The following is a 986,729-nucleotide window of genomic DNA, read 5'->3' as shown; positions in this document are numbered from 1 at the left end:
TGAAGTTTCTGGTTGAAATGTTTCAGTGTCAGTTGTGGAGGGAGACATCCAGACTCAGGTCCTGGTCATGCTGACTGGGATGTGGATGGGATAGGCACATACCTTAACAGGTACACTGGTGTGGTGAGTAGAGAAATTAGCTTTTGGTGCCTCCTGAAATAGGATGTCTGAAGGAATAATCTTTCCTAACTTCCTTTCCTACAGCACAAGCCTCACATAAGGCACCCTCAGAAAAGGAGCCTGGCAGATGGTGTTACCCCTGGGTGGCAGTTTCTGGAGAGGCCAGAGCTCTGCAGGACATTGCACCACTAAACCCAGCACAGACAGCCATACAGCAGAGACAAAAATTCCTCTTGGAAAGAGGAGCACAAAGCCCTAGGGCTTTCCAAGTCACATCTCCCTCATTCTCACACCATAAACACTAATCCAGGGAGATCTGGCACCCCTGGCTTGCTGGAGCAGCAGGACACCAGTGCTGTGGCTGGAGGGGCCCATCCTGTGGCTCTGTGCCTCCATGTGACGCCTGCTCCCCGGAGGCTGCCTGACCCAGCTTCCTTCCCAGCCTCTCTGAACTGCTGGGCCCTCAGAGGAGCAGCACCACGGTATTTTTAGCCTGTTTACAAAGCCAGAGAAGTACATTTGTGTGCAGCTTGCAGTGAGTGAGCACAAGCCGTGTAGTGAGCGGGTCAGCTGGCAACAAGCAGGGCAGCAACATGGAGGTGGTTTGCCAGGGCAGATGCTGGCATCTGAGATGGAAATAGAGACAGAAAAGGCAGAAGGAGAGCATGACCAATTTGTTTTTCCTATAATTAGCATTTAATAATAATAAATTTCCTGCAATAAAAATTGTATAAATTTTAAAGCCCTTCTTCTGGGGCTTGCTTCTCCAAGTGCTGAGAGTTTCAGCATTCCCTCAACTTGTAGCCCAGTGTGGGAACACTACAGGCTCCTGCTGGTCGTCTCTGTCATTGCTGGAGATCGTGAAGCCAGAAGGAACAAAGAGGGGTCCAGCAGCTGGGTCTTTCTCATGGTCTCCAGTGGAAGCATTACCCATCTTACCCATTTCTTTCCTTAACTGTGATGTCTGGGCTAAGCACAGCAGCCCAGGAGTAATGGCATCAGTTGTTGTCAAAGAATTAGCCAAGCTTCTTCAGCTCCTCCAGGAAGTCACCTGGAGCTGGTGCTCACAAGTTGTCATCATGTGACCTTTTGGCTGTAGTTATACAAAACTTCTTCCCCTTTCTTTTCCTTTCTTTCTTTCCATTTCTTTCTTTGAGCCAGGACAAGGCTCAGCCCAGGTAGCCATTGCTTGTTCTTTCTCACAGAACCCAGGGCAAGCCAAGAAGCAGCTGTATCACAGCTATGGCAGCTGGTGCAGGGGAGCAAATACTACCCATGGCTCTCTCTCTTCTCTTTAAGAAAACATGTCCATGCTGCTTTCTCACAGCTCAGCACAACTCGTGTGTAACTCTCTCTTCTGAAATGTCACCCCGGCAAAAGTGAGTCACACGAGATGTTCCATCCCAAAGCAGGGTTGGTGGAACTCTGTGCTCAGACACCAGCCCAGCAGAGCCCAGGCTATTGGTGCCTGATAGACACAGGCAGGGAAAGAGTGTCTGGGAAAGAGCCAGCACAACTCTCTGGTGGTGACTAGAAAGGGGGGAAAATCCCAACCCAGATGGAGCCAAACCACTCTACAATCCCTTAACTGTATGTCCAGAGGGCCTGGCCCTAAAGGTGTCACAGGGAGACCTGGGCAGGTCAAAGGTGCTGGGGCTGTGCCAAGAGGAGCAGGAGCAGCATGGGCTCAGCCCAGGGGAGCATCTTTATTGGACTGGCACAATGTGATTTGCTTCAAAAAGCCCTGGACTGTTTCCCCTTCAAAAGCTCCCAGCATGGTTTATGTTATGTCCCAAAATAGAAACAAATGGCTGCAAGCACAGCTCACTGCACAGTTCCTCCCCTTTCCAAACACAGCCCAGACCTCCAGGTGCAGTGGAGAGGCACCAGGGCAGACATGGGTCTGAACGAGGCATCGCTCCAGGCAGCCCTTGGCATCCTCCTGGGATCCCACCTCTTGCTGAAGGATCCCATGGCCATTCTTGCTGTAACATCCTGTGCCCTCCAAGGCTGAGAACACTGGGAATGCAGTGCTGGGAAAGGTTTGCACAGAGCCCCAGCCCAGAATGGGATGGCACCATTCCTGGGGCTTTATTTTCTTCTCCTTCTCTGCATTGACCCAGAAATACAACTGAAGAGTTCCCTAATTACTGCTTTGGAAATAGTTATCACAATATTGTTTTTAGAAGAGAACAGATGCAATAATCTTAGGCAGAAGAAATCACCCCTACTGAATATGGTTGCTTTCTTGGCATCATCTTCAGTTTTAACCCATTAAATAAAAGAATTAATAACATCTCAGGCATGATTGAACTCACAATAACTTACAATGCGTAACAGAAAGCAGTACAGTTATACTTTGAAGAATTACTTTGACAAAGCAATGCCTAATTTTCTCCTACTTTTCTGTATTGTGAGTCTATCAAACACACTGTATTAAAAATAATTCTTCTCCTCTGATAAATAACAGGTCATATTTCATGTCTACAGAAACCTCAGCTCCAGTCATCTCACCAACAACAGCACAGGTACCAGCACAGCCCTCAGGACAAAGGCCTGTGCTTTTGGGGTATGTGAGATGGCAGGAGGGAACAGCCAAAGGAATTGCCAGAACTGCTGTAGTAAAAGGCTCTCTAGAATTGAAATACCTTAAAGACCAGAGGTCCAGATATCCAAAATCCCATTAGTTTGCATTTGGAATAAGAGATGATCTCTGTGGTTTTTTTAAATAGCTGTAGCTTGGGATTTTGAGCACCACCTCAAGAGTGTCACTGGGTAGGGAGAAGTTGAGTTCAATCAGAAGTATCCTTTCTTCACAGGGAACCATTGAAAGAGTTTCTATTTGTTAAGTTGTTATTTTTGAAAGTAAAAAATAGTTTGATGTGCTATTTCTCTCAAGGTCTGTGTGAATGTGTGCATATGTAATTTCCAATTAATATCAGGACTACTATTTTGCAACTTTATTCTGAGAAACACAGAGCTGCAATAAAGAGAGTCCTGATGTCTGGTCTTCCTGATATGCTCCTGCCTCAGGAATAGAGCTTGTGCCTTCCCGACACCCAAGGGCAGAAGGATAACACAAACATTCCCAAGACAGCAGTGCCTGAACAATGCCCTCCTTGAAAAGGCTCCCTGATGGTGCTGAGCCTTATTCCCAACATCTGGAAGAGCTGTAATTCAAGTTCTGGCTACTGGTTTACAGAAAAAAGAGGCCATCCACCTGGCAGAACGTGTGTCACTCTGCTCCTCAGAGGCTTGACACTCCTCCTGACAAACACATCCTGTACCAACATGTGATGGAACCCCTCTGCTTCCAGTGGACTGTGGTGCTGGTTCAGTGGGTTGGACTCCACAACTGGCAGCAGTGACTGGGTTTGGTACTGCCCTTCAGCTCAGCACAAACCCCTTGGTGCTTCAACACCAGAGGCACGATCAGCCCACTCACATTAAAGCTAGGCTTTTCAAAGCAGTTTGAGGACCTTGGAGACCCCCAACTCAGAGTTCTTGCACAATGCCCTGTTCTTCCACTGAAAGTCCCCAGTTAATTTAACAGTCTCTTTGCTCCATCCTAGGGGAGGAGAGTATTGTGCCTCACTAGAAGCATCAATGCACTTGTGAACTGAAAGGCAACCTCAGCCCAAAGAGTAATTTGGTTCTTGTTTTGAAAGAGGAACAGGGATATTTACAATAGCAGTCCAGCCCCTTGGCACCTCTGAAAGGTCTGCTTATAACAAGCAAAGTGCCTGTGGGCTCTTGATTCATTTTGAACATTTTCTCAGGGCTGGAGAGAGGGACACCCTGCTGGCCAGAGATCAGCGAGTCAAATGCTACTACAAAACCTCCTGTCTCTGTGAGATGAACACAGGTGGAAAGAGCTATGCACACCCCACCAAGCTGCTCCAAAGAAAAAGAATCTAGAAAGCCATTTTCAGTAACTAGAGCACTTACTACTCTTGCTCTGGCAGAGATGCTGCCAGATCCCTGCTGGGGACCACGTGCTGGAGAGGAGGAACAGCTCAGGCCTTTGCCCATTGTTCACCTTAGGGATACACAGAGCAGGTTCCCAGCTCAGCCCCACACCTGCCACCCCCCAGCCTGGTATTGTCCCCAGGGTCTGCTCTGCCCACCTCTGCATGTGCCAATACATGGCTGGAGAACTCGGAGTGCAAGGCTTGTAGAAAGGTGGCTGGACAGAGATATGCATCATTTTTGACATCCTAAAAAGGCTCCCTGAAAAACTGTGTGGGTACCAGTCCATGATTTCTGTAAGCACTAAAAATGAAGCTTTAAAAATGACTCAGGTGCCTTGAGAAGGGGCTGTTCGGTGCTGCGTGGCTGACTGATGCTGTTGTGCTTCAAAGTGCCTACAAAACTCCAGCTAAAGGAAGAGTATAAAATCAATTTCTGTGTCAGCCTGAATATGCACAGCTCTATATACAAACCATCAGTTCAAAACACCCACTGAATCCCACCAGTGCAACAGCAGCCTGACAAAGGCAGCACTCTGGTGCAACACACGACAGAGCAGCACTAAAGGAGCTCACTTGCCAAAAAAGTGAAGGTATTTTCATTCCTTTATCAAGACCATAGCCCTGATGTGTGACTCACACCAGCATGGGATTAAAGCTGCCTTTGGACTGACCTGTGAGGCGTTTTTCCCTGGCAGTTCTCCAGAAGGCGTCCCAGGCCCTGCTGGCAGAGCCCCTGGGGTGGTCACTGAGGCATCTCCTCAGGTGGGGTCTGCCCTGCTCTGCCATCCTCATGAATCAGCCTCTTGGAGAGGAGCTGCAGCACCTCAGGACAACAGCAAATCCACTCTCCTGCCTATTGCCTCCCAAGCTGGGCTGGAAAAGTTTCTTCACAGGAGAAGTCTGCAGGTAATTCCTGAACATCCCTCTGGAAAGAGCAGGGAGCAGAGCCCAGGGCAGCTGCCCCCACCACGGAGCACAGCCCAGCGCCGAGGCTTGACTTTGCCTGCTGTAAACACAGCTGTTCCCTCTGCGCAGAAGGATAAATAAGGAGCGAGGCCATGCACATCCCGGCACTCTGCACCTCTGCATTCCCACCCTGCTGCCTTCACCCTCTGCCCAGCGGCTCCTCCCGCCTCCCAGAGCTCCCTCACTCACGGTCTGTGCCATGGCTCACACCCTGCCATCTCCAGAACTGGGGATCTGTATTACATGGGGTGGGTTTTGTGGGGTTTGGGGGTTTGATTTGGATTTATTTTGAAAGAGCAGCCCAATCTAGGACTGGAATGGGATGTTTCTCCTGTTTTAAAGGGTTTACCTGAGTGATGACTTTGTGCAGAGACTGATCAAATGGAAAAGACCTCCAGGACTTGGGTTACCCTGTCACATGAGGACCACCCTGCTCCAAAGGCACTTCTTTCCTATGCTGTCCACTCTAAGTGACATAAAAAATCCTCTGCCTCAAAGCTGTTCAGTTACACACCTGGAAACAGTGCCAAAAAAAGTATGTTCTTCCAAGAACATACTGCAAGAAGTAGAGGCACATCCAACCATTACATTTAGGTTTCCTCCCCATTTGGGATGTGAGATTGAAATGCCTTTAAAATGGAAGACACTGTGTATGCACCAAAAGCAAATACCTGCCACATGGCTGAACACTGAACTGGCAAAATCAGTGTTGGAAAAGAAATTAATGGGAACAGGACTTGAATGGCAGGTGGTTATGGATGACACTGGTGGTACAGGTCACACATCCACCACTTGTATTGCTGGCAGCAGATTTGGGTTGCTGTCCCCCAGAAAGGAGTTTTGATGGTGTTTGCTGGAGTTCAGCACACAGGAACACTTCCCAAGCTGCTCCAGCACATGTCACGGGCACACACACTCACCTGTACCTCAGCTGGCACATCACCCACCCCCCACAGCTGGATGCTCCTCACCGAGCACACGGCTCCTCACCGAGCACACAGCTCCTCAATGAGCACACGGCTCCTCACCGACCACACGGTTCCTCACCGAGCACACGGTTCCTCACCGAGCGCACAGCTCCTCATTGAGCACACAGTTCCTCACCGAGCACACAGCTCCTCACCGAGCACACGGCTCCTCACCGAGCACACGGCTTCTCACCGAGCACACACCTCCTCACCGAGCACACACCTCCTCACCGAGCACACACCTCCTCAATGAGCACACACCTCCTCAATGAGCACACGGCTCCTCACCGAGCACACGGCTCCTCACCGAGCACACAGCTCCTCAATGAGCACACGGCTCCTCACCGAGCACACGGCTCCTCACCGAGCACACACCTCCTCAATGAGCACACGGCTCCTCACCGAGCACACGCTCCTCACCGAGCACACAGCTCCTCACCGAGCACACGGCTCCTCACCGAGCACACACCTCCTCACCGAGCACACACCTCCTCAATGAGCACACAGTTCCTCACCGAGCACACGGCTCCTCACCGAGCACACGGCTCCTCACTGAGCACACACCTCCTCACCGAGCACACAGCTCCTCACCGAGCACACGGCTCCTCCCGAGCACACGGCTCCTCACCGAGCACACAGCTCCTCACCGAGCACACAGTTCCTTACCGAGCACACGGCTCCTCACCGAGCACACAGTTCCTCACCGAGCACACACCTCCTCACCGAGCACACAGCTCCTCACCGAGCACACGGCTCCTCCCGAGCACACAGCTCCTCACCGAGCACACAGTTCCTTACCGAGCACACGGCTCCTCACCGAGCACACCACACGGCTCCTCACCGAGCACACGGCTCCTCACCGAGCACACGGCTCCTCAGCGAGCACACGGCTCCTCACCGAGCACACAGTTCCTCACCGAGCACACGGCTCCTCACCGAGCACACCACACGGCTCCTCACCGAGCACACGGCTCCTCACCGAGTACACTGCTCCTCACCGAGCACACTGCTCCTCACCGAGCACACGGTTCCTCACCGAGCACACGGCTCCTCACCGAGCACACGCCTCCTCACCGAGCACACGGTTCCTCACCGAGCGCACGGCTCCTCAATGAGCACACGGTTCCTCACCGAGCACACACCTCCTCACCGAGCACACACCTCCTCACCGAGCACACGGCTCCTCAATGAGCACACGGTTCCTCACCGAGCACACACCTCCTCACCGAGCACACGGCTCCTCACCGAGCACACGGCTCCTCACCGAGCACACGGCTCCTCATTGAGCACACGGCTCCTCACCGAGCGCACGGCTCCTCATTGAGCACACAGCTCCTCACCGAGCACACGGCTCCTCATTGAGCACACGGCTCCTCACCGAGCGCACGGCTCCTCATTGAGCACACACCTCCTCACCGAGCACACGGCTCCTCACCGAGCGCACGGCTCCTCATTGAGCACACAGCTCCTCACCGAGCACACAGCTCCTCACCGAGCACACGGTTCCTCACCGAGCACACAGCTCCTCACCGAGCACACGGCTCCTCACCGAGCACACAGCTCCTCACCGAGCACACGGCTCCTCACCGAGCACACGGTTCCTCACCGAGCACACGGTTCCTCACCGAGCACACGGCTCCTCATTGAGCACACAGGTCCTCACCGAGCACACCACACGGCTCCTCACCGAGCACACACCTCCTCACCGAGCACACAGCTCCTCACCGAGCACACGGTTCCTCACCGAGCACACCACACGGCTCCTCACCGAGCACACGGTTCCTCACCGAGCACATCACACGGCTCCTCACCGAGCACACGGCTCCTCACCGAGCACACGGTTCCTCACCGAGCACACCACACGGCTCCTCACCGAGCACACGGTTCCTCACCGAGCACATCACACGGCTCCTCACCGAGCACATCACACGGCTCCTCACCGAGCACACGGCTCCTCACCGAGCACACAGCTCCTCAATGAGCACACGGCTCCTCACCGAGCACACGGCTCCTCACCGAGCACATCACACGGCTCCTCACCGAGCACACGGCTCCTCACCGAGCACACAGCTCCTCACCGAGCACACGGCTCCTCACCAAGCACACAGCTCCTCAATGAGCACACGGCTCCTCACCGAGCACACGGCTCCTCACCGAGCACACACCTCCTCACTGAGCACACAGCTGCATCCAGGGCAGCTCTGAGAGCATCTGGGGAGTCTCTGAACCTGCTGCCTTATGTTGTGGACTGATGTTGCCAGCCTGCATCCCGATTAAGACAACTTAATTAATGTCCCCCAGAGCGACGCAATCCAAGGATGACAGGCACGGTGAGTGCTCTGAGCTGTGAGCTGCAGTGCTGAGCATCCCCTCCTCAGAGCTTGGTGGGACTCATCCTGCACAGCAGACCCTGCAGCTCTCAGGCACGGGAAGTGCTTTTGAGACAACAAACTGACATGCAGAGCTGATTTTTTGGCCCGTGTTTCTAAGACAGCTGAAGTTACTATCATGATTAGGAGAAAGCATCAAGTATCTGCTTCTATTACAGAAAATTCTTTGGGTTTGGACGAATGCAATCCCCAGCTATCCCTGCAGGAGCATCCTGGATGTTCCCCACTCTTCCCTGACTGGGAAAAGCTTGGAGCAGCAAGCTTGTCCTGTGCAGGTGGCCACATTCAGGATGCATCATAGGGAATTACCCTTCCACAAAGATGAGACTTAACATGATGAAGGCACTTAGGTTTTAAAAAAATAATGAAGTAGCTACCTAAAGGCCAATGGCAGACACACCTATGGAAGAGGCTGTTTTCCATCCCAATGCCCAGTGAGCTGCATGAGGGGACACAAGGACACTGAACTCTCCAAAGGCAGAGCAGAGTTCCTTGCCACCAGCCTCATGGCAGCTGGGAACATCACACAGCACTTGGACATGACTGCTGCTCAAGGGGAAGGAAAAAGCATCAGGAACAGCTGCAACTAAACTGGCAAAGTAACAATATCATGCTCATTTAAGTTCATTTTGGGACACTAAATGCTTGATACCTTTAATGTCACCTCCCTGTAGTTATGCTAACAAAACCCAGGGCTTTTCGATACTAAAAGCTGTGAAATGCATTTTGTGCCCCCTGCAGAGCTCTGCTGCAAGCCTGATCCCAGGGAAGTGTAGTTATCCTTCCACTGATGACAACAGATTTTTCAGAGGGCAGGAAGGAGCCACCAGAGGCACACTGGCCATGGCTGACATGCCTCTTACCCTGACAGCTTTTCTCCCAGCCCCATAATGTGCCCTGAGCTGCTGGTGGCACCTCCAGGCAGCCCCTCTGCAGCGGTCAGGGCTTTGGGCGGGGGGCAGGTGCTGGCCATGGCCACTTCCAGCCCTGGAAGTGTCTTCTGGGGACAGCAAACACTCCTCCCAGGAGCACAGGGTGAGCTTTGGTTTTGATGCCTCTCAGCACTCCTGCATCATTTTGCTTCTAAACTGATGCCCAATGAGTCTGTGGCAGTCACCTACAATTTCGGGGAGATTTCACAGCTGTAAAGAAGAAAATCTGTTTCATAAAGCAAAAAAAAAAATCACCAAGAATGAACAGTCAGGCTGTTCACATAAAGGAGCTGAAGTACCTCCTGTTGTTTCCCAGACACAGCCTTTCAACGTGAGGAGGGCTAAAAATAAAGCTGTGCTAGGAAAAAGCAGCAGAGAGCTCCACATTCCTAGAAGCTTCTCACACTCACATCTCCGCCTTGGGACCCCTGTGAGGGCCAAAACATTTCCCAAAACACCAGGCCGTTTTGAGATGTAGCAAACATCCTCCCTCAGCAGATGCATTTCAGTAATGCTGGCATTTTTAAATTATCCAGAATGGTAAAACAATACATTAAAAAAAAAGCCAGCAACTAGTCATTAGATTCACTGCAAAAATAATCTGAATGTCTCTATAGCTTTAAAGGCCAAATACAATGGTTTTAATGTACCATTTATCATCTCCCTTGTGGAGAACTCAATTGTGTGTGCATCTGGATTTCATCTGCACCTGAAGAGACCATGGGTGTGATGTTTTAGCTGCTGGCTGCAGCTGGTAACCATGTGTTTGGATACTGCCACTCTCTCTCAGGAAGATTTAAAGCAGTGTATGATCATGTGCATGTTGTTAAAAAAGATAAAGAATGATTTAACAGATAAGGTCAAACTCCAGTCATTCTTTTGCCCAGAGACAACTTTATTTATTTGTCAGAGCAGAGGAGCATTTGTTCAGAGTTAAATAATAGACAGTCTGAAGATAAGCAGCTTATCACTTAGCCAGAGGCCTCTGGCAGCACTCATGGCACACTGACCAAGTGAGCCAAGAGGTGTCCTGTGTCTGCAAACCCCTGGCAGGGCTGGGCATCATCACCAGAATATGCCAAGACACTCCAGGAAGAGGAATTGCTGATATTCCTTTACATGCAGAATTTGGCCATCTCAGCTGCTGAATATCAACGTGAGAGATTTCCTTCCTCCTCTAGTCTAACACCTAAAGCTGTCATTTCCCAGAGCAGCCCATGCCAAGGGGGGGGTTTCATTGGCAGAGGGAAGCTGTAACTCGATCAGATATCCCCAGTTACTGTTTCCTCTCAGAGTCAGAGCAAACCTGCTCTCTGTTGTCCATAACACTGGTTAAAATACCACAGTGGTAAAAGCAGCCCATGCCTCTCTCAGCCCCAGTCACATTCCTCTGGTACAATCTGGTCACTTCTTGCTCCAGAGGGGTATTCAATCAAGATTTTAGAATTAATTATCTAAGGCAGGACAAAGGGCTCTGTGAATGGAGACAGGTATACTGGGAGTCATGTTTTCTTGCAAAGGTCAGCCCCCCCTTCTGAGGGACCAGCCTCACATCTGCCTCACAGGAGCTGGCACTTCCCACCCTCTGGACACTCTCGGTGCGGTGGGACAGGGCTGGGGGACAGCACCCATCCAACTGCTCAAGTCCATGTCTCCTATTTTGGATTCATTACTTCTAAAAAACACCAGCCAGCACATGCCCTGTCCTGTGTGCCAGAGCAGGGGTCACCAGGCACTGGCACAGAGCCCGTGGGGAGCTGTGGGAGCCCACACTGCACTCGTGATGGGGCAGATACAGCCACATGGTCACAGACAGGCCACAATTCCCATTTCTTCCCAAGCAAACACTCACTTCTCTGTTGGCAAAGGTGAGAGACCTTCAGGGATCAGGGAGTGAGAGCCAAGGCACCAATGGCAGCAGTCACAGCACTCCCAGTCCTGGCACCTCTGCAGGGAGGAGCTGCTTCCCAGCAGGGAAAGGGCAGACCTGCCTTAGCTTTACTCTGGGGACCACCTGGAAAAATGGAGTCCTGAAAAAGCCCAAGGCCAGGGCTGCTAAAACGAGGGGTGCTAAAACGAGCCTGTCCATGGGAAAAGATCTAATGTTAATGTTCATCTTCCTGCTCCAGGATGAGCTGTTGCTCCCACAGCTGAGCTGCTGTTGGGAGAAAATGCTCGGCTGCTCCTCATAACCCTTCCTGTTTCCTCCTTCCTTCACTCAGGAAAGTTTATGATACATACTACATTCCTGGAACATACAGAACCTGGAAATAGTGTTCAATTTGTAATTTATATAAAAAAGTTTCATTTAATAACTTTAAAAAATTATGGAAATCAATGGTGGCCCTCTAATGGAATACTCTGAGGCCAAGGTTCTCACATGATGGACACCTGGTTGCTCATCAGTTCTGATTTTTAAATAGCTTGCTATTCTGACACCCTTAAGCTATGGATTTCCTTTTAAATGATAACTGCCACATAGCTTTGGTTATTTAAAATTTTTCAGTACTATAATTGTTCTCTGGAACCCATGAAACTTCCACACCAGGAGAACAGCAGACAGCCTTCCAATACGGCTGGGAGTCTGTGCCAGCACAGGGATTTTCATGCTATTTTAAGCATTTACAAGTTGTCTCAAGCCTTAAATGATAAAAACATCAAGTAGTGAGAGTGCACTGAACTCAATATTTTGCTGTTCAGGCAGCCTAGTGGGAATATGCTAGTGCAAACATTTGACTGTAAGCACCAGCTGGAGGCACTTCCTTCAGCTCCACCACGAGGCTTTCCCCTGAACCAAAAGCCCTGGGCATGCATGAGGCGAGATCCAGGGGCTGCTGCCCTAGAAGGAAAGGTATTAGCTCTGGCCAGGGCACTGTTGTGGTGAGGGAACCCAGAGTCACATCAGTAACAGCACCGGCGCTGAAGGAGGCAATAGGCAGCTTAAAAGGACCAATGTCAGATTTTGGGGGAACAATTTAAAGACTTAAGGAAGATTCTATTAAGCCTAAATCACTAAAGAAAACTTGTTTAAGCAGTTTGACTTCCTCACCCTGTCAAGGGCAGAGTTTGTGGGGAGGAGGTACCCAGGATTACCAAAGCCCATCACACCCCCTCTGCTCTCTCTGCCTATTCACACACATCATGTCAGTGCTTTTACTGGCACCACTGCCCAAATTCTTCACTGTGTGTGACAGAATTGCAGCACATGGGGCACCAAGGGGCATTCAGTCCTGGCAGGACCAGCGGGGTCACCCACAAACCACCGTCCTGTGTCCCAGCAAAGCCTGGGCTCAGGCACAGCCTGGCAATGGGATCCTGTCCTGTATCAAAAATAGCGTGGCCAGCAGGCCCAGGGCAGTGACCCTTCCCCTGGACTCTGCCTTGGAGAGGCCACACCTTGAGTGTTGTGTTCAGTTCTGGGTCCCTCAGTTGAGGAAAGAGATTGAGGGGCTGGAGCGGGGCCAGAGAAGAGCAACGAGGCTGGAGAAGGGACTGGAGCACAAGTGCTGTGGGGAGAGGCTGAGGGAGCTGGGGGTGTTTAGCCTGGAGAAGAGGAGGCTCAGAGGTGACCTCAGCACTGTCTGGAACTGCCTGAAGGGAAGTTCTGGCCAGGTGGGGGTTGGTCTCTTCTCCCAGGCACTCAGCAATAGGACAAGGGGGCACGATGGGCTCAAGCTCTGACAGCGGAAATTGAAGTTGGAGATCAGAAACAAATTCTTTGCAGAGAGAGTGCTCAGGCATTGGAATGGGCTGCCCAGAGAGGGGGTGGATTCCCCATCCCTGGAGGTTTTTAAACTGAGCTTGGCCATGGCACTGAGTGCCATGATCTGGTAGAGGGACTGGAGTTGGACCAAGGGTTGGACTTGATGATCTTGGAGGTCTTTTCCAACCCAATCGATTCTATGCTTCCATGAAGGCTCTGTGGTGGCTGCTGGAAACAGCTCTGGGCTCCCGTGGGGCCAAATCTGAGTTCCACAGGACTGGTGAGCACTGAGATGTGTGTGCTGCTGGGGCCAAGGCCAAAAATGCAGTGCTGCAGACACTCAGGAGCACCTAGAGATACCACACTGAACCAGATGTAGTGCTCACCAGCCCCACAGCAGCAGTTCTGCCCTTGAGGAATGACTAGTGACACTCTGGGGAGAGGCTGTGCCCTGCAGAGCAGCTCTGTGAAGACAGGAGGGAGTCACAACAAAACTGAATACCTTTTCAATAAAAAGGGATTGAAAGTGTTTTAAGAATGAAGGCATGTTTTCCAGCAATTTACACAGAGATCATCCATACCCAAGTAGCAGGAAAAGCAGAGTTAAGAGCTGAAGGAATGATTTATTTAATTTGTTTTTAAAATAAAACGCTCTCAGTTTCCCAGGAAATTCCCTAAAAGAAAAATGTTGAGCAAAAAAACCAAAAACAAACAAAAAAAACCAAACAAAAAAACCCACAAAAGCCCCCAGCAAACAAACAATGAGAAACTACACACCAAAACCCCAAACCCTTTAGTTTTCTTAGCATGAGAATGATATATTTATAATCCTATACCAGGCTAAAAATTGGCAGCTCAAGAGGATCACATGTCTCTGAAGACAGAGAATGAAGAGCCAAGCAGCAAATTATTTGAGTTTGAAAGAGATACTCCCTTTGAGTAAAATCCTGTTGTTGTATGTGTGGGAGCTGGAGAGGGTAGGAGAGCAGTCTCCTATTTCTTCAGGGAACACAGGCATATGAATGGTATCATGAATGATACTCTAAGCTAGAATCATATTTCAAACAAACATGTAAGTGACAAGTGTTATTTCAACACATCTACTTTCATATCTGTTGAAAGGGCTGTTAGGAAATCTCTCTAAAAATGCTGGATTTTTTTTTTCTCCAGCAACACTTCCCATCAGCTTGATCTGCAGCAACTGGGAAGGAGGTTTTGAGTGTGACATTTCTCTTAGTATTTTGTTGACACCCTCTGATTTGGAGAAATCTGTTCCAACAACTGCAGTGACAGTTCCAGGGACTAGAGACCAGTGATGTGTTAATTAAATATTGTGAGGAGTGACCAAAAGCCTTAATGTGCCATCACATTGCATTGTAACATGTTTTTTAGGTTAAACAGCATGTCCTAAACACGGGAACCCACAGATTGTGAAACCAACCTTTAGCTTCAACACCATGTCTGCTTGTTTGGGGCAAACTCTGAGCCACTGTTTTACCTCCCAGAAGCAAAGGCTCAACCTTCCCTCCCATCAGTTTATACTCTCGTTGTGCAGGATTTGCTGACAGCAGGAACATGAGCAGCAGCACGTGTCACACTTGCTTAACATGTCCTGCCTGCTCTGAGGAGAAATTAAACCTTCTTGTCACTGCAGGACTCAGACCAAATGCTCCTGAGCTGGATCATTAACTGCTGTGAACTGCCTGTACTGTCCCTGGGATGGTGGGAGAGGTTCCCCAGGACCAGCATAAGGTGCAGCCCCTCTGAGTGATGGGCTGCAGGGTGGGAATACACCCCAGGGATACCCAAAGCCCCCAGGTCCATGGAAATGCTGAAGTCCACCTGGAACCAACCACCATGTCCAGGAGGAACTGCAGAAGGCAGCAGGAACTAACAGATGATGGCAGGTTGGGTCTCCTGACTCCAGTAAATCTGGAACCTCTGCAAACACAGACCAGGGACAGGACAATTTTCAGAGAGAACTCTTCAACTGGGGCTATAGCTGTGACTCCTCTTGCAAACACATTGCTTGGAGAAAAATAATCAAAATCTTGGTTATCAAGAGACTTTGAGTTTGGACTGGGATGGTTAAAAAAATCTCACAGTTTTTATGTGAAAGTTTCCTTTCAAAGATGTGTTTTGGTCAAACTATCAGTGCCTCTGATGGGTGGAATCTACATTTAATAATGGAGAGGATGATAAGGAGATGCAGACTTGAAATACAATACTAAACCGTACCAATAAGGGTAAATCAGGTCTCACACAAATTATCAATGGTTTTAATGGATATTTTTAATATCCAGTAAATCAAACCCAGGGTTAGAGGTCTTCTAGAAAAGGTGCTAGAGGCAGGTAAATTAGAAATATATGTGTCTTTAGATGTTGGCCCAACCATTAACCCAGCACTGCCAGGTCCACCACTAAACCATGTCCATAAACACCACATTTACAGGTTTTTTGAACACTTCCAGTTAAAGGAAGACACAGAAACATTTAGGTTGGAAAAGACCTTCAAGATCATTGAGTCCAGCCATTCCCCCAGCACTGCCAAGCCCACAACTAAACTATGTTCCCACGTGTCCCATATTTATCATACAAAACCACATGGGGTGAGCATTTAGTGCCACTGTCTGTGGCTACAGGCAAGAGGGGACTCCCAGCCACCCCAACTGATCCTCTGGGGGAAATCATGGCACTGAGACACTGCCTATGGAGCCCTGGGTGGGAAATGAGCAGTTATTTTGTCAAGATTAATCTTGGGTTTGTTAGTTGATACAGAGAAAAAAGGACACAGAGCCAAAGCACAACCATAGCTAGTGAACTGTCAGCAAACAGCTTAAAATTAATACCACATTAATTAATACTGCATAAATTTTGGAGGCTGGAACACACTGTGGAGTGTTTTGTAACTGTATCTGTGTGCTCAGGGAGCCTCCTGCATACTACAGTGTTTGCCTAAAGCTCCTCTCTTGGTCTGGCAGCAGAGCTGTTTGCATTGGCAGCTCTCTGCCCCCCTTCCCTGTGCAAGGTCCCAGTGTGAGGGAGAAAAGCAGCTGAAAATGAAGAACTTGAAATCACACTCCTCCTATGAGATCCCCAGAGGTTCCATTCTCACCCTTCAGAGCAAAGAGCAGCAGTGTTTGGTGTGAAAAATGCTTATAACATCCAAAACACATTCCTGGTGGGAGCTGGAACACATTTTTTAAATCTGCCCTTAGCAAGTCTGAGTATCTATTTGTCTGAAGGTTTTTTTACTCTGCCCACCACGTTGTTTGTTTTCCTTTGGTAGCAGAATCAAACCCTTAAAGGGTGTGAGAACTGCAGGACCAAAGTGTTTTCCTGTCTCATGCAGGTCTCAGTTTGAGCTGAGAAGCACCCAAAAATACCAGAGGCAGCTGGGGTGTAGTAATGGATTAACTGGGAGCCACACACCTCCTGCAAATGATGGCTGGAGAGAATCAGTGACCACTTCTACAAGTTCTTAAGAAAAATGTCTTCATGCTGATGAAATTCCTCACCTTTCCTGGCTGAACCAGGAGCTGATGTTACACCTCACAGATGGCTCTGCCTGTGGGTCCCCACACCAACAGCTGTGAGACCATGGATTTGGGAAAAGGGGCAGGAAATGGAAAGCAGACTGGTTTCCAGAGGATGGTGAATGTGGCTGTCTTAAAAACTGGCTGCCATTAAATACCCCAGACTGAAAGCTGAATCAATTGCAAATTTAAAAGAAATAAAATGGCCAGAAAGGAGATCAGGTTATTAGACGTTGCACACGTGCAATTCTCCTGGTATCAACTTTCAAAGTATGGGGTCTTGCAGACTGTTGAGTTTTGAGTTTATTTGGGTTGTACCTTTTTCCACCCTTATCCTTACGCACTCTGCTCCTGTTGGTGCACAGCATCAGCTCAGACACGTGCCTTCAATGAAAGGTGAATCCGTCTCTGCTTAACCAGGGGACAGTGGAGTAACAGCACCACATTGGGTGGAAAGCAGGGAGAGGCACCCATGGGAGGGCTGGTGCTGTCCACCCCAGCCATGCCTGCAGTCCTAGGGCTGGCCTGGAGCACCAGCTCAGCATTCCCCACACCCTGCAAGCAGCTCCCCAACAGGGACCTGAAAAATCTGAAAAGCAATGCCTTTTCCTCTTAAATTGCTGCTGGAAACCCTTGTACACCTACCAGGGAATTTCCCCTGGGAATTGGTATTGTCTGCTATCAAGTGGCATCAGTAACTCTACACAAACAGCAAACCAGACCAAAGTCTGTGATATAAAAAGTACATGAACAGATTATGCCAGAGGCAGCTCAATAATTTGCATTATCTGGACACACCTGGGTTATGAAAGACTCAGCCTTTTATACATTTAACACGGCCCCTTCAGCAAAGGGAGGAAAACACTCTATTACTCACAGATTGCAGGCTGATCTCCAAGCAGCCAGAAACCTGCAGATCTTGGTCAACATCTGCCTGCTCCCTCGGGGCTGGGAACAGCACAATGTGGCCACCCCTGGTTTTCCCACACACAGTGCACAAGGTGACTGCTACTACTTTTCTTGTGCTGTAGCCCAAAATGGCAAAGTGGATCTACTTATTGGATATCTGTTGATGGACAGACAAGCCCAGAGAGCAGGGAGGTTGCACTCCAGGAAAAAGGGCAAGTAATTTTTAATCCTTAACTCTAAAAAGAGGGAAGTTGTATTATTAGAGGTTTGCATTTCTGAGTTCAACAAAAATTCAAATACAGCTGGCTTGAATCATCTTAGAGTAAGTTGTTTCATAGAAACTTGTAAGTAAATGAAGGTCACACAGTTTGCCCATCCCCAGCCTGCACAAGGGCTGCACCAGCAGTTAAGGGCTCCAGCTGAAATGCAAACCAGCTTCCACAAAGGGCTACTGTAAATCACTCTAAGAGGCATTTTCTGCACTAAAAAGAAAAGGCACACTGAACAAATCAGCACCCTCTCAACCTGTGAAGGAACTTGTGTTTCTCAGCAGCTCATTCCCCTTAAAAAATATCACTGTGGTACAGAGGTTCTCTTTGCCAGGCTCAGTGGAGATAGAACACAGAAGGGAATTTTCAGTTTTGGCAGTTTAAAGCAAAGATTTGTGGTTTGGATGGCTAAAATATTTGGAGAGAACCCTGAAGAACCGTCCCTGGCACAGCAAGCCTGTCACAGGATGCACTGCCAACATGCTGCTGTGGCAAGGGCTTCATTCCTCACAACTTCTTGACCATGAGGCATCCATGTTAGAACAACTTCAGGTTGATGTAATTTGGCTTTTGAAAACAGAAGCAAAGGGCAATTCTGACAGAGGAGTAATCAGTTTATACATAATGTGCTGTTTGTACATGAAGTATTTTATTCATCAGTAAAATACCAGTGGGATTCACCCCAGGAAGCAGCAGGTGCTCTCCAGTTAATTTGGAAAGGGAAAGTTTCCAGTGCCTTCACTGCACACTTTTGCCTTCAATACTGCAAAATGAAACGTTCTTTGGGACATCCAATGTTCTAAAAACAGGACCTGAATCTCAGAGTTGTGAAGAACTGAATTAAGAGATGAAGAACATGAAACCACACCAGTCATGTTGTGTAGCATAAAAACATTCCACCACAACCCTCAGTAATTTACGATGCTGAAGGAAAAGAACACACCCAGCAATCCTTCTCCCAAACCCCACAAACGCAGGCCAACAATGAACAATCTCAAATTATTTATTAGGAAAAGACAAAGTACTGTTTCAACATTCGTACAGAACAAATGGTAATAAATCCAGGAAAATAAACTGTAAAAAGGAGGCCCATGACAGAGGAGTTGGGTTATGACAAAGCAAATGAAATCCAAACTTCGTTCATGCAAACAAGCAGTAAAGAATTATTTACAGTTTCGATGGGATGAATTACAGCATTGGCCATATTTGGGCCCAAATCAAATTACTCAGTGACATATTAAAGGGATCTAATCTGTACATTCAATAATGAGAATCTATAAAAAAAAATAATTTAAACAATTTACAAGAGCTGTATTACAGATGGCATAAAGGCATCATTTACAAGAGCTGTATTAACAGGTGACACAAAGGTATTCATCAGTCATTTATGAATAAAAATTTGTAGCACGTATTTTTACATCACATCTTCAGTGTCTGAACAGTAAACAAGAAAGCAGAGACATACCATGAGTGCAATGTAATAGAATAAGGCAACTTAACCAAATGGCTCTTCGAGAACTTCATCCTACAAGGGTTTACAAGTCATCAATTTGCCTGCCTGCTCTGCTAACTAAAACAAATGTTTGAGACAGCAACTGGTGATTACAAGGCCTGCATAAGATGAGACAGAGGATGGAAAATTAAATGCTCCTTTGTTAAAATGCCAAAACTCAAGAATGTAAAAGTGCAGACTATCAAAAGCCCTCTATGCCCTAACACCAGCACACTAATTTTCATGTTCTAGATGTTGTAATTTGTCTCAAAATACTAATTCACTAGTCTTATAAACTCTTCTGTAATGCATGATCTGAAACTAATGTAACTCCTCCCCAAGCCTGTATTTACAATGTTCTTAAACTGATGCTAGAATTGTGAAATGCTAGCAAGTTACAGCAAAGATTAGCAACTGCCACACTATATTCCAGTTCATTTTATAGGCAAGGATAATTAGCACACTTAGATTTTAACATTACTTTAAATGGGTATTTGTGAATCCTCAACAGCTTCCCAAAATGCTTTCAGTAATGGCTGAATTTCTTGAAGTTTTAGCAGAAGACAAATGCCAGTTGAGTTCTGTTTGACACTATTTGTGCCAACAGCAACAATAACAAGATGAAGGATAATGTGGAAATGCAGCAGTGAAAAGTCACCTGTGTCCTAATGCACCAGGGAACATTCTGGGCCTTGCAGAAAGCACGGGGAGCCACACCTGCCAATGACCTGCCACATCAACACACACAGGCCACAGACTCAAAAAACCCCCAACAAATCCAAAAGGGAAACTTCAAATAAGGCCAAAAAGTATTGGCAAATGATAAAGCCAGGCCATAAATATTTTATTTACAATTTCTATTTAGAATCTTTATTTTTAACAAATGATTTAGCACCAGCAGGAATATGCAAAGTATCATTACTGTGGTCCACAGGCAGAAGACCTTGAGGCCAAATCTTGCTCCTTTCTCTGGTGACACCCATTAGGAAACCTCATGGATAAAGTCCCAGTACCATTAAAGTTGGCATTGCATGAAAAAATTAAAAGGCACTCACATGGCTGAGCTGAAAATGATTACACATTCAAAATGAGTTTTGCATTTTACTTTAAAAGTATCATAGAACTTTCTAGAGAAGTGGTTCCACTCGAGAAGACAACAGTAGTCCTGAGAAAACCCCAATTTTTCTCTACTGTAGTACATCACATGGCATCCATTCACCCTAAAGCTGCTTCAGTCAGTCAGCTTTGGGGAAATGGCAAGGGTGAAAGTAAAAAGAGAGAAGATCAGGAAAAAGCAAGTTATTTCAGTGATTTGTATATAAAAAAAATCCTTTCCAACCTATTTAGAAGAGAATTTCAAAGAAAATATTTTAAGGCTTATCTTGCAACTGTTTGTGATGCCTATCATTTCTCCTGGTGGTAGAGTCACTCTTTGGGGACAAATAACAAGTTGTAAGCTGACAGAAAATGAGATGAAACCCGAAGATGTGGCTTAAATACAGGACCCCTGGGCTTTACAGCAGGGCTTGACAACTGCTCTGGTTGCTCTTGTAATGAAGTAACAATTGTGCTGACAAAACTGGCAATAGGAAGCCCATTTTTTTCGAAGCTCAAGGGAAGTGAACCAGAGGTAGGGCACACTTTTTGATTCTCACAGTAGCTTCTATACAGTACAGCTATTCAAGAATTACTCCACTTGTTTACTTTGTAGCTCTGTACAATTTACTTAAAAAATGTGTCTTAGGTCAATGGGTTTAATTAACCATGGATATTAGGCAATCATCTTCTATGTGTGCTTTTGGTTAAATAAGTAGCTTTAACTGCTGCTTCAAGAGGACTCTCAGTATCACCAAAAGAAAAGTCAAGTAGCAACAAACATGATCTAAAGGACCTGTTCCTAATGGAGCTGTAGTACATGTCTTAAAGTACCTCACTTTGCAAATAAAATATGCAGTTAGTTTGCAAAATTTCCAGCAGGCTGTCAGAACACTCAGAAAATTAAGTTTTTACACATTTTATAACCAAGTAAAGTTTACTTTTGATAGTCAATCATAACCCAAAAGAACAATATACAGCATTTATATTCTACAAAAACCATATTCACTTCTTTTCTGAACGCTCTGATTGAGCATTAGATCAGCTGAACTGTGAGTGTGATTTGGAGTTGCTTGTATCTAAAGTGAAAGCTCAAAGCCAGCACAATGGAAATGGAGTGCAAGTACCAGGAAAGGAACAATAAATGGAACTGCATTTGCAATGGGAATTGCACCTCATGAGCTGCCTCCTCTAAGGTACTGTGCTCTTACAGGACCTCTGCAAACTTTAAAAGGTAACACATGATGTCAGCACGGGGCTTTGGATTGTAAGAAAGAGGAGACTGAAGAAGTACACAGGGTTTCTAACACACTAGGTGGATGTACCTGTAAATACAACACAGCCATGCTGTGGAATACTTGAGCAATCCGTTCTAAAAACACCTTAAACCCCAAGATATCAACGTGTTCTAGTCTGGTTGCTCCTCATGCACATACAGGAAATATTTAACATGAAAATGTAACAAAACTGGGTAGCTCTTTAGTCCACAAAAATTCACGTAGCTAATGACTGTATAATACTCTTGTAAGTTTAAGATCTCATGCCCTGGCTTCAGGACTAAACTTTTTACAATAACCACAACTGTAAATTTTAAAAGTCTACAGAAAACCCCAAAGATCAGTTCCAGAGTGTGGATTTTATCCCAAGGCCACAATTTGATGTTCCATATTGCAAGTGCACTAAATATTGGTCCGTTTGGTGCTGCAATACAAACACTGATGCTGTCCTCAACTTTCAAAAACAAACCTCCCAAACCCAAAAGTAAGATAACAACCTTTCATTTTTAACATCTAATTAGAATCTGATCAACTCTTACAAAATTAAGCAGAAATCACAATTTCAAATTAGTAGCAAAAATTTTCCCAATCTCCAGAGAAGTGAGCCAAAGCATCAGAATTATGAGGTCCCATATTTAGTCCATTTTATAAAGATTTCTCAATTCTCTCAGGCTTTGTGGTACTTTTACAAATAATGATTTAAGATGGCAGGACTGATAAATGAGACAAGAAAAAATCCAGAAGGCATTTTGGAAGTCATGTCCTCAAAAAACCCCAACAAAAACCCCAAATTCCCCAAACCTGCCTTCATTAATCACTAGATTCTTTTCTAAATCCAGTCAAAGACAGAGGGATCTTTCCAAAATATCAGCTGAATTTTTAAATAAAGGAAGAAAGCAAGTGCATTATCTTAATGCAACTTTCAAAACATTAACAGCTTAATCTGCTGCTTTGGCTGATTCTTTGTGTTTCTATTCTTCCCACTGAAAATTAAAGCATTAATATTATTTCTATTAGACATAAAATAATTACTATTCTTACTGTGGAAAGCAATTGCCTACAGTTTCCTCATCCTGTAGATAGTACCTTGCTGTTTTTAAAGTTGTTCTCTGTAACTACACATGGGAAATTGTGCTCGTAATATACTATAACTAATGAAAATAATTTTTCATTCATTAATTATAAACCAAACTGATGGGCCTGAAGCCTCAGGAGTAAACTTGCAATATTTTCCTGCTGAGCACTTAACAGTTTGGCATTCCTTTCTATGGAATTTCTGGAAGGTTGTTTTCAGAGGATGTATTGCATGTTATGAGTTCACTACTGGCTACATGAACCAAAGAACATAAATGAGAACCACAAACAGCTCACTCTCCAGTGCCCAGAGTGAACCCCCTTCCTTACAACAGCAACACTCAGTAGACAATCACTTCTTAGAAACAGTAACAGAAAATCGGCTCTTTTCTTCTCCCCTCCCCAAATTCAATTCCCGTTGCCATAAACAAGTGTTGTTCAGGTGGAAAATAGTTCAGTGTAGTGACATCTGGGATCTCAACTGAAATTTGGCAGCCCAAGTAGAGCACCAACAGCTCCAAAGTATCCCTGTTAAAAAGAAGAAAAAAGATATAAACCTTCAGGTTTAAGTAGGGTATTGAATTTCAGTGACAATAATTCATCTGATGGGACCAATGCTACAGAAAGCACACGATAGACTATTTTTAATATATAATATCCCATAATTTTTTAAAGCTTTATGAAACAAACATTTTATCCTTCATGTCTAGATTAACTTTAGGGGATTTCACATCAAGCCTCACTGTGCACTGCAGGTATCAGTGACTCCTAAAGCATGGAAATCATGTTTTGTTCCTTTTTCCTACAGAAGCTGCATATTTTGGATGCCAAAAATCTTCAATACCCATAACAACACTGTTCCTAAAGTACAAGTCAGAATTTCTTAAACTACCTGCACCTCACAATTTTCAGTGTGTACCTCATACAAAGAGCCACGTTCTCCTGTTGGATTCCCCTTCCCCAGTGGGGGAGTAAAATGTTCCCTCTCCCTGTAACTATGAAATACTGAAGTGTTTGGAATATACACTTGAGTAAATGCAAGAGTTCAACATTTACCCAAGAAAAATGTGAACAACTAACATGTAATATGCTACTGTTACTGCAGACACTGGCACAGACTGTCAGTCCTGGGATAAGCAACAAAGGGAAAAGGCTGTGAGAATCAGCTGAAGGGGAACAGATCTAATGCTGTAATATTTGCAGACCAACAAATTGAGGACAAAAATTTCCAACCCACTGCCAAGAAGCTCCGTATCTCCCAACTGCTGCACCAGTAACTAACACTGGTTTTCCTGCATTTTGATCAGAACAGGTGAAAACTCTCAGCATTACACACTGCTGATGGCAGAAGCTGCCCCAAAGCACGTTAGTCTGAGAGAATAAAATCCCTCCAACAGCTCTGAGGGGTTTGGGGGTATCAAAGCTGGCCTTGTCAAAGGCAGTATCCACTTTCAGGATGTTGCTCAAGCCCAGCCAAGATCTATGGGCCTGTTTCAAAGGCACAAGCTTTAGATCTCTGTACTCTTTGAAATACAATCCTTACTATTGTTTCCACCCAAACTCCAGAAAGACTCTTGACCCTGGGCACAGAGCTGAACATTTCCTTGTCCCTCTCCACAGACCCACAGAATGAACTGAGGTACCCCAGAGTGACTGAAGTCCTTCCCTGGCAGAGAGCTGTTCCCAGAGAACCAATCCAGCATGACAAGCCTCCTCTCACTTCTAATGTTTACTGAGTACTTGGTGCCTCAGGATATCACAGGAGAGCTGCTCAATACATGCACTTTTGATTTATGGTGAAACAACACACAGAGATAAATGAAGCCCAGCATACCTCATGTTCCAGGAACAAGGCCTTCAGCTGGCCTTTTGACCAGTAATCCAGTGCATACGCAAGAAGCTTCATTGACAAAGTATTCACACGCAAAAAATTGCCAACAAACACAACTCTGTTTATTTTCTAAAAAGAAAAGAGAAAAACAGCAAAGAATTAATTCTTTTCACCGTTTAACACAGCTTTGAAAAACTGAGCTATGAAAGAGCAAGCTGTCTCCAGCAAGAGAAAAGCCACAACTAAAACATGGTTCCAAAGTTTAAAACATGGCATACTTGGGGAAAAGGAAAAACGGTGCAACCCTCGAGAATGAGCAGATTTAATTTACAGACAAGTAGCACTTGTGTTGCAAATTAAGTGAGCATTTTCAGTAATTATGCCAAAGAAACAGCCCAGCTAAAAGTGAAATCAGATGAAAGGTCGTTCTGTTTGGTAGAGAAGACTCAGTGCCTTCATAGCCCTGTACAATGCTGCTTGATCCATACGCAACAAGGCAGCACTGTAAAGAAGCCGAAGACAGCGAGACACAGCAGGTGCTCCTTTCATCTTCAGCCCTCAATACACCTCAGCATCACACCAGGACAGGCATTAAATACTGCAGGTGAGCTGTGAGTTTTAATCAAGTTTAATGTAAAAAAGTGAAGAATCATTTCATTTTCCCCATTTGCTGAAATAAATCCAATATTAAGCAAAAGTAACATTAAACACTGGTTTAATGATGCAAGAGGAAGAACCAAGGGAAATTTAGTTGTTAGTCCTCAGCAGAGTGCTTAAATAAGAACTTAATTACATTAAATCCATTAATAGAATTGTATCCAAGCTGTTACAGAAACTAGCATGACAATTCAACCTGTAGTTAAATGACTAATATGTGGCTGTTTTCACAACCTTGATTTGTTCCCAGTGAAGACCAAGTAAATACACCATTAAAACCATAATTCTGTCCTACTGCAGAAAGCCAAAAAACCCACATCCATTTTACCATTATGTATCATTTCAAGATACTTGTTTGTGTATCCCTATTAACTATTATGATTTGTAGTTCTGTGACACAGCTGGAATTAGACCAAAAAAAACCTGGAATAAAGCTAGTTTGAGTAGTTTACAAGTTCTGATTTGCTCTCCTTTACTCCCACCCTGAAATATAAATTGCATACATTTCTGTCAGACTATTACTATGCACTTTCAACTTCACCCTCATTTTAACTCTTTCTTATTGAGCTTTGCCATAAAGGAAAAAGGCAAAATTAATTTAATACTCACAAAATTAACTTTACACAACAGACATGACAGAAAGATAGAAAATGAAACTTTGGAAGAACTTTCAATAGAAAAACAAGAAAAATATATTAGTCTGCCTCCTAAGCAAATGGAGGGTTAGAGCAGGAAGTTGTTGGTACTTCTGCAGAGAATTTAAGCAGAGATCTAAATAGTTACCCATAGTCTTCTCCAAGACAACTGTTACTAATCCTCATTTTACCCCAAGTTTGTTGATAATAAATGAAATGCCTGGTGCTCAGACACCTCTGTTTTTTATGTCTAAATTCAGTATTCTTCCACACTTCTTGACTGTCCATGCTCATACTGAAACTGAACAGATTCTGGCTCTGTTCAGCAGAACTCTGAGAAACAGAAGATGGCAGAAAACCATCTTGGTATCAAACAGCAGAACAATATGAAGACTCAAGAGTTCATAAAAATTAAAAATAAAGCTTAACTATAAGCAAGGCTTTCCACAGGCTTCAATCAGAAGAAACTGCTGGAGGCCTTCAGGTCCCATGCACTGTTTAAAGCAGGTCTTTCAGCAACTTCAGTGCAGCAGCTGCTCAAGTCGCATATTCTGAAACTCTCCAAGGACAGTCCACAGTTTCTCTCTGAGTCCATGTTTCAGAGCTGGACATATTCCCGAGGTGACCCTGCCTTGGCAGGGGGGTTGGATTGGATTGTGTTCAGTTTTGGGTCCCTCAGGTCAGGAAAGATCTTGAGGGGCTGGAGCGGGGCCAGAGAAGAGCAACGAGGCTGGAGAAGGGACTGGAGCACAAGTGCTGTGGGGAGAGGCTGAGGGAGCTGGGGGTGTTTAGCCTGGAGAAGAGGAGGCTCAGAGGTGACCTCAGCACTGTCTGGAACTGCCTGAAGGGAAGTTGTGGCCAGGTGGGGGTTGGTCTCTTCTCCCAGGCACTCAGCAATAGGACAAGGGGGCACGATGGGCTCAAGTTTTGCCAGGGGAAATTGATGTTGGAGATCAGGAAAAAATTCTTTGCAGAGAGAGTGCTCAGGCATTGGAATGGGCTGCCCAGAGAGGGGGTGGATTCCCCATCCCTGGAGGTTTTTCAACTGAGATTGGCCGTGGCACTGAGTGCCATGATCTGGTAAAGGGACTGGAGTTGGACCAAGGGTTGGACTTGATCTCGGAGGTCTTTTCCAACCCAATCCATTCTATGACTACCTCCAGAGGTCCTTTACAACCCTAAGTATTCTGTGATTAAAGTACTAGAAATTGGTTCAGAACAATTTGATTGTCTTTGGAGAAGTGGGACAAGAATATCTTTGCCAATGGGGTAACCTGACAAAGAGTGCTTCAAACCAGCCTTGTTAGGGAGTGGAGCCCAAAGCCTGCAGGGAAGTGAGGGAGCAGGGGAGCACAGGATGTTGTGATGAAGGACTTGAAGTCCCCTTGCTAAAACAGGATGATTGTGAGCCCAGCCAAGGCTACATAACACTGCATGAATTTCCCCATTTGAGAATGTACCAAAAGGTTCAAAATTACACATCATTTTAGCAGTCATTTAATCTGAAACAAAAACAGACCTATAGATGGATAATTTCCTTGTCAGTTTTTACCTCATTTACTGCACACATCCGGGCAATAGATCCAATGTTGTTGGTGATGGTGACCAATATGGCTCTTGCAAGATCTTCTTTACTAACAGACTCTCTCTTCTCTTTGTAGATCATATTCCCAAAACTAGAACAGGGAAAATTGCCATTAATTACAAAGTGATTAAAGTGCATTTGAAATATTTTCAGAATATAATTTTTATGCTGTAATAGAACTTAAGCCTCATGTTTGCTCTTGAGGAGCTCCCTTTCAAAGTCTGTATTAAAAACAGCAATTTGACACACACATGTATTTATTCCTTCACAGGAAAATAGTCAATCTTATTATAGTAATGACCCCCAACAAAGTATTTTTGTTCAGATTGACTTCCGTGAAGAACCATCCACAGCAAAATGCAGTCTTGTCCTTTGGCAAGACTACTCTGCAAATCCAGTCACTGTGAATTAAATCACTGCCTAAGTCTGACTGGTGAATTGTCCCAGTTCTTATTTTTGCTTCCTCACTCAAATATCCATCCATTCTTCCATTCTCTAAGTAGAAGAAAGCCAGAGATAATTTGAATGGTTTTATGATGGAACACACAACACTCTGAAACAGAAAACAAGCAGCTGACAGAAGGCAATTGAAGTTGTATCAATGTAAAGTTCTGGCTAACAAGGGCACTTCCCTTACTATGCACAGTACAAAAGAAAAGAATCCACAGCTACGTGTGACATTTGACCACTAAGGACTCTGTGCCAGATCTAAGACAGTTTGGAGAGCAAGAATTCCAACTGTTCTAAAACTCAAGTAGCCATTAAAGCTCCTCAGGATTTTAAAAAGTAAATGAGAACAAAAAATACCTACATAAATGAAGTTAAAATGTATTGACTAAAGTGTAAATTTGGCACATATTAAAACCACTCAGCACGGAGGTCTCTCAAGAGGCTTTGCCCTGGGTGGTTGGAGAGGGAGAACAATTTAGTGACCATGAATTATGACTTCTTACTACTGAGTTACAACAAAGGTTTAATGAACACTTGTGTACTTATTAGTTTCACTCCCAGAGTTAAGCCACCCAAATCAACAAAAAAACCAGCAAAGAGACTCTTGCTTACCTGGATGCTACAGCCCATCCTGGCAAGCCGAATCTCTCATAGTCTCCTCCATAAATATCCCGGACCAGCTTGTCAGCGTGTGTGCTGTCTCCTTTGGATGCCATTTCCAGAGCTTCCTCAAAGCTTTCACAGCCTGTCAGCAAACTGCACAAACCAAGGAAGGTCCCTCCACCTAGACTAAGGACAAAGGAATCTAGATGCTTTTAAACAGTATTTCCTCACACAAAAGATTCTTATGTCTGACCAATAAAATAAACAGGTAAGACCCTCCAACTTGGACATCAGGTGTTTGCTTTGCTGCTCGAGGTTCACAGCACAAACAGCTGCCAATCAATTTCACATTATTAGAAGTCACTTCCAAGCAGTAGCCATGTAAGAGGTTACAATCAGTTATAAACCCTGAAAATGTAAGCTGGAACTTAAACTCTTTAAATACCCACATCATGCCACTACTGATCCTTGATCATTTACTGTAAAACACATGTGGACATGTTTGTTCTTACAAAGCAAGAGAAACAGGTTCACTGCACACATTAGCAAAACTTAAAACCTATAAAACTCTCACTATGGAGCACTTCTATCACTCACTGATTGATGAATAAGATAGGCTGAACTCCTCAATAACAGAACCATGGGAATAGGATTCAATGAGTGCAGCTGTAAACTAGACATAAAATACTTTGCTATACTAGAGAGAGAGGGACATGATAGGTGGGGGAGTCAGGGAGAGGAACCACTTTGAAAACAGAGGCTTGTTGCCCCATAGAATAACAACCCCAACTCAGGTTTTCAAGTTACCTTGTTCCAGTTACTCTTTTGTAGTTGTCTTTGGAATGGACTGATAAAATACTGACTCCTGAACCAATGTTAACAACCAGCAATGGGTATGGGTCATCCAGGTTAAAAGGCATCTTCTGGCATCTCTCGGGGTCTGAGGCATTTTCAAAATAGTAGCACTCTGCCTGGCCATTGAAGCTGACAGAGTCTATGTACAGTAAGCCTTTCACAAGGCAGTCAAGCTCATCCAGTTTGTGCAGCTGGAGGTTTCCAATCTGTGTCAAGAAAGAAAAAAGACACTGTCAACATGTTCTAACATTGCACAAACATGCTACAAATATGAGTATGTTTGTGCTGCCCAACTTTCAGCAGCCTCTCTCAGGCGACTAATTCAGGAACTTCATTCTCAGTATAAAGCCAAAAGAGAATTAAGAGGTGAGCTCTGAATACATCAAATTCGTCTGACTATAAATGTAGATGTCAGACCTGAATCAAGGACAGACAGGCAGTACAAATATCTGTTCTGGCAAGCTCAAAGATAACTTTTGAGATACTCAGTCTTTAATCCATTGAAAAATTTGCAACATTTTTCATCAATTTAAAACTCAAAAAGGTCACCAAGTACCCTAGAGGCCCCAAGGAGTGTTATCTTAGTGAAACTCACACATTTGCATATCTTTTCTAGGTTTGTGGGTTTCCTCCCCCATCTTACAAGTCAAACAGTCATTTCTAAGATGTCAGCAGATCAAAAGCTCAATGGCATTGCACTAACTATCTTGTAACTTCATTAACACTCCAAGGATTATAAGAAAACCACAGGACAGACATTCTGTGGGGCTTTAGGCTCTACAGCTCTTCCTCTGCTTCACAGATGACATTCCATCTGCCGTTCTCTCATAAAGCAGAAAGGCAATTTAACAGGAGCTGTGGATTGGGGAAGGCTGTAATTTCTCACCATACTTAATACAGTTCACAATTAATAATATTTGAGCATTGTAGAACTTTTCAAAGTACTGACTATTTAACCCATCACCAGCTCCAGGCTGAGGCACGACAGGGTACCTACTGTGCGAAAGTCTTCTTCGAACTTGTAGGCGCCACCGCCGGTGGCACAGAGCACCGTGTGTAGTGTGGAAAAGTTTTTATTTCTGCCCATCTGGATAAAAGTAGGCAAATCATGAGTTGGGAATCGGATAAAGTGCAAGTTTCCTCTTCGAGCAAAAATCGTTAAGTCTTTCAGCTCCAGGTGGACGTCTCGAATGCCGGTGGATCCGTAGGCGACGTTGGAAGTCAGGTATTTGCGGATGCTCTTCAAGCTCTCGACCTCCTCCTGCTCCTCCTCTGCAGTGATATCAATGGGCTCAAAATAGGCAAGTTTCACCAATGTTCCCCCAATGTCCATGCCAAACCATGGGAAAGCTGTGAAGGCACAAGAATTATTAATTAGCTTTGTTACAGGGCAAAAGCCACACATGAAACGTCAGAGCTAAACCAATGCTGTGTCACAGAATCATAGAATGGACTGGGTTGGAAAAGACCTCCGAGATCATCAAGTCCAACCCTTAGATCAGCTCCAGTCCCTTTACCAGATCATGGCACTCAGTGCCACATCCAATCTCAGTTTCAAAACCTCCACGGATGGGGAATCCACCCCCTCTCTGGGCAGCCCATTCCAATGCCTGAGCACTCTCTCTGCAAAGAATTTTTTTTCTGCTCTCCAACTTCAATTTCCCCTGGCAGAGCTTGAGCCCATTGTGCCCCCTTGTCCTATTGCTGAGTGCCTGGGAGAAGAGACCAACCCCCACCTGGCCAGAACTTCCCTTCAGGCAGTTCCAGACAGTGCTGAGGTCACCTCTGAGTCTCCTCTTCTCCAGGCTAAACACCCCCAGCTCCCTCAGCCTCTCCCCACAGCACTTGTGCTCCACTCCCTTCTCCAGCCTCGTTGCTCTTCTCTGGCCCCGCTCCAGCCCCTCAGTCTCTTTCCTGAACTGAGGGGCCCAGAACTGAACACAACACTCAAGGTGTGGCCTCACCAATGCAGAGTCCAGGGGAAGGGTCACTGCCCTGGGCCTGCTGGCCACGCTAGTTTGGATCCAGGCCAGGATCCCATTGGCCTTCTTGGCCACCTGGGCACACTGGTGGCTCCTGTTGAGCTTCCTGTCCCTCAGTCCCCCCAGGTCCCTCTGCCTGGCTGCTCTCCAGCCACTCTGTGCCCAGCCTGGAGCGCTGCAGGGGGTTGGGGTGGCCAAAGGGCAGGACCCGACACTTGGCCTTGTTGAACTTCATCCCATTCTTTTTCGACAAGACAGGAACAACAAACCTCACAGGAACAAGGAATTCACAGTCATTTCAATTATGTGACCTGAAATATCCCTCTGGCCACAGGTAAAAATGGGGAAATTAGCAGCTCCACACATTTAAATGCTAATTACATGTGCTCAGAAAGCCCAACTAAAACTCCTCCAGCTATACCACATCTTCTGGACCAACTCATAAATAAAATTCAAGCACTTTTTTAATTGAGAACAAAGGATTGAAATAACTTTGCCTTCTAAAATAACAGCTCTGACGCACTTCACAAAGGCTGCAATGCCACGGGAGGAAAGCAGGTTGCACAGAGAGCTGACAACAGAGCAGGACCAGCATCCCTCCTCTAACAGTTCCTCACACAACGGGTTTGTTTGAGAAGGAAGCTTTAATTTATTTGCATGCACTTTAAAAACTGACACTGTTAAGATGGCCAATTTGTATCCCTTGAAGTTAAAGGGATCACAAAAAGGTCTATTAAGAACTACAAGCAAGCCACAATTAATATTACTGAACTTAGGTTCCAGTTTGGTTTTGGTTTGGTTTCTTTTTGTACCTTGGCTACGAAGGGGGCATTTCTGTACTACAAGACAACAGTAAAACCTCAAGTGCTTTTCCTGTGTCAGACTGCAATTTTTAACAGGATTTCATGGTCTATGACAGGAAAGACCATAATTTAAATATGCTGTACCAATAAATCTTCCTAATCACATGCAGTGAAACAGATACTTGAAAACCCCACAGCAAAGACAAAATCTTCATCTGAGAGTTTTCACACTGCTGTCTCCCAGAAACTATTTAAAATTTACTCTGCAAGTTTAAGAAAGTTTCTGAACATTCAGCTGGGAAACTCATGTTTTTATTTCCTTACTGACACTGTAACTGGCTTGGTTTTGCCTTTAATTTTTTTAGCATTCCCATTTATTTCTTCAAATGCAATTCCTATCTTACAGAAGCATGAAACTCAGGAACAAAACTAAAAAGATGTTAGCAGGGTCATCATGAGCCAGATGCAATTACACTGCATTTACATGACCAGTGGGATCTCTCCTTGAGAAGAACGACCTACCAAAATATTTTAATGCATTCAGTCAAGGCTGGCTGTGTCAGTTCATTTCTGAGTGCTAAAGATAAAAAGAAATCTCAAAGTTGCCTCAACTTTCAGGGATGGGTGTCCAGAGAATATTGACAAATATTAACAAAAGAGATTTAGTTGGTTACCTTACTCATCTTGAAAAACTAAATTTAAATACCAGGGTAAATTCTGTGAGCAAAATCTAGCTCCAATCAGAAATACAGGAGGTCTGTAACCCTGATACCTGTTGCATAAAGCTGAGGTCTATGCATAAAGCCACTTTAATATTGCAAGCCTGACTTCTTTACCCTGTGACCCTGAACGGAAGAAAATTTGTCATCTTACTGTTTGACCACAATTAGCTGGTGATTTATTGAGTGACCTCACCAAGGTTCAGCCTCTTCCCAGGAAAAAAGGTCACAAGACCAAAAATGAAGATGGGAAGTTGATTCACCCACTCAAACAGACCCTGCCTGCAGGAGTCAATCCAACCCATTCAGAATTTAACCAGGAGTCAGCAAGCCAAGTCCTACCTGGAATATTTGGGATTCTTTCTGCTCAGTGGGCCTACTGAATAACCAGGATCTGGTGCCCCACAGAAGGAAGATTTGGTGCAAGTCACGCCTGTTTGTCAGAAGATCCACCACAGCCCATGTTAAAAGATCCAAGAGGCTTTTGCAAATACAGCATCAGTCATAGCTCTATAAACCTTAAGGTTTATGAACTTTACACACCAAGTAAAAACGAGAACAGTTGAACTGCAAGTTCATTCTGCAATTTTAACAAGAATGTATTTTATGCTGGAAAAGGGGATCATTCTGCACAGTATCAGCTTTCTGGGTTAACTGAGCGATTTAACAGCCATTTGAGGATTTTGAAAGTGAAGAAATAGGTCAGTTCTCACCTCTGTGACAAGCCCCAAGAAGCTTCACGGTTTTTTTTTAATTGAAAATTTGTCAAGCTTTGGCTGGTGAGTACATTACTCAGGTTTCATTTGAAAGGTGGAGGAGTTGTGGCAAGCAACTGGGCCCACGTCCTGTTAACTATCTCTTTATACCAGCAACCCAGAGGGAGATATTACACAAGGATTCTTGTGCTTGTAAGCTGCTCTCCATTGATTTATGTTGATTTTATTACAGGTGCAGCCAGGAAAATAACAGACATTTTGTCTTCCAAACACAGAAGGGGATACACAGATGTACATACATGGCAAGGGCACAGTCAGCTGGGACTGCAAGGATAAAAGATTTATCCATGTTTGAGCTGCCTTTAACACAAATACACTGATTCTACTGAATTTGATAACACAAATACACCGATTCTACTGAATTTGATAACACAAATACACCGATTCTACTGAATTTGATAACACAAATGCACTGATTCTACTGAATTTGATAACACAAATACACCGATTCTACTGAATTTGATAACACAAATGCACTGATCCTACTGAATTTGAACTGTATATGGACACAACATGGAAACGTGCTGTTGCTGCAGCCTTCGAATCATTTGCTTTGGGAGGATCTTGGCTCACAATCCCTCCTATCTGGATGCAGAGGGATTGGAGAGAACAGGAATCCATGTGAAACACCAGCTGCTCTTCCAACTACTGGAAGTGTTTTCATTTGCAGGGATAAAATAAGGCCACAGAGAGGTTCAGGATGGAGGACCAGCCTTGGGAGAGCACACCTGAGTTTCCTACCAGACTTCCAGGAGCCAGGCTAATCCTGGGAATGCCTGAAGAGGACATGCACTCTTTAGGCATGACATGCACTTGGGGAACCTGTGCATCCCTGCAAACCACACACAGCTCCCTGCCTGGGATGATGTTGCTGCCCTCTGAGGCACATTTGCAGCACAAGTTTTTGTTCTTAGAATCATAGAATGGATTGGGTTGGAAAAGACCTCCAAGATCATCAAGTCCAACCCTTAATCCAACCCCACTGTTATTACCAGATCATGGCACTCAGTGCCGCAGCCATTCTCAGTTTAAAAACCTCCAGGGATGGGGAATCCACCCCTGTCTGGGCAGCCCATTCCAATGCCTGAGCACTCTCTCTCTTACACAGCACATACACCAGAATCAGCACTTGGTGTGGCCTCTCAAATCCATGAAAGATTTCTCAGGCAGTGTTGTGTTTAAAAGCTGGCTTGGAACAAAACAGAAATAGAGTGGTGTGTGTCTTGTGCTGAGAATATATAAATGACTCTAAAAAGTATTTTTATACTTGTATCTGTGGGTCATGTTTCTTTAAGTGAGAGATTTAGGAGCACAATGCCAGCAATGCAATCTTTGGGGAAAAACATTCCCAGACACCAGTTTGATCCTTTCAGCAGTCACAGCTAAAGGAACATGCCTGGATGGCACCAATACCAATTACACAAACTTCACTTCAAGGTTTGAGGATCTGCACAACTGTAACCACCATTCCACAGCTTCAATACATAGGGAGAATCAATTCCTCTGCATTAAAACTGGACTTTTTTTCCACAGCTCTAGGGTGATTAGGTCATTAAAAGATTTTTCTCAGCTCTTCTTCTTTATAACTATTCTGATTCCTAGGAATATTCCACAAAAAGTGATGAACAGCTGAGAAATATCCCTTGCTGAGAATTTGACTGCTATTCACAGAACTAATCCAGGGCCAGCTTTTCAAAGTTCAGCTTCTCTCTGCAGAGATCAGCAACAATTTGAAAAAAAGAAAAGTAAGAATCCAGCTTTTTATTCAACAATTGAGCTTTTTATTCAACAAGCCCAACTGCCTTGAATAGACTACATTAAACTCCTTCAGAAATGTGCATTCTGCTTTTAGGAAGTCAAGCCAGGGTCTGTTTAAGAATACACAAAATACAGATTTTTACTGAGAAGAGACAGATACATGAAAGAGAACACTAACTAGGAAATCAAACCCCATATGGTGTTTAATGTGATACTTCACACCAAATTTAACTGTCTCCAGAACAGCAAGAGGAGCACCATAACATACAACCTCCTTAATTCAAATCCAGATTTTCCTTCACTCCCCAGCTCTGCCAGGTGCCACCGTGGTCCCAACCCAGACACAGCAACCAGGAACAAAAGATTATTCCAGACATGAAGACAGCTTTGGAGGAAACCCCTCAAAATAATCGGGATGTGTAAGAGGATTCCCTGGAACTGCTTCCTGCAATGCAGAAAAGCACTTCCTGCACACCAAGAATGTTGTGGTCATGCAGAGATGGAGCAGTTCTGCTGAGTAAGAAAAGCCAGGCTGGTGGCTGTTGGTTGTTTTTTAAACCATAATAATCTTCAGAGATACATGGGGAGGCCTCGTTCTCTTGTGTCTGCACTTCTCAAGCTCTTGGTGTACACAAGTTACTGGCAGAAATCTTAAGGTTATTTATATCTTATCATATAAGGTCATTATATGCCAAAGGAAATAATTACAGTGAAAAGTCTCTCATGTCAATAACAAGCACAGAAATTCAAGTGTTTTCCTTCTCCATGAGTTCTGCTTCAGCAGAGTGCACAACCTTCAAGTTCTCCACCCAACAGTATTCTGATTTTGTACACCCATTTTGGGTCCAAAGCTGCAGGAATTACATATTCCAAGACTTAACTGCTCCCCCCTTATTGAGTCAAGTGTAAGATTCTACAGTTTAGTGATCTATTCGTATTTTCTTTTAAAAACTGAGAAACAGACTCCTGTCAGCCTCTTTCCTAAGAATGTGATGACATATCTGAAGCACAAACACCTCTGAAATACTTCCTTCACACTGTAAGATGAAGAATCTTCTGGGTCAACCCTGCTTTCAATTAACAAGAACCAACCTTCAAACAAGAGTAGCTAACTCCTAATTCAGGCTGGGAGCTTTGCACCAGGGGAAAAACCCCAAATTCACAGCTGTCAGTGGCAGCAGAGAACAGCCTACAACATTTCATCTCATCTTTGTAAGAAAGTTTATGTATTATTAAAACTGTTGCACTTCAAGTACAAACATGGCCTTGGCAACAAGTGCCAAAGGGTGCCAAAGTTCAGGATTCTACACTGCCTTAAAGCAGAGGAAAGGAAAATGACCATGAAATCCATGGAAACTTAAGTTTAATTCTGCCAGCACTGCAATAGTTCTTTAGGAAAGTATCCAGTATTATCAGTTCTGATGCCCAAAATTTATCTTGTAATTCAGGTCACTATGTAGCCTCTGATAACAAAACCTTGATCCCATTCCTACCCAAATACTGACAAGGCTAACAACTATTTAAAAGTTACACTGAACTATTACACACTTAGTGTTTATACATAAACTAAACATTTCTTGCAGTTTCTCCAAATGCATTTTCATAGAATCATAAAATCATAGAATGGATTGGGTTGGAAAAGACCTCCAAGATCATCAAGTCCAACCCTTGGTCCAACTCCAGTCCCTTTACCAGATCATGGCACTCAGTGCCATGGCCAAGCTCAGTTTAAAAACCTCCAGGGATGGGGAATCCACCCCCTCTCTGGGCAGCCCATTCCAATGCCTGAGCACTCTCTCTGCAAAGAATTAATTCTGCTCTCCAATTTCCCCTGGCAGAGCTTGAGCCCATCGTGCCCCCTTTGTCCTATTGCTGAGTGCCTGGGAGAAGAGACCAACCCCCACCTGGCCACAACTTCCCTTCAGGGAGTTCCAGACAGTGCTGAGGTCACCTCTGAGCCTCCTCTTCTCCAGCCTAAACACCCCCAGCTCCCTCAGCCTCTCCCCACAGCACTTGTGCTCCAGTCCCTTCTCCAGCCTCGTTGCTCTTCTCTGGCCCCGCTCCAGCCCCTCAATCTCTTTCCTGAACTGAGGGGCCCAGAACTGAACACAACACTCAAGGTGTGGCCTCACCTGCCTCTGTGTATGGGCATCCACTCTTACACTTCAAATATTTCCCTAAAACATCTGCAGTGAAGTAAAACTCGATGGCAAACTCTGACAGCTGACTCAGCTGGCAGGCTAAGGCAGCTCAGTGTGCAATGGGACAAGCTGAGAGAAAACACCCCAAAGACAGAGGAACTGCTAATTGAGCAAGATTAACCTGTGTGTGGGCAGCACCGTGCCTGTGTTGTACCCATGGCCAGGGACATACATGGCCCGTGAGCCTCTACAGAGAAAACTGCACTTCAAATGTCCTTAGTCCTTAACACACTGGAGAACTTCTCTCCCTAACAAGTTTTGTACCAGGTTTGTGGTTCAAATATCCAAGTCCAGCTCACAATATATATTTGGGCTGGACAGAATTAACACATAAATTAAATGTATCTGACATGCCCTGGCACATCCTCCCATTTCCCTCATGGGGAAACTTCATTATGCTCCACAATCTCACTGCACTTTCCCACTCAGCCTCCTCCAACCCCTCTACAGAACAGCCACGTTTGCCAGTGGGAGGACAGGTGGTGATGGGCAATTACTGCTACTGCTCTTCATGAGGTTTAGCACATCCACAAGTGGGTACCATACAAAGCTAACACAAGACAAAACAGCTGCTTTCATCTTCTCCCTGCTTGCTCATTCTCTTAATTTTGTTGACATTTCAGCAGCGATGTCCTCGGGGATAGGTGTTATTACAGTGAGATACAGCGTGCACAGGCATAATTTAACACTCACAGATACACTGTGTTTGACACAGTACAAGCTTGCCTGGCAATATTAATCCATCATTAGAAATACATTTTTCAACAGCAGTCAAATGAGGGCCTGTAATATCTGATATTGGCTAGTAATCATCTTTCATGGACTAGTAAGAAAATGCAAGGATATCCAAGACTGCGCAGCAAGTCCTGTGAACAACAACAACAACAAAAAAATTAAGAGATTCTCTATCAATCTAAATGGATTTTTCATCAATTTTACTACACTAATCCTGCATGGGATCACTATGTCCACAATAGGGACACAGAGAGTAATCAGGCATTGGAATGGGCTGTCCAGAGAGGGGGTGGATTCCCCATCCCTGGAGGTTTTAAACTGAGCTTGGCCGTGGCACTGAGTGCCATGATCTGGGAAAGGGACTGGAGTTGGACCAAGGGTTGGACTTGACGATCTTGGAGGTCTTTTCCAACCCAATCAATTCTGTGATTCTATGATTATTTCATATGTCCATAGAACAATATTAGAGAAAATAAACTTGAATTTTTCATTTTTTCTTTATATTGATACAGCACTTTGCAAATCCCTGCTATGTATGTTCATATATTAGTTCATAATTTGCCTGACGGGAAGTGAAGGCATTTGTTCTCCAATTCTTTTCAATAAACAATCAAAAGGAACGCACTGTAAAAAGTAACATACACAGTGTACTGAACATTAGAAGTCCCTGCCTTTCCTTTAGCAGTGCAGTAACTCCAGAGCCAAGAGGAAGGGCTCCAGCTTCCCTGGAGAGCACAGAAAGCTGGCACTGTCCCTCCCGCCTTCCCCCGCCAACACGCAAAGCTCTCTCTGAATGAGCGGCTGCAGATCCCACACAGCAGCACTTCTGCAAGACTCTGCTCTCACATTTATCATCTCAACCCACAAATAACCTTTGGAAGTTTCCTTGGAAATTGCCAATCATTCTTCCCCAGAGCCATTTCCTCAGAAGAGTCATCACGCAACTGCTGCTTGGAAGGTTCCTCTTGAGGTCATCTGGTCCGACCTCTCAGTCACACCACAGGAAATCTGCCCACTCTGGATGAGGTCACCGATGGCTTTGTCCAGCCAGGACTTTAAGACCTCTGAAGTTTTTCAAGAATCCTCCAAGAATGAAGACTCCACAATCTCTGCACCATCACAATAACTTGGTGCCAAGTTTTCCTGATCTGAATGTCTGTTATCCTGCATTAAAGTGACACCTCCCAATGGCAGCAACTGAGATCTGAATGGCCCCTTACCCGCCCCTTCCGGGACAGCCAGTCTCAGAAGTTGGTTCCACAAATTCAGCTGCACTTCTCAGTTTTCACTCCCTAAGATTAGTGACAGCTCTAGCCAGGTGAAGATCTGGAAGGGAGGGCCACACATGCATGGCTAAGCAGTGTATCCACATCAGAAGCCCTGGACTGGTTGGGTGTCTCCATTTTACCCTCCCTATGACTGACAGGACAGTCAGTGCAATCCTTTCCTTCCTGATGCTAAAAACATCACAGATGTAAGTACAGGTAGGCTAAAGCAATCTTCTCACTTCCATTCTGCAGATTCTTACATCAAATGACCATTAACCATTTTCCCCCTGCATCAAATTTTGCTCCAGCACATGCCAGATACTCACCTGATCTAAAGAACAGATACCCACTCAGCAATTGTGTTGAAAACTACCTACAACTGTCTTAGCCAAATAATTCTTAAACAGTCTAAAAGTGGTATCATGAGCCCAACTCAGATTTCATGTCAATGAGAGTAGTTAAGCCAAATTGACAGCAGTATCCACAGCCCCTGAACAGCAATGGACTTTTCTATCTTCAGTATTTTTGTGAATCTGCTCCTCTTCAAACATCCAGCTGCTCTGCCCCTTCAGTCAGTGTGACTAACCAGGACCAGAGATCAGCAAAATGAGTCTAAAGTTCATTGCCTAAGAAACTTTGTGCTTTATCTTTAAAAGAGCCACCAGCTTTAAAGTATGTTCAAGAGTCAAGAAGAAATAAACAACGTAGTTTGACACTGTATTTTTCCCCTCCTGCTTATGCAATTCCAACTGTTTCTAGTCCCCATCATGAACCCAAGATTCAAGTTCAGGTTCAAGAACTGGAGGAGTGCAAGTACAACTGCAGCATATTTGAGCAGTTAAAACTTCTTGAAACATTTGCATCGTTATTTAACCACGAGGTTTAAATCCACCACTACACCAAACAAGTCTTTGAGGTCCAGCAGAGACACTGCTGAAATAGCAGGTTTCTGCAGGAGTGGCCATACTCTCAAAATTTTAATTATCAAACCACTGTAACATTTTACAGCCAGTTACTGCTTCAGAGTCCTGATAACATTCCTTAATATTACACCAGGGTAGGGGGAAAAAAAAAGTTGTCTCAACTGTCCTCTTAATAAACATCATTACAGCAAATTCAGGAATTTCCACACACTGGCACTAACAAGAGGTAATTACTAATTGTGACCTACAAGATGCACATTTCGGGTTTCCCCAACAGACCACAACAAAGAAATTACTTTCACAGTTTTTATAGCTATTTCTAGAGCTACACTAATACTTCCTGTTGTAAATACATGTTTGATGATTTTCTTGCTGGGCTGCTCAAACAATGTATCTAAAACATCCCCTTTCAATATCCTCTCTTAGTTGTGTGCTCTTCCTTTGCCAGGCACGCCATAGGACCAGCAGAAGGCCTAGAAATTTGGGACTAGCCATCTTTTTTATACAGTAACTCACCCTGAAAGCATGTCTCAAAGTACAACGACAAGGAAGAAGATGCTAAACTCGGTGGAGCAACACCTTCATCCCTTTCAGCACAGGCAGACCTCTATTAGCCTGACAGGTGTGTTGACTTGCACAGCTGTGCACTGGTTACACTGAGAGCACATCGTTTGCATGTAGATTAACTTTGCTCAATCCATATCTCTCTTCCCACAAAGAAGCACCTGTATCTTCAGACATTTTGTTTGCTTTCACCTCACTCTGAACCCCGTTTGTGCCCTCCGAAACAAATACGGTGCTACAAAATAATAAATAGTAAGAATATTGTTACAGCTGTGCTTATTAAAGGGGGCATTCAGAACATGTTAAGACTCGCATCCAAATATTAGAAAATACTCTCTCTGAAAACAATCGGAAGTTGATCAGCCCTTAAAAAGCAAAGCTGTAACAACTGCAGGCACCTGCAATGAAGTGCCATCTTCACCAAACACATCACCCACACCCAGGAATCCGATGGGATCGCTGTCTAGCCAAAGAGAAGCCCTTCCAGCGCCAGCCCCGGGGATCCCCCGCACCCGACCCCGGCTCGCAGGGACGCACCGGAGCGAGGAGCATCAATGCGGGCCGGTCCCGCAGCCATGGACGGGCAGCGCCCTCCGCGCCGGCCCCGCGCCCCCTCCCCCGGCCCGGCCCGGCCTTACACGGCTTCTTGGCATCCTTGATCTTCATGGCGCTGCGGCGGGGCCCGGCTCGCTGCCGGCCGGGGCGGGTCTCCTGTCCCTCGCCTGATGGGGCGGGCAGCGCCGGCGGCTCCGCGGGGCCGGGCCTCGCTCTCCTGATGCGCCTTGGCCGCGCCCGCCGCTACACCCGCGGCCCGCGCAGGGGCCGCTCCCGCCGCGGCATCGGCGCTGGGGCTGGGGCGGGGAGATGGGGCGGGGCGGCCGCTCCGGGCGGGGGCTCCGAGCGGGGCTGCGAGCGGCGGCCCCGGCGCGGGGGGAGGCCCCGCTGGGGCCGCTCTGGGGCCGCTCTGGGGCGGGAGCGGCGCTCGGGCCCGGCCGGCACAAGATGGCGGCGGCCGCGCACACAAAGGGGCCGGGGCTGCTCCGCGCCCGCCCCGCCGCTGCCGCAGCCGCAGCGCTGCCCCCGCCCGGCGCGGGGCCCGCCGGGAGCCGCAGTCCGGCTGCGCTTGGAGCTCCGGGCGGCGCCTGAAGCTCCGGGCGGCGCCTACAGCTTCCGACGGCCCCGGCCCGGTCTCTCACACCGCGGATCTCTCACACCGCGGGTCTCTCACACTGTTGGCCCCTCGCCCTGGGGGCGTGGCACCCCTCGGGTCTGTCTCCCCTCGGGCCCCTCACACTGCGGGTCTGTCGCCCCACGATCCCTCACACCATGGCCTCTCACACTGTTGGCCCCTCGCCCCGGGGGTCTGTCGCCCCACGGTCCCTCACACCATGACCCCTCACACCATGACCCCTCACACTGTTGGCCCCTCGCCCCGGGGGTCTGTCGCCCCACGGTCCCTCACACCATGACCCCTCACACCATGACCCCTCACACTGTGGCCCCTCACACTGTTGCCCCTCGCCCCGGGGGTCTGTCGCCCCACGGTCCCTCACACCATGACCCCTCACACCGTGGCCCCTCACACTGTTGCCCCTCGCCCCGGGGGTCTGTCACCGCACGAGTCTGTCGCCCCCACGGCCCCCCACGCTGCGGATCCCGCCCCACGGTACCCACGGCCGCGCCGTGTCGCTCAGTAAAGCGGGAAGCTGCCGTTTTATTTTCGCTTCCCCTCGCTGTGACTGAAGGGGTAGCATGATTATGTGGTTTAGGAAATGGCTCGCTGGTGTCTGGACTCCTGTGACTGCACAAAGCGCGTCAGGCCTCGGGAAGCTTTGCCTTGCCCAGCATTTAATCACACAGACACAGAGTCAGGTTGGAAATCCCTCTGAGGTCATTGAGTCCAACCTATGGCCCAACACCACTGACAACTAGACCAGAGCACTGAGTGCCATGTCCAGTCTTCCCTTCAACAGCTCCAGGGATGGTCCCTCCTCCAGCTCCCTGGGCAGCCTGACCATCCTTAAGGTGGAGAAATTCTTCGGGATGTCCAACCTGAACCTCTCCTTGTACAACTTGAGGCTATTCCCTCTCCTCCTGTCCCTGTTCCCTGGAGCAGAGCCCAACCGCCCCCCAGCTCCCCCGTCCTGGCAGGGATTGCAGAGCCAGAAGGTCCCCCCTGAGCCTCCTTTTCTCCAGGCTGAGCCCCCCCATCTCCCTCAGCTGCTCCTGCTGCTCCAGCCCCTTCCCAGTTCTGTTCCCTTCCCTGAACACGCTCCAGCCCCTCAGTGTCCTTCCTGAATGGAGGGGCCCAGAACTGGTCCCAGCACAGAGGGACAATCCCTGCCTGGTCCTGCTGCCACACCCTTCCTGGCACAGGCCAGGAGGGCACGGGCCTTCCTGCCCACCTGGGCACATGTGGCTCACGCCCAGTCCATGTGGGAGTCCACTCAGTACGTCATGCCCTGTTTTCTCCTGACTGTCTGCACCCAGAGAGGAGCCCACTGATGGTGGCAGGTCGTGCCGAGATCTCCGACCTACTCCTCACAGCTCCAGGTCTTCCAGCAAGAATTCATAATGCAACAACCAGCTGGGTTTTCCGCCCTCTCTTGTGATAAAGTGCCACAATTACTATGACCTTGGATGGTTTACGAGAAGGATTTGGGCACAAACTCCATCTTGGAAGCTGAAATTTCCTGATGTGTCTGGAGTTTTGCTTGTCGTGTGTCAAAACCAGCATGGCCAGCAGGCCCAGGGCAGTGACCCTTCCCCTGGACTCTGTGCTGGTGAGGCCACACCTTGAGTGTTGTGTTCAGTTCTGGGCCCCTCAGGTCAGGAAAGAGACTGAGGGGCTGGAGCGGGGCCAGAGAAGAGCAACGAGGCTGGAGAAGGGACTGGAGCACAAGTGCTGTGGGGAGAGGCTGAGGGAGCTGGGGGTGTTCAGCCTGGAGAAGAGGAGGCTCAGAGGTGACCTCAGCACTGTCTGGAACTCCCTGAAGGGAAGTTGTGGCCAGGTGGGGGTTGGTCTCTTCTCCCAGGCACTCAGCAATAGGACAAGGGGGCACGATGGGCTCAAGCTCTGCCAGGGGAAATTGGAGAGCAGAAAAAATTCTTTGCAGAGAGAGTGCTCAGGCATTGGAATGGGCTGCCCAGAGAGGGGGTGGATTCCCCATCCCTGGAGGTTTTTCAACTGAGCTTGGCCATGGCACTGAGTGCCATGATCTGGTAAAGGGACTGGAGTTGGACCAAGGGTTGGACTTGATGATCTTGGAGGTCTTTTCCAACCCAATCCATTCTATGATTCTTTTGAAATAACCCTTCACAAACCATGGAAAGACTAAATCCTCAGCTTCCTGGGCATGGGGTTTACTCACAAACCTGTTGTGTAGAAACAGGAACCACGTCCCTCCATCCTTCATTCTCCTGCTCACCCTAAACATTTACAAAAGAACCCTTTTACCCCATACTAAGTGACCTTTGCTTAGCCCTGGTCACTGCCTTCCTTCAGAAAAGGATCTTGGATGTCAGATCCCAGAAGAGGATGGTATTCACTTACCACCCTATTACCTGGAAAGATTTCAGGTGTAGACCTGTCTTCAGCGCCAGCAGAGCTCTGCTCCCCACACTGACCACCAGCCCAGGCAACTCGTTTTGTGGTCCTGTGTCTGCTGTGAGCACTGGTATTTTGTTGGTATTTTTGTTGTCTGTCATTCTTAAACCTCCCACAGAAGGATTTATTCTTCATTTTAATCCAGAATCTTACATGAAACAAAGCCGATTTTCTCATGTGGATGCCATATCCCATTTATCATGTTTCCTTTCTGAAATATCTCTATTTGGAAAACTCACTCTGAAGGCTTTGTAGTGTTTATTTCTTGTCCTTTAAAGGAAGTTCAGAGTATATCAGCAAGGCTGCAGAACTTCTCTCTTTCTGTAAGTTACGTGTAATTGTGGAAATTCCAGCGTGCTCTTCTTAAGTGAGGAAATTTTGGTGTGGTTTTGTGGTTTTTCACTGCAGTGTAGTTTCTTATTCAAGTTTTAATCACAAGCATTTGCATACATGTTAGGGAATACAAGAATTTAGCTGCTACCTGGAAGTTAACTTGTGCCCGCTCATAAATATCCACTGTGATTGGAAAAGAGTCTTTAATTTCCTGCCTGTCACCAGACTATGCAGGGTGGAATGCTTGGTGTAAAATGAGCTATCCAGTGTCTCACAGACATCTCTGGTGGGGTTGGGGTAAACAGATCTGCAGGGAGATTTTTCATTACCTTAATTCTGAGGCATTTTTTTCCAGCATCTATGCTCTGAGTTACATTTCCTACACACCTTCTAACTCTAGAGGAAATGAAATACCATCCCTGGGAAGTGCTGGTAATAAATATGTACATGCAACCCAGAAAAACAAGAACAAACATATTGTACAGCCTGACAGCTGTCCGACTCCTGCTGTCTTGAAGCAGACAGAAAGGTTCCTGACCCAGCCTTTCACTGAGGACATTATAATCTCCTTTTCCAGCAATGCAGATTCACTGACTGCTTTCCTAACCTCTGACTTTGGTCAGGGACAAAAATAGATATTTTGTGCCTGGGTTTTGGGAGCAAGTACTGAATTTGAATGCACTGGGTGCCCACTTAATGCTATTTTATCTAGGAAAACCTCTTAATTCATCTCCCCATGTAAAAATGTGGGAACAAATAAGGGGCTCTGTGATAATTAATGAAATGAGGGCTGTTCAACCAAAAACAAGCTCAGCAAATCTGAAGGTTCAGTTTTTCACAGGAAGCCACAGTGTTTAATCTGAATATCGCAGCTAATACAGACTATGTGCAAAAAACCCCAAGACAATATCAACACCCAACTATCTTTAGTCTATCTCAGAGTAAAGGTTTAGCTCAAACTGGAAGCTTAACACAGGCATGTGAGAGGCTCAGAGCAGTCCTTAATTTACAGAGCAATTGATTGGAGTTAATTGTATGTCAGTCAACATGTGCTTGGAGTAGCCCTTGAGTAAGAATAAATAAATCTGAAAGTGAATGTATGATTAGTTATATAAATATGTGTATATATGTGTACACTTACATAACCAATTCCAAGTGTTAGTTATTAACTACTATCCTAAAGTACCACACAGTGTCTGTGGGGAAGGAAACCACACACAAGGATTCTTTATGAATGATCTACTTGAAGGACTTTTTTTTTTTAACCAGTATTACTTACAAGGATGTTTTGGGGCAGAACAAAAATTGTTTTATTGTTATATAAGAATCTCATTTATTTGTTTGTGTGACTAATTTAATCTATGGCTTTGTGCCGTAAACTGCACTTTGGTATTTATCTCAACATAGTAAATTAAAAAAAAATTAGAAAAACCCCACCCATCAACAGTTCAATGATTCCTTTACCAGGAAAAACTAGGGCAGATTAAGAGATGCAAAATATGCTGGCCTATAATTAAGGAAGTTTAAGTTACTTCAGAGTAACTGCCTGCTGTGCATGCTCTTATCACATGCTAGGTGAAAGCATGATATTATCTGGGGTGCTGCAAAGTCTCCACCTAAATTGCCTCATGATATTTGGTTCCTGTAACCTTGCTTTGCAAGCAAAATGTCTTAAGGCAGGGCTGAGACATTTGCCTGTGGTGGTTTAACCCCAGCCAGCAGCCCAGCTCCTCACAGCCACCTGCTCATTGACCCACCAGGGAATCAGGGGGAGAATCAGAAGGGTAAAAGCTGCAAAACCCGTGGCTGGGATAAAGGCAGTTTAACAGGGAAAGTCAAAGGTGTGCATGCAAAGCAAAACAAGGAATTCATTCCCTGCTTCCCATGGGTGGGCAGGTGTTCAGCCATCCCCAGGGGAACAGGGTTCCATCGTGTGCACAGGGTTAAATGCTGCTGTGGAAGCTTAGCTGGAAGGTTGGACCACTGAAAATGTAATGGAGTGATTCCCTGTGAGTTTTGAGGCATCTTCTGAGCACTCATTTACCCACTTTCCTCCCTTCCTGTTAAAGGTTCAAACAAAAGTGGGATGGGGGCTGGGAAGAAATTTTTCTCTCCCTCCCAACACAAACGTTTAGGGTGTTGGAGTGCCAAGACCAAGAGCAAAGGACTGCTTGATGACTCTGGATTCCAGCTTACTGTGGGGAGGAGCACGGACAGGGGGTTTGCACTGGTTCTTCTGGTGGCTGTGGGGACTGCAAGGTAGTTTGCCGAGCTGGTGAGAGCTCCTTGTCTCAGCTTGGTTCTTCCTGCCTTCTCTGCCTTGAGAAGAGTTCCATCTTGATCTGTGTGACTGCCATTACCATGCAAGTTCTGTGGAGGGGCCAATACCCCTTTTTGTCTTTGTCTCACTGGAGGACTTTGCTGCCAGGTGAGACGTGGCAGCGACCCTCTGTTGTCTGTGAATATAATTGCACCAAAGGATCAAAGACAAAAATTCAGTTTCATTTAAAGGGGTTGTTCTTTTCTTTGGGGGCTCAGTGTAGTTGTTTATTCTGTCATAGTTTTGGTTATATATATATAGTTAAGAACTGTTATCCTCTGGGTTTTTGGTGGGTTTTTTTGTTTTGTTAGTTTTTTTAATATTTTTTTCTGATAAAACCTCCTAAATTCCAAAGCAATGGTGATTCTTTGGGGGAAGCTCCTCTTTCCCTGGTCCATATAAATATCTTAGTTTCTTCTAAAGTAAGACACTTCCACACACCCCTGAGGTAGGATGTGTACTTTTCCTCCCCAGGTATGACACAGCAGTTGTAAAAGGTTATTTTTACAGAAAAGGAGTGATCCTTGTGCCATGAGGACAAGCCTCACAGACAGTCAGAGAAGGCAGTGTCATCCCCAGACTACCTTAAGCATCCCCGTACTTTGAAAGCACAGAAGCCCTGGGAGAGGAGAAGGTCAAGAGATCACATAGGAACAAGATACAAAGCCATGCAAGTCTTGCAGCAGCTTCTGTTCCTTTTGCTTGTGAGACTGCGGGGTGTCCCCCTGCGTCATGGTGTAAGTTTAAGCTTCCTCATACTAATACGTACTGCTTGTATTGTGTGTGTGCTCATTCCATGCCTGAGAAGTTTCCTGCTGCCTGCAGGGCTCTCTCAGGGTGAAGGTGCTTGGAGGAAGAGCTGTGCTTTCTTCATAGAGGAGAGATTTCATGGGCTGCAGGGTGTGCATCTCAGAGCAAAGCTCTACTGGATAATAAACTCTGCAGGCACAAAGTGCTTTTGCCTTAGTATGTGTGAGGAAACAGCAGCAGAATTGGGGTAGAATTAGCAGAATCAGTTGTTATTCCATCAGCTGCCAGCATGGAAGAAATGCCACCATCAACAGCAGCCTTGTGACACTGCCTTTAGGTCACTGTCCTGAGGCTGCCACAGTGCACAGGCACCAGCTATCCCGTATGCCAGCACATGGAGCCATTGTCCTGCTGCAAAGGGATGGTGTTAATGAAGTGTTGGGCACTCTCAGAACCCACACACACCCTCCTGGGGGCTCAGCAGGCTCATCCTCCTGCTGCCAGTTCATGAAGTTTCCTGGGGTCTGCTGCAGGCTCCTGGCCCCAGTGACCCCATGTCACATGTCCCCATAAGCAGGGACTGCTGTCCTCACAGGCGAGAAACACTAGGAAGTTGATGGCACAGGATCAATAAAATTTGAGAAGTTCTTATTTAAAAGTCCCCAGAAAAATCTGTGTATCACATACACATGTGCTCCTGGGAAGAGTGGCTGACTTGTGGGCCTGTCCAGCTTGGAGAGTGGGAGGCTGCAGGGTGACCCCATTGCACTCTGCAGCTTCCTGGGAGGAGGCACGGGGAGGGAGGTGCTGAGCTCTTCGCCCCAGGATCCATGGCAGAACGCGTGGGAACGGTTCAAAGCTGCGCCAGAGAGGTTTATACTGGACATCAGGAAACATTTCATAACTGGGAGGGTGGCCAAGCCCTGGAACAGGCTGCTTGGAGAGGCGGCCATGCCCCAGACCTGGCAGCGTTTGAGGCATCTGGAGAATGCCCTTAGCAACGGGCTGTGACTCGGTCAGCCCCGAGTCGCTCAGGCAGCTGAACCAGATGGTCGTTGTGGGTCCCTTCCCACTGAAATGTTCCATCCTATCCCGTCCTGTCCCGTCCCATCCCATCCCCGACACCAGCAGAGGGAGCGGCACAGGCCGCCCTGCGGCGCCACCTGGCGGCGGAGCCCGTTCACTTCAGCGATCTCCGAAAGCTCCGCATCCTGGAAAATACACTGGAAAACATCTTGGCTCAAGGCACACGCAGATCGATACCCGGCTGGCCACCCGGTGATCCAGTCTCACATCTCGCGGGTCCTTAAGCCAAGGCATCGGGAACACCTCGGGCTCGGCAAAGCGCCGCCGGTCCCGCCGCCGACCCGCGCGGCTGCCCGGGGTAAGCAGGAGAAGAAACCGGGATGTCACCGCGACCTGAAGTGACAGGACCGCAAAGAACAACGCAAACCCCGCAGCCAACTACCCTGCAAACAGCAACCCCATCTAACTATCCTGGAAAACCGCAAAGATAAGGAACACAGGAGAGACAGTTGGCCGGCATTGTTTGCCTCGTACCGACAGCTGAAAAGCGACACCTGTGGCACTGCAGGCAGAAACACAAACTGGAGCTTTGTATCCTGAGGCTGCAGTTCCCTGAGTGCTTCCCGAGGGACCCAAGCGCTGCGAAACCACAAGCAAGACAAGTACCTGTTGTGCAAACTTGTACCCCCAAATTTTTGAAGGCTTCCCTGCTAGCTTTTTTTAGTAGGCTCAGCTGGATTTGCTCTAGGTGAAAATGCTACCATCTGCTACAATTATGTAATTAACCTTCATAGTTCAGACTTAATGATGCTCATTAAGGTGGAGTGTTTTTATTGGCTGAGTGCTATCACCAGTTTTGCATGGAATTGCAAGGGCAACCCTTAAGGGCCACAATTTGAAGTATAATTAGCAATCTGCGAGTGTTACACAGGGGTATGGGTGAGGGGAGGCAGAGGACTAGGTGGGAGCTTCATTTTATTCCTTGCTAAGGCTGGAGTGCAGCAAACAACAGAGCTCTGTTACATCTGGGGCACTGATAATAATCAGCTACAGCAGCGGGGCAGCAAATTTGGAATATATGTGTCAGGACATCACAGAATCCTCATCATCCACTGCTGGCTGTGAGATTTCCATTTCCTCAGCCAACCCTCTTCTGACTCCAATTCAAAATATTTCTTTTATTCTAACATTAGTTAATGAGTGTATTTTTGCTGCAGGTCTTTCTCAAAGGAGCAAATGAAGTATTTAAGAAAAATGCCCATGATCAAAAGCTGTATGGCTTAATTGATCTGTGCATGTATGATTCCTTAAAGATTAGGCTATGATGGCATAAAAATATGGAGCCACTGCTCATACCAACCTTTAACTACAGCCATTCTCTGATTTGATTTGTCCAAGAGGAATGTCTGTTGGTCTGCCATCATTTTCCATGAGCTGCCTCATCTCCTCTTAAAGGTTGGACTCATCACCTCAAAAACACACAGAAATAATCTGTATCACAAGGTGTTACAATCTTCCATAACCCAACAATTTATTTAAACTTACATCACAATGAGAATCTAATAATAAAATACATCAGTTTACACCAGTCTGCATTGCCATTTTTTAAGGGTAAAAGCATCTTTCTTCACTTTATATTAAAACTTTATAGAGGTAAAAACTACTGCATTGTAACCGCAGTTCTTGAAATCTGTTGAAAAATTAGGCAGGTTACAGAGGAACTTTCAGAGCTAATTACACTTCAGTTAACCTCACATTTTGGCACATCTGAATGCTTTTTATTTTCTTCTTAACATAAAATAATTCTATAGCAAGTCAGAGAATCATGGACATAAAGCATCACTATCCAATGGCAAGTGCTGCCTAAAAGCATACAAAAATTGCATCATTTGGTTACAAAATAGATATTCTTAGTTCTTTATCCCAACGCTTAACATTGAAGTGCCACGACAGAAAAGGGCCAGGACCAGGGCTGGCCTTTCTGAGTTGTTGCTGGTCCCTTTGCTGCAAGGCTTTGCTTAAGTAAATCCCAGAGTGATGTGTTAACAAAACATCCATGGCTTTTCCTTGCCAGTTCATTCCTTTCAGCGCACCCTCCAGCAGGTGCGAGGTCACCAGTCAATGTCACCTCTCTCTCATGTGTTGCTGCTGCAGGGACTAAGTAAACACAGGTTTGGGCAGTGCTCAAGAGGGACTATTTCTGCAGGCCTTTGCAGTCCAGTGGCTACAAACTGGAGGGCTGGTCAGCCACTGCTCAGCCTGGATTTTCTCTGCCTGGCACCACAGCAGCTCTTTCTTTAGAATGTTTTAAGCAGGAATTAAACATTAACAGTATTGGTGTGCCCAGCACATATTTGCACAAGTGCTTGCAGTTACTTTGAAGGAATTTTTAAAACCTGTAGGTTGTGAGTTTAGGTGATTTTTTTTGTAAACCACAAGCCTCAGCTGCTATGAGCTTCTTATTCTGTAAAAATAAAAAGTGGGGTTAGTTTCTCCCTGCCTCTCGAGCTGTACTGTATCAATCAGAGTTTGGCACATTAACTAGTGATTGTTTTATGTTTCACTGATTGCCAGCTCCATGTACTGAAATTTATGCTGGGAGATGGCTACTGCACTGGTTATGTCCCTTCTGCTTATGTTGCTCTGGTTGTAACAAAGAAATATGAAAAAACTGCTGCAGTTCAGCAGAGACTGACATGGCAGGACCATAAGCATGTTAGAGCTTTCTGGCTGTGTAGTAGCTAGATGGTCTCTGTGCTTTAATGAGAAATAAACATTTGTACTTGTCATGGCAAGGTTGCATTCTGTGCATCTTTCCAAAGACTGGAGGTTTTTAAGGTGAGACTGGATGTGGCACTGAGTGCCATGATCTAGCAATCAAAGTGGGGTTGGATTAAGGGTTGGACTTGATGATCTTGGAGGTCTCTTCCAACCCAATCCATTCTATGATTCTATGAATCAAACAAAAGCCCCATTTTCTTGATTCAGTTTTCCTACTCATCCTTTACCAAAGCCCCTAATCTGAAATCCTTTTGGTGAGACCAGTGAACATTCCTAGAAGGACCTTATGGCTGCTAAGCATCTCTGACTACCTCAAATTGAAGAAAGGACCACAATACTTGCTGTATTAGGGATAGAAAGAAATTACACAGATAATGGAACACTTGTTGATGGGGAGGTTTAAAACTTACAGCAAGAGAAATTTCAGGGTATCCATACACATATGTACTGATCCTGAAAGGCAGCCCTGACAAAAACCCTTCAAAAATTGAACTCACTCCCAGAGTCAATTTTTGCCTCACATCCACAGTGAGAATTTGTCCCTGCGTTGATATCCATTTCCTATTCATTGCTCCAAACACATCTCAAGTGAACGGGGCCCTTTGGGAGGCACAAGTGCAGGACACAGAGCAGTGCAGATGGAAGAGCTTTGGCTGAGCTGGTCAGTCTGTGCTGGCTGGAGCTGTGACACCTCACTTGGTGCAGAGCAGGGCACGCTGCTGGGCAGACAGATGTCGGCTGAATTCCTTCACATGGATATAGTGCAACTTCTGCTCATTTAAAAAGCTGTGGGAAAGCAGCCATCTGCTCAGTGCCCGAGTGGGGATGAACAGCAGCTACAGCCCAGCTCACACCCATGGCTCAAGTGACAGTGGGAGTAAAAGCTGAGACGTTGCAGGTGCCTTCTGGCACCTGCAGAATTTTCACGCTCTTTACAACCTTTGCAATTTAAAGTGTCAAGGTGTGACAAACTATGTAGCAGTGCATTCCTCATATTTCATATACAAAAAAGGGCTCAAGGCTGGGAGCAAGAAGGCACAAACTTGGGAAATAACATAGCTGAGGAGTTTACACAAAAGTACTGTGTCATTTATTAGGCATCACTTAGCACTTATTTCACATTTTGCCCCCAAATTACCCAAAGCAATATAAATTTCCCCCACTTCCTTTTCCCTTCGTACCCTTCTTTTGGATAAAGCTGCCTGTGCTCTATAGATACAGTTGCTCAAGAGTATAACGTGAACACAGATAAATACAACATACACAGCAAAAAATGACTTATAGTATTACAATAGTCAAATAATGTGATCAGCCTCCAGCTACGGCAGTGCCTGTGTGCTCTAGGGAACAAGTTCACGAACAGCAAGCGGGGCCACTGTACAGGAGTAAACCAAGGCTGGCAGTGTTGGGCAGAGCAAGGGGCTGAGGGGAGGCTCTCCAGGTGCCAGAGCAGGCAGGTGGCTGCAGTTGCTCACAGGGATCCACTTGCTTGGGAGACCCAACCAGGAGATTTCTTCAGCCCGTATCAGTTCGGTGGCGGGTCTGTGGAACACCTTTATGTTTGTTCATTGTGCATACATAAAAAGTCACCCCACATTCCTCCTGTTAGGCTATGTTTTCTTTATATATATATAATTTTTTTTTAACTTTTAACTTTTGAAATTTTTTTTCTTACAACTGTTAAAAAAGTTTCATGGTAAAAATAGCTCACTATATGATACATGTACCCAAAGTGGTGCGATACTTTATATAATAAAAGATGAAAATAGTCACTTTCCATAATAAAAATAAGTTCTATTTTTTGCTTATTTTACAATATACTTAATAATTCTTTTCTTCTTCTTCACTCTGAAAGTAAATAGGTCCTGTTTTGATAGCGCTTCTGAGTCGATTAAAGTGGCAGGAGCCTGGAGAATGGCTTATAAGCATTTTGAGCAGCCGCATTCCACATGTCTCTCCAGTTCTTCCGTGAAGGTGGAGCCATCCACGCACTGGAAGAAGTATTTCCGCCGTTTGCTGCGCAGGGGGACGCAGCACTGGCCGCTCCCGCAGCTGCCGCGGCATTCCAGGCGCGGCACTTTGGAGGTGGTGGCACAAGACGTGTAGCCCTGCTGCTTCCGGACCACTTCTCGAATGATGTCCCCTTGGCAGAGATTCTCTGCCAAGACAACGGAGATGTAAAAGAAATTAAAAAAAAAAACAAACAAAAAAGTAGTAACTATTTTGCCAGATATTCCCCAAGCGTCAGCAAACAGCCCTGTACTCGTAACGTGATTCTAAAACAGATGGCATGAGAAAGACCTTAATCTTTTACTGCTTTGTACCTGCCATCAAAACAGAGCTTGTGTCACACAAATGTGTAATATCCGGTGTGAGGCTGAGGCCAACAGGCCTGCTGGCTTTGATCAGCACTTCTGGAAATGCTTTAATGAATGCTGAGTGTTGAATCCTGCAAAGTAGGAATTAGTTTTCCCAGGTCTGCTTCTCGGGAGCAAAGGTCAGGCTGCTCTGCAGGACACTGGTGCTCTGGGATGCCTGGAAATGTCTGTGCTGTTCTGCAGTCACTGTGCAGCACTGAGATACACTGCAGGGAGGCTCTATATGTGTATAATTTACAAAGTCTGTGGTTCATTCACAGGAAAGGCACAACCTTAATAAAAATAATATAAGCCACCTCTTTCCTTCTGTACAGTAACAAAGACCTCAGTTCCTCTGTACAGGAACAAAAAAAGGCAGAAAGGATGAAGTGAAAACTCAGTCAGTTTCCAGTGAGTTTTTTTCAGGTTAGGGCAGAAGACCTGTGCCTCTGCCCCAGTAGGAAAGTCCAGCATCATCTGTTGGATTCCCCAGGAAAGCTGCCCAGCTGCACTGGACAGAGCAAGCTGAGAATCTGGCATGCCAATTCAGGTGAGCAGCACCTCCTTGGTGAGCAGGATAACACCACCTTGCCCAGCACTGCAATTAACTGGTCCCTGCTTGCTGAGGGTAAACCTCAGAACAACCTCTTCTTTAAACATCCCACTCAAATCCTCAGAGCAGCAAAATTTGAGGATGCAGGAGACAGAGAATAAAACTCTCCACTGCACACATCCCCCTTTCCATGTCTTTGGATAGCAGCTACTTAGTGTTGTGTGGTTCTTTTCTCCTCCCTGTATTGCTCTGCAGAAACTGGCTTAGCTTTATCTTCTTTATGTGCCATTTACCCCCGAGTACAAGCCCCATGGAAGAGGGATATAAGCAGAGGTGTGAGGCAGGAGTGCAGTACAGCAGCCCCCAGCCCCGTGGCCAGTCCTACCTCTGTCACAGAGCTCTCCGCTGTAGTTTGGGTCACATTCGCAGTAGGGCTCCCCCTGCTCTGAAACTCTGCACTGCCCATGGCTGCATTTCAAAGTCCTGCAGGGATTTGAGGAGTTGTTCTTCTTGTCACAGTACATGCCCGTGTAGCCCTCCATGCACTTACAGGTGTAAGCAACATTGGCTGCCACGCACTTGCCATGCAGACACCTGGAGAAAGAGAAGCATTCAGAGCTGGCCTGTGTTAGATGGGAAAGGTCCTTTTCCCAGAAATGATTGGTTTTGGTATTCCTGCCCATTTAATTCCAGGACAGTAATCCAAAAACAGCACTTCAGTGTCAAACACTCTGAAGAACGTGTGAGTTTTCAGTGAATACTGGATAACATTCAGAGAATACATGTAGAATTTGTGAACCTAAGGGATCTCTTTAAAAAACATTAGGCTTCTCCATGAGCACGGACCAAGGCTTGGCATCCACACAAGACAGCTCACACTTACAGCATCAGCACGTGCAACTAAGTGCCAACAATCAGGCCACATGCCCAGGCTTCCTGAGCAGAATTACTGTGCAAATAGTATCAGGTGATGAAAACCAGTGTGATAAACGAAGGTGCTTGTAGAAAAGCTATGCACTGACGTATCGGCGGGCAGCTGTAGCTGAAGGGTTCCTTGGCTTGTGTGGTTTGCAGTGAGCTTTGGCATTTCCAAGGAATACCACAGGGTGGGGTGTTGATCCTTAGCAGGATCTCTGACACCATCCCCGCTTCTGGTGGCAGGGACTTGAGACAGACTGAAAACAGGGAAGAAGGCAACAGTCTCCAGCCAAGGCAAAACTGCTCAGAGCTGATAAACCTTTGATAGTACAGGTTCTACCTGACGTAAACCCATGTCTCTCTTAGTTTTATTTTCTTTCTAGTACTTTCAAATTGTCCCTGGTGAATTTTTGTACATTTAATTTTTAAGCTTTGAACTAAAAGCCAAAAAAGTAAAAGCAGTTTCAGTCAGATCAAGACATGCAAAACAATAAAGGGAGTCTCAATCTGTATAAACAGTGTTTTCTGCCTCACTAACCAGAGGTTATCTGATCTTTACAGATGCATTTTCTCACTGAGATGAACCTGTGAGTGTTGGAGCAGACACCTGCCAACAGCGCTCTGGACTCCCCTAGACACACAGGTCTTGGCTTTAAGGACACAGCTCCAAAAAACTGAAGTGATGCCAGCATTAAAAATACACACAGCTCCTTTCCTTAGCAAGGGGCTGCATTCATGACTGCCTTACCCTCCTTGGATTATGAGAGAAATAATTCCTTATCACATAAACATCTGGGACTCCCTTATTTTTTCTCTTGTCCAACCACAACAGCTTTGTGTTGACATTGGAAATTCAAGGAAACATCTGAGTCTTCATACCTTAGGTTTGTAAACTAGAAGATGCTTCTCAACACCTTTCAGGGTTCAGTACTATGCAGAATTAGACCCAGCAGCAAGTTTAAAATGGTACCTCTGCCAGGTTAAATTTCTGCTCTTAAGAGAATGACTATTCACTATGTCAATTAACTCATCAAAAGTGAAAAGCCCCTTCCACAGACAGTGCAACCAAAGTAGCTTTTAGAACAAAACTATGAAACAGCACTGAACTATGCAGCCTGCTGCTCTGCACAGGACTGTTTCCCCTGTGCTTGGATAAGAAAGCCATTCATCCTGTGTTTCTGCTGGAGATGTGATTATCGACCCTTTGAACTGCGAACACTTTGCACTCACACCCCCTTCGCATGCGACGCCACCTTATCCTTTAAACTTGCACTTTAAAGGGCTGTTTCACAGTGTAACATTTACATCAGCTATTTGGGAAATTTAAAACTTCTCACATTGGAGCCCATAATGGTCTTCAGGGGGTTAGTTTGGAGCCTGGGTCCAGTGCTGCTGTGAGCAAACCCCTAACCATGGACCTCTCACTCACAGGCAGCTCTGCTCACCTCCTCAAAGTTAAGCCATACCCATTAATGGGACGCTTTGTATTTCCATGTGTAAAATCACAGCTGAAAGCATGACCTGCAGCATTACACTTGACCTCCTCCAGGCTCACAATGTCCTTTGGAGAATCAGCAGCATCAGAACAAGCAGTGGAAATTGAGAGCTGCCACAGATGCTGACTCACAACTGTCAATAACTTCATGTGGGAGCCCAGCACCTCCAAAAACAGTCAGATGTGGTTTTACAAGATGAAATGTGAAACGTGCATTAGCTGTAAAGCTTTCACCCTCCCATCAGCACTTGTTTGAGCTTACTTGTGGTTAAGACAGGGGTCTCCAATTTCCTGGTCACACAGGGGGCCCATCCAGCCTGGGTGACACTCACAAATCACACTCGTTTTCTCCAGGGAGCGGCAAATCCCGTGTTTGCAGATGTTACAGGATTTGCAGCCAGGAAGGACTCCCAGGGACTGCTGTGGTAAATCCTTGAAATCCTGCAGCTCGTTGTTGATGCGGACGTCGTGGATACATCCATGGAAACCATTCGGTGTCTTATCTGCACCCTGGCGCAGGGAAGATAATCCAGTAGAGGTTGGGATCCCTTCAGATAAAAGCAAAAGGGGAAGATTTACTCAGAGTTACAATGATAATCCATAAATTATAACTCCTAACATTCCTTTTGTCACGGCCCCTTAAAATCTGTAAAGAATTTATTTGCATAAGACCTGTGTAAGGTTGCACGGAATTTGCTATCCATGAGTAATGCCACTGTTAAAAGATGATCTTAAAACTAACCCAGCATCTTTGTTTGACTGTTTGGAGGAAAGTTGCTAGACCCAGGTCATGTAGTTGGGGACATGGACAAAATTATGGGCACATAAAGGCTCAGGTCTGTGTTAATGCTGATTGTAGGTTATAACAATGACTCTGGGGTAATTGAATCAATTACTTTAACTAAACCATCTGCAGTGGAAGGGCAGTGGCACCCATGGGAATGCTACACATGGAGAGGTGGCACATGCAGAACAGTGAGGGTTTAGAAAGAAGCAAAAAGAATTTTAATAGGCAACAAAAAAGTCTTCACAGAGCCCATGGCTTCTGGTATCCAACAGTCCTTCATTCCAGGTTTCAGGTTTGTCCTGAGAATTTTTGTAGGTACCTTTTGAGAATTAGTATCAATTCATGATGCTCCCCCATTAACAAAACTTCACATGATTACTTCCCAAGTTCCCTGTGTAAAAACTGCTGCAGGGTTGGTATCTTTTATGCTGTGCTAGAGGGAGAAATTGTGATGGCCTCTGCACCAGCAGATTATCTTTGATGCACAATGCTCTTTAATAGCCTGTGACATTCTTAATAGGAGCCAATTATAAAATTTCAGCTCTGTACAAAGCAAGATTAGCCAGTTTTCTGTTTCACAAGGTCAATATTCAGGGTTCTTTTAGAAAAGTGTTATTAAAGGGAATTATTTACAAAAGGTTTGACCAGCACGAAATGAAGTTGCTAAGAGTTTCTACTGTTGGCTTCAATGATCTCATTAGAAAAAGCCCAAAGACTTTCTGAGTCTATTATTATTCTGCTGACTGAAAATTCAAGAACTCTGTGTCACTGAAAGAGAGAGATTTCAACATTCAGTCCAGAAAAGAGCTAGGGGGGTTCTGGCAAAAACAAATCCACTGGGCAGAGACCAGCCTTTGTTCTGTCTCTCATAACCAGACACCTAATCAGTGGGATAGTCATTATTCTGGGCATCTGTTCCCCACCCCACTTGGCTGCTCCTTCCCCCCAGATTCAGCACTTAATGTTAAAAAACTTCTTAAGTGAAGTTTGGTCTGTTCTAATACCTCTTCAATACTGAAGCTCTGGCTTCAGTTTCCAATGAGAAAACTATTAATGAAAATGTTCTTAGTCAGGTTGCAGGTTAATGTGTTTTTAAATCACATACCCCTTTCCCCCCCAGTTTTTATACCTCTATAAAATTCCAGCAACAATATTGCTTGGTGATGGTCTATTTAAACTTGCTGACTATTGATTTGCCTTTTTTGCCATGACTGTTTGTGATTCCTCCACTGTATTCTTCAGCCATGACACCTTGGGGCCAGCCAGTTCTGAAAGCTCCAGAAAGGACAAGTGGACTGTTCCTGCAGTAGCTGTGCAGCCCAGAGTCTGCCTGTGCTGGCCCTGTACTGGGTGCCAGGGGGCTGTGGAGCACAAAGCACAACAGCAGAGTGGCATTTCCAGGTTCTCTGTTCAAGGAAGCAACCTCTGTCTGAGGGCAACGACAAATGACTCATCCCCCCACTCCCATCCCCATCCCCTGTCCTGGAGAGTCCTCTCAGTAGGATGGAAGATGATTTGCTTCTGAGAAAATATGTTAAAATCTCAAGTCCAGAGCAACTCACAGTACCTCCAATGTAGAGGGGGGTGTTGAGGCTGACAGAAGATTGTTTCTGGAGTTTCCCTAGACTCTTGGGAGCACCCTTGTCCACCACCAGGTTCAGAGTTTGGTTCAGCATCACGAGTTCCACACTGTGAAACTGCCCATCATTGACTGTTTCCACACTAAAATGAAAAGCAAAACAGAGCATTAGACTATGAACAAGGAACAGCCTCTGCTTCTGTGACATCCTGAGTCCCAACACATCTTGCACAGCACAGCTCCACTCCACGCTCCTTTAGGGTCACTCAGCATTTCCTCCAGGTACAGACTGACACACTGCCAGTGCCTGTGCAGGCAGTGCTGACATAAGTGTGACACTTGAGAAAACAGCTCATCAGGACAGCAGCTACTGGAGTTGTTTTCCCAGAAAAGCAAGAGGCAGTTACACAACACACTGGCTTTGGTGACAAAAGGACCTAAAAATCCTGCTCTGTGCCTTCAGCCACAGCTTGCTGCCCCTCTGTCCCTCTGCTTCGTGCCCATGCTGCATGCCAGATCACTGAAATGATTACTGCGTGTATGGTTAGTTTAAACTCAAATTGTTTCACAGGGGCAGTCTGGCTAAGACAGCAGGAGCCTCTGAAAACAGAATTTCCTCACAGCGGAAGTGGCTTTTAACTATGAGCTGGGGAATAAGGACAGGCTGAGTTTCTTAAAGCCAGAGAAGGAATTCATGGGGTTTTTTTTGCTTATAAATGACCAGAGTGTGTTGTCCAATACCAAACAGTCCTACCTGAATGCAAGGAAAACTGATAATTGCTGCTCCTCTTTGGGAAACATTTAGGTGTAGATTGAGGCTTGAGAATAAGCAGGAATTAAGGGGAGGTGAGACAGATCAGGCAGCCATGTGAACAGACAAGTTGTTAAAAACACCCTGTATTTATTGCTCAGGTGTTTTTAACACTGATTTTGCAGATGCATGAAGCCTGCAGTGACTTAACTCAAGAGCTCTTTCACAGAATCAGTGAGGTTGGAAAAGACCTCTGAGATCAAGTCCAACCTAGGACTGAACACCGCCTTGTCATCTAGACCATGGTGACTTCATCACCTCCCGGGACTTGTCTGTACTTCCAACAATCTTCACTTTCACTTCAGTCCCCCAGACACTAAAAGGTGCAGTGACACCATTCCATTTGCATCACAATATCATTTTTCATTTTCAGAGCAGCTTCAGCTCTCAAACCTTTAATGCTGCAAGGTGAAATTCTCTAAAAGAACCTGATGGCTTCGTGAACTCCTGAAGGCAGAAGGGGCAAGGCTGGGATTACCAGCTCTTAGCAAATAGGGTTTCAAACCAGGCTGGTGGTTAGAGATGTGATGGGACTGTGGGTGTGATAAAACAGCACAGTCGCCGTTCCACACGCATGAAAACACCATTGCATAATGAGAATCTGATACAGCAGTAGTGGTTATGGTTGGAATTAGCCTGTGGGCTCTGTAAACTGCCCACATGCACAGTGTTGCCAACACATCCTAAGTCCGGCCTGCAAGCACCCTGTTCCAGATCCCTCCCAGGATGTTAGCTGGGGATGCTGGTACATATGGATAAAGTCAAAACACGCCAACTGTGGGATCTGGGCATCCTGAGATACTGCTTAGACAGCAGCCTGGATTTGGGATTGCTGCACAGGTGGTACACACCACATTAGAATGTAAAAGGTTAGTTTTGAGAAAGGATTTCTGCTCATTCAAATGGCCCACAAGCTCAGCATCCTCTCTCAGTAAGTTACAAGTCACAGGTCAGATTCCTTGCAGGTGTTTTGCAAAGCTGCAAGGTCAATGTCTCTGAGCTATGTTCCCACACCTTCTTCCCTGTCAGTGGAGAGGAACAGACACACTCATCTGTGAGGATGAATCACCTTTTAGATGTGTCCCCCCCTCAACCTAGATGACATGCTGCCCCTCTTTAATGCCCAGTCCTGCATAACTGATGTATAAACCTACTGTAGCAAGAAAATAGGATCTTGCCTTCAGAAACAAATTACATGCCTTGGAGATTACCAGAATTCTGTTGTTGCTGAAAGAAGTTTCATTTTTGTAGTGTTTTATTGTAGACCTGACATAACCAATTACACTTGAGCAATGTCAGGCAGCAAGTCAGCACTGCAGGCATTTCTGAGGATGTGCTGTTTAAGAAGAGTGCACTGCTGATTCAGAACTGAGCTAATGTGCCTCTGCAGTGCTGCTCTCCCCACAGGTTTTTGGGATGAAACACGAACACATATGCCTTTAATAGTTTGCCTCAGGTTACACAGGTTGTAAACTGACAGCAGTACACGAGCACCTTTACAGTGTGGCTTTACATAAACAAGAGGTGAGTTAGTTCTGCCACAGAGAAGCTCCCAGGAAAGCTCTGCTGGCTGAACTCATTCCTGACCTCCAGGAAAGTTCTGGGCTGTGGCTGCTGCCCATGCTCAGGATGGTGAGAGACCCCTGGGGAGAACTCAAGAACCTGGAGCTGATGGTACTGTTCAAAATATTTTAAAGAAAAAACATAGAGGCTTGATATTACACAGAAATGCAGATCCAGTAGATCTAGTAGACTGGTTCAGAATAATTGTAGCAGGGCCTTGGCAAGGGCAGTGAGTTGTGTGGCCAGGATGAGAGTGAAGGATGTAAACCAGACTCATTGCCAAAGGTGCTGCAGCATGTGCCCCTCAGAAGAATAAGCCTGTCCTCACTGTACCCAAGTCTGCTGTATTGGGGCCACACCTCAAGCAGGCTATTGTAGGGATTGACAACTCCAGTAAGTCTGAAAACAGCTGGTCCAAGCTCTCTGTTTAGATACTCTGGAATTCTGTTAAGTATCTGCTGCATTACAAGGAACAGCTGTGCCACGGCAACGCGCCGACTGGGTGATCCCTGTGTGCTCCCTGCTTATCTCACTGCTGCACTGCAATTCCCAGGGGTGAAGTACTTGGACTTGCAGCTGAAAGGTGAGCGATAAATGGAAATGCACATTCGTAATTGTTAGTCTGTGCAGAACTGCCAGTGAAGGGAAGAAGCAGAGCCAAACCCCCGGGCTGTGAGAGCTGAGCACCCCCGAGGTGGAATAGATGGATGGCTGTAGGACAGTGAGCCCTTCCCCAGCGGGGTCAATAGCTGAAGCCAACACACAAACCACACGGTTATCTGCAGAAGGCCAAGCTATGGCCATTTGTCAGAGGACAACATTATCACATCTGGCAGGGCTGGCTCTTCCTGGGGCCAGGATTTCACAGGCATTCATCACCTACTCCTCCACAGGGTGTGCTTTTTCCAGATTATGCCTTGACCAGCAGGCAAACAAAAGTCTGAGTCCTGGTGACGGAAGAAGCCACCCCACATGGTGCTTGTGCCTTTCAGCAAACCCAGAGCTGGTATTTTTGCTGGAGAGGGAGTGAGAGGTCCCACGTGCATGCGTATTACTCCATTTGGAGTGTCCCTTTTTAACTTCTATGCCTGGACCTTGAGAAACAAGCTAACTCACAGCCATCACCCAACACTGCAGTTTTGGAAAGCAAAGTCACAATAGGCAAAGCACTCATTTTGCTGTTTGAGAAGACACAGAGATAAGATAAAAAGCTGAATGTGGATGGCCAGGACGGCAGGAAATCCCCAGGCAGCAGATACTTGTGTGAGAGCACTTACTGCTGCTGCTGACGGACAGGCGTTTAGGACGCCTTTGGATTCTAAGAGATGGAGACAACAGAGGGGGCAGAGAGCGGTGGTGAGAGGAATACTACATGAACTCTGCTCAGAGCCTCTTCTGGGCCTTGAGGAGCCTCGGCAATGGTGGGAGAGAGCTGGAGACAGTGGCTTGGCCCGGGATGAAGGGCGGGCGGCTGCGGGTGCTGATCAGCGCGCAGAGCTCGGCTCCTCCTCATCAGGGGCCCCTGCCCTGTCAGGGTTTCATTAAAATCTTAATTGAACCCTCCCTGAGGACCAGGTGCGCTTCCAGGGCTCTTCCTTCTGGAGCCGCCCGCGGGATGGCGACACCAGCCTCGGGTCGGGATTTACAGGGTGCCGCGGCCACCCCGCGGTGGGGCAGGACCGCGGGGAGCGGGCCAGGAATGCGGGGCTCGGGCTGGGAATTCAGGGCGCGGATCGGGACCGCGAGGCGCAGGCTAGGAATGCGGGGCGCAGGCTGGAAATGCGGGCGCGGGGCAGGGAATGTGGGACGAGGGCAAGGAAGGCGGGGCAGGGAATGCGGGGCTCGGGCTGGAAATGGGGGACGCGGGGCAGGGAGCGCAGGACGCGGGCAGGAGCGCAGGGCGCGGGGCAGGGAGCGCAGGACGCGGGGCAGGGAGCGCAGGGCGCGGGGCAGGGAGCGCAGGGCGCGGGGCAGGGAGCGCAGGACGCGGGCAGGAGCGCGGGGCGCGGGCAGGAGCGCAGGGCGCGGGGCAGGGAGCGCAGGACGCGGGGCAGGGAGAGCAGGACGCGGGCAGGAGCGCAGGGCGCGGGGCAGGGAGCGCAGGACGCGGGCAGGAGCGCGGGGCGCGGGCAGGAGCGCAGGGCGCGGGGCAGGGAGCGCAGGACGCGGGGCAGGGAGCGCAGGACGCGGGCAGGAGCGCGGGGAGGACCGCGGCAGTGGCGGCGCGCGGGCGGCAGAGGGCGCAGTGGCACCGTCAGGCATTGCACCCGCTGTGCTCAGTCTCGGCAGCGCCTTCGCTGGAGTCGTGTCACAAACTGGATGCTGAGGAACGATTTCAGTTTCTTTCCAAGAGGAATCACTTCTGGTCCCTTAAAGCCTCTGTCCTGAGGGAAAGGCAGCCCCTTTGGCACAGCCAGATGCTGGCAGGAGGATTTGTCTAGCCCAACAGTGCAGGAAACAGGTTCCAGTCAGAGCTGGCTGCTCTGGGAGCCCTGTGGGTGCTGAGGAGGGGCAGCTGCTGAACCTGACTGCTCTGTCTCCACCAAAAGGGCCACACTCGCTGCTCCTTGACCCACAGTAGCCCTCACCTTTCTCTTCTGCCTCACACTCATCTTTTCATAGCCCAGGTTGCCACAGTCCATTGCGCTGGACTTATCGATGTTACCCTCACTGGGATCTGGCCATGGCACCTGAACAGATTTGGCCAAACCAGAGGAGAATGCTGGGCATGTGAAGAGAGTCCACCTTCCAAAGTTTATGAGAAGGCCTTGGCTCCAGCACCCTCTCTTCTCAGAGTTGCCCTCACAGTGAAGAGAGGCCACTAAAGAGGGTTCTCTGGAAGAGACATTAAAATTTCACCTGGCAGAGAGCTGGTGTCACCTGTCAGAGCAACTCCAGCAGGATGAGCCAATGGACCCATGGTAGAGGACACTGAACACAGGCCATGGACATGGCCTCTGCTTGAGGCTTAGGCTCCAGAACACAAAGAAATGAAGGGAAAGGGATGCGTATTAAACACAAAACCTCAGGCAATATAGGAAAGAACCATTTTCCACTCTCATTTTTGAGCTATTTCTCTTCTCCCTTTAATATTTTCTTTCCCCTCTACTCCAGCCCCAAGCACACACAGATGTTATAAACACTGACTCCCCTTGCTCTAATACCCATGAGAGATTTAGAGCTGAGCCACTATAAATATGCCAGTGAAAAGAAATGCATTAAAGGATTAAAGCATTCAATTGGAACTTGTAAAATTTGGGCTTTGGGGTCAGGTTTTTTTTCACTGACAAGTAATATACCTTTAGTGTAGACAGCAGAGAACAGCAGGGCAGAGGAGTCAGAAACAAAAATAGCTTCAAGTATCACAGCAAACCATGTCACTGAAGAAATGTATAACCATCAATTATGCAAATGAGAACATCAATTCATTAGCTACAGTCTCCAGATTTTCCTGACCTCTGTCTTAATGGGGACACGCCTCATTTGATGTGCAGAACAAAGGAAACACAAGGATGGTAAGAGACTGGGGAGTGAAGGCCATGGGGAACACTGAACTTGGATAATCTTTGAGAACGTTCAGAGTAGAAGGGAATAAACAAAAATAGATGTCCAAAAGAGCTTAAGGAGCTGAGCTTACAGCACGTGGGAGGAGCAGGTACCACAGAAGAGGTACTAAAATCAAGAAACACAAGGTGAGAGCTGCAGGGAACCACACAGAGATGTCAGTTTGGGAGCTGTGAAACTCAAACTATGCCAGGCTGACTGCAGCTATCAGCAGTGATGGTTTTCACCTTTCCAAGCTACACTTACCTCCCACCCCTAGTTCCAGCTATAATCAGTCCTCTGCCCAAAATAGATTTAAACTTCTCCATGGCAACAAAGGCAAAATCATAATTGGAGTGGTGTTTGTGTTACCTCTACGGTAACACATCACTTCAAGCACTATCATCTTCAGAAGCTGAATAAAAACCACATGTTGAGAAAAAAAGTATGAAAAATGCTAATGAAGTGCAGGACTAGAGAAATAAGAGGTGAAAAGGATATTAAAGCACTCAAATTCACTTTCAGCTTGAAATAAACTCTTTTGTTATGGTCAATCCTGTTTTACATGACTTGAGTGTTAGGTCTTCTAGACTGAGGGCACTTGACATTCAGATTGTTTTGTTTGATACCTCCATTTTATTTTGCTTGGTTTTATACCTTTTCTTCTTAGAACCCTGCAGACCACCCAAATAAACCATCTTTCTCTTCTTGGTGTTTACAGCCCTTGAACACTGGCAGCTGATTATTGTATCTCCCTTAATGATCGTTTGGCCAGGCTGTGCATATCTAATTTCCAGTCATAATTCAATTCCTGCGGCACCCCTGCCAGCAGTGAAAGTCATTGTGTTACAGCCCTTCTAAGGGAACAGCAAGGACCTTTTTGTACCCCTGCAACATGCAATTAACACCATCCTGACCCCCCTTTCCCTACAGGATTCATAAGAGGGTCAGACTCATGGCCAGGGCAAACACTGCTGGTTTGCAGTGAACTCTCACAGTGTCCATGACCTGGGTGAGAGATTCCGATATGTCCTTCCAGGCCCTCTGCTGGGAGATGAAGCTACTGGTCTCCTGCACTCGCACCAGCAGAGCTGGATACTTCATTCTGCTAACTGAGAATCTGTTAATGGCAGAAAAAATAGTTTGAATGCACTCCTCAAGTCCAAGGCTTCTCCTGAGTGACAGATCAGAGACTCCTTTCCCTCCTTCCCCACCAGAATGTGTTGGCACATCAGCGTAGTGTGGTGCCATGAGCTATTGCATCTCTGGGTCCTTGCTGTAACAGCCATCATATAAAATAACAAACCCAGCAAAAACAGACAGCAAAAACAACCAGAGATTCTGTGGTGCTATTTGGCTTGTATTAAATCTGTTATCCTTGTAAAAATGACTCTGCAAAGAGCAGGGAGGAGGGCAGGCCCTGGCACAGCAGCAGGGCGGTGACAGCACAGAGTGCCACGTTCTCCCCAGCACTGCATGAGTATGGCTGTGTGGACACACCAGGGCAGGCTGTGGCACAGTCCTTGGGCCTGCCAGGGCTTTGAACAAAGCAGGGTACTTAGGGGCACTTTCTGACATCAGTATCAAACACTATTGAAAACAGATCTGCCATTCAACTGGTTATCAAATCTCAAGTTCTGATGAGAAAATCCACCAATATCTTTACAGGGTCATTTCATCAGGCAATACTTTACACCATCAATCCCCTTTTCAGCTGTGGCAGCTATGGAGGTATTTGCCATCTAGCAGCAGGGGGCAGGGCCACTGATTTAACAATACAATTAACGGGGTATCCAATCAGAATGACAGAGAATGACGGGCTTTATCAGAAATTGGAGGCTAAGCCCCAAGAGAAAAGAGAGCCATGTCTATTTAGAAACCTGATGCACGGTCAGGAAATGAAACTCTTTCCACCTCATCTGTGTCGACATCCATACAGTTGGATGCCTCTCCTTCCACAGAAACAGCCCAAGTCCCTCCCTGTTTGGCAGCCACAGCAGCAGCTGCCATGCCCACCTTTCCCTGCAGCACTGGGCCGTGCTGGCAAACGCAGAGCTCCGGGGCATTTCCATGGTGGGGAGAAGCAGTGAGATAATTGTGCACAGACAGACCCATCCTGCACCCCCACGATCACCCCCAGCACCAGGGCTGTGTGTGCTGCTGCTGACAGAGGCTGCACCGCTGGGATCCAGAGCCCGGCACTTGGGATAAACGCGATGGGAATCTATCACACATGGGACATATTGTGGCACTCATCATGTTTACAAGGAACTTATAGGCAGAAAAAAATAAACATATCAGCTTGCTACATGTTGTTGTAAGGCGAAAACCTCACAATTCAAGACATGAGCCAGTCATTAGTGTGCAGGAAGTTTATAAAGCCATTTGGACAATGACAGATTTATTTAATCACTGTCTTTTATGAGAATACTTCATCCTTCCTCTGTCAAAATCAGTGGTAACCAACTTGGCAATTTACTTTTGCACCAACGACCTGTGGTATAGCAAGAAAATACCTTTAATACATATTTGCACACCTTTCTTCAGCTGACATGGGGTGCAACTTAGACTCACAGCTCTGGATTTTGGGCCCTGAAGGAGATGACCTGGGACTCAGAGAATGTAATTTCTCTTTCTGTCACTACCACAGGGCAAGTGGCTCTAGATGACATGTTCCTAACTTCCTCTACCTGGTACAGACATCCCAGCACTGACTTGCTTTGTGAAAGGTTTTGCCTTCAGGGAAAACATCTCACTCTGAAACACCCTCTACATGTGCAAGGTTAGACATGGAGTTGTATTTCTGAGTACTCATATTGCACTGACAAGAATGAGATGGGTGGAGTACAGGAGAGGTGAGTAACTATCATTCTGGCAAGAGATACTGGAGAGATTTACAAGGAAAAAAATTAATTCAGTTTAATAAGACTTTGCCAGCTAACTCCTCCAGCAGTCTGAAGGACAAAACTTTACCCTTCTTAAGCTTTGGCTCAGCAGAAGAAAGTTCTGAATTTCATGAGAGCAAATATTTGATTCTGAACCTCATGATAAAAGTGAAATGATATTTTAAGGTCTTGGCCTTACATTTTCAGTGTCCTACTACACAAAAAATCCAGGAAAAACTGGGGAAATGCAATGTTTGTAGTTTGACAAGAACTCACACACTTGCCATTTTTCTCCCATTTAAGTACACCAAGGCCCTTTATAAAGGCAAAAAATACCTCAGCTGTCCTTTGCCTTGGCTCATGCAAGATGTATAAGTACATTCAAATTTTAAAGTTTTTACTGTGCAGGTCAGAGACTAATGCCAGTTTCTTTCATTATATTTGATGCAGAATCCCTAAGGAACACCTGAAAAAATAAGAGAGTGTGATAGAGAGAATAAAATGAATTGCAAATATGCAGAATTGTTAAGAGCTCAGTGATGCCTCATAGAAATCTCTGAAAAACAGTCTATTAAGAGACCATCCAGAGTATCAAACAGGCATTTCACCAGGGACGGGCACAGCACAAGCTGCAGACTGGGAAGGTATTAGGAAGAAAAGGACCAGTCATGCTTTGCAAAGAGACTTCTGGTAAAAACTGAGTTTGACAAGCTCTAATAATGATCCTAAGAATAATTAATGCTTTCACTCCTCCAGCACATTCCTCCCCAGAAGGCAGTGAATTAACAGTGAAGCCTCACAGGCTTTTTCTTTTTTTTTTTTTCAGATAAGCAATTGCAGCTAAAAAGACAGTTACACAAAGATGCCATCTCCCATCTCTTTGGAGGATGTGGAAGCTCTTCCACCACCAAAGCAATTGCTGTCTTAACACCAGAAGAAATTTGAGTAGAGTATTGAAGTCCTTGAGCAATACCATGTCAGTCCAGCAGTGGCATGGCCAGGGACTCTGCTGGACACCAGTTGTGAGGGAGTGCAAGGACAGATGCTGCTGGGATAAAAGCCTCGTGCTGCTCCACAGCCTGAAGGGACAAGGGAGCAGGAAGCAGGAACCTCACCCTGTGGAGACCCACAGCACGTTTCTAAAACACCTTTTTGATTTCTCATGCATTTCTGTACTTTTTTTGTGTGCACAGAGAGCCAGATTTAATTTGTCATCCTGCAGTCATCACATCTGAAACAGATACAGTAAGAATTTAAGCTCCCTCCTTCCAGGCCTTTTGCTTTAACCACAGGAACATTCATCTACACTTTGCAGGAATCAGCCAGACCATGGGAACTGCATGATACAATCTGCAAGGAATATTTTTAATGATGTAGCATTTTTGAAAGCAGATTATGCAAGGATACTTTTAAAAGGAATTACAGTGTAATTTGGGTGTAGGCTCTGCAGAAAGACAAATATAATTAATTCTTATCTTTTCCTAACTGCCTCCTTTTTCACTGCTGTCAGAAACCCTGCATGAAAACATATGATTTTACACCAATGACGCCTGCATCTTGCTCTTTACCAGATATGACAGTCTGTATGCAACATGGCAATCTGGGAACTCTGGAGGGAATTACATCAGTAGTTTGTGTCAAATTTCTATTTTCCATTTCTATTAGGAAGGATTAATTTAGCATCCAAATCAATATCACTGTGTAGCAACATGGAATCTATTGGAGAAAAATTTACAAGTAAGGTCTCATCTCTGGCTCAAGGAACAGATGTGGGAAAAAAAGACTGAAAATAAGGACCTCTCCCTGTACAATACAGTTAAATAGATACCAGTGTCAATGGCTGAATGCTGCAACTACATAATTAATTGTTCTTTGTTAATTCAAACTTGTAGCAGTTGGAGTGTGGTGGCAAATAAAAGCAGCACATTCCTGACCAGTTGGCATCTTTAAATTGAGGTACAGTATCTGTGTAAAAAATTACTTTATTTCAAGGTCACATAGTTGGCCTGGTACCAAGTACTGTCATGGCATGGAAGAGGAACTCCCAGCAGTGCAGAAACCAGGGGGGCAGCAAAGCACTCAGAAACAGATTTCTGGTCTCATTTGTGCATCTATAGAGTAATTAAACAGACTAAAAGAAACAACAAACAGGAATTCTACTTCATAAATGGGTCTTCTTTAAGAACTTTACTATGACATTCAGGAAACCATTTTTCTGCAGCTCACAAATGAAGAGTTCCAGTAACAGACCACTCAGTTTTCCTTTAAAGGACAAGTCCAGTCATTGCATATTCATGCATTAACTTGCATTTCTCTCTAACTTGATGATAAAGGACAGTGTATTTTAGGTAGTTGTTTCCATTGGACTTGTACTGACCTTTATCTGACTAGAATGAAAGAGAAGTCCAATGTTAACTTTAACCTTTCTATCCAAACATACCATAGGAAGAAACAGATGTAAAGCAAATCTGAATGAACAGTCAGTTAATCCTGGGCTTTTGACTTTGTACTGCAGCTCTAGTTCAATCTGCTCAGAGGAGTAACTAAGACACAGGAACAGCTCCCCTCTGGTAGCCAGGGACAACCTCTGTGAATATAGAGTGGCACTGGAACACATGGCCAGCTTCATCCTTCCAGCACCTTTCTGTGGAATACTCTGGAAAACTGCCACCATTATGCCTTACTCACTGCTGGCTTCCCAAACAAAAGGTTTTATCTTATCCCTACAGGATATTATCAGTATTAGCCAAGGATTTTGCTAATTTTACTGTTCTTAAGTACCATTAATAAATCTTATCATGGAGACTCTGATGAGGAATTACAGATCATATGGCTTGCCAATGACTTCCCACATCCCTTCCTGGGAGTACCTGAAATAGCCAGCAAAACATCTCAGTTGCAGCCCAGGACCAGGTCAGCAACAGATTTCCTGCAGCTGGAGCTGGCACAGCTCCCACCAGGCACTGTTTTAAGGTCTCCTCCTCTTCTGGCAGACTCTTCTGGGTGACAATAAGAGCCAAAGCCCTGCTCATGTAGTCTAAGTGGACTCCTTTGGAGGAGGGCAGCATGTGATATTGCCCATGAAAATTAATCTAATAGTCTTTCAACAGAGCTGCTCAAAGCAAACAGTCCACTTTTGGTGAGATGGAAATTTAAATGAGGCATCCAAACAGCAAGGAGGAGGCAATAGAGAAGGAAAACTTTTATCAATGGTGAGGCTGAGACTTGAATGCTACAGGTTCTCCTAGAAACCTTGTTTTTAATCACAAATCAAAACTGTAGAAGTTGCAGAAGAGTTTCCCAAATCCTTTAGGTTGAGATAAAATGCATCACAATGAATCAACCATTCATTTTATCAAAATGCAGGTTAGGAGACATTGCAATTAAAATGCAGATAAACTCAGTACAAGGTATAAATGGACTTTCATTTCCCTGGAGAAAGCATCTAAAACATCCAGAAGGTATTAGTGACAAAACTTAGAAATTATGGCTAATGCCTGAATAAGGAAAATAATTGACCATTGTCCAAGCTACTAAAGGAAATGGGGAATTTTCCATTATTTGGTATTTTCCTATCAAAACTCTGTGCCAAGTTGTGTCTTAGCCAAACAGAGCTCACACCTTAGCTAAAAGTCAAACAGTATATACAGGGAGGTCAAGCCAGATCCACTCGTGCCTTCTACCCTTAAATCCTATGATTGTAAAGAGAGAAGCAGATTTCCCCCTCCTTCTTCAGCCCTTAAGGAAAACAAGTCTTTTAATCTATTTAGAGACCCTTTTGACATTCTTTAGCTGCAGTTTTTCTCAATCAACCTAATCTTTTCCCATCAAGCTCCATGCTAATCCCATTTTGCTCCACTCCTTAAACTAATAAAAGATTAGAGTGACATTTCGGAAAGGGCATCGTATTAAGCAGCTTCTTTCCCATCTCAACAGATCACTGCGGTACAAACTGCAGTGAACAGGCCATTAATCTCATGGTAATGAGGTGTCAGTCTGAATGGAGACCTCCTCTTTGATCCATGTGAAGGGCACGGGAATAACGAGGGCACTGGTGCTCGCCATCCCTGGCAGCTTTGCCAGGGGGCAGCGGATCCACGAAGGGTTGTTGTGGTGGTGGCAACAGCTCTTGTCACTACACTGCTCACTGTTGTGCCATGACAGCAGTGAGCAAACATCCTCACTGATCCCCACCCACCACCCCTGTGCTGCCCACACCTAATGAGCCTTCCCATGCCCTAATTAGCGGCGTAAAACTGTTTAACAATTCCAGCTTTGCTCTAACATGAAATCAATCAGGATCAGCAGCCATACACAGAGACGTTTTTCACACCTATCCATCCAGCTGGTGGAAATCATGGGCAAACTACTTTCTCCATTCCTACAGGGATCAAGTGCTCCTCATGGGGGACGTACCTGAATTGGTACTATCCAATTTGCTTCTGTACAGAAAGAATATTTCCATTTTCTTAAGCAAGTCACCATTCCCCTAAAGAATGTGGCTCAAGTTTTACCAAGTGATGAGAAAAGTTTCTGGAAGAAGTACAAGGCCCATCCTGGCTGGTGGTATATGGTGGCATCCATCCTGTCCCTTGCTCTGATAGGATGCTCTTCCTACAGGATGACTGAGGTGGGCTGGGAATTCCAATGTCTGTGCTGAACCCAAAACACTCTGTGTGGTCCCAGCAGCCACGTGTACCCAGAACAAACTGGAGCAGCAGGGATTAAAAATAATGAGCAGGGAGTTAACCTGTGGAAAAGGCTGCTGAAGGAACTGTGGATGACAAGAGCAGCACATCTCTCTCTCCCACAGAAACACCTCTGTGATGGATTTCATTTGCACATTTGATTTTCTGTCCAGTGACTAATGAATAAAAGCTGTGGGCTTAGTATCCTCAGAAGCCAAGTGTCTGAAGGTTAAATTACTCTACAATTTACCTTTGCAATTTGTGCTTTTTCGTGGTTTGTGTAGTTACTATTGATACAGAAAAGAGTTGCTTTAAAAATATTCATCCTGTAGAGGAATTCAGCCCTTCTCCTCCTATTTGACACACTCTTAACTCTGCAGTTGCACAGTCACTGTTTTGTCTTGGTACAGTAAATTAATGCTATATATCAACAAAGAAACTGATTAATTGTAACTATGTCAAGGACAAAATTCACCAGAAACTGAATCTTTACAAAAAATACATTTTTCTGTAATTCAGTAGGACACACTATTGCTGCTGTTGTCAATAAATGGCAATTTTTTCCATTCAGCCTCTAGCTAAGTCTTTAGCTTAACTTTCTTATTTAATTACATGAATAAAAGAGATACCTTAAAGTAAAATCACATGCCCATTTCTTAGAAAAATCCTACTTCTTCTCCATCTATATTGGAAATCATCTGTCCTGGTAAAGCTTAGCAATTTACCTGTACACTGTGGTCGGGGGGGAATTCAGGGTGTCATAGATGAGCCTCACGTGTCCCTGGTACAACTCCAGAGCCAAAGGATCGTTGTCTCCTTTGTATAATAAGATGCCATTGTCCTTGTCCGTGGCTACCTGTGAAACATCAAGAACCAGGTAAGGTTGCTTGGGAATGATTAAATAAGAAATCAGCTCTAGGAGGAGCGTGTCACAAAGAGAACCAAACAACTTCAGCAGGTGCTGAGCTGTCCCCAGGCTTGTTGTGAACACGAGGAAGGAAAGAAGGACCTGTTCCCACATCTCACATGAACACAAGTTATTCACCCAGCAAGTCATGCTGACTTCAAATGGGACATTTAGAGTCAGGAGGACTAGAGTAGCTCTCATCCCTCCAGCTTTCATGAACACTGAGGGAAAAAAAGAACTGGCATGCTGAATCAAAAACAAGGACTTTGTTTTCCCAATATCCACTTCTAAAATATCCCTATAGTATAAAAAAGAGACAAAATGGGATTTTTGAATGCAACCTGCCTGTTATTTTCATAGCATGTATTTCTTGAGGTTTCTTTTTATCATGGCTGTTAAATGCCAAAACTAAACAGTAAATTTTAAAAACTGTTTTTATATATGTATGTATATTTAAATACTATCCTTTTACCCTTAGAAGCTTTTATTTTTCTTGAGCACTTTTTAGAATGATTTCCTCTATCTGTTCTTAATAATCAATGTTGTACTCTAATTTTAATTCACTAGTAATTAATTACTGGATGCAAGAATAATATCCAACCTGGGAAACAAGAAGTGAGTGTCATTTGCATGTGCTTTCTGTAAGAAACAGTATTATTCTTCAAGCTACAGCTGATGTAGTGTACTTTGTCCACATTTTCAGCTTTAAAGTAGACTCAAAGTATTTGGAGTTTTTGGGGAGCCATCTTTTATAGTGTCTGTATTTTAGAATCTCTTTTGTAATATTAAATAATAGAGAGATTTGAATAAAAGCTGCAGTTTCAAAAATACATGACTCAGATTCATTTTCATATCAGCAGCATACTCAAGCTATTAAAGAAAAGATTACTATTAATTACAGAATTTTGCTATTAGAATGAACTTTACAGGAATCACCCTTAAAAAATTTGTTCCTAATGTGGAAATTCTGTCCTCTTTCCCATGTGTTGACATTGCTATTTTGATTAAAACTATCGTTTTATTAGAAAACATACAAACCTAGAAATTATTCCCTCACTTTTGAATATTTTCGGGAAAAAAATCAGTTTAATGCTTACTAGATTGTGACTGCAATTTCAAATCACTTAAATAGCACATTGGCCTCAGAATCCAAGAAGATACTTTGGATCCACAACCACAAAGATGGCAGTAGTGGCCTGGCACCTTCAGGTGCTTTCTGAACCTTAGAGCTCAAACGAAATTCAGGTGTAACAACAGTCCTGTAACAGAATCCCAGGGCTTTTATCTAATGAATGTGCACAGCAAAGAAGTAAGCAAAATCCTGTCTGAAGAGGCCATTTAGTGCAGCCTCCTTTAATAAGTGTGCTAACATTCCACACTAATTTCTACAGGATGAAACACAATGCTGTGAATCAGTAAGAAGACAGGGAGGTTTCCTCAGTCATCCCTGGTTGCACTGCCAGTCTGGGAGTAAGAGAGTGATGAGATTCTGGAGGCAGAATGTGAGCCCTCAAAGGTGCACTGGGTGTCCTAGTTGCTCCTTCACATCTCAATAATTTTAGAGCAGACAAGTGGCTCACAAGTTGACTCTCACTTTTTCAGCATCTTGGCCAACAGGCCCCACTGAGAAACACGTGCAGGTATTACAGCTTAGGGGAGCACTGGGCTGCTCTGCCTGACCCACCTGGAGGGAGATGTTTGCCTGAGGGCGGATTTTGGCTGATGGCAGCTCCACGTAGGAGTCCTTGCCCACGAAGTTGACGGTGATGAGCTTCTCGCAGCGCTGGCCCGCGAAGCCGGCGAGGCAGCGGCACACGGGCTCCTGGTGGGCCACGATGCACTGTGCCCCATTCTGGCACTCGTAGTTGTCACAGGGGCTCGTCTGCAGCAGCACCATGGGGGGAGGAGTCTCACAGAAAAGTCCACTGTAGGAGGAAAGGAAAGAAAAAACAATGGGTTTTTTTTAGTGAAGGAAGCATTTTTGGATGCTGCCATTATATTGCTACTGTGAGTAGTGACTCTGAGGTTCAGCTGCCGTGTGCCTGTTGGACTGTGTGAAAGTTGTAAGCTTAATGCTGTCAGAAATCCCTGTGCTGGCCCTGAACGAGCCAGTTCAGATACTGAAAGCAATCTGTGCTGCCCTTTGCACTGGTTATTGAGCTCTGCAAGGTACCACAGCCTGTCTGAAATAGCTTCCACCCACACAGTGCCCTGCAGAGGCTCCCAACAGTATCTGTCAGCCATTTAAGCCCAAACCTGAGATTTCCCCATCTTAGGCTTTGTGATTTGAGTCTATTCTGCTGTTCTTAGTGGCAGGCACCTCTATTTTGAGGGGGTTTTACAGCCTCCTCACTTTGTTTACTCTATATTGGAGTGTATCACTGACAGATGGACAACTGCTAAAGGTCCCAGCAGCAATGCACTGCTGCCACACTGTCTGCTGGGCAGCTCCCCTGAGCTGGTAGTTTCTAACATCATCAGGATCATTAACTTTATTTCAGCTCAGTTTGTGGTTGCCAATGTCCTGGATCAGGAAAATGCAAAGGGAAGGAAACTTTCCCCCAGTCAGAGCCAGCTGAAAACCAAATGCTGGATCTGACACTGGTGAAGTGGAATCACATTGAGATGTGGAGGAAAGTGCTGTTCTTCAGACCTTGCTGCATGATAGGCTGAGCAAAACCCTCGTGTAGGAACGTCTGACCTCCAAGGCTGGGGCCACATCACCTGGGAGCAGTGACAGCTCAGGCCCTGGGCTGCCCTCCTGGCTCAGCCTGGCTCCACATTGCACAGGGCACTTGTTGCAGTGACTCAGCCTCGGTAAGAACATTGACAGTGCCTAAGGGCAGGGGAAAGGGAGATAAAGCAGAAAGCTGCAGTCTTCTTTGCCACTGATGTCATGTGTCAGGCTAAACTGCAAAAAGTAAGTGAAAAATCTCTGCCTGTGCAATCGATGGGTGGTGCAAAGGGATATCAATACCTCAAATCTCTCATTACAGCCCCTATACAAACCCAACAAACCTTTTTTGTACTGATGAGAGAACATAAACACTTTGCATCAAGTTCTGTGACTGCTTGACAAGGTGTAGACAGTACAATGATGACAGATTGCTATGTGGTGAGTAGAGAGCATGTTGCAGGGCTGGGGAGCCTTGTGGAATGCTGTGGGGATGGAGAGCTGTCGGGAATGCCATGGAGATGGGAACACTGTGGGGATGGATGGCTGTGGTGAGGGCCATAGGTGAGAGCTCTTACACCATCTCTCTGTGCTATACAGCAGCCACCAGCACGGGGCAGAGGGCTTTCCAGGAGAGGATTGTGGCAGACCAATTCATGGTGAATAACCCAGCAGCCCAGTCCTGGAATCCCACTTGTGCTATGAGGAGCACTTTGTGGAGTAATAGCACTCTTATAAAAACAAAGAACAAAATTGCCAAAATCCTCACTCCTCTCCAGCCAGGCAGGTGAGACATAGAAGCTCAGGGAATTTCTAGGCAGTGTTCCTAGATACAATTAGAATGGAAACCCAAGCTGTCACCCTGCAAGAACAGCAAATAAAGCAGCCACAACATACTCCAGACCAAGCTTGTTCAGCCACAGCGACCAGAACCTGCTGCCTCTGTAACAGCAGGGAATGGAGAGGATTGCTTTCCTTTTCTGTTTTCTCATGTTAAACTATGCACAGAGCACCATGGCTATATCTTTAGTGCTCTGTTGAATGAGAGCACAAAACATCTCCCTGACCCTGTTCTCTCAACACACCCCACTCTCTGGTCGCCTCTGGGAAACATGAGAGAGAGAAAAATACACTACAAAATACAGAGGAGTAAATCCTGATCTTCATCACAGGCAATGGAGCTGCTCTGTTTTACTACCATGTCTGACAGCAGAGACCCAGGGTCTTACTTTTACAAAAGGCAAATTTGAAGAATACCTTGAGAGATACAAACATCTGGGATTTGCACCTGGGATAAGGCTGGAAAAGGTGTCCTTTCCCCACAGCCACTATACAGCATGGAATACCCCACCAGCATCCTAACTTTGTCCAAATCTGTGTGCTGGCCTTGCACATGGTGATGTGGGTATGGCAAACACGAATCTGTTCCATGGGAATACACACAAAGAGGGTTAAAGCCACTGCTGGCCTGAAGCAGAGTGCTGTGCTGGTCTCTGGCTGCTGCCCTGGGAGCACAGCCTGCAGGGACTGTCCCTCCCATTCCATCACTCAGCCTTGGCATCACTCATGTACACAAACACAAAGTTTCCTTCTCAGCCAGAACCACCTCTTGGTACTTTCAGGATAAAGTGCATTTTCTACAGTTTTCTCACTGCCTTGCCCTAAACTTCTCTTATTCACCACAAAGGAAAGTTATGTTTCACAGCCACCTCCCCACGCCCATCCAGCCCCAGCTCACTGCTCTAAGGGGCATGGGGCTTTGGGGGGAAGGTGTTTTAAGATTTAGTTTTTATTTCTTATTACCCTACTCTGATTAAATTGCCAGTAAGGTTAGTTTCCCCAAATCAGGTTGGTTTTGCCCAAGATGGTAACTGGTGAGTGATCTCTCCCTGCCCTTACCTCACTCCACATTCTTTCATTATATTTTCTCTGCCCTTTGATGGGCACCAGCAGCCAGACAGGGACACTGAGAAACGCTTGTCTTTGCTCAGTCTGATGTGTTTCTCAAAGTAAATTTGTTCTTGGGAACATCTCTTTGTGGACATATCTAAACTATGAATTAGTTACAGATAGACCTTCCCTTCTGGAGAGAAACCCTTTGCTGCAGATCCCCACAGCCCCCCGTTCCTGCAGGGTGAGCACAGCACCTCGGGGGCACAGCACCACTCATGGCTTGGATTCCCCTTTCCAAGTTCCCCTGTACTCTGCCTTGGTGAGGCCACACCTTGAGTGTTGTGTTCAGTTCTGGGCCCCTCAGTTCAGAAAGGATGTTGAGGGGCTGGAGCGAGTCCAGAGAAGAGCAACAAGGCTGGTGAAGGGACTGGAGCACAAGTGCTGTGGGGAGAGGCTGAGGGAGCTGGGGGTGTTTAGCCTGGAGAAGAGGAGGCTCAGAGGTGACCTCAGCACTGTCTAGAACTACCTGAAGGGAAGTTGTGGCCAGGTGGGGGTTGGTCTTTCTCCCAGGCACTCAGCAATAGGACAAGGGGGCACGATGGGCTCAAGCTCTGCCAGGGGAAATTGAAGTTGGAAATCAGAAAAAAATTCTTTCCAGAGACAGTAATCAGGCATTGGAATGGGCTGCCCAGAGAGGGGGTGGATTCACCATCCCTGGAGATTTTTAAACACAGATTGGACGTGGCATTGAGTGCCATGATCTAGTAAATGGACTAGAGTTGGACCAAGGGTTGGACTTGATGATCTTGGAGGTCTTTTCCAACCCAATCGATTCTATGATTCTAGGATTCTAAGAAAACAAGGGAATATTAAAAAAAAAAAAAAGAGAGAAAGAGAGAGGCCATCTCATGAGAAGATGGATACATGGAAAACAATATTTGCCAGTTTAATGGGGTTACTGTGGCAGTTTCCTATCAGTACAACAGCTGGACCCACCACAGCTGGTGAGGTGGGGACACACCAGTGCCAGGTCCCCGCTGCCAGCCAGGCACAGAAGGGGACTGTCTGACCACAGCACATTGCTATTCACAGCCTGGTTTCATTAGGTGTGTGATCTCCTTTTCCAGGACCTGTGGCTGGCAAAACGTCAGGAGAGCCAGCAAAGGAATCAGACTGGGCTCAGCCCCAGACCAGGCTCAGCCCCACAGGTGACTGTCACCCCAGCCTGGGCTCAGCTGTAATTGCTCCCCAGAGGTCATCAGCAGAATAGGGCACTGCTCACCCAGCCTGGGAGCTTGGCTCTTCCTAATGCCCATTGTTTTGTTTAGTCTTCAGCAGCAAGTAGAAAACGGAAGGAAAAATTCAGTGCATGTAATTCTAATTTCATGGAAGTTTAAAAAAATAATAAAAAAATCCATGTGACCCGCAACAGCCTCCACTAACAGAAAGCAAATGTTGGAAGAAGCCAGTGTGTCTCTGCTTGGTGCTGCTCTGAAAGGTTCCCTGAAGCTCCCGATATGGCTCCTGCACACCCTTCCTTGCTTTGAAACCCCTTCAGGTGGTGGCTTTACCAGTGCAGATGTCTTGATACTGGCACCTAGAAATTGTATTAGCAACAGTGTCTGTCAACCCCTTTTTTAATTTTCAAATATTTTTAAAAGCACATACTTAGAAATTATGAATATTACTTATTTCCCCAGCAGTGGAACATGGAGCACAGCCTGGCTTGGCATGGCCTGGCCAAGTCCATTCTGCCTGGTACGATCTCCTTTATTTAAATAATCACTGCTGAGTTTCTTGCAGCAGTCTGTCCCAGTGGAGAAGTCAGAAGCATCTGCACCGTGGAGGAGCAGTGCCTTCATCAGGCTCTGCAGCTTAATGTGCTTCTCCACCAGAGCAGCATTTATCAGGCAACACTACTGTGAGGCTGATTGCTGGAGGGAAACTTTGAGAACCTGGGTTTTACTCAGCAGGAATCACAAATTCTCTAAAATGTTTTCATCTGCAGGGGGTAAACAAATGGTATTTTGTGAAGAAAACACTGGAAACTTTTCAGGATGGAAGTACATTATGAAGGTGCAAGAGGTTGCTGAGTGCTAAGGAAAGGTGCTGTGAGGAGCACAACTACATCTGACCAGTGAATTGGAAAGGGCAGGATGGGAAACAAGTGTGTGCATGTTGCCACTGTTTCTTTTTGGGGCTGCCACCCTGTATGAGGCCATACCTACATTGTTAAGGACTACCCAAGTGCCATTTGTTCAGCCCTGGGAGGATGTAAGTTTTAACATCCTTATTAATATGTGGCTCCAAGTGGCTTTGACATACAGTGTAGTGACAACCATAAAATTGTTATAAGTCTGTACAATTATTCCACCAGCATAAGCTCTGGATAATTGGGAGGGCACTCTGCAAACTCACTTCTGGGAAATGATTCCTGATACTTAGCCAAAAAACTTTATTAATCATCATCTTAGGTCTTCTAGTTACCTTTGCCAGACCACCCCTTATGTTCCCTCCTTTTCATCAACACTTGCAGTCTTCAAACACTTGCAAAGTTATCTCCTTGCCACACATCCCCCTGCCCGAGGCAGCTCTGAGAAAGGAGAGTCTGTAACCCTGAACATCAGAAGGCTGAACTCTGTCAATCACCATATTTGCAATTGTAATCTTAACAGGGAAAAAACCCAAACCTCAGAACCCCCTTCAGAGCAGCAGGCCTTTAAACTACAAAAGGCTGGAGTCATGGGAAGAATAATGAGATCATATTTTGTTAGCAGAATTTTAATCTTGAAATCAAACAAAATCAGGGACTATTCTGCATGGAGAGCACAGAGGCTCCAGCTTGCTGTCTGCCTTGGCACTATGGTAGTGCTCACTGTGAAGTTTTTCTCCTAAAAGGCCCTTATTTCCTTTGCATCTTGCACAGGAAATTCAAGGAGGTGACATGGACTAGTTGGAAAAAAAAGAAAGCAAACAGGAGAACTCAAGTTAGTCCTGGCTGTATTGTTGACAGGCAGCAGGATTACTTTGCTTGCCCATGGCTACCTTGGGCTATGAAGTGCTGTCTAAGCTGGTAGCTGAGTTTTAGAGCTTTGTGTAGAAGGATGTTTCCTTGACATGGAGGACTTCTAGTGAAATAAAACTCCCTCATTTGAGCAAGGCTGGGCTGTTCCAGTTCTGCTCCTGAAGTCCCTGGAGTGAGACCAGTCAAGCTGGGGCACTGCCTAAATTGCCAGTAGAGCTGTTTGGTGTATGGGAAGGGGCCCAGACCAGTCTCCCCACTACTCCTATTGCTCCCCCAGGCTGTGTCACGACTCCAAACATCTCTGCCAAACACTGTGATTCTGCTTTCCCAGAAAAAACTCCTCACGTTCATCACTGCTTAGTACTGACAGGCCTTAAAAATCAGGGGACCTGCAGCAGAAGCCTCTCAGTCACTTCCATCTGATGACAGGCTCAAGTTACCCTTGACTCCAGACGTGTCTTTGCAATCCCATTGCTCAACTCTAACAATTAGATAACACTGAGGATTTACAATCCCACTGTGGGACAGTCACGTTAGTCTTACCAGTCACCAGTCTGCAAGATCCCAAAGGCCATCAAATGGACTGAAGCAGAGAGTGAAACATGGAGAAAGGGTATGAATTTGAAATTCAGAAGATATCTGATACCCTGTAAATAACAAGTCTGATTCAGTGAAACCATGGGCTGACATCATGCTATATATCAATGCCTTTTCAGGGAAGGCTGTCTGCTTTGCAACAAAAATGTGTGTTGAGAGGGGGGAAAAAAACCCCAAACCAGCAAGGATGAAAGCAAGAAGAATGAAAACAGTTGCAGATACAAAGCAGAGAAAATGATTTATAAGTGTTCATGCAATTCCTGCTTTGTCAAGACTGATCTTTTCAGGTACTCCTTCTTTGTCTCATGTGTGTATTTCAAACACAGACAAGGTTTAGCTGGAAGGAAGCCAGTATCCAGCCTGAGGCAATGATTAGTGAATCCATTTGGAGGAGCACACTTATCTTTGACAGACAGAGAGATTTCCAGGAGTCAGATATATTGGCAGCTGTCACAGTGAGAGACTGGAAATTTACAGCCCAAATCATACTGAGCTCATCCACCAACAGACACACGGACACTGCCACAAAATCTTTGGACTTTTGTGTTTTCTTTGCAGCAGTTCTGAGGGTTCATATGTGTAATTGTACTATTCTTTGCTCACTCTGCACACATTGGGTTTATCTCCATATAACTTATTACCTTGTGTGCCAAGTGTGCTACCAGGGATGGCTGGGGCAGGTGGGTAGACTAACACAGCACTGCTCAAAAGGCCAATTGCTGCTTTCCAAGCTGGAATTGCCCCCACCCTGTACCCAGTTAACTCCTTAGAACCTCCTCCAGCACTTGAAGCCCTGAGCCATCCATTCCACTGGAATCACAGACTATTCTGAGTTGGAAGGGACCCACAAGGATCATCGAGTCCAACTGTGAAGTCAATGGCCCACACAGGGGATTGAACCCATGACCTTGGCATTGTTACAACCAAGTTTTAACCAACTGAGCTGATCTCAGGGTCTGATCCATGATCCATGCTGTATATATGTATGGCCAGACTTGTGACAAGATTTGGGAAGGGCTCTCCCCACGTGGGTGAGCCCTTCCAGCCTGTGCAGTGGATGTTTAGGTGAGGCACAGCGTGTGCAGAACTGGCCCCACCATTTAAGTCCTGAGGTCCATCTGCCATGGCTGAGTGAGCTTGGACAGTGACAGTGAAGTCCTCAGGACTGTCACAGCACCCGGTACTGACCGGGGCTGACCCTGCTGAGCATCCGAGATGTGACGGGATGGGATGGCAGGGAGGCTTGAACTGCCAGGCGGCGGTCCCTACTGAGACTGGAACTCAGGACCTTGGGATTCAGAGTCCAGAGTGCTCTCCATTACACCACGGGACCTCCCCTCCATGGTGCAACCAGTGGCTGGTTAGCCCCGAGGATGGAAGCACTCCAAGAAGACGCCCCACGCTCCAGCAGACGCTCCGGGAGGAGCTGCCCCTCCGTACCTGAAGCCCTGCGGACAGACGCAGGTGTAGCCATTGACAGCATCCACACACACGGCCCCGTGGCGGCACTTGTGCCCTACGCAGTCGTCGTCATCGATCTCGCAGTGCTTGCCGCTGTATCCAGGCAAGCACTCGCATCTGAAAGGCAACAAGATCGCTGTTAATGGCTTGTTTCCACACTCACAGCAACAGCAGCACCCGCAGGCAGCCCAGCACCAAGCTGATGGGAGGTGGAGAGGTGTTAGCAATTATTCCTGGCAGCATCAAGCACGATTCCTGCCATCAGAAACGCCCAGGTCCCATCGTGGCTGCTGCACTTGAGGTTCTGCAATCTGCTGAAATTCAAGTTGAGCAAAACAACACCATATTAGAGCTTTCCCCAGCCAAGTCTGTGGAGAAGGGTGATCACGCAGTTATCTCCCAGTTACGCAGAAGATGACAACATCTTCCCTAACCTTACAGACTTGAAGGGCAACATTCTGAAAGGGCTGTGGCTCTGATGCCCCAGACTATGGTTTTGCCAATGCTGAGTGCCAGAGGTTGGCCCTGTGCAGCTACACAGAACACAGGAAGGTCACAGGCCACACAACTGAGCACACTGAAAGAAAAATACCATTGTTTTTGAGACCACCACCTGTTTGCCATTCATTTGCAAGGCAAAATGCTGCTGGTAACTATGGAAAGTTGTCTTTGTAGCCTGTCTTTTCCCATGGTGACACCTGGGCAAAGCCTGCACCTGCTGCTGGGGGTTGACACAATTCATAGGAGCATCATACTGGGATGTACCCAAGACTGCAGACATTGGGCTTTGGTTCTGTTTTATACAATTCTCCAGTTTGCTGTACAAAGGCTGCATCAGCATTTCTATTAATAAGTCTTGCAGAAGTTTATAACCTGACAATAGAAAAAAATTACATCCCAGGGTCTCTGACTTGGATCAGATCTTTTGGGATTGCTTAAGTAGCCTTTTTTTAAATCTGTACTGTAGACAATGTTTAGTCATGAACACTCTTTAGTCCATAAAACATGTTTTACTCCTCCCAGTTGGATGTTGTTGCACATCTGGAAAACAAAAGGCATCCCACTTCAACCAAAACAAGGGAAGAGCTCCAGTTAACTTCAGCAATAAAAGAGAGGTCTGTGCTCTTGCTACAGCCCTGTGGTTGGACCCAGCGTGCCTGCCACCGAGAGCTGGAAGAGGAGAGACATTATAAAGTCAAGGCAGGCAGCATCAGGAGAGAAACTACTGCTCCATCAGCCTATTCAGCTGGCCTCCTCCTCCTCCCTGCCAGCAGCCTGCTGGGGTAAGTGCAGGAGGAAACACCTTGTGCAAAACTCCTTCAGAGGAGCTGGACGCATGGAAGTGATGAGGAAAAGTATTTCCACTATGCAGGCAGCAGTCACTGTGCTGACTTTGGTTCCAAGGGACAGTGTGTGGCTCCTGGACATTCCTCAGCTCACCAGGACAGAGAGTGTGTGGCTCCTGGACACTCCCCAGCTCACCAGGGCAAGGCAGTGAGTTGGGTGGCACTTGCCAGAGTGCAGCAGCATGTCCTGTGTGTGCCAATGGCCAAGGGAGCAGCCACTAAAACAGGAGAGCAAAGCCTGTTGACCTGTGGCTGTCAGGGTGGATAAGGCTGGGTAGATCCATACACTTCTTGCCTCCACCCTCCCTGCACAAGAGGCCCCTCTACAGCCACAGGAGAGTTGCTGTCCCAGCTCTCCATGTCTGAAATGTTTTTTTTACACCTTGGTGGCTCAGGGAATTCTGTGATTAACATAATGGAGAAGAAAAAGACAGAGCAAAAAGCAAAAGGTGTTCTTTCCCCAAACCCTAAGAAGTGGGCAGCATTTTCTGGCAGCATTGCAGTCACACCTGTGAGGAAGCAATGTCAATCAAAAGATTTTGTGGGGAGAATTGGCAGCATTTAATCCTGTTGCTTTTTATTGATCCCTGCAGTCCTAATATAAAGTGATGTAATAATGAACGATGTGCAGTTCCTTATTCAGGGCTGCCATGCATCAATTTTATGATGTGTATTGGCTATCTCAGTAATGACAGAACCACCACTTTTCTCTGCAGGGCTGCATTAAATCAGCATTTTAAGCTGTCAGGTAATAATTCCAAGCTTTAGAATAATAAAGTATATTTATACCATGCTCCAACGTCAATACAGTGAATGGAAAAACATGCTCTTTTTCTGAAGTTATTTTTTTGGAAGTAATTTCATTGTGTTAAATGGTATTTTTTGGTTGATTTTTGTTTTGTTTTGTTTTCTGGCATACAGAAAGCTACTCTTCTTCTATAGTAACAGCACAATAAAGATGTGGAGGCTGGAAGGGAGAAAAGCCACCTGCAATTTTACCTCAGAAAGCAAAGATCTCTGTGCAGCCAAAGACACACTGAAATAGTCCAGTTTGCTTCCAAGCTTGGCTTTCCCTTTAGAAACATGGAATTCTTTTTGAATCAGTCTTCTCTGAGCTCCTGGTGTGTCACATCTAGGCTGAAGCTACCAAAAAATCCCTGCCTGGAGTACAGCAGGTGAGAAATTCAGCCCCAGGAGTTCCTCACCCAGACTCCTCCTAGAAACCCCAGTTCTCCCCCACCAGGGAAGGATGGCATGGTAGCTCCATCCTTATCCCACACAGTGCCAGCAAGGGACTAGGCATCAGTCAGTAAAAGTCTGATGCAGTACAGAAGATGACAAAGAAACTTTCATATTCAAATCCTGGTAAGAGGGTAATTTATGTGATTGGCTCAGTTATCTCCTTTCCCAGTGACCATCTGACACCACTACAGTTGAATTCTTGTTTTCTGTTACAGCCTTGTAGTGATGGCAACATTCCCAGTATCAGAGAGAGCCTAAAAACACTTCCAGTGGTATTTAAAATGTTGGCCTATCCAAGGGCATTTGCATCTGCGTGCACTCAATGTCTGTTGTATTAAAGCTGTGAATCATGGCTCCTGTTGCAGGGCCAGAATGGAATTTCCCTCCTCACATCAATAAATAACTTGGCTTCCTACTTTTTTCCTGGGTTTGTCATTTTTTCTTCCCTCTGCAGAGTTGCAGATTGACTAGAGCTGAGGGCAGGACAGACAGACTGACTGGTGTCCTTGCTGCTGTGATATCCCTCACTGGTGTGTTCTACTCACGTGCCCAGGGCACAAACAGCTCAGGAACAAACCTGAATCCTACCAATAATATTCCCTGCCCCTGGAGGCAGACAGAGGAGTGGTACATGACCTTGCCTGCAGCAATCCCCTGCACCATGACATGCTAAATGTCTGGAACATGCCAGGTCAGGAGATCAGGCTGCTCAAGGGATCAGCCACAGCACAGGACTGGAGGCTGCTGCTTTCACTGAGCCCCAGCAGCATCCACACCTCTCTGCAAAACTGCTGAGGGCCCTCAGCTCATTTCTGAATGGTTTGGTGCCACATAAGTATGAAAAAAACATTCCAGGCTGGGCAGGCTCCTTCACCTCTCAAGTCTGGCTGCTAGAAAGCAAAATGGGAGGAGAGGAGTAAAGACATCATGGATTTTTCTGTAGCATTCTGTGAATAGTGGGAGGAATAGCATAACAAACAGTAGTAGAAAAATATTTGTAGACAGGCTTCCCTCAAGGGTTAATGACCCCACTGTGAAGAACACTTTTCTAGCAAGCATGTGAGAAAAAGTGTCTTATTTACTGAAATTAATCAGGTGGCAGGTATGAAAATGCTTTCAGCAAGGGTAAAACCATTCAGGGCCACAGCTGTCTCCACCCCTTCATACACTTAGCAACAGAAGGCAATTTGAGTAACAAGCCTTCACATCATAATATGATGCAGCTACTGAATTAATCAAATGATGGATTAACTAGGAATGAAACCCAGAAAGAATATCAGGGACTATTTATGTACCAGCACACACCTCCTTATCCAGTCCCTGTACATCACTGCAGGAACCATCCTAATCGTTTAACAGCTTCATCTTCATCAAGATTTGGAACATTTCTGTCAGGAGGCTTTTCACCTAAAAGAAAGGCCTGACTGTCTAGCACAGATTCAGCTGCCCTTGAGATGGCCATCATGTCTAAAACTGTGGTTTATTTCCTTTTAGCTCTCCTGAAATGTCCTGGGTGTCAGTTTACACCATTCTGACACGCAGGTTGCTCCATGGGACACAGACTGACCCCAACTGCAAGTTATCAAGAAAACTAAAGAGTGCAGCATCCCTTTCCTGGGATATACTGTGTGTGCCCCACAAACCCCAGGAGGGAGCACCCAGGACTGAACTGTGCCTGTGAAAACAACCTCAGGGGAAGGTGCAGAATGCAGGTCATGCTGCACTAAATTCTCTTGGATTTGTCTCCCCTTCTTACTTTGATTCAAAGATCTTTTCCTGACAAACTTTCCACAAAGGTTGACTTTTCAACTGGCTGTCTCTATTTGCTAAATTACCCTGAAATTCCTTCTTTGCACAAGTGATGAACATTGATACTATGCACCTCTCAAAAACTCCCCAACCCTCCAGATGTTTTACTGCCATTTAAAACATGAGGCTTTTTCCCCCCTGTGAAACAGTCAGTGTCATTCCCAATAGGCAAATGCAAACACAGACTTCACCAAATCCCAGATGAGCCAAGGAAAAGGTGGATCCTGAGTGAGAGCCATCCAGCTCTGGATCTGTTAAGGCTCCTCTTATGCTGCTTGTGTTAATAAAGGCTCTAAGGAACACATAAGGAAACTGTCCTTGGTTTCTGATGCAGGTTAAGAAATTTTGAAGTGACTATTCCATAAGTTCTTCCTTTGCCATGCTCTTTCCCAGAAAAATTTCTCTTCCCTGAGGGTGCATCCATTATTTTCAAGTAAACCACAGAATACTAAAAAAGTGTGAACGGATGCATTAAAGTTAGAATGTGACATGGCATGAAGTATATATAGTCCTGCATTATTTGTGATAATTTGTGATTTTTGCACCAAACTCATTGCCAGTCCAACCCCAGTGAAGCCAATGGATGGGCCTGCCCAGTGTGCAGAGACCAACACATGCTTACCTGGTTCCTTTGTCAAGGGGGAGACATTTGGACTCGTGTTGGCAGGGATTGAGCTCCGGAACACAGTGGTTAATGACCTCATCACACAGTTCACCTGAGGCAGAAGGAAAAGCAATAAAGCTGTAACACAGCTTGGACAATGCTGAACATCCATGATATCCAGGGATGGCCAATCTCCCTAAGTGGAGACAGCTCAGTAGTTCAGCAGGAAGTGACAACGTAACTTGTTGAGACTTCATTAAAATGGGCTCCTTTGACCTCCAGTGACCACAGGGTTTCTATCACATGGATTTGAAAGGCTGGTATAAAAAGTACTGACATGTAAACTCCACTTGGAGACAGACGAGGGATCAAACGGGCAGCTCCTGACCCAGAACCTCTTATTTCAAAGTAAGAAAGTGACACAAAAGTGAAGTTGCTCATTAGACTGTAAGATTTTCACACGGACACATATTTTAGCCATGGTTAATACTCTGCCAAAGAAGCTGATTGGACATCATTCTGGAAAAGAAAAACAACCCACAAAGCCTCCCCCCCAAACCTCTGTGACTCTCCATAATAAGAACCAGCTTTAGGACTGCATGTAATTATAAAACATTCACTATTTATAAGAGAAGTACTCGCTCTATTGTGCTCACAGGAGATGATGCCTTTTCAGAAAAAGAAAATCCATCACATGTAAGCTCAGCTCAGCTGTTTCTAGGTATGGGGTGTAACATGCCATGAACCTCCCAGGATTTGTATAAATTTTAATAATTAATAGCTGCAGAATGTTCAAACCCAGATAGTTTATTTAAATACAATCCTTCTCTGAGTCCTAAATTATTAGGTCACACTTCAGTACCCCAGGATCTGAGATCCAGCCAAAGACCACAGAAATCTCTGCCTTCCCCGGAATCCAGCAGAAACCTACCCCACACCTCCCAGAGCCTTGCAGGAAAAGCAAAGGTCAGGTAATCTCAACATGGAAACCCTCAAAGGCTGCAGTCCCAAAGTCCCCTGTGCAGCTCCATCAGAAGAGCACATCTGCAGGGTTTCAGGGTTAGACATATTTTCTGTGCCTATACACAGTACATACCCTCATATAAGCAGCCAGGCCATGTGCATAGTGTGGGAAAATGGATAACGTGGGAGGCACTGGTGGGCTGGCAAAGTTCTGGCAGCTCCACCTGCCTTGGAAGAAACTCAAAAATCCTTACATTTCTCTACGCTCTAGTGGCTACAGAGAAACACTTGAAAACACAAGCCAAGCAAACCACAAAGGTCAAAATTCAGATGGAAAATGCAAATAAGAACCATCCTTCTTTTATCAGTTTTGTGATCTGGCAGGGGTGTCTGAGAGCACAATTTTGAGGATCACTGGTGGGGATAGGTATGGTCTAAGTTGTTACCTCCCCCAGGTGCTAATGCTCCAACAGGTTATTTCTCCCACATGTCCAGTTTCCCTACAGTACAAGCTACATTGCTTTTGATAAAACTCTTCATATTAGAAGTATAATATGTGCTTGCAAAAAGTACTCAACTGTTTTTGTGTCTTTCAAACATGGAATATCTATGATCTCTGCTTTGGAGAGCTGTCAGGCATGAATGAGAAAATAGAACAAGACTACAAGCCATGAGAGGGGGCACTACCAGCACAAACCCTGTGCTCATGTGCCATACACACCCTCATGACTCATTGATGGGCTGCACTTGGCAATACTGGAGAGTTTATTCTTTATAGTATCATTTATAAGACATCCAATTCCATCTGGAGTCAAGGAATCCCAGGAAGTCACCACTGGGAAACGCTACCAAGTCTTTTTACAGGCCTGGACAAATGTAATGAATGTACCCAGCTCAGGAAGGGGGACATGCCAGTGACACTGAACACTGCAAATCCATGGGAAGCAGGGAAACAGAACATTCACTGGCTCTGAGGTTTGCCACTGCTCTTTATTACTCCTCAAAAGCAGCTGGAGATGTTCAAGTCTTACAGTGATGGACCCGTCTGGCACTGGGGACAGTATTAACACATCCTTGAGGTGGCAGAACTGGAGATAGGGCTGTTTGCTGCAACCCCCAAATCCACAGCCCACCGACCCTCCCAAATGCTAACAAGGAACAGGACTCTCTTAGCCTTTGGGCAGACCTGAAGATGAGCAGGTCAGACCTTGCTACAACTGTTGGACAACTGCCAGTTTGTCATCTCAGTATCTCCCGTGTCCCTTGGGTGCTACGAATCTGATGTGAAAATAAACATGAAAAAAAGTAACTGGCTGGTGACATTAAAAGAACTCAATGAGCTGGAGCTGGAATGTTTTTAAAAGACCATTTAATAACTGAATACAGTGTGGATAATGCCTTCAACTATGCTCTCACTAAAAAAGGTCAATACAGACTTTTGAAGTTTCTTTTTTTTGTTTTGTTTTGAAGAAAAGGAAATAGGCATTAAAAAATACGAACAGTTTCAAAACTCTCAAAGGAAATCATAATTCTTCTTAAAGTATTCTTCTGAACAGTCTTGACAAGTGCTTAGAGATCCAGTAAAAATCTCCCCAAATGTCAAATATTATGACTCATTGTGTCATTCTAAAGACACCACTATCAAAATGTAGGAGAATTCTAGGCTAGGTACCAAACACAGCATCCAAAGAAATGATATTTTTCATGCAGAACTTGGAACATTAAGGGATCCTTCCTGTTATTTTTCCCATGTATCACTCGTTTAGGAGTTCACTTGGGAACGCCTTGCAACCAGAGCAGCCTCATCTCAGGAAGAGAATACTTCTAGGTCATTATTTCAGGCCCCACCAGTGTTCAGTAGATACTGCAGAAAGCATGCCAGGGAAATAAAACACTTTCTGAAAATAAAAGCCCAAGGCACCAGCTACAGAAAGTCTTTCTAGTGTTTTATTCCCTCAGAAAATATCTGGGCCAAAAAATCTGCCCTCAGACCTGAGAGTGCAACATTCATTGGTGGCTTTAATGGCAGTATCAGAGGAAAAATGTACTCCTCTGTGTTTTGGGGTGACATGGGGCTGCTATCAAAATGTAGGAGAATTCTAGGCTAGGTACCAAACACAGCATCCAAAGAAATGATATTTTTCATGCAGAACTTGGAACATTAAGGGATCCTTCCTGTTATTTTTCCCATGTATCACTCGTTTAGGAGTTCACTTGGGAACGCCTTGCAACCAGAGCAGCCTCATCTCAGGAAGAGAATACTTCTAGGTCATTATTTCAGGCCCCACCAGTGTTCAGTAGATACTGCAGAAAGCATGCCAGGGAAATAAAACACTTTCTGAAAATAAAAGCCCAAGGCACCAGCTACAGAAAGTCTTTCTAGTGTTTTATTCCCTCAGAAAATATCTGGGCCAAAAAATCTGCCCTCAGACCTGAGAGTGCAACATTCATTGGTGGCTTTAATGGCAGTATCAGAGGAAAAATGTACTCCTCTGTGTTTTGGGGTGACATGGGGCTGCTTTCTGAGCAGCACTGAAAGCTCTGGGCCAAGTTTCTCCCTGGCTGTGTGAGCTCAACACAAACAGGACATTCAGCCCAGCCCAGCTCTTACCAGCACTGGTTCTCTAGATGGAAGAGATTTGATCACGCTAAAACAAGAGAAAACTTCAGTGTAGTGCAGAAAACAATCCAAACTCCCCCTTTTCCTCTCTCCTCCACATTCTCAAATCAGAGCTCGGGGTACACTCGTGTTTCTGAAGTGCTCATATAAAATGGACAGGGAAACAACAGCTATATTTCTTTTCTAATCTGTTAAGCACCTTTTTTATCCCAAATAACAAAGGAAGCAGTCTGATCTACCATAAAATATTGAAACTTTCAGGTTGGAACCAATTTACACTGACAGGTGGAACACTAACAGGTGGATCTCCCATTGCTGCTGACTCATGCATTAAAAAAAAAGAGGAAAAAAGTATCCCTAACCAACAGCAAAGGTATTGTGCCCTTTTGACACTACCCCCCTTGTCCCCTTCACCAGCACTGCTTGTTGTCTTAAAAAAACGCAGCAAAACTCTTTTGTTTTTGCCTCATGCAACATTTTCCTGGTCTTATTTTTCAGCAAAATCATGAATTTCATGGGGCTTTCCAGAGGGCTCAGTGCTTATGAAGAGCTGCCAAGAAACAAGCTTAGGCTTTTCTGTAGCCCTCCCCACGTCTCAGAACGAAGCCAAAACAACAATAGAGCAATAAAGAGGACTTTTACACACAGTTTAATAATCATCTTTCTTTTTTCCATTCTGTGCTGTCATGAGAGCTATTTATTTCATGCCCTATTAGACTTCTAAAACCCGGATCCAAGTTACACTATTTCTCCTTAATCAGTAAAAGAGAAACTGGATGCAGTAAAAGTATTTTACTTATTTATCTGTAAGTAAAACTGCAGTTCTGAAAAGACAATCCAGAGCACCAATTTGCAACCAATGAGTTCAATGATTTTCCTTTTGTTCCACATATCAGTTGGGTGATACTTTATTCTCTCATTCAGAATGTTCATGAAATAATTGATAAAGCAACATAGAAAATATTTCTGTCCTTAATGCTGGAGAAGTTTTAGCAGGGCCTGGAAGACTAAAGGCAAAAGTACCATCAAGAATTTCACAGCATTACTTGAGAAAAGGAACGTGCTTGCAGTGAAGAAAGGATGGAGAAAGCCTGGCCTGTATCCACAGAGAAAATACTTCCAGGCTGGACAGGGTGAGCAGTTAAATAGTGTTGCAATGGTTGAACTTTGCCAGGTAAGTCAGAATGGAACTGTTCTCTTTACTCCTAATAAAAAATACTGTGCTGTTTTTCTCATAAGAGATTACTCATTTTATATCTAATGATTTGTACCGGAAGAAATGTTTTCTGTGTCTTGTTTTCCCCTTCTCTCTTTTCAGTCATTAAAAAGAAGTAAGGGCCAAATTTCAACACACTGAACCTAAAAATGGTAGGGTGGGACAGACATAGGATGTTCCTCCAAGAAAGTAATTCAGTAAGGAATGTCACTGGTGTTTGATGATACTGATTTGAGGCTCATCTTAGAAAATAAAAAATATTAAAAAAAAGGAATTTTTTACTTTCAAGCTGTTTCAACTTGCAATGAAGAAATGAGAAACACTGTGAAAATCCTTCAGGAGCAAATGCTGCCATGTCAGACACCAAAATGTAAAGGAAAATACAAATACCTGGAATGCACTACAACAGAATTCTTTCTGCAGAATTACTCTTGCTTGATGAACACTGCCCACAATACTAAGTAGGCAAAGAACTAAGACTTACTTTATGCTTTCCCCCACTGTATTAATTCTTAAAAGCTCCAGAGTTTTCACTTACCAGGTTTTGACCTGATAAGTGGGAACCTGAAGTTGGATTCCATGTCAAGATTTCCACACAGGCTTGTTTTTCCAAACCAAGGAGCATTTTTCTCTAATCTTGAGGTTTAACAAAAGGATAATGGATAAAACAAGATCTGGGTATGGAAATAATGATCCTTTCACTATTCTGGAATCTTGAAGAAGAAATGTCTTCTGGTTCTATGCACTGCCAAAACATGAAAAACCATATTCAACAGCCCAAATGCCACACAATACAGTCTGTGAAACATTAACTGAACAACAAAATTTCCAGTGCTCCTACACAGTGGTGACCTGCCTGTAGCATTATCTCTCAGAGCCACTGTGGCTGCTACAGATCCTGATTTTGCTGCACTCCCTACATTTTGGAGCTGTATTTCTTTACAGAGATGTTTTCCACTTTGTCTGGAATCTGGTAGGGACTGATTCAGTTATTCACATTCACACCTGAGATGCCACATATTATCTGAGATGTCCTTTCAGAGCAGGCAGAGAGGACACTGGACACACTGTAGAGACATGTAATGTCAACAGGGGGATGGGGAATGGGGGTTGTGATCTGTTCAAAATACTTTGACTCTGCCACTCCCTTCCTCCTCATGCTGTTTCCCTGCTCCAGCTTGGGCTAAACCCCATGGGACAATCCTTCATGACCTTCTCCAACACAGGCCCTTCCCTAAGGCTTCAAGAACTACGCCAACGTGGTTCCTTCCATGGGATGCAGTTCTTCAGGAACAGACTGAAGGGACACAGTCCCTGCCAGAAAACCTGCCACTGCCTGTGCTCCTCCTCTACATGGGCTCCAGCTCCTGCCAGGAGCCTCCTCCCTGTGTGGGCTCTCCATGGGCTGCAGCCTCTTTGAGGGTACCTGTCCCTGCTCTGGCAGGGGCTCCTCCACAGGCTGCAGTCTGACCATCTGCTATGGTGTGGTCCTCCATGGGCTGCAAGGACACTGCCTGCCTCACTGTGCTCTCCTCCATGGGCTGCAGGGGCACTGCCTGCCTCACTGTGGTCTTCTCCATGGGCTGCAGGGGCACTGCCTGCCTCACTGTGCTCTCCTCCATGGGCTGCAAGGGCACTGCCTGCCTCACTGTGGTCTGCTCCATGGGCTGCAGGGGCACTGCCTGCCTCACTGTGCTCTCCTCCATGGGCTGCAGGGGCACTGCCTGCCTCACTGTGGTCTCCTCCATGGGCTGCAGGGACACTGCCTGCCTCACTGTGGTCTCCTCCATGGGCTGCAGGGGAATTCATGCTCCAGCACCTGGAGAACCTCTTCCCTCCTCTTTGTCACTGCCCTTGGTGTTTGCATAGTTGCTTCTCTCCCGTTTTTTCATCAGCATTGTTGATGGGCTCAGCTTTGGGCAGTGGCAGGTCTGACAGGGGAGCAGCTCCTGATCTCTTCTCACAGAAGCCACCCCTAGAGCTTCCCTCTTCCACTGCCACCAAAACCTTGGCTCGTGAACCCAACATGGTCTCCGAACCAAGGGAGGTCTCTGAAGAACACTTCATATGCAGACAGATTTGCCTGTGCTGTTCTTCTTCACAGCCTGGATTGAATGAATCCCACATCCCATTTGAGGATGATTTCACTCCACCCATCCTTTAGGACAGCAGTAGCTGACATTCCACTTCCTTATAGATATACTGTCTTCTGATGAACAAAGAGAAATTCTCTGGTGTATCTTATTGCACAAACATGACACATTACATTTTACAGATGGGAATTTGACCAGAGGAAATCCTGGAGCTGGAGCACTCCAACATAACAGGACACCCACACTGAGACTGAAGACAGGCTGCAGCAGTGCCAGTTACTGTGCTATTTCCTCCTTTAGTCCCAGTACGATGAGATAGGAGAGTCCAATCTGATAGCAATGACATGTGGTTCTCTCTTGAAAAAACAGGGCTGGAAATGGGCTTAGGCTCTGGAACAAACCCAGAAATGTCCAACCATTCCAGCACTTCTCATTCCTAGTTACACAATTGGGAAATGTGGGTACCTTTTAATGTTTTGCACAGAAAGTAAACACAGTTCATATTTGGCAAGTTACTAAAACTGAGAAACATCCATGTAAGGCAGACTCCTTCAAATAAAAGGAAGAAAATACACCAAACTCTGACCACAATTTTCACTGTTTGTCTCGGGGAAATCGTAGCTAAAGTTCCAAAATTTAAAAGAAGCTGATAGTTAAGTCTTTGTTTAAGCCTTCAGTGTTTATTAGGCTGTTCATACCCTGTGGGGCCACAAGGCTGAACCACACTACCTCAAACCTTCCTGTTCCTGTATCAAATATTTAGTTAGAGACTCACAGGGGAGGGGGAAAAGCAGCTCCAGTGTCACAATCCACCTCAGCCCCGTCCAGAGTCACGTGTGCCTGTCTTGGGGATGTGTCACATCATGTCACAGTGCTCAGAGGTGGAGAGCTCCAGCACAGGCTCAGCCAGCAGCCACCACACAGCAGCTTCCTGCAGGGTTGTTGGCTGCTCTGGGGGCTTGGCTCTGGCCAGGCAGCGTTACCACAATGGGATAAACCAGGGAAAGGGCCCAGAATCACTAACAGGGAATTGTGCTCTGGCTAAAAGTAGCATAGCTGCAAAAACCTCACATACCATCTACCACAGGACACCACAAGGTCCCCTAAGGTAAAATAGATCTTAGCCTTCTCTTCCAGAAACATCAAACCAAAAATAGTTTCTGGCTTTTTTTCTTTTGATTATTTATTTTGAGATATATAACTTTTCCTGTGACACGAACTGCTTGCAGCTTTTTCCCAGGGAAACAAACTATTTTAAAACACTTGCTCCCCTCCTTTCTCTGCCATGGGTTCCTGTGTATTTTAGAAAAGTCCTATTTTAAGTAGTAGAAGCCACTACTTATTATTTAAGTTTCAGAACAAAGAGGTGTGGGTATTTGTTGAGGATTTTTAGGATCCTTAGCAAGTAGGATTGCATTTCCTGGGGTGGTTTTGTGTGTGTGTGTGCAAGTGCTACATATTTCTGCATGTGGCTGAAATCAGATAGGAGGAAGGAAAAGTCCCAGCAAAACCCAAATAAACTACCAGGTAAAGCATAAAACCATTCAAAGCACACCAAACATGTTTGGTGAAGCCCATTTGTTCCTTTACATGTTTTTGGACCTCTCTTCATGCAGAAGCCCAGAGGACAGTGAGGCTGAGGAGAGGATCTCTTTGAGGTATGAGATTCTGTCTTTGAATTTAGGTCTCTGAGCAAAACAGTGATGGCTCTCAAGAAGGTCTATGCCAGTAGTGAGTAGGGAAAGGAGTGGAAGGGAAGAGCTCTGTGAATTTTGTCCTGCATTCTAAGCCAGGAACAGAGCAGAATGCTTGTATTGATAGCTGGAGATATGCCATGCTAAAGCCAAAAGGGCAGAAATTAGAAAAATACAAAAAAGAAAAGAACTGGGGTGGCTGATCTAATTCACAGCTTTCTCTTTTGATGTTCCTATATATGTTTCTTTTTTTTTTTAATAGGAGGAAAGCTACAGAGCTGTAAGGAGAAGCTGTAACCCACCAAGGGTCCACCCAGGTTGTAAACCAGCCCTACACTGCCCAGAGTTGGCTGAATTTTGGGTACATGATTATTCTGGAGGAAATACATGTTTCCTCCAGAAAATAAATACATTTATTTTCTGGAGGAAATAAGTTATAATTGAGCCTCAGGATTAAAATAACCAGTTGGGAAGAGTAAAAATAAGACATTAGCTGACAATAAAATCCATCAGGACTTTGCTACACACCATGAGTGCTGGTTTGGTTATGGAAATACAGGCAACAAACACTGAAAATATTGACTTTAAGAATAGTGAGGAAACCTGGTGGTGTAGGTACAGGCTTGGATGTTTTTATGATATTCAGCTCTCTGCCTCCCCTCCTCTCAGTTTTGTCTTCTTTAACTTGCAACTACTACTTCATAAAATCCATTTGTATTTCCACATTTTTTCCAAGTTAGTAGATGGAAAAGAACTAGGAAGGAGGTTATTGTGTGAGTGTGGGTTGCTTTTTGGTGTGGGTTTTTCTTTTTTTAAATGAAAGTGAAATGGGGCTGCAGTGTGGGAAATTCTCTCCCCAGCAGTCACTTCACAAATTTGCCATTTTTCATCTACTTTGAGCAGGGGAAAGACTGTCAAAGAATTTTAAAGGAAAACACTGCAAAACGTTATTAATTGAAGAAAGATTTTTGGCCTCCATTATTCAAACCAATGAAAGCAAAATTCATGCATCATAATTTGGGATATTGTTCCCAAAAAAGGCTATAGCAAACAAAACTAGACAGACAGAACATAGAGCAGGAAAATACTAAGGTATGGAAAAAACCAAAGCCTGGATACTGTGACTCCATCAACAGTCAGAATTTTCAACATGTACATTTTTAATTTGCATGTCATTTAGGAACATAAGATTTACTATCTTGACTCAACTAAACCAAGGGGGACCTTAACTATTCCTTACAGAACAACACACATACACGCTCTTGGATCTCTTCTTCCCTGTGCTCAGACAATTTTTTGTGTAACAACATGCATTTGTTCCATACATGCAGCACTTACTGAAGTGTCACTGGAGTCCCACCAGGGCTGTGGCATCCAGGCCCACAGGAGGGATGAGGGGTCAGAGCACCTGCTTGGCAGAGCTGCCAGGGCCTGCCTGCCTCTCCAGCTGAGAAAAGCAGGACTCTGCAATAACTGAGCTGGGCACACCAGCCTGCACATTCCTGCAAACATCCCAGATGGTCAGCACAGAAACAGCTCCAGTGTAAGACACACCACTCTCGAGTTACCCTGGGGTTCACCTACAGCATCTGCTGAGAAATCCCACTTGGAGCTAGAACCAACAACTCTTGCATAATTACACTGATAAAAATATATGATCTGGATTTGTTTAGCTAGAAACCCCAGTCAGTGAACCTTTCAAAGAAATTTCTGTTCTCCATGCAAGTGTTGGTGTGAAAAAAACAACAAACTTGCTTTGTCTATCTGCTCCTTGTTAACAACAGATCTAAGTATAAATGGGCACAAAGGGATGTTACCAGCATTTTGTGTCCTTCTAGATACACCCAGCCTATGGATGTCTTTGCCCTCTTAGGCAAAGTCCCATTTTGGGAGCTCATTTTTCCCCAGGCTGCTTCACAGGAAAGCTGCTTCCCTGGACAGCACCCTCTGCCATCCGCTCACTGTTCATCCAAACAGAGATCACATCCACACACTGGCCATGCTGGAGCACACACAGTTTGATAACACAATGTTTGGCACAGTCAGCACCTGAGAGGGGGGCAGGGACCTCAGGGCACAGTTCTGTGCACAGAATAACTATTCCTGACCCTTTGAGTGACTTGCTTTCTCTCTGAACTGTTAACCTTCTCTATTTCTAGACTCCTATGTAATATTGAAGTAATCTGCACCTACTTCTTTTTTTTTTTACAGATACTGCCATAGTAGATTCAGATATTCCTTCAGTATAGAAAGGTTTATCGAAAGAGAATATGCACAGAGATGCCCTGGATGTCACAGGACATTTCAGTCAATCTCTTTGGTCAAAAGACCCTTCTCTTTCCAGGTCAGGCACACAGACCCTTCCAAAGTGTGTGTTCATGACTTGCCTCTGTGCTTCCATGGCATGTCCTCAGCTGCTGCTCAGAGAACTGGGCCACTGCACATGATGTCCAGTTTCTTATGTTTGGATTCAACATTTAGAGGGCCCTTAAAACCATAGCTCACGTTTGCTTGGCTTGTATGTACTTTTGCTTGGCTGCTGGCTCCAGTTCTTGCAGCCATTTTATGCTGCTCCCTCCCTCTGTGCTCCCAGCCCAGGCAGCTGCACTGCAGCCAGTCCTTCCAGGTGATTGATCAGGTTTGAGGAAATATCCCCCTCCAAAATGGAGGTCAAGGCAATTCTTGTACCACAGTTCACTGAACTCTTCCTATTTTAAGCAACATGAACCACTGTAACCCTTCAGATTCTAATTTAAGCAACACCCCTATTTTTGCAAGTCTTTTCACTTACAATCCTTATATTTTCCAGAACTGTTTCCTTCTTCCCTTCAAAATTCATTTTGTTTCAGTTGTAATCAAACTTATTGCCTGCACTGTGATAGCAAATGCTTACTGTGTGGCGTGGACAGTTGTGTGTGATCCCCCATGGCAAGATGGGGCTGGTATTTCACAAACTCCTGCTAATAAGGCACAGCACAGGCAACACTGAGGTAGAAAAAAACAATCCAAAAACCAGCTGGAAGTTGATTAAGAATATTTCAAAACTGATTCTGAAGTATCACGAGTTCTCTGGCCCTTATCCAGATGAGCATTTGAGGAACAATCTAATTCTTTCCTACCTTTTTTTGTCTGAAAGAAAAATAATTCTGCAATAATCCTGTGAAAAGGAAAGCATATTTGCATATATGCTGGATTCAGTTCCTTACTAGATATGTCTTCTCTTGTCTAGGAAAATATATTTCCTCTTGTAGGTGTAAAGACTCTGCCTCTTTGTATTGAGTTCTGTTTGAAACCACCCAAGAGTAGCTGACACAAATAGTGCCCAAGTAAGCACAATGGGCTCAACATACTACAAGCAAAACTCTTTACTCTGCTAAGCTTAAGTTTTTTAGTCTCTGGCAGAAATATCCTTTTAGAGCTCCAATAAATGTACATTCAAGTAATAAGGCTTTTCTCAGCTCAAGATTTACATGGGCCTCCTTTGTATCAGCCACAAAAGTATTTTAGGAGTTGGGAAATTCTAGAAGCTTTCCTCCTGCTTTACTCAGCCACTCAAGCTTGATCCTCATTAAATCCCCTGCCATGTAATATATTCCAGTGTACAAGAAGCCCTTCATTACTTCTCCATGCTCTGAAGGCAATAAACCCATTTCAAAGGCTGGAAGTAGGAACCACTGCAGGTGTTTCCTTACCCCTCCATGCTGAGCCAGGAAGGCTGGGCTGACACCATGTGAATGAGCCCACGGAATGTTCCAGAATGACTTGAGAAAAAGCAGTTTTAGATTCCATTTAAGAGGGTTTCTGCTCTCACAGAAGGTTAAGGAAGGAATTTTTCTGAAATGCAGGATGGACACTGGAGAAACTAATCCCAGTTCTAACTCAGTCACCAACTCTGTGCCCTTGGGCTTGGCAGATGCCTGTGTTAACCTGCCATGGGTGCACTCTGAAGTCCACACCTGAGCCTGCAGCTCCTCACACAGCCTTTGCTTCTCCACTTGTGAAATGGACATCAGGAATTTAACAGCACATTTTCAGGCTCGACTTTTTAAATAAAGGCCAACCCCTGAGATCTCAGGGAAAAAGCCAGGCCTCAAAACCAAGATTTTCCAGAACAGGTGTATATCAGACTCAGCTCAGAGCTGGGAATTTTTTAATGCATTTTCCAATGAGGGATCATTTTTTTGACTCAGCAAAGCAGCCATATTTGTGAGCACATATTGCAGTATTAGTAGAACTAACATCTCTCCAGGAAGAAATCCAGGTTGCTTTAAAATCAGACTGGATTTTTGGTTAATTATATGTTCATGCACAAAGTTAACATGCATATGGGCCCTTCCCATCAGAAACTTCTCATGGATTCTTGTTATTTGGTTGTGCCCCTTCTTACCTGTGTAATTAGGAGGGCAGAGACAAACATAGTTGTTGATCCCATCCACACATGTGGAGTTATTCTCACAGTCATTATCTTCACAGTCATCTGGGTTTATTTCACACCTCTCACCCTCATACCCAAGAAGACAAGAACAGCTTTGGAGAAAGAAAAAAAAAAATGTTAGCATAGATCTGAAGGGGCAGAAGGTTTGAGATATAAAACTGAGATTAAACATATAAAAGTGAGTTGTTGGAGCTAAATTCACTGCTGCTGTGAGGTTCAGGGCACTTCAACCCTGTGTGTTTGGTGAAGGATGCAGTCTGTGATTCATGGGGTCATGTAATTATTTACATAGGACATAAAAGCATCAGCAGGAACCAGCCTCTGCTGTGCTCCCTCTGCTTTCTTTATCGATAACTCTAGCCCTGAACTGAAGTAAGCATGTCCAGGGCAAGGGAGTGAACACCCTTCCCAATATTCAAATCCTTGGCTTCTCTGTTAATGGTTTGGTGAGAATGTGGACACTTGCCTACTGAGGCCTGCACCATCACAGGGCAGCTCTTAGACAGCTCGCTCTCTTCAAAGAACAACTTGAATTGAGTTTACAGACATGAGGATTTTCTTCTCATTACCACTTTGTCGCTTGTCCAAACAAGAAATGTTTGGGAGTGATTGCTTTTACAAGTACAGGAAGGTTTTAGTACTTCTGCAGCTCCTCCAGCATCTGTTTGTAGAAGTGCTGATGATGCCCAGATAATTCAACTGAAACACAGACAGTGGCAGAGCCAGTAATGGTGCTGTGAGGATGTGGATACCAGTGAAGAATAATTGCACTAAATATTTTATCTCACAAGACTGTGATGTATGGTCTCTAGAGGGAGTGTAACAAACTAAATGGTTGAAGAATGACCTTTTTTCAATTTCCATTTCCTTTTCTCTCTAGATCTGGAAACTATGGTTACAAACAGAACCTTTTTATTTTAAACTATCTGTAAGTGATGAAGAGGTTGAGGCCAGAGTTTCCTAAAAGAGAGTCTAAAAATACGTGTTAAATGCCCTGGTCATTCCAGTGGCTTCTAAGAAACCAGCAATGGTATTGGAAATGTCAGTTTGGAAATGCCAGCACTCATGTTCAGTTGTCACAGAAAGGGTTGTTTTGACTCCCAGTCCAAACTACATTCACTCAGCTGTTCATTTCCTTTCCCAAGCAAGCTCTGGTGGCAGGATAAGACCTGAACAAATGTAAAACACTACTGATTGATGAGGATGAAGCCCAGAAAGCACCACAGCAGTCACATTAATGGCCATCCACTGCTTTCAGAAACCAGGAGAATTTCCAATGCAGACACAACTGCAGGGTATTTTTCAGCTCAGATGGACAAAGTGGACATGAGGTGCTTATCCTGCTTTATGTAGGTGTCATGGGTTGGGAGGGAGAATGCCCTGGAGCAATAGGAGATCCTCAGAATCTGTGAAGAAAGCTGCAGGGCTTTTGGGTTGGCTGCTCTCAGCAAGACATTTCCTTCCCTTCCTCCTGTGTGCCACACGCTGAACAGAGCACAGGGACTCCCAAGGGAGAGATGGCACAGAGCTCTGCATCCACCTTCAGCACTCCTAGGCTGGACCCTGAGGATTAGGGCAGATTCTTCATGATGTGCAGCCTCAGAAGGGAACAACAAAGAGAAAAAATAGTGGGAAGGGAATGTGTCTGCAGCCACCACAACAGTAAGATATTCCAGACAGGTCCAGAACAGGGGTACCAGTCACAGGCACAGTCATCTTCATTCAGTTCTGCTGGGAACATCCACAGGTCATGAGAGTTAGAAAACCTTCACCATCAATAACCAAAACCAAACTGCTCAAATAAATCCAATTTAGGACATAATAAATCAATAAGGAGTATTTTCTTTTCCTGTCTCGAACTCATTATTGCTAATAAAACATGTCCTCTTGCTGACCCTGCAATGGTCCAGAGGATCACAGGAGGCAGATAAGAAAGAAGAGCTGGCACACCATCATTTGTGGCAATGCAAGTGTCAGGGAGGGGGTTAAAGACATCTAATTAAACACAGTGGCACATTCATCATGTCTCCCTTTTTGACTACAAAACCCCATTTTCAGGAGTTCATAATTCAGCCATAAAAATATGCTCCAGGCTGCAACTTGGAAGACAAGGTCTCAGTTTGGGAGCAGAAATGTTTCTCTCCATCTAAAGAAAAGCAACAAGAGTGGCTTTGTGCTGGTGATTTTTATATGAATATTACACCATTTTCCTTCCACAAAAGGACTGGGACAGCTTGGATGTATGCAATTAAAAATGACATTATTAAATACTATCAGTAATGGTTCAACTCAGTGGAGTTATCACGAGCAACAATTCATATGGGATTGTTAACATACAATTGCTCAGTATTAGGACACATTCCAAACTCAGGGAAATGTCAGAATAATGGATGGCATTTGGCTACTGGTCCTTATGTATTATAGGGGATTTTTACATTATTGCTTATGTGTGATTCTTTATTTTGATTTGCATTCAAATGTGCCAGATATGAGGCCTGAAATTAAAAGATAAAACACTCAACTTGGGATTTGGACTGAACCACATGTTGAAAGAGTTGCAGTTTGGGGACTACTTGTATGTATTCTACCAGAAAAGGCTTAGAAGAAAAATGAATTCTGCTGAGTGACTAGAAGGTCATCAAACTTGGGTTCCTGCTGACCAAGAGAGAAAATTAATTCCAGGGACAACGATGAAAACTTTGTAGTGACTCATTAGTGTGCAGTGTGAGACAGCATTTCATGTGGGCCTTGGAAACAACAGAGCCATGCAGAAAAGAACTGCTTTCTGAGATGCTGTGATCACACAAAGGTCCAAATTCCCTATTCCTCCTCTTCTAGGGACTGGTGATGTGTTTTCCTAAAAAATAAAATTCCACTATCCTTATGAAGGTCCAAGGGATCACAAAACTTAATGACAGCATTTCTAGGGCAAACTTTCAGAGCTGAAGTATTTTATAAGTTTGGGTTGTTTGTTTTTTTTTAAGCTGGCAATTTTGTAAGTTTACTATCTTCAATTTTCAAAAAAAAAAAACTTTAATGAAATAATTTAGCATCTGTTTATTAAAACATAGAGTGTATCAAGTTTCAAAAAAAAATCAGCTTTTAAACAGAGACAGTAAATTCTTTCGGAAATATTACAATTTCTTGGTAAAGAAGCTTTCTATGTCTGTATCCCAGTGGAGTAGCCTGTAAGTCTGGAAGTGCAATGTTTTTCCTTGAGCTAGGCAGAATTAACACTAGGCAGTTAATCAGTTCCAGGATTTTACATTTATGAGGGAACTTAAAGTTTGTGGAAAAAGCTAAAAAAAACCCCCGACCTTGGAAAGGGAGGGGGGTTTATGTGTAGAAAAGTTAAAATAACGCAGAGATGCTGTTTCCCAGCGCCGCAGGTTATCGGAGATCAGCTGTTGCCTGTGGCGAAGCGAAGCAGAGCTGCCAGCTCTGCCTCCTGCCAAAGCCTCACTCCCAGGAATGCCGAACCACCGGCACGAGTCTGAGGGACCAGCTTTGCTATCAGCCTCAAGAAGCGACTCTTTTGGCAACCTTTTGTCAAGGAAGACACAGATTAGATCAGAATGAGCGATTCAAAGGGAGGAAGACCTTGATGTTTCCAACCCTCTGAGCCACGCGATGTCACTTACGATTCTTTAACACAGAGTTCGCGCCTACTTGAAGAAGGAAAACATGAAAGTTCCTCAGCAGTGAAAAAGTGCAGGGATAAAAGAGGAGGGAGTAGCTCCAGCTGAGCCCTCACCCTTTGCTGTCCCTGCAGGATCTGTGTTCCAGCAAAGCCGAGCGCCTCAGCCCCGCGGCTGGAGCCCGCCTGGGTACCGGCACAGCGGGCCAGTCGGGCTGCAATCCCAGCCATCCTGCGAGTTTCCTGTCTTTGGGACAACATCACCATCTTAGCATTCTGGGTCCCTCAGTTCAGGAAAGAGATTGAGGGGCTGGAGCGGGTCCAGAGAAGAGCAACGAGGCTGGAGAAGGGACTGGAGCACAAGTGCTGTGGGGAGAGGCTGAGGGAGCTGGGGGTGTTTAGCCTGGAGAAGAGGAGGCTCAGAGGTGACCTCAGCACTGTCTGGAACTGCCTGAAGGGAAGTTCTGGCCAGGTGGGGGTTGGTCTCTTCTCCCAGGCACTCAGCAATAGGACAAGGGGGCACGATGGGCTCAAGCTCTGCCAGGGGAAATTTAGCTTGGAGATCAGAAAAAACTTCTTTGCAGAGAGAGTGCTCAGGCATTGGAATGGGCTGCCCAGAGAGGGGGTGGATTCCCCATCCCTGGAGGTTTTTCAGCTGAGCTTGGCCGTGGCACTGAGTGCCATGATCTGGTAAAGGGACTGGAGTTGGACCGAGGGCTGGACTTGATGATCTCGGAGGTCTCTTCCAACCCAACTGATTCTATGATTCTGTGTTCCAGCAAAGCCGAGCGCCTCAGCCCCGCTGCTGGAGCCCTCCTGGGTACCAGCAGAGCGGGCGAGTTGGGCTGCAATGCCAGCCATCCTGCGAGTTTCCTGTCTTTGGGACAACATCACCACCTTAGCATTATTTAAAATGGTAATTTTTTTGTCTAAGGCTATAGGAACTTGAGAGTTAAACTGCTTGGCATTTCATAGGGAGAAAGCTTTGGCTTAAGTTTCCTTTTTACAAGAGTAAAGATTTGACAAGTTTGGCAGCAGGGCTTGTATATGAATATATTTCCCTAGGGAAGAGAATATACAGAAGATATAATTTCTTTTACAGGCCACACAACAAAAAAATCCAAGGAGGCCTCTCATGAAAATGTTTTTGACATCCGCTTCCTCACAGCATATAATCCAGGGCAATGTTTTCCCATCTTGATCAACACAATTTATGTGCAGGTAACTCTGACTGCTGCCATCCACTGGAGGGATTTCCCACCAGAAAACCCCAACCCAACCAACCAAATTCAACCTCAAAATGTTTCTTTATCTTTCCTGTCACTGACTGTCCCATCCCCACATCACATTTCTCCACAATATGCTAAAGCTCCATTGTCTCCAGACCCACAGAGGCTACAGCCTGACAATTAAAAACAAGGAGAAATCAGAGCAATGCCTAAGATGAACATTCAGTTTTATGCAGCAAGATTTTGATGAGATAGGGTTTTATGTGTCTTTTATTAGACCAACTGAAACTATATAAATAACTATAAAAGCAGAAACCTCCCCTAAAAAGCCCTGAATGTTGTTAAGCAACAAAACCACCCCTGCAGTTTTATAAAGGATCTCAGAAACAAAACTCATTTGGAACTGAAGCAAAGCCTCTGAAATTGTAAAATTCTTCATGAGAAAAATTCAGAAGTAGCTTTTTTTTCGGGTCATTCAAAACTTATTATTTTTCTACTGCAGGACAAAACAAAAATGCTAAAGAAAAACCCAATCCAAAATATAAGCTGAAGCCTTTCATTTTCATATTATGGATATTTTAAAATGTTTAACTAGAGCATTTCTAGTGTCAGCTGTATTTTTGAAAAATGAACACTGAGTGACAAAACCCAGATACTCTAATATGGTACAACTTGGCTTTGGCACAAGCTGATACAAGGTATCCAAACAGTACATGAGAGTGACCAGAAAAGAAACTGAACACAAGACCACCAGACCTTTGTTTCTCTCAAGCTGAAACTCAACTTGAACTTTTCCTCCAAAAATTGCTGGGCTTGCTAAAATGTGCATCAAGAGGAGGTACATCAGATCAGAGCAGCGGTTTCACCAAAATCTATGGGACCTGTCAAGCAGCATGACCACTTGGACATGCCAAGACCTGCAGAGCCTCCTCCTCCAGTCCCACCAGTACACACCAGTATCGCCCTGCAGACACATCTCAACTCAGGAGATGCACTTCTGTAAGGAGAGGACTTTTGAGGGGAGGCAGGCACTGAGACAGAGAAGCTTTGGGGCATTTCTTCCACTTTTGATTTCTTGTTTTGCAAGGAACAGCGTAAATACTGAGGACAAATGTATGAAACTTTCATCAGCTCTTTTTTAAAAAGAAACTTTCTATCAACTTTAATGACAACCAGTGACCAGAGCCTCCAACTTGTGCTTTCTTTAGCTGTAAAGTAGTGCCTGCAACATCTATCTCCTGAAAATTTCTGGACTTCTCTTGGAGTCCCCACCATGCTATGACTTTCTTATACAGGCACACTGAAATCTGCAATACCCTGCTGCAGAGTTTATTCTCTTGCAGGCACAACACTCAAGATGTGGTAATCTCCCCATGCTTTTTAATTGTTTCTTTAAAGCCTGTTTGTCTACAAGATTCTTCAGTTATGAAAACATTTTGCATCAGGCTGTCAAGCAACAGATGCTCACTTTACAAATACAAAACTGGCTGAATGTGAGATTGAAATGCCCCAAGGAAAATTAGGATACAGATAGGACAATGCAGATCAGGGAGACTGCTCCAAACATCTCTTAAGTGTGTATTCCATTATGTGGGCATAAGGAGGTTTCACAGGAAATCATATGTCACACCAGTGAAACCAGATTGACTATTTTGTATGGGAAATAGAACTGTCACATGCAGCAGTTTCTATAAAGTAGCTATTACAGTTCAGTAATGCAAAGAAGAAACACAGTGAACTTTATCATCTTATTTTAAATGAACTTTGTGCTACTACCTGAATCCATCTTTATTGGCCTCGGTGAGGTGGCAGGTCCCTCCATTCTGACATGGGTTTTGAATGCAAGAGTTAATGGGCACACTGCAGTCTCGACCCTATTTGGGAAAATTCAAAAGAAACAAGGTTAGTAAGACTCATGCCATCTGAATCAGTGTCTCTTGCTCCCTCACTCTACTCACGGCACCACTTACAGGAGGTCTGTGGTCTTCAGACCCATCACATTCACCTCATGTTCTTTATTGAAGATCAGATACATTCATCACCTCAGTGAGAATTTGGGTAGGACAAATATTCTGACCAACGGGACTGGTGGGTGTCTTGGTATCATTTTGATTTCAAGATTTTAATGAGCTCTTTCATTAGACTGTTTGAGGGAAACAGCTGGTTTCACCATTACTACAACACAGTTTAATCTCTAATGTTAGTTACAATGAAAAGAAAGAATCACAACCAAAGGTAAGCAGAAGGCCACACACAGCCCGTGTGGAGTCAGCACCCATCAGCTGCATTTACCAAGGGCTCAGTTAAACACTGCAACAGCACACTGGGCTCATTTCTGCGTGTTGTCAAACCACAGGGGGAAGTGCCTTTATGTCCTGAGAGCTGAGTTTGAATTTCTGCACAGAACACACCGATTCCTGTTTGAGATACCATCATTAAATCACTTCCCTTCTTAAAGATTGCACTAAAACATCAGTTCCAACTCAGCCTCACCAGCTTGAGCAACCTCCACCGTTACTAAACTTTTTAATGGCCACTCAAGATATAGACATATTTCTCTGATCAATGTATTCTACTGATTAGAACAAGCTCTTTGTAAAATTATCAAATACATCAAAGAGTTTGGTCTTGCTTCTCAGTTACTCACACATAAGAGTGGAGTAAAGGCACCTGTAAGCCTCAATACTTGAGGGGTTTGTGCAATCACAGGAAGATCAAGGGATTGCTCTATTCCTTCTACTGAAGATCCTGTTATCAGAGGCCCTGTGCCAGCTCATCTGCTGGGAAGCTGGTAGGTGACTGCAGTCAAGATGAGAAGAATATCTCAGGAGATACATCAATTCAGTCCTGGTTGCTGTTTTTTTTTTGCCTTGGTTTTAAACAATTTTTTACATTCAGAGGAATACCAATGATATAGCTTTTTCCAATTCATTAAACCAAGCAGGCAGATCTCAGACTGTGACATCAATTTGTAGAGCTGCAACATTTATGTATTAGTATTGAACACTACCTGACCACCACCAACTCTGACAATACTTATCAGAAGTAATTCCCTTCTCCACTGAATTTCCAACAGCTGCCAACCCTTTTCAGACTTTACATGCCTGCTGTGATGCACTGGAGCAGGGAACATTCAGTTTCTATAGTATCACTCTTTAGGATGTCCCAATTATCAAAATGAAGCATCTTGAAGCTTCAGCCACATGAGAATATCAGCTGCTAGTTGGTTTTCCACCTAGTTTTGAGACTTTGTTGTTCTCACTAAAGGTATGATATTACATTAGAAGTAAGAATGAACTTTGAGAAGCCTTCCACTGTACTTGGTAGGTACTTGACAATGATCTGTTTGCCTCAGAATGAAGACAGAGAGGTTAGAAAAGGACTACCAAATGTTCAAGAGATGGAGACAACTTTAGAAGAAGATACTATAAAGACTAGGACTCTAGTCTGGAGAGAACAAAACTGATGGGGGTGATATGACTGAGGTTTCCAGAATCACAGAGGTGGTGAATGCACCATTTGTCACACTGAACCCCTCAGCAGTAGGACACTTACTGGTTGGAAGATGAACTTCATACAGATAAAAGAAAATAAAATGTGAGCTTCTGTGATGTTCTTACCACAGGAGGTTGGGAAGTCAGAATCATTTAGTTTGGGAAAGACCTCCAGGATCATCAATCCCAACTTGTAACCAATCCCCACCTTGTCATCCTGCCCAGAGCACCGAGTGCCACAGCCAGTTGTTTCTTGAACATCTCCAGGGACAGGGACTCCACCAGCTCCCTGGGCAGCCCTTTACAATGTCTGACCACCCTTTCAGTGGAGAAACTCCTTCTGATGCTGAACCTGAACCTCCCCTGGCACAGCTTGAGGCCATTTCCCCATGTCCTGTCCCTTGTTCCCTGGGAGCAGAGCCTGACCCTCCCCTCCTCCCACTCCTGTCAGGAAGTTGCAGAGAGTGAGAAGGTCCCCCTTGAGCCTCCTTTTCTCCAGGCTGAGCCCCCTCAGTTCCCTCAGATGCTCCTCATATGCCTGACTCTCCAGAACCTTGCCCAGCATCCACTGCCCTTCTCAAGACATTTTCCAGCACCTCAGTGTCTTCCTTGTAGTGAGGGGCCCAAAACTGACCCCAGGGTTTGAGGTGCCTCAGCAGAGCCCAGCACAGAGGGCCGGTCATCACTGTCTGGTCCTACTGCCACACTATTCCTGGTACAGGCCAGGTGCCATTTGCCTTCCTGCCCACCTGAGCACACTCTGACTCATGTTCAGCCCTGGCAAACAGCACCCCCAGGTTTTTCCCCCCCAGGTATCTTTCCAGCCAGTTTTTTCCCAGCCTGTAGCACTGTAGGGGATTGTTGTGACCTGAGTGCAGGATTCAGCACTTCACCTTATTGAACCTCACACTCTTGGCCTCAGCCCATCCATTCAGCAACATCCATATTACACTTTATATGTTACACTATACTTTCATTCAACACCACAGAGGAGCTTTGTTAACAACGCTGTATTTCCTGAGGCTCAGTCTCCAGCATTCCCCAGAGCAAGGAGCAGCAGCTCTGCATTTTAAAATATCTGCAAACACAAGGATAGAGGGACAGCCTTTTCCCTAGCTGACTCAAAAGGGAAACGTTTCCAAAGAACAACAGAAAGACTGGCTGCCCCCCTGCCTGGCTGTGAGTTCATCCCCAGCACAGCAGTGCAGGCAGCACGTGAGCACCTCAGCCAAGCCCTGGCACAGGGGCTTTCTGCTTCATCCACGGTGCTCTTGCCAAACAGCCTGGCCTTCTCCATTTGAAATCCTGAGTCCCCAGACGTCTCAGGGAAGAATTGGGAAAGCGCCAAGGGCAGCTCCTGCAGGTTTTATTTTGGCACCACGTGGCCCCACAGCACCTTGTGGATGGGAACCATGCAGCATCACCACTGACCTGCTCCCACCCTTCTCCAGCACTGCCCCTCTTCTGTCCATCTGTCTTGTGAATCCTGGGTATTTACCACATTTTTGTGGGGTAACTAGAAGATGCTGGGGTTTGTACTTTCCCCATGTCCCTGTCTCTAACATCGGATCCTTCTGTTCCATATGAATTCTTCATCCCTGTATCACTAAAATATTAATCCTTTTGCAGCCAAGCATAGCAAGAAGCACAGCATTTGTTTTTCTGAAGGTTTTTGTCACCACTGAACACCGTAGAAAACAGTCCCACCATAATTACTCAGATTAATTTGAATGTTCTTGTAAAAATTTAATAAAGATAAATGTTAAAATGAGAGAAAGGCCCTTTCAGTCTCTCTCACTGGCACATGAAATTTTGTATGACAGACTCAGCTCTCATTTCTGTACTGAACATGGCTGAATTACTGGCTTCTTGGGCCTCAGGCAGCATGGAAACCCATTAGTATCTGCTGCTGAAGCAGACTTAATTGCAACACCAAGTTGTATGAGGCTTTAGGAAAATTAGAGTCTCTGTGACTTAGTTTACTCATTGTAATAAATGGGCAAACAACACTCAGTCCTTCTCTGAGCATTATCTTCTCTGAGGTGACTTTATCAACAGCACATTGTGATTCCACGAAGTAAGTACAACTTCCCTGACACAGAAGACTATGAAAAACAAAGAATTCTGAAAGTAAAGGGGCTGCAGAATATAGTGGCACTAATAAATCTCCAGCAAAGCAAGGCCACTTTATTTCTGTATGAGACTGTCACTACCCAGAAGAGCCTAAAGACATTCTAGAAACATCTTTCAAATGAATAATGCAATTCTCTAGTCTCAATTTACAGTAGGACTCTTCTTACTGGAAAAATGGAATTGCTGTCAAGCATCACTAAAATTAATTTATCTGTGAGTTGGGAAATACTCCTTGAATTGCATTGCTTGGAAAAAACTACTGTTACAAAGGAGGATATTGTCTATTTGCTTCAAGACTAAAGAGCCTTTTAATGAAGTCTGAACCAGAAAAAGAGGTGCAGGTTTTGTTTCAAGGACAGAAAAGAAGATAGGACTGTCTCAGTAATTTGCAGAAATAGGATGAAGGTCCCTCTGTGTGCAATATTTTACTTCTAGAGCTTTTTTAGGAGGCAATAAATTTTTGTCTAGTCTGATAGGAAGGCACCAGATCCAAAACACTTTTATATATTTTCTTTCATTTTCTGTAGGAGAGGAAAGGTTTAGGTGCTGAAACAGGAAATTTCTGCAACTTATTAGAAGATATGTATGTTCAGAGTCCAGCTGGCTTTTTAAAGCTGAAGTACCTCAGCTGGTCCAGACTTTCTCTAGGCTGCTCCAGCTCTACATTTCAGTGAATGAACAGAACCATCCACCATGCTCAGAAAGTGTCAGTTCTTTGTTTGAAATGACTCATACTGGACATTAGTGTTCCTCAGCTCTGCTGTGCCAATTCCAGCCTTTACAAGTATCCAATACTGGGAATGTTCCCCACTGTCCATAAAACACCCAAGAACAAGTAGCAAAATACTAATAAGGACCTCAGCAGGAAAAGCAAGGGATAATACAGTTCAAAAAGCTCTATTATCATTTGCTTTGACTCTTTCAACCACTGCAATGATTTTTTTCTTATTAATTTTCATGAATTAGGATTGTCCATGGAGACTGAGAAATTCATTCACATCCACATGGCAGAGATTTGGACTCTGCCCATCTTAACATGGTCCTTCACCTGTTCCCAAGAGCAGTGGGCACAGCTCAGAGGCAGCAGCGTGGAGCTCACCCCGGGCAGAAGGCAGAAACCTCCTGGTGTACAAACCCATCACTGCTGACTGCAGGAGAAACGTGATCCAGGCAGTGAGGAAGACACCTGCAGACAGGCAGAAATCTGCCCAGCTTCAGAGGTTTGTGAATAAGGAGACCTCTTTCCTGCTAATTACAGCCTTGTTCAATGACTACAGTGCTTCCCAGCATGCTGGTAAAAGGAGCTATGCAAAAGAAATACCAAAGTTTATTCAAGTTGTTAACAACATACAATATGTTCATAATAAATTTTATTTAGATGGTATATGTGGAGAACAGATGGCAGCATTCCTGTGTTTAGTAAAAATACTAGATGAAGACAAATATAGTTGATAGACTTTAAATTAAGAACTAGGAAATTTTCATAAACAAGTTAATTATCAAGGTCTAAATAAAGCTAAAGGTTTTAGGGGAAAAAGGCAAAATTACCAGCTATAAAGATAGTGCATTGCACACTCTCCTTACATTCCTAATAGTAGCCACATCCAACTCTCAGTCTCACAAACATTAAAACACCTGTCTTATGGGTGTCCTGGTCAGAAGTTAATAAGAAATCATTATATTAAGGGAAAAAGTTTAGTAAACCTTCCACTTTGTGATAGGCTGGATGGAAAATTCACATGAAGATAACTGAGAAGTACAGTGTGTTGCTGGAGTATAATCAGGGATGTTACTCAAACTTAGAAGGATCTGCCAGCATTAAAACTTCAAACTCCTAATCTTGTGAAAGGAGAATAAATGGAGAGTTGCAGCCACTCTGCAGAGCTGTGCTCTGCCCCACAGGGCTTGGCAAGGATTTTATGTTTCCTGAACTGTTCTGGTGTACAAAGATATACACACTTGAGTGTTACAAATACATCTGCATGTGCCAGGGGGACCTGCTCATATATCAGACCTGCACAGGTCCAACAGCTGAGGGAAGGGCTAAACAGTGTGTGTAAACAAATCATGATTCCTGGTGCTTCATATAAAAGAATGAGATGGGATGGGATGAGAAGAGAGGTGGAGAAACCCCCAGAAATAATAGAAGACACGAACACTCCGCACAGAAAAAAAATTGAGGATGAACTTTTGAATAGATTTTTTTGAGTTCTACTTCTTTCATGCTTAATAAATTGAGAACTATGATCAGAGGTTTTTCTGAAGTCACACCACACAGCTATCCAGTAAGGTACAAAGTGATGGTAATATTTACTTAATGTTTTTTTTACCAGTGTCTTCTGCCACAATTTGAAACCTTTATCTCTGTCAAAATAGTCAGACTTGGAGAGTAAATTGAAATTTTCCAGACCCAGGAAGGGAATGAAATGTCTCAAGAACAAAGCTCCATCACATAAACTTCAACTCCAGTAGAAAATTATGGTAGGAAGTCAGAACGAGGCATTCAGCAGCTTCCTCTGTATTCAGTAAATTTAGCAGCCATAAATACAAAGAGGAAACAAGAAGAATTTTCATACTTGACCAAGGAAACACAATGTTATGAATTCAGCCTCACAGCCAATACACTAAATCTGCAGGTTTGTTAGGAAAACTTCTCTCAAGTTCTACTCACCAGTGTGTATTTCAGAGCCTTTCAAGGCAAAGAAACACTGTATTTGCCATAATGGGATGATGAAAAGGAGCAGTTTTACATGTACTGCAAATCTTAAAGCAAGTTATGAAAGCCAGCATGCCATGCTGAGCTCACTGCAGCAGGAAGGACCTGATGGACACCAACACAGCTTTGGGAGGGGAATAATCAGCTATCAAACAGTCAGAAATGTTGCAAACCAAGAATGAAAATAAGTTTGAAATATAAAATTAACTTCAATTCTTTTGCAGGAAGGGCTAAAAAATACAGCATTTGGAATTACAGTTATTTTACCAATGGAGCCATTTGAGACTGATGTCCTGATTGCACTGATATTAAGATACATGTAGACACCTGACACCCTGATATCTACAGAGAGTAGTTTGAAGCTCTTCACTAAGTCCAGGTGATCCTGTTTCCTTGTTTATCTTGCCACAGACATAATGGCTAAGCCTCAGTCTGGAAAGGTGTAGCTCACTGGCAAGGTCACACAACCAGAATTGCTGGCAGGGTGTACATTAGACCCATCTGCTTAGGCATATATACAAATTATTTGGCAAGGCTTGGATAATATCACAGGAATTTTGGATCAGATTGCTTTTAGATTGCCAGGTGGAAGTTGAAAGAGTTTGATCATCTGCTGTTCACAAAAATCTGTGACTCCTCCTTCAGAACACAGACCTTGCTACAGACACCCACACCATGGGTGACTCTGGGTTAGGGCACCCACACTGGGGGTGAATTAACTCTCTCTTCAGTCACCCATCCCAAAGGGATGATAAAAATACACCTTCTAAGGATTGATGTTTAAAATCAAAATAATCTAACAGGAAATATTAATTAATTTCATTCACTTCTTGTTTGGGAAAAAAGTTTTAAAATAAATCTGAATTTACCCAGAATAATCTGATTTTTTTTAGCTCAGTACCATTATTTATACATCTGTACTTACACTGACACATCAAAATGACAACAAGCATCCTGAGAGATCTGATTTGCTAAATGGCACAGAAAGTAGGTATGAAAAGAAGATACACTGGTCTTGTTCTTGTGCTGCCCCTCCCACCACTTGGCTGATTTAAGTCCCTCTGCAAACCTTCACAGTGTTACTGTCTGAAGTAAAAATACAGACAATATTTATGCCCCACCACTCTATGGTTACCTCCTGTGCCAGTCCAGGTGCACCTGGCACCTGATTAAACAATAATTGGCCATGGCAGCAGCACTTCTTAGTGACTTCCTTGTCCTTGTTAATAAATCACAATTGTCAATTTATAGTAAATGAGGCAAACTCTGCTCTCTTAGGCCTCATTTTATTTAAATCAGAAAGATTTATGATCCTCCAGGGTATAATACACCTTCCATTACCTCTGTAGCTCATAATCAGGAATATGCCTGTCAAAGTCAAAGTGCAAGGTTTCATCATATTATTTTTTTTAAACTCTGGTTCTTCTCCTCCGAGTATGGAATTTAATTCTCTGTGGACATCTGAAGTTTATTTTGTAATTATATTCATTACCACATAAATCCTGATTGCCCTTCTAAACCTTTTCTTACATAAGCACTTTGGGTTTCAATGGTCTTTTGGGCTTTTAATCAATGACAGAAGATGTGTCATTAATCCATCACGTGTCTGCACTGGGTCTGGAGGTGCCAAACTGGATGGGGCAGATGCTCTGGAGCTTCCAAGGTTACAACTGGCTGGTGCAGATCACTGTGTGAATGTTCTGGGAGATGCAGAAGAAACTTAGGGACACTGAAAATAGTTAAGTTTGCCCAGGGTTTAGTCGATACATAAAATCCAACCCAAAATATTTGATGGAAAACCAACACTGAACATTTTATCTGTAGTCCCCAATTCAAACAAGTTTCATGATTGAGAACTGTGTTTTCAGCACTTTCAGGGCTTATTTATTTTAAAATAAATGTTGTATTGATAAAAGCTTCCCTTTCAGTGCCTCTTTTTTAATGTGGGGAAAGTTATAAAGACTGGACATTTGTATAGAAAACAAAAATATTATCAATAAGATTTAAGAAATTGTTGTGATACAAAGTTGAAAAACATCAGGGCCCAGGAAGGATCCTCAGGACAATAAGACTTCACCAGGTCTGGAGACACTGGCCCATCTCTTGTCTTTGCATTGACAAGATCTGCAGTTTCTGTGTATTCCCTGCTCTGTACCCAAACCTGTTTTGCAACATCTATTGTTCCCCTTTCGCTGTGTTCATGACTAATGGATTAGCTCTGGTTACCTGCTCTCCCCATGACTGACATGGTAATCCCTTAGTTAGGATGACCCAGCCCCCGTTTAGCATAACTCAGCCTCTTTATTATCCTAAGAGTATATTACTTGGATACTGTTTTACAATAGTTTTCTTTCTTCCCTGGGATGGAGTCCGTATTTTATTGACCATAACAAGAAATAAAATATAACTGTTGTATTTTAAATTAATTAAGCCTAATGCTTGAGGCATTGGAGAGGAGGGACACGTTACAAACAGGAACCCAGTGAAATCTAACATGAGGTAGGGCTTATGTGCTTAAAAAGTGTCTCCAAAGAGCTCACTAGATTTCTGAAATAAATAGAGCTAAAGACGCTGGAAGAATCACAGTCCCTTTGAAGAACCTTCTGCTGGTGTATCTCTGTCTGTTGAGGGTTCAACCTTTTGGTTTGCAACAGCTCTGTGCTGATAAAAGGTCTCACACTGAAATACTTGTATCAGCAAAAATGCCACTATAATCTCTTCTGCTTGTGGAAGCTCTGCAAAGCTCTCCCTCCAAGGCTCCCAACTCAGACACCAGCCCTGCTTTCTGGCAGCAATCTGATGGTGGGCTGAGCTGACAGCTGAGCCAGGCAGGCAGCAGAGACTCCAGGATCAAACATGCACACGGATTTTCCAGACTACTGAAGAAATATTAAAGACATTCCCACTATGATAATGAGCAAGAGCAGAGGATTTATTTCAGAGATGCTCAGCAGCATGAGGGGACCTGTGGGGTGAGGGATCTGCCCTGCACCAGCTCAGAGCTGGAGAGTTCTGGGACAGCCTTTCCAGCAGTGTAAGTAGCCCCACACACTCACCTACCCATTCTCAAGCTAGTCTGGCATTAGATCATTCCTATTAACAGGAGAGGGTTTAATCTCACATGGTAAAGTTATAGCAACTTCACCAATTCCATCATCCCCAAGGGAAAAGAAAAAAAAATAAGGCTGTCAGCCCCCTGGGGACAATCTCTGTTCATGTTCTTGGACAACAAAAGAAACCCAAACCCCATCTCATCAAGTACAGGCAGTGCCAAGAAAGCCTCAAGGATGACAGATGACAGCCAATCACAAGGAAATGTAACAATAAGGATTTTGAGCCATGGCCAACTATGTCAACCGGTTCAGTCACACTGAAATGGTGAAAATTAAGAGCTGGTTACACAGGACTTGATTAAGCAGAGTCATAGCAACCAGCAATCACCTGAAAGAAAGGCAAACCACAGAGAAAGAAAAAATATTGTTTTGTGTAATTGGACCAGGCAAACATAAGAACAAGAGCCTGAAATTCAGACTAAATGCCAATAAAAACTTCTCCTTTACCCTGGGAAAAGAAAGAGTAGAAGACAGGTCACCCCAAGCATTTAGAACTAGGCTAGAAAAACAGTAGTAAAACCAAAGCAAGGGGGATAAGCCACACTGGCAACAGAATGAAGGTGCCAGTGCCCACCAGTGGGTACAGCTCACCATTCACCTGAAGGGCTCAGCTCCCTCTGAGGCAGCACTGCCCAGACAGAGCAAATGCCTGAAGCCACTCAATATCTGCTTCCTTGTTGGCCTGACTAAAATGGAAATACCTCTTCAGAGCCCTCCCTGGGGCCTGCCACACCACGTGAGTGTGTTTTTACAGGGCCTGTGCTGGGTGTGTTCATGCCTCGACACCTTCAGCCAGCAACTGGGGTGGTAATCCCTCCCTAAGTCTTTATTTATGCTCTTCTACATGTAAATCTCCATTTTCTTTAGACCTACTAAAACAGAAAGGGCAAAAAGAAAGAAACACAAGTCTGATTGATGCATGGTAAGTTTTACAGAATAAGCATACACTGGAAAATCTTGTTATTTCTGCAGTTTTTTCTGTCCTAGGAGCATTCTATGAAATTATAACCACCTACTGCTGATACTGGTGTTTGCCTTAAAAATCCACACATAAATACAGGTCTACTCATTTTATGTGACCACCCATTACCTCTCATCCCCAAAGGCTTTCTCTTTTATTTTACTATGAGTAGAAAACGCTTCTTCAACATTCATTAGTAAGTTTTTTCAGTATGGTTAAAACTACCAAACAAAAATAAAACACCCCAGATCACATAAACACACACTCCAGGAGAATTTATTAGAATGGAAGTTCAAGGCAGAACCACCTCACACAAACAGCATTTTGCTGCACTGATTTCTCCATAAGAAAACTTGGCGTTGAGCTGACATTCCACTGCTTGTCCCCCTGACCCTGACACTGGGAGAAGAAAGAGGCCAAGGCACAGCAACATGTGAAGGCAGAAGCATTTGCTCTCCTGGCTCATGTGGATGAGGACAGGCTGGGTAAATAGTTCCTTCCAATTTCTTCTCCCTTTGTAAATCCAACCTGGGGATTTATTTGTGCACTGAGGGGACTTACATGCATGTGGTAATAGATCCAGAGAAACAACAGCATGGAGCTGCATTTTCCCACAGTATCAGCCTAACAAACTAGGCACAGACTCTCACACAGCATGCACACAACTCCACCAGAATCAGCATCACTGAGAATGCCTCATTGCAATGAACTTGCTGTGCTACCCCTGAGCTGTGAGAGTTACCCTGAGGGTCTGTGGATGAGCAAACACCCCCACAGCTGCACTTAGTTCTGTGCTCCTCAAACTGCCATTATTGCAGGAATCTACAGATTATTTCTGCAATGCTACAGAGCACCCACATGGCAAAGTGCAAACACAGCAAACTTCACATTCCCTGCTCCAAGCAAAGGCAAGGCCATATGTACCCTCAGGAGTGAAGGACACAGCCAGTGCAACACCAAGTCCCTGCCAGTGGCACAACCTGTACTGACACAACACTCAGTACTGGTACAACCTGTGCTCAGCAGCCACAGCCTCTGCTCTGGTCCACATTACCTGTGTCTGTGCCCAGCATGGGATAGAATGAAGCCTGCATATCCCAGACACGCTCTGCTCTGAGACCCTCCACTACTAACCTTGTTTGCAGGGATGAAAACCTGGCCCAGGGGGTGGAGAGGGGGAAGAGCCTAATCCCCAGCAGAACTCTGGAGCCAGCATCCTCACTAAATATCATTCTGGCTTCACTATGATGCCTCCCACCACAAGAGTCTGGCTGCAAAGAAAGCTGTCTCTGCTAAGGCCAAGAGCTTTACCCAGGATTTCTCCAATTGTATCTGTCATTCTGGATGATTGGTGGAATTGCCTGAACCCTCGAGACACCGCAGTGCTGCTGGAAAAGGCAGGACACTGGCTGAGCTCAACAGGGAGGGGAAGAGATTTGGATAAAACTTACAGAGCAACCCTACCACAGACACACAGCAGCAACTGGTGCCTGCAGGGTGGGATATCTTCCCTTTCCCATCAGACAGCTCTCAGCAACAGCAGAGCTGACACACATCCTGCATCCCAGCAACTCTGGCTGCTTCACCTGAGCCACCAGAGAGCTGTAAGGCAGGCACTGCCTCTTCTCTTCTGGGTTGGCAATGTTCTTTCATTTCAGATAAAACATGTATGTCTTTTAAACTATTTCCTCAGTTCTACAAATAATTGTTTGAAAGACAAATTATCCTCAGTTTTAGGAAAACAAACAAACAAACGAAACATTAAAGACACAAAAATCAGTCAAGAATACAGCAATGACAAAATACAAAGAGCATTGGTTTCACTTACCTCAGTTTTTACTACAGCTATTCAAGTGAATCCTTTCTCAATGGCTTATTGATTGCAAATTTGACTATTCCCTTGAATTCCAACACCCATAGGCTCAATTTTGCAATATCAATGGGAATACTTCAAAGGCACACACTCTGCAGGGTAACTGGATTGGTACAGTCCTGTTATCTGTTTAGCAGCCCCCAGCTGCACTCACACACACTGGCTCTGCAGGTGGCCAGCAGCATTTCCAGCAGAAGAAAGCTCCATTTCTCTCCTTGCAATCACACTTTACAATCTAAACCACACACATTATTTAAATAATCGTTCAAAGAATGCTGTGGAGAAGAGTGAAAAAACCCCAAACCCCAACCTGGTGGATAATTACACCTCTGCCTGTGTTTAATATGAAAACACGAGTTTCAGGACATGAAGAGCCACCTCCTGCCAGCACTGGTGGCACCCTGGAGCTCCTGCTTCTGATCCTGCCAGTTGCTGAAGGTGGCACTTTCCCACCAGCTCCCACTCTTTGGGGCTTTCTGCCCAAAGAGCAACCACAACAACACTGTTTCAACCATGGCTTATCTACAGCACACACATTCATCACTCATTTTAAGGAGAGAGCAACAGCAAAGATTGTTATCAGCACAGCCTTGCCCATTCCTGAGTGAGCAATCTCTATTTCTGTCCTCAGCCAACACCACTGGGGTCCTCTGGCCTGGCAGCTCAGGTGCTCCATGACTTATTTCACTTTTAACTTTACTCAAACCACTAAGGGCAGCACTACACATTGCTAAAAGACCCATAAAAGGCATATATTCAACAGCAAAAACCATTTTTGTGCCCATGAAAAGTAAGACATGGAATCACCAGCAATATGAGAGCAAAATCAGTCCACAGGCCTTTGAGGATGGAGTTCAGTGATGGCATGTCCTGATCCATCAGGCACCACTTTGGCAACTGGTGACTTAGGTGGCTTTCAGCTGGCTGGCCTGCTGGTTTTCTCTGGAGGCTGGCACAAGCACAGGAACCCCAGAAAGCTGTTTGCAATGTCTGTGCCAGCCCAGGGAACATTATAAAGCCATCAACTCACATTGAAAAAAAAGGGGTGGGTTTTTCACTTTATTGATGCACTCTTCCACACAGGATTTTTTGAAAATCTACATCAAACAAGGAAAAACAAATGCTGAGAGGGCAGATTTAGGGCAATTTATCAAGGTCTGGGAAATAGCTTCCAGATGGATGGAGCTGTTTGGTGCTGGCTGGTGAGAAGGAAGCAAGGTATTGTTATTGAATTAGCATGAATCTCTGGTGGAGGGCTGTGTGGTAGATAGAGTGCTCCTTTCATATGGTTTGCATTTGGACCTGTCATACTTCATTTTCATTCAAAAACCTGTGGTAAAGACACACAGTGGTTTGGTTTTTTTTCCTTCTTACTGAATTTCCACCAGTTCCCCCTGAACTGTTACCCAGGCAGTATTTTCAAACCCTGCTCCAAGTGCCATGCCTGGTCTGTTTGGTCTATGCCATGCTTGGCTCACAGCTTGGTGCTTACAAGCAATTTTGGGTTTTGCATTCCCACACTGATGTCACCTGAGAAAATGTGTGAGAGAGGAGAAAAACTGGATGCTCTTTGAGATGTTTGAACTGAGTCACTTCAGGGTTTATCAAAACCCTTCCAAGAAAAGCGATGCACCCTGAGGTTTAATGCACAATACAATGTGCTAATATAACCACAGGATTATTCTTGATAATCCTCCCTTCAAAAGCATAAATATAATAAACTTTTAGCAGTATAAGTCAATCTGTACTAGAGAATTTTTGACTAAGAAGTATCATAAAAAAACCCAAATAAGAACCTAAGGGCAAAAAAAGAAGATGTTCATAACTAACAATTTTTTCCTTTGAACTACCTGGGTACCTGTTCCATGATATATCCCTTACAGAGATTATACAAATAAATACAAAGACTTATGTAATTTCCTGCTATTTCTGAAATAATTTACTTTTCAAATTCCCAACTGAAAATCCAACCTGATTTATCTTAAGCATCAAATTAAAATGACTGTTCTATTAACATGAGTAGATAAACAGATTGTTATCAAGTAGTTTCAGTTAAATGAATTTCGACAATATGTTCTTTTAAGATCCCAGAAAAGTTGCTGGCTGATATGCCAATGGGTAGAAGGTTTTTTAATGACAGGAAACTTCCAATGGCTTTTTCAATTATTTAGGAGAACTGTTATTATTCTTGAGTACTAGGCATGGGGACCTAGAAGAAATGAGCTTTACATCTTCTCTTTTCCAGTGTTCCAGGGATCTACCACAATTACTCTGGGAAGCATCCCAGGCAAAGAGAGAAGGGAAATGGTGATATCATCAGAACCAATTAATTCCTAAATCCTACCTCAAATGTCACACATGGATACTTGTGCTTAATTCCCACATTTATGTCTGGTTTTGCCCTTCTTTTTTTCTCCTGTAATTCTTATTACTTTGTGTTTTATGAGCATCTGCTTCAACTGACCAAGACTCAGAAACATCCAAAGAGGCAAATAAAATCTCAGTCTGCAGGATGCAGTCTACTTCTTTGGCCATAACATCCAAATCCCTCCAGGCTGGGAACAGATCATATGCCTCATTTATTCCTTACACTTAATCCTTCAGCTACTGGCTCCTGAGTGAGACTTGCAGCTCTATCAGCCCTGAGACAGTGCCTTGGTGTCCTTAGGCTGTCACGATGCAGCGTGAACAGGGGGAGCTGTACATCCCCTCCAAAGGACCTGCACTGCTCAATGACACCATTTCCCCATTTTCCAGTGTGTTATCAGGAAGCTGGCACTGCATGCTCACAATGCAGGATTCCCACTTGCAGATCCCTCTGTGGACATTAGTGCTCCAAAGTCAGAGACAGCTGAGTTAGGGGTCGTGTCTGAGTAGTGATCACCTTTCTGCTTAATTCAGTCTGTGTAAGATGGATGTAAACTAGCAGGGATCAACATTCTATCACCAAACTGCCCCTTAATTCTCATCTGAACTGTCTCCTCTTTGGCCTGGAAACCTATCTGGTTGCTGGGAAAAGAAAAGAAACTAAAAGGAAGATAAAAACAACTTGCCATTTCATATGGATGTCTACATCACAGAATCAGAGAATGCCCAAGGATGGAAGTGACCTCTGGAGATGGAATAGTCCAACCAACCTGCTCAAAGCAGGGACAACCAGAGCAAGTTGCTCAGGATGATCTGTGGTCACAGCACAAGGCAGTGCCATTCCAAGAGCGTGGGATAAACTCTGTAGTGGGGCACAGCTGAAAAGCCACACACAATCTGCTTGAGGAATCACAGAACCCCAGACTATTCTGAGTTGGAAGGGATGCACAAGGATCATTGGGTCCAACTTAAGTCAATGGCCCACATAGGGGATTGAACCCAAGAGATCCTTAGAGCCCAATTTCCTGTAAAATTGACTTGGTGGATGGTAATTAAATTTGACACCATTGTTACAACCATTAAAACTTTCTTGCTTTTCATAGAGTTCATTAGTAGCCATACCTTGAAACCAAAAGGGCAAGTGCACTGATAAAGCTCCACTGGATCACTGCTGCATGTCCCATTGTTCTTGCATGGATTGGAGAGGCAGGGGTTGCACTTGGACACAACACTGAGATCTGCTGGCTCTGGAGAGGCAAACACAGTCCATTAACAGAGAACTGCAGTGCAAAATTAACACTTCCCATGCACACACACACATTTTTCCCAAGCAGCATTTGCCCTGAGCTGATACAAACACACAAACACACCAGCCTGGGATTCCCAGGGATCAGAGAGGCTTTAAGTACTTAAACCAAGTGCTAGGAGAGTCTCAGTGATGCTTATATTTTGAAGATGCAAACATACACTCTGAAAAAAAGCATGTTGTGAACCTCCAGAGAGTAGGTTATATGTATATGGCTTTCAGCAATCTTTCCTTCTCTCAGAGCTGGAAATCCTGCAACAGGAACCCCCCAGGGAACTGTAACCTGACATTTCTATGCCTGATAACAAGAATGAAAGTGCAGATGCAACAGCATAAATAAAAAACACACACAAGAGAGATTTAGTTAGAGGCTTATGGGAATATTTAGGTGCAAAGTGTTCTAACATCCTTAATTTTAGCTTAAGTTAAAAACTTATTTTCTTCCCGTCCTGCCCAGAAGAATCATCATCAACATTCAGCTATCTTGGCAAAATGCAAAAAAGCCAAATGTGCAAAGATGTAAATGTATGCAGTTAAATACACATGGCCATATTTAAATCATTTAATAAGCCTCATATCTTTAACAGAAATTGTCCAGAGAAACAGTGATGTTTGTGGCTGAGCAGGAAAACAAACATAGACCAAAACAATACTGAGGACATTTCGGGTCCCAGGTCAATCAATATTTTTATAATTGAGATTCTACAGAAAGCTCATTTAGACAGGTATATTCACAGTTAAACCATGGTGATTTTTTAAAAAAATGGCTATATTTCAAATGCTAATGAGTATTAACTCCTTGGCTTTTACACTTTTAAGGAAATATACTTTAAAATAATTTAGAATCAGTCCTGTACTCATCAGAAGTGGGCACAGAGCTTCTTTTTTGCATGATAAACAGAAAGAAGAAGTAAATTATGAAAGTGAAGAAAAGCAGCTTATACTTGATGTTTGAGAGAAGGTGGAGCTGCACAGGGTTACAAAAAGTAGGGATGAAAGAACCTCTTGCACTCAGGGATTTGCTTTGAATCATCCTGCAGGAGTTATAAACCTTCTCTGTTTACTTTGAATACTTGCAGAGCAGTAACAGGGCAGAAATGGGCACCAAGGAGTCTCAGCTGAGAAGCATCTGCCAGGCAAGGGCTGTGCCCTGGTCCTGTACTGAGGGTGGTGCCATCAGGGCACTCAGCAGTGAGGAACAGTGCACAAGAAGTAACAAATCCAAAAACTGAAATGAAGAACTGTTGTTGTCCTTTTCTGTCTTTGTGTTTATGTCTAACTAAATGCCATACATGTTTTTTCCCTTGGAGTCAGGACAGCAAGAGGAAATCACACCTGAATTCCCAGCACTGACAGGGGCTGGAATGTGAGATATCTGAGCTACTTGTGCCCTGATGGTAAAATATACAAAGTATAAATGAAGGTAGCTCCTTGGAGAGCTTATGAGACAGGCAGCAGTGCTGCTCCTCTAGATTTAGAGGTCAGTAAGCAAGAATTTGTTGTATTATTTATTTATTTCATAATACGCACGCATAGTTTCCATTTATTCCTGTGGCATAGATCAAAGCTAATCAATGTAGGAGCTAATAAGAACAGTGTTAGTTCCTAGCAGTTAAGTAGTTCATTAGTTTGCCCTTGTGGATTTGATTTATAAATCCATATAGCAAAATGCCCTCAGCCCAGCACATTCCTTTCCTCTACTGCATAGCTGGGAGGGCAAGTTAATAAAAAACAGAGCTGAGTTTGCATGACTTGCACATTACACACTTTTATTTTCTTGGCTCTGCTGAGACATAACCTCCTGCTCAGTCACAGGCTAAAAAAGTACTTTTAACAAGAATAAGTTAAACTCTTTTTTTTTTAATGTAAAAGTTCCTGGAGGTCAGAGAGGACATCTGTGCATGACCTTTACACAGCACCTCGAGGTACCCAGCTGAGGATGGGCCAGCTCCTGCTGCAGTGACTCTGGGGTTCAGGGCAGGGGGTTCAGCCCTCCCTCAGCTCTGTGCCAGCAGCTCTGGAGCTGCACAGGCATCCAGACAGAACAGCAGGAGGCACTGGGGCTTCAACATGGGAAATGGCTGCAGTGAGACTTCCAAATCAAGCATTGGTTTTTCAAAATATGTGTATTGTGATGAGCAAAGGTGAATTTTTGTAGGGCCTGGAGCTTCTTGGACTCTACTGCCACTTGTCCAGGCCATCAACAGCTTCTGCTTCTCCAAAGACCAACACTTTTTCCCCCCTTTTTTATTCAGATAAAGCAAGGCATGGAGACTTTTGGGATATTAGAAACTCCACCAGCTTTCTAGTGGACCAAACTAATATTTACAGAAAAAGCATACAGATACTTTTAATATCCTGGATCAAAGACTCACTTATCTCTAGCCTAAGAACTGTTTAGTTTTGGGAGAAAGTGAGTTGATATATCTCGCTTTGAGAATGAAGAAGGCATCTAAGCTTCTCTTTCTGGATTAATTTTCAGATCCTGTTTAATATATAAATGCAATTGTTATGTTTGGTTCACCTCATGAACTTGGGAAGAAGTGCATTATTTGGTATTTTTAGTACTTAGGGTATATTTGTGCTTCACATTTGAGTGACTGTTGTAAAGGCTGTAGTTTGATAATTCCAGTAAGAGTTCTGATGGTTTTGCGACTGACATTTCAAAGTAATTAAATTATAAGGTTACAGTTATTAAAGATATATTTGAAAGGACATTAAATTCAGCTCAGCCTTGGGAACCTGTGTTCTAAACCCACCTCAACACCATCATTTGTTTGTTCAGCAGTTTAATCCCAGCATCTATAAAATCACCCTGCCAAGCAGTACTGTAAATGTGCATGGCACTCAGAGAGACATAAAAACCAGCTTTATGCCCTCATTTCCATTTCTAAGAGAGGCCACTGAACCATCTTTTCCACTATAAATACACCTCCATCTTCAAGTACTTGCTGGTAACCTAAGCAAACCTCCTAAAGTTTTCCTTTTACAAGGAGAACATACAGGTATGTCCTAATCTTCATTCACGAATGAGCTACTTACTTTTTCTATAAGAAAGTGTGCTCCTTAATATATGTCTGCCTGCTCTCTAGTGCAGCTCAAGGATATCACTGAGTGCCCCTAATTGTCCACACCTGCACCTCAACCCGCTCCTGAATGAATGAACACTCCATTCAAACATGATAAGTTATCCACAATCTCCAGTTTCTGATACAGAGGTGTTGAGAATAGATTGTAGACCTACAAATTAAAATGTACTTTGGCTGAACATTTGCTGTCTAGAATTTTCAGTTTCTCAGTTTTCAAGGAAATATATGTAATATCTAGAGTGCTCTACATTTTGAAATAACTCTTATTTTACCCAAGTTTTCTGGGGTAGGTCAGAGGCCAAAACCAATTTATTTGCTGCAATAAGCCCCCAAAATGTTAAGGTGCCATTATATAATAGGTGTGAGCAACAGGAACATTCACTGTCCTGAGGTTCCCTGGCTTTCCCTCCAGTGGAGCAGTAACTGCACCCTGGGGAAGGACACTGGGAAATGCAAACTGGAAGGAAGGTAATGGCTCAGAAAGCAAAGCCAAACGCAGCTCCTGCACAAACCCACTATAAAGCCAAGGGTACAGGAGAGAAGGAGGGAAGGCAGGGTCGAGCAGGAGCTCCTACCTTTGCACTGGAAGTGGTGAGTGGGCGTGGTGAGCAGCAGCCTGTCCACCATGGCCTCGGGGCCGCTGCAGCGGGCGATGCCCGGCTCCTTGTACCCCGCCTTGACCCACTCGGACAGCCAGCGCAGGTGGCAGTCGCAGTGCAGGGGGTTGGTGCCCAGCGCCCTGCGGGGACAATTGGCACCGGTTAGTTGGCAAAGACAACAGCTCTGATCTCACCCAGCACTTGGTCCTACATTTGAGTGGTCAGGCAGTATTCCCACTCTGTCCCTTTCTTCCATCACAAGATAGGGAAGTTAAGGTCCTGAGTTTGAGTCTCAGTAGGGACCATCCCCTGGCGGTTCAAGCCTCCCTGCCATCCCATCCCATCAGATCTCGGATGCTCAGCAGGGTCAGCCCCGCTCAGTACCGGGGGCTGTGACAGTCCTGAGGACTTCACTGTCACTGTCCAAGCTCGCTCGGCCGTGGCAGATGGACCTTGGGACTTAAAGGGTGGGGCCAGTTCTGCACATGCTGTGCCTCACCTAAAACATCCACTGCACAGGCTGGAAGGGCTCACCCTTCCCAAAGCTTCATTCCTGAAGTCTGGCCATACATACATACTACATACAGATAGGGAAGTTGTACAAATACCTCCCAAGAAAACCCTTCTTACCAACAATTGTGCTTCAGCAATGCCACCAGACATATTGCCTTCATCAAATCTATCATATTGGTTTCCTTTATTTAATTCTTTGTCCTTCCTGAGCATATTCTAACAGTGAATTGTGTAATTTAGTTTGGATCTGATGACTCACATTAATGACTCCTCACCAGATGAAACACACAGGCAGAGGATACCTCAGTTTTTAAAACTGGTGTCTGCTAAGTTTATTTATGGCTTCAAAAACACATTTGCTGCTTAACCCACCATTTGAGTTAGGTCACACAGCTGAAGAACATGCATTTATATAGTGAAATGACAACTCTCAGAACTTCTCCTTTAGTCATGAACATCTATCCAAAAGAAAACAAACCTTTTAACCTTAAATTTAGGTGCTGCCTTGACTCATTTATACTCCTCTTAAAGAAAGTGTCTTTCCAGGCAATCAGTCAATTACAGTCTAGACTTCAGAAAAGTCAGTTTAAAACCAACTAATTTTTGAAAGTGTGAAGAAATGCATAGTGAAAGTCTGAATTTATTTTGCTCAAAGCAAACATAAAACACCTGAACTGCCATAGGAATAAAATGAACTAAATAAAGATTAGCATGGGGAAGAGATACTAAAGACACCAATAATTCAAATTGGGGTTTAGACTTTAAAATTTCTGCATATGCCATAAACTATTTTTAAGATGGTACTTTAAACTCAAGCTTCTTTCAAATAAAAACATATCAGGCAGGATATTAAGATAGAAACCTCAGTAAATTTGTTGATACATTTCTACTGGAGTGACTAATGAACCCACTGTGCCCTAGACAGATTCATAATGAGAGTTCATAGGTTCAAACCCTGTCTGGACCTCATTCATCAAAATTAAATGTGTACTGCAGCACAGCATTAAAAAATATCCATCCACTCCTCCTGTAAATCCATTGCTTACAATGGAAAAAAACTACTGGGTTGACTTTTTGACCCTGTAACTGTGATCAACTGGCTCACTTGTCCAAGGTCAAACAAAATGCAGCAGTGAAAGCTGGATTGAGAAATTAACTTCAGCATCAAGCAACTGCCATATATAAAACAGGAGTGGGAGGACAGCTGAGAGCTGGTTACCATGTTAATTAATATTTATAAACTGTATTAGAAATAAAGCTGCTCCATAGGAAATGATTACCAATAACAGTGTTGACAACTGCAGAAATTATCAAATGCATCCTTTCATTCTTCTCATTGTGGGTTGTACTTTGCTGGTTTTTTGTTTGTGTTTTTGTTTTGGTTCTTTTTCATTCCTAGAAACTACAGTGAGTTCTTGTATTTTCATTCACTAGTTCTACCACAGTCTCTCAATTTCTTTGCACATTACAGCAAAATATTTCCTGAAGGTAAAAATATCTCGTGCTGTAAGGAAATACCACCAGCAGCATTTTCAAAATGCTGGGCAGACATTTCCTTTCAGACACTTAGTTTGTTTTGAGGCAACTCAATAAAGTCAATTAAATCAATCCATGATAATGTCAGGTGGGTGGGGGGAAAGATGGGGACAACTTATTTTATAGGTAATTAATGTAAATTTGAGTAAAGATGACATAATTCAACAGAATTAGGAATCTGAGCTGTTTATCAGAAATATGTTGGAAATACATGTCACACCAGCATCTCTTACCAAGGGTTTGTGGAATCCCTGGAGTGCCAAGGGTTAGTTTATGTGTGGGCAGTATTTGGGACCCTGAACCAGCTGCAGAGCTGTGTGTGTGGTGAGGACAAGTGCAGGAACTGACCTCGCTCAGAAGGTCTCAGCTCCACCCCAATGGGTTTTGGGTTCATATTAAGTAATGTTATACTTGATCTTCCAGTAGTGCTTGGACTAAAAAAAGTCAGGGCTTAAATAGACAATTACATAATTCAATTAAGTAATAAATAGTAAACAAACCCAGCATATGTGTAGCACATACAAACCTTGCTCTGACTGGAGTGAGCTGTATCAGCAACAGAGTTTGTTATAATATTTGCATTACAGCAATATGATGTTTACAATGTAAAGGAAATTTGGTGAATGTTTTGTTGCAGGCTTTAAACAGTTGTGGAGAAAGTGATGGCAGTACATTTCACTTTTGTTCTCCCAGTTATAGACCAACTTAAAACTATGACAAAAGACTGACTAAAATCACAGAATCACAGAATGGATTGGGTTGGAACAGACCTCCGAGATCATCAAGTCCAACCCTTGGTCCAACTCCAGTCCCTTTACCAGATCATGGCACTCAGTGCCACGGCCAATCTCACTTTAAAAACCTCCAGGGATGGGGAATCCACCCCCTCTCTGGGCAGCCCATTCCAATGCCTGAGCACTCTCTCTGCAAAGAATTTTTTTCCGATATCCAACTTAAATCAAGTGTTTTGTCTGTGCTACACAAATATCCCTTTGCAATTCTAAAGGTTAATTGTCGTGACAGAGGAGGCCCAGGCTCCAAACCCTGGTACTCATCTCTCTCCTGCCATAACACCTATCCCACCCTCAGCCACACAGCTTGAACATTTAAGAGAAAGTTTTCTTCTCCCATGCTTGAAATGGTCCATGAGTAGCAACTCCTTGTGTAATTTTCCAACTGACTCCAAGTGCATGCTCTTTCCTTGAATATCCATATACAAGGAAGAGCTCAAAGTGCATTTATTTTCAATTATGTATGACTTAGTTTGAGCAAGCACAGCTTTTTCTGGCATGTGAAGAGCAAATTCATCGTGGTTGCTAAAAGTTTCAGGATCCCCTTTAAGAAACCAGAGAGCAGAATTGCACTGTAAAATTCAACTGTTCAACTGTGCAAATTACACCCCAGACAGGTTTTATTTATTTTATGGATCCTATTTATTACTGTTCATTTGAGCTTTGTGTATTTTACATTTCTGGCAGCACATAAATCTAAACAGATAGACTGCAGAGATTGTGTTGGGCCAAAGGGGGTTTATCACTCCCTCAGGTGACCCGTTTACCCAGGAAAACTGGATCTGCACTTCATTTAAAGTGAACCCCAGGGGAAATCCAAACAAATGGGGCACGATATGTTTATCTCTTATTCTAAAAATACCCCCAGAAGCCACATTCCCAGTATGGAAGGTGTCACTGCACTTCCAGAAGGAGGGACAGGGCTTCAGCTCAGTCAGACTTCCGTTCCAAAACAACACACAAAATTATTTGACTATCCTGGGAATGAGAAAAATAGATATATTTTGTGCAAAATGAATGATACCAATGTGTAAGCTGGAAACAGAGAAGGTTATTTCTCAGCTCAAATTGCCCAGCTTGCTCATATGATTTCTGTCCCTACCAACTTGAGATACTTTTATTTTTTATTGTCCAGAGAGAAACGGAAGCAGAAATCTGCTACATAGAAACACACAGTCTTCTATATAGAAAATATGTAAATATAAACTGAATCTCGTGTCCAGGGAAGTGTTCTGGAGGGCATGTTGGAGGTTGCCAAGAGATAATAAATAGATATAAATCTATGAAAAATGCACACATAGCTGTTTGTGTGTCTCAACGTGTGTGTCCATCAGCATCAGAGCAAAAAACATCCACATTGACCTGTGAAACTGGTCACTCCCAGAGGGACCAAGACCTGCGCAACCCTCTGATAACTTGAGGACAGTAATCAAGAAACATGCTACACAAAATCCCTTTTCCTTTACATCTCTTGTCTAATAATGTGAAGGATCACACACTATCCCAGGGGAAAAGCATTGTCTGGTCCCTTTTTTGGCACCAACTGTAACATTTCAGGTTTAGTTTGGAGCCATTGCAGCTATTTGTCTGTGCAGTTCTTTCATCAACTGAACTGCATTGAAGGAGATCCTGGAACTCCACCAGTACAACAGTAATTTCCTGAAGCGTCTAATAATTTTTGCAAATTATGGGATGAAGTATTTATGCTGTGAAATGACCAATTTCCATGTGATTAAACAGATATGCCTGAAGTAGTGATTCATCAACAAGTTCATGTACTGACAACATTCCAGTATGCAAAACATATGACACTTATTAAGGGAAGAATTCACATTCGCTTAATATTTGCTCTTTGTGGGAGGTTTCCTGTCTCACTCTCAGACCATAACACACTCTGCATTTCACATCAACAATGCTGAAAGAAAACCTTAAACACAAAGTCCACAGAGAAGGAAACTGTCACACTTGCTCATTTGGTTTCCCTTAAGAAAATATTTTTATAACTAATAGCAACACGTTCTAGTATTTTTTGTTTCTTTTGAACAGATGCACTACGAATATCCAGAGCACAATGTGAAAAGTGAGCAGGGAAACCAGAAGAGCTACACAATCCTAAATTGATAATAATATGCACTGTTTTCTAAATCTGAAACCATCAGTCAAATAGATGAACCCAGGCAGAAGTACTTACAGATGGGACAGGGACACCAGGTCATTGAAGGAACCTTCAGGAACACTGGAAATATCATTTCCATGGAGTGTCCTAGAAGGGAGAGAAGCAGGAAGGTATCAAACCACAGCATTTTGTCTGCTCCCTGTAAGTGAAAGAAGTGATCCTTAAAAAGGATATTTAATTTTGTTTCTTGGAGAGTTTTTATGAACTTCACAACTCTTGAGCTTCCATTTTATTACTTCTATTTCTAGATGTTGGCATTTAAAACAGTGATACTATTAGAATGGTTGGTGACTACTGCTGTAAATTAAAGAGGTGACATACAATTTATGCTATTAAAAGTGTGTTGATGACAAGCAGACCCTCACATACAGACCTCTGTTCTCTTAGAGAATCCCATTAGCCAGAAATACAGCAAAAACAGAACAGGGAAAATAAGAACTGTGGAATTTAAATTAAATATTGACTTCAGAGAGATCCTAGGAGAGAGCAAGGGTCCCTGAGGGCAAATATAGCTGTGCTTTCCCCTTCTAGTTTCCCATTCTTACAGTAGAAATACCTCTGTGTGTAGTGTTTTTAAAACCCATTTGACAAACACATTTGTGCTACCAAGGAAAGTACTTGAAATTAGTTGGTTTAGGACATTATTCACTCAGTGCAAAGAAACTAACATTTTTCTAGCAGTGTTTTCAGGACCCTTGTGAAAGAGTTCACTGTTTCCAGGACAATTTAAGTATCCCCTTTATCTCTTTCCTGAGAAATACATTTATGTGTGGGTTACATAGGGAAGCATAAATGGGAATTACTGTCAGTGCTCCATACAGGGCAGGGGAGGCTGGAAAACAGAAAGTTGCTGTGTGTCACTTTTGTAGCAGCTCGTGCCCTCGAGTCATTTGTTTTCTAACTTACCTGGTGATTTTTTGACAATGCAATCACATTTTTTATTTCTATGAGTGTACATGTTCTTGAAACATTGAGTTTGTTTAAAACAAACCAAATGTAGACCCATGAAAATATACAATAGCCCCAAATGAACCAAAAGCATCTCTTCTTGCATCCTTTCTTCCTTAACACTGTTATAAACTGCAGCAGGACCTACCTGATGCCTCATAACTCTCATGAATTCTACCTTTACTGCCTCACATCAGCACACACAGCAAGGAAAGCCAAATTTGCCAGAGGAAAATCCCCCTTGTCCTGTCTCCCTGGGTCTGTGACCTGTGTGAGCATGAGCAATGTTACCACAATCCCCTTTCACAGCTCATTGCAGCTGCATTTTCTATCTCACTGTGCTGCAAAGTTCTTCCACAGAGCATAAACCCACAAAAACTGCAGCAGAGTTATCCTGCTGGCACCTCTCTCCAGTTCTCAATGCCAGGATACCAAAAACTTCCCTTCCCTTCCCTGATTCTGAATTTTTCTTGTAAGCATACATTGGTTTTGGCTATTAGTGAAAACTTGGCATATGTAAGGATGGATCTCCGAGCAATTAATCTGACCAGGAGCAGGAAGGATATGAGCTCCCACACAGTAACTGCAGATAAAACACACTCTAATTCTACACTGAATGACCAGCTGACTGAGACTAACCCCACAGATATTAAACAAGGAGTGTTGTTGTTGGTATGAGGATGCAAGATCAGGCCTAGTCAACAACTTGTCACCAAACTGTTCCTTCCTTCCTAAAATGAGCACATTTAAATAAGCAGCCATTCATAATTTCTGATCTGATCTTTTAAACAACTTAAGAGATCTGCAAAATGATTCTCTGTGAACAGACAGCAGAACTTATATTTATCTTCATGTTGTGCAGTTGTGTTTATTCTGTGAAGGAGTGTGTTTTCTTTCCTAGGTGTATTGGAAACTTCTTCCAAGAGAAGTTGAAGAATGACATCTATTTATCTCTAAGAAGGCAATCCCAGAAAAAATAAAAACCATTTAAAATGACTGGCTTTATTACATATCTCAAACACTGTTTCATGGATGCACATGCCTGCATTTTAATAAAAAAATTACAACAGCAACATCATCACCCATGCAGCTAAAATGAAATGGCAAATGCTAAAAAGCTTCAAACTCACAATAATAAACAGTGGCAAGATAATTTAATACTGCAACAAAATCTTTCTCCACTTGGATCACCAACAGGACTCATTTTTATACCAAAAATCCTTATAAGCAAATGGTCAAATAAAATCTCTAACACCAGGACAGTCAAAGCCCACACACTGCTCTGTGTGTTCTCCCTCGACAGCACAACTTCTGGGGATCCTCTTGCCTAAACACTGTAAGCAGCAGGTGATGTGGATCTCATCTGGAGGGCAGAGGAACAAAACACCCTAATTCTTGAAATCAAAACTTTCTTCTGCATGTAATCTCACTAACTTATTCCTTTGTCTTCAGGGAGGGAAATGAATTCAATGTATCCTTTTGGGTTGGGGATCTGAGGTTGTTTTTCTTTCACTAACCCTTCCCACGTCCTGCCTGCCAGCCCATTGTCCACAGCATTGGGTTACTGCAGACACAAAGGGGATGTGTTTGCACTGAAGACAAATGTGGCCAAAGGCTTGGCTGAGCTCACAGAGCCACATCCCATCGGGGCCAAACACCTACAGCGAACCCTGGAGGATGCCAAACCCTGCAGGAACCAGCACAGCTCAGATGTCAGGGAAAGTGGGGAGCCACAGTGTCACTGCTCCACGCTCAGAACTGCAGAGCTCTTAAGATTGTCTGGGGAAGTACAAGTAGTCATTCTGTGATGCAAATAATAATAATAATAATAATAATAATAATAATAATAATAATAATAATAATAACAATAATAATAAACCAGCTAAATATTTCTGTTAGGTCAAATCAGTGCAGCATCCAGCAAGGAAAGTGTTTTGCAACAATTGGCCCCAGTGTTGTGCCCAAAGAGCACTAGTGGTAGCTTTATCATCACACATAATACGTTTTGTCTGAGCTTTGAACTGTACTAAATATCCATCAGCTTCAGTAAGAGCAGAATATCTCATCTTAGTAGAAGATTCAGTAGCTCATTTTATCCTTCATTTCCCTAAATGTAATATGGAAAATTATTTAGTGACTTGAGAAAGTATTTTGATTTCTGGACTCTGCTTCTTAACTAAATCACATATAAAAATATGTGATGACACAATAAAAATAATCTTTAAAATAATCTATTTGGGTCTTCCAGAAAGTTCTAATACCTCAACCTCAGCTTTCTTAATCTATTTACATTTAATTTCTAAGACTAGCTTTGGACAAATTAACTGAAAAACAAACCCACAATTTTTCACTGTGATAGCTCTGGCACAAAAACTTACTGATATCAACTTCTTCTTATAAAAAGACTTTTCCAAACTGTGTCATGTGGCCCCAGCAAACTGGGGCTGCCACTATGGATAAGCCGTGCAAAGACTGAGATTAAAGGCCTGATTGTGAAAACACTCATAGATATTAAGGCTTAAACATAAACGTGTTGACTCTGCAGTTTTCTCAACTGGGATTATGCTGAAAAGTGGAAGAGAGGGAGGACAGAATGAAATATCTGTCAGAGACCAATTGCATCATACATGTGTGATTATTCTGATTTTCAAAAGCATCTTTACTGTATTTACTGCAGAGGCAAAAAGTAAAGAAAACATAATTTGGCAGCCAGAAGCCTGCATGAGAAGGGTCTGCTCCCTTCAAAGGCATACACAGCCAAAGGTAATGAGATCCCTATACTCTTTTTATCTAAAAAAATGTGGAAATTGTTTTGCTGATGTTTTCTCTTTTCCATTCCCCTGAGAATGTGGATAATAAATAACTGACAATAACAGATTTCATACTGTCGCTTGGAAACTGTTTTCTCTTTGGAGAATTGATTTTTAGTAACAACACTGATGACACGTGGCACAAGTTGTAGCTGATACCAGAGTTTCATGGGCCATAATAAATCAAATCAATCTGAAGCCTTCCAAAAGGAGGAGCAGAGGCAGAGATTCCCATTTAGGCTTCATTTCACTGCTCTGTGCAAGACAGTGGGAGATTTCTTCCTTGGAGGAAGAAGATTTTTTTTTTTCAATTTGATTAGCAGATCATTTTAAAAAGCCAAAAGATAACAGTTGTTATTAAAATACTGCCCTTTGTTTCTGTCCATATGTGGCCTGTAAGGACAGATGTGAAAAGACAAATTGCAGCTATTGGAAAGAGGGAGGCATGGTTTATCTACACTGGAATTCAGGGGAGAGAACCCACACTAGCTTTAATCAAGCTAGCTTGCATATCAGAAGCAGGCCAGAAGACAGCCCCATATGGAATAATTTATTTGGCCATGAAACAGAATATATTAATCTGTGGCTGAATTTCAGGTCTCATGTAACAGCTCCAATGTGACCATCCTGGTGCTCTAGAAATCAAGATCCCAAGCCAAACTTAAAGCAATGAATCCAAATCACGTATCCTTGTCCTTACTAATGAAAACTCAGAATCCAAAGCTGTCTTGTAATTTAGAAGGCTGAAACTTAGATATCTACCACTGAAACCACAGTGAAAGGACTCAGGCAACAGCACTGCCTTAGTGCTCCCACAGTCACAGTGCTGTTCATGTCAACACTTTGATTCCCTGTTCATGGAGGCAGTGCACAGCACCCATTGCTTTTTTAATTAACACAGGCTTCTACATGTGAATGACATCAAAAAATCAGAAAATACTAATGTGAAGTTTCAAAGCACTCAGGACATACTTTCACCTCCTCTGTCCTGGCCTGTGGTGTTCAAAACCCACTGTCCTTCAGCACACTGAATAATCTCAGCACAGATGAGCTATTTATTTTATTCCCTTGAGTTAGTCCAAGTTGTGGTGTCCCACTGGTGTTTCTGGGCCATAAGAAGGAAGGCAGGTGGCTTCTCCACCTTGTCCTGACAGCTGCACATGGGCTGTCTGTCCACCAAAGCAACTGAGCCAACCCAGCTCAGGGTTTGCCTCTGATGGCAAGTGACAGGCAGTAAATAAGAGATGGAAGCAGGAGTGAGTCCTGTAGATACCTAAGGAAAGCTGGGGAGGGGCTGCTAACTGCAAGGAACAGACCTACAGCCCACACTCTGAGATGGTATAATGATGAATTTCAGAAGGCATTGTGAGTAAATTGTTCAATCCAGAAAGCTGCTGAAAGCAGCTACTCTGGAAAGAAGGAGGGCAGAAAAAGACCTCCCAAGAAATAAACCACACATGGATATCTCTGAGTGTGCCATGAGTCAATATGAGGTGAAATTTCATTCCCAGCTTAAAAACATTTCACACAGGCATCTCAGCATTACTGGTGCCCAGCCACCGGCCTGTCTTACTTGCTGATTTAGTGTGGGGGCTTCTAAATTTCCTTCAGATTGCATTCTTTTATGTAAAACCTTGTCCACATAGATCTGAATCAACAGAAAATATTCTGGAAATGCACAAGTTTTCCAGGAAGACACACTTGCTGAAGCATCCAATGGAAACTTACACTTTAAATATGCTCAAGTTTTTAAAGATGGAGAAAAGTCCTTTCCCGTGGGGCACCCAAACGTTCAAACAGAAGAGACAAGACCCTATGCAGTCTTTTGGAGGCCTGTTTTTATGACAGCTCCTGTCCCTGAACTATCAGAGAAAAGTCATTCATTCTACAAACAAGCAAATTACTTTCAAAGTTTAGCGCTCACCTGCTCTAGTCCTTACAGATTGCACCCATCTGTGAGCACACTGAAGCTGATTGTGTGAAAATACTCCTGAATCCTGGATCAGGTGAAAGGCACCTGCTCACAAAAGGCCTCCCTGCCCTCAGCTGCACCCTGATAATGCAGGGGTGGTACTCACAGCACTCGCAGGGACCTCAGCCCGGTGAAGGCGTGGACGGGGATGCAGCGGAGTCTGTTGTAACTCAGGATGCTGGAAAAGGAGAGAGCAGAGTCACAGCACTGGGGTGGCTTTCATTCAGCCACAGAGAAGCTTGGAAAGCCACACACTTAGGTAACAAGGTATACTCTAATAGCTCAACACCTAAGATGGGGTCTGAAAAGCAATTAAACCTGTTCCCAAACCCTTGGGCTACTTACAGGGTTGATAACTGAGTCATGTTGCTGAAGGTGTGATTGGCCAATACGCTGATGCTGTTGTTGCTCAAGTCACTGAGGAGACACCCAGAGAAAACATCATTTACACGTGTGAATTGAGATATAAACCTTTTTTAAAAGATCACATAATACATGAACAGCAAAATGCTTGAAGCAATTGAAAAGTCACATTTTATCAACTGTTGTATTTTTTAATCAGCTTTGAATAAGCTCTAAAGGAAAAGCAGCTCAGACTCCCCTAAAAAGCCTGAGACTCAGAATATTAAGACTTATTTCCAGCATACAGCATTCAATGAAGAAGGATAAATCAATAAATGGTACAAGCACTGCTGAATATTTACTGTCCCAGCTTGCTTTGCAATCTATTCCAGGCACACCAATTCCATATGCTCTTCACATTGACAGCTACTGGAACGAAATTTCATTTTTCATTTTAAAAAGTCTTATAGGACCAACCAGAACATTTTGTTTTGTTGTTGGTCTCCCTCAAAAAGCAAAATTAGAGACATTTCCAAAGAAAACACTCTCTTAAAACAGAGGATTCCAGTTTTTCCTCCATGTTATTTTTGTCTGAGGTTGTTCTGCCCATTTGACTCGAGTATCTGCACAGCTGATTCCAGCAGCATTTTAAAATTTCTCACAAATAGTTCTGGCAGGAAATTTTTACTGTGTATTTCAGGGAGCAATTTGCTGAACAAAGTCTAGCTGTGTCCCTGTCTGTATGACAGGTCATAGCAGGAGCAGCTATGCAAATTATCATTGCCTTAGCATTATAAATATTGCCTCACCCAGCACAAATTAATGCATCTCCTCTGTTAATGACCTTTACAGCTTTGCACAGATAGATCTGCCAAGTGAAACTGCAGCAGCCTGGGTGACTTTAGTCCTCTCACAGCGACTGGGAGCTCCTGCAGAGCAAGGGGCTTCTCAGACACCTCACTCTTTATGAACACTTATTGGCAGCACTGGCCACTGTGAAATTCTTTCCAAACTCAAATGGTTTTGTGGGGATTTTTCCCCCCACTCAAATACTGATTATTTCTGCTCCACCAACACAGAGAGAAAGAGTCATGTAATTTTCCTGACATTGCACCCACGTGTTTCTTACATCAGTGTCAGGTGTCTGAAGGCAGAGAGGCCCTTTGGCACAGCAGGCAGATGGTTTCCTTCCAGGTACCTGAAAAAAGTCAGATTTGACAATTACTCAAACACATATTAACAAAAACTCGTGTCACTCAATCTGCACCACGAATGAGGAAAATATAAAGTCAGTCACTAATGAAATCGTTGCTGATTCATTGCTTTGAAACTCCTGCAGTTTTTCCTTTGTAAGTGAATTACCCCACATGCAAAGCATGACAGCAGCTTATTGATTTATTTTATTTGTTTTAAGACTTGGAAGCGAATAAAGGATCTCTGGCCTACAGCAAACAGAAATGACCATTTGGTTCTTCTATGACAGCAAGTGAAGAAGGGGAGAAAAATTGCATGGCTCGTGCCCTGAACTTAAAGTTACCTTTAACAAGTTTCTGTAACAGCACTGACTCCCTGACCCTGCTAGGGAAGTTTTGTCTTGTGCCTCTAAATTCCTTGTACAGCCAGCACGGGAAGAGGAGCTGCACTGCCAGATCTATGTGCTGCAAAATGTCCCACTTATTCCAGTGTCAACAAAAACATTCCCCACTTTGATGCCACATCCATCCCAGCGATTCTGACTCTGGCACATACACTCTCCTTACCTTTCCCTTCACATTGCACTGGTACAGGAGGAAAACTTGGTATAAATTGGGGATCAGAGACCAAGCTCTCTTTGAATAGAGCTTCCTCCCACAAGCAATAAGTATATTTAATAAAATATCATGTGTTTCCAGCATGGAAGTCTGAGACACCACTGAGTGTGTCTCTCTGCATTGCATTTACATGCACAGTAGGGCTAAAGCCTTTGGGGATAATCCCATGTCCTCATATAGGCAGGCACTTTTGCAGCTTTTCTTCACTGAAGAAAGACAATCAGTGAGCAACCAAGGGAATAACCCTGAAAAAAATGCAATGCTTTCCAAAAATTTGCCCAAAAGAGAGCATGGGTACCCCAGAGTCCACAGCTGACCTGTGGCAGCAATGGGATAAGGGGGAGTTCTGGTTTGTGACAACAAACTAGAGACAGAGCTGGAGTTTTTTCCTTTAACCTTGACTTTTAGGTGAAACTGCATCCTTGGAGGATACCAAAGCAATAAGTCTCCAATGGAAAATGGCCACTGTGGTGCCATGGCACTGCCAAGGGGATCTCCAGACTCATGCCAGTGGCCATATCTACCTGGGAAACAAATCCAACCCTCGCAGAAAGCACCATGTAGGAGGAAGGGATTTTTCCCTCCACAGTTGGGGCTAAAGATGAAATGATACTTCTCTTCCTTACAAGATTGCTTGGGGGATTTTTCCTAAGGTAGACAGAATGCAATTGATGTGGCATGTTTGAAATATAATCAAGTGTGGCCAGGAAATGCAGCCCACAGACACCAGAACACTTAATGTGCTGCCTCTGTGCTGAAAACAGAATCTGATAATCATGTTAAGAATTTTTATTCCACACAAACAATTTCCTTTTCTTTGGCAACAAACCTTCTTATTCTGCATTTATTACAGCAAACAACAATAATAATAGATTATTACTGTGCTGTATGTTCCCTCTCTACATTAACTGTTAACAACATAGAGATACTTGTGTAAATTAAATCCAAGAAAATTTTCCCACCAACTTTATTTTTACATCATTTAAAAATAAAATCTATAAACACTAACAGAATTTCTTACATAATACATTTTATAACTGTCACATCATTTTCCCCCCTTCTATTTCAGCAAAATGCCCTCTCACCCTTTTCTGCTGCTTCAGATCTCTTTTCAAATGAACCTCTCTAAGTCAACTACTCCAACCAGCCTCACAGTTCTCCCTCCTGCCTGTGCACAGGATGCCACCCTGCCAGAATTAGAGCATGCACTGGAGCTCCCCTAACTCCTGCCAGGGTTAGGCTGGACAAGTCCTGGCTTCTGACTTTTAAACCATAAGCAAATCTCTTTCTCAATGAAAAAAACCCTCCTGAACAAATTAATCTCTCCACTGACAGTATCACAAGCACTGAGTGACAGTGTTGCACAGCCAACAGCTAAAGGCAGTGGCAGCTGCTCTGCTGACACAGACTGTCACTGACCAGAGTGTGGGTTAGTTGTGCCACGCTTACACCTCCCATGGATAGCCACAGTCAGCAAGTGTAAAGTCAGTTGCTTCATTCTGGCTAAATTTGTTAGAAATTATGTTGAAATGGAGTTCCTTGGTGAACTCACACCATAAATTATTATGGAGATCCTCAGAATTCAACCACACATGTTACTGTTTAAGCAGGGCAAGCCACATCTCAATCCCCCAGTCACGCTCTGCTATGGACAAAGCAAGTCACTGGGGCCTGAGCCTTCTCCCTCATCCCAGAAAATCACAAATCTCAAACCTACATAAGAGGGTAGGTCAAGGTTCCAGTCCTTATTGCAAACGTGAAATCCAAAGGATTTCCAAAGGAAATCAAAAGCAGGTCATGTATTATGCATTTGGAAGTTATATATGTTTTTTGTTTAGGAAAGGAGACTCAGCCCTTGCAATATGTTGAAATCTCCAGAAACATATTTGCAGGATATTCTCTTGTTGATCTCAATATGAAACAGCCTGCAATTTAAACAAACTGATGGGAGCAAGCCAAGGTTTTTTCCCTCCTATTTTGCTTTCTAGTGCAATCAAAAGTCAAGGGTGCACATTTTAATCCAGCGCTTTATGACTCAGACTAACACAGACATGCAGACCCCTGGAGTTAAACTCCTACAGAAGATCTGCTTTGAATAGCTCTGGATTTGCACTGCAGCAGTTTGATGGTTATATAAATGTGCTAGCAGAAAACTGCAATACTTATACCAGTGGTGTAGTTTCTGAACAAACACAATTTTACTCAGAAAAAGTACCAATAACACACTTTTCACGCACGCACAGAACAATCCACCACTGTTAAACCTCTCACCACATTACCCAAAGCATGGCAGCATTTTCTAAGCAAAAGGCATTCATTCTGAAAGCACATTTAAATGCAGGGAATTTGGAAAAAACCCAGAGGTTTTAGGGCATAAGAGCTTGCCAAGAATGAGGAGGATCTGAGATGCAACATTTGAAGAAAGCAATTGCTGCAGGCAAGAGCCAGGCCTGTGTCAGAGCTGGGGGGGCAGGGGCAGCAGCTCCCACCTTGCTGGGCTGGACAGGAGGGATGGGGCTCAAAAGGGCTGGAAGCTGGACACAGGGAAGAACAGAGTTATCCCTGAGGGTGAACAGGCAGAGCTACAAAATTTGTATATGCATACATATACACAAATGAAAAATCGTGGATGAAGCTACAGATCCCCTGCCCAAACAAAACAAAATATCCACAACACAGGGATGGGGAGGGAAGATTACATTTTTAATTCTTTTCAGTCCTTAGCCACAAGAAGATGATGCCCATGGCATCTAGTATGTGAAGAAATTCTTGTATGAATGAAAAAGATATGTCTAATTTTAATGTTGGAGTCAAGGTATTAATACACAGAGTCAAGAGTGTGAGTCAGTTGCCTGAATAGAGACACTGACTGGTAGCCAAAACAACCTCATTTGCTTCCTAAAGCCTCTGTTTAAATATCAGTTTGGAAATTGTTTTTTACCCTGTGAATGCTGCTGGGAATCCTCAAGTCTCAATAATGACTTGTAATCAACAAGAAATTACCAGACCAAAAATTGGCAAAACATAAAAACCCCCAAATACCTGTTCAGTTCTCATAGAAAACCAGCCCCTTCCTACCTGGAAAGGCTTCTTGGAAAATATGTCTGGAGCTGGGTAAGTGGCCAGCATGGCTGGCACTGTGGGCCACGGCCCCAGGGCTCATCCAGCACCTTCCACACACACCAACATTGCATATAAAAATTTAAAACTATGCCTAAAAGATGACAGCTGTTCTTTTTCCAACTTGCCTATTTTTATACTGAAACCACTTGGATTGGAGGTGATATAACCAGCAAAAGGTGCCAAAGCATCATGTAACAATTTGAATCACTTGGACTCCTTTTTGTACTGAAATGTCTATTCAGCCATAAAGTCAAGCTCACAGTGGCAATCTGTGCTAAGAGAAGAAACTGGGGAGAGAGAAATCAGTCCTCAGGCAGTAATTGAAAAGGCACAAAGCCTTTCCTTTCATTTCTTTAAATATTTAATATAGAACATTACACTGAAAAAAAGAGATGGTACCTGACAATTTTATGAAGCTCCAAAATTAAGTTATAAACCAAAATTTCTAATGCAGATGACCAATATCCTAAATCTTTGAGTCAAATTTCATTTCCTAAAGAACAGTGGTCTAGAAAAGAATTGGAATGTGAAAGAGACATCCACAAAGCATGAATTTTAAGAGCTTCGATCACAGTTTCTTGAGAAGAACCCAAATTCAAGTGTGCCAGATCTAGGTAGGAATCTGGATATTGAACTTTCTTAAGCTGTGGCAAATTTTGCTTTGTTTGTACTGCAGATCCCAACCTACATGTGTGACACACAAAAACATGGGTATGTTTGAGAGAAAGTGAAGGCCCCAAAGTTAAACATACCTTTAGTCTCTATTAGTGCTAATGTCACCTCTTATTTACTCAAACTTTACCAGTTGTTGAACACATTATTTGATAGTGTTGGTACTATTTACTTTTTCTAAACCACCAGCCTTGAAATGCAGATTAAATCCTATATTTCATCTGTAACTAACCTATCTCTACAGAGCTGGCCCTTCCTTCTCTTAGTGGGAGAATCCCCTTCCACAGAGAATTAAAACCTCTCATGGCACAGGACCATGTAAGCCTAAGCTTTGATCTAAATTGTTTCTCTCCTTTATTATCAAAGGAAAATTCACTGAGGTCTGTGCTAAGGGTCACTGTGTAAAACAGTGTGGGTTGCCAGACAAGCAGGAGCATTTCCATTCTTAAGCAGATGATTTTCATCAGATACCTCACTCCAGAGCTTCCCTTTGATCAGCAGCGACACAGGCAAACTGAAAAATGGCACCAAAGCCTTCCAATATTCTACACATACCACAACTAACAGCTCTAAGCATATTTATGGCACCAATTTGCACAGCCCAGGTATGAGCCACTATTAGTCACAAACCACAAGAAATCACAAGTGCCTTGGAAGATGGAAAGGAAGCTTGAGGTTGGTGGTAAATACCTCCAAGTAGATGTGAAAACTGATGTGTCAAGTACATGAACCTACCACACAGAACAAGAAACAGAAATGGGAGAGAGAAGGTTTGTGAGGAGAGAAAGAGGAATGGCCAAAGTAACACAAATATTAGTATGTACTAATATGAATGGAAAGAAAAACAATCGCTAGCAGTGATCTATGGATGCAGGTTTTCCTAACAATCCCACCAGTGCAACCCTATAGCTCAGTGTTAGGACAACATTTGGAGTCTGGAGATGACATGATTAGTACATATTTATTTTGCAACACACCACGCTCATTATGTTACAGCTTATGCACACGCCGTCCACATAATTGCCTCCAATGCTTTTCCCCAGTGCAAAATATTATTTGCTGTAGGTCCATAAAAGCAGCTGGATGCTGTCAGATAAGACTTTATTAGACATAGACTACACTTTTGTGAAAAACAGAAAAAAAAATAGTGTTCACACACTGAGGTAATCCATAAAAGGAAAAAGAGCATGGGAAACTTAGTTCAAACAGATTTGGGGGAAAAAAACAGAAGAAAAGGAAAGCCTAAAATACTAAGCAGCAGTGAGGTGAAGTTCCAAACTAGCCCATTGCAGGAATGTTTTACTTCTGAACATCTGAGCTAGAAAACAGTATGCTCACAAACCCCAAGGCTTCTCTTCAGGGCAAGCAAACAGTGGGGAAAAATGTGGGCAGTGCATAAATACACAGGGAAGGAATTTGCAAGAAAAGACATAATATTTTCAAATTGCCAAGAAGCTGGAAGGAAGCTTGCCCATGATGATGATGTTTTGTGAAGGACTGAATGGGAAAGAGACATTTCTTGTATCATCATTCCTCTAAAAAGCCAGGAGGCTTAGTGATCTTTTCAACTCTGGTCTAGATGGAAGCCTTCTCTGCCAAGGTAATCCCTCCTCCCAAGGGTGGCACAAACTGAACACAGGGATGTCTCCTGTCTTTCCAAGCTCTAAATATGAAGGAGATAATGATTTTCACATGTCTTGTCTATATATACATCCAAAACAGAAATTCTGGAAGAAGGTTGGAAGGAGTGAGCCTGCAGTCCACCATGCAATAAAACTTTGTTGGTGATCTTTTTTGTAAGCTTAGTTACAGTGAAACCTGATCCAGAAAGGGTAACATTTTCCCTCTGTGCCTGTGCAAGAGATATGTTCAGTTTTTCACATTGCTATTTAATACCTGTTACGAGGAAAGGATTCCTGTTTTAAGACTATTTTAAGAGCTCTAAAGGAATTTAAAAGAACTTCTGAGAAGGTTATATTCAGCCACAACAGATTGGTTTAACTAGATATGTGGCAGCTCTTTTTTCTTAAATCATGTTGTATAAAAACACTGCAGTTTAATAAAAAGCACTGCAACTACCATGCCTGGGAAATGAATATGTCAATAGTGGAAGTTTATAAATGTCAGAGTGGTGCATTCATAAAAACTGCACTAAAATGCTCCCCTGCATCCTGTCACTGCTCAGGCCTCCTGCAGGGAGGGAGAACTGGGGGCTACCAGGACAAGAGGCATTTCGTGTGCTTGTTGTCTCCTTGTCACCATCTCTGTCCTCAGTGCTCATGGGCTTGGGTGAGTGCCTGGTGGGAGCACAGGGACCCCAGGGCACTGCCCAGAGGTCTGGAACATGACTGTGGAAAGGGAGAAAGGCAGTGAGGGCTGTGGTAACATGGGAAGGGTTTTTAGTCTCTCTGAGCACCTGTGAGAGCTGTACCAGTGAGGAAGGTGAAGGCAGCAACAGTGCTGAGATCTGCAGCAGGTCCCTCAGGAGCTTTCTGGTTTCAAGTGCTAAACAGATATCCACTGCTACCACAGAAACAAAACAGCTTTGAGAGGATGCTCCAGCCTTAGGAAACAGTTCAAGGCATTTAAGAGTGCCCTAGGGAAATGGGGGTACTTTAGTCTGTGGAGTGCTAATATATTGAACATATTGAATATATGTAAATATATTAAACAAGATGAGTCTGTTGCACCCTGTGCCCAGAAAGTTAATAGGTTCTCTCTGCCAGGTTCTGGCTGTCCTTGAGGTGAGGCAAGAGGAGGAGATCCACAGGAGATGCTGTTATCATATCAACAATGGCAATTCTCAAACACAGAACAATATAAATGTTTATGTCACACTGGTAACTTGGAACCTGCATTATATAGTCCCTTCTAGATTATGGGCAACATCTTTATCTCAATCTGGATGCAGAAGAAAGGCAAGTAAGATTGATTATTTTTTATTTACTTATATAATTCCTGTTACAGTTTCCACAAACACTTGAAATTTCTGGCTTCAGGACCTGCAGCCCATCTTTTGGTATAGGTACAAATAAGGAGCTCAATTTATGTTGGTTGAGAGTGAGATCAGGATTGAATTTTGAGACAGCTGGGACAGATTCAAGGTTATATTTGCAGAACATGAAATATTCAGAGCCAGGCAGTCCATGGCTGACTGTGTTCTGCTGACACATTTCTGGATAGAAAGCAGAAAACTGAACTAGAGTTTTGCACAGCCAAGAGGCTCCTACTGAAGAAGACAGTCACGTAAACTACTATGAACTCAAATTGCTCAGTTCCAGGCTATTGCCTCATATGCCAAGAAACAGTTAAGAAATATAGCAGTTTTCAAGAATGTGAGATTAATTTCACTCTTTTTGTGAAAGTTACGTTGCCAGTGTATCAGATAATATCAGTAACACTCAATATGCAAAATTTAAACATAGAAATTCCTCAGTGTGGCAGTGGAAATCAAAGTAACATCCGTGACATCTTAGTGTTGGCAAGTCACATTTGAATGCAATGAAACCTGGACAAGAGCAGAGCAGAAACCACCTTGCAGACTTCTTACCACTGATGGCAATATAAAAGGGAATACAGGTCAGGATGTGGCTTTTAATTCAAACCACTATTAACCATGCCCTGGTCCATGGTGTTCCAAGGATGTATTCATTAATGCACAATCTCCATGTTAATTTGAGCTACCACAAGTGCTTCCAGTACCCTTCTCATTCATCAACAAAATCTTATATTGGACTACAGCACTGGTAAAAACATTGTAAGTCCCATTCTCCCACTGTGAAGGGAGTAAAAATAATACTAGACACGAGAAAATAGCAGAATCCGGTTTTAATTCATTGTAAAATTCACTGAACATACCAACCAAGTCAACCAATTATTTTCACATAGAAATGTTGATGAGATTCTAACAAGTTTCAGTAATGACTCACCTGGGATAGATTTGAATAAGGGCCTAAAGGGGAAAAGCTCAGTATTTCCACTGCCAACTGTTTAAGCCAAGTAGTTCCACCAGTGTATTTTCTTTCCATGGAAAGAAAGTCCAGTATAAAGCAGATGAAAAGACAACTAGGAAGATGATTCTCAACTAGGATGAATTTACTTTACAATATAATCTAATTGTCTGATATTTTATGATGTTTGGAGAAAAGAATTCACTGTTTCCATCACCAGCTTTCTTTTTCCATTTTTTTTAATCTCCTCAGAGGATAATTAGCTGACAGCTGCGTAACTCAGGAACTTATTTTCATCATCCCTTCAAACTGCCTGTTGTGAGCTTGGCCTTTGCAGAAGTGCTACAGGATTATTTGATACTAATATATGCATTTGTTCCTTACACCCAGAATTAATGGGTACAAGGACAGATAAACTCTGTTCCCATTACAGAGTAATTTATTCAGTCAGGGGACAAATAAGTACAGAAATTACGGTCAGAACATATGGGAAGCACCAAAGCACAAAATCACTAAAGTCAAAGGCAACCCCCCCAGGGACCTACAAAGCCTCACTATGATGTAATTCCATGAACTCCTGATGAAAAGGGAGAGGTAAAAGGTAACTTACAGCTCAGTCACGTCTTTGGGAATTCCTTTGGGCAGCATCCTCAACCCTTTGTTGCTGCAGCGAACCACGGAGTCCACACAGGTACACTGGGAAGGACATGGAGGGGAGAGCAGGCAGCTGCTCTCATCATTACCTGCAAGACAGAGGGGCAATATGAGGAACCCACTTTTCCAACCCAAATCAAGACAAAATTGCTGACAAGGACCCAAGGAGGGGCACCCCTGAAGCCGTGGTAACCATCACAATATTTTAAAGTAGATCCAGCGCTTTGGGTCAGCCTTCATACAGGTTCTTCAGGCAACATAAACAGTTCACAAACTGAATAGTAATATTTTTAAATAATTTTTTTTTCCTAAGGAGAATTTACTTTGTAATTCTGCAAATTGTAGTCCAATCAGTTATGTGAATCCTAAATTCTCACACACAATAATGTATCAGCTGAAATGCAGAACTTGACTGTTCATTTAATGGTGACGATGAATTTAAGACCATCATTTAAGATGCCCTTAAATTCATCTAGACAGCTAATACTCACTACATAGTCTGCTTTAGGAAGACTTTTTTAAATTTCAGCTTTTAGATGTTTATTTTTTACTTCTTAAAGTCAGCCTGGCACTTGGTTTATCATCGGGACTGTAAAGCCTCATTGTTTTTGACAACGATAGCCAGGCAAACAACAAACTGCAGCAGAACACTCCCAACTGCTGGCAATCCATCTGCTCACACATAAAAATATCTACTTTCTCCAACAGCGGTTTCAAAGGTCCATAAACAGCAGATTACATCTTTTAATTGAAGAACAATAGGCTTTCTGCAGAAGAAACCAACTCTTTGAAGCTAAGAACATTAAAGCATGGATTTTCCCCAAAAGCAACAGGCTTTGCAAAACATGAGGCCCATGCCTGGTGCAGGATCACGATGTACACAAGAGGAAACACTTAGTGGCACATTCTCAGGATGACAGGCAGAGGAACCACAGGAGTGTGTGTGAGCACAGGCAGGCTGAGCTGCCCAGCACAGCCTGCTGCCCTGCTGCTTTTGCCTTTTAACTGATGCAAGGACTAATTGGGACAGAACTGTTTCTTTCTTCTCTTTGCTGGAGGCACCCACAAGCATTGAGATTAAAGAAGTCCTGAGAGAAGATAGTAGAATTATCCCCAAGTGTATGGGCAGGGAACTCTTTGCATTCAAGGGGCTGGGGAGGCACCACCAGCCTACAGAAGAGCAGGAAAGATTTGTTTTTTAGTTTTCTCCACAGCTGAGCTTAATGACTGGAAACAAAATTCAAAGTCCTTCATAAACTTGCAGAAAGAGCCTGTTTTTTCAGCATATTTAATTTTCCCCTGTGTTCTGTGTTTCACACCCTGCCACCACCTACCTTCCACTCCCCACGGCTCTGAGTGACTGAATGACAGAGAAATCTCCCAAGTGTGGAATGACATTTTGTACACCAGGAATTTTTTTTTTCTCCCAAATGTGGAATGTCCTTTTGTGGACCAGGATTTGCTTTTTTTTCCTCCCAAACTAAGAGTGAATTATTCTTTAATGACTAAACTTGGGTCCCTTGAGCTCTGAGTTCAAATACCTGGGCCTGTTGCCAGATTGCTTGACTAGGACAGGAATTAATTTTTACTCCAAGTAGGAAACTTCTATCACTCCTGTGGTCTCTTCAGAGGTATGACTAACTGCAGCTCCAGACTATCTGGTCTTAACATGCTACAACTCAAGTTAGCAGTGCAGCCAAAAGGATATTTTCCCCATACTATTTTCTCTAAAACCTGCTTGATCAGAAGACAAAAAACTACCTAGAGAATGAAATGATATTTTCTTTTAACCTGTGTGGACCCAACAAAGTATTAGGCATCACTGGGTCATTTAAAATAATATCTAAAAGTGTTCTTTCTATTTCCCACTTACTGGTGAGCCTGAGCAGCTTCAAAACTAAAAGACTTTCCAAGAAAGCACCAATCCCACTGGCCTCAGTGTTAACTAAGTGGGAGTGGGAGGAAGGCCCAGGAATATATCAAGATTAGACAAAGCAGAGCATTTGTCTATAATAACTTCATTCTCATATTTAGGTGTAGATGGTATGAATTCAGCAACTGGAAATCAAGAATAAAAACAAGCTCCTGACAGAGAACAATGACCTTCATCTCTAGGTGGCTGTCTTGCTCATCACTAAATGAAATGTTTGCCTGCAGTGCTGCTCCATAGGCAAGGACATTCTCACAGAGCTGCCAACACCATCACAAGTGCCAAATCGAGCTGGATTTCCTTACCATCACAGGTGAAGTCCTGGACATCTACATCTTGGATTGGAATATCCTTTAGGAAAAAGGGTTTCAAGCAGCGTGGATTTCCACTGACAATTCTCTTCTTCCTCAACCATTTTCCCAGCCAGGCCAAATGGCAGTTACAATTAAAGGAGTTAGCCAGCAAATTACTGAAAGACAAGACGTGATTGTGTTACACAGGAACATACAGAAATACTGAAATAACCACAGAAAGAGGAGGGGTCCAAGTCCAAGCTCTTCCCTGCCATCTGTTTCTGTGAGATCCCTCCTCCAGCCTTCAGATCAGGGAAGTTCTATGCAGACTTTATACTAGGACTTGGATTGTAATTAAAATATATAGAGATATGTGTATGTATATATATATTTATAAACCAAGTACTTACTGTTACAATTGTTATTTAGACATACAGCACTACCAGGGCTGGATTTATGGTGGATTTCAATCCAAGCTCCAGCTCACACTCAAGTCCAAACTCAACTCACAAACTGCACCCATGTGTCCATGACTTCAATGTGATTTCTCTGGTCAATGCCATGGAAAGGTTTCTCTGTGCTGTTCCTTAGCACAGCCCTGCATGCACCAGTCCCTGCCCCAGGACACACACACTTTCCTCTCCCCTCTGCTGCAGCCCATATAAACCAGTGCCAGCTGGGAGCACTGAATTTGGGTTTCCTACTGGAACAGCAAGGCTAACCCTCTGTATATACACAACATGGAGCAGCACTGTCATCTTGAGCCACTACTTACGGAGCTTTCTAAGGTCAGGATCCCTGTAGTAGAAAGCATCTGCTCCCCTGCCTTGTGAACTTTGTGAGGCAAGCTTCAAAGCTGGCAACAGCTCCTGAAATGTCTTTCCTACACAGCTAAAGCCTACCTGTGGAATTGTGGTGGAAGTGACCATTTGCTGGGGTGGAAATGACCAAAGCAATCATTTGGCAGCCTCTGTGAGATGAGTGGATCCTCACTGGTGGCTCAGCAGCTCTCTTACAACTAAATTTGGGATGAAGGCAAGAGGCTGATCCCCTTGGTAAAAGGAGGAAGCTGACTATGCTGTGTACAGGGCCAGAGAGCTGGGGGTGTTTAGCCTGGAGAAGAGGAGGCTCAGAGGTGACCTCATCACTGTCTGGAACTACCTGAAGGGAAGTTCCAGCCAGGTGGGGGTTGGTCTCTTCTCCCAGGCACTCAGCAATAGGACAAGGGGGCACGATGGGCTCAAGCTCTGCCAGGGGAAATTGAAGTTGGAGAGCAGAAAGAAATTCTTTGCAGAGAGAGTAATCAGGCATTGGAATGGGCTGCCCAGAGAGGGGGTGGATTCCCCATCCCTGGAGATTTTTCAGTGCAGATTGGACGTGGCACTGAGTGCCATGATCTGGTAAATGGACTGGACTTGGACCAAGGGTTGGACTCAATGATCTCTGAGGTCTTTTCCAACCCAATCAATTCTATGATTCTATGAAATAGCCTCAGTCTGAGCTTTGAAAAATGAGCTGTCAGAGCCTGTGTATGTAAAATGAAGTATCTAAACTAACACTGATGGAATTTTCACATCACATGTGAATATGCCCAAGAGTCATTATTTTGGCATCACAGAAAGAAAGATGATAAAGCATTTTCTTTAAATCATAGCATATCTTTAAGAAAAAAAATTAAGGCCAAAGAAACAGGCACTTCAAATGCAGGTGTAGTAGCTGAAGACTTGTAAGTCTTCACTCACAACATACTTTTCACAAACCTAAACATGTAGTCAAAAATCACATTAGGATTTCAGCCAAGCAATTCCTTCAGAAAACAATAGTGCTGAAGACAAAACCATATGGCACAATTGAGGTGTGGCAGCAAGCAAACAAACCCAAACCAACTCCTACATTCTATAGGTTCTAGGCCAACATCACAGAGCCACAATATCATTTACAGCTGTTCTCAGCACTGCAGAGCAGCCTATTTCAATCACTGCTGGCCTGGAGCTCTGGGCTGCAATCACATGTGGATCTAGCACAGGCTGTTTGAACATTGTGGAGAAGGAGAACTGGGGGGAGCAGAAAACTCTGCATAATGTTCAATAATAACAATACTCAACCTGCTGCACACTGAGTAGGATTCAAACTTGCTGCTGGGAGGTGAGAAAACGACCATGTTCCCCGGGAGCTTTCAGAGAGAAGGTGCAGAAAAGCCCTGAAAGCACTACTGTAGTTCTGGCTGCTTTCCTTCCAAAGTGTTTTCCATTCCCGTTAATCCATAATGGGACCACATGCAGGATGCCTTGTGTGTTTGCCACGCTGATACACTTTGGCATGAACAGAGTGCTTAAAGCAAATGTCTGAGCCACCAATGCTGAGGGAGCCAAGGCTTCAAAGGCCATTTGTTCCACTGATGGAGGAGAGGGAGATCATAATCACAGACCCACTTCCGTGACACGAATCCTTAGAATGAAATAAGCCACAATTGGAAACAAACAGCAGGGGTGGGTAATAAGTTTTCTGGAAAAGCAGCGGCTTGGAGTGTAAAGAACATTTTGCACATCTAGAGAGGATCTTACTGAGATGTATCAAAAACTTTCAGAAACATCCCATCACTTAATCAACAAAATGTTCCAAAAATAGTAATTATCCCTGTCTAGAGAGGAGAGATTGCTTTGACTTAATGTGCTACTGCTCACTAGCTGAGCATCTGTAACTATCCACAAACCCTCACCTTCCTCTTGGCAAGCACAGGTTAACATGTGACCTAAAATTTATAAAACCCTTAGGTTAGAATTTGGATTATGCTCTTCTTAGGAAGTAAGAAAGAAATAGGTTGTTACATATAAAATTAATAAATAAACAAATTTACCATTCTGAAATTTAAATAACTCTGGGGAAAAAAGGACAAATTTATCTTGTCAGCAATTGCATACATCCTCCTGCTACTGCAGCAACATCTAAATTTTATCCTTTGCCAACTGCAGAACAGTCTTTTTTTTTCATTTAATGCAGTATGAATTTCACACATGTCCCTACATAAATGGTCTTTCCATGGCAAGGCTATGATGCAACTTTGGATAACAATGTAAGATCAAGGCTCTCTTTAAAGTATCACATGAGAAAAGAGATTCCCTACCTGACTTGAAATGGAATTAAAGGTCTGGAAACACTAATTATGTGCAAAAGCTTTACTGTAGAATTCAGCTATTCAAGAGGAGTTCTCAAATCACTGACAGGAATGTTGGGCAGATAAATTGATGTAAAAATTCATCATTAATAATCACTGTTCCTACTCATAAGGATTTAACCACTCAAACAGAAACATAGCAATCAAACTTCTAGCAGAGATGTTGCATTAACATTAAATTCAGAAGTGTTTACTCAAGGACACAGACATATTTTTAAAATCAAGGGGAAATAGAAGTCCTGAGGAATGAAATATGCATATCCTACTACAAGTGTCTCTTCAATATTGCAAAGAAGACATAGAATATTAACTATTTAAATGGATTCTAGTGACCTGTTAGAAAAACATGCTGAAACACATCTGGATGTTTTTGAAATTAGGTTGGAAATATATTCTGGAATTCAGGTTAAGTTTATACTAGAATAGTGGCATGTCATTCTGATGAACCAATTCTAGCATTATTAGAATAGTAATCCATGAAAAAGCAGTTCTGCTTGCAAATATGTCCACTTGAATGTGCAAGGACTGAAAGACATGACAGAACTCTCTGTATGAACAAGTGCAAGCACACTTCAAATTAAGATGCTATAGTACCTAGTTTGACTAATAAAAATAAAAACCTGTTGTTTTTTTCACCAGTAACTTACAAAATAGATGCTCTTCCCCTACTGAAAACCATTAGTCAGGGTGTTACTGTCAGAGCTGTCCATGTTTTGAGAATATCAATGAGGCTGAGTCAGAGAGAGTAAGAACAAAAGGAGCAATATTTTTTAGTGCTGTGAACATGCCAATATAAAAATGGAAAATGAACTCTGCATGAATTTTTGGCTCACATTAATAGATGTAAAAATAAGTCATTCCAATACCTGCTTAACTCCCAGAGTGTGGGCTGCACAGGAAAAGCAGTCATACTATCTAACTTCAGCAGTGTTGTCATCTAATATATCCACCTACAACAGAGAACTGCTGGGAAATGAACACAGCTGAATTTTGCATTTATATCTGAAAAATCACTACAGCCTTAAAACAATGTCTCAAGAAGTCAAAAGCACAACTTCTTTGTCTGTAGATCAAACACAGAATGAAAAAGTGTCAAAGAACAATCTTTTTCATAAAGACACAGCTAGGAACTGACAGGATTACCAGTCAGGGCCAAAGCAATGCATTGTAATTAGCAGCAGCTTTAATTGCTCTTGCTAGAAAGTGCATAATCTTTTTGCACAGCTGAAAGAATAAGAAAATGAGCTATTAAAAAACATGACAAGGTTGCATTCTATGCAAACAAGGGACTTTATAGACTGATTCAAAGTCCCAAGTACAATGGGAACTGTGAAAGGAAGCAGAGAGACTACAAGGAGCAGGCAGTGCCTGCAGCACAGTGAGAACAGGCTTTCAGCAAGCACCACTTGCCTTGACCACTGACTTTAAAACAGTCAATAAAAACAATCTGGTTGTGTTTCTCTTTTTGTCCATCCAATTCAAGGAGACTTTTGGGGCTGCAGAATGTAAATGGATGAAAAGTCTGTGTCCCTTATGCTGCATGGAGCTAATGCCAAAATAACAACTGATTTTCTGGTGAAAAGTTGTAACAACAAAATGAAAGTGTGATCAACAAAGCAGCTGAGATTCAACACTTCTTTCTTTCCCCAAACATGATGGAGAATGCTTTTCAAACCTGAAATGCAATAGCACCAAGGGTTTATTTTGACTGGACAATTAGACAGTATTTTCAGGACAGACAAATTCCATTAACAGCAACACCAGGGTCCCCACTCACAGCTGGAAACAAAGGGCAGACTTTCTCTCCGTATTTATCAGTCTGTACTTTATTAAAATGGACACACTACAAAAAGCATTTAAAACTATGTAAGAAACACAGAAAATACTTCAAAGAAGGATTGGGAAGTGTAAGAGAATTAACAGAAAGTTAAGGTTGGGATTTTCAGATTCACATTCAGCAAGACCTGGGTATTTTGTCTTTTTCAGTTGTTCTGAAAATCCAGACATTAGCTAGTAGATTTCTTTAGCTAATCTAACTGAAACCCAAGAAAGCTGTTCTGACAAAATCAAACTCTAGTGAAACTAAAGCAGCTTCAGGGAGCTGAAGTGTATGACAAGCTACATCCTCCTGGATCTGCACAGGTTGTTTTGTGTGAATTTCTCCTGCACGTTGCACTGGGCTGTGACACAGCAAACCCCACAGCCACCCTGCCTGAGGCTGCCAACCTCCAAGTGTTTCCAGCCACTCCACCTGCAGCAATTCAATGTTTTCCTAAATCACACCTTGTATCCTCCAAACCTGTGATTACAGCAGGATGGAGTTCTCTTTCCCTAAATGAAGTTTTCAGTGTAAACTAGTGTTGTCTTTTCAAAAGGAAAGCACAGAGTAACAGCATCATGACATGTTCATACCATAAAAATATAACTTACATTGTAGACAAAGAGACTAAAGTGCTGAAGGCTCCAGGGGTGATAGTGCTGATGTGATTGTCATACAGGGACAGGAGCCTCACGGAGCTCAGGCCAGCAAAGGTGTCGTTGTTTATACAGCTGATAGAGTTGCTCCTCAGCATCCTGCAAGGATTAAAACAAGGAGTTAAGAACTGCTGGGAGGGAGTATAATTTCAGGATAGGAGGTCCTTTACCAAGGGCATCAACAGGTGCTTTGGAAAGTACTCAGTTTTTATTGATTGCTGAAGTAATACACAGCTAGAGGAGGGCTGGACTCGTGTAAACACGGTCTCATGACTTTAAAACACATCTCTGCCACACTACATTAGAGGCTGATGGGAGCTCCACATCTGAAAGCAGTATGTAATTACAATTATGAGTAGTGATAAACTTGAAATAAAAATTAAAGGCTCCATTTAGTTAATATCTGAGAATAAGTCAAGATGTATTTCAGAAATCAATTGAGAAAAAACTACTAGAAGTGTGGGACAATAACAATACTAGTTGCATTACTTCTGCTACTATCATGGATGGTTCTTGTAATCCACACTGCAAAAGCATGGAAGGAAACAGCATCCTCAGCAGAAATTAAGGAATAGCTTTAGAAAGATTTCCAGACATAGCACAAGCTCTGAAATGTCATTATCATCATTAATTGAAAAGATGAAAAACAGTAATCATCCTATAAAATGATTTTTGCCCAGTGCTTGTACCAGATGAATCAGTGCTGTGTTTTGGAAGATACATCTCTTGGAGTTGTTATGGTAACAATGAACTCGACGATAAAGCCCAATTAATCTGACAGACTACAGGATCTCGTTCCACTCCACTGCAAAAAAGGCTCCTGTGTATTTGTTACACTGTGTGCCAATCAATAGCTGGGTCTGTAAACACCACTGCACTGTTGTGATGTTCCTACTTAGCTGAAAAATTATTCACTTATTAAAGCACACCATCAAGAATGCACAAAATACAAGCAGCTCATGCTGCTGTTCCAGTGAATTGGTCCTCCAAGCTGAGGAGGGTTAAACTCCTCGATATCATATTCATGCAGCCAACAAGGAAAATTCAGACTCCCTGAGGAGTTTGGATTTAAATCTCAGATTGGTATCAGCCAGTTGGGCATTTAAATGATACATCAATAGATACCTGAAAAGCACCAAAGAGTGATTAAACATGGCTGGGAAGAAATTCAGTGTCATCATGACTGAGGGCTGAACATTATGTTGCTGTTGCATTACTGCTCTCTGTGTACATTCACCATCAGAGACACTGCAGTCTCACCAATTTGGGGATTGCAACTGGAGTGAAACTGTGCCAGGAAAGACTCCCAGAGGGCACAGAGACACACACCCTGCACATGGAGAACTAAGCTGTCTGAAAGCCAGGTCAAGGCCACAAGCTCTAAAATGGAGAAGGTGGTAAATGAGGCCCTCACTGGCAGCAGGAAGCATTTCCCCAGCTCTGTAGGTAACACATCAGGCACCAGAACTGCAAGATGGGAAGGCCAAATCTGGACACTGAAAAGTGATTTATTACATTTCAGGAACACACAGTCTTTTAAAAACCGGACCATGACCCTGACGAATGTGGCCCCTTTGCAAAAGATTCCTATTCTAATGCTGAAAGAAAGTCAATTAATGGATGGCAATATATGGCCCTCAAGCCAAACCCTTTGGTTTCATATCATGGCTCACCATGCACTGTGTGCCCTTCCTGAAAGAAAACTTATACTCACAGATCCTCCTATCATGCTGTGTATATTTAGACTGCTTTATCAGCTGGGGGAAATGTAGGTCAGGTCAGCAGGATAGCTTGAATGTTAAGTATCTTTTTATTAAAAAATGCTGAATTTTGTTTAAGAGCATTGCCACAGGCTGCTTTACAGTCTAAAAATTAATTTAATATCTATGGGCAGTATTTTCAAATCCCTTAGTAAAGTGCATACATTAAACTAAAGAACAGATGGCTGTAACAACAAAAAAATGTTAAAGGAACAGCAAAAGAAAAGTTCCATATTTGTCATTACAGACCAAAGTCCTTGAAATGAAACCTGAATTTCTTTTTACACTTGAGTGAGAACAGAAGTAATTGTGCCATACCTTACAACATAAGAAGTGTTTGTGGCTAATGAATACCTTGCAGATTTTAATTGCATTTTGATTCCTAGAGTCTATTCACTGACAGCCCTCACCTAGTCAAGTGTTTTCTTTGTAGAGCAGGGCAGACTGTGCAAGAAAGGCTCTTTTCACTTTAGAGTGAGTGCCCACTGCCTTTGTCAGCAGGACCTGTGACAGCCTGGTTATGGCTGTGCTAAAGTCACTCAGCTGGTTGGGTGGCAGCAGTGACTTGAGTTCCCAACCAACTGATTTCCTAGTTTGTAGGACATGAAATATCTTTTAGGCTCCTCGCCCACTAAAGGAGACTAAGGATTCCAATTTGGAGAGAGGAGGAGTGGGAGGATGGACTAGCAGATAGCAAACATGTTCCCACGTGCCTTCCCTACACAGGAAATAACAAAATAACAGAAGGATTAGATGATTAGAAGTGCACAAATTTGGCACACAACAGGTTCACCATCATGTTACTCCTGAAATTCTTGAAAATCTGTTTATTTTACAGAAATAGCAGATGAATCTCAAATCTGCCCAGGACCAGAAATACGTTGAAGACTTCATGACTGTGCTACAAGACCCAGTGGTAGCACTTGCTGTCTAGTAACAGATACTGTAGCAGGAATTGCAGAACTTGAGCCCTCCCTCTCCACTTAGAGAAGAACAAAGACAGGACTTGGCACTTACAATGTCTTCAGCCCCGTGAGGCCTCTGAACATCCGTCCATGCACTGATTCCAGCTGATTCTCTGTCAGGATCAGTTCCTGCACTCCTGAAGCTCCATCAAAAGTGCCTTCTCGGATCTCCTTGATCTTATTGTTGCTGAGATTTCTGGAAGGACAACCAGTCACAATGAGAAAATTAGTCATGTTTTATTCCAAACATACATCATCACACTGGAAGGAGGAGTATAGGAAGGACTTGTACCTTTTAGTGGTTATCTAAAGAGACATTCACTCAGCAAGGAGAGCATCCAGAAGTTCAAAAGTACATCAAACCCACAATTACACCAGATACATAAAAAAATTTAAATTAATGGCATTACCAGGTTTTAACACGTCATGTGGTTCTTTATGATGCTTGTCTCAGGGACCCTTGGGACATTTCTAACATCTGATTCATGACCATGAAGTTATGGGCAATACTTGGGATTGTGTTCTCATCTGGCAAGAATCAGTTAATGTTGCTACCATTGAAATGCTGTCACACATTGAAGGATGGACCACTTTTATTTGGTGTATCTGATACAAATTCTAATCTCTGCACTCCTGAACTCCCAGGCACTTCAATCTAACACTGCCAATCAAAATGAAAGGAGTGTCACTTAATTGTCAGTTCACAGCCACTGCAATATACAGCATTATTTTCTGAGTATTTACTCTGCCCATACTGTCTCAAGATGTTTGCTTATAGATAAACACTGGAAAACTTTGATCCACAAAGTCAAATGAAGTTCTGCTAAAATGCAAAATTAATGTTTTGAATATTTCATATTTGTGAAAACCCCAGTGAACAGGCAATTTCTGACTGATAGAAGTGTGCCATTAGAGATGCATAAAAATAAATGGCTTTTAATTATTTAAAACTTTGGGCCTCAGTCCTTCAAGTGTATCTCATGATGTCCTGCATAGGTTATGATGAATAATCCTATTTGTTTAGGTTTATGACAGGAAACACTATTCTTTGTTTCACTATCTACAACAAAACAGAAAAGGTACAAACTACATTCTTGCTCCCAAGAAGATGCCAAATTCCAACACCCTTAGAATCATAGAATCATAGAATCGATTGGGTTGGAAAAGACCTCCAAGATCATCAAGTCCAACCCTTGGTCCAACTCCAGGCCCTTTACCAGATCATGGTACCCAGCGCCACGTCCAATCTGTGTTTAAAAACCTCCAGGGATGGGGAATCCACCCCCTCTCTGGGAAGCCCATTCCAATGCCTGAGCACTCTCTCTGTAAAGAATTTTTTTCTGACATCCAACTTCAATTTCCCCTGGCAGAGCTTGAGCCCATCGTGCCCCCTTGTCCTATTGCTGAGTGCCTGGGAGAAGAGACCAGCCCCCACCTGGCTATAACTTCCCTTCAGGCAGTTCCAGACAGTGCTGAGGTCACCTCTGAGCCTCTTCTTCTCCAGGCTAAACACCCCCAGCTCCCTCAGCCTCTCCCCATAGGACTTGTGCTCCAGTCCCTTCTCCAGCCTTGTTGCTCTTCTCTGGACCCGCTCCAGCACCTCAATATCCTTTCTGAACTGAGTGGCCCAGAACTGAACACAGTACTCAAGGTGTGGCCTCACCAATGCAGAGTACAGGGGAAGGGTCACTTCCCTGGTCATGCTATTTTTGATACAGGACAGGATCCCACTGGCCTTCTTGGCCACCTTTCTAATACTGAATAGCACATTATTCCAGAAATGATCCCAGTACACACACAGCATGAGTAATAGTTTCAAAATCCAGTTCCAGGTGATATAAAACAAATGACAAGGTATCAGATTAACACCTGGGCTACTCTGCTCAGAGGAACTGGCAATCTTACTGGCATCAAAGTTGACAGAAGACATGGCAAGAGACAGCTTGGCCTCAGATAGAAATAATATGAGCCTTGCTCTTTGCAGAAATCATCACTTAATTAAAAAAAAAGAAAAAGTTGAGTCTTGGAGATATGTTTCATGTGGGAAAGTGGAGTACACTGGTTTATGTCTGCTGAGCAACTGTCAGAGAGTGGGCCCTACAGCATGTGGCCCATCACCTCTTGTGCATTCTGTGATCAGGGAGAATAGGAGCAGGCCAGCAATCAGCCAAAAATAACACAAAAACAGAGAGAAATACTTACATGCAGATTTTGCTTTCCAGAAGTTTAGTGCTTTGCACTAACGCTCACATGGAGAGTTTATGTTCAGTGTCAAAGAGAGTCAGGGAAGGATATTCTGACATGTGCTTTTAATTTTGGGGCTCAGTTATTTCTCTGGTGGAAATGTTTATGGCTCAGCATCTCTTTTGAGTGCTGGCATAAATAAATGCTCCCCAAGACCCCTTTCCTGGTAAAGATCATGCCACGATGCATATTTGCACAAAAATGAATGAATAAATAAGCAAATGTTTGTGGTGGGAAGGGAGGGTGAGGTACTTTATTAGACAGACTTTGGCTTTCGAGTCACAGATTGCAAACTGATCTATGCTTGTAGTTGTAAAGTTTTATTAGTTACTTTTTACCTTCTAAAAGATAATTAATTACATATATTAAAACATGGGTGTGATTTTAATGGTCCATTAGATACAGAAGGCAAAAAAGAGTAAATGTTGGAGACAGAGGCTGGCCACAATCTGCAAGAGAATTGGCACCTCTACTCAATGCAAACCATTTGAATTTTAATTGCTGCCAATGGATTTCTGCAGATAAGCAACTCCACTCCTTTGATTCAATAATACCTCATCATTTCAACAACAAAAAATTATCCAGAAATATGCCAGCAGTCTCAGGAGAAGGCAATTATACTCTTCCCATGCAAAAGATTTCAAAATCCAAGATTAAATGCTACAGTGAAATCAAAGTTGCAAGGCAGAGAAAAGAGTAGCTCTGCAATAATAAGTAGGTAAAGATGACACTGCCCTGCAATCTTGGTTGGAGTATTGACAAAGCAGATGCTCTGCCAACCTGGATTTTATTATTTCTCCTCCTGAATTAAAGTTTTCCCATATTAGAATGCAACGAAAATAAAAAACGGGTAGAAGACAGGACTCATTTACCAAAAAGGTTTCCTTCTAAAATTACAGCTACAATAATAAACATGAGAAATTACACACTTTTCAGCTGATACAAAGCTTGAAAAATGAAAGCACTGAAAACTTCTCCTGCTCCACAACTCTAACTCTGTTCTATCCAGTCCTAAAAGAATCTTTCAAATGTGATCATCACACTTGACAAGGAATTTTTTATCAGAGGAAAACTTTCTAGGAAACTTCCATTATAGAAAACCCCATCTTCTTGCAACACTAAGCTTCTCTAAGGAATTCTTCTTGAAATACTGGAAGACAGTGGAAAAGAAACTGAGTTTTGAGATTTCTGCCCTCTGGCAGGATCCTAATGGGAGCCTGTAGTCAACCTGGTCACTCAAAGGCTTATTGTAAAGACTCCCTGATTTACCCTGGTGATAACATTTAATCCTATTTCCAGACTTTTATTTTGGGCAAGAGGTCAAAATAAATTTCCAGAAAGCCTGGCTCTACTTTATGGGGGGCTGTGAAAAGGAAATGAAGAGATCAAGAAGCTATCAAGGTGACATTGTTCACACAGCTCGCTTTTCAGTCAGTTTTATTTACTTTATGGCTAAAGTTTATAATAATATTATTTCTGTTGATCTCATAAGTCCACCACAGAACAGGCTGGATTCTATTCAAACCTGGCAGGAGCAGCCCTACTGTACCTGCTGGGTCAGTGTTAACATTCAGGGTGCTGTTCACTGCTGAGTTACTGACACACCTTCCCATCCCAGGACTGCAAAGGCTCTGCTTGCTCTCACCTCAAACCTTCAGCTTTGTCATACAAACAGCCTGTTTCAAGCGGGGCTTCCCTAGAATATTTGTGTCTGCTGGTGATGTGTTTGGAATCTTCGAGTGTTTTTCAGGAGGAGAAGCCCAGTGCTGCTGCATTCCTTGAGAGGATGCTGAGAAGGTTTTACAGCCTTTACCAACTGTCTGGCTGGTTTTTGTAGTGTGAGCTGTTTTCAGAAGCAGGATGGCACTGAAGGTCTTAAATCCTACAGAAAGGCAGGGAATTGCACCTGTGACACTCCTACAGTCATTCAGCAGAGCAGACTGATGACCTCACTGAAGAAAAAGGGAGGCACGTGATGAGACCAAATGCCACAAACCACAACACACCCTACAATATGATTCCCAGAAAATAAAGTCTGTTTCTGTATAACAAGTGACAGATGACTGCAACCTCATTTGCTGCAGCAAAATTCACGCTTAGGGGAAAGAACAGCAGGTAACAGCTTTTCCCAAGGACACAAACTACTTCTGCCTCCCCAAGAAACTTGAGATTCTGGTTTTGAAACTGACTTCTAGTCTGCAAACTTTATCGTGATTCATTTTTATTTCACATGTAAAATGTTTCAAATCCTGGTCTGACACTTTCTGACACTCCACACAATTGGATCTAGCAGAAATACTCACAGACACATTAAGCCTGCAAAGGCAATTACATACTGGAGGCAGGTTGGCAGTACCAGCTATTGCCAAGACAGCCTGTCACTTCTTATTATAAGACCATATTATATGTTCACTTTGTCACTTTGGCAAGGCTTAACTGAATGAACTGTGAGATGACCTTTTCGGTTTTTGAGGTAAATATTTTTTATTGCTCTTGTTCTCAAGAGAAGAGGTCAGTCCCCTTTCTCCCCAGCACTGCATGAATTATGGCAGTTTAAATGTGAGCTCATTGCCAGTTTTTTCCCTGCAGAAACAGCTGCTGGGATCTCCCTTGGAATGGCCAGTCCCACTGATTTCCTGTGGGCGTAGGGGAGGGGACAGGCTCTGGAGGCTGCAGCCTCTGTCTATGGGTCAGCATCACATTTCAGCAGGCAGAGGTATCTCTGCTCCCAGTGAGCTGGGCTCAGGGGGTTTTGGAGCTTGAACCTCTCTGCCGTGTCCAGAAGACCCCTCCAGACTCCCACTGCCATGGGAGTCCCCAAACACTGAAGGGTTTTTCCTCTGATGAACAACTTGAGGTAGTCCCAGAGAGTTGTGGGGTTCCCAGAGTTTGCTTCATATTGAATTTGGTACTTGCTGCAAGCAAAGAACTGCTTCCTTCCACAAAAGTCCAAACTTGTGGATGGTGATGTCTTCCCTCACCCTCCCTGATCAGAGACATTGCTGTGCTGAGTGAGAATATCTCCCACTGGAAACATCATTGCCTGTGAAAGGCAGAAGCTTCCAGCTCCCAGCTCCCAGGGCTGGAGGGCAGCAGGTCCTGGAGCCTTTCTATCTCATGGAGATAGGATACCTCCAAGAATCCAAGGCAAGGAGCTGCTCCCACTCTTAAAATGCTCAGAAACACATCCTTGCATTTCCCTTGCACTTCAGCAGATTCAAAGTGCTCTTTTCTAACCACCCTGCAAAACACTCATGGCACAGGCCTTGGAGCTTGGAAGTGACTGTAATGGGACTTCAGCTTTCAGAGACAAGACTTCCTCTTACACTTGCAAGATGAGGTGAGGCAATGTGGTAAGAATGCAGTGGAAGTTACACAGAGCTCACTGGAGAACCCGGTAAATTACTTCTGCACTGGGTTAAACCTGTCTAGAAGAACCTACATCATCCTTTTTATTCCATTCTAAAAAAGCATCACACATAAAGATGAATTCAAATTTAGGTTACGGAAATACCATTATGTATATGAGATTTTACAGCTAATTATTTTTTAAAGGCATATGCAGACATGTTAACCTTTTAAAAACCAGCAGGGTAATTTTAGCTATTTGGTTCCTAAATAAAATGTGGTATCACTTTGCATTATGAATCTCTGACCTTTAAATTTCTGTATCAGGAATTCAATTTTGTTTTGCATTCAAATGTATTAAATCCTGGGCTGACACATCATACAATAAGATTCAGCTTAGGAGAACTATTTACAGACAAATTACACCACAAAAGCTAATTACGTATCAGAGGTGGGGTTGGTAGTACCACTTATTGCAAAGATGGCCTGACACTTCTTCCATGTTTGCTTTCTAACATAGACAAGATTTAAAACAATGAACTGTCATGTTTATAGGTAGATACTTTTTAGTTTTATTTTTTCTTCAGAAAAACAATACAACAGAAACAACAAAAGAAGAAAGATCACCTTTACCAAGAAACAAAGCTAACCAAAATACCATTTCTCATATATCTCAAAACTCTGATAATCTTACCTCAAAGCCCATCCTATGACAACTTCCCTTTGAAATCTTACTGGAAAACCCAAGAGACTGTTGTACACCACATGGAGACATGGACACCTGATGGAGTTTGAGTGACCAAGGGGAGAACACCTAAAACACAAGCCACGCCTGAATCTCCCTTATGGTGCAGCTGACAGACCACCTCAAGGTGTTCATGTTACAAACCAAAGCTACACTTAAGCATAACATAAGATGAGAAGGCAGTAAGATGAAACACCCATCAAGAGGAAGGGAGAACTGATTCCTCTCTCCCTGGAATTATGCTGGAACTTTACCAGCCCCAGTGGAACTGCAGTACTTTCAAATGAGGTTTCTTTGCAGAGTTCCCTGCCATGGATCTGTCACTAGTCCTAAACTGAAGGACAACTGGAGGGCAAGGATTCAAATACCCATCCAGATATCCATATTCCAGATATTCATAAATTCATTCAGAAGACAGAGGATTACAGAGAAAAAATAAAGAAAAAAGAAAATAAAGTGATTTAGGCAAATGTTCTACCACTGCAAAGCTCGAGCTGTGTTCTTAAGCCTAAGCAGCAGTGCAGTTTCCAGACAGATTCCTCCACCAGCTGTTTGCCTTTAACACTTGAACAGACAAGGAATATGATGAGAGAGTCAATACTGCCAATGAAATAATAGCAAAGTTTCTTGTCTCTTATACACACTAAAAAATGGGGGTTCAATCAATACTCTTCCTCTTCAATTTAATAGCAGCAGTAAGACCCAATTAAGAGTACATGCACCACATTCCTGCCACACACAGAGCAAGAGGTACTTTTGCTGAGGTGTAGGGTAAGAGTTGTTTTTCCCATGTGTTTGAGCTGTGCCTGCACACCTCAGCTCTCAACACCTACCAAGGACAGAAAAAAGTTTCTGTTTCACAGGAAACAAGATCTTAAGAAACTCTCACACAGTTTCATGCTGTATTTATGCCTGACAATACAGACTCGTGAAGGCATCCTGCCCTCTGAGGGATGGAGGGGAAGGACAACACAACTTGCCTACAGTAAGTTTTAAATAAGTCCAAAGAAATTATTCAGCTATCACACCTCTCCAGTTTTCAAAGCATGAAGGTTTGATGAGGACAGATGCTCTCCAGTTTGTGTTACTCTTACATAGCATGCATTTTTCATTGCCATTTCCTATCTTCTTACAGAGGGAACACAGCACTTCAACAATGTCAGCAACTGTTTCTGAGTGCACTGTAGCTGCAAATTATGCATCATTCATAAAACACAAGGCTAATGTTTATGATTAATTCCCCATGTCTGGTGGTCTGTACTGGCACAAACACAAATCCCCTCCAAAACCTGCAGTGCTGCATCTGAAACTCTTGTAGAAATAAAACTGACAAAAGAATCCCTCTACAGTTGTCTCCAAAGCCCCTGAGATGCCACATGGATTCAAGTGGCTTGGAAGCTCCAGATGGCGCAAACCACGTGAAAAGAATGCAGAACAAATAGCCTGGCTTGGTTGGTTACCCTAAATTACTTTGATTCAGGCAATAAAATCTTACTAAAAGTAAACAGTTAAATTAGGCATAAGCATAGGGTTAAACCTTTAAATAAATTCAGAATAAACCAGAAGACTATCAGGAGGTATGCAATACACTATCCTCTTTCCAAAACACAGCTCTTATTAAATATATGCATTGCACAGTGCCAGGACTCAGGCTGTCAACAGAATTACATAGATATATTTGAATGATTGATCTCCAAGTTTGCCAGTTGATTCCCCTCTCTAAAACAATTATGACTGAAAGAAGCTGCCATCATCTATATGCTGTAATAGTATTTTCCTTTGACTATTGAAATAATTGCATCAGTTAGATTCACACAATACATTCGAAAGACAAGAATGAAATGCTAAACTTTGTAGTCATCTCTAACATAAGCATATCTGAATAAACTCTGGCACAGAATTCCTGTCATTCTCTATGAGTCAAAGACTTAAGAAATATAGCCAAAAAAATTGAAATGTCAGCCTAGGGATCTTCATGTGTTAATGTGGTTTAACTGCATCTGTCCATCTACCAGGCAACTCATTCAGTTTCTTTAAACTCACATTTAAAAAGTGATTTCTACTACTGCAGTGCTGTTAAAAAATCATCCCTTCCTCCTTCCTTATAATCCAAGGTAATGTGTATTTAAACAAGCAAGTGACTCAGACTTACATTTTCCTGAGGTTGGGCAATTTCTTGAAGAGTCCAACAGCTTCCAAAACAGAAATGTCATTGTCATTCAGACGCCTGAGAGGAACAAACAGAGAGGTATTTAATACTTCCCAGATGTCCACAGATGTATCTCTGTGCCACACAGGACTGCCACACAGAGAACCATGACCTTTGTTAAGCAAGGCACTGCCTGCCATGTCTCTCAGACTTCTACAGTTAAAAGAGCTGAGCTTTGAAGGGAAGGGAACACAGAAGATCTGTAGGAAAAGCTTAGGATGCCTTGAAGAGTGTAATGCCAGGGGACAGTGTCAGAATGACTTCATCTTCCAGAGCCTGGGATAAGGGATTTCTGACCTTATCCTTTACACAACAACCTCGTTTGCGTGACTAAATCTCCCTCAGCATTCTGCTACAGAGCACATGCAATTGGAGATGTGGCCCATGGAAACAGAAGGGATCTGATTCCAGGGCCTTTCCTATAAAGTCTACTGGTCTTCAAAATCAATATGAAGGCCACAGCCATGGCAGGCTTGGGATACAAAATTCTTTCTCTGATTACATGTGGCTCCATTTTGCTATGTAGAATCTTTGCTGTGTTTCTGGAGGTCTCTCATTTTTTCTGTCTTAAATTCAGACCAACGATTTTCATGGGGGTTTAAACAGAATAAGTACAATAAATACAATACTAACACAAAATTATGTTTGAAGGGGCTTCTAATGCAAGAAAATCACCAGATTCTTCAGTTACTAAGTAATAAACACATTTTCTCATACTCTCTTTAGCAGTATATTATGCTTTGAAGAATCTCAGAAAGCAAAGAGATTTCATAAAATTACATACAATTACATAAAATACTTTGAAAACACAGTTGTTTTAGTGAGAGCCATTTCACCCAAGCAGCAGCACTGCTGAGATGGAATGAGCTCCTGATCTCACATTCACTCAAAAGGGTTAAACCATTTCTTCAATAAAAAGGACCAGAGACAAAGGGCAAAGACAGAAGACTCCAAGGCAGAGTGGAAAGGGACCACAGGACTTCAAGAGGACACACAGAGGACCTGGCTGGTGCCTGGAGCTCCTTTCTCATCCCCACAGCGGGCACAAAAGGTAAGGAATTGAGCGTTGTGCTGCTCCTGTGACATAAAGTGAACTTCTCCATTTGTGGTAGTTTTGGCTTTAGGCCTCAGCCAGGCCTCAATTCACCAGGCCCAGAGGATGTGACATAGATCAGAAGGGACAAACATCACCTGACTTAAGCAACCAAAGAGGTATTTCATGTCATCTGACATCATCAAGAAGTATCAAGACTTATAAAAAGAGATGGAGGTGGAGCTTCTGTCCCTTTTGGTCTTTGCCTCAGCCCCATGAGGCCGCCCTGCCCTGTCCCTGCCCAGATCAGGCCTCGCTGCCATCCCCACTGTGTTATCCAGGGAGGGCAACATTGTCTTGTTAATTTTTCTCCTCTCTTGCTGGGAGTTTTCTCTGGAAGCGTTTTTGGGAGGTTTTGTGGGGTTGGAGTGGTTGGGGTTTGTATTATTTGGTTGGGTGACTCGGTAGTTATCGTTGTTAGTCTGCTTTTTCTCACATTTTTATATATATGTATTATATCATAATATGGTTTTAATTGTCTTTCTTTTGTATAATATAAAAAGCTTGCTATTTTGGGTTTTGGTTTGGGGTTTTATTCCCTCTCTCCTCTTCCCTTAGTTGAGGGGGCTGTTGAGGGGTTTCTTTCAGAAAATGGGCATATGAGCAGTCCAGGCTGCATCGACTCCATGAGGCTGGAGCAGATACCAGCTAAGAAGCAGCAAGGACACACCTGCTGTTGATCATTAAGGGAGAAATCACTCCCTAGGAGTTCTCAACCACTCCCCAGAAGTTTCTCATGGGAACACTTCGACTTTCACGCTGGATTCCAGAGGTGCACCTGAAAACATCTAGGATGAGTTCATATAAACATTGGACTTGTGAGATATGGATTTTAACCAATTAAAAGTTGTGGCCTGATGGCGTGAGGTTCAATTTAGCCACTAGAATGTAGCTTTAACCCTGTATAAACCGTGTGCTGTGTGTAATAAAATGGCTTCACCGTAACCCTCACAGGCTTGTCGGGTGAAGTCCTTTCTCTCCACAGAAGATTGTTCACTTTAGGGGGAGACCCTGTCTCTCCATGTTGGGCAGTTGACATTTTGCCAGCTCACCCTAACACACCATTTTCACACTGGGATAAAAGTAGGAGGTGCCTTCAGTTGTCTGAGTGCCTTTGACAGCCTTTGGAAGCAGGAAAGGCGCGGTGAGGAGCCCCGGGGTGCCCCACTCACTCACAGGTCCGTGGTGTACTCGGGCAGGTGGCTGGGCAGGCGGCTGAGCCGCTGGTTGGAACAGTCCACGACGGTGCCCTCGCAGCGACACTTCTCGGGACACACCAGGTCCAGGAAGCACTTCCCGGTGAATTTGCTTCTGTAATCCTCTGAGCCTGCAATAAAAGGAAAATAGACTCCAGCAAACTGAAAACTGCAGCAATCAGAGATTTTATGGGATGTCCTCAACGCCGAGTGCTGTCACCTCCCAGCTCCTGTGCACTACATTAATACTTGCTGAGGTTTTTTGTCAGCAATTTTTAAAATCATAGAATCATAGGATCAGTTGGGTTGGAATAGACCTCTGAGATCATCAAGTCCAACCCTTGGTCCAACTCCACTCCAATCCCAAGACTAGTCTCTGTTTATTCACTCTTTCCTTGATAGATTCATTCCTTGTCTCACTAGCCTACCTGTTAAGGTATTTCCCAGCAAAGTCACTTTTCCCCATTTGGAATTTAGTCCAGCAACAAGGAAAAGGCACCTCATGAAAGAATGCAAATGACAAAAGACTTTTAAAGATGTGGGCTTTTTGCCCACAATGTTCAGACCTCAGCTATTAGAGCTATTTTTGAGAACAATCTTTTATTAGAGAACCTTGTCAATTTTCCAACAATTAGATACCTTTATTAACTATGTTAAACAAACAGCAAAGGAAAGTAATAGCAGTTTAAATCATTTTCATTTTAATTAAGGCAGGGATAGACCATACTTAGTGAGAAGCACTCCCTGATGTGCCATTACCCTGTGATTGCCAGACCTCTTTGACTAGGTTTTTGACCCGTTCTAATGAAATGCTTTTCCAATTAGGTTCAGTGAACTAATCTGCCCTTTTCAGGTTTGCTTTTTCTCATTTAATACCAGCAGGTTGGAAACTCGATCTCAGTGCTCCAAGGAACCAGGAGAATTAATAAATGTGTATGTCAGCAAAGTGTTGCCAAGCCCTTGCCGTGCAATTGCTGTCCACTCACTTTGTTTTTCATGATGGAAGCACCAGCATTGTCTCAGCAACCTTGTGAAATACCCAGTGATCATAACTACCAAGAAGTATTCCTTAACTTTTCCCAAGTTTAAAATGTCAGTTGCAAGGCTTTCTCAGGAAGGAGGTGAGCAAATTATTTAAGAACCCAAAAGCTTCAATAAAAACTTAAACTTGAGCTGAAATTTCTTTTTAGAGACTTGATGACATTCATCACCTGCTTCCCCTTCCCAGACTGACAAATACTCCACTGCTCATTTTATGACCACATACTATTTTCTGAAAGAAAAAAGAAGCTGCCTAAACCCACCATTATTTTAATTTATGTTGCACATTACCTCCAAAGGGCAATGCAGTGAAAACAAGCAATTCTACAGGCAATCTAACATTTTGATTCCACAGACACGCTTGGGTTTAGTTTTGTAATTCCAAACTGGATTACGAGAAACTTGACATACAGCTTTGTACCTTGTCACTCCAGTGGTGTTAAATACTTTGCTGGTTTTCATGCTTATTGTAAATTATACGTCTAAAGTGTGACTTCACTGACAGCACAGCACTTACAATAATAGAACCACTGGACATTTTAAAGCATAGTAAAAATACAGTCTAAGCCTTTCCTCACTCCACCATCATTTAAACTCTTATCTTTTAAAAAAACCCCAACATTTCCCAGTCCTAACAATTCCAAGCTGCATAGTCAGTATGTTTGCTTCTTTATGACTCCTTGGAAATAATGCCAAAGAAGAACAGTTACCAGGACCAGAATTTATTAAAATTGCTACAATTACAGTACACATTGGAAAACCTACCAACATTGTTTCCAAGTGTCTTGGAAATCCCCAAATCAACCCTTGAGAAAGCACTTCTGATTTTCATAGTACAAGCTTTTGTTGAAAAAAATAATCACAAACAACTTGAAGTAATTATAGTAAAAATTTATTAAGTATCATTTTGAGTCCACTGATGGGTACAAGATTCATTTTCCTATGGGAAAAAAGGATGGCAAAGTAAGTGTAATACTTTATGAAGGACAAGCATATAACTTTAGAGGCTGAAAATCGGCTTTTGGTTTTTTCTCAAGTTTTCTGGCAAAGTAAATAAAGAACTTTACCACTTTTGACTTGGCTCCCACTCTCCTGATGGCATAAACCTTTCCACTCTGCTTCAGCTACAGGAAGCTGATGCTGCCTGGGTATCAGTCCACAGCCACCACACTTGCAAAGGGGAGAGGCCTCTCAGCTCAGCAGGAGAGGAATGGAGCAAACATCCCCTTCATACCTTTTATTCTTTCTCTCTTTCTTCTCCTTTATTTTTTTGCCTTTCTAAGTTACCCAGGTAAGCTCTGAGTCAAAAGTAACCGATAGCTCAGGAAGTACTCAGTCATCTGTTAGCCTGTGAGACAGCAGGAACCACCTGCCAGAGACTGGATAAAATTTACTGTTTGACCTGAGCCTTCAGATCACTTGGGCAGGTGGCTGCTCTATTAAGATATTCCCATGTGGGGAAGCAATGTGAAATTCAGCCATCTGCTTGCAGAACTGTTTAAGCACATACATCCATTGCTCCACACAGGGCTGGCTCAGTGCAGGACTGCAGGGCTCCAAGAGAGCACAACAGGACTCAGGAAGCACAGGGAAGCATCACATCATGGAGTGCTGCTGCCACACTGCAAAACCACCCATGGAAAGCCAAGGAGAAGAGATGAAGGACAGAACATTTCCTGGGAGTTTCTAGCAATTTCCAAAATTAAGAAGAATTAAGTTTGCTGTAAAGCAAGTAGCCAAGGCAACAGCAAGGCCTGTGTTTAACTGAGGGCAGCTGTGGTTATTTGAATTGCTAGTTGCTCTGATAACATTTTCTCTTCACAACCAATGTGACACCACTATCAGGTACCAGGGCATTGCAATTTCTCAATATCATAAAACAAACACATGTGCAGTAGTGAGATAAAGGAACACCACGTTTCCAAGGGCTCAAAAATTTTAGGTGCCATACACACATATAGAAATTAAGCACCAGAGAGAAATACCTTTTTGCTCTGTTCTTCTCTTCAAGCATTGTTTAGCAAACCCAATTTCAGTTTCTAAAATTTAGCTTTGCCCAGAGGACTAAAAGGAGTGTTGGATGATCTGTTCTGCAAAACATCAGGCTGTCTTGACAGGGGTTAGAAAGCTGACCTGATACATCCATTCTAGAAAATGATCCAGCTGTCTCAAATCTGGCACCAAAAACACAACCAGAGAGATCCCTTGGTCTAAAACTTGGACAAAACCACAGAAATCTCAACCCTTACTTCTTCATGTAACCATAAGATCACAATTCTCATAGGAAAAAAGGAGGTACATTGTTTGTGATAATTTCACAGTGCTAGCATTAATTCTTGTCAGTAATTACAGACAGAATCTCAGATGTCCTTTGTCCAATGGCTCCACAATAGATATGCAAAATGAGACATTTTTTCCATCAAAGAAAACTTCTGTATGAGGCTCTCAAAGTCCTTTTTGAATAGGTGTCATTATGAAGGGGAGAAGTTAGGCAGGAGTATTTTAAAGATTTTATCTAAGCTGTCAAAGCTAAAATGGCCCATTTGAGTCTGCTGACTCAGCTTTGTGATATGGAACTATTGGTAACAGAATTTTCATACAGACCATCATGCCCTTATCAGTTCAAGAGATAAAAGATATTACTTTGTAGACACTTGTGAATTTTTTTTCATTCTACTTCTTCACAGTGCATTAAGATTGCCCAGATCAGGTCCAAAGTTACTTTAAATTGCAGGGCTCTTATTACAGAGCCAGCACCCAAAGTGTACCTCAAGCAGAAGGACTCACTGGACAACTCAGACAGACAGATACAGCTCACATTATTTAAAAGACAAGAAGACAAAAGTGATTTTTCACCTCCATAGGTATGGCTGCAACCACCCTTGAATGTTATCAACCAACAGGATTGCCTAACTTCTTCATTTGTAAGAGCAATTAAACAGATTAATTCCTTAGAAATGGTTATTCTGCATGCAAGCCCTGTGGAAAGTCTGTCCCAAACACCCCTGGGGCTCCCCCCGCCATGCCCAGGAGCTGGTTAAGCAACACTTCACCTTTGTCGTTTTTCTTCCTGTGAGAAAAGGGGAATCTCTCACCTTTTGATGCCTCTGAAACCAGCAGAAGGATCCGAGCATGCCATGCTGCAGGGAGTATGCAGCCTTCCATGGTGCTTGACAGAACCATGTTCCATTTGTATTGTTCCACCACATGGTTAGATCAAGCACAAAGGAAAACCCCACGGACAGCCAGAGGCAGAGTTAGGCAGCGCCAGAGAGAGAGGAGCGTTGAGAGGAAGCAGCATGGAGAAGCACAAGCTGAAGGTTCACGGGGAGCTGCTCTCCACTCCACCCATGCAAAAAGGTGCTGGAGACAAGAGGTCATCCTTTATGCTACAGCTGCAGGAACACCCTGGAGCACAATGGGGGTTAGTGTACACCAACAGAGCCCAGGTGAACCCAGACAGAACTTGGATCATAGAAAATACTACCAAAGGACTGCAAATGGCTCCTTCCAGGAAGGATGTGCAACTTCCACCACACAGTGAATGCCCAATCTACGCTGCTTTTTATTACTTACTCTCTCCTGGTGTCTCCTTTCAGCGTAAATGCCATTTTGGTTTGCTCCGATTGTTTAAAAGCAACCTTAGAAATACCTCAGCTCGTATTAATAACAGCAGATTCTGAGCTGATGGCCAAGCTCTGGCATTAAATGCTCCCCGAGTGCCCTTTGAGCCTGATTTCAACTCCCAGAGGCCTTTTATGCTGGGGGCACTTACACTGACATCTGTAATTACCACTGCTTTTCTTTTCTATTTTTTATGTATTTCAGCTGCACTTTACAGCAAGGGAGCACACACATGCTACTACAGACTGAAAAAAAGTATTTTGTTATTCTGTTTCTTGGCATATTTGTTGGGTTTGGTACATCATTTGCTGATGGAAGCCAAGCATTCTCTCTTTCCAACATCCTGGATTATTTCAAACAGCTTTGCTTCTTGTAACTCATTCCTGCAACTTTGACATATAAAGCAGGGCATTCAGTTTTGGCTTGACAGCTCTCTCTGAAATGAAGCTCTCACTGACTTTACTGTCTGCCACTGGACAGTGCTTTTGAAAGTCACATCTCAAATGCTCTTGCAGGATTCACAAATGAGAGAGGCAGTGGCTGTCCCCTGCAACTGCTCAGAACACTTTGCTGGACTTCAGTGAAGGTCAGTGCTTGTGCTTTTAAACACATATCACTTTCCTTAGTAAGGGGTTTGCACTGCCCAAAGAACAATGTCAGCACCGAGCTGATTATTCATGGCCTACATGAAGAACAATGCAAGTACTTGAGCAGAGATGACAGATAATACAGAAGGGGCTTTGCTTCCCCATTCTGCTATGACCCAGCCTTATAATGCAGAAAACTCAACACACAGTTACTTGGGAACTCCAGAAAATAAGTGCAGTGTTAACTTAGTCACCCCATTCTGTGGGTTGGGTACAGCAATGAGAGACAATTTGATTTACTGTCTACCTCTATAATATAAAAAAGAAACTAAACCAGCTTTCTAAGGGAATCTTAACACAATAAATCTTCAATCTCCACAAGCTGCCAAGCCAGCCAGAGTCCAAGCTGCTACAAACATTACATTACTAATTTTCTTTTGTGACTCATGCAATGTGGCACAAATGGGCACTAATTTTCTCCCCTTATTAATTCAAAGTATGCATAACCCCGGAATGCACACCTCATTTATTTATAAATTATATCTAGAACTAGCATTCCTGTCAGTAATTTTGTGTGGCTCCAGTGAAGAAGGATGCAGAGTTCTATATCCTTATTCCTACACTGGTTTAAAAAAACAACAATTCTGGCCAGGGCTCTTCAAATAAATTCATCCACAGTACTGTTAAACAATGACAAGTAACAGCTCATATCTTCCAAAGACTTTTATATTATATACTGATTTACAGTATTAAGTGGAATATCTGTAATAAACTCAGTGATTTCAGTGTCAATGAACTCTTTCAGTCCTACTAGAAACAAATGCAGTCAGAGCTCTGCAAATGTCTTCCTGAGAAACCCCATGAGAATATTTTGAACAAGTCTCTGTTCCTTTGCTGCACTAATTAAACACCACTTACAATAACTGCCTAAGCTAATCATCAACTGCAATGAACAAGAGGTACCAGCACACAAAGGAAAGTCTGTGAAAACCCTAATTTATGTCCCTTGGATGCAACACAGGCAAAGTACCAGGAAAACACACATTAAAATAAAAAATTCCATAAGCCTTTGGATGTGCCTAAGATGATCCCACAAATGTTTGCACAAAAGAAGCTGAAAAATGAGTGATTCTGTCTCCAGATATTTGCCAGCTTCCATGAAAACCCCTTCCTTTAGAGACCTTCTACACCCAAGGCTTGCTCTTAAGTGGTACTTCACTTCTTGAGATCCAGGTTCTGTTCATCAGTCACTGAACCTGCAGTTTGCTAAGAATTTTTATGTAGGACCTTATTTTTAACTGTCCCATCAAGCTGTGCCACCTCAGGACACTGCTGCAGTCTCAGAATAATCAGATGAAAAATTTATTGCCCCGTTGCAGGCACCACCATCCTGGCACTGGTTTTAGCTGACTTGCTCTCTTCATGCCAGAGCCTCTCCAATTATTTTCTTTATCCTATTCCAGTGACCACTAGACACAGAGAAGTGCTACCTTGGCATCTCTGGTAAGTGTTGCTCAGCCTAATCTCAACACGTGGAATGGCAACGGGAGAGCAGAATAAACTTTGTGCCACCTCAGGTTTTGAAGTTACAAGATCAATCCATCACTCAGCTAATGAAGACACCTCTAGAGGGCAATTAGGATCCCAAGTGAGGAATCTATGCAGCCCTGTACTCTGGCTGCATGGGCAATCCAGGACAACTGTTATTTGGATGCCTAAGTGATTATGGATATATGGATGCAACTGTGACTCAACATTCATCCTCCCCTCCTTTCATTGCCTCTTTACTATGACTGCAAATAAGGATATTGGCCTAAAATAAACCTTCTAACTGGAACATGCCAATTTACTTCCTTATTAAGAACCATCCTCTCTGCCAAACAGACCCACCTGTTTTATGTTAAGCTTATGCTTCCTTGAGTGAAATGGTTTTCATTCTGCCAGCCTTCCCCCACTGCAGTGCAGGAACCCTTCACCATCATGAGCTAGTGAAGGCTTAGAGTAACTGGCACAAATTTTAATGTGAAGATCTGAATTGCTATCAAAGATGTGCAGAAAAGGGAAGGCTGTAACCAGCATGCAGTACAGCCAAGTTACTGTAACAACAGGAACACTTCTGCAGTGCAAGGGAATTTAGTTCCATTACCATTAGTCATAGCAGTTGTACTGTGTTCCCTAATGGCTTCAACTTCAGAAAGATTTCATGCAAATCAAAGCTCAAATATACTTGGTTACACTGTGCAGTGAAAAATTCATATTCATAATTAAGAGTACAATGTAGGATTTAATCTGATGGTGATTTGTTGCTGTTAAACAACCTTCCATTCAGATAGAATTATTCTTATGCCCCACAGATGTATCCTTAGTTTTGGTATATTCAGAGAGTTTCTGAAGGTACCTTTGCTGAGTCTTTGTGTCTTTTAGGGGAGAAAAATGGTAGAACATACAGCATTTAAAAGCACAGGCAAAAAAAATAAACAAACAAAACCAAACTCCAACCCAAAACCCAGAGAGAAATCTGAATGTAGTTAATTTTCCAGTTGTCCAAATCATAACCAGTGTTTTCTAACCTTTCCCTCATTCCACTCAAAGGGAAGTCCTGATGAGAAATGTGCTGGAGCTTGACCTCTTGTCCCTGTAGCACAAGGCAGACAGGAGCAGGTGGATATCAGTGTTTTCCATCAAAGAGAATATGCTAAAGGCAGGAAGAGGAATTCTTGGTTTGTAAACGACTATTTGCTTACTGAAGATGGAAGGAATTTGTAAAGTTGTCATCAGAGTGATTGGAAAATTACAGGAACAACTGGAGAGTGTTTCAGTCAGATAGATGGTGTAAGATCTGGATTAAATTCACCTACCCTTCATGCCTTTTAAACACTGGTTGAGGAGTAAAAATACATTGCAGCTTTCAGTTTGAGAGCTCAAAGATTTTAAATAGTGTTTGCATTTTCACTAAGAGCAGAGAGGGGGATAACACTGGGAGACCAAGGGATATGAAACGTGTGAACTGCTGTAGGGACTGGACAAAAAGTCCTGATGTGCAACTTGTGCTCCCCTGACTCCATCCACTGCAGTTCCTGCTTCTAAGGGTGCAACAAGGCAGAGAAGAGAGAAGGAAGTTTCAGGTGATTACAAGTAACAGCAACTCTGTTCCAAAGCAGACAGGTAACCCAAGGAAGGTGAGCCTGGACGAGGACAGAGACTGGAAAAGACACACAGAGAATTAGGGGGAAAAATGCAATTAAGTAAGAAGAGGCTTGGCCAAATGCCTTCAAATTATGAGTGACCAAAAAGCAACTACATTGCCATCCCATAATAGGGGATAACAGGAGAGGAATGACATTAGCCCTAAATTAGCAAGCTAGTAGTAGTGTCCAAAAAGGACAGAACAGAGCTGGCACACAGTTCATTGTTGTCCTGTTCTTCTCTGTGCTCTTGATTGTACTGGAACTAAAGTGACTAATTAAAGCCAGTTAGACACAATGTATGCCCCAATGCAGGAGGAAGCAGGAAGACAGGTTGACTTCATAGTATTTCCAATAGCAATCTTCTTTATAAGAGTCTTATTTCCAGGAATTAGAAGATAAAAAGCTTTTGTGATATGATATTTGTAGATACACATTGCTTTGATCATTATCAGAGATGGTTTGTGTCAGTACAGCAGGGGGAACTTTCATCGCTTTTGAAACACAATGCACTAAAAAATGCAAACACATCACAGGGAAGAATAGATATACAGATGAATACAAGGGCAATTCTTTCCAAAAGCTGTTTCATACACAGTGTCACACAGCAATCAAGGATCCTGCCAACTCTTGAAGTGACAATAAGCTACCACAGAGACAACACAATCTGCTTATAGATTCATTTCCCTTCCTCCTAAAGCCCAGTGCTGCTTTAGAAAACAAAACTGCTGTGTAGTGAACTTAATCAAATGCTGCTGGGTGGGATATTTGTGCTGATCTTTTCCCCCCTTACCCTTACTAAGAATGGGGACCTCCAGGGACCTAAGGCTGGAGGGCACCATTGGATCCTGGTGTGCTCATAGTGGACAGATGCAGACAAAAGGAAAATGATCATCAGAATTTCACTATTGCCACTGAAAATGACAATATTTCCCTTTCCTAAACAGAAGAGTGAATTAGTTACAGCCTATTCTTCCAATTTCTCATTCAAGAGAAAGTCTCAGATATTTAGTCTTGGATTCTCAAGCTGTGGGGAGACAGTTGAGCGACAGGGAAGTTTGTTATTATTTTTGTGCATTGTATTAAATGGAAAGCAGAAAATCATGGGAAATAGTATCTGTTGCAATCTGATGCTTAAACATATTTGATGGTATAGTTAACAGCTCTGCCTGCCTCACAGCCCTGGGCAAAAACATGCCCCTTTCCCTGCTGTTCCTTCATTTCATGCTATAATGCTTCCAATTCTCCTTTTGAAAAGAATTATGTACATTATCTACCTGTTGCACAGACGTTTCCTTCCATGGCCACTCATAACCTTTGCAGATGTTGCTCCACTTTATCAGTAAAAGCCTGAGTCATTTGGTGCTGGGAGGAAACTGCATCTGGGGAAAGTGCCTCAACTGAAAAAAGTGAGCAATTGGAAAAACAAGAGAAACACTTCCTGCTAAATACTATCTGAAATGATGCTGGGGAGCTGGAAGGAAAACTGAAGGAAACAATGTGCAGAATGAAGTTTTCTGGATTGGAACTTTTTTACTGTGCTGCCTGGTTTTGTCCTCACAGTTTCATTTAATTACCAAATACAGTTCTATTCAGCCCATCTGCATCTCTGAGTGTGGACTCTCGACATGAGCCTCTTGGTGTTCCTTCACCATTTCAAACTGATGAAAATTCAGACATCTCAGGTTTTCTCCCCTGTCCCTGCTAACCCCTCCTCTCTCCTATCCTTGTATTAAAAAAACACTTCCCTTTCTTCCCTTCATTTACTGAACAGTCACATTCTTTTCATGCCAGATTCTTTCTGACAATCCCCTTTATGATTATAGAATCATAGAATGGGTTTGGTTGGAAGGGACCTTAAAGATCATCTTGTTGCACCTCCTGCCATGGACAGGACACCTTCCACTAGACCTGGTTGCTCCAAGCCCTGTCCAAGCCTGGCCTTGGACACTCCAGGGCTGGGGCAGCCACAGCTTCTCTGCCCAACCTGTGCCAGGGCCTGCCCACCCTCACAGGGAAGAATTTCTTCTCAATATCCAACCTGAACTGACCATCTGACAGTTTACAACCACTCCTCCTTGTCCTGTCACTACATGCCCTTGTAAAATGGAATGTGGAAAACATGAATTGCTTCAGGACAACCTCAGAATTTTATGACTTCCCAACTGGTCCTTTCCCTGATGCCAAAGTATTAAGCTCAGCTAGACTGAACTGCTCATTGGTGTGACCCTGACACTGGCTGAGAACCTCTGCTCCCATAGGGCTCCCACTTTCTGTGCATCCTCATCTCTTCTCAAAGGTCAGAGACCAGGGGAGGATAAAATCCTCCCCTTGCTTCCTTAACCAACCCTTCATATTCCCTGTGTTTGTCCACCCCCCACCCCAAACCCAACATTCTGACCACTGAAATGTACCAAATGCATTCAATAAACCACATGAAAATACAAGGATCCTGAAATAAGAATCCTTTGGGAAAGAGATACGTATTTACAAAAGCCTTTAAAATAAAAATTCTTTTCTCATTCACTGAGCAAAAGCTGTGAAAACTGGAGGGGGAGAATCCCACAGCCAGCAAGGACACTGACAATTACAAAGCATTGCCATCCTGGTGGGATTGTGCAGACTCATCCCTGGATAACACAAAGCACTGCTCAATACTCTGAATGATGAAGATTCATAGCTCGTGGACATTTCTGCACAGAGACGTGCTGTGTTAAATCCTGGGATGAAACATATTCCTCAAAATGAAAACATGGAAAATTCCTGCTGAATGCCAAGCCTGAAGCAGCTATGATTCAAAGGGACAAGTTGAGCAGAACAGGTGCCAAGGATGTCTGTGCTCTGGATTGATTTACAAACTAAGATTTTCTAAACCATTAGACGTTCCCCTGTCTCATGTGAGCAGACAGCGAGTCGAGTTCAATGTACCTCGTTGCCATCTGGAAACTCTACAGGCAAGAATATCTTTTCTATTGAGCTTTTGAATAGCATTAGTTTCCATCCAGCTGAAATCTTTGTTCTGAAGCTGTACAATCCCTGCTCTTCTCCTTAATAAGTCAGGTTTATGCCTTTTCCATGTGGTTTTGATATAGATGTAGAGCTGCAGAGCAAGGGAAAAACAGCCTCATGCCTGAAGGAAAGGACCCCCAAGACAAGAACTCACACAAAATATTATTCTCAGCATCACCAGGTACTGTGTTCTGCACTGTAACTCTTCTTAGCTATGACTTTTCCTAAATGATATCAGATGGTGTTTGCCTCATCCAATCACCTGTCCCATTGTTCAAAGCATGCATGCACATATATAACATTAATTTCTCCAGCCTATTACCAAAAGCAGAAAAAAATAACAATGGCAAATTGAGTACAGGTTCATACAGATCTGTTTCTGCAGTCTACTTTGCTTTCTAAATTATATTTATGCATTTTCATTTCCAGTTTCTTTAAATATGAATATTACTGACTAATTATCTTGTTACTATGATGGACACAATCCAAAAACCTAGACCAAATATGTCGTAATTTCAGGTCTGATAATAAATTTTGTGGTTTGAGTCACAAGGGATTAAGGACCTTAACAAGGCTGCCCAAGAAAAGCTGACTGCAAATGAAGTTATCTTTATTTTATTTTCCCCATAAAGGGAAGGTTTAGCTGGCATATTGCTCTCAGAGATGCACAAAGCACAACAGCTTGTTTTGGGCTGCTGCCACTCAGCTTCATGCTGCATCCCAATCTAGAGTCATTAATCTTTTACCACCAGGAACACAATTAATCATGTTTCTTTTCAGAGGAAAAAGGGAAAATCATAGTCATTTTCATAGCAAACACTGCAAGGTACTCCATCAATAACAGTCATTTTTCTTCTCAGCACACACTAATAGATTTGCTCACTGAAACCTGCGTGTCTTTACAATACACAAAAAGGCAGAAATATAAAATACATCTAACCAATATAACCAAGAGCCAAACACAGGAAGAGCAAAGCAGTCAGCTGGTTAGTCCTGCTGTACAGGGCAACAAATGTCCTTTTGCTGACAGCTGAACCATAAAGAAGAGATAGGTTTGAAAAAAGCTGTTTATATGACTTTGGAGGGTATTTTCGAGTGGAAACATTTTCCCATCTAACTCACAACATAAAACTTTTGCCTAAATTAGGATCCAAATTTTATTCAAAACCTGTAACCAAAAATCTTACCAGGAGTTTTACTTGAATTAATGTATGTTATTTGTGGATATTAGGATGGTCAGTCTCTGAAAGCACATGAATCGATGCCATCCCCTCACCCCCAGACCAGAAATGCCCATTGCCACTTGTATAAAAATCTCACTCACGCTGTTCTCAGCCTTTTATGTCTGAGAACTTATTAGAGCTCAGCCCTCATTAGGTCACTAAGAGTTCTGGGTGAGTACAACGACAACCCAGCCCCCTTCCACACCTTCAAAACACGACATCTGCCACATGAATTCACATACACCTTCACTGCTTTCCTTAAACATTTCATAATTTAGTAATGCTTTACAATTAAATATCACAAGCTTTTATCGTTGTTTTTAAGAGACATGCAGAGAAGACAGATATAGACTGCCTTTTGGTATTTTTTTTTAATTTTTATTTTGTTTTATTTTAATCCATAAGCTAATTGGCTTTCTGGAGACCTAACCGAATTTCCCAAATTTAATTTGAAGAGATGCTCCCTAATATCCATTACAGCCAACACTGTCCCGCAGATTGGATTAGCGGGCTCTGTGGCCCCGCTTATTTCTGAATCGAGAGCGCAGCGCAGGCTGGATAACCGAATTACCTGAGCAGCGGAACTTCTTGCTCTTGATCTGGCTGATGCGCTTGTTGGCAAGGCGACGGGGGCTGCTGCAGCGAGCGCCGCTCGTCTCGATCGGGTTCGCCTGCAGGTAATCAGCCAGCCACTTCAGATGGCAGTCGCACACGAAGGGGTTCTGAGCTAAATGGCTGCAAGAAGGATGGCGTGGTTAATCACGAGTGACCTGGGACACTCTACTCCATCACCGTTTTTCACCAAACGCGAACCTGAGGAGTGGAGTAATTGAAAAACCTCCTTCCTTCCCTCCCAGAAAACCCCCCTAAAAACAAACCACCCAGGTCTGGCGGAAAGCACACAGAGCTGTGCATGAATGAGAGAATTCTGTGAGCCACCACATTTCGCAGCTCATTAAGCCTCCTGCAAGTCCTTTCAGACAGGAAACAAAAATTCAGATCGTAAAGTCCCTCTAAAGGACACAGATCTCCTGCCTACCAAGAGCTGTGTTTTCTGCGGAGACTTAACATGCTGCCTTTGGAGAGAAATGCACCTTACCTGAAGATCATTCTGTATCCTGGTTTAAAAGAAATTTTATCAGCAAGCTCAATTTTCCAGGGATCAAAACGTGAATCAGTAAAGCTCCATAGACCTCTGGGCAAAGCCAGAAGGGATAAAGAGCTCTTTTCACGGGAGTGAAATTAATATATCCTTATATTCATCAATAGTATTCCCCTTATATGTATTTTTTTGCTGGAGTAAAAAGCCTTATAAGACTGAAGTTTATGCAAGGTAGAACTTTATCCTTCACCAAAATTTGGACAATTAGTTTCTTATGTAACTGGAAATAGTATTACAGCAGTGATTTTAAGCAGGTATTTAGACTTTGGTAACAGAAACCTGCTGGAGCATCTTAGAGAGAAAGAGTGTTTCTCTGCTGCTGTTGTGATTCATTCTGCCTGGCAAAGCTGAGCTCTGAATCAGGAGAGTTTGTCAGGTCTTTCCCCAGAGCCCAGATTCTGGTCCCAGCTGAGCTAATTTGTATGAGCCCCTCTGACCTCCAAGGGAGCAGGACACAGCCCTCCAATAACTGCAAAGACAGTTTAAAAAAAGACAGATGTTTCAATTTGGTTTGGACAGAGGTGTAAAGTTATAGCCTCTGTTACTGTTTTCTACACGTAGAAACTTCTTTTCTGTTTGTAGTTATAGTTATGAACTGTCATTTAACAGAACAAGTATAAAATACAACAGGGCAATGCCTGCCCAGGAGTGGGAAGGGAAGGCACAGAGCTGAGAGGGCCTGAAGAAACTCAAAATTACTGTTGCAGTAGAGCCATTTGTGGTGAGAAAGGGCCAAAAACCAACCAAGCACACAGAGACAATATATGGGTCTGGGTTTGTAGGTCTAGAATAAACACAGATGTTGGCAAACACTTGGAGTATTAAAAATGGGAGCATGAATCAAAATATTTCATGTCAAAATGTCCTGGTGTGAAGCAAAAAGTCCATTCTAGGTAAGGGCCACCAGGAATGCCAACAACATCCCATGGGAACCAAGGGCAAATGTTTATACCCTAGAGGTGCTGCTTGTTTTTTAACTTGCCCAACCTTATACACCTCTGCAAATGAACCCTCCCTGTGGCCCCTGTTTATATCAGTGTAGATATACAGAACTGGAGGGGTAGGACAGGGGGGATTTTGTACATGATGATGCCAATGCCTTAATGGTTTGCAGCAACACATACTGGCCATGTATGTGCTGGAAAATTGAGGCTGTGCTTATGGCTGCCTGAGGAGGTGGCAGAAACACTCCCTATTAGTTCACCTGTGTATGAATTAAAAGATTCACAAAACTAATTTAGCCAATGCATTTCCAGTATTAAATTATAAATGTGCATTTGTATACAAAAATTTCCAACACTATAGTATGTGTGTGCATATATGTACATAATGTGCATGTATATTCCAGTATTTATTTTTATATACATACATATCCATACATATTTTAATACTGGAATATGTGACTGCCAACTCCAGCTCTGAAGGAGTACTATTTACCTTATTATCTTACTACTCACAGCTTTAGGATGAGACCTCCTTCTACAAAATATTGAGTCATTTCTATATTTTTTGCTTTGGATCCCTATTCTAATGCCTCCTATTTAAAGACTGTCAGAAACTGTTTAGTGGATTTTCTTCACTGATCAAATAACACAACATATTATTTCTCTTAAGTGAAATGTCAGCTGAAATACACTGTCTACGTCATGCCCAGGTCAGACATTTTCCAACCATATACACATATATATACAAATATACACCAGTACAGGGATCATTCTCATGGTCAATGAGCAGGACTCAGATCCAGAAAGGAGAGATGCCAACTCATTAACTCATTAAAAACTGTTAGGCAATGATTCTAACAGAATCTGCTGCTCATATATTTTACAGAGTCAAATGCACATATTATCTTCCCAACAAACAGGACGGACTTCAAACACTTATGACATTTGTGTCACTATGGGCAGGCTGTGTCGAGAGCTGGCCTTGCTGCCAATTGATGCCATACTTCTGTTTCTTACTCCTTTTCTTTCCGTGAGAAAAGGAGGGGCTGCTACACTGATGTCTCCTCCAAATTGTCTTGCTGTCAGATGTAAAGACAAGCAACATCTTTGGTGGGAAGAGCGAGCTGTCGTTTGTGCTGTGCCACATACTCACAGCGTCTGGATCGACCGCAGAGGGGCAAAGAGCCCCTTGCTGATGGTCTGCAGTTTGTTGTCGTACAGAGACAGCAGCTTGAGATTATGCAGACCTTGGAACGTGTTCACCCTCAGGCAGTTGATCTTATTGGCATTGAGAAGCCTGAAAACAGAGGAAAGGTTTAGAATTCACTCATCTCGTAGTAATCAAATAAAGATAGACTGGACTTTGGGGTTAAATGTAAAAAAATATTAACCAAGTTATGAAAGCCAACTCACATGTAAAGGTCTTCATTTGCCTGTTACATTTAAAAGGTGACAAAAACACAGTCAACATGAGTCCTCTCACAGCTGGGGAACACACAGTAACAGTGTGTATAGATATGAATATCTATGTAGCATCTAAAAATACAGAAATATTGGGGGGCTTTGTATGCCTAGTGCTCTCTGAATTTGTTCAAAATTCCACACAAATATTTAAGGAAGCCTTCAGCTTAATAAACACAGAAACAGCAAATACTTCCCACCTTGCTATTCCATGCACACATTCAAACACAAAGTCAACAATGAGAAAACCCCTTTCCTCCCCAATTTTCTCTGCCAGCAGCTTTCTTAAGTCTAATTGAAATTTTAGGAGTTTGAAATGTCTTGATAAGCAGTGCAGGGTTAATTTGGTCATGGAAGGAGAAAACAAAAAAGTGTTTCAGAGACAAGAAGAGAAGTGTAAGGTCTGGATTAAAACCTACTACAAGGCAAACTCCCTTCACCTGGGGACAGTGAGCAGGGGACCAGGCTGGCCAGGGGAGCTGTTCAGTCCCTGTTGTTGGAGGTTTCCAAGATGATACTAAAAAAAAGCCATGAGCAACCTGATAAGGTGGCTCTGCTTTAAGCAAGGGCTCTCCAGAATCATTGTCCAGTGATCACTTGAATACCCTTCCAACATCACCTGTACTAAAATGGTATGAACCTGCTCCATTCCAGTCACACCAGATTCCCGTGCAGTTGAGGAAAGGCAGCACAAAAAGCAATTTAAATCATTTTTAGAAAATATATTTTGTACAGTTACACAGCAACCAGCCAGTAGTACTGAGCAATTCAGCCAGAAAGTCCTGGACAGCACTTGTGCAAGTTTTTTCAGCTCACCCAGCCAGAGTTCTGGCCTGTATAACAAGTACATACAAACCCACCAACAAGCTGGATCTCCTGCTGAGACAATCAAACACAAGAACACTTAAGTTGTCACTGTCATCTGCATAGGTGGTATCTTACACTCAGAAGGAAAATAGGCAGGAAATTATCTATATTTCTTACAAAAGCCAAAATCCACATCTTTAAACTACTTTCAGCCTAAGGAAAATGGTAAATTACAAAACAATATATATTGACTTAGTGCTCTTGGGTGCAAAATTCTTCCTTTGTCAATGAGTTTGAGGGGCTTAATATTGCATCATTGTGGCTCTCTCTGAGAGACCACACTAATATGAAATCAGAAGACAGAGATGTTTATAGGAAAAAAGGAAAATATAACCTCTATTTCTCAGCAAGCCAATGCACCACCTTAAATACCCCTCAGAGCATGGGGAGCTTCTCTTTTGAACACGCTGCATCTACAGCAGAGAGGCACCAGGGCAGCCTCTCAGGGAGGAAATCCATGTTTGTTAGAGCACATAACACTTTTCTTTTACTCCAAAAAGTAATTCAGAAGGTGCTTCCTCTGCCTTTGTATTCCTGAAATTTTTGGAACGTTGTGCACTCATTGCAGTTCTCTGCTCCTGCTGTTGTTATTGGCTCCAGGAATTGAGATACACAGGAGATGGGGGCATGAGTAGTATGGAGAGCTCAAGGAGAACAGGAATGCTTTGGAATGAGAGGGTTTCAGAGGGGAACTCACCTTTCCAGCCTACACAAAGTCAGTATTGATCAGCCTGAATTCTCTCCTTTACATGTTGTGGAAAACCAAGTTTAACATTAGTTAAGACAAAATCCCATGGAAGGCAATGATGGATAAATGAGGTTACATTTTTGCATGAACTAATAGCTAAAACAATTTTATGAAATCATAAGCAGCACTAGTCTGACCCCTCTGGAATCTGTATTTCCCTGACACCTAATCCAACCTCCCACTGGCTCCATCAGAAGTAAAAGAGTAATTTTCATATTAGGCTACAGGAACAGCTCCTCCACCTTTGCTCCAACAGCAGTGCCAATGTCATCTCTTCCTGTTTGCTTCTTATGGCCATTTGTTTGTCCAATCACAGTAATTTGGATCCTCTTTTGGTTCCCACATATCATGCATTTCCCTTTCCAGCCTGTACAGTGTCTTATCCATAAAGAAGAGGTTAACAAGGCATGAAAAGGCAGAACCAGCTACTGAGACTTGAACAACACCCCCAGACATACTCTTAGGATTACAAATCCTTTGATTTCTACCCTCTCTCCTTGTGCACTGGTCCCACACTGATTTTAGGTATCATAGCTCGGACTGTTCCATGACAGAGGCCTAAACCTCACAAAAAGAAAACTGAAAGCAAGTATGTACTTCCAATTTACTTTGCTAGATGCTAATTATTATCTACTATTACAGTATGAGTTTCTGTTGCAAGCAGTACTTGTAACAAAGCATAAAGCAAAAACGAAAACAACCTCAGAAATAAGAGAATTTACAACTGAACCACAGTTGTATCTCTACATGTGGATAACCAGGATGTCTTTTTGTGATGCTTAAGAAGTGCACACACAGCAGAGTTGGGTCAGTGCTGTTCATTCCTGTGCTAAGACTGGGCTTGAAGTCTGACCATCAGTGCTCCATCCCATGGAATAACCCCCCCAGCAAAGCTGCCCTGGAACTGCTGCAGGGAATTCACTGCATTTGGTTTCATTCTCTCATTAGTTTCAACAAAACGTAAATAAACCCAGTGCTGGAAAACAGAATTTACAATGTGATGAGTTTTCCTGGCATGAATTTTCAATGACCAGGTTCATGGGGATAAAATCTGTGACATTTCCTTAAGAGCCAAATACCAAGAATGAGAGCAACTGACCCTCTATAAAGCCACAAATACAGAGGCACCCACTCTCCTTTAGGCATGAGAGTAATCTGGCAGAGGAAAGAGCTTGTGCAGACTGTTCAGAAGTGGGAATTCAGGTCCTGCACAGCTTTCCTGAGGTGACAACACCTATTCTGTGTATCTCCCATGCAACAGACCTAATGCAGTACCTAATCTAATCCAAAGTGAAAAGCTGTGAGAAAGCAGAATAAACCAACCCTGAAATGTTTCTCCTCCTACTCACTGTGAGTTAGAGGATGATTTTTGGCCAAGAGCATTAAGGTTCATTTTCCTTTAAAACCCCTCAGTTGTTTTAAAATATCTCCTTTATGGATATTCCCCTCGATAAATTCCAGTTCTTTGCTTAATCTTTCTTCACTATCCCAGCCCCCCTAAAGGCATCCAGTTATTAATTAGGTATATAAGGCTGGTCTCACATGGAGTTAAAAGTGGGTATAAGAGGGTTTTTTAAACTAACACAAGGGCAGATGAGAAAAACATATTCCAGGAAGCAGAAACATTGATCTTTCTTAAACACTGAACCAGTCTGTAAAACATGCTAAGGGTTCCTTTTATTGGACTGACACCAAAAGAAAGTACAACATTAGAAGCTGAGTCTTATTTTAGCAGGAATTACGTGGTATTTATTTTGCACCAATTCATGGTGAAAGCAAATTCCACTAATTTTCCTATTTTGTTATCAGCTTGATTGGATGAGATTTACACACGGCCTCCAGATGTGGGGCAGCATTCAAAAGGAGCTTAAAAATTCAAGTAGAAATAAAACCGCCTGTTACCCAGAGGGATGATGGATTATTAACTCAAGTCTCCATTTTCATCCCTCTGGATATGTTAAAAACATGAAGAAACCTCTCCCAAGCCTTGGACCACCACAGAATCCAGGAGGATGGTTACAGACCCTGTGGTTTACACGCCACTGAGAGCAGTGAGCTGAGCAGAGAACTATTACAATTCCATGAACCCATTTCCTGAAAAAGTGGATTTGTCCACACACATTGAAATAATAACGTGTTTCAGCTAAGCCCTTGAAATGGATGTGCACTGAATTGGCTCTGTAATTGTATCAGCTGCTCATAAGCACCATCTGCATAATTAAGATGGTCCTGTAATTGAATTATATGGCCAAGTACAGTTTCAAGTGATTAACATTTAAATAACATTCTGAACTCCAAACCCAAAATGATTGAAAAAATTGTTTTATAAGAGCAAATGGGAATGTTTATGTTGTTTTTACCCTTAGGAATATTTGTATATTTATCTCAGTGAAGTCAAGCAATCAAACTATCAGCAAATAACTTGAAGAATCAAATGGCAGCTGAGCAACCTTAGCCTTGCTGGGGACTGCAGGCTGGTCTCTGGTGCTACAGGATGGACCAGGAATCATCCAAGGCACATTAATGAGCCAAAAGGGAAGTGCTGGGGAGAAAAACTACACAGAAAAACTTCTCTTCCTTTTTCACTCGCTTTGTGTTTTGACAGCAGCGACAACAAGATGAGAATGAAAATGTTTGGCATTCCATGGACTGGCTGGCACATCCCACATGCCAGACTCCACTGGGGAAAGGGAGAACTCACCAGAAAAAGGCAGATAGAAGAGGCAGAGGAGACTTGTTTGGAAGAGGAGAAGTGGGTAACAGCTTTGCATGAGTAAGAGCAGAATGCAAATTGAATAGACATGACCTTTATAGAAAATCAATACTCAAAGGCTTCACCTACATTCAAAGGCACCACAGGGCAGCAAGGAAAGAATTCTCAGCAGGAAGCTTTCCTTAGGATATACAACATGTTACAAGAAGTCAAAGAAAACCTAGCATGTATTTTTCAGCATTTTCTCCTGTTATTTACAGGGAACCAAATGTCATCTTTGAGTTAACACAACCTGTCCCGGGAAAACAGCTGAAGTGTCAATATGGCAATATCTAGTCAAGTACTTGGTTATCCCAGCAGTCAAAGACAAGCAACACCTAATGACAGAGATGTGTGTGCCCCTGCTCACTTATTGGCAAAATAATTATATTAGCTTTCAGGAAGGCTTTAAACTGGCCTGGACTGTCAGGGAACATTCTGATTGCCTCTCACTGTGTAAAGATACTTAGATATCTACTAAAATTTACATTTTCTAATGTGATGACTGACCACTGAAGAGTCTGTCAGTGCTTCAATTACTAATAACCAGTGTGAAATCATCATCATGCTTGCATGAAACAGCTTCAAGTGTTTCTCCATGTTCAGGAAACTGGGTGATGGTGATGACAAATTTATTCAATGTAAATTAAAATGGGAAAGTCACAAGCTGATAATGAGTCAAGAAGGAAGCAGAGTCTGACAGTCTCACAGTCCTGTTTTGGAGAGGGTTTAAAGCCAGATTTTATTTCTCATCCCAAAGGCTGGAACTCCAGTTGAACACTATCCATAAAACAATCCTGTGGTACTCGTGTTACTACCTGGAGAATTATAAGCACATGTTCTCACAGCACCCAGACTCCTTATTTAAAATTCAATATTGCCTGCCTTGTGCCTGCAGATAAGGTCACAGCTGATCCTAGCTAACCACAACAGAAGGAACACTTTCCCCCAATGTTCTGCACTCTCAGGAAGTCGGTTCCTCATGTAATGATAACTGGAAAGGTTCTGCCAGGTGGGCCCAGCTTGGAGCTCTGGCGTCAGAGGAACTAATGAATCCCACACTGACGTGGGAGAGTGCTTGTTTTGGGAAGCTGCATCAGCCAGGCTACAGCAGTGGCACAGAAAAGGCAGATGCTGTTGCAGCCTTTCATTAGTGCTTGACTGTAATTGTATTTCTGAGTCTGGCAGATGCTGCTCCCTCACTTTAACAGCAGTTATTGAGTTTGGTAACATTATCACAATAGCAGCCTAAATGTAGAAATCTGAAGGAAAAAACCTTGAGGCAAATGGCTGGAAAACAATTCTAAAGCCATTAAACAGGTCTGTGCACAGAGCATTCTGTCCTGGACTACAAGGATGAGGGTTGCAGAGTATCTCTGCTTAGCCAGAAATACTCAGAGTCATCAAGAGAAAAGCTCATATTTCATTTTGCTAAGAATTCAGATTCTCAGAACCCAGAAATGACATGGGACCTCCAGGTCATCTAGTCTGAATTTCACTCTGAGGTGATTTATATGTAGTTAATGCAGATATGTGCTTCATCTGAGAAATAATTATTTCAGCAGATCACAGGATAATTCAGAATTGCAGGAAGCTCGAGTGGTTTCTTGTCCTGTTAGGCTGCCAAAACAAGATGAGCTACAAGGTCACACCAGGTTGCTCAGAGCTCCATTCAGCCTCATCTTTAAAACCTTCAAGGACAGAGAATGCACAACTTTCTGGGCACCTTCTCCAACTACTTGACATCACTGTGAAAGTGTTTTCCTCTTACATCTGGTCAGAAGGTCTCTTTTTTTAATTGTCTGTTGTCTCTTGTTCATGAGAAAAATTATGAATTCCACAGAACAAGAAGATTTTAAACAACCCAGATCACTATGGGGAGGAGAAGAGACTATTGTGCTATAAAGGACTTGTAAATGGAAAACTGTAATTTCTTTATTCTCACATTTGTATACTATTTACATAGCTGTTTAATGATACTTATGTATACAACAGCATAATATATACAATGCTAAATATTGGAACTGATGCACATTCTTTCTTTTTTTTTTTTTATAATATATATGATTTTCTGCTTCCCTGAATATCCTTTGAGTTTCTAATGGGCCCCAAAAGTATACAATAAATGATTGGTAGATCCTGTTTTAAAGTCTTCAGGACTGGGATTCCATTTACAGTTACAAATCAAGACAAGCACTTCAAACTTGACAAATTTGCCATGCAGATATTTTCCAAGCAACCTTGCCAGAAAAAGAGATGGGAGTACCACTATCTGCTTATTCATATCAGGACAACCAGCATACAAAGCAAGTTGGAAAACCAAAATTTGACTGGTTGAGTTTTGGGAAGACTGACAGTAGCAGTTTACACATGCCTTGTCACTTCACACAAGTCTGCTTTAAGTAAAGGTCAGCTGAAGTTGGAAGTATTAGATCTAGTTTCACTTTTAACCCAGGTTAGATGAGTGATAATTTTTCACCACTTTTAAAGTTACTTTTTTCTGTCAATATGTCAGACTCCAGGCACCAATATGATTATTGGTCTTTTCCAACTACAGTGTTGAGTTTTCCCTAATGACCAGATATGAGGTGAAAGAGGAGAAGGCTGTAAGATTTTGGCTTCATTTTTTGAGAGAGGAACAAAAATCCCCTCTGATTTCAATGTATCTCCACCCCAGGAGCAGATCTACGTTTAGCAACACCCAAACAAAGTCCACTATGGGGATTCTTTCTTGCTCACTAAGCCATGGGGATCACAACTGCAAGATTTAGGATCAACATGCCTGAGCACTTTATGATTGGTAACCATGCAAAGTCAATTTCCTTGAGGAAAAGGGTTTATTGAAAGCTGATACTTGCCAGACATTTGAAAAATGAGACTTCATCTCCCACATTATTCTGCTGCACAGGCTCTTTAAACTGCAGAGATTTTACGATCCCTCCTTGCTGCAGGAAGCAGAGCCCTGTGCAGCACACAGAGCATGGCTGTAATAAAAAGGCTCCCAGAATGTTTGTTTTAATATGGTTGCAGGGAGTGTATTACTTAGATATGACAAATGCTGGCTACCAGAGTCGGTGCCCACCCCCCAGCTCAGCTGGGGAGTCTCTGCTCTCTGCTCCGCACAGGAGCCGTCAGTCCATCTGTCACGGGGTGCTGAGAGAGGGAGAGTGCACAGTGCTGGGCTCTGCCCCCTGTGCAGTGACTGGCAGGCACTTTGGCAAACTCAAGGGCTCCTCAAAGAGCTTGTTCACATTCCAGGAAAACTGAAAGACAGGTGAGCAGGACATTTAAATATGTTCCAGTTTCCAGACACACCAAGGTCAGCCGAAGGGCTCCTGGACAGGAGTTCAAGCTCTCCACAGTTAATGGCTACTTGAAAACTTCCACCTTAATCTGGAGCCCTTGCCACTCTTTTGATATTCAAGATACACAAACAATGCTAATTAATTAAACATTATTTCACAGCTTGGATGGATTGCTCTCTCAGTGAAAGTTTCACTGTATAAAAAATAGCAACCTTAAAAATCAGATTCCAGTTATCCCTGTCTGGCAAACAGCATAGCTCTCTCAAACCCCAACTGACCTAAACTTCTCAGAAGACACTTGATCCAACTGCTGAAAAGACTGTCTGAGGACAGGGTACAGTAGCTACAGCAGTTTTCCAGCACCCTCTCCCTGAGCAGCTTCCAATAGGATATGGAAAACCAAATGGTCCAAGAAAGGCTTCTGCTCCACAGAACAGATGTGCAATTGGACTTGTAGAATGGTGTTTGCTGCTGGTTTAGTTACAATTACACATTTAGGAAGACATAATATTTGTGAAATCAGCAATTTAACAAAGACTCAATTGCAATTATTTCTGTGGGGAATGTTGACTACTTAAGATAACTAATTATAATGAAAATTTCATAAGTGACATTTTATATTAAACCAATGGGTTTAAAAAAAACCCCAAAAAACAACAAAGACCACATTCCCCTCCCACAACAAAAAACTTTATTATCTAATCATGTCTAGTTATTTTCTTACCAAATATAATATAATACTGGCTTACCCACCTCTGTCTTATACAAGAGAAAGACAGAATGGTAAAAAACTTGGACAAAAAAGGTGGTCTAAAACTTGTTCCCAATTCATGTGCCACACCCCCAAGTCAAACAGGGCAGTCTAAGATGCCACCATGTCTGAGCTGAGCATCACCTCACCAGCCATGGGGCTCCTGACATCAGCAGCACATCTGCAGAGGTCAGGCACTCACACAGGACAATTCAGCCAAAGTCAAATAATTTGGGCCTTTATTGTGACGATATTTTTAAACAGAAGGATAATGACACTTCTGAGAAACTCTGGTGAGTCTTATGTGAAACAATTAATAACAATAGTATCTGTTCTGCAATTTCACAGTACTTTTTTTCTTCTAAATAACACAGGACCCACAAGGACTTCCTTTTGCTCTCTGGGTCCTGCTTTTCCATAACACCAGTACATTTTCAAAAATGCTCCTGCTCCAGCTCAGGAAATCAGATGAGCTACCAGGATACCTTAATCAGAGCCTTCTTATCAGTGTGTCTCCAGACTAATAAGAAGAAATCCAATCTACTGCCCACTGAACACTAAATTAGATCTAATCACAGGGCACTCTTCCAATTGTTCAACAGCAGGTCTAGGACCAACGAATGCCATTTATTTTTTTAGTACCCATTAAAGCACTACAAGCAATTTCATAACAGCTGCTTCAAAGCCACAATCAGAAAAGTGTGCAAACATTTGTTTGCATTTAAAGCATGATCATTCAATGCTCTCCTTGCCAAAAGATACTTTACATTCAAACACTTTCAAGAAGACCCTGAAAGGCTTCAATGCTCTGGGAATCCCATAATGGGACAACCTACTTAGATCTGCTCAGCTTGAGAATGTTTAAATGGTTGAAGCATAACCCCACTCAATGGTTCTCTGGCACACAGACTTTGCCTCCTTAACAAAAAAGCATCTCTTGAACTAATTCTGACTGGAAAATGACTTCATCTTGGCTTAAATATATACTTACAAATAAAATAACAAATGAATATTTACTTCAGGATTGTAGTGTAAAGGCATTGAAAATTGCTTAATGCATTATGCCAAAGTTGTAGACCCAATTTTTATAGGACACTGTGATCCACGTGTTGAGTGATTTAATTTTCCTATTCCTTTTTTTTCTACTGGGAAAGAATCTATCTGTAAAGTGTCCTAGGTTAGACAGAGCAACTGTGAACCACTTCAAACTTGGAACCATAAAATATTTGGGGGGAAAGACTATCAGAAAGCTCAGACTTCTTAAAATATAATTTCTTCCTCAGAGGTCAAAGTGGGAAGCTGTTTTACTCTCCTTTTGCTTGCACTGAGCACAACCTGATCTGACAGGGACTGAAATGCCAGTTGCCTCTGCACACACCCAGTCCCAGCTCGTCAGCACTCTCAGGATCACTGTCCTCACACAAGGCAAACTATCACCCCCTAAACACATGGAGACACTGAAGTACTACCAAACCTGTGAGTCTGGGACAGGAGAGAGGAAAGGAGCTGCCAGACAATGTGTGTGCAGAAGGTGGAGGTAAAATGGTTGGCAGAGTGAGCAGGAGATGAGCAGCTCCCACTGCTCCAGCTCAAGGGCTGTCATGGCCAAACCACGGGTGCTCCTGCCTGTCCTTGTCTAGAACAGGGCAGGGGCAGGTTTGCAATTAAGATCTTATGGATAAATTACATGTCTGATTAGTCCTTCGCTTAACATACAGAGAAATTTCAATACTTTTGTTTTACTTCTTTGGCTTTGCTCATGAATTTCTCATCTAAATCTATGCTGACTTTGCTGTAGTACTGTAAGGACAACAAGGACTGCAATCACAGTGACAGATCCAATGGCAAGCATGAACTTTTGGATATGCATTGCTGGCTATGTCAAGATCATCACAGATGCTTAAAATAACATGTCTAAAAGCTACTACATTCTATATTTTATATGATTTATTGTTTGGGAGTGGAGTGCTGGGTGTGCTGTAAACCAGAATTGACTTATTTATGACATATCACCTTCATTTTCTGAGTGCATCATCCATGATGGTAATCAGAACATTTGGAATACATAATAAACTTACTTCACTTCTGCCCCCTCTACTGACTGGCTGATGATTCCCTTCTCTTTGAAGGAGTCACTGGTTCCCAATGTGATTATGAAGACAGGAGTGAAATTTGCAATTTCACATTTGGCTCAGGAAATTTTTTCTGCTACATTAATATGCACTGAATAAATATATATAACTTAGCCTGTGTGTCAAACCCCACATGGCATAAACCACTCAAATCACAATATATCACTAAATCATTTCTCTTGCAGCCAAACCCCATTTGACATATTAAGAACATGGAACTGAGCATGAGTTTCAACCATCAGATCTTTCCCATTGCCCTTTCCTTGCCCGTGCAGGTCCCCCAAGGATCCAGCCATTCAACCACAAGTGCTAAATGTGCAAAAACAATCAGATGGCATCCCCACCCACACATCAGCCACCGACCAAATTTCCTTTCTTGGACTTCACTGTGCTTCTCATTTCCTCCCCACACTCAAATCCTCCGCGTCTATTATCTAATACACACACTCTGCTATAAAACTATTGACACATTCTTTTTTATTTTTCCTTCCCGGTCCTTGCCTCCCTCCTGCCTGACACAGACACAACACACGAGCACATCCCAGTGAGTTTTCAGTGGAAAAGGTGGTTACATTAATGTCAGAAGCTGCAAAACCAGTAAATCTAGCTAGTCTGTACAATAAAGGAGAGGAAGGGATCATACTCACAGCAGCTGCAGAGACACAAGATCATCAAAAAGGCCCTGGGGAATCTCCGTGATCTTGTTTCCATAGAGCACTCTGCAAGATTCAGGAAGACAAAATAAATCTTAAATAACAGCCCAGTTTAGTGTCCTCCCACATCTCTGCATTATCATCTTTATTGATCTTGTGCACCATGCCCAGGATCTGTGGGCATTTCATTTAACCACTGATCTCATTTTCTTTTCAGAGAGCACATGGTATTAAATGAGTCGTTATGATTCAGGCTTCGTCTGGTGTTGGAAAGCATTTTTAATGTAGAAACTGGACATCATCCAAAAACTGGATCTGAAATATTTTTCATTCTGTTACGGGATTTTTCTTCCACCCTTTTTAGAAATATTTTAACCACTGAAAGGCACATTGTCTGATGCACAAACCTAGAATTCTGCTCAGTAATACTGAATTTAAAAGCCAGGGAGCACAAGCTGGTTGTAGATAAAATTTCATATAACTGACTCTCTTAAGATACAGTAATTGGCATGGAATGTGACAGAGGCATCATTGGATAAAATATTATGGCTTCACCAGCTGCTGTTACCATTTCAATGAGCTGATATACAGGAATTTATCCTGAACTGGCAGTGGACATATATTTCAGAAACTCAAAAATAATTCAGATACAGCTTAGTTATAAAAATCAGTAAAACTTTAATAGCAAAATGAGAGTCATTGTATATATTTATTCAACCATAAGTATATGACCTGATATCCATGATTCAGTTTTAATATTAGAAAGATTTCATTTTTAATGGAAAACCACACCTATATTCTCCTCAGAAACTGAACTAGAGGGGAAGGAGACACAACCACCACTATGCTGAGATGTGCTGCCCAGTGCTCAGAGCAAAATCAGCTGGGACAGAACACCTGAATTTCAATCATGGCTTAAGTATTTACTCCTGTCATTCCTGCAAGATGGTAACATTTGTCAAAACCAGAAAGTGAATAAGGAGCTCCTCTGGGTCCTGCTAAAAGGGAAGATGATAAGGCTCCCTCTGAAAATATTTTGCCCTACCTAAACATTTTAGGAGACTTTAAATAAGGAAAACCAGTATTTATGTAATTTCTATGCTCTACACAGGACATGGTAAATGGTTATAAACCAGTTCATGCCAAACTTTGCTGCTTATGTGCCTCTAAACTGGTTAATTCCCCAACTTTTTCATGTGCAACAACATGTTAGCAATGAATCAAACAGCCATATGAGGCTTGGATGCTGCCTGAAATTCTGGCTCACCCTGTCTTACAACACTTGAAATATTATGAAGGGTTGGACATACTGAAAAACAAACTCTTAGGACAACAGAGCCTTTCCAATTCCCTCTGGCCCTCCCAGAGCATCACCACTTCACTTTGCTCTTCATCAGTCACTGCAAGTCTATCAGCACTGTGGGAGCCTTCCCAGATCAGCTCATTTCTGAGCCTAAATAAAATGAATTGAAATAAAATAACACCACTTAAATATGAAAATCCAAACTTGAAACTTCATTTTTCATTATTTTTGCAGTCTAGCAGGAACTGAAGTGCTGCCCAAGAAACCAGTTATCATCCAGCATTATATTTTCTCTAAACAAATGTAAAATAATTTCTCTTTATCTATTGCAGGGTCAGGAGGTTGGGTTTTAATGTGCTATTCCAGTTGCTGTTTCTTGTGGGTAATAAATGCTTGTAAATCTTTCTGATGGTTTCCAAACTTCAGCTTTAGAAGACACACACAATTTCCAACTTTAACAAAATCTCATGCAGATTTTTACACTCAAAGCTAGAGAGAAATGGTGGCTGAAATTTGAGAGGTTCAGCAGGACCATTTGGATGCAGATTGAAACTGTGAGAGAACATTCAAGTCACTGAATTTCACTGGGCACCAAACCAACATGTGCATGACTGACTCACAAAGGAACTCACGTGTGCACCTGTATCAGGAAGCAAAAGCAAAACCTCTGCAAATAAAATAGTTATGAAAGGTTAAAACATGAAGTTAATACCCACAGAATCCAGCCTACATCCATTTTTTCCCCAGTCTTTCTGAAAAGCAGTTCCTTCTGGATGCTGAGTTGAGTTGACAAGCTCTGGGGTGTTTGAGAAACCTCTTCCTTAGTTTTGTGAAGCAGCAGGATCAGGATCTTCTACACTGATCAATAATGCACAATATTCTATCACATAAGAAGGAGTTGAGGAGCTAAACTTTACACAATGCCCATGGAAAGTACAAACAACCCCACTCCAGCCTAAGGGTTATTTTGGCTGTAGAGGCAAAACCACATAAAATAAAACCTAAAAAAAAATCTCCACTCACATCCAGTGCAGTTGTTACTTCTGCTACTACCAAATGCAAATATCAAAATAAGACTCTCAGAGCAAGTTTTTCATTTACTTTTAATTTGAGAGCCAGAAGATCACAGTGCAGTATGTCACTGAATTGTAAACCCTGGATGTGTTTATACATCCTCTTTATTATTTTGAGCAAAATAAAACAGATTAAAATAGCTTACAAAATAAAACAAAGCTTCAATTTTTAGAAGCCATGAAAAGGAAAATAAGCATTTTCCAACCTAATTGGGCTTATGTGCATGTGGCACATTAACATTGGAACAGATTAACAGCTAAACAAAAGTCAGTATGAGAGCTCAGGCACTTGTCTCTAATTCATATTCATGTTCAGCACTCCCAGAGCCAAATTAGCTGATGCCAGGGCTGGAGTCAAAGGGAGGGAGGCAAAGAGAGGGGAGCTCCAAAATGCACTGCACCCCATTTCTGGAGTGGAGTTTACTCTCAGAAAAAGCACGGAATATTTGCCTTCCTCAGGGTTATAATTTTTTATTCTGTTTAAGACAAGAACTAAAATGACTATTAGCCAGGGGGCTGCCAGGGCTGGTGTCACTGCAGCCACTCCTCTCCTCCTGCCAGCTGCCTTCTCACTGCCCTGCACCCCAACAGCTCCAGGGCAGCAGCTTGGGGGGGAAAGAAACCAAACAAAAAGCCCTAATAAAACCAAAAGAGAACTCCCAAGCCAACAAGCAAAAAAGCCAACAAAACAAAACCAAAAAACCAGAAAACAAAAACCCAAAACAACAAAAAACCAAAACAACAAAAACCAAAACAACAAAAACCCAAAACAACAAACACCCAAAACAACAAAAACCCCAAACAACAAAACCCCTAAACAACAAAAACCCAAACAACAAAAAACTAAAGCAACAAAAAACTAAAACAACAAAAAACTAAAACAACAAAAACCCATAAAACCAAACCCAAATAAATAAAATAAAAATGTTAAAAAACCAAAACCAAAGCAAAACACAAGGAAACTCCCACCACAAAAAAAATCCCCAAAACTTCAAAAGGCCACATAACAGGAAGCACAGCCAAGCCAATTCAAGAACTTTAAAATTTAAATCTTCAATGCTTTTCCCAGCAGAGATAAATTTGAGGGGCTTTGCCTGTGGCATTACAAGTTCTAAAACTGAATGTTCACTCACACCCGTTGCAGGACGTGCAGGTGTCCTGGCTAATGTGCAAGGCTGGCACAGGAACACAACCCTTCTATCCCCAGGCACCTGAAATTTTAGACCCCAAATATTTTCTTATTAAAAATACACTATCAAAGTTAATATGCAATAAAAATAAAATTAGCTCAGTAATCGCTGCCAATAGACAGGGAATTAGAACAACTTTTAGTAGAACACAAAAAAATTAGTAACATTTGTAGTGTGTGCTCCTGATTTTTCATTTGCTTGATGCCATGAATGACCTCTCTCCCCAAAAACAGGACTTTGAGCCACGTTAGTGCAGGGTAAGATAAAAAGTAAAGGTCCTTTAATAACACAGGCCTACAGCCCACAGGAATACAGGATGACATCCATGTGTCCCAGTTCTTGTTTCCATGGCTTTTATAATAAGATCCTTCCAATCATTGCTTTACACATTTCTCAGTCCAGCCCCAGTCCCACCCCTGGACCAACCCCTGGAATTGGGTCTGGGGTCGTCAAGACCCTCTGTCTTCATCAGCTCCTCTTCCTCAGGCACACAAAGGTCTCTTGGAGTTCATCCAGTTCTGGCTTCTGGGTCACTCTGACCTGTGTTTATGTTTCATTCTGTGGGCCTTCTGATATCCTTCAGCTCTACCTTGGAAAGGAGTCTAACCAAGATTAATTAACTAAAGGAATTTGAGCTCCCTGTTCTGGGACAGGGGTAGTGATAGAAAGGCATTAAACTTAAACTGTTAGAAATATTAACCCTCTAAAAATCTACAACTACTGTGTTCCTAAAATCTACAAAATGTGAAAATCAGAACAAAAACCCCTTTGGCATCAGCTTCTCAACTTTAGGAGACCAAATTAGCCACAGGCCTGACAAATACAACAGCACATAAAGCTCAGACCTTGGCAGCACTGAGAGCTTTGGAGGAGATCCCTGGAAGAAGCACCTAAAGAGTTACTATGGATGTGCAATAAGACATTATACAAATCTATAACAGTCATAATGAGGTGTTATGTTTCTTCAGCCTGATTCTGGCATCATATTGCAATACTGCCCCAACAATGTAATATTCCGAGGCACAATTTTAGATATTAAATTTCCAGTTAAATAATTAATTGTTACTACTAAACTTCAAGTTTTGCAGATTAATCCAACTGATATTCCAAGTAGTTAAAGAGCACACAGTGGAATTAGTCAATTCTTCGTTTGGAAGCCTGGGCCACACCACACAAAGGAAGCACTGGAAGCACACACAGCCACAAGTGTGGCTTCTTGGATGAGAAGGTCATTAAAACTGCATCAAACCTCCAGCAGCAGAGTCTTGAAACATGAAATTCTCAGCGATTCTTCACAGCCTCTGTCCACTCTGACCTCTTGAGCGATTTTCAGATGCAGAAATTTGCACTGCTTTTACCAGCACGTGGTCTCTCATACACACGGAGGTTTAACATCCCACCTTTCAAGGGTGTGAAACAATAATTGCTGTGCTGTCTCTACAGTTCCTCAGCCCACCTCACTTGCAAATGTAGCTGCAATTCAGCTGCTTCCTTAAGTCAGATTGCAGAATACAGAGAGATTTCTTTACCCTTGAAGGTGACACAGAGCTTTTGGGGTATGAAAGCCTGGCACAGAATCCCTTACTTCAGACCATATGGTTTCCAGCTAAGTGTTCCTTTATTTTGGCTTGGGTGAAACATTCTTACTGAAGTGTCAAATTGTGACTTTATGCAATGTCTTTTTCAGTCCTCAGAATGCTTTTAACTTTCCTTCAGATTGTGAAAACAATTCTTCCTAGGAAGAATTATATTTCCCAAGCAACGTACAATGGCACAGGCTCAATAAGAATTCAGGTTTTCAAAAGAGGAGGAATTGATAGGGATAAAACAGCAATAAATTTCTAATATCGGAAAGAAACTTAGACATGTAATTTTTTCCCCCCTGCACTATTCAATATTTCTTCAGAACAAGTTAAGCTAAATAAATCACAGTAAAACTATCCAAAGCAATTTGTTACCTTAAAATAAGTTTGGCAGTTATTGCCACGGACAGTGTTTTATTGCAGCTTTCAAATCACCATGAATGACACCCCATACATCACCATCCAGGAGATGATGGTCTAAATGGGACTGCTGTGTCAAAACCTAAGCTGTCTCTTGTCTTTGTGCCCAGGCTGATCTAAGCTTTTAAAGTCTTCACTAGCTTAATTCAGTGTATGAACAAAACCAAAGGAATTCTCCCTCTGCAGTGGTCTAAAATTTATTCACGCAGTTTAACACCCTGAAGGTTTAGACTATTTTGTCATATCTCATAAAATGTCCCCAGACAGTCTGGTTATGGCCTTCCAAACCTACATTTGTGGGAAGTTTACAGACCCCAAGAACAACATTTATCTGTGATCCTGTTAACAATAACCAAATGCTGATACAATCCTCTCACTGGTATTGGACAGATTTTGAGTTGATTAAATGAAAATTAATTTACTCCAGGAAGTGCATGCAGCAATGTTGAAACATGAGACTCTTCCTGGCCTGGCCCCCACGCTCTGGGCTGTTCTCACCCACTGCAGCTCCAGCCAAGGGCAGTGCTCACCATGCACCCCAAACACCACCTACTAAAACAGAGCCTTTCTCAAACTGCTGCTTAGAACTCACAGAATGAATTCTTTTGCAACAAACCAATCTTGCCACACTTCTCAGTGCAAAGGTTCTGTTTGCCCTCATGTTTATTTGGGAAGAACTACTGGATGGCAAGACTAAGTCCTCCAACATGAAAGCCATGGCCACGTTACCATCACTCACATACATCTCTGCTGCTTACTGACTTTTGGGATTCAAATCATTCCAACTATTTCTTTCTCATATTGGTGCTATGGGTTTAGCCAGGTGGGCCTAAATTTAGGTTTTAAAGTTCAGACTAGGCCTGGAATTGTCAGCTGACTTAAGCTGGGCTGAGCTAGCTAATGGCTGACTTCTTATAGTCAGTAATATTGTATTCCATACCATACTACATCATGCTGGGAAGACTCTGGGAGGAGGGAGGAGGCAGTCCAGGGTTGGTAAATAACACTAGGCCAACCTGAGACAATTGGATATTTCCCATGGCCCAAGTGCTGCAGTATCACTACACCCTGTGCCCTTTTATCATCTCTCTGAGACAAAGAAGTCCTTCCACCTTTTCAAGAGGGGAGCCCTTGCCAGAGACAAGCAGTTTATTTGTCCAGCAACTCTCACAGATATTATGAACCAAAACTTCCTCCTAAATCCCACTTTAAAGTCCCTTTTACTCAGGCCTTGATCCACAACACCCTCCACATTCCCTACCATGGATTTATAGCAAGATCTCCACAACTATGTTCTCTCAATTCCAGAGCCTGGATCTTCCTTTATCCCCAGTTTTGTCCATAAGCGAGTTTGAAGCTTCACACCAAAGGTATGAAGGTTCTTACCAAAAATATACTAATGATCTAAGCCCTAATGCCTAAATATTGAAAGGGAACTTCAGACACTGTAACAGAATTAAATACACAGAACACACAGACCCAGGGCTGACCTACAAGTGGCATAAGAAGAAAAGGAAAAGCCACAAAACTCTGGGAAGAAGGATGAAAAAAGTTCTTAAGGAACAATGAATCTGGTCGTTTATTCTTGTAACAACCAAGAAAAAAAGTTATGTACATGTCCAAATGTTTCTAAGAAAAGCAAAGTAAAAATTCCTTGTTCCACAGACTCATATGAATAGGGAAAAAAATCCCACTGAAAAATGAGCATAGAGAAAATACTTTATTTTTTTTCTTCTGTGTGGGGAATGGAGAAGTCTTGAGTCCTTAAAAGAACAAACTTGTCTTTCTTTTGCTAAATGCAGAGAAAACCCAAGGTAGAAATGACTGCTTTGAAGTATAAAGATTTTGTGACCTGTTTGACTCCCATAGGTGGATTTCTTGCTAAAGAAAATATATAGATTTACAATAAAAACTTATGACCCACTAGCACATGGATCACTTAGCACTTTTGAAAGATTTAAGTTTTATATATTTTAGGGGAAACAGCTTCTGTAATAAACATTCCCATGTTTGAAAACTGTAATACACTTATTTTTTTTCACCATCTCTACACAAGTACAATAGGCAGAGTACTCTGAGAACCAGTTCTGCCTGGAAACACCAACCTGAGCTGACTCCAGAAGAAAGCAGAGTAGAACCCACTATATATAGGCCTCCATTAGGCAGCCTGACTAACAATGTTGGCTGCCTTCCAGACAAGCACTCTCACTCTCCCAGACCCATAGGGAGCACTGCAATTGCAAGCAGGGAGTAAAGGGAGGAGCAGAAAATGGGAATAACTCTGAGAGAAAAGCAAGGATTTTAGGCAGTACAGCACTACTTAATTTTTCATGGAAACCAAGCTGCTTACTTTCATCTGTGCATTAATATTTTCCCCTCCTTTCTTCTGATTTTAACTCAGATAGCTGCAAAGTCCAGCTGCTCTGCTCACAGATGGAACCTGGATGGTGTCTCACTAAAATGTATGCACCAGTCACACCTGGGTGAGGTGAATGGACAATAAAAGTTGCTCTCAGCTGAAGCATTGTGTGCAGAGCAGTGCTCCTTCAGGGCATGCAGCTGACTCAGGTCACTGGGGCCTGGGGCACCAGAAAGAGGGAGCTGCGTAAGAGGGAAAACACTGCTAAGCAACTGGCTCACTTCCTTTCTGCCTCCTGGTTTTCCTCCTTTGGCAGTTCCACTGGGAGGGCTGGCACTTCAAACGATTCATTTTCTCTTCCACTTGCCTTTCTGTGACGGACAGGACTGGACTGGTGGCTATGGCAGAGATCAGAGGAAAGAAGATCCTCTGCTTCCCAGAGGTGGAAACCTGGGGAAGGTTTCCTCAGGGAAACCCAGACTCTGCAGACCAGCAGATAATCTTGCTCCATAAAGATATCCAGGGCTCAGAAACTGAAACAATTACAGATGTGACCACCAGGGAGGAACCTGCCAACGGTCTGGGTGTCTGGTCATGAAAATGAGGGAAGTAACCACTGCCTGTCAGCCATGGGGGAAACATTTGTAAGACCTACCTACAATGAAAAACAAGAGAAAACCTTTCAAAAGTAAGTAAAAGCACAGTGGACAACTGGACCTAGAGGAGGAGGCTGACAGTTTCAAGACTGGAGTGGATATTGTCCTAGAAACAAGTTTGCCAAAAAGAAACTGGGCATTACAACAGCTTTGTGTGTGTGTGGAAGAAGGAAAGTGAGGCAGAGACAAACACTGAACAAAGGAAAAACTGCTCAGAGGCAGTTCCCTTGCTATGGCTTTGTCTGTGCTGCATCTCATCTCCCTGCCCTCTCTCTTCCCTCTCTGTAACCTCTCAGCATTAACTTCAGCACTATTTTACCCACTTGGATATAAACATATTTAAACATCATTTACTCAAAATATCGTTTTGGATCACTGGGCAGAGAATACAAAGTCATTGCACTTGCTTCTGTATGAAAGTTGAAACACTTTAAATTCCTGCCCAGTTTATATTCTCATTTCCTCTCTGTCCACTCTGATGTGTTTCATCCCATTCCTGAGGCCACCTGGGGGTATCTGAATTAACTAGAGCCAAAGCTGAATAACTTCTGCACTGGGAGGTCAATCCCAGTGGAAATGTCTTGCCTGTCCAGCTCACTCCTAGCCAGGAGGTTTGCCAAGACCAGAGAGCTGGAGCACTGCAGCATCAGCAGCAGTTTCATACTAAGCCAAAACTGTAGCGTTCAGTAAATGTCACTCACTCACTGAATTGTTTCCAGACAGCATTGAGGGATTTGACCATTTCCACAGCATGTTGAATAACACTGCCCAAACTATTCAACAAACACCAGCAACACTTAATATATATTTCTGGCATTCTCCCAGCTGGATTCAGGGCACAAAAAAGGGCCAAGCACTCTGGCTCAGAGGTTTACTGTAACATGTAACATATATTAAGACTTAATAACTTTCTAATAGTAACACCAGTCAACAAGTTATCCAGTTTGTCAGAATTATCCAGTATTCAGTGAATAAAACCATGGCAGCTTGTAGAAATAAACTACACTCTTTAAAAATCAAGCTGCATTATATGAGTATTAATGAGATGCTGGGTTTAAAACTACCCTTAAAATTAACACAGGCAAGTATCATTCTATTTGTGCTTACCCTCTTCTCTCATCCTTGGGCTCTTTCTAGCACTGTATTCTAGTTCATCCTCCAAATGCAGATTCTGACCATGCCTTGCTCCTTTTACCCATTAAAAGCCCCACTATTTTAATAGTTCTGTGAGTACCCAGGCTGAAATACAGCTGCATGTAAATTCAGCTGGTGCTAAACCAGTTTCTGTGTCCCATAAAGAGAAATGAATTGCTGCCAAGAGATTCTACCTTCTTTTTATCTTTTGTATGAAGTCATATTTTAGTCCTCTTCCAGCTTAATAAATTAGTAATTACAGCTAAGAGACATAAACATTTTCTTGCAACCTTAGATTTTTCTCTAACTAGTTTGGAAAAAGACCCAAAATACAAAACCAATAAAACAACCATAAGAAACAAACTAAAACAGTGCAATCTCAGTTCTGTACCATAGCACAAAAATTCAGTGTGGAACTATTTCCCCAAGTGCTCCACACCACCAAACACTGTCTGAGCTGTGCTGAGGTTTCTGTGTGCCATGAGGAGCAGGGGTGTATGGACCAGACTGCAGGTGCACATGAAGATCAACTGGTGCACTGACTGAAGAAGTGAACAAGTCAGCAGCCTTGGGGGTGTTGATCTATAAAAGAGCTTACTAGAGACTTGTAAACAGTCTCTCCTAAACTTCATCACCAATTCTTCATTTACAAAAGATCAGATGCTTCACACAAGCTGGCAATTGCACACAGAAACATATGTTCCCCCAGACAGCACATTATCATTTTTATTCCTCTTACATGCAAGTTCTCCCCAAATGCCCATTCAGTTCTATTTTGTACTTACAATGAAATGAGAGATTTCAAGCCTTTGAAAGCATCAGGCGCAATGTCAGTTATTTGGTTCTTGCTGATGTCTCTGTAAAGAGAAGGGAGGATTAAAAAAAAATATTTGTAAACAGGACTTTGATGAAAAGATTTTAGCTGTAGTTTATTGGAAGAACACACTTGATATAAAAACAGAAGTAAAAGATCCTATTATCTCAGAGAAATGATGTTAGGGCACAGATAGGCAAATTCCAGGAAGGATCAGTAAGTTTGACAAGCCTAGAGCTCCCATTTAATAAGGTCCTTCATTTTATGGACATTAAACCAAAGGTTTTTATGAAGAGCTTTGAAGAACAACAGCAATGTTGATAAAACCATCCTAAAAAGTCATTAGTACTGGAGAGCTCATTGAGACTGTGGGGTGGCCCTCAAGAAGGAGCAGCAGCCCATGACAAAGCATAAAGGTTGTTTGAATGTTTAAATGCAGGCATGGAAGGCTAATTTTATAAAAATACAGGGGGTCATACAGACTGCCCAGCCCTTGACTGATCCCAAAGCAGGCACCAGTGTCACTGAAGAGCTGGGCACTGCACCAGGGGGGTCTGGGTTTTCCTGGCAGAGTTCCACCACGACCTTCATTTGGTGAAGCAGCTGAGAGGAGGGTTGGCACAGCACTGGCAGGTCTGCCCAGAGTTTTCAGACACTGGGGAAAGCCCTTGAGCACTTGAATGGCAATTGTGGAGCTCTGAAGCCCAGCAGCACCGTGGGAACACCCAGGGTGCTGCAGACCCATCAGGGAGCCCAGCAAGACTCCACCCTTTCAGCTGTGCTGTGAGTGGGATCCAGCACAGCCTGCTGTCATCTGCCAGGCAAGTGTGCTGCTGGATTGGAAAATAGCCTTCAATTCCAATCAGAACCAACAAAATATGCCACAGTATCTTTATAGATGGAGCCCAAGTAACTCCACTTGTTACCCAGATGCTCAGGACCTTTTTGTGACAGTCACTGCCACCCAAACTTTCTGTCAATCAGTCCAACCAGGTGCTTAGCTGAGAGAACTTCCAGCCACCTCTCTGCATTCCCTGTCAGCTGCTATCAGGCTGTGTCAGTACCTCAGAGCTCTTCACTGAGGGCTGGAGCTGCAGTGATACAGGATTTCATGTACATCTCCACTGGTATTTCCACTGGGGCACTTGCTCAGGGCCCAAGTAGACTCTAAGTAAGCACCACTTGAACAAGAACTTAGGAATCAGAAAGTGAAAAGGTTTTCCATTCTATACATGTTTTGAGCTACAAATCATGCTGGTTAATATTACAATTAATTCCTCTAATTGTTTTCAAGTCTAGTCACATAAAGTAGGATGTTTGTTCCCTTATAAGATTTTATTATTTTATAAAGCTCATGGACTAATTGCTCTGCAATCTACTGTTGTTTTCTCTTACAACATCCTGCCTACCAGCATTCATGGAAGGTTTCTGGTTCTTCAGCTCAACTTACACCAGCCAAATTTGTCACAGTGAAAGGATGAATATTTGTTTTTATATAGGGTTTTGTGAATTTTTTTTAGACCAACTGCTGCCTTTTATCTAGTAAGCAGAAGTCTGATGTGGACCAGTTCTATCTATTTATTGAGCAATGCAATAAAATCTATTAAAATCATCTGAGAAGATGGGTTTGCTGAACAATGACAAGCACCTGAAAGGGGCATCTCATTTTTGAAACAAGTCCCTCAGCCCTGTTTTACTGAGTTGCTGCATTTCCCCAGTCCCACCCTCCCCTCTCCCCATGTGTGGGCACTAATGAGTGTGTAACTAATGGTGCCTGAACGTGCAGCAATGCCATGCTGGGCGATGACACTCACTCATTTTATGCAGATGCACTACAATCAGCATTAGAAGATAATTAGACACATTATTTCCTTTCCATTAGGGGCCAAGTTCCACTGCTACTGGATAAGGAGGCTCCATCTCCTCCTGACTTGACTGAGGGAAAGGGATTCAATTATGTCTTTGTATTTTTCTTGCCTTAGTTTGGCTGCTTGGATAAGAATATCCCGTTCTGTGCTGAATTTACAGGAAGACAAAGAGATACAGAGTTTCTGAAAGACAATTTAGGTGACATAAGGCTCATTTTCATAGCTTAGGGTATCTCTGAATCACTCAGGGGAAGTGTGGCTCTTCAACTGGAAATGTAATAAAATACCAGGGTTCCACTCAGGCAGGGAATACATGAGGCACCTCAGACTTGTCTCCCTGCACCTCTGACAGCACAGCAGAAATCTTTCCAAAGCCTGTTGAACCCACCTTGGAAGGTGGCTGTGCCCAATAACCAGTTAGGGACAGAAACTGGGTTTGATTTGCACCAGGGGAGCAAGGATGCCCTGCAAGTCACTGTGCAACATGCAGCTGTATGGCTCAAATGTCTTGACTGTAAAAGGTTTTGAAACAAAACAGATTTATTTTTAGATGCAGCCATATGCAAAAAACTATTAATAGCATTGGATGAATATGCTCTTTGTTGACTAACATTATTAGAAACAGATTATTTGGTTATCTCTAACATGTAAAATGGACTGTTCCCATTTGACAAGAGAACTCAGCAAAATCCATGTCATATATGGTTTAGTGTTTAGGAGCTGCTTAACAAAAGTAGCAATTCCACAGAGCTACTGGGGAGTCTGTGAAATCTCAATGTGTTTTCTGCTAATATGTGGTAAAATTAATCTGACAACATGAAATGCCACTACAAGCATCAGAGTTACAACATCTTTCAAAGTGATTCTGTGTACTTGGCTCTTAGTCTTGCTCTACAAACTTGTTAGTTAAAAGCCTCAGAAGAGCAGAGACAGAATGGGAGATAATGTCATAAACTTTGAATTTGTAAGCTAGAAGTTAACAGAGCTGTGCTGCAAGCACAACTGCTCTGTGAATTAACTCAAAATGGCTTGTCTGGGCTTGGGTACTTCATGCAATAATGACACCTTCTACCTCTGGAGATGGGATGTATCTCCTTCAAACCCCTGGAGCCTCTTCTACAGACCTTGAGTAACAGAGCACAGAACTGGGGTGATATCCACCCCAAAATCAGGGCAACCATCAGCCCAGATTAAATCATTCAACTGCATATTTGAACCCCACAAGTGCCAAGTCTTCCTCCTCAGAAGAGATACAGACACATTCAGCTTCATGCCATTGTGTGAGGAGATGTGGGCAATTAAGTCCAAGACACAAAAGATTTCAGCTCCTTTGCTAAAATTGAATTACAAAAATAACTCTCCCATCCTAGGAGTTGTTGAAGAGACATTCTAAAGGGCAAACTTCAGCTACACGAAACTATAACACTTCAATTAACACACATCCTCTGCTATCATCCTGACCTATTAATACCAAGTCATATCAAGATGATCTTGGACAATTAACTCTTGCTTAAAAATTAATCTCAGTTATCCAATTAGCCAAGAAAAGGAAACTTCATAATATTGCAGAAAATACTCAAAAATAAACAATCAAAACACAGAGAGTGTTGCAAGTGAGAAGTCTGTAACCTGTAAGATTCTTGTATATTTATTCACCCGAAGGAGAAAAATACAATTTATGGTGTTATGCTAATAATATCTTCTGAATTAGATAAAAATATTATAATAGTTCATGGTAATAATAACAACAATCATATTAATGTTCTTAGTTTGTGCCCTGAGCAGGGCATCCATTAATTAAATTGATAATCTTCATGCTATGGCACTGCTCATTGAAATTAAAGTGACGGAAATGAAGAAAGGCTCAGGACTTCAGGGATATTGAACATGTCCTTCCTCTAAAGGAAAGGAATGGATAATTCTTTTGTTTTAAGGGATAGTCTATTGACCAAAGGATATTTTTGTGTTATCAGTACTGGGAATCTTGCACACTAAAAAGATAATGTCAATAATCTCTTCAAATACTGAAACAAATATCCTCAATTAAATGATGTGTAACAGAATTGTTGCTCAATTTAAAACCTCCACCCCCCAGCAGGACCAAAACTTCAACAGGGAGACAGGTCAGTTGGCAAATGGCAACACATCATGTTATGGGACATTCTGCAGTCCCAGGTTTGTTATGGGACATGATGCAACCATTCTGTAGTTCTTGGGGCAGAACTACCTACCCCAAGTTCTTCCCCAAAATGCTGTTACATTAACTAAGCTTTGACACAGATCATCTGGCACAATAACTAACTATTTAATGATGAGTTCAGACCTCAATGAGTATGCCAATTATACTCCAGAAAGCTGTTAACACAACTTGCCAATGGAACTGTGCTGTGAAATCCTACCATTAATCATCTCACATAGGAACTGCTGCATTGGGTTGAGCAGCTCATCACACTGAAGAACATTTTTCTGGTCAACTCCCATAAAGCTGGAGTTCACCAATCATGACAAATGAAAGGCTGGTAAAACATTGCCAAAATCTAAAATTAGTCACACCTTAGAAAGAACTGTGTAGTGATTTTAATAATGGAAAAGTTACAAGTTAGGTCACTGAAAAGGGATCTGTCATTTTTCACTGAAATTACCACCTCACTTTCCAATACAGGACTTCTTTAAAAATACATACAGCTATATTGAAAGGGAGACAGAAGAATAGAGACCCTCTAAGATTGATGATTTGACCTGTTAAATATTAAGATCCATATTTACAGCTCCTCAGCTCTAGGAACTTGGGACTGGAAAATACAGTCCTTTTACCCTCACACCAATGGATTACTTTTTTAAAAAAAATCCAAAGAAAAACCACAAGAGCTAATACAAAAATAATTGTCTGGGTATCTAGTGGTGATTGAGCAACAGAGAAAACAAGCTCCAGCAGATTTCTTTGTTTTCTTGTAAACAGTCAAACCATTTCAACATCAGGACAACTGAAGGCACTGCAAAAAAAATTCTCCCTCCTGCTATAACTGGGGTCAACTTCACTGAACTGCTACAAACAGACATCAGAACAAAGGAGAAAAAACCAGAACTTAAAATCTGTTCTGAGGAAGCAGATTTGAAGTTTGAACAGACTAACAGCTAATTAGATCACATAGTTTATAATAGGAAGTGAAATTAAGCATTATTAAGGATTTCATGCACTGTCAGGCATCCTGAACCAAATTCCATTGTTGCTTACACTTTGAGGAGATTATTTGTGCAATCCCCAGTGATTTCAACATAGAGTTGCCAATATGTTTCTGAAATAAAGATGCTGAACTCGAAGCTAGAAGATTCATGATTGCTCTTGCATGTTGGTCTTATTAAAACTTACATTCTCTTAAGCTTCTTGTACTGGGTGAAAGCTCCAGGGGGAATGATTTTGATGAGGTTTTGTTCCAAACGTCTGAAAACAAACAAAGCAATATACATGTTAACTACACAGCTATAGGACAGGAATCACATTGAACACGACAGCAAATTTTATATAAGCATAAAACAATTTTACAGAGTTTTATGCAAAACACATTTCTTGTTTCGAAATCCACTAAATGGAGAAAATGCTGAGAAAATAACTTAGAAAATGTAACAATCTCTTTGATTGCACGAAAGTCACAGGTTAGAGAAACTGCACCTTTAAGGCTCGTGGAATTAATGAGTAACAATATGTATGTTTTAAAGTTAAAGCAGAAAATAAAAGATGCAGATGCTTTCTTTGACTAAGTTTTGTAAATAGAATGTAGTTATCTGAACTAAAAGCTAAGCTGTGTTGTGACAGCTTGATAAGCAGATTAATAACACTATCAGAACAATTCAGGAGCAACAATCTGTGGGAACACGCTAAAAACTCAAGTGAATTCACTGGAAGATGAGTCCAGATTTTTAAGAGAAGGGAGAAATTTTAGGTTAAAGCACTACAGAAAAGAACAGCATCTTAATATTTTAACTACCAAACACTGAAGGCTTTCTAAAATATGGTCCAGACTCCATGAAAATGCTGCTGGTTTTATTTCTAAGGTTTGGTTTGAAAGAGGTATCCTTTATGAAGTATCATAAATGCATGTCTCACTAACATAAAATGTAAGCAGCTTTTAGATACCACATACAGCAACCACTAAGATTAATTTCTCTTCCTTCCCAGAAGTACTTTCAATTGTCAGCAAGTTCCCCAAATTCCTGCTAAAAAGAATAACTTCTCCTCAGATGAACTCTAAATGTTCATCTCAATTAGAAATGTAGAAGTGGATCCCCATAACACAAATTCCAATGACCAGGGTAGCTAAAATTCTACAGACTTGGAGCTGAGAGCAATACGTGATTTTCCCTTGTTCTTACTTATTATTCAAATCTTGTGTATTTTTTCCCAAAAGTGTCATAAAAAGAAAGAGTTTAAATAGTAAAAAATCTGTGGTTGGAAATGGAATTGAAATACAAAAACATCCTGGAATGATGGAATGAGGCACTCTAGTCATTTAGAGCTGCTGCAGCATTGCAGAGGGAAGAAAAAATTTCAGAACCAGGAATGGAGATAAAATGAAATGGGAGAAGGGAGAAATAAATCAAGGTTTGTAAAGGACTTGGGAATAATGTAGAGAAAACGTGTAAGGCCCATCATCTCTCTATTGCACAGCTATCTGTGCCTCCATAGACAAAAGAAAGAATCCCCTTGAACACAAGATAATTTGCCAGCTCAGTTATACTCTGAGAAGCCATTTGAGTCTCAAATATTGTGATATTTGCACAGTCAACTTGCACAGCCAACGTGCATGCCCTCTTTTATTTCTGTGGCAGTCTGTTTTAAAGGTTGTGATCGGAGTTAATTCGACTCCTGGTTTTGTGATTTGAATTAGTGTCTGAGATTTCCCTTCCCCTTGGTCTAAATATAACACACTTCATTTCTGGCAAGTCCACAGTGAAATGCAAATTGCTGCAAGCTCCAGCACACCACTATTGTTGGGTGTTTGTCACCAGAATTAGCAGTACACACACTCTGCCCATAGAGGCTTTTTGTCAGCCTGCCAGTCCCGTGTTTAACTCCTCCCAAGGATTTCTGTGCAGACACTTCTAGGAACAAAAGAGGGCCATGCCTGCCTGATTCCCTGTGGATGGAAAGTGGGGATTCACACATCCTGCACACAGGGAAACTCAAATATAAAATGGGGGGGAACATGGCCCTTTTTATAATCACTTAGAGTTCCAAGGAAATTTTAGTGTTAAAGGATGGAAATATACAGAGAATTTCTCCCTACCCAGGGTGGAAAAAATCCAAAATTGGAATAAAAAATTGCAAAAAAACCCCAAACCAACCAAACAAAAAATAACACCAAGAAATTTCTAGAAAGGTGGAAAGGAAGACAGAAACAGGACTTCTTGGGACAGATGCCTTCTGAAACTACCTACTGAACTCTTCACCCCTTCCAAAAAATTTGGAGCAGATGGCCTGTACAAAAATAGATGGACAAGGCTGTTGTCATCTGCTGCTATATTTTCACTTGGACCTTACATTTGGGTTTTTTTTTATTTCATGAAGTTCTTTGTAAATGAAGGACAAAAGACTACAGAGAACACATCCTGCTCAGTGCACTACATCTTGCAGATGCCACCAGGGAGGCAGAGGCAGCTCCATCAGGCTCTGTTTGCAGGTGGGCTCCAGTTTGGGCACAACCAGAGCCAATCCTGCAGCATTAAATACAGCGCTGCATTAAATAAGCACATGTTTTAATTACAGATTGGCAGGCACAGCCTGAAAAACACAATGCACTTACACAACTCAAACAGCAGAAAACACATTGCTTGTATTAATACTTTGTGCTTTCACCTCATCTGAGCTCATAAATGACATGTCAAGGACAGGAGAGGATTAGAACTCTCAAGAAACACGAGGTTCTGCCAGGAGGGGTGTTGGCAATTCCAGGGTGATGAAGGCTTAATTATAAACCAGTGCTGTTCATGGTATAATGGGAAACTGCTGTTAGAGGTGGCATCTTTGAAATAAAGTCAAAAACACAGTCCTTACCTTGTGCTGGCATTTTTGTCCTCCAAAAAACAAAAAGCTAATCTAAATTTTACAGCCACATTTTATTTCAGAGAAAATTACCTAGTTTACCTAGAACAAGACCTTTGGTAAATTGTGTTTTTCATGGTCTATCCCTACATACTATGGAGTGCTGTCATACACTATAAAACCATCTGTGCTAGTGCAGAGCAGCATCAGAGAGTTCATCTTTTTGGAGTATTAGCAGAATATACTACTAAATAATTTTACAATACATATGGGAAATGTGTACAAGATACACAGTCCTAAAAGGCTACATATTTTGATCATTTAAACTGCTACCCCCCACAATTAAGATTCCTTACAGCTCAATAACTTTGTCCCTATTCTCCTTGGGTATTTCATACTCAGATGTACTTAAAAGACTCGACAAGTAGAATTCCCAAAACTGGTGTAACAAATTGGCCGTGCTGAAACTCCCAGCAGCTTTTGTTCCTCTGCTGAGTTCCCAGTTTCCCTGTGCCATGTCTCCTGCTGCCAGCTGAGTGCTGAGCTGAACTGAAGCGTGTCCCCCCTTTGACACCCAGCAATGCTCTGTCTGCCTCTCCAAGCTTCAGTTTAGAGTCTTTGACAACAACATCAAAGGACAAGAACAATTTCCTTTCTCTTCTCTAATATATTATCAGAGATTGGAAAGTATGAGGACCCAATGGATTCAGATACATTTTTCCTGTAACAACATACTGTTAGACAGGGTAAAGTCCTTCTTCCCACTCTCTTTTAAATGACTTTGCAGCAATGAGAGCAAAAGGTAAACATGTCAAAGAAAAAAACTCCAAAACAAACAGTGGGAAACCATGCAGTTAAAGATGAAAAACTATCCCAGAGTAAAGAATAAGCACTCCAGTTCCCATGCTAATCCATCTCAAAGTTCACTGAGGTGCAAATCTTTTCATCACCTCCTCACGTGGTGCCTTGCACTGCTCAGCCCAGGATGGCAACACAAAGGAGAAAAAGCTCTGCTGAACGAGGGCTCAGGAGTGACGAAGCCATTTGTCTTGAAGAGTGATTCCCCCTGCAGAGTGGGGAGACAGACGCACTAATTTGGCCCTTAACTATCTCCCCTTCGTTGAGGGAAAGAAAGAATTTGTTATTTGGGTCTCTAATGGAGCAGTTTGCTAGCAATTTTCCCATTTCAAACACTGGCTCGGCTGCTAATGTGGAATGTTTTGTCAAGCTCACCTCCCCATAACACAGACAAATCGCTACCTCGGAGAAAGAGAGGGAGCGAAGCATCAGTGCTGATAATTCTCAGCTGTCAGATGAATAGAGCCTACAAATGAGACAGCCACGCTCTATTAACAGTGTCACCGAGCTGCTGCCTGACACGTGTCCCAGACGTCCCCCTGCATTGGCAGCCACGGCCGCGCTGCCGGGACGCAGAAGGCTGAGCCACATCGGTCGGTCCCCGCACCCCGGCCGGGGCACAGCCCAGAACCACAGCAATCCCCGAGAGAGCCAAAAGGCACGGGGAGATCGGGGCGCAGCAGAACCGGGAGCAGGATCATTACCTGGCAGGGCACACACAGCCTGCCTGCAGGTGCTTGGGAAGGGCAAACCCCTCGCTTTCCTCCTGTCTTGGAAGCAGCGACTTGCAGGGAACTGGTTAAGGACTGTTTAGGGGAATGCACATCCACCACAGTGAGAGACCCGGGGAGAACTGTTTGTATTAAGTGGGAGGAAATTTCTAGAGCACATTAACAATCAAGAGATACTGCTCCTCATTGCCAAGGGCTGAAAAGCATTGGATTATAAAAACCTGCTTGGACCATGATTTCATCTCATATTTTGGACTTCATATCTTCATTTTTTTTTGATTCTGATGAAGAAGTCCAGAGATACATTTTCAGTATTTAAGATGAAGAAATCATACTTAAAATTTGGTCTTCTTACTACAAATACAAACTGGATCTGATCCCTGTCCTGATGCCTTTCTTGCCTCTTCCTTTGAAATACAAGCTTTATTCCTACCATGCACACCAGGTTTGGGGAGCTGCACTGAAGTATGGACCCAAAGACAGCCCTGGATAGGAGGCATCCTTGTTGGGAAGGAAGGGAGGAATCCTGCCCTGCACTTACAGTCAGAGCCTGTGGCTCATTCAGCAGCAAAACAGCAGAAGCCCCAGTCACTGCCCCTTAAACCCCAGCCCAGGTGCTGTGCAAGGCAAAAACCCTGCAGTCCTGCTGCTTCAGAAAGTGTTTATGGACCTGTATCCAAAGGAACAGCCCGTTGTGCCTCTTGTCCCTCAGTCCTAAGGTAGAAAATACAGAGCTTTGGGATGGCAGCACATTCAGCATTTTAAATGTCTGTTCTTACTGCTTATTTTAAGAATTAAAGTCTTCAATCTCTGCCCCAGCCAGAGACTGCACCACCTCTATAAAAACCCTAAACACATGTGGTCCTCCAAAACTTTTATAGTGCTGCCTTTCATCACAGTACCTGAATGACTTCCAAATAAAATTAATAAATCCCTCTCATTGAGTCTGCCTTAGGAACTGGGGAGCTGAGAGCCAGTAAACCATCCACCTATATTAATACAAGGTGACAACTAGAGTTTCCCTTCATACTTTGGCGCTGATTTTCAGGGTTCAGCTGTTGAGCTCCTGCCTTAACAACTCACCTGAGGGCAGATATTCAATAGACAAAATCCTACCAACAATGAAGTGACTTGTCAACATAAATCTACCCAAGAAGTCACACAGATAATTCTGCTCACCATAAGACATCTTTCAAAATGAAACCAGATGTTTTGATATGTTTCTTGTTCATTTAAAAGTAGTGCTAGTGGATATTGGATCTTGTAACATGCCCCAGTGAATCCAGTTTCAGCTGACACAACTCTGTAGCCAAGCATTTGGTGAGGGATCAGCTGGTAAATGCTGAATTTGTAATGGCAGTTGCATTAGGAGTCCATCAGCTCTGTCCTAACATGTTAATTTTGCACTAAGTGCAGTCCAGACACACAGGAAGACACCAGAGAAATCCCTAGACTGGTATTTTGCAAAACACTTTTTGACATCACTGCAATGTATCTCTAACCACACAAACACCAGAATGCAGCATTATACTGCCAAACCTCAAGGTTTCTCCATCTACCACTGTGATACTGCACGTTTCTGGTCAGAATTTTCTGCCCTTCTGACAACCTCTCATTGTTATATCCCCTGTCAGCCTCATTCATGTAATTTCCTTGCTTCCTCCTCAGGCTGAGGGTGCATCCCTGAGCCCCCTCTCACTGCAATGCCAAGACTGCACCAACTGCTGTGGGCTGGGCACAGAGAGAAGAGCAGGGACTCCAGGTGAGCTCCAGAGCCATCACAGGGAGGGTGTTAGAGGTTAAACAGAAGCTGTTTTGGGCTAGAATACAAAATAATGCCACCCTGCTCTTACTCTAGACTAGACAGGTCATTTCCCATCTCAGCAGACTTTATGGGGTCACTGGACTTGGGATCAGGGTTTACAGGAAGAATTTGACCTGTATACAGCCTATGGCTGCGAAGACAAATCCAGGGAAGAGAGTACTTAGGCTGGAAAGCTTTGGCAGTTTCCAGCTCCCTGCTGCCAAAATGCAGCCCAGTTAAACCCCCTGTTCAACCAGCACACACCAGTTCACCTGGTTGTGTTTCCAAGATGTTGTGGTACAGCAGCCACATGGATCCCACTCCTGGATTTTTATGGCACCCTGTGATTCCAGTTCCAACCCAGTGATTCCAGTTCCAACCCAGTGATTCCAGTTCAGAAATCTCCAAAGAGCTCATTCCACAGGGTGCTACATAGAGGATGAGGTTCTTGTGTTCACTTCAACAACACAGCATCTGCTCTGAGCCTGACTCAGCCTTAGACCTCTGCTGAGCACTTTCTCTTGTTAATTATTTTTATTGGTTTTTGGAGGGTCGGTTTTGGTTTGTTTTTCACTTTTTTTTCCTGAAGCTTGAAGTCATATTTGGGAGAAAGATGGTTTCTACAGGGCCTGTGGGAAAGCAATCCCTCACCTATGGTTACATTTCATGAATGTAAAGCAGTAGGAAGGGGTTTTAACAAACCAAACTCCGAATGTTTGCTTTCCTGAGAACACGTTCCTGCTCTGTGAGGTCCCCTGAAAGACTAACCCCTTAACATGTCACATTATTATTTAATTAGTGCTCAAGTAGGTCAGTGCTGACCACCCTCTATTGGCTTCCAATTACTTCAAGAAACTTCCAGCCCAGATCACTTTGCAAGTCTTTTCACAATGCCATAAGTAGCTCAGGGATCTGAGGATTTCAAGTTGGTTTGCAATATATTTATCAAGTTATAGCACAAAAATACACCTTTAGACTTAGTGGAAGCAGAAGAAAATTAACTGAGAAATAAGTAATTGTTTAATTTGTAATCTAACTTACTATATATTCTGTAACATCTGCTTTTATTAAACATTTACAAATACCGACAAAGAAAAGGCAGAACAACAGAAATGAGTAGAAAAATTAAACAGCTTTCTGGTAGTTGAATTTCTGCCACCTGCAATATTTTGTCAACAAAGCAGATTCTGACATTTGACTATAAACTTTCTTCAAATACTTTCCTAATTTTTAAAAGCAGCATAAACAGGCAAACACATGTAAGCCAAAAGACAATTAGTCTTTCATCCAGTAAAAAATCTGATTAGTATATTTTATTTCAAAGTTAAAATTTTATGCTCCCTATTTCATTTTCTGTGATTGCTTCTGCCCTTCATAATTGGCTTTAAGGATGTATTTACTCATTATACATTACAATCTCTTTATTTTGCTTGGCAACACAGGAGCTTTGCAGTGAGATTTGTATTAGATAAAAGATATAGGCCTTTTTGGTTATAAAATTCATTTTATTAATAATTATTAATTTATGTTCCTACCGAACTGAAGTGCTGCCTGTGGGGAATAGAGAACATACATACACGCAAAAGATAAATACCCCAAAATACACCCAAACCAAAACCCAAGACAATCTCAAGCCTACAAACCTGGGAAATTTACTCCTACACAGCTTGCCTGAGTAGATTAACCTGTTCATAACATTTTTAGAAGAAATCTCACAGAGTAGTGAAAAGGGTAAAAAAATGATACAGCCAAAATGGAAATTATCATGTGTAGGCAATCTAGATTTATCAAAATAAAACCACATTCTTGTGTCTACAGATGACATTAGTTACACTGAACTTTAGAAAGGAAAGTGAAGTTGTAAGAATAAGCCCTGCCTTGATCTCTCAGCACAAATTCCCTGCTGTTACTGCTTGTTTCTGAAACACAGCTTTCTATTTTCCTTAATCTGTCTCAGCACAGAAATCACCTTTATTCTTATCGTTTTCTGTATATTTATATTTTCTCCACTGACTCTCAATCTAAAATATTTTATTTATTATTTCTTTATTATTTTTGTGTCTTGACCTCATAGAACATTTTCTACATATTTTTGGCCCAACAACAGAAGCCTCTATTGAATGCAAGGAGTGACTGACACAGTTTGCCCAGTGAGAGCCAGAAAATAGTAGTCAAGTTTGACATGTGAAGCTGTCCAGAGCCAATTTACAGCAGTGAATGAAAATCATATTATATGATTCAACTACAGGAGCCAACCTGATTCCCCAGCCAGAGAACTTGCCACCAGAGGCAATTATTGAACATTTACTACAGTGTTCAAAAATACTGTGCTGGCTTCAGCTGGAGTATTTACTGGAAGCCTGGGAAAATTATTATAATTTTTCTTTTAGGAGGAAAAAAAAAGTGTTACATGCAAAACTGTCATTCCTTTATCCATGAGGTTTACAATTTCTATATATTGATGAAAGAAAAAAATCTTGCCTTTTAAGAAGTTGAGAACTTCACAGTCAAATGTTAATAAACACAAAAGTGTTATAGCACAATTTATAATTTATTGAAAACAGAAATATTCTTATTATAATAAATAGTTACCAGTGCTCAATTTTTTTATAATAACTTGTCTGACTTTATTTTAATTGGTGGAAAATTCACTTTGAATATGCCAGTAATTTAAATGCCCAGAAATAGCTCATCACCTTCCTCACATCACTAAAGCTCCATGAAGATTCATAGCTGAAGTTCCAGCTCTCCTGAAAAGCACAATCCTACAGGTATTAAAGAACAGAGCAGGTGATTTCTTTCTGAGACAACCTTTGCAACAACAATCCCAGCAAACCTGTCTGTCTGCAGCTCTGTCTGCAGCACTGCCCAGCACAGGGGTACCCTCCTGGCAGCAGCTCTCTATTAAATCTGTCAGGAAAGCACATTCATTACAGTAAGGACAAGGAGATCATTACATTTCAAAGTGGTTGTCTTGCAGACAATTAGGTTTGTGCTCATTTTGCTCAGAAGCACGAGGAAAACCACGTTAGATTCTTCCTGTGTGCTCAAACTCTAGAATTTTTTAAAATTATGCACCAGAACCATGCACCACTCACACCTACAAAAATATGAGTCCTCAATTCAGCAATCACCAGTGAGAATGAGGAACACCTACAAAAATATGAGTCCCCAGTTCAGCAATCACCAGTGAGAATGAGGAACACCTACAAAAATGAGTCCTCAATTCAGCACTGACCAGTGAGAATGAGGAACTAAAGCAATACAGAACAAGTGACTAAACTGACCTTAAGCCACACCTGGGTGCTGGTGGAAGCGCTGCCATCCCAGTTTGCTCTGCCCAGCTGTCAGACCAAGCTGTGGGGATGATCTCACCTAAGCAGCACTTTTCCTTGAGGGACTGACAGCCTCTTTACTCTGTCTGGAGCAATTACATCAGCACCTCACCAAGCAGTCCTCGGGTCTGATTCACACCCATCCTATCCAGGATTACTCTTTCTTCATATAATTACATTTCTCTAAATCTCAGCAGACAGAGAGCATGGGACAGGTTGAGTAACAGTAATACAGCAAACTTAAGATGAAAAAGCCCAAGTATGATCTAAGATCACTTTCAAGACCTAAGGATATCTCATAGATTCTGGAGTTTGCTTTCTAAGCCTGCAGATGATGGAGACTGGGCTTTTCAGAGTGATTAGCACTGCCCAGCACAGTGTCACAGCACAGCTCCCACTGCCTCCTGCCACAGCTGTGAGTCCTCAGCACTCGGGAATGGCTCAGCTGAGGCAGCCCCAGCCCCAGGACTGCACCACCAATGACCACCCAGGAAAAGCTTGTGTGAGTCACTCGCCCAGAATCAATTAATAAAACCAGGGCAGGAAGAGCCACAACCCACTCCCTGAACAGCATTCATGAGATGATCTTCCCCACAGCCCCCATTTTACAATTTTCCTGTTTCTGCAACAAGTAAACAGACCCTATACACCCAGGCTCCCTCATTATACATCCATGATGCATCCCTAGACAACAAAGAATCATTCCAGGCTTTTAATAGCAACATGAGACTATGCTGTTGTTACAGTGGATGACAAAACAAATATATACTAAAAGTTCCAAATGAGGATTTCAGCTAAAAAAATTAATTTTGGCATTTTTTAGCTTTTCTTTAACTTTTAAAAAAATAATACATTTAATTTATATATAATTTAATATTTCATTCATAACCAAAAGCTGAATTAACTAATTCCATCACAAGGAAATTCATGAGTAACAAAAGTATGAGATCCAGACCTCTGCAGTGCTGTCGAACTGGAATAGCAGCACTGAAAGCAGGAAATCCCTGTGTAGTTTAACAGGTAATCTCTGCCCAGATAGTCACTAGTGCACAGGGACAGACACATGAATTGTTGTGTTTCCCCAGTACTTGGCAACAAGGCAGGGAGGCTCTGGAAGACACATGTGCTTTCTGGTGGGAAGAGACTCCTTGGCTCCATCTCTGCCTGCATCCCCCTGTCCTGGCCACACAGCCTGCCCAGCTCCAGTGTCCTTGCCCTCCTGTCACATTCCCACAGCTCATCCTGCAGAGCCATCTCAGGCCTTATGACCAACTACTCATCACTTTCTCAGACTCAACAGCACTTTGCTCAACCTGTCTCAATTCCCTTTGTTCCCAATCCTTCTCCTCATATGTTTATTCCCCATTTGAGTTCAGCCTTCTTTTCCCAGCAGTTTCCATACTGAGCCCAGCTAGGTTTTATTCTCTCAGGCATCTGTCCCAACCACAATCCAACCTTTTGCATTTGCAATTAATTAAATCCTTCTTTTAAACAACCTGAAGATCCTTCAGGAAGGCAGTGCCCAGTGCCAGTGGTTGCTGATCTGGCACCTTCAGGCACCACAGGACAAGCACCCTCTGGACTAGCCAGGAGCAGGAGGGGCAGGCTGTGAGGGGCTGTGTCCTGCTTTCACTCAGGAAGGTCTTGCACCTTTATGAAACTCAAAGGCAGGAGTGGTAGTCCCTGTACTACTGTTTTAAGGTGTATAAAATTCTCAGAAAAAAAGCTGTCCAGAATTCATATCCTAAAATACATTCTTGCTTGAGGGGATAAATAAAAAATGAGTATATCAGTCTGAGACAAACAGCATGAAAACTTCATTGTTGAGAAAGGGCAAAGAGTAGTGAGAGAGGAAAAAATTAATAGGGAGTTACTGATCCCTCTCCAGTACTAGGAGGCATCAAAGGAACCTGACAGGCAGCACCTTGAAGCAAATACTGTCCTTTCCCTGGCACAGACCCAGCAGTAGTGCCAGAGCTCAGCCCCATCCAACCCTGTCCTGAGCCAAGAGCAGCCCAGACCACAGACTGAGGGAAAGCCACACTTGTGTTTCTCACAACACCCTTCCAAGTTCCCGCAAACTGCAGGGCAGTGACTGTCACAGGCACAGCTGGTAGCTTTGGGTTTAACAGGTCTCTACTGTAGCCTGGCTTTGCTGTCTCCACGGGCTGAGCTGTCAGTCAGTCTGACAGGCACTGGCTGCAAGGCTGCAATCAAGTCTGAGCAGGAAATCAGATTCTTTGGAGACTGTCTCTGACTACTTGGTCATCCCTCCTTCCTTATATCTCTGAAAGGTCAAGTCCATGCTGCATTCACACTGTGTTCCCTATTTGCCTTGCATGTATTTTCTCTCACCCTTTCTAAATAAATGCAACTTCTCCTTTTATTGTAGATGCTGTTCCAATGTAGTGAAATGCCTATATTCACTTCCAGCAAACCACCAAGCCATGTTTGTTTTGGTATTTCTTTGTCAGTGAATGACTCCAGGTGCTTAATGACTTTTGTTTTCATCCAAGTATTCATGCAAAACTTCTCTGTGCTTATTCTCATGTGTTTCTCTATAACACGCACTGTTCATTTCTCCACTGCAAAGCACAAGAGAACCACTTCGTAAGCAGAGAATCTTTTACAGCATTCAGCACACAGACTGTATTCCTCAGCTTCAATTTCTTGTAACTCATTTTTCCTCAGTCAATTTGGCTGCTGATGTCAGCTCCCCACTGAACGAGAAGCTTTATGAAAAAAATGAATTGCATTCTGTACATTCTTGCTACCTACTTTATGAAATTATGAAAAAACCAAGTCTGGGATAGAGATTTCTAGCTTTCCTAAATTTTTTATTTCATAAACGTTCTTGAAATGAAGATCTTCACCTTGAGGAAAGGAGTAACAGAGCAACACAACAGACTTCTAAGTTACATGTGGCAGAGGTCAGCAGCAAGGGAAAATTAGTGTCATATGATTCTTGTTTTATGTCCCATGACAAGTGAGTTGCCTTTTTTTGTGACAGCATTTTATCAACATAAACAGTTTTAGGACTTGTTGGCAGCTTTGTCAGAGAAGGTTCTGCCTCTCCATGCTAATGAAGAAAGGTGGGAAGACTGAATAAAAGATCTTTAATTAATACCAAAACAGAGTGAAATACTGTTCACCTTTAATAACTGTGTTAGAGCGACAGCTGTGAGTTTCACTTTTGCTGAACAGTTTGTCAGTCAAGAGCTCTTGTCAGATACCACTTGGCTTACAAAGAAATAGTTAAGGAGAAATAGAAAATGTAGTTGAATTCAGCATTCCCTGAAGTCAGTAGTGGGACCAACCCTGTATAACGTCTTTGCTGATATGGACACTGGAATGGAGTGCACCCTCAGCAGGTTGGCCAATGACCAAGATGGCAAACCTGGGGGTGATGTGGAGGGCCAGGATGCCATCCAGAGGGACCCTGAGAGGCTGGAGAGGTGGGTCTGTGCAAACATCATGAAGGCCAACATGGCCAAGTGCAAGGCCCTGCACCAGGGTCAGGGCACCCCAAGCACAAACAGGCTGGATGGAGAATGGATTGAGAGCAGTCCCGAGGAGAAGGACTTGGGGGTATTTGTTGGCCAGGAGCTCAACATGACCCAGCATTGAGTGGCTGTGGCTCAGAACTGCACCCTGGGCTGCATCCAAAGCAGGCTGGAGGAGGGGATCCTGCCCCTCTGCTCCTCTCCCGTGGGACTCCAGTCAGGAGCTCAGAGCATCAGGATAGGGACCTGCTGGAGCCAGTCCAGAGGAGGCCACAAAGACAGTAAGAGGGCTGGAGCCCCTCTGCCCTGGAGCCAGGCTGGGAGAGCTGGCAGTGTTCACCTGGAGAAGAGAAGGCTCCAGGGAGACCTGAGAGTCCCTTCCAATGCCTAAAGAGGCTCCAAGAGAATTGGAGAGGGACTTTGAACCATGGCCTGGAGTGACAGAACAAGCAGGGATGGCTTTAAACTGACAGAGGGCAGGGATATTAGATGGGATATTAGGGCAAAATCCTTCCCTGTGAGGGTGGTGAGGGCCTGGCACAGGTTCCCCAGAGAAGCTGTGGCTGCCCCATCCCTGGAATTTATGCTTTATCATAGTAAATTTTGCCACATAGCAGTATTTCTACAGCAACAAGACACTGATGAGTCCAGTGACCATGCAAATATTTGAGTTCACACTGTGCAGACTGTGAAAACTGGCTGGATGTCAGGAAACTGTACAACAAGCCCCTAAATAGGAAAAGAATTGATCTCCATTCCCTACAGACCAACCAAAAGCAAACTGGTTTAATGTAACAGTATTTCAGGACCTCAGTAGTATGAAGTCATGGACACAGAAATAGAAGATTGCAATTCCTAAAGGTAGTAAAGACAAATAAGTCTGTAAAACTACCATCTCATTTCACCACACAAGTCACAAAACTGTTACCAGAACTGGGAATAAAAAAATGTGGAAGACAAGAAATAGAAGGTAAAATCAGGAGGGACAATGTGCTCTCACATCCTAATTCATTATAAATGCATTCTACCAAGCTAACAAGATGTCCCTCCATCTCCTGGGGAAATCACTGACTAGAAATAAAAAAGGACTGTGTATTTTCTTTTACTGACTACAGAACTGTAATTTCAGGTTTGTGAGGTGTAAACACAATCTGAACTTAATACACCAAGAACTTCAGGTAGGGCAACATCAAACAATATCTTCAATTACATTAAAGCCTGGTTGGAGCCCTTAGATGAAAAGAACAAAAGCAAAGAGAACAACTACTCTATACCTGATAACAGAACAGCTTTCAAAACACGTGCCTTTCTTCCAGGCAGGAGGCCAAGACGTGGAATAGAAATGGAGAGCCATGGAAAAGAATGCATTACACTGGCACTTACATCTCCCAAATGTCCTCTGGCAGGTTAGCTGGGATTTCTGTTAAGCCCCTTCCCCGACAATCCACGACGTTGTTGCTGCAGGTGCAGGCGGATGGGCAGCTGATGGAACTGGCGCTGCACGAGGGAGGCTCGGAGGGGGAACCTGAGACACAACAAAAACATTCAATGTTCATTTTACAAAATCATCAGCTGAGATTTTAACAACCAAATACACCAGGCTCTGAGTCTTCCTGATCCTTTCACTGCATAAAGTAATAATTTATTTGGATTCAGTGACTATAATGTGCTACAAATCAATGACAGAGAAAATGTGTAAAAGTTTATTGTGCTCTTATCCCTCCTCAGTCTCCACTCTATCAATCGCTTTCCTTCAGGAACAGTTCTTTGGACTCCTCTGTGATCAGCTGTATCAATTTATTCAAAGATTTTGAAATTAAGCCTTGGGATCAAGTAGTATTTCCAAAAGTTATCTGTGCTTAGAAGTTTCCCTTACACAAACACTTCTGGAGTGTTTTTGCATACTGAGAGAAGACTGTCATCAACGATGACTTATGTTTTTGAAATGAGGTAACATATTATGGCATAAGGCTGGAAATATAAAGCTAGTTTTTTCAAGATTAGACAATGCAGTTAATAGAAACACAAAAAGAATTTAGAAATATATGAGTTCAAACCTTCCAACCCTTGCTTAAGGTGGTAGTACCACCGAGAGACACAAAGCTTCTCACAGAGCAGAGGTGTAGCATGAGGACATTGCTCTATATACATTTTAGTCGATTCATTAGATTCAGGTTTAATTAAACGTCATTAAGTTCTTTTGAAACTGTAGCAATTATGTCAATTTTACTCAAATGGTTATGATTGTTACATTGGTAGTTTTGATATATGCATACACTTAGCCATAGATAAAATGGGCTTGCTATGCTAATTGAGGTTATCAAGATGTAGCAGTTATTGGTTTATTTATAGCAAGTGATATTTCCAAAGTACATGTAACACAAGAAACCTCAAGAATCTTTATGTTGAGGCACAGAGGGCTAAAAGTGAAGACTTGTGCTGGTAAGAAGAGACAAAAATCATAACAGATTGGCCTTTTCTTTGGAAAAATGAATTCATGTACATGCTTAGATTTGTCTTGGCAAAGATCCATGATAGATACTTTATGAATTATAACTATGAGTGATAAAAAGTAAAAAAAACCATTTCTTTGCATCAACATGCAACCCAATCTTCATTATGACAAATAGAATGTTATAAAATTGAAACACTCTTATAAACTTTCCCTCTTGATTTATGCCTCCATAGCTGCTCAGTTTAGCCCTTAACTATGCACAGCAATGTCAGTTTGCACAGCCAGATACACGTTCCTGTTTTCAAAGCCTTGAGCAGAAAAGTCACCATTGGAAAGACATTCTGTGGCACCTCTAAGTATCATTATTTTGAAAGGCAGATACAGTCTGAAAAGGCATCAACTGAAAACTTCTACAGATTGACTTTACACTTGAGAGGGAGCCCTGCTGGAAAGGAAAAGACAATTACTGCAAAATCATGCCTTCCATCAGAAAGGTATCAAATTCTGATGGGAATTCATTGCAGTTTGTCTGAATTTCCTTGAGTTCAGGAAAACTGTCATCCCCTTTAAATATTATTCTGTAACCTGGGATGACAGAACTGCCTTATATTAAAATTCACTACCAACTTACAGGATAAGATCACCATTTCAACTGTGTGTGAAATGTTGCCAAACTCAAGCACTGGGTTTGAAATATTTTTATTGGGTCACCACCTGACTTTCTGTCAGGACAGCAGGAGAAAACTGTGGGTTTCAAAGCACTGCATGAGTTTAAAATATAACTTTCACTGCTGCTAATCAGAGCCGTGAGTGACTGCATTTTGGCAGGTCAGGCCTCAGAACTCCAATTCAGGCATCCAGAAATTAGATTTTCAGAGGCAGTGACCAACTAGGAAAAAATGGGGCTCACAGGAAATTTTCAGCATGGGCAGGAGTCAAATGCATTCTTTGTGAGAGTGGGCAGCTGCTTTCACCATGAGGTGATCCTAATGATCCTTTTCTTTGCTAAAATACCCTGTCTCATTTGTAGTCCACTTCCCAACCACTGGGACGTTTGCAGATAAGGAGTTTACCACCAAAAGTCTTTCATCTGAACACAGAACTGGTTTCAATGTCACCCCGAAGAATCATCTGGGCAAAAATCTACTGCAAAAAATAATTCAATAATGTAATTAAAATCTAAATCCATATGAATTTGGTCCAAGGAAACAAATGCATATTTATCAGGCAATCTGAACTTTGACTTGTCCTGTTTCAAAATCTTATTACTGTCTTAACATAGTCTATACATGTTGCCATGCATTTAATACAGTATTTAAGTGGTAGCTATTTGAACTAAACAAGAAAAAACTATTTCCCCAGTTAAACATGTGCATGTGTAACAGGCAGGACCAGCAGCTCTGCTGGGTCTGCTCCTGGCCATGGAAATGCAGGGCATCATTGTCCATGAATACAACCCCTGGAAAATTAACAGATCTCTGCTGCAACGGCATGGCCAGCTCTGCCAACCCAAGGCAAGTCTAAGGTTTCTGGAAGATTTTAACTGTGACTGCTCCCAAAAGTAGTTTGTATTGACTCAAAACGTGCACAGCCCTCTGTTATGTTTAAGAACAAGAGGTTTGTTCTTAGGACTTGATCACCAACATTTTACATTTTCTCTTTGCCTGCCTCCCTTGTGGTGCTATGAAACAAAGGAGAAGTGAAGTGCAAACGAGCTACTCCAAGCTTTTAGGGATAGGGAGAAATTATCCAACTGGGAAGAAACACTCCCAAGCAATCGTTGCTCTCTGGGAGGCACGAAGTTGGCAGCAAGGTCAAATCTACACATCCTTTATCATCACGCATCTGATGTGCTTTCTGAAGGGGCTTTGCAGCAGGAGGAAATGAATTTTGCACAGTTATAACCCTGTCACATGTCACTGTGGGTTAGAGGAGCAGTAATACACTCCCTTTTTGTAAGGGCAAAGCATCAAAAAAGCTGCTGTATTGCCAGGTGGAGTTTGAAGAGTCTTTTCCTGACTCTGCTGCATCTAAATCAACACTGGCAGAGTCGGTGAGGTGGCTCAGCCCCTGCACAGGAGGTGTGAGCCTGGACTGCAGAGTGCTCTGCACTGCAGGAACTGCAGGAAAGGAGGGAGATAGAGAAAACAGCCTGAAAAGAAAGAGCAAAGGCAGAAACACCAGAATTCCTGGCACAAAAGGCAGGTAGCAACAGGAGAATCAGAGAATCAGTGAGGCTGGAGAAGACCTCCAAGATCACTAACCCAGCACTGCAGTTCCACCACTAAATCACAGCCCTAAGCACCACGGGCACACCCTTCAGAGCTGGGGAACTTCTTTCTTCTTCATGAGCAAAACTAGACCTAGTCTGTAGATTTCTGAAAACTTTAATGATCAAATGACATTATTCTTAAATGCTTTGTCTTGTTTTTCCTTGGCAAAGAACAAAGTAATGTATTACACACACTCAACAGGTATCTAGCACATGTTCCATCAGCTCTTACACAGAGTCATCTATTAAGGTAAATGTTTCTTCAATAATGTTATAAACAGAATTTCAAATCTGATTTGGATTTAGCAGCTCCACTTAAATTAGGATCTCTTGTTAGCAGACCTAGAGAAGTAAAGTGCAAAAAAAAAAATCCAAGAGTTTAATCAGTTTAATGTTTGTATAGTTGTGGAGAGCTGGTGAAGAAAGGACTGGTCAAGAAAACAAGTCTAAGTAGTCTAAGGACTATGAAGTTATTAAAATCTGGGTATGACTTTCATAGGTATGCAGAATATAAGCATACAGACACACCAAGGGCCCCAAGGCAACACAACCTCTGAAGAAAAGGTATTTGAAATCTAAAAATGAATTTTCGTTTTGCTGCCAATACTTCTTCAAAAGTAAAGACACAGGAAAGACAGAATTATTTCAGGATTTCTTTGTGTCCTCCACAAGTGCAGTGAACTCTTTATGGAGTGGATGCAGCAAAGGGAAATGGCCATGGACAAGTCAATTTATATTATTTCCCTTGTGAAATTGCTCTTATGATCTGTCATGTTGCCATTTCAGATCTTTTCTGATACACAGCAGCCCTAGTTCACCATGTTAATTATATTTTTCTCTAAGAGATAAAAATCATCAACTCAATTATACATTTTGCCATAAGAAAAACACTAACAAAATGTGGAAGCTAAAACAGGAATGTGATTTAACAGAAATTACTGTGCTTTTCGTGCCTGATGTAATGGAACGACAGTGCCAATGATTATGGTAATTAATATCTGGCACCACTTGATTTCAGTCTCAGACTGTGGGTTAGGGGAGAGAGGAAAGAGGGGAGAGACTTAGGACCCAGCAGTTGGCAGAGAAATTAAATGCTTTTTGCAAATAAGCTTCTCATTAGCCTCTAGCCTTTTAAAAGCAGCAAACAGACTGATATTACACTTATCAGAATAGAAGGGTTATGGTGTATAAATGAACAGCTTAAATGTCATAGACATCTAAAATAAATTTTGCAATTACTAAATAAACTCAATAATCTCATTTCCACTGACACTCAATTACAGCACACTAAGTAGTGTGTTTTATTACCTCCTCACCTATCCAGTTGCCTTTGCAGCAGTTCTTTTCTACCACCAAAACATTAGTTAATTGCAAAAAATATTAACGGATATAAAGACAAATCTGACAGGACTTAGTGGTTAAAAATCTGTGCTGAGTTTACATCGTTTTAAGTACACCAGACATGAAATTAGTGATCAATAAACAAAACACTACAAGTATTGCAGATCCACGGACATGGTATGACCTTTTTGGGTTTAATTAAATAACCCATGGAAAATTCTGACAATGCTGGGACATCTGAAATCAATTCCTCTTGCATGGGCTGTAGTTTGCACTGCATTTCTAGTGGTACAAACTCCAAGAGGCACCTAAAACAGACGTGTTGCTCCTGACAGGTGTCTGCAGCCCAGTATAAATGTACATTTGGGCACACACAGTCCTGCAGAGAGATACAGGCAAGGGAATCACAGCTGACCATCTGCAAAGTCAACATTGCTTAGGGATGGCAAATATCCCTCTAATGGCCAAACTTTGTGCAAATGTGTTTATTCTACACAAATGGGCAGCAAATGGCTTATGCAAATATTTCCCTCTCTGGTTGTTCAACAGCCAGTCGCTGAGCACAGCTTAAGGATTTATGATTAGTAACTTGAGCCCCTAATTGAGGATGTTAATACCATCAAGTTCATGGTATGCAAAAATTTGCTAGTCATGAATATTCATTATTTGATTCAACTTCACTGCTTTGCCCAACATTCTCAAAGAGTAAATTTATCTGTTAAAAATTCCTGGCATGTGAACACAAGTGTTATGTAGGCAAAAGTCAACACTAATCAGTTTACAAATAAATATTGAGGAATAAAACCAGAAATACCCAACTGCAGTGAAAGGAAGGTCTGGTTTAATGAATGAACTCTACTTTATTCCACAAAATTCTACTTAGCATGTTTCAAAATCTATCAGTAAAGTAACACCATTGAAAATCAGGCCTTGCTTCACACTCTTCTCCTAAAAGAATTAATATGGCAATTATCTCATTAACGATAATAGCTCCAAAATTATATGGAACACTTGTAAGCAAAATGGAAGAAAGTAGAACAAAGAAAGAGGTTCACCTGTAACCACTGAGGTTCACCAGGTAGATTTGTTCTTCTGGAGGATTAATAATATATAATCTGTGAGGCAACTGAAGTCTATTCAATACTGTGACAAAGGTGTTTTTCTCTCAGGGAAATTCATCCCACTTGAGCTTTCCACTGGAGGGATTGAAAAGTCAGAATACCCTGTGCCCACCCTGAGCCTTTTTTTCAAGGTCTTTCTCCAGCCCTGTCAACACAGGCATGTTCTAAAACCAGCCAGAACTCAACTTTCCAACCATTGCACCACAAGGAAGGCTGTTATGTGCACTTGGCTCTCTGGGTCTGTGTGTTGTTTGCTCTTCCAAAGCAGGTCAAAGGCTGAAAGAATGCAACAGAAAGTCTTGAAAGATGTAATACTCCTGCCCATTCAGTCATCCACTAATGCCAATTCCACAATTTGTGTCAGCAGTCTCAAAGGTGCATATGAAGTGACATTTAAAAATAGGTCCAGAAATAATACAGTGAACTTATAAATATATTCAAGCATAGAAATGAACAGGAAGATAAATAATTTAAGTGAAAGGATACCACCTGTATGAGGTTAAAAGATAGATAATGATCATGATCAATGGTAAGCCTGTGAAGGGAGTCTAGTTCTAAACAGGTGATCCATCCTGAACTGTTTCACAGTGAAGTTTGATAAAGTTCTGGAAGGAATAGGAATAGTTTAAGACTATGCTTTGAGTCCTTGGACTTGACTTTACTGGTATTTGAAAAGGAGTTTTAAACACTACAAGGACTTTGTTTGCTTGCACATTTGTCTTTGCTTCTGCCCCCCATCCATGTCCTGCCACAGCTAAGACAGGGTTTTCCCTGCCTTGGCACCATGGCTGGTCTCTTCAGGAGGAGGAGGAAGATGGGATTCACTCCAGGCAGACTGACACAACTATTCACAGAGGGCTGGCAGAATGTGCCACATCTCCTGATAACAACACCCAAGGGGTCCAGCCTAGTCATGAGCATCACCCATGGCCAGATCTGGAGTGAGGAAATGGTGGGGGTTTTTTTCCAGCTGAGTGGGCAAGGACTGAAGAGCAAGGCATCATCCTCCTCTCAGGGCCACCTTAAGATTCCATGGACCAAATTCTCTGACATTTTGAACACATTAAGGAAGGCAGGGTAACAACAACCTCTCCTGCCTTTCTCCTGGGGCAGGTTGGAGTCTCTGCCTTTGGTCTTTTGCAAGAGCACCATGGTGGGTTCAAGCTCTTTATGGTGCCTGGAAATTATAGAAGAAAATTCTTATGGACCTTCTGACATAAACATGTTTGCCTGCCATTACTAGGAGGTATTTCAATGGGCCAGGAGATCCCCTCAGTTTGGGTGTGGGGTGTTGGTACCCAGCACTGCCAGGGGGGAAGCTGCTGTGAGGCGAAGAGAGGCCACAGTGGTTCCAGACACTTCCTTTCAGCCCCACAGCTGAGCCTGCCCATGGAGCTGGTGGTGCCTCTGTGAGAGGGCACCTGAGAAAGGGCAGAGCAGTGCCAGGCATAGGGAGTGAGGAAAAAAGTGTGAGAAACACCCCTGCAAGCAGCAAAGCCAGAGAACAAGGCAGGAGAGGAGGGGCTGGAGCAGAACTTGGTTTCACCCCAGGAGGAGAAGCCTGAGGAGAGGGAGTGTGAGCAGCAGGATGGCTGGTGGTGCTCCACTGCCAACCATCACAGGTGGGATGCAACAGTGCAACATCCCTAATTCCACTGTCAGCGAAGCATAAAAATTAGCACAAATTGGTGTTGACTGTATGCAGCTTTGTATCTGCCCCCTATTCATTTATGGGATTCTGCACTCATTTTATAAGCAGCTCTCTGCTTGTTTTAATTACTATTATTAATTGTGTATCTATAAAGAAGTTGCCAATGCATGTATTGAACAGAAAAACTCTACAGATTTCATACAAAGGCTTGTCCACATGCTCAGAGTCAACCCTGTTTCTCTGTATTTGACAGCACTGCTCTGAGCATGGCTGTGGTACTGCCATGAAGCATTTCCATTCTACACCAAAATATTACCAAGAACTTGCAATAAAACAAGCCACCAGCTTTGGACATCAACATAAAAACTAATCATGTTATTATTTTTACAGCAACAGTTCAAAAGCTCAATGGCTGAATAATTATACCCCAACCTGCCATCATTAAATAACCATTAAAGCCCTACACATACTGCTCTGGGGACACAGAGAATTCCAAGGTAAAAAAAGAGCTAATTATACTGAAAGGTAAGACATAATTTTTGGCAGTAAAACTAAATTTACTGTAATTAAAAGCCAATTTTCAGCTTTGGCCCTTAAAGAAATTTTAAGTGCCTTAATAAACACATATTTATCCCTCAGATTTGCAAGATGGTCCCCCAAATGAGAAGCACCATATGTGGCATCTTCCATACTAAGCAAGTCAAGAAGTAAATTCCTACAGTATAAAACAACTGCTAGTGCAAGAGTAAATTTAAATTTGTTACTAGAAACTTAATGGAAAGAGAAAACTAACAAAGTGATGAGTAGTGATTAGTTTCTCTCCAAATCTGCTACAGGAATTAATTTGAGGGGCAACTAACAAATGCACAGTATTGAAACGTTTCTTTAGACCAGTTATTAATGTTAGTTTGTGGTAGCAAATTGTAACAGGAGGTAAAAATTCAATCAGCATTCCACAGAAATTTCCTGAGATCAAATTTAAACCACAATTTTTACCAAAGGCTTTAAAAGTCATACCCGTGGTAAGTCCTGCCTAGACTCCATTGTAAGAGCACTTACTGGGTCTCTGAATGGTCAGAAAAAACAAGAACCAAGTTTACAGTGAGAAAAAAAGGTGCTGTGTCTGACGTGACTCCCAGGTCACTCTGCTGGAGAAAGGTCAGAGCTGGATGAAATGGCCAAGCTCACTTCTAAAGCAGTGAAACAGCTGTACAGTGAGGGTGTCCCACTAGGCAGAAAGAGACCATTCACACACACAGCAAACAGCCTCCTCCTTCTCCTCCCAGTTTTCTCACCCAGTTCCTGTGACCATCAGGACCAATGACATAGAATCATAGAATGGATTGGGTTGGAAAAGACCTCCAAGATCATCAAGTCCAACCCTTGGTCCAACTCCAGTCCCTTTACCAGATCATGGCACTCAGTGCCACGGCCAAGCTCAGGTTAAAAACCTCCAGGGATGGGGAATCCACCCCCTCTCTGGGCAGCCCATTCCAATCCCTGAGCACTCTCTCTGCAAAGAATTTTTCTCTCATCTCCAACTTCAATTTCCCCTGGCAGAGCTTGAGCCCATCATGCCCCCTTGTCCTATTGCTGAGTGCCTGGGAGAAGAGACCAACCCCCACCTGGCCAGAACTTCTCTTCAGGTAATTCCAGACAGTGCTGAGGTCACCTCTGAGCTTCCTCTTCTCCAGGCTAAACACCCCCAGCTCCCTCAGCCTCTCCCCACAGCACTTGTGCTCCAGTCCCTTCTCCAGCCTCGTTGCTCTTCTCTGGCCCCGCTCCAGCCCCTCAATCTCTTTCCTCAACTGAGGGGCCCAGAACTGAACACAACACTCAAGGTGTGGCCTCCCCAAGGCAGAGTTCAGGAGAAGGGTCACTGCCCTGGGCCTGCTGGCCATGTTATTTTTGATACAGGACAGGATCCCACCTTTCTCTACATGAACTGGGATGGACAGCATGGAGAGAACCTTCAGGAGCCACTGCCACTGCCCTGCCCCAGCAAAACCTGCCCCAGCAGCAAACAGTCCTTCCCCTCTTTATTCCCCTGGGAGCACCAATCCTCACTGCTGGCAGTGCCTCCCCATCCCACAGATCCACCACTGCACAGAGGGTTTGAACCCGCAGCACATGGGGGGAGTTCCTCTCCCCACACACTTTTCCTTTGGCACCTCCTGGCTGCTCTCCTTAAGACACTAAGCTTGAAGAGTGCTGTTTTATTAGTTACTCATTGCTGGGTGTCTCCTCAACAATATGCTGGGAAATTATCAGTTAAAAAAAAGAGCAAGACAGTCTCCTGAATTCCGTGGTCTGGGCCACAGAGTAACAGCAATGTTTAAAGATAGTTTGACCTCCCAAACAAATAAATCTGCTGCATCATTAGGGCTTCCAGTCTGCATGAAGCAGCAGGAAGCTAACATATTTTCCTCTTTATCATACCTCAGCTGCAGTCTCACCACATGAATCAGAGCTCTAGATCTTCAACAGAGATTTGCATCAATCCACTGTTTTCTTAAAATCAGTACCAGTTTATATAGCCAGAAATCACTAGACACTTGTCTATGGTAATAATGTCTCTCTGGAGTAAATTTCAGCCTGCATTTTAACTTATTTAAATCAAATTATGCATCTTGATTTCCTTCAGGTTCTTGGAGACCCTCTGAATGGCAACTAAGGATCAAGAATCAGAGAAAATTGTTTCTAAGAAAAAAGAAAATGCTGTATTGATCTACCTTTCTTCTCTACTGTGCTTCTTTCATTATTTTTTTTTAAAAACTGTCTTAGAAAATCACTTAAAAATCACATATTTTACACTTATAAATTTCATCAACTCTTAGAAATATCGATCTCTGGTCTATTCTGAGAAATCTCATCCAACTGTAACATACATCAAGCTCCTGGCCAAAATTACAGCAACCCTGGACAGCAGCTGAAGTGTGGCACTGTCACAGCATGAGACACAATGCTCCTGGATGCAGCTGCTTCATTCTTAGACAGGCACTTCAAATGCATATTTATTTTTCCATGTCTATACTTCGGAAAATCAGGATAATTCACCATTACAAAAAACATCTAAATGGGGTCACTCAGTGGTCCCTGCACAGAGCCCTGGAAGGACCAAAGTGCTGCTGATGGCAGAACTGCACAGCTTCACAAACCCACTTTGCAAAGCTTTGCAGCCACGCTGATGCAGGTGAGAAGACACATTATGACTTGTCATAACAGATCAATATGTAGATTAATTTCAACTCCAATCAGTAAAGAGCAGGTAGAAGAAAAATTAAAGAGCCATAATAAAACTTACATGAGAGGAAAATGAAATAAAATTTTTATCATAAGGAGGTCAGAAGAGGACAAGAGACAGACAAATAGGCAGAGAGAGTGTGTTTGAGACAAAGATGGAAAAGCCAGTTCAACAGTGAAACATCTGAGCGTGGGAAGGAAGCTGGGTTTGATCCAGGCAAAGACTGAGAGGCTCCAAAAGGTACCAAGCATAAGCCAGAACCCCCAGATGCTTCTCTGCTAGCTAAGGGAATACAAAAATAAACAAGTCCCAAAGTTCAGAGTACAGGTAGTATTTCAACTCATGCTAAGTCTTTACTTAGTGTACTGTCTGCTGTCGTGGCAGTGTGGCAGTGAATGGCAGGGTTATGGTGGAGAGAGAAGAAATACATCCTGCTACCTGTGTGAAATACAGCATGCTATCTATGTGAAATACAGCCTGCTACCTATGCAAAACACCCCACTTTGTCTGTGTGAAATCCAGCATGTTACCTGTGTGAAATACAGCAGGTGGCCTGTGTGAAATGCATCCTGCTGCCTTTGTGCAGCACATCAGCAAAGGGCTCATCCTCTGGTGCCACGGTTTCCCTTTCTACAGGTACTTCCTTGTAGGACACTGTCTCACCAAACGTGTCCCAGAGCTCGATAACCAACTGTGCAGCAGGAAGAGTCCTTTTGGAGATTTCCCTGGGAACAGATGGCCTTACAGGCAAAGGCCCAGGAAGGCTGCTCTGTCAGGGTGGCTCTGGAGGAGAGACTCTCTACCAAGGAGGGGACAGGCTGCTGAGGAAGACAACCAGAAGGCCCCGGTGGTGACAGGACTGCCAGCAGCACTGACCTATACTCTGACAGGGAGGGGCTGTCCAGTCCCAGCCCTGCTCAGGTCTGTCCATGACCTCTCCCCTTCTCAGAAACACAAATCCAATTAGACATATTTGCAAACCCATCTGCAGGCAACTGAGCACTGTTGAATCCTGCACCTTCCCCTGCAGTTCTGAGCCAAATGCTCATGGACACAAACCAGTGACACCTGCAACAGCCCCTCTGCTGCTCACAGGTGACCTGCACATGCCCTTGAATCAGCATTTTTGTAATTTCTGTGCACAAACTGAACAGTGTTTTTTGAAAGACTGACCCCCAGGTTGCACAGGTATGACTCAGTTCACCCAGATACATCTGCAGGTAACTCTGACTTCAGCAACATTATCTTGAGAGGCTTTGCACCTAATGCTTATAAACATCACTGTACAGGACATGTCCAAAGGAAACCCTGCAATTTGGGCTCCAGTTATGGTACTTCTCTGTAACTGTTTCAATTTTTCTTTTCCAACATGTTATGCAACATTAGAAATCTGTTTCCAGAAAGTATTTCTCATAAAATTATAGAACACCACTATTTTTGCATAAAGTTCAAAGAGGAAAGAAAAGGCAGTTTTGTGATGCTGTATTTCTTTTTTCCCCAAGTTATGATTCTATTCTTGCTGCTTTGAAGCATCCAGCAGCTCAAGTTTTGAACTGGAATGCTCTGATGGAGCCCATTTCTCAGTGAAGGGAAAGCTGAGTTTCCTTTTGCTGTGATGACATAAAAACATAAAAACACAAGTGCTTAAGATTCTGAGCCTGTAGTTAAACAGAGCAGTTCACTACTTTGTGTTTCAGCTCTTCATAACTGTGATGCAAAGGTGGCTCTCACTGCCAGCTCAAGGCTACTTGCAGTGATTCATGTAACTTCTATAAAATTCCTTTGCAGAGGGACAAGATGAGTTCGCTGTTCAACACCTGTCCTAGTTTGACTTCATAGTCAAACATTAACAAATTATGCTGTAAAATCAGGAATAAGAACTGTAATAAGGAGAAGGGAAGATTTATATCCTCTTTAAACTAGCTGTCCATGTAGGTTTTTGTTGAACTAGCATGTACTAAGCTGAGTTCTCAGCTAAATCCTCCACTAAAATGAGCTCTTCAAATGGATTTCCTTTTCAGTACATTTCATTTCATTTCATTTCCCAGATGAGAGTTACAGGTTTACAGTTGATGCACTGTCTCACTGAAAACTTCTTGCCTTTAATTTTCATGATTTTGTATTTTTTTTAAAAAAAGCAGGCAAATCTTGAGAGTACCCTTATATGCCTTTTGTACAACAGGCAAATGTTAGAAAGCTTGTCTCTTCTGGAAGTCATAGTCTGCACAGAAAACTCAATTTAAATGAGTTCTGTTCATGTTACATTTCTCATTCAGCAATTATTATCTTTTCTGATTTAAACAACTCATTTTCCTTCATTCACTCTATCATAAATCCAAATAGCTGAGCTCATGCCCCATCTAAAACTTCATTTCATAAGGAAAAAAAAAAAAGCTGTGGTTACCTCTATGGTAAAATTAGCTTCTGCTAATAGCTTAATTCATTTATCCATTTCTTTTATCCTTCCTCTCCAAAGACTGTTACATTTCTAAACTTTTTTCTCCAGTTAAACTTTTGATATAATTTATCAAATAATATGGGCATCATCTCCACAGCTGCACAGAAGCTGCTCAGCACTCTCGAATACCATGTCCCAAAGAGCATCATGCACAACTTCATTTTCCAGGTGCCCATGACACTTCTGCACACCTCAAAGACTGGGCATTAATTTACCAAAGTTAAGGGGGGGTCAGACCCTTCTTCTCTAAGCACAACCATTTCTCTCTTTCTTTGTCATGTGCAAATGAAACTACAGAAAAAGGCCATTCCTAAAAACACTTCTACATGAGCACTTCTACTGTATTTCCATCAGCCAATCCATGTACCAAGTGGCTGAAGCTTTAGGGCTCCCAGGCTGCGAGAGATAAAGAACTCAACAGTACAAGATTCAGTGTGTCAAGATTAGGATTCACATAACAAGCTCCCTGTGCTACCATTGGACCTGCAGAATGACCTCCAAAGTTATGCCTAGTATCTTTTTCTCCACAGCATGCACACTGCCATGGCTCTCCTCTACCACATCCTTCCCTTCAACCCAGTTCAGACATTTCTTTTTTTTCAATTTTTCTACCTCTCTCTCTCTCTCTCTCTCTTTTTTTTTTCTTTCTTTTTCTTCTTCTTTTAGGAAAACATATCACTATCACAAAAGAGCTGAGTGCAGTTCTAGAGCTTGATGAATAGGCCCAACCTGCAGACACAGGCTCTGTGAGTTGCCATGTATCATCAGCCACATTTATCAGCGTGGAAACTTGCAGATCAGCAAAGTGCATTGGCTCCCTAAGAATCCTGTTTCAGTCCCTGGGATTAAATCTGCTCCTCATGTTCTGTTGTCCAATCATGTGTCAACATGCTCAGATTTGCATTTTCTCTTTCCTTTTTTTCATATTCCAGTCAGCTGTAGAGCTCTTCCCTGGAGAAACACCACATTATCCACACTTAATTGATCTCTTATGTTGATATCATTGGCAGCGTAAAAGTAGAAAAAGAATTAAGTGAGAAGTGAAATGTTAACTGGAATCCAATAATTCTTATAAAGCTGGAAAAAAAATAACAACTTGATCTGCTCCCATACATTTTAGCAGTGATAAAACCAGGATTGCTGTGGGATGGTGTTCGAACACCACACAGTCGTTTTCCCTGAGCTGTTTTTTATGAGGATGGTGATATAAACCCATCAGCTGATAGAGAAATGAGTGATTGGCATCATTACCCGAGCAGACAAAGTCCTTCTTCTGCACCTCTGCCACCAGGAAGCCCCTGAGGCTGACGGGGGCCAGGCAGAAGGTGAACTGGCCGATGGTGCGGCGCTGCCGCAGCCAGTCCGACAGCCAGGCCAGGTGACAGTCACAGTGCAGGAAGTTGGAGTGGAGCCGCCTGCAAAACACACAAAACACACCTACAGTTACTGGGAGCTGTTTGAAATATCAGCCACAAGCAGAGCAATCAAGCACAAGGCTGCCTGACTCTTCACTACAGTTTCACTGGGATTGCAGTTGGTTCTTGCTTACAGCTGAGTCAGGGCTTGATGTACACGTTGCCATATAACACTCCCAAGGAAATGGCCTGAAGTTGTGTCAGGAGAGGTTTAGGCTGCATTTTAGAAAAAGGTTCTTGAGCCAAGGGGTGGCTGGGCACTGAACAGGCTCTCCAGGGCAGTGGGCACAGCATCAAGGCTGCCAGAGCTCAAGGAGTGTTTGGACAACACTCTGTGACTCTTGGGGATGGTGGTGTGCAGGGCTAAGGGTTGGACTCGATGATCCTTGTGGATGCCTTGCAGCTTGACATGTTCTGTGGCACAAAGGCCACATGTATATTAGTGCTAATATTTATAATGTCTTGGAAAAATGAAGTTCAATAATGACCTATCCACAGCTGGCCATTCTAGAGACAAGAATATGCAGAGCTTAAGACTGTGCAAAATAATCACTTTGCCTGTGATTTCCCATCAGAAAGACCTGCATGAATGTGGTGTTGGCTCAGTTGGTTAAAACTTGGTTGTTATAATGCCAAGGTCATGGGTTCAATCCCCTGTGTGAGCCATTGATTTAAGAGTTGGACTCGATGATCCTTGTGGGTCCCTTCCAACTCAGAATAGTCTGTGATTCTGTGATATCTTTGAGTGAATTCAAAGGGTGGTTTGTCTAAACATGAGGATCAGCCTGAAAACCAGGATGATGGGAGATTCTTTCCTCTTCTCCCTCCTTTGGGGAGATGGAGAGAGAGGGAAGAGAGAGCCCCTGCACATCACTCTGTGGATACCTTTTATGTTCCTGTGTTGCCCGCACAAATTCATCAATGCTCTTTTTACTGTGGCAATTTAATGCAAGTATGCAGGACCTAGACAGGATTTTTCAGCTCTTGTAGGATCCATCCACACAGCTCCCTGCCCAGCCTGCTCCATGCCTGGCACCAATGATTTGCAGAAGCATTATCACACTGGGGGGGAAGAAGTCTGCAAAATGATGATGTGTTCAGGGAGCAAATCTGGGAATTTTAATAGCTACCAAGCTTTAGGTCAAAACAAAAGCCCAGGATACTAATTATTTCATTCCCATAATGAGTCATAGATTTGCAGTGTTACACCAAATGAAATGATGAACCAGATTGAAAATCCTGTCAGAAATGGTTAGACAAAGCATTATTCACTAATATTACAGGCACACAATTGGTGTGCAGCAGATTTAGCCTTGTCCATCCTGCAGACAAATGAACTGTCTGTCTGGGAGCTGTTTGTACTGCACAGCAGCAGCACAGCCCGGCACTGGCGCCCGGGCTGACAGTCCCAGATTTGTATGTCTGGGGTGGGCAGGCACGGTAAAAAATTCAACAAATCTGGAACTCAGAGTTTATCCTGGAGAGGTGGAAGGCTCTGCTCTCCTGGGAGTGCTGTAAAATGTAATTGTTCTAGAAGGATGGCTTGAGTTTAGGGATTGTGAAGGTATTTAAGTGAAGCTGCAGTAAGTTAGATTTCTAGGAAAATGTTTTCTTGTTACAAACCATTAATCTGACTTTTTGTTGAATGGAAGAATAAATAAATACGTAAATATCTTTTAGCCAGAAATCATCCTAAGACTTTGTTCTAACGTAAGAGAGTCAGCCTTTCATTGAAATCCTCAAAGTCTCATCCTTCCCACCACAGCAGTCAACAACGGTACTCAGGATCATCTTCCTTCAGGAACTGGAACTGTGCCCATCCCAGGCCATTCCCTGCATTGGCATGTAAGGCAGGCAGGAGTAATAAATTTCCCCAAAAAGGGGCAGTTTTCAAGTTGTGTGACTTGGTTTTTTTTCCCCCCTCACTAAACTGGTGTAGCAGTGGTTTCCTGTTCCAGTAGAGCAAAGCGCCACCTCTTTGCCTTGTCATTTGCTCAAGGTTTTTTTGTACACTCTCTGGTTTGCTTTGAGAGGAGACCACTTAGAGAGCCTATCAATCTTTACAAAGCAGCCCATTAGAATATATTTTTTATAATTATATTAATGAGTACAGCCACAAAAAGACTTTTCACAGCACTTCAAAAGCATTAAACACCAGTTCCCCGGGAACATGAAAAGCACTGAAGTGATTTCGCACATTTGCAGTTTACCCTTAAATAAAAAAATTAAAAGAAATTATGCAATTACCTGTCTCAGCAGTCACTCACATGCAGAGACAACAGGACACTTACCATTAAGCAAATAGATACAGGGGACATGCTTTAACATAAATAAAGCTGTTTCAAGCAAAGGAAAGCAGATCAATAAAAACTAATTCCTGTCACTTCCAATCAAGGCTAAAAGATCGATGAAACTTAACAGCAGAAAAGACAGTTAACTGAAAAAGGTTAGCACAGAAGAGCTGATTTTAGTCAAGAATTCTTCAGGTGCTTCAAAATATACAGGCCCTTTTTTCTTTTTCCTTTTTTCGTTCTTTCCCCTCAGAGGTCACGTTCAAGGTGAATATACTTTTTATTTTTCTTTCTTTGTTCTAAAATGGGCAGATTGTTTTGAGAGCCGTGAAGAAAAAGCTATTTATCCACAGAAGCATCACAGCAGATGTAGCTGCTGCAGAAACAGCCTCAAATGTCCTGCTAATGGGTCTCTCTGGAGTCTAAAAGGGACACACAGGAAAATATCCACATGCACTGGGCTTCGCTGATGGGATAAAGCCCTACTTAAGTAACATTCAGACCAGGGATTTCCTACAAGAAAAAAAAAAAGAGGTATATCTAAGCCGTGTGAAGCTGTTTGGGAAGGTGTACAGACTGATGATCATTTCTGAAGAAAACAGCAGAGTCATCAAACCATATCGAGCAACATTCAGGATCCATTTGGGCTGAATTTGCATCAACAGCCAACAGATTAAATGGTAAATCTTATTCAGCTGTTACACTTCAGACAACTTTCTCCTTTCATGCAGACTCTGCACTGAGCTTGTGTATTAATGCAGGAGAAACAGGTGTGATAAAGCTCAGGAAACTGGAGAGAATATTAACATTAACGTTTCCTCCCAAGTAATATCTTTATGTAAATGTTTTACACAGATGAACAAAAACTGCTGAGTTTTACATGGGATCAGGTGCATGTTAGTTGTTAGGGCAGTACTATCCATTTACAGAAAACTTGGCAAAATCAAAGTAGTGTCAGATAGAACAGAATTAGCCTGAACAGAAGATATTCAGGAAATATTGAGAAATATGCAGCAATGAAAACTGGTTTTGTTAATAACTAATAAGCATTAATTGTGAAAAGTGTTAAGATAACTTGGGGTAGAGAAAGAATTTTTAATATGAAGCAGCAGCAGAAAAAAATGGTGAAATGCTATTTGATTCCAGAATTTATCTTATATTAATTGCTATTTTGATGACTTTTCTGCCTCTGCTGAAACAGATAGAAAACCAAAACATTTTCCTATATTTCCACCTGTTTATGTAGCACTTTTAAATTCCTATATTGACCTGCTCAGGGTACTGTGTGTTATTTGGCAGTCTTAGGAGACTGAAACATGTCCCTTGATATTGATGAAACTGCCTTTAAAGAACACAAGGTGACTGAATACAAATGCAAGTTTGCTAAAGTTGCCCTTTTAGCTGTAGACCCTAAATTAAATTTCCAGCAAATCCTTTTAGAGTGGGTCAGCATTCATGTTCTATAAAACGTGGCTCTCAGAATTCAATATAAAAGCTTCCCTTTATAAATCCTATTTGCAACTTCCTTCCCTTTTTCCCTTTTAGTTTTTTTTCCCCTTAATTACAGCAGAGGGGGATTAGTCAGTGTAAGTCTCCAGGGAGTTATATACAAAGCCATCTCTGGAATTAAACTAAAAGGAAAATGGCAGAAGGCACTGAGCTCTCCTAACAGACAAGACTGGCTAATCTGGAAGTGCCAGGCAAATTTTCTGGACCAGTGTGACTGAATAAGAAAAGGCAAAACTCCAGGAACCTTGACTCTACACCTTTATCTTCTTCTTCCATTCTCTTCTAAAAGACAAACGTCTCATTTCCATTTAATTACATACATTGAGATCTAATAATGTCATCACTTAATGAAGAATGTAAATTTAAGGCAGAGGTTATCTTATGCAGATTGACATAAGCAAGAGGCACTTTTGTTCAGTTCTGTTAATTTATTTAAGATGGTTTTACACGTGCATGTGCAGCATCCTTGAACCATTGTGTTCTTTCAGTGGCATAGAAAATTTTCAGGCTAGCTACTATTTCCCTTTCTTTGCCTTTACAACTAAATACATCTTGGTGGAGTTTGAGTTTTTGGAGGAAAAACAGATGCTTTGTTTAAACATGACTTTTCCCAAAGCTACATATTACCTAAAGGAATTTAAAGGAACAATTTACTTAAAGAAAATGGTTTTGGTAGGCTATGGGTAAATTACACAAATCCACAGACTTTGTATTTTGGACTACTAAAGATCAAAGCTTTTCCAGTGCAGTGCTGTCCAGCTAAAAAAAATAGATTTGACATAAGAGAAGCTTTAAAAAAACCCCAAAAACCAACAAGCCAACATCAGATTCAGTGACATTTTGTTTCAGACAGCACCTGAAAAAGACACTGTTTCATGTTGTTTAAAATTGCTTTGTTTCACCAATTAATATTCTGAATTTGAGAAGAATAAATAGCATTTAAACACAGGATATTAACAAAATTCAGTAATTTGTTCCATCTGAGCAGTTTTTATGATTTTGATGAAGTTCCAGCTTGAAAAGCATTTCACATTATGGATTTTCCCATGGAAAAAAAAAAGCCAGTTTCATTTCTGGGTAAATTCAAATTCTGGATAAAACTGGATCTCAGTTGATGCAGGCACCTTCACACCCCTGCCCTGCAGCCACGCAGGTCTCCAAGGCAGCCTGAGAGACTGAAATGAGATTATCACAGACAACGAACAGCCAAAGAGTTGGTTTACACCACCACTATTATATTATAATATTAGAAGATATTACTCACAGAGTCCTGATCTTTGGCATGTGATTGAAACTGGTAACAGGAATGCGGGTGATGTTGTTATTGTTGAGGGTACTGTTGGGAGGAAAAGATGGAGAGAAAAGAGAATAACAGATTGGTCAGTTATTTACATTTCTTCAACAACACACTATTTAGAGAAACAAACTGTTAAAATCCTTGGTAATAAATCTGATGGGCTGCAAGCAGCAAGATACACTCCCCAATACCTCTGACAATTTGAGACATACCCTGAAAGACCTTGTTAGGGGGAAAGCAACCAACAGCAGCATCAGAATGGCTGCAGGTTACTGACTACCATGGTGGAGTAACAAGAGGTACAGGAGATGAGTTTTTATTGACTGCTGGAACAGATCCAGACTTGTTGGTTAAGCTGCCACTTGGCTTGAAAACCTGGTGCAACTGGAGTGGAGGGACAGCAGAATGGAAGCTTTGCACTGCCAGGGCTCCCTCTCCAAAGAGAGCTGTTGGCTCCCACAGCCTTGTTAACAGCCCACTGACATGGACAGACAGCTCACACTGCTCCATGGAAACTAAAGGATGGATGAGCTCCCTTTCCTCAGATTCCTTATGAAAAAATAGATGGGTAGTGGAACAAGCTGTAATAAAACATGTCCTGACCCAGGCACGTAAGGATTGCTGCTGCTGCTGCTGCTCCACCAAAGCTGAGCCTAAAGACAGAACCATCTCGGCTGCTGGGAGGGGCCCCCTTAGCGCTTCTCATGGAGAATGAACTGGCTCGATTGCCATCAGCTGAGTGCTGCTCCAGTTTACAGAGCTCCTAATTACATCAATGACTCTCTAGCAAATTAGAAGCTATAAAGTTTATCAAGATGGCACAGGAAATGGAAAGCACTCCAACAGGGCATAATTGCCATGCTGCAAGTGCACCAAATCTGCAAGTGCTGTAGGCCAGTTTGTCATGGGAATGGATGGGGCCGGTGGAGACAAGGTGTCCCAGTGTGTCCAGTCCTGCTGCTGCCTATATGAAACATGTTGTCCTCAGCACCAAGGCATGGAGCAACCTCTGCCTTCTACAAGGGGCACAGCACTCCACATGGTCACTTTGGAAGAAGACAGTATGTTTATGTCGTATGGTTATATACCTGCTGCAGGAAATACCTGCTGAAGCAACCTAAAGGCACATTATCCTGCCCTGGACTATTTAGTTATTCCAATGTCATATATTTACATAGGTTATTTAATCAAAAGCTCTAGAAGAGTATTACAGAAGTTAACCAGCCCTCATGGTCATCTGCCAGTTTGAAAACATTTTTACAATTCTGCCTAGAAATCCCTTGGCAGAGCCATCATCTACATCAACAGATTAAAGCTAATTAGATTATACTCTATTAAAACAGGAGTTTGGGTACACAGGAAGACACATGGGCATATTGGCAAAGCCAGGAGGTTGCAGGATCACATGGCTCTGTGCAGGCATGCTCAGGACAGGGGTGTGAGCAGCTCTGATACTGGCAGCTGCTGCTGTGCTGCATCCCAGCAGGACAGCACCCAACCACTTTGTTAACAGGATCATAGCTGGTGTTCCAGACAGATGCACTGGCAACCTGGAGCCAGCTTGGTGGCTGACATACCTACGACAGCAAACTGCACCAACAGAGCAAAATTCTCCTTCCCTTCCAAATCTGTGAGCACAGAGAGTTATGTCAGTGAAAGCAGAGTCCTGAAAACCTGGGATCTGCATGTGAGATCTGCTGCCAGAGATCTGTGTCAGTCAAGGCCCACATGTTCACACACCAGGCTGGTAAGAGCTATAGCCTTAGTGTAACTTGGCTTATAGTACAACATGCAGTATTCATTCCAGATCCTCTGGAAAACTGGATGCTATCAAAACTCAGACAAGAAATGCGTAGCTAAGTATTGAGATCTCTGGGTGTATAAACTACTGGGTTTGTGTATTCAGTTCCTCAATATGCAAGGACTCAAAGGCAGTGTATTCTAAATGTACTGGACAACAATAGGAAGGAAACACTGTCAACCTGAGCAGTAAAGCCGAACCAAGCTCTCCCACCTATCAGCCACGTCCCCCTGCCAGCTGTGCCCCCCAGTCTGTACATCCCTGCCCTGCTGGCAGTGCTGGCAGAGACAGAGGGGACGAGTTACATCTGCAGGGCTGCAAGCTCTGCCTCTGAACTGCTGCTCATGCCACGGTGACAACACTCATGTCCCACTGTGGCAGCCTATAGGGTGCAAAATGAACCTCTGTGTCATACAGTTGCTACTGCTCGATTTCCTCATTTACCCAGTGATGCAACCACAGTCTTTTGTGGCCAAAACAAGCCTGTACAACAATTGCAGAGAGTGAATAAACTCATTAAGACTCCCACCCCTCGGTATCTGTATTTATTTGCTCCTTGCATATTGGGAAGTTCAAATGGGGCTCACAAATGGAATTTATAATTGCACCACCTTTTTAATTTTTTTTGTTTTTGTTAACATAAAAACACAATTCTGGGGCAACCCTCTGCCTCAGTTGCCTGTAACAGTAAAATGAGCTGTGAACTTGGTTGCAAGATTTTAGGTATACAGTGATAAATAAAAGCCACATGTAAAGTCAGCTCACAAAAATTAAATCACATCCATAGCTGATGTCTGAATAGGTCACACACGGTGCTGCAGGAGTCAATGGGGGCCAGAGGAACTCCAGAGAGGTTTTCTATTGATTTCAAAGGGACATGGGTTGGATTCAGGCAGAACAGGCTGTGACAGGGCAGAGGACACATCCCTGGCTCCCACTGCAATTCTTCTTGTGGATGCACAAAGGTCACCCTTCACTCTCTGACTCAAGGAGCCAAAAGTTTTTTTAAATTTCCTTAAAATTTCCATTTAACAGACAAAGCATTATTCCAATCACACAGTGTTTCTCCTCACAAGATATTAAACGAGAGTGGCTCAGGTTTTGCAAAGGTATCAAATATTTGCTTATTTTTAAATAAGCAGAGGTTTCCCATAATTCATCAACAAATATATAACGCTCCTTCTAGGAATCCTAAGTCAGTGCTGAATTAATATACTCCTTAAACACAAATTTCAGGAATAACTCTAGCAGACAGCTATTGCACAGATGACTTAGTAGCACACTATTTCACTGATATTTAAATGTTAACCATAATGAAGGCAATAAAACATCTATGATAACAGCAATTATTTCAGAACAAAGGAGGCCAAACACTGCAAAGGGCACTAATTGCCAGTGAACTGTCTGCACCACAGCCCAGCTGGAGCTGCAGGAATTTCCTTCTGTGGAGCTCCCACGCAGTGGGAACTCGCTGGCTCTGGAGTGGGAACCTGCTCAGGTAGAGGTGTGTTCCAGAGCCTCTCTGCAAAGCTTTCCATCACACACATGATGCCTTCCCAGGAAGGACTTTTAAGAGATGTGTCCTGACAGGGGTGAGGACACAACACAGTGACATTTGTAGCACATGAAGGGAAAAATAAATCGTGTTCCAGTCATCTGCTGGCTGCTCCAGGGCCTCAGCCTCACCTTGATCCACCTGTGATTCAGATCCATAGAAACAGATTCACAAACACCAGGAAGCTGTGAGAAATAGAAAACTTCAAGAATCTTTTGACTCCTCCAAGATCATACGGAGAAAATTATATTCTGCTGAGTTCTCCCCAGCCTTATACCTTCCATCTCTTCCAAAACCCTTGTCCCTTGACAAAGTACTGTCCTCTCATTTAGAAGTCCTCTCCCTGTAAAGTATTCACATCCAAAATGCTGAATCAGGAAAGTGAGGCTATAGACAGTATTATTTATGCCAGCCAACTTCCCACCTTGGGCTGTGATCCTTGTCAGATCTTGCAGGGTAAGCAGAAGCAGACTGCAGCAGGGCTGAGCATCCTCCAAGGACTACTTGGAAGATGCATAACGTGAGATCAGCACTCTCTGGGGTGGTGCATCCTCCACCACCATGAACTGTCACTGTCCCACTGACTTCAATTTACAGCCCCAGAGGAACTGCTCTCCTAACTCACTCCTCTGCCAGTTGTCCACACTGGTTAGAGGAACGTGTAGAGCTGCTTTCCTCCTTCTCAAGAATAAAGCTGATTTATAGCCCCTACTAATCAGAACTTTTCTCAAGGAAAGAATGCTCAGTCTGCAATCCTGTCACGATTTGAAAACAATCACTTATCTCCTTCCTCAAACTTTCAGTGCACATATCTCTTCTGTTCTGACTTGTTCCAAATTCATGTACACCACTGTATTTCTCTGACAAAGAGTTCTTCATTTCAGACTCAAAATCATTAACCTGTAGAAATGACAGTCATGTCAGTGGTATTTTAAAAATATTTATGCATTATTCTTTACATATTTCTCCACTCTTTTGTATAGGAATACAAGAGGTCAGGAGTAGATGAGAGGAAAAAAAATTATACTCCTAATGTTGGAAGAAATCACAAAACTTTTCTGGATGAGATCTTGAGAAAAAAAATAAAAGGAAACTATTTAAATTTTGAACCCTATTAATAATACAAGTATTTTACTTCCAAAGCTCAGGAACTCTAAGCATCCTCTCATGTCCCTTGGAGTAATCCAGAGGTCAATAGTCAAACACTGTCAATTCCATAAATCACAGAGTACACAGAGATTTTGTTTCTCTTACTTGGAATTCAATTAATATGATTAAGAGCATACAATAAATGCGTGTCAGCTTTTTCATCTGAAATAATACTTTCAGGACAATATGTCTATGTGCTCTATTCCAGTTTAGTAGACATGAACCAAAAGGATCTTCTGGCAAGGATGTCAGAAAAAGCTAAACAACATAACAGAATTCTCTGATATACTAACTATTCAGTAAAATACTGTCTTATTGTTTTCCAGTCTCACTCCAAGTGGGAAAATCTATATGGTTGGTTTTTTAAACACACAACACTGTTTGATGACAATATCACCTGGTACATCCCATCTGAAAAGAAGTTATGGTATCCTAGTTTGTCACTGAGAAAAGGAAAAGCCACTCTGCAGATGACCATTTCTGTAACTACCAGGCATTCTCCTGATGTACACAGAGCACCAGCTGTGCATCAGCACAGGACAATACCCACTTCTTGTCTACAGTCTGAACAGATTCTGAAGGATGGGGAAGGGGAGAACCTGTGGGATGCTGAAGATGTTCTTTGTTACCTAATGGTAACAGAGACTGATTTTCTTTCCCATTCCATTTCTGCAGCTGATTAGCAAAGCAGCTAATCAAATTGAGACATTTTAATTGAAATTTAATTCAAATTGAGAAAACACTTTTCCCCAAGCTTTAACAAGCATCTCCCATAGTCACCAGGGGCCTGCTGTGCTGCCCATTCAGGTTTGTGATACACTCCAGGCTGCTTTTGTGTCACATTTGGCTGACCATGGGACATTGCAGCATTTGCAAAATTCTCGGTTAGAAAGAAGTATTCAGACTCATTTACTGAAAGATAAATGGAAATATCTGTAAAGGCACCAGCTCACATACTAGATTTCTGGGTTTGATTGCCTTTTATGTTTGGGCAGTGTAGATTCTTTACAGGCTTCTGATACACGGGATTTGATAGCAGGAATCCTGCAAACACCAGTCCTCCTTTGGCAGGAGTACCTGTGGGCTTCAACTTAACTTAGAGAATGCTGTTCAGTCCCTTTTTCCTTCTCAACTCACTGTGGAAAGGAAAAGGTGCTGAGTTATCTCCCACTGTGCTAAACCTGTGCTTTGAAAGTGAGACATTGAAAGGGAGCAGCACAGCCAAGGGCCAGGGCTGGTGGGGTTCAGCAGTCCCAGCACTGCAGCGCTGGGAGCTCTAACAACCAACATTTCCTCCTGTCTCCTCCAATTACAGCCCTGCTTTGTCACAGGGGGCTCGGTGGCTGGGTGTGTAATCCCCGTGTTGTGTGTCCATAACACCATGTAATTGGGCCTAATGCAAGATTATTATCTGTGTGCATGCAATGGAGAGCCACAAATGGTGCGTCTGCAGCCTCGGAACGTTCCCAGGAGAAGCACTGCCAGACTCCCCCATTACTGCCTCTCCCACCACTGCCTGCCTTCCAGGCTCCCATCCCCAGTGCAACTGTACATCCAGGAAACCAGACCAGACATTTTAGTCAGCCTTAAACAAGGCATCTCCAAGCATAATTAAGCCTCTCAGGTAAATAGTTTTCTTGGCAATATTTTCTCTGCTCAGAAGTGGGTGAACTGATGCAAAAAAAGACTGAACAGCTCAGCCCAAGCTGCCAGGGGAGCTCAGAAGGCAACTCTAGTCTGGCCCTTGCAGTGCCAGAAACACAAATTCTCCAAGGCCTCAAAGCTTTGGGAGGTGTCTGTGTAGTGTTGGTAAATAAAAATACATGAAGGAATCTTTTCACAGTTGTAGATGTGGACTGAAATTGTGGAGCCTATGCAAGATCAGCACCACCATCAGTATTTATGCACTTAAGGAGGATCTAAGGGTCTGAAATACTGGAGTTGAAACAAACCTGGGTGGCTGAATCTGCAGCAAAATTTAACACTAACAGTGACAGTACCTTGGACCTCTGTGTTAGCACATTCACGTCACTTGCTTTTAAGTCTCCCTTCAACTACATCAAAAGCCTTTGCAAAGGGAAAAGACATTCTCTGGTTTTTTGTATTCAAGCAAAGGTTAAGCAAAGCAGTAACAGGTTTCAGTTTCAGAAAGGGGCAATTTCATTAGGTATAGGGGAAATATATTGTACAATAAAAACAGGAAAAACACAGAAAAGAGCTGGACAGTGATCAGGTGTGGAAACCTGTGGTAAAAGACAAAATGAATTCCTGTCAGGAATGGCATGAAGCTTGATGGGTCTTCCCCACAGCAAGACAGTAGATGACAACTTCAGACCCCTTCCAGCCCCTACATACCACCCAATATAACTAACAGCAGCAATTCCAAAAGTGAATCTAAATCTATATTTGGTAATAAAACCGAGACTTGAATTTTATGTGCTACCATAACTAATGTTTGTAATTAACTTTCAGATTGCAGGGCAAAAGGAGCTATATTTCCAATAGCAGTACAGAGCTATTTTTCACACAGGTCAGGAGGAATTTGCATTGAATTAAATATTTACTGCTTCTGATGGCCTCTGATGAAAAAGCAAAATGGCTTTGGCACTCTATCCCTCAGCATTGAGTACAGTCACCCTCGACTTTGAAGGCATCCAAGGTCTGGTCTTTAGGCAACATCCAAAACTCAGCTGGGTCTCTGCAGAGTTGTGGGGAGTCCTGAGTGCCTCTTGTACTCAGCCCTTTGATCTCCCCACAGGCTGTTCAAGTTAAAGCCCACAACTACCATGTGGGCAGATAATGAAAGCAACTGATGCTGCACTGATTAATCTGTTACTCTCGACTGTTAGAAAACATAATGATCTCACAAGGGGCCTTATTCACTGACATACAGCAGCGGAGCTCTGATCTGACACCTCAAATTAGCAGCAAAAGCAATAACAGCTGGGGTTTTGTCTCAATATTTGTACCCAACTCTAAAATGAGTTGGCACTACACGAGTGCTATTTTTAAACATAATGTTAGCCCAGGCAAATAACATTCTAAATAGTCTCCAGGTGACAAGCAAAATCCACTGCAATAAAAATAACTAGTTGCCAATTTGTGGTTTCTGTTGCAGTATTAGTCTTTTGACAATGTGTTCACCACTGTTCTCATCACAGCAAGGTGAGAGGCTCTAGCATTGTTAACTTGGGAAGCAGACATCAGAAACAGGGCTACCTCAAGGACACAGGGGAAAGAAAATGTTCATTTTAGAAATTCAAGAAAAAATAAAATAAATAAGCTTAGCCCAGAATTGAGCACAAAACAGCCAGCAGTGTTTACTGCTACAATTGCCCAGTTCTTCCCATTCTGTGGCTAATTTTAATTTGCATATAACTGTCAGATTTTAACTATTTAAGGCTATTATAAAGGCCAGATGTTTATGACAGATTTTTTTTTCCCCTTGAAGAAGTGAGATTACATTCACAAATGCCAGGCTTTGGGGAAATGGAGTTATTATAATAACAAATTCTTTGCTTAAAATGCCTGTTTTGTCACCCAGCAAGAACCAGGACAATCACATTTGCCCACAGTGATAACTTTAGGGGATATTCACTTAAGTCCTGTAATTGCTACATTAACTCTCCCCAGTGTCTGGCTGTGCCTTGGCTGGAGCCTCTGGGACTGCTGAGCTCAGGCTCAGAGCAGGGGAGAGGGAAGGACAGGACCTGGGCTATGAACACATTGGGCAAATGGAGCTAAAGAGATTGGCATAGAGATCAGTGCAAACAGGTAAAAGAAGACAGAAAAAAACCATACAGACCTACACAATCAAAGGTTATATTTTCCTATGTATAAAAGTGGGAGCAAAATTAAGGCTTCTGGTGACTTGTAACCAAACCTTTCTAGTGGTACCTTTAGCTCTGCATTGATGTTGGATGTGCATATAAATATCATTATGCCTGAATTTACTTGTTTACACCGACACAAAAATAAATAATAAATGCTAAACCAAGACAAAGTAGAGAAAGAGAATAGAATAAGGTAAGGTAAAATAAAATATAATAAAGGTTGTACAGAGAAAGAGGGTACAAAATTCATTGAGGTTCTGCACTATGTTAGATGTTAAATCAAGAGTGTCATTCACACGGCCTTACATGAAATGTGTTACTTAAGGATGTTGTTCTCTCTGTATGCAGAAGGACACAGCTATTTTCCCACACAATCAAGCCACCTCTATTAGCTGTACAAAATACAGGCACCAGTTGCATCCCCCAATTCTTTTTAACATCTATGCCCAATGAGAGCTGAAGAAGCTTTCTTTGAGAAATTTCAATCAGCTTTTCAATCTTTTACATGGCACTTTAATTCTAGGCGGAAAACACAAATTCAATTCAGCCTGAATGGAAATATAAAAGCATTGGTGCAAAGACAAGAGAATGCAGGCTGAAATTATTCTGCCACTGCTTTATTTTTGAATTAAGGATTCTGCAATGAGTTATTCTTCTAAAAACAAAAATGGCAAATGACATGTTGTCTTCACGTTTTTTCATCAAGAAATTTTCTCAAGTCTTTGCCCAAAGGCTCCATGTTTTTCAGTACACTGTGCTGGGAATGCCTGCTGTGGCTCTAAGTCCCAATTACATCCGGAATTTTTATTTGGACTCAGAGAAAGAAAAGTATTTCTGCAAACACTGTATAAATGTTTTGCATCATCAGGGTGGTTTTGATGTTTCTCCATGGTACCAAATTTCAGGGCTGATATTATTGCCTAGTACCACTGGGAATGAGTCCAATTGACATAATACCCAGACCAATGTCTGCTGAAGTCAGAGTAAATCCCACTGCTGATTTCAGCAGGGAGTGAATCGAGGCCCTGCAATCTATTTATTTAGGCACAGATTTCCACAGGAGCCACAGCAATCAAAAATATAATTGTATTCCATTCCAACTCCCCTGAATTTTGTTTTGTAAATTCATTTGAAAATCTCTTGTTCAAATAATTAATATAATTAAACTTAAAATACATTATTTTACTTTACTATAAATCCTTGCTAAGTAGATATGCTTTTGGGGGGAGATTATTGTTTTTTTATTTTTGTGTTATACAGAGATATCTGATACTAAATACAGGGCTCTTGCTCTTACCCAACTGCATGCATGTCAGGTACTGTTGTTTATGGATTCTGTGCTACTCCTGACAAAATCAATGGAAACTGGACTGGGTTCTTGATGAATACAGAGGACTGAGAGCCTACCAGAGTGCATTTATGGAAAAGATGAAAAAGAATCAACAGGATGGAGTCAGATTATACAAACCTGAAGTTTGATGCATCAGTTCTTCAGCAAAATAAAACAGTTTCTCAGGTCCCTGCCTGAACAGTTGTTTCAGCTTAGTCCTTTCTGAAGCTGAAGCAGCCTTATAAACATAATCCAATTCAAACTAACACGGTTCAACTCCATAATTTGAAAGGAGCAAGCAATTTCAGTCATTTGTTCAGGCTGAAGGCATTTAATGATGGAGATTTCCAGGGTAAGAGGTTTCAGCATTCACTCAGCTGAGTGCTGCAGTTTTCTTACAGGACTTCACCAAAAGAAATTCTAAAGAAACCGATTAAATTTGGATCAGAGAGGAAGAGTGCCATTCTTCCAAAGAGTGTTTTAATTTGTCCTATCCTGAGCACACTGTACCCTTAATGCTACAGCCTTACAGTAAAAGGTTCTGTTCTGAGAGCCTTCCCCTCCACAATGAATGTGCCTTTTCATACTGGTCATGTAACATACCCGGAACAGAAAACCATCCCAAGTGACAGACAGAAATTAGTTGTCTTTTCTGAGCTAGAGAAAGTGCCAAAAATGGCCTAGTGCATGGAAGGGGCTGTGTGACAACCCCGGGTCTCCTTGGGATGGTGGCGGTGGCAGCCCGTGGCCACCTCAGCGCCTGCCGCAATGCGGCACCGCCTGCGGGACTGCGGCTGCTGCAGGTGCAGGGCTGGCCACTGGGAACAAAGAGGGACGAGCCACCAGCCCCACTTGTGACAGGGACATGCACACACAACCAATGGCATGGCACTGGTGGTGGTTTAGCCTGAGTGTCAGTGAAGAGGTTTTACCAACGCCATGTAAGAGGCGGGCGATGAGAATCCACGGAGAGTGGGTGGGCTGCCAGGACCCGAGTTGCATTTTCCCCCAGAACAGAACTCCCAGGTGCTGCAGGCAAAATAATGCCTTTATAGAGAGTAGCTGCTCTGAGTTCAGTGTCTCACTGCCCCTCAGCTCCCAAGGCTGTGGCATTCCCACCAGGAGAGAGCAGCAGGAAGAGACCTTCCATAGCTCCAGCGAGAGGACAGCCGGCACGGTGCCGCATGGAACTGCAACGGCAATTCCTGGCTTTGGACAGCAGAGGAATGAAAAGAAGTAAATCTTTTAAAGTGGGGACACTTCACCTCCAGTGCCAAAATTGTCTCCCCAAAATGCAAGACACTCAGAAGGTACTTGTGGAATAATTTTATATTCTAACAATGTGATGGCTTTACCTGCAATTCATACTGGAAATTAAGGCTAATAAACAGGCTAATTCAAATCCACATGAATGACACAGGCATTGGACACACATTCTGTGGATTTAGCCTTGCATATATGAACAGTTGTTAAGGAAAAGTTACATTTAGAGCATAAAGAAATGCTTCAAAAGAACAAAGACTACATGTAGTTTCTAGACAAGGGCAATTACAGTTTTCTTGGTGAAGCTGGAAAGGGATCTGCTTTCCATCAGGATTATATTTTAATAAGACATCAGACAGCGCTTGTTGCATCACACAAGAAAAAGGTCAACATGTTTAAAAATGCCTATCTTTCCAATTTTTACATTTCTCCCAAACACCACCTGCCCATGAGGAGTAGCAATCCCTGCCTATATTCATACATGCCTATGCAATACAGCCAAGAAACCATAACAATTGGAACAGCAAATACTCACAGCGTTTCATTCACGTTCAGTCCACAGAGTGAGAAAGAGCAAAATAAAACACACACAGAAAGAAATTTGACGCGCTCATGATCTCTTCAGGAATATTCTACAAGCACAAGCATTAGCTAAATAGAAGGAGTCCATCCTTCTCCACACATGGCTGTGTCTCCAATATCTGCATGCACCCAAATTAAAATATCCCTGCCATTGTGCATGGTCTGTCCCACCTGTTCCAGACTAAGTGCGAGCGCGGCGCCTCACCTGGTCCCCAACGCGCCAGCCATGGACGAGAGCACAGGGTGTCTCGCAGATGAGATGGACCCAACCCTTTTAAGACACCACTGAAATTGCCCAAGGAGCCAGTAGGAAGCGTGGGGGTGCCTGTGGCGTGGGCTACCCCCTCCCCAGAGCCCGCCCAGCCCGCAGCCGCCTCCTGCACCACCGGGGGCTGCTCGGTGGCCTTCAGGCGGCGTCGCAGAGATGCTGCATTGCGGCAATTCATCGATCGCGGGAGCCAAGTCTAAAGCCAAAAGCCATGAGCAAGACCTACTTTCCTACACTCCCTTCTCCCAACAAAGCTCTCCTGGTGTCAGACACAACCAAAGATTCTGCTGGTGAACAGAGACCTTGCTGGGTATGTGCTCCTACACCCCTTCAGCACACCCGTTGGCTTCCACAACGTTCTCTTCTATTTTAACCTCAAAGAAATCCCACTCTGGCACTTGCAGACCACTGATGTCTCACCCCACCCAGCACTGGGAAGACAAGGGGGATGTGTGCAATTTTTAGAAATTAATGGCATGACTGTTCCTTGTTTCCTGGCTTCATGTAGCCATTGATGCTTTTTCAATGGACAGAGCTGTTTTCTCAGTACATCTGAAACACTCAAGAGCAACATGGTACATCACAGCAAAGGTTTCTGGACAATCTAAGAGTAACTTAAATTTGCTTCTAAGGATCTGCAGATGTCCCAGGTGTGGTCATCTATCACTTGTATAGCCCAAAATAATGTCTTCAGATTATTCACCCCAACCAGAAACGTGAGAAATGTAATTCCACTTCAAAAATATCGAACCAGTTAACATGAAATTACTTCATTTATGGTAACTTAATTAACACAGAAATTGTGGATGTTTCTCTTCAAATGCCTTTGACACTGTTCTATGCTTCCACCCTTAAAGCAGCACTTAAATTTCCTTTTTTTTTTCTTAAACCTGGAATTGTTACATAAATAAAGACTAATTTATACAAATCATATGCCTTTCTTTTTAAACTTTTAAAAATTACTTTTTCCTGATTTAACCATAATATAGATGTTTTTGTTGTCATATATACTTTCATACATATATACTTACATTATATGCATAACCTTGTGAACAGCAAGGAAAAAAGACCCTGTCTGATCTTTAGATCAGAAGAAGTTTCTACCAATGCTTTGCTTTTCAGGTGCAGATGTCATTATCTACCTCACTTCCAAGCTAACTACCTACATATTACTGACTTGATTTCTAATTTACTATAGGCACAATATCATTATCCCAATTAAAAACATTGGATAATTCCAGTAGTAAGTACCCTGATCCCTGCAGCTACACTTTAAGGTTACATATTGGACACCTTGCTTGAACTGGGAGCTGAGCAATACTGGTATCCAGAGCTCCCATCATAAGAAAGAGGATTCTGAGTCCTCTCTTGTGTAAAGACTGACTGCGGCTCAGAGCTTTTGTCTGTGTTGTTGTGCTTAGCACAGTAGAGGGACAAAAGCAACCTCTGAGGAAGACAAATCTCTGAGAAAGACAAACCTCTGAGAAAGACAAAAATGTTTAGGTCATAAACAGATCCTTTAATGGCACACAGAAAAAAGGAAGGGAACCATTACATGTTTTGAAGTGTTTTTTGAAATCACCATTTTTTGCTGTTGTGGTGCCTGAGCCCAGAGCAGGAAGGGACTCCTGCATGTGCCACGAGTTCTGGGCCCTGAGCAGTGTCACAGGAGGGCTGAGGACATCCTGGGCTGTGACACTAATACCACAGAAGCCTGTGCTACAGAGGCACACAGCCTCAGGGGCTGTGTTGGTGCTGACAGAATTACATCCAGCTACCATAGTATCGTCATCCTGCTGCTTTGGGGACTCTATAAACCATGAAATGCATAGTGCGGTATAAAATGACTGTTCATCTACCTCAGAACTGTGTCATCACCTCAACTTTACCAGCAAGGAGTTTTATTCTCATCACAGTCTTCAGCTCAGCTCTTGGTTAAGGTGTTGAGCCGCATGTCTGCATTAAATACACAGTTGAGTGTCCTCTGGATTAAGTCGTTCACATTCATTTGACTTTCAACAGTCAAAATGCTTGTTCTACATCTTTTATATTACTGATGAAGAAACTATATTAGTCAAAGGGGAGGGAGGGCAGGTCACAAGATGAGCAGAGCATGCAAATGAAACAATTAATATCATGGAAGAGAAGGTTTGCCAGAAATCTCGGTGTCTCCTCGAGTTTTGACTTTGGAATCTCTCGGAGCAGTGACTGCAGCACCAATGAAGGGCTTAAACCACACAACCCATAAAGCTGGGCTTCCTCAAAAAGCATATTGGTCAATGATTCATGAAACTAATAAGTCTAACCTGGCACTGCTCTTATCTTGCTAAGTTCTGCAGCCTGCACGGCTCCAGGCTATTCTTAAAGGAAAAAAACCCCTCCAACCTAATGGGGCAGGGAAGGAGAATGAGCACAGCATTCAACTACTACATCTCCTTCAGGAAGGGAAAAATCCATCTTTTCTAAATATGTAACACAATTAAGCATCTGCACTGAGGACCGACAGAAATGTTCATCAATTTGCGAGGACATGCCTGGAATACGGCAGGATTAGTGAAATCACTGATCAATGAATTTATGCAAATATGTTCCTCCATTAAAGACAGAGTTACATTACATCTGGAAGAGGCACCAGCGATTTTGAGACCCTCTTTTACCCACTCTTATTTTATCTTGGCTGGTCTTTGATATAAAGCCTGTCACCACGGTGCCATCTGGATAGTGTTCCCTTCCCCATGCTGTACTTCCAACCTCCCATTTGTAATCTGCTGCACAGCAGAGGTTATCTCAGACTTCATTTCCACATCCTGAGCAGTGACACCAGATCTCCCACAGACATGCATCAGCAAATAAAAACAGCTCTTATCAAGCAGCCATGCAAGCACCCCATCTTCCCTCCATCAATTCTTTGTGCTGATTATGCATCTCATCTCCCTCGGGTCCATGGGGGTCCAGCACCTTTCTAAAAGTTCACCAGAAAAAGGCATTTTTCTGCAGTTAATCTGATCTCTAACTGATTTATATAACTGATATTGTAAGAACAGCAGCCAGGTTCTTCAGGAGCATTTCTCCTTCCCTTACAGACCTACAGCGAGACAGGAGACAGGAAGAACAGGAGGGGTATAAACTACAGGACAGTCCAATAAATTACAGAGCAAAGAAAAGTGGAAATTCCCATTGCCCACTGATACCTCTGTTTTCTGAGGGCACCATTTCTCAATTGCCAAACCAACTGTTCTTCCTATGGCACATCTGTGAGACAAGCTCAACATGGAGAGCTGAGGATGCTTCTAGAAATGTCAAATCCCCTGGTTTTCACCTAATTTCACCTAACAAGCAGATATTTCAATTACTCATATATAGACAATGGTTACTCCATTCAGTTTTCTTTTTACAATGTGTACTGTTTAGATGTTGACTGATGAAATAAGCAAGGATTTTGAATTATTTTTATTTACATACATTTGAGCTAACATACACCCTTGGGTAAGAAAAAAACCCCAACAAACAAACAACAAAAAACAAAAGCGAAAACTCAAACCCACCAAACAAAAAACCCTGAACCAAAAAACTCCATCATTTTAATTTCGCTGTATGAATAACTAAACCAGCTATGCACATCATTTTAGACAGAATTCTTATTTTCATTATTGTATTTAGGTATTTTCGTATCAGTTATAGGAACATAATTTACAGAGTTCAAATTTGATCCTGATTGCCTCAACCGACCATAATTTCCAGCAAAATAGAGGAGGAAATCACATTTGTGTGGCATTTTCAGGCTTTCATTAAGCAATGACATCTCATATATTTAGAATTATGTCATTACTTTCATTCCTTGTCTTTCCAGGATGGGCAAGCAAATAAAATTCTTCTATCTAGTTAAGACATGCCCAGAATAGCATTTTGCAAATAAGTAATACTGAGTGCATAACTGAGTGTTCAGCACACAGAGGCAATCCTAGGAACAATTAAATCCTGCCTGTAGCACAAAGTATTCATTTGTGTTTAGAAGAGTTCTTAAAAAGTTTGCTGTGACTAAAGGCAGTGAGCATTATAAGCACAGACCTCCATGGTACTGCCATCAGAAATTGCACAGACTAAACCTTTTATGAAACAGAATGTTTTCTGGATGGAAAGCTGGAATGCAGGAATAACCCTATTCCAGTGGGAAGATGCCTGCAATGGCTGGATGTGTGGGGCAATGCCCAGAACAGGGGCTGCAGCCCAGCCTGCTGTGACAGACTGTGCTGAGTCCTGCTGGCCACGGCCTGGGGCCGGAGCAGAGCTCGGAAATGCCAGCGCTGCCCTTGTGGTTCTGAGCTTTTGTGGGTTTGTCATGGAGCAGGAGCAAGAGTGAGGCAGAAATATTTGGAGAGAAAAGCTTCAACACACAAACACTGAAATAAAAACTCTAATTTCTGATATTCCTATAATTTCAGTTCAAGATTTCACAGAGGGAAGGGTAATATGTTTTTATATACATTTTACAATCTGAAAAAAAACCCACCTTTTTTTTTAAAGGTAAAAGATTTAGGGCTTTTTTGGAATCGAAGTTACAAATATTTGGATGACTGTACTTGTTCTTTTTCAGTATTATTCTTTTTCAGTATTATTTCAGTATTATTTGTGAATGTTCTTTTCGGTATTATTTGTGAATGAACTGCCATGATTTTTCACACTGAAGTGTCCAAAGCAGACTGGTGGAACCCCTTGTGCATAGATTGTTGCTACAGACTCAAAGACAGAGCCAGTGCTCCTTCATTTCAAAGAGCAGGTGAGCTCAGGAAGGAGGATTTCAGGCACAGAGATATCATATGAAAGACTTACAATTAACATGACTAACAACAAACAACCCCCCAAATCACTCAGTACAAGAACTCCTTTGCCTTCTTTAGCAGAATACTACCCACAGACCCCCTAGGATCAACCCTTGGTAGGAGAAAATCTTGTGCAACAAACAGAACGTGTTGGAGCTCCAGTCCCTCTGGCTATCATTATAAAGCAGGAGGAAAAACAGCTTTTGCAATATAAAAGAAAGAAAATACTCCACCTAAGTTGTCAACAGTGACTTGTAATTCTTTCTATGCTGTCCACATGGTACAACTACCATGTCACCACACAGTTTTCAAGCTACCCCAGAGAGACAAAACAATGATAAATAAATTAAAGGGGTTTTTGCTAAATTGAGTTCTGTTTCTTACTGAGAAAAATTGTTCAGCCCTTCCAGTCTAATGACAATAGCGTGTTCAGTCACTCAATATGTCTCGTTTATCCAGTTTGAGCTTGTTGAACCACCTTGAAATGAATTCCTTTTTTTTTCATGTCTCCTAAGAGACTGAAGGTGAAATTCTGAGCTCTGGAAGAGTTTCATCTCCTATCCTTTACAACATTGGACATTTGAAATAAAACCATGGACTCATTTCTAACAATATGAACATCGTATGTTCAGACTCTATAAGGAATACTGGCCAATCATTTTGAAGACTACTTTTGGGTGGGTCTTATTTGGTTTTGGGTTTTTTTTGTTTGGTTGTGTTTTTTTAATAAGCTTTTTGGAGTTTTTGAAATAACTTTTAATCATGCTCATGGCTACTCTAATATATATTTCTCAATAATACTGTTATTGCCAGATATTGCTGCAGGACATAAGTAAGAAACTAAGCAGAGCAGAAAATCATCTCCTACTGATAAAGCTTCAGTTTGTAAAGATTTAACACTACTTTTCTTCAACTTTTCTGTGCATTTATATTCCAACAGGTCATATGATAGTTATTTTGCCAGTAATTTATGAATATATGGAACTTTTACATTTTATTGTTGTTTTAGTTGTTGCACACACCTTTCTGTGTCTTGGAATTCAAGACCAAACCTACTGAAACAGGCTTTAATATCTTATAAAAAGGGGGAAAGGAAGTGTGTCAACACAAAAAATCCTTATTTTACAAACAGATAGAAACCCAAACCTTCATGGGAATAAAATCTGATGCAGAAAGGAACAAAACCAGCCTCAGTGCAGAAGTACCAGGAAGGAACATTTAAATAAGTGTGCCAGTTCTGTGTCATTTCTCAGACATTATTGTCACCTTGCTGAAGGGGCAAAGACAATCAACAGAAGGCACCAAAGCACTTCATACTCAACATTTTTGCATCTTTGAACCCAAAACTCAGAGTCAGCAGTAGCACTTGGCACCTGCATTGGGTTCTACATAGATCAGACCACAGAATCAGGGACACCTTTCATGGCATTCCAAACACAGAGGCTCATGAGCACAGGAGTCACACAGAGAGCATGTTTGCATTGGGAGCTGCAGTCAAAGCCTTGGTCCGATCCAAGCTGCAGCTGAAGTTCCCAACTCACTGCACCACCTCAAATACTGAAATTTGGCACAGCTATGAGTCTGCTTTTCATCTCTACCTCTGCGCTATTTGTTGGTACAGGAACATATTCATAACACAAAGCAAGAAAATAAAAACAGTGAGGACAACTTGTGGATAAGCAGGAATAAGTGTCACGGACCATGGCATGCTCTTCATTTTGAAGCATAACTGCACGACTTTCTTCTGCAGCTACTGAATCACAAAGCTCCTGGCACTCATGTCTTTTGAGGAACTCAAGGTGAATGAGAAGGGTGATCCAGAAATTAAAGTGTTTCTAAAGAAGGTGTTCGTAGTTTATATTTTGAGTAATACAAAGCACTGCCCTGAGTTACCTACGGAATTTAGAATTCTGTAGATGGGCAGTGTGTGCATGGAAAAGATACAGCAATGGCAACATTTGCTATCAGGAAGGTCACAAGATCTCGGTAAGATAAAGAAGAAATACATTATTTGGTTCTCTCGCAAACTATTCAAGGAGATAATTAACAGGCTTTTCTGCCAGAATCGCTACATATTTTCTACATATTGCACTGCAGGTTAAAATATATCTGTGCAAAATACGCTGTGTATCTGAAATGAAATTTGGTTTCACTTGTTAATGTTCTTTGATGGTTCCGATCATTTTAAATTTTAACATTTATTACTGTTTTACAACTGAAGATATGATATTCTCGGGGGCATTTAGCAAATTTATTTTGATAGAGAGATTAAATGCTCAGACTTTCTTTGAAGAACAACATCGAAAAAAATCATATTAGGTTGGAAGTATAAAACTCACATTTTGTGACTGCAAGAAAAATAAGTTTAGAAATAGATAATATCAATCTATTTTCTCATCTTTTAGAATTAAGATTGATTTTTCCTGGAGCAGTGTGCCTGTGTTGAAAATTAGAAATGCATTAAAGAGCTGATTATGATGTATTTAATATATCCTCCTCTTCTCCCACCCAAGTAAGTGGCATAGAATTAACCAAATAAAAGCAGAGAGTTAAATAAACTAATTCAACAATTCCTACATCCTGGAGAAAAGGAATGTATTCCTAGCAACTTCTGCAGAGCCTGCAGAACTTGGCATTTTACAGAAAAAGACTCCATGTATTGTCCAGCCTATTTCAGTGGAAGTTATAGCACAGTCTGCTGTCAGTGGAGGACTGATTCACTCTCTGCAGATATGGAAAATCAGTCTATCAAACAAGCAAACAAAAAAGAACAAAAAGAAGCCAATTTTTAAGAGAGTTCATTCTTTTTCTTTTCTTCCTTTCTTTCACCACATGGTAGACTTTTCAGTCTGACTGACAAGTCAAACTTTATAGTGGTAGTGCATTACTTCTCCTGAAAAGAGCTATTAATATAGAATTTGAACAATAGTCTTGATAATATAAATTTCCAGATAAGAAACTCAGCAGAAATCTACTGCTAAGTGATCATGAGCAACACAAAGTACCTGACCAACATCCCTGACCCAGCGAGGGAGACAGAGGGGCCAAAGGTCCCTCAGCTGGCTGTGACAGACACAGGCACCACTCCAGGTCCCACAGGAAGCTGAGCTGGTGCTGGCACTGATGGCAGAACTCCCTTGAGCACTGGCGCAAGGTGGGCAGAGCCCTTGGGGCAATTCCCTGCGTGGCCCCACGTGCATTCAGCCCCCTGTGGTGTGTGGCACAGGGCTGGCCGTGCAGCCACTGCTCTGCCTGCTCTCAGCAGCTAAAGGCACATTGTGGCTCTGCTGGGTCTCCAGGTGCCAGGAGTGTGTGAGGCAGGTGCTTATTTTAACCACCTACCATTTGCTGTTTCATGCCATGTAATTTAAGGGCAGGCTCTGCAGCAGTCTGGGCAGGCCTTCCCTGCTGCACTTAAGTGTGCTCTGTGTCTGTGCTTATCCAGCATCAACTCCAGGTCACACGCTGAGGGTTTGTTTCAGTTTTGGAGGGGTCGTGTGTCACCCCAGCCCTTCCATTTTGGCTTAGAACTATGTGCTTTCAGAAGATTAACACCCAGCTTTGCAGGATTAACTTTGAGGTGACAGGAAAAGCTTTGTATCAGTTCACATAGTAAAATACCTATTGCAGAAAAGGTCTTTAAGTGAACAAAAACTATTAGTAATAAGCAAATTATCTGCATGGATACAGAGTTCTGGGTAATACTGGATTTACATTACAATGACCGTGCTCTCAATCTAATATGCTGCTTCTCTGTTAGAGTCAGCTTTCACTGTCAAAACCTTTTCTTTTTTTTGGTATGTGCTGCAGCTTTAACAGGCAGTGTGTAAAGTTTGTGGTACACGAAGAGCACAACGTGGTGTTATTTCAGCCCTCTGAGAAGGATCCTCCCCAAAAGCCAATGACTGCACCGAACAAGCCTGCCAAACGCCTGTCTCTCCTCCCTCTTACATACCAAACACCTTTTAAACAGCTTTTTGTCTAGGGCAATGGCCAGATATCTCATAATATTGCTCCCCACGAACCTGTTACTCATCCGCTGCTCGACATTAGGCAGCCCCAGGCAGGTTTGTGGCTGCAGAGCCCACCCCGGACGCACTTGGGCTGCTGCTGAACCCCATCTGTTCCACGCAGCAGTGAGCACGGCAATGTCTCTGCTCCTCACGAGCGGCAGCGGAGAACTCGCCTATTGTGGTTTAATGAGCAATAACCCCAGCCCGGGGGAAGTGGGAGATGCCGCTTTGCCACCTGCACCAGCGGGTGAGGTGGGAGCCCCGAGACTCCCCCAGCACTGCAGCACAGGGATGGCCACCCCCCCGGCACCCCAGCACGGCTCCAAGTCAACTCACAGGATCTCCAGGTCGCGCAGGGCTCGGAAGGCTCCATCTTCGATGCAGCTGATCTGATTGTTGTCCAGTTGCCTGCAGAAAGGAAGGAGAGGGAGAGGAGGATGAAGGCTGGCGATGGGCAGAGCTGTGTCGGAGCACCAGGTTGGGGCTTCCCCGTGCCCGAGGTGTCCCTCCACCCCCTGGCAGCGCCTGCTCAGCTGCCACGCTCCGCTCGCGCTGTCTGACAGCGCTGCACGGTGCCGCACACTGAAGCCTGTCAGGTCTCAGTAAATATTAATTGCGCCTTTTTTTTTCCTTCTTCTTCTTCTTCTTTTTTTTTTTTTTTAAAGGCAGAAGGGAGTAATTTCATTACATTAGGGCATCCAATCCATTATGAGCTTTTACCGTCATGTCACTGAAACAATTTCATTAAGCTAAAGGCCTGTAAATCATTGGAGGTCACTGAGCTGCCCTCCGTGACCTCCCAGAATGCCGCTTTTTCTTTTACTGGAAGTTGGAGTCCTCTGTCCTGACAGTACTAAATCTCCAGGCTTTATCTACCCAAGAGCTGTGAGAGTGCATAGGGAATATACCAATTCCAAATTAGACTCAACTAATCTAATTTTATAGTCTTTTTATTATTCTAAGCACCAAATGTCTGTGGTGGTTCGATGCCTCTCTGCATTGTTACTGGTCCCATCTGGTAGCCCGTTCTATTGAAAGATTTCTGACTAAATACAGATTCTGTCTAACTGCATCAGGGAGAGCAATCCAGTGACAAAAAGCATTATACACATGTACACTTAAACCACTATTTTGCTTCAAAATGTGTAATTTAATATTCGGATGGCAGAGTTCTCTCATTTGTCTCCCCGTATGCGCATGATTTAAATGTATTTTGCAATACATGTGGACACAGCAGTGCAGCTACATCTGTCTTTTCTCCTTAAAAAAATTAAAGTTGTAATTTAAAATTCAGTGATTACATTGTCTGACATCTGAGCCCTTCAATTTTACACTCAAAGAAATAAAAGTACGTATTTGACCACGTTTAAATAAAATATCTGCATTTCATGAAAAAATAGATGCAAGCTCCTGACTTTATTTGATGCTGCCCTTTGCACAGTGTAAACTTTAGATTTGTTGAGGCAGTGACCTTTTGTACTGTGTGTGTAAAGTATTATGAACAAAGGTATAAAGATTGCACTGCTGTGCTGTTTTCTATTAATATATATATGCAAATATAGCAAATATATTACACCTGTGTATAATATAGTTGGATGTTTGATCAGCTTCTTTACATTTATTTGCTGTATCTAATTTTTGGTCTACATAGAGATTTGTCACACCTTTGTTACTATTCAACAATAGAGCAAAGACAGAGCAAGTACAATCTTTATAAACCCCTTTAAAGACTAAATTTGAGCTACTAACATTGAGCATCTTGAGTATGATACATTTACTAACAACTACAGGAAACTGCTGTCAATGAACATGACGTTTTTTATGACTTAAAGCACAGGAAAATCCATACACACTCTAAGGTCTATTAAAAAGCTTAGGAGGCACAAAGCTCAGCTAAGCTTTCTCATAGCTCTTGTAACTTTGGAGAACTTTGTGAATTCCACAAAACTTCAGCAATGTCTCCTATAGTGACAGACACCAAGATAAACAATCACCCAAAAGGGATTTTTCTCCAAGAGTTCATGCATAGTATATATGCATATGTAAGTAAATGCATATATACATATTTATGTTCTGCTTCTCTGACCCCCTAGCAAAGATGTTAAAACCTCTATAGGTTTGAATGCTGGGAGGGCCTTTGGCTGCTGAATGGCTCCTTCTGACATCCCTGGTTAATTGTGTGGGTTGTCAAAAATTTGTGTCTCAAACAGAAAGGATGGTGCATTTTCAAGAGAAATAAACTTCAAATGAGTTAAATATAACACTGCTTACATGACTAAGTATTTTAGACTTAGCTTTATTAAGCATGAAGCTGGCACATGCTAGAATGATGAAGAGAAAGAGGGCTCAGCTTGAGAATCACCTCTCCCTCTCCTACGGGAAGCACTGCATACTGCGTATTTTTATTTGAGTTATACTGTAACATTGATTTTTCTGCCAAATACACTAAAATAAGCAAATAAACACAGTGTGATAGTCACAAAGGCTTCTGATTAAAGGGCTTCCTATGTGGGTATTGGTTTTCTCTTTTTTTTTTTTGTTTGTTTGGGTTTTTTTAAACACTACTCTCATAGATTGATTTTTGTTGAAAAAGTGTAATGATCATCTTAATCATATTTCCAGAGGTTGAGTCACGCTGGTGCTAACAACCAGGTTTAGTCTGGGTGATCGATGCACAGGACACAGCAAGGGAAACCTCCAGATGCTCAGACGACCCACATTTAGAAGGACGGTCAGTAAATAGGGAAAATATTCATTGGTGGTACACCCGAATTCTGTGGCCCATGAACTAAATCTGCAGCCTCTGGGAGAGATCCACACATTTAATTCTCCTTTGTCCCAGAGCTCATGTCTCCTGATATCTATCACACCAACACATCCACATCTGCGTTTAATGCAAAGCATGAGAGTTTCTTCTCTAAAGGAATAGAACTCTGAGCTGTCTTAAAATTAGGCATGGTTGGTTTTAAGACCCTCCACCTCCCCATTTATATCTCTGTGTGTAAAGATGGAAATCCTATTTCTTTGCACCTGTTTAGTGGTTTGATCGAGACTAGCAAGTCAAGAGTTTAAAATCTAAACAAAGTCTTCTTTCCAAGACAGCATGTTAAGTTTAAAGATTTGGGAAAACTTGAGGTAAGGTCTTACAGAAAGGCAAAGACAGGTGTTCAGCACATACTTTTACAGCCATGAAGAGAAAATAAACCCCCTGTGATGCGGACCAGCAGCCAGATCACATACTCAGTGTGGGTAAGGTGTGCAGGCAGCTCTGCAAGGGGCAGAACAGACATGCCTAACACTTGTTGGGAAGAGCATCTTACCTGAATAAAACTAACCATATGCAGAGAAAGTAAAAACTGAACTTTAAAGAAAGGAAAAAAGGAGAAAAGGCAGTATTTCAGAATAGGTGGCACATACATTTATTTCCCTGAGGAACATGTGACCCTGCTCCCATTTCTCCATCCCTGTGCTCTGAACAGAGTGCTCACAAGGAGCACAGGGCAGGTACCTGAGCCACAGATCAACTGCTCCAGGCTTACAGGTAAAGGTAAAAAATGGTCTTGGCCAGCAGAAGTCTGGATTCAGATTTAATTCCATCCCTCTTTGTCACTGCTCATGGCCTTTCTACAGAACCTTTTCCTCAAGACAACAAACAGGAAGTTATGCATGTAGAAGTGCAATATATTGCTGACAAAGGGGCAGACGACCCAAACTCAGATTTTAAAATAGACAAAATCACTTTTCATACCTCCATTTACTCCTGCCTTTTGAAGGAATACAGCACTAAGGTCAGATTTTATCTCAAACTACCAAGTGCCTCGACTGCCTCAGAAGAAAAGTGTTCACACATTGAAAAAATGAGGCACTGTTTGAAAGGGGCTGAAGGGTGAATGAAACCCCAGTCACTGAGCTGTGTGAAACAGCCATAGGGTGCCTCATCATAACAAGGACAAGCCAAGGCATAAACAAATAAACACGACCAAACTTTGAACTTCCAAGTTTTGCTAAGTGACATAGATATCTGACTTCAACTTGGGTGAAAGTGTTTGGGTTAAACACCAAATCTCCTGTGGAATAAAGCACTGGAGTTGGTGATGTTGCCAGAACAGGTCCTGGCTCCGAGATCCCAGCCTGGGAAACCCAGCAGCTCCTGTGATTGAATTATCATCCCTGACCTCACCTCAGGGGCTCCAGGGATCCCAGATCTCCGTGACAGGCAATTAGCAACCAGACAATGTGAACAGATAACAAAGAGCAACAGCAGAAGACCTCGGAGAAGGGAGCAAAGCACTCAAGCAAGGAAAATATTGAATGGGCAAATGGGATTTAGGTGGAGTGTGACACAGACAAATGCTTATAAACAATGCAAGAATTTATAAAACTAGTCAGAGGCAAAAGCATCTTTCATGGGGTAGACCTATAAATACATAAAGCCACATGTATTATAATCTGCCTCTAACCAGGGCTCAATACCTGCTCTCAGTTTTTATTAAGAACAGGAAAATTATGTGACTACATTATATGCAACTGATTGATCATTGTCAAACTTAAAAATGGTGTTTGGTTTTGGTTTGTTTTTTTTTTTTTTTAAACCAACAATTTGGATGGAAACCACCTTTCTAAGAAATTAGGAATAATGCTGTGTCCTAATAGATTTATATCACAGGAGTGTCTATGGCTTGGCCAAGGCAGCACTTCAAATGTCTAAAACACTGACTCCCTGACAGAGTATAACTCCATCTTCTCCATCTAGACCTGCACGTTATTTATCCTAGATAAGAGTTAAATTTAAAATAATATTTATAATGATGATTTTCTTTTGCCATTTGAAATAATCCTTTAAATACTGAGCCTTGAAGGTTTTGCTCACAACAATAAGGAATATTAAATTTTCAAATGCATTTGGGAGATAAAAATCCTCACCAGCAAAGCTGATGTAATTTTTATCATGCTAGTAGCTTTAAGATTTTTTTAAACACACAACTATTATCAAATATTAAAGAAATCAAATAAAACTGAAATAATCTAATCTTTTATTAACAATAAAAATCAGCTAATGCTTGCTAGCAAGGTCTCCTCATCGTACACCAGCTAACCTGGTGCCTAAGTAAGAGCTTTCAGTATTTTGCCTGCAATTAGCCACAGTCACATTCACCAGGGAGAGGCCCTTGAAGCATCAACATTTCACAATAATGAACTATATAAGCAGTGGTTTGTACTTTATTCAGTGAGGGATTTTTTTTTCCATTTTCAAACACTACCAAGGCCACTGCAGAGCTCAAGTGCTAATCTGTTTTTTAATTATACTCTGACAGCAGTTAAATTACTGTAACCTCTTTCTATATTTTGCCCCAAATCTAGTTAAATATTTAAATAAAAGCCTGTAGTAACAAGTATCATAATAAATACTGTTCAGATTTCTTTGTTGCTCACATTTCCCATTTAGCACAAAAAAGCAGTGTTATAATAGCTGCATATTTAAGAAGGTTCTACAGTTACAGATATAAAATTACTGTTATAGATTATTTCTACTGTTGTAGAGCCGAAATTAGGCAAAAGCCTTTACCTCAGGAATAAAAGACTTAGAGTTTTAACCAGAAGTATCCATATTAAAGGTACTGTATCACTAAAGTAGTTAACAGGCATTTCACAGGAAGGTAAATTCACCGTAACTTATTATAGAATCATTGCCAGAAAACAAATTAATTTTGTTAATTATATCTCCAAAATAACCTCTGTTTATTCAACATTTTCCCCAACCTTTTTCTATTTCATTTCTAATACAGGCTGGTCTATCCCTTTCCTGTGAAGTTTCAAATTTAGTACTGAAGCTCTTCAATAACCTCTAAGAATTAGAGATACCCACTGTAACAGTTATTGTCCTTACATAACTAGAAGAATATTAAAATCTGAAAGGAAAGTGACACCAACAGATCTGTGTAAAATTTCTCACATACCAATCTAAAATCTTTATCCTTAATTGATAAGGAAGCCCCAATAAGGGGGAAAAGATGGTTCTTTGAACTAATATTAAATTCAAATACATTGAAATAATACTAAATTCTTTCAAACTGGCTTTTAAGACATTTTTTCACATTTAATTTTTACTCTAAAATGAAAATCACTACAATCATTCTATAAGAACTTGCTTATATTGGAAAATTGAAAGAAGTGATGCAGCTGCTGTGTTCAAGCTGCAACCTCCCTCTGAAATTTTTACAAGTGTTCCAAAACTCCTCTTATATTTTTTTTTTTTAATTTATTTTCCCAAAGATGTGGCTCTGGCAGAAGCCATGGCTGAAGCTTTGTGCAGAAGCAGCTCATGTGCCTGCAATAATTGGGCACAGTCGTATTCCCTGTCTTCAGTTTTCACACCCAACCCATGCTGCCAGGTTGTTAAATTCAAGGAGGGAGGGATCCCTGATGAGAAGGGGAAGAGCTGCTCATAAATAATTGTTCTTCAGACTATTCCAAAGTATTAAGTATTTGCTCTGAGTGTTTGTATTACAGAAACTCACAAATCAAAATGCTGCTGTCAAAAACCAGCCATCATATCAGCTTAAAGCAAAAGCTGAGTGGCAAATGAACATGGAAACTACTCCTGCCACTTCCCACAAGGACAAACACACACAAAGCCAAGATTTCCTTTTAGTATCAGGTGCTTTAGACCAATTTTTTTTTTCTTTTTTTAACTCTCTCTGGTTGCTGATGTAACAAATAGTGCATACCAAGCACAGAAATGGCTGTCTCCATAGCAATTGGGGCAGGTTTTGTGGTTTCCTTAGTTACTCTTGACTGATAACCATCTGTTGTTCTCCTCTGCTACAGCCCCAAAGGGGAAAAGGGGAAGAAATGAAGAAGATAAAATGGGCGTTCAAGAATACAAAAGTTATTTACTATGGTGGTTTTTACACTTTTAGAAGGTTTGCACTCACTTAAATATTTATTTATTGTTATTTCCAGTTTACAAGTATCAAATACCACATGTAAAGAAAAGTTCTGGCTCCAAAATGTTATTAATCACCTACCTTATTAATAGGAAATCATAATAGGGACTCAGAATAGGAATATTAATAGGAAATTATATCATTAGGGATGTTACTATGAAACTGGAAAATGTGTAGCGAAGGCACTTACGTTAAAAAAAAAGGCAGTTATTTAATCTGAAACTAGTAGAAATTTGTCATGTACAAAGAGGCAGGGAGGAGGTGCAGGTGGTTCCATCCACCCAGGTGGGACAGGATCCCGAAGGAAGCAGCACCTTCCACCCTCGAGCTGCAGTGCTGCCTGAGCTCTGTTTGCACATCTGTGGTCACTGTTTCCATCAAACCCCGAGCCCCTTCCTCCCCCGCTGGCATGGGGAAGGGAGCCAGAGGTACAGTGAATGCCCAGGGTCCAGGCTGCCTGTGCCCCATCCCAGCTGGGGGACAGCCCTGATCCTCACCCCGCTGGCCCTGCTGCCCAGGCATGGGGCAGGACGCACTGGGAGCAAAGGCAGTGCCCACACAGGCTGTGCACCACCATGGCATCACCTGGGTGGAACCAACAGCACCTAAGCCATGCTCAGCTTGAAGGCAAAACCAATAACCCCCCCAAGTGAGCTGTGAGAGCCGATCAATATGGAGGCATCAGCCAACTGGGGTTTGGGGCTCTTCTGGGAAAGGAGTCCCTGCGTATGTTCCATGTTGGAACAAATCCATCACAGAACCACAACTTAGCAAAGGGAACACACAGAATGCTTCAACCCTTCCTATTAAAAATATATCATCTGTCACTTGTCAAAGACAGAAAAGTATTTGTTTGGAGGCACTGGTGTTTCTATGGTGGGTTCAGTAGGACAGAGGGTGCAAGAACCTCTCTAGAGTGCAAGGCAGGGTCAGTGCTGCAGATTGCTGTCCACAGGGCAGGACAGGAGATGTTCTGCACATGGATGGCATTCCTGCTGCTCTGGGGACACCAGCACAGCTTCCCTGGAAATGCCTGTGAGCCCAGCTCTGCCCAGGACTGTGTAGAGCTCACCAGGAGCCCCCAAGCTGTTTATTTGACAGGGTCACTTGGACAAAAAGCTTATCAGTTTTGGTGTTTCACATTTTTATCATTAATGATTTACAAAATTTGGGTTTGAGAGGAAAAATAGGGCTCTCCCTACCTTGAGAGGCTTTGACTTGAGCAGCAAACCTGAGAATGACACGAGGAGCAGAGGCCGTGGTGGAGGATGAATGAAACCCTGGGCAGGGCAGGGAGGGTGAATGTGCCAGGGCCCAGACTCCAGAAATGCCTGTTTTACACAGTCAGGGAGATGACAGAGCAAAACCAAATCTGGACATTTGATCTCCAGACATCTGTCCTCTCTGAAATCCCATAGTACATTAGATTAATTCTATCACCCACAGTCATACAATAACTTGAGATATGGGGTTTTTGTAGATTTTAAGACAAAAATTAGGAGGAAATAATGCCCAGCCAGTAAATGTGAGTACAGTCACAGCAGGGTCTCAGTCTTCCTGCATGGCTGATAAGTTTGGGCAAACCAGTAGATTGTTTTTATTTTGGTGACTATTCTTGTTACTTATAGAACTAATAGTAAAACTTTGTGGATGAATATTCAAACAATTAAGAGGTTGCACCTATGAATGGTAGTTTCTTAGTATAACACATCTATAAATTTTTAATTGGATCCTGGTTTATTAGACTGTTTTAAAAAACCCCACAAAAATGTTCAGTTAAAGCTGGAGAAGGAACCACAGCTCTGAATATCAGTGCCCCATTTGGCAGATTTTATTTATTTTTCAGTAGGGTTCTATTCAGATTCTGAACATTTAAGAAATGCTAAAATAATAACTAAATCCTACAGCCATTGGAGTATAGTTTATGGACACTACATATTTCAAGATGCTGCATTAGTTTAAGATAAGTCTGATAGGAGTTTCCAGTTCTGATCATGCTTAACACAGGTTCAGGAGCTTTTCTAAGGGGTTTCAAAGCAGGTCATTCCATCTTTAATAGAGCTGTGGGCTCTGATTTTAGGGTAAGTGACACTCCAGATGATGAATGGTGAGGGTGGAGGGCTGTTCTTTCAGGTTTTTTGTTTCATTTTACCCCTTTTTCTCCAGCACTGATCAGGCAACAGCAGCTTGCTTTTGAGACATGGAATTTATCTCATTCTAGTGATTTTTTGCTGTAAAATTGGCCACTGAAAACTACCTAACAGAAAATAAGGTTTAATTACCTTAAGGCAAGACATTAGGCTTAGTTACAGTTTTGTGTCATTCACTGATAACCTGTCTGGGCATTTTCAAAGTCAGAGGTTTTGTTTTTAGCACACAAACGTTCCTAAATGGCATGCAGCTCCAAATTCCAGCTCCTCATTCTGTTTGTGTGCTTTGCAGGCACACAATTCCTCAGGCCAGTTGAGGAAGAGCAGCAGCCCCAAGCACATCACATAACTCTACTCCTGTGCTGTCTCTCCCAGAAAACAAGGCTGGCAATGGATACCGTAAAAACATTTGAAATTTGTTTCCCAGTGGTTGCTTCAATGCATAGGCAATGCCCAGATCCTCTGATTTTAAGTCTTTGTATTTGTCACTTCTTAGCATCACATCTCATTTTGCAAGTCAGATCTGTGGCTGACTTGTAATCAACACTAGACAAGCGTATGGGTGAGTTTAGATGAGTCGGTGCTGAGGGTGGGAGAGAGACATTACGATTCAGCTGAACCTTCTGAGCTTTTAAGACATTTACATCAAACTTCATTCTCATTGCTCAAGGCAATGAATTCCAATTCCCCACCCAAAGTCCCACTGGAATTGCTTCTTATAGTCTGACTCTATTTGCCGCAAATTTGCTTGTTCTCCTACACGATTTCAAACAAATAAGTTCACATAATATGCGGTTTGGATTTCTGCATTATCCCCTTATGCTACAAAAACATCAGTGAGAGGGGGAGTTCTTGCTATGCATTTTTACGTACTTATATTTGTACTAAGTTCATAAAAACAGTATTCTGGACTTCTCTGGGCACTCTGTGTGCTTATATATGTAACTCAGGTAGTTATGTATACATGTACTTATGTATGAGTAGCAAATAACACTCCCATTAGACTAAGACTGACAAAAGGTTCAAAGGAGTACTAAAATCTGCTCTTTTGCTGCTGTAACTCCTTTCTGTGTGCATTCAGAGCCTCATGCAACAGTCCTGAGCAGGCCACCCTAGAGCTGACTTCTCATTAGCACCAGGATCAGAGTCCACTCATAGGCATGAAATGTTTGTTGGGCAGTTACACATGAACTTGAAGACCTACTCTTTTTCCTGCAGTGGTTGTCCCTATCGAAATGAATCATCCTATGACATATTTCTGAAGAAGATGCCACACCAGCCATACCTCTGTGACTTGTGTTCCTCTCTGCCACTCCACTCCTTTGCCCCAGTCTGCAGCAGGTCTAGACTCCCTCCAAAACTTACCTATGCTGTCAATAAAACACCTGCACATAACAAATGAAAGCCCAAAACACTTAATAAGAACTAACCAGAACAAGAAGTGTTTTGAAAGAATAACTAGTTTCTAAACAGGAAAAATAAAAACCAAAAGAATCTTTCAGAAAAGTAAATCAAAAGAAAACCCAGGAAAGATTTTAGGAACCAAACCAAATAAATTACCCGATAGATTAAATGGGAACTAAAAATAATGTTCTTGGTTATTTGGGCAGCAAGTAATTGCATCAATTTTTAACTACTTTGCTGTGGAATTAACAGCAAACTGGATCAGAATTAACAAAAAAAGCCATTTTGCTTTTCAAGCAGCCAAACTCACATCATCTGTGCACCGTTTGTCACCCAGGGTAAGGACAGCAATCCATCCTGCAGCTTTCTGTTTACAAGCATTTTGGAACAAATGTTCCCACTTGAACGCCCATATGAACCAGAAGCACCCAATATGTTTGGCTCCCTACGTTCAGTTTTTGTTAGCAGGTCTTCAGCTCCCTGAACAATGTTTTACCAAACCAATGTGGCACTACCACGTATCCTTCAGCAACGGGACACGGAGCATATGTGACAACTCTTGTTCATATTCACCAGGGAGTTTCTTTCCACCTACATGAAGGCAGAGGTCTATTTTTTTAATGCATAAAAGCAAATGGCATCCATTTATGTGATGGCTGTAGCAAGTCCCTCACCCTTTAATATATTTATTCCTCCACCCCACAGATGCTCAGCTGTCAGCAGCATTATGAGGTTTTAAAATATTACAGGCACTGGATGTGTCCCTTCCAGTTCCACTAACCTACATAATTTCCAAATTAAAATATGATTCCCTGGCCTCGGGACATGTAAAATACTAATCCTAAATGGGGAGTTTATATCAAAAGTGCTGAACACAACTCACTGCAATGGATTGATGATGTCACTTTTGTCACAAAGTAGGTTTATAAAGATAAAGGCAAAATATGTATAACAGCCTTAATGTGTTACTGAACTGCAGTGTTTGAAAGGAAAAACATCATCAAAAGTCCTGACATCCTCACATAAGCCTAATTCTCGGGGAGAACTGAAAACAGGCTAACAGGTGGAGGAGTCTGGTTTTCAGCTTTCCTTGTGGATCACTAATCACTTAAAGACATTAACTGCTGGACAAGGAATACCTTGACTCTGGATCTGAAACTTCACTGGTCAGAAATCCAAGTACCAAGGGACGACCATAATTTCCAAGTCAACACAGAGTACAAAAACAGGACAGGTCACCTCCAAAGGGACTGATTCCATCTTGCAGGAGACCTGAGTAACTTAAAAATTGTATTATCTATAAATGCAGAACTTGTAATGAAAGGAAATATGAAAGAATTATGCCACTAAAAACTGCTAAAAACAGCATCATGAAATAACTGCATGCCCAATTTGAAACAAAAATATAGATATAGATAAAACATGGCTTACTATTAGGAATATGGTTAGTATTATTAGATAATTTTTGCCCCTTACATGTGACATCAATGGGAAATATTGCAGAGGCAGGTTTATATACAGAATTTCCTAGATATTAGGCTTCAAAATTTTTCTCCACAAATTGCTACCTTTTTTTGTTAATATTTTAAAGAAAAATATTTCCTTTTGAAACTATTAACAACAACCTTCAGATCATCTTAGACATTGCGATTTCTTAAGCATAAATGCTTCTATGTCTGAACTGTTCCTTTACTTATATTACTTACTTCACTGACTTACTGGCCACTGAATAATGATTCTACAAGCCTTACAAAATTGAAGCCATTAACAAAGAGTCTTAAAAATTAACTTAATCCATATGGCTTTGAGATTTCCTTGCTGGGTGGCAAATTTTTTGTAATATTTTTCCCTGATGTTAGTCCATAAAAACATTCAGCTGCTTCCCCTGCCAGGATTGCCATGACCCAAAGGCACTCACGTGCAAGAGAAGCTTGTGCTCCCCGCTAGGTTGGGCAGCAAGTTTGGCTCACAAGCACACAGCAGTTACCTCACCTGACCCTTTAAACAAACCCTCAGTACCTAATCCACACTGCGAGGTGGCAGCGGCCACAGCAAAGCCCTGCCCCGAAGGTTTCCTCCTCTCAAAGCCACAATTTCTTTGTAAGTATGTAAAGAGGATACCTGCACAACTGGTTCACAGGACATTTCTGCCATCCTTCTGTCCCTCTCCTGAGAGAGCTGCTTGTTGCCTAACTCGTTGTGGAGCGTTTGCTGCTGCCCCCACCCATCTCGACATTAACCCTTAATTCCCTTTCAGCTGCTCGTCAGCGAGGCAGAGCTCGAGCTCTGAAAAGCAAGGAGAGCTCCAAACCAAGCAAAAAACTCCATCCCCGACAGCAAACCCCCCAGAATGTGTCAGCTAACTCAGCTCCCCACTCAGTGAATCACTGCAGGCAAAGCACTTGACCTCCCTGCAGCAGCTCCTCTGTAAAGCCGGGTTTAAAAGCAGCACCTAATCAATAGCTGTTGCTGTGTATGACCCGAGCTTAAGCATATAAATTAAATGCAAAATAAAGCAGGTTCAAGGGTGACACTCACAAACACGGGCTACTGAGGGGTCACAAAAGAAAACAGAAGGAAGAAATAAAAAGGGGGGGGAAATTGATCTCATTTCTAAAGGTAATTTTCATCTCGGATTGCTCCATTTCCCACCCCACCTCATGACAGGCCATTTTACTGTGTGTGAAAGAGTTGTGTTTCACTGCCCTGAGAGGCAGGTTGGATGCTCCGATGGTGGGCACCAGAGAAGCAGCAAGAACTGCTTACAGGGATCTTAGTGCAAACCACTTGCCTTAACATTTCTTGTGCCCCATGTCACAAGTTTTTACAGTCCATTCGCTTCTGTCTTTAAATTCTTGGATTTGGAAGTTGGATTTCGGTTTGTTGTTTTTTTGTTTGGTTGGTTGGATTTTTTTTGTTGTTTTTTTGTTTCTGTTTGTTTGGGTTTTTTGGAAAAGCTTTGTTTTATATTCCACTATTAACATATCATGACTGCCTTATAAACAACTCGTGATTGACAGGATATTGATGCAGAATTTACATACAGAAATCATTTTGGTCATGCACAAAAGTCTCATGTTCCTTCAAAAGAACAATTCAGAAATCTTCACTTTCCCTCATAAAACAAGAGAAAGGAAGAAGAATTCTAAGTGTGAAAATGCACCTAAGACAAGCTGTGTATACATATTATCACAGTGTTACTGTACTGCTGCTCAATGAGGTGGAAAAATAACTCTAAAAAGAGCTGTAAAAAACCTCACAAAGGACTGGAGCAGAGGTTACTTCCACATGAAGATAGAATTCTCTCATTTCTTTCTTTGACATTTATGGGGCTACTAAAGGGTAAACAAAAGCAAAATTAGATCCCACAGGCTTTTGGTAGGGGGAAAAACTGGAGGAGAATGATATTCCATAGCAGAAATCAGTTGTACAAATGAGACCATAATCTCACAGCCCTTTCCATTGCTGCTCTCACACTCACCCTGTGTCATCTGGCCTTAAACAAAAGGGATTTTATTCTTGCCTACCTCAAAGCTATTACACTAAAGCCATTCTCAGATTTTCACCTAGATAATCAACTTTACACTATTTCTATTAATCTCATAACATATATTTGAGTGCCTGAGAATCCCTCTGTGCTTTGCTCAGACTCAGATCCTTATTTTATATTGGAAGAAAACGTTTCCGATCCAAGTACAAACACTGGGGTTTTCTTAAGTAAAATTAGGATCCTCCACAGGATCTTCTTAAAATCCATATAGGATTTACATGATCTGAGCTTCTTCTGGGGACATTTTCAAATGTTGCAACAACGTGGCTGTTTAAAAGGACTGTTTAACATCCCTTGGACAGTGAGCATATGTTCATATAAAAGCAACTTGTGATAAAAAGCCTGTAAAATACAATTATACCATTACAGTTTAATTCTTTTTTCCCTCTTTTTTCCTTTCAAGGCATAACAATTTTGGATTGAATTGAGTTGCAGGTGGCTTCGTTCTCCCACAGCCACTTCATCTCATGGAGCCACCCAACTTCAGGACAGAAAAGCCATGGAACAGACTGAATCACTGAATGAGAAACATCCTCATTCCCCTCTGGGCTCTGAATGTGGTAAAAAAAAACTACACAAACTTCGTCATCATTGTTGTTAAATACCCAGCTCTGCTCTCACACAGAAAGAAGCAGCTGAGCTGAGGGCTGGGGTCAAGAAGGGGGGAACTCCCATCTTATTTCATGGTCAGGGAAGAGTGGTGCAGCAAATCTAGTCCCCCAGACAATTCCTGAAATTAATTTTTGAGCCCAGGTCATTGCCTTCTGGGAAAACAAGGGTCCATCCATTTACTTACCTGTTTTGCAGCAGTGTTTTCATTGCTTTCTTAAATCGAGTTAGGCTAAAAATAATTGTGTTACCCAGAAAACAGTGCTACAGTATTAATTATGAACTGAGGAATTTTTTATTCACAGAATCATAGAATGGCTTGGGTTGGAAGAGACCTTAAAGATATCTAGTTCCATATCTAGTTCCATCACCCTGCCATGGGCAGGGACACTTTGAAAGCTACAGCAAGTCCAGGCACATTGTTGCCTATTTAGAAAATGAAACATCAAAACTTAATCCCAGTGAAATGGTGAGACCACTGGAGAGCCCAGAAACCCACAGTGACTCTGCCTTGAAAGCCAAAAAGCACAGGGGCTTTTCAAAATAATTTCTGAGCAGCAGGTCAGCACTCCCAGCAATCTCCATGGGCACAGGGCAAAGTGTGGCACTGCCAGGGATTGAACAGGCACTGCCCAACCCTGATTTCCTGCCAGAAGACCCTTTTTCTCTCTAACTACCAAAAGTGTTGCACTGACCAAAGAGCCAAAATGAAACACAGCAGGGGAGAAAAAAGGGGGAAAAAAAACCCAAAGGCAACTCAAGCTGTGGTTTTAACTTTGCCCAGCGGGGAAGGTCAAGGGGAGAAGGCAAACTGTGTTCTGTGGGTGGACAGTATTTACAACCCCCCTTAGCCATGGAGTCTGCACTAAAATGATATTACTCTGCTGTTTTGGCTACAGACTGCACACACTGACCCCTCCATGCCCAGCACAGCTCCGGAATAATTCCACACAAAAGGTTTGCATTAAATGTAATGAAGCAAATGACAAAATCAATAAACCTGGAATGGTGAGGCTATCATAAAAATGATGTAAATTCAGAGTTCACAGTGGTTACGAAGCTATTTAGATTCATAATTAAAACCAGTACTGTCTCTTTTTTTTTTCCAGAATAAAAGTTCCTTTTGACAATCATAGATGAATGTTAAAGGAAATCTTCAACAAATGTATTCCAAATTAAGGTATGGCACAAAGACAGTATAAATTACACAAAGATAAACTGTAGGCATAGGTTAGCCTAAACACGGACATAATAAAGAAAATTTGATTTCTATACTTTTTCAACTGATGTCTCATCCCATTTTAATCAATTTTTATATCAAAAGGACAGTAAGAATACCACATAGCCTGTTTTTAAATCAAGGTATTTTCTGAAGTTTGTTTCTGTCAAAGAGACTCTTGTAAGGCTATTAAAGCAGAAAAGGGCCAAACCTGCTCTTCATTACTAAGCACACAAAGGCAGTGCTGCAGTCTGGGTGCTGCACCAAAATGGGTCTGGGCTTTATTAGGGGAAAATAATAACAAGCCCAGAAAGCACCGAGCAGAGCTCTGGGAACTGAGGAAGCAGATAAGTGATCTCTGGAAACAGCAATAGTCACCCTGGCTCTGTAGCAGATTTCAGGGCCCAGATAAGGGATCCCATCCAAGCTCAGGGGTGAGGTTTGCTCGGATCAAGCTCTGGACCTGCAGCTTGCAGTCTCCTTTAAAGATTTCCACCAATGTCACATTTAAGCAAGTGAATTATATACAACTTAAATCTCTAGACACCCAGATCTGACCTATTTTTCACCTAATCAAACAGAAATTTTCAAGGTGACCATCAAGAGTGGGGTTCTCACACCCAGATGCTGAACTGTTTCAGCCTCCTGCGCAAAGGATTCCCATCACTGTGCCATGTTCCTGATGGGACACAGCAGCTCCATGTCCCTCTTCCAAACCCCCCTGGTGACCACCCTACAGAGCTGCATTGCTGATGGCTGCACAAGGAGGAGAAGGCAAGAAATTATGCAAAATGCAAAGCACAGGGAAGATCACAGCAGAATTGAAGGAGATGGAAATGATGCTCTTCATCTTTCTTGTTGTCAGCATTAGGATTTACCATATGAACAACTAAAGAATGCTTGAAATACATTTTCAGAAAAGGAAAAAATAATCAGTATTTATGCTTGTCTTATGCCTATAAGAAATAGTTAAAAATCTATGGTTTGCCCAAAAATTGATATTGGAACCAATATATACTGCAGTGGAATGCAGAAATTGGGTAAATTAATATTATGTATAACCTTATTATGGAGGTAGTAAGCTCTGAATAGCATCAGAAAGATGAAAATATTAAAAATATTTAATGCCACCAAATATACATCCTGGCTTATGTACTTCTCTTTTATAGGTAGAACACATTTAAGGGATATTTCAGCTTTTATTTATCTGACATTATACTCAGGGGAAAGCAACCTTTACAGTGAGGAAATCTGTTTCTCAGGAGTGATGGTTCAGCTTTTAATAAGTTGTTGGTGACAGATCCCTTGTGGCTACTTGAGCCCACAACTATAGGCATCCTTGAAACAAATACTTCCTGAAATGCAAGTGGGCAGGAGAACAGAACAGACATCCACTCTACTTAATGCAGATGTTTTCACTTACAAAAAAAAAAAAAAATCAGTGGTGCATTTTCAATCTGTGCAATCAATCTCAAGAGAAGTACAAGTCATAGTTTAGCACATTCAACAGATTTAAGACCGTTTTTTGCTGGTTAGTCCACCTTGTGTTTTATTTATTAGCAAGGGATATGGGAAAGGTGTTTAAAAAATGCAAGTGTGGTCTAATCACACTGCCAAATATGACAAACATTTAAATACTCCATAAAGTGGTTTGGGGTTTTCCACTCTTCCTCATGTGTGCTGCAGAATTTGCAGGTTATTAGTCTGTATGTGTCTGTTCCATCATGCCCTGATGCACATGGGACCATCCCAGGTTGTTCAGGAATAATGTAAGGAAGCAGAATTCTCAAAGGCAGCTGTTCTCATAAAATACAGGAATATCCTGCAGTTTGGCACCAAACTCTGCAGTTGACCATGTGAATCACAGGATCGTTGACTCCTATAATTTAGGTTGGTTGGAAGGGACTACAGCTCATCCTGTTCTGCCCTCTGCCATGAGCAGGGACACCTTTCACTAGACCTGAATCATTTCATTTCCTTGGCTGCCAGATGTTCATAGAATGGTTTGGGTTGGAAGGGACTTAAAATTTATCCAATTCCACAGCCTGCCATGGGTAGGGACACCTTCTAATATCCCAGGTTGCTCCAAGCCCTGTCCAACCTGGTCTTGGACACTTCCAGGGATGGGGCAGCAACAGCTTCTCTGTGCAACCTGTGCCAGGGCCTCACCATCCTCACAAGGAAGAATTTCTTCCTATTATCCAGCCTAAACCTGCTCTCTGTCAGTTTAAAGCCATTACTCCTTGTCCTGCCACTACATGCCCTTTTAAAATGTCCCCTGAAGAGCTGACATTGTGTCCCCTGAAGAGTTTGAGTTTGCCAAAATGCACTATCAAGACCAAAACTGGCTCACTCACTAGCAAGATCACTGCTGAACTGGCATCTCTTGGCATCAGTGCACAGTGCAAAAATCTTATGAAACTTTCTTCCCAAGCAGGTGATTTTGTGTGAGGCTACACCTTATGATGTTAAGAGAGATACATGCAAAAGTTTCAGTGTTGCAATGACACTTGAAAAGCACAGTATCACATGACAATTCTGAGAACCTGGCAGAGAGCACAGTTACTCAGGAGGCACTGCCTCTGAGCATCATATTCCAGAAAAATGCAGAATTAACTCTCTGTTCAAGATGTCTGGCTCACCCTCAGCCATCCTGCCGAAGGCTCTCCAGGGAGGGAGGGATGCAAGGGCAGCCCTCCCTGTGCACAGGATCCTGTGCTCCCACAGACCCTCAGGAAACAGAAGCAGTGTCTGCATCCTCTTCCCAGAGAGGAAAAAGGCTCTGCCCATTCACTGGGGGCAAAGAAACAGATTAAAAGAATGCAGTTTCTGGACTAAATTTGAAGATTTCATCTCTGTGTTCCTAACAGGCTTTGCCCTGGCTGTGGCTGCAGCAGCTATGACATTCCTGATGGAAACAGGGGGAGTAGGAAGCACCTTCAGCTGGGACAAAGGAAAACTCAGTTCCCCACCACACTTTCCTGCCTGCCCAAAGTCAGGCTGCACAGCGCTCAGGTTTTCTTGCTTTTTTCTCTGAACTTCACTAAGATAGACAAGAGAAGTTATTTAGAAAGATTTGAAAGGTTGGTGATTCATAACTGAATAAAGTAGAAAACAAACCCAAGGGATAATAAACTCCCAAGTGAGCTCAGGCAGGAAAGCCAAGAGCAGCTCCCTGGGCAGAACATGCCACGACTCAGGAGCAAACGGAGCCACCAGTTCTGTGTCACTTGGTGTGCTGGCCCTTCATGTGAGACTGTCACCAAATGTCCTCTGCTCCCACTCAGATCCTCTCTCTCTGCTTGGTTGGTTCTGCACAGCTCACCTTAACTGCGTTGTGCAGGAACATGCGTGTGCATTTCAATCAATCATATCTTTTTAATGAGTTAATTGTGAAATATATGCTTTTTGCATTTATTATAAGGGCTAGAACAGATGGCAAAAGCTCAAACTAATGTATTCATAAAATTAACTGGCGCTGCAGGTGGTGTTTCTCCATGGAAGGTGGTAAGTGGGTAACGTGTTATTTTAATGTTATAATAATGCTGCATGACAATGAAATTTCTAGGAAAGCAAATGCAATGGCCACAGAGATCTCTCTTGAATTCATTATGGTCACTATCACCATGAAGACTAATTACAGGAGACAGAAAGGAAGACACTGTTGGAATACATTGAGTGCAGCATGAATTTATGGACAAGGGGAAGGAAAATTATTTACAAATTGTTGCGGTTGAAGTAATACGATCTTTTCACCCCCTAAAGAAGGCAAGAGGTTTGTCTCCAACAAGTATTTCAAATAGCTGTTTCCATACCTCTGACCTGTATTGCCAGCTCTGAAAACACTCAAAAAGACCAGCTGAGATGGAAACAACCTGAAATCCGTGGAAATGTATCCTTTCCTTAAATGTTCCTGCATTCATATTTAAAATACACTGTGGTTTTCATGCACACCATCAGATATAGACACACAGTGTCCATTGAAAGATACATAAGAAAGTACACAAGCCAACATGTGATAATGAATTCTCCTGGAGGCATTTCTTTTCTTTTATTTGAGTCCAAGCACAGGCTCCAGTAGACTTAGTCCAGATTTTACGCCAAACAAATGGAAAATCTGGCCAAGGGTTGGTCTCCCTCCTTTTGTTTTATTTTCCTGCAAACTGCAACAGTAACACTGAACACTGTACACAAATGTCATGAAACTAAGGCCAGGAATTTCAGAGGGCTCTGGATAATGGTGTCCCTGGAGAACCCAGGCTAAAGGAGTTACATTTTGTAGTGTAACATTTCATTAAGATCTACTGCATATTTATGTAGGGCAAATAACTCACAATCACTTGCTTTCTGCTGGTGAAATGGCTACACACAAATCAGCCATTATTTTCTTGGGTTTATTAGTTACTTTAATTTGACAGGTAGGTTTAATTATTTCTATGGCTGAATGGCAAAAATTACAAATACGCTTTGCAGTGCTGGTTGTGATGGATAAAAAAGATTCCATAGGAACGTTTTTATGTTTTGTGTAGGTGAATGCAAAATACCTCTCAATGTAAAAAGCAAGTTCAGCTTTTTCCAAAACCTGAATGTGCAATCTAGATGTTTAATTTTTGTAAAAGTCACATGGATCGATGCTAATAGTAGATGCATGCAGAAAAATAAGAGTATCTTCCAAGAAAAGCCATTTGACAAATAAGGAACTGCAACTAATAAGTACAACAATATTTTACAGTACTCACAGAGCTCTGATTTTTCACACTGCATGAGTAATGTAACCACCAGGAAAATAAATGTGTACTGACTTGCAGAAGTGCTAAATTTTGCATATGTGCTGATGTATTCCTGTGTTTAAAAAAAAAAAAATTAAAAAAATCTAAATGCTTCATTTCTTCCTCCAAAAGCACCTTTAGGGCTATCAGCAAGGCTCTCACCCACAACTGGCTAAGTGGCCCCAGGATGCAAGGTCTGCTGATATGAGCTATTATCTCCTGTGTGGTTGAGAAATATTTAGACAGCAATGCAATTAGTCTGCATTCTCATGACAGATGACCCTCTTAGCTTGTGTTTTTCTGAAGCCCAGTACTCCAGAACCTCACAGCCAAAGCCTGCAAGAGATAAACGCAGGAGCTGAACTGAGTTCTGGTTAGCCAAGAAGAACTGGCATGAAATCCTCACAGAAGAAGCAGTAACTCTGTCATTCCATGTGGCTCCAGTGGTGTTCAAATGGGGTGGCTGCTCAGGCAGGTTGGCTCCCCCTCTGCTCTGCTGCTCTGCCATTCCCCCTGTGCATCTGCACTGCATATTCATGTTCTCCTTTTTGTGAATCATTTCATTTCCTTGGCTGCCAGATGTTCATAGAATGGTTTGGGTTGGAAGGGACTTAAAGTTTATCCAATTCCACAGCCTGCCATGGGTAGGGACACCTTCTACTATCCCAGGTTGCTCCAAGCCCTGTCCAACCTGGTCTTGGACACTTCCAGGGATGGGGCAGCCACAGCTTCTCTGGGCAAGCTGTGCCAGGGCGTGCCTGCCCTCCCAGGGAACAATTTCTTCCTAATATCAAGCTCTGTATATTCCAATTCTGGGTGCCTGGCTGCTCTCAGTAAGGTGGGCTGTGCAGGCTAATTCAGCAGCAACAGCAGAATTCCTCAGCAGAGAAACACTCCCCTGAATGCCAAGATGTGACCCAAGCAGGGCAAACGTGCAGAAAGCCAAGAAGCAGCTCTATATATTTTTATGATGGAAGGCCATGGCTGACAGTGCTGAGTTAGCCCAAAGCTCAATGAGACCCAAACCCATACACTTTAATTCTTGGAATAAATGTGCTTACTTGGGGCTAGATTCCTGCAAGAAACATTTCCTGTTCCCTAAGTAATAAGGAACAGAAATTGAATGCAGGTGCACTGTGCAGCCTGGCTCTCCCTTGCCCTTTCTTGTTCAGCTCTTAGGGCCACTGAGCAGCATTTATGCATCTACTCTACAATATGTTCAAAGTGTCAGCTTTTGCCAAATTACAATATAAATTCACTACTGCTAATGGACAATATGTCCTCATGACACTTTCTAAAAGCTGTATAATTATTTTTGTACTTTGATTAGAAATAGACCTATTAACTTCTTTGTGTGCAGATTCATCCCTTGATTTTGTAGTCAACCAGCAGAAAACACTTCACATGGAAATAATTCACACAACAAAATTTCCCTCACTTGGGAGTTTGAAAACCTTTAGTCTCTGCTTTGGCTTCATCTTGTGCAAAAATATTGGCCTCCCTGACATTTAAAAGCTCTTCTTTAGCACAGCCCTTACCCAAGCCCATTTTCCTGGCTCACTGCTCTGCTAAGAGAATGACAAAAGACAGAAAGCTTTGACCATTTAAAGAAAAAGTCATGGTGAAAATATCTTGAAACACTACATTTTATAATAGGTTTTTTTCCTCCAATCATCTTAACTTTTTTTTTAAATGACCAAACCCATATTGGCACCAGGCCAGTTGTGCAGCCCTGGGGTTTGGGGACATCAGCAAAACCCCTCAGTGCTCTGCACAAGCAGTGGCATCTCTGCCCTTAAATCCAGCACACAGATTGTTTCACACCAGTGTATTCCAGCTGGACACAGCCTGTGATTCTGTGTCACTTACTGTGCCGGGACAGGGGGATTCTCACAGGGCTTTCAAATGGCCCCCACTGTAATTTCTCTTGAGCCCTCAGGCTGTGTATTTCAGAGCCTGGATCCACAAGGAATTCATGCCCTGGCTCAGTCTACTGCTTCAACTCTGCATTCTTTCCTGAGGGAAGCTTTCCAAGCTGCAGTTAAAGACAGCATTATCTGGAGACTTTCATCTGGTCTAGCACTTGCTGTGTCCCTGTTATAATATCTACAGGGTTATTATTTTTGCCAAGACAACAGGACACTTTTTGTAAACCTGGAAGAATTTGAGACTATGCTAAATGTCAAACAATGAAAACAGAGACTATTCCACACCAGCCCTTCCCTATATGGATTTTAAATATAAGTTGGAAAGGGTTGGGAAGCGTGGGAGAATGTGTAGCTTTATTTCTTCCATCTAAAAGTCTCCAAGATCCCTCACAAACATGCTTTATAGAGTGGGGGAACTCAGAGACAGTACAATAAATCTGCAAAGCAATAACCATAGAAACAGCCAAGCCTGCTGCTCTCCTGTTGGTGTGGATGTGTCACAGGCACCAGGCACGAGCAGTGCAGGTGTTGGAACAGCTGGATGGCACCAAAAGGCAAAGCTCATCCTCCTCCTTAGGCTCTTGAACACTCGTCCTCACTGGATGGTCATCCCTGGCACTCAGGAGGGAGAGACTTGGCTGCCAAGTCTAGACTGAGAATGGCAACTGGCATGTTGAAGCTACTGCTTGAAGCTTTAAGAGCTTTAAATATTAACTCTGTTCAACTTGCATCACATCCTTACAGTTATTGCTGTAGAAATGTTAATGTGTTTCCAGCAGCAAGTTGGCTCAAGGGTTTGCCACGTTCCTCTCAGCCACTCTCAGGCCACCAGCCTGTGTGTGGAAGCAAAGTCAGATGCTCTAATGAACCACCCTGGGTACAGGACTCGCACATCTCTTACCAAGAAAGACTGGCTCCAGGTAGGAGTGAAAAGGCTGCTTCTCTCCTATTTATCTACACAATCAGTGCTCGTGGCTCACATCAACAATCTGTCAGACTGCTGAGCTCTGTGCTCCTGCTGAGCCAGAGGCTGGATCAGATGACCTCCAGAGGTCACTCCAAACCAGAATTATTTTATGATTCTGTGATAAATTCAGTACTTATGAAAGACAGAAACAGTAGCTAGAGGGAAGTACTTCTGATACTGTGTCTTTTGCAGCAAAGTAACAGATACTGCCTAACTTGATAGTCACATTTTTTGGTTGAAGTTTTAAACTTCAACATTTACAGAACTCCTCTAAGCACTCCAGCCAGTCATCCCTTGATATCAGCTCATGCAAAGGAGAAACCCTGGTTCCTTCTGCACTGGGAGTGGGTGCATAAATCAAAACACCTGTGATTGTTGTGACAGCTTGCCAGAGGTGAACACAACTCTGAATGCAAACTTTGCTATTTTAACTGAAGCCACACAACTAACAGTGAATTATAGCTGGGAAATTCAGATTTTCTGAAACAAACACCATCTATTGCTCCTCTAGATCACATGGTGTAAGTAAAGCTCATGATAACATGACAAGAAAGCCACACTTCTGCCTAAAGTCCACAAACTTCTTCCTACTATAAACTACATTCTTCAGGACTTTTCTGTGTCTTGAAAACTACACCTGCTCACACAGGACCTCTGATGCTCCTCCACTGAAGGTTAATTGGCCTCTCAAGGTGTGTTTTCTCATGCTGATATTCAGGTAAAAAAGTTCCCATACCCAAAAACTAAAGTTGTTGTTGAATATGCACAAAGTGAGGGCAAACCACTCAAGAAACACAAGCTTAGCATGCTGAATGCCTGCACGAACTGCTGTGAGTGTTATAGTATGTCTACAAGTGTTCTGTGTATCCCAAAGCCCCCAAAGGACTCTGCACAGTGCTCAGAGAAAACAGAGCACAGGCATATTGCAAGACTGTAGACAGGTGCTTCTTTTTAGATCTCTTTTTAGTTGGTTCTTCTACTAAATAATAAAAAAATGAATTCACACCATTTACTCTGTGCTTACAATATTTAACACAGTGGGTGTGAGATTTCAGCTGCTGGTGTGGCAACACAGTGCCAAACCTGATGGCTCTGAAACTGTGCTGGGAGTGCCTGCAAGTCCTCCCAGGAACCCCTGACCCTGCCAACTCAGGGGCTGTTATTGCCTTTTCCAGCTCACCTTGTGCTGACTCCAGCAAAGCCAGTGGTGCTTTAGCTTGTGGGTGTGCTCAGAAATGTGCTCCTGTTCTGTGGTGTGGAAGAGCCTCCAGCAGCTCTGGAAATACAGAGCTGAAAGGCTTTATTTACACATATTTCAGACTATGTTACAGAAAGCGGCTAGGACAGCCCAGCTTCATCAGCACAAATTCTATTTTCTCTCTTTAATGGCTTTTACAAATTATTTTAATATTCAATACAAACTGTCAAAGCCTGCACAGTTAACTGCCCACATTACTTTTTTTTTTTCATTTTCTGATGTTTGTGCTCAACCACTGTGCTTGTGTGCCACATTTTGTTGTATTTATTTTCCACACAAGTGGTGAGACAGAAGATTTAATCTAAGGGAAACATTTCAATTTCATCCCCAAACTCTACCAGTACTTTTCCTATGCATATCTTTCATCACTGAAGGAAGGGGTAAAGCATTTAAGAACATTTTTTTCCTTTGCTAAAACTTCCCAAGGTGTGTTCAGTGTGGACCAAAGTAGCCTGTGAGGGCCCTGACAAAATTTTGCAGGATCTGCAGGTCCCTTTTATGTTGCACAGAGCTAAACAAATGCTACTCAAACACATAATAACAGCCAGATGTAGCCCAGGGAGAATGGTTTCCACCACAAATATTAATGAAGTTGTCACTTACAAGTTCTTCACATCAATGATTCCTCGAAAGGCCTTTCTAGGGATTCCTTTTATCTGGTTTTCACTCAGGTCTCTGAATAAGGAAAGAGGAAAAAAAAATACACTGTATTAACAAAGAGAACATATTTCTCCAATCTACATGAGATAATGAAACATCCACGTGCTTGGAAAAGTCGATGTTTCTGGATTTCTTACACCACACAATGTTTTCAATTGTCTTTGAAATGATTCCACAATAAAACCCACCAGAATTCATGACAGAAATGACAGAACTTCCAGCAAACATGCCTCAAAAGTGGCCATGACACTGGCCCAATGCCATGATTTGCTGTCAGAGTACCTGCAGCCAAATCTTCTGCCTTGGAATTGCAACCCCGTAGTGTAAATGAAATTTGCTCAGCATGCTCCTGTTTGTTTACTGCCTGCAAAAAATACTTGGCTACCCCTGCTCAGACTCAAGCCTCTTACTTGAAATTAATATTCAGGAAAACATGTCAATCATTCCTTTGTGAGCTTTGTAAATTTATAGTTAAAAGACCTTAACCCACTGCATTGGGTATCAATTGGAACAATTGAATTGTAACCTTGTTTAAAAACATAAACCAAAAAAAACCCCAAATAATCAACAGCAATTCAAAAAGTCTTTCCAGTACTTAAAACATCACAAAATGGTTCAATTTAAATTATTACATCTGCATTGTGAGTTCAGATTATGGTTTCCTGTTACCCAACCTGCACTGAGGTGCTTTTTCCCATTTTGCACTATAAATATTTCCCAAGCCGTGGAGGTGGAGGCAGGAAGGAGGGAAATGGATACAAAACCAGAAAGCTGGGATGTTTTCATGCTAAGGAAAAGCAGCACTCCCCCTGATTCTCTTGCCCTGTCAGCATGGAGGAGAGGGAGCAATTTCAGCCTGGGTTAGGGTACAGAGTTGGGGTCAGAGAGTAGAGTAAGAGAAAGAAAGCAAGGCAGAGGAGTGGGAAAGAAAAAAGATAAGAAATGAGCAAATGGCAGGCACAGGGATGTCTGGAGAAAAGGACAAGGGCAGGGGATCCTGCAGCACAGAGAATTACAGTGCATGGTTTGGGGTGACTGTCCCTGTGTTACACAAACCCAGGATTTGGTCCCATTCTCAGAAAGAAACTCTGGCTTTCTAATAACTATGAAGAGGGAATGGCAGGCTGTACTCACCCCAGACACTCTTGCCTGTAAGCACATTTAGTGTTGCAGCAAGCTCCTTCCCAGCCTCCCCCAAACTGGTTTTATCAAATGAGAGGCCAGAAAGCAGAGCCTGTCACAAAGGCCCCCAGTGACACTGCGGGTCGAGGCGTGTCACGCAGGGCTTTCTTCTGCTTTCCATCAGGCAGATAAGGAAAAAAGGGGACTATGTCCTTGGCATGGCACTAATTCAAATTATACCAGTCATGCAGTCTACACCAAATTCTCAAAGTAGCCACAATTGTCCATTCAGACCATCACAAACAAAAATGTGCTGCTGGATACAAGTCTCTTTTTCAAGTCAAATTAAAATTCTTTGTGACCTTCACAATTTGTTTAACACTGATCCACACTCTGACCTTCCCTTCACCTCCCCCTTATTTTGCCAGCAACAAAATATTAGTTCTTGAAAGACAGACCTTCAACCCAGACAAATGATCAAGCAAGCCAGAGAAAGTAAAGGGTATTTCAGACCCAGAAGAAGGAAGTCTGATGCTGGAGACCCATTTCATGACAGGGAGTCCCTTTGGTGTGAGAGTGAGGCACAGCAGAGCCACAGCCAGTGGGAAAACCATGACAAAATGGCTTAGGAAGGCAAAAATCAGTAAGATCTGAAAGCAAGACAAACGCAAAGCAGAACAAAAAAGGCTGCAAAAAAGCAGAATTGTGTGGTCAAATAAACCCACACTAAATCCACCATCTCAATTTGCATTTGTCTGGCATTTTATTGTGCATTATTTCAAATCATGTAAAAAAATAAATTAGGTTTTAAAGCTATTTTTTCTAGCATTACTGTGTTCTAAAAGGGCTAATTTATGGTTTTACTTCCTGCTTTGTCTTTATGCTCAACTCTTAACCTGCAGCCAGGCAAAACCAGGGGACTGTTGGGAGTTCATCCATTTTCTATGGAAACCTCCTTATAAATTGTATTATTTTTATTTTCTATTAGGCACTCTCCTCTAGGCAGCAGTACTGCAGAAATCTCTCTGGTGGGCTGAGGAGCTGCCAACCTGCATGGCATTTGTGACACAGTGGGGAAGAAAATTCACCAATGCATGTTTAGTTTTCCATAACTGCCTTCTCACAATTACAACCATCCCATTCTGAAATGGGCAGGAAAAGTGTTTCTTTCTGCTGGTTGATACTGAGCCAAACTTTTGTTAAGCACCTTTCATAAACAAGCAAAGCCCAACCAGGCTCACTGCACAGAAGTCCATAACAAGCAACTTGTCTACTGAGTTTATCTAAAAGTTCCAGCTTTTCATTCCCTACAGGGAAGATCACATTGATAATATGTAAAATAAATATTAGTTATTAATAGGAACTTCAGGAAGCAACATAAACTAATGTGAGGCTAAACCAAAACTAAACCCTTAAAAAAGACAGAAAAATATTGCAGTATTCAAGAAAACAAATCTGAAGAAAAATAAATTATGATTCCTAGTACATTTCCTATTTCTTACACAAAAGTTTCAAAGTACCTAATTCTGTAATAGAAGACAAGTTCAATGCTTGGGTTCATGATGTATCCTAAGGAGGAAATCTGAAAAATTCCAGCTTTAGAGAAGAACAGACTTCCAAAAATCCTCACCCTACCAGGCAGTGTTAGAGAGTTGCCCAAAAGCACTGACATAAGGACCAGCTAAAATGTGCCAGCCCATCAGCAGCACCCTCAAGGTTTCTGGGGAAGCAGCAGAGAACCCAACACAGAGGAAAACCAGGCACATTGAGCCAAGCCAGTGTTCCCAGATTCCATTATTCTTCCAGGCAAGTTTCCTGCAGTTTAAGTAGCACACATGGCACAGAGACCCTGCAAGCAGCCACTGCCTCCCAGCAGTGCAGTGTCCCTCTGGCTGCCCTATCCAGGGTCCTGTGTGGTGGGACCAGGCTTGGGAGGGCCTTGGCAGCAGATCCCAGGGAAGCAGAGAGGGGAACAGCACAGCAGGCAACAACCCTGGGCATGTCCAACCAACAGCTCTCACAGCCAGTACTGTGTGGGGAGACCCCAAAGGGAGCAGCATTTTCATCTCTGAGGTGGGGAAATGCAGCCACAGAGGCATTAAAGAGCTTGGACTTTGCAGAGATCAGACAGTAGAGCTCACAGAACCCAGAGCTGGGGCTCACATGCCCTCCCAGCAGGGCACATCACATGCTGCTCTGACCCACACTCTAACAGGAGTTGGCACAAGTCAGTACATTTTTTAGTTTTTATTTTAATTTAGCTAAAGTGCTTTGGATGCAGATTAACTCCCTCTGCAAGTCTAATATTGTTTTCCTGATCTTCAAATGTGAATTACCAAGAGTCTCACTGATAAAAGGATTGGAAAGGGAAAAAAAAAAACCACCCAAAAGTGCTGACATTTCCTAAGTGCCTCTGCAGTCTCTGCCATAATGCTGGTTTTAGCTTCCTGCTCTAACACTGCCTATTGCATCCCAAGTGGAAATTCAACTATCTAGCAGAGCAATAAAATACATTAAGTCTTTTTTTTTATTATTATTTTGCCAGTGATAGAACATAAATCAGTTAATTGGAAAAAAGATCCTATGAACATTCATAAAATTAGAGTCTTCCTTTGAACTACAGATCTAAAACATTAAAACAGATACTTTAATACAACTTGGAAAGTTACAGTGGTACTGAAAATAGCATATATTATTTGAAAAGCAAAAAATCAGCAGTAATAACATTATGCTGAGTCTGATGCTTAGTCTTGCATATGACTCTCCCTTTTCAAATACAAACAAAAAATCCCATCCTTTGAGCATTTACAAATTATTTTCCAGATCTTTTTTGATGTACAGATCCTAAAATTTTAAAAGACTGTTTTTAAGCAACTGCCTGAAGACCAGCTTAAGTAGTATTTATTGTGGTTGAACACCACTCTTTAATTATTTCTCCTGCTCAAATGGGCTAAGAGAGAGATCACCACGCAGTGTTATCCAGCAAAGAACTAGGGCTGTCTTTAATGTCTGAAGAGTTCAATACAATGAGTTAAGGAATCAGTCACCAAGAGCAAATGCTTCACAGCCAAATCCATTACTGTATTTTGATTCCATAATAAGACTGCAAACTCACAGAGTTAACCATTAACACAGGGAACCAATGGTTTAGCTAAAATGAAGGAAAAATCCAGAATAACTCAGCTGATTCCTCCAGGTACCTTTTAGCTTATCCTCCATTCAGCTGCTCCTTGGATAACAAAGGAGAGCTCACACACAACTCTCTGTAGCAGCTCACACAAAACCACAAGACAAACACTGGTTGATTTGACTGAATATGGGGCTTGAGGGTGCAAAATAACAGCTTGGTTCCCATCATCTCTTCTTGACATAATAATACTGGAAAATTAATGTTGTTTGCTTGCTTTGCAAAATAAAACTACTGAAAGGTAGGAATGCTGATTTTAAGAAAGTGTCAGCTGCCACCAAGGCTAAGAAATAAGCCCTGTGCCCCCTGACATCACTCCAGCTCCAGACTATGCAGCTGAGAGAAATGAGAATTAATTCCTCTGTGTTGGTAGCTTGGTCACATTCTTTCACCAAAGAGGATTTCTGGGTGTAAAACATTTCAGTCTCATGTGCTGATCAAAAAGGAAAACAAAATTAAATAAAAATGATCCTGAGGTTTTGTGCACTTCAATTTAGTGACTGTTCTTCAACCCAACTTTTCTTTACAACTGGACTAAAACCAGATGAAACTACTCCACTAAAGGTCACATACTTAACACAATCTGGTCACTGCAATTTGTCTCATTAGAATTAATTTTAATTTGTACAACATGTTACACATAAACTGTATCCTGCAATGTTTTACTGAATTAAGTAACACAATTAAGGAGCTAAAGAGTAACAGATGGGGAAAATTAGAGAGTATAATCTAAAGATAATAGGTATCTCTAAGTAACACATAATAAAAGATAAGCAAATCAATGAAGTGAGGAATGATACAAGTCAGCTTTTTCACAGAGCAAGAGCTGGAGGGAAAGTAAATCCTACAGTCAAGAGAAGAGACAGGGCAAAGGGACCAATACTAGAGAAGAGTGCAAGTGAAAATGGGGAACATGCAAAGAGGTAGAAAGACCAAGGAAATCCAAGAGGAGAAGGAAAAAAGTTTACTCAATTATATTTGTAACAATTCCAGCACAGAATATTAATATTCATGATATATTTTTCTTTTAACTAGAAGTTTGGCATTCCCAAGGAAGCTTTTTGTCTTGCAGAGTTTCTGTTACAATCCACAACAACCTGCAATGCCTCAAACCTCGCTGAACCTCAAGCATGGCCCAACAGGAGCTCTGCACCAGCAGCAGAACAGCTGCAGCACAGATCCCCCTCCATGTGCTGCAATTCCTTTGTGCCCATCAGTACAATGCTGGGAGCAATGGGACAGTTCCTCTGGTCACACCTCCCAGGCAGCAGATCTGTCTCTCCTGCCATGGGAGTGTCCTTGCCAAGGCTGCTGTGCCTTTCAAAGCATGTTAAGACTGAGCCTGAGGAGTCAGGGCCATGCTTGAGGTATGTAAGAACTGGATCCAGAGGTATAAATCCCCGTGCACACAAGCTCAAGGATGCAGGTGTTGAAATCAGATCTAAACAATCTCTGTAAATAGTTTCCACTACATTTTTTAAATGCCTTTGTATCATATTCAACTACCATTTCATTTACAGCAAAGAACAAAAGAAGGTTTTTTCCTGCTCTGCCAAAATTGCATGGCAACTTTTTATTTTTTTAATTAAAAATAATATTTAACATTTTCAACAACTAAATATTATTTTTGCCTATTGGACTAGTATTTCCAAAATCATTAGAGTTTTCCCTGTTCTCCAAATGGATTAACAAATAACTGAGTTAGTTATTAAAGACAATTCAGAAACTTTGAGCTTTGTAAATGTGCAAGATGAGGTCAAGAGATATTTATCGTGTTCCAGGTGAGAAATGCATTACCCAAATCAGCTCACCCCAACAGTAATTAGAACAAGCTGTGGCAAGTCAGACACTCATCAGCACCTCTGTCCTCAGGAGGGCTTTATGCCCTCAGTGAAGCAAGGGCTGTGCTCTCCCTGTAGGTTCAGTGTACAAGGTGGGATTTACAGGACAGCAGCAATTCCAGCTCTGTGTCTAAAGGACAAATGGGTAAGTGTTGTTGCCCATGGGCTACAAGGCAAGAGCTTAAGAACAACAGGACTGTAGAGCACCACTCTGTGCAAACTTGGCATCGCTGCTGATTTTCTGAGAGGAAAAAGTGCATTCCTGTTGTACTGCATGAAGAGAAGGGATGGGGCAGCAATGTGAGCTCTGCCAAACCAGAGCAGGGGCTGTGCATGGTGTGCACCCTGAACAAGGTGCTTTTGCTAAACACAATCCAGCTGGCTGTCAGCTCCTGCTCTGGGAGGCTGGGGGGAAAACTCTGGGTTTGTGTTGTTTGTTTTGAGGAGGGAATGTAGCTCCAAGATGCCAATTAAAGCAGCACTTGCTGCTTTCACGCAGTCACGCCCCACTGCCCAGGCACTGCTGCTGAGCTTCCAGGAGATAAACACCACCATTCCTTTGTGCTCCGGCTTTACTGAGAGGTGATAGATGGTAACTCTGTCCTCCAACACTTACCCAAAGCTTCACGTGGCCTAATTAACTCCAAACACACAGACAAGCTCAGAACAGGACACTGAGCAGAGCCTGAGCTTAAAAAGACTGGAGAGAAGTGTTCACTAAGCAATTAAAGAGGAAAACGATCTGAGCAAGAGATAATTATTTTAGCATCATCTTCCACCTTCTCCAAGGACAAGTTACAAACCATCTGCTAATAAAAACCCTTTAAGGGATCTGACCTGCATGAACTTTACAGATTCGTGCCTTTTGTCCTGACACAACTGCAGGGATCACACAGCACATGCTGAAGTCTTTCTGAATGTTTAAAAGTACAGAAGATACACTTTGTCCATTCTTCATTAGAGGTTTTTACCATTCTTGGTTGCTTCAAAAAACCCAAACAGACAACAAAATCCCCTGTGTTTCACTGAATTAGACAGTGTTACAGCATTTGTCTAGCAATGCACCCAAACAAAACCAGAAAAAATTAAAACTATCATAATATCTCTAAGAAGATTAGCAAATATTTTCATATGATTTTAAATGAACTGTAAAACTAATCTGTGTCAATGCCCAATCAAAGGCATGTTTATGACTTTTACGGTTCTTCCTCCCTCCTCCTGCCATTTCCAAAATGCCAAGCAAACAGTGATCAGACAGCACCGGGGAGACTCTGATTTCAAACCCACCCATCTTGAGACTGATTGTGAGTTTTCCTTTAGAAAGCAGCGTGTGCTTTGTCTTTTGGAACATACACAACAAAAGTGACATTTTCCCTCAAAGTCTCCATGCTCAGCTTTGGAGTTTATTGGTCATATATTTTTTAAATATGATAAGTTCTTAGTTTAGAAGATAAACATGTGAAATCATAAAGTATAAAGCATGAGCTAATAATCTGCACCATCACTGGATAACAGATCAACATCTGGAGCAAGGCTCTCTTTTTAATGATCTTTCTTGACCTAACTCTGCCTTTGCTAATGATGCATATTTGTTATAATAAATTTTTTTTTTGCACTTTACTGATATATTAAAAAAAAAAAACCCTCTCTGACCATTACATTTTTGTGTACCTCACCAGCACAGTGTAGAGTGAAAATGAGAATCATAACAGTATTCATTTAATCCAGGCTGTGACCCTGTGCTTTAGCTAAGAAAATGGACTGTTTTCGTAGGAGTAAGAAGCAATTGCACATGTAAAAATCTAGGCATTATTTTTAACAAAGTTAAAGAGGCCATTTATTTAATTTGTTTGCATGATCACTGTAGACATTTCTAGGGCTTTATGAAAAGGAATACAAATTTTAGAGAATCCATGGGTACTAAAACCAGCTGCAGTGACATTCAATTTATTCCAGTGAGGTAAGAACAAGCTGCAAATTATCTGAATGCACTGCAGTGAGAGAAACATCATTCTGTTTATAGCTCAGGTCTGGTTGTCAAGGGGCTGTTATTCTGTCCCATGGTCCAAGTGCCCCAGTGTAAAAGGGGCACACTCATCCTTTAGCTGTAATCTAGTTTTAAAAATAAATTATCATACTGGACCAGCAAGATCTACTGCAGTGACATTCAGCAGATTGTACTCCATGAACAGGTACTGGAGCCCTAGAAAATGGACAGAAGGACAGAAGAGGACAGAAGGACAGAAGAGTTCCACAAATCTCATTCCTTCTTTCTTTCATAACATTTTAGCTTCTCTTTTTCTTCCACAGCTTAACCTTTATGTGTCTTTCCTGCTACGGATCGTTTAGTCCCTGAAATTCCCTGTGAGACACTGGAGCAGAAGACACACTCCAGGCTGCTTTGTAGCCTTAATTCCTTTTGCTATGAGGATGTGACATCCAGATTTATTAGACCAAGATGTAATCCCACAAAGTGGTTAACTCTATTGGGGATATTCATGCAAGATGCAACTGTTTAAGTAAAACCAGCTTGTCCCTTTTGCAGCAGGATCCACAACCCCACAAGCTGTTTCAGGATTTCAGAGCAGGGCACCCTGACCATCACAGCTGCAGGAGATCCCCACAAACCTCCTTCTCCTACTTCAGCCACATGGACAAGAAAGACTCACTGAAACATAACCAAATAACTATTTTCTTTTCCCAATCACTATGCATGGAGGCAAAACACCTTCAAGAATCCCACTCCATGCACAGAAAGTTTATCATCTGATGGTGCTGTGCTTTAGAAAAAGGCATTTAAATAGAATATTGGTGTTTTTAATTAAAGTGTACTAGTAGAACAAATGTGCTAACACGACACAGAGCTAAGCCAAAATTAGATTTCAGCTAATGAAATGATGAATTCTTCCAAAAAAAAAGAAGTTATACTTGTAATAATGTCACTCATCCTACTGAGGGTTTTCCTATTTTAATGTTTTGGTAGGTCATCTAGTAAGGACCTAAACCTTGAAAACTCAGCTAAAATCAAGACAAGAATTAACGGTGTCCTTAGGACTTCCTTGTCACTTATCCAGCCTGGCCTGAACAGTCACAAGCTGAGGTAAGTTCCCTGAAGCCAACCAAACACTGCAGAATGAAACCCTCCAGATTCTACATGGGAAACAAATCCATCTTTTATCCCCAAACACCCAAAACACTCACAGGGAGCTCTGGGGGTGCATGAATGGTTTACAGGAACTCTCAGAGCTCCCTGTGGCACATCTTGAGCTTTATTCCTGCAGATGACAAGGGACCAAGGGCACTGCTCTGATCCATCAGCAAATGAGCTGCTCCAGCAGCCACGGGAGGATTCATTTGCATAAAGCCACTTCCAGAAATGAACTCGGCTTTCCTCCGACTCCCTGTCAAGCGTGTTGCTGAATTTCAGATTGACAATGTCAGCTCAGAAAATTAAATTAAATGTAAAGAAGCTGACCAGGGAGAGGGAGGAGAGTGCCTCCTGCACAACAGACCCCAAGGGAGGCAGCGAGAAGTCCACACATTGCTGTTTCATTGTAGAGGCACTCTCAAATCAAAGAACAGCAAATTCCAGAGCGATGTGATTTCATCACTGCTGGGAATGATGATGACTTTCTCTAAAGTCCACTGCAGTTATGTGAGTCTCCAGGAGAAACTGTGCCCCACAATAAAACTTATTATCCCAAAAGCTTTTTCAATTTATGACACCTCTTTCGCAAGCTTTTGGAAAAACAATTCGCTAAGGGGGAGTCGTGTCATATGACACAAATACTTCTATCTTATCAAAAAAGGAAATTTAATCTCATTACAAGACTTGGAAAGTTTACATTCTGGTATTGCTTATTGACATCATTACTTCCAGATGTCACAGAGAAAACCAACAATCAAGAGACAAAAACTAAGAGTCAGTAAAAAAAAAAAAAATTCTGCATCACAGTTCCATACACAAAGTTTTTTGTTAAGTTCCAGAAAGGAATTCATGGTGGAATCTGTTTTTATCCCAGCTCAGATGCAATCACTTTCCCTTTCTTTGAACAGTTAATTTATGGAAAGACAACTCTATGTCCAACACAGAGAGTGGTTTTCTAACTAAACCTACCCCACTCTGTTAAATTATGATATAGATTATATACAACTATAACACATATGGTTCCAATGCTGTTTCAAACTTGCACTCTTTGTTCAGTCTTTCTAAATCACAGAACATAAGAATGATATAAAAGAAGAAAGGCTAAACAAATACTAAATAGTAGGGTTGGGATTCATTACCAACACTTTACTAAAGAAAATAATACAGCAGAACTAGTTTTACATATATTAAATATTTTCAGCTTTCAGATGTAACATGCATGCTTTGATTAGTATTATTAAACAAGAGGTAAAGTTTATTTCTTCATATATGGAGTATATTTGGAAGTATTAAACACACCATACACGTGTCTTCTTTAGAAGGTTCTCTGTTACTGTAAAAACAGGAACTAAACCAAGCATTTTCAGTAAATGCTGATATATACCCTACTGGAAGACAAAATTCACTGTAAGACAAAGGAGATTATTCCTTCAGCTTTTCCCCTGTGCCTGGTAATTAGAAACATTTTAACCAGGTCAAAATCACACATCACAGGAAAATGTCAGTGTCCTGTTCCTGTGATAGCCCAGCAGCACTTCCACTGATTACTTTAATAAATCCTGCACATTATTCCATATGCTGCCTCCCCATGGGTTTATGTGGTGATTTGGGCAGTTTGTGTCTGTCACAGAGGAGGCAGCAAAGACTCATCTCACAGAAATCTCCCTCTCAGCCACTGAGCCCTGGTTGTGTTCATGGGACATTCAGCAATCACTGAGTGCTCAGCAAGGACCCAGCAAGGGCCCAGCCCAGCATACAGAATAATAGAATCATAGAATCATAGAATTGATTGGGTTGGAAAAGACCTCTGAGATCATCAAGTCCAACCCTTGGTCCAACTCTAGTCCATTTACCAGATCATGGCACTCAGCACCACGTCCAATCTGTGTTTAAAAATCTCTAGGGATGGTGAATCCACCCCCTCTCTGGGCAGCCCATTCCAATGCCTGAGCACTCTCTCTGTAAAGAATTTCTTTCTGTTCTCCAGCTTCAATTTCCCCTGGCAGAGCTTGAGCCCATCGTGCCCCCTTGTCCTATTGCTGAGTGCCTGGGAGAAGAGACCAACCCCCACCTGACCAGAACTTCCCTTCAGGTAGTTCCAGACAGTGATGAGGTCACCTCTGAGCCTCCTCTTCTCCAGGCTGAACACCCCCAGCTCCCTCAGCCTCTCCCCACAGCACTTGTGCTCTAGTCCCTTCTCCAGCCTTGTTGCTCTTCTCTGGACCCGCTCCAGCACCTCAATATCCTTTCTGAACTGAGGGGCCCAAAACTGAACACAGTACTCAATTCCCTCAGTGTTAACTTGCTGCCTTTAAACCACCCCCAGGGCGTGGCAGGGGAGCAGGAGGGAGCCCAGTGCCAGCCAGCAAAGCCTGCAAGCAGGAATGCAGGGCTTGAGGGCTCTGGCACACCCCTTGCCTGTGGAGCAGAGGTGTCAGTGCTTTAGCAATGTCACGGTGCCCCTGACTAAAGACATGGAAGCATATTTACACAGAACACGTTCTAAACTGACTGAATAAACTATTAATATTGAATTAAGATTTTCTTTGCCTTGGGTTATGGAAGCCAGGCATTCTTTTAAAGCTGCAGTATTATTTAAAAACACATGTTTCACTTTATTCTTCTGAAGCCTTAAAATGTAGCTGAAAGGCAGGCTGAAGTGGTATCAGTGGATTGCAGTGGGACCTGAGGGAACCTGCTCCCTTCAAAGGCCACCTACACATCACAGAAATGGCACCAATGCCACAGGGACAGCAGGGCTTGCTTGTCAGAGCAAAGCAGTGACGTGAGGCTGTGGCTGAGACTTGGGATTACATTTCTAACAGGGCTAGGTTGCCACAGTGGGCAAAAGTCACCCATTCACGTAGAAAACTCTCAGCCAGCTCTGTCTGAGGAGACAGAGCCCATGGGGGTGGCTGCAGCTGGGAAAGGCTGGAGGACAGCTGTGCTTTGGGCTGAGACAGGCAACTGGCACATTCATTTTAAAGGTAATTTTTAAGGTGTCTTTGTAGGTGACCTACGACCCTTCACTGCCATTGATAAACCCCAACCTGGCACATTTTCAGTCATGCTCCTTCTCTGGCAATATGGGAACAGTCCAGGCAACTGGGAAAATACCCACTTGACTGTGTTCAGGGCTAATCCAGGAGGAAATATTTCCAATGTATCTGTAGGAATGAAGTCACAGAAGCCAAAGAGATCCAAGTTTCCTTGTTTGCTGGTTTTTCTATAACTAGATAAGCAAGTCCTGCCCAGGCTGCTCAGGAGCTTCCTGCCCTGGGAGTTCCTGAGCCTCCTACACTGCGAGCATCTTTGCTACCATAACATAAAATTTCAGAGCACATAGTTAATGTTCAAATGGCAGAGTATATTGATTCTCTGCCCATCCCCTAGTATCTTAAGTTTACCCAGAAGACTATTTTATTTAATTAACTTGCTGCTTTATTAATATAAATATTCCGCTATTGATCATAAGAGGAGCTGACGCATGTTTGAGTCAGGCATACATCAGATCCACTTAATGGAGCTCCACTTAGAGGAGTAGTTGGCTCTAAATCAAGGTAAATGGCAGCAAGTGCTCCTTTGGGATGACAGGGCTTAGCTGAATCTATAACATTTTTACGCAGCTAGGGGTTTTTTTTCAAGCAGAAAACGTATGGAAATTAGATATGAAAATGGCCTCTCCTTGCACGTATCAATTAAGCGTGTCAATACCTTAATTAAATTGCTCAACTTAATGAGATTTATACCAATGAATATGTTTTATAGTTATAATAGCTTTTTTGGCTACTGTTCAAGATGTCAAATAAATTGTGAAAAGAGGATTAAAAAAGTAGTAATTGACATTCTGAACTGAAGCCAGTATTTTTTCCCCTCATTTTTTCCCTTCATTCATGTGATTTTGGAGAACATATAAATAAAGTAATGAACCTTGTAATAGCTTTGCTTTTAAAAACGTCTTTCTTTTCCAGTTCTAATCCTTCTTATCAAGTTCTCTAAGTGGCACACCATTTGAATTAAGAAGCACTTCAACCTGAATGATTATAGGGCTTTTTCCCTTTGAGGCTCACTATGATGTCTTTCCTACAACTAAAAAGGAATCAAAACTTCTCTCTCCAGACATGCAATTACTATAAAGACTCCTAATGTCTTGAAGAGCAGGGATCTTACCCTACAAGCATGGGGACTTCTAGTCCCAGCCTGGACTGGTTCCAATTCTGATTCCACCGTTTACTCTGGTTAAGGAAAAAAAAAAAAAAAAAGTACTGGCTTCTGCATTTCTTGGCATAATTCCTGGCTCCATCCTAAATGCACTTCTGTAACCTTGACAAAGCCATCAGCTGGCTCAGTGACTCATTTCTCTTGGATATGAGAATTCAGGGATTCTTGCAGGACCCTTCCAGCTCAGGGGATTCTGTGACAAGGAACCTGAGAAGCACCTGCCTCACAGGTACAAAGGAGTGGGTCTTCTCCAGTGAGAAGAGCTACCAAAGTGCCTTCCCTGCAGCTTCTACAGAACCCCCCAGTAGGACTGCAGGTCAGCAGACAACACAAAGCACCTTTTCCTCTGCCAAAAACAGCCTAAGGAAAAAGTTCTGTTCACATGTGATTTTCTGTTATTGCCTGGTAAAAAGTACGGGAAAAACTGAAGATAACAAAAGCCATCCCAAGAGAGCTTAAAAACCCCTAAGTAAAATAAGAGCATTTATTATTCTTTCATCTTTCCTTTCAGCTGAAGAAATTATGGAATTTTATTAAAAAAATAATACCCAGCTCAAGCCCTTGCATAATTTAAGTTTCAGGTTCCTGTATTTTACATTCAAGCTGGGAGATTTTGACTGTAAATACTTCAACAAAGTATTTATTTCAGACATTCTATGCACCGTGCTGGGTTTTGTAAAAAAAACCCTTACAAAACTGTAATTAAAAGCCAAATATGACTTGACAATGGTCATTCAGAGCTAAGAAATGTAGCAGCCAAATGTGTTTTCATCTCTTATTTCTGGTCAGCTTCTCCAGACTTGCTCCACTCCAAAGCTGCCAACAGTATTTTAAATGATACTCTTGAACCGCAGTAAGAGACAAACATTGTGCTTTGACTTTATTTCTCATCCTTATTAAATGTTTCTCTGTAATGCCAATCTAATTTTTCTCCTTTATCAAAACATTAAATCGATTTCTTTAGCTGAATTCCATGGCAGCATCTCCTGTGACAGTGAAGGATAAACTCCTCGATATAAAGCAGTTTGTTAGGTTAGAAAAAAGCCTTAAGAACAATGGCTGAAATGTCAGGAAAAAAAGAGAAGGAATAATTTGTGTCTCATCCTACCACTGTCCACTATTCTTACAAATGTTTGAGCTCTGATCTGATTTTCAGTTGTTTAGCATAAGTGGAATTTGCTGTACTTTATAGTAGTGTTTTTCATGTATTGAAGTACCATTATTTAAATAAAAAAGAAAATAATTTCTGCTTTCTTTATATAGGGAAACTCCAACCAATTGGTTTCAGTTGAAAAGGCATTATCCTGCTTAGAACACTCAGTTGCCTCCTGAACATCCAGCAAACCACTTCAGTGGAGCTTCTCACCCCTTCACTGTGCCAATCAATGGGTAAGGCCAAAGAAACACCAATGCTAGTTCATTATACATTCCAAAATTTATATCTAATAAACTATATTTCAGGATAAAAACAGTCTGTTCCAACCAGCTGATGGTCTAAATAAGATGTTATAGAACAAAAAGCCAAATGTTTCCCACTTGATTTCTCTGCTGTGACCTCTCCCCCAGCAGAGTCTCTTCACTGCAGTGTGTGTGTGAATGTGTGTGGAACTGCAGCCCTTTGACACCTGAGCATCCAGCAGAGCCCAAGGAGGTGGGATATGGAATAACAGGGTCACTCTGCTGCTTGTTTCTGTGGTGATTCTGCTCTCTGTGCTAATGAAAAGCAGTTCTGGGATCCTGCCCTTGCCTGGTTAAATGCAGAGGGTGACAGAAGAGCCCAGTGCCGTTAGATGTGCCAGGAGCAGCACCAGTTGATGTGCCACACTGTTGCTTCAGGCTTTGCCCAGGGAATGGAAAAATGGCACCACTCTCATTCTGTATAGTGCAATTCATCCTTTGTAAAGAAGTTCATTCTTTTCTTTAATGGTTGGCTCTCAGCTCTAGTATACTATTTTAAATACTGCTTCCAAACCTCAGACCATAAGGAGCGGGTTCTTTCCTCAACATTCGGAATAGCTTTTTTTTTTCTTTTTCTGCACTGATGATGTTAAATTGCTTTATCTCATGGTACATTCTCAAAATATGTTCCCCTTTTTCATTCATTTAAGCCTAAATTTCATTTTCACAGTCATTTCTGAAACTGCAGATACAAGGGTAATATTTTTAATGAAAAAAGCCATTCAAATTTACTTTGGACGTCATTTAAGCCTAAACTTCATTTCATATAAAAATGGTTGAGAGGTGTGACATCTCAATATATTGCTATTAGAGACAGAGTAACTACATGATTAGCAGAACTTATTTTCAGTCTTAACTTTTCTAGGGAATGTCAGAACCCAAAAAATAAGATATAAAAATTGCCAGGTTATATGTGCCTTTTTAACAGGCATTTATTTCCCAAGTTTTTCATTGACTGAAAATGAAAAGCAGCATTAGTTTCAGCTTAAGCAATGCTGCAAAGAGAAGCTGAACCCCCTAATAATTACTGAAGTGTTCCACATTTATGAATAACAAAGGGATTTCATTGGTTATGAGAGAATAAATTCCATTTTTCTTCATGGTACTTGCTCTAAACCAGCTACACAAGTTTGTTACAAAGTGTGCTGTGTTCTCCCTGGAAAAGGATGCACAGAGAGACAGAAAAGAAAAGCATCAAATCAAAAGACCTTATGCAGGACCAAATCATCAGTCATCCTTAGCAGGGAAGTCATATTAGGCTACTTAAATGTTTGAGTGATTATGGCTAATCATTGGAGAACAAGACTGGTTTTCCCTCAGTGTTAATGAGACTGAAGATTTGGGGAGCTGACTCCAAATCACAGAAACTGCAGATTCAAAGCTGCAATGCCATAACGAACAGATTTTCTCATTACTGAAGAAGTTGCTCCAGCTTTTTTCTTTTTAATAAAAAATAAGTTACAGGGTTCTTTTGACAATTCAAATGAAAAGATGAAATTCAACTGCTTAGATGCCTTCATATTTTATGCCACTATCTCAAAGGCAGATTCTCTGCAGGGGACAAATTGCAGGAACCCAATTTTGCTGTAACACCACAACCCACTGTCCTGCAGAAGCACCAGAAAATACTTTCTGGGGGAGTTCTCCCACTCCTTTGAAGCCTCACAATACTCTAGGCTGAAATCACAAGCAATGTATTTAAAAAAAGGGCAAATTAATTCACCTCTATTAAAAAGTATCTTCAAAAAGAAAATGATGCCCTTTGCAAGTGCCTCCCCAGGTGTCCCTGACCTCCCAGAGCACCACAGCTCACACCACTGCACAACTGCTGCAGGAAACTCCAATGCAGACCCCAGAATGGAACACTTCAGCTTTATAAACACAGAACATGGTTAATTTACTTTAAAACTGGGCTTACAACACTTTCCAAAAGAAATAGCTGTTCTTCAAATAAAACAGAACTACTGCTTTAATTAGTTGTTACTTTAAGTTTTACAAGATGAAGAGATATATTTCACTTAAATGCCAAATTATGATGAAAAACATGCATGTCAAGAGTGAATATAGTTAAAGAATATATTGTGAATATATTTAAAGTAATAATGTTTCCAAATCTAAGTATGCTGTTATGCAGAAAATAAAGTCATGGTAATAAACATGTAAAAACTTTCACTTAAGTTCTGAAGGGTAAAATAGAAAACACATTACAAATACTGTCTAAAACTAAGAAAATATTTTTAATGGGAAAATAATGCTAAATACTTAATTTTTAATCAAATCAGCTAAGATTAAATGAGCCAAGGATGCATCTGTTGGATAAGGGATTGATTTCATGTTTACTAATGCAAAAAGGAAGCAGATTACCCATGAGCTCCACTTGCCTGGTGGGTCTGATCACAGGAGGTGTCAGAGCTTCTCCATTTATAACACAGTTACAGCCCTTGCCCACCTGTGCCAACGTGAAACCCATCCTGCCTTAGCTCCCAACACCAGCACAGCACATCCACCCTTGGGCAGCATTTCTTACTTTCCACTTCAACTGGGAACTTTTAGCACTCGATCCAGAGTCAGGAGCCAGCCCAGTGCTGCTATTACAGCAGTTCATATCAGAGGATCTTAAAATTCAACATGTTTTTTGAAACGTGAAATAAAGCAGATACATCTCGTGGTTACTGGAGTTCTGTTCTCAGAAACTCTTGGTTATGAGCCAAAGAGGGTTCCTTAGATGCCTTCAGCAGGTCTAAATTAAGAGGTTCAGCTCCTTCCATGAGAGAAGGCATTTAAAAAGGTGCACCCAATTAAAGCAAGCTTGACCTGCCACGTTCCAGGTCAGTGGAGAACAGGTCAGGCTTTGCACTTCTGTCTGTCTCCTCACACTTCACAGGGCTTCTAAATGAGCCAAGGCTACAGCAGGTGGACATGTTCTGAGGGCAAGGGCAGAGCACTCCAACCCCCATGTGCTCCAGGGCTGTTTAAAGGTGGCTCTTTCAGGTCCTGAGCTTTGCTGTCTCAGGCACCTCACTCAGCTCCTCTGCTGCCAACAGCTGCTTTGAGCAGGAGCCCATCGTCCCAGGAATGCTGCAAAGCCTCCAAGGGAAAGAGGAAATGATCCCTGTGCCTCAGCAAAAGGTCTTTTTGGTGGGAGCTGCTGGAGAACAGCCCATGGGGGAAGTTTGCAGCTTGGGTGGTGGCAGCTTTTCTTTTCTCTCCCTCTTCTGTTTTGAAAGGGAAAGCAGGAGTCTGTAGGGGGTTCACCATTGCTTTTTCAGCTTGCTATGATGACAAAGGTTGGCAAGGCTCATTTCCAAAGGCAAACTTTCTTTTCTCAAGGAAATGAATGATTTTCAGGTGACTTTACATTTAAAAGTAAGATTTATCCAATATGACCTTTAAAACCTCCATCCTTTTGCCAACATTGCCATGGCTCAGTGAAATCTCAGTGGTCAACTTTTACTGTTTTTATTTGCAGCCTGTTCTATTAAGAAAACAATGAACTTTCTAAAGCCTGGATGCCTACTGTCTTTGTGGGTTTAATTTGCTGACAATACCAATTTTGGGGGTCTTCTAGTGATTTATGAAAGAATTATTGTTTCATTCTAAACAACTTGCAAAGCAAGGATGGAAAGGAGGGCAAGAATAGTCCAGATTTTTAAGTGACTCTGGTAGGAATATGCATTTAATTAGTATTTTAGGCTAAACAAATTTTTGGTGAGGTAGTTTCTCTGGGCAAATATTATCCAAATGCAGACAGGAGAGACAAGCAATTAATAAAACTCACTCAAATATGAAACTCATAACTTCATTGGTTCTCCACAGTTCAAGAGCAGCTCACAGTCTCACATTTAAGTTAGGTGCTTATATTCTTTCAAGAAAGAATATACTAAAATGCTGTCTAGTCAATATTCTTTGAACTTCATGCAGCTATACATATATATACACACACACATTTTTACTAAATTGAAATTAAATAGGTGAAATTCCATGTTACTGGACATTGAAAATATTTCATTACATGAGAAACCAACAAGAACAAAACCACCACAACCATGCCCTACACACATACAAAACTTCTGACATTAATAATAAATTAATAGGAATATGGAAGAAAATCGAGATTATTAAAAATTATCTCAGGTTGAATCCAACTATGATGACCAATACCAAGTGCAACACTTTATTCTCAATGACCACTATCATAGATTGATTGTCTGCAGCCTTGAATATGTTGTTTGTTTTTTATTTTCTCTTGTGCCTTCATCATATATGAACCAGTCCAAGCATTGCCAACACTTTTAACTTAAGGCATTGGGACTTCTCATTATCAGAAACGAAACAATGTCATGAGGCTGAGGAAGCCCTAGAATGAAGAAGCTGCTTTCATTTACATCCAAAACTCTCTGGGCTCTAATCAGGCCCATGTCCCACCAGAGAGGAGCAAGAACACAGACTGTGAGAGGCACAGGGACGACTCTGAGTCCCATCCCGCACACTCAGGCAGTATCTGTGTATTCCTCTCTGGTCACCTTTCCCTGCTTGCACCTCTTGAATACTTCTCTATATTTGAGTTTTGTTGGGGTCAGCTTGTTCCTTCTTGCCACCTTTGCTTGAATCCCTGCTCCTTGGGCTGGACTGGATGAGCTCAGAGATGGTGGCCCTGCCCATGGCAGGGGAGATGGAACTAAATGATCTTTGAAATCACTTCCAACCCAAACCATTCTGTGATTCTATGATGATCTTTCAGTCTACAGATTGTGCTTCTGGCACAATGAATATCATCCAGAGCAAATTTGAAACTTTCTGATTAACTGGAATTTTAAGCATTTTCATTAGGGGTGTTCTACAAATATTTTATTGTATTTAATTTCTTGGTAGTATGGCAGCACTCAACTAAACTCTGTGATTAGGTAAATAGAGTTTGTCCTCTTTTGGGCAAAGAATTAGAAATTTTTCTTATGTTTTAATTATGAAAGGAGGGAGAAAGAGGAGAGGAGGGAAGAAGGGAAATGGAAAAGAACAGAACTCCAAGACATTGTAAACTGAAAGTATTTCCAAAGCAGTGTGGCTGTTATTAGTGCCTCTGCTCCCTGTTCTCAGTGCAGGTGGGAATGCAGTGCCAGGGCCATGGTTATCCCAGCCCAGCACCGAGCAGGGGTGTGTGCCCATCTGTGTATGTGCATCATGGGCACAGAGCACTCCTGACTGCCCTTCATTACTGCTCATGGCACCTCAAGGTCAACGACCAGCCATAAATGTCCATTCCAAATAAAATGGATTGAAGACACCCTGCCCAATGGTTTTGATGTGGGTTCCTGCCGAGACTACGGGTGTCAAATACCCAGTTGACCTTTCAAGATAAAAAACCTTATCAGCTGCATGGATTTAGATCTTAATCTGTTTCAGTCAAGCGGACCCACCGAGATTATCCATTTCCCGTGGGCTGTTTCACAGCCTGTGACATGTTTTATCAATATTCATTTTCTCTCCCCCATGCTCACCACGTAGTGGTCTCCTATCGTGCATATGCATGAAGCCTCTGCCGGGAGTACTGGTATTATAACGGCACTGTAACACTCTCTGGATTTTTTTTTAATTAAAAAAAATATATCTTTTGTATATTTAGTTAGCATGGCTCTCCCTTCACAGACAGAACAGCTTTAAGTCATTAAGAATAACCCCCAAACCGCCCTTGAGCAGGATAAATAATGTTAGAATTCGTAGGTAAAACAGAAAAAAAGACAACGATCTGACAAGAGAAAGTAAAACACCCAACCAAAACAACAAAGGAAACTAGAAACAAACAAAACCACGTGGCACTTTCGATGCTCGGACCAGAGGATAAAGATACTCCTTCTGGTGGAGCTCTCCTGGCCAACTTGAGGGCCAAAGAGCAACCTGCAAGCAGAGGCTGTGGAGATGCCTTGAACAGGGACCCAGCTGGCAACAGAGAGGAGGAAAGCTGAAAATGGACACTGAATTAAAAATAACCTCGAAGTGATCCTGAATGCTGACCTGTCCAATTCCAGCCCTTTTAGCAGAAGCTTTGACCAAACAAAATAAGCTTTTTCTCGTCATTATCTTCACTACTTACAATTATTTTCTCGTCATTATCTTCACTACTTAACAATTATTTGGGCAGTCCCGTGGTGTAATGGTGAGCACTCTGGACTCTGATCACAAGGTCGTGAGTTTGAGTCTCAGTGGGGACCATCCCCTGGCAGTTCAAGCCTCCCTGCCATCCCATCCCATCAGATCTTGGATGCTCAGCAGGGTCAGCCCCGGTCAGTACTGGGGGCTGTGACAGTCCTGAGGACTTCACTGTCACTGTCCAAGCTCGCTCGGCCGTGGCAGATGGACCTCAGGACTTAATGGTGGGGCCAGTTCTGTGCACGCTGAGCCTCACCTAAACAATCCACTGCACAGGCTGGAAGGGCTCACCCACGTGGGGAAAGCCCTTCCCAAATCTTCGTTGGTGAAGTTTGGCCATACATACATACATACAATTATTTACCTCATGGTCAGTTCCTACAGAAAGAAAACTGAAGGTCCAATTCCAAAACACACTGGCAGTTACAGGCCTTAGTACGTTTGTGCCACTTAGCCTTTAATCATAGGTGTAAAGACTTAATTGATGTGCCACTGGTCACTTCTGCATGGACATGTTATAGTTCCTGTACATTGCATTCAGGAGGCTGAGCAGTTCAGGTGAGACTCAGAACAGCAGCAATTGCACAGGGGCTTATAACTATCCCTAGAACATAAGTTACAGGACAGGGATTTACAACTTGCCAAACAAAACTGAAGCACTTGATTCATATTGTAGGTCTGTAAAGATCTTTTTAGTTTGAGTTTTGTTTCTTTTGGTTTTGTTTTGTTTGGTTTTTTTCCCAGTGTAAGAGACACTTCTTTTGACAGCATAATATACTGGAAAATGTAAAAAAACTGAAAAAATGTTTTTAAAGTTGTTAAAACATTCCATTGGATGGAAACAGGTTAACAAAAGGACACAAATAAGTTTCACTTTGGCTAAATAATTTTTACAGATCAAGAATTACAGTCATACTGTGTATGTACCTGTCTGTTTAGATCATGAGGGTTAATTTTTCAGGGGTTTGTTCAATCATATTGTTTGTTTTGAAGGACCTACACTAGGCAGGTGCCAAGCAGATACAATAAACAGCCATGCCAAATCTAATGAACTAAGAAAAAGAGAACCACATGAAGAAATTCTCACATGAAATCGGGTAGTGACAGGAAAGAAAAATAAAGATATATTAAAATAAGGTTAAGAAGTGCAATATAGAGAGATTCTCAACATAAGACTGATATATTTCTGCCCTTATCATACCTCTGCATTTTACTCCAGTAAGTAAGAAATTACTCATTTTAACACAGAAGCACCGGGACGTTAAATAAATCCATACAACAGTAAATATTCCAGACAAATGATTCATATTCTGTTGGGTGATCAGACCAAATGACAAGATTAATTACAATTTTATCATACCATTCGTTAGAACAAAATTTTGCATTTGCATTTAACTCCATTGCTGTGTCCTTAACTCTGGTATCAAACAGCCCGACAGAGGTTTCTTGAAGACAGGCAAGAAAAACTGCTGGAAACGGTTGCCTGGGCTCATTACGGATGCTAATGCAGTCTAATGACCAATTAGATTTTCTTTTAAACAAGGTAAAAGTGATGTTGGAGTCCAGCTGTGCTGCTAACAGGAGCCAAACGAACCGCAAAACGCTGGGAGTGTTGTGATGAGCGTTATTAACCCAGAGCAGGATAAGCCTCTGTCAAGAACAGCGCTAATGGTTCAGAAAAACTCACAGCTCTTTCAGCTTGAGCTACCTGAAATTATTTGCATTTTCAATCCTTTGTCTTACAGATTTGTTAGAAGGTGATAAATACCCAGAAGAAAATACATATACGTGTTTATATATATATATTCTGTATATATTGCCAGGAGCAATATAAAATCCTTGCAACGTTGACTGCCCACCCATGTCTCTTGGCACATGAAGAGAAATGGCACTGCTGAATGCTACACTGATATGTTCTCTCACCTTGGGATGGTCCAGTTTGGACCTTCTGGAATCAGCAGCCCTGGTTTTGGTGTGGAAGAGCTAAAAGGGACCATCCTTAGCACCACAGTAACCACTGCTTAGGAAAAACCCCTGAGCAGCAGGATAAATGATCCAACATATCACTTCCTTCTGCTTCACAAGATACAAACAGAATTGAAACTGCCCCAAGATCACCAAAACTCAATCATATGAGCTCTGCACTGTATGTTACATAATTGGATGGTGACAAATGATTAAAACTCACGTCAGGATTGGATCAGCTCAGTCATGCTGAGCTCCTACATCTTCCCCTCTCTGCCTGTAATATGTGTGAGCATAAACATTGCATTAACTATTAGACTGCAGATATAAACTCGATATATTTCAAATGATGTCACTAAAACACAGACCCCATTTGATTCACTAGTTTTAGAAGCTCTAAAATACACCTATAACATATTCATTCAAACTAAACATGGACCAGCTACATATCATGAAGGAGCAACCAGTATTCAGAAAAACTAATAGTCCACTGCTAACTTTTCAGGTCCAAGCCTAAAGATGCTATGAAAATTATTTACAGATTTTTTCAGGTTGGAAAAGACCTCTGAGATGGGTTCCAACCTTTGACTGGCCACCATCAGTCAACTAGACCATGGCACCAAGTGCCACATACAGTCTGTTCTTGAGCACTGTATTCCTATCACTGGAGAATATTTTTTTAAATCAAATATAAAGACACTACATTATTTTAAGATTTCAGAATAAATAAAACCCTGTGAAAAAAGTCAGCTCTGCTGTAATGGAACCACTGGGTTATCCAGAGTTCAGATTCCTGACCCATACCCATTGTGATCAGGGTTCATGCATAAGAATCATTCAGGATTTTAAAGATTTCTTTCATGTTTTGTAATACTGGGCAATTAGAATAATATGGATTAGAAGGATACCTGTGCTTCTAGTGGGACAAAAATGTGTATCTGTTTGTTTCTTGTATTGTACAACTACACCCAAAATGCTTTAAAAATGTATATGCATTTTGTAACTTGCCAACTTAGAAATAAACTCAAATATATTTGCCAGAATGAGGTTTCTCTTCCACAGAGTGGTTGATCTCTCAGCCTTCAACAAAGGCTGGGCACAGAGTGGTTGGAGAGCAGCCAGGCAGAAAGGGACCTTGGAGTACTAATTGACAGGAAGCTCAACATGAGTCAACAGTGTGCCCAGGTGGCCAAGAAGGCCAATGGGATCCTGTCCTGGATCAAAACTAGCGTGACCAGCAGGACCAGGGCAGTGACCCTTCCCCTGGACTCTGCCTTGGGGAGGCCACACCTTGAGTGTTGTGTTCAGTTCTGGGCCCCTCAGTTCAGAAAGGATATTGAGGTGCTGGAGCGGGTCCAGAGAAGAGCAACAAGGCTGGTGAAGGGACTGGAGCACAAGTGCTGTGGGGAGAGGCTGAGGGAGCTGGGGGTGTTTAGCCTGGAGAAGAGGAGGCTCAGAGGTGACCTCAGCACTGTCTGGAACTCCCTGAAGTTGTGGTCTCTTCTCCCAGGCACTCAGCAATAGGACAAGGGGGCACGATGGGCTTAAGCTCTGCCAGGGGAAATTGAAGTTGGAGATGAGAAAAAAATTCTTTGCAGAGAGAGTGCTCAGGGATTGGAATGGGCTGCCCAGGGAGGGGGTGGATTCCCCATCCCTAGAGATTTTTAAACACAGATTGGACGTGGCGCTGGGTGCCATGATCTAGTAAATGGACTAGAGTTGGACCAAGGGTTGGACTCGATGATCTTGGGGGTCTTTTCCAACCCAATCGATTCTATGATTCTATGATTCTAAATAATGCCACAGAGCTCACCCAACGATCCTACTGTAAAATGTTACCTGGTCTTCCCCAAAGGGGCAGCCAAAGTACCAACACATTGCACAGAAGCTGCTGCACTGAAATACCTTCTGGATCTGCACCACTGACAATGAACTACACCAGTTGTGGGTTTGGGATCAGGTGGAAGAGGCTAAAAAGTAAGTTGGAGCACCCAACAGGAGGAAGTTATCTTCCCATGGAGGGGGTGATGTCTGAGTCCAATACAGCAGTAAAGGCACTTGTGTAGCAAGCAGCAAATCCCAGAAAATACAACAAACGAATCCTGACACGAGTCCATTCAACACACCCTCTCACATGTCCCTTTATGAATGACCCTTCAACTAAAGCTCCATTGAGCCCCCCAACTTCAATATCAACTTGTACTCAAAGTACTGCACTCAGCTCAGTCTTCCAGAGAATTCTTAAGAACTGGGCACTTTGCTCATCTGCCCCTTTGCTATCAAGGAACAAAACAGACAAGATTGTTAAAATATGATTCTAGAAATATTCATGTCTCACCATAATCAAAACTACCCTTTGTTGTTTGACCAGGCTGACTGGGGATGCCATGAAGAGAAATACAGACACGGCTTGTAGAGCAAAGATGTGTGAGAAAATACATTAACCTGCTTTGGAAATTAAAGGGGTAAAATTCCTAAAATAAGTGACCACTCTGCCCTTGTAAAAGACTGAATAAATATGATACAGCAGCTACATTCCAAAGAAGCCTACTGAAGTAGAGACAGCTACCTTGCCCAAACCATGAACTTTACCCACACTGCCATCCTTTGCCCTGGTACCTTTCTGCTCACAGAGAAAGTGAAGAAGCAACTGAATGCAAATGAGATGAATAGAACAAAATGACCTCAAGTTCAAATCCTATAAAATACCTCTAGCTGCGTTTTTACAAGCTCTTCCTCGAGATATGTTTAATTAAAATAAAAGCATGATATATGCCACTGTGCAAAGCCATTCTGATAACCAGAGTAGCTAAGAAATAACGACATAAAAGTTCCCCTAAAGACAGTTATTTTAGAAAGGCACACAGATTACTGCATCTGCTGCTTCTGGGTCATTTATCATATGCCTACTAATTTTTTCCAGTGCTTCAAGCATGTTTCAGGAAGAGTTTATGGAAAAAAAAAAGAAAGAGAGGGCTTTTTTCTAATCTCTGCTTCACTGGGAAACAGAAAATGGTGTTATTCATTATATGCTTTTGTTCTGAGAAAAATTTAAAAAGGAGACAGAACTTGAGCCTGCTAGACTTCAGCTGATGTTCAGTATGCTTCCAGTTAGAAAATACACGTTTCTTATTTGCTTGTGAGTTTGCCAGAACAGGCTTGGCAAGAAAAATATTTCTTTCTTGCAGAGAAGTGGTATCTGCCACCCCAGATGTACCAGCCTCTGCTCCTTATCCAAAGGCTGTGACAGTACAAAGCACACGGCAGAGCGGATGGACCCTCAGCCTCCTTGTGGTGACAGCAAAGTACTTCACTGTCTGGATCCAAAACGTTTGAAGACACCTCCCTTTAACCTTTTCTATTGAAGAGAAGATAGAAGGTGGATTACATAATCCATGAAAACTCTTACAGAGATGCTATTTTTGTAGGCAGAAAATAAACTGAAACCCAAATAATTTTCCTCTAAACTATTCACCTCAGTCAGCCCTGCTGCGGGGTGGGGAGCAGCTCCCCTCTGGTTGAGAAGGTGGGAGCAGAGCAGAGCCACAGGCAATGGAAACAGTGGATTCTCCTCCAGAAGGGTTTGCTGTACATAAAACTCCTCTCCATCTTCTCTCCCTGTGGTGTATTTTCAAGTCCCAACTTCCTTTCCCATCCTTTCCAAATTCTGCATTCACCAAAAAGGAGAGTTTATTCTTTTCTGCTCTTTATGCCACCTGATTATTCCAGTCTCCTTATCTTCAGCATTCCTTAGGAACTCAGACTTCAAACAGCAGTCCCTTCACAAACACTGCCAGAAGGGTTGCTCTGGGAGCCTGTCATGGATTACCAGCTGTGAGGCCCAGCTTTCCAAACAGGGGGTGACCTGTGCCCCTCCAGCTCTGGCCACACCACCACCCCACAGGGCTGTCACCACCTCGGGCAGTCCCTGATGTGCTGAGGTCACAGCTGGAGTGCTCAGGTCCTGGCAGCCTCCCTGGCAGAGGACACCCTGTGCCACAGAACTGCAGGGATGCCTCCTTTAGGCTCTGCCTTTTGCCACCAGGAGAGCTCACTGCAAAGACATAGCTCTGAGTAACTCCCACTGCAACTTCCCAACTCCAGGGGTACTAATGCCAACCTCAGCACTCCAAATCCTTTCTCTGTGGTTTGACAAATTTTCCAACGTCCTTTATGACTCTTCCATCCTCCGTGGATCTGCCAGGATCACTGCACCTGGTTATGGGACAGGTGAGCAGATGTTTCCTGCAGTGATTATGTTGTGGTGGGCAGACACAGGGTGAGGTTTGTTTTCTCACCAGCAGCAGTGCTGCCCATCTCTGCTGTCCCATCAGGGATTAGTGTCCCCACCAGAATGTCCCCAGGAGGTTCAGGTAAGCTCTGCCCACAGAAATGAGCCAATTTGGCCCTGCCATTATTTATGCAGATTAAGCTGATGGTGCTGAATAAGGCAGTAGACACATTCCATGAACAACTTAACCCATGGGCCTGAGTGCAGGCATCTGGAAACCAGCACTGAGGTGAAGGGTAAGCAAAGGTCCCCCAATTGCTACATAATTAGGATTTATTTTTTACAGAAATCTTAGGCAATCAGCAGTGGTTATACAGCTGGTGGCTGAACAAAGAACAAACACTCTTGAACTGGCAGGCAAAGGTTCTCACTCTTCATCAAGGCCATAAAGCAATAAAAATATTTAGAGGAGGGCTCTTTAGAAAAAGCAGCCTTCAGGGCAGAAGATACAGATGACCTCTGATAAGCAGCATACTACTACAGGCTTAGGCCAGAACAAGACCTCAACACCTTTTTCTGTCTAAAAACAGCTCTGGAAGGTGAAGAAACAAACAGGTATAAAGGGAAAATAAAAATATTACCAAGTATCCTTGCATTGATTTCAGAACTGGATACAATCGATGAATAGAGAATCACCTCAGTCAGGGGAGAGTTTGGAAGGAACTTCTGGAGATCATGTATTTCAAACTCTTCTCTCAAAGCAGGTCCAGTAGAAGCTCCCAGCCTCTCCTCTAAAGCCAAGTGCTACAGTCCATCATCTTTGTGGCCCTTTGTCAGACCCTCTCCAGTAAATCCATGTCTCTCTTGTACAGGGTCACCCAGAACTGAACCCTGCACTGCTGATGTATCATAGCAGTTCATCTGAGATGGATTTTTGGGTTGTTTTTTTTTCTTTGTTTGGGGGATTTTTTGGTAATTCAATTCTTAGTAATTTGAAAAGTTTTTCTTCGACCACTTCTGGTGGAGATAAGTCTTAATATCCAGCTATGCTCTTGCCCCTACTAAAAAGATGTTTGTAAAGTCACTCTCCTCCTGAAAAATTATATTCATTAAGTTTATATCCTATCAATATAAATATACATTTATACATCACTAAAAATTTCAGGTCACACTAATTATTTTAAAACAAGGATGTCTTCAAAGGCACCAAGTACTCTTAAGGAAATAATGGCTTCTAATACAGGTTCTCTAATGCTGTTGGTCTTCCAGCCTGACAGATTATTCATATAAATGGCATGTAATTAGCCTTGTTAAATCCTATAGCACAATAAAACTGTTATATGAAGGAACTCACTACATTAATCAGCACTCAAGCCATAATCCAAACTTTTGCAGAAGATTTTCTGGTCTGATACAGCAATTGGACTCTGGACAGCCCATGTCTTACAGGAAGACAAGAATCTGCTCATAGAGACCGTCTGTCACCAGTTTTGTATCAGCTCCTTTCTGCTCCAAGGCACAACAGAGGGACTGCACAGGATGCACATCAGTGCAGGAGGACAGAGTTGGTTTCCAAGCACCTTCCATGCTCATTGATCTCTGAGAGCAGCCAGGGACATATAGAAGGAAATGCAGAGTTAATGTCCACTGGAGAATGTGTGTGTACATTATCAGAAATTAGGATATGAAAAGATTTTTCCTGAGGAAAGGAATTCTGTCTCTCCCTCCCCCATTTTGACAAATGAGGATCATTAACTAGCAAGAAATCAAGAGAATCCTGTGTTGTTCCAATTACTTTCTTTGCTCCCATGGGTGTGACAGCTTCACACAGCACATCTCAAGCAGAGCAGGGAGTTTTCCATTCCCCCCTATCTCAACATAACACTATTTCCAAGATCACATGTGAGCTTATTTATAACTAACCCGTGGCTTTTCATTGGTATTGATAACAAATATAAAGAGGTGAATGACAAAGCCTGGTTACAAAGTCCAGTTGTGCACCACCTTTCCTGTCTTTTCCCTCTACATTTACCCTCCATGTCCCCCCCCCTCAAACAGGAGCACACAATCTTTCTGCCAAAGGAGAAGGACAATGAAGGTTCCTGCTCTTCCCTCCTGGAAAACAGGCAACGAGAATCAGATTGTCTTCTGTTGGAGTGGGTTCAAACCTGCTGTTCCCTGTCAGAAGGGGGAGTCAGGAACAGCAGATCTGTGGCTCTGCAGCAAGAGCAGTCCCTTCTGGCCTCCCTGCTGAAGTTGTGCCATTGACAGAAAGAAATAGAAACCTTCCAGAAAGTCAGAAATAGAAACCAGCAGGTAAAAGAGTTGCCGGGAGGAAGGAAAACTTGAGTTGTCAATCCTTGCTGTAAAACTATTTATACACTTTATCCAGTGACATAGATGTGCAAGTGAGCTCTTGGAGCAGAGCAGAGGTGATTTCACAGGCACTGGATTTAGCCCTCATCTCCCACCACCATGAGCATTGCACACAACTGACTTCCCAGATGAATTGCTTCTGATTCATGCCTGTGTGAAGTCAGAGTAAACCACTTAATCAGATTAACTGATCTAATAAGCAGGGAGCTGCATAAAGATCTTAAAGCTCCAGTTTTCCTCCCCCAGGGACATCCTTCACACACCTCCCCAAAGGGTTGGTTTTTGATACCATAACGACAAACAAAAATCTCCCAAAGGTGCACCCAAATTGCCTCAGCAATAACCTCTCTAGAGGTCTTACAATCCTTCAGCCTCAATACTCAGGGTTAAAAAGTTAAAAACCCCCAGCCAGTTACATGCATTAAAACATCAGATGTGTTTCACTGTAGGTGCAGAACATAGTCCATTCCTTTAAATTAAACCAAAAGACATTTCCTTCCCCTCTCTGCCCTCTCCTTCTCCCTCTCATCTGTAGGATGGGGCATGCTGCTTTTCTCTTAAGAAGCACACCAGATTTCCTGTCTTAAACACACTCTATAATTAACAACCAGCAAATAATGAGTACCCAGGATATATAAGTCTATTAGAGTGCTGGCAGAGCTAAAGACTCATGCTGTTTCACTGTGAGCTCCACTTGAAGAGGTGATTTATGGAGGACATTTTTTCATTAAGTAATAGCAAATGGTTTCCACCCTCACAGTACCCAGCAATCTTCTGGGAACAGAACAGCGATATTGAGTCCTTTTCTGGAGAGGAACATTTCAAGGGCTTTGGCTAGAACATAAAATGACAATCATTTACTCAAGGTCAGGAAAAAAGAAGGGGAAATACAACCAGAGGTTAAGCATAAGATGCTTGATTGCATAAGATCTGTCAGTTAGAGAAGTAGTACAGTTGCTTTAAAAACTACCAGGAGCTCTAACTACACCCATGCAGAATAAAGAGGGCCAGATTGTCACCAGGTGTCTCGAAATAGTGTTACTTTTGCTACTCCTGCAGTCATTATTACCCCTAAACAGCTAAGCTCTCATTCCCCTTAATTACTCTAAATACTTCTGCCTTGAGTAAATCATACACAAGGCTCCACTCCAGAGTGCCAAAGCTGGGAGTGCTGCCTGTGTGCCAGCTAATGCCACCACAACATTGGTACCTAATCATTTCAATTACAGACTTCCTCCTCCCTTAGGAGTAACCACACAGAAGAACAAAATATAATTACATTGGCACTCCTGCTATTGCACATCTACTTCTCTGCAGTCCTCCAGTGCTATTTACTATGAGACTGTGCCTGCTAATAGGGACTTCTCCAGTGTACAGACATGCCTGGAGTGTACCCCTCCAGGCAACTAATTTAAGGTATTCAAATATTGTAATAATATTAAAATAAACTTTATGACATTCATGGGTATTATTTTTCACATTTCGTGGATGCAGACACTGAATTATCAGTGACAGCAAACCAAAGCACTGGCAGAGCTAAGAAAAGGACATTGGAGTCTTGGCTTCCAAAGATCCAACACTGATTTTTCTCAAATGCTTTCTCTGCATTAATTTAAAAATATTGCCTCCATTGAAAGGTCTCAGCTCAGGAGTCCAAATAAGTATGTACAGCAACTCACACAGCCTCATTTTCTGCATGGCCAAGAACAGATTTTGCTGTGACCTGGTCTCACAAGAGACAAATACCAGGAAAAAAAAATCACCTCCATATATGATATTTTTTCAACACCTCTTTTGTGTTTTAATAAGGGGTTTTCTGATGAATCATCACAGCCTTGCAGTATCCTTGTGGGTCCCTTCCAATTCAGTGATTCTCTGCCAGTGTGACAACAGGATATGGATTCATCCCACCCCTGAAAGCACCATAAAGTGGAAGGCACACAATTTCCTCTCAGCATACCCAACAGTTGCTACGTGCTTACTTTTCCATTTAAATTGACTTTGTAATAGCCTGAAGATGAGAGGAAAGCAAGTACAGAGTTCAACAATTTGTTCAGTCATCATGACTTTACTACTTCTCTTAATTTCTTTCCTTTAGTGCCTCATATAATGGAAGAGATTTTGCAAAAAACTACAGTTCCACTCTAGAACAAAGAGCTGTTTTCTCAGAGTTCAAATGAGCACAAATGCTTAGTTATAATAAAAAAGGGGCTCTGCTTTCTGAGCTTGGTGAAGAGGGTGAAACGGGAGGTGTTCCATATCTGCATTCACCCTGAGGGATGACAAGCAGTTCCCTGGGAACTCCCTGAAACACAGGACAGGCTGGGCTGCTCAACTGGGGCATTCCCAGGGTTTGCCACATGCAATTTGTGGATGTTCTGATCCCAAGAGCTCTTTAACCAGTCCTACACACAGAGCATCACCTCCCTCCTTCTGGGTGTGATAACAGAACTCTCCTGTCACTGCCACAGAGGGGATTTGCTGCTGAAATCCAACAGGCCCAAATCAGAGCAAACACTTAGAGGGTTATTATAAATCTTACATGGCAAAACATGCTTTCCATAATGCATCTGTGAAAACACTCCCAAAGTCTGCAGTGAGAACCTTAACCTGTCTCTCTTAAAAACACAGAAACTGCTCTGAGTGCTCCCTTGGGGAAAAAAGGGATTGTAATTACTGTCCTCTGCTCATTGTCCCACTTGAAAGGAGCCATATTTTCCAAAAGTTAGTGGATTATTGAATCCTCCAGGAGCCAGAGGATGGACTACAATTTTTACTCTCATAAAAGCCCTGGGCCTTCTATAGGTCACTCATTTACATGGTGCATTCACACCAGTCCCTTCCATGAGCAGCAACAATCAGATAAAACCACACTGCACCAGTTTTGACATCAGCAGCAGCATCCAGATAACACATAACAATGTTTCTTAAGTAACTCCTCAATTATTAACTAAACCTTTTGTTTAATGCACCACACTTTTCTGTCATCTCTCCACTCATGACATTTTCTAGACATTTGTCACTGACTGTGTATGCCAAGGGACACATTTTAGCTAAGAAGCAACAGACCTTCTGCCTGCCCGAATTTCTTCTTGACATTACAGAATGCTCGTGTTTGAGGCATTTGGTAGTTTGTTAAAGAGAAAAAAAATAATTTGAAAGATATAAAATCAGTTTGCAAAAGAAATTCTTTCACTTTTAATACATCTATTAATCTCCTGCCCTTCACAGTAATTTCTGTTATCTAAAATAGTCTGTCCTGCTCAGAAAATCTCTCAAAAAGAGGCAAAAAAATAGGAGTTAATACAACTACACACATTTATTTCATGGGAATCCATGCAGGACTCTTAATATCCCTTAAACAGGATAATGGAAGAGACAAGCAAGAGTTCAGGACTTGCTTGCCTTGTCTTGCTCAGAAGTGAATTCTATTAATCTTAATTACTTTAATTCATGATGTTTAAAGCTGAAGTGTAGATTAGAGTGAAAGCTCAGATGTTTCAGTTGTTCTATGTTGTAATGCTGTCCTTGGGTTTTAAAAAGGAAGGAAGGAAGGATTTAGAGAATTCATTTTTGGTCTAAGTTTCCAAATACCCAAAAAGCCTGGATTTCATCCTGCCAGAAAAGTGCAATATTCATTTGACTCAGACAAACTGGCTTACAAAAGGCACTGCATGTCAAGATGAAGACTTCCTTTTCTACTACTAGTATAGTATAAATACTACTTATATTATTTAGTATAAATAGTGTGATTAGGAACTGAGTTCAGTGATATTGGTTAATTTAATTATTAACTAAAGTCTGATGCAAAATGTATTTCCAAAGAGTTCCAATAAATTGTCTTCCAGCATCCACAGCTTTAGATTTTTCCTAATATTTAGCAATATTGCAAAGGGGCAAAGGGGACACAAAACATCATTCTGCAAGGGCCACATAATTCTTCAGCACTATCACTCCCTTCCACTCAACTTGCCTCATTCTAAAGCTGAAAAGAGCAAAATCATCCACATTCTATAGTTTTAAGTCCTTTTATTTGACATAAGTGCATGTAGGAAAAAAGTTGGGTTTGTTTCCACTTATGCTGGTAAACAAACATTTAAGGTGTTTTTCTTGCTACCACTCCTGGGACAAAGGAAATGCTGAATTTGACTGGGATGTGTCTTTAGCCAGTGTGACTTGAAAATAAATCACAAAACCTTATCTGAATATTCCCTTGGGCTCCAGCAGCACCTCCAAGCAGAAGGACTGCAGGTCCCTTCAGGGTGGGACTCTTGTCCTGGCAGCAGGAGCTGTGATTTAACACCTGCCCAGCCAGAGGGAGGTCTGGTGTGGTGTCCCACTCCTCTTGACTTCCCTTCACGGGAAGAACTAGCCTGAAAAACTCTCCTGCAGTTAAATTGAATTCTCAAGCAGCTTCAAATGCCTGAGTAACTCTGGTGCCTACAAAGGCACTGTGCTGGAATATTGGCATTTGTTGACACAACTCCACACAAGAAGCTGTTGGAACTAATCCAAGGCAGTCATGCCTCGCTGAGCAGGTGTTGGTTGCAGGAGGTGAACACCATTCAGCTTACAGAGATGTTTTCCACAGTGCTGTTGGCAATGCAACATCACTATATATGACTGAGATATTTAACAGCAAATCCAGGTTCATGTCCAATTATAAAATAATTGTATTCTTTAGCAGCTACATAAATGACCCAATTTGCTGCAAGATTACACAATCTCTTCAGTTTTCATGTGGAGTATCTGAATGAATAAATGACTCACACAATGCTACCTAATCAAGGACTCTGGTCAAACAGTACTGAATTTAATGTATCAAAGACATTTTTGAGCTCTCTGGATACTAAGAAATGGTCAGGTAAATAGAACATGGTACTGTTTGGGATGAGCAGGATTTGTCAGGAAGGGATTCAGTACTCACATTTCACCTTACAGAAGTCCCAGAAAAGGTTTCATTACTGTAGTGGAACTAACGTGATGTTCACCAAGGGCTAAACCACTGAGTCACCCTCCCTGCATTTCCAGCAGGTGGAATGAGCAGGAATAAACACTGTTGGTGTCAGACATTTAGCTGGAGGTACAGAAAAGGGTTGGCAAGCTTGGAAACATTTGAACTGACCCTGAACATGAGACAGCAAAACAAAGGTTATTATTACACAGAGTAAAACATGATCTGCAGCCTGTGAACTCCTGGGTTAAAAACTCAAACTGTTACAGTGAGAAAACAAAATAAATATTAATAAAATGGTTTGGTTTATCATCTTAAAATCCACTGTGGCTTGCTCATTAACTACCAGTGGTCTAGTTGTTTAATAGTGTTGCCTTGCCTATTTGTCATGCATAATAGCATTTCTTTTGGTTCATTTCCTCTCTACTGCCTTTAGGAAGGGACACAATAAATTACTTCATAGTTTATGTCATTCTTTACAAATTGTTTATAGTTTAAGAACTAAAATCATGGTATTAAATCTATTCTGGATGATGAAACATTACTCTCAATATGCACAGAGCTTAAAACTGTATTGAATGAAAGCTGTAAGTATAAAAAACACAAACTGATGTCTCAAAGAAGTGAATTTTAGTCTTGATCAAATAGATGAGACTTGATCAATGTATTAGTCTTGATCAAATCTGCCAAGTTTTCTTTGTTAACCAAAATAAACATGTGTCTCTTAAAGTACTTAGATGCTCACAGGATCTTCAAATGTTTCAGCAAGTTTCAGGTGCTTCAAAATCCCATATTTTGAAGGAAAATCTCTACAAACCAAGTAAATATACTGGAAATACCATGGACACCTCACCATCAACACAATTTCTCTTCCAAAAATAGTCTCATATAGAAAAAAAATCACTGAATGCCTTAATTCAGTGCTTAGTAATAAAGAAGATTTATGAAAATGAAACTGCTGAGATATCAAAAAGGATTAAGCAAAATTCTCAGTAACAAGAGGTCACTTGATTAATTTCTTTGATTTCAGCATTTCAAGTGAAAAGTTCCTCTTCGTCAAAAAAGTTCTGATTGCATATAAACAGTAGACAGTTAAATTGCCCTTTAACTTAATTTCCTTACATCACTCTGTTAAATTCCAGTGAAATCTCATTAGAGATGGATTTTCCAGCAGTACAATATGGCTCAAACATTCAGCCATGCAGAGTATTTAATACAAGAGCCACACTATCAAGCCACATGTTTAAACCTGTCCATATCCACCAAATTCTATGGCAAAGCTGCTTGAAGACCTGCAGCAATGGAGTGAGACAGAGCAGATTTAGACCCTGTTTTAATGATTCCCTGGAAAATAACCTTCTCCACACACCTGGCTGAGGGTGGGCAGCCTCAGAGGGTTCCTGCTGGCAGGGCTACAATTCTGGGAACAGGGATAGTCCCTACTCCTTCATGACTGAAATTTAGGGAAGAGATGAATATGAAATTGCTTCATTACTAATTTAAAGAAGAAAAAGATGGACAAGACTTTCAAATGCACACAATATACTCACTTTAGATAAATAGAAGAAAAAGTTACAGGAAAATAACAGGTAATTTTGTAATGAGAAATCCTGCAGTATTGTTTTCTGGAGACCTGGGAAGTCAAATGCTATATGAGATAGAAGGACCTGCTCACAAAATCCTAAGAAGTCTTTTCCACACATTTCCAGGTTGATCATAGAGCATACCAACAGTGGCAAAATGCTGCCATCCAGCTTGTTTTCCAATAGCTTTTTAAAATTAAAAATAATCCTTAAAAAGGCTGATTTCTCCTAGAAATGCAAGTTCCTCATGGAGATGGAAATTTTAGCCTGGAAAGGAAATAAACTGATACCTAAGTATTGAAATTCTGCACCAGTATCTGCCAAGGATGATCACCTCTCCCTTGCAGAGTCCTGCTGGCCTGGGGAGGGCCAGCAAGAGGTACAGCAAGTTTCTCTCCAGGTTTAAATCATAAAATCACAACATGTTAAGGGGTTGAAATGGACCTTAAATATCCTCTAGTCTCAATCCATCCTGCCACAGGCAGGGACACCTCCCAGCAGACCAGGTTGCTCCAGGCCTTGTCCATCCTGCCCTTGGACACTGCCAGGGCTGGGGCATCCACAACATCCCTGGGCAACCTGTGCCAGTGCCTCAGAGCCCTCACAGGAAAGAATTTCTTCATAATGTAACCAAAATTTCAGTTTGTACCTATTACTCCTTGTCCTGCCACTCCAGATCCTGATGAAGAGCTGCTCTCCAGCTTCCCTGCAAGTCCCTTTGGGCATGGGAAGGTGCTGTGAGGTCTCCAATCAACTTTATCTTCTCCAGGCTGAACAGCCCAACTTTCTCAGCCTGTCCTCATAGCTCCAGTCCCCTGAACACCTTCATGGCCTCCTCTGGCCTTGCTCCAACAGTTCCATGGCCTCATGTAAAGAAGGATACGGAACTTGGCAAACCCTTCTTGGTAAATCCTTCCCCCAGTGCCCCTCAGCCAGTGCTGAGTGACAGGAGCAGGAGTGACAACTGACCTGCAGCTCCTCCTGGTTCCAAACGACCACAAACTCCTGTGCTACTGTTCAGGTGAAACAACCCTGCTCTGAACACCTGTAATCCACAGTCCTGAGACATCCAAAGACTGCCTGTAATCCACAGTCCTGAGATATCCAAAGACTGCCATCCAAACCCAGCATTTTATAATTTATTTTAAGATTAATAAAAGCTTCTCTCTGTTTATTGGGGGTTTTTGTTTTGGTTTGGTTTGATTTTTTTAGAGGAGAGGATTATAAAAAAATAATAAAAAAGAAAACTTACATTTTATATTCAGGGCACAAATAGAATTTAGACTTTCTGCTGGTTGGGTAAGCAGTGAGCTGAAGTGACTCCAATAAATAAAAACCATTAAGTACATACTTGAACAAAACCACTCCTGGCAACATTGCTCCCTTGAATAAGCATCAGGTAATGCTCTGGGTTTGCTGCAGAACTAATATTTTCCTGTTGGCAAAAAAATACTGTAGATTTTAAGGTAATTTTTAAAAGCATTTTTAAAGGAGGTGTTTTTTAAAAAGTTACTTTCTAAAAAGCAAAGGTGGTATCTGTTCACATTGAAAATACAACGAAGCCAAAATAAATTCAGAAGACTATAAAGACTAAATGATGATAAGAATTCATTCTAGTTCTGATTACTTTTTGTGCTACAGCTAAAATTTAATTCAGCAGGTGATACAATTCACACTTATAAACAAGAAGCTCCTTTTATCAAAAGGATAATCTGCATTCAGCAAAAGATTACAACAAAATTAGTTTTCTCTATCAATTACAAAGATTGACAGTACAAATACTTGGATCAATAGATAAATCCAGTCCTCACAACAACAAAAATCCCCTATAAAAACCGTGTATCCATGTGTATTGTTGTTTAGCAGATAACAAGAAATCTGATTATTAACCAACTCTATGTAACATTTCTGATATCCTGTGATCAAATATCTCTGAACATGATGCAGATTAAGTGATCTCAGTGGAAAACTTTTGCATTTCTCCCACTCTAGTGAATCATTTCAAAGAATTCTCATGTAAAGAAAAAGATAAATACCATTTTTTTACTACCTTGTACATGCTGAAACTAAAGTGGTGTACAAACAGCGGAAAAAAGAGGAAAAAAAATCCTATTTCCAAGTCACCAGAGTAAAGCTGAGCCACAACTTTGAAGATTTGCTTCTGCAGACCTAAAAACCATCACTGCTTTGAAAACTAACCAGTGCTGCACGTGGGAGAAATGCAGTGTGCACAAGGGCTTGGACCCTGCAGGGCAGCTCTTTGGGGCTGGAGGATAGTGAGAGGAATTGGAAGGGAGAGAACTGCTTTATAAAGAGTTGCTTTAAATGTCAGAACAAATATAAACAAACAAACAAACAAATAAAAATGCAAAAGGACGAGAAAGCAAAGTGGGCCACTATTCCTTTAAAACAGGACCCAAAAGGAGATTTAGCACATAATTCCAATATATGTGAGGCCACACCTTGAGTGTTGTGTTCAGTTCTGGGCCCCTCAGTTGAGGAAAGAGATTGAGGGGCTGGAGCGGGGCCAGAGAAGAGCAACGAGGCTGGAGAAGGGACTGGAGCACAAGTGCTGTGGGGAGAGGCTGAGGGAGCTGGGGGTGTTCAGCCTGGAGAAGAGGAGGCTCAGAGGTGACCTCAGCACTGTCTGGAACTGCCTGAAGGGAAGTTCTGGCCAGGTGGGGGTTGGTCTCTTCTCCCAGGCACTCAGCAATAGGACAAGGGGGCATGATGGGCTCAAGCTCTGCCAGGGGAAATTGAAGTTGGAGATCAGAAAAAAATTCTTTGCAGAGAGAGTGCTCAGGCATTGGAATGGGCTGCCCAGAGAGGGGGTAGATTCCCCATCCCTGGAGGTTTTTCAACTGAGATTGGCCGTGGCACTGAGTGCCATGATCTGGTAAAGGGACTGGAGTTGGCCCAAGGGTTGGACTTGATGATCTCAGAGGTCTTTTCCAACCCAACTGATTCTATGATTCTATTATATATATATATATATATATATATATATATATATATATATATATATATATATATATAACTAATAATGTATGTTTGGAGAAAAATTTTTTTAAATCCCCAGTAGCTCCATAATGATGTTTTTATCCCTACATACAAGAATAAGATGCTTCTTGATACATAAAAAGCATTCATGAAGACCTTAAATAACAAGGTTTGCATGAAGTGTCTGGGGAAAAGAGTGCAAATCAATCATGTTATAAGGCACTAATGCTGAGGTTTATTACTCCAGCAGTTGAGAAGTGCTGCGAGGACCTGCCTGGTGCACTTTGCTCTTGTTCTGAACTGGAAGTTACACAGGGAGGAAAAAAGCCACATCTATGAATTTACCAGTATCAGTCCCACTGCAGATGAAAGCACCACCACCCACACAGGCTCATTACCCCAGAGAGCTCAAATGTAATTTTTAAATTCTCACTATAATCTGTAGGACATGAATTCTGTCCTTTAATTTGTACTGCAACTACTCAGTTTATGTTAGACAGACTGCAGCCTAAAGGTGTGAAATCAGAAGATGTACTACTCACACTTCAAATTAAATCAGCCTAGAATGCTGCTTGTGTGTTTTAGCAAAAATTAACTTTTAGAGCAGAGCTTGTGAGTGATTCTAATTATCTTCAAAACATTAACATCAGATATGGCTCAGTAAAAACGCCCAACCCAACAGCAGCTAAAAATGTTGCACAAAATAATTGCAGGATGCTCACAGCCTCATAAAAGCATTTTCACATCAAGTCAATGTTGCTGAAATGTTGAAATTGAGAAGACTGAGAGGTCACCTTACACATAAAGATTCAACTTCCTTTTTTATGGTGCCTTAGACAACGTAGCACCCATGCCTTAGTTTAACCCTGCTCTGGTGATGACTACATATTTAGATCATAAATACTATATATTATATGCCATAAACACAGAGCAACAACTGTCAACATACTGCAAGGAACACAAAAGTATCATCAGCTTATCGAAAAAAAATAACACTACAGTAGCAGGACAATAAATTACTATTTTTAATTAAAACAGAAAATATTCACTTTTGAGGTGAAAATTTGAGGACAGGTGCAAAAAAACCCAAGAATTCTGAGACCTCCTGAATATTGTTTTTCTTTGCCTCACTCTTAAATTTATGTCTACCTTTGCTAACCCTACACAATTTCAGTGAAGAAAGAATTATACTTCAAGTTCTCCTCCCTTGAAATGAAAGACTTGCAGAACTGAATTACAACCCCCTGAAAAGAGAGATTTAATAGAACCATCAAAGCGCCACAGCTGCACTATTGGAGACCACTCTAATTAATATTACATAATCCATACAACACATGTGATCAATTTAGAGGTCCCAGGCAGTTCTTAAGGGAATGAATGCAATTTGTAAGCTCTGATCTGTCACTTCCACTTAGAGCAGAAGTGGCTACATTTCATATTACATTGTAATGCAGGCTGTAAGCCTGCATCAGGACTCCAATTACTCATCTAATGATCAAGTTCCACGGACATAATTAGGAAATGGAGAAGACAGGACCCGTAAAACCACGAGATGATGGCGAGGAAAAGCAGGGAAGGAAAAGAGTTACCAAAGGGTCAAGTGTAACCTGCTTGGAAGGGATACAGTTATTGGCCATTGGCTGGCACTGCGAGGAGGAATTTGTTGAGATCTGCTTTGCTTTAGGGTTATTCTGCATGAAGTGGAAAAAAGAGCAGCTTAAGCTGTATACTTTAAAGGCAAATTAGGTGCTGAATCTGGGAAAACTTCAACTGAAAGCTTTCTGCATGTCTTATTTCCTATGCCTGTTCCGTTCCAGCAGCTAAAGGGAAGCACAGCTCAGTCCCTCAGCAAATCAGCCAGTAAAAAGGAATCTGTGCACATTCAGAGCTAATTGGCTTTGATCAGGGCAGGAACTTGCCTTACTAGAGCATAAGAGTTGCAGTTTTTACAGTAAATTCTGTAAATTTCTAAATCTGAACCACTGAACTACAGCCCCATTTAGAAAGACTAAAAGGTTATGCTTAGTTAAGCTCAAAGCCTGTGTTCATAGCAGAAATTGGAACCCCAAAATGTAATGGATCTGAGATCTTCCTATAGGATAGGCCTCTCATTTAGGAAAACTGGAACAGCAGGAATGGCTCCATTTTGGCAAACTGTTTAGCTAAAGTACAAAATAAGTGTTCAAGCACTTTTATTTCCAAATTTCCCAATTACAGAATGAAATATTTAGAAATATCTAAATTTCACAGACAAGAACCCTTGCAATCCAAACACCACCACCAAGGACATCCAAAACAATTCCATTTTTGCCCCAGCCAGACTTGATGTTCAAGTACCACTGTGTTGGACTAAAGCCAGTGGCAGAGCAGGTCTGGGAAAGAAAGCTCTGGGCACAACCATCTCATCTGCAGCTGTTTGTTTTCCTCACAAAGCATAATACTTGTTTCATAAGATGCTCAAACAATTAATGTAGTTTAAACATTATCTAGTATTGCCTACAGAACAGTAATTTTTTTTCCAGAACTAAAATAAATCAGATTTAATGTTTTAGAGCAAATACATGTATGAAAAAAGATACTATAATTACATTCACTAAATATGGCTCCAGATAATTATTATGCTGGCTTTCATTGAAAGAGAAAAAGTAGAAATGAAAGAAGGGAAGAAAACCATTTTAGGAAGGGGAGGGGAAAAGCCAGGCCAGTGACGTTAGCAGTGTTCCATTATGTCCTTATTTAATTCCGTGGCAAAGATCCCATTGACTTCAATGAGAGTACGATTTGGCAGGAAAGACACAACCAGAATGAAAGAGTTTCAAAGTGATTTTAACACACTGTTTTCCTTTCTCAGCTCTGACAAGCCCATTTCCTTTTTTTCCCTTTTTTTTCCTACTCTTTTCTTTATTGTTGTTGCTGCAGTTCCTGTGCTTCAATAGAAAAATAACTCTTCAGCAGCCTCAGAAACGCTGGATTTTGTGAGGAGAAAACACAGCAAGGCCCATCATGTGTGGAAGATGAAAATAATTAAAGTAAAACTGTATTTAGTGACAGTGTGGTTAATGTGAATGAAGTGTAAGAGTGAAAACTGAAATCTTCACAGTCTGCCTGGTTAAAAATAACCACCACTCATTGTTTATACTGATCCAAATCAGACGGAAAGGGAGAAACAAAGGACAAGAAAATGCAAGTTCAAAGCTGCGGGTTGCAGAGGTATCAAACCTGCTGTGGAGTTACCGAAACGATTATTAACCAGTCTATTACTTTTAAAAACAGTTCATTCAGAGAGAAGGCATAGCATGAAACCAACTATACATAACATGAATTCCAGCATTTCAAATACAGAAGTATTTGGGTTATTTCGTTACTCTAGAGAATGAACATCAGCTGCTGTGGCAACGCAGACGGCAATGGGCAGCGATTATGAAGGGAAAATAGTCGGATAAACGCTCCTCTTTTCCACTGCCCTAAATTATTTATTAGAAAAATCCATCTCAAGGATGCACAAGATTTCCACGACCCCGTCATAGATTTTAAACGCTTTTTGTTATCGCGTGTAATGAGTCCCTTCCCCGCGGGCCATCGCGGGGAGCCGAGAGTGGCCGGGCCGGCGCAGGCGCCTCGCTCCGCTCCGCTCCACACTAATCCTTTTACAATGGGCTTAATCCAGTTAGCGGCAAAGAAGGGTGCAATGTCGGGGTAATTGGATAACAGCCTGGCATTCGGTAATGATTTCACTCCGCCAGCAGCCCCTGGTTGAAGGGACGCCCACCAGCGCTGCGGACTCTGGGCAGCCCTCGGCCGCTCCCTGCCCTGCTCCCGGGAGCGACGGGCAGAGTGGCCTCACAGAGATTAAAACCGTGTTTAGGAGACATTTAATTTGCGTTATGGTTTTGTTAACTAGAAGCCAAGCAGCCTACCTTGCCAGCTTTGGGATACTGCAGAATATCCCCATGGACTTGCCGGTTCTCTAACTCCTCACGGGCACCGGCGCTCCCCGGCTCCCCTTCCCTCGTTCGTGTCCCCTCAGCAAAGGGCGGAGCAGAGCCCTGGATGAAGGGCTGGGGGCACCAGGTGACAAGGGGCCACCCCAGGGAGGGGCAGCGCTGTGTGGGCAGCTGGGGACTCGCAGGGTGTAGACATGGGGTGGCTGTCAAGCCTCTGTGCCCTGACGGACCCGCTCACACTGCGGCGGAGAGCAGGGCAAGAGAGGGACAGTGGCCCAGCCACAGCCAGGTTCCACCTCAGGCTCACATACGGCTCCACAGCTCCCTGAGCTTCCCACCTGCTCTGTCTGCAGCTCAGTTCTGGGGCACATGGATGGAGAGAGCGCTTAGAAATGGAAACCAGCACGAGCACTGAGCTCAAGAGCCTTGTTTTAGATGTACAACAAACCAACCTGTGGTATTTCCATGGCTGTCACCTAACCCTGGCCACGCTACTGACAGAGGACATGCCCTGTCCCAGACCCCCGTGCCACAGGTCCACCACAGGTGATGGAGCAGCAGCAGCATCCGACCTGCACAGTGTGGACCAACAGTGACACCTGGGGGAGAGAGAGGCGGGATGAGCAGAGCTCCCTCCCTCTCCTCAGGGAGACCCAGAGCGCTCGATCAGCTCAGCTGAGCTCACTCCGCACCCCACAGGGGACTCTTCACCCTGCACGGGGTCCAAGTCATGTCTGACACGTCCCTGACTCATCAAACTTCAGCCACTGGAGAGCCACTTATTGCCATGGATCTGAGCCCTATGTTTGGCCGTGGCATTGACACCGACTGGCTGTGAGGAGCCCGTGCAGTCACCCAGCACAATTTCACACCCAAAGTAAGAAAACGACACTGGTATTTGTGTCCTTATTATTGGTAATGTAAATTTTAAACTTTACTTACTACGGGTATAAGAGTCTTATCACAAAATATTTATATTTTCTTAAAAGGAAATAATGGGTGATGAGAGTGATTATTATATCATTTATAGTATCATTTTGAGCTAAAAGAAAAATATTTTTAAAAAAGAAAATGAGATTTTAAAAAATTAAATATATATATTAAAACTCTCAGTGAAAAACTCTGTAGCCTGTGTTGACTACAGGGTGAAAATGAAAACTAAACGGTGCACTCAACAAGAGAATGAATGACCTCCCACGCTTTGTTCTTCCCTCCTCCCAATCTGCACCATCTCCCAAACTCCCACACTTGACTTCTTGCCTCCCTTGTGAACAACCTGCCTCCCCGACCACAGTGTCACTATTTATTTATCCATTCTTATCTTCAGGGCAAATGGCTGGAGGGGGTTTCTGCCTGCACTGAATTTTGCTCCTCTGTGAGGGAGGAAGCAAAGCATCTTCCATGGACTTGGAGATGGGAATCTCAGTAACCTTCTGTCTCCCCAGGGCTGCTGTGGCTGGTGCAGGCTGAGCACCTGGTGGGGCAGGAGCAGCTTCTGCAGCCTTGCACAGATTAGAGACAAGAGTGAATGAGCAGTTGAAGTCAGTCACTGGAGTTGCTTTGCCCTGTGGGTGGCCCTAATGATAAGGTCTTTCTCTGAAAATAAACTGTACATCTTGAACAACTATTTCAGCATTCCAAAGAATGGCAGAGATACCTGTGATAACACAATATCATCTCATATGTTTATCTTGAGTTACTATAAATCTGATTAACACAAATCATAGTGAATTGCTCAATAATAAGTTAACCTGACAAGAGCAGTTTCCCTCTGACTTCATTTGCTGTCCCAAGCTCAAAGCTATGTTGTTTCAGGAGGGTTGCATAAAGATTTTTTTTTTCTATTTTCACATCAATACCAAATGGCTTCCAGAAGCCATTACTTTTTTTTAATCTCAAACTCTTCCAGAGAATAATTTTGTACAGGCATTTGAGAGAAGTGGCTCATTACAATCTTGGAACAGTTTTCTCTCCACCAGCACCTATTTCCTTTGCCTTATATGAGCAGTTTCCTATTTCTTCTTTGCAGGAATACTCTATTCTGCAACTCCACATCACTGATGTTTCTGGACAAAGCAGCTCCCAGACAGTGCTGCAGGTCTTCCCCCTCACAGCCACGTGAGCTGGACAAGGAGGGCAGATGAGTCTGACCATGAGTGTTATGGCACACAGGGCTTGGTATAGGTTTGAATATGGGCAAGAGAAGCATAAGGAGGAAGCTACTGAAAGACTGATATTCACAGTACAGTAGGAAGTACCTGACAGGGCAGGTTCCTATGGCTGCAGCAGCAACATGCAAAAACATTTGTTCTTTCTGAAGATTTTCCTGTTTTCAGACTGCCACTTCTACATAATTCAAGTTTGGAAACAGGAACTAACACAGGTAGTTGAGAAGAGTCCCAGACAGAATTAGTGATTCTATTTTGCATGAAGCAGTAACTGGAAGGAATATTAAACGACTAATAAGATGATTGACTCTTTCCAAAGTACAACACAAAAATTTGAATTATTGAACATGTTTTATGCAATTAGTACAGAGGAGATGAAATTAGGAAATCTACTTGACCTAATGTATTGATATACCTGTAGAAGTCACAAATTTCACACCTCATCTCAGAAGAGCATGTCTCAGAAATGGTGAGCACGTGGGTACTCACAGCAGCAAACCAAACTTTCAGAGACAATGACACGTTGCACACAGCCAAGCAAGCAGCCAATCTTGCTGCTCTGTACAGCTCCTCTTGGCAGCAACACTTCCCAAGTCCTGCAAGCATGAACTCCTGCTGCAGCCATGCTAAAGGCACCCAGTCACCCCAGCTCATTGAGTCCTTCCTGATGGAAACAATCATAATGTTGTGTCTGTGCATTGGGACATTCCCCACTTGAATGCACATAAAGGATGTAACCAAGAAATCAGAACAAAAGAAGATAGGAAGGATTTATGTCATGATAAGGGCTGGGAGAATACGTGAATGAAATGCTGAAGCTGAGTGGAACAGCATCTGACAGATAACCATCTGAAAACCTTCCTTACTAAATAAGGAAAGCACTGAACAACATTGTATAGTAACTAGAACTGGAAATTCCAGGCACTATTAAAATGTACCCACTCCCTCTAAGCTCAGAGTATAGTCTTACAAAAAAGCTTATTAAAATATATTTCTCTTTAATCATATATGTAAGAGCCCATAAAGTGAGAGGAGTGTGGCACCAACTTAGTGATTCAACACCACAGACCATAAAAGGCTGTACTTTTTTGCACAGTTACACACAGAATTTACAGCTCTTACAACAGCCGCAAGACTTTTTAGTCATTCACACTCAGGATGCATTAGGACTGCACTAACTCACTAGGCTGAGGTGGTGCAATTATTAGGGAGTCCCAAAAAGCTGAGAACAATTCAAAGTCCTGAAATTTTTCATCATTACTAGTAAATAATCCAAAGGCTATTGCATTATTAAAGCTAGGAAGAGTCATGAGATCAATAGAAAACAAACCTTAATTATCAAATACTGCATCACTAAGTTCATAATAAGTGAAAACCAAAGCTTTCTGCAGGCTGGTGCTGTGGGAATACAGAAGTTTCATGGCCTTTTGAAAAATTGCACTTGTAAGGTAGACCTGCATATAAAAAATGAACAGAGTATAAGAACTCCTTGTCCCTATAGTTGATGAGAAAATAAGGTTTGCCCTTAAAATTACCACATTGTTCTCAGCAGGTTTTATCAGAGCTGTCAGGGCAGAGGCCCACATGTCCTGAACAGGAGACAAGCAATTGAAAGTCTTGGCCAGGTAGCCCATGGGAGTCACAAATCCAGTGGAACCAGATTCATGGGCAGACCTGTGGCCTCCTGAGTGGCCTTACACCCACTGTGCCAGCCCCAGGGGACACTGCAGGTCAGCAAACTCTTCCAGGGTGGAGAAGGACAGACAGCACCCAGAGACATGTGGCTGCAACACTGCACAGGGCTCCTCCTGACCCTCACATTTGCTGTAGCTGAATGGGATGAGGTTTCAAATTCTTCCCCACACTTAGAAATTTAATTGGTTGTGAAATATGCTGAAGAGTTCAAAAGTGTTCTTTGGTATAAATAGAAAAGTTTGTTGTAAGAGATGTTGGCAGTTTGGTGTTTTATTTTTATGCAGAACCTTCTCTCCCAAATTTCTGTGAAGATGGATCACTGTCCTAACAGGATGGAACGGGCAAAGGGAAAAACAAATATCAGTAGAGGCCAGGGCCTGATAGAGCTGAACTTAAAAAGAGAGGCCTCATTTTTCTTTCCATCCTGAACATTACAGCTGTAACAGCTTTATTACTACAGCTTTATATATGTTTACATTTTTTGCTGATTGTTGGCATTACAGCCACATCTGGTATCATTTTTCTTAACTTGCCTTATTACCATTTGTAACACGGTTCCCTCCACTCCCTGAGCCTCTCAAGGATCAATCTTGCCTTGCCATTCCACCCTGTCTTGCCCTCCTTCCTCTCCTCTAAGTGTCAGACTTTCTGAGACCTCCTTTCAAGAGGTAATGACAACTTGAACAAATCTTTTTCACTCTTCCCCCCACTCCCTCTTTTTTTGTTCCTTTTCAATGAGGAAGAATGCAACTAGCAGAGCTGATTTGCAGCCTGCCTGTTTGGCACTCTCATACCCTAATTCCACCTCCCCCTCTGATCTGCTGGCCAAACAACATATTTAATTATATCGTGCTGGTAGTACCAGGCCCAGATAACCATTTACTGGCAGCATTTTCCTAAACTGACCCTGTGGCCACTATCTCAGCTTCCACAGCTTACAATAAATTCCAGGCTCCAGAGTGCAAATTTATCACCTGGGAGACACTCCCCTCCTCATCCAGCACTGAGTTATGGGGGAGCTGCCACCCTCTGGAGCGTGTCCACATCAAAGGAAAACTAGAGCACCTCCTCGCCTTCTCCCATGTTTCTGGCTTCAAGTAATTAACAATCTGTGACATTTGCACATTTTCACACTAATTGAGAACATACAGAATACATTTTTATCTTAAGTACAGTTTAAAACCTGAGGGAATCTTCCAGAGCTGCTATTAATGAAAAACAAAGTTCTGGATATTATTTTTAGGGTTGAAGTAACCAAATTTGTTGTTATATTAGAACATATTTTACATATTGAGTAAAAAAAATGTTTAAACCATCTCAGAAAATACTTGTTTCACACTAGCACTTATACATGAATTTGAAATGAAAATTTATAGAACAAAATGAAAGTTAAACGAAGGATATGCCAGGGACAGAACGGGAAATGCTGTTATCAAGAAGGCAACAAATCTAAATTTGGAAAATTTTATTCTGCTGCCATTGCAGGCATCTAATAGGGATTTATGCTGTTAAGGAAAAGGATATCTAGTTACAGCCACTGTGTAGAAAAAACACCTGCTAATGCTCTCTAGAAAGACCACAGAAAATGAGAACTGTCTCTCAGGGTGGTTTGGTGCTGTCCAAAGAGAACTGTCCTTTTGGGATGAATTGGAACTGCTGGAGAAGGTTGGATTTGGTGGCTCATGGCTGAAATCAAAGCACCAGCACACGAAATCGATAATCCCATCACAAAATGAGGTATCTCCATCAGAGTGGAGGTTTGGAGCTGTGGTAAAAGGGAAGGACTCCTCTGTCTGACAAATACCAGGCAGAAGGACCCTGTTCCAAAGACATTCTCAAAGATGTGCCAGGCACAGGTACCACCCACTGGGCTCACAGAGTTTCACAGACTTCCCTGCCAGCCACCCCCATCAGCTGCCCATTAGAACTGGTGTACTCTGTGAGGATTAGGGTCATAAATCAGGAAAAAAATTAACAATTATTTCATTCTGTTCTGGTCCCTCTCAATGATTGACTAATAAATAATATGACTAATTCTAGTGGCACTGAAAATCACAGGTGTGGTTCCTTACACAGATTAGCTAAAAATCGGTATGTTTGAGGATGTCTTGAAGACAACTCCACCTGGGGAAGCCACAGCACCTCCCATGTTCATGTCACACAATGTCTGCATTTTGGTTTTCCCCTCCAAACTGTGGTAACTCCAATGCAGGAAATTACAAAGAGAGGGATCATTTCAGGGTGGATTTTTTGATGTTTAATCCCATTTGGAGTGCACTACATGGAGTTTTAAGTCTGCCACTCTATTTACTCCTGCCACTTAGAGGCACTCATGGTCTTTGAAAAGACATGTTGGAACAGGCAGGTGTTTTTTATTTCATTTTGGCAGGCAGGTTTTGAGAAAAAGAAATTATGAGAATGGCATCATCTCTGGTGGTGTGTATGGTTTCTAAAGTTGGGCATGCCCTCCAAAACAGATTTTAAAGAATGATGCTTTTTCTTCTTTACATGCAGCATAATTACATCTCTTTGGTGAGAACTCAGCTCCAAGCATTTTCTTTTCTCTCCACAAATTGTCATGGAACACTTTTTGGCAGGACATATTGAAAAAGAAGGAGTAAAAAGCATAGTGGTCACTCCACTTTCTGTGTGGCTCAGCTTTGCGAATGAAGCTTTGGGCAGGGCTGTCCCCACGTGGGTGAGCCCTTCCAGCCTGTGCAGAGGATTTCAGGTGAGGCTCAGCGTGCGCAGAACTGGCCCCACCGTTTCAGTCCTGAGGTTCATCTGCCACGGCCCAGCGAGCTTGGACAGGGACAGTGAAGTCCTCAGGACTAGAACCTACAGCACCCGGCATTGCCCAGGAGGTCTCCCATCCAAGTACTAATCCGGGGCTGACCCTGCTGAGCTTCCGAGATCTGATGGGATCGGATGTCAGGGAGGCATTTAACTGCCTTGTGTGAAGATTGTGTGGCTCGGCTTCGCGAACGAAGCTTTGGGCAGGGCTGTCCCCACGTGGGTGAGCCCTTCCAGCCTGTGCAGTGCATTTTAGGTGAGGCTCAGCGTGTGCAGAACTGGCCCCACCGTTTCAGTCCTGAGGTTCATCTGCCACGGCCGAGCGAGCTTGGACAGTGAAGTCCTCAGGACTAGAACCTACAGTACCCGGCATTTCCCAGGAGGTCTCCCATCCAAGTACTAATCCGGGGCTGACCCTGCTGAGCTTCCGAGATCTGATGGGATCGGATGTCAGGGAGGCATTTAACTGCCATTACTCCACTTTCTAGTGTCAAGGTTTATAAGCAAAACCCATTTTAAGAAAATGGCAATAGTGCATCTATTAAAGGGTTTTGCACTGAACATTCAAAGGCCTGGCATATGGATTCTGGTTTTGAGTATAATATGGATGTGTCCAGACAGGTATTGGGTGGCATCCTTGCTAAAAGCAGAAAAAGCTCAAGCAAGCAGAAGCCCTGCAGGAACAGCTGTTTCACAGAGCCTCCAAAGCTTCCCTGCAGAAAAGGGGGTTCTGGGTAGTTTTGATAACTGCCTTTTTACCCAAAGTGCATTTTATCTTCTCTAACTCTTCAATAAATTTTGTTTACACACAGAAATCAGCTATACAAGAAAATAATTATTTCAAATTAAGATAAATATATGTATATAGCTGAGCAAGAGGCTATATTTTCATTTCTCCTTTCTGTTCTGTACTTATGCACTTGTAAACGTAGAGACCAACCCATCTCACAAAGGTAATTACTTATTTCTCAAGCAGCAGGTAAAAACAGCAACAGTGGAACTCAAGTGCATCATTTCCAACCTCTGTTGACAAAGGCAGCCACACCACACTGGAACTGGATGCTAAACCCATGTGTGTATGAATGTAACATGTGTATATGTACCTACACACATTTGCAAGAAACACATTCCATTTTTCAGGCTTCAGGTTTTCCAGTGATGAAAGGGAGAAAACATTAATTTTTAAAGCATTAATTTTAAAACACTAATTTATAAAAAAAATGCTACAATTGATGGCTTTAGAGAGGCATTGGAGACCATGACCTGCAGAGGTCCCTGCCAGCCCAAATGCCTCCAGAGTTCTACTTAAGATGCTTAGACACTTGAGACCTCTTTCTAGTTGTCTAAATCTCAACACACAAACCTAATGCAAATGCTGACTAGACTAAGATTTAATTTCTATGATAGTTTAGAGACAAAAGTTTCTGGACACATAAAATACTGCCCATTAAACCAATTAGTACAGTCAGGAAAACAAGATCATTTGACTAACCCAATGAAGAGCCTGTGTCCTCCAAAGCCTTCCTGCTTCTTCCAGGTCAACAAGTTCAACTAAAGGTAACAAACTTAGGTGTGCCTTAAAAAACTCACATGAGGGATTTCTTTCCAAGACCCCAGTAAGGAGGCACAGCTGTAATGGTTGGATTGAGCTGCTCTCCATCAGTACAATCTCAAAAACCCCAAAAACCAGGTGGCTCAAAACACCTGTGGCCAAGCCCTGTCACTGGAGTCAGCCCAGGCTGGCCTGGTCTGCCATTCAAGCACTGACATGTAAGCTCTGCTTAGTTTGAAACAGCAAAAACATCTCAGCTTAAACTGACACAGTTTCAGAAAGCAGAAATTATGAAGAAAAGAAAGTTAAAATTTGGAAATATCTGAGAAAGTAGACAGGCTTTCACTACGTTTCAAAAATCTAGAAAAGAAAATCCAGGGGTACTCAAAGAAAATTGCAGTGAGCACACAAATCAATAAAAGAAAAAAAAAAAGAATAAAGAGGAGGAGGACACTTAGGACAGCTTTGTCTCTGAGGTGTTTAATGTTGGCACAGGCACCAACAGAGCTGGGGAACAGCAGGGCAATCATTGTATCTCAATGTAAAAACATGCACAGACCCACCCTCTGCAAACTTCTTTCCTGTTCCTTTGCAGTAGATGTGTGGTGCTATTTCTTTGTTTCGATCTTTTAGAGAAAATAAAAGTTAAGAGTTACCCAAAACCCCCAAGGACACATTTCCAGTGCAGTTAGGAAATGCAGAAAGCTGTGTGGCTCAGACTGACTGTGCCAATGCCCTAAAAGGCAACAGGTGTTGTAAATAAAATTGCTTGGCCTCGGTTCCACATGCCTTGATTATTTATTCTGATTTTCTGAATTAGTGTCTGGAGTTGGACAGATAAAGGACTGGGACAGCAGACAATATAACTGGCTAGTGGTAATGACAGCTGTTATCCATATGCTGACAGGAGAAGGACTTTATTTCTAGCAACTGAGACCAAAAATATGTTTTTCTGAGAGCACCTAAGGATGGATAGGTGAGAATTAGTGCTCCACTGAACAGGCAGTTTCTTAGAGTCCCCACAGTAAAAAAAGGGCAAGATGTGAAACAAGATACTGTGCACATTTTCAGCAGGAATATAAAGGCTCTCTACTTTTCCTTTTTTTTTTTTGTCCTTTTTTTTAGGGGGGAGAGGTATCTTTCCTCTTACAGATTAAATGCTTTAAATATTTTAATATTTGTGCAGCAAGGGGAATATGAATATTGTTCTGACACACTCCAAGGCAATCATGCAATGTCAATAGCATGCCAAGTCTGGAAGGCATATTGAGCATGTTCTCTGACGATGATATCATCAAGGTTCCCACAATGGGAAACACATGGCACCAATTCCCCACATTCCCAACCTGTGCTCACAAAGCTCTGCTCAACTCCAATCACTTCAGGGACAACCTCCAAAGACCTAAAATTGAGAAAATAACAAACTCGGGGAGCCTGAACTTCACACGCTAATCCTTCACTGAGATACACATATTTTATCAAAGGCCCAGGTGTATTCTCTAGTGCTGCTCTGAAATTCAGCACAACATTTGGAGCTCACTCCTGATGAAAAATGCAAGGCGTGATCTGGAGCTGTTTATTACCGAGCGTGTCTCGGAAGGGATGACATTAAAGCAAGCTCCTTTCTCCAACATAAACATACATGTGTTCACTGAAATACTGAAAAATCTGGCAAAGGCATTCTCTAAAAGCTCTGAGTTCCCAGCTGTAAGTGCTGTTGTAGCTGCTGCAGCTCAGTGGAAGCACTTAATCATGCTGAGAGTGCTGCCTCTTCCCTGGGAGCTGGATGCTCTCGGCTTTGTCTGCCTGCGGGTTGCACCCCCCCAGGAGCTGCTCATCCTGTCCTCTGCTCCTCAGCCATGCTGCAGCTCCTCTGCTTCCACAGCCATCTCTGACACATCCCGGGAATTGTGCTGCCACCTCTGCCTCCACATCCATCTCTGACACATCCCGGGAATTGTGCTGCCACCTCTGCTTCCACATCCCTCTCTGACACATCCCGGGAATTGTGCTGCCACCTCTGCCTCCACATACCTCTCTGACACATTCCAGGAATTCTGCTGCCACCTCTGCTTCCACATCCCTCTCTGACACATCCCAGGAATTGTGTTGCCACCTCTGCTTCCACATCCTAGAAATTCTGCTGCCACCTCTGCTTCCACATCCCTCTCTGACACATCCCGAGAATTGTGCTGCCACCTCTGCTTCCACATCCCAGGAATTGTGCTGCCACCTCTGCTTCCACATCCTTCTCTGACACATCCCGAGAATTGTGCTACCACCTCTGCCTCCACATCCATCTCTGACACATCCCAGGAATTCTGCTGCCACCTCTGCTTCCACATCCCTCTCTGATACATCCCAGGAATTGTGCTGCCACCTCTGCTTCCACATCCCTAACACATCCCAGGAATTGTGTTGCTACCTCTGCTTCCACATCCCTCTCTGACACATCCCAGGAATTGTGTTGCCACCTTTGCTTCCACATCCCTCTCTGACACATCCCAGGAATTGTGTTGCCACCTTTGCTTCCACATCCCTCTCTGACACATCCCAGGAATTGTGTTGCCACCTTTGCTTCCACATCCCTCTCTGACACATCCCAGGAATTGTGTTGCCACCTTTGCTTCCACATCCCTCTCTGACACATCCCAGGAATTGTGTTGCCACCTTTGCTTCCACATCCCTCTCTGACACATCCCAGGAATTGTGTTGCCACCTTTGCTTCCACATCCCTCTCTGACACATCCCAGGAATTGTGTTGCCACCTTTGCTTCCACATCCCTCTCTGACACATCCCAGGAATTGTGTTGCCACCTCTGCTTCCACACCCCTCTCTGACACATCCCAGGAATTGTGCTGCCAGGAGGGAGCCACACGAGGTGGAGATGGAGACCTATGTGAAATGGCAGAGCCTGAATCTCGAACTCCAACCTTTCTGTGCCAAGGGTTTGCTGCAGCTTTTTGGAAAACCTTATTCAAGAAAAAAAAAATAGCCATCAGTGCCTATGGGATGTAGAGTTAAGGGATATGTTGCTGGCAAAAATTATGTATGAAAACTGCTCCCATGAATTGGTCAGAGAGTACAATTCTCTCTTTTCTTCCCGCTCAGAGAAATCACACATCTCTGAGAAAACTTTTAAAGCCTTTTTTTCTCTTTGCAGTTTACAAAATACTTTTAGCTCAGGCAACATTTTTTACTATTTTGACAAGATACCTGATACTTCCACAGGCATCTTGTCCAGGTTGAGAAGGAAATTCTCAAGACAACTTATTTACAGGAAAAAAAAAAAAGGGGGAATGCACCTCAGTTCACTAACACATAGATTTTACTTGCTGATTTTCAGAAAGGAATTTCTACTTTATTTCCATGGAAGCCACAGCACTGTTATTCCAACTTTGTACATGAGATGAACAGGAACACAGAGAGATAAAGTGAGTTATTGAGGAGAAAACCAGCAAAGAATAGACCAGGGATAAAGCCAGACTGTCAGAATACTGGTCCACACTGGTTCAGCTCATTGTCCCCAGGGAACACACCCACCTCTTGCAGAGAGAAGAAAGCAATAAACAAAGAAACAAACAAACAAGAAAAAAAGCCTAAATTTTCCACACTGATATTTCAAAGCTTTCTTTGACAAAGCAAAAAGAAAGATTTATGAATGTTTTACTTGAAATTGAACTGCAGTTGTTTAGAGTGTATAAACTCCTCTGATGTCACATAGCAGAATGTGTCATTCTAAGTAAAAGCTCTCTTGATAATTAAAACTTTTAGACAAAATGGGAGTCAAACACACACACACAAAAATCACACAGCCAGTGTACATCAGAATAGTCACTATAATGTGAAAACAGTCATAAAATCTCTTCCCCCCATATGTCACTTCTACAGGAGGCCCAGGTGTGTTGGGAACACACCACCCTTGCCCAACTGCTGAGCAAGCTCTGCAGGTACACTCTCTTTTCTGCCACCAAATAATGGCCTTTTCTTCAGTGACTATTATGGTCCTGAGGAACAATTCTTTTTTTCCTAGCCAGAAAGGTTCAGCAGAGGAGAGGACTAACACAGAACTAGCAGAGTGAGAGCAGAGCTGCAGTGCCAGCAGGTTGCAGTGAAAGAGCTGATACCTGCAACAAATAAAAAGCAAACCGGTGATCTCATGCCAACCTTTAAAACGTTCTCAGATCACCCAGAAACTTTTTAGACTTGTATCAAACCTGTATTTTTTACGTATTTTGATGAGTGTGTGTGGAGTCACTTTGCTCCATCTGGCAGCCCCTTCTCAAAGGATTTGGAGGAGCAGAAAGCACGTGTGGGTCTAGAGGTGCAGAGGGGAACTCACGTCTGCCTTCATGTGTTTGGCTCCAACCAGAGCTATAAATATACTTAGATCCACATATATACACACACAAAAAAATATACATGTTTTCATATAGATACATATGAAAAGCTGTCTTAAGGAAAAAAATTTTAACAATTTCTTTCCAAAGCTCTTTAAAACCCCCAAAACTCTTTGCTCTTCCTTTCTGCTCAGGGACACACGAGATAAAAAAAAATATGTGTGTGTTTCTTTGAGATATTTTAACAACCACTCTTTGCCTTCAGGTTTTTTTACTTCAATGGTTTATATACAGTTTGCCATAAAAAAAAGAGATTACTCTGAGCCAAATGCTCCCCCTCATCTCTGGGAATGTGGCAGGAGGGTGTTTGCTGCCCTGGCTGTGCCCCACTGCTGGGGCTGGGTGTTATCACTGCAGTGTCACTATAAGGAGCTTCCTTACAGCAAATCACAATGGTGTGTAAATAATAAATAGTGGAGATGTCATCTCCTACAGACACAGTGATTTATGACCTATTTTCCCACATGCTTTTCACTGTAGAAACTTGGCATGTGGTTTGACATAACCTGCTTTTGGAGGGCTCTGTTTAACCCCTGTTTTGGTTGGTCATACCTGACAAATAAAACACACCTCAGGGCTTTCTACTTGGAGCAATCAGAGAAAGTGGACTAAAATATATACTTTGGCCACCAAAAGGTCTCTAACAGCAAAATAAAAACACCAACTCAGAAATTTCTGTTCTTCAGCTGAGCTTTGTAAGATGAGGTAGTTTCATTTTTTTAAAATGGGAAATACTGAAGTCATTCTTTAGTTCCTAAAAACATAAGAAAGATAAATAGCACATATAAAGTTTCTGCTTTTAACAGACAGTTTCACAGAAGAAGAAAGAAAGACACTTTGGATGCAAGCCCCAAACTGCAGGTATTTATTGTGATATATGAAACACACACCATGATTTGGCTGGAACAGCAGGAAATGCCCCTGGATGCTCTTCCTGAGCCAACTGATATCAATCCTTAATAGACACAGGCCTAAAATCTACTTGATTTCTTTTTGAAACTTCTTTATAAATAAATAAAATTAATTATCAGGTGGGAACTAAAGGTTTACCCTCTCCCATATGTGATGCTTAAGTCACAGACACACAGGCCAGGCTTTGAACTCCCAAAGAGAAGCTCCTCCAATATCAAGAGAGCAGTTTGCTTGTTACTGATCAGGTTGAGAAGACAAATGTATGTTGTTGTATAAAAATGAGGCTTCTTCACTAACTCTTCTCTCACTCACTGATCATAAATTGCAAATTTCAAGGAAAACAAGTGGTGCAGTGCTCAATACAGTATTTAGAAAATACAAAAGACATATCCAGATTGTTTTCCTCCCATATTTTCAACGTGAGCAGAATTGTTTTAAAAAATATAACCACAAATTGTAAAAATAACACATTCATTGACTTATTCAGTCAGGCAAAATTAAGGTTTAGGTGAGGGAGTCACAGAAGGAAATATAATCAAAACTAAAAATAAAATAAATTACATTAGACAACCTTGTGCTGAATGAAACCTTATGCAAGTTGTGCACTCCCTGAATGCATGTGTGAGATGAGGATGACTGACATGAGCCCTTGTAAAGTCTGACCTACTCCTCATAAAACAAGGACTTCAGGCACGAGCAGAGATCTGTAGCACAGACAGACTGGAGCAGATGTGTTTCTCCAGGCATTGGGGGGACCACCTCAAGGAGAGGGCAACAGAATTGTCCTGGTTAAAAAAAAATATTTAGACACAGCCAAAGCTTCATAATCATGAGTTTCTGGCCCACAATGCCAGAGGAACACGCAGGATGAGGAGCTAGGAGAGGCTGGTTGAGATGCCAACATCCCTCACAGGATCGTGCTGGCAACTCAGTGCAAGCTGATAAATCTGAGCATCTACAGAGAAATAATCACTTTTCACTGTCAATACATTTGCTTCAATCAGTTCCAATTCCAAGACGTGTCTTTCTGTCATGATGGAATGCAATGGAATTAAACAAAGCTTTATTTCCTCAATGGCTTGTCTAGATTTCCTTCTGGATTTACTCAGCATGAGAAAGTTACAGTATTTATAGTCAGCATCATAACTTCCCACAGCCAATTAAAGGGCTGTTTCAAGACATGTTCACACCTTGACATTCACACATCTTTGAAATTGTCTGTCTACAGAAAAGGATTTAGAAGGAAAGTATTTCTTTTTGATTCAATTTATGTATTTCATTTTATGGTAAATTCAGACCCTGAAATACTGAAGTACTGTATAGGCCACAGTTTCCATTCTGTAACTCTTAATATTAAATTAATATTTGTTTAGTAAAATGCCTTAAAGGTGTAAGAATTCTCAAGTCTGCAGTTCAAGCCAGCAGGGTAAAGAAAGAGCAGAACTGCAGTATGGTAGTTAGTAAATTACTTAACTAGCACAATTTTAATCCCCTGTCTAGCCTATTGCTCTCATGACAGTCATCACTGGGTGGAACAGAAGGAAAATAAAATTTCAATTGTACACTTTTCAGCATTAACTTTTAAATTAAACCAAGGTTTCAAAATGGATTTTTTTTTCTGTCTTCCCCTTAAATTTGCTGACATCTTTAACCAAGACTGGCACTTTTCAAAGCAACACTAATGACTTTTGAGATACAGTGATGCAGTAATTTATCTGTGTGCTTTAGTTAGAGCCACCTGATTGATCCAAATTGTCTCTATCACTGAGCTACAGAACATTCCATAAACAATTAAAGGCATTTAGCATTGTCAGGGTTTAAAAATGTAATTTAATGGGGACAATTTGCGTGGAGTTAAGAGACTGAATCAGACAAATGATAATAACCAACATCAACAGGAGACAAACAAGACAAACTCTCTTAAAATGCTTCATTACATTAGAACGTGAATGATCATTTGCTGATGGCAAAAAACCAACTGCTTAGTAATCAGAACTCTGTTTGGAAGAGAAGCCTATTCACAGAATGTTTTCAGATAGTTTATCTGTAACAAAAGAGTGAAAAAACCAACTTAGTAACATAGGCAAGTTTATTATGTATTAAGGGAAATGAAACAGTGCAGAGCTATTGGAGGTGGTCAGACCCAAACATCAAAGACAAGCTGTAAGTCTGGAAAAAAGCAAGTCACAAAATCATTCTCATTGACCAAGTACTGAAGAGGCTTTAAAAAAAAAAGCAGGACAAAGGGAATGCAGAGTCACATATTCACTATCCAGTTTCTGGCCACATATTCACTATCCAGTTTCTGGCTCCAGTAAAGAAGGGAATCACAACATATAAATGTGACAGACCAAATATTACTGCTCAAATCATGGCTTTCCTCCTCCTGGAAACACCACCTTGACATTCCTGGGAGAACATTCTGACTGACACCTTCAGAAGAACTTCCTCAGAGAGAGCTAAAAGTGGCTGCACCAGACTAAGGGGAGGATTAAAGAGTATCTGCAGGAAAAACTCACCTCAGCCATCCTAATGCAACTGGAGGGAAGAAAACACCCTACAATCACCAGCTGGAAACATTTTCCCTAGGAATTTCCAAAGGTGGATGGATATTGATTCTCTCAGAATCCTAAGGAAACAGTTGCTTTCAAAAATTGGGAAGGAATTTGAACCGGTGGAAAAAAATCTAGGGCAGAAGGCACTGAAAGAGAAGTGTGAGCTCAGTGTGAGCTGCCCCAGCTGTGTTTGGCAGCAGCCCCAGCAGGGCTGCAGGAGGAGGGGACAAACAGGGCACACCTGCAGTGACACTGCTCCAGCTGACACAGCTTGACATGGGGAAACAAACACCTCAAAGGAACAGGCCACCGACAGCAACACTGCACTTAATTAGGTTTAAGAATAAAAAGGAATTAGTGGAAACAAAGCAGAGAATTCTGAAGAGGAAGCTCTGATAGAGACACCTGAGAATTCCCCCTTGCTCCTCCCTACAATCCTAAAACCAAGCAGTGAAAATCAGTGTGGGCAAAGCACAGCTAAAATTTGCTTTAAAATACACTAAACCCCTAAGAGTTGAAATTGCTGTTCATTTTAAGGGGGGTTTGGGTTTATTCTCTGTAACATACTCAGTTTACTCAGAGCTAACCACAGAACTAGAGCAAAGCCAAATTGAAAGAGCTGGACCCTTGGCTTTGAAGCATCTATGGCACCATCTGGAGCCATGCCAAAGGTGCATTGTTTGCTTGGATAATTAATTCTGTTTACCACCCAGCCAAAATGAATCCCCATATATTCACCCAGGGTGGAATATTTTCCTCTTCCTTTTTTTTGTTGCACTGGTACAAATCATAAATTTATTTCCAAAGGGATCCAGATGCAAACCCTCAACATTTCTGTAGGCAAAACAAACCACGACTTGTGTTCTTCTTGGCAAATCCACCACGCGAGAGGTGCCTGGAGATATGCTATACTGATTATGAGATATTATTGTGAGGTTTTATTATCCTTTTAAACAATAAAACAAGAAAAGAAACCAACATAAAAGCAAGCAGCTCTGTGCCAGATGGAAGAATTTAATGCTATCCATTCCTGACTAGCGGTTGGAACATGTGCTTCAAATATGAAACTTTTCTAAGTCTCCCCAGGTGAGCAGTTGATCTTATCTTGCAATTTCTGCTTCTTTTCAAACAGTGCACAGCTCAGGCTAGCAGCTAAGTGATCCTAGGAATGTTATAGCTCAAATAAAGGGGGGATTTTATTCTTCAACACCATCTTCCTCAAGTAAACATTACACTGTAAAGAAAAATTTCACTGCGGTATCAACTCCGAATCTTAGGAGGGAACAAGGGAGTGTGGAACAGTTTGGGGCTTGTCCTGCCCTCATTTCTTTAATATTTAACAGATCTTTCTTGCAGTTTGCCTGATATCACCACTCAGTCTTAAAATCCCAGAATTTAAAAATACTTTTTGGTCACCTACAGTGAAAAAGGTTTTAGAAAGTGCAATAAAAACATCAATAACAACGATTGGGGCCGAGCTCCTGTTGTTCAATAGGTCTGAATACAACTCCTGCAAACCTCCACCTCTAAAACTGGGGGTTTGAAATCACTGAAGGACACATATACAAACATAAAAAGTTCCTATTTCATTTATGGCAATGTTAACATAAAATTATGTGCAGATAAATGAAAAAAGAGCATTTCCTTGAAAAGCTTTATGGATGGACAGTGTCTTTCCTTCATTAGATTCTCTTACATAAGATCTACCTTGAGGGAAGAAAAGCATCCTTAAAAAAAAAGTCATTTTAGAATCTCAGCTTATAATTTTCTATGAAGAGACCATGGAGACAGTTAAATGAAAGTAACATCTACAAGAACAAGTAGCAAATCAGCTTTCAGTTGTGATAAATAAATTATGAAGATGTTTGTTCTCCTCAGCTGGCATCTGTAAAGGCTGAACTGCTCAAAGGAGCATTTAGCTCACTTCAGAGAGAGCTGAAATATCCTGCTACTAAATTCTGTTTTCCAACTGGTTCTTATTTACAGAAGAGTTATTAAATATTTATTATAGCAGAAAGCAAGCATCTTCAATTGTCCTGACTCAATGTCTTTCAGTGAAGTCAACGCTTATTTAGATTTTTCACATGAACCTACAATGTCCTTGCCAAGAAGAGACACAAATGGGCCTCCACCACTTGACAAGGGCTGTACACAAAAATACATTTGCCTGATTTTCTGTCAATTTAGTGGTTGACAAGTTGCTAAACAAGGAAGAGCAACACTACAATAATAGTTGACAGATGCTGTTTCCACTAACTTTGAAATTCCTTAAACCTTTCCAAAAGCACATGCAGAAACTGCTCTGCTTGTCTGTCAGTGTGCAATTCCAAGCAGGGATATTCTGATTGCACCAGCCTATCAGTTTACATGGGATATTTTCACATTATCCAAATGCCCACGAGCCACAAATAACAGAAAAAACCATTCAACAGAATGACTTGTCTTTCTGCTTACACAACATATTGCAAAGTGACACCTGTACAAAGTTTTTGAAATCTCAATTAGAAATATGAGCACAGTGTTAAATTACATTTCAGACTCTTCCATTTTCTGGCAGCTGATTATGGGGAGGAGCACACCATCCCCTTGTCATTCTGTACTGGTTTGTATTTTTTATGTATATTTTATTTGTATTTTTCATTGTCTATGGCCCAGCTATATCAGAATTAAAAATAAAAATGCTACTGGTGAAGAACACCCAACCTGCCCAATAGATCTAAACCATGGTGCTGATTTCAGATAAAATGAAATGTCTGGTCTCTGGGTTTCAGTTTCATAAATGCTACATAATACACAAGTTGTGCTTTCAATAATTAATGCCATTTGAACAAGCTTGTTGGCAAAACTTAATATGTTTGCCTTCAGCAAAGATTTTTTCTCTACTTGTATGTTTTACCCTTGGAATTGAAATGGTTCTTGATTTTTCACTATTTATTAGGAAGACATAAGGATGGATCCTAAACTGTACATGGAAATTATGGTGATTTTTCTAAGGAGTCACTGGAATTCAGTGCAGAGAGACAGGATTAGTCTGAACTACCTAAATGGTGGGCACTTATGTTTGCACCACAAGGAAAATCTCTGTAGTATCCACTACTCTCAGAGTACACAAAACCCACAGTCAGGGACAGAATTGTATCCCATGTTGGTGGAAAATCCTGTAGGAAACACACAGTATGGATGCTCTGGTATTGATAAAAACAAGCTGACTTTTACACAGATATTCTCTGCTGGCACATGAACAAGGATGTGGGTTAGCAAACAAAATAAAAGGGCACTGAAATATGTACAAACCTGACTGTTATTATTATCCCCCCCTGAAAATCACAGCATGAATATTTTCTCATCCCATCCATTACTAGTTAAATGGCAAAGAAAAAAGTCAAATGAGAAGTCACAGAAATAGAAATATTTTTTCCTTGTTCTCTCATCAATACCATAAGCACACACATCACTGTGTTGCATTTCCTTTTCAGTCTATCCAAAATCCTTTCTTCTGGGGAAATGTTAATCATGACCCAAAGGTAAACAAGGTTTATAGGTAATGTAGTTCCTTTGGGAAGGCAGGAAATAGGGGTTTTTATTTGATTTCTGGTATTCTGAGGTGGTGTGCAGGCTACAGCAGAAAATACCTCCGTGCTTACCTAAACAAATAGTTAATAAAAAAGGTCTGAAAGACTTAACACTCTCTAGCTGCTCCACAGAACCCTTTTGAAGAGTAACTCCTAGCACCTGATGTGCTCCATGTGGCCCTGCTGGTGTCTGATGAGTGGCCCTGAAGGACATTGTGGCCCCCCAGTTCCTTTAATCCTTGTTTCCCTTCACTTGGCTGGCTCCTGTGGGTGGGCAAAGAGTGACTATGAACAATTATTCAATGAGGAGAGGAAGTTAAGGACTGGTACCTTAAACACTTCACATATTTCAGTCACTGACTTATTCCAATTCATAGCAGAACAGAAAGACCCAATAAAATCAGTTTAGGATAATCAGAATAATCAGGATAATTAGAAGCTCTAGAGATACAGCACACTTGCTAAAGTGTCCCACTGTGTAAGGTTTTGGAGTTTTCAGCTTGCCATAAGCCCCCAGTTGCCAATGGCACAGACAGGAAGAATCACAGAATCATGGAATCAATTGGGTTGGAAAAGACCTCCGAGATCATCAAGTCCAACCCTTGGGCCAACTCCAGTCCCTTTACCAGATCATGGCACTCAGTGCCACGGCCAAGCTCAGTTGAAAAACCTCCAGGGATGGGGAATCCACCCCCTCTCTGGGCAGCCCATTCCAATGCCTGAGCACTCTCTCTGCAAAGAATTTGTTTCTGCTCTCCAACATCAATTTCCCCTGGCAGAGCTTGAGCCCATCGTGCCCCCTTGTCCTATTGCCGAGTGCCTGGGAGAAGAGACCAACCCTCACCTGGCCAGAACTTCCCTTCAGGCAGTTCCAGACAGTGCTGAGGTCACCTCTGAGCCTCCTCTTCTCCAGGCTAAACACCCCCAGCTCCCTCAGCCTCTCCCCACAGCACTTGTGCTCCAGTCCCTTCTCCAGCCTCGTTGCTCTTCTCTGGCCCCGCTCCAGCCCCTCAATCTCTTGCCTCAACTGAGGGGCCCAGAACTGAACACAACACTCAAGGTGTGGCCTCCCCAAGGCAGAGTCCAGGGGAAGGGTCACTGCCCTGGGCCTGCTGGCCACGCTAGTTTTGATCCAGTGCCCTGCCCCAGGCTCAGCCCCCTCTGCCACAGCACCAACAATCCTGTCCCAGTCCCTGTCACTCCCTCCAGGATATTTCCTCAAGTGACAGCAGCAAGGCAAGGGCAGCTGGCAGCGTGTGCTCCCCACAGCCCAACACACAAGGCATTGAAACACCTGGTTTGCAGGAGGATTTTTACATTCCTGAGCTATTAAACTTCTGAAAAGTCTTTTGAGAGGATGAAGAGGCAGAGCAGAAGATAAACCATGTGCAAAGAAGGCTGACCTAGGAACAAAAACAGATTTTCTTATTTACTGTAAGTGACAGCTGGATGAATTACACCAGTAATCTGTGTCTCTCCATTTCCCTCTGTCCATCAGACTGTATTTATCCATCTCTTCTGCCTATATTGAACTTCACAAAACACAGGCAGTACAGCTTAAATTATTCATCTTCTGTTCAGATCCCTCTAACAGCAGTTTCAGTTCACTGACCTGTATAACTCATTAATTTAACTAATGCATTATCTACAATATTGCATATTATTAACTAAGTTTGCTCTCTTAAAACATTTCCATGACAACGTATCACAATAACATACTCACATATGTCTGGACTATAAGATGATTTCTTCCTTTTCATATCATTCTCAGAACAAGTAAATTAAATATAGACTGCTTTAGTCCTGTAGTAGTGGTCAGATTAGGAACTGATACCCCAATCTTGCTCTCCCTGAATAAACTGCACAACTCTCAGGCTCTGAATTCCCCATGCCACAGGTATTATTAATCAAATTTTTCTGCTATATTGACATACACTAGTGAAAAATGTAAAATCTCTGAGGATACAAAACGCTCTCAGCTTTCACCAATTCCAAAAAAGAGGCATCTCACGCAAAGACTAAATAAAAGGCTTTTCTGGAGTCACAATAAATACAGGACTGCACTGAACCACTGCCAGGAAAAACTGCACACTCTGCCCTCCTCACCTAACTCAAATGTCTCGTACCTCCAGGGAAGGGAATTCCTGCCAACATCGTATTCTGTGTTTTCTGCAAAGTCATCACTGAATCTAATGTGGAGGACTGCAACAGATTATAGAAGAAATCAGAACATCATTAGCACAGCTATAAAAAGAGGGAGAAGTTATGTGGGGTGATGCACTGTGGTGAAAATATTAAAGTGAACTTCTCGAGCTTTAAAACCCCAGTTCAATCTGTAGCTTCACCTACTCCACCTTTCCTTTCTTGTCCTAGAAAAGCTCCAACATTTTGTCCCATTAAATTAGTATTTTATGTCACTTAATCACTGTCATGGGCTTCAGGAATTGTTCTGCTGTCCTGTGAGAGGGAAGGAGGGGTTAGGACACTGCAGGGCTAGATCCTTCCAAATAAACTAATTATAACTTATTTTCCCAACCAAACCATTTGTTTTCATCCATATTTTTCTTGTTCTTTCAGATGTTAATGTCGAGAAACTTAAATTTCTTTGCAACTCTTACAGAAAAAAAAAATTCAGAAGCTGGTGGGACTTTAAGAAAAGCTTTTTTTCCCATTCATTTTCTGACACTTTTCCTAATGCAGCAACTCTGGCAATGTGAAACTAATGCCACCCTAATTGTCCAGAGAGTCATCTCCTGTTGAGCTGTTTTGACATTTGTTGGTTTTTAAAAAAGAAAAAAAAAAGAAGTGTTTTTGTCTTGGTTTTAGAATTTTAAGTCACAACAGAATAATCTCAGTCTCTCTGCAGTTACAGATCATCTGAGCTATGAGTATCCAGCCAAGGTGCCCCAGCCTTTGGAAAGGTGATACTGGAGCAGGTTACACACCTGAAATTTTCTTTTTCACAATATACTGTAAGGTGGAAATGATGTTTACAGTCCAACAAGCTTAAAAGAAAGCACATCCCCTGAACCTGAATCTCTGCTGAAGAGGAAAGGGGCTCTGTGATGCTGAGGAGGCAGCCCAGCCCCGCCCAGCCAACCTGTGCCCACCCCTTTGCGCAGGTGGCAGCTGTGCTGTGTTGATCTGGTGCCCTCTGCTGCTCACCCACAGAGCCCACGGGAAGCCAACGCTGGGCCCACTCCCCTGAACCTGGTTCCAGCTGCTTGGAGCATCCAGGGCGAGAACTGGTGTCCTTTAAAAAGAGTTTTCATGGCTTGGTGCCCCTTGGTGCCTCCATGGTGAGCGAGTGGCAGCGGTGGGGACTGCAGGTGTCCATCCCAGCAGTGCCACCAGTGCTCCTCACGCTCAGAGGTGCTGCGCTAAAGCAGATTAGAGCAGTCCAGTCCCACTTGCTGGGATGGAGCAGCCTGTTCCTGGGGCAGCCCAGAGGTGCCCTGGCACTGCCTCTGCTTCCCTGCCAGCACAGTGCTGGGGCTCCTCCCAGCCATGCCCTGCAGGGGAGGCTCACCAAGAGCAGCACTGCAGGTGCTGAGGACAAGGACAACCAGCACAGGCAAAGCCACAGTTCCCCTCTGTGGCTGAAAGCCAGACAGGCTCATTGCTCTCAGCCACTGCTGGCACCCTGGCGTGGATTCAACATACCCAAAGCCATAAACCAATGTATTTTTAAGCTCTCACTCTGCCTAAGTAAGTATTCTGAAGAATATTCTGCCTTGTGACTTAAGCAACCAAAAGGCAAACCAATATTCACTGCTTTAAATTGGCAAATTCTTCAGAGCTCATGATCTGCCGTGCCTGGACTGTGTTGTTCTCAACACCCAGTGGTTCCACTGCAGCAAAGGTTCCCATCTGCCCTGACATTACATTTTTTGATGTATTTCCTTCTGTGTGCCCAGTTTATCAAATGGAAAAAGAAAAAAAAAACAGTTGCATTCCATAAATAATAGTTTTGACAGTGACTCTGTGAAAGGTTGAAAGCGTTTCATCAAGTGCTTCAAATATTAAAAATTGAATCCATACATCATTCTGGCTGGAGCCTGTGAATGACTCCATACTCAAAAAATTGGAACATCTCCTTCAAAATTAGTTTCTCAGAACAAATAACCACATTTATAAGTCTTTAGTATTTGTCATCAGGCACTGTGTAATCTGGATTAACATCTGTTCTTTGCAACATATTCAGTCAGAATTTTAGTCTAAGAATGCATGTGTGAAGTGACCACCTCTTTTCCTAACTCTCAAATTAAGAATGTTACAACACCTCCATTGTGGCTAAGACAGGGATTCCACATGTATTCTCTGTCATGGGAGTTAAAAAACCCAACCAAGCTGTCATAAACTGTCTTGACCTCTGGTAGAGTTAAGAACAGGATTCTAACATATTGTGGGGTTGCTTCTCTAACTAGAAGACTTAAATATCCCCAATTATTATATAACCATTTTCTCATTCATAATAAATATTAAATTTTGCTACTAGAAAGCACACTCTGAACAAAACACAATATTTACCTACCTGCAGTGCCCAAAAATAATGAGAGTATGTGGAATTTCACAGATAATGAATTGGATTGCTGGGCCAAAGAGAACAAACCTCTTCCAAAGAAGTAAATGAGATTTATACAGCTCTGGCCTGAGACATCCACACTTCTGTCATGACTCAGTGGCCACACACTTCCATTTCACATGTCACACATCGTGGGGAAAGCTGGGTCCAGTGTGCCATCACTCAAATGTAACCTGACATTTTCACCACCCACTTTCTTGAAGAAAAAGGCTCTGGGATAAATGAAAGGTAAAATCCTTGGAAAAATAAGCTCAAGTCTGTAAAATATTAGTGAATGTTTTCATAACTTTTCCAGCAACTGTAGTTTCTACTAGATCAGCTGTGCCTGTATAAAGCTACATGGGGAAGTCTGAGGGGCAGAGATGGACACATTACAGATTTTCCTGTAACACACAGATATCACATCCTCCAAATTTGCTGAAAAGTACTGCTTAGGTTATAATTTATATTTTATATACTTGAAGGTGAACCACACTGGGAAACCTGATACCAAGATTTTCAGCTGTGTTTTTTCAGGGATGTTTATTGACTCCTGTAGTTGTAAAGGTATGAAACAAATGGATGTTTTTCCCCATAATAAAGCAACTAAAAGCACCTTATTCATACTAGTGACCAAAATACAGAGTTAAAACTGAACTATTGCAGGCAGTTCTGAGAGAGCACAGGTTCACTGTTCACATATTCACTGCAGAAATAATGCAACATCTACAGCAACTACACTGAGTTACATGCTATCTGTGTTTACTTTTCTCCCTGAATCAAATATTTTTTGCACCAAAAATTGTTTATTCTCTGCCTGCCTTGCACTGCTGCACAGCTTTTTCCTTCCTGAGTTACTATTTCCACTCTGCACTGTGCTTGTCATTATTACTATAAACACAGAACAGAAATAATTTAAATCAAGCCCATGCAGAGGTCCCATAGAAGAGCTGAAAGAAAAATTCAATGGAAAAAAAATGAAGACTGCCTGGATGGCCAAGAGTGTCAGGGCAGTGTCTCTGTAATTCCAGAACTCACAGCTCCTCCCTCATTCCCAGCTCTCCAGAGAGCTCCTCAGCTTGGGAGAAGCTCAGGACAGGGAACACAAGGACTGAGGAGCCTGTTGCAGGCAACAGTTACTGCTCACAGAACTCAAAGTCTCTTTCATTTATTGAGTAAATCCATAAATCCTCCAATTGAAATGAGAAATCACCCCCTGAATATCAAGTTTGACTTTCAATCACGTTTGCAGTGCTGAGGATGTGACAGGCCCTTGAATACTCTCACAAACACGTGGGGGCTGACACTAAACAGACTGAGCACACACTCAACATCTGATTTCAGATCGTGTTCTATCCATTACACCCTGAAAGACCCTCCAAAGGAGCCCATTCTCTCTGCCAGGGCTGATGGTTACCTTTGCATTGCTGAAGATAAGCATTTTTCTACAACCAGGACCCCTTTTTGTGGGTTTGTGTTTTGGTTTGGTTTTTCAGTCCTGAAAAGTGAATACTGAGCTGCCATCCTTTTAAATGTGGCATTTTCACACTGCATAGAAAGAATCTAATTTACTTTTACACCAGGAACCCTCCACATTGCCTGAGAACTATGAAAGATGCTTGGTGAGAAGATAACTTTGTTAGGGACAGAACAGGACAAAGAAATGCAACAAGGAGCTCTCAGGTCATCAAACCTCCAGGAATTATTTCACATATCTCCTGCATATCATAACTACTGCTTGGAAAATCCTTCCCAAGTAGCTTTAGTGAAATGAGTAACAATCTTGCTCAGACTTTAAGATTTATTTCAAACTCTAGACTCAGAGATCAAAATGTTAAAACCTCTTCTAGAATACAACAAATATAAACTTTGGAAGAAAATGTTTGCAAAGATATTCAATATAGTTTACCATTGAAATACGTGCAGTTTAGCCCATGAACTGTTTTATTTCTGGCCAGCCTGGAGAATGATTTATTGCTATTTAAACAGTTTCACTAAATTAAAAATTCAGAATAGAACAGCCCCAAAGTGTGTGTTACAGAGAAGACCAAGTACCTGTGACATCTGTGAGATGTCAGTGATGCAGAGTGACATTTTGCACCAGGTAACCATCAGCCCACTCTGGCTTCTTCCCCTTCCTAGTGAGGGGGAAACCATAAAGAATAAACCACTTGACTTTCTCCTCCTGCTGTAGAACCAGTCAAATAAACTTCATACTAAGAAGCTAATTAAAATACACTAAAAACTACATTTCTTCAGCCCTTTGTAGTATTTGTAGGGTACACCTGGAACATCAAGTTGTTTGTACTTGTTTCCCTCTTCAAAAACCTCATTTGTGTTACCCAGTTAATTACAGAAGCTCAACAAAATCTGCTTGAACATCTTATTGCTTTTGGCTTGGCTTTTTTTTTTGTCGTAAAAGAATTTGAAGGGGGGGGGGGAAATGAAACAAAGGATCTGCTTTTTCTAGTAGAAATAGTTTTTGATTTTTTTCTGGATAATAAGAATTTATAGTGTTGTTGAAAGGCCCTGGAGACAGTCCTGGAGACTGGAGTAATTTATTTACTCACAGACCAAGCACAAACCACACAAACACCTGTCCCGGGAGCCCAGTTTGAAGCCTCTTGGACCTGACCTGGAGAGACACCTCATGGTGCTGAAACATGGTCCTGAACTTCCCATTCCACCTGGGACACTGGCTTTCCTTTCATTTTTTGTTTTTTTTAATACTTTTTTTAAAAAAGGCAGTGTGTGAAAAGTAAGATTTCCATCTAGGAACAGTTGAAAGAATTCTTCAGAGACTGGATTTGAAAGTTTGTCTGCTTTGAATGAACATCAGACCCCCTCGAGGTCCCTGCTGTGGCTTCAGGACTTTGTCACTGAGCAAACAGAGAAGTTTGCAACCTTCAGAGAAGTGAGGGGAAAAAACAGGATATGAATGCACAGAGACAGACAGCAAACCCAGAAATAACAGCCACATTCATGGCAATAGCAGTCTGGATTTATGGAGTGTGATGTGCTAATGTGTATAATGAAGCAGACAATCTAATGACTCAGAGTGCTAAAAAGGGGGGGGGGGAAATATAAATCCACAGAAGTCACAAGATAGATTTTCAAGATTAATGGGGATAAGCCAAACATTCCAGATGTTCTAATCCAGGGTTCTTGTCTCCATGCTACAAAAAAATCACCTTTCCCAAGGAAAAAACACCATCCATCTTTCAACTTGCACTTTTGTTCCCATTACCACTCATGAATACTCAATTTTCATCTATCTGCTTTTTCTTCAACTTATAATCAAAATGAAGGAGCAAATGTCCTTTGTATAGAAAACATTTTAATAAGTGTCTCTGAAGACAAAATACTAGAGAGGCATCCATAATATGCAATATATCAAGATGAAGCAAAACTATTCTTTTTTCCCCCCCATAATTGCTGTTTAAATTATATGAAAATACTCGTATCAGTTCTAAAACTGCCACTGTCACCATTTTTCTTCTGCTGTAAAACCACAGTAGCACAGCTAAGTACATACTCTATTTACTGGACAAAATTTACTGTTCTAATTACCAGACCTGTTACAGCTAATGGAAAATAAGAATTATTGGGTTTTGCTCTGAAGAGGAAAGCTGTTCCACAACGAGCTAACAGTGGGATACAAGAGCCCAGGAATCTGATGAGTCTGGAACTTGCTGTTACTATGGAAACCAGTGATTATAACCAAATATTCACATTTTAATCATGATCCCCAGAGGACTGACATCCCTAAATTGATTCTATTTTTAAATCCAAGATTTTGTTAATTTACTAATCCAATGCCAACCACAAGAAAATCACCCAGAAAGTCTCAGAAGAGCCACTCCTGTACCAAGCAGTGGTTGTTGCAGACCTGTCACTCTCTTCACCAAGCACATGAAGGTGCTGAATTCTGAGCTCCAGCTTGCAAAAAGAAAGGTCTGTCCTGGGTGTTAAACTGAGGAATTTAAACTCTCAGAAGAATGAGCTGTATTAGCTCTGCCCAGGTTTGCTAAAGTCCCTTTTTGGGAAGCACTGATTAATGAGGGGGGTAAAGTTTGCAGTCACACAGATCCTCTGACTGCCACACTTCAGCAGCTTCTGCTGAGCCAACAGGAGCATCCAGAACATGAACTGAACACAGGACACAGCAAGCTGGAAGATTAAAAGGAAAATAACTACTTCAACATTGGTTTCAAGAGCTGCCTGCTTAGACTGGGATTTCTGGGAAGTGTGAAAATAAGTTCTTGGTCACTGTGAAAACTAAACTTTTATTTTTGTACAGAAGTTTAAGAATTTGATTGCATGGCCACTTGCAAGGCCTGCACTGCTCCTTCTAACTCAGTCTCTAGAATTCACTGTGACAAACCTGAAATGCCTCCCCTGTCACGTTTGGTCCTTTTGTAATAGGAAAAAAAAAAGGTAAGAACTCTGAAGCTAAAAAAAGTTACATGTAAAGGTTTTTTTATAGAAAGCCCATGGTAAACAGGCTTATGTAGGAAGCAGGATCTCAGAAGGTCCTTGGATGTCACAGATACCTGACTGTGGTGACACAGCCTGACTGCTGCAGGACACATCCTTGGACAGATGCCCTCAACACTGACCTAAATCTCACACAGACATAAAAGGAAAGGGCTTGGTTTTTTTTTTTTCTTTTTTCCTTTTCTATTCTGTTTCTACATTTGCAGTGGGAAGGCAGCCTTGTTCTTTGCTATATTTTACTGACTCTTCCTTTCAGGCAGAGCAAGAAAAGAGACCTCAGCATGACCTGCCACCACTTTCCTTGGGAGCAACAGCTTTCAACAGCCCCACAGAGTGATTTATAATCACAGCATGTTTGAGGCTGCCCAAGGACGAGGAGACCTTTTCCCAACAAATTGCAGAGGACCCGTGGGCTCAGCAAAGTCACTGTGTCAGGTCAGGGGTGCAGCACCTCCAGAGCCACGGGAGGAGCAGCCCTGGCAGGGGGAGGACTGTGATTTTATGGCTAATTATGCATGTGGTTACCACATTGGAAACTCAGCTTCCCACAGGACCATCACTCACTGCTACAGAAAGTCACACACAGGTTTTAGGTCTCCCAGCCCTGTGTGCCCCAGTCAGGTGGAACCAGTGGGGATGAGGAGCCAGGAATGTGCAAACAGCACTCCCAACTCTGCCTCTCTTCTCTGCAAAGCAACAGAGATGCTGAGAGATAATCAACATGCTCTGAAACCAGGGCTGTAACACATACTTTGCAAGTACATGATTGTCCTCAACTAAAGGAATACCCAATTCTATATTTAAAAACCTGAAATGCAAATCCCTGAATTGTGCTTTTCAGAAGAGCAGTTAAGAACAAGTTTAATAAGTTAGCTTCCAAATAAAATAAAGAAACCAGCCTTTATTAAATTATATGGAAGGGGGTCAGAGATTAAAATCCTCTGCCTCTCATTATTAGAGTTGAGATGACAGATTCATTCCAGAGCACAGAAGGAAATATATTATCCCAAAACAGGATATGAAGTTCAGTCCCAGTAGATTAGTCTCTGTTAAGTAAATTTATTGTCTAATCTTTTAACTCTCCCCCAAACTGCTGCCCAGGATTCTCTTCCCCAACAGTATTAAACCCCCTTTCCCTTCCCTCTATAGCCCTACCCCTAAAGCTCCCCAAAATCCAGCCCTCTGGTCTCATTCCCACCAGGGCTCTGATGGTGCCTGAACCTCCTAAAAAAACAAGAAGGGATGGGAGTAGGAGGGAAAGGACTTACAACTTCAGTCCCTAACTAATAAAAGCAGGCTGTGCTCTGGAGTGCTGGGCAGAAGAGAAGCAGGATAAATGTTTTGCTTGCTTTAAGCAGCAGCAGCAGGGCTGGTGCTGAGCCCTGCCTGTGTGTTTGTGTGTGTGTGCCTGGTAACCGCTCTGCAATTTGGATCCAGACATTGACAAAAACCTTCACAAGGGCTGCACTGCTACGAGTGTGTTCTGGGAAGAATTAAATGTACTGTGTGAGGCTACAAGGCACATCAAACACAGAGCAACTCTATCCCCCGTTTGTTTACCAAGGCAGAAGCAATCTTCCATACCATGATACATTTCTAATACACTGTTTAGTCTAACTTTAGACTCCATGAAATTATTTGCAAAGACATGGATTCGCCAAAAATTCCAGTAGAAAAAGGCAGTCTTGCCCTATCCTCCCTTTCATTCCCTTTAATTGCATGAAATTTAATTGTAGGATTTAATTGCACGAAAGAGCCATGCTGTGACAAAACCAAAATGACAAGAAGAGACTGTACTTTGAGAGTTCTGCAGCTGGAAATGTTCCTGTATGGGCTCCACGATGCTTCTGTCACCAAGGGGGACAAACATTTCCCCAGGATCACAGGGACACCATGTAGTATCCCTGCTGCATTATTCACTTGGTACAACTGCTTGTGTTTTCCCCCTAAACAGTAAATTATAGAAATACTCCTATCAGGTACTTGGCTCAGCGCTCGGCAGGTTTTCACTCACATGGGCTGTGATGAACTATCTTCATGCATGGAAAAATTGCAGAGAGCTTGGACTCACCAACAGAGTGTGCTCTCACTTCGTTATTAGACTGAGGGCAACATCATTAAGAGAGATTTCTTTTTATTTTTTATTGTTTTATCTGAAGATCTATTTCAAAGCTCCATGCTATAATAAGATGTTTAAATAGCTATCTCCACTGAAAGCAGTTGATTTTCACAGCATCTGCTGCAAGATGCCATTCTTGGCTCCGTCCTGCCTGGCTGATGATGTGCAGTGCTGAGCTGCACGACTGTTCCTCTGCAAACCCTGCTCTTATTTACTTTGGGGGTTTTCTGTTTCTCTTTAGGCTCTGCATGGGGAAGGCATGGGAATCACAAACAACACATTTGGCAACTCTTCACATCACTGATGCTTGAGACAACCAGTCCGAGCCACAAAACTACCCTTTGTAGATTATTTTTTGCCTCAAATTAAATTTTAACATGATTACTTGCTCAACTTGCACCTGGCCATTTCAGCTCACTGTATTTCCTCCGTGTACAATAGGCAAATATTTACTACTGAAACCTGTTTCTAAATAATAGTTCATGTTGAAAAAAATACTCAAGGAAAGAATCCCGCACTATTTTCTGGATAGCTTTGCTTCTGTTTTAATCCATAACTTCTTTTTAAGGTTTCTAAGATCTTTAATAGATTTAATGTTATTGTAATGACAAAGTGTTACTCAGATTCATTTTCAATGAACTATTAACACCACAGTCCAGGAAAAGAAAGCTCTGTACTTTTCTCATTGCACTTGAATGCAAATAAGATATAGCAAAGCCTGAAGGGCTCCAGCCAGAAGCCTGCATAACCCATTATACACATATTCCAACTTCCCTTTCCTTGGAAATTCATTCTTCAAGCAGTTACACATTTGTAAGTAACCAAAAATACATTTGTTTCTAGTGCTATAAGCCACTCAGCAAGTGGCCTCCCCCTGGTTTGTGTGCTCAGGCATCGCTTTGAAAACAGGCTTGGAGTCATCTGGTGAAAGAGTCTATGGGGCTACAAAATAAACTGATCTACCAGACATCTGTGCATTGCTCCCAGCACGATCTGCAGGAGACACTTACATCTGCACAGAAATATTTATGGGGACACGCAGGAAAGGCTCCCACACCCCACCCCAAGCCCCCCGTGCTCCTGGGTGATCAGTGAGCAAGATCCTCTTAGCAGAGCTCTCATTTCCTGATAAGCCTCGTGCTCAGTGAACAGCCCACAGAGGCTCCACACAGAGAAATTCATGGCTGGCCAGAGCACTGAAAGAATTGAACACATCCACTGCTAATGACATTAGCACGAATTTAAAGCAAGTTCCTCAACAGGGATTTGGGGAAAGCACACTATGGGCAGGGCTTGTCCCTCCCCAGATGTGTCCAACAGCACCACACAGTTCTGACCCAGCCAGAAAAAGGCTGAAGGATTTCTCTTGGTCAGTTTAAAGAGGAATACTAAGAATCATCTACAAGAATTACATTAAAGGAAAAGATAAATGAGGACAGCAGTCCCAGTGCCTGCCTGACTCCCTCTGCACCTCCCAGAACCAGGTCCCGCAGTCCTACTTCAAGGCAGAGTCTATGAAGCAAATCATCGTTGCCATTAAACTAATTTTTCATTGTACTATAAATATTTGGCTAAACTGATCATTTAATGCAAGAATTCTCAGATTACCAGGATAGGAAAAAGTACAGCAAACATTAATGCTTCTTAAGTTAAAATTCAGATTCACAATGCAAACCAAAACCCCAGAAACGAAATGAGAGTCTACCCGTGGATTTTAGCCCAAACACATTGTCCATGGAGACTGATCTCTTGTATAACACAGACTAGACTTATCTCCTGCTATTTTATATGACACATTCTAAGACTTGAAAAAGGATATACATTCTGTACTAAACACTGACTGAGCATTTACACGTGCAGGGTCACCAACCCTTCCATGCTCTGTTAAACTGGACTCTCCAATGAGCCCCACAGTTCAGAGGTGGCCAGAAATATCAGCATCTCAGCTATGAAATGCTTTAGTCTAACCAGGCTGAAAGGTCTCACCTGAGGGACTGGCTGCTTTCAGAGGTGATACTGATATCAGAAATATTAATGCTATCAGTGACCTCTGCTGCTGAAATAACACCCAGCTCTCAGAGCCATGTGAGCACCACTAGAAATCAAATGGTATTTTCTGTATAGCTCTCTCCGTCACCCCAAGCAAAAATGAACAAAAGAAAGCAAACAAACCCCCCCACCAACCAAAACTTATTTCAAAATCACTAATTATACCCTTTCCATTGGGCAGAACTTGGTTTTACTGCCTATTGTACCAGACTGCAACACACTGAATAAGAAAATATTTGAAAAGTCAGGGCAATTACAGCACAAGGATTCAAGGTGACTCATTAACACAGGAATGTGGCCCGAATATAACCAATTCACACATCTCTCAGTTTAATCCCACTGGAAACGATGAGTGTACAGACAAGTAAAGAAATCCATCACAACTGTAATGCCCGGAGTTATTTGTTTCCCTCCACTTAAGCACAATCAATCACTGAATTAGGTGCTGGCCTGAATTCCAAACGCTGCTGCGCTCTAAGTGCCACGCCAGGCAGAGCCCAAGGAAAGGAGCAGGGTGTGAGGGGCAGGGCTTGCCCTCTGAGTGGTCAAACATGCCATTCCCGTGCTGTAATCCCCAGCAGAGACATTCCTGCTGATGGTGTGCTTTGGATACCTCGGCTCCACCAGTCAGGACAGACAACCAGCGTGTGCTGCAGCCCTTCCTCACACAGCCTTTCCCAAAACACATGGAGACAACTTACGGAAAAAGTGAAGGATACACTGCAAGTTCACTCCAAAAAAAGTTGTCATCCTACTAGGCTTGGATTAAAAAGTTAGAGTTGCAGTTCCATAATGAAAGCCAAACACGCTGAGGGTAAGACAGAAATCCTTCCTGAGAAGGATTGCTTCAGAAATCAGTTTCTGAGTTCAGAAACGAATTAGTTCAGAAATTAATTGAAACCCCAGTGCATTACAAACCCAGCTTCAGTGGCCATTTCTCTGTTTCTCTCAGAAAGAAAATGTGTCATTTCAGAAGGGTCACAACAAAGCAAAGGAAAATATAAGGGGATCTCATACAATAAAAATGGAGTGACTAATGTGGATGAGTCAGTTAATTGCATGACTTTCAACTAACTGTATTCACAGGGACAGAAATAACACTAAATCACAAGGAATATCTGGGAAAAATTATTTTGGATCAGTAAAAAAAACTTATGCCAGAACAAATGTCTGGGTCTTCAGAGCAGTATCTTGTGTGTGCTGCAGCCAAGGACAGCAGGAACAGGGTCTGTGTCTCGTCCCACTCATCACCCAAGGCCCTGCAGCCACAGGGCAGTTCAGGTTGGAAGGGAAGCCTGGAATGTCCCCAGGATAAGACAAGGCCAGCTCTGAGGTCAGACTTGGTTGTTCAAGGCTTTATCCTGTGTGGTCTTCAAACCCTGCAAGGATGGAGACTGCACAGAGTGGGCACTCTGAGGGCCACAGCTCACCTGTCTTCATGGCAAACAAGCTCCATCTGAACATCCAGAGACAGCAAGATGCAGGATGCAGCATCCTGAAGATGGTTCTCTGGCTCTAGCCAAATTCAGAAGATGATTTTTCCCTTACCACCCAACAGTATTTACACTGTATTACTCACAGAACATCACTGCTATCTGTCTTTCCTGGATGAGAAGAAAATCTGCTCATGTGAGTCTTCAGGTGCCAGATATGAAGCAATCCAGGACTGAGAACAGTTGGTGTAGTAATAAGAGCTCAATTAGCACTAATTTGGGTCTACTTGACCTTTTCACATGGTTTAGTAGAGACTATCAAGCCCAGGTCTGGTCCCTCAGTCCATCTCTGAGCATGTGAACAAGAAATAGCCCCCATGTAGCCAAAAGATTTCACTGCCATCAGGACCAGCAGAGTTCCCTGATGGATCCCAACCAAATCCTTCTCAGTGGTTCAGAAACACACCCAGTTCTGCACTGGAAGGAGAAGGAAGGAGAAGAAACCAGCCTATGAGTCTATGACATTCAGAGGTATGTGGTTATTGACATAGTATTATACATGTATTTATAATTTTATTTCATATAATTGAATATATTTGTGTATATACTCAGTCTGATTAAACAGCACTTCAATTTCCTTTCAGACTCTTTTAAGATGCTAAAATATCTGATATCCAAATGAATTATGAAGCAGCTCTATTTTTCCCCCCTTAGTAGCTACCAAAACCTGGAAACAATCACTACTCTAGAATGAATAATTAAAATAATTTGAATACAGCAACATACTAGAAAGTCATGACCATAAACTCACAATCCTCGTAGCTGTCACATTTGGCTGCATGTATTGAAATGGAAAAAAATGAAATTGGGAATGTGATCATAAATTCTGTAACAAGTATAATTGCTAGTCCTAAAAAAACCTATTAGAGTGGTAACTTGATTTTCTTGTCACTCCCATTCTGCATTAAGCAAAAGAAAGAAAAAACCAAAATACAATCAATGTAATGATTTTTACAACAAGCATCTAATTGATTTTTCTGCTGCTCCTATAATTTACAAATAGTCCTATAGTAATTGTTTGGTTTAACTGGATATATAAAACAATGCTCTTGTAGTGATGTTAATTATGTCACATTTTATCCATACAGATATTATTTAAAGATAGACAAGGTATTCAATAAATGAAATATATCTTAGAATACTAAAACTAATATACACTAATAATAAAGAAGAAAAATAATGCCAACTAATCTGTTTTAGTTTTTGGTGTGGCTCTTGCCTCATTAAATTTCAGAGAGAGCATCAGTAGGCAGTGCAATCCAACAGTAGATGGGTCATCATACTTTGAGGAAATTTTCTTTCAGGTCTCAAGAGATGATTTTCCATGTTAATTCAGGCATGCATAATCCCATGATTCCATCCATTTTATTGCTCTTCCAAGAAAAGCCAACTGACTGTACCACCATTCTCCTCCTACTGAGGTATTTGCATGAGGAGCTGGGCCAGCCCTCACCTGTAACCAGTTCTACTGGAGACACTGAGTGTCCATGACAAGTTACTGAAACCCTGGAACAGCCAATTCCTGTGTCCAGTCCTTCCAAGCCAGCCCCATCCCATGTGCCAGCTGTGCCCCCCCCGGGCTTGCCAAGGGGAGAGAGCCCTGAGGGGAACACTCAGTCCTCCCACTGTTTGCCATGTTCTGAAGGAGATCTTTCATGTCCTGAGCCTAAAAAATGAGTAATGTTCATCAACAATGGGAATTTCTAATCAGTGATTCAAATACAGATTTTCAGAGCAACTTTTATCACAACCACATGAGGGAATTATTTTTCTTAACTGATCAAGAATTATTTATTAATTCTCAATTGAACCAAAGAAATTCTCGGTTTTGGTCTTCATGCAGAGAGGTACTGGGGCCTGGTTTCTCTCAATATTTATTTAGTGAGGTTATTGCCATCAATGAAAGCAAAAAATGATGCATTTCTGTTGGTTTTACCTCCTTGTTCCAGCACATGGTGGCCCATGACACAACATGGGCAATACATCATCTGACCAGCAGGGATGTCAGATGTTGGGGGCCACCCCTTAGCTGGAAACATTTATCACTTGACAGCTATGGATCTCTCCCTCCTGGAGCCCCTCTGCAAGGATCAGGCTTGTTCCTGATAAATGCAGTGGTTTGCATGAAAGGACAGATGGTGTCTTTTCCATCAGAATCAGAAGCTGGGGATTATTTAGTTCTGCATATTCTGTTTTCAGCCACTGGCCTTGCTGGTCACTGCTGCCACCTGAGGACACCTCAGCCAGGGGCATACACTGTGGCTGTGGCAGGTGTGTGCCTTCAAAAAGAATGATTTAAACAGGTTCTTCTGCTCCAAAAATTCTTGGAACAGTAATAGTGAGGCATTCATTCTCACATGGGAGCAAGAAGCTACAAACCAGAACATGGCACTTGACACTGACCTGCAGAACACCCAAGGAACTGCCTTCGAGTCCAGCAGAGAAGGATTAGTAATTACATGAGCAGACTTGCTATCTGAGCTGGGCTCAGCTTGGAGTTATATCACTTGTTATGTCAAGAGCATCAACATCTTTCTAGTTTCACATTTCTCAACCTTCCAATTGAGCCAGTAACATGAAAGAACATTGAATTTACCAAACAACTGGGGCAATCCCAAGGAAAAACGATGACTCCGAGCCGCAGGCTAACCTCAGAGCTTCACTTTTGTTTGTTTAGCTTTAATGCATCTAAGATCCTTCTCGTGATACTTTGCTGTAAACAAATAAGTTTTCCAATTGCATTATGTTTATAACAAAATCTTGACCCCTTATAGCCCATGGTAATTACAGTACTCTATAATAATTAGAGAACTGCAATAATCACAGTACTCCAGCTTAACTTCTCAAAAGGGTAACAAAATCCCATCCAAGTGTGGACCACATTGGTGGAGAACACCTGATATAAAACATGTTCAGCTCTGGTTCCACGAGGTTTTTGTAACAGAACCCTGGGGTTTTGTGTGCCAGATCCATCCCTGCTACTCCCTGGCATATGGCTGTACACATATGCTCAGCACTGAGCAAAATCCTTCCCCAGCAGCAATGCCCCAGAATGGGAAATTACAATGTCAGAATGACTCTTGTGGTTCAAATGACCCACCTTTTTTTTTTTTTTTTTTTACATTCACAACCACATTTTAAGGAAAAAAGAACTCATGTCATTTAAAAGACATATTCCTGAAAGAAACCATTCTGGCAAACCACAGCTTTCCTGACTCAGTTTTGTTCAAACCCAAGCCTTGATGTCACACCTTTTTCAGACAGTGAGACAGATAGAAAAAAATGCAAGAAAAAAATAAGAATTGTTTGCGAAAACAGCTCTGCTTCTCACAGGGAAAATCCTTCCAACACATCTGCCAATCTACTTACATAGGAGGAGATAAAAATCTTCAGCAGATGCAGAGAAAAACATTTCATTAGATTATCCTGCACAAATAAGGTGTTTTTAGAGATTCTAAAACATAGGAGAGTAAAGAACTGTCCCTGAACCCACTCTGGGATCCAACCTTCAGTTGCTTTAGTAGTCTGGTAACTGAGAATGACTGAGATGAAAAGTTCCACACTTAACAGCAGTAGCCAAGTTTGCTACAGCCAAAACTCACCCTAAATACCATGCACAAATCTTTGAAAAAACTTCCTGGAGTCTGGAACGAACTATTAGGACATTATAACAGTTTCACCGATTGTTTCTTCTTAATTAAAACACACCATTCCCATGTTTTTAGAAAAGATATCTCATCAATATCAAGCGTTCCTTTTGGCAAACATAGACTTGGAAAAAAGGTCTTTCCTTTTGTACAGGTGTAACTAAATTTGTTCCTCAATGAGCTCACCAGAAAGGGAGCATTACTGACAGCCTGCAGCACTTGAAAGGGAAATAAAACAAACAGGCCCATCGATAGAGGGCAATCGATAGAAATTAAATTTTCCCAATACCTTCTGGAAAGTGTAACATGGGAGGGAAAGAGGTTTCGTTGCTAAGGAGGAGGAGGGTTGTTGAAATTGTTATTGAACAAACAACTGTTTTCATTTACTATAGTAAATAACTCCTTCTCATATGTGTTACCAAAGTCTAGTTGGCATGGTTGTTTTACCTGGCTGCTTTGCATCCCCCAGTTCCCATTTCCTTCAGGCACATCAGCAGAGAGGGGCATAGTCAATTCACAAGACTTCATCCACAAACATTAGAGATTGCACTCAAAACCCATCTTGAAATTATGTGGCATTTACCATTTCACTGCTCACTGAATGTCTTCATGCCTTCTATACCTGCTGAGCAGCTGAATCAGCAGAGCCAGACACACACTCACAGCAGCTGCAGTGCTGAGGAGCTGCCCCCCAGCCATGCCCTGGGGTCCTGCTTTCCTCTGAGAGCAGCACGTGAACCCACCAAACACCAACTCCCTGGATTTGTACAGTCCTTCCCTTTCCAAGCCAGGGCTAAATGAAGTTGAAGGCGGCATCTCCAGGACAAACCATAGGCACAGCCTTAAAGGATTAGAAGAAGCCATTGTTTTCGTGTCAGACATGTTTTTATAATACAGCCCATGTCTATTCCTGTTATTCCATTCTCATCATCACCCCAGCTTTTCAGCAGTCAGCCGACCCTTTCCCACACCACAGTTTTAAAGGCTCATAAACATTATCTTTATTATATTAAGAGAGATTCAGAAATTGTAAAACAGATGTGAAGTCACTGCTGCCAAGAGCCTACACACAGCGTGATTCAATAGGATGTGGGTGCTGTAATGTACTCAAGACGAGTCATTCTAAAACTCTGAGTTCAACTTGCCGAACAATTATTTTCATCTAGGAAAACAAAGGCTTAAAATAAACTAAGAGCTCCCATCTGCACAGGACTAAGAGTGATCCAACGACCTGACTAGAGACACTCTGCAAAGATGCTTCTAGTGATGGGACGTGGAGACAAAGGAGTGATAAAAAAAACAAGGATTAATTTTTGTCTTTGCTCTTACAGAAGCTGTACAATGTAACAGCATCCACCACAGTGAGGAGAGACATCAGCAATTCCATCAGCTGTGGGTAGTAGCAGCAGGTTGGCCAAGCCTTCCCTTCACATCACTCACACTCAGGGCTCTTAAATGGCTGTGAGGTACCCAATCCATGGGTTATATTGCACAGATTGGCATTTCCCGTCCCATGAGCTGCTCATGTCTCCCTCCCTGGGCTCTACCAAAGCTCTTTCCTTCAGTGCCACTGCTCCTGGAACACTCATGGCTCTTCCTCCTCACAATGTGGAGCCAAGTCAATGTTTCTCCCCAGCGCAAAGTCGATCCATGTGGTGGCAGGATTTCTGTTCCCATTTTCTCTCAGCAGCTGACAGCTTTGGTTCTCTGGGCTTTGGTGTGAAATCCCTCTGTGGTGGCATCTGCAGGAGCTTTTTGGTGTGTGTGTCTTGGAATTTACCACATCCAACTGTAGGAGGTCAGCTTCATTCTTAAAACACTTGAGGACCTGATATCAAGTCAATTCAGGGTAGTCTCAAGAAGCAGCTTTCCCTCAGATAGGGAAAAGGTCAATCTTCGTTATTGGGTTGGGATTTTGTTGGGTTTTCTTGGTTTTTTTGTGGTTTTTGTTGTTGTTGTTGGGGGCTTTTTTGTTTGTTTGGTTTCTGTTTGTTTTTTTTTAGGTTTGTTGGTTTGTTTGTTTGTGTTTTTTTTTTTTCATTCCAAGGCAATCCTGTGCCCCTTATTAGTGGCATCACAGAATCTGTGTTAGCAGACGGAGCTTCTTTCAGTGGGTGTCCAGGAGGACAGATGGTCTGCTCCATGGAGCATCCTCCAGATACCAGGTGACACCGAAAGCAGCTTTCGTTTCTTATTTAAAATCAAAGAAAACAGCAACATAAAATCCCAGTATAACAAACTCCCTGTGCAAGCAGGGATGTGCCTGGAGCAAAATTTCCCGATTTTCCTGAGAACATGCATTTTGCTCTTTGGACTGATGCCATGGCCTTTTCTGTTGGCTCTGCCCCCTCAGGGCCATGCACCATCCAGCTGAATAACTGTAAGGTTCTCACTTGCAGGCAAATAGGAAGGAGTTTAATGAATCACAACATTTTGGTCATATTTTGCTTGGAGGAAGCATTTTCCACATTTTCTCCCTCTTAGTGGAGTTCAGAGAAATTCCACCCAAAGACTGTATGACTGCTTTATTGAGACCAAAAGTTCACTGTCAGATCCCAGGGTTTCCCTACCAACCAAAATGAAAGAGAAAAGGGGGCAGGGAAAAGAAATGTTTCTAGGGAGAGAATTAACTAATGAGCTTGGGTTAGATTACTCCAGAGACCTGTGAAGACCAAGGCTGTGAATGGTGTTGGTGCTTATGCACAATCACAGCTCACAACCTGTGGAATGCTCTTTCACCTATAAAAACATTCTCCTGAAATTCCTTCTCAGGGATACAGGAGTCACTGGAACTCCAAGTCTCTTTGCTGTTCAATGACAGAGAAGTTTGTGGGAGAAAACAGCACAAATGGCACAGCCCTTGCCATTTGCTTTTTCCATCTCCAGTACAGGCTGGCAAACTGGAAATCCAAGCCTGGCCACTCACAGTCGTTGCTTTGCCTCCTGCATTGCCCTTTCCTCGTTCAAACCAGTGTCAGGGTTGGAGGCAAAGCTGCATTTCAGATGTTTGAGATAAGCATGGCTGGTAAGGCCAGCATGGAGCAAAGCTCCAGTTTGGCTGTTAAACTGGGAACTGGATTTATGGAAAAAAACTTTACAAAACAAAAGAGTCACTTCAACAGCAAAAGATCCCCTATTGTGACTCCAGGGAGTTGAAGGAAAAGGCGGATGCAGCAGAAATTCACTGAAGGACTGCACTAACTCTACCAACATGGGATGATGAGGATGCAGAGATTGTACACCTTCATATGTAGATATCAGGTTTCCATAAAGTTCTCTCAAACTTTTAATTAAAAGTCCAGAAATGTGGGGTTTTAAACAGAGGAAATTAGCTCAAAGGTGTGTTCATTTGCAATATAAAAGAGTCTTTCATTAATCCCTAATTAAATATTTCTCCACACTTAAGTCAGTTACACATTCAAATAAGAAAGAAGGAAAACACAAGTAATTTCCAACAAAATGCTACATGCAGCTCAAGAAATAAAAAACAAAAAACAAACCAGAGTGCCCAGTCCTACTTTTCCTTCTTTTGTCCTTCTCTAACACCTTTCCTTCCAGGCAACAGCTCCTGAACACCCTGACAAACAAGTTACTCCTCATTTCCAGATGCAAAAAATAAACCAAGGAGACACTGGCTACCCTAGAAATAGCTCTTCTTTCCAAAATTACTAATATACTTTCAGAAAAATATTACACTGAAGGAAAACAAAGGGCTATTATAGATGCACGTGGGGAAAAAAATACAACCCCAAAGTTCTAGGATGGGTGGAACAAAAGCTGCTGATGTTTACACATAATTCATTCTCTTTTTTTTAAAGCAATGAGAATAAAGAGGCTAAAAGAGGTAGAAGAGCTCCCAGGAAATTTGTGTTACTGGTAATTTTTTTTCAAGCAAAGCTTTTCTTAATAAAAGCATAGTAAGGGCAAATTACATTCCGTAGCAAAGAAGATTAAAATACCAACCCTTCTTACACATTTTTCCATCTTGCTTTTACCTCAACAGATCAAACAAACTACATTAAAAGCACTATGAGGTTACCCAACAAACAAAATGCATGAAAAAACATGTTGCAAAGAAATACATTTTATATTTAGAGAACAACTTAACATATTAGTGGGGTAAGGGAAAATTTTTGCAACAAATTTGATGCAAAGAAAATTCACAAGTATAAACCAGAGTTTGATATTATAAAATTTTGTGGGATGAGCAGACATCTTCAGCATGAGGCTCAGCTCAGCTTCTTTTCTTGTTTGTGCATGTTTTTTTTCCCCTTATAAACCTTTGATCTGGTACTTGTGATTCATGATATGGATTTTATTAATCAGCAAAGCAGTCTGTGATTGTTGCTCCTCCCTCTGTCACTCAGAGACCAGAAGAAGGTGGGAGCAGTCAGTGCTGTCCAGGCTGCATCACAGGTGTCTGCTTCTAAAATCAATTAAAAGCAATTATGCTGTACAGGAAAATACAAGTTTAGATTTTGCCTCCCTTTTAAGGCAATATTTTAAATATAAATACAAAGCTGAGCTCATCAGGAACTGAAAGTGTAGATTTCCTCTGGTTTTAATTGTAAATTATATCCTTCAGTTCCTTCAAGTGTCTTCAGAAACACAGGTTTCCTTAGTCTGTCCCTCTTGAAGTTTGTCCAACTTCAGAGAGAGGTGCAAAGACTAAAATAAGCCAAGGAAATGACTGCTCCTCTCTCCTCAGGGGCAGAGGAGGAGCAAAGGCAGCACAACCCTGTGGGTAGCCAGGCCTGGCCATGGCTGCCTATGCCCCTCCTGCCTGGCAGGGTCTGCTCTGGCAGCAGCCACACTCAAACAAACTTTTTTCCTGTAGTTGTAGCATTTAAAAAGCAAAGGGTTGGAGTTGATGATCTCAGAGGTCTCTTCCAACCCAACTGATTCTCTGATTCTGTGAAATCCCATTGGTTGAAGTTGCTTTAAAGTTGCTGTAAGAAAAACAAGCCCTTGGTCCTTGACTGGGCTCTGTCCTCATTCTGCTCAGCTGTGAGCCTGGGTGTGTCCCTGCTAATCCTGGGCTCTGAGGCTGTTTTCCAGGAGAGGTGTGACCCCTCTGGGGGATGCAGCAGGACACACTGGTTGAGGTGCAGGGTGAGCTTGGCTTGCACAGACATCCATGTCACACCAGCAAACCAACCCCACACAGCACAGCACAGCAGCGTTTCACAGACAGGGAGGGAGAACAGCAGCTTTAGGAAATAATGTGCCAATCCAACAATGCCCTATGCAGTACAAACTGCTCTGCCCAGCCACAGTGGCACCCATGGGTGCCCAGCACAGGCAGGAGCTGGCTCCACAGCATTCCATCACAGCCAGGGAAATTCTTCTCCTCCTTCACATTCATCTCCCTCCCCCTCCTCCTTTTTCCTGCATCACATTTTTTAAACTTCTTTGTAGATGTGTAATGTGTCTGACTTTGGTGGCTCATCCCCAAGTTGCTGTCACACCACCCACAGGTCACAACTGCAGGGGGAGGAGGCCAAAGTGCCCCAAAGGAGCCCATGCCCCCAGCACTGCTGCAGAGTCCTGTTACAGGAAACACTCCCTGGCAGTAGGGCTGGTGGGTAATGCTGATTGATGAGCGGTGACAGCACTTGGCAAAGCTTGGCACACATGGCCATGCACAGAGGTACAATGAGCTTGGGGAAGCACAGCAGACTCACTATTTAGACATGAGTTATCAGATAATTCCATTTCCTGTGTTAGGGAGAGTGGATGAACGTGTCCTGTAATTTAGCTTTAGCTAACAGGCACCATCTCTTACTTAAATTTAAATCTTTTGAAAGCTCCTTGAAACATAACCAGAGGTTACACCAGAGGTTCAAGCCAGACAGGGCTTTTTCTGGATATTTTTTAAATATATCTGGTACGGCTGTGCCAGAGGCAGCAAGAGCAAGCACAGAAATAGAAGCACGTAAGTAGATACAGGAGGAAAGCAGAAATGTTGCAAAGGATGAAAACCCAACAGTAATGGGAGCCTTCCATGGAAACTAGATAACCTCTCTCCAAGAGGAGATGGGCAGCAGCAGCTCAACTCCACAGCCAGACAGGGAACCCACACAGAGGGGAGAGCAGCAGCTCTCCTTAGCACTGAGGCACCTGGGCAGTGCCAGCACCAAAGAGCTGCTCTGAGCACAGAGCACGGCAGCCTCAACTGCAACATTCTACAGGAACAGCAGGGATGGGGCTTAGTGGGTTTTTTGTTTAACTCCAAAAGCAGAAACTGCGGAAAAGAAAGAAAAAGAGTGTCTTAAATTCTCAAAGAGGAGTTAAAAGAGGCATTTGATGCACTAAGCCCATAGTGGGCAGCACAGAAACTATTTAAAGACACTGCACTGAAGATTCAGAGGAAAGAGCAGAAAGAACTTCAGAAGAACCAAGGGAAAGCCACTGCTTATGGTTAAGGACACCACAAGAAAAGAAAACCTTTTACAAAAAGCATCAAAACCTCCAAATGACACAGGAAGGATCATGAACTCCAACAGGTTATGTGCAAAACTACACTTAGGTGGGGGTAAATAAACCTCACAAAACCAACCCTCGCAAAAGAACTCACAGAAATCCTCAAAAGTGGTAAAGTACTCATTTATCAAAAGCAAGAACACTTCCAGAAAGCCAAAAGGACCATGTGGTGACCAAAGCATCCAAGTGACATTCAGAGAGAATTCAAAACCAGACAAAACTTCCATTGTATCCATGCTCCTGCTGAAAGGAAGTTCTCATCTCAGGACACCCCTGTGCTGGGAACACCTCAGGAGCATCATCAGGCTAGGAAAGGTATCAATGGAGTGAAGAGCAAGATGCTGTCAGGAAGAGAGATTACCCACCCAAGACTCTAAAAGTACACAGTTTAAATCTGGAGTTACACACCCCCCCACAGGCTTCTCCATCCTCAGCTCTCAATAAAACCCCAACCAAATACTGAGAGGAGATGGGGGGAAAATCTGACCCAGAAATCAGTTCTCACTTGATCAGAGTTCTGTGTGTTCCCTCATTGGAAGGGTGCAAGGCTGAGCTCTTACACATTACAGGAACTGGATGAAACCACAGCACAGCTCAGATCCTCAAGTAATAATTGCCATTTACAATCCCCTGAGTCTCTTCAGCAGTGATTAAAGCCCTTTGGAAGGCGAGTGGGAGGAGGAAGGTCCACTCAAAGTGATGGTAAAAGAAGATTCAGCAAGACAGCAAAAAGGGCAATATTTCATAGAGCAGAACATATCAAATGCCATGCATGGAAGATGGCAGGACTGGCAGAGCCCTTGTATGATTGGGTAGCCAAGTTTCCATTATTTTTTAATGCCATCTGCATCTGACTGATGCAGATGAATGATGCCAGTTGCATCTGAAAATCCTGTCCTGGGAGAACATGAAGTACAGAAACAGAGAGAAAGCTGGAAGATTCTGGGAAGAAGAAATCAAAAACTGTGGTGACAAATGGTCCAGCCAAGTAAGGCAGATTTTAAGTCCAAGGGAAGGAATTTCAGCTTGACTGTGCTTGATAGATTTAAAACAAATGGAACTTTTGCTGAGAATTAACTGAAAAGTATTTGTTGAATTTTACATTTGGCTGCGGGAAGAAGAAAATTCTCAAACTTACAAAAATGAGTTACAAGCTGACTCAACACATATTTCACCATACTAAAAAAAGGGGAAAAAGGGAATTTCCTTTTTACACAGAGAAGTTGACCTCAGTCAACCCAGTCCAGCTGGCTGGATTTTGACTGACAATATGATTTAGAATGACATCTTCCTACAGGTTTTGATATCCAGGATTGTGAAATTATTCTCGTTCCAAAACTACACTATTAACACTTGAGTTTCACTGCCCCAAATCAATGGAAATGTAAAATGACAACACAAGTATTTTTCTGCTGTGAATGAGGACTCAGTTTTGGAAGCATTTTTTCTCCTATATAAATCAGGCTGGTGTGTTGCCCCTTCCCTGCAAGTCAGTTTGTCCCAAGCCACACATGCCATGGAGGTGACACCATTTCTCTATAAACACCTTTGCAGTCAGTGGCTCAGGTACAAATCAATCAGCAGCACATCTCCCAAATCAGTAGGTACAAAAAGCTCAGCACTGTGTGGCACAGGGGATGCCTGGGCCATGAGCTACATGAGAACCATGTGTGCCATTTAGTGTTCATTCCCCCTTTCTTTTGCAGTTTAATTCCCTAAGTTGTATCAATTGCATCAAAGGAAGGGCCTGAAACCTTACCCGCCTTTTAGGCAAAGAACATGGAAAAACAATAATACCTATATATTTTTCTCCAAAAATTACTAAATATCCAAATCATAATCCAGTGTTTTCCACAGATCGTCTTGAAACCATTTCCTCATTCCACAGCAAAGGTGTAACCTTGGTGCTGCTTACAAAGGTTTAGGAAATGTTAAGAAAGAGCATCTGTTTGATTTCCATTCATGGGGACTTACAACAGTGCTGTGTGTTCAGAGCTCACCGATTTGCACAGTGCCCTGGAGTGACTAGTGAGTAAAGCAAGCAACTGGAAAGCTGCCTGGATCCCTTTCCCCAGTCCCATGAGCTGCTGCTGAGGAACTCACAGGGTCTGGCTTTGAGCCTGGGAATGCTCTGTCAGATGGAGCAGAGCAACTCTGAAATGCTGGAGTTGAGCAGCACCAACAGGGGACCCCCTGAGGTCTCGTGCCAGATATAACAAGTGTAAATATGAACATTAATATTCCAGGAATGAACTAGGGGCAAGCCTGCACCCAGAGCCAATACCTCTGCAGCCACTGCCCTGCCACCTCTCTGGAAGGCTCCTTCCACTGGCAGATTTCTGAAACCACTCCTTGCTTTAACAGAACTGCTGGGTTTCAAACATCAGAAGGACTGACTCCTCCTTGCAGTGAAAAATTCCAATTTTTTCATTTGTTTCTTTGTCTCACACAATGGGTGTATTTCACTACTGTGATCATCGCCCTGGTATTGAGACTGGCACCAGTAAAAGCTCTAATTATGGCCTATAATAACCTTTCACTGAGGCCAAGTCTACAGAAAAATACAATTGTTTACTTAGTAACTGATACAACTGAGGGAAAAAACTAAAACTTTTATTCTTCAAAATATGTGAAGCTCAAAACTTGTAGTTTTTTTCCAATGGTACTACCAGCTTTGATTTTTTGATTATCACAGTTATAGCATAGGATGCTTAGCTAGGATAACAATATTTGCTTTCAGACATTTAAAAGATCTTTTCATTACTTTTCTAGTAGGAACATGAGCATCATATCAAACTTTGGGACAAAAAGATTTAATACTTTACACGGTCACTGGTGCAGAAACACAACCAATAACACAAGAACAGCAGGGATTGATCTCTTTCCATACAACCTTTAAGCATTCCAGTTTCAGGAAGTGCCCTAATCATAAGCCATATAATGCTGTAGGAGTATAAAAGTGAGATCAGAAAGTATGTACACAAACCAGCTTTACATTTGGGTCTAAAATATGCTGAGATATCTACCATAAAAACAGTAACCATCAATTAGATTGACCACAAATGTCAAACATATGTTTAAGCCAAACCAAATCCTATCACAACTGCATAAAACCTTGGGAGCCAACCAGGCTAATTTCATATAAAACTTAATTCACACGACTTGTGATGCTTGTCTGAAGGAGCTCTGTAAAGGAATATCTAGTTTATGGCAAGTTAAATGAAAGTACAGCAAATTTCCCCAATCCCAACTTAAAAGCTCATCTCCACAGAGGGACTTTAAAAATCTGTCAATCCAGAACATAAAGTGGCATTGTAGGTTTATGCACAAACATGTTGGTGTCATTAAATTCACTTTTATGGTCATGATTTGGAAGCCACATATGGCCAAATTTTACCTGTGCTTTTACCCCCTGCCATATTGTGTTTTCTCTGTGTAAAAGTGAACTGTGCTGGTGATGTAATTCCAGTACCAGCACAGAACTCCTGCAAAAATGGCAGACAAAATACATAAGCCCTTTTATTTGTGATAAAAGTTTGAAAGGTGCAAGTCCTCAGCATCAGCTGCTCATTTTTCTTCTTTTAGGAAGCATTAGAAATATTTGGTTTCCATACCATTCCCACTGCAAACCAACTGTTTTCTTTCTCAGTGCCAGATCCAACATTCCTTGCAGCCTTGGAGGATTAAGTCACTTCTGCTCTTTATCCCATACATGAAAAACAAAACCAAGATTGGTATAGCGAGCCAAGAAATCAATATTCTAGATGGAGTTTTCTGAATGGTGCACAGAAGAAATAAAGTGCAAACCAAATTCCAATAATGCATTAAAATTACATTTAAATGTTCTGGTAATTGCACATTGATGCTTAGCAAAATGTTTCTCCTAAATACTCTTCCAATCCCATCTTGGAACCAGTTGTGGTCTAGGAATCTCCAGAGTCCAACAAACTGGGACTTGGCTTTGTGTATTATTTATCAAAGACAATAATAGTCACCTGATACTTCAACAGTATCAAACACAGGACTGAAAAATTACAAGTCTGAGTTCTTATCATTGACTTTATACCATCTTATTCACCAAATCACTTGTCAACCTTGGAAAAAATCTCATTATCTCTTTTATACCACCTTATTCACCAAGGGTTTTTTCAACCTTGGCACACGTTAAGCATTCAGGTTTTGAAGCCTCTTACATCCATTAGAGCTTTAAAACTTCATCTTCCAAAGGAAAGCTTTATTCATAAGTAATGATTGGATTCTAGTAATGAGGATTTTATAAAAGCTACTTCAGTGAGATTAGGATTAATATCTCCAGATGGTTTTAGCAATAGTAATCCTTTTCTACTCTAGTGCAGAGAGTTGTGTCTAAAGGTCTTCCAGCCAATCCCTGTCCCAGAGCCAGCACTGGCAGCAGGGTGGACTTGGGGCCACGGGGCATTCTGTCCCTCAGCACCCGTGATCCTTGGAACCCTGGTTGGGTTTTGCTCTTTCTTCCTTCCTTCTGGGGCCAAGAGTGGAAGATGACTTGTCTTCTCCTGGATTCCTGGTGAGCTAGGGGGGATTGTGTCTGAAATCAGGGGCATGGGGCTGTGATAACATGGTGACATCCACCTATACTGTGGGAATCGTCACATTAAAACTCTGCCTTCGTTACCCAGTCTAGAAGTACCTGAAGGGAAGTTGTGGCCAGGTGGGGGTTGGTCTCTTCTCCCAGGCACTCAGCAATAGGACAAGGGGGCACGATGGGCTCAAGCTCTGCCAGGGGAAATTGAAGTTGGAGAGCAGAAAAAAATTCTTTGCAGAGAGAGTGCTCAGGCATTGGAATGGGCTGCCCAGAGAGGGGGTGGATTCCCCATCCCTGGAGGTTTTTCAACTGAGCTTGGCCGTGGCACTGAGTGCCATGATCTGGTAAAGGGACTGGAGTTGGCCCAAGGGTTGGACTTGATGATCTCGGAGTTCTTTTCCAACCCAATCCATTCTATGATTCTATGATTCAGTATCACAGACTCTGTCTCTATTTTTACCTGGACATAATTACAACTTTGTAACAAGAGTGTTTCAACCACACACAAACTATGATGTTAACAAAGGGTTCTTCAGTTCTAATGGCTCATTATTGTGATTCTCAGACTACAAGCCGTGTCTTGCAGCTCAGCTCTTATGGCTTACCATTAAAAGCTGCAATAAAAAACAAAGAAAAAACACCTCAGAGCACATCAATCCTGAGGGACCGCATATTGCTAATAGTACTTAAATTCAAATACTTCTTCCAAGGTTTTACTCTTATTATGCTCAAAACCACACTCCAGAAACAAACACGAACCACTTTTCCCATAAAAAGCATTTTCCAGCTGAAGACCTGAACAGGCTGCACAGGAGATGCTGAGAAAGATACACTGCCATGGAAGACCAGCTTGGCAGCTGGAAGACACCTCTGCTTCAACTGAGACACCATAATGGAGCTCCAGAGCAGCACCCACTCTGTGCCGTGACAGTGTGAGCACTGGGGGGCCACAGCAGAGTTGCTGCTCCTCCGTGTTTGTCAGGCCCCCTTTGGCTCCTGACTTCAAAAGGAGTCACTGATCCTTGTTTCTCTTTTATCTGAGAAGGAGAGCCTGCTGGCCCTTCCCATCACCAAAATGAGCAACCTTCTAAGAAATGGGACTGGAAAAAGGTTGGAGCAGGTGGAAGAGCAGCTCCAACCAATTCCTGACTTTTGCCTGCTGTGGGTGAGGGATAACACGTTTTCTCTGCAACCACTGTGTGAACCAAGAGCATATTCCTCAGCTCTAAGCAAAGTTGGTGCTACCAGGGTCAGTTTGTGTTACACAAACTGCTCTAGCACTGGCACAAGACAGGCTCAAAATGTTCAAAAGGAAACAAAGCATTCTTGTACAGAGAAAGTTTAATGTGAGTATCTGGAGAAAGGAAGAACAAATCTAAGTGTTGGAAATTGCTGCAGCAGGGACTACCAGCTCCACAGATCTGTTGCCATATGCTCAGTGAGTCACTGAGCTCTTTAATATGGCAAAGGACCTATTGGAAGCAGGAAAAGAAGGGAAAAGGAAATATAAATCACTTCTTTCTCTGCCCTTTCCTATTCAAATCTTTTACTTTTGTTAATAAGACTGCAATTTCAAACTTAATAATGACCATCTTTTGCTAGGACAGTGATCAGCAGTAAGTCTTCATCATGAGTAAGGTTGTCAAAGAAATTACCCAGCAATGAAAAAATATTTTTCTCTTCCAAATGTGTTTGCATCTGATTACTGAAAAGAGGAACACTGTACAAACAATCAGCTCCACAGAGGCCTTTATACATCATTTACAGGATGTCCAAAACTAACCTGCCATCATCTATAAACTTCCAGTCTTTGCACCTCATAAAAAGGATAAAAGGTCTGTCAAACTGCCTTGCCTAGAAGTGTATCAAGAGGCTACCAGAGGGTTGTGTATCCCCCACCATCACCTGGGTGGAGGGTGCCCATGGGCTCCTGCAGTGACACAGCAGTGACACCTTGGGAGCCAGAGACAGCACAACAGCAGCTCCATAAATCACAACCTGCCCATTAACTCACAGGGAATATTCTGGCATTTCAGTGGTTTAATGGTCTAAGAGCAAAGCTGTTGCTTGTCATTACTGCCATTTCAGACATCCCCTTCTGAATTCACTGAAGGCAGGAGTCATACTCCCTTCCAGACACTTCACAGTGCATATCCTTGTTTGAGACTGAAAGGTTAATTTATTTGCCAGAACTTCTGCATTAAAAAATCTGAAAATAATCATCTTTTTCCCCTTAGCAGAACTGCTGTGAGGTAACTTAAAAACCACATAAGTAAAAAGGTGCATTGCTCATGAAGTTACTACCATTGCCTGTATGTGCTCTATAGGTGTATTCATTAAAGCATCATCTGGCTGTGGCTACAAAGTCTAAGAGGGTATTTTAAAAAGTATTTCCCTGAAGGCACAGGTGCAAATAGCCAAAACAAAGGGCTCCAACCTAAATATTTAATAAATACAAAGCCACAGAAAAGGAGACTTCATTCATCATAGGTTTTTCTGTCAATTTGACAAAGGAGAATAAATAAAAAAGTCTTCTCAGATTTAAGTATCAAATGTTGAATCGTCCAGAAAAAGAACATCAATTTACAGGATAAATTCATAACAGAAGTCACAGATATTCTAATGATTTTGAATCAAATAAAGACAGGGCTCTTTTTGATGAGAACATACATGGATTTCTCTCATGATTTCCGCTTCCACTCAGCATTTCCTTTGCCCAATGTCACTCAATGACCTTTCACATACTGAGAACTTCTGATTTCTAACACAAAAGGATGCTCATCTGTGCAGCTGGTGCGAGATGACAAGAGCCCACCTACTCCCGTAAGAGGAAGGAGGGGGAAACAAACACTCACCACTTAGAGGAATAACACTTTTTCAGCATTAATTATTAACATTAACACTCTGGGAGGCTGCACACTGAACTGCAGCCAAGGGGTTCTCAATTACTGTCTAGACAGTGCAATACTCTCATTGACAAGAACAAGGTCCAATACTCACCATTAGGTGTTTTTGTTGCAATTTCAAAAATGGTCTGCATTGGCTCCTGTGGGTTTTTACAGCTTATCAATTTTTTGTTGACTTCTTCCCTTTTTTGTTTTGTGCTTTTTCTTTCCTTCACCCCCCTTCTGTTCTAGGCTTTTTAAAATCATTTGTTGCTTTGTTTTGGAGTTTCTGTTTGGTTTTTACTGCCCAGTGTCCCTTGTCTCCTGATTCCTACCAACCTGCTGAGGTTCCTGGCTGCCTTAGCAGCACCATGACCTCTCCTCTGATCCAGCCCATAGAGCCTTTCCTTCCCATGAAGGACAAACTCTGCTCTTCCCTTTCTCTTCCCTGGTTACTGAGCCCCCTCCATTCCCAAACACACAAGCTACTCTCCTAATTTCTTCCTTTGGCATCACAGTTCTGCCTCCCCTGGCAGACTTCATTTTGAAGAAGCAGCAGTTCCTGTCCTACACCTTATGCAGGCCAAGAGTAATTCAGTTTTTGTCTCCATTTGATACCCTCTTGCTCATATAGGTTTCAAACTGGTACCTCTATAATTTAGGAACCCAAAATCTATGGATGTTACACAAAGTTCAGTGTTTTGCTGTGCAAGGCTGGCGACTGAACCAGAAACACAAAGAAACATGAAAGCCCTGAAATCCCCAGAACATTTTTATTCCTTGTTGTTTCTGGAAAAAGCATAACTTGTTGGACTATTTTTTTTGGTCCATCATCTTTTTCTGCCCCACAGACACCCGCTAAGAGACAACAAGCTCAGTGGGTTGAAGAGTCCCAAAGTTAAAAGGCTGACACTGATTTATGAAGCAGCAAGCCCTGCAAAGACTCAGACTGTCCCCCTGTGAATTTTCTCCTGAGCCATGGAAAAATATAATTATAAGGAATATATGTTAGTAGGAAACTGTGGTCTGATGGTTCAGTTATTGCTTTTACTATAGCCTGCTACCAGAGCACATCATCATATGTTACAATTTCAACAAGAGAATCAAGGTCATGTGACAAGCTTTATTTATACATTCTAATTATGCAATTAATAATCTTGATGGAACTGTTTTAGCAATCATAGCAGATATTTGCCATATGCACACCAGGGGACCACACAGAGAAATCTGTAATGCTGTAGGAAGCAGAAAACACCTTTCCCCTCCATAATGAACATAGAGATGTGTGTTAAGGGCAGCTCCTGTGGCCTGTACAGGAGGAGACTCCTGGAGAAACAACACGGCAGCTTCACGTCCCATTCCAGCCAGTCCCCCACCTGAGCTCCAAGGGAAGTGTCTACTGTTCCCTCACACCTCCTGTGTCAGGGCTTTAGGCCCTGGGCAAAACAAACAAGAACATACAAGAAGGCTCAAGCTTCTATTTCAAACGTTGCTTGAAGCTGGTTTGAGCATCATATGGAAGAACATGCTGAGCTCAGTGAGCCAAAAGGAAAACTGTAAGTGTGCTGCTTGTGGAACTCCTCAGCTGCTGACTGCAGCTATTTGATAGGCAAACAACCACTCTGTGCCCAGCTGAAAAGAAATGTTGACACAGCAATGAAACTTTACCTGTGTATTACACAAACACAACCTCCAGGATAGGGGCTATAAAGCTCCAAGTAATGTGACCTCAGCAAAGGTCAGCAGGTAATAACCTCACACGAGAATGAAAGAGCTGGAAACCAAGGCAGCAACGGGAACTTCTCCATAAAGAGCCACAACATGTCCCTTTAGGAAAGAGATTCATTAAAATTGACATCAGCCACGCAAGAGAAAGGGAAAGCCAGCTGAAAATTCCCTTCTGCAGGTTATTTTTAACCTGAAAGTATCTGCCAAATGCACTGAACGAAGTAGTAACTCCTGATTAAAAGATGCTTTAAATTATTTTCTCTTGGTATGGAGGCCAGTGGCAGAACAGACAAAGCTGATCCTGACAGCCCCATTTCCCAGATTGTTTTGCAGCCCACAGGTAACATGATTTAGTCACTTCTGCGCATGTTCTCCTCAATCTGCATGTGCTACACCACATAGAGCCAGGTAAGTATTATTTTATGTACACTGATGGATGGCACAGGGATATTAAGATAATTCTGTTTAGTGAATTAACAAAGATATGCTCATGAAATTATCTAAAGAGATAATTATGCCCCCTCCAATTGATTCTAAACATTAAGCATCTTAAATTAATAGGTCCTGAAATTTCCAACCACTGAAACAATTTCTTTGACCGAAGGACACTCCAGGTAGTAATTTTGCAGCATCCCAATTTAGTGTACAGTCAAAATGAACAAGCAACAGAGGAGGCTGGAGGCAAGTACCAGTTAATGGCTAATTTAAAAAGAGTAAAATTACCACAAGCAACCACACTAAAATTTAAAAAGCATGTTCACATGTACACTGGCAGTAGAAATTATCCTAATATAGATCAGTTACATTTTGTGATGGGAAGTAATTTTAGATGCTATACAGCTTTAGATATAAATTTTAAAAAGACAGATGTTTGAAGTAGCATAAGGAGTGATTAAAGACATCTAAGGATCTCAGAGAAGAAAAATACCAGCTTTCCAATAATAAATAAAAACCAGCTAGACAAGCCAAGGCAGATTCTGAGGACCAATTTGCTAAAGATGTAAAAAGTACTATTATATTTATTTTCATAGATTCCAAAAGCAAGAAAACTGCCATGGAGAATTAAAGGCAAAAAGATGACAGAGATCAAACAGAAATACCCCTGAGACTGAAGGCCACAGGAGAAAAGCTGAGTGTAAATAGTTCCACTGAGCTCAGCGAGTTCCCCCTCTGCATCTGTCCCTTCAGGTAGGTGGGAGCCAGAGGAGCTGCCAGAAATGAAGGAGCAGGGGAAGAGGTTTTACAACACTGCTAAAACTCACAGATATATCCCCTGGAATAGGTGTCATTCAAAGAGCAGTTCTGACACAGAGTGATAAATAACTTGGCCTTTTTTTTGTGTGCTAGATCAAGATAAGCTTCACATGTTACTCTACCCAGCTGCTTTTAGCTCTTTAAAAGTAACACAACATTTCTGCTCTGACAACCACAGAGCAGGACTGACTTCAGCAGGAAATAAATGGAAGGTGGCAAAGGCACAGACAATACTCAGAAGCAGTTTAGAGGAGAAAAGGAAATAGGTTCCTGAAAGCTTGGTATTTAATTGGGATTAATATGAATCAGGATTAATAGACATTTATTGACCAAGTACAGTGAAAACCTGCTAGCATGGCTTCTATCAAACTCAGTCTTACCTCAAATTAAAACAAACTTATTCGAAGTAGCCAACAAGTCTATAGTTCAGGGTGACCTTGTTACAGCAGGTTTTAATTCCTGAAAAGCTTTTCACAAAGTGCTTCACCAAAGACACTTACAAAGACTGAGCAGTCACAGGATGCAAAGAAAGGGTCTCTCTGTGCATTAATAATATTAATGGGCACTTTCCCACTGATGGGGAGCTCACAGGGTGGTTCCAGTGCTGATCAACATGTCCATGAAATGAAGAGAGCAGAGGAGACATCTGCAAAGAGGGTTTGCAGATGATTCAGGTTTTTTCAATGTTGTAAAAATAAGTTAATGGCCCAGGGCAGCAGGAGGCCTGTTCATATGAAGTGAACAGGGATGAAGTGGAAGATGTGTTTAGCCAAGTTGAGAAATGCCTCCAAAACCAAGATAAGAAAACAAGATAACAACAACACCCTCAGGCACATGATGTTATTCTTGTGTAGTGACAGGAGCTGGCCTCGATGATCCTGATGGGTCCCTTCCAACTCAACATATTCTATGATTCCATGAAGAAAGCTCAGAAATATGGAATGCTCTCTGGACAAGGACACACAGCTGTGACTTCCAGCTTGGAGGGAGTAGATACACTGAGACTGCATAAAGCAGAAAACAATTATTCTTACTGCTTCTCATATGTGGAGAATTAAAGTACATCAAATAAAATCACCAGTGCATCTGAAACCAAAAAGATGTATCTTCTGATATAGCACAGAGTAGCACAAAGACCCTGGGAAGATAAAATTCAGGAAAAATAATACTTGTTCTCAAAACTGGGATGGAAATACTTGTGGGGGGAAAAAGCAGAGTGATGGAAATTAGTAACCAAACCAAAGTAAACCAATGAAACTTGCAGCCACTACTGGGGGGTGTGGAGTATCTCCAGTTTGTGGGTGGCAGCACAGCTGCTGCCAGGCAAACCCAGAGCTCGTGTGCCCCACCTGGCACACCCAGAGCTCCTGTGCCCTGCCTGGCACACCCAGAGCTCGTGTGCCCCACCTGGCACACCCAGAGCTCGTGTGCCCCACCTGGCAAACCCAGAGCTCCTGTGCCCCACCTGGCACACCCAGAGCTCCTGTGCCCCACCTGGCAAACCCAGAGGCTGTGTGCCCCATCTGGCACACCCAGAGCTCGTGTGCCCCATCTGGCACACCCAGAGCTCATGTACCCCACCTGGCACAGCTGCCCACCTGGCATAGCCAGAGCTCCTGTGCCCCGCCTGGCACAGCCAGAGCTCCTGTGCCCCGCCTGGCACAGCCAGAGCTCCTGTGCCCCACCTGGCACACCCAGAGCTCGTGTGCCCCACCTGGCAAACCCAGAGCTCCTGTGCCCCACCTGGCACACCCAGAGCTCCTGTGCCCCACCTGGCAAACCCAGAGGCTGTGTGCCCCATCTGGCACACCCAGAGCTCGTGTGCCCCATCTGGCACACCCAGAGCTCATGTACCCCACCTGGCACAGCTGCCCACCTGGCATAGCCAGAGCTCCTGTGCCCCGCCTGGCACAGCCAGAGCTTCTGTGCCCCGCCTGGCACAGCCAGAGCTCCTGTGCCCCATCTGGCACACCCAGAGCTCCTGTGCCCCACCTGGCACACCCAGAGCTCCTGTGCCCCATCTGGCACACCCAGAGCTCCTGTGCCCCACCTGCCACACCCAGAGCTCCTGTGCCCCACCTGGCACACCCAGGGTTCCTGTGCCCCACCTGGCACAGCCAGGGCTCCTGTGCCCCACCTGGCACACCCAGAGCTCCTGTGCCCCGCCTGGCACACCCAGAGCTCGTGTGCCCCATCTGGCAAACCCAGAGCTCCTGTGCCCCACCTGGCACAGCCAGAGCTCCTGTGCCCCGCCTGGCACACCCAGAGCTCCTGTGCCCCGCCTGGCACACCCAGGGCTCCTGTGCCCCACCTGGCACACCCAGAGCTCCTGTGCCCCGCCTGGCACACCCAGGGCTCCTGTGCCCCACCTGGCACACCCAGAGCTCCTGTGCCCCGCCTGGCACACCCAGGGCTCCTGTGCCCCACCTGGCACAGCCAGGGCTCCTGTGCCCCGCCTGGCACAGCCAGGGCTCCTGTGCCCCACCTGGCACAGCCAGGGCTCCTGTGCCCCACCTGGCACACCACACACAGGGCCAGAACAGCTCTGGTGTGACCAGTCAGACAGTGCTCCCAGCTCTGTTTGCTCAATAAAGCCTTAGCCACACAAATCACCCCTGATAGCAGGAATTTAACAGGATCAATGCAGCAAAACAAAATAAAGTTCCAATCTCTTGCTGATTACTGCATAATCTGAAAGATAATTAAGGTTAATACTTCAAAGTCAGCACTTGGAAAAGATTTTCTAAGTTTGGGTAAGTGTGTTTTGAATGCTTTATTCTTTGAAACAGCTTGTCTTGAGACGCCATAGTAGTTTTATTAACAAACTAAAGTACATGAAGATTTATCCAGGCCAACTTTTCTGGCTATATTTTGTGTGTCACACAAAGTAAGGACAAATCTCTAAGATTTTCCTTACTTGCACGTCACCTACAGTGTGAATTTGCAAGCAGAAGAAATGCATGGCAGGGGAACTTCACATGCAAATTTTTCTTTTCTTCATGGGGGGATGAGTTATCCCAAATATCCTAGAACTGAATAAAAGAGAGATTCAAGATTGAACTGTGAACCAGAGGAGACTCACTTTGCAGCTGAAGGTCACACGGGGCAGATGTTCCACCTGGGAAGGCACACATAAATCTCAGTATGGGGAAGAAAATGAAAATAAATTCTTTTCCTATCAGTTTTTATTACAGCACCATTCTGATCTCCTGGAACTGAGGTGCAAAGATATCCATTGTCACTGGAGCTTCCGAATTGCAAATTATACACCAGGACTCCAAGAGCTACAGTTAAAAAGAGAGACAATAATCAGATGGCAAAGGTCTAATGGAGCACAATTGAAAACCAAGACAGCCCAAATGCACACAAGGAAGACATTTGAGGGACTTCTAAGGGAGCAGCACCTGCACAGGCCAGTGTGGCAGGAAGGGTTTGGCACCTGAGCTCATGGCTGAGACATTGGCATCAGGAAACACATTTTGGAACTAGAGAATTTAAAGGGCAGATGTGGAGAAGCAAAACTGGAGGGCTCTGTAGGCATTTACAGGAAATTCAGTTCCTTCCCAATCTCAGGTCAGGGTGGGAAGGGGGGAACTTGCTTAAAAACTCCCAAACTGAGGCCAACAAATTCTTGTTTCACCAGTTAAGCAGGTGTTGGATGTGTTCTGAACTGAGGACAAACAGCCTCTGCATCACACACATCCAGGGGTGCCACCTTCCTGTCACAGCCAACAAACTGTCACCTGGGAAGCAGCAGCTTGCCCAGGAGCTTTGCAGCAGCATCCTGAACTGACCCCAGAAACCAGACTGTGTTCTTCAATGAATGGTGCAATGATAAACATGGAAATCTCAGTCCAGGTCAGTATTTATGAATGTGAACTGAAATAAAAGCACATAGACACATAATCAGGCTTAAGGATATCACAGGCACAGCACCCAAGTCTTGTGTGTTCTTTTCTTTTGACTTGGGAACAGACAGTCTATAAATCCTGACCATGGACTACACTGCAGGCTCTTCACAGAAGTAGGTCAGGAGCCTCCAAAACAATTTTAAACATATTTTTAGATATTTGTGCTTTTAATCTGTAGCTGAAGGATATTCTCACATACAGAATCAAAGCTGAGCACAGCTCATTATACCTTCCTACAGCTTGCAGGACTCCAGGATAGAGGTCTCTTTGGTTTCATAATTAAAACTGAAAGATGAAGCCTTTCTTTCTGGAGTCTCAACTCCCAGCTCCAATTTCAAACCATTTACCTTGATGTTTATTAAAATCCCAACATGTCCAAGTATAGAATTACTCAACACTCAGCAGCTGCTTGACCTCTCTCATTTAATCTCCTCCCCAGGTGAATGCCCAAATTGAATTAAATGTTTACTAAATACATGACTCAGGGTGGAAACCCATGCCAGGTCTGAGCCCTGTGCTACGAGGGATGTTGTTGCTGACCAGCAAAGAAGGAATTTGGTTTTCTTTACACCAAAGGGCAGTTTTGTGGTAAGTAATATAAAACTGTGCCAAATTTATGGCCGAACAAGCAGAAGTAAAAACACTTTCAAGAAGCTTAACAGATTCTCTTGGAATGCATTTAACTACCATAGTTTCATGCTTTATTATTTTGATTTTATATTAGCACTCTTCAGCACAGAAACACTTACAACTTCAATAGGAAACCTACCAGAATGGAGCAGCATCTTTGCTGAGCCTGCTCCTATTACTGTGGCTCTGTCCAGGTCCAATTAAATCTCCAGCCAATTAAATCTCAGGACCTCTGCTACAGCTTTTCTGCTTTTCTTTTAACCTCTCCAATGAAGAAATATCAGCTCTGTGAGCTTGTGATTCTTGAGTTCACCAGCCAATTTGCTGCATTTAATCTACAACTACACCTTTAAACAGAAAACTTCAGAGATGATCCCAGTCCTTCCTTCCCACATGCAGAACCAACTCACAGAGATGCAAGTGACCCAAAGAGTGGCTTTCACTGAGAGTGTTCCCACAACATGCTCATTATACAGCAAAATCTAAGACAGGAAAACTTCCTTTTGGTTTCATTCACTTGGCTGTTTGCAGGATCACCCACCAGTTGCTGGGTTAGGAAGGGTTTGGCTGTGCCTGGAGCTTCCCTTTGCTGTGGCCCATCATATGTCAGGGAACACAAAATCTCCTACAAAGAGCTTCCTTTTGGTTTCATTCACTTGGCTGTTTGCAGGATCACCTGCCAGTTGCTGCACTGGCTGTGCCTTGAGAGGCCTTTGCTGTGTCCATCCCATCATGTGTCAGGGAACACAAAATCTCCTACAAAGAGCTTCCTTTTGGTTTCATTCACTTGGCTGTTTGCAGGATCACCTGCCAGTTGCTGCACTGGCTGTGCCTTGAGCCTCCCTTTGCTGTGTCCATCCCATCATGTGTCAGGGAACACAAAATCTCCTACAAAGCCATGTGGTTCTGGCACATCTCATCTCATGAGCTCAGACAGTGCTTTATCCAGGCCCATTGATATCACACCTCTAAAACTGTACCAGAAGTTTGGTTTCGTGGGTTTTTTTTTGGTTTTGGTTTTGGTTTGGTTGTTTTTTGGTTTTTTTTTTTTTTGCATTCTTCCTGTCTTATTTCATGCATATTATCATTTCTTTACTCTTTATCAATGGAAATATGTTACTCCACTTTCATTTTTGCTCAGACTGACACCCAGAATCACAGATGTGCAAACAATCACAGTTACCCCATCATACCCTTATTCATCTCCCCATTGCCACTAAAAAGGAATCAGTAGATAAATCAAAAATAGGCAAAAAATAATCTGATATTACAGATAAATCCCAGACTACATGCAAGTTCTCTGGCAGCTACCAGAGAGCTGCCTGCTGTCAGGTCTCAGGTCCTTTATTCTCTGGAGAGAATTCTCAAATAAAACTCATGGTACTACCCAATTTTATACCCTCAGTCCAAATGAAAGAACTGCCTTGTCCTTTGGGTCTTGAGCATTTCACACTCATGAAGTACAAAGCCACACTCACAGCTGTCAGCAAAGTTAACGTGCACAGTTCCCTGCCCCAAATCAAACTGCAAGCTGGGCTGCACTCAAAAGTGGCTTTATTTAGAACACTGAGAATAGTCATGGCAAAAAACCAAAAAACAACAACAAAAAAACCCCAACCAAACCAACCAAACAAAAAAACAAACAAAAAAACTGGCCAAAACAAAATAAAAACAAACCCAAAACAAAAACAACAAAACAGAATAGAAAACATTACAAGAAAATAATAAAACAAAGTACAAACACTCAAACTAAATTAACTGCAAATGGATGACTGATTACAGAGCTTTCATATGGCAGCACCTCCCAGCCACATATAAAGCATCCATTTGGTAACCAGCACCCCAAAATTCCATAAGAAAACTCACACCTCCAGCCAGAGACCTGCTGAGCTCTTCTTTGTTCCTGCTGCAGCACATTATCTATTGATTAAATTTAAATTACCACAGCAATGCCATTTACCTGACATTTAACTTTCCAAGGAAGTTACATGCCACATGAATTTTGAAATAAGATGAGGAATATCATAAATCAAGTGAACAAGAAGTCCAGCAAAATGTGGGCAAGAGGAAAAATCTTGACATTATTATACAGAGATGCAGATGCTAAAATGCTTATACAAGATGAGGAAAACCTAAACACACTGACAATTTTAATAAACAATAGAGATTTAATTCACAGAACTAGGACTCATTTGGAAGCATCCAGTACATCAGGGTATCTTTATAATCCAGACCTCAGCTCCATCCCAGCTCTGTTACCAAAACCATCTAAACTGAATAAAAGGATTTCTTCACCTCAAAAGTGGGGAGGGTGGGACAGTATTTAACCACCATTTTCCCAGTTATACTATTTATTGAACTTCTGTTTCTCTCCAGGTGCCATCCAGAATTTCTTAAACCTGGGGATTCAGGCACAGGGTGCTGTTCTGTGAGCCCTGGCAAGGCTTCTGTTCCTGCTCAGTGTGTCCTACGACCTTGCAAAGTGCACAAACCCTCATCCTTTCTGTCTTCCTGTGTCTGGAAAACAAAATATTTCAATCTAAGGCAAAGCTGCTCATGAGCATGAAAGAAACCAGGACTATTATATGTAAAGTTGAACAAACACATCTGTATTATTTAAATAACAGCTTCAGTCTTTGAACCACATTGCTAAGATTGTCAAAATGGTGCAAGAAATAATAAAACACACTGAATTTCAGCTGCTTCCATTCAGAGGAAGCAGTAATTTAATGCACAGGGAATAAGCAGACTCATAAAGTGAGACACTAAATCCCTGTGTATCAACTAGCAATTTATCTCAGCATAAATCAACGCAACAGAAACTCTGTGTTTAATGTATTATAATGATACTCAAAGGAAAGCAATAACCCATAGAAAGAGATTTCAGGAGTGGAAATGGGGCTGATGGAGAGGTCAGTCCCCTGCAGCAGTGCTCACCACAGAGATACAAACACATTTGCTCTCCTCCCAGACTGTACCCAAAGAATGATCCCTGCAAAACCTGTCCACAGTCAGCAACCCCCCAGGGCTGACCCCCAACCCCTCCAAAGATGCTGGCAAAGCAAGACCTGCCATTCTAGAGGAGGGACATGGAGCACACCTCAGGATCAACAGGAAATACAAGGATACTCCAGAAGAGAGCCAGCTGCAGCCACCCAGGGCCACGCCAGTTCCTGAGCTCTCCTCTCAGTGCATGGCCAAAATGCAGCAGGCCAGGAAAGAGTCAGGTCCCCAGGGGCACCAGGCAGGCCCAGGGCTGTGCATCAAACACACCTCAGACATGGTTTTATCAGAGCAGAAGAGAGGAGGGCTCACTGTGATGTAATGAGTGAGCCCCAGACTTCACATCCACCCCATCACTCCCAGCAACCAAAAAGCTGGACAGGAGACACCTCAGTCTGGCTCCTGGAAGTGGTGCCAAAGAAAACCAGCCAAACAGCAATCTGCCCTCCACAACACAAATACAATGACCATCTGTCTCCTCTCCTGCAGCTGTGGCAAATGGAAGAACACACCTGAGCTCCCAGGGCAGCATTATCTAAGCTGTCTGCAGAAGACATGAGGCACCAAAGCTACAATACTGCTCTGCTTGAAGCACCGACTAACTAAGCATGTGAGAGATTACCCCACAATGCTTAAAGCAGAACAACAGGCAGGGAGGCTTTCAACTTGCTAAATCCTCTGCATTTTTCATCATAAATTATGCTCCAGGACATGGACTGCTATAAATTGCCATTACTAACAGTCACTTTTCAAGCTATAACTTTTAAATGTAGTGGAGAGCGGGCAAGAAGAGATCTCACATACTTTAAAGTAAAGCACACTTCCCAGATAAACCCACAAACCATTGCAGATTCCTACAACTCTTCTAGCAGTTTTCTGAAGTATGTTTAAGAATAACAAGGCTGAGACTGAAGTGGGAGCCAAAGGAAAACCAAGCAACACCACTTCAAGCTTTCTTTTCAAGACAAGCAGCAGACATGGCAGGAAAAGGCACCCTGTGAGCTGAGAGATAAACAGAGTCCAGCTCAGGTCTGGAGCAGGAATGCCATCTGAGGTAAGAAGCACTGAGGAGGCCCAGGCTTGCCCAAATGACACTCACATTTGTCTAGCACAGGAAGACATGGCTTCATCCAAATCACATACACCAGGTGACTGCCGAGGAGCAGAGCACAACCCCACAGGCAAACACATCATCTGGTACTGGGGACTGCACCAAAGAACACTGTGGATACACCTCCCAGGCTGAATGAGTAGCAGGAAAGCTTTACAAAGAAAACAGGGCTGTTAAGACTTGGGCTACCAGGGATATTTAACAGCACTTCCATCTGGCCTTACTTCACTTTTCATCCAGGCTTCACTTCCCCCTTGCACGTGCAAGCCTTGCCACTGCTCCTCCTCAGGCACATGGGACAGCCTAATCCAGCATCAGCTGGGGTTTAAGTCAGAAGCTGCTGCTCTAGGAGGAAACCCAGAATTGAACCTAAAAATCCACATGGAATTAATATGAGGGCAATTTATCATTAAGGAATTAAGAGGAGTATTTTTCATGGGGAACAGGTGACATAAGACAGATGGAACATGTGCCTTGATCACTCAAGGGAATTGCTGCATGGACATCCTTTCTATTTCTGTTAATTCTGTAGACCAGAACACTCTGGGGAAAACCCCTGGTCTTTATATGTGGTTGGAAAGTACTTATGGCATAGGAAGTAATGTTTTTATGTAAAAAAACATATAGAAATAACTGTTCACCTAAACAGAACACAGACTGGCCTGAAAGGACATCTTAATAAGCATCTTTTTTCTTAGGCTGACCCTACACAGAAGCATCAGGAAGAGTCAAAAGCAGAGCAAAGGAACATAGAACAAAGTCAAAGCTAGAACAAAGTCAAAGATTAGTAGATGGCATGAAGAATTATCATCCACAAAGTGATACAAAGATCTGAGACCTGCAAAGGCAACAACAGATTTTTTAACTTAACAGAGAGTGGCATGGCACCAAAGCGTAAGTAATCATGAAATAATTACAAAGTAAATTACTTTAACAAATTGCCAAGTAAATATGCAAAGCTATCAATGCTTGAAATCAGCACACTCACTGTAAATAAGATGTAAGAAATTACTGGCTTTTAATTAAATTTATTCTGTAAATTTAATAAAATTCTGCTCCAACCAACTCCCCACCTCTGCAAACACGGCTGTTGGCTGGAATTCTGGAGCACTCTGTAGCAGTGTATACCACAACAAATTCAGTACCTTGGCCAAACCTAAGGCAAGCTGCTTGAAGGCAAAGAGCACCAGTTTTAAGTTCATTAAGCCAGGAAGAGTTAAAAAATCACATGCCTTGGTGTTAGACCACCCAGAGTTATACACGCCCTGGTTTGGGGAAACTCTTGTAAAAATGCCCATCAGTATTAACTCAGAGAAGGCAGCAAACAAGTCCTTCTGAATTCATGTTGAGGGTAACAAATCAAAGCTGATTTTCCTGGCTTTGCATCAAGGCCAGGACACTCCAGCAGCCCATGGAGGGGGGATCCACTCAGGCCAACCCCCTCCCCAGTGCCTGGATTGTGCTTCTTTACAAGATGAGCTTTTTGTTCTAGAAATCCAACCACAGAATGACCTGCTCCTCCCTAACAAGTGGGCAGGCACTCAGAAACAGGACCTACCAGACTTCCCTGTAACAGGATGTATTGTATTAAGGATTTTTCCATGTATATACTCCAAAGCTGAGCACAGGGAGATCAGAAATGAAGGGCTGGCCCAAGATGTGAATTCAGGTGCACAGGTAGTAGCCAGAGATCTCCAGTCTCCTGCCCTGCACATCTCCAGCTGGGACCATCCTGGTGATGGTCCTGGGCACTGCTCCATGGGCACCACACCAGGGCAATGCCCCAGAGCTGAGGATAGGGCAGGACACATGCCCTGGGTGCACAATCTGAGCAAGCAAAGGGAGAGGAATGACTTGTTCCCAAACATGCTTCCAATTTCTGCAGCAGCTCTGGAGTTTTGAGCTCGTCCAGTGCAGCGGGAGCTCAATGGCACTTGATATCCACATCTGGACACATCATTATTCCTGTGGCACATTACAAATCCATTTTCCAATCAGCATGTCAAGAACACGACTGCACTTTATGCTCAAATACTACATATGAAAGCACATATTCCAAACCCCAACACAAACACGATGGTTAAAATGCAACACCCAAATATTTAGGTTGTTGCATAAGTTCAAACACAGACAGTAGATTAAACAGGGAAATGTAGAGTCCTAGAGGCATATCTAGGTACATCAAAGCTGAATTACTTGCTATTTACTCATTTCAGCTCCTGTGCTGTGTAGTTTTGGCTTCATCCTGCATCTTGGAGCTGTTTGCTTTTTATCAGTTCAAATGAGCCAGGGTTGATTCATCCAGAGTAGGAAGAGAATCCACAGTCAGACTGCACACTCTGAGACCTGCTGGGTACCGACAGCCATTCCATGGCAAGTCCCTGGGTTTGGTGGCTAAACCCCTCACTTTTAGGAGCTGTGAATTCACATGAAATCGTTGGCTTTCATTTCCAGAAAGATTCTAGGAGTGGCTGGGTTTTTTTTTTTTTACAAGGAAAAGCTGAAAATTGAACTGTATCATGAATAACTAAAAGGAATGAGAAATAAAGGAAAAACACATTTTATTTTCAGTGCTTGACGAGCCAATTTTATGTCAGTTTGATGAAATGGTAATTTTTCATTTTAAAATGAGTGCTTGTACACGAAGTGTTAGGAGATTCTGCAGCTGTTTTTCCTATTATTCTCCTTGAGATTCAGTTCCCTGCTAGGTTTGCCTCTATAGCTGTTTGGAATCCAAAAGCAGTTTGGTCCTGAGCTCTCTCTTCCATAGGTTGTGGCCATGGGTGCTCCAGAGGCTCAGCAGGGCCACTGGGAACAGAGAGCCCCAGGTTGGGAGCCCTCTCTGAGGCTGTTCTGAGTCTCAGAGGGGGAGATCTTGCAACACCAAGCTGGCAAAAGGAACACTTGCTAAACAAATGTAACACACAAACACCTAATCAAGGCAAGAAGGGTTTCATTCCTGGAGGTACCCAGGACTAACGTGGTTCCTGCCAACCTTTACCCATGGCTGGTAACTCAGAGAGGGGTTTCTGCTTGTTTTGCATGTACCAAGGCACAATTCTGTTCCAAACATCTGGAGCTGTATGTTAATTCTATTTTCCAGGCACACTGGGAGAGGTGGTGCTGAAAACAGATTCTGACCAACAGGCTCCTGATGCAGAAAGACCAGGAATGCCCTGGAATTGCTGCCATAATGACTTTAGTTTGAAGCTGTGAACTCCTTGGGAGCTGAGGGGTCAGACCTGCCTGACTCCAGCCCCCCTGGAGCCTCTCCTTTCATGTTTAGTCACACCCAAGTGCAGAGAATTCCTCTGCCCTCCCTGCCAGGCTGTGCCCATCCCCATCCCCATCTCCATCCCCCTGGGTGCCGTGTACACAGGTGCAAAGCCCAGCAGAGATGAACACAGTGGGAATATCAGCAGGCCCTGTTTTCTCACAAGTATTCAGAGCACAGTGGCACAATTCTGACTAAAATAACCCTGTAAATTGAACACTTTTTCAAACTAGGCTCTAATACCATTATAAAAGCAGAAAGTACAAAAGTAAATATTCAGCATTTGTTGAACATTAAATTACTATCCACAAAAATAATAAAAATTTTCATTATTTTCAATAGGAAACTTGATTAAAGGAATTTAATCCTCAGAAGAGATAATTTCTAATGATTTCCAATAATTGCATGTTAGAGTCCAAAAATCATTTGTTTTAATAGGTGAGAGACTTTAAAAACTCTAATTTATGGCCTTTAATGAAAGTTAATAAATGAAAAAATTACTCTCTCATAAAACCAAATCATAATACTGATGCTGAAAAATATCCACACTTGTAATGTTAAAAATATATTTTGGAAAATTGTGTGGCACAAGTGAGGCCCAGGAGCCCTCTGCAAAACTGGAGAACAGACTGCAGTAATTCCCAGGTCCAAATGTTGGATTTGGGGGTTTACCTCCTTCTTAATACCAGTCATTTCAATCTCTATTTATAAATTCAATAGGCAACTATGGAAAAAAAAAATCCTTGCAGAAATGCCAGCAGCCATTCCTGATGCAGAGCACACTCAAGCATGGGGAGGGACTTCCCAGGGAGGGATGAGCACTCTCCACACTGCCAGAGACTTTCCAATACAGAGAAGAAATGAAATGAAATGCAGACATTTTTTACTATGCATTTAAGGCCTCCTGGTCTTTCCAAGTTAAGTGGAGTTTAATATTTTCTCTGGACTGCCAAGTAAGTCGTGTGAGAAAACCACATGCACTTCGCCATAACAAGCTGCCTCTGCTCGAGATCTCTGCTCCAAGAAAGAATTACACACCTCACCCACGGCCAGGGTGGTCTGTCACATTAATGCTGAAGCCTTTTTGGCAGGGCACAGAGCATGGAGCAGTGCCTGGGGCACAGAGAAAAATAAAAATAAGTCAAGAAAAAAAAGAATTTCTGCGGCACTTCCAGCACTTCATAGCCCAAAGCTAAAAACATTAGAGAGCTCCTCCAAAAAAAACCCTTCTCATCTTTTCTGTCTGCAAATCCTCCCCTCGCCCTATTGAGTATCTCAGAAATGAAACATCTTTGCTAAGGTACATAAGGCTGAACAAATGCTGAACTCAAGATATGATTTCTGACTGTGAAGAGAATATATAAAGCTTTAAAAGAAACCCCAAACCAGCTGTGGAACATATCACAAAGTGCTGCCTGGTGAGATGCTGGCTCGGCTGCCTCACCCTGGGAGAGACCCTCGGTTGGGAAGCTGCCAGCTCATGTTGGTGTTCCCTGAGGCTGTTTGGTGATGCAGATCCCCTGGGCAGCTGCTGGGGGGGTCTTTTGGGTGCTCTCCCTGCTGCTTTGGTGCAACATGACTCCAATGGGCAAAGGCACGAGGTCAGGGCTCTCCCACACATCCCAACAAACCTCTCCAGAGATCAGGGCTCTCCCACATGCCTGGGACTCCTTTGCCTGCTCAGCAGAGCTGTTCAGACTAGATTCAAGTTCAGAAATCTATTTCTCCCTCTGAAACTAATACTACTCATCTATTTTATTTTATTTATTTATTTTTTAAATCTTGCTTTCTTAAAGATAACATCAACCAAAAATCTATTAATCCAAAGTGATAACGTGATTGAGGATACCAGGGCTTAGATCCCACATTGTCAGGCTGCTTCAGAAGAGAAATGGCTGTTTACAGACTCTCACTAATAAGCTGTGTAATTTGGATTTAAGTTTGTTTCAACCCAAGTGTGGTTGTTTGTCTATCCCACCACAGAAACTGGGTAAGTTCATCCAATCCTTCACAGCAAATGACTTCAGCTCCTGTTCATCCCCCACATGGAACAAGAGCCAGAGTGCTGCTGCAAAAAAAGGCTGCTGAGAGTTCCTATAAACTCCTGCTTCCAGTTCCTGTCCCCACTGTGCTCAGGGAAGGGCAGGCACTCGATGAGAGAAAGCTGGAAAACAGGGGATTGTATACAAGAAAAGTAAAATATCATGGCCTGGCTGAGTAACTGGGGTTACAAGAATCCAACAGTCATTTCACACTCAATGGCAAAACAGCAGAGGGTTTGTGTTAAGATCAGAACATCTATCCTAAGTTCTGTGGAATGATCAAAGGAAAATAGCAGGGGAAAGAGGAGGTGAGCTCATTTGAAAGCCCACAGAAGGAGGGAGCACTCCCTGGTGCTTCTGCTCTGGGAGCTGCAGCTCCACCAGCTCTGCTCAACACTCCTGCTCCAGTAACTCCCGGTGCTCAACCTCTTTATTTGACCTTGCTCTGAACACCCTTATTTCAGGGATTTGGAGGGATGCAAAAATCCACAGCAACACCTGAATGATGAGAAAATTCCTCCCAGCAAACTACATCTTTTTACCCTGTTACACTTCCAGGCAGCCAAATCAGAAATTTTGAGCATCCTCCACTCATTTCCATCTCTTCACTCAGACTCAACACTTACTCCTTGCATTTTTCAGTCAAAAGCACATAAAATTACATATTCTAATGCATCATTCACAAGTGCTATTTGAAGGAAGGAGAAGCAGGCACTTGCTTTATGGGACTAGGAGCTCTCTATGCCATTTGGCTCAGAGAGCAAAGTACCCCAAATAAAGGCTCTGTAGCAAGAGAGGACCAGCTGGGGAAGCAGAGTCTCAGCCTGATGGGGAAGAAGAGTTATTTGTTTCACCACTGCCTTGGAGAACATCAGAAATTTCCAGATAGAAAACTGTCTGTATGCATTTGAGACTTAAGATTGATAACTAGATATTTTTATCCATTACATGCTACAGAAAAGAAAGACAAGAGGAAGAACAACCAACCACCCTTTAGTTCTCATCACTTTTGTACTGTTCTCTGCCATGGGTACCTTTCTGTTTCGTTGCCTTCATCCCTCTGTATCCCATGATAAAAACACAGTTACACTTTTGCAAGCATAGATGGCTGTTCACTGGCATTCTTACAAGTAGTGGAAATAAGTAACATTTTAATTAATTATATTCTTCTTACAGTTCAGACAAGAAAGCACATTCTATCCTACTTCACAGAAACTTCCAGAATTGCCTAAAATAGCCTCCACTACTTCAGTTAATTTTTTCCACCTTCTTGCCACTTACTGATCAAATAATGAAGTTGTGCTTTCCATTGTAAAATATGTTCCAAACTAATTATTGAATTCTTATACAAATCCTTCTTTTTATATATATGCAATTAATATAGTTGCAAGTATTTTATTAATATTATATTCATATATTTTTATACCATTATAATAGACTGGGAGAAAGGAAATTATAACCTCTATCATGGTGTCTCATAAGAGTTATAAGCATCTCCTGGAAATCTCCACAATCTGTAAAACCTTAATGAGCACTGAAATTTCCTCAAATGCTCCAGGAAATCAGCAGTCCAACACTACTTCAGAAATAACCATTTCACAGTAAGACTTCCTTCATATATATTTCCTACTCATTCTGTTCAAACCCCAATATTAAGAAGGGGCCAGAAGAGACATTTTTATTTGCTTTGTTATAATTTTATCCCCACTTCTAACAGGAGCACATCTGTGCCATGCAAATATTCTCATCCACGCAAAGTCACTTCTTTTTGTTCAGTTAAACTCCTGGATATTCTACACTGAACTTTTTTTGGCAGGAAGCCTCTGATATGGCCAAAAGCAATGAAAATAAGCAGAGACCCAAAGCCAACAAGCAGGTGTGTGTTTCAGCTGCTGTGCTGTAAACACACCCAGCTCACAGCTGGTTTTGTGTGGATTGGACTCAGGGCATCTCTTACCAGAGCTCCACATCCTCCAGCACACTGAGAAACATTCCAGCTGCTTCTTCACACACTCCTGGGACATTACACTTTCCCCACTCTGTTGCACTGAGGACTCAAAGTCCAGGGCTAATATTTCATTTTTCTATTCTCTTTCTGCATGAGAGCTTTATAAAATGCATGACCACAAGAACCTCCTCAGTGAGGACAGGACTCAGGCCACAGAATTCCTTCTTTACCAGATCTAAATGCAGCCTCTTTCCTGAAACCCAAGAGACGAAGACCATCAGCAGCAAATGTGATGATGACACCAAGTTGGGAGGGAGTGTTGACCTGCTGGAAGGCAGGAGGGATCTGCAGAGGGAGCTGGATAGACTTGAGAGATGGGCTGATTCCAATGGGATGAAGTTCAACAAGGCCAAGTGCAGGTCCTGCCCTTTGGCCACACCAACCCCCTGCAGCGCTCCAGGCTGGGCACAGAGTGGCTGGAGAGCAGCCAGGCAGAGGGACCTGGGGGGACTGAGGAACAGGAAGCTCAACAGGAGCCAACAGTGTGCCCAGGTGGCCAAGAAGGCCAATGGGATCCTGGCCTGGATCCAAACTAGCGTGGCCAGCAGGCCCAGGGCAGTGACCCTTCCCCTGGACTCTGCCTTGGGGAGGCCACACCTTGAGTGTTGTGTTCAGTTCTGGGCCCCTCAGTTGAGGAAAGAGATTGAGGGGCTGGAGCAGGGCCAGAGAAGAGCAACGAGGCTGGAGAAGGGACTGGAGCACAAGTGCTGTGGGGAGAGGCTGAGGGAGCTGGGGGTGTTTAGCCTGGAGAAGAGGAGGCTCAGAGGTGACCTCAGCACTGTCTGGAACTCCCTGAAGGGAAGTTGTGGCCAGGTGGGGGTTGGTCTCTTCTCCCAGGCACTCAGCAATAGGACAAGGGGGCACGATGGGCTCAAGCTCTGCCAGGGGAAATTGAAGTTGGAGATCAGGAAAAAATTCTTTGCAGAGAGAGTGCTCAGGCATTGGAATGGGCTGCCCAGAGAGGGGGTGGATTCCTCACCCCTGGAGGTTTTGAAACTGAGCTTGGCTGTGGCACTGAGTGCCATGATGTGGTAAAGGGACTGGAGTTGGACCAGGGGTTGGACTTGATGATCTTGGAGGGCTTTTCCAACCCAATTGATTCCATGATTCTCTGTTTCTCCCCTCTAGTTGCCTGTTTCCAGTTCAACTCATGTTGCTCCTTAATCTTTTCCTCTGGTTTCTTCTGGCACATTGACTAATGTCTGAATATTTAGTTTGTGAAGTCCTGGATAATACAGAGCCAACTGTTTGAGCATCGTGGTCACTGCAGGTTTATCCTTTCCTTGCAGTTTACCCAGAGTGTTGGAATCCCCATTTTCCCAATCCTGATGCCCTGAAGCAAATCAATTCATTGTGTTTACAGCAGTAGCAATGCATTCCAGCTTTCCCCAAGTGTATGAGTGCCAAGGGGTAGAGTATCAGCACCAACCCAAAGCACAGGGATACAGCAGGAGAGAGTCTGCACTCACTCAGTTCTCAACATATTTCACAGCACCTAATTTTAGAAAAGAAAACAGCTACAACCCTTCTCCCAGTGTGTGAATATTGGTTTTACAAACCATTTCTTCCTTTTTTATGCTTCTAAGAAAACCTCTTCAGACTTAGCTCATGTAATTTCTAAAAATAGGGCAATTGTAACTTTCTGTAATAGAAACAATAATAAAATGATTCTGCAGAGAGATGAGTTATTTGCTCTGCCTAGAATTCCTCCACAGAGGCTAAGAATATTGTGTTCCTGGTTCACCAGAGGAAAGGACAATAAAATATTCTGAAATCATCTGAAATCAGTTATGAGAACAGTTTGCTGAAGCCCCTGTGAAGACAGAAGACATGAAGATGAAATAAATCAGAAGCACTGAAGGCTCCTTTTTAAAACACGGCTTATGAAATAACAACAATAACTTCTATCCAAATTCCAGGCTTGGGACATAAGTAGGAATGAAATCAAGTTGTTTAAAGTCAGCCTCTGGCAGTGGCAGTGTGGGTTCAGTGCTGCTGAGAACCCTCAATACTCATTTATGTCAACAGGCATTAGCAGTTCTTAGGGCAGGATTTAGTGCTTTCACTCGTGGCCTCTGCCAGCCCAACACCAGGAGCAGAGTGTTACTGATGGATGCTCAGAGCACCTTCAGGAACAACAGCCCCATCTGTGTGCAAAACAGGGCAGCTCTGACAGTCAGCACCACAGAGTCTTGAAAATAAATCAAATCAAATCTAACCCCCTCTCTGATACACAGTTTGGGGCTGTGCCCTGTCCTGTCCCAGCTCTCCCAGGGCAGGTCGAAAGCAGGAGATGAAAAATCTCCACGCCAAAAGGACCAACTGAACACAGTTCCCTAAGAGGGAGGAAATATAAAAGCTAAAAAAGAATTGGGTGGGGTTTCCAGGCTTAAAGTGCAGTTGTTTCCCAGATTCTCATGCTCTAAATGCTGGTCTGAACTCCAAGCTATTTCTAAACTATGTGTCTGGGGCCTTTCTGAGACCTTGCCCAGATCACCACTACCAAATTTCTTGGCATAACAGAGATCAAAGTGCTTTATAACATCTGCTTAGGCACTCTTTGTGCTCCAATGATTTAAAGATGGCAATCTCAATCACTCCCAGAAACTCCATGGAGTGTACACTTTAGAACAACTTCAGGGTCTATGTAAGTTAGAAAAACTCCCTTAAAAAATAAAAAAATATTTTCTGAGGAGTCTGATAAATCAATCAATCAATCAATCAATCAATGCAGAAATTAAAAAGAAAATAAACAACTCAACCAATCCTTGCTGAAGACCCAAGGCAAGCAATGGATTTTAATCCTGCAAGGGAAAACAAATCTCTTTTTATTATGGAAAATACAACTCAGGAGTCGACTAAAAAGTGTGAAATCAAATGTCAGTCAAGCAAAAGAGAATGCAGGGCAATGACTTCATTCCTTCTCCTTTCATAAAGAAAATGTAAATACAGAGCTTTTAATTTCTCAATAGAGAAATGTTCTTTTTATTCATATGTTAAGCAGGGATTAAAGATACAATAGGTTATAACTCAATCCTTGGTTATGTTTGGTTTGCTTGAAGCATCATGGGATATTTTGGCATGAGTGGGTTTTTTCTTGGTCACCTCCCCAAAATCAGATTCCTTTAATTATACACATTTTTTGTCATGCCAAACAAATTCTGCTTATTTCTGTTCTTACAATGCTACTTGAAGCACAGCTGAACACTGAACAATACACAGAAATAACAAAAATGACAGTTTTGAGTTGCTAAATGACACGTTCCCCCAAGACCTGAGGGCACCAGGGGCCACACACTCCAGAGACCAATGTTAACATTAATGTCTTAGTCTGGTAAGTCTTCTCCTGGCTTACTTGACTTTGAGGTTGTATCTCAGAAGCCAAGTTATACCCAATGCAATATCACCTTTAACCTGAGCTGACTCTGTGACACCTGGAGCATCCAAGCAGGATTTCGGTCCTGCTCTTACTGCTCTTCTGGCTGAGCCCCTCAAAGGGCATCCCAGCCATTTGTGTCCCTCCCACACTGCCAGGCTGAGCAGAGATCACTCCCAGGGGTTCTGCTGTCCCACACAGCACCAAACAACCCTTCTGCTAACAGCCAACACCAACCTGCTGGAGCAGCTTGGGTTTCTTCCATTAAAATGGTCCTCCAAAATACACTGGGCAGTTTTTCATGAGCACGTTCAGGCCACACAAAGGCAGGAGCATGAAATTTAAGCAGGACACAATGACCTTGTCACAGAAAGGGCTGTTCTGAGACACAGTGGATGCAGCCCAGGTCTCAACACAGTGATTTCACATGCTATTGCAGAACTGGGAGCTGCCCTCAAACAAGTCATCTTCCAGTTGGGCTTGGACTTCCTTCAGCTGTGACAGGTGTGTACAGACACTAGAGATGGACAGGCAGCTCCACCTGAGCTGCTGGAGGTGTCTCTGCACCTCCCCTCATCCCAGTGGGAACAGGCTGGCCATGTCTCCAGCTTACCTGGCCTAACACTGGGCTGGGAGGTGCAGCTGTGCCAGTCAAACTCCTCCTGGCCCCAGGAGGAAACTTTGGCTCCCCCCCATCTTGGTCACAGCCTGATAGAGGAGGGAGGGAACGTGTATGTGCACTTGCTGCTGTGTAGATGTTCTTTTATTCTACAGTCTCTTCCATAACCTCTTCAAGGGGCTTCTGGAAAAACTCTTCCCATTGGGAAATTGTCCAGATCTAGAAATGGAACTGCAACTCACACTCCTGCCTTGTGGTTTCAATGGGAAATGTAGGTTAGAGAAAGGCCTCAGATCAGAGATGGCAATTGAGAGCAGACAAACACCAAGCTAAGTATGGTTTCCTCAGACAAACCTCCCTCTGTTCCCTGGCAGGACACACTGTGAGTTCACACCCAGTCCCTGTTTCTGCCCAAAAATGCCATCAGTCAGGTGCACAAGAGAAGTTTAGAAGCTTCCATGTGATCCCTCAAACAGCTGTCAGCATCTTCTCTGAACAGACTCTCAGGAGCACCAAAAGGTGTTTCTTCAGGTGGGTTTACCTATCAGGTGGGTGAAGAGACACCCTGGATCCCTAAGGCTGCCCCTCTTTGCCTCTCAATATTCCCAACACCACCTTTGAGGAGAGCCAGAAGCAGAGCAGGATGTTGCTGAGTGTGACTGCACCTGCACTGGGGAGGCAGAGAGGCTTCTGAGGAAGCTGAAGCCCCTCTTTGATGAGCCCATGGCACCCAGCAGACCTGTGGCAGGCAGGAGAGAGACAGGCCAGGAGCCAGCATGGAGTATCCCCACAGCTGCCTGCAAAAACATCTGTGACTACCATTCTCTGGCCCTTCTCTTGTTGTGGTGGCTGAAACCAAATAAATCTCCTGTAAGATCCCAGCAAAGGACTGGAGCTGTTTAGCAGAGCAGGCTGCTGGTTGCTGCCTCCATAACCACACTGCAGAATTTGGAGATGCTTTTCTCTGAAAATAATTTTTTAACCACATGAACAGTGAAAGTAATCAGGCATTGGAATGGGCTGCCCAGAGAGGGGGTGGATTCCCCATCCCTGGAGGTTTTAAACTGAGATTGGCCGTGGCACTGAGTGCCATGATCTGGTAAAGGGACTGGAGTTGGCCCAAGGGTTGGACTTGATGATCTCGGAGGTCTTTTCCAACCCAATCCATTCTATGATTGTATTCTACCATTCTATGAATATAGTCAACAGCACATTTGTGTCCCAGTTGAATCCCTGTGCACACACAATTTTGTGGTCAGAAGTCAGGTGTTCTCTAGAGTTAAATGGCCTTATTATTCCACTCTATAGAGTGAAAGAAAGGAGACAGCAAAAGAACACTGGAATAGTTAGTTAATCTAAATAAAGCCCCAGTAAGGAGCTGGAAAATCCATACATCCCAAAATGTGTACAAAGCAAACAAGAAATACATCACAGTAGTTCTCTGAGAGCAGTTCCATCAGACAGAGACACCCAGGAGGGAAGACAAAGTTCCATCTGCCTCAGTAAAGTGTCTCCTCGAGTGACCAGGAGCACTTGACTCAGGTTTTGTCTTGCAAGAAAAATATGGAACTTTCTCATCTCTATGCTAAAGGTTATTCATAAACTACTGTGATTAACAGCCCCTGGCAAGGAGAGCAGAACCACCAAGCAAACACTTAGAAGGTAATAAATAGGCATAAAAACCTAGAAATAGTTGAACAGCATATGACCCATTACATCACCTATCAAAGACAGGCAACTAAATATCCAAAGAGAAAAGGGAGGTCAACTTAGACATATTTCAGGTGCTGAAAACCCAAAGTAATCCTCTGGCTGCAAACACACTCCTAATACACTATTCTTTACTAGCCAAGGCTTGTGAAATGCCAGAAATTATAGACAAAGTTCACAGCAAAACAGATAAGGGACAGCACACAATATTTTGAAGACCAAACCCCTATTTTCAGCTGGTCTTTTGTTTGGTTGGTTTTGGTTTGCTTTTGTTGTTGTTGTTGTTGGGGGTTTTTGGGTTTGGTTTTTTTTTTTGGTTGTGTGTTGGTTGTTTTTTTCCCCACAAAATACACTCAGCTGTGCCAGGATGGCTGCTGTGACACATCACCTCTTTCTGTGTTTTGCACCACTGCTAAATTCAAAAGAAATGCACAGAACAGAATGCCTGCTATCAAGAGGGTTTCTGCATTTTTGGCAGAAAACTTCAAACCTGCCTTTCTGTGGATGTGACAGAGTTTCCTAACTAGGCCACTCATTTTAATATGTTTTCACACAACCAACACTAACCAGAAATTATGTAAAGCTCAGCTCTTCTGAATGCATGTAACATCAAAAAATGTGTCAGGTATCTCAACAACAATCTGTTGGGAAGAGCAGAATCTATATATAGTTTAATATCTCCTGAGCTCAGATGTATATTAGCAGCCTGGTTTAGCTGTAACTACCACAGGATCTATCAGACTGTCATCAAAGTTTGCCCACTCTTTACATATTTGGAATTGTAGCTGTTGTCTGATCTGCTGTTCAGGGAACACTGGATTTGATACACAGTGTACATCTCATCATATTCAACAATTAATGCCACTGCTGTGGTGTTCCCCATCTCACAGCTGAAAAACTCTGAAGAGCAAAATGTTACTCTCTCAGAAATTAATACTGACTTGACTTGGAATGTTTTCACAGGGCATCACTGAATAAATCTCAGAGCTGATTTACAGAGACATCCCTTGCACACAGCTCCTATCAAAAACAAGCAAAACATAAGCCTGGTTTGGGCCACACTGTTTATATTAATTTCCAGTTTGCATCCCAAAAATAGATGATCTGTGATCATGGCCTGTCAGCTTGGTTCAACAAAATGAACATTTCTTTTAGCTTGTGTATACCTCCACCATCTCTGTATATTGGTTTAATAAAACAGTAGTTAATCTAAATAAGAATGTTAGCCTTCTGTCTCAAAATAATACACCCAGGTTTGGGGAATGCTTAATTTTAGAATCTATATGGATGATGAATGACTCAAATATTTACAAGTTTCGAAATAAATTCAACTGGAAGAAAAAAAAATAATAATACTTTGTATGGTCCTGCTCATACAGCCACAGTCTGTGTTTTTGTAGACACACTTTCTGTCCACCCAAAGTGTCCTTCCCCTTGGCACTGTCATTTCCTGCTCCGTGAGACAGAAGATGAGTGTCTGGGGCAGAGCAGGACTGGGACTGAGCTTCAGCTGTGGTCCAGCTGCAAGAGCATCTCCACTGCTCCTCCCTCTCTAGGGGACAAGCCTCTAACTGATGTGCAGAGCTTTACAGAAAGATGTTGGATGAAAAACCTCCAAAGACCCTTCAAAATTTATGATCTCAATGTAAATTCTCTCTTATTAAAGGATAAAAAGTGAAAGATGTGATGTCTCTGCCCAGTCTCAGGAATTGTCTTACAGAAAAAAACATGAGAAGGGAATTGAGCTTTTACCTGTTTGTTACATTTTGATATTTAATTCATAGTTGAAAGAAACTCTTTCTCTGAACTTCATGAAACAGTAAAACGTGTTTTTATAAAGATGAGAACAAATACCCACATTTTCACCACCCCTCACTGAACAGGCACCACAGTCACATCCCTCATGCAAAACTCAGCAGTAAAACAGCAAAGCACGAGGAAGATGTTTCCTTTTGTGCCAGTGTTTACCCTCCCACACCACAAACAGAATCACCTTCCCAAACAACAGGTACCACTCCAGTCTCCCATGTACCATCCCAGGGTGGCACTGAGGAGTTCTCAAGCCAGGGTGGACCTACAGGAGAAACAAGTACCAGTTAAAGTTTTTGATGCCGAAAGGGTTTTTGTTCTGATTTTCACATTTTGTAGATTTTAGGAACACAGTAGTTGTAGATTTTTAGAGGGTTAATATTTCTAACAGTTTAAGTTTAATGCCTTTCTATCACTACCCCTGTCCCAGAACAGGGAGCTCAAATTCCTTTAGTTAATTAATCTTGGTTAGACTCCTTTCCAAGGTAAAGAGCTGAAGGATATCAGAAGGCCCACAGAATGAAACATAAACACAGGTCAGAGTGACCCAAAAGCCAGAACTTGATGAACTCCAAGAGACCTTTGTGTGCCTGAAGAAGAAGAGCTGATGAAGACAGAGGGTCCTGACGACCCCAGACCCAATTCCAGGGGGTTGGACCAGGGGTGGGACTGGGGCTGGACTGAGAAATGTGTAAAGCAATGATTGGAGGGATCTTATTATAAAAGCCATGGAAACAAGAACTGGGACACATGCATGTCATCCTGTATTCCTGTGGGCTGTAGGCCTGTGATATTAAAGGACCTTTACTTTTTATCTTACCCTACACTAACGTGGCTCGAAGTCCTTTTTTGGGGGGAAGGGTCATTCACGGCATCATTTTCAACCAGGACCTCACTCATCCTGTCCCCCAGAACTACCAGCCTTTAATAATCTCATATAAGTGGATTATGAAGTACAGTTAAAACATTTATTTTCAAAAGCTTTAAGTTTTTTAACCTGTTCTGCCCAAGTAGTACATTCCACAGCCAAGATCTCCATCATCTACACAGCTGTTTGAACTGAGGACAAAGGGTATCTGAGTGCCAAGTGTCTCTGCTGTCTCTGCTTGTCCAAGAAAAACTGAAGTCCCCTCTCAAAAATCTCCCAAACACCTGCACATTCTCAGCTTTGAACAAGTGGTTTCCTTCCAGCAGTTGTGGCTGTCACATGCTCTCTCTTCTCTTGCTGGTTTGGAATCCTTGCAAGTTTTACCAGAGTCATGGGACAGGTGACATGGGAAGGAACCTCTGGAGATGCAGCCCCACAACCTCCACAAGGACCTGCAATGTGGTGCTCAGGGCACAGCCAGGTTTGGGACATTGCCAAGATGGTCTCCATCACCTCCCTGGGCAGCCTCTTCCCATGTTCTAGAACACCTGTAGGTAAAAGAGCCTTTCTTTTGTGTTTGAGTGTGTTCTTTGGTGTTTCTAATTGCTCCCATTGCCTCCTGTCCTGTCTCTGGGCACCACTAAGAAGGGCCTGGCTCTGCCTTCTCTGTCTCCCTCACTGGGTATTAATACCCACTGATCCCTGCACCTTCTCTGCTCCAGACTGGACAGTCCCAACCCTTTCAGTCTCTTCCCATGTGTCAGACGATCCTTTAATTAACATCACAGCCCTTTGCTGGCCTCATTCCAGTAAGTTCACCTGTCTCTGAGACTGGGGACCCCAGCACAGAACACAACCCTCTGATGTGTCCCACCACAGCTCAGCAGAAGGCAGGGCTCACCTCCCCCCACTGGTGATGCTCTACCCAACACAGCCCAGGATGTTGCTGGTTTATGGTCACCTCATCCCCCCAGATGCTCAGATCCTCCTCTGCAGGGCTGCTCTTCAGCTGCCAGGCCCCAGCAGGTGCTGGCACAGGAGAAGGTTCCTCCCCAGGTGCTGGATGGTGCTGAGCTCCATGAAACCTCTGGCCTGTTTCTTTGGGCTGATGGGTCCCCCTGAATGGCAACAAAACCATTTGATGTGTCTTTGAATCCAAATGCAACTTCTGAAGTTGAGGCTAAAGCAAAGTTAGATGCACAAACTATGAGGTTCTGTTAAAGAAAAGTAAATCTGTAGTTTGCAGCTCAACATATTTCCCCTTCCACACTAGCAGAATGTCTTTCACAGCAATGAAAGATTTCCTCAAGCTGCAATTCACTCATACAACCACCCATACAGCACAGAGTAATCACCAGAACCAGATTATGCTGAGAAGTTTCCTTCAGGTCTAACTTCCATCTGGGACTTTTGGTTTACAAGTTCCAGTTGTCTGCAGAAGGAATCTCTGATAACGACACAGAACTGCATCCAGCAACACCCAGTTATTCAACTAACAGACTTCTGCTGTGCAAGGGAAGAGGTTACTGGTGATCCAGATAACATGTATTTATGACTGGCTACAGTATATTGTCTGCAGAACACAGACTATCAGACACATATTCCCACTCCCCCGTTAAGCTCCTGGAACTACCTACTGCTTTAAAAACCAGGCAGCTCAGAATTTCACCCATCCAGTCTTGCTTTTCCCTCCCCCTCACTCCCTCTCTGTCGCGGGTATCTGTTAAAGCTGTCAAATATTCCCTTTCCTGATGCTTCCCAACTTCACAAACTCCTACTGCCTCTAAACTCCAGCCCTGTCCCTTCCATTTGCACACATGCATTGCTGTACATGTGCTTTTCAAGCTCTCCATTTCTGCATGGGTGTCTTGCAGAAAAGCTGCCACATTTGCACCTGTTTGCTAAAGGCTCTGCAATTCCCAGCCTTGAAGTTTTTGCCCTTACACAAGCACATCCCCAAAGCTGCAGCACAGCAACACTGCAGCTCAACCTAAATTCAGGAAAGGGGGCTGGGGCAGCCCAAATCCCACTACACAGCAGAGAATGTCCTATTTAATAAGCTACCTAAAAAATTTCTTCTTTAGGCAATTCATACCAGACAGCAGGATCACCAAATCAATGTTTCCAGCAACACTGTAGAACATGCAGCAGGAAAAATCCTGCTAGAATGCAGCTGACTTTTGAAAAAAGACTATTTCCTCCAAAGTTCCTTCTCTTGTTTTCACGCTGTCTTGGGTGGTTGCATAAAATCTTTCTGTGAAACTGAATCTAACACCCCTTCCATCCACCCGTTAATTAAGGAAAAACAGAAAGTGTGGAAAGATTGCATTATGTTAAAGCAGAAAGTACCAGTTGTATAAGAGCCTTTGGAGAATTTCCAACTCTATTGAAACTTCCCTCTTCAGAGGAAGGGGGGAAAAGAAGGGGGTCAGGAAAGGCCTAAATTACCTTTCTGATTATGGAAAGGCTTTACACAATTCACATAACACATTGAAAAAAAAATCCTCAGAAGCTGAGCAAGGTTTCACAGGAGCCTGAAGCACTGTGAATTCATGAAAAATGAATTTAATCGTCAAAGCTGAGAACAGGAAGAACTGCTCTACATAACAAAAAAGTTCTCAGCTACATTATTAAAATCATTCCTTAAAAGATCAATTTCTTTCAAAGGGTTGACTTTCTGCATTAAAAGATATCAAAGACACATGATCTAAAAGGGTCCTTTATGGAGCACAGCACCCGCCTGCTGCAACTGCAACTGTTGGACGTGCAATGCTTCCAGTAAGCCTGTGTATGTGGGGGTTTATTTTTATCTAAATACAGATAGAAGATGGATGCAAAGCCTGGTAAAGACAGAAAATGGCAGGGCTGATAATGCTGAGAAATGACTTGCCTAAGTATAACAACATTCATATTTCTTTGAACTTTGGATATCATAGAATCATAGAATGGATTGGGTTGGAAAAGACCTCTGAGATCATCAAGTCCAACCCTTGGTCCAACTCCCGTCCCTTTACCAGATCATGGCACTCAGTGCCACGGTCAAGCTCAGTTGAAAAACCTCCAGGGATGGGGAATCCACCCCCTCTCTGGGCAGCCCATTCCAATGCCTGAGCACTCTCTCTGCAAAGAAGTTTTTTCTGATCTCCAACTTCAATTTCCCCTGGCAGAGCTTGAGCCCATCGTGCCCCCTTGTCCTATTGCTGAGTGCCTGGGAGAAGAGACCAACCCCCACCTGGCCAGAACTTCCCTTCAGGCAGTTCCAGACAGTGCTGAGGTCACCTCTGAGCCTCCTCTTCTCCAGGCTAAACACCCCCAGCTCCCTCAGCCTCTCCCCACAGCACTTGTGCTCCAGTCCCTTCTCCAGCCTCGTTGCTCTTCTCTGGCCCCGCTCCAGCCCCTCAATCTCTTTCCTGAACTGAGGGGCCCAGAACTGAACACAACACTCAAGGTGTGGCCTCCCCAAGGCAGAGTCCAGGGGAAGGATCACCAATAGATTCCATTTATCCCCATTCTAAAAGTCTAACGTGAAGCACACAAATTAAACTGCACCCACACAACAGCTTTAATGAAAATGCACTCTCCAGGGGTTTCAGACACGTTCCAGGAGGCTAACACAAAACACAGAGGTAGGGCTGAGAGGGAAAAGGCACTCCTGCCCTTCCCCAGCAGCAGCTCCTCCTGAGGAAGGAGCCCTGTGGTACCTTCAGCACAGGTTCTGCATGATGCTCATGTAGGAATGAGGATAATCAAGGACTGAAGCAGATTCCTATGCCTGTTCTCAGACAGAATTTAGAAAACCAAAGAATCAAAAGAAGCAAGAGCTTTGCCTCTTTCCTTCCACCTCCTGTACTTCTGCCAACAAGAGATCAAATTAAAAAAAATTAAAACAGAACCAAATTTAAACAATTATATCCAAGTGGAGAAAGAAATAACAGAACCACACAAGGAAAGAATCATTCCCTGCTCTCCTTGACTAGACCATGTAAGATTAATGTAGACATTTAGTCTATGGATGCTGCTTATATGTAAACTACAGGACCAAGAAATGCAACTGTAATTTAAAAGACCATATTGCCTCACAGGATCTACCACGTTTTCTGACTGCTTTAAGAAAATACCTCACCCAACACAATTTATGTCTCTCCAGCATTCCCTCTCCTTTCAAAAGGGCATCTTCCTCCTAAGGCACTCTGTGATGGACTGCCCAGTTCCTTTAACATCCCACCACCTGCACTTGCCTCTGCTGAAAGGATGTAATTCTCAGAGTCAACAATTTGTGAGATACTCTGATATAAATCTTTATGATGAGACTTTGGACTTAAAAATAACCGAGGACCCCCCTTGGTGCTTTGCTAACTGTGCTATGGCAGCCCAGTAACCACGGGAAACCAGATAAAATCTCAACCCATTCATCAAACCAGAAAATACTCCTCCTGTCAGTGAGGTTGTGCCTGTAGCATCTAAGTCGGTGAACAGAAGGTCATTGCCCCCTGTTACAGTGTTAGATCATTTGTTACATCTGCCAGAGCAAGCCAAAACCAAGCAGAGAAATAAAACAATCAGCCTTCCCAAATAATAATGATGACCATAAACAAGAAGCCTCCTTCTCCTTCCATTTGGGGAACACTGGCATTGCTGAAGCAGAATAACAAGTGTTTGCCATAACAAGTCCTGCTCTCTCTGCTCACAGGGAGTAAACATGAAGCTGAAGTTTCCAGCACAGTACAATGTGCAATAATCTGCTTTTAAATCAGAGCAGGCATTGCATTTACTCAAAATGACAGCTCCAACTTGACAAATTTAGGCTTACTAATTTGGAGTTGTGTGCACAAACCTGTTTACTTTGGTGATTCCATTTCCCAATAATCAGCTCTCAGTGAAAGAAGTTTTACAGAATATGGGTTTAGTGCAATATACCCCCTTGGGTCGGCATGCAGAGAAAAACTTGGGTGTGACAAGTGTGACAATCTACTCATTTGTATAGAAACTTTCTCCTAAGTTGGCATTAAACATCAGCTCCTTCTGCAAATATTAGTAGCTTGTTTCTCCTGGTTCTCTGGTAGCTACTCTGAGCTGGAAAGCTCCAATAAAGGCTGCCTTTATTTTAACATCTGTTATCAAATTTTGCTAACCATAATAATTGCAGTCATGCTCCAAAAGTAACCAGGAAAGGAAAAAGTAACAACTAATTCCCCGTGCTCAGTGTGCCATTACTGAGGGACCCAGAGCTTGGCCAAGCTGCCACAGACAGTGCAGTGCCTGCTGGAAGGACAGAGCTTGGCATGAGCTGGAAATGAAAATAAATAGTGGGATCATAAAGATTTCCAGTGAAACATGCTGAGTGCTCAAATGCCTCGAGAGCCACACCTTCAGTGCTCAGGGACTGAGGGCAACCAGGGATATTTCCTGCAGGACTGGCTCTCAATACTCAGGTATTGAGCTGGACATTCAGAAAGAGGAAAGACTGTTATCTCTCAGCACAGTGTTTAATTCATTAATGCTGGTGTAATCACCATAAATCTGGTTACAAGAAAATGATGGCTTTTTTCACTACTCCAACTGCAAATAACAAAAAATTTATGCAAGACCACACTTAGTGCAGGTAAACAATTCACCTTGAATTAACCAGCTCTTGAGTCACAAGAGACCATTCCACAGCCTACTTGTTGCAAGTTTTCACATGGAAGTTGGAGACAAATGGGCTTGTAGGTAATAAATCTTCCATAATTTATAACAGTTTTGTAAAAAACTGGGAGACTGAGCAGAGGAATCAGCAAGACTCAGTTGGGTGCCTGGTTGTGTAATGTGCTCCTCAAAATACTCACACAGTAGTTTATACTTGCACAATATTTCCTGTATACCTGTTTACATACTAAGTATGGCCAAGAAGAAAAACAAGCCAAGTACAATTATTGTGCTATTGGGGATGTCACAATAGGATGGGAAGGCAAAACCAGACACAGCCAAGTCAAATGCACAAACCCACACCAAGGTAACAAGGTACATCCTGCATTTGTTTGTCACATGTTGCTATTTGGCTCAAGATTTATGAAACTGCTGCAGTGAAGGGGAAAAAAAATCCCTTGAAAACCAGCATTTTCACTGACAGATGACATCCTACAGTAGCAAGAATCATTCCTACAAGAGTACACTAGAGCTCTGCTGCTAGAAAAACAAACACTGCAGATCTGTAGTTTATACAAAGAGCTGAGCTTTCTAAGTGTTTAAGTAGGAAATTATCAAACCCCAACATTTTGTTCCTCCAGAGGGGAGTATCAGCCTTATCTGCAGGCTCAGCAGTGTTTTCTCTTTATTTGCTGCCTGTCACAGTGACAAACATTCAGTAGGACCTGGACCAGTCATGGTAATTTAGGAGGAGATAGAGATCTCTGAAGCCAGATGGTAGCTCACATTCTAACAGCTACAAATTGCTAAATTGGCACAGGAAAATCAAGATATTTATCAATTCACTATGATTATTCCAGGTCTCCCATTCCTTCTCTATCTTAACTATTTAAGCCAACCTTGACATTTTAGCCCACTGTTGTTAATTTTCACAGCTCCAGCTGGGGCCAAGGGCAGTGATGAAGAAGGGATGGCAGCTGCAGCCAACCTGAACAGGAGTGGGTGCCCAGGGCACCTGGTTTGTGCTCTGTTCGGTCATTTCAACTCCAGTCACCAACTTCAGTCTATAAACATAAACATTTTATCCATCATACATACTAAAGACTTCAGAAAGCCTCTCCTTCAGTAACCTCTGTATTTCTCCCACCCCAAAAACTTCCAAGACGTTCATGTTTCACATCCCAAACCCAAATATCGAAATTGATGCCACCCCCACTAACAAAACCTCCCATTGTCTCCTCTGAGTTACTGCTCAGCTGAAAAACATATTTGCTGAAATTTGACCAAGTTTGATGACCTTTTCCAGCAATCAATAATCAAGGCAGAAGGAAAAGGGCCTTTGCTTGACCTTTCAAAAGTGTATCAACTTTATTTGGCCAGGACAGCTTTGAAAAAGCAATTTGAGTTTCCAAGGCTCAGACTGGACATGTCTGTGCAGTGTCTGCATTAGTCTCTTTAAATGCCCAACTGCACAGGACAAGCTCAGAGGAGGAAATGAATTCACCCCAGGAGATCCTCTACTTGATTAACTTCCCCCTCAGTGCTGGATGTCAGTCATGTTAATTGGAATCAATACACAGCAGTTAAGGGGGCACGGGGATAATCAGGCAGGGCAGGGACAGGCCCATCAGTTCTTAAAATAAGCTACCTGTTAACAACTTTCAGTGGCATGTGACAAACCTTCCCTGCAAAGGAATGCAAAGCATCTCTAAAATTCTAATTTAACACACAAATAAAGATAATTTGGCAACACTTATCTTACAATCTAGCAATAAAGGAAACAGTCATTACAAATTAAATCAATGCTAAACTGATCAAAGTAGTAAAATGAGAAATTAGGCTTCCAGAAAAGCTTATAGGAAATCCTTGATCCAAGTTTTACACACAATAAAAAGAGATGCTAACGTCTTAAAATCCTGCCATAGATAACTGTAATTATGCCCAGCTGTAATTTTATTGTACACTTAAGGCTGAAATCCAATACACGGTTTCAAAGGTAGTAACGTGTCACAAGATGAAAAAGGAGGAAAATCCTGAAGGTTTCCTTGACTTTAGATGATATTTCACTGTACACAGGGGGTTGGAACCAGACACATCCATGTGTTTTGCCATCCTCTGAGAAGCCTCTGGGATGGACCTCACCAAAAACTCCTGTAGAAAAGCACAGACCTGTTCACTCCACTCAGCTCCCCTTGCTGATGTCAGGACCTGCTGAACAACTTCACATGGGAAGAGAAATCACCTTCACTGCCCGAGTAAAACAAATAACACACCTGCCAGAAAATGTCTCTTCATTTCTTTTAGGAAACAAAATACCACCAATCTGGAGCTTCACAGGTTTTTCTTAGTTTTTTGAACAAAACATAATACAAAAAGGAGTAAATTAACCTTTGGTCAAAGGCCTCTATATCTTTCCTCTACTCCTTTAGGGAGTGAAATCAATGCCAGATGTTTTATTGCAATGTCTTCCTACTCTCAACTACAGAAAATATCTCCAAGACTTAAGCAGGGTAGTTTATATGTTATTACATAGGCATCAAATCCCATTTAGCAGATTTATATAAAATTTGTAGCCATCTACATACTACCATCCCCCAATTAAACTTACCCTGACCAATTAAGTGCCCAGATTAAGATCACAGGTTTTTCCTTTGTGGAATCTGGTTAAGCACTTCAAGGTGGGAGGTTTTTTCCTCTTGGCCTCCTTGGTCATTACAGAGTGTAACAAAAGGAAAGGAAATAAGGGCATCCTTGTCTTTACTGTCACTATCAACTGCTCATCCCCTCTGTAAATAAAGAGATTTTAGAGAGCCTAAAGTTGTCAAAATAGCTCTGGAGTGAACAAAAAGCAATGATTCCCCTTCAAAACCACAGATCTGCCTTCTGAATGTGTGCCGGTCCTAAAACCCCAACTGACCCACTCATGAGGCAGGTCTGTCCCATCCACCAGGAGCTCACTTGGACCTCCAGGGAAGGCAAGACATCCAGTTTGCTAAGGCAGAGAAAGTGGCTTTTTCCAGACTCCAAGGTGATGTGCACATTGCAATGAAACTTTGCTTTGAATTGGTTACAAAGAAGGGTGACTGGAATTACCCTGCACTTTGAGAACTCCAAAACTGCCCAGCCCACTGGGGTTCCACACATCCTCTGCTTCTGTAAAACATGTACCAGACCAGCGACCTTCCTAGAAAAACCCAGAGCAGGTGGAAGACACTCCAACCAAATATTGGACTATTCAGGGTTATCAAGGCATTGTGTTTTCCTGAAAATGGTTCTGTCTTGACTAAGAGCATGTAGACAAAGTGTGGCAGAGCCCAAGCAGGCCCAACACCCACCAGGAGTTACACTAAGTTGTCCTCAGAGAAGGGTTCCTAGGCCTGGATTATTTGGTGTCTGGCCTAATGTCAAGCTCCTGAGTGCTCTGGCCAGAATAACCCACTACATGGTCTAGTGAGAGTCTGTACAACCTCTTGACTTTCAGTTTCTTTGTATACAGAAACACTGAAATGACCACACACAACCAAACACATTTTGAAGTTCATTATCTTCAAAAGAACTGTTGTCCTTAACATATATCTCACAAAAAGAGGTCTGTCCACACAACAGCCATACCTGAATGTAAACCAGACATTACAGCCCTGTGTTTCTTTGGGCATCTACCTTAATGTTATCCACATTCCCACATCAACTACCTCAACAACAGAAAGGATCAGCACTTGCCAAGGGAAGACTCAGATGTCAAACCAAGAGACTTGCCTACACAGGCTGCATAATAGCACTGAAGTGCAGGGTATAATATAACTGTGCTTACTGCATTTCATCACCTCACTACAGCCTTCAACTTCCAGAAAACAAAGCAGAGATGGACACTTCTCAGTATCACTGTGAAGTATTGGCATAGCTGGCATGAGATTTGCCCTGGTTAAATGAAGTCTAAATGAAGATACATTTGCTTCAGCAAATAATCCACTTTCAGGCAAAATTCATACAGGAGAGTCTCAATATTCACACTACTTATGCTATCCTTTTATTTAATAACTGTTTTCATCAGCTAATGGAAGTGATCTGGCAAGGTAAAGCAGCTGGGCTGATATTGTCAGCACTCCTTTGGCTGAAAAGAACAAAATCAGCCTGTCCTCATGTAGAAAACCAATTTATTTTGTTGTGTTTGCCCAACCAACATAAAATCTTCAGGCATTTCACTCCAGTAGGACCCTGTGTGAAGCACTACACTAAATCCTATACCTTTTCCTTATCCCAGGGATAAGCAAAGCACAGCAATCGAGTGCAACATGAAAATGCAAGCAGGATGATCTATGGTGAGCTTGTTGAAGTTCCTACAGCACATGTGGGAGCCTGGATGTAAATGGTTCTCTGTTTGGTGGTAAGAGAATCAAATACCTTCACCTGAAAGCATCTGGCAGCCCCTGTGCTCACTGCTGGCCACACTTCACATTGTCAAGCTGCAGAACCCCCTGAGTTCCCATTCCCATATGATGCACTCAGGTGCTGCCCTGCTGGCCCTCCCCTGATTAACACCATGCACTGGCTGCTCTCACTCCCCTCCCAAGGGCAGCCACTGCAGAGACAAGGCAATCCAGCTAAACACAAAGTGAGACACTCCACAATATCTGTATCATTCTGGGTCACATCTCCAGTGCAGTCTTCGACCCACAACAATTCAAGTGTCAAGTTATCAAAAAATATACATAAAAGATTTCTTTTCCAATGGTTTGCATTAATAGTTCCCAACAATATCAGTTCACCTAGAGATAGAGAACAGACTAAAGTAGAAGTCTTGACACAGCACAGCAGTACAGAAGAGCTGAATGTCAAATTTAACAGCTTCAGCAATTCCCAGTTAGAGACGTGATGGAATTCCAGCCAGCTTCTGAAGCAAGGAACTTCTCCACCAAATCAAGACCAAGGGAATGTTCTGGCATTTTAGCCCTCAACTTTGAATGCTTTATTAAAAGTAGGCATGGATGAAACTGAAAATGAAACATAACATTTGTAATTTTATACCAGCTGTACCACACCTAGACTGTTATACCTAAACCTTAGAATTATTTCCATGGTTGGTGTCATTAACTGGAAAGGATTAATACAAAGCATTGAGCAGTATGACTATTTTATGCACACTGGAGACCAGCTCATTCCAACTCAACAGTGTGCTGGGTCAGCATTATGGGCCTCGACCACCTGGGGAGATGTGAGGAGACTGGGGGGGAAGCAGTACCACGGCTCCTTAGGGCTGCAGGAGTGGGAATTAACTGTCATTACTGGCTGAAAACATTTAAATTACCTTGGGAACTGTTAAATGCCTCTAATTGATGGATGAAACCTGTTTCTCCCAAGGCAAGGGGCATTTGCACCTCTGGCCTATAATTGCATTGATGTTTAGTTGTGGAGGAACTGAGCCTGTTCCTGACATCAGGAATCACACAAAAGCAGTTAACTGAGGAATTCCTAATCACAGAGAAAAGAAAAGAAAAAAAAAAAAGCTTGAAAAGCACCTGATTTAGCTGAGCCATGTTTCCTATTAAGTGGATCCACACAGTATGAGCAGTCACGAATGTAAAGTACATTAAGTAATGTAAAGTAAAACATTTAAACATTGAGTTAAAAATTGGCAAACTTATTCCAAGCTGTTTCACATCCACCAAAGGCTGTAATGGTGACCAAGGGCAGAGTCTCCCAGCATACCTGACCAGGATATTTCCTGGAATAACATCAGGAGAGCTGCTCCCAGCGTTGTGTGAGCAAACTGTGAACCATTCAGCCCCAGCGTTGCTGCTGCTGAACACTCAGTGCTGCTTCTTCAGGGCTTCCACGATGCAGAAGACAACATATAATTCAACCTGAGCAACTTGAAAAAGGTAAACTCATGATTCTTCATCAGTCAGATAAACACAGGGTAGAGGCATGAAGCTGAAAGGAAAAAGAGCCTTGCCTTTGAAGCAGTCCATGGCAGGGCTTGCTGGAGAACTTTGGGAGCTTTTCCCAATTTATTTCCTTTAAACACAAACCATATTTTTATTGAGCACATGTGGTACTCCATTCTTTGATGGAGTCTCTAAATATTATCTTAATAAAAGCAATACAGCTAAACCCAAATATGAGTTTTGTAGTTCTTCTGAAATTCATGAGAAAGCAGCTCAAGTATGAAGAGCTGCAAAGTCCAGGATTACCTGGGATTCAAGTGTATACAATTTACATTCTGACAGATTACAGGGCAACAGCATTACCAAGATCACATGTCCTAAATAGGTTTTTAAACATGTCTTTTATCTCAGCATTAGTATGTCAGCTCTATGCTTTAGAAACAAAGTAAATCAATCAACAGTTAAGTATTGTCAGGATTTCAGGCCTTGGCTCTTCTCTGTTCATTAAATCCCATCCTTAATTCTCCTTTGGGGATTACAAGGTTTCTCTGAATTATTTTTGCCTCACCCATCCAAACTGAACCTAAACAGAGGCATAAGTGACAGTCCAGAATAGGAGAGCTCAGCCACACCACACCAGGCTCAGTGTTCCCTCTGCCCTCCTGCCCAGAGTACAAACCAAGCTGTGCAAAAAGGCAACTGGCCTGAAGAAGAAAAAAGACATTGAGAAATTTCCTCCATCAGGCAGGTAATGGGAGTTAAACAGAGAAGGCTCCAGGGACAAATAAAGTACCTCTGGAAGCAGAAGTTGAACAGGTTGCTCTAGCAGGGAGTGCAACAGGAAGAAATGCTGGGGAACAGCAATATTCTGCATGATAGCACCAGATGGCCACCTTTCTGCTCCACCATGGATGGTGTCTCCATGCCCACCAGGCAGCAAAGCTCCAGCACACCCAGTGAGCCCTCAGAGCCCACAGGGACACTGGGACAGCAGCACGAGAAGGGAGCGGCCACCTCTCACCACATTCAGAGATGTTCCTACAGACCCTGGGAAGGCTGGGGGGTCAATCAGTACCTGGCACGGGGGGGAGAAGTCAACTGGCTGGAAACACAGGCTGGAGAACTGGCAGGCAAAAGAGAATCACATGCATATGGCAAATCCAGTCTCTACATGCTTTTGGTGGGACAAATCCTAGCTTAGACACTGTTTTATGTCCTGGGGATTAGTAAATCAGACAAATGCTTGCCCTATGACAATGAGATCTAGCTGTGTTAACTCTGAATATTCTCCAGTCAGCCTGAAATAACATACAAAGGGCTTGGGTCCCCTTTAACATGCACATTTCCTCTGTGAAGGATGGATTGATGGCAAAAATGGATCTGGAGCATCCCAGGAATACTGCTGAAAAGTGTTTAACTCCAATACCAGGATTAGAATCCCTCAGAGCCAGGACATGAATGTCATGCAGAAGCTGCTTGGCCCAAACTACAATAATTACACTCTGTGCTTAAAGGAAGAACTAAAAGAGGAAAACTATGCTATCAGATTACTGACACACTCATCATCCAGTGAAAAGCAGATGCCACCTTCTTTTCTAAATGCAAAGGCCTGAAAAAGAAGATTATGAAAAACAAACAAGTTTTCAGTGTGGCTTTAGAAGTCACAGAATTCCTTGCATGCACATCATGATTTTATTAGCTACAGCTCAACCACAACATGACCTGTTCATGTCTCTACCTGGTTCTTCAGGACAATGTGCAACTAAACACCAGATTTTACTCCCTGCCTGCTTTCTTTTTTGCACACTGTTCCCACCAATTTAACAAGTTTAAAAGCAAGACAGAGCAGGCTGAGCTGGGCACAAACCAACGAGGCTTTGAAACCATAATCAGGAAAAAGTCTAAACTAGACAAAGACAGGTGTCATTAAAGCAGCACAAAAAGTGTTTTATTTCTTTGAGTCAGTTTGTGACTCTTAAAGCATAGAAATGTGTCTGACAAATACAGACATTTGCCCTCTCAAATGACCAGCAAATCTGTGCTGACTAAATAAGAGGTAACACTCAACCATTGAGTTCATACACACCCCAAACAGCCAAAATCTTCTAAGAGTGGCACATGTTGCAAAGGTGGCTGTGCACTGGAAAGAGAATTAAAACACTGTCACATCTAACAGCTTTACATAACTTTGATATCAAACAGAAATATCTTAAATCAATCCAGTGTCAGGGGTTTTCAACAGAACCAAGGGGTTCTTTTGTTGTTTTTTTAATCAGCCTATGAAGCATTTCTGCACAAGGACTTCATACGTGTCTTATTTTTTAAAGGTAAAACTACTTACATTCACAGCACATTTACTTAAGAGGAACAAACACTTGATTTTGGAAAGATCATCAATGTAACTGCAAAGATGAGGAGACAATGAAACTCAGAAGGACTCAGCCTTATTACTACCTGAATTTCTTTAAGGAGTTTTCTTGTTCCTACAATCACTTTCCAGGGGCAAGCAAAGGGTGGAATTTCTTGTGCTGTTGAAGTCCTTCAGCATTGATAACTTTGGGAGAATGGTTACTTTCTGTTTCATTTGATTCCCAACCCTGTTCCACAACATCTTGGACTTTTAGTTTTACAGTACAATCTACTTGCAGCCAAAGTGGATATATAGGGCAGGCAAGAACTGGTGAGAGCAGGGCACTGAAAGATGTGTGTGATGCCTTGCACTGTAAATCTGAAGCCCTGTCAGGGTTTAAACCTGTGAAATGCAGAGGGAATTTAAATAATAGTTTGGTTATGGGAGCAGGTGGTTGTTCAACTTGCTGAATGTTCATCCTGCTGTTAACAGCTTACACATTTATACTACAGTACATGAAACAGTAAAGTCCTAGAAAGAATATAAGGTGTTAACAACCACTACAGAATATTTTTGTAAGGGTACATTTCCTCCATTTCCCATCAACATAAATTCTGACAACAAAACCCAATATTAATCTGTGCATTCATTCATCTTCAGCATCTGCTTTTCATTTACACATTAATAGAAGGCTACATTTCATTATTAAGTTTTTCTTATTAGTGATTGAATCAATATTTCTGCCCCTTTGGTAGTGTCAGCTCATTAGTTTCCAGCAGCTGATTAAGTTTACTCAGCTCTTTCAAAAGGAGCCTGTATTGTAGTTAAACAAACAGACACCACAGAACAGGCTGCTTTGCAGAGACTTCCCAGCACATCTGCATCTCCTTAAGTGGAGTCACTTCTTCATTAGCAGCAGGGCCTTCAGTTCCCCTGCCCAGGCTGAGCCAAGGCTGACCCAGGAGGAGCCACACCAGCCTGGTGGGTACTTGGCACACTCATGGAACCAAACTCATTGAACTGGTGAAACCACACACTGCCCACGGCAACGCAATGACCCGTGTTCTGCCACCCAAAATAATTCCTTCTACCCCTTACAAATGAACTCTACATTTATGACTACTGGTGCAAATTGCACATAGTTACAAAATCTTGGCTACACCAAACATCATCAGCTGTGGAGAAAAGCCCTGAGAGCAACACTCCTTAAAACACCCAAGTGGTGTTCTGAAAATCCAACACAGACACGTTTTGCAGCCAGAAAACCTTTGGGCAGCAGCTTCTCACTGGGGGCACACAGAGCTGTGCTGACAGGAGTGTTTCACTGACCAAGGGGATTTTTAGGCTAGCCCTAAATCCCCCTGCAGTTCTAAGAGTTGGGAAAGAAGCTGAAGTACAAATTCCTGGTGATGGAAGTGACTGAGCACATGATCCCTTTGGAAATTATCTGCAGAAGTTAAATACACTGTCCTTTTCCCAGCCAGAGATTAGAGCCCTGACAGCAAAAATTATCATGTGAGGACTCTGTAATCCCTTCCACTGCACACACAATGGGTTTGCTCCAGCCCCCTTTACTGGCTGACTTTTCACAGCAGGGAACACACATACAAAGCCCTGCCTCTGCCCAGCCTGGCCTGGCCTGGCAAACTGAAATTCCAACATCTTAATCATTTAGAGGGGGGAAACTTTCTTACTATACTGCATTAGAAGGGCAGGACCAACTGTTGGCATTGAGTTCTCTTGTTTGTCTCATCACAAGGTTTGCTCTCAGCAGCCTCCCAGAGGGAGCAGTGGGGTGCAGAGGGCACTGCATTTGGGAACACACACTGTGGTTACACTGTGATTATCCACTCATTTCTTGGACAGTTTCTCACCTGGCATTTCATCCTCGGGATTTCTGAGGGTTTGCTGTTTGCTGGATTGTTTTAAGAATGTTCACAGAAGGTCAATTAACTGAATTGATGCAGTTGTCAAGCAAATACTGAGTGTAAACCATGAGCAATATACTTTGGTAACTTTGAAACACGGGAAATCCGTGAAAGGAGGTTTGTACAAACAGCAGCTCCTGTAAAGGGAGGGAAACAGCTGACAAAAACACATCACTTCTGTGCTTCCACATCATCTGCTTTGACAGTGTCACAGCAGAGCACATGCATGAGTGATTCCTCACTGGTGGAGAATCCCAGCTCATTTCCCAGCTAAAGCAAACCACATTCCTGTTTTCCCACTTCCTGGCTTTGGGAACAGCCCGAGCCTACCTACCATTCCCAGCCCACGAACCAGCTTCAGTTCCCTTTGGAAGATGAGAGGAATCCACTAATGATGGTAATGACTACAAAGTTTCAAAAATTGAGACAATTACCTCTTTCAGTCCCTAACCAGGTAATCAGTTGTGACCAACTTTTCTCAATTTGCTAACAATCAGTGAGTCTTAACTAAACATTTAAAAGCATAAGGACTTCATTTAAAAGTTTAAGTAGAATCAGTATAAAACTTAAATGACACCATCTGTTCTTGGCAGACCACATTCTTTAAGTGTTGGAAGGAGAACAGGGCCGTATAGCTCATCAAAAAATAGAAAACTGTGTGCTAAAATTAAGACTTTTTTTGAAATTCAACCCCAGAAATATTCTGAGGCACCTTCTTAATTATTATCTACCACCAAAGGGCAATGCATTCATTCATTTAGTGCTTGTTACATAAGCCACTGAAGGGCAAAGGAAAAAAATCCCACTGGGATTATAGAGTGAGAAAAAGAGCTATAAATAATGATGTACAGTAATAAGAAAACAGGCTTTAATTTGTTCTGCAAAATCAGAAAATGTGTACAAGGATTCAAGTGTATCAAAGCACAATGTTTCAATAAACGACAGTGAAAAGAAACAGTAGAATTAAGTTTTACTCTGAAAAGAAGCTCTACTAAATCAATAAGTTGAACAAAATGTGTTCAAGTTTCAGAAAAAAAGTCTTATTTTTCTTCTTTTAATATTGAACAGCGAATAGTATCCTTCATGTTGCTGTGACAAGGGGTAAAGGAGTTTGTCACAAAATGGAGGCAACGTGACAGCACCAGCAACAGGAAGATGGAGACACTAAAATTGAAAGTTGAGCACGTTTGTGCTACGACTGCAGTACAGAAACATGTGGCGTGTCCTTTAACATGACAATTTGGTGTTTTAAAAAGCAGCCCTGTATAAACCACAGTGCAAAGAGACTGCAGGCTGTGTCCCCCATGAAGCAGTCAGGAGCTGGCATCCCTCCTCCAGGATGGGGAAAGCTCGGGGCACACACCACAAACCTTTTTGCTTTGCTTGCTCAGATGTTACTTAAAAGGATGTGGAAGTTTAAGTTCTAACCCCAGCTAGAGCCTTTAGTTTGTCACACCAGTCAGGTCAACTCTGCCATTATCCAGAACACTTGCAGTGAAACACTCGAATTCCTCCTCCCTGTAGTATTTGTTTTCTCATTTATCAACTTTGCTGAATGTGTTTTTTGGGGAAACCCCAACTATTCTCTGCTGAAAGTTTGGGAGAAAGGCCCCCAACCAGGGCAGCTGAACCACTCATCCCTCCCCTGAAACCATCCCAGGAACTCCCTGAACTCAGGGAGAGCAGGCAGCTGATAACAGCAGGCAAAGCACACACCCCCCGTGCTGCTCTTGTGGCGTTTCAGGGAGAGTTTCCCAACACAGCAAAGCCCGTAAATCACAATTCCGAAGGCTGAGGTGAGCGGGGTGAAGGTCCAGCACTCCCACTGGAGCACCAAAGCATTCCAGGCTAGTTGGGGGTGACAGCAGGGGCAGGGGCTGCAGGTGCAGCCCGACTCTGGTGGCTCAGGAGACAAGGCACTTTATAAACCTTTGCTCCTGCGCCGTCATCTGCGCAGTTTGTCCAAGAGCCGGAGTGATTTGCAGAGCGGTGTGAGGATACACCCTGTGCCCTGACACAGCCCACTCAGAGCAACTGCTGCTGCTGCAGAAATGGAAAAGGAGCTGCAGACACGTTTGCAACCTACAAGTGCTTTGGGTTAGATTTATGAACCTACTTGACCCCTCTCCAAAGCACTGCTGTGTTCACACGTATAAAGAGTTCCAGGAGACAAAGTAAATTGATAGTACAAATGTTTGGGCTATAAATGTGTATTTAATATCACAGTTTTGATACAAACTCAGCCAGATCACAGTTTGCAAAGGTCTGGGGTTTTCCACGTTAAGCCTTCTGAGTTTGCACCATTTTCTCCTCCCATACCAAAATAACAGAGAACACAACACACACTCGAGTTTATTTGGAATCACTGTCACAGCTTTTGTCAGAAAGAACTACACCTAAAACACACCAAGCCCAGCACCCAATATCCTCATACACTCAATATCCTCATGACTAGAACTCCACATCCACCCCACAACACCATCTTTAGGCACATCAGGGAGAGGCTCATTAACCTCAAATAACAAGCATCGAATGCCCTTCCAACCAGATCCTGAAATAACACAATCTCACAAGGAAATTATTCTCAGAAAATCTGCAGATTCCCCAAACTCTGTACCAATGTGTTTAAGAGCCCCAAGCTCAGCCCTCAGGCAGCACAGTCTGCACTTGTGCACCCTGAGAAAAAGAACAGGAGCAGAGGGGCAGAAGGTCCAAGACCAGCTCCTCCACCACTGAGATCACACCCTTTTCCCTGCTCTCACAACTCACCTAGGCAGCATCAGTTTAGTCCCCACACCAATAAATACATTCCTTGCAACCTCAAACATGCCTTTTCCACCAGACAGGAAAGGAATCCCAGCTCAATTACCGCTTTCTTTTACAAACAGGAAAATCTATTATTAACTCTGAGTAACAATCACAACGAGAAAAAAAACACTATCAGCCCCACTTTTGATTTATCTTCTGTCCATTATGTGAAAACAGAGTCATTTAACCTCTGCTTTGGTTTGTCATTCTCCACCCTGAAATTGTACCAAGTATTTTTGTTTGTTGCTTTTCTTTCCAGTAAATCTGAAGGTCTCAGCTGCTATTGAAGGGTATTATAGTCTCATTGAGAAAAGGACACGAAGGCATTTCATTCTCATTACATCATTTTCAATGCTGGTACACTTGCATTCTTCATAGATGACATTATTGATTTCCCCTTTTGTTTTACAGAGAGAAAGACATTTAAGTTCCCATCACTTCATTTGTAAGAAGGCTATAAATGAGACACAAGTGAGATGCATTGCCTGGAAATTGCTAATCCGAGAACTAAACGTGCTGAAATACCTGAATACAATTATTTAGCTATGATTGTAATTAGCTGCTTTTAAATCATAGTCATGAACTAATGGAGTAGTTCTCATGCAGAGGAAGTCAATGGAAATCCATTACTGAGCTAATTAAAAGACAGTCCTTAGGAAGAGTCATGGTTTTCTCTCCCTCTTAGGTCACACCAACTAGTGAACTGTGCACTTTGAGAATTTCTGCCAGCAAGGTTGGGAAGCACCTCCCCTGTGCCTGTAAATGCACAATAAAATTCACTTTAGGAGAACCTTCTACTTCAATAAGAGACAGGAAAAGATTTGGTTCTATTTTATGTGTGAATAGAATGAAAATAGGAGAAGTGTAGGTACCATAAAGACACCCACTGAACATCTGTGCTCCACCAGCCCCGACACAACCCCCAAACCTCTGGGTCAGACACATCAGCCAGCCCTGTGCCCCTTCCCTTGGTGCTGCTCTTCCCCCCATTCACACCCTTTGCCAGCCCCAAGGAAAACTTCAGGGAAGAAAACAACGTACAGTTGCTCATACTTTAACAATATTAACTTTAGTGCAGCCTATAATGAATTATTTTAGTAATGACTTGTAATTGACCCAACAGATAAAGATTTATGAAAGATTCAACAAGGGGAGTAGAAACAAATACCTGAGAGTTATTCCACTGCCTTTTTTGGAGTGAGGGACAGAAAAAGAAAAAAAAAAAAAAGGAAAATATGCCTAGAAGGAAAACACAGCTTGTAACACCTCAGGTACAGCAAAGAGCAGGATGATGAATGGCTGGGCTGTGCTGAAAGGGCACATGACAAGAATATATTGTTCTCACCTGTGCACCTCTACCTCTCTCAGATTTTAATGAATCATAGTCCTTTCAGTTCACTCACAAGTCTCAGCTCTTTACTCTCTGTACAAGACTTTAACATTTCTGTTCCCAGCGTTCGGGGAACTGCTGTTGACTGAAGAATTTATGACTCAGTCCAGCTGACAGTATGCTGGAAACAGAAGAGATTTAGTCTGTCTTTCTATACATTCCCAACAACATCTCATTTTTACTCAGGAAATATTCATCATTTTGGAAAATGTTCCCCCTGCTCCTTGAGCTGCAACATGGCCAGGCAGTCAAAGAATAAAACTGTGCTACACATATAAAAACACACATTTACTAAAAGGTTTTATTTAAAACTTTTATTATGACCGTAGTCACAGCATGAAAAGTAAGTTCAGTACAGCATCAGTAATGCAAAAATTCAATTTCAGGGTGCAATAAACACTTTACATGCCTCTCCTTTACACTGAATTGAACAGACACAGCTTTCTGCACCTATCCAAGCCCTGACATCTAATGGGGATTGTTAATGTTCCCCATCCCACTGCACTTGACAAATAAGCAACTGTCAACCCCAAAAACTACCCCAAGGTGTTTAACCACCCTCCAAGGTTAATTAAAGACAATGATTAAAGGCTCTAAAGCAAAGGTTTATTTAAGCTTCTCCTTAGTTTCTAATAAAAGAAGAATTGAGCAGCCGCTGCATTTTTATGCAACAAAACCACTGAGTTTTTAGTTTAAAACTCTCCACAGAGGTGCACAGTCAATTCTGTGCTTTCCCCAAAAGCCAAACCTTGCCTCCAGGTATTTCTCTGTATTCCAGTAGAAAAGCTGCAGTTTTGCAGCAGCTTGGAGGGTTTCAGGCTTGGTGTTTGTTGCCATTTTCATTGCAGCAACAGCAGAGTTTCCAGCTGAAGTTGGTGGAAGCCAGAGATGCTCCACACCGAGGTAGTGATGGCAGAATTGTAACTAATGATGCAACAACGATTATTAGTAACAGATTTTTGCCTGTGACCACACAGTTAAACAGCAGCAAATCTATAAACCAACCAAGTTGTCTGAATCCCAGTGCAGTGTCTTTTATTGATTAAAGTTGTTTCCTTCCTTCTATTTTAAGACTCATGGCTCCCAATACCTCTCACGTTGGTACTGGAAGGTGTAAGAACACTTTCCTGGTGGAAGGCAGGCATTTTCCATGATAAAACCCTGTTTTTACAAGGTTAGAACTTCATTAAACCTAAGTTTAGGTTCAGACTCCAGAAATTAAGCTTTAGGAAAAAAAAAAGGATCAGACTAAACCATTTTAGTTTGAGAACAGACACAGCACATCAAATTATAATGCAGGTGCTGGTGTGCAACTTCAAGGAATCATTTTGGATTTAGTTTTTACCTTTTCAATGCAAACCAGAGATCATTCTAAGTCACTAAATGAGTCATCTTTCCTCTCATCTGGAAACAACACAGTCACTTAATTAAAAGTGTATGTGGTGGTGGGGGGTCCCCAACCATTATACTCACAGTTTTATGGGTTTATATTTTAAAGCTAAGCCATTTGTTTCATTCTAACTGGAGCTCTTGGGGGCAGGGAGGGGGGGGATGCGATCCAAAGTTCTCAGGAGTGAAAATGTTAAAATAATTCCACCTCTCAGAGTAGGTTTTCAAGCCCTTTTTGCAGCCCCCCAGAGATACAGTGGCCGTGTTGGTGGGTTCCTACACACAGGCCTTGCCCTCAGTGCTCGCTGCTCATCCAACACCAATAAATCCCACAGAGAGCAGCTTTCAATTCTCAGGCCACTCAAGGAAGGCAGCAAAGTGGATTTACACCTGCCAGGAACAATGTAAGAGGTATCAGGAGCCCTGAGTCTTCAAACAGAAAGAGGGAAGCAACTTTCATCAATGCAGGATGGATTCATCTAGTGTAGATTCTCAGGAGATAAGGATGATCAATATTAGATAATTCCTCTAAATAAGTACTGTTGTCATTTTCTGCTTTACTTTTGCACCTCAGAGGCCCTGACTCAACACCACAGAGGGCAGCAATGCTAATGGCCTTCATCTGACAGCAGAAAAACAGGACAAAAAAATCCCAGGGCAAAGGCAAGAGAAAGAAAATCTTTGGCTAAACAGCCCTGGAAAGAAAAGGAACACACGAGATGGGGAAAAAGCTTTTTCATGACTCAGCTGCCAGTGCTGCTTGTGTTACAGTCATGGCCTGGTTTCCTATCAACCATCCCACAACTCATGTTTTACCTTCTCCTGAACCATAAAGCCAGAAACCTGACTTGAAAAGATGAATTTTGGAGGAACACACTGGTTCTTATGTTCCAAGTCCCTGTAACAAAACCTGACGATCCATACTCCTTTTTTCTCTTTTTCACTAATATTTACAAACACTTCTACCTACCTTAACTGAAAAACTGATGGATTCTTAATTCAAACCATACTAAATATTTGCCCATCACCAAAATAATGCCACTCAAAGACTTTATATGTCAGTTCACACATTAAACATAGAATGTATTTTTACGCTGCTACTGACCCCTTAAATCAATAATCTGAATTTATGTCGACTGGAATCACTGCTTTGTCTGTTTGACACTTCTGGCATCTGGAATAGCTTTAGCAATCGAAAAATAAACCACAGCACAAAAAAACCATCAGAAGCAAGACCCTGCTCAAGATGAATATATCACTTAAGCACATTTAAAGGCTGGATCAGGTATCAGATTTTTTTTTAACTGTGATTTATCTCCCTTTTTCTTTCCAACACACTTTTAGCTGCACACAGAGCTGCTTTGATTCAAATCAGACACCCTGATAATTCCAAGGTGATGCTTTTAATCCCTCTTACGTCATTAAAAGTTAAAAACTGAAATGGAAGGATGATTTCATTTTCCATGTCTTAGAATTTCTTACCATTTCTATGACTTAAAAGGAGATGTGACAGCACATCACTCGCTACTTCCATTGAAAATATGGTTAAAGGATGAGGAAACCCAAAATTAAATGATCTTAAATAATCTTACCATAGGATAAAACTAGAATTAAAAGGTACATTTTGAAAATACTGGTATCACCTGTGAAATAAAGCTCATGTGATCATATACCCACCTACAATAACCATCACACAGGTGTCCTCCAAGTTATGAACTGCTTTTTCTTGTACACTGACCCAGAGCTCTCAGCAGCCGAAATCCAGCCTCGAATTTCAGCATCATTCAAACTGGCCTGTGCTGCAGTCAAATTGCTGTCCCCAGGAGAGCTACTGAAGTTACTGATAGGAGCTACCCCAAACAAGCCTTGTGATGGGCAGGAACTAATACAAAGCCATTCCAGAGCCTTTGAGCTGTTTCAGAGATTTAATCACTAAAACCACTAAAGCAACTGATTGCACTTTCATTTGCAGAATGGTGCTATTTAGAAAAAAATCTATCAATCTAGTATTTCAATTTTTTTTTTAGAATAGTCTTAAGAGTAATTATATCTGCCTTCCTAGCATAACTTGGAAAGAATTCTATATACTCAACCTCATAAAACTCTGTCCAGGTTCCTAAACCTGAATAACTGCTCCTTGTGAAACCACAGCACTGCAGCTCACTTCAAGGCATTGCAGAAACCCAACAGCATGAACTCAGAAATATTCTGACCTTTGCATTGACAAATTAGAGCTTTCCTTTGGACCTCTCCATGTGATACAGTGCATTGAAAAGGCCAAGGCTTTGGTCTGTTTAATCAGAGGGGAGCAGTTCCTGAGACCAAACTCTTTCCTGGTTCCACCAAACCATGTTCTGGTTCAGCTGGATCGTTCTGGGGAAAGTGCTGAGACTTCTGCAGGCAGAGGTGGCACAGCAGGAAGGCACCAACGTGGAGCACTGGTACAGACTGAAAGAATCATCCAAATCCTTCCTAACAACCCTGTCTAATGTAAACACTACACTGGAAATCTTCTGTTAGAGCTGATGAAGAAGAACAGACTTTTAAGGACACGAGCAAGCTCCATGACATCTGTGGAAAGGCAGGAGCTCCCTGACACAACTGCTGAAGAAAAAGATCCTTTCACCCAGGAATTAAGTAGTAACAGGAGGAAAATGCTTTGGTCTCAAAGGTAAATGGAGCTCTGGAAAAAAGATTCCAAGACATATTACTGGTTATATCAGTGAATCTTAGCCTGACCTTTGTGACATTTCAGGCCAAATGGCCAGTTCTCCTGATGGATTACCAGAATCAACAAGAGTAGAAGGGCACACTGTAGACACAAAATCTGGGATGTGGTTTCTTTAGTTCTCTAAAGTGAAGGACACACATTCATCTCAGACATTTTCTGCCTTTCATTCTTGATAATGCCACAGCAGTAAAGGATAATTTGTTATCACATTTACTATAATTACTTAAGATGACTCAATAAAGTTTAAAAACTTTGTTTCTACTAAACATGCTCCTTGAATACCAAAAGTAACCATGCAAGTCACAAACCCCTAAAACCTTCATTTAGCAGTGACCTTGGATAATCTTGCTGTGCTCAGCTTCAGAGGGAGCCTTGTGTTAGGGTGCTGTGTCACAACCCCACCCTTGATCTGTTACACAGAACACCAAGTTTTGCAGTTTGTGCCCCAGCACAGGGACCCCTCCCAGGGCACAGCACCCTGGAATGCCACACAGCCCTGGGGTGTCAGGCCTGCAGCAGGGCAGGGATTGCTGCAGGAGCTCCTCCAGCCTCACTGCTGGAAAAACACGCCGAGTTTTACAGGCTGCAAGAGCTGCTTATGCATAGGCTGCACATTGTAAATTCTTTTACCCTTATGGAAATTCCTAGTGCTGTGTGGCCTAGAGAATGAATATGATCCCCTTTCAAAGGCCCTTCTTCAGAGTTTCCAGCCCTGCTTTTTCCTCCCATCTTTCCCAGCTTTTCAGGAGTTGACCTTTGCAGGGCTGCAGGACTCAAGGATGGGGTGGGGAGTGAAGGGAAGGAGCTCTCCCAGAGCAATGCATTCCATACATTACTTGGTAATGGCACTGCACTTTGGGTTTTGGGTTTAATTCCCTTCCACCTCATTCAAAATATCCATTCTTGGTTATATTCCTGCCCAGAACTCACCATGTTTCACTGTCTATTCCCTCAACTCCCATTTCTCGGAGCACCAAAGGGAAAAGCCCTCACAGGCTGGAATTAGTCACAGCTTTAGCATTTTGTGAATTCCTTCAGCTGTGTAATGCAAACTAATATTTTATAAATAGCTTGGGAGAGGGTTCTCAGGTAGTAAAACCACTGAGTGAATTTAGATTTCTTTCTGCCCTCCCACCATCATTTTCTTCCTGTTTTTTCTGTTGGGAAGGTCATCAGTCATGGAAAAAAAGACCTCTTGGTTCACCATTACCTTGAGACATCCTGCTTGTGCACCAGAGATGATGTCAAAATGCTTTAAAGAACAAAACCCAAGAACAGGTGAGGTCCATCAGACATATCCTCAGAGGGAGGGTCCAGTTCTGTGTCCTACAAACCCTATGGCTGATCTCAACCTGTTAAACAGCTGAGATTTTAAAAATGAAGATGCTGCTTCACTTAATCTCCATGTTCTAATTCACTTTTCTTTTTCCCCTCTCTAAGTCAATCTTCCTATTCCCACAGCCAGGTAGAGAAGAGTATGATAGTTCCCCTAAACACTTAGCAATAGGCTTTGAAAGTATTATATTTTAGATTTTCAGTGATTCACTTTTTTGGGGTTTCTGATCCTTCCTAAGGAACAGCATATTTGTTCTCTGTTCACATATACAAAAGGCAAAAGTTGGATTACACTAAAAAACTCTCTCTGAAAAACCCCATACTGACCAAACAAAAACCTAAATAACTCCAAACCTTCATCTGAGTGACCATCACCATCCTAAAATAATAAAATTGTATTAAAACCCTCCAAAACATGTAAGCATTCAAAACACCACTGGCTCTGTTAAAATGAACTTTCTTCCTTAGATCTCTGAATGTATTAGTTTTAAATTAATTCTGCTGATTTTTTCTCCTACTGATATTTTCAAATGCCACAGCTGATACCTCTGCACTATTATTAATTTGACCCATATACCCAGATACAATAAAACTCAAGGATGTGTTTCCCTTCAGGTTAATTACTGTTTGCCAGTAAATTGCTTCTGTGCTGAAAAAGTGCTCAGAGGTTAAAAAGGCATTAGAAGGTCACACTTTGCCTTGAAGTTAAAAAGAAGGGGGGGAAAAAAGAAGATCCCACTGAGCTGGGATATGAAATTCTTCCATCCCACCCCAGAGACCAGACAGTTATCTCAGCCAGGCAGTGAGAAAATGGGTATTTTCAGGTGGATCAAGGGGCAGCATAGCACAGGACATTTCACATGGGACAGTCCTCAGTCTGTTCATGTTATTCCCATCTTGATTCTCCTCTCTGCTCACTTCTCTGAGGGATGAAGCTGAGGACATTTGCAGCCCCCACCACCCTCTTGCTGGTTTCTCAAACAAACACCTCCAGCTCGGCACTGACTTGCCAATTGCCAGAGGGCAACGGCAGGCAAAGGTTTTACACTCAAACCACAAAGAATTTCAGGCCACATTCAAACAACAAAGGGGCAGCCAGGTGCTGTCCCACAAAAGAGAAAAACTTTCTGCTTCTGAACTTTATATTCTGCTCCCAAGTCCTCCCCCTGCATATTGTTTCTTTTTGACCCATTTAAAAAACCACCAGTGGAAGGCAGAGAAAAGAATACAAGCCAATAGAGCTGAGCTAAAACAATGAGATTATTCTTATCAATACACAGTAAATGTGAGCCAGGAAGCTATAAATTCTAAATAAAAGTTTACTGTGTAGCCTCAAATTCTTAACAAAGTCAGCAAGAAGCACATGTTACTCTATAAAGACTTCCTTTTTCCTACAACATATTTCTAAGGCAGGTAAAAAGCTTTCTGACAGATCTATTTATTATTTGGAGCATGAACTTCCTGACAGTGAATAATACACATCACCTCAAAACTGGCAGCAGCAAACAAATATTCTCCACTTGGATCCAAAAAGAACTTGCAGTGCCTTTGCTGCGCTGAGCAGACTGACCTTCAGTCCTGACATTTTCAGGGAAGAGCTGCTATAAAGCCTGTGCACACAGGTGTGTGTTTCTATGACTGTAAGCACAGTGTGTGTGTATGTTTGAGAAGGTGTTTCACTGTCTCTACTATCACTTGGGCTCTGACTGTTGTCAGGGCTGTATTGGAGAAACATTGGAGGTGATGAGTTTGGAACAGTTGATGGGATCATGATGTTACTGCCAAGTGATTCTCAGGCAACGCTTTCATATGTAAAGCTTCCTTTGTAGGATTAAAGCAGTTACATTACTATCAAAAAGAAAGACTAAATTCTAATATTTTAATCTAATTGGATCCCAATTTTGCCCAAAGATAATACACTGTAGGGGTGTGTGTTCTTCTAACCACATGAATTTAGAGGCATCAATCCTAATGATGTAACAAAGCTAAATTTCACTTTGCAACCTTTGCTGAAGAAGAAACCAAGGATATTTGGAAGAGAAATAGATTCCATTGCAGCACAAATTGCCCCAGTCAGTTTAGGAAAATCCCTAGTGAATTTGGCCATGTGTTTGCTCAACACACCCCAATGAGGGTGCTGCCCCTGCCAGGGGGTGTCGGGCTGAGCTTCCGCTCTGGCTCCACATGAAGCAGAGGAACCACCAGGAAATTGTTCTTGGCATCCACTGCCCTTCAAAGCCCCGGCCCCTCAAGTTTGTTTATTGCCTCAAGGTTTAATTCCCCAGGGCAGTGCCCTCTGCCCGCACCCAGCAGGGACACAAACACTGCGAGGGTGGCACTGCAGTGTCACAGGCTGCCACTAGGAGGGTGGCACTGCAGTGTCCCAGGCTGCCACCGGGAGGGTGGCACTGCAGTGGCACAGGCTGCCACCGGGAGGGTGGCACTGCAGTGTCACAGGCTGTCACTGGGAGGGCGGCACTGCAGTGTCACAGGCTGCCACTTGGAGGGTGGCACTGCAGTGGCACAGGCTGCCACTGTAGTGTCCCAGGCTGCCATTGGGAGGGTGGCACTGCAGTGTCACAGGCTGCCACTGCGAGGGTGGCACTGCAGTGTCACAGGCTGCCACCGGGAGGGTGGCACTGCAGTGTCCCAGGCTGCCACTGCGAGGGTGGCACTGCAGTGTCACAGGCTGGCACTGGGAGAATGGCACCACAGTGTCACAGGCTGCCACTGGGAGGGTGGCACTGCGGTGTCACAGGCTGTCACTGGGAGAATGGCACCGCAGTGTCACAGGCTGCCACTGGGAGGGTGGCACTGCAGTGTCACAGGCTGCCACTGTAGTGTCCCAGGCTGCCACTGGGAGGATGGCACTGCAGTGTCACAGGCTGCCACTGGGAGGGTGGCACTGCAGTGTCACAGGCTGCCACTGGGAGGGTGGCACTGCAGTGTCACAGGCTGCCAACTGACTGTACAACAAATGTACATATGTAACAACTTAATGTCATCTCCGTAAGAGAAGGGACATGCTTAAAATAGACTGTACAGATTAATTTGGTGATAGACAACAATAGTCCAATAGCACAAATGTATTTAGTGGGTGAAAAGATAAACAACTCTTGGAAAAAACCCAAGTACAGCCCTTGAAGTTTTTCAAGTTTGGTGCAAGTCATATAATTGAACTGTGTGCCAGAGATGAGAAATGTGTTCAAATTCACAGAGTAGCAGAGAAATAATTAAACTTACTCAAAGTTATAACATATATTTCCAGTAAGAAAATGGTGAAGATGAAAGAAGAAAAAAGTCTCCAGAATCAAATGACATAAAATTAGTCCAGGGAAAAATAGTTACTACTTTGATGACATCACCTCAGATTAATAAAAAATGAAGAGCATGTCCCATATCTTATCAGCTGCTATTTTTAGGATTTTGATTGGTCTGTAGACAATTACCCAGAGCAAAGATAACACAACCAAGCCCATATTTACGTAGCAATGAACCCAAATTTCCAGGTCAAGACTGACAGAATTATTGCTGTGAGTTTATTCATCGTAGAACTGCACAAGCAACACCGAGGCTGTTACAGCAGCTTCTCTGCAGACTTTTTTCCCTCTCCTACACTCATCATCTGTATTCAAGAAAAAACACTTGTAGAGGACCGTGGAAATAATTTGCTGACCTAGGTGTGTACAGGTTTTATTTAGTACTGAAGCTCACTAGTGAGAACGGAGCTGTCTCGTGGCCCCGGTCAAGGGAGATGCAGGAAACAAAACCAATTAATTGCAGAGCTCTCAGAGGCACTGGCACACCATCTGGCATAACCAAATCCCACATACAGAGCACTTATGCACATCATTGGCACGACAAAACATTTTTGTCGAGGAGTCTGACACCCAAGTCACTTATTTTGGGAACTAACTCGATTCCTTGCACAAATAACAAAAATAAAATGGTAGAGGAGGGAAGGAAACTTCCTCACTGGGCTGCCTGTGTGTTGTCAAGTGACAGATCCAGAAAGCCTCTTCTCCCCACCAGCTGATTTTGGGATGCTCTGAGTGAGGACAAGCAGCTCTCTGCATCCTCAGGGTCAGCACTGAGTCCATGAGCTTGAGAATTGGAGAAACACAGGGAACAACTGAAACCCAAGTAGCTGGAGGTACCTGTAACCCCAAAAAAGGTAACAGAAGAACCAAAAAGGTTCCAGTGGTGACTCCCACTAAGACCCAAGGACCACAGCAGAGCACAAGTGCAGCTCCAGGCAGCCCCAGCTGCACATGGTGTTTGGGGAACTGCCCTTCCCTCAGCCATTTGCCAAAGACCAAAAATCACCACAGAAAAGAAAGAGGCAGCTCAAAAATGAATGTGCTGTCACAGTTCAGTATTCCCAGCTCCCTGTCCTTTACACACACAAAACAAGCTATAAAACAACCTGAAGATCCGAGGGAAGCTGCTCATCCTGCTGCTCCAAGGGAGCAGGGACAGACATCCCACAGGAGGGAATGGATTGGCTCCCAAAGAAAAGGAGGCAAAGCCTTAGGGCAGATGCAACAGCACTCACGGGGCTTTTCTTCCAATTTCTCTTTCTGGTGGCTTCCCATTTTAAGAAGACAGTCCTTAAAAATACTTTATGTGTTAATTTTAATAGAAGTGATTTCTGATTAGCCAGCACAGTTAATGTGAAACCAAAAGATATAATAATCACAACATATTTTATTTTCCTTTTTAGTCTGTAGATGGTACTTTAAAGGTTTATCAACTACATAAGCTCTCAGAGTTAGCAGAAAAAAAATCAAAATAGGGAAAACTCATACTTCTGAATGCACAGGGAGAAAAGCAGGGGGGGTTTACAAACTGACACCCCAGCAAAGCTGCATTCCTGCCTGAAAGAGCACACCTGTGCCACTGCTGTGCTGTGGGGAGTAACTCGGTGTGGAAAAGGTCAAGAGGCAAGTTTGATGAGCATGCAAACACTGGAGGTAAAGCAGAAAGCAATTTGCCACCTCTCCAGGGCTGGAGATGTTCTAAATTCATAGCATACTTGGTCATCAATACGGCCTGGAATAAAGACCAGACACCAGAGTGAGTCAGTGCAGAGAACATTCTTTTCTTACACATTTCCAATTTATAAACTAAACTTGGCACCTTAGAAAAAAAACTCTGCTACTGCCCAGGGAAAGCAGAAAAAGAGATTGAAAGATATTATAAAGTATAACTCATGATTTCACTTAATCACCACTGAATTTACACTTGCCAATTGCTGAGTACATTTGCATACTTTTAAGGAACGTGCCATAAAGATTAACTGCTTTGCAAGAGAACTGCCATTGGGTGTCTGGCTAACTTCTCATTGCTGTTTTGGAAGGAGAGAAGTGTTTTACAGCACTACTTTCTTTAATCCAGCCATCAAACCCTGCTGTGGCAGTGCTACAGTTTAAACCTCTCCAGGCTGAGACACAGCCCTGGGATGATTTCAAGCAGCTTAAGAAATTGTGAAATTGCAAAAGCAGTATCTGCATTACAGAGCAGTTTTTTTCAAAGAGCCCAAAAATTCTCTAGAACAATCCATCATCTTGGATAGCAATTCAATAAAATTACCAACATCTTGATCCAACAGGAAAACATCAGGATTAGAAAGGTACCAACAGGAGTGACACTTGGGCATGGGACCAGCTACCTGCACTGTGCACACCCCATGGACAGCTTTAAAAGGAATTCTGGACCCCACTTTCTACCAGTGTATTTCTGTTTTGTTCCAACATAAAACTGGGCTTATACCAGCAGGAAGTTCAGAATCCTTCCATAGGAATCCCACAGAAGCCAGAGAGCCTCACAGCCCACCCTGTCTTTGACTCCTGGGTCATTACCAATGAGCACACTGCCCAAGACCTGGCACATTTTGAGACTACTATTCCTCAGTTTTGTAGCAAATAAATCTTCCTAGAGTCCCCAACTGTGAAAATAAAACCCCACAAATACATCTGAAATATGAATGAAATTTCTAGAAGTGTCGATCCTCTCCCACTGTCCCACCCACCCAAAAGCAGAGAGGAAGATGTCTGGCATTTGCTCAGTGGCTTGGCACTTTTAAGGTTGTTTTTCCAGAGAGAAAACCCATCTCAGCTCTAAAACTATTTCTTTCCCAGTCTAGGGAGCAGTTTGGTTGGTGTGTCAGTGTGACCCTGAGTGGGCAGGTCTGCCCCTCAAGGACAACCCAGCTGTGGACCAGCCACCTCCCCTTCTGCAGATCTACTTCAGATCTACTTCAGGAGTGCTCAGTTACACCAATGAAAAACACTGCCTGCATTTTTGGCTGAACCAGTTTGGCTCTGACAGGTGTAAACAGTGGAAGAAAGATGAGGGAGAAGGCAAAGTTCTCCTCTGTGGGCCCCCGTGCACCAGCACTGCCGTGTTTTTGTGACTTTCTGGAGTCTTGTCTGAGTTATGAAATGACAGACTTTGAGAACTTGTCACATATATCCTGTTTCTCCAAGATCCTCTTCCAAAAATAACAGTAGCCCCACTATATAACTGTGCATGGTGCTTCATTCAGTTGTTCTACATTTACATATATGATGCCTCCAATTCCCACTGTTCACTTTGCAGCCTTTAACATCCAGTTTGTTGAATTGCTGTTCTGCACAGAGTTTTGTTGCAGCACTAGATGCACTAGGAGGGCAAAAATGTTTTGTAATTATTTCCATTTCTAAGACAACTCAGAGATAAAAGAAAAAACTCAATATATTAGTATGCTTATTAAATTTGGAAAGAAATGCTGTTCACTAATTTTCATTCTTTTATTCATCCTTCACACCAAGGCCAGGTTGGATGGGCCCCTGAGCAACCTGTTCTGCTGAGTGGCATCCCTGCCCTTAGCAGGGGTTTGGAACAAGATTATTAAGATCCTGTCCAACCCAATCTATTCTATAATTCCCATAATTCTATTTTAAAAAATCCACTTTTTAAAGCTGTAAGGAACTTCCATTAAGCTTCAAACATTTATTAAGTCAATTAATGTTGGACTAAAAATGCCTTGCACCAAGATTTCATCTCCATAGATAAATACAAACATCTGTTTGAGTTTCCATAGTAATTAGTTCATTTAAAAGGGACAGAATTTGTACTCTATTGTATTTCATAACAAAGTTGCCAAAAAGTCTGGTCTACAAACAAACTTTGTGCTCTCCTAAATAAACCAGCAATTAAGCCAGCAAGCTGCTGTCTGCAATGACAAACAGCTGCAGTAGGTGTTTTATAAACAAAGCTGCCCTTTGGAATGTTTTTCCCCCCTTTTTCTTCTTAATTATGCCATTTCTGGTTGTAGAAAAAGCCTTGAGTCACAAAATGCACAGAAAGAGCCATCCCCAAGCCCTCCACACACCTCCCACTGTAGCACCCCAAGTGAGAGTGACTGAACAGTGAGCAGGTTGCCCAGGGAGGTGGTGGGGGCTCCACCCTTGGAGATGCTCAGGCCCTGACTGGACAGGTGGGATTAGATCTCCCTGCCAAGCTCAGCCAGTCTATGATTCCCATCTGCTGGACTTCCTCATATTCTGTCTGTCCATTCTTCCATATGACAGTATCACTTTTACCCCCTGCAGAAACCTTGTGGACATGGGGAAAACACACATTTCTTTTTCCTAATTTTGTACTCCATTAAAAATCGCAGTTTTGAAAAGTAAATTCTTTCACTGTACTTTCATTCTGGAAAGGGAAAAGGAAGAGAGCATTAAGACAAAGCAGAAAGGAGATGGAATGAACAGAGAAATATTCTCCAAAAATAAAGATAAAACTCCAAACCTACTCCAGCTGCTATGAAACATGACATATATCAGAAATGTTGCTGGCCCAGGTCTCAGAGTTGTGATATTCTCAATCATTCATCTTCTGTTCCTTCAGGGAAAGCTCTCTGGACTACCATGGGCAGTATGTCCCTCAGAAGATGTTGTGGGCTTTTTTAGATAGTAGAATTACACTGTGTGTGTCCACATAATGGGTTCAGCATTCCACAAAACAGACCCACACAATAAGTGCTCCACCAGCACCCTTGGAAAATGTTTTGTCTCCTTTGCTTGCTCTTAGCACACTAAGGCAACCTAATGTTACAACAAAGCAGTGTTCAATTCTCACTGGGTTATTTTAAAAGAAAAAGCAACAACAACCAAACAAACAAGAACAAATCAACTTAGAAAGTCCTGCAGTTGGTAATTCCCTCTAGAGAGAAGGGGGAAACTCTGAATCTTGGTGCTGACTAATGCTGTGCATCTCCAAACTCTCCATGTCATCTGAAGCGAGGATTGGGGTCAGCACCTTCCCTGCTGCAGCACCTTGGAGCTCTCTGACCTGTTCAGAGGGAGAACACCAGCCCTGAGCATGGAAAAGCCTTGGGAGGAATGCTGAAGTGCAGCCACTGGTGAGCACAGTGCACTCTGCAGCTGACCTCTGCAATTCTATTGGGAAAATATTCCTCACAGACACCTGTGCTGCACTGCTTGAAGACAGATGTTGGCAAAGCACCAATTCCAAGTCTGAACTCTGCTTTCTCAATAAAAATGTGAAGATAAGCAGTGGGAAAGATCTTCAAGACTGACAGTTCAGATAAGGTTTGCCCTTTAATTTATTCCAGCAGGGATCTGGACATGTCTGTGAATTAAACAAAAAAACCCACTGATTTAATTTATTTCAGAAGTTCGCCCCTTCAACTTGATTTCAGAACACATGAGCCAAGGAACTGTTCCCTCATTCCAAGAGTAGCATTAAGGTTCAAACCTTTCTTAAAATCCTTTTTAAAGTGAGTACCTCAGCATAAGAAATTCTATAACTGAATACTCAGAAGGATACAATTCAGGAGGAAAAAAAGAAGTGCTGAATGCTGGGCTGGACAACTTGGGCTCCAGAGTCAAGTGAAGCCAAAGAGTGTAGGTACATGGAAGATGATGAGCCATTAGAGAATGCAAAAATAAGATTGACAAGCTGTGTAATGGTTCACATTCTCCCTTCATTTCTAGGTACTCATTCTATTTATTTTTACATTTTAAATCCATATTCAGAGTCCCAAATGCACCTCTCCCCACCTTGCAATGCTATGTTCTTAGAGGAGTTTGGGCTTTTTACAATAACATTTGGGATTATTTTCTTCTTTAACCCTATAAGTTACTTTAGGCATCACCACCTAAAATATTTGCTACAGCACGAGCATGAAATGCAGTGATTAAAGATCATTCCTTTTCTGCACTAGAAGCAGGAAAGATGTCAGGAATCTTTCACTGGAAGAAATGTTTCACTTCCTACTCTGTACATTTGCTTGCTAAGAAGCTTTTGGGAGGAAATCCGAGTGTTGCCACATCCGGGGGTGCACAAGTATCTGATGTTGTTTAGAAGAATATAGGACTCATCTTCTGCCAGAGCTTGAGATCTCATGGCATACTTAAGGGAAACATCAAATTGCATTTAAAAAAATGGCTCAAACATACAGCACAAGTTTATTGCACCAAATTATACCCTTGGCATGCCAGAAATAGTCCTTTCCTCTAACTGCCCTTGCCTGGTGACTGAGCAGTGCAGGGAACAAAGCCCAGGGCTTGCAGCCCTCGCTGTCCCTGTGGTTTCTGCTCCCAGGGAGCTGGTTCCCTGCCTGACCACCTGGAACAGGCACTGACAACAACCCAACAGCTCCCAGATGGGCAGAGAGGCAAAGCTCTGATTGAGTCACTGACATGACAAGCTCCAACTGCTGCTCCTGGCCCTCCTGGCAAGAGGAATCTGGCAAATCTGCAGCCAAATTCTCCCAACTGAGCAGTCAGGGGAACTCCATCCACCCCAAAGTACTGCTGAAATAGGCAGAGGTTGTTTCACTACATTAGTTCTGGCCAGGTGGGGGTTGGTCTCTTCTCCCAGGCACTCAGCAATAGGACAAGGGGGCACGATGGGCTCAAGCTCTGCCAGGGGAAATTGAAGTTGGAGAGCAGAAACAAATTCTTTGCAGAGAGAGTGCTCAGGCATTGGAATGGGCTGCCCAGAGAGGGGGTGGATTCCCCATCCCTGGAGGTTTTTCAACTGAGCTTGGCCGTGGCACTGAGTGCCATGATCTGGTAAAGGGACTGGAGTTGGACCAAGGGTTGGACTTGATGATCCCAGAGGTCTCTTCCAACCCAATCCATTCAATGATTCTGGTTGTTGTCTTTGCCCTGCCCAAAGCAACCCCAACAGCTCCAAGCCCACATTTCAGAACATGCAGCACCACGGGCACGATGGTGGCAAACAGGGCACAGGAGGCCTCTAACAGCCCTCTGGGGGGGCACTGCCAGTGCCATCAGCATTCTCTCACAGGTATTGGTGCCAGATACTGCAACAGTCACTTGTGAAAATCAATGATTTATTTTATTCCTAAAATCAGCTGTGTCATTCATCCTCCTTCATTTGTGCAACTCCAGATTCACCATTCCCACATTTTCTAAGGCCATAAAACCAAGAAGGTGCAGGACTTGCAGGGAGTAATTAATATCCAACAGCACAGCCAAGCTGGCAGTTCCAAATCCTTCAGGATCCTTTTCAGGATTCACTATGGGTGTTCCTAAGAGCACTTTGCTAATTCCTGAGCACTGCTCACAGCAACAAGAGCATTGCTTTATTTTCTCAATGGAGAGTCCATCCAATTGATGAAGTAACCAGAGCACAAAGGTATAAACAGCACCCAGTACAAACCTGTGTGTTTTTGTGTTATATAGCACTAAAAAAAAGGTTCTTACAAGAAACATCTGTCTCCTTCCTTACAATAAACAAAACCCATTTGCAAAAGCCTGGGTTGCACAATGATTACACAAACTGAAGAACCATTTCATCAAAAGCAGCAGAATGAAACCCTCAAAGAATCCTCTATGGCAGGAAAACAATCACAGAGATTTCCAGATTTTTTGCATACCCTGCACAAGCTGTTTACTGAAGCCAACAGTGACCCAAGCAGTGCTCGGTGCAAGCCAGGCTGCACTCCTGGGATGCCTCCCCTCCTGTTATCCCAGCAGGGCATCTCTGGTGGCACACCTGAGCTCCCTCACCCACAGGCACACTCTGACTGACACACATCAGTGCCCACATTATGGCATTGTCCATCTTTTCAACACCTTTTCAACCAAAGCAATCCAGAAGTACCCAATGATGTAGTCGATGGTTTCACAGCTCTCATGGGAGGAGAAAGAAACACCAATTTCCAGCATCAGGAAAAAGAGCAGAGATGGATTAAACAGGAACAAGTGAAAAAAAACAAACAAACAAACAGGCAGGAGGCTTTTACTCGACCAGTTTCTTTCCTTCCTGGAGCTGAAAAAGCCTCAGTTCACCCATTTATGTTTTTTTTTTTAATTGTGATTTTAATACACTGGAGATTCCAGAGTGCCACACTCACATCCATTGCATCTGTCTTTTGGAATGAAATATATGCTCACTGGGCAGCACTAGCCAGTGCACTAGCATGGATTGAAGGTTGGGGATTATTTTTGTGGTTTGGGTTGTTTGGGGTGTTCATTTGTTTGTTTCAAGAGTTTTCAATGCATTTTGAGCATTATTTCCACGTATTGGTGATGTTGACTTTCCAAATTACTTGACTTACAGCTTCAGGCTCCATTGAGTCCTGTGAATTACCCTTTTTGTGGTACAGCTGAATTCCTGGGGGGCTTAAGTGCCCTGTGGATGTTCCCCTGGGCTATGTTTGATCCTCAGCCTCAGTACAGATAAATTCAGACACCAAAGTGCTTCACAGATACCCTTTCCTACACCACATGAGGTTTTCACCTCAAAAAACCATGAGGTAAGTATAGATGCATGTCCACCCTCCCCAAAGGCAAAGATCCTCCAGCACACAGCTAGAGAAATATTTCATGTTTGTACCTGAACTTCAAAATATAAGGGAAAAAAAGGGAGAATTGTACTTGAAAATTAACTCGCATCTCAGAGACCTTTCTACTTGCTCTGTGCAGAAAAATCACTGATTTAACAGACTTTGTTCATCCCATGCAGCAGTTTCTGTGTGTAGATTGCACAGACTAATTCTCATGGGGCAGCTCAGCAAGAACACACATCAGAACAGCAGACTATTTGCAAATATCTGAACTGGAAAAACATGAATTGTGTTTAGAAAGTGAAAGACTCGAAAAACATTTTCTTCAGGGCTCCCCCCTGCAGCTCTGCATGTCAAGAGCCCTAATTAACAGCTGGACTCAGACACTAAAACACCCGAGTGTAACATGATGTAAACGAAATAACAGTTGTGAAATAAAAGGAATGTTTGCTTTGTAGCTTCTCCTTTATTACATTCAGATTTGGCACTGCAAAGGCTCCCTGTGCTTTCAGGCACAAAACTGGAGCAGGTACTTGGGGCTCCATCCTGTATTTGCAGAGTTCAGCTTGAGGGGACCTTTTAATTTCCTTAAAGGTTGGCAACCATGAACTAAAATATGCTTATTTGATATACTTTTAGGAATCCACACACGTGTGAAATACACCAAGTGGAGCTGGTTTAACCACATCATGCACTGGTGAACCTTCTGCCAGATTTTATTTACCAAGAGCACTGCTTGTCTGATTGCCTTGGCAATGCCATTGGGCTAAACAGGATTTGCACATTAGGGGCCAAATTTGACAGCCATTAAATTGCATAACAAATCAGCTAACAGAAATCAGATAGGATTAGATATATCCCAGAGACACTTCCACAAACATTTGATTTCAGTTAGTGAGATGTTGGTTTACTCCCCCATTTACATAAACTTTCTTCTGAAAAAAAAAATCTGTCTTTTGCACAGCAAGGTTGAAAAGATGCCTTCAACAAGTGGGGGATTTTTTGGCACAAGTCTCTGCTGAAAACCCATTGGTAGAATTTTCTACTGACTAATTAGTGGCATGTCCTATTTGCCTATTGATGTATAGCTTCTGATTAGGCTGGCTGGGGAATGCATAACAAAACAACATCCCATGTGAAGTCGGGTTTATTTTGGGCTAGTCTGCTACTCATTTGCAGATACAGAGGTCCTCTTAAATAGAACATAAAATGAAGGCTGTCCTAAGTATAAATTTGTGTACAATTGAGTTCTATTACATGCTTTGATGACAGAAGTGAAGGTCTTACCCCACAATTTTCCCTGCTCAGCTCAGACTGCCTATTTGATGCTCCTGACGTGGTTATTATTGCACCACTGCCATTAAAACAAGGCTGCTCTGTGTTCAGGGCAGTATTTTTGGAAGCTGCTCCTCTCCAGGCTCAAATCTCACACACACAGACCCATCCTCCTCTCTCTGATAAGGAATCTTTGCAAAATGCAGTGGCACAACCCAGGCAGGGCTTTAGGGATCATTTTGGTGAATAAACCTGAGCTCCCAGAGACTCCCCTTGGATTTTGGTTTTTTAGTGAGATTTTGTTTATCATCACATCTTCAGATGGACAAGACAAATCTCAGAGACATCCAAAGCCATGAGAATTTATACATTAAACCTGCTATTAACACAAGGCAGGAGCATCAGGCACCAAGTGCCACTGGGCCAAAGAGGGATATATCAATATCTGCAAGCAAACAGCTTCTCCCAGGATTAATCATAAAGTCAAATGAGAAGTGCAGAAACATTTAAAAAAAAAAAGCATCCTCTGACTGTATAATCCTCATGAGGTTTCCAGGCCACAGAATGCAGGATAACTGCATTCCTCCCATACCAATCCCTGGCTTGAAGAAATCAGGCCTGGAATCACTTTCTGAAACTCATTTAACAAACCTGTTTTTCCCAAAGTTGAGAGAATAGACTAAAATTCAAAGAAATCTGCACATGTGAAAAACAATGGATGCTCCTAATTAATCAATCACTCCCCCAAAAAGTTTTAACATCTCCCTATTTTAAAACTAATTTTTAAGCTTTTGCAAATGTTAAAATATGATAATTTCACGTGCATAATACTAAAGGAACTTCTTCTTAGAAGTCATTAACTGTAAGAGGGTTCATAGTGGGTTAGCTGGGAAAGAATTCATGTAGCACAAATAAAATGCATCTCAAAGACAGGAATTTCAGCACTGGAATATCACATTTTGCCCAAATCCACATGCAATATGCCATTGTCAGTGCCATGTTATACAGGGGAAGATACATTGTCAAATTTTGTGGTAGAAGAAAATTCAGAAAAAGACTTAAATATCTTGAAAGGAACTTCTGTTTAAGTGTAAATAAAACCTGTATCTTTTGAGATCCTCCAAAATCCCTATGAACCAAAGTTGTAAAATACATTTAAATGAGAAAAACCTTCAAAAAGCAACACCCCTTGAAAGCAAACAGCCCTGCAAATAGCACATGGCTGATAGGAATGTCAAAACATGGGCAAGTGGTGATACTGAAGTGTCTATCAACATTCCTTCCTGAGCACAAAAATGTTGGTGAAATAAAGCCCATTTCACAGGGTACATTTTGCCAAATCAAACAAGAGTGGTCTCTCAGTTCTTGTCCATCCATTCATAGCAGTCATTTGCAAAACTCTTTGTAGTCTGAGTTGAAAAGTTCTCCAGTTTGCTAAATATTCTCTTATAGAAGATTAAAAAAAAAAAACAAACACAAAAAACCCCCCAAAAAACAAAAGCAGCTCCTCATGTTTGGGAGGGACTCAGATGAGCAGGGGCTGGTGCTGTAACTGTGTACAAAGCACCCTTGAGTCCACACCTGCAGGGGGAAATGCTGGGGCTGCAGAGAGAATCATAGAATGGACTGGGTTGGAAAAGACCTGCGAGATCATCAGGTCCAACCCTTGATCCAACCCTACTGTGATCACCAGCCCAGGGCACGGAGTGCCCTGGGCTGGTGATCACAGTGGGGTTGGATCAAGACATGGTGGATTCTCACTCAGTGCCACATCCACAGAATCACAGAATGGATGGGATTGGAAAAGACCTCTGAGATCACCAAGTCCAGTCCTTGGTCCAAATCCAGTCCCTTTACCAGATCATGGCACTCAGTGCCACCTCCAAGCTCAGTTTCAAAACCTCCAGGGATGGGGAATCCACCCCCTCTCTGGGCAGCCCATTCCAATGCCTGATTATTCTCTCTGGAAAGAATTTTTTTCTGATATCCAACTGATATGCACAGGAGCTCATTTACTCCTTTGGGCTCTAAATTACCGAGTCTAAATTACCAAGCACTGCTCACCCTGGGCCTCTCCTGATAACTCTGAATTTAACACCAGCTGCTACTTAGATGGTACAAAGCTCAGGGGATGATTTTTAGTTTGCTAAACCACACTTCCACCCCTGAGCCTTGCATGTGTCTCAGACTGACAATACCCTGTTTGTTTCTGCATAATTACCCACACGTTTCTCTTTTCAATCCACAGTTCATAGATTAAGTGCTTCCTTCACCTTGGCTTGGGGTTGATCCTTCCATCAAAGCTAACTAAGAGCACTTGGACCTTCGTGCAGCTTCAAGTCTGCACCTCCACTTTGTTTCAATTTAAAACATGAAATTTAAAACTTTGGTGAAAAGAATAATCTGTTGCTGTCATATATTAAATTCATAGAGACAATATGTTGAGGTATTTTAATCTCCCTATAATTTCATCCCTTAAATATTCAGTTAGCAAGAATTACTGCAAGTAATGACTTTGAGAAAACTGTTGCTCTTCTCTTTTTCTGCTGCCCTGTCTTGCTGTCCCCCTGGGAGTCACTCTCTGTACCCTGTTAGTTGCTCTCAGAGATGGACACATTTCTCCTGTTGCACCCAGACTAAAGCTCAGTTCAATCAAATCAAGGCAGACCATGACCATTACATGAGGCAGTTTCTGCTGGACTTCACCATCTTCTCCCACTTGGAATGGTGTAACATGGCCAGGTTGCCCAGAGAAGCTGTGGCTGCCCTGGAAGTTGTCCAAGGCCAGGCTGGACAGGGCCTGGAGCAACCTGGGCTGGTGGAAGGTGTCCCTGCCCATGGCAGGGGGTGACACTGGATGGTCTTGAAGGTCCCTTCCAACTCAAGCCTTTCTATGATCATATTGATATGAGAATCTGCTTTCCAAAACCAAAAAAGACCACCAATAACGCAGATGGCCCGAACTGCATTCCTGAGGCTCCATAATCAGCCATGTCAACAAACCCAGGAGAGCTGCAGCCTCACAGAAGAGAGAAATCACCAGGCAGGGGAATGATGGACACAAGCAGCTTCCTGGCTCTCAAGCCAAATTCTTGAGAAGCTTTGGCACAGGTTGCTCAGTCACCAAAAAACCTGCAGGAAACCTTTCTGCTGCTGCTGAAATAATAACCCAAATTTTCAAGGATCTGAACTCTGACCTTCCCTTCTATGGGGCACACATTTCCATCTGTGCTGTGCACAGACTGATTGCACAAGGATTTCACACCCAAACAAGCCAGAGCTGTGTTTGGAAGGAGCTTTATATTGCCAGGTGCAACATTCCCTGGAAGAAAAGGTTCTGTAACCATGTCAACCACAGGCCTGTGCACTTGCCTTGAATTGTCACAGCACTTAATGGACACTTTTAGTGCAAAAATTGTGAGGCAACTGCAAAGGAACAAGAGACAATGACACTGAAAACTGACGATGACAATGAAACTTGTCAAATCACTCAGAACATCCAGACCTATAAGCACAGAGCCAAGGCTGGATCCACTTAGGCCACCACATCCAAACCTTTGAGGTTTGGAGAAACCTACACACCCCAAATCAGGGTACATTTTTCACCTAAGGACCCATAAAAAGCCCAGGTGGGGCTTTATACCAATCAGGGGGTAACTCTCTGGGGTTCAGCCTGAAACATTTTATTCTTACACATTTGTTGCTAAACATTGTTTATTTTCTGTAGTTAATTCTGTGTGTGGCTCGGCTTTGCGAAGGAGGATTTGGGCAGGGCTGTCCCCACGTGGGTGAGCCCTTCCAGCCCGTGCAGTGCATTTTAGGTGAGGCTCAGCGTGCGCAGAACTGGCCCCACCGTTTCAGTCCTGAGGTTCATCTGCCACGGCCGAGCGAGCTTGGACAGGGACAGTGAAGTCCTCAGGACTAGAACCTACAGCACCCGACATTTCCCAGGAGGTCTCCCATCCAAGTACTAATCCGGGGCTGACCCTGCTGAGCTTCTGAGATCTGACGGGATCGGATGTCAGGGAGGCTTGAACTGCCTCTTAGTTAATTCTCTACCTGCTTATTTTACCTAACATGACAAACACAAATTCATTTTTGTACCTCAGTCCTTACACTAATGACACATTTACCCTAAAGAGGAATGAAACCCTCCTTTTTCTTTCAGACTGGCTTCACAAAACAAGGCAGCCACATCTCCCTCCCCAGCTCTCCCCCTGCCTCAGCCCTGCTGACACCCACACCAGTGCCTCTCACCACGCTGTCTCTGCAGACCTTAAATATATCACAGCAGATCCAAAGAAAGGTGCAATATCTGCAAAAGCAGATGGTGTGATAGGCCTGGCCAGTTGGAGCAAAGCCCAGGGTTTCATACCTTAAAATCAATTGAAAGCTTGAGCAAAATGAATCCAACAGCTCTCTGAATACGTCCAGATTTGCACTTCAGCATAGTTTTTGCATGAGCAACCTTTCTTTAAAGAGTCTGGGGCAGTGCTTAACAAGAGGAATGGGGAAAGCACATTGCCTTGTCATGAAAGGAAAAGCAGAATCCAGAATACAATCTGATGACTGGGATATAGCACATAAAAGATAATAAGAAATTGAAAAGAAGAGAGAGACAATGAGGCTTGTGGCCCCAAAGGACAAAGCATTCCCTCAAACCAGTTACATCCATGGCACAGAACATTTAGCAAAGCAATTTTCCCATAGTTGTCCTCCTACAACCTGAAATTTGGATTTGTATGTTTTTTTCCACCACTTCACACTCAAAGCCTCAAAGGAGCAACCAGAGTAAAGAGAGACCACATGAGAAAGGCCTTGTGACCTTCAATGTTATGATGGACTTTAATGTTCCCCATTCCAGCTGCAAGCCTCCAGCAGGGCTCCTTGGGGGATATCAGTGCACCAATATTTCCAGCAGGAAGAGCCTCTCCAAAGCAAGAAACACTTAACACAGAAACTGGAGGTTTTTAATGATTTTCCTTACCATTTGCAGCAGGACTGCTATCTGGAATAAGCTATTTCAATAAAAACACCTGCTTGCTCAAGAAAAAAGGCACTCGGAGATGTGTGGATATAAACAGATTAAACCAAAGAGGACTTCTTGAAATCGATCAACACAGAAATCAACTAATTCTTCCATTTGACCAAAAAGAGAAAAATGTAACTCTTGTGTGCTAAAAGGTTGCTACAGAATATATACAGGAACAGAAATTTGTAGCACCCAGAGGCAAATATTTACCACAGAACACTCCTGTGGGGAAGCACAGTATGGATAAATGTTCAGAATTACAACCTCCTGACAACACTTGCTCACCTCCACTCACACCATGGTCAAACCCCATCTCATGCTCTGAGGCTTCCCTTGTTCATCTGGGAGAGAAGTGAGATCTATTTTCTCCTTTGAAGCTCAGTGATTCTAAAGAATCTTAGTTTCTTAATTTTTATTGGTTTAGTTCAATATAATTAGTAATTCAATTTTATTTCCTCTTAATTACTATGGGTTAGCCATGACTGGTAAGACTTTGAGATCACACAATGTTGTTTTTCTCAGCTGCTCAGAGTAAACTCACTCGTCTAAAGAGACTGGGCATTATTTCTGAATAATTTTTTCTGCATGTGAAATAAGAACTGGACTATTCTTTCTCCCTCCTTCTGGAACTGCAGACATATCTGTCTCAAGGACATGTAGCACTTCTGGAAAGTCTCTAAGGCCTTGCAAACTTGTGCTCTGCTGGTCTCCACCTGTGGGCTGCAATTTACTTGTCATGATTGATAAAATGTTGAGTTCAGGGTTTAGTTAAGAGGGATCCAGTGGGGAATGGAACAGCAGGACATGCACAAACTGAAATAAAGAGGGTTAAACAGCATCTCAGGGGCTTGGGTACCATAAACCCACAAGGCATTCAGGCACTGGGTGGTGTCTCTTGGGAGATGATCATTCTTACAGAAGCCCTGATTTATTGGAGTGCATTTTCTATCTCTCAGAATCCTCTGAGCTTTTAAAGACCAGCCTGAAATGTTCTCTTCAGCAAAGAAAGATGTCCCCTAAATCCCATTCCCATATTTTGATACCACTCTTTTCAGTTATCAAATACTTCAGACATCTGAAAGCTAAAACTTTGATGTTTTTAAACAGCATAATGTTAATCCTCCAAAGTAAAAACCCACTTGAGCAAAAAGTGTCATTGCTTATTTTTGTAGCTAACATTTCTCTATAACATAATTTGAACTTAGAGGTTTTTTTTTTATTCAGGCCAATATTCTTAAATTTCTGAAACTTAAAGAACCGTAAAAATGCATAATGAGAAGAAAAATATATGTTGCATTCAATAAAAATACTTTGGAAAATGGATACTTGAAAGATACCAAATTGAATTAGCTGATGGTCTCAGGGCACTAAAGGAAAAGCACTGAACTTCTTGAAGTGGTGGCAAAGGAGGAGATAGAGAGCCTTGTCTGGTTTCTGAACCAACCTGATGTATATTCACATGTCATTTACAAACCCCAAAATCCCATATTTTTTGGTTCACAAAAATTATTTCCTAACTACAACAAACAAAGATGACACATTACACTGCAAACCTCTGAGCTAATTTAAAAATGGAAGCGAATGCTCAGCTCTGGCAAGACCTTTCTCACCATGGCTCCTGTCACCTCCTTGGTGTGTTCATGAACACTTGGACATTTCTGTCACCACTCAGTTTTTCCCTTGGCATCCTTTGCATCCAAGAACCAAGCCAGGCTCCAGGGCTGAAAAGTTTAACCTACAAATTCTTTGTACTATGAGAACACATATTAGATACTTCCTTAAAATCCTCCTGCCCAAAGGCATAAAATATTCTCTTTCTTTTATTCAAACTAGTTCTAGGTGAGATTTTTCACTACTGGTGGAATTATTCTAAGAACCCAAGTAACCTGATTGTGGTTTTTAAAAACCACAATCAGGTTACTTGGGTTCAAATTGATAGAAGTCTTGGAATAATTCCAATAAATGTTAAAGTAGGAGCTGTAATAGTTTCATAATTTTGAGCAAATTCTTTGAAAAACTTGTCACAAAGAAAATAACCCAATATATATTTCATAAATTTAGATTCTTTTTAATTGGGTGGGAATGTTGAAAATAAGGCTTTCTGGCAGAACCTGCCTTCAATAGCAACTTCAGAAGTGGGATATTCTGTGCACAACAACAATGTCCTACCCTACACTCATCACACAAACCCTCCTGTGCTGTGTCAACTAATCAGTGCTCTGCCATAATGTCATTATGTCTCTCGAGTGCCACAGCACCATTGTGAGAAGCTTTTAGCACCTTTCAATCGTTTTGCAACATTAATTGACGTTTCTGACATAGAAAGGTTATGATCCTTTCAAATCAAGCCTGAGATTTTGTAACTCTGTGGGTACTTTTTCCTTAGAAACAATAAAGTAGAGAACCAGAGTGTCATAGAATCATAGAATGGATTGGGTTGGAAAAGAACTCCGAGATCGTTGAGTCCAACCCTTGGGCCAACTCCAGTCCCTTTACCAGATCATGGCACTCAGTGCCATGGCCAAGCTCAGTTGAAAAACCTCCAGGGATGGGGAATCCACCCCCTCTCTGGGCAGCCCATTCCAATGCCTGAGCACTCTCTCTGCAAAGAAGTTTTTTCAGATCTCCAACTTCAATTTCCCCTGGCAGAGCTTGAGCCCATCGTGCCCCCTTGTCCTATTGCTGAGTGCCTGGGAGAAGAGACCAACCCCCACCTGGCCACAACTTCCCTTCAGGCAGTTCCAGACAGTGCTGAGGTCACCTCTGAGCCTCCTCTTCTCCAGGCTAAACACCCCCAGCTCCCTCAGCCTCTCCCCACAGCACTTGTGCTCCAGTCCCTTCTCCAGCCTCGTTGCTCTTCTCTGGCCCCGCTCCAGCCCCTCAATCTCTTTCCTGAACTGAGGGGCCCAGAACTGAACACAGTGTCTCTACAATAGCTGTAATCCTCTACTAGTCCCCCTCAATACAAGCACTAAATTGCCACATTTTCAAGATATTGGTTTTCAAGAGTCCTTCCCACTCTACACCAAGCTCTGCATCCACAGCAGAGGCAGCAGCTCCAGGAAATGTAATTACTGAACAGCCTTGTGTGTTTTGTAACTTGAACTGAAGAGCTCTGGCCATCTAAATTCCCCCTGATCGATCTTCAGCACAAGGAAACCTTCTAATTGGAGCTACAAAAACAAAGAAAAATCTCTTATTAAAAGATAGACCACACAACAGAAAAAGAAAAGGGCACATGTTTTGGTTTTACTTTGTATAGAGCACAGGAATTTATAATCCCTCCAAGGAGATTCATAACAGTTTCTTAAATTTATGCCATTTCTCTGCTAGTCAATATTTCTCTCAACATTTACCATTTGCTTTAATTTAAATATATTAGTCCATACTTTAATGCCCAAGCAACAAGCACACATGGATAAAAAGGAAATAAACTGAAGGCAGTGTCATGAAGTTCCTCCTAGCAATGGGACCACAAAAGATGTAAAACTTTAGCTTAAATATATCCACTTGTTGCTGTAAGAAGGATTAACCAGTTGGCACATAGTGCCAGTATAGAGCATTATAAAGGCAGGTGTGTGTGATGCCCCCAGATGCAATTTCAGGTGGCAAACATTGGTCCCTGTTTGCACCTTCCCCTACAAGAGTTGTACAGTCAGTGCAATGCTGAGGGCAGCAAACATGCCATGCTCAGACCAGGAGGGACTCAAATCCAAACCTGCCTGGAAAGTATCACCTGAATGCACACTTTTTCTCCTTGGTCTTAGCACATTTTCATTCTGTGGAATTCCAGCAGCCAAAGGAAGCAGGACTTTGGAACATCTAAAGGAAGTGGAGCTGTGAAGTCAGGTTTGATACCTGCAAGCACCTCACTGACCTCACAAATCCATCAGTAGTCAAACTTGTACCTTCCATGGAGTTATAGTTTTATTTATAATCCTGCTCTCCAGGAGCATCATCATCTTCCCTCTCCAGATTTTTCCACAATTTAAGCAAATCCATCTACCAAACTATGCAAGCACCACTCTCCCAGCACCTCCAACCAGCTTTGTGATCCCCAATCATCCTGATGGGTGGGGAGGGGCCTTCAAGGTTCCCTTTCCCCAGCCACCCCACAGCATGTCCAAAAGGTAAGGCAAATGTATTCAAACAGGTTTTGTGTGCCACAAGAAGTTCATGTCAAAGTTGAAGGAGCAAAGTGATAAAAGGCTTTGTGGTCCTTTCCACCCGAGTCCAGACCATGGCAATGATGGCAGAGCAGCCCCATGAACAGGTCGCTGGGCATCCTGTTGAGGTGTGGCAACAAAATTAACCAAATTAAATTACAAATGAAACTCCCCGTGCCCAGGATGCCTTTGCTCTGGTTTTGCTGTCACACTCCACGTTTCAGGTGACTCTCTAACTTGTCCAACAGGCTTTTGACACTTAGTGCTTTCCCACCTTTTGAGAGGGCAGCAGTCCTTGCAAAATGTAGGAGATCTTGACTTCACAAAAATAAAAGGCTTGAAAAGCACTCAAATATTTCACACACTTCAAAGAGCAGCATTTTGACATAATGTAGTACAGTCTTTTAAAACTACGTTTGGACAAAGTACTCAGTGACATGATATAGATTTTCTTTTTCTTTTTTTAATAGGCAGTATGTTAGATCATGAAGACTTCATTTTCTCCAATGTTCAGACAAAAGGAAAAGCTGTTAATTCTAAAACACCATTAAAAAAAAAACAACTCTGGTGCTTTGCCTCAGATGACCTTAATTAGGATGATTTTGAACAGAAAAGCTCGTGTGTCAAAAGCTTTTCTCTGAAATACATTTTAAAAAGCCTGATTCCTTTCTTTGGAACCCGCTGCCAGTGCCCTGTGGCAGCTGGAGCACCCCTGGCTGTGCTTTGGGGCAGCATCTTATCACTACTTAGGTTGTGACTGACAGCCAAATAAAGCTCCTGGTTCTGCAAATGAAGAAGTAATAAAGTTGTCACAAAGTAACAGACTGGCTGATCAAAGAATCATAGAATGGATTGGGTTGGAAAAGACCTCTGAGATCACCAAGGCCAACCCTTGGGCCATCTCCAGTCCCTTTACCAGATCATGGCACTCAGTGCCACGGCCAAGCTCAGCTGAAAAACCTCCAGGGATGGGGAATCCACCCCCTCTCTGGGCAGCCCATTCCAATCCCTGAGCACTCTCTCTGCAAAGAAGTTTTTTCTGATCTCCAACTTCAATTTCCCCTGGCAGAGCTTGAGCCCATCATGCCCCCTTGTCCTATTGCTGAGTGCCTGGGAGAAGAGACCAACCCCCACCTGGCCACAACTTCCCTTCAGGCAGTTCCAGACAGTGCTGAGGTCACCTCTGAGCCTCCTCTTCTCCAGGCTAAACACCCCCAGCTCCCTCAGCCTCTCCCCACAGCACTTGTGCTCCAGTCCCTTCTCCAGCCTTGTTGCTCTTCTCTGGCCCCACTCCAGCCCCTCAATCTCTTTCCTCAACTGAGGGGCCCAGAACTGAACACAACACTCAAGGTGTGGCCTCCCCAAGGCAGAGTCCAGGGGAAGGGTCACTGCCCTGGGCCTGCTGGCCATGCTAGTTTGGATCCAGGCCAGGATCCCGTTGGCCTTCTTGGCCACCTGGGCACACTGTTGGCTCATCAGAATGGCTCAGTCCTCATTAATGCCTTTCCCTCTGAAATGACAACACCTTGGAAAAATCCCAGTTTATCTCCCTGCAGCCTCCAGCAGCAGAAACCTGAAGTGGGGCTGTTTTGAACAGCAGCTCTGAACTCCAAAGTGATCACAGCAAAGGAGAAAACCAGACTCTGAATGGTAGAGGAACAGACTCAGTGCAAATGAGACTTGTTTTATTTCATTTTGAGGGCACTTGAAGGTCAGTCTTCACACGTGGAGTGGCTTTCATGGAGCCCTGATGGAAGGGAGAGTGGAAATGCAGGTGCACATCCCATGCAAACCGAGGAAACGCCAACACCCACCTCCCACAATCATAGAATCCCAGAGTATTCTGAGTTGGAAGGGACCCACAAGGATCATCAAGTCCAGCTCTTAAGTCAATGGCCCACACAGGGGATTGAACCCAAGACCTTGGCATTATTAGAAGCAGGTTTTAACCAACTGAGCCCCCATCACAACTGCAACTCCAGGACAAGTTAATGAAGCAGCAATATCTGACAAAAGTACATTTCTCCTCTTCATGATCACACAAAACCAAATCATCTCTTTTGCATGATTATTCATGAGGGTACTTTAAAGACTCCAAGACAGACTGAGACATCTCCAGAAGCCACAGCCTCACCCAGAACAGACCAGATACCTCATCACCGAGCTCAGGAAAAATTATCTGACAAGATTATGATCACACTGTAACCTGACTCCAGGTAGGACCAGAGGATCTGCTCGTGTGCCACGTGGATCTCCAGGTACACTCCCCAGCCTTGGTCTCACTGCAGCATTTAATTTAAGATATAACACCGCAAAGGAAAACGCAACACAATCACAAATATTAAGTTTTAATTTTTGAGAGGTTTGTCAGCCCAGCGATTACCACTGTATAAAACTGTACATAACATGTGAAGTTTGAAATATTTAAACTTGCCTTCTGATGATCTACTTGTATTGTAACATACTTATAGTAAATTGAGTATTTTTTTTTCTGTGCTGTGAGAGGTTTTTACTTTACAAATCTTTCAAGTCTTTAGGAAACAGCACTGAAAAATAATTCCCAACTGTTTTGCATCTAATACTTCATCCAAATGTTCATACCCAAAAATGCAATTTAGAATAAATTGTATTCTTTAGTGGGGGGAGGGAGTGTTTGTGTGCAATTATTTTCCCTTAATCTCTGATACAGATTCAGATACATCATAAAAGCTGCTGGAGAACAGGAGCATTAATAAGAGGATGGTTTCCATGGAGAACAAAAAAGGTCAAATCATGATTTATTGAAAAGAACTCAACTCCATCAGTTAAGACTGATACACACTCAAAAATAATTAAAAAATGGCACCTCTGCCAGTTGCTTACATGGCTTATGAACTGTGACTTGAAGGCAACATCTCAGGTAAGAGCTGCCATGGAAATACATTTTTATTGCAAATGAGAACTTGATGGGGAGATAAAACAGGTAAAAAGAGCTAAAGGAAAGAGAGCTACATGTCATGCACTCTTGGGGTGAGGTGTGCCCATAGAATTTCATTTCTGTAATTAAATGTCAGGCTACATAAAGCAAGAATATAATTAGTTCAGCATAATTTAGTGCAATTCAGATGGAACTGGAGCCTTGTGTACTCACCAAACAATTTGTGCTAAAACAACACAAGCTGTTCAAACAAATTGACATTTTTAATTCCTACTTGTAACAGACCTTTATTATCAGTTTTGGAGATGTTTATTACGAATACAAAATCTCTCCAAATACTTTGGGAAGGATCAGTCTAGAAAATGTCAAAGCCATTTTTCACCCAATAATCAAGTCAAGAAAACACTGCAATTATTGCAGCCACTTCTTAGGATCACCTGAAGAGAGGTAACAGTACATGAAAGAAGGACCAATAAAACTCTGAACTTAATAAATTAATAATCTGAGTTACCCCAAGCCCTCTGCATTGGCAAGAGGTTTGGGTACTTAAAAGGAGTTGGAAAATATAAGAGAAATCTGCTGGTCTTACTATTGTTCAAGATCTCCCCCCTTCTTGCATTGTCAAAACACCCTTCAAGCCACTCAAGAACTAAACTTTTTTGCCATCTAAGCCCAAAGTGTTTCATACCAATACTCTTAATAGAAAATCATTCCATAAGCACCTTTATGTTCAGAGAAGGTGCATTAAGTACCAGTGGTCTGGAAATTAATCCATATTTGAAAGTCTTACTCAAGGAAAAATCTTCAAGGGGTAAAGGTTCAGATAAGGAAAACCCCAATGGAAGATCCACCCCTAAAATATGGAAAATTGGTTAATTATTGAAAAATGTGATCCAGTTAGCAGTTATCTGGTTTTAACTTTACTCAAGGCATGACTATATCAGTAAATATTGCAAATTTTGCATTGATCCTGCTTTCAATGTAATAATCTTATCCTTCCTCACAGTCAAAGTAATTGTGCATTTTACACATTCATTGCTAATTAATTTGCAAGGTGAATCATATTGCTCCCCAGCCTTAATCTCATTTAAGAAAAGATTAACCTTTCTTGACTCTTCACCACAGAATCAGCTCCTGAGAATTAAAACCTGAGAATGGACATGGGACACTCACACATCATGTTTCCAATTACTCTTATACCAATGTATCAGACTACACAAACTATTTACAAGACAAAATTTCTGTATTTCATTAAATTCTAATTAGAAAGCACCGAAGGAGGTGTCAGAACAGTCCCTTTGTGTACAAGACAGAAAATGTTTTGATTGCTGAACACAAAGTAATTACTTCAGCTCTACAGTACCAGAAGCTGCATAAACACTCCTGCAGCTGAGTAACTGAGGTAAAACCTGGCTAAAACAGGAAAATAATCTGAAATGCATCTCTAGCAAGTGAGCAGTGCTGACAGTGAACATGACTGAGCTGCCTCAAGAAGAGTCCTGTTCCCCTCCAGAATGGCATTCCCAAAGCAGTCATTTCATAGAATAGAATCACAGAATGGATTGGGTTGGAAAAGACCTCTGAGATCATCAAGTCCAACCCTTGGTCCAACTCCAGTCCCTTTACCAGATCATGGCACTCAGTGCCACGGCCAAGCTCACCTTAAAAACCTCCAGGGATGGGGAATCCACCCCCTCTCTGGGCAGCCCATTCCAATGCCTGAGCACTCTCTCTGCAAAGAATTTTTTTCTGATTTTTTTTTTCTGAATTTGGAATTACATTTCCTATCTTAGCCCCAGATATATTCATATATTTTGAATAACCCACAAAGGTTCTTCTGCTTCCCACATCAAGACTCAGTTCATTTTTATTTTTAAGTATCTACATGGAGGAAGAGTGTGAAGTAGTGTTGGTAGCTTGGAACTGGTTACAGGAACATGTTAATAAAAGGCAAGGAGTTCTTCCAGCAAACAGATGTCACAGCCTTGAACTCCCAGGAAACCCATAACGAAAGGGAGTGTTGTAGAGAGCCACCAATGGCCAGGAGGAGACAATGGTGTCCCAGCAGTGACACAGCTCCCTCAGACATCTCACATCTCAGGGAAGAAAGGGGAATTACTGCCTGACATGCTTCCTCCTCACCCAGAGCCCACTCCCAGCAGCAGGAGGGGGCTCTGCACTCTCCCTGTGTGTCACACAGCCACCAATAATCGTTAATGAATCTCCCCTTCAGGGCTGAGCGTAGTCCTTGCAGAGGGAAGGATTAAGACATATCCTTATGCTTCAAAGTGGCTTTGTGACAACCAGCACAAACACACTGAGTAAAGTAACCAGTTGTGTTTAGGACTCTCTCTCTGCCAAATACTTTCTTAAGCTAATATTGATACTTTAACCACAGCTCAAATTCTCTGACTGAAGTAAATATGCCTTTATAGTGGACTGCTTTTCCTGGACATTTGCCACTCCAGACATTACCCTTCGTTAATGACAGAAATGGGACTGGCCCTTGTCAAGAAACTGCCTAAGAACACACATTCAGCTTTTTCTTTTTGTGAGCACAGAATATGGAAAACATTAACTTATTGAACCAAACACAGCAAATATGCCCTTAAAAATTAAACATTTTGCCTTCTTTTGGTACATTTAATTCTAATCTCCAGGTAGTTTCTCAAGTATTATTCTCACGTGCCCTTGAATTCAGACCTCATTTCATCTCTGCAGAGCTCCCAAGAAGCAGATCTTGTCAGACAGTTATTTCATTCGTCACACCACAGTGAGTGAGATGTATTATGGTACAGCACCGAGTGAAATGACACGTTTCCTGCACACTGTGAGACTATAGATCAATTCCTTGGGCAGCCTCTGTGGTGCCTCCAAGCACAGACAGCCCCCAAGATTCCTTCTGGCCCCTTCTCAACTTCAGCATTTCCCTTTAACACTTATCAGAAATAAAACTTAATTAGCCTGACTATAAATCTAAAATAAAGATCCACTGTCTGTTTGTGGGAGTTGGTTTGGGTTTGTTGTTGGGTTCCCACTGACAACTGTGATGCCAATGCAATAATTTCATTTCTGATAACCCACACTAAGAAACCATGCACTGTTCATCTGAGCTGACATCCTAACAAAGCAGAGGAAGCCAAGGACATCATGGCTACAAGCAGGTCCTGGTCATGCCAAGACCATCACCACAGCTCTAAGTAAAACCACAAAGCACCATTTGTCTTCAGCAGCTGTTCCTAAATATTAACATCAAAAAACACCTAAAAGTGAATAATTAAGTTTCCTTCAGAGAACAACACAACATAACTTTTTCTGAAATTTCTGAAGTCCACTGTAAATTTGTTGTGTGACAAATACCTGACTTTACAACTCTCATCTGTCAAATATCACAGACACAGCTTTGGAAATATTCACAATGCCCTAACCAAGCAAAAAAATGCAAATTCAATGAATAAATATTCAAATAAAAAGAGAATTTGGCCACTAATAATAAATACAGTTTGCTGGAGCAGTGGGACACGATTGTTCCTCGTGCTTCAGCCAAACAGGTTTTACACATCACTGCTCCAGGTGTCATATCACCCAACAATAATGTAAATTGAACACAATCAGCTAAAGTGGTTGGTTTCCATTTCAGCTTGTGGGAGGTTATAGAGAAAGGCCCCAATCTTCTTAATGGGACCTGCCTGCACAGCTCAGCAGCAGCTGAAGCTCTGGGTGTCACACCAGGACAGCAGAGAAGGGAGTTTCTCTCACCCAAAAACACAACCTAATAAGTCTTTGAGAAGGAGGATCTATTGCATCCCCAGTTTATGAGTTCTACATTCTGCTCTTTCCTCTGTTGGAAACAGGATTTCTGATGTGTCTGTTCTGCCCTTGCACATTGCACTGTGGTTTCTGACTGCAACTTCACAGCTGCCCTGGATTAAGCAGGTCCATTTAATTATTATCTGTGATTAGGCAGCCAAAAGGAACAAGTTTGATTTCATGGGATCAGCCACCCCCTTTTTAAGAATTCTGTTAAAACTGAAACTTTGGGATGACTTCTCAAACTCAGGACTTCAGGACTTCTCTTCCCCTTCCCCTCTTAGACATGAAGAAGAGACACAAACACATCCTGTCCTCAGGCACAAAAATAAACATTGACCTTCCAAATAAATACTGCTGCTCTACTTGGGAAAGATTTTTATGAAGTTAAAAGGTGGCAGAAGTAGCAGCTTTTGCATAGGAAAGGAACATGCACCAAATGAAAGGCTTTTAAAAATAATCTAAGCAGAACTGACTGACTTTTTCTCTGTTCTCCATAATCAGCAAAAGTTTGTGCATCTTTGCACACAAAATAATTACATTTAATCAGACCCTTTTGTCCAAAGATTACAATTATCATTAATTTACTCTGAGCTAAATTAATGGTCCTGAAATGAGGCACTTTTTCAATTAGAAGTTGTTGATCCGTAGACAAAAGTAAGGGAGACACTTACAGGGAATGTTTTCCACATACTTTGGACTTCAAGAGAATGAAAACTACATAGAATATTTATTCTTCTAAATGCTCAGATAGTTAATATAGACAAATTGAACAGCTGGCTCCCTGCCTAAATAAGTACAAGAAAATTGTTTGGGTTCTTTGGCTAACAGGATTGTAAAAAGCCCAGAAGAAAAACACACAGAGGTTTCCAAGAGCAAGTATTCCGAATCTTTCCATTCCGTGGCTCCACGTCCCTGCCTACAGGCACCTGCAAGAGGGGTTGGGGCTACAGAGCTTGGACCAGTTTGTCCCAATAATTCCAAATTAATATCAGGGAGAAAACCATCCACCAGCTCCTGGCAAAGGGCAGGGCAGCCAAGTGGGGGGCACTGGGGAGGAGCACAGACCAAACTCATCCTTCTCTGTCCCTCTGAGAACTCTGCAAACGAGGGGGAAGCTGCAGAATGGGCTTTAAAGTCCATCTGCCTTTTTAGGCTAAGAAAAACCCCCAAGCAGCTGCACTCTCTGCTATTTAAAGCCTGAGTGAAGCTTCTGCATCACAAGTTCACTAATAGCAAAGCCATCCTGAAGGGAGGCTGATGAACAGCCTCCTCCTGAAATGACTAAGCATAACTCAGAGATGGAATCTCATCTCCTTTTTAAGTTTATATTTACTTTTCTATTTCCCTGCATAATCTCTTTTTGCAGCGAGCTAAGAGGGTTATTTTTGTCATACAGCCTGCACCTAAAAACACAGTGATTACCTTCCATCAGATGAAATTACAATTTAAAAGAGTAATTTGAGAAAAAAGAGACAAATCAAGTAACACGTTGCAAGCAGCACCAGTTTGATACATATCTATATATAGTAAAATTCCTAAAATAGACATAAAAAGAATTTTACATCAAATCACATGAAGTAAAATGTTAAATTAATCTGGACATTAGTTAAAATTATACAGTAAAAATGCATGTTGCATGGTCCTCAATCCAGAAGTGAGATGTTATGGTAAATGCACCTTTGATTTTTACATTTCTATGGTAAAGTCAATGTGAACTTTATCTCAAGAGTGCAAAGGAAAGATCAGAAAAAATAACAAATAGATACTACAGCCAAGTCAAAGTTAGGCTAAACAACACTAGCAGTGGAAACAGCAGAGATAACACTTATAAAACCAATTGAAAGAATAAATATTTTTTATTTCTGAAATACTTAAAGCCTTTGGCTTACACCTTAACAGCAGAACAGGCTGAGAGAACATCACTTACCACTTAAATATTTTCCCATTTTCACATTTATATTGGACAGCATTTCTAAAACCAGGTTAGTTCTAAGCTGTTAATAACCAATATTCCAACACTATATAAGTAATTCTTCATTTTAGCTTTTCAGTTTTAAAAAATGCTGAAGTTAATTTAGATTTCCAAAGCCATGGAGGTTAATGCTTTAATCAGCTTGTTAAAAAAATCCACACCTACCTATGATTTTGCAAAGATCAGGGTTTCAAGTTCTTTCAAGACTCCAGAAATACTTTAGACACTTCCAGTCAGTCTGCACTGACAAGTCAGCACCTCACTCATTATTTTTTCAGTTGTGGAGCTCAAAGAAGTGCCATTTCAAACTAAAATCCTGACCTAGATAGGAACCAGAACTGAAATGCTCTACAGGAACTCCTGATCCCCTTCATGGTGAGCCCAGAACCAAACCCAGGCAAGGGAAGTTCTACTCAAAATCTCCCTCTCTCCTCCATGTCACTCACCATCCAAACTCCTGATGTATCTCCAAAGATTCTTCCCTGCATTTAACCAATATTCCAGTCTGCCTAGCTCTAATTTTACATCTCCTGACAACTATTTCCTCATCTGCTGCAGCAGTTCTGCTTCACAAGACTTTGCTGCTGCTGAACAGCACCACGTGGCTCCTTCTCATTACCCAAACACATTGGGATGGACAAAGAAAACTGTGAGCTATCAAAACTCTCATTTCACACAACATTTCCTGAGACACAGGACACAGGCCTTGAGACAATCTTTGCAAGCAGAGGAGTAAAGTGAGGAAAAATAAGAAAACAAACCCAGTGATAAGGACTTGACAAACTTATTTATTTTACTCAAAGGTAGCCAAAAGATCTCCAAAGCTTGAAATGAGGATCTTGAATCAGCTCTGCCTCTCACAGACAACAGAGACTGGCTCAGCCTTGGAACTGTGCCTGTTACTGTGCCCACACCTGCCAGGACTGTGCCAGCCTACGGCACACGGGTGAGTTCAGCATGGACTGCTCTCTATGCCACACAGTCACATCTTGAACCAGGGGCAAGTCTAAGCTCTAACATCTCTAATCTCTCTCTCTTTCTATACATATCTAATATCTCTATACAAACATAGAAACACAGAAAATATTATTGTAATATCAATTTCTGGTTTTAAATCAGGCATGTCCTTTTTTGTTGTTCTTGTTAAGCCTCTGTCCTATTGTATTTGTAGGATGAAAATTCCTATTACAACAAATGTACCCCATGAAGACAGATATGCCCTTGAACTCCTGCCCAAATGTTGGGGACTTCCAAAGCATAGAACAGTTAGACTATTCTCCATGAGTTAGACCAGATCAATTAAATCAACTCTAGAATTAATAAAAATGCTGCTTTATTCCTCCAAATTTGGTCAATAATCATATTAAAAATGTATTTCAAACCTTTCCTACAGAACCAGAATCTTTGAGGGGTTAAACCTTCTTCTACTCAGTTCTTATAAAATTTTTACTCTAGTTAGTAAATTTTCTGCTTGTCTGAATAGAAGATTAAAATCATGAGTAAACTTTACCACCAGGCCCAGCCTACACACTACAACACAGGAAAAATCAGATTTACTCCACAGGTACAGCCTGTCTCTCTTCCTGTAGCCCAAGTACCACTCAGAAAACATTCTTGTGAATTAAACACTGTGTTCAATTATGTCTCATTACTTGGAAAGCAACAGACTTTTCTCTCAATTTAACTTTCACAGTCCCCACTCTTAGGAGATTTTTTTAATCACCAAGGAGAGAAAATTCTGCTCAGGATTTCCTGGGATAGCCTAGAGCCATCTGAGTGCTAAATTCTCCTCCTGATCTTGTCTGTCAAAGCCAACACCAGAATTTTTCTGGAACACCTTAGTGAAGCTCCATCTGCTTTGTGGCAAAACAGCACAACTCCACCAGAATTCCTGTAGCTCAGCATCATTCAGGCTCTGCTCTGCCTGTCTGCCAGCTCACCTTAGTTCAGAGTAAAGCCACTGGAACCCACAGGACTTGCAACCCCCCAGTTTATCCCTTATTCTCTCCTTTCTGATGGCTCTTCCTTGGACAGCGGCTCCGATCTGGCAACCTTGGCCACCTTTTTTCAGGAGCACTACAAAAAGCCTACACAGCAATCCAAGTAACCTCGAGGTGCAGAGCAACAAATCAGTCCCAGAAAATCTAGACAAAGTTAGAAAACAAATATGAAAACAAATAAATGTCTCCCTCCCAAAAATAGCATCAATCTAGTGCAGCCTGTTTAGAGAAACAAAATTCCCTGACTAATGAGTTGATTTGCTCAGCACTCCAGAACGTGGTCCAGGTGCAAATCTCACACTCTCTCACTATTCTGGATTATTTCTCCATGGTCATTCCACAGCCCTGCTCCACCAGCCTCAGAATGCAAGCTGGCTGTAGCCTCCCTTTCTAAGGTCCTCCTTTCCATCTTGAACACTTATCCTGCAGGGAAATGGAACCTCTTTCATTGTGCCACACAGTTCTGTGCTCAGGAGCACTTCCTCAAAGCCACAAATACAAAATAGTTCTCAAAATTTGCAGCAACTGCTTTAGAAAATTAATTACCTTTATGAGGTTTGATATGGAAATAGGTCATGAACTGCACCAAACAGCTGTGTATGTTTCCAGAATTGATTAAAACCTGAGATATTTGGAAGGAATATCCATAAGACAGCAGGAGGAGTCTGATGGCCACTGAGAGCACACTGGGGAAGTGCTGCATGGTGCAAGTTCAGGTACAGCCAAGTGGCTGCAGTGAAGAAAGACTATTTAAACAGAAACAGATTTTTCTAACCCTTCAGATCTGTTTTCTATAGGCCCAGGTTTAAGCCCAGCTTGCAGTTTCATTAAGGGTACCATTTACAGACTATCTCTCTCTGACCTCATTACTCCTTCCCATTCTCCCAATGGAAACTTCTCATGACCTCCAAGCAATGTATTTTTACATCAGTTTCTGGAGCAAACCTCTCCCTCCAGCAGCTGAACCTCAGTAATCTCAGCACTTGGAAGACACATTAGGGTGGAAGTTGAGCCTCAGTTGAAGGCAGCCAGCAGGAAAAGGATGGATCTTTGCTCTCAGAACAGCACCATCTGATCTGATCTCTGCCAACACGAGCCTTGCCCATCAGGAGCTCTGTAGAGATAAGGTTCTGGAACATCAGTCTCTGCACTTCCAGCATGTTGGCTGCCAGCAGCCAGACCACACAGATCACAGTTGGACAGAGCTTCCAACTGTGCTGAATTCTGACACAGGCAATAACTTCACATTTTTATGTATTTGCTTTGTGATTTGTTTTGTGCTGGTAAACTGTTGCCAAACACAAGCCTGCTACACACACACACATTTCTCCCAAGTACCTGCAGGAATCCCAGGAACCAAGTCATGCTCCAAACACGCCTGATACTTCACATATGGAGATCTTCAAAGCCAGAAGATTCCTCCCCGGATTCTTTGCACAACTTTCAGCAGTTGTACATTTCCTTTTCACGTCTTGAGCTGATGACAGGGAACAACATGCCAGCTTTTCCAGGCACAGAAACACACTGAAAAGCACTCTCACACCATTCATGTGGTTGTTACAGACCTAACTCTCCTTCCTATGCGAGATCAAAACATTTCACACACAGTACTACACAAAACAATGTAATTAAAAACATATTTCAAAGTCACTGTGCGTGTCCATCGTTATGGTTTTCATGCATTCACACTGCAAACCTCTTCTTCTACACATCTGGGTATTTTTATGCTTTCATCTGGTTTTAAGAATGCTGGAAACCAAGAAATTCCTATCTGTTTCCAGGTAGCTGTTACCTCTCCATGCTTTGAAGATTGTCCCACATTTTAGAGCTGTTCATCCCTCCACTTTATCCCCAAAAGTTGCCAAAAACACCAGTGTATTTTGTCTTTGGTTACAGTGGAACAAACCCATCATTCCAGCATAGCAAAGCCTCAGCCTCTGACTCCAGTTCTTTATGACTGGAAGTTCTTGTGGTGACCTCTTAATCCCTCAATTAAGAGGTTAAGATTTCCTCAGAACTGCCTTTCAGACCCCGCATATCACTCTGTGCAAACAGAGTCCACAGGGCACTGGGGACAGTACAGAACAGAGCTGCATTTTATGCTTATCAACTCCATCCATCCTTTAGGAATGAAACATGCCTGAAATCCAGCGTCCCCCACCATTCAGAGACTCGGATGTCCCCACAGGTGGACAGCTTTATTCCACTGCAGCTCCTGGCTATTCCTTCTACTCCCAGTTTAGCTACTTCTTCGTGTACTAATTCTCATTTAGGAAATCTATTGTTTTTATGAGACAACACATGAATCTCAGGCTCTAAAAAGAGCCCATTAGACTGCTGATGTTCAACCTACCCTTACAAAAAACATCCAAATCAACTCAGATTTGCTCTGAATAATTTTATATATATTAATTACACTTTCACAGGTTTGGGGGTTTTATAGCATTGAGAATTCATCACTATTCTCAGTGTGAAGACTTACAGTGTGTCCTCCAGCCAAATGCTTCATGTAAGCTCTCAGCTGGTCAGCAAAGAGTCCCACATTCACAACTGGGGCTGTGGCACACACAATTCTGAGCTTCCATGGCATCTCTTAAGCTCTGTGTCATGAGTCATGGACGATGCTGCTGCTCCCCATTGTTCTGTGCAGAGGAGAGGGGGAAGGACAGCTCCATGTGGGAAAGGACTCCAAGATCTAGACAGCATTTGGCATAGAAGTCTGCAAAGTTCTGCTCATTTACAGTATTATTCTTGAAACATTAACCTGTAAGTGCTCTGCATTTACTAAAGAAATAGGCTGGAAAGATTAATTCAATCAGATTAATATAGCAAAATATAATTACTGACATATAAATTGCAGGGACACACTTTTAGGGCAAGTTTTCTGTAACTTACACATGAGTAAAGAATGTGGAATTGTGTTTACTGAAAGTTGAAACACGTAAGGAAATGAAAAATCAGAAAGATCAACTGGAAATGTCATTAGTATTGTGTGAGAAATAAAAAAATCCAGTGATCAGAAAATAAATCACAGCACTTTGCAGGGGCTGACACACTCTTTGGAAACAGATTGATCAGCATTTCTGCCAGTTGCACTTGTGGCATAATCACTTTTCACCAGTTCAACTGTCCCTGCTCCAGCTGGCACTTTGTGATCAGGAAACAGGGCTGGAAAACTTGAGTTAACCCAGGTAAAAGGACTTGAGTTTTGTCCCTCCATCCTGTTATGTTAGTCCCTCTATTACAGACCCAGAGGAGCAAGTTCCACAGCCATGCATGGGCACCCCACTGCTCCACGAGCATAGCCATGGGCATCCCACTGCTCCATGAGAACAGCCATGGGCATCTCACTGCTCCGTGAGCACAGCCATGGGCATCTCACTGCTCCATGAGCACAGCCATGGGCATCTCACTGCTCCGTGAGCACAGCCATGGGCATCTCACTGCTCCGTGAGCACAGCCACGGGCATCTCACTGCTCCGTGAGCACAGCCATGGGCATCCCACTGCTCCGTGAGCACAGCCACGGGCATCTCACTGCTCCGTGAGCACAGCCACGGGCATCCCACTGCTCCGTGAGCACAGCCATGGGCATCTCACTGCTCCGTGAGCACAGCCATGGGCATCCCACTGCTCCGTGAGAACAGCCATGGGCATCTCACTGCTCCGTGAGCACAGCCACGGGCATCTCACTGCTCCGTGAGCACAGCCATGGGCATCTCACTGCTCCGTGAGCACAGCCATGGGCATCTCACTGCTCCGTGAGCACAGCCACGGGCATCCCACTGCCCTGTGAGCATAGCCATGGGCATCCCACTGCCCCGTGAGCATAGCCATGGGCATCCCACTGCTCCATAAGCACAGCCAGCCATGGGCATCCCACTGCTCCGTGAGCACAGCCATGGGCATCCCACTGCCCTGTGAGCATAGCCATGGGCATCCCACTGCCCCGTGAGCATAGCCATGGGCATCCCACTGCTCCATAAGCACAGCCAGCCATGGGCATCCCACTGCTCTGTGAGCACAGTCATGGGCATCCCACTGCTCTGTGAGCACAGTCATGGGCATCCCACTGCTCCACGAGCACAGCCATGGGCATCCCACTGCCCTGTGAGCACAGTCATGGGCATCCCACTGCCCTGTGAGCACAGTCATGGGCATCCCACTGCCCTGTGAGCACAGTCATGGGCATCCCACTGCCCTGTGAGCACAGTCATGGGCATCCCACTGCTCCACGAGCACAGCCATGGGCATCCCACTGCTCCACGAGCACAGCCATGGGCATCCCACTCCTCCACGAGCACAGCCATGGGCATCCCACTGCTCCACGAGCACAGCCATGGGCATCCCACTGCTCCACGAGCACAGCCATGGGCATCCCACTGCTCCATGGGCACAGCCAGCCATGGGCACCCCACTGTTCCATGGGCACAGCCCCTAAGAGAGGGTCAGGGCAGCACCCATGCTGTCATTTAGACTAAACTCCTGATAGGAGGATGCCAGTCAGGATAGAGCCCTGGCATCCCTGTGGGATGCTCAGCAGTAAGTGCCCATGCCTTTCAGAGATGAGCAGGGCAGGGAGCCAGGCAAGGCTTGCTCAGCTCCACAGACTGTGGGTTCTACTCAAACAAGCTGGTCCAGTCAGTCCCATCTCCAGCCTGTTCCTGGAACAAGTCAGGAGCACTGAACAAATGGGGTGAGGGCAAAATGAATGGTTTGGGCTGTGGCAAAACTGTGGTCAGGCACCACCTGTCTCAGGGTCCAGTGGCACAACCTCACTCTACTTTACACCTTGGCAAAGGAACTGCTCCAAGAGCCGTGGCACTGTGGTTTGGGAAGCAACCACAGAAGGGCAAAACAAAATGCCTCTGTTTACTTAACTGAGGTGAATGAAAAAAGAGGTTTGACTTGGAAGGCTGTCCCAGAACCAGGAAACTTGTGCTGGAGTGCTCTCCCAACTCACACTCAGCAGGTCTGACCAATGCAGCAGGTATTTCCAGCTGCTTGCCTCGCACCAGAAAAATTCAGTGAATTTTAGATTACTGAGAGTAGTTTCAGTGGTCTGCTTTGCTTTCAGCCCACAGCCCTAATTAGTGTCCTTGCAGATTATACTTTTATTATTTGCTTTAAAAAACAAAAGGTAAAATAATTTTCCATATTCCCTCAATATGTCACATGATTCCTTTCCATTTAGGATTCAGAAAAACCAGTTTAAAACCATTTGGGGATCACTAATACATAAAAACTACCATTGCTGTAGGTAAATTCTGTAAGATAAAAATCAGTGGCAATTCACATGAGAATTCGTTTAATCCACAGGAAAGAAAAAAAACAAAACACACACACAAAAAAAAAAAAAAAAAAAAAAACACACAACAACTGAATAGCTATTAACTTTTTAGATTTCCTCAATACTTTCAATATTTCCATGCACTTGTTCCAGCCCTTCTCTGTCCCCATGCATTGCTCAGGACGTACATTAAAATGATGGCACATTTGACACCAAAAATCATCTGCTTCTTTGGTAGGGTTTTCTCTTTTTTCCTTATATTCCCCCTCCCCTTCTCTTTTAAACAAAGTATGGCAACAATTTGATAGCCCAGCAGCGTTTTGCCCTCCTGAACCCTGGCAATGACCCAGAGGATTTGCACTCTCCTGCTAATCACCAGTCTGGCTGTGGCCATTTCCCATGACATAGCTGAAATTCTCCAAAACTTGCCCTCTCAGCTTCACCACCAGCCCATACTGAAACCATTTGCTGCCTCCTTGGGCTGCCAATCCCAGCTCTGGTGGCAGCATCAGGGCTGCAAAGCTGCCACCCTCATCCTGACCCACCACCAGGAGCTCCCTTGGACCTGCAGAAAAGCAGCAGGAGCAGGTGCTCTTCTCTGACATGCACTTTAAAAGCAAAGCAAATCAAACTTAGATATGAAAAATATACTCTGTACATACTGAAATATATTTTTAAATATTTATCTCAACTTAATAAACCCAAGGCCTGTTTCTATTCCAGCCCCTCTGCAATTCCAGCCTCACCTCCCCATCACACCTTCTCTTCAGTGATGCATAAAAACAGCTCAGATTTATTTTATTCCTTTGTGTTAATACCAGAAACCAGGGGAAAGACACAAGCCTATGTCTGATCTGCCCATGCCCTTCTGTTATACTGTATAAATTGGACATTAGTAACCTTGAAGAAAATTTCAATAAAAATTAAAGTTGCTTAGATCACCCAGTTTCAAGTTTGTTGTGTTTGAGCAAAAAATGCCATGACTTCTCAAGGCAAGGCACAGCTCAGTCCTTTGTGTCCTGTCTCTATACCAAGAGACCATTTAAGCACTGATTTACAACTGCTGAAAAAACCTCAGTGCTTCAGGAACAGAAATGATCACAGCTCAGTCTTTTGAGAATTTATTTAGTTTAACAACTTGAGACAAGTCAAGCAGTATCCAATTTTCCCAACACACCTGTTAAAATCCAAAAGCAGCAATTTAAAAAAAATCTTTCATTTAAAAACTCCCAAGCATCTCAAGAGCTGGCTGTTTATATTCTATCCCAATAATACAACAATCCCAAAGCCAACAGCAGCATTATTGTAACACTTCTATGAAATCTCCAGTAGCATGTGCATTGATAATGTGCTTGGGCTGTTTTTATCATGTATTGCATTTGCTTGAAAAACACTTCAAATGTCCATACTAAGAAACAGTTTCCAAGAGCAATTTGGCATCAGCACAACATGCAGCAGCAGCAGAGATGGAAAAAAAGTAACTCCCAAGAGGGTCAGGAAAATGTATCTGTATGTGAAACAGCCACCACACAAAGATGTTTGGCTGCCTAAAATAAAATAAATCCCCAACTCTTAACACCAGGGCTATCTAACAGTAAACTAACCCCCACAAAGGTACTTAACTCCAAATGCCATCCAATTCTTTAAAGCACAAGCCATTTAAATAATGTACTTACTGCAACAGCTTAAAATTCCAATCAGGACACCGAGTCTTGCTCAGCACACTCCAAAATTCCTTGCCCTTATCTGGCAATTCTTTGCCTTATTACCTAATAATTAATATTTTCCAAGATGACTTCAAAAAATCGACTCATAGTTACTGAATAAATCGTTTTTCCATGCAGGATTTTTGTTTGCATGAGTTAATACCCAGGAGAGTGTGAAGTGCTGAGGGGACCCAGGGGTGGGTTTCCAGCAGGTGGATCTGCAGACACCTGAAGGTGTTCAGAGCAGTGACCTGGGGTCACACCCACACCTGTAAATGCACCTCTGCACAGCACCAGCATTTGAGCCCCACCTGTCCTCTGACTCTGACTCAATATATTTAGAACATGAGCTCCACTGTATAAAGGCAACAACACAAAAAAAATAGTCCAAAGTTGTCTTAACTTTTGGGGTTTAGGGGTTTTGGGTAGGTGGGTTTTACCCATCAGTGTGAGTCCAAAAGGGCTACGTGTCTCCCCAGATTGTTATAACGATGCCATTTCTTGCTGGTTTGATCTCAGGACGGTGAGCACTGTGTGCTCTCATATGAGTTCCCACAGGAACAAGCTCCATCCCAGCCCAGGAGTGTGTGTGTGGCTCGGCTTCGTGGACGAAGATTTGGGCAGGGCTGTCCCCACGTGGGTGAGCCCTGAGCCCTTCCAGCCTGTGCAGTGCATTTTAGGTGAGGCTCAGCGTGCGCAGAACTGGCCCCACCGTTTCAGTCCTGAGGTTCATCTGCCACGGCCCAGCGAGCTTGGACAGGGACAGTGAAGTCCTCAGGACTAGAACCTACAGCACCCGGCATTTCCCAGGAGGTCTCCCATCCAAGTACTAATCCGGGGCTGACCCTGCTGAGCTTCTGAGATCTGACGGGATCGGATGTCCAGCCCAGGAATAATGACAATAATGACATTGCCATTCCAGGGAGCCTTTGCTTCCAAAGCCCTGTGGGCTCTGACCTGACCCTATTGGCCACTACTGAGTCCAAAGACACCCCAACTTCAATATTAAATAAAACAACTGCCACAAAATCCTCTTCCAGGCTCTCAGACCCCAATTTTGGCTCCTGTTCCCAACATATGGGTCACTCCTCTGTCCTCAAATATTTTTACATTCAGTGAAATAGAAGCCACCAAGTTTTTAATACCTGCATAAACTGTTACAGAAGCAGAGCCCTAATTCCCATAAGAAATCTCTAAATATGTTGTAGCAAGTGGAGATAGTTGACAATGAGCAAGGAAATGTATTACCCATCCTTTCATTCAAATACCAAAGTGCCTTGGGGTAGCTCAGAGGAATAAGAGCATTGCACCTCAAATGTGATTTCTACACTCTCATTAATCACAGAATTTATAACTCTATGAAGTTAATCAATACTTCAATGTACTATTTTCAAAAAGCATCATCACTGCGTAGTGACAAGTGGGATGGATGGATGGATGGATTCATGAAAAGCTACTTGGCAAAATGAGAACTCAAAATTTCTGCAACCCTTCAAAGTAACCAAAAAAAATTTTAATAATTAAGGGTAGTCATCCTGCCTGGAATTATTTAAGATACAGGGCTATGAGGTGACATCTAACAGCAGTGTATGAATATATTAAATGAGAAACCATTAAATATTAAATGGTTTTAATCAACATGATTGAGACTTTTGTTACAAAGAAAATTAAAACAGGCAAACATTTCTAATTTTTCATTTTTTTTTCTTCAAAAATAAACCTTCCTAAAATTCAAGTGCTAGTCTCATTCACATAGTTAAAAATTATTTCACATACAAGTCTCCATAGCATAAATCACCTCCTTGGCTGATTAGCTGAGAACTCTGAACCAATTAATCTGCATGGCACAAATGTTAGCTTTTGGAATATTTGTTATTATTTTCTGCACACAAGGCTCCCACACAAACTCCCTAAGAATTTTATTGGGGAAAAAAACCCCACTACTTGAAAAATATCTTTTGACTTACACATTTAATAAAAGTTTGCTATTTGGTGGCTTAATTAAGTAACTCAAGTTGAGCCTTTCTGGAGACACTACCAAGAAGTCATTCCCTTCAGCATCAGAGGAACCAGGCAAGAAAAAGTGTTCTATTTTCCTTAGCTGGAGTGTCACCACAAGTATCAAAATATGCACACTGGAAATCACATGTTTGTCTCTAAAATATCAAGGAATACACTTGATATGTGAAAATAGGCACAGACAATATTAAAGATTACTGACAACAATACTTGTCTCCAGAGGGTCATCTCAGCTCTGCCACTTCATCATCTCATTTGCTATTTTGTTTGGGCCTATTTGAATCTTCACATACCAATCCCACTTGTGACATGGGTATAATTTGGTATTAACTTACAACCTGCCTGAAACTCAACAACCCAGTGGACATTAAGCCAACATTTCCTTTTAACAATCTTTTTTTAATAGTTGGGATCTTTCTGTAATTTAAATAGACTGCTGACATTGTACTAACATTACCTTGGAGACTATTTGGAAATAAATTCCAAAATTAAATCAAGATCGTCAGATTAAGATCAGAAAGAGAACAACCCTTTTGCTGTGGCTGCAACCTGAAACAAGGTTAAAAACATAGAAAATCAAAAGCTACATTCTTAGATTAGGTGGGGTTGAGACCAATTTGCCCTCCTTGCACATTTTACCAAGGGATGTGCACACAAAAATGGCACAGAGAATGAAGTGAAAGCCTTGGCAGACTGAGGACTGTGTGTTCTGCAAGTCCTGACCCCTCAGTTACTGACAGGAGCCCCAGGCTGAGGGCAGGGAGGACACGGAGCCAACTCTTGCTGCCACCCTCACCACAGACCCCATCCCAAACACACCTTCTGGGACCTCATGGTTCTCCTCCTGAGGGCAGCAAAACATGGGTCCTCCAGGAGAAAAAAACCCTGGAAATTCCTGCCCCCCTTGGAATAAGAGGAGGCTCAGAGGTGACCTCAGCACTGTCTGGAACTGCCTGAAGGGAAGTTCTGGCCAGGTGGGGGTTGGTCTCTTCTCCCAGGCACTCAGCAATAGGACAAGGGGGCACGATGGGCTCAAGCTCTGCCAGGGGAAATTGAAGTTGGAGAGCAGAAACAAATTCTTTGCAGAGAGAGTGCTCAGGCATTGGAATGGGCTGCCCAGAGAGGGGGTGGATTCCCCATCCCTGGAGGTTTTTAACCTGAGCTTGGCTGTGGCACTGAGTGCCATGATCTGGTAAAGGGACTGGAGTTGGACCAAGGGTTGGACTTGATGATCTTGGAGGTCTTTTCCAACCCAATCCATTCTATGATTCTACCTCAAGTCTCCATCCATGCCAAGTCCACTCGAAAAAGGATCTTAGGAAGGAACACCCTGAGAACATGAGCCATCCATACCACACTGCCTTTTTCTTTTTCCTTTTTCATGTTGGTTTCCAAAAGGATCTGGGCAGCACCTTGGTGTAGGTTTTATGTAAAAACCCTGACACTGATCAGCCACTCCGGTTTGTAAGGTGGTTTTAAGCAGAGAAGGATCAAGACACACTCAGGAAATGAAAAAATAAGTAAGTTTCTCCTACAATGAGATGCAAGAAGATAAAGTCTAAAAACAATGAACACCAAGGCACATCCTACCTCTGAAAGGGGTCCCAAAGCCAAGGTTACAAGTGGACCCAAACAGCACAATTTAGGGTAGGAAACAGCTCAAGTTTACTTTGCTCAGCAGCAGTTCATCAGTTGTGGCTTCTGCTGACTTTCCAGTTTGGGGGGAGTTGAGAACCAACATCTCACCCTCCAAGATGCTGGTGATGAGCACAGTCTTGCATGTCTTAGGTACAGGACCTTCCAGCACCCACAAAAATCCTGTCCACTACATTTAATCTTCCATTCTGAATAGGAGGAGGAAATAAAAATATAAAAGACCAACTCCACAATTTAGCATCCCATCCAGAACATCTGCCAAACCTTGAACCAGCTAAAAGCTTCCAAGCCCTAGCATTAAATACTGTAAATAATACATTTAACCACAGAATAATTCAGGTTGTAGGGGACCTCTGAGGTCATATGGTTCAAATTCTCACTCAAAACATGGCCAGTTAAATGCTAGTGAGGTTAATATGCTGAATTCTTTCTTATATTGTATTGTATATATATTAGACTTCTGGCAAGAAAACCAGAAAAATCTCCTTCTACAGGAGAAAGAAACAAATGACTTGGCCAACATAATACTCAATATGAAACCCTTACAAAGCAAGCACATTAGTGGGCAAAAAAACCTAAACAACCCAGTGAGTGCTGATCCAAGACATGCCACTGACTGTTTCTACAACTAATCCCCCCAACCTGTACAGATGAAGTCAATTGTGGAAAGTTACTTGGAAAAAAAACAACCCTCAGTGAAGTATTTAACTGTTGCATAATTCAATAAGCACAGTTTAAAGTTACACAGAAGTCTTGTCACAGGCCATTCAACACAGCAGCATCCTCCAGCTCTGGAGTGCTCCCTGGGAACTGTTAAAGCTTCTTTCACCAGGAATAGCTGAAATTTTCACAGATAAAACTTGCTTCCCCACGGGTTTTAACTGTGTGATCCTTTCAGGTCACCAAAGCAAGGGAGATGCCAGGCTGGGAGCCCAAAGAGCAGCTCCCTCTGGCATTCTTCCTTCCTCTCTGACATTCAAACACTGGTGCACACACACAAAAATGCCAGAAAAGCCTCTGCTGATTGAACTTACTCCTCTTTTTTGGGATTAGGCTACAGGGTTATGCCAGAGTGATAAGCCCTCACTTTTCCATGCATTATGATATGCTCAATGTGCCTTAAAAGGTGAGGAAGTTACAGCCAGGTGGGGGTTGGTCTCTTCTCCCAGGCACTCAGCAATAGGACAAGGGGGCACGATGGGCTCAAGCTCTGCCAGGGGAAATTGAAGTTGGAGATCAGAAGAAAATTCTTTGCAGAGAGAGTGCTCAGGGATTGGAATGGGCTGCCCAGAGAGGGGGTGGATTCCCCATCCCTGGAGGTTTTTCAGCTGAGCTTGGCCGTGGCACTGAGTGCCATGATCTGGTAAAGGCACTGGAGTTGGACCAAGGGTTGGACTCGATGATCTCGGAGGTCTTTTCCAACCCAATCCATTCTATGATTCTATGAAAATACTCTGCATTTCACTGTTTTGAAAATCTATGAAGAGATACAAAAACCAGACTGGCAATAAATGTCAACTTTTAAAGGTCTATCAGTTACACTTTTTGCAACATTGTATTTATTTAACTACACAATTTACAAACATGAACTCCAGAGTGGGAAACTGTGTAGCTCCTGTTGTTGCCAAGTTTAACACCCAACACGTGGCCAGTTGCAGCCACACTTACTCACAGGCCAGCCCACTCCTCAGCCCTTTGTTCATGTGCTTGTTTAAACACAATGAAACCAGTTTACCTCATTAAAGAGGGGCTGGAATAAGCTCCAGCTGCAAGAGAGTGAGGTGGTCCTCATTTTTGAAAACTACCAATGCCATTTGGGAAAAAGAGTAACAAGCAGAGAAGAAAAATAATTCCCTTCCAGCAATCGAAATAGCAGTTTTGAAGATAAAATAATGCAAAACCTGAGGCCAGTAAAAAGAAACCTTGTTTTTCTTTGAAGTTCACCACCAACTGGGGAAGTGGCATGTTGCATTCCCCAGGCTTATGGGAAATTTGTTTCCTGTTCTGTCAGGAAAAAAAATACCATTGTTGCTCCAGTCCCTCTGGAGCTGCAATTACTGATGCATTTAAATTACACTGCATCAAAATCCTTGACAAATGTGGCCTTGGAAGTCAAAACTAACCAGTCTACCTGAGCACTGTTAGCCCAACTCTGCTGCAGTTATGGGAAGGGCTGGTGGGAAACATCCCCAAAGGAGCGATGGAGCTTCACAGGGTGGTGATTCCTTTGGGTGAGGATGAGCCACTGTGTCCTCTGAGCATACCCAGTGGAGAGCCATGAGCAGGTTTGGGGGTTAATTGCAGTGCCCAACTCTGGCACTGGGATTGCCAGTGTAGCCATTGAGCTACACTTCACAGAGCAGGAGAAACCTGGGGCCTCCAGAGCCAAGGAGGGGAAGTGGCTTGAGTGAAATCCTTCCTACACACCAGCAAGTTCCCAGGTTCAAATAACACCAAGACACTGCAAAGCCTGCCACTTCTGCAGGAAAAAGTCCTAATAAAAAACCCAGCAAAACTTCCATCAGCTCTGCTCCCAAGAAAAGACTCTAAGGGGTGGGATGAAGTGAACAATTACTGGGACAAAGTAGAATAGGAGGATACAAATCTAAGCAGCTCAAGAGGAAAGAAGAAAAAAACCCTCCATTACTTTTGAAGATACAGTTGCTCCATGTACACTCTAGTTGTAAAAAAAAAGTTTAGGGCTCAGAGACTGATAATGTCCCAGTGCACTCAGCACCTTCTTCAGACAGAAAGGACAGTGACCCAGGGATGATTATCACAATTAACAGGGAGTTCTAGCCCTGTGCCTGCGTGGTAGGACATGGATGATTCTTTCAATAGAGGTAACCAACTGTGTAAGTCTCACATTTAGTTTCCTACTGGATGTCTTGTCAGCATTTTCCCCCTGACAGTTCACTAAGCACCAGTGTTGTACCTTGCAGATAAACCACTCAAAACATTAAATTTAACATTCCTTCATACATCAATAGGAATGAAATAAATTCTTATCAGCTGTTTCCTGAAGAGGATCTTTCATAGATATATCTTTAGTAACAGCCCATCGGGGACTTTACAGAGCAAAGAAGCAAGAGGCAGGTACTTCATTTCAAATATGCTTCAGTTAATTTTCTGAGTAGTATTTGCATTTTCATTGTAGAAAACCTCCAACTTCATCAGCAGCAGTCACTGTACATTTGAATAATCTCACTAAGTATCAAAGTAGTGTATAAGGGAAACACAAAATCAGCTCATGGCCTTTGTATAACACAGGGTGCCACAAGCCTTTGTTTTCAGTGTGTTACATGAAGAAATAAAGGCAGCTCAAAGGCACACCTTGTACAACATCCTTGCCTTAGTCACAAGAGAAAGATGATAAGAAACTGCCCTTGCCAATCTGTTCTTGCAGCACTGTAACATTGGATGCCTTACACGGGTCATTTTCATTTTGGTTCCAGAGCCGTTTCTCCCCCTGTGAGTTTTCAGTGCAGACTGCACTGGGGACATGAAACCATCAGGCTCCAGATCAACCCCCTCGTGGTTCAGCTCCACACTGACCCTTTGACAGGCACACATTTGCCTCAGGCTGCAATCCCACGGCTTCTCTCATCTGAGAGGGACTGGAATCATAATGAAATCCTGCAGCATTTATGACTGGATTTCAAAAGCAAACGTAGTGCATTTAAAAGTAATAGCAACATTTGTTTTGGTGACCTCAGAGTGTCTGAAGTCCTTTAAACAGGCATGCCCTATTACCCCTGTGAAACACAGGGAAAGGCTCCAGAAAGCCTGGCTCAAGCTTCCCATTGTACACATTACAGAGTTCTAGAGGAAAACCAAAGGAGAATTAAAACAAGGAAGCATTTGGCCTTGCATCATTTTACCCACCAAACCCTTAACTCAAGGGGCACTGTGACTGGCAAATAAGTCCCTGCAGGTGAAGCTGAGTTCTGCTGCCATGAAACAGACAGTAGGAGACCTGGATGCCAGAAAACTGGTGAAGAGAAATGGCCTTTTGCTTTTGAAGATGCTGTTTAAAATCAAGACTTCATGTGCAGCACTTACAATTTAACCCTCATTAGTATCTCTACACCAATGATCATGTCCCCTTACTTCTATTACCCACTGACACACTAAAACAAATTCTCATTATCTGCAAAATATTTCTAAAGTATTTGAAAGGACTTTTACAAGACCATGAATGTAAACTCATCCTTGGCTTCAGGATGACAGTCTATTATGGCAAGCAACAGAAATATTTACATTATCATTATGATATTTTTCCTGTTGTGCTGATGAGATGTCTGTGCTTCAGGTCACCAGTTCAATCTGTTCCTACATTCACTTTGTGTAAGGAAATGGTCTCAATGTGAAACTAATGTCAAATGCTTCAATTCTAGTCTCCTGTACACCAGGGGAAAAAAGACAAAAAAACCCCAAAACAATAAACAACAGCAAAAACCACACCAAACCAAAACACACCAACCAACCAGCTCCACTCATTCTGCATTTTCTCCTGATTGCAGTAATGCCAATTTACAAGTGGATTTCCCACTGTTCCTTCTAACCATGGACAGGGCCCCAGCACCCCCAGAGCACTGACTGAGCACTCAGCAAAATACTTCCAGCTCCTCTCCATGTACAGCCGATGGGGAAAGGTAGAAAACACTCCCATATAAATTAACTGACTAAAGGAAGTTTTTAAACAAGAAAAGCAATCCCTTCTGTGCAGGTACCCCCTGAAGTGCTGACATTCCCAGACTAGCTCTAACTGCGAGGCCAAAGAGCCACTTTACAAAGCAAGGGCAGTAAATCTGCCTCTGACAAACTGGGAGCTGCAGAGTCAGACTATAACAGGGTTATCCAGTTTCCGGCAGAGAAACTGCCCATAAACCATCAGGTCAGGATCCCTACAGTAATCACATACCTGGGATAGAACCTAATTCATCTCCAGCTGCAGCCTCCACAGCCACTCAATCCTCTGCGAGCTTAACAAAAGCAGCCCCTGAGGACCAAAGACCAACCCACCATGCAGAGACCACTGGGAGGAGCAGCTTCCCACCCTCACCCTCAGCACAGCTCAACCAGAGGGACCAGAACATGACACTCTAGGGAGATACAGCACCTGAACTGCTGTAACAGCAGCAAAACCCCAGAGTTCTGAAGGCTAATGCTGGAAGGCAGGAGGGCTCTGCAGAGGGATCTGGATAGACTTGAGAGATGGGCTGATTCCAATGGGATGAAGTTCAACAAGGCCAAGTGCAGGTCCTGCCCTTTGACCACCCCACCCCCCTGCAGCGCTCCAAGCTGGGCACAGAGTGGCTGGAGAGCAGCCAGGCAGAGGGACCTGGGGGGACTGAGGGACAGGAAGCTCAACAGGAGCCACCAGTGTGCCCAGGTGGCCAAGAAGGCCAAGGGGATCCTGGCCTGGATCCAAACTAGCGTGGCCAGCAGGCCCAGGGCAGTGACCCTTCCCCTGGACTCTGCACTGGGGAGGCCACACCTTGAGTGTTGTGTTCAGTTCTGGGCCCCTCAGTTGAGGAAAGAGATTGAGGGGCTGGAGCGGGGCCAGAGAAGAGCAACGAGGCTGGAGAAGGGACTGGAGCACAAGTGCTGTGGGGAGAGGCTGAGGGAGCTGGGGGTGTTTAGCCTGGAGAAGAGGAGGCTCAGAGGTGACCTCAGCACTGTCTGGAACTGCCTGAAGGGAAGTTCTGGCCAGGTGGGGGTTGGTCTCTTCTCCCAGGCACTCAGCAATAGGACAAGGGGGCACGATGGGCTCAAGCTCTGCCAGGGGAAATTGACGCTGGAGATCAGAAACAAATTCTTTGCAGAGAGAGTGCTCAGGCATTGGAATGGGCTGCCCAGAGAGGGGGTGGATTCCCCATCCCTGGAGGTTTTTCAGCTGAGCTTGGCTGTGGCACTGAGTGCCATGATCTGGTAAAGGGACTGGAGTTGGCCCAAGGGTTGGACTTGATGATCTCAGAGGTCTTTTCCAACACAATTGATTCTATGATTCTAAAATGGCAAGGCAACAATGCCCACCCAAAATTAGTGTGTTCTGAGAAATCTGGATTAGCTCTCAGTCATGTGAAACCACCACAACCAGAAGCTGAGTCACTGTGTTTTCCCCTCTTTTAACTTGTCACTGAGCACAGAAGTTGAGGCCAGTTAATGAGGGCACATGTCAGAAGTGCAGAGCACACAGGGCCACCCTCAGAAGGCACATCCCCAGCTCTGTGGGTGATGACCAACCCTGGAGTCCAATCCAGCTGCTTTGCTGTAACTCAGAGCAACAAAACTGGCTGTGGGCACTCAGGAAAGCCTCATTTTGCTAAGCATCTCCAGAATGGGGAGAAAAGAATGAACTCTAATGGGGATTAATGTCTAGTTGGATAGACTACATACTGAATTTATCAATATTCCTCGTCTGATAATAAGAATAAGACAAATTTTAAGACACATCAGAAACCATTTACAACAGCTCTGTTGATGCAAAGTCCGAGCCTGGACTTAGTAATTTTAAAAGGCTACTATTTGTGTCAGTAAAATTAACTAAGTGTTTTCCAATTCAGGATTGTGTTGAGAAGGCAACACCACTATAATAATTTTTAATATGTTATCTCCAAACCACATGATTTGAAACTAGAATATATTTGAGAGTGCTTTAAAAATGCCAACATTCAGGAAAATGGACACCAGCAACATGGTTAAAGCTACCAAATAACTGTCAAATAACAAAGTGGCAAATTCATCCCACAAATCAGGAACCTCCTGATTTCTTGAGCTGAACATAAATGAAAAGAGCACCTTTGAAATAGCATAGCAAAAAAAACAGGAGAAGTGCAAGGCAGTAATTACTCGGCTAACAGAGTAAACCCAACTTCTTTCCAAAGCAGATTTCTGCTTAAGCTGCATGTGTGGCATTCCTTCTGGAAATGGATAATCCTTTGCCACAAACTCTCTTAAATAGCTTTGTAATAAGATGACCTGATCACAGAAGTTGGCAATAGGAACCTTTTCAGAAGAAAGATGCCACTAAAACCCAGCAGCAATTTTTGCAAAGGACACCCTTTCTTTCCCAATCGTGCCTCTTTCCCCTAAGAGAGGAAACAAGACATCTGCACACTATCATTTTAAATAACCAATTTTACACGTGGGAAAAGCAGCACTGAGGAGGAAGTCTTCTGGCTTTTCAACATTTTTTCCTTTGTTTTCTATTCTCACAATAATAATAATAATAAATCTTTTATCATATTTTTAAAATTATTCTTCTTCACTAATTTGGAAAAAAATTCCTTAGACTCTTCAAATAAAACTGGTATTTGTATTAAAAGAAAAATATGGAAACATATGTTATTTACAACCAGAGGTCAAACAAAGACCTGGAATGCCTTCAGCTTGATAAATGGTGGGAATGTCATCCAGCTATCTGCAGCACAAGCTTCTGACCTAATGCACATCTTTCTCCAGCCAGAAGTGCACCCTAGAGACCAGCAAACACTTACTGTAATTATTTACTGTCTTCTAAAAGACCTGCTGTGATCTATACACAGTAAAACTACCATTATTGGATGTGGCTAAAACCACAAAAACACCCTGTTACAAGCCCATGCTATTTTGTCATGGCAACACCGTAACTCAAACCCCAGGAACAATTGAATTGTCAGGATCCTGCTCGAGTGGGAAATGATAATGGAGCTCTGAGGCAGCAATCTGGGAGAGCTTTCTTTCTAGAAAGAGAACAAACAGAGAAATAAAGAGGACACTACGAAAATTTATGGTCTGATTGCTTTTCCAAACACAGCTCCTGATGCCATCCCCAAGATAAAAGAGTCTGAATTTGATCAGGAGTCATGATTTGATATTTTGAGCCTGCTGAGGATCAGGCTGAGAAGGAGGTTACAAGAGACACTTCTAGTAAGGCTTTCAGCAGCAAATCCTTGGCAAACCATAGCCATGTGCAACAACCCCTGGCTACAATAAACCTCTTCTAAAGGCACTCAGAGGAAAGCAGATCTTGGTGCAAATGCACTCAGAGGAAAGCAGACCTTGGTACAAATGCACTCAGAGGAAAGCAGACATTGGTGCAAATGCACTCAGAGGAAAGCAGACATTGGTGCAAATGCACTCAGAGGGAAGCAGACCTTGGTGCAAATGCACTCAGAGGGAAGCAGACATTGGTGCAAATGCACTCAGAGGAAAGCAGACCTTGGTGCAAATGCACTCAGAGGGAAGCAGACATTGGTGCAAATGCACTCAGAGGAAAGCAGACATTGGTGCAAATGCACTCAGAGGGAAGCAGACATTGGTGCAAATGCACTCAGAGGAAAGCAGACATTGGTGCAAATGCACTCAGAGGGAAGCAGACATTGGGAAAATCTAATCCACATTACACTCATCCAGGAGACACTGAGTTACCCAGCCCAAATCCTGACAGCAGCACCACTGTCACACAGGGAAGGAGGAAAACCTGGATATCTATTTTTAAGCAGGGCAGCCTTATAAGTGAAGCAGGAACTAAATAATTCCTAGTGGGAGCAACTGGAACCACCCATGGACACCACTTACCCAAAATCAAACACACACACTGCACAAACAGTACCCATAAGGAAATAGTCAAAAAAAGAGATAGCAAAGAGTAAATGCATAAAAATAAAACTAAAAGCCAATATGATTAACAATCAAAGACACTACACAGGTTTTCAGTAATAATAAGTTTATCACTTTGAAGTGTGCACATCCAAACAGTAATACACATTTCGCACTGATATCTCCAAAAAATATTAATTATGGGATAAAGAATTGTTTCTAGGCAGTTCTAATGTGGTTTTAACACCTGGCTCAAGAAGAAAAACTGAGCAATGAAGGTATTATTAGATAATAAAACTTTGCCTGAAAAGCCTCCAGCAACATTTGGTATATTTGGGGTATGTTGGTGCAGATGTGCTTTCTTGCTTCTAATCTACCCTTAAAGTTACCAGCAACAACCATATTCCATGTTTTCTGGTGCTTTTCCAGATACCATACACACATTTCCTTATGTGCCTCTTTTACAGCACACACACACCTTATTAGCCATAATGAGCATTTGCTGCACACTGAACTGGAAGTCTTAAATGATCCATCACAATGCAGAGCTGTGGCCACAAAACACACACTGCATTTTTCTTATTTCAGGAAGATCAATTTTTCTTCTTTCAGGAAGAAAACATTTGAAAAGGCAATTAAATGTAATCAGATTAAATTTCATTACAAATGACAGTAGATCACTGCGAGTTAGAGTTCCACATGCTGCCCTCTCTGGTGCTTCCAAAAGCAGCCATTCTGCAGGAGGCAGATGCCAGATAATTTGTGACAATTCATTACCTTAAAGGAAAAGTGACGTGTTTCACTTTCCAATTTGTTTCAGTGATTCAATTAATGGGTGAGTAGCAGTTGAAAAAGCAAAACAATCACTGATGGGCACTAACATCTCCCTGGGAGACTTTAATTTGAGGAGCAGCTTTGGTGGGCACCAGCACCGAGCCAGGGTGACCCCAGCACACAACCACAACCACTCTGGGATTCTGCTAAAATTGGATAGTGCCTCCTTTTAAGGCCTCTCACAGATTTGTATCAAATGCTACAAGCACTTACTCACTATTTTACCCATCCATCAATCAACTTTCCAAATATTCCACCACACAAGACATAAGCATCCCACTGATCCAGCTTTGGCAAATCTCACAGAGCTACAAATACTGACATTGTGTTAAAAACAAGCAACTTATTACACAGTAGCTGTACCTGATACTAGAGTTCATTCCATTTTATTGAAGTAAATTACATGTCTACAATATCTCCATTGTGTTGGTCTTGCTGCTTTAGCCTGCTTTGGAAATAATTATAGATGAATATGATAAAACATAGGGACACCATAACTACAAAGTTTAAACACCATGACAATCTCAAAGTATTCTGCACACACAGCCATGAACCCACTTTGTCCCAGAGTTCATTGTCACAGGGCTCTGCTCCCACACTCCAGTGCCCAGCCTTGATATGAAATCTAAATTCTGATACTACTCAAAAAAGTAAACACTTTATTTCAGAGTTTAATAGACGCTTCCACTAACCTAAGACTTTGATATCAAATCTCAGTATCTGAGTTTCCAGAGCTATCAGCAGCTGGTAAAAGGTCCACTGATACAGTGGAAGGATTCTGCTTCCAGGAGCCAGGCTAGGAAGGCAGCTCCAAGAGCTCCCTAGGATCAGGTTTCTTGGAAGCTTAGGGCAGCTCCTCCCGCTCTCAGCCCAGCAACCACCCCCGAGGGAAGGAGTCCACACAAGCCGAGAGTCCACGAGGAGAAGCAAGTTTATTGGTGTGCCCGGACTTATATAGGGTAGCCTGGGGCTTTCTAGAACTTGGGCGGAGTAATGGGAGGAGATGGGGAGGAGCGACGCATCTCATTGGGTGACGTGCAAGTTAAGGGGAGGAGCAAAGAAGGAACCAATGGGAGAACAGGGTTCAAACATAACCACATAGGGAAACTGGTGCACTGCACCAAACTGGGACCAATCAAGGACTGATTGGCGGGAAAATGCCCTAGAGGGTTGTGGGAAGAAGAAACTTGGATAGGGAATGACTAAGGGAAAATGAATAAGGTAGCCATATTAGGAATTTAACATTCAAACTGGGGACATATCCATGTAACTTCTAAAACCCCCATAGTCCCGATTCAGCTGCTGCATGGGTTCCCTGGGATCCTGGATCTCCACATCCTCATCCACCCAACATTTATAATATCGTTGCCACTTGATAAACTCCTCGTCCTGCTGGTCTCCTCCGACACAGAGCCTGGTTTGTTTAGTCAAGTGACAACTAAGACAGTTCATTAAAAGTGAATAGACCCAACAAATGGTCCATGACTATAAATTTGGTGGAGTTATCATTGCAAGACTTGAGTGTAGAGCACTTTCAGGAGGGGTTTTTTTCACCCACAAGTTGGAACTTTACCTTGACTACTCAGCAGCTGGGCTGAGGTATGGAGGCTTCAACAGGGAAATAAATATATTCCTGCATGACAGGCTGTTTGTGGGGCACTGGGCTTTCCTCCCCTTTTGTTTTTTTTTAAAGATAAATAAGTATCTCATGGACCACTAGCACAGTTTTTAGTGAAAAGCAGATGCACTACAAACCTTTTATACACCCGCTGTGCACACCAAGGAAACCCAGGATTCCAGCACTCCCAAAGCCTTGTTTACAAACTTTGCCAACAAATTTCATGAGTTGTTTTTGGATATTAGAGAATAATTACCTTGGAATCCAAACCTGATTTTATAACTGTTGAATTGCATGTTTCATTTTACTGTACTTTTTCTCCACATTTCATCACTTGTGTTAATACCTTTTCCTTTATGGCTAGATATCAGTAAATATCTGAAACAATAATAAAAAAGTTTTCTTGTTTCTAATACTCAATTTATTAAAAATGCCTTTTCCTTGATTCAGGTTTCTCATTAAAAGTGCCTGCAATTTGAATTATTACATAATTATCCCAGATAGAAGAGTTAAGAAGCTTTAAAACACAAGCAGTCAAGGCAACAGAGCAATGAGAAACTTTTCCACCAGGGAATCCAAGCAAGGGTTCATCCAACTTAAACTTAAAACTCTTATCTAAACCAAAGCAAACAAAATCCATGAGTCTCCAAGCCAATCCTTCTAGAAGAAAAGGCTCAAAACCTTATGAGAATCTCGTTTTGTGGGACGTTTCACATTCCACTTAAGGTTTATTTCACTATATATATTCCTGCTTCTAATCACAACCAGATGTGACAACCAAGCCTGGCCAGCACTGTAAAAGATACCAGGATATCCTGAAGCTCAGCATTTTGGGAGAGGCTTGGAGGAAAAAAGACAAAGGTACCTGGAGGTGAAGTGAAGGTTGAGGAAGGGGTTGTGATGTGAGAAGCATTCTAAGTTCATCAGTGAGCAGAAAGGCTGGGATTCAGTGGAAGTGCCCTGTGCCCTGAGCCAGGGATGGCACCCAAGGAATCCAGCAGGGACAGCAGCACTGCTGCCCCAAGCCATGAGCATGTGGAACAGCACAGGAACCCAACACCACCAAACAGGGCTGCTCTCCAGCTTTTCAAACACCTGACAAGAAGCAGTGTCCTACACACTAACAGCTGAGCAAGCCAGAGTCAAGACACCAGCAGAAATAATAGAGCTATACCATGGAAAATTAAAGCCAAATCAGCATCATCGACACTTTTTAAAGCTCAGTTTCATTCACTCCTCATAAATTGCACAGAATCTCCATCACCCCTGCACCAGTATTTCTTAGCCATCTTTGTTTCACTGCTTTTCTCCCCTTTCTCAGCTCTGCTTTCTTCCTGGAAGGCTGGCTCTGAGCAGCTGGGGAGAGCAATGCAAGCTCCAAGCCTCTTCTCTTACCCTGCTGTGCCCAGTGGCACTGCTGGATTTCAGACAGGTCAGAGCACAAAGAACAACTCTGACTGTACCAGCAGTAGGACCAGGAGAGTAACACAAAACAAGAGAAAGCAACCATATATATGTGTACCTGTGGATATTTTTACAAATTACAGTAGGAAGAAAAATTCTCATTTTTATCCTGCGACTGCAAAACACAGAACCAAACCACGCTTGGAACTCTAACAGTTCACTTAGCTAAGATTTATTTACTTCAAATACACACTATATTTATACTACACTTGTGCCTTCAAAAGAAAAAGCCAGTTTCTTCTGACAAACAGTGTTAGGGTGATCCATCTAATGCACTATTAAACAGCAAGCAGGACTTGGAGTGACTGTCAGGGAATAAAGACAAATGTTCCGACAGTGCCCGTGGGGAGGCATTACACAACACAGCACTCAGATTCATCATCTTAGTCTAGGTAATTTCATTACAATCTTTATATTCTAAAAGCAAAATGATTATCCTTGCTGTTAAGGACCATAATATATCACAATCTACTAAAAAATACACTCTCTGGTATTGAAAAACCCAACTATTTTCACTTTGTGCGAGGTACAAATTATCAACAACTTTCCATCCAAACCTCAAATTACCAAAAGTTCTTTCAGCTTCATGACAGCCACATACAAAGCAACCACTCACAGAGCAATTTTCAGAATGGAATTTGTAGTGATACGGGTAAATTCTCTAAGATTTTTTATCTTGAAAGCATTACCATTTCCGCAGACAACCAACCCACATGAATCCACTTTTCTAAGAAACCAACACAACTGGCACCTTCCAGAGACCAGACAAAGGTATCTGAAAGTGAATACCAGCTCAACTTTATACTCAGGAGTTTCAAGGTACATTTCAAAACCATGAAAAGAACATTAGAAAATACAACCAAACCACTCAGCCCAAGCAAAGCCATTGAGCAAATATATTTTAGGGCACTCAACAGTCACAACACAGCTTGCAAAACAAGCCCAACAAAGATTTTGCAATGATTTTAAGGCTAAAAAACATCTATAACTTATAATTATATACATTTTTATAACATTTTTAAATCTGCAGAACAATGTCATTGACTTATTCTTACAGTTTTTCATGAGCAAGTGTGGACAACACCGAAAGTTCATTGCAGAAATTCTCCATAGTGTACAAATATCACTCTCTCACAGCACTGTCCAACCTGCCTCTTTTAAACACCAGCAAAGATCCTGCAGCTTTACATGGTCACCTGATTCCAGAATTGATCTGCACCATCACCACTGGGCTGTATTTCCACAGGATGCAGAATTCACTGTGCTGCCTAAATGGTTTGTTTGGATGCAGATGGAGGGATTAAACAGTGACAGAAACCACAGGAATGGAGAGACTTGTCAACCATCATGTAGGAACTTCATAGTTTCACTGATCAAATCACAAGTCTTGGTATCTGATCTTCTGCACACAAACCCAAGCATTTAAAGAACAGTTTTCCCATATAAAACACCTTTCAAAAAGCCAGCCTGGATCATGAATTTAACTTTGGCAGGATTCAGAGAGAGATTTCAAACAGCTTTTTACTACTCCTTTAAAAAGGCAGAGGATTCTTTTCTTGATAGTAACTGTGCAGGCACTTGATCATCCATTTTATTTTCATACACTTTTTTTTTAAATATGTTTTATAAATCATCCAGTCATTGTTCTAACACCACCCTCAGCCACCAAAAAAAAAAAAAATTCCAAGCTCTTGCTGTTGAAATGGGCCTTGATACCATCCAAACATCTTACAGCACAGTTTTTATATTTCAAAGGAAAAGAATTCTTTACCTCTCCATATTTCCTCATCTGCCTGACTGACAACAGCCAAGAACTTTGCTGGTCTGCCTTGACATATTTAAAAAGATAATTTTTAAAGCTAAAAATTATTTATATGTGTTATTTTTAAATAAGAATATGCAATCTCTCTTTGTGGACATATAGACTGTATTGGATATGAGAAGCTGCCACTTTTCATGGTTCCTGTAAGTCTTCGTAAAGAGTCAAAAATGAGTCACCTTGACATCACCATGGTGAATATATGAGGAACAGAATCATTTTGTGGTTTCTCTTCCCTCTGATATTCATGCTCTACCAAATAACCACTACACTCATGCAAACATAACACATCCCTTAAAAAACCCTTAGCAAGGAGCACTTGGACATCACAAAAATTAAAACTCTCCCCACAGTCCAAACACAATGGTGCAAATCCGTACAGCAAGGAACATACAATGGAAAATAAATCAATTTATACTTACAGTCTGGTTAACTTCTGGGTGTTCTGGAAAAGCAGCTCTGGGAGGACTTGCAATTTATTCTTGTTCAAACGCCTAAACAGTTACAATTGGAATAAAAAAAAGATAGATTAGCTCCTAGTTTAAGAAGTTTATTGCATTATACATCCAACACATGAAGCTCCCGTTGTGGTGAACTTCATGGTGTGAACTCTGCACAGGACACACTGTGCATGTTACTCCAGCAGGTACCTGCATTTTCTCTCTCCTTTACAAATAAAGACACAATAAAATCAGTTCCTTGACCAACCAGGATTATTCCCAGTTTAGCTATTATTTCTGCTACATACAATTCTTTTTTTTTAAGAATTTTTTGAAACTTCACTTTGAAAACATGAGCACTGTTGTGGAACATAAGAACATATGGGGAACCAGACCAATATATGGTGACTTGAAATAGAATATTAATCTTGGAGGTTCTTCCAGAAACATTTCAGAGAACAGATTAATGTTTATACATTTGTCCCTTTTACTCATTCCCCATGAAAAGCTTTACACTGATGACAAGTTGCCAGTTTTCAGAACACAACTGTTACAAGCTCTTCCAGCTTAGTGGCTATAAAAAGTGTGAGCCTCCTCTCCCTGAGAGGCGTGACAGCCCTGGGAAATCTAAAAGCAGTTCTACTTGTAAGACACAAGCTCTTTCTTCAACCCTTTTTCTGTAGTTTGACAATAAAAACAGTCACTTGTTTTAGCCTAATGAAGTTGACCTGAACTAATTGGGCCCCCCAGTTCAGGAAAGAGATTGAGGGGCTGGAGTGGGGCCAGAGAAGAGCAACGAGGCTGGAGAAGGGACTGGAGCACAAGTGCTGTGGGGAGAGGCTGAGGGAGCTGGGGGTGTTTAGCCTGGAGAAGAGGAGGCTCAGAGGTGACCTCAGCACTATCTGGAACTGCCTGAAGGGAAGTTGTAGCCAGGTGGGGGTTGGTCTCTTCTCCCAGGCACTCAGCAATAGGACAAGGGGGCACGATGGGCTCAAGCTCTGCCAGGGGAAATTGAAGTTGGATATCAGAAAAAAATTCTTTGCAGAGAGAGTGCTCAGGCATTGGAATGGGCTGCCCAGAGAGGGGGTGGATTCCCCATCGCTGGAGGTTTTTCAACTGAGCTTGGCCGTGGCACTGAGTGCCATGATCTGGTAAAGGGACTGGAGTTGGACCAAGAGTTGGACTCGATGATCTTGGAGGGCTTTTCCAACCCAATCCATTCTATGATTCTATGAATTGCACACAGCTCCCTGTTCCCTGACTCCAGCAAGTTCTTTTATAAGCCTGTTGCAACCCCCATTCCTTCCTGATCCACCTTACAAGTTAACTTGGATAGCAGATCTATTTTTTTGCTGAAGTTTTGATCACCAAAAGACACCAGGAACTTTTATAAACCCACTGCTACTTCTTTGCACCCGGTATCTGGTTTCCAGTTTTCCTGCACGCTGAGTAATTTCACTATCAGAATTCAAGACTTTTTGGACTTGAAAGCCCTTCCTCAGAAGATCAAACTAATGTTGTGGGGTTTCATATGGCAGAGATTCCACATGGCTACCATATGAATGTGTCTTGCAGATAAAGGGTTGATGGAGAAAGGAGTATTAACTTCTCTTTCTGACACCTAGAGCAGATCAAAGGCTGTTTCTGCAGTGCTGCTCCCCGAGCCCGAGCCCTCCTCAGCACACACACCACATGCTGACTTCAGCACAGGCAAACACTGGGTATGTCCTAGCCCTTTTACCAACTTCCCAATTACACTGCTGAGATAAACAAACAAACCAGTAAATGAAACACTAAACAGGAACGTGGGACATACTAAGCTCTAATCTGCATTTGGGAAAGGACATGGAACGACAAACTGGATTCTCTTACACCCACGTGACATTTCACAGTTTCATACTTAAGTCAACCAAATCTTCTTTAATTCAAGGTTGATAGTAATGTTCTACTTAACCCTCATTAAATTCATTATTTCTGTTAAGCATGTTTATCTTCTGGATAACAGGACAAAATATAAGGAAAAAAACACTTCTGATAATACAGGACTTACACTCCTCAGCTCCATCCTCACTCCCCAAGACTGCCACGAGCTATTGGGAAACACTAAACATACTCAACTTACTTAATCAGAACAAAAATGCCTATGAGTGAAATGAATCTATTCCACATATTGTCAAACAATTATTCCTGTGTCTGACTGTTATTTCAGATCTCACAACATACACACAATTGCCCACTGTCAACCCAAAGTCATCTCACTTATCTCAAAGCAACATCCAAGGAATAGGTTTTAAGAGTAATTTTTCCTTTACTTGCAAGGACATCACAAATGCTGAGTTTCTGCATATTGCTTTAAGCCAAAGAAACTAATCAAAATCAGATTAAGGTTCTAGAAGAGGAGGTTTCACTCCACCAAGCAGACAATACCTGCAGGAACAAAAAATTGTGTTTTCAAGGTTAGAACATTTGCAGCCTCAGAAGTCAAACATTTACAACTCACAGTGGCATGAACCACTTAGAGGGGGAAAAACCCTACCACCTAATTTCTTTCCCTAACTTACTATCATATCAATCCAGATTTAAAATTATTTCCTGTTATTTATCTGGGCCAACACTACCCTACCTGTCATGGAACAAGCAGCCCTTTTAAACTGTCCTAAGCCTTTTAAGATTTCATCCTAACAGTCCCTTAGTATTGATTTCTTTCAAACCTTACATGAAGTGAAATCCACACAAAGACACTTTTGCAAAGCTCACATTATGACCTGCTCTTCACTAGCACTAAAGGTCAGTAACTCAAGGCTTTGCTTGGACTCCCATAGGATTGATTCCAAACTAAGGCAGCAGTGCTGGGGACCATCCTCCCCTTGCTGGATGGATAACTAAGCAAATTAGCATCAAACATTTGAAGAGTCCATGGTTACTGGTTCAAGCCATGGGACTCTTCAAACAACCTTCCACCACTTCCTAAGATCTATTTCAAGCTGAAATTTCTGCCCAAAGTAATTTTATTCATGGTTTGATTCTCAGTGGAACTCAGGGAACAAACAGGGATTTGTTTCTTTTGAACATCACCTACTGTACTGTAGTTGTAAATAACTTCTACTGCAATACTCACAGAAATATAAGACTAGATCACCTCACAGAACTCAGACATACTTGCCATAGGATACATTAACATGGTTATATTTATTATGTGTCAGAAAGCCACCCATAGCCTGGGAAAAAATCCCAATTACACCTCTTATTTCTCTTCCTGGGCTTGAGAGAAAGGCCATTAGGAAAGTCCTCAATACAGAAGTATCAAAGCACCAGACAGAATGTTTTTAAATTCCAAAAAAGAGACATAGACCTGTTTAAAGGTAATTTAATGAAAAGACCAAATGTTGTGAATGGTCATTTCTAAGCACTGTTTCCTCCAGTTGGACAAAGAAGTGCCAAACACAGAAGAAATGCAGTGGGATGGTTCCCAGCATGTCACTGGAATTACAGCAGTGCTTCTGATTCCACAGCAAGTGCCTCGCAAATGGTGAACCTGAGTATTGTGGCAAGGAAATAAAGAAGGTCTGCAGAAAGTTCATGAATAAAAGGAGTAAAAATCTTGCAAAATGATTTTGTGGACATTGTTCTTGGGACTGCACTTTGTTAACAAATAGAGATTATAAATTAGTGACTTAAAATAGAAATAAGATGACATAGATACCTGGAGATTGAATTTGAATCCCAGCCACTTTTGCAGCTGTAACTGGTTACATCGTGAAGGGAGGACATGTCAGCTTTGTGAGTCTGAGCAGTGGACTGGATTCAAAAAGTATCACTGAAATTTTCTCAGGAGCAGAATCAGCCAAATTTTTTTTGGTTGTCACACTAAATCCCTGGGGCTGTTCAACCTGGGAATGCCACGTGGGACTCAGCACAGTGCAACATAAACTTGGAATTTGCCTCTTCCCCTCGTGCAAGAAGCACATCCAGCCTGCAACCAGCACGTGTGCACACCCAGCACCAATCCAGCAGCGAGGGGCACCCATGGAGGGCTCTGGGGCCCAGAGCCAGGCAGGATCTGCTGCACATTCCTTGCCCTGGGACTGCTGGAGGAGAAGGCAGCTGCTCAGGCTCCCATGTGTTTGGAACTGGATGTTTTACAGCTGTAAGACCTGTGAAGCATTCCGGGAATCCGAAGCCCTGGGCAGGATGATGCATAACCATCCAGTGCCACGGAACACATTGGCCCCAGTGCTGGAGCAGGAGCAGCTCTGGGTGTGCACAGCATGGAGTCCAGACTAATAAAGCCTCCTGGAAGCTGAACTGTGCAGAGAAGCTCTCCAGGAGCCAGATCAGCTCTGGCAATACCTGCATTGAGTCAAATTTATTAAGTCTGATTAGACACATGCTGGCTGTGCAGTCAACAATCTCCATACACTGCAACTCCCTCCAACTTCCAGAATACTTTAACCACTCCTGTGCATGGGAAATAGAACTTGGCATGTTCTGTTTTGTTACTCTGCTCCCCAGGTCCCCATAAGTGACCAAAAAGTTGGCCAGGCACACAAGAGCTCTGGCTGTGCCATCAGTGGGATTCCAGGTGTCCATGTGTCACCTCCAAGGCATCCAGGAAGGCCACTATGTTAGACAGTGCTCTCTCACTGGGCTCATATTCCCCCGTGGTTCTGCTGGAAGGTGTTTAGAGAGCTGTAAATGGTACATGCCAAGAGTCCAGACTTCTGTAAGCAGGAATTCACTCTGGAAATGAAGAACCACTCCTTCTGAAATTATTATAAATCACTGGCACCCTTTTAATAACTAAGATTGCTTAGAAAACTGCAAAATTCAGTCTAGGGTATAAACCTATCTAAAGTTGATTTACATTTGGATAGAAGACAGTTTCATCCTTTCACAATCCCTCCTATAGAACCAGGCATGGCAGTGATTTGACTCTTCTAATCACCTTACAGAGGAATACAGCATTTAAATGTCAGTGAGTGAAATTCCAGTGTATTTGAGAAGCACTTCTATAAAATGGGTAGCATTATAGACAATAATATTAATAACACTATATATATGCATCATACCTCTGCCCACCACAAAATATTCATAATTACAGTTGCAGCCAAGAGGCAGACAGATGTGTAGATGTGTCTATATGCATATCTACATACCAGGATTTCCTCCTCACTTTATTTCAGCCAAAGCCCCTCTGTCCCAACTCCTGTACCCTCTCATGCCTCCAAGTAAGCCCTTTTAGCTCCTTCTAGTTATTTTGGATGCTGACTTCTATTTTCATCTAAAATTACATAAATGTCTGTACTTCACAGTTCTGTCATGTTACAAACTGCATTTTCTGGCTTTATCATTCAAATGCAGATTTCTAGAATTTGTGATCTTTAAAAGTCCCATACATGCAACACTGTCCACAGGTTTATTATTGTTTTCTTTAGAGCAGCCACATTTAGCATCAAACCCACTTTTCAACACAGGACAAACAGTCCCTCTCACCTCCCAAAAATATTTGGCTCATACATATAACAAGTGGCAGTTTCCCCCTTCCTCCCTCAGCCTCCTGCCCAAGTGGGGGTTCCTGTGTCCTGAAGGCAAAGGGATGGAGGGAAACAACCTCGGTGTCAATCACACAGTATCAAGGGCCCTTACAAAAACAATGGAGAAGTTATTAACTGTGAAATTCCTACCTTCCTGGCTCCAACCAGGCTAATCATATTCCTTCCTCTGTCTGAAGCTGGGATAGGACAGAAACTTAACTATTAAGATTCCCCTGACTATTAAAACACAGAGTAAGAAACAACCACTGTAGGCTGGAAAGAAACAGCCCTACCAGCCTAGAGGTAAACTGAAGACCTTGACTGGGATCATTCTATGAAACAAATGGAGGAAAAGACCTTCACTTTGCAAAGGTTATTTTAAGATTTATTATGGTTTTGCTTTATTCTTTTTCTTGTCTTCTGGATAACTTCTGGTTGGGTAAAATAACCACAATAGTGATAGGAAAATTTGGTTTTAAAGCAGAGGTCATGTTTTCCTGGGGAAGAAACTTCAGCTGCATCCCCCACGTTCACACACGTGGAAGGGTCACACTCAGTTCAGGTGCTGTTGTCTCATGGAGCTCCACTCACAACAACAGCAAAGAGAAAAGAAATCTAATCTGTACCAAAGGTATGACCAGCATTGATGGAGAAGAACAAGATGAAGCACAACTAGAACACTGCTCAACTTGCAACCATTTTCATCTTTTTTTCAAGAGGAACCTAGACCAGATTCTTTGCCACTGCAAATCATGAAGGAGAATACACTTGAATAAACGTGCAGAACAACACCCCCCACATGCAGAATTATTCCTCTCTCCTCAAGGCTTTTATCACCATTGGAAGACTCCAGAAAGTTCAGAAGAATTTCAGGGTTCAGAATTCAAATAAACAGCTAAAAGATGATTTAAAATCTCAGTGTTCTATGCATTCCTTCTACAGTTAATTAGGAAGTTTGAAAAACCTTTGATGCAATCACAACCCTTCTTGACTTCTCCCATTCTTTTACACACAAGATGCACAAATACACCTCAGAGTGGATCTGAGAAACATGAGCAGATCAGACCAAATACAATTGCACTCAGTATTTTCAGAATCTCTAGCTTCATATTTTGTTCTTACATCTACAGAACAGTTTTACTTTGAGTAAGAAATGAATTAAAGAAAGCACAGACCCCCTTTTCTGCCAGGTTACAGTGAGCCCACCAACTCCATGAGAAATTTCCCTCTTCTGCATTCCCAAGAGACACTCACCTCCTTCCCAGGGACTACATAATCAATATAAAAGCCCAACGTAAAAGCAAAGCAAGTATTATTTGTTCAAACTTGGCAAACTGTGCAATTTTCCAATGCAACCGAATTTCTCATTATGCCACGGACTTGGTTGGAAAATTTTGAATGCCATAACATCAGTTATTCCAGGCAAACTGCAGATGTCCAAGGCATGAGCAGAAATCACCAAATTCCCACGGCTATGAGGAAAAAGCAAAGTCCTGGGCTTCTGGGTAGACAATCTTACAGCAAAAACCCTCATACACACCTTTTCTTTTCAGTTAAGTGTCTTCCAGTATTAGATCAACTAATACTACACTTGCACATTACTGAACACATTCCACCTAGAAATTTGAGTTGATACACAGACTCTGACATAAACTGTCAGCTTTATTGTCTCTGAGTACAGCAATTATCTGCTTTTAACCCCCTGAATGTTTGTGATACCCATCAGCCTCCAAATCCGGTGCCTGATTTCTACTGAGCATCGACAGCTTTACTACCAGATCAAAGCCATTCATGTTTGTCATGAAATAAGTAGCACTCAGTTCCTTTCCATGCAAGTTCAACAACTTGAAAGTTTGATTTAACATCTGTACTCACATTGCTACCTATGACACGACTCGTTCTCCAACAGAAAATGAAAAACACGGTGCTTTGAACGTTCTTAAATGGGGAGCTTTTTAAGGGGGCAGTCCTGCTACTTCAGCCTTTAATACCCAGAAATTACCCAAGTTACTTTGAGTTCACTCCCCAGTTTGGTCATTTATTTTGTTTCACACTCCAGACATCTGGGTCTCGTTTGGGGCAATAAGCAAGCTCGCTTTTTCTCCTTTGTTGTTTGGAGCTCCATGGCATTGTCCTTCCCGGAACAGCCTCGGGGAACATGATGCAGTTGAGTTTCTCCCACTTATACTTTGAGGGAGAAGCAGTTACATCACAAGCCTGGGCGGGCCCAAGGAGCAGTAAAAATGACTTAATGCATAACAGGAGACTGCAAGAGGAAGACAGGAGTTACTGAACTCCAAGGAGTAACTAAGCTTTCTCTTTTAACTGTAATGCAGGAGCACAGCCAATTGCCTTCAATGGCTTCCCCAGAAAATCCTATTAACATCAAGAAATATGTTGTGTTCATTAATGTAACTTCTTTTCTTTGTATCACTTCCTCTTTGTAAGGAAAAACAGTCAAGATGCAGCTCCCATTAAAAAGTCAACCTTGCCCATTGCTTTCTGTCATCACCTCTTTATATTACTACCCTAGGAACTAAAGCCAGCTGAAATCTAATGGAATTTCAATAAGGTTGCTATGAGGAAGCCCAGTCCAACCATATTCCAGGATTATGGGATGGGATAAATGAACTTCTTTATCCATGTGACATGTTATTACAGAAGCCTTTCCAAAAACTGAGAGAGATACAACTGTAAGTTGCTAAGGGACCATATTTTGAAGGAAAACTGTTTACAATAGCTACAGCTTTGAGATCCCTTATTACAAACTCAGCAGACTGGGTGGTCCTGCTTCACATTTCCAAAGCTGTCAGAAGTAATAACCTTTATTAGTAACTTCTCATCAGACTGAGGAAGATTATCTCCCCTCTCTCTGGGGCAGACTGCATGTCTGTGCAAAGTGGCACACACTGGTAGCCTTGGAACACTTGAGAGGTTTCAACAGGAAATCCTTTTTCTTCCTAAGGATCTCTTCATATGAAAAAATATGACACTAAGATGGAGGAGAGAACCACTAATAAACCTTCTACAGAGATGTTCTCCGGATAGGAGCAAACATGGGCAAAAAAGTATTAGAAACAGGTTGAAATTTCAACGTTTTCCCAAAGCCAATGGGAAAAAACAAAAAGGTCTAATAAGATTCACAAGGTCATTGAAAACTGTGAGCAACGTCCTACATGATACAGAAATGGACAGAAATGCCACCTCAAGGGAAGGTGAGAACAGAGACTCAAGTGTCAGACTGTTTGTTAATGACAAGGTCAACAGCAAGAAAATCCTGTAAATCCAGAAGAGACAAGAACTCTGTGCCCAAACTCTTAACTCAGCAGCATCCTCATAAAACCACTCAGTTACATTCATCCAGGATGATATATCTGCCTTTAGCAGACTTTAACATCCAAGATTTAATATTTTCTCCTTACTGTCATTCAAAGGAACCCAGAAAATCTTGATCCCTCAAACATGAGAAATGCTCTCTGCTGAAGCTGCCTGCTTCTGTTTCTGCAAAGCTTTTAGTGAGCTCTATTATTTCAAATCTGAAAAGAAAAACTAAGGAATACACACAAAATCTTCCAAATGTTTCATCTTCAAAGCCCAAGTACAGAATGAGTGGTTACTTTCTCATTACTACTCCACAGACTATGTGAAAAGAGTAGGACTTGATCCAAGGAGTATAATCTGTTGGAGTATCCCTAAGTGTCCATCATTGTTAATACTTCATAAAGTTTTGTAAAGGTAGTAAAGTGGACAGGGTTAAACCATTTCCTTACACCAGAGAGCAATCTCTCCAGGTCAGGGCTGAAAGCCTATAAAGAAGCAAGACATAAATTTGGGTGTTCACATCTCTGAGCCACACTGACAAGTCTTAGGTTTGTATTAATCCAATTAACTATTTCCAGAAGTCAGAAATTGCTGTGAATAATTACAAGAGAAGTCACAAGTAGAACTTTTACTGCAATTTTTGCCAGAAAACATAGAACACCATTGCTGTTTGATGTGCTTTAATAACTCAGTGCCAGCCCAGCTCACCACACTCCCCATATATAGTCAGGAATGCTCCATGGCACTGGGGTGTTCCTTCCTCCTGGGGCTCTGGGCCAAGCACAGCTATTAAACAAGGAGGACTAGCAGGATCATCTCCTGCCTGAACTCAATCTGGATGCTTAGAAACAGGTCCATCTTCCACAGCCAGTAGAATGGATCTAAGGAAATAATCAGGTGGAACACTGTGCACTTGGCTGCAGTTTGAGAATGGAAATCAGCTCTTGGCTGCTCCATCATCAGCCTGTGGGAATTCCCTGTCACAGCTCAAAGGACATCTCCCAAGGAGGCCACAGGAGTAACCAGCCCCAAAAATACATCCTGTCTAAAAATGGAGCATACCCAATTTCTTTGACTACCTCTGATCCACTTTCCCAGCAGGTTATCAAAGGGAGGGGTCAATTTTCCTGAAGTGCCTCAACACCCAGCAGTTCCCATTCCTCTCTTGTACTCTTAATATCTTAATGCATCACACCTGTCCCACTGAGAGTTCTCAAATACAAGGATTAAAATGCACATGGCACATCCATAACACCTGCATGAACCTCAATAATCCTCTCTTCTTCTTAGGATACTCTTAGTAACAACACCTTGACACCAAGAGAAAGGTCTAGAGAAGAAATTACCTCCAAGCAGCTGAGAACATGATACTCCCAGAAAGTTCACTCTAAGCCAAGAGGAGTTTGTTCTGTGCTACTTGGAAGGCAAACTGCAGCTTCAGGGGGGCTGCAGCTCCAGGGACACAGTTAAAATGGAGCTGTGGCAGAGGAAATGCAAAATCAAGACTGTACTGATCTCATCAAGGACAAAAAGGCTTCAAGATCAACACATTCATATGTTCTCCAAGAACAAAAGGAGGTTAAGTGCTTCGAATTCAACATCCTTTTGCTCAGGAACAGGATTCTTTAAGGACTGCTGTGCTCAGCAGCATGAAATTCAGCCAACACTCAGGGTGTTTCTGAGATGGCAAGCAGCATAATCCTTCTAATATGAGGAAGCTCAAAGAAGCAAACCCCTTTTGATAAAATTACTTCAGCTAAATAAAGTTCATCCAAATAATTCCAGACCAGTGATGCAGAAGTTCTTACCCAACAGTAACACAGACACTCGAGTATTTCCTACAGATCTGAAAGAAATGACTGCTAAAGCCTTAAGTGTTTTGCTTAAGCAAATACCCTCATAAATCTTCATCAACTATAAAAAAACCCTACTAAAATCAAACAAACAAACCACAGAAAAGAAGAATGTTTAAAAACTCTGATGTAACGTCCAATGCTGATCTGCTACTCCAACTGAGTTATGGCTCTGCTGTAGTGGAAGTGTCTTTATTCCACTTGCTGTGTAACCACTGCTTTCAGAAGCCCCAGAATCCTGTGGTTACAGAACCTCTTGTCAACAGAAACGAGACCCAAACTTGTTTTTCCATGAGTTCTTGTGGGTCAGTGACCTCCTATGAAAATGTTTTGGATGAAATCAGGTCGGTTTGTTTTCCTGTTGTTAAAATAAACCTCTTTGTTTGGTGGCCCTGCTCAGGGCACTAATGCAAAGCAAACCCCTCTCAGTGGAGCGTGGATCCTGCTTTCTTGGAGCTGCCCTTTGCCTCTGCTGCCCTTTTCCTGTGCTTGGACTCCTCCTGTGCAGTCCTGTTGACAGAGCTGCTAATGGCTTCCCTTACAAAAGAGGGGCCCAGTTTTTAATTATATATATATTTTTTAATGTTTACAAAAGAAATAAAAAGTTCCCTCTCAAAGCAGCAATAACCAGGAGCTTGGCTGTTCAGCAATGGCTGAGTAATATCTAACTACATAATTATGTGCTACAGACAGACAGGGCAAACTATGAAATCCAAGGATATTAATGCCCTCTAGGAGTCCACAGTACATGAAGTTCTTGGGAACTATCATTTTCCCAAATTAGAAAATATCACCTCAACACATCTTCAAAAAATAAGTGGTTTCTCATTAGTTTATTCACTGAATAGTCCCCAAAGGGTAAGAAGGTGACAGCTACTGTACCACTTGAAAATTTATTTCAACAGTAGCCCCATGAAAATAAACACAAAGAAATACAGTCCTTGTTCACGTTACTCATGGAAAAGAAAGAGCAGGAGAGATTAATCTTTGAGCTAATTTGTCACCACTACAGTCTTAACAAAATTCTTGCTAAATAAAGATGGTCCAAAAGAACCCCAAAGCAGCAGGTAGTGCAGGAACTCACAAAGCAGCAGCTCATCAACACTTGCTCCTTTCAACCTGTTCTTTTCATTTTGACTCCAGCTTGCTTGGACAAGACCTACTTTTCCATACTAGAAGGATGAAATTTCTATCCTTTAAGTGCATTTGTGCCACTCACATCAAGTACAGTCCCAATGAAAGTGTCTTTCTGATGCCCAGGAACCCACGTTACCAAACCTACGGCTCATACACACGCAGCAAGTTTGTCCTGTCTGACTGTGGATTTCTGCCCTGGATTCCTCTGCTCCTGCTTTTTCAGTCCTGAAACTCCAAATGCAGCAACTGCACAATTTTTTGGCAAACTGACAGTTTGCCATATTTTTAATAATATAATGGAAAAGGCAAAGCAAATTTTACTTTTTCTCAAAAAAATCCTAAGAAATAGAAACCATTTCCCAGCTATAACCTGTACTCACATCAAACAGCAGCTCAGCTGTGTACAAAGACATCCTTAAATACCTGAAATCAAGCTTGATTAACTTCAGTAAAAACTTGAGTTATGTGCTTTAATATGAGGGGAAAAGATCCAAACCTCTGATTTGAGGCAACACCACAATCAGAGCACATGACATGGCTGAGCTTTGCTGTTTTCCAACTACCCAGTGCCCACAGAACAACAAAGTCCACCTCCAAAAGACCCCCAAAACCATTTTTTTCCTATTAAACCATTTTCTTACGCCTCTGTAAGTCAATTTTTAGAAACATCCCTGAAAACACAACTGACCTTTTCACAATGTGGTTTGAACTACTGGAATAGAACCACAGGCAGCTTTATGAAGACACTAAGCAGGAGACTGACTCTGTGGGGGCAAAACAGAGGCTGGGCACCTCTCAGAATGACCAGGTTTCATTTCTGGGAGCTGATTCATGGTGGGTTTTTTCACCAGAGTCACTCCATGAGGGATCTGTACTTACACTTGAACCACTGTGGCTCCCCAAAAATAAACAAGTTCTACCTGCAAGCCCCTATTCACAGGAGAAGGTAAACACTAATTAATCTTGAGATGCTGAGACATGGACCTTACACAAGGGTGTATATACATTGCAGCTTTACTATGTTGTGTATTTATATTAGAGAATATCAAGTTTCTCATTCCTGGCCACTCCCATTGTACTACAGCCAAAACTGAGTAATATTTTTCTGAAAAATTAATATACATGATAAGGGTACATGACTGACTCTGAACTGGGTATCTGCATGAACTAGGCCATATTTGAGTATTTTCTTCAATCCTTAACTGCTGTGAGATGCTTGACTCTACATGGAAATATATGTCCTAGAGATCTTTGAACATTCCTTTCCAAAAAGAATGACTTTTTGGACTAATAGTTGTAAATTTTCCTCCTCTAACATTTTTTATTGACTGTATATCTGAATTGTGGGAACAGCAAAGAGAGAGCTCTTTCAACTAAAAAAGAAAAATAATCATTCCTGACCATATCTGGTGTATCATTTACACAAATGACTAACATTTCTCTAAATTACTGGCTTTTAAGTAATGTCAGAAAAATACATCTCAGTGAAATCTTCCAGAGCAGCCAGTGCATGGTATTGACAGATAAGTGAAGTATGTGAGCCATATCTTGGGAACATTTATTTGGGCTGTTTGAGCCAAGAGCAGCACAATGTTGAATCAAAAGTGATATAAAATTAATGAGCCTCCTTCTTTCCTTCCAAGAATTAACAAAGGTGAGCTGTCAGCTTGAGCCAAGATGAGACTTGATATAATATAGCATTTATATTCCTCCCCAATGATTAGCTAAAGTGCAGTATTCACACTCAGCCTGTCAGAATTTTATTCTTTTATTTGTAGGGAGACACACAGTCCCTATATAGATACACCAACAGCTATTCCATCCTTTCCTCTGTTTTCCTCCCATGCCATTCTCAATGTAAATTGAGCTATTGACCCCCCAGCTCAGCAATCCAACATCTCCATCTTGTACAGCAGTCTCCACCATATATATAATGAATTAAATTAGTTTCTATTACTTTATCTTCTCATTATCATTCCCATTCCTCAAAGAAACTACTGGTTTTGCCTGGGTTTTTGTTAGGCAAACCTTACAGGAAATAGGGATTCCTTAGTGGTGACATGACAGCTCTTTAAATTCAGATATCTATCCAGAGTGATCTTCTCCATGGGGTGAAGGGCAGCTGAAGTCCATTAAACAGCTCTGCTCCAGGCATGAAAAACCAGCACAACTTGCCAAAGCACCTGAGTGAGCCCTGTCCATGGAAAGGACATCACATCCCTAATTAACACCTGCAGGGTGCTCAGCCAGTTCAGCTGAGGCAGAGGAGGACTTGGAAAAGGTGATCAGCAGTTCTAGTTCTTGCAAAGGATGAAAACCAGAAAACACCCAGTGCTGGAACTGCTCTAAAGTCCAGCCAGCTCCATGTCCTGTCCCCACCATGCCAATATGCAGATGTATAGAGGGCAAGGGTGCAGGATACTCCCCTACAGCTTTGCCAGCTTCCCACCCTTGCCTCCTGTTCTTATCTGGATGAAGGCTTAGTATAGTTAATAACCCTCAGTGGAGATCCCCTGGATGAGAATGATCATAAAATCAGTTGGGTTGGAAGAGACCTCTGAGATCATCAAGTCCAACCCTTAATCCCACCCCACTTTGATCACCAGATGATGTCAAAGGGGTTTTTGTTCTGACTTTCACATTTTGTAGATTTTAGGAGCACAGTAACTGTAGCAAATGTAGATGTAATGTGCTAATATTCTGGCAGCCCAAGTTCATTGTTTATACATCCTAACCCTTAGCATTTATCAGTAGCTCAAATTCTCTTAGTTGCTTAGTCTCTTTTTCAAGGTAAAGAGCTGAAAGACATCAGAAGGCCCACAGAATGAAACATAGACATAGGTCAGAGTGACCCAGAAGTCAGAACTGGAAGAGCTGCAAGAGACCTTTGTGTGCCCGAGGAAGAGGAGCTGATGAAGACAGAGGGTCTTGACGACCCCAGACCCAATTCCAGGGGTTGGAACAGGGGTGGGACTGGGGCTGGACTGAGAAATGTGTAAAGCAATGATTGGAGGGATCTTATTATAAAAGCCATGGAAACAAGAACTGGGGTACATGCATGTCATCCTGTATTCCTGTGGGCTGTAGGCCTGTGATATTAAAGGACCTTTACTTTTTATCTTACCCTACACTAAAGTGGCTCAAAGTCCTGTTTTTGGAGGGTGTCATTCATAGCATCAAGGTCATGGCACTCAGTGCCACATCCAGTCTCACCTTAAAAACCTCCAGGGATGGATGATCTCTGTACTCTGTGGAAAGAGTAAGTGAACAACCCTCCAGAGTACAACAGCGAGGAGACTGAGCCTTCCTCTAGAATTCAGGTTCCAAGCCAGAGGCAGAATCAAACTGGAACTCTGTGCAAGAATTTGATGAGGAAACTTGTGACCTTAGAAAGCTGCTACATGAAGGTGCTACTCCATTGCCATCAGAGTCAGAAAACTGTGCAGATGAAGCACTGGTAGTAACACTAAGCAGTAAAAACTACAGTATAGCCACTGCAAACTGAAGGCTCTCACTCCAAACCAACAATTCCTGAGCAAAGCACTAAGACTGGACCCATGTAGGTTAATCCAAATAGCCCCTGTAAATAAATCCAGGGGTTTGCCATGTATTTCTCAAAGACACTGAAAGGGAAGCCTTGGTCAAAGCCCAGGCTGGAGAGTAGGAAGGAATGGAAGTGACTCAGATAATACCAGGAAGACTCTGCAGCACAGACAGCTCCATTCTCCAGGATTGCCCCATCAGAACCCGGGAGTAAAAGCAATAACTCCCTGCCAGATACTCCCACTCAAACCATTTTGGCTCATCATGTTGGACTTCTCACAATGTGAACAGTCCCACAGACACTCATTTGAAAGACAATGGTAGGTTTTCTTGAAAATGGAAGGTAAGAGAGACTTTGTAAGACATTAGTTACAGAAATCCTTTTTCCTTCTTTTTTCTTTTTCTTTTTTTTTTTTGACTGGAATAATTTCTCAGAAGACACAGGATGAAAGTTATTAACAATATTAATTATTAACTAACATCAATAAATATCACTTGAACCTGCAGGCAGCCAGTGCAGCAAGGAACTTTGTCTTGCTACCTCACAGATGCAGCACAAGAACTAAGAACTAGAACCAGTCTGGCATTCTAAGAACGCACCCCAGAGTGCCACAAACTGAATGCCAGGTTTGTATATTCTTTGCCAGCTCCCACAGTGAGTGGTTGAGTTTACAACTCTTGGAAACTGATTTTCCCCATTTACCCAAAGCTGACATCACTGCCATAGACTGTGACCTGGGCTCAGTCAGGATTGCTTTGTCCTGATGAAGGTGGGCTCTTGCAGCAGTAATTCTGGCCAGCAGGAAAGCCTAACTCAAGTTCTGGCACACTCTACACTCAGTTCCTCAGGAGTCAGGGTGGTGCTACTGTCTGATATAAACACAAAGAAATCCATCCCTCCTACTGCAGAGACACCAGAGCTTCAAGATGCCTCCTACTGCAGAGACACCAGAGCTTCAAGATGCCTCCTACTGCAGAGACACCAGAGCTTCAAGATGCCTCCTACTGCAGAAACACCAGAGCTTCAAGATGCCTTCAGCAGCCCCGATTTACCATTCACACCCTCCCCAGAGGGGAAAGGCTGAGTGTGAAGAGCTGTCCTGGCAGGAGGATGCAGGCAAAGCCTTATCCCTTCTCTTAAAGCATCACCAGCTCCTGGACAGCTTGGGAGCAAACCTGGTCCTACACCAACCAATGTGTGGCAGTTTGAGAAGGAAGAGGGAAGTATCAAAGTAATAAAATTGATTAAGTATCAGATCACAGCTCTAAATCCATTTCAGGGTTCCTTTGTTCTCCTGCCTTTCCAGATAAGCACTTTATGACCCTGGATTTCCAATTAGATGTGATACCCATAATGTCTCAGGGAAATGGAGGCAGAAAACAATAAAGCTGTTTTCTGAAAGGTTACATCCAAACTGTCTGACCTCTTTCCAGATCCATGTGGCTTCTGAAGTGTGCAATGTACACAGAGCCCCAGAAAATCATTCCAACTGCAAACCCTGTACAAACCCTTTGGATTTGGCCAGGCTGCCAAAGGTTTGGTTTTGTTTAGAACAGCAGAGAACTGTCCAATATTTTATTATTTTGCCAACTGCTCTGAAGCACCCACCAACCTCTCCACTCAGCAGGGTCATTGGGGAAGATGCTTTTTGTGTTAAATGATTTATTCAAAGCCTGCTCAATCTCAATTTATGAAATCCACATTGTGGAGCATCATCTAACAATTTATTCTTCTCCTCAGAGTCTTTGGCCACTAATAGCAATTTGACAGTACACTGTGCCAAATAAATGTACTTTAATACCTTAATCAAGCATTTAGGAAGCTGCTTACCAAGAGTCAACACATAGTAGAACCTCTGCAGTTAAAAGTCAACTATAATTCCCATTTTAACCTGTCTTCACAGGGCCAAAACCCAAACCATACATGTATATGCTGGGGTTAAAATCTGGATTCTAGCTTTTTGCTTTTTTCCTTATAGCTAATTATTTTTCCCAACTTTGAGAAGATTTGGCCATGCATATACAATTCCCCCCCTCCCCTAAACAACAAAAACACAGTTTTAGTGCTTTCAGATGTTGAGATCCTTTATGTTAGTTAAAGACACTAATTTAAGTAGAAAGAACCAGCCATCAGCCAAAGTCCAGCCTTTTGAAGATTATACAGCTACGTGACAATTCCTGGCAGTTGGCTGTGGAAAACTCAGGATCTGTTGGTGTCTTATATCCTGCCTCATTTTTCACATCAATGTGTGACGCACATCTGGCTCTGCAAGAAGTGTCAGTTCATCTTTTGGGCCCACCAGAATGCCTGTTGCTTCTTGATCCTCCTGCCATATGAAACTCCAGCGTCATTTTATCTTCAAATCGTACACGGTTTTAGTAGCAAAGCACCAAAATAAAATGCTAAAATCCAAAATAGATTTGGGCTTTAAATTGTGCCAGTACAGCATCCTGTTTGTGAGGGTATGTGAATGCTGCATCCAACCACAGTAAAGGAGATGGAAGTCAGACCTTTCAGAGCAAACTACCAGGAAAAAAAAATCACAGAAGATAAATAGAAAAATACCCCTCCAGTTTCTCAAAGGTTTTTTTACACCTCACAACTGTGGTAAAATTGTTACCCTGGTAAGGAGGGCAGGCCATCAAAGCTTGCAGAGTATTCCCAAAGCTCCTTAAACTCCTCCTGAACAGATGCACAGATTTGCCCTGCACAGCCAACCACCCTCCATCAATCAGGAGGACTTTCTGGAAAGAAGCACTTCAGAGCTTCTTTGGTGTCTCATATATCCTGCCTCATTTTTCACAGGAACGTGTGACACACATCTGGCTCTGGAAGAAATGTCAGTTCATCTTTTGGGCCCACCAATGTGCCTGTTGCTTCTTGATCCTCTTGGCACATGAAAGGTGATGGCCAGAGAACCCATCTGGGAGGAGATCACTGAAGCCATTCCAGCACCTCAAATCAGACACACTGACCCAGAAGCCTTCCTGGATTCCCCTGCCCAGGTTGCTCTGAGGCTCAGCAAAAAGCAGCACCAAGTTAAGCTGTGTGCAAAAATTATATATATTCAGAGAGAGTGCTCAGGCATTGGAATGGGCTGCCCAGAGAGGGGGTGGATTCACCATCCCTAGAGATTTTTAAACTGAGCTTGGCCGTGGCACTGAGTGCCATGATCTGGTAAAGGGACTGGAATTGGACCAAGGGTTGGACTTGATGATCTTGGAGGTCTTTTCCAACCCAATGGATTCTGTGGTTCTATGATTCTATGTTGTCTCAGCTGCCTGACTCTTTATGGCCACCTAATTCACCAACCATCTTTATGTTCTGCAATAAAACTGCACAAATTTGTAGCAATAAAAGCACTAAGAAACATTTTGGCCTTTCCACTGGTCACTCTCAAGGATTCTGCATCCTACCATTCAACAGAACAACTTACTGGAAACACTGAGTTCAGCTGAGAGGTAACATTTCAAATTCCTGCAGATTCAGAAAGCTGAGTACAAATATGCCAAAGTAAGAAGTGGCTTCTACATTCCACAAGCTTTGTGCTGTTACTTTAACAAACCTTGCATGAGGTGCTTCCTTGAACTGCTGTTGCCCAACTTTAAGCCAACAGACAATTTTGACAATATCCTTCTTCACTGGCATTGTGAGCATTAATCTCCCACAAAAAAAAAAAAAAAGAAAGAAAAAACCAAACAAACCAAACAAACAGAAACCCCCCAAAAAGCACAACACAAAACAAAACAAACACCAAAAATCAGAATAAAATCCAAATAACTGCAGGACCATCACCATGGTGCATTTGGCTGCAGTGGGTGGCAGCTCTAAAGACATCTTATCCTACAGGACATGTCAAAACCAATCCTGCTAATTTGCTCAGATAATAACAATGCATTTGCCTCAATATCCAGACAAGTGAAAACATAATGAGCTCCACTGTCCACCTGAGGTTATGCCCTTCACTGATTTCCACGAGGTGAGAAGTGGAACAACACATTTCCACTGTTACTTTGAAGGAAAAACCTTTATATGTGGTATTTTGCCAGGAACAGAAATTACTCCTGTTCTTTAAAGTCTGACCCAATGCAGCTGCTTTGTTTAAAAGTAAGTCAAGGATTACTTTTGCATCCACTTTGATAGATCAAAAAAAGAATGTTATTCCAAAAATCGAAACAATATAAGTGATATTTAGTCATTATTTGAAAGAAATTAAATGGAAAAAAGCCAGGATTCTTTTTAATGCATCCAGCATACTTTCTTCATTAACATTTTGCAATGTTTGACAATACTTAATAAAACAGCCTTAATATCACCTAAAATGTTGCAATTTAACCTTACAAGTTTCGCCAAACTTTCCACAGTTCATTCTCCAAAGCCTTCTGACTCACAGCAAGAAAACAGATTTATAGTTTTGTCCTAAAAGTGATTTAAGCTAAAATATCCCAAAGTTGCAAGTTTCCAGGCCTCCCTTTCATACTACATTAATTTAGGAAATATTTTAATGACAGGCAATGCTAAAAGAGAAGCAGAGAGGCAGAATGTTTAACAGGCCAAGTTAAGAGTTCGGGCAGGAAGGAAAAAAAAATGCAAGACTTTCAAACAGCAGAGACTTCAAGAGACACTATTAAAGGTATCATATTTCCTAACTTCTACTTTCACAAAATACACTGTTTTCATTTGCTGCCAGAGGAGGCTCTACAGAGAACACACCAAGATGACACTTGAGGATCATTTCTGGCTACAACTGCCAGCCCTTCTCTTGATTTTTTTTTCAAAATTCATTTCCTAACTTAACTAAATGAATCTTTATCTAAAGATAGAGATGAAAATGATTTATTTATACATACACACACAAAAATATAAAATAAGCTTAACAGTAGGGCTTTGTCAGGATACTGACTGTCTAAAATAAGCTATAATGTCAATAAACAGTTTTCTACTAGTGTCAGGCTCTGCTCAATTTCAGAAAATTAATCTCTGGTTTGGTTGGGATTTTTTGGTTTGGTTTTGTTCTGTTTGTGGTCTGGTTTGGGTTTTTTTACTGAAAGAAATCAGCTGTGGCAAAACTCTGCTCCTAAATATACTTTCTAATGGAATATAGGCAAAAATGGCTTATAATCAGAATTTAGAGTTCATCTTCCTATTGCCAAAAGTGGAGCTTCCTAATGCACAACAAAAACCCTGAGAAAGTCAATTTTCTAAGTTCAGCACTAGTTAACAAACTGCAATGCAAATCTAACCCTGAGATCCCAGAAACAGCTCTAGTGGATCTGCTCACTGCTCCAACCTTCTCTTGAACAATCGCAGTGGGCACTTGACTCCTGAAAGCTGCTTTAGAAAACCACAAATCCTCCAAGAAATGCTTGCAGCTCACAGTTCCCACTCAACACAAACCCCCTGCATTCCAAACCAGCTTTGGGATATTGTTCTCCTCACCTGCCTCCAGCAAAGAATAATTCCCCAAAGCATTTCAGGAGTTCAGAGATTTTGTTCTGCTCCCACCTTAAGGAGGCAGAATTAATAGTCTGATAATTAATGAATTAATATTCATGATAATCCAAGGAGCACATCCAGCCAAAAGCACACCTGGACACTGCATTACTTTGGCCCTTTTTCACATTTCAGTTTCTACTCTTGCAGGGTCAGTAGTTTTCCATAAACTGATTCTGGATTAGGACACAGCTTAAATTCACCTTTTTTAAATAAATTTCATGCTATCAAAAGCAGAGGAACCCTACAGTCTGTCCTGTAAGTCTGGCATGACACCCTGAACCCACTGCCATCACTGGCATGATGCTGCTTTAGAGGAAATGAAGCTCAGCAGAAAAATAAGTACAAAGGCAGCTTTAGAAACACTGTAATTCTCAAGGGAGAGAATTCCAACTTTCATTAGCACAGACATAAATGTAGATAAAAATACAAATATACATAACAATATGAAATTATTCTAAAAAAATCTTTGCACCCACATATCAGTTTTAAGAGTTGCCCAGATAATTTCCCTTTGATAATGTTATTGAGACTCTGGTTTCACTGCCAGTTCTATTTTCTTGGCCAACAACTCTACATTTACTTCAGTTTTTAGCCATCACATAATATAAATTCAGCTGTGTTTAAGAGCACCCTTTAATTTAGGCTTAATTCTGCTTTTCCTAAAGAAGGCTAATTTTATAATCATGAAATATTGTGGAGGGCCTGGAACAGTGAGATACAAGAACTGCAGCTTTTCCACAGGTAAATAAATGGAGATACTCACAGTCGCTCCAGTTGTTTCAGGTCCTGGAAAGCTCCACGTTCTATCACACTGATCTGATTTTCTTCCAAGTGTCTGCAAGTCCAGAAATACCAGTTAATTTTAACACAATATAAGAGCTTCCCCATTTCTCCTCATGTTATGAAAATGCTTTTTCTAATACAGTAACTGTTGTAAAAGGAGATTATTTTATAACCTGGGCAGAGCAGGGCTGTTCCTCTCAGAACTGCTCCAGAATTGCCTCCTGACCACCAGGTTTGCTGAACATTTTTGTTCCTAAACTTTCACACCCATAAACAATTTTGCTCAGAAAGGTGTTGGTGTAGAGACTTGGTTGGTACATCCTTAGGACATTCCACTGTAACATAATGGAGATAACTGACTTGTGGAGCCCAGAGCAGGAACTGAATGTCAATGTATTTCTTTTGGCTAGACTTGCCCAGGCTTTCTCTGGAGGAAACCCTCTTTAAATAATCCAAAGGGATTCAATCCCCCCAGAAATAAAGCCATGACACAGCTCTGTACAGCCCCACTGCACAAGAGGGTGCAAAACAGGACAAGTCTCAGCTTTGCCATGTCTGATCCTGCTTTTCTCCACCCCTGAGACCAAGAGAGGGATAAGTTATAAGCAAAGGAGGCTGACTGACAGTGTGCAGGGGGGACTGTTCCTTCACACAGAACAAATGCTCTGTGGGGAAGGGCAAGACACCACTTCTGGGCCCCACAGTTCAGGAAAGAGATTGAGGGGCTGGAGCGGGGCCAGAGAAGAGCAACGAGGCTGGAGAAGGGACTGGAGCACAAGTGCTGTGGGGAGAGGCTGAGGGAGCTGGGGGTGTTCAGCCTGGAGAAGAGGAGGCTCAGAGGTGACCTCAGCACTGTCTGGAACTGCCTGAAGGGAAGTTCCAGCCAGGTGGGGGTTGGTCTCTTCTCCCAGGCACTCAGCAATAGGACAAGGGGGCACGATGGGCTCAAGCTCTGCCAGGGGAAATTGAAGTTGGAGATCAGAAACAAATTCTTTGCAGAGAGAGTGCTCAGGCATTGGAATGGGCTGCCCAGAGAGAGGATGGATTCCCCATCCCTGGAGGTTTTTCAACTGAGCTTGGCCGTGGCACTGAGTGCCATGATCTGGTAAAGGGACTGGAGTTGGACCAAGGGTTGGACTTGATGATCTCAGAGGTCTCTTCCAACCCAATCCATTCTATGATTCTACCAACAGTCCCTTTGGAGCTGACAGTTCCCTTCCCTCTGTGCTGCCTTCCAGCACTGCTCCATTTCTGGTTCTGTCACAGCACTTACAGAATCCCAGACTATTCTGAGTTGGAAGGGACCCAACAAGGATCATCGAGTCCAACTCTTCAGTCAATGGCCCACACAGGAGATTGAACCCATGACCTTGGCATTATTACAACCAAGTTTTAACCAACTGAGCTGATCTCAGGGTCCGACAGGGACTGAACAGCCCTGAACATTCCATATGCCCTTTAGCTAAAGCACAGGAAGGAGGAGCTTTACACACTAAGGCTCAGTGAAAATCAGGCAAGAAACCCTGTTCTCCTCTGCCTCAGTCCTCTAAGGATGCTCAGAGCTGTGCAACTGCACAGCAGTGAAGAGGGCAAAGCAGCAAGAGTGTTCCACAGCCAAGACCACGCATAGGGGGCAAAAAGTAAAATTTAAATACAAACACATCAACCAGAAAGGCATGTTGGTAAAAAGAGGGGGAGGAAAACCTCCATAAGGGAAAAAGATGGAGTTATGAGGAATAAAAAGAAAAAGGTGCACAAAGGAGTGTTTTCCATATTGTTTGAGGCCGGAAGATTTTTCCTGCTGTGCTGTTCGATGAGTTCCCAGGTCACTTGTTTCTACTCCTCATTCTGGTGTCTGCAAACAGGACTAGGCTACCTGTCTAGGAACACTGGGACAGGCTGTGCTTCCCACTATGCCCAACATACCCAGAGGGGAAGTAAAAGAGGGAAAAGAGGGGTTTAGTAATGAAGAATAGCTAGAATTACGAGAAACAGAAGAAAAATTAAGGAAAATATCTGAAGGATGTTTTATTCCCAGTGAATTCTGTGACAAACACCACACTGCTCAAAGGCTGAAGAAATGAGCTACACAAACTTGCAATGTGCACAGACAAAAACAAATCCTATAAAAATGGCAGTCATATATTTTGCTTATTGCTAAAGGCATAAATGACTGCAGCAGCATTAGACAATGTCTGACAGTATAAAAACCCAAGCAAACCAAAACAGCAACTGGCATTAATAGAGTATAGTACATGTATTTTAATAGACTTCCACAATGGTATTGACAGCTGGGATGGGAGCCAAGGAAATCTAAACAACTCCACTGCTAGAGATGAGAGAAACACCACAGGAACAAAAAGTCTTCCAACAGATTTGAAGTGTTTCCATAGTACACAACAGCTTGTTCCAAAGTGTTAAGGTAGCAGGAGAAAAGACTTGCCTTTTTCTTAGCAGGACTTACATAATTACTTGATTATCACTAAATAACTGTAATGGTTCAACAGTTGCAGTTTTAAGGACTTATTTTAGAGGATAATCAAAGGAAAACTTTTCATCACTAAATCAGTGGTTCATGTAAGAGAAATAGGAAACCAGGAATGACAAAATCTATAACCTGAAGTTTCCCCTTCTGATGGTCAAGCCCCATTTTGAACTATAGTTTAGCTCTTGACTGATACTGAGCTCATGAGACAGCACCACTTAAAATATCTGTATTACTGCACACCAGGCTACAACAATTCACAGCCTTCCTTGTGTACAACTTCTACAGCTCCCCTTAACAAACTTAATGAAATCTCCTGCAGAAGTGCTGTTAATGGGACTGCACCTTAAAGAGACCCAAATCTGAAAGTCCTGTTTGCTTTGATTTATGCATCAGTGATTGTAAAGCAGATCAAAATTTTTACTACAGGATTTATTAAAAGCCAGGAAGAAACAATGAAATAGCTCTGAAACTTCGTTTACTTCAGCACAGACCTAAAACTTACTGTTTCACATCACAAACTGTTCCAGTTGCCTGGCTGAAGAGAATACCAACAACTGAATAATGTGCAGAAATTGCTACCATTTGAGCTCTAGAATGAAGGTCATTCTCAATAATAGCACCCTAAAACAGTCTTGTAAAAAAGAACAAGTTCTGTGTTATACTCACAAGACCCGAAGGTTCTTCAGCCCCGTGAAGTCTGTCTTCGTGATTCTTGTGATGTTGTTTTTTTCCAGATCACTGCAGAGGGAAAAGAAACCAGGATTCAGACACCAGAGATGACACCCAACATTCCATGAACAGAAAGTGTCTCCAGCACTGGAGCATCTCCCAGCTGCTCCAACTGTACAAATGAACATTTCCACTAAAATCCCAAGAAGGAATATCAAGAGAGATACTCATGTCAGTTGTTTGGCCTTAGATGTTTCATTGCTTCTTTTCTCCTCTCCAGACTGTTGTCCCTAACCTTGTGCTAACCAACAGGGACGTGACAAACAGCTAAGTCTTCATCCCTGGGACATGACAAACAGCTAAGTCTTCATCCTTGGTCTTCATGCCATTAAAACCAGAGGCCATATTAGTATAGAATGCATAGCTGGTTTTGCATATCTTTTTCAAACCTTTGCATCAACCTTAAAATATCTTTCTACCATATAAGCAAGACCTTAACAGGGTTGAAGTCTGTGACACACTGGAGTACAGAAAGAATCACAGAATGGATTGGGTTGGAAAAGACCTCCAAGATCATCAGGTCCAACCCTTGGTCCAACTCCAGTCCCTTTACCAGATCATGGCACTCAGTGCCACGGCCAAGCTCACTTTAAAAACCTCCAGGGATGGGGAATCCACCCCCTCTCTGGGCAGCCCATTCCAATGCCTGAGCACTCTCTCTGCAAAGAATTTTTTCTGCTCTCCAACTTCAATTTCCCCTGGCAGAGCTTGAGCCCATCGTGCCCCCTTGTCCTATTGCTGAGTGCCTGGGAGAAGAGACCAACCCCCACCTGGCCACAACTTCCCTTCAGGCAGTTCCAGACAGTGCTGAGGTCACCTCTGAGCCTCCTCTTCTCCAGGCTGAACACCCCCAGCTCCCTCAGCCTCTCCCCACAGCACTTGTGCTCCAGTCCCTTCTCCAGCCTCGTTGCTCTTCTCTGGACCTGCTCCAGCATTAGTGTTTCATATTGGAATCTACTTCCAATATTTATTGATATGCATCAAAATAATGCTAATAAAGTCCTTCAGTCATAAAAGGATTTAAGATCAGGTAACAAACTTTAAGAATTAGTTTATGCATCTTAGCACAGGACACAATTATAAGCGACAAGAAGCATTCTCCTGTCAGGAAGACATTTTCTTTAGCACAGATGGAAAGCAAGGATGAAGGTAAGGAAACGAGGAGGGAAAAGTCCTTACCTGGCTTATGTCAACTATATTTTAAAAAGATCCATTGTACTAAAACTAAAAATGAAAAACCCAAACCACAAAGCACCTACTGGGCACTTGCACTGCCTGCACAGCCATTCTTTCATTTGCCTTTATCCTCTTGATTGAATGGTGCTTTTCCCCAAGAATACCTTTGAATCACTGCCTACATTTTTCAGATTTTCCAGCTTCATTTCCTCTTCTGTTCCCAGCTCAGTCCTTCCACCCTGGTGCATCATTAACTACTCACTGCTGCTCCATCAGGAGCTGATTGCAGGGAGCATTGAAAGAGTCACATCTGGAGTAAGCAACACGCAAACCAGCTTGTGTTTGACTTGCACTTTGCTCCCCATCTGCTTTCCATGGCATCCCAGCCCAGGTTTTTCCTTGCCTTTATCTCAGAGAAGCCCTAGCAAAGCCTGGCACTGAGCTGCTTGGAATCCTCCAAGGCAGCAGGAACCAGCCAAGGTACATAGAATGGAATCATAGAATCGATTGGGTTGGAAAAGAGCTCCAAGATCATCAAGTCCAACCCTTGGTCCAACTCTAGTCCCTTTACTAGATCATGGCACTCATGGGGCAACACAGTGCCAGAGGCCCCAATTTTGTGGTCTTTGGGAAGGCTTGATCCTCAGCACAGCTTGAAGAAGTGCAGAATCTCCATTCCTGCCACATACACAGCAATTCCTCCCCCACCCCAGCCCTCCTGCCCAGCCCAAGACACCAATCCCCCACACTGCAGCATTCCTCTCTGCCTTCAGCCCCAAGGACACTCCTCATCCTTCCCCTGGTGAAATCCACAGCTCCCCACTCTGAAAAAGACTTTAACATTCCATGGTCAACACATATCTTGAGATTGCTTTTTCTCTGCTCCTGCAGACTGGCACTGCCCATACTGCATAAATAATATCAATTCTATTAATCCCTTGCAAAGGTTTTTAACTAAGGCAAAAACCATTTCTGTCAGTCAACGTCCTTGCACGATGCTCTAACTTTAGGAGGGCCATCCCTCATGAAGTTCACTTTCCTCAAGCCATTCTGGATTTAATTGATAACTGTTGCCACTGTTTTAAAAGAAGTGTTTACCTTCAGAATATTTTCCCTTTCCAACATGTTCTTCCTCTGCCATTTGAAGAAAACCAGAGTAAAACTGTGATGAACTACGATGTAAAACTTCCTCCTCCTGCTCCCAGTGGGTCTAACAGTGGCAGCAAAGCAGCACATTGCCACAGGTTACCCCACCAGTCAATTAAACTTTGTGACTGGGAAGTTACTGAACCTGTGCAGACATTAGTGGTTTACAGCTGGTATTTGTGGGCAACATAATATTTTATGTTTCCTTTATAAAGTTTGGCAGCTGATTATGGGCTCACCAGTGGGTTTGAACTACAAAGAGCTAAACCTGAACATGCAACCTTTGTTGGCTTTCAAACACATCAGTGTTCAAGAAGACTGCTGGAATCAGACAGATTTCTTGGAAAAGAAACCAGCTGGGTCAAAGATATGAGGAAAATAATACTGTAAAGGTGGATTTTACACATGTCTGTGTCCAGATAAAATAACTCTGCATAGAATTCTTATAGTGCAGAATTCCTGCATTTGGGGTGGTATGTGTGGCCAAGCAGATCTTGGACCTTACTCAATACATCTATCTCATCCCACACAAACACAAGCCCAGCTACTACTCTGACATTTCACAGTCAAACAATATTGTCTCATCATCTGAGAAAGCACCACTAAGGAATACAGGTTTCTTCTGTCAGCAGGAAAATCAGTATCACTCACTCAAGAAGAGATGAGAACTCTCACCTATACCAGCTCTACTAAAGCTCTTGGTCTTAGATCTGTCTTGTAAATTCATTTTCTAATTGGGTAATTTTTTTTTTTTTAGGCTAAAACATGTTAAGGTCAATGCACGTGTAGTGGCAGCTTTAAGAACACAGAAATGGAAAGAATCCTTTCAGTGGGAAAAGAAACATGAACTGGACTAGAACAGACTGAGAGCTCATGGAAGTGAGCTCAGATGAACCATTAAAGGAAGCTTTACTCATAAACATGTCCTGCTATGTTCTAATCACAATTTAATTCAACACATATTTTGTAGATGCTGAAGACTGAGTCACACAATGTACACACTGATTACAAACAGGGATGCTTGGAGCAACTGGAGCAAATCCTCTCCACAGTGAGAATTCCTCTGAATTGCTTCATCTCTCATTCTTCTCTAAGACAATCAAATTACTTTAAGACAGACTTTTAAATGTTTTAAAGCATCAATGTTCTCTGGAGCATGCCAGGAGTGCACAGATTTCCTCTGCCACATTACTTACATTTCTGTTCATGATTATTCTGTTTGGCCTCTCAACTCTTCCAAAACACCCAGACACTGATCTCGGCCCCACCCTCTTCCTTGGACTGCGTCAGGTTTATGACTTGAGAAGTAAATCCACTTGCCCCTGCACACTTTGGGTTTCAGCCTCCCAGCCTCACATACCTTGGCAAACACTCCCCTCCTCTTGGCCAGCTCTGAGCTCCTGCTCCTCTGATGCACCAGATCAGCGCTGGGTTTGACTCCACATCACCCCACAGGGCACATCACAGCTCTCAGAGGAGCCAAACCCAACAGCCATCATGTGCTGAACTCTTGCACAATCTTCGACTCAATTCAGTAATTACATATAAATAAAATACCTTACACAAATTCACCACCTTTTCTAGACAAGGATGCAGAAATTCACACCAACACTACCAACAGCAGGTTCTGTTACAGTCACATGTCACTTTGCTGCCTGCTGAGCCCTCTTTGCATTAGTCTCCAAGATAATCTAAAGTTTGGGCCATCACCAGAGCTGTGAATCTCAACATGTCCAGGTGAATCTCCAACTAAATTCCTCAGCTCTTCCAGGACTATAGGTTTTTTAATCAGGCACCTCTGGCTTCCCAGTTATGCCTTTCTAGGCACAAAGAAGCCAAATTCCCAAGTCTTACTAAAGCACATAAACAAGTCCTCTCTGGACAGGTTTGGTTTTGAAGTCCCTGATATGTGGGCACTGTACAAGTTCAAAGGCACAAAAAAATACTCTCAAGCCTGATGTTCTCACTGCAAGGGGTGGATTTGCTTTAAGACAAACTTCTACTTTGTGAATTTTTTTTTTAGTTTTTTTTTTTCTGGCCTGAAAAAAACACCAAACTTCAGGTCTAACCCTGTTACCTTTTGGTAAGAAAAAAGTTGTATAAATTTAGTTCCCTTTCTATAAGAAAGTTACTGCATTTAGTTAAAGCCATTGATTATCAGTAAGTGTTCTAAAGCAACAGTTTTCCTCTGACTCTCAGGTGCCAGTCTGGCAAATAGTAACATTCCTGACAGCAAAACTGAACATCTCTGATGCTCAATAATTTCATGGCAGTAGCTGATTGTGCAGTTCAATGACAAACTCAAGTCCTACGTGGGCAGTAGTTCAGAAAATACTTATTAAATCTTTTTTTCTTTAACCTCAGAAGACATTGCACAAAACAAAAACACATAAAAAGTGAAAATATCTAAGGAAAAGGAGCACTAGACTTCATTGAAGTCCTCAGATATTTGGTTGAAAGAACTCCATAAGAACAGTAGAGAAACTGTATTGAAGGAAAAATTAACTGCCACAGACTTCAAACGAGAGCTCTTACCAAAGTTAAACAGCACTAGGGTTCTTTCCTGCCCAACTGCTTCCCAAGTGAGGTAAACATTCATTTCGAGTCACAGAACCTCAAACAAAGTTTAGTTTCTGTTCCTGCTGAGTTTCCAAGTGGCCACCACACACCAGTTCAAAGCTCCACACACAGGTCATGTCTGGGACACACAAATCAACACAGAACCCAACACTTTGAAAGGAATCTTGGCTAAACCAACACCCCCTGGACTCTACAGGGAAATGCATTTCTCTTCATCTCAATTTTGGTATTTTCCAAGAAGGAATGTGTAAGATTTTTCTGTCACACAACAACGCACTTGGGAATTAATAAAAGTCTCTTGTCCCCCAAGAACCAACAGGTCAGGATCCAACACACCATCAAAACAACTCCCATCAAAACAAACCTCACCTGGGGCACAAGGCATGGAACACCCAAAAGCTCAGGAAGAACAGAAGAAAAATGATTTTCCAAGAAATTTAAGAGCATCTGTTTTGAGGTTATAGCCCACATTCTTTGCTATGAATAATTTGTAATACATTCCAAGGGATTCTATTTTAAATGATAAATCAACATTCAAAAGGTGGGAGCTCAAATTCGAGTGATACCAATTGAACCTGAATTCCTGAATCTAAGGAGTTCCTGATATTTTCCATTAGCCCAACTCCTCCAAGGAACTAAAGCAGCATCCAGTCTTGGGAAATGAGAATTTTACTGTGCCATGGCACTGAGTGGGACTCTGTGAGCCCTGTGGGTCCACTCCAACTCAACACACTCTGGGATTCTGTGACTTTGTCAACCCCAGCCAGCTGCAATGACAGCTGATTTATCCCTGGGAGTTTTCCTGTTGGATTTGTTCACTCAGCCCCCAGCCAGGTAACCATGAACACACAGCACCTGAGCTGGAACAAACCTGTATTTTTCACAGGTAATGCATTTTTTCCCCCCCACTGACCTGGCTCCTGATTGCACTCCAGAAGCTTAAAACCACAAGAAATACCTTCTGGATTTTTAGGAAAGCTCCCTGCAGGGCTGGAGGCAAAAAGCTGTTCAGCAAAGCCTCCTCTCTTGATGAGTTCTTTAGTTCCCAGTTTGGGAACACACTGACCAAAATCCACTCCCCTGTGCAAAACGCACCCACAGAGTAGCTTTTGGCTGCCCTTTGCAGTCTTTACACACCCAGTATCTGTTTTATTATTTTAACCATTTTCCAGGATTTCTGCTGGGCAGCTAATTTGCCTTTAATGGAGATGGACTGCCACTGGCCTCTTAGCCTTAAATGACCATAATTCCCTATAGGAAGCACTTGGCAATTCTCCTGTGCCTTCAATCCAAGAACTTCAAAGTTCCTGTGATAAACTACTCAATTATAACACTACCCTGAAGCCCTCTGGCAGCACAATCTGCATATCTTCAGATTTAGCATATTTTCATTTCAAGTTTTGCAATGCAGGAAATGAATTCCTGGGACTGGATTTTACGAAATACACAAATTCCAGTAGTTTCCAAATCACATGGGCGAGTATGAACATCACTGGTAAAGGAAGACAAAACCTTCACAATCATATCCAGCTGAAGTAATTTCACTTTTTTTAAAAAAGGACATTTCACCTATGTAAGACTTAAGTTATTTTCTAAAGATTTCTAAATATTCTGCCCATCTTTAGCACAAACTGCACAGAGTGTACCTGCACAGTTATAGTGGGATCCAACAATTCAGGTACCCTAAGCCAGAGCAACAATTAACTTACAACCCAACATTTAATAATTTTTGCTGTACTTGCTGGGTGGCACTGGATGGTTTCAGTCCCCAGGAAAATTTAAATAAATTGTTGCAGTGTGCAAATCCTTTGCTACAGTCCATCATGCTTTTGTGACACAGCTTTGGATTCAAAAAGAGAGATCATTCATTGTGATTACAGAGCCCCACAGGTCTGACTCAGAGCGTTTCCTTTCTGTCTGAACAATGAGAACAAGGATCCTGGAGGTTAAGTGCCCTAATTTTGTGAATAAGCTATCCATTCTCAACTCCATTACAGTGGTGCTTGCTTAATAACACACATTACTGGTCCAAATGATCTGGAACTGCTTGCAGGTGACAAGTCTGTCCTCATCCTTATAAAAATAAGAAAAAATTATTTGGCAAGATACAAACATTAAAAAATGCCAAGAAAAAAAAAAAGAACAAATACTTTTCACAGCTTGTGCAGTGACTGAATTTTCAGTTGAGCAGAGTCATAGCCAAGGCCCACAGAAAGCAGCATAACACATTGAGTAATTCCAGCACTCTGCATCTTCCGAGGAAATACATGTTTGTCTCAGCCTGCAGGAATTCCTGTGGAATTATTATAGTTTGCAGGATTTATTGTATTGAAAGGAAGTGTTATGCTGACAGAATAATGCTGAGCAGTACATTCTACACTCCTGTGTCCCTCACCTCCAGCCCCACATTCTGTAGTTACTCCTGACATGTTCCAGATCTCACTTGGCAGTGTCACTGGTGCCCTTGTAAGAGACAGAGCCCGCAGGAAGAATAAACAGGTGGAGACTGTGCTGGCACCATCTCCTGTGCCACTGCACTCCTGGGGTAAAGAGGCATCACACCACAGAGCTCAGCACAGGAGAGAGGGAGCACAGAGCTCACAGGAGAGCAGAAACACTGCCCGAGCAGTCAGGGATGGCATTGGCAAGGTCAAAGCTCAGCTGGAGCTCACACTGCCAAGGGCCAGGAAGGAAAGCTTCCAGCAGAGCATTAGCTATGAAATAATAAACAAGGGATGCTGGTGTAGTGACAGAGCAGCTGCTCACTGCCCTCGCTGCTGAGTCTCCACTGACAGTCTCACAGGTCTTTGCATGCAAGGAGAGGAACAGCCAGCAGTGGCAGAGCATCCAGTCAAGCATCACCAAAGAAATCCTGCCCCACACAAGCCTGTGGGAAGACAAGACCCATCTGCTGGTGCAGAGGTCTGGCTGACACAGCACAGCCTTGCTGTGACATCTCTAATGCAGGCAAATATTGCCTTTGCCTTGGAAAAAGTTTCAAAGCATGATATGGCAGAGTGCAGGATGGGCAGCAGCCACCAGTTATCACTGGGGAAGTCAGGGCAAATACTGCTGGAAGCAACTTCTGGGCCAGCAGAAGAGAAGATGACTGAGAAGAGCCAAAAGGTTACCAAAGGTAAATCAGGCTTGAGCTACCTGACAGCCTTCTAGGCTTAAACAGCAGCTGGGGATTAAAGGAGAACAGTGTGTTTCTCAAGCACACTGAGTCTAGTTTGGGGCCCCTCTGTCCACCAAAGATGTTAATGGACTTGAGCAAGTCCAGTAAGTCACTACTGAAATGATCAAAGGGTTTACATAAGCTTGGTCTTATGTATCAAGGGAGCTTGGCTTGCCTGGTCTGAGAAGGGCAGGCTTTGGGTACTGCAGAGCAGCTTCCAGTGCCCACAGAGGGTTCCTCTGGGAATGGAGCAGGGCAGTCAGCAGTAGGACAAGGGGGCACAAGGGGCTCAAGCTCTGCCAGGGGAAATTGAAGAGCAGAAAAAAAATCTTTGCAGAGAGAGTGCTCAGGCATTGGAATGGGCTGCCCAGAGAGGGGATGGATTCCCCATCCCTGGAGGTTTTTAACCTGAGATTGTCCATGGCACTGAGTGCCATGATCTGGTAAAGGAACTGGAGTTGGACCAAGGGTTGGACTTGATGATCTGGGAGATCTTTTTCAACCCAATCCATTCTATGATTCTTCTCTGAGGCACTCAGGACAAGGGAGACAAGGATCAGAACCTGAAAATCAGGAGACCTGGCTGTTTGTGAACAACCTTATTACTGCAGGACAGCCAAGCTGTGGAACAGCTCTCAGGAAGGTGCTGGGCTTTTAAAGACCCAACTGGACCCTTCCCTGTCCAAATTCCATGTTCTGCTCACAGCAGAGGCTGGACCAGGAAACCTCTTCAAGTCCCTTCCAACCTTAAAGATTCTCTGGTTCTATATTTCCTACAAAGGGTAAAACAAGTATCTGTTGGGTTTTGGTTTGGGAGGAGCTGAGGGGTGAGTAGAAACTTTTAAATCCGAAGCACAAAGAAAACTATAGAAAATACTTTAAAATACCCTTGTTACAAAAACATGGTTTAACATGAAGAAGCAGGAGGTGCACATGAGAAAGAGAAAGAAATACAGGTATGTGTCAGAGTAGCTCAAGCATCATTTTAATTCATTAAAAAAAAAAAAAAAAAACAACAACCAAAGTTAACAACTGGGTATGCAAAATTTTTTTTCCAGTTCTTGACTTTATTTAGCCATTCCTACTTAACTCCTACAAGTATAACTCATCTTTCAGACCCAACATGCACCAGCTGGTTCTGTGGACATCAGGTGGTTAGATCAGTTCAATGCTATTCCAAACTCAAGTTGCAGTACAGACAGAAATCAGCCATCAAACATTCCTTGGATCATATTTTCACTCAGCTGTCAAAGGGACACATCAGGATGGGAATAGGTATGTGCCTGTGCTTCCATCTTTGTCACTTCTGGGCTCATCTGGGGGAAAAAAAAGGCATTTCTGCAAAGTTCAGCAAATTGCACATTGCTTTATTCCACAGAGACAATGTCTGATGTTTGCATTTAATTCTGGATTTCACTTAATGATGTGGTGTGTGACTGAATGTATCACAGTGAGGAAACTGCTGTGTGTTTAGGAGCTCTCCAGTAATACAGACAACTGGATGTTTAGGACCTGAAACATTTCACACCTGCCTCTGACTGCTGTAAATCCTTGATGACTTGGAAAGAAGCTCTACCAACAAACAAATGATTTTAGTGAAGCCTGGCATGGAAATCAAGCCTTGATTTCATCACCCTGCTCACTTGCAGACAGGCACAGACTAGAAACCCTTCCCAGGAGATCTTTTCCTGGAAAGGTAAGACAGGTCTCTGTTTATGTTTGTGGTTTTTTCTTTTTGTTGCTGTTCAGGGGTTTTTTGGGGTTTGATTTTTTTCTTTTTAATTTATAAAGCATCCAGTTTCACCAACTCTACTCCTTCCAAGCACCACCACACTGACTGTAACGTGTCTACAGCAGCCACTAAGGAGCAGATGAAGCCAAGAAGTTGCAGCAAAATGCACAGGGCAGCTTTAAAACGTAAAATGAAATTTTCAAAGAAGTCTGTGTTGACTTGAAGTTACCAACCAGATGTTACATCCAATTTACAAACAATTTTCTTCAGTCCCAGTAGATTCCCACCTTTCCTGTCTCCCCATCCTCATCCCTCCTTTGGTTTTCAGCAATAGACTTGCTGCAGTAAAGCTGAATTGATGTCACAATGTTTGCTAAATAAACCCAAAACTCAGGTTTTCCTAAAGAAGTCTTGGCACATACATTTGATATTTCAAGGTACTGAAACTACTCATAAAACCACTTTGCACTCACCCTGTTACATACCTGAAGAACAACCTTGGAAAATATCTATTGTATAAAATGCAGTTAACATCAACAGGGAGGAATCCATTTTCATCTTCTAAAAAACTCCATCATTAATTAGCTAAAGAACTTTCCAGGGGGAAAAGGAACATAAAGCCTAAACTAACACCAAACAAACCTCTCAAAAAATTCATAAAACATGTCTGATTGCTCCTTATCTTGTGTTCCTTTTCATATGTTATCAATCAAAACTCACAGTTCCAAAGGATCTTTGGGCTGTTTCCTGCACTTTCACATTCTTATCTGAGAAACTTATATCCAAATGTGTGTTTTCATCTCTCTGAAGAACCAGCCTTTCCCTTAGGGCTTTATTTCTCAATATCTATTTCCACTTCTGGAAAACAAGTTTTCTTTGCTCAAGAATGTTCCTTTGAATGGTTTGTTTCCCCCCTTTACCTCCCCTGCTGCTCTCATTTAGGCACCTCAGAAACTCTTCCCTGTGCCCATTCCCTTCCAATGAGCTCCCTTTTTAGATCCCCAGCTACATTCTGAACACCAGCTGTCCCACCTCAGGAGGATGAGGCTGCTCCAGACTCTTCTCATGCCTCTAAAGCATCTCCCAGCAGCTCCTGGCCCAGGGGCTCCCACGTTGCCCAGTGGTGCTGAAACCACAGCCACCTTCCCCAAGCCAAGAGCTTGGCCAAAAGCAGCACTTCAAAATGCCTCCCCAGTCTAAACAAAACCCTCACACAGACAAAGGATCAGTTTGGAGAATATCCATGACTTAAATTCCCACCAAAATCCAGGCAAAATGTGCTTCAGGGCTCCCAGGAAGGCACAAGACATTCAAGGCGCTTTCAGGACGCAGCTTTTTCTGGCTGAAATTTCTCAGGGTCAGATTTAAACAACACAACTGCTTTAATTAAACATGAGTGTCTCCATGGCTGTGGACAACCACACACGTATTTAGGATTACTTTTAATGGGCTGGATGTCATGCAATCACATCTGCTCTAGGAGCTCCACACTATATCCCAAAACAGAGGGAATGGCCATCAAACTGCTGTTTGCTGTTTCCTTCATGTAAGAGGGCAAAAATCATTAATGTAAAACTAAATTATATTCTTTGACAAAGAAATGTAACAATTGATAACTTCTTTCTTCATTCATCTTGGCCAAGACAGCCTGTCCCAAGGAACATGTTTACAAAATTCTAGGGAAGTATCTTTCATTTTTGGCTGAGCTTTTTGTTATCTTCTAAAGAAAACTGAAGTCAGGAATCTGAATCTTTTCTACTTAGGGACAAGTTGTTTGTAAAAAAAAAAAAAGCTTTTTCCAAGTCAAGTCAAGCTTTTGTGTTAGGTCAGAATCGTGTAACTTATGAAACAATATTTTCTGCTAATGCTGAAAACCATTTTTGACAGAAAGACAACCAAGTACTACTCCAGTTTAAAAAGTTGCTAAAATACTTGCTCATTATTGTCCCGTGCATACCCAGAAAAAGTGTTAGGGAGAACAATTCAGTAGGACAGTTTGGCTGAATGACTTAAAATACTTCATTTTAATGTGACCTGAGAAAGTGCATAAGGGTCACAATTCATTGTATCTTCTGGAAATTTCAAGGTTATTTGTTTGGGTCCCATGATATCCAGCACCAGTAATACCTTACAGTCTAACACATGTATTTTGTATGAGCTAATTAGCACATTCCTCACCTGCCTCAGGAATAAAGGAGAAAGCCCAAACACCCAAGGATTCAGACACAGTCCCCTGACTATTAGCATGCACAAGCATGCACCCCTGCCTCTGCTATCAGAAATGGTATTTTCTTAATAGTTAAATGCTTATCTTTTGACACATTTCATGAGAAAGTTGATTCCCATACTCTTCCCCTCCACTCTGCGCCTCCCTCTCCCCCCACAGATCGAGCAGCCAAGCTTGACAGAATCCAGCTCTTGGGGGAAAAAGGTTTGGAGACAGACATTAAAAGCTGCATTTGATAGTGCTGTGATTTTGGAGATCAGAACCTCAGCTGCACTAACATGAAATGTGTTACCATCTCAGTTCCCGTGCCTAAAAAGCACCCTTAGCTCAAGGTTTCCCATGTTGAGCACAGAACTAACAAAGATTTCCCAAAGGGTTTTCTGCAAAGAGATGAGGACAGGCAGATGGAACAGCAGTGATGAGCACAGCAGGCACTGCCCTCAGCCCCACCACAGCCTAACTTGCACTGTATATTTTTAAATTATGTAATTTAAACTACAGTAAATTGAAAACTCTGCAAAACAAACTTTCTTTTTTAAACAAGGACAGTTCCTCACAAGAAAGAGCACAAAAGTGCAAGTGGAGGAAAACAAAACTCTATCAGCAATGGAGTTCATCCCCATCCTCCCCACACCTGCTCCAAGCATTTCCCAGGCTGTTCAAATGGGTTACTGACCTCCCAATCATTAACCCAAAAGCAGTTTATCCCTCCTCTTACAGCCCTGGCTGAAATGGAATCACCCATCCTGTGCCCTCAGTCAACTCAAACTACTGTCAAGATGCACAGAGAGGATATTACCAAAAATTCGAGGCGACTCCTGCCTTGTTCTTCTGGGTGACTCTCTGTGTGCAGTCACAGCTTGATGTCACTACAAGTCACAGACCAGGAGAGGGGTAAAGTCTCTCAAATAATCTGAAAAGTCCACCCTAAATGTGGCATCACTGCCAGAAGCCTTGCACCCCAAACCAGAATGACCATGGGCCCACTTAGCAGCCAGTAAGTTATTAAAAATGGGAATGGTGTCTCCCAAAATTCTCACTGTCCTGGACTCCAAAGACATTGGGCAGGGACTCGAGTGTGTTCATGAATCAGCTGGTACTGCTCCCACAAGGCTGATGCTGCCCCTCACAGCTGAGGTGGGAAGGCAGGCAGGGACAGTGACATCCCAGCAGGAAAAACAGAGGACTCTCCTTCCATCATCTTCTTTGATAGAAATTAGGAATCGTCGCTGCAATATTGCAGATTTTTAGAGAAGATGGGTGAAAGTGGACCTGTGAGCAGCACCAATTCTGGCATCAATACAACAGCAAATTGCAGGTAGCTTTTTGCAGACTGCTTGGTGCAAAATCAAGACAAGATCAGCTTTAAAACAACATTTTTCTGCCTCTTGTTAACTGCACTCAAGTTTACTGAAAGTATTCCCTTCCCCAGTGACAGCAAAGGAGATTTGAACCCATAGCTAAATTCTTATTTTCACCTGAGACACAAAATTAAGGTCTTAGAAAAAGGAGCAAGTCATAGTTAGAAAGGTCAACACCTAATGAAAAGCTCCAGAAATCTATCAATCATAAGATTAAAAACATACATTGCAGCCATCAAACAGATGGCATAACATTGGAATACAAGGCAAATTTATTCTGACAGAGAAAACTGACAGACCAGATTCAGTTGGAGAGAAAAAAAGCTGAAAATAACTGGCAGAGGTAAGAACCACCCTCTTAAACTCTCTTTTCTACAGGGATGGCCTTCAACTCATCCAAAATTGACTCAGAGTACAAGAGCACAGACCTGTTCCCTCATGTAAATAGGCAGACAGATCTTTTATGTATTTAGGACCGTTAGGAAAGACTCAATTGCTTACAGAGCCATTTCTTAATAGGGAAGAAGCAGTTCTTGTCACTGATGAGAACCATTCAAGATCTTAATGACACGTCTGACTGCACAACATTGAAAACAGATTTGGAAATGGAGCATTACAGATCTCTGGAGAAAAGATTTGAAAAATACTGAAAACAGAGTAGCTTTGGCCACACTGCAACCCAAATATGACTAGAACCCAGCCCTTTCTCATCCTGAAAACTACTTAAAAACCACCCAAGTTAAACTGATACAGCCTAAAGTTGCCAAACAAAACCTGTTAATGAACATGCAAGGGGATGGGAGTGACAACAGCAGTCCTAGGTCAAAATCCATACAATGTTAGGCCAACAAGAATAGATATTTTTTTGTCACCTAAGCAGCAAAAAGGAGCCAAGGACAGGATGCACAACCCACCAGCCTGTCTCAAACCTCGCAAGAGGATGAGGACAAAAACTGATGTGTATTATGAAAACATTTTCTGAACACTCTCCCCTATCCACTCTCCCCTATCCACCCCTGTGATAAGAACACATGGAGAGACAATCACCTGAGGAATTATTTGCCACACTTCACTTCTGGTAATTCTTTGTGACATTGCCATCATTGTTTTTCTTGAAAAAGCTTTGCCATTTGAGGTTCACTTCAGCTTTTCTCCCCAGACTTATCTTGAACTCCTTCCTTCCTCACCTGAAGGGAGAAATTTGCTGTGTCTCACCTTGAAGAGGACAAAAACTCCTGCTTGGTGTTTCAGGAGTGGAAACCAAGGCAAGCAGGAAAAGAGGGGCCAGGTCAGAGAGCTGTGGGACTGCAAGGGGTGTGTGTTGGTTCTACAGGTGCTCACAGTCACACTGGGGGAAATCAAGCACTGTGGGCACCACACCAACTACAAGAGTTCTGGAAGAATTGAGCTTCAAGTCATTTGGGGTCTTAGTTCCTGGGAGGGAACACATCCTGATTTAAGTCTTGTGAAGGGTCTCTTCAGTAAACAAGCTCAATTTTTAACATACAATCACTGAAAGTCACTCACTGAATATCTGTATTAGAGAGAAGTTTTATCATCCTTATCTCCCTAAGCATCTTGTGAGATTTCTGTGAGAAAATCATTCTCTTTCTGCTCTCTGGAAGGTGAGGAATAGCCTAAATACTCATGAAATGCAAATGGAAATCTTGTCACAAGTTACCATAGACACAGGACACGTTACTTTTGTTTTAGACACAACTGGGAATGTTTGTACACAATAAATAAATAAATAACAGTCTTGGCAGTGATATTCCAAAAGATTCCAGGCAGTTTTGATTATGAAGGTCAAATGACAGCATACAATATGAAGGGGTCTATACAATTAGTATACTAAAGTACAGGATTTAGTCATTTTTGGCCTCACAACCCATCCCTACAGGTGAGCTGTACCTGTATCCTTTGGTACACACTTCCCCAAACTCAGAGAAAAAAAATTCCATGGATAAAAACCAATACTCATCATCTGTGTTTTAGGACTTGCTAAAAGACAACAGCTGTTCCTTAAAGGGGCAATTTTCCTTTCAACTAATTCTTTTGCATGAATCAATTCTCTCTGCTAAAGAATATGAAAAGAAGTAAATAGTCTCAGAGCCACTTATTAAAAAACTGTGCAGGAAGTAGTCTGGCCTCTTTCATCTCAGAACCCAGTCTTAATTTCTGCAAATAAACACAGACAACATGACAATGGCCACTATTTGCTTCTGTAGCTACCAATTTACAGCAATTAATTCCACCCTCCTTCCTGCCTCCATCACTTCAAAACGAGGGAACAAATTTAATAGTGCAAGACTGAGCCTACACAAGTGCAGGCCAATGTCCAGCCAAGCACACAGAGCCAGCATTGCATTAATAAAGGGAAGCATCCACATTAAACTCAACAACTCAGTCCAGTTTTCCCAGGATCAGGCCCTCTGAGAGCAGGTTTTTCCAAGCCAAAGCCATCTACTTACTGCCACATGACCTAGGGAAAAAAATATCTGAGAAATGCTCCATGCAAGGGTTTGGAGACTATTACTACACAAACAAATGAGTGGTAATCCCTGGTGGGAAGAGCTCTAGAAAAACAGAATGTCAGTGTAAGAGTCACTGTAATTACATCTGCATGTGTTTCACAGTGCCTTCTGCAGCAATATGGAAGCATTCAAGACAGGAGCTTAGATTTAATTTGGAGACAAACTCGAGGAAGTTGAAGACTTATTACAAGGCAGTGCAACTTCAGCAGCTCAGTGCACCTAGGCCAAAACCACCATAATAATATATTTGTGGAGCAGAAACCCCAGGCCACGTGAAAACTCAGGAGTAAGCAGATGACTAAGCTCCTAAATTGCACCTAAATGTGGACACACTCGATTTAGCTGCTCAGACAAAGCAAAGAACAGATTAGTCTTGCAAGCTTTATCAATCTAGCAAGGTAAAGAATCTTCCAAACTAAAGACAACACAAAGCAATGACTAACACAGAAGAGCTATCAATTAAACAAGATCCTAAGCCACTGAACATAAACTCATCAAGAACTCAAACATGGTTAAATTCTCCAAAGAAACTTTTATACATCTATAATGTGCTGCTAGCAGACAGGGAGATAACCAGACAGGAATGGAAGGCAAAACACAAAGGCTCAGGCTTCACCTTCAGACACAAAGCACACACTGACCCAGGAACCTTCTGAGCAGCTTCTCCATATCACTCCTTCCCTTCAGAGCTGAAGAACACAACTGTCAAACAGGTGCCTTTGATCTGCATTTGTGCATCATCTCCAACTAAACCCGACTATCAGCATTATTAAGTGTTATATATAATATTTTACATACACAGAAAATGTTTCTACTGAAGAAATTTATACAAATAATCCCATCCAGGAACTGAAGCACAGCTAAGCCAACTCTGATTAGGGGAGCTTGATGAGGCAATCCTAAGGAACTTTCCAGAGAGGCAAAATAGTTGGGATTTTCATGGATGATTATATATATATATAATATATCTCCTCGAATTTGCTTCCTTTACAACACTAAATCGTGCAGCTTAAATAAAAGAATCAAGTTAAATATTACATTATTGGTTTTCTCCTCAATGCAAACAGTCTAGAAACTTTTATTTTTGGTAGGATACCAAGTTATTTCACCAGTGGGGAATGGATCAGTAAATCCTAATGGCAAGTCAGCTCCATCATCCTGCTCAAGGGCCTCTGTGGAGCAGCACATTTTCCACTTTTAGGAGAAGTCTTAGGCTTAATTTCACATCTCTCTTGTGTGAGACGATGGCTATTCCAAGGGTTCCTTCTCCAGAACAAAGATAATTGAAAGCTACTCCTGGAAGTGACAAGTAATTCCTTCACCACTTCCATGGCCCAGACTGAGTAATTTGGTTGTGCAGCAGTACAGAGTGTTCACCTCTTTTTAGCTCTTCATGAAAGGGAACTGAGCCAAAGCTTCAATCTCTACCACACAATTAAAAGACTATCATAGAATGTAATAACAAGGTAAACTGCAGCACAAATCTAGCACTACTTGCTATATTTGCAAGGCTACTATTAAAGATGAATCTGTGTAAAAAAGCCAAAGTATAGGATAGTTTTATAACTCTTTGTGATCACTGGTTAATCTGTGGATTTCCTTCAAGACAGAAATCACAGGTACAACTCCTTACGAAAACTGTACCTTCAAAGCCTTCAGAAAAAATATGCATCTCATTCCTCATGAAGAATCAGTAATCAAAGCCAGTTCATTTAAGAGAACTTTGCAATAAGAAATTCTTTTCCCCCTAAAGAAATTTCCCATTGTTCCCTTCATGTTATATTTTCAGTTTCTCTTGGTTTCATATTAACACAAATTTGAATAATATTTAACTTGGCTCCACTAGGCCAAACAATCTGTAGCATTTGTCCAAACATAACTCCAAAAGCTTAGTGGCAAAACATTTTAAGTGCTGCCATTAGATCTCTTACTAATTAAAGCAAAAAGTTTCTGACTTGAACAGGTATGTGGAATTTTTAGCTCAAGAGAATGCAGAAAGAACTAAATACCTTTCCAGAGAGTAACAGTTTAATAAGGCACTTGGTGTGTGGCCGTCAAGGAACTTGCTAAAATGATTTCCCCAACATATAAACACTTGTCTGAGATTAAAAATATTTTCATCACTTCAGATATAATCATTTGGTTTTATTTACAAGCTAAACATATTAGTTAAAGGCTACACATCAACCCACTGGTATGTCATAAATAGCTACAGGTTGCTGTGGACCACAGGGAGAAATGAGATCCTCTGATATATCCTGTGGCTGAGTGATGTTTCACCCATGAGCAGAATGAGACTCAGAGGAACACTGTCTCTCTCCCCTGCTACATTAGAAAATTCAAGTTAGTAGATAACTAGCTTTGAAAGAGTTGATACAAGCTTTAAAACAGTTGCAATGGAGATGTCAGTGAACGCTATGAAAACAGACAAAGGCTCACAATGGACTGAGAGAATGAAAACTCAAGACAGTGTTTAAAAATATGGATTAATGTGCCACTACGCAATCCACTGTATCCTATTTCCACACAGTTTCAGCCACTGAATGCTCCAATAACACACTATTAAAAAAAAAAACAAAACAAAACAAAACAAAAAAACCACCCTAACCAAACAAACCATCCAACACAGTTCCATTTCATATTTATCAGTGGTGGTATCTCTGAGGTTAAATATTCAAACTGAATATTGTGAAATCGCTACTACTGTTCTTTATGCAGCCATTAATCTAAAATTTAAATCTGTAAATAACACCAAAGAGAACAAGACCAAGAGCACAGTGATTACACTCTCCTTCATTGCTTTTAACACTTAACATGCCAAGGCCAAGAGTTTTCCTCTTCCAGCTCAGCTTCCTGCAGGAAGCAACACAAGTTCGCATTTTTATTGCGCCCTTTCTCACAAATGAAACCCGGCAACAACACTAATTTAGTCCCCCTAAACCTCAGCAATAACAAATTATCATTTTGAAGCTCTTCTCAGGTGGCAAACTAACCTTGCACTCGTGAATCCCCTTAACCTGTCATTTCAAAGTTTCATTCTAGCCTGTGACCCTCAAAGCCACACCAACCCCCCCTCAGCAGTGGCACACACAAACCACCCGGGTGATGCCCATGCTCTGACTGCCCTGGCAGTGCTCTCTGCCACTGGTTTGTTGGGGGGTTCCTTGTTTCAGGGTTGGGGAGTTTGGGGGCTCTAAACTGCCAGGTTGCTACCCATCAATTTTAGAGTACACAGTTTCAGGCACAAATGTTAAGGTTTCTACAGCACTGACATCTGAAAACTGTTACTCACAAAGCTGGGGTTAAGAGAAAGGCTGATATGGCCACAAAACATTAAAGATGGGAGAAAAGTGTAATGAGAAAGCTGCATATTGCTATCATTTAAGAGCTCTCAGCACTATAAAATGCATTTAGAAACAGCCAAGGATACTATAAAATTTCATTCCAGGGCAGAACTTAGCCTTTAGGAGTGCTCCTTGCACAGAAACTTTGTTTGCTTAGTAACCTCATCCAGCTTTCTTCCTTGGAGGAAAAAACTGCTTGAGAATTTGAAGTTTCCCCAACTCTATGACCCAGAAGGAAATAAAACAGGAAGTCAGACCATGCAATCTACAGCGTTTGCTTACAAGTTCAAAAACATTTTAACTTATCAGCTAATCCACATAAGGCACAACTGACTGCACTTTCCTGAGGTCAGCCGTGGAGCACAGCGAGCCAGGCTGGGGCTCTGTTTAACATTCCACTCTGGACATCTTCATATCTAGCACCGGGCACTCTCTGAAATGTGCCATCTGCTATGCATTAAGCAATGTCAGAGACTCCGTCCTCTGCACCAGCCGAGTGCCAGAACTCTATCAGAAACCCAAGTTTGCTTTCAGCTTTCTCCTTAGGAACTTATTGAGTAAAAAGAGTCAGCCGAAAGACTCATGAGAACTTATGACAGGGAGCAATTACTAAGAACACATTCACTATTCTCCTTGCTCCCCATAGCGTTACAGCACTATCATAAACCCTGAAGCAGATTAAAAATTAAATAAGCAGCTTCCCCACAGCAGTTTAAAACAGACATTAGAGGTAGTTTAATGTGACTTCTTCTCCATTTGAATTAGTTTACGGCAGCAGTCGGTTTTTCCATGGTGATGAAATCGCCATGCTGAGAAAGTGAGGAGAAACTGCCACCAGGTGAAAACACCCACGGTTCTAATTGCACATTAAATTGGTGTTTGCATTGACAACGACTACAGCTGGGAGCACTCCGGGTATGGCTCCCAACTCCATTAGAAGCAAGTCACTGCAAAACCCACTCAGACGGTAACTGGAACAAAAAACGTGCAACTCTGGAAGTGATCGTTTTTTAAAAAGGCACAGCGGCACAATCGCTGTAACTCCTGAAGAGCTCCTCCCCTTCCCTCCTGAAAACATTAATCCGTGTTGGATCACTGAAACTCCTGTTCCTAAATGCTCAGCACTGATAGGCAGGTGTTGGGAAACTCGTCCCAGGTGTTCCTACAAGTACTTGAGGAGCCCTTAACGGTTTTACTTACAGTCTCTCCGCGTTCCTGGGAATATCCCTCGGTACAGTTTTGAGTCCCAGTCCGTGACAATCCACGTTGGAAGCAATACATGTACATTTATGCGGGCATCCTCCAACAGGCATCCAAGTCATGGAGCTCCAGAAGCTCAAGATCGTTCCAAGGCACAAAAACGCACTTCTTCCACCAGACAACATGGTTTCTTGATGGCTTCGGTGGGTATAAAAGTGTGTGCGAGCAGCCGGCCCTTAAAGATGAAATGCCTCTAAGAAAGGGAAAAGAAAACAAGAGGCTCTTAGTACAGCCCAAGGGAACCCACCACTGCCATCATCGCCGGAGCACCAGCAAACCTTCAAAGGCGCCCGAGAAGGTCACGTTAGGTGGAAGAAGGTGGGGAATTGCCTTTCGGGCTCAGGTTTCTTTCTGTTATCTACGGCCGGTACCAGCAGGCAGATAGTTTAACAGAGCTCGAGCCAGATGCGTCCTCAGATGAAAGAGAACCGGGGAGCGGAGGCAAACACACCCCAAACATCCATCAGAAGCGGCGGCGCCCTCCAAAACAGCCTCCTCCGCTCCGCACCGCCCCACCTGGGCCGGGCAGGTAACCCCGCCGAGCGGCGGCGGGCGCTGCGCGGCGGCCCCGCAAGCTCCGGGGCTCCTGGGGCGCTGCCTGCCGTGTCGGCAGCCGCCGGGCCGTGCGGGAGCAGCGCTGTCGGCGGCGCTGCCCGAGCTGTGCGCGGTGCGGGGCTGGCGGTGCGGGGATGGCAGCGCGGAGCCCCCCCCGCCCGCCGCTCCATTGGCCGCGCCGCCTGACGTCACCGCCCGCTCAACTTCGGGGCCGCGCCGGGACGGGGCGGGAGGTGCGGGCGGCGGGACGGGCTCGGGGGGCTCGGCCGGGCCCCGCAGCCCCTGCCCTGCCCGCCCCGGCCGGCGCAGCGCCCGGGGACGCGGCTGCCGCAGCCCCGGACAGCCCGCCCGGTCCTCTCCGCGGTTCGGGTTTCGGGAAAGAATGTGAGAGCTGGAGCTCGGGAAGCGGCCCCGCGTTCCCCCTCCGGCCAGGGGGAACCCGCCGCCTTTTGTTCCCCGCGTTCGCTCTCCCCGAGTACCCCCTGGCGGCGGCGCCTCGGCCGGGGCTCTCGGGGCTCACCTGTACAGGGATCTCGGCCCCAGCTCTCGGGGCTCACCTGTACAGGGATCTCGGCCCCAGCTCTCGGGGCTCACCTGTACAGGGATCTCGGCCCCGGCTCTCGGGGCTCACCTGTACAGGGATCTCGGCCGGAACTCTCAGGGCTCACCTGCTCCAGGACCTACACCAGGACCTCTGCCGGTGCTCGCGAGGCTCACCCGCACTGGGATCTCTGCCGGGGCTCCCACTGCCCACCTGTACCGGCACCTCCACAGCAACCAGACCTCGCCCCTGCACCAGGACCTCAGCCGGTGCTCCCGGGGCATCTCCACTGTGATCAAGCCCCGCTCACCTGCACCGGGACCTCCACAGATGCCCCCAGGACTCACTTGCCCCAGCCTGACCAGCTCCTGTCCCAGCTCCCCACTGCGGCCACTGCTGCACTTCCAGTGCTAAAGTTCAGCTGTAACTCAAAATTGTTCTCTAAATAAGACAAAACAGGCTGCCTGCATACAGTAATTCTGTCATGATTTGGTGCAGTTTGAGCCTCAGAACATCTAAAGTGGAACCAAAAAAAAGCAGCACACCCTAAAAATCTTAAAGCAGTTGGAGATTACTTGGAAAATTGCAATTCCTGGGAGATGCACAAAAAGGCATTTTTTTTTAAATCTTGGCCCACTAGTATAGCATGCACACAGTTATTTGTGACACAAAATAAAGGTGGTATATGCACATCATGAAAACTTGCCTGTTAAAATACACCTTGTTCCTTATTCTGCACACTTAAAATAATTCAAAAGTTGTGTTTATGTCTAACTTACTTGGGAACGCAATCTGCTCATTATCTACATCACAAATTTGTGGTCTATGACTATGGGAGTCCAGGCTCTGATCCTGTAGGAAGGAGGAATTTTCAACAAGGATCATGGCCAGCATGAGCACAAAACTGTCACAACCCTCCAAAGATCTGACAAGGCTGTTACATTAGGACTCAGGTTCTCAGCTATTTTTCTACAAACAAAAACATTTAGTATTGTAAGTGAAGGACTTGTAGGAAAAATACAGGTGTAAGATGTTCACACAAGGTATGGACATGGCATTCCAGTAAGCAGTGGCACATCCATCCTAAATACCTCTTCACTTCTGGCAACATTTTCTTCCTTTTTGATTACTGAAATTTGGAATTACCTGAGGTATTCCTGCCTGCCTGGATAGCTGGCTTTGCCCAAACCAGTGGAGTGCCCTCTTTTACAGCCTGAAAAGCAGCTACTGATGCACTGACTTCTCTAACAAGCAAAGACTTGGCACTTGAGCATTGCCCTGTGAAGGCGAATTTGCCAAAGAGCATAACCAAGACCACAAATTTAACTTTCACCTCTCCTAGTCTTCATCTGGAAAAGCAAGAAAGTGATTTCTCTCATTTATTAGTGAATTATTTACATGACAAATTGCATTTGTACACAGAAACCATTTTGATCAAGTTGTAAGATTGAACCACTTCCATGGAAACTCAAAGCTCAGTGAAGTGGTGCTTTTATAGCAGTACCCAACATGAGAAAGCTCAGTAGCAACTGGCACCAGGTTTGAAAATGCCCAGAGGGACTCAACTGTCACCCCTTCAAGTGGCTGCTTTATGCTGCTTCAGGAAAGATTAGAAAACACTATACCCCCATCTCTCCCAAACCCCCAGAACCCAAAAGGTGGACGATGTGTGTGTCATTCTGTCTGGATCCCCAAATTAACCTCTCCTTTCCTGCAGCAAAAGGCAGAGGAAGAGGACTTTAACCACCACCATAACCACATGAAGTAGGGGGCCAAGCCACAACAAAGCCCTCTCCAGCCTGACAGTGCCCAAAGCTACAGTGATAACCAGAGGGGCCCAAACAGTGTCCCTCTTGAGAGGGCAAAAGCCCAGCCAGCTCCAGGCATGTCACTGACACTCAGCGCTATCTATTCTGAGGCAAGCACCCTCCATCAAGTGTTAGCCTACAAGAGACCAGCTCTTGAACAAGGAACAGCTGGTTCAGAGCAGGCAAGACAGAACTGACACCCCTTAGGAAGACAAAGTACCGCCAAAGCTCTGCAGTCTCCTCCATGCAGACGGTCGGTGTACGCCCTGCGCTCAGCAGAGGGGAAAATACTTTTGTTGGAACCAAACTCTCCTTGGCAGCCAGGAAACATCATTCCAAAGGAAGGCTTGTTTCCTGTTCTCGTTTACAAGAGATCATCTTCCCGGCTACAAAGGTGGTCAGAAGAAGAGCACACCCCTCGCCTCAGGATGGTGGAACAGAGCAGTTGGATACTAAATAAATAAGATTACAAGTAATGCAAACAGTGCTGATGGTAATTTTTATAACTGTTTATTAGTGATGAATTTCAAATTCTAAGAAATGCTGAAAAAAAATCCCTAAAACCTCTTCAACACTGTCATCCAAGGCAGTCAGCATATTCTGTGCTTCCCTGCTAATCCCTCACATTTCCCTGAAAAAGACAAGCCAACCAGAGCAAATGGCAGAAAAAGAGATGAGCCAAAAGCCAAGTCTATCCTTGAAATATACTTAAGTGTTATAAAAACTAAGAGGCATGTTTTACTACATTCCAGTTAAAATAGCTCTTAAAAGGAGATGGCCACAATCTCAAGACAGGCCACAGTGAAGCAGAGTCTTGACTCTGTAGGTTTTCCTTCCCAAATGTACTATGGCCTCTGGCTCCCTGCAATTGCCAGAAACTGGCACCAAATCACTGTTCATTTCTTTGTATGGAGCTGGCAGAGCTCAGCACAAGCATGTGTGTTACACAAAACTACAGAGAATTAAATAATTTGAATATATAAAGTGTATCTTATTTGTATTTATAACCATTTAGACAAGTTATTTTTAGGAGCCATCTAAAGCTGGACAGGTTTTATCTATACTGTTTCCTCAAGTATTCAACACTAGCAACATTTCCATATATGTAAAACCCCTTACAAACAAGATTGCCATCAAAGGTGTGCTGGCTGCTCAGCAGGGATTTAAATCTTGCCTGCTGCTCCTACAATAAGAAATATAGTAGTTTCTCTTAGAAAAGGAGTAGTTCACTACTTAGAACATCTTTGCATCAGTTTGTAAATGGACTATATTTTTATGTATTTAATTTCACGTAAGAAAAATAGTTGTTTTGTTTTTCCCCTCAGCATAGGAGAGCATTTACTAAGCAGATGTTCAGAGTGTATCTCCATTCAAGCAGTGCTGACTCCTAAGCACTCCTGTAGCTGCCCTCTCTCTTGAACCCACCACCAGCATCCTGCCAGACTCCACCAGCACCTCCACCTTGCCATAGCACCCTCAGCACCACTCACAGCCGAAGAGAACTGAGTTCTAGGAGCAGAGTGGGCAAAACCAGACCTGCCTGGGGAGAGCCGAGTGAAAGAAAGTCCCCTTTAGTAGATAACTTTGAATTTCCACCATGTTCTCCACAAAATATGCAAGCCCAAGTGTCTGGAGTTAATTCCAAGAGAAATGACATGGTGTGACATCCATAACGTCACCGTGTTTCTTGTCAGGGACTCCCTGGGCAGTTTGTATGTGCACACGCTGGGTGGGAAGTGGGACATGTCTGAGGAACACAGGACACCCTGCTCTGGTGGTGGCCATGTGGCCTGCACATGTGCAGCTCTTCTGATGGCTCCCAAATGCTCATACTTTTTGAATGCACAATAGTCAGTTGTCTAGAGGCCTGATGGGAACTGGTCAGCTGGATGAAGTCCTGAAATTTGAAAGTTTATGGGCAAAAAATAGACCCACTCAAGGCATCCAAACATATGGTACTTTGGTTCAAGCAACAAAAGGCCATCACAGAAGCCCATGCTGCAGAACTACCTGCAACGCCTCCACCATCACCAGCGGGAACAGGAGGGTGGAGAGGAAATGACTAATTTTGATCAAAGGAATCAAGCCTTGAGTCTTATCACAAGTCACAAGGCTCCCTGAACAGCTCTCAGAGGAGCTCTCAAGCACATCTGACACACCATTTAATGCTCTCTCACATGACCAAGCTGATGTGTGCATGTCAAACACGCCGAGCTCAAACCCCGCCTAATTTTAAAGTCCCTGATGCAACCATTTGGGAAGCAATGACATACACCGAGTTAAATAAAGTCCCTCGGCACATTCCCTAAAAAGGACATAAAGCTGCACTCGGGGACCCTGTCAATGCTGAGGAATTCCAACTGGATTTTTATGAGAAGCCAGAAATAGGTTTAATATGACACATGTCAATATTGCCCCGCTGGTTCAGAGCGCTCGGCGATGCCCCGCGGTGCCCGCAGGACCCGCGTTTAGGGCAGAGCGGGACCGGCCGTGCCACCCGCCAGGCACAGCCGCATTCTGGTGTCGCGGTGCCCTCTCGTGGTACTTGGGAAGCTCTGGCAGCCCGAGCTCCGGCCCAGGAGGTCGTTATTACTGCTCTCAGGTAGCTTCGAAAAGGTGAAATTTGAGCCTGGGAGATGATTTGACAATGCATATTCCAAACTACAGCCAGTACATCCAATAGGAAAACGGCAGCAGCAAAGAGAGGAAAACCACATTCGATTAAAGCTGAATTACTGTTTTTCACTTTATCTGTGAGCCCTTGGAGCTTTAATGAGACAAATTTCATAAAAATATCAGTATTATCTACTCCTGTTTCAAAAGGAAAATTAATCAGCAACTAAACACTGAATAATAGCTTTTATAAAGATGTTTTCATGCTAATTGTTTTTCTTAGCAAGGAAAGCACTGTTCTGTTTTCTTTGTTAAAAATGTGTAAACTGAGTAAACAAAGTTTCCACCTGTGGTTTTGTTTTTAAGTATTAAGCTTATTGAAATAAGCATGAACTGCTTTTAAAATAGGTATAAAATGCAAACAGCCTTCAGATCTAAGACACTACTGAAGACTTCTACTGACTATGAAACATCAAATGGATTAGAAACCATTTGAAGCAGCCTAAACCAGGTCAAACCCATGAATATCAGCAACCTTTCCTCATCAATCCATTCCCACTGTGGTAATGCCAAGGATGGCTCCATGGAGCAATGGTTATGGCACTGCGCCCCCCTGGCATGCTGTGAGTCACCACAGCACACACAGAAAGCAGAAACTTTGAGTAGCAAAGGATTTCAACGGGATTTCTTCCACTTAGAGCAGGACTCCCATGTATAGTAACTATGTGGAAAATCACCAGTTAATCAAACAGTTTATTTTCTCTGTTGTTTAGATGAGATGGAATTAGTTGTCCTTGAAACTTGGAATTATTCTGTTGTTGCCCGTTCACAGAAACACAAACCGACAGAGTATCAGTTTATGCGGTGCTTTATTTGCTGGGCCCGGGAAACCTGGGGACTATTGTCCTAAGCCAGGGTTCCAACGAGCCGTTCTCGAAGACAGCTTTTATACTTTTTCTACAGCGTTGTACGTGCACAAAGACACACGGTCTCGTTCATAAATCAGTTACATAGGTTATATGTATACAATTGATAAATCAGTTACATAGGTTATATGTATACAATTGATGTCCGTCTCCAAGGGTTAAAAATCTACCACGCTCGTCTAACACAGGATTCTGGTTAATTAGGTCCCCATCACCAAACCTTTTACATATGTTGATTCTAATCTTATCTTTAAGCAACAGTTTGTTTTCTTCCTCAGGTTCTATTTACTTCACTAATCGCTTTAATTATTGTTCTGCTGTTCCTAGCAAGTTCCCAATAGTTTCTGGGCCCCCACTACTGTTTCAAGTTACCTCACCACAGGCCCAGTTAAACCCCGTAAACCTTAGCATAACTACTTCCACAGTTAGATTTACAAATATATTTGTAACAACTCCCCCCTTTTGAGCATCCTTCGAGCTTCTTTTTCGCAAGGATGCTCAATCATTCAAATAGTTGCCTCCGAATAGGGCGGAGGAGCTGACATATCAGGATTCAAAGCTCCCGGTATAATCATTTCTTTCCGAGTGACAGCCTTGATTACTTGGCGTGTGTGCTGACTTTCTTTTAGAATCATTCCTAAAAGACACTTATAAACAATTAAAACTGCCACAACAATTATTACGATTGATATTGCATACTGTATAATCGAGGAGAGCCAACCAGAGACCTGGATTCCTAGGGAACTAAAGATTTGTCCAATCCAGTTATGTTCTGCTTCTTCTTTTACCTCACGTACCTTATTTTCGATTTGTCCCAATTGACGAATGTCATTCTCGACATCTTGAGTAACATTAGGGATGTGTATACAGCAGTGCTCATTTCTACCATGCAAATACCCACAAACACCGTGTTCTTTGAGAAGTATCATGTCCAAAGCCATTCTATTCTGTAAAGTCATCCTAGAAGTAGCCTGCAATTGGATATTTATAGCTTTGAATCCCTTCCTGGTTACCGCTGCCAATCTTTCAGTTTGACCCATTAATTTAAACAACATCTCCCTATTCCGATAGGAGGCAACTGGTGCAAACAAAGATTCTAGAGCCCACCCAAATTTAACTCCCCCTGAGGGTTCATGCCAACCTTCTTTATCTAATCCTAAATCCTGCAAATCCTGATCCACACTTCGTCTACTTCGTAGTTGTTTTTCTTCCTTAGTTAATTTTGATTCCTTCCAAAAAGGGCATAATGTAGGAATTCCTAAAGTAATTTGTGTAATCAGTCCATCTAAGGGCAAGTGAGTTGTCCACTGCCCGTGTCCTAGTACCCATACTAAATTTCCCGGGCTATGTACAGTTGAGTATTTACAATTAACAGCCTTCTCTTCCTGTTCTATAGTAATATAATGTTTATATCCTCTACACTCACATCCCCACTTCAATACCATTTTTACGGGAACAAGTCCTATCTGATCCTCTGGAGTGTCGCATGTAAATACTTGGGTACAATTCCATTCTTCTAGCTGCGTATGAAAATACCTGGAAGAGGTTTCAGTGGTAAAAACCTTTAGGTGTGACTGATCTTCTGTTCCTGTCCACTGTATGCACCACTGCACCTTGCCAATATAGCTATAATGCTCCGAAATACTAGAACCCCAAGTAGTTTTCCATTTTTTCCAGATATCAACATCATGAGTAACATTCCGGCATTCTATAGTATATTGTTGTTTTCCCCATTTTATATTTTGTCGTGGTGCCCCAGTACGGGCGTGATCACAGGGTTCATCAAAAGGGGGTTCGATATAACATCTACCTGTGTCCCTTTGCCATACATAATACGTAGGTTTCCTTTTGCACTCTGTTTCTGTCATTACCCGTTTAGTCAAACATATATCAGCCCCTTTCAATTCTGGTCGAGGTACTTTTCCAAATACTTTATGACATGTCCATGAAAAATTCTTGCCTGATAATGGCATAACAGTTACGGGGATTATCCCCCACGGAATAGGATCACTTGCAGTCCGGGGAATAGGTAAACAGGCGGTAATCTGAGATACATTTTGTATCAAACCAAAATCTCTAATTAGACCTATCACTAAGTTTTCACGATGTCCGTATTCCTTTTCCCAACCTACCCCTGAATTCGGGGAGTCAGTGACAGGTTCCTGATCAGAGGAACCTATCACCCGTAACTCTACATTTCCCTGGTCCCTACTACTTTGAACTGTTATTGTACATGTATAGTGTCCCGTCCACATTTTTGTAGCTTTCGGTATATGCATGATAGAAGTGCCCCTTCGCATCCTTTCATCCCAAGTCAATTTTGAAGTCAATTCTTGATCGTCATCGGCCCCATCCCATCGAGCCTTCCATCCAGCTTTAATTTCTCGGAAACCAACTCTCTGATCGCAAATAAATAAACAAGTTAGATTGACAGCGTTCCCTTCACGTACAGTTACATAAGATCTTGGAACTTCAACGTTACCACCCCTCCCACTGGAACAATCCACCACCATAATATCAGGGCTGACTTCGCAATATTAATCGGGTGGGTGACAGTGGTTCTACTGTCCATTTCAGAGGAACCTTTTTCGCCCTGGTGTAATGGATCCAGTTGTCGATCCCTTGAACCTTGACAGCGGTATATGTAGTCATGATCACTTGGTGAGGTCCGTCCCATCTCTCCTTCAACGGCTCCTCAGACCACTTTCGCACATACACCTGGTCACCCGGAAGAATATCGTGTGCTGGATTCTCCAGGGGTAAAGGTCGATTCCACTGCAACATCCCTCTGATTGCTGTAAGAGTTTTATTCAGAGCCAAAACATAATTAAGCAACATTTGATCCCCAGTTAAATGAGGGTCCCCCTGATATGTAGCAGCATGATAGGGTTTCCCATACAAAATCTCATATGGGCTAACTCCCACCCTTTCCCTGGGTTTAATTCTGATTCTTAGCAGAGCTAAAGGCAATGCCTGCGGCCATTGGATTTCTGCTTCTTGGCAAATTTTTGTAATTTGATTTTTCAATGTTTGATTCATCCATTCTACCTGTTCGCTAGACTGAGGCCTCCAAGGGGTATGTAAATCCCAGGAAATTCCCAAAACTCTGGAAAGATCCTGAACAATCCCAGCCACAAAGTGGGGTCCCCTATCTGATGAAATTCCTAAAGGCACTCCAAACCTCGGAATAATCTCCTTTAACAACGTTTTAACCACCTCCTTTGCCTGATTAGTTCTGCAGGGAAAAGCCTCTGGCCATCCTGAAAAGGTACACACATAAACCAACAAATGTTTAAAATGTTGGGCTTTAGGAAACTCAGAAAAATCCACCTGCCAATAATCCCCAGGCTGTGGCCCCACTTTAATTATACCCATTTTTACCTGTTTCCTTACCACTGGATTGTTTTTAATACATACCGCACACATGGCATTGATCCTCTTTGCTAATGTTAACATCTGGTTTGAGAATATTTCATTCCTTAAAAATTTTACTAACGCCTCTGCACCCCAATGGCACTTATTGTGTTCCACTTCAAGCACCTGCTTCATGATTTTTACCGGCAGTATCACTTGACCAACAGGGGTTACATACCATCCTTTGATATTCTTCCGTGCACACATCATTTGTGCAAGTTTCTCGTCCTCTGGAGAATAATGAGGCACTGTCTCCATATAAGATGCAGCAGGGTTTTCCCGGGTTGGTAATAATGCCATCTGAGTCCATACTTCCCGGGCAACCTGGCGTGCCACCTGGTCTGCTTGTTGATTACCTTGAAATTCTTTCCCCGAATCGTTTTGATGCCCTTTAACATGCATGATTGCTACTGCGGTAGGCTTATAAATAGCTTCCAACAACTGGAGGATTTCTTCTCGATGTTTTATCGAAGACCCCTGTGAATTAAGCAGTCCACGCTCTTTCCACAGGGCTCCATGCACATGCACTACTCCAAAGGCATACTTAGAATCGGTCCAAATGTTCACCCTTTTTCCTTGGCTTAAAATTAGAGCTTGCACCAAAGCCCAAACTTCAGCTTTTTGCGCTGAGGTACCCGGTGGTAGTGCTTTTGCTTCCACTATCTGTCGCAGGGTGACCACTGCATATCCAGCATACCTGGTGCCGTTTTCCACAAAGCTGGATCCGTCTGTGAATAGTTCCCAATCAGGGTCCGGTAATGGTTCATCTTTTAAGTCCTTGCGACTAGCGTAAACCTGTTCAATCACTTCGACACAGTCGTGCTCCAATTTCCCTTCCTCCTGAGTAGACAATAAAAATTCTGCCGGGTTAAGGTGGTTGGTTAGCTTTAGTTCGATATCGTCCTGCTCCCTTAGCAGGGCCTGATATTGGAGCATACGACTTGAGGAGAGCCAATGTCCCCCCTTTTGTTCCAACACAGTAATCACCATGTGGGGCACATAGACTGTCATATGTTTTCCCAAAGTCAATTTGCGAGCTTCCTGTATCAGTATCACGGTAGCTGCTACCGCCCTCAAGCACCCCGGCCAACCACTACTCACTGCGTCCAGCTGTTTAGAGAAATACCCCACTGGCCTCTTCCACGACCCCAGTTTCTGGGTGAGGACTCCCAACGCCAGCTGCTGTTTCTCATGCACATATAATTGAAAATCCTTGGTCAGGTCGGGCAGTCCCAAGGCCGGCGCTTCCTTAAGGGCTTGTTTCAATTCTTGAAATGCTTTTTCTTCTGCTGGCTCCCATGTAAACACCTGCTTCTTTACAGCCTCATACAATGGTTTAGCCATTAGTCCATAGTTAGGGATCCACAGCCGGCACCATCCAGTCATTCCTAGGAAAGATCTTAACTCATGGTGATTACGAGGCACTGGAATGTCACAGATTGCTTTTATGCGGTTCGTTCCCAATCTAGTACCCCTTGGGAAATTTCACAACCCAGGTAGATAACTTTCTGTTTTACCAACTGTGCCTTTTCCCTAGAAACTCGGTATCCCGCTTGCCCCAACATGTTCAATAGATCAATAGTCAGTTTACAACAGAGTTCTCGTTCTGTAGCTCCCAGGAATATATCGTCTGTGTATTGTAGAATTACATATGAAAAAGGTGAATCTTTTACCTGGGTAGTTCTCCATTCTTCCAATTCTTTGGCTAGCTGATTACCAAATATAGTAGGTGACATTTGAATCCTTGAGGCAGTCTGGTCCAAGCCAGTTGGCACTTCCGTCCCGTGTCTGGATTTTCCCATTCGAATGCAAAGATGTGCTGAGTCTCAAGTGCCAGGGGTATGCAGGAAAAGGCGTCTTTCAAGTCAATTACAGTAAACCACTGAAATTTCTCAGAGACAGATGTTAACAGCATATACGGACTAGCTACCACAGGATATATATCTTTAGTGATTGCGTTAACTGCCCTTAAATCCTGCACCAGTCTGTATTTTCCATTTGGCTTCACTATTGGAAAAATAGGGGTATTATATTCTGATTCACATTCCCTTAATATTCCCAATTTCACAAACTGATCAATCATTGGAGCTATTCCCTTTCTTGCTTCAAGCCTTATTGGGTATTGTTTCACCCTTACCGGTTGCGCTCCTTCCTTCAGTTTTACTACTACCGGCTCAGCCGCTTTCGATTTACCAGGGATCCCGTCTCCCACACCCACGGAGCCACAGCCTGCTCTGTCACCTCTGGTATCGTCTCTGGTTCTACTTCCTTAATCATAAACATTTTGCTAAGTTTTCTTCTGGTATTTCCAATTTTACCCTATCCTTATCAAATATTATTCTTGCTTGTAAAACCGAAAGCAAATCTCTTCCAAGTAGTGACTCTGGGCTGTTCGGTATATATAAAAATTGATGATCAAATTCCTTCCCCCCAAATTTAATATCAAGCGGCCGCAGGAATGTCTTTTCCTCCCCTTCCAACTTTTGCAACTTCTTCCTAATATCCTCCTGCGATTGTCCCATAAATATCAAGGCCAGCTGAAGTTTACCAGATTCTGACTCTACATCCAAGTTAGTATATTTTCGAGCAGTATCCTTCAACCTTTCCAAAAAGTGCCGACGGAGATTCCCCCTTCTCCTGTCTCACCGAGTATAGCTTTGACCAATTCAAAGTTTTAGGAATACCATCACGAATTCCTTCAACCAACATCATCAAATCATCAAATCGCTAGGTGAAAACGGGACCTTAACTATAACCCTTTCACTATCTGCCCCCACCGCCTCCCGTAGAGGTGCCGTCAATTTAGGTCGCACGTCCCCCTCCTTCCCCTTTTGCCTTCCCCGGCGTGTGCGTCCAGCTAATGGGGTTCTTTGTACATCACCCCTATTATCTAGCTCCGACTCTTCGTCTGAAGAGGGGGGAGCAGAGGTCTTTTCTTATTTTAAGGCTTTCAAGAGAGGGACACGGAGGTGCACTAGGGGAGACCAACAACGACACATCGTCCTCCGGGGGCTCAATAAAGCGCAACTTTCGCTCTTTACGACCCACACATTCATTATTAATAGTTTCCAAAACCAGCATACCACATTCTTTTAACCATTCAGTTTTTCCTTTTAAATGATAAAACAAATCTAAGTAAGGTATCTCATCCCATTTATCATTTTCCCTTAAGAAACCCATCAAAGGGGCGATAATCTCCGTAGTCATTGTACCATTCCGCGGCCATTGCATTCCCCCCGTTTCATATTCTGGCCAAACATGATTACAGTAATCAATCAAGTTCTTTTTCTTCATAGTTTGTTCAAAATTCCCCGTTTTCCAGTGCTTCAACAAACACCCGAGGGGGGAATCCTCGGGAATATCCTTATCGTTAGAAGACATTATCCCACAGCTCCTGAATGACAACATATATAACAGAAACACGTACGACGCTGCGACTAACCACCAACCTATATCCCCAACTTGCCAATTCTAGTCGCTATCGAATGGCAAGTACCGGACCTGCACGATTCCTATGTACGTGTCTTACGGCCGGTGCCCAGGCTTCCAATACCAACCAACCAATCTTACCACCCCCTTTCAGAATAAAGCCACCCCCCTTTCAAAATAAAGCACCTTCGGGCTCACCTCTATGTAGTTGTCCGACGGGCGCGGGGCCGGGCACGAACTGATGACTCCCCGAGGAAACTGCTCGGTGCCGGCTTGGAGTGGATCAGGACGCGAACCGCCCCAGCAGCCCTCGGAGCCCCACGTTTGGGCGCCAGAAAACTGTTGCCCGTTCACAGAAACACAAACCGACAGAGTATCAGTTTATGCGGTGCTTTATTTGCTGGGCCCGGGAAACCTGGGGACTATTGTCCTAAGCCAGGGTTCCAACGAGCCGTTCTCGAAGACAGCTTTTATACTTTTTCTACAGCGTTGTACGTGCACAAAGACACACGGTCTCGTTCATAAATCAGTTACATAGGTTATATGTATACAATTGATAAATCAGTTACATAGGTTATATGTATACAATTGATGTCCGTCTCCAAGGGTTAAAAATCTACCACGCTCGTCTAACACAGGATTCTGGTTAATTAGGTCCCCATCACCAAACCTTTTACATATGTTGATTCTAATCTTATCTTTAAGCAACAGTTTGTTTTCTTCCTCAGGTTCTATTTACTTCACTAATCGCTTTAATTATTGTTCTGCTGTTCCTAGCAAGTTCCCAATAGTTTCTGGGCCCCCACTACTGTTTCAAGTTACCTCACCACAGGCCCAGTTAAACCCCGTAAACCTTAGCATAACTACTTCCACAGTTAGATTTACAAATATATTTGTAACACTGTCAGTTTAATTCTATTAATGGATGGTAATGAATCCACTTGCTCCTTTGTCCTGATATGCTCAGGTAGTCAAAGTCAAACTGGGAAGCACCAGAAAATCAAATTGACCAACACTGAGACAGGACCAGGCACCTTCACTGCAGTTGAAAGTGTTTTAAACCTGTTAAAGAATTTTCAATTACAGCTTATGAAGTAAACAAAAAGTAGTTCCACTAAAAGCTTAGTAAATTAAATTAGATTCTTCCATATTAGATTTGTATCACCAAAAAAAACCAAAGTGGAAACATTTCCACATTATAACAGCCTTGTTACCTCCTGTGCCGTATATTCCATCAACACTAGAACAATAACTGTTGAGTTACTTCTGCCTCACAGTTCACATGCACACAACTTTCTGCTGCTTTTTCAGCTTCATACTCAGCATTGAAATAAATGAAAGACAAAAGGAGAAAAAATGCAAGCCAAGGCCCATTATTATATGCTTTAACCACACAGTATCTACCTAACAGAAGAGCATTTTGTTCTTTAAGTCTGTGATCAATAAGAACATGGCTTGCATACAGCAGGCAATATTTAAGATATTTCATTCTATTTACAGGAAATATAATACTTCTATAGTGAAGTACAGAATTAGTTGGAAAATACAAATACTTTTAATACTTATGGAATTCATGTGAGTCCAAAGAGGTCCCACCATGGCATCTTTTCAGGCTTGAGGGTGGTAGTTTTTTATGCAGGGCATATCAGATTTTGGCAATGATTAGAGGAGAGATTGGAGAGGCAAAATTTATGCTCTGTGCCTTTCACTGCTGTATGAAAAAGTGTCTCCTCAGTTTCAGCTCGAGACTGACATTAGGCATTTGTGGGAGATGCTGCATCAGATGACATTTAGGGGTTTTTTGTTGTTGTTTGCTTTAATTCCAGGCATAATAATTCACTATTCACAGCTGTCTACACCAAATAATTACAGTGGCACAATCACAGGTTCAAATTCAAATTCAGGCTGCAACCACTGAAGTGTATTAAATGCCAAAGTTATCAAAGCAGTAGGACCAGAAGTCAAGACTGTTCTTGAGGACAGGAGTTAAAACCTTCCTACTCTGAGACAAAGTAATGCTTTAGGTAGGAACTATCAGCTTCATAATTAAATATTTAAAGCTTTCAGCAGTTGACTCGTTCCTCAGTTTGAAACCCAAATCAGAAGAATGGGGCAATACAGACTTATTACCATAAATAAGCCTTTTCACATGGAAAAGCTATTTATTACCTTGCACTGTCTTGGAGGACAAAGCTTATCTAAAAATCTTGGCAGCTTTGGAGAAAACAAAGCCTTCAAACTTGCTATTAATCACTTCTGTACTGTGATTGAATGTTATTAGCACTTGCACCCAGGATGAGCAATGCCACTGCCACAATTCCAGTGGGCAATTCCATCACCTCACCCGAGGAGGGTTCACAAGATCTGTCTGGGTTGGAGGAATAAGTTTTTACTTCAAAGGTGCAATAGAAGTAAAAATGTCATTCAGCATGTGCAGCATCTGAGGTTCTTCATCTATTCCTAATATAGACTCTCCCTGGCCCTGACATGGAAAAGTTTTCAATAACCTCTGAAGTTTCAAAGTATGTTCAGCACCAAGCTTAGGCAGCTAAATCCCTGCTCCACCAACACACCCACATTAAAAAATTCTTCTGAGAAGAGAAAGGAAATATCTAGTGCTTAAAGCAGGAACCAGAAAACCTGGATTTTGTTTATGTGTTACTTGGGGGCTCTGACCTTGGCAAATCAGCCTCCTGGCCTCCATTTACTAGTTCAAAAAGATTTATCATGCACACAGAGTCAGAGAGCAAGTCTGAGCTTTACAAAGCATGTCTCAAGTAGTATTTTTCTCTCTAAGTTAAAGTCTACATTAAATATAAAGAGCTAGAAGTATTTTGTAAATATGCAATGTTTTATTAATGTGAACATTTCGTGGTCTTTGACAGTAGAAAATTTTTTTCCCTTATGGATGTCTTTAATAGATAAGGTAATTGAAAGCAAAGTACCAGAGAAAATTCCAACTTTTCCCTCTAAGTGCTTACATATGTATGTACATTGATCTGGACAGCTGTAGAACAGCATTTTTAGTGGCCCTCTTCAGTATCTGCTTTGCACACTTTATGAAAGGGATGGAAAGCTGAAGAAAGGAAGATCTGAAAGCGTTTTAGTGAATGTTCCACTTCAAAAGCTCTGCTGATTTAGTTCATACATTTTGTTCATGGTTTTCTTGTTTTTCTTGGGTTTTTTTGGGCTTTCTAACTTCACATTCCCATGTACAAGAAATTCCCAGTGAACCCCCAACCATCAGGACAATACAGTGCCCAGGCACACTGCACACAGCCAGAAGGGTTTGGCTCATTGCTGGGTTGCACAGGCTTTTTCACAGAGTTTCTTCCAAGCCAACACTTGGAAAGAAAACTGCAAAACCTCATAATGGTTGTTCCAAAGTATTGGAATTGAAGTTTTCAAACTCCATCATTCACTTCCTGTAGAAGATTATTAAATGCATTGGAATGAGAGCAGCCTGTATCCAATGTGACTGCTAATTGGAACCCCAAATTTAATGAAGTCTATGGACATAAAAGACTCAAAAGTGTTACTTTAACTCGTTTCCACCTCCAGATACAAAAAGACTGATCTACTCAGTCTTTTGAAACGTTAAGAGAGTTAAACCATTTTAAAAGTATCAATGAAAGCCTTAAATGCTGACAACATCCCTGGTGTTAAAAAGATTGGCAGGTAATGTGTCTGACACCCAAACAACAAACTGCCTTCTGGGCATGGTTGTCCTTTCTCAAGAGAAATCACTTGAAATTTTCTAGAAACTTTGTTTCTAAAGCAAAACTGTTTCCTTTAATGGACATGCAACCATATGGAAACAAAGGAAGCAATTTAGGAAATGAAGCTGCTCTTTCTGGTGGCTACATTACAATTACTATTATGAGAGGGGAAAAAAGAACCGCATTCCTGTCAGGCACACTCAGGCTTGAAGGAAGACTCAACCTCAGAGAACTTGGCCCAAGAGCGTGTTGGGGTCAGAAGATCCAAGTCATGGCCCACAAAAGCAGCCCTGGGTGACTAAGCCACACTTCTCTCACTCCTAAAAAATAAAATATGGACTAAGACAGGGGGAAAGAAACTACAATGAAGTAACAAGGCCAGGAATCCAAATGTCACAGCCCAGCAAAGGTCTCGAACTGCAAGAAGTGACAATCCCTGGTTTGGTGGCCAAATTAAAGCAAGCCACTAATGCAGGAGTGTTATAATCAGTACCCAAATCCTGCAGTGCCAGGGAATAACAAAGATATAGGGGACTCTTTTCAGATCACATGCCAGGACCCTGCCCTTGAAACCCCTTCCTGAGAACTCCAACATCTGTCATGTCTCATAGGTCTGATTGCAAACACATTCTATGACATCATTCACTGTCACTGTGGAAGAAATAGGAGAAAAAACCTGAAATTATATAACTTTATATGTGAACTCTCAGGATTCCATCACCTAAAATTTTTTCTATCATTTCCTCTTCAGGAGGTCCTGTCCCATTTTATGATTCCCCCTTGGCAGTCCTCCCCACAAACAAATTATCAGTAAAAGCCATATGAAATAAACCTTTTATTTCTTTACATTGTTACTGAAAAAACTGTCACTGAATGCCAGAACACTAATTCAACCTACAGTGACTAAAACCTGGTTTCAGAGCCAGGATGATTTCCAAGGTCAAAGAGTGCCTTAGAACTATGTATTACATACATACACCATTAAAAAGTCCAATACTATTGTAGATTACTCTCTCATTAGGAATAGACTAAAAAATTTACTTTATTGTGCCCTTCCTTTAAAATATCTTTTACTGGACCTTGTGCCAGCTTTGTTGTCTGTCATGTACCATCATCTGCCTTTAAGAACAAGGGAAAGCAAAACTCACATCACAGATGGAATTCTCTCCCAAGATGTTGTGCAGAAAACATATTTGTCCTTTGCCAGAACATCATCCTCACAAAGTGCAGGTCCTGCCCTTTGGCCACCCCAACCCCCTGCAGCGCTCCAGGCTGGGCACAGAGTGGCTGGAGAGCAGCCAGGCAGAGGGACCTGGGGGGACTGAGGGACAGGAAGCTCAACAGGAGCCAACAGTGTGCCCAGGTGGCCAAGAAGGCCAATGGGATCCTGGCCTGGATCCAAACTAGTGTGGCCAGCAGGCCCAGGGCAGTGACCCTTCCCCTGGACTCTGCCTTGGGGAGGCCACACCTTGAGTGTTGTGTTCAGTTCTGGGCCCCTCAGTTGAGGAAAGAGATTGAGGGGCTGGAGCGGGGCCAGAGAAGAGCAACGAGGCTGGAGAAGGGACTGGAGCACAAGTGCTGTGGGGAGAGGCTGAGGGAGCTGGGGGTGTTTAGCCTGGAGAAGAGGAGGCTCAGAGGTGACCTCAGCACTGTCTGGAACTGCCTGAAGGGAAGTTCTGGCCAGGTGGGGGTTGGTCTCTTCTCCCAGGCACTCAGCAATAGGACAAGGGGGCACGATGGGCTCAAGCTCTGCCAGGGGAAATTGAAGTTGAGTATCAGAAAAAACTTCTTTGCAGAGAGAGTGCTCAGGGATTGGAATGGGCTGCCCAGAGAGGGGGTGGATTCCCCATCCCTGGAGGTTTTTAAGGTGAGATTGGCCGTGGCACTGAGTGCCATGATCTGGTAAAGGGACTGGAGTTGGACCAAGGGTTGGACTTGATGATCTTGGAGGTCTTTTCCAACCCAATTGATTCTATGATTCTATGATTAAAGGCTAAGATGGGGAATTTTGTTAGTCAAGGCCACAATTCAGTTTCCATCTATCTTTAGAAATAAAACCTGAGACTTTTGTCTAGAAAATATAAAGAAAGGTAAGTTAGTTAATACAGCCCAGTAGCTTAAAATTAGTAGCTGCTGGCCACTGTAAATGTAATACACAGAAAACCACCACAAATGGAGTGATCCAAACAGCAAACCCAGCCCCAATCAGATACCTGCAAAAATACTAATGACAGTAAGGAAAATGAGGCAGTTTGTACAGACTCACTGCACACTGACCAAGATCATATTTCCAAGCCGTAATTTTGTTATAAAGCAACATTTCCCCATTTCTTTTATGCTGAAAATAAAACATCTCCCCTTTTAGTGCCAGTGGTCTACTTAATCACCTTCATGCTGATCATTTGAGAGTAACTTCATCTACTGGTGTGGGTTGGGGTTTGTGTCTGAGTCAGCCAAGTAATTTCCCAATTATTTCAGGATTCATTGTGCAATTGGTTTAGTTTGCTAAAAATGGGAGACAAACCCTGGACTGAGGGTAATTGATGCCATGGAATCATTTCAGCATTAAATAATTCATATTAAAAAAACCCCAACCAAACAAAAACAAACCACCTGTTTATCTTGTGCTGGTCAATCAAGTATTGAATTTTAAGTTTCAATACCACTGCTAAATATCTGCCTTTTCCTTCCATAACCACTGCCAGGCTCAAACAAATATTTACAGCTTTCAGCCACTCTTTTCTCTTGCATTCTCAGCCTGATTTTTAATTTCGTTTGCCTTGACCAGTGGCAGTTTTGGTCACACTTTGCAGAGTCCTTTCCTCCTATACCTCCCACAACCTTGGGGATTCAGGGACACAGCTCAGCCCTGACAAACAGCCAGACTGGGCCAGGGCACAACTCCCAGATTGGGGCTGTTTGTGCCACAACAGCTTTGCCTTTATTCTGCACCAGGTGGTGAAGACAAAATACCAGCTGGGCCACTTGGGCTGGTATTTAACTCTGAAGTAGGTGGAACAAGAGACTGTAATCAAGGCAAGCCACTAAACAAGCACTAACAGCTGAAGATTTGAGGGAACAATAGCAAGTTAGCTTCTCATCTGGGTAGAAATCCAAAATTAGGACAACAAAAAAGAAGCAATCGAGTTATTCTGTTACTAGATATTAAGAGGAACTAAGCAGGTGGAAAGCAGTTGCTGTAGGAAGCCTGGATTCCTGCTCAGTCCTGACCAATTCATGAGGCAGATTTCACCACCATTTTACTGTTGTAAAACAGCTCATTGTGCCAAAATGTAAGAAGGAATTAGGAATTAGGACAGAATCCATCTTTTGTAAACAAGCAACCTGGAATGGGTTCAAGTGCATCAAATACAATTTTATCTGGTTAGTGGGAATTTTTCTAACAAGCTAATTACTGAAGTAGCATTTCTAGACCCCAAACCAGCCAGGAGACAGATTTAGCAAATACCAAACAAAGGCTTGGGAGTTGCAGTTGGAAATCTAAACTGTTCACTTCAGAATTTTGGATTGGGGATCTTTTCAGTGTAAATAGACAGAATAAACATTCAGGGGGAAAGGTCAACTCACAGGGCAGAGGAGGTTCCTGATTTTGGTTTTTTTTATTTTATCAGAACAACAAGCCCCAGCTGGAGTACAGTCAAACCTCTTGACTGCATTTATAATTGACATCACTGGTTGCTCACATCTTAAGTCTGTTCCTTAGGACATGAATCATTAATGCTCAAGAGTAAAAGGCCAAGAACTCTGGCTGTTAATTTTCAATGTTATGGTACTGACTTCCATTATTATCTTTATTATCTCCCATGTCACTTTTCCAGTGTCCAGCTGACATCATCTCCTAAAATATGTGCAAAAAACACACTCATTTCAAAGTCATGCTTTGGGCCAGACACATTCCCATTCCCATCCAATCTGGTTGCTATTATGGCAGTGGCTTTCCCTTCAGAGTGTTTTCAGGCAAAGCAGTTTGAGCTGCTACACTCACAAACATTTCTGCTGTCACATTTTGTCACCATCACATTTTTTTTATGTCAAATTCACCGTGTCCACAGAAAGACAGCAGGAAATGCACCTTTTAAGGTGTATTTTGAGGCAGCACTCAAATTAAACTGCAGGGTGTCCCCTCTGTGTGTCCACCTTTATCCTCAGTGGTGTTTCAAGGTCCTGACTTCATGGACATTTTAGAAGGACATTCCAGCAATGCCAGAGCATCTCTACATGTCACTCACCATGTGCTTGGTCCTGTAGCTGAGTCACCCAGAGCTGTCACTGCCTAAGTGTGTATTTAAACCCATCAGCAAATAAGAGATTCATCTTGGGTAGTCAGGGGCTCACATGCAGTTTTCCTGAGCTGATATTTATTATTTCCTTACTAAAACAAGCTGGTCAATAATTCTGGGTTGTTGCCAATTAATTGTTTCATCCTGCATGTCTTTGATTTGATTGATTTCACAGAGAAGTGTTATTGAAGATTGGACTGGGGGGTGTGGGAGGAGAAGGGTTTGGAAAACTCAAATGGAAGGCTTACTGTTTATGCCATTTTAAAGAGATGTGTGTGTGATGATTATAATGTCTTGACCAACTTCATGTTTTTCCTTAGAAAACATTTAATATTTCTAAAAAAAAATAGGAAATTATTGGTGTAGCACAGACAAACAGGTAGAAGGGAATGCTCAGAGCAAAGGGCTTCTCATGCACATTCAACCCTCCAAACAGGAACTAAAACTATTGCATTTAAAAAAAAATCCTGAATTTACCATGTGTAACTGTCACAACTATGATTCTTTCCAGGCATTGGTTTCCCTGGTGCCATTGAGAGCCATTCCTATGTGGCCTCAGAAGAGGCTCCAAGAGCTGCCATATGTGGGTGGGTTTCACCCTGTGCCCACTGTGGGGTAGAAGGAAAATTACTGACAGTGATGACTCACAATAGAACAAAGGGCCACAGGGAATTTCCAACATCACTAAAGGGCTGAAACTCTGAACCCAACTGCAGTTTTCTCCCCAGCTCCATGCCAGCCACCTACCAGAATCACAGACTATTCTGAGTGGAAGGGACCCCCAAGGATCATCGAGTCCAACTCTTGAGTCAATGGCCCACACAGGGGATTGAACCCATGACCTTGGCATTGGTACAGCCACGTTTTAACCAACTGAGCTGATCTGAGGGGCTCGAGGTGCTGATGAGTTCTGTGAGATGAGAAGGCTGAATTCAGTGCAAGGAGAGTTGGAACTGCCACCCCTGACAGTGGCTCCTGTGCCTTGTTCTGTGCTCTGCACAACCCAACACCAAGCAGCTCATTATCCTCTCACTGCACAGGCCATTTGCCAAGATAAACAAACCCAGGAAAAACTCAGAAACATAAAGGAAAACTGAGGATATTCTGTATGTACACATATATTAAAGAGGAATCATCTGGACAGCAAGTGCAAGAAAAATCAGGGCTAAGCTCAGGAGGCAGACTTGTCTTTTTACTCTTCTGACCATCATCTCCCAACGAAAGAAGGGACTGGAAGAATCCTCCCCTTATATCTGGCAAACTGTAAAATAATTAAATTTCTAATTAGTGTTTGGAATTATTGTTTAACCACCTTGTTGCTGCTTCAGAAACCTTCAGAGAAAGTGAACTTTAATTGTGTAAACTTCTAAAATCACTCATCCAAACTAATATGCATCAGAATCACAGGGATTTATTTTCCTCAGCCCTGAAGTTTTTGGTGTTAACCATCAAGGGAAAGATTTGTTCTTCTCATTCAACTTCATTACACAAAGTATCAGTTCAAATTTTCAAGTGCTCTGGCACTAATGAAACTACTCCAAGAAATCCCAAAGAAAGTTTTCAGAGAGCAGCACAGCTACAAAATGCAGGCACAGAAAGATTTGCCCCTGATGAAAAATGCTGAGCTGGATACTTTGGGTATTACTTGTGTACACAGCAACAGAAATACCCCACGGAATTATTGCCAAAATCTCCCTTGAGTGTTCTGGACCTGCTTAATGCAAATATTTTTGTTGTAATTTTTGATTACTTTTTTCTCTCTTTTTTTTTTTTCCCCAGGTCTTGGAGACATTTTCATGAATGTCTTTAGAACTGAGAACTAACAACTGTAAGTTACCTTTATTGAGATACTTTATGCAAATACTTCCAAGAAGCAAAAAAAAAAAAATTAAAATTTGATTTTTAAAGGTCATGGTGGGGCTTTTTGTGTGAATGTTTTTTGGTGGCAGTATTTTTTCTTATTTTTTAACTATTAAAGTTGTATTTTACTTGGTTACTGTCCTATTATCATAATTTTGTTATTAGTTCCATGTTCATCTGTCCAATTAAATGCACTCCCACAAATTGCTGTTCAGATAATGAGCACCTAAAGCTTTCCTTGAACAACATATTCAAAGTTCTTTGCATCTGAATTACCTGCTTAGTAACTGTGCCAACTTTGAAAGTTTTAGGCCCAAACTAAAGCATCCCTAAGGGTGCACATGGTTTATTTTTGCACACAAAGAACAAATCTTGAGCCATTTCTCATCTTAAAATGCTTTCCAAAACTGGATAACCATCACAGTGATGCCACTGAACTGCAGACAGAACTGTCAGCCCATTTAATACCCCAACCAGCAGAACTCTGCAGAGTTATTTAAGCACCCATCTGGATTAGCTTTTGAAACCTCTGGGGTAAAAAAATCTAATGGAATTTTCTCTACCTTTTACATATACCCTGTTGTATTTATCCCCTGTTAAACCCAAAGCCCTTAGACCCATTTGGAAATGAACAATGCATCACCTATGAGAATAGAAATCAATATCTTAACTGAGTCTTTTCACACTTTCCACAAAGTTATTTTTGCCCATTATTATGAGGGAGGGGAGAAAAGGGAGAAATATCACATTGTTCCTGAATTTATGCACTCAGTACCTTGATAATAATTTTCATCTCTTGTATTATGTTCAGTACAATTTGTGGTCAGTGCTCACCACAGAAATACCAGAAAGGAAATTTAAGATTCTTTTTCTTTACCCAAGATATTCAGAGATCTATACAGACTGAAAGCACTTGGTATTTAGCTTTTAAAGGCTTCTGGAAAGCAATGACAAGGTATTAACAATAAGTGAACAACAAGCACCCCCCTGCACTGATATTTAATAATCCATCACAGGTTATCAACAGTGCTCACTGAATTTTAGGAAGATACTTTTTCCAAGTCCCTTTGAATTCCTGCCTCCCACAGCTACTCTCACCACCACAGAGGGCACTCCCAGCTCCAACTTGTTCCCTTTGCAGCATTCTGATGGGCACAAAGTCCAGGAATGAATTCAGCATTTGATCTGCTGCCAACAGCAGTTCTCTGCCTACATTTGCTATTTCTTTTCTCTTCTGCCACAAACCTTTTTAAGATCAGCTCACTGTAGAGGAGTCTCCATTCTGAATTTAGAAATGATGTCTTTCACTGCAGCTCCTTCTTGAGGAGCACCAAATGTCACAACAGCAGAGCTGTGACATGCAGCATTACACAGTTTCATGCTCAGGGGACAACGGGGACAGAAAGCCTCTGATGCTGAACCTCTCAGTGCATAAATGCTGTTTGAGCTGAAACAAGGTGTCCTGACCAAAACTGTCTTCTCCCTTCCCACCTGAGCAGCACAGAGTGAGGGAAGGGAGTTGGGAAACAGAGGTGGCCCACTGGGAAGAAGTGGAGTAGCAGCACAGAGTGGCAAATTCAGGGAGCACAAAGCAGAGCTGTGCACATCAGCTCTGCTGCAACTGCCACCAAAAGAAAAGCTGTCAAACAAAGACAGACCTTCAGAACAACATATTTCTTACAGGGCAATAGCAACACAGCTACTGAAAGGCTCAGCTTTAGTCTTAAAGGCTGCCCCAAGGTAAAATTAACTCAATCTATTGCTAAAGGACACATCCTTCTGTAGTAACAACCCCACCAAAACCAAGTAATGATAATGACAGTGTGAAAGAAGAGCATTTCAGAGAATCATAGAATGGATTGGGTTGGAAAAGACCTCCAAGATCATCAAGTCCAACTCTTGGTCCAACTCCAGTCCCTTTACCACACCATGGCACTCAGTGCCACGGCCAATCTCAGTTGAAAAACCTCCAGGGATGGGGAATCCACCCCCTCTCTGGGCAGCCCATTCCAATCCCTGAGCACTCTCTCTGCAAAGAATTTTTTCCTGATCTCCAACTTCAATTTCCCCTGGCAGAGCTTGAGCCCATCGTGCCCCCTTGTCCTATTGCTGAGTGCCTGGGAGAAGACCAACCCCCACCTGGCCACAACTTCCCTTCAGGGAGTTCCAGACAGTGCTGAGGTCACCTCTGAGCCTCCTCTTCTCCAGGCTGAACACCCCCAGCTCCCTCAGCCTCTCCCCACAGCATTTGTGCTCCAGTCCCTTCTCCAGCCTCGTTGCTCTCCTTGCAGGGCTAAATATTGTCATGAGGTAAATGCTTTTGGGGAAAAAATGGATTGTGGGATTTTCTTTCAAAACACTCAATCCCAGCTAGATTAGAGACGTGCTCCATGTTCATTATTCACACACATCTTTCAGCTGAGCAGCTGATATTTTCAGATGCATTAACTTACCCCTCTAAGAAAAGCTTACCTGGAGAAGGAACCAGCTATTAATAGACCTTCATTGAATGACATTAAACTTGGCACAACAGGTGTTGGAAACTCCAGGTTAAAAGAAGCACCTTTTCTCCTGGTTGTGGTAGTCTCTTTATACTCCTGTCAGATTAAGACATATCTGCTTGTCTCAAACTGAAGCAACTCATCAGAGTGGAAACAGTTCTGCTTCTCTGCTGTGCTGGTGGGTGGGACTGTTTCATACCCATTTTGGCCACCAGAAACTGGACCTCCTAATTCCCTGTTATGCTCCAGGATTGGGCCAACAGCTGTTGGCCATTCTGCCTTCACAGACTTCCTGGCTTGACATTTTTTTTCCTCCCATTTCAGATGTGAATATTTTACAGTCACAAATCAAAGTTTGGCATAATAAAAACACAATTTGTAACTTCTGATAAGACTTAAATACATACATGAAATCTAAAACGATTGTTACTGACAACCCACAGACATCTCAGAAAGCAGAGACTGGGAAGTATTCCAGAAACACCCCCATAAAGGAGACAGAAAACACAAATTACCAGGATGAACGAGGTACACTCATTGGCTGCAGAGAGGACAAACTCGTCAGAGTATTCTGACTTTCCTTTTGAAGACAGTTGTTCAGCCATCAAGGTATCCAACCTCACCCCCTAAACCAGCTACTTCAAAACCAGTCAGAGAGAAGAAGGTTTGAATAGGAGCTGTGTCTGTGTTGTCTTCAGGTTTGTTATTCAAAAGAGCTAAGGATGAAAAACATTTCTTATTTTGCACATTTTAGCCTTAAACTCCATCTACTCATCACACTAAGTCAGAATAACTATCGGAAACTGTATCATGTGTTTAGGAGGCAACCCAGAATTGTCATTTTGGGAAGAACCCTCACAAAAAACCACCCCCAAACCTCACATTATTTTCATGTTTTCTTCTTAACACAAAATAGTTCTCGTGTTACTGAAAAAAACCCACTTGATCATTTGTTAATGATGCTACTGAAAAATAACCTAAAGATAAAATTGTGCTGGGTATTCCTCAAAAATATTTGTCCCTTCCTGCACTTAAAAAAAAAACACAAATCCAAAACAAACAAAAAAATCCAAAATCAACAAACAAAATAAAAAAAAAACCAAACAAAAAAACAAAACCAAAAACCAAACAACAAAAAAACCCAACCCCACACTCAGTGTGCTTATTAAATTTAGGGCAAAATTATGATGTATTTTATGCAATATAAATATTTCATAGCATCACTGGTGTTATTTATGGAGAGACTGCATATGGAGTTACATCTACATGAATCCTGATGTATAACTTTGGGAGTCTATTTTAGTTTTAAAGTTCAAATAGAGTGAAATTTCAGCTTAAAATGAAAGCCACTTGGATTACTATAAACTGGAAAATGCTGGTAAAGTCCATGTCATGACATCATGTTACAGGATATGCAGCAACTTTAATAAATTTCCAATGTTTTGAGATTTAAATAGATTCTAATTAATTACTAGGATATATAGCTTGCTTTTATAAAAAAAATAAAAATATCTAGTGACACCTAAACAAGTGCTGAGTGATGGATGTTCCCTTCAGAAATGTTTATACAGTAGTTTGGAGATGAGAATTATCCCAGAAGATTGTAGGAGTGAGTGACAGCCAGAGCAAGGGCTTCAAGAGGGAGAACTTCCATTCAACTCCTACCAACACTATAAATCAGTGTCTCCATCTGAATAGCAGAGCTCTGATCAAAGGAAGAAATGAAAGAAGCTCCAGAAAGGCTGGGTCTAAAATTCCTTTGCTTCCAAAGAAATGCTGGAACTAACAGTGGGGAACTGCAGCAGGTGGTGACAGTGTCCAGGATGTCTCAGTGTCCAGGAGGTCCCAGCTGAAGGTGGTGATGGGTTCTGCATGATGTGAGATGAGTTTGTGTCTGTGCCTGACAACCTGTTTCACAGTGAAACCCTTCCTTGGGCACAGGTCTGCCATCTCTGCTTTGTGGTAAGAACTGAAATTTTGCTCTTATCCAGCAGAACATAAACTTTCTGTTAATAAAATACACCCCACAACCCACCACATGCAAAGTGGGTCACTGCCCCTCCATAGGTACATCTGCACTTGGCTCAAACTATTTGTTTTCATCCTGAGCTGGTGCAGCTGCCTGAGGAACAGACTCCTCTTGCTCCTCATCACATCTGACAGGCGTGGCTCCATCAGCTGATGGATCTCCCAGGGCCCAGACCAGCTTTGCAGAATGGGCCCTGCTGTTTGTGATGTAGCAGCTTCATGTGTTTATCGTGGAGTGCCAGTCCCCTCCTTGTTGCTGTGGAGTGAGACCATACACAGGGAGTGGGGAAACACGAAGAGATAACAGAAGGTCAGAGACCTTCAGAAACTGTAGATGGCAGGAGGTATTTTCAGCTTCTGCAAACCCCCAGGTACCCACTAATATCTAACTGATGAAGTGGTTTGTTCACTAAACCATTCTGATCAATAACTCAGACCCATCAGAGCTGGACAGCTGAGCAGCCCTTGCACTCCTGGGTCTGTGTGTGCCACTGTGGAACTGCTGCAGCACTTCCATTCCCATGGAACTGGCCAATATCCTCCTGCTTCCATACCCAGGGAATAACTGGGATACCTCAAAAGCTTTTCAGCCTCAGCCATAAGGGGGAGGAGCAAAGTTCTCAGATCGTTACAAGGCTCTAATTACTGATGAATATGTTACCGGTACATCTCAGGTAAAGACAAAAGGAAAGTCCTCCTGTTTCTCTCATCCCCCTTTCCTTTCCAAGGAAGGCCCAGCAAAGCCAGCTGGCACTGCCACACTCTCACTGCAAGACAAATGTTTCCTCCCTTTATGGACTGCTAAAGTAGCACACCAGTGACACTTTAATACCAGGACCAAAAGCAATTTCCTGGAGAAATCAAAAAATTACCTGGATTAAAACAATCAAGGTCCAGTTTTGAGACACTGAGTTATCAGCTGAAACAAGACCAGAATTGAGTTAAAATTTATTTCTTTTCTTCAGTAGCACCCTAGATTTCACTGAACAGGAAAATAAAGTTTCTGTTAATTAGCTACTTGAGAATGGAAGTGCTGCATTACAGCTGAATAACACTCAGTGCTGTCTCAGAGGTCACTGTGGTTGGATTTGTCTAACATTATGTTAGGAGCAATCAATCTACTTCTTATTCTAATAGATTTAGGACTTTTTTTTGTGTTTCTTAATAGCCATGAATAATCATCATCTAATGCTGTAAAGATTTCTATTGCCCTGTTGTTTGCTGTAATTGTGACTATAATTACAACAACCTTCTCTTATCCAGCCTAGAGCTCACGAGCTGCTACTCAAACTAATATTCCATAGGGATGGGGGGAAAAACCCCAGAAAAGCAAAAGCCAACAAAACCCCAGTCAAACAAAAAAGGACAATTGTTTTCAGTGTAAGACTTTACCAAACAAGAGGGTTTTACTAAATCATGCCCAGCTTAAACATGAGCTCTTAGAACTGATGCACACACACCACAGTCCATTTTTCCCAATTCTGTACCAGAAATGGAGTAAACCCACTTAAAAAAGTAGCTGCAAAACACCACACTTTGAAAACTTTTTATCTTAGACTACATATATAGAATCAAAGTCAATAAAGACAAAAGCAACCCCAAAATATTCAACCCTGAAAGGGTTCACACTCACTATTTCTTCTGGGGTTTTTTGACAGTTTAACAGTTCCTGAGAGACTTTGATCCCCTGCCAATTGCTCCCTTTTCCCTGCTCCAGCCATTCCCTTGGTCTTCCCCTTCCCCTTTTCCTTGACTTCCTCACCTTTCCAGTGCCGAGCTTACTTTGGGATCTATAAATACACATCTCTGCTGCTGGTCTTGCTCTATAGCACAAGCATTTACCCCCTTTTCTGCAGCAACTCTATTCCTTCATGCATTTCACAGGTTTAAATGTTCTAATAAATGAAATAAAGGTATCTGAAAATATTATTCCCTGCATTCGTATTACTCTATATGACACAGCAACAAACTCCTGTGATTTAGGATTTCTACAGATTAATTAAAGCAAAGCAAAGTAACAGACTGGGGGGGTGGGGGTGGGGGGTTGTTTGGCTGTTTTTTTTAGCAAACAACAAAGTATTCCTAGAGAGCTCGAGACAGTACAGACTGGTTTCTTTCCTCAGTTGATCTTAATTTACTCATTTTTGCTTGACCCACAAACCAATTCTCTTCTACTCAACAGGGGCTCATCAAAACCAGGACCTCAGAGATGACAGGATCAGGTTTATGTTTACACTTGTAGACAATTTTAGATAATTAGAGTGTTAAAGGAAAATATCCATCAAGGAGCATTTAAGGCTTCAAAAAAAAATTTTTATGGTGATTTGCCTATGAGGAATAAATTACAGATACTTCAGACATGTGGCTGAAGTTGCCAGTTGTGTCCCTGACAACCAAAACTAGACAGTAACACCTGGTTGGCAATAACCCAGTCAGTGAGTGACACACTGAGGGCTGATGGCACAGCCAAGTAACCCTGCAGGGACCTAATAAGGGAAAACAACCATTATTCCAAACTGGAAGTCTTGCATAAAGTTGAGGAAATGCCCATTCTTTCCAAAGGGATCTTCACATGATCACAAGTACAAGCACAATGTTCTGAGGTCTTAATAGAAGAGAAGACTCACCTGAATCCTGAGACAGCACCAAAAAGATCTGGAGGAGTAACTGGGCACAGGGAACTTGCCAAGGAACTGAACTGGTGATCTTTGCTACCCTCGAGGGTGCAGGCTAATTGGCAGCCAATAAATTGATTTCTAAACACTTCTTCCTGTGGCCTCAGGACACCAACTAAACCAGGCTGAAAATAATTTTAAACATCTAATTAACTCATTAGCTTGAAGTTAAAAAAAAAAAAAAGTGTTTTCCTCATCACAAACAGCTGCACAAACCACAACAAAGCAACAAGGGATGTTTTGCTACAACTCCAGAGATTCTGGCAGTGGGAAAGGCTGTCAGGGAAGCAGGCTGGGAAAGCCAGACCCCCTGGTGTGCTGCCAGTGTCACACCTCAGGTGACAATGCACCTCTGGTGGGTGGGAAATGAATCACACACAGCTGGGAACAGGTACTCGGCATCTTTCAGTAGGAGCATGTGGAATAGACTGCATTTCTTGCAATACCATTTAATTCTAAGAAAGAATATTTTTAGAGATGAAGAAATTGTGGAAAAGTAGGGGAGGATCTATTAAGATTCAGTTTGAGCATCAGACCACAAACTACTAAAGGACAAAATATCTTTGAGAAGCTCATCCTGGATGGGAATCCCTACGGATTCTTCTCCTACCTGGAGGGTTTTGACCATGTGTAAAGAAGTCAAAAGCCCCTACAGCTCACCCAGCTACCTTTTGCTCCACTAACAAAATTCCTCTCCTTCAGAACTCCAGAGAGTTCCACTATTATTCCATGCAGGCATTGTTTTTATATTCATAGAATCATAGAATGGATTGGGTTGGAAAAGACCTCCGAGATCATCAAGTCCAACCCTTGGTCCAACTCCAGTCCCTTTACCAGATCATGGCACTCAGTGCCACGGCCAAGCTCACTTTAAAAACCTCCAGGGATGGGGAATCCACCCCCTCTCTGGGCAGCCCATTCCAATGCCTGAGCACTCTCTCTGAATTTTTTTTCTGCTCTCCAACTTCAATTTCCCCTGGCAGAGCTTGAGCCACCCTTCCCTGTTGCTGAGTGCATTCAACCACTCACATAACCAAATATGCTCCATCAGCTGGCAAGGTCTGGAATTAAGTAAAGTAACACCAGAGAGTGATACTAAAATCCAAAATTAACCAGATTCCTGCAGACCATTCATCAGGAATTCAGGTAAAGCAAGGGAAGGACAGTGGATTACAAACCCTGAGATAACACTCTTGGAGAGGACAGTAAAGGAACCAGCATTGCTGCTGGAATGGTCACCCACCCAAAGCTGAGTAGAGTCCAGCCAAGCTCAAGAGACACCCAAAGGAGCAGGGAAGGTGGGCAGAGGCATCCAAATACTGCTTAGGTGAGAGTGGGAGTGTAGCCTGAGGGGAAACAAACTCAAGTCCATAAAAAGTTAACAAGAAGATAAACAAGTGATTATTTCGGGACAGAACAGAAAAGTTCCCTCTCTGTGTGGTGGATAATCAGCACTGGGTCTGGAGCTCTTCCTGCCACTGCAGTGGCAAAGTCCTGGCTGGTGTTGCCTGAAAAAGTCTGTGAAAAAAGACTCCAAGCCAATCTTGTAGGAGATAAGATAAAGATTTTCTAATATGGGTAGTGAAACACTAATTATTTCCATTATTGCTTATCACTGGGGAACAGCATTTAAGCACACAGAGAACACCTTGGAATGGTTCAGAAGAAGCAGGAAATCAGGCAAAGGAATCAAGTAAGCTCATTTTATTATTAAAAATTATTAATAAAACTATTAATAAAATTATTAAAATTATTATTAGCTTTAAGAACATTACATCTTTCCTTGCAGCTATTACATTTGTACTGGTACTACAACCTTCAGGGCTGTGTTTTGGGATTTGTTTGGGGTTTTGTTATTTAAAACAGTGCAATTTTAGAACAGATTTATTTAACTCAATCTAGGAAAAAAAAATCAGTTATGCCACTAAAGGCAATTTGGAAGTTTAAGACCACAACCTTAAAAAATTCATACGATACCACTATGAATTTAATAGAATTGAACTCATAATTATATTTATTTCATCTTAAACGATCTTAAAATACTGGCCTGCCTTTTTAGCTAGTTCATTTTTATTTATTATTAATGTGGTAACAAAGGTTCAATAATTCCTCTTACTCTCTTTCCAACCAGAGTACACTATCAAAAATGATAAAAGAGGGTCAGCATTTGAAGTGGCCATACATTTTTTATGAAATTCTTTGTGTTTGCATTTAAAGTTCAGCAAGCCCTCCCCAGAGTTTCAGCTCCAGAAGGTGGGAGCAGACCTCCCAAGTGGCACTGTGTACATTTATGGCCAGCTGAAGAATTGGACTGGAAGATGAATAAAATAAAGGCCAACTCCACAGCTGCCCCATGTAGTTCTTACCTATGGAATCTATGCTATACAAACTGAATTTGTATTTTCCTGGCCCAGTTTCAAAGTGATTTTTCATCTATGGAGGATAAAACCAAAGACAAGTAGCTGTTTCCTCCTGGGGTAGTGCTAAACACTGAAATTACAGTGGATGAAAAAACATCTGTTGCCCCTTAAGCAGAGCCTGGTTTTGCCATCAAAAATGGTTGGGTTTGGTCATTTTTATGAGTTTATGTTGTCGTGTTCATGTGGCAAAGTTCCTCAGTGCCCCATTGACATCAAGCAGGATCACAGTAAAGCCAGAGGTTTGACATGGAAGTCTCTGTTTGAAGCTTCAAGGCTCAGAACTCCAGGGAATGTTACCCCAAAGCTCAGCCGCTGCCCAGGGACAAGAGCTCTTCTGCATGAGCACAACCAGAGAATGAGTAAAGCCTTTAAATAATCAACACAATGATTATGTATTTTTTAAAAAACTAAACACTTTATTTAGGACTGTGTAGGGCTTGGCAATGGAACTGCCAGCTACTTACATGGGCCACCAAAGCCCAAGAGAAAGAACTTTGTTATTCTTCTGAAACTTTGTGCTACACTTTATAATCCTTTGTATTACATTAAATACTCATTTATCAAATGACAATAATTTCCCCAATTTCCAGTATTATATTGACGTCTCTGCTGGAATGGCACATCGTGCATGTAAGGGGACTTGGACATATTACAGTTGTTCTGACATGGCAGAATTAAACCATTAAAACCAGCCCTCAAAAGAACTAATTAACTTCTTATGATCATGAGTAACAAGCTGGAAAGTGATACATATCAGAAAAAGAACCTTAAAAAAATCAGCCAGTCTCTACAAAATCATTTCAGCTTCTTCAAAGTTTATAAACCTTAAACATTGAATGTGAAGAATGGATCAAGTTATTTTCCTTTGTTTTCCCTTTCCCAGATGTCAACTTCATTTACAGCTTCTGATCAGTGAGAGTTTTCAGCTCTGTCAAGTTAAGCCTTCAGTGCTTCCCATCTTTGTAGGTCTGTGTTGGAGTAAGTTTGCTCAAACTCTGCCTTGGTTGGTGCACCCTGTCTGGCCTCAGCTGGGACCATTAAACTGGCCCTGGTTCAGTGTCCTCCAGTCATTACAACTCAATCTCATAAAAGCCTTTTTGCTTTCTATTTGTCTCAAACTGATTGTAAGATTGAACAGTGCAAATATAGATGAATTGAACTACTTGCCTTAAGGATAATTTAAAACAGAGATGAACAACAGTTAATAAAACTTTTTCTGCTGTACAATACAAGATTAAATGATCTGTCACTTTCTACTTCAATAAAGCCAGTGATCTAAAATGATGCTACAATACCAATTTTCAGTGGAGGACTAAATTGGCTCTTCAAAGTATTGCTCATGTATTTACAAAACCCATAAAAGCTCATAATTCTTACTGTTCTCTATTTGCTGTTACATTCCATTCATTAAGTCACTGAGCCTTCCAAGCCATAACAGAGTTGATGTCATTCTTAGACAGCTATTGAATAAAAGAAACCTGGTCCCTGCATAGTCTCACACGAGACTATCACACCACACACAGCAGAGTTGTCACACTCTCTGCCTCTACAGTTCTTTGAAAGCTGCCAAGTATTTAACTTTCTATATAGAAAGTCCTATGATCATGAAGTTAATTAGAAAGGGAACTCCCTCTGGACACCTTTGCTGGTCCATTTAAATAGTCCCAGGACCCCAAAATTATTCAGAAATTTCAATCCAAGTGGAGCCAAATCTTGCTTTGTATACCTAGACCTCTGCTGAGCTGAGCTTATATTTGGAGTCAACCAAAAGCTGTGTAACCACAAACACCGAGCCCAGATCCCATGTCCAAACCCTCAGCAGAACTGGTTGGAACCCAGCACTGCCCCACCACAGCTCCACTCCCTCCATTCCACAGCCCAGAGGCATCAGATGTGTCTGCTCAGAGAGCCAAGGGCTGCACTGACCTCCACCTGCAAACCACTCTGTGTTCTGGCTCATGCCATGGGAGCATCTCTGGCCATTTACCTTGTGATTCACACCTCACACCTTCTAAATAGATTTAGGTGCCCATGTCAGAAGATATTGTGAAAGATCCAAGCACAAGGTGCCCTGCCAGATGAAGACCATGGAACATAAAAGCATATAAACCCCTCAGCTATTCAGATAATCTATTCATTTTGTTACCTACTGATCAACCTTTAAGGACTGTGATTCAATCCTACAAAACCAGGATGGTGTTAAGGTGTATGGTTAAGTTTTAGAACTGAAAATTGCATCAAATAAGTTTCAGCAGCATTTGTACTGCCCATGGCTACGTCCCACCAGAACCAAGGAGTGGAAAATGCAGCAGATAAGATACCTTATTAGTCACTCTAATGGGAAAGCAGCAGATCCCTTGGCAGCAGAATGGTGTTTATCTCCTTTCCATGGGCAGCAGCTGATCCCTTCTCAGTCCTCAACCCAAAACTTCAAGTATTTAGGCTAAGAACCATCAGAGGTTCAGAGGATGCAGCTTGCTCCCCACCACTACTCCAGAGAGTTCCAAGAAGCCAATCCATTGGGGGGTTCTCTTTCTTGTGGGTTCTTTGTTTATGGGGAGTTTTGTTCTTTTCCTGCTGTTTGTTTGGAATTTTCTTTTTTTTAGAGAAACAGCTTGTTTTCACAGACCAGGTGCTGCTTCTGTTCAGCCATTCCCATTAGCTGTGGAGTTATCCAGATTTAAAGCCATTTCAGAAAATCTGTTGCAAAATTACTGTCAAAAAATACTCTGGTTGAGTTTTCAGTGATCACTCAAACTTGGAAAGCCCTGGATAATCCAGTCCTTGTTTCAGATATTTCCTTTGTGTATGACGAGGGTGGCACTCAGATTTTTACCAGCCTGTCACACAACACCCTGACACTTCAAACACCATTTTTAGTCAAAATAAGCTGCTGTTCAGAAGCTGAGCAATTATTCCAACCTACTGAGTTACCTGAAAAATAAATCCCAGTAAATAACTCGATTTGTGTAACAAAACAGAACAAACGGGGAATGAGGGGGAAAGAATTTTGTGTCTTCCCTTCCTGAGCGATGGTCTCGGGGTATCTTTAATGGAATTCTACTCATTCAGTTCTGAAGAAGTTCCCTGCGAAACTGTCCCGGTATTTCCCCTCTGGTTGCTGTGACCACCGCAGCCTCAGCTCCCTCCGGAGTCACCACGAGGTGGCCTCAGATCGGCACTAACAGCATCGTTCCGTTCCTACCCTGACAAAGCACGACTTCTGAGCCCCCAAAGCAAACATTATCGACTGTTCTTGATCTTCAGGTTATCCCTAAGTGGTTTTTGTACCCTTCCTGTCGTTCTCTGTTGACATGCTTGGGAATTGACTGGCACTGATAAACATTGAAGAGTAAAGGAAAGACGAACTCAAAGCTCAGCATCCAGATCCACAGAGCCTTTTGCTTAATTTATAACAGTCCTGATGCCAATTTAAATTGCTTAAAACACTTGTTCAGTTCGTTCTTATGCTCCAAGATGAGTCATACTTTGATTTAAATATGCAAAAAACGGGGAAGTGAAAGTTTCTTTGCTGAGCCCTCAAAGCTGCAGGCAGGTCTTTCACCACTTGTAAGGAATCACAGCATGTACAGAGTTCAGTGGAAATGGGAACTTCCCAACTTCCACAAATCCAAGGGCTTTGATGTTTCAGCACCAGCCCATCCCATCAGTCTTCTGGCACATGAGAACCTGGGTGCATCTGTGCCTGTGTTTCAAAAACACTCCCTAGGAAGCAACCAAAGAGAAATTCCAGCTTTCAATCCCCAGTTCCTGGGAGCTGCTCCATTCCCTGCTGGCAGTTCTGTGTGTTTGTTTTAGAATCTGCTCGACTTCATTTTTCAGCTTGTGATAGGAAGTCAACCTACCTCTCTCAGACTGTGTATTTTTCTTTCTGACACTTTTGCTATTTTATTAACTGTTATGCATTAAAGTGACAGACTGCAGGAAAACAAATGGACATGAAGACGAAGCCCAGCCAGAATTCTGGAACACTGGCTGGTTTGTTGAAGGTGGTGAAGGAAGAGAGGATTGCAAATGGCTCTGCTGCAGAGGAGCCCAGCCAGAGCTCAGTGCTGAGATCCAAGGACACTGCCCAGAGCCAGCAGAAGCCTCCTGGGAGCATCCCTGGACCACTTCTGTTACATGGGAGTTGCCATCACTGCAATCATCATTACAGAGCATGTGGCAGACAGTTCCTAAATGCTTCCTTCAGGACTGACCAGTGTGCATGCTGGGCAGGGGGGGAGAAAAAGCTTCAGAAAAAAGATATCTGAGGTCTAGATGGGGATAATTTGCCCAAAGAATTTTTTATCTTTTATAAAAGTCATCTTTTATATTTTACCCAATTGCTTGAACTCAGCAGCTGTTGAGATTCAGTTTCTCATTCCTTTCAATATGAAAACTAAGCTTAATAACAGTTCATAAATTGTAGTTAGTTACACAAGAGGACTTCCTGTGATAACATTTTTGGGCTCCAAACCACATCAACTAAATCTTAAAAGCTTCTATAGAGCAACACCATTTTTCACAGAAATAAAATGCATGTATTTGTTATAGGCATGAGGACTTATTGCAAGAGTTAAGAAGAAAGATCTCTTGTTAAATGCTGTGGGAAAACCTAAAAGCACAGGGAGATACAGAGCTGGTGCCCAGGCTGGGAGGAGGAAAGGGCAGGGACATCTGTCAGCACACCTGGCAAGGAGGGAAGTTATGACAGAGCTCAGCAGTCTCTCCCTGGCCCTCCCAGGAACAGATTTCAATTTTGTGAACACAACAGGAGTCAAGAGAGCTCCGTTTATTTGCAGCTAACACCAGAAAGTAACTGCATTCTAATTCTGCACATCAGCTCGTTTTTAAACAATTAAAAAGGTGCATCTCTGCAGGGTAATGAAAAGCCACCTCCCCCTCCCCCTTGGGGACACAAGGAGGACATTTAGGAGCCTCCTGAGTACATGTGATAAATCATGGCAATGTTTTGATTTCCCTGAAGTTTCTCAACAGGAATCCCAGTATCCAGCTGCAATAAACAGCAGGAAAGACTGATAATTAAGAGCCCAGAAATCACAGCACTGTGGCCAGCTGGATCCATGAGTATTTTTGGAGTTAATAGGCATTTATTTCATCAGGAGTGTTCCAAGAACCACTGAAGGAATCTCTGCCTTCTGAGAACAATCAACTGCTGAAAGTGGAATCAACTGCTGAAAGTGCAGTGATCCACCAATGTTGTGATGTGTACAGTCCCCAGGACTTGGAGGAATTATTTATTGACTCCTTACTAGGAATGGGAGAGGAGAAGGACATGAAAATCACTGAGTTCCATGGAATTACTACCAGTGATGAGTTTTTTCTCTCCAATTGACTTAACTCTTCAAACTTTCCGCATCTACACTCCAATGCCAGCAATTAAAACTCCATCGTGGCTGTTGCAAAGAGTTCACTGTGACATCAAAACACTCCTCTCCTGCAACATTCCTGACCAACAGCTATAAAAGATTATCCTAAGCAGAATTTTAGCAGTTTGTTCCCATACTTGCAGTTCTTAGAAACTGAAGAGACTCTGAATAAAGGTCTCAAAGATAAAAGGAACTTGAAAGAGGGTAGGGATGGTGTTAAGAGGACCAAAGGATGACCTTGTGCTACAATCCATCCTGAGGCACACTAAGTGTTTGTAGCATTCTTATTCCCTTTGACTTTTCAGCTGAAAGAATGTACCTCCTTCCCCAAAAACACTGAACTGAGAAGAAAAGCACCAAGAAAACACATTTGACTGGAGCAGTCACATGCTATGCATTCTATTCCTCTTATATGCTTAACAGGGATTAAAAAAATGTGAGTTAAAAAAAAAACAAACCAACAACAAAAATCTCATAAGATCAGTCAACAGCCAAGTCTCATGTAAAAGCAACTACCAGAGCCAGTATGGTGATTTCAGTTACCCAGCTACTGTCTGTGACATCATCTGTATGATTTTATTATGCTGGTTTTAATAGTCTTTATCATGTTTTTCATACTTATGAAAAACACTCCACATACTTCAGTTTTCTAAACAGTTATTCCTGAGTATTTTAAATCCACCTATCAAGCCTAACATGGAAAGTTCATAGCTCTTCCTTTCCTTAGCCAAACACAACCTTTGTGGATGTAGAAATGGAGCTCAGCATCAAGAACTTGCAATACAGCAGCTCTCAAAATAAAATAAAAAGTAAAGAGCTCTAACTTGGATTTAATTTGGTGACTGCATTAATTCCAACAAGTTTTCATATCCCAAACCTCATAGCTCCCTCTACCACTACTAATTTCACCAGAAACTGAAAATTCCTGTGAAATTAGTAAGTCAACACCCAGCACACTAAAGATTCCAGTTATGGGAATATCCATTCAACCACAGTTGGAAAAGTGCCTGGTCAGTTGGCTGGTTTTAGATCAAGTGCTGTAGGAGCCCCACTATGAGTCACATGGAATAAAGCAAATGAAAGCAGGTGGATTATTAATTTCTCTCACTATCATCACTAGACAAGCCTTTGGAGTGCTGTCTGCTCCCAGAGCCTCCCCATCCCTGTGCAGGAGCCCCTCCTGTGGAAGCACAACCAGCCTGGGGGATCCTGCAGGGGCAGTGACTCAGCTCACTCCTGCTCCAGTGGAGGCAGTTACAGGAGTGGGAAATCAAGTACAGTTCTGTTGGCTTTTCATTAGTTTTCAGAGATTCACATTAATTAAGTTACTGATTATCAGAATGAACAAGACTCCTAAGGCTAAGATTTGATATGAGTCATCTCCCTTTCAAGCCAGTGAGCCCAAACCTGCAGTGCCTGCACATTGTTCCAGCGAGGAGATAATGGAGCTGGCAGCTCTGATGCCACCCTCTCTTTATACTTACATCACACTATTGTATTTCCCTCAACACAGCAGAAATCAAAAAGGGCAAGTTTTGTTTATAGTCCCAAACCACTTCTAATAAATTCCTGCACCAGAAAGCTGTTTTCCTTTTCTTTTTGGCAGTGAGAAGCAGTGGGAGGGTGGTGGTGGAATGTCACACTGAAAAGCTTCGCTCAAGGTACATTTACAGGTTGCTTGTTCCATCCTTGGGGCCTCCTGTTGATCTCCCATCTCCTCTGTTGGTACAATACCTCCCAGAAAGCAGGACCTGCCTCCCTCACATGCCTTGAGGACTCCTCTCTTGGACTTCCAGGCTCCAAACTCAAGCATTTGAATTGAGTTTACTTCAGGGAGAGAGACACCCCACCAGCTTTTGGGGTGCTCTATGGGAATGTGTATAAACCCACACAGGGTCACAGTTTGCCCCTTATAGAGGAAAGAACAGCTCAATTACATGAGGGGATTTTTGGTATATACAACAGGACTTTTTACAGAGATGAAGTTGGTGGTGTTGCAATTCCAACCATGTCACTATGGAAAGAAAGCAAGGCAGGAATGTCATCAGAATTCCCCAGGTAAAGTGTTGCTTTCCAAGAGAAGAAACCCAAGGAGCCATGCACCTAAATTAGCCCAACAGTCTGTTTCATTTCCTAAACATCCAAATCTCCTGGAAGCAATACAGGTGAGAACATCTTAGACATTCCTCTCAAGAATATAAAGGAGTGGTGGCTGAAATGCTCTTTGTAACAGATATGTAGGATAAAAGGGAAAACTCTCCTCCACTCCCCCAACACTGTTGGTCCCAAGAGAAACAGGATCAGTTCTGCAAATCCTTCAAGCCAGAGGTGAAAACACCTACTAGATGCCTACAATGGGTTAGTAAAAGTGAACTGCAGGAGCAGTCAGGCTCTCAGGGATGGTGATTATGGAGCAATCACGTGCTACTTGCCAGGACTTTTTGTCTGTCCAAAGAGGTTGATGTGCTGCAGCCACACCTGTTGGAACACAAGCTGAGGAACTGCTCAGAGCATTTGAGAAACACAAATGAACTCTTTGACTAAGGTTTTTCTTTAACTGCAGTGGCTAAACTCAAGTCAGTCAATGTTACATCACTTCACATCAGTGTACACAGAGAAGTGTTGCTGCACCTCTTTGGCATCCAGTGACAGCATCACATATTTCTGTGGAGAACACAGATCAGCAGGGCGGAATTGCTTATGTGTCCTTTGCTTTGCAATGTTCTTCTGATTGTTTGCAGTACCACAGAAGGCAAGAGTTCTGTAAAGAAAGGAGCAGATTCCAAAGCTGAGCACATCCCAGAACACTGTCAGCGCTGCACGGCCTGGAGTGGCTGAAGACAGAGCACTCTGCTGCATTAAACCCAGCAGCTGCCAAGGGATGTCAAACTGTCACACCCACCAGAGAAACCAGGACAATCACTAGCCTCCACTGCTTGCTTAAGTGCAAGGTTAATTTCAGTGCTCAAACCACAAAGGTTCCAATCTGACACCATTGTGCTTTTCATTACAATCTTTAACTGGATTCTTCCCATTGGCCTTCGTTAGGTATCTTCAGTCTAAACTAATTTCACATCAAACTTCAATCCCAGCCACAAAGGCCATCAGTTTTCTCTCAGATCTGATTCTCACTCTTTTAATCCCAGCAAGGCCAGATCATAATTCAAGTGGCCCCAACCAGTAGAGTTATTTGTTAATAATTAGTTGATGTTATTTGTTAACTACAAGAATACTTTAATGGATTTCAGTACAAGTCAACTACTGAAATATTGAGATCCTCCAATGCTATACTATCACATGCATTTTATCACCATGTTTTACTGCCAGATTTGTTCATCCTTACCAAAAGGCAAGTTACTCCACTTGATACTTTTCCCAGCACTACACATGAGACCACACTCAGAACTCAGAATGCAAGAGCTGTATCTACTGGAGGATAACTTTAATTTCATCATTGGTTCACTAATCATTTTCTTTCTAGTTTCTGAAAGGCTTAAACCAGTAAACAAGGAGATAGTCTGGAGCCCCAGCAGGTTTATCTGCCTTACAGTTATTGGTATAATCCATAGAGCTGTAGCACCATGTTTAGGTTATTCCTGTGGTTTTCCCAGGGTTTATATTAACGGGCAGTGCATTAGAAGCACTTCAAGGAGTAGAATTAGTCTGTCAGTTCATTTACAGCTCAGAACACACACAACAGGAGTTCAACTGCCCTGACAGCACATCACAGCCCGAGATGAGTGATGGTCCCAGGCACTGCTTCCTGCTACAGCTGTGCCACAAGACTCCAGAGCTCTGAGAGTTCTCCCTGTGCCTGAAAATCATGAGGCACAAGGTAGACAAGCCCATTCAGCCCCTGCTTCAGCCTGGCTGGCTGCTGCTCCCTGCGTGAGCAGCTCACTGCTGCCCTCCTACCTCAATATTCCTGCAGGCATGTTCATTGTCCTGGTGACCAAGAGCCTGACGTGACCCAAGACATTGCCTGTTCTCCAAGTTCTAATCTTCTCCCAAGGCAGTTAAATGCCTCCCTGCCATCCGATCCCGTCAGATCTCGGAAGCTCAGCAGGGTCAGCCCCGGATTAGTACTTGGATGGGAGACCTCCTGGGAAATGCCGGGTGCTGTAGGTTCTAGTCCTGAGGACTTCACTGTCCCTGTCCAAGCTCGCTCGGCCGTGGCAGATGAACCTCAGGACTGAAACGGTGGGGCCAGTTCTGCGCACGCTGAGCCTCACCTAAAATGCACTGCACAGGCTGGAAGGGCTCACCCACGTGGGGACAGCCCTGCCCAAACCTTCGTTCGCGAAGCCGAGCCACACAATCTTCACACAAGGCAGTTCAAGCCTCCCTGACATCCCATCCCATCGGATCTCGGAAGCTCAGCAGGGTCAGCCCCGGATTAGTACTTGGATGGGAGACCTCCTGGGAAATGCCGGGTGCTGTAGGTTCTAGTCCTGAGGAACTTCACTGTCCCTGTCCAAGCTCGCTCGGCCGTGGCAGATGAACCTCAGGACTGAAACGGTGGGGCCAGTTCTGTGCACGCTGAGCCTCACCTAAAATGCACTGCACGGGCTGGAAGGGCCCCCCCACGTGGGGACAGCCCTGCCCAAATCCTCCTTCACAAAGTTTGGCCACACACACACAATCTTCACACAACCAGACACCCCTACAAGACACACATAAGTCTCCAGAAGCCACATACTTCACATGCCCCAATTCCTGCTTTGCAAGCACACTGGTGTGATAGGAAGCAGCAAACCAAAACATGTGTCCTCCAAATACTCCACAAAGCAAAAGGCAGCCTTGTGGCTGGTCAAGACAGCAAAATTCTAATCACAGGCCAAGTGGGATCCCTGAAGCTGCCACTGCAATGTGAGCAACTTGTGTGTTAAAACCTTCCAAGAAAGCAAATTGGCAAGAGAAACCATCACCTCATCACTTCACTTTCATATCTTCTGTTTTATTTTAAGGCTTAGCAGTAAGGCCTTTCATGTATCTGGGGAACTTCACTTTGTTTAACTTTCCAGTCCTCATGTTTGTTTAATAGATACTATTTGTAAACTTACAATGTTTCTATGTCCAAAGTCTATTTGTGTTTGTTTCTCCTGCATTTTTCCTCCCTCCTGTGTTTATTTCTGTAGTGACACATCAAGGGAGGGCTTACTTTTGGCACACACTCTTGCCAAAACAAATTGTTTTATGTTCAATTTCCTTTCATCAGAACTTCAACATATTAACAACTTAGGATATTGCATATAAGTCTATATCAGGATTAAAAAACCCTGATGGGAGGAAGAACAGGACACATGTTGAGGCAAGAAAGATTAAAGGAAAACATTTCTCTGAATTAAAGCCCTCTTAGCAGTGCAGTTGAAACTACGCCCTAAGTTCTGTTTTGTCATTAGACAAGTTCAACCCTTGATTAAATCATGTTTACAAGTAATTTGGGATCAATCTTCCCCTCCTGGAAACCATCAACAACAAGTCAAAATCAGAACACTTTCTCTTTTTTGTGAGGGAGGAAAACACTGAGGGGGCAGGTGGGTAAAACAAAGTTAGCAGAAGAGTAGAACTAAAGTAATCAGCTATTAACTGTCTGAAGTTTGCCTATGAAATGGGAAGTAAAACCTATGGCAGTTGAAGGTATATTGGATAATGCTGATCCAAGTCAAAACCCTCAGAGAGCCCAGTTAAACAGGTACATGAACACCTATGATTTTGCAGCTATGGATTTGCAGATGTTGACTGGAACAGACAAAATGAACATTGCACTCCACATTCGTTACCGAGGTCTAATGGTGGACATTAAGTGATCTCTGTCCCATTTAGTTCTTATTTAGCAAAAACCTTTGATAAGGGGTAACTGTTAAACCCATTTCCTGCAGATCCTGAGCTGAGATGCCCCGTGATTTGTTCAACATTCTGCTCACTGTCCACAAGTTCCATGCAGTAAAGATGACAGGCTTTGCTGTCACCCAAATTACTTTAGAAGGTGTATCTGTTAATTAGCAGTGCCATGGCAGATGAGCTGACTCACAGCAAGATCAGTGATGGCACTCAAGGCTCTCACATATCCAAGCAGGCAGGAACTGTCCTCAGTTACTTGCCTACACATTCCAGAATTCCCAAGGCATTCCCTGTGAACTATTAGCCAGTGCTTATCAAACAGCAATGGAGAGGGAGGAAGGCTCTGTGTGACAAGTTCACCTTGGAGCACAAATACCTTGGGCATTGCTGACACTCAAAAAAACCCCAAAAAAACATTTATCCCTGTATCACAAACACTATCCTTTGAGGAGAAGAGATTTTGGCAGAGAAATCCCAGCACATCAGTCCCATCACAGCCTTGGCATCCCAGAGCTGTGTGCCCAGCATGGCTGTCACTGCCATGGAGCCCAACTTCCCACAGCAGTGCCAAGGAAGGGGGTCAGGGCATGGCAGACTGGCAGCAAAGCTGGCACATGGGCTGCTTCAGTACAACTGAGGGGCTCATTTTCCTTTGGGTAAACAGTAAGTTCATGGATTCTCATTTTCAGGATGTAGTGGGGATGTTTCTGTTTCCCCCTTCACTTTTCTGTTAGAACTTGTTAGGTCGAGCTTGACTATGTGGAAGTTGGTTTCAGGGCTTTATTACTGGACTTAAATAAAACCCCAAACAAAACCCCACCAAAACCAAACAAGTGTCTCATGCATGAGAATTTGACAGTAAAGAAATACTGTTAAGTGAGGGGAGTCAATGATACAGGTACCTAAGGTTGAGATGGCAGAATTTGGCTGACCAGCATCTAAGATGATAAAGACCAAACCCAACACATTCACTCTCTGCTTCCTCAGAGGAATATTTGCCTTGATAATTCAAGTGTGTACAGGACTATTTGCTTGGATATAAAGATATCACTGGTATCCCATTCCCACCCTTCTCTAAAACCAAACTAGATTTACCAAGTATTTACTGACCATTGTTATGTATTGATTAGATTTCAGTAAGTCAACTTCATTTTTATTTATGAAACAAAGATTGCTGTGAGCAAACATGATGAAAGGACACTGACTCTTGTTATTTTAGATTGCATTGTGGCACATTCAGTGTTAGTGTGTCCAGTTGGGAATAGAAATTGATACATTTTTAGTACAGTTCTAAAGTAAAGTACTTGTTACAATGTTAGGACAATTGATGCTATTCTCTTGAATGATCTGGGTATTTTTTTCCTCTTTTTTCCATACTACCTTTCCAGCCTCTATACTGTTTCTTACAGCCTGTTTTATGTCACTGCCCTGCCCACAGCCCTCATTTGGTGCATGGCCCAGTCTCAAGAAGCAGAATTAGTACCTGCCCACTCTGATGAAAGGATCATTCCACAGACACACAAAGGCAAAGGGCTTTGGACCCCCCACTAACATTAAAGAAAACCTGAAGGAAGGAAAATTCAGGAGTTGGCAGACCTAATTACATTTTCACAAGATGGATAAGATCTTAAAAATTCATAAGCATTGGAACAGTTCTGTATTATGTGTTGGAGACCACAGTCACACTTGCTATGATTAAAGAGTCTGTGAAAGAAAACAAAACAATAAAAAAAGAGACAAAACCCACTCAGCCCCCTAAAGGATCAGGAGACATCTGCCAGTCAGGGCATCTGGCATGATAAAAACATTTTCATCTTGCCCTGCTTTTGATTAAGCAAGATAAAGCTTCAAAGGCAGAAGCACAGTATCTACCAGGCCTGGTCTTACAGCAGCAGTTTAGGTGCACAAGTCCCTGTTGCCTTCAGATTGGCTTTGGAACAAGAACTTCTCCAGTCCTGTGAGACTCCATCACACTGAAAAGTGAGAGCAGGAACCAAGGATACACTGTGGAAAAACAGAAAATCACGACTTGAAAGGAGACCTCTAACATTTCTGGCAACAGTTACAGGTGCTCTAACTTTGCTTTGGGGAACCAGCAAACAAAGGTTGTTAAATGGAACAGCAGCACAATATCCCAGTGACTGGTTATTGGGCCATTGGCCTTGAATTTCTCTTCAATTAACTTCCACAACTGGGTGTCTCAGCACTGAAGCACAGAGTGCAGGGCAAACAGAGGGCTCTTTGGTGGTGCAGCACCACAAATAACTTCAATAAAATGAATGCAATGTAAGTTTTCCTTTAAAATACAGCTATTTCTTTGATATCCCACACAAATGTACCAGATGAGCAGGGAGAAGCAAGATGGGTGCCAGGGATTTGCCATCAGGTTTTCCTGCCCAAACCCCTTCTCCATGCCCACACATTTCTAGATGAACCAGGTACAGGCAAACACTTTTACTTGGTTCAAGACATGACAAACTGCTGGATCAGGAATTGCACCTCAATTTTGCAATGCCAGCTTTTCAGTAACTCAGTTCTTGCTCTGAATATTGCTCCCAGAACCTGGGAGAGGTGGTTTTTGCTGCAGGACAGGACCATGACTTCACTGCTGGAAGAGAAGCTTTCATTGTTCAGTTACTGGCAGGATTTCATAGAGGAGAAGGCAGAAGATAAGCTCTCAGCAGAATTTTCCTTCAGGCACACATCCATATCTTTACCTGTCTTAGACACTGCAGTTTGTCTGTGATTCACCTTTCAGCTCCCACAGTTGGGACAGATTGAGAAGAATTACCCTCTGAAGGACTCAAATAATTGAAAACTCCTTCATGGAAAGACTTCAACCCTTTAAGATTGATACCAGATCTGTGCCAGACTCAAGCTATACTGGAAATAATGCAGTGAACTGCCAAGAACAGACAGCTGGTCCTCTTGGGTAAAACTCTGGACTGTTGTATCCTTAGAAAACACGATGAGTGATTCTAGAATGCAGATTCACATGAACTAGGACATCTACAGGGCTCAGGATCAGCCATGCACAAAAATAGCTTATGGCATCATTATGCACTCTTTGGCTAATTTTTGTGGCAGTTCCAGGGCCAGCCTGGGTAAAGATCTTCTGATTTAGGTGTATTTGCTCTAGACCAGCAAACCAAGCTGGGCCTGAACCACCAGAAAAAGGAGAGTCAACAGAGCAGCTTTAGGATGAACTCCATGTGAGCTACCACAAAGGATCAAGGACTTGGTTTCAACTCAGAAATTTTAATTCAGCAATAAAGAAGAAAATCAGCACTTCAACATTTTATTTCAGTGACTAAACAAAGTGGCTGAGAGACACTGCCAAGGGCTGACACAGATTCCCTGAACCCTGCACTGTTCCATCATGTCAACATTGTTGTCCCATTCAAGCTCCTGCCAGAGGGAAATAAAAGGCCAGCACCAACACTTATGCCAAAAATTATTCTACCAAAGGTATGCACAAAGAACAAACTGATAGCCCTATTATGCTTCTACTGGGAATGTTTCCTCTACTGCAGTGGCTGTTGATAAACACACACTGGCAGGGTCTGTGTGGGTCTGAGGGGAAATCTGGACCCTTCAAGGCTATTGGTGCCCTGACTGTTCTCAGTGAACTTTATTGAAATACATTCTCAGAAAAAGGATCAGGCTGGAGAAAAAGGTTTGCTCTTCTACCAGTAACAGCCAAACCTCCAGAAGTAATGTGAGACTTAGGATTTACTAACATTCTAAATATATTATCATGAAAATAATGTTCCAACCCAAACTTCAGGCTAGAGTTGATACAAAGAAGGTCTAGATCTCAAGTGTTTCAGGCTATCAAACATGAGTGAAATCTCCACCTCAGTGTGGGAAAGTTGAGGTAAAACACATGATTTGAGTGAACTAATTTCCTTAATGACAATAAGTTAGTTGATTAATAAACAGCACATCATCAGAAAGCAAGTGTGAGACTTCCTTTCACTTTGCTTACTTAACCCATTATAACAGACCATTCCAAATCCTCGATATCCACAATGTGGATTCAACAGGCACAGCCAGTTCTGTAGCTTTGAGCAGCATCACCCCTAGAGAGCCCATCACATGCCTTGAAACCTAAAACCAGACAGTGAACCGGGGCATAAACCCCTCCCAATGTGCTTCCAGCCTGCTAATTCCCATAAACACACCCTGCAGAGTGATGTCACCTCTGCAGCTGCCCAAAACAAAACCAAATGTATCCTTCAGGAGGGACCAGATGACACTGTGAAGTTAAAGAAGCTCTTAATTCCAAATAGTATGTCTGGCCAAATTTCACGAACGAAGCTTTGGGCAGGGCTGTCCCCACGTGGGTGAGCCCTGAGCCCTTCCAGCCTGTGCAGTGCATTTTAGGTGAGGCTCAGCGTGCACAGAACTGGCCCCACCATTTCAGTCCTGAGGTTCATCTGCCACAGCCGAGCGAGCTTGGACAGGGACAGTGAAGTCCTCAGGACTAGAACCTACAGCACCCGGCATTTCCCAGGAGGTCTCCCATCCAAGTACTAATCCGGGGCTGACCCTGCTGAGCTTCCGAGACCTGACGGGATCGGATGGCAGGGAGGCTTGAACTGCCCATTCCAAATAGTACAAACTCACAAATGTACAATAGAATTTACTTATTTAATCCAAGTTCTGAACCTTTGGTTTCCAACTCAAGTCCAGGTGTTTTGCTCAGGCAAATCCCTTTGGTGTTTCAGTCCTTGACTTTGACCATTCAGAACCCTATTTCACCCTGTCTTTGGCATTGCTGCCAACAAACTTGTCCCCAAGAGCTCGTGTTGCATCCATCAGCCCTCCAATGCCACTTCTGGAGAGAGGATGCAGGAACATTCAAGAGTAGGGGCACAGTTTGCTGCAGGTCAGACAGAGCAGCCCCATGACAGCAGTGCCCTGCCACTGTAAAAATTCAGTGTATAGTCAGGGACTGCCCTTTAATCACCAACACTGGAACTCCCCCTTTGCAGTCCACAGGAGGGCTGTCAAAGGAAAAAGAATCTTTGTATTTCCTTTTGAGACTATTCCCAGACACAGAGGTGAGGAAGTTGTAACAAAGCCTAGAAGAGATTATTTATTGGTCAATACCACAAATGGCAAACTGCTTAATAAATCTCTGTTAAGGTTCACTTGAAGACAATTCTTCACCTCCAGCTTTATCACAGATATTGCTTCAGTAAACAGCTGCAATTTGCAATGTTGCCTTTTTCGTTACAAAATACATCCATGTAAGTGATTGAAAAAGAAAAAGTAATTTTAAAATGTCTTGCCTGTCCATTAGAGACATTTCCAACACTTCATGGGGTTCTGTGTGCACCTGAATTCAGTGTATAATAACCCCTTTTATGTTGTACAGATTTAAGCAAAATAAATTTGTGCAGGTATTTGAATTACCTTCTAACAATTTTGGTGGCCAATTCAATGAGCAAATATAATCAAAACAGGTCAAATCCTTAACATAAAAAGCTAAAATTATTCCCTTCAGGGAATAGATGTGTCAAAAATTTCCCTAAATTACTAAGCAACAACCATAGAAGTGCCTAAAAGCTGTATTTGTTTTCCAAGATATTTTTCAACTGCCAAGAGGAGTTCCCAGCACCTTCTCAGTGGAATAATGGCACACTAAGGGCATCAGTGCTGGGAGAGCCAGGCATCTGTAAGCCCTGCTGTGGGTTAGGAAACTGCTAAACACTGACAGGACTCCAAGGGTTCCACCAGGTACAGTAACAAACACTCAGTTAAGCAGTTTTACTGCTACAGACCCTGACATTAAGGATATTTATGTTGTTAGTTCTGAATTTAGGGACATCTGCTCTTCACATGCCACTCAAGTAGCAGCAGTGCATCCTCTCTGCTCTTGTACATCTTAATTACAGGAGCCTCCTGCTTCCCTGAGGAAACTTAAATCAGGTTTTATCAGAAAGGTGACCTTTTGCACCAGAGGTTTTTCCAGGCACAAGAGAACTTTTATCCCTAAGCTGACAGGTAAACTTACCCACCTCTATCAGCAACCTTAGAGCCTCAACAGTGATAGTCAAAACAGATCTAACAAAAAAAGTAAAAATCAAGCCTTATAGAGCAAAGTGAGTGAAAACTGACAGTAAATGATTTTAAATGGGGTGTAAATGGAGTAACTCAATTGATTCAGGGGTCCAGTTTTTGCTTGTTTGCTCCCATCATACTAAACCAAAGACCTCCTCCACCTGAGGAGACATCCCAAGTCTTGTTGCCAAGTTATGCTCCACTTGCTAAGATATAATTATATATCTGCCCATACAATAAGTGATTATTTAGCCTTCAGGAAGATCAGCTACAGTAGTTCCAAGCAGAACTTTTATCTCCACAGAATTTACAACACAAATGGTTTCAGCCACTTGCTGCCTGAACACAGCACAGTTTGTGTTCCAAATCAAAGAATATTTTCCCCTCTTAGTGAAGTAGATACAAGGAAAAAGGTCAAGCTGAGTTACATCAACCACATTGTCATAGCACATTTTCAGCAAATACAAAGAAAATTAATATTACATTTCAGTTTCTGGAGGAGTGAGCCAAAGGATCTCCAGCACAAATATGCATTGGAGAGGCTTCATTTCTCAATGGTTCCTCTTACTTTCCAGAGGGCAAAACACAGTTTTACTTTTCACTGGATACAAGTTACAATCCATGTTCTGTAGGAAAGATCCATGAATCAGTGAACTCTTATCTACCACTGTTTGACAACAGCTATGAGGCAGATTTCTAAAGGCAACCCTTTCCAGATGAAACAGTCCTCTAATTAGAAATCATTTTTCTTCCTTTTTCAGAAAAGGCTGCTATGAGGCAAGACAACAGAAATGGCACCATCTGTTAATAATCCAATTAGAGAATTTCAAAGTAACAGCTACAAAGATCTGGCTGCTGGTGATTTAGTTTTGTAAACATATTTCTCAATTACACCACACGCTTTCTGATTTCCCTCTGTTTGGAAACTATGAGAGTTCATGGGATCAAGGAGAAATCATATCATGGGTGATGCAAAACTTGAGCTTTTCCCAGTTTGACTTTTGTCTCCAGTTGTGGCAGAACACATCTAAGGCTTGACCACTGTCTCATATTCCCCCTTGATATTCAATAGTCAGACATGTCTCAGACATCACTTTTAGCAGAATAGTCTCTGGAATGACCTTGAATACTCCTCTTCCCACTTGGTGTATGCTCAGTTATCATCAGATGCAGCAAGGCAATGGTAACTTGCCTACTGTGACTAAATGCTCTGAAATGCTCTAGTTAAGAAGCAATTATTGATTATCATTCAAGATTACATGACCAGAGATGGGAACTTGGCTAACACTGTTTGGTAGGACAGGGGTTGGCAGTTCCAAACAACCCTCTGGCTCTTGGCCTCTTCCTAAAGATGGAAAAAAAAACCCACCAAAAAAACCCCTTCTAAACAACCCAACCACCACTAATAGTGCAATTTGTCTTCAGAAGATCCTGACAACTTTGGGGAAAACAGTTTTTACCCACTTTCTGGCTCTTGGCCTCTTCCTAAAGATGGAAAAAAAACCCACCAAAAAAAACCCTTCTAAACAACCCAACCACCACTAATAGTGCAATTTGTCTTCAGAAGATCCTGACAACTTTGGGGAAAACAGTTTTTACCCACTTACAGGAGACACAAAATGAATTATTTGCTCAAGGCCTCATCACAAGTACATGGATGAAGAGTATAGAGAATGAAATGCAGATCTGGATGCATTAATTATGAACACACATGGTCACACAGGGCAGGGAACACAGAACTGCAGCAGTTCAAAGTGCCTGAGGGTCAGAAACAAAACTTTTGCTGAATCAAAACGGTTGAACTCTCATTCTGCCTTCAGGTCATCCTGTTCACCTTTTCACATCTGTGTCACAGGATGTCTAAAGTCCTGTCAGAGATCTACAGAAATCAATTCCAATCTCAGTAAGTCAGCTGAAAATTCCATATGAAATCCAATGATCAGCATCCACCCTCCAGTAAATACACTGCATTTTATTGCTGAAGGCAGACAAGAAGTTCTTCACACTACAAAGTTTTGAATCCAAAGGTGATTTTGTGGCAATAATAGATCTGTTAGATGTAGTTTTTGTCGGGAGAACATGGAACTCATGAAGTGTTTCCAATGGCCAACAGTATGGTGTAAGTCACATGTCCACCACAACTGCAGCAGACCCAAACCTTGCTTTTTTTTCCCCTATCCCTTCCCTTTCTCCATATTTGCCTCCAGACAAAAGGAAAAAACTAACAAAAGCCTGAGTTCACAAGCTTGAACATGGTCTTATTGGGCCTTCAGAAGGAGCAAACTGCCAGCTAAACATTGTACATGGGGCCAACCCTTCCCTGTGCAGCAGCTCTTGAGGAAAACCTGAAGTTGCACATGAGTTACTGCTGCTCCAAAAATGCCCAGAGCTGTGAGGGCAACAAAAACTTGACTGTTTTCTGCTCCAACCCCAAGAAAAAACCCACTTGTGTTGTTCCATAAAGAAAACTTCTGGGCTTCTAAGACTTGGAAAGCTAAAATGAAGCCTTTGGAGATTATTGATCCCCCAGTGCTGCCCATTATCCAGCCTATGGACAACACTGCTTGGGTTTTATCCATCTCTGGTACTCCTGCAGTGTTGTGGAGGACAAATTGAGTCAGCAGAGCCAAGAAAGATTAGAATTTAACCACAGTGGGGGTCTTCTTTTTGTTTCTTTTTAAACTGCAGGTTCCTCGGCCACACTTAGAGCTGCGCCAGATCAAACCTGAGGTTTTCTAACCCCATGTCTTGTGTCCAACATCAGCAAAGAGCAAATTCCAAGGAGACCATTCAGTGTAGCTCCACCAGTGCAGATCTTTCCAAACCATATTTGAGTTGGTTCCTTTAAAGTAGCAACATCAAAAAGCTCAGTGCAACAATGGGCAAGAGAAGAGGTAAAAAACCCCAGATTGTAGAAGATGTAAAACCAACCTGAGTTTCATCACCTTGTATGACAATGTAATTTCATTAACTAACATACAAAAATATTCTGCAATTACACTGTCTCGGTTTGAGGGGAAAAACCAAAATGTTTTACCCACAAGCAGGGGAGGGGCCTCCTCCACAATAATCACACCACTCTTTATCAAATTTAAGAAAAGGAATTTTAATACAAGAAGGATAACTGCTATATATATATATATATATATGTAAACAGACTAGTGCAACCCACTTCCCCAACACCATAAGAGAAAAAAAAAAACAACAACAAAACCCAGCAGGTTTTCCTCCAGGAGAAAAGGTTATACTTAAGTGTCCTTGTCACAGCCCGCTGGCTGCAGAGTGAGTTTCAGTCCCTCTCCAGCGAAACAGACGAGCAGTGGGCTTTCAGATGGACTCAGTCTCTTTCCCCTGTGTTCCCCGTCCAAGAAGCAGAAAAGGTACGAGCGACCAGCAGCAAATCCAAGGCAGGCAGCAGCACAGCAGGAAAAAAAAAAATAGTCCAAAGTAGGCAGCGGCAAGACAGCCAGGGAAAACCCCAGCAGTAACCAGCAGGGCAGCCTGCCTCCTTGGAGCCCCCACTCCCCCGTTCCGCCGAGCCAAGACTCCAGAGAATATCCAAAAAAAAAAACCAAAAGAGACAAACCTGCCCCCACCCCAGCGATCACAGTTAACTGCTTCTTTTGTTAACCGCTGGCCTGGGCAGTTAAGTGGCAGGGGAGAGAATTTACATAATAATCCCAAACTACAACATACACCCAGATATTCCTGAATTGCTAAATAATAAATACATTTATTTCCTAATCAGATGTTCTGAGACAGAGGTTAATAGAACAGCTTCTTGTTCCCACCATTTGCTCAAGAAATTCAATGCTTGTCTAGATGAGACACTCCTGAATCTAACACTGCTGAGATAGCATCAAGACTTGAAGCAAAATTACTTAGACTGCTTTTTCATGCACTTCTGGATGCCCCTGTGAACTTGTTCCAAGCACCATTATCAGAATTCTTACAGTCTGAGTTCCTTCACTTATTAAAAATAAGGACTTGGTCTCTTTTCTTAACCCTATGAATATATAAGTATTAAACTGTGCCCTGTTAAGGGCTGTGAAGGGTTAATACATCCCAAGAAAATTTCCAAGTGCTAGAACACAAAACTTGGGCTGGGAATAGTTTTGCATGTACCTGTTACTGTATTCAACTTGCCATTGCCAGCTTCCCTAAGATTAATTGGCTTGATTCTCTCCCAGATCAAAGGACAGGCAATATTTCCAATGGGTCCTACAATTGATTTGCTGAGATTAATGAATTGAGAGAACTCATGTACATGCCACGACTTGCATTCATTTTAACAAATTTGTAACCTTCATTACCTACCACAGCACACTTTGAACAGTGTCTGTTTCTAATACTGTTTTGGTGCATCAAGTGGCTAATGAGGAACAACATGAACTGCAGAAGGCAGAGAGATCTACCATGAAATGAACTGTAGAGACAGAAAGAGATTTATGTTGTGTCCAGTTACATTAAAAAAAAAGAAATCAAGTTCACATTACTTAAAACAGCAGAAATTCTGTCTAAACTGATGCCCCACAGGTGATTTTGTCATTAATATATCCTTGAGAAACTCCAATACTTTAGCAAGCATCAGCCTTCTCCATTTTTGGTTTCTTCAACTTGGCCACAAAGCTTAAGGCAGAACATGAACCTGAGATAGGCAGACTTGATCACTGCACTTGGAGACCCTTAGAACTGAACAGATATTCAAGGAAAATAGTCCAAACACAAGGAGCTGTTCATCCAGATGAACCCTGGATGGCTGAGAAGGTTGTGGTATCTAAGCAAGACCTCTGGTTCCTCACACAATTCTAGACTAGTCACTGTTAGAGATCCAGTACAGATGGTGAATGCAAAAGCAAATTTTCCTTTTAAGCAGGTTGTATTGATTGAGTGACTATTGCCAGCCTTCTGCCATCTGTATTCATTCTTCTTGTGGTCTTCTCTTAAAAGACAACAAACCCAACCCACTTCCCTTGGAGTAATTTATTTACAATGACATCACTCCTACCTACACACCAGTAAACAACACACCTATCACCTTAATGAAGCACCTGGGACTTTTTATTTATCTCCCAAGGCTTCCATGGCTTTCTTCACACAACAATAGGAATTTGGCAGTCAACTGCCTCAGCTTAGACAGTTCTATGGCACAGTCTCATGGTGAGATGGATATCTGCCCTTATCTATTGGCAATTGATAGCAGAACAATGTCAGGGTTCTCACAGTGAGCACTTATAGAAGGGGAAGTGAAGTGATGAAGGCAGTAAGTGAATAAGTTAAGAGTTAAATGCACTCTATGCAGCCCTCTTCTCCAAATGGCACCTGAATAACTCAATACTACTCCACTGGGCAAGAGGAAAGACATCTCCAACTCCAAGTTGTATTAAAAGTCCAGTCACAGTCCACAAAACAGTTACTGTCCTTCACTTCCATGACCAATGGGCAGAAAGGCTCCTCCAGAGACTCAGAAACAAGTGCAACTTCCCAAGTGTGAATTCATGGCATAAATATTTGTGTAAATCAGCCTCTGAAGGAGCCCACTGTGTTTAGATGGAACCTGAAGAGACAAACATCTGTAATGATGCTCTTGCATAGGAGCTGCTTCTGACAAAGGGCATGTGAACAGCCACATTCTCTGCACATTCCACCAGGGGGAAGGGAGGGAGCTGTAGAAACATGTGCAATGTTCAATAGTGAAATACTGCTTTAAGAAAATATTAAATAAAAAAATTCAAACAGCATCTATATGGGATGGTTCTTAGATCACATCTTTATAGTCTAAATACTCTAAATTTTGTGGGTTTAATGCTGGTGTGTGCAGTGCAGGCATTGACTGCAAGTCAGTCAAATGCATCTGCACAGCAAGGGAAGGGCCAGGCTGCTTTGTGTCCCAAAGCCCAGGCACACAGGGGCCCTCCAAGCCCTACACCAAGATAGGAGGGCATAATAACACAAAATATGAGGTTATAATGACACTTCAGGATCAAGAAATATGTGATCTTGCAGGGACATCATGGACATCTGATGGACAGTTGTCATTTCTGTTTGTAACACTAAGATAAAAGGAAAAAATATCTTTCTGAGCAGTTTCATTTGAGTTTTATTCACCTCATTTGCTGAGAAAATGAAGTGGTGCCATAGCACAAGATTTTCATGCAATCCATATATTCAGTATGTGATAAGTAAAGAGATATTTTGCAAACTGTGATCCCATACTCACTTCAGGCATTGACTATTTTCCACAGCTGAACTGCAGAGGTAAGAAAAGGCACAGCACAAACTTCTGACCAAAATAAAATTCAACCAGAAGTAAAAGCAACAACAGAAAAGCCAACAAACCAATGCCCTCAAAAACTGTAAGGCAAAGTCACTGGATACCTAACATGGTTTCTTCAGCCCTGTTTGCACATTTAAGTTTGAGAAATAAGTTTTGCAGCTTTTTTCTTAAGGAGGTATCTGTGAATGTTTAATCAAAAAGATAATCAAATTCCACAAGAGTTTGACTTTAATATTAGTTCCTAGAGCCAGATCACTCTCTGTAGAATAAACACTCACAGGCTGCAGAGAGCTGAGCTGCTGCTTCAGTGGGGAACTATTTCCATGTTGTCTGGGAAACACCTCCCATTGTGAAAATCACTGCCTGAAAATATCACTGGTACTGAGTGAACCCTTCAACCAGACTAAGGTACAAAAGCTGCCTTTCATTCAGAAGCTTTAATTTTACAGTACTTGAAACAGCAAAGTTGCATTTCCCATCTTTGGTGCTTGCACCCAGTGAAGTACTGTAAGGAAAACTGGACTGGAGAGACCATCAGGATAAACTGAGCCCTAATACTTCGCTCCCTGTGGAAATATAAACACCCTGCAGAATTCCAGAGCCATTTCCAGCATGTGCCCATGGCTACACTGCCCTCTGGAACCACAGCTCCCCATTCACCTCTGGGAGCACACCAGGACTGAGGAAAAGCACACAAGAAGACACTGAAAGGATTCACAACTGGGTCTGCCACTCAGTGTAAGCACATTATTTCCCAGCTTGGGTTACAGTCAATCCACACCTGTACATGCATTCTGGTCAATCCCAAATCCCTGCAAAATAAAGTTAACTTTTATTCCAAAAAGCTGCCTCTTGAGACCTGCATTAAAGCTACAGAAATTTCTGTACCTAGAAAAAACACATATTGAGTTGTGAATGGTAAATTAAATACAAATTCTCCTTTCATTCATTCTCCACTACAAACCAGTTGCTGATAACCTGAATGTCTTTCACTGAAATCTGCTATATAAATTACCTTTCAGGTCTCTTTGCTCAGCAGTTTGTCCCCAAGAACAACAAAATCACTTCTTTAATGAAGCTAAAATCCATCAGCTACCAATGGCTGATTTCCATGTTGTACTTTTTAAACTTGCTTCACTCACCTGCAAGTCCAGAAGCAAGATGACTACAGGCAAAGACAAAGGAGGAGGCAGCTCTAAGAGAAATGCAAGGTCTATGCTGGATATCAGTCTCACAAAATGGGCTAAAAAAAGAAATCAGAAAACAACAATCTGGCAGTCCAACTGTGCCAGGATGTGACTCTGCTAAAGGCTGAGCTCCACAGGACTCCTGAGGAGAGGCAGGTGCTCAACATGTAAGTCTTTCAAACACCTCACTTGTTTGAAGATGTCAGCCAAAGAGATTAAACCCAATGTGTTCCAATTCATTTTAATTCATATTCTCTTGGAAGGTGTATTAATTACATAACTTTTGCCAGTTTTCTGCCTAAAAATTAAGCACATTTGATTCTATTCCCCTGAAGGAAAAGCAGGAATAAAGTAACTCTCATTACAAAGGTGTACAAGGAGTCAGCAGGAGTGCTCTCAAATAAAATAAAACTTGTGGTAAACAACTGACTCAGGGGATGAGTCTTCCTGCTCCTCCCATCCTATTAAAAGTTTGCCTAAGGAAAAGCCTTAATTGGGATTTGCTTTCTCAAACTGGGCAGCAACAGCCAAAACAGTTTCTGCTAGAAATTAATATATATATGACACAAATTTCAAGAACACCTTATATGAATGATCTAAGATCAGGGGAGCTGTTAAATTTAAGGTAAGACCTAAGCAATACCTGAGTTAGGAAATGTATGCTGCTCTTCTAGTGGGTAGAATATTGTACTCTTGTAATGTGAGAGGACAAAAATGAGGATAAGACACCAAATAACTCAGAGAAAGGTTTCCAAGTGCAGCCCCATCCTATGCCCTCACCATAGGAAATGGAGCAATGACAGCAGAGCAATTGTTAAATGTAATCACTGTTTCCAGGGGCATAACTCATAATTTGAGCCAGCACTAAGCCCAAAAAGTCTTCCAGTTCAGGTTTCTAATCCACTGAACTACACCTAAAAACTTGGCTTATTTCACACAAAAAAGAAAAACTATGAACATTACATTATGTAAAAGTCTGACATTTTGTGCTGAAAAACTTCTAAACTCAAGTTCAAACTTCATGTGCTGGTTCAAAGGCGAACTAGCAGGGGAAATGAACTCACCATGAGAGAGATTCTAAGTCAGAGCTAAAATTTATTAATAATATTACAATAAATACACTACAAAAGGGAAATTGCTTTCAACTCACAAAACCCCAGCAGTATAACCCAGTGTCCTGGGGCACAAACCCAAGGGGGTTTGTTTGCCCTTGTGCTGAGACCCCTGTGGTTCCCCCAAGTCCAGAGCAAAAGGAAATGAAAAACCTGTTGGTGCAGGCGAGGGCTGTGGTCTGGGAGAGAGGGGTGATCTCCTGCTGTCAAGGTCCTGCTGCTCCTCTGGATCCAATGAGAAGTTCCCGAGGTCTTACCCACCCCTTATGTACCCTCAGGGAGCTCTCAGTCCCTCCCCCTGGGCGGGGACTCACACAATGGGTGATTAACTCTGGGAGCCAGGGGGTGTTGAACTGTTGATGGCCCATTAGTAGCTCCGCCCCCCTCAGGCTGGGTGTGAAGGTGATAATGGCTCCCTGGGCAGCTGCTGCTAATGGCCCATTGTCCTTGGGGAATGAATAGAGGGGGTAGAATACACAGTTTTGATCACCCCCACACAGGGTTAGCTGGTCCCTCCGGCTGAACTAGGACACTTCATTATAGTGTTCATTAATTGTCCAGCTAATCAGCAGCACTTGGAAACCTTGGATGCACAAGAGTACACTAAATCGAGAATAAGATAGACAAGCACTTCATTTTAGGATCATATCTAGTGATAGGGTTAAATTCAGAAAGCTCAAAGTAGGCTGTCCATCTTCCACAGTTATGGCAATAGCAGGGAACTATTGTTCAATATCTAATGCACAAGAGCCTGAAACCAGAGACAAACCCCTGGACTGAATTTTTCTCTTAGAAGTTTGAGTTAAAAGAACTTCTAAAAAGCATCTGCTTCTTCAGGCCTCGAATTTCCTGCAGTCAATTGGAGCACCAGAGCAAAGATTCAGACAAGAAATGCATAGGGTTTCAAAAAAGCTTTTGTTCTCAAACACAGGTTTGGAAAGTCTCACAGTCAAAGCCTGGAGAGCAGGGAAAGGCACATAACTTGGGGAGCACTCCAAGATCACTCTGCCCTGCTACTGCACTGCTTGAGTAAATCAATGTTGCCAACTGCATGGACTCTCTGCCTCAACAATTATAATAAAACCTGGAAAATGTGTAAAAAAACCACCCTCAGCAGAAGACATGAGGTAATGAATGTCTGCTGTAATTAATGACACAACTTGCACACTCTTCCCCCCCAGAAGTGATGGGAGATTTTGATGAGCAGCTCCCAGGTTGGGCACTGGGAGCAGCCAAATGAATCATCTCTTCCTCTAAACCTGGCAATTGGTAACTTTGCATCTGGGTTTAATTAGTTTTTGTTTTCAAAGCTCATGCACAGCATGGCATTCCAAAGCCCTGAAAGCCAAAGCAGCAAGAAAGACTCAAGTTCCCAAGAGCAGCAGCTGTACCTGCCTGATACAAATATGTCTTTTCTAAATGTACTTCTTAGAAGTACATGTAAATACCAATCAAGTCATGACATCATTTAGAAGTAACCACTACTGTTGGCACACAGTAGCTTTTTGGAACAGTCTAATTGGCAATCCTGATTAAAACCAGTTCCAACATAACTTTTGATGCAAGGCCATGCTGCTTCAGAGAAAAACGCTCTAGGATGGAGCAAAAACATCCAACACAGCTTAAATCAACCAGATATGGGTACTAAAGACCCAGCTTAATGTCTGCAAAGCTTTACATCTCTGATTTTGATCATCCTGCCTTTTAATTAATTATGCAACTAAAAGAACCACAATACTTTATATCACTGAACAGACCCCAAGGCAACAGAAGGGCCTTACTTCCTATCAAAGTCAGCTTTGCTATACAATACTATTTGTAAGATAATAAAAAGTACCAATTGTTTGTTTTATAAAAGCTGTACTTTTTCATCTCTTCTCCCTCCTCTTTTTCATCTCCTCTTGCAACTCCAAGACAGATCAGATTAGTTTGTGAAGGTATTTTGGAACAATCCAATGGCAGATAAACTATTGTCTGGTTACACACCTGAACTGGGAGCACAAAACAATGGATTATTCAGCTCACACAAAATACTTACATATCACACCACCTTTGGGTCTCCATTGCTCAAGGCTGAAATCACTTAAAACATTGGTAGAATTTAAAAGCCAAGGCAAATTTATTTAATAAGTTTATATGGGATATAATTATAGTCAAACTCAACAACTTGCACCGCATTCTGATTTAGGTACTTGATTAAATGACTGCTGGGAAATGATACAGCAGTGAAGGTGCAGCTTAAAAAATGCATGATCCAGAAAAATCCATGACCTCAACAATCAGTCATTCAATCAGAAAGGAGTCAGTGCAGTCACACAGAAGCCAACACTGTCATGATCACAATTAATGGTAAATCATTGCACTGGGGAGCTACAGACATCTGGGACTAACCCTGCTGAAGCAGCCAGAAGGCAGGAGCAGGGAAGAGAAGGCACCAAGCCCTTCAGCTGCAGCACAAAAACTCTTCCTAGAAGTACAGCATCTTCACTTCCCTCCCCTCTGCCATGAGTAGAGCCTCAGCTGGCACACCAGGGAGAAAACCAAGCCTGCAAAGTGCATGAAAACAAGCAGGAAGATGGAAGGGAAAGCCCCTGGCATGGCTGGGGAGCAGCAGCTGCAGAGCTGCACAAGAGCACGTCAATAGTGCAGCTAAAGGAGTGTTTGAGAACAGGCACAAAACTCAAAGAGCTACACAGAAGGGAAAGCACAGCTGGAAGTGACATGGAAACTGCTGAAAGTTAAACACAAACTGATTCAGGAAAAAATGTGACCAGTTCTACTGATCCACCATGCCACATGTTCAGAGCAGAAGCACAAGGGACAACAACCACTGCCTTCAACTTGAGGTCCAAACTGTGCTGAACTTCAGGTTTTTGGGGAAGCACATTGGCCTCAGCATCTCGGATAAATAATACACTGTGTAGCAAAAAATGGCACATGTGATGCCTTTTCATTATTACATCTGTCTTAGTAACATTTAAAGTACAATAATGCTTCAGGTGGCCATTTCTTTCACAACCTAACAGCCTTTTTTTAAAAAAAGAAAAAAGATTTAACTTCATTTGCATCAGTCACCTGTCTATGAAGAACTTTATTCCAAGGAGCTCACCCCTGAAGTTACTGAAAACTGAGAAGCCCAGAACTGCACAAGCAGGAGAGTCTTTCCCCCATTCAATCTTGAATAATACAATGAAATAAAGGCTAAAGGCAAAGCACAACCCTATCATAAAAACAGTTCATTTAAATAGTACCCCAAGTACAACAAACACCAAGATATTAATAGAGATCACAACTAAATACAAGGCCCACAAACAGAAGATAGGCATAACTTTGTTAATGATAAAATACAAAATTTACAAAAGAGATTGAAATGCTGAAGTGCAGTGGTACTTTTATTCTAATTGTAAGGGCAAGGTCCAGTTCAGCAGTCAAACACCCTGGAGGAATCTGTCCCCCCATTTCCTATACACTCATTACCTAACAGAGTTCCCCTCACTGGGCATGGCAGACACAGTGCCCAGTTCTGTGCCACTCTGCCAGCTGAAATGCCCCATCTGGAGCCATTGGTAACCACACTGCCTTCTCCATAATCCCCTTGGATGTAAAGCCACATCTATGAGAAGAGTCAAGACCAGGAATTGCCAACCTTTACCATGGTACCATAAACCAAGCCCATGATCTTTGCACTTGGTTAAAGACAGTGACATCCAGTGGTTCATTACTTAAGTCAGTGACGTGTTTTAAAACTATTTTCAGAAGTATTGCCTAAGTCCTATCACTCATCTAAATAAGATCATTTCAACCAAAGCCAAACCCCAGCTGCTCCAATTTAAAACAGACCCTGAGACATCCCAGAAACATTCTGTGCACCACAGCAAAAAAGGAGGCTTACTGCAATCTTAAAATTGCTATGCTTTGATATAATCAGTGTGGAAAACAAATCTGTTAACAATTAAAATAAAGACTATTTGACCTCAAATGCCTAACAGGAGTAACCTATGTTCTCATTGCCATGATAAAAAATAAATAGGTATTAAATGAACACATACACAGATATTTCTCCTAATTTGCAGTTCAAGTTTTAAATGCATATCTAAGGCAGGAGTAAAATATGAATATAAAAATTGCTGCTAAAGATTAAATAGTCAAAAGCTCATCACTGTGCTGCTTAGTTACACTTGAAAAGACAACTCCAGTTGTTGATTTTGACCATGTGGGAAAAGGAGCAATACCTATCACAGGACTGACCCCATTTGTGGGGTTTGCCAAGACCAGTAAAAAATTTAACAAGTAGCTTCAAAACATAAATATGCCTTTTTTTTAACTTGGTACCCCCCAAGATGAAAATATAAGAAAACCAAAACGCAAATATTTCAAACGCAACAAAACACAAGAAAATAAAGCAGCAAGCAACTTTTGATAGTGCTATTTTTTCCCAGCTACAGAGTACACTCATTTTTAATGATATAGAACATACATAAAATCACTAAATTCTCACTTCGTTTTTCTATTCTGTTCATTTAGGTTTTAACTATTCTTTCATCTTACCCTTCATTAGTGAGAATCTTGAAGGTAAGAAGTACTGCTTCCCTTCACACTGAACTAATCATATAAAATCAATTGGGTTGGAAAAGACCTCTGAGATCATCAAGTCCAACCCTTGGTCCAACTCCAGTCCCTTTACCAGATCATGGCACTCAGTGCCACAGCCAAGCTCAGCTGAAAAACCTCCAGGGATGGGGAATCCACCCCCTCTCTGGGCAGCCCATTCCAATGCCTGAGCACTCTCCCTGCAAAGAAATTTTTTCTGATCTCCAACTTCAATTTCCCCTGGCAGAGCTTGAGCCCATCGTGCCCCCTTGTCCTATTGCTGAGTGCCTGGGAGAAGAGACCAACCCCCACCTGGCCACAACTTCCCTTCAGGGAGTTCCAGACAGTGCTGAGGTCACCTCTGAGCCTCCTCTTCTCCAGGCTGAACACCCCCAGCTCCCTCAGCCTCTCCCCACAGCACTTGTGCTCCACTCCCTTCTCCAGCCTCGTTGCTCTTCTCTGGCCCCGCTCCAGCCCCTCAATCTCTTTCCTCAACTGAGGGGCCCAGAACTGAACACAACACTCAAGGTGTGGCCTCCCCAAGGCAGAGTCCAGGGGAAGGGTCACTGCCCTGGGCCTGCTGGCCACGCTAGTTTGGATCCAGGCCAGGATCCCATTGGCCTTCTTGGCCACCTGGGCACACTGTTGGCTCCTGTTGAGCTTCCTGTCCCTCAGTCCCCCCAGGTCCCTCTGCCTGGCTGCTCTCCAGCCACTCTGTGCCCAGCCTGGAGCGCTGCAGGGGGTTGGGGTGGCCAAAGGCAGGACCTGCACTTGGCCTTGTTGAACTTCATCCCATTGGAATCAGCCCATCTCTCAAGTCTATCCAGATCCCTCTGCAGAGCCCTCCTGCCTTCCAGCAGGTCAACACTCCCTCCCAGCTTGGTGTCATCAGCAAATTTGTAAGAAATAGCACCCCAGTAATTTGTTTTAAGGCACTCAGTCCACCAAAATCTGGCCCTGAGTGCTAAACAACCTAATTATCTTGCTTTCCCTAATTCTGAGTTACTCCCTGGAAGGAAGTCTATATATTTTGAGAAAAGAGTGTTTCAGTGCTCAGAACCACTTGCATTTCTCCTTTGAAAGAAGCATTTACAAGGCTTGTGACTGAGACAATCCATGGGAATTTACCCAAATTCATGCTGGCTTTTTCTAGTTAAAGATTTCCCAAGATTTAGGCAAGAAAAAACCAATACATATATATATATGTATATGTGTGTGTGTAACTTGATACTTTAGCCAGATTGGTCTAGAGCTCAAGGGCCACTTTAAGCCTAAAAAGCCTCAGATGAATCCACTTATGTCTGAGTGGATTATCTAGGCTGAGCTTGGCTAAAGCAAGGCTTGGCAAGGCTGAGTCAGTGCTTCACAGCAAACGCTTTTTTGAGCACACCTTTCAGGCCACTCAGTAGGAGAGTCTGTGAAAAGAGATTGATTATGTTACAAAGGACGTGTTAACGATTAACACAAAGCACTAAATATGGTTCCAGGCTCTCTTCACTGAGGCATTTTGTGAGACCTTGCACTCCAGATTAAATGGTTTTACATTATGAGATGCATCACACATCTTGAACAATGAAATAAAAGCCAACTGTGTTTAGAACTCGAGAATTAAAACAAGGCTCTAAGCTGTTGATCTAGAGCAAAGCTATTAATTAGTATAATTACACAGCAAATGAAGCTGGGATTCTAAATGTCAGAATATTTTACCAGGCAAAGCAAATAGAAAGAATAAAGAACACATTCAAGTGATTAGACCCTTCTGTTTCATCTCTCCAAATTACCCCTCTTTACTCAATCAGGCTCATTTCATTGCTTTGATTTCTCATATTGTTTTCAAAATTAAGCATGAAGAAAACAATTACACTAAGAAAAAAAAGCAAATAGCTACAAAAAGGTTGGAGTTTGTTTGGTTTCTTACAAACCTTCTCCAGAAGATTTAGGAAATGTATCTCCTTGCTGGGAAGACTCCAACAGGTCAGGTCACTTCAGCCATGCTGTGGTTGATGATACTCAAACTGGCAGGCAACCAGAGAGCTAAAGTAAAATTAGTGCATAAAGGACTCAAACCCCAACATCCAGTCTGCTTTTTTTTTTTTTTTATTTAAGCAGATATCAGATACTGTTAATTTGGCAAATTCTTAACTATCAACTCCTGCCTGATTCAGGTGGCCCCATGTTTACAATCAGAACAGGATTGGTGAGTCCCAAACAGCACCAGCTCAGGGTCCTTAAGAGTAACAAAGCATCCCCCAGTCTTATCTAATAAAGTGCTTCAGTTCCCCTTTCAAGGGGGATGAAGGGAGACAAGGCTTGGCAAGAAAAGTAAAATCAGAAGTGTTTGACACAAAAAAAAACCTCTTTAAAAGGAATCTGAAAAATAGAAAACCTGGAACTGAAACAAAGCTAAACTGCTGCAGCTCCATACATCCTTCTTTCTTATTACAGACTAGGATGAGTATACATAAATAAACTTAAGAAAAGAAATGCTTCCAAATCCCAATCTCCACTGAGTGTTCTGCAGTTTAAACTTGGGGTTTTGGCAATACAATAGACCTCAATCAATAAAAACATGACTATTTTCATGCATTCCCATAGGAGACAGTTACAAGTTATCTCTGTCTCATCATGTACAACACCAGCTTCATACAAAACATGGGATCACATTTACAGCTTAATTTAGACCTTTTAGGAGCAATCTTAAGATTCCATCTTTGAGTAACAGCTGGCCCTAAAAGTAAAATGCATTTCTTCAGCCAATACTTTTGTACTGAAATATAACTCTTATAAATAACTTGCCCTACTCATTCTTTCTTTGTTTGGGCTCTTCCTGATTGTTACAAATGTTAGAGACACATAAGCAATAAGTAGTGTTTTCAAAATTACTTGGCAAGTAACTGACTAAAATATAGATTAAGAAGAAATCCACATTTTAAAACCATGCTTTAAAACACACAAAATAAGAAAAAGCCTATAGCTTAACACATTTGACATAAATAAACACTACACATTTAAGAGAAAATATTAAAAAAAAACCACAAGCAAACAAACACAACAACAACAAAAAACAAACATAAAAGCTTGGGGTTTCAGACTAACATGCATAACAAACCCAAATAGCCATAACTTGGGGGAAGTCAAGATCTTTTATAGCAGGCCTGAAATGAGATCCAGGTGAAAGCTAAATTGATTTTGATGGTGAAAAAGCTAATGAGCTCCAGCTGGCAGAGCTGATTAAACATTTTACTTCATTTGACCAGAAATGCAGAGTAAGAGTGGTAAAATCATCATTCGGAATGTGGCCGATGACCTGTATGAAATTAAATGTAATTAAAATTAAAGACAATTACTCTGTCCAACTGTTTATTGGGAAAAAATCCTGCAGTCGTGAAATATAATGTGAAACGTACCTTTTATAAAACTGAAGGTATACTGGCTAATTAAATAAAAGTTGGCCATTAATATTTAATAGCTGTTCGTTGTCCCCGATTCCCAGGACGGGAATTCCCTCCCGGCGAGCGGAGCGGCTTTGGCAGCTGCAGTTCCGCGATGTGACCGCCAGGTGGTGCTGGAGCCGCGCGCACCGAGCCCGGGGCGCTGCGTCCGCTCCGTCCCGGCAATTCCCGGGGAATAAAAACCTGGATCGCGGAACGTCCATGGCACGTGTACAACTCCCACGTCAGCAGCGATGCTGAGAGGAGATGGCAGAGTGAGGGAGGCCCTGATGCCAGGGAGCATATAAACAACTTCCTATAAGGCACATAATTTATAAGGAGTTTCAGAGAGTAGTGAACTGCTTGGGTCAGTTTGTGGTTGTACAAGCACAAGTCTCAATGTCTACATGTATATTTTGATATCACAAAATGTGGCTTTTAACTACTCGATGCTGTTACCAAAACGCTTTCCTACTGAAGAGGAGAGTAGCAATTAAATACTGGGTTATTTCTATATGTCAGTGCAATAAATTGAATGGAAACTTGTGTCAACTGAGTAAACTCAAAATGCAGGGGGAAAAGCTGTGGGGATTCTGATCCACAATTAAATATCAGAGTGGTAATAATGGATAGCAGCATTTATACCAGGTGGGAAGGTCTAGTGACTTATCAAGGTAGTGCTTAAAGAAAGTTCAAAGGAATTAGAGGACATATTCTATTACACACTGATTTATAACCTTGTTCTGGGATTGACTGATCCCTTGAGTTACCAGCTATTGAAAAAAACAACAAATTGACCCCCTGAATTTATTATCATAAAACTTGTATTGTTACTCTGTTGGTTTTAGCAAAATCTTGCATGGACATTTGAAAAAAAAAAAAAAGGCAAAAGATTAATCTAATCTCATATCATATTTAAATAAAAATGAAAAAATTAAAGAAAAGAAAATCAGGAACAAGGGAAAATATAGCCTAAAATATGCTAATCGAGTCCTAATGCAAATTTCCACCATAACTTGGCTCTGAATTTATATCCTGAAGAAAGTATATTTTCATAACTGGACTCCTCGACTACATAAATCCAGTAAACTCGTTGTGAAGCTCCTGACCCGTTCAAGAGAGCAGTAAAACAATGTTACCAATATAACTAAAAGCGATGGAAAGTTTCCATCAGGGATTTACAAACCTGAGAGTCTGTATTTGAAGGAGACTCTCACAGCTACTTGACAGATCTTGCCAAGTTATCCCAGGCAGCCACAGAAGGCTATTTAAGGTTAGATTGGTAACAAATTACTAAGCAAAGATGTGTTTTGCTAAGATGACTGAAATAGTCAGATGGAGTGATTTGGGTGAGGTCAGTCTCTAATAGTTTAGAGAGGATTAGAAACAGTTACAGGTCCTCAATCTGTTGCTGTAATTACTGAGCTACTTGAGTCCCTTGCAGAACAACTCCAGAACTGGTGTTGCTGCTCCTGGAATTCACAGTAATAAATGAAAACTTAAACTCCTCTGGATTCTATTGAATGGAAAGTGAAAGTGTCCCATCTCAAAAGAGCAAAACAATTTCATGTTTACCACAAATCTGGACAGAGTTACACCTGGGCTTTTATGATGCTGCACTAGCAAATAAAGTAAGATGGCTTCTAATTGTGCAACTTTAAGTGTTCTTAAATAATGAAGAGCATGAACGTGCAAAAAATAACAAACAGAACTCAATTTAATGTTTCAATAAGTTTTTATTATAATGAACTCTGAGTGTGTTGGGTCAGAGTAACAGCTACTAATCAGCACTTCTCAACAGGCTGCTGGTACTCGCTTGCAATTAGCAGGGAAACACTAAGAGGGCTTTTTTAACTCATTTGTATTTTTTCAGATAAAGCCAACCAGCCTCCTCCTCAGGGGAAAAATATTTACACATTTACTTACTACAATTACTCCCTTACTTATGTGGGATTCTTGCCTGCTGGAATGATTAAGACTCTCAAAACACGGATTTCCATTTTACACAGGGTCAGCAGTGCACCCATTTAATTAAGACCAGTGATACAAAATGTCAGTAAACAAAAGTATCCAAACTACACTCTCTGTGCTTCAGGAACTGCTGGATTTGTAGAATCTCTGTAGGGCAATGGTTGTTATTGAGGTTATAAGCAGGAGAGAAGTTTCTGAGAACAAATAAATAGTTACAGTGGCAAGTCAGGGACAAAAGACAACCTAAGCTGAAGAGAAACATCAGCAGTGACAGTATTTACAAAGGTAAGTGGGATAAAAGTATTTCTTTCCATAAATCCATATTTACCACAAACAATGGACATAGTGGCGTGTGATTCTGTGCTTTTCTCCAGTCTCTAAAAGTGACATCCAGCCTCAAAGGCAAAGATAAATTAGAAATAGATATTGTAACACCAGGAAGTGATCCTGTAGCGCTGGACACTTGACAAATTGCTGCCAGCTGATTAAAAACCCATGCATGGATTTTCCAAGTTGTAGCAAACAGTGTCCTAGTGACAGCCAGATCAGCAAGGGAAAGAGAACAGGTCTGAAAATAATGGCATGTTCTAAATAATGAATTAGAATCATAGAATCACAGAATGGATTGGGTTGGAAAAGACCTCCAAGATCATCAAGTCCAACCCTTGGTCCAACTCCAGTCCCTTTACCAGATCATGGCACTCAGTGCCACGGCCAATCTGTGTTTAAAAACCTCCAGGGATGGGGAAGCCACCCCCTCTCTGGGCAGCCCATTCCAATGCCTGAGCACTCTCTGATTACTTTGCATCTAAGCTCCTAACTCTGTTTTAAGGCATAAATGGAAATTCTTAGCTGAAGAAAATATTATGGAGTTTGCTAAAATATGTCATGTATTAAACATCAGCTGCCATACGTCACTGTGGAACCAGAGGGGGGAACAGCAGATATTTTAACTCTTTTATAATTTAGCGTGCCATGAGGGTGGAGTAATCATGTTAATACTTAGCATTTACAATGTATTTTATTTTTTCCAAAATGCACTTACTGTCAGGAGAATTATATGGATTTGTTAATTAAGTCCCTGTTATCCTTATTTTAAAACAAGGGGGTTTAGCTGTGGGTCTTTGGAGTGGTTAATCACACAGTGAATGCAGCAGAATCAGGATTAGAACAGGATTGTCTCGTTTCCTGTCCCTGGTTTAATCAACTTGGTGTTCTTGCCTGTCTAGACCATTCTGCATTTAATTTTTAATCCCATTTCTATTGGCAAAAGCCAGACTCACATTTTGATAGAAAAGCAGAAGTACTATCATTTTGATAGTGCTTTATTGGCTCCCTCTGTCAAATTTTAAACTATGTGCTTATTTTCCAAGCCCTTTTTTTTACTCAGACATCTATTTCTGTCCCAGTTGCTTCAAATAGGATTGTTATCCTTGCATCTACTTACAACCTGTTGCTGGAATTTAATCTTGCATTACTTAAGCATGTGGTTTTTTACATGCAGAATGTGCTATCACAGGTTTCTATGGAGTGGCTTTTGTTAAGAATGTTACATCAAATAGAATAATGTGCAAAATATATGAATCTTCAAAAAATTTAACCACTGCTTTAAAGGTAAAAGTTACTAAGATATTTTTGGGGGGCAGAATAAAATGGTACTTAGACACCTGTGCCTGGACTCTCAAATAACTGTCAGGGGTGCATAGTTAAACACTCCTGCTGATGAACTTGGCTTTTCTTTGTGGATGTCACTCAAATCTTCACTGACAGGAAATCTATAAATACTGTACAATTTAACACTATGAAATCCCTCCCTGGGACTCCTCCCTGGTGCAGGAAGTGAAGATGAGTAGAAACTAGAGCAAGCTGGGGAGACAACGAGTTAGAAGGTTAGTTGGCAGCATGAACTGTGTCAGGGGAGGTTTAGGTTGGATCTCAGGAAAAGGTTCTGCCCCCAGAGGGTGGTGGGCACTGAACAGGCTCCCCAGGGCAGTGGGCACAGCCCCAAGGCTGCCAGAGATTAAGTATTGGGGTCCCCTTACCCCGAGCAAGGGGGCAGCGTGAAGGATGGTCAGAAGAGCTCAGGCACAGCAGCATCAGAAGGCTTGATCAGAAGGCTTACAAGACTTTATTCAAGATAGTTTCACAGACAGTTTCCTCATAGCTCATAGATCACAGCAGTAGTAGTTCCTAGTAGTAGTTCATAGTCATCATAGCAGTTAGTAGTTCCTAGATCTGTTCTCAGTAACATCCACACCTTTTATATCCTCTTGCATCCAACATGTCATGACATTATTGGCTGGCCCATTCACCTCACATTCACCAAAGCATCTCATTGATCACAGGACACCACACACACCACAGGTAGCTCTCTTCTCTGTAAGGGAGAACTCTAAACTGCTTTCCTTAAGGGATGCACTCACTGTCACCCCTACAATTAAGGAGTGTTTGGACAACACTCTCAGGGACAGGGTGGGGTTGGGATGTCTGTGCAGGGCCAGGGGTTGGACTCAATGATCCTGATGGGTCCTTTCTGACTTAGCATATTCTGTGATTCCATGCTGAGCACTCCCACTTGCTGTGCAGCTCGGACAGTAACGCTCCACAGAACTCCAGGGCAGGTTTGGCTCCACCAGGAGGTGGTGAAGCTCCTCACTTAGGAGCAGGCAGCTTCCATGTGTCCACCAGGAGCTGGTGAGGCTCCTCAGGAGCCACAGCCTCGGGAGGCCCCGTTGAGGGGGAGCATTTCCTTCATCAAAGAGAGCAGTGGGACAGACCAGACACCCGCCTTGTTCTACTGCCCAAATCTCTCCTGTAGAGCAGTGCAGGAGGAGCTGATTGCCCTGTGCTTTGCAGGCTTCCTGGATAACACACAGGGGCGGTCCCGTGGTGTAATGGAGAGCACTCTGGACTCTGAATCCCAAGGTCGTGAGTTCCAGTCTCAGTGGGGACCATCCCCTGGCAGTTCAAGCCTCCCTGCCATCCCATCCCGTCAGATCTTGGATGCTCAGCAGGGTCAGCCCCAGTCAGTACCGGGGGCTGTGACAGTCCCGAGGACTTCACTGGCACTGTCCAAGCTCGCTTGGCCATGGCAGATGGACCTCAGGACTTAAATGGTGGGGCCAGTTCTGTGCACACTGTGCCTCAGCTAAACAATCCACTGCACAGGCTGGAAGGGCTCAGGGCACACCCACGTGGGGAGAGCCCTTCCCAAATCTTCGTTTGAGAAATCTGGTCATACAGATAACACACAGATAGATAATACATTTGGTGTCTCATGGCTCACTCTGTGTGTCTCCTCTGAGTGAGGCAACTCTGAAGCCAAGCGTGTCCCTCACACCGCCTGTCCCCTGTGCTCTGGCTGGGTATGGCTGCAGTGCTGGAGCTGAGCTGGATTACAGTGTTCCCTTCTTGGAAAACCTCCCATGGGCTCTGTGCAAACACCCTTCCTGCTGGGGAAGGATTAACACAGACACCTGTTTAACCAGTGCAAGAGGAGCCAGAGCACGACAGCTCTCCTTTGCCATCACTTCCCACCCTTGTACCCCAGAATTTACACAAATAAAACCTTGCTGTTGAAGAAAACATGATCATGGTACTGTGCAAAAGAATCATAATGGGGGTATTAAAGAGGACAGAGGAAACAAGTGAGTCAGGCCCTCATGCTGTGTGAGTTGCTCTGTGTTACTCTTGATATTGAGCCCCCCAAGATCTGAATCAGTTTGTTTGTTTGTTTGTTTGTTTGTTTGTTTATTTATTTATTTTTTAAGGTGTTACTCTGTGGCCAGACAGTTAAAATTAACCAACTGTATTGTGAACTTTTCCATAACACAAAAGATCATAGAATCATGGAATCGATTGGGTTGGAAAAGACCTCCAAGATCATCAAGTCCAACCCTTGGTCCAACTCCAGTCTCTTTACCAGATCATGGCACTCAGTGCCACGGCCAACCTCAGGTTAAAAACCTCCAGGGATGGGGAATCCACCCCCTCTCTGGGCAGCCCATTCCAATGCCTGAGCACTCTCTCTGGAAAGAATTTTTTCCTGATCTCCAAGTAAAATTTCCCCTGGCAGAGCTTGAGCCCATCGTGCCCCCTTGTCCTATTGCTGAGTGCCTGGGAGAAGAGACCAACCCCCACCTGGCCACAACTTCCCTTCAGGCAGTTCCAGACAGTGCTGAGGTCACCTCTGAGCCTCCTCTTCTCCAGGCTAAACACCCCCAGCTCCCTCAGCCTCTCCCCACAGCACTTGTGCTCCAGTCCCTTCTCCAGCCTCGTTGCTCTTCTCTGGTCCCGCTCCAGCCCCTCAATCTCTTTCCTCAACTGAGGGGCCCAGAACTGAACACAACACTCAAGGTGTGGCCTCCCCAAGGCAGAGTCCAGGGGAAGGGTCACTGCCCTGGGCTTGCTGGCCACGCTAGTTTGGATCCAGGCCAGGATCCCCTTGGCCTTCTTGGCCACCTTGAGCCAAATATGCAACGAGGGGACTGGCTGAGAGCCAAGTGAGGGCTGAGCAGTAACCGGGAAAGGCAATTTGGGATCAGGAGATTCATGACCAACCCACCTACAGAGAAGTGCCCAGGCCCACACGGGGAGCCTGTGGGCTAATAGTGTGAGACAGAACCAGCAATCAGGAGTCCCCATGCTCATTAACAGAAACTTTGTGTAATTTGTAACCCGTGAATGCTGAGGCTGCTGTCGAAACATAAACAGTGCAACAGATTCCCCCTGCGGATCCCACAAATCCCCTTGTGGGTCCCACAGATCGTCAATGGATCCTACAGATCCCCTCTGAGCGTCCCACAGATCCCCTGATGGATCCCACAGATCCCCCTCATGGATCCCACAAATCTCCTTGCAGGTCTCACAAATCCCCCTCGTGGGTCCCACAAATCCCCTGATGGATCGATCACACAAATCCCCCTCGTGGGTCCCACAGATCCCCCTCATCGATCCCACAAATCCCCCGATGGATCGATCCCACAAATCCCCTCGCAGGTCCCACAAATACCCCTCGTGGGTCCCACAAATCCCCTGATGGATCCCACAGATCCCCTCGTGTCCCCCACAGATCCCTCTCAGAGGTCCCACAAATCCCCTCATGGGTCCCACAGATCCCGATGGATCCCAGAAATCCCCTTGCAAGTCCCACAGATCCCCCTTGTGAGTGTCACGGATCCCCTCATGGGTCTCACAAATCCCTCTTGCAGGTCCCACAGATCCCCTGATAGATCCCACAGACCCCTCTGAGGGTCTCACAGATCCCCTCGTGGATGCCACAAAACCCCTCACAGATCCCACAAATCCCCTGATGGGTCCCGCAGATCCCTTCGCGTGTCTCACAGTTCCCTCTCGGAGGTCCCACAAATCCCTTCGCGGGTCCCACAAATCCCTGATGGATCCCACAGACTCCCCTCACAGGTCCCACAGATCCCCCCACAGGTCTCACTCCTGCGCACGCGCGGGAGAAGGACCGGTACCAGCGGGCGCAGCTCTCGCGAGACTTGGGCGGGGCGCGGAGGGATTTGAACGGCGAGAGCGGCGCGGGCCGCGGTGCGGGCGGTGAGAGGGGACGGGGGACGGGGGACGGGGGACGGGGGACGGGGGACGGGGGACGGGGGACGGGGGACGGGGGACGGGGACAGGGACAGGGACAGGGACAGGGACAGGGACACTCTCTCTCTCCTTCCCTCCCTCTGGGGCTGCTGCCGGTGCCCACCCCTGCCCCCGGAGCACGGAGGGTGGTTTGCTCCCCTACAGCCCCCGGTGAAGCTGGAGCAGCCCGTCCCCCGCCGCCCTCGGTGCCCGTTTGGGCCGTAGGGAAGGTGAGAAGGGGTCGGTCCGGAGCGACAGAGCTGAGATGACAGGGCCTTGGTTACAAAGAGTGCTCCCAGAGCCGGCTGCTGACCTGCCCGGGCCTTGGGGGCACTGAAAGATGGGGTTGGAGTGGGATTTTTCTGCTTTTTATTTATATATATATATATGTATATATGTGTATGTATATATGAATGTATGTACGCGTGTATAGGTGTATATATATATGTACAGTTGTCTCTATATATGTATGTCTCTATATATGTCTCTCTATGTATGTATGTCTCTCTATGTATGTATGTCTCTCTATATGTGTCTCTCTATATGTATATATATGTGTACATATATATGTCTATGTGTATATATATATGTATGTCTCTCTATGTGTGTATATATGTCTATGTATAGATATTATATCTATAGTATATAGCATAGGGTATAATACATATGTGGGATATAATATGTGAGATAGGGTGTAATATAGGGTGTCATATATATGTAGTGTATAATATAGGATACAATATGCTGTATTCTGTACACAGGGAGTGGTGTCTGTGGTACCCACCCACCCAGGAAGGTGCTTTGTGGAAGGTGATCAGCCCTGAAGGTGTTTCAGCAGTGGGGTAGGTGGAGAAAGGGACGATGGAATTGTCAGGGGAATACCTGGGATAGGGAGAGAAACCTCCCTGCTAATCATGTCAGTGATCAGAAAACTGCAGGTGCTTCTGGAAGGATGGGAGCACAGGCAGCTGTTCCACGAGGCCCTTGGGAACAGCAGTTTAACCAGGACTGTTGCAGAGTGGGAGAAGAAAGTCTGCCTGCCAGGAGATTGCCTTTGTCTCCTGCCCTATTTGTGTGAGGGAGTGCTTGAATGGCTGAATAGTCAAGGTGTGCAGCCCTCAGCTTAGAACCTCATAAAATGGTTTAAGATAATTAGCCAAAAGTGATGAGCAGTCTTGTAACTGTTAGAAATCACTCTCTGTTTATTCTACCATTAATTTGCCTCCTGCCTGCTCACCTTGCTACCTGTTTAATTGCTCTCAAAACATTATTTTCGGGCCAGTTTGCTCAGCTTCATGTACAACATTAAATTGCAGGCAATTATTTCCTATACAACAATACAGCTTTATGAACACAACTACTTGGAATTAGATTAGCTGTGTCTGGAATTGACAATGGAATGGTGAAAGTGTGCTCCAGAAAGCTTACTTGCTGTTTTCCCTAATAGTCAGCCAGGAAAGTGTGAACAGGAAAGCTGTTTCTGTTTTCCTTCATAGTTCAACTATAAAATAAATATAAAAAACGTACAGATATTTTTTTTATATTATCCATTTAATGATTTATTAAGAGCTCAAAGGTCTTGTATGTGAAACTGGAGGAGAAATGCAAAAGAGATTGAAGAATTAGAATCATAGAATTGATTGGGTTGGAGAAGACCTCGGAGATCATCAAGTCCAACCCTTGGTCCAACTCCAGTCCCTTTACCAGATCATGGCACTCAGTGCCACGGCCAGTCTCAGCTGAAAACCCTCCAGGGATGGGGAATCCACCCCCTCTCTGGGCAGCCCATTCCAATGCCTGAGCACTCTCTCTGCAAAGAATTTCTTTCTGCTCTCCAACTTCAGTTTCCCCTGGCAGAGCTTGAGCCCATCGTGCCCCCTTGTCCTATACCTGACCAACCCTTAAAAACTCCATGTGTGCCAGAAGAAGGTGACTGGGTGTATGTACCCTGTTTACTTGCCCCACAGGCCAATTGCAGAGCATCCATCCTTTGGCAGCACTGCCTGATCTGGCTGTTTCTAAGCTGTCTGACAGCTGCCTAACAGGGATCTGAGCAAGATTTGCATTTATATGGGGTTTAGCTTGTGATCTGCATGTTCATGAGGCAGCCCCGGGGTTGAGCCTGTTCAGCAGGGACTGCTCTGGACTGTGCTGTGATGGCAGCTTAGACTGAACTGTTGCCTTTATTTTCTTCTAAAGGTGGAGTGCAAGAATAAAGTCAAGAAAGACCACAATGGACTTCTGAAGGTGAGTTAAGCATGTTACTCATTTAATTTAGTGAGCTAAGATCAATCAAATGGCTGTGCAGCCTCTATGCTGTGGTTGGGTCAGAAAATAAAGCTATTTTTACAACTCTGTTTCTGTAAGTAAGCAAGGATTCCTTCATCCTCTTTGCTAATGGAATTGCATGCCAGGAGTGTTGCTATGTTTGTATTGCCACATCCTACCTTAAACATTTAGTTACTAAATTGTACATGGTGTATCTGTCCTTGCACTAGCAAAATATTGATGATTTTTAGTTAAAGGTTTGCAAAATTCCTGTCTTTCACTGGCATAAGGATGCAAACTAATATTTCACTCATTGCAATGGTTAGATGTGAAAAATGAAATTTTCAGAGCCTGGCTGGATAAAGTCTCTTTATGTATTAAACCTGGATAGCAACAACAAGTGAGGAGAAAATGGCAAAACCAGAATTTGATAATTTCTTCCTTGGGCCTCAGAAAAGAATTGACAAGGTTTTGGCATGGTGGACTTTTGCATGTTGATTATATCTTTTAGTGGAAGCTGGGTGACTCCCCAAGGAGTTTTCCATGTTGAGTAAAATTAGCAAAAAAAAGTGAAGGCTGAATATCACACCATTCATAAGAATAAATGTGCCAGTAAGAAATGCCAACAAATAAATTGCTTGTGTGAAACAAAAAGAGTTACATCTTCAATAAAGAATTTAATTTTGAAACTATATAACAATAAAGAACTCTGGCTTTGGAAAATCAACTGCAGATTTTTTGTATGTTTGTCTATCCTTGTTACCTCCTAATTTCTGAGAGAACTCTTGGCAGATGTTGGTCAGAAGCCCAAGTTGTTTGGCATTTTCTGTCTTAATAGGATTTTTTTGCAGCCTCCTGATTTAGTAGATTTGGGAGCAAGCAGTCACACAAGCTTTTGGTGTTAATTGGACTGCATTTTTATTTTTAAATTATTTGTTGTGTTGGATTTACTTTGACTGACTTTTTCCAAAGTTCACCTTGTGCTTTCTGTTTTACTCTGAAGTTAGAAATGGGTGAACTCTCTGAAACGTTTGTCAGGGAGATGGTTATTAACAAATAGGCTAAATTTTCAAGTAATAAACAGTCATGCAAGACTCCATTAAGCACTTGAGTACATGCAAATGCCTGTGTTATAATTCCATACATTTTAACAGGGTTTCTGTTTTTGATGCTTCCCTTCAACTGCCTTTATCTGTTTCTATATCCCCCATAATGTTATTAGGGGTAAACTGTCCTGCTAATACAGCTGCCTACGTGAATCTTAAGTGTTATTTGTGTGCACAAGACATGCTATACTTGGTGGGACTGGATTTGTAACACACAGAAAATGTTGTCATGAGAAAGTACTGTGTATTTTCTGTAACACACAGAAAATGCTGTCAGGTTTTATAACCTTATATAAACATATAAGTGTTTTTATAAGGTTATTTCCTCACCTTCTCTTGTGCTTGAGAGAGCTCTGTACTGGAATAACTCTGGTTCTGGTGTGTGAGGAAACAGGTACACAGGAGGTGCTTTTAGTTAAGGCATAATCAAAAATAAGACATTAACCAAGTTCATGAAGAAATAGCTATTATTTCACTGCTTGTAGATCTGTTGCTGAGCTGTTTTATTTTGTCTTGTATCAATGCAAAAAAAAATCCTTGTATCCTGGTTAAGAAAGGAAATCTGGTAACTTCTGTCAGATACCTGCTGGAACTCACTGCAGCGTATTTTGTAATCCTTTTGTGTTTGCAGTGTTTAAGTGACACAAGGAAGGAAAATGGAGACAGACACCATTTTAAGTCTTAAACAGCAGCTCAAGGAGGCAGAGAATGAGCGGAGAAAGGCAGCCCAGTATGGGTTGCACTTACTGGAGTCCCAGAGTGAAGTGCAAAATCAGCTGGATCAAACCCGCCGGGAACTGACCGAGAAAACTGAGGTGATGACTGGCCTTGGTGCTCAAAGCCTAAAACTAAGCTTTGTTTTGTTTTACTGGTTGTTCTGAATGGCACAGGTACATTAAATGCCTTTTAGAGTCTACATGAATTTTAATAAACATCTCAGAATTTGTAGAGAGGGCTTTTTTTCTCTGCTGTAAGACATTGAGCATAATTGTATCTAACTGGGACAGGGTTTCATAGCTAATTATGCATCAAGTGTTCAGTCCCATGTAGGACTAATTGCCTTTAATGTAAAATGAATGCTAAATGCTCAAGTGAACTTGATTCAGAGCGTGTGTTCTGCCTCTGTTCAGCAATTCATTTGGGTGTGCTCTGCCTCTAAGCTTTCCATCATTTAAAGCTATGAGAAGAATGCTGGCAGCAAGACTGCAAAATTGATTTCTTCTGTAGTGAAGTTTTCAAATTTTCCAAATAGCCAGGGGTTTCTAAACTTAGTAAGATGTGTCTTTGCAGCTGAGAAAAAAGATTAGTATAGTGGTGAAATAGATATTATTTAGACAGTCAGTTTTCTCAGTAATTGTTCAAGACAATTAAAATCAGAAAAGCTCTTCCACTTTGCCTAAAGACTTTAGTTTTCATGTTTATTTTCAGCCAACCCATGGTTCAGATGGGTAAGATGAAGACAAATCATCTCTTTCTACTTATGCATCCATCCCTTCTCTTGGGATAGAACTAAAATGTTTTGGTGTAGTTTTTGGTTTGTGTGTGGGATTCTTATCCAGCTGGAGGGTTTGTAGCACTCTGCTATTCTGGATGAAGAGAATGTCTTATTTTGGTCAGTTTAGCACTAGGAAGCTTTGTGTGAGAGGCAGCTGGAAAGCCCAGGGATAAGGAAGGCAGGGCAGGATCATCCTTTCCTCCTGACAAGCCAGGAGGGCAGATCCTTTGCTGTCAGGCTGCACCCATGGGGTGTAATCCTCTGTCAGAGACTGGAGCCAAGGTAAGAGCTTGTGTGAACCAGATCAATTAGTACCTCAGATTCCAAGGGTGGAGAGAAGGAATTGTGTGCTTTAATACAGTAGAATAACATCTTGTGTGGGAACTGTGGTTATTCAACAGATTCTTCTGAGCTTTTGAATCTGTGGCTCTGCTCTTTGGAATGTGAGAGCCAAAGCAGTTACTGTGAATGAAAGTAAGTTCTACCAGCAGGCACAAAAGCCTTTCAGAGGCATCTGTGTACTCTTCTGTGTAAGTGTGTAGACATACCCTGCTGGAATTTTGTCCTTCTGGGGTCTGGCCAGCAGTGCACTCCCAAACCTGTCCTGTGCACTCTTCCTTTCTGAGTTCAAACTCTTGTCCTGTGTATTTGAGAGCTAAGCCTGTCCTTGGTAAGCTGTGTCTAGGCCACAGAGGTCAGTCCTGGCAGCTTTTAGGTTCCTTTTTTACTTCTGGTATGTGTTTTGAGTTATTTTATTTTGAAAAGAAAACAAAAATCCTTCCTCTTTAGACTGATTTGGCTTTGTTGTTACAATTTCTGCTTTCAACACTCTTATCTTTTGTTTTGTCTTCTCCTTTGTTGCTTGCTGAATGGAAGAGTAAAATGAAGCTGCCCTTTATAATTAACTAACATGTAATCAGGCATAGAGAGAAGCTGTTTAAGAAATCATTCTTCAGTCTAGAAGGGTTGATGGGATTTGTTACAAAACAGCAGACAATTTAGCTGTCTTAAAACACCACTGCACTCAGCTGTTCTGCAGTGGGGGAACACTTGATGGACTGGAACAGCTTTTAATGTAATTGGGTTCTGTGGTGATAGAAAATGCATGTAAAGCTCTTGCAAAATTTCTTTGTGATGCTTGCAGAAAAGATGGGCACACACTTCATGCTGTGTGCAAAGAAGTATTTCATTCTCTGAAGAAAAGAATAATGCATAATCAAATTATAAAATTTTATACCCAGTTATTCTTTCTTCTTTGAAAACTTGTGTACTGCCCACTTTGGTCTCCACCAAAAAAAATAAGTGAGCTAAAAATATCTTGGTTCTGAGCCTGTACTTGGTCCTAAATGCTTAGAGTATTATGTACTGTTACATCTAAATGGTGTTATTATTATTATTATTATATCCAGTGTGTTATTTCTTTCAGAAATTTGAGCAAGAGAAATACACTCTTCAGAGAGAAATTCAACTCAAGAATCGAATGTTGGAAAGCTTGAATTTTGAGTGTGATTCCCTTAAGCAGCAGCAGAACATGCAACTGGATAAACAGAAAGAACAGCTGGCCAGGGCCTATGGGCAGGAAATCAGTGACCTTAAAAACAAGGTTTGGCAACTAATATGTAACTAAAGGGTTGTTAGTATCATTTTAGATACTATATATTTAACTTATAATTTCAGTCTTAACCACCAAAATAAATAATAAGTAGTTACAATGTGTAGGAGTCTGGTTGATTTTTAACAAAGATCTGCATTGTTATTTGTTAATGACATTAAATTTCAGTGCTTATTTTTAAAAGTTTAATCTTAAGTTGTGTTTCTAAGGTGTTTTCTGTAGTTGGAACAGTGTCAGAAATTCTGTGTTTTTCAAGAATTTATTATAAAATGATACCACTTGGTTGTCAACTGTTTTTAAGTTGGAGAACCTGAAAGCAGAGCTTGATGAAACCCGACTCTCAGAGAAACAACTGAGACACAAAGTGGACCATCAGAGGGAAATAATTGCTGCCAAATCGGAGGAACTCCATATGATGTCAGAACGTGTACATGAGACCATGTCCTCAGAGATGCTCAACCTGCAGATAGAGCTCACTGAACTAGAAAGTGTGAAGGTGTGTGAGTAGCACTGAACCTTTAGGGATGTAGCTTAATTGAAGATCAAATTTTGCACTTATTTCATTTTTAGATGTGCTGTGTACAGTGCTGCCTTAGGATTGACTTATATTCAGACAATGTACACAGCAGAAAATAACAGCTGGACTTTAATACCATCTCTTCTTCAATGTAATATTTTGTTTTACAAGTAATTACTGCTAACAAATGTGTTTGGTTCACTTGGACCTGCTTTTCACAGAATGGATTGGGTTGGAAAAGACCTCTGAGATCATCAAGTCCAACCCTTGGGCCAACTCCAGTCCCTTTACCAGATCATGGCACTTAGTGCCACGGCCAAGCTCAGGTTAAAAACCTCCAGGGATGGGGAATCCACCCCCTCTCTGGGCAGCCCATTCCAATGCCTGAGCACTCTCTCTGCAAAGAATTTTTTCCTGATCTCCAAGTAAAATTTCCCCTGGCAGAGCTTGAGCCCATCGTGCCCCCTTGTCCTATTGCTGAGTGCCTGGGAGAAGAGACCAACCCCCACCTGGCCAGAACTTCCCTTCAGGCAGTTCCAGACAGTGCTGAGGTCACCTCTGAGCCTCCTCTTCTCCAGGCTGAACACCCCCAGCTCCCTCAGCCTCTCCCCACAGCACTTGTGCTCCAGTCCCTTCTTCAGCCTCATTGCTCTTCTCTGGCCCCGCTCCAGCCCCTCAATCTCTTGCCTCAACTGAGGGCCCCAGAACTGAACACAACACTCAAGGTGTGGCCTCCCCAAGGCAGAGTCCAGGGGAAGGGTCACTGCCCTGGGTCTTTCTTCCACTTGTTGTAAATACTTTTTTTTTCATAATCTTTTATTTAGGCCAATGTTGAGGAGAAGCTGAATGAGCTGCAGTACAGTAAAGAACAACTAGAACTCATGAACAGTAACTTAAGGAACCAGCTGGAGCGACTACAAGCAGAGAAAGAAGAGAGAGAAAAAGAAGTGGTTTCTTATTGTAATGCATTAGAGGTATTCTCTTAGTTTTATTTGACTTTGGTAGATAATCCAAGAATGGCACAAGTTGTGATGCTTTTTGGTGAAGTAGGAGACTTGAGGAGTTCTGAGGAGGGAGGGGAAAGAGAAGGATATTGGCTGATCTTCTTTGGTATTGCCTGTTGGTAAATGCTCTGCATTGGGGTTGGTTTGTGGCAGGCCATGTAAGGAGAGCCTTTGCACAGCACTGTTCTGCCTCTCAGTGACCTTCCCACAGCTCACTGGCACAATTCTCATTTTTATTTCAACTTTCTACTGAATGCCTTGGAAAATCTTGTGTTGTACAGTAGGGGCTTTGTGACTGACTAACACAGCAAGGCCTGTGGTCTCCATACCATTAATGCAGTTACAAACATCAAAGCTTACCCTTCAAGGTTTTAGTTGTGCTCTTGTCATGAAGAACAGTGGAATATTAAGCCTTTTAGTGAAATGAAATCAATTTGTCTCTTAGTGACTAGAAGTGTATGCACAGTTAAGTACTGCAGAACAATATAATGTGTGCTATAGTATAGGAAATTAAGAAGTTGAAACTCTGATTAAATTCATGTATGCAGTGCATCAGGTGCCTGAATGTTTAACATCCTCTCTGCTTTCATCTAGAAAGCTCGTGAAGCTAATCAGGATCTTCAGCTTCAGCTGGATCATGCAGTGCAGCAATCTTTGGACCCTACAAGTAAAGGCAATTCTCTCTTTGCTGAGGTACAATTATGCTACAGATGCCTGAGAATACATACAGGCAGAAATATTTAAGTTTTCCCTCCTATGTTTTATTGAAAATATGAGAGTGTCTGTACCTGATCTGGCCAGCATGTATCTTTCTTGCTCAAATATGACTTCAGTGTTGATCTGACATATGGAATGCCATTTTTATGGAGTTGGTGAACTTAATGGAATCACTCAAAGTTACCTGGCTATCAAGTTGTGACTGAGGGCTTGTGGTGGTTCTGTGTGCAGATCTTGACTCTTAACTAGTTTTGTTCAGCTGGCAAAACCTTCTTTAATGTAGAAGACATTATATGAAATATTAAAAGATGCTGATAAAAACTGTCTTACAAACATGCAGGAAGTGTCTGGATGTTTAAACATGTGGGAGGGGTTTTGAAGCAGTTTTCCAGTAAGAGTTCAGCTGCTGTTAAATGCATAGGGGAGGTATTTTGTCCTATGACAACACCCAGGAAATGGGTGAAGTTGGTACACACAAGTCAAACTCTTTTAAACTTTTTGCTCTGATGCCAGAGAACAAAACTATTTTACAGCAACACTGAAGCATATGAAATGTTACTTTATTTTGATATCAAAAGAAAAACCTGTTGCACTTTATTGATTGGCCTTCAGCAGCTGTAGCACTGTCTACTCACTTCTGCCACAGGGGGATTGTCAATAGCCTGTGTTTGCAGATACTTTTTGCTGGCAAAGCAGTATCTGCAGACTGAACACCAACTGCCACACCATGTCCATGTACAACTCTTCATCCAAGTGACAAACAGGTGTTATAATGTCATAGTAATAATTGTTCACAATATTCTGTAGGTGGAGGACCGTAGGGCAGAAATGGAACGACAGCTGATCAGTGTGAAAGTAAAATATCAGTCCCTCCAAAAACAGCATGCATTCACTAGAGAACAATTGCAAAGAATGAAGGTATGACCATTACTGCAATACTCCAGGGTGTCCTTGGGCACTGCTTTAGTGCACAGCCTAAGGGATTTGTTATCTTTAAAATATGGTACAGTTGTCTGGGGGAGGGAAATGGGAGAAAAACGAGTGATGGTGTTGTGTTGTTTGACTTGTTTGGTACCTCAGCATCTTTGTATTGCTGCTGGTGCTCCTACTTCATCCTAGACCTTCTTGTTATACTGAAGGCCCCATGTTTGCTTACTGTGGCAGTAGTTGTTGAATGGATAAAAGTAAAACACAACTCCTGTCAGTCACACCAGCATTCAGTTTTTCTTGATAATTGTTTTTTCTTGTCTAATTCTTGTCCTACATGACTCATGTTTGTGCATTGACTGTCATTGTCAGGAGTAAACATAAAGAAAAGGACAGACTTTTACCCCATCAAACTGTGGGTTTGGGGTTTTTTTGTTTGTTTTTTTTTTCTTCTCTCCCTGCTTTCTTGTCTTTGCTCTTTTTCTTCCTTGCTTTTTCCTATTTTTGGTGCAAGAACCAGTCATAACTTTTGTCATACTATTTGATTTAGACTGCACTGCTATTGTATGAGAGCTTGCTATTTAATATTGTTGAGAACTAGTTGGCAGAAGCTGATTTAAAGATAATGTGAAAGGTATGTGGTAGAGTTGCCAACTGTTTTCATGTTGGTCTTCTGATTTTTCTGATGCTAAAGTGGATCTTTTCATTTTGATCAAAAACTTGATCATACAGCTTTAGGAGAGTGCTTAAACATTGAGAGTGATGATCATGAGTTGCACTCACAGCACAGGTTTGGGTTCCCTAACTTTTGTGGAGTAGGCTGAAAACAGTTGAAACAACATTCCTATAGGCCAAGGGAAAAAAAGCCCCTACTGATACAGGCAAGGTCTGAGTGAGTGAAGTCATTGGGTAGGATCAGTTCAGAAATTTTGTCCTTGCAATATGAAGATAAGTCAGTCACACTGGTTGAATGGTATAAGGAACATGCCTAATACTGAAGACTTTCACCAAAAATGGAGCCAAATTGGTATCCCTTTTCTATTATTAATGCTTTTATTTGAAGTTTCAATTTCTACTCATAAAATTTCTTCTGATATCAGTATTGGAAATAGGTAGTTTGTTAGGACAGCTGCTTTGCTTAAGCTGCCACTTAGCTCCCTGTTGGCCTCCTCTGCCTTGTGCTGCTGTGTGGTAGAGCTCAGTGTGCATGGCTGATCCCTCCACTCCCAGCTGGTTCCTGCAGTGGGGGGAACTGGTGGTGCAACTTCAGTTGTCAGAATGTCTCTGTGTGGTCCTTACTGCTGACTCTGGAGATCTTCCTCCTGAACAGAATATACACAGTACTCCTGGGAAAGTCTTGCCACCTCTGGTATATTTTTCCACAGCTCACAGTGTCCCTTGAATCATAGAATGGATTGGGTTGGAAAAGACCTCCGAGATCATCAAGTCCAACCCTTGGGCCAACTCCAGTCCCTTTACCAGATCATGGCACTCAGTGCCACGGCCAATCTCAGTTTCAAAACCTCCAGGGATGGAGAATCCACCCCGTCTCTGGGCAGCCCATTCCAATGCCTGAGCACTCTCTCTGCAAAGAATTGTTTTCTGCTCTCCAACTTCAATTTCCCCTGGCAGTTCCTTAATGTTTCTGTCCTTTGTTTTTATGTAGATCAACTGCAACTTGTACTTCTGATAGTTAGCAAGAGGGCTTTTGAGTGAAAAGGGAGCAGGTTAGGTGTCTGATTGGGAAATTTTGCCTCCCTTATGTCCTGGAGAAGCTGTGAGGAGCTTCTGAATATTGTGAGGAGCTTGTGAATATTTCTGGAGCTCTAGTTTGTGTAGACAGTCATCAGTACCCTGTAATAGAAACAGGAGCTTCTGTAGGGTGAATTCTCTCCTCTCACTTTCTCGCTGTCTGTAGTCTGGTTTTGCCTTTGATCCTTTCCCTGTGATTTCTCCCAGTGTTCCATAGTGTTACCTTATAGTTACTAGACTGATAAAAATGCCTCAGTTTTCACTAAATCCCTGTGGACTCTTTCACTTACTGTGTTTCTTACTGTTTCCCCAGTTGTTTAAATGTCAGATGTATCACTTGTGACTGAATGTGTCAAGACCCTTGTACAATATTATTATGTTGACACCCAGAAAAATTTGCTCTAAGTGCAAGACTTTGATAAAGTTCTCCTTTCACTGGCAGAGGGTGTTCTTCTGCTTGACAGGATGTGTTCCATTGGAGGAGCAGAAACTGCTGAAATTCTTGGGTTAACATTGCAGAAGGCAAACATAGTAGTGTTATACATCAAAATCAGACCTGGAAAAAAAGGGGTTGAAATTTGTGGGTTTTTCCAAGTGAGAAGTTCCTGAGAGATGCATTTTAGCTCTGATAAATAAGCCTGGCCTGTAGCTGGGGTCTGGCTGACTTGGTGTGTATGGCTGGCATGTGGAATGCTGTGGGTGTCCCTGGCAGTGGATGTTCCTTAGTCAATACAGAGGAGGGTGTGACACCTCAGGACTGAGCTGTTTAGTAAGTTTGCAGCTGTCCTGAAGACTTTTAGTGTCAGTTTGTATGATAATTGCTAAGGTTTTGTTATAAAGACCAGGCTTAATCATCCAGTGCACTTCTATATTCAGGATTAGAAGTACAAGGCTTGAGTCCCTGAACAGTTCTGGGTAACAAGGTGAGATTTTTTCATTCACTAATCCCAGTATTTGATGTAAAGATTTATTTTTCCCTTTTTTTCCAGCTGCAAATGGCTACACTGCTACAGATGAAAGGTTCTCAGGCAGAGTTTGACCAGCTGGAACGTTTACAGTCCATGTTGGAGCAAAAGAATGGGGAAATAGAAGGTCTTCTTATCCAAGTGAGGCAGCTGGAAAAATTTAAGGTGTGTGGCTTGTAGTTAAATAGAAAATCATAATCAGAAGCTAAAACATGAGAAGAAGAATTATGAAAACTATCTGAAGTCCATGTTCCTGTTTGAAATGGGATCACCTGAATTGAAGAAACATTTTTTGTGGGTTCCTGTGTGTGGCACCTTCATATCTTACGTAGTTACTTGTAGCACTTACCTTTATTTACTTGGTGAAAGTTCACTGAGCTGTGACATCCTATTTTTCTCTTGGAAGGTGTAACCATTTCACATTTTTACTGTATGTACTTAGGCTTTGCAGTGTCCCAGCTTTATTCCTGGATATTTGGTTTCTTCATGTGACTTAACTTTGGAGTTGAAGCATACTCTTTTCTAGCAAAAAATGGATTGTTTAATCGTGCTTGGAAAGCAGCTTTTTTCAGTCCTCTGTGCAACTTGGTAACACCTTGCCCATATTACACAAGGTGAGAAGTACATGAGGACCCTATGCATTAATGTTACTGAGGTTTGTGTTTTTACAGAGTGAAACACTGTAGCCTCTTGCACTTCTGGACTTGTTTGGCCCTTTCCTGTCACGCCTTTGGACTGTAAACTGGGGTGCATTAACTTGTGCAGTAGGATTATGGTCTCCAAGACAGCCTCCTCTACTCTGTGTTTAACCCCAGAGGTGTAAAGCCAAGCTTAACCCATTTCAGCAAGCAATTGAGACAGCCTGATTGTTTTGCCAGTTTTGTCACTCATGAGCTTGCTGTAGGCCATAAGTCAGTGGTGTCAGGAAATGAAGGCTTGATTACCATCAAAGGTATCTGCAGTCAGTGACTGGCACAGGCCTGTGAGGTCTGTGGGACAGTGTTAACTCTCAGTGCTCCTTCTTCAGAAATCACCCACGAAACAAGAACCCCAGTGTCACATGTTAGTGCATTTATGGCATCCTTACTGTGAGCCAATTTCCTCATCTGAAATCTGTAATCGATTCTGAGATTAACTGTTGATTAGCATGGTTTGTATTCCTTTGGAGTGCTGAAAAGTCCCCTGAGAGTTACCTAAATATCCTGTATTTTCAAGTACAAAGCAAGGTAACTGTTTTGCAGTGCTACTTGAAAACCTTCTGGAACAGAGACAACTTGCTTTTTTATTTTTTCTGCAGCAAAAGAGAGACAACTGTCAGTTTTAGTGCTGTTTGACATTTGTAACCAGTGAGGAGGTACTCAGAGCAACTGAGTTGCCTCCTGTGTTTAAATCCATCTGTGATGAGTCTTCTCCACAGAAATGCATGGAAAATGTCACTTAAGGACTAAGCTAATGTGCAGCTGAAAGGTCCCTGCTTGACAACCTGACATTTTTTATTTATCAGACTTTATATGAGAATGTGGAAGAATCCAGACCTGGGAGTAGCTCCAAAGGAGGCGAGTCTGAGGATGGTTACTATGCAGATTTACTGAAAATTAAACTTGACAACTCAAAGTAAGTACTTACAGTATGAGCCCTAGAAGTTGGTCCTAGCAGGATTGTCTTCCAGGAACTTGGTTTTATTCTCCCTTTTCTGTTAGTTTGTATGCACTGACTGTATGTACAGATATGCTTCCTGTATTTTCTAATGCTGACTTCTTTATAAGAGTGAGAGTTGTTTTGTGAGTTTATTCATTTACTGTTTTAAAATATAGCAGCAGAACTACTGTATCTCATTGTTGCTTTCTTCCAGAATTCTTGTTAACACTGGTAGATACAGGATAATTGAGATTTTTAGTAAATTAAAACTTAATCTATAAGGCAACTGTATGAAGAGTCTTAGTCTATAGGCAGTATGTGTTTATTTCTCTTATCAAAGGAGCCAGATAATAACACTTAAGATGTTTTATTGACTACCTAGTTGTGTTCTTTGACTAGTAAATTCCATATTAGTTAGCAAGTTGATAGTGCTTGGCCTCAGGACTGTTTTTAAGCCCTCAGATCAAAGTGTGTATGAATTTGCTGTGAAGGTGCAACTTTTTGGTTGACTTCACACCTGCTGCTTTACTTAATAGCAAATAAAATAAACCAAAGCAAACCAAGTCTGACTTCATAATTTTCCTTCCACCCCAGCAAGGAAACTGAAACACTGAAAAAGGAACTCTCCTTGCAAAAAATGAAAGCTCTGTATGAGAGCCAGAGGGTCCTGGAATTTGAAAGGAAACTCTTCACCAATGAGAGGCACTTACAAGCTTGTCAGAGTGAGAACATGAACCTGCGGGTCATGGTGGATGAGCTAAAAATGAAGTATGAACCTGAAGGTAAATACAACTTCACTGCTTGGGCAAAAAGTACATATCTGATCTTCTCAACCTTCACAAATGGGATAACATCAGACAGGCAGGCATTACTTTAGTTCCAGATGTGAAATAAACTTTAAATGGCTGCCTTTTTTATTATAGCCAGTCTAAAACCTACTGAGCTGAAATAGAAAAGCCCTACCTTGCTCAAGAGCCTCCCTTCAATGTGTGCTAACACTGACTTCAGGAGTCTAAAGAGCACAGCTGAGAGTCTACAGAGGCTTCTGGAGCACAGCTGGATAACCAGAGTCAACTGGGTTGGGTGGGAACACATGCTCAGGAGGGGCTTTTCATGATGGAGCAGTATCTGTGTGTGGATGAGAAGCCTCAGCTTCCTGAATGCCGCTGAGAGGAGCTTTGTAATAAGGTGCAAAGCAGAGGAGAAACTGTTTGGCAGCTCAAGTTGATATGGATCAAGTTTTGACAACAGGGGCCCTCCTGAGAAACAGCTGATACCTGAGTATGTGCAAAATAGGGGAGCTGTAGACTGTGGAGGAAGATGGTTCTATTTAAAGTGACAAAGGGTAGGTTTAGATGTTAGGAAGAAATTCTTGGCTGTGAGGGTGGGCAGGCCCTGGCACAGGGTGCCCAGAAGAGCTCTGGCTGCCCCGTCCCTGGAGTGTCCAAGGCCAGGTTGGATGGGGCTTGGAGCAACCTGGGCTGGTGGAAGGTGTCCCTGTCCATGGCAGTGGGTGGAACCAAATGAGTTTAAGGTCTCTTCTGACCCTGGCCCTTCTGGGATTCTGTGCATGGGGAACCAGATGGGTGAATTGGGATTGTACTTTTCCATGCCCAAAGGATTTGACTTTAAAATCCTAATTGTGGAAGGTTACCTGAGCAGCCTGTGGTTCAGAGCATCTGGTTGAAAGTGTTGGTGAAAGGCAGAATAGATGAGGAGAAAGACATCTCTTTTTCAAGCCAGCTTCTGTTGGGACTATTACAGTATATGAAGGGATGTTCTTTAAGGGATCTAAGTTGTCTGTTAAGAATTATTGCAGGTTCTTTAGTCATGTCAAATGTTGTTTCAGTTTTATTATGAATGTGTTGATGAATAAGTTAACTCCAGTTTTGCTTCTGTACTAAAAGTATATTCCTTTTTCCTTAGAATTACTTAGAGGCTCTAAAATTAAAAAGAAGAGGGAGAGGATTCCAGTGGACGTGACTTGTGAATACTTGGGCAGCAAAAATACTCCAGTGAAAGAAGCTCCTGTCACTCAAGTGCCAAGTAAGGAAGGAAAGAAGACAACTACCAAGAACTTGGAGCAAAGTGGTGCTTCTCCTAAAAAGCAGGCTGTGCAGGGCTCCCCGCTGGGCGCGGGGGCTGTGCAGGGCTCCCCGCTGGGCGCGGGGGCTGTGCAGGGCTCCCCGCTGGGCGCGGGGGCTGTGCAGGGCTCCCCGCTGGGCGCGGGGGCTGTGCAGGGCTCCCCGCTGGGCGCGGGGGCTGTGCAGGGCTCCCCGCTGGGCGCGGGGGCTGTGCAGGGCTCCCCGCTGGGCGCGGCGGCTGTGCAGGGCTCCCCCCTGGGCACTGCTCTGCAGGGCTCCCCCCTGGGCGTGGCGGCTCTGCAGGGCTCCCCCCTGGGCACTACTCTGCAGGGCTCCCCCCTGGGCGCGGCGGCTGTGCAGGGCTCCCCCCTGGGCACTGCTCTGCAGGCAATTCGGAACATCGTGGAACCTGAGAGGGAAATGAAGAGGGTTAAATTTCAGGACGAGAACCACGAGGCCTTTCCTGTGAATAGCAGGAGTGGAGATAATGCCTTGACTTCAGCTGCCCCCAGGTCAGTGTCAGCTTCTGTCTCTGCTCAAGGCAATCACAGACCTGCATCTCTTTTCTTTCGCTGCATGAACTGTGCGATCCACTTCTTTATCTATTTCCTCAGTGTTGCATGCAGTGTCATTCCTCAGCTCCAGCTGCCTACACTGAACCTCTCAATACCTTTTAGGAGGACTAAAATGATGACTAATAAAAAAGACTCTTGAAACTGTAACTAAAATAAGCTTGCCCTTACTTGAAGACATCTGAGGTGTGCAGGTAGCGTGACGGCTCACCCAGTTTGCTCCAGCCTCAGAGACTTTGTTTTCTTGGTCCCTTTAGAACTGCCACACACCTCAAGGTAATAAAGGCTAAAAGCCTAAAAGTTATTTAAGTAGTTCTTAACCTGAGTTGTGTTAAAACTCCCATCGTACAAGATTATGGAGAATTAATTAGCTATTTCTGGTGCCAGACAAATGACTTGCGTAATCTGGATGCATGATAGCTGGGAAGGCAGCTGCCAAATTAACATCCAATTTTTCCCCTGAACTGAGACTTTGCTAGATGGGAAAGTAACTGAGAACTGTCATCTCCAACTTTATCTTGGTGACAGGAATGCTGATTTCTATTTTCTACTTTTTCAGCTAATGCTTTTTTGTATTCTGTTCATAATCTTTGTAAACATGTTTGTTTGGGGGGGAGAAAAATAGTCTGGGCTAGTCTAAATGCTTTGAACTTACACCTTGCTAATGTCTGCTAGAATAATTGAGTCTAAAATGCAGCAGCTCAGAAAATGAAGGAAGGCCTAACACATGGAAACTTGTACAGTATAGCCAGAATTATTGGCATTCAGAAGTTATTGGATTGATACTTTGACCCTTAGATTAATTACCCAAGGTTGCATGGGTGTAATTAGCAATTTTCTGAAACAGTCTGAAACAACAGAAGATCCAGCTGTTCAAGCAGCTTTTGTCAGATGTGCAGGGACTGTCAGGGAGGAGGGAAGATCAGAGAGGTCGGATGTGGGTGGTGAAAGTAGAGAGGAAAGATGGGTTAATCCAGTGATGGGGTTGTGTTCTAAGTGACTCTACACATAAAGGAACAGGTAGCATGTAACCTGGTAGGACAAGTTGAACTTATTTCCTGGTATTCCCTTTGGAAAGGGAGATACAGTGTGTGCTAACAGGAAGTTGTTGGAAACAGTTGGTGAACTGAGGGGATGAACCTCCTGGAAAGGGGGTGGTTATTTGAATAGTCATGGAGGGGGAGAGTGGAAATGACTTGTGGAGTTGATATTGGAAAGCAGAGTGAGTAGAAAAAGTGGAAGAGGAAGCCATAGTTCAGAGGGAGGTTTCTAATCTTGCCCCCATTGCTGTTGTTTCAAATAAGGAAAAAGACATAAATCTATAGTTTTTAAAAAATAAAAGCCACCAACACAAACTGCCATAAAACTGCACATAAGCTGTTTTCAAGGATGGTATGAGCCTATTAATAGCAAATCCAGGCAGAAAGTTCTGTTTGTTTCTGATGGTGATAATGAACTTCTAAATCCCCAAGTCATGATGTTGTTAATATAACATTGAAGATTAATTAACCCTGATCTGCTATGAATTATTATGAAATAGGAAGTCATGGTAGTGTCTGTATTGGAGAGGTTGGATTTCTAAACACTTAAGGAGTCTCTGGACTGTTCTGTGGTAGATGTGACCAAACCCTAGGCACAAAAAACGTTGGGAACTTGAGCAAGAGTGTGGACCTGAAAATGGGGATTTTGGAGGAAGCAAAAATAATGGATGGTAAAAATAATAGTAGATAATTGTCCGTGTTTGAACTTCTGTTAAGCAAAACATTATGCTCCAGCTGAAAAGGCTGTTGTGGTCCTTGGGGGTTGGTTTTGTGACTGGAATAGTTTTTGTGTAGTCATTAGTCTGGCTCTGCCATTATTGTCCCATGACATGTGGCACTGAAAAGAACCACAGTAACTGGGAAAGGGCTGCAACCTTCATTTCTAGAAAATGGGGTTTGGGAAGCTTTGTCCTCTTGGCTCAGGAGATGAGGAAGTGGTTGGGAGTGATCTGTGTGTACTGGTGTGGGTGACAAACTCCTTTGTTTGAAGACACTTCCTTGCTAAGGTGATTTAGCCAGGTACAGGTACGTTACTCCAACCTACAGCACGTGGGTCTGCAGGGCACATCTGTGTCCTTACAGGGTCCAAAGCAAGGACACACTGGAGGAGCTCATTAACTGGTGGCGCTGATTAGGTTGTGGTATGAGAGTGTTGAGACTAAAGGTTTAAATATTCATGTGATTATTATTAATTATCAGTTGCTACTGAAGTTCAGGCAATGCAAAGGTTGTGTGCAGTGGTATCTTTTGTTAGGCCAGCTGGTCAATAAAGAGATACATTTCTGTATTGAAATGCTTTTCTTCCCTTTTGAAACTGAAATAGCAAATTCCAGCTGTTGTTGCACAACTTAGTTTGCATTTAGCTTTGAGGTTGTTTGCTGTGGTTTGATTTAAAGAAGAGCTTGTGTGCCTGAGAGCTTAATTGCTCCCCTGAATGATTTAGTTGGATTACATATACCAAATCTACTTCACATGGGCTTTGTCCCAGTGCCTGCAGCCATTTGGCCCAGCAGATTTGGATCTAATAATCCCTTTGGGGTTTTAGGCATGGCATTCATCCTCAGGAAGTAAAGCTCCACCTGATAAGACTGGTTCATCTGCCTTAAACAGGGAGAGCTCCAACTGTACCTCAGTTCAGGAGTCCACACAGCTTGATAGAATCGTGTCATGGCTTCACAAGCAGGTTTTTTATTGTGGAAGTGTTAAGTGTTGTCTGATCTTCCTGCTCCATCCATTTCCCTGTGCTGTCCCTGGATGAGCTGTGGTGGTGCTGGGAGGGCTGGGCTGTGAGCTGCCATTCCCAGCAGCATCAAACACATCACTGGGCAATAATGTCAGTTTTTTTAGAGCCTGAAAATAAATTTCCCTGCAGCAACCTGAGATATTCAGGCATTAAAATAAAGGCAATAGTAGTACAGAATTAGGTTGACAGTAGTGTATTTCTCTAAGAGTAGCCTTTTTGGTGGTGTAGAGGAGAGAATCTTCACTTCAGCATGTTTGTATTGTGTTGCTGGGACTTTTCCCTTGGAGTTGTGCTTTTGGGAACTTGGTCTCCTTTGTGTGCCTGGCACAGTCACTGGTGTTACTGAAGGCTGATCCCAGCCAGAAAACATTCAGTAACTCTTTTTACCAAACCTTTCAGCAGATGAGGTGTGTGTGGGAGGCTTAAAGTGATGAAATGTGATTAGGACAGATATAAAACCCACTTTGTTTTAGTCTCTTTTTCTTCTTAAATCCTGCTTGCTCTGTCTTTGCCTATGGATGGTCTTGTATGCCAGTTGGCATGTTGATTCTGCCTAAAAGTCTTACTTTAGTCCTGTTTTGTATGAACTAAGTATGTATTTAGAATGGTTGCTTTGCCTGTAGGTTAACAGCTGAATGCAGACCCGAATCTACGGAAGAAGAGAAGAAAGAAAATAAAATCACAAAGAAGAAAACAGAAAGGAAAAAATATACAGCCTTGCATGTACCTTCTAAGAAAACCCCTGAAACACAGTGTGCTCAGCAGTAAAACTGACAGTTCTGGAAGGTGCCTGGACAATTAGGAGTCCTGTTCCAGCAGGAAATACTGAGTAAACCTGTCACATATCATTGTACAGATTCCTAACTTGGGCATTGATCTGCCTTGTGTTCTGAAGAGTATGTGTGTGTTAACAGGAGAGCACTGTGATAACTTCCCAGGGGGCACTGGTTGAGTTCCCTTCTCTGGGACCTGAAGTGTTGCCTTGCCTTGAATCTTGGCTAAGTCTCTAAACATGCTGTCGAGGAAGAGAAGGAGCTGCTGCAGTAGTTTTACTGCATGGTAAGACAGACTGGACAGTGTCGATGGAGAGCTCCACTAGGTCAGGTGCTCCTGAATTTATTCCAGGTCCTGGGTTCAAAATTCTTAATATTTTTCCTTCTAGTGTGTAACTTGTCAGCTTTCAGACTGACCTGATTGCAAAGGTGCATTGAATCTTTTTGTGTTTTGCTGGTCAGTATTCACTTGAAACTCTGGATTCTTGTATTTGTAATAAGAATTAAAATAAAGGTTGGTTTCTCTTTCTTTGTAAAATGTAGGCTGTATTACATCTGAGAAGAAACATGTATCCATTTTTTAAAATGAAAGGCAAGGTCTTTTGTAGAAATTATTTTGTTTAAAAAACAAAATACCCCTCAGTAAACTCTAAGAAAGTGTAATGCAGGTGCTCTGTTGTCATGTCTCTAGGACACAGTTCTGTAAAGTTCTGGGGTCCCTGCAGAATAACTGAGTAGAGCTTTAAAGCTTGTTCCACTGAATTTTGAGCATTTATGTGGAAATTTGATTACTTTGTTTCATAGAATCATAGAATCAGTTGGGTTGGAAAAGACCTCTGAGATCTTCAAGTCCAACCCTTGGTCCAACTCCAGTCCCTTTACCAGATCATGGCACTCAGTGCCACGGCCAAGCTCAGGTTAAAAACCTCCAGGGATGGGGAATCCACCCCCTCTCTGGGCAGCCCATTCCAATGCCTGACCACTCTCTCTGCAAAGAATTTTTTTCTGATATCCAACTTCAATTTCCCCTGGCAGAGTTTGAGTCATTACACTACACTTGAAGCTCCTCTGGTGAATGGATTAGCTACTTTCTAAGTAAAAGGCTTGGTGGTCTCCTTTCAAATCCATCATGGGAAAAAAAAATTCATTGGGAACATTGTTGGAAGCCATGGGCCTGGTCACAGTTGTGCCAGGTCAGAGGTGATGCCTGGGATTAATTGAGTCTCATGTGGGTGGGGTCAGCTCCTCACTCACCTCAGCAAAACCTGGACTCTTAAAATGGAGTCACAGCAGAAGTGACTATAGAGGTGGGAAAGTCACCTTAAATGACCACATGGATGTTCTCCCTTGCCAGTGCAGATCTAACTCAGTCCATTTCTACACAGGTAGGTTGTTGAACAAAATAATCAGAAATCCATGTGTCACAAAATCTAATTGCATCCAGGTTTTTCATTCTGTTGTTAATGAAGTTACATGAACTGGGAATATCTTCTTGTTCTGTCATAAGATATTCCATACTATTACTGCAAGCAAATGTATATCCATGAAGTAATTCTTACTCTTCTTGACTTGGACTGCCCATGTGAACTGAAATGATGCCATGTTGGAGAAATCCTGCTTTTTGTGCTACAAAATGCTACAAGAGACCCTTTTTTATGCAGGTGGTAAAAGTTACATTTGTTTTACTGTCACTGTACCTCGAGACACAAATAGCATAAAACAAGTGCAGTACATGATGGTCCTGCTTAAAGGAAAGCCTTAGGTAAGTTGACATTGGATGCTGTACTTTAAATGGGAGTACTGAGCTGTAGCTTGTCTAGCAAGACACTGAATTGTACATTGAATTATGTTATAGTTAATTATATGTTGAGCTACTTGGCCTATGGCATTACTAATTTTTTTTCTAAATTGAAAGAACTTTTCAATGCTACAAACAAAACTGGGATGTCATCTCAACAAATGAAAAACTGATTTGGGTTATTTCTTACCTGCAGGAAGTGCTTTCCCTCTACTGCTGAGGTTTCCTCAGAGTGTGTCCCTTTGTCATACTCAATGTGTTTGCTCACACATCTCTTGCAGGAGTGCAGCAGGTGAGGGAACATGTCTGGGATTGAGGCTTTGGTTTTGCCATAATGTATTTCAGGTATTGAGCACGAGAGGCCTTTGTGTATTGTCTTTTTTGGTTCTATTTTTGTTGCATCAGTTGCTTCTTTGCAGCTGCTCAAAGATCTTGGCAGAGAATAGAATTTAGAGGGAGTAAAGTGCAACTTCTGTATTCTGCTTAAATTCTTCTGTATAATGGAAATTAGCATAACTAAAATTGGATAATTAGATAGTGAGCATCTTACAAGATCTTGTTTTCTAGAACCAATAGCAATATTAAAGGAAGCAAGAACTGTCTCCCTTTCTCTGCCTGCCCTCAGATGTTCTACCTGTGAACTCCCTGGGCAGAGAGTTTTGTCTTCTGGAAAAGCAAGGAATTTCTGCTTTCCTTAAAAGACCTTTTGTCTGGAAACAGACTTGAGGACAAAATAAGATATATGAGAGTGCTGAATCTGTCTACAATTTTCTGTGTAATATCCATGTGGAATGGTAACTACATAAATAACCACTTGGAACAAAAACCTCCTCTGCCAGACAGTGTAACAGTTATCCACCTTAATTCTCCAGACCCCTGCTGGGGTTTGTCCTCTGCCTTAAGAACAGCATTTCTGGGTTACCGTGCATGCTTTGCTCTGAGTGCACTTTCCTCTTGCAGCTAAAACAGAATTTTGTTCCTCAGCCCTTTTCTGAGGAGTTACAGCTTGGATGTTTGCAGACACAGTCAGACAGGGCTGTCTGAGCTGGTGGGATGAAGCAGCAGCAGGTTTTAGTGAAGGAGTTGCAAAAGCATCATCGTGAAAGTACGAGGGGAGGAAGTAAGAGCAGATGTGTGCAATGCTGAGAGCTGGGTGTGCAAAAGGGGTGGCACGTGGGAAGCAGCAATGCCTGCAGGAGTTTGGGTCCTTAAGCTGGCATTTGGGGCAAGTTGGGATGGTATGAGAGGGAATGTGAGTTCTGCCCGGAGCCTGGTCCCTGTGTATATGTGTGTGTGTGTGTGTGTGTGTGTGTGCGTGTGCTGAGCTCTGCCCAGAACCCGGTCCCTGTGTGTGTGTGTGTGTGTGCGTGCGCGCTGAGCTCCGCCCAGAGCCCGGTCCCTGTGAGTGGGCTGAGCTCTGCCCAGAGCCCAGTGAGTCCCTGTGTGTGTGCGCTGAGCTCTGCCCAGAGCCCAGTGGGTCCCTGTGTGTGTGCTGAGCTCTGCCCCGAGCCCGGTGGGTCCCTGTGTGTGTGTGCTGAGCTCTGCCCAGAGCCCAGTGAGTCCCTGGGTGTGTGTGCTGAGCTCTGTCCAGAGCCCAGTGGGTCCCTGTGTGTGTGTGCTGAGCTCTGTCCAGAGCCCAGTGGGTCCCTGTGTGTGTGTGTGTGTGTGTGTGTGTGTGTGTGTGTGTGTGTGCTGAGCTCTGCCCAGAGCCCGGTCCCTGTGAGTGTGGGCTGAGCTCTGCCCAGAGCCCAGTGAGTCCCTGTGTGTGTGCGCTGAGCTCTGCCCAGAGCCCAGTGGGCCCCTGTATGTGTGCTGAGCTCTGCCCAGAGCCCAGTGGGTCCCTGTGTGTGTGTGTGTGTGTGTGTGTGCGCTGAGCTCTGTCCAGAGCCCAGTGGGTCCCTGTGTGTGTGTGCTGAGCTCTGCCCAGAGCCCGGTGGGTCCCTGTGTGTGTGTGTGTGTGTGTGTGTGTGTGTGTGTGTGTGTGTGTGCTGAGCTCTGTCCAGAGCCCAGTGGGTCCCTGTGTGTGTGTGCTGAGCTCTGCCCAGAGCCCCGTGGGTCCCTGTGTGTGTGTGCTGAGCTCTGCCCAGAGCCCAGTGAGTCCCTGTGTGTGTGTGCTGAGCTCTGCCCAGAGCCCGGTGGGTCCCTGTGTGTGTGTGTGTGTGTGTGTGTGTGTGTGTGTGTGTGTGTGTGTGTGTGCTGAGCTCTCCCCAGAGCCCAGTGGGTCCCTGTGTGTGTGTGCTGAGCTCTCCCCAGAGCCCGGTGGGTCCCTGTGTGCGTGTGCTGAGCTCTGCCCAGAACCCGGTCCCTGTGTGTGTGTGTGTGTGTGTGCGCGCGCGCTGAGCTCTGCCCAGAGCCCGGTCCCTGTGAGTGGGCTGAGCTCTGCCCAGAGCCCAGTGAGTCCCTGTGTGTGTGCGCTGAGCTCTGCCCAGAGCCCAGTGGGTCCCTGTGTGTGTGCTGAGCTCTGCCCCGAGCCCGGTGGGTCCCTGTGTGTGTGTGCTGAGCTCTGCCCCGAGCCCGGTGGGTCCCTGTGTGTGTGTGCTGAGCTCTGCCCAGAGCCCGGTGGGTCCCTGTGTGTGTGTGTGTGTGTGTGTGTGTGTGCTGAGCTCTGCCCAGAGCCCAGTGAGTCCCTGTGTGTGTGCGCTGAGCTCTGCCCAGAGCCCAGTGAGTCCCTGTGTGTGTGCGCTGAGCTCTGCCCAGAGCCCAGTGGGCCCCTGTATGTGTGCTGAGCTCTGCCCAGAGCCCGGTGGGTCCCTGTGTGTGTGTGTGTGTGTGTGTGTGTGTGTGTGTGTGTGTGTGTGCTGAGCTCTGTCCAGAGCCCAGTGGGGTCCCTGTGTGTGTGTGCTGAGCTCTGCCCAGAGCCCAGTGGGTCCCTGTGTGTGTGTGCTGAGCTCTGCCCAGAGCCCGATGGGTCCCTGTGTGTGTGTGCTGAGCTCTGCCCAGAGCCCGGTGGGTCCCTGTGTGTGTGTGCTGAGCTCTGCTCAGAGCCCGGTGGGTCCCTGGGTGTGTGCGCTGAGCTCTGCCCAGAGCCCCGTGGGTCCCTGTGTGTGTGTGCTGAGCTCTGCCCAGAGCCCCGTGGGTCCCTGTGTGTGTGTGCTGAGCTCTGCCCAGAGCCCAGTGAGTCCCTGTGTGTGTGTGCTGAGCTCTGCCCAGAGCCCAGTGAGTCCCTGTGTGTGTGTGCTGAGCTCTGCCCAGAGCCCAGTGAGTCCCTGTGTGTGTGTGCTGAGCTCTGCCCAGAGCCCGGTGGGTCCCTGTGTGTGTGTGTGTGTGTGTGTGTGTGTGTGTGTGTGTGTGTGTGTGTGTGTGTGTGCTGAGCTCTCCCCAGAGCCCAGTGGGTCCCTGTGTGTGTGTGCTGAGCTCTCCCCAGAGCCCGGTGGGTCCCTGTGTGCGTGTGCTGAGCTCTGCTCAGAGCCCGGTGGGTCCCTGTGTGTGTGTGTCTGTGTGTGTCTGTGTGTGTCTGTGTGTGTCTGTGTGTGTCTGTGTGTGTCTGTGTGTGTCTGTGTGTGTGTGCTGAGCTCTGCCCAGAGCCCGGTGGGTCCCTGTGTGTGTGTGCTGAGCTCTGCCCAGAGCCCGGTGGGTCCCTGTGTGTGTGTGCTGAGCTCTGCCCAGAGCCCGGTGGGTCCCTGTGTGTGTGTGCTGAGCTCTGCCCAGAGCCCGGTGGGTCCCTGTGTGTGTGTGCTGAGCTCTGCCCAGAGCCCGGTGGGTCCCTGTGTGTGTGTGCTGAGCTCTGCTCAGAGCCCTGTGGGTCCCTGTGTGTGTGTGCTGAGCTCTGACAGAGCCCAGTGTGTCCCTGTGTGTATGTGCTGAGCTCTCACAGAGCCCGGTGGGTCCCTGTGTGTGTTGAGCTCTGCCCAGAGCCCGGTCCCTGCGTGTGTGTGTGTGTGTGTGTGTGTGTGTGTGTGTGTGTGTGTGTGTGTGCGCAAGCTGAGCTCTGCTCAGAGCCCAGTGGGTTCCTGTATGTGTGTGCTGAGCTCTGTCCAGAGCCCAGTGGGTCCCTGTGTGGGTGTGCTGAGCTCTGACAGAACTAGGTCCCTGTGTGTGCACTGAGCTCTGCAGAGTCACATCAGAGCATCAGGAAAGGATTGCAAATTGGATCCCAGCTTAATGGTGACATTTCTGTGTTTTAGATGACTTGCTTTCAAAGTATAGCAGTATTTAGGAGGTTTAGTTGGTCTAAGTGATGAAGCGTGTTTATAAATGAGTGCTGGGAACATTTCCTCAGGACTGCTGTATTACAACACAATAAGGGAGAGCCACGGTAGAACAAGAACATAAAAGCACGTCAACCTCTAAGCCAAATAGTATTTGGAAATGGGGGATTTGCATCTGCAGGGATGGGGAGGAGTCAGGAAGATGGTTATCACTGGTTAGGAAGTTGTTGCTCAAAACTCACAGTAAACTAAAAGATTAAAGGGTTCAGCCTCAAGATATTTTTTGACAGAACAATATAAAATGGATACTGCCTGGATGGAAAGATTTCAAACTTGGAGATGGAGCTTGTTGTCTGTGAATGGTAGTAATGGGAGTTGCTCAGGATTTAGCCAATTATAGTAGACATAACATGAATTTCAATGTTATTTTAGGGGAGATTAACAAGCTAAATCCTTTTGCTAAGCTGAGTGTGTAGACATGGTTAAGATTAGGGCAGTTCAAACAAATCTGGTAAAGTTAAAAATTATTTTCCTCCAGAAATATATATCAAAATTCCATGTGCAATGAGATAGACTGGCAGTCTGTGTTTCAAATGATTGCTGGTTAAAACCAAGAAATAAAATGTCATGTGTTAGAAAAATTATCCTGAGGAATGTAGCGTGGCATGTTAAACAGTTTGGATAAACAATGATTGCTAAGTTGCAATCTACTATCCAGAGGACAGGATTGTCATGTGAATTTCTTGTACTAAGCAAGAGATCAAACAAACAACCAATAAATATTTGCAAGCATCTTTTTGGGGGTTTTTTATGTCCAAACTCTGTAAGTAAAGAAGATGAATGAAGGTGACATACTTGCCTTCAATTCAGTGTATTGTCCTTAATCCACACTACAAACACTTGGGCTTGGTTCTTGCACATCCAAAATGTCCCTATGCAAGTCAGCTCACACAGCAGCCTGTGTGAAAGCACAGGTTGTAGAAACACCAGAAATTGCTTTTTGCAGTTTGGTCTTAGTCCTTAAGAAAGTGCTTCTTTCTTTGGAGACTAAAAAGAAAGTCTCCTACTTCTTTCCTCCAAACATAAAATGCCAAGTAAAAAGACAATGGGTGCTGTTTGAAAGGTGGCTTTGCCTTCACTCTGTTTCTCTTAGGAGAGGCAGGCTGTTGGGAAAAACACAAATCCCTGTTCCAGGACAGGTGAGAAGAGAGTGGGTTTCGGCTGTAGAGCCCTGTGGAGTCGCATCTTCCCAGTGTGTTGTTGGGGTGGTGCTCGGAGCTGTGCCCGGAGCTCGTCCCTGCGGCTGGGCTGGCACACAGCGCTGCAGTGCCCTTGGTCCTCTGCCCTGCTCTTGTGTGACCAACAGCATCGTGCAACAGCAACACCCAGTGTGGGATTCCCCTCCCCCAGGCCCATGTCTTGGGGAGAGAAAAGAGGAAGGAAGCTGCGAAGAGCAGCAAATCTCACAGCGCCCTGGCAGCCGCCTCCGCCCGCTCCGCACTGCCGGGCTGCCAAAGGGGCCTGGGTCTGTCCCCATCCCCAAGGCTGCATCCCAGGAACCTTGGATTCCTTGCTGCTGGGCATCCTCTGGAGCCTCACGGGTTGATGTGTGATGGCAAGATGGCACAAGACAGAGAAGAGTGGTGTAGGTACGTGCTTGGTGAGCTGCCATTTGGGGTTTGTCGTTGTGTCTTCTGAGCAGGATGTGGGCAGGTGTTTTCTCTGCTGCGCTGAGTGAGCACCTTCCACCCCACCATGGGGGCTTGATTGAAATGGCCAATGTTGGACAAAGACTTAATCTTTCCACCAGAGTGACAAAAAGTACAGGAGTGTCAACTTTCTCACTCTCACGGTACTGCAGCTCTTCCCACCTCGGTGTTTTAGACAGATGGAGCAAGCTGGGTGTGTTTAATGCCCAGCAGGCAGGAGTTATGGAGAACAAACAGAGGGAAAGGGCAATCCTGCAGTGGCTTTTGCAAGATTGTCACTTGTGGTTAGTCTTGCAGTAAAAAAATCTGTATTTCAGTTGGTAAGTGGTACTTTTGGGAAGGAAAGTTGTCTTATTTGAACAATGTTAATGACAGACTGAATTGCCATTTATGAAATACTATTAAAATTAGAACAAAGGTAAAGCTCTAAAAACATGATGCTCGTACTTAGTTCTAAGCTTCTCATTCTTCTAAAAGACACTTTTTAGTTTAAGTATACTACAGTGTTTTGTGAAATGCATTAAAACCAAAAAACTCTACCTAACTGGCTTCATGAAATAAAATAAATCAAGGTATTAATAAGAGGAAAAGAATGTTTTCTTGTTCAACTTCCATGTGCAGCAGTAGCAGAGTTGTGAAATGGAAGCAGCCTGTTAGGGTAGCAGTTTATGTTACAAAATAAAGGGTGTAAATATTTTCTGTTTCAATTTTACAAATAATACAAAGTACTTCATTATTGCCCTCAGCGTAGTAGTCTCTGTGGTATTTGAAAGGTGCAGCAAACCACACATAGTGTAAAATCACTTTGTGTATATTACTTCATAAATTATTGACAATCCAGCACTGTTTGTTTTCATGTCCAGAGCAGAATATAATTTAAGCTCGAGGGAAAAACTGCCCCTGGACTCTGATGGCATTTCCTTTGCCCTGTTCTTGCTCTCACCCATGGTCACACAGGGATTTTGGTGTAAAGAGAAGCTGTGCAGCCTGTGTGGTGGCACTTGCTGCTTCTCTGCTCACCATGAGTAAGTCCATTTCCTGGGCTAAGGGAGGATTTTCTGTTAAACACTGGATTATGAGACACTTGTATGTAAAAAGTCACAGTTGTAGCAGTGTCTGTGGTTTAGTCTGTCACAAAGCAGAATAGGGAAAACGGGAACAATAATCAAATGGACTTTCCAACAAGCTTAGAATACAATGATGTCAGTACTCCTAATGTAACTTTCTGTAGGTTGGTTCCAGCAGCAACATTGTCTCTGCTTTTGCACAATTGCTTGGAGTTAATAGATGAGAATAAATTCAATAACCCATAGTTGATACTCAGGATGAGTTCCTTTTCTTAGCCAAACTTGGCTCACAGTTTGTCTTCCTTTATCTTGGATATGTAGTGTATTCTTTCCTTAAGTTGGTGAGAAAAGTGGGTGAATCTTTCCCCCAGAACAATTAAAATAATCAAACAAACCCAAATTTGTACCACCACCACAACCAGTTGTTCTGTCCTGTATCATCAATTAAATAAATTTATGCTCTTCAAAATTGGCAGGAAAATAGCTGAATTACTAAATTTCATGAGTTTCCTTTAGTTAATGGGGCTTCAGCACTCAGCAATAGGACAAGGGGGCACGATGGGCTCAAGCTCTGCCAGAGGAAATTGAAGTTGGAGATCAGGAAAAAATTCTTTGCAGAGAGAGTGCTCAGGCATTGGAATGGGCTGCCCAGAGAGGGGGTGGATTCCCCATCCCTGGAGGTTTTTCAGCTGAGCTTGGCCGTGGCACTGAGTGCCATGATCTGGTAAAGGGACTGGAGTTGGACCAAGGGTTGGACTTGATGATCTCAGAGGTCTTTTCCAACCCAATCCATTCTATGATTCTGTGATTCAAATAGGGGGTACTGGCAACTATATTCACAAATGAAGAGGGGTTTGAATTTATGGTCTGTTGCAGGTTTATCTCCCTTCTCTCAGAAAAATAAAAAATACAGGCAAACTGAGTCTACTGAGTCAAAAAGCCTGTGAAAGTTGACAAGTTTTTGAAAAAACACACTCTGGAAGATTTTTGACTGTAGAGAATTATCTTGTGTTTGTTTCTTGGAAATCTTTTGGTTTAAGTCTCTGGTTACAACTATCCCATTGAATTTTCAAGCCTTTCATGAGCAGTGTGCCCGATGCCTTTGGTTTCTGCTGAGGAGCAGTTTCAGGTTGAGAGTGGTGGGCCCTGGGGGCTTTGGCTGAGCAGTGTTTTGTTGCAGGGGACCTTTGGAAGGCCACACGAGCCCTTTGGTGATGGTAGAATGCAGCCAATGTGCTTATTTTTGTGTTTTACTTAATTAAATGGGATAGTCTGGGTAGCTTTGTGCCTGGAAACCCCAGTCCTGATTCCACATCTGAAACTTGTTCTTAGTCTTGAAGCATTCCCATCCTAAATACCTGCTGTTTCTATGGGCAGGACAAGATGGAACAGTCATGGTTTGGGTGGCAGATCCCTCATGGAAGGTCTTTGCCATCTGAGGGAAGCTACAAACTGCTGGAATATTATGTTGGAAGGCTCAGCTCAAGGGTCAGATTTACTCCTGTGCTGCTGGAGCTGAGAATGGGAGTTGGTCAACATGAAGCACAAGTTGTGGAGAGGAGGGGGTGACTTCTTGGCACGTGTAGAAAAGCACATGCTCAGCCTTGGCTGATTTCATCTGCTGAAATCATTTTCCATCTCTGAAGTCTCAGTAGATTGAGCTGTAAGAGCAGAACTTTGTTCAGGACAGGTTGAGCACTCCGTGACATGCAACCTCTGAACCCAAAAGACTGTTCCAGCTTCTTGGGAAACAACAAAAGGCCAACTGAAATAAGGTGAAGACAAAGCTGGGAACGGAATTTTTTATCCATGGTTTTTCATAAAAAGGAAAAATCACAATTGAATACCCTATTCTTCATGGAGAGTTTAAGAAAAAATGACTGTGCTACTATTTTCTATGAAGAAGTAAAAAATCAGAGACATCTTTCTGTAACTAGCTGGGCATGTTAGAACTTCCTGCTTTGTATAATCCATGCTGGCTTTATTGTGTTTAAGGAAAATAAGTAGCTCAAGTCAGCTAAAACCTCCATCTGTCCCCAAGGTTGAGTGTGAGAGGAAATCTCTTCAGTTTTTATCTGAGAGAAGAGCTTGTTACCTGAGAACTGGGGAGTTCCCCTTGGAGCTTGGTTTTCCAATAATTCAATCACCCCCCAGGGGTTTGGTTCTCACTCTGACCAGGGACAGATCCAGAACTGTGTCCATGCCCTGGTCATTGTTGCACACTCTGAGATTCAAGGAGGGATCCTTAACTCACAACACTGGGACAGAAATTTGAGGGAAATCTTTCCAGAAGTGAAGCAATTCTGTTAGGACTGCAAAATATGGTGTCCTTACTCAGTGATTTTACCCTGATTTCATGAGAAGCAAATGAATGAACTTAAAGAGCTGATCTTTCATGAATAGTTTGCTACTCATAAAAGTGGAGATATAATATTTAAAAAATACAACAGGATTCTTGCTGAGGCTATTAATTAGAACTTGAATATGCAAAGCACTTCTGGAGTTATTGCATTTTAATCATACATAATAGTCCTTCTGTTATGGAAAAGTGAAATCAGGATGTGCCTCAGCAATACCTTAAAGATTTTTTTTTTCTCAAATTCTGTGTAAGTGGAAGGTAGCCAAGGGAACCAAATGGACCCATGGCTTTTTACTAAAAGGTGAGTCTCAAGAGGGAACAATATAGTGCTTATATTTCTTACAAAGGGCAGGGCAGGGCCTGCACACAAAGGAAAACAGGCAGGAAAGAAGGTAAGATTATTTGGGTAAAACATGGTTGGGTGTCTGTGGGATTTTCCTTGCTTGCCATTCCCACCTTGCAGTAGATTACAGGCTAATCATGTAAATAGCCATAATATGGGGTTTAAAAATATGTGAATACTGAGGAAATCTCTCTCTTTGAGGAAGGGATTCTGTTACCTGGGTTACTGTGACTCTTCTAGACTGCTTTGTGTGTGAATGTTCCCAAACAAAGTACAAATTACAATAATTTCTTTTTTCTTTTGTTCTGTTCTGCCTGTAATTTTCTAAACTGAGGAGGACATAAAATTTGAATTACAAAATGTTAACTCTGTTTCTCTCCTAATCTGTTTTAATCTGTGCTTGTTTGAATGTATGTTTAATAAGAATCTTAACAGTGTGACTGTTTGATTTGCTTTGTATCTTGGAATGTTGAGAGAAAGGTTCTCTGCAGGTTTTCATTGCTCTGCTCTGGAAAACATGCCCAATGCCCACGTGGTGGAACAAAACAGGCTCCACAAGCACAGGTGTATTGCAGGGCATACACAGTTATTTATCTAATCAGATATATAATATCTAGTGGGAGAATATGCATCCCATATCCAGCAGGTCTGGCTTTAATAGGTAAGTAGGAACGAAATGGAAACAGGAATTTTCCCCAGGCCTCATTGTTTTTTCTGCAGATCACAGATTATTCTGAGCTGGAAGGGACCCCCAAGGATCATCGAGTCCAACTCTTAAGTCAATGCCCCACACAGGGGACTGAACCCGTGACCTTGGCATTGTTACAGCCAAGTTTTAACCAACTGGGATGGACACTGTGGGTGTCCTCACTCAAGCTCTGGGGGTGAGGGTGATGGCACCCCTCAGAGTCACTGCCCTCACAGTACGTGCTGTTTGACTGGAAAAGAAAGGACTCTGGGCATTCTCCATGCACATGATGGGGGTTGTTTCCATCTTCCTGAGATACAATTTAAAGCCCCCTTGTTCCTGAGCAGGGCTCAGTGTGGAAATCTCCATGTCCCCTGGTGCTTTGGCTCTTGGAGCAGTATTGATGTTGTGCTGGTGTTGAGCTCCTCTCCTGGGGGAGCTGGAACAAACCTCTGGAATGGGCAGTCAGCAGGCACTCAGCAATAGGACAAGGGGGCACGATGGGCTCAAGCTCTGCCAGGGGAAATTGAAGTTGGAGATCAGAAATAAATTCTTTGCAGAGAGAGTGCTCAGGCATTGGAATGGGCTGCCCAGAGAGGGGGTGGATTCCCCATCCCTGGAGGTTTTTCAACTGAGCTTGGCCGTGGCACTGAGTGCCATGATCTGGTAAAGGGACTGGAGTTGGACCAAGGGTTGGACTTGATGATCTTGGAAGTCTTTTCCAACCCAATCCATTCTATGACTCTATGAATACAGGGGGCTTTTGCACAGGGCTGTGTGTTTGTTTGTCCTCTGTGTGCTATGAAATCACCCCTGAAGTTGTGGTGAGCTCTAAAGAGAGTTTTTATTTGCTCTTTGGGGGGAATTTGCTGTGCTCTCACTGGACTGTAAAGCCCCTGTTTAGCACCACTGGAGTTGCTGGGCATTGTCTGTGCCCTCCTGGGGGAATCTGTGCAGACACCCTGGGCTGGGAGCACCTTAGCCTGGTGCTGCCTGCTGGGAAGGGCATCTGCCAGCCAAAGCTCTGCCACTCATCTGTTGCCATGGCATCATCACTCCTGGGATGCTGAGCCTCACCTAAAATGCACTGCGCAGGCTGGAAGGGCACACCCACGTGGGGACAGCCCTGCCCAAATCTGCGTTCGCGAAGTTTGGCCATGCATGTATCACTCCTGGGGCAGTGATGCTGTTGGGATTTACAGTCAATGCTGGGCCCTTGGAACAGGCCACCCTCTGTGCCTGAGGACATCAATCCCTTTGGTGTTTGTTCCTGGGATAGAGGATTCCAGGGACTGCAGTGGCAGGGAAGTTCTTCTGAGTGATATGAGAGGGCTTTTATTTCTACTGACTGGAGAGTTTCCTTTCAAAAAAGGCAACAACCTGTTGTGAGTACTCCACCAAAAAAACTTCATTCCAGAGGGTGGTTTTCTTACTTTTGAGGAGCAAAATGAGTTAACTCTGTGTTTGTACATCATGGCCATACAATTCTGAGCATCTCAGCAGAGCAGGGAGGAAAGGGAACCCTCCTCATGGCTGTGAACTCTGAGGTGATGCAAACTGGGACCCTCCTACGTTTGTAAGGGAAGTGACATCACTTACAGCTGAGGGAAAACATAGTTAGATATAATACTTACATTTTCATTCACAGTTAATAATTAAAAAAATGGCAGATGTGATAACTAAGCTGTAGATGTACAGATGTAGCTGATGGTGAGTTGTTTGGTTTTTGCAATGTTACATGGGAGGTGGTTTCTTCCAATAAATGTCTGGATAGGTTTGTAGCTTAAAACCTCCTAAAGGGGTTTGTTAAACTCCTCCTACCACACAATCCAAGCACTGCAGCAAAATCTGTCTCAGTAAGTTTCCACTTACTCATTTAGAAAAGCCTGAGCTGATACAGCCACTTCCTTTGGCAGTTTGTTACTGCACTTTTCAATTTATTCAGGGCTGCTCAATGAAGTTTTTAAGGGAGCAAACCCAAAATGCAACATAAATATCTGACTCAATGATTTGCATTTGTGTTTTGAGACAGCTCCAACTGAGTAGAGCGGTGCATGTTTTGAATTTAAAGTATGTGTTAGTCAACAGTGAAGTTAATTTACATGGACATTCCAGGCAAACAGTAGGAACACACACAACCCTCCCACTCCCCAAACACCCCCGTGGAAATGTGTCTGTAATAACTTGGCAGAGTTTTACCATCTTTCACTTCTTGAAAAGAAACCAGTCAGAAGGTAACTACACATGTTCTACACCCACTTACTACTGACTTTCAATTCTGTGTCGAGCTGAGGCAGTTCTGAGGCTCACTGAGGGAGTGTCTTCAAGATTCTTTGGAAAAAAAGGCTGAATCTGACAGCAGAGCTTCACTTCCAAGTTATTATTTATTTTCCCCTCCCTTTATACTGAATGGTCCAAGCCCTGCTCTGTGAACTCAGGAGGAGGAACTGCTGGGAATGTCTCTTCATGTAAAACAAAAATAAATTATTTTTGGCCCAGTAAGCCTCTTGAATCTGAAATTCCTTTTAATTTCTGTCCTAGAAATATAACAAATATAAGGATGCTAAAATATCCAGGAAACATAATTTATGAACCACATGGAAAGTGAAGAGGATGTATCTGTTTAGCTCTACACTCTTACCTTGGGCATTTCCCTGAAAGGCAATTGAATTGGAGACTTTCAACTCTGGTGCTGTTGTTCAAGTCTGTCCCCAAGGCCATGAAGAGAGGAAGGTGCAGAGGCACATGGTTACCACAGCAGCCACATCCTGTGGCCCAAACACAGGGGCTGGTAAAGAGGCTTTTTTTTTTCAATTCTCTCTGAAACTGCTCTTTCTTCAGCACACAGAGATAAAGCTGCTGATTGGAGCACTCTTAAAATCCACTGCTCCTTTGTTCTTTTCAGAGTCACACAGAGAACTATGAAACTTTTTACTACTTCCATATGAAGCACAGTTTCATGTTAAATTGAAGCATCTAAACCCAGGAAATAGCTCTGTAATTCAGTTTTTATAGGCATCTCTGTGGCCTTTCTCACCAGTGTGGCCACAAATTTCTGTAAACTGTGTGCTTAAATCCTTTGAACCAGCAGACAAACAATTCCCCAGTACTGTGACTGTGTATTTATTCAAGACCTGCATCTAAGCAGGTGCTTTTAAATCCTGTGCAGAGCAGGTGCTGAAGGTCTTGTTTCCATGGGCCTGCTGAGGTGTCTGGGGGGCTTGTTGGTCTTTGTTTTCAGCACTGGTCCTTTTCCCCACCTTTCCATTGTCACAAGAAAGAGTTGGTTAAAACTTGGTTGTACCAATGCCAAGGTCATGGGTTCAATCCCCTGTGTGGGCCATTGACTGAAGAGTTGGACTCGATGATCCTTGTGGGTCCTTTCCAGCTCAGAATAATCTGGGATTAATTCATAGTGACAAATGGAGCTTTCTGATAGAATTATGGTTCTGTTTGTCTGCCTAGTGAGTTTATCCCAGTATCAGAATCTCAGCAACCATGCTTGGTTTTCAGTTGAATTGTAGTGTGTGGCTCTGTTGTAAAACAGTATTTTCATCCTTTAATTTTTCAGCTGTTTACAATTTCAAAGGCACAGGAGCACCACAACTGCCTCTCCAGATTGGTGATGTGGTCCAGATCTTGGAGTCCTGTGAAGGTAGGTCCCCCTCAAGCTATAAGTTTCTTTGTGAATGTCATAACCCTTTCACTTCCCAGCAATTCCCTGTATTACATCAGTAGTTGTGTATTGCTCTTATTTTTAGTGGTGGTGGTGATCTATTTTGAGGAAGAACTATTCTTTTTTGAAGAGCCAAAATTAGACCTATTACAGTGCATGTGGTTTTTTGGGAAGCCCTGACCAAATGAGGAAGTCATCAAGGTGAACGTAGAATTTGTTGAGTTTGTGCCAGCTTGTGATGTACCTGATGGAAGTGACACCAAATCTGATTGAAGCTTTACTGGGCTACATTTTTTGCCTCTAAACAAAGTATTTGTTGCTGGGAGACATTCAGCACCCTGGTCATATGAGAAGGAAACAGTCTGTTAAAGAAACCTGAGGGGAGTGGGATGGAAACATTTCTGCAAACCGTCCAACTTTCCGAACTGCAAAGCAGAAAAAGTCCAAGTTGTGCATGACAGACAGTCAATACCTTCCCAATTTCACTGAATTCCCCCTAAAACTGCCAGAGCTCCTCAAGTTTTTATTCATATAAAGCAAGGAGGGTGTATTTATTATCACTAACTCAGCAGTTAGGTGTTTGCAATAATAATTTATTTTCAATCTCCAGTGATGTTCTTGACCATGTTAAGAGTCTAAAAAAAATCATAAAGTGCTGAAAACTGTTCAAAATATATTGTAAAATTATTTTCTTCACCCTAACTCTGCTGATAGAAGGTGTTTGATTTTCTTACCAACTGTAGTTTTGCTCAAGAGAAGGGCCAGGTGCTGCCTTGCACAGCTGGAAACAGCTGGGTGTTCACAGGCTCTTGGCACATTGTGGGCATTGGGCTGCTTGAGCCCAGAGCTCTGGGTTGTTTGGCATGGAAACAGCAGAGGATTTGAGAGAGGAGCAGCTGAGAAACCACCTATCCAATGCACTGGAGCACGTGGGTTTTCTTCTACTTGTAAGAGAAATTCAGTATCTTTCAGCATCAGTGCAAACATTGGTGTCACTCATTAGGCAGTCAACAAATTAATCTCCCAAAGCCACCAGTAATGATCCATGTCCTCTCTTAAAAAATGAAAAGCCTGCATATAATTCTTTAGGCCTCCATTCTGAACATTTTGTCTAAGGAAAAAAAGAAGAGGAGAAGAGGAGGCTCAGAGGTGACCTCAGCACTGTCTGGAACTCCCTGAAGGGAAGTTCTGGCCAGGTGGGGGTTGGTCTCTTCTCCCAGGCACTCAGCAATAGGACAAGGGGGCACGATGGGCTCAAGCTCTGCCAGGGGAAATTGAAGTTGGAGATCAGAAAACAATTCTTTGCAGAGAGAGTGCTCAGGCATTGGAATGGGCTGCCCAGAGAGGGGGTGGATTCCCCATCCCTGGAGGTTTTTAACCTGAGCTTGGCCGTGGCACTGAGTGCCATGATCTGGTAAAGGGACTGGAGTTGGACCAAGGGTTGGACTTGATGATCTCGGAGGTCTTTTCCAACCCAATCCATTCTGTGATTCTATTGCACCAGAAAACCAGAAATCTCCTTATCCCTGCATGGTCTGTTAGTTGCAGAAATAGCATTTCAGGTTGGATTTCTGTGGTCCATTTGTTGCCAGCTCAGCCCAGAGAGTCAGTGCTGATCTTACTGGGTTCTTTTTTATCTAAAAGTCTTTTCAGAATGCTCTGCCCTTGATGCACTAAGTCCCACCTTGCTTTATGAAATATGTTTGCCAGTTGAGAAGTGGAATCTGTCACCCTGTGTGAGTGAAGTTCATCTTTTATCAGATATCTCACAAATCTGCTGCCAGCTGCAGCTGGGGAGTAACCAACAGTGACAGGGGGTTTTCCTGTGCTCCTTTTGAGTCCTGTTTCAGTTGGTTTTTCATGCACAAAATATAAGCACAGAACATACATGTGCTGTCACAGCAAATGGGGCAAAACAGATTTTACACCCTTGGTGGTAAATCCAGGCTATGTGGAAGGAATTCAGTTTTAGAAGGAAGATGAAATTTTATTATTGACAAGAGACTGTAGGAAAAAAAAAATCAGTGCAGAAAAAACTGAAAAAGTCTGTCCTGAGTCTGTCTTTGAGGTCAGTGATCCTCCTGTGACTTTTAACATCACCTTTTCGATTGGGATTTTTTATTTTATGGTTTGGTTGTGTGGCTGAAATACCTGTGCTGTCAGAAATGGTGAGAGAGGAGGAGTGGTAGGAAAGAGATCATATCTGATCATGAAATTTTCATTAGAAAATGTATCCTCTTAGTCATCAAATGCTTTGTTTGGGACAAAAAAATGTAATATTCCATAGAGTGAAGTCCAGTTGCTGTGCAGGTGGTTTTTCATTGTGGTGTGTGCATAGTGGTCGTGGCCCCTGCTGGAATTCAGTGAAGTTGAACTCTGTATTTTATCTGTTTTGTAGAGGTTTAGTTTGACTTAACTTTAGAATAGATGGAATAAAGTCTGAATTTGTCTTTTAATTGCCACTACTGCAATTCTGCACTCCTGCCTTCCAGAAGGGCTTTCTAGTTACAAATACAGCAGAATCCAAGAAACAGCCCTGCATTTTCTTGAGGTTCCAAATTGAACTTTACACTGGGAAGCTGCTTATTTGAGCTGAGTCCAAAAGCTGTAATTCCTCATGGCAGAGAGGTGGTTTAGTCTTATTACATGCAGGGAAATTGGATATGCAACAACCATGAGCTGTATTGAATTAATGGTACACCCAGAACAGCATCAGAGGAGCCCCATGGGCTGCCCAGGCCCATCTTGGCTGACAGAGATATCTGAGTGGGTGTGATTTATATTATATTGCAAAACAACTTATCCTGCTTTTTTTTTAAGACATGTGGGGTTGTTAAATTCTGTGTAAGATGATCTGTGCTTACTATGCAAGACTTGAAAGTCAACCATATAATAATATTTGCTAAAATGCAAGTCATGCTTAACATGCTTCCTGCTATTCCCCTTAATCCGTGTATGTTTGAATAATACTGATTTTTACCAACATTATGCTTGATACTTCTTACATGAAATAAAACTCCTAACTTTACTAAATGCTTTTTAATGCTTGTTTTTTGTCATACCAAGTGATCTTTCCTCCTTTTAGATTGGTACAAGGGTTACCTGGTCAGATACAAAGGAGCAGAGGTAAGACCAAACTGTTCATTCCTATGGGACTGTTCTTTATAAATCAACCCATGAGTTGGGATTTTTGGTGTCTCTTAGTAGATAGTCTTACTCTGACTTCTCAAGTCAGCTCTGGCCACTCTCTTTCCTTTCAAGATGGATTAAATGATCAGCATTCACCCTGGACAATGCTGGAAAATAGAAGTGAGGACTGGGGAAAGCAGATCAGTGAAGAAATCACTGTGTCTTCAGGTTAATAGACTGGTTGGACTCGATGATCTCAGAGGTCTTTTCCAACCCAATCAATTCTATGATTCTATGGCTGTTGAGGGCACCACTTGAATTTGGGTTAGGATGCCACTGGAATTAAATTTTGAGTTAATTTGCTGCTCGATGTGGTTGCTTCTGTACTTTTGCTAAGGGTTCTTTAGGCTACATACAATATAAACAACTTGCATGAGGCTTAAATTCTTAAATATCTCAATGGTACAAAAATCATATTAATTAAAAAAATATTCTTATACCTGAAGAGGGAAAGCACAGATGAATAGTTTTTACCCTGGGTATGGTGACTCTGAAGTTAATTAGCAAAACCAGTACTTCTTAGTTTTTCTTAGCATTTTTCTTGAGGAAAAGCTTGGGCTTTTTTATTTGTGGGCTGTTTTCTGGTTTGGGGTTTTTTTTTCTGTAATTTGCTCTTAGCAGAAAGTTCTTTAGGGAGTAGCAATGCCAAGACTTTTGTAGCCAGAGACTCGTGCCTGTATCACAGCCAAACTCTTTGCTGGAAATTGCTTTCTTGAAGCTTGGAAAAAGGATGGACAAAACCTTCACAGCCCCTTGCAAAGGGATATCTGGGGAGCAGAGTGACAGTTGTTGGCAGGGAATAAGCCAATGGGAAAAACAACAACAACAACAACAAAACACACACACACAGAAAAAAAAAAAAACACAAAAAAACCCAAAGCAACAAAAACCAGAACAATCTGAAGTTGTCTAATTCTCCTTTATTTTTTTCTATTTTACATCCAGGATTTTTTGTGTAGGAATTAGAAATGACTTGAGCTAATCTAGAGTAACTCGTTTGTGCCATTTACAAACTGTATGTGTTGGTTACAAGTTTCGCTTTCCGAGGATTTGATGCCTGAGTTGCTGTTTCATTTCATTACTCAATGACTTTTCATCCTAAAAGACAGAGGAATAATCCTCTCCTGGATTAGGAGCTGGCTGGAGGGTCGGGCCCAGAGAGTGCTGGTGAACAGAGCTGCATCCAGCTGGCGGCCGGTCACCAGTGGTGTCCCCAGGGGTCTGTGTTGGGTCCAGTCCTGTTTAACATCTTTATTGATGATTTAGATGAGGGGATTGAGTCCATCATAAGCAAATTTATTGATGACACCAAGCTGGGAGGGAGTGTCGATCTGCTGGAAGGCAGGAGGGCTCTGCAGAGGGATCTGGATAGACTTGAGAGATGGGCTGATTCCAATGGGATGAAGTTCAACAAGGCCAAGTGCAGGTCCTGCCCTTTGGCCACCCCAACCTCCCCTGCAGCACTCCAGGCTGGGCACAGAGTGGCTGGAGAGCAGCCAGGCAGAGGGACCTGGGGGGACTGAGGGACAGGAAGCTCAACAGGAGCCAACAGTGTGCCCAGGTGGCCAAGAAGGCCAATGGGGGATCCTGGCCTGGAGCAAAACTAGTGTGGCCAGCAGGCCCAGGGCAGTGACCCTTCCCCTGGACTCTGCCTTGGGGAGGCCACACCTTGAGTGTTGTGTTCAGTTCTGGGCCCCTCAGTTGAGGAAAGAGATTGAGGGGCTGGAGCGGGGCCAGAGAAGAGCAAGGAGGCTGGAGAAGGGACTGGAGCACAAGTGCTGTGGGGAGAGGCTGAGGGAGCTGGGGGTGTTTAGCCTGGAGAAGAGGAGGCTCAGAGGTGACCTCAGCACTGTCTGGAACTGCCTGAAGGGAAGTTGTGGCCAGGTGGGGGTTGGTCTCTTCTCCCAGGCACTCAGCAATAGGACAAGGGGGCACGATGGGCTCAAGCTCTGCCAGGGGAAATTGAAGTTGGAGAGCAGAAAAAACTTCTTTGCAGAGAGAGTGCTCAGGCATTGGAATGGGCTGCCCAGAGAGGGGGTGGATTCCCCATCCCTGGAGGTTTTTCAGCTGAGCTTGGCCGTGGCACTGAGTGCCATGATCTGGTAAAGGGACTGGAGTTGGACCAAGGGATGGACTTGATGATCTCGGAGGTCTTTTCCAACCCAATCCATTCTATGATTCTATGATTCTCTAACTAATTGTTTGTGGTAATTAGGAACAATCTCCAGACTTCTCCCTGTTGTGTCTCCCATTCCATGAGCTCTAGCACACCTACACAGGGCACTGTGTGTGCTTGCCCCAGTTTTTAGGTTGGCACAGGGAAGGCAGAAGGCAGGACAGTGATCAGGGAGTGCCCCCCAAGTCCCTGGCACAGCCCCTGAGTGGCAGCTCCTCCCGGCAGTGCCATCAGCTGGTGATCTGCAGCACTCCAGGGTGGATATCACAGTGACAAACCATCCTCTCCAATACCACACCTGGGTTTCAGTTACTTCTTTGACATTTCTTTTGAATCAAAACAATATTGCCATTTATTCTACATAATATTTTTATCTTAATTGATTAAAATTTGGCCTAAAACTAAAAAGGGAGAATATTTACCAGACCAAATCACTTCCTTGTAACTAATTGCTAGTATTGCCAGAGGGTTTCAAGATAAATTCTTTAAGAAGTATTATTAATTTAATGTAAGATATCACTAAATTTACTATTAGTATGACCTTCTTTCACTTTCCTTCTTCATGGAATCTTTTGAACTTAATGAAAAATGTGGAAGTGATAAGACATGATTGTGTTTTGATTAAGATCCAGTGCTTGAAAGAAAATGGCTATAAAACTGAAATCTAATTTGGAGAAAGGCTTTGTAAAGGGGCATGTTATGGAATTCTTGTGGTACTTGAAGTAGCACAAGTCAGATGTTGAACAGAGAAGAATCCAAGAGGAATTGGGCTTAATGACCAAGAAGAGATTTGCAGCTTCACCTGAGGATTGTCAGGACAGACCATTTGTCAAACATTCCCTCGGCATGACTTGAGAAATTGCAGCTGTTGTAGAGCAAAGACACCTCCCATTAGATCACTTGCTCTGGTGACCATTTGTTTTCTACACAGGTCAGCTAAACTAAGTGTTGGCAATGTCAGGAACCCTGGTGCCCCCTTTGCCACACCTTGCTGGGCATCTCCCTGCACAGCCTGGGGTGCCAGGTGAGCCCAGAACCTCAGTGGGGCCCCACACACCAAGGAGGGCTCAGGTGTTGTGGCTTTATCAAGGGTCTCCTTTTTTGTGCATTGCAAAGGAAAGGCTGATGGTTTTTCTTAAAGCCACTTTAACCTTATGCACAGTGTTCTTGACTCAAAGTGAGCTTGGGGTTTGCTGCTCCCCATGGCAGTGGCTGCTCATCCTGAGGCATTTCCTCTCTGAATCCACATTTCTTTCACCAGGTGCAATGATCCTATATCAGTGTCTCTCCTCTGGTCTGATAATCAAGCTGATCTCTCAATTAGGCTGTTCTTGTCCAGGAAAGTGAAATGTGTGGACTGATGAATAGACAAAATGTTTCTTGGTTTTAAAATAAGTTGTATTTAATTGTACTGTTTCCTGGGGCAGAGGGGTGGAAGATGGTACTCCATGCTCTATGCATTCTATATTTGCAGAGAAAGAACTGCCAAAACTTCTATTATTTGTCTGTCAAACAGAAATGCATCTGTTTTGACAGGAAACCAAATAGCCAGGAGTTAATTTGGGTATTACCATTTATGTGATTGAGGTTTATGTTCATAGTCATGGTGTTACCTAAACGTTCTTGGAGGATAAGTGTGGATTTATTGTTTCTTTTTTTTCCTTCAACAGGGAATATTTCCTAAATCCTTCATCCACATCAAGGAAGCTACTGTTGAAAAGAAAAGGTACTGAATTTGTCTGCTGTTTTAATTAAGGATCTTGCCTGCTAAAGAATGATCTGCAAGGCCTTTACGTACCCCAAGCTCAGGAACTGTAACACACACCCATCAAACACAGACACTCTTTGTCTTTCCCTCTCTTCCCTAGACACACAGAAAACATAATCCCTGCTGAAATTCCTCTAGTTCAAGAAGTTACCACTACTCTGTGGGAATGGGGAAGCATCTGGAAGCAGCTCTATGTGGTATGACACTTTGCATTTTTGCCTGCTAGTCAGTCCTATTTGTGCATATTGTCCAAATATGTGTGTTTTCCTTGAAGCAGGGCAGGGTCTGGGTAGATTTAAGGAACTGTTTCCTCACTGCTTTGATAATTGCCATTTTTTCCAGTGGCTTTAAATGTCTGGTGGGTTTATATCTAGTCCAACCTTGCACCCGGCAGTGGTGGAGCTGGGCTGAGGTTTGGGATGGATGCCCTTGGAGGTCCCTTCCAACCCTGATGATTCTAGAAATGAAAAGGCTGGCACTGTGCTGAGAAGTGGTGTAACTTCAGGGCAGTTGTTTTAACCTGGAGTATTCTGCACATGATAAATTTTTCATCATTTTGATGTGCAGAGTTGAAAAGTTTCCATATAGGAGTATAAAAGATAAGGAGGATGCATTTGAAAAAGATTCACGGTGTTCTTGGAATGGTAGAACAAAGATTGCTCAAGGGTCACTGGGAGCATGGAGCATTAACATTTGGGAGTTTCAGGAATTGTGCTGACTGTTCCAGGATCCCACCCATTGGATTTTCCTTGGGTTTTTCTTGTTGGAGCAAAGATATGTTGAACATGGTGTAGTTTTCTGAAACATATAAATTCTTATTCTTCCTTTTCTTGAAGCCAACAATGAAAACCCTTCTTGTTTCAGTGAATGACAGTTGATTAAACCTTGGCTGTAACAATGCCAAGGTCATGGGTTCAATCCCCTGTGTGGGCCATTGACTGAAGAGTTGGACTCGATGATCCTTGTGGGTCCCTTCCAACTCTGAACAGTCTGTAATAATAAATATCACACCAGAACTGCTTTAGTGACTTCTGTGCATCCTCTCACTTTTCTCTTGATACATTAATACACAATCAAATGTTGTTATTCCAAGCATGGTCTTATCAGTATCTCCTACAGAAGGAAATTCTTCTGTAATATTTTCTCTCGATGAGACTTGTAAAGAATCTTATTTAAATAAAACAAAAATAACTTCATTCCCTTTGCCCATACAAACTACTTAAATTTCCTGTCACTTCTTTGCAGTCCCATGGGACATCCTGTCCTTAACAATCTGTGGGATGAGAGGAGGAAGGAAGGCAGGCTCTTTCCTGTGCCTGCTTCTTGCTCCTGCAGTTATTTAACATCAAATATGATTCATATTTAACTGGCAAGGCCCAACATTTAACTTCAACTTGGTTTTTTTCCATCCTAGAGCAATAAGAAAGAGAGGTTCCAGCAGGTGCAGTCCATGATGTTTGACTTGATGGAGTGGAGGTCACAGCTCCTGTCCGGGACTCTGCCCAAGGATGAGCTCAAAGAACTCAAACAGAAAGTCACTTCCAAAATTGACTATGGTAACAGGTGAGTGGCCTCCACTGCTTCTGGAAAAGCTGATTTACTATAAGCCTACTATAAGATGATGATAAAGCTTTCATGTGTTTTGGAACTCAAAGAAGTGATTCATATGGAATCTTCCTTTCAGACTTCTCCCTGTTAGTCCTGGGATAATAGTGATACCCTAATAGCAAAGTGCTATTTTAAAATTATTAATTTATTTGCTGATTATAAATACATGAGCTTCTCAATTGTACAGATTTGAGATCAGAAATCTGGCCTTTATGTACATATAAAACCAGAGTAGTCAGGACCCAAAACTTGTACACCCTTCCCAAACACAGCCTGTGTAGGACTGTTATGTGACCCTCAAAAGTGGTGCTGACAGACCATAGTAAGTCTGAAAACACACACCCCTAATTCACTGGGGAATTTCCAGGCAGAACTACAATTCTGTTAATAGAAGTGAAACTACGAAAACTAAACAGTTATTTGACAAAATGTCTTGTCTGCTTCTTGCTAATGAAAGGTCACTGCAACACAACACATTTTGTTGAGTTCCTCCATCGGATAAAGAGAGAGACAGAGCTTGGTAAAGGAATCCTCATAGTGTTGGTCTTACAGACAGTGGAATCTGCTCATAAACTGTCTTTAGCTATTTTAGGTGACTGTGGTTGCTGTGGCCTGAAGGCCTTTGGGCAGCTGAAAGTCTTCAGGAACCTGTGGCTACACAGAAACGATGACCACAAGAAGTTACCAAACTCTAAACTTCTTCACTGTGATTTGGATGCAAATTTCTGAGTTCATACAGAATGCACTGGGGAATACTCATATCCCACTACACTGGGTGGAGCTCAATGCTCACTCCTAGTCAGAGGTTACTTTGAAAATTTAAAAAAAAAGTTTTTCTTTGAAAACCTCCAGTCAAAGCTCTGATTAAGAGAACATTAACACTTCTTTGCTTTCAGATTCTTTTTCATGCTCTTCTTTCCACATTATGAGACAGTAAACTGTTTCCATTGGAACAGTAGAGCTGAAGAGGATGTTTAAAATTATTTGGGACTGCAGAGAGGAATGTGCAAGTTGGATGGTGTTTGTAAACACCTGGAAATGTGGGGCTGAGTTGTGTTGTGTGAGGGAAACTTGTCAAATGGAGAAGGTGCCAATGGAGCCTGAGTGGGTCACTGTGGGAGAGGAGATGGAACAGCAGCTCAGGAGAGGTGGGGGATAATCATGTCAGGTTTTTAAATGCTTGGATGACATTCCTAAACACTGTAAAACAGCTTGAAGACAAATCATGTGATTCAGTTTAATTTTTCAATGAAATCCAGTTGCCTGTATTTCAATGTTATTACTTTAAAACTTGAAGCATCTCCTGGTGTGTTACATTTCTAAGCTTTTTTTTTACAGAGAAGGAAACAACCCACCCATTATGCCTTTTGTATTTTAACAGAATTCTTGAGCTCGACCTCACAGTTAGAGATGAAGATGGAAATATCTTGGATCCAGATAAAACCAGTGTCATCAGCCTCTTTCATGCACACGAAGAAGCAACTAATAAAATTACTGAGCGAATCAAGGAGGAAATGGTAGGAATGACTGGCCCAACTTAATGCTTCCTTTGCCAAAATCCAGACAAAAAACTAGTATAAGGATGCAACCTTCTGCAGTAAAAGTTGGTGGCAACTTCTGCCTCTGACTTTATTAAGAGTAGATTCACATTCATGTGGTATGAATATGGCTAAGCCTCAACCTGAGGTAGTTCCATTTGTGTCCTTGATTCGGGCTGATTCCTGTGTCTAAAGCTGCTCCTAAACCCATTCTTGGAATCTTGTATGGAAATACATCCCATTCCAACTGGCCTCTGGAGCTGGTGGACAGGGAAAGGGAGCTGAATACCCCTCCTGTATTCCAGGAGATGGGCTGATTCCAATGGGATGAAGTTCAACAAGGCCAAGTGCTGGGTCCTGCACTTTGGCCACAACAACCCCCTGCAGCGCTCCAGGCTGGGCACAGAGTGGCTGGAGAGCAGCCAGGCAGAAAAGGACCTTGGAGTACTAATTGACAGGAAGCTCAACATGAGTCAACAGTGTGCCCAGGTGGCCAAGAAGGCCAATGGGATCCTGGCCTGTATCAAAAATAGCGTGGCCAGCAGGACCAGGGAAGTGATCCTTCCCCTGTACTCTGCATTGGTGAGGCCACACCTTGAGTACTGTGTTCAGTTCTGGGCCCCTCAGTTCAGAAAGGATATTGAGATGCTGGAGCGGTTCCAGAGAAGAGCAACAAGGCTGGTGAAGGGACTGGAGCACAAGTGCTGTGGGGAGAGGCTGAGGGAGCTGGGGGTGTTCAGCCTGGAGAAGAGGAGGCTCAGAGGTGACCTCAGCACTGTCTATAACTACCTGAAGGGAAGTTATAGCCAGGTGGGGGCTGGTCTCTTCTCCCAGGCACTCAGCAATAGAACAAGGGGGCACGGGCTTAAGCTCTGCCAGGGGAAATTTAAGTTGGAGATGAGAAAAAAATTTTTTACAGAGAGAGTAATCAGGCATTGGAATGGGCTGCCCGGAGAGGTGGTGGATTCACCATCCCTAGAGATCTTTAAATGCAGATTGGACGTGGCGCTGGGTGCCATGATCTAGTAAATGGACTAGAGTTGGACCAAGGGTTGGACTCGATGATCTTGGAGGTCTTTTCCAACCCAATCGATTCTATGATTCTATGATTCTATAATTCCCTCTGTGGGCTGCTCAATAGGCTGAATTGCAGAGTGAGTAGTTACACACTTGGAGTTCAGCTGCACCCCAGGAGTACCCAGAGCTGGTTTTTGTAAGATCTTGTGACAGCACTGCTTGTTTGCTGGGTGTTGCTGCCTGCTGGTTAGTCTGATGAACCTGAATTTAAGCTCCCTGAAGAGGAACTAAGGTGAACTCAACATAACCTTGTGGGCACCAGAAGTTCATGTGCAAAGCAAAGCTGACAAGTGCATAAATTTAATCTCTTAAAATGCAAAGCAGGTGACTACACTTCCTTGACCTTTTTCTGTATTAAATCTCTTCAGGGATTTGTAAGCCTCTTTGGTTCTTTTCTCTATTTATGAGAAAGTAAATGTAAAAAAGCAAGTAAAACACTTGACAGAAAATAGCTGGGCTTTCATGACATTTCAATAACAGCCATGACAAAGCACTGGAAAACACCTTTTGAGTTGTTCTTAATGGTGTCACTAAATAAATGTTGCTTCCCCCACATCAAAATGTAATTAACTGAAAATATAAGGAAAATTAAACTTGGGAGTCTGCACTAGACTGTGATGACTTGTTCTAAAAATAGAAGCCAAACACTGGGTTTAGGCCATCGAGTGTTAAGCAGCTGTTTCTTGCTGGTTCAAATGGAGTACAAGCAGAATCCAGGAGCCAATTTCTGAGTCAGTGAACCTGCTCAGCTCTGTCCTGATCTCAGCATGTTATTTGTCTTCTCTTCCAAAAGACTTATTTGACTTTGCTGGTGCTTTTGGCTGGAAAGCCCATCAGGATGGGCATTGCAGCCTTCTGCTCTATCTTACTGTGTTCCAAATGAATTCTTTCAGACTTGTAGGCCTTCCTCTGTACAGACAGCTTGAGACTTTCTCTCCTGTTTAAAAGTGGTGAGAATGTTTTCTGCTTTATACAATTGCCTTGTGCCTGAAGAACTGAACTGACATACAAGTCATAGAATCATAGAATATCTCCAGGTGGAAGGGAATCATATGGATCATCAGATCCAATTCCCTGCTCTCTCCTAAAGGATCTGAAGTTGTTGTAGCATAGCAAAAACATTGTTAAATATTTTGAGCACTGTATATTACCAAAATTTGAGAAATGGACTTTCAGAGTAGTTCCACTGGAAGCAGCCTGACTTTTAGGAGAAGGCAAGGCTTTGAATATATTCATGTACAGGAGTGAAACTTAACCTGGCTCTTTGCTCCTGAATGAAGTAAATTTCAGATTCTGAAGACAGAAAAGTTCCTGGAGGTGAAGGAAAAAGGGAAGAAAAACAGTTTAACTAGAAAAAAAATAATAAAATAAACCCTGTTACATTTCTAAAAGGAGACCCTTACTGGGAAAACATAATATGTTTAGAATCCCACACAAAGGGTGTTCTTACTAAGTCCCCCAAGTATTGCTAAGGCTTGATTTAAGGCATCTCTGTCACTGACTTTGTCATTATTATCTCCCTAGTCTGAGTTCAGGGGTTTGAAGAACCAAGTCTGAGCTTTCCGTCTCCCTGTGGACAGGGAGGGCTGGGGAAGGCAGGTGGGATCTTCCATAGCCATGTCACTTCTCCACTTCTGACCTGGTAACTCTTCAGCTTCATCGTAGAAAGGGATGCTAATCATGGTGAGGCTTTGTGGAGAGTCAGAAACTTATTTGCTAATTATGTCTGCCTTAATAAGCAAAGGCTTTGAGAGCAATACACAGGGCAATACTCATTTGCTGGAGACAAGTATTTTAATCCCAACTTCCTTCGGTTTTTCAATTACTGTTACATACCATAAAAACTGAAATTGCTTGTGGTATCCCAGCATTTTAATCCTCGGACTAGCTGATGATTCCCATGGTGTAAAGGAGAGCACTGTGGAATCTGAATCCCAAGGTCCTGAGTTCCAGTCTCAGTGGGGACCATCCCCTGGCAGTTCAAGCCTCCCTGCCATTTCATCCCATCAGATCTCAGATGTTCAGAAGGGTCAGCCCCGGTCAGCACCGGGGGCTGTGACAGTCCTGAGGACTTTCCCGTCACTGTCCAAGCTCACTCAGCCATGGCAGATGGACCTCAGGACTTAAATGGTGGGGCCAGTTCTGTGCACACTGTGCCTCACCTAAACAATCCACTGCACGGGCTGGAAGGACTCAGGGCACACCCACATGGGGAGAGCCCTGCCCAAATCTTTGTTCATAAAGTCTGGCCATACATACATACAGGTGATGATTCTCCCAGGCACTCAGCAATAGGACAAGGGGGCACGATGGGCTCAAGCTCTGCCAGGGGAAATTGAAGTTGGAGATCAGAAAGAAATTCTTTGCAGAGAGAGTGCTCAGGCATTGGAATGGGCTGCCCAGAGAGGGGGTGGATTCCCCATCCCTGGAGGTTTTTAAATTGAGCTTGGCCGTGGCACTGAGTGCCATGATCTGGTAAAGGGACTGGAGTTGGACCAAGGGTTGGACTTGATGATCTCGGAGGTCTTTTCCAACCCAATCCATTCTATGATTCTGTGATTCTGCCCCCCTTGAGCAGAGCAAGGACCAGCCTGACTACGCCTCCTACTCGCGGCTGGCGGCGTCGCCCACCCACAGCCTGTACGTCTTTGTGCGCAACTTCGTGTGCCGCATCGGGGAGGACGCAGAGCTCTTCATGGCACTCTACGACCCCCAGAAATCAACCATCATCAGGTAAACTCTCCTCTTGCCATTGCAGGAGAGTGGCAAAAGGAGCCAGCCAAAATGAAGGGAAACAATTGCCAGTGTGCTACTAGTGAAGAGAACATATAAATGAAAAGGGAAAAAAAACAGGAGGGGAGTGTGGATAGGTCTAGTTTCTGCCTGTTACTAAAGGATTCTGGGCTTCCAAACTGTTTGATCCTGGATTGAACATTTCAGAAGTCTGGTGAAGCCTGAGCCCATTGCAACTTATGAGATTGTTCTTTATGGGGAATGTTGGAGTAAAGTGCTGAAAGGGGGGAGTTAAAAAAAATGAGAGAAAATGAGAAATTCCAAGGTAGATGAAGTTTCTTTGGAGTGTTCCCGTCAGACAGACTTTGATGATGGTAACATTTCTTTCAAAAATGTGCCAGTTTGTGCTATATTCAAGTTCTTTTTTCAATCATACTGATAATATTTGTAGACTGTTTGTCTTGCCTTTTAAATCTGGTATTAGGTTTAAACCACCACCACAGAGAGCCTGTTGTGCAACTTTTGTTCTCTACCGTGTAAGGGAGGAATTTTTAAATCACATGACAATGAGATCTTTCCCTTCAAAATAGTGAGAACTACTTGGTGAGATGGGGCAGTCGAGGCTTTCCAAAGGAAGTTGATATGCTCAACAACCTCAAAGTGGTGTTCACAGTAAGTGTTTTCCAGTTTACTTTACTCCGTATTGGCAGATTGGCTCTCCTGTGGTCCCTGTCAGAACTCCTGAGCAGTGAGCAAGATGAAGGGGGCAGAGGCAATCTGAGAAACAGAGCAAGGCATCCACTCTCTGAGTGCTTTGATGTGACAATGCTTCAGTGGCCTTTCCTCCAAAGAACCTCTTGCCTCTTCATTTACTGATGACTTTGTATTTTTATCTCCTTTATCTTTTAAAGGCTGCTATTTTCTCTATTTATCTAAACCTTATATTTTCTTCAAACTTTAAACTGTCATTTTTTTCATCCTTTCTTTGTGTTCAGGGTGTTCTGTTTGTTGGGTTTGGTTTTGGTTTGTGGTTGATTTTTTTGTTTTATTTGGTTTTATTAGGACTTTTTTCTCCCATTAATTTCTAAGGCACAATTTATCACTGGGGGTCCTGTTTAAATGTCACAACTTGTTTTTTCCCCAAATAATACTTCAACATCTTTTTTTGTTTGTTTTTTTCTGTCTTAGGATCTTGGAAATAAAGACCTTACCAGAGACAAAATTTATTTAGTGTGTCAAATAGTGCGAGTCGGGCGGATGGACCTGAGGGACAGCAACTCCAAGAAGTACACGCAGGGACTGCGGCGCCCCTTTGGGGTGGCAGGTACCCGATGGCTCCTGTGCTGCAGCTCAGCCTGCACCCAAGGGATGTTTGCCACTGGATAGCTGGATATTTGGAGTGTGGAATCTCCACCAAGGCACCTCAGGATAATACACAGCAGCTCTATCAACTGTCTTCTGTGTTTTTTGAAGACGGCACCTCCATTGACATTTTAGTCCAAATCACAAACATGCTTTTGAATTTAATTTTCTAATTATTCATACACTGCTAAGGAAAGCACAGTACCAGAGTTTTTAGCACAGTATTCCTTGCAGATGAAATAAAGCCAAGGATTATGCCCCAAAAGCATCACCAATGCACTCATACCTGTGTTCACAAGATTAAAACTATCTGAGTTCTCCCTTTACACAAAGCTGAGTTTGCGGTGTGGACTCTGCACTAAATGCTGTGCCCCCCAAACCCAGCCCTGCTGGGCTGCACTTGCTGGTGAAAAATCCATGTTCCACTTGAGGCACAAGAGCATCAGTCCCAGATAAGAAAAGCTATGTTGTAATGCTATTATATGTTTTGGTGACTCTTCTTTTCTTCTTGCAGTCATGGATATTACAGATATCATAAAGGGGAAGGCTGAGAGTGATGAGGAAAAGCAGCACTTCATTCCCTTTCACCCGTAAGACAGTCCTGGGTATCTTTTTGATAAGCATGAAATATTTATCTCTTTAGCTGTAATAACCTGAAATGCTTGAAGAATAACTTTTCCTTCTAATAATTTTATGTTGTAATAATGCTGATTATTTAAGTGTGACTTTAAAAGGCACTTAGGACAGGGGTTCCACAGAATGTTAAATAAATGTATAATTCTATGACTGTGCTCCTTCAGACAACTGAGAGCATGTCCCACTTCACAAAACCAAACCAAATAGTTTCACAAACTCAGCAGTAATCTTTGCAAGCAAAGAACTGCTAATTTATGAGCTTGGTTCTGTTTTGAATTTGAGAAAAATCTGAGTAAAAACTGGGTTTCCTTTAAAAATAATAGAATTATCATCCATTATCTTGAAAAGAAATGCCAGACCAGCTGCCTAAAAATGTGGTGCTCACAGACCAAATGCAGAGATGGCAATACTTGCTGGGAAGATCTGTGTACATCCTGCATGGCACTGGCACTGCTGCTGGGTACTCTGGGGAATAAACTGAATTCTGAAAGGCCCTGAGGGGACACACTGGTTTGTTATTTCACTTGTCTCCAATTTGATCCAATGTGGTTTTTTATGTGAGAGTTTGTTTCTAAATTCCAAAGTAGCTGATAAAAATTCCAAGTTTGCTCATGTGGCTGTTCATCAGGGACTTGGGGGAGAGGCAAAGAAATTCCAGAATATCTCATAATAAGGTCAAGTCCAGCAAAGAAAACTCAAGACTGTTTGTCGTTTCTGTTCTGAAAGGTGCCTGATCCATTTGGCACTGAATTCCCAACACACCTTGTTGTTTCTCCTGCAGGGCAGTGGCAGAGAATGACTTTTTGCACAGTCTCCTGAGCAAAATCACTGCATCCAAAGGGGACAGTGGGGGACAAGGTAAGGTACATTTTTATTGTTTTCTTTTAAATAACAAAGTATTTTTGTGAAACTTCCTTTTCCATTGTTCACATTTTAGACAAAGGTTTTTATATTAGAGCTGTAGTACCACCATGGAGGTGGAACAACTTTGAAGCTGTGAATGAAGAATCAAGAGCTTGGTGCAGAACTTTAGTGGATGCTGTCTTGGGTTGAGCTGGCAAAACACCAACTGTCCAAGACAGAGTGAAAAGGGTTCCTCCTCCCCCCCAACCAGCTAAGGGAAAAAGAAGAGGGAGAGGGAAAAAAACCAAACATCTAAACCAGGTTTATGCTGAAACTAACTACATGTATTTATACAGAAAAAAAAGAAAATTAGGAGAAAACTACAATATAACACACACTTACACAAGTTATATATAACAAGAGATAACTTCCCACTCCCCAGTTAATACAAAGCCCATTACTCTAGATTCATAAGCACTCTAAAAGACACCTTGCAAGAAAGAGAAGGTATAACAATAAAATATTTTTACTTCCCTGAACTCAAACAAAATGCAAGCAGCAGCAGCCAGAGCAGGGCCCAGCATAGTAGAGGAGCTGCCAAACGTTCTCCTCTAAGTGCAGCCATGACAGAACTGAACTAACACCTCCCACTGCTGCCCCATATCTTAAGTTTGCATCATCTGGTATGAAATATTACCTTGGTTACCCAGTCAGGTGAGAGCTGTCTCCCAATCCACAGAGGTTCTCTGAGCCTGCTAATTTGAGGCCTAGCTAAAACCACTACAGATGTTTCAATTAGCGGCAACAGTTTGGGATTATAGAGCTTTTGCTTTCATCTACTAAAAGTGAGGCAAGTGAATTCTTCTCCCTGCTTTGGTGGGTATAAGAGGCAATCACTTGAAGCCAGTTTTTTTTTTCCCCCTAGCAGAAATGTAATCTCTTTTTTCCCTTTTTTTTTGCTCTCCACAGGTGTCTGGGTGACTGTGAAAATGCTTGTTGGGGATGTGATTCAGACCAGAAAGGACTACCCACACCTGGTGGACAGAACCACCGTTGTTGCCAGAAAGTTGGGCTTCCCTGAGATCATCATGCCAGGTAGGAGGGGGTTTGTTCTGGAACAGGAAGGGATTCTTCCTTATTCCCTATTTTAGTGAACAGCCTTTACTTACTTCTGTAATAGGTAGCTCAGAGGCTCTTTAGAATTCACTGTAATATTGTTTCAATATTAGAGACTTACATAAAATAGTGAAATCCTTGGGAAGTATTTGGTGATACTTAAAATAATAACAAGACAGTGAGGGACAAGCCTCTCTTCTTGTACATTGTTTTCTTGTCCTGTAAACAGATTATAGTGGATGTCCCTTGAATTTCTCATTAACCTTTTCATTGTAACTTATAATTGTCCTTTAATAATAATAAACATATGAGTTTACAATCTCTTTTCTTTTAAATTTATGACAAGATATTTTCCAGTTGGAATCAGGTTGCGGTGCTTCTGTTTTAAAAACAAACAAACAAAACAAAACAACAGCAACAACAAAAAACAGAAACCTTTTCCTCCCAACCCAGGTCAAATTTCGATGCTTTAGAAAGTCGTAGGAATTTTTGCACAGGAGGAAATTAAACTCTGAAGCTCCCTCTAGGAAGGGAGCTGTGGATTTGGGGAACGTTCCTCATGGATCATCCACCTCACCAGCAGGTGTCGGGGCAGGACGGGAATTGCTTCGAGTCCCTCTGAGAGCTCCCGTTTTCTCCCTTCATCACATGGTGGTTTCTCTTAGCTAAGAATGAGAACTGAAAAATAAAGTTTAGGTGGAAAATAATAAATTTTGATCTGTTTTGCTGCAAAAAACAAGATAGTTGTGTGAAGTTCAGTCGAGCCTGTGTTCTCACAGCACTTTAATTAGCAATTTATTTGATTTTTAACCTTTCCATTTGTTTTCCAGGAGATATAAGGAATGACATATATGTCACACTGCTGTATGGAGACTTTGATAAGTACAATAAAACGACTCAGAGGAACGTGGAGGTGATAATGTGTGTCTGTGATGAAGAAGGAAAAGTGTTGCCAGTAAGTTTTCTTTTTTTTGTGTGTGTGTGTGTGTGATGGGCACAGAAACATGAGTTGCATTTTTGAAGGAAGACTTTAATAACTTGTACATTTTTATAAAATACCATCATTCAAAGGCTTGCAGCTCCCTTACCTGTGTCAGCTTGTGACAGACAAGTTTTATAATGTTTAAAGTGATCTATTATAGCCCTATAAATGTCTTGCATAAAACTGTAAAGGGGAATAACATTGAATGACCTATTTTAGCTGTGCCAAGGAACAAATGCTGATGCTGACAATTACTGCATTGTTACTCTGGGGGTTTTCTTGTGGAAATTCCCAGAGGAATGCAACTTGCACATTAAAATGTTAGAATTTCTGCTATATAACAAACCCTTGATTCGTGCCAGGAATTCTGTGTCACTGGCCCTTGAATTAATACATGGCAAATAATGAAATTAGTGACAGCACTTTGGCCACCCCAACCCCCTGCAGCGCTCCAGGCTGGGCACAGAGTGGCTGGAGAGCAGCCAGGCAGAGGGACCTGGGGGGACTGAGGGACAGGAAGCTCAACAGGAGCCAACAGTGTGCCCAGGTGGCCAAGAAGGCCAATGGGATCCTGGCCTGAATCCAAACTAGCGTGGCCAACAGGCCCAGGGCAGTGACCCTTCCCCTGGACTCTGCCTTGGGGAGGCCACACCTTGAGTGTTGTGTTCAGTTCTGGGCCCCTCAGTTGAGGAAAGAGATTGAGGGGCTGGAGCGGGGCCAGAGAAGAGCAACGAGGCTGGAGAAGGGACTGGAGCACAAGTGCTGTGGGGAGAGGCTGAGGGAGCTGGGGGTGTTTAGCCTGGAGAAGAGGAGGCTCAGAGGTGACCTCAGCACTGTCTGGAACTGCCTGAAGGGAAGTTGTGGCCAGGTGGGGGTTGGTCTCTTCTCCCAGGCACTCAGCAATAGGACAAGGGGGCACGATGGGCTCAAGCTCTGCCAGGGGAAATTGAGGTTGGAGAGCAGAAAAAACTTCTTTGCAGAGAGAGTGCTCAGGCATTGGAATGGGCTGCCCAGAGAGGGGGTGGGTTCCCCATCCCTGGAGGTTTTTCAACTGAGATTGGCCATGGCACTGAGTGCCATGATCTGGTAAAGGGACTGGAGTTGGACCAAGGGTTGGACTTGATGATCTCCGAGGTCTTTTCCAACCCAATCGATTCTATGATTCTATGAATTACATATGCAACATGAATGTTTGCAATGTCTTCTTCCTTGTCTATTCCCATTTTGAAGATCTTTTCTTTCCCTTAGGATTTATCACCAGTTTAGTATTCAGGGGGATTTTTGACCTTTCCTTCTCTGAGCTTTACAGTGCTGTGAACATGAGGGTGAAATCATAATGACACCTCTTGAGATGAAATAAAGATGGAGTAACTCACTGTGGCTCATAACTTGCAGAAATTTTTTATGCACTACAGCTGCTTCAATGTAACTTTAAAGCTTGAGTGAAGAAAATTCTAACCCCACATAATGCTTAAGGTCCACACAACGAATTGTAGCCCTGATTAAAACCACTGCCTGTACCTGTTGGCAACACCTACCCAGGACTTGCATGCACAGAAGTTAACTCTGGTCTGTATTCTGCCTAATCACAGTTAATATGCTGAAAATACATATCCACCAAAGTATTCCTTCAAGCAACAAACCTATTCCACTGCATTAAATCCTGCATTCCAATATTAGGCATGCTCAGTTCTGCAGTCACATCCTTTCTGCAAACACTGGGACAAGGTGGATCTGTCACATTTCTGTCAGCTGGAACACCACACCTGCTTTCTGTGTTGAGCAGCATGGTGAGGAGTTCACTGGAATGCTGTTGAATGCAAGGAATAACAAAAGGAATTGGCTTTCCCTTTTAGCCTCTAAAAACCCCTCAACCAATAAACGTTCCTATCTGTGAACTGATATTAATTCAAGGTCTCTTATTCAAATATATGTGCATTGCCCAGGAAACTGGCTCTATTTAAGTATCAAACTAGTTTCAGTCACTGAACCAGCCCTGGATTTACTGTTGTGCAAGTAAAAGGCCTTTTTCTTTCCAAGTGAATGTCACAGGAGATGTTCAAACAAGTGGGTGCATAAACCTGGACACATCTCTGCTCAGGCAGACGAGACGCAGCTTTCTGCAGTTAAATCACTGTGACCACACTGTGCAAGTCATCTCTGGGTATCAGCATCACAGCCCTCTGGCCACAGGGCACCCTGCTGTTTGGAGCAGCCTTCTAGGGTTGTTTGCTTCCTTCCTGCACTTCAGGTTCATCTCTGATGCCTGGGAAGGTGTCAGTGATGTTGCTGCCTCAGTGATCAGCATCACAAGGCAGAGGCAGGTCAAGTGTCTTCAGAGATTCACTAAAAAACCTGAATTCCTTGGCTGCCACGAGTTTTGAGCTTGACCAAACCTTTAACTTGAGTCTGTCCTAGTTGTGACAGTCTTTAGAAAATGGGAAATTCTAAGTGTTGAAGAAAATGCAGAAGGGTTTGCTGTCTTGCCTCTACAATGTTCAGTTTGGAAGTCAGCTCTGGTGTCAGCCAAGCACTTCTGACATTCTGCTGGAATAGAGTATTTTAAAGTAAGTGAAGAAAAAATGGAATAATGAGGTTGGAATTTTTTTTTCTTTATATATTTCTTCTACTGATTGAGATGATGTCTTGGCTTTTTAAATTCATGAGTTGGATAAATCAAACCACCTTCCTCACACAGCTCTTCTTAGAGTCTGGAGTGTGACCCCTGTGAGATGCAACTACACTGGCCCTGCCCAGAGATCAGGGGAAATGTTTCTGTTCCTTGTGTTCAGAGCCTTGGAAAGGGCAGGATCCTCACATTTGCCTTCCTTTGTGTTGGTGCTGTCATTACTATTTAAATGGGGTTGTTTAGCCTGGAGAAGAGGAGGCTCAGAGGTGACCTCAGCACTGTCTGGAACTGCCTGAAGGGAAGTTCTGGCCAGGTGGGGGTTGGTCTCTTCTCCCAGGCACTCAGCAATAGGACAAGGGGGCACGATGGGCTCAAGCTCTGCCAGGGGAAATTGAAGTTGGAGATCAGATAAAACTTCTTTGCAGAGAGAGTGCTCAGGCATTGGAATGGGCTGCCCAGAGAGGGGGTGGATTCCCCATCCCTGGAGGATTTTAACCTGAGCTTGGCTGTGGCACTGAGTGCCATGATCTGGTAAAGCGACTGGAGTTGGACCAATGGTTGGACTTGATGATCTGGGAGGTCTTTTCCAACCCAATCCTTTCTATGATTCTAATGTGAAATGATGCCATATCCAAATTAAAGGCTCTGTGAGTGTGGGAAGTGGTTGCTGCGGGGAAGCCTCATCCCAGGGCCGGGATGGGACTCCTGGTGGAGCATCTTTGGGGTGATTCCTTGGGTTTGCTCCCCAAATGCACGAGGCACTGCCTGCTGTTTCCCCTCTCCTGCCAGAACGCCGTGTGCCTGGGCGCAGGGGACAAGCCGGTCAGCGAGTACCGCTCCGTGGTGTACTACCAGGTCAAGCAGCCCCGCTGGATGGAGACCCTGAAGGTATGGCTTGCCTACTGCTCACCCTTTTCATTTCTTAGTGTCTCACACAGCAGGGTTTGCACAGCATCAGCTTGTTCTAAAAACCATCTTGGCCCTGCTGCAGCTCCCTCAGCTTAGTCATCCATCCGGTATTGGAGACACGGTCAGCAATGCCCTGAATCTGGGCTCGAGAAGGATGTTCAGGTTTCTCTCAGCAGAACGAATGAGCTCGTCTCAGATGACCTGATGTCCTGACAGGGCTCAGCCGAAGTGAAATCCTGCATTTGTTTTATTGTGGTGTCACTATGGAGATGAGGAGCTACAACTGAAAACCAAACAACAGGACCAAACCAAAACCTAAATAAAAATACTCACCCACCCGCTCTGATGATTTTAGAGAGAAAAAACTCTCTTGGTTTTCTTTAGAGGCACACAAATAATTATCTAATCAAGCCTTAATGTCTATGGTTGGAAAATGCCCAAAAGATGCCAGAAATAGTTCTTACAAAGCATGTGTGAGCCTTGCCAGCAAGCATAATGTTTTTAAGGCAAAATAGCCATGTGTGACAAGTCTGCAACTATTACCTGAAGGTGTGTTGCTGTGATTGTGCAGCAGAGGGAGGAATGGAAGGATAATTTCCCACAGAAGGTGATTTGTTGGTTTGAAAACATTGGTCTGTTCTGTTTATTGCTCACCTTATTAGTGTCCTTTGAAAATTAGTCTGTAATTCAGGCCTGTGTGCAGAATCATTAACAGGAGATCCTGTTGAAAAGTGAAATAATATGGAGGAGTGTTATGTGGGAAGATTTGTAAAGGGAAGTTGTGAATGGACACAAAAGAGTGTAATTTTGATAATGTGACAATTTATGCTTTTTCTCACATAGTTGGCCTTTTTTACTCTGTGTTTGCCCTAAAGTGTGCTGCTTTAAGAATAAAGCACTTGAGAGTTCCTGTGACTTCACTCTAGGTTTTTAAGCTAAATTTAATCACAAATAATTTATTTTGCTGGAATTTCCATGTCTTTTTCACCTGTTTATTGAATTGGTTGTCAATCTGTGTATGAAATGTGGAAGCTGCATAGTGCAGGTGGATAACTCTGTGGTTAACAGGGTGAGCAAGGCTTGCCATGTGACATTTTATAGAGTACAAGGCCTTCACGGCTTTGGGGTCAGACTTGGAGCAAAGTCTGACAGATCCTTCCTTAGCAGCCACCACTTCTGCTGCTCAAGAGTTTTAAGTGGCCTGTGGAGTTGGTTCAAACTTGGTTGTAACAATGCCAAGGTCATGGGTTCAATCCCCTGTGTGGGCCATTGACTGAAGAGTTGGACTCGATGATCCTTGTGGGTCCCTTCCAACTCAGAACAGTCTGTGATTCTGTGAAACCAGCAGAAGTGGTGCTTATTTATTCTAAAGCAGGAGCTCATTTCACATGAAACCCCCCTGACTCTGCTCATTGTTTTCTGACTCTCCTGAAGGTGGCAGTGCCCATTGAAGACATGCAGAGGGTTCACCTGCGCTTCATGTTCAGGCACAGGTCGACTCAAGAGTGTAAGTAGGCCAGTTTTCCTGGAGGGAATTTTAATCCTTTGATGGGTGGCTAACTGAGAACCTTCTGTTTTGCAGCTAAAGATCGAGGAGAAAAGAATTTTGCAATGGCCTACATAAGACTAATGAAGGAGGATGGAACAACTCTGCAGGATGGCATCCATGATTTGATAGTCCTAAAGGTATTGGCTAAATTTTCTTCCTTTCTTTCACTCACAAGACACTTTTTTTCACACTGTTCTCTCTAATTGCTTTGTATATTTAGAATCATAGAATCAGTTGGGTTGGAAGAGACCTCTGAGATCATCAAGTCCAACCCCTAATCCAACCTCACTGTGATTACCAGATCATGGCACTAAGTACATTTACTTAGTGTTAGACTTAATGTTAGACTTAGTGTTTTATTATTCTATCACATATAATATGGTTTTAATCTGAAAAAAAATGCTGTAACTTGTCCCAAGTTCAGAAAATGTTGCTCTGAATTTCAGTGATAGGTTATTTAAGGACAATCAGAGATGGTTCTTCTTGGAACCTTTTGACTGCTATTTGTGCTTTTGATGAACTGCAATGTAGAGAAAGTTCTGCTGAGTCTCAGCATCTGCCATGACTCTTGCTGAAGGGAGAGAAGTATTTGAGTTGTCTAAAATCTTTGTCACATGAATAATCTGGGAGTGCCACCTTAGGGAACTGGTTGTTTGGAACCTCTCTGTGTAGTTACTTGGGTACAAAAGTGAAACGTTCAGGAATTTTGTGTTTTGACTGGCCCTGATGGGACACAAATACCATCTTTGACTTTGTGAACTGAAGCAGGGAACATTTCAAGACCTTTGTTTGATCTCTCCTCCACTGGAGAATGGTGTCCAGCAGAAACCAAGAATTAGGAATCCCTTCTAATACAAAATAGTCTTGACTTGAGGTATTTCTCAGTGCTCCTTTTAACATTAATGGTGAGGTGCATCCAAGGGACTCAAGTTGCTCAGGTAATCCAAGAGTGATGTCAGTGTACAGTTATTTATGTTCTCTTCAGTGAAACCAACATTGATAAGTACTGAGACTAAAAGGAAAATAACTATCCCGTATGACTGTGTGGTGAACATTGGTTATGAAAATCCACTTAATTTGTTTCTGCATCAGCCCAGTAATTTTTTCCTGAAGTGACAGCACAGATGAGAAATGTTGAAGAGAGTTGACCTAGTTTATGGTTGTGAAAAAGAGACAGATTTTCTGACATATGTTTGCCTATTCTAGTATTAAAAACAGTAATTGTAAGCTGTAAGTGTTTAAAGCAGTCATACATCTGGCCTCTCAAAACACATAATTTGAAAACTGCCAAGTTTAAACAGTGTACTTTATTTTTATTACCTTCAGGCATTGGATCTTTTTGAGAGACTTTTAGATCAAAATTTCAAGTCTTTTCCCCATTGTCTGTCCAAATTGTCTCAAAAAGAGGAAGTCAGGAGTTTCTTTTGGTTCCAGAAATTGTGAGAAATAATTACTTGGCAAGCCTGATCCCATTAGAAATGTGAGTAATTTTGTCTGGTTTGCTGCAAAAGGATTTTGCCTCTTGTTTGTTGAAGTCTCTTATAGACAGTTTTCAACTTTACCTCTTGTTTGGTAGGAAGTAGAAATTGTACATCCACAGCCACTGAATCAGATAAAGCCCCAAACTTTAAAATATCTTTCTAGATTTTTGTTTCTGTAACTCCTTGTTTATGCACAGTTGTAGACTGAAGGTCTGCAGTGGACTCATATCTGTCACAGTATTGTAGCTTTAAGTGACAGCTCAAACTAATCTTGGAAATTTTCCAGAGTAGTTTTGTTAAAGAAAAGCTATTTTCTGTAAACAGTGAGGAGCGTGATTTTTACTGCCTTTGTCTAAAAGTACTTTCCTGTCTGAGGAATCATAAATTGAGACACTGAAGATCTGTGAGGGTTCTGGCATGAAACCTGATTAGATAGAGGAGGAGAAAATACTTGTTGGCTCTCTGGTTTTGTACTGTTCATGCTACTGAAAAGCATAAATTCTGTGCTATTTGTCACTTGGTTACTGCAGAGTATTGTCTGATTTAAAATTTAATCTTGCCATTCCTTAATCTGTTCTGTTAAATGTCCAGCCTTCAAGGTGGTGCTCAGTAGCCTGTTGTGTTCCATAGGTATTGACATTTGAAGGAGAGATTGGCTCTTGCTTTTACTCTGCCATGGATGTCACCCCTCTTAGCCCTTTCTGCACCTTGAAACACAGACCTGTATGATTTCAGTGCAGTATTTTCCCTGCAATCTCACTGCAGCCTTTCTTTCTCATTGCCACTGACTCCTGTACAAGCCACACAGGGACTTGGGGGTCTTTGTCCTTTAGAGCATTCACTGGAGTCCAGAGAAACAGAGATTTTTGTTTGCTTCTTAAGAAAGCACAAAATCATAGAATCATCGAATGGATTGGGTTGGAAAAGACCTCCGAGATCATCAAGTCCAACCCTTGGTCCAACTCCAGTCCCTTTACCAGATCATGGCACTCAGTGCCACGGCCAAGCTCAGTTGAAAAACCTCCAGGGATGGGGAATCCACCCCCTCTCTGGGCAGCCCATTCCGATGCCTGAGCACTCTCTCTGCAAAGAATTGTTTTCTGATCACCAGCTTCAATTTCCCCTGGCAGAGCTTGGGCCCATCGTGCCCCCTTGTCCTATTGCTGAGTGCCTGGGAGAAGAGACCAACCCCCATGTTATGGGTTCTCCTAGGTAGGCCTAAATTTGGGCTCTGAAGTTCGGACTAGGCCGAAGCTGTCAGCTGACTTGAGCTGGGCTGGGCTAACACCTGACCTCTTGTAGCCAGTAATTTTGTATTCCATACCACATTATGACACCATCTCCAGGGCAGTAGGAACCAGTGTGGGAGTGGTTAAGGCAGTCACTTCTCAGCCCTCCTCTTGGGAGGACGCACGATGCTGTCCCAGGGGGGATGGAGAGGGCCAGGCCCACCACTGGCTCACAGGGTACCTCAGGAAAGTAAAATGTGTTGTTCTGGGTCTCTCCTTTCTGCTTGAGTTTGTCTCCCTGGGGAATAAGGTTTTTTTAAGTAATGTGTAATTAAGACAGTAGAATTTGTGTTCGTTAAGAAGTGGGGAATTTGTTGTTGTAGACTTGTGTGAGTGTATATTTGTACTCTCTTCTAATTGTCTCTTTCTTTCTGTGAAAAATATATGTAGATTTAGTATAAACGTGGCTTGAAGTGTTTTTTTTCCTTTCCCCTCTCTTTTCCTCCCTTTCCTTGGTGTTAGAAGGGAGGCTTTTCTCTCTGTGCTTGGGGGGGTTGGCAGTTGCTTATCTCAAACCAAGACACCCCACCTGGCCACAACTTCCCTTCAGGCAGTTCCAGACAGTGCTGAGGTCACCTCTGAGCCTCCTCTTCTCCAGGCTGAACACCCCCAGCTCCCTCAGCCTCTCCCCACAGCACTTGTGCTCCAGTCCCTTCTCCAGCCTCGTTGCTCTTCTCTGGCCCCGCTCCAGCCCCTCAATCTCTTTCCTCAACTGAGGGGCCCAGAACTGAACACAACACTCAAGGTGTGGCCTCCCCAAGGCAGAGTCCAGGGGAAGGGTCACTGCCCTGGGCCTGCTGGCCACGCTAGTTTGGATCCAGGCCAGGATCCCATTGGCCTTCTTGGCCACCTGGGCACACTGTTGGCTCCTGTTGAGCTTCCTGTCCCTCAGTCCCCCCAGGTCCCTCTGCCTGGCTGCTCTCCAGCCACTCTGTGCCCAGCCTGGAGCGCTGCAGGCAGTTGGTGTGGCCAAAGGGCAGGACTTGGCCTTGTTCAACTTCATCCCACTGCAATCAGCCCATCTCTCAAGTCTATCCAGATCCCTCTGCAGAGCCCTCCTGCCTTCCAGGTCCTTCAGAGCTTTCACTGAAGTCCAGAGAAACAGGTTTTTGTTTGCTTCCCTAGAAAGCACAAAATCAGTCTGATTTGGTTTGTAATGGATGGTGTGTTGCTTTCCAGGGGGACAGCAAGAAAATGGAGGATGCTGGTGCTTACCTGGCATTGCCCTCCACCCGCCAGCACATGGAGCACCGGGGAGCCACCCTGGGCAGGGGCTCTGGCATCACAGCCGGACTCTCACCCAGCTCCAGGGATGCTTTTTACATTTCCACCCTGGTCTGTTCCACAAAGCTCACCCAGAATGGTAGGTGCCTTCCTAGCAGAACTTCCAAAAAGCACTAACTGATAATTCATTTTAAGTTTTGATGTCTGGCCCTGTCTTTTCCATCAGTGGGCTTGCTGGGGCTCCTGAAGTGGCGCATGAAGCCAGAGCTGCTGCAGGAGAACCTGGAAAAGCTGAAGATTGTGGATGGAGAGGAAGTTGTGAAGGTACATCTTCAAACATCTATTCCAGTATTATGTTCTCTGTGTCCCTTCATACCATGGCAGAGCAAATGGTACAGTTTCCAAAAGGAAATGAAACAGGAGGGTCAGACACACTGAGCACTGACACTGGAAGAAGCCTGAGGGTTACACTCTGCTTTGTGGTTGTCCTGCAGTTCAGTGCCTTTCTAGGGATAGTTTGCAAAGGACATGAGCCAAACTCTTCATTAGAGAAAGCAAACACCTGGGCAGGTTCTTCACACTGCTATGCAGCTTTTTTTCCTACTTCTTGCTCTCAAATATTATCAGTATTCCCTACTGGCTGCAGGGATTTGCAAACTACCAAAACTTGCCTGCTTTCACTGGGAATTCATTTCTTAGGATACTTTTCTGCTTTCTAAAATTTTATTTGACTGGAAATTTTGTGCATGAGGGAATTCAATACCAGGAATATTGTTTGGAGTAATTTCTGCTTAGGTGAGGTGCTCACACAGATGTCACTTCTCAATTGTGAGCATGTACATTATTTAAAAGCTTGATAGGAGATGAAGGAAGTAATGGTAAAAATATTGTCTATATTTTTGTCTAACTGAAACATCACAAGCAATTCCTACTCCTTTTTTGGTAGTTGTTAATTTCCATGTTGATATTTTAAAAAGTGCTATGTACCCAGTGAAGCTCTTTATTAATTTAATGAGTATAATATGAAAAAACCCTTGTTATTATGTTGGAAAATGGAAGATACTATGATATTTGTCTTTAAATATAAACATTAGATGTCTCTGGAGAAGAAGAACTTAAAAATTAAAAAAAAGGGTGGATTTTTTTTTTTTTAACCAAAGATTTGTGTCCCAAATCTCTGGGATATTTTCCTTTGATTTAAAGCAGGCTTTGAATCAGACCACAGAAATATGAAGAGTGTTTTTAATCATCATGTATATGTGAAAATAGCAACTCCTAATCTGTGTCACTAAGGAACTCGGAACGCAGTTTTAGGGAGTTATGTCATTTATATAATATTTTTAGCTTTTCCATAAGCTTTGAGCTAAGCATGTATTATTGATTGCTCATGTGTCTGAGGATGTAGGTTCTTACAATTAAAGAAATGAGAGCCTAAATCCTTGGAACTGTTTACTGAATTAAAGGGATGTTTCAGTAAAGGTATTAAAATTCTAATTTGAGAGAAACCAAGTCTATTCTCTGGGAGGTTTTCAGGTTGAATTGGTTACCAGTTTGTCCTCTGCTGTTGTTCTCTAGTTTCTCCAGGATACACTGGACGCCCTGTTTAACATCATGATGGAACATTCCCACAGTAATGAGTATGACATCCTTGTCTTTGATGCCCTGGTAAGAATCAGCACCAAGGATTTGATCTGTCAGAGTAAAGAACCTTAGAAGTTTGAATGAGCAAGCAAGTGGTTCATTTTAGGGAATTAAAATCTCTCCAGAACAGATGGACTGTTACTAACTGACTGGAAATGAAGTTCCTTTAAAAACTCTTAAACAGTGAATTATCAGAAATATTTCAGAAGGCTAATACTTCAATTTGAAGTGTGACTCTGGCTAATTATGTCTGTTTAGATCTACATCATTGGGCTCATTGCAGACCGTAAGTTCCAGCACTTCAACACTGTTTTGGAGGCCTATATCCAACAGCATTTTAGTGCTACACTGGCATACAAGTAAGTTGGTTTCTTTCTCTTTTTTCCCCCCAAACCTCCACCACCACATTGAAGAAATTAAATCCTGTGTGTGACTTTTCTGATGTAACTATTGGTGACTGTTGCTTTGCTCTTGCTGTTTGCTTATCTGGAAACAAACCTGCCTCTGAGACACATGAGATTACAAGTGGAATTAATGAACAAATAGCAAGTGATTTGGGGTTAAATTATTCTTTGGCATTTGTTGGTTAAATGATTCCTTGACACTCCATTTCTGTGTTGTGGATTTTGCTTTCTCTGAGCATGTCACCTGTATCCTGTCAAGTTTATCAAAAGATATTTTGCTCCCTTTATATCCCTGACCTTGAGCTGCAAAGCCTTAAGTGAAGACTTGAGAATGTCTTTAAACCCTTTACATGGGTTCCCATATATTTTTTTTAAGTCAAGCAAACTCAAGGGGAAAAAATAATTCCTTGGGAACTGTCAAGTCTTCATATGCATTTCAGTTTGATGTTGCACCTGGAGGTTTTCAGGGCAGTGAAGTGGAATTGTGGTATTTGTTGTATGTTCTGCTGTGAAATGGAGTTTGAGCATTTGTCACATGGTTGTGCCAGTGGCCAGGTGGACACACTTGTGGTGGGGGGTTTTATTTTTTACTTTTTATTGTTATTTAATTTTTGGAGTTTCCAGATAATGCCCAGATAGGAAGACATGGATTCATACAAGAGAGTAAAAACAGTGGAGACATGTTCTACAGTAAATATCATCCTGGATTCCTGCTCTATTTAGAAAAGGGGTTTGCAGATGATTGCAGGATAAAATGGCTGAATTATGAAGGAAGGTGATACCTTCAGTTCGTGCTGATCTTGGGGATGTGCTGTAACAGGGTTGATGTGGGGTTTAATGTACCTGAAGTCTTGTTCTGGCAGCTTATTGGGGTGTCAGATTGAGGCAGAACTTGAATTTGGGATGTGAATAGTATATGGAAACCCTCAGCTGAAGGTTTGGAATAGTCGAGGATATCTTTGAGTGTCCTGTGCTGATTTCATCAGTCCCAGCTCTCCAGGAATTGTCACACAAATCATGCATTAAACCCTGGGTCTGCTGGAACTGAAAGCAGAGCTCAGTCAGCCCTTCCTCACATTCCAGGGAAGTCCAAGGTCCTTCATTGGCCTCAGCGAGGTCCATGCTCTTCTTCAGTCCTCTCCCACATGTAATAAGCATGTGGAATTTAATGTGTAAATAGATATTATTGTGAAGGATCAGAAGGATGGGTACAGAACCCCTCAGGACAGCCTTGTTTGCACCAAATATTTCAAAGGTTTACCTGGCGGGGAGTTTCTGATGATTTAATCAAGATGGTAGAGGCAAAATAATACTATTTATGATTGTTATGATTGTTGTGATTGTGATGATGATGATGATGATTATTATTATTATTATTGTTGTTGTTGTTATGATGATGATGATGATGATGATGATGATGATGATGATGATGATGATGATGATGATGCCACATCATGAGTTTCCTTGGCATTATTGATTCCATGAACCTCATGGAAGATTTCCTCTGTTTCAAGAATCATTTATGAAAGAAACAAGTTGCTGAGTGTTGCCTAATTCCCACTTAGGAAGGAAATGCTGTGTCCCAGACATATTATACCCTGTTAGGATATGGTCTGGTGGCCAAACTGTTCCTGTTGTGTGTTTATTCAGTTCCTGTCCCTTTGGCCTGGATTTTAGAGAGTTCTGAGAGGACTTAATGGTGCCCATTGAGGGACCTTGAGGGGGCTGCCCCCAAATGGAAGTTGGACAAATTTTGTTACAGCTCAGAGAAGTTATAAAAGGGAGTAAATGGAAGCACACAAAGGATATAATGCCCAGAAGGCTGAGAGGCTGAAAGCACAGTATTTTAGTCCTGAAATGTGAGTTAGGCTGGTGCAGAGGGGCTGGAGATGAGTGTTAATTACACAGAGAGAGTTGGGTTTTGTTTTTTTTAGGGTAAGGAATAGTAGGTTTGCATTTTGGCAGTGAAAAAAATCAAACCAACAACCCAAATCTTAGTTCTTACAGCCACATTAAGGTCAAGATTACATCATTAATGTGGGTGTAATCATTTAAGATCATTCTATAACTATAAATGAAGAGACTTAATTTTAGATGAACTTCTGTAGCAGGTTGTGTGTTGAGCAAGAAGTTGTTTTGGATACAAAGAAAGGAAGTGTTTAAATAGAATAAATAAGAAATGTTGCTGTGCACTGGGATATTGTAATATTTACATGCAGTTAATTCAGAGCATGTTGTGTTGTTTAATCATTGCTTAGTGTACATAGGCAGGAGTTATATTTTGTGTTATACATGCAGAAAGTATTACAAATTTCTGTAAAAGTGCACAATCCTGGGAGCAAAGTCACTGCTGTTTGGGGATTTCACATTTCTTTTCCTCAGTTGTTTATACTGACAGAGTTTGTGCAGGATAAATGCAAAAATACATGCAGTATATTTGGGGGGGGTTGTGCTTCACTGAGCATGAACATTTGCTTAGAGTCACCAAACAAATTAAAGAATTAATTACTTTTTAAAAAAGATTATTTTAATAGTGTTTTTTAACTTCAGGAAACTCATGACTGTTCTGAAGACATACTTGGATACTTCCAGCAGAGGGGAGCAATGTGAGCCTATCCTGAGAACCCTGAAAGCACTGGAATATGTTTTCAAGTTCATTGTTAGATCAAGGTCATTATTTTCACAGTAAGTACCCAGGCATTGCCATTTAACAAGGTGTCTGATATCAGATATAGGAGACCTGAGAAACACAAAAAGTTGATTCTAGAGCAGAACTAGTTTTACTTTTACAAATAAAACATAAAAGCTGCCAACTGGCCTAAAACACAGGCATTGCTGAGATATTTTTTAATGAGGGAATGTTTACAAATTGCTTTCTGCTGCTCAGTGCAAGCTCCAGAGATGTATTTAGTAATAGCAGCAGGTTTCAAAGGGTGATGATTCTTTGTGTCAGGTGGCTTGGCCTGAGAGCAGGGGATGGCCACATGGTGCAACAGATGGCTGCAGGCTGGAGTCCTGTCCTGGAGAACAGGGTGTTCAGCAGCTCAGCCTGGGCACAGAACACTGGGGTTCTCAGCAATCCTGGTCCAACCGAAGTTGGAGCTTCAGATCTCTGGTTAAGGACTTTGTAGAGAAGACTCAGTGCCCCAGTGTGTGCAGCTCAGCCAGACACGGGAGGGTTGGTACCAACAACTGGGATTTGGATTTAGAGAAAAGGAAGGTGGGAAATGAAGGAGGTGGAAACTGGAAGGACAGAGGTAACTGTGTCCCCCCATAACTCACTTGGCCCTTAAGGCCTCCCACCATGTGCCACAGAGCCAATTCCTCCCTTCTGCTTCACCTTTTCCCATTGATCCTTGGCTGGTTTTCCCCTAATGCTCGTTCTGCTGTCCCTTTGCCACGTGGCCCAAGGAGTGCAGTGGCAGAAGACAAGCAGTGACAAACTCAGGTCTACAGGTAGAACAAGTGCTTGGATCACAGAATCAGAGAATGGATTGGGTTGGAAAAGACCTCTGAGATCATCAAGTCCAACCCTTGGTCCAACTCCAGTCCCTTTACCACATCATGGCACTCACTGCCATGGCCAAGCTCACCTTAAAAACCTCCAGGGATGGGGAATCCACCCCCTCTCTGGGCAGCCCATTCCAATGCCTGAGCACTCTCTCTGCAAAGAAGTTTTTTCTGATCTCCAACTTCAGTTTCCCCTGGCAGAGCTTGAGCCCATCGTGCCCCCTTGTCCTATTGCTGAGTGCCTGGGAGAAGAGACCAACCCCCACCTGGCCAGAACTTCCCTTCAGGCAGTTCCAGACAGTGCTGAGGTCACCTCTGAGCCTCCTCTTCTCCAGGCTAAACACCCCCAGCTCCCTCAGCCTCTCCCCACAGCACTTGTGCTCCAGTCCCTTCTCCAGCCTCGTTGCTCTTCTCTGGCCCCGCTCCAGCCCCTCAATCTCTTTCCTCAACTGAGGGTCCCAGAACTGAGCACAACACTCAAGGTGTGGATGTTCTCTTTGTGGGTGGCATCCAAAAGGAGAGAAAGTTGTTCTGTTCAGTAGGAGCTTTAACATAATTTTTCTCTGTTATTCCATTAAAAAAAAAGCTATGTAGATTTATAGTTTTTTAATATTAAGTCTATTTGATGAATTATTAATTTTGGGTTGAAGTAAGAGTAGACTCAGAAGGTAATTGCTGCTGGTAGACAGTACCTTGGAAATATTCTTGCCTCCAGGAATTTGCTATTTATAGTTGGATCCAGGTGAACAGTGTGTAAAACTGCACAAGGAAGGACATGGTGCTCATGAGAACAGAACCCAGCTAGCAGTTCTAAAGCTTTATTTCATATTTTTAGAATAGGTGTCATGGCAATAAGGGGCCATTTGGAGTTATGGGAAAGGAAGAATTGTGTAGGGGATTATGGAAAACCTCTTGTATGGCTGAAGGTCAGGAGGCAGGGGTTTGTTTCAGCATCTCTGGTGGCAGCTCGCAGCAAAAAGTGTCATAAATTGGGTTATTGCAACATGCTGCACATTCAGGTGATTAGCTACAAATATCTGCTCCTACTTAACTGGGGCTCTGACACTCTGAATTCACTGGGCAATAATTATTAGAGGCACTAATAGCTCTTGCAAAAATAATCCCTATCCCCTGGCACTGGATATGCAGCTACAGCTGCTGGGATCCAACTTTTTCCAGTCCATTTCCTCTTGTCCTGGAAAAGAAGAAAAAAACCCAAAAAAATATGGGTTAATGTATTTTCTTCCCATGAAGATTTACAATTAAAGTACTTCACTTCCAGGAGTTGACATTAACCTTCTTGGAGACAAATGTTTTGAGTGACTAGAGCTGAGACAGGTCTTTAGATCATTCTCTTTTGCATTTGATGGGCTGCTTAAGGAACTAAGATGCCTTTTTGACAGGTAAGAGACATTACAAAGTGCAAGTTGTGTGTGAAGGAGGTGAATTAATGTCATCTAACTTTAGACATAAAACAGGAGACTTTTTTATCTTCTTCTCAGGCAGATACAGTGAAAGTAACCAAGTTCTACTTTAAATTCCATTCGCTGAATGCTGTTGAAACTACAGAGATGTGAGGAAAGCAGCAATTTTTTTGCCTCCACTCAGCTGAGCTGCAGTTCTGCTTTGTAGCTGTTTGTTCAGTGACTGTGTTGGGTAGAAAGGTCATAAGGATTAGCCAGAGGTTTGCATAACACAGGCTCTGAAAACATCCTTCTTCCTTTGGCCTAAGATTGGGTTTGGTGGTAACCAACCTTGATGATGTTGTTTCCAAGCAAGTAATGAGTTATCTTTTAAAACTTATGATGAGAACAAGTGATTTTAATTGGACTTTAACAATGACTGTTGTGTCTAAATAGAAACTAGTTGGTTAGTCAGGAAACAGAATTATCTTTACACTTTGAGTAAATTTGAAAAGCATGTTTAAATGTAAAGATCATGTTCAGTAGAGTTTGTGTGATGCTTCTGCCTCCCTTCTTCCCTCACTAGTCAAGAAAACTTTAAATTTTCACTTCATAAAAGAAGAAACTTCCTTTCTCTGTGTACAAATGTTGTAGAGTCAGTAAAAGCTGTATCAGTGCATTAGCCAAGGACCTTTAATAGACACTTAGACTGAGACAGTCACATTGTTACAACTTTAATGGCCATCTTTCTATTGAAAGATAATTTTAAAAAGCACCCAAGTGCCACAGGCTCCACTATAGTAGAAAAAAGGAAACAATTTGTCCAAACCCAAGCTCCTAAAATACCACTGGAAAATAACTGAGTGGATTTGCTGTGTGGTTGTGCTTGTACCAAGACTAATTTGTTGCCAGATGCTTTTCACATGTCATTTTTCTGCTCTGCATTTTTACCCAGCTCTCACACCTCCTCAGGGACACCCCAAGCAGAGTGTACCATGTTTGCTGTGTACATGTATTTGTTACTTTTTCCTCTCCACATGATGTTTGGGGTCTTGGGGTTTTAGCTGCTTTGATTTGCACGGGGTGTAGACAAAAGCTCTCAATGTGCCTTTAGTTCCCTTTGCCTTGTGTCATGTCGGAAGCAAAGCACGTGGCTCTGGAATACACGACTTTAAAGAGGTTTTTCTCTTCTGAGAGAGCAAAGGCACAGCACTCAGTTCACAGTGTTGTGCTCCCGTTTCAGGATGCTCTTGCTGCCCTGGCTTTTTGCTTAGCTTGTTTTAATTTCTCTTTTGGCAGCTGTTTCACACAGCTAATTCCACATGTCCCAGTGTTTGTAGGCATGGCTTGGAATCAACAGCCAGTGTGAGCAACACAGGGGAGAGAAGCTGAGACCCCCAAACTTCAGGGCAGGGAATGGGGGAATAATGGACTGAGCTCAATATGAATGCACTTTTAAATTTTAAGTGAAAAACAGCCTTTTTTTTCAGAAAGCAGGCTGGTTAATGGGGCCAGCTCTTTGGAAATGTGGCAATAGCAGCAGAAGACAGAAACAGTGATAATTTGTGAAAAATATCCTAGAGTAGGTCACTGATAGTGGGGAAAGAATCTATCTGTCTATCTATCTATCTATCTATCTATCTATCTGTCTGTCTGTCTGTCTGTCTATCTATCTGTCTATCTATCTGTCTATCTGTCTATCTATCTATCTATTTTTAAATATAAGTCACTTTGAAAGGGAAATAAATTATTCTTATAACCTTGAATCTGGGGGGGGGGAAATTCTTTGCAGAGAGAGTACTCAGGCATTGGAATGGGCTGCCCAGAGAGGGGGTGGATTCCCCATCCCTGGAGGTTTTTAACCTGAGCTTGGCCGTGGCACTGAGTGCCATGATCTGGTAAAGGGACTGGAGTTGGACCAAGGGTTGGACTCGATGATCTCAGAGGTCTTTTCCAACCCAATCCATTCTATGATTCTATGTCTTGCTTTAAAGGCTTTTAAAACAATTCCAAGTTGTTCTGTTGTGTTCAAACTGCACAATTTCTACACAATACAGGGAATAGCAGATCTAACCCTTTGGGGAAATATCTTTGTGCACCAAATTGGATCATCTTCTGAATACATATTTAATGCCAAAGCTGTTACATTTCAGAAGATGAAACTTTGTGGTTCTGAAAGGATAATCTAATCCATCTCTCAACAGGTTATATGAAGGCAAAGAGCAAACTGAATTTGAAGAATCCATGAGAAGACTCTTTGAATCCATCAACAACCTGATGAAAAGCCAACACAAAACTGCCATTTTGTTGCAGGTTGGTGTGTGCTTGGAAAGCTGGTGGGTTTGGGGGTTTAGATGGGGTTTATTTGTGGGCTTTTAATTTTTGTTTTTGTTAAATCAAGGAAAAGATGCTCTTAAGAAATTTATCCAGTATGTCTCTAGTTGTCTAATAAAATTTTAAGCCTAGTCTGAAAATATCAGGAGAAAATACATTTATAGAAATTTTGTTAATCTAGTGAGCAAAAGAACAAAACACAGATGCTGGATTTTTTCAAGTTATCTAATGATGTGAAGCCTCCAGGGGGATCTGGATGTTTAATTGTTGAGTTTCTTCAGAAAATGCTAAACAGGGATTCCACCATCTTAGTCTGAAAAGTGAGCTTTGTTGTATCAGTCTTTTGGAGGTAAGGTATTTAAAAACTGAAAATAGGACCAGGGTTTCCCATGCACATCAATCTTAGTTCTTCTGGCACTTTGGAATCTGGTATTTTAAAGGAAATTAGGAAAAGAGCTATTGATATCATTAATATAAAATAATTTGTATATAGCTTTGCATTAAGAGAGAAAACTCTCAGGGTTTTCTGTAGAGCAAAAAGCAGATTTTTTTGAGCAGCTGTAATATTGATGCTTTATACATTCTTTATTATGAACTCAGTTGTTTTTATTGGGCTTCAATTTGCCTCTGGCTTTTTGTTTTGATTCCTTTGGATGTGGCTTGGACTAGAAGTGGAAGCCAGTGGGAAAAGCCTGGCTTGAAAAAAAGCTCAGGTGGCTGATGCTGAGATTTGTGTTATCTGCCCCTTGGCACGGAGTGTGGAGGTGCAACTGCACAGGAGCTAAAAAGTAAATACTGTTGCAACCATGATTATAGCCATGGTCTAAATGCATTTGAAAACCACCCAAATACACTCTGCCATTATGTGATAATTCTGCAAAGGCCTTCCTGGGAACAGTTTGTACATTTGAATACTGCATCAGAAGCAGGAGGAACTGGGGAAGAAGAAAAAGCATCTTTGAAGGAATACTGGAGAGTTTCTATAATAATGTTTGCTCTTATGGTGCTTGTGGCATCACCAGGCTAATTAAGGGCTGGATTTCAGAGGCTGCTCTTTGGGAGAGGAGTGCCAGGTCACTGCACTGCACCCTGCCTGGGTCTGCAGTGGCTGGGTGGCATTGGCACCTGTGTTCCCTTTAATGACCCTCCTGAGAGGAACAAGAAATGGTTGTAGAAACTCTTTTGCTTCCCTAAGTGTTGCTGGGCACATGGCTGGGGCTGCAGTGTGGCTGCTGCCTCTGGAGGGGCTGGGGCTGGGGCTGGGAACAGGGATGTGGCAGTGCCAGTGCCAGGGTGGCACTGCCCACACCAGGGAGTGCTGATTGCGCTTTCTCTCATTGCCACACTTGTATATTTAACATTATTCTTAACAATACACCTGTTTAGCAAAGCTGTATCTTTGCTGATGCTTGTAAGAAATAGCAGAGCCTTGAGAACAGACCTGAGCATCTCGTAGAAGGACTAAAGGAAAGCAATTTATGCTCATTTTAAGCAGCATGTGGGTGACTTTCAGAGGTAGCCTGGCTACTGAACAGTTGTGCTTTGCTCAGCAGCATATTGAAAATGAACATGTTGCTTTCCTAATGAGTGCTGCCAGTTGTGGAAAATGGGGCCTATTTATTCATAACCATGAAGCAGGATTGGGGTTTTAGGTATCTAAATCTGTACCAGGTTGTCTTGGGTGGATCAAAACTGCCACACAGGTACTGTGAGGTTTCTTTATAGCAGGAATATTTTATGGCAGATGTGAAATACTGGTTTATATCCCAGCTTTGCTGTTGTTCCCACTCCTGGTGACTCACACAGCTGTGTCTCTGAAAGGAGCCTGCAAAGACATTGCTCTACATACAGTAAATAAAACCTGCTGCTTTAATGGGCCAAAATCCTAACAGGGGAGGCACGGAATGAGTGTCCCACTGTAGTTTAGTGCTGGCTGCTGGAAATAAATTTACTGGGGAAACAAAACTGAAATTAATGCTCCCCTAGTTTATCATGAACTCCACAGGCAGAGCAGCCACTGCCTTCACAATGGACAGGGCCTGTTTCTGTGCCTGTTTGCTGCAAAATTCCATCATGATGCTCCAGGTTCCTGCTGGATCCAGGCCAGAAAAATGGACATCATTTCTGGAGAGATGGAAGAGAAAGGAGTAGGAAGAAATTCTTAAGTCTGCCTCTCTGCCTAAATCCAACACTGATTTCCCTTGGGGAGTTTGAGATGACAGTGATGGATGTTGTAGTGGCACAGAAGCCACTTGGCAGAGTGAGGGGGGTGGTTGTTCAGAGGTACCACAGACACACAGGACTCCAGAGCTGCTCCACTTGGAACACCCAGAGAGGAAATTCAGAGAGTCTGCCAGGAAAAGAGAGGACTAATCAGCCCATCAAACCAGGCTGAAATCTGTCACAGCTGAAATTATCACTGATAGGAATTAAAGTGGAACATAGATTGGTAGGGTCAATGTGTTCAAGTAGATTATGGTCTGAAGATATCAGAAAAGAAAGTTTTAGGAGCCCTGAAGAAAATTAAAGTAATTGGGTTTCTCAGGATGTTGAAACTTTGAATCTTAAAATTAACTAATTTGCAGAACCTTGGGATGTGAATTTTTAGCTCTTATTTCATCCTTCGTTGTCCAAATATCTATCAAGTTTAATTTTACAAGATTTAAAGAATTACTTTGAAACCTGAATTGTCTTGGTCTCTGCTATTTTTTTTGTGTGTATTTAACTTGGAACACACTATTTTAGTCAGTAGTAATTTCCCAGTCACTTTTACTGACAGAATCATACTCAGACATGTATTGAATATTAATTAACTCAGGAAAAGATTGTTTATAAAATTACATGTTATATGGAACAGCCCAGTCAGTGCCAGAAGCACTTTATTGTTTCAATTCAACTTTATCTACTGAGTGATATCTTAGTTTTTAATCTGTTAAATGCTGTTTAAATTTATATAAAGTTAAAAATCTTGTTTTTCAGTCCCTTGGTCTAAAACTGACTGAAGGGGAAAGAGGCTTTGACTTGTAGTGCCTGAGCTTAGAGAAGGGTGAATCTCCAGTTCTGTTTTGCAGAGCTGTTCATATAAACTTTCAACAGCTGAAGACTGAATTGTTAAACTGGAATGTACATGTTAATCCAAATTAGACTGGGAGTGTTATAAATTCACTAGTCCAAGTATCAGTGTGTGATGGGAAGGAATTTTTTTACAGGTTTTTCCTGTAGTTATTTAAAATAATAATTTCCAAACTTACACTGACTTTCTGGTGGTAGCACTTCCCAAATAATAAACTTAAACTTTCTTGGATTTATTTTGGAAGGGGTGATATTCCAGCTCTGCTGAATTTGTTGCTTCTCTGTAGCCATTGCTGCTGGATTTTTATAGTTTTTAGAGATATATTTTCATAAACTCTGTATTTCTGAGGGACAGACTCCTTCAAATCTGGAAACCTGGCAATGAATTTCCAGAACCTGCAAATAGTTTGGGGAAGGAGAATCTGGGGCTGAGGAGGAGCAGGGAGATGTCAGAACCTTGTTTTCTTTTCCTTAACACTCAGGGGGGAAACATCATTTTCAGGAGCCACATTTTGTATCTCTGTAAATCATCTCATGTTTCTGGGAGATAAAACTGCCTGCATGATTTTTAAATTCCAGATAATGTGTTTTTATGAGGCCGCACTGCTGACTCCTGGCTTGTGGGCTGGGTGTGCCCTTTCCCTGCCCAGCCTGTGCCCTCAGCCTTCCTGCACAAGCCCAGCCCTTCCTCCTGTGCCAGCTGTTCTGCTCCCAGCTGTACCCTTTCCCTGCCCAGCCTGTGCCCCTTCCTGCACAAGCCCAGCCCTGCCTCCTGTGCCAGCTGCTCTGCTCCCAGCTGTGCCCTTTCCCTGCCCAGCCTGTGCCCTCAGCCTTCCTGCACAAGCCCAGCCCTGCCTCCTGTGCCAGCTGCTCTGCTCCCAGCTGTGCCCTTTCCCTGCCCAGCCTGTGCCCTCAGCCTTCCTGCACAAGCCCAGCCCTGCCTCCTGTGCCAGCTGCTCTGCTCCCAGCTGTGCCCTCTCCCTGCCCAGCCTGTGCCCTCAGCCTTCCTGCACAAGCCCAGCCCTGCCTCCTGTGCCAGCTGCTCTGCTCCCAGCTGTGCCCTCTCCCTGCCCAGCCTGTGCCCCTTCCTGCACAAGCCCAGCCCTGCCTCCTGTGCCAGCTGCTCTGCTCCCAGCTGTGCCCTCTCCCTGCCCAGCCTGTGCCCCTTCCTGCACAAGCCCAGCCTTGCCTCCTGTGCCAGCTGCTCTGCTCCCAGCTGTGCCCTTTCCCTGCCCAGCCTGTGCCCTCAGCCTTCCTGCAGATGCCCAGCCCTGCCTCCTGTGCCAGCTGCTCTGCTCCCAGCTGTGCCCTCTCCCTGCCCAGCCTGTGCCCCTTCCTGCAGATGCCCAGCCCTGCCTCCTGTGCCAGCTGCTCTGCTCCACCCCCCAGCACACAACATTTGCCCCCAGATGGTCCTGCCTGTTGCCAGTGCCAGCTCTGCCCATCCTGCTCCCAGGCACTGACTGCACAGAGCAGAACTCCCAAAGCTCTGGGTGCTTTCAGAAGCCTCATGTGTTCAAGGTCGTTGCAATTTAAGGAGAAGAAATTGCCTGTGGCATTGAAAAGAATGAAAATAATGCAATCTGAAGGTGCTGCCTTTCTCCTCCCCTCCTTTCCCACACGATTTTGACCCATCCATGCTGCTGCAGTAGATTCTAAGAACTTCATTCTGTGCATCTCTGTACAGTTTTCTTCTGAGAGAACAAGGCTGGAAAGGTCCTGACAGTGATGTTTGTTTGTTGTGTACAATTGGAGATGGCACAATAACTTGTTCAAGTTGCCTTGATAGCAAGTAAAATTAGATTAAGAAACACAGCACCCATGATTTCTTTGAATGTACTTTTCATCTCATGGGTATTGGTATTTCATGAATATGTATAATGTAATGCTGCAAAAGAGGGCAGCTAAAAATAAGCCTGGGCAGGAGTAAAGGTTAAAATAAATTTAACAGTACATTGTATATGTAAGAAATAATTTTCTGCAGTGCTGTGGGTTTATCTGTTTCCTGCTCAAAAAAATAATCTCTTAAGGTCTGAAGAATGCAGAACATCTTGTACTGCTGACTAGGAGGGATTGATGACTTCATTAAGGGCAGTGCTCAGTTGTGTCCACAGTGCATCATTTGAAGCAATTATTGCAAATGAAACTTGGGAGTCTGGAATAGTGCAGGGATACAGTTGTTATTGCACTTCAGTTGGTGCTGCAGGTCCTTCCCACTTCCCTCCTCAGGCAAGGGCAGAATGGAGAATATGAGGAAGGCAGAGCCCAAGTGTCAGTGGGGCACTGTCTGAGTATTCTGGGGCCACTGCTGGGCCTGCCCTTCACCAAACATCTTTCTCAGTAACTGAATTGCTGTAAAATAAAATTCGGCTACTGCTGCTCCACAGTGTCTTCATAAAGAACTTGTTGCTTGAAGAGTGAGGAACAGCACATTGCTGAAGTAAAATGGAGCCAGGATGAGTTTCTGGCACAACACAGGGGGTTTCAAACTGCCCCAGGGTTTCACAGGTTGTTTAACAAAAGCAAAACCAACCAACTAACTAAGAAAAAACTCCAAATATTTCCCCCCCCAGCCTGCTTCAAGGAATTAATAATGGTTAAATCAGCAGAAGATAGTCCTTTGTTCAGGAGGCAACAGCTTTTAAACACTCCTATCATAAGATCATAGAATGGATTGGGTTGGATAAGACCTCCGAGATCATCAAGTCCAACCCTTGGTCCAACTCCAGTCCCTTTACCAGATCATGGCACTCAGTGCCACGGCCAGTCTCAGTTGAAAAACCTCCAGGGATGGGGAATCCACCCCCTCTCTGGGCAGCCCATTCCAATCCCTGAGCACTCCCTCTGCAAAGAATTTGTTTCTGCTCTCCAATTTCCCCTGGCAGAGCTTGAGCCCATCGTGCCCCCTTGTCCTATTGCTGAGTGCCTTTCCAGGTTTGTGTTTGAGTGTGGGATGAGGTTGCAGATGAATGACTTTATCTGAAGGTACCTTAAGCCAGCACTGAGCCACTTTGAAATCCTGTATACACCCTTGCTGCAGGTTTAAATTCTTGCTTTTTCACTCCAGACCTCAATAATAATTTATTTTTAATTGGCTGCTGCAGTGGAAGCTTATATAAATAAAATGATAACTTTATGGGGTTTGAAAAGCCTAAATGAGAGCCCAAGAAAGCTGTGCTCTGATTGACTTGAACCTTCCTACCCTCAGCAGAGATGAGGTTTTCACAAGGAGCTTGCTGTGTAGAGGCACAGAGAAGGACTGAGCCTGGACAGGCTTCTGTCAGAGCAGCAGTAGAAGAGTTCCCATCACTGCAACTTAGTTTACAGCAAAATGTTAGTAGGAATTTACACCCTAAAACTGCCCCTTGAGGTGAAGGACTGCAAGTCTGTCTGTCTGGATATCAGCCTTCAGTGTCAGTGATGGCTCTGAGCCTGAACATTGGGCTTGTCCATGTGAGACAGTCATGTGCCTCTTTGTCACCCTGCTCAGGGTAAGGCTTGATTGCTCCACTGCACTGTCAGAATATTCCTCAGAATTTGAGAGGAAAAGATAAACTATGCCAAAGTTTGGCTGGATGGTTGGTTGAGGACAGGACATCCTTTTTCTTTTTTGTAGAAAGTGTAGCTTTGGTGTGGGTAGGTGTCTGTTTTCCTGACTTCTGCCTCCTCATGGCACCTCTCTGGGCTGGAACTGATGCCAAGTATGATCAAAGAGCTGCTTTGGTCAGGGCTTGCTTTACATATTTGCATTCTAATGGCACTTTTAGTGGTCTGCAAGAGAATATTATCTACAAAGACCATCTTAACCCTTCCTCTGGTCTGCAAAGGGATTATGAACCACTTGGTCCTGCTGAATTTAAGTTCCTCTGCATATCCTCAGCATGAATCACAGAATGGATTGGGTTGGAAAAGACCTCTGAGATCATCAAGTCCAACTCTTGGTCCAACTCCAGTCCCTTTACCAGATCAGGGCACTCAGTGCCACGGCCAAGCTCAGTTTCAAAACCTCCAGGGATGGGGAATCCACCCCCTCTCTGGGCAGCCCATTCCAATGCCTAATGAGAGCCCTTGGGTGACTCTGTGGTGACAATAATGTCCAAATGGCATGCAAAATTTGAGTCAGAGAAGTCCAGCTGTATCAGTTTGCTTTGTCTTGTGCTCTGTATTGTCTGTGCACTGAGCACACAGCACTAACCCTCTGTGTGTGTCCCCCCAGGTGGCTGCCTTGAAGTACATCCCCTCAGTTCTCCACGATGTTGAAACAGTCTTTGATGCCAAGTTACTGAGGTGAGCTGCTTGTCAACATTTCCTGCCTGTCAGCAATGAATCCTTAGTGATGAGTTTATGCCAGCAAAGCTACACTGATGGAGCCAGTGATGGAACCCCAGGCACATGTTTTTAACAGGGAGTTGTCATCCCATTTAAATAATGTCAGAATTCATTCTGGTGGCCAATACTCACACAGTAACTCAGTAACTAAAATAAGCCAATGGAACAACCAATTTTTTTCTCTTCCTCCCTCCCCACCCATCCCTGCAATAAACTCTATTCCAGAAAACCAAATCTGACTTTAACAGTTTGAAAAAAGATCTTTATTTGTCAGATCAGGATAAATTACCTCCATAGCACACAAAAATGAAAAGTAATAAAGTAAACGGAAAGTAATAAACATTTGTAATCACAGCCAAAATCTACTTCATTCTGATCTTTTTACTCTTGAAAGTTTTCTTTGTAACATGATACTGGTCCCTTGTCAATATTTGTGATATATAAGTAAATATAAAAGTGATAAATGTTTAAAACTACTTGGCCTTTTGTGCTTTCTCTCTGCCTTTGTTTATTCATGAGGAATTTGGATTCTTCTGTATGGTATTTATGACACTTTTCTTTCACATGCAGCCAGCTACTGTATGAGTTTTACACTTGCATTCCCCCAGTGAAGCTGCAGAAGCAGAAGGTTCAATCCATGAAGGAAATAGTCCACAGCAACCTTTTCAAAAAACAAGGTAAATACAAAATGCCTTCCAGGCTTAAAACAAACAGGTGGGAAAATGTTGACTGCTTAATATCTTGTGCCATTCCCATTTGAAATGGAGTAAAACCAGTCCTGAGGGGTGTGAGCTCTGGAGGGGATCCCCCCCCGTTCCCATGGGCTGGTTTTTGTGCTCAGTGATTGCCAGCCCAGAGCAGGGCATGGGGGCTCACTGGGGGCTTTGCCTGGGATACAGGGGTGCCTTTCCTGGGATCCAGTGCCCAGGTGGGGAAGCTGCACATCCTTTGAACCCCTTGGAAGGTCCATAAGGAAACAGGAAGATGAAGTGAAGCCTTGTGAACACAGCTGTTACATAAGGACCCTGCCTGGGAAGAGGGCAAAAAATCTCATTGTCTCTCCCATCTTCAGCTGCAATGCAGCATTTCCAGCCAGAGGAATTAGGATATTTCTTGACCTTTAGCAGAACTTAGTGTCTTTCTCCACTCTCAGGAGTGTTAATGATACTGAACTGTCTGTATCAGCCTCGTGCTGAGTTTCCCTTCCCATTATCACAGAAGGGAATGTTTGCTGGAGGAACACTCAGGGAGGTCAAGTTGTCCATGGCTGGCTCCAGCCCCAGGGTTGAGTGTTCTGTCTCCTCTCCTGGACCAGCTTCTCTCTCCTTGCTGAGCAGACAACCTTCAGCACCTGAGGCACACAGCCTGCTCAGGGGAATGTTGATGCCTGTTCTGTCATAATTTCAGATTCTGACAATTTATAGATAATATTTGAGTGACTTGACAGTACAGCAGTGAGTAGGAAATAGTGCTGAGTGTGAGAAGATTGAGAGGGGATTGCTTTGCTCACCTCATTCTGTGCTGCCAGGAGAGGGATGCAGTTCTAACTAGCCAGGACAGATAAAAATTGCACTTTATTTTAAACCCTGTGTTGCATTCTATTGAGACTGAAATCTATACTGTAAACTTTAACTATAAGCTGTGTCTGTTGTATTTGGAGACCATTATAGAATTCTTGGGGGGAAAATGAAGAAAATAATGTAATTGGTTTTATTGTTTGGATTAAATTGGCTAGTATTTTAAGCTATATTTATGTTAATAGTTTCATGGTCATCAGCTGTGATTTTTTTAAACTATATATAAGATTCACAGTTGCTTGAATTGGTGAAACTTAAGTAGCTACAGCTTAGATATCTCCAGACATTGATCCAAGCTATTAAAAGCAGATTCAGCTAATTAATTTACAAGCAGTTCTAATTCTGTAGTCACAGTTTTCTCTATAGTTGACTGTATTTCTGTTTTACAAGCAGGGTCTGATATATCACTTCATTACCAGTTGCTTTTACTGCTGCTGTTTCTAAGATCAGAAGTGCCAGTCATGCTTTTATCTGTGCTGCTCGTGGTAACATTTAGACCAGAAGGAGAAATATTCTCTCACAAAACTGAAACACTCCTGGGTTAAAATAATGCACTCACTGCAATTCCTGATCCTGCTGGAATTCACTCACCCTGACTGTGGTTAATGCTTAGAAAGTAAGTGTAAGCCATAAACTTTTTTTAAATTTTTTTTTTGGCTCAATGATTTTTCCTGAAAGAAATTTGTTGCCTTGGAGTGCAGTTGGCTGGTTCATAGATCAGGAGTGCTGGTCAGCACAGCAAATCCTGTGCTTGTACAATAAGAAATAAAGCCCTAATAAAGATCCAGAGGGAAAATTGTTGAGCATGCAAGAACTCGTGTACTCCACAGTTCTATTCACTTATGCCTTGTCCTTTTTTTTCCATGTGGATGGTCCAGAGGAGAAAAAAGTGGGGTTTGGATTCCCAGGAAATTTCCATTATAGTCTGCTTAGTGTGGTGCTGGTTTCATGTGTTTAACAGGCCTTTAATGCAAAATACTCTGCAAAGCTTTTAGTGCCTGCAGATAAATAATAATAATGGATTGCTGGTTGCCTGTCAGAGCAGCTTGTCTGATGTCTTCAAATATGTAGCTGGTGTATTATATTGTGGGAACTGTCTGCCTCAGAATGCACTGGGAATTATAAAAAGGGTACATGTATTTTGTTTCTGCAGTTTTTGGGGAATAATGAATAAGAAATTTTGCTAAGAGGATTTTTAATTCTGAGGACCTTTTATAAAAGCAACAAATGGTTGGTTTCACATACTGCTGACCAGATAATTAATACATTTTCATTTTCCCCAGACAGGTAGGTAGGGGGTTAGTTTAGTCTTCAATTTGGAGATTAAACCCCTGTGTTATCCAAACCCTCTGTGCTGGTTTTGTATCCTGAGTATCTGAGCAGCCACAGCCCCAAACCTGCACTAGGAATGGGCAGTTCTAATTTACCCATTTGGTAAAATGGAGAAATTCACTCTTTGTTCATATGCTTGTGGTGATCACATGTGCAAAAGCTCCCCTAAAATGTTTTTAAGAGCAATATTTGGTATAAGATTATATAACAGTGCTTATAATGTTCTTTTTGGAAGAGCCTGAGGAAATGGATTGTCTGGGGTTTTTTATACATTAGTTTAAAACAAGAAAAGTCCTCTGAAGAAGCAGTTGTACAAGGCAGAGAAATAAAGTTGAGGTCATATTAAAATGAAGTTAAGACACGTCCAGTTTGTTTTAGCCTTATCATGACATATTCCTTCAGCAATATCATGACTTATGTCATGGTGCTGCTATCCAGAGAGTATTCTTGCCAACTAACAAATATTCATGTAAAGATTCTACACTTCAGTATTTTGACAAAGTGACAGAATAAAACAGCTTCTTTTTGGTGTCACAAGGTTTAGAATTGCTGTTATTTAGAGTTTAAGATGACTCAACATGACAATTTCCCTTTTTTATTTATTTTTTTTTTAATTGCTGGGCCAGGCATAGCTTTTCCTCACCCTCAGTGCAACCCAGTCAGATCACACAGACTTCTGCAAGTATATTTTGCTTTTCCTGTGACCATCCCATGAGGTTGTTGCTCCTCTAACACAGTGTGGCCATCTGAAAATGTTTCTGTTGCCTTGATGGTGTTCCCCAAGTATCTGTTGGGCCATTTAGTTTCTCTTTTTGGTAGTGATTCTTACACCTTTCCTCTCACCCAACCTGCCCTTACATTGCTAATGGCAGAAAATCATCCCTGTAGTAATTTCAGGGTGGGTTTTTTTTATCTAACTAATAGATTTTGATTTCTCTGTGTTTATGTTTTCTTTTCAACCTTCATGTTTTAATTACCTGACAGGAAAATTCCACAACATGTTTAAGTTGTAGACACTGAAGGATGTGAAAAGACCAACACACAATTAAGTATCTTTAATATCATTGTGGGTATGAAAATGTTCCTGCACTCTGCTATTTTAATGCTGTCAACAGTAAATAGCAAACAATTGTTTTTTAATTTACATTGCTGTGGTTTAAAATAGAGAATTCCAATGCTGCTTTTTTTACTCTACATCAAACACAATTGATTTTAAAATTAATTGGGTAGAGAATGAACAGTGTGTAGGGTGTAGCTGGTGCCTGATTCACTGCTGCACTCAATGAGCTGGAAGGAGTGAAAGCACATGTCGTCCATCAGAGAACAGGCTCCAGCCTGGTAATTAAGCTGAGATTGCCAACAGAGTCATTAACCAAAGTTCACATTTATCTGGAACAGGTAGCTTTTGTTTCTGCCATGAATATGGAATATATTTAACTACACTGCTAATTACTGTCTATTAATTCGTGTTTCAGATTGTCCATTTTTCCTCCAGATTTCTGTATTTGGTCTCCTTCAATGTAGTTCATTGCAGTTCCAGTTCAATTAATTCACATCCATTCCCAGTGGTGCTGTCTTTGTAATTCCATTGGATTCCATATGCTGGCATTTCTATTCTCTGACCCATTGAGATTCCCAGACTTGTGAAAACATGGAAATGTGTTTAAAAAAAAAAAAGCCAGTGAAGTTTGTCTTTATTAAATAAGTTACAGCTGAACCTGAACCTGGAAAGCTGGAGGGTAAACTGAATTTATTAATAAGTATTCCCAGGCTTTTTCTGCCATGAATATGGAATATATTTAACTACACTGCTAATTACAGTCTATTAATTCATGTGTGTTTCAGATTGTCCATTTTTCCTCCAGATTTCTGTATTTAGTCTCCTTCAATGTAGTTCATTGCAGTTCCAGTTCAATTAATTCACATCCATTCCCAGTGGTGCTGTCTTTGTAATTCCATTGGATTCCATATGCTGGCATTTCTATTCTCTGACCCATTGAGATTCCCAGACTTGTGAAAACATGGAAATGTGTTTTAAAAAAAAAAAAATTAATAAAAAAGGCAGTAAAATTTGTCTTTATTAAATAAATTGCAGCTGAACCTGAAATTGGAAATCTGGAGGGTAAACTGAATTTATTAATATTTATTCCCAGGCTCTCACTCTGGGCTCCTGGCATGGAGTGGTTTCATCAGAGAGGAGGCAGGTCCTGCTGCTGGGACTGACCTTCAGAGGCCCCCCAGCACTGCAGCACTTTTAGCAGCCTCTCAATTCTGTTGCCAGGGGGTTTGTGGAGCCATTGATTTCCTGTTCCCACTCTGGAACTCCAACCCAGTTCACAGAGTTTTGGCAGCTCAGGTGTTTGAGGGGCTCAGTGCAGGAAGATGAATGTTTTTTTTTCTTGCCTGGGCACTTCCAGCATCTCATTTGGAAACGTTTGAACAGGACGTGTGAGCACAGGAACAGATTTTTATGCAGTTCTGTCCTCAGACTATTGTGTCTTTTTTTGGTCAGAGGACAAGAAATCTTAATTTTTGGCTCTTCCTTTCGGATCACTCGATATTTCTTTGTTTTAAAATCTCAGAGGGAAAGAAATGGTTTTCTTGTCCTGTATAAGCACCTCTAATGGGATTTCAGTCTCATTTATAATGTAAGAAACTGTCTCCTGTCATACATCTTTCCTTTGTACAGTGGGATCTCATGGATTGTTCTCCCTCTTGTGAAGAAGTTTTGTTAGAATTGCTTCATTTCTCTGTGAAATGCTTTCGAGGCACCACAGTTTGTTGCTGGGTTGGTTTGTTTTTACAAAACCTATTGCCAAAATTCTGTGTTTGAGAGATCAACAAATTAAGGGGTAGCTGTTCACAGATCACAGGGAGTTTTTACTGTGGTGGGGCTGAGTGGATGGTATTTGGAGGGAGATGTTCACTCTGAGCTGGCCATGGATATTCACTGACATTATGCTGAAATGTGTAAATGGCTCAGCCCTGGGAGAATTGGGTTTTATTGGTGTGAAATGAATATAAAATGCTTCAACTTATGATCAACTGTGCATTATTGACAGTGCTGCTTTTGACAGTGTTCCCTGGTGGTCCCTCCCAAGGAGGGGGCTGTGCTGTCACTGAGACACCTCCTGCAAAGGCCACAGACTGGAAGTAGGTCACCCAGATGGGCACTGGCAGGGTGGCACTGGGGTGGCACTGGGGTGGCAGTGGAGCTGCAGCCTCTTGGCTCGAGCTGCAGGTCCTGTCCCACCATGGCATGTCCAGCATATGCCAACCTTGCTGCCTTTGGAAGGAGAGCAGCACAGACATATGTCAGCACTGAGGGTTAATATGCCACAAGAAATGCCAACACTGTAGGAATGCTTTTTCCTCCCTCTTTGTATTTTACTGCTGTTTAAATGAGAGGTATTTGGACACACCAAAATTAGCTTGATTTCTAATGCTTTGTAGGCATTACTGAGTTTTACCTGTGAAATAGTTTATTTCATTTCATTACTTGAAAATTATTGGGAATTTCTGTTGCTGATCTTGTATATTGTTTTAACCTTCAGGACTGCTAAGAAACTAGTTTAAATCTAAGGAGTCTTAATTTCTGATAAAGCACCTTGGAGTTTAATTATTATGCTCAGAATTAAGTTATAGATATTGATTTTAACATTTATAATCTTGAGGGTTTGTTCCCATGAGTACTTAAGCTAAAGGATTTTGTTTTCTTTTGTTTTGGTTTGGGTTTTTTTTATTTTTTTCTGTGATTTTTCTTCCTGCACTGTTTGCATCACAACTTCTCAACGTTCTCAAATGTTTGAGCATAGGAGATTGTTTGTGCATGTTACTCCCCTGTGTTTAGCTCCTGGGGAAAAAAATCAAAATTACTCCCTGTTCATAAAATCCTTTAAAATGGTTCTCTATAGAAACAAAGTATTTCCTGTAGATTTGATTTTTATATTCAGCTTTTTCATTTCTTGGCTTTTCCCCCAATGGTATATTACCTTTAAATCATCTCTTCAAATCCTGTATTCTTTTTTTGCCAGTTGTATTCCTGCAATATTTTGATATGGATAAGGATGACATAAACATATCTGTGGGTATCTGTTTGCATATATTTATGATGAACATTTGTAGATTAAAGCCATTCCTTTGTTTTGGGGGGAGTAAGTGACGTGCTCGTGTTGCTACTGGCAACTTTTTGTTAGACTTGACTTATCATGGCGTTTTTCAGTTCCATTTGCAAGAAATCTTGTTGTTTGGAGGGAAATCTAAACCAAATTAGGTGAACTAATTTTAAAAACAAACTTCTAAAAGTATGTGTAAAGCTTGGTTGAAATACTTCAAGCAGAAAAGAGAGAACAAAGTACTCCAGCAGTTGATATGACATGGATTGTGTGTCAGTCAAATGACATGTGGAAGCAAGCAAGCTGGAATTCATCAATATTCACAGAATTATGGAATGGCCCCTGGGCTGGAAGGGACCTGAAGGCTCTAAGTCTGCCAGAGAGGATGAGCTGCCAACCTGTGTTCCAGGCAGTGACTGCAGGCTGCAAAAGGCACTGAGTGCTGAGAAAGCTGGTTTGGCTCCAGCAGGGGCAGTGCTAGAAGTTCTGGCTGCCTTGGAATCCCTGGCATCCCTCAGCTGCCATGGGGGGTGGAGAAGCTTGGAGACAACCCCAGCTTTGGGTTGTTCCCCAGCTGTGCCTGCTGCAGGAGGGGCGTGGGTGCTGGTGCCGCCCCATGTCCTGTTGACACACCATGTGTGCCCACCTCACAGACCAGCTGTGCTTCTCCCTCCTCTATGTTAATAATAGATTCCAGGAGGGAAAAAGAATTTGCCTCTTGTAGTGCTGTCAGTCAGCAGGTGACCTGTGGTACCCTCCCTTCTCTACACTGGGAAATTGCAATTTAGGTTTAGCAACAAACAAAATATATGCCATTTTCAATTCATTCCTTTTGGGCTTCCAGCAAAGAACTGAATGGCAAATAGCAAGGAAGGAAGGCTGAATAAGAAGATCCCTGCAGCTGGGAACAGGTGTCCTCTGTGAAGCAGCACAGTGCTCTGGTTGAGCCCTGGCTGCCCTCACAAGCCTCTCCTCATTGCAAGAACATTGTTCACTGGCTTTATTTTTAAGGCTTTGTTCTAAACCTGTATTCAGATGACACCTATGTCCTTATTAGATTGGCATGCCAGCCTTTCAGTGGGCATGACGCCATCCTAACAGATGGGTATGACTAGAGGCAAGCCAGGGAATCAGGAGGAGTATTTCCTAAGGGAGACAAAGTGGTGTTAAATCTTTATTACCATTTTGGCTGCACATAGGAAGCGTTCAGCCCGTCTGTGATTTTTGCTGAAGGAGACACAAATGTCTTTTGTAATGACATTATTACCTTAATGACTTAGGAGTGTGAATTTCACTTACTTGGTACATAAAAAATCATTAGGTACCTCCTGAAGGAGAATAAGCTGAATGGAGTGGGTTCAAACAATCCCAACCAAACCCAAAATAAAAATCATATAACTGCTTAATCTCTGAGAATGAATCTCCCTGTCCTTACTGAGGGAGGTGCTGCCAGGGAACTTATCCAAGAAGTGTGTTGGAATTTGGGGTTGATCAGTATGTACAGTACAATGTCTTTTGAATGATGAAGAAAATGTGAGATGCTCAAACCACATGCGGATGTTTGGTGTGTTCAAATAAAGTTTGGGGCAGCCAGGAAAAAAAAAATAATCAGAACTGTTGGGGTGTTTCATACTTTTGAACATTAAGGAAGAGGAGATGTTGTTGGCAATGTTCTCACTCATTTATCAAGCAGTGAAGAAAGCAGCTGGTACTTAAACCTGTGTCTGCTCCCCTCCATGACTCTCCCTTCTCTGGTTTGAAATGTCTTGGGCCATGGGAGGAGATGTGGGTCTGTGAATTGCTTAATCATAGACTTACAGAATCATTTAGGTCAGGAAAGAGCCTTAAGATTGAGCCCAGCTGTAAGTCTAACTTTGCCAAGTCCCCACTAAGCCATGTCCCCAGGGTTCAGATCCACATGTCCTGTAAATCCCTCCAGGGGCTGGCACTCCCCCACTGCCCTGGGCAGCTGTGCCAGGGCTTGGCAACCCCTGAGGCAGCTTCTGCTCATCTTATCGCTGGTTACTGGAGAGAAAAGAGCAAGACCCACCTCTCTTCAGCCTGGCAGGGAGTTGTACAGAGCCAGAAGGTCCCCCTGAGCCTCCTTTTCTCCAGGCTGAGCCCCCCCAGCTCCCTCGGGTGCAGGGGATGGGCACTGCCCTGGTAGTGCTACCACACCATTCCTGAGCCAGGGCAGGTGCTTTCCTGCCCACCTGGGCACACTCTGGCTCATGTTCAATAAACTCTTCTTTGTCCCAGGATGGTAGAAGGATTTGGGGTTTTTTTAATGTTTTATTGAAATAGTTTTAGCCAAGTTGTCAAAGATACAAAGGCAGGTTTATGTTTCCCTGTAGCTTCTTTGCTACAAATACCGATCTTTTGCAATTGCTTTGATTGTATGTGATCTTCAAAACCTCTTGGAAGTGCATCCTCACATGGGATGAGTTTGACAAGTAGAGATCTTATAAAACCTGATTAATTTTCCTTTTCTTCTATTTATGAATAGTATCATAGAAGTACATGACATAATTAAGTAATTCTCCTGGGTTAACTGGCAAGCTGAGTTGATCCAGGAGCTGGTCACAAAATAGGCATGTAGCCTTAATTTTAACCAAAGCAGTGAACACAACAACAACAACAACAAAAAAGGATAAAATTTGATTGCTAAAATATATTGCTTTTTTCATATTAATATCAGTGGTAGGTTTCTTTAAAAAAAAAAACACAAACAAACAAAAAAACCCAAAAGCTAAGGCTAGTTAAACAACCTTTGAATTTCCATGTAGCTTGACACTGCAAGGTTGTTCCCCTCTGAAAATGCACTGTAAGTTATTGACCAGCTACACATGTAAAGCCCTTTTAACAGATTCTCTGTGTATCCAATATGGATCAAATTTTAATTTATATTGCAAAGTACAACAGGGAGTACTGAACTTGCAGAGTAATTAGCTCTTAGAACTGGAGGAAATCAATTGTACCTTCTGCCCCTGCTGTTCTCTCAGTGCCACAGGAAAGTTTGGGCTGTGCAAGCAGCTCAGCTTTATCTGTGTTTAGGAAGAATGGAATGGCTTCATCCAGAAGACAAATTATATCACAGATGTCATTCTTTCCCCAAGACACGTGTGTGTTTGTGGTTTTTAAAGGAGTTACAGACAACAGCAGGCATTTTCATGGTGGGAGGAAACCTTGAATGGTCTCTGACCCCTGGCCTGGAGCAGTTTTAGTTCAGGGATGGTGCTCCCTCTCCTCTTTGAGGTGTCCAGCACAACTTGTGACTCCTCATCTCTTCTGTTCTTGCTGACTGTGGATCAAATGAGTATCACTGGAATGAGAAATCAGATTAATGCAGTGATTAATATACCCATAATACCTGACCTGGGCAGTTCAAGCCTCCCTGACATCCGATCCCGTCAGAAGCTCAGCAGGGTCAGCCCCGGATTAGTACTTGGATGGGAGACCTCCTGGGAAATGCCGGGGGCTGTAGGTTCTAGTCCTGAGGACTTCACTGTCCCTGTCCAAGCTCGCTCGGCCGTGGCAGATGAACCTCAGGACTGAAACGGTGGGGCCAGTTCTGTGCACGCTGAGCCTCACCTAAAATGCACTGCACGGGCTGGAGGGGCTCACCCACGTGGGGACAGCCCTGCCCAAAGCTTTGTTCGCGAAGCTGAGCCACACACACACACACACACCCCTGACCTGAAGGCCTGGCTTTCTATTTTCTATGAGTACAAATTCAAACTGAACTGTAGCTAAAATACAGCCTTCCTCTTGATCAGTGACTTTGCTCAGCCTACTCTCGGACTTTGCTTTTGAAATAAAGCTCATTAAGTATAGGGGTTTATTCTCCAGTTGCTTCCTGTAACTTTTAAAGCAACCCAAAGGGAATTTTTATATTTGCTGGCTGTCAGGCAGTTCAAAGGGACATCTTAATAGCTTGAAAATTGAGCTGGATATTATTTTGGAGGAGTGAGAGCACTAAGTATGTTTATCCTGGCGGATGTGAAACTGGTAAGTGCATATAATGTTCCATCCTCTTTGTGAGAGGTGGAAAGTGCCTGAGATGTCACAAAACTTGATGTCACTTTGAACTTGGCTGTTAAGAACAGGCCTGTTCCCATAGCACACCCTGCTGATGTTTTTAGAAGTGGAAATGATTTCAAGGCACTATTTTTAAGAATGGTAGTTATGGGGAAAAAGTTGCCAGCTGAATTTCCTACATATTGTTGATTTGGAATCCTACATATCATTGCAGATTAATTAAAGGTTGGGTGTGCTGGATTCTTCATCTTGGATTTAGTTTTAGCTGTTACTGTGTCTGTTGAAGATGGTTGGGGTAATAGTTATGCAGCCTTATAAAAAGTGTATTTTACCCACAGCAGGTTTAGAGCAGAGAATTTGTGACACCAAATGTTGCCACGTGTAGACACAGATACAATGCAGTCAGGTTTGTTAGGTCAGTGTACTGGATCCACAGTCCTACAGGAAAGATGGGGGTTAGGATGTGATAAACCAGCATATCCTGCACACAGAGAGTCTGGAAAGGAGCACAGGGATGGGGCAGGAGTGGGGATCAGAAAAGAGAAATTGTGTTGCAGACGTATTTCCATAGAGGTTTAATGTGTGTGAAACAGTTTTTATGCCTCTCTGGAGATGCTGTGCAAATGCTATGGATCAAAATGACAAGAAATAGGTTTTTCCTATCTGTCTTCAGGGTAATGAGTTTGATACCATCTCTTCTGATACAGGAAACCTTGTTGCTGGAGTCTGTGGATAAAAATGTTACAAGCCCTAAACCCATCCCAATTTCCATGTACAGGCACATATGTAGAGATGTATCCTCCTTACTCTGAGAGTCTCTTTATTTTCCAAAGCTTCAAGATCTCATAGTCTGCTACAAGTTTTTTCTTGTGTTGTGGCATTTACTTGGTATGTTCTGCTTCTGGCCAGAGCAGGTTGCTCCAATCAGGTCTTGAAAACCTGCAAGGACAGAGGCTGTGCAGCCTGTGAGACTGGGATGTAACTCAGTATTTGTGGGCTTCCTTCAATTTAAATAAGGTCAATGTATGCACAGCTCTTGCTCTTATAGGCCTGATGGGCCTTTCATTAAAATCTGCATTCTTTAATGTGCCTTTGGAAGGTATTCTTCAAAATTATGGACATACACATTCTGTTGCTGTTTGTCTTATTTTCAGAAAGAATCAGTATAATTTTTTTCTTACATTAAAAGCCTGGCAGAGCTGAAACACAACTTATTTCCAGGTGCTTTGTACACAAATGAGTAATTTCCCCCAAGTGTTTGGGATAAGCTGAACAGCCTTCAGAATTGAACTGAAACAAATCCCTTTTATCGGGAAGTTGTGGGTTTGATACAGGAGAAATATTGGTGACTTATAAAAATATCCCAAGAGTTTTGGAGTATTGCTGAGGCACAACTGGAAAACCCACAGCTCCACGTTGCTTTGAAGCACATTGTGTCCCACTGTGTGCAGGAGGGTTTAGGTGGGAGCAGGATTTGATTGATATTCTTAAGATAATTTGCTTTCTTTCAGAATGCAGGGACATTCTGCTCCCTGTGATCACAAAAGAGCTGAAGGAATTGCTGGAACAGAAGGAGGAGCAGCAGCTGCAGGTCCAGGAGAAGAAGTACTGTGTGGAATTACTCAACAGTATCCTGGAGGTTCTGAGCTGCCAAGACCCTGTGAGTACTGATGGGGATGGAGATGGCCCAAGGCTGTAGTAAGCCTGAGCTGATGAGGTGGTAAATTATTGATTATGATTAATCTCATTTAAATTTTTAATACGAGTCAGTGGCAAATTGAACTTTCCTCCTATTTTTCATAAACTCAAATTAAAGAGCAGTTGAGGTATTAAAGGTGAAGGACTGAAGCCTGAGCAACCCAACCAAGCTGAAGATGTCCCTGCTCCTCACAGGGTTGGATTAAGTATCCCTTCAAGGTTCTGTCCAACCCAAATTACTTGATGATTCTGTTTTTATTCTAATGATTCAGAAGAAATTCCAAATTTTGTTTTCTTTCCCTTATAAAAACCCTTGTGGTTTCTGAAAGAAATGCTTTCCACTGTATAAATGTTGTAGGTATGGTCTCCATTCTCAATAATGTCTGTGTAAAACAGATTATTCTTTACTATGTTTCACTTGGAGTCTGTAATTTCTTTCTCAGGCTCTGGAAATTTTGGAGCACTACAGAAAATGTGATCTGGGTGGCTGGGTTTTTTCTCATTTGAGAAAATGTTGAATTAATTTCTTAGCTCCTCACTTTTTAATGGGCAGTAGGTTATTCAATGAAGGTTTGAAGACTTTATTATTTGAAGAATTTATTCTGAGAAAACCTTATAATTAAGTACAGTAGAAAAATGATAATTTCTCCTGTGAATATTTGCTGGTTTTTCCTGAAATGCACTTTTCTGTTTAAACTTTGCAGAGTTTGGATGAAGGCCAGTTGTGATTTTAGTTTTTCACTGTAGATCCTTGGGTCATTCCTAGTAATGAAATCACTGCAGCAACTCCCTTGGTTTCATCTCTGCACAGGCAACTCTTTCCATATGTATTCTGAGCTTTTTTCCTCCTTGTTTTGGGCATAAACACTTCAGGAGGGATCCACACCAGCTGATACTAAGGAGGTATTGGAGGATTTGAACTTGGAGAGGAATTCTTAAGAGAAACATTGAAGGCACAATAGGGGAAAAATCAAAGTTATCAGCCCATAAGGTTGTAACGTAACTCTTTTGATGCTGCATCCTTGACAAGGTAAAACACAGACACAGGCAAGATGGAATGATACTTTCTACACATGTACCACTTAAATTAAGTTTATTTTCCAGCTAAACAGTTGCTGTCCATTGTACCAGGAGTGACACATCAGAGACTTGTTAGGGCCTAGTGAGAACATGAGTTTGTAGCTGTTGTTGGTGTGAGAACATGCAGAACAGCAGAGCAGTTGCTGAGAACTGAAAACACCTGCATTTCAAACACCCCAAATACATTGGTGGTTGTTCAAATAGTTCAATGGGGGTTTTTTATAAAGGTAAACTGGAGATTCAGTGTGAGATGTTTGGGTGGCAGTTTGCAGTAAATCCTGAAGGATTTCTGGTACAGGAAGAAAAGCCTCCTGGAGGAGGTTTAAATCCAGCAGGGGAATCAGGAAATGCCAAGCCCTCTGCAGGCATCTTATTCCTAAGTGTGGGGAACATTGTAGAATAGCTGAGGCATCAACAGAAAACCAGGTGCTTCTGGTGTAAAAAGTGCATGTCCTGTCATGCCTTCTGGCAGTACAACTGCTGAGCAGGGACAACATGGATTTTAGGATATGTTAAGGTGTATGTCACTAAATGTAAGTGGGTTTTGTTGCTACAACAGCAAATGTGTGACTGTCACTCCCAGTTTTTCTTTCCTGGACAGAGAATCCATGGGTCATGGTCTCATTTTTCAGCTACCCACAGTACTGAAAGTCTGCTTTGGAGATGACAGAAGGAGGCAGAGAGAGCAGAGGAAGGGAACACCCTCACTGCAGCAATCCCTGAGGCACCTCCTCACATCACAGCCATTTGTCTGAGGGCCAGGGCAGGTTTCTCTGCAGTGCCACACAGATGTTTGCTTTCCAGCTCAAGTGAGGCATCTTGTTTCAAGGCTACAAATTTGCAGTGGTAAATACTTTGGAGGCAAAAGGAAAAGGTTAATTTTCTGGTCAGGTGTCTTGGTTTGAGACTGTGTGTGTGGCTCAGCTTCGCTAATGAAGCTTTGGGCAGGGCTGTCCCCACGTGGGTGCCCTTCCAGCCCGTGCAGTGCATTTCAGGTGAGGCTCAGCGTGCGCAGAACTGGCCCCACCGTTTCAGTCCTGAGGTTCATCTGCCACGGCCAAGCGAGCTTGGACAGGGACAGTGAAGTCCTCAGGACTAGAACCTGTGAGATAAGCAACTGCCAACCCCCCTCAAGCACAGAGAGAAAAGCCTCCCTCCTAACACCAAGGAAAGGGAGGAAAAGAGAGGGGAAAGGAAAAAACCACTTCAAACCACATTTATACTAAAACTACATCTATTTTTACAGAAAGGAAGAGACAATTAGAAGAGAGTACAAATATACACTCACACAAGTCTACAACAACAAATTCCCTGCTTCTTAACGAACACAAATTCTACTGTCTTGACTACACATTACTTAAGAAAGAACTTACTCCCCAGGGAGACAAACTCAAGCAGAAAGGAGAGACCCAGAACAACACATTTTACTTTCCTGAGATACCCTGTGAGCCAGTGGTGGGCCTGGTCCTCTCCATCCCCCCTGGGGCACCATCGTGCGTCCTCCCAAGAGGAGGGCTGAGAAGCGACTGCCTTAACTACTCCCACACTGGTTCCTACTGCCCTGGAGATGATGTTATAATGTGGTATGGAATACAAACTTACTGGCTAGAAGAGGTCAGCTGTCAGCTCAGCCCAGCTCAAGTCAGCTGACAGCTTCGGCCTAGTCCGAACTTCAGAGCCCAGATTTAGGCCACCTAGACCCATAACATCAGCTTATGTTTAGGCAGTGTCCTTCAGAATGCCTTTCTTCAGGGTGAGCTGGATATAGAGAATTGGTTTGGCAATTAATCACATTATTTCATGTGGGACTGCATTTCAACCTTGAGATGAATGCAGTTTTCTATTCATTTCCTGTAGCTCTCACTCTCTAAGAAAATTAATGATTTGACCTGCTGGAGGAGAAAACTTGAGGCTTTAGTGGCAGAATCACTTCACAATATTGATAACAGCAACACATTGTCCATTTTTCTTCTGCTTTTTCCATCTCAGTAGTGAAATCTGGGTTTGGATTAGTATCTAAAACTTTCTGTAAACTTAGCTTTGATACTTCTGCATTTGATTTATTTGGTGAGAGTCACCAGAAATAGAACATGCACAAAGGACAGGGAAGAAGCAGCAGCAGTTTTGTGTTTCTAGTGATAAAAAATTATACTGTGAGCTGATCTTTGAAGCTGTCACAGGAATTTTGAAGGATGCATTTCCTTTATCAAAGAAAGAGATTTTCATGTTGCCAGCTCTGCTCTCCTGGTTTGCCTCGCATTGTTTGCTGAGTGGGAACATGTGACTCATGGGATTCTTTGTTCCAACACTGTGTTCCTCAGCTCCTCCCTGGGCCCTGCAGGTAGCAAGGATGTTGGTAAAAACATTGCTTTATGTTAAGGACTTCATTTTTATGAATAGACAGTCAGTGCTGGGCATCTCAGGGGGATGCTGAGGCTTGATTTTATATTTCCTCTCCAGCAAACAGCTTTTGGCTACAGATGTCATTGTTTTGACTGAATCATGTCTAATATTGGCTCCAGAGCTTGAGACTGTGCTTTGAACACCTGTGAAATGCAGTTCCACCTCAGAACTGCAGGGAAGGCATTGATGAAGGTCGTGGGGAAATCAGTGACTTCTTCTTTCTGTTTTAATTAAAGCCACTTCCCATTTCCCTCTTTCCATCTCTGATATGTGCAGTCTGACAGTCCAGGTGATTTTATCTCTAATTTGACATACAATATGTATTAAAATAGAGGAACAAGTTTTGTTATGATAAACATTTGCACTTGGGCTCTGAAATGCAGTCTTGGTTGGGACTGTAAGTACAAGAGAGATGAAGAACCTTTTCCTGCTCTGTGCACCAGGTCAGTAACTGGCAGCAGTTGCATTTTAAGCTGTTTAGCAAACAACTACAAACAAGTCTGGGAGCCTTTTAGAATTGCACAGAAATGTTTTAAGCATTTGCCCAAGTTATTGCAGATCTTCAAACTTTAGCAAAAGAGGATTTGAAAGGAATGCAGTTAGGGAATGTGCATGTTCATTTAGATCTGGTTGCCTTAAGGTGTTCTGAAGACACTTCAGTCAGAACAATGCATGATTATGAACTATGGCTTAAAAAATTAAAAATTTATCTTTTTATATGTGCCTTTATTTGTATATATATCCAAGGGGGAATATGAATTACAATCCTGGGTGCACCAGGGAGTGAACACACTGGACCTGCTCTGTGCAGAGTTCATTTGCTCTGTGGCAGCCCACATGGTGCTGTGGTTTAGACCTGTGACCAAACCACAGCAATGAGAATTTCAGTTATTGCTGAGCAGTGTTTGCAGTGTCAGGGTGTTTTCTCTCTCTCTGCCCCATGGAAGGAGTAGGGGAGAGTTGGGCAGGTGTTTGGGAGGGGACACAGCTGGGACAGCTGAAATGATTGACTGAAGAGGATTCTTCAAGAGGCTCTCCCAAGTCCAGGTGGTGCAATAATTACAGTTCTGAAATAGCCACTCAGGCCATCCTGGTGTGTCACCATCCAAATAAATGAGTGCTCCATCAGGGGCTGAAGTGTGTGTAGGACTCTGGGACAATGGAATTGCTCTGATTTTTGTCCCAGAAGATGAAAGCTAAATCAGACAGTAACTGCTGTTACCCTGCACAGATATTATTTTAAGAGGAGTGACATTTTACTTGGTTTGGTTGCTCTGTGAACTGCTCTGTGCCCCAGTGTGTGCCACCCACCCCAGCAATGGTTCTGCAGGGGCTCTGCCCACTGCTGAGCCTGGGCACAGTGTGTGCCACCCACCCCAGCAATGGTTCTGCAGGGGCTCTGCCCACTGCTGAGTCTGGGCACAGTGTGTGCCACCCACCCCAGCAATGGTTCTGCAGGGGCTCTGCCCACTGCTGAGCCTGGGCACAGTGTGTGCCACCCACCCCAGTAATAGTTCTGCAGGGGCTCTGTGAGGGCACTGCCCAATGCTGAGCCTGGGCACAGTGTGTGCCACCCATTCCAGCAGTGATTCTGCAGGGGCTCTGTGAGGGCACTGCCCTCTGTGAGCCTGGGCACAATGTGTGCCACCCACCCCAGCAATGGTTCTGCAGGGGCTCTGTGAGGGCACTGCCCAATGCTGAGCCTGGGCACAGTGTGTGCCACCCACCCCAGTAATGGTTCTGCAGGGGCTCTGTGAGGGCACTGCCCAATGCTGAGCCTGGGCACAGTGTGTGCCACCCACCCCAGTAATGGTTCTGCAGGGGCTCTGTGAGGGCACTGCCCAATGCTGAGCCTGGGCACAGTGTGTGCCACCCACCCCAGCAATGGTTCTGCAGGGGCTCTGCCCACTGCTGAGCCTGGGCACAGTGTGTGCCACCCACCCCAGTAATAGTTCTGCAGGGGCTCTGTGAGGGCACTGCCCTCTGTGAGCCTGGGCACAGTGTGTGCCACCCATTCCAGCAGTGATTCTGCAGGGGCTCTGTGAGGGCACTGCCCTCTGTGAGCCTGGGCACAATGTGTGCCACCCACCCCAGCAATGGTTCTGCAGGGGCTCTGTGAGGTTCCTGCCCTCTGTGAGCCTGGGCACAGTGTGTGCCACCCACCCCAGCAATGGTTCTGCAGGGACTCTGTGAGGGCGCTGCCCTCTGTGAGCCTGGGCACCACTGGGAGCTCGGGTTGTGCCATTCCTTGGCCATCTGGCAAGGCCTTTCCAACGAGAAGACAAGCACACAGTTTTCATGGGCATAATTCATTAAATGGAGTCATCAATTCATGTTTTTAAAGGGAGTATTTATATATGATGCAAGTTGTTAATTGAGCTGCTGGAGAAAGGTTGTGTTTGATAAATGGACTGAAGCCAAATGACAGTGGGTTTTTCCATGTCATCCTTGGGAAGAGGAATATGACCTAAGACAGCACATGTTGCAGTGGGTTGTTAGACTGGCTTCTGAAGCTGGAAACTGTAAGATAAAATAAAAGCTGCACTCTTGTGTGTAGACATTGTGTGAAAACACTTTTTGTTAATTTGGAATGTCAGGATTGAGCATCTAATTGGTTTTTTAGATTATCAAGAAGAAAAGGAGTCTCAGTTTCATAGAGAAACCATTTGAATTCATTTGCTGATGTTTCTCTGAAATTCAAAAGTCCAGCAGAAAATAACCTCTCCATGCTTGGGCATATGTAATATTTTTCAGGAAAGGTGTTTTATGTGCTGTGTGTGAATTCAGAGCAGAGCTCCTTTCTAATAATGGATTCAGGGCTGAATGTTCAAACCCATTAGATGATGTCCTGAACTGTTACTAATAATGGTGTAGCACACACTGAGATTTGGAAGCAAAGGGAGACTTTACAGACCCTCACTTTTTAAATTAAAAGAACAAAAAAAGGAAACTAATGAACAAATCACTTCCCTGTGCAAAGTTCTCCTTAGATAGTTTATAAGTTTTGGCTGTTCATATATAAATTTTATTTTAGTTGTAATGGTAAATAATATTGTAAGAACAACAGCAAATGTGTCTTATGTGCAGCCACTGTCAGGTGTGGTCTTGTTATAAATATGGGACTATACCAGAGAAACTGAAATTTTAGGAAAGAAAACACAGTCACAAATTATTCTGTGAATGCTTTGTGCATTTATAGAATATAATAACTTCTGAAATGGTGTGACAGGTGAGATCATTTAAGTGTTGTTGTGTTATAGTCAGAGGACACAACAGGACTAAGTGTAACAGTAAATAAAGTGCCAGATATGAGGAAGGTCCCTGGTGTGAAGTGTGGTGGCCTGAGCCAGGTTAGTCAGAGCAGGAGGAAAAAAGAGGAAAATGTTGGCTGTCTCAGAGGAAAAACTGAGGTGTTACTGCACCTGAGCCACCTCAAAGGTGAAGTCCCCATGGCTGCTGTGCCTGTGCTGTTCTGTCCATGCTGAGTCTGTCCCTAAACAGGTCCTTGTTGGTAGAAGCTGAGGAGCTTTTCCCACCAGAAATTCAGTCAGACCTTTTCTTCCTTTGTTGTGTGCTGGTTTCTCAGGCTGTGGAGTGATCAGTGGTCAGTCAAACTGGTGAATAGGAGATTATTCCCATGTGCTCAAGGTTTCAGAATAAATAATCCAGTGTCCTGCAGGCACCCAGAGCAGTCCTGGGGCAGTGGGGCAAAGAGCTGACCCTGAGCCCTCCCAGAGCTGGGGGTTAAATGAAGATTGGCCTTTAAACCTCCATCCCTTGTGGCTGCAAACTGAGAATATTCCCAAGTTCCAGAGTGTGCTGAGGGCATTGCCAGAGTGGAGAACCAGGAGGGAATTTGCCTCAATTAACTGTTTACCAGAGTGTTGCTGCTGAGTTACTGACTATTGAGTTCCTGGGAGAACAGTGAGGGATGGGAATGACTGTTGGGAACCAAACCCACTTGTGGAGCAGATGAGGCTGAAACTGGATGTGCCACTTGGAATGAGCATCCCATGGGAACTGCTGGAACTCGGGAGCAGTGGGAGCAAGAACTGGTGTTAGGTGGCACAACTTGAACTGTCAACATGAAAAGAAATGGTTTCTTCTGACTTTTGCAAGAGATATGGTTTTAATACCCAAACTCTGGTTTGTTTTCATTTTCAGGCTTCCACTTATCACCACATCCAAGAGATAATGGTGCAGTTATTGCGCACAGTGAACAGAACTGTCATCACAATGGGACGAGATCCCTTAATTGTGAGTAATGTTTGAATGTAATTTCAGGGCTTTGAAACCATTTTATAGCTAGTCTGAAAAAATGTAGAGTATTTGTGAAGTCTTTGTTCCTGATTCTTCTTAAAAAATTCTCATAAAAGGTCTCAAGATTTACTCTTTCTTCATTCAGCTGTAGTGTCTTTTGAATCATAGAATGACAGAATCCTAGAATGGATTGGGTTGGAAAAGACCTCTGAGATCACCAAGTCCAACCCTTGGTCCAACTCCAGTCCCTTTACCAGATCATGGCACTCAGTGCCACGGCCAAGCTCAGCTGAAAAACCTCCAGGGATGGGGAATCCACCCCCTCTCTGGGCAGCCCATTCCAATCCCTGAGCACTCTCTCTGCAAAGAAGTTTTTTCTCATCTCCAACTTCAATTTCCCCTGGCAGAGCTTGAGCCCATCGTGCCCCCTTGTCCTATTGCTGAGTGCCTGGGAGAAGAGACCAACCCCCACCTGGCCAGAACTTCCCTTCAGGCAGTTCCAGACAGTGCTGAGGTCACCTCTGAGCCTCCTCTTCTCCAGGCTGAACACCCCCAGCTCCCTCAGCCTCTCCCCACAGCACTTGTGCTCCAGTCCCTTCTCCAGCCTCGTTGCTCTTCTCTGGCCCCGCTCCAGCCCCTCAATCTCTTTCCTCAACTGAGGGGCCCAGAACTGAACACAACACTCAAGGTGTGGCCTCCCCAAGGCAGAGTCCAGGGGAAGGGTCACTGCCCTGGGCCTGCTGGCCACGCTAGTTTGGATCCAGGCCAGGATCCCATTGGCCTTCTTGGCCACCTGGGCACACTGGTGGCTCCTCTTGAGCTTCCTGTCCCTCAGTCCCCCCAGGTCCCTCTGTCTGGCTGCTCTCCAGCCACTCTGTGCCCAGCCTGGAGCGCTGCAGGGGTTGGGGTGGCCAAAGGGCAGGACCTGCACTTGGCCTTGTTGAACTTCATCCCATTGGAATCAGCCCATCTCTCAAGTCTATCCAGATCCCTCTGCAGAGCCCTCCTGCCTTCCAGCAGGTCGACACTCCCTCCCAGCTTGGTGTCATCAGCAAATTTGCTGCTGATGGACTCAATCCCCTCATCTAAATCATCAATAAAGATGTTAAACAGGACTGGACCCAACACAGACCCCTGGGGACACCACTGGTGACCGGCGGTGTAGTTGTAAGATTTCTACACTCTTTAAAAGAAAAAATGGTATGTCTAAAGCTAATTGATACTGGCAAAAATAAGGAAGTTTTACAAACCTTCATAAAGGGTGCACTTGAGTACATTAAGAACAGTGTTTCCACTAAGCTAAAGTGGATTTGTCTGAATGAAACTAAAAAAAAAACAAAACAAAACAAAACAAAAAAAAAAAAAAACAAACAAACAAAAAAAAACAACAAAAAAAACAATGAAGAACAACTCAAAAAGCTGTTCTCAACAACTTATTTTATATAAGGTATAATTGGCAGATGGGAAAATCTCTGATGATGTTCTGGCACAAAACATGCCCCTGAGATTTTTTTTTTTTGTGGAGATCCCATGGTTTACAAGTCACATTCAAGGGGAAATTCTGCAGTTTATTTAGATTTAAATAAACATCTCATGAGTGGGTTTAGACTTTGTGAGAACTTGAGGGCTGTGTTCATCAGGAATTCTGAGCTTGCCCTTCAGACTGTGCTGTTGGGAAGATGCACATTAATTGTTTGCCTTTAGAGATTTACATCCTTCTGCAAAATCACGAGCATCATTTACTTGATTGCTTTGGCCCCAAGAGGTTCATTGCATGTCTCTTAAATTGGGCTGTTTCCCTGTTTGTGTCTGGTGGAAAATCCAAACAGTTTTAGATCATTGCCAGCCAGAGCATGAGCCTCCTAATGATTAGATTGCTAATAATTGAGCTCTTCCAAGGAAATCTTTGCCAGTGGTTGCCTCAAACTCCCTGTGGTGCCTGTGCCAGTCTCAGAATGGTGCCAGTGTTTGCCAGGGCTGTGCCTGTTGGTGGTGTGTGTAACCCTCGGGCATTTATCCCTGGTGGGAAGGGGAAACGGTTTGGGATGAGGACAGTGAACCTCTCAGCTCTCTGCAGAGCTTGCAAATGTTCTCTGCATTCCAAGGAAAGCACGACATGAGTGTTGTTTAGCCTGGAGAAAAGGAGGCTCAGGGGAGACCTTCTCACTCTTTACAACTCCCTGACAGGAGGTTGTAGCCAGGTGGGGGTTGGTCTCTTCTCTCAGTCAACCAACAGTAGAACAAGAGGAGCTTAAGCTCTGCCAGGGGAGGTTTAGGTTGAATATCAGAAAGAAATTCTTTACAGAGAGAGTGCTCAGGCATTGGAATGAGCTGCCCAGAGAGGGGGTGGATTCTCCAACCCTGGAGGTTTTTAAGGTGAGACTGGACTTGGCACTGAGTGCCATGATCTGGTAATCACAGTGGGGTTGGATCAAGGGTTGGACTTGATGATCTCAGAGGTCTCTTCCAACCCAACTGATTCTATGATTCTATGAGTGTCATGGGGGATTTAATGGATCTATTAAGGGGTGTTTCTGGATCCCACAAACAGCACATGAAGAAGCAAAATGAAGCTGTGGTGATCCTGCATAAAGGATCCTTCTCATTAGGAAACCATTAGGAAACCAGCTGGTTACAGTACATTGAAATGGCTTGGAAAATCTGTTTCTTTTTTTTTTAACTTTTCCCTCTCATCTACAGTAATTTCTTGAACTCTTTCAATCTAAAAAGATAAATTCAATGTAAATTTTGAAATGCATTTGTCTGAATGCTGATTATGCTCATGAGTACCTATATAGGTGTGTTTACTGGGTATTTTTGAGGTTTTTCACAGCAAAATTCTAATAAATTGCAGTTGAGGCAACACTCTTAACAGAGTAGTCTTTTATATGTGAAGAAATTGTTTGTAATGAACAGAATAGCCTTTTGCACTCAGAAAGAACTGGCAAAACAAGTTTTTTCATGCTCTATGTGCCACCTTTAGTCCAGCAGGTTCATTTTCAGGTTTGCTTTTAAACTTCTTGAGGGGGTCAAACTTGCTGAAAGCCTGAATGGTTCACCTTTTCCCAGTGAAGCAGGAATTGTGTCCTGCAGAGTGTTTGGGGGAGCTCCAGCTCTGGAAGCTTTGGGATCTCTGCAGGCACAGCTGGGACAGTGGAACAGCTGCAGTCAGAGAGAGCAGCTGAGCTTACACAGACAGGAGAGGCAATTCAAGTGGGAATAAACCTGTTTCTTCCAGGAGAATCAAAGATTGCTCTTTACATTCTTAAATCTGTTAACAGTTTCATGAATATCTCAAGTGCTTTTAGTAACTTCTGCAGTGTAATTTTCTGGAATTTGAAAATGCCCACATTATGTTATACTGATAAAAGCAGTGGTTATAATATACAAGACCTGCAATTCCTTGCAAGATTAAATGCCTTGCACGTGCTGGATGACTGCATTTTATTTACCTGAGTTTATTTTTGCTTTCTGGCAGGGGTAAGCAAGTTCATTTTCATATTCAGGGGTCCATTTCAGAATCTTGGAGCTCGTTGGCAGAGAAGGCATTAAAAGGATTTGGGGTTCCCATTGCCTTGGTCTTTCCTTGCCCAGTGCCAGCTGGAGAGAAAGGGAAGGTGCTGCTTGTGCCCAGCTGGTGCCTGCCTGGGGTGTGTTCATGTAATCACTGGCCAGAGTCAGGCACAGAAGGAAATAATCCCTTCAGGAGCAGGTTTTGGTGGTGCAAAAGCAGTTTGGCTCTTTGCAGCCAGGGCACAGCAGAGCTGCTTCAATGCCACCCTTGCCCTCATTGTGCTGCTTTGGCACTGGGGGCTTTAACAGCTGCTTGGTTGTTCTCACACTTGAAAACCCACCAAACCTGGACTGTCCCCAGTTGCAGCAGTGCTTCTGAATTTGTGTTAAAGGGCAAGTTTATAGTCTGAAATGGGCTATTCAAGCTCTGTCTTCAATACCTTATGAATTTTAGACTTTCAGTTAAAGGTCTTTGTGGTGCAGTGAAGTCCAACTGCAGGAGTTACAGAAATAAAACATGTAGAGCAGAGAAGTTTTGTTCTCAGTCTTGGCTTGGTTAGATAAACATTAATATCACAAATCCACCATCTACAACTGAAAGGTTTCCTTTTGTACTTCCCTAGACTTGACTTTATTGGTAGTATCAGTTTAACATGATGAAATAAGTGTAGCTACACTACACAGGGAAGGTTTTGGATAATGTTTATATACACTCTTGTGCATATAAAGACTCTGCCAAAAAGCAAACTTTGTGCTCTGTTAAGCACAGCTACTCTAGGGCTTTCTCTGTGGGGAAATAATGACCAAAGAAACTCTTGGAATTGCTGCTGTGGCTGGAGAATCCCATATATTCAAATATACTCATGGTCAGCCTGAAAGCTGCAGCTTTTTTTCCTCAGTATTCAAATTGAAATCCTTGTTCTCCCTGGAAAAGCTGTACAATGATTCCATGAAATGCCTATTAGTTTCCCATTCATTTTTCTTTTTCCAAAGAACAGCTGTTCACTCCCTTTGTCATCCAAATTCTGTTGATTATTAATTGACTCTTGAAGCCTAATAATAAAAAAAAAAATCTCATTTTATTGCAAAAGATAACATCCCATTTCAGGGCCTAGAAATGTCCAAAACACACAGTAGAGAACAAATGCCATCAGGAAGGTGGTTTGTATCTAAGCTGGCAGGATTATGAAGCCTTGTGGCTTTTCCAAAGGAACTATAATGCACAAAACCATCAGAAGCCCCAGAGGAAGTGCTGCTCTGTGATACAGATATCAGTATTTTATTCATACATTCTTCAGTGTTTCATTCATACATTTTTAATTTTTAAAGAGAGTTGGGTCAACTCCCTAAACCACCAATTTCAAATACAATAATATTGGAATACACCACATTTGGTGCTTTGATTTATAAATAGCAAATTTGGGTTGTCATCTCAAGATGTCATTCACAGAAACACACAATATTTTTGTAGTCAGGTGGCTTGGTTTGTTTGGGTTCTTTTCTTATCCATTTATGGGTTTTTGGGGGGTATTTTTAGATTTTGCTTTAATAATCTGTATTTCTAACATTTCTTTCCTATTCTAAGAGCTGGTTTTAGGGATTACACTGTACTTTTGTACATCAGAGAATTATTTTGTAGCCAGTACCATTATCACCCAATTTCTATTGTTTTTCCAATCTTGACACCATAAATAGCATAATATGTATCTGGTAATTTATTTCCTAGAGGAATTGATAATTAATTACAGACATTTGAGTGTGACCAACAGGCTTTGGTTGCAAAGTTCTCTCTGAAGTTTGATGTGCAAAACCTTCTGTGTGTGACACCCTGGGGGCAACAACTCCTGCCATTTAGGGGGGTGGTTTTATTTTGAAAATATGATGCTTTTTCTTTTGGAAGGATAATTTCACATTTTCAGAGAAATTATTTCATTATTCTATCAGTTTTTGATTCATCTTTCTTTTGCCAAAGAACAGCTGTTTGCTGTTTAATCGAAATGTTGTTTAGTATTTATTGGCTCCTGAAACCTAATAAAATATCTCCTGTTTTGTTCATGATAGAGCTGGAGAAGGGGAAGGAGGGAGTTCAGTCTGTGCTTTAGATAAGCCCTTGGTCAGATCTCATTTATATTTCAGTATCTGGAAAACAGATGCTAATTTTGACCAGGAGATTAAGGATTAAAAGCTCAGAATTCCATCCAGCTCAGACATTAAAATATAAAACTTGTAAGCACTTAAATCCCCATATTTCACTTTTCCAGGAGTGATGCTGTTTGTTCCTCTGTGAGAGCCTTCCTTGCAACTCCCTTTGGCTGCAGTTTAACTAAAACTGCTCCTGTTCCTGCAGTTTTCCTGAGCTCAGGAATTGGGGGTGAACCAAAGTGCTGGAGTTTGTTTAAATTGAATCTTCTGGATCCTTTGAAATTATATCCAGGGCATCACACACTTTGTGTGTGCAAACCTAAAATCTCAGAGCTTAAAATGAGCTTTGTTGTGCTTTTTAACAGAAAGAAAGGCAGAAAATTCCTTTCATATAATAAATTATGAAAAATCAGCTCAGCACAGAAAAGACTCTCTGGGTTTACTCCTGTTCCACCTGCTGGTACTTTTATTATACCTTTACCACTGAGAGTGAGTCTTACAATGTTGTTTTAAAACACAGGAATAGCTTAATAATAAATCCTTCATGTTATCAATTATAGAAACTAAGGGAAAAAAAAGAATTTGTTTGACATACCAACATAAGCAGTACAGGCACTTCAGTGCAATATAGTGATATTCTGATGCATTAATTTAATTCTTACCTTTGCACCCATAACTTGTTCTTGGAAAGTTTTCTCTTTCACCAGAGCCATCTTTTTGTGCCAGTAAAAATCAATTTCCTTCTGAAAAGCCTCTAAAAGAACAATAATTTTGTGCAAGTCATTTCTGGACTGACTGAACTTAACATGGAAATGGGGTTTAAAGTGTCAGTCCCCTGGAATTATGATAAACTAAGCCATGACACGTTGCAGGCTTTCTTCTAAAAGACTAGTTCTATAAAAATATAAATAAATTAATTCTTCCAGACAAAATTCTTCTGTGCAAAATTAGTTTTAATGTATTTTCAAATGTGTCATTAACCCTAAGAATTCAAGGATCACAGAAGTGTACAAAAAGTGTACAGACATTTTCAATTTAAATTAACATTGCACAATTAATACAGGATAACTTAGAAAAACAGGATGCAGGAACACCCTGACCCAGAGTCACTAAGAAAAGGTCTGCAGTACATTCCACTCAACTTGCCTTGGGAAACCTCTTCCCCTTTGCCCACATATGAAAGGTGACTGTGTTTTCATGAGTAAAATAATTAAGCAAAATCATCAGCCCTAAATTGGGTTCCATTGGCATTCCCTGTGCTGGTTGGTAACTCCAGTGTCTTTGGAGGAAAGAAGTTGCTGCATTGACACTTGATCAAATCTTCAGCATTTATAATTATTGTGTGTAATACAGATAAGTTCACTAAATATTATTTTTATGTTCAATTTTGTATCATTTTCAGGCCAAAAAAAGACTTTCCTTGGGATATTTTGGTACAGTGGTACAGTCTTAAATGGACAGACTGGAGAAATTATTTAGTAAGACAGCAGCCAATATAGTTCTTCCTCTTTATCCAGGAACTGTGTGATGACATCTCAGGGACTGGGGCCAGGTTTTGGCTTCCAGGTAGGGGAGAGCCACCAAATTGCTGCAGGGAGGGGGTCAGGGTGCCTGGAGGCTCAGCAGGAACAGCAGAGAGACTGAAAAGTGGGGCTGGTCAGTCTTTAAAAAGTGAAGACTTGGCAGGGAGGTCTTGTCATCCAGCCAGTTCTTCCTGAAGGTGTGTTTGGATGGAACAAGATGTTGAGGACACAAGTCAGAGTGCAGGAGATCCAGATTAGACGTGAGGAAAAACCCTGGGAAAGAGCCTGTCCCAAGGAGTTTGGGATTCTTGTCTTTGATGATCCTCAAAACTCAAATTCACTTCATTAGGCCTTGTTTGAGGAGGGGCTTGAGACCAGAGTTATCTTCTCTTGTTTTGTGATTCCCTGATTCTTCTCCTGGCTGAAACTTCTCAATGGGGGCTTTTTATAATGAACTAATGAAAGGACAGAGCAAAACTTAACCTGAAATCCTTTTTGCTGTTGTTGTTCAGTCTGAGATGAATGACAGTAACAAAAATGTCAGTGGGGATGCAAAATAATTAGAATTATCTCCTTTGAGGAGAGATTTCTTTGAACAGTGCAGGTTTCCCTGAATTTGTTCCTGATGATGTGTTTGTTCAAAGATCAGTGGAGCTCTTCCCTTTTAGTCCATGTTGCTTATAAACAGGAATTGAAGGCTGTGTGACATGCTTAGCTCTGTCTGCCATTGGGTTTTTTTTAAATTAGAGCTTTAAACTTTGCTAATTTTGAAATTGGAAAAAAAATGGTCTTTACAAAGCATATGAAAGTGTCCTTGGGGGGAAAAAAATGGGAGAGCCTCTTTTTGAAAGGAACATCCTCTCTTTTGAAAATAGGATCTTCATGAGCCTTTATTCAGTGAGGTGATTTAACTGAATTCAATTATTTTGATTTTTCAGATCCTCTAATTAAACATTCTTTCCCTTTTGTAATGACTTGGTAATAGCACATTTCAGGCCTGTGCTTCCAACCTCGTTCTGTTCCAGTGTCTTTTGAAATGCAAAAGGAGGCAGAAGGAAGTCAAATCCACCAGAAGCATTTCCTTTTCATCTTTTTTGTTTTCCTCCTTAACTCCTTTTTCTCGGCAGCTGGAGGGTCAGGTGGTGCCTTCTGAGGTGAGGCTGAAGCTGCACCTTGCTCTGCAATGTCCAGGGTTTTCAGAATCTGGTGAAATCTTCCTTCTTGTTGTCTGAAGTCATATTCTACACTATGGGAAAATGAAGAGATTTGAGCTAGTAAGGGAGAAATTGCCTCTTTGAACGACACCTGGAAAGGATGTTCATCTCATCATTCAACAGCAGAGCCTGGGGAAAACACAAGGCTGTGGAGGTGGCTGCTTTGAAAAGAATGTAATTTATATTTTTTTAAAGGGATTCCTTTTACTTCATATGGCTCAACAACTCCAGTGTTGTGCCCAAAACAATGGGACAAAATGTTAAGGGAGAAAAGATGAAAATGTCCCGAAATAACCTTTCAGTGCATTTTATTCCAAGGTCAGATGTTGATACCACAACCTCACAGTCACATGCTTGGGATTAATTGGAAATTCTCTCCCACCAGGAGACAGCCCAGGAGCAAAAACATATCCAAGTGAGCCAATAAGTGAGGCTTTGAGATAAGTGGTGTTAGTGGAGAGGAAAGGAGAACTCATTTTCTCTGCTGAAACCCCTAATTATTATTGATGTCAAAGAGAGCCGAGATGTTAATTAGATAACAGCTGATGGGTGCACAGAAAGAAATGGGAGGTTAAAAGAGTCAGTGTGGACAGGGATTAAGGAGGAGTGTGTGTATTTTCTTTATTTCACTCATCTTTGGGGGCAGGAGAGTGGGCTGTGTCTGCTGTGGAGGTTTTAGGAGGCAGGGGGAGAGTAAAAAAGTGGCATTTTCCATAATCCAAACACAGTCCAAGGGTTTGGGGGATGTCAGTTCAAGGCCCTGATTTTGGCACTGATTAAAAGAAATCTGTAAAGTTGGTAATTATGCATAGATTTAAACACTATTAATTCTATTTTTATGTCTACAGAAATCCATAAACATTGTTAAATAATATGTGAAAATTAACTAGAAGCTTGTTTGCCTTATAATTCATGTGGTTTTTGGAGGGGTAATGAAATTATATAGCTCAGCTGGCAAAAAGAAAACTGTAGGATTATTCTGACTTAGACAAGCTGGAGAACACAGGAGAAGCAACACATAATAACTAGAAAAGAGGTAGAAGGTGATATGAATTCAGTGTCTGTGGCATTTTATCAGATTATTGCTAAAACTGCAACTTAATACTTTTCAGTAGGCACAGACCACAGGGGCTGGAGAGCAACAGGTTGGGTTTATAGCACATGTTGGGGGAGCATCTGCTCCTGATCCTTTGGTCTGCCCTCTGAGTTTTTAATTTAATGCTGAAGAGATCATCTCCAGAGGCAGGAGGTCAATTCAGTCTTCATTTAATACTGCCCAGGACATGCCCAGATAACTGTTTCTGTTTGCTGCTTGCATTTGTTTGTAATAAACAAACATTTGCGTTACATGATCTGGACTGAAAATCCCAAGTCTGGAATCCCTGCTGGGTAGTTAATAAAGGCAAATTTACCATCAGTCTTAGGCTGAAAAGCTCTTTATTACTTTAGTGATCAGTGTAATCCACAGGGGGATTTCTGTGAGATTAGTGCATTGTTAGACTCGGGGACTGCTGCAAATGTGTGTGATAAAGACAGTTCAGTGACAGCAACCCAGCCTTGTGTGCCAGGGATGAGGCGGGTTCTTTGGGAGCAGGAAAACTGGGAGGAAAATAGAACTTTGGATTCTATAATTAATGAAAACAGTTATGTTGGGGAAAATACTTGCATGGAACTTTGAGGCTACATAAAAAGTTTGCGTGGGTTTGTGTAGAACAAACACTGATAACAGTAACTTCTTTCAGAATGTTGTTTAATTTAAAATGTTCATCACTCTGAATGCTTTTTTCATCACCACATCTTATGGAAAACCTCTGTAAAGTGAAAGCTGTTGATTCCCTGCTGTCTCCTGTTTGCCTCCTAAAACTAGAAACTTTTTAGAGCAACTGTGTTCTGTGTATGTTCTGTAGGACCCCAGGCACCACTATCATTACAAACTACCCAGGAAATCAAAAAGGCACATCCGTGGGTTTTTTATTTCCTCTCTTTCTCTCCTTTCCTTTGGATAATTGTGCTGTTTATTGAGGATCTTTCCTTCATTGAAACTGTGTAAACTTCAAAAACACAGGGTGACCATCATAGTTTATTCTTCAGCCTGTGGTAAAGGGTAGTTTGTCCTTAATTTCTAGAGAATGATCTGGTCATGTCTAGTGCAGTAAATATACAGAGATTGATTGTTCAGAGACAATGACCAAGTCAAGGAAATCTCTTTGTCCTGGATATTCCTTATTATACAGGTACAGTCTGTGCTCTTGGATAAGTCACTGAACATCCCAGAGTCCCCAGTGGGCTTTGTAACAGAGGGATTGTGATGTTTAATTTGTGACAAATTAATTATTTTGGGATTTAAGTACCAGAGGTTTAGGACATCAGTGCCTGGCAGAGTTGTGTGTTGACCAACAGATTCCAGTGCTGTGTCCAGTTTAGTAAATTCTTTGGTAAATCTGGCTTGTGTAGAAGATGTGATTTGAAAAACACTTCCATGTGGGTATTTTCTATTCATTATATCCCTTTTAAAAAGTTTACAGTGCTTACAGACCTGGAAAGATAATGGTCTGCCACATTCTTTGAAATAAAGGTTTCAAACTAAAGGAGAAATTCTCTGACAACTTATTTTTCTAAATGTAGTCAAGTCGCCCAAGATGTGGGTTTTCTGCCTCATAACTGAGGTTGCAGAGATGGGATAATGTTTATCAATTGGAGGAAGCCTTGTAAAATCCCTTAATGAGTGGACAAGCTCCAAGCAAGGCTTTGTACCTGCTGGTTTGGGGGGATGGAGACATGGGATTTGAAACCAGTACAGCTTCCAGAACACAGAGCTGCAAATGTTCTGGTCAAATGGAACTCTCTACAATTAATAACAAAATAAATATTAACTGAAGTGAGAGGTGTGGGAGTTCTGGCTTTGTTTTGTACGTTGGCATGAGCTGTAGCTGTGGCTCACTGGCATTGGGAGAACTGAGTGTTTCTCTTTTCTGAGATCTGAAATCATTACAGAAATCCCAGCTTTGAAACTGTAGCACACAGAGGGATTTCATCACCAGGAACGGCATCAAAGGTTTTCAAACCCAAGTCAGAATGCTGTGAAACCTTAGTGGGGATTTCTGTTTGAATTCTCAGCAGCACAGCACCCCTTTCAGCAACATTAATAATAATTGTGTCCTGCTTGGGAACCAAAAACCCACCACATACACACCACGTGGTGTCCTGTTGATAACTGGGTTAGTTCTGAGGCACTCTCTGGCTGTGGGCAGAGCATGGTACTGCCCCCCTGGAGGAATGCCCAGCCCTGTAACCCATGGGGAGGAGGGAAGTACCTGTAGATGATGCAGGCTGTGTTCTGGCACGTGCTGCAGTTGTTCAGGTCTTGCCCAGTGTGGTAGAAGTTACGCCTGGAACAAACAGTGGTTCATGTGAGGTGTGTTTGTAGAGACAGGAAATACAGCTCATAAAAGATGCACTAAATTTCACCACTTCTATGATCCTCACTGAAATTCTGGTGTCAAGTTGTAAGTTCCAATGCTGCTTTAGAAAACCCAAACCCAGTGATTCTTGTCTTGCATCCCTCCCACCTCTTGCTGTTGAGATTTTGGTTGTTGGTTCTTGCATGAATACCTGTTATAAAAACACTGAGACATGTGACTGCTTCTTACAAGTGTTTAAGTTGGGATTTTCATTGTTGGTTCTTGCATGAATACCTGTTATGAAAACACTTTGACATGTGACTGCTTCTTACAAGTGTTTAAAAACCCCTGCCTTTGGTGAATCAGTCTGATCTCTGCCCTCATGCCTTACAGGCTTTCCTCTTTGCATGTTTGCTTACTTGAGTGTTACCAAGTCAGATTTTTACTGCTGATAGCAGATGAATTTGGAGTGTTGAGAACACAGGAAAAGTGATTTTTATACTTAACACTAACCAGAGCTGAATTATTTTTATGATGGAGAGATCTGTTAGAACCAGTTTGAGGTCGGTGGCTCATTATGTCTGAAGAATGTGTAACACATTTAACAAGTTTTATTTGAATCAAGGGAGATTACTCAGTACCAAAATAATTTCCTGACTCTCTTGGAATTCAAGTGGAAGTTGTTGGAATGTTCAGTGTCACTGCTGGATGATTCTGGCAAGGTGAATTGAAGGCTCTCATCGAATCCCAGTGTCAAATTTCAAGGTATTCGACAACGTTTTTCTTTTCAGCCCTGTGATAACTGAACAGAAATGGATTATAAATATTGCTGGGTCATCTGACTGTGCTTGACTGCAAAGTAGTCCTTGTTATGGTCAGATCTGCAAACACAACTGGAACTTGTGCTGTCTCATCCAGAGCTACACGTAGGGGAGGAGGAGTGGGGGCTCCTTCCTGTCCTTTCCTAAGGAACACACTCAGATTGGAGTTGGATGAAGGATTCACGAGCAGTGATGGCTTAAGCTGGACACATTCTTGGGTCCCTGCCTCAAATCTGCCTCTTGCCTCAACTTTTGGGGTCTGGGGTGGTGTTTTGCATTTGATTTTGTCAGTTGTTATTATGAAGTTGTTGGTAGAAAATCACATGGAACAACCCTCTGAGAGAGGAGAGCTGGAGCTGAATGGAGCAAAATCTCAGCCTAACAGAATTTATAGTATTTTAATGTTTTAATGAATGCAAATTCATGTTTAAAGTGTGAGTTGGAAAGTTATTCATCAGAAAAACAAGAAGTTAACTTCAATTACCTGCTAAAATACTTAGAAAAAATTCTTCAAAATGGTATCTTTGGTAATAAAACTGTGGCCTTAGTTAGTTCTCCTCTGACAGTTCTGCACAGCCACAAAAACCTGTTCTGCCCATGTGGGAACATGTGATGACCTGATGCTGGTGATGTGAGCAAGACAGTGTTGTCATCTGGGCTATTTCTGTGCAACCTGACCCCAAAACCCTCAGTGCAACCTTCTTGTTGTGATGTTTGCACAGTTTGTGGAAATGTGGAATATTAGCTGATCTATTCATTCATTTTAATCATTAATTATTGATACACATGATCTGATTTTAAAATTAAGGGTGCTGTGTATAAGTGATTATTCTAGAAGTGCTGCCTATGCTAAGGATAAAAAGTAAATTTATGCTAATACAGACTTCATGTTGTTTTATCATTAAAAAATCAAGTAAAATGGAACAGTTATTCTCTTAATACATTGAAAGATTTACATAGGAGTTTTTCAAAGATAAGTTATTTGAGGGCCATACTACATTACAGAATCATAGAATCATAGAATGGATTACGTTGGAAAAGACCTCCAAGATCATCGAGTCCAACCCTTGGTCCAACTCCAGTCCCTTTACCAGATCATGGCACTCAGTGCCACGGCCAAGCTCAGTTGAAAAACCTCCAGGGATGGGGAATCCACCCCCTCTCTGGGCAGCCCATTCCAATCCCTGAGCACTCTCTCTGCAAAGAATTTTTTTCTGATCTCCAACTTCAATTTCCCCTGGCAGAGCTTGAGCCCATCGTGCCCCCTTGTCCTATTGCTGAGTGCCTGGGAGAAGAGACCAACCCCCACCTGGCCACAACTTCCCTTCAGGCAGTTCCAGACAGTGCTGAGGTCACCTCTGAGCCTCCTCTTCTCCAGGCTAAACACCCCCAGCTCCCTCAGCCTCTCCCCACAGCACTTGTGCTCCAGTCCCTTCTCCAGCCTTGTTGCTCTTCTCTGGCCCCGCTCCAGCCCCTCAATCTCTTTCCTCAACTGAGGGGCCCAGAACTGAACACAACACTCAAGGTGTGGCCTCCCCAAGGCAGAGTCCAGGGGAAGGGTCACTGCCCTGGGCCTGCTGGCCACGCTAGTTTGGATCCAGGCCAGGATCCCATTGGCCTTCTTGGCCACCTGGGCACACTGTTGGCTCATGTTGAGCTTCCTGTCCCTCAGTCCCCCCAGGTCCCTCTGCCTGGCTGCTCTCCAGCCACTCTGTGCCCAGCCTGGAGCCCTGCAGGGGGTTGTTGTGGCCAAAGGGCAGGACCTGCATTTGGCCTTACTGAACTTCATCCCATTGGAATCAGCCCATTATAACCTACCAGAACTGTGAAGTGTATCCTGGATGCATTTACTGTTGATTTGGAAGGCTTGATTAGCATATTCTGAAGCCTGTTTTGAACATAGCAACACTTAAAGTTTTATTTTAAGTTTGTCCTATGAAGGCATCCATTCTTTAGACCTCAGCTGGACTGATAGTATTACTATTATTTATAATGCATAAAGGCTGCAGCCTTGGCCACCCTGAGATTATCTCAATTGGTTAAAACTTGATTGTAACAATGCCAAGGTCATGGGTTCAATCCCCTGTGTGGACCATTGACTTCAGAGTTGGACTCGATGATCCTTGTGGGTCCCTTCCAACTCAGAATAGTCTGGGATTCTGTGATTCTGCAAATAGTGACATCAGACTGACATAGGGACAGGCCACCGAGCCCTGCTGAGCTGCAGGAGGAGTTCTGAGCTCTGAGATTCTGAACTGAGTCCTTCCTAACAGTCCTGACACACTCTGTGTCCTTAGTTCTAATCCCTTTGAAGCACCTCCCTGACTTTCCATGAAATTTTCCTGGAGCTCTTGCAGTTCACCTGGCATTGTGCCTCTCCCTGGTCCCAAGACATTCCCTTTAAGCTTCTGGACATGAAATACAACCAGCAGAGTGGCCCCAGGTGCCAGCAGATGTGTTTGGCCACTGCTCCTGCCCCTGGTTGTGGAGGGTTTGGTTTCCAGAGAACAGGAGAAGGGTTTGGCTCCTGTCAGCTGTGCCAGCTGTGGGGCTGCTGGGGCACTACGTATGTGTCTGACCTTGCCATGGGTTTCTCTTCAGTCCATCAGACTCCTGGGGTTTGATGTTCTCCTGCACTCAGATTTTAGTGAGGTGGAGACAGATAATTGTCAGGTGTCACTGGCTTTGTATTGGACACCATCAATCCAAATGAAAAGGGGAGTTGTTATGCTGTGTCTCACTCGAATTAGAAAAGGCAGTGGCAGCTAAAGCCAAACTAGGAGGAAAATTGCTTCTCTATTGAGGCCCAATTACCACAAAAATGGTGTAAGATGCCTTTTTTTGCAAACTCATTTTTAAATATCAGAAGAGATCTATTTTTCAGAAGCAAAGGTTAAAAGAGTGCTAACATCTGCTTTACACTTCTGATGAATTACTGATATTAAAAATGCACCATACCCTTCACTCAGGGCTCTGGATTTTTCCAGGTCTTGGATTACATTCAAAAGGACTTTAATCTTCTCCTGGTTTGACTGCAAGGATTCTTCCACAGACTGCAGCCTGCCTTGGAGGGCACAGAGTTCACCATGTGCCAAGTGAATTTGATTTATTTCACTAAGCTCTTTGTTGGGTTGTGGTTTTATTTCATTCCTGGGTGGAGAAGACTGTGTGTGAAATCCTTCCGAACAGCTGTTACACTGGGAAACATCTGCCTGGGTGGAATTCCTCTCAGTCTCAGGCTTACAGGACAGAACAGGGTTTGGTGCCTCACTGCTGGTCAGGGACACCACTGAGTGATGGTCGCTTGAGAACGTCACACAGCTGGGATCTGGTTTGTGCTCTCCTGCCTGCTGACAGTCTCTGAGGGAACAGGGAGATGGGCTGTGGTTTGATGGAGATTGCAATGGGGCAGTCTGCTCACTGCTGGCATCTCTGTTGGCATCTCTGCTGGCATCGCTCTTCTCACCTTCAGGAACAGCAGGGTGGGGATCACACTCCCTGCAGCCGGTGGCATCGCTGGGCCAGGGCTCTGCCCTTTCAGAGTCAGATGACAGTGTGCTGTTTTCATTGCTCTCACTGCAGTTGATGGCAGCAGAGGAATGCAGGGAATGACTTGGGTTCATGGTTGTGTCTGGTGCACCCATGGAAACGTTTGTGCCCTGTGGGAAGCTCACGTGGATGTATTCAGGCACCTGTGTAGATGCAGTTGTCTTCTCTGATACCGAGAAACCACCAGAGTAGATGGGCCCATTGCTTTGTGCTTTTGGTGCTCTGTGACTTAACTGACTGTCCCCCTCGCCCTTCCTGCCTCCATCCTCCACGTGGTTGGTTATTCTCAGGTAGCAGAGGTCTGCAGACATCAGGTCTTGCTCACAGAGGTTGCCGTTGACCTGCAGAGCCTGTGCAGGCTCCGTGGGCATCTCTGTTAACGATTTACTCACCGCCAGCTTCTTCCTCTTAAAGACAGGGCAGTGCTTCCTGAGGCTGGGAGATGTTTGGATGCCCATATTCCGCAGCCCGCCCTGAGCCCTCGGGAAAGTCGGAGAATGAGTTAGCGACAACTTGTGCTGCCTCAAGATTTCTGCTTTTCCCGCGGGGAACGCCGTGCCTGGGGCGGGATCGGCCTCCAGCTGTGCCGTGGGGTCCTCCTTGAAGCGAACCTGCTGGGATTTGCTCCGGCGGTGCTGGGGGGGCCGCAGCACATCGGCCGAGTCCAGGCTGTTCCTCTTCAGCAGCACCGGCCGCATCCTCAGGCTCTGCTGGGCCGTTGAGTCACAGTTCAAAGTCTGGAGGTAACGAGTTTCTCTGCGACCCATTTCACTGGTCATCTGACCCGGGTGTTAAGATCCTTCCTAAGGTACAAAGCAACATCTCACCCCTGAGGCTGCTCATTCTTCTCCTTGTTGTTACTTTTCATGCTCCCTGTAGGGATCTCCTTTCAAATTTGATTGCTGATTAGACCAAACACTAAGGTAGAGGAGTTAAATATCAAATTTAAGGGAAGATTTCTGGCAGCTGGAGAATGCAGAAATCCTGGAGCCTGAAGCTAACATGGCCTTGGCATTACAAAGCTGCAATAGGCTGTTGCACTTACGGGTAACTAATTCAAAGGTAAGGTTGAGTCTATGGCTTTCCTGGTGACTCTTAGTTGGCAGCAGCTCTCCATTGGTGACCCAGCTGTTCCTAGGATGGACCAGTCAGATGTGTTGTATTTGCATGTTGTCTAAACAACAAGCATAATAACTTTGGGGGGTGTTTTCATTTCTGGTGCATAGATTTACTGATGGAATATATCCCTTTATACCAGACTGAATTGCTTTCTTTAGGGAGAGCTTTTCCTCTTCAGCCATCGTTGTAGCGTTCCAGTTGAAAATAATCTCCCCAAACAGTGAAGCCAAATGTCCAGGGGAAACTCCACATCCAGTGGGATCCAGGGAGGGAAGTTACTGATGTGTAGCTGTTACTGCAGTTCTTGCAAATACAAGGCCAGTCATATCCAAGGGCTGGTTCAGTTCTGTAAGTTCAGTTCTGTGAGTGCTTTGGCATCAGAGGAGAGGTCCAGACTGAACAACCAGCAAACACAGAACAGAAAATGATTCCTGAAAATAAAAAGACAACAATTGTAGCTGAACAAATTGGCAAAGAGCATAATTTTCTTCTGCTGTCTCCTAACAATGTTTCATCTGCAGTGGTTCTGTAATTTTGGCAATGAGGTACTTGTATAGAAACTGAAACAGGGTTTATAATTTTCAGGTACCTGAAGTCTTTTTTCATATCACAGAATCACAGACTGTTCTGAGTTGGAAGGGATCCACAAGGATCATCAAGTTCCAGCTCTTAAGTCAATGGCCCACACAGGGGATTGAACCCATGACCTTGGCATTGTTACAACCAAGTTTTAACCATATGCAATACAATGCAAAAAATGATACTTATATATATTTATATCCAATGGATATAAAATATCATAGGCCTGAATCTGGTCCCAGATACAGTTCCTAAATAATCAGATTTGAAAATGGCCATTAAATCCTGTTATGGATGACATCAAAAACCAAACAACATAAATGTGAGTTCTTAATTTGGAGGCAAGTTGAAGTTTGAATACAACCAGATTAGGTTTGCTTTTTCTTCCTTTTTAGATTTGCTCATTTTAGTGTTCAGATTTGAGTAGAATTTCTGGCCAAGATAAAATTAATTTATTTTAAAGTGTGATTGATGCAGGTCTAACTTTGTTCTGGGGCGATAAGATCTCTTTCCTGTGCCATATCAGTTATTTGGGAATCAGGACTGAGTTGGCTGCACATCCATGTGAGCACACTCAGTTTGCAGCAGGAGACTGGCCTGGAGAGCTCTGCTTTGCCACCTTTGGCCAGGGCTCAGCATGGAAAAACAGACACTGAACATTTGCAGTGCCCACCAAATCTTCCATTGCTGAGAATCAGCCAGGACAAGAATACAGTCACTATGACCATGGAGCACATGTGTGACAGACTGGCCCACAAATGTGAATTCTCCTACTCCAACTATTCCAGAATGGTCTGAGCCCAGGCTCAGGATGTGCCATGAGCAGTGCTGGACCAGTAACAGATTTGTAACTGCTCAGTTTCAGAACCCACACATGAGCTGTAGCCAAATATGAAGTGCCTGTCCTGTGTTTTTATTAAGTTAAACTAAATCTGAATCTGGCTGCTAGAATAGAATAGGGATAAGAGGAGAAAATTATGCAAAATATGGGAAATGTTCTAAGAGACCTGTAAAAATCCAGCATAGTTTGGGTTTAGGATTACAATGATTTGCACTATTGGGGCTAAATTCCCAGCTCAGTGTTAATTTACCATCAATTCTTTTTCTTGTTAATTCACTGGTAGTTTCAGTAGCCTTAGTACTTCCATTAGCTCAGAATGTTTTATTTAATGTTTTAAGTATTACACAGACTTTACCATATTTAATTTATGACAATTGACGAGATGGGTGCAGTGGGAAAGATCTTGTTACAGAGTATAACAAACTGTTCTGAGGCATCATTTAGGCACTGTAATATCATTTAAGCAAAGTAATAATGTGATATTTTTCTATTACAAAGTTTTAGAAGAAAATGACTGTTGGATTATTTCACTGCAGAGAGAAATGTCACATTAAATATTGAGGACATAAATATGTGCATTAACACCAAGTTTTCCTTTGATGATTTGCAAGCATTAAGTCCTGAAATCACTGTGCTGTTTGTGCACTGGAAACAAGTGCCACAATAAACAAGTCCAACAGTTTCTGCAAATAACATTGCACTGCCAAGTTCTGAAGTCTCATCTCCCCCACTAATTACTGCAGACCTTTTACAGTGTGTTTGAGAATTTATCCAAATATTGCAGTAGCATTCTCCACTTCCCATCCCAGCTGCTGTGCTCCAGGCAGATGGACTACTTTAAAAGTTATACTTGCCCAATTAATTTCAGAAAGAAGCTTTAGAAAGCTAATCCTTTGTGTTTTAAGCACAAGTAAAAAGCCCTTAAGGGTTTTATGAGAGCTGTTTCCTTTGGCTGTAGAGGCATGTGAGAGAGATTCCTGCATTCTTCATTTGCAAAGTGCTGGTTTAACTCTGTTGGTTTTTACCTTCCTTGGCATCCAGTAGTGTGGGGTTCCTACAAACCATAATGAAGGTTTTGATGCTGTTATTTATATTAAATCAAGCTGAAATAGAAAATATATGGGTAGGATTGTCCAACTATTGGAACTGAAAACACAAACTGGTGAGTATCAATGAGTTACAGGTGTCTGTGCTTCAGTTAACAAATCAGTGTAACATTGGCAATTACTCAGTTTAAATATAATGTTCCCTGGCCCAGGAAACAATTCCGGGAGGGGAGGGGAGGGGAGGGGAAGGAAGGGGAGGGGAAGGAAGGGGAAGGAAGGAAGGAAGGAAGGAAGGAAGGAAGGAAGGAAGGAAGGAAGGAAGGAAGGAAGGAAGGAAGGAAGGAAGGAAGGAAGGAAGGAAGGAAGGAAGGAAGGAAGGAAGGAAGGAAGGAAGGAAGGAAGGAAGGAAGGAAGGAAGGAAGGAAGGAAGGAAGGAAGGAAGGAAGGAAGGAAGGAAGGAAGGAAGGAAGGAAGGAAGGAAGGAAGGAAGGAAGGAAGGAAGGAAGGAAGGAAGGAAGGAAGGAAGGAAGGAAGGAAGGAAGGAAGGAAGGAAGGAAGGAAGGAAGGAAGGAAGGAAGGAAGGAAGGAAGGAAGGAAGGAAGGAAGGAAGGAAGGAAGGAAGGAAGGAAGGAAGGAAGGAAGGAAGGAAGGAAGGAAGGAAGGAAGGAAGGAAGGAAGGAAGGAAGGAAGGAAGGAAGGAAGGAAGGAAGGAAGGAAGGAAGGAAGGAAGGAAGGAAGGAAGGAAGGAAGGAAGGAAGGAAGGAAGGAAGGAAGGAAGGAAGGAAGGAAGGAAGGAAGGAAGGAAGGAAGGAAGGAAGGAAGGAAGGAAGGAAGGAAGGAAGGAAGGAAGGAAGGAAGGAAGGAAGGAAGGAAGGAAGGAAGGAAGGAAGGAAGGAAGGAAGGAAGGAAGGAAGGAAGGAAGGAAGGAAGGAAGGAAGGAAGGAAGGAAGGAAGGAAGGAAGGAAGGAAGGAAGGAAGGAAGGAAGGAAGGAAGGAAGGAAGGAAGGAAGGAAGGAAGGAAGGAAGGAAGGAAGGAAGGAAGGAAGGAAGGAAGGAAGGAAGGAAGGAAGGAAGGAAGGAAGGAAGGAAGGAAGGAAGGAAGGAAGGAAGGAAGGAAGGAAGGAAGGAAGGAAGGAAGGAAGGAAGGAAGGAAGGAAGGAAGGAAGGAAGGAAGGAAGGAAGGAAGGAAGGAAGGAAGGAAGGAAGGAAGGAAGGAAGGAAGGAAGGAAGGAAGGAAGGAAGGAAGGAAGGAAGGAAGGAAGGAAGGAAGGAAGGAAGGAAGGAAGGAAGGAAGGAAGGAAGGAAGGAAGGAAGGAAGGAAGGAAGGAAGGAATTCCTCACTCTTTGCTGCAGCAATTTACAGATCATCACTATTTCACTGAAAAAAATCTAAGGATCTCTTTTATAGAAACGCTTTCAATGTATTAATTAATTAATAGCAAAAAGCCTGAATCAGTTTTAAATGTATGCCTTATAATAACAGTACCGGTTTTGATTAGCTCAGTTGGTTAAAACTTGATTGTAGCAATGCCAAGGTCATGGGTTCAATCCCCTGTGTGGGCCATTGACTGAAGAGTTGGACTCGATGATCCTTGTGGGTCCCTTCCAGCTCAGAATAGTCTGGGATTCTGTGAAACCAGTTTTGATAATAGAGATTCCCTGGGGTTCCATGTGGGCCATGATTCCATGGCCTCACACCCAGCTCTGCAGCCTCTTCCCCCCATCCCTTCCCTGGGCACTGCCCATCACTCCTGGGGCTTGAGATCCTCTCCTGCTCCTCCTTTCAGTGGTTGGATGTGTCAATCTGACTCACAGATATTGGTGCATTTTTAAAGTTTAGGCTTGGCTTATACTGTTAAAGCAAACCTTGACTTTGAGAGTCTCTCTGTGCCTTGTGCACACTCCTCCTGATGGTGGGGGTGGCTCTGCAGCACAGACTTACTCTTGCTCCAGTGTGTAATTGGAATATGTGGGTTGCCTACAAAAGCCCAAGATGCAAAGCCTGTCCCCTCCAACAACAATGGGACTGGTTTGCCAACCTGAGTACTGGGGTTTGAGTCCTCAGCAATGCACACACAGCTCAGTTACACTGCCAGGCAGAGGAAATTAAAGTAATTATTAACCCATCTTTCCTACCTCTGCCTTCCTGATTTCTTCAAGAGCATCAAACTTGGTTTTGGTCTGTATTTCAGTCTAATGACCAAAGTGTGGGTAGGGGAGTGCAGCTGGTGGGGATAAATGGAGCTTATGGGGAATTGCATGAAGTGGAAACCCACACAGCAATGGGGATTCTGAAAGAGTGCAGGTGTGGGAGTGTGGCAGTTCTGGGCTTTTTCTGCAATTTTGGGAGAAGGAAAATATCTGACATGGCTTTCAAACTCCTTCAGCTGCAGTTGCACACCTTAATTTTCCGTTTGACTGGTTAGCTCAAAAAGTGTGTTTTTCCTCATAGTGAAAGTGTGACATTTGTAGCATTTTGGGGGTTTTAATGCACACTTTAAGGTCAATATTTCTTGAAAAAAAAATGCTTGGGTACTTTTTCTTCAATAAATGTCACTCAGTAAAAGCATTTTGTGAGGCCTTTCAACTGGAAGATGATCAGTGTAATTTGCCTTGTACTTTTGTGCATCCACACTTTGAATTTCCAGATTCACTCTATGGCAGAGGGTTGGAACAAGGTGATCTTTAAGGAACTTTCCAGCCCAGCCTGTTCTGATTCCATGAGAGCTGGCAGAGCTGTAAGAACTGTAAGATAACACAATCAGACTCAGCAGTTTCCTGTCATGTCTGATTTGTCTTCCACCCAGTATAATGTGGATTTTCTCTGATGTGCAGCTGGATGGACATTTTCAGTTTAGAGAGTCAGCTGGATGTCTTCAGCTCTGATTTGTGTTTGAGAATAAGCTGTTTCCTAGGTGGGAGAATCCTGATCCTCAGTTTCTAAGGAATTCCTGTGACTGTCACTTTCCCTCCAAGCTGCAAATCTTTCCAGTATCCCTAAAATATTGTTGGGAGCAGAAGCTGTGCTGGGGCTGCTGTGAACTCTGTGCTTGTCTGTGGCTGCAGAGCTCTCATTCCACAGGCAGGTTCCCCCCTGCTTTCAAAATGAAAAATTACAGCCTGAAATTCAACTTTTTGAGTTAAAAACTCAATGCTTTAAGTGCTTTGGTTTGCACTTGCTTTGCTTCCAGTTTGTTTTCTGTCTCCACCAGAAGCTTCAGCAGTAGCTGTTGGCCAAGCTGATTGTGTAGCCACATCTCTTCTTTTTATAAAACTCACGTTGGTTTTATTCCCCAAAGCAGTGAGAGATGCTGAGGATAAGTTTAGAGATGTTGAGGATGAGTTTAGAGATGTCTCTGAAATCCCTGCAGTGAAACATAAATCACCTGCAAGCAAGAAGAGCCAGGAGATGGATTTGAAACCATTGGAATTGGATGGTGCTGAAAATTCTCTCCTTTTCCTGCCCTTCCTTCTTGCAGAAGGAATGGATGGAAATGTGCTGAAAGTTACTGGAGAACTGCAAGGAGGCTTCTGAAGGGAATATTTTCAGAGGAAAAAAGATGACACATGCAGGGCCTGTAAAGGAAAATCAATCCCCCAGAAGTGCAAATTTGCAGCTTATTGTGATACACAGGAAAGAGCTGGCAGGGAACAGGAAAGATGAAACTGCTGGGAGAGATTGTGAAATGCCTCTGTGTACAGGGGCCAGTTGTTGATTACAAGGAGTCTTATTGCTTTGGGTCCTGCAGAATAAAGCACTTTTTATAAAGGTAAATGTGTTTGTTGTAAGAGATGGACTAATTATTGTAGCGTGGTTTTGTATCTGGAGCTTTCCCCAGTGCACAGCTTGTCTTATGTAATACTCTTCTCTCACTCTAATTGGGCAGGACACAGAATTTCTGCTCCTGGTGCTGTGCAGGGCCACAGAGGAGTTCTCCATGTGTTCCTCTCCCTGCTCAGATCTTCCTACAGCAGTACTTTGGTTAATGCTGAACGAGCTTCACTGGAGTTTGGCTGAGAAACAAGGACTGAAGGAAAAGGCATGAAGTTCTTTCAGAAATGCTGCTTTGTGACCACCTCCAGGTGGGCTGGAGGGCACTGGGGCAGAGGATCCAACACAGATGAGGAACACAGGGCAGGGTGGATGCTCCAGTCCTCAGAAAGGGAACCTTGCAGGGATGGAAGGGATTCAAGGGCTTTGGTTAATTTTACAGCAAGATTGGAAAATTCCTTCAGGTTGCTGAGACTGGGTGGGGAAGATGCTGCAATATTTACTGCAGCAGGGAAATGGATGTGGCAAAGCAAGTCTGAGGAGTGCAAATTGAGTGTGGTTTGCCTGTAATTTGACTGAGATGATGCAATGCCATCCTGCAAGAAGTGCTGAAAACACAGTGAAAGACAAAACTATGATGAGCTTATTTCTCAATATAACATTCAGGTTTATGATACTTGAAATTCCTTTATTCTACTCTAATAAAAATATAAGTTCTTTTCCTTTGAAAAGATGATACATCCCATTGGCTGCTTCAGGGAAAAAGGCTTCAAGGATTAGAAAACATTTTTATCTCAGTATTTCTTCTGGAGCAGCCATTGGAAATTGTTCATGCAAGCTTTAGTGTCAGGAGGTAAGACACAACCCTTTATTCACTTAAGAGGAAAGTATTTCAGGCACATATTTATATATAGTACACAAGCTGGATTTTGTTTCAGTGTTAGTTTGCAAAGACAAGTGTACTTAAAACTGAGAAATTTCTCTTGAAGAACTGCTTGGATGCCTACAGGGAGATGGAATTTATCCAACGTGACAGGTTGGGGAGCTGGAAAGAGTCCAAAAAGCTGGTTCATATCACAAAATTTCAGTGCTCTTTCTTAGCAGCTGAAAAAATACTGCTAAGTACTTGATGTTTGTGTCAAAGTATGCACACATCTTACACCTTGGCCTACCCTGGGTTTATATTCAGCTTGTAAGGTGCTGGCAGATCTATATGTAAATATTTCTATAGGTGGCCTGTGCATAGGCAGGTTCACACACTGGGGTATGACAGAGGGGACAGGGCTCAGCAGTTTGGTTACTGAAGGATTAGCTCATAAAACTGACCTTTAAACTTCCTCTTTGGTTGTCAATTATAACTACTCTGTCTGTTGGAACAGCCAAACTTCCCATTTCTCCTGAGCAGCAAATTTCAAAGCTCCATTTGCGGGTTCCACTGCCCAGCACTGAAAACCAGAACACAATCCCTGCTGAACACTGGGACTTAGAATCACAGAATGGATTGGGTTGGAAAAGACCTCTGAGATCATCAAGTCCAACCCTTGGGCCAACTCCAGTCCCTTTACCAGATCATGGCACTCAGTGCCACGGCCAAGCTCACTTGAAAAACCTCCAGGGATGGGGAATCCACCCCCTCTCTGGGCAGCCCATTCCAATGCCTGAGCACTCTCTCTGCAAAGAATTTTTTTCTGATCTGCAACTTCAATTTCCCCTGGCAGAGCTTGAGCCCATCGTGCCCCCTTGTCCTATTGCTGAGTGCCTGGGAGAAGAGACCAACCCCCACCTGGCCACAACTTCCCTTCAGACTCCTACACTTGAGTTTTCTCATCATTACAGTATTTATTTACTTCAAAAAAACCAACCTTTGACTACTTGCTGCAGCCCCTTAGCTTTCTGTTTTCTCTTTTTCCCAATGAATTTATCACTCCAGAGCCAGGATGCCAGGGCAAAGCTGAGCCCAGAAGAGTTTTGCAGTGTGCTGTGCTGCAGCTGCAGGTAATGCCCTGCAAGCACAGTGTTTTCAGCCAAGATTCTTCAGGATCTCTATAACTTTCCCCTTTTTTTCCACTTCCCTATGTGGGAGTGTTCATAAATGCAAGGAGTCAGCTGTTACTCTCCCTTGGATGCCAAGCCTGGCTCTGTTGGGAGGCAGTGAGAGAGGAGCCCATGCCAGGCTCTTGCTGCAACACATTCTCCCATGGCTTCTGTTTCTTCTGCAAATACTGCAACCTGTGTGGAGGGATTGGGCCAGATCTCCACCTGGTAACAGGGCTGGACTTTACAATCTGCATCTTGAGGCTTTTTTTACCTGTGTTCCTCCAGGCCAGTGCCTCAGAAATGCAAGAACAGAGTATTTCACCCACCTGAGATGCTCTTGGTGTGCTCAGCTGAACATACCTCTCTGTGCCTCTGCACAGATGCCAGTTCTGAAGAACATTTTCAGTGTGGGGGGATTAAATTATGGCAGCTTAGAGTGGAGGACCAGAAACTGTCTGGCAGGAAGTGCTGGAGAGGGGACTGGAGCACAAGTGCTGTGGGGAGAGGCTGAGGGAGCTGGGGGTGTTCAGCCTGGAGAAGAGGAGGCTCAGAGGTGACCTCAGCACTGTCTGGAACTGCCTGAAGGGAAGTTGTGGCCAGGTGGGGGTTGGTCTCTTCTCCCAGGCACTCAGCAATAGGACAAGGGGGCACGATGGGCTCAAGCTCTGCCAGGGGAAATTGAAGTTGGAGAGCAGAAAAAACTTCTTTGCAGAGAGAGTGCTCAGGTATTGGAATGGGCTGCCCAGAGAGGGGTTGGATTCCCCATCCCTGGAGGTTTTTCAACTGAGCTTGGCCGTGGCACTGAGTGCCATGATCTGGTAAAGGGACTGGAGCTGGACCAAGGGTTGGACTTGATGATCTCGGAGGTCTTTTCCAATCTAATTAATTCTATGATTCTATGAATTATGATTATGGGCTTTGGCAGGGGGATGCTCAGAGTGACATTTCCCACAGGCTCCAGCCCCTGGTGGGAAAATCTGCAGTGCAGGGAGAGTGTGGGCTGAGATACAAGGAGCTGGGGAATCCTCTGAGGAAATCTGGTCTCAGCTGTGCCCAGGGCTGTTTGCAGGATCCCAGGGAGCCTTTCTCAGGCTTTGGGGTTTTGCAGAGCAGCCTCCAAGTCAGGCCAATGCATTGGCTGATCTGGTCTTTGGATGTTTGCAAAACGAAGCACTGGCACAACTGGCACTGAGGGTGGTAATGCAGCTTCTTGGGTGAGTTCTGCTTCATTTTATCCTCAGCCTGTCAGGAGCCAGAATTGCCCATTCTGGAGGGGCACTAGTGAGGAGCAGAGCAAGAGAGAAGCCTCTGTTTCTTGGGAGTTCCTGCTACGAGTAATTTTATATCAGAATACACCAGGCTGCTGATGTTGGAGAGTTCAGTGACATGTATTATGATTAAATAGAGAATTACATAATAAAGAAGTCTTTTGGCATGTTTGCTCCCTTCCTTTGACTTTGCAGTTGCAAATTTCAGTTCTATATCATATTGTCCATAGTCAAGGAATTAAGGAAACTCAAAGTTCAGATTTATAAAACTTACAAGTACTTGGTAAAAACACAACATTTAGTATTGTGACTGCCTATTTAACAACCCAGCAGCTTCATGTTGCAAATAAGGAATGGCAAGGGACAACACAGGTGTATTTTCTGTCCTTGTGTCTGCAATACTTCCCTTTAAATCCATGAGACAGCTGCAGGTTGAGTCTCTTTTATGAGCATTATGAAGGTAATGTTTTCAGTCATGTTTTCAGACTGGCTCACCAACTTATCCATAATTCTCTGTGACTTTATTCTGTCATTTTATACACCACTTCTGTCCTGTATATTTTAATGCCCTGCAGTTTAATGCTGCCTGTGAGGTGCACAGATTATTATTATGCAGAGCAGGTGCCTCTAAAAATGAATTGTAGCATCATTATTGCCTGACTCTCTACCTTTTCTAAAGGTGGAGAGAAGTTGCTTTAGAACAGCTTTGCTGTTTGTGAGGGGAGGATTTGGAAGAAGCCCACTTCAGTTAATTATTTAGAGCCTGAAAAATAAAGTAGCCTTGCAACTGCTCCCCAAACCTGACACCCCTCCCCATGCTGGAGCCCCAGGCACTGAGTGAAAGCTGCTCTGCAGCTCGTGCTTTGACAGAGATGCCTTTCTAAGTTACAGCATTATTATCATGGGTAGCATTGGGTTATATTATTAATATATTTATGGCTAGATACTGGTTTTCCTCATAGCAACAGCAAGAAAAATCAGTCAAATCTTGCCCCACTGGGGTAAAGCAAACAACTGGCTTTTTTGTTCTTCACACTTTAATCAAATACCATTTTTTTGTTACTTTTATTTTTTTTTTAACTTTTTTTGTTGTTGTTACTGCTGGCTTGGGACAGGTTATGAAAGTTAAAATGGTCTCAGTTCTAACAGTTACTGAGGAGTGTAGGAGCCTGGAGCACTCAAAGCTGCCAAACAACTCTTTTCTTAGCATTTAGAAAGAAAATGGGTGCTGCTTCTTTATCCAAAACTTGTCTAATTTTTTCACGGAGTAAGTTGGAAACAGTCTGAGTTACACAGGGACTGGACTCTTGTCTCCAACTCAAATGCCCTTCATGTCTGGAGGGCTTAGGGTGGCATGTTAAAAAAACAAAATGAGAAGGATGAATTTAGTTTTTCTATCAGTTGCTTTGGTGTAATCAGCTCTTCACCTTGATGATACCTGCTATTTCTTAATATCAAAGAAATATGAATGGAAATAATGTCTTAAATACATAAATTCTTAGTGTAAAGCAATGGAGGTGTCCCAACACTCCCAAGTTACAGGCTGAGGTTCAGTGGCTCTTTGGCACCACTGCAGAACTGCTCATGGAAGCAGAGGGTGGAATTCTGTGCAACTGTGCTGGCTTGGAGGATAAAATGGTGCCTGTAGTGAGACAACGAATTTAATAGGATATTAAAAAGGAATTATTACAGAAGTGAGATGATGATGCTCTAGGATGTGTTGAGAGTGATCTCGTAACATACTGAAGTATCATAGAGATCAGTGCATCTCCTGCTGGGAACATTTGGAATCAGGTGGATCTTGTGCCCATTCTGTCCTGAAATGTGTCAGAAAAGAACAGGTGCAGTCATGGGTTAAAGAAAACATAAATACCAAAAATGTAGATAAACATTTCACTGAACTCCTGGGAAAGGTGATGCTTAACCTTGGTGAGTTTCTGAGATGACAGAGGGTGGGAAGTGACCCTTTAATGACCTACTGCTGGGTCACTAAAGGAAGGATGGACATCTGTGCCCACACCAAGGGCTCTGAACCTTGCAGAAGAAATGCCCAACCTCTCTGAGCAACATAAGCCCACGTGCCAATGATGTCAAGGGCAAAACAAGGACCTGCCTGTTCCTTTGCCTCTTCTCCTATCAGGTATTTCTTAATGTCTGTGTCTTACAACTGATTTTGTGTCTTGTATAAATTCAAATTTTATTTTTAGCTTTCAAAGTTGTGCTTAGATAGTCAGAGAAGTTAATAATTGATAGAAGTGTCTAATAAATTTGCAGTGTCCTGAGGTGTGTGGCACTTCCTTGTCACTCAGTGTTGGGGGTGTTGTTGTTCAGCCTTTACTCAGACTGGCAGTTTGGAGGAGTCCAGAGGTTATTTGTTTGAACTGCAGTAAGCCTGAAAAACTAAAAAACTGCATGGAAATAAGTATATTCAAGTTATTTTTCTAATCTGGAAATATTTTTCCACAAGGAGACGGGAAGATGAAATATATGCAGCATTCTCTATAAATTAATAGAAACTTAATTCCTCATATGTCGTGGAATGTGTGAAATCCTTAGGAAATAATAAGTAAGTTCATCACATAAATTGATACATATTGCCTTAAAACCACTTTCTCTCTGCTTTCTGATCCTCTTCTAAGCACAGAATGCAGAATGGCACAAGTAATTAAGTATTTTATGTGGTTTTGTCATCTCTAGTGAGTTGGAGAAGAAAAGAACAATCTCCAAAGTAGTTACATAACATGAGTATGGCCTGCCCTGCTCCAGTATCTCAGGAACAAAGATGACCTTCCTTCTCTTTTGGATCCCTGGCATGTTCTCCTGGGGCCTGTTAGTGTAATCTCAGCAATTTTGTACAAGTTGCTTCCCTCCTTCATTATGCCCTATGAGCAGTGTGTTGCCTTAGTGCCTCTGCAAGGAGGTTCTTTTCAGAGGACTGTAGTGCTTTTTACTTTAAAGAATAACTGCATTGTGAAAGGTCTCCTTGGGAACAGCTTCAGGTTTAATCTGGGTAAGCAGCAGAGTGATTCAGGGGAAACACTGAAATGGGCTCCTGTGTTATTTAGGAGGCAGATAAAACATGAGGCACGAAGGTGTGGTTTGTGCCTCATTTCAGACAGGACTGGGAATGCATTTTTCCAATATTTTCCAGATAAAGTTGAACAAGGAGCCAAAGGAGTACCTTGCCATGAAGCTGAGCAAGGCAGGCAACAAGCATGAGTTGGAGAAGCTTGAATTAGGGTTAAACACAGTGTGGCAGCAACACAGAAAGGGCTGTGTTTCAGTTTTAGTTTGGTTTTTTGTCTTGTAAAATTAAAAGAAAGAGAGTTGGGGCATGGAAATAGTGGAAGAACCCCCAGAACTGTAGCTGTGATGTGTCAAGCTTGCTCTGTTCTCTCCTGGGGCAGGAGTATGAGGCTGTCCAACTGGCAGCCCGAGGGCACGTGTGTCCTTGGATGGCAGGGACTGACCTAATTCAGGGGGAACAGCCTTTGCTGGTTTAAAAAATAAATGTCTTACACTCATAGAGTTGTCTGTGTCCCTTGTTTGGGGAATTGCTACCAGAAAGCCACAGCCTTCATGTTGCAGTGAGGAAGGTTTCTGTCAGCAGCCCACCAAGGCTTCTTTCTCTGCCCTTTGTGTGTCCCCAGCACCCCCCAGGCTGCAGAGTCCTCTCCTTCAGCCTGGCCTGAGACTGTGGTGCCCAGAGCTGTGGGGACAGCCCTGCTGAGGGACTGGAGCAGCAGGGCAGAAATGCCTCTGGACAAGGGCACAGTTGGGTTTTTCCAGCTTTGTAAACCACCCCGTCCTTATTTATTTTCCTCAGTTGCTTTAGAATCACAGAATGGATTGGGTTGGAAAAGCCCTCTGAGATCATCAAGTCCAACCCTTGGTCCAACTCCAGTCCCTTTACCAGATCATGGCACTCAGTGCCACGGCCAAGCTCAGTTTAAAACCCTCCAGGGATGGGGAATCCACCCCCTCTCTGGGCAGCCCATTCCAATCCCTGAGCACTCTCTCTGCAAAGAATTCCTTTCTGCTCTCCAACTTCAATTTCCCCTGGCAGAGCTTGAGCCCATCGTGCCCCCTTGTCCTATTTTGCCACCTTTGCCACCAAAGAACCTCCTTCCTACACAGTGCTGTGAAATCCTCAACACTGTGCTCTTGAATCCAACAGAGTGCAAGTTCTTTTTCTCTCCCCTCCAAAATCCTGGTGAGCACTCTCTGGGTTTGCTGTTTTCATGCTTGAATGCCCTGTTCTTCCAGAGCATCTGCTCCTTGAGCTGCACAACCTGCTGGGGCAGACCTAATGGCCTGGAACTCTATAATTGCAGCACTGCCATTTACACTGTTATGATAATCTGGAAGGGATAAGGGAGCTCCACTACTGATCCTGTGTCTCAAATTTCCTTCTTCTCTCTTGCCCTATTTATTTGGCATTAACCTATGGGCAGTATTATTTCTTCTCTTGTTTATTGTAAAGTTTTTTGATTTTTTTAAAGATGAATTATTTGTAACTACTTGCTAAAATAATTCGAATATTTTAATGTTTGTTGTATTTAATTTTTGAGGTCAAGATGTACCAAGGAGAGGTTAAATAAGACGCTTTTAACTTACGTGACTACAGTGCCATTAAAAAAAATAAAGGTCTTTGTATAATAGTCAATGTTTTTTTTATAATATCTTCTCTAAATAGAAGAAATTCTAAGAGAAAAATGTCTTTCTTTTAGGAAAAATATTTAAGAAAAAATACATTACTGAATTCCTGGCACTAAGCCCTGTAATCCTGGTTTAAGATATAAAATATTAACAGCATCCTTTAAAATAAAAACTGAGCAGAACAAGTTACTTTTCTGCTTCTTAATAAACATGCCTAGAACAGTGATAATGATTCAATTGGGAAATTTGATTCCCATCCCTCTGGTTTTCCAGACTCTCAGGGCTCCAAAGTTGCAGCCACAGTTTGGAGAGTGTTTGAGCAGGAACCACAGAACAGCTCACGAGGTCCAGGCTTAGGAAACTGGAATGGAACATTCAGCTCAGTGGGTTTATTCTGACTTATATGGGAGAAGAATTTGTTTACAAAACATGCCATAATGATGCTGTCAATATATCATTAAAAGATGCCTCTTAAAGCATCTTGAAAGTTCTTTTGTCTATGTGATGGTGCAGCATCTGCCAAATGCTTGTTCTGTCCTTCAGTTCTATAGGAATAAAAAAACCAAAAAATTACTTTCTTCATAAACAGATCTTTTTATTTCATTTCAGGTGAGTGATATAATAAGGATGATTCTACCAACCATGATCTAATAAGCTTTTATGAAGAGCTTCAGTAGCACAGCTCTGAAACTGCTTTCAAATCCAATGCTATTAATATGGAAAATACAGTTGAGGTGTAGATCATAATAGTCCTAATCACAACCTTTTTCTGTGTTGTGAGACTCACACTGATGCTCCCACACCTTCTGTATTGCAGTGACTAATCATAAAAACAGGAGACTTACAAGTTCAGGAGGTGCATACACCAAATATCAGAGGCATAGCAGATTATATTCTTTGTATATGCCATTTCTCTGGCCCTCCCACTCCCAAGTGTGTTTATACCTGGGCCTGCCCCTGGGTTGGTTTGTTTGCTGCTCAGAATGCCATTCCCTGCCACGTATCCACACTCATCACCTCTGTTGGCTCTGCTCAGCAGAAGGTGTCAGCACCCTGATTTCTGAGCAGGACAATCTGTTTGGATTAAATCCCAATTCAGTGATTAGGAAAAAGAAAACTCTGCAAACAGCCCTGAACATTTTGGCAGTAAAACAACACAAAGAAGTGTCTTTTTGGCATATTAGTTGTCATCCTCTGAAGGAGTTCACGTGGTCAGATGACATGGCACTATAAAATATTTTGGTGATTGTGTTTGCAGAATTGCTGGAAACTGTTTGAAACCCAGTTTGTGTTTGGAAAGACCTGTTATAAGTAATTATTCTGAGGAGGATTTATACTGGGGGTTTGGGGGGAAGGGAGGTTGAATTTCAGAATAAGGGTATCATTTGCTGTCAGAAGGATTTAATGCCAGGGTAGGTGAGGTGTCACCTTTGAGCAATGGAAACAACCGGGAACAGGAGATTGGTCTTGTCCTTTTGCAGTTTTTAGGATTTGGAGGCTCTTGGATTGGAGCAACTCAGGGACAGTCACACTCCTGATGGAGCACAAGTCAGGGCAGTCTGGAATTCCATGTGCCTTTCCTTCCCTGGCAAACTGCTGTCCCAGCTCCAGGGCAGCCCTGGGGGTCCAGTTCAGCAGCCCCCACGTAGGTACAGTTTCAGAACTGAGCACGTACAAATTAAACCAGTGCCCCAAACACTGCAGCCACAAGCAGGAAGTTATTTAAAAATAAAGTCCAAGTATTTGTTAAGTGCAACATTTATATTAAGAAAAATGGTGGCGTGTTCAAATTCCAGCAGTTTGCTGTAATAACTTGAGCTGGGAATGTTCCTTATTTTCTCTCCTGTGTTTCCACAAGTGTTTTGTATATTTGTGTGGTGACAACTGTAACCTTAACTGTGTCATCAGGTGGGTGTTCATCTCCTCTACTAATCACCTTCCCTTTCACAGGCTTTTGATTGGTTTCTCTATTTCTCATTAAAAAAAAAAAAAAAAAGGGAAGAAAAAAGAAGAGCTAAAATAATCCCTGATTTAGTTATTCAAAGAAATTTTAACTCCCATCTCCATTCTGGGTTTTTTTGTAAGTGCATAATAAATCCAGCTCTCATTAGGCTGGTGCAAAGGGTTATTAAAGGAGCATTCCTTACTCTGCCAGAGCCCAGGGACAAAGTGTGAGAGTGACAGAATCTCCCCAGAAGAGTCCAGCATATGCACAAATTATTGATGCAGTCACTGATATTTGGGAAGTGTTTCTCTGTGTTATTGCAGTTTCAAGATTCTTTCTTACATTATAACTGAGATTTTAATTAACTGGGACATCTTACAAGTGGCTCCTTGAAGAGTCCCACCCCTGAGGAGGAGGAATATTTGTAGTTTGTGGGACACCCACTGGCAGGACCTTCTGTAATTATTGAAGCTTTATCCCTCCACGTTTCCACGGGATGTTCTTTAATTCAATATTCCTTATGCTTTCCATTAAACATCTTACCCAAGATTCAATATGAAAAACTCTGTTTTAGGAAGATTTATATATATATATTTTTTTTTTTGCTATGAAGCTTTTTTTTTAGCCAGTTCCTTTACTAAACAGACTCCCAGATATTTTTCATGCTTAAAAGCACTGTTATATAAGAACTAAAACCTTAATATAAACCCCTATTGGACATAATTTAAATATCAAAAATAATTCAAATACAATTCAGATGCAAAATGGGACTGTTCCAAGAGTTGCTACTTGCTGTTAATCAATCTTAAACAAACACAATGGGCAGATTTGTTCCTGTAATGGATGTGAGTTGTTGAAAAATTACTCTTATTGGGTTTTATTCTTTTTGTAAGATGCGTTAAAAGTAAGAAAAAAGTTTCTGGAATGACATGACTTTCAGCAGTTTCAAGCAGTGCTATTGAGATAAAGCTTTGTCTCAACCATTCACAAATATATTGTATTAGTCTCATCTCTGACCATGTAGTCGAAATTTAATTGAATTTTTTTGTCTACAGTGAGTGCAGCTGAAAAGAAAAAAAAGAGGAAAATCAAATAGAGTGTCTTAGTTCTGGGAATACAGGAGGTGGCTCCCTTTAGTTTTAAGGAAGTGAATCATCAACCAAGACATTCACCTGCACAATATGTGTAAATTTAAAATATATGGCTTAGAAATAAGAGGTGTTATTGCACTTTCCTGAGCTTGACTGGCTCAGTGGTGCCCTTTGCCCCCTGGGCTGGGTCCCTCAGCTGATGGGTTTGCTCCCCTCTCTGGGTTAGTTCCTGCTGGTACCTGCAGCAGGGAATTCATAGAATTATAGAATCAGTTGGGTTGGAAGAGACCTCCGAGATCATCAAGTCCAACCCTTGGTCCAACTCCAGTTCCTTTACCAGATCATGGCACTCAGTGCCACGGCCAAGCTCAGCTGAAAAACCTCCAGGGATGGGGAATCCACCCCCTCTCTGGGCAGCCCATTCCAATCCCTGAGCACTCTCTCTGCAAAGAATTTTTTTTGGATCTCCAGTTAAATCTTTCCTGGCAGAGCTTGAGCCCATCGTGCCCCCTTGTCCTATTGCTGAGTGCCTGGGAGAAGAGACCAACCCCCACCTGGCCACAACTTCCCTTCAGGCAGTTCCAGACAGTGCTGAGGTCACCTCTGAGCCTCCTCTTCTCCAGGCTGAACACCCCCAGCTCCCTCAGCCTCTCCCCACAGCACTTGTGCTCCAGTCCCTTCTCCAGCCTCGTTGCTCTTCTCTGGCCCCGCTCCAGCCCCTCAATCTCTTTCCTCAACTGAGGGGCCCAGAACTGAACACAACACTCCTTCCTCCCAGCCACTGCATCCCCTCCTGCAAGTTCCCAGCTTGGCCTCGAGTCCTTTTCAATGCAAAACATTGGCCAATCTTTGCTACAGGATGTAAATCATGGGTAGTGTTTTTAATCTTTGCTTGTATTTTGTGTGGAGTTCCATTGTTTCTGTGGAATTCTGGCTGCCCCATCTCTCTCCAACATGGGACTGAGTGCACTGGGACACTTGGCAGGACAAGCCTTGCTCTGCCTACCTGAGTGCCCAGCTGGCTCAGTGGCATCGGGACAAAGGCACAGCACTTTGAGGAAGGGATTGGTGGAACGACCAGCCTGAGGGCACCAGCATGCTCAGCTTTGCCAGCGGGTGTCTGATGCACCAGGGCAGGAAGCTGCTCCTGGCCTGTGGGACCAGGCTGGAAAACAGCACCAGGAATTGTGGGGAAGCAATGAGTGGATTGCAGAGAAGCAGGGAGGAAGCTGCACAGGTCTCTGGAGGCCAGGATGGAAGATTTCAGCTGGTCCAGGGAGGTGGCAGCAGTGACTGAAGAGGTGACACAGCTCCATTTTTTGGTGACTGTGCTCTGGACAAGGTAGCTCAGCTTCCAAGCAGTGATTGCTCCTGGCAAGTGATTGCCCTCTGACCTCATTCTCATTAATGCTTTCCATCATTTATTTGTACAGGCACCTTGAAGATGGACACAAAGTTACCATCATGGGGAAAGCAGTAAATTACACAATTGTGTTTGAACACAGACTTGAGCACAAGTTAAATCAGTTACAGTAGAGTGTTCATCCCAGGCAGAGACAGGAGGAGAAGTTCTGGAGTGGGTTTATGGCACAAACCCAACCAAGCAACAAAAAACAGCAGCAAAAGAACAGTGCAGAGAATGAAAAAACTACTTTTTTGAATGTTGCTGGGAAATGAGTGTGAAGTTAAAAACATCCCCAAAAATAGATGGCAAAGGATTTATCCGAAGCAAATGAAGCTTCTTTTATGCCATACCCTAAACCATTATTTTACTGCTTTTATCTGTGTCTGGAAAAGCCTTAAATAAAATAATATTGACATTGTCTTGCCTGTCTAACTCGTAACATGTCTTAAAATCATACAGAGCACCTGCTTTTACCATCTCACTGTGTTACAAAATTGCTCTGTATTATTCTATCTGGTAATCTGCTGGTTTTATGGTTGTACATCCTTTTAGCTAAATCATATGAATGTAAAGGAAGTGGTAGAACAAGACAAAGCAGCCCAGCGTGTTTTCAGTCAGAAATCCAAAGCTGTCAGTGAGATGTGGAAGGAGCTGCTGTTCAGTCAGCTATAAAACACAGAGAGACAGAACCAATGAGCTATATGTGTATAAATGGAAAATTAAAACCTCAGACCTACTAAGAGGAGCTGAATGTTCCTGTAAATGAATCATTAGTAAGGTGTGCTCGTTGGCAAGCTGCAAGTCTGGGTGGATTAGCAGCTCTTTCCCACTTCCCACGTGAGGAACACGAGAGGTTGTTGCATAGCAGCCTGTCCTAATGTTTATGTATTTGTGCCTTTACAGCAGCAAACAGTACATTTTAGGACAGCTCATGCATTGGCAGGGACAGCTATTTCTGGAGAGGCAACAGAACTGCTACATTAGCAAGTCACTTCAAATTCTGCTTATATTTTCCTTTCAGGATGGTATTGTTTAGTGTTTGTATAAGGTGACCAAGATGTTTGTTTAAATGTGCCACAGTTCTCTGGGTTTAATGGGGTTTTCTGAGAAACTTCAGGCTGCTGTGGTTCTTCATTTAAGAAGAAGAAATTTAAGTTGGATATCAGAAAAAACTTCTTTGCAGAGAGAGTGCTCAGGCATTGGAATGGGCTGCCCAGAGAGGGGGTGGATTCCCCATCCCTGGAGGTTTTTCAACTGAGCTTGGCCGTGGCACTGAGTGCCATGATCTGGTAAAGGGACTGGAGTTGGACCAAGGGTTGGACTTGATGATCTCAGAGGTCTTTTCCAACCCAATCCATTCTGTGATTCTGTGATTCATGGCACCACTGAGCATCCGCCATGCTTGCTTTGTAATTGTGTTGCTCCTCCTCTCATGACACTAAACAGGTGTGATGACTCAAGGATTCTGTGAGCACAGGATTTTTACAGACCTTCTCAATAATGTGCTTGTGGTCCAAGATAAACACTGGTGATTTTTAACATTAGATTGAAACAGTTGATTCGTTAGTTTTTCTTTAATTACTTTTGAGATTACATATTTATCACTTTTCCTCCAGAGATTTTCCAACTTGTTTCTGAACAAAAAGACCCCAAAACAACAACAACAACATCAAAACAACCAAACCAAACAAACTCCACGGAGAACTGTATGGCCCATAGAAACTCCTGGTCACCCTTTTTCTTTTTTACAGTTTCTGACACTAATATACAATAAATTTTGAAACTTCTGACTTAACCTGAAAGGGAGTTCAGAATTACATCCAATCTGTGTGGTGTGATTGCTGCAAACGCCATGAAAACACTGGATTGTCTGGATAAGTTTCTTTGCCCATACAGAAAACTTTGCTTTAATTAATATAGACCATGATTAACATAGACCCTCACAGACTGTGAAATGCTATGAAGAGCCCTCTTACCCCATAGTACTTGTGAGAGTAAAATGAGCATTTAAAACATCCAATATTCTAGTGAAGAGGGAATACAAAAATAACTACATCTTGGCCCTCAAGTCTTTGGATTATTAGGAATTATTCATGTTTCTATTTTGCCTGCTTTTAATGCTGTCCGTGTGTTGATGTATTTACACTCTGTGTTGAGGTGCTCTGTTAATGAGGGTGAATGTCACTTAAGTCCCTCCATGAAATAAATATCCCTCCAGCATGAGGATTGTCCACCCTGAGCCACTGAAACACTTCTATTAGATTAGAATCCAAGTGTGGCTTCATTCCATGTTATTTCTGTTGTTTTCCCAGTGCATTTGCCTCATCCTCGTGCTCTGCTCTCTCTGAAGTTACTACGGCAACGTGTCCCCATGTGCTGTGACAGAGCTGCTTTAGCTGCCAGGTGGCCAAGTTGGCATCTCACTCCCATCCCCCTGATGTGCTTCAGCTGCTTCTCTCCCTGCATGTGTTGCATCCACAGCTAACCTGCACTTTTCCAGCGGCGACAGAGATCCCACGTTCTTCCTGCTTGACCTTTGGGAGCCCTATTGGTTCTCCAGGATCAGTCTGTGATTCCTTGGGCTGTACTTTGTACACACTCAACCAAAGCAGCGTTTCTTTTACCTTACCCACCCCTTTGTGGTGTTTATACTAAAGCCAGCATTTTAGTTCATTTAAATATAATATTAATTATCCTTTTTTTTTTAAGTGGACAGGGAATTTGAATGTTTCCTGACACATTTTCCCCTCTCATTTTCATTTGAATACCTATTTCCTCACGTTCCTGCTCCTGACAGAAGTGCAATGTTCTTACTATTGATTTCCTTATTTCTTTACATATTTTTTGAAAGACTGTCAAAAAAATGGGTAATTAAAAAAAATAGAATTCAGTGCAGTTTCTCTTCTGGGTTCTTTTGCATTTAAATGGAAATTAATGTTTTCAAGTTGAAAAACACATTTTATTAGATCTCTTCATAGTAGTGCTGACTTGTTTCTGTTTGTATTGTCAGAGCAGTCAAATGCTTACTTTGATACATTTATTTTTTATACATCTGACCTAGTTCTAATCAACATTTTCTGCTGTAATTCACAGGATAAATCCCAACAAGCCGAAGCACAGCAGAAATGACTTGCTAGGGTTCCATCTGAGCTCCACCTCTGTCACCACCTCTTTTATATTATTCAGTCCCTACGTACAGTGTTTGACTTCGTGAAATAAGCTTCGAAATCATAAGCTTTGGTTTCTGGTGTGACTCTGAATTTCTCGTGTGTGGAGCTGGGAATCCAAGTGTGAGAGCTGGTTCTTGTGCAGAACTTACTGTATTTCCAGCAGTTCCTGCTCTTGGCACATTCCAGTGAGAGGCACTTAAAGCACAGAGAGGAGAATTTCGGTGAATACACAGAGATCTTTGCAGATCTGATTGCAGCTGTGTATAACCCTCTGTCATCCTGAAGTTCTGCCAGTGAGAAGGCAAGGCTGGGAGGGAGGGAGCCCTTCAGCGAGCCGAGCCTGCCTCTGAGAAGCAAATCTTCCTTGCTGCCCTTTGGGGATTGGGAGGGAGGGGCGAGCTTTTAACCTATAAAGATGCTAGCAGATGATTTCTGATAGTTGAGATTGCTGGCAAGAAAATGACTCAAGATCAAACAGTATTTGTGTATTTTCCTGCTTTACAGCTACGTGGAAATGATGAAGTTTTTATAGGAAATCATCTTTAGCATCACTGTTTTATGTACCATTCAGTCCCCACGCTGTGAATTTGACAGGTTGGATCGGACAGCAGCGATAGGTGATCTCTGCTTATGGCTCTTGTAAGGCAGCTGATGATCTGTTAATGTTTAAATCACCATACACAGTCCCTCAGAACAGGCATTCGTGCTGTACCATAATCACAGATGTAGACACGTTTCTCGAAGTTGGGTTTAACAAAAGAAATAACCTTCTTAAAATCTTTATGCCTATAAGCAACATAATACATCTGTTCAATGCTCGTGAAGAAATGCTACTTATTTCAAGCAGCGATTATTGAACCCGAGTGTAGAAAGGCATTCAGTGGCGAGTGCTTAACTACTAAAAATACAAGCTGCTTTTCATGTCAATTCTCCAACTTCTGTCGGGGATTTTTTAAAAAAATCAAGACACGAGAAGAAAACCCCCACACGATTTCAGCACTGAATCCCTTGCAATTCATTATTCCCCTCAGCTGTGCATTTAACATCACAGAACAGATTTGCCTGCTCCAGAACTGTAAAAGTGAACTACTACCGCAGGAAATCCAGCATTTCTTGTTAGAAGAGCACCAGTCCCCGAGAACAAACGGTTTCTTACCTGAAAGCTTTTGGTTTACCTGCAGAAAAGGTGTCTTCTTAGCCTTAAAAAGTAGGCAAGGCTCTCGCTGGCACTGATGTTACTCCAAAAGAAGGTACAATAGGTCCTTTAGGTTGTAATTGTCGCTGTTTGTATGCAAGGAGTGTGCTGGGTCTGCTCACGTCGGAATAAATAAATAAAAAACAGGCAGCACGAAGTGAACAGCAGCTCACGGAGGGAGTACAAGACCTCTAGTGGTGACAGGCTGGAGTGAGGAGGGAGCGAGTCCCTCCTCTGGAGTGGGGACAAAATGCTTGGGTGCGACAGCGCACTGAGACCTGCGGACTGTGCTTTGGGATCGCTGATGGGACAGGGACGGAGAGAACAGGGGGAATCGCTCTGCTCTGAGAGGTGCTGAACCCCCGGATCAGCTCGGACCCACTGCCTTGGAGTGGGGCAAAGGAATACAGAACATTACTTGACATGCTCAACTTCATTGTCTCTGCTTTTAAATAAAAATTCAAAGCGTTTAAAATCATGTTTGCTTTGAAAACTCCAGCAAATTAAAAGGAGGATTCTTCGATGTGTGAAAGGAAAACTTCAAATCATTAAGCTCACTATTACTGCTTGGGAGAAAATTATTTAGATTATGATTTAGATGAGGGGATTGAGATCATCATCAGCAAATGTGCTGATGACACCAAGTTGGGAGGGAGTGTTGACCTGCTGGAAGGCAGGAGGGCTCTGCAGAGGGATCTGGATAGACTTGAGAGATGGGCTGATTCCAATGGGATGAAGTTCAATAAGGCCAAGTGCAGGTCCTGCCCTTTGGCCACCCCAACCCCCTGCAGCGCTCCAGGCTGGGCACAGAGTGGCTGGAGAGCAGCCAGGCAGAGGGACCTGGGGGGACTGAGGGACAGGAAGCTCAACAGGAGTCAACAGTGTGCCCAGGTGGCCAAGAAGGCCAATGGGATCCTGGCCTGGATCCAAACTAGTGTGGCCAGGAGGACCAGGGCAGTGACCCCTCCCCTGGACTCTGCCTTGGGGAGGCCACACCTTGAGTGTTGTGTTCAGTTCTGGGCCCCTCAGTTGAGGAAAGAGATTGAGGGGCTGGAGCGGGGCCAGAGAAGAGCAACGAGGCTGGAGAAGGGACTGGAGCACAAGTGCTGTGGGGAGAGGCTGAGGGAGCTGGGGGTGTTTAGCCTGGAGAAGAGGAGGCTCAGAGGTGACCTCAGCACTGTCTGGAACTGCCTGAAGGGAAGTTGTGGCCAGGTGGGGGTTGGTCTCTTCTCCCAGGCACTCAGCAATAGGACAAGGGGGCACGATGGGCTCAAGCTCTGCCAGGGGAAATTGAAGTTGGAGAGCAGAAAAAACTTCTTTGCAGAGAGAGTGCTCAGGGATTGGAATGGGCTGCCCAGAGAGGGGGTGGATTCCCCATCCCTGGAGGTTTTTCAACTGAGATTGGCCGTGGCACTGAGTGCCATGAGTTGGTAAAGGGACTGGAGTTGGCCCAAGGGTTGGACTTGATGATCTCAGATGTCTTTTCCAACTCAACTGATTCTATGATTCTATGATAAATGCCTTTGTGACTTTCAGCAAATTCCAGTGAAAACACAGGATTACAAATCAAGTCATAGCTATCAGCATTTTGTCTTTAGGAATTGGGAACATTAAAAGATTTTGTTCTGTGGAACTCTGAAAGAAGTTTTGAGATATGAAGCTCATGGTATTCTGTGGAAGTTTGAGAGTTCTGTAATAGCTGCTTAAACACCTGCAGAATGTAAAAAATAGCATTTCTTGCACTATTTCTTCCTGTCAATTGCCCGTGTTTCTAGAATGATTAGAAAATTTTGATGCTAATGTTTTTTCTTCCTATGAATTCCCAAGGGAAGAGTCCTAGGCAACACCATAAGCTAGTTAGCAGTCTTAAGGTGATATTGGGATGTATTTTATTATATAGAAAAGTTTTCTTGTCACAGTGTGTGTTTCCATGTGGGGTTTCATAACTGATGCAGCTTTTTCTCCAGAGCCTGCCTGGGACAGCTTTTGAATGATCCTTTTTGAGTTCTTGGTGTGGTTTTTTCATCTTGCAAGAGCCTGAATATTATTTTTGCATACATGAAGGGATTTCAGGCATTTCCAGTATTCCATTTTCAGAAAGAGTGCAGTCCAGCACCTTAAGTAATCCATGTGTTGATCTGTGTCTGGTTTGCTTTCAGAGTCACTTTGTGGCGTGCATGACAGCCATCCTGAACCAGATGAGTGACCAGCATTATTCAGTGTACATTGAAACTTTTCAGACAAGCTCAGAACTAGTGGTGAGTACTAAGCAGTCTTGGAGTTGATAATTTTAAGTATTTGATTTTCTGTGAGAAAGCAGTAGGTTTGCTGGGGTTTTGGTTTGTTGTTTTGTTGGTTTGGTTTTTTTTTTTTAATGTCTTGTCTAATTCTTCCTAGAATGTTCTTTCTGCACGTTTTCTGCCTCTGTGCCATTGTGTTGCCTCCCTCTTCTAATGGTGCTGTTAGAAAATATTGCAATCAGAAATTAGGAAAGACACAAATGTCTCTGTTGTTGACACTGAGGTGGTGATGAAATGACCGAGAGTAAATAATGGGATTTTTGTGTTAAACCTTTTTGAGGAGGGGGGGAAAAAGCCAAACCAGCAAAAACCCCAATAAAATCAACCTTTAACTAGTTGAACCCTCCCTCCTTCCCCCTTATTTCCCATGTGATGATCCATTTCCACTTCTTACTTTCATTGCTGAGCCTCCTCCTGCTCCAGGTAACACTGTAAGATAAATACAGTGAATTCCCTGTTCTTGCAGCTGTTTATGGCAGAATTTCATGATCCTTGGGGTACATTCTGGTTTGTGCCATGGGCACTCTGTTCTAGGAGGTTTCCATTTTCCTATGTCTGTCTTTTTACACCCCTGATAAAACTCTGAAGGAACTCATGGTTATGAAAAAGGTTAAGGTTGCACCTTCAGTGCAATCATGGAATTTGTCCAGGGAGGCCCAATTTGCTTCTGTCAAGAGCTGACCACTTTCCTTTCTTTCTTAAAGTCACAGTGGAGCCATAACTGGAATGAGAAATGTGGACTTAATGGACCAAGTAAAAAAAAAATCTAGTGTTTTTCAAATCTATTTATTCTTTATGCATAGTGATGCTCTTTTCTTAAATAATAAAAAAGTAAAAACAAACAAAAAACCCCCACCAAAACAAAAACATTTTACTCTAAAGTACCGTCAAATTTTTGTTCAGTTTAACTGAATATATTTTCTTAAGATTCAAAGATAATTGCTTCAAAGTAATGGCTTTTAGCTTTCATTTGGAATCTGAGGCTGCTGTTGTACAGGACTGCACTTCCAGTCTTGGCCTTACTGATATTCCCCAGGAATTCTTTTTTTGACTTCACTGGGAGCAAAGCAGAGCCCTCCATCCCCCTCCATTAGTCACAGCACAAACACTCCAAGCTGTGTGTTCCACAGCCACAGGCTGACTGCCCTCTGTTCTTCTAGGACTTCCTGATGGAAACCTTCATCATGTTCAAGGATCTCATTGGGAAGAACGTGTACCCGTCGGACTGGATGGCAATGAGCATGGTGCAGAACAGGTGAGGTGGGACTGGGGCTCAGGGCTCCTCTTCCCTGGCCTTGTGCACAGACTCACTTCATGGCTTACCAAAAGCTCTGCAGTGCAGTCCAGGAGTGTTCTACCATTCCAGTTTGGGAATGCCACAAGTCCAACTGATGTGATGTACTGACAGTCCATTAGAGAGTGTGTTTCCTGTGCCTTAAGTTCACTTACAATGGAAAGGGAGTTGTGTTTAACAGTGAAGTGGAAGTTCAGAGCTGGTGTCTTGGTTTTGTTCTGGCCTTCAGCTTGAGCCACACCCCCCCCCCCTTCCCCCTCCTTCTCCCCCTGCTCCCCAAAGCAGGGAAAAGGAAAGGAAAAAAAACTTGAAAGAAGTCCAGCCAAGTCAGTGTGTGTGTATATATATATATACACACACACATGTATATTCTCTAGATACCTACAATTATATGTATACAATTTGCACCCACAATAGGGAAAAGGGAAAGGGGAGGGGAAAAGGGAAGGGGAAAACAGGGGTGACAAGAAGAGACAGAACAAAAAAGCAATGGGTCCAAAAGAACACCCCCACCCACCCACCAAATAAACCAGTACAACACAATCCCACCACCACTCTTAGAAGAAAACTAGTTTTTCCCTCTCACGTGGGGAGTCTCTCTCATGCTATTTCCCTGATCTTCTGCATGGCTTTGATAAGGGACTGAGCAGTAGCAGGGAGCAGCCCTTCACTTTCACCAGAAACCCCAAGAGAGCTAAACTGCTTGTTCTCTGCTTCTTATCCCGTGGGAGGGGAAAGAATGGGTGAGGAATACCTGGGAGACAAGCCCCTCCCTGCTTACATCTGGTTACCAGGGAGCAGCCCGTGTTAAACTATTACAGCTGGTCTGAATGTTGACAGTCAGCAAAGTCAAACTGCCAAGGGCCAGTGGAGTCTTCCGTGTACAACTGCACAGGATGAGAATGTCCTCACTGACATGTCAGCAAATTCATTGGGATGCAAAAATGATCAAACAGCTGAGCCATTATGGGTTGCTAAAAGATCTGATCCTAAAGGCCAGATCTCTGGGTGCCACACACTGTTTGCAGGAGGAGGATGAATCCACAGTGTTTGCTGCTGCTCAAGCCTTTGAGAAAACCTCTTCCAACACTCCAGATAATTTGGGTGTCATCAGGATGGATTCCTGAAGACTCAGGTGTTGCCCCTGCAGAACAAGGTGGCACCCAAGCAGGAGTTGGTTGCTCCATGACTGCTTGATCTTAATGAACAATCTGCAAGGACTCTGATACTATGAAATCCACTGAAGGAGTGTCTTGTGGACATAAACTGAGCAGATTTTGCACCTTTACCCTCAGCTCTAATTGGGTTTTGTGTCATCCTAAATGATGGTGGGACAATGAAATCCTCATGTGGTCTCTGTTCAGCCACAGGACTATGAAAAAGCAAAAAAGGGAATTTGGGACTGACACTGCAAAGCAAAACACATGGCTCTAAACAAAGTTGGTTCAATTCCTTTATTTGGGGAAGTTGCAGCTGAGGAAAACTTCCTCAAAATTTGAACACATGGAAGTTTTCTACATAGGCAGATCCTTCTAAGAAAAAAAGCAGCCTGTGACCAACTTACCTCTGGGAATTTTTTTTATGTTTGCTGGATTTCCTCCTCTTCAAACTTAATGGAAATAATGGCCAAAATTCTCACTGAAAGGAATTTGAATGTTGGGGGGTGGGGGAGGTAATCACTTCAGTTAATTTTTTTATTTATTTGGATGTTAATTTTACAGCTGTACTTATTCCTGCTTCTTGTTCTCAAAAAACCACTTGGAGTTGAGCTGCTGGCTTGGATTATGAAGTCAATTTTTTTCTTTTTTTTTTCTTTTTTTTTGATAAAAACATTTGTTGAAATCCACCTGAACCATCATTATTTTAGTTTTGTAGAAACAGTGGTAGCATTGGATTTTCTAGAAGTCTCAAGTCTAAGAATTAAGTCTCAAAGGTTTCAATTAACTTAGAAATCCACAGGTGCATAATTTTACTCTCCCTGGTTTATAATGGTAAAAAAGAGAGGACAGAGGATCCTTAATACAGTTGAAAACCTCCTGGCTGTCCTCAGGTTCCCAAACCTCCCTTTGTGGGGCCCAAACCTCCCTTTGCCCCACACTGATGATCAGGCAGAGGGAGCACTGACCCCTCCTCTGAGCTGGGCAGGTGCAGATCTGCTGCTGGATGTGTCCATTTTGTAAATGATAGGAGTTTCATCCCCCTTTATCTTCTGTATGAGCCAGCCTTTGGCCTATAAGGTAAAATATAACTCAGAGCACATTAGAATCATAGAATCATAGAATCATAGAATCGATTGGGTTGGAAAAGACCTCCAAGATCATCGAGTCCAACCCTTGGTCCAACTCTAGTTCATTTACTAGATCATGGCACCCAGCGCCACGTCCAATCTGCATTTAAAGATCTCTAGGGATGGTGAATCCACCCCCTCTCTGGGCAGCCCATTCCAATGCCTGATTACTCTCTCTGTAAAACATTTTTTTCTGATATCCAACTTAAATTTCCCCTGGCAGAGCTTAAGCCCGTGCCCCCTTGTCCTATTGCTGAGTGCCTGGGAGAAGAGACCAGCCCCCACCTGGCCAGAACTTCCCTTCAGGTAGTTATAGACAGTGATGAGGTCATTCATTATTATGTTGCTGCTGCTGAAATTTGTGATCATTTTTAATTTAACCAGAATTGCTCTCAGAAAGTGTCAGTTTAGTACTAAACTTCCTGGCACATGTAAGCACATCAAACCTTTCTTGTGCAAAACTGTTTCTCTTACCCAGCAAATGCTGTTCCCATCTGCATTAGCCACAAGTATAGGACTATTTTATTCTGTGGGGGCAGGAAGTGCGCTCCTTGTTCAAAGAATAGGCCTTGGGGGTTGGGGCTTCACCTGGTGGTACCTTTATTGCCTCAGGTACTGGCAACAAAAATCCCTTTGTGGGGCTGTGATGTGTCCATAATGCCCCCAGTGACTCTCAGCCATGTGGGACAGGTTGGTCCAGGCAGGTTTTGTTGTTCTGAGCCTTATCCTGAGTAAAGAAAAAAATCAGAATTAAAAAAAGCATTTAGGTCCTCTCTAACAGTTCTTCTGTAAACACGTTGCTTACCTAAAATGACTTGGCACTGTTTATACTCCTTGATTATGTGGCTGTTCTCAAAAATGCATAAGGAAATGAGTTATTGATCTTGTTTTCATGTCTTAATTTTATGTTATATCAGCAATTGGGAGGGAGGATTTTTACCAGGCTTTATAGGAATTTTGGTTAGGTTTTTATTTTGTTCAGGTGTTTTTTGAGGGAACTCTGAAATAAATTGAAGACTAATTTAGATTTCTAGATCTGCCTTGTTAACATTCCTTACTTTGAAGCAGAGAAGTAGCAGAGAAAAGGTCACAAGGGATCAGGCTTGGGACTCTTATAATAACAATGAGAGAAGAAAAGAGAATTAAAAAAAAAAAACAACCAAGAAACCAAACACAGAAAGTGTCAGCACAGCACAGATTTTGCATTCTTAATTCCCCTGGTGTGGGCAGGAGGCTCCATGAGACCTTTTTGAACACTGGAGGGTGTGTTTTGCCAGAGTTTGCAAAAAGCTGCTTTAGGGCTGTGAGGCACATCTCTGTGCCCCCTGGCCAGGGGCAGGATGTGCTGGCACTTGTGCCCTTCAGGCATTCAGCAAAGCCTGAGAGTCTCCCCTGCACCCTCTGGGGTGTTGTGGAGTGTGCTGGTTTAAATGTAAATCAGCAGGAGAAAACAAACCAAACACAAAAGAGATCACAAGTCAGAGCCACAGTCTAATAACAAAATCACAATAAATGCAATGGCACAAAGAGAAATTGGTCTCAACCCACAAAACCCAGAAGTACAACCCAGCACCCTGGGGCAGGAACACAATGGTGCTTGTTAACTCCTGTGCTCAGACCCACGTGGTTCCCCCAAGTCCAAAGCAAAAGGGAGTGAAAAAACCTGCTGGTGCAGATGATGGTGACAGTCTGGTCAAGAGTGGTGGCCTCCTCCTCTCGAGGTTCTGATCCTTCTCCAGGTCTAACGAGTGGTTCCCTGAGGTCTTTAAACCCCAAGATTCTCTCCCCTCAGGTTTGGGTGGGAGCCCCCAGTGCCTCCCCCAGGGCAGGGAGTTCCACACTGGGGGATCTGACTCTGGGAGTCAGGGGGGATTTTGGAATCGTTGCTGGCCCATAAGCAGAGCTGAGCCCTCAGGTGGGTGTGAAGGTGCCAAGGACTCCCTGCAGGGCAGTTCTCCCAGCTCCTCTCCCAGGTTTCTTTCCCAGCCAGCTCCCAGCCTGAGGGCTCAGGTGTGCCCTGGGCAGCTGCTGCAAGTGGCCCATTGTTAACACTTCCCAGGAAATGAATCAAGGATGTGGAATCCACAGCTTTGATCACACCCACCCCATGATAAACTGGTCCCACCTGCTGAACTAGGACATGGAGCTTGCAAGGAAAGTGGGAATTGGAGGAGTTTTGCTGGAGAAGATACTGCAGAAGATGTACCACAAGAATATTTATAGAGAGGCAGAGGAAAGGGCAGAACAGCAGCAGCACTGCAGGTTTGGTCCTGTTTGTTGAGGAGGCCACTCTAACTCCTGTTATATGTAACTAAAGACAGTGCATGACTGATAGCAGGGATATTTCAACTAAAATGTAGGTGTCTGGCAAAGCTCAGGGGCAAAGAAGGACAGAAAGCTCAACCTAACACACCTTACTTAGTCAAGCTCTGCCTGTATCAGGATGGAATGACTTCACTCTAATTACTTTAAATCTAAAAACCTGCTGTTTGCTTTTGAGCATGCTCTGGTTCCCACAGCCCACTGGAATGGGGCACAGGCTCTGTACCAGTCCCACTGGACAGCCAGTATTCAACAAGCAACAGAGAAGGAAAGAGGGCAAGGAAATACCTTGTTTTGTTAATTTGTCTTTTTTTTTTCCCTCTTCCATTAACAGCAAACTGGCAAGAACAGTTTTTTGTGGCATACTAGCTGGGGCAGAACACTGTGGGAAACAGTAATATCATCATTGAGGTCATGAGGATATAAAACAGAGCTATTTTTGTGATCCTCCATGGTAGATTTAATTAACTTTTGTTCTAATTAAGGTTGCTTACTGCACACTTCTTACTAGTTGCTTCTGCTTGTATATGCACTTTATTCCACTCATGACAGTTAGATATTGGCTATTAACTTATTAAAAGCAGTAATTCTTAGGAACATGGCATTTGTGGGGAAATGTTCTGTTGGTTTAGGTAATGCCATGTTTAACTTTTTTAACTTTTTAACTTCCAGCTGTTCATAATTTTAATTTAGAATTCCCAGGGAATTCATGTATCTTTTTGTCAACATGAAATGCAGATTTGCTGAGTAAAAGAACTCAGTGGTGTGAGCAGATAAAGTATTCAAATCCCTTCCCTGTGTCCATCTGGGCTTTGCTTGCACAGAGTCTGAGAGCATTGGATCTTACCATAATCAGTACCTGGTATCAGTTTGGTCTCTGTCCAGTCTGGAGTGGCTTAATGAGCACCTTGCTTGGTTGTGTGTCCATTTAAATTGGTCTTTGAGCCTTGCCCACGTTCTATTTAGGCATTTTAAACAAAAGGAAAGAGTGTTTCACCAGAACATTTCTAGGTCAGTTCCTGTTTGCTGAAAAACTGTGAGATAACACTGTAGGGTATTTTCTAACACCAGTAGTTGGGCTTTCTCTAAAATATGTCTTCATTCCCTGTGTATCTGAGTGTTCTCAGACATCTGTCAGTCAAGCCTTCCCCAGTGCTCCTTAAGTTGAACTTGAAAGGTTTAGCACTTCAGGTATTTGGCAAAAGAGCTGGAATTGTTGTCAATTTTCTTTCATTACACCTACTAAAAACAGTCACTACTTGCTGATGAGCTGCTGTGTGACACCCTCAAGACCTGGTTCTCATGTTGGTCACATGTTGGAGCAGCATTAACTCAGCACAATCTCCCTGTGGCCTCTCTTTCTGAACACCACATTTGAACAGAAACCCCCCTGGACAGGTTAAAGACCAGGCTGGACAGGGCTTGGAGCAACCTGGTCTAGTGGAAGGTGACCCTGCCCATGGCAGGGGGTGGCACAAGGTGAGATTTAAAGTCCCTCCCAACTCACACCATTCTGTGATTCTGTGATTTCAAGTTGGAAGAACCTCAAAGTGATTAAAATATTAGAACTGTTTCTCAGTCTTCTGTTTATCTGTTGGTGGAAATGAAAGCTTGTCATATTTTACAAAAAAGAAACCACAAAAAAACAACTAACCCCAACACAACCCCCAAATGAGTAGTTTAGGTAAGTTTTACCCTTATTTTTTCTAAGATGAAGTTACAATTCCTTTCTGTGTTATGGTTTATTTTGCACAAAGGAGGCAGAATTTACAAGACTGATTTGCTGCACACAAGTAACTTCTCTTTGATCTCATTTTCCTCTGCAACTTTCAACTGATTTAAACATCCTTGATAGAAATGCAGTTGTTTTTTAAGGGCTTGAATGTTCAGGTGGGTGGGAGGTGTTTACACACAGGCTTAGGGAGTATTGCAGAACTTTGTAACTTTAATGTGTGAAAAAATACTTTAAGCAACAAGTGTAAATATCTAATGAAAATATTCCTTTATGCACAAAAAGGTAAGTGAAGTATTTTAACAAGTTCAGGCAGTTTTTACTGTTTAGTTATTGCTTTAACTGTGTTTGGCAATAGGACACAGTGAAAGTTTAGCAATAGGACGTGTCCTTGGACAGTTTGGTTTTCCACCAAACTAAAGATGTGCTTGCTGAAATGCAGCTTCCCTGTTAATATAAGGTCTCTTGCAGAGGGAAATTAATTTATTTATTGGTTTCCTTGATGGGGTACCTCTTACACAGTGCCTCAGTGTCCTTAAATTTGTATGTCCTTGCCATTAAATCCAGGTTATTCTGTTTCCTCAGTGTTATAAAATTAGTATTTCCACTCCAGCCCTTCCAGGTTATTCTGTTTCCTCAGTGCCTTTCTCAGTCAGGACAAATGGTCTGAGGTCAGTGCTGGGCACCTGGAATAATGCAAAGAGAAGGGACAGCTCTTTCACTGTGGACTATTGGGGAGTTCCACCTCCAGCTGTGTGTGATGTGTGTGGGTCAGTGAAGGCCTTGCTGTCACCCTTTGCCAGCCCCTGGAACCTCCTTTGCCAACCCAAGGAACCCCCTTTGCCAGCCCATGGAAGCAGCTTTGCCAGCCAAGGGAACCCCTTTTGCCAACCCATGGAACCCCCTTATCCAGCCCCTGGAACCCCCTTATCTAGCCCCTGGAACCCCCTTTGCCAGCCCTTGGAACTCCCTTTGCCAGCCCCTGGAACCCCCTTTGCCAGCCCCTGGAACCCCCTTTGCCAACCCCTGGAACCCCCTTTGCCAGCCCCTGGAACCCCCTTTGCCAGCCCCTGGAACTCCCTTTGCCAGCCCCTGGAACCCCCTTTGCCAGCCCATTGAAGCAGCTTTGCCAGCCCAGGGAACCCCCTTTGCCAGCCCCTGGAACCCCCTTTGCCAGCCCCTGGAACCCCCTTTGCCAGCCCATTGAAGCAGCTTTGCCAGCCCAGGGAACCCCCTTTGCCAGCCCCTGGAACCCCCTTGGCCAGCCCCTGGAACCCCCTTTGCCAGGCCATGGAACCCCCTCTGCCAGCCCTTGCATCCTCCCAGCACCAAGCACTCCAAGATGCTGACTCTGCCCCAGCTCTGCGTGGTGCTGTTGTTATCCATGTGGTGGAATTATCTGCCTACCACGAACCTAAACACTTAATTATGCAGTGACTGCAGCAGATAATCCTCCCAGCAAGACAGGCAGTTGCACATCGTGGCTGTGCTACCCAGTGGATGCCTGTTAGCTTTTGACTGCAGCCATTTATTTAGGTTTTTATCTAAAATGCAGAGAGAAAACCCTCTGTGAGATCCCCCATTCCCACTCCCACTGCAGAGCATCTCATTTTTCCTGCCATCAACTGCTGGGATGCTCCTGCTCCTTGACTAGGAGGCTTCTGAACAAAAGAAAATCTCCAGTGGAGAGAAAAGCTCAACACAAAAAACCCCAAAACAGCTCAGTAGTCTGATGTTCTCAGAAAGTCAGTAAAAGAAACTGTTCCTTTCCCAGATACAACTTTGGCCTTCATGGAGAAACCCCCAAGGTTCTTTGCCATGTGGCCTGCTATAAAATAGTTTTTGTATGTTTTCAAGCATTTAAATTTTAGTAAAACATTGTGGGTATTAAGACAATGAGGAATATTTTCCCCTCTGTGAAACACATGTGAAATTAGTGAAACAAGACAAAGAAATGAAGAGATTCCCAATAAAAACTGTTCTGTGTCACTACAGAGAAGACTGAAAATTCAGTACTCATAATTTTCATCAGGTGTTGTAAATGCAATTGAGGAGCTTCCTGTGCTCCCCCTTTCTGCTTAACTTTGGCCAGCACGCCCTATCATACAAGATACTCAGAAAATAAAATATATGCAGTTTTCTCATCTTTAACATTACTTTGAACAGTCACTTTCATGGTTTTAAACAGCAGCATCCCAAAATAACCCTGCTGGTGCATTTTGCATCTGCTGCATAATGATCTCTTTGAAAAGGCCTCTTGTGCTGATTCAATGCAACCTGCTCTGTGTTGCTGCACTTTGGGCTGGGCAGGGGGGAGTTAATCAAGTTAATCACACAAGAGGAACTGCAGAGGCACCTGCAATTCCAGGTTTGTTCTCAGCTTCAGGAAAAGCTTCCCTAAAAGCAAAGAAGTTGTGGATTCTGGAAAAGAGGCCTCACTCCCTAAAGATTCTTCTCAACAAGAATATCTGGAAAATCAAGAGCACATGGGAGGTGTTGAACTAGAACAGATTTGGTGCAAGGGTTTCAAATGCAGAAAGATTATGGAAGAGGGCAAAAGAAGAGCAAAGCCCAAACTGAATTTTGCTTTTAAAGTTTTATGGTGAGATTATGAAAAAAATACAGAGCTAGTGGAAAGGGCAGAAGGGGCATTACATTTTTTTTAAAAAGAGGTTGGTTATCCACACTCATTTAATGTAATTTTCCAATTTTGATCTCTTGATTTGTGAATAGTCCCTAGAAATATCCATGAAAATGTGTTTACTGAAGTGTCATCCCTGCACCACTCTTAGATATATAGAAATGAACACTAAATGATATACAAATGATGCACAAATGTGATATAAATGACACACAAATGGTCCAATAAGGGTGAATTAGTGCCAGCAGGTGAACAGCAAAAGCCAGTGGAAGAATGGAGAGGCAATTTCACAATATCAATTCCAACTCCCTTCAGAAGTGAAGGCTGTGGGAGTTTATTGGTGTGTGACATCTCAATATAACCACGTGCAGTCATTACATTCATCTTTAAGAATTTGCTTTCATCTTTGAGTCTTATTTCCAGACTTGATTTGGCACTAAAGACAGAATGTGATTTTAATTTTTTCTTTAATTCAGAATATTTGTACTATGCAAAAACTGGCTGGGATGCATTAAAAAAGCAAAGGAGACTGAAGTGAGAAGAAACTCTCAACACAAAGGAAATTCCTGAGAGTACCTTTCAAGCCAAGTTACTTAGAGCCCATTCTGACCCATTTTGTTCACTTTGTTTCCAAGCTGTGAAGTTCCTTCAAGCTGCAAAACATCCCATTTCAGGGGGTTGGCAGAAATTTGTACCCAACATGCAGTTTTGAAAATGTATTTCAATTCCTACCTGAGGGCTGAGCAGTCTTTAAAGAATGGCTGAGGTGATGCTGAAGGAAAAGCTTTTGGCCAAGTCAGGAGGTCTCCCTGGGCACTTCACTGGTGTGGCACAAAGACATTGCCCAGCCCTGTCATTTCCCTGGGATTTCCCTGGTGCTGCTGCCAAATTGACTCTGTCACAGCACAGCAGGCACTGCTTTGGATGCTTGGCATGGCCTTCCAGGTAAACCTTCAGGTCATGCTAATAAGGGAAATGGATTGTGCATAACAAATAACTTATAATTGAGACAAGAATACAGGGACAGCAGACATTCTGGAGCTGCTGTTTTTCTAACCACGTTTGGTTACATTCTGGCTGTACATGGAAAAATAATTGGGGAAAATGACAGTCATTTTGTCATTAGCATTTGATATGGATGGCACAAAAAATTATTCTTCAGTCTGTAGTGAAACTGAGCTGACCCAGGGGAGAAACATCATTAAATTATCCTGCTTTCTTTGCACCACTGGCCATATTTTCCCAGTTACCATGGAAGTGGTGTTGCTTCCCAAGTGTTGCCATGACTGTGCTCTTAATGACTAGGTGGCCACAAGGATTTTAAATGTTGTTTCCATCTTGCATTGCCCTTCCTTTCCAAATCAGTGATTGCTTGCCATGGGATTAGAAGATAATTTCTGCTGTTGCTTTGTAAAGATATTCATTATTCTCTTTTTACCTGCATTCTCAGGCTCTCCCTGCTGCTCTCTGTTGGTCACTGAAGCAGTTCCTGGGTGGTTTTAATCTCCCCTGTCACACTGCTGGCTTGTCTGATCTCCCTTTTTGTACATTTGTCACCTGCCAGCATTAGTTTCTAGTTGCTGATCAGTGTTTCAGTCCTGGGCAATGATCAGCTTTGGGGGTTGGGTCTGACCCACTTTTGAATCCTCTCTTTATGTAACGTGTCTTCTTCTGGCCTGGCACTTAAGAAGGAAGAGAAAAGGTGACAGAAGCCTATAGGAGAATTATTTGACTTCAGCTGCTTTCCTCTGGTGTTTGCTTTATGTTAAAATCCCCATCAAGTGTCTTCTGCACAGAGTTTTATGAGGATGCTACTAATAAATGAACATAAATTCTGTGGGAGTTTTATTTTGGCTCTGCTGTTCCCTGTTCCAGATTTCCTGGAGTTATAATACTGGCCAAAAAGTGACTATCAGAACTCAGAAAAGATCTTCAAAAATAATGATCACTGTATCTCCCAGACTTTCAAAGAACTTCCCTCATATTCCTCATCTGCTCAAGTGCAGAATTCACTGATGAAAGTGCTGATTGAGCAGCTTTGGGGGTTGCAAAAAACATCTGCCAAACTAAAGTTAATGTGACTCCTACTGACTTGAATTTGTAGGCAAGCTCTCTGAAGGAAGGGTTTGTGGAGAGAAGCTCTGAGTTGGAAAAATTGTCTGTGCCTTCATTGGTTTTCAGGTGCAATTAAAAAAAATATGCCAACATTTTAATGGTTTCTTTCAGTAGGAGCTTTCACAACACAGGAAATAGAATCATAGAATGGATTGGGTTGGAAAAGACCTCTGAGATCAGCAAGTCTAACCCTTGATCCAACCCCACTGTGATCACCAGCCCAGGGCACAGAGTGCCCTGGGCTGGTGATCACAGTGGGGTTGGATCAACATGTGGTGGATTCTCACTCAGTGCCACATCCACAGAATCACAGAATGGATTGGGTTGGAAAAGACCTCTGAGATCATCAAGTCCAACCCTTGATCCAACTCCAGTCCCTTTACCAGATCATGGCACTCAGTGCCACGGCCAAGCTCAGTTTCAAAACCTCCAGGGATGGGGAATCCACCCCCTCTCTGGGCAGCCCATTCCAATGCCTGAGCACTCTCTCTGCAAAGAATTTTTTCCTGCTCTCCAACTTCAATTTCCCCTGGCAGAGCTTGAGCCCATCGTGCCCCCTTGTCCTATTGCTGAGTGCCTTATCTTGAACCTTATCTCTAATTTTCTCTGTCTGATTATCCAGTAGAAGTTTGTACTTGATTCATTCTTTCCACCTGCCATTACATCAGTGCAATCATAACCTGAGCAGACACAGCAAACAAGAGCTTGAGTTGGTGCTCATAAATACCAAAGGGAATTAATTCAGCCCTGTCCTCAGTCTCTGGGTTGCTCATCCCAAAGTTGAAGCAGTGAACTCCCCAATTTTAGTCATGGGAACCTGCAAAGAGTGTGAAAAGCATCTCAGTGGTGTTAGGCCACTGCTTTAAAAAGAATTCATGAGTCTGAGGAAAGGTCTATTCATGATTTTGGAGAGGTTTCTGGTTCTGTATCAGATTTATGCACTTTTCCTGAAATAATTTTGGGGCCCAGAAGTGTCCTGTGTGTGGAACAGGGTGCAGGAACAGGCCAGTTTTTGACAAACCACCCAAGAACTGTCAATGTGAATTGAAGGTTTTGTTTGGTTGGGGCTTGGGGGGGTTGTTTGTGTTTGGGGTTTTTCTACTGTAATTATCTCTTTGTTTTCTGCTGCAAGGAGCTGATGTACCAATTCTAACTAGTTTGCTAAAAATAACTTGAAATTCCAGATCTGCATTTTAGGTTTATCTCCTATTTACACTTCAAAAGCAAGGACAACATGCAGACCTATTTTACTGTTAAACAGAGTCATCATCCTGTAAGGAATAGCCTTGAAATCCTACTTTGATCCACATGTTGTTTATGAATACAGAATTCTTTCCATCTTAGTCCCTCTGTTTTATTTTATTTGAGGGAGAATCAGTTTGAAACCAAATCTTTATCTTAAGGTGACACAAGTTTGGTTTTTTTGCCCATCATAAATAATTTCTGTGTGTTAAAATAATTTTCTATCCCTGTTTAATACAGTTATCTGAGTGTTTGAAACTAAGTACAGTTGCACAGGATTCTATTCACTGGGCTTTCTTTCAGGCCAAAATTTGTCAAAAATGTGTCTGACAGTACAATAAAGTAGAAGCAGCAGGAAATTCAAGAAGATAAAGGATATTAGAGCAGCTGAGCCAGGGCAGTTCTGCTGTTGTCCTAAGTCAAAACCCTCTGGTTTTATCCCCAAATTTAACCCTGAGACTTTGGGCTTTGAAGATCCCCCATAAATCTTCAGGCCCAAGAGTTTGGTATGAACTGTCCATGAGAAGCATCAATCTCCATAAACTCAGGAAGTATCATGGGAGTTATTGAGAGTAAAGGAATTTCAGCACTTTTAGAACAAGATTATTTAAGCTGATGAGAAATTAATTCTGTATTAAGTGAGTCTAGAAAAGTTATCATGATTAAATACCCAAAAGAACCTATTTGTAGCCTTGTGTGATGATTAAAATTAAAGGAAAATGTGAATATTAAAGACAAGAAACATGGCATGACATTTTCTGTGAGAGAAAGGAAGATCCTGTCCTGTGGTCAGTGCTGTTCAGCACAGTCTTGCAAAGCAAAGCTGAGCAGCAATCCCCAGGCTGAGGGGAAAGGAAAACTCCAGTGTTCTGTTGCAGAAAAAGGGAAAGTCAGTTATTTCACACTGTGACAAGAGAGTAATTTGCCCCAGTAACTCCTCCTGCAATCAGACAGGACACACTGTGCTCCTCTGGGCTGGGTTGGGCCCCTCTGACCATCTGTCCCTGCTGCAGCTCCTCCACTCTGTCAGTTCTAATTGATAACTGATGTCATGAATAATCACAACCAGTCAAATGACTTTATCTCTCTAATTTTGGATTCAGGGTTTAATTCTTGACATAAGGCTATGATGTCACTATCAAGGAGAATTATATTTTTTCTTGTTTTCATCACAAACTCTTCTATAAATACCAGTGGCTACTTAATTACTGCCCCTTTTTGGTGAAAGGGGAGACTGAGGCACATGGAAACAAATCAGTGGGGCAGGACACATGGCATTGGCAGGAGCCAGGAATAGAATCCAAACCTACTGCCTAAGTGACTCCAATGACAGGAATAGATACACCCTTTAGGCAAAATACAGATGCATGAAAATGTTTGGAACTTGACAGCCTGGAAATATTGCATGTTCCCTGAAAATGTGTCATTCCAGTCTGTCAGATAAAAATATCTGTGAGAGGGAAAGGGACATTCACAGAAGACAGTTTACATATAATGATATTGTATAAAAACCTGTAAATATTTTTGTATTACCAGTAAATGTTACTGGGCATTAAATTCCTCAGCATTTCTCTGGTGTCCTTGAGACTTTTTATGTGTGGCTAACATTAAAGCACAAGCTCTTGCAAAAAGCAAGACAAGAATATGTCCATATTGTCAAATAGATTTGCAGTCATAGATGTCATGTGTGTGTAAGTTATGATTATTTCTGCCATACCTTGCATGATACTTCCATGCTAAGAGTAAAATATGTAAAATTGTGGGATTATTTTAATGCAAAACAATCCACACCAGCCCAGAGTCTGCCCAAACTGGATTTTAGGTGACAGGTGTTAAGTAGTGAAAATGCACAGAATTTGGGAAGTCAAAAAAGCCTCAGAAGGGGAGGACCCTCCTCCTGCTCCAACCAAAATGTTGGGGTGTGAAGGGAAATCTCCTCTTGGAGCAACTGGAGCTGAAGAACTTGCTCCTGTGAGCTGGCAAGAAGCAGACTGTAAATCCAAGGATCTGGAGCAAGACAGAAAATACAGAGAGACAGACCCTGAAAAGGCCTTGCCCTGAAACTCCTGCTGGGCACAGGGGTGGGGGTGATGCCACAGAGTGCCCTGTGGGTGCCTGTCATTCTGCCTCTCCCTGGGGCTTTTTGGGCTGCCTCAAGTAGAGCGCTCTGTTTTGAGAATCCCCTTCCTTGGCAACACCTGGAGCTGTTGGTGCAGGGATGGGGCAGCTCTGAGGACACAAATGTACCTGTGTGAGCGGATTGTTAGGGTGGATGAGGAGAAGGCTGTGGGTGTGTCTATCTGGACTTCAGCAAGGCCTTTGACACTGTCTCCCATAATATACTCCTGGAAAAGCTGTTAGCCCATGGCCTGGACAAGTGTATCCTCTCCTGGATTAGGAGCTGGCTGGAGGGTCGGGCCCAGAGAGTGCTGGTGAATGGAGCTGCATCCAGCTGGCGGCCAGTCACCTGTGGTGTTCCCCAGGGGTCTGTGTTGGGTCCAGTCCTGTTTAACATCTTTATTGATGATTTAGATGAGGGGATTGAGTCCATCGTCAGCAAATTTGCTGATGACACCAAGTTGGGAGGGAGTGTCGACCTGCTGGAAGGCAGGAGAGCACTGCAGAGGGATCTGGATAGACTTGAGAGATGGGCTGATTCCAATGGGATGAGGTTCAATAAGGCCAAGTGCAGGTCCTGCCCTTTGGCCACCCCAACCCCCTGCAGCGCTCCAGGCTGGGCACAGAGTGGCTGGAGAGCAGCCAGGCAGAGGGACCTGGGGGGACTGAGGGACAGGAAGCTCAACAGGAGCCAACAGTGTGCCCAGGTGGCCAAGAAGGCCAATGGGATCCTGGCCTGGATCCAAACTAGTGTGGCCAGCAGGCCCAGGGCAGTGACCCTTCCCCTGGACTCTGCCTTGGGGAGGCCACACCTTGAGTGTTGTGTTCAGTTCTGGGCCCCTCAGTTCAGAAAGGATATTGAGGTGCTGGAGCGAGTCCAGAGAAGAGCAACAAAGCTGGAGAAGGGAGTGGAGCACAAGTGCTGTGGGGAGAGGCTGAGGGAGCTGGGGGTGTTTAGCCTGGAGAAGAGGAGGCTCAGAGGTGACCTCAGCACTGTCTGGAACTCCCTGAAGGGAAGTTGTGGCCAGGTGTGGGTTGGTCTCTTCTCCCAGGCACTCAGCAATAGGACAAGGGGGCACGATGGGCTCAAGCTCTGCCAGGGGAAATTGAAGTTGCAGATCAGAAAGAAATTCTTTGCAGAGAGAGTGCTCAGGCATTGGAGTGGGCTGCCCAGAGAGGGGGTGGATTCCCCATCCCTGGAGGTTTTGAAACTGAGCTTGGCCGTGGCGCTGAGTGCCATGATCTGGTAAAGGGACTGGAGTTGGACCAAGGGTTGGACTTGATGATCTTGGAGGTCTTTTCCAACCCAATCGATTCTATGATTCTATGAACGAGGGTGTTTTTCTGGGGGCAGTGAGGGACAGTTTGCAGCAGAAATCCCATTTTCCAGAGTAAGAGCTGATCACTTTAAAGGTGGCAGTGCAAGTGCAATAATCTGGGAACCAGCAGTGGGTGCCCAGGGCACTGTGTGTGAGCAGATGCTGCTCAGCACAGCGGGCACAGCCTGCAGGGGCATGATGGAGCAAAATCACATGGCTTGAACTTGAGGTGATTTGGTGACACTCTGCTTTTCACAGCTGGCAGGATTAGCTGTGCTGGTGTTACAAGCTGAGAGCAGAGCATGCCCTGGACCCCTGAGGAGGCTGAGCTGAGTGTGGGGGTGCTGTGAGGGGCACAGCACCCCTGGAACTCTGTGCCCTCCCAGTGCCACAGCTGCTGTCACATCCCTCTGGCCACATTAACTGAAGGACTTGGCAAGATGTGACACTGTGTATAAATCGCTTTATTGCCTTCATCACGACAGCAATGCAGAGGAATCACAGAATCAGTTGGGTTGGAAGAGACCTCAGAGATCATCAAGTCCAACCCACAATCCAACCCCACTTTGATTGTTACATGGATGAAAAGAAAATCCTTAAGTTTTTGCAAGGAATGTTTTTCTCCTGGAGAAACTCACCCATGGCAAGGGATTCCACTCCAGCCAGTGGGTTGCTGCTCTGATGAAGCAGCTCCTCTGGGCCATTGCTCTGTGGAATTCCCTGCCATCAGCCTGCCAAAAGCTGAACTTTTGCTTTACCTCCCTCATTAAGAAACTGAATTTTATTCCGATTTGATTTTATTTTTTTGTGGTGAGACTAAAGTTCCTTTCCCTGCCTTTTGTGTTTCTCACAGGCTGCTGTCTGGGGATGAGTGTAACAGCAGAGCTGGGAAGCAGTAACATGTTTGTTGTGTTCTGCCAGCCCCCAGTGACCCAATGGCATTGAATCCTCCTCCCTTTCCTCCTGCCTTTGATGCGTCTAATCACTCCTAAGTCAGCACAAAATTCAGGCATTCCCAGCATCCTGCAGCAGTGAGTTGGAGAGTTGAGCAGGATGAACACAAGAGCTGGTTTGGCTTGTTTGGAATGCACTTTCTGGTTGTGCTCAGAGCTCTCTGGTCTCCCCTGGGAGCTGGGAACACTCAGTCTCTCATCTCCATGGCACTTTCGATTTTATAGATCGTGTCCCCTCCCTGCTCAGTCCTGCAGTGTCCCCTGACTGAGGGAACCAGGTCTCAGCCACAGCCCATTAACTGTGCTCCATCATTTCTGTGTCACATTTATTTGCTTGTTTTCTTCTCTCTTCTCTTTTTTGTCTGTGTTCATATTTTTGAGATGGCACACCCAGAGAATCCAACCCAAGGACACAGCATTCCCTTTGACAGCAACTTGTGGATATCCTGCAGTCTCTTAATCCTTTCCTAAGAACTCTAATTATTGAATTACTGCTTTCTCTGATGCTACTGATCCCTGAGATGGTGGGGATTTCTGGCCCTGGCTGTTATAACTGTTAGACCATTTCAGGGAATAGCTGGTTGGCAGCCAGGCATTGTATCTGAACAGCTTTTCCTTGTCTCCACCTTTCACACTGCACCTGTTTGCCCACACAGTGTTTGCTCTAGAAATATTTCCACTTAATTTCAAGAAATGTTCTCTGCTATGAAACAAAGGCAAACGGACCACCTTCAGTCAATTTACCATTTTGCAAACAAGTGAATTCTTTAAATAAGTTATTTAAATAAACTTCATAAATATTTAGAGATACAATTGATTTTTGTTTTACAAGCGTCCTGTGGGAATTCAGACAAAGAAATCAGCTTTACAAACATGACTTAATCACACTGTATTAATCAGGAGCTTCAATAGGTGCTGCTTGTCCAGCCAGAAGTGTGATCATAGAATCACAGAATCATAGAATCAATTGGCTTGGAAAAGACCTCCAAGATCATCAAGTCCATGATGTTCATGCTCTTCCTCCTGGAAGAAATAACTGTCTAGCAACTCAGATTTGAACGTGTTTTTATAATCAGCCTGAGGAGGAAGGTGGGCAGAGGACTCATCCTGCCCTCCCCACTTGTGAGAAAGCTGAAAGGCTGCACTTTATGTCTTTTATTTGGGAAAAATGCGGTGACAGCTCCTGAGTCAATGTGAGCACAAACTCTTTGAGCTGTCAAACCCATGGGGAGGAGGCAGTGACACCCCTAGAAATGACTTGCTTTTGTCAGAGGGTAACTGTGTTTGTAAGAGCTGCTCTGTTTGCTCAGAAGTGCAGCAGAGGGGAAGAAATTCTATTGTATGACTTCCTCAACAGAGATGGAGAAACTTTCTGACAATGGTGTGTGTGATTTTTCCTTTGTGGGTAACAGACTACAAACCCCCTCCATGGCACAGAATAAATGCCCCCATGTGTGAACTTTGCTGCTTTAAGGTGTGCAGTGCTAAATGTGCTTCCATCAATGCTGTGTGTGCTTGGAAATGACTCCCAGGGGTCCCATTGCTTTATCTGTATCATTGCTTGGCTTTTTCAGGGTGTTCTTGAGAGCCATCAACAAATTTGCGGAGACGATGAACCAGAAATTTTTGGAGAACATGAATTTTGAAGTCCAAGTAAGTCTTTAGGATTTCTGGCTGGGTCAGGTGGGATGTGCCAGAGCCCCTTGTGGTCCTGAGCAGCAGCCCCAGGCGGGTTGGTGATGTGAGTGGGGCAGGGTTGGACCATCTCTGACTGCACATGAGAACCACAGTGGGATTATTTATGACAAGGCACCCACACAGAATTTTGATCTCTGATTCTGTTCAGGACTGGCAAGCAGAAAACTCATTTTTTTGTCAGCCACCCCAGTGCATTCAGAGAGTCAGTTGGATATACTGGATGGAGCCTTTGCAATGTCAGTGCTGTGTATGTAAAACAGAAAGAGCTTAACTTTGTTTTACTCTGGAGCATTTAGCACTTAAGATTTGTTTTAACTTGTAGTCTTCCCTGACAATTCTACCTTTATGTCTTTCTTTATTTTATTAGTTTCCTCTCAATTTTTAAATAAATTTAGGGGGGTTTTTTAGGTTGCTGCAAATCATTCTGCATAACTTAAATATCAGGTTATGCATTTTACCATGTTAGGTTTCCTCTAGGAAAAATTATTTGTAGTGTTGGCATTCATTAAACAGTTATTAAAATGTAAATACAGTTCTAGATTGATGATCTGTGCCTGAGTGCTGCCTGATAGAAACAGACGGAAAACACACTGGCAAAGAACTGTATGAAAACTGATTCTGTTTCACTCTGACCATAAAGTTCAGGGCTTTGCCTTCTTGATTTCTTAAGGTTGGCATTTTAGTCCATCTTGTGACTTCCAGTCTGGTTTAGGTGATTCCACTGTGCTGCACGTGAATGTTCAGGTTTATTGTGCTAAACACTGTTTGGGTGTTGGCCTCTTGGTCCTCAGCATAAAACCCCCTGGGCACAAAGCAAGGAGGCTGGAGAAGGGACTGGAGCACAAGTGCTGTGGGGAGAGGCTGAGGGAGCTGGGGGTGTTCAGCCTGGAGAAGAGGAGGCTCAGAGGTGACCTCAGCACTGTCTGGAACTGCCTGAAGGGAAGTTCTGGCCAGGTGGGGGTTGGTCTCTTCTCCCAGGCACTCAGCAATAGGACAAGGGGGCACGATGGGCTCAAGCTCTGCCAGGGGAAATTGAAGGTGGAGATCAGAAAAAACTTCTTTGCAGAGAGAGTGCTCAGGGATTGGAATGGGCTGCCCAGAGAGGGGGTGGATTCCCCATCCCTGGAGGTTTTTCAGCTGAGCTTGGCCGTGGCACTGAGTGCCATGATCTGGTAAAGGGACTGGAGTTGGACCAAGGGTTGGACTTGATGATCTCAGAGGTCTTTTCCAACCCAATCCATTCTATGATTCTATGATTTCATGGGATGCCGGGTGGTGGAGGAGATGGGAAGGATCCCATGGGCAGGGACACCTCCCACCAGCCCAGGGTGCTCCAAACCCTGTCCAACCTGGCCTTGGACACTTCCAGGGATCCAGGGACAGTCACAGCTTCTCTGGGAATTCCAGCCCAATCGATTCTATGATTCTATGAAGGGGCTGCACACAGGAAGACTTTAAAAAATAAGAGGAAAAAGGAAGGCAAAACATTCAGTTCACATTCAGCTACATGAAATGCAGAGGTTTTTCCCCATTTATTTCATTAAAAATTTCATACCTTCAAATGGAATGACTTTGCAAATATATGTATTTATGTATATATGTGTGTGTATATATGTATATATGTGTGTATATCTATAGATATGTGTGCATATATATGTATATTTGTGTATATATATGTATGTATGTGTGTATATAAATATAATGTTATTTCAGATTTTTGAGTCATAGGGAAAGCTGTTTCTTCTGAAAAACTTAAAATTTATTTTTAGTAAATAGCCCTGTTGGCAACTCAGATCCTTGCCATATTTATGATGTAATCTCTCTTGGCCTCTCTCAGTTTATTAACTACCAATTTATAAGCTGTGATATCTGCAGCATTTGATCCCTTTTCACTGAGCAACGTGTCAGTCATTTCTAAAAGCAGAGAGCAAAGGTCTGGGGGACATCACCATGTCCAGGCTGCCAACACCACCCAGAATGCTCAAAAGAATGTGCATCTACCAGAGCTTTTTTATTGAGCAGTGAACTCCCCTTTCCAATGGCAAAGCAGCACTTTAATGGGGAGCTTTTGTTTCAGCTTTTTGTTTAATGGGGAGTTTTTGTTTCAGCTTTTTATTTAATGGGGAGCTTTTATTTCAGCTTTTTGTTTAATGGGGAGCTTTCATTTCAGCTCTTTCCTGTGGCACTTCCACAGTGTTACCAACCAACCAGGGATGTTGTAGTTCAGCCTCATAGTTCAAGGGGATGCATTAATGCTCTTTCCTCTCCTGATTTGTCAAATATCTGGAGGCTCTGGGTAAGCAAAGCAGTGTTAGAGGAAATAAGTAGAGCCTTGTAAAGAATTGTGGCATCCTCATAGTCCTTGTAAGAGACTTTAAAGCCCAAGTCAAGCAGACACCTTGCTGTTCTTCCACAAATAAAAGCTCTGCAAACCTTCTAACAGTTCCCTAAATATCCCCGTTTAAAAAGCTGCTCCCAGACTAAAGAGGGTCTGAATAGTGCAAAGCATTTTGTCTCATTTTCTTCATTATAAATTAAAATTTGATTTCCCCTCTGTGTTTTTATTAATTAATATATCTTGGCTGTAAGCAAACAGAAGCAGTGGTTAACTCAGAAGGCTCACAAAAATAGTGATGTTTCTTTGAAATTATTTTGTTTTAAATGACAAATAACTCTATTCCAGGACATGAAAGAGATCATTCCTGAAGTGAATGTCTTACTGGAATGTTATTGTGGCCTTAAGAGAAAACAAAATGGGTCTCATAAGAATATTTTTTTTGCATTTTTAAATTCTGTTTCTGTAGTTTTAAGAGGTTACTTTGCCTCACAGGGTTTTAAAGTCAGTTTTGGTTCTTAAAAGCTTAATTTAAAAGTCCTTATTGAAATACAAAGGCTCTTCCTTTTTCAGCCCTTTGTGGGGTACTCTGAGGACAAAAAGAAACGTGTTTTATAAATCAGGTTATTGAGTTTATAGGTTGTGACTCTGACAAAGGTGGCACTGAACTTGGAGCTATTAAGTGAGTAAATAGACCATTATCTTTAGTAATAAGGCTTCATTTTTCTCTCCATAATCTAGAACAGCTGGAGAAATTTTTCCAATTTGCTTTTAAAACTGGCACATGCCAAGTGATTGCCCTGCACCTCAACAAACAGCTGCCCAGGGGGCTGAGAACTCTGCATTGGACCAAATAATCCTTTAAAATATTGAGGAGGAGGGGAAAAGAGGCCTGCCAGGGCATAAATAACGTTTTTCCTGATGAAGAAGGCTCCGGATTGGGATGGTGTTGGGTTGGTGTGTCTGCAGCAGAACCAACTGGGCTGTGAATGCTGCCAGACATACACAGCCCTCAGAGGGCTTTGAAATGGGCAGCTCTGCCAAGGAGGGCTCTGGTTGGCCTCAGAGGGAGGAATAAATTAACTGCAGGGTCTTCTACACCTTACAGACAAGGCTTGAGAATTTATGGTAGGAAATGGCTGTGGTTCTGAGTGTGGTTTGGGGTGTCAGCCTCTGTTTTTCCTGGACTTTTTCACCTCAGTTTTTTGAAGGAGCATCATATTTCTAGGGTGGGTTCCACACCAGGTTGTATTGCACCATACACAAGGGAGAGCTCTGCTACATATTCTGTTTCCATCCTTTAAATTACCACTGAACACATTTACCTTTGCCTTTTTATCTCTCTGTGGTACCTCTGCCACTGTTTTCCAGATCATGGAATCCTAGAACGTATTGGGTTGGAAAAGACCTCCGAGATCATCAAGTCCAACCCTTGGTCCAACTCCAGTCCCTTTACCAGATCATGGCACTCAGTGCCATGGCCAAGGTCAGCTGAAAAACCTCCAGGGATGGGGAATCCACCCCCTCTCTGGGCAGCCCATTCCAATGCCTGAGCACTCTCTCTGCAAAGAATTTCTTTCTGCTCTCCAACTTCAATTTCCCCTGGCAGAGCTTGAGCCCATCGTGCCCCCTTGTCCTATTGCTGAGTGCCTGGGAGAAGAGACCAACCCCCACCTGGCCACAACTTCCCTTCAGGGAGTTCCAGACAGTGCTGAGGTCACCTCAGATGCAGCTTTGTTTCTAAGACAAGTGTCTGAAGCTGTAGCTGACTGCTTAGAAGCTTCTGAAAACAGTATTTCCTTCCTTCAATTCATGTTTCCTGGTGCAGTTTTCCCTCTGCATTTCTCGTGTGTGAGCAGGACTTGGATTGTCTGGAAAAGGAGTAATTTGCCTTCAGGAGTGGAGGGTTCTGCACTGGAGGAGTGAGAGGGTTCATCTGCTTTGAGTGCCTGACATCAGCAGTCATTTAGGGCTGTATTTGTCCTTCTTTCACGGAGAGAGCTCTTCACTAATTATATTGGAATGTCATACAGATGGTGGTTGAATCAGAACCCAGAGAGGAGGCAGCAGAGGCCTTTTGAAGAGCTGCTCAAGTGCAGTGTAATTACAGTGGTGCCTTCAGCTCCAGGTTCAGCTTCACCAGCACTAATATGTTTCCCCAGCCCTGCTTTGGCTCAGGGTTTAATGTTGCTGGCTAATGAATCTCCTGTGAATCTTTTTTTAGCAATATTTATTCAGCTGCTCTGTTATTAAGAGCAAACCTGTAGTAGTGGTTATTAAAATTCATCTTTCTTGCTTTTCTGCTAATTGCATAATACTAAGGATGTGCATCTTTGCATAATACAGAAGTCTCATATTGTTTGCATCCTGTGGTCTCATCAATTATTCTGCATTATGCATCATTTAATATTATTCCTGCTCTCTTCAAAATTATTATAATTTCCTTATATTTAATTTACAGCTGTGGAACAACTATTTTCATTTGGCTGTGGCTTTTATTACCCAGGATTCACTACAACTAGAAAACTTTTCCCATGCAAAATACAACAAAATCCAGACCAAGTAAGCACAAATGTATATTTCAGTTTGTATGTTTAATTTTGTAGTAAAATGATAAGAAAGGTAACGATAAAGATACTTTTTGTACTTCTCTTTTCCCAGGTATGGAGATATGAGGCGTTTAATTGGCTTTGCCATCCGTGACATGTGGTACAAACTTGGTGAGTTCTTGCACAGCTGAACCTGTCTCATGTTTCTTGTTTCCTTGAAAAATCTCTGACATGAAGTGCTTGAGTAAATATTTCTGTTCTTTGAACTCAAAATGTGTTTTCACTCTGGTGATTAAGCTCGGAACTGCCATGAGGTACAGTTTGACTTCTGCCAGTTTTATGTTTCTAAGAGGACAATCTCTCAGATTGCAAAAATGGCTGAAATCAGATTTCAGAAACCTTATTTTTAGGAAATTGAGACTGGATAAATTTTTCCTGGGAAAATTCCTGCTCAGGAGACTCAAATTTGGAATCTGTTTGGATTAAAATTCTAAAGTATTTTAATATTTCTTGCCTAGACAGATTCTGCTATTCCTCCTTTAATAAGGAGTTAATAAGATACTCTTTGAGAATTTTTTTTCTTAGTAACTGAGATTTGTAGAATATTTGTTTTATCTTGTAAAATTTTTCTGTGATAACTGCGTGGAAAATCAGTATGGCACTAAGAGGAGAGGAACATCAGAGTCAGAATGGTTAGTTATGGAACAAGTCCAGTCACATTTGTTTATGAGAATATTTTTGTGTCCTTAGAAGCTTCAGGCAGTATTGACATTCTCACCCAGGTCAGGGGGTTTGCTGCTGGGCTTCTCCACACCAGAGCAGCCTTTGAAGCACAGCTTGGACCCTGCTGAGGTTCCTTTGCAGGTCTGGGATCTGATCAGGTTTGGGTGTTTGTTGGGATCTGATACAACACTTGTGCTCCATATAATTCTGTGTGGTTTTAGAAGTTGAGTGGTGGAGGTACAGAAAAATCAAAAGTGAGCAATTCAGATCAATATAAGACCCTGTGAGACTGAAAGCAGCTAAGAATAATCAAGGCCAGAGCTACTGGAGACCAGTAAAAGAGAAATCACTCCCCAGGAGTTCTCAGCAACTCCCCAGAGGTTTCTCATGAGAACTCCTCAGGTTTCCCACAGGACTCTGGAAATGTTCCTGAAAACAGTCAGGATGAGTTCACCAAAACAGTGGACTTGTGAGATAGGGACTATAACCAATGAGGATTTGCAATTAGATGGTGTGAGGTTCACTTTAGCCAATAGAATGTAGCTTTAACCCCATATAAACCATGTGCAGTGTGTAATAAAGGGCATTCACTTGACCACATTGGTCTGGGTGTGGTGTCCTTTTCCTCTGCATTATTTATTGTTTACTTTAGAGTTGTATCAATGGTGTCTCTGCTACTGCAGTTTTGATGCTTTGGTTGGTTTGATTTATTGGTTTTAATGTGTGATGTTATTCAGAAACAAGAGCAAGCAATGGTTTTCTTCTTCTCAAGAAAGGCTCCACCACGTGGCATTGCTGTGTGGCTCTCTGACAGAATTGGGGGGTTCTTGGGTTTCTTTATTACTTTCCACTCTAAATATTGTCAAGGAGTTTCCAAAAGCTGGAACACTGAAGTGTTCACTGAGAAATGCCAGCTCAGCTGGTGCACATGTTCATCCCTGGCACTGAATCCTGGCACCCTGGGAGGAGACAGGATCCACTCCCATGCTCCCAGCTTTGGTAGAGTCACTGAGTTGTAAGACTTCATCACCACAGAAGGTTTAAACAGAGCTTTAAATGATTGCATGTCCTACTTGCTTTCCTAAAAACTAATTTTTTTTTCTCCTCAATTATTCACTTTGTGGTTTGGTTTCAGGCCAGAATAAAATCTGCTTTATCCCTGGCATGGTTGGGCCCATCCTGGAGATGACTCTCATTCCCGAGGTCGAGCTGAGAAAGGCCACCATCCCCATTTTCTTTGACATGATGCTCTGTGAATATCAGAGGACAGCAGAATTCAAAAAGGTAATTACACAACTCTTTGAAAAGCCATTAAAATGTCCTGTGCTCAGTGTTTCTGGTCAATGTGTGTCACTGGGCTTTTCCTCTCCCAGAAAGGGAAATCCTGAGCACTCAGAGCCAAAGGAATGGCTTTGTGCAGCAAGAGAGGGCCCTCCAGAGTGATCTACTTGGACTTAAAACTTTTGTTGCAGTGACAGCAACAAGACACTGGAATGGAGGCCCAGAGAGGTTGCAGGATCTTAATCCAAATTTTCAGAATTCCTCTGAAAAAGCTTCTGAGCAACAAGACTTACATTGGAGGCAGCCCTTTGTTATGCAGGAGATAGAATTAAATGACCTCTGGGGATCCTCCTTATTCCAAATTTTTCCTTATCCCCCTTCCTTGTGACAGATATTGATAAGCCAAAACTTCCAGTCTTTGGTAGAGAGTATCTGTCAGAAGCAGCAGTGAATAATTAATACCAAATTATCATATTTACCAGGCAACTCTAAGTTTTCTCAGTGTTTATTGTGAGAAAAATAACCCCTGTGAAGAACTGACTTTCCTCAAGTATTTTCTGCAGTCATTTTGAAAATGAAATTTTAAATCACAGGTATGAGATATTTTTAGTGATGGAATAGAAATAGGGATGGTGGGATAGGGTGATCCACATCTCCTGCCCTGCTGGCTGTGCCTACCTGGGCACTGAATATCCTTTGGTTTCTCCCCTATCTGACATCTGCACTCCCATCAGGCTCTTTGGGCAGGGACTCACCTTGTCCTGTGCTTCAGAGTGAATTTCCACAGTAAATTTTCAATTAGATATTCAGGCTTTGTAGTCACACAAATAATTAATTCCCAGCAACCTGTGTAAGAGTAAATGGCAGAGAAAAAGGCATCATTTTAGACACATGTAAATATAAATATCTGGTGTACCCAGCTATGTTTAATACTTTAAATCATTCAGGGCATTTCTGTGTCAACTAAGTGGGGAACAAATGAGCAGATGGAATTTCCATTTTGGTCTGTATTCCACAGTGCAAAGCTTTTGGTTCAAGGCCAAGATTAAAAACCACTTTGCCTCTGTGCATCTGTTCCCTCCATGTCCTGATAGTCCTATATTTACTGTCTTAAAAAATGTTTTCCTGCACATGGCTTATAGCTCATCCCTTGGGAGAGACACACAGATCTGTGCAGAGCAGAAATGCTGAGAACTCATCAGTCAAACTGCCCCATGAGCAGGAGCAGCAGCTCGGGAGCCTCAGAGGTGCCAGACACTTCAGTGACCCCTAAATCACCTCCCAGGCCAAGGGAAATGTTTCAGGTGGTATTTTACAGTGTCAGGGAACAAGGACATTTTCTTGCAGTATAAGAGGAAGAGAGAGTTTTTATCATTAGTTATTTCATAATTGAGTCTCTTTGGATTCTAATGTTCTACTTTACCATCATTTACTGATCAGGAATTTTGGGTTTTATCCTCTCCTTTCTGGGGATGAGATGATTTAGATAAATAGACTTGACTCTGTAAGTTTAACCATTCCAGTAAGCTTTTAAAAACATACCTTTTAAAGGAAAGGCACATTAAGATTTATGGTTTAGAGTTGTTGTCATCTTCATTAAAAAGGACAAAATAATTAATATGAATGGATAATTATTGGATGCACAAACACACAAACTCTGGTTTTTGCTAGTGGTCAATTTTCATATGCAAATTGACATTTAACAGTATAAAGTATATTCTCTGAAAGCTTCAGTATAAAATGTTGAGGATGATAATGTTATTTCCAGAGTGCCTGTGGCACTCAGGAGCCCAGAATGACATTCAGTTAAAACATAATTTTGCGGAACTTTACAAATAAATAATTTATTTCTAATGAAATCTTCTCTAATGAGAGAGGGGAGAAAAAAACACAAATAGAAACATTTTTACAAGCTGAGCCTGAACCAGCACTGGAAGCAGAGCTTGGCTGGTTCCTCCTACCTGATTTAATAACCTTTCCCATTGTTTCTGTTGCCATTCCATGGGGCTGTGCTGGGCTCTGGTTTGGGGTGGGCACACAGAGAAAAGCAGAATTCCACCTCTTACAGCTCAGGAATGACCTGCTATCCATAAACACTTCCCAGGCTGGAATCTGTATGTGGGTGTTTGACACACTAAGGCATTTTCTTCCAATCCCTTCTTCCCCCTTGCACATGTAACTTCCATTCACTCCAAGCAGTGTTATATAAGTTTATAATTTTAACTTTAATTGAAGATGTAGGGAAAGAGCCATTATTGCCTCCTAATTTTAGTCATCAAGGCTCTGTCTATCATGAGCTCAAAGAGAGTGAGTAATCTTGGAAAGGCAGTTTATCCAACTTAATTTCTGTGTCTGTGGTTAGAATTAGTCCTGCAAATACATCCTTTTCTCCTTCAAACAAAAGGGGAAACTCATTGTTTATGTGTTGGCTCATAATGTTGAAGGAGCCCCAGGCTCCAAATGTTGGTAACCCACCTTTCCTTCAAGGAGCAGATTGTGCATTTTATCAAGGCTGCCCAAAGCAAAACACATGCCCAAGGAACCTTGTGCTGATTGTTCTGACTGTAATTTGAGGCCAAGACCTAGAAAATGATTGCTTAAAAAATAAAAAAGAAAACAAACCATCAAACAAACAAAAAAAAAATCAAAGTTAAAAAAAATTAGCTCTGCAGACTAAATTAAAATACCCTTGAAATAAACATGGGTTTGAGTAACGCCACAGATTTAACTTGGCTTAGGGAAGATTAATTCAGCTGTGTTTATATTTTTGTTCAAATAAGTCATTCTGTTTGTGTTTGGTTTATTCCGTGTAGTGTCTCTCGTGGGTTCTGCCAATTGCTGGAGCCATCTGGGGAGGTTTCCTGTGTTTGCTCTCCCTCCTGGCTGCTGTGGCACTGCCAGGATGGGGCAGGATGGGGCTCCCAGCCCTGCTGGGGCACAGCTGCTCAGTCCTTGTGCTCCTGAGTTTTCACTTGTTTCGATCCAAGCAACAGATTCTTTTTTTCTTTTTTCTTTTTTCTTTTTTTTTTAGAACTTGTTGAGAAACTGCAGGAAAGATGCTTAGGAAGAGGTTTTTTTGTTCAGATCCAGCAAAGTGAAATTATTGCCTCTTTGAGAAGTAATCAATTCTCTACCTGCTGAATAAGTACTAGGGAGGATTTAAGAGGTGGCTGATTTTGAACTGGTGCTTGACTTGCACTAAATTCCCAGATTCCTGTCTTAGTGCAGAAGTCCACAGGCTTCAGCTCTAGAAAATGGCTGGGTTGGATGTTTTTGTTTTATATTTCCTTGTCCTGAGAGTGCCCTGCATTTTTGTTACCCATGTTACTAACACACACACAACCACTAATGCACATACTGCTCACACACAGGAATTCATTCAGAGCCCTTGAAACTTCTTTTTCTGTCTGCACCAGACAGAGCAATTTTATTCTTCCTGGTAAGTTATTTTTCAATGATAGCTCTTTATTCTTTAGTATCAGTACAGTGGGGACTGTTCCACAAGCAATCTTTAATTTGTATTTTAATTAGAGAGAAAGAATTAATATTAGAGCACCAAAATCTTCAGGTAACAGCACCAAAAGTTGAAAAACAAACCAAAATCCTTTTGGGCCCCTACAGAACAAACAAGGCCGTCTCTTATTTGACACTTCCATAAAAAATAATTAATACATAATACTAATATAGAAGTCCCTCTACTCAAATCAGAAATCAGACTTGCTGTGTCTACTGAACAACTCATAGTTTTCTCTGAGAACATTATGGGAAGTGGTTCCTAAATGGAGACTGAGATCTGAAGTCTGTGGTTCTCTTGAGGAGCAGTGAGGAGTTCAGTGCACCACATTTGCTGCATATTCTGCTTGATTCCCAGATGACTTTGTGCTGCTGGGGATATTCCTCAGGTATGCTCTGTACAGGTGTGCAAACTCACCCTCAGCACCGCCCTTTTCTATGTAGGCATCTCCGTAATTAATAAAAAGCAACATATTTTCTCAATTTTCCCCTTCATCAAAACTGCAGAATGTTTTAACTATTCAGTCAGCTGAGATCAGCTCAGTTGGTTAAAACTTGGCTGTAATAACACCAAGGTCATGGGTTCAATCCCCTGTGTGGGCCACTGACTGAAGAGTTGGACTCGATGATCCTTGTGGGTCCCTCCCAACCCAGAATAGTCTGGGATTCTGTAATGTCCATTGAGAACAGTGCTATTCATGTCCCACGGCAGTTCAAGCCTCCCTGCCATCCCATCCCGTCAGATCTCGGAAGCTCAGCAGGGTCAGCCCCGGATTAGTACTTGGATGGGAGACCTCCTGGGAAATGCCGGGTGCTGTAGGTTCTAGTCCTGAGGACTTCACTGTCCCTGTCCAAGCTCGCTCGGCCGTGGCAGATGAACCTCAGGACTGAAACGGTGGGGCCAGTTCTGCGCACGCTGAGCCTCACCTAAAATGCACTGCACGGGCTGGAGGGGCCCACCCACGTGGGGACAGCCCTGCCCAAACCCTCCTTCGCAAAGCCGAGCCACACACACATTCATGTCCCGTATGGTGACTCTCCTACTCAGTCATTTCAATCTGTGCTGTCCGTGGTGCTGGGCTGGAGAAGGGACCTGGCAGTGCCATGGTGAGGTGTGTTCCCAGCTGGATTCCCAGATCCCGTGCCACACTGACCCCCTGGATGTGTTTAACCACCTCTGTTTGGAGCTCCTCTGGCTGCTGCTGCATTGGCACCACACACACTGACTGCTGGGGGTTTGGCTTTGGTGCTTTGACTTGCTGGGAGGAATCTGAACTGTTGGAAGTTTCTCCTCCCTCCCTGCCCCTTTTAGAAGAGGGGAGTGTATCTGCACTGCTAATTCTCTGCCCCCAGGTTTTTCTCTTTGTGGGAGGAGTGAAGTTTGGCTGCTCGAGATGCTGTTTCACAGCTCCTGGAAAGAAGCAATAGCCACTTCAGTGCTGTGTGTGAAGAACAGTTTGCAGGATCAGGATGCACAGTAGATCTGGGTTGGATGCAGGAGAAAAATGGAGAATATTTTGCCTTTGTTCTTGAAAAATTTGGAGTGAATTATTCTGGGTGGAGAGTTTTAATCACGACCTGCTTGAAGGAAGTGCAGTAACCAGTTTTCACTTTGGATGGCATGTTCTTTACAACTGATGGAATTTTCCCTTCTAAGACACATCTGGAGAGATGCATGACCAGCTTGGTGTTCTAAGGGGAAGGGCTGTTTTTCTCTGTATAGCCCTGGGCTTGGCTTCTTCAGCTCAGGGCTGAACCTTTGCTGGTGATATATTAATGAAAGGTAAAAAACATTCTATTACAGTCATCTGAAATTACAGCAGATAAAATGCTACAGTGGTTCTTTCAGCTGTGAAAGGTGTCCAGTTCTCTGACAGGAGGATCTGTATCCCAGTCAACCAGAGCTCTCAATTACACAGAAATTCTCCAAGAAGAAACAGAATAATTCAAATAGGACAGTTGTGTGAAATTTTGTATGAAAGAAGAACATGAAAGTTCCTGTGTTAGCACAGCAATGAATTCTGTCATTTTTACAGAGCTTTTGATAATAATTAGAGAATTAGATGTAAAGCAACAGAGCTTTATTTCCCTGTAGCTCTCCACTAATGCTTTCTCTGGGCATCTCCATGTGTACAAATATGTGACATAACTACACAAAGGTGCAGTTTTGATGCCATGTTGAAATGTGCCTGCCCTCTGAATAGCTGCTCAGTGGTTTGACTTTTCTCTCCTTATCAGTTTGAAAATGAAATCATTTTGAAGTTGGATCATGAGGTGGAAGGAGGGCGAGGGGATGAACACTACATGCAGCTGTTTGAGTCCATGTAAGTAGTGCATAAGAATAAATGCTTTTAGGATATATTTTTATCTTTTTGTTCCCAGTTCTCAGGTTGGTAACCTCACTTAAAGTAGAATCTCAGCACCTTGTTTTCATCATGCAGCTTCAGCACACCTTGTCTGAATTGTAGTTTTGCTCATCAAAATTGTTTTCCTCATTAGTTTTCATTATTTTGTGCTTCAGCTAAATTACAAAGAAATTGTACCTAACCTGCATTTGCATATACAACTTCCAAGCATAAGCAAATATTCTCCCAACTGTTTAGTCTTTCCCTGTTTTTTTCTTTGTAGCATTTCTTGGGTTTATTTACACTAATAAAGAGGAGGCATTTTAAAATGCTTTCCTTGCTTTTCTCCATGTCTAGTTTGGGACTCCAGGAGATTATTGTCTGAATTTAAATAAGGTGACTATCCTGGAATAAGACTATTGTGAAGTGCTACAGTCTAATTAAAGTATTTCTGTATTTCTGATAATCCCAAAGCCTCAGACTATATCATATAGCATCTCCTTCATGTCTTGACCCTCCTCTATTCAGCTTTACTCCCAGAATAGCTGTGTTTTCTCTGGTGGCAAGTTGAGTGTGCCATGTTGGGCACTGGTGGAGTCCTTGTGCCCCACTCTGAGAATCTGTCCCTGACTTTGTGTGCTTTAGTTTGTTCCAAACCTTCAGAAGTCACAGCCCTCACCAGACGAACCATGAAAGCTTTGGGTACTCCAACAATGGAAAAAAGTCCACTTTCAGTGAAAGCCTTTTTAAAAAACCACTGTATTGTATAATCAAATAGTGATTCGTATGTTATCTAAATAATATGTCATTATGCTATAGCATAACTTCCTGCCTTCACACCTTTCAAAGCAGGGGTTTCACACCTCTGCCCCCAGCTGGATGGAGACCCAGTTAAATTGGGCTGCACATTTACTCCTTTGGTCTTATTTTCCTCAGCTGATTTCCTATGATTGTGTGCTGATTTCTTCTGACTCTCTGCTGATTTCCTATGACTGTGCTGATTCCCTATGACTGTGTGCTGATTCCCTATGACTGTGCTGATTCCCTCTGACTGCTGATTCCCTATGACTCTCTGCTGATTCCCTATGACTGTGCTGATTCCCTATGACTCTCTGCTGATTCCCTGTGACTCTCTGCTGATTCCCTCTGACTGCTGATTTCCTATGACTGTGCTGATTCCCTATGACTGTGCTGATTCCCTATGACTCTGCTGATTCCCTCTGACTGCTGATTTCCTATGACTGTGCTGATTTCCTATGACTGTGTGCTGATTCCCTATGACTGTGCTGATTCCCTATGACTCTGCTGATTCCCTCTGACTGCTGATTTCCTATGACTGTGCTGATTCCCTCTGACTCTCTGCTGATTCCCTATGACTGCTGATTTCCTATGACTGTGCTGATTTCCTATGACTGTGTGCTGATTCCCTATGACTGTGCTGATTCCCTGTGACTGTGCTGATTCCCTATGACTCTCTGCTGATTCCCTATGACTGCTGATTCCCTATGACTGTGTGCTGATTCCCTCTGACTGCTGATTTCCTGTGACTGTGCTGATTTCCTATGACTGTGCTGATTCCCTATGACTGTGTGCTGATTCCCTCTGACTGCTGATGTCCTATGACTGTGCTGATTTCCTATGACTGTGCTGATTTCCTATGACTGTGTGCTGATTCCCTCTGACTGCTGATTTCCTATGACTGTGCTGATTTCCTATGACTCTTCTGATTTCCTCTGACTGGGCTGATTCCCTCTGACTCTGCTGATTTCCTATGACTGCCTGTTGATTCCCTCTGACTCCCTGCTGATTTCCTATGACTCCCTGCTGATTGACTCTCAGCTGATTCCCCATGACTGTGTGCTGATTTCCTATGACTGTGCTGATTTCCTATGACTCTGCTGATTTCCTATGACTGTGTGCTGATTTCCTCTGACTCTGCTGATTTCCTATGACTGCCTGCTGATTGACTCTCAGCTGATTCCCCATGACTGTGTGCTGATTTCCTCTGACTCTGTACTGACTTCCTATGACTGTGTACTGATTTCCTATGACTCTGCATTCCTGCACAGTTCCAGTGCCACCTGATACAGATATTTAGCAGCAGTCAGTGACTGTCAGGTGTGCTGATGGTCACTTCTACAACCAATGTTCTCCCACACTGGTGGCTTGCTGGGAACTTGCCAATGCCCAGTAAACTAAACAGTTTCAGCAGAAGTTTAATGAAGTGCTGCCTTGCATTTGTCCCTGCTCCTGTCAGCGTGGCCCATGGTCTGACCTATGCTGGTGAGTGCTGTCCTGGACACCCAAGGGGGAGGTGGGACAATATGGAATAGGCTGTTTGCAGTAGGCAGAGCACACAAGGCTGCTCTGCTTTGGGAAATGCAGGAGAATGTAGCTCTGTTGGGCCGTGCCACTTGTCCTCAGGCTCAGAAAATGAATTCTGGCATGTTTTAGTTGCTAATATAGGCACAACAGAAAATAACATCTGGCAGCTCTCCAGGTCCCCCATCGTTGCAGTGGTCCATGTTATGCAGTTGTATTCTTGATCTTTATTGAAAATATTATTTGTTTTAAATCTTCTATTTTTTCTCAAACTCTGTTTAAAAATTCAAAGTTTTTTTGCTCCCTCCTGGAGGGGTAAAATTTTCTTCTGAAGCTTTATGGTCCTTTTTATTGGGATTATTGTATAAAGCTGAGCAATACAACTTTTTAAATCTTCCCTTGAGAGACAGGTATTGCTCTCTCTTGTTGCTTTTGTAGTTCTCCTTTCTGTACATTCCAGTCCATCTTCCTTTAGTGACTAGAGTTATGTACTGTGTCCTGGGTGAGATCCAGCAATAGCTTATGGGTTATGTCAATGTTTTCCTACTTGTAGTGGAAAGAAACATGATGTCAGGTGATGGACAGGGGTCTCCCTGTTTGCTGTCACTCCAAAGAAGCCCATGGTAAAAAATCCTAATAGTCACTGGAATGGTGACTCTGTTAGTGCCTCACCCTCTTTCTGATGCTCATATATGTAAACTGACACCATTTTTCCTGTATAATATTCCAGTCCCTCTGTGGTCCTGAGGCTTTCTGCCTTTGCTTTCCACCAATACCATTTAACATGCTCCAGCTTTTTCTGTAAGTTGTCAGCTCTCGGCCCCTTCAGTTTGCAATGTATTTAATGTTCTAAGCCATGTTTCTGTTATTTATTTAAATATTTCAGCTGCTGTTTCAGACTAGTCAGACAACAGCAATGAAAGTGTTCTGGTCTCTCTGTTGGCCTCTGCCCATCACATCTTGCACAATACACATGTTCTTTCAGACACCCTTGTGCACACTCCCTCTGTCCCTGCAAAGTGATTCCATTGGAGCTGGACAATCTGAGGAATAAACATTAGGTGCTGGTTTTCCTTTGCTTGAGGTGGAACTTGAGCCTGGCTCCTTTCAGAGCCTCCATTCCAGGCCAGAGTTCCCAGGATTTCTTTCCAAGTAAAGTTAACATGACTAAGTATTTTCTGAAGAAGGTTTAAAGAATTATGAGGAGTAAAAAAATATTTTTGCAGTTAATTAAAACATCACAATTTATAGTGATTTGTTTAAAAATACTGTGCTTAAATACTAATAATATTTTAATTTTTTAGCTGAGTGTCTTGAAAACAATGATGTAGAGCACAACTGATAACCGAGCACTGAGAGGTCAGAACCTTCCCAGCTCCCAATACAGCAGGGCTGTGTTGGGGAGAATCAGCTGCATCTCTGCCAGATCCAATGCATTTATAATATTGGTGTGAAAATGTTTGTATCACGCAGTTTAACACAGAGAATCCCAGTGGAAAATCAGACTGTTGAGTAGAGGCAACAAGCTCTTAAGCAAAGAAAGAAAACAATCCTTAATGAGATGCTGTTGATCACTTCATGATGTTTAAATAGTTAAACTTTGAAAACAAAGCTCTGATGATGAATTGGAATATCTACTCCTAAATCACTTCAGCACTTTATAGAAACAGTGTGTGTTAATGTTTTGTTAGTGCAAATTGAATCTCATGAGGCCATTGTATAAAATTCTTTTTCCTGTATTTTTATCAAAAGAGATGGAGCTGCTCTTTTCAATCTGCAGAAAGTTGGTTCTTTGGTTTTCCATGTTTTTCAAGGACAAATTACTTTGGTGAGGCCTTGTCTATAAATAGTTTATAAATAATCTCTAAAAAGTCTATAAATAGTCTATAGATATTCTATAAATAATCTGCAAATGCCTCTTTAGACCTAAAATTTTAATTTTTGTCAGCTTGAACTTTCTACTCACATGTAACAGTACAAAAAGAAAGAAAACCTTGTTGCATTTTATGTTGAGGAGGGGAAGGTGCACTGTTTATTGGCATATTTTGTGATATGGTTTATGGCAGTGGTGTGGCATTCCAGAGGCTGCAGTTGGGGATAACAGAGGCACAGGTTGCTCCAGCCTGAGGTTCTGGGCATTCCCTTGAATTCAGAGTCATTTTCATTGAATTCAGAGTCATTTTCAGACAGGAAAATTAAATGTTTCTCTTTTTTAAAATTTGATTACTATGCCACCTGTCTTCTGGATATCTAAATTGCTGTCTCACAAAGGGAATTTCCAGTGCATTCTGCAGTTGATTTAACCCTAATTCTGTCTTCACCTTCAGGTCCAAACAGTTTTTCCGCTGACAGGTCACAGATTTTCCCAGAATCATACCCACCTGTGTTGTGTTTGCAGCCTCACAGACTGTGCCCACGAGCACCCTGGCATTTGTGACTCGGTGAAAAGGTTTGTGAGCCTCATCAAAGGCCTCCTGGAGAAGCTGCTGGACTACAGGGCCGTGATGAGCGACGAGAGCAAGGACAACCGCATGAGCTGCACCGTCAACCTGCTGGTACCACCCTGGGGCAGGGCAGGGGCTTTGGGATCCATCTGCTGAAGGTGGAGGGGAATCTCCTGGGGGCAGGAGTGCTTACAACACCCAGCAGTGATATAAATCCTGAAACAGGAGCTTTTTGCATCTATTCCCACAGTCTGAAAGCAACATCCCCTCACTTCGTTAGTTTGGCCTTTATGTTTCATCCAGTTTGATTCTGTGGGTGAATAAGGAATTTTACTGTACCTTTTGCCAGGCTTTCCATGCCAGTGGGCTTTTGCCAGCCTCAAGTTGTGTATGAGGGATTCACCCTCCTGCTGCTCCAGCAACTCAACAGTTATGGGTTTTTAAATGTGGGGAAGAAACCTTGGTACACTTGCAGGGAGGTGCCAAGTAGTTTGGAATCTCTGATCTGGTCCCAGGCCACCAAGAAGTTTGGAATCTCTGATCTGGTCCCAGGCCACCAAGAAGTTTAGAATTTCTGATCTGGTCCCAGGCCACCAAGAAGTTTGGAATCTCTGATCTGGTCCCAGGCCACCAAGAAGTTTAGAATTTCTGATCTGGTCCCAGGCCACCAAGAAGTTTGGAATCTCTGATCTGGTCCCAGGCCACCAAGAAGTTTGGAATCTCTGATCTGGTCCCAGGCCACCAAGAAGTTTAGAATCTCTGATCTGGTCCCAGGCCATCAAAAATATTGGAATCTCTGATTTGGTCTCAGGCCACCAAGAATATTGGAATCTCTGGTCTGGTCTCAGGCCACCAAGAATATTGGAATCCCTGGTCTGGTCTCAGGCCACCTTGTTGGTTTTATTATTCCTGTTTTGTAATGAGGATATGTCATGTGGAAAATTCCTCAAAGCTGAGGAAGACCCTTCATCAGCTTTAAAGTATTGCACTCACACAGTCTCTGTTCCTCAGTAATCACTGCTCGGTGTGATATGAATTCCTGCAACTCTTCAGGAGACAACTCTTGTCACTCTCTTTGCACAGCCTCAGCAACCCTTATACCTGCAAACATGTTATAGTGACAAAATGAGCTTTATTCCTGGAATTGGCCCCTTTAGAAGGGCCCATAACAGTGTGATGCATTCACAGTTCTACATTTCTGCCTCAATACATGCCAGCTTTTCTGGCCATCAACTGCAGCCAGAGCATGTGGCTTATTATGTTAATGCATTTAGATAACCATATTTTCCTCTTCTCCTACAGAAAAACTTTCATTACTCAGAGAAGTATATGTATTTATGTATAATAACACATACATATAACTAATTAAAATATTATTTGAAGTAGTAGTCCCATGTTTAAACCTCAGATAGTCTATAAATAATCTGCTTTCTACGCTGTGCAATGAGCAAGAAAAGCAAAACCTCAGCACCCATATCTATATCTACATTTTTCTTGTGTTTTATTAAAATACATTAGGAGGTAACTTTTAAATGTTTGTGTCCCTAGAATTTCTACAAGGACATCAACCGTGAGGAGATGTACATCAGGTATGGCAGCAGCTCTGCTGGGTCTCTTTGGGAGAGGGCAACAATGTAGCCTGGTGGATTCTGCTTTTATTGCTGGGCTTGGATTCCTTCAGTTGTTGCTTTACCCTCCACAGCGACTCTGTGGCAGCCCTGGCCTCATCTGCACCTTCCCTGCACTGTTTGTTTCATCTCCAACAATTTGGAATCTGCAATATGTATTCAGCAGCAATACCTTTTTTTTTTTCCATGAGAATTAACTTTTAGTCAATCCAATCACTCCACATTTATTGCTTAGTGTTTAAAATTAGGAAAATTCTGCTAGATTGGAGGTTTGAAGGAGGGTGTATCACACATCTAGAAAGGCAGAGGAAACATTCAGGTTTTGTAGAATGGCCCAATTTGCCAAACCAAGAATCATAGAATGAACTGGGTTGGAAAAGACCTCTGAGATCATCAGGTCCAACTCTTGATCCAAGCCCACTTTGATTATTAGATCATGGCACTCAGTGCCACACCCAGTCTCATCTTAAAAACCTCCAGGGACAGAGAATCCACCCCTTCTCTGGGCAGGGCATTCCAATGCCCAATTCCTCTCTCTGGAAAGAATTTTTTCCTGATATCCAACCTAAACCTCCCCTGGCAGAGCTTAAGCCCGTGCCCTCTTGTCCTGCTGTTGGTTGCCTGAGAGAAGAGACCAATCCCCACCCGGCTACAACATCCTGTCAGGTAGTTCTAGGCAGTGCTGAGGTCACCTCTGAGCCTCCTCTTCTCCAGGCTGAACACCCCCAGCTCCCTCAGCCTCTCCCCACAGCACTTGTGCTCCAGTCCCTTCTCCAGCCTCGTTGCTCTTCTCTGGCCCTGCTCCAGCCCCTCAATCTCTTTCCTCAACTGAGGGGCCCAGAACTGAACACAACACTCAAGGTGTGGCCTCACCACACACCTCTTTCAATGTGCAGCACCACACGTGGCAGGGCCACTGGTGAGACACTTTCTGCTGATGTGGCCTCTCACTGTCTCCAGGAGTTTTGCATGTGAGCTGCAGCAGACTGAAGGTGTTGAAGTTTCCTCTCAATGTGAGGAAGAAATTATTTGGCAGAGCACTGGAATAGGCTGCCCAGGGAGGTCATGGGTTCTCCCTCTCTGGAGACATTCCAAACCCACTTGGGCACATTCTTGTGTCATCTGTCTTGATGGAGAGTTGGAGTAGATGATCTCCAGAGGTCACTTCCAACCCTACCAATTCTGTGATTCTGATCTTGCTGCCTCAAAGCTCCCTGTTTCCTGCTTTTCCTCTCCTCCTGCAAAATGTGCAGGATGAAGCTGAGCATCCCAGAGATGAGCACTGAAAGTGGTTCAGAGCTAAACCTTGAGCTGTGATCCAGAGTGGCCAGGGGGACAACCCTCCCTCTGAGGGGCAACAACCCTCCCTCTGAGGGGAAAACACTTTCTGCTGGACTGATATCTGGCACATACTCCTGTGTCCCAAAACACAGAGCATGGGATGCACTTTTGCTCAGAACAGCTCTTCTCCCTCTGCCACTTTCCAAGTTGTACAGGGACTTGCTTTCTTTCTGGGCTGGTATTCTCCATTTTCTCCTTTGCCCTGTGCTATCTGCTGTGCTTCCAGCTGTGTAACATGGAAAATGTGAACCTGCAAGCAGGAGATGTTACAGGAAAGGCAACTGCCTTGAGTAACAGTCCAGGAATAATGGACTAGAGCTCTGTCTTAGACCTTGAGTCTTCCAGGTGGAGCTGACAGCACTTCCCAGAGGACAGTGGCTCTTTCTCCTCCAACTGTGCCCTAAGTTTCAGTTTAAAAATAACACAGAAGGGTCTGAACAAATTCCCAGGGCTTTAACTGCCCTCGGTGTCCTTGGGGAGTGACAGTGGGACACCTGTGGGATCTCCTCTTATGCAGAACTCTCTGAACACTCAGTATTGCAGTCATGTCAACCTCCAGCCTAATCCCTGCCTTTCCTCCATCAGGTATTTGTATAAACTGCGAGATCTTCATTTAGATTGTGAGAACTACACAGAAGCAGCATATACCCTCCTGCTCCACACCTGGCTCCTCAAGGTTAGATTTGCTAAACTCAATATCCAATTAAGCTTTCACAGTTTTCAAATGTATAGATTAAAGTGGCTGTTTTAATCTCAGATTTATTGCATATTAGCTGTTTTCCATAGGAGTATTGGAGATTCTAGTTAAAAATACTGCAGCAGGTCATACAAAGTTAGCAGTAATTGTTGAAATTACATTTTCAATAGGTGGTTGAAAACCATACATTGCTAAAACTAAATATTGTAGCAAGAATAGTTTTTCTTAATAGAGAGAATATTGTATGGTTTCCATTTCCCATTCTAAACATAACAGTTATGAAAATTAAACATAGTTTTTTCCAGCTGTCACAGGGGGACATCTAATTTTTAATTTTAAATAATAGGGATCATACTACTAAATTATGTTGGCTCCCTTTTGTAGCTGGGAATTATCCTTCACTACAACTAATGTTTATACTCGTCATAACTGACATTATGAATAGAAATGGTCAGTAAAATGCCTTCCCATTCCAAGGGAACCTTTGAAATTTAAATGTTTTCAGCAAAAATCTGAGATTTCTTAGGGAATTTATTTTAGTGCAGAACCATATAAATCTGGCTTTCCACAGTGTTATTTTGCTTAAACTTCATTTTGATTTTTTCTGATCATACAAATACATGAGGCATAGAATGATAGAGTCATATATTGTAGTATTGCTGAAAACAAAGATAATAGTATATAGAATATTTTAATACAAAAGATCAAACCACTCAAGATGATATCACTGGAATAGAATGAATTAAATTTCTCACATAGATTATTATCTAAAGTTCTTGCATGGGGGTAGGAAGGAACTCAGGTTTTTAAAGTGTTGTGTGTAGTCCTGGTTATCCCATGAAATACAGTACTTGTCTGAAGAGGTAGTGAGGACATTCCCAGTGCCTTTCCCAGTTTCTTTGTGGATGGGGGAAAAAAGCAAACCCTTGGAAGAGCACAGGGAAGCAGACCTTGTGGAGGGTGAAAGGCTGAACTCCGGATCTGTGGCTTTGCTGTCTTCTGTCCCCAGTGGTCAGACGAGCAGTGCGTGCCCCAGGTCATGGCCACAGAGTTCCAGTGCTCCCAGACCTACAGGCACCTGAAGGAGAACTTGTATGAGAAGATCATCGAGTACTTTGACAAAGGCAAGGTAGGTCTGCAGAGCTCCTCCTGTCTGGTTTCTCCCTGGCCCCCCCAGCTCGAGCCCTGTCCCCCTTCTCCTTCCCCTACTCCTTTTAGCAGGGAAAAGGCAAGGGGGAATAAAACTTGAAAGAAGCTGAGCCAAGTCAATTTATATATATGTATATTCTCTAAATGACTACAATTATATGTGTACAATCTGCCCCCACAGTAGGGAAAAGGAAAAGGGAAGGAGGAAAAAACAGGGGCAACAGAGAGACAAAAGAAAAAAACCAGTGGGCACAAAAGACACTCCCACCCACCCAGTAAACCCGTACAACACAATCTCACTGACTACTCTTCAGAAGGAAGACTCTTCAGAAGGAGACCCCTCACGTGGGGGTCTCACTCACGTGTTTTCCCTGATCTTCTGCATGGCTCTGATAAGGGACTGAGAGCAGCTGAGAGCCCCCTGCACTTCACCCTCACTGGAAACCCAAGAGAGCTAAACTTCCTATCTCCTCTCCCTTATCCCATGAGAGGGGAAAGAATGGGTGAGGAATACCTTGGAGACAAGCCCCTCCTTAGTTGCATCTGGTTACCAGGAAAAGACCTGGGTCAACTATGGCACCTCCCCTGCCACATCCCTCCTTCCTGTGCTGCTCTGGATGGTGCTGCTTAAGTTGCTGCTCATCTGTGTGAGGTGTTGGTGTGGCAAAGCTGCTCTGAAATGTGGGCTGAGTCAAAACTGTGTCCTGAAGGCTCGTCTGTCCCACAGGAACATGATCTTTCAATAACCACATTCACAAGGAAAGAGGGCTAATGTTTTAAAACATTGTCATCTTTGTCATGAGCTAATAGAATCCAATTAAAATGTTGAATGTACTTCCCTTTAGGAAAAGTACATGGACTACACAGATTCCATTTCTAGACCACTCAGTTCTTAACCCCAAGAAAACCAGACAGTTCAAAATGGACATATTTGTTTCAGAGAAGAATGAGAACTGCATTCCAAACTTAAAATGCAGTAGTTTGATGTTCAGTACCTCAGTTTAGTTCAACTTTAAAAACCCCCAACTGTTAATTAATGTACCTGTCAGCTCAATAACAGTAGAACTGAGATTTTTGGAAATAAAGCAAAGAACTAGAAAGCAGGGGAAATTCTGCAGTGCTGGATAATTAATCTCATGGCCCAACAAGACCTTTAAGTCATTATGTCTTGTTCAGCTGTAGCCAAAGGTATGAAGGGGGAAGGTAATTCATTTCTGCTTCCTGAAAAAAGTCCTTCCTATAATTCAGAAGGTAGAAAATTTTTGGTGCTTCAGGTTTTTTGTTGGTATCTGAAGGACCTACAGTGCAGCAGTGCCCACCCCCTGTGCCATGGTGGGCACTGGGGTTTGTGTGAAGGGGTGGCAGGGGTCAGTCCCCTCTCACACTGCTCCAAGCTGGGGGATGTTCTGGATGTTGTCACATCTGTGATTTACTCTTCTTAATGTATCTGATTCTTATTCTAAGAATAAAGTAGGTTTACTTATCCCTTCCTGTAATGAATCATAAACCACTTTTATTTTTGTCCATTAATCTGCTTTCCTAAAGTTTATGATTGCCTTGAGTCTTCCACTCTAAATGTGCAGTTAATAAATGGCTGCACTTTAAAGAGAGCATAATCAATAAAACTGGAGTTAAACTGTGATGCATTAAAAACTTGTTTGTTGGTACTGCATTTACATTTTGGATGTGTGGTTGCCTTGCAGATGTGGGAAGAAGCCATATCTTTATGCAAAGAGCTTGCAGAGCAATATGAAAAGGAGGTTTTCGACTATGAACTTCTGAGTCAAAACCTGGTAAGATTATATACAAGTCATCAAATTAATTCAGTCACAGAATTAGTACTTCTGAGCCAGCAAATGACAGAGCTGCCTGTGAGCTTGTTGTCTGCAACAGACTTTTAATGTATTTGTCAAAGAGTTGCTGTTTCACTGTAACAATCCAGTGGCTGAGAACAGTAAAGAGCTGTTGGTTGGAGTTGCAAGGGCATCTGCTTGTTGAGGTGTTTTGAAATTTCTGTAGCTTGAAGCAGCACTTAGAGCAAAATAAAGGCCATGTTTAAAAGAAAATTAATAAAGCTTTGAGGCCTCTGCACTATTTAGGGGGAAAACGCCTCTGGATGAACTTTTTGCCCTAAATTTCCCTTTAAAATTTGGCAACTTGAATCTTGACAATCCTGAAGAATTCTGTCCTAACCAGGACTGTGGGAGTTTTATAACACAAGGAATTAGGACGAGGGCCAAAGGCTGGAAAGAAGATTTTGAAAGAAGATAAAATGTTCAGTTATTTGTTTTTATTAAAATTTAATTAATCTAAACAGACTCCTATCCCCCACATACCTTCTTTTTGCTACACCCAATATTCCACCCTTGCAAGGTTTTTAACAAATCCTTAGGGCTCATTCAATAGATATCCCTGAACCTTCCACAAAGAAAGCATGGGAATCAAAACTTAATGTTCCTGAATAGTGATGTTTATAAAAACAGCTTCTTTTGCTCCCAATAAGTTCTGCTTTTATCATAAAATAAAAGACATTCTTTATGCCAGTTCCATTCAAGTTGCAGTGCTGCATTCTCATAGACATAACACCTGAATGGCACTTGGTATTTTATGGAAGAAACTGTTCTAAGCCCTTTACATGTTGTGTGCCCTTAACAGATGAAAGTTTGAGTTGATCCAAACCTCAGGAAATATTTAAGGCAGGGAGTTCTTCCAAATGCATTATTTCAGCAATGTTATCAGTGACTTTGGTGCTTTTCTCTTTTCACACTCCTAAATTAAGGATAAACCTGATTCTGAGGTCAAATATCAAAGTTGAAACACTTAGTTGGGTGTTATCCCCCCAAACACTAGTAATTACAGCTGCTTTTGCTTTCAGATTCAGCAAGCAAAGTTCTATGAAAACATCATGAAAATCCTGAGACCTAAGCCAGACTATTTTGCTGTTGGGTATTATGGCCAAGGATTCCCCACGTTTCTACGGGTAAACTTGTTTAAATTCTTATTTTTTTTCATCTATTTTCACATGCTTCTAAACATACAGGTGCACTCTGCTAGGACAAGTGAGTCTCTGGAGAGATTTTCCATGGATTTTCTTTTACTTGGATGCAGGACTGTAGCTAAAATCTGAATTGCTGCTTGTAAGAATATGCATGAAACGTTTTCAGATGTTTTTATGTTGGTTCTTTCTTAGTTTGATTGGGGAAACTAAAGATATATGACCCTGAGATCAGCTCAGTTGGTTCAAACTTGGTTGTAACAATGCCAAGGTCATGGGTTCAATCCCCTGTGTGGGCCATTGACTGAAGAGTTGGACTCGATGACCCTTGTGGGTCCCTTCCAACTCAGAATAGTCTGGAATTTCTGTCTGGAATAATTCAGTGAAGGTCAGATAGGAGAGCCAGGTGCAGCAACAGGATGTAATTTGTTCTGGGCATTTATTTCTCATCTGAGTCTCCACACAGGGTGTTGAAAACCAGCAGAATGTCATTAATTTGTATTCAAATTGAATCCAAAACTCAGTTTCACTCGTAGCTGGTGTTTTTAGTGGCCCTCACCATGGGCTGATGAGAGTTTCAGGTTTATGTCTTGGAAATACCTGTGACATTCTGGTTCCCTCACTGTCCATGCCCAGCTCAGGAGCTGGCAGGACAAGAATTGTATGCAGGATTGGAAATGTGGATGCACAATTAATTTCTTCAGTGTGATATTCATGTTTCTTCTTTTGTTTTCCCGTTCTCCTCATGAAAACAAATAGCAATGCAGCTTTTTTGGTCTCCAGCATGCCCTGAGCTGGCATGTTCATACCAACACTCTTGTATTGCTCTAAGTTTTTTCTTGAATGCTGATTTCCACCCTGGGGAAATTATGGTAACTTTGAACTGTTTTTATTCAACCCGTGCTGAACTGACTCTGTTTTCTTTCCTTGTCTCCATTTTTTACTACAATGAGAGAAATCAAGACTCTAAAGGTTCTGTTTTTCAAAGAAACCTGACAAACTTGGGAAGTCATACACAACTGGAATTTCTTGAATTTTTGAGAAAGTTATTGCTTGGCTTTAACCCCAGGCTGCATGAGTTCAGACAATAAAGCTAACCTGAATATTTGGTGTGTTCTTGTTAAAAAAAAGAATTCTTCCATACAACAACAGACAGGGTAACATTCTTTACACTTGGAAAGCAAAAAGGGATCCTGTTTTTCTAAGTTTAAAGGCCAAAGCTGCTTTGAAACATTGGGGAAATAGTGAAATATGTTAATATTATACCACTCACCTCAGCACTGTCTGGAACTCCCTGAAGGGAAGTTCTGGCCAGGTGGGGGTTGGTCTCTTCTCCCAGGGACTCAGCAATAGGACAAGGGGGCACGATGGGCTCAAGCTCTGCCAGGGGAAATTGAAGCTGGAGAGCAGAAAAAACTTCTTTGCAGAGAGAGTGCTCAGGCATTGGAATGGGCTGCCCAGAGAGGGGGTGGATTCCCCATCCCTGGAGGTTTTTAAACGCAGATTGGCTGTGGCACTGAGTGCCATGATCTGGTAAAGGGACTGGAGTTGGACCAAGGGTTGGACTTGATGATCTCGGATGTCCTTTCCGACCCAATTATATGATTCTATGATTCACTGTTACAGCTTTCTGAATAATGAAATTTTGAGACCAGGCTCTCTGCTGCATTTGGTCAAAGTGGTGTTTGGATTTACAGCTGATTAGGAGTCAGAAACCAGTGCCCCTCCTTCCACAATGTGGAGAGAACTGTGTGTTCTGCTGAAAGGCAGCATCTCTAACTCCTGCCTCAGCATCCCCCAGCACAAGGAAGGAGCTTTTTTTCCCTTGCAGAACAAAGTGTTCATCCACCGCGGGAAGGAGTACGAGCGCAGGGAGGATTTCCAGGCGCAGCTGCTCAGCCAGTTCCCCAGCGCAGAGAGGATGAACACCACGGCACCCCCGGGGGAGGACGTGAAACACTCTCCTGGCCAATGTATCCTTGGACAGAGGGCTGGGGAAACCTTGTTTCCAGCATGGATTCAGCTGTGTGAAACAGGATGGAAGTTTGTTAATGTGGCAGCTCTGTCTGCAGTTCCACTCATGTGTCCTTCGTGTGGTTTTGTCCCTAAGGTGTCAAATCCTTTTTTTCTCCCAGTTCTAAGGAGTCTGTCCCTTTCCCCTGGACTCAGTGCTGGTGAGGCCACACCTTGAGTGTTGTGTTCAGTTTTGGGCCCCTCAGGTCAGGAAAGAGATTGAGGGGCTGGAGTGGGGCCAGAGAAGAGCAACGAGGCTGGAGAAGGGACTGGAGCACAAGTGCTGTGGGGAGAGGCTGAGGGAGCTGGGGGTGTTTAGCCTGGAGAAGAGGAGGCTCAGAAGTGACCTCAGCACTGTCTGGAACTGCCTGAAGGGAAGTTGTGGCCAGGTGGGGGTTGGTCTCTTCTCCCAGGCACTCAGCAATAGGACAAGGGGGCACGATGGGCTCAAGCTCTGCCAGGGGAAATTGAAGTTGGAGATCAGGAAAAATTCTTTACAGAGAGAGTGCTCAGGCATTGGAATGGGCTGCCCAGAGAGGGGGTGGATTCCCCATCCCTGAAGGTTTTGAAACTGAGATTGGCCGTGGCACTGAGTGCCATGATCTGGTAAAGGGACTGGAGTTGGATCAAGGGTTGGACTTGATGATCTTGGAGGTCTTTTCCAACCCAATCGATTCTATGATTCTATGATTTGTTTATCAGAGAATCATTTAGGTTGGAAAAAACCCTTAAGACTGACTCCAGCCATCCTTGTTCACCACGAATCATGTCCCTGCCATGTCTGCACAGCTCTTAAATCCCTGCAGGGATGGTGACTCAGCCCCTGCCCTGGGCAGCTGTGCCAGGGCTGGACAATTTTCTTTCAGGGAAGAAAATTCACTGCAGTTCATACATGGGTTACTTTTGTTTTCTTCAAATGCCAAAACCAGTGACACACACTTGTATTCACCAAGTATAAAGCAGCAAGTTTTCTATTACTTCACATTCTTAGGTGTTGTGTCTTGATATTAAATTCCTGTCTTCCTTGGGCATTGCTCTGACTGAACCACACTTGGCCATCCCCTTCATTTCTTGGCAACAGAAATATGTTCAGAAATTTTCCTGGGAAAATTAGCTGATGAAAATTGTTCACCAACTTTCAGAATGCCCTAAATTATTCTTAGTTAGAATTCTGATTATCTTTTTTTCCTTAAATCATTACTAACTGAGCAGGTATAAGATCACCTCATTGTATCAGACATTTGTTTTGACATGTTGATTTTCCTCTATTAATTTCCAAAATAATGTTCTTCACGTGTTCTTTTGAATCTCTTCTGGTGGAACCTTCTGGAACAGAAAGGGAATATTGCCTGGTTTTCATACTGTTGGTACTGAAGTGGGAGTATTACAGCCTTGTCTAAAATAGGACATGAAGTCTGTCTCGTGTCTGAACTAATTGGTTGTTTGGGATCACATGTTTCAGTCCCTAAGGTAGAATTTGCTCCTCTAATTGCAACTAACAGGAGATACTCACTGTTTGTGCAGTCAAGAAAAAGCCACAGAAACCACCCAGAGGGCACGAGCCTCAAATTTACTGAAATCTGTAAGAATGAGATATATTTACTTACAAATTCAGTATTCAGATTTGAAAAACAGCACTTCCATTGGAAAAGGAAACCTCAAGTAAAAGGGCTGTTCCATTACAGATTTCAGAGATGAGATGTTAAGCCCCATGACTTCATGCATGCCTAGAGCTAAACAGTGAAACTGTTAACATCACATGTTCTTGATGTTATTTCTGTAATTTGGCTGGGCTTTAAAATTTAATGGATGAGTCAGCATGATAAATTCAGCTGCAGATAGTCAAGCTCAGTAAATAATACAAATATGTGGTTCAAAATTAATATTAATAAATATTCACTGGTTACTACTGGCAGATTTTTCCTTTTTTGGCCAAGGAAACTCCACAAATGAAACCCTGAACGCTGCAGATTTTCATCACAAAATGTACTTTTTTATTATTATCATTTTTGTTTTGCCTGCAGCCTCCAGCATTTCAACTGACAGTTAATAACATGTCCTTAACTCCCACAATTCCAGACATCCAGTGCTTCACAGTGCAGCCAGTCCTGGAGGAGCAGCCCAGATTCAAAAATAAGGCAGTGCCTGACCAAATTATAAAGTAAGTGGGTCTCTGTAATAAAAACTAAAGTGACAATCAGTACATATTCCTACACTGACAGCCATTATTTTGTGATCTCAGTCGTTTTAAAATGAATCTTAGAGTTTTTATTGTCCTGATTTACTGAGTTGTGTATTCATAGAATCGTTTGTGTGGGAAGGGACCTTTCAATCCCCTGTGTGGGCCACTGACTTGAGAGTTGGACTCGATGACCCTTGTGGGTCCCTTCCAGCTCAGAACAGTCTGCGAGTCTGTGATTCAGAGGCCATTTAGTCCAACCCCCTGCAATGAGCAGGGGCGCCTTCAGCAGACCAGGCTGCTCAGAGCTCTGTCCAACCCACCCAGATTCCCCAGGAATTCCCTGAAGGAGCATCTACCCACCTACAGCTGAAGAAATACCTTATGGTTCCAGGGCAGGGAGGTGGAATCTGTGCTTTGGGATGAAGTTACTGGGTTTTCACCACAGCTGCTTGGACAAGGGATGGAGAGAGGGCTCTCAGAGGTCCCTGGCACTGTGGGAGTGGTTGAGTTGAAGGCTCTTGCACAGCAGAACCTTGTCATGGCTTGTCTTGCCAAGAGCAAAATACATGGTGGCAAAATGGTTTCCACCGGTGCTGTGGCCAAGCTTTTGTAAAGAAATAAAGGAAATGAATTGTCCAAAGTACTCAGAGAACTGGCTGACAGCTGCATCCAAACCAGCTGAAACCTTTGTCTGCATCTTCTCCACAGAATCTTTACTTGCAAATGACACACAGTGAAAAAATCAGGATCACCTCCTCACAAACCCTAAAGTAAATGCAGCAGATCCAAGCACAGCTCTTGTGCTGCAGGAATTAAAAACAAACACACACCCCACACCCCCCTCAAAAAAGAGCTCACAACAAACTGTGGTTCAAATTTCAATTTAATTGATTTTTAAATCAGTAACTGAAAGACAGATTGGAAATGTGGTCCTGTGGTGGCAGCCACACCTTGAACAGTATCTGCTTTATGGAGTGAAGGGCTCCACTTAAAGTACAATCTCTGCTCAGATGGGAGGTTTTGTAATGGTTTGTCTCAGCTGCAGAATTCAACCAAACTGCTGATTCCATCTGGTCTTAGAGAGTTACTTTTATGAGTGGCCTTTATTGGGTACTGAACTGTTAGTTACATTAGTTGATGGCAGTGCATTTATTCTATCAAAGAGCCTCAAAATATCTGTCCTTTCAGCTGGAGCTGTAGGAAGTGCTGTGGCTCAGTGTGGCAGTATTTTCCAGCTTCTTTCTTTGCTGATGAAGATAATCCCAGCAGTCTGGAGCACAAATCATAGTTTCCTGTGAACTAACACACCATGGCTTGCTTAGCTCAGCTCTTTGGGGCTTCTCCATTTGTTTGCTTCTCTGGGCTTCCAAAATATGGCTCAGTTTTACTGTAAGACTTTCTGTTTTGTCTGCAAAATTAGTTTCTACTTCAAAGGGCTTTAAATTTAATTCATCTTTAAAAGAGAAACCAAAAACCAAAGGTGAGATTTTTCTGTGGACAGTCAAAACTCTGCAGTCCCTGTTCTTCCAAATCAGCCAGTGGTAAAAGCCAAGTGGTTACAAGTGTAGTGGAAATTTGTGCTCTCAGTGATGGAGAATGACTCATTAGCTGAATAGAACAGACCATAACAGGACTCTGCCATTGATTATTTACATTGGTGGCCCCCTCTGCAAGTGCTTCTATACATTTTCTTATCTATCACAAGGCATTGTAATTAATGGCTTCAGTTGTTTAATGTATTGAATGACTGTTGTTCTGCATTTTGAGCAGAATTGGTAGACAAGATTTGGCAGGTGCCATGAATGAAAAAACACTTGTGTTGCAGTCCAGGGGGAAATACCTGCTCTGTTCAGTCAGTTATTTGGGACAAAATACTCTTCATGATAAGGCAGCAGGAGGGCCTGTGGCACAGCAAGAGTTCAGGAGAGCAAAAATCTCTTCTAGTTCTTCTTCTGTGGGTTTGAACATTAATCTGCAAGTTCTGGAGGTTTTTTCACCTGGAAAATATACCCACTCCTGAGCTGAAGTTTAATACTTGCAAAATACTGTGTGTTGCCCCTGATTTATAGATAAAGTAGTTGCCTCCTGAGTTTCCAGTAAAACACTTTTTTTCCTGAGCAGTAAACTTGCTTTTAATTAAAAATTCAACTGACTCAAAAAGAAATATTTCACTGTGATGACAAGATCCATTAATCTCTGTGCTCTGTGTTTTAAAAAAGTCTTCTTTCAAATCTTACAGTTTTTACAAGTCCAACAACGTGCAGAGGTTTCACTACTCCAGACCAGTCAGAAAAGGATCTGTGGACCCTGAAAATGAATTTGCTGTGAGTAAATTAGTGACAAGGTGATGGATGTAGTTCTGCTAACTGTGGGTCAGGTTTGGTCCTAGATATTTTCTTAGGCCCAGATTACTCATTATAGACACCCTGACTTTAGGATCTGGTTTAAAAAAATTTAAAAAAAAATAAAAAAAATCAAGACTTCTGTATTTCAGCCTAACTCCTGTGTGTCTAATGATACCCCCCTGTTGCAACTGCAGGTAAACATTATGTACTTGAGCACATTCAGCTTGTTTCTGTTAAGCAGTAACATTTTCTGGTACTGATTTTCATTATGAAACAAGGTGACATGTAAATAAATCTCAAATGCTTTGCTGCTTTTAGTTTACAACACTTTTATCAGCTGCCAGCTTGGCAATGAGGTGTGTGTTGTCTGCTTTCATCAGTCCTGTGAGATCCTGACAGACCAGAGAACTGCCTGTGCCATTTTTCCTCCCATTCCTACTGGTGAAATGCTGAGGAATAATCTTAGTTTTTCAAATATTTGGAGAAATCTGCACCACCATAAGTTACTCCTCAGTGTCATGCATAAAAATGTGGGAAGTGTCTCTATTTCCATTTTGCAGGTATCTGATTTGTGTTGTTTTGGTATCTGATATTTTATAGTTTGCTCTGAAAAGCACAAGCCTTCCAATCTTTATGGCTCAGGCTGTGGCAAACTGATGGGAAAAGGCAAAATGTACAATTTCAGTTCTGTGTGTGCTGATTATCAGTGTCAACACTCCCATGTAAAGGAGTTTCTTGCTGTTAAATCAAAGCTTCAGACACCAACACGACCCTGACAGCCCAGAACTGCCCTGTGCTGTCAAGAATTGGCTTCCTGTGGCAACCAGAGGGTTTGGAACCCATCAAGAATATACCTTGAAATGGTTTTACAAAAACTGAATCGTTGATGTTTTCATTGCTGATGACAACAGACAGTGTGCAGGTGGGATTGGGGTAACCTGAGGATTCACTGCATTTGTGACCATATTTCTCAGTGCTGGCAGATCACAGGAGCTGGTGCTGGTAAAATAATGAAGTAATGGTTATTCTAAACTCTTTTAAAATACCAACAGCCAGTCTTGTTCAGAAAAGGAAAATGGAAGGAACTGAAAAGGTCAGAATGCTGGCAGGTGGTTACTGGGCTATTACTGATTTTACTTGCAGAAATAATTGGGCTGTTACTGCTTTTAATTGCAGAAATACCTTTTGAATGTGGAGAGAGGAAGTATAATCCGGATAGAGGCAAGAGCAGGTCATTTAGTCACAGCCATTCCATCTGTAATAGCAAAAATAGCAATAGATACTAAAATATTCAAGGGTAATTTTCTTTCTGCTCTGCTTTGTGCAGGCTTTGTGCCTGAGGATGACCTAATCTGAAATCAGAAAACTTATTTGTGCAAGTTGCTGTGCTAGATTAAATTTTCAGTGTCTTTTTATGCAAAAATATGCACATTTTCCATCTGCATTCATTTCACTGGGACATCTCAGAAGGCAGTAAAGATTGAAGCTGAAACCCTGAAGTGTGATTTTCTCCTGCTCTGTTTGTCCCACAGTCCATGTGGATTGAGAGAACATCCTTTGTTACAGCCTACAAACTCCCCGGGATCCTGAGGTGGTTCGAGGTTGTCTCCACCACACAGGTGTGTATCCACATGCTGAGAGCCCACAAAAAGGGATCTATTGAATCCTCATGAACAGAATGGTTTGCAAAACTGTCACACAATTACTTCTTTTTATACAGACAAAGCTGTTATTACTTATGCTTTGTCTTTCTGCTCATTGGATCAATATAATTTATGTGTGATGTCTAGTCTCAGGATCAAGTTCTAAGAGAACTGAGCAAGTCTGGGTTGGTTTGCTGAATTGTTGTTCACACACCTGGAGTTTTATAAAACCAGAATGAGCTTTTTATCTCTCTCTGAACATTAGAAGCCTTCTGTTTCTTTGCAGAATCTAATCAGTCCTTTGGAGAATGCAATTGAGACCATGTCCATGACAAATGAAAAAATTCTGATGATGATCAACCAATACCAGAGTGATGAGAACCTCCCCATCAATCCACTTTCCATGCTCCTGAATGGAATTGTTGATCCAGCTGTTATGGGTGGCTTTGCTAAATATGAGAAGGTAAGAGCTTTTGGGTCAATGCAGAGAACATATTCAGATATATCCCTTCATAATCCTCCTACATCCTTGTTATAGTGGCAGTGCAAGGGGGTTGGGGAATAGCAGAGCCATAACTCCATCAATTAACAGATCCTCTAATCCTCATCTCCTGCTCACCTCTGACTTGAAAGCAAACCAGAGTAACTGCAGCTCAGTATTAGTTGATGTAAATCCTGATACTCCAAATCTGTGCCTTTTTCATTTCACTGTAAGCTTAGTAAAAGAAACAATAATCAAATTTCATAATAAGAGTCTCAAGCTCAGAAATGCTGGATAAAGACCAAACAACATTTTAACAAAGTAGAGCACCTCAGTTCCAGCTGAGAGAGGAATTATCATGAGCATCATCTAACCAAGGAGCATGGATGTGTCCCTCTTATTTGATGGCAAATACTGTGATCACCAGTCAGTGACTGACTCTGATTTCTTTACCTCTCAAAATGATGGACTGAATGTTTTTTTATTTTTTTGTCTAAGGCTTTCTTTACAGAAGAATATTCCAGAGACCATCCAGAGGATCAAGAAAAGCTGAATAGACTCAAAGATCTCATTGCTTGGCAGGTAACCCCTCACTGACAGCAGCCACTGAGGCTTCAGCAGCTGCTCCTTTGTCCCACTCCCTTCTGGCAGGAGAACAAGGCATTTATATGCATTTTCACTCTTTTCCCCCTCTTTCCCAAAGCAGAGAGGGGTAGAAGAAAGGGAAAATTCTTGTTACAAACTTTCTGCCTGGTTCTGGGAAAGCACTGGGCCAGAAAGATGCTTTGTAGGACACATCCCTTGCAATGGTGGCTCAAAAGCCACATCTACAGGGCTACATTTATGGTTCAAAGGGTCAGGATTCCAAACTCAGGTTGTATTCCTGGAGAAAAAAGTGAGAGCAGGACAAAAGTCATAACAATGTCGTGAATTGCTGGGAAAACAAGCACTGGCAAATGTCAGAACATCTCCTGGGAAACAACTCTTTCCTAGAATTGAGGATCTGTTGTTGTTTCTGGCAGGTTTGTTTTCTTTTTGCGTTAGAAACCTTAATGGAGTATTTGCTGTTCTCAGGAGTTATTTTCATGCTCAATGACCCTCCAAGATTTCTGCTACGTGTCTTTTGTGTGACAAATAGTGGGGAAGACCATTAGTAAACATTTCTAAGCTGCATCTCCAGAGAAAACTGGATATTCTGCCCTACTGGCAGAGGTTATTTGGGTTTGCTATTTATTATTTTATAGACAGTGTAGACACAATAAGAAACTGCAACCTTTTGTCCTCAAGGAGAAAAATGCACCTATGGGAGGTGGCAGCAGAAAAACCTCTCTTGTTGCTGAGATTGAAGGGAAAATGTCTCTTTTCATTGACCTACACATTTGTTATGATAATGGAGCAGAGAAAAACATGACCTCAGAAATTATCAATTCTCTTTCCATTACTTAGTCTGAAACAGAAATCATTGCCATCAATACATGGCAAAATGAATGACTGTGAGAGAGCAGGTTTACATTTTGGCCCCGAGGTAGTTTGTTAAGAAACCACAAGCTGCTGAGTCTTCTGAAATACAGATGATTTACATGAGAAAGAGCTGTTTGCTTATAAATGAATTGGCCTAGAGGGATGGTAAGAAATAGGGAGAGTTCATCTGGAATTTTCCTACCAGAAGTGAACAGCTCAAGGTATTTCTCAGTGTGTTCTATGTCTCATTCTGGGTGCCAACTCACTAAAAACACTCTTGCTGACTGATTTAATGTTATTTAAAGTGAGAGGGCTCAACGCTGGGCTCAGCCCAGCAGGTGAGGGGAATTCTGCCCCCTCAGGTGAGCCCCCACCTGCAGAGCTGCCTCCAGCCCTGGGGAAAAGCATCAGAAGGATGTGGAGCTGCTGGAGAGTCCAGAGGAGATTAAGAAAATGAACAGAGGGATAGAACACCTTCCACATGGAGCCAGGCTGGGAGAGCTGGGGGTGTTCACCCTGGGGAAGAGAAGGCTCCAGGGAGAGCTCAGAGCCCCTTCCAGTGCTTAAAGGGGGTTATGAGAGAGATGGGAACAACATTTTTGAGTAGGGCTCATTGTGACAGGCTGAGGGGTAATGGTGCCACAATAAAACAGGGTAGATACAGAGTCCATGTAGGGAAGGAATTTTTCACTGGGAGAGTGGTTAAACACTGGCACAGGATGCCCAAGGGATACCCCATCCTTGGACACATCCCAGGTCAGGCTGCACAGGGCTCTAAACACCCTGATCTAGTAGAATCATAGAGTGGTTTCCAACCAGTTGGGTTGGAAACGACCTCTGAGATCATCAAGTCCAACCCTTGGGCCAACTCCAGTCCCTTTACCAGATCATGGCACTCAGTGCCACGGCCAAGCTCAGCTGGAAAACCTCCAGGGATGGGGAATCCACCCCCTCTCTGGGCAGCCCATTCCAATCCCTGAGCACTCTCTCTGCAAAGAAGTTTTTTCTCATCTCCAACTTCAATTTCCCCTGGCAGAGCTTGAGCCCATCGTGCCCCCTTGTCCTATTGCTGAGTGCCTGGGAGAAGAGACCAACCCCCACCTGGCCACAACTTCCCTTCAGGCAGTTCCAGACAGTGCTGAGGTCACCTCTGAGCCTCCTCTTCTCCAGGCTAAACACCCCCAGCTCCCTCAGCCTCTCCCCACAGCACTTGTGCTCCAGACCCTTCTCCAGCCTCGTTGCTCTTCTCTGGCCCCGCTCCAGCCCCTCAAAGGTGTCCCTGCTCCTTGCAGGGGTTGGACTGGGTTACTTTTGAAGGTCCATTCCAACCCAAACTATTCAATAATTCCATGGTTCTGTCTTTGTTTTGTAGATGAGAAACAACAAAAATTAACCATTTATTCCTCTCCCAGCTTTGAAATTAGTCTTTCAAATAGCTTTAATGGAATGGGTTTGGACTATTTTCTCCATGTTTTCTGAAGTTTCCTCCTGTTTCATTTTGATTCTTCTCAGCTTGGTTATCAGTGTGAGTTCCAGCCTTCACAGCCTCCTCCTGGGTCTTTGCCCACCACAGGCTCTGTGTGTTGCTGCTTTCTCACCATCAGAAGTACTCAGTGGATTAGTGGTGTAGATAGACTGAAATACCATCTGGCATTAGGAAATAAAATGGTCATTTCTATCGATCCCTGGAAATCCCTCCAAAGAGGACAAACAGATCTGTCTGCAACAGATGGGCTTTAACACCCTGGTTTTAGCAGTTATATTGAAATTGAACTTCCATAAAATATGATCAAGGTGATGGATGGACCAATGTATACAGTGCTCATAGTATTTGAAGGGTCAAAGCACCAAAAGGAACCATGGAATCCCAGTGGATTTTACAAAAAAGCCCAAATATTAATGCAAAATAGCTAAAAGTTAATGGTGAACAGTTAGAAAAGGTTAGTGGCAGAAGGGTAGCTAAAGTATTTTGCACTGATCTCATAAATCATTGTCTTTAAAGACTGAAGATTAACAAAACTTCACAAGGTTTCTCTTTGTGAATATGCTTATTATTAATAAAACAGCATGTCAGAGTCTCTGTCCATTGTGTTTGAAGATAAGATTTGGTTTGGTTTTAACTGAATATAACTACATTACTGGTATAGGAAAGATGATGGCAGCAGGAAAAAGAGCAGGGAAAGGGCATTAGAAGATTATTTTATTGTTATTATTAATATTTTTATTATTTCCTAGGTAAGCCAGTGATGCTGACAAAGAAGAATTATTTTTTAAGAAATTCGAGTGTGTTTAATCTCACATGTGATTAACATTAAAACACACAAAAAGAGAAAACAGTCCCCATGAGGCAGCCAATAATTTTCACAAATTTACTGGACAAACCCTTTTTTCAGGAGCCCTTTCCATCTTGTAGTTGTTGCTCAAAACTGAGCTGAACAGACAAATCCATGTCCCTGATGCCGTGAATGACCCCTCTCCCAAAAAACAGGACTCTGAGCATGTTAGTGTAGGGTAAGATAAAAAGTAAAGGTCCTTTAATATCACAGGCCTACAGCCCACAGGAATACAGGATGACATGCATGTGTCCCAGTTCTTGTTTCCATGGCTTTTATAATAAGATCCCTCCAATCATTGCTTTACACATTTCTCAGTCCAGCCCCAGTCCCACCCCTGGACCAACCCCTGGAATTGGGTCTGGGGTCATCAGGACCCTCTGTCTTCATCAGCTCCTCTTCCTCGGGCACACAAAGGTCTCTTGGAGTTCATCCAGTTCTGGCTTTTGGGTCACTCTGACCTGTGTTTATGTTTCATTCTGTGGGCCTTCTGATATCCTTCAGCTCTACCTTGGAAAGGAGTCTAACCAAGATTAATTAACTAAAGGAATTTGAGCTCCCTGTTCTGGGACAGGGGTAGTGATAGAAAGGCATTAAACTTAAACTGTTAGAAATATTAACCCTCTAAAAATCCACAACTACTGTGTTCCTAAAATCTACAAAATGTGAAAATCAGAACAAAAACCCCTTTGGCATCATCCCAGTCACAGGGACAGCTCTGCAGGTGCCTCAGCAGGTACTTTAAAAGGAGCCAGAGAGGTTGTTGGACCCCCCTTAAAAGTCTCACTTTTTCTTCTTTTTTTCCCCCCTTTTCCAGATACCTTTCCTTGGGGCTGGAATTAAAATCCATGAAAGAAGAGTTTCTGACAATCTTCGTCCTTTCCATGACCGGATGGAGGAATGTTTCAGGCATCTAAAAGTTAAAGTGGAAAAACAATATGGAACCAGAGAACTGGTACTGCTCTGCCTTTAACCTCCACCTCTTTACATTTCTCTTTACACACGTTTTGTTCTAAAAGAAATCCATGCTCATTTTTTTGCCTGTGGGTTTTCTTGAGGACTGAACGCAGTAGGACCTGAGTTTTGTACTCCATGAGTTGATTTAATTCTTTGACACATCAAATATTCCTCATTCTGGAAGATTTGGAGTAGTTTATTATAAGTATTAAAATTGCAAGTCGTATTAAGGACCGAAAAGCAAATTCTCCTGCCTGTTCTCTTTGTAACTTTTCTCAGTGGTTTAAGGCTTTGATGTGCAATTGGTATCTCCCTGTGCAGCCACTTCCAGCTGTGCTGGGGAGGAAAACCTGTCATGGCTATAATACTGTAAATATTAGTTGAGACCAAACTGAAATACCTGAGAATTGAAGGATAACATCTGAGCACAAACTCGCCAGACAATTCTGGAATAAAATAGTCTATCTGAGCTTGTACAGCTGAGCAGGAATGATGTTGCCTGGGGTTTGTGATTAAACACCAGTTTCTTTGGAATTCATTTTACATTGTTGCTTTCAGCAGTGATAATTTTATAACAGGATTTATATCTTCTGTTATAGGTGGGAAAGTAGCAAGTTTCAAACCTAAATTTTGGATATTGTGCTGGTTATACCCCTGCATGATGAAAACTCTCTATATTTATCTCAGTAGGTCGTTTTCAGTCCCTGCCCCATCCTTGCAATACCCCACAATTAACAGTCTTGCATCATGCTTGAACCTTTTAGCACTTAAAAAAAAAAAAAATCAGTGCCACCCCACACCTGTGCCACCCCACACCTGTGCCATCGCAGTGCCACCCCACACCTGTGCCACCCCACACCTGTGCCATCGCATACCTGTGCCACCCCACACCTGTGCCATTGCAGTGCCACCCCACACCTGTGCCATCACACACCCGTGCCACCCCACACCTGTGCCATTGCAGTGCCACCCCACACCTGTGCCATCCCACATCTGTGCCACCCCACACCTGTGCCACCCCACACCTGTGCCACCCCACACCTGTGCCATTGCAGTGCCACCCCACACCTGTGCCATCCCACATCTGTGCCACCCCACACCTGTGCCACCCCACACCTGTGCCATCGCACACCTGTGCCACCCCACACCTGTGCCATTGCAGTGCCACCCCACACCTGTGCCATCCCACATCTGTGCCACCCCACACCTGTGCCACCCCACACCTGTGCCATCGCACACCTGTACCATCGCAGTGCCACCCCACACCTGTGCCATCGCACACCTGTGCCACCCCACACATGTGCCATTGCAATGCCACCCCACACCTGTGCCATCCCACATCTGTGCCACCCCACACCTGTGCCATCGCACACTTGTGCCATCACATGACCTCCCATGACCTTCCATGCTATCCCATGACCTCCCATGTTATCCCATGACCTCCCATGTTATCCCATGACCTCCCATGCTATCCCATGACCTCCCATGTTATCCCATGACCTCCCATGTTATCCTGTGACCTCCCATGAAATTTTGCAGAAAATGTAGGTTGTGAATGGAGTTTGGGATGACTGAAGAGGAAGAATGTCCAGACAGAAGATAAAACCACAGCAATGAATAGCAGGAAATAATCTCTCTAATGCCAAGTGTTCAAACATCTTGGGGCAAAGGGATGAAATGAGGTTCCCACCGAGGTGTTTGATACAATGTGTTTCTCTTTTCCACCCTGTAGCCAGATTTTGATGACAGGAGGGTGGGCAGGCCAAGGTCCATGCTGAGATCCTACCGGCAGTTATCCATGATTTCCATGTCCTCCCTGAATTCCGAGTGCAGCACTCCCAGAAAAATCGCTTCAGAAAGGTCAGTTATGAACACAGTGCTAATTTTTTTTTCAGTCTTGTTTTATAACCAGTTTTATGGGATGAAACTGAAAGATTTGTAAGGAAGTTATCCAAGGGTAAAGACCACCAGCAGCCTGTTCAGGCTATGCCCAAACTATTTAACTGCAGCTATCCCTTCCCCCAGGATTCAAGCTACAGGGGTTCAACCTTAACAGACAAAATATGCCCAACTCTCACTGGGAGAAAGAAAAAAATAAAGGTGTTTCATTTACAGAAAGCAAGAATTTCAAAACCTAAAGCACTTTTCAAAAAGTTACAAGGATCTGGGATCTTTTGCATGTTTATCTTTACACAGCTTTCAACTTAATTACCATCTTTCTGTTTGTAAACGGTGAGAAGGAGGAGAACAACCTTCCCAAACTTGGATGTGAACATTTCAGGAAAGCCTGTAGTGATGTAAAATGCTTTGCCTCATGTGCTTTAAGTGCAGCTCTGGGAAACAGAGACTTAAGTTTGAGAGAACATTGTAGGTGTCTTGATCAGCTTTTTCATGCACACACTGTTCTGTTCACTCCATACATTATTTTTTGAGCACATAGAACTTCTTCCCAAACAAAATATGTATAAACTGAACTTATTGAAGGGTGTTTATGATTTTTTTTTTTGAATATTTGATCTCCCTTTTTGGGCAGTTCACTTGTTAACAGTCCAGTGGTGTGTGAGCCTGATGTGTCTGGTTTTGTATTATTTTTACTGAGGAACAGCTCAAATTTTAAACTAGAGGAAGAGAGGAGGGAGTTGGTTTATTAATCACTAAGTGCATTCCTGTCCAATATGGTGAAATAAATAGGAGGGTGCATTTAAAATATGACAACAAATAGAAATACTCTGTTCCACTTTGGTTCCTTTTAACAACCAAAATAGCAAGTCTTGCTTTCAGCACCATCAGCCCCACACCTCCACTTGCCATGTAAGCTCTGGCTCAGTTCAGTTCAGTTCTTAAACTAATGCACAAACCTTTAAAAAGGGGTTGGGGCTCCTTTTAATATTTTACAGTCTTTGCAACATTTGAAGATGATGTCACACTGCCTGAAGGCATCTTCTTTGGGTCTGCAGTTGCCAGCTGAGGCACATCCTGCACTTTCTGCCAGCAGTTTGCAAGGCTGCACAGAAAGTTGAAGGAAGGAATTACCTGCATTTATATTTCATGGGGAAATGACATCAGAACTGCAGTGGCTTTTAAAATATCACTCACCAACTCATACTTTTTCTCTTTTGCTCCTGCAGCTTTGATCTAGAAGCATTCCTACCAAAGCAAGCAAGAGCAGAATCAGAGGAGGCTGCTCCACAAATTAATCCTCATCCTGAAGTCAAGATGAGAAAAACCAAAAAAAGAACAAAAAGAAGCAGTGTGGTGTTCGCTGATGAGAAGACAGCGCCGGATATTTCCATCTCTGACATGAAATGTGTATGTTACTGATTTACAGTAGTATTCTATGATCCATGAAAAAGGAGGACATTATTCCTTTGCTCAGGGAAAGGAAAAGCTGTCCCATAGAACTCCAGATGTCTGGGGGAATGCGCAGGATGCAGAGCTGAGCTGCCCTGCAAGGTGCTGTGGAGGAAACAAATCCAGGGGAAAATCAGAACATCTCTACTTGCTTATGGTGACAAATAACACAGAAACTGCAAATTCTGAGGCATGGTTGGTTTAAAACTGTGCTGGGAGGGTTAAAGTGGCTCTCCTGTGGAGAGGCAATTGGCTGTGCTGGCAGTTGTGGCAGCTCCTCACAGTCAGGGCTGTTTGGGAAGTGATGAGCCCTGGACACTTTGTACCTTGTTATGGAACAGGCAGCTGCTCCCAGACTGCAGGAGTGCAAACACTGCTCCTTAAATGTGCCAGGCTGGAGCTGGGGAGCACCAGCACCTCCCACTCCAGAGATCAGCTGAGTGCTTTTATTGCACTGCTGGATCAGTGGGATGACCTATATATGAATAAACATATATATATATATACACACACACATATATACCTATATATACACATATATATATGCACATATATGTGTGTGTGTGTATGCATATATGTATGTATGTATGCACATTAAACATATATATATTATTTGTTTTGTTTTTATACTTGGAGAAAACTCTCAGAGAGTTTATATATACATACATATTTTATATATATATATGTGTGTATATAGATATGTGTGTATATATACATATGTATATATATACACACACATACATACACACATACATATACATATATACACACACATATAGATATATATACATATATACACACATATACATATATACACATATGTGTTGTGCTGGTTTAAAGGCAAACCAGCAGGGGAAATGAACTCACCACGAGAGAGATTATAAGTCAGAGCTACAATTTAATGGTAATATTACAATAAATACACTGACACAAAGGGACCCTTCCCCTGGACTCTGCCTTGGGGAGGCCACACCTTGAGTGTTGTGTTCAGTTCTGGGCCCTCAGTTCAGAAAGGATATTGAGGGGCTGGAGCAAGTCCAGAGAAGAGCAAGGAGGCTGGAGAAGGGAGTGGAGCACAAGTGCTGTGGGGAGAGGCTGAAGGAGCTGGGGGTGTTTAGCCTGGAGAAGAGGAGGCTCAGAGGTGACCTCAGCACTGTCTGGAACTGCCTGAAGGGAAGTTATAGCCAGGTGGGGGTTGGTCTCTTCTCCCAGGCACTCAGCAATAGGACAAGGGGGCACGATGGGCTCAAGCTCTGCCAGGGGAAATTGAAGTTGGAGATCAGAAAAAACTTCTCTGCAGAGAGAGTGCTCAGGGATTGGAATGGGCTGCCCAGAGAGGGGGTGGATTCCCCATCCCTGGAGATTTTTCAGCTGAGCTTGGCTGTGGCACTGAGTGCCATGATCTGGTAAAGGGACTGGAGTTGGACCAAGGGTTGGACTTGATGATCTCGGAGGTCTTTTCCAACCCAATCGATTCTATGATTCTGTGATTCTATGATATATGTATATGTGTATATATGTACATGTATGTGTGTGCAAATATATGTATATGAGGTATATGTATGTATGTGTGTGTATATATACACACTTATATATACACATATATCTATATACACACACATATATATATAAAACATGAATGTATATGTATGTATATATAAACTCTCAGAGAGTTTTCTCCAAGTATAAAAACAAAGAAGCAAATACTTAGTGTATAAAATAAACACATAATAAATAACCAAATAAATAGACAGGGCTTGTGTATCAAGTCCCATCAAAATTTAAAAGCCAGGCAAGAACAGATTGTTGAATTGAATGGATGGAGCATGAATAGGTTGAGCAAAAGTTTTTGAAGGAATCATCAAAGGTAAAATGGATTGAGTAGAAAGCTAAGATTGTTTGGGGAAAGAAGGAGGATCTTGTGGAAGGTTATGATGTCTTACAGCCCACGTCCTCATGCCAAAGGGAGATGTAAAGCACAGTCATGCTCTGAGAAACAGTGATATACAAAACCAATATATATTGATGTACAACACCAGAATACATTGACACACAAAACCAATATATGTGCAAAACCAAGCTGCAGCTTTGGCTTTTGATTAAATCAGAGAAAACATCCACTGAAGTGTGGGGATCTCACTGAATATTGAGTTAGAGGATCCCCTTTTCTTTAAAAGAGCAGTGACAAGGCTCACAGGAGCTGAGCTGGGAATCTTAATGCAATAGGGAAAAATGTTTTCTAAACTTCCTTTTTCTTTGCAGATCACACTCAGAGCTGTCCTAGGGTGTTATGGCAAAAATAGGGTAGGAATACCACCCTTCAGTTCCAGATCATTTCTGCAGCTTTTTTAGAGTAATTTTTTGTTTCCTATGGAGCATGAGAAATATTGATCTATGTATAAATTATCTGTAAAACTATTTCATATTTTTAGTTAGTATGCAATACTATATATGTAGAGCCAATTCTCAGTTCATCATGAATGCCTTTTTTATTTTATTAAACAGCTATCAAGGAAATATGAGTTCATGAGTGATACCAACCTCTCAGAGCACATGGTGGCACCTCAGAAAACATCTGTCCTCAAGCAGATGAGCACTGTCAGTCGTTCTATGCCAACAATCCCAGGTGAGCTGCTCACCCTGAGCTGAGGGTTCTGCACTTCTCTATTGTGCTGTTCAGCAAACAGCAATGCAGGGTTTGCTCCAAGCAGGGCAGGCAGCTGAGGGCAGTGAGTGAAAAAGGAAGAAATGCTTTGTTTTAGCAGATGAACATCCCCAAACACTGCCTAAAAATAGGGTTCTACTTCAGCTTTTGAAGTTAAAGAATCCCATAAGCCTCCCTAAGAGCAGGAGGTAGATGAAGCAAGATAACAGAGCTGCCCACTGGACAAATGGATGGTTGGATGAGAGAGAAGGGCAAAGTGGGACTGAAGGTGGAGCTCATCTCTAGTCCAGTGTGCAGGGAAAACAGGCCCTGATTTAGTATCTTTTACCTCTTCTTCCATAGCACATCCCATTCCTTATCCTGCACTTCATCCATCCCCCTCACTGTCCCTCTCTTGCCAGATGTCTGTAACAGATGTTTAGCACAACACACCAGACTGCCATGGCCCACTTCCTTGGCATGTATTCATCTATATTTAATTCTCTGACCAGACTGGGTGTGGGTTTTTTCCACTATGCAGTTTCAATGTAATGAAGTTTAGTGTCTCCCCTTTAATTTTATTTTGTTTTGTATTCTAAGGGTACAGTTAGATTAAAAATGCCTCATTTGTTTTCTAGTAATTGCATTATTTTGAGTTCTGCTTTGTCTTGTGCTCTGACTCTCCTTTTTGAGGTTGGTTTTGTACAACTGCTGTGTTTCTGTCCCCAGGACTAACTCTGTCTGTCAGCCCCGTGGCACCTGAGGAGACCATTGCCTCCCACAGGCTGAGCCAGCCAGTGCTCTCTTCTACCTCAGACACTGACAAGAAAACCTCCAAAAAAAAGAAAGTGAACCAGTTATTTAAAACAATGGTAGGGGGAAAAAAATAACAAAAAATATGTCACGTGTTCAAAAATTCTTTGCAATGAAAACGAAGTATTTTTAGGATAACATAAAATTGTAAGTCACACTCTGCTATTTTAGTTTTATTGCTGTCATAAGAAGGAGTGGAATGGAAGCTCAAGTGGAAGGAAAACTGGCTGTGGCAGTGCTTCCAGGGGAGGGATGTAGGGCTTCAGGAGTGTAGAGTTGTAGGGATTTAGGGGTGCAGGGGTTTAGAAGTGTAGGGATTTAGGGATGTAGGGATTTACAGATGTAGGTGTTTAGGAATACAGGAACTTAGGGATGTAGGGGTTTAGGGTTGTAGGGATTTAAGGATGTAGGGGTTTAGGGATCTAGAGATTTAGGGATGCAGGGACAGGGGTGTAGGGATTTAGGGGTACAGGGATTTAGGAATGTAGGGGTTTAGGGATATAGGGATTTAGCGATGCAGAGATTTAGGGGTGTAGGGATTTAGGTGTATAGGGATTTAGGAATGTAGGGATTTAGGGGTGTAGGGGTTTAGGAGTGTAGGGATTTAGGGATGCAGGGATTTACAGATGTAGGGGTTTAGGAATGCAGGGACTTAGGGATATAGGAGTTTAGGGGTGTAGGAATTTAGGGGTGTGGGATTTTAGGGATGTAGGGGTTTAGGGATATAGGGATTTAGGGATGCAGAGATTTAGGGGTGTAGGGATTTAGGTGCATAGGGATTTAGGAATGTAGGGATTTAGGGATGTAGCGGTTTAGGGGTGCAGGGGTTTAGGGATGTAGGGATTTAGGGAGGTAGCGGTTTAGGGGTGTAGGCATTTAGGGGTGTAGGGATTTAGGGTGTAGGGATGTAGGGATTTAGGGATTTAGGGGTATAGGATGTCCACCCCTCTGCAGTTCCGCTGCTGCACCACGAGAGGGCGCGCGTGGCTCGCGAGCCCCTCGGTGTCAGCGCGGGAGGGAAGCGGCGATTCCCGGTGGGGTTCCCGGTGGGATTCCCGAAGGGATTCGCAGTGGGATGTGCCGGCACCGGGCACGGAGCGTTGGGCCCGCAGGTTGCTCAGCACAGCACGGCGTGAATGTGCCCCCGTGAGCAGTTTCTGAGCTCCGAGATGCTCATCTGAAAGCAGAAATTGGCTCTCGCTGGAGCCCTCGGCATTGCTTAGAACAGGCTGCTCCCTTAAAAGTGGGGGGCATTTCGCTGGCTCCTGTGGAAATTCCACTAAATTAAAACTATTGAATTAATGTTGTGTTTGACAAGAGGGAAAAAAAAATAAAGAAAAAAAGGAAAATAAAGTGTATTCAAGGTAGCTATTAAGACTCAGGAAAGTTTTCCTGATTTTTCAGGTAGTGAGGGGGTGACATTTCACAGAATCACAGAGTATCATGGGTTGGAAGGGACCCACAGGGATCAATGAGTCCAACTCCTGGCCCTGCACAGACACCCCAACAATCCCTCCCTGTCCTTGTCCTGTTGTCCAAACACTCCTGGAGCTCTGACAGCCTTGGGGCTGTGCCCACTGCCCTGGGGAGCCTGGTCAGTGCCCACCACCCTCTGGGGGAAGAGCCTTTCCCTGATATCCAACTCAACCCTCCCCTGACACAACTCCAGCCATTCCCTGGGTGCTGTCTCTGGTCCCCACAGAGCAGAGCTGCCCCTCCCAAGGAGGTTGAACTGCAATGAGATCTCCCCTCAGTCTCCTCTTCTCCAGCTGAACACACCAAGTGCCTTCAGCCTCTCCTCACATGGCTTCAATTTAATTTAATTTTCTAGGACACTTGTAATACTTTACATGTCAACTCTGCTGATCGTTCAAAGCAAAGCATTTTTAATTTTTTTTTTTCTCTAGGGAATATGTTTCATTTTTATCCATTAATTTCTGCAGTCTTTAAAAAAAATGGATAGTGCCTTCAGGGACCATAGAGCAATATTTAGGAAAACCTGCATTTAAATGTGTTCATAATCATATTTTTTCCTGGTAGGAACAAGAATAACCCATTAATTTGAAGTCTATAGTATTTCACTTACATCCAATTTATCACTTGCTCTTTTCAGACCCGAGAGTTACAGCTTTGCAGTATGAGCTCATCCACTCACTTTTAAACCTAAATGTCATATAAATAAGGAGGACAGTCTGTCCTTTCTTTCCTGCTGGAAAAAGGACTGACTAAAGCTAAAAATCCACCATTTGAGAAGTGCTTCATAGCATGCTTGGAATGATGTGGACTGGTTTAAATACAGGTTTAAGGTTTTGCAGAATAAAGGAATTGAGTTAAAACATCCAAGATCTGTCAATGTCTTATTTAAGCTACGACTTGAAGCCACAAGCTGGTAATTAATATGTGTATTAGTGAATCAATACAGAGTCACTGTCTGACAATCTGTTTCTGTTCTTTGGCAGCGCATTTCCAGAGTTATGGAAGATGGAAAGCACTCTGTGGAGCACCATTTCAAACCTTCATCTACAGACCTGTGATTAATTGTTACAGCTCTCAACTGAAAACATACACACAAGCATATATTCCATTTTAGAGCACCATCCACCCTAAAGAAAGGCACTGATAGAGGACACGAGCAGCACTCATGGGCTCTGATGAGTTACTCGTGATACAGAGACAGGAATAACATTTGAAGAAAATCCTGCAGGATGTGTCCAGTGGGATGTGGAACAGGTTATTGAGCCTCTGGTTCTGCAGGGCAAAGGGAACTTCCCTGTTCCTGGGAAGTTCTGAAAGGGACACTCATCATACCTTGTGGAAGCTTCTCCTTCTGTTTCTCTTGCAGGAAATGGGCTAAGTGGAATATTTTATTCTCTTCTACTTGTGGAAGTTGAGTTCCACCTAGCTTTCAAACTTGACCTTACAGACTGTATTAAACTTGGAAGTTTCCAACAGTTATGTGTTATTATATATATTATTTCAGTATATATTCCAACAGATAACACATCCCATTAGAATGGAATAAAGTAGCTAAGGGAAAATAGGCTTGTTGGGTTTCTCTGCAGTCCTGGAGACCTGATGGACAATGTTAGTCCTCAGAATGTCCCTGGGCCTTATCACACACACTGTGAGATGCTGGCTGAGGTGCAGGAGTGCTTGGTCACCTCCTGCTCACTGGGATGTTTGCCCTGGCAGCAGCAGAGCTCCCTGTGGAGTTGAGGCACATCCTGCTCTTCCCAAACTCAGGGAACTCATTGGTTTCTGTGGCTCGCACAGACACACTCTGGCTATCTTTAAACTTGCTGACAGTGTAGTCAAGGCAACAGCAGATGGCTCAGCACAAAATAGGCCCTGCCAATTCACTGTGGCTGTGCCTGGATTTCCAGCCCCCAGATCCCCCTGGTGCTCCCAGCACGCTGCTCTGTATCCTCAGCCTTTCCTGGGGGATGGCCATGCCTGTGGCTCCACAGGCCCGAGTTATTTGCAGAACAGCAGCTATTGTGCTGCAAACATGCCAGACTTTATTTACACATGTACAAACCAACATTACATCCAGCTGCATGGTGAACAAAAGCTGCATTTGGGGCTGTTCAATAAAATGTTATAAGTCTGTTTTATTTGCCTTGAGCCTTTCTCCCTGAAATCTCAAAGTATCATCATATAAATGGGAATAGTTTCTTGCTGACAGCACATGGAATTCTATGAGTCCAAGTTTTCTGCTTTTAAATGATTGTGTCTTCCCAACTCCTGGGGTAGAGTTGGGAGATGATGCCCCAGTGGTGTGAAGCCCCAGAGCACTGCAGGTCATCATCTCAGGGTCTTTAATCCTGTCAGCTCTTTCTACAGGCAGGTAACTTACCCAAATAGAAAGTTTCTAAAAGATGAGTAATTGATTTCCTTCTCTCATCCCTTTATGTTTCAGACACCTACATTGGTTTATATCAAGTAAATAAAGCATGGCCATGTACAGTGCTGTGGATGGAGGAGACTGACTTTGCTGCCATTTATATGGATACAGGAGAGATAAAGAGGATAAAGTTATTCTTTTCCAAGGCTGAATGATGGAAAGACTGCAGCTTTTCCTAAGCAGAAGTATTTTCATCAACATTTTACTTTCAGGGTGAATAATTAATTTCCTGAATTTAGACTCTCTTTGCAAGTTGTCAAAGTGAAGCTGTTTTCTACAGGAATAGTTTGAGAGTGTTTTCTGTGAAAAGTGTGAAATATTGGCCGTTGCAATGAACGCTGCACCAAGAAAGACTTTCCACCAGGACAACCAGAGACAGCAAAATGGGTGCAGTTTAAACACCAGCTACAGTGCTGGGCATGAATACTGACAGACTTTTTGCTTTCCACAGCAACTTGGCACTGCTGCTGAGCAGGCACAGAGGAGCAACAAGGCTTTTCTAGGGAAAAACCCTCTGTTTAATAGAGCAGGTTGTCTGTGAGTGGGAGACATGAAATGTTGAGGGGTGCACATTTAATACCTGAGGGAAGAGGAGAGAGGGTACCAAAGCTGCCCTTCAATATTCTTTGCAGATACCTTGAAGATATCACAAAACAAAAAAGTATTTTGAAAGAAAAGGGTTGGGTTTGTTGGAAATGAGTAAGAAAAGGATGATTTAACAACTGTTTATTCTTTGTCAAAATTCCTGTCAAAGGTTAAGTTTTGTGCTGTGTCTTGCAGCTTTGTTTGCTGCTGAGTGGCATAACAGAGTCTCACCTCAAGCTGTTGTGATAGATTGTTGTTCAAGTGGTGTGACTCAAAAACTGGAACTGAAGTAAGAGCCCAGAAACAAACACCAGGAGGGCAGGAGCAAAGTGTCCAAAGGAAGTTTGGTGTTGAGTGTTAAGCCAGAGGTTCAAGATTTATGTTTGTGTTTTGCTCAGGGTTTAGTACAGTTTTTGATGGAGGGTTTAGATTCCCAGTTATTTTACTAAATATCAGCAAAATGTTATTAGTTGTCCCACACCACAGATTGTGCTCTACTTGCCAAATTTCAAGCCTGAAATCATGTCAATCAACTCCGAGCAGGAAACCAAAATTAACTAAGAAAAAAATAAGTGCCAAGAACGGGGCATACATAAAACTGCTATTTTAAGGATGTTTGGACAACAAGCTCCAGCCATTCACAAGTTTCCAGAAACTGTGAATACTGACATTTAGTCCAAATAAACAACACAGCGTGAAGGACAAGTGACACCCTGGGGTAATAAATTGCCAGTGTGGCAATCTGGCAATTAAAATGTAATCAGCATTGATTGCTGTCATTTCTGTCACAAGTTCCACAGGCCTTTGGTTCCTGTGTGCAGAGGAAGGTCTGCTCAGGTGGCACAGAACCTTCGTGTTCCACATCCTTGGAGGTGAAGCACAGAGGGCAGGAATTCACTCCAGGATGCTGTTGCAGGGAGTTGTTGCACAGGGGGAGGTTCAGTTTTAATCTGTACAGCCCCTCCCCTCCCAGACACTGCAAGGTTCTCCTGTGCTTTCTGTGTCAGTTATTTCCCTTCTCTCCCACATTCCAAGCAGTCTGGGCAGTGACAGCTTTGCTGTTATGTGGCACAAAGACACCAAAGGGATCTGTGAGTCTGGGGTTGATGATCTGTCTGCAGGGGCTGGAGAGCTGCACGTGCACTGAGATGGGATGTGCTGACCTGAGGCAGCTGTTCCATTGCAAGGTGCCTTTCAGCTGCAGCCTGAATGCTCAGGTTAGGCAGGTGGCTCAGTCTGAGGCAGGCTCAGGTACCTGGGAATGTCTCATGGAGTGCAACACCACGACAGTGGCACTGATGCAGCTCCAGGAGAGCTGCTGTGTTGGGGCAGCACCAGCTCTGGACACAGACAGCAAATGTTGGCATTCACCTCTGCCAGGATACTCAGGGGTATCCTTATCTGCCCCTGCTGTGCCATGTAGTGAGACTGAGTCCTCATTGTGGAATTAGAACTTAACAGTTTTCATTTTGGCAGGGAGTTTAATTCTCTTAAAGTTTCAATAAAAATTAGCTGGGGTGAGCCAGAGGAAGGTGGTCAGAGTCTAAGTCAACAAGGATCAAATTTCTGAGGAGGAAGGAGAGTTTTATTAAAGATTTTACAGGCCTTAAGAACACATTGTTCTTGAACTCAGGATGAATGTGTGATAGACCTGCTGCAGTTACTACTCACCACTGAACTTTTATCTGTACACAGTCTGTAATCTTCTTTATTAGACAATAGAAATTGTGAGGGAGTAGAATCATGGAATGGTTTGGAAAAGACCCTAAAGATCATCCAGTCCCAGCCCCCAGAGGGGCTCTGTGAGGAGCCCATAGACACATTAGGCATCACTGGATTTCTGTTTTCATTTTCCATGTTGGTGTTATTTGGTCTGGCTTTTGGCTTTTTCTCTAGTTCTCAAATTTGTTTCATCAAGTCCCTGTTCCTTCTTTAAGGACTCCTAAAACAGGGCTCTGTCTCCCTGTTTTGGGACAGCACAGTCTTCAGGGGAGAAGGAGGACTGACTTTCTTCATGATTTTGGAAGTGCAGAAATTTAAATAAAGAATTTTCTCCTTTTCTAATCTGTTTCTAGTAGAATGAAGGAAGCTGTGATGGAGTAACAGTGGAAAGTTTTGTTCAGCTGGGAGGACATAAAGACTCCAGAGAGTCAATGAGGAGGTTTTAGCACCAGCTCTGATATTCTGAGTGTTCTAAGGCAGCAGCCCTTGTGCTGTAAGAACTGGCTGCAGAGCAGTCCATCACCTGAGCTGGCAAAAAGCAATAAGCCTGTGCCAAGCACTTGTTCACAGCTCTTAGAAAAGCAGGGGATGGGTGGACAGGTCATTGCTTTTGAGTCATATTAATGAAGTTTCTGAAGTATCAGTGATAAAGTGCATTCAGAGGTTGGGTCTCTCCCTTTCACCCATCTGATATTCATGGCCTTGGTGTCGTGGCTGGTTTGCTGTTGGTTTTGTTGCTGGTGGCAATGGTGGAGCAGACTCTTTTATTCCCAATGAGCTCAGGTGTGTGCAGGGAAAGAGCCTGGAATGATGGCAAACTGCTGAGAAACCAGAGTGGACTGAGAGGGTTTGATTTAATCAGTCTGAATATGAAGTCTCTTAGCAACTCTGTAGCTGGTAAATCACAAGTACAGTCTAAAACCCACAGCCATAATGAGGCTTTACAATGATTGCACTAATGAGTATAGATTTCTGCTTTGGGCTGGGATAGATCCATAAGCATTTTGTTGTTCTTACAACTCTACAGATTCTGAATCAAAGCTGCTGACTGTGCAAGAGCAATGGAAGCATTTCTGAAATAATGACACAGTTTAAATCACCAAAAACTCAGCAGGCTCACAGGGGGGCTGTTCCACCCTGATCAGGGCATGAGGGCACTTGGAAACAAGAAGAGCTGCTAAACATGTTTTTAAAACAGCAAGGTAGGAAAGAGCAAGTGAGTTTGTTTGTCATTAAATCTGGTTTCTGTTTGATTCAGCTGAGGTCCAGGAGTTCTGTTTAAAGCCATCCAACCACATAATTCTCTCTGTTAACTTCCACTTCCGTTTTCAAGGATTTTAGCTTAACTCTCATGAAAATACCAAAAGAACCTTTTTTATTATTCAGCCTCAGTGCAAATCTATTTAACAGATGGAACAATTATCCCAGAGTTTGGCTCAGTATAAGCCAACATCAGTGGGAATCATTCACTTAGGACATTCTACTTAAAACAAAAGCACAGGTCAGTTCTCCAGAGTGTGGGAAGAGAAAAGGAATAACAACAAAACACAGGATCATGTAGAAGTCCAGACAATTCAGGCAATTTAAAACCAAGTTGTCTTCTCCATCACCCTTTTATTTAAAACCATTTCTAAAGATGGAGGAAAACCAAACAGCTTAAGGACCCTTTCCCTCATGAATTTTTGGAAGTGCATATGTCCATCTTTTTATATACATTTTTTTTCCTGAGAAATATGGAAGACTCCATGAGAAAAACTTGCAGCCATCTCCTATCCTGGATGCCTTGGATTAGTCTAGTACAGACCTTATTTATATTCCTGTCCCAGAACTGAGTTCCTGCTTGCTCCTGGGCCTTCAAGGTCCTTCTGAGGGGGAACATTGAGCAACGTCCCAGGGGCTGCCCTGGGTTGGAAGGACTCGGCATTGGCACCATTTCCTGCTGTGGGGTGAGGAGAGGAGTTGTTCTTTATTGACTCAGGCTGTAATTTTCTGTTCTGATTTGCTATCAGGATGCAGTGTGTGCTAAAGATTAACACTGTAAACGAGTAATTGCTCTGCAAACAAACCCCAGCTCAGCCATGGATTTCATAAACTTTAAAATGTTAGGTAAATTTAATCGTGGTTTTAAAGTGAGGACAGTTTGATTTGATTGGGTTTGGGTTAGAATGGTCCTTTGTCAATGCAGTTTTGTGTCTCCCAGGATAGCAGAAAACTTCTCTGTGCCATGAGGGATGTTTCCTACACTGACCTGAGATGAGACAGCACTGGGAGTGTCTGTGCTGTAACAAACACAGTGCTAAGGATTTTTTTCTATGTATTAATACCTTTTGCAGCTCCAGATACCCATTATGTGTGGGTGTTCAACCTGCATTTAATACCAGCTTCATGTGAGAGGTGTGAATGATCTCTCATTGCTAATTAATGCTTGATGGACTTCCCATCACTTAGAATCTAATCGATTGGGTTGGAAAAGACCTCTGAGATCAAGTCCAACCCTTGGGCCAACTCCAGTCCCTTTACCAGATCATGGCACTCAGTGCCACGGCCAAGCTCAGCTGAAAAACCTCCAGGAATGGGGAATCCACCCCCTCTCTGGGCAGCCCATTCCAATGCCTGAGCACTCTCTCTGCAAAGAATTTTTTCCTGATCTCCAGCTTCAATTTCCCCTGTACTAGTTCAGCTCAGGACAGGTGGCTGTTGGTGGTGTTGGCACTGGTTTAAGTGGTGGTCAATTCAAAAGGTGATGGGGGCAGAAAACAGTCCTTGAAGGGTCTGTGCCCTGAGCTGACAGGTCAGCAACCAAAGAAAAAGAGGCTTATTTAGGTGAGCTAGTGGGACTCTTGTAACTGGAAAATGTCTTGAAAAGACTCCGTATTTGACAGATATTTTAAGGGAAGACCTTCCACAGAATGTTTGCTTGTGTGGTTTTGTACATAACAACCCTGGATAGAATACCTTTGGAGCAGCTCTTTTAGCCTGGAATATTGTGGTTTATTTTACACTAAAGCACATTATGGTTGGATGGCTGGATTCTACAAATGCTGAGGAATGGGAAAGCTTTATTTCAGTTGTCTGGACACACTCCACAGCACTAATACACAGGGCATTCACTGGCTGAATCTTTCTTAACAGCTGCATTTAAATTTGCTTCACAAGACAGGAAAACAGGACTATTGGAAATAGGGCTGGGAAATCAAAAAGTAAAGGAAACAAATCTAAAAGAAAGATACAAGCCTTGAAATGTACCAGAATTTCTACACGGAATTCCAAAGCGAATGAAGAATTCTAAGAGGAAATTTTTCAAATGTTTTCAAACCTCGGGGGATATTTTTACAGATCGCAGAGCTACAAGCCCAGACCCAGGTGAGACTGGCCCGGGGACACCCGGACCACACCGGGGCAGGAGCTGGGCCCGTTCCCCAGGGCAGGGCAGCCCGAACCCCACGCACTTCCACACATCGGCACGAGGGGGCGATAACCAGTCGCGATACTTGGCTCATATCGTGGGACTGCAGCGCCCGCTCTCCCTGCTGGGACAGCGGGAAAAGGAAGCGGAGCAAGTGGAAGTGCGAGGATTAACAGCGCCAAAATCAGCCTCGTCCTTCGCAGGGCGGTTATCCTGGGCTGCCGCAGCCAAACCCTGATGACACCAAAACCCCTCATTTTCTCTCTGCCTGGGTGTGCCCACACGGGAGTTCCCTGCACTCTCACACCAACTGAATTCCCAGTTTTCGTTGCTAATTAATTTTCCCCAAGCGTTTGTGTCGTGTGAGTACAAAATGTTGTGGAACACTGAACAAAACTTCCTTTTTTTTCCTTAAAAAAGGAAGTTACGTTTTCCGAAAAATTGTTGGTTCTAAAATGTCTTTTCAATAAGATTTCCACTGGAATCGTGCAGTGCAAGGAGCTGATTTATCCATCCCAGCAAACACCTGGATGCTGAAATGTGACTGGAGCAGAAACATTAGCACGTTGCTACTTCTTCTTTCTATAAATCATTGAAATGCATTGAAATGAATAAATTAATTTCATTGAAACACACAGGAATTTAAACTTTGAGGGGGTTTGGGAAGGTGAACAGATGGGTTGCCTTGGTAAATGTGTTGCTGTTCCTACAACTCTTTTGGGTTTAGCACTGTGGATTTCTGGTATAAACAAACATTTTGTGGCAGTGCAGAAGAGCAAGCAGATAATGTAAAAGAGGGAATCATTTGGGAAGGTGGCACCAGCAGTGAGGCTGCCAAGGCATGACTGAAATATCTGTATTTATATTCATTTCCTATAATTGTGAGGGACATCTTGGATTCTGCCATGAGAAGAATTGGTTACAAACTGTCTGATTCAGCCTTGGGTTGTCCCTCCTGAGCAGGTCTGTGTCCCCAAGGGCAGCAGATCCCACCGGAGCCCAGAGCAGCCAAACTGAAGCTGCAGATTCCTTGCCTGCCCACGGCCTGCCATGACTAACACACAGGTCAGGGCACACCCAATCCCCTCTACCATATTTATTCTGTGTTGGTAAGATGGTGAAAGCCTCTGTTGGCAGGAGTTATGATTATTTTTATTATCATAGTTCTCCTGGTCAGAAAGCAGCCACGAGCCCTTATAAGTTTCTAAAGTCTTTTAAAATCTCAGTTACAAAGTTGCTTTAAAAACCCAGGGTGGTTTTGTTCTGGGGGACATGAAAAGTCCAAGAGCATTTTACCATCACAGCATTTAAGGCACAGACCCAAATGATATTCTCTTTCCCATTAATTTAATGTTCAACCCGCAATTGTAGAAATAAAGCTCCGTTCCCCTGTTTTGTAATACTGTATTTTACATTTCTTATGCTTTTGTAATGTCCTTGAGATGACTTTGCTTTGCCTGCTGCACTTTGTCCTGATGGTGAGGTTTATTTTGTGCTGTTGATTATTGGAATAAGACATGGAGACTTCTAGAACTAATCTACTTGACAACTGAGAACACAGATAATTATGTGAAAGTGTTTTATTGATGGATTCCGAGCTGTTTCTGCACTCAGGGGTGGATTGTCTGGAACCAGGTGGGTTGCTTGCTATACTGACTTGTATAGGAACTTTTTCAAAAGCAATTTTTTGTTCTTTGTGACCACACAAATTGTTGGTGTGAACTTTTCTTCACTAAGGTGTCAAACTGGGCTTATACCCCATGACTGGGGCCATACACGATGTTATCAGTACAAACCAAACTTCATCCTCATTAGAAAGAGATCTCTGCACCACGGGAATATCTGGCAATGTGTTTCATGATCTGATCAAGTGTAAACAATCAATTTAAATTCTGATTAACCAGCTGAAGTACATGAGCCAGAGTGCTTGATGGTGCCCAGGTGAGGGACAAGAGATGCAGCACTTTATAAGGTTTGCCAGGATGAGTCTTCCAATAAAATATCTTGGACCTGCTTGAGCCATCAGAGTGGGTTTGTGCTGTGCTGTGCGCTGTGCTGTGCGCTGTGCTGTGCGCTGTGCGCTGTGCGCTGTGTGCTGCGCTGTGTGCTGTGTGCTGCGCTGTGTGCTGCGCTGTGCGCTGTGCGCTGTGCTGTGCGCTGTGCGCTGTGCGCTGCGCTGTGTGCTGTGCGCTGTGCTGTGCTGTGTGCTGTGCTGTGCGCTGTGCGCTGTGCGCTGTGTGCTGCGCTGTGCGCTGTGCGCTGTGCGCTGTGTGCTGCGCTGTGCGCTGTGCGCTGTGTGCTGCGCTGTGCGCTGTGCGCTGTGCTGTGCGCTGTGCTGCGCTGTGCTGTGCTGTGCGCTGTGTGCTGTGCGCTGTGTGCTGTGTGCTGTGTGCTGTGCTGTGTGCTGCGCTGTGCGCTGTGCGCTGTGCTGTGTGCTGTGCGCTGTGCGCTGTGCGCTGTGCGCTGTGTGCTGTGTGCTGCGCTGTGCGCTGTGCGCTGTGTGCTGCGCTGTGTGCTGTGCGCTGTGCTGTGCGCTGTGCTGCGCTGTGCTGTGCTGTGCGCTGTGTGCTGTGCGCTGTGTGCTGTGTGCTGTGTGCTGTGCTGTGTGCTGCGCTGTGCGCTGTGCGCTGTGCTGTGCGCTGTGCTGCGCTGTGCTGTGCTGTGTGCTGTGCGCTGTGCGCTGTGCGCTGTGCTGTGTGCTGTGTGCTGTGCTGTGCTGTGCGCTGTGCTGTGCGCTGTGCTGTGCGCTGTGCTGTGCGCTGTGCTGTGCGCTGTGTGCTGTGCTGTGCTGTGTGCTGCGCTGTGTGCTGTGTGCTGCGCTGTGCTGTGTGCTGTGTGCTGTGCTGTGCTGTGCGCTGTGCTGTGCGCTGTGCTGTGCGCTGTGCTGTGCGCTGTGTGCTGCGCTGTGTGCTGTGTGCTGCGCTGTGTGCTGTGTGCTGCGCTGTGCTGTGTGCTGCGCTGTGCTGTGTGCTGTGCGCTGTGCGCTGTGCGCTGTGCGCTGTGCGCTGTGCGCTGTGCTGTGCGCTGTGCGCTGTGCTGTGTGCTGTGTGCTGTGCGCTGTGCTGTGCGCTGTGCTGTGCGCTGTGCTGTGTGCTGTGTGCTGTGCGCTGTGTGCTGTGCGCTGTGTGCTGTGTGCTGTGCTGTGTGCTGTGCTGTGTGCTGTGCTGTGTGCTGTGTGCTGTGCTGTGCGCTGTGCTGTGCGCTGTGCTGTGTGCTGTGTGCTGTGCGCTGTGCTGTGTGCTGTGCGCTGTGCTGTGTGCTGTGCGCTGTGCTGTGTGCTGTGCGCTGTGCGCTGTGCGCTGTGCGCTGTGCTGTGCGCTGTGCGCTGTGCGCTGTGCTGTGTGCTGTGCGCTGTGCTGTGTGCTGTGTGCTGTGTGCTGTGCGCTGTGCTGTGCGCTGTGCTGTGCGCTGTGCTGTGCGCTGTGCTGTGTGCTGTGCGCTGTGCGCTGTGTGCTGTGTGCTGTGCTGTGCGCTGTGCTGTGCGCTGTGCTGTGTGCTGTGCTGTGTGCTGTGCTGTGTGCTGTGTGCTGTGCTGTGTGCTGTGTGCTGTGTGCTGTGCGCTGTGCTGTGCGCTGTGCTGTGCGCTGTGCTGTGCGCTGTGCGCTGTGCTGTGCGCTGTGCTGTGCGCTGTGCGCTGTGCGCTGTGCTGTGTGCTGTGCTGCGCTGTGTGCTGTGCGCTGTGCGCTGTGCTGTGTGCTGCGCTGTGTGCTGTGTGCTGTGCTGCGCTGTGTGCTGTGTGCTGTGCTGCGCTGTGTGCTGTGTGCTGTGCGCTGTGCGCTGTGCTGTGCGCTGTGCTGTGCGCTGTGCGCTGTGCGCTGTGCGCTGTGCGCTGTGTGCTGTGCTGTGTGCTGTGCTGTGTGCTGTGCGCTGTGCTGCGCTGTGTGCTGTGCGCTGTGCGCTGTGCTGTGCGCTGTGCGCTGTGCTGTGTGCTGTGCGCTGTGTGCTGTGCGCTGTGTGCTGTGCGCTGTGCGCTGTGCTGTGCGCTGTGCGCTGTGCTGTGCGCTGTGCTGTGCGCTGTGCTGTGCTGTGCGCTGTGCTGTGCGCTGTGCTGCGCTGTGTGCTGTGTGCTGTGCGCTGTGCTGTGCGCTGCGCTGTGCGCTGTGCGCTGTGCGCTGTGCGCTGTGTGCTGTGTGCTGTGTGCTGTGTGCTGTGTGCTGTGCTGTGCGCTGTGCTGTGCGCTGTGCTGTGTGCTGTGTGCTGTGCGCTGTGCTGTGCGCTGTGCTGTGCGCTGTGCTGTGCGCTGTGCGCTGTGCTGTGTGCTGTGCGCTGTGTGCTGTGCTGTGTGCTGTGTGCTGTGTGCTGTGTGCTGTGTGCTGTGTGCTGTGTGCTGTGCGCTGTGCGCTGTGCGCTGTGTGCTGTGCTGTGCATCCTGCAGACATGGTGCTTTTGGGCCAAGTTCTCCAAAACATTGTGAAACAACATGATGACCTAAAGGTGCTTGTGAGACTAGCAGGTACAGGCTTTATTTTCCTTTATCATTCTGGAAAATCCAATTAAGAAAGTAGTTCGGTGTATCTCAGCCAAAACATTACAAAAATGTAGAATGTTGCCCATATTATTCTCTGTTTTCTGAGCCCTGTGGTGTTGGTTTGGACCTTGCTGGTGTGTGCACCTCTCCCAAGCCACTGCATTTCAGAAACACTGGATGTAAAGTGCACAAGAGAAATTGCTGAGGAATCTTAGTTTAAATGAAGTTGATTTGAACCTTTCATAACCCAAGATTTCAGATAATTATCTTTTCCTTTATAATAGGCAGTCCCTGTGAAGAAATATTGCTGTTGGCTGGAGTAGGAGCTGACCTACAAAACCTATGGAGAGAAATTGTTCTGCAGGGGCTCAGCCTCAACCTTGCAGATTTTGGAGCTTCACCTGAGAAACTGAGAGGAGCAAATATTTGAATGACACAAGAGCTGTCAACAGTCTTTGGTTTGACAACAATCTCTGGTTGATCAGACTTCCAGCACGTAGAGACTTGCACTCAGTACTGCTCTGGAGTGAAAAGAACTGCTAAAAACCTCCTGCCTGGCCAGACCAGACCTCACTGAACCCAATGCATTTGGGGGTAAAGATCATTAAACTATGTCTCCATCATCAGCCTGCATTATATTTCCATTTTCCTGTCCCAAACATGATCTTTTAGTTTAACTTGGTCAACATATTGCCTTTTCCCAACCTCTTTATATGGAAGCCTCCCCATTTTTCCTTTTTTTCCCCACTTCTGGGACTGCAGCCCTGCCAAGGAAAGGAGTGTCAGTGCTGAGGATCCCATGGCAGTATTCAATCCCCTCCCTTCTGACCAGCCCTACTCAGCTTGAGCACAACTGAGTCTCTCCCTGCCACCTTCCACAGGACCATCTCCCCACAAGTGCTGCACAGAACACACCCTGCAGTGACCCTGCAGTGCCAAGGTGTGCCCACAGGAGCATCTCCCCACCAATGCTGCACAGAACACACCCTGCAGTGACCCTGCAGTGCCAAGGTGTGCCCACAGTCCTCAGAGTACCCACAGGAGCATCTCATCTCCCCACAAGTGCTGCACAGAACACATCCTGCAGTGACCCTGCAGTGCCAAGGTGTGCCCACAGGAGCATCTCCCCACAAGTGCTGCACAGGAACACACCCTGCAGTGACCCTGCAGTGCCAAGGTGTGAGGGCATCTCCCCACAAGTGCTGCACAGAACACATCCTGCAGTGACCCTGCAGTGCCAAGGTGTGCCCACAGGAGCATCTCCCCACAAGTGCTGCACAGGAACACACCCTGCAGTGACCCTGCAGTGCCAAGGTGTGAGGGCATCTCCCCACAAGTGCTGCACAGAACACATCCTGCAGTGACCCTGCAGTGCCAAGGTGTGCCCACAGTGCTCAGAGTGCCCACAGGACCATCTCCCCAAAGTGCTGCACAGGAACACATCCTGCAGTGACCCTGCAGTGCCAAGGTGTGCCCACAGTGCTCAGAGTGCCCACAGGAGCATCTCCCCACAAGTGCTGCACAGGAACACATCCTGCAGTGACCCTGCAGGGCCAAGGTGTGCCCACAGTCCTCAGAGTGCCCACAGGAGCATCTCCCCACAAGTGCTGCACAGAACACATCCTGCAGTGACCCTGCAGTGAACCTGCAGTGCCAAGGTGTGCCCACAGTAATCAGAGTGCCCACAGGACCATCTCCCCACAAGTGCTGCACAGAACACATCCTGCAGTGACCCTGCAGTGCCAAGGTGTGCCCACAGTGCTCAGAGTGCCCACAGGAGCATCTCCCCACAAGTGCTGCACAGACCAAGTCCTGCAGTGACCCTGCAGTGCCAAGGTGTGCCCACAGTACTCAGAGTGCCTCTTTACTGGCACTGTTTATGCTCTGATCTGAGTCAATCAGGCCCAGCCAGTTGGCAGGAAAGTGTTGCTGCTCAGAGATTGTCCCTGCTGGGGGCAGTGCCAGGGAGGGATCAGACCTTTGCACTCCCTTCCCCAGCTCGGAGGCAGAAGCCTACAGGTGTCTCTGCACTTCCTTGCTGTGAAAGCAGCACTTGCCACCCTTCACCTCGGTCCTTGCCTTGCTCAGCTCTGTGGCACACTGCTCAGGTGGCACATCAGGGCAGGGCTGGCAGTGCTGTGCATCCTGAGGCAGCTGCAGGGCACAGCTCAGGGCTGACCTCGCTCGGGTGCACTGCACCAAAACTTCATCAGGATTAATTAGCAGGGGAAATTCTACAGCTTTCATCAGCCCCTGGCTGCAGAAGGAATGCATTTCCCCTTTGCAAGGCTGAGGGAGCTGGGGGTGTTTAGCCTGGAGAAGAGGAGGCTCAGAGATAACCTTATCACTCTCTACAACTCCCCGACAGGATGTTGTAGCCAGGTGGGGATTGGTCTCTTCTCTCAGGCAACCAACAGTAGGACAAGAGGGGCTTAAGCTCTGCCAGGGGAGGTTTAGGGTGGATATCAGGAAGTTCTTTCCCGAGAGAGTGCTCAGGCATTGGAATGGGCTGCCCAGAGAGGGGGTGGGTTCCCCATCCCTGGAGGTTTTTAAGGTGAGACTGGACATGGCACTGAGTGCCATGATCTGGTGATCAAAGTGCGGTTGGACCAAGGGATGGACTTGATGATCTCAGAGGTCTCTTCCAACCCAACTGATTCTATGATTCCAAGGGGCACTCCAGGGTATTTTTAAAGCCTGTGTTGACTCAGCACCCACTTCAGTGTGTTGTAACTGTGACTGCACACACAGAGCACCTCAGGGAATAAGTGCTTTGATGTCACTCATCAAAGCCTGTGATTCAGTCAGACAAATTTTTACTTCTTGGAATAAATTTGCAAGCTTTTCATGTTTTCAAGGGTTTGAGGGTTATTTTGCAAAAATGTAACTTCTTGAGTGGTCAAAAATTTCTTATGTGTGCTTTTCTCACTATATTCTGGGTCTTAGTTCATTGTTAAAGTGTTTTTACTTATGAGCATTTCTTAAACATTTTGTTCCATTGACTCTTCTGTAAATAATGAGGGGATTATTAGCAAGAACTATAAAAGCATTTGCAACAATATTTGCAGGACTACACATATAATTCTAAAATATATCCCTGTGTGAGGAGGTTAATTAGGAAGCTGTAGGCAATGTTACTCAGACACTTTTTGCATGTTTGTTGCTCAGACTCCTGTGGAGAAACAAATTATTTCAGAGAGGTTTCCTGGGGAAGGATTGTCCTGGTTACAGGGGCCAGGACCAGTTTATCACTGTGTGGGTGAACCAAATCTGGGTATTCTACACCCTCTGTATCATTTCTGATGGACTGTAAATAATGGATCATTGGCAGAAGCTGCCCAGGGCACACCTGAGCCCTCAGGCCACAGGCTGGGTGTTACAGAACCCTGGGACACAGGGGGGTGTTCCTGTCATCACACCAGTGGCTCAGATGGGATAACTCCCCTCCAGGGAGGCATCAGCCCCTTCACACCCACCTGAGGGGTCATGTCTGCTCATGGGCCATCAAAGATTCCAAAAATATCCTGTGGCTCACAGAGCAAATCACCCATTGTGAAACTCCTCACCCTGGGGGAGGCTCTGAGCATTTCCACCTGAGCCTGAGGGTATAAAATCTTGGGGTTTGGGGACATCTCACACCACTCATGGGATCCAGAGGAGGAGCAGGACCTTGACAGGACTGTGCTGCCACTCTCGACCAGACTGTGACATCCTCATCCACAGGTTTTCCCTTTTCTTTTTTCCTTTGCACTCAGGGGGCCCACATGGGGCTCAGCACAGGGGCAGATGAACACCACTCTGTTCATGCCCCAGAGTGCTTGGTTATATATCTGGTTTTGTGGGTTAAAACCAGTTTTGCTCTGTATCTTTGTATTTATTGTAATCTTTTTAGTAAATTGTAACTCTGACTTGTAATCTCTCTTGAGAGGAATTCATGTCCACTGCTGGTTTACCTTTAAACCAGCTCAAGAAGGTACTCAAAGTAGTAGTTCCAAAAAATTAATATTTTTTAATTTTTTCCCTTTTTTTTTTTGGTTCAAGTCACCTTTTGCACAGCAATTGTCACTTAGAAATAAGCCAGTCTCAGTATGTTCCACTTAACTGCTGTCTGTTTAATGTGTGTCTCTGCACAAACCCTGAGCTCTCAGTCATTCAAATTAAATTAGCAACTCGTTTGTTGAGGTATGAATGATTTTCTGGGCAGGGAAAGAATGTATTTTTATTGAAATATGAATGATTTTCTGGGCAGGGAAAGAATGTATTTTTAAAATAACAGCTGTAGGGTTGCATTTCTGAGCTGGCAAATGGGCTGGTTTTGTCACTGCACTCAATATTTCAGCAATATTTCCAGTGGGATTTTTTCAGACCTCTCTAAGCAACACCACTATGGACATGGCTTGGTGAGTCCCTAAACCTGTCACCCTGGGACAGATGTTGGGGAGGTTGCAACTCTTCTTTCCCCCTCCCTCACACAAGCAGGTGTCATGCTAAGCCTTTCTCCAAGTCATTCAAGGGCCAGAGGTTTTTCCTTGTTACTTAATTTGAAGGAATCAACTTTTGTCTGCACAGGCACAAATGAAGTTATTGGAACTTTTAGCTAAAAATTGCTGAATGCTGCCACCACTTTCCTGCCTGGAAATCATGCTAAGAAGTTTTATGAGCTCTCTGCACCAATCCTGCAGCAAAGAGGAAGCAGGACATAATGATTCCCCATCTCAGTTCACCAATTTAAGCTCAGAAGAAAGGTTTGATGATTAAGCTTGAAATTTTTTTTCTCAGAAGATTAATCCTTACTCCAGGGAGTTCATTCTGTTTCTAGCAGTGAGATTACTCACGTGAGTAACCAGCTACAGAATTTGCCTGTGGGGCTGTGATTGCCTAGGGGGAAGTACAAGTAGCTCTGCAATTAAAGTTACAAAAGGAAAAGGTCTGACCTTTCCTTTTTTCTTCTCTTTTCCTTTTTAAAAGTATATATATCTCCCTACTGTTTCACTGTCTAGTGACAATGGCTTTTGCATTCTGAGGTGTTACTAACAGCAGCACAAAATGGCTTTTTTAAATGAAAATATTACTAAATGTTAAGTCTTCATTGTGAAAGGGAGGAAAAGGAGGATCTCTGATGAGTTTTAACTACAAGGCACCTTAGGCTCCCCATCAGTGGAAAATTCCTCCATTCATTTCAGAAGATAACCGGCTGTAACTCTCCCGTTGGGTTGGTGTGACATCCGTGACTGCCTGGGACTGCCAGCATTCCAAAAGGGATATCGTGCCCATCTGCAGCCACTCAGGGCTGGGGGCGGGGCCTGCAGCAGGGCTGCCACATGTACAGGTGCATAAGTACCTGGGCAGGGCACAGGTGATGCACCTGTCCCGGGAGCAGCACTAGCACAGGTGTGTCCCAGCCCACAGCGCCTGGGTGAGAGCATGAGCTTCTTCGACCCGCAGAGCCAGTCCCCACCACGCTGCAGCCCCCAGTTCCCAAACATCGCTCAGGAGCCTCCAGAGATGAACATCTACTACGAGAACTTTTTCCACCCGCAGAACATCCCCAGCCCGCAGCGACCCAGCACCTTCGAGACGGCGGATTACAGCTCCACTCCCAACCCCTACCTGTGGCTGAACGGACCTTCCATGACCCCACCACCGTATCTGCCAGGATCCAACCCCAGCCCCTTCATCCCTCAGTCCTACGGGATGCAAAGGCAGCTCTTGCCCAACATGCATGGCCTGGGAGGAGCTGACCTTGGCTGGCTGCCTCTGCCATCCCAAGAGGAGCTCATGAAGTTGGTCAGACCCCCGTACTCCTACTCTGCCCTCATTGCCATGGCAATCCACGGGGCTCCTGACAAGAGGCTGACCCTGAGCCAGATCTACCAGTACGTGGCTGACAACTTCCCCTTCTACAACAAGAGCAAGGCTGGCTGGCAGAACTCCATCCGGCACAACCTGTCCCTCAACGACTGCTTCAAGAAGGTGCCTCGAGATGAAGATGATCCAGGTAGAGCTCTCTCCCCTCTTTTCTCCCCCTTCTAATTAAACTTGATCATTAAGAAATGCCTAATGCGTTGTAAAGAGCCTTCCTTAAGGGTAAGGAAGCACTTAAGAATAGCCTAGATGGAGGACACACACACAGAGTAGCACTTCTGTTTTCAAAGTTCTGAACTAGAAGGCAACTGTGCATAGTTCAGGTGGGACTCAGTGTTGCTGTGAGATCTCTGCAGGGAAGGGACTTCTGTCCTGCTCTGGGGTCTCCTGAGAACAGATCAGTGGATCTTTCTAACTGGGCAAGGCACATTCAAGCCCCACTTGGTGCAATGCATGACTTGTGTCAAATTCAACTGGGCATTAGTGGAAAGGGCATAAGGCAAATTCAGATTTGTCAAAGAAATCCAATAGCTTTAAGGAGTGAACATTAATTCTCAAGAGGAGATTGAGCTGCTTTCATTTTGTTTCAAAGAGTGTTTTCCTTGGAATCACACCTCTGCAGTTTCCAACCCCTTGGCAGTTTCCAACCCCATATGCTGTTGGATATTCCTTTATTCATTGTTTTCTATCAATAGCTGTTGAGGACCATTGGGAGCATTTAACACATTCAATTATGTTGCAATAGAGGGCCAAAAAATCTGGTTTTATCTTGTTAGAAACTTATCCTACCCCACTGAATCTGAAGGGATAGCCCAGTATTGGATTTGATTACTCTCTACTGTAAATTCAGAAGACCAGATATACACTGAAAACCTCCTTCTCCACCAAGAAAACAAAAAAAAAGCCCTCCCAGTGGCTCCACTTGCAGTGTTACACGTGTGAAGAGTCAGGGCTAAAGGGTACAGCCCAAAACTTTACTTTTTGGTTTTTTCTGAATTCAAAAGACTTCTAGTCTTCAGTGACTAAAAAACACATCTGTGTTTTCTCAATTGTTCTGTTCCTGTGAAATGAGAGAAACACTGTAAAGCCCTAGATGGCTGCTCTTTTCTGTTTGTGAGCATATTTTTAAATTAAACCCCTTTTATTCTGACAGGGAAAGGGAATTACTGGACTCTGGACCCGAACTGTGAAAAGATGTTTGACAACGGAAATTTCCGCAGGAAGAGGAAGAGGAAGTCTGACCTTGAGGCAAGCGCTGCCACTCTTACAGCTGAGAAATCAGAGGACAGCACCCTGACTGGCAGCCCCAAAGCTGCAGAGCACCAGGAGCTCCTGGAAAACTCCTCCCCTGGGACTGAGAGCCCCTCTGAGAAGGAATCCCCCTCTCCCTCCTCCGGCAGCCCCTGCCTCAGCAGCTTCCTCTCCACCATGACCGCCTACGTGAGCGGCTCCAGCTCGGGGGGCCGCTCGGGGCCACTGGGACTCAGCTCTGACCCCACTGACAAAATGGGACAGAACGTGGTGGGCTTTAATTCCTACCCCCCACTCTCCAGCATCCCCAGCCACGGTGTGGCAGAGTGGGCCGGCTCGGTGCCTTCTCCTCACCTCGGCCACAGCAACTCTGTGCTCAACCAGTTCAACACCCATTTTTACAGCAGTATCAGCACAAACAACACGCTGTATTCCAGGGAAGGGACAGAGGTTTAAAGGAAGGATTCTAAGGTGCTGGAGTGTAGTTATTTATGAGAGGAGATGACCTGTGGGCAGGGCATTAGCATTAACCTGTTGTCTCTTGGACCCTCTGCCTCCTTCCTTCTGACAGCCACAAACTTGTTGTGCCTACTGAAACCACAAACACTCCACATTTGGCAGCTGTGCCTGGAAAATAAGGGGTTGTAACAGCAAGAATAGTGAAAAGGTCTTCTCAGACACTGATTGTGTTGCTGCCAACCAGGGTCCTCTTCAGATGTCCTTGAGAAGCTGCTGTTTGCCTTAGGCAAGAAGCTCTTTGTGGCATGGCATTAATATTGCTGTGCTTTCTAAAGCACTAATACAAGTGAGGTTGTATCTTTAAATGTCCTCTGGTTTTGGTATAGGCTGCCTGTACTAGACATGCTTAGCAAGATGTTCTTTGGCCCAAGCTGTTCTGAACACTGAGGGGTCCATAATAAAAACTACTGTATAGTGAGGAACAGCCAACACTTGAATGGGGAGTGGTGTCTTTGGTTCTCTCACACTAGTGCAGACTTTGTCTAAGTCTGAGCCCTTCCAGCCACGGGGGAATGTGGCTGTGAAGGAAAGTAACACCATCCTGGACACAACAGGAATATTGAAGCTGAAGGGAAGCACAACCAAACAGTGGAATTGTCTTTTGCTGGTGCAACTGGATCTTAGTGCTTTCAACTCCAATTACAGGGTCAATTTTTTCCTTACACATGCCAACCTATTCACATAAGGGAAACAGGATCTCTCCTGAATACATAAATAAAATACATGTGTTTTCTAGGAAGAAATCACATTTGCTCTGTCTTAACATTGTACATGAATCATTTCTAGTGAGTGAAGAATCTGAAAACAGGGGTTGGGAGGGAGGGAAGACGAAAATGGAGGTCAGAAGTTTCACTGTCTCTGAGCTTCAATTCCAAAGGCTGGATCTTTCAACGTATCAATTGCAGATACTGTAAAAAATCTCTGTACTGTATTTTTTTTCATTTTATAAAAGTCCATGCTGTTTGTCCTTGAGTCCTTAGAAGTAATGCTTATTTTTCCTACACTCTACTGTAGCCACAAACAAAATTTCAATATATATGAAGTTTTTTTAAGCCAAGACTTGTCTCAAGTTCCACATTTATGTAGTGAGTGTAATATTTACAACTGGATAACCTGCAGCATAAAGGGCCATCAAGTTTAACTGTTCACATTTAGGCACAGACCAGACTTTTGGAATGACAGAAAATATGAATGCATTGTAAAAGATACCATTTTATCTTGATTGTTTTCTAACTCTAAAAGGGTGTGGTTTTGTCACAGGCCATCCCAGAAACATTTTTAATAAAGCATTTGTATGGAGGAGTGTGTACCTGGGTGTGTGTACTGTGCTAGTGAGGTCTTGAAAAGTCTCCCTAAGAGTTTGATTGAGCAATTTGTGTGAGGAAGAGCAGCACAGCAGCCACAGAAGGTCACAGTCTATGTCCAGGCAATCAGCATTTGCATGTCTGGCAAATATAACTGTCTGCTATTATGCAAAATGCAGTCACTGAATAAAACCACTCCTTAGAGTTTCCCTGTTGGAGCTTAGTGGTGCCAATCAGTCAAAATATCAGAAACCAGACTGCATTTTTACCTGTGAATTAGCCAACAAAACTGCAACCTTTTCTCTGTTCCTTTTTTTTTTTATTTGATTTTTTTCTGTTTAAAGTTTTTCACTGTCAAAGTTGCTCAGATTATTCCTAGTTTGGAAGCAACTATTTGGAGCTGAAGCCTTAAGGAAAAAAGAAAATGACCTTCTGGTGATGTCCTTGTGCCATCACAAAGTCTCTGTGAATTCAGGCACTTGCTGAGGCCTGAGCTGTAACTCCTGCCCTCAGAATTTCAAACCCTTGCAGAATCCCAGCCTGGCAGGTGGGCTGTAACATGTCCTGCAGCTCAGCAGTGGCTGCTAGAGAGAGCCTTGCTGGTGCTGCAGTGAGAGATGTGTGCAGTCCCTGAGCCTGTGCCCTGGATTCAGCAGGAACACAGCAAACTGCCCAAAATTCCCTTCCCGTGGAGCACATCCCTCACAAGGCTGAAAGGAACTGTTTCCTTTAGTACTGAAATGCAAAATGTTCCATTATGGACTCACAGAGCAGAAGTGTGGGGTGAAGTAAGGTGGAAAATACAGCAAGGAGAGTGATTTTGCTGAATCAGCAGACAGCACAAAGCAACTCCTTTGCCACTCAGCATTTTGTTTGACTCTCCTTGTTGCTGGTCCCAAATAATCACAGAACTCCACAGAGCTGTGCAAAAGGACAGGAGTCTGGGCCTTGTTGCTTCCCCACTGTTGTCAACCAGCCACCACTTTTGGCTTAGAATCATAGAATCACAGAATCAGTTGGGTTGGAAGAGACCTCCGAGATCATCAAGTCCAACCCTTGATCCAACCCCACTTTGATTACCAGATCATGGCACTCAGTGCCACGGCCAAGCTCAGCTGAAAAACCTCCAGGGTTGGAGAATCCACCCCCTCTCTGGGCAGCCCATTCCAAGGCCTGAGCACTCTCTCTGCAAAGAATTTTTTCCTGATATCCAACCTAAACCTCCCCTGGCAGAGCTTAAGCCCGCACCCTCCTGTCCTGTTGCTGAGTGCCTGGGAGAAGAGACCAACCCCCACCTGGCTACAACATCCTTTCAGGCAGTTCCAGACAGTGCTGAGGTCACCTCTGAGCCTCCTCTTCTCCAGGCTAAACACCCCCAGCTCCCTCAGCCTCTCCCCACAGCACTTGTGCTCCAGTCCCTTCTCCAGCCTCGTTGCTCTTCTCTGGCCCCGCTCCAGCCCCTCAATCTCTTTCCTCAACTGAGGGGCCCAGAACTGAACACAACACTCAAGGTGTGGCCTCCCCAAGGCAGAGTCCAGGGGAAGGGTCACTGCCCTGGGCCTGCTGGCCACGCTAGTTTGGATCCAGGCCAGGATCCCATTGGCCTTCTTGGCCACCTGGGCACACTGGTGGCTCCTGTTGAGCTTCCTGTCCCTCAGTCCCCCCAGGTCCCTCTGCCTGGCTGCTCTCCAGCCACTCTGTGCCCAGCCTGGAACGCTGCAGGGGGTTGGGGTGGCCAAAGGGCAGGACCTGCACTTGGCCTTGTTGAACTTCATCCCATTGGAATCAGCTTGTTCCTGGTGAGAAAATGCCAGTTCTCCAAGGACAAAGGTACCTTTTCCAGTGGGTTCCCCTCAACCATCCCACTGGATTGGCACATCCGCTCAGCTGGTGGAGCTGCTGTTCCAGGGGAGAGGAGAGGTGTTTGCATGGGATGTAATCCTATTTATCCTCAAACAGAATTACATTGTAATGAAACTAATGAAGACCACTGTTCTTCACTTGGACTCTTTGTTTTTCAGATAGAATTGGTTTTGATCACCATGTCCATGCATTCCTGGAGCTCCTGCAGGTCAGTGTAGCACCTGCAGAGAAAATTCAGGACTAGTTTTTACATGAGTAGCAGCACTGGTCTGCCAAACGTAATCCTCCCAGTTTTGTGTTTTACCAATATGAACAATGCAGAGGGTATATATGGAAAAGCATCTGGGGTTTAGGACATTTTTTTGGCTTTTTTTTTTTTTGCCTTTTTTGATTGGATTTTAAGTATGCTATTCAGGAAGCCATTAAAGTAGGACCCATAACTAAAATATATTTAAAACCTCACTGATATTTACAGGCATATAGTCTGTTTGACAAACATATTTAGTGACTGATGCTGCTTGAAAAGAGAACTTGGACTCCAAGAACTCTGACTAGTTTTGCCTGTAAGGATTCTTGATTGGTTATTTAATCCTTGGAGTGTGTTTTATGTTGGGATTCAACTGCCTTCACATCCCACTGCGGACACTCTGCCTCATGACTCTGCAGTTATTTGTTCCTGGTTTAAATGTTAACTCCTAAAGGCTGCTCCCAACTTACCCCAAGCACATCCAGCCCTAAGGTGGCCAGAATAGGTTACTACTTGCTTTCCTTCTATCATAGTGAATCTGGAAATATTAGAAGCTTTCCCTGGCAGTCAACTGTGTCTTGGCTAATGATAAATGAGTAATGAGTTCCTACCTGTGTCTGAGGTTTATTGCTGCTGAATTCCAGGGGCAGCTGCCCTGTCACTGATGTCATTAGAAACACCTTCCCTGAGTTCTTTTTCCATGGTTTCCTGGGTGTGTGTCCTGGCTCTGCAGCAGTGGAGTCTGTGGCTCTCCAGCCCTGGCTCCAGGACCAGGGAGAGGAGTGATTTGGGGCTTCCAGCAAAGGTCTGGGCACACAGGGATCCCTGTACCACAGCCCTGGGCTTGTTCCATCCAACCATGGGATCTGCTGCCAACCTGGAGTCCTGCAATGGCAGCATCTGCTGTAGCTGAGACCATGGAGCTCTCAGGGTGCTTCGTGCCCCAGCAGTCCAGTTAGAGCCCCATCTACAAGTCCACACATTTCAGCCACAAAGCTTAAATATTTGTGTTTTACTGCAAGATTCTGACTGCCTGACCTTCCCCATGGAAAACTGATGAGAGCTTGAATGTTACAACCTGTTCAAAGATGACACCAAGTCATGTAGTCCAGGTGTCTGTAAAGGAAAACCACATTTCAGGCCTCACAGTATTTCCCTCTCCCATAAACAGCAATGGGGACTTTGCCAGATTCAGTCTGATTACAGTGCACTAACCTTTCTCTCATAATGGGATACATTATGAAATTCTTCACTGTTTAGTGGTGTCAATAGTTTCTTTGTTGCTTCTTGTGAAAGCTTTCCCAGGGGAAGAAAATAATGACTTTCTTCCCACTAGATTTGCCAATTCCTAACACTGCCAGTTCATGGAACTTTGCAGCAATCCTTCCAACTGCTTCTCATGGAGCTTGGAAAGAGCTGCCCTGGCCCTGTGGGATCTTCTGCCTGAGTACCCACACCTCAGACCTGGGAAGTGTGAACCCAAAGCCTGCTGTGCACCTCTTAGAACCTCTGCCTTTCCTGCTGGAAGTGCTGACAGCTGCAAGAGTCCTGCAGGGATTGCTGTTAGTGCATCTCAGCTCTGGGTCACAAACCTGCAGGGCTGGCACCACCTGGACAGAAAGACACTTCAGTTTTCTTATTTATGCTGCAAATGTAGTTGTAAGGCAGTAAGGACTCTGATCTCCCCAAACAACCCTTCCTGAGTGTACTTGCCCAATATCCTCCTTGCTGACATTCTGTGCACACTCATTTTCAGAATACCTCTCTAAAATGAATTTTTGCATGTCTTGTTTGGATAAATTGCAATGCAAGTTGTTCTTTACTTCAGCTTGGGTTTGATTCTTTTCAAATCCTCTGTCTTTGCAGCAAAGCAAAGCCTTGTGGAGCACATAATTTTCATTGCTCTTGAAGAAGGAAGGTGGCAATTCCAGCCAATTCTAGATGTAGCTAATCCTAATTTCTCACCTGCATTTCCTATTTAATTGGTAAAATATTTATTTCTTTTTCCTTTGATGAAGATTTCTGATAAAATCTTCCCTCATTAAGAGCTCTTACAAAGTTTGAGGAACCCCAATTCCCCTCTATTTAATCTGGAACTGTAGAGCTCAGCACTGACCGACTGATGTGTCTCACCCTGCAAAGTGCCAACGTGAGGGCAGCAGAACCCTCTCAGTGCTCCAGAAAGCCTCTGCAAGGGCCTGGTAGTTTGCTGGATTGGGGTCTGAGGCAGTGATTAAGAGATGGATTGATTTTCCCCATTTTTCTTTTACAAAGGTATTTCTATACAACACTAAAATGCTTCCCACTCACTGAAGCCTTTCTCTGCTCAGAGAGACAATTGCTGTCTTTTGTCAGAAATGACCATCAGATGGGCACAAATGGAACCAGCTGCCTGGTAAGTCCTTACCACAATCTAGTGTAGAATATGGTACCTGGAAATCCCACACCTATTTTTTTATTTGTAGTAGCAGAAACTACATGAATGGGGAACTGAAGAATCTTTGCAGGTCCCTGAAGCACTTGGAGGGTGTGGGTGTGTGCAGTACAACATATTCCTAATTCCACTTTACATTAATAAACAATGTATTTTCAATTTCTTTTGGTCTTTCTTTTTCTGTTCTTCCTCAAACAATTTTACAACCCCAAACTTCTGAGCTTACAGTTCCATGTCTCCTGTAGATGTTAGACATCTGATATTTTTAGCATGCCCATGAATCCAGCAGCTCATCTAACTGCTTTGGTTTAAATTACTATCAAAAAACTGTCAAGACAGAGTTGAACTGATCTTTTATCCCTTTTTTGATCTATTATCATAACTGGAACAAAAACTGAATAGCATAAATTTGAGTCAAATCTTAAGATTAGCTCATGAATAAATGTAAACAAGCCACAATCCTTAGATTTTTTCTGAAATAATTTGCATCTGTCTCCCACCTGTCCCTCTAATTGTTCTTGTTGTCTGATGGTTGATTTTTCAGTCTCAGTTTTGGCCCAGGACACAGAACAGTTCCTGCCCTGCTCCTCTGAAGTCAGAGCAGCAAAGCAGTTGCTGGTGCTGAGGCTCTTGGGCAGTGCTCAGGAAATGGGTGCTTTATATTCTGCATGATGGAAACTCTTCTGCCAGAGCAGATATCCCCATATCCCCTTTAATCCTGTGGAACTACATCTCTGACAACCAGAGAAAGCAGGTGTTTGGGTTGTACATTCTTCTCTGAGTCAGAAAGATCAGCATGAGCAGACAGTGGTGCAATACCAACCTGCCAGAGAACCATGTAACTGAGTTCCTAACAGTTTTGGTATCAGTTAGAAGTCTGTGATCCATACAATTGAATTGTTGACATTGTCCCTGCCATATCTTAATTTCCCTAACAGCACTGGAGCTCCCTGACTGGGATTCAAATTTAAGTTTAGGAGCTGTGCTTATTAACATCCTGTGCTTCAAAGTGCTTTCACCTCTCCAACACCCATTTCCTACCAGGTGCAAGTGTAGATCAGTGGCAGACGTGGGGAATGTGAATGATTTAAATATCCTTGTGGGCATGTGGGATTGTCACAAGAGACTGAGACACATCAGACCTGCAGGTAGCAGGGCAGCACATTCACACAGGAGACAGCAGCGCAAACGCAGCTGCCTCAGCTCATGCTCTGACAGCACCACAGCCCAGGGAGCTCTGTGCACACCTCCTGCTCAGAGGGAAAAGGACAGCTCATGCTGTGCATTTTAAACAGAAATGGTTGCCAAAACAAATAGTGGGGGCTGCTGCACAGTTTCTTAATGTAGAAGTGGTGCTTCATTTCTGCTAAATGTTTCAGAGACAGACTGAATGGAACACCCTAAGCCTGGGCTGACACAACCTTTCTACACTTGGCGTTTGGAATGTTTTAGAATGAGCTTTCGCTCTGTGACAGATCCTGCCAGCACGTTAGATGTGCTTTGGTGAGGGAACTGCCCTGAACTGTTCCTGCCCCTCTCACTCAACCCTTTGCAGCCAAAGACCTGTCCTGCCACCTCCTCATTAGTGACGATGAGTTACAGTGATTAGTTCTCTTGTGTTCCTCTGACAGATCCCAGGAGGTGAGTGAGGTAGGCAGACAGTAAGCAGGTATTGACACCAAACAGAGCAGCAGGAGCTCTCTGATGTAACTACATGACACATCGGGAGAGTTTTCCCCATGTTTGGAATTGTGTGTAGGTGACCTGTGACATGGGCATGTCCAGTTGGACAAGGGACACACTTTAATCCTGCAAAGCCACCAAGTGCAGGAGCAACCTGTCCATATCGTAATGCTGATAATTCCATGGCAACATAGAATCATAGAATAAATTGGGTTGGAAAAGACCTCTGAGATCATCAAGTCCAACCCTTGGTCCAACTCCAGTCCCTTTGCCAGATCATGGCACTCAGTGCCACGGCCAATCTCGCCTTTAAAACCTCCAGGGATGGGGAATCCACCCCCTCTCAGGGCAGTCCATTCCAATGCCTGAGCACTCTCTCTGCAAAGAATTTTTTTCTGATCTCCAACTTAAATTTCCCCTGGCAGAACTTGAGCCCATCGTGCCCCCTTGTCCTATTGCTGAGTGCCTGGGAGAAGAGACCAACTCCCACCTGGCCAGAACTTCCCTTCAGGGAGTTCTAGACTACATGACACAGAGCAGTTCATCCTGCATTGCCCAGTGCCTGAACCGATGGGTGGTTCCAGGCAGCACATGGAAAATGGACTTGTGTCATCAGGGAAACCTTTTTATACTTATGTATTCTGCAGACAAGTTCACGGGGACTCAGAACATCCCTGGAGTCAGGATGGAGGTTATTTGGGCTGCAGCACAATGACAGCTACAAAGATGCCCAGTTTATCTCTTTGTCTTGCCTTTCAGAGTCAGAGATTTGTGTGGTGAAGCCTCAGCGATGCAGAGCAGCTTTGCAGCCCAGCAGCTATTTGATGCTGCTGTTTGTACAATGTGTTCTGACACGAGCAGTGTATTGTTTGCTGGCTCTTGACAGGGGGTTTGTGTATGCAAACTTGTATGCAAATCCAATGTAATTTATTATGCTTCTCTCCAATGAGAGTGGAGGGGAAAAAAACCCTGTTTAACTTCAGCAATACATTTTCCTATGCTATTAAATGATTTATGGAAAGAATGCTAAGAATGCAAGAAGTTCAAAGAAGGTGGAGGGATATGTTTTTTTCATTGTGGGCTGGGAACCTGTGTATTCAGTGCTGATAATGCCATCATCTGACTCAAACTTCATGCCCACAAGAAGTACCAGCACTTTATCACAAGTGGGCAGATCTCTAATTACAGTCTTACTGCCATTAAAAAACAAACCAGTTTAACTCAATTCTTGCATGGAAAAGAACGGATGAGGGGGTTGGTATTTATTCAGTCTCACTGTCTGTGCTGTGTAGGGATCAGTGTGGCTTCAGCAGAGAGGGCATTCCAAGCTCCTTCCCTACCCTGGGCCTGCCACACAGCCCTATTTGGCCCAGGTCTAAGGAATTCTCCTGGAAAAAGAGTTTCTTGGCCAGACTGGGGGTATCTTTGGGATGCTCAAACTTCCTTAACCTCTGAATTTGCACGATGATTTCCTTTCTGCAGTGAAATAGATAACATTTTCACAGAGGTGAGGCTCTTAGGGGTTTGTTTGTTTGATTATATTACATATTTTAATGGAAAACATCTCAACCTCAAAATTCTACCAGGTGAGTTAAGATTAATATTAACAGGATGGTCTTAACACACACCTTTCTTTGAGTTAAATTGGGTAGACATACTTTAATGAGTGACAAAATGAGCATTATTTTTCATTAACTTCATTGAGTTAACTCCTGTGCAGCCTCTCAGGCTGACAATGCAAACATGCATGTCAAAGGAGACATCCAGCTCTTCCTATGGACTGAATACCACTTAGAAAGATGAACAGACATACGTCCTGCATGCAAATAGAAGTATTGAAAACTATCCATTTCTGGGATGCTCCATGATCCTTACTAATTTCTATCACACACTTGATTTCTCTGACTATAGCAGGGAATCTTTAGAGTGAAATCGAAATGACAATTTTTTTGTCACTTAGAGAAAACTCAGGTTATTCTTGTGTGTTTTAAAGTCACAAGTTCTCAGAACTTAGCCAGGTCTCTGTTTCTGCCTTAGCACTGAGAGGCCTCCCCATCCATAGAACCAGAACAGGCAACATACAGAATTACAGCTCAAAAGGCTGTTCTGTATCAATTTTAACATAAATGTCATTTTACCCATGGCCTTGTTAGTGAACAGGTGATGTTTTGGTCTAAGCTTTGTTTTATTGGTCCCAGATTTATTCTAAGGAAAAACACAAAGCTCACAGAACCTGAACATTTTTCCAAGTCATCTCCTGTTCTATCTGGAAGTGGCAAATCTGAGCTAACTCTGGCTAGTTATGGAGCAAGCCAGTCTTCAGATTGGGGTTTGTCTGGTCTTGTCTCCATGCACCTCAAGCAGATATGGGCTACAAGCATGCAGAGCAGTCATTGTTTTCCTGCAGTTCCATGTGTATCCTTCAATATTTCCAAACCACTTTGGAATAAAACACATGTAGCCAAAGAACACGTAATCTTCGACCCTCAAGCAAGGATAGGACAATGTAAGTCATCTCCAGGTTTGCTTGCAATATATTATTTCCAGTTTTGATACAGTGTGTTATTTAAAGCAAATATTGTAAATTCAATCAATTTTGGATGGTAGCATTAAAGCAAATATTGTAACTTTATGCAATTTTTGCAGACAGCATTTATGCAAATGACTATGCAAAGAGAGCTGGTCTTTTATCCCCCGCCAGGTCAGCAAGGAGGCTCTGAAAGACTGAAAGTCCCCACTCTGCTGACAATCAGGGCTTTTTGCCCCCCTCTACAGGAGTGTATTTAACATTCCTAGCCCTGCACAGAGGGGAAAAATAAGGTCATAGCTGGGGAAAAATCTGTTGATCATAACTGATAATATGAAAATGAAGCAGTCAAGCAGGCTGTGGATAGCACAGGTCAGGGCTGCTCACACAAAAGCAGAGTTAGAAATGCAGGGATAGAAACATGAGCATTCTGGAACATGAGTGAAACAGAAGCCACCAGTTTGGTCACATGGATCCTTTAATACTGCTGTTATTTCCTTGTTGCCATGTGGGGCAGGTGAGTGTCCTGTTACCCCAAATAGTGGGGCAGTAACACCACCAAACACAGCAGGGAAAGGGCTGCCCAAACCCTGCAGTGTGCAAAGCAAACAAAAAGTCTGCAGCTCAAGAATTGTCCCAGTTGAGGAGGTTTTGACACACAAGTGACACCAGAAGCATTAGACACCTCCTGTAAATTGTGAACTTTTGTGTTACAGTGGTTTCTGCATGACTCTGAGAGTTCCTTGGGAGGTTGGGGTGCCATTATTCTTATCTCTGGGGTCTAACAGTAAAGCTGTCTGCTTTATTGCTACATTTTTACAATATATGTCTTAAGGTTATTCATCTGCCAACTTATAGATTATATTTGTAAAGGAAATTTTCACCTGAAACTTATATAAAATTTGATCTTGGGTTTCAGTGGTCAGTTGTACGGAGAAAACACACCGTTCTGTGTGGTATGTGCAAAGAACTCTGCAAATACACAGAGTGTATTTGACTCATGTCAGGTAAAGCAAATGCCAACCTTTAAATACTCCTGAGTTCTATGAAAATTGAGTTTTAAGCCCTACTATACTGCCTCCAAAATGTGCTGGTTGAACTCAACGTTTTCCCAGTAAGGAAAAAACCACAATCCAAGGCAAAAAGCAAGGTTGATCTGTATTTTGCCCTGTCTCCATCGACTGCTTCCCACATTCCTGTAAAAACCTGGAGGATTTCATGGCAGGAGCAGTATTTTGTTCAGCAAGGGTGAGACTGAACAAGCAGGGGCTGGGAAATAACTCAGGAAATGTTAGTTTAAGAACTAAAACTACCACCAAGCCTTCTGTCACAAAGTTTCATCCATGGCCTTATATAATTCCAGACTAATTCTACAGCTGGCTAAACTGCTCTAAGGTACATTTTCATCATATATTCCAAGGCAAAATTGTCAAGCTGTTTCAAATCCTCCCAGGTTTTAGGGCAAGGCAGATGGGTTTTGGTATATGATTTTCAACACGTCCTTCTTGCTCACTGTTTGTGCTCAAAGCTGCTGAGCAGAGGAGTGTCATTTGCACTGATTCAGGCTTCTCACCTGAGATCAGAGCAGCTAAAACTCAACAGGAACGTCCACTCTGTCCCCTGGCTCTGTGCAGGCTTTAACCATGGACTGCAGATGCACACTGGGGCTGACAAGGAGACACAGGCCCTTTGGACCTGACAGTTACTTTTACGAGAACGGGATAATTGCATCGACAGAACAGAGAAAATGGGCCATGCACCATTTACCAACCAAAATTAAATGCACTGTCATTAAATACAAACATGGGAACAGCCCAGTTTTAAAGGTTGCTTATGAAACTGCATCAGAGTTGGTGTAAAGGGCCAGAATTTACTGCTTTTGCCAGTTGCTGGTTGGTAACTCCCAGTGTGGCTGAAGCTGCATGACCAACTTAAGGTAAACTTGTGGAGTAAAGTGAATTTATGTGCTTGCAGCCCACACAGTGCAACACATTGACATCCCTTGTGTTGGCTGGAGAGGCTGCAGAGCTCAGAGCCTGGGAGCCACCAATTGTTGAAGGCCAAATCCAGGGTGGTCTGTCTGCAGTATTTGAAATGGCCCTCAGAGGTGTCTCCAGAGGGAGTCCATGGCAGTAACTGCAGCACCTGATCAAAGTCACCCTCTTCAGTCAATAACAAAGCTGATTTATCTGCACAGCTGGAAAGAAAATAAAATCCTCCTTCTTTAAATGGCTCCCTAAACAGAAAGTGCACCCAAAACCCAGCTATTTATCACAGTGTTCTTAGACTGATTTTTCCAAACTTGCCCCCACTTACAGCACAGGAATAATTAGTCTGATGTTGCAGAGAGTGACCTACTGAAAAATCTGTCAGTTCCAGTGTTTTGAAGTTTTTCCAGTTATTTAATTTTGAAACACTAAAAGAGCTGCTATTCATGTCTGAAATCTGTTGAAATCTTGTTCCCTCCCATGAGAGAGCAAGCAGAGGGTATCATGAAACCCTCACAACCTTTCCAGCCTTTTACCCAGACACACAAGTTTTCCCTTAATATCTTACAAAATTATTTGTGTTTCTTTCTCTAGAGGAACCTGCCTGGCTTGTACTGAAGGGGACTGAAGCAAGAGCAGGACTGAACTTGGCAGCACAGCACAATTAAGGTAAAGAAATCCCCAAAAGTCCATTTGCCTGGTAAAACTGCAATGAGAACAAATAATCTCTCACAGAAATTACATTGTTATGTTGATTTGCTTTACAAACTCAGTGCTCTTTCTGCTTTACTCTTACATTTGAACAATGCTAATACATGACAGAGAATAATTCTGTTTTAAATGCAGTCTGATATTTTCCTTTGTGTCCAGTATGTGTTTTGCTTCTAAAGGAAGGAAGATGGATTATAAAATTGTCTTCATTAAGCTTCCCTGCAAAGTATCAGCCTCCTGAAAATTACCTATTCATTTGCATTTTGTTCACTTGAACACTGAGGTTTGGAATGAATGGACTTATCTGAGGTGAGGCAGTGAGCTGGCACAGCCTACATGAATGAAGTCTGCAGTTTCAGGTGAGAATTAATAAAAGGTTTTCTTATGCTGTGGGTGTCTTTTTAAAGGCCCATAGGGGCCTTCTGTTGTCTCTTCAGTAGAGTTACTTGGCAAAGTACAGGGAAATCCGTTCTTTTCCTGCTGCTTAGTGTCTAGAAAGATCCAAGGTCAGCAGCAGCAGGAGACTAAGGTTTTACTGACATCACTGAGGTTTTACAGACACCAGCCTGAGCTGGGGCCACTGCACGACAGAGGAATGTAACACTGGATATAGCAAAGAGCTTGGAGAAGCAGAATCCTGTTCTGACTTTCTCAGAGTTACAAACAGAGTAATTCTGTGTCAGATTACCTTTTTATTAGCAGTACAAAGGAATGTGGGACATCAGGGTTTATGTGGCATCAATGGGAGTTGCAGGATCACAGGAGAATGTTCTGTTAATATGAAAGTGCTGTTTCTGCTTTATTCATGATTGGAGCCCACATGTATGTTGAAGAGAAATGAGACTGAAATATCCATTTTGAGATGTGTAAGTGTGACATGTAATGCCGGCAGTAAGGATTCCTTCTGGGAGGAGCAAAGACAGGCTGTGATTTGATGAAAGATTATCTTAATGTCAAATATATCACAAAAATCAATTCACTAATCATAGAATCATAGAATTGATTGAGTTGGAAAAGACCTCCGAGATCATCAAGTCCAACCCTTGGTCCAACTCCAGTCCCTTTACCAGATCATGGCACTCAGTGCCACGGCCAAGCTCAGTTGAAAAACCTCCAGGGATGGGGAATCCACCCCCTCTCTGGGCAGCCCATTCCAATGCCTGAGCACTCTCTCTGCAAAGAATTTTTTCCTGCTCTCCAACTTCAATTTCCCCTGGCAGAGCTTGAGCCCATCGTGCCCCCTTGTCCTATTGCTGAGTGCCTGGGAGAAGAGACCAACCCCCACCTGGCCACAACTTCCCTTCAGAGAGTTCTAGACAGTGCTGAGGTCACCTCTGAGCCTCCTCTTCTCCAGGCTAAACACCCCCAGCTCCCTCAGCCTCTCCCCACAGCACTTGTGCTCCAGTCCCTTCTCCAGCCTCGTTGCTCTTCTCTGGCCCCACTCCAGTAGTGGGTATATGTTTGCTGATATAATATCATTCTTCTGAAACACTTAAATTTATTTATGTAAGCCTTTTGCCTTTCTATGAGCCCAGTATCCAAATACTTTGCAAGACCAACAATCTAAAAGATCAATTCCTAATGACTTTTCAGTTATAAGGACTGTTCTAGAAATCTTGGAGGTTTCAAAAATGCTGTGCCTGGTTCTGACTGTGGGACTCCATTATCCCAGAGACATCCCCCAGGGCCTGCATGTTTATTTCTGACATCTAAGAGACTTCACAATCCCTCCCCCTTTCTCCTGTACAGCAGTTTTACCATGAGAGTTGACAGGCACAGAGAGGACAAGGACACAGCACACCTGGGTTATTATACACAATGCAGCTCCCTATCCTGCAATCAAAGGTACCAGGAAACATCAGCATCCCACTTTGCCCCAGACCCTTATTCTGTCTGTGTGATTATATCTTGCAGCATGTAATTATCTCCTTGGTGCAGCCCCCTAAGGAAACAATAAGCCCTCCTTGCCTTTCTGCAGAGAGGAGTTAACACACATTTCCCCTGAGCAGACTGAATTACGCTGAGTTGTGATGGCTCTTCAGAAAGTTACAATAGCAGACTTTCAATTACAAAATATATATATTTTTACTTCATTAGCCACATTTTTAGACTCAACAGGAGTTGTATCTCCTTTAACTTTCTGCATTCATCAGTTGGGTAGAAAACACTCTCAGATGGACCAGAATTTGAAGATATAACTGCTCCTTCTGCAGTTACTTCTGAATAGTAAGCACGTGCACCTATCATGGTATAACAGGAGAGCTTTACAAGAAATACAGTTCTTAATTCAACATGTTTCACACAGTAGTTGTAAGATACAAGCAGAAGAGCTATGGAACAGCTAAACCCTGGCAGGACATTCCTTACATATTAACAATGCACATTTATAGAGAGGTTTTCCAGGGGATGAGTGGGTGAAACAAATGTGACTACATTTGCAATTTCCCAGCATCTATGGTGTATAGTTTGTGACTGCACTAATTGTTACCCTGCAATTAGTACTAGCAAGTGAAGACACTGTACATACAAATAAAATAAACTTTTACACCATTGCAGATTTAAATAGCACATGAGACCTAAGAATCCAAGCACAAAAAGGTAGGATCATGCATATTTAGATAGAGATATTTCAGGAAAAAGACATAACCCAGTAATGTACAGAATAGAGAAAAACAGAAATAGTTGTTCTCATAAACCATCAGACAAAGAACATGTTCACTATACAGTATAGATAAATATAATAAGGAATTCAGTAAAAAATATGGAAATAAACATAGTATTTTAATCATTTGCATTTGCATCTTGATGATAAGTAGCCTAATTTTTTTAATTTCTTTTTTAATTGCTTACACTCTGTTAAACAATACCCCAACGTAATGTCAGTGCTATTGAGAAGCAAACCATTGAGTTTTACTCTAATGTCATGCACGGTTCAGTAACAGGTAAAAAAAGAATTGAAAAGTGAGATCAGAATCCGGTCCAAACCACAATTCTTGGGGGGCAACCCCATAGCTCTGTGTTTATAATATTGAGCAATAAAATTTACAGCCCTGTTATCTGCCAGCTATGCAAAACCAAACACTTGTGCGGGAGGAGTGTGCCACATGTTTACATATAAACAAACGGCCCAATCCTGCCTTGGGGCACTGCGTGTGGGAGCAGCCGAGCCCCGCAGACAGCGCTGCTCCAGGGAGCGCAGCCAGGGCAGCGGGGAAGCTGTCCCAGCCACCCAGGGTGAGGCAAGGTGAGCTCCCAGGCTAAGCTAAAGTTCACCGGTGGGAGCAGACCGTTTTCTAGGCACAGGGCAGAGCCAAGTGGACAAGGGGGCACCGATGGGCTCAAGCTCTGCCAGGGGAAATTGAAGTTGGAGAGCAGAAACAAATTCTTTGCAGAGAGAGTGCTCAGGCATTGGAATGGGCTGCCCAGAGAGGGGGTGGATTCCTCATCCCTGGAGGTTTTTCAGCTGAGCTTGGCCGTGGCACTGAGTGCCATGATCTGGTAAAGGGACTGGAGTTGGACCAAGGGTTGGACTTGATGGTCTCAGAGGTCTTTTCCAACCCAATCCATTCCATGATTCTATGATTCAAGTGGACAAGGAAAGCGGAAGCTCAGCTTGCCCAAAGCATCCACATGGGAATTCTGGAGAGCTCTGTGATGCTTGCAGGGCCTACAGCCAGTGCTTCAATGCCTGCTCTGTCCCTTCCTCCAGGGTCTCACTACTGATGGGGGCTCCTTTGGCCTACGTTCCAGCAGTTAGAGAGGGAAAGCCTCTCCAGGAATGCTGCTCTGATTTGGGGAATACTCTCTCTGGGATACTCCAAACAATATAAAGAGGCATAGGTCATAGAAGTTCCTGGATTTCTTTTACTCCTCTGAAAAGTTCTTTCAGATCATTCATTAAATGTAGAACACAATTTATACCACCACAGAGTATTCTCAAAATGCATTTTTAAACATAGCAGATAATTCTTCCCATTTCATTTTCCAGTCACATCCAGTGAGTTTGATAATGAAATTTAAATTAAATATTTCCTGGCTGTCAAGAAGTTTTTCTTTGGCTCATCTGGTGCAGAGGAAACTGAGTCAAATGAATGTTACTGTTCTAGAAAGCCAGTTGTGAAAGCCTGAGAGACTCCGAGAGTGAGTTTGCCTTCTCTAGAGAGGAGGCTGTCCCTGACACGAATTTTGAGGTCTGGTGTTGCTCAGTTGTCCATTTTGCTCCACAACAAGCTGTCAGGGGACAGGGTGACAGTAGAGAACTAGGAAGTTGCACCCTTTCTGCAGAGAGGATTTGCTTCCTGTGCTGCTCCAAGGGGCTCATGGCCTTACCCTGCACACAGGAGGTGACAGCCAGGAGGCCTCATAAAGCTTCTATCAGAAGAGGTTCTCTGCAGGCCATTGAAAACTTCTGATCAAAAGCCAGATTTTTTATGAAGCAGAAGTTATCAGGCAGGCCAAGGTAATGTAGGCCTTAATCAAAACAGTAGTTCGTGGCATTGAGGCATCTCAAAGATTATTTTCAGTGTTATAAAAGAAGTGAGTCATTTCAGTCATTCTCTATCTAAGGTACATTGTGCCCATACAACAAGGTAAATTAGATTGCTGTAAAGCAAGAGCCAATTTTACTCTGTGCCAAAACTTAAAGGCTATTTTGGTTGGGTTTGGGGTGGGGGTTTTTGGTGCTTTTTGGTGGTGATGGTGTTTTTACCTTGTACTGTTGAAAGCCTTGATGTAGCAAACAAAGGACACATGATCTGTTGCACTGAAAGTTTTTCCTTTCCTATAGTACCAGAAGAGACTTTTACCCAAACCCAGGACTACAGAGGAGAAATGGGTCATGATTTGTACTTGCAAACAAGTTTGCAAAGCTCATTGTCTAAAGCTGTGGCTCTGCTTAGAATGAGGTCATCATGTCAACTCCATACTGTAAAATTCAGTATTAAGTGAAACAAAAAAGTGCTTTTTTGTTGTGGTTTTGCTTTTAGGATTGCTTTTTCTGCCTTTGCTCAGCATGCATGGTTTTGTGGAGGATTGACTTCTTCAAGGCAAGGCAGAACTGGTCCATGCATGTCCAAATTTCCACAGTATTGATGAATCCTCTCCAATTCGTTTTAGCCCACTCAGTCTTTGGAACTTCCTTTCCTCCACCATCAGTTACAGGAAAGCACAGAAGGATAAACCTAAAGCTAAAGTCAATAAGAATTTTGCTGCAACATAGAAATGACAGACATGTTGACAATTGCTAAACAGTGGGGCTTTTCTAATCCATTATTCAATTTAGGTAGGGCAGAAACAGGGCTACGTCTGCAAATGTTTGAGTTTTGTGTGGGAATGCTGAAGGAAGACATTCATTTCTGATATAAATAAATCAGCATTTCAGGAAAAGTACAGTCTGACTTTGAAATGTTTACACCTAAACATCAGAAGTTGAGGTTGCTGCAGATCAGGCAATACAAGAAAAATCACTAGTTGGTGACTTCCTCCTGGTCCCTTGCACTGATGTGCCTTAAACCCAAGTGTCTTGCTGCTTTAATTGTGACTCTCATCTTTTCCAATTTTCCAGCCTCAACAATTAGGTTCATTTGTGCTGATTGCTATGCAATGAAAAGCAATCCTTTATTATTTTAATTATTTTATTTAGCAATTTTAATCTGTCATCAATACTGTACACTTAGTCATTGTTTGTGAGCAGTTATAAACAGCAAGACCTTAGCTAGCTTTAAATTAAAATTGCTTCCTAATTAGTGTTTATTGCACAGGAACAAAATGTTGCATTTTATTATATTCTCAACAGGATCTGTAAAGCTTAGTTGGAGTTTGGCAATAAACACTGAAACATCCTCATAAATCACATTTTTATATATAATTACTATAAGCAAATAAAGTAAAATTTCAGTTATTCCCGTGTTACCAGCCAGCTCTGGTCTAGGAATTGATTCAGCCACAGCTGCAGAGTCTTCACAACACCATTTGTTTCAGCAGCTCAGATTTTCTTCATTTCAGTGCTGTGAACAGTTCAGACCATTTTGCATAGGAAGTCTGCTTATATTTTTCTGCATCTGACATTATGTGATGAAGAAAGTCTAATCCCCCCACCCCTTATAGCCTGGATCACTCTTGTCCTTCATCGCATCCTCTCTGGAAAAACCTCAATTTTCCATAAAATCCCTGCATTCATTTTTAATCCATTTGTTCTCCAGTCAGTATTTCTACTACAGCAAACTGACTTACAAGTGCTGGGGTTGTATTAAAGAACAAGGGTATAACAGAACTAGTGGGTGTTTATTTATGAAATGTGGACAAATGTTTCTTTATGAAATGGACAAATGTGTATTTATGAATGGGAGAAATGTATATTTATGAAATGGGCAAGTGCGACAACCCTGTCAATGGCAGTGGAAAGATTTGGTCTCCCTGAAAAGAGGTTTTCTTGTTCAAAGCCTACCAGTCTGGCCTTTGGTTAAGTTTTGTGATCAAAGCTTGGTAATATTTTTGTCAGTAGAAAATACGAAGATCAAATATGAAGAACTAAAAACAGAGTTGCTCAGCTTGTACTAAGATGAATCAGTAAATGAATAAAACCTGGCACAGTTCATTCGAGGTTATGACAAGAAACTTTAAGGTGAAAGTCACGGCTAACCTGAATTTGTCTGGAAAAAGAGTCATGCCAAACCAGTCTGACTGCCTTCTCCTTGGCAGGGCATCATCACCATCACAACAAACCAGCTCTGGTGCCCACTCAGGGCCTGGCACTGCAGGGGCTGTGGGGACAGACTGCAAACCCCGGGGTGTGGGGCTGGAAATGGGGGCAGACAGGTCGTGTCTCAGCTGGAACACCATCAGTCTTCTGGCACTGTTCTGAGACTGAGCTCTCAGAATACATAACCTGTGTCTTCTCTCAACACACATATTTTAAAAAATAACAGGAGTAACAAACACCCAGAATAGACTTGCAGGGAGGTTCTGGCATCCCTGTCACTGTAGTTTCAAAGGAAAATCAGACCAAGAGCTGAGACAAACACATATATATGTATGCATGTGAGTGTTTATGCATACAAATACACACACAGGCACCCAACAGTAGAACAAGAGGGCACGGGCTTAAGCTCTGCCAGGGGAGGTTTAGGTTGAATATCAGAAAGAAATTCTTTACAGAGAGAGTGCTCAGGCATTGGAATGAGCTGCCCAGAGAGGGGGTGGATTCTCCAACCCTGGAGGTTTTTAAGGGGAGACTGGACGTGGCACTGAGTGCCATGATCTGGTAATCACAGTGGGGTTGGATCAAGGGTTGGACATGATGATACTGGAGGTCTTTTCCAACCCAATCGATCCTATGATTCTATGATTTTAATATATATATATATGTATGGATCTACATGTGCATGTTTATACATACATAAAATAACAAGAGCAGCCAAGGCCTCGAACAGACTCGCAGGAAGGTTCTGGTGCTCTGCCACTGCAGTCTGGGGCACAGTCGGACCAGGCGCTGGCAGTGCTGGGGCAGTGCCCAGGCTGGGGCGGCACTGGCGGCCCCGCAGCCGCAGGGGCTGTGACACCCTCGGGGACATCGGGACTGGAAGCGGCGGTGTCTGCTGAGCCGCATCGAGCCCGGTCCTGCCCTCGGCGAGCCCCCGAGCCCGATACACCGAGCCCCCGAGCCCGAGCCGGAGCCGGAGCCCCCTCAGTGCCCTACCTGGAGCCTGAGCCCGACCCGCCGAGTCCCCTTACTGTCCCCTCGAGCCCCCTCAGAGCTCCCCTGAGCCCCCTCACTGACCCCCCGGGCCCCCTCAGTGCCCCCCGAGCCCCCTCACTGATCCCCTGAGCCCCGTCATTGACTCCCCGAGCCCCCCCAGTGATCCCCCAGAGTACCCTCTGCGCCTTCCCCGAATCCTCTCGGCGTTCCCCCAAACACCCTCACTGACCTTCCGAGTCCCTTCATTGTCCCCCCGAGCCCCCTCACTGAGTCCCCCGAACCCTCTCAGCGCCCCCCGAGCCCCCTCAGCGCTCCGCCGGCCCCGCCGGTCCGTTTCCCCGGGCCGAGGCGCTGTCCGGGCCCCGCAGAGCCCTCGGCGCGGTTTGGAAGCAGGACCGGAGCCAGCCCCGCGTTCCCCGAGGTACTGCCATCCCTTCCACCCCTGCCATCCCTGCCGGCCCTGCCAGCCCTGCCAGCCCTGCCAGCCCTCCCAGCCCTGATGGCCCTGCCGTCTCTGTCAGCCCTGCAATCCCTGCAATCCCTCCAGGCCCTGCCACTCCTGCCAGCCTTGCCATCCCTGCCATCCCTGCCATCCCTTCCAGCCCTGCCATCCCTGCCATCCCTGCCATCCCTGTCACAGCCCTGTCATCCCTTCCATCCCTGCCATTCCTGCTGACCCTGCCACAGCCCTGCCATCCCTGCCATCCCTGTCATCCCTTCCATCCCTGCCAGCCCTGCCACCCCTTCCAGCCCTTCCAGCCCTGCGATCCCTGCCAGCCCTGCCAGCCCTTCCATCTCTGCCATCTCTTCCAGTCCTTCCAGCCCTGCCAACCCTGCCAGCCCTTCCATCTCTGCCATCCCTTCCAGCCCTGCCAGCCCTGCCAACCCTGCCAGCCCTTCCATCTCTGCCATCCCTTCCAGTCCTTCCAGCCCTTCCAGCCCTGCCAGCCCTTCCATCTCTGCCACCCCTTCCATCCCTGCCGGCCCTGCCAGTGCTGCCCCTTGCCAGGGCCCTGCAGGTTGCTCTGGAGATGCCCAGGCTGCCTCTGCCTTCTGCTGCTGCAGCCCCAGGTGTTTCCTCACAGGTGTGGGAATTGAGTTCAGAAACAGTCAAATCCAATAGAATACAACAAAATTCTTCCTTTTATTCAGCGTTGGGAACATGGGGGATAATTCCACCAAAGACATGTTCAATGAGAGTGTTGTTTTTCCAAGTGTTTATACTTATTTACAGCTGATAACCCCTCCCCACAGTTAAGCAGGATATTTTGGGTGACTTTTAACAGATCTAATGGGCTCCTCTTATCTCTGCAGCCCTGTATTTCCTTTTAACTAAACATGTTACAGCTTAAAGCCTCGGCCTAGACAGGTTTTCTGATTTATTTCTTACAGCTTAGTTTCTGATCTAAACAAGGTTTTAGTTTATTTCTTAAAATTCAGCTTACAGCTATAGGGTTAAATTCCTCTATGTATGGTTAAGATAACTGAAAAATAAGCTACAAGCTAAAATCAAAATTACTATAAAATACAAAGTTAATACAGGTCTGATTAAAAATTAGTAAAGGCCATTATGATTTTATGGAGAAGGGATAAAATTCATTTTCTTGAGGGGTGCCTGTATCAGGCTGGGATCGAAGCTCCCACAAGGTGAATTCCAGCCTCAGCCATCCTGCACTTCAGGCTGTGGACTTGTACCGATTTAACATTATCCCATTCCTACAAAATTAATGAAGAATTTGAATTATTCACAGTTCAGTTTTATAGAACAAGAGTGAGCAAACCCGGGGCTTTGCTCTGAGGGAGTTTAAGCGGAGTTGAGCTGTGCAGAATTTTACATTCTTCTCAAGCAAAAGTGCAGAGACTGCTAATCTCTGCTTTTTGGAGCTCCTGCTTTGAAATTAAATTGAAAATCTCGTGGTGGTACCAACCAGCTTCATAGGCTGCAGAGACAGCCCTCAGAGCTGAGAAACCAGACACAATGAAATGGAAATTCATAATCCAAACCCTTGTTATATATGGAGTCTCAGTGACCTATATCAGAAAAAAATATCAGGGATCAGAAAAAAATTCCTTACAGAGAGAGTGCTCAGGCATTGGAATGGGCTGCCCAGAGAGGGGGTGGATTCCCCATCTCTGAAGGTTTTTCAGCTGAGCTTGGCCGTGGCACTGAGTGCCATGATCTGGTAAAGGGACTGGAGTTGGCCCAAGGGTTGGACTTGATGATCTCGGAGGTCTTTTCCAACCCAATCAATTCTATGATTCTATGATTCTATATATCCATGTATATATGTATGTGTGTCTCTGTGTGTATATTATATATGTGTGTATTTTATATATATATATATACACATATATATATATATATATATATATATATATATATATATGTAACACTTGTTATATATGGAATCTCAGTGCCCTCGGTCTGCACCAGCCAGATATTTTGAAAACTTGCTGGCCCAAAACAAACAAATAACCCCCTTCCCCCCCCCGAAAAAAAACCCTTCAAAACCAACAAAAACAAACAAACAAAAATAAACAGAAAAGCTCCCACAAAAAACCACCAGGAAGAACAACAAAAATTCCTTGTATTTTGCAGCAGTGTCACCTACAGCTCTTGGGTAAGAGTAAGATCAGCAGAGAGAGTTCTGTATTTTATCATATGTGTGGTTTGCTGTTTCCACATTAATTGCTAGCAAGAAAAGAAGTCATTATCTCAGCTATAGGATTCAATCTTAATATACCTGCTAAAAAGCCATAACAGTACACTAGAAATTTCTCATTCTGATGCAAGAAACCAAATGGACACCTTTTGAAATGCCTTTTCCCCCCAATGTAAAGTGATTATTACACAGGAAGGATCATGCCAAGTGTCTGTACAAGGGCAGTGCTGCAAACCATTTTCTGTTGTGATGATGAGCAGCAAGTTTTCTTTATCTTAAACTATCCTGGCTAGTGGTATCTAACACAAATTAAGTACTCCCAGGCACTCAGCAATAGGACAAGGGGGCACGATGGGCTCAAGCTCTGCCAGGGGAAATTGAAGTTGGAGATCAGAAAAAACTTTGCAGAGAGAGTGCTCAGGCATTGGAATGGGCTGCCCAGAGAGGGAGTGGATTCCCCATCCCTGGAGGTTTTTCAGCTGAGCTTGGCCGTGGCACTGAGTGCCATGATCTGGTAAAGGGACTGGAGTTGGACCAAGGGTTGGGCTTGATGATCTCAGAGGTCTTTTCCAACCCAATCCATTCTGTGATTCTGTGATTCTACTTCAAGCCTCCTTTTCTGATGCCAGGGCCAGGCTCTAAGAGTCTGGAAGGATGATTCTCTGTATGAAAAAAAGAGCCATAAATTCCGTTAAGATTTTGTAAAACTTTGCATTGCAAATTAGGACAAGATATTGCAGAGCTGAAAGCGTGTTCTATTTCATTTAAGAAACTGTTAAATGAGAGCATTTCAAACATTTCTGAAATGAGATACAGTTTCTGAGCTCCAGGCTTAGTTATTTCACAAACCCTTTCCCTTCCGTAAAGTCTTAAAGCTAAAAGGGGTTGGAGAAGCCTTGAGAATTGGAACTTCTGTGACAATCCACAGAACTGGAGAAAACAAATATGGATGTATTTATCATTTTCCTCTACAGAGAAATATATTTCTATTCAGGTAGGCATAACATTTGTGCACTGTGCCTATAAGCAGCAACACACATCTCAATACAGGACCACAGGATACAAATGTAGCATTTCATGTGGTGATTAATTACTGTAATAGTGATTTAATCTCACTAGGGTGAGGATATGGGGGAAAGTGGAATGCGCATATTTATTGGAAGTGACATGGCACGTTTTGAAGAATTATTGTGGACATAAGACACTGCTGTCCAAAAACACAGGGTAAATCAGGGCAAGAATTTTGCTTGCTCTTGTGGGGTTGCCTTGAATTTTACTGCTTGAAGCTACATCTGTGATGGAAGAGAGAGTGGAGAAAAGCAGGTGTTTCTGTACAGGTTGTGTTCAGCTCCTCAGCTGTTTGGGCCTCCTGCATTTGAAGAAAGGGGAGGTTATGATATATATGATAAGGATTTCCTCCTAACATTAACAATGAGGCATGGCTTGGATGTTTGAAGGGAGGAGACAGGGTTCCTGAAATATTATGTGTGGATGTTGTGCCCACATTTGGGTTATTTTAGGATGAATGGGGCAGTGTTTTTGCTGCTGGAAGTCAAAAGACTTTTTTGACTTCCCACCAGACCTGGGGTGCTAAACAGACTTCCAGGTCAGAGTCACTGTGTGTATGACAACTGACAGAAATCAAATCTGAGCTGCAGTTTTTATCTGTCTGCCCAGAAAAATATAAAATTAGAGAAAATATGTACATTTCAAGAAGGTTCTGGGTTTGGGGGCTAATCTTGATGGGTTTTCCCCTTTTTTCAGCCACTAAGACATCTTTTCTTGCACCAAGTGAACATAAACTCCACCAATTTAGTTCATCCATCACATGCTTTAATCATTTCTTCCCTTCTTCCCCTTTCTCTCCCCTGGGATAAGGACAGGTCTAGCCACACTCTAAAAGCAACCCAGGATGCAGAACTTGAGAGCAGAACTTGAAGACTGGGATTTATAAGTTATAAAAGAATAATAATACAGTCAGGATTGTGATGGAGCAATTATTGGGAAAGAGTGCAAAGGCAAGAAAGAAGGTTGACACATCACCTGGAAAACACAAAGCTTTAATATTTTGGCTTTAAAAGGAGTTTCTGTGTGTAAGACTTGAGATTTGCTATGGAATTCTTTCAGAACAAGTATTTAGTTTTAATTAGCAGGGCAGTATCTTGGTTAATGGCATTCTTTGGATTCTTCAGTGGCTGTGAAATGCTGAGGCCTTATTAAGGGAGAACACAGAGAAAAAAGGAGCCACAGGAGATGAGCACACTTTCCCAATTTCCCAAATTGAATGTTCCAAGCATACATGTTCATGCTTTTCAACTGAAAAATACATTGCTAACTGAAAGAGCACAAAGAGTGTTTATGGGGATGCAGTGGTGCATTCAGGGGTGTAGCTGATGCCAGGCTGGGGCTGTCACCACCCCGAGCTGTGTCACAGCTGTGCAGCTGCTTGTGCACATCCTGCTGCTCCAACACTACTTGTGGCACTGTCTTAGCTGCAACTACTCCATGCCTTTGTCAGTTTATAATAGAGTCATAGAATCATAGAATGGATTGGGTTGGAAAAGACCTCCGAGATCATCAAGTCCAACCCTTGGTCCAACTCCAGTCCCTTTACCAGATCATGGCACTCAGTGCCACGGTCAAGCTCACCTTAAAGACCTCCAGGGATGGGGAATCCACCCCCTCTCTGGGCAGCCCATTCCAATGCCTGAGCACTCTCTCTGCAAAGAATTTTTTTCTGATCTCCAACTTCAATTTCCCCTGGCAGAGCTTGAGCCCATCATGTCCCCTTGTCCTATTGCTGAGTGCCTGGGAGAAGAGACCAACCCCCACCTGGCCACAACTTCCCTTCAGGCAGTTCCAGACAGTGCTGAGGTCACCTCTGAGCCTCCTCTTCTCCAGGCTAAACACCCCCAGCTCCCTCAGCCTCTCCCCACAGCACTTGTGCTCCACTCCCTTCTCCAGCCTCGTTGCTCTTCTCTGGCCCCGCTCCAGCCCCTCAATCTCTTTCCTCAACTGAGGGGCCCAGAACTGAACACAACACTCAAGGTGTGGCCTCCCCAAGGCAGAGTCCAGGGGAATATTTTTAACAAATTTAGCTGTTTAACAATTCTCATCTAACTCCAGTCCTGGTCTGGAGAATGGAGAGTATTCAGAGTGAAACAGAGTCCTGCTAATTAATACAGAGTGTAAATACCTTCTCTGCTCTTTATACATGAAATATACATAGAATGTATGACAAGCTGAGTGGAGTCAGACTGGGGTGCACCCAGCTGAGTATCCTGCCTCCAACAGTGGCCATAAGTGGCCAAGGGAAAAGCAGGAATTCAGCAGCCTCCTTAGACATCCTAAAGGAATCTCCATTAAATATGCAAAATACTAAAAACCCTCTAATAGCCCTCCATAAATCTAAACCAACTACAGGCTTAGCTGCTCCCAGTTACTGGTAATGCAAATATTGATATAATTCAAAACTACAGGCTTCTGGAATAAACAGATTCATCTGATTAAATGAATAATAAATCATCTCATGTTACTCCTAACAGTAACACATTCAGTATTTGCATATGGAGTGAATGAAGGTTGTCAAAGACATGCAAACCAGAGGTTGAGAAATAAAGTTTCTAAACAAAGAGAGATCTTGAAATATAAAAGGCTGCATAGACTTGGTCTTTGCTGGCACCCAAACTGCATTTACACATTTTTCTCTTCAGCTCCCCCCAAAGAAAACCTTTGGGGAAAACCTTTTCAGTCAGTTCATAAAGAGCTTCCAGTATCACATTCCCTCAGTCCTCAGAACAAAGTTGTATCACTCATGAGATCTAGTTCTTATGCTGTGTATACACTCAAAACACACACTGTAAACTGAATAAATGGCTCTATAAAAAGCTGTAAGAGGTCATGGATGGCACTGTGGTCTGAGAAGGGGCCATTTCTTCTTTTATTTTCACAGATAAAGACTATTCTATGGTTTATCATTTTAAGACAGTTCAAAAGAATTTAGTTATAGTGAATTCCAGTGAGACAGAACATCCCAAATGCTCAAAAATACCAGTTTACACAGTTACATTTTTACCTCTCCAGTGCTATTTGTAACAACTGTGTTGGGGGTCTCTGGAAGTGTTTATATGGGAATACAGTCCTAGAAACAGAATTATAAAATCAATTTCTATACTCGAAAAATGCCATGACTTCCTGCTAGGGAAAGTAGCATGAACAGAAAATAAATTTTAAAAAGGAAAATACATCAAGAAGTATCTGTATCTAAAGCCTTGTTTGGCTCGTTTAGGCCTTCCCACCTACACATTTAAATCTAATAAACAGCCTGCCCTCTTAGTGCCAAACTCATCTCCCCTATTTCCATAAATACTTGCAGTTTCAAAAGCACTTTGAAATTACCAAATTATTAGAATTTAGCAATGGGTTAATTAGCATTTGTATAGGGATATAAGCTACAGGCACAAACACAATTATTTCATTAAAAAGACTGTTCCTTTACTCTCATAGCTAAATGAATCCTGCTTTATTCTGTATGTCTAAATCAAGCCAGTCCTGTGCTGTGGCTGCACTCTTCATTTTCTGAACTAAGGCTGTAACTAATTTGCCAAACTGGGATTTTAGGCACGTTAAGCATTTAAAATCCATAGCAATTGATTAAAAGAGAATACATTTTAAATCCTTTTTGAGTTTTTTTGGACTGTAGCTGAATCATAAAATAGTACATAAACTATTGAAATAGTCTAAATTTTTGTAAACTAAATTTGAAATGTGCTTTTGGAATAAAGGTACTCTGAGTTCTGAACAGAAAGAATTAATACATTCACTGCTACTTAAAAAATGTTTCCAGCTAAAAGATTAATCTCTCTTTGATATCAGGCTCCATTCTCATAAGCAGATATTCTACAGTGCTCCTCGAGGGGCCCTTACCACTCCTTGGTAGAACTAGTGCAAAAGAACAGGATCCAGCAAACCAAAAAACCCAATAACAACCAAAAAAGCCCCCACAAACAGCAAAGTGCTCTCTTCTTTCACTCCCAATAACTGTTAGACCTGCAGGTGCTGGAGAGTGACTGTAAAGCATTAGCTCAGCCAAACAGTGGAGCAATTATTTGATTGGCACTGCCCTCTTTCACCACAGTGTGAAATACTCTTACTATTCACTGAATATTGGCTCTTCCAGGGCACAAAACAAACCCAGTGCATTCAGACCTCCAGTGAGTTCTCCTCACAAGGCTGCTTGGGAAGTCTTCCCTTTGGTGGCACACTGGCTGATCACTGGTGCCTCCACAACCTCAGTTTCTCTGAGGTGTGCTTTGGCAGAGCTCCAGGTTTGGCAGATAAACTTCCCAAGACTCTACTTAACCCACTAATTCTACTTCCTTGTCGTGTCCATCTCTGGGGAATGAGCGTGTTTCAAAGAATCACAGAATCATAGAATGGATTGAGTTGGAAAAGACCTCCAAGATCATCAAGTCCAACCCTTGGGCCAACTCCAGTCCCTTTACCAGATCATGGCACTCAGTGCCACGGCCAAGCTCAGTTGAAAAACCTCCAGGGATGGGGAATCCACCCCCTCTCTGGGCAGCCCATTCCAATGCCTGAGCACTCTCTCTGGAAAGGATTTGTTTCTGATCTCCAACTTCAATTTCCCTTGGGAGAAGAGACCAACCCCCACCTGGCCACAACTTCCCTTCAGGCAGTTCCAGATAGTGCTGAGGTCACCTCTGAGCCTCCTCTTCTCCAGGCTAAACACCCCCAGCTCCCTCAGCCTCTCCCCACAGCACTTGTGCTCCAGTCCCTTCTCCAGCCTCGTTGCTCTTCTCTGGCCCCGCTCCAGCCCCTCAGTCTCTTTCCTCAATTGAGGGGCCCAGAACTGAACACAACACTCAAGGTGTCAACACCCTGTTTGCAGTGTCTCCTGTGTGATTTCTGGGCTTGCAGACCACACTTGTGCCATCTGTTTTCAGGGGCTCATGCCTTAGGAATACTGGCCTTTCATCCTGCAGGATCAGTAGCTTTATGTCCAAGCTGAAGGAGTAATGACGCTGTCCTGGGAATGCTGAACAATGTGCTGAAAATGCAGAACATTACGATGGGAGAAGCCATCACAGCTGTATCTAATTAGACTAAATGAAAGAACCAAAGGGCACTTGGCTCTCTGACTGTGGCTGTAGGATGCAGAATGGGCACGAGTGTTTTCCTCCTGAAGCCCCAGGGAGCTTTGCTAAACCCTCCCCAACAGCATGGCTGTAAACAGCAGAGATACCTGAGAGTTGTGCTTCGTTTAGTAGGTTTGATGTTTTCCTTTAGACTTGTGCCATGTGTCTGGAAATGTGATTCAACCACAGAGATTGTACAGAATTTGTCACTTTATGAGAAAGGCTTTAGAAATCTCTCCAGTGTTCCATGACAGCAACACTTTGCCAGTCAAGGTGGGTGTGGTGAAGCAGCCAGAGAGCAAGCACACAGTAAAGCCCAATATAAAACATGTAGTCTTGAGCTCCTTTTGATTTTAGGGGTTTGTTAGTTTATAGATTCTATTTAAAGCTGTGGAAGCCAAAGTGAACTGAAGTTTACATAACAGCTCGGTTGGTTTCCTGGGCTTCCCCAGCTCTCCTTAAGTGTGTTCTGCATTCTTCTCTTGTAATTTACTTTTCTTGCAGATCGAGAGCTGGAGCTACCAATTAGCAAGATTAAAGAGCTCTTAAACATTGAGAAATTAACTTTCATACAGGTATGGTTTGCTATCATTCATTTGTTCAGTATCACTTAAACTATTTTTTTTCCTTCACTGGGATTCATAATCCTGATTAAGCTGCTGGACACTCTCTCTTTTTCTGCATTTGAACTGGTGCATTAATAGCGGATTAGGATTCAACACAGTCTTTTACTTAAAGAACTTAAAGTTCCTTTTTCCCTAGGCTGTTAATATCAGATTTTAGCACTGGAACAGAGGGCTTGGTGATTGCATCCCAAACCCCCAGGAGCCAGTAAAATATTTCATAGGGCCTCTTCTGTTTCAGTACTGGGCATTAAACATCATTTAACATTTCCCTGAGATTTAGCAGCAAAGGTCAAAATTAATCCTAAATCTTCATTCTGACCAAGTGGAATGTCCCTCCAATCACTTTGCAGCTCTTGCTGGTGCCTCAGGAGTGCAAGGCCTACAAGTTCATGATGAAGATTTATGTTCAAACTTCCTTGGACTGGGGGATCAGCCTTTCCAGCTATCTCTGTATATTTTTGCAAGCAATTTGTGGTAATCTTGCAGTCCAGCGAGGCCAAGTTTTCCAGCTGTCCATTCTGTGTGAGGTTTTGAAAGAGAACAAGCTGTAAAATCTCCTTTGTTAATGCTGTACCTTGTAGAAGAGTAACTTTTATTAATAAATATGCAATATGTGTTCTGTCCAAGTCAGTGTTAAACACTGGGCATAGTTTTTTTTATGTTGTTATATATTAATTTTAATACATTTTATGATACCTCGATAAGCTTTTTGCTCCAGCCCTTTCACTATCTTACAATCTCACTTAGAAGAGGGATCTCCCTGTGTTCACAGGCATGTCCAGGAAAAATAAGACAGGGCCTGTGACTCAGACCACTACAATGGAAAAAAAACTGTCTTGAAAGATATATGCATTCTTTTGCAAATGCTGTATAACAAAAGAAAATATAACAATACTTATATTTTGGTTTCTATGTCACATGAGAACATGTAAAACACAGAGAACACACTGTTGTGTCTACACCAGCACTAAGGTGACATGTTTTATGTCACTATGCATCATGTTAAAGTAAAACAACTGACTGCCATGAGAGTTAAAAGATTTTTTGAGAGGAAAGGGCTTAGATGAATTATGGGAATTTAGTTTCCTGTTTTAGAAGTGGTTCTTATTATTTTATTTCTATTTAAATGAAAGTGCTGTTTGATGGTTGCAAGCCCTGGTAGCTGAGAAAGCCACTGATGAGAACAAACACATTTGATGCAAGTGGTAAATGCAGCCTTGTACAGGGGATATATTGCAGTCTTGAATTTATTAATACAGTGCTTGTGGTTTTCTCAGAGAGGAAGACAGAAAGGTGGAAAGATTGGGAAATTTCTGTCAATTGATAGTAAGGTTATCAGGAGAAGACAGAATTCTCTGCAGAGGGATACAAGTAGGGATGGACTCTCCAAAGACTCCAAGTGTGCAGTCAGAGCAGCCCTGGGAAAGGAGCTGGAGTCCTGTGCTGCCAGGAGAAGGCACCTACATGTTTTCCTTGTGTCAGTAGCAGGCAGCACCAGATCCTCATCAATGAGACTGCACACAGCTTTGCAAGGAAACAGGCTGTGTGGGTTCTGCAGTGTGTAAAATTGCAACAGGGTTCTGATATTTTGCCAAGGAGCAGCTTATCTGAAAACTGTGACTGGAGGGAGCTCTGTGTGTTTGCAGCTCAGCTTGGAGTGGGCTTGGCTGCTCAGTACATCACTCCTGGCACTTGCCAGGAGGTACAGAATGGGGCTGCAGTGCTGGAGCAGGAGCACAGAAATGGGCATCAGCATGCTGAGATGCTGGTCTCCTTTCTTGTTTAATTCATAAAGTTCTTGCTAAGATCCCTGTAGGAAAGGGAGAGATGCAGGGAAAAATAGTTCTTTACTCACAGCTCAGTAATCAAGACCAAATTTTCAAAGGTTCTTGTCTAAACTTTCAGGATGCAGTGATATTTTGTAGGAGACCAGAACACATTTGGGAACCCAGAAGGTTCCAGGGGCTTGAATATTTAGTCAGAAAATTTGTCTTTTGCTCCCTGACTTGATAGTTCATAGAATAGAATCACAGAATCATAGAATGGATTGGGTTGGAAAAGACCTCCGAGATCATCCCGTCCAACCCTTGGTCCAACTCCAGTCCCTTTACCAGATCATGGCACTCAGTGCCACGGCCAAGCTCAGGTTAAAAACCTCCAGGGATGGGGAATCCACCCCCTCTCTGGGCAGCCCATTCCAATGCCTGAGCACTCTCTCTGCAAAGAATTTGTTTCTGATCTCCAACTTCAATTTCCCCTGGTGGAAATTTTTTTCAGCAAGTCACTTCATGCCTCTGTTTTCTCACATTAGTGAGTTAGTGCTGGGTATTCTCTTCACTGTTTGCTGATCAAAACAGATCCTTGGTATTTTTAATGGATATTGGATTCTGCTACAGTGCATCTAAAACAAGTGAATAGATGCAGAATCAGGCCCAGACTTTGGGCACTAAAGTGTAAAGTCAGATTGTTGGACCTTCTGTGTGTACATTCTCAGGAACTGGATTTCAGGATGAATGAATCTATTCATCTTTCCTTGCCTTTAATACACTACTTACCTATGGAACTTTCCAGTATCCTCTGAGACTTGCAGGCTGCTGTTGATTAAGACAAAATATGTTTTTGTGACTTCAGCATATGTTTTTAGTGCATGTTAAATATGAAATGAGGAACAGGCATGTTGCACCAGATTGTTGTTTGCTGGGAAGTGATTTAACAAATGTTTGAACAGCTGGGCTGACTAGGCCCTGTTGGTGTAAGTGTGGAATCATGAGAGCTGCTGTTTTGGTTGTCTACAGAGGAAAAGGAACAATCAAGAAATTGTCTGCTGGGGTAAAGGACTCTATATAAATATAACAGAGATTTAAGGTAATTCATGATAACCTCTGTCAAATCCAGCTTTGCATGTATAGTGAGTGTTATTAAAGAGGCACATTCCTGATCTTCCAAAAAAAGGTCACAGGGTTTTGGCTACTCCAGCAGTCAGGACAGGAAAATTGCCTTGGAGAACAATCACGACAGCTACTGATCTTTATATTACCCAAAACAGTCTTTCAGTTCCAGGAAAAAGCAGCAATCTCTGAACCACAATTGCCAGTGGGCCAACAAAGTGACTGCCCAAAGACTGATCATTTCTAGCAGAAAAACAACACTTGTGTGGACAGCACCATTTGCCCTGGAAAGGGTCTGCTCTGCACCACTGTCAGCTTCCAGAGTTTCTCAGTCATTTGGTGGGCAAAAAAATATATACAGTAATCAGTGGTATTAAATGAGCAGCTGCCATTCCTGGCATGCCACAAACTCGCCAAACAGGAAAAGAAAAGAAGGGTAGAATATTTTAATGGGTTTTACTCCTAAAAATGGAAACCAGATATGCAGATCACAAAGACCCCACTTGAACTTTCTGCCTGTGGTGTGACTTCTGATAAAAGTTAATTTATAAGGACAGATTTGACAGTGGGAAGTCACTGTGGCTGTGAGAGTGGAGTCTGGCTTTTCAGCTTGCAGCAAAATGCACCAAATCAATACCCTGAATTTTAGTATGGTGATGAAACTTTCTGAAACTCTGAGCACTAATTAAGTTCTTCTGAGTATCTGGTTGCCAAGGCTCAGGTTTGCCAGAGAAGACTCAAAAGTCTTTGTGATGGCAAGCATGGTGAATTGTTCCCCAGAAATGTGTGGCCTGGGAACCTGAAGCTCTCAGAGGTGTGTGGGGACAGTGGCAGTGCAGTGAATCCCCCCTTGTCCCTCTGTGTGTTCTGCCCCACACCTCCCTTGTGTCACTGCAGTGCATTGCTCAGGCCTCTGAGGAGGCCCTTGGGCTTTCTAAAGAGAAGAGAACATGTCATGGAACATAAAAGGGACTTTCTTATGTTAAGGAAAATGGCATACTGAGGCATGCTGGTTGCCAGACTGCTCTTACAGGAAAGCAATCCTTTCCAGGAGCACAAAGAGGGACTGAGAAGCCTTTATTGCAAGGAATGCTATGAAACAATAAAACATGCAGTAAAGTTTATACCACTGCTACCATAAATGAGACATTATATTTAAATAAAATAGCACTGCTTTTATGAGTGCACACTGTGATATATCAGCTGAAAAGAAAAGTTGAACTGGGCATTTTTTTCCAGAAGGATAAAAGCTGTCACATTGTGTAGTGGGTATTCCAGGGAGTTGGTGCCTCCAGGGGCAGATGCAGCAGTGGCTCTGGGTGTAGGGGGTTGTGCTGCAGTTCCATTCATGACATACAATGTGTCTTCATACTTACTGTGCTTTGGAGGGCTGCCCATCAGAGCTTCATGCTTTGAATTAATTGTGTTTATCTTAAAAGCTGAGAAACACAACCAAAATGTCCCCATGGCTGTTGCCAGCAAGGCCAGGCCTCAGTGAAGCTCAAGGTGGGCTTGAATACAGTCAGTGAGGAAGCTTGTGCTGCAAATCTCATAAAAGTATCCCACTTGGCTAGCTAAAAAATGCCAATATGTGCTCATTTGTGTCTCTTTTTGTAAGTAAATCCCAAACTGGAAACAGCAAGACTTGACTTCATGGCCTTGACCACTGGCATTTCAATCTGTGTTACAGATTTCTGTAATTTTCTTTTAACGTTGCCAGTAGCACCTTTTCTAGTTCACCATTTCTTTTAATTAATACTTCTTTTTTCTATGGAGCCCCAAAGCTGTTCACCCAGACAATCAGTGGAGAAATCAGTAATATTCAGGTAAGTGGTGATGCACATGTCTTGATGAGCTTTAATGGTACCAATTTCAATAATGTTAGACAAAAGTTGGCCTGCAGATAATGAATCTGCCTTTAGCAAAAGCTAAGACATAATAGACTGAAAAAAGCATTTGTCTTAATTATGGTAATTATGTTAATTTAGGCTTTAAATAATAAGAGACTGGCACTTCATGTATTTAATATTTCAGTTATAACTATGAGCATTAAGGAAAATGAAACATCTCAGAGATTCACTCCAGCATTTCACATAAGAAAAGATAAAAACTTTCTGGGAAAAACAGCACTATGAAGAAATGAAATGTGGGGGGAAATGTGCTGTTAGATCTACCTGTCATGAACAGGCAGTGTCTAACCAGGGGATCACATGGCAGGAAGAGCACTGGAGACTGTGCATTTAGAGTACCTGAGGACCTGACCTGTAAATGCTCTGGAGATGCATCTCCCACTGATCCCACCTGCTGTACCCATTGTCTCACTGCTGTCCTACCCAGTCTCTGAATCTGAGGCTCATTGTACTGAGCCTCCCTGGCAGGATTAGAGCAACCTCAAGGCTATTTCCTTTACAATCAGTCTGTGAACAGAGCCTTCTTTGCAGTGAAATGTCATCTTTATGAATTCAGCAAGAAGAAAGTCATAATCCTGTGTGACTCCCTATGCCCACATGTGCCTCAGTATCCTGGAAATTATTGGGTTTTGTGCTCCATACATAGTAATTATATTTAGCCAGCTAGTCCTGCATGTTTTCCAAAACTGTGTTCTCAAACCAAGCAAAAGAATCTTCACATTCGTGTTTCTCTGCTGCTCAAAACACAATGAATTTAATGTATAAACTGACTGGTTGCCTGACTGATTTAACATAGCAGATTCCACCCAGAAAGTTTCATTTCCTCAGTGAAAACACAGTCTTCTTCTGTAGTTCTAAAATAGACTGAAAAAATATGTGGCACTTAGAGACATGATTTAGTGGTGAACTTAATAGTGTTGGACTCAATGATCTTAAGGGTCTTTTTCAATCTCAATGGTTCTGAGATAAGTAATGCCTTAGAGAAGAATAACCATAATCCCCCCTCCAAAAAGCAGATATTTGTGTGTACAGGGGCTCCATATAGTGAGATCTAGGCTATGTCTGCACTTCTGCTACTCATTGGAAACACCACTCATTAATCAGTCCTCTTTTAATTTAATTTTTTTAATTATTTTACTTGCTTTTATCCTAGCAAACAACTGTTTTCTAAGCATCCCCTCATGTAGTGTAGTTTTGGCATATGACATTAAAAGATGGTAAATTTTAGTCTGTTATTGCTCAAAATCACAGCAGGTGGGTATTGCCTCAGCTTATAGGAGTGCAGGAGCTATAAAGATTGCTGTGGCTAAAATCCAATTTCCAGAGATTCTTGACTGAAATTTAGGGTTTGGATGCTTTTACTAACCAGTATGTTGTATCTTACCTTGCATATGAAATTATTTTCCTGTCCTGGGAATGACAAAAAGAAGCAAAAGAAAATCAAATTGCCTTTGTGACTCCTGCACTGTGAAGGAATTTAAACTCAGACTCATTTTATTGCTTTCAGAAACTTTACTCCTGAAGGTAACAAGTGTGGGGCTGCTGGAAGGCAGGAGGGCTCTGCAGAGGGGTCTGGATAGACTTGAGAGATGAGCTGATTCCAATGGGATGAAGTTCAACAAGGCCAAGTGCAGGTCCTGCCCTTTGGCCACCCCAACCCCTTGCAGCGCTCCAGGCTGGGCACAGAGTGGCTGGAGAGCAGCCAGGCAGAGGGACCTGGGGGGACTGAGGGACAGGAAGCTCAACAGGAGCCACCAGTGTGCCCAGGTGGCCAAGAAGGCCAATGGGATCCTGGCCTGGATCCAAACTAGCATGGCCAGCAGGCCCAGGGCAGTGACCCTTCCCCTGGACTCTGCCTTGGGGAGGCCACACCTTGAGTGTTGTGTTCAGTTCTGGGCCCCTCAGTTGAGGAAAGAGATTGAGGGGCTGGAGCGGGTCCAGAGAAGAGCAACGAGGCTGGAGAAGGGACTGGAGCACAAGTGCTGTGGGGAGAGGCTGAGGGAGCTGGGGATGTTTAGCCTGGAGAAGAGGAGGCTCAGAGGTGACCTCAGCACTGTCTGGAACTGCCTGAAGGGAAGTTCTGGCCAGGTGGGGGTTGGTCTCTTCTCCCAGGCACTCAGCAATAGGACAAGGGGGCACGATGGGCTCAAGCTCTGCCAGGGGAAATTGAAGGTGGAGAGCAGAAAAAACTTCTTTGCAGAGAGAGTGCTCAGACATTGGAATGGGCTGCCCAGAGAGGGGGTGGATTCCCCATCCCTGGAGGTTTTTCAACTGAGCTTGGCCGTGGCACTGAGTGCCATGATCTGGTAAAGGGACTGGAGTTGGACCAAGGGTTGGACTTGATGATCTTGGAGGTCTTTTCCAACCCAATCCATTCTATGATTTTATCTTCTCAACATTCCTATACGATACAATCCAATTTTGCAAGTGATGAACTAAAAAAGTGACTTAGTGAGCAAGTCCCCAATTAACCCAGGTCTAAGGCATCAACTGATCAGGTACCCTGAGACGACGCTCCACCAAAAGGACATGCCATGCAGGACACGTCCTGTACTGGTGCCGTTGTCACCCACACTTCCACTTGAGCAAGATCATCTCCTTAGGCAGAACCTGCATTGCTTTTCCAGATTCTTGCCTGGAAATGTATTCCATATTGCTCTTCTTTGGAGAGAAACTGATTTGGTTGGGCTTTGTTCACAGCTGGGACAGGAGGAATTACGTGCAGGCTTTTCCAGCAAGCTTCGAACTAGCGAGTTCCAACCCTCATATGCTGTAGCCTCGTACCAAAGAGCTGAGGGCTGCTTTAAACACAGCACTGCAGAGCCTGATTTGCACTCCCCTGGGTGAGCTGCAGTTACTTTACCACGTATGCCCTCACAAACAATTTTGAGAGAGAGAGCTCAGACTGCAGCAAATGAGGTTCAGACACATGACCAGCTGAGCCTGAGAGCAGTAAGGGAGGTTTGTGTAGTGGCTGAGCAGCTGCACAGCTTTGGTCGTAGCAGAGGATGTCATTAATTGAATTCTCTACCAGTGCTACAACCTTCAGCTACCATAGCAGGGCCAGAGCTGCTTTACATCTCTCTGTCCCGCTGCCTGACACCCGGCACATTCTGCCCCTGCAGTTCCCCTCCGAGGGCTTCTCCATCCATCCCAGCGCCTCCTATCTATCTTAGTCTCTAATCTGGGCTATAAAGCAGGCCCATTTTCCAGGCAGTGTTTACTGAAAACACAGGAGCGTGCCTGGCTCCCTCAGCCAGACCTCCTCCTTCCCTCCCACTGCCTGGCAGGCTCTGGAGGTCAGGCTGCAGGACTCTCCTGCTGCCTTTGGAGAGCAGGGAGTGAAATCACCAGCCCGTGAGACCATTAACCCTGACAGCTTTACAGTGGCTTCCCCTGGGGTTAAAGGAGTTCAATAGGCTCACAGCTACTCAAAGTGGTTGACAGTAAAGCAAAGAGTATGATGAAATGATTGAAATCTTCATTAGAGAGAAAACTGGAGTGCTAAAGTAAAGATTAGGGATAGGAAAACACTGTGCAACATCAAGGCTTTCCGTGAGATCAGCAATTTTAAAGCAAAATTACTAAAGAAGCAGAGAAGAGTTAATGGAAAATGTCAAAAATAAATAATAAGAGATAATGATGAGGTTGCTGTTACTCACATATGGCTTTGGAAAGCTGGGAAGAAACTGGGTCTTGCTGTCATGCTTAATACAAAGAAATGCTCAAATCTTTAATGAAAAAGCACATTTGAAATGGCAACTTCCTTGAGTTTGGTGCTGTAGATTAATTCTGACTGAGGCCCATGTACTCTGTAGTTATGCTCCTGTTTCTGTGGGGATGCACTAAGTTTCGGGAAGTGGAAACCATCTGGTGCTGCCTTCAGCAGTATTTTTGTCTCTATTTCCTGACAACTGGGATCGTGGCAAGATAATTAGGGCCTTTGCTTGGATACAGTATTTCTAGATTTCTTTGCAGCTTGTTCTCATAACCATCTTAAAATGAAGACCTGTCTTATTCTAGGAGTGAGAGGAGCTGGATTCTTTATCTTCCCCTCACTGCATCACCAACACCTGAGACCATCAACAGGTCTGATGTGTCCCAAATGGTCTTTATAATCAACATATCTCACAGTGATCACATTTGGCCACCTTTTTTTACCCAAGATTTAAAGGGAGTAGAAGGAACGTGGACTGTGTGATTTCTCTCCTTGCCAACAGCTCTTTTCCAGCCTGGTGTTGTCACTAAATCTCCACAGGCTGGTGAAACAGTGTTGTAACAGGGCTCTCCTCATGCTGGGAGATGTAGGCTGAGCATTTATGTTTTAAAGAGAGACTTTTAGGAGCCTTCCCTCCCCTTGTTAAAGCCACCCCTGCAGGTCAGTGGAAGCAAGATAAGATTTCAAGTCACATCTTGTGCTCCGCATGTTTTCCGGTGTGTCCGGAAACTTCAGTTATCTCCACTCAGGACTGGAGATCCCGAGAGCTGTTTGAATCTTCAGTCTAATAAGACAAATACACCTCTCTTTTCCCTAGTTATATATTTATTCAGGAATTACCACAAGTTTAAAGTTCACAAACTGGTTCTTTGTCTCTTTAAATATTTGCCATAGGGGTTATAGGCAGTGATCTCCAGTGAAGATGAGGAGCCCCAAGGGGGGTCAGTCTCTCTGCTGGAATGACCAGGAGCCACTCCGTGGACCCACGTGGAAGCCAAGGCTCTTCTGCTCTTTTAATATCCTCTTTTAATATCCTTGGGCTCTAGCAGGATATCTGTGCACATGGTAGTGGGTTTGTACTTTCTATCCAGTGTTTCTGGTAAACAACAAGGAGACAACGTATTTTCTACCTAGCATTTTATATATATATGTTTTTTTTTTGTCAGCTGTTTAGGACAAGGAAGAATTCTTGTTAAAAAAAAAGCTTTAACAGGAAAAATCTGATAATCTGTTTTGTTGTGTTTTAGACGTTAATGAAAGGCTCAGAGGAATCACAACCACAGTAACAGTTGGTCTGAAACTCCAGAATATGAGGCCTTTTAGTTGAGAGTAACTAAAATAATTAAATATTGATTAAAGTTTTTATCAGAAGAACTGAGGAGCCTGTTTTTATGTACTGATCTATTAAAAAAGAGACATTTGAAAGTACTATTGAGAAAAAGCATAATTTTAAAATGTAATTACCTACAAAACAAGATCTCCAATCTGGAAATAAAGCAGTTGTACTTAACTAGAAAGCAGTTGCCAAGAGATTTATTCCTTGAATTAAATTTTATGAATTCTGTATTGAAAACTTATGCAATACAGTGGAACAATTTGTTCCTTTCTTGACAGGACTTATGATAATAAATGCCAAGAACTTGGATGTGTAGGGGTTTTATCCTCCCTAGGGGGCCTTTGTTAAAATGAAGAACTTTTGGCAACTGTTTTTTCATTTCTGTTCAAATCATTTTTTAGAAAAATGAAATGGTAACATTTCACTTACAGAACAAAATGTCTAAAATTTATTTCACCCTTATTACTGAAATGATATTGAACAGGATGTTGGGGAGAAAATTATTGAACATTCCTGTCGACCTTGATAATGTTTGCTTCTCCCGCTGGTCTTTTCCATTTCTTCTTTCTCTGATTTACAACATAATGAACCAATAGAGCCAGAACTCCATCTTACTTTAACAGAAGAAACTTACAGTTGGGCAAATTGAAAATCAATTAACTGATTAAATGGTCCAGAGTTTGGTATTTCGATTTGGCACAGTTGAACTTTTGCACTTTCGTAATATCTGTGGAAGTCTTGGACATGAAAACTTACATCATCAATTATGTTGTTTGTATCCAATTTAATATTTCTGAAATATGGAAAAAGGCATTTTGCAGTTTGGCTTTTTGTTGCATTCAAGTTCAGTTTTTCAAAGAAGTTTATTTAATTGTTAGAAAACTCTTTGAAAAAAAAAAAAAGAATCCCAGGCACCTTCCCAGGAAAGGAGGTTGTCTCCCACTCAGCATCTGAGTTTCTCATTCAAGTGGAGCATCAATCACGGGCTTTGCCCAGGCTGTGGGATGGTGAAAATACAGCCAAATGCTGAGAGAAAGTTGTGAAAGGGTTTGAAGTTTTATGAAGCACTGGAGACATTGAAGACTTTGTCAGTGTTTGCTCTTTGGGGATCACTGTATGTACTGAAGCTTTCCTGAGCCACTGAGGCCTGTGGGACACAGACAGGTCCCCAGAGTGGGGCTCACACAGCTGGCCAAGGTGCAGCATCAGCTAGGCTTGGAACCCTCTCTGAAAACCCTCCTTCACACAGGAAGAGAAATATTTATTCATCTGATGCTGCACCTGAAGCACAGTTGCATTGTCTGTTAATGTCAATGCTCGTGTAGCATTTATTAGTGCAGGTACATGACAAAGAGCTAAAAGATTTTCATTTCAATTCTTTGAATAATGCATTACAGTGAGGATGCCCAGAGCCTTTTGTATATGCATTTTACTGTAGAGCTCATGTTTTCTCTTGAGATATCCATAAGTTCAATTTCCAGCTCTCAGATAATCTCCCAGGAAAGAGTGTTTATTTTAGAGGAATGAAAAAGACAGGAGCATTTGCTTTATATCTCTGCTACCCAAAATTGTACCTAAAAGATCACACTGGAAAAAAAAAAAAGGCAGGTAATAGAGTCTTTGCTGGTTATTCAGATGGTTATTCAGAGGTAAAAGATAAAAGATAAGCCTGCTGGCAACCAGGAGTCTATTTCAGCTGCTTCTGAAGTATGTCACAGGCAGGTCTGCAAAGACATTTCATCATCTCACTGATAAAGGTTGTGCAGTATTGAACTGATGTGCAAACATGCAAACAGGATCAACTTGAGTGCATTGTGCATGTGTGAGCATCTGGATTCGTGAGCAAGTGGAAGGATAACTTTTCAAGAACTTTGTAGTAAACTAAGAGAAGTTTATTGCTCATGAACTGCTTTCCAATAGTCCTTTGATTTTGGTTCTGTTTAGGACTTTCCCTGCATGGAAATTCCAACTCACCAACACAGCCATTACATGGCAGAGCAGGAAACAGCATTTCCAGCTTTAAGGCTTTATAACAGTAAGGGTACAAAACATGGTGTAACAATTGTGCTTGACTTCCTTTTTGCTGTCAGTGCCTTCTAGAAAGCTCTGTGTTGTTCTGCCTGCTGATTAACTTATTCAGTGGTTATTTGAAAATTAGCAAACAAGGATTGTTTCTGAATCTGGAAACAATTATCAATAATATAGGTGTGGATATAATGGTGATGGGAGATGTTTTCTCCATTCAAGCAGCAACTCCAGCCTCAGAGCTCACATTTAATCTTCCTTCACTCCTCTAATGTGAAGGAGGATTAGAATGATCTGAGAGTGATCATTCTGCCCTCTTAAAAACATGGTGACTTTTCATAGTTGTATTAATGTTGTCTTGGATGTAAATCTGCTTCCTGAACTGTGTGGATATTCTTGAGCATCCTTCCCCTCTAGTAGGACAGAACAGAGTTCCACAGGAGAGAAAAGTAAGATCATAAGGAAACAGGATAAAGTAGGACAATAAAGGAATGGTTTGCTAAGAAAATATACCTAAAGTTTTAAAGCCTGAATAACACATTCTACTTTTCCCCTCCCTGGCACCCTGTTAATTATGGCTGGTGGTGGAGCCTGTGCCATCATCACCAGAATAACCAAGAGTATGGGCTAGTTTTAATTGAATATTTGTGGCATGTAGTAAAGTACAGGATAATTGGGGTGCTGTTTGTCAGGCTGAATTGGGTACATCTGACAACACACAATTAAGCTTTGTACAGGTAAGTAAGTTCTGTTGCCTGCATGGGATGGTGCTGTGATCTGTGGCAAGAGGAACCCTGGCATGGAAGGAGCACCTGGGGTGCTGCCTTTGTTGTGAGCTCAGGAGGGGTTGGTTTATAGGGATCTGCAGCTGAAGGGAAAGACATTTTTCCGTGCTTTTCCAGCATCTGGCATAGGTGCTGTCTGTGTCTTCAGTCCTGGCACCAAATCCAACTGCCAGGCCTTTTTTCAGAATCATTAGTGGAACAAATAACAGCTAAGTGCCCTTTAAGTCAGACCTGAGATGCTAAATATGCCTGTCAGAATTTTCCTGGAAGAATGGAAATTTACAGTAAATGCAGCCCTGAAAGCAGAACTTTTATTCTCTCCCCCATTTCTGCTCAGGTCAGCAGATAAAGCAGATACACTGTGCAAGCCTGGCAGCAGGGATAGTCTGTCTCAGAGGCATTTTATTAATTTTTCAGGAATATAAATCAAGACAATTTCATGTTGAATAAAGAATGAAATACTTTTTGCTCTCATTTCCGGACTCTCAGTAATCATTAAGGACAGTAAAAGGACTGCAAGGGAATTAGCTTTTTGACCCAGCATCCACCAACAGTAGATTCTGCTAATGCTGGGAATAGTCTTAATGAGCAGTTTGCAAGTGAAAGATTTATGTACTTTCATTACAGGCAGATTTTGGAAGATTTTTAACTTTGTGGCCTGAATGGGTGCTTTGAGGTACTTACTAACAAAACAGTAAGGCTGACTGTGGTACATGAGGAGATTAATGCCTTAGAGAAATGGAGATGTGATTAACTTCCAGGTCCTGGTGTTGAGTTTTTGCTGAATGGTACATCTTGCACATGCCTGCAATTCCCAGGATCCCTTCTCCTGTGAGGGCAGTAGAGATGAGATTTCAGAGTTGAGACAGGAGTTGGATGTAAATACAGATGATCACATATACTGAACACACTCTGACTCCTCTTCATTATTCCACAGTTCCAGACTACTGAGCTGTCCAAGCACACATTTCCTGTGCAACAGATTTGTTGCCTTGCTGTGGGTGCCAGCTGGAAATAACCTGTTTAGCTTGATCCCTGATCTGTCTTTGTGTAGAAAAAGGAGGGAGGGAAAGGTAAAAAGAAACAAAGCACTGCTGCTGTTTGGAGTGTCCCCCTCAGGGTCCTGGCAGGAGGTAACAGCTGAGAAGATCAAGCAACTTTCAGCTAACAGGAGAAATGCTTGGCAGTTCTGCTCCATCTGGAGTCAGATGCCCTGAGATGTAACACATGGGGACTCTGCATAACCTTATCCCCCAGCCCATCCTTTACTGAGAGAAAAGGTCCCATCCCTCTGCAGAGGGATCTGGATAGACTGGAGAGATGGGCTGATTCCAATGGGATGAAGTTCAATAAGGCCAAGTGCAGGTCCTGCCCTTTGGCCACAACAACCCCCTGCAGCGCTCCAGGCTGGGCACAGAGTGGCTGGAGAGCAGCCAGGCAGAGGGACCTGGGGGGACTGACGGACAGGAAGCTCAACAGGAGCCACCAGTGTGCCCAGGTGGCCAAGAAGGCCAATGGGATCCTGGCCTGGATCCAAACTAGCGTGGCCAGCAGGCCCAGGGCAGTGACCCTTCCCCTGGACTCTGCCTTGGGGAGGCCACACCTTGAGTGTTGTGTTCAGTTCTGGGCCCCTCAGTTGAGGAAAGAGATTGAGGGGCTGGAGCGGGGCCAGAGAAGAGCAACGAGGCTGGAGAAGGGACTGGAGCACAAGTGCTGTGGGGAGAGGCTGAGGGAGCTGGGGGTGTTCAGCCTGGAGAAGAGGAGGCTCAGAGGTGACCTCAGCACTGTCTGGAACTGCCTGAAGGGAAGTTGTGGCCAGGTGGGGGTTGGTCTCTTCTCCCAGGCACTCAGCAATAGGACAAGGGGGCACGATGGGCTCAAGCTCTGCCAGGGGAAATTGAAGTTGGAGAGCAGAAAAAACTTCTTTGCAGAGAGAGTGCTCAGGCATTGGAATGGGCTGCCCAGAGAGGGGGTGGATTCCCCATCCCTGGAGGTTTTTCAGCTGAGCTTGGCCGTGGCACTGAGTGCCATGATCTGGTAAAGGGACTGGAGTTGGACCAAGGGTTGGACGGGATGATCTCGGAGGTCTTTTCCAACCCAATCCATTCTATGATTCTGTGATTCTGGAAAAGATTTACCCTTTCTGTTCTGCCTCAGCAGGGACTGCTGTTTCCTGGCTGGTGGGAGGAATATCAGGGCTCAGCTGCTTAAATTCTTGTAGGAATAACACGATGCAACACCTGCAGAGACAAGAGGGACAGGACCTTCCAGGGCTGGCACAGCACTGAAAGCTCCCAACTGAGGCAGTTGGGCTTCAGATCCTTCAGAGGCACACTACTGGATCTAAGAAACAACAAGGCTTCTCAATCCTCTAAAACTCTAGCTGAGATTTGGTTGAAATCAGAAAGGATGAAGTTATAATTATATTTCTGGTGCCCTACTATTGTTGTCAGAGAGTGAAATTTTCCTTGGATATATTTAGATGAATATCTGTCCTGCTGTAGCTTAGACTGAAGATTATTTTCATGTCTGTCTTGGTTGCCATTGTTTTTCTTAATAATCTTTAACAAGTCTATGATTATTTATTATATACCATCTCTCACCATGAAGGGGGGCCTTTTATAATAAGAATTTCCCCATGAAGTTCTTCACAAGAGAAAAAATAAAGTTGTTATTTTTCTGTATTAAAGGGGGGTAAAATAAGGAAGGAGAAAGTAATTAAAACAGTTGATGGTGCTCAGCTCTTTCAAAACGCCCCAAACCTTCCATTGTATTCTATAGATGCTTAGGATTAAATATTTCATTAGCACCTGAGATGAAATTTAGGTGTGTGTGCCTGAGCACCTTAACTAGAGTAAAAAATTAGCATTTTTTAGAAAATAATAGTTGTATGATACTGTGGAAATCATGTTCCCTAAATACTGAGTCATGATTACTATAAGACTATTTCTGTAAGAATCACAGTAAGACCAGACACATGCCACTTAAAAAAATAAATTGATCTCCAATAAAAGAATTTTTTTATACTTTACTACAATAAAACTGGTGTGCAAAGGTAAAATATATTGGGTTGTAGAATCTTCAGTGCCCCTTCACTGAGATTCCAGTGTGTGGCCACTTTTCATCCCCTGCCTTATTCCTGGGACTTCTTTACCAGGATATTCTGCTAACATTGCCAGTGTGGGCTCAATAAGGCAACAGGAAATTAATTCATTCCAAATAAAAAGGTATGAAATGCAAAGGTGAGCTTTCTAAAGACCATATTGCTACTCAGTCCTGGGAAGATCTGCTTTACTTGATGAGGAATTGGAAATGCAGGACTTTCTCCTGAGACTTAACCACAGTGCTTTTGGCTTCCTGAATTGAAAGCAAACACACACTGGAGGAGAGAACAGGGAATGACTGAAACAGCCTCAATGACTTGGCTAAACACTTAAACCAACATTCCTCATTCATGCTAGAGCAAAACAATGTTACAGCTTGAGTTATAATGAATTGCTGCTTAATAAGGCCAGAAGTAAGTCATCTCCTTTCAGCTAATTCCTGTTCAGCGTCCCCAGCTATAAAACCCTTATTAAAGAAAGTTTAGCAGCTGTACTGCTCTCTGAGGCATGAAAAATCTTGATTAGGGCCACTATACTGCAGTCAATGGCGCTTAAACCTTGATATACCGGGACACGGGGAGGACCCAAAGCAGCTTTATCCTCTCAGTGTCCTGCTGACCAATCCCCAGAGCACTCACCGTGTGCGTTTGCCTGAAAAGCTGCTCGGCAGCTCCTGCCTGCGAGATAAGCATCGTTATCTCTGCCCATCTGCGGGGGGAAGGGAGCGGGCACAGGGCTGTGCACGGAGGAACAGGGCAGGATGGTTGGAGCAGCCTTGGAGGCTGACTCTGGCATTCCTGCTGTTGGAAAAGAGGAAAAGAGCACCTTTAAGTTTTCAGACTTCAGGTGTTCGGTTTGGGAAATACATCTGAGCTGCCAAGTGCGGGTGCGTTAACAGCTCTAGGGAAAGTATCAGCTAAATCGCCACAGCACTGGAAGTTCATTAAAAGTGCTAATGCAAAGTGATTAGTGATTGATGCCAGTCGATAATATTGATGAGTCAAGTTCTGCTCTGAATGATATCGTGTGAGTGAAAGGAATTACACCCGGCACAGCGCTGGGATGGTAGTGCTGCAGACACGATGGTATCCGAGTCACAGGATTGACTGAGTTTGGATTCCAGCATTTTTAATATTAATGTTCTTTCCGTTTATTCCTGGGTATGATTCAATCACATTTGAAAAGTGGAGAAAGAGCTCTATGCAGTTTAATTTTTGGTTTAACTCCGTTTTATTTGTCAGTCCTTGTAACAACTGAAATACATATAATTTGTTTTACATTTGTTTTTATTTTGCACTTACCCTGGAAAGCATCATAAAATACATTCCCACATGTAACGAACTGCTTTTCTAGAGAAAAGTATGTAAAATATCTTTTGATTTCTTTACTGCTAAAAGAAAACTTTTCTCGGATCCAGTTATAAAATTTAAGATTAAAAAAAACTTCTGAAACATCGAGATGAATCCGCAAGAGATTTCATCTGGAGTCTAAACCTAGAACCTCTTTCTGCACCTCTCACTCATCAGCTGCTATTGCAAAATATCTTAGCAAGGGAAGAAGGGACAGTGGCTGGACCAGAGCCACCTGAACAGAACACTGATTGGGAGATCACAGTTCCAGAATCAAGAATCATGTAAAGCCATTTTTTATGATTAATGACTATTGGTTAATGAGTAACTGGCAGGGAACAGCTCGCACCTCTGTGTGTGGTTATTTAGATGTAATTGGCTTTAGTGAAATCACATGGCCATTGAATTTATTTGGATAACCTTGTCTGATGCACTAAAAATCACTTGAGTGTTTTTACAAGTTTGTTTCTTTTCTTATTAAAGCAGAAAGGCTGACTCATTGTTCCTAATCCATCTGCACACAGGCAGCCTCTGAAGTGCATGCCAGCATCCATCTTTAGGAACAGGTTCAGGAAGAACCAGACTGAGTGGAAATGGCAGCAAATTCAGGCTTTTGGTATCGTGCTGTGCATAACAAACATAATTCTGATCTATGTTCTAATTACAAACTGACTGATGTTTCAGTTTGTTGTCTTGGGTTATATTATAAAAAGTTCAAGGCATTATTACTTTTAAATGGCATTCAGAAGTTGGATATTATTAAAAAATTCTTGTGTTCCAGAAGCAGAAGTATCCCCCTCAGCACTGTCAGGGGTGTGCCTGTGCATTTGGATGCAACCACACACCTGAAATGCTGTAGAACAGCGTGTCCCCCGACAGCTCTTGGGCTTGTGGGCTGCAGCAAAAGCAGATGCTTCTCATGGGAGGTGGGTAATTTTGCCCTGGCCATTCCTGCACTGTTATTCTATTTATTATTTTGTTGCTGACATCTCTTTGGTGCTTTGCTGCTTTGGCACATATAAGTCAGCAAGATCATCCTACAGCTGGAGCCCATGGTGACCTGGCACCCTGCAGCTGCCATCCATGAGGGAGGGAGGGAGGGAGGGAGGGAGGGAGGAGGGAAGGCACTCAGCAATAGAACAAGGGGGCACGATGGGCTCAAGCTCTGCCAGGGGAAATTGGAGATCACAAAAAAAATCTTTGCAGAGAGAGTGCTCAGGCATTGGAATGGGCTGCCCAGAGAGGGGGTGGATTCTCCATCCCTGGAGGTTTTCAACTGAGCTTGGCCGTGGCACTGAGTGCCATGATCTGGTAAAGGGACTGGAGTTGGACCAAGGGTTGGACTTGATGGTCTTGGAGGTCTCTTCCAACTCAGTGGATTCTGGGAAGGAAGGAAGGAAGGAAGGAAGGAAGGAAGGAAGGAAGGAAGGAAGGAAGGAAGGAAGGAAGGAAGGAAGGAAGGAAGGAAGGAAGGAAGGAAGGAAGGAAGGAAGGAAGGAAGGAAGGAAGGAAGGAAGGAAGGAAGGAAGGAAGGAAGGAAGGAAGGAAGGAAGGAAGGAAGGAAGGAAGGAAGGAAGGAAGGAAGGAAGGAAGGAAGGAAGGAAGGAAGGAAGGAAGGAAGGAAGGAAGGAAGGAAGGAAGGAAGGAAGGAAGGAAGGAAGGAAGGAAGGAAGGAAGGAAGGAAGGAAGGAAGGAAGGAAGGAAGGAAGGAAGGATTTTAAGTGCACATTGCAGTAATTAAAGACACAGTGCTTAAAGACACAGTACAGAAGAGCTTAAAACCAATTGGTTTCACTTACTTCCTCGAAGAGAAGGCCAATATTCTAAGCTGTTTTGACAGACCTTATAAATATCCTATTCTCACTCTCTCTTCCCTGACCTCTCTTCCTTCTTCTTTCCCATCTCAAAACATCTTAGAGGCTTCACTTATTTCCAAGGACTTGAAACAGTCTACTGTAAAATAACAGACTTACCTTCTGATTTGCATTTTTTATCAGTGTATTTAATAAATAAATATGATTACATGAGGTTTGCTGGGAAAATGATGCCTAAATTATCTCCCAATTATAGTCTAACATGAACAGAAATTAATAGCCCAATTCTTTTAGGCCAAAGATACATTGGTTTAGACCAAGGAGAAATTCTATTGGCTAGAATGTATTTATATGTGCCCTGTATGTAAAATATATCCCCTGTGCTCACAGGCTTATGAACATGTGTCATTGTAACTCATTAAATACATTGTAGATTGTCATATTTTCCTTTTTCCTTTCCATCTTCTTCCTTTGTAGTTTATGGTAATTTCTTGCTGTATCAAAATTAGTTTTAAAATTGTTAAGAAATTGGTTTCTAATCACTTCTAACTATTTTCCTGTGCTAGAGATCATAGGAACTAAGAAGAGAATTGGTATTCTATTGGGGCTCATCTGGGATAAATTTAAAAATTATTTCTCTAAGAGCTGCAGCTGTCACTGGCTTTCATATAATAAATACTGTTCACAATAAACACCTTTAGGTTGAACCTGCAGGACAGGGGAAAACTAAGAGATAATTTGCAGAGTAATGAACTCAGAGTTTGCACAGAAATTCAGGGGAACTAGATAAATCTAGTTCTTACTAGAAAACACCTGGTTTAGGCTGCAGAATGGAGCATCTACTGGAGAGATCTGAACCAAGCAGGTGTAATTAACTAGTGCTGCACTCTCCATCTCTCAGGAAATCTATTGCCAGGGTGCCTAAACCAAGGAACTGAAATTTGCTTTTTGTTGTGCCTGTCGCCTGTTCTCTGTTCTCTTCTCTTCTGAGACACCCCATGTGGCTTTTCCAGCCCAGGCTGTTCTCTGCTCCTGCACTCATGTGGGCAAGGAGCAAAGTGTGAAGAAAAGTGTGTGTGGCTGAGACCTGCTCCCAAGTAGAGCAGAGTAAAACTAATTTACCTGTTATAATTTGCAGTGAATTCATTACAGAGACTAATGAAGATTTGTCCTGTCAAATGATTTCTCCTAGGGCTGATTTCGGGAAGCAATTTGAAAACTAAAGGGGGAAAGTTATCCCTAATTCAATACACTAAAATATTCTGTATTAGAGAGATTTCTGTGGTCATTTATTGTTTGTAGACTAGTATGAGCAAACCTTCCCCAGGAACTGCTATCCTCTCTTTTGTTATACTCAACTCTTAACAATAATTTTGCACAATTCTGCAGCCCAGTTGATTCGCTCACCACGCAGGTACATCCCCCTGTGTAATCTGGAGTGTAAATAATAGAAACTCAGGGAGGATGACATTCATTATTGATGCCTCCACTGAGTTTGAGAGATTGACTTCAGGGATTCTTTCCATTGCAGGACATAAATTGTATATGAATTACAGGTTATTCAATCAGTAAAATATTTTTTAAAAGGCATGTACATGATGGCTCCTTTGGTCTTGGATTGGTACCTCCACAGCTGCATGAACTTCATTTCTCTGGTTTACTCTTCTTTGAAAGCATGATCAAAGCTTCAAATGTGGGAATATGACAATATAAATCATAGAATCACAGAATCGATTGGGTTGGAAAAGCCCTCCCAGATCATCAAGTCCAACCCTTGGGCCAACTCCGGTCCCTTTACCAGATCATGGCACTCAGTGCCACGTCCAAGCTCAGTTGAAAAACCTCCAGGGATGGGGAATCCACCCCCTCTCTGGGCAGCCCATTCCAATGCCTGAGCACTCTCTCTGCAAAGAATTCCTTTCTGCTCTCCAACTTCAATTTCCCCTGGCAGAGCTTGAGCCCATCGTGCCCCCTTGTCCTATTGCTGAGTGCCTGGGAGAAGAGACCAACCCCCACCTGGCCACAACTTCCCTTCAGGCAGTTCCAGACAGTGCTGAGGTCACCTCTGAGCCTCCTCTTCTCCAGGCTGAACACCCCCAGCTCCCTCAGCCTCTCCCCACAGCACTTGTGCTCCAGTCCCTTCTCCAGCCTCGTTGCTCTTCTCTGGCCCCGCTCCAGCCCCTCAATCTCTTGCCTCAACTGAGGGGCCCAGAACTGAACACAACACTCAAGGTGTGGCCTCCCCAAGGCAGAGTCCAGGGGAAGGGTCACTGCCCTGGGCCTGCTGGCCACGCTAGTTTGGATCCAGGCCAGGATCCCATTGGCCTTCTTGGCCACCTGGGCACACTGGTGGCTCCTGTTGAGCTTCCTGTCCCTCAGTCCCCCCAGGTCCCTCTGCCTGGCTGCTCTCCAGCCACTCTGTGCCCAGCCTGGAGCGCTGCAGGGGGTTGTTGTGGTCAAAGGGCAGGACCTGCACTTGGCCTTGTTGAACTTCATCCCATTGGAATCAGCCCATCTCTCAAGTATATCCAGATCCCTCTGCAGAGCCCTCCTGCCTTCCAGCAGGTCGACACTCCCTCCCAATGTCGTGATTATCGCCTGCAATAATGCAGCTTGGCTGAAGAAGCAGCTAATTTGTTAGCACCAGTTTAAGACCCATTATCCCAGCATAACAGTGCCATCCTGCCCTCTGGAGAGGTGCCCACAAGCAAGCCATGTCCATGTGCTGCATGGCACGGATTAGTAGAGCAGTGCCCTTAATTTTGGGAGCTCCTGGGTACTGTATGGAGCTGGAAGCAGTTTCTGGTAGAACTTGTGAGCAGGGCAGCTTGTTCTCAAGAGAGAAGCTGCCTGAAGGAACAAAAAACAACAAGACCCGTAATGAGGAGTGGGGAGAAGAAAATGGCTGTTGAAGGGCTAATTAGATCTCTGGGAGGCTCTGCACTTAGACCCCTCTCGTGTCACCCTGTAACAAGATGAGTGCCAGTGGTTGTGCATCTGTGAAGGACATGTGTGGCACAAACACCAGGAACTCCCTGGTGCCTTACAGGCATTCATAGAATCATAGAATCATAGAATCGATTGGGTTGGAAAAGACCTCCAAGACCATCAAGTCCAACCCTTGGTCCAACTCCAGTCCCTTTACCAGATCATGGCACTCAGTGCCACGGCCAATCTCAGTTGAAAAACCTCCAGGGATGGGGAATCCACCACCTCTCTGGACAGCCCATTCCAATGCCTGAGCACTCTCTCTGCAAAGAATTTGTTTCTGATCTCCAACTTCAATTTCCCCTGGCAGAGCTTGAGCCCATCGTGCCCCCTTGTCCTATTGCTGAGTGCCTGGGAGAAGAGACCAACCCCCACCTGGCCACAACTTCCCTTCAGGCAGTTCCAGACAGTGCTGAGGTCACCTCTGAGCCTCCTCTTCTCCAGGCTAAACACCCCCAGCTCCCTCAGCCTCTCCCCACAGCACTTGTGCTCCAGTCCCTTCTCCAGCCTCGTTGCTCTTCTCTGGCCCCGCTCCAGCCCCTCAATCTCCTTCCTCAACTGAGGGGCCCAGAACTGAACACAACACTCAAGGTGTGGCCTCCCCAAGGCAGAGTCCAGGGGAAGGGTCACTGCCCTGGGCCTGCTGGCCACGCTATTTTTGATCCAGGCCAGGATCCCATTGGCCTTCTTGGCCTTCAGCACATGCTGGGGTGAGTGCTGGAGTGTAGCTATGGATGACAGAAATCACTCATGTAAAGCTGTTGTTCTTACCACTGTTCTGTGGAAACAGCAGCTGCATCAGGATGGCATTCTTATTTCTCAGAAGCATCCAAGCCCCTGTCACACAGTGTTTGTGCTCATGGCCACAAGTTGAGCTCTGAATCAGAAGCCAGATGGATGTTTTCAGATCTTAACTGAACCCACACCAGGCATCCACTCTTAGAGCAGAAATACTCCACTGCAGAGGAAACAAATGCTTTAGGGGGTTCTACATTGTGTGCAGAGTTAACAGGAAAGCAGGAAGCCTTATTTATGTCTAGTACAGGAATTGCCAAAGCTGCAGAAATACTGTTTTCTTTCAATGATTAATGTGCTCTGTAGAAGTGTGGCATCTGCTGCCAGCTTTCCTTAACAAATCAATGGAAAACAAACCCTCGTGGAAGGTGGTGTGTCTGGGGACAGCTTAAACAGGACTGGGCCGCTTTAGATTTCAGCTGTTTTCTTTAGCACAACAGCGTGGAGCACTTTCTTGTTTATAGGATAAACACAGGGGATTGAAGTGATCTGTGTAGCACACATGAGCTGTTGCCAACCCATAACATTCTGCACAATGCAAAAATTCCATGGCTGCTCCCTTGGGAGTCATAGGCTACAATCTTCCTGCATGTTGGTTTCAGGGTAAATAACAGTTAAATCATCAGGACAGAAAATCTGCCAGTAAAACTCTGAATAAAGTATTAGTTAGTTTATCTTCCTTCTTTCATAATACAAGTTTTGCAGGCTCAGAACTCAGTCCCCATATTGGCTCAGGAGAAGTGGTATTTCACACAACATTAACACAAGTAATGCATAAATGTAAGGCTGTAAATGTAAGCCAGCAGGGACTATTTCAAGCACTAATGTGGCTGTCCTTCAGACACATGGAAGCCCAGCAATCCCTTCACATTTGCAAAATAAACTTATTCATTCATGGTGGAAATACATCACAGAGCAGCAGAAACATTTCAGTACTAAAACCAATAGATGCAAACCCATCACAGTCTGAGGGAGGTAATGGAGCAAACCCTGCAGGTTATATGATTAGGGACAAGGATGGCTTTGGGAATCTAAGATGTTTGTTCTAAACCCACGTACTCTCAGCTTAATGGCAGTGCAGAGAAACTGCCTTCAACTGTACCTGGGAGCTGTGCTGAAACCAAGGAAACCTTCCCTATAAACGTTAGATAGGAGACCAATTCATGTGCCCTGCTGTTCCCATAAAATCAGCCTCTCCCAAGTGGCTTCCCAGCAAGGAACAAAATCCCTCCACGTAGAAGAGAACAAGGTAGATTTCAACAGCCACAAAGGCGAAGCTAACATGACTCAAAAAAATGTATATATATCCAGCAAATAGAAGGAATTAGATTTGCAACTTTCCGATACAGGGTTTTGGTGCTTGGAAGAGACTTGGCACTTGTGAGCTGACACAGTCATACACTGAGGAGAATTTCATATTTCTGAGAACAGAACCTTATCTGCAGGCATGATAATCATGATACTATAACTACCTTTACCATGCAATGGGCCTATTTCCTAATAACCAGAGATCCCTCTGCATTTATTTGCATCACACTTTTCAGTCTCGTCTCTTTGGTGATTGTGTTCCCTGTCCAGTGCGAGTCATTGGGCTCCTCAAGTATATCCAGTGTGTCCTACTCAGACTGATGCACTGAGAGGTGTGGCAAAGGCCAGGGCAGTTCAAGTAAAAGGAAATTGAAATGGATTTTCAAAGAGAATGTACAAGTACCTTGGTGTTTGATTTCCAGGGTGGTGATTAATTGCAAACTGTGAGATAAGAACACACAGGACAAATCAGAGCGGTGGCTGTTTGTTATGTCATGGAGTAGATTCCCCTCTGGTTTGAGCTGGCTTTTGGTGGCATGAACCAGGAGTCAGGGACTCTGGCAGGGGCAAGATAAGCAATTCCTGAATTCTGGGGGCTGGCAGGCTGTACACAGAGGGCACTGATCTCCTGGGCTGAAATTTTCTGGCACTCTGTGAGGCCATTAAAAATGTTGCCCTTATCAGATATGATGGGGAATATTAAAATATGACCTGCCTACATGAACATACAAATCATACAAATCATACCCGTGCTCAAGCTGATCCTTCTCATTTACATGTACTTATGCTAGAAAGCTAATTTTGGCTTCCATGTACATTCTGAGTTCATTCTGAGTGACTGTATTGAAATCCTGGACTCCAATACTGGCAATGTGACCTGCAGACTCTGGAGGTGCAGTGTCATCAGAATTTGGCCAGCTTATAACTGAGCCAGGTGAAAGAGCTAAAGAAACCTGGAGCTTCTACCTCTTTCCCTTTTATGTGTAAAATGCTTGTGTGCTCTGGTACAACTTGCAGGTCCAGTCAAAAGCTGTAAAAGTTGCTGTGTTCCAGATCATAAATTGGGGTGAGATGGCAGTGCTGTGTGATGAGGCTTGCACAATACCCAGGCAGCTCATATCTGACTTGAGGCTTTGGGATTAATTCCTCACTTTTGTGAACACAGAATTAAGTTCCTGTTCCTTTCACCTCTCTGAAGAATATGTCCTGTTGTACGACTCAAGCAGAAATCTCTTTCTAGACAGAATAAAGTTCCTCGAGATGTCACATCTCTGACATTTCCCCATTGCCCAGTGCCTCACACCACTGGAAAATGAAATGAGCTCTGGCCTGAACCCTCCTGCTGTTATCTAACCCCCACTGTACTTCATGTCAATTATTAACATCAGCGACGATAGAAATCTTAACACATGTTGGAAACAGGACTCCCACTCAATTTTTGTTAATCTCTATTATTTTGCCCTATGATCTCTCTTTTGGAGCCTGCCTTTCTTCATCTCTTTTTCCAATGTGCTCTCACAGTTGGAGTGCTTTGGGCTGAGTTGTTGCTTTGTCTTTGGCAGACAGAGTACAAAATCTGTTTATTATCTTTCAGCCACCAGCCAAAGCTCTTGTTCATCATATGCAAGCCTTCTGTTTGAGTTAATTTTACTCAATAATGATACTAAAATGACTTTAACAGAAGACAGTAGACACTTCTAAATTACTCAGATGAGCTCTCAGGTCAAAACATATACATATATAAATATGTATATAAAGGAAGTCACAGAATATCTGCCTTAAGTGTGGTAAGGCCTTTTTCTTGTTGTTGTTGACTTACTTCATGTTTTTTCAGTGAAGATCCTTTGATTTTTCTCAAGGTAGTAAATAATGCCATGTAAAACCTGCTAACAGCCAACAAAGCCAACAGTCCAGTCAAGTGAAGCTTGGGGTTGGGAGCAGGAAGGTGCAGGTAGATGTACAGTCCAGGCTCTTGGAATGAGGCAGGAAAAGAAGGGGCTGCTTTGGCTTTATGCTGCATCAATGCAAGTTTGAGACTGTACACCCTGAGGAGAAAGCACAGTGCATTCTCCAGCTGGGAAGGCTGAACGTGTATCCAGACCTCAGAAAACAGTAATCTTGGTACAGTTCCTGTGTTGGGGATGGAGGAAAACGTAACTAGAGATGTGTCTTTCTGCTATTTCATTTCAGATGATGCAGTTTTAAGCTTCACCATCTGGGAAGGGTCAAAGCAGATTTCCCTCTCCTTTAACCTTCTCCGGGTTTGGGTTTTGGGGAAGAGATTCAGGGAGCCATAGTTTGCCTCTTGACAGCTCTGCTGTCCCTGCCCTTGTCCAACAGACAATGGTTAGACCCTGAATCCATCTCAGGAGGAGCTTGGGGAGTGAAAGAAGGGCAGGACTGAGCTCATGGTGAGCAGCTTCTCCACAGGATAAGCAATGACAGTATCTGCTCCTGGGTAATCCCACCCCCTCCATGGGTTTTGCTGCCATAGTGGAATTGCAGGTGTACAAACAGCATAATATGTACCTCCTTTGTGTAACTGAGTATTGCTACTTACCTGGACAATGAAACCTAGAGATCAGCTGGAAAACAAGAAACCTTTCCAGCTGAAGTTTCCCTGGCTTCATGGAGCCATATCAGAAGAGCTGTTCCAGGGCTGCAGGTCTGAGCTAGGGATTTATTCTGAAGAGTCACAGCCTGTTACATTTATCTTTCCTTTCTCAGCTAGGGAAAAAACCTACCAGAAGTAATCCCTAGATGAGAGGGTGCTCATCCTTCTCTGCAGGGAAGCTGATCCCTGAATCTGAACCTGAGAGAAGTCAGGGGAATGGCAGCAAGGCTGTAGGTTGCACCTGCACAATCCACATGTTATAGAAACAGGAGCATCAACCAGCACCAGAATGAATCAGTGATCCAGGCATGTGGAAGTGCTCCTTATAAATTCCTAGGAATTATGTAACTGCAGAGCCCACCTGTGTAAGTCAGGCAAGAAAATACAGCTCCTTTTTAAAGTCAAGTGTGTTTTGTCTTTTTTCAGTTCTAAGGTGATTCAGTCTGGAGGCTTTTTTGTGTTTGCTTTATTTCACATGAAATCACTTATTGAAGCATAGAAGCCTTGTAAAATCAAGAGTAGCTAATTGGATTGTTATTTTAGATCTAGAAGTCTTAAAACAGATTTCCCCAATAAACTTGAGGAGAGCAGGACAAATTCCTTCTTAGAAGGAGATGAGGCAGAGTGAAGTTCTGATAGATGAAATGAGCCTGCAAATAGTCTGGATGTTGTGTTGCTTCACAGGGTGTTATTCCATGTTCCCAGGGAGAGGGAAAATTGATTGCAGGATGGGTGGCTGCTCTTCCCCTGTGGCACTGCTTATCCCTGAATCACAAACACAGTCTGAGGTAGGATTGTGGCTGGCTCTAAATCCAGCACCTGAGCCCAAAGCTCCCATCTCTGGGAGGGGTTTAGTCCTTGCCCAGCTCTGACTGGCCCCAGCACTGCAGGGGTTTGGTGCCACCTCAATGTCCTCCCTTAGGTTTGGCTTAGCCCAGCCATAGATAATTTGCTGCAGGATCAAAACACCCAGTACTGAGCACCAACAGTTTGGAAAGATTTGATACAATTAGGATGGATATCACACATGAGATCCTGACTGCATGGAAATGTTCCAGATTATCTCCCTGGGCACTTTTCTGAAGACAGGAGCAATCCTTTGTGTTTCTCAAATGCTTTCTCAGGAACAAACCCAACAACAACAAAACCCTGCAAAAAATTCAGGAAGAAATTAGTTTTATTTTACAATGCACTACATTTGGGAGTGAGTAAAATATTGAGAATTGTAATGACAGAAGTGCTGTTAGACATTTTCCCTTAGTACAAAGGATTTATGAGGAAACTAATAACACTAATTTAAAGAATAATTCCAGAAGGCATTCTCCTGGAATGAAAGAGATTTTAGTTTGGAAAATTCCCTTGAAAAAAGGAAATTATCATAGTACATGAAGTACTATGGGTTGTGCAGTGATATACCAGTATCAAAGCACTTAGCTGACCTTGGACATCACTGTGGGAATTACAGCAGATACACTACTTTAGTGAGTTGAAAAGTATCCTACTAAGACTTATGGTATGTATTATATTTCTATATAATTTTATAGTTGTGGTATCAGTTATATAATAGCATGGGTTGATATTGTTGCTGTTCTAAAACGAGATACATGAGATGAGTCTTGTTTGTCTTGACTTGTTGCACAGTGATGGCAGAATTGGAGGCTGTACCTGCAGTTATCCCCCAAGTTTATACTCCCTCCAAGTCTTCAAAATACATGATACAAAATACATGACACAAAATACATCAGTGTCTGCAAAAGCACACGTGGTGACATGACGAGTTTCCAATGGGCTTGATGAAGTATAAAGGACAGTGACTCAGGGATTGTTCAGCTGGAATTATTATCTCTCATCTTTGCTCAAGGAAGGAGATTAACATGAGAACAGAGAGAATTGTTATTAAAACTATCGAGGAATTGAAGGATTTTGTCATAGCATGAAAGACAGAAACATGATTAATTAAACAAAACACAAGCAGTGTAGGGGTTGATAACATGGACACAAGAACCAAAAGATATAAATTGAATAAGAATAAATCTACATGGCATTTTTTATATAAGGTCAGTCAGAGCAAAGAAATTCTGAAATTGAGAACTAGTGAGAGGGAAAAAGTCTTTAAAGATGGAACAACACTTTTATGGAAGGATAAAATGATGCAGTGCCATAAAAGTCCCTGTTCTCAGCTCTTCATGGGACCACCTTGCAGTCAGTGTTCCTCTAACCCTAAACTTCTATGTACCATTTGAAAGCATGAATGGAATTATTGCCAGTCACAGGCAAGAATTTCATTATGACAGAACAAGGCTGTTCCTTGCCCCAGACACTGTGCTCAGAGTAGGTATTGGTCAAGTGAGAACTGCCATGGCAACCAGTCCTGCATCATCTGCTACTGGGAGCCACGTGGTGCTCCATCAACAGCAGCAATGGGCAGGTGAGTTAATGATACTGCCATGGGCTTACCTTATTTTTGGCTTTTTTTAATAATTAATGTTTAGAACATTAATTACATGCTGTCATTAGAGCCTGCTGTTTTGCCAAGACATTACTCCCTTTCATAAGGTGATTCTTGAAATCCCATGCTGCCCCCTTCAGGGTGCATAACACATGTTTGGAGACTGGGGGGGGTTATGCACTTATTGTAAAGAAAAAGGCATTTCAAAGAATTTTTTTTCTTATGGAAATAAACATCTTAGGCATGAGCATTTCAAAGCCTTCTACATGTTTTGGATGTTCCAAAAGGAACTGGGCATGCAAGTCCTTGTAAGTGACTCAATTTCTCCACTTTAACTCCTCAAAAGCTCTGGAGGATTAGAGGCAGAAGTGCCAATGGCTGGGAGTAGAAATAGGGTTGTTGTCTTACAAATATTGTTGTAGTTACACTGGAACACAGAAATAATTTGCAGGATGGGAAGAATCACGTTTCCAATCCCCTGGCATTGCCCAGCTGTCTGGCATGAGACAGTCATGGTCCTGCTGCTCTCCACGGTGGGAAGGCACTCAGTGAGTGATGCCTCCTCTGCTGCAGAGATCTGGCTGCCTGGGGGCTTCTCCCATCTGCAGTGTCTCATTTGAAATGATTGCTTAGGAGAACTAACTGTGTCTATATGGGCCAAACAGTGGTTAGAGAAGTGCTGGAAAGGACACCCAAAGTCTAAGCACAGAGGAGGAAGACTGACAGAAATTGCCTCTGATAGCTGCTGGGGGTTTAACATTGGGAAAGAGAAGTCACTGCAGTGACAGTGTGTAATAGTCTCTCTGGAGACTGTTGTCTCAGCTGGACAATGGTGGGAATAGTGCTAGGTGAAGTAGGTTGTCTAACTGCTCATTTTTTATTCATTGCTCTGGGAATCAATTTATAGTGCAGTGTGTTCAGCAGAGACAAACAGTCTGGAACAAGAGGGGAAGGGCTGGTTGGGCCCCATGTGTTTCTGTGCCATTGTAGGGCTTGGATTTGACAGGATATGAGGAGATATTTTAGCCATCTGTCTTCTGCTGCTCCACAGTGCCTGTGCTATTCCAGGGGGTTCCTGGAGAAGAGAGATGACAGCAGCTGTAAGCAGAGGTGTGCTGGGAGTGATTTCTGAGGGTAGAAAATCAGAGGCAAAGGTTCCCATTTGCCCATGTAGTGCAGAATATTTAGGGTTTTTAGAAGATTTGCTGCCTGTCCCTAAGGGGTCCTTTCAGCACCACCAGGAGTGGCACTCGGAGCCAGGGCAGTGTTTGGGGAAGCTCCTTTCAGCCTGTGCCGTGCTTGGCAGGCAGCACTTGGTTGGCAATCAGGTGGGAATGACTGGCACTTGGAATAGCAATGCCAAAAGGAATGTGAGCTTTGCACTATAAATTTCCATTCCAGCTGCTCAAACAGGAATCCTGGATTCCTGTAGTGCATCCCCAGACTGCCTGTTTGGACTGGAAACTCATGATTGGGCTTCACTGAGCAAATATCCATGGAATGACTGATGCCAATGAAGCCCAAAACCATCCCCCTAACAGGCATTAGTGTTACTAAATATGGAACAAGTGAATATTCTTGATATCATATAAGAAGAAAATCAATGTCCTTTTCTAGTATTTTCTAAAATTCCTGAAAAATAGACAATAGTCCATGTATTTATTTTTCAAGAGTAGATATAATAGTCCTTAGCAAGTCTTTTTTCATGTGAAATTTCCAGGCCCTCTATACTGTACTTCCTTGTACATATTTTCAATATTCTTGTATTCTCTCTGTATTAATTGGGACATAGAATGAGTGAACACCACTACAAATAAGCAAAGAGGTAACAAATGAACTAGAAGTGTTTATAGCTGACTAGGAAAAAGAATTCCCTTTTCACTGCTTGCCTGATGGAAAGCCAAGCATTTACTTTTGAATAATCAAATGCTGATTTCCAGATCAAGCTATACCTAATAGGGCCCTCAACCAGGCAAACCCCCCACAGAACAGCTAAAACCAGAAGACCCCAAGAGCTTGACTGAGTTTTAATTCAAATATGAAAGAAGGTATTTAGAAATAATTTGAAAAGCAGGAATGCTGACACAAAAAGCTGAAGTTTCTTACTGAAAACTAATCCTATTTACTGACACTGTTATTTTTCACAAACAAAACTTTTTTATGTGGAAAGAGCTTAACTGAGGGCAATCCCTTTCCTTTCCCTAATGCAGAATGGCTTGTTCCTCAAGGCCATGAGACTCCTCAGCAGCTTCCCTGCCTGATGTGCCATGTCTTTTCACTTGTGTTGTTCCTAACTTCTTAGAGACCTGCAAATTGAAAATATGAATGTGTGTCCTTGCACCCCACTATATGGGGGCATAATTATAGTAAAATAAATGCTGAATAGAGACAAGACTTCCATTCAGCTACCTCCCATCTGTCTTGTGATGTTGCTCTCATATGCTCCCTTATTAAAGCTTCATTTACTAGAGAGGGGAATAACAGAAGAAAAGAATCACAGGACAGTTTGTGTTGGAAAAGACCTTTAAGATCATTGAGTCCAACTGTTAACCCAGATCCCCAAGTGCCACATCCACACATCTTCCAACTCCCCCCAGGGACAGTGACTCCACCACTGCCCTGGGCAGCTGTGCCAATGCTTGGCAGCCCTTCCAATGAAGAAAGTTTTCCTAATATCCAACCTAAAACTCACCCGGCAGAGGTTGAGGCCATTTCCCCATGTCCTGTCCCTTGTTCCCTGGGAGCAGAGCCCAACCCTCTCCCTGCACAGTTCCCCCTCCTGTCAGGGAGTTGTAGAGAGTGAGAAGGTCCCCCCAGAGCCTCCTTTTCTCCAGGCTGAGCTGCCCCAGCTCCCTCAGCTGCTCCTTATCAGACTTGTGCTCCAGCCCCTTCCCCAGCTCTGTTCCCTTCTCTGGACATGCTCCACCCCGTCAATGTCTTTCTTGTCATGAGGGATTCAGAACTGACCCCAGGACTGGAGGTGCCCCAGCAGTGCCCAGTGCAGGGGGACAGGCACTGCCCTGGTCCTGCTGCCACAGTGTTCTTGATGCAAGTGGAAAGGAAATTAAGGGGGCATTGGAGCTATTAGTCCCTTTCTCTTCATACCACTGACATCCCTATGACAGAGGAGAGGATGGGACATATAATGGGTGTAAAAAAGCACTCTGAAGCTGTTGCTGAACTTCTGATGGGACAGTCTGTCCTCATCTTCTCCACTGCAGACTGGAGAATTTTTAGGGTAGTTTTTAACTGTTCAAGGAAGGGGCTTCTGCACAGATATGTGCACTGAAAGGGAATTGTAAGGTGACTGCAGCAGATTTCCTGGGCTTGTCACATATTTTGGAGTTCTTACAGGCAGAAGTGTCTGCAGACATTGTAGGCTTGAAAGCTGCCAGTATTAATTACTGGAACTTCTCATGTAACTGATTTTATGGCTTTGTTTAAGATAAGATATTATACATTGGTATAGTAATCTTTAGATAAGTGTAATTAATAATAGTAAGTTATACAATTTATCACCTCAGATCCTGTTTCTTGGCAATGGAGTATTTTTTTTTTCACTCTCCTACTGCACACTCATTGCTTCTGAAGTGGCACAACTGTAACCCTCCCAGATATCAGGCACAGAGCTAAGCTCAGGTGTTTTATACATAGACCTGGAACCTCTACTTTTGAAGCAGCTGAGACAAAAATGATAAAAGATGAAGGACACAGCAAACAAAACGTATTGGGTGTTCTCCCTGAAGCTCTCATGGGCATCTTCCTAGTGAAGTAATGAAGGAAATTCCTGAGGACCTTAACCACGAGCAAAAGGTAGGAAAAACCAGAAGACATTTGAGCAATTTGAAGAAGTCCATCTTGGAAAGAAGTTTCTGCCTGTGGAGGTCATTAGAGAAGTTGTTGAGATCTTGAATAGAGAACTTGTCCTATGATTTCTTACTCATTGCTGAGTGTGTGAGAGCAGCAGCTGTGAGTTTCCATATAATACAGATTCTGTGCATATATTTGCTGAACAATTTGAAGTGTTGATTTACTCTGAAATTAACTACTAATTGTACTTCCTTTTCCATCCCTCATGTTACAATTCAGTTACAATTTCTTACTTAAGGTGAAGGAAAAGCATTAAAGGACCATACAAACCACAGTCCCATAGACTCAACTCAGTTAAGAACTGAGATGTGTTGATTTTCCACTGCATTTCTTATGAGGTTCTGGATGGTGACACATAAGCAGAGCCCCTCTCAGCAGCACAGAGGTGATGGAATCACTGCAGCCTGCAAATCTCCCCTGGTGCTGGGAGTGTCAGGATTAGACTGAGCTCAGTTAAACTGATAGTCTACAAGACTAGAAATTAAAGGGAGAAAAGTGTGTGACGTGATCATAGTCACTATTTCAGCACCTTGAAGACACTGTTTGAAACAGAAAATGTGATGAGTGTAAGAAGAGTACTAACAAACCCCGTGCCCTTTCAGAACATTGATGAAATATGTTATACAGGCTGCATTTCCTTCTGACTCCCTATAAAAATTTCCCTCTGATTATAAGTCAAACTTAACATCCTGGAGGACGTGTGTTGGTCCTTAAAGTAACAACTATACCATGATGTTAAGTAAGCATTTGCAGTCATACAGATAATCCACCACACAACTTGACATACTCATTATTTAGACATAGATAATTCATCATGCAACTTGACAGATTCATTATTAAGACATAGATAACCCACCATACAATTTGACATATTCACTATTCAGACAGGATGGAACCTACTGACATAAAGATCAGGTTATCAGCTAAAAGCTTTCTGCAGTATCAAGTTGTTCAATCTTCATTATAAGGAAGATTTCAAGTTTTAAATTCAGGAGAGTGTTTTGACAGCACAAGGGATTTCTCTTTAAAGATCTGGTTCAAATATTGGATCACGATGGAACATGTATGTGACCTTCTGAAGGGTATGATGAAGAAAAGACTTTAGGCTGTTTTGGTAACAAGTGTATCACCAACAATGGCAAAACAGGGCAGGCTGAACTCATAAACATTACATCAGACCTGTGCTGGAGATAACATGTTTACTAAACTTCTCAAAATGAGCGATACCACGAGTCATCTCATTGTGATCAGCACTAGGACTATTTCCTGCTAAGACTGGCCTGCAGACTGGTATATTATTGCTTGCCCAAAATATTGAACTTAGAAAGTGAAGCTGTCTTTATTTTGTGTAAATAAGCACAAGTGTTCCCTCCTGGAAGGACAAAAAGGTTGCTAGCAAATGCAAATAATGGAAAATACCAGCATGCTAGTGATAAAGGCATTTGAAGTTCATCTGGTTTTAAGGAAATCTTATTATTACATGGTTAAGTTCAAAATTTATACCTGTCAGTCTTTTCAAGCAACATAATGTTTATATGTTGAATCCAGAAAAACTGGTCTTTGATATTTAAATGGGTTCTCTTATCATGCTAGAGGATATATCTTAAATTTTGGACATCCAAAACACAGTAGACTTAGTATTTCATGAAACAGGATAGGACTTTTTTCAGGTTTTGCTGTGTGCTGCTCACTGTCTTCTTGGAGATCACATTTTGGCAGTTTCCAAAAGCAGGGGAGAGCAGAGAATCATAGAATCATAGAATGGATTTGGTTGGAAAAGTCCTCCGAGATCATCAAGTCCAACCCTTGGTCCAACTCCAGTCCCTTTACCAGATCATGGCACTCAGTGCCACGGCCAAGCTCAGTTTCAAAACCTCCAGGGATGGGGAATCCACCCCCTCTCTGGGCAGCCCATTCCAATGCCTGAGCACTCTCTCTGCAAAGAATTCCTTTCTGCTCTCCAACTTCAATTTCCCCTGGCAGAGCTTGAGCCCATCGTGCCCCCTTGTCCTATTGCTGAGTGCCTGGGAGAAGAGACCAACCCCCACCTGGCCACAACTTCCCTTCAGGCAGTTCCAGACAGTGCCGAGGTCACCTCTGAGCCTCCTCTTCTCCAGGCTAAACACCCCCACCTCCCTCAGCCTCTCCCCACAGCACTTGTGCTCCAGTCCCTTCTCCAGCCTCGTTGCTCTTCTCTGGCCCCGCTCCAGCCCCTCAATCTCTTTCCTCAACTGAGGGGCCCAGAACTGAACACAACACTCAAGGTGTGGCCTCCCCAAGGCAGAGTCCAGGGGAAGAGTCACTGCCCTGCACTTTCAAAAGGAAGTAACTTGAATTGGTAACTTAATGGTATTTTTATTAAAAGTCGTAAGAATTACAAATATCCTGTGGATATTTAGGCTAATTTCCAGTGGGCTGTAAAGCCAGACTGTGCTGCTGTGACCTGCATGGACCAGTGATGGGGGCCTGGGAACTTGCACAACTTGGCACATAAACCAGCAAACATGTTGGCAAGTTTGTTCCAGCTGCTGAAAAAAAAGGATGAATGTTTTGTATGGAGAAAAGGGTCCCTCTCCCTTGTTTTGGCAGAGACAGCACACAGCTTAAACCCTCCTTTGCCTTGGTTTCTGTGGCTCAGTAGTGCCCACTGCCTGAGACACCCCTGCACTAACAGCAGTGACGCTCCCAGCGTGCCTTTCCTTGCTGAGCCTTCAGAGCCAAACCAAACGTCGGCTCTTGTCTCAAACGCTAAACACACATTTCACATGTCAGATGTACAAAGGTGCTGCTGAACAAAATCACCACCTGGACATTTAAATTCTGCTTCTGCTGCAACTTGTGTCCCATCTCTCTCTATCTAGTGCAGAGCAGCTCTGCTGACAGCAGGACTGACTCCATTGTCAGCAAAGTAAATGAATACTTTGGCAGTTAAATGCCTCCCTGACATCCGATCCCGTCAGATCTCGGAAGCTCAGCAGGGTCAGCCCCGGATTAGTACTTGGATGGGAGACCTCCTGGGAAATGCCGGGTGCTGTAGGTTCTAGTCCCGAGGACTTCACTGTCCCTGTCCAAGCTCGCTCGGCCGTGGCAGATGAACCTCAGGACTGAAACGGTGGGGCCAGTTCTGCGCACGCTGAGCCTCACCTGAAATGCACTGCACAGGCTGGAAGGGCTCACCCACGTGGGGACAGCCCTGCCCAAACCCTCCTTCGCAAAGCCGAGCCACACACACACAAATGAATACTTTGTGTGAAGGCTCAGGTCAGAATAGTTGGGGGTTTGTTGTCTGCAGAAGCTCCGCTGTTGGTGATTAGCCAACACTCTGGCATAAAAGTGGAATCCTGAACACATACTCATATTTATTTCAATTTCATTTGGTCATTTTTGAAACCGTTTGTTTTTAGGATCAGCATTATTAGCATTTCTTGTGTTACAAGAGAACCTTGTGTGTTACAGAGAGCAGGTGACCTTTTCAATAGCATATGCTGAATACGTTAAATATTATAATTAATTTCAAGCAAAGAAATGGGTCATATTATTTATCTGCAACATAAAATTTCTAGTGACCTTGAAAGAAATTATGTCTATTTTTTATTACCTCATTCTTGACAGCTTTTAGTATTTTGTTTATCTGTCTTAGGGGCTGCAAATTTAACCAAAGTTTCAGATAAATATCTTTGAAAGACAGTTTAGCTTAAAGGAAGATAACTATTTTTATATCACAGAGCAGAATTCTTCAGCACTTTTGGAAATATCCTTGACAACCAGGAAATTTTCAAATTAATTTTAAAATGTTGTCAGCAAAATCTTGCCTTCCCCTCATGAGTCAGCTTTGATTTCTGTACCTATTTCTGCTTGAGAAGAACCATTAATGAAAATATATTTGCCAGAATTACTTAGAAGGAAGATGAGCTAAATTCAAAAGTTTGAATTTGCACAGAAATCCAAATTTGTGGCTCTCCTTGACTTTAATTTAGAGGACAGCAGAGTTTAGCCATGACCTGTTGTTAGATATTCTGAATATGCTGAGCAATTATATTTTTGTTTCCTGCTGTCATATGACTGTGACAAATAGAATTGTCTCATGTTCCTTTACTTCCTACAAATTGTTAATTTAAGGAAAGGAACTCATTTGAATCAGCCTTATAAAATGCCTTATAAAGCACTAAATTGCCAAAATCTTGTTTGAGAAGAGTTGCCAAGTTGTGAGGAAATTTTTTAGGAAAATGGAAATAGGAAACTTTTTTTCCCTCGTGCGTATTTTCCATGTTTATGGGATTTATGTACTTGCAACCAAAAGACACCACAATGGTCTTCACTGTTTCTAAATTCAAATAGTTATTGCACAAAGCAGTATTTCCACCAAAAAATGGCCCTTTCCCTATTAAAAGAACAGGGAAATAACATCATCATTTGGTTTTCCCTGCAATTAAGAACAGTTAGTGAGCAGAAATGTAGGAATATTGTCCTGCATTCATAGCCCAACTGCTTTGTGTGTTACTCTGAGCCACATGTTGGCACAAAGGTCCACACAGCCACCAAGCTTTCCAGTTGGTCCATATTGGTATTGGATGTACATCCCAACTGAGGTTGTACTTACCTGGCTGTTGCTAAGATTGGAAATCTGTTCTTCTGTTTTAAAGCTCAAAGAAATAATACAATAATCTTGCAGTAAAGCCAAGGGGTAGAAAAGCTTCACAATTTCAATCACAAGGAAGTTAAATACTTAGAATATTAAAACCAACCCTGCTGGCCCTGCAAAAAGGATATATGTCTTCTCCTAAGGTTCTATTTGTCCAAAATTGAGTTAAAATGTTTACAAAAGCAGTTGTGTGTTACTTCCAAAGGTGCCAGTTCTCCTGGTGCACACATTCAATTAGTCCTACAGATAAAATACTGGCTTGGATTTGCCAGTCCTTACAATATCCATCTCTTTTATTTCATTACTCTTTATCCCCAATGCAATATATTTACATTGCAAATCCTGCCATACTATTCAGTTTTTCTGTGTCCAGATTTGCAGTTCATTCAGAATTTCAATTATGCTCAACCTCATCGTTCCAAGAAGAGAGTTTGTCAGAGTGGATCTGCACAATGTGCACGTGGTGGGAATGGCAGAGGCAGGAAGTTGCTCTGCAAAAGCAGCACTGGAGGAAAATAAGACTGGCAGGTTTGGGGGCTCTGTTTGGGAAGGCCAATGTGCCACCAAGGCCTCCTTTTCAAACAGCACCTCTGACATTCCTCACAGTGCCAACATCAGTCATAATTCCTTATTAATCCGAATAAATCTGAAAAACACCCTCTGTACATTTACAGAACTGGTGTCAAAATCCCTCAGGAACGGAAAAGAAAATCAAAGTCTTCCATTCTCACAACTGCTGTGGTTTTCTTTTTGTATTTCCTACACTGAGACAAATATCCAAGCCCTTACGTTCAGTGCCTTCAGGAAACAGCTCTCACAACTCCAACACACCTCCTGCAACCTCCATCTCAGCTGCTTCAAGTGCCAGAGCCTTCTGCTATTTGACATTACAAACAGGCTTCATAAAATAGGAAGAGGAAGGAAAAAATCTTTAAAAACCATCTAGAAATTGATTCTTTCACTTAGTGCAAAACGAGGCTAAAAAATTCATTGAGTGAACTTTTAACATATTCTTAAACCAGAGGATGTATTTTAAGAATAAATCAAATAACCAGCAAATGTGGATCAGTATTTCTGTAAATAAAAATTAACTTCTTGTTTCTAGGTACGTGACTTGAGGCTGAAAAGCATTTTCCAGCTGCCTGTCTGTGCATTGCTGAAATGTAAAAGTAAGTAAAAACAACTAAATTACATACTTATCTTCAGGCATTAGAAAATATTTATTAGACAGAACACAAAATGTGCATAACTCTTCCTTAAAAGTTATGTTTACTAGTAATTTCTTAATCTTTCCCTAAATGCCACAATGGCTTTGCTAAATCCCAGAATTACAAGCACTAATAAAACGATTTTCTCGCCCCCTTCTCATCTTTCCCATGATTATCTAAAAGATTTAATGCACTAATTAGACTAAAATATCTTAAGATTACTTTGCATTAGGAATATTAACCCTTGAAAAATTATTTGTATCAAATAATTCAAATTTTAAAACCCCTTAAAACTAACATTCCTGACTTATCCTCCAGCCTGAGATCCCCAGTTGTGGTCAAAATAACCTTCCCACCAATAAAGCAGCAAACCATACTGAAATTCCATAGGATCACCTGTGGCACTGCATGATGCTATCCCAAGAAACGGGGCTTTCTCAAAGTGAGCTGAGTGGATCTCTGCTCTGGCATTTATAAAATGCAATAAAAAATGAGAAAAAAAAAATATAATATTAGCATTGTCAACACCAAAGACTTTATTTACTGCGCAGGAAAGAAAATATTCGGAATAGTGTCATTTGTTTCGGGGAATGCGGGAAAAAGTTTCAACAACTAACACTCGGTGTTTCTTGGCAAAATAGCCCCGTGCTTGATGCTGGAGCTGAAGAGGGGTTTGCCCACTGGTATCTACTTCTTGTAAAAGAAGGTCATTTGCTGCTGGTGTGGCTGCTCCTTTTGGATTACCTGTCTTTGTCTTCACACAAGTCAAACAATAAATCAAGGCAGTCTGTTAATATAGATTAGAGGTTAAACTGCTATTTATTGACGCCTTTTATAGAGAGGTTCTACAAAGGCTGTTATTGACCTTCTCTGCCTACAAAATAAGAGGCAGGTATTTATCCCAGGCAATCCATTTGCAATGAAAAAAAAAATTACAGTCTTCCTGAAGAGGCACAGTCATGCAGCAACGGAGCTGCAGTGATAAATCCTGATGAGTAAGAGCTCCTGAACTCAAGTGCGTCACAAATTCACATCAGGTTTTGTCTCTGAGTGTCTTAGGCGAGGAAAGAGTTGAGAAACATCAGATCTCCCCCTGCAGTTTTTGAAGTCTTCTTTTAAACATTGTCTGGGATTGGATAGAGCTGTGCTTGAGGAAAGGATACAGCACATTTTCATTCCTTTGAGCTGGTGTAGTACAGAGAGTTATAAAAGTAAACAACAAAAAATTTAGCATTCTTTTTCATGTGTTCCTTTATATAGAAATAGCTGAAGTGAAATCAATGTAACAGCCACTCACTGTGCCTTAATCATGCTAACAGCATCCCCTTAAATTGATTTGTGGTGGTGGTCCTGCAATATAGACCAGAACACACCTCAGAAACAGGACTGTTGCTATAACCTTGAAACCATGAAAGTACCTCCCGAGTGCAGAGTGTGGAAGTTGCCTGTTACAGTGACTGGAAACTCCTTATCTGAGCATCCTGAATTGTGAGGACATCAGAAACCCAGACTAAGCCTCCCATAATGCTAAACATGGAGAGGAGAGAAAGAAGGAGAAGATCTCATAAATTTTTTTCTCTTTTATAAAGCAGCCACAGTCTTCTGCTTCCTCACCCAATGTGCCTCTCAGGCCCAGACCTGACCAAACTGTGTCTGTTTAAAAAGCTCTAAGAGCCACTTCCTTCTGCAGCCCTTCCACCCTGCCCTGTTGCCACTTCACCTGTGACCTCACCACGGTGCTACAGGCAACAAAAATGACCCATAATGATCTTGGAAGATGAAATTATATCCATCCAAGACACGGCCTTTTTTTTTCCTATCCCAAGTTGAAGTATGGGAGAAAATGCTCATACAAGGCAGCAAAGAAACCTTAGAGGCAGCTGGGTGAGTCCTGGTAGCACAGTTGCACATCACAGCAAAAGCAGAGTAGGGAAGGGAGTGCTCTACAGCCAGGATGGAGGCAAGTTAGAGGTTATTGTCTGACCCTGCCTCTGCTTTATGTCTCTGCTAAGGATTCCAGAGCTGCCTGGTGCCCTCACTGCTGAGACCTGAACAGTCTGCAGGACACTGTTAGCCTCAGACTAACAGAGGTAAGAACACAGTCATTTTACTTATTGTATCTTCTTTGTTTCAAGAGCAAAACTGTTCAAAAGATTAAAATATTTTAAATGCTTGAAGAAATAGCATCATGGTTTATTTCCCAGCTGATGTCTGGGCAAGTGTCTTTGTATTCTGCTGCATTTAACTACTACTGTTTAACCACCAGTTAACTACTACTGTTGAACTGTGTTGTGTTGAACTACTGTGTTTAACTCTGGTTACTTTAAAATACTCATTTATTCTTCAGAGTAAACCCAAAATTCTCAAATTCTTTAAATAAGACACACAGATAAATAGGTCCTTACAAACACTTTCTTACAAATACCTTTACAGAGATATAGGAAAAACAGCCAGGAAACATCATAAGGAAAAGAAGAAATTGTAGTATAAAAATAAGAGAACCACATTTTCCAGAAACATTTGAAACTTTAGGATGAAATTCTCCCCTGTGAGGGTGGGCAGGCCCTGGCACAGGTTGCTCAGAGAAGCTGTGGCTGCCCCATCCCTGGAAGTGTCCAAGGCCAGGTTGGATGGGGTTTGGAGCAACCTGGAAGGTGTCCCTGCCCATGGCAGGGGGTAGAACCAGATGAACTTCAAGGTCCTTTCTAACCCAAACCATTCCATGATTCATTCCATGATTCATTCTAAGTTCTCCAAGGGGCTTTTATCTGGCATGAAGTGCTGCTGTAAAGGAGAGCAGCCTGGATCTGACTGTACTAAGACAACCCTGGAGATAACACAAGGTAAGGAATGTGAGACAAACCTGCAGCTCTACCACAGCATTTCACTGGAATGCTCCTGCTGACAACCTTGTCCTACCCAACAGTCTGTAAAGGTTGATGGTGTTGCTCTCCTTGCAGCATGTCCTCTAATTTGGAAAACACATCTACATGTTGGCAAAGTTTCAGCAGCCACCAAGCACTTTGTGTGCCCATGCATTGCTATGGAATATGCCTTGCTTTGGGGTTTTCTGTCTTCTTGGAAAATCTGTCATTTCAATGACCAAAGCTTTTCTTTTTCCCCTCTTAGTCTTGGAAAAGACCAGCATCTCCACAGGAATTCTTTTTGTGATAGCACTCTGGTTCAGATTTGTCCTTACTCTTGTTTTCAGACACCCTAAGCAGAATCTGCTGAATATCTCCTCATTTTGTTTTTGTTTAACATGCAAAGGGTTTGTTCCTTCCCTGCATATCACACACTTGAATCCTGTCTCCAAACACCTTCCAGTGTCCCCCACAATGCCTGGACAGTCCATCCTTTATATAGTTCATCCTTTGTAGATGCAAATCTATTTCCCTCTGAAATATCCAATCATTTCTGAATAAGTCGATGTCATCTCAATTTTCAAAAGAATATCTTAATTTAGTCAAACTGCGGGTCCTTTACCTGACAAGATGTTGACTGAGAAATAAAATAAGCAGAAATGCATTAATGAAAGTGAGTCACTTCATCTAAAAGTGGCAAAAGAGGTGCACGTGGTCCCAGGTTTCACGTCAAAGGGGTGACTTGCACAATACCTTGTTTTATTTAGTATATAATAGGTGGTGAGGGAGGTTCAGTGCCACAGTGCCCCTTGCTGGGAGTTGTGTGTTATTGTTCCCAATGGTATTGGTTGAGGAAGCTCACATAGGAATCACTTTCTCATGAAATGGGCTCATCCTTGGGAAATATTAAATACATTATTACTAACAATGGTGATAGTGATATAAGTGATATGAGCCTGGCCTTGCTTCTCTCTCTGAATTATTTTAGCTCTGGTTATACCAAAAGAGGTGGATGGGATTGGGAATGAAAGGAAATAGTGTTTTCAGCAAGGTTTTGATATCCAGGCACATGTGTTAGATCTGTCCAAATGCACATGAGCAAAAATGAGTCTCAAATGGCACCATGGGCTTTGTCCTGGCTGTGCCACAGGAATCCCCATGGACTTCTGCCCTGGCTGTGCCACAGGAATCCATGGGTTTTGTCCTGGCTATGCCACAGGAATCCCCACTGGCTTCTGTCCTGGCTGTGCCACAGGAATCCCCATGGGCTTCTGCCCTGGCTGTGCCACAGGAATCGATGGGGTTCTGCCCTGGCTGTGCCACAGGAATCGATGGGGTTCTGCCCTGGCTGTGCCACAGGAATCCCCATGGGCTTTGCCCTGGCTGTGCCACAGGAATCCATGGGCTTTGTCCTGGGTGTGCCACAGGAATCCATTGGCTTTATCCTGGCTGTGCCACAGGAATCCGTGGGCTTTGCCCTGGCTGTGCCACAGGAATCCATGGGCTTTGTCCTGGCTGTGCCAGAGGAATCAATGGGCTTTGTCCTGGCTGTGCCACAGGAATCCATGGGCTTTATCCTGGCTGTGCCACAGGAATCCATGGGCTTTGTTCTGGCTATGTCACAGGAATCCCCATGGGCTTCTGCCCTGGCTGTGCCACAGGAATCCATGGGCTTTGTCCTGGCTGTGCCAGAGGAATCCATGGGCTTTGTCCTGGCTGTGCCACAGGAATCCATGGGCTTCTGCCCTGGCTGTGCCACAGGAATCCATGAGATTCTGTCCTGGCTGAGCCACAGGAATCCATGGGCTTTGTCCTGGCTGTGCCACAGGAATCCCCATGGGCTTTGTCCTGGCTGTGCCACAGGAATCCATGGGCTTTGTCCTGGCTGTGCCACAGGAATCCAGGCTGCTTGGCCACCAGCTCCCAACACACCACTGTACCCCTGCCAGCCTGAGATCTGAGAGCTACACTGAGTTCTTCTCAGCTTTCAAACCACACAAAGACACTGCACTGAAAATCTTTCTTGAAATAATTCATCCTGTTAGGGATGCAAAAGCACAGAATCCATGCTCACATGTTGACATGCTGGTTTTTCAGGGAACAAAATGTAGGGAAAATCTGTATTAATGTGCAAAGAGCCGACATGATTCTCAATTTAAGCAAGGGTCAGTTTGTTGAGTGAGTAAATGTACTCTTGATACAGTTCATTTCAGGTGGTGACCTTGCTTTAAAGGAGGCTTCATTTGGTCTTGAGCAGCTTGGATTCATTGATATAAATAAGTTTAAAAAGTGTAATTAATTAACAACTTCTGCTACCACAAAAAGACAATACCTACCTCTCATTCTTCCTTCCTTTCCTTATTGAGGACACAGAGGGAATAATCTCTCTTGTGAGCACGTCAAAAAAAGCAGCATACTGAAATAAATGGATTGCCTTTTTACATAGGAACACAAACTCTGAAAAAGATTAAGTACATAAATCAGATTATCCCATTTTCTCTCCCGGGTTAGAGTCACACCGAGCCAAACTGCCATCCTCATGTTTCTGGCCCGAATTCTCATTGCTTGCACAGTTACGCTCATCACAGTGTTGGAGTGATCAGACACAGCCCAATTAACAGCCAAACAATTCATCCAAAGGATTTCCATCTACCGCTCACACCACTGAGGCTTTACAAATGAATGGAACAACGGAATCGCTGATTGTTACAATTGTATCGCTCAGATTGATTCCTTCCCAAAGCAATTAAGTCGCTTGTTAATAGGCCTGTTCACCAGGCGTGAACTGTTTGCATTGTCTCAAAATTTCAAGCACCTGACAGGTGTCCGGAGCTGTCTGTGAAGCGCCTGGATGTCACTTGTCCTGCTGCTGTGTCCTGTGTCCCTGCATTAGTGGTGGCACTGGCAGCTCTGCAGAGGGACGAGCTGTGAACCCACCACTGACTCGTGTTCTTACTGACCCTCAAACTCACCTTCACTGGGAGGTGGAAATTTAAATTTCTTCTGCATCAGCTGTAATATTTTACCTGCTCTTTTCCAGGTCGCCTATTTGCAGCCAAGTGAAATCAAATTTAGGGAGCCTTTAAACCAAAATTTGAACTTATGTATTTCAAGAGCTCTAGAGCTGCACTACACAGAATATTAAAGATGTTTCACTGCTGCCAATTGTGCTGCCCAGCAGCAAGGAAAGGGGGATTTAATCAACTGAGAGTGCCTGGGCAAAGTGGTAAATCATGCACCACTTTTCAACAGAGGGCAGTGCCAGTCTGATTAGGCACAGTAGACTCTACATCCAAAGCATTTAAAATGTATTTTATTGCAGCAGCAGCTGCCAACAAATCCTTGCTAATGTGATCAAAGTGCTAATGAATAATGACACCAAAGTTGCTCCTGGCAGCTTTTTCAAGATGTGACCGAGGCCATCCTGCCCAGCAACGCTCACCTGCTGGGAGACCTTCGTGTCAGAGAAACTGTTAAAAAGAAGTAATGAAACAACCTGGCATGAATCACTGTGGTGCAGTAAATGGACCTTATTTGGAATGACTTCACACTAGTATTTGTGAATATTTTTGTGGCACTTTTAGTCTTCTTTTGCAGTGGTACAGTTATCAAAACCAAACCTATAATGGTTAAAAAATTACCTTCTTGAGAGAAAACCCACCTATTGCATAATAAAACATTGAGCATTAGACAGCTGATGAATTTTTGCTTCACCAAAGGTTGATTTACAAGAGGGTCTATGACTTATTATATGTACACAATACACATTTCTCTGGTGAGCTATGATGATTAAAATAAGTCAGAGTAGGATTTTACACTTCTAAATTCCTATTTTTTACACTTTTCTCAAACATTTACATTGAAACTTCTTGGTAGGGGAGAAAGTTATAAAAAGCAGGCACTGGAGCAACATAACCTGGGGTGTTATAAAAAGCTTGGGCAGTAAAATGTCATCATTTCTGCAGAAAATAAATGCTCTCATGACTCTCAGTGGAGGCCCATTGCTTCCTTTAAGTGATAAGGTGGAGTCAGGAGAGCATGTGGCTACTGAAAGGAGAGAGAGTGATGAGCACAGAGCAGAGACACTGAAATGGTCCTGAAGGTCAGGCATCAGTTTTTGGTATCAGCCAAGATAGCAAAGACCACAAGTTATGATCTTATGATAAGGCATAAAAATTACTTATGTATATTACTAAAAGATATGTACCAGACTACAGCAATTATCTAAGCAGAGCCTTTTTATTCTGTGACATTTCATCTCCCTGCTTTCTTTCCTCCTTGATTTTAGACACAGATTTTAACTGTCCAATTGCTGAAATTACAAAGTACTTTGGCCCTTAAAGGTCAAACTCTTTGTTGTATGTAGCTGAAAAGAAAAATCTTGTACATCTGATTAAATACCATTTTTGTGCTCTCACAGGTTTAGTTCAGGCAAAGCTCCTTAGGATCCTTCTAGGTCTGTTTTTGTAGGTAAAACCCAGGCTGAAGTCCAGGACCCACTCTGGGTCCAGGTCTCCACTTGGAAATAGGAACTAGTTTCCCTTATTGTTCAAGTCAAGAGATTTTGTGGCTTCTTGGACCATTTCCTAATTCAACCACTGGCTTTTTTGGCCTCTCTCATCTGTGCAAGAACAAGATGGGACACAAAAGTGGTAAAATATAAAGAAAGGCATGATGGGACTGCCAGGGACAGACAAAATCTCATCTGAGGCACAGGGGCCTCTAGTTCTATAACAAAAATCTGGTGATCTCTTACAGCCACCAAGAGGGAGCCTGACCAGCAGGAACAGTTCAGTTTGCAGCTGCTCCTCTTTCTTAGAATCTCCATCACAAGAGCATCAATCCACAAGCAAATATTTTTGTGCAATTTAATTCAGAAGAAAGTCACAGGAGGGACTTTGAGAATAAAATATTGAGATAATTTTGCTCAGAAAAGGTAAATATTTACAGAGGTGAAGAAGTTTTCAATTTTATAGGTTCCTTATTTAGAGTTAGGTCTTACAATTCTCAGCAACAAAAACCTTGCAGTATTATGCATAAATTGGCCATTAATGTCAGAACATTCTTACCATTTCTGTTCCACTTAATTTCAGTATATCTCATTTAACTTTAGAAGCAAATTTATAGTGATTTACATGTTCCAGACGTGTCAAAAGAGATATTAAGCAGTATTAGGTGCTAAGAAATAATCTGCTTTATTTTCATTCCTTCTGAGGACTGTGCAGAGGAATAATGTGAACGGATTAGGGAATGGGTGTAATACCTGACAAGCAATGTTATCTGTGAATGTCTATGAATTCTCCAAAGTTAAACTGGTTTATAGGAAATTCCTCAAGTTCCCAAGGAAGAGAGGAACAAAAATTTAACCTTCTGTTAAATGAACTGTTTAGGCAGGAAAAGCCCTCTGAGACCATTGAGTCCAACCATTACCCCAGCACTGCCAAGCCCACCACTAACCCATGTCCCAGTGGGCCACATATGTCCGTTAAATCCTTCCAAGGACAGGGATGGGGGTTCAGAGCAGTCCTGTTCAGATTTGAAACACTGTTAAACTCCAGCTGGAACAACTGATTTCACACATTCTCTCTTCTGCTACAAGACCCTGATCAAATGCTGGATTTCAGTTCACTTCTCTGTTTCAGAAGATAATGCAGCTTCATGAGCAGCAGCTGCCCCTCCAGGCACACACCTGGTGGGTTCTGTGCAGGCACAGCCACAGCCAGGACATGTAAACACAAGATTCTCCAAAGCTGGAGTCAAGGACAGCTTCAGCAAAGGGAAGATCCAGTTCTCTCAGCTCTCACTGTGGTCAGCAGAAAGGAAGAGGGTTAGTTTGGGATCATTTACTGAGCCTGAATTCCCCGTGGATGGCACTGAGGGATAATCCCTGACAGCACAGGCAGAGCCGAGTGGGAGCAGCTCCTGTGCTTCCTTGCTCTGCTACAGCCCTCCCCGGGATTGCAGGGTGGGAAGCCAATACAAGATGTTATTAAGGCAGTGGCATTAATTATCTGACAGCTATTAAGTACTTGTCATGTTCCCATTTGGACTCAATCAGCAGCGTTTTCAGCAAGCCTGAAGATGCTTTCCACTCCTCCCCTGATGCCTCTTGGCTGTGGGAAGGAGGGCACCTAGTGGCTGCTCTCTGCTCTGGCTCTGCCATTCCAGCTCTCAGAGATTAGAATCATAGAATCATAGAATTATAGAATCAGTTGGGTTGGAAGAGACCTCTGAGATCATCAAGTCCAACCCTTGATCCCACCCCACTGTGATTACCAGATCATGGCACTCAGTGCCACATCCAGTCTCACCTTAAAAACCTCCAGGGATGGGGAATCCACCCCCTCTCTGGGCAGCCCATTCCAATGCCTGAGCACTCTCTCTGTAAATAATTTCTTCCTGATATCCAACCTAATACTGAGAGTGGAATTTGGGGCACAGTTGTATTCATACAGTATGAACACTGTTGCATTCTTTAATTCCAGAAAGCCAGTTTATGAAAAGCCTCATTACAGGGAAATGTCCAGTCCAACAGCAGACAGGAGCTGGTTCAGGATGTTTTGTTGTGCCTCCCTCTGGCCCTTTCATGAGTTAATCAAAAAGCAGCCTTCTGATAAAGCAACAAAAGTAATCAAGCCTGTAATTTCACAATGCTAATAACATTTCCCTGAGCAGAATGTTACTCTTTTGTTCAGTTCTCATTTCTGTACCTCTAATGCTGATAGGGTGTTTCATCTGGTACTGGATGCAAGCTGGCAATGAAAAATAATGTAGATAATTACAAGAGAAGCAGCTAATAGAAGCTGTAATATCTACATGGTGTCTCTAACCATTGCAGTCTATAGTAGTAAATGAATTCAAATTAGGAAGGGATAATTTGCAGTGTGGCAAATGATAAACTTGCCTTACTGATATGAGCACTCTCCTTTATTTCTCCCTGTAGTATTTCAGTGTTACTGCTATGAAAAAGATACAACAGCAGTGGGGAAATATCTATAAAAACAGAGCCATTAAGTAATGCCACCTCAATCAAAAGGGCTCAGCATTTTCCAAGAGGCAATCTGGACTCACTGGCAGGATCTGGAGGCAATGTCACAATTACTTGCTTTATGAACCTACTTTCCTTGGATGGATGAGCAGAATCTTCGGTGGTGTGTGCCAGGATGTGGAGAAGTTGGATGTGAGGGTAGTTGAGAGCTGGGAGCAGACACAGCTCTGTGGCTCCAGGTACTGCATGCTGGGGCAGGGAAGGCTCACAGCTGCTTCAAGTCCTGTCATTTCAGTGGGTTTGCTCTGAGTGGGAAAATATTCGATGGCATCAGAAATTGCTTTGAGTGTGAAATCCAAAAAGCGTGAGGAATTTCTACATCTTCTTGAGAATCTTCCCCTGAACTCGTGAATGGATCTGAATTTCACTTTAAAACCCCTGAGAGACTAGTTGTGTTTCCAAGCTCCATTGGCTCAGACTGTGCATGCCAAGCTTTCCTCAGCAGCCATTCCCTTCTGTGGTAGATGCACCACAAAGACAGCAAAAATATGTGTGAATTTCCTGAAGTTCCACTAAGGATAACATTTATAATTCATTTCCCAAATTATGCCACCAGAACTTAATTGATATTTAGTGTTCATCTTTTTAAAATTCACCACCTTATTACCTGACTTTACTAAAAACCAGCACAAATGTTATATACAAAAGAGCTGCTGGAAATATGCCTGTATTTTTGCATAAAAGTTATTCATACCAACTAACCCATTTCAGCACACAATTCCATCTGTATTAGCACTATCCAGGCACTTGTCTTCATTTACTGCATATTCACATCTTTAACATGCTCTATAATTAATTTAAATGCTACATTTAAGAACCACTTTAAAAGCTACAGTTTAAAACCTATTGCTGCATAAAAGAACTTTCCAGATCACCAAGTGGAGACCTTCCAGAGTATCTACAAAGCCTAAGCTTATGCTGCTTAGTGTTTAAAAGTAATTTTCAGAGAAATATCTTAGAGAACAGGAGGCAATTTGTGGATTCAGTGCTGCCACGATTTTCATTCTGTAGGTGCATCACCGATGGTTTTAACATTTTCTTAATCAAGGATTATTAAAATATTCTTAGAAAGGACTTTTATATTGCATAATGTAAAACACAACACAATGTATTGCAATGTAACATTTTGTGTTGCCTCATTTCTTGAAGTCTTCTGGCTGAAAACTCCCCAGGCAAACGGGTTTCACCCATCATACTGTGTCACAAATATGTACTTTAACTCAGGGTTTGCTCTTCCTATTTCAGAAGCCTCTATTAAGGCAAGTCCATTTGCTTTCTACCTGTCACTCTTTGCCTCAACTACTTGGATTGAAACTTTTAAAGACAAAGTCTGGCTTTTGCTTTCCTGTTGTGCACCATGATCTGGTCAGGCTCTTTTTAGCCTTCTGCATTTACCAATTTTCATTGCTCAAAATCCAACCTGTGCTCTAAAGCTTATAAAATACATGCTTTTATCAGAAATAACTGTCATATGTCAAGGCTGAGTGATTTTTGAGGGTGTTGGTTCAGTTTCTATTTGACTTTCCTTGCAATCTGGATTAACAAATTCTATACTCAGGCAATGGTAAAAAATCAGTTTCTTTTACGACAGAGTTTTTCATGCCAAAGTTTAATAACATGCTTTGAAACTTCAAACTCTCCCATTAGATCCACTAGGCAATTTCTTATGAAAGATAAATCTTTCAAAGTAACAGCAAATGGTAATATTTGCAGTAAAAGTTTATATGGCACTTGGGGACTTGGCTTAGGGGTGATTATGGTGGTGCCAGACTGATGGTTGGATTAGATGATCTTTAAGGCCTTTTCAACTTTGATGATTCTGTGATTTCCTTATATCTCCTCTCCTATTACTGCAGTGTTGTAAATATGACTTCCTCAAAAGACAGGCTCTATTAATGTTTATTAAGCCACTCACTAAAATATTGTTTGACTTTGAAGTCAATAAATTTTTTTTCCTTCTTCTTCCCTTTAGAACATTTTCTTCAAAAAGTCTTTATAACCACAAGATAGAATATGAGATCATAACCTCTCTCTTTCTACTTCATCTCTGACTATCCAGGGAAATAGTTTTATGTCTCTTTTGTTTTGAAACCCTCCTGTTCAGTGGTTGTGTATTTAACTGTTTAATTTTGCCTGAAATGATACTCACAGTGAGGAGGGCAGTTCTGTGGGGTGGCCTGCACTGTTTGAGTTCCTGCACTGCTTGCTGGTTCCCATCATAATCCAAATTTTGCACTCTGAAATACATTTCTAGTCTTTCTACTCTTTTTTTCCTCCTTAGAGAACTGGTTTGGTAGTAATTCTGTCTTTAACTGAGATACATAAAGGTGTCTGAACAGCCTCATTTTCCACAGCCGAGTGTGTTCTCCCAGAGCCTCTGGGGCAGAGCTGTCTGTGCTGGAGGAGCTCGTGGTTAAAGGGAGGGACAGGCAGCTCCACCTCTGTGCCACTTTGCACATAAACCTGGGGCTGATTTCAGGCCAAGCTGACCCTGCAGCTCCTGCCTGCCATGCTGATATCAAAGTGCTGGCAACACTTACAAAAACACTCCTCACAGAGCTGTAACTTAATTCAACCTACTAATTTCGGCTTTTCAATTTGAAATATTACCTTATAAAGAAACCCAGAAAGTATTTCAGTTTCAAGTATATTTGATTGTAGAAATTAAATCTCTCTTACTGTTTTTTCCTTCTTAAAAGACAATCCCATGGACAGCCAACCTCCTGCACTGTTGGTCATCTTGCTTGTTAATATCTCACATTATTGACAACTATTTTTAGAACCTCTCTGTTTGGTTTGTGCAATTAGTTCAGGCAATTCAGTTTATTGTCCATACTTTGAATCTAATTTTTCTGGTCATTACAATATTCTGTTTTCCTTCTGCCATTGTTTACAGAAGAATTTAAGTACACTGTGAAAGATTATTTATAGGATGTGAAAAAAAACAATATAGAAAGTAAAATTACATGAATAGGGTTGAAGGATTCTTCTGTGCAGGTTAGTGAAGAAAATACAAGCAATATTTTCAGGAACTTCCTAGGATGCCATTTTACTCTTTTGTATCTACATTTTTGTAGTTTCTTTTCCATAGAGAAGATATATTGTATGTTATTTTGTACATGGCTGTACTTTAGTTTTTTGCCAGCAAAATCACCACCTTCTGCTGCACTTTTTCTTCAAGGACACGCAGCAAGGGCACAGTTTTCTTGTTTGCACTGAGGTCCTTGCAGGAGGTTGTAAACTGAAAGTACAGGAATTAGTGTAGGTGTGAAGGGTTTCCTCCTCTGCATTTCTCATCTCCAGAAAGCCCCACAGCCCAAGCAGCACATCAGGTTTCCTCTTTGAATCACAATTTAAATGCTGTTCTGAGTTGCAATTCAGCTTCCCCTGCAGGCATAAACCAACACATGTAAAATGTTCTCTTTTTAAGTAGAATTTTTTATGAAAGCACACCCTGAAAAAGATGGAGAAGGCAGAGTCAGGAAATGGCAGGGAGCTGACTTCTCTGTCCATCCAAGTCCTTCCACTCCCCTCTGAGGTGCTGGTAACTCCACTGGTGCCAAACAGCAAGCTCAAAATGCAGATGAATTCTGAGCAGCAGGAGAAGTGGTTTCAGTAAATTAAAGGAAAGTGCTGACAGTCATTCCCTTGCATGGTGTTCCTGGCTTTAAATACTGCAGGGCACACACTGGGCAAGAAATGAGCATCCCAAGTCCAGGTCATTTGTTAGCAGGTTTCAGCTCAAGTCAGGTATCTGAGGGCAGTGTTTGTTTCTAAATCAACTCTCTGCACAGTTTAAATTGATAAATCTGTCCAGAAAAGTGCCTCTCTTGTCTTCCTTGAATTTAGGTTCATGATTTGAGCTTTGCTGATCATAACTTACTCCATGTGAGCTTAAACTGATGGCAAAAAGGAACTGTTTATGAAATAGTTGCTGCAACATGCAATAAGCTCTCAAAGGACAAGAGGAAATCCATCCTCATTCACCACCTCCCACTGTCAGCCCTCTCTTCTCCATTTCTTCTTCAGCTCTTGCAGCATTTGTGGTTACTTTTTTACCTCCCACTCTTTAAATCATCATCTCCTCCAGGGCTCTTGCAACCTACTGACCTCTCATGTGCTGGAAGAGGGACACACCACGGGGCTTTCCCTGCTGGTGAGGCCTCAGGCAGTGAAGCCTTTGGGCTGCCCAAGTGTGGGCTCTGCAACCCCTCCTGCCCAGGTGGGCTCCGTCTGCCCCAGGGCAGGGACTGCTCTGAACTGGACCGACCAGTTTGTCCCAGTGCCTGCCAGGAAGAGGCCCTGGCACAGCCAGGCTGTGGGAACAGCAGTCTCCTCACTGCTGGTGGAAAGAGCTGTGCCACTGCTGCCTGCAGACCCCACCAGCACCTGGAAAGGTTCGAGGCCAGGCTGGACAAAGCTTGGAGAAACCTGATCTAGTGGAAGGTGTCCCTGCCCATGGCCAGGGGCTTGGAACCAGATCAGTTCTGTGGTTCCTTCCAACATAAACCATTTCACAAGTCGTGTTGAAGCAGTTTTGGAGGACTGTCTCCACCATGGGAGAAGAGGAACAGTGTGTGGAGGAAGGAGCAGCAGAGATGTGTGATGAGGAGCTGGACTGGTTCCCTCAGGGACAGCCCAGGCAGCTCCATGGCAGCAGGAGAGAAGCACCAAAATGCCCTTGAAGTCTCTGGTGTTGTGGGATTTTGCTGCTGGTGCCCACTGTGCCTGGCAGGAATGGGGCACTGGGAGGGCCTGGCTGTGCTGCAGGAGCAGACAGGACATTGCTGCAGGTGATCCCTGGAAGGCTCCCCTGGGAGCTGAGGGGCTCTGTGCCCACGTGCCAGGCAGGGGCTGTGCTTGTGGCTCTGGCTCACCTGCCCCTGCAGCACCTCCAGAATGGACTGAGCATCCCGTGAGGTGTCTGCACTGCCCTGTGTCCCCCTGGCACTGCCAGCAGGGCAGCCCTTCTGCTCTGCTCTTGGCAGGGCAGCCCAGGGGCAGGGAAAGCCCCAAGCCTTGTGGGGCCCCTCCTCACAGGCTCAGGGGGCCATCAGAGCTGGTGCCCTCCTGGGCAGGGCTTCATCCTGCACAGGGCAGTGCCCCAGAGGAGCTGTGCCCTCACACAGGGCACTGGGGGCACTCAGAGGGGCACAGTGTGTGCCCCACAGCTCAGCACGGCCTGTCACTCCTGAAGCACAGCATGAAGTAACAACCCCATTTTCTCCCCCTTTTCAGTGCAGAAACAACGTTTCAGTGAGGCCACACAGCCCAACCCGCCCCAGCGTGTCCTGATCCATCAGGAGAGAGGAGCAGAAGGAATGGGGGACCCCAAAGCCCAGGGATGTGGTGTGTAATCCCAGCTCTGTTCCTGCCCAGCACACAGGGTTAAGGTAGCCCAAAGAGTCCCAGCCCACAGTGGGGATGCACCATCACAGCCAACACTCCCAGAACCCCAGACTATTCTGGGTTGGGAGGGACCCACAAGGATCATGGAGCCCAACTCTTCAGTCAATGGCCCACACAGGGGACTGAACCCATGACCTTGGTGTTATTACAGCCAAGTTTTAACCAACTGAGCTGGTTTGGTGTGTGCTTTAGCTTTTCCTCACAATGTCTTTTCAGATGCCTCAGAAAGTTTTCAGTTGAAAAAAATGGGAATATGTTTGAGGAATATGCTTTTTCACTGTTCCATGGCTAACCCCTAGAAAAATTCTGAAACACTGTCTAAAAGAAAGCAAAACAAATAAAATTCACAATTTATATTCTTCCTCGAGAGAAATTACAACTGTTTGACCTCTGACTCTACTTTCACAAAACACTAATGAAGATGAGGTCTAATCATTACAATTTTCAAATGCTCTTTTATGTGAGATATATACGTACATATATTATATATATTAATCCTTATTAACTTGAGGGTTGTCTTTTTAGGATCTTTGGCCCTGGCTGATGAACTCAACATAAAGTCACTGCCTGAAGGGAAGAGAGACTCAGCCAAAGAACCTGTGTTAAATGTATGGTCATTCTTTTGCTCATATTTCTTAAAGTGCTGAGGTGTTCTACATAGTGAATATTATTCATGAATCACAGAGTTTTTCCAGATTTTATTTTTAGAACTTCTGAATGAGAGAGAGCTTATAAACTAGGCCAGAAAACGTGATATAGAATCATAGAATCACAGAATGGATTGGGTTGGAAAAGACCTCCGAGATCATCGAGTCCAACCCTTGGTCCAACTCCACTCCCTTTACCAGATCATGGCACTCAGTGCCACAGCCAAGCTCAGTTTCAAAACCTCCAGGGATGGTGAATCCACCCCCTCTCTGGGCAGCCCATTCCAATCCCTGAGCACTCTCTCTGCAAAGAAGTGTTTTCTGATCTCCAATTAAAATTTCCTCTGGCAGAGCTTGAGCCCATCGTGCCCCCTTGTCCTATTGCTGAGTGCCTGGGAGAAGAGACCAACCCCCACCTGGCCACAACTTCCCTTCAGGGAGTTCCAGACAGTGCTGAGGTCACCTCTGAGCCTCCTCTTCTCCAGGCTAAACACCCCCAGCTCCCTCAGCCTCTCCCCACAGCACTTGTAGTCCAGACCCTTCTCCAGCCTCGTTGCTCTTCTCTGGCCCCGCTCCAGCCCCTCAATCTCTTGCCTCAACTGAGGGGCCCAGAACTGAACACAACACTCAAGGTGTGGCCTCCCCAAGGCAGAGTCCAGGGGAAGGATCACTGCCCTGGGCCTGCTGGCCACGCTAGTTTGGATCCAGGCCAGGATCCCCTTGGCCTTCTTGGCCACCTGGGCACACTGTTGGCTCCTGTTGAGCTTCCTGTCCCTCAGTCCCCCCAGGTCCCTCTGCCTGGCTGCTCTCCAGCCACTCTGTGCCCAGCCTGGAGCGCTGCAGGGGTTGGGGTGGCCAAAGGGCAGGACCTGCACTTGGCCTTGTTGAACTTCATCCCATTGGAATCAGCCCATCTCTCCAGTCTATCCAGATCCCTCTGCAGAGCCCTCCTGCCTTCCAATGGGTTGACACTCCCTCCCAACTTGGTGTCATCAGCAAATTTGCTGATGATGGAGTCAATCCCCTCATCTAAATAATCAGTAAAGATGTTAAACAGGACTATGTGCCCTTCTCTTTAATATTTTTCCTAAGGAAAAAAAATCCTAAAAAGGACTGTAGTATAAATTTGAAAATTCAAATTATACTTAATTCAAATGGTTTCTAGTCTTAAGCATCTCTAGGTTTTGATTGGGTTTTAATTACAGGTTAAAGGGAGGGAATATGATTTCCAAAATAAGCAAAAAGATGTTGATTATAAACTAATTACCTGTACAGACACAAATGTTTGTGGGCAGGTTTTGGCAGGTTCATTAACACTCAGTGCTAATTGTGACTGATTCTGTAATGCACATTAATGTCACATTAGCTCCATCTTGTGGCTGAATTAATTACTGGATTTTCATTTCCATTCTGTAGGAAAAGGTCGAAAACAAAAATGAAACAAATGCAGGTGAGGAGAGGCAATTGTAGACAGGATTAATTTCATTGCAGCTGTTTGTAAAAAAGAAAAAAAAAAAGTAACAGGAAAAAACCCTACCCTGAGTGTTTAGCACCTGCCTCCCATAGCTGCAATTTGCCATAACTAAGTGGATAATTGTAACACAGGGGAAGTTTTAGTTGAAAAAATCAAAGAAAAAATTTCATTATTTATGATCACCTTGATCAATGAGTTTATGAAAAATACTTACCCTGCCTGTTCTGTTTTGTTCCTGTTTTCACACAGGTGACCAAAACTGCTGCTGCTGGGCAGTTTAACCTTGAAGCTGCCATTAAAAATGTTGACCAAATGTCCAGTGAGTTGAAGAAACTAAATGGTAATTGTGCCTTCCCCTGTAGTTTCACAGGAAGCTGCCCAGGCACTGTCCTGAGCGTGCAGATGGGAAGGGCTTTTTTCCCTGTGTGCCTCTGTGTTCCCATGTCACGAAGCCACAGAGTGGCTGGTGTGTTCTGGGAAGTTAATTCAGCAGTAGTTATAGGTAGCAACAGGTTAGTTAACTTGGGAAAATACCTGTTGGATTGTCAAAGTCATTCCTGTGCAGAAACACTGACAGTCTCCTAATGCAAACCTTACTAATATGCTGATACCAGCATTAACTATCTTGAAATAAACAAACTAAACCAAAACCCCTTCAAATTTGTGAGTGAGTGGATGGAGGAGCACCTCCAAATTACTGTGTGCACACACCATTCACTCAGCATCTACCCTGCAAGAAATGCCATGCTGACCCTCTGCCCTTTGCCTTCCAGTGGAGAGCCAGATGCTGCTTTGTGACCTCATTTTGAATTTCAACCATCCTGTAAAGGCCAAAGATTTAAGAGAAGCTGAAGAAAAGACTTGGAGTCTGACAGATTGAGGAACATCCATTTTTGTGTGTTGTCTTCTATTAATACCTCTGAAGTTTCTTCTTCTTCTTCTTCTTCTTCTTCTTCTTCTTCTTCTTCTTCTTCTTCTTCTTCTTCTTCTTCTTCTTCTTCTTCTTCTTCTTCTTCTTCTTCTTCTTCTTCTCCTTCTCCTCCTTCTTCTCCTTCTCCTCCTTCTCCTTCTCCTTCTTCTCCTTCTCCTTCTCCTTCTCCTTCTCCTTCTCCTTCTTCTCCTTCTCCATCTCCTTCTTCTCCTTCTCCTTCTCCTTCTTCTCCTTCTCCTCCTTCTCCTTCTTCTCCTTCTCCTTCTCCTTCTTCTCCATCTCCTTCTCCTTCTTCTCCTTCTCCATCTCCTTCTCCTTCTTCTTCTCCTTCTTCTCCTTCTCCATCTCCTTCTCCTTCTTCTTCTTCTCTTCTTCTCCTTCTCCTTCTTCTTCTTCTTCTCTTCTTCTCCTTCTTCTTCTTCTCTTCTTCTTCTTTTCTTCTTCTTTCTTCTTCTTCACCATCGCCACCTTCTTCTAAACTCAGAGCACTGAAGTCTGCACTGTGCAACAATAATATGGTTTCCTGCAGTTAATTAATAATTATTTTAAACTGAAAATATGGAGTGAAAAAAGCCATAAGTAGGTTATTGATTTTGAGAAGGTTTTTTAGCCCACACTGCCCAAATTAAGCCCAGCAGGGCTGGAAAGACTGAGGTAATTAATTAGAAAGGTCAGGAAGGTTTTCACAGGTGTTTGTCTCCTTTTAAACAGAGACACAGTGGAACAGTAACAAAGAATTGAAATTGCTTCAAGTCAAGTCAGTGCTCTTTCATCTCGGTTGTGCTCTAGAAAATGGGCTGAGAAACAGCCAGTGAAGGAGGAACTGAAGCTTGTCATTTGAGCTGCTTCCTCATTCTACAAATGGTGCCAAAGAGCAGATCCCTGGAAAAGCAAAAGTGCTTTTCCTTCTAGTTTCTGTAGTGACTCCCTAATGCCCCTGGCTACAAAAGAAATGGAGATTTAGTGGTCTAATTCCTCCACCCCGAAATCTTTGACTGTCCACTCTTCTCATGTAGTTCAACACAATTCCTATTCAATCATCCATGTTTGAATGTTGAGGTGTATTTCTATTCTTATACCAAATATGTTTATCTGAATAACCACACTGAGATTTATTCCACTGGAAAAAATGTGCAGTGTTAGAATTTGGTTTGGTGGTTTCCATTTCATTTCTCTTTCACTTGTGAGATGATTTTAAATGAATAAAACACAGTTCCATAGGAGGTATTTCTGAGTCTCTTGAGTCACATTTTTCAAGGCAGTGCAATGGAACAGAATTACCTCCAGCTCCCAAAGTCAGTGCTGATATGGGGGATGTTGTTCTTAATTTTAGCAATTTTTAGAAAACATAGATAAGAACTGATTTTTCTTTCCCCAGGTTAGTAGTGAGTTCTTTAAAAACTGAGCTATTTTTCAGCTGAAGAATTTTTAAAATTTCATTTTTCATCTTTATTTTTGGATTCACAGTTGAATGGAAATGAAATTTGCTAACTTTGAATTCCAGCTCCCAGCCAAATATTTGAGAAAGGGAAGAAACATTTACAAAACATATCTATTTAATGTTATACTGCTTATGAAATCTGATTATTGTACCTGAGACTGTATGGAAGGTTATTCTTCCACCTTGAATTTTGGTCCCAGTGTTTCAAGTGATAGACACAGATGGCTTTAAAGGAGAAAGCAAAGTCTCCCATACTCATCAAACCAAGGCTTTGTCAGAACACAAAGGTTATTAGAAAACTGAGGTAAGGGGTTGGATCAATCCCACTTCACCAAGGTGAGTGAAAACCCCTTGTGCAGTTGCTCCCGTGGCCATCAGTTACAGCTTGTATTTTAGAACTGAGAATGTTCTTGGGTTTTTTTAAAAAACTACAGAAAAGCAGAAGGCAGTTGAGTAAGAGGAACCAAGTTGAGCCTCCCTGAGTGCTTTCTAAGAGCTCTGGGTGTGCTCTGCCACTTGGGAAACACGTGATGACGTGAAGGTCTTGCTGATGTGCATCCTGAGGCTTGATCTAGTCAGAAAGACACAGCTGAAGAAAGGTGAGTGTTAAGGGAGGGAAGTTTGTTTCTGAGTGAGGGTAGAGGTTCCAGGAGTGACTCCAGCTGTGGGCTGAGGCATGGAACCCTCAGTGGTGTGGATGGCAGAGAGAACGTGCTGTCTGTGGGTATGGTGGTTCTCCAGAATACTCTGAAAATCGAGTCTCATAGTTGGGTGTCCCAGACACAGACCTGGCAGGCACTGCATTCCCAGGGCTGGAGGCTGGTTTGGGGTCACTGCATCCTGTGTGTCTTTCAGATCCAGGCTGGAGCCACAGCCTCTTCACAGAAGTGCACATAGTTAGACTTACTGGGGAATAAAAGGTGTTTACTGCCTTTTGCTGCTCCTCAGCTTTGACAAGGTTTGGGGCTCTTCTGTAGCAGGTTTGGGTCTCTTCTGTAGCAGTTTAAGTAACATAATTGAAGCTGCAGTTCTGATGCAAAAAAAGAGCCTACTTTGTCATTCTCCTATGAAAACAGAGACTTGTATTGATATTTATTCCTGGGTCATCTAATTTGGAGTGGAAATAACTTCAAGGGGATATATATATCTCAGAAGATAAAACATTCTCACATACTGTGTGATTGTTACTGTCAACACAAACAAACACATTGTAGGAAAATCATATTTAAAGCTTACTGCATTCAAGGCATAATTTAAAAATAACATAGTCCTTTTTCCTTGAAATAAAATGATTTTTAATGACTTCATGATTTTAGTTGGCTGAAAAAAGGAAGTATCTTGAAGTTTACAAACTTCAGGAGGCTTCAATACTACATATGACCTTCCTTAAGGTCTCATTTAAATATGTCCTGCAGCATATTTTAACATGCACTGGTTTCTTGAACCTCTGTCTTTTCCATCAATCAGAAGAAGGGGTGTCCTTTGGAAGTGGTCAATGATATCTGCTACAGAAGAAAAATCCTGTGGGATGAAAAAAATGAGAAGGCAATGGCATAAATGTCAGAATTATTAGTAATCACTACAACCAAAAGGTTTTTCTAAAACTCTAAATACTTAGCAGTCTTAAAAAAAATGTGTAAGGTCCAGTAAATACTCTCAGATTGACTCTGTTCATTCCTGCCACAATCTGTAGCTCAATAACTGCATGTACAACAGTTACATCCAGTACATACTGTATGTACAACTGTATGTCATAGTTAACTTGTGCAGTCTGTTGAATACAAGTTGTTGTCATTCTGCTTGATGTGATGACTGTCCTTGAAAGCTCAAAGAGCTGACTGACAAATCCAGAGGGTTCTGCCCCAAACAGAACTGCCCAGTGAGGCTGAATGGGTGTCTGGTGCCAGCAAACCCACCGGAACTGAACTGCTGCCTGGGGCTGGGCCACCAGTCTGGGAGCAAAGCAAAGCTGGTACTGGTTTGCTCTCAGCTCTGCATTTCCCTTTTCTGGTATGTTAGTGGTAAACAAACATTCCCTAACCAGGTATGTGGATTTCTAATGGCTGCATCCTCAGGTTATCCCTTCATTCCCTGAGCGCAAACAGGAGAATCTGAGTTTGGCTCCAGCAATAACATCGTTCTACCAGGAATAACTCTAAGACCATAAGGAGAATTCCACCCCAGGAAAAAAGTCACCTGACACTTAGGAATGACACAGGAGGTCCCTCAAAAGAAGAGAATTAGTGGGAAAACCCCATGGTACCTCTTTTCCTCTTAAGCCAGTTCCTAACAAATACAAGTGATCTTGCTCCTGGTAACGGATCTGGATGTTGTACACTTTGTCTCTGTACAGCACCATCAGCACATATGGATGAGTAACAGTTTTCCTTGAGCTGTCTCTCACCAGGAATGTCCCATCCTGAAAGGTGAAAAAAATGAAAGCTGACAAACAGAAGTCACCCCCAGTTTAACTAGAGCACTCCTCCTAAGTGTTCTTTCTTTCTGAAATCTTTTTCCTTCTGGTAAGAGAAACTGCAGCATGAGAGAGGTTACATCATTTATCAAAAGGGCTGCATTCCAAATTTGCTTCTTAAAACTTCCTGTCTGGTACCAAAGCAGATTTTGGGGAAGGGGAAAAATGGTGCCCTATAAGGGAGAGATTCCAATAAAGGAGGAAATAAAATATCAAAGGCCAAACCTTACATCAGTTTAACCAGAAAAGGAGTTCATTTCTGCCAAATGCCAGTCGAGGTTCCTGTGTGATGTATTTACAGACAGCCCAAAATAATGGTAGTGTCTGTGCAGTTTAGGTAAAGGCAGTGATGCTGGATCACTCTCTCTCTGCTTTCATCCACTTCAGATCTGGGTTGACAAGCCTTCCATTAAAATTCCTTTCTCAAGGGCACTGAATGTGATCTCAGGAGCTGGGCCTTATTACAAGTGATTGGAAAGGTGCACATCTCACCCTCAGCTCAGGGCAAGTGCTGTGGAGCATCACAAACTAACCACACATCATGGGGTATTATTTTATTTATACTTCTAATTTTAATTTGCCTCCACATGCACAGACCAGCCTGGGTTTCATCTGTTTGAATCTGTACTTCATTTTGCTGGTCAACACAGCCTAGAAAAGGGTGGGATTCTCCTTATCTAATTCAAGCTGCCTGAAAACGACCATTTGCAGCAAATTCCTCACTGGTGACAGAAAACTATTTCCAGAGAACAAGCCAGTGCTCCTAAGAGAGGCAAGGTCAAACTGCTTTGTGGAGGCACATAAATTGTTCTCTTGGACTCTGGAAAACAACAGATTTTGTGGCTGGTTTAGACGAAATTGATTTAAAGAAAATCTAGATATTGATGGTAAAGCACCATTTTATTACAGTCTGGCCACAGCCAGGGTCACACAGGGGCTCCTGCCTCTGAGTATGTGTCCACCAGGTATACAAAAATTCAGCCCTTTTAAGCAGTTAGCTCTAAATATTATCCATTACAGTCACTCTGTAGATTTATATCATGGAATTACACATTTTGTTGTTTATTATTCTTCACCACCACCCCCCCTCTGTCCAGGTTCTGCTTCCCCCCCCCTCTGTTAGAAAGCATTTCTCATGTGCTTCGAGCTGCTTCTCCATTCAAACAAGTTCCTTTATCTTGGTTGCACATGCTCAAGTCAGCTCTAGTCCTCTTTCTATCCTACCTGCTCACTGCTTGGGCTGGCCCTACTTGCAAACAATCATAGAATGGATTGGGTTGGAAAAGACCTCCGAGATCATCAAGTCCAACCCTTGGGCCAACTCCAGTCCCTTTACCAGATCATGGCACTCAGTGCCACGGCCAAGCTCAGTTGAAAAACCTCCAGGGATGGGGAATCCACCCCCATTCTGGGCAGCCCATTCCAATGCCTGAGCACTCTCTCTGCAAAGAATTCCTTTCTGCTCTCCAACTTCAATTTCCCCTGGCAGAGCTTGAGCCCATCGTGCCCCCTTGTCCTATTGCTGAGTGCCTGGGAGAAGAGACCAACCCCCACCTGGCTGGAACTTCCCTTCAGGAAAGGAAAATCACATTACATTACATTTTACAAAGTCTCAGCAAATTCAAAAGCCAGCAACAATATAAATTTTAATTTTAAAATTTTTAATTTTAAGTTTTATTTTGTCTTTGTTCCAAAATGTGTAACTTTCCTGTGGGTGAAGACACTGAGGATGAATCCTTCACTCTGAGCATCTCCACTGGTGCTGCAACCCCACTGTTTATTGGCCTTTCCTGTTCTGTGGGAGCACAGGGACCCCAGGAGGATTGGGATCACCTGAGTACTGATGTAGGAAGGGGGGTTGATTTTTTGATTTTTTCAGTTTTATAGATTTTAGAAGTACTGTAGTAAAATGTAGATTCAGTGTGCTGATATTTGTAGCAACTTAAGCTCAATGTTTATACATGCCAAGCTGTGCCACATATCAGTAGCTTAAATTCTTTTAGTTGTTTAGAATCAGAATATTCTGAGTTGGAAGGGACCCACAAGGATCAGCAGATCCAACTCAAGTCAATGGCCCACCCAGGGGATTGAACCCATGACCTTGGCATTATTACAGCCAAGTTTGAACCAACTGAGCTGATCTCAGGTTTAGACCCTCTTCAAGGCAGAAGACTGAAGACTATCAGAAAGGCCTGCAGAATGAAACATAAACATGAGCCAACAACCTTGGGTCTAAGAACACTGGAACACCTCCAAGAGCCCTGTGTGTGCTGAGGAAGAAGAGAATGAAGAAGAGGTCTCACCGACCCCAGACTCAGATGCTGAGGGAGTGGAACAGGGGTGAGACCGATGGAGGAAAAAGGTTGAACTGGAGATGTGTAAAGTAATGATTAGATAGATCATATTATAAAAGCCATGGATATTAGAGCTTGCTGATGATGCCAAAGGGGTTTTTGTTCTGATTTTCACATTTTGTAGATTTTAGGAACACAGTAGTTGTGGATTTTTAGAGGGTTAATATTTCTAACAGTTTAAGTTTAATGCCTTTCTATCACTACCCCTGTCCCAGAACAGGGAGCTCAAATTCCTTTAGTTAATTAATCTTGGTTAGACTCCTTTCCAAGGTAGAGCTGAAGGATATCAGAGACCCACAGAATGAAACATAAACACAGGTCAGAGTGACCCAAAAGCCAGAACTGGATGAACTCCAAGAGACCTTTGTGTGCCCGAGGAAGAGGAGCTGATGAAGACAGAGGGTCTTGATGACCCCAGACCCAATTCCAGGGGTTGGACCAGGGGTGGGACTGGGGCTGGACTGAGAAATGTGTAAAGCAATGATTGGAGGGATCTTATTATAAAAGCCATGGAAACAAGAACTGGGACACATGGATGTCATCCTGTATTCCTGTGGGCTGTAGGCCTGGGATATTAAAGGACCTTTACTTTTTATCTTACCCTACACTAACGTGGCTCGAAGTCCTGTTTTTGGGGGAGTCATTCACGGCATCACTGACATGTGCATCAATATGGATTGCTGCGGGCCCTAGGCTGGATATTGAAAAACTTTCACTTTTTATCTTATCCCACACTAACTTGGCTCAGCATCCTGCTCTGTCGGGGTCTCCCAGGGCACCAGTACCTTGTTGATCCTGCGCAGCGCCGCCTCGGCCTCGGGCCGGCTGACATAGGCCACGTACCACTGGGTGCTCAGCGAGCCCTGCAGGGTGGGGGCACACACAGGGTCAGGGCAGGCTCACAGGGTGGATTTCAGCAACAGGACATAGAGAGACATTGCAGTGTGAGGGGTTGTCTTGGGTTGAGCTGGCAAAATGCCAACTGCCCAATACAGAGTCAAAGCCTCCCTCCTCCCACCGCTGAGAAAAAGGGACAAAAAATCCCCTCAAAACTCAGAACAGGTTTAAACCCAAACTAATTATATATATTTATACAGAAAAGAGAAAATTGAAAGAAAACTACAATATAACATACAGTTACACAAGATAGAAATAACAAAAAATAACTCCCCATCAGACACAATCCCACCATTCTAATTACAAATCACTCTGGAGAACTCAATTCCCCAGAGACCTACTCTGAAATCTAAAGCCTAAATTTAGGCCTACACCTACTTAAACCCATAACAGGGGTGTTTGGGTATATGTGCACAGTCTCTGAAGGGCTGAGTTTCAGAGTGTATAGTACAGTCTGGGTAAGTGGCACTAAATGGTATTAAATTATTTGCTCACTTTAATAAATTTGAAATTATTGCTAACCTTCCTATAACACACCTGCAGGCAAGACAACTGGTATTTCCAAATATTGTCAGTAAAACATTTTAAGTGGCGTTTTCTCTTTCTGACCCAGACACATCCTAAGCCTTTGTTCCTCTGTTTGTTTGTTTTTAAATTAATTTTTATTTCATTTTTTAACTCTCAGCTGAGGCAATAATTCAGACTTCCTGTGCAAATACCATTGTGAGTGCCCAGCAACGGTATCATCAGGGGTGGCTTGTTCTAAACTTGTTCTATTTAAAGAAATGCAAAACAAAAATGCACTTAAAAAGCTGAGTTCTTTACTCATCAAAGTTTTGTGGAAGGAGAATTGAATATGCAACGCTACCTGAAGGCAATTGTGCAGAGCAATCCAGCAAACAAGTACTTTTCTTATTTTCTTCTGTCAGGGGTTTGCTATTGTTGTTTTTCTTGGTGAAGGCAAAATAAGGCACTAAAGTTTGGCACAGAAAAGGAAACTGAAAGCTCTTACTGGCACCCTGACTAGAAAAACAACTCTGAAACCAGGAAATTTGCTGTGTATGACAGTTTTGGTTGATATTTGTAATGTTTTGTACCTCATCTTCCTCGGGGCTTGTTTGGTGACCAGTCTGTCTGCTGGGAATTGGCATTGGGGGTCTTGCGTCAGCTGAGCCTCTCGAAGGGGATCTGCTGTTGTTGCCTTCAAAGATATGAAAACAGAGAAAAAGTTAAAGCCAGGAAAATAATTTCATCTGTGCAAACAGGGTGTAGGATCCTGATTTTATGAGGCATGAAGTATTTATAACACCCTGGCACTGAAACATTTGGAATTGATTTGAAATCAGGTTTAGGCTTCTTTACCAGAACCACATTTTCTGCCTAATTTCATCCCTGGTGCACAGAGACTTTTGCTGAACTCTTGGAGTTCACATTTCCACAAGATCAGCTGAACTTGAAACAGAGGTGACATCTTTCCTGTGCCACAATTACTCAGTTCAGAGCATCTTGGTTTCTTTAGAGACAGAAGTCATGTTGTCTCTTTGCAATCCTCTCCTTCTTTGCAATTAGAAAGTTAAACATGTCACTGTAGGACATTGTTACCATATGTGAAAAACTACCTGCAAAACAATTGGTTTCTAAGTTTTCTTTATTTTTTACTTGTTATTTCAACATAAATATGTAGTGTTTTCACATAGGAAGTGTTACCTCCCCATTCCGAGGGTATTAACACAAGGCAGTGATCAGCACCCCTCAGCCCTCAGTACTGTTTGCTGAGGTGAAAAAGATGGTTCTGTGGAGTTGTGACACTGGTTTAACCAGGCAGGAAGCCCAAACTTCATGGAACAAAACCCCAAAACATCAGGTAAGTTACACAAGAACCTGACAGTTCTCTGTTCACAGTCTAACCAGCCACATCCACAGGAAAAAAAATATTCTTATTAACTGCACTGAAACCACCTTTCAATCATATTTTTACCAAAAAAAGAAGCAGGAATGCAGGATACAGACCTGGATGGAAGCGTGGGGGTAGTGAGCCAGTTGAAGACAAGTTTCTAGCACTGTTTAAAAAAAAAAACAGTCAGTACAAATACAACATTTCCATACAACATTTCTGTGCTCTGAACACCCAATTGGGACTTAGGACATTTTACAGAATGGGGGAGCCCCCTGAGACCTCTGCAGGCTGAGGAAAGTTTTCCCTTTTTGTTTTAGGGCTTTTAATCTTCTGTGTGAAGGTGGATCCACCTTTAAGTTCACCTGGAGCTCAGTGTCTGGGACTGAGGTAGAGGGGATCAGGATCAGTGCAGAAAAGTCCTCCATCTGATTGAGATTCCTCAGGGAATGACTCCTTTGTTCCCCCAAAGCAAGAAGCTCAGGGAACACCTTGCCAGATAGTTCTTCCTGTGAGGTTCCACTTACAGAGTCTTTTCTTTTTTGTGACATTGTTGATGAAAATGCTCTTTGTCACTAATGTTGCAAGCTGGGAAGAGCCAGAAACAAAAGGGAAAGGCTGGGGCAGCTGGGACTGCTCAGCCTGGAAAAGAGAAGGCTCAGGAGGGATCTCACTAATGCTCATAAACATCTGAAAGGAGAGCCAGGCTCTTCCTAGTGGTGCCCAGTGCCAAGGCAGAGGCAGTGCCCACAAACTACATCTCCAGAGGGTCCCTCTGAAAGGAAACCCTTCCCCACTGGGAGGGCAGCCAAGCACTGGAGCAGGATGCCAAGAAAGCTGTGGAGTCCCTGCTCTTGGAGACACTCAAGTGCCATCTGCACAAGCCTGGCCAAGGTGACCTTGCCTGGGTTGGGGCTTGGACCAGATGACACCCAGAGGTCTCTGCCAACCTCAGCCCACTGATGCCTAAAGGATTTTAGTGTGTTTTGGTAGATTTTTAGAATCATCTCAGTTGCATGGATTCTTCTGGGTTGCTCACATCCTAAAGTCAGTTACTAAAGCTTTTCCTCACCAATTGTGAGCTTTCTCATGCCCTGCCAAGGTCATGGTGTTTGTGAAAAGCCACCTGGAGATAGCAAGAAGGCAAAACACAAGACAAAGACCTAAAGGTCCTAGAAGATCTCCAAAAAGCAGTTCTGAAGACCCCTATGGGTGGAGCACAGAGGGAAATGAAGATCTTAGTTATTGATATATGTAAATTACTAGAGAAGTTGTAAAATTGTAACATTCCTGGTCACGTGTGTGCAGACCTTCTGGTGTGTGCCTTAGAAGCTTCTAATAAAAGCAACCTGTGTATCTTTCTCCATTAAAACTGTTTTCAAGTGCCTATTTTCACAGGAATAAGCAAACTACACTCAAAACTTCTCAAAATGGAGTCCCAATCTTCAATTTTTGTTATTATTTTCGTTTCCTCACCTAATTGGGAACAAATGGCCTGCACTGTTTTCCTTTACAGTTCATATTTCTCTTCTGCTTAAACGAGCTGTTGGAAAAGCTCTGAGATGAATATGCCAATTATGTTTGCAGAACAAAAACATCCCATCATGGCTTGATTCATGGCAGAAAATCAGTCAAATGGGGCCTCTACTGCAGCAACACTTGGCACGTTGTTGGAATAGAAGCAGAAGTGTCATCACAGGACTAGTGCTATTTGCATATGACCTTGCTATTGCTACTGCAGTGCCTGCTCTGCTGGGTGTCAGCAGTGCCAGGGGATGGTGGCAAGTTGGAGGGATCCATCAAAGAGCCACTAAAGAAATACAGAGATTAGAAAATGTGCCTCAGGGTGGACTGGAGGAGCACAGCCCAACTCACCAGAGCCTAACTCTGTTGCATGCTGTGATAAATATAAACTAGTTTGTGTCAAAAGCATAACAAAACATTCTGTGTAGCTTGATGCATGAAAGATTTAGCAACAGAATGTCTATGAGCTTATCAAATAATGTATAAAAAGTAGAAAAAGAAAAGAACTAAAGTTAATAACTAAGCAGCCTTTCCAAGTAAAATAAATACAGTGCAGACAGAAGATAATCCAAGAACACCTAAATACAATGGAGAAGTGAACCCAATAAAGATAAGGAAGAAACACCTCAAGACAACAAATAAGGCTCCAGGTAAATTTTAAGTTAAGAATCACACCAAAGAAGAACCAGCCCCCATGACCAGCAGAAGCAACAGGAAGAATCAGATGAAAGGATCTCAAAACGAAGAGAGAAGAAAATCATTTATAGGAACTGGTTAAAAATAAACCTGCTTTGACTGTATAAAAAAGGAGCCTGCAAGCTCAGATGGGTGTCACTGATGGAGCAGAGACTCCCAGTGCACCCAGCCTGTGCTGTTTACTCTGTAGCTTTCATTACTTATAAAATTGGACTACCCTTTATACCAAATGATTGGTTATTTGGGTGATCATTTGTAACAATGCTACATCAGAAATCAAAAGTTCTTTAAGGGCTCTTCCATCCAGCAAATGAAGACAGACCAATCAAATATTTGTAAGGTGAAAACAGAAAAAGATGAAGCAAGATTCACAATTTTAAACAGGAATTATCAACCATTTGGGTAAGATTTAGTAAAAGGGTGGTGAAATTCTTTCCAATTCAATTCTGCACAACTGAGGTTGTTGAGTTTTCAGTTTTGAAGTGATTGGCAGTCACAGCTCTGGCTCTTGGACCTCTTGGACCTACATCCTGAATAGTTCTATAGAAAACTATGGAGTAGTTTTTGTAGAAAGCCCTTCCCTAAAGGGCTGGTGATTCTTATGGATCCTGCAGGAGATGGCTCAGGAATGGGAGCACTGGACCAGCAGGCCCTAAAATACAACCTTGACACAGAACTGAGAGATCTGTGGGTTTAGTTGTTTGCCTGAGGTACATTTTCTGCTTCCCTGGTGCAGAGCTTTGATTACATGAGGGATTCTCCTGGAGAGCAGGAACAACACAAAAGGACATTTTGTGGAGGCCACAACACAGCCTGAGTGAGGAACTTCTCCTGAGAGCCCTGGGGCTACACACACACAGTGACCTGCTGAGCTGCCAAGGGACTGGCATTCCAAAGGAACACACAGCAATGGGGACACAAACCTTTCTGCCCCAGGCACACTGCTGGCTCCTGGCTTAGGTGGAGGCTTGAGAGCTTTGGGTGGCACAGCATTGGAGCCGTGTGGGGGCAGGCACAGCTGTGGCACTGCTCTGTGGGGTGCAGCTGTGGAGAGGGAGACAAGGAAAACAGGAGGCATTCTTCAGTGAAGTCCAATGAAGAAATTCTGTCACATAGCTGATGCTTAATTGGATAAACATAAGGAGTAAACAGTCTATAAACAGTCCTTGATATGTTAGTTACAGGCTGTAAATTCATATGAACTGCTCAACTTAAAATTAAGTATTAAAATTAAAAATAAACATTTACATTTTCTAATTTCTGTTTTAGATAAGCCCCAGTTTGGGGGCCTTACCTGCAGCAGAGCTGAAGGTGGTACATAACCAAGTGTTCTCTGTTACATTGCTTTAAACAGCTGACAGAGTGTGTGGCTCGGCTTCACGAACGAAGCTTTGGGCAGGGCTGTCCCCACGTGGGTGGGCCCTTCCAGCCTGTGCAGTGCATTTTAGGTGAGGCTCAGCGTGCACAGAACTGGCCCCACCGTTTCAGTCCTGAGGTTCATCTGCCACGGCCGAGCAAGCTTGGACAGGGACAGTGAAGTCCTCAGGACTAGAACCTCCAGCACCCGGCATTTCCCAGGAGGGCTCCCATCCAAGTACTAATCCGGGGCTGACCCTGCTGAGCTTCCGAGATCTGACGGGATCGGATGTCAGGGAGGCTTGAACTGCCGTTTTGCTTTAAACAGCAGACTTGAGATTACCTCCGTGAGCACCATTCCTTCGTGAGATTTCTCCCAGCATGAAACAAAACCTTTTCTTTCTCCAGCATCATCAGCAAGAGGGGAACAGCCTCATTCCAGTAAGAGGGGAACAGGCAAACTGCTCTGCACAGCTTCAGTCTCTTGTGGGGGCTTAGAGGAGTGACAACTCTTAGAGACTGATATCAACTGGGGACTGGATAACTAACTCCTGGGGACTGGATAACTAACTCCTGGGGACTGGATAACTAACTCCTGGGGACTGGATAACTCCTAGGAACAGGATAACTAACTCCTGGGGACTGGATAACTCTTGGGGGCTGGATAACTCCTAGAGACTGGATAACTCCTAGGAATTGGATAACTAACTCCTGGGGACTGGATAACTAACTCCTGGGGACTGGATCACTCCTGGAGACTGGATCACTCCTGGAGACTGGATCACTCCTGGAGACTGGATAACTAACTCCTAGGGACTGAATAACTCCCAGGGACTGGATAACTAACTCCTGGGGGCTGGATAACTCATTCCTGGGGACTGGATAACTCACTCCTGGGGACTGGATAACTCACTCCTGGGGACTGGATCACTCCTGGAGACTGGATCACTCCTGGAGACTGGATCACTCCTGGGAACTGGATAACTAACTCCCAGGGACTGGATAACTAACTCCTGGGGACTGGATAACTCCTGGGGACTGGATAACTCACTCCTGGGGACTGGATAACTAACTCCTGGGGACTGGATAACTAACTCCTGGGGACTGGATAACTCCTAGGGACTGGATAACTCACTCCTGGGGACAGGATAACTCACTCCTGGGGACTGGCTCAAATGTTCTGCCTCTGTCACTTCACCAACTCCATTTCAGAAACCAGCATTACAAATACTGTTGTTACATGACAAGTTCTGCTTCAGTTCCTGAAGGTGAGTAACCCTGCACAGGGAGTGGCACCAGCAGGGTTTGCCCGGAGGGTTTGCTCGAGGGGGAGATGCCAGTCCCTGTGCCTGCTCTGTGCAGATCACAGACCTCTCCAGCGATGTATTTCAGAATAACAAACCCTGCTGTCTCCTGCCTGGCTGACTGAAGGAAGTTCTCAGCTGCTCATTTCCCATCTTTTATGGCTTTGATATACAAATGTGCCTGAGGTGCTTTGTAAGAATTCCACAGCCTATCAAGGTACCACCTTGACTACTGAAATGACTCTAAAGAAACAATTCTGTGATCATTAATTTTTTTATCAAGCAAAGGCAAAGAAAGACCTTAAGTTTTAAAAAATTGCTGTAGAAATACTCACTGTCTTCTTCTTCCTGGGGAGCCAAAAGAAAATACACATTACCAACATATTATACCACAGTTCTTAGGAATATTTTACAAAACAAAACCTGGACATTGGTGAATTTTGAGTATACAAGAACTCTGATTTCTACTCTGTCACTCATCTAAAATGAGGTTTCTGTCTTCTTGCAACACCAAATAATTTTCAAAGTTCTTTCATTCATTAATTAATTAAGTGCAAATAATCTATGTGGTGGATGTGCCATAATGGATCTTGACCCAAAGTAGTCAGAAACTCTCAGCAGATACAGATTTTCCTCATTCCTTCAAGTGTGAGCTCTGAGAGTTATCTGAGAGTGAAACTTTTAGGTCAGCCTAAGCTGAAACAAGTCCCCCAAACCTCCACATGTGGTGTGAGAAAAATCCCTTCTCCCATGTCAAAAAAAAAAAAAATCTGAGAAAAATCCCTTCTCCCATGCCAAAAAAAAAAAAATCTGAGAAAAATCCCTTCTCCCATGCCAAAAAAAAAAATCTGAGAAAAATCCCTTCTCCCATGCCAAAAAAAAAAATCTGGCCTTATTCTTCCTTCATTTTGGGGAATAAACTGAGCTTGACATGGAAGAACTGTTTAAAACCACCCCCTGTGCTATGGAAGATCCACGAGTATTCTTTATAACTGATAAGAGAAACCTCTTCCATAATTATTAGTTTATACAGGTCCTTAATGTTATTGTGGTCCAGACACCTTTAAATGTGAGCTTTTTGATTCTACTTACCTCATTTTTTTTGTGTGGTGGCCAACTCTGCCTGGAATGAAAACAAAACACTCATCACAGGTGGAATACGACCCTTTCACTTCGTGTGCACTGGGACACATTTTCAACTAGAATATGAATTTATAGTAAGTTTTACAGGCCCAATGAATGCCAAATCTTGGTTTTCCCCATTAAAAAAAAATCTAAAATTCTAATTCCAGCCTTAATCTAAGCCACTATGCTTGTCCTTAGCCCGTCTTGATTCTATCAACAAGGAAAACCCATGAACTGATTGTAAGATTAGAGCTTAAAGCAAGTTTTTACAATGACAAAACATTGGTCTTCAAGTCTTGAACTGGCTGTTAATGCTCGGCTACATTGTTGGAGCTCATGGTAAGACTTCAGGGTTTTGTTCCTCCTATAAATTTTCCTGGCTGATTAGCAGTTCCTAATTACTTTCTTAACTTGTTTTAAACTCAGTCACAGAGTTGAGCCCCCAGTTTATCTAGAAAATGCCAGAGAACGATCTCCTTCTGCTGTGGAATGTGACTGGCTCTGAAGAAGGGGGTTTGCGGGCTCATAAAAATCCACGGGAGGAAGGTAAAGTTTCCTTTTCCTAATATCCTAAAATATTAAATGTCAATGAAATGAGCACTTACTTCGCAGGGTTTTGCTTCCTGAGAGCAGGGGAGTTGCCTCTCTCATACCTGTCACTTGGTGGGACAGGAGGTTTTGGCATCATCGCCAGCTGCTCCCCCAAGGATCTAAAGCAGGAGCAAGATGAGGAAATAAAGGCAAAAAGCTGCTTATTGGGAAATAACAGGGGAACACTGACAATTATTTCCAGAGGGAAAACTCTTACCTCAGTTGTGAAGCCAGAGGCTGAAAAACAACAAGGAAAAGTTGAGTGAGTGCATCAAAACGGGCAAAAAAACCCATCAACAGCCACAAAATAAATCTTACCTTTTCAGGAATGCTTGGCCTCTTCCCTGAAAATGGGAAAAGCTTGCATTTAGAAAAAACGGAAGTCGATTAATTAAAATTAAATAATTAGTTGATAAAAGTAAAACAAAATAATTAATTAAAACAAGTGAGGTTTGGCTATAATTGCACGTTAATTGTGCAGATTGAAGCACTCAGCCTCCTGAGATGTAAGTCAGAAAAATGCTTCGGCTTTGTAAGTGATGGCAAAATTGCAATATCTCTTCTCAAAGGCAAATTTAAAACATTTTCAAGGTGACACGTTTTGCAATCACACTTTCTATGGTTCAACTTTGAATTACCGGACAATTTTCTGCCATTATATAACAGATGAAAGAGTTCAGATAATAAATAAAAATCACGGAGTTGTACCTTTAGATTCTTTGTATAATGTGGTTTGCAGATCTGAAACAAATGCCTTTTTTTTCTGTGTCTTATTAGTTCTCAGCATTCTCTTAAGTCTGTTGCCACATTACACACAGTAGTAGATGCAGAGTTAGCTTTGTAGGCAAAAGTTATTTCCTCCTTTAACCTACTAAATGTTTCCTTGTGCCATCACTTGGGTCACCTCAAACCTTTATTGCTCAGGGATCTTTCTGTTCATCTCTCTGGGTTTTTGTTTTCTAGATACAACTTCTCCCTCACTTTGTAAGTCCTGCTCTCGCTATTTATTTATAAACAGACTGATCACTGATAAAACAAGCCCACTGGTATCAGAACAAGCAAATACTGACCTGATGCCGGGCTCTCTCTCTCAAAGGGGGCAGCCAGACGCTCCAGGGAGGGCTTTGTGCTTCTGTCTATGGAAGGAGCTGGGGCTAAACACAACAGCTGTGTGAGACCATTTGCTGCCAGAGGTTAATACAGCTTTCTTTTGCACAGCCATGGACTGCTGTGACTTAGAATGACAAGTGAGACTTCTGTGTGAGAGGAGGAAAGAGCGGAACCGAGGACATGGAGGCAGAAGTGAAGTGCTCCACAGCCCATGGGAAAGCTTTACAATGAGAACATCAGCTCTACTCACGTTTCAAAGGCTTCACATTTCTGTCTCTGCTCAGGTCGTTGTTGCTCGGGGGAGGAGGGAAGGCTGGCAGCTAAAACAGATGTTTCACGTGGGGTTAGAATGTGTCTTCACCTTTCTGGGTTAGTTTTGGGCATTAACCTGCCAACCTCTGTGTCTGTGCAGCACGAGGCACAAGTCCCAGCTCACTGAGGGAGAACAGGAGCCATGGCCTCTCCTGGGGAATGACCCACATCCAGGGCTTTTTGTTGGATGCAGGACTGCCTCCACCTGTTTTGCCTCACAGGGAATAGTGTGTGTGTGTGGCTCGGCTTCACGAACGAAGCTTTGGGAAGGGCTGTCCCCACGTGGGTGAGCCCCTCCAGCCCGTGCAGTGCATTTTAGGTGAGGCTCAGCGTGCACAGAACTGGCCCCACCGTTTCAGTCCTGAGGTTCATCTGCCACGGCCGAGCGAGCTTGGACAGGGACAGTGAAGTCCTCAGGACTAGAACCTACAGCACCCGGCATTTCCCAGGAGTCTCCCATCCAAGTACTAATCCGGGGCTGACCCTGCTGAGCTTCCGAGATCTGATGGGATCGGATGTCAGGGAGGCATTGAACTGCCTCTCACAGGGAATACTCCAGAGGGATTTACCTTTGGGGAAGGGGTGTGTGTTGCCAAAAGAACAGGGGCTTCAACACCCCTGGTGTATCTTTGCCCCTTCGGTGCAGCAGGAGTTAGTTTTGGAAATGCATGGAATTTGGTGGCTGCACATTTGAAGGTGAGAAATATGGAATAAGTCTGTGTTGGTGAGTGAGGCAGGGCAGAAAGGACTGCTCTCTGTTACTGGGAGAGCTGGGGTCAAACAGCATTTCCCTGTCAGCAGCTAAGCCTGGATTCCTCCAAACATCTGCCTCCCAATGCTCATTCCTAGCCCCAGTCTAGGACAGCAGCTTTGAGAACTCCTGGCACCCAAAATCCTGTGTGTTTTCTGCATATGAACTGTGTCACTGGGTCAGAACAAAAGTCCCCCATCACATCCTAAAACCACCTTCACTTGTGCACGTGGCAGGGCTCATGTACAGCTGTTATGGCCAACATTGAACCTGTCAGAGTGCCAGTTGTCAACAGCACCAGAGCTTTCAGTTTTGAAGGATTCACAGCAGCAAAAAACAAAAGGAAACAAATCTGGGTCATCAAGGTTCTCATTAAACAGTCTCTCCACTTTTATGAGGTCTTAACTCACTTGGACACCTGCTGGAAGTATAGCTTGGAAAGGCTTGGCCTTTTACTTTATTTTACAAATATCACTAAAGAAGCAGAGAGACATCCTTACAAATACATAATTTATATGGTGGAGGTGTGAATTTCCAGTGTAGGAAACATCCAAGTAATATGCAATAATTTATTTGTCCCACGAAATTCAATTGTTCCTTGAAAAAATTGTTACCCTCTAACAGAGTTCAAATCCATTTTGATGGCTGAAATTCTCCCCCTATGGACAGAGCTGAATAAAAATGGCATTACACTTGGACTTCTAAGCAGTTCCTGGCATAGGAAATGGGTAAAACATGAAGAAAGGAACATACAGAAGCACCTCTTGGCCCAAACGGGGGTGGTCCTGGGGCTGGGCCGGGTCGCTGTGGTGGCACTGGAGGCTGATGGGATGATCTGGTTGTTGAAGGTCTGTCTACAGAAAAACCAAAAACCCCCAACTAAACAACTACACAGAGTTTGGTTATTTAATAGTCACTAGATCTTTACAACAAAGAGCCCTTGCAAGAACCTGGACACAAAGTTAATATATCATTAAGACATTGCTGTAGGGTCTAATTGGCAGCTGGTTTTTAATCGGTGTTGTCTTGGGAGTCTCAGGCTCCTCTGTCCCTGTGCTGGTCAGTCTGAAAGGCAGGTTTGCACCTTCTGTAAAACTTTCTCTACTTCATTACCAGCCACCTAAAATGTAGCTGATAATGTGTGAAAATAGAATTTACCAATTAGTAACAGCACTTAATGTTTACTAATTACCTATATAATCTGTGTTGCTCGGAAGGGACTTGGCAGGAAAAATGACATTGTGATGTGCTTCATCATTGTTGGAGGGAGGTGGCTCGTAGCCATCACTGTCATGTTCTGCTTCCTCAGGGTCTTCTGTTGGGGATTCATAGTCAGCCTCCTCCTTGTCCTGGTCTTCATCGGGGCTTTCATAGTCATCATCATCCTCATCATCCTGGCAAAGGAGCACAGAAGTGGGGGCTGTAAGAGAGCACTGGAAACCCCAAGGCAGTTCCCTTGTGGCCTTTCCCTGTGCTGTTTTTCACTCCGGAGGATCCCAAGTTTTCACAACTGGTTTGAGTGAAAGAATTCCATTGAAATAAAACAGGGAAAGGAGGCATCATTATCCTAATGCAGGGAGCTGAGAGCAGCTGCAGGAAGGAAACAGGTATCACTTCCCAGCAGTGCAGTGGAAGGACAGGAGAAGGTGAGAGCTCACTGAAATGCACTGTGCCTTTCTTGGGAACAGACAAGACACCAGCAAACAATCCAGTGCCCCCAGAAACACGTTGGAGCAGCACCTGCTGCCTGGTAATATCCATTCCTGCCTCCTAACCTGTGCTTTGCACCCTTCAGCCCAGCTTTTTAACAATATTTCAGGAAAAATGAGCTCTGTGATTTGGGTCTTGGTGTCTTCCACTGAGCAGACCCAAACCAGCTTCCAGGACCTGAAGGACCTGAGCAGGTCACGGTGCCAGTGAGGTCACTGCACACTCTGTGCCCATGAGAGAGAAACACTCCCCTTGGCATCAGAGTCTTGGCTGACATTTCCAGAGCCCTCTGTGCTGGCACAGAGCCCAAGTGCTCTGTAGGTGGTTACTTTTATCTTCTGTGCTCCTAAAATAGCAGCAAATCTCCTGTGAACTCAGCAACAAGTGTTTTTTCATAGAATCATAGAATCGATTGGGTTGGAAAAGACCTCCAAGTTCATCAAGTCCAACCCTTGGTCCTACTCCAGTCCCTTTACCAGATCATGGCACTCAGTGCCACGGCCAAGCTCAGCTGAAAAACCTCCAGGGATGGGGAATCCACCCCCTCTCTGGGCAGCCCATTCCAATGCCTGAGCACTCTCTCTCTAGAAGGAATTTTTTTCTGATCTCCAACTTAAATTTCCCCTGGCAGAGCTTGAGCCCATCGTGCCCCCTTGTCCTATTGCTGAGTGCCTGGGAGAAGAGACCAACCCCCACCTGGCCACAACTTCCCTTCAGGCAGTTCCAGACAGTGCTGAGGTCACCTCTGAGCCTCCTCTTCTCCAGGCTAAACACCCCCAGCTCCCTCAGCCTCTCCCCACAGCACTTGTGCTCCAGTCCCTTCTCCAGCCTCGTTGCTCTTCTCTGGCCCCGCTCCAGCACCTCAATCTCTTTCCTCAACTGAGGGGCCCAGAACTGAACACAACACTCAAGGTGTGGCCTCCCCAAGGCAGAGTCCAGGGGAAGGGTCACTGCCCTGGGCCTGCTGGCCACGCTAGTTTGGATCCAGGCCAGGATCCCCTTGGCCTTCTTGGCCACCTGGGCACACTCTTGGCTCCTGTTGAGCTTCCTGTCAGTCAGTCAATTTAAAAGGGCCTCTCCAATTTTATTTTTTAGAAAAAACCTTAGCACTGGTTAACTTTAGAGATCTTTATAAACCCCAACTGGGCACCAGCAGCTGAGGGGTGATGATGTTTCTATGCCAAAAAGGCAAAAGAAACTTTTGCAGCCTACTTGGCTTTAAAAAAATTTATTATTCGGGAAGGCAACCTTAAAGAATAAAACACCAAGAATTTGCCACTGGAAAGCACGGCCATATATTGTTGTCCCAGTTCAGCAGGTGGGACCAGTTTATCACTGGGTGGGTGTGAACAAAGCTGTGGATTCCACACCCTTGATTCATTTCTCAGGAACTGGTACCAATGGAGCATTTGCAGCAGCTGCCCAGGGCACAGCTGAGCCCTCAGGCTGGGAGCTGACTGGGAAAGAAGCCTGGCAGAGGAGCTGGGAGAACTGCCCTGCAGGGAGTCCTTGGCACCTCCACACCCACCTGAGGGCTCAGCTCTGCTCAGGGGCCAGCAACGATTCCAAAATCCCCCCTGACTGCCAGAGTCAGATCCCCCAGTGTGGAACTCCCTGCCCTGGGGGAGGCACTGGGGGCTCCCACCTGCACCTGAGGGGAGAGAATCTTGGGGAATTTGGGACTGGGGGGACTATTTGTGGGATGCAGAGAAGGAGCAGACCCTGGACAGGAGGAGCCCACCACTCTCCACCAGACTGTGCCATCATCTGCACCAACAGATTTCTTGCTTCCTTTTGTTTTGGACTTGGGAGAACCACGTGGGGCTCAGCAGAGGGGCCACCAAACCCCCCTGTGTTTGTGCCCCAGGGGGTGGGTTACACTGCTGGGGTTTGTGAGTTAAAATCCATTTCTCTTTGTGCCATTGCACTTATTGTAATGTTGTTACTGAATTGTAACTCTGACTTATAATCTCTTTTGTGTTGGGTTCGTTTCTCCGGACAGTTTACCTTTAAACCAGCACAATTGTTTACTGGCCACCCCTTTTAAGAGGTTGGAATAGGGATATGAGATTCAGGAGAGGCTGTGTGGGCCCTGAGCACACACCCCAGGGGGTTGTTCTCCCCATACTCACAAAGGAGGACCAGCCACCGTCGTCCTGGCTGTACCCTGTGGAAAGAAGCAGAACCAACAGGCATCTTACTGGGCACAGCTTTGCCAAACAGCAACCTGACCAAAAAGGACACAACAAATCCCTCGTGACCCTCAGTGCAACATCCCAGGAGGACCTGGAGCTTCAGAGGCAGCCCAGCAGTCAGAATGTTCTGGGGAATAATGTTCTGATTCCAAACCCAGAGCAAAGCACCCTTTGTATGAGTGGTTTGTGTCCTCCACTTCCAGCTTTAAACATCATCTGAAACAAAATGCCTTCAGAATGAGCCCAGGCTTCTCATCTCTTTGTTTAAGGCTATTTCAGCTTTCATAAGAGAAGGGGGTTTAATTTCAGCTTTCCTCTGTAACCCAGAGTGGAGTCAGGGCAGGGCCAGAAGTGTTGGAACAGAAATAGATAAACACTGATATTGTGCATTGGGTTAAACAATGACAGTCTGGGGATTCTCAGGGGACTGTCTCTCTCTTGCCTTCCTTCAACATCTTTTCTTTTTAAAACCACTTTTTCTTACTTATTCCCCTCTATTTTCTATTGTCTTTTCTGAAACGTCGTTATACTCTCATATTTTCATTTGTTGTTTTGGATTTTTGGTTCCCATCCCCACTCCAATTGACTCTGCCCTGTAAATATTAACTTACAATTTTGATATTTTCAAACACTTTGTGGTGTCAGAGGTTACTGCCAGTACACACTTACCCAGATTCTCAGGACTCCTTTGTGTTTGTGCCCTACAACAAAGACACAAGAGAATAAATTCCTTCCATTTGCAATTCTCAGATGCTTGATGTGTTTTTATTGTGATCCCAGTTAGCTGTAACAGTAGATTGAAGCTCATCTACATGAGTTTAACTCTGTTCAAAATGCCCAAACCACATTCCTTCATATTTCCCATACAGGATCCCAATGGAATCCCAACTGCCTTGCAAAGGGATTCAGTACATACATTTATCAGGGGCCCAGTCCTGAACATAAAAACTTCCTTTCCTATTTCAGATCAAGCTGCTGAAAGTCAAGTTCATAAGTATTTGTAACATTCATAAATAATTTTATGGCTTTCCATTCTAGTTAATGGAAAGGTGTAAAATCATGTTATCAGATGATGAAAAACTGCTATGTGGACTGGACTTGGGTTTCATTGTGCAGGAACATAAATTGTTCTTTTCTCATGCAATGTCTTTGCAATTTTTGCTCCTTTTCTATTGCAAGAATATTATATTCAATGGCAAGTCATTAAGAATTCAAAAGTGTAATGATTTATAGTCCATGAAATGCATTAATGATGATTTATTAGTGCAATAATATGTGCCTGGACTCTGTAGGCTTCGTAGCATTGCTAAAGATTGATGTGCTCAGGTGGAAAATTGTGTAAAATGAGAATGTTATTTGCTTCTGGAAGAAGTGCCTGGGATATTCATGGGCTCGGGATTTGCTTTTCTTAACAGCTGATATGAACAAAGCAGAGCTTTATTTTGTGTCCTTTCCAAGCTGTCCCTCTGCCACAGGTATTATTGATCACACAGAAAACAGCCCAGAAAAGATGTACCTGAAAGCTTTGAAAAAGAAATCTGAACTGTTTTACTTACCACTTGGGAAGGAAAGAGAGCCTCCCTTCATTTCTGTTTATTTCTTGACTTAATTTACTTACAATTCTATTTGAAAGGAAAACAAAAAGAGTTTAAAGAAAAACTCCAGGAAACTTGTCATGTGTCAAAGCAACCAAGTTAGAATCACAGAATCATAGAATGGATTGGGTTGGAAAAGACCTCCGAGATCATCAAGTCCAACCCTTGGGCCAACTCCAGTCCCTTCACCAGATCATGGCACTCAGTGCCACGGCCAAGCTCAGCTGGAAAACCTCCAGGGATGGGGAATCCACCCCCTCTCTGGGCAGCCCATTCCAATCCCTGAGCACTCTCTCTGCAAAGAATTGTTTTCTGCTCTCCAACTTCAATTTCCCCTGGCAGAGCTTGAGCCCATCGTGCCCCCTTGTCCTATTGCTGAGTGCCTGGGAGAAGAGACCAACCCCCACCTGGCCACAACTTCCCTTCAGGCAGTTCCAGACAGTGCTGAGGTCACCTCTGAGCCTCCTCTTCTCCAGGCTGAACACCCCCAGCTCCCTCAGCCTCTCCCCACAGCACTTGTGCTCCAGTCCCTTCTCCAGCCTCGTTGCTCTTCTCTGGCCCCGCTCCAGCCCCTCAATCTCTTGCCTCAACTGAGGGGCCCAGAACTGAACACAACACTCAAGGTGTGGCCTCCCCAAGGCAGAGTCCAGGGGAAGGGTCACTGCCCTGGGCCTGCTGGCCACGCTAGTTTGGATCCAGGCCAGGATCCCCTTCGCCTTCTTGGCCACCTGGGCACACTGTTGGCTCCTGTTGAGCTTCCTGTCCCTCAGTCCCCCCAGGTCCCTCTGCCTGGCTGCTCTCCAGCCACTCTGTGCCCAGCCTGGAGCGCTGCAGGGGGTTGGAGTGGCCAAAGGGCAGGACCTGCACTTGGCCTTGTTGAACTTCATCCCATTGGAATCAGCCCATCTCTCAAGTCTCTCCAGATCCCTCTGCAGAGCCCTCCTGCCTTCCAGCAGGTCAACACTCCCTCCCAACTTGGTGTCATCAGCAAATTTGCTGACGATGGACTCAATCCCCTCATCTAAATCATCAATAAAGATGTTAAACAGGACTGGACCCAACACAGACCCCTGGGGAACACCACTGGTGACTGGCCACCAGCTGGATGCAGCTCCATTCACCAGCACTCTCGGGGCCGACCCTCCAGCCAGCTCTTAATCCAGGAGAGGGTACACTTGTCCAGGCCATGGGCTACCAGCTTTTCCAGGAGTATATTATGGGAGACAGTGTCAAAGGCCTTGCTGAAGTCCAGATAGACGCATCCACTGCCTTCCCCTCATCCACCAGGTGGGTCACCTGATCGTAAGTTCATTTTTTTAGCTGCTTTCCATCAAATTAAATCTGGTAACTCATAAGAACATTGAATTTATCATATTGCAAAGTTGCACTGTAGCTCATCCAACTGAAGGCTGGACTTTTTTTACCTGGATAAAACTCTATGTTGTTTTATTATGTTTAAAAATCCATCTTAAACCCAGCAAGCCTTGGACACCTGGATTAGGAATTCTGAGATTAAATGATTCCCTGAGGGCACAGGACAATCCATATCCACAGGATTAACTCCACTGAGGCAACAGAATCCCCCTCTGCCACTAAAGGAGTTTTCCTCTATGATTATTTTGCTCCAAAGAAAGCTTGTAATGAGCCATGGTCTGGTTCTCAATTCTCTTTATTTCTGTTTGAGGAAGGTCCAACCAAGAAAGTTCTGTGGCAACCAAAGCAAATCATTTACATGCAACTGGTGACAAAAATTATTTAGGTCTATCAGAGGCAGTAATTGTGGAAATAAAATAGTATGAAACAAATCAGGAACTTAAACTTGTCTCAGACTGAATGCTGGAAAATCCTGACTTTATTATTAAGGTAGAATTCTTTCCCATATATCTCAGATCAGGTCAATCAAACTTCATATCAATATCATAAAATATTTGTTTATGGACAGGCATTTTCTACTTTGTTTTGTTTTTCTTCTCCTTTCATGTCTTTTTTCTGCTGCTCAGCAATAATAACCCCCTAGTTTTTTCCAAATGACCTAATTTGTGCATCTTTCATGTCTAACTGCTCTTCTGGGCTGGGACTGGAGGAAGACAAAATTTCAGGCAATTTAATGTTAAAAACAAGCCAACACACCCAAGCACTCTCAGGGTGAGGATGCTGTCAGAGGAGGAGATGCATGATGAGAAGTTAAGGATATGTACTCAAGGATCCAAGTGTGAAAAGAGAAATTCAGAGAAAGGATAAAGTTTGGGGTTTCTTTTTCAGGCATTTGCAATTTTCTGATCTGAAGCCAATTTTGTCACACTTGTCCCTTCTGAAATACACACATGTACAGGGGTCAGTAATGTCAGAAGGATTGCAGTGTCTAAATCTGACATTGTCACCCAAGAAAACTCTACAAAGGAGGAGAAATGCTGAGTTATAGACACCAGACTCTTCTCTCCCATGGAGCCAACACGTCTCTGCACAAGCAATTCCTTCTGCTGCAGGGGAGGAGGAAGTTGCTGTGTGAATAATAAATTCTGTGTGAGACATCAGGAAATGTCCTGGGCTGAGCAGAGCCCCGTGTGCACCAGTGCTGTGGCTGAGGAGAGGATTATGGAACTTGTGTGAGGCTTGTTCTCTGTTGTAAAAGAGGTAGAGGAAGGATCTTTCATAATATTTAGGCATTTTTTGGCTAAGGAAATAAAATGAGGATCAATGCTTTTAAAGCCAATAATGTGTTAGTTTAGACTTCCCTGGGTGTCAGTGAGACCTGAAGCTTCCTGGACTAAACATGGGCTGCAATGGGGATTTACACCCACTGGGTTTGGAGGAAAAACTGCCTCATTTTAAAAAATTCATCACTTGAGGCTTAAAATACAGCGTCTGATCTTTGCTTCAAGGTTTTTTGGAATGCTCCAAAGCAACGGCTCAGAGGGGTTATTGGAAGGAAACGAATTTCAGGAGGGTGACGCTTCACAAGTCATGTTATTACTGGAGGTTGGGGCACTGAGTGTGTCGCCATGTGAGGAAGGAAGCACAAAAACCACACTGCTCTCTGAGCTGGGGGAGTGGATGATGGCAGAGGATAAGGCAGCAGCATTGCAGAAAATGTTACTCAGACTTCTCTTTCTCTTTCTGCCTCCTCCACCAGCTGCTAAACTTAAAACTGGCAGGAAGTTGAAATTTGAAAAACCCACACAGCCAGCCCCAAAGAGCACTCCAAAAATGGCCTTGAACTGCACATACTGGTGCCATGAGTAGCATCCACTCTATGTGTGTCAAGGATTTAGGAGGGGTGGGGGACGTGGAATAGAAAGTTCTCTAGGGCCAGGAAGTTGCACAGTTGGTGATAAAGTCCTTGGTTTTGCCTTTAGAAGAGTCTGTTGGGCAGTTCAATGTGTTCTATTGGCTTTCAAACTGAGTACCTGCTGTGTTCTAAACCTTGCAACAACCTTTGCCATCCCAGCCAAGGGAATGTTTAGGCATTGCTTGTTAATTATTTTGCTGCACTTGGACTCTTCTGCAAGTAGAACAAGCCCCAGACTGGGCAGTGTTTGTAGGCTGTGAATGTGTCCCATTCAGAACTCACTCACTGAGCTGGGGGATGCAATGGGTGCACTGAGGCTGCTCCTGGCACTGGGAATCTTCAGGAGTGCTGTGGGGTATATTCTGTGCCATGGGACATATTCTGTGCCATGGGATATATTCTGTGCCATGGGACATATTCTGTGCCATGGGATATATTCTGTGCCATGGGATATATTCTGTGCCATGGGATATATTCTGTGCCATGGGACATATTCTGTGCTCTGGGATATATTCTGTGCCATGGGATATATTCTGTGCCATGGGATATATTCTGTGCCATGGGATATTTTCTGTGCTATGGGATATATTCTGTGCCATGGGATATATTCTGTGCCATGGGATATTTTCTGTGCTATGGGATATATTCTGTGCTGTGGGGTATATTCTGTTCTATGGGATATATTCTGTGCCATGGGATATATTCTGTGCCATGGGATATATTCTGTGCCATGGGATATTTTCTGTGCTATGGGATATATTCTGTGCTCTGGGATATATTCTGTGCTCTGGGATATATTCTGTGCCATGGGATATATTCTGTGCCATGGGATATATTGTGTTCTGTGGGATATATTCTGTGCTCTGGGATATATTCTGTTCTATGGGATATATTTTTTGCTGTGGGATATATTCTGTGCCCTGGGATATATTCTGTTTTATGGGATATATTGTGTTCTGTGGGATATATTCTGTGCCCTGGGATATATTCTGTTCCATGGGATATATTCTGTGCTGTGGGATATATTCTGTTTTATGGGATATATTCTGTTCTGTGGGATATATTCTGTGCTCTGGGATATATTCTGTGCTCTGGGATATATTCTGTGCCATGGGATATAGTTTTGAGTGCTGTGGGATATAGTTTTGAGTGCTGTGGGATATAGTTTTGAGTGCTGTATCTTTGTGACCAAGGCTGAAAATCTCAGCTCTCAGCTTTGCCAACAACCTGCCACAGAATAGTCAAAGGCATCCACAGCCTGCCTCGACCTGCTGAAAACCTGGAAATCTTTTCTCTCAAGGTGATAAACAATAGGAGTGGCCAAAACTACCCTCAGTGTTTATATCATGTTCATGTATCAACCAACCAGCATTATTTTTAATGAGATCTTTGCCTTTTCTTATTCACTAATTCTGACCACACTAAGTAAGGCACATTCTGAGCTTTAAAATATTTTTCAAGACTCAGACTTGTTACCCCCAAGCCTAAACCTTTTTGGCCTTCTGTGACTGCCAACAGGGTTAATGAGCAATAGGAAAACTCCATGTGTTTCTTAAGCTGCATATTGGCCCCTTGTTCCATTAAATTTATTATCAAAATGTTAGTAACACCCTCATGATTAAGTCTGAGTTTCATTTAGTGTATAAGACAGATATTCAATGTCTGCTCTGTGTAAAATATGCCAATTCCTTCCCAAGGTACCACTTGTACCTCTTACTCTTTCAGGAATTGTGCTGTTTGTGAGGCTTCAGGTATTAATGGTATTTATGTTAATTTTTTAAATAAAGTTTTATAGAAAGGGTTCAACCCTTTCAGTGGAGAGTTCTCAACATTTTAAGACGTTTTTAATTTTTAAAATACTTCTTTAATCTTTTTGTTTGTTTGTTTTTAAAAATCAGCCAAAAGTTTTATGAAGATGTGCACCCCTAGCAGGTCTGGAGGAGACTAAATTCCAAAATAATAACTGTTCTTAATAACAGAAGACCGTGGAGATTTTTCATTAGTTTCAGGAAACGACCTGAAATTACACTTTGGAACAACAACTCTTAACTACTTTGTCACCTCCAAAGTCACAGAACCATCCCCAAGTAATGCCACGGTTCTATTCGAGCAGCAGGTTTGCTCAGACACTTCTATTCACCCCACACCCCCAGCCCAGAGGGCTGTTCAGATGGAGCCTGTGGTTTGCAACCCTCCTGTGGCTGCAGAGCTGGGCTCTGTTCCCAGCCCTCAGCTCAGCAAAGCCCTGCTCAGGTTACTGGGGAACAACTTCTCTAGTCCGGGGACCTTTTATTCAGTTCATCACAGGCTGTTTAAACAACACTTGTTATTTAAATTAAGCTTTTCTTTTTCCAGACTGTGCTCAGATTTCAGCCCTGCAGTAAAATATCAGGCACTGTAACTACAGTTTGTGTCTCTCAGCTTGTAGAAAAGCCCTTCCTCCTGGCTGAGCTCTGTATTATGGTAGAAAAGAAAACTGTGAATGTGTTTTAACAGAAGTCAACAGCAGCACTTTGTGTTTGGGTGAGAATGGGGAGATTCTAAAGTAATTAAATTAATGGCAAAAAAATAGCAAGTTTTACTAATTAATTCCACCTGGGATTTTGGTTTGTTTTTTTTGTTTTGGTGGATCGGGTTTTTTTCCCTTTTGGATTGTTTTTGTCTGTTTGTTTGTTTTCCTTCGTCCTGTTTTTGTTGTTGTTTCAATAGGAACCAGTTCTCTTCCCTATTAAAGTTCTAAATTCCAGTTTTAAACAGTGGCTTTACATGGAGGACCTCACACACCAACAACGTTTTTGCAGGTATATTCACAGTATTTTAGTGCATTTTTTCCTTGTTTGTAAGTGTGGAGAAATCTGAGAACAGGGGCCTTGCTTTCAGAGCTTTCAGTCAGATTTAATTATTTGCTTATTTATTCAGTTGCTCAGGCTGTGCACCAAAATTCACTTTCCTTTTATTAGAGCAACCACTGACATTTTCTGACTCACGAATTTGAAAGGAAATCACCAAAAGTTCTCAAAATTATAAGCTCAAACAATGAGAACATGGGGCACTTTTGCCAAAGGACTGTTAATTATCAGAGAATTACAAGCAACGTGTTTTCCAGCAGGGGAAGAGGAGTTTTCACTGACAATTTGGTCTCTCAGTATCAGCAACGTTGTTAAATGTTGCTTTTATTTGTAGTGAGTTCAAAAACTCTGAGACATCAGGGCATCTTTTGTGGATCAACCTCTGGACCCCCTTCCCAACACCCCACACCCCACCAGTCCCTGTTATTGGGATATTTATTGGGGAAAAAACAGAGATGTCATTTTAAGAAATATGTCCTGTCTGAGGCTTTCTAGTTCAAGTTCTTGCATATCTGATCAGAAATGAGGAACAAAGAGACAGCTATGCTGGAAAAGCCTGAATTCCCTTTTTCCCCCCCTCCTTGCTTTGTTTAGGAGACCATGAAGAGCTCCATGTTTAGGAACCTTCCACGCTCCAGCAGAGCACTCACAGCAAACCAAAATCCTTAATATTTCACCATGATATATTAGAAGTAGCTGATTTCTGTGATGCTGAGTATTGGCTTAAAGAGATTATTACTCTTCATTTAGGAACTTCTATGAAATTCTGAAAGCCTTCAAAAACTCTGAGACATCAGGGCATCTTTTTTTAACAACCTCTGGACCCCCTTCCCAACACCCCACACCCCACCAGTCCCTGTTATTGGGATATTTATTGGGGGAAAAACAGAGATGTCATTTTAAGAAATATGTCCTGTCTGAGGCTTTCTAGTTCAAGTTCTTGCATATCTGATCAGAAATGAGGAACAAAGAGACAGCTATGTTGGAAAAGCTTGAATTCCCTTTTTCCCCCTCTCCTTGCTTTGTTTAGGAGACCATGAAGAGCTCCATGTTTAGGAGCCTTCCAAGCTCCATCTTAAATATGCAGCAGAGAATTCACAGCAAACCAAAATCCTTAATATTTCAGCATGATATATTAGAGAAAGCTGATTTTTGTGATGCTGAGTATTTTCTTAATGGGATTATTGCTCTTCATTTAGGAACTCCTATGAAATTCTGAAAGCCTTCAAAAACTCTGAGACATCAGGACATCTTTTTTTTAACAACCTCTAGACCCCCTTCCCAACACCCCACACCCCACCAGTCCCTGTTATTGGGATATTTATTGGGGCAAAAACAGAGATGTCATTTTAAGAAACATGTCCTGTCTGAGGCTTTCTAGTTCAAGTTCTTGCATATCTGATCAGAAATGAGGAACAAAGAGACAGCTATGCTGGAAAAGCCTGAACTCCCTTTTTCCCCCCCTCCTTGCTTTGTTTAGGAGACCATGAAGAGCTCCATGTTTAGGAACCTTCCAAGCTCCAGCAGAGAACTCACAGCAAACCAAAATCCTTAATATTTCACCGTGATATATTAGAAGTAGCTGATTTCTGTGATACTGAGTATTGGCTTAATGAGATTATTGCTCTTCATTTAGGAACTTCTATGAAATTCTGAAAGCCTTCAAAAACTCTGAGACATCAGGGCATCTTTTTTTAACAACCTCTAGACCCCCTTCCCAACACCCCACACCCCACCAGTCCCTGTTATTGGGATATTTATTGGGGGAAAAACAGAGATGTCATTTTAAGAAACATGTCATGGCTGAGACTTTCTAGTCCAAGTTCTTGCATATCTGATCAGAAATGAGGAACAAAGAGACAGCTATGTTGGAAAAGTTTGAATTCCCTTTTTCCCCCCCTCCTTGCTTTGTTTAGGAGACCATGAAGAGCTCCATGTTTAGGAACCTTCCAAGCTCCAGCAGAGCACTCACAGCAAACCAAAATCCTTAATATTTCACAGTGATATATTAGAAGTAGCTGATTTCTGTGATGCTGAGTATTGGCTTAAAGAGATTATTGCTCTTCATTTAGGAACTTCTATGACATTCTGAAAGCCTTCATAAGAACTGGAAACCTTCTCAAGGCCTAAGGGAGCAAAGGAAAGCTCTTTAATCTCTTGTTCCAGACTGACTCAACACCTACTTAAAGCAGAAGCACAAAATGCAAACAGTTTCAACTCCTCGACTCTTGTGGACCTGCCTGATTTGTTTTTTTTGCCTTTGAGTTAAAAACAACAGTCAGGCAGTGAACAGTTAAATCATTCTTCAAAGGTAATTCTTGCAAAAAAGTTCAGCCTTTGTGTAGTTGCTCTCAGGCAAAGAATTTCTGTTCAGTTATTTTGAACAGCCCCCAGAAAACCCTTTTGTTTTGTATCACTGTGCTGAGCAGTCATGACAACACCCCTTTGGTTGGGAAACATTCTTCTTTTTCTCTCAGTACACCCCAATAAACAGATCTCTGACCAATCACTTGCACGATTATTTCCTACAACTTTTCCCTGCAAATCAACTAAAACAGTTTTTAACATTAAAAGTGGTTTGGCTTTACTTACGGAACTCTGAGCTTGGGAAATTTCTGAACATCATTCTCAGACATGTTCTGAAAAGGAAACACACGGTATGTTATATATCACAAAATTGCCCGTGGAACAGAATTTTGCAGATCAAAATTCATTAAATGCCACTCAGGTGGTATTTAAGTGATTCACAAGGAGATACATCGAACACCTTCGTGTCTGCACAGGGAAATTAGGCAAAGTTGTGCAGGACTTCCAAGTTTCAGGGTAAAACTGTACATTTTAAAATAGACAACCATTGGCTGGAGTTTTGCTCTAAGAACCTCATTTACAACATCACAGGATACATAAAATCACATGTGCTGGTGGACATGTAGCTGGAAAACTCCTTGGCCTTAAGGGAGTCCTTGGCAGCCTAAGAAAAATCTTTCCAAAAACTGGGATGGGGAGGAGGGAGAGCATTTTTTCCCCCTTCAACCAGCACACAGCAATAGGATTGGGGTCACTCCTGACTAGATGTGCTGTCTGAGAGCTTTGCTGATGCTCCTGAGAGAGTCACTCCCTCTCTTCCTCCAGCAGGAGCAGCTTCATCTTTAGGGCGGATTCAGGCACTGTGAAAACTTTGGATTCAGTTCATTCAGTGTTTTGTTCAATTAATCACAAGCTCCAAGAATTCTCTTTGGAACAGGGATCACAGTCTGGTTCTTATTTACTGGCAACAATGAGAAGTTCCTAATTACACACTGAGTTCCAATGGAACAATGTTGAGTTAAACCCCCCTGGGGCTTTCCTTGACTGGTTTTGGTGCTCTTAAACTTCCCTGATTTTGTGCATTGCTACAGAAGAAATCTCATTTTATCTACAGAGGACTGAAAGAGTGATTACATTAGAAGGCCAGTCATTCTGAACAGGGCTATGTCTTCTGTAGTGGGAGAGGACAATTAATAAATGTGAGGTTTCTGTAGACAATATTTGAAAACAAGAACTTCCTATAAAGGAGGAGATGAATCCAAGACAAGGTTATGACTTTAAAATCTCCCTGTCAGTTTAAAAAGTACTAAAAACCTGCATATTGAACAGCATGTTTGGGTCCCCAGCACTGCAGATTTACAGCAAGATGTCTGATCTCAGACAAAGCATTTACTTCCCAAACTTACACCTCAGTAACCACCTGGGAGACAAGTGCCAATGCTAAATGAGGAAAAAAATAATAAGGATATAAGGGGAAAAAAACCCTTGAGGGGAATCTTACAGGAAGGAATTTTACAACTTCACTTACCAAAAACCTTTGTCCATTTATGCTGTACTTTCTCACGACTTTCTCACAGTCCTTGTACTTCAACTGTCAGTGAAAAGAAGATGATTATTGAACCCTGAATTATTAGAATCGATGAAGGCACTTAAGCTTGGGGCTGGTTTTGAATAGATGCTTCAAGTTACCCTTTTTTATGCTCTGGCCTGTCTAAATGGCTCCTTTGGTTCCATAAACATGGATTTTTATGACAGAGATTCTTCAGTGGACTTGAGGATTTCCATCCATTTAGGGACATGTAAGTCCTCACATTTACCAACCACCTCACAGTTGCCTGGGCCAAGGAAATACTTGGAAAATGGATCATTTTGGCACTGCCTGGCATGAACAGTTGCAGCAAACAGGAGTACAGCAAAAACCTGGAATGCTGAAGCCCTGATCCCAGTCAGAGAATTCACTGTGGTGATCAGAAACCTTCATCCTCTGGGTGGAGATCCCACTTGTTAATCCTGGAAATCATCTATAATATTTGGAAAGCTTTTCCACTTCATTATCTTTTAACATTTCAACCTGGGAATAATTCCTTTCATCCAGTGAGCACTATCATGACATTGCCAGCACAAGTTTGAGTACAGGGAGCACCTGCACCACTTGGTACAACACATCAGCGTGGCTGAGAGTTAATCTCATCCTTAAAGTAATTGATAAAAACATACTGTTCAGCTATTAAAAATAACCCTTGGGATATTCCAAGTATGAACATTTTGCTCTTTCTAAAAAAAGAGAAAGAAGGAAAAAATTAAAGGCTCTGGAAATTACTTGAAAATTTCATTTTTCATTGGTCCCATTGAATACAAGGTTTGAATTAACAGAGGCTTTGACACACTTGGAATCATGAGTTAGGTGTTATTATTGATAAGTATGAAGGGTCTGTATTTGACAGAAGGTGAGGACTTTATTCCTGCTGTAACACACCACAACACTGTTACATACATTGCTACATCAGTGTGTGTGCTGGCCCAGTTTTGCTCATATGAAGGTGTAAACCAAGAGTGAACTGATGAAAACCTTATCCTGTTTTATGAGTAAATCACTTCAGGTGACAGAAAATTTGAGTGGGGTGGTCCTTTGGATATTATGCCACAATTAGCTTATTTCAGAAGGAAAAAAAAATGCTTATTCCTCTTGGAGCTGAATCTTGGACTTTGAAGGACCTTTTAGTGATATGTGTGAAGGGAACTGTCTGAGTTTGTTGGGAGAGACAGTCAGATCCCTTGGGCAGGTACCCAGAACTGCCTGATTTATGCTGAGTGTTGTCTCACACAGATTTCTTACAGGATTTAAACCAGCTTTGGCCCTGATTCTCCTCTCCAAGTATGGAATGCCAACATTACCTCTGTCCTGGGGGTATCTCACTCAGCAGAAGGCAGAGACTAAACAATAAATGCAACCAAGTCCATTCAGTTATGGCAGAACTTAGTTAGTCCTTTTATCGCTGTTCAGAGTATCATGATCAGCTCTCTCAGGGAGCCATTTCCCCTTTTAATTTCTTGGAAAAGGGGATCCAAGGCCCCCTGCACCAGTGCTGTAATGTTGTTCATATTTGTCTGAAGTTACCTGTTGATAATGATCTCATCTGTTCCATCTCCCGTTTTTGGTTTCACTTTCCTGTGCCACCAACCCCTGCACACTGAAATGAGTAAGTAGCTGCCAGTTCTGCTTCTCTGTGTTTGCTCTGCTTGTCTGTATTAGCTGGTTCTGCACTCTAGTATCAACCTTGCCTCACCTCCCCAGATAAAACCCTCTCTGAGTTGCAGGAGCCCTTGAAAAAAAAAACTTCATGTGATTTCCAAACGAAGCGTTCCAGGTTTTACAAGTCTAGCCATGGCTGTGGTTGGCAAAGACATTCCCAGGCTCATTGGTGGCACCGAGCAATTTGGGAAGACAAATTCTCTCTTCTGAAAACCATTGAAAATGACACAGAAAACTTACAATCTTCACACCTTCATGCCTTCCACAGCTGTTACACAAAATACAGTAGCTGTGAAGTGTTTATCTTCTCTGGAAAGCCACCAGTTTCTCCCACACCCAATTCAACGTTCCCTTCCAAGATTCGCTGACAGCTTTTGCTGACCAGTTTAGCTCAGCTTCTTCTCTGACAGTGGTTTTGCTTTTCGTTTTGCAGCAAGTTTGCCCCTTATAAGACACCTAAACATGGCACAGTGTTCCAGCAGTTTGCTCCTCCACCACACAAAGACAAAACACAGCAAAACTCACCGTCCTAAAATATTCTGCCAAGTCATCAGGGTTCCAGGCGAGCACGTCCGAGCGGTAGGGAATGTTCCGCAGATCCATGGTGGGCTTTCTCCTCAGGGTGGCTGGAGGGTGTTCATAGCAATGCCATCAATGAAACAGCCATGGATTCCTCTGGGTGGCCACTTCCAGCCTGTGCAGTAATTCCTTGCCTGCCTGGCTCTGCCAAAGACCTGCTCCTTTCAGTGAGGAGCTCCGTTGGGACGTCCCAGGGTGATGCTGCTTCCTCTGACACAAAATGGGCTCTTCTCAGAAAAGTTGCAGCCAGTCAGCCTCACCACTTCCTTTCTCTGAATATAAATAAGTAAACAAGGAAGCACAGCAGAGACTCAAAACGTTCTGCCTGCCACATATAAGTAAGCTCCTGTGGACCCCATTTGCTTGCAATTGCATACATAAATGTTTATGTGTTCACAGACTATGCACAGAATATAAATATTGCCGTATTATCTGCACAGACCTGGGTTACTCTTCCATGCAAGTCTAGCCCAGGTGAGCCTCCCTCCAAAGAAAACATTCATTCAAGTGACCCTGAGATCAGCTCAGTTGGTTAAAACTTGGCTGTAACAATGCCAAGGTCATGGGTTCAATCCCCTGTGTGGGCCATTGACTGAAGAGTTGGACTCGATGATCCTTGTGGGTCCTTCAACTCAGAATAGTCTGTGTTTCTATTTACCTCACTGCCTGAAGTGTCCAGCATCTTTCTTTGACTTGTACTGCAATAAAAAGGTATTGTTGGAGCTGTCCATAAGGAGGATCCACAAATTAGCAATGAAATTACAGCTTGGCATTCCTTCAAATAGGAAATCACTCAATGAAACCAAGAAATGGATAAGATTAGATGCAAAATTATTACACTGCCATTGTTTTCATCTACCTCTTATGAGGATTTCTTTGTCTGAAAGAGAATTCACAAAACCATCATGTCACCACAGGCACATGAGAGACTTTCATCTGTCGTGTACAGCCTATTCAGGCACTTTCCTATCAGCTGGTTCCCCTGGTGAGATTACACTGAGTCATTCCAATGAGTCTCATTTTTAATACAAGAGCCAGCATGTCCCTTCTCCCCTTTTCCCTTGGGATGGCAGGAATGCCTGGGGTCACACCTCACACCTCCACTGATTGCACAAATGGGGCAACTTGTGACCACTCTGTGTTAGTCAGAACAGGTGCCTGACTCTGAAGCACTGGAAAGGAAAGTGTCCCTTCTTTCTAATGAGAAACAAAGTGCATCACTCTTGTTTCCAACCACTGAAGACCTAACTTTGGGTCTGTAACCTGCAGGTGTGTTGCATGTGGGTGCAGGTATTTGAGATCATACCTGCAAGTATTCATAGTATCGAATGTAAGAGTCTCCTGTTAGAAATCCACAAGCTGATTTCAAGCAGTTTCCTTTTTTCTGGAGAAATTTTGGTAAATGATGGCAGCATGGTATTTGAAATCCCCTGAAACCAAACTCCTGTCACAGCTGCTCCAAGCAGTGTAGCATTTATCAAATACATTACATAGCAGTGTTTTCTGCTATGAATCATCTGAGGCGTGTCCTGACAGTATCACTGAAACACCAACACCTCCCAGTTTGAGGATGAAACAGGACTAACTGAACTTATGTCAAAGAATCCTGAAAGGAGAAGTTGCTCTCCTGGTGCACTGGCAGCAGAGGTAAAGGGGAGGTTACAGAACTGCCTCTCAGACATCCCATCACAGCCCCTGCATTTCACTGGGAAACAAGGTTCTTACAGCACAGCCAGGAAGGAGCCTGTGCTGTAATTTCTTTGTTCTAATACAGTGTTTCATTAGCCTCCAATCTGATCTCTATCCCAAATCCAGTGTAGCAGATCTAATTTCAATTGTGTTATTCCTTATTTGCACTAATATTAAACTAATAAGCCCGGTCAAAAATTATTCTGGTGATGTTACAGAAGAATTACAGCATCATTTGTTCTGATGCTGAGCAAGGAGAAAAGCAGCCACTGTTAAAAGTCAATGCCCCAGCCTAGAGAGCAGCTAACACAGAAATTCCAGCACAGGTTTGGCCTCATTATTGTTTGCTTGGACCCTCTTTCATAGAATCACAGAATCGACTGGGTTGGAAAAGACCTCTGAGATCATCAAGTCCAACCCTTGGTCCAACTCCAGTCCCTTTACCAGATCATGGCACTCAGTGCCACAGCCAAGCTCAGTTGAAAAACCTCCAGGGATGGGGAATCCACCCCCTCTCTGGGCAGCCCATTCCAATGCCTGAGCACTCTCTCTGCAAAGAATTTCTTTCTGCTCTCCAACTTCAATTTCCCCTGGCAGAGCTTGAGCCCATCGTGCCCCCTTGTCCTATTGCTGAGTGCCTGGGAGAAGAGACCAACCCCCACCTGGCCAGAACTTCCCTTCAGGCAGTTCCAGACAGTGCTGAGGTCACCTCTGAGCCTCCTCTTCTCCAGGCTGAACACCCCCAGCTCCCTCAGCCTCTCCCCACAGCACTTGTGCTCCAGTCCCTTCTCCAGCCTCGTTGCTCTTCTCTGGACTCGCTTTATGCCCTGTGAGTACATTACAGCTCCCCACATACTCCATGCAGCTTGTAAAGCCCAGCTGAATGTGCACTTGAGCTTTGTCTTTGTCTAGAACTCCTTTAGTGGTGTCATAAACATGTCAGATGTGGTGGCTGAGCGAGGCTTGCTGAGGAAAGACCACTTTGTATTGTCTGCATGTGAGTTTTCAGAGATGCTCCTGGATCAGTGTAACCATTTCAAACTGCATTTCCAGCCTCTGTGTGTATTTAAACATGTCAATGGAAAATGATTGCCAGCCAGCTCACCACACATGGATCACAACCCCCAGTCCCAACCAGGATGCTCTTTTCTCCTGCTTTTATTTGCTCCTCTGTTCATTCTTCCCACTTCTTTATTATTCCACTCTCTCTCTTCAGAGTTGTTACCTCCAGAATTGGCACATCCTCCCAGGTGGTCCTGTCACCCCATGTGCTTGCAGAGGCAATTTCAACACTGCTGGTCCCTGAGAACAGACATCAAGAGAGGCAGAGTTGAATGTCCACCCTTGTGCCAGAATCTCCTGTCAGATTTGGCAGGAGTGTAAGGCAGGATGTCTGGGAAGCCACCACGTCTGACTTCTCTGGAGGAAGACAAGTGGACTTGAGCACTGGGGCAATGAAATGAGCTCCAGCCAACACACAGGGCCACTGAGAGGTCCTGGGGCAGAACGTCACCTTTGACAGGCCACATGCAGAAATTTGGCTGATAACTGGGCACATTTCAGAGGTGAAAATCCCAACTGCCCACTGGGAATGACCACATGCTTTGAGTCGAAGGAGTTCAATCTTATATTGCAAGAAATGAACACACAGTGAAGGGGCAGCACAAGCCACCTGTTCCATAATGTAATTTGCTGTGCACTTCAGCTTCCAGTCTCATCAGGTGCATTTGAAGCTCTTAGATTTTCAAATGCTGAGAAACACTGACATCACAGCTCCTCTCAGGTGCATGCCTTTCCACTGAGACTTTTTTCCTCTTTTTAAAGAACTAGGTGTTTTAAAGACATTTTATAGCCCGCAGTGACACAACCTCTAATGGGAGGTATTTGGGGGGGTCTCAGGGGGGTCTTGGGGGGTATTTGGGGTCTCAGGGGGGTCTCAGGTGGTATTTGGGGGTCTCAGGGGTTATTTGGGGGGTCTCAGAGGGGTCTCAGGAGGGTCTCAGGGGGGTCTCTGGGCGTATTTGGGGATCTCATGGGGGTCTCAGGGGGTATTTGGGGGTCTCAGGGAGGTCTCAGGAGGTATTTGGGGATCTCAGGGGGGTCTCAGGGGGTATTTGGGGGTCTCAGGGGGTATTTGGGGGTCTCAGGGAGGTCTCAGGAGGTATTTGGGGGTCTCAGGGGGGTCTCGGGGGTATTTGGGGGTGTCAGGGGGTATTTGGGGGTCTCGGGGGCTGTTTGGGGGTCTCAGGGGGGTCTCAGGTGGTATTTGGGGGTCCCGGGGTCTTGGGGCATCTCAGGGGGTATTTGGGGGGTCTCGGGGGGTATTTGGGGGTCTCAGGGGGGTCTCGGGGGGTATTTGGGGGTCCCAGGGGGGTCTCAGGGGGTATTTGGGGGTCTCAGGGGGTTCTCAGGGGGTGTTTGGGGGTCTCAGGGGGTTCTCAGGGGGTCTTGTGGGGTATTTGGGGGTCTCAGGGGGGTCTCAGGGAGTCCCCGGGGGTCTCAGGGGGTATTTGGGGGTCTCTCCAATAACAGCTGCCGATGGCACAGTTCTTTCGATGCAGTGCTGGTCTGATGACTGATGTTTGAAAATGTGAGAGGCAAACCATTTCAGGCCACACAGGGGGAAATTCACACTGCACACACTCTGCTGCCTTCAAAGAGCAGCAATGCTGCCCATTTTCTCTCACCTCTTTCTGGTGTTGTTCTGTCCCAGTTTCAAGTGGAGTCAAGGGCTGACTTTGAACAGCTCACGGAATGGTTTATTTTTCGAGAATAACTCAGGTTATGTGTCCACTTCCTTACAGCCAAACCAAAAAGTTCAAACCCCGTAAGAACTTAGTCTGCATGTTCACCTCAGTCTCAAAGCAAAGTGGATCTTTATGACATGGTTTTCTTCAGCCCTGCCCAATTTTGTTTTTAAAAGACTTGGGTAGATTCTTCCTTTTATCCGGGGAATACTTACCACTGACAGCCTACAGTTCCTCCTTTAACATCCCAGGGCAAACTCCCCAGCTCTGACTGTGAGGGACTGAATTGTCAACTTCAGTGACTCCAACTGTGGGCTGGAGCTTTGCTGAGGCCAGGTTTGCTCCCCTCAGCCAAAGGGCAGGAGGAGAAATTGGTGGCAAACCTCTGATCTGCCTGAGAACAGCCCTGAGGCAGGGGGGGAGCACCCACTGCCAGAGGGTGGGCACAGAAACCAACCTTTGTGGGGCAACAAACCAGGTTTTGAGCCAGGGAGGGAAGATGTGGAGATAAGGGAAGCAGATCCACAAAGGTGAGATAATCAGGGCAATGTCCTCACTTACACAACTGAATTAGGTGTAAAACTCTTCCACAGGGGACACGCTGGGACATTCAGGGCTGAAGGTTTTCATGCCTTCAGGCGGGGCACAACTGACTCAGCCACGCTGGTGTGAAAGGCAGGTGTGGTGTCTTAGGAAGGATCCTAAACCATCAAAGACCCCCAAGGCACCACCAGACTCATTTCTGGGGCCTTTCTACCAGAGGACTCTTCACCAGGGGAGGTACCTGGGTGTTCCACATACATTAACTCACAGAACTCTGTGTTCCAGGGGCTTTCCCCTCCCCTGATGGAGCAAGATGAGACCATCACTTCGACCAATTAACATCGAAATGGCAACAATCAAGTCTCATCTCTGGAAGCACGTCACTGGTGGTGAGATCTTCCCTCTCCACCATCTGCTCTTAATCTTTCTTTCTTTTCCTTATACAGTTTCTTAAGTGATATATTTATAATTTTACATTGTTTCATTTCTATAGATAACATCCAAAATGGCTACATATCTCCTTCTCATTGCTACCAAATAGTTCTAAAAGATATCTGTCATATCTATATTTCTATATATTGTCTTTCTTTTCTTTCTTTTCTCTCTCTCTCTCTTTCCCTCTCTCTTTCTCTTTCTCTTTTTCTCTCTTTCTCTCTCTTTCTCTTTCTCTCTCTCTTTCTTTCTCTCTCTCTCTTTCTCTCTCCTCTCCTCTCTCCTTCTCTCTCCTTCTTCTCTCCTTCTCTTCTCTCCTTCTCTTCTCTCTTTCTCCCTCTCCCTCCCTCTCTCCTCTCCCTCCCTCTCCCTCTCTCCCTCTCCCTTCCTCTCCCTTCCTCTCTCCTCTGCCTCCCTCTCTCCTCTCCCTCCCTCTCTCTCCCTCTCCCTTCCTCTCCCTCCCTCTGTCCTCTGCCTCTCTCCTCTCCCTCCCTCTCTCCTCTCCCTCCCTCTCCCTCCCTCCCTCTGCCTCCCTCTCCTTCCCTCTCTCCTCTCCCTCCCTCTCTCCTCTGCCTCCCTCTCTCTCCCTCTCTTTCTCTCTATATAAACATTGGTCAATCAGTGTCATTTCACTAAAAATCTGACCCAAAGATCTATTAACAAACAACAATGTGGGTCACCCCAACCTTCAGGTTGGGGCCATAACAATAACACATGTTAAAAATTCTTTCATTTTTATATCCTTTAAACATCACAGTGTTTTTATACATTCCTTGTTTTCTACAATAATTGCTGAGCCACACTCTCTGCTCCTCAATGTCCTTATTCATTATTGCCTCAATTCTTGTAGTCAGGTGTTAACTTTGACTTTGCAATATCTGTGCCAAAACAGAGTCTTTGCCAATTAGAAAAAGCAATTTGTAGGAATGGAACTCTGAGGCTTCCTCCCCATCTCGTGGCTGAATCACAGGAACAGGGATGGGTGGAACTGCTGTCACTGCACAAATTCGATACTTGGGTTCTAGTTGTGATGTTTCAATGAGAAAAGAATTAAAATTGTGTACTGTTTCTGAACTCAACTCTCAGCTAAGACTTTCCTGGATGAAAAATAAAATAAAAAATACAAATGTGCAGACTTGTAAAAGTGTATTTTCCATTGCTAGTGAATTGTGTTACTTTGAGCAGGTGGCAAGACAGAGTTTAGGCAATCCCAAAATGCCTGGAATCCTAAAATACAGCCCACAGAGCCCAACTGGACTCTATTCAGAAATCAGAGAGAATCAAATATCTATTAAGGTGCTGTAAAAAATAAAGTAGTTAGAGGTGTTGTAACAAGAGTGCTGGTTTCTCAGGTATATGATTCATTCTGCTCTGTTGGGGTCACAAGTGGTTTAATGTGTCTAGTTGGCCGAAAGATGCTGCAAACAAATTCAGAGAACCCCTGTCAAGCCTCAGCAAAGATGTTTACGGAGGAAAGGCTGAAAAAACCCCTTGCTTAGTGTGAGAAAGGGAAGCTGGAGATGAGGGAAGGAAAAAGGAGGCAAACTGGGTGATTGGGGTGATAGCAATCAGTGGTGCTGGTGAGCTGTGAGAGGCTGTGCTAACAAGAAAAGCTGCTGAAGCGTGAGAAGGAGGAACTGTGGACTTGAGGAACTGTCCTGGCCTGTCCTGCCCAGAATTTGGACTAGTCAGTGCAGTTCAGCAGCTCAGTTCATAAACTCCCAGTCTCAGCTGTGCTGTGACACAGAAGGGGCCAAAAGCACTGCTGGAAAGGATGGCCTGGTTTGGGTGTGAGACTATGGAGCCGAAGCCCAAGACATTCCCATGCAATTCTCCCATAGCAGGCTTCCCATTTCCTTTGCCTTCTTTCTGCTTTTGGTGGGGGTTTGGTGCACATTTATTCAAACGACTCAAAAACCCAAACTGTTCTTTTTCAGCAAAGACAACTGAACAGGAATGGGTTTTATTTCATCAAAGTTTCTCAAACAGCAGTAGCTTAAGTCTACCCAACTCTCCTGAAAGCTAAAGATATGATGATTTGTGGGTTGGACATTGGGAAGAAGATCTTTACAGAGAGAGTGACTGGCCATTGGAATGGGCTGCCCAGGGAGGTGGTGGAGTCACCATCCCTGAGGTGTTTGAGACTGGCTGTGGCACTGAGTGCCATGGGCTGGTAGACAAAGTGGTCTTGGCTCAAAGGTTGTGATGCCGTGAATGACCCTCTCCCCCAAAAAAGGACTTCGAGCCACGTTAGTGTAGGGTAAGATAAAAAGTAAAGGTCCTTTAATATCCCAGGCCTACAGCCCACAGGAATACAGGATGACATCCATGTGTCCCAGTTCTAGTTTCTATGGCTTTTATAAGATCCCTCCAATCATTGCTTTACACATTTCTCAGTCCAGCCCCAGTCCCACCCCTGGTCCAACCCCTGGAATTGGGTCTGGGGTCGTCAAGACCCTCTGTCTTCATCAGCTCCTCTTCCTCGGGCACACAAAGGTCTCTTGGAGTTCATCCAGTTCTGGCTTTTGGGTCACTCTGACCTGTGTTTATGTTTCATTCTGTGGGCCTTCTGATATCCTTCAGCTCTACCTTGGAAAGGAGTCTAACCAAGATTAATTAACTAAAGGAATTTGAGCTCCCTGTTCTGGGACAGGGATAGTGATAGAAAGGCATTAAACTGTTACAAATATTAACCCTCTAAAAATCTACAAAATGTGAAAATCAGAACAAAAACCCCTTTGGCATCAGTTGGATTTAATGATCTCAGAGGCCCTTTTCAAACTGGTTGATTGTGTGCTTGTTTTAACTCAGCCCATTTTGTTGTTTACACCAAAAGAACTACAGACACCCATAAACAGCTCATTGGCTCTGCCATTCAGATTGTAAGTGGCCTCTTATTATTCACACAGGCACTTTTTCTAACCCAAACAAAGCCACCTCTATAGAACTTGCAGAGTTTACACTGCAAACCGGTTGACAACATGGGATTTTGGCCACTCTACCCATCACAAGAAGGTCTGTGGAACGAATGCTGCAGTTGCAGAGCATCCTGCCCACGCACAAACTCAGAGCTGCATTCTGGTCCCAGTAAGACGTTTCCAGTTCTCTAAATATTTCAGCACCTTACTGATCAATAAGAAAAACACTTGTGATTTTGCAGTGCTGAGAAAAAGAAAAAAAAAAGCTTCAACAGCTTTTGACACTGTGCTCGTTTCAGACCTTCATGGGTAAAGGCTTTGTCAGTCCTGAAATGTTTCGAGAGTGAATTTCACAGACTAGAAAATAGATGTCTCAGAGGAAAAAAAGCTGCTGGTGACCAACATCGTCTGGGGGAGAGTTTTGTTTTTAATGTTAGTTTAGTTTTCAATATTTATGTTCCTCTCTGTGACTGGCTCAGAGTTAGTAAGAATTCTTGAACATCCCATGCTGTCCAAATTTGCAGTGTCACCTTGTACTCAAAATACAGACTACTCTTAATATATTTTTCCTCATAAAGAAGGATTTTGCATGTATTTTAAATCATACACATGCATGTGGATCTCAAGGTGAATTAATCCTCAATATTGTTTATTTTTTGTTAGCACCCTATGAAAGAACTATAAAGAAATATTTTATATTCATACTTTAGATGGTTTATTACCCAAAGGATATGAATAACTTTTTACAAGACAGAGGAGACAGAGGTGAGCTTGAATCTAGTGAGAACAACTGTGCCAGAACTGCTTGGAGAAAATAAACTGTGGTAACTGAGCACTTTTTTCTTTTTTTTTTTAAATATCTTTGTTTGTTTGCAGGGGTTTTTTTGTTTATTTTGATTTATTTTCGTTTGTTTTTTTCTGCTCTGTTCTGGCTGATGGGCCACGACCTACTTAAGGTTTAAACTTTCAGAATTAAAATCCTGTTTTCCAGAGAAAGTTGAGCATTTTTTCAGTGCTCCTTCCTGTTTGACTGGTCTCCCCTGTGTAGTATAGCACATTGTGGTATTCAGACATTAGTTTCAGGTAGTTTTGTTATAAGTGACTTAAATGTAGCAAATGAAAGAAATGTGAGAACAGGCACTGAAGTGTCTGGGCTGGCTGATATGAAAATTTCCTACAACTGCCTGGTTTTAACTGTTCTGCAGAACCCCCACTTGTTTCTCATTCCATATCACTTTTACTCTTTAAGTTCTCCAGCTTCAATAAAGCCTTTGAGCTCTTGGATGTTTGTGGGAACCAGATATAAGACACCAAGTCTGGGGAGAAACAGACCAGCTCTTTATTATAATTATGTGTCTTTCCCACGGTTTGTTTTGTTGGGGTTTGTTTGGTTTTGCTCGAGGAGGCCACAGATTGTCACTGACCTGAGAGTCTCTGAGCAGATTTCCTTCCCCAAGCCCTGCTCTCTTGGACATTTCTGCTCACCACATTGGAGTGTGAAGCTCTGGAGGTTAAAAACATCTCACACTGGGAGAGACAAACTGCAAAATTCTTGCAGCCCTCCATACAGGGAGCTGATCCTCTAAACTATCTCTAAGGTGTCTCTAGAAGCACATTGATTCAGAACACATTTTTTAAGTTATCAAAGATCAGGAGAGAGGCTTAATTTTGGAATTAACAAAACATGGTAGACTATTACATTGAAAGTATGAAAAAAGTGCCATTCTGGACATTGCATGTTTTCAGTGTGTGAATGAGAGGAGAGCCAGACAAAGCAGCTCGTCAGAATTTATTAATTTACTAATGAGACCTTGAGCACGTGAGGATTTAGTTTAAAGGCACGATTAGAAATGGGAATAAGGTAAACACCTTTTATATGGGCAAAACCTGAAACCATTATGTTCATTCCTGAATTCCTGTGCAACAAACACACAACTCAACTTTGTGTGATACAGAATTGATTTTGTCAAATGTCTTGATCCTTCCACCTCCCCCCTACTGATGAATAACAACTGAAGGGCCGGTCCAAGACGCCCTGATGGGTCACACAAGCCCATCTGTCTGTGCTCATGTGTGTTATCTGGTGTGCTGGTTTAAAGGTGAACCAGCAGGGGAAATGAACTCACCACGAGAGAGATTATAAGTCAGACCTAAAATTTAATAATAATATTACAATAACAACACTGACACACAAGGGAAATTGCTTTCAACTCACAAAACCCCAGCAGTATAACCCAGTGTCCTGGGGCACAAACCCAAGGGGGTTTGTTTGCCCTTGTGCTGAGCCCCCTGTGGTTCCCCCAAGTCCAGAGCAAAAGGAAATGAAAAACCTGTTGGTGCAGGCGAGGGCTGTGGTCTGGGCGAGAGCAGGGATCTCCTCCTGTCAAGGTCCTGCTGCTGCTCTGGATCCGACGAGAGGTTCCCGAGGTCTTACCCACCCCTTATGTACCCTCAGAGAGCTCTCAGTCCCTCCCCCTGGGCGGGGACTCACACAATGGGTGATTAACTCTGGGAGCCAGGGGGTGTTGAGCTGTTGATGGCCCATGGGCAGCTCCGCCCCCCTCAGGCTGGGTGTGAAGGTGATAATGGCTCCCTGGGCAGCTGCTGCTAATGGCCCATTGACCTTGGGGAATGAATAGAGGGGGTAGAATACACAGCTTTGATCACCCCACACACAGGGTTAGCTGGTCCCTCCTGCTGAACTAGGACATCTGGGTACCACTGGGCTGTGCTTGGCTTCTGGAGCTGTTGGATGGGTTGTGTTTTGACCCTCCAAAAGAAAAATAACAAATAAGTAGTTTTGTGATAGAGTCAGCCAGCTCTTTGTCTTGAAAATATTCTGCCTCATTTAGTAACTTAATCAATTGGGGGAGCTCTATAATGCTGATATCCGAATTAATATTTTTCCTTTAGAATAAAAAAGCCCAGGGCCAGCTGTTGTCCAAATAGAGCATCAGCTGAAAAACTCCTTCTCAGTTCACTTTATTTGCATCTTTGTGTAACTGTGTGTCAGAATAAGAGCCTTAGGCAGTGCTTATGGCAGGCCCAGGGTGCCCGGGCTCAGTTCTGACAATTCAGCCTCACCTGAACAGGCACCTGGGTACAAACTCAGGGGTCAGTCCAGAGGGGAACTCGTTCTCTGCACAACCTATTGCATGTCATCAATGAACACCAAACACATCCACTTAACCAAATTATGGTTTCAGGTGGTTTGAGAAGGGAAAAAATCTGGTTTGGTATCAAAAGATATGAACTGGAAATTTCTATGGAGAAGGTTATAAACCTTTAGATAATCAGGGTGAGCATGAGGAAAAAGAGGAACCCCCTTTAATTACAATAAGATGGGGGAAATAATGAACGTTGCAAGACTCCAAAAATGCTTTAAAATGTATAAATGGAAAATGGAAAAATCCCTTTTATGTGGTAGAATACCTGCAATTGTTACTGTTTTCCAAATAAATACCAGAGGATTAAAATTGATAATAATATATTACTGTACTTCTATCTCCATCCAGCAAATAAAGTTTGAAATTACTTTGGGGAGAAGATTCAGTCTCATTTTGCCATCTAGTGGCAACGCTTTGGCTTGCTGAGATACATTTCAGACTGGTGTGAATTACTAATTTCTTGAAATAATCCATTCTCTACTACTCGAGACACTCAAAAGCCTAATTCCACCTAAAAGCAGGAGTGTACAAATAGGCACATTGCTACTTAGTTCCATTTGAAGGCGTTTGGCTGAGCAGAGTCTATAGTAGCAAGTGTTTCTTCGTAGGAATTTGGGTAATTAGTGACTTTTTTCACTTGCAATGTGAATCATTGATTTCCATTTTCACTTGCTCTTCAATTGTTACCAAGATGGTGGTGCAGCTACACAGTTTATCCTTAGGAATATAAAGGACAACTTGAGGCAGACGGGCTGGATAAGCCATTTTTTTTCTTCCTAAAGAGAAAGGACAAAACTTTTAAACCTTTTTATTATAATTCTGTATTCAATTTACATGTCTTTGGTATGATTTTTTGTGTGTGTCAGTACTCCAACGTTTATAGTATTAATTTTTTTCCTCTTCCCATAGTTCTGAGACATTGGTCATTACCTGGACCCTCAAGATCCTATGGTGCTGTTTCTTCATGATTTTCTCTGAAGAAAAGCAGGAATAATAAAGAGGTCTGAAGATTTTTGGGATCACATTGAGCTGCACCACCCTTATGCCTCCTTCCAAAGTGAATCCCACAGGCTGTTGATCTCTCTTCGCTGCAAGACCTTTGATTATTTGCTCAGTAAAGATTCTCCTGCAAAGGCAAGAAAGACAAAAGCTGCTCTGGACTGTACACTGCATAACCTCAGAAAAGAGGCAGAGCCTGTGTAAGGGACAATATGGAATAATTCACTATAGCCCAGCAAGTGACAATGTTGTGAAGGGTTTGGAATTGTCCTTTGATGTCCCGGACAGCAGGGCTCAATTCCTCTGCCGGGTCCTGCACTTTGGCCACAACAACCAGCCCTCGAGCCTGGGCACAGAGTGGCTGGAGAGCAGCCAGGCAGAGGGACCTGGGGGGACTGAGGGACAGGAAGCTCAACAGGAGCCACCAGTGTGCCCAGGTGGCCAAGAAGGCCAATGGGATCCTGGCCTGGATCAAAACCAGCGTGGCCAGCAGGCCCAGGGCAGTGACCCTTCCCCTGGCCTCTGCCTTGGGGA

The 986,729-nt window shown here is 43.0% G+C and overlaps 7 protein-coding genes across 14 annotated transcripts; 3 read left to right on the top strand and 4 right to left on the bottom strand.

The window, feature by feature from the left end:
* Positions 1 to 18,751: 18,751 nt before the first annotated feature.
* On the bottom strand, positions 18,752 to 42,072 carry PANK3 (pantothenate kinase 3). Of its 2 annotated transcripts, none has more exons than XM_071570001.1 (7): positions 41,686 to 42,072; positions 30,316 to 30,668; positions 29,271 to 29,524; positions 28,473 to 28,649; positions 27,378 to 27,501; positions 24,537 to 24,662; positions 18,752 to 23,230 (listed from the first exon to the last, which is right to left on the bottom strand). In XM_071570001.1, the coding sequence occupies exons 1-7, from the start codon at positions 41,711 to 41,713 to the stop codon at positions 23,180 to 23,182; spliced, it is 1,113 nt and encodes a 370-aa protein (XP_071426102.1). In that variant the 5' UTR covers positions 41,714 to 42,072; the 3' UTR covers positions 18,752 to 23,179. The 2 variants fall into 2 exon arrangements, with proteins under 2 accessions (XP_071426102.1, XP_071426101.1); XM_071570000.1 differs by lacking the exon at positions 41,686 to 42,072 and adding an exon at positions 41,585 to 41,678.
* Positions 42,073 to 50,595: 8,523 nt separating this feature from the next.
* Positions 50,596 to 546,551, bottom strand: SLIT3 (slit guidance ligand 3). 2 transcript variants are annotated; one of them, XM_071569999.1, is made up of 37 exons: positions 546,156 to 546,551; positions 545,818 to 546,070; positions 525,277 to 525,348; positions 522,103 to 522,174; positions 500,437 to 500,508; positions 294,058 to 294,129; positions 268,990 to 269,061; positions 248,007 to 248,078; positions 242,779 to 242,942; positions 228,369 to 228,510; positions 214,085 to 214,156; positions 208,818 to 208,889; positions 198,309 to 198,380; positions 186,799 to 186,942; positions 184,111 to 184,274; positions 170,851 to 171,001; positions 168,525 to 168,599; positions 160,088 to 160,231; positions 157,266 to 157,409; positions 151,673 to 151,836; positions 149,394 to 149,526; positions 140,357 to 140,425; positions 139,231 to 139,302; positions 138,992 to 139,063; positions 133,171 to 133,242; positions 128,116 to 128,279; positions 124,268 to 124,392; positions 108,265 to 108,362; positions 101,575 to 101,714; positions 88,620 to 88,713; positions 83,580 to 83,717; positions 75,635 to 75,875; positions 73,769 to 73,899; positions 59,542 to 59,696; positions 57,450 to 57,735; positions 55,160 to 55,368; positions 50,596 to 54,022 (listed from the first exon to the last, which is right to left on the bottom strand). In XM_071569999.1, the coding sequence occupies exons 2-37, from the start codon at positions 546,000 to 546,002 to the stop codon at positions 53,784 to 53,786; spliced, it is 4,563 nt and encodes a 1,520-aa protein (XP_071426100.1). In that variant the 5' UTR covers positions 546,003 to 546,070; positions 546,156 to 546,551; the 3' UTR covers positions 50,596 to 53,783. The 2 variants fall into 2 exon arrangements, with proteins under 2 accessions (XP_071426100.1, XP_071426099.1); XM_071569998.1 differs by having other exon boundaries at positions 545,818 to 546,551.
* A 73,509-nt stretch (positions 546,552 to 620,060) lies between these two features.
* SPDL1 (spindle apparatus coiled-coil protein 1) lies at positions 620,061 to 640,888 on the top strand. Of its 5 annotated transcripts, XM_071570027.1 has the most exons (14): positions 620,061 to 620,103; positions 620,898 to 620,978; positions 622,336 to 622,383; positions 624,142 to 624,325; positions 626,432 to 626,608; positions 626,919 to 627,113; positions 627,959 to 628,108; positions 628,733 to 628,831; positions 629,663 to 629,773; positions 632,524 to 632,664; positions 634,004 to 634,113; positions 634,732 to 634,919; positions 636,064 to 636,733; positions 640,201 to 640,888. In XM_071570027.1, exons 4-14 carry the CDS (start codon positions 624,167 to 624,169, stop codon positions 640,343 to 640,345), a joined length of 2,145 nt encoding a protein of 714 aa, XP_071426128.1. In that variant the 5' UTR covers positions 620,061 to 620,103; positions 620,898 to 620,978; positions 622,336 to 622,383; positions 624,142 to 624,166; the 3' UTR covers positions 640,346 to 640,888. The 5 variants fall into 5 exon arrangements, with proteins under 5 accessions (XP_071426128.1, XP_071426125.1, XP_071426124.1 ...); XM_071570024.1 differs by lacking the exon at positions 640,201 to 640,888 and having other exon boundaries at positions 620,061 to 620,094; positions 636,064 to 636,935; XM_071570023.1 differs by lacking the exon at positions 640,201 to 640,888 and having other exon boundaries at positions 636,064 to 636,935.
* Positions 640,889 to 647,764: 6,876 nt separating this feature from the next.
* On the top strand, positions 647,765 to 832,250 carry DOCK2 (dedicator of cytokinesis 2). Of its 2 annotated transcripts, XM_071569840.1 has the most exons (52): positions 647,765 to 647,945; positions 656,034 to 656,117; positions 659,224 to 659,264; positions 663,174 to 663,229; positions 663,372 to 663,468; positions 664,686 to 664,834; positions 666,261 to 666,396; positions 670,073 to 670,227; positions 670,818 to 670,899; positions 671,416 to 671,551; positions 672,104 to 672,179; positions 673,007 to 673,083; positions 674,038 to 674,163; positions 675,015 to 675,139; positions 678,585 to 678,683; positions 680,139 to 680,211; positions 680,287 to 680,390; positions 684,203 to 684,386; positions 684,474 to 684,571; positions 685,823 to 685,912; positions 686,147 to 686,247; positions 688,843 to 688,977; positions 693,410 to 693,518; positions 700,828 to 700,898; positions 701,511 to 701,617; positions 713,514 to 713,662; positions 721,348 to 721,440; positions 763,893 to 763,991; positions 765,194 to 765,288; positions 783,631 to 783,709; positions 788,551 to 788,651; positions 788,751 to 788,809; positions 790,497 to 790,645; positions 796,394 to 796,479; positions 801,221 to 801,377; positions 802,815 to 802,855; positions 804,821 to 804,911; positions 805,942 to 806,061; positions 807,785 to 807,874; positions 808,957 to 809,061; positions 810,908 to 811,049; positions 813,169 to 813,250; positions 815,511 to 815,595; positions 817,149 to 817,235; positions 817,546 to 817,722; positions 818,239 to 818,322; positions 822,352 to 822,489; positions 824,224 to 824,351; positions 825,620 to 825,800; positions 828,348 to 828,468; positions 829,216 to 829,358; positions 831,759 to 832,250. In XM_071569840.1, exons 1-52 carry the CDS (start codon positions 647,909 to 647,911, stop codon positions 831,831 to 831,833), a joined length of 5,505 nt encoding a protein of 1,834 aa, XP_071425941.1. In that variant the 5' UTR covers positions 647,765 to 647,908; the 3' UTR covers positions 831,834 to 832,250. The 2 variants fall into 2 exon arrangements, with proteins under 2 accessions (XP_071425941.1, XP_071425942.1); XM_071569841.1 differs by lacking the exon at positions 659,224 to 659,264.
* On the bottom strand, positions 728,027 to 738,923 carry INSYN2B (inhibitory synaptic factor family member 2B). The gene is made up of 3 exons (XM_071570173.1): positions 737,016 to 738,923; positions 733,150 to 733,224; positions 728,027 to 729,867 (listed from the first exon to the last, which is right to left on the bottom strand). The coding sequence occupies exons 1-3, from the start codon at positions 738,383 to 738,385 to the stop codon at positions 729,681 to 729,683; spliced, it is 1,632 nt and encodes a 543-aa protein (XP_071426274.1). The 5' UTR covers positions 738,386 to 738,923; the 3' UTR covers positions 728,027 to 729,680.
* A 16,510-nt stretch (positions 832,251 to 848,760) lies between the features above and the next one.
* Positions 848,761 to 852,318, top strand: FOXI1 (forkhead box I1). The gene is made up of 2 exons (XM_071569842.1): positions 848,761 to 849,382; positions 850,403 to 852,318. The coding sequence occupies exons 1-2, from the start codon at positions 848,809 to 848,811 to the stop codon at positions 850,954 to 850,956; spliced, it is 1,128 nt and encodes a 375-aa protein (XP_071425943.1). The 5' UTR covers positions 848,761 to 848,808; the 3' UTR covers positions 850,957 to 852,318.
* Positions 852,319 to 940,603: 88,285 nt separating this feature from the next.
* LCP2 (lymphocyte cytosolic protein 2) lies at positions 940,604 to 973,925 on the bottom strand. The gene is made up of 21 exons (XM_071570432.1): positions 973,647 to 973,925; positions 971,397 to 971,459; positions 970,154 to 970,200; positions 961,385 to 961,450; positions 960,498 to 960,529; positions 959,766 to 959,800; positions 957,116 to 957,317; positions 956,677 to 956,777; positions 955,111 to 955,180; positions 954,821 to 954,904; positions 954,069 to 954,094; positions 953,968 to 953,987; positions 953,765 to 953,869; positions 953,127 to 953,157; positions 952,370 to 952,382; positions 950,298 to 950,418; positions 947,271 to 947,320; positions 946,358 to 946,461; positions 945,149 to 945,226; positions 941,800 to 941,955; positions 940,604 to 941,057 (listed from the first exon to the last, which is right to left on the bottom strand). The coding sequence occupies exons 1-21, from the start codon at positions 973,722 to 973,724 to the stop codon at positions 940,935 to 940,937; spliced, it is 1,605 nt and encodes a 534-aa protein (XP_071426533.1). The 5' UTR covers positions 973,725 to 973,925; the 3' UTR covers positions 940,604 to 940,934.
* Between the last annotated feature and the right edge of the window lie 12,804 nt (positions 973,926 to 986,729).

This window comes from Pithys albifrons, chromosome 15, assembly GCF_047495875.1.
Source record: "Pithys albifrons albifrons isolate INPA30051 chromosome 15, PitAlb_v1, whole genome shotgun sequence".
In the NCBI taxonomy this organism is placed as follows: domain Eukaryota; kingdom Metazoa; phylum Chordata; class Aves; order Passeriformes; family Thamnophilidae; genus Pithys; species Pithys albifrons.
This window is presented reverse-complemented; position numbering and strand designations above follow the sequence as displayed.

Coding starts and splice junctions, on each gene's coding strand:
- PANK3 (XM_071570000.1), bottom strand. CDS start 41,624: ATGGCTGCGGGACCGGCCCGCATTGATGCTCCTCGCTCCG. Junction 24,663..27,377: donor GGATGTGTGCAGTAAATGAG/GTAAAAACTGAC, acceptor TTTTCTTTTTAG/AAAATAAACAGAGTTGTGTT. Junction 23,231..24,536: donor CCTTGTTCCTGGAACATGAG/GTATGCTGGGCT, acceptor TCTTTTTAACAG/GGATACTTTGGAGCTGTTGG.
- SLIT3 (XM_071569998.1), bottom strand. CDS start 546,002: ATGTTGTCTGGTGGAAGAAGTGCGTTTTTGTGCCTTGGAACGATCTTG. Junction 269,062..294,057: donor ATCATTGATGTGAAGAACTT/GTAAGTGACAAC, acceptor TCCTTTCTGCAG/GCAACTGGACAACAATCAGA. Junction 228,511..242,778: donor GAAGGACTTTGTCTGCTCGG/GTAATGATGCCA, acceptor GTTGTGTCTCAG/GTTCCCCCTCCGAGCCTCCC.
- SPDL1 (XM_071570024.1), top strand. CDS start 624,167: ATGGAGACAGACACCATTTTAAGTCTTAAACAGCAGCTCAAGGAGGCA. Junction 629,774..632,523: donor AACAATTGCAAAGAATGAAG/GTATGACCATTA, acceptor CTTTTTTTCCAG/CTGCAAATGGCTACACTGCT. Junction 634,920..636,063: donor AATGAAGTATGAACCTGAAG/GTAAATACAACT, acceptor CTTTTTCCTTAG/AATTACTTAGAGGCTCTAAA.
- DOCK2 (XM_071569840.1), top strand. CDS start 647,909: ATGGCAAGATGGCACAAGACAGAGAAGAGTGGTGTAG. Junction 811,050..813,168: donor GAAACACTCTCCTGGCCAAT/GTATCCTTGGAC, acceptor CCACAATTCCAG/ACATCCAGTGCTTCACAGTG. Junction 824,352..825,619: donor AGAAAAATCGCTTCAGAAAG/GTCAGTTATGAA, acceptor TTGCTCCTGCAG/CTTTGATCTAGAAGCATTCC.
- INSYN2B (XM_071570173.1), bottom strand. CDS start 738,385: ATGACCAGTGAAATGGGTCGCAGAGAAACTCGTTACCTCCAGACTTTG. Junction 733,225..737,015: donor TCCAGAGCCCTGAGTGAAGG/GTATGGTGCATT, acceptor TGTTTGTTCCAG/GCGTAACTTCTACCACACTG. Junction 729,868..733,149: donor ACAGCCTGCATCATCTACAG/GTACTTCCCTCC, acceptor ATTTTCCCATAG/TGTAGAATATGACTTCAGAC.
- FOXI1 (XM_071569842.1), top strand. CDS start 848,809: ATGAGCTTCTTCGACCCGCAGAGCCAGTCCCCACCACGCTGCAGCCCC. Junction 849,383..850,402: donor TCGAGATGAAGATGATCCAG/GTAGAGCTCTCT, acceptor TTATTCTGACAG/GGAAAGGGAATTACTGGACT.
- LCP2 (XM_071570432.1), bottom strand. CDS start 973,724: ATGGATCTGCGGAACATTCCCTACCGCTCGGACGTGCTCGCCTGGAAC. Junction 961,451..970,153: donor TTTCCCAAGCTCAGAGTTCC/GTAAGTAAAGCC, acceptor CCTTTCAAATAG/AATTGTAAGTAAATTAAGTC. Junction 955,181..956,676: donor TTGGGCCAAGAGGTGCTTCT/GTATGTTCCTTT, acceptor CATCTGTTTTAG/CTGCCAGCCTTCCCTCCTCC.